A 1,153,433-nucleotide genomic window follows, 5' to 3' on the forward strand; every position below is an offset into this window, starting at 1 on the left:
AGGGACTTTGGAGGTCATGGTCCCCATGCCTTCTGTTAGCCCAAGACAGGAACCATTCCCAAAGCCAACTCTTCAGACAAGGATTGGACTGGACTATGGGCTAGAAAATGATACTGGTGAAGAGTGAGCTTCTTGGATCAAGTAGACACATAAGACTATGTGGGCAGCTCCTGGCTGGAGGAGAGAAGAGAGGGCATAGGGGGTCAGAAGCTGGCCGAGTGGACATGAAAAAGGAGTGTGTAGTCTTATTAGGGGGAGAGCAACTAGGAGTATATATATATAAAAATATATATATAGCAAGGTGTATATAAATTTTTGTATGAGAGACTGACTTGATTTGTAAACTTTCACTTAAAGCACAATAAAAATTTTTTTTAAAAACCAAAAATATTGATGCACACGTACAAGGAAGAAATACTCATAACAATTACAGTCCTCATTTCTGCAACTGATCATGTGATCATATCTGGTTTTTAGAACTATCTTCTTCCACCACCCTTTTGGTCCTCTCTTACCCCCAGCAAGTGTCTCAGCTGGTTGTTATTCTTTGCCTGGTGGGATAACCCAAACTTTAATTCCTGAAGGCTTTAGGGGCATTAGTAGTCATGTAGGAATTGAGTTGCTGTAGTTTTCCATTGACTTTAATCACAGAGCATAGTAGTACTAAGAGACACCCTAAGGAATCTCCTGCATTCCAGACATCCTCTTCATTATCTCCATTGTGTAATATCAATCCAATTTCCTCTTGGTAATCAGGATCAATCACATCAACCAATAGAGTAACTCCCTTGTTTTCATCAAGAGGCATGAGGAGCCCAAAGAGGCTGGGTGGCATTCTTAACTTCAGTTTGATGGAATCAATGATGTATCTTCAGGTGGGAGCACTCCTGCCTCTGGAACTAAGTCCTCTAGATGTGCAGAGCATAGGGTTGTAGGGACAGGAAGCAAAAATTTTGGGAGTGAGTTACTAGGGGTAATATTATGTAAAGCCACTCCCATTTCCACCCCTTGATCCCTGGACCCATGAACCCTGTATATGGGAGAAGCAGCAGCATATATTGGACACTGATTTAGAGCATATACAGCTTCCTGGAGAACATTGCTTCAACCCTGTAAGGTATTGCCACCTACCTGGCACAGTAATTGTGTCTTTAGAAGGCCATTCCATCATTCTATCAAGCCGGCTGCTTCAGGATGATGGGGAACATGGTACAAGCAGTGAATTCCATGAGTATGGGACTATGCCACGCTTCACTTGCTGCGAAGCAAGCCCCTTGATCTGAGGTAATGCTGTGTGGGATACCACGTTGGTGGAAAAGGCATTTTTTTAAGTCCGTGAACAGCAGTTTTGGAAGAAGCATTGTGTTCAGTGAAGACAAATCCATATCCAGAGTAAGTGTCTATTCCAGTAAGAACAAAAACACTGCTGTTTCCGTGATGGAAGTGGTCCAATGTAATCAACCTGCCACCAGGTTGCTAATTGATAACCTCGTAAAATGGTGCCATATCAGGGACTCACTGTTGGTCTTTACTGCTGGCAGATGGGGGACTCAGCGGTGCCTGTAGCCAAGTCTGCATTGGTCAGTGGAAGTCCATGTTGCTGAGCCCATGCATGGTGTCCATCCCTGATACCGCAGCCTCTTTATTCATGAGACCACTGGGCAATGATGAGTGGCTAGGGAACAAGGATGACTAGTTTCCACAGAACACATCATCCTATCCACTTGATTGTTAAAATCCTCCTCTACCAAGGTCACTCTTTGGTGAGCATTTACATGAGGCAAAAATATCTTCACTTCTTTGGCCCATTCAGAGAGGTCTATCCACATACCTCATTGCCATAAATTTTTCTCATCAATTTTCCAGTCATGTTCCATCCAAGTCCCTGACCATCCTGCCAAACCATTGGCCACAGCCCATGAATCAGTATACAATCACACATCTGGCCATTTCTCCTTCCAAGCAGAGTGAACAACCAGGTGCACTGCTCAAAGTTCTGCCCATTGGGAGGATTTCCCTTCCCCACTGTCCTTCAGAGAAGTCCCAGAAAGGGGCTGCCATGCTGCTGTTGTCCACTTTCGAGTGGTGCCTGCATATCACACAGAACCGTCTGTAAACCAGGCACAAGTTTTCTCTTCCTCAGTCAACTGATCATAAGGAACTCCCCATGAGGCCATAGTGCAGACTGGGAGATGGAAGGTAAGGTGACAGGAGTGGAGACCAGGGGCATTTGGGCCACTTCCTCATGCAACTTACTTGTGCCTTCAGGTCCTGCTCAGGCCAGATCTTATATATACCACTTTCATTTAGAGATGGAGTGCTACTGTGCACATCCAACTTTATGACTCTGTTGGTCAGACAATACCCAGTTCATGATGCATGGTGATGTGGTGGCCCGTAGTTAAGCATACAACCTCTACTAAGGCTCAGTTACAAGGCAAAAGCTGTTCTACAAAATGAGAGTAGTTATCTGCAGAGGATGGCGGGGCTTTGCTCCAAAATTCTAAGGGTCCGTGCTGTGATTCACCAATAGGGACCTGCCAAAAACCCTAAATAGCATCTATATCTGCCACTGACACTTCAAGTACCATTGGGTGTCAGCCAGGTCATATGATCCAAGTAGCAGAGCGGCTTGCACAGCAGCCTGAACCTGTTGCAGAGCCTTCTCTTGTTCTGGGCCCCACTCAAAACTAGCAGCTTTTTGAGTCACTTGATAAATAGGCCAGAGTAGCATACCCAAATGTGAGATATGTTGCCTCCAAAATCCAAAAAGGCCCACCAGGTGTTGTGCCTCCTTTTTAGTTGTGGGAAAGGCCAGATGCAATACCTTATCTTTCACTTTAGAAGGAATATCTCGACTTGATCCACACCACTGGACCCCTAGATATTTCACTGAGGTAGAAGATGCCTGAATTTTTGTGGGATTTTCTACCCTCCAGCAGGTAAATGTTTTACCAATAAGTCCAGAGTCATTGACACCTCTTCCTTAATAAGTCCAATCAGCATAATGTCATCAATGTAGTGGACCAGTGTGATGTCTTGTGGAAGGGAAAGGCAATCAAGGTCCCTGCAGATTAGACTATGATATAGGGATGGAGAGTTGATATACTTCTGAGGAAGGATAGTAAAAGTGTATTGTTGGCCTTGCTGGCTCTAGGTAAACTGCTTCTGGTGGTGCTTCAAAACAGGTATGGAGAAAAATGCATTAGCAAGATCAATAGCTGCATACAGGTACAAGGAGTTGTACTAATTTGCTCTAGCAATGAAACCACATCTGGAACAGCAGCTGCAATTGGAGTTACCACCTGGTTAAGTTTTCGATAATTCACTGGTCATTCTCCAAGACCCATCTTTTTCTGCACAGGCCAAATAAGCTAGTTGAATAGGGATATGGTGGGAACCACCACCCCTGTATCCTTCAAATTCTTAATGATGGCAGTAATCTCTGCAATCACTTCATGAATGCAATATTGCTTTTGGTTTACTATTTTTCTAGGTAGGGGCAGTTTCTAATGGCTTCCACTTGGCTTTTCCTACCATAATAGCCCATACTCCACTTGTCAGTGATCCAGTATGTGGGTTCTGACAGTTGCTGAGTATATCTATTCCAATTATGCTTTCCAGAACTGGGGAAATCACTACAGGACGGGTTCAGGGACCACTGGACACACAGTGAGACAAACCTGAGATAAGATTCTATTAATAACCTGACCTCCAAATTCTCCTACTCTGACTGATGGGCCACAGTGACATTTTGGGTCTCCTGAAACTAGTGTCTGTTCAGAGCCAGTATCCAGTTATCCCCCAAAAGTCTGATTATTTCCATTTCCCCAATGAACAGTCACTCTCATAAAAGGCCATAAATCCCTTTGGGCAAGGCTGGGAGAAAGATTAGCAATATAAAGTTTTGGCAGTGTAGTGGGGTCCTTCCTCAACGGGGCCCAGCCTCCTCTTCAAGGGATTGGGAATCTGTAAATTGGCTCAAGCTGGTAATTGATTGAGGGGCTATGACTCTCTATTCTAGTGATTTGAGTTAGACTACTGTTAACTTGACCTAGAATTCTTCCCCTTGTGCAGATCAAGTAACTATTCAGTATATTTCTAATCTGTTTCACTCCTAGGGACACGATGACTAAGTAGCCAACACCATAATTCCATATGGGTCAGACTGTTCTGATTACTGCTTTGACTCTGCTGTTCATTATAATAATCACACACACCTTGTCTTTGTTCACTGAGTGCTGCTACTTGGCCCTTACTACCATGGGACTCAGTCAGCCCTATTATAGTTAGGTGTCTTAATTGCATTAGGGCAGTTCCCACTGTCAAATCTGACTTACATAAAATAGCAATCACAGCAGTCTTCAAGGATGCTGGGGCTCCCTTCACAAATTTGTTCCTCACTATTGTGGTAAATGGTGTGTTCTCTAGGTACTCCACGTGTGGGGTCGGTGGGTCTAACCTGATAAATCCATTTTAACGTGCAAATTTCCCTAAGGCTTTGAATTCCTTGATTTAGTGTGGGCCACTGCATAATCCATTCTTCAGTGAACCAACCAAATAAACTGTTATATCATTTTCTAACCTCTTGAGCTGAAGCATTGAATGAAGAATCTGTGCTGCATAGGCCCATATCAATAAACTCAGACTGATTCAACCTTGTGTTTCTTGCACCGCATTATCCCACACCCTTAATAGGCATTCCCACATATATTCCCCAGGTTTCTGCTTGTACATATTAGAAAACTCGAGCAGTTCTTTTGGAGTGCAGCATACCTCCTCCTGGATCACAATTTGTACTTCACTTTTTGGGTCTCAATGAGACTTAAGTCTAGTTATAGATCTAGAGCCAAAAATGGGTAGTGGGGACGTGTTTTGAGAACATTCAGCATTGTCTTGTAAGGTATCTGCCACAGTTGATGCCCCAGGGTAGTTTAGCAGATAAACATGGAGTCATCTCTTCAGATGGGAGTGAGAGGGCTGGGTCTGTTGGTAGGAGTGATTCAGTGGAATTTAGGGGCTTCCTGATTGTCTTGCCCATATGTACCCACCCCAAGTTCCAGGATTTCCTTTCATTCTGAATCAATGCCCTCCCTTTAACTTCAGACACCATTCAAGGTTGGGAATTTAATTGGTGGTGTAATTCAGCCAATTTTATGATAAGACTCTGGGTTTGGTTTTTGAAATATCAGCTCTGTTACTAGAAGAAATAAGGCTTTTCTTCAGGGCACAAAATGAGAACTTTGAGGTCATTTATGCAGTGTTTGAGCTGTGACTCTGAAGCCCTGATGTCATCTCTTTCTTTCGCCACTTTGTCTAGCAAATGTAGGACCAACCAACCAGCTTCCTTTACAGCTCATTCTGATAAAATTGTAGAAAGGTATCAAACATGCAATCACCCAGAGCCTCACCTCTCACCAATATCTGATCTATTGGTGATGATATTTTGCCTATTTCTATTGCCACTGCATGACATAGATTAGCAGTGCCCTCTTTAGTACTGGAAGCAGAGTCATCAACATCTTTAAGGCTAACCAGACTTGAGAACCAATTCAGAAAACTTGTACTTACAATTTTGTTTCTCTGGAACCACTCTCAGTATCAAATGTCTTAGGTTGAATTCTCTAGAGAAGCAAAACCAGTGGGGTGTGTGTTTGTGTGTGTGTGTGTGTAGTATGCATGTATATATATTTATAAATATATGTGTATGTATGGGTATATGTATATTTGTGTATGTATATATACTTATAAATACATATATATATATATTATATATATATATAGCATTAGGGTGGGATTATAACACCACCCTTACCCAGGTGACATCCCTGATCCAATGTATATAAAGAGAGAGGTTTGTATCAAGGAAATGGCTCACATGGTTGTAGAGGCTGGAAAGTCCCAAGTCTGTGGGTCAGGCTGGAGTCTTCTCCTGACACATGTAGCTGCAAGGACTGGTGAACCCAAGATTGGCAGGTCAGAAAACAGGCCTCTGGCTCACAGGTTGCAGAGGCTGATGAATCCCACAATTGGCAGGTGAGCTGCTAGCTCAAATTCCAAGAACTGGAGGTCAGATGCAGGACACAGAGCAAGCAAAAGCCAGTGATCTTTGCCAGAAAGTCCACATATATTGAATACAGGCTACATTTCCAAGGAAACTCTGTTCTAACTGATTGGCTGCTCATAGCAGATCTCATTATAGAGGTAATTACATCATTTCAGATCCAATTATGGAGGTTTTCTTGTTTATCTAGTGCTGCTATAACCAAAATAGCACAAGTGGATGGCTTTAACAAAGAGAAATTTATTCTCTCACAGTCTACAAGTCCAAATTCAGGGCATCAGCTCCAGGGGAAACCTTTCTCTGTAGGCTCTGGAGGAAAGTCCTTGTCCTCAGTCTTCCCTTGACCTGGGAGCATCTCAGCATAGGAACCTCAGGTCTAAAGGGCATGCTCTGCTCCCAGCACTGTTTTCTTGGTGGTACAAGGTTTCCCTGTCTCTCTGCTCACTTCTCTCTTTTATAAGTCAAAACATTGGTTTAAGACACTATTTAATCTTGTAGATCTCATCGATATAACTTGCACTGATCCATCTCATTACATCATAGTGATAGGATTTACAATACATAGGGAAATCACATCAGATGACAAAATGTTAGACAATCATACAATACTGGGAATCATGACCTAGCCAAGTAGACAGATACTTTGGGGGACAAATTTCAATCCAAGACAGAGGTGGTTACAATATTACATAGCTGCCAAACTACATCATAACTGCCAAACTACTGAGAATCATGGCTTAGCCAAGTTGACACACAACCTTAACCATCACGTATGAGATAGTATAATACTGTATTGTATTCGGTGGATGGGGATAATGTGTGAATAGTATGCTATAGAGGAAAGAATATGGTTTTGAGGGTCAAGTTCTAGTTCCTTAGCTGTTGCAGCTTATTAGTTATGTGACTTTGGTCCAATCCCTGAACCTCAAATGTAAGATAGGGCAATAGATCTACGCTATAGAATTGCTGTCTAGATCAACTTAGAAAGATATAACTGAAAATATCGGACACAGTATGTAGAATATTCTAAGCATTCAACATATTGCCAATCATTCTGTTCTTCCTTTATTCACCTACTCCTTCATATACCTGAATCAGTTGCAGTTAGGGCTCTGCCACTGCACCCCACCTCCTCAAGTTGGGAATCAAATTCTTGAGTCCCTGCTTGCATTACTTAGGATACATGGGTTCAGCCACCGTAACTAAGAGACTCAAAAATGATAGTGATTTTCACAAGATTGAAGCTTACCCTTCTATCTCATAGAATAGGTAAGGTAGTCTAGGGCTGGTGTGGTAGCTTGTTGGTAACAATTTTTAGGTTCCTCCCTGGGGTTTGGTTGTTATACCACCACCCAAAAAAGACAGCTTCCATCTCATGATTCAAAATACTTGCTGCAGCTGCCATCATCATGTCCCATTCCAGCCAGCAGAGAGGAGATAAGTAGATAGTATGTGCTTTCCCTCTAAGTGTGAGAACCAGCAACTGTACATATCACTTCCGCTTACATCCCCATTGAGTAATGTGGACACACACACACACACACACACACACACACACACACACAGAGCAAAGGATGCTGGGAAATGTAGTCTTTATTCTGGTAAGGATTATTACTAAAAGTGGGGGGGGAAGAATGAATATTAAGAAATAACGAGCCATTTCTGCCACACCACCTTTCTTTGCTTAAGAGGGAGTAGCCATCAGAGCAGATCAAAGGCCTAGGAAAGTTGGAGTTAAACCCTGCAGAGCTAGGATTGGGTTCAGCAGTGTACCATAAAACCTTCCCCAACAAATACTGGGAATCATGACCTAGCCAAGTTGACAGATATTTTGCGGGATACAATTCAGTGCATGACAGAGGTGGTTACACAAAGTAATTCCCTCAGGATGCACTTTTTGGGGAACCTAAATAAATAACAGTGACCCTATAGGACAGAGTAGAACAGCCCCATAGGGTTTCCTAGGCTGTAATCTCTGTGGGCACAGATCATCAGGTCTTTTCTCCTACAGAGCAACTGGTGGGTTTTATTCATTCTTCCCCCTGCCCCTTTTAGTAAATAAAACAAAAAGAGGTAGAAGGAGGCCAAAATATCACCTTTATTACTGATATAAGCCAAGTTGGAAAAGAGGCTTTTGGAGGTGTTTACCAGAAGGGGAAGAAGCCCTGGTGGGTCAGTGGTTAAGTGCTGGGCTTGTAACCAAAAGGTTGACTGTTTGAACCCACCAGTTGCTCTGTAGGAGAAAAGACCTGGTGATCTGTGCCCACAGAGATTACAGCCTAGGAAACCCTATGGTGCTGTTCTACTCTGTCCTATAGGGTCACTGTGAGTGAGAATTGACTCGATGACACACAGCAACAATAGCAGAAGGGAATTGCCAATACTGAACTCCAGAAATGGGCTGCAAAGACTAGGGCAGGCCTCCTGCTGAAGGAAGTCAAAGCCCCTGGAGCAGCTCCCTCTCAGTTAAGAAGGACGATGCTGAGTTGAATATTATCACGTATTCTTCTCAAATTTACCAAATGGATCAGTTCCTCAACTACCCAGAAATGGATAAAGGGAAGAGAGCCAGCAACGTGCTCAGGGAAAATCCTTCTTCATGGAAATCAGGACTGGGCAAAAGGGATTCCCCTTCACCATTCATAATGAGCAAAGAATGGGGTTTAGAAATAGCAAAGAAAGCAATATGATCAAGACTACAAATACAAACCAAACTAAATCCATTGCCGTCAAGTCAATTCCAACTCGTAGTGACCCTATAGAACAGGGTAGAACTGCCCCATATGGTTTCCAAGGAGCGGTTTATGGATTTGAACTGCCGACCTTTTGGTTAGCAGCCACATGCTTAACCACTTGCGTTTACAAGAAGCATCCAAACTGACAGGTCAGAAATTACCCAACACTATAATTGAGCTTCAGTCCCAGCCTTGCCTCTTAGTAGCTGTGTGGCTTTGGATAAGTTCCTCAAGGTCTCTAATTCTTCTTTTTCCAATAGTACCTTGGTGGTGCAAACTATAAATGCACTTGGCAGCTAACTGAAACTTTGGAGGTTTGAGTCGACCCAGAGATGTCTTCAAAGAAAAGCCTGGTGATCTACTTCTGAAAGGTCACAACCATTGAAAACCATATTCACAGTGACTCCGTGATAACTGGTGTTTGTTTTGTTTGGGATTTTTGTTTGTTTGTTTTTGGCTCCCTGCCAGGGTCCTGGATCCCTCCTGAAGCAGTCGCTGCAACCTTTAAGGATGATTCTGGGCATTGCTCCTGGCTTCATTGGTGGGAAGCCCTTCCTCATGGTGCTTCAGTACTGGATGAAAAACCAAAACAAACAAATCCATTGCCATCAAGCGGATTCTGACTCATAGCAAACATATAGGACAGAACAGAACTGCCCATAGCGTTTTTCCAAGGCTGTGATTTTTACAGGAGCAGATTGTCACATCTTTCTCCCACAGATCAGCTGGTGTGTTCCAACCGCTGACCTTTTGGTTAGCAGCCCAGTGCTTAACCACTGCACCTCCAGGGCTAGTACTAGATAAGGGTTTAGTTATTTTAGAATCCTCAGAGCACAGCATCTGTGAGACAAATGAAACTTCTTAGTGCAGATAGACATAATCTTAGTGCATTATCACATGCATTGCCTGTCCTTGGTCTTGCCAAAGATCCTCCTCCCCTACAGAGATGGGTGAGAAAGATACAAGAGGGAGAGAGAAAGAAAGAGAATTCCTCCCTCCCTACATATTTATTTGGATTTTATGGGTTTAATGTTTGCTGCCCCACCCTGAGCTAAGGAGGAAAGATGCCATTTCTTTTCCGTTCAGATTTATACCTGGTACTTAGTACAAGGTGTAAAAAACAGAAAGAAAAAACAACTGGTTTCGTGAATAAATGAACACAGGACAGCTGAGCTTCACTGGGAAGTGACTGATGCCACCAAGCAGTCTCCTTTTTAGGAGGGCTTTGAACCTTTTTTTTTTTGAACCTGTTTGGTTTGTTCAGGCTTGAACCCTTGCTGAGAATTTGCATTTCTAACAAGTTCCCAGGTGATGCTAATGCTGCTAGTTAGGGACCAGTTCTGAGAACCACTAGTAGAGCAGCGGTTCTCAAGATTTATTATACATAAGAATCACCTGGGAATCTTGTTGAACTGTAGATTCTGACTTGGTATGTCTGGGGTGGAGACGCAAATTCTCAGCTGGAGTTCAAACCGGGACGAACTGGTTTGAAGTCCTAGTTTTAGGATACTAGTTAGGGCCACTGGTTTCCAAAAACTGGGCAAAACCACTTTCTGCTCTCCTGCCTCCTATGTCTACTCTGGCATCAAAATGAAACACCCAGCAGAGCAGAGCAGAGCATTTCAAACACGCTCCACAAGAGGGTGCAACAGGCACACGTCGTACAGCTCCGCAGCCAAGCTCCTGGCTTTTGGTTATTGGGTTCATTTGTGCTACTCGCGCCCATTTGGTATGGCAGCAGTGTTTCCTCCGTCTCTTTGTTAGCTCCTCTCTTTTTCCAACCCAGAAGGAAGTGAGAAAGCTTTGGCGTCAGGCGGACCTGGATTAAAATCCTGGCTCTGCCATTTGCTGAGATACTGGCAAGTTAGCGTTCTGAGCTGTTGTATCAATAATTGATGGCTTCTTCCAAAAGTTGGGAAATCATAAAATTATGGACTCAAAGCAAGAAGAGACCTTAGAGATCAGCCAGTAGAGCCCCCATATTTCACAGTGAGGGCACTGACGCCCAGGGCTAGACCAGAACACAAGTCTCTTAGCATTTAGCCTGTGCTATCTCTGCTCCACCCAGCTGCCTTGTTTCAAAAATGCACAAAACATAAAGAACACACATCAGTGAATGAAAGAATGAAAAATATTTAAAAAGTCGCTTTAACCAACATACTCTTGCCTTGTTTTAGAACAAGGACTTTGGATCCAGATTAAAAACACAAGTGCTAGTTTGGCATTCATCATCCAGCTTCAGCAATTACTAACTTGGGCAAGTTACTTGACCTTTTGTGCCTCAGTTTCCTTACCTAAATTCAGGGAAAAATACAAGGATAATAATTGTACCAACCTCATAGGGTATTGTGAGGATTGAAGGAGCTCAGTGCCTGGCACCTGGTAGGCATTGAATGTTAGTTCTTATAAACTTACGTCACTTAACCTTTCCGAGACTCAATGTTTTCATTTATAAAGTGGGGTTGTTTATAGTTTTGTTGGGAGTATTTAATGGCATAACACATAAAAGCCCTCAGCACTGGATCTGGTTTATAGTAATGATGTACAATACAATAACCAAAACCAAACCCTTTGCTGTTGTGTTAATTCTGACTCATAGCAACCCTATAAGGCAGAGTAGAACTGCCCCATAGGGTTTCCAAGGAGAGGCTGGTGAATTCGAACTACCAACCTTTTGGTTAGCAGGTGTACCTCTTAACCACTGGGCCACCAGGACTCCATAAAACACAATATGCAATAATAAATATTGGTTTTCCCTCTTGCATGAACAATGGCTGTTTCTAAGAGCAAAGAGAAACCAGCCAACATTCCTACCAATTCCAAAGAGCTGTCAGACGGAGAACCCCAACAGCTACCATATAAAAGAGCCCTGGTGGCGCAACAGTTAAATGCTTAGCTGGTAGCCAAAATGTTGGCGGTTTGAGCCCACCCATCAGCTACGTGGGCCGGGGCGGGGGGAGACCTGGCAATCTGCTTCTATAAAGATTACAGCCCAGAAGACCCTATGGGGCTGTTCTACCCTACGGCGCATTCGCTATGAGACATAATTGACTTGATGCACCCAACAACAACAGCTACTCTATTAGTTGTGGCCCCACCATTTCTCCTGGGACCGTTTCTAAAGTGTCTTCACCAAAGACGAAATGAGTGATGCTACCTGGCTAGAGGCTCACCTCCAAAGGCTGCAACCTTACTCAGCTCCAGCCAATTGTTGATAGGAGGGGATATAGGTTCTTTCTTAAAAATTTTTTCAAGAAATTTGAATTTTTACGAGCTCTTCCAATTTATAAAAAAAAATTTTTTTAAGTTGCCTTTAGAGTAGTCCCTGACTCATGGCAGCCCCATGTGTGTCCAAGAAGAACTGTGCTCCATAGGGCTTTCAGTGGCTGATTTTTTTGGAAGTAGATCACCAGGCCTTTTTTCTGGGGTGTCTCTGGGTGGACTTGAACCTCCAGCCTTTTGATTAACAGCTGAAAGCATTAACCATTTGTACTACCCATGTTAGTGGTTAATTAAAATAATAATAATAAGTGAGTGAGCCAAATAAAACATTCCTGAGGACCTGAAATGACTCTTGGGCTACCACTTTCATCCCCTGCCTTGTTGAACCATCAGAGTGATTGCCATACAAAGCAAATGTGACCATGCCACTCCTCTGTTTAAAAACCCTCCGCAACAGTCTATTGCTGACAAATGAATCTCAAACTCCTTATGAAACTACTGAATTGAATAGTGTTCCCCCCAAATTCATGTCCACTTGTACCTCAGAATGTGACCTGACTTGGAAATAGGATCTTTGCACATGTAATTAGTTGAAATGAGGTCATACTGGATTAGGGTGGACCCTAAATCCAATATGGCTGGTGTCCTAATAATAAGAAGAGGAGAGAACACACAGAGACACATGGGAAAGAAGGTCATGTGAAGATGGAGGCAGAAATCGGAGTGATGCAGCTATAAGTCAAGGAAAACCAAGGATTGCTGGCAACCACCACAAGCTAGGAAGAAGCAAGGAAGCATTCTTCCCTAGAGCCTTCAGAGGGAGTGTGGCCCTGCTGACACCTTGATTTTGGATTCTAGCCTCCAGAACTCCGAGAAGAAAATTGTTGTTGTAAGCCATCCAGTTTGTGGTCATTTGTTACAGTATTCCTAGGAAATGAATGCAGAAACTAAATACTATCTACTTCCAGCAAGCACCTCCACCTACATCTCCACCACATCCCCTCATGAAGCCTGTGCTCCGCGTAGCACTCCTGTCTTAATCTGACACAGAACAGACGTTCACCGCCTGGTCTTTGCTTATGTAGTTCCTCCAGAAATAGTTCCCTTTTCTCCAGCCCACACTCCCAACAACTCCCAAATTTCTCTGCTACTCATCCTTCAAGATCCAACTCAAAAGCCACTTCCTTTGTGAAACCTGCCAGGCGTAATAATTTCCTCCAGCCTCCAGGTTTCATAGGACATTGCTTCTGCATTTGACAGCATTTCTCCTGATTTTCCAGGTATTATAGTGAGGATGTACTTTTAACTCTTTCTCCCACTAGGCTAGGAACTCCTGGAAGACAGAAACAAACAAAAAAAATAAAATAAAATAAATTTTTTTACTTAGAAAATTTCTTTTAAAAGTTTTAACATCCCAAATAATATAAAAATGTATTATTATTATAACCTTGAACAATACAGGTGAAGACAAAATCCTACTTTCTGAGCCCCACTTTACCCAACTGTTAACACTGCCATCAGATCTATTTCTAAGCCTTTGCATGGATGGATGTACATACATAAAGATACAGCTGTGGTATTTTTTTCCACCTTTTACATAAATGAGATCATATTGTCCATGTCATTTTGCAAATCCTCATTTATTTATGTGTCCACCCCACCCCCTGCCCCAACTCAGAGTTTAGCCCTAACTAGGCATAGTCCATGCAGACGTTTGTTGAAATATTGAAGAGAATGAAAGCATGGATTAATAGGCCTGCTATGACTTTTCTGGCAGTTACCTAATATTATAGAGTCTCCTTTTCCTTGTATGTAAAATGGAGGACAGTAATGATAATACTCATCCTGGGGTCCTCAAATTATCTGGCTTTTAGGGGTTACCTTTCTGTTTATACTCCACCAGTATAGGCTAAGCATTCATTCTGCATGGCCACTGGAAGTCCAGTGTCTTTATTCAGTTTTGTTTCCTTGATATTTCTGAGAATCCTGGGAATGCTTCCATTTTCCACAAATCTACCCTGGTGGGAGCTAACTCTTGACCAGGCAATTCTTCTGCAGGTCTCCTCTGTCTGCTGCTGCTCTCTCTGCCCCTCTTCACTCAAGCAAAGACTCAGACTCCTTACTCATTTCTCAAAGCATATCTAATACATACCAGAAGGTTCCGAATAAATTTTACCAAAGCCTTCCTCATAATCATTGCCATTGTCATCATTATCACCACTCAGACAGTGCAGTATGGATTAAGTGTTTTCATATGTCATAAGCCTAGGAGGTATGTTCTATTAACCTATCCATTTTGTAGGTGAGGAATGGGAGGTTCAGAAAGACTGAGGAGCTTCCCTAAAGTCACTCAGCCAATAGGTGGGAGAGCAGGGCCCTCTCCAAAGCATTTTCCAAAAGATGGCCAGTGTCAGTGGTGGAACCATGGCTAATTTTAGCTGTTTTACAGAAAGGTATTAAGTGACTGGATCACTTAGTGAGATAGTAATTCCATTTCTCCTGATTAAATCGAGGAACAGCCCCAGGTTGTTTCTAAAGTACCTTTAGAAGCTCTCTAACATCGTGCCCGTCTCTCTTTTTAACAGAGAAAGGAGGCAACAGTATCTACTTAGAATTTAATGGCATTGTATTGCTTTTCTTCTATATATTTTTATGACAATGAAGTTGATTTTCTGTTGAAGTAGCTATACACATTTTCTTTAAAAAATATATTTAAGTTATTAAGAGTAAGTTTACAGAAAAACATTAAGGAAATAATAATGTGGTTAGTTCATTGAAATGGCAGAAATTATGAGATTGGAAACCTCAAGGCTGGGAAACACTGCACTTAATAAAGAGAAACTTTAGACTGGATGCCAGAATCCATTGCCTGGTCTCTTCAGAGTTCCAAGGGGCTGCCTCTCTCCTCAGTTGCTGGCAGGAACCCTGAAGAGAGGCCCTTTGGCCCAGCCCAGCTCCAATCCCAAGAAAAGCCAGTTAACATCATAATACTGCAAGTCCAAGAAGAGCTCTGTCTTTCCGTTATGCTGCCATGTCTTCCTAAACTTCTCCATTTCATGGGAGGATTTCCATCTTCTTTTGCATAATGAAAGTTTCACAGAAGTATTTTTTCTGAAACAAAAAAGAGGAGCCAATCCACCCTACCCCCATGCAACTAAATCACAAGCAGATTTGCCATGGCATTTTATTAAAGGTCTGGTAAAGCGTTGTTGTTTTTAGGTGCCTTCTCTAGTCGATTCCGACTCATAGTGACCCTCTGTGCAACAGAATGAAACACTGCCCAGTCCTATGTCATCCTCACAATCATTGTTAAGCTTGAGCTTATTGTTCAGTCACTGTGTCAGTCCATCTCATTGAGGATCTTCCCCTTTTTAGCTGACCCTCTACTTTGTTGTTGTTGTTAGGTGCTGTCTTGAGTCGGTTCTGACTCATAGTGGCCCTATGTACAACAGAAGGAAACATTGCCCAGTCCTACGCCATCCTCACAATTGTCGTTATTCTCGAGCCCTTTGTTGCAGCCACTGTGTCAATCCATCTCCTTGAGGGTCTTCCTCTTTTTTGTCGACCCTCTACTTTACCAAGCATGATATCTTTCTCCAGGGAGTGGTAACATGTCCAAAGTTTGTGAGATGAAGCCTCGCCTTCCTTACTTCTAAGGAGCATTCTGGTAGTACTTCTTCCAAGACAGACTTGTTCATTCTTCTGGCAGTCCATCGTATATTCAGTATTCTTTGCCAGCACCATAATTCAAAGGCATCCATTCTTCTTTGGTCTTCCTTATTCATTGTTCAGCTTTCACATGCATGTGAGGTGTTTGAAAACACCACAGCTTAGGTCAAGGGCACCTTAGTCCTTAAAGTGACGTCTTTGCTTTTTAACACTACAAAGAGATCTTTTGCAGCAGATTTGCCCAGTGCGATGCATTATCTGATTTCCTGATCCCATATGTGTTGATTGTGGATCCAAGCAAAATGAAATCCTTGATGACTTCAATATTCTCTCCGTTTATCATGATGTTGCTTATCGGTCCAGTTGTGAGGATTTTTGCTTTATGTTGAGGTGTAATCCATACTGAAGGCTGTGGTCTTTGATCTTCATCAGTAAGTGCTTCAAGTCTTCACTTTTAGCAAGCAAGGTTGTGTCGTCTGCATGACACAGGTTCTTAAAGAGTCTTCCTCCAATGCTAATGTCCCACTCTTCTTCATATAGTACAGCTTCTCAGATTATTTGCTCAGCATGCAGATTGAGTATGGTGAAGTATACAACCCTGACACACACCTTTCTTGCCTTTGAACCACACAATATCTCCTTGTTCTGTTTGAACAACTGCCTCTTGGTCTATGTACAAGTTCCTCATGAGTACAATTAATTGTTTTGGAATTCCCATTTTTCACAATGTTATGCATAATTTGTTATGATCTACAGAGTTGAATGCCTTTGCAGAGTCAATAAAACTGAGGTAAACATCTTTCTGGTATTCTCTGCTTTCAGCCAGGATCCATCTGACATCAGCAATGATATCCCTTATTCCAAGCCCTCTTCTGAATCCAATGATATCGTTCAATAATTTCTACATTTTGTTGTAACATCTTTCTTTAGAATGAGTACAAATATGGATCTCTTCCAGTCTGTTGACAAGGTAGCTGTCCTCCAAATTTCTTGGAATAGACAAGTGAGTGCTTCCAGACCTGCATCCATTTGTTGAAATGTCTCAATTGATACTCCATCAATCCCTGGAGCCTTGTTTTTTATTAAAGCCTTCAGTGCAGCTTGGACCTCTTCCTTCAGTACCGTCAGCTTTGATCATATGCTACCTCCTGAAATGGTTCAGTGTCAACCAATTCTTTTTGGTACAGTGACTCTGTGTATTCCTTTCATCTTCTTTTGATACCTCCTGCATCATAAGTATTTTCCGTGTAGAATCCTTCAATATTGCAACTTGAGGCTTGAATTTTTTCTTCAGTTCTTTCAGTTTGAAAAATGCTGAGTGTGCTCTTCTCTTCTGGTTGTATATCTCCAGGTCTTTGCGCATTTCATTATAATAATTTACTTTGTCTTCTTGAGATGGCCTTTGAAATATTCCATTCAGCTCTTTTACTTCATCCTTTCTTCCTTTCCCTTTAACTACTCGACTTTCAAGAGCAAGTTTCAGAGTCTCTTCTAATATCCATTTTGGTCTTTTCTTTCTTTCCTGTCTTTTTAATGACCTCTTGCTTTCTTCATGGATGATGTCCTTGATGTCATTGCACAACTTGCCTGGTCTTTGGTCATTAGTGTTCATTTTGTCAAATCTATTCTTGAGATGGACTCTAAACTCAGGTAGGATATACTCAAGGTCATACTTTGGCTCTTGTGGGCTTGTTCTAATTTTTTTCTGCTTCAACTTGAACTTGCACATGAGCAATTGATTGTCTGTTCTGCAGTCGGCCTCTGGGCCTTGTTTTGACTGATGATATTGAGCTTTTCCATCATCTCTCTCCATGGATGTAGTCAATTTGATTCCTATGTATTCCATCTGGCAAGGTCCATATGTATAGTTGTTGTTTATGCTGTTGAAAAAAAGTATTTGCAATGAAGACATAGTTGGTCTTTCAAAATTCTATGATGTGATCTCCAGCATTGTTTCTATCGCCAAGACCATATTATCCAACTACCAATCCTTTTTCTTTGTTTCCAGCTTTCACATTCCAATTGCCAGTAATGATCAATGCATCTTGATTGCATGTTTGGTCAACTTCAGACTGCAGAAGTTGGTAAAAATCTTCAATTTCTTCATCTTTGGCCTTAGTGGCTTGTGCATAAATTTGAATAATAGTCATATTGTACTAACTGGTCTTCCTTGTAAAAAGTGTGGATATTATCCTATCAGACAGTGTTGTACTTCAGAATAGATCTTGAAATGTTCTTTTTTACTACAAATGTGATGCCATTCCTCTTCATTTTGTCATTCCTGGCATAGTAGACCATATGATTGTCCGATTCAAAATGGCTAAAAGCAGTCCATTTCAGATCACTAATGCCTACGATATCAATGTTTATGCATTCCATTTCATTTTGATGGCTTCCAATTTTCCTAGGTTCATACTTTGTGTGTTCCACATTCCTGTTACTAATGGATGTTAGCAGCTGTTTCTTCTCATTTTGAGTTGTGCCACATCAGCAAATGAAGGTCTCAAAAGCTCAACTCCATCCACATCACTAAAGTAGACTCTACTTTGAAGAGGCAGCTCTTTCCCAGTCATTTTTTGAGTAACTTCCAACCTGAGGCGCCCATCTTCCAGCACTATATCAGACAATGTTCCATTGCTATTCATAAAGTTTTCACTGGCCAATTTTTTCAGAAGTAGACTGTCAAGTCCTTCTTCCTAGTCTGTCTTAGCCTGGAAGTGACCCTGATGGTATTTGAAATACCAGTGGCAAAACTTCCAGTATCACAGCAACACACAAGCCACCACAGTACAACAAACTGACAGATGTGCTGGGGTAGAGTGTTATGAGAAGGTATTGTTGGTTCAGTGGTAGAATTCTTTGATTCCCAGCCAATGTACCTCAAGCACAGCCAGCACCCCTCTGTCAGTGTTGCTATGCTGCTGAACAGGTTTCTACACAGCTTCCACACTAAGACAGGGAAGAGTTGGAACACTTAGTGGCTCTACATTTTGTTGCCCAGCCCAGCCGTTATAGTCCTCAAATAAATCTCTTTCTTTTCACTTTTAACAGAGTGTAAGTTTTGTTTAATGCTTTGACATTCTCGTGTCAGAAGTGGATGCCAAAAGTGCATTGCTTGCATTGACCCCTGAGGTGTCTAGAATTCAGGCTCAGGTATAAGAAGACCTTTTTGGGCCTCACAGCTCCATGGACTCTCAGGCCCAAAACCCAACCCAGTGCCGTCGAGTCGATTCTGACTCATAGCGACCCTATAGGACAGAGTAGAACTGCCCCACAGAGTTTCCAAGGAGCGCCTGGTGGATTTGAACTGCCAACCCTTTGGTTAGCAGCCATATCACTTAAGCACTCTCAGGAGTCACAGCAAGATAAATAACCTCTTGGGCTCAAGCTCCACTTCCTTGTGTTGTATCGCCCCAATTTTTTATTTAGGGATTTGTTGTCTATATTTTTTTTGGTTTTTTAATGATGTTCATTTGTCTCTCCCTGTTTGATGTAAATTTGGATACCCTGACAGAAGCGTCAGTTCAAGTTTGTGACTTGATTGCTGCCTAGGGATCTCAGAGTCTATAAACCATAAAAATTGGTTGGCATGCGATAAGTCTTTAAAAGCCATTAGGGCCCTTGCCATCAACTGAAAGACTTCTATGACAGGATAAGCTGGTCATGAGATGGCCGAAAAGCATTAGGCTGCCTACTAGCTGCAAGACAATTCTCATGTAACCAGGGCACACTGTAAAATCACACACCATCCTAACCCCATGGCAGTCCCTTTTAGGACTTTGTTTGACTCTAAGAAACCAAAAGTAACATCAACTTTGGATTTTGTTGTGAGCACATTTGTTCTTTCTGTCAGAAAATAACATGGGGAATGTCAAGTCTAGGAGCAATTCAGGACTGCCATCTGAGATCCTGTTCATTACATTAATAAGCTCTTTGGTCCACAGACCTGTGCATATTTATCTGGGTGGCATGACCTTACTAGGAACAGTTTGGAAAATCAGTGGCTACTTTGGGGATCTTTTGAACTTTCCAAGTTAGTTTTTCTTAGTAAATAAGAAAATAGAGTTAGAGGCTCCCCCACTAAACAACCTCAATGGAATGCTCGTTTTGATGGGTGTTTAGAGGTCTCCAAAAGGCATCAGAACAGCAAAATAGCTTCCCTGCAGGATGCAGTTTCAAAATCAACCAAGCAGAGTAAGGAACTGCAATGTCAGAACTCTGCTCCTGCCCCTTCTGCTCCTTTGCTGGCTACTGTTTCTCTATATCCTTCTCTGCCTTCCTATTCATCTGAAAACACTGGCTGAACTTCCTTTGTATGCACCACAAATGGCTGACAAACTGTTATCTGAAATGAGTTTTAAATTGTGTTCCACAGATGCAGAGGATGCTCCCCACATCCCTTTGATTCCTCAGACACATACAGAACTCCACAACATTGTGAAAGATTTTCCCAAGTTGTGTGATGATCCTTACGAATTTGCCAAGAAGTTTAAAATTCTTATTGAAACTTGCCAACCTGAACTTCCAGACCTATACCAGCTAGTCCATATGATAACAGGACCTGTTATTGTTGTTGTTGTTAGGTGCTGTCGAGTCAGTTCCAACTCATAGTGACCCTATGCACAACAGAACGAAACATTGCCTGGTCCTGAGCCATCCTTACAATCATGGTTATGCTTGAGCTCATTGCTGCAGCCACTGTGTCAATCCACCTCATTGAGGGTCTTCCTCTTTTCCGCTGACCCTGTACTCTGCCAAGCATGATGTCCTTCTCCAGGGACTGATCCCTCCTGACAACATGTCCAAAGTATGTAAGATGCAGTTTCACCATCCTTGCCTCTAAGGAGCGTTCTGGCCACACTTCTTCCAACACAGATTTGTTCCTTCTTTTGGCAGTCCATGGTATATTCAATATTCTTTGCCAACATCACAATTCAAAAGCGTCAACTCTTCTTTCATCTTCCTTATTCATTGTCTAGCTTTCACATGCATATGATGTGATTGAAAATACCATGGCTTGGGTCAGGCACACCTTAGTCTTCAAGATGACATCTTTGCTCTTCAACACTTTGAAGAGGTCCTTTGCAGCAGATTTGCCCAATGCAATGCATCTTTTGATTTCTTGACTGCTGCTTCCATGGGTGTTGATTGTGGATCCCAGTAAAATGAAATCCTTGACAACTTCAATCTTTTCTCCATTTATCATGATGTTGCTCATTGGTCCAGTTGTGAGGATTTTTGTTTTCTTTATGTTGAGGTGCAATCCATACTGAAAGAGTGGTCTTTGATCTTCATTAGTAAGTGCTTCAAGTCCTCTTCACTTTCAGCAAGCAAGGTTGTGTCATCTGCATAATGCAGGTTGTTAATGAGTCTTCCTCTAATCCTGATGCCCCCGTTCTTCTTCATATAGTCCGACTTCTCATATTATTTGCTCAGCATACAGATTAAATAGGTATGGTGAAAGATTACAACCCTGACACACACCTTTCCTGACTTGAAACCAATCAGTATCCCCTTGTTCTGTCTGAACAACTCTTGATCTATGTAAAGGTTCCTCATGAGCACAATTAAGTGTTCTGGAATTTTCATTCTTCGCAGTGTTAGCAATAGTTTGTTATGATCCACACAGTCGAATGCCTTTGCATAGTCAATAAAACACAGGTAAACATCCTTCTGGTATTCTCTGCTTTCAGTCAGGATCCATCTGCATCAGCTATGATATCCCTGGTTCCACCTCCTCTTCTGAAAGCGGCTTGAATTTCTGGCAGTTCCCTGTCAATATACTGCTGCAGCCGTTTTTGAACGATCTTCGGCAAAATTTTGCTTGTGTGTGATATTAATGATATGGTTCTATAATTTCCACATTTGGTTGGATCACCTTTCTTGGGAATAGGCATAAATATGGACCTCTTCCAATCAGTTGGCCAGGAAGCTGTCTTCCATATTCCTTGCCCAATTTATGGCTAGAACACACTGAGTGGAAAGATCCTAAAAATAGTTTAGCTTTAAATGTGGATAAAACGGCTGCTACACTGCTCATAGATGCTCAAATAATAGGAAAAAGATTACTTGAAGTCATACCTAAGGCTTTTCCCCCAATAATAAAAAATAGATTGGGCAAAATTCACTCTTGCGTACAAAACAAAGATGAGAGTATTTATGATTACCAGATCTGGTTATTCCAAAAGTTTTCTGAACATTTGGGCTTCATCCATGAGCCCAGGTACTTCCAGAGCATTTAACACTGTATTTATCTTCAGTCTCCAAGCCGAGATTTCAGCATTAGTGAAGAGGCACTGATTAAGTTAGAAAGCAACCCCTGTTGTTGAGCTGACTAATCTGGCTTTAGCGACCAAGCAAATCTCAAAGGCTAATAAGGTGATGTCCCTTTACAGCAATTACAGTCTCCCAGTCAGAAGAAATTTACTAAAACCTCTAATGGCACAAACCAGGGACTTGTCACTATTGTAAGAAACCTAGCCATTAGAAAAATGAGTGTTATAAATTGAAAAGCAAACAAACAAACAAATTATAAACAAGATGCTCGTTGCCAAGGCCCTGACTTAGAACAGGGCTCCAGGGATAAAACAGGGACTTTCCCTATGGTGGCACTTAACTCACAAAGGGAAACTGCAATACATATTAATGGAAAAACTTGCAAATTTTTAATTGACACTGGAGCCTCCTTATTTCCATTAACCCCACTCGATTATAAAAGCCCCGGTCCCAGAGTATGAAAACTTCAAAAATTGTGAAGGTTACTAACCAAGAACAAGCCTTGATACACTCCCAGCCAATCCCTATATCCTTAGGTCCTATTGAGGACCTACATCTTTTTTTGCTTAGGCCTGATACCCCAGTTAACTTGTTAGGAAGAGACGTCTTACCTAAATGGGATTGCCACTTGCAATTCAATGAAAAAGCAGAAATTTTATCAAGCCTGCCCAACACTCGTAAACAAAGAGATACTGAATTAGACAGCATTCAAGAAAAAGAGGAAGTTATTTGCTGTATGCAGGCACTTGTTCTGTCTCTTCAAGACTTAGACCTGCCTAGTCCTCTCCCCTTAGATGCCCTTTCCTCAGCTCCTGTAATTTTGTAGGCACCACATTTTACTGATGTAGGGTGAGTCTTGTCTACAAAACTAATTAAAATCCAAATAGAATTATCCAAGCTTTGCCAAATATTCCTCAGTATCCTCTCATACAAGAAGCCAAAAACGGACTTATTCCAATAATACAAGATTTTCTTTCTAAAGGTCTCATTGTTCCTTACACCAGCCCTTGCAAACCTCTGTTCTCTCAGTTAAGAAACCAGATAACAGAGGCTGGAGATTTGTTCAAGATTTTTGGGCAGTCAACCACATTATTATTTCTAGATTCCCAGTATTCCCTAATCCCTACTTATTACTTTCCAATATCTTCTCAGATGTAACTCATTTTATGGTTGTGGCTTTTTATAATGCATTCTTTAGCATGACTGTGCATCTCGACAGTCAATATTTGTTTGCTTTTACCTGAGAAAACCAACAATTTACTTGGATTGTAATGCACCAGGGGTTCACTAAATTGCTCACGTATTTTTTCTCAGATTTTGCATGAAGATTTGCAGCCCTTACAGTTTGCCAATAAGTCCACACTGTTGTAACGCGTTGATAATTTACTAATCTGATCTGCTTCCCAGCAGGCTTTCCTTGAAAATAGTGTAATTTTGTTAAAACGTTTAGCGGCTGGAGAACAAAGTTTCTAAAGAAAGGCTACAATTGGCACAGCCTTCTGTCAAGTATTTAGGTCATCTAATTTCTGCAGAAGGCATTTCTATTGATCCCAAGCAAAAAGAAGCTATTTTTGCCTTCCTTATACCTTAAACTAAAAAACAGCTGTGAGGGTTCCTAGGACTCTGTGATTACTGCTGAACATGGTTTCCAAATTTTTCTCTTTTAGTTCAATCTTTATACAAATATTTAAAGTCCTCTGAACCAGATTCATTCCAAATTACCTCAGAAGACCAGGAAGCTACAGTTAAACTAAAGGAAAGTTTAATGAATACACCTGCCTTAGGTTTCCCTGACTATCATCTAGATTTTTCTTTATTTGTACATGTATGATGGTTAAGGTTATGTGTCAACTTGGCTGGGCCCTGATTCTCAGTGGTTTGGCAGTTGTATGATGTTGTGATCACTTCCATGATGAGATCTGATATAATGTGATCACCTCCATGATGGAATCTGCTGTGAGTAGCCAATCAGTTGAAAGGGAGCTTCCTTGGGTGTGTGGCCTGCATCGAATATAAGTGGGCATTCTGGCAAGGCTCGTGGGCTTTTGCTCACTCTGGATCCTGCAACTGGCTTCTGTTCATCTGATCTCTGGTTCTTGAGACTCGAGCTAGCAGCTTACCTGCAGTCTTGCCTGCCAGTCTTGGGATTTGTTGATCTTTGCAGCCTATGAGCAAGAGCCCTGCTCTCTGACCTGTTGACCTTGTGTTTGCCAGCCCCTGTAGCTTTGTGAATCAGGAGAAGCCCCTATCCTGACCCATGGACTTGGGATGTTCCAGCCTCTACAACTGAGTGAGCCATTTCCTTGATATAAATCTCTCACTATATGCATTTATATGCTTTACTGGTTTTGCTTCTCTAGAGAACCCAGCCTAAGACAACATGAAATATCTAGAAACACTTTAGGTGCATTGACTCAAAAGCATGGGGGACAACAGAAACCCATAGGCACTGCAGTCTACAACTCGACCCTGCAGCTTGAGGTTATCCTCCCTCCCTTAGAAGTATAGCCGCCACTGCCAAGTTAGTAAAACTACTGCTGATATAGTGTTGGATAATGTTCTGGATGTATATGTAACCCATACTTTATTTGCCTTACTTAATTCTGCTTTAACTCAACATCTTCTGCTAGCAAACTCATTTCTTACAAAGTCCTTCTTCTAGCTGCCCCTTTTTTAATGAGTTGTAACAAATAGTGACTCCACATTTTGTTGCCCAGCCCAGCTATTATATTCCTCAAATAAATCTCTTTGGTTTCACTTTTAACAGAGTCTAAGTTTTGTTTAACATTTTGACAGAGGTAAAAGAGCATTGTACCAGGACTCTGGACACTGGGGTTCTTGTGCTAGGGTGGTTCCCTAATTTTCTGTGTGAATTCTGTGGGTTCCCTTTCCTCTCCAGTCCTCAATTTTTCCATCTGTAGAAAAAAGAGGTTGCATTAGATAATTAAGGAGGCCTAATGGCACAATGGAACCATGGTGGTGCAGTGGTTAAGTGCTCAGCTGCTAACCAAAAGGTAAGAGGTTCAAATCCACCAGCTTCTCTGTAGGAAAAAAGACCTCACAATCTGCTCACATAAAGATTACAGCCTAGGAAACCCTATAGGGCAGTTCTACTCTGTCTTATGGGGTCTCTGTGAGTCAGAATCGACTTGATGGCACACAACAAGGTCATTAGACAATTGCTAGTTCTCTTCTAGGACTAACATTTGGTGGCCCAAGTGTGAATCAATTACCAGCTTAAGATCAAAGAGCCAGAGTGGAGGCCTAACTCTCAGACCACCTCCAGCCTAGCCCTGCGAGGACTTTGATGCTTTGCCACCTCAGACCTTTCATGCCTGAGTACACTCCATCAGGTAAAACAGGTCTACTGGGTATTAAGCTGGCCTCCCTCACTTCCCAGGGGGTCTCCTTACATAACCAACTGCAAAGCCCTAAGGAGTGTGGAAGCCACACACACTTGACACCTCATAACACTCCCTCCTCTCATCCCAAGTTACCACTTCCAGCAGGAAAGCCTTTTGCTTTGCCTTTTAAAAATAGTTTTCTCAGACAAAAAGGGCCACATGAACCAGAGACTTACATCATCCTGAGACCAGAAGAACTAGATGATGCCCGGCCACAACCAATGACTGCCCTGACAGGGAGCACAACAGAGAACCCCTGAGGGAGCAGGAGAACAGTGGGATGCAGACCCCAAATTCTCATAAAAAAACCAGACTTAATGGTCTGACTGAGACTAGAAGAATCCCGGCGGTCATGGTCCCCAAACCTTCTGTTGGCACAGGACAGGAACCATTTCCAAAGACAACTCATCAGACATGGAAGGGACTGGACAATGGGTAGGAGAGAGATGCTGATGAGAGTGAGCTACTTGTATCAGGTGGACACTTGAGACTGTGTTGGCGTCTCCTGTCTGGAGGGGAGATAGGAGGGTAGAGAGGGTTAGAAACTGGCAAAATCATCACGAAAGGAGAGACTGTAAGGGCTGACTCATTAGGGGGAGAATAAGTGGGAGTATGGAGTAAGGTGTATATAAGCTTGTATGTGACAGACTGACTTGATTTGTAAACTTTCACTTAAAGCACAATAAAAATTGTTTAAAAAAAAAAGACTATAATCCCCCAAAAATAGTTTTCTCTTCCTTTTAATCTTGCAATAAAATACATGCTCAGCATAAGTACATTCGGATAATATGAAGATATATAAAGAAGTGAGTCATCTGAAATATAACCACTACCACCTGGATAATCTTCACAAACATTTCTGTGTTCATTTTTCCTAGCTTTCTCTAAGACATATACAGACAAGTATCTATACAATGAAGACATGATCATGTTAGACATACTGTTAAGAGATAATTTTCAAAGGGCAAAATCATGACTCTTGTACAAATGTAAAATGAGCACTTGTCAAAGATTTTATTTAACTTATTAATTAATGAAGGAACCAGTAATAGATTAAGACAGTTCAAACCAGGTGCCATCGAGTTGATTCAGACTCATGGTGACTCCATGTGTGTCAGAATAGAACTATGCTACACAGGATTTTTTGGAAGTAAATCTCCAGGCCTTTCTTCTTAGGCATCTCTGGGTGGACTTGAACCTTCAACCTTTCAGTTAGCAGCTGAGCATGTTAAGTATTTGTACCAGTTTGGGGCTCCAGACAGCTCAAAGGACAACCTAATTAGCTGACATAAATAGGCAATCATAGGTTCACTACGAGTCAGAATCGACTCCACGGCAACAGATTTGTCTGTTTGTTTGTTTTTAATAGGCAATCAGGAATGATGAAATACATTTGATAGCAGAGGCAGAACTGGTTATTATCTATAGGACAATACAATTTACTGTTTAGAATCATCTCAAAGCATATATTTACAGGACAAAATCAATTTGCATTTTATAAACAAGAATAATTTGCATTACTATCACTTTTCAATTGGTGTTTTCAGTTGCCTCATATGCATGTGAAAGCTGGATGAATAATGAAGACAGGAAGATAGAAGAAGAACTGATGCCTTTGAATTATGGTGTCGGCAAAGAAAATCGAATATACCATGGTCTCCCAGAAGAATGAACAAATCTGTCTTAGAAGTATAGCCAGAATGCTCCTTAGAAGCAAGGATGGCAAGACTTCATCTTACATACTTTGGACGTGTTATCAGGAGGGACCAGTCCCTGGAGAAGGACATCATACTTGGTAAAGTAGAGTACTGGCGAAAAAGAAGAAGACCCTCAACAAGGTGGATTGGCACAGTGGCTGCAACAATGGGTTCAAACATAGTAACTGTTGTGAGGGTGGTGCAGGACCAAGCAGTGTTTCATTCTGTTGTACATTCAGTCCCTATGAGACGGAATTGACTCGATGACACTTGACAACAACAACAACATCACTTTCCTACAATTTACAGGATGGTGAAACAGCCTAGTCAAAGAAAATGAAAGATGCAAACCCCTATAGAATAAGGTAATCCTCCCAAGATTTTAGACAACTCCCTGCACTCCATTGAAAGGAAACCCAGAAATCTTTCAAAATCTTAACCTATACATATATCATGGCTTATAATTAATATTTTCAGGATGCATACTATGATCATTAAGGTTGTGTGTCAGCTTGGCTGGGCCATGATTCTCAGTGATTTGGCAGTTATGATGCAGCTTGGCGGTCATATGATGATGTGATTACTTCCATGATGAGATTTGCTATAATATGATCATCACAGCCATGATGTGCTCTGCTGTGAGCAGCCAGTCAATTGAAAGGGAGTTTCCTTGGGAATGTGGTCTGCACTGAGTATAAGTGGGCTCTCTGGAAGGCTCGTGGGCTTTTGCTTACTCTGGACCTGCAGCTGTCTCCTGTTCATCTGACCTCAGATTCTTGGGACTTGAGCTAGCAGCTTACCTGTGGTCTTGCCTACCAATCTTGGAATTCGTTGATCTTTACAGCCTGTGAGCAAGAGCTCTGCTGTCTGACCTACCAATCTTGGGTTTGCCAGCTCCTGTGGCTACATGAATCAGAAGCCTCCAGCCTGACCTATGGATTTGGGACATTTCAGCCTCTACAACAGTGTAAGCCAATTCCTTGATATAAATCTCTTTATATAGATATTTATACACTTTACTGGTTTTGCTTCTCTACAGAACCCAGCCTAAGACACTTGCTATGTGCCAAGTACTATTTTAAGTACTTTATGTGTATTATCTCATTTAATCTTCACAACAATTTTGTGCTACTGTCAGAACACAAAAAAAATGCTCCATTTTTACAGATTAGAAATCTCAAATACAAGGAAGTTAAATAACTTGCCCAATGTCACATAGCTAGGAAGTGGGGGGGGGCGGGGAGGGGGAAGCCCTGGTGGCATAGTGGTTAAGAGCTCGGCTGCTAACCAAAAATTCAGCAGTATGCATCCATCAACTGCTCCTTGGAAACCCTGTGGGGGTAGTTCTACTCTACCCTGTAGGGTCACTGTGAGTCAGAATAGACTTGAAGGCAATGGGTAGGAAGTGAGGGAGCCAGAATTCAAACCCCTACTGCATTATGTCATTGTTTATTTATCCAGCTTGCTTTTGATGGGCACTTGTGTTGTTTCCAATTTTTTTTTCTATGATGAACAATGTTGCAGTAAACATCCTCATATCGTTCTTCACTTCTTACAATTTCTAGAAGTTGAATTGCTGGACTCAAGAATATGTGCTTTTTACATTTGGTACACATTACCAAATTGTTATTTTAGTTTATATTTAACACAAAAATTTCCTAGGCTGTTTTGAACGGGTAATTATCAGTGTCAGAAATCACTTTGTTCCCCACCCCTGACCCCCACCACAATGGTAGAGCCGCAGGCTTGGAGTGAGGCACAGAGAGGGGAAAAGACATGTCCAGGGCCACCCCAGGAGTTAGGGGCAGAGCTGGGGCCCTCACCAGGGTTTTCTGACTTCTTCCTAGATGAGAGTCTTTCCTGTGAGCCTTCCTGCTACCAGTGTTATTTTTAGTCTGAATACAAGTTGGGGTGACAGGGCACCCACCAGAAGTAAACTCTTCCTTAGATTAGTAAATCTATGGAGATGACCATTAGCTAGACCGTTAAAAAACAAAGAAGCAAACTGAGTTCTTACCCATTACCAATGGGTCAAACACTTAAATGTAAAATAAATAAATAAGCTACAGAAAAATATAAGTAAATTAATTTTGTAGTTTCTATGATTTACAAAAAGAAAATCATAAAGGAAAAGATTAACAAATAGGACTACTAAATAGTAAATGCTTTAAGATGTCTACATGCAAAATAAGTTTAGAAGGCAAGAGAGTTTGCCCAGATCCCACTCTTTTAAACTAAAATGCACATGTCAGAAGTCACTTATGCACTCCCCAACTGTTAGACTAGCTATACCCAAAAATCAGACCTATTGCCGTTGAGTCGATTCTGACTCATAGTGACCCTATAGGAAAGAGTAGAACTGCCCCACAGGGTTTCCAAGGAGTGGCTGGTGGGCTTGAACTGCTGACCTTCTGGTTAACAGCTCAACCCTTAACCGCTGCACCACCAGGGCTCCAGATCAGCTACAGGATTAAAAAAGATCATGCATGTGAATGTGATTCTTTCAAATGCATTTTTCATCAGTGTGGGCACAATTATTATGGCTCTTGTTATGATCGTTATGATTTACCTCTAAGCACTCAAAACTCTCCTCTTGACCCTGAAGACACAGGTGTGACTTGGGCTGTGGGGCTGGTGGTCAAGCATTTTCCTCCAAAGTAGAAAAGAACCCAGGCTTTATTTTATTTGTTTATTTTTGTCGTACAGAGCAAATTAGTTTCTCGTTAAACAATTAGTACACATATTGTTTTGTGACATCGGTTGCCAACCCCATGAGATGTCAACATTCTACCCTTCTCGAACTTGGGTTCCCTATTACGTTTTCCTGTCCCCTTCTGCCTTCTTGTCCTTGCTCCTGGGATGGTGTGCCCCTTTAGTCTCGTTTTGTTTTATGTGCCTGTCTAATCTTTGGCTGAAGGGTGAACCTCAGGAGTGACATCATTACTGAGCTAAAAGGGTGTCCGGGGGCCAAACTCTTGGGGATTCTCCATTCTCTGTCAGGCTAGTAAGTCTGGTCTTTTTCTGTGAGTTGGAATTTTGTTCTACATTTTTCTCCAGCTCTGTCCGGGATCCTCTATCGTGATCCCTGTCAGAGCAGTCAGTGGTGGTAGCCGGGTGCCATCTAGTTGTGTTGGACTCTGTCTGGTGGAGGCTGTGATAGTTGTGGTCCATTAGTCCTTTGGACTAATCTTTCTCTTGTGTCTTTGTTTTTTTTTTATTCTCCTTTGCTCTAGACAGGCTGGAACCAGTGAAGTATCTTAGGCGGCAGCTCACAGGCTTTTAAGACCCCAGATGCTACTCACCAAAGTAAGAACAGAGACTTTAAAATCAGCCACAGCTAAATTTGCAACATGGTTCTGCTGGCGTTTGCCAGCCTTTGACAAGACATGTAAAGTCTTACATTCTTAGTTCCATATTTGTAAAAATGGAGCTAATGATACCTACCAGTCAGAATAATTTGAGGAATCAATAAGGTAATGAGCGTGGTCTGTACAGCACAGGTTATCTGGCACTTTTAGATAATAAATTTGTGTTCCTTTCTCCTCCTCATTCCCATTCCCTTCTCTGAGTGCTTGCACAGACTCCTAGACTCTCCAATTTATTCATTCAACAATGCAAGCTGGGTGGAGTCCCTGGGTGGTGCAGACAGTGAACATGCTTGGTTGCTAACTGACAGGTTGGAGGTTCAAGTTCACCCAGAGGTACCTTGGAAGAAAGGGCTGGTAACCTACTTCCAAAAAATCAGCCACTGAAAACTCTGTGGAGCACAGTTGTACTCTGGCACACATGGGGTCACCATGAGTCAGAACAGGCTTGAAGGCAACCAGTACTGGTACCACTTGACCACCTAACCACAGGGACGCTAGGAAAGGTCATGTGGTGGGACAGCCCTGTGCCTGGGTACAATTCTATTTGTAGACAAAAAAGGGGAAAATGAGCTTGGTAAAAAGCTAGCAGTCTCTGACACAAACCATCACAAATAGTCCATATATCCTTGAGGGTCTGTTGCCTGCAACCAATGCTTTAACTCCAATCATTTGTAACAGAAGCTAACCTAAGCAAAGAGAATGTATTGGAAGGATATTGGGTAGCTTCTGGGATCAAAGGAGAATTGAACAAATGGTGCTTCAGTAAGATGGAACTCAAGACAGCCACAGGGATATAGAAGCAAAAATTCATGGACAACCTCCTTAGACCTTGTTTTCTGGATGAATCTGCTCTGACATCCTTTCAGCCAAGTGTCCCTTCTCTCAAGATACACATACTTGGAAGAGTCTCAGTCACATCATCCTGTGATTGGAACCAGGACCTACTTGGGGACCTGTTAATGGGATCACATGATGGACAGTATCACTGGGACCTTATGGTGTGGGGGGAGGGGCAGTTCCCCAGGAGAAAGGGAGGGACTGCTCCCAAAAGATGGGGATGAGGGAGGAGATGTGTTGTGTAGGCCAAGCCACAGGTGTCTACTACAGATTGTAATTCATTTGAGAAAGATTTCTGGCTTAGGCAGTTATGTTTCTAAATATTTTGGCACTTCAAGGAGCCATTTAGTCATCTGGAAAATGCAGAGTTGTGGAAAAATGCAGTGTCATGTGGTAAAAAGAGTACTCATGTTGGAAGTAGAGCAGCTCTTTTTTTTTTTAAATTTTAAACATTTGCAGATGGTATAATTCTATTCTAAAACCTGAAGAGAATCAATGGAAAAAATCTTGCAAACAACAGGAGAGTTAAGCCAAGTATCAAGTTACTAACTGAAAATAAAAATAATACAATGTAAATCTATTAGAAAAAAAGCACAACAGAACCCAAGATGTTATTTAGTTTAGCTACCAAAGCAATTTGTAAAGGAAAAAATGCAGTGAAAATGCAGAGGATCTCTATTAAGAAAAAAATTTCAAGAAAATGAAGGATGGGGAGACTCCCGTAATAAAGATGCCATTTCTCCTTAAATAAACTGATTCATTCAGTGCAATCTCAGCCAATCAAAATCATAATTAGGCTTTTTAACTTGAAAATAGGAGTCAAAAGTGGGTAAGAAGAGTCCCTGCCCTTGCATATCACAGCCAAGTGAGCTTTCTCCTGAGGAACAGGACCCAGGTTTTGATTCTGGTTCTGCCACTTAATGATCCCTATGACCTTGGACAGGTACTGTAACTTCTTTGGACCTTAAAAACAAACAAACAAACAAAAAACAAACCCGTTGCCCTGGGGCCAATCCTGACTCCTAGTGACCTTATAGGATAGAGTAGAACTGCCCCATAGAGTTTCCAAGGAGCAGCTGGTGGGTTTGAACCGCCAACCTTTTGGTTAACAGTTGTAGCGCTTAACCACTACACCACCAGGGTTTCCCTTTGTACCTCAGTTTCTGTGAAATGGGTCAATCATGTTTTCCTGCCTCACGAAACTGTAGCAAGGATCAGATGAGAGAAGGTATTTGAAGGTGTTCTGTAAACTGTAAAGCACTCTTTATGCTGTAGTTAATATTTTTGGTTTTATTTCCCAATAATGTCAGGTAAATGGGAAAATCATAACAAGAAAAGTGTGAATTGTGTCTATCGTGCAAAGAGACAAGAACTTCTTCTCTCGTTAAACTCTGTCACAGGATGATCTGTAAATGTTTGGTTCCTGTGAGGAGAGAGAAGAGCTAATGTGAGCTGCTTGCTGCACTCACGGGAGCAAACACTCACTCCACTGCTCACTGATCATGTGAACTGAACAAGATGCTCAGGCTCCCTTCCCACCGCCTCGTCTGTTCCCATCTGCAGAATGAAAGGGGGTGTATTTCACGGTGTTTGAGAGTGTAAACTTTGAAGTTATACAGACCTCATTTTGAATCCTGGTGCCAACATTTACCTGGGACAATTCTGCCTTTCTTTTCCTGAGTTTCAAAATCTATCAGATGGGGATGATAATAATACTGACTTCATCAAGAGGGCTTGAGGATTAAATGTGATAATAACTACGAAGTTTCTGGAACATAGTAAATGCTCGATAAATGGTAGCCATTGTCGTTACCATTATTATTGTATTACCTCTAAGGGTCTGTGGGTGGTGCAAATGGTTAAGTGCTTGATTACTAGCCGAAAGCTTGGCGGTTTGAGCTACCCAAAGGCCTCGGAAGGCAAGCCTAGCCATCTGCTTCTGAAAGGTCACAGCCTCGAAAACCCTATGGAGCAGCTCTACTCTGCACACACAGGGTCCCCATGGGTATGAATCTACTCTTTGGCAACTAACAACAATAACAAGGGCCTTCACAGCTCTGAAATTCTAGGGTAATATATCACAGAAAAGCTGAAGCAGGAAGAAAACAGGAAAAACTCGCTTAATAGTATTTGAGTCAGTATTTGCAAACGGGATATTTTTCTAGAGAAGAGGCCTCTTGTTTCACAGGCCTCATTTAACCGAGATGACTCACAACCAGAGCTCAGCTGGGCCCTGCCTTCTTTGGAAAAGGAAGAAGAGGACAGAGCCAGATGGTCCTGGACAGGGGAAAACCTGAGCTGGGAGGCTACAGCTGATGACCCCTCAGAGAGTCTAGTCCAAGGGTTCTGAATTTTATATATATATAATTTACTTGTTTTGTTGTTGTTGAGAATATACACAGCAAAACATACACCAATTCAACAATTCCTATATGTACAATTCAGTGACAGTGAATATGTTCTTCAAGTTGTACAAGCATTCTCACCCTTCCTTTCCAAATTGTTCCTCCATTAACATAAATGTACTGCCCCCCTAAGGTTCTTATCTAATCTTTCCAGTTGCTGTTGTCAGTTTGATCCCATATAGATAGATCTTAAAAGAGCTCAATGCTCAAGGCAGACATTCTTTACTAGTTAAACTAAACTATTGTTTGGTTCTAAGAAGTCTTTAGGGGATATTTTTGGTTTAAGGTTTAAAGATTATCTCAGGGCTATATAGTTTTAGGAGTTCATCCAGCTTCCATGACTCCAGAAAGTGTAGATTCCATGAGAATTTGAAATTCTGTTCTGCTTTTTCATCCTTTTGGTCAGAATTCTTGTATAGAATATTCGATCAAAATGTTCAGTAATAGTAGTCAGGCACCATCTGGTTCTTTTGGTCTTGTGGTAAAGGAGGAAATTGTTAATGGAGGCAATTGGCCACACATTCTGTTTCTTCCTGTTAATCCTGACTCTCCTTCTTCCTTTGTTGCTCCTGCCAAATAGAGACCAATTATGCCTTGGGTGTCCGCTTACAAGATTTTAAGACCCCAGGCACTACACAAAGAACTAGGAGTTAGAACAGGAGCACTGAACATATTATTAAGCTGATTATCTGGATTGTTCTGTGAAACCATGACAGGGTTTTGAATTTTAAGAAGCTGATAAATCCTTTTCTGCAAATAATTTCTACACATTTTTGAGGTAGGTGCTGTTGGTTGCCAGCCCAACAGTCATTTCCTCTGTCCTTCCCTGAAGGAAAAACTCTGGTATCATTAAAGACATTAAAGATCAGACAGTTGTGTGCCTGGGGGAGAGAGGGAGCCTGAGTAGTCTTTCCAGTGAATTGGTCGGGAATGGGCAAGGGACATAATTCTGGCCAATGAGGTATCAGGGGACATCTGCTTGGTGGCTTCTGGGAAAGTTTTCCTCGCTCTTAGGAAAAGGACATGCCTTACACTTCTGTTGGGAACACAAAATGGCACAAGCCCCTATGGAGGGGAATTAGGCAGTAACCAACAAAATTACCAGTACTGTTAGCTTTTTTTCTTTTTTTAGTAAGGCTTATTGAGATGTCATTTACATACAGTAAATTTCAACCTTTTTAGTGTACAGTTCTATGAATCTTGACAAACATAGAGTTGTGTAACTATCACTATAATCAAGATATTGAACAGTTCCATCACCCAAGATATTCCCTCCTGCTGCCCCTTTGTAGTCAACCATCTCGCCTCAGCCCCTGGAGAACGCTGACCCGTATTCTGTCCCTATAGCTTTGATTTTTAAAAAATGTCAAGTAAGTGGAATCATAGAGCATGTAGCCTTTTAAGCTTGATTTCCTTCCTTTAGCATTACGCGTATGAGATTCATCTATGTTGTGTGTGTATCAGTCGTTGTTACTCTTTCCTGTTGAGTAGTATTCCATTGTATGTATGTACCACGGTTTGTTTATCCATCAGTGGAAGGACACTTAGATTGGCACGTCCTTCTTTCCTTGCTCAGACACATTTTGTGTGAATAAAAGTTTCATTTCTCCTAGGTAAATATCTAGGAATAGGATTGCTGGATCATATTGTAAATGGGTGTTAAGCTTTATAAGGAACTGCCGGACTGTTTTCCGAAGTGGCTGTACTGTTTTGCATTCTCACTAGTAAGGTATGAGAGTTCCAGTTTTTCTTCATCCTTAATAGCATTTGGTACTGTCAGGATTTTTCTCCTTATTTTAGCCATTCTGGTAGGCATGCAGCGATGAAGTAATCCCACTTTTAGACATCTGTTAGAGAGGCAACAGCAACGTTATGAAAAGATGCACATACAAGGCTATTCACTGCAGCTCTGCTTATAACTGCACGAGGCTGAAATAACTCAAACGTCCATCAGTAGAGGGTTAACTGAATAAACTGTGCTACATCCCTCAGATGGAGTATTATACAGTTGTAACAAGAAATTACTATTATGGTATGATTTCCATGATATATTTTTTTAAGGAAAAAAGACAAATATAAAAGGTTGTAGGGTGTACAACCATTTATCTACAACCAAAAGAAGAAACAATTATTTAGTAAACTATTGCCATAGCAGAGGGAAAGAGTGGAGAAGAGATAAAGAAGGTAGACTTTGAAAATTTAACTTTGTAACCATTTAAATATTTATATAATTATAAATGAAAAGAAATAAAAAGCGAGCCCTACATACTGAAAGTAAAATGAAATCAAAATGTCCCAAATGGTGCATCTAGTTGATAACATAACCACACAGAAAAAATTGCTCTGAGTGATTTTAAATCATCATTTGACTCTGTCCCTAGAGAGATAAAGCCAAAGGATAAAAATGAGTAATTTGTTGGTGTCCTTGAGAATTGAGATTATTTGTCATGGTTGAAAGGAGATATAGGTGAAAGATTGGTGCAGTTGAGTAAAAACTCTGTAATCCTCCATTTCAAATGGCAGTATCACTATGAACACATTAGGTATTTTATCTTTAGAAAGCAATGTGTTTCCACGGTAGGCCCATTGAAAAGAATTCAAATTCAAGTCAAGTGTAAAAAGAAAAACACACTTTTAAAGACAATCAGGGAAATGTGAATCCTTAATGCATTTTTTAATTTTTATTGTGCTTTAAGTGAAAGTTTACAGCTCTAGATAGTTTCTAGTACAAACATTTATACACACATTGTTATGTGACCCTAGTTGCTCTCACTAGAACGTGACAGCACACTCCTCCTTTCCAACCCGAATTTCCCATGTCCATTCAACCAGCTTCTATCCCTTTTTGCCTTGTCATCTCACCTCTAGACGGGAGATGCCCATTTAGTCTCGTGTATCTACTTGAGCTAAGAAGCACTGTCTTCATGAGTATCATTTTATGTCTTATATTCCAGTCTAATATTTGCCTGAGGAGCTGGCTTCAGGAATGGCTTCATTTCTGGGCTAACAGAGAGTCCAGGGGCCACCTTAATGCATTTTCGATGACACTAAGAAATAATTGTCAATATTTTTAGCTGTGATAACAGCGTTGTGGAAAATTTTGAAAAGAATCTGTGTCATTTAAAGATATATTCTGAAATATTTACAGAAGAAATAATACGATGTCTAGGGTTTGCCTCAAAATTATCTGAGGTGATGAGGAGGGTGTGTAAACCTGTAGCTGATACAGGATGACTATGTAGTGATAGTTGTGGAAGCTGGCACTGGTCACATTGGGATCATTATACTATTCTCTCTACTTTTGAATGATTTAAAATTTGTCCGTAACAAGAAAGTTTTTTTTTTTTAAAGGAACGTGAGGAAGATTGTGGATATTGTTGTGTGAGGATGGCTGCTGCATCCATCTTGTGACCATGAGGGGGCATACCTGAAGCTAAAAGTATCCTAATTAATTTTATTTATATAAATTCAAATTTATTAAGCTGACTATTTATGAAGCTAGTTAATGAGAAAATGAGGCAGTTTTGATGGGCAAAAATATTGAATTGGGGTTTCTCAATGTATATTCATAAGCATTTTGTTATTGCAACTAATAGAAATCTTAGCTTAGGCAAAATCTGGAGATATATTATAGGGATTCAAAGCAGTGTCATGGAGGATATGAACACACACTTCACTAAAGAAGATATTCAGGCAGCTAACAGATACATGAGAAAATGCTCTCGATCATTAGCCATTAGAGAAATGCAAATTAAAACTACGATGAGATTCCATCTCACACCAACAAGGCTGGCATTAATCCAAAAAACACAAAATAATGAATGTTGGAGAGGCTGCGAAGAGATTGGAACTCTTATACACTGCTGGTGGGAATGTAAAATGGTACAACCACTTTGGAAATCTATCTGGCATTTTCTTAAACAGTTAGAAATAGAACTACCATACAACCCAGAAATCCCACTCCGCGGAATATACCCTAGAGAAATAAGAGCCTTCACACGAACAGATATATGCACACCCATGTTTATTGCAGCTCTGTTTACAATAGCAAAAAGCTGGAAGCAAACAAGGTGTCCATCAACAGATGAATGGTTAAATAAATTGAGGTATATTCACACAATGGAATACTATGCATCGATAAAGAACGGTGACGAATCTGTGAAACATTTTATAACATGGAGGAACCTGGAAGGCATTATGCTGAGTGAAATTAGTCAGAGGCAAAAGGACAAATATTGTATAAGACCACTATTATAAGATCTTGAGAAATAGTATAAACTGAGAAGAACACATACTTTTGTGGTTACGAGGCGGGGAGGGAGGGAGCATGGGACAGGGTTATTTACTGATTAGTTAGTAGATAAGAACTACTTTAGGTGAAGGGAAGGACAATACTCAATACATGGAAGGTCAGCTCAACTGGACTGGACCAAAAGCAAAGAAGTTTCTGGGATAAAATGAATGCTTCAAAGGTCAGCAGAGCAAGGGCGGGGGTTTGGGGACTATGGCTTAAGGGGACTTCTAAGTCAATTGGCAAAATAATTCTATTATGAAAACATTCTGCATCCCACTTTGAAGTGTGGCGTCTGGGGTCTTAAATGCTAACAAGCAGCCATCTAAGATGCATCAATTGGTCTCAACCCATCTGGAGCAAAGGAGAATGAAGAACACCAAGGTCACACGATAACTATGAGCCCAAGAGACAGAAAGGGCCGCATGAACCAGAGACTTACATCATCCTGAGACCAGAAAAACTAGATGGTGCCCAGCCACAATCGATGACTGCCCTGACAGGGAGCACAATAGAGAACCCCTGAGGGAGCAGGAGATCAGTGGGATGCAGACCCGAAATTCTCATAAAAAGACCAGACTTAATGGTCTGACTGAGACTAGAGGAATGTCTGCGGTCATGGTCCCCAAACCTTCTGTTGGCCCAGGACAGGAACCATTCCCGAAAACAACTCATCAGACATGGAAGGGACTGGACAATGGGTAGGAGAGAGATGCTGATGAGGAGTGAGCTACTTGTATCATGTGGACACTTGAGATAGTGTTGGCATCTCCTGTCTGGAGGGGAGATAGGAGGGTAGAGAGGGTTAGAAACTGGCAAAATTGTCACGAAAGGAGAGACTGGAAGGGCTGACTCATTAGGGGGAGAATAAGTGGGAGTATGGAGTAAGGTGTATATAAGCTTGTATGTGACAGACTGACTTATTTGTAAACGTTCACTTAAAGCTCAATAAAAAATCATTAAAAAAAACAAACAAAGCAGTGTCATGGAATCCTAGGACAGGAGTGCCACTGAACCTCATAGGAACAGAGTTCAAATGTAAAGCTCCCAGTGTTCTTTCTCCATCTCTCATCTCCATTCCTCAGTATAATTACGGCTATCACTGCTCTCACTTGCTGCCGACCAGTGTTCTGCATTTTCCAACCCACATCATGGAAAACATGTCCAAGTTCAGCCACCCAGACAGAGACTGATTTTCTTTTTTCTCAGACCCAGTTCTAAAAATTCTAAGGAAGGGATTGATCAGTCTAGCTTGGGTCGCCCATCCCCTGCTGTGACCTAGGGTGGGGCAAAGATGGGGGAAGCAGCTGGGATTGCCCTATCCAAGTCAAAGGGCCCACTTCTAGGTCATTCATGACCAGGGTTTGAGACATATGCCATATGGCTAATCCTGTGGTTCGTATCGAGGAGAACAATTCTCAGAGAAGTGGGGGTGGGAAACAACCGGGCGGACAGAACAATACATGTCTGGTCAAACCAGGCCAGTCCATAAAGTTTAGAATGGTTGCAAAAATTGGTGAGAATGATGACTTAAGCAAGTTTAACTCTGGTCTGCTGTTGTTGTGTATGAGTTGGTTGACTAGAGAACACAAACTAGCAGTGCAGAGAATATTCACGAAACAAAGATACAGGTGAAAAGACTCGGCTCCCTCCTGCCTCCTGGGTCCTCACAGAGACATGCTGAAGGCAGTAGTCCACACAGCCCATGGGGAGTGAGGAACCTGCCTGGCCAGAGGTGCCCATCCTTGAGGCTGGAGGAAAGGCCATGTCAGAACTGCGGGGCCCATCTACTCCCATACAGGGAAACCTTGGTACACCACCATCCCACACGTGTCCCACATTGTACTTTCCTACTACATCATCAGCCCTAAACAGGCCCCACCTGGCCTACCAGACTGGTGCAACATGACAACTGCAGCTTTCTGGCTGTTCAGCTTCTAATCTCCTTCTGTCTTCTATTTTGGTTATGCGGTTTTGAGAAAATCCTGATACATACAGAGAAGTAGTTGCAAACTGAAACAGTTTTTGAACAGCTCTAGTTGCAATGCCAGACTCAAGCTACTTTTCAATTAAACTGATCCAGAAGCTTGAGAGAAAAGTGAGTAGAAAAAATTTGATTCGAGTTTAAATCATTAACAATAGTCAGTGGCTGCTTATATTTCTTAGTATTTTTTTAAATCAAGAGGAAAAGATCCACCAAGATTTGAAATAGGTACAGAAGTCACCTGAAACAGAATAATGTCACGATACAAATTTACTCAGTGGTTACACTGTGATCCTAAAAACAAAACAAAACAAATCTGTTGCTGTGGAGTTGTTTCCAACTCACAGTGGCCCAATAGGACCCAGCAGATCTGCTCCGTGGTTTCCAACGTTGTAAATCTTTAGGGAAGCAGACTGCCACACCTTTCTCCCTCAGAGCAGCTGGTGGGTTCAATCCGTTGACCTTTCAGTTAGCAGCCAAATGCTTAACCACTGGTCCACCAGGACTCCTTCACTGTGATCTTAGTGAACCCCAAATGTCAACTGCTCATGACTCACAAGATTCTGGTAATGAGTAAATGAAAAAACACGTCTAAAGCAATTTCATCCTCGCCCCCTCATGCCTGCTGCAGCCAGGTCCTGATCAGCAAAGGCATTCTACTAAGACCTGATGTATTTAGTTGGGAGAATAAATGCTACAGAAAGACCAATAGATAATAATAATATTTGCATAGAAATGAATAAAGTGTTTTCACATTCTTTTCTTTATTGGATCCCCAATAAGCCTGTGAGTTAGGTGGGACAGATGTTATTTTATAATGCAGGGAACTGAGTCTCAGGGAAGTGATGTAATTTATCCAAATTACTCATTCACAGAGGAGAAAGATAAGTGTTGCAACTCCAAGCCCATGGTTTTTTCCTTAACTCTTCCTTCCGCCTCCCTCCCTTTGTCTTTCTTTCCTTCCTTTGTCTTTTCTTTCTCCCTTTTCCTTCCTCCCTTCCTCCCTCCCTCCCTCCCTCCTTTCCCTCCTTCCTTTCTTCCTTCCTTCCCATTCTTCTTGCACAGAGGAGGGAACCACATGACTAGTTTCACCAATGGTCTGTAAGTGGAAGTCACTATGCCAGTTCTGGGCTAACGCATAGAAGAGCAAGTATGAGTTTTCTATTGGTTTCCTTGCCTTGCCATGCCACAGTGACCAAAAGGTTATATGTTCAAAGTGATGCCGCTCCAAGATAATGGAACCTCCATCGGTCTGGGTCCATGAGTGAATGTGTGGAGCAGATCCTCTGCCAACATGCCTTATATATATGGCATGTCGAGAGAGAGCGAGCAAGAAATAAACTTTTGTTGTAATTAAGCCATTAGGATTTTGAGGTTAATTTTTTACTGCAGCATAGCCTAGCTAAGAAATATGAATTTACCCCGGAATTTGAGAATAGCTCTGAAAGAGTTTTAAGCAGTGGAGTAACATTGTCCCTGGATGGTATAAATTGTTAACCTGCTCAGCTGCTAACTGAAAGGTTAGTGGTTCGAGTTCACGCAGAGGTACCTCTGAAGAAAGGCGATCTAATTTGGAAAAACCAGCCATTGAAAACCCTATGGAGCACAGTTCTACTCTGACATACATGGGATCACTATGAGTCGGGAATCACTCAACAGCATCAGGATTGGAGGAAGACTGTTAATGACCTTCGATATGTAGATGACATAACCTTACTTGCTGAAAGTGAAGAGGACTTGAAGTACTTACTGATGAAGATCAAAGACCACAGCCTTCAGTATGGATTACACCTCAACATAAAGAAAACAAAAACCCTCACAACTGGACCAATAAACAACATCATGATAAACTGGAGAAAAGATTGACGTTGTTAAGTATTTCATTTTATTTGGATCCACAATCAACACCCACAGAAGCAGCAGTTAAGAAATCCGACAAAGCTTTGCATTGGTCAAATCTGCTAAAAAAGACCTTTTTAAAGTGTTAAAAAGCAAAGTTGTCACTTTGAGGACTAAGGTGTGCCTGACCCAAGCAATGGTATTTTCAGTCGCTTCATATGTGTGTGAAACTTGGACAATAAATAAGGAAGACCAAAGAAGAATTGATGCCTTTGAATTATGGTGTTGGCAAAGAATATTAACTATATCATGGACTGCCAAAAGAATGAACAAATATGTCTTGGAAGAAATACAATCAGAATGCACCCTAGAAGCAAAGATGGTGAGGCTTCGTCTCACATACTTTGAACATAAGGAGGGATCAGTCTCTGGAGAAGGACATCAGGCTTGGTAAAGTAGAGGGTCATCGAAAAAGAGGAAGACCCTCAATGAGATGGACTGACACAGTGGCTGTGACAAGGGGCTGAAGTATAACAACAATCATGAGGATGGTGTAATATTGGGCACTGTTTTGTTTTGTGGTACATAGTATCGCTATGAGTGTGAACCAACTCAACGGCACCTAACAACAACCAGCCACCTAGACTCTCCTCAGAAGTGACCAATATTACCAGTTTCTTATGTGTTTTCCCAAAATATTATATGCATGTACAAGCAAATACATATATTTATCTTTCCCTTCTTTTTTATTTTTAGCACACATGGTAGTATTACATACACATTGCTGTACACCTTGCTTTTTTCATTTAAAAAATATAGATATTATAGAAATGCTCCATTTTGCTGCATAAAGAGCTTTCCCAATTTTTTCTACAATGGAATGGCATGTATTATAATTTAAGTAATCCTCTATTGATGGACATTTAGGTGATTTCCAACCTTTTGCTACTACAAGCAATGCTGCCCTGAATAACCTTGTAGATAGGCCATTTTGCACATGGTTGAGCATATCTGTAGAATAAATTCCTGAAGGTGAAATTGCTGGATGAAATAGAATGGTTGTCGTTGTTGGGTGCCTCAAGTTGGTTCCAACTCTTAGTGACCCTATGTACAACAGAATGAAATCCTGCCTTGTCTTGAGCCATCCTCAAAAGCGTTGCTACGTTTGAGCCTATTTTTGCAGCCACTGCGTCAACGCATCTCACTGAGGGTCTTGCTCTTTTTTGCTGACTTGCTGCTTTACCAAGCATGATGTCCTTCTCTAGGGACTGGTCCCTTCTGATAAAATGCCCAAAGTACATGAGACATGAAGTCTCAGCCTCCTCACTTCTAACAAGCATTCTGTTTTATTTCTTCCAAGACAAATTTGTTCATTCTTCTGGCAGTTCACAGTATATTCAATATTCTTCACCAACACCATAAATTGCCCTTCTCTAATTTACACTCTCACCAGCCATTAAGATGCTCTATTTTCCCACACAATGTTCTACATATATTATTAGAAAAATCCTTCTGGTGCCATGTGGAAATTGGATTGGAGGGAGGGGACCTGGAGGCATCTATGAGAGAAGTGGTGTGTTCTAGGTAAAGTTGGGAGTGGGAGCCTATAGGAGGGAAGACTGACTTGCTTTGGGGGCCTGAGAGGCTTTCTGAAGGGAAAGCTGTTGAAGAATCAGGGGCTCACCAGGCAGAAAGGGAGAAGCTAGTTTAGCTGTGCTGGCTCTTCCTGGGAATTTAACCTCAGGAAATAATTTTTTTTTTTTTAGAAGAAAAAAGTTGTATGCCTAAGGTTGTGCCTTGCAGAATTAACTCTTTAAGACTAAAGAATAGGAAATTATTTGGTAAGGGCTAAGTAATCATAATATATGAACTCTATTAAACAGGAAAGTACAATAATAATTTACCATTTTTTAAGAGCTTACTATGTGTAAGGCACTGCATTAAATATTACACGTTTTTTATTTTTTTAACCCATTTTATCCTTATACCAACTCATGGAATTAGGCAGTATTATTTCTAGTTTGTAGATGAGAAAACTGAGGGTCAACGATAACAAGTAACTTGCCAAAGAGAACATAGCAAGAAAGTGGCAGAGCCAGGATTCTGACACGGTGTGTGTGACCCAAAGCCTGTGCTCTCAACCACTAGAGCAAATGCCTACAACCTTTGTTGTGTGCCGTTGAGCCGATTCCGACAACTCATAGTGACTCTACAGAACAGAAGAGACTTCCCTATTAGCTCACTGAAATCTCCAGGGATCTGGGGGAAGGTGTTATTGAAGTGATTACAGGTGAGAAAATTGAAGATCAGGAAGTTTAATGACCTGTTCGGAGGAAATATAAAGAACATATTGCAACATGGAAAAATATTTGCTAAATATGTAACCAAACCAAAAACCAAACCTGTTGCTGTTGAGTCGATTCCTACTCATAGCGACTGTATAGGAGAGGGTAGAACTGCCCTGTAATGTTTCCAAGGAGCAGCTGGTGGATTCGAACCGCCGATGTTTTGGTTAGTAGCCAAGCTCTTAACCACTGCACCACCAGGGCTCCAAATACATAACAAGGGACAAAAAAAAAGCGGTGTGTATAAGTGTTTACATGTGATGGTCACAACTATGTAACAATAGAAATACCTGTGGGCGTGCTGACTATTCATCCAGAATGTTCCAGGGCAGGCCATGGTTTAAAGTTTCTGATTTGTTGTCAGTTTTATATCAGGTGCTGTGCTCTGATTTTAGGAAGCTTGGGGAAATAAGGCTACTTATAGTTAGAGACTGCATTGAAGACATGTAAGTAGTTACTGTATTTGTAACACTGTGTGTGTGTGTGTGTGTATTATTCAGTGTTGTCACAATGGATCAAACATCTTTAAAATTCGAAACTTGGCAGACCTAAGGGGTGATATCTGATACAAATCTAGAAGATTAAGGAACCAGACATTTTGAGAGAGTATCAACCTTACTAATTAATGTAAATTGATATCAATGTCTTGCCTATTCATTAAAAGACTACACCAGTCATTGGATTTCTGTGGTGATTGTTTTTTAAAGGTTAGCCTTGACCAACTCCATTATAATTTTTTTTTTTTTGTAGCAGCACAAGCCGGCAGAACCAAGAGAGGAGACTTATATTTATTTCAAATAGTGAAAGTAACAGATATCAATTGGTTATATCAGAAAAGTTATTTGGAATTTCTTTATTTGGTCATTTATTCATCCTGCCCTCATGTTAGCTCTTTCCTTTATTCATTTTCTTTGAACATTCATTCAACACTTACTTGTAGTGCAGTGGTTAAGAGCTCAGCTGCTAACCAGTGTCAGCAGTTCGAATCCACCAGCCACTTCTTGGAAACCATATGGGGCAATTCCACTCTGTCCTACAGGGAGGGTCTCTATGAGTCAGAATCAACTTGACATCAACAGGTTTTTTTTTTTTTTTTTTATATCAAGCTCTGTGCTGGGCACTGGGAGGGTAATAGTGAACAAGACTCAGTCCCTGCCCATGATAGGTTCACTAGTGGAGCTAGACACAGTACAGATAATTGTAACACAATGTGATAAGTGTACTGAGGGCCTATTATGTCCAGATACTGTGCTAGGCACTTTCATACTCAGTAGATAATAAGATGAATGGTACAAATTGTTAACACACTTGGTTGCTAACCCAAGGGTTGGAGGTTCAAGTTCACCCAGGAGTATCTCAGAGGAAAGGCCTGATGATCTACTTCTGAAAAAATCAGCCATTGAAAACTCTATGGAGCTCAATTCTACTCTGACACATACGGGGTTGCCATGAGTCGAAGCCAATTGGATGGCAACCCATTTAGAGAATGAGATGCCTGGCCCTGCCTTCCAGGAGCTCACAGTCCAGTTGAGGAGACAGTAAACAAACCAGTGACCAAATTGTTACAAATAGCGATCTGTTATAAGGGAATTAAGCAGGGTTCTGGGATGAAGAATAACAGGATGGTGGAAACTATTTAGGAGAGAATGGCCTAAGAAGTGCTATGAAAGATGGAAAGAGAGTCCTTTCAGATTCCCTTTAGTACTCAGGGGACTGTGGGAGCATGGAAGGGCAGCTAATATACTCTGCAGGAATCAAGGAAGGCTTTCCAAGGAGGTGACCCTGAACTGAGTCTTTAAGAGATAGGGAGGAGTTAAACAGTAGAAAAATGTCAAGATGAGCAACCCCAAGAAAAGGAGCTGGGGTACAAAAGCATGAGGTGTTGGGGTTACAGAAAGCATAAACTGCTGGGCACCAGACGGCGACTCAGTGGTATAGGGGTATAGGGCTCAAGAGGGAAAAGGGTGAGAGGTAAAGCAAGGCCAGATCACATTGGCCATAAACCTAGGCTACAAAGCTTAGAATTCATCTGGGTGGTGATAAATTGTAGAGCTTACCAACCCATAGGCCTGGCACCTAAGATTCCCAGAGCTTTTCAAGTGTCCTATAAAACCAGAAGGGGGAAAACAACTGTATCAATTGTATTTTATGCCATGATCAAGCTGTATACTTTAAAAGAGGTGTCACAGGTTGCTCTACTGAAGATGTATTTTATTTTATTTTTCAGCTCTAGGGAAAGATGTGCTTAAAAGCACTCTTGGAGTGATTCGCCTTTAACTGCCTAAAGGTTGCTCCCTCACTCCTAAAGGGCGACATACAGGGCATCTGGGAACAAAAAGGAGGGTGGTTCAGGGTCCCTATTGTGTGCTGTCGAGTCGATTCCAACTCATGGACATATAAACAAATTTTGGTACAGGGCTTCTGGCCAGCTGGGACTTCAGAGAATGGCTGTGTGGGAAACAGCATGGGGCCTGGGCTAAGTAGTGAGGGAATTGGACAGCTCCCCGAGACCCCTGGCACCTGCCCAGGGAAAAACCCCCTGCTGTTGAGTTGATGCCAAGGGACCTGGATCTGCAGCATCATCTGCTCCACGGTAAAGGTCAAAACAGCAAGACTGTGTAGTAGGGAGAAAGCAAAACTGCAGACTGCCTGCTTGGTGTGGGCGGTAGGCTGACCCCCCTCCCCCTCGCCAGGGCTGCTTCAACCTCAGAAGTTGGGGACCACTGATGGTGCAGTGGTTAAGACCTTGGCTGCTAACCAAAAGGTTGGCAGTTCGAATCCACCAGCTGCTCCTTGGAAACTCTGTGGGGCAGTTCTACTCTGTCCTGTAGGGTCACTATGAGTTGGAATTGACTCGATGGCAATGGGTTTGGTTTTCGGTTTTGGTTTTCAGGAGGAGAAGAAAGCTCCACTTGGGAATCACTGGGCTTCTTGTTCATTAGACATTGGATTTCTCAAGTTGGTTGTTTTGGTTTGAGAGAAATGTAAATGAAGTGATTGTATTTGCACTGTGAGTTGTTGAAGAAATTTTTACAAGCAACAGAAAAAAAATAATCCAGAGTGGCTTGATCGGAGGTCCACCATCTTGAAGGACAGTTTGCTGGGTCTTGAGACAAATGTCTTCTGGCTCCTCTTTGGGGCAAGAAGCCCATGCTGAGGCCAGTGCAGCAGAACCTGGGGCTGGAAAAACTTCTGGTTTTCTGAGCCAGACACAACCTCTTTTAGAGGTAGTTACTTCTGTTGGCCAGTTTATGGATGAGATAGTAGAGTGAGTGACTTGCACAGGGTCATTCTGCAAGGTAGAGGTAAGACAAGGACGGAAACTCAGGTGTCCTGATTCCCTAGGCAAGGCTGTCTGGACTCCAGCAGGGCATGATTACTGCTGAAGCAATGGTAAGAAAGGAGAAGTGGTGGGGAGAGGGTTGGGGTGGAGAAGCGGAAGAAGAGGGAAAAGAAAAAGAGAAGCATGAAAGAATAGGAGAAGGAAAAGAAGGAAGAGGGAGATCAATTTTAACTAACACCTTAATCCGATCAGCTGTTTTTTTGTTTTTCAGTTTCCCCAAATTCCAAAGAAGGCAACGCATTTGCTGGTCTGATTCTGTTTCCACTATAAGACACAGCCTTTGAAAAAAGCCTATTGTTCCATGTTGTGATAATATAACTCTCTGTACATGGTGCAGCCCAGAGTACAAAGCACTGCTTCCCTACCCCACTGGTGACCTGTGGGGACAGCTGAACGCCTTCTGGTCCATTGAGCCCAGAAGAGTGAAGCTGGGCTTTCAGAAACAGCTGGGCTGATTCATCTAGAACAAAAGCCAGCTCTTCTGCTAAATCTCTGGCAGGCACAGGCTGTGAGGCCAGAGGGCCTCTGTGCCCCTCCAAGGGAAATGTCTTCTTGACCCAGCTCCAGCAGTGTCAGTCTCCTTCGTGAAAGCCCACGACAGCCTCCACATCCAATCCCCTCAGCCTGGCTTAGTCCCAGCCCCACACAGGAGGCCGTGGCTTTGGAGTCAAATCTGGGTTCCAGCCTCAACTCTGCCGTTTCGTAGCTGTGCAAGCTGAGCCTTAGTTTCTCCATCTGTGAACCCAGAGTGAGAGTAGTTCCAATCTGATAAGTTTGTAGTCAGGTTGGAAGAAGATAATGCCTGCAACAGTTATCCATGAATTGCTGTCGTTCTGTTTTATGTAATCCTAACACATCTTGCTGACCTGTCTGGCTTCGTCTTCTACAACTCAATCCATGGGCCCTACACTCGGTCATGCTGGCCAAGTTCATTCATCTTTCACACCTCCATGCTTTTACCTATGGGGTTCCCGTAATGACATCAGCTACAGTTTACAGAGCACATTCTATGTCCCCGGTCTTGCAGCAAGCACTTGACTTGGATATTTTCATTTAATTTTCTCACAGTCCTTTGAGGTGGATACCATTTTTCAGGTGAAGCTGAGGCACAGGAATGTTAAGTGTCTTGGGGTGTCCTCCAAGGCCTGGCTCACCATCTCTTTTGTAGTCTGCTTGGACCCTGTCTGTGTTCCCTCAACCCACCCCTACTCCTGCCCTTCCTCCATGGAAGCTCCTACATCCTATTGTAATTGTCTGTTTCCCTGGCCACCAGCCCTGAGAAGACTGAGTCTATGTTTGACTCATCTCTATGTCCTTAGCACAGGGCTTGACACATAGCTGGTGCTCAAAAAGCAGAAAATAAATAATAATTAAGAAAAAAAAAACCCATAAATTTATTATGTGGGTTTAGAACTGAAAGAATACAAAAATAGCACTGCCTCAAAGATATTTGGTGTGTGTATGTAGAAGAGATTTTATGAATTAGTTTTTCTTTCTAAAGCACAGCAGTTTACAATCTTTCTTAAAGTAGTTCTACATTTCTTAAGCAGCTCCAAATATCTTCCGTATAAAGAAAGAGTGAGTTACCTGTTATCAAGGGCTATGGGAAGAGTCCAGGAAAGGCCCTAATGTCTAATTATTGTTAAATAATTCCTGATCCTCAATAGGAGGTGTGGAAAACACTTTATCTTTCCCTTGACTTTCTTTCATGTTGGCTGTAGAAAGAACCTGAGCTTTGGAGCCAGCCCTGGACTCAGTCTCAGTTCTATCACTCATCCAGCTGTGAAAACTTTAACAAGTTACTTACCTTTTTTCAGTCTGCTTACTGATTTGTAAAATTGAAGAGAATAATTCCAGCATATGTGGTAGTTGCAAGACTTAATTGAAATAATAATGTGGCCAGCGTATAGTAAGTGCTCAAAAAGTGGTAGCTATAATTATGCTTTTAGTTTTTATTATTATGAGTGCCATTGGCATAGCCCAGCCACGTGTAGCTGCAGGCACAGTGACAGTCTGGCAGAAGGCGGAAGGGTATCTGGACACTTTTGCTATTTCTAACTTGGAGGCTGGATGGAGGGGAAACTGCAATGTAACCGAATCAGTGAACTTTTGCTGATGTTGATCTCACCCAACATCACCCAAATGCACTGGCTTTTATGGGCCGTAATTATAGAATCATGCCCACTAGGACTGAGCTCACAGTGGTTGTACGGAACTCGGAAGAAAAGTTCTCATTAAAATAATGAGACAAGCACATTCCTGCCCAGGGATTCAGAAAATGTTAGGATTGGCAGCTCTTGGAATTCAAAGCGGAACTCTGTCCTGAGTCCTTCGGATGTGTCCTGACTCATTCTATCTGACCAAACTCATCTCTTGTCACTTCCCTCATTCCCTAGTTCAATAAAAAGTTCCATAAAAGTTTGCTAAATATGTTCTCTGTGGCAGGCACTATTGGACACTGGAGCTATATCGGAAAACCAAGCGAACACAGTTCCTTCTTCCACTGAGCTCCCAGTCTAGTGAGGGAGATACACACATAAACAGGTAATTTCAACACGACAGTTGAATGGGGGGAAAACTGAGTCATTGGGAAGTGAAGTGCTGGCAAATGTTAAGCAACAGGCTCTCCATGGTAGAGAGAAAAGCCCTGATTTCTATCGTTTGCCGATTGCCATGGTGTGAACACTCCCACCATGGCTGACTTTAGACTACCAATGTGATGTCACTGAATATGGAGTTGGAAAATTGCTTGGCCCTCTAAAATAAGTGTTGGTTATCATCATCATTTTAAATTATTTTTGGTGATAGCTGGGCCTATGTGCTTCTCCAGCTGCCAAATGTAGCAATAGCAGGGCCAAGTAGACAAGCTTCAGCTTCCCCATCTCTAAAATGAGGGATTATGCCAGATGTTGTCCAACATCATCTCTATCCCAATGTGATATTCTCCAGTTCTATGAAGACGCTGATTGAGAGGTCTACTTCTTTTTGCCTAAAAGAAGTTGCTGGGGTTGGAAATGATATGTTAGATAATTCCAGGGTGTGTGTCTGCCAGGGATTGTAATCAAAGAACACAGAGCCAAATAACCTGTGTCTCTGCCTTTTTCCCCACTGCCCCATAGCGGGCCAAGGCAGCCGCTAGAAAAAGCATGAAGTGGCAGAGAGAGAAAGAGGGTGTGAGCCTCCCGGTGGGTAGACACCCTGCTTCAGTTCTCAGAGAATGTGGAACTGGGCAGTTTCTCAAGCCAGGAAGGATGCAGGGCATGATGCAGGACATGGAGCAAACGAGCAAGGGCCAAGGCTGCAGCAGAGCTCAGCATCTCTGCATTGCACAGGGGTTCCAATGCCACCATGTCACTCATGTGACCTCAGAAAGGCTGCTTAACCCTCTCTGTGCCTTGGTCTCCTCATCTGAAAAATGCACACGGTAATGCTTACTTCTGGGGTGCTTCTGAAGATGAAAGGAGAAAATACAGAGGAAACCCAGAGCATGGCATGAGATGTTTAAGAAATGGTTCCTGTGATTACTAGTGTTGCTATAAAAAGAGGAAGGCAGCTCAACAACAACAAAAAATAATATAAATCATAAAAAAAAAAAAGAGCTTGCGAGTGGCCACCCAAGATACAACAATTGGTCTCTATTTGCCTGGAACAGCGGAGAAAGAAGGAGACCCAGGAATCAAAGTAAATGGACTGCAGGTTTAATTGCCTCCATAAACCACTACCTCCATTACCATGAGACCAGAAGAAATGGATGGAGCTTGTCTACCATTATTAAACATTTTGATCAAGGACCCAATAGTTGGATCTTGATCAAAAGGAGGAAAACATGTAGAACAGAACTTCAAATTCTTATTGGAAAACAAACTTACTGGATACATTAAGATTGGAGGAACCCCTGAATCCATTGCCCGGAAACAACTTTTAAGCCTTGAATCAATACTATCCAATGAAGTCATCTTTAAACTAAACAATTTAGTTCATTTAATAAAGAATGTTCACCTTGAGCATTGCACCCTTTTAAAGAATATCTGTATGAGATTAAATGGACAATAAAAAACAAACAAAACAAAACAGAAAAAACCATTGCCATTGAGTTGATTCCGACTCATAGCGATCCTATAGGACAGAGTAGAACTGCCCCCACAGAGTTTCCAAGGAGCGCCTGGTGGATTCAAACTGCTGACCTTTTGGTTAGCAGCCATAGCACTGGACCACTATGCCACCAGAGTTTCCAAATAGACAATAGTAACTCTGAAACACAGACAAGAACTTTAAATGGTAATGAGTCTAAGTTAATGGTGATGAAACAATATGAGCAGAGATAGAATAGTGACACAGTGTGAAGTAGGTAAGCATTGTCAATGAACTGTACATATACAAACTGTTATTAAAAAAAAAAAAAAGACTTGGTTGTGAATGGGGGTGATCCCTGAGCAAAGAGGAAAAAAGAGAGAGAGAAGAGGAAAGGAGGAAGAGATGGGCTGGGATTCTCCAGGCCCTGTGGGTTCCCAGGCTGCCACTCAATGGAAAAATCAGGAAAAACCAGGAAGTGAGTACCATGTTCCTAGTTTCTCTGGTAAACAACAACAACTTTTCCTGCTCTGACTGCTCAGCACCCTGCGAGGTCTGAGACTCTTTATATTTTATCTGGTATCAGAGGGAGCCTTGCCCTGGCTGAGCATGGGACCCCTGCAAGTCACCAGCAACTGCAAGAGGCCTGTGAACCCTCGTTTGTACCAGGGCTGTTGGGAGGCTCTCCTCTGCTCTGTTCCACCTCAAATGCGCATGTGATACTGTTGAAATAAACAAAATATTAAATAGTTTCAAAGTGACCTTGCACTTACCTTTTTGACCATTGTGAATTTTCTCAACCACCTAAAATAATATCTGCCAAAGTGCTAAAAAGAATTCTATGGAGAGCCCACACTACCTGCCACTGTGCTAAAATCTTCCTCTCACTGAGTCTTCCCAACCGCCCCATGAGGAGGTCATTATTATACCCATTTTAGAGATAAGGAAACAGGTTTTGATGTGTTAAGTCACGTTTCCAAAGTTACGACTGGTAAGTGTTATGTAACCCAGTCTGTCTGACTCCATAACCAAAAAAACAAAAACAAAAACCAAATCCACTGCCGTGGAGTGAATTTCAAATCACAGCAACCCTATAGGACAGAGTAGAACTGCCCCATAGGGTTTCCAAGGCTGTAATCTTTAGGAAGCAGATTGCCACATCTTTCTCCCGCTGAGCATCTGTGGGTGTGACCCGCCACTGTGCAGCCAGGGCTCCTTCCAGGGCTTCATAAAAACTCATTGCCGTCGAGTCGATTCATAGCCCCTGCTTAATGTCTATGTTCCGCTACTTCCCTAGTGCAAGGACAGGGAGGCACCTTGGCATTTCTCCCTTCTGAATGAAGTTGGGAACCCCTTTTCTCCTTTATTCCTTCAGGGAGACTAGCTGCAGCTTGCACACCTCCGCTGCCGGGAAGTTCACTTTCGCGGGTGGCCCATCTCAGTCTCTGAGGGCTTTGGCTCACTTGGATCTGAAATCTGCCTCCGCTGGTCCTAGTTGATGGAGCATTGCACGGCTGTCCACCCAATCTGAGCTCTTTGGCGGGAGCTGCCCTGGGTCTCCCTCGCCTACCCCAGTCTCCTGAAGATCTCCTGTCCCCGCTCCGAGCCTCAGGGTCCTCCCTTGTAAAACAGGGAGCTTGATGCCTCCTTTGCCCAGACGTAGTGAATTTTGAGAAGTGACACACAGCGGACTCGATGAATGGAATTCTAGCTTTGGGCTAGAGCTGCCATCCACCCGCTGCCTCTGGGAGGGGTTGGCCGTCCCGCCCGGTCCGCGGCCTCGGTCGCCCCGCCCCGAAGGCGGCTCCCGCTCCGGCCCTGCCCACCCCAGCCGCTCTGGCCGCAGCGCCCCCGCCCCGCCGTCGGGAACCAGCTGAGCACAGCTGGACCCAGCAGTCGCCGTCGCCAGTGCTGCAGCAGCAGGTAGGAGGGGGGGCGCCCACGACTCTGTGCATCTGGGGATCCCCGGGCTGACCTGAATCCCCTGTCCCTTCCCTCTGGACCGGAGCTCCCCCGCGCGTGGAGATCGGCCCGTTGGAGAAGGGCTTCTTTCCACACAATGCCTGGCCTCCAGGGGACCAAGAAGTGTGGAATTGGGGGACTGGGACAGGAGAGGAGGGGGCCAGGCCTCCAACCACAGGCCCCGCCGGGCCCGTAGAACCTGAGCTAACCTTGACCCCGCCCCCTGCAAGTGGGGGAACTGGGCCAGGGTCACCCCCGCACTCGGTGTATCTGTCCCGGGCTTGCAGGCAGCCGCCAGCCGACGTCAGGGCAGTGGCATCGCTGGAAGTCCGCTCAGCGGGTCCTCGACTCTAGGTAATACCTTTGCCGGCTCTCCCCGGGCGATGAGGAGCCTTCTACCTCCTTCCTCTTTCTGGGCCAAGGACTGTTAGAAAGTTCTTCCTTGTACTCGTCTGAAACCTGCTTGCGCCTGCTACCTGTTGGTGCTAACTGTTCCCTCGGGTCCTGAAATGCACGTTCCTCTCCTGACTCACCCGGAAACATCACCTTTCAAAGTTGAAGACGGTGATTGAAACCCTCCTTCTCTCTGGGCCCGGTCTCCTCTTGGGTCCAAACACCTTAGAACCTGATTACAGCAACTTCCCCCTTGTCTGGTGCTGGCTCTGAGCCACACCAAGGGGGGAGCCAGATTCCTTGGAAGCCTGAGGGAGGAGGGAGGCAACATTGGTTTCCTTTGTAGTCCCTCATCTGCCCAGATATCACCCCTTTACCATGACCTCACACCCTCCTCAGAGGAGAAAGAGGATCTCTCTAAAACACCCTGAACACTAAAAAGCCACAGGGTCCTGGGCTGACCTGGGGGTAGAGCCCGCTGCATGGAAGGTGTGGACTCCCTGGCTTTTGTTTGGCCTCCTTTTCAAAGACTTAAACCTGAGTGTCTTGTTCTCCCAGGACCACGTTTTTGACCAGAGCACCAAAGCCTCTCATCTGCACTGAACTTTACAGTGACCAAAGCTTGCTGGAGACTCACCCCAGCCCCATTCCACAGCTAAGAAAACTCCAGGGCCACTAGCCTTTGTGACTTGTTCCTAGTCACAGTGAGGAAGAGACAGGGCTGGGCCCACCTCCAATCTGCCCTAAGCAGACTCCTTGTAGCTGGTGGGACTCTAGACTCTTTCTCGAGTGTTCTGTTCACTAAGGGATCAAACACTGAGCGTGCGTACGCACACACGCGCACACACACACTCACAAGACATGTGCAATAAGACTTGGAGGTGCTGGTTGGTGTTTTTCTGGAGATGTTAAGGGGAAGAAGCTTGAAACAGAGGAGAAAGGATGGGAGGGGGGACAGCAGGCATTTAGCTCCCTTGAAACTCCATTTTCCTTTCTGGGGTTCTCGTTACTTATAAAGGCCAGGGAAATTGTATAAACAGCCGGGGGAGCTTGGGTTGGCAACCGGGTGAGTTACACAGCAGCAAAGAAGGTTTCCGTATGAATCAGGGAAGGAAACTTTATTCCAGAGTTTTCCATGATCCTTTTTATTATGGACTAAAGTGAGCCTGGAAAGCGAGATGCCCTGGGGAGAGCGGGCTGCAGGGTTTGCCTCTCATGGCATTTCCTTCCTTCCCTCCTTCCTTGGTTTGGCACTCTTCTGGGCTTGTGTTCTGTGCCTGTCCTGTGAGGGGCCTTGGAGGCCCTGAGAAGGACAAGGCTCCTTGCCCTCAAGATGCTTCCCATCTTTAGTGGTTGACACAGTCATGTGATACTGAGTTACTTAAGCCTGTAAGAGGAGTGACTAATTCTGTCTGGGCAAGCCAGGCCTCAGAAATGTGTAATAATTTACAAGGAGGAAAAAGAGGATGGGTAAAAAGACATTCTAAGAACCAGAAACAGCTTATACAAAGGCACTGAGGTTTTCTGAGCTATTCTCATCGCTAGAGTGGAAGGTGGGGGAAAGTGAGTGGTGGAATCAGTACAGTAAAAATAGATGGAACTAGATTGTAAACTAAGGGGTTTGAACTTTATCCTGAAGGCAATGAGGACCTGAGAAGGATTTTTGGCCAAAGTAATGATAAAAGCTGTCTCTCAATCTGGTGACTGATACCAGGGATGCATTGGAAGGGACAAAAGTAGAGGTAGGGACACCCTGAGAAGGCTGTGCTTTGGTCCAGGTAAAAGAGGATGCAGGTCTGAGCCAGGGCAGTGGCCTCTGGGATGGAGCAGAGTGCTAAATTCTGGAAGCCCAGCTGAAGGTCTCAGAACTTGCTATAAATTTCATCTAAATCCAGACAACAGGCTTATAGTTACTGGATTGGCTGCTAAGTTATTTATGTTGTTATTTTGTTTGTTTTCTTAGATTATTTTTACAGTAAAAAAATATTGTTAATAATTATAATATAGAGAAGAGTATAAATCAAAAAAACCAAACCCACTGCCATCGAGTCGATTCCGACTCATAGTGACCCTATAGGACAGAGTAGAACCACCCCATAGAGTTAACCTCTTGGTTAACAGCCGTAGCCACCACACCACCAGGGTTTCCAGAGAATTAAGGCACCTCTATACTCTTCCCTCTCTCCCTCCCTCCCTGCCTTTCTCCCTCCCTCTCTCTCTCTTTCTCTCGAAGAGTATAGAGGTGACTTAATTTCTCCAAACACTCTTCTTTCCCCAGCAGTACCCACAGTTAACAGTGGCTTGTGTGTGTGTGTGTGTGTACTTTCACCAAACTGTACAAGCAAGAGCTCTTAATTGGATGCCCGCACACTTCTTAGCCATCCAGTGTCAGTAGGTCACTTCTCTCTACTCCATGTGGGTGGTTTGAGCCTTTCATGAGAAGTTGCCAGGTCATAGCCATGATTTCCAGGTGGTTTATAGCACTTTGCTGAGGCATTGGTGTCTTGCCTTTTTTTCGAGAAAACTTTTACCGTCTGTGTATATAGCATCTGAGTGTGTACCTTTGCTTATTAGAGACCACAGGACTAAAAGAAGTTAGATGCACTGATTTGGGAGTGGAGTCCAGCTCTGGCTCTTTTGGGTGACCTTGCGCAAGTCTCATCTCTCTGGGCCTCATTTTCCTCATCTGCAAAATGGGGGATGTTGGTCTACATTTGTTATCCAGGCACCGGAACATTAATTACTTCTTTGACTCCTCCCAACCATTCCTCTCAGGTAGGTACTATTACCTCTTCCACCCCTCCCTTTTACACATCAGGAAACTAAGGCTTAGAGAGGTTAAATATCTTATCTTGGGTTGTGTAGCTATGAGGCGATGGTGCCAGGATTCTGGAGGTCTGACTGCAGAGCCACAGCTCTTAATCACTGCACTAAACATTCTCCTGAAGGTTCCAGGTAGTCCTGACATTATGAGAACTGGCTGGGCAGCTTTGCTATGGCTGTGACGCAGGGTGAGAGTCAGTATGCACGGCTTGGGGAGCTCAGCCCCACAGACAGGCCAGTTTCTGAATGCATGCTTTTCTACACCATCAATAGGACTCCAGAGTGGAGGTCAATCTTCCCTCCATTTCCGGGAGTTGAAGCTCTGAGAGGTCACTCAGTGAGTTGGGGGCCCAGCCACGACCAACCCCTACCTCCGGCTCCTTCCCCCCTTCACCACTTGAGTCCATCCATGCTCTGGAAGTCTTTCCAGGGAGAGGCCAGGAAAAAGTGGGCACACCCCTGCCCCTACCCGCATGGTTATTCCTGGGGGAAAATGCCGGCTGAAGCAGGAAAAAGCAGGTCCCAAGAGTTATGCATTTTTGGGAGGAGAGAAAGAAAGAGACCAGTGTTTAGGCAGCTGGGGGATGTTAGGTAAAAATATCTCCTCCCTTTCAACTGAGTGAGCCTGTGTCATATTTCAGCCTGATGTGGTTTGTGAGGTTGGAGACCACAGGCAGGCTCTCTTCGTGCTGCCTGCCAGTTTTCCCTCCCTGTCCCTCCTACCATGTGTCTGCTTTCCCCAGCCCTTCCAGGGACCACATCAGCAATTTAAGGGTGGGGCAGGGGAAAACAGTGTGTATGGTGGGCAAGACTGGGCAGCAGAAGACCTGAGCTTGAGTTCTGTTTTACCACTAACAAAGTGCTGAGTGACTGGGGCTAATGGGTGCCTTTCTCTGGGCCTCTGTGTCCACTCTGTGCCCTGGGGGTAGACAGGATAATGTCTGACTTTCCCAGCCCTGGGTCACTGGGCTTTGTGCTCAGCATACCAGCAGTAGAACCTGCGTGTCCATGAGCACAGAGTGAGCCCTCAGCAGTCACACATGCTTAAGTTACTCATGCTGGCGCCAGTCAACGGGAATTTGAGATACCATTCAATGGACTTGTCCTTTGTGGGCTGAATTGATTGCCCCATTTTCCAGGTAAGGAAATTGTGGCCTAGCTTTCATCTATGCATCCCATCTCTTATTTCAGAAGCAACAATAATAATGGCAACTGTGTATAGAGTGCTTACTGTGAGTGTTCACCTTTGACCTTCGTTGTCTTGTTTCGTCTTTTAACAGTTTTATGAGGGAGGAGATATTGACTCAGTTTCACAGATGAGGAAACTGAGGCTCAGCCTAGAAAGATGAAATGGCTTACTTTCACTTCTTTGAGCCTCACGTTAGCCCTGAGAGGTTGTCATTATGAGCCCCATTTTACAGATGAGGAAACTGAGGCCTGGAGACATATACTCCCTTGCCCAGAGGTCATCAGGGGTCACATAACCAGTAAGGTTTCTTCCCAGGCTCTCCAATTCCTTCCTGGCCCCATCCTTGTCCTGCCTCACAGGCGATCTATGTGACTCTTGCATTCAATGCTTAGATTAGGGGCTAAGAACAATTTTCTTCCAGGGCTGTAAATTATCCCTGAAACCCACTCTGCCCAGGGGGAATCCAGAAAGGGTTTGAGCCTTGGAGTCTTGGCAGGCCACACCAGTGGGGGTGGATTCATTCATTCTGCTGAGCTAATGAAGCAAACATGCTTGTTACTTTCCAACCTCAACAAGGATATCATTTGGGCCAAGCTTGTTTGTCAAACAAAGAACATATATACGTATATATTGTATATGTGAGCCTTCAGGGTGGGGCTTGGCTTTTAATTTCCCTTTTACCGAGTCTGTGCCTGGGCTGGGCTCTTAGTGGGTACGCAGTAAATACTGGTTAAATTTTGGGGGAGTGCCTTGGTGGTATGGGTAGGAAATGCCTTTCTCTCCCCCTCCTCCAAGGACTTTTTTTTTCCTTTCTTTTTTGAATCGTAATGAATGTGATAGGAAATTTAGAAAACACAAAAACGTATACAAAATAAGACTGCCCAGAATTCTACCAACCAGAAATAATCACTGCTGCCATCTGGGTGCGTTTCCTTCTTGGTATTTTCAATACGTATTTTACCCCACATAGTTGTGATCATACTATATTTATAACTTTCTAGTCTGACTTTTTGTTTGTGTACAATGTTGTAACAAAAATATTTTCTCATGCTGTTAAAGATTCTTTTTAAATTTAACTTTAAAAAGAGCTTTAGAAGTAAATTATACCTAAGTAGACATCTTTTCACTCCATTAGGCTAGGGAGTTAAAGAAGTAAAATAATGTATTTTATTTTTTAAAAAGAAGTTTTCCTTTCTTATTATGAAAGTGATATATGCCACCTTGATTTTTCATAACTCCCTGTTATTCTATCTATGGTGTGCACAGACCATGGTTCACTTAACTGAGTCTCCATTATTAGAGATTTTTAGGTTGTTTATGGAGCCCTGGTGGTGTAGTGGTTAAGAGCTACCGCTGCTAACTTAAAAGTTGCAGTCCAAATCCACCAACCACTCCTTGGAAACCCTATAGGGCGGTTCTACTCTGTCCTGTAGGGTCCCTATGAGTTGGAATCCACTTGATGGCAATGGCTTTAAGCTGTTTATAAATAATGCTGTAATGGACATCGTCGTGCACAGGTATTTTGTATTCTTTCATTATTTCCTAGAAGTGAGTTCTAGAAATGGGGTTGCTAGATCGAAAATGACCCATTTTGCAGCTTTTGCTACATTTTGCCAAATTGCTGCCCATAAAGTTAGCAGCAGTTCTTATTCCCGCCCAGCCATAAATGAGGGTGGCAGCATTCTTGAGGGAGTGTCTGAAGCTGGTTATCAAAGTTCAGTTGTCCTATTAGGGGTCTCAAGGACCATTCTTCTGAAACATCCTACTTCATTCATTCATTCAACAAATATACATTTGTTCAGCAGCAGTCAAGGGTAGCTGTTAAGGTCACAGGCTGTTGAACATTACACTCTTTTAAAGAACTATCTATATAGGGTCAAACTGACAGCAACAACTCGAAAGATTAGATAGGAAGTCTAGGGGGCGGTGAGTTTATGTTAATGGTGGAGGAATAATTTGGAAAATGAGGTGAGAATGGTTGCACAACTTGAAGAATGTACTCAATGTCACTGAATTGTACATGTAGAAATTGTTGAATTGGTGTATTTATGTTTTGCTGTATATATTTTTAACAACAGCAACAATATAAACTATTGAAGAAAAAAAGATCGCAGGCTGAAGAGACAGAGAGAGCCTGGTTCTCATTCTGACTTCCGTTGCGCGCTTACCATGAAACCTCGAGCAAATTTCCTCTCTGAGCTTTGGTTTTCTCATCTGTAAAGTGAGGCCTTCAGAGTACTTCGGTGTTACCTTCATAAGATTCTGTGAAGTGCCTAACACAGCGCATGGTGCGTGATGATCTCTCAGGTTCTGGGAGTTTTTATTATTATCTCATCTGACTCGAAATTGCCCTGGGCAGTAAACAGGTTGGGTCAGATCATTCAGGCTTTATGGACTTGGAGAGGGACTGGCCATGTGTTCTTGGCTCACTGAGCTTGAATTCAGAGAAAGCAGGAAATGAGAGTGCAGTTGGGCTATCATTGAGGAGGTAAAACAGACTTCTTTGTGGGCTAGGCTTGGACCCTACTGCCACCTCACCCCCAGTCGTATCTCTGTTTTCCTTGGAAAACACATACCTAGTTGCCTTCTCTTTAAACTCTTTCAGAGGGTGGGGACTGCCTTCTAGATTTCTTAGTGGTCTTAAAAAGTTTCATAAAATCCAGTTTTCATAGCTCTAAATGCTATTTTTTTTATTAACTTTTATTGAGCTTCAAGTGAACGTTTACAAATCAAGTCAGACTGTCACGTATAAGTTTATATACACCTTACTCCGTACTCCCCCTTGCTCTCCCCCTAATGAGTCAGCCCTTCCAGTCTCTCCTTTCGTGACAATTTTGCCAGCTTCCAACTCTCTCTATCCTCCCATCCCCCCTCCAGACAGGAGATGCCCACACAGTCTCAAGTGTCCACCTGATATAATTAGCTCACTCTTCATCAGCATCTCTCACCTACCCACTGTCCAGTCCCTTTCATGTCTGATGAGTTGTCCTCGGGGATGGTTCCTGTCCTGTGCCAACAGAAGGTTTGGGGACCATGACGGCTGGGATTCCTCTAGTCTCAGTCAGACCATTAAGTCTGGTCTTTTTATGAGAATTTCGGGTCTGCATCCCACTGATCTCCTGCTCCCTCAGGGGTTCTCTGTTGCGCTCCCTGTCAGGGCAGTCGTCGATTGTGGCCGGGCACCAACTAGTTCTTCTGGTCTCAGGATGATGTAGGTCTCTGGTTCATGTGGCCCTTTCTGTCTCTTGGGCTCTTAGTTGTCATGTGACCTTGGTGTTCTTCATTCTCCTTTGCTCCAGGTGGGTTGAGACCAACTGATGCATCTTAGATGGCTGCTTGTTAGCATTTAAGACCCCAGAAGCCACATTTCAAAGTGGGATGCAGAATGTTTTCATAATAGAATTATTTTGCCAATTGACTTAGAAGTCCCCTTAAACCATGGTCCCCAAACCCCCGCCCTTGCTCTGCTGACCTTTGAAGCATTCATTTTATCCCGGAAACTTCTTTGCTTTTGGTCCAGTCCAGTTGAGCTGACCTTCCCAGTATTGAGTATTGTCCTTCCCTTCACCTAAAGTAGTTCTTATCTACTAATTAACCAGTAAAAAACCCTCCCCCACGCTCCCTCCCTCCCCTCCTCGTAACCACAAAAGTATGTGTTCTTCTCAGTTTATACTATTTCTCAAGATCTTATAATAGTGGTCTTATACAATATTTGTCCTTTTGCCTCTGACTAATTTCACTCAGCATAATGCCTTCCAGGTTCCTCCATGTTATGAAATGTTTGACAGATTCGTCACTGTTCTTTATCGATGCGTAGTATTCCATTGTGTGAATATACCACAGTTTATTTAACCATTCATCCGTTGATGGACACCTTGGTTGCTTCCAGCTTTTTGCTATTGTAAACAGAGCTGCAATAAACACGGGTGTGCATATATCTGTTTGTGTGAAGGCTCTTGTGTCTCTAGGATATATTCCGAGGACTGGGATTTCTGGGTTGTATGGTAGTTCTATTTCTAACTTTTTAAGAAAATGCCAGATAGATTTCCAAAATGGTTGTACCATTTTACATTCCCACCAGCAGTGTATAAGAGTTCCAATCTCTCCTCAGCCTCTCCAACATTTATTATTTTGTGTTTTTTGGATTAATGCCAGCCTTGCTGGTGTGAGATGGAATCTCATCGTAGATTTAATTTGCATTTCTCTAATGGCTAATGATCGAGAGCATTTTCTCATGTATTTGTTGGCTGCCTGAATATCTTCTTTAGTGAAGTGTGTGTTCATATCCTTTGCCCACTTCTTGATTGGATTGTTTGTCTTTTTGTGGTTGAGTTTTGACAGAATCATATAGATTTTAGAGATCAGGCACTGGTCGGAGATGTCATAGCTGAAAATTCTTTCCCAATCTGTAGGTGGTCTTTTTACTCTTTTGGTGAAGTCTTTAGATGAGCATAGGTGTTTGATTTTTAGGAGCTCCCAGTTATCTGGTTTCTCTTCCTCATTTTTGGTAATGTTTTGTATTCTGTTTATGCCTTGTATTAGGGCTCCTAAGGTTGTCCCTATTTTTTCTTCCATGATCTTTATCGTTTTAGACTTTATGTTTACATTTTAGTCTTTGATCCACTTGGAGTTAGTTTTTGTGCTTGGTGTGAGGTATGGGTCCGGTTTCATTTTTTTGCAAGTGGATATCCAGTTATGCCAGCACCATTTGTTAAAAAGACTATCTTTTCCCCAATTAACTGACTCTGAGCCTTTGTCAAATATCAGCTGCTCGTATGTGGATGGATTTATATCTGGGTTCTCAATTCTGTTCCACTGGTCTATGTGCCTGTTGTACCAATACCAGGCTGTTTTGACTACTGTGGCTGTATAATAGGTTCTGAAATCAGGTAGAGTGAGGCCTCCCACTTTCTTCTTCTTTTTCAGTAATGCTTTGCTTATCCGAGGCTTCTTTCCCTTCCATATGAAGTTGGTGATTTGTTTCTCTATCACCTTAAAAAATGACATTGGAGTTTGGATCGGAAGTGCATCTAAATGCTATTTTAAATGTACTAGAGGAAACCTGGTGGCGTAGCGGTTAAGTGCTATGGCTGCTAACCAAGAGGTCGGCAGTTTGAATCTGCCAGGTGCTCCTCGGAAACTCTATGGGGCAGGTCTACTCTGTCCTGTAGGGTCGCTATGAGTCAGAATCGACTCGACCGCACTGGGTGGGGCTACCTCAGGGAGCCCTGCCGCCGCAATGGTTAAGCACTCATGGAAAGCTGCTAACTGAAAGGCCAGTGGTTTGAACCCACCAGCCGCTCTACAGGAGAAAGAACTGGCTATCTTTTCCTGTAAAGATTACAGCCTAGAAAAGCCTATGGGGCAGTTCCACTCTGTCTTATAGGGTCGCTATGTGTCAGAATTGACTCGAAGGCACAAAACAGCTTCATCTGAGAGCCTTTTAAAAATGCAAAATCTCAGGCTCCATTCTTTTAGTTGCCAGATTTAGCAAATAAAAATACAAGAAGCCCTGTTAAATTTGGTTTTCAGATAAACAAAGAATAATTTTTCTAGCATAAGTATATCCCAGGCAATATTTGGCATGAATACATTTTTTAATATAAGTATGTCCCAGGTAATAAATAAAAAAATATTATATATAATAAATAAATAATTTTTTATTGTTTATGAAATTTAGATTTACCTGGGCATTCTATATATATTTTTGGACAACCCTACCCACCCTGGACCTACTGAATCAGAATCTTCATTTTCAAAAGACCCCCATGGAATTCATGTGCAAATTAAAGTGTAAAATTAAGCACTACACTAGGAGCCTTGTCATCAAAGCCCAATAATGAATCCTTTTTATAATGAATCCTTTTGCCAAAGAGGCTGCAATATTAGCAAGGAAGCTAATTATTCCCAAATCAGACATTTGCGTACATCTATGCATTCAAATGTTGAGTTTTCTTAATGCAGGGTATGCCTGCATTATTGTTGGCTGAAGGAAAAATTCCCTGTGCAGAGGCCTTTGCTTTGGTAAGAAGCCCTGACCTCTTTCAGGGCCTCTGCAAAATGGGCTACATTCTTAACATCCTCACCAGCCAGTATAACTAGCTGAGGGGGTATAAGGGGACTAGTGAATGGCCACTGCTCATGCCAGCTCACTGTGCTGCCTCCATGTTTTGAACCAAAAGACTTGACTCTGTGTTCCTAGCCCCAAGGAATTTGTGTGTCTGTGGTGATGTTTAACATGGGCTCATCTGAGTTATTGCCTGGGGCATTGCCTGAGGCAGATGCCTTGCAAGACATTGCTGAATATTCTTAGAACACATCCCCATCATACATTTTTCCTTCTAGACCTATAACTAGACTTAAGTCTGAGCAAGCCACAAATGTGAAGTATGAAGTATGACCCAGGAGGAGGTATTCTAAGCTCTGAAAAAACTGTTTGAGTTTTCTAACATGTACAAACAGAAATCTGGGGAATATGTGTGGGAATGGCTATTAAGGGTGTGGGATAATGGTGCAAGGAACATAAAGTTGGATTGGTCTGAGTTTATTAATATGGACTCACTAAGCACAGATTCTTCATTCAATGTTTCAGCTTCAGAAGTTAGGAAAGGATCTAATTGTTTATTTGGTTGGGTTGCTGAGGCATGGATGACACAGTGACCTACATTAAATCAAGTTGAAGTATCAGAGCTGCCTTGGTATACTGTAGAAGAAGATAGGGAAATTGGCATGTCAGAGTGGATTTATCAGGTTAGATCCACAGGCTCACACATGGAGTACCCAGAGGACACACCTTTTACCACAGTACCATAAGTGAGGAACAAATTGGTGAAGGGAGCCCTAGCACCTTGAAGTTTGCTGTGATTGCTATTTTAGGTAAGTCAGATTTGACAGTGGGAACTGCCTTAACTGTATTAAGACACTTAACTACAATGGGGCTGATTGGACCCTGTGGTAGTAGGGGCCAAGTGGTGGCACTCAACTGACAAAGACGAGGTGGGTGTGGTTACCATAATGGACAACAGAATCAAAGCAGTAATCAGAACCGTCTGACTCCTATGGACTTACGGCGTTGGCTACTTAGTCATGGTGTCCCCAAGAGTGAATTAGATAGGAAATCTACTAAATATTTACTGATCTGTGTAAGCGGAAGAATTCTAGGTCAAGTAAACAGCAGCCTAACTTGAATCACCAGAATGGACAGTCACAGCCCCTCAACCAATTCCCACACTTGAGCCAGTTTACACACTCACAACCCCTTGAATGATGGGGAGGCTGGGTCCCCTTGAGGAAGGACTCCACTACACTGCCAAAAGTTTATAATGTTAATCTTTTAGCTTTCTCCAAAGGGCTATATGGCCTTTTATAAGAGTGACTGTTCATTGTGCAAAAGGAAGTAATCAGACTTTTTGGGGATTACGGGATTTTGGCTCTGAACTGACACTAATTCTAGGAGACCCTAAATGTCACTGTGGCCCACCAGCCACAGTGGGAGTGTATAGAAGTCATGTTATCAATGGAGTCTTAGCTCAGGTTCGTCTCACTGTGGGTCCAGTGGGTCTCCGAACCAATCCTGTAGTGATTTCTTCAGTTCCAGAATGCATAATTGGAATAGATGTACTCAGCAAGTGGCAAAACCTGCACACTGGACCTGTGACGAGTGAAGTAAGGGCAATTATGGTAGAAAAAGCCAAGTGGAAGCTATTAGAAACTGCCCTTACCTAGGAATATAGTAAACCAAAAGCAATACCACATTCCAGGAGGGATTGCAGAGATTACTGTCACCATCAAGGACTTGAAGGATGCAGGACTGGTGATTCCCATCACATCTGCATTCAACTAGCCTATTTGGCCTGTGCACAAAACAGATGGACCTTGGAGAATGACAGCGGATCATCGAAAACTTAACCAGGTGGTAACTCCAATTGCATCTGGTGTTCCTGATGTAGTTTCATTGCTTGAGCATCTCCTGGTACCTGTATTATTGATCTCCTGTTTCAAAGGACCACCAGAAGCAGTTTGCCTAGAGTTGGCAATGCCAACAATGTACCTTCAGTTGCCTACCTCAGAGCTACATCAACTCTCCAGCCCTATGTCATAATTTAGTCCACAGAGAACTCGATCACCCCTCCCTTCTGCAAGATGTCACACTGGTCCATTACACTGATGACATCATGCTGATTGAACCTAGTAAGGAAGAAGTGTCAGTGACTCAACTCATTGGTAAAACATTTGTATGATAGAGTGTGGAAAATTAATCTAAAAAAATTCAGGTGTTTTCCACCTCAGTGAAATTTCTAGGGTTCCAGAGGTGTGTGGAGCATGTTAAGATATTTCTTCTAAAGTGAAGGATAAGTTATTGCGTCTGGCTTCTCCCACAGCTAAAAAGAAGGCACAACCCCTAAGTGGGTCCCTTTGGATTTTGGAGGCAATGTATCCCTCATTTGAGTGTGCTATTCTGGCCTATTTATCAAGTGACTTGAAAAGCTGCTAGTTTTGAGTGGGACCCAGAGCAAGAGAAGGCTCTGCAACAGGTTCAGGCTGCTGTGCAAGTCCCTCTGCCGCTTTGGCCATATGATCTGGCTGATCCAATGATGCTTGAAGAGTCAGCAGCAGGTAGAGATGCTGTTCAGAGTCTTTGAAACAGGTCCCTATTGGTGAATCACAGCACAAACCCTTAGGATTTTGGAGCAAAGCCCTGCCATCCTCTGCAGATAACTACTCTCCTTTTGAGAAACAGCTTTTGTTTTGTTACTGGGCCTTAGTAGGCTTAGCCTTGGGAAACCAAGTCACCATGCGGCCTGAGCTGCTCATGATGAACTGGGTGTTGTCTGACCCACAGAGTCATAAAGTGAAACGTGCACAGCAGCACTGTATTATTAAATGGAAGTGGTATATACAAGATTGGGCCTGAGCAGGACCTGAAGGCACAAGTAAGTTGCATGAGGAAGTGGCCCAAATGCCCCTGGTCTCCACTTCTGTCACATTTTCTGCCCTCGCCCATCTGCACCTATGGCCTCATGGGGAGTTCCTTATGATCAGTTGACTGAGGAAGAGAAAACTCATGCCTAGTTTACAGACGGCTCTGTGTGATATGCAGGCACCACTCGAAAGTGGACAACAGCAGCATGGCAGCCCCTTTCTGGAACTTCTCTGAAGGACAGTGGGGAAGGGAAATCCTCCCAATGGGCAGAACTTTGAGCAGTGCACCTGGTTGTTCACTCTGCTTGGAAGGAGAAATGGCCAGATGTGTGATTGTATACTGATTCATGGGCTGTGGCCAATTGTTTGGCTGGATGGTTAAGGACTTGGATGGAACATAATTAGACAATTGGTGACGGGGAGCTATGGTGAAGAGGTATGTGGATAGACCTCTCTGAATGGGCCAAAGAAGTGAAGATATTTGTGTTTCATTGTGAATGCTCACCAAAGGGTGATCTTGGCAGAGGAGGATTTTAACAACCTAGTGGATAGGATGACGTGTTCCTTGGAAACCAGTCATCCTCTTTCCCCAGCCACTCCCATCATTGCCCAATGGGCTCATGAACAAAGTAGCCATGGTGGCAGGGGTAGAGGTTATGTGTGAGCTCAGCAACATGAACTTCCACTCAGCAAGGCTGACTTGGCTACAGCTACTGCTGAGTGCTCAATCTGCCTGCAGCTGTGACCAATACCGTATGGCACCATTCCTTGAGGCTATCAGCCAGCAACCTGATGGCAGGTTGATTAGGCTGGACCACTTCCATCATGGAAAGGGCAGTGTTTCATTCTTACTGGGATAGATACTTACTCTCAATATGGATTTGCCTTCCCTACATGTAGTGCCTCTGCCAAGACCTACCACTGGATCTTGAAATCAAACCTTAGACTGGTAGAAAAGTAGAGCTGGGAGGAGCACAGAAAGTGCCATTCCCCCATTTCACGGGTGGGTTAACAGGTCAGAAAGGAAATGACTTCCCCAACTCTACACTGCTAAGACAAACTAGGGCCTTTGGTTTGATGATAACTGGAATAATTTTGGTTTAGATGAAGTGGAGTGTTTTTTGACATTATTGGTGTGGCCGTTTGGTGACAAACTTATGTCATAAATACTATGACATAAAGATGTCCTTAGACCCCTTCTCTCCTCAGGTGGAGGGTCTTGTCAACAATGTTGCAGCTGGATGTAAATGATGTATTAGAGTACCTCAAACTTATTAGTGCACATAAATCACTTAGGATTTTGTTAAAATGCAGATTATGGTCCAACAGGCCTGGGTTAGGGCCTGATCTGTGTTTCTAACAAACTCCTAGGTGATGCTGATGCTGCTCGTCTGAAGGACCACACTTTGCATAGTAAAATTCTAAATCAATTTCTTATTTTTCCTCAGAGAGGAAAATCTCTTGTTAAGGGCCAAAGAGCCAGTATGTAGCAAGGCCCTGACTAGAGCCCAGATCTCTCTCTCTTTTTTAAAGAAGTTCAGCTTTTTTTGAACATGTTACAAAGGAGATTTAGTCAAAAAGATGAAAGCCCATATCATCATCAGACCCCTTAGATTCTTCTTTCTTTGCTTCTACTTTCTTCCCCTCAGCTGGGGCAGCATCGGCTGCTAGGGCAGGTCCACCAGCCCCTACCTTGCAGATGGGAGAGCCCAGATCTCCCCGTTGTAATTGCCTCTCTCTTCTCCCGTGGCACTGGGTTGGACTCTCTGTTTGGTCCACAGCTATAAGTTTCTAGAATCTGAACAGCCCTTAAAATGTTTTACTGTCTAATTTTGGAGGATGATAGGGCCCTTCCTTAAGAGTGGGTGACTCAGTTGGAAGTCATGTGAAGGGGGAGAAATACAGCTGAAGCACCCAGGATTTGGCTTTGATAAATATTTCCACCAAAAGTTTTTATACTTAGAAATACAAATATTATTCTCTGTATAAGTAGCAAACTAAAGCCCAGGGGAGGCCCTAGACTGTTTTGGTATGCCTCTGAGCTGAGAATGGTTTTTATGTTTTTAAAGGGTTGTTAAAACAAAACAGAACAAATAATATAAACAAACAAACAAAAATACCAAAAATAAACAAGCCTACTCAGACATCTTTAGTCCTGAGTACATTACTTCACCTCTCTGAATGTGTGTCTTTCCTTCAGAAAACATCTGCCTGGCAGAGTTGTTGCGAGGATAAACCATGATGTACATAAAGAGTTTAACACATAGTAGATACTCAGAAAATGATAGCTGTTGTTACTGGGGTGGACATTTGAGCCCTTATGGGATTATCTGACAGATACCAGGTTCAATTTCTCCCACCAAGTCTGAAGGTCTTTCCAGTGAGCTGAGACAAGTCTTTTAGGAGAAAAACACCTCCGCTCCAGCTCTCTCCTACCCCATCCCCAGAACAGAGAGCTCCTCTGTAGGTACCTAGACATGCAGGGTTCAGTGGTGGCTTACAAACGTTCAGTAATTGGGAGCTCTTTACCTGAAGGCCACCCTTCTACTGGTGGACAGCTCTGGCTGTTAGAAAGTGCCTCCTCTCTCTATGCTTTTCATCAAGCTCACACCAAGCGAAGAGTCTGGACTGGGATCATGACTGCTGGAATGAAACACCTCTCTTTGTGGCTCCATCTAGAGCATGTGGGCGATGAACCAGAGTCAGTGGTTTGCAGACCTTGTTTTTAAGCTGCTGTAGCCATAACAACCAAAATGGAAACAGACCAACTAACTTGGAGTTGTTGTTGTGAGCCGTTGAGCCGATTCTGACTCATAACAACCCTGTAGAACAGAGTAGATCTGCCCCATAAGGCTTCCAAGGCTGTAATCTTTACAGAAGCGGATTACCATATGTTTCTCCTGCGGAGTGGCTGGTGGGTTTGGATCTCCAACCTTTTGGTTAACAATCACGCCACCAGAGCTCCTCAACTTGGAGTTATCTGGGGCTAATGCTAAACCCAGCCAAGTTTGAAAACTTCTCAATTCTGCGGCCTCCAGGGCTTGTGGGTTCAAGTCCTTGGAAAGAGTGTAATACTTTTTGCTAATAGATAGCAGCATCTGTACTGTTAGCCATCCCTGTGTGAACATGTGCACACGTGTGTTATGTATGCACATACACACACAATGTGTGCATGCATGTGATTCACAAGTCCCTTCCTTCAATGACTCTTGAGCTGTGGTTGCCCTGGCCCTATGCTCGGCTCTGGATACAGTGCAGCAGATCTTAGTCTAATGGGGGAGGCAGACTTGGAAAGAAACTATTATAATACGGTGTAACTGGGAAGATGAGGGGGATGTGGGAGCTCAGAGGAGGGACATTCGCCCTCACAGGAGGGGTGTAGAAAAGAAATCTGAGACTTGATACACGAGTGGAAAGAGAAAAGAACAGGGATGGAAGAGAAGTTCAGGACAGAGGAAACAGTCTATGCAAAGATTCCATGGAAGACTCAAGGAACAGAGTGATTTGGTCTGGCTGGAGCTTGGAAAGGTGTGGATGGGATGCAGGAGGTGACGAGAGCTAAGGCTCAAGGCGCTGACAAGGACCAGATCATGAAGGACATTGAAAGTTTGTTAAGGAACTTGGTCTTTACCTGGGGGTAATAGGAGAGTCGTGGTATAGTCTGAATAGAGGGGTGACATGGTCTGGTCTTGATCTTGGAGATTGCACTGTAGGGGAGCAAGAGAGGCAGCAGGAGGACCAGTTAGGAAGCCACTGTAGGCAGCTGGGTGAGAGGTGATGGTAAACTGAGATGGATGCAATGGCAGTGGAAGAAGAGGATGCACTGGGGGTAGAGAACTGGCAGGATAGATGTGGTGATGCACTGGAGTCCATCATCAAAGAGCAAAGAGCAAGGGAGCTTGAGGAGGGTAATATCCTGTTTCTGGCCTGGCCCAGCAACTACTATGTGTTCAACTCTTTACATATATCATGTGTGGATGGTGGATGGTGGTGCTGTTTGATGAGAAGGTTAGCACAGTTGAGGAGCAGCTTGCACTTGAAAACAAATGCAGCACCGCAAGGGAAGACGGAAGTGTAATTTGGAGGTGTGTGGAAGATAAGGGAGCTGGGCTTGTAAGGCTTGTTCTCACACAGACTTAACAGAAAGTGGGAAGTAGTTAGTCGTTTGCAGAAACAATAAAACCCAGCTCTGCTTTGAATTATCCCACAAAACCAGGAAGTTTGTGTGGAACTCTTTGAGGAAGGCCCACAGAGTTAGCATTTAGCACCAGGGTCCTGGGGCCCAGACAAACACCAACCTCTCCAGTTTTGGGTATGCTGACCCCAGACCCCCTGCCAGGCACCAGTGTCACTCACACTGCAGACATCCACCAGGAATGTCTGGACCATTTACTGTTGGACTGAGAACAGGGCTCATTGTGTCTGGATTCCCAGGAGGCTATGGGGATCCACTGCTTTTCGGATCTTGGATTCTTTCCTTGGCTTGGAGAAATTTTTCAGTTTCTCCCAAGGCAGAAGCTGGCTTGCTCAGCTACTCTTCTGAATGTAGATGCTTGGCACTTTGGATGGTGGAGAAGGGTGGAGATCAAGGTTGTCTCTGAAAGTCTGGGAGCTGGAGGGCTGAGCTGCCCAATCCACTGTGGGACCAATGTTGAATGGTCCATTTACTCATCTAACATACACCCACTGACCCTGCTGTTCGCCAGGCCCTGTGCTGGAGCTGAAGTCTCAGAGGTAAAGCAGATAGCCTCTTTGCCTCCATGGAGCTTGCAGTCTGGTGGAAGAGAAAGACACGTCACAAGACAGTTATAATACAGTGTTGATCAGTGCTATAATAGAGCAATGCTTAGGCATCTCCACCCACCAACCCAGTGCCGCATAGAGGTAGGGATACGGCATGTAGACAGTTGGGTCCCCAGACTGCACCAGTACAGGGTGTGAAAAATACAATTTATAGGCAAAAGACTTAGAGTTGTAATTATTGATAATCAGAGTTATAATCATAGTAAGCATGTGTACTGTGCAATACTCTTGATATACTTTATATCACTTAATTCTCACAATGACCTGTGGGATAGGTTCTAACACTCTCCCTCTTTTATAGAGCAGGAAACTGAGGCTCACAGAGGTGAAATAATTTGCTCAATTTATAGAGTTAGTGAAGTGAGGAGTCGGTTTGTCTAACTCCAAAGTCCTGAACTACAGCTCTGTAGTTGACTGAAAGCTAAATTCAGCTATGCAGCGGGGCTGCCTTAAATGCTAAAAGGATTTTAGGCTGCATTAATAGAGGCATGATATCTATAATGATGGAGGTGAGAGTCCTGCTGACCCTGCCCTGGTTAGAGCTCTTCTGAATGTCTAATGCTGGGTCTTTCAACTGCCAATAGAGACAGGGTTAATCTGGAGCCCATCAGGGGACGGGGTGAGGGAATTGGATGCCCTGATCTGAGGAAGAGATAGAGAAATGGAAGTGCACAACTTGTAGAAGAGAAGACTTGAGGGGGCTGTGATCACCGTCTTCAAGTCTCTAAGGAGCCATTGGGAAGCAGAGAGAATAGGCCTGTTCTGTGTAACCTCAGAAGGCAGAACTAGGACCAGCAGGTACAAGGCGTAGGGAGAGAGATTTTAGCACATCCCAGGGACAATTCTTCTAACCAGCCAAATTGTCAAATGGACAGCCTTGCAGCCTTGGCAGGAAGTGAATGCCTCATTGCTGAAGGTGTGCAAGTAGGGGCATGTGACCCTTGGTAGGGGAGCAAAGGAGTTGAAACATCAAATGGGGATTTGACCAGATCATCTTTAACTGTCTGATGCTGAGATTCTTGGGCCCTTGTTTGCAGGTGGTGCTGAAAACTCCCCTCCGTTCAGAGCTCCAGCCTTGGTCCAGGCACCTTCCCAGGGAGCATTCTTTCACCTGCACAACGCTGTGAGGTAGGTAGAACAATGCAGACATCTGTCCTCTGAAACCCAGTCCTGACTGCCCTGGGGACCTGGAGGAGACAGTGGAAGTAGTCGCGAATGGCAGAGGTGGTTTCAAAGGAAGTCCCTGAGGTTTTCCTAATAAGGCTTTGAGTACATTTCTGTCGTTACCTTATTTGCTCATCACCCATCCTTGAGAGGGAGGCCAGGCAAGGGGGATCTGTGGTGAGGAGTCAAGACTGGGCTGGGCGCCCAGATGCCTGTCTCTGCTGCTTGCTTGCTGTGTGACTTTAGGAAAGTTGCTCTACCTTGAGATCTGTTAGCTCTTCTGAGGATGGGTAGATTCTCCAGGGGGAGCAGGTACAAGAACTCTTCCTGGAGACTTTGGAGAGGTGAGGAAAGCTGGGGTATACCTGGCTGCCCAGTCTCTGGCTTGTTGACCATAGGAGGAGTACCTGAGGAGTGTGAGTCATGGGGAAGGTGAATGAGTCACACTCACCTGGGGACACCTGGCAGGGTGAGACCCATCTGGCTATCAGATTTAAAGGTAATCTAGCGAAGTAGGCTGAGAAGCAGGGGGTGGAGTATAGAGTCTTGTTCTGGAAACCAGGGGACCTGGGTTCCCATCCCAGCTCAGGCCTCGGTTTCCCCACCTGTAAAATAGGTGCATTAGTTTCTCCCCCCACCCACCCACCCCACAAAGTTGTCTTGAGGATTGAACAAGCTCATGCATACCAAAGGGCTTTGCGAGCTGTGAGATAGGAAGGATCACTACTAGGGGACTCACCAGCTTCCAACCCTAGAACAGAAGTGAATTTCTAATTAGCAATTGTGAATACAGATTGGAAAACACCCCTCGAGCTCCTGATATCACCCTTGGTTGCCAAAAGGAGAAGGGCCAAACCCATGCAGGACTTCCTCATCTGTTGCCTGCCCAGCTGACACAAGCTGACCACAGTCAGAGCTGTTCCTCTTTCCCAAAGCTAAGATAATCGTTGCCACAGTGCTTTGTCCATAAAGCCAGGGATCCCTAGAATGCCTACCTGCTGGGTCTGGGGGTGGGGAGCTTGTCCCACTTCAGCTGTTGCCCAGGGGTTCAGCTGACAGAGGGGCAGTCCTGATGCTGCCAGGTAGGAGAGATTGAGGGTAGTGTCTTGGTTCAAATTCTCCTGCTTTTGAGACAGCACCCTGACAACTCCAGAAGCTGAATTGCTTCAAAGTTATGTCACCAAAAAGCAGCCCTGTTGACTTTTGTAACAGCAACATGGGGACCTTGTCTTCTGCTTTTTCCCCTTCTGCAGGGCCAGGCTGGCATGGGCCCAGCAGAGTACCTTTTGAATAAGAGCTTAGCTTCATTACCCTCTTCACTCCTCTACCCCTTGTAGTGTGGCCTTCCTCACCCCTACCTTCACTGAACTTGGGTTCAACCAAGTGGACCCCAGTGACCTCCTAGTTGCCAAATTCAGTGGTGTTTTCTCAGGTCTCCACGTACCACCTCTCTGGAGCGTTGGATACCTTCTCCTTCTAGAAGCTCTCTCTTCTTTTTGCTTCTAAGAGGCTGCCGTGTCTGGTTTATCTCCTGCCTCTCTGTCTATTCCTCCTTAGGCCATTCTCTGGATTCTGTTTTTCTCCCTCAAAGGTTCACCAGGATTCTGATCACTTTCTTGTCTTGAATTACACATACAGGTTCGTTCATTCATTCGTGCATTTGTTTGGCCTGAGCTGGGTGTTGGAGAATCAGCAATGAATAAGACAGACCCCCAACCCTCATTGGTCTTTCAGTCTTGTAAAGGAGATACACAGTAAATCATTGCACGTATAACTGATTAATCCTTTCTTCAGCTATGAAGGAAATGGTCAGGGGTTATGAGGGCATATGGGATGGGGCCTTGTCTGGACAGATCAGGTCAAGCTGGGAGACCTGAAGAGGGACTGGAAGGTGTCTCTGTGAGCAGGGAAAGGAGGAGCCCCCCAGGCAAAGGAACAGTATGGGCAAAGGCTCCGAGGCAGGATGGAGGATGGAACGTGTGTAGTGTGGAGTGTGTGACGCTACTGAGGAACTGAAGAGAAGGGGAGTATGGTATGAGAATAAGCTGGAGACTAGGTGGCAACTCAGTTGTGCGGGTCCTTGGGAGCCTCATTTAGAGTTTGGCGTTTCTTCCAGATCAGTGGGGTCCACAGGAAGTTTTAAAACAGGAGGGAGACTTGCCCAGATTCCATGATCAGAACTCGTGAAAGAGATAGACACCACGTTCCATTCTGATAAGCTCTGAGGGTGTAGTTTTTGGTTTTTCCACACTGTGGTGTCTTGCCCCTGTGTCTCAGCTGGAGGCTTGGTGTTGGGAAGTCCTGGGAATGTGCCCTTTCCTGACATTCTCTCTGCTGAAGGCCTCTCTGGGCTCTTTGCATGTTTTCACTTATCCTGCCAACCCTTGCTAAGCTTCTGCACTGGAGAGGGAAGATGACTCAGACACTGACCCACCCTTGGAGATTCCACTCTAATCTGGAAAGAGACATGGTGGTGGAGGCTTAAAGCATATTGTGACAAGTGCCAGGGGGCTCAGGGAGTCAGGGAGGGCTTTCGGGGCTTGACTCGTGAGGAGGCACACACTTGGCTGAGAAGGGGTAGTCAGGCACTCCAGGCAAGGGGGTGGGGCTGGTGTGTGCAAAGGCTTGTCAGGTGAAAGGGTCTGCTCTGGTTGGGGAATAATCAATAGTGCAGCTAGGGGCTCAAGTGGGGAGTAGGCAGAGATGAGGGAGAGAGTTGGGTTGCGAGAGGCCTTGAATGGCAGGTCTTGATCCAGTGGGTGCCAGGGAGTCATGGACAGGTCTTGAGCTGAGGAGAGACTTGATAAATGGGATTTCAGAACAGTGAGGACACTGGATGCTGGTTGGAGAGAATGAAGCCTGGTCACTTCCCTCCCCTTGTGTTCTCCCTCTGCTACATGCCCTTGTTGGGTTGTTTCTCTGACTGGCCTGGCCCACTGAGCCACCTAGCACTGTTTCACTGCAGCACCAGGGAGTGGTTAACCATGGCTCCAGAGGGTCTGAGCCTGAAGTGGTACTCTGCCCCTGACTTAGTAGGTGCCCCTTGATAAGTCCTTTAACCCCCCTCAGCCTCAGTTTCCTTATGTGAACTAGAGGTAATAATAGGTCATTGAGGATTCAGTGATAAGGAGCAAGCAAGTTGTTAACATGTGCCTGATAACCAAACCAAACCCACTGCCGTTGAGTTGATTCCAACTCATAGCGACCCTAAGGGACAGAGTAGAACTGCCCCCATAGTTTCCAAGGAGTGCCTGGTGGATTCGAACTGCCGACCTCTTGGTTAGTGGCGGTAGCACTTAACTACTACACCACCAGGATTTCCCTGTGCCTGTTACATGGTGATAACTCCATTGCCAGAGGTACCTGTTATTCATTTATTTCCCTATGGATTAGTAGTGGCCCCAGTCTATTTCATAACCTGCCCCTTGGTGAGTCCTTCTCAGAGCAGTAAGTCTGTAGTCTGAACTAGAAATGGGCAATCTCTAGCAGCCCCAGCACTTGGCTGCTAACCCACCAGCTGCTCCATGGGAGAAAGATGTGGCAGTCCGCTTCCATAAAGATTACAACCTCGGAAACCGTATGGGGCAATTCTACTCTGTCCTACAGGGTCACTATTTGTCATGAGTCGGAACTGACTTGATGGCAATGGGTTTTGTTTTTTTGTATTCCTATCTTACATTTGGAAACCCTGGTGGTGTAGTGGTCAAGTGCTACCACTGCTAACCAAAGGGTTGGCAGTTCAAATATGCCAGGCGCTCCTTGGAAACTCTATGGGGGTAGTTCTACTCTGCCCTGTAGGGTCGTTATGAGTCAGAATAGGCTTGATGGCAATGGGTTATCTTACATTTGTTACAATTAATGAGCCAATATTGTTACTACAGACAATATTAACATAAAGTCCATAGTTTATGTTAATATTCAGTCTGTGTATTGTACAGTCCTATAGGTTTTGACAAATGAATAATGTCACCTATCCACTGTTACAGTATCATATAGAATATCATATGGGATAGTTTTGCTGCCCTAAAAATGCTTAATGCTGTTCCTACCCCTCCTCTGAACCCCTGGCAACCACTGATCTTTTTACTGTCTCTATAGGGTTTTTTTTATAGGGTTGCTTTTTCCAGAATGTCATACAGTTGGAATCACACAGTATGTAGCTTTTGCAGACTAGCTTCTAATACCTTTGTTTTATGGCCAAGGATTCGAGGTCCAGAGAGGGACAGTAACTCATCCAAGGTCACCCAGCCCTTCAGTGACAGTGCTTGGACCTGTTCTCTTCTCCCTGTCTCAAATATCTATTGCATCTCTAATTTTTAAAGTGCTGATAATTTAAAAAATTATCGACTTGGGGAGGAGTAACAATGGAATGGGCATTTTGGAGGCAGAGGCTCCCCACAGACAACTCCAGGGAGCGTTCTGGTTAGAAGAGCCTCAGGAGCATCGCATCCAGCCTCCCTAGTTTACAGGTGGGGAAACCGAGGCCCAGAGAGAGATAGCGGCTTGCCCAGGGTCAGGCCATCAGACCCCTAACAATCAGCAGGCAACAGGGCTGTTCCTATCCCCAGCCTGCTGCTTCTTACTTAAGAAAGTGAAGCAGAGCGTGAACAAAGGCTTCCTGAGGAAGTTTTGGTTTTTAATTGTGCTGAGAAGGACCAGTTCCACCACTGTGCGTGCCTGTGATCCCTGTGGGCCCTGCACAGCTATTTCAGACTCAGCCACAACGTCCTATTTATAGGGTAATGTGATTAGATTGGCATGGATAAGGAGAGGCCATCCTTGCTCTACACAGGCAGCCATGGCTGAGGAAGAGGCCCTGGGGGAGGATTCTGAGCCATGGGTGAGTAACAAGGGGCCTGGGGTGAGCCTCACAGCCTGCTCAGACGAGGGGTGCCAGGGAGACCTTACGGGAGTACCCACTCCTGACTCCCTGTTCAGCTGCCAGCTGGGCCTTCTGCAGAGATCAATCCAGTTTTCATCCTATTCTCTCCCTGCCTAAAAATCCTCCACGGCCTCAGGTCAGGCAGAACCACTCTGATGCCCACTGTCTCAAATCCCAGCCCCACCTACCTCTCCAAACTGCTTGCATTTCCCTGTGCGGCCACACCTCTGAGCCCTTGCTCCTCCTGCTCCCTCCCCTGGCCTGCCAGTTTCCCACTTCTCCCACAGACAGAGCTCCATTCATCCCTCTTGATTCTGCACAAATGATCCTCCTTTGTGGCTCCGCCAGGCCTTTCCTGCTCCCTGCTTTGTGCTCCCACTGACCACAGCCACTAGGCCTGACACAGAGGAGGAAAGAAAGCAGAAAAGCACTCGTGACTGAGCACCTCCTGGGGCCGTTCACTTTACATGTTGGATGAGATGTAATCTTCATGCTGTTAAACATTAGGTATTTTTAGAAGAAGGTGTGTAGGAGGGAGAGCAAGTCTCTGAAGTATGGTAGTAGGGACTGGAATCAGTCCCTGCTCTGTATTTCCTAGCTGTGTAACCTTGGCTGAACCTCTCTGAGCCTCAGTTTCCCCATCTATAAAGTGGGAATGGTGCCAGCCATGTGTTTTGGGGAGGGTTCAACAAGGCAATGCTTATAATGTACTTACCATGTTGCCTGCTCCGTAATGAGCTTCTATGGCAATAGCAGGTGTTGTTTACAGGCAGGGAAACCCGCTTAAGTGCTCCTCCTCCCTGACCATCCCCCCAAGAGGAGAGAAACCAGGCCTTGGGGGTTCTGGTCTTGGACTCCGACCCCTGCTCCCCTCCCCTCCCTCTCTTAGCCCCTGGGCAGGCTGGGTGGGGCCCTCCTGGGCCTATTCTGTTTCCCTGGTTGGGGGAAGCTTTGTCTGGGTATTGTTTTTCCCAAGAAGTTTTCCTCTGTGGTGCCACTGATGACTCAGAGCCCTTGAGTCACCAGGAGGCTGAGGGCTGGGGGAGGAATGTGGAAGCAGGAAGAGAGAAAGGAGAGGAGGGAGGGGGAGAGGGGCCCCAGTTCTAGCCCTGGCTCCCCTTCCTGTGGCCTGCCTGCCTATGGGTCTGACAGGCCCCTTGCCCTGCCTGGCCTCGGTTTCCACACGTGTGAAGAAGGATGTTGGTGAGTGGTTCCCAGTCCTGGCTCAGCCTTAGAACCACAGGTTCCTGGGCCCCACCCCAGCCATGTAGACTTGGAAGGTAGGGGTTGGGCCTGGGAATCTATAATTTTCTGAAACTCACCATGTGATTCCGACACTCACCTGGCCTGCAGAGGTGTTTGGGAGCCACGTGGTTCAGGGCTACTCCCAACTGGGCCAGTAAGTGTTTACTCAGCCTCTGCTTGGACATCTGCCCTGAAGGAGAGCACACTTCTCTTGCTCCATTCTTGCAGGATGGTGCATGGGACATGCATTGGCTTTAAAAAAAAAAAAAAAAAAAAAAGCTTTATTGAAGCCTAATTTACATGCCATAAAATTATTTCAGTGGTTTTCAGTAAATTTACAGAGTTGTACAACCATTGCCACAATCCAGTTTTAGAACATTTTTATCACCCCTCAAAACTCCCTTGTGCCTGTTTGCAGTCGATCCCTGCCCCACCCCTACCCCCACCCCCACAACCACTAATATGCTGTCTGTCTCCTTGGGTGCCCAGACCTGTGTTCAGCTCCCGATTTCACCCTATCTAGCCTTGTGACCATCTACAAATTTTTGCCCCTCTCTAAACCTTTTTTTTTTTTTTTTTCTAACCTTGGATTTTTCCTCTGTAGGGGTGGGGGCAATAATCATACTTTCCTTGTGGGTTGTTGTTTGTATTTCACTAAGGTGTACACGGGGCCCTGGTGGTGCAATGGTTAAGTACTTGGCTGCTAACCAAATGGTAAGTGGTTCAAACTTATGAGCCACTCTGAGGGAGAAAAGACCTGGCAATCTGATCCTGTAAAGATTTCAGCCTTGGTGAGAGACAGTTCTACTCTGTCCTAGAGGGTTGCTCTGAGTCAGAATTGACTCAAGAGCACACAACAACAACAACATCTGAAGAACAGTACGAGCCAGGGATGAGGGAGCCTAGTACAAAGAAAACAGGACATGACACAGATACCCAGGCACAGTAGCAGTAAAACCAAAACTCACCACCATTGAGTTGATTTCGACTCATAACGACCCGATAGGGCAGAGTAGTAGGAGCGAATGTCTGGGCACTGGGCTAAGCACCTTAAATGCATTGTCTCTCTTAGGTGGGTGTTAATACAATTCCCATTTTATAGCTGAAGAAACTGAGGCACTAAGAAGGAAAGTAACTTTTTCAAGGTCACATAGGTAATAATTGGTAGGGCTGGGAGTCTGTCCCAGAGCCTGCCCTCCTTAACCAACAGACTACACTGTCCCCTCCCCCAGAATAGGAATCATGGAGCAAGGGACACAGCTCATGGACCCAGGACTAGGTTTATGGCACACAACACCAAGGGACAAGACCTAGTACAATGGGCGTTGGATTTAAAAGATGGTACATAGTACAGAGTATGTCATGCAACAGACTTGGCCCAAGGAGACATGGGACACAGTACATGGAACTTGATCCTTATGTGCTGTGGTACATGCTACAAGTTACACACACAGGACAATGTATGAAGAACAAGGGCCTGGGACATGACATTGAAAGCATGGTACATGTGACACTGGGCATGGTACAAAGTATATGATGCCAGGACATGGTATCCAGGGTATGGGACTTGAGATGTGGCAACTGGGGCTCTGGGCCACAGTGGAACCCTTTTTCATCTGGGATCCCCTACCCATGTCAGTACCTGAGCCCCAGCAAGCAGCGGCAGGAGTCAGTTTTCTCCTCTCCACAAAGGCCTGTCTGTTTTTTTTCCTCCTCCCTGTCCCTTTGGATGCCAAAGAGTGGGAGTGTCCCAGGGGAGTGGTGAGGCCCGAGCGCCCCCCACCCATCCCACCGGCTCAGACAGGGGTCAAGGCTTGGGGCCAAGTCCATGGCTCAGGAAGGGCCTGCCAGACCCCCAGATCCCCTCCCTCAGCAGCAGCTGTGAGCACTGGTGTTGGCTGGGACCAGTGCCGGGTAATTTTCCTCTAAGCTGTCCCCACCCCCCACCCCCGCTCTCCTCTCTGGTTGCTGCTGCTGGCTGGGAGTGTGTCTGCATTCCGAGGCTGAGGGGAGAGAGCAAGAGAGCCTGTAGTGTTGTTGAGGCTGAGGAAGCAGATTGTTCACAGCTGCTGTTGCAGGGGGGTAGAGGTGCAGGGGAGGGAGCAGTGGAGTGGGGGCTAATATTTCTTGAGCCCTATGACACCAGCACTCACTGCTTCATCTTGTCTCATCTATACAAGAGCCCTGCTACCCTGACAGGAGACCGAGGCTCAGAAAGGCATAGAGTTTTTGCAAGGTCACATGGAGGGTCAGAGGCAAAGCCCCTGTTAGACCTCAGGTCTCCTTATTCTTGGCCAGTGGTGCACTAGGATTGGTGTCACCCAGTGCAGTAACTCATGGTGTCACTCCCCCTGCCCTTCATGAATCTCCTCCCATGCTAGACCATACAGAATCCTTAGTAATGTTATTATCAATTTTAATTATAGAATAATATGTAATTAAATATAGCCATAAATTGCTTAAATGTAATATTTCTTGGATTATATGAATACTAACAACAAAATTGTTTTGTAAAATCTTTCTACACTGAATTCCAACATTTAGTTACAGCATTATTAGTAACTGAACTGAAGCCTTTTTTTAATTTTTCTCCTTTTCCTTTAATTACTACTTCATTCGCAAAGTTATTGACATAGGTTCACAAATAATAATTACCACGATATTGTAGCTAAAACACCAGAAAATTTGACAAAATCAGTGACAATAAAAGCATTGGCAGCAATGAAAACAACAGCGGGTGCTTGCAGTGTGTGCGGGTGAAACCACGTGATTCAAAGCGTCATTGGCTATCTGGGTAATTAACCAAAACCAAACCCACTGCCATCGAGTGGATTCCGACTCATAGCGACACTATAGGACAGAGTAGAACTGCCCTGTAGAGTTTCCAAGGAGCGCCTGGTGGATTGGAACTGCCGACCTTTTGGTCAGCAGTTGTAGCACTTAACCACTACACCACCAGGGTTTCTGGCAGCTCATTAGAAGATTGAAAAAGTAAATTAGCATAGGGTTTTAGCCTTGTAGGTATATTGATGCATGTAAGCTTAGCTTATGAAAAATGTTTTCGTTGTTATAACTAACTATAGGGGTATTTTTATTAAAAAAAAATAAAATTTTACTTTGGTGAGTAGCATCTGGGGTCTTAAAATCTTGTGAGTGGCCATCGAAGATACTCCACTGATCTCACCCATTCGGGAGCAAGGGAAAATGAAGAAAACCAAAGACACAGGCAAAGATTAGTCCAAAGCTACCATAGCTTCCACCAGACTGAGTCCAGTACAACCAGATGGTGCCTGGCTATCACCACTGATACTCTTACAGGGATCATAATAGAGGGTCCCAGACAGAGCTGAAAAAAAATGTAGAACAAAATTCTAACTCACAAAAAAAGACCAGACTTACTGGCCTGACAGAGACTGGAGAAACCCTGAGAGTATGGCCCCCAGACATCTCATCAGGTCAGTAAAGAAGTCACTCCTGAGATTCACCCTTCAGCCAAAGATTAGACAGGCCCTTAAACACAAAACGAGACTAAAGGGACACAGCAGCCCAGGGGCAAGGACTAGAAGGCAGGAGGAGATGGGAAAGCTGGTAATAGGGAACCCAAGGTTGAGAAGGAAGAGTGTTGACACTTCCTGGAGTTGGTAACCAATGTCATGAATCAATATGTGTACTGTTTAATGAGAAGCAGTTTGTTCTGGAAATCTCTATCTAAAGTACAATAACAAAAATTTTTTAAAAAATAATAAATTTCTGCTTAAACACTGCACAAAAGTGTTATAGACAGTCATTTTGGTGTCACCCCCTCTGACACTGTTTACCCCATGTGGTCTGTACGCTGTTTCCCCTAGTGACACCACTATTCCTGGCCCAGGGATCTTTCCATTTTGTCGTGAGTGGAGACAGAAACTGAGGTTGTAAAGAGGACAGGTTAGATGGAGCAGAGGATGTTCCTGGGGGGTCAGCGGGAGGTGAGGCTGCAAGGGCATGTCGTGGGCGCCAGATCATAAACCCCGAACCAAACCCCTGGCTGTCGAGTCAATTCTGACTTACAGCGACCTTACAGAACACAGTTGAACTGCCCCATAGGATTTCCAAGGCTGTAGTCTTTATGGAAGCTGACTGCCACATCTTTCCCCACAGACCGGCTGGTGGATTTCAACCATCAACCCTTTGATTAGCCACTGAGCACTTAACCACTGTGCATCAGGGCTCCTCACCAGATCATAACCAAAAAAACCGATTCCGACACATAGCGACCCTATAGGACAGAGTAGAACTGCCCCATACAGTTTCCAAGGAGGGCCTGGCAGATTTGAACTGCCGACCCTTTGGTTAGCAGCCGTAGCACTTAACCACTGTGCCACCAGGGTTTCCACCAGATCATACCCACCCACTGCTGTCGAGTCGATTCCAACTCATAGCGACCCTATAGGACAGAGAGGGCCTTAAATGCCAAACCTAGGAGTCCTGACTTCCTTCTGTCCGCACTGGGGGAGCCATGAAAGGTCTTGAGCAGGGAATGCCGCACTCTCTAAGAGAGTGATCTGGGTGAGGAGAGAGCCTGAGGCAGTGAGGAAGGGAAAAGATGGGGGCACTGAAGGATAGAAGTGACCGGGATGTGGGGGTAGGAGGTGGGTGGAAAGTAGGGAGAGGGAGAAGCTGAGGGTCCTGTCTTCTCTGAGCATCTCAGCTCTGATCCCAGCCCTTATGCACTGTCCCCATGGGATGACTCTCTGGTTGGACCTTGCCTCCAAGGATGTTCCAGAGTGTTCTGGAAGCACCCAGAGAGATGGGTACTTGGAGGAAAATGCTGGTGATTGGGCAGGTGCCTGGATGGAAGTGAGGCTGGTAGTGCACCTGGGGAGAAAAGGTAGCACCCATAACCTCACTGTGCTCTGGATCCCTACTGTGTGCCAGGCACTGTACTTTATACTCGATCTTGTTAATTCTCCCGGCTGGTTATTATTACCCTATGAGCTGGGAAAGGCCAAAAAAAAAAAAAAAAAAAAAAGCATTCTAGTACTAAGTACTATACCTCTGTTTATTTTAAAAGGAGAAAAGTATTTTTAAAAGTGCCACTAGACTTAAGAGGACTAGTAAATTGAGGAATGGTGCCGACTACATTTCATTACAATATTCATCATCTCTAGTCCCAACATGAGGAATTGAGGCCCAGAGAGGTTGAATAACTTGCCTAGGGTCACTCAGAGGTAGTAAGTGCTGGGGCTGGGATCAAATGGTGACTCCAGATCCTTTGTTCTTTTGGGTGGGGGAAGAATAGGCTAAGTGCCGAGGAGAGGGGAAGGGGCATCATAAAGAGAGACTGACTCATGGAGGGGAGTGGGTAGCAAGGCTGGCCCTGACGTGTTTTCTCGAGGCTCTCCCCTGAGATGCTTTCCTGTTTCCGGCACCAGCCGCCACTTATTTCTCTAGGCCTTGGTTGGAACCATCCATCCTCCCCTACTTTGGATGCAGAGACACAGAGGTAGCCCTCAAGGGTGACAGAAAGGGAAGTTGAAGTTCCCAGGAAGGAGCCTCTTGCCCAGAGTCCCTCAGTGGTAGAGGTCTGAGCTCTGTCCAAACTCTCCTTGGACATTGCTGCATATACCCTTGGACAGAATGTCACTCGCCCTTCACCCAGTTGGTCATTTTTGTACTTGGTCCCAAGCTCAGGGAGACTGGAACGCATTCAGGGATTCCGTGATATCTCGCCCCTTCTCTGCGCCAGCCCCTTTTGACTTTCTCAGGGAGTTATGCCTGCAGAATCCAAACTGACATCCAGACTGATGGGCTCCTGCTTCCTGCCAGAATCTAGCGCGGAGGAAGTCTTGGCTCTAGGCAGCAGCTCTGGCTTGGGGACAGAGCTGGGATTAATTTGCAGCCGGCATCTGGAGGCGCATATCGCTGTCTTATTTTTTATCATCATTGTCCCCATCATAACAATAACTGGCCTGGGAGCCCCTCAGACCCAAATCCCTGTGAAGGACCGCGCTTGGTCCTCAGACCGGGAGGAGGGAACCTTGGCCGGCTCCACAAATATGGCTTGCCTTTTGCTGCTTTTTTTAAAATCCTGGAGTCGCAGGCCTGGAAGGGTCCTCAGAGATGGGCTGATATGCTTATCACCTGGGTCCTTTTGCCCACCACTGGGCAATTCGTTATCTCTCAGGAAGAGGGGGAAGGAAGCCAGCATTTTTTTTTTTTTTTTGACATCTCTTTTATTTATTTTTTTTTATGCAAGACATGGTCCTAAATCTTTTAATCCTCTCAACTACCTTCCAGAAAAAGCGTTTGTACCCCTATTTTCCAGATGAGAAAATTGAGCCTCAGAGAGATAGTAACCTACCCAAGCCACCCAGCTCACAATAATAGCAGCTTTCTTTATAAGTCTCTGTGCCAGGTACTGTGCTAAGCCCCAGACATATTTTGCCTTATTAAATTCTCACAATAACTCTAGGAAGCAAGTGTTATAATCCGTTTTATAGATATGGAAACTGAGGCTCAGAAAGCTGAAGCAACTTGCTCTAGGCCACACAGCTAATAAGTAGTAGATCAGGAATTTAAACCCAGGTTTTTCTGATGGGATCTCTTTCCATGGTCACACACAGAAGGCTGTTTATTTTGTTTTTCCCCCTCATGAAAAGCCCTTCCTCTGTGGAGCAGGAAGCTGCCTCCTGTGGCTGCTCATGCTTCTTCTAACTCTGGCTCGGAGATCGTAGACCCTGCCTGCTCCCCATTTCTCCAGGAGATTTGCAGGTGGGGGTTGTGTCTCTCCAGGTCTTCCACTGATTCTACAGTCCCAGGACCTGCAACCAGGCCTTTTTGTCCTGCTGCTGATCTGTGTGTGTACCAGGGCTTCTCCAGGGTGGGTTGCAGAGTGCGGGAGGAGATAGCTGTTCACAGATATTTGCAGCTCCAGCTGCTGGCCCACCCAGCCTCCCAGAACAAACCCCACCCAGGGAATGGAAGACAATCTGCTAAAGTGGGTGCTGGCAGGAAGGTTGAGGTCTTGCGCCCATGGCCAAATCTGACTGCTTCCATGCCATGAGGTCAGAAAGTGGCAGGTCCAGGCACGCTCCCAGTGTCTTGCCCTGGCTTTCAGCTGGGGTTGGCTCTGGAAGCTGGGAAAGGGCCAGTGGCTGCAGTCCCTGGGATAGTTGGCCTCCTGGAGGTGGCTTCAGCCAAGCCTTACTGGCCACTGCCCCTGATAGCTGTCCACACCCAGGATGGACTTGGCCCAGGCAGAGGCCGACCCCTGTCATGTCACAGAGACCCAGGTCTCTGCTCTGAGCTGGGAGCAAGATACCTGGGTTCTTGGTCTGGCTGTGTGACTCAGAGAAGTCACACTCTTGTTCTTGGTGTTATTGTCTATAAAATAGGGGATTCACAAACGAATGTTGTCGCTAATAAATCCTACGCTGTACTGTATTCCCATATAGTATCTCCAAGTCTTCCAATAATCCTGCAGCTGGGTATCACTACCCCTATTTACAGATATGTAATCTGAGGCTCAGAGAGGGGGAGTAACTTGCTCCAGGTCACACAGCCCAGACCTGAACACAGAAATCTCACTGTGACATTCATAACCTTTCCGTATACCACCGCGCTGTTCTCACTTGGTGTGGACGTGCTGAACTAAGATCTTTGGGCCAAAGAAGCCAGATTCTGTTCACGAAGAAGGGTTCTAACTTTTGGGAGCTTCTACTGTTGTGTGGGGCCTTGGATATCCTTACTGGCTCATGAGCCAGGTACCATTCGTTCTTCCCATTTTATAGATGGGGAAACTGAGGCCCTGATCACAGGAGCTGAATCTGCTGGATTCTCAAACACAGGTCTCCTCAGACCTCACAGAGGCCCTGTCTAGTTTCCCTGGATTTTATAACTGGCCTCTCTGTTTAGTGACCATTGTCCTAATTAGCAAAATCCTAGACCAGAGGGATGGGTGTTCCCAGGAGGGCCCCAGGAACGCAGTGAGCCAGAAAACAAACAAGCTCTGAGACAGCACTTCCCATGAGCAGCTGGCTGCCTGGGAAATCAAGAAACAGTGTTTGGGGTGAAAAGAAAAGAACAGGGTGGTGTCTTCCAGGCCTAGCCAAGCCCTTTTGTACATTGTGGCCAGGGACAGGAAGATGAGGCCGCCTCCTCTGGTTTCTGGTAGCTGCCCTGGGAGGCTCAGAGAGACGTAGGGACTAACTGCCTCATAAATGAGGGTTTCCAGAGGGCAGGGCCCAGGCCAGCCTCCAGAGCTATGTGGCATGCAAAGCTGCAGGGCCTTTGTGATCATTAATGGGGGTCAGTGACCCTGGGCTGGTAGTCAGTGACCCCTGGGGGCCAATGCCAAGCCCTCTGTTAATCACCAACTGGACAGGTCGGGGCCACACTCCTCAAGAAAGGGCTGCTTGGCTGGACTGGCTGCTGGTTCATGTTTACTCTGGAGGCTGGGATGACAAGGAATGAGGAATTTTTTTCTTGTAGTTGTTTGAATTTTCCAAATTGTCTAATGATAGGCATCACCTTAAGTATATTTTTACAAAGTATTGTGTCCAGCTTAGTGTTTTATTTAAAAAACTGAACAATAAAACAACCCCACATTGGATACATACCTGTAAACAGTTTCAAATCCTACAGCAATGAAAGAAAAAAGGTATAATTTTCCTATCATAAAAGTTCACACACTGTAAGTATATAGTTCTATGATTTTTAGTAGATGTAATCAATTGCGCATTCACCACCATAATCCAATATTAGAGCTTTCTCATCACCCCCAAGAAGTTCCCTCCTGCTGGTTGCAGTGATCTGGGAGCTTATCCCAGCCCCTAGGCAGCCACAGAAACACTTGAAGGGTGAAATTCTCCCCCTTTATTCCTTTCAAGCAAACTGCTTAAACAGTTTAGAGCTTACCACCCTCTCTGACTTTTTAGGGGTGTGTGCAAGAACATACACCCTTACAAGAAAGAGGAGAGGGTCATACTATACACATTGTTGACAATTTCCTTTTTTGCACTTGGGGATCTCTCATGTGTACTGAGTGCCTACTATGTGCCAGGCACAATCAGATCTAGTCCAGTCTCTTTTCACAGCTGCATAGTGGTCCATTGTGTGGTGGCTTCATAATTTATTTAACCAGAACGTTGGGTCCTTTCCAGTTTTCTTCAAACAATGCTTCAGTGAACCTCCTTGCACGTATATCTTGGTATTTGTCTGTAAGTAATTCTGTAGGAAATAGAACTGTTGCATTGTGTGTTTTTAAATTTGGATAGAGAGTCAAATTTGCATCCAGAGAGGGGAAACCAGTTCATGCTTCAATCAAGGGCGTATGAGAGCTGTGAGATTTTTTAATCCTCCGAATGGCTGGAGACAGGAGGAAGTTCTCTGAATTTAGGCCCGAGTTGATCCACTGCAGGCTCATGGACCCAGGATGGAACATACCAGGACAGAGAACTCAGGCTGCCATCTATGGCCCCCCAATGGACACTAGTATAAATTCACAGTCTTCAGTGTGGCCCTGAAGGACCTTGAGGCCCCTGCTGCCCTCTCCAGCCTCATCTGCCCTTGTCCTCTGTGTTTTAGACCCGAATGCTCTTTATTACCTGAATGTGGCCTGCACTTGCTTGCCCTTTGCCCATGGTGTTTCCTTCCCTTTTCTCCTCCATGTCTGTATGTCAGAACCCTCTCTATCCTTCAAGGCTCAGGAAGTCTCCAGGAAGACTTCCTGTAATCCCACAATCTGGATTGTCTTCTCCTTCTTTCTGTGTTCCCTTAGCCCTTTATCTGACCCACATTCCCCTTTTAGTGGGAGGAAGTTGTGGGTGGTAGAGGGCAAATTTCAGCCTGATTAGATAGAAGCTGTGCTCCAGGAGGAGCTGGGATGGGTTACTATTGATTTCCAGGATGGGGAGGAAAGCCTCCATTAACCTCGGTGCAGGCCAGGCCATTTTCACACATAACACACACTCATTTAATCCTCACCAACTATATACCTGCTTAGCAGATGAGGATACTGAAGCATAGAAAGAAGTAAATTGCGCACACAGTCATAGAGCTAAGATGAGGAGGTGGGAGTAAAATCCAGGTCTCACAGCTTCTCATTCCCTTTCCTGTCACTGCACCAGGCTGCAGAGGGAGGAGGAGGATCTAGGATGCAACAAGATCCTAGAAATAGAGTAGCTGGGGCAGGCAGAGTGGTGGCAGGGAGGAAAGAGGACTTGGTGGAGGTGGGAAGCTGGCCTAGGTGAGTCTGAATAGGACTTCTACCCAAATGGCTTGTGACTCTGGTGGGAGGGTGGCGGGCTCAGCGCAGAGTGTGGAGTGAGAGGAGAGAGTTAAAGCCTCACCTTCCCAGGGAGTCAGTAGATGTGCCTAAAGCAGAAAACCAAACCAAAACACCTATGAGAAGCAATACAAACTTGTTATTTAGAGACATGGAGGTAAATCCCGCAAACATCAGCCAGAGGAGGCAGCTAGAAGGGGTTGCCTCTGGGGAGAGGAAAACGGGGTTGAGAGAATAACTTCGTACAATAACTGACTTTAACTTTTGATAAAAATAAACGTTTTAAAAAAGAAAAAGGCCATCTTCAGGAAAGTAGCAAGAGCCACCCATTCCAGGGGCTGAGGGTTGTGCTCTACTCTTCCTTCCCTGCTTCACCAGTCAGGTGAGGACAGTTGGAGCTACCTTAGATGTGGGTCCTCCCCAGACACTGACCGCCTGGGTTCACATCCTGACTGTATCATTTACTAGTTGTGTGCAAGTTCCTTGACAGCCCCCAAGCTCAGTTTTCTCCTCTGCAAAATGGGGCTGCCTATAATTCCCACTCTGTAAAGGTGTTAAGAGGCATCAGTTACTGGAAAGCCTTCAGTAAGTGTTGATCATGTCATTTTCTTGCTTTAGAGGTTAGGCATGGACAGGGAGGGGGCTTTGCGTGGGTCACACAGCAGGAGGAGGTTGAGCTGGGCTCCGGACATTCGTGCACGCGCCTTGTCCGTGTGCAGTGAGTTAGTGCCTGCTGTAACGCTGGGCCCTATGCTGGTCTCCACCCCTAGCTGGGGTGCAGGGGCAGCCGCGCCCAGTCGTGTCGGCCTCGGTGGGAACCCCGATGTCTCTAAGATCGGAGCCAGATCCCCGCCCCTTCGTGGGCCCGCGGGGCCCATCCCTGCCCCGCGCCCTCTCTGCGGGGCGGTCTCCTGGCTTGGGCGGGATGGGCGGGAGTCTACTTATGGCTGGCGACCGGGAGGCCGCGGCTGCCGCCTGGGTTCTCTGCCGCAGTCGCTGCCATGGCTCCACACGGCTCCGCGTCCGCGCTGCTCTGCGCGCTGGTCCTGGCGCTGTGCGCGCTATCCCCGCCCGCTCGCGGGGCCACAGCGCCGCGGCGAGCGGTCCAGGCGCGGGCGCGCCAGCCGCGGGTGAGTGCCCGGGGGTCCGGGGGCTCCCGGAGTAACTCTCTATTCTAAGTTCTTGCAGATACAGCGCTAGGAAAAGGGGAGTACTGTAATTCAGGTCTAGAATGGAAAAACTGTTTTGTTGCTTTGTAAGTATTTCTTGCTGTTTTCTGGGCTCCTCCGAATACGGGTGGGAGCTAGGGGCCCTGGCTGTTTCCCTCCCTAGAGGCTAACCTCACCTGGGCCGGATTTCTTTTCCCTCGCCCCTATCGGATTTCTTCCTGTCTGCCTCCTGATTCGTCTCTTGTCTAATTTCTCCTTTCTGCCTGATTTCTCTTCCTCTCTACATTATTTCTACTGTCTCCTGATTTTTCTCCCCTCTTCCGACTTCTTCTTCCATTGCAGACTCCTCATCTGATCTCTCTCTCCCTCTCCAATATTTCCTCCCTCTTGCTTGAAACCCTGGTGGTGTACTGGTTAAGTGCTACGGCTGCTAACCAAGAGGTCAACAGTTCAGATCCGCCAGGCGCTCCTTGGAAACTCTGCGGGGCAGTTCTACTCTGTCCTATCGGGTCACTATGAGTCGGAATCGACTCGACGGCAGTGGGTTTTTTTCTTCCTTGTATGGTATCACCTCTGCCTGATTATCATCATTACTATGATTTATTCTCCCCTCTCTGATTTCTCCCTTGCTCCATCTGGTTTCCCCTCCTCTCTCCTATTTCGCTTTTGGGTTTCTCCACCCCTCTGCCTGAGTTCTTCTACCCATCTGGTTTCTGACTTCTTCCATCTGATTTTTACTCCCGCCAGATCTCTCCTCCGGCCGAGGTGACTTGCGCCTGCTGGTTTCCGCTCTCTGCTCCAGGCTAACCTTCCTGCGTTCGTCCGCTCGTCTCCAGCCCCAGTGCATGTCTGACAGCCTTCCCTCCATCCTTGACCACTTCTTCTCCAACAGGCTCCTGCAGACCCCGCTGCGTCCTCTCCACCTTTTCCAAGAAATGGGACTTGGGGGTAGGGTGTTGGGGGGCAGGAGGGAGGAGGCAGACAGCGCAGGAGGCCACTTGGGCTCAACCATCTAGGCCCTTCTTGGGAGTATGACAGGAGGATGAATGGGGCATGGGAAGTCTTCCCACTTCCAAAGAGCAAAAGCAAATAGGCTGTGTGACCTCGGACTAGTCTCAGCCCCACTTTGGGCCTCAGTTTCCCCATCTGCAGTGGTGGGGTGGGATTGTGAGTTCTCTGAGGGCACTTCCAGTTCTAAGAACCACTGATGATGGTGGAATAGGCTGAGCCCCTGGGAGCCCCCAGATTTACCATTACCTCTAAGGGACCACCTTGTGGTCCCTGAGCTGGTGCTCTTGGAGCCTGGGGCAACTGGGGTTTCCTGACAGAGTCATTTCACCTCTCTGTGCCTCATTTGTAATACCCAGTTGACACTAAGAAGTAAAGGGAGAAAAAGGTAGAGTTCCCTGTCTCCCCATCACTGGGAAAAAAGCAGATGGCGCATTGAGTAGGGAAGCCAGATGCTGGCTAAAGTACAGGGTTTGGAGCATAAACTCTGGCCTGTTTGCTAACTCGTTGAGATAGGAGGACTTAGAAAAGGGTGGCTCACCTCAGGGATGAGGCGAGCCAGAGGCTCAAGTGAGATGCTCTTGGTGCTGGAAACCACCCTCCCTCGTGCCCCGGGGTCTGCCAATGCACTGCGTCTCCTGGCCAAGCTCTCTGCTCAGGCCTTGCCTTGTCTCATCCTCAGCCCAGCAGTATGGTGGTGGAACACCCTGAGTTCCTCAAGGCAGGCAAGGAGCCTGGCCTGCAGATCTGGCGTGTGGAAAAGTTCGACCTGGTGCCCGTGCCCCCCAACCTTTATGGAGACTTCTTCACTGGTGATGCCTATGTCATCCTGAAGACAGTGCAGCTGAGAAATGGGAATCTGCAGTATGACCTCCACTACTGGCTGGGTGAGGCCTGCCCCTGCCCAGCTTCTGCCCGAGCCCCCACCCCATCCCTGCCCCAGCCTCCTGATCCTGACACTGTAAAGCTCAGACCTTTGAGGCGTGATCCACAGGAGGGACCCAATGTGGCTAGCTAATTACTAGGCACCAAGTATGTGCCAGGCCCTTGGTTAGTGGTTATGCTTCAAGGCTCTAGAGCCAGTCTGCTGTGCCTCTTACCACTGTCTGCCCCTTGGCAAGCTCGTTAGTGTCCCTGTAAAGTGGGCACGATGCTCGTGCCACACCTACCACACAGGAGCATTGTGAGGATTAAATGAGCTACTGTGGCACTCAGAACTGTGGATGACTCAGGGACCTTGGACCCCCTCCACAGCTTCCCTGGCTCAGCGCCAACCATTTTGCCTTTACAGTTGGGAGCCTGCAAATCCTGCCCCCTCACTGAGCCTCAGTTTCCTAATCTGTGAAATGAGCTAAGGTTCCCAGTCCTGACTTCATGAGCTTAAGGGTAAGAGTCTGGTAAGAAAGGTGAGAGTAGGGGAATGTGTGTCAGAGATGGGGGGACCCTTAGAGATCATGCAATTCAGCTTCCCCACCACCCACATTATACAGATGGATTAACTAAGGCTCACAGAAGGCAGGGGCTTGCCCAGCTTCCACAGCCAGGCCAGGCAGCACTGGGGTCTCTGGACGACTTTCAGGAAACCAGGTTCCCATCATCCCATACTTCTGGGAAACCTGGCTCATGTTGCTCCAACGTCTCCTAGGCAATGAGTGCAGCCAGGATGAAAGTGGGGCAGCCGCCATCTTCACCGTGCAGCTGGATGACTACCTGAATGGCCGGGCCGTGCAGCACCGTGAGGTCCAAGGCTTCGAGTCGGCCACCTTCCTTGGCTACTTCAAGTCAGGTGTCAAGTATAAGGTGGGTCAGGTCCCACTTGCTTAGGCAGCAGGGAGATGCCCCAGTGGCAGGGCTCACCAGCATCCACTTGACTTCCCACCTTGTGTGGTGGTGTCGGAGCTCAGGCTTTGCAGTTGGCCAGTCCTGGACTTATATTCTGGCCCATTCCTTGCTGTGTGATCTTGGACAAGTCACATTCCCTTTCAGAGCCTCTAGTTTCTTATCTTAAAATGGGGAGAAGAAAATTCCCCAAAACTTCATAGGGCTGTATTCCTTACCTCAGTGGCCAGGGGTGAACCATGGATAGAAACCCAGCCCTTCTCACAGGCCTGGGAGCTTGGGCCCCAGTTCTGCCCCTGTGTCCCTTGGTTCTTGGGCTCTGCCAATAGTGGGACCTTGTTTGGTCCTTGAAAGGACACTCTTGGCCACTTCCCTCTTCTGTTCATTGCAACCCCCTTGAATTTGAACCCTCAAAAGTCTAGGAGGTCACAGAGCTCTTTTCCCTAAGTCCCCAGCCAGATGGGGCTGAGCAAAGCCAAGCTGGCTGGGAGCCCTCAGAGGCTGTGCTCCGATATGCTGCGTGATCTCTGGTAAGCTGCTTGGCTTCCCTATGCCTCCCTTTCCTCATTGGTTATACAAGGATTAGTCATACCTGCCCTATGGGGCTGGGAAGAGGATTTGGTGAAGGGGTAGGTGGGAAATGCGTTGCATGAGGCTTGGCTCCTTGGAATGGCTTGGTCAGGATAGGGAGGGGATTGCAAACTTTCACAACTAGATGGGCCTTCATGTCAGAGTCCAAATTCTTCATTTTACAGGGTGAAAACTGAGGCCCAGAGAAGTTAAGCAGGTGGCCCAGGGTCACACAGTGCATTGCTGCCAGAGCTCTGACCAAAACCCAGGTTTCTTTACTCCTAGCATTCTTTCTACTACACCAATCTGCCTTTCACGAGCAGGGTTCTAGGATAGGGTTTAAGCTATGACTGTGCTGCAGTTATGCCGTATGAGCTTAGAGAAGTCACTGTCCTTCTCTGGGTTTCAGGGTCCTCTGTGTCAATGGGTGCAGTAACCCTGTCTCCCTGGGTGAGGCACAGGATGATGAGGAAGTGCCAGTGAGGCTGAGATAGTGAAGGGCAGGGTGTGGCCTGGGAACTCTACATCAGCCCTGGGCTGGGTGGGGCTGGGCTGGATTACCCAGAAGCCTACCCAGGCCCTTTCCATCAGTCTAGAGCTCCTCCTGCTGAGCTGCCCAGCTTCACCCTCTGGGGCCTTGGTCCCTTGAAGAAGGAGAAGTGAGAAGGTTGGGAACCAGGTCCCAGGGCTGGAGAAGGACCGGGTCTTTTTGTAAGTCCTAGAACAGGAAGTAGAAAGAGCACTTGACCAGGAGTCAGATAGATTGGGGTTCAGTCCCAGCACTGCTACCTGTAACTGCTGTGAGGCTTCAGGGCAAGTCATGTACCTCTGGGTATGTGCAATCACACTCCCCATTCGTCATTCATTCAACAAACATTTGTTGAGCCCTTGTAACAACAATGCCTGCTTATTGTTGCCTCTGTGTGGCAGGCACTGGACCGGGCACATACATTTTCCATTTTAAGCCTCACAACAGTCCTGGGAGGTAGGTAATTAGAACTCCATGCTACAGACCAGTGAACTTGAGGCTGGCGGAGGTTGCATAACCAGTAAGCGGTGGAAGCAGTATTCCAGCCCAGGCCCATGCTCCCCGGACTGTGTGCCAGGCTCTGTGCTAGGTGCTGGGATCCCCTGATGAAGGAGGTGCATTCACTTGAAGGCTCCCCAAGAAGTGGGGGAGACTAATAGGGTCATAAAGGGTCATAATCCTGTGAGGCCAGGGGGTGACACATGGGACACAAAGGAGGGAGCGGTCAGCTCTGCAAAGGGTTCAGGGCTAGACAGATGAGTGGGAGTTTGCCCATCTCTCTTGCCTCAGTTACCTGCTTCTTAGGGGATAGTCTGAGGATCTAACATTGGTCACAAATAGGAAAGTTCTTGTATATGCAAGAAGGGCAATTACTTTAGACGAGAGAATGTTGCAAAACAGGTGACAGAATGTTGCAGACCAGATTTTTAGCACGAAGTAAGGACAATAAGAACTGCCACTGTGTATTGAGCCTTTACTACATGAACTCATTTAATTCTCATCACACCTTTAGGGTGGGCAGTCATATTCCCATTTCATAGATGAAGAAGCTGAGGCTCAGAAGGGTGAACTCACTTGCCTAAGATCACATAGCTAGTAAATGCTGCTTATCATTTAACACGTGGATACTACATTCTATGTGTCAGGAACTCTTCTGAGTGCTTGACTCATTTGTTTCACCCTATGTATGAGGTGCTTACTAGCATTAACCAACCCATTAGCCCTATTTTAATTGAAGGAGGAAACTGACACACAGAGAAGTTAAGCAACTTACCCAAGGTTGCATAGTAATGATGAAGCTGGCGTTCAGACCCACTCTGCCCACTCCAAAGCCCGTGTGTCTAGCACAAAGCTGAGTTCAGAGTAGACATTTCAAGATTCCCTGGATTTTGATTTTAGCTTGGGGGGTGCCTGGGAATTTGCATGTTTAGCAAGCCTCCAACCACCCCGCTCCAGGTAATTTTTGCAGGGCTTTCCTGGACCACACTCTAAGGAACACCCCAGGGTCTGGGTCCCCCACCTGACCCCAGACTCAGGGCTTCAGTCCTGAAAGGCTCTGACTTGTGGTGGAAATGCGAGGTCCAAGGCAGGTCCTGTTTCCCGCCTTGTGCAAGTCCTCCAGCTGCCCCCGCATTGGCAGGCCCAGCCCAAGGTTCTCTGCCAGCGCCCTCATCAATTATAGATCCCCAAGGAGCAGGGCTTGTTATGCAAGACTTGTTTCTGTGAAAGCCTTCTCCTCAGAGCCAGTTCTGTCCTCCTGAATGTGAGGGGGTGTCAGGGAGGGGCCGCAGAGCCTCCAGAAAGGGCTGTCATGGGGCCTGGCCTGGCTGGCTCTTGACCCCCAAATCCACAAATAAAACTTATGACATGGCGGTTCTGATTCCCTTGATACAGGTGTTCCTCCTCCTTGACTCTCAGATGGAACCCTAGAGACTCCCCCGGGGCTGGGTTATTTGAAACCCTTTGTTCAAATGAAATCTGGACTGGGCAGAGTCCTAGGAGCCCCTGGACCTGAGGAACACAATCAAAAAACTACTGAAGCGCTAGAACCTTCCCTTCCTCCCTCCCATTTCTTAGATAAGGAACCCTGAGTTTATAGGGTGGTGAGGACCAGCCTCAATACATCTTTGTTTTATAACCAGTTTAACATTCTTTTTCATGTAAATAATTTTTTTTCTTCTTCTGATTATAAGAGTAATACAAGCTTATTATAAAAATGTCAAATATTACTGAAACATAGGTTTTAGAAAGTAAAAGCCCCCCATGATCCTATCCCTGGATATAATCACCATCTATAATTCAATATATAATTTCTCTCTCTTTCTGTGTCTATCATCATCATTTTAATTTGGCAAGCGGAATTTTGTTCAAATAACTTGATGCCAGTCTCTACCCACCTTATGATCAGACCATTAAAAGCAACAATCAATCAATCCTAAAGATTATAGTAAAAATTAAAAAAAAGCAAAAACTAATCCCTACCCCCTTTTTAGATCCACAAAGACCTTTCCTTTAGTTTTTGTTAACTAATTTTTCCAAGTCCGATGTCCTAAGACAAAAATGTTAGAGTAGTTAATTAATCAGGAAACTCATGTCCATAATCATTAGAATTTAAGTATTCTTTTTAAAAAATAAATTCATACACAGAGAATTTATGTAACTGAGATTTACTACATGAAACAACCCTTTTCTTTCTTTTTTTTTAGAAAACTTTTCTACTTATTAACAGCAAAGCTAAAAGGCAGGCCTGAACAAGTAAAACATTTGAAAGTCATATAAAAAAAGGAAAGTTAACGGTCTTTTTCTCCCATCTCCTCATGTCCTCACCTCTGAGGAATCAGTGGAAACAGTCGGTGTATCCTTGCAGCACCTTTTGGAAAAGCCTTTCGAATCCATTGCCTTTTTACCCCTAGCTAAATTAAGTCCCTGGGTCATACTGCCCACAGACGCTCAGGAGTTCCAGGGCGGACAGACTTGGGCAAGGCTGGGGGCAGACTTGGGGGTAGAACCTAGCTCTGCCACCAAGTAGCTGTCACCCTGGGCATAGTGCTTAACCACTATGAACCTCAGTTTCCTCACCTGTGAGGTGGGATGATAAGAGCCCCTACCTCAACGACTGGTTGTGAGGACTGCATGTGCCCAGCCTCTGCCACTACGTGCTCAATAAGTGGCAGCCATTGCTGTCAGTACTAGCTGAGTGCAGGGTGAGCTGCCCTTCCTCACCAGCTCCCTGGCAGAGTGGCTTGTTTACATGGCTCCCAGGACACAGTGTCCTCTCTCCTCCCATCTCTCTGCACGTCCCCTCCACCAGCCCCTCTGCTCTGCTCTCAGATCCCAGGTATCAGTGCCCTCCAGCCTCTGGGCAGACCCCACAGACCTTGTGCCTCACCCAGGACCTCAACCTCTTTCCTCCCCTGAGTGTGGGAAAAGTCACTTTCTTGTCACTCAGTTGCGATGACAAAGCCAGGAGTGGAAGCCATGATTTTTTACCTCCTGCTCCACACTGAGGACATTTATACAGAGGGACCAATCCACAGCTCCTTTTAGCAGGCTCTTAAAATATGACGGAAGGAAAGTAAGTCAGCTCTTTGGCTGCCCCGGTGAACTGAAGGAACTCTTGAAAGGCCTCATGCTGGTACCAATAAGGGACACCAGGGGACACTCCAACTACTAGAAACGGGAAAAAACAAGTCTTGAAAAACTTTGCTCTGAAGAGTAGCTTGTGCCTCCTCCCGTCCTGGGGGCCCCTGGTGACAGTTACTATAAGCGAATCTCATGTCAGGGGAAGAGTGTGGGCCTTATAGATTCAGGCACACCTGGGCTCGAATCTCCAGCTCCACGATTTACCAGCCTAAGATACTGAGCAAGTCCCTTCTTTGCCGCTTACAGATGAGGATAATGATATCTCCCTCATAGATGATGCATGCAAATGTATGCCTGCATGTAACAGGTGCCCCATTTAAACTGGCTCCCTTTGCCTCTTGCCCTCACTGAGCCTCTGAGGTGAGAATCAGACTTAGCTTTCCTCTGAAAAGTGGGGCAGGGAAGAGGGGCTGGATTCAGTGGCTGCATTTCTGCCCTAGTGGAAACCGCTCTACCTCCACCCCCATGATGCATGGAGCAGGGATATAAGTACTGGACCTGGAGCAGGAAGCAAGGTTTTGAGCCTTGGCTTTGCCGCACACTTGCTGGGTATCCTTGAGTAAGTCACTTCACTTCTCTGGGCTTCAGTTTGTCTGTGAGTCAAATGAGGTACTCCTAAAAGACCTTTTCAGCCCTGATTTGACAACCCTGGGGGTTTGGGACTGGTCAGCGGTGGTGGCTGCTGCAGGAAAGCCCTCTGGAAGGCCTCTTCCTTTCTCTTGGTGGCAGTTGCAGACTGTGGTAGAGCAGAGGGTTGTATCTCCACTTCAGAGAAGCCTGAGGCTCAGAGGGGGAAATAGAGTTACCCAAGGCCACCCAGCGTTATAGTGGCAGGGTAAGTACTTATACCCGAGGTCAGTGCTCTGTCCTTACCCGACACCCCAGTTGCCGTCAAGTCAGTCCCAACTCCTGGCAACTCCGTGTGTCAGAACAGACTGTCCTGCACATGGTTTTCAGTGGCAGAGTTTTGGGAAGTAGATCAGCAGGCCTTTCTTCTGAAGCATCCCTGAGTGGACTTTAACCTCCAGCCTTTTGGTTAGCAGCTGAGTGTGTTAACCGTTCATACTACCCAAGATTCCAACTGCTGCCTCCAAAAGCACAGTCAGGTGGGACTGATGTGGTACCGCAGGAGGAGGGAGAGAGAGTGTGGACTGGAGCAATCCTAGAGGACTTGAGAGGAAGACTAGAGCCTTAAAGGATGGAAGGATTTGGATTAGCACTTCTCGAAGTGCAGGAGCTGCGGGCTGGGTGAGATGAGAGAAGTGGTTTTTGATCTAATAGGGTAGGGAAATGCTGTGTAAAGCCAAAGGCAAGCAAGTTTACTCACCATAGGACTTCCCAGAGCCTTTATTATGTTCATGTGCACCATGTATCAGTCAGGGGCGATGAGTAAGGAGCATTCTCTGTGCTTATTTGATCATGGGACCCTTTACTTACAGAATATTTTGGAGGGCAACACCTTTAGGAAATGTTGGTTTTGAGAAAGGGATGCTTGTAGCTCTTGGACCCAGGAAAGTGTCCCTGGGGGGGTCTTTGTGAGTGGAGTATAACTGAAAGGGGTGATAGCAAGGTGCTGGTGATGGGAACCTGTAGTCTTGCCACTTTCTGGCTATGTGACCCTGGCACATTTTGTTCCCTTTCTGAACATTAGTTTCCTTCTCTGAAATGGGGATAAGAATGTTCCAAGCACAAACAAGACAATGGATGTGAAGGTTCCATGTTGACTACAGTCAAGGAGTTGCTGGAAGGCCACTGGTCCACAGAGCAGAATTTCCTTCAGTGCAGTGCTGTCCCTCTCCTCCATACCTTCTTCCCTGGACCGTGTCCCCCGGACTGACGCTATCTCCTTGACCCGACAGAAAGGAGGCGTGGCATCAGGATTCAAGCACGTGGTACCCAACGAAGTGGTGGTGCAGAGACTCTTCCAGGTCAAAGGGAAGCGTGTGGTCCGTGCCACTGAGGTGCCTGTGTCCTGGGAGAGCTTCAACACTGGTGACTGCTTCATCCTGGACCTGGGCAATGTGAGTCCTCTCCTGCCGTTTCCCGGGGAGCACTGATGTGCTTCTGACCCAGGCCTGACTCTGAGGAAGGAGATAAGCCCATGTGTACACACGTGCTCTGTGTATGAGCCATACATTCCTGCAAAGACCCATGTGCAGGTGTGCCCAGTGTGCATAGACTCCCACACATGTAGATTCAAGCCTGTCATACACATGTGCACAGACCTCAAGTACACACCAGGTGCACAGTGTGCTTGAACTTTGATTAACACACAAGCTCCCTGACATCTTGAATTCATATGCATGTTGTGTACCAGTTTATATATAGTCACACATTTAGGAGTACTTGACTGGCATGTGCAAAAACTATAGCTCTTAGCCACCATGCATGGACCATGTGAACCATGATGAGTGTGTACACGTATAGATTTAGGTATGTTTAGGGACCCACATGTGTATGGTACACATATAGTCACACAAGCATGTTTGTATATGACCCACCTTACAGATGCTTGATGTTTTGTATCCATTTGCCTCACAAATCCACATGAACCCATACCAGCAAATGTACATGGCCAGACATGCCACCTCAAACGTCATGTGCATATATACATGTAGTGTAAAGGCTGTGTAAACATAAACACACTTTTTTAGTATAAGCTTTTTATTAAAGTATAGTAGACACACAGAAAAGTTCATGCATCCTGAGTGTACAGCTCAATAGATTTCACAAAGTTAATCCATTCCTGTAACCAGCCCTGGATCAAGAAACAGAACACTACCAGTCCCCCGGAAGGTCCCTCGTGCTGTCTTTCAGTTCCTCCACCCCCAAGGGTAATCACCATCCCGATTTTCCACAGCTACAACTACATGCAGAATGTGTATATTGCCTGTTTATGAACTTTAGATACATGGAGCCATGCTCTGTATGTCTGGCTTCTTTTGCTCAACATTATGTTTGTAAGATTCATCCATGTTGTTGCATTTAGTTGTAGATTGTTCATTCTTATTGCTGTGTAAGATTCAGTTGTCTGGCTACACCACAGTTTATTTATCCTTTCTATTGCTGATGGAGTCCTGGTGCCATAGTGGTTAAGAGCTTGGCTGCTAACCAAAAGGTTGGCAGTTCAAATCCACCAGCTGCTCCTTGGAAACCCTACAGTGCAGTTCTACCATGTCCTGTAGGGTTGCTATGAGTCAGAATCAACTCAATGGCAATGGGTTTTTTTTTTTTTTTTTTGATTATTGATGGGCATTAGGTGTAGTTTCTGGCTTAGGGGCTGTTATAGGTAGCACTTCTCTGAACATTCTTGTATAAGTCTTTTATGGAAATATGAGTGCATTTCTGTTGGGTATACTCCTAAGAGTGGGATTGCAGGGTCATCGGATATAGGTATACTGAACTTTAGTAGCTATAGCCAAATGGTTTTCAAAGGTGACTGTACCAAAAAGGTGACTGTACCAAAAAGGTGACTGTACCAATTTACATTCCCACCAGTGGGCAAATGTTTTTATACACATTCTGCATGTAGTTGTAGCTATGGAAAAACACACATCCCCAGACATGCACTCACATAGCCTGGAGTACGTGGATCACACCCATTGTACATACTTGAGTGTATATACATGCACACTGTGCCAGCCCTCATCTGAGCAAACACAGAACAAGGGGGCACGCCCATCCTCAGAGCCTTCCCCTGGCATGCCAGTGGGGGGCTTATATGACATCTTGGGCACTGCGTAACGTGGGATCTCTATCTTACAGCAAATTTACCAGTGGTGTGGCTCCCAGAGCAACCGATTTGAGAGACTGAAGGCCACACAGGTGTCCAAGGGCATCCGGGACAATGAGCGGAGTGGCCGGGCCCAAGTGCAGGTGTCTGAGGAGGGCGCCGAGCCTGAGGCAATGATCCAGGTATCTACAGCCACATCCAAGGCGTATGGGGCAGGGCTGGGCATGGGGATAGATGCTCATGACTGTCTTCCATTCCACAGGCAATTTTGAGGTCAACTTGAGGGAAAAATAGCTCTTTCTTCTTCCCTCTAAGACAGTTGTTTTTGTTTTTTGTCCATTGAGGCATTTTATGTACACGTTTGTTTTACAACCCTAGAAAAAGAATCCCAGGATTTTTCCTCCCATATGTTTTTGTCGTGCTTCTCGTGGTCTGTGATGCCGCCTGAGATCGTCAATACGGTGAAACCAAACAGACAGGATGGGAGCAGGTTATTCTGCCACTTTTCTAGATCTTTGAGTTGCACATCAAATCTGAGGTAGATCACTCCACACATGTTTAACTTGCTATCTTACTCTGGGGTTCTCCAGAGGAGCAAAACCAGTGAAACATATGTATAAATATATAAACAGACGTTTACTTCAAGGAAATGGCATATGCAATTGTGAAGGCTGGCAAGTCCCAAGCCATGGATCCGTGGCAGACTAGAGACCTCTGCTTGCTCATGGGGCTGTGGGGGCTGGTGAATCCAAAATCTGTAGGTCAGGCAGCAGGCTGGAGTCTTCTACAGGCCTATGTCCCAAGAACTGGAGGCTAGGCAATGAGAAGAGTGCAGGGTCAAGGGAGAAAGTGAGCTTTGCCAGAACATCCATTTATATACTGGAGGCAGGCCACGCTCACATCAGATCACAAAATGAAAGATGACTCTACATTACAGAAGAGTTCCTGCCAAACCACTGAAAATCATAGCCTTGCCAAGTTGACACATAACATTAACCATCACACCTGCCTGTGGTTCACAACAATTTTCTCAACTCTGTGATCGTTAATGATTTCGAATTCGCCAAAGTAACCACGCTTCATCATCAGAGTTAGAAACCAAATGATGACTTTTGGAGCACGGCCTGATAAGAACCTGGTGTTTGCCTCTCTTCTCAGCATTGTTCATGCTCTTTAAGAGTGTTGGCCAGGATGTTCATGGACACCATTATGGCGGCATGAAAAGATGGACAATTTGCTTTTTACCAAGTGGGAACTGCTTAGAAGTGGGGAAGAGCAGCTTCCTGGGCAACTCCCAGACTCCCCTGAGAAGTGGAGCTAGAATCCTGGGACCGTGGTGCATGCTGGGAATTGTGAGCCACACCCTCCAGCTGGGAAGGCCAGGTCTTCTGGAAGGAGCTGAGGTGGAGGGTCTCTCAGCATTCCCTGAAGGCAAGCCTGCCACTGAAGTCAGATCAGAAAGACACAACTGAGATTCAGACCCTGCTTTCCTCCTCTCACTATTCCTGGTAGTTTATGGCCCACTTAGTTAACTGCATGATGGCACTGCCAGGCATTGTGCTTTGAGGACACATCAATAGAGGCAAAGTGTACCAGAAAAGGGAGGAGTCCATGAGCTTTCCTCCATGCCGCTTGGATTCCACTTATCTGGGGCTTCCAGTCCTAGTTTTTAGGAAGAATAGAAATAAACCATGTATCTTGAGGAAGGTGATTATTATGGGGAGGAGGCTGGACACCAACCATGGCATGGGAGGGGCAGTAGTTGTGGCTATTGAGGCTGGAGGCAGCCCAGAGTAAAGAAGTAAAAATAGGCTCTGAAGTCATGGGGATCTGAGTTCAAATCCTGTTTTAGCCACCTAATAGCTGTGTGATATTGAGCAAATGACTTCCTCTCTCTGGACTTATTTCCTCTTCTGTAAAATGGGAATGATAATCTGTTCCTCCTAGAGGGGGTGTGAGGTTTAAGCGAGGTCTTTTAAGGGCATGTGGGAGAAGGTGTTCAGTATTTGTAGTTATCATTGTCATTATTATTAGAAGGCCTAGGAGGAAATAAATATAGTAAGTATCTGAAAAGTCCCTGAGTAGTGCAAATGGTTTGCCCTCTGCTACTAACCTAAAGGTTGGTAGTTCAAACCCACCCAGAGGCACCGTGGAAGAAAGGCCAGGCAACTGCTTCCATAAAGATTACAGCCAAGAAAACCCTATAGAGAAGTTCTACTCTGTAACACAGGGTCATCATAAATCAGAATTGGCTTGATGGCAACAGGTTTTTTTTTTTTTTTAAATACCTGAACGACCATCCTGGTGACAGTAGCTGCTGTGTTCTCTCAGAGCTCCTGAAGACAGAGAGACTGAAAGGGAAAGACTTTTGACAGGCAGGTCTGGTTGAGCTCACCACAACAGGGGGCCTAGGAGCAGATGCAGGGCATCTCTGGAGGGGAGTACTGCCCCATGGGGAAGGTTGCTTTGGATGCCTGAGTGGACCCTGCCTGTCTGAGGAGTTCCTGGGGTGGCGGGGTGGGGAGAGGAGGCTACCGGGAGCTCATGCCACGCCCTCTCACCATCCTCCATCTCTTGCAGGTGCTGGGTGTCAAGCCGGATCTACCCCCAAGTACCGATGACACAGCTAAGGAAGATGCAGCCAACCGCAAGCTGGCCAAGCTCTACAAGGTTAGCAGTGGATATCTGTCCCCCTGGAGCCTGGGGTTCCACTGCCGTGGGACCTTGAGCAAAGCATCCCTGGGGGGGACCTTGGCTTCCTCATTTCTCCACTGGACACTCATGTACTTCCTTTGCCTTCCTGCCCTAAGAATAAGACAATATGATAAACTGCAGACATACCCGTGTCATGTTCATATGCGGGATCTTGGGCAGCGCTTGTTCTCCCACTGGGTCTCAGTCTCTTAGTCTGCAAAGTGGGCGGAAGGACGATACAGTCAACTCTGTAGTATTTCTGGAGTGTAAAGAGATAACTGATGGGGACATATCTTAGGAAAATAATTGGGGCAGTACTACAGAAATGGGTGTGTGTATGGGGGTGGGTTATGTTTAATCACTTTATAGTTTCTTCCCTGTGGTTTTTAAAACTATCTTGAAGCTTATCTTGAGCCAGGGAAGTTTTGCCTCTTGTCTGAGCTCTGAGAGAAAGCCTGGACTAGCCCGTTACTCTAACATTGTACCCTAGGCTTATTTGTGGTAAATCAAAAACAAAATGAGAGTGTAGATTCTCATCACCTCCAAAAAAACCCATGTTATTTATGTTTTTATGATTATAAGGTTATACTTGTGTATCGTGATCGATACTCGAGAATATAAAATGAAAATTTTAAGATAAACCCCATTGCCGTTGAGTGGATTCCAACTCGTAGTGACCCTGTGGGACAGAGTAGAACTGCTCCATAGGGTTTCCAAAGCTGTAATCTTTGTGGAATCAGACTGCCACACCTTTCTTCCATAGAGCCACTGGGGGGTTCAAACCATAGACCTTTCGGTTAGCAGCCAAATGCTTCAACACTGCACCACCAGGACTCCTAGTTTAAGATAACCAGTGTTTAAAAAAAATAAAAAGTGTTTTAATTGCAGAAGTAACAATACTCAATATAGAAAAAACTAGTGAATACAGAGGGTATCCCAGAGAAGAGAATAATAGTGGCCTCTGGAACAAGTTTCCATGCTTACAGGTTTATTTTTTGGGTGAATTTACATGCAGACATCTTTCTGCGTCTAGTTACACTTTTCCATCTCTACACCTGTGAATGGATCCAAACTATTGAAGCTATTCTCTGTGGCTTTTTTTTTTTTTCCCTCACAACATAGTCAGGAATATCTATGTTTACAAATAGAGATCTACATGTTCCTTTTTTAACAGATGTATAGTATTCTATTTTATAAATGTAAGAATTTAAGCAGGTCCCTAATTGATGGACATTAAGATGTTTCCACCTTTCCCCACTGAAACAATCCCTCTTGTGCACTAAGTGTGGCATTAGGGCAAGTTCCTACACATGGGATTATTGAATCACAGACCATATAATGAGAATGCGTCAATGACTAAAAATACTGGTCTGGAGTCAGACTGCCTGGGTTCAAATCCCAGCTCTGGTACTTCCTAGCTGTGCAAGTTACTTAGCCCCTCTGTGCTTTGGTTTCCTTATGGATAAAATGCGAATGGTAATAGAACCATCATAGGGTTGTTGCAAGGATTAAACGAGGTATATGAATTGCTGATAACAGTGACTGTCACATGGTAAGTGTTCAATAAATATAGAACAATTACCATTTAAAGTTCTGATACCAATTGCTAAACTGCACTCCAGAAGGGATCCCAAGTTACCATCACCAGGCATATGAAAGTGCCTCCTTACACAGAGCCCTCTGGGTATTGTCAGTCTTTTGAATTTTGGCAAGTATGATACACTTTTCTTTTTTTAAAGTTTTTTTTTTTAATGAACTGTTTTTTTTGAATAATTTTTAGGTTCACAGAAATTTGAAACGATAGGACAGAGTTCCCATATACCCTTTAACCAGCTTCTTAACTTCTTCAAATAACTGTGGCACATTTCTCAAAGCTAAGATATTACCATTGGATCAATACTATTAACTCAACTGCAGACTATTACAATTTCCCTGGTTCTCTGTTCCAGGATCCAATTCAGGATACCACATTGCATTCAGCTACTTCTCTTTTCTATTTTTAATAATGAGGTTGATATCTTTCCAGCAAACTACACAATTCGTTTCCTGGGCCACCCATGTTCCTGCATTTTATCTTCCCTTCCGTTTCAATGTGCTGTTTCCAATATGTGCACATTACACCAACCCCTGGGTGTGGGCCAGCAGATGTGGCTCTGACAAAGCAGAAAGGGAAAAAAAGAAAACCTAAATGGGCCTCAGATCTTGAGGGCAAAAGTCCAAGTGTTACTCTGCAGTGTCTTTTGGATGTAGGGTCATCTGGATCAACCCATGCACTGACTTAAGGACACACCACTGGGTAGGATGAGATGGTGGAAGTCTCACAGGAGGGTGACTGCAGACATTCATGGGCTGGGCTCTCTCCCTCATCCCTCAGGTCTCCAATGGCGCGGGCACCATGTCAGTCTCTCTTGTGGCTGATGAGAACCCCTTTGCCCAGGGGGCCCTGAGGTCAGAGGACTGCTTCATCCTGGACCATGGCACTAATGGGAAAATCTTCGTCTGGAAAGGTACCGGGGACAGGGTTTGCCAACCAGCCTTCAGAACCTTGGGAGGTGTATTTGTTTCCCAGGGCTGCTGTAACAGAGCACAAACTGGTGACGTATAGGACCCGAAATGTATTGTGTCACAGTTCTGGAGGCTGGAAGCCCAAATTCAGGGTGTTGGCAGGGTCACGTTATCTCTGAAGGCTGTGGGGGAGCCTTTCTTATCTCTCTCAGCTTCTGGTGGCCCTGGACGTTCCTTGGCTTGCAGCATAACTCCATCTTCACAAGACTGTCTTCCTTATGTATTTCTATGCCTCTTCCCCTCTTTTATAAAGAAAACACTCGAATTGGATTAGGACCCGCCCTACTCCAGTATGACCTCATATTAACTGATAACATCTTCCAAGACCCTATGTCCAAACAAAGTCATAAGCACAGGTTCTTGGGGTTTGGACTTCAGTACAGCCATGCGCTACGTAAGGTCTGTCCAGGCAGCGTTTGACCGCATGTACATCCATGGTCCCATAAAATTATAATAGAGTTCAGAAATCCCAACGGGAGAATGGGATGTGGCAGATTTAAGCATGTCATACGCGACAATCATGATGATCCCCAAAACAAAGAAAACATTCTTCAAGCTGTTAAAGGATCAGCTGCACGGAAAGCTACAAGGCTGACGAAAATGAGAGAGACTATCAGATATGGAGAAATTCCTAATGATGTGGATTGAGGACCAAACACAAAAGCGATTCTCTCTCAGTAGGTTGACAATCACGGCTAAGGCACAAAGCTTGTTGGAGATACTTAAAGAAAAAGCAGGACCAGACCAGATCTGGTTTCTGTTTGGGAAGCACTGTAGAGGCAGTCCCTGGGTTACAAACGAGATCTGGTTCTGTCTTTAAGTCGAACTTGTTGGTTAAGTTGGAACAGGTACCTATGGTTCTTATTTACTGTTAGTCAAGTGTTTGCCATACCCTGGTGCCATAGTGGTTAAGTGCTATGGCTCCTAACCAAGAGGTCGGCAGTTCAAATCCACCAGGCGCTCCTTGGAAACTCAATGGGGCAGTTCTACTCTGTCCTATGGTGTCGCTATGAGTTGGAATCGACCCAAAGGCAGTGGGTTTTTTGGGTATAGTATACATTTTACCTTTCTATGCATATAAAACACTTAAGAAACACTTCCAAATACACTAAAACATCTTAAATATAATAATACAGTAATAATAAAAATAACTACATACAGTACTGTACTGAAGAGAGAATCTGTGTGTCCATGTAAGTATAAAGGACTATTAAAAAAATTAAAGAAACAATTCTTTAAAAAAGTTCAGATAGGAAAAAGAAAAACAAGATGATCACTGTTAACATTTAGTCTCATTCCATCCATGTCTTGCATGCCAGAAAGGTAATTTGCGAGGTAACATTATAATAACATTAATAATTGGATGATGCAGGAAGATGATGGAGAGATGGCTACTGTTGAAGAATGATGGGCCTGGTATTGGACAGGATGGACCTGGTGCTGGAGAGTCAGGGTTTGATTCTGCTGATGGAGAGGGGGCGTTTACAACTGGAGTCAATTTCTTAAAGTCGGCAACAGGGAGGTTTAAACAGAGCAGGGCTTCAAGCCAGTCCTAAGAGGTTCAGTCAAGGCCGATGGAAACATGGACAGCAAGGGCAGAATAAGTGTTGCATAGCAACCGAATATCTTGTGCATTGGATTTTGACCCGAGTGGGAAACAGGCAGCGGTGCCCCACTCAAAGATGATAGCCATCCGGGCTGTGTCACTCTCCACAGTCTTGCCAATAATTTAGTCTCCCGCATCAGGCTCCTGAAAATTTTGGGACCCATGTGGGAGACTGGATTATTGGCAGGCCTATGGAGAGCGACACACATTGAAAGCAGTGCACTCGGCTGCCATCTTTGAGGGGGGCCTCCCTGCCTGTTTTCTACTTGCGTCAAAATCTCTCTGCAAAGGATTTGGCTGCTGTGCAATGCATAAGCTTCCCTTGCTGCCCTTGTTTCCATTGGCTGTGACTGAACCACTTAGAAATGGTTTGAATCTTTACTTTGTTTCCACCAGTCATGACTGATCCACTTAGAACCGGTTCAAAGCCCTGGTACAGAGCTTTTCTTTTGCTCATCAGAATGGCCCTGTGGCAGCTGAGGCCTTCCATAATTGTATGTTAAACTTTGGTGAATCTCTCTGTGTTAGGATCTTGCTCCTCTAACTTTGCCGTCCCTGCTTCAATGAGAGGAAAGGCTTCAGCTGTTTCATCAAAAACTTTTGGTTCTGGAGTTTTCAGGTCCTGCTCTTCTTCCTCATGTGCTGCTCTAGTTCCATAAGGTCTTCATTGGTTAGTTCTTCAGTTGTGATTGTTTTCTTTGATGCATTATCAGCACTTGCATCGGATTTATGCTTTGGAGGCATGATTACAAGGGTAAAAAAGAGAAAAATTTAAGCCAAATACAAAGTTACACACTCAACACAGTGTTAAGAGCAGCATGATCTGACTTAAAATGGTGGATGGCATTCTCCTTCCTTGAGCCAATGAACTGCTGAAGCCATTCAGTGTTTCACAAATGTCACAAAGTAATGCATGTGTTCGTTATTACGAACCATTGTATTTAACTCAAATATGGCAGTCTGTTACTAAGAGTTGTCCTTAAGTCGGATGTTTGTAACCTAGGGACTGCCTGTATCAGAGGTTCATGAAACCCTGCAGAATGTCTTGTGGGACAGGTTGGGGGATGCTATTGGAAAATGTTGACCCAGATGTCCTCTGAGGACCCCCCTCCCCTGTTGGCTCTTCCACACTAGTCCAGGGAAGAGGTCAGAAAGGGAAGGAAGCAGTCGGCCACCATCTGTGAGTGGAGCTCCCTTCCTGTTTCCTACTCAGATCAAAATCTATCCTGCAAACGATTTGGTTGCTATGCAATGCATAAGCTGCCCTTGTTTCCACTGGCCATGACTGAACCAGTTAGAACTGGCTCAGAGCTTTACTTTGTTTCCATCAGTCATGATTGAACCACTTAGAACCGGTTTGAAGCCCTGGTACAGAGCTTATCTTTTTCTCATCAAAATGGCCTTGTAGCAGCTGAAGCCTTCGGTAACTGTACAGTGGTGGGCAAAGAATGAGAGAATGAGCTCATGGTTATTATCACTGTTATCTGGTTCCCCCAGGCCCGGGGCCAACTGACAGTAAGAAGGCTGGGACTGAGGGCTGGCATTTGCTGGCTGGGAGCTCACCTGGCACAGGAAGGCTCTCAGGGTTAGGACAGCTTTGGACTGTGAAGTGGGGAGGACAGACAGGCCAGGGAGGCCTGAGTGTATACTGCATAGGCTTTGGAGTCGATGGGGGCAGAGTCTGAATCCCAGTTTTTCCACTTGCTGAGTAGCCTTGGTCAAGTCAATTAACCTAAGCTCCCCAAGTTTCCTTATATATAAAATGGGGGCAATATACAAATGATCTTTGTTGCATAAGGTTGTTGTGTGGATTAAATGATATAACCTGTGTAGTTCTCAGCACAAAGTATATCGTTAATAAATGTATGCAGCTATTATTATGGCTGTTGTGGTTGCCACCATTGGCCAGGACAGCTGGCTGGACCCCTTGGAGCTCTATAAGCAGTCAGCTCCAGGGGTCTCTCACCTTGGCTGTCCAGTCTAAGAAGGGGAGGGAGGGAGGTTTTGCTGATCCTTTCCATGGTGTGAAAATCTAAGGCCCCAGGAGTAGGAGTCCCTGGACCATTGGATGTTAGGCTGCAGCCCCAATCACAGGCCCCTAACCCTCTATCACCCTCTCCCTCCCTGACTGCCCACAGGCAAGCAGGCCAACATGGAGGAGAGGAAGGCTGCCCTCAAAACGGCCTCTGACTTCATCTCTAAGATGGGCTACCCCAAGCAGACCCAGGTGAGTCTTGGAGGCCAGGCAAGGGATGGGTCCAGTTTGGGTGGTGACAGGTTGGGTTGGAGGGAGTGTCCCGCCATCAGTGTGGACTGGGAATCTGAATATCGCCTGAGAACTCCTGCTGGGTGGCCACTGTCCGCAGGGGGTCTTGAGTCCTGTCACATCCTGCTCCTGCCTCTCCCCTTCCCAGGTCTCGATCCTTCCTGAGGGTGGTGAGACCCCACTCTTCAAGCAGTTCTTCAAGAACTGGCGGGACCCAGACCAGACGGACGGCCTAGGCCTGGCCTACCTCTCCAGCCACATTGCCAATGTGGAGAGGGTGCCCTTCGACGCCGCCACCCTGCACACGTCCACCGCCATGGCCGCCCAGCACGGCATGGATGACGACGGCACAGGCCAGAAACAGGTACTTCCAGGCCTTGTGGTGGGTGTGGTCCAGGCCTCTCCCCTGTTCACTGCCAGCATCTCTAGCCTGGGCATCACCTCCTGCTTCCCTAAGGATGTTTCTCTGTGAGATTTTGGTCACAGTTTTGGTGGATGAGGCTGTTTTGTTTTGCTTAATATTTTCAACCAACATGTCCTGAACACTGACTCTACGTCAGGCCCTGGGCTGAGTGCCTCAGACCCCACCCTGCCCCTGAGGAGTGCCTGGTCTGGAAGGGAGGTGACCACCACCACAAGCAGTTGGAGACAAGCACAGGGAATCATGGGAACACAGAAAGGGCGGCGCGTTGGGGCAGCCTTCACAGTGATAGCCACCAGGATGGTCATGGTAAAGATGGAGAGGCGGGGGGAAGTTCAGAGATATTGATGAGGTAGAATCCACCTCAGGCAAACATTGATTCCACTTATCGTGGTAGAAAAAGCAGAAGTGTTCATTTTTATTCACTTTTGCTTTAGTCCTTGGTCTAATAGATTGGTCATTAATTACTTTGGTGGGAGGGGAGTGCAAAGAAAATATTCAGATGGAGCAGTGTGGAAAGAGCTCTGGTAGCCAAGCTTTGTGAAAAAAAAAAAAAAATGTGACCTTGGGCAAATTACTTAAACTCTCTGAGCCTCACTTTCCTCCTTGGGTGATGAGGGTTTGATGATGGTCACCTGATGATGGGATTCAATACTACTCCATTATCCTCAAGAATTTTCAAGGTCCAGAGATTTGAGTGGAAACTCTGGTGGGATAGTGGTTAGGAGCTACGGCTACTTACCAAAAGATCGGCAGTTCAAATCCACCTAGGTGCTCCTTGGAAACTGTATGGGGCAGTTCTACTTTGTCCTATAGTGTCACTGTGACTCAGAATTGACTCAATGGCTACGGGTTTTGTTTTTTCGGTTGGAGATTTGGGGACTCGGTGTCTCCGCAGAACCACCAGGTGGTGCTGCAGGGCCTCTAACTGCTTTGCTAAACTGTCACCGAACTCTGCAATAAGACCTGCCAGTGGCAGGGGTCATTCTGAGGTTACCTAGGGATGACCCTGCCTCTGGAAGTGACTTATAAAATCTAGACACTTAAATAATAATATGAATAATGGTAATATCAGTGATAACAATAATATATAAGAGCCACTGCCATTTCCAGAGCTATCACCCTATGCCAGGCACTGATAGATTTTCCTTAATGATCTCATTCAGTCCTAACAATGCTTTGAGGTAAGTACTCTTATTATCCCTGTCTTTCAGATGAGTAAACCGAGGCTCAGAGAAGTGAAGCAAGTTGCCCAAGATCACAAAACCTTTAAGAGGATGCAGCCTGATTTGGGTCCAGGTCTTATAGACTCAGACCCTGTGCTCTTAGCTCTCACAGTGCTGCAACCCTTAAGACCATGTTCTGAGCACCTACTCTGTAGGGCCCAGTCCCTGTGGTGTAAGGCTCTGGAGTAGGAGACCTGGGTTTGAATCTCAGCCTTGCCACGTAATGGCTCTGTGACTTGGGCAAATTCTTTAACTTTAGTCTGAACCTGAGTGATGTCCCATATCGAAAGCTTGTGCTGTTGTCTAACCACGATCCACCATGCTGCAATTTCCCAGCTGGTCGGAGGTGAGGGGTGGTAGTGCTGCATGGGTACTGACCCAGCTTTGCTCTGGCAGATCTGGAGAATTGAAGGCTCTGACAAAGTGCCAGTGGACCCTGCCACATATGGGCAGTTCTACGGTGGTGACAGCTACATCATTCTGTACAACTACCGCCATGGCGGCCGCCAGGGACAGATCATCTACAACTGGTGAGGGCCTGGGGCCATCTGGTGCTCATGGGGCTGGGCCAAGGGATTGCACTGACTGGGCCATGCGCTTGGCAATGTGGCGGGAGGCGGTGAGTGAGCAGGTCTGAGGGAAGCCAGGGAGTGTGGGTCTGAGGTAGGAGAGGCACACTCCCTCTTGTCCACAGGGCAGCACACTTGTTTTATTTCTCAAAACAACTTTTAAACTTATTCTTACAAAAATATTACATGTCCACGGTAGGAGGTATGGTGAGTAGGGAGAAACAAACAAGCAGACAAATCTCTCCACAATCCCATGCTGAGCTAAATGCTGTGTACACTTTGGTGTTTATCCTATTTTTTTTTTAATTAAAAAAATATTCTTAATTCATTTAAAATAGTAGATAATACATTCATGTGGTTCAAAAGTTTAAACTGAATAAAAAAGTATTTATTAAGAAATCTTGTTCCCACCCTGCCCCATTCCACCCCATTCTTCAGCCCCCACTCCTCCATGGGTGACTGCTTTCATTAGTTTCTTGTATATTTCCAGTAATTCTTTATGCAAAATAAGCAAATATGACTCTCTATTCCTAATTCTCTCCCTTTCTTACACAAAGGTGGTTTGTTATTGTATATTGTTTTGTGTGTTACTTTTTTCACTTAATGCTTCCTGGAGATCAATCTGTGTCAGTACATAGAGAGCTTTCTGGTTATTTTAAATAGCTGCATAATGTTTCATTGCATGGCTGTACTGTAGTTTATTTAATAAATTCTCTGTTGTTGCATACTTGGGTCGATTCCAGGCTTTTGCTCTTGCAAGTATTCTGTGATTAGTAACCTTAAACAAATGTCATTTTGAATGTGTACAGAAATGTCTGTAGGGTAAGTTCCCAGAAGTGGAATTGGTCAAAGAGTAAACGCACTTGTCATTTCTGAGAGAGAGCCCTCAATTTGCCTCGATATGGTTCGTAGCATTCCCACCAGCAATGTCTCAGAGCACCTGTCTCCCCACAGCCTCGTCAGTAGAGTGTGTTGTCAAACTTTAAGATGTTTGTCAGCCTTATAGTTTATTAAATGGTCTTTCAGTGTACTTTTTATTTTTATTTCTCTTATTATATGATCCTAAACTTTGATTTTTGCCTGTTAGATTATTACTTTTTAAACTTATTTTGCAATAATTTTAGACTTGCTCAAACATTGCAAAAACAGTTCAGAGTTCCCCAATACCTGTTACACAGCTTTCCTTATGTTAACATCTTATACAACCATAGTACAGTGATCAAAACTAGGAAATTAACATTGATACAACACTGTTTACTAATCTATAGACCTTATTTTATTTCACCAGTTTTTCCACTAATATCCTTTTTCTGGTCTTGAATCGAATCCAGGATCCCACACCGCAGTTAGTCATCACGTATGTCTGCTTAAAAAACCAAACCAAACCCAGTGCCGTCGAGTCAATTCCGACTCATAGCGACTCTACAGGACAGGGTAGAACTGCCCCATAGAGTTTCCAAGGAGCGCCTGGCAGATTCGAACTGCCAACCCTTTGGTTAGCAGCTGTAGCACTTAACCACTATGCCACCAGGGTTTCCTTAGTCTCCTCCAATCTGTGATAATTCTTCTGTCTTTCCTTTTCATTCATGACCTTGACATTTCTGAAGAACACTGGCCAGGTATTTTGTAGACTGTTTCTTCAGTTTGAGAGCTCAGAGTTTTAAAAGCAGGTAATACATGCGCATGATACAAAGTTCAAAAGAAGGCATTTTTGTTTATCAGCTGCATCAGCACGTTGACTTTTCAAATTGTTTATACAGATAACATACTGATTGTGGGAAATTTAGACAGCGTAGGAAGATGTGGGGTAAACAGCCAACATCTCCCTAAATCCCACCTCTCAGAGCAATTGCCGTTGACCTTTTGGTGAACACCCCTGCGGACCTCTCTGCGTGGTCCACATGAGCCTAAATCTACTGATGCCTTTTCCCACAAACAGGCACCTGTTGTACTTGCTGTTCCCTGACCTGCTGTTCTACCCAGGAATGGCCACCATTCCTTGTCTTGGATTTGATTTGAGTCTAGAGCACCTTCCCTTGTGGCTATCCTGGATGAGATGAACCATCCAGTCCCCTGTGGGGGACATTTAGGATAGGCGAATTCATTCTCTATGCTCAGATCTGTGTAAGAAGAAAAAAGGCTGGAAATGTGATGTGTTGGCTTGCTTCCTGGTTCCGGTTGCTCTTGAGAGGGTCCCTTTCCCTCTCTGTATCTCAGTTTCATTACCTGTAATGTGGAGATTTGACGGTTTCTCAGGCCCAGGGCAAGGGAGAGGCTGAGTATCACTTCCTCTTCTAGGCAGGGCGCCCAGTCTACTCAGGATGAGGTTGCTGCATCTGCCATTCTGACTGCCCAGCTGGATGAGGAGCTGGGAGGCACCCCTGTCCAGGTGAGCCTGACTAACTCCTTTTCTGGGCCTTGTCTGTTTGTCTGCCATCCATCCATCTATCCTTCCATCCATCCATCCACCCACCCATCCAATCATGCAACAGATATTTACTCAGGGCTTCTGTGTGCCTGACACTGGCTTCAGCAGTGAACTCACAGACACCGCCCTGCCTGATGGAGTTTATAGCCTAGTGGGGACATAGTTATTCAACAAACCTGTACACGAATGAATGTATGGTCACACACTGTTGTGGGTAGTGAATGAAAATGATATAAATCCCAGGTAAGATCTAACTGGATTAGAGAATGCTTCCCTGAGAAAGGGACTCTTCAGCTAGGGCCTAAAGGATGAGTAGGAGTTGGCCAGGCAAAGAATGAAGGAAAGCACATTGTAGGCAGAGGGAACAATCTATACAAAGGCCCTGAGTTAGGAGAGAGTATGGGATATAGGGCGAGGGGGAAAGTGCCATGATATGAGCTGTAGAGATGCTAGAGGGGCCAGAATACCAGAGGTCATGGTGAGGCCTTTGACCTTTATCTTGAGAAAAACAGGAAATTGCTGAATGGTAAGTCCGACAGGAAGGGATTTATAGGTTTTAAAGGTCACTCTGGCTATAATGTGGGGCCCTAGAGGGCAGCAGAGCTAGGTGGAGGAGACTTGTGGGAAGCAGACAAGAATTCTGCTTCTTCCATCCTACCCTTGGAGTAGACATGGCTCAAGATTTGGCTCTGGGGTTGGTGCTTTGACTTTTAACTCTTATAGTGGTGTCCTTCTGGGTGCCGCATACTAAGAGATGTTTGATGTCTTACCTCATTTTATCCCAACAATGGTCTTGGGAGTAGCATTCTTGGCCCATTTTATAGAGGAAGAACCTGAGATGTTGAGTCGCATCTCCAAGCTCTTACTATCAAGGTGGAGCTGGGATTTGAGCTCTGACCAGGCAGTGGTGGGTCAGAGTAGAAAGTCATCACAATAAACCAAACACACACGTGCGATCAGATTGTAGATTTTATTAGCCAGGGCCACAAAGCTTATCTGAAACTAGGTGAGCACACAGGGCAGGAGCGGATATGATATATGTTGGTGTAGATCTCCTTGCACCTTCCTTTGCAACATCCAGCCCCTGACTGCAGCTTGAATCTGGGGAGCCACTGGCTGTGCAGGAGGGGGTCTCTCCAAATCTGGAAAGCTCTATCTCACCACTTCACTGGCTTTCATACCCAGGGCTGACGTCAGCATCCTAGAAGAATGTCCATGAACAATCCCTGTGCTTCCATTTAAGGGAATATTTGCAAACATGGGTTCTCCTGGTTCTTGGACCAGACTCAGGGTCAGCAAGGCAGGTCCCCAAGGGAGGAGGACAGCCCAGACAGTACCCCTGGGGGAACTCAGGCAACAGCACTGTCTCTAACCTTCCTGGAACCCCTATGTCCCTGTGTGCTGTCTATTCCTGCTCCACACCACACAAAGACATAAGTGTGATGGCTTCATTTGGGGGATGGGGTGGGCCTGGGCCATGTTGGCTGGGTGTGGGAGGGGTGAGCCCCATATGTCACAGAAGGACTAATACCTTCCCCTCCTTGCCTGACTCAATCTCCTGTCTCCCTGCAGAGCCGTGTGGTCCAAGGCAAGGAGCCCGCCCACCTCATGAGCCTGTTTGGCGGGAAGCCCATGATCATCTACAAGGGTGGCACTTCCCGTGATGGTGGGCAGACTGCCCCTGCCAGTACCCGCCTCTTCCAGGTCCGGGCCAGCAGCTCTGGAGCCACCCGAGCCATTGAGGTAACGTCCAGACCTGAACCACAGGGAGGATTGGCCTCCCTGAAACCTCCCAGCCTCAATGAGCCAATGTCTGGGCACAGGGTCCTGAGGTTGGGTGAAGGGGTTAGGCAGCTTTTTGTGCTTTCCTGCCCTGCCAGCACAATTGTATGTCTTAGACTTCTCCCTGTTTCAAGGATGCCCAGTTCCCCTTACACATCTTCCATAATGGGCAGCTCACTACCTTCCAACCTGGACACTGTTCCTGATTACATTCAGTTGCCTACCATTCTTTCTGTGGTAGAAGATGCAGAGTTAGAGATAATCCTCCAGGATGGTCTGAGGAGCCTAGAGGAGAAGAAGACTATCACCTCCTTTGTTTTGGACTCAGCTTCTGTTAATGCAGCCCAGAATTTGGAAATCCTCTTGGCTGGCCACAGTGTATTAGTGACTCATGGGAGTCAACTAATGCCTTCGGTGTTCAAAATCTGTGCCCTCTACTCTGGTGGAGTGTGTTCCTCCAAGGCTTTACCTAAGAGCTAATCCTGCTGCAGGGCCTCCTGAGCTGTGAGGAGGGGGCTGAGGGCTTTTTGTCTGGTTCCTGACTAATTGAGTGCTGTCCTTCCTAGGTGATTCCTAAGGCTGGTGTACTGAACTCCAATGATGCCTTTGTCCTGAAAACCCCTTCAGCCGCCTACCTGTGGGTAGGTACAGGAGCCAGTGAGGCTGAGAAGACGGGGGCCCAGGAGGTGTTCAGGGTACTGGGGTCCAAGCCCTTGCAGGTGGCAGAAGGCAGTGAGCCAGGTAGGAGTCGGGGGTGGAATGCCTGCCGCTCTCTGGGGACTCTGGCTGTTGGGCTTCCCTTTCTTCCTTCTGCCCTGGGAACCTCTATCCTTGTCCCTCCTCAGTGCCTGCCACCTAACAGATTAAAATGAGAGATGTAGTCAGTGAGATGGTGGCCTGCAGGAGTTAGAGAAAGGGGAGCTCAATGTGGCCTGGGCGGTCAGGGAAGGCTATTCTAGGACGCCTTGAAAGATTGTTGGCAAGGGTAACAGCCTCAAAAGGACAGCAGTCTCTTCTAATCTTTAGAATCTGTGTGTTCAGAAATGCCACAAGCTTGTTCTGTTCCCAGAACATAAGGTCAGGGCTACTTTCTTACAGCAATCCTCAGTCTTTCTGCTGTTGCTCTGAGCCCATCTCCTCTAGCTTGACGTTTAGTAGAAATGGGAAAGAATAGCTTGGTCTAGAAGACCCTGAGTTAACTCACTTAGCTGCTAATGGAGAGGTTGGAGGTTTGAGTTCACCTAGAGGAGCTTACTTCCAAAAAGTCAGCCATTGAAAACTCACGGAGCACAGTTCTATCCTGGCACATGTGGGATCTCCATGAGTTGGAACTAACTCAGTGGCAACTCGTTTTTTTAGCTTGGTCTAGATAAGCCCTGTCCAATAGAACCTTCTATGAGGATGGATGTGTTTTATATCCAATTTGGTAGTCACTAGCCCTGGTGGTGGAAACCCTGGTGGCATAGTGGTTAAGTGTTACGTCTGCTAACCAAAAGGTCCACAGTTTGAATCCACCAGGTACTCCTTGGAAACTCTGTGGGGCAGTTCTACTCTGTCCTGTAGGGTCACTATGAGTCGGAATCAACTCGACGGCAGTGGGGTTTTTTTTTTTTTTTTATTGTTTTAGCCCTGGTGGTGTAGTGGTTAAGTGCTACAGCTGCTAACTAAGAGATCAGCAGTTTGAATCCACCACTCCTTGGAAACTCTGTGGGGCAGTTCTACTCTGTCCTCTAAGGTTGCTGTGAGTTGGAATGGCACTGGGTAGCCACATGTGGCTATTGAACACTTGAAATGTGGCTAGTATAACTAAGTGACTGAGTAACTGAATTTTTTAATTTCTTTAATTTTAATTAATTTAAGTAGCCACATGTGGCTAGTGGCTATTATCTTGGACAGAGCAGGTATATATAGTGGAAAGACTATGGGGATTGGAGTCAGGCAAAATTTGCATCGTGGTTTTACTGCTCAGTAGCTATGTGATCTTGAGTGAGTTGCTTAACCTCTCTGAGCCTCAATCGTCTCATTTGTTGAGTGGGGATAATTATCCCTATCCTGAAGTGCTGTCGTTGGTCTCAAGTCAATAATCCTGGCTGTGTGTCTACTGCCAGCTCTGCCCTCTCTGGGCCTGTTTCATCACCTTCAAATTCTCTCAGGCCCTTTCTGTCTTTGGCTCCTGAGAATCTGAGGTGGAGGGTGGGGATTTGGTTGGGCTTGGGCAGAGTTTGTCCCAGGCGGGGTCTGATGAGAAGTGCTAGGGAGGTGGTGGCATCAGCTGGGAACTGCCATGTCCTCCCCTCACAGACAGCTTCTGGGAGGCCCTGGGTGGAAAGACTGCCTACCGCACGTCCCCGCGGCTGAAGGACAAGAAGATGGACGCCCACCCTCCTCGTCTCTTTGCCTGCTCCAACAAGATCGGACGTTTTGTGGTGAGCCCTGCCATCATCATTACCTCTGCTTTCCCCTCGGGGCAGGTTCCAAGGAGCAGGGGTCAGTCAGTGATAGGGGCAGGAGAAACAGTTCTGATAACACAGCATAGAGGGAAGAAAGAAGGAGCCCCCCGCAGCCCAGAGTTAGCCCTGCAGCTTCCTCGTGGTGGAGAGGGAAATACACAGGGGAGGGAAAATGTCTTGCTGATGCTCTTTCATTAACCCCATTTATTCCCCGCCAGATCGAAGAGGTTCCTGGAGAGCTCATGCAGGAAGACCTGGCCACTGATGATGTTATGCTCCTGGACACCTGGGACCAGGTGGGTGGAGGACAGAGGTGATGGGTATCTGGGCTGGAGGAAATGGAAAGAGCTAGACTTCCAGCTCTAGGGTCAGTTGCCAGAAGGACTTAAAAGAAACAGTGCAAGGTGTTGCTGGAAAAAATCCCTCAGCTACTGAAAATTTCTGAGTTTTCATTTCCTCATCTGCAAAATGGGACTGATGGTACCTACTTTGCATAATCCCATAAAATGAGATATAGGTAAAACACCTTGCAAACTGTAAAGCACATATGAGTACAAATCAGGTGATCGTCGTCATTCTCTAGTCCCAAGGTTGACGAAAAATGTGTCAAACCACTGTTTGCCTCTCTTATATGTGTTAACTTCCCAGAATCTGGAACTTGCTCAGCAGATTCAGGGCCCCTCTTCAGCATTACTTGATCATGCCTCTGGGCAGAAACAGGCCTTGCTGGGAACTCACTATTGTTAGGGGAGTGTGAGCTGTTAACCTTAAATCTGCTGGTTCAGAAAGCTGAATTTAGCAGCGTCTCCTCTCGTATGCAGGTGCCAACCGTGCCTCCTGGAGGTTTTGAGGGCTCTGGGTTCTCTCTGCCGTATATCCTAGGGAGGGAGCTCATGTAGGACTTTGGCAAAGGAAATGCCCTTCATTGATTCATTTATTCCACAAATATTGTTTGAGCACCTGCTTTGTGCCAGACGCTGTTCCAAGTTCTGGAGATAGAGCAGCAAATAAAGTAGACCTTTCCCTGCCCTCACAGGGCTTACATTCTCACAGGGGCTGGCAGTCAATAAGAAGTCAACTTGTCAAGACTATATAGATGGCTGCTTACAAAGCGTAAGGCTCCCCTATACCCATAGGGCTGATTCTTGGGATCCCCCAATGAATAATCAGTGCCAAAATGTTTACAGCTTGAGCCATTCAGCTGTTGTCATTGACTGATCCATTGGCTAATTAATTTGTTGGCTCATCTGTTTATTCGTCACTCGGGAAACATTAATTAAGTACCAGTGTCTACCAGACAAACTGCTGAATGCTAGGGAATTCTATGATGAGCAAAATAAAGACAGTAACTACCTTGGAGGGGCTTCTAGTTTAGTAGGAAAACATTTGTAAATAAATAAAGTCTGGTATTATTGTCTAACACCATTTAATCGATGATAGATGCTCTTTAAAATCATATCTTTATATACATAAAAATAGATGGTACATAAAAATCAGTTTAATGGATTTGTTTTATGTAACAAAACTTATAAGGCTTAAAATGGCGATGGCGTGGTGTGTTTTTATACCAAGTCTCAGACCCATGTTGGCCAAGACACACAGGCCGGGCACATAGTAGACTCTAAATGCTTATTTGTTGAATGAATAAATGAGTGAGCATATGCTGGCCCTTCATTTGTTTGACTAAATAAATGCCTCTAAAGGGATAATTCATGAACTTCTAGAAAGGGATCTCAAACTCAGTGCTTGATGGCATCTGGCACTGGTAACGTTAATTAGTGAAGCAGGCTGGGATGGGAGACATGAAGCAGTAGTGTGGCCTGAGGCAACTGAAACTGCCCATCTAAAAGGGCAGCTACTGCACAGCTTCATCCAAGTGAGGGTGAAGGCCTGGGGCTGCCAGGGCCTTCAATTTTTCAGTAGAAGTTGGAAACAGTGATTTTTATGTGATCAGTTGGTAACTAAATTTGTTTAAAAAGACGTTGCAAGCCAACATTGGCTGGTGGGTGAGCAAATAAAACATGTTTGTAGGGTCATCAGTTTGCAACCTTATTTCCAAATAACACTAGACATAGTCTATGGACTCCTTCATTTGAGGGCTTCATCCAGCCCAGCACCTGGACCCCATTGCTCCCCCTTCGGCATCAAATTTGGCCATCACATCTCATTCACTTTTTATTTCCTGTCTCACCTTTAGGTCTTTGTCTGGGTTGGAAAAGATTCTCAAGAAGAGGAAAAGACAGAAGCCTTGACCTCTGGTGAGAACCCAAGTCTGTCTGTTGGTCTGTTTCATGCAAAGTGGTGGGAGCCGCTTCCTGTACAGGGCTGGGAGTCACATCTGTGGGTTGGGGACTTCTGCAACTGCGGGAAGCCCCTCCTAAGGCCTGTCTAGGGTAATGCAAGAACAGATCAGCTCCTTCAGAAAGCTCCAGGGTATAACAGGGGAGGGGACACCACTTCAAGTTCCCAGAATGCCCCAGGGTTCAGATGATGGAACGCAGATCCCTGGTAGCTGAATGGATCTGCTCTGGGAGCAGAGACCCCAGCAGCTGATTCTTTAATAGGGGACCGCAAGAGAAAAGTGGGAACTAAGAGCTTTGTGAAGCAAGAAGTTCAACTGTGACCCTTGTCTCTTCCTGGGCACGGTGGTAGAGGACTCGTAGGTGTCATTGCCAGTAAGGGATGGTGGTGTCCAGTGCTGGGGTGTGGCTGGCAGTAGGGACATTAGGACCTAATACCGTGTTTGGGAACCCCTGCCCTGAACTGCCCTCTCCCTGGTGAGGGAGGCACTGAAAATCCCTGGGGTTTCCTTTTCCTCCTTTTGTGTTTGCAGCCAAGCGGTATATCGAGACAGACCCAGCTAATCGGGATAGGCGGACTACCATCACCCTTGTGAAGCAAGGCTTTGAGCCCCCCTCCTTTGTGGGCTGGTTCCTCGGCTGGGATGACAACTACTGGTCTGTGGACCCCTTGGACAGGGCCATAGCTGAGCTGGGAGCCTGAGGAAGGGCAGGACCCACCCATGTCACTGGTCAGTGCCTTTTAGAACTGTCCATCCCTCAGAGAGACCCTACAGCGGGTAGGGCGACTCGGGTGTGTGTGTGTTTGTTTTTTTTACATTAGCCAAAAACAGCCCTGCAAAAATTCAGGGCACTTGCAAATTGTCTCAAATATCTGTGCTTTGGAGATTTAATTCAATAAAAGCTTTTGGTGTGTGTTAGCCAATTGTGCCTCAATTGTTTCCTCACTCAAATGCCCCTACCCACCTAATAGTAATGTCACCTCTGCTCTTTCCGAGTATGTCCCTGAAAATTCCGAGACTACCCAGAGGTGCCTTGCACAGGCCCGTGAACACATAGATCAGCTACACTCACTGTGTGTGTTAATCCTGGTCCTCCGAGAACCAGATACCAAGATGAGATGAAATGGACAAGGATTTTATTAGGGGAAAGAGTGAAAAGAAATAGGAAGGGGGCTGGAGAAGGCTGGGAGAGCCATCAGACAGAACTATAAGTCTGACCCCAAGTGAAGGAGAGAGAAAGGAGTTGGGGGGAAGTGTCCTAGACTGCCTTGCAGTCTAGAAAGTTTCAGCAAAGCTGTCAGGGAGTCTGAGCAAAAATCAAAGCGTGCTTGAACAAAAATCAAAGTCAACCAACAAAGGAGCAGGTGTGTCGTAGTCTTCCTGCTATATACTCAATCATCAAGGGGCACACATGGCCTTGGAGCACACACGGGATGGATTTCAAAGCTGGTGGCTGGGGCCCTTAGTCAATTACATTCTTTGTCTAGAAAGTCTGCAAGGTGGGTTCTCATGGCTGCCACACCCTCTAACATCTGCCTGGACCTTCCACTCTTCCTCTGCTTCCCTTGAGTTCATTTCTGCTTCCCCAAAGCTATCTGGCTAAATGTCTCTACTGCTGCAGCTACCCTCACAAGAGCTGTCCTTGGATTCTCTCAAAATTTACAGCCTTTGGGGTGTAGTACAGGGACTTCCTCTGTGCCCCACTTTGTCACCTGGACCCTGAATCTCTGTTCATTCTCCTGTGTCACAAAGTCCCTCTTGGACATTTCCATCAATTTCTGCTTCTCAACCTTTCTCCACAGAAGCTCTAGACCATTCCAAAGAACTTGCTAGGAGTCAGACCCCATTCCCTTCCCTCCATCCTTCTGGTCTCTTCTCACCTGGTTTCTCCCCCTTGCTCCATGCCACCACCCCTTAACCCCACCCAAGCCATGGAGCGAAAGCTCTCATGCAAACAACTGTAGGAGAACAGAAGCCAGCTGGGAGGGTTTATGTGGAGGGAAGGGTGTGTGTGTGTGTGTTTACATCGTTGTTTCCAAAGCTGCTGATCACCTGAATTACCCAGGGAGCTCTTTAAAAGTACAGGTTCCCCAGAGGCCCTGCCTCCAGAGATTCTGACTCATCCTAGGCATGATGGAGAAAGAATTTTCCAGGTGAACAGTGGGGCGGGGAGGGGAGTCATTCTTGGCAGAGGGAGCAGCAAGTCAGAAGGCAGGGAGCTGTGAGGAAGAAGAGTGCACAGAAACTGACATTATTAGCCCAGTGTGGCAGGAGCAGAGGGTGGCAATGCTGGCTCTGGAAGCTGAAGGGCCTAGTGCCATGCTAAGGGGTTAGGTTTGGTCCTGTAACATTTGGTCTTCTGGACCTCATCAGATTGCTTCCATAGTCAAAGCAATCAACTTGAGAAATGCTAAGTTCTGAAACAGAAGCAGAATTTACAACCCAGAGCTTCTAGGGCCTTGCTAAAGGCAGGTGGAGTCTTGTCTAGACAAATCCTTGAAGCCTGTGGGAGGTCAGATTGCAAGTAGACCTGCCCATGAGTTCTTCACTTCAATTTACACTGGTATGAAAGGGTGTGGCTGTGGCCCCGGAGAGTGCTCTGCAGTGTCCTGAAAAATGAAATTGCAGGGAGCAACTCAGTTGCTGACTCCATATTTTTCTCTAAAAGGCAAAAAAAGCAACTCAGGAAGAGCATCACTTTAACCACATATTTTCTTTTCCTAACAATTTTAGGGAAACCTTGAACTTCATCATCTCCTAGAATGGACAAGTCCTTATAAAATGCCAGGACAGGTGCCAAAGGGACATCTCTTGGAAAGAGATTGGCCTCAGCTTGGACCCTGTGTCCAATCCTGGAAAATTCTGTTCAGTTCAACAGGTATTCATTGCGCACTCACTTTGTGCCAAGCAGTGGGCAAGGCACTAGAGATTATAAAACTTTTAAAAAGATCTAAGCCTCAGTTTCTACTGTATTAATATAGTGCCCAGCAGAAGGTGGCAAAATATAATGGTTAAAAGCAGGGCTTTGCAGCTGTTTTTCTAATTCCGCCGAATTGGAAGGAACCAAGATGTCCATCCATAGGTGAATGGGTAAACAAACTGTGGTACATTCATACCACGGAGTATGACTCGGTGATCAAAGGAAAAGAGCTATTGAGTTACAAACAGACATGGAAGAATCTTAAATGCGTGTTGCTTAGTGAAAGAAGCCAGTCTCAAAATGCTACATACTGTGTGATGTCAACTAGGTGACATTCTGGAAAAGGCAAAACTACAGAGACAGTAAAAAGTTCAGTGGTTGCCAGGAGTTCAGGGGGTGGGGCAGGGCACGAGTAGGTGGAGGACAGGGCATTTTGGGGGCAGCAAAACTATTCTGTATGATATTTGTACGGTATTGTAATGGTGGACACATGACGCTATGCATTTGTGAAAACCCGTAGGACCGTACAGCACAGAGGATGAACCCTAATGTAAACTATAAAAAATGCAGAATCTAACCTGTTGCCGTCGAGTCCAACTCATAGCGACCATATAGGACAGAGTAGAACTGCCCCATAGGGTTTCCAAGAAGCAGCTGGTGGATTTAAAGTGCCTACCTTTTGGTTAGCAGCCTAAGCTCTTAACCACTACGCTACCAGGGCTCGCATGTAAACTATGGACTTCAGTTAATAATGAAGTATCCGTATTGGTTCATCAATTGTAACAAATGTACCATATGAATGCGAAGATGTTAGTAATATCAGAAAGTGTGCAGATGGAAGATGGGAACGCCATATTTTTTGCACAATTTTTCTGTAAACCTATAACTGCTCTAAAAAAAAAAAAAAAAGGCAGGGCTTTGGCATCAGACCTGGGTTCAAATTCTAACTCTGCCACTTTTTAGAAGTGTGATCTCTCTTCAGCTCTTTGCGTTTCTTAGCTGCAAATGGAAGTAAGAACAGTTGTGACCCATTTAGAATTTTTATGAGAATGAAGGAGATAATGTGGGTAAAATGCTTATTAGCACAATATCTGGCTCATAAAAAGTAGTGCACAAAAATGGTTAAAAAAAAATTTTTTTTTTTTTTCGAATCAATTTAAAGAGCCTAGTACATAACAGAGGAGCCCTGGTGGGTTAAGCACTCAACTGCTAACCAAAAGATCGGTGGTTCAAACCCACCAGCCACTCTGTGGGAGAAAGATGTGGCAGCCTGCTTCCATAAAGATTTACAACCTTGGAAACCCTATGGGGCGGTTCTACAGGGTCACTATGAGTTGGAATCGACTCAACAGCAATGTGTTTGAGTTTTTTTTTTTTTTTTTTTGAGCACATAAACCCCAAAACCCATTGCCATAGAGTAGATTCCAACTCATAGCCACAGTAGAAGCTATTCTCCATCCCTGGAGGTAAAGACCCACTGTACTGTAGATCAGATAGGATGCTTTTGGCTGTAAGCAATGAAAAACCAACTCAAACCAAATTAACCCATAAGCACTTTTTATATGCTTTTATAAATAATAGTCCAGGGTTTAGAAAGACTCCATGATTGACTACACCCAATGGCTCTGAGTTTCTTTGGTTGATTCTCTTGGCTATGCCTTCACCAATCTGGTAGAGAAATAGCTGTAGGCTTTCTGGCTCTCAACCAATGCATGGCATTGCCCAAAGGAAAACAGAAAGTATTGCTTCTAGAAGTTTTCCAGAAAAGGGAGAAGGACATGCCCCCAAAGTCCATGGAAAACCTCTCCTCAGGCCTCAAGAGCCCATATTGGGTGACATGACTATTCCTGAATGAATCATGAATGGGCTGTTGTGTGTATCTAGTTGATTCCAATGATAGTGACTCTATAGGACAGAGAAGAACTGCCCCATAGGGTTTCCTAGGTTGCAGTCTTTATGGGAACAGAACACCAAGTCTTTCTCCCTCAGAGCCAGCGGTGGGTTCAAATTGCCGACTGAGTGCTTAACCATCATGCCACCCAGGGTCCTTGAATCATGGGCTAGGGGATGGAATTATCCATAGGCTAATTAGGCTCATCCCAGAAGTTGAGGGTTAAATTCTTTTTCTCTGAGGTACGCATTGTAAGGGGGTGGGGGGGGGGTACTCAAAAAAGCCTTGGCTCCAGGAAGGAGAAAGGGGTAAATGGATGCTGGGTAGTCAGCCATTTTGTTGGAGACTTTTTTGGCCACTATGCTGAAAACAATTATTAAGAGTAATGGTTACTTACAGACTTGTGGCATCTAATGATTTTCAGAAGGCAGAATTTCTAGCCAATTCTTACCAGAATCTTTTAGGGGAGATTCCCAACTGCCACAAGGCTACTAAGTTTTTAGAGATTTCTAAAGCCTCAGCTTTGTCAGTGTTTTCAATCTCCTTTCTCATCAGACTCTTCTGGCTACAGGGTGGATTGAAAATGGTGGTATTCTATTAGCAAGGTGGATCCTTTAGGCAAATCCCAACCTCTTCTGAGCTCCAGCTGCTATAGATATTATCTGAATCACAGTAAGAGACCATCATTAATTGCCCTTAAAAAATCCAGGGATTTTACCATGGCCTGCTCAACACAAACAATTGGGATTATGAATGCAAATGAAAGGTGTTTCAAGTACCTTGTGCAGTTCTTGGCACTCAGTATTGTGGTTCCTTTTGCCTTCTCCTTAGTTCCTACCTTGAAGTTTCCACTTTGAAGTTAGAAAAAAATCTTAGATTACCCAGTTCAGTGGTTCTTAAGTTTTTGGATAGGCTTTGTGATGGGGTCAGTGTACCCTCTAAAATTGTTTGAAAATATGTGTGTGCACACTACTATGTGCAGTTTTCAAAGACAAAACTCCTTAGCTTCCAACACATTCTCTAAAGGTCTGAGACCCAAGCAGTGGAGTACAACCTCATTTTACAGGTCAGGAAAATGAGGGTCAGAAAGGGGATATGACTTATCTGAGGTCACATTACAAGTTCAATGGTATAGCAGGAGGGAAAAGCATTTAGTAGCAATGATTTTCAAATTGTGATCAGTAGAATTCTACGCGATGTTTCAGTGATTTTACAAATATTTGATTAAAATTCCATTTTTAAAGTCGTAATAAAAATCACACACTTAGAAACAAAATGGAGAAATTAAATGAATGCAGAGCATCAAGACTGCAATCATCTTTTAAAACTCCAATAAAAACTTTTTTTTTTCAGAACAGCCTTATTGTTCTCATTGACTAACTTTACATTAAGTAAATGTCATACATTTCAACTTAAGAATTTATACTGGTAAAAGACCAGTGTACAGTTTCATTTGAAAAAAAGGAGTCTGCTGCTAAAAAAAAAAGGTTTGAAAACCACTAGTAAGATGGGTATTGGGTTCACAATTTACTAGCTGAATGACCTTCGGCTAGCAAGGCTTGGCGTTATTATCACGGTGGGTAATATATTTTAAAGGGCAATGTAAAGTTGAAGATCCTTGGAACTCTGGTTTCCTTCTACTCAGGCTAACGTTGTGGTTACAAATACCCCATCTATTCCTTTCATTTGTATTGAACTTTGGCCTAGAGCAGATGGCTCAAAACGAAAGTTAAGGGTCTGCTTGGGCTGAATACAAAGTTCCACTAGTCAAATGAACTTTGATAGTTTGAAAAAGTTGTTATCTACGTATAAAATGATTGGTGGTGGTCTGTGTATGGAGGCATTGGTGGCTGCCAGTGTACAAGCAAAGATCTATTTAGACACCTAAAAATCTTTGGCATTAGACAGATCTGGATTCGAATCCCCGCTCCGCTCTTTACCAACCATGTGACCCTGAGCAAGTTTTAACCTTTGAGTCTTGATGTCCTCATCTGTAATGTGGGGATGATAAAAGTATCTATCTCATCAAGCTGTTCTGAGGATAAAATGATTGAATGTATGTACAGTGCTTGAGCATAAGGCTAGGTACCCCATAAATGGTAGCCATTAATTCTGGACGGTTCTTCAAAGGTGGAATGTTGCAGGTAACACCTGTTGGTTTTATATCATTGATTTCTCTACTTAAAAGTAGAGGATTGTTATGTGCCATCGAGATGATTCCAATTCATTGCGACCCTGTATGACAGAGTAGGGGGTATGCCTATGTTACGAGCTGAGTGACAGCAAGAAGTGGGTTACTCTCCTGTCTGGAGGAAGACAAAAGGAAAAGAAGCCAGCCAAGACTTCAGGAGGTATATGGATCTCAAGCTCCCCTGGGAAAATGCATGGGCAGGTGCACCAGAGGGAGCTTGGACATGGGAGATGTCAGATGGGCAACTGCAGCCTCTTCCCTTCCTCTGGCTACTGAAAGCACATGAAGGAGCCAAGGCAGCCAGCCCAGGAATGGAGGATATGATACGCCACTCTGAAAAATGAAATCCACACACACTAAACGCAGGCAGGAACAGGTTCTTACCCAAAGAAAATTAGTAAAGGTATGTACTTTATTATTTTATGTATGTCACTGGAAAGGGAGGCCACTTAGAAAAAGACTCTTACATTAACACTCTCATCCTAGAGCTCATTCTATGCTTCCTTCCTCCCAAGCAATTTAATGCCAACCTATTGGGTTATGGATTCACAAGGCAAGAAGGCAAAGGTGGTTTGGTATCTGGAGATACAGAAACTCAAGGAACCAAAAGCATTGTTACTCTATGTCTCAGAAGAGATTTTTCAACCAGGATATGGGGTTGTATCCTCAGTAGTCAAGGCAAGGTACCTCGCAAAACAAGAAAACCATCACTTAAAATTCAAAATAGAAATGCAACTTGAGTTCTAAGTCAAAATGCTCCATATACCTTCAATAAACTCAGGTAGGGATCTGGATACATGAAGAGAGAGTGGCTCATGCTTTCTAAAACAAGCTTATGAATGGGGTGCAGGGGATGGGACCCTCATAGTCTAGGATTGACAGAGAGTGATTCAGCTAAGGACAGATGGGAAGGGTGGCTCTGGGTAAGGAAGCCACTATTCTTAGATTTCTACAGGATAACACAGAGCCTCAAAGAAGGAGTGTTACAGATGTCACCACCAGCCAGCCCTCCGGACCAGTAGGAAGAATGCCAGGTTGCTTAGATTACAGTTATTTGCGAAATAGAAGGTGCTCCCTAATACAACAGACTAAGAAATTGCAATCCAGAGAAGTTGACCACTTTTCCCTCTTTCAGCATCAAAATACATGATAGAAAAAAGACTTACTATCTTTTTCTACCTGTTACCTGCAAACAGATTGGGATTAAAAAAAAACTATATATATATCCTAAGTTTCACAGCATCTACTCAAGCTAATTAGATATCATCTGTTTAATATATTGTGAATTCCTTATATTACTTAATGAATGAATTGGTAACCAACATATTTCACAATGTACAATAGTTAACAGCATGCAGACAGTAAAATATATGGTTTTATGAAGATATTAAAAAGCATATTAGTTCTTGAACTATTCAAATGGTTATACAAACAATTGCTTGTAGAAATTTGAGAAAATTTTATTAAAAAAAATCAAAACTATTTAAAACCTGATATATGAAAATAGGCAAAGTCAGAAATAAGCACTTTTGGGACAAGAATTTCGCTGGTTTGAAAGGCAGACCACAGAGGAATCATTTACTTAAAAAGGAGGATCAAAACAGTTAAAAAAAAAAAAAAAGATACATTATTTTAAAAAGGACCTCTGTAATAGTGGCTTTGAAGGTCTTTGAAGGGTTAGGGTAATGCTTTTTGTAAGTCTCAACCATTTCCTCTAATGCTGACAGGTCCAGGCAAGAAAATGCCTACTCTCAAGTGAGGCTTATTTTGAAACATAGTTTGGGCTCAAAAAGAAAAGAGACATTGAGGACATTTCCTTCAATTAAGGTTCCCTGGAAGTAAGGCACATATGGCCCAGAGAAGCTGGTTGTAGCATAAGGCAATTGCTCTCTGCAGCACATTTATCCAGCTAGGAGTATAGGTGGTGGTTACTGCCTCTGTTTTTCTCTTTGTCCTGGCTGCTGACATGGGGTGCAGAATGACTCAACGCAAGCCAAAAGAAGAGGGATTTAACCTACCACATAATGATCTAAAAATAAGAACTTTTAAATATCTTAAAGAGCAAGAGATGTCTTATATAAATCACCAATATCTCTCTCTCTCAAATTCATACCAGTTAAAAATTCTTTCGTCTGTTTTTACGATCACTATACATTCTAAGAACACTAAACTCAACACATGGAAAAGGAAAGGGAAGAAGAAAATTCAAGTTCCCTGTCCTACTCTCTCCTTATGGGTTAAAAGCTAATTTGGTCCCCTACTTCATCCTTTACAGGAGAGAGCTCGTCTCTGCCTTGTGGCTCAGTGTCTTGCTGCCACGATGCCTTGCAACATATCTATAGGCAGAGGGAAGACAATCGTTGAGTTTTTCTCAGCGGCAATGGTGGTCAGTGTCTGAAGATACCGGAGCTGGAGAGCTGCAGGAGATTCAGTGATGACCATAGAGGCTTCTTTCAGAGCTCTGGATGCATTCATTTCTCCCTCAGCAGCAATGACCTATGGAACAGTGGAAGAGGGAAGTAAAACTGGAGAAAGCAGCCTGGTGTTGGTGTAGTACAATAATCTGCAAACTGGGGTATGTATACCTCAGGTGGTACTCAGTTTCCTTCTGTTCTTTTTCCTAAATCTGATTTGCCTGACTATGTGCCTGAAGTCCAGACATTCTTTTTTTACTATGGCCCTTCTCCCACTTGCCAGGGTACCAAACAAAGGGACAATTCAAAATAGGTGATGAGAAAGTGAATGCCTCTGATACAAATCCTTTGGGAAGTCAGGTGGATTCCCAATTCTTTGATTTCTATGGGCAGAGGGAAGACAAAGAAAGGAAAGAGGACCTTATCGAACTGAAAGCTGATAGATCTTTTAAAATATTTGTTAGTGAAAGATCACTGTATGATTTTTAGCACATAAATTCAGAGAGTATTAAGAATTGCATGACATTACTTTAATCAAAATTTCTATTTCCATCTACTCATTTATGGAGATAAGGTTTCTTAGTCCTTATATCTATAAAATTAAAAAACAGGAATAGAATTGGATGTTGAATCCTGTCTCGTTCTAGCAATAAATAATAAATAATAGCCATCCACAAATACATGAATTAATCCTCATTCACCTCATTAAGGGAAACATTTTTAGTAAAATTTTATTTCTTATTTAGAAGAAATTCTGAAATATTTAGATTCCTGTTTTTTTTTTTTTTTTTTAAAAAAAGCAAATAAACCAAACACATCGCCATCAAGTTGATTCCGACTCATAGTGACCCCATAGGACAGAGTAGAACTACACTATAGGGTTTCCAAGGCTAATCTTCATGGAAGCAGACTGCCACATCTTTCTCCCGTGGAGCAGCTGGCAGGTTTGAATCACTGACCTTTCAGTTAACAGTGGAAAGCTTGACCATTGCACCACCAGGGCTACTGTTTGTAGTCACAGGAAATTTAAAAACCAATTTTAACTCATAAGCCAAATGTGTTGCAGTAGGGTAATAAATTAATTCATAACAAATATATTAGATAAAAATTTCTGACTGTTAAAAAAGATCTCATTCATATAGCTTTTCTTGGAACCAGACAAGGATGCCCTTTATCACCACTTTTATTCGACATAGTGCTGGAGGTCCTAGCCAGAGCAATTAGGCTAGGTAAGGAAATAAAGGGCATCCAGATTGGTAAGGAAGAAGTAAAAACATCCCTGTTTGCAGATGATATGATCTTACACACAGAAAACCCTAAAGAATCCTCAAGAAAACTATTGAAACTAATAGAAGAGTTCAGCACAGTATCAGGATACAAGATAAACATACAAAAATCAGTTGGATTCCTCTACACCAACAAAAAGAATACCAAGGAGGAAATCACCAAATCAATACCATTTACAGTAGCCCCCAAGAAGATAAAATACTTAGGAATAAATCTTACCAGAGATGTAGAGACCTACACAAAGAAAACTACAAGACACTACTACAAGAAACCAAAAAGACCTACACAAGTGGAAAAACACACCTTGCTTGTGGATAAGATTTAAAATTGTAAAAATATCTATTCTACCAAAAGCGATCTACAGATACAGTGCAATTCCAATCCAAATTCCAATGACATTTTTTAATGAGATGGAGAAACAAATCATCAACTTCATATGAAAGGGAAAGAGGCCCCGGATAAGTAAAGCATTACTGAAAAAGAAGAACAAAGTGGGAGGCCTCACTCTACCTGATTTTAGAACCTATTATACCACCACAGTAGTCAAAAAAGCCTGGTACTGGTACAACAACAGATATAGACCAATAGAACAGAATTGAGAATCCAAACATAAACCCAACCACATATGAGCAGCTGATTTTTGACAAAGGCCCAAAGTCAGTTAAATGGGGAAAAGACAGTCTCTTTAACAAATGGTACTGGCATAACTGGATGTCTATCTGCAAAAAAATGAAACAAGACCCATACCTCATACCATGGACAAAAACTAACTCAAAATGGATCAAAGACCTAAATATAAAATCTAAAATGATAAAGATCATGGAAGAAAAAATAGGGACAATGCTAGGAGCCCTAATACATGGCATAAACAGTATAGAAAACATTACTAACAATGCAGAAGAGAAACCAGATAACTGGGAGCTCCTAAAAATCAAACACCTATGCTCATCCAAAGACTTTACCAAAAGAGTAAAAAGACTACCTACAGACTGGGAAAAAGTTTTTAGCTATGACGTTTCCAATCAGTGTCTGATCTCTAAAATCTACATGATACTGCAAAAACTCAACTACAAAAAGATAAGTAACCCAATTAAAGAACGGGCAAAAGATATGAATAGACACTTCACTAAAGAAGACATTCAGGTAGCTAACAGATACATGAGGAAATGCTCACGATCGTTAGCCATTAGAGAAATGCAAATCAAAACTACAATGAGATTCCATTTCACTCCAACAAGGCTGGCATTAATCCAAAAAACACAAAATAATAAATGTTGGAGAGGTTGTGGAGAGACTAGAACACTTATACACTGCTGGTGGGAATGTCAAATGGTACAATCACTTTGGAAATCGATTTGGCACTTCCTTAAAAAGTTAGAAATAGAACTACCATATGATCCAGCAATCCCACTCCTTGGAATATATCCTAGAGAAATAAGAGCCTTTACACGAACAGATATATGCACACCCATGTTTATTGCAGCACTGTTTACAATAGCAAAAAGATGAAAGTAACCAAGGTGCCCATCAACAGATGAATGGATAAATAAATTATGGTATATTCACACAATGGAATACTATGCATCAGTAAAGAACAATGATGAATCTGTGAAACATTTCATAACATGGAGGAATCTGGAAGGCATTATGCTGAGTGAAATTAGTCAGTTGCAAAAGGACAAATATTGTATAAGACCACTATTATAAGAACTGGAGAAATAGTTTAAACAGAGAAGAAAATATTCTTTGATGGTTTCGAGATGGGGGAGGGAAGGAGAGGGGTTTATCACTAATTAGATAGTAGATAAGAACTATTTTAGGTGAAGGGAGAAACAACACACAATTCAGGAGAGGTCAGCACAACTGGAATAAACAAAAAAGCAAAGAAGTTTCCTGAGTAAACGGAATGCTTCCAAGGCCAGTGTAGCAGGGGTGGGGGTTTGGGGACCATGGCTTCAGGGGACATCTAAGTCAACTGGCATTATAAGATCTATTAAGAAAAAATTCTGCATCCCATTTTGGAGAGTGGCTTCTAGGGTCTTAAACATTAGCAAGCGCCCATTTAAGAAGCATCAATGGGTCTCAATCCACCTGGAGCAAAGAATGAAGAACACCAAAGACACAAGGTAATTATGAACCCAAGAGACAGAAAGGACCACATAAACCAGAGACTACATCATCCTGAGACCAAAAGAACTAGATGGTGCCTGGCTACAATCAATGACTACCTTAACAGGGAACACAACAGAGAACCCCTGAGGCAGCAGGAGAGCAGTAGGATGCAGACCTCAAATTCTCGTAAACAGACCAGACTTAATGGTCTGACTGAGACTAGAAGGACCCCAGAGGTCATGGTCCCCAGACCTTCTGTTAGCCCAAGACAGGAACCATTCCCAAAGTCAACTTTTCAGACAGGGATTGGACTGGACTATGGGATAGAAAATGATACTGCTGAAGAATGAGCTTCTTGGATGAAGTAGATACATGAGACTATGCTGGCATCTCCTGTCTGGAGGGGACATGAGAGGGCGGAGGGGGTCAGAATCAGGCCGAATGGACACAAAAATAGGCAGTGGAGGGTAGGAGTATGCTGTCTCATTAGGCAGAGAGCAATTAGGAGTATATAGCAAGGTGTATATAAATTTTTGTATGAGAGACTGACTCGATTTGCAAACTTTCACTTAAAGCACAATAAAAATTTGAAAAAAAAAGATCTCATTCATACAGCTTTTAATGGATGATTAAGTCACTGTTATTTAGACTTCACTGGATACATTTAAAAGAATGATGTCAATATTTATTTTAAAACATGAATATTTACAATATACCAGGAATTATACACTTTGCAAGTATACAAATTCATGATGAAACATTTTAAATGTTAATTTAAAATGTGTGAGGGAAATACATAGAGTTTCTAAGTTCTTTCAGGGCTTACGCGAGCAAAACAAATTTGAAGATCACTGGAGTGGTAGACAGAGCAGGGGCTTTGGAGTTACAAGATCTTAAGATCAAGCCCCAAATCTAACACTTACTAACCAAATGTCCCGAAAGACCTTATTTAACATCTCAGCCCCAGTTTCTCATACTTCAAATGAGACAACTGCTTACAGGGCCATTGTGGGGAAGGCTGAGGTATACAAATGTTAAATGTACAAACATAGGCTATTATATAGAAATCGCGAGTTACAAGTCAACGCTTGATTTTTGGAGACTGACTGGGTATGGGGAGCAGAGGGGAATAGAGGCTGAGTCCCAGGTTTCTAGGTTTAGGTTGCACGGGTAGTGCCGTTAACTGAGGTAAGGGCTCACAGGATATTACAATTACTGAGAGAAAGAACCCAGTTTAGAAGCTAAAAACCTTAATTTATCAAGGCAAACCACTATGTACTACTAGGTCTGAGAAGGGGAAAGTGCCAGATGTGTTCAAAGACAACTATGTAACTGTACTCCCAGGTAAGCACTGTAGAGCTGGCATAAACAAACCCCTGCCAGGAGAATCGTAGGCTCTGATTTTTTTCCATGTCACCTCAGATGTCCAGTTAGGCACTTTTTCATCTGGACATGGATCAACTGCAAAGATATCTCATCTCCCCCTACTAATCAATACACAATCTCTTGACCGGGAAGCCAGGCCCACCAGCGGGGCGCACATTTTGTTAACAGAGAAGCTGTTCTGGGCAAGCTGCCAAAGATGTGAAAACACCACCACTGGCTTTGTCTAAATACAGGCCAAGTATACTCTGTTGATAGGATCTTACAGAGCAAAGCAAGCTACTTGTGAGTATATGGGGCTTTTGTCAAATATGCAGTAATCCCATGTCAATCAACACTGCTTATATTTATAGGCCGTCATTTTTAATAAGGTATTTTCATGTACGTGAGATTGTACTCACATCAGCTTCTCTCCTGCAGATGATAGGGGCTGGTCAGAGGGAAGGGCAGAGAAAGGCGATTTTTTGCGTTTTTGTACTGTCTGCTCAGTTAATGGAAGACTAGGTCTAGAAATACAATCCCATGCTTGGCGTTTTTATGAGGGTTATGAAAAGAAAATAAGGGAGAATGTGAGCACAAAAGACCTTACATATCAAGCCATTAAGGGCTGGTCTAAAAAATTTTTAAAGGAGGTTCAACTAGCATGCTGTATAAAAACTCTTAGGAGTATCTGTCCTCTTTTGTGACTGGCTTCTTTCAATTAACATTATGTTTGTGCGCATTTATATGTAGACTGTTCATTCTCTCTGCTGTGTATTATTCCTGTATAAGAATAAACCACACTTTATTTATCCATTCAACTAGCAATGGACATTTGAGTAGTTTCTAATTTGGGGCAATTATAAAGTGCTGCTATGAACATTCTAGCATGTGCCTTTTGATAAACATATGAGTGCATTTCTGTTAGATACATTCTTAGGAGCAGAGCTGCTGGCGCGTAAGGTTTAGTTTTAGTAGATATTGCCAGACAGTTTTCCAAAGTGGCTGCGTCAATTTATACTCCCACCAGCAGAGTATGAAAACTCTAGTTCCTTTGCCACCCACAATTGGTATTTGTTTTTATAAACATACTTTATAAACAAAAATTTATTTGTTTTTATAAATATAGTTATTATTTATGTATGTAGGTATGCCTGACCTTCTGGTGGGTGTCTAGTATGGCATCTGCTTGTGATCTGAATTTGCACTTCCCTGATGGCTAATGAACTTGAGGAGTTTTTCTCTCAAGTCCCTTCATCTATGGACTCTTTTACTCTCTCTCTCCTTTCCTTTGTAATTTATTTGTTGAAGAAACTGTGACCCCTATTTTTTATGAAAACTTGAGTATAAGCCTGATGGTTGTTGTAGGATTACTGTATTTTGTAGAAGGCCTAGGCTCATTGTGGTTCCATGTGTTAACCTTCACCTTGAAGACACACAGCCGCTGCCCTGGTCAATGAGACTGTTTCCGGGCTAGCCCTAAAGCCCCACCCAGGAGGGAGCATGGTAATTCGGCATTCCAGCAGGGTTCTTTTATCATTTCTTAGAGTTATCAAGGGAAGATAGGAACCCTCTTTCCAAACTGGTGAGAATGCTCAGTGGAAGAGCCTCAGCTCATCCTGGGAAGTCCCAGAAAAGACAATGTGGAGGAGAGGGGAGTTCTACTGTTCACCACCACTAACTGACTGTGTGACCTTGAGGAAATCAGTTCATTTTTCCCAGCTTCGATTTCTCATCTGAATAGCAGGATGGCAAACAAGTTTCATTTTGAGGCCAGCTCCAAGCAACTGGCAGTTGTTAATAGGAGTGCTGTAGAGGGGCTCTGAGGCCAAGTCTAAGCGTAGTGGAAAACAGTGCTGTGGTTAATTACTGGCATGGGAATAGGAGGGTGGAGTGGCAGCATCTGGGCTAGGTATTTTCCACCTTAAGAAAATAATCTCTAAGGACCCTTCTGGCTCTGATATTCTACGTAGTCTGTGTATGGTAAATTCTATTATTCAATATGGTTTGGAAATGGAGCTTTAGGTTAATTATATTTTCTAGGTAAAAGCAATCCCTAATTTTTAAAATAATTAGATTATAGTAGGGCATATTTAATAGCATTATCATAAATATAATTTAATCTTCTAAATGTGATCGTTTTGGTTTTGAGAGAAGGCACTGAAGGGTTTTGCAGGATCACCTGGCCATGATCACAAACATCAATTACCACATTAGGAAAGCCTAAAAATTATTGTTAGTAGAACGTTCTGGAGGCAGTGTGCACATAAATGAGCTAATACTCTATTTGGTGATGGCTAATAAATTATAGAGACCAATCTGTGACTTGAAGGGCATCCTAATAGAAGGGTGGGATAGTCAATTAGCACCACCTACTATTATTTTCTAATACCAACAACAAAAACAAGAAATTGGTTAGCTCCTGTGTTTTGGGAGATGTGTCAAGTCCACAGCAATGCCCCCCCCACCCCCCACCATGAAAACTACCCCTCTTCCTCCACTCCATTCACAGGCATGGGGCTGTGGGGCCTTATCAGTATCTGACTTTGCCCTCTGACCAAAACTGGACCAAAGAGTAACTCTCTTCTGTGAATTTGGGATTAGGGCCAATCTGTCTCCTCTAGTGTTCAACTGGAAAGATGTGTAAACTTGAGCATCTGACATTCTCCACCAAGAGCTATCTATAGTGAGATGTGGCCCAGGAAATGGAATGATTAGCTCCGTTGAGTCTTGACTGTTTTCTGGTTCCAGTCCTGGTGAGGCCTGACTCTACTTCCTCCCCTTCAGTTTGGTGAGATATCCCCGTATCCTTATGTATTACCATCTCAACAGATTCTCTTTGTAAAGTTAGACTAAAAAATATTTCCTCAGCATAGGGGTTATGTTATTGATGCAGGGTTAGGGCATAGGTAGGGATTATGATGAAAACAAAGAGCATAAAAGGCAGATGTCAAAGAAAGAGAAGTGATAAAAGGAAAGGGGAAAGAAAATAAGAGGAAAAGGAAACAATAAGAAGGCAGAAGAGCCACAGAAAAAAAGAGGATGAAAGAGAAGACAAAAACAAGCAAGGAAGGAATGGTAGCAAATTGATGAGACTGCCTACTTGCTCTAAGTCAGAACTTTTAATTTTCCATTAATAAGGAATTGTGTGAATAAACTATGGTACATGCAGTCATAAAAGAAGGAAGTAACTCTATACATACTGATACCGCCATGAGCTACTTATTAAGTGAAAAAAAGTAAGGTGCAGAATGATGTGTGTACAGTATGAGCCTATGTTTCTAAAACAAACAAGCCAATAATCCAACCACTGTTAAGAGTGGTGGTCTCTAGGGAAATAGGATTTGAGGTGATAAGAGAGGTCTTTCACCTTCACTAAATAGTTCAGAATTATTTCAATTTTTTTTTTTTACAATAAACATGTCTTATTTCTTGTAATCACAAAACTCAATAAGAAAAACAAGCAAAAAAAAGATTACCTTGGCTCGGGCCTCCCGGGATGCTTCTGCTTCTGCAGCCATAGCTCTCTGGAGCTGCACAGGGAGTTTCACGTCCTTAATTTCCACACGTTCCACCTTTATTCCCCAGTCATCAGTGGCATCATCCAAAGTACACTGTTAGGAAGAGAGAAGGTAAGCTAAGATTGTTCAGCCCCAGCCCTGATGCCTACAGTGGCTGTATTCATTGGGATATGGAACAGATAAGGCATTGGAGGAGAGTTACAGAGATATCAGTTATCCTATAGAAGAATGCGAGTCCCTGGGAGGTACAAATGGTTAATGCCTTCAGTGGCTAATTGAAAGGTTGGAGGTTCAAATCCACCCAGAGGCTCCCTGGAAGAAAAGCCTGGTGATCTAACTTCTGAAAAATCAGCCATTGAAAACCCTATGGAGCACAGTTCTACTCTGACACACATGGAGTCTCCATGAATCAGAATCAACTCCACGGCCAATGGGGGGAAAAAAAGGAGAAAAACGACGAAGTAGGCGCTGGGGGGTTTGAGAGCCGATCCTGATTCTGTTACTAATAAGCTAATGCAAGGGCTGGTAAACTTTTTCTGAAAGGGCAAGATGGTAATTATTTACTTGTGGTAACTGTCATAACTATTCAACCCTGACACTGACATCAAAAGCAGCCATAGATAATACATAAACAAATGTGTGTGGCTGTGTTCCAATAAACCTTTATCTGCAAAAACAGATGGTCAGACCATGGTACATGGTTTGTTGATCCCTGAGCTAATGTGATTATGTGAGCCACATTATTTCTTTGTGTTTCAACTTCCTCCCATGAGAATGACAGGAATAAAACCATACCATCTATTTCATAAGGTTGTTGTGGGAGTCAAATTAAGATCAGAGATTTCATCCACAATGAAGTGTGTATAAGTAATAAGAATTCAAATTTATAGCACTTTATCTTTTTTGGAACAAGCTGGGTTCAACTCAATATTTGTTACTCAGTTAAAAATGGAAAGAGTAAGAGTCACAAGTGAATTCTATGGACCAAAGCTTTAACAATACCTGCACTATTTTGCTGAACAGCATCTGAACTTTTAGGCTAGAGAAAAGGTTAATACTAATTCTGGAAAAAACAAACAACACTGGGCGGAATAAAAAAACTGCATGTATCTGAGTGTTATTAACCCGTGAGCTGCTAGTGTAAAGAAGTCCCCTTCTATCAAATTTGGGAAAACCTTGCTATGAAGGGAAAAAAGGCCAGTGATTTCCGCACTTGAATTAATAAGGCGCTCTTAGACCACCATTGCCTCTTTGCTTTGTTTTTCAACTTCTGGTATGTAATAGCGCTCCTCACCTGCATGTTGTGTGCAATTTCTTCTCTGTCAGAGAGGATCTGAGAAAGGTTCTTGGTGCCCAGAACATTCCTAAGAGTAGTTTGTGCCAAAAGACGGGTTGCTGAGTCGGCATTAGTGATATTCGCCACAGCCAGGGTTGCATTCTGAACACGGTAATAGACCACGCCATCCACACTGACTGTCACTGAATCCTTGGTGAGGATCTACAAGATGAAGGGAGCAATTTCACACCAGTCAACCAGCTTCTTCTTTAACACAACTGTCAGAAATGTTACTCCATAGAGCATCTTACAACACTAGCTGATTTTCTTGAATAAGGTGTCAGAAAGTTAATTACGTCTTCAAAATTTTTATAAAATACATTAATTTATAAATTCATTTAAGTGTTCAACAAATATTGACAGGCTACTCTGCAGCAGGCACTGTACTAGGTACCAGGGTATTAGGTTTAAAAAGACTTGGTTCTTAATTTCACGGAGCTTGAGGGATCAGGGGAAGCTTTAGAGGACAGAGGGTGGGCAGTTGTGGGTGGCAGATGGGACATTCAAACTGAGTCTTGAGGAAAGAAATAAAAATTTTCTGAGGGTGGGAAGTGGAGCAGAAGAGTATTCTAGGCAGAGAGAATAGTATGTAAAAAGGCACAGAGGTATGGGAGAGCCTAGTAGGGCAGTATTATTGGAATAAAAAGCACACGGGAAATGGTTTTATAGGGCAAGGGCCAGGGAAAAAAATATTTACAGCATGCTACATAAAAATGTTTAACAGGACATACTTTTGTTTTGAACTTAAAAGCTGTCTGAATGAGCAGCTCCAGGAAAATGGTAATTCAAGTTACTTAACCTCTCTGGGACTCAGTTTCCTCATCTGTAAAACAGAGATTAATAATAGTATATATCTTACAAGATTGCTGCTAGAACTAATGAGTTAGTCAAGTGCATAGAATAGTGTCTGGTACATGAGAAGTGCTGTATAAGAGTTGGATTTTATTATATCTTCATCTTGGATAATGATGTTAACTTTGAGTAAAACACCAACTTGGTTAACTGTAATAAGCTAATTCAGACAATAATAAACCATTTCGCTTTGTTTCCAATCCATCCTCTATACTTATGCCACAGTGATCTTTTAATACTTCAGTCCTAATTTCAGTAATCCCTGGCTAAAATGCTTCGATGACTCCCTACTGCCTTCTGGATAAGTCCTTAGTTCGGTAATGCAAGTCCTTTAGCATCTGGCCCTACAATGCCTCTCTGGCCTCATTTCTCCCCACTTCCTTATGCACACATGGCACATCAGACCACATGCAGGTCCCCATATACACCACGTCCATGCCCCCACCTTTTATATGGGTATCTCTGCCTACATGTCCTCTCCTCTCTCTCTCCCTCACAACAACAGACTGGCACATTCGGACTCATCATTCATGACACAGCTCAAGTGTCTCTTTCTCCATGAAACTTCCCTGACACGTTCAGCAGAGGTAAGTACTCTTCCCTTTGTACATCCACCGTACCTTACACTGTAGTGACATTATGTATTTATATGTCTACTTCTCTATTAGACTTTGATTTTGGGGGCAGGGATGGTGTGTGTATATTTGTATCTCTAGCAGTGGCAGAGTGCTTGATACATAGCAGGTGGTCAATAAATGAGAGATTAATTGAAATGAAATGTGGTCCTAAGAAAGGAGCCCTGGTGGTGCAGTGGTTAAGTGCTTGGCTGCTAACAGAAAGTTCAGCAATTTGAACCTGCTGGCTTCTCTGTGGGAGAAAGGTGTGGCAGTCTGCTTCTGTGAAGATTTACAGCCTTGGAAACCCTATAAGCCATTCTACTCTGTCCTACAGGATCGCTATGAGTTGGAATTGACTCGATGGCAATAAGGTCTTTTTTTTTTCATTTGTTTTGGGAGTCCTAGGATATATTGATTGATGAAGAGCAATGGAATGATTCAGGAGACCTGAACTGTAGTCTTCCAAGACCTTCCTGTACCTTCCAAGATAACCTCTAAAAGGCTTTTAAACTGTTTGACCTAGAGATTCCCCATTGTGAGATGGGGGTAATAATACTGCCCAATTGAAACAAATTTCTGCAAAGATTGAATAAGATGTTTGTGAACAGCTTTTGAAAGAACAAAGAGCTGTGTAAAAGGAAGGGAATAAAAATATTTGCTGTGCCCTGGAGGGGAGATGAGAGGGTAGAGGGGGTTAGAAGCTGGTGAAATGGACATGAAAAGCGAGAGTGGAGGGAGGGTTCGGGCTGTCTCATTAGGGGGAGAGTAATTGGGAGTATGTAGCAAGGTATATCTAAGTTTTTGTGTGAGAGACTGACTTGATTTGTAAACTTTCACTTAAAGCACAATAAAAATTATTTTTAAAAAACTTGTGCAAATAGCAGTTTCTATTTATACAACAATGTTATTACATAGCTGATCAGCACTGCCAGGCATCAAAGCAGTAATCTTTCTTTTTTTAGTAATCTAAAAATACTTCTAACTTGGATGAGAAGTGGGGAATTTGTAAACAAATGCATAGTTCTGTCTTGGTCATCTAGTGCTACTATAACAGAAATACCACAAGTGGATGGCTTTAACAAAGAGAAATTTATTTTCTCACAGTCTAGTAGGCTAGAAGTCCAAATTCAGGGTGCCACCTCCAGGCGAAGGCTTTCTCTCTCTTTCTCAGCTCTGGAGGAAAGTCCTTGTCATCAATCTTCCACTGGACTAGGAGCTTCTCTGCACAGGAACCGTGGGTCCAAAGGACATGCTCTGTTCTTGGCACTGTTTTCTTGGTGGTATGTGGTCCCCCACTCTCTGCTTGCTTCCCTTTCATCTCTTGTAAGATAAAAGGTGGTATAGGCCACACCCCAAGGAAACTCCCTTTACATTGGATAGGGGATGTGACCTGAGCAAGGTGTTACTTTCCACCCTGATCCTCTTTAACCACAAGCAAAGATTATGATTTATAACACACAGGAAAATCACAAAATGGAGGACAACTACACAATACTGGGAATCATGGCCTAACTCAGTTGACACATGTTTTTGGGGGACACAACTTAATCCATGACAAGCACATTACCACCTTGTGTGAAAACGAATCCTTTCCCATACTGTGATGAGAAAAGGTGCATCATTTCTAGACGAATTCTTGCCACTGTAACTCTGCCACAGCCAGGGCTCCCTAAAGCGTGGCCTCTCCGCCTACTGTTTATTGTAGGAAGGGTGTTTATCTCCCTTCACAGTAAGTTCACAGGGGATGGGAAAAAGGATTGCTTGCCAAGTTCCAAACCACTCGGCATTTAGCAGCTTGCCGGGGGGAGAGCACAGCTGGAAGGCAGAAGCTTACAGCAACTCTGCCAGATGTCTGCAATGTTTATAGAGAAAGAGTACCCAGCTACCCTGAAAGGGGCTCCCTCTGAGAGTCAGTCTACCCTGAAGGATGGGAAAATATGCAGAGAACACAGCAATACTCTCATCTTGTTCTTTCAATGTGGGTAAAAATTATTTCTGGTATCAATAAATGTGTTTGGATTATAAAGTCTGATGTCACCAATAACTTGGATCAGTACCAGCAAGGAAGTTCCTGGATTTTGTGATAAGAGAAGGCAACATGGCCAGGCTCCATCACCCTGCTGAGCAACTGGCCTTTGGCCAGGAAACACTGACACTATTCTTTTATCCCTCACTTCATCAACTGTTATTATGCTTCCTAAGATACGGATACCAGATGGCCATCACTTCTTCAAGGGCCATACAGGAGCTAATGTAGAATGCACTTAGCATGGAGCTGTGGACCAAGCACTGGGCCAGGAATCCGAAGAGCTGGATTTTAGTCCCAGCCCTGCCACTGTAGTCTGGGGGAACCCCCTTGTCCCGCTGTACCTGTATACTTTCTAGAGGTTCTGCTGCGAGTTTCAACTGCCGTGAAAATATTTATGAAGTAGTCTGAATAATCACAAAATAACTACTAATATAAAGTATTTACAGTATATGGTTTATCTGAAATACTAAGTGAGCAGCTTCTAATTCTTCTAACCAATTATTTAGAATAAAATTAACTTTAAGAAGGAATATTGTGCTAAGTATGATTTTCTATCAGAATCCCGTAGAGAAGAAATGTGGTAGTAAAAATGATCAAGATGACGATGATGCTAAGATTAACATATAATAATAATAGCAGCAAGCACTCATATGTTGTTGTTGTTCTTAGGCACCATCGAGTCAGTTCTGACTCATGGCAACGCTGTGTACAACGGAATGAAACATTGCCCAGTCCTATGCCATCCTCACAGTGTTGTTATGCTCAAGCCCATTGCTGCAGCCACTGCGAAAATCCATCTCATTGAAGGTCTTCTTAGCTGACCCTCTACTTTACCAAGCAGTATGTCCTTCTCCAGGGACCGATCTTTCCTGACAACATGTCCAAAGTAGGTGAGACGTAGTCTCTCTCTCCTTGCTTCTAAGGAGCATTCTAGTTGTACTTATTCCAAGACAGATTTGTTTGTTCTTTTGGCATTCCATGGTATATTCAATATTCTTCTCCAACACCACAATTCAAAGGCATCAATTCTTCTTTATCGTTATTCATCATTCAGCTTTCATATGCATAGGAAGCAACTGACGCCATGGCTTGGGTCAGGTGCACCTTAGTCTTCAAGGTGACATCTTTGCTTTTCAACACTTATATAACATTTACTATTTACCAGGCATTGTTCTAAGCACTCTACATATAATTTCTCATTTAATCTTCACAATAACCCTATAAAGTAGGCCATATTATTATAATCTGAGAAAACTGAGGCATAGAGAAGTTAAGAACTTGATAAAGGTCACACAGCTAGAACACAGTGAAGGCAGTCAGGCCCTAGAGCCTGTGCTCTAACTACTGTACTATGCTGCCTCTCATGGTAAGGCACTTTCACACATGTTATCTCAGTCATTCACAGCGAAAGACCGCCTTACCTCTTGAGGAGGAATATCAAATGAAATAGTTCTCATGTCCACTTTGATGAAGCTATCAGTGCATGGCAGAATAAAAAACAAACCTGCAAAAAAGGTACATGAAGATTATAAAGAGACACAAGCACCTAATCAGTTCACTTCCCCATTCAATTCTAACAGAACCAACCTAATCTACTCAAAAGTCCTCAATTCATTTCAATTAATGGCCCCCTGTGAGCCAGAAGCCGGGAATGTTATCCTTGACTCTTGCTCAGTTCCCACATCAAACTGTCCCCACCAAGGTCTGTGGATTTCACTTATATCTCTCCACTGTGGCTGCCACACATAATTTTTCCCTTGGACCAAAGCAATTGCTTCTTATGTTATCTATTTTTTCTAGCTTCTCTCCTATAATCCATTTTTGGAGCTGCAAGCAGAACAATCTTCCTAAAGTACAAAGTTGTGCATGGTCTGCCTCTCCCTTGCCTCTTCAGCCCTTCCCCTCTCCTCACAACCTGGACTCTAGCTGGACTGAGCTATTTGCAGTTCCTTGAACCTGCAATGCTCTCTTCTACATTGCTTTGTGGCTATTTCTGCTAGAACACCTCTCCTCTGGCTAACATTTTTTCATGCCTCAAGACTCAGTCAAGATGTCACCTCCAGAAAACCCTTGTCTGATCCTACTAGTTTGGGTCAGTCACTCTTCTCTGGGTTTCCACAGCTCTCTGTAATTACTTGATTATAATACTTATTACATGGGATTGTGGTGACCCACCCCTAGATAGTAAAATACTTGAGGGTAGGGCTGTGTTTTAGTCTCCTCTGCATTCCCGGTAGTCTCTAGAATTCTACTGGAACATTAAAAATAAAAAACCAGTTGCTACCAAGTCAATTCTGACTCATGGTGACCCTATGTGTTACAGAGTAGAGCTGCTCTATAGGGTTTTCTTGGCTATAATCTTTATAGAAGCAGATCACCAGGCTTTCCTTCCATAGCACTGCTGGGTGAGTCTGAACTGCTAACACAGTAGAAGCTTGATCAAAACTTGTCAAATGAATGACTGAAAGCCTTTCTTTGGCAGCAACTCTCACTGCTACTTTAGTCCTCTTTCTTTCCCCTACCCCCACCTATACCTTCCATTTTGTAAACTATTCCTGGACTGAGATAATCTTAACAGCTCAAATGGAAAGAGGAGGGGGAGAGAGGAAAGGAAAAGATGACTAAAGTAAACCTGGCTTGTGCCACTGCTATTGTTATACAACTTCTACAAATACTCTTCCAAGTCAACGGAGAAGAGACCCTCATAAGGGAAGTCACATCAATAAAAAGGAAAAATTTCAGTTCTTCAGACAAACCATCCAAAATTCTAATACTGACCAGGTCCTTTGGCTCCTCCTTGTAAAATGCGACCCAATCTAAAAATGATGGCTCTTTCATATTCTTTTATGATCTAGAATTTAAAAAAACCCACAATAATTCAATATGAGGAATATGAATATTTATATGCATAACTTCTTAAATATATAACATTAAATATACAGTATTTCTGCTCTAAACAAGATGCCTATCTTGTTTTTTTCTCTATAATTCAGATAACGTCTATAAATAACATATGCAATGTTTAATTACCATCTCCACAAGCATGATACCTATTAAATTTTTTTTTTTCTTACTGGTTATCAATGCAATAGATATTCATTGTATAAAACTTGGAAAGCATAGAGAAGTACACAAAAACAAATCCATAACCTCACTCCTTAGCTGTTAACATTATTATTTAATTACATACCAAAAACCAAACCCATTGCTGTCAAGTGGATTCCAGTTCATAGTGACCCTATAGGACAGAGTAGAACTGCCCCATAGAGTTTCCAAGGAGCGGCTAGCGGATTTGAACTGCCAACCTTTCGTTAGCAGCCGAGATCTTAGCTACTGTGCCACCAGGGCCTACCACTGGCTAAGGTAAGCCCCTGCTAGGGTTATGAATATTGGAAAAGCTTCCTGCTTGCCACTGGCTCTTCTACCGTGTGCCAGGGACCGGGCAGTGCACTTGCATCCTAACATGCCTAAGTCCTGATAACCTGCTTGTGAAGTGGGTTTGATTATTCTCATCTTAACGAGCGAGGAAACGGCAGCTTTGAGGAATGGTCGCACAGCTAAGATGCAGCTTAAACATTAAAAAAAAAAAAGCTAAAGTCCTCATAGCTTTTCTCCTGATTTCTTCAATTATAATTATAACAAATTTATCTGAAAATGTTTGGGTATATTTTATCTTTTTAGTAATATGTAAATGATTTTTTTTAAATGATAGTCATTTATCAAAGTATTAAGAACCTTAAAAAAAAAAATAACCAGTATTTGTGGGGCACTTACTATGTGCCAGGCATTGTGATAATTACATTTAGACATATTAATTCACTAGTCCTCATAGCAACCCTGTGAAGTTGGTACTGTTATTTCCTTCCACTTCACAGGGTGAGGAAACATTGCAAAGGTCACACAGTGAACAACGGAACCAGCAACCAAACCTAGACATTCTGACTCTGGAGAACTTCTCACAAGGCCATCTCACAGAGATTCCTTACTCCAAAATATTTTAGACGGTGACCCTTACTTTAACCCAGTGGGGAAGGACTGATTGAACAACGGCTAAAAAGAATTTTTCAGATTCCATTATAATAGATGAAATAATAGAGTGAGTTTTCCTAAAGAGAGATGAATAAAAAAGAATTATAAGTCAGGGCCTCTGTCTGGCTCACACACTCACACACATGCATGAACTGGGTTTATATGGGTAGGAGTTGTCCCTTTCCAGGTGTGAATGAAATGTTCTTTACCTTTATGCACATCCATATGGATATTGGGAAAGTGACAACCGTGAATAAGAATGAAACAGCCACCAAAAGCCATCCACAAAGTCCAAGGCCTGTACTGGGGCTATCTGTTGAAAATAAATAATATATAGGCTTATTATTATTAGCATGAGCACCATCAGTTTATTCTTACCATTCACTGGACACCTATGTGCTAGGCATTATCCTAGCTGCTTTACATGAGTTATCGAACCCAGTTGAGAGTGCTGTGGGAGGGACAGTTGCTGTCAGAATTGCTAAAGATGGCAGAGAGAGGAGCTATTCTGGCCTCCGCCTCATGGGAGTCAGCCTTGTGCTTCTGTTCTTGGTTCTCCTTTCCCTTTGTGGGGTTGGAGGAGGTCAGGCACCACCCCAAGCTGTTTTTACACTGCCCCATTGCAAAAAGTTCAGACAAGTGTAAAAAAGGAGGGAAAAATAACTGTTAATCCAGAGATAAATGTATTTTGGTAGTGTATATCCCTCCAACTTTTTCCTTGTGAAAACATAGAACACATTAAAAAAAAAATACAAATAGGAACTATACATAAAAATTTTTAAGCTGTTTTTCTCTTCTCTAGCTCTTGGTCTTTCACTTTCTTTTTAGTTTTTCTAGCTATGTATTTGTGTGTTTTTTTTTGTTTTTTTTTTTTAATCAAAGTTACACTTGCCGAAAGTTGAGAGTCAAATAGTTCTACTAGATTCATTTCCAAAAAAGGTCAGCCCCTGCTCACCTCTTCCAATTTCTCGCTCCCCAAAGGCAACTGCTCTTTGGGCTGAGTATTTCCTTCTATGTTTCTAAATCATATACTTGTGTGGTTACTTCCTGATTTTTTAGTTTTGAGCATTATCCATTGACTTTCTACTATGGAAGAGGATTTAGTTCTGCCGTACCCCTGCCATATACATATGTCCATCCTTCCAATATATTTATATCATAATTTTGGTTAGATAAATATCAAATTTTATATCATTATGAATATGTAAATGCAATTCAAAGCTAAGCCATGTAGTGAAGTATAATTAGTTTTCCTTTCCTGTACAACTATTTTTTTCTAGAGTTAATGTCTTGTTTTTTCTCTTTGCTTAGATTTCAATGTACTTCTCATTGATTCAGCTTCTCAAAAAGGTCCAGGTATCCTAACAATTTCATCTCCTGAAAGAAGTCTCAGCTCCTCCTGTCTGGACTTGTTCTCTCATCTGGTCCGCACAGCTATCATCCTGTGATTGCCTTTCTTCTCATCCTGGGGAATTCCCTTCACCTTCTGTGTCAGGTTTCCTATTTTCTGTATCCAGTGTCTTCCTCTTTTTCAGTTTTTCCTTTCCGTGGAAGACACAGGGACTGAGTAGGCCAAAGGATACTATCACTTTTCTTATCAACCACAGAAGGCTTCTGTTATATTCACAGGAGCTGTTTTAATGACAGGAGGGAGTTAGGCAAGAAGGGAAGAGGTACACCAGTCATGAAGATGGCAGTGAGACAGAACTTTGAATAAATAGGAAGCCAAGAAATAAGCAGAGAATTCTGGCTGGAAAAACAGGAGAAAAGAAAAACAGGCATTGGTGTCCAGTTCAAGCGCCCTAAAACCCAGGATGAAAAACCAGAAATACAGAATGAGTGTCTTGGTTATAGCCCCTGGGTGATGCAAATGGTTAATGTACTCAGCTGGTAACCGAAAGGTTGGCAGTTTGAGTCCATTCAAAGGCACATTGGAAGAAAGACCTGGAGATCTACTTCTGAAAAATGAGTCATTGGAAATTAATTCTATGGAGCACAGCTGTACTCGGACACACATGGGATCTCTATGAGTTGAAATCAACTTGACAGCACCTGTTGATACCTTGGGTATATCTAACTTTGTAATTCTCTGATCCTGTTCATAATGTGAAGTAAATGTTCTCATGCATACTTAAAGTTATCTATATTAATCCTAGATATTTCTAAGCTGCAGTTTTTGGTGTATAGACATATTTGCTGAGAGACTATTCAAAGCAGGCCCACAGTGCTGCTTGTGGAGAAGTTCTATCAGGTCTTGTCACTATCATAACAGATAATAACTGTAGCTGTTCTTGGACAGTTTGCTATACCCTAGGCATTATGTTAAATACGTTAGTCATGTATCTCATTTACCCCTCACAACAGCTCTGTGAGGTAAGTATTTTTAACTCCATTTTATAAATGAGATAACTTTCTCAGGGTCACACGATGAAGGTTTTAGAATTCAAATACATGTCATCGTATTCCAAAGCCCACGTTCTAAGTCAAATCATTCTTCAACTCTTTGCCTCTGAATTAAAAAAAAAAAAATCCTCTCTAAAGATGTTTTGGTGTTTGGAGCACTTTCTCAAGACAAAATCCAAACTGGGAAAGCATGGTAGGAGTTCTAAGGATGAAATGTGATAGTTGTACAGAGGAAGCCCTCTTAATTCCAGCTGCAATTATTTACATCAAAAGACAGTCTCAAGGCTCTCTGCCAGGCTCAGATCTAGGTTTCCAGAGGCAAGTGGATTCTAAACAAGGAACAGATTAACCACAAATACTTATGTGACAGCATTTGGTACTTTCTAAAATATTGTTCCAAGTCTCCCTGATTCCAGGCGAAGTACGTTGCTCTGTGTCCTGAATGAATATACGAGACTATAAGCTAGTCAAGGGCAGGGGTGTTTCATATTCACTGTTATATTCCCAGTGTCTAGCGTAGTACTCTGCATACGGTGGGTATGAAATCAAAATACTTCTTACTAAGCTTTCCTACTAGCTGTGTTTTTTCCTTCCTCTGAATCTTGATAGCACTTTTTGTACCTCTTTATGGCACTGATACTTTGCCTAATACTTTAATCTCTCGTGCATTTATCTCCCTTATTAGACTATAATTGCCTTGAGAATAGGGAGTGTCTGGGTTTGATTTTCAGTTCTGTTACTTCTTAGTCACAGGATCTTTACCGCTTTGAACCCTGGTTCCCTAATATGTAAAAATAAGGATAGTTAGATTGGCCTTGCAAGATTGAGATCATGTTCCATAAATATTAGAAGATACATTTCCGTAATCTTCCTATTTTACTCAACAGGAAGTAATTCTCAAGTGTTACAATCTTCATGATGAAAAATGGGAGCATAGGAAGCATTTATGTTTTCGATAAAAGCCTCTTAAATGATTTAATTTGTCCCTTGCTTCATGCCTCCCTCTAGCCAGGTCTGGACATTCAAAGACCTTCAAAAAGTTCATTTATGAAGGGCGTGGGGACAAGCCAGAAAGTCCAGCCCAGGTTTTCTGTGCTCAGTTCCCACTGTCACACTGTGTTTTTGAAAATCCCAGATGAATACTGTTGCTGTTGTCGGGTGCCGATGAGTCGACAGTGACCCTGTGTGACAGGGTAGAACAGCCCCATGAGGGCTGTAATCTTCATGGAAACAGTTCGCCTGGTCTTTCTCCCATGGAGCTGCTGAATGGGTTTGAGCCAACAACCTTTTTGTTAGCAGCTGAGTGCTTAATGGTTTGTGCCACCAGGGTTCCTTCCCAGATGAGTATATGGGTTTATAAATTAAGAGAAGCAAGAAATTCAGTGGGTAGTCTGAAAACTGGGGCGTGGTCTTCCATATATCAAATGCTTGACAAGGAGTAATCAGTGGGTATACACTGGGGAAAAGGTACAATTTCATTTTTTTTTAATGCCTAAAATGAAACTATCCTATCTACAACACTCAAAAAACTTCCCCACCTGGTTATAGCTCAATAAGGCACATAAATCACATTCGTCAGAGAGGTGAGGCTTAAACTCCACCAGGCTTATAAAATAAACTCTTAGTCACCTACAGCTTACTGGAAAAAGAGGAAAAGAAATTCCCCTAAATTTCATGAAATTCATTTCCTTCAAATTTTTCATTCACTACGGTGAGGACTGAATCTTTGCTACCAGCTTTATGAGATAGTGACAAATAACAGGCAATTGATACTCCTGAGATATTTTGGTTTACATACTTGTAGATATTTTTAACAACTACTGGGTAGAAAAAATCCTAAAAGGATCTGTCTTAGTTGCCTAGTGCAGCTATAACAGAAATACCACAAGTGGATGGCTTTAACAAACAGAAGTTTATCCTCTCACAGTCTAGTAGGCCAGAAGTCCGAATTCAGGGCACCAGCTCCAAGGAAAGGCTTTCTCTCTGTCGACTCTGGGGGAAGGTCCTTGTCCTCAATCTTCCCTGGTCAAGGAGCTTCTCAGCTCAGGGATCCTGGGTCCGAAGGATGTGCTATTCTCCTGGGGCTTGTTTCTTGGTGGTATGAGGTCCCTCTGTCTCTCTGCTTGCTTCTCTCTTTTACATCTCAAAAGAGGTTGACTTAAGACACAACCTAATCTTGTAGATTGAGTCCAGCCTCATTAACATAATTGCCTTTAATCCTGCCTCATTAACATCATAAAAAACCAAGCCAAACCTAGTGCCATTGAGTTGATTCCGACTCATAAGGACAGAGTAGAACTGCCCCATAGAGTTTCGAAGGAGCGCCTGGTGGATCTGAACTGCCGACCCTTTGGTTAGCAGCTGTAGCACTTAACCACTACACCACCAGGGTTTCCATTAACATCATAGAGGTAGGATTTATAAAATGTAGCATCATAGAGGTAGGACTTATAACATGTAGCAAAATCACATCAGATTACAAAATGGTGGACAATCACACAATACTGTAAATAATGGACTAGCTAAATTGGCACACATTTTGGGGGAACACAATTCAATCCATGACATCCCACCCTTTGGCACCCCAAAATTCACATCCTTGGCACATGTAAAACAGATTCATCCCATCATATCATAGCCAAAGTCTTAAATCAACTCCAAGTTCAAAATCTAAAAATTCCTTTTCATCTGTGAAATCTAGAATACAAGTTATCTGCTTCCAAAGAACAATGGTGCAGCAGGCGGGCACAAGCTAGGCTTTTCCATCAAAAATAGGAGAAACGGGAGGGAAAGAAGGGATAATAGGCACCAAGGAGTCAGCAGAACACATTACATCAGCCCTCAAGGCTTGAAAATGATCCTCACTTCTCTGAGACCATTTAGGCAATGGCCCTGCCCTCCAGACTCTGGGTGTTGGCCACACTTTCCAGATTTTGAGTGGAGGCCCCCTGACCCTAGGCTACAGCTCTGCCTTCCAGGTCCACTGGGATAGCAACTCTCCTCCCTTGGCTTTAGGCGTCCCCATTCTCCCAGTTCATCTGAATGTCAACTCTACCCTTTGAGACGGAGGCAGCTCTGCTTCCTGTGTTCCGTGTCTATTCAGCTTCTGCTTCCTGGTTCCTTGGCCTCTTGGCCACTAGGGCCTCTCATCCCATGTCTACCCTGCTGGGGCAAGTGTTCAAAAGCTCTGTAGCTCCACCAATAAGTGCCTGGAGGAACCCCACTCCACCAGTAAACTTTGGCTGGAAGGCACTCAGCTGTCTTGCTCTGTGGATTGGCAAGCCTAACTTCACTGATAAGTCCCTGGAGGCACCCCACTCTGCCAGGAAGTCTCCTGTGCAAAGGCACTCAGCTCTCTCACTCCAGTGCTGTCTGGCGCTGGTCTCCCGGTTCTGCTGGTGCTGTGCCTTTGCTGCTGCCATTTCTTGCCATCTGTACCATCTCCAGTTTAACAGCTCTCCTCAAGTCCTTCTGAGTCCTCACCAGAATTGTCTTTGATGTCCATAATTCCACCCACAGTCTCTTCAAACAATCTAGGCTTTTACTATTAGGCACTTTAAAACTCTTCCAGCCTTTATCCATTCACAGTTTCAAAACTGCTTCCACACTTTAGATATCTGTTAGAGCAGCATCCCACTCTCGGTGCCAAATTGTATCTTAGTTACCTAGAGCTGCTATAATAGAAATACCACAGGTGGATGGTTTTAAAAAACAGAAATTTATTCTCTCACAGTTTAGGAGGCTAGAAGTCCAAATTAAGGGTACCACCTCCAGGAGAAGGCTTTCTCTCTCTGTCAGCTCTCGGGAAAGGTCCTTGTCATCAACATTCTTTGGAGGAGTTTCTGAGTGCAGGGGCCCCATGTCCAAAAGATGAGCTGTTCTTCTGGGTCTTGAGTCTTGGTGGTAGGATGTCCCCCTGTCTCTCTGCCTGCTTCTCTCTTTTATATCTCAAAAGAGATTGACTTAAAATACAACCTAATCTTGTAGATTGAGTCCTGCCTCATTAACATAACTGCCTTTAATCCTGCCTTATTAACATCAAAGAGGTAGGATTTACAACACATAGGAAAATCACATCAGATGACAAAACGGTGGACAATCACACAACACTGGAATGCATGGCCTAGCCAAGTTGACACATTTTTGGGGGGACACAATTCAATCCATGACAGCATCCCATAAGGAATCCATGATACTTGCTTATAAATACTACTTGAGCATACCAACAATGGTGAAAATGGTGCAGGACTGGACAATGTTTTGTTCCCTTGTACATGGGATTGCCATGAGTAGGAGCTGACTTGACAGCAACTAACAACAACAAATATTCCATTTTCCCCTATGATGAACATTTAGATTGTGTCCAATCTTCTCAATTACAAATGTTGCTGCAACGAATATACTTTTAGCAGTCTCCAAACATCCTTATTTATTATATAAACGAGCTTTGCTGAAAAGATGAAATTACATAATTCTTAAATTTCTCTCATTTTTGAGGTACCTTTTATTACTACTGCTAATAACTACCGTTCACTGAATGCCTACTGTATTATCAGCCAAAAGATAGCTCCTTCTATACATTATTTCTAATATTTACAAATATCTGAATAGTAGGTGTAACACATTCCTCTTGGAATCCCAAAGTAATAAAGCAAAACATCATTGAGGAAGACAAACAAAATAAAACAAAACCATGAAATCAACAAATTGTGCAGTAATTTCATTGGATCAGATTCCAGAAAAGCAGTAAAATTTTCTTTCCAAGATGATAACACAGGCACGACGTTCACAGTATGTTACTATTGATTCCGTAACAGCTTGTTTACTTTAGGGCCTATTGAACTTGGCATGGCTGGAAATCACGTGGAGTAATAAAATGTATTCATCATTGAGGCTTACTTTAAAGTTGAAAAGATACTGAATTTCCTCTTCATAGAAAGGCCAGAAACACTTCTTACATAATCTCAGGAAACCTGATTCAGTGTCACATGCCTCACTGTACGCAAAAAGAAAAGGATAGGCTAACGAATTATTGAAATGCTTAAGTTGTAACATTTAAATGACAATCTTTTCCTTCCTGTTTCGTAGAATTCAGATGAAACACTTCATGTTGTAAACTGCCAAGAACAGTGTTGTGTGGGTGAAGAAAGACAGGATGGCTGGGAGTTTAGCCTCAAAAACACGTGCTATCTGGTTTCAACAGCACTTTTCAAATGGACAACAGCAGGTCAAAATGAAATTTTTTGGCAATTTTTAAATTTTCTTCTTAAAAGTATATGTATTCAAAATACAAGTTTTTTTTTCTGGCTACTATTATTCCTCATCAGAGATTCTATTTCGAGGTCTGGCAAACTTCCTATAAAGGTTTTGCAGGCCATGCCATCTCTGTCACCAAGAACTCTTCCAGTGCAGTGTGACAGCAGCCATAGACAATGCATACCTGAACAGGCATGGCTGTACTCCAATAAAACTTTTTTTTAGAGACATTGAAATATGGACTTTACATAATTTCCATGTGTCATGAAATGTTATACTTTCTTTTTTTTTAACCGCTTAAAAACGTAAAAGCTATTCTTAGCTTGTGCGTCATATGAAAACAGGCAGCGGGCCAGATTTCACCCATGGCCGTGCGACTCCTGCTCTTATTCCATGTCATATAATTATCTGAGGAGTACTTCCATAAATTAAATAATGCATTTGCTCTTTCTTCCAGCTAATCAAATACGAGTATATTTCCCAGCTTCCCAGTTCCGCTTTCCCTTGCTTGTTTTGAAACCAGGTCTTATTGAGAAATAAAAACTCAAGGGTAAAAACAGGAAAAAAGGGCAGACAAAATGTGTGCATATAGACACATATTCAACTGACCAAAATTTTACTATAACTGAATTTTTCAAATGATAGGGATTTTAGGAAAAAGAGGCAAAGAAGGCAAGGAAGTAACAGAAGAAAAGGAAAATAAGAGAAATCGAGGGAGAAAAGGAGTAAAAAGGACAGAGACACATAAATGAAGGCAGCATCCAACAAAGACAGAAAGATGAAAACAGCTCGAGGTGAGAGGGGGAGTTGAGCACACAGTAAGGTCTCGATAAATATATGCTGAAAAAAATCACAACTTGCAATTCATTTAGGCATGGGCTTTCCAAGCAAACACGCACACACTATAATTCCTCTTTCAAATGATTATTTTAATTAGGCAAGGTTTTTATAGTTCTTCGAATGCCCTTATCCTAAGCCTCTAGGGAAGAAATCATTTTCTGGGCTCAGGTGGCTACAGGCCAGATGGTATGAAGTTAAGAGCCATGACTAAACCCAACCCAATGCCGTCAAGTCAATTCCGACAAGTCAATTCTGACTCATAGCGACCTTATAGGACAGAGTAGAACTGCCCCATGGAGTTTCCAAGGAGCGCCTGGCGGATTCAAACTGCCAACCTTTTGGTTAGCAGCCGTAGCACTTAATCACTACGCCACCAGGGTTTCTTCCCTACTATACTTTACATCTATATCTGTAAACACTAGACCAAAAGAACTGATACTGATGAGGCATCATGTGATTTGAATCAAAAAGCTTAAAATATGCTTACCATGAGATGTTAAGGGGAAATATTTGACTAATCCTTTTAAGAAAGATTTTTAATAAGAGCTGAAATCATGGGAGTCCTTTGTTTAGCTCAAAAAAAAGAATAAGGAAATATATAAGCACAAACATTTTATTTCCCAAGCATTTCAAGGATTTTCTGTAGCTTTCCTTCATTTGGAACTGCTTCTAGCTATAAAACAGGAGGGGAAAAAAATGAGAATATCATCAAACCAAAACCAAACCAAATGCATTGCCATCGAGTCAATTCTGACTCATAGCAACCCTACAGGACAGAGTAGAACTGCCCCATAGAGTTCCCGAGAGTGTTATTAGTAATTTTAAATTCACACCCCTCAGTCTTAAATAGGTCTCCTCTTTCCTAAGCTCCTATAGCACTCTGCCCTCTTTAAACAACATTTATCACACTTATTCAATGTCTGCCTTCTTCATACGATTTGAAGTATTGTGAGGCAGTGACCACACTGATCTTGTTAAAGCAGCATAGCATACAGGGTTCAACGTTGGCTCTGGAGACTTACTAGCTATGTGATCTTGGGCAAGTACCTTAAGCCCTCCGTGCCGAAGTCTACCCATCTAAAAATAGGGCTAATATCAACTTCGGGGGACTAGTGCAAGGAGTAAATGAGTTAATATGGTACATGTGCATCTCAAAAGGTACCCAATATAAACGTTTGTTAAAAAAAAAAAAAAAAAAAAAAACAGTTGTTGAAAAGTTCAGTGATTCTGCCATTTCTTTGGGAAGGCAAGAGACTGCCTGTTACATAAGACAAACTGAAACTGCATGTCAGCAAACATATTCTGGGAATACAATTCAAAATCATCCTCTGCCCCAAAGCAGCTATCATACTGTTTTCCTCCAACATTTTCTTCTTAAAAAAAACTGTGAGGTTACAGAATTCAGGGAGCTAGAATGATAGGCTGAACATAGCCCAGGCGGAGGGTCTAGAAAGATAAAAACACTATGTTCATAAAAACTGGAAGGAAAAACAATTTCATAATGGATATTAGGTTAATTAAATTTTAGACTAGACTTGAAATATAATAGACAAAACCTTCCTTTTTTTTTTCAGGTTTTTCTTTCCCAGCTCTTCCACTCAGACATCTTAAAAGTAGCTAAAATTAAGCTTTTCTCATAAAAGTCTTTGGAGGGTAACATCACTTTCATTTTAAAAATGAGAAACAGGAGCATAAGGAAACCAGATCACATGCATCTTAACTTCTCCAGTGAGGTTGAACAGCTATGCAATGGTGAAGAGCTTGGGGCTTTGGTGTCGGATTCCAATTCTACCACTAATATTCTGAGCCGTAAAATGGGGGAAAGAGTAGTACCTATCTCCTATAATGGTTATGAAGATTGAACGAGGTAAAATATACAAAGTGCTTGGCACTGAGGAAGTGTTCAATAAATAGTAGCCATTATTATTATCACAACTTTAAGATCCTTACTGACATACTTTATAGGAATAAGCTTTTTATTCAGTGAATTGCCCTCTGGGACCTACATAACATGAAGAAAATATCAAGACTAACAATCTGTCTAGGGAATCTCTCTCCAGAGAAGAAACGGTACATATTTGGGTCAGAGATCCAAACTTTCTTGGAGCATTTTTTCGTACAACTTTTTGCCGCTATGTTTGAATTTACTGTATAACTACTATATTTTCTTTCTTTTTTTTTTTTTAATTGTACTTTAGGCGAAGGTTTACAGAACTAGTTTCTCATCAGACAGTTAGTACACACATTGTTCTATGACATTGGTTAACAACCCCATGACATGTCAACACTCTCCCTTCTCAACCCTGGGTTCCCTATTACCGCTTTCCTGTTCCCTCCTGCCTTCTAGTCCCTGCCCCAGGGCTGTGCGCCCCTTTAGTCTTGTTTTGTTCCATGTACCTGTTCAATCTTTGGCTGAAGAGTGGACCTCAGGAGTGACCTCATTACTGAGCTGAAGTGGTGTCCTGTGGCCATACTCTCAGGGTTTCTTCAGTCTCTGTTAGGCCAGCAAGTCTGGTCTTTGTTTTTGAGTTAGAATTTCGTTCTACATTTTTCTCCATTCTCCGTCTGGAACCCTCTATTATGATTCCTGTCAGAGCAGTCAGTGGTTGTAGCCGGGCACCATCTCACTGTTCTGGACTCAGTCTGGTGGAGGCCGTGGGAGATGTGGTCCATTTGTCCTTTGGATTAATCTTTCCCTTGTTTCTTTTGTTTTCTTCATTCTTCCTTGCTCTGGAAGGGGTGAGACCAGTGGAGCATCCTAGATGGAAGCTCATAGGCTTCTAAGACCCCAGATGCTACTCACCAAAGTAGAATGCATGCCAATTGAAAGTATGCTATGTTATGCCAATAGAAACTATTTTATTTCCTGAATAACTTTTTTATACTTCCTTTTCCCGATTAAACAGTATCTCAATTTAAATTTTAAACTTTCAAAAGTACATTCACAAATTTTCTCGTTTGATACTCACAAAACGCTGGGAGATCAATAGGGCAGGTAAGATCATGCAAACATATAGGTAAAGAACTGACTCTCTAGAGGTTGAGAAACTTGCCCAAGATCACCCAGTGATGGTGTTGAGATCGGAACCCACATCTTTTAATTCTAAGTTCTGCTCTTATTTCACTACACTATACTTATCTGGACAACAAGGTTGGACAGACAAAGTTGTTACAACTGGATAACAAGGTTGGTATAATTTTTAGTCCGATACTTTAGGACAAACACTTTACTGGTTGTATCTTCAAGGTATGCCAGGGCAAATGCTTGAAGTTTAAGTTTCTTTACTAGTCCAGAGTACAGACAAAGACTCAAAAAGAATGAACAAATATGTGTCAATGGAGAATTGACACATACCTCCTATTTCCTGACTGTGACCTTGAACTTCTCTCTTCCCACTTTTAATGGCTAAAAGGAGAGCCCTTATCAGGTATATTTTATCTTGATGATTGTAATCCCTTTATCGATAACATAAACCCAAACAAATAGTCTATCTGTAACAAGAACATGTAATAGGGAACATGATGAGCACACCCTAAAATCAACAGTTGGAGTTATAACAAACAATAAAATAAACCACAAATTAAAAATTGCTCCACCAACATAAGCTAAACATTTAACAACGTTATTGATTTCATGGAGATCTTTATTTCCCTCCCCCTCTTCCTCTTTCAACAAGCATTTTGCCAGAACTATTATGTATTAGATACTGAGCAATTATATAGTAAGGAGCAAACAAAACCTGCTTTCAAAACCTCTCAGGGTCTGATAAAGGTGGGTGTAACAGAGGAGTCAACTGGTAATTATAATAAACACCACAAGAAAGGGATGCATAGATACTAGGCAGATGCAGAGGAGAGGTATTCATTTGTTTGTCATTACAATAATTTTCAGGAAAATGCTTTTCCATGTCTTCTTAAAAAATTGATTCTGAATCCTATCCTTATCAACATCTCTCTTCCTTCAAAAGCAAACTTTTTTACTTTTGAAGGAAGTAAAAAAGTGATATTGTAAATTTTACAGTGTAAAATTTACAATATCACAGTGGAGTCATTAATTTATTTAGTCATAAATAAAATAAATGTCAGCTTTTATAGACTTGATTTTCTGGTTTGAGTTAATTTATCACCATTCGTGGTTCAACTCAAATTAATTATTGAAGAAGTTACAAAGTTCTCCCCAATCTGATCAGCTGTAACAACTGAAATAAACAAATCAGCCACTTGATTCTGCTTATTTTCAGAATTCTCCCAGAAGGAGTTGTTCTGTTGACACGGCTGTTAATTATTAAGATACATTTCTTTGCAATCCACTTGTATCATTTTGTTACAAAGTAAATGCACTGGTTTTAAGAAAAACTAGTCTTCCTCTTGGTTTGGCCATATTTACCTTCCTAGGACTAATTCTTTCCAAAGACATTAAAGGGGCAGAGTTTGGCCTTTTATATTCCACTACTTCTCTCAGAAGCACCACTGTGGAGCTGCCTTATCCAAACGGTCTTGATTTAAACTTTCTTTGCTTACTGTCTCTTTCCTTCAGTGAAGTACTAATGTTAGAAAGGCCTTACTTTTGGTATGCATTTTGGAGGTAGAGAAAATGGTTTGGAAAATTGGATAGCCCAGGTTTGAAATCTGACCCTAAATTTATGAGCTAGGTGTGATTTTACCACTCTGAGCCTCAGTTTGCTTTCCGTAAAATGATGGATAATGGCGTTTTCCTAATGAAACTACTGAAGGATTACAATGACTGTTTGTAAAGCATTTAGGCTGTTTTAGGCACGGGGCAAGTACTCAATATATTCTAGTGATAGCTGCCCAATCAGTGTCAGATCTCTATGATTTACATTTTTTTTTTAAAGGTAACATAGACTATCTTAGTCATCTAGTGCTGCTATCACAGAAATACCACAAGTGGATGGCTTTAACAAAAGATAATTTATTCTCTCACAATCTAGGAGGCTAGAAGTCCAAATTTGGGACATCAGCTTCCAGGGAAGGCTTTCTCTCTCTGTCAGCTCTGGAGGAAGGTCTTTGTCATCAATCGTCCCCAGTCGAGGAGCTTCTCAGTCCAGGGATCCCTTGTCTAAAGGGTGTGCTATTCTCCTGGCTCTAGTTTCCTGGTGGCATGAGGTCTCCCTGTCTCTCTACTTGCTTCTCTTTTATATCTCAAAAGAGATTGATTTAAGACACAACCTAATCTTGTAGATTGAGTCCTGCCCCATTAACCTAAGTGCCTCTAATCCTGCCTCATTAACATTACAGAGGTAAGATTTACAACACACAGGAAAATCACATCAGATCACAAAATGCTGGACAATCATACAATACTAGGAATCATGGCCTAGCCAACTTGACACACATTTTTGAGGGACACAATTCAATCCATAACATTCCACCCGTTAGCCCCCCTCCCACAAATTCACATATTTGCTACATGTAAAACACGTTCATCCCATCATATCATAGCAAAAGTCTTAAATCAAATCCAAGTCCAAAATCCAAAAAATTCCTCTTCATCTGTGAAATCTAAAAAAAACCCAGTCTGTGAAATCTAGAATACAAGTTATCTGTTTCCAAAGTACAATGGTGCAGCAGGCAGGCATGAGCTAGACATTCCATTACAAATGGGAGGAACTGGAGGGAGAGAAGGGATAACAGGCACCAAGCAAGTCAGCAGAACACATTACATTAGCTCTCAACTCTTGAAAATAATCCTCTGTTCTCTGAGACCATTTAGGCAATGGCCCTGCCCCCCCAGACTCTGGATTTTGGCCACATTCTCTGGATTCTGGGTGGAGCCCCCACAGCCCTGGGCTTCAGCTCTGCTTTTCAGGCCTACTGGAACAGCAACTTTGCTGCCTTGGCTTTGGCTGGCCCCATTCTCGTAGTTCAGCTGAATGGAGACCCTACCCCTGGGCCCTGGCAGGCCGTTCTTCTGTCCCTTGGGGATGACAGCCCTGCCCACTCATCTTTGGACAGCATCTGGCCCCATCTCATTAACATATTTTAATGGGAAATGTGGACCCTGATGGAAGCACACCATAGGTGTATACAATGGAAGATGAAGTTTGCAAGGCAGACCCAAACAGAACTACTCCAAGGTTGACCTACACTGACAGGAGGTCTTAATCCTAGGTTTTTTTTTTTAGTGAGGTAAGTACCAAGGGCAGGACGTAGAACTAGATGGGGAGCCCAGGGTGGAGGAAAATTCAAATCTGGATCACTGGTTGATAGTTTTGTTTGTTCACGATTGGCACTCGTGAATGGCAGCTTCAGGGGAATGGCAGCCCCATACTCCAGAACCAAGCTGGTGAAGATCTGACTCTTTGAAACCTAGGAGGCCATGTCCCCACTCTTTGAAACCCCAGAGGTCATGGCTCCACCTTTTGACACCCCAGAGGTCGTGGCCTTACCCATTGAGACTAAGGAAGCTCTGCTTCCTGTGTTCCTTGTCTCTTCAGCTTCTACTTTCTGGTTCCTTGGCTTCTTGGCCCCTTGGGCCTCATTGTCCATGTATGCCCCGCTAGGGCAAGTGCTCCAAAGCTCATTAGCTCCACTGGTAAGTGCCTGGAGGCATCCCATTCCACCAGTAAACTTTGGCCAGAAGGTACTCAGCTCTCTTGCTCGGTTGGTCAGAAAGCCAGCTTCACTGATCAGTGCCTGGAGGCACCCCACTCTGCCAGGACGCCTCCTGTACAAAGGCTCTCAGCTCTCTCACTCTGTGGGTTGGCTTCGGCACTCTCACGCTGGTCTCCTGGCTCTTCTGCTGCTTCTTGCTGTCTGTGCCATCTTCAGTGTAACAGCTCTCCTCACTTCCTTCTGAGTCCTCAACAGAGTTGTCTTTGACGTCCATAATTCCTCCAACAGTCTCTTCAAGACCATTTAGGCTTTTACTACTAGGCACTTTAAAACTCTTCCAGTCTCTATTCACTCAGTTTTAAAACCACTTTCACATTTTAGGTGTCTGTTAGAATGGCAACCCACTCTTGACACAAAATTCTGTCTTAGTTATCCAGTGCTGCTATAACAGAAATACCACAAGTGGATGGCTTTAACAAACAGAATTTTATTGTCTCACAGTTTAGGAGGCTAGAAGTCCGAATTCAGGGTGTCAGCTTCAGGGGAAGACTTTCTCTCTCGGCTCTGGAGGAAGGTCCTTGTCATCAATCTTCCTGGCCGAGGAGGTTCTCAGCCCAGGGATCCCAGGTCCAAAGGATGCACTGTTCTCCTGGCTCTTGTTTCTTGGTGCTAAGAGGTTCCCAAGTCTCTCCGCTTGCTTCTCTCTTTTATATCTCAAGAGATTGACTTAAGAGACAACCTAATCATCTAATCTTGTAGATTGAGTCCTGCCTTATTAACATAACTGCCACTAATCCTACTTCGTTAACATCAGAGAGGTAGGATTTATAATATATAGGAAAATCACATCAAATGACAAAATGGTGGACAATCACACAATACTGGGAATCATGGACTAGCTGAGTTGACACATTTTTTTGGAGACACAATTCAATCCATAACACAGACCAAGCAAAATTTTGTCTGTATGTGTATTTTCTGGGAAGAGGGCACACAGCTTTCACTAGATTCTTAAGAGATTTCTGTCTAAAAAAAAATTTAAGTATAGAACCAAGGAAAAGAATGTAGAAGTGAAAACTGGTCTGTGACCATGAAAAATAATTAAATGAACATTAAGTACAAAGATCAGGTTTACTACCAAAGAACTTCTCCAAACAAAATTTCCAACGCAATTTCACCAAACTTCTAACATTCTCCTCATGGTCCTTTAGCCTTCTGGGGATGTTAGAGTACAGGAAAAGAATCTCACCCACCTTCTCACTTAGGAAAAGGCAACTATCAAAGAGGCAGTACTGCACAATTTTTACCTGTTCAAGTTTTAGAGTCAGTCAAATCCAGGTTTAAAATACAGCTCCATTACTTATACGTAAATTAACCTCTTTGAGTATTAGTTTCTTCAATTACAAACTGGGGATAAGAACAGTACCTACCACATCTTATTGCATTGTGAGGATTCAATAAGAGTGATATGAAATGTTTAGCATAGAGCCTGGCTTATTTACTGCTCACATTTTTTTTTTTTTAAACCATGATTCTCATCAGTTCCTAATTGTAATGCTCCTAATTTGGAAAGATAACTCCCTTAGATGCCTAGTAGGGAAAACTGAGTGATGAACATTTATATAAATCTTCTGATGCTACTGGAAAGAAACTAATGCAAGGATCCCTGGGCAAGGGAAACGGGGCTCACACTGGATGAGTGGACAAGTAATCACAGTAGGTGATTCCTATGTTCTTTGCGCGGAGCCCTGGTGGTGCAGTGGTTAAGAGCTCTGCTGTTAACCAAAAGGTTGGCAGTTCAAATCCACCAGCCACTTCTTGGAAACCCGATGGGGCAGTTCTACTTCATCCTACAGTGTTGCTATAAGTCAGAATTGACTCGACAGCAACAGGTTTGATTTGGTTTATGTTCTTCGTGGGGTACCGGAAAAGCCCATGTAGGCCTCTAGATCTCTTTCACTCTATCGTCCTTAGAAATAATTCTTTTGGGGACTGAAGGCTTTTGGATCAACAAGAGCCCCTGAGAGGGAACCAGTACTCCTCAGAGGTCTATCACCTCTCTTTAGTGCACCCTCACTTCCCCAGGGAGTTAGCCAATAAACACTCAAGGTGATAGCCTTCTCAGGGGTACTAGTTCCTTCACAAGGGAACAAGATGGAGCAACTTACAGTTCCTGCTTTCAAGATGGGGAAAGCCCTGGCAGACTGGGGAAATCAAGAGTCCCTTGAAAGGGACAAAAGCCTGGAAGGAAAGAGGTCCATAGGAAAAGGGCATAAAGTGCAGAGGGTTCAATTAGGATAGAAAGTGGAGCTGCAAAGAGAGGTGGGAAGGATGCCAAAGAGAGACATCCTTCTTTCTTTCCACAAATATGACCCACTCTTCTATTTTTCTCCTATAGGGTTGCTATAAGTGGGTATCGACTAGACCGCCCACAACAACGACGATGGGAGTTGAGGGTGAAACCTCACAGGTCGGTCCTTGCTTCTCCATATGAAATTAGAGTACCAAAGCGGGGTGGGAGGTGGGGGTGGTTCTTTTCAGTTCCCAGGGAGCGGGGTTCACACACGGGGGTGTGAGAGAAGGCTGGATGGAGGCGATGGCCTCCGAGAGATGGGACTAGAAAGTAAGGCAAGTGGGGCAAGGGGTGAAGGAGCGGAGGTCCCAGCTCCACCACTAGCTACAAGCTCCTTACGCATTTTCTCAACGTGTGGACGACAGGAGATAAAGAACATAAAGCGCTGGCACAGTGCCTGGCACATGGCAACCGCTGGATAAGGCCAGGTTATGAGTATTGCTAAGGCTATGAGTACTGGAAAAGCCTCCTGCTTGTCACTGGCTCGTCCGCCGCGCCAGGCACGGGCGGTACGCTTACATCCTAACATCCCTAAGTCCTAATAACCTGCTTGCGAAATGGGTTTGATCAGTCTCATCTCAACGAGTGAGGAAACCGCCGCTTTGAGGAATGGCCGCACAGCTAAGAAGGGGCTTAAACCCGGGTTTCTCCGACCGCGGAGCTCACGCCCCAGGCTGAGGTTCGTTCCCAAGGGGAGGGTTAACCGGCGGCGGGCGACCCCCAGGGCCCGCCGCGACCACACTCGGGCCTCGCCGGGGGCGCGGGGCTCACCTCTGAAGGAGTCCGGGAGCCGGCGAGCTTGGGCATCCGGTGCGTCCCGCTTCTCAGCCATGCTGCTGCAGCTGGGGTCGCCGCTCTCCCGCCGCCGCGGCTGAAGCTGGAGTCTCGGGGAATGCCTTCAGGAGCAGCGCGGCGGCAGACCCAGGCTGCATGCAGCCCCGGCCCCTCCCGTAGCCCCACCCCTCCGCGGCCCCGCCAATAGGCGCCCAGGATCCGGGAGGACACGCCCCTCCCCTCTGCCCGCTCGCCCAGGCCACGCCGTGGCTTTGCAGTCGCTTCCCGCCAGGTAGAAGGGCTGAGGGGCGTGGCCTGAGGGGGGAGGCCGGTCTCCGCAGGCAGGGTCGGGGTGTAGGGGCAGCAGTCACCCGGAAGGAGGCTCGAGGGAAAGGTGCGAATGAGGAAACGGCGCCCTCCTGGGTGGAGGTTTTAGAGCCACTCACTTCCTGTGGGCGAGGAATTAGAAGAAAGAAAATGGCACCACCCTGTTTGGGAGCCCGAGTTGACAGAGCGCTGACGGGGAGGAGGGGCACGATAAGACCAGAGTGAGGCCCTGAGGCCAGCCCTGAGGTGAAAGGACCGCCCCCGAGCAGAAGGTGGAATTCATGAGGTTCATCTATTCATACAACGTACTTTTGAGCACCTGCCAAGTGCCACATAGGTCGGGAGATGGCGGGCAAGGGGTAGACACGATGCCTGCCCTTCTGAAGTTTATTTTCTAGTGGGGAGAGAGGCAAAAAAAACAAGTTAAAAAAATTACACATGGTGAAAAGCGATGTGAAGGGAACCGCGTGCTCAGAGAATAGGTAGGGAGATGAGGGAAGGCCTCTGTAAGGAGGCGGCCTTTGAGGTGTAACCTGAAAAATGAAAAGGAGCCAGTCTTGGGAAGGGGGACAGGCAGTGCAGGAGGCCGGAAAGGGTATCCCAGGCAGAGGCAAAGACATATGCAAAGGTATCCCCACCCTCAAACTTTCTGTCAGATTGTGGCTGAAAACCTCCCGTTTGAAAATCATGTTGTTTTATTCTATAAAACTTATCCTAATGGAGAATATTCAGAGCATATCAGTGTGCACAAGGAGGGGCACTTTTTAAAACTCTTATTTTCAAATAGGAACAAGTTCAGAGGAGTTTGCAAAGACAAGATAGAGAAGTTTCGTGTATCCTTCCCCCTTAACTTAAATATTGTTAGCTGTCCATTGCCTCAGCCCCAACTCATGACTGCTCTGACTTTTGGCTACCCGATGTGTAACTGGAGCTGCTGGTCCTGTGCCGTCCCCCTGATTAGTTGCAGATCAGACCATTGTGATACATAGGGTTTTCATAGGCTGATTTTTGCCAAGCCTTTCTCATCTTTTTTTTTTTTCCCCCCATCCTAGTCTATCTTAGTCTAGGACATTGGTGGTTCAGTAGTAGACTTCTCACTTTCCATGCAGGAGACCCTGAGTTCAGTTTCTGGCAAATGCAACTCATGTGCACTGATCAGTGGTGGTTTGTGTGTTGCTATGATGCTGAACAGGTTTCAGCAGAGCTTCCAGACTACTTAACTATAGTACACTATCAAAGCTAGGAAATTGGCAATAGTGCAATATGTGGAACACACACAATCATAGCAGCTCCATAGCAGCTGATCACCTTTGCTGCAGGGACTAAGGCTCTAAAAAAAAAACCTAGTGTGTGATAAAAGGCTGATGCAGAGCTCCCAAGTTGACTTCCAGTCACATACAGAGCCAAGAATTGTTTTTACTCCTGGGAGGTGGAGTACAGCCTGTGCAGTCACTTTCTGGAGAAGATAAGAGGGAGAGTACAGTACTTCAGTGACCTCTCTGAATCATCCTTGAGAAAGTCCACAGCTTCATTGTTTCCATACCGAAAGGAATAAGCCCCAGAGGCATGAACTTCCTGTTTATGATGCAGTTCCCTGGAAAGGGGAGCGAATGCACAGGAAGCTAATTAAACCCTTCTGTAGAGGAGGGCTTGATACAAGTTGCATATAGTGAAAAAGCTTTTAGGGTTCATTTTTACTGTAAAGAGAAATGATGTTTCAAAATGAATTCAAATGTCTCTACTCCTCCCTGCCACCTTCCCTTAAGCCTCCAGGCAATCCAAACAGCATCACTGCTGGAGAATTAGAGAAGAACCCTCTCTCTCCCTTTGGGACAAAGACTTTGGTAAACACTTGTTGGCTCTGGTTTCAGATTGCATCAGTCCTGGAGCTAATGCCGGTCCCAAAACTAAGAACAAGTTTTAACTTGATTTTTAAATTACTTTCAGAAGGGATGAGCGTTTCCAGATTTTTATTTTAAAATGCTGAATTTCACTTGCCAATAAAACTAGTGTATTCTGGCTTCCTCATTTATTCTGTATAAATGTATTGATCAAGTGTACTTTTTAAGTAAATACTAGCCTATCACTGTCTCCTTTGCGGGGATTTCTGGTCCTAAATTATCTCCCAGTAATGATTAGAAGTTAGAATGGTTTTGGGGGAACTTTATTTTATTATTTTTCTTCTGCTTTAAAAATGAAAATTTATTATGTAAAATTACAAATAATTTAAAGAGAGAGTGAGAGAATTATTAATAACCTTATAACCTCTAACAGAACTGCTATTATAACTTTGGTGAATTTCTCCTCTAATTGTTTTTTAGTGGATATTTGTATGTAGTTAAAATCAGAGCATGTAGTCCATATTTCTTCTATGTTTTATTTTGCTGTTATTTGTTTAGCATAGTCAGGGTACCACATTAAGTATTGATTAATGGTAACAGTGATGATATTAAGACATGGAGATCAGTTTAAAGACAGCAATGAACCATGACTCCATAAATGAGTAAGTCAGAGGGAAATTTAATTAGTCTTTTTCCTGTAGTCATACAAGAAATGCTTTAATAAGAACAAGAAAGCCCTTATTTATTATAATTTTTCCTTTAACTTCCTAATCCAGGCTCTTTGCAATGCTTGTAGTGAAATCAGAAACCCTGGTGGTGTAGTGGTTAAGTGCTGCAGCTGCTAACCAGGAGGTGGGTAGTTCAAATCCACCAGGCACTCCTTGGAAACTCTATGGGGCAGTTCTACTCTGTCCTGTAGGGTCACTGAGTTGGAATCGACCCGACGGCAGTGGGTTTGATTTGGTGGTTTGGCGAAATCAGCTAACCAGATACCTTAAAAAAAAAAACCAGTTACCTTAAGGGAACTGCAATCCCAGCAAGTTACGTCTGTGATATTTCCCCCAGGGTGAGACTAACAAGTTTGATCTGTTTCTCTGTGTAGATTAACTCACATTTATTGCATTACAGCAAGTTCTTCTTCAGAAAATTACTCCAGGGTTTGAATCATCATAAGAGTTTCACCGGAGGATTTTTTACGTTTGAGCTGTGGCAGTGGACCAATTATACTACAGCCCCTGGTAAGAACACTGGGAGCCCAAGTTCTCAGGTCTTAGAAAAATAAAAAGCATTGCTGAGACACTGGTGGTATTAAATAGGGTCATCTCTCTTTTTTTTTTTTTTTATGAGAAGAAGTATATTAATCTGCTTTGTTTATTAGTTCACTCAGTAAATATTTACGGAACACCTACCATGTGCTAGGAATTGTTCTGGGTACTTGAGATATATCAATGAACAAAAAAGGACAAAAATTCCTGCCCTCATGGAGTTTCCATTCTAGTATTTGTTTTCATATATGACTACAAAGTATTCAAATCCTTGTCTTGCCTGCTTTTTCATACTCAGATCCCTGAGAGAGTCAAAGCTATTTATATTTACCTGAAAAATATGTCCAGGTAACCTGTAATTATGAGTTCTTTTGTGGTAACGTTTCTAGTTATGATTCATTTTAATTAATGCTACAAAGAAAGCCCTTGTTTAGGAAGGATGTTACTTGGAATGTTGCTCCATCTAGTGTCCATTATATTCTACTACTCTTTTCAAAGTTATAAAACTATTTTAAAAAACTGTATGAAAAACTCTGATATATACTTATCCTTTATCTTATATCAAAACGATATTTTTTTGTTCAGTATTTGTATCATTGTTGATGTATGTGTCCAAATGCTTCTATCTTAAATGCTGAATTTATAAAGGACATAATCCGTAACCACATCCACATTTAGTAGTTTATTTTGTTGTACATCTTGAATTAAATTTAAAATAATCATAAAAAGTGTAAGTTTTCCTCTTTGTAGTTTTAAAGAATGAAACCAAAAAAACCCAAACCCAATGCTGTCGAATCAATTCTGACTCATAGTGACCCTATTGGACAGAGTAGAACTGGCCCATAGAGTTTCTAAGGAGCGCCTGGCGGATTCGAAGTGCAGACCTTTTGGTTAGCAGCCGTAGCACTCAACCAGTACGCCACCAGGGTTTCTGTTTTGTTTTTTCCATCACACAAGTTGAGTGGGGCAGCTTAACTGCCTGAAGACATTAGGAAAGGCTTCTGGGGAAAGCTGAATTTAGCAGGATAAATATAAGATAGAAAAGAAGAATACAGATGCTAGAAAGATGGAAAAGCCTGCGTAAAGGCATAGGGGCTTGACAGAGTGTGGTATTTCAGAGAAATGTTAGTATTAACATATACAGAGGGCGGAAGTGGTGAGAAGTGAGAGTGGACTGAAAGGCATGTGACAAGCACACAAGGTAATATGAAGCCACTGAAAGATTTTAACAAGAGGAATGGAAAAAACAGATTGGATTTATCAAAAGATCATGCTGTTAGTAAAACAGCCCAGACTTAAACCTGTTTCATTCTTGAGTTAATTCACATCAGGTAATCTTTTCACACTGTATATTATTTATAAGAAGTTGGAAGGAACACACAGAGTCACTATACCAAAAAGAATTGGGTGCAATCAACCATTTCAGGATGTAGCATATGATCAGGAACGGATGGAATTGAAGGAAGGACTCCAAGCTGCACTGAAGGGAGTGGTGAAAAACAAGGCTTCAGGAATTAATGAAATACCAATTGAAATGTTTCAACAAATTGATGCAGCACAGGAAGTGCTCACTTGTTTATGGCAAGAAATTTGGAAGACAGCTATCTGGACAACTGACTGGAAGAGATTCATATTTGTGCCCATTTCAAAGAAAGGAGATCCAACAGAATGTGGACATTATCAAATAATATCATTAATATCACATGCAAGTAAAATTTTGCTGAAGATAATTCAAAAACGGTTACAGCAGTACATTGACAGAGAACTGCCATAAATTCAAGCCAGATTTAGAAGAGGACGTGGAATGAGGGATATCATTGCTGATGTCAGATAGATCTTGGCTGAAAGCAGAAATACCAGAAAGATATTTACCTGTGTTTTATTGACTACACAAAGGCATTTAACTGTGTGGATCATAACAAATTATGGGTAACATTCTGAAGAATGGCATTCCAGAACACTTAATTGTGCCCTTGAGGAACCTGTACATAGACTTAGAGGCAGTCATTCAAACAGAACAAGGGGATACTGTGTGGTTTAAAGTCAGGAAAGGTGTGCTTCAGGGTTGTATCCTTTCACCATACTTATTCAATCTGCATGCTGAGCAAATAATCTGAGAAGCTGGACTACATGAAGAAGAGCGAAGCATCAGGCCTGGAGGAAGGCTCATTAACAACCTTCGATATGCAGATGACACAACCTTGCTTGCTGAAAGTGAAGAAGACTTGAAGCACTTACTGAAGAAGATCAAAGACCACAGCTTTCAGTATGGATTACACCTCAACATAAAGAAAACAAAAATCCTTACGATGGAACCAATAAGCAACATCATGATAAACAGAGAAAATATTGAAGTTGTCAAGGGTTTCATTTTACTTGGATCCACAATCAATGCCCGTGGAAGCCACAGTCAAGAAATCAGAAGACCCATTGTTTTGGGCAAATCTACTGCCAAAGACCTCTTTAAAGTGTTGAAAAGCAAAGACGTCACTTTGAGGACTAAGTTGCGCCTAACCCAAGCCATGGTATTTTCAATTGCCTCATATGCATGTGGAAGCTGGGCAATGAATAAGGAAGACTGAAGAAGAATTGACACCTGGGAATTACGGTTTTGGTGAAAAATACTGAATATACCACGGAGTGCCAGAAGAATGAACAAATCTGTCTGGGAAGAAATAAAGCCAGGATGTTACTTAGAAGCAAGGATGGCGAGACTTCATCTCACATACTTTGGACATGTTATCAGGAGGGACCAGCCCCTGGAGAAGGACAGCATGCTTGGTAAAGTAGAGGGTCAGGGAAAAAGAGGAAGACTCTCGAGATGGATTGACGCAGTGGCTGCAACAACAGGCTCAAACATAGCAAGAGTTGTGAGGATGATGTAGGACCGAGCAGTGTTTTGTTCTGTTGTACGTACAGTCATTATGAGCTGGAAGCAACTTAGTGGCACCTAACAACATAACAAAAACCTTTTTTTGTAATTTTAAATTAATTAAAAAAAAAAAAAACCCAGATTTATAATTTAACAGTGACAAATCTGCCAAACAAAAAAGCTTCTTGTAAACATACCTATTATAAGGAAGCAAAAAAAGGGGGGATGTTAAACAAATAAAAGACCCAGAACAAATAATTGAAATTTAATATGATGTTGTCTTAGGTAGTTTATCCATTATTAATGTATAAACATAAGGTCATTGAAACAAATCAATCCCAGAATATCCTTTGTTACTAGCTGAGCATAAAATACTTTCTCATGATCCTTGAAATCTTTTTTCTTGGTCCTTCAGACATAATGGCCTTAGAGCTACTACTGAACGCAGTTACTATATCATTGATTGTTTTATTGTTTCAAATAGAGTTTGTTTGTTCCCTCATATACTGTATCTTTATTTTTAGTCACTGATGAAGATAGAAGTAATTCTCCTTAAATTGTTTGACTCTGAGAAAACAGACTTGTCGGTTTATCAGTCAGGATAAACTATACTGCATTAATGAACAACTTCCACGTTTTAATGGTTTATCACAAAAAAGTTTATTTCTCACTCACTTTTCACGTCTTATATGGATTGGCAGGGAGGCATTGTTCATCATATTACTCAGGGATCTAGGCTGATTACTCAGGAGATCCATCTTGATGTATGCTTCCATGATCACCAAGCCAGGAAAAAAGGGATATGGTGATTTGGGCCCTGGCTCTTAAAAACTTCTGCCTGTGACACATGCCATTACTGTTTATATTTTATTGGCCAAAGCAAGTCACACCACTAGGTCTGACTTCAAGTGGGCAGGGAGAAGTAGAATTTTCTGGATTTGGAAAAGAGGACAATTCGCCATTCCTTACAACTGGACCAATAAGCAGCATCGTGATAAATGGAGAAAAGATTGAAGTTGTCAAGGATTTCATTTTACTTGGATCCACAATCAGTGCCCATGGAAACAGCAGTCAAGAAATCAAAGGACGCATTGGGCAAATCTGCTGCAAAAAACCTCTTTAAAATGTTGAAAAGCAAAGATGTCACCTTGAAGACTAAGGTTCACCTGACCCAAGCCATGGTATTTTTCGTCACCTCATGTGCATGCCAAAACTGAACAATGAATAAGGAAGACTGAAGAAGAATTGATGCCTTTAATTGTGGTGTTGGTGAAGAATGTTAAATACACCATGGACTGCCAAAAGAACGAACAAATCTGTCTCAGAAGTGCAACCAGGATGCTCCTTAGAAGATGACGAGACTACGTCTTACATACTTTACACATGTTATTTGGAGGGACCAGTCCCTGGAGAAGGACATCATGTTTGGTAAAGTAGAGGGTCAGTGAAAGAAAGGAAGACCGTCAATGAGATGGATTGACGCAGTGGCTGCAGCAGCGGGCTCAAGCATAACAATGATTGTGAGGATGGCGCAGGACTGGGCAGTGTTTCATTATGTAGTACATAGAGTTGCTATGAGTTGGAACCAACTCAATGGCACCTAAGAATAATAATCATTCCTTCTACATTTATTAGCTTGTACTCTCCTATAAGGAGCCCTGGTGGTGCAGTGTTTAAAGAGCTTGGCTGTTAACCAAAAGGTTGGCAGTTTGAACCCACCAGCTGCTCAATGGGAGAAAGATGCAGTCTGCTTCTGTAAAGATTTCAGCCTTGGAAATCCTGTGGGGCAGTCCTACTCTATCCCATAGGGTCAATATGAATCAGATTCGACTTAGTGGCAATGGGTTTGGTTTGGTTTTAATCTATAAAGAAAAGCTTTCCCTTATCAGTTGGAGATGACGTAAGTTTTACCAGAAAAAAGAAGAATAAATTCTTAATTCTTTCAGTTAGGGAAGTGTTTTCAGGAGCTCATGTTTGGCTTACAGTTGGCCAGCATTGTAGTGGGCAGATATCTGAGTATAGCAAAGGCGCAGGCATATTATTCTACTGCCCAGCCCTCAGACTCAGAATGATAGAACAAGTTAGCTGATGTGAAATATGGTGTAAAAATTATAATGGCTATGTCATCGAGGATGGGAAGTGTCAGCAGCATTTGGAAGTATTACAGGACAGGACCCACGGTATAGACATTGGCAGGTTTCATCAGTACTGGTGCCTTTTGGTGGTTCCCAGCAGCTGTAGTGCTATCAGTGGGCATGACAACATAGCTATTGTTTTGTTCATTAGCAGCACTAGAGGAAATCACCAGCAGAGGAGAAAAAAGTTGCCAACCAAATGGGTAACCAAGAGGATTATATTCTGCAGAGCACACGTGAGGTAGCCCTTGGGACACCCAAAGCTATTTAAAAGGGAAACTGGAGTTCTTGAAGTGCAGTTACAGGCAGAATTGGTGTCAGAGACATACTGATTTGTGAGATTTATTGTGATCCTATTTTACCCTTGGGCTAGTGTGATCCAAGGTAAACACTGAGATTCAACTGAAGGTAAAAGTTTATTCCTGATAGAATCAGGATCCCCTGAAAAGTTAAAACAGTCTAAATATAAGGAATATAAGGATTCTTTGGAAACCCTGGTGGCATAGTGGTTAAGAGCTACAGCTGCTAACCAAAAGTTTGGCAGTTCAGATCCACCAGGCGTTCCTTGGAAACTTTATGGGGCAGTTCTACTCTGTCCTGTGGGGTCACTATGAGTCAGAATCGATAAGAATGGATTTTGTTTTTTTGGTTTTTTTTCACTTATACTAATTGTGCAGGGGTTGCAATTACTAATAGTCAAATCATGTATGGGGATTAAAGAAATATTTTTTTTCTTTCACTTTTAATTTTTTTTTTAAGTATAAAAACAAAGTGCCTTTCTTGTTACCCCACATTCCCTCTAAACACTGGTTTCTTGGCGGAAAAATGGAAACTGTTTCTCTATTGAGATAAAAGGAGCTGAGAACTATTGCTGTGTTTGGTTCTATTTTTATTGTCTGTTGGCCAAATATACATAGACTAAATGGAAGACAAAGAGACAAGCTATGTACTAAATCATGGAAAATAGCCTATGTTACAATGTTGTTTTAGTCATCTGCTGCTGTAACAGAAATATCACAAATGGGTGACATCAACACAGAGAAATTTATTCTCTCACAGTCTAGTAGGCTAGAAGTCCAAATTCAGGGCATCAGCTCTGGGGGAAAACTTTCTCTCTGTGTTGGCTCTGGAGGAAGGTCCTTCTCAGTCTTCCCTTGGTCTGGGAGCATCTCAGCACAGGAATCTCAGATCCAAAGGACGCGCTGTGCTCCCGGCACTGCTTTCTTGGTGATGTGAGGTTCTCAACTCTCTGCTTGCTTCCCTTTCCTTTTTAACTCTTGAGAGAGAAAAGGTGGTGCAGGCCACACCCCAGGGAAACTCCCTTTACATTGGATCAAGGATATGACCTTGTAAGGGTGTTACAATCCCACCCTAATCCTCTTTAACATCAAATTACAATTCCACTCTAATCCTTCATAACATAAAACTACAATCAAAAGAGAGCACAACCTCACAATATGGGGAACCATGGCCCAGCCAAATTGATACATTTTTTGTGGGACATAATTCAGTCCATAACAGCAAATAATAATATTAAATTATACTTAATATTCAACAAAGTGATTGCAGTTGAGTTTAGTGGAACTATCATCCTTTCTGTTTTTTAACAATGAAAAAGATACCATGTTTTTATGGAGTAGCAGTGCAATAGTTAATAAAAGTGTTTTGGTTGTGGTGGTTATTACTTTTCCCTTGAGTGGAGCTAGTAAGTTTGTTTTATGTTTCTTATGCAATGATTGGGTCATTCTTAGCTCTATGTCAGGCAGTTTATTTAGGGGATGAAATCATCACAGGAATTTTCTGAGGATTCCAGAAATTCCAAAGGGGCCAAAAGTTAACTGTTGCCTCACAGTACCAGTAGGAACATTGGCTGTCCAAACTCTTGTGGCTGTAAGGAAAATGAGCAGAGCAGTGGTGGTATTAAGTAGAGTTCATGTTGAAAAGAAGCCTTCTTTCAAAATTATTCCTATAATCCTGAATTTTAAACAGGCCTGACTTCAGAACTTTGTGAGCCAGTTGTTTGAAAAAAAAATAATAATTTTTTTTTTTTTTAATTTGAAATAAATGTTCCACAAATGGAATTTTACAAATAGAGTTTCTTTTGCCAAGGCTGGTTTACAACCCATTGTGAACCACATGACTAGTCTGGAGAGCAAGGGGTGAAGTGCAGAAACAAGAGCAAAAGACAATGTTTTCAAAAGCTTAAAGTGGTCCTGAACAGTTTTTAAAGTTTATCCTTGGCTTCCTTTCACTTACCTTCTACTTTATAATGGTTGGTGCTAATTACCCTAATTACCACATTGCAACAATCCATCCTGGTCTCTGCTCTCTCACCAAAGTTCTTTCACCAGTATTACTTAGATTTCTCTCCTGGAGAGCTTCTGAAAGTAGAAGAAAAGTAACCTCATTCAATTGATTTGCCCTAATAGTGCATAAGAAGCCCTGGTGGTGCAGTGGTTAAGCGCTTGGTTGCTAGCCGAAAGGCCTGCAGCTCAAACCCACCAGTCACTCTGTGGGAGAAAAATGTGGCAGCCTGCTTCCGTAAAGATCTACAGCTTTGGAAACATGGTGCTATGAGTTGGAATCGACTCAGTGGCAATGGGTTTGGTTTGGGTTTTTTTAATGAGTGCATAATTAGCAGCCACCATTTCCAGAGTTAATTGTTATTTTTTAAGGAAAAATGCCCACTCACATCTAATTAATTTCAGTTTGGAAGATTATTTCATTATAAGGAATTAAAAAGAAATTCAGTCTGTTTTAAAGGAAGGGACTTGATTATCTCTTGAAAGACCAGTTCTGTTTGTACTCAACGGCCTCAACTGTTCCAGATTTTTCACAGCTTTATCATCTCACACAGATGCGCCTGTAAGGTCTTCATAAGCTGTCAGTTTTGTTTGGTTTTTTCTCACTATGTCTCCTATGAGAATGATAGTGGGGATGTTGGTTTGTTTGTATGAGTTGTTTGAAAGACCTGTCTTTCCTGTACCTTGTTACTAGGTTACTAGGTATCCTGGTTATTAGGTTATTGTCCTTGAGAGACTCAGTCAAGGAAGAAAAACAGATTAAAAAAAAAAATGTGATAAGCACTATAATAGAAATTAATATAATAGAAAAAATTTCTTAGAGGAGTTGACATTTTCACTTTATTAATTAATTCAGCAAATATTAATTAAGTGCCTACTATGTACCAGGTTAGGAAACCCCGGTGGTGTAGTGGTTAAGTACTACAGCTGCTAACCCAAGGCTCGGCAGTTCAGATCTGCCAGGCGCTCCTTGGAAACTCTACGGGGCAGTTCTACCCTGTCCTATAGGGTTGCTATGAGTCAGGACGGATTCGACGGCACTGGGTTTGGTTTATGTACCAGGCACTGCCTAGATGCTGGGGATACAGTGATTAACAAGACAGACATGGTCTCTGCCTTCATGGAGCTTATGGTTTAGTGGTTCTGGGGAGCAGACCGCAGGTAACAGAGTCTCATGGAAATGGTTACTATGCAGAAAGATGGCAAAAGGCAGAGAGATTTCTTTTCATATTCTATCATGGAAAAGTAGCAGTCCGTATTATGAAACGGTAAAATAGCTAATAAAATTATCTTGAGTGGTCATATGGGACTATGTACTCACTGAGGAGGAAGCCCTGGGGGACCAGATAATTACCACAGACCAATTTAAAAGGGAAAAGGAATGATTGAAGCATGATGGCTGCCCTTTGTGGTATGAGATAATTTAAGGCAAGTAGATGACATACTCAAATTGCAAAATTATTGCCTCAAGTAATAGAATGAAACTCAAAGACTTCATGGGATAGTGCTGAAAGCAATAGTCTTGACAATGTAATAAGAATATATGGGAGAAATTAGAGGCTTTGAGAAACCCAAGCTCCTAGATTCATCTAAAATAGGCACTCAACTCAACTGTGGTCCTGTTAACATTTTGGACTGGATAATGTTTTTGTTGAGGGAGGCTGCCCTTCGCATTGTAAGATGTTTAGAAGCATCCCTGGCCTCTACCTACTAGATGCCAAGTAGCACCCTCTCTCCCTTTCTTGACAATCAAAAATGTCTCCAGATATTGCCAAATGTCCCCCTGAGTAAGGATGGCAGTTGGGAAATTACCTCTGGTTTTAGAGCCGCTGGTCTGCAGTGTTTCCTGTTGTATAATCCTTGCTTAGGGAAACTATTACTCATTGAGAGTGAAAACTAAAGAGTATCTCATGCCCTTTCTCTCATTATTGCTTCTCTAGTAACCAGGATTCAACATCAACATATTTGGGAAGGCAAAATATAGGCTCGAAGTAGGAAGGTTAAGTATTGCATGCACAGAATTATAGAAATTTGCTAATTTATGCCATAAAAAAATGGGGGATATTTTTAGGACTGAATTTGAGAGCGCTTGGCCAAGAAGATGGAAATGTAGTTTCAGGTTAAACTGAATTTACTGGTGAGATTGCATTTGCCAGAGATTTGGCAGGCAGTAGGTTTGCTTGGGCAGCTAGATATGGTTCTAACGGTGTACTGATCTGGATAATGTCAAATGACATTGAAAGACCAGAAAGAATTTGGCCTCATGTAGAGCAAGGAATACAAAATTTTAGGGTGTGGGAATGCTAGATTAGATCTGTCATGCAATCTGGCCGTGAACCTCTTATATGTCCCCTGACATGACCCAGATGACTCTCGGTTTACTTTTGCCATAAGGGATGGATTAGTGATGGAAGTATCAGAATCTTTGAAAAGTGCTTTCCTGGCTGTCCTTTCTAGGCTGAGGATGCTGATGTGAAGAACTACATATGAAATAATGCTAACTGAAAGGTCTGCGGTTTGAACCCACCAGCAGTGGGTATGGACAATTGATTTTTGACAAGAGTGCCAAGTCTACTCAATGGGGGAAAGAGTAGCCTCTTCAACAAATAGTTCTGGGACAACTGGATCTCTACATGCAAAACAATGAAGTTTGACTAGTACCTCACACTGTATATGAAAGTTAACTAAAAATGGACCAACAACGTAAATGTAAGAACTAAAACCATAAAACCCTTAGAACAAAACTTAGGAGTAATGCTTTGGGATGTATTTTTGGACAATGGATTCTTAAATATGACTTCTGCAGTATGAAATTGATCAAACATTCTATTTCAGGATGCATTGATAGTTACTGGAGATAGGGATGTGAAAGTTGGAAACAAAGAAGAAGGATTGGTAGTTGGAAACTATGGCCTTGGTGATAGAAACAACGCTGGAGATCACATGATAGAGTTTTGCAAGACCAACGACTTCTTTATTGTAAATACCTTTTTTTACCAACATAAACGGCAACTACACACATGGACCTCACCAGATAAAATACACAGGAATCAGATTGACTACATCTGTGGAAAGAGATGATGGAAAATCTCAATATCATTAGTCAGAACAAGCCCAGGGGCCAACTGTGGAACAGAATATCAATTGTTCATATGCAAGTTCAAGTTGAAACTGAAGGAAACTAGAACGAGTTGACAAGAGCCAAAATACGACCTTGAGTATATCCCACCTAAATTTAAAGACCATCTCAAGAATAGGTTTGACACATTGAACTCTAATGACTGAAGACCAGACGAGTTGTGCAAGGACAGCATATATGAAGAAAGCAAGAGATCATTAAAAAGAAAGATGGGTGTCAGAAGAGACTCTGAAACTTGCTCTTGAATGTCAAGTAGCTAAAACAAAAGGAAGATATGATGAAATAAAAGTTGAACAGAAGATTTCAAAGGGCGACAAAGTAAAGTATTATAATGACATGTGCAAAGACCTGGACATGGAAAACCAAAAGGGAAGAACACGCTCTGCATTTCTCAAGCTGAAAGAACTGAAGAAAAAATTCAAACCCCGAGTCGCAATATTGAAGGATTCTATGGGGAAAATATTAAATGACACAGGAAGCACCAAAAGAAGATGGACTAAGATGCATCAATTGGTCTCAACCCACCTGGATCAAAGGAGAATGAAGAACACCAAGGCCACACGACAACTAAGAGCCCAAGAGACAGAAAGGGCCACATGACCCAGAGACCTACATCATCCTGAGACCAGAAGAACTAGTTGGTGCCCGGCCACAATCGGTGACTGTCCTGACAGGGAGCACAACAGAGAACCCCTGAGGGAGCAGGAGATCAGTGGGATGCAGAACCCAAATTCTCATAAAAAGACTATACTTAATGGTCTGACTGAGACTAGAGGAAACCCGGCGGTCATGGTCCCCAAACCTTCTGTTGGCACAGGACAGGAACCATCCCCGAAGACAACTCATCAGACATGAAAGGGACTGGACAGTGGGTAGGAGAGAGATGCTGATGAAGAGTGAGCTAATGATATCAGGTGGACACTTGAGACTGTGTTGGCATCTCCTGTCTGGAGGGGGGATGGGAGGATAGAGAGAGTTGGAAGCTGGCAAAATTGTCACGAAAGGAGAGACTGGAAGCGCTGACTCATTAGGGGGAGAGCAAGTGGGAATACGGAGTAAGATGTATATAAACTTATATGTGACAGTCTGACTTGATTTGTAAACGTTCACTTGAAGCTCAATAAAAGTTAATAAAAAAAAGAAGATGGAAGGAATACACAGAGTCACTATACCGAAAAGAATTGGTCGACATTCAGCCATTTCAGGAGGTGCCATATGAGCAGAAACCAATGGTACTGAAGAAGAAGGTCAGGCTGCACTGAATGCATTGGTGAAAAGCAAGGCTCCAGGAATCGACAGAATACCAACTGAGATGTTTCAACAAAAGGATGCAGCACTGGAAGTACTCGCTCATCTATGCCAAGAAATCTGAAGACACTACATGGCCAACAAACTGGAAGAGATCTATATTTATGCCTATTCCCAAGAAAGGTGATCCTACCAAATGAGGAAGTTATCAAATAACATCGTTAACATCACACACTAGTAAAATTTTGCTGAAGATCATTCAAATGCAGCTGCAGCAGTATATCAACAGGGAACTGCCAGAAGTTCAAGCTGGATTCAGAAGAGGACGTGGAACCTGGGATATCATTGCTGATGTCAGATGGATCCTGGCTGAAAGCGGAGACTACCAGAAAGATCTCTACCTATGTTTTATTGACTATGCAAAGGCATTTGACTGTGTGGATTATAACAAATTATGGATAACATTGTGAAGAATGGGAATTCTAGAACACTTAATTGTGCTCATGTGGAACCTGTACATAGATCAAGAGGTAGTTGTTCGAAAAGAACAAGGGATACTGCGTGGTTTAAAGTCAGGAAAGGTGTGCATCAGCGTTGTATCCTTTCACCATACCTATTCAATCTGTACACTGAGCAAACAATCTGAGGAGCTGGACTATGTGAAGAAGAGTGGGGCATCAAGATTAGAGGAAGACTCATTAACAACCTGTGTCATGCAGATGATACAACCTTGCTTGCTGAAAGTGAAGAAGACTTGAAGCACTCACTGATGAAGATCAAAGACCACAGCCTTCAGGATGGATTACACCTCAACATAAAGAAAACAAAAATCCTCACAACTGGACCAATAAGCAACATCATGATAAACAGGGAAGAAGTTGAAGTTATCAAGGATTTCATTTTACTTGGATCCACAACCAACACCCGTGGAAGCAGCAGTCAAGAAGTCAAATGACATTGCATTGAGTGAATGTGCTGCAAAAGACCTATTTAAAGTGTTGAAAAGCAAAGATGTCACCTTGAAGACTAAGGTGCACCTGATCCACGCCATGGTGTTTTCAGTCGCCTCCTATGCATGTGAAAGCTGGACGATGAATAAAGTAGACCAAAGAAGAGTTGACGCCTCTGAATTGTGGTGTTGGTAAAGAATATTGAATATACCATGGACTGCCAAAAGAATGGACAAATCTGCCTTGAAAGAAGTACAACCAGAATGCTCCTAGAAGCAAGGATGGCAAGACTACATCTCACATACTTTGGACATGTCAGGAGGGATCAGTCCCTGCAGAAGGACACCATGCTTGGTAAATTAGGGGGTCATCAAAAAAGAGGAAGACCCTCAATGGAATGGATTGTTACAGTGGCTGCAACGATGGGCTTAAGCATAACAACGATAGTGAGGATGGTGCAGGACTAGACAGTGTTTTGTTCTGTTGTACATAGGGTTGCTATAAGTCGGAAACGACTCAATAGCACCTAACAACAACAAAACAACATCAACAATGGAAATTCCAGGTGGTATCCCATAGCATTCCCAGGCCTCTCTGGCCTCACTGTGCAGCAATAACCCAATTTTCCCTTAGTAATCAGGATCAGTTACCCCAGCCAGTACACTAACTCCTTTCTTTGCCCATTAGTACAGTGCCTTAAGGAATCCAAAATGGCCAGTAAGCTGCTTCAACTTCCAATTCAATGAAAGTATTCTTCCATTGGGAATGAAGACCTCCAAATTTGCAAAGTTGAATTTATAGGGACTGGGGACAGAAATTCTGTAAGTAGGTATAATAGTAAGAAACACCACTTTGTCTTCCACCCACTGACTCCCTCTAGACTTGTGTATTCTGGGAGAAGCAGCACCATATACTGGTTTGTGGTTCAAAGCACATATCGTAAGATTCTGTGAGAGAGAATCTCAACCTTGAAGAATATTGTTTCTTGGCTAATGCTGTAACTGAGTCTTCAGTATGCCATTCCATTGTTCTGTTAGGCTAGCTGCTTCAGGGTGATGGGTTATGTGGTAGCACTAGTGGTTTCCATGGTTGTAAACTCTTGTGAAATGTGTTGGCCAGAAAGCTGTTGAGTGGGATACCATAACAGTGAGTAACGCATCATGTGGTGGTGCTAGAAGAAGCACAATAGGTAGGAAAGGCAAACCCACACCCTGAATAGGTATCTATTCCAGTGCAAGCAAACAGCTTTCCCTTCCATAATGTAAGAGGTGTACATAATCAACCTACCAAGAGTTGGCTGGCTGATTCCTTTGGGAAATAGTATCATATTGAGGACTCAGTTTCTGTTCTCAGTAGTTTAGGCACTCAACAGTGGCAATAGCCAGATTAGCTTGGTGAAGTCCATGTTGTTGAGCTTATGCTTCCATCCCTGCCACTATGGGCCGGCCCAGAAGTTCTTCCCTCGGAAAGAATTTCCCTTCACCATTCCCCTGGATCTCTATCCCCAAGTGAGTACTATATACTGATATTAGCATAATGTGGAGACCCTTCTTTGAACGATGCCCAGTTTTTGTCTTCCTCTTTCAAGAGGTCATAAGGAACTCCCCATGAAACCATAGGTGTAAGTTGAGGGAGGGGCCCGCAGGCAACAGGAGTAGGTTTTGTGACAGTCTGAGCTACTTGCTTATGTAACTTGCCTTGAGTCTGCTTTTGTGTATTCCACTTTCCTTTGTTAATGGATTGCTGCTGCGCACGCCTGACCTTAATGCTAGATGCTTCAGACAACACTCATTCATAATGGGCAGTTCAGACCACATAGTCCTTTAGAATTCCGTGGTTAAGCATTCAGTTTCCATCAGTGCTCAGGAATAAGCTATGAGCTGCTTCTCAAAAGGAGAATAATTATCACAGAGGAGGACGTGGATCTGTTCCAAAACCCTAGATATCTGATCTGTAATTCTCCTGTTGAAGCTTGCCAAAGGTGCCGTACAGCATTCTTACCACTGACAGTTTGAGCACCTTTGGATAGTCTAGAATGGCAAGGGGGCTGGCGCCACTGCCTGGACCCACTACACAGCCTTCTCTTGCTCCGGGCCCCACTAAGAAGTAGCAGCCGTACAAGTTACTTGGCAAATGGGTCAGAGCAGCACGTCCAAATGTAACTTGTGTCACCTACAAAATTTGAAGAGGCTCAGGACTGGCACATAATTGATCCTGAACTTGTAGAGCAATGACTCCCTGACGATGCCTATTGATATAGTGGCCAGATGTCAGGTGTGACTTTGGTTGTTTTCTTATCATTTGGTTGTACAGAAAATGGTACATTTTTGTTAGGTAGGAACTTTTTTGGCTTGTATTATCATAAGAATGGTGTATGTGTGTGCTGTCAGGCAAAGAAGTGGGGTAGAGTAGATAGTTCTTTTTTTTTTTTTAACATTGCAGCCTTTGTGCTAGGAAACTTCCTTTCCTAGTTTAGGTGGTTCTGATGAGTAGAAATAAGTCACCAGAAAGAGAGGAGAGAGAGAGCATTTCAAGAAAATGAGAACAGCAGAAGCAAAGGTCTATAAGCATGGCGAGTTCTGGGAGCAGCAATTAGTTCAGTATGAGTAGAAAGTAGTGCAGAGGGCGAGGAATATGGAGAGGGAAGTGGAGGAAGATAAAATTGGAAAGATTGGATAGGGCTATACTGTTTGGAGCTTTATGTACTGTACTAAGGAATGTGAACATAATCCTATGGGCTGAGGGAAACCAGTGATTATTTTTCGCAAGGTTGTGAGGTGATCTGGTGGATGTGAAAGATATTCTGTGATAGCGAGAAGGAAGAATTGGAGGTGGGCAATACTGGGGGTAGGAAGATTATTTAAGAGGACATTTTGATAATCCTGAGGTAAAATGATGCATGAACTAAATAAGGCAGTGACAGTGAGACTGTAGAGGAGAAAAGGAATTTAAATGATACGTACAAGGTAGAATTGACAGACTTGAGGGTTGATTACACGTAGAATGGGAGGAGAGAACAAAAATTTATGTGCATGTTCAAACATTTTACACTTGTGTGGCAAAGCCCTGCTTGAGTCTGAGCGAGGTTCAGACTGATCTGGGCCTAATGTAGGGGGTCTAAGTGTCTTGGTTGCTTGGACTGAGGAGTTTCCAGAGGTGAGATGAGTTTGTTACCCTAGCCTGATAGGAACTGGCACGGAAGATAACTGACAGGAGCATACTGCATGGTGGCTTCCATTCAAATCCATTTTTATCCCTTGTCTGTGGATCCAATCTGGGCTCTAGGGAGACAGGAGATTGGAAGTAAAATATGAAAGAACAATTTCACTAATCTGTGACCTCCCCTAACAGAGTGTGACCCAGAGGGGACAGGTTCTTTCTCACCATGGACCACTCCTCATCTCTGGAAAGTTGAGACCTTTGGTACGTTGGTACTTCAGTTGGATATAGACTGGGGGGTTGCAAGGGGTGGGGAGGGCAGGGAGGAGACACTTGGTAACAGGTACTGGCAGTCAGAGCTGAAATACTTGGCAGTGAAGAAATGCATCTATGCAAGTGGGGCATAAAATTTGAAATTTGAGTTATTACAGTAAATGTGACACCAACAGCCTGTTGAAGCCAGAGGAAATTTAGCAACATATGGGCTTTTCTTGAAGCAATTGAAGCAATTCCACTCAGGAGGAAAGGATGCGTTGATTAGGGCTACTTCTTTGTAGTGTTGCGCCATCTAGTGTTAACTTTTATCTACTTATTTTGTCCTAGTCCAGATGATTAAAGGAAGGCAGGTGAGTTAAGAATCTGAGGAGTGTTTGACAAGGTTGTCATTTGTTTGTTCGTTCATTCATTCATTTGACAAATACTGATTGAGGACCTTCTATATACCAGTTACTTTTCTACGCATTGGCGTTACAGCTGTGAACAAAAAGGTCAAAAACCCTATGCTCATGGATGCTTATGTTCTTGTGGAGGAGACAGACGACAAATGAGGTAAATAAATTTGCGCCACCCAGAGACTCCAAGTAAAATACATAGTACGTTATATAGTTATAGGAGCACTGGTGGCGCGGTGGTTAAGAGCTAAGGCGAGCTACAGCTGCTAACCAAAAAGTTAGCAGTTGAATCCACCAGGCGCTCCTTGGAAATCCTATGGTGCAGCTCTACCCTGTCCTATAGGGTCGCTATGAGTTGGAATTGACTAGACAGCAATGCTTTTTATTTTAGTTTTTTATATATACAGTTCCAAGTGCAAAGGAGAAAAAAATAAAGCATGGAAGAATTAAGTTTAAAATTTGGAGGGGGTGAGGGCGCTTTTAGTTTTAGATAAGGTGGGTCAGGGAAGGCCTCACTGAGAAGATAACTTTTGACTAAGAAAAAACCAGAGATAGTGAGGGAGCATTCCTGGCAGAGGAAGTAAGCAGTGCAAAGGCCGTGAGGTGAAAAGCGTGCCTGGCCTGTTCACGGAACACCTTGGAGCTGTAGAATGAACCAGGGGAGAGTTGTAGGAGATGAGAGCCACTGGTGCTGTGTTGAGAACAGATGGAAAGGAGCTCAAGCACAGAAGGAGGTTGAGCCCTTAGAGGCTATTTTAATAATCCAGGTAGGAGATTATAGCTTGAACTAGAGTGGTGGCAATGAAGACATAGAGCTGGTGAGGAATTGTTGATGCCTACTTTGCGCTGAAAAAGAAGGGAAGGGACCACTTTTTGATTTTTAATTCACCTGGGATGAGTTTTTGTATATGGTGAGAGAAACAGTACAATTTCACTTTTTCCCATATGGGTATTGTTTTCCTACCATTCACTGAAAAGATTATCTTTTTCTCTAGGACACTGCAGTGGTGTTACTCTCAGTATATGAAGTGTCTTTTTATGTATGGATCATTGTAGGGATCTTGGTTATGTCCTATTGGTTTATTTGTCACAATGTCACATTGTTTTAATTATTTATTTTACTTTATAATAAATCTTGATATTTGGTAGAGCAAGAACTCCCACCTTTTTTTTTTTTTTAAGAGTGTTTTGGATATTCTTTGACCCTGAGAAGTTCCATATAAGTTTCAAACCAACTTGTCAAATTCTATGAAATCTGTTGAGGCTTTTAGTTGGAATGGAGTTAAATCTGTAAATCAGTTTAGAGGGAATTGTCATCTTTCCCCATTGAGTCTCTCAGTTCATCGTTTGTTAGTCTTCTGTAACGCCTTCAATAGTTTTTATAATTTTTCTATATCTTGCATATTTTATATATCTTTTGATAGATTTATTTCTAGATACTTGACTTTTAAAAAAATTGACTTTTAGCTTTTATAAAATGCATCTTTTTAAAAAAATTGTTTTCTAACAAGTTGTGACTAGTATTTGGAAATGCAATTGATTTTTGCATGTTGATTCTTTAGCTATTAATTCTAGTGATTTATCTTTTTTCCTTTGATTTTTATACATACAAAATTTATCATCTCTAGATAATTATATCTTTTATTTATTTTTCTTATCTTTAACATACTAGAGGATCACTAGCACAACATAGAATAAAAGTGGTGATATTAGGCAGCCTTTGTTATTGATTTCAGAGGTAAAGCTGTCGACATTTAACATTAAGCAAACCATAAATTTGCTTTGATTTTCTGTAGATACTCTTTATAAGATTAAGAAAGTTTCATTCTATTCCTTTATTTCTTGAAAGTTTTTTGAAAAATAATGAATGAATGTTGAATTTTAGCAAGTTACAAAAAAGTTTGCATCTATATAGAAATACTGATATTTTTTTCCCTTTTAATCTTTCAATATGCTGAATTTCACGGTTTGACTTCCTAATGTTAAAGCAACCTTACATTCTTAGGATAAAATCATACTTGGCCATGATGGATTTTTAAAAAAATATATTTCTAGATTGTGTTTCTAATATTTTCTTTAGTTTTTTTTTTTTTTTTTTTGTATTTATGTTTACAAGTGAGAGTGGCCTGTAATTTTCCTTGTATTTGTCAGGTTTTGGTATTAGGATTTGCTAGCTTTCTAAAGGGGCTCTGGTGGTATAGTGGTTAAAGAGCTTGGCTGTTAACTAAAAGGTTGGCAGTTCAAATCCACCAGCTGTTCCTTGGAAGCCCTATGGGGCAGTTCTACTCTCTCCTATAAGGTCGCTATGAGTCAGAAGCAACTCAATGACTATGGGTTTTTTGGTTAGCCTCCTAAAAGGAGCCCTGGTGGCACAATAGTTAAGTGCTTGGCTGCTAACTGAGAGGTCGGCGGTTTGAACCATCAGCCACTCCACAGGAGAAAGATGTGATGGTCTGATTCTGTAAAGATTTACAGCCTTGGAAACCCTATGTGGCAGTTTTACTCTGTCCTATAATGTTGCTATGAGTTGGAATCAACTCTGCGGCAAAGGGTTTGGTTTGGTTTTTAGCCACCTAAGGAGGAATCCATGGTGGTGCAATATTTAAGCACTTTGCTGCTAACTGAAAGATCAGCAGTTTGAAACCCACCAGCGGGACTGTCTTAGTTATCTAGTGCTTCTGTAACGGAAATACCGCAAGTGGATGGCTTTCACAAACAGAAATTTATTCTCTCATAATAGGAAGCTAGAAGTTCAAATCCAGGAAGCCAGCTCCTGGAAAAGTCTTTCTTCCTGTGTCGGTTCTGGGGGAATGTCCTTGTCATCAATCTTTCTGTGGTCTAGGAGCTTCTCAGTGCAGGGACTCCGGGTCCAAAGACGTGCTGCACTCCTGGCACTTCTTTCTTGGCGTCATGAGGTCCTTCACCTCTCTGCTCAATTCTCTCTTTTGCATCTCAAAAGAGGTTGACTCAAAATACAACCTAATCCTGTAGATTGAGCCCTGCCTCATTAAAATAACTGCCTCATTAACATCATAGAGGTTAGGATTTACAACACATAGCATAATCACATCAGATCACAAAATGGTGGACAACCACACAATACTGGGAATCATGGCCTTGCCAAGTGGACACACATTTTGGGAGGGGACACAATTCAATCCATAACAGGGACTAAAGGAGAGAAACCTGGGAATCTGCTCCTGTAAAGATTAAGACCTAGGAAATCCTAGGGAGCAGTCCTACTCTGTCTTATATGGTTGCTATAAATTGGACTTGATGCACATAACAGCTTCCTGAAACGAATTTATGTATTTTCTATTATGTCAAAGTCTGTATAATTTTTGCATCATTTAGCCCTAGGGTATTTGGTAGAACCCACTGGGGCCTAGAATTATTTTTGTGGAAAGATTTTTTTTTCACTTCTAATTCAATTTCTTTAGGTTTTTTTTTTTGGCAGGTATTATTTGAAATTTTATAATTTTCTATAAAAATTTCCATTTCATCCATATTTGCAAACTTATTGGAATAAACTTGTTCATAATATTCTTTTATTGTCTTTTATTGTCTTTTAAATATCTGTTGTATTTGTAATATATCAGCTTTTATTCATGATAGTGGCTATTGTTGTCTTCTCTCTTTTTTGTGTGTGTGTCTAATTTCACCGGTAGTTTGTCAGTTTTATTAGTCTTTTTTTAATAATAGTCAGTATTCAAAAAGTTAGATACCATTAATACTAGATTTATTTTAAACTCCACAGGTCAATATTATATTTTTATATAATCACTATTCGTTTAGATTTATCTATACTTACTACTTTTATTGTTTTTCGTTCTTATTCCTTCACTCTTTCATCTGGTATCATTTTTCTTCCGTTGGAAGAATATACTCTAAATATTTTTTTAGGGTAGATCTTCCTTTATTGTAGGTGTGTTTTTGTTTGTCTGAAAATATCTTTTTATCATCTTCAGTTTTGCTGGGTACAGAATATTGGGTTGGCAATTCTTTTCTTTTAGCACACCGAAGAAATAATTGTATCGTGTTATGGCTTCCTTGTTTCTCTTTGGGAAGTTAGTGCCTTTGAAGGTAATATGTACTTTTTTTTTTCCTAGTGTGTTGATCTTATTTTTTTTTGTGGCAAAAACATATATTAAAAAGTCTGCCATTTCATCATTTTTATGTGTACAATTCCGTGACATTATGTTCATCATGTTCTGCAACCATGACCACTATTTGTTTCAAAAATTTTCCATCACCCTGGGGGGCCTCACTCTACCTGATTTTAGAACATATTATACAGCCACAGTAGTCAAAACAGCCTGGTACTGGTACAACAACAGGCACATGGACTAATGGAACAGAATTGAGAACCCAGATATAAAACCATCCACATATGAGCAGCTGATATTTGACAAAGGCCCAGTGTCAGTTAATTGGGGGAAAAGATAGTCTTTTTAACAAATGGTGCTGGCATAACTGGGTATCCATTTGCAAAAAAATGAAACAGGACCCATACCTCACACCATGCACAAAAACTAACTCCAAGTGGATCAAAGACCTAAACATAAAGACTAAAACGATAAAGATCATGGAAGAAAAAATAGGGACAACGTTAGGAGCCCTAATACAAGGCATAAACAGAATACAAAACATTACCAAAAATGACGAAGAGAAACCAGATAACCGGGAGCTCCTAAAAATCAAACACCTGTGCTCATCTGAAGACTTCACCAAAAGAGTAAAAAGACCCCCTACAGATTGGGAAAGAATTTTCAGCTATGACATCTCCGACCAGCACCTGATCTCTAAAATCTATATGATTCTGTCAAAACTCAACCACAAAAAGACAAACAACCCAATCAAAAAGTGGGCAAAGGATATGAACATGGACTTCACTAAAGAAGATACTCAGGCAGCTAACAGATACATGAGAAAATGCTCTCGATCATTAGCCATTAGAGAAATGCAAATTAAAACTACGATGAGATTCCATATCACTCCAACAAGGCTGGCATTAATCCAAAAAACACAAAATAATAAATGTTGGAGAGGCTGCGGAGAGATTGGAACTCTTATACACTGCTGGTGGGAATGTAAAATGGTACAACCACTTTGGAAATCTATTTGGCGTTATCTTAAACAGTTAGAAATAGAACTACTATACAACCCAGAAATCCCACTCCTCGGAATATACCCTAGAGAAATAAGAGCCTTCACACCAACAGATATATGCACACCCATGTTTATTGCATCTCTGTTTACAATAGCAAAAAGCTGGAAGCAACCAAGGTGTCCATCAATGGATGAATGGTTAAATAAATTGTGGTATATTCACACAATGGAATACTATGCATCAATAAAGAACAGTGACAAATCTGTGAAACATTTCATAACATGGAGGAACCTGGAAGGCATTATGCTGAGTGAAATTAGTCAGAGGCAAAAGGACAAATATTGTATAAGACCACTATTATAAGATCTTGAGAAATAGTATAAACTGAGAAGAACACATACTTTTGTGGTTAAGAGGGGGGGAGGGAGGGAGGGTGGGAGAGGGTTATCGATTAGTTAGTAGATAAGAACTACTTTAGGTGAAGGGAAGGACAATACTCAATACACACAGAAGGTCAGCTCAACTGGACTGGACCAAAAGCAAAGAAGTTTCCAGGATAAACTGAATGCTTCAAAGGTCAGCGGAGCAACGGCAGGGGTTTGGGGACTATGGCTTAAGGGGACTTCTAAGTCAATTGGCAAAATAATTCTATTATGAAAACATTCTGCATCCCACTTTGAAATGTGGCGTCTGGGGTCTTAAATGCTAACAAGCAGCCATCTAAGATGCATCAATTGGTCTCAACCCACCTGGATCAAAGGAGAATGAAGAACACCAAGGTCACATGATAACTAAGAGCCCAAGAGACAGAAAGGGCCACATGAACCAGAGACTTACATAATCCTGAGACCGGAAGAACTAGATGGTGCCCAGCCACAACCGATGACTGCCCTGACAGGAACACAAAAGAGAACCCCTGAGGGAGCAGGAGATCAGTGGGATACAGACCCCAAATTCTCATAAAAAGACCAGACTTAATGGTCTGACTGAGACTAGAGGAATCCCGGCGGTCATGGTCCCCAAACCTTCTGTTGGCCCAGGACAGGAACCATTCCCGAAAACAACTCATCAGACATGGAAGGGACTGGACAATGGGTTGGAGAGAGATGCTGATGAAGAGTGAGCTACTTGTATCAGGTGGACACTTGAGACTGTGTTGGCATCTCCTCTCTGGAGGGAAGATAGGAGGGTAGAGAGGGTTAGAAACTGGCAAAATTGTCACGAAAGGAGAGACTGGAAGGAGGGAGCAGGCTGGCTCATTAGGGGGAGAGTAAGTGGTAGTATGGAGTAAGGTATATATAAGCTTGTATGTGAAAGACTGACTTGATTTGTAAACTTTCACTTAAAGCACAATAAAAATTATTAAAAAAAAATTTTTTTCCATCGCCCTTAACAGAAACTCAGTGCCCCCTAAGCGATGACTCCCCGTCTTCCCCTCCCTCCATCCCTGTACCCACTAATGAACTTTGGTCTGTATACATTTGTATATCTTATTCTAGATATTCATGTAAGTGGGATTATTGCAGCTCTATTCAAAATAACCAAAAAGTGGAGCAACCGAAATACCTATCAACAGATGAATGAATAAATATAATATGGTATATATACATACAGTGGAGTATTACTCAGCCATAAAGAGAAATAAAGTTGAGTAGCAATGACAGAAACCAATATGGCATTCACACTGCTTCACACTTCTACCCATCACAGTACAAATTGTGGTGATATGTTTATTACTTGATAGCATTTCATATGCTTACTGCAACATTTTATTTTTTAACTAGTACATTCCTATTTGGTCAAAAAAAGAAGAGTAAAGTGCACTTTGAATGTTAAACTTTTAAGGCACAGTGGAGTCTAGATTGTTTTGTTATTGAATTTGACGGCAAAGCATTGTGCTCATTATGCAATGACACTATAGCTGTGATAAAAGAGTATATTATGCCAATATTACTAGACTAAACACTCATCACAGTATTCCTAACTCAAAGGACAACAAATTAGAAGGTTTAAAATGAAATATCACAGAATTTCTTCATAACAATAAAAAATGAAAATGGGGCTTCAATCAAAGTAAGCTTTTGAGAGGTTAATGGGTTAGTCAAGCAAAAAAAAAGAAAGAAAGAAAAATTTTCCAGTGGGGAGTTAATTAAATCATGTTTTGATTGCAGCAGCTGAAGAAAAATGTAGAGAGAAAAGAAACTTGTTTAAGAGCATTAGCCTTTTGGTGAGAACAATTGCTTGAAGAGTTGATTGCATTAAGAGCAACATCAGTATTCAAAGAAAAAAAAAAAGCACAAGACAAATGATGGTGAGTGGCTTTTCTTGGCTCTTGATGAGTCCTCAGATGTTACTGATGCTACTCAGTTATTGTTTATTCAAGGAATCAATGCTTAGTTTAAAGTGACTGAAAAATTAGCCTCTGTGTGTAATCTGCATAAAATAACTGTGGTTGAGAATAACTTCAAAAAAATTGAGAAAACACAAAAAGAAAGACCAGACTTGCTGGCCTGACAGAGACTGGAGAAACCCTGAGAGAATGGTCCCCAGACATCCTTTCAGCTCAGTAATGAATTCACTCCTGAGGTTCACCCTTCAGCCAAAGATTGGACAGTCCCATAAAACGAGACTAAAGGGGCACACCAACCCAGGGGCAAGGACTAGCAGGCAGGAGGGAACAGGAAAGCTGGTAATAGGGAATCCAAGGTCTAGAAGGGAGAGTGTTGACATGTTGTTAACCAACGTCATAAATCGATATGGGTACTAACCGTTTAATGAGAAACTAGTTTGTTCTGTAAACCTTCATCTAAAGTACAATAAAAAAGAAAACCACCCTCGCCATGGAGCTTGGGAGCTTGGATCTCAAAAAAAGAAAAAATCAAGCATAATCTGGGTGACAATGACACATAAATGCAGGAACTAGGAAACCCTGGTGGTGTAGTGGTTAAGTGGTGTAGTGGTTACGTGCTACAGCTGCTAACCAAGAGATTGGCAGTTCGAATCCACCAGGGGCTCCTTGGAAACTCTATGGGGCAGTTCTGCTCTGTCCTATAGGGTCGCTATGAGTTGGAATCAACTCGATGGCAGTGGGTTTTTGTTTTAGCAATAATTGCTACCATTTGTTTCATTTTAGTTATTTCGTTTCCTTTTGCCACCACTGTGAAGGAGCTTCAAATGCCTGTCACCATCCATATGGTGTCCTTTCTCCATACACTGAACTAATTAAACCACAACTATCACGTTATTACCCCGACTCAGAGAGGAGCCCATTTTTGAAAGGGGTAAATTTTTTAACATGTCAGTGATTTAATTGTTTCCAAGATATCAAGAAAACACATAGTTAATTGTATGATGCTATTTTCCATTCTTTCTGGTTTACTGCTACATCTAGACAAAGTCCCATTTGAATACAACTTTCTCGGTCATAAGAAAACTAAGTAAAATTTTTGTTATTAACTTTTCAAAAAAAAATTGAGAGAACACTAATCAGTACAATCTGAAGTCGCATCTGCTAAGATAGGTTACAGTCGATAGTGATGAAAATGTGTGGAGTAGACAAAGGCTTAGTTGGACAAATTTGGAAAGATTGTGAAAATGTATAGTTAGTCATTGCATTATTTATCAGCAGGCACTATGCAAAAAATATTTAAATCTATCAGTGTTATCGAACCATTGGTGTCAGTGGTAAACTTCATTCACTTTTGTGGACTGAACCATTGTCAGTTCTGTGAATTTATGTCAGAAATTGCAGCTGAAGAGCCAGACTTGCCCTACCATACAGTAGTTAAATGGTTTAGCAGTACCAAAATTTTAGTGTGATATTTTTGAACACAGGGACAAGATTGAAAATTTTTCTGAATGAGAAAAACCGCCCTCATCCACTGAACACTGAATGGCTTAGAAAATTAGCTTTTGGTGATAATTTTCCTTAATAAGTTCAACCTAAAATTACAAGGCAAAACAGTGTTATATGTGAAACATCTACAGTAAAGTCCTTTCAATGACAACTAATGTTTTTTGAATGACAGGTAATGTTAAGCTGCTATAGACGCTTCCCATGCTGTCAAAAGTTAAAGCAAGGAGAGAGATCTCTGTTCCTGCAGAGAAAGCTGAAGAACAATGCTTCATATAGATGTTATTGTTTGATTGAGCAGTTCTATGAGGCACACCCTTGAACTCTACAAAGGGCCCTTTGTGTGATAGAACACTCTGACAGAAGATTGAACAGTCACTTCCAGGGGTTTAGCTCTGTTGTTGTTATGTGCCATCAAGCCAGTTCCAACTCATAGTGACCGTATAGGACAGAGTAGAACTGCACCACAGGGTTTCCAAGCTCTGTGCCACCAGGGCTTTAGCTCTAGACCATGCATTATCTCTAGGCCAATTTTTCCTGACAATGCTCAGAACCCAAGTCTTTTTTTTTTTGTCACCTGGAGAGGATGAGAATTTTCAAAATCATCAAGTGCTAGCTCCTTCTTATTTAGAAGAATGTTCGTTCTGCTGTTGGCGGTGGATTATTCTATAAATGTCAGTTAGATCCTACTGATGATGTTGCTCAGCTCTTCTCTATCTTTGGTGATTTTCTTTCTAGTTGTGATTGTTAGTTGATTCCGAGTCATGGCTGCCCCATGTGTTACAGAGTAGAATTGCTTCATAGGGTTTTCTGGGCTGAACGGTTAAGTGCTCAACTCTTAGCCAAAAGGTTGGCAGCTCAAACCCACCCAGAGGCACCTCAGGAGACAGGCCTGGCAATCTGCTTCCCAAGGGTCACAGCCTCGAAAATCCTATGGAGCAGTTTTACTCTGTACACATGGGGCTGCCATGAGTCAGAAGACTCAGTAGCAACTAACAATAACAACAACGGTCTTAACAGAAGCAGACTGCCAGGCCTTTTCTTCTGCAGTACCACAGGATGGGTTCACACCGCCAGCCTTTAGGTTTGCAGTTGGGCACAAACCGTTTGTGCCACCTAAGAACACATAGTGGTAGTAGGGTTTAAACAGGATGAATGGAAGCATGCCTGTAAAACTAAAAACAACAAAAACCTCAACATCTCTTTTTGTAATAACAAAATATACATATTTTGTAGAATGTTTCTAGTTCACCTAAACCTACTCATTTAGTAGGCAAATTGAACACTAATTGAGGGGATTAATCACGAGCAATATATATCCCAACACTAAAAAACATGGTAAATATTTGATGAGTGAGTTGATGAATATTTATTTTTTCCTTTACATATATCCCTTTTGCCATTGTGTGTGTGTGTCCAGGCAGGGTCCACAATCACCAATAAAAAACCACCTGCACACTCAGTGCATGTGAAATGCTTTACTCACATAGAGAAGAGATGGAGCGAGACCAGCTTCACTACTAGGCACCAGTCTCCCATGGCCAGCAAGCTTATCCTTCGTATGGCTGTTGTGGGGCAGATATTCTACGTTCACCCCTCTTGTGGCATAGTATGAGAGACTCTGTTCCTTCATCACGGGGAACAGATATAGAAGTGGGGTTGGACAGGTGCCATGTGATGCCCATGCATGTACAAGAGACAGAGAAAGCTACTGTGTGCGAAGAACAGAGGGAAGCCTTCTCTGATGAGAAGAAACTGGGAGAGGGAAGGCAACCCAATTCCTAGCCTCCTTATTAGAGAATGTTGTGGGCCCAATGCCTTTACTTAGGCAGCCTGGATGGGAGGAGTAGAGGCAGACCATTTCCCCAACAGTGTGTGTATTCTGAACTAAAAGTCTGAGTGTTTCTCCATATAAATCCACTTTATGCCTCCAAAAGTGTTTCCAAATCATTTATAATATATAGATAACATCACCGTGTATTAACATTAAATTATCATCCATTTATTCTTTAGCCAACATTACTAGAATTAGATGGCTCAAAACTGTAAGGAGAAAAATAATTTATTTTGGAAGATTGTCCATTTTTGTAAATCTCTAAAAAACTGAAAAATTTAATACATTTTAAATTTATGAAGAATTGTGATTCACTTATTAGTCCATAAACTTAACGGATTAGTCATTGAACCTTTTCTGACTGCCATGCTATCTTAATATGTTTAATTTGTGGAGGGGTATGAAAATTTGGATCCCAATTGTATTCTGGTGATAACAGTGTAGTGGGTTTATGGAGAAAAAAATATTTGTTTAGGTGGCTTTCATATATGCTGGTAAGTTCTTTTTTGGTGTCATGAATAATTCCTTTTTGATTTTCTTCAGTGAGTTTTAAAACTTCCTCGGGAGTCCCACCAAAAATTGCACTATGGTAATAGAAATCTCCCTGTCCAAAGGGAATGAAAGCTGCCGATTTGAAATTTCTCTCATAGGGAAAATTGTTAGCATTTTTAAAATACCACCATGCATGGAGTTGAGCTACCGACTTTCCCAGGGTTTCTACTCCAAAGTCATTCTTAAAGATCTGGTTTATAGCCATAACGAAAAGAAAGTTGACTTCATGCTGCATGTGGCTTAAGATGAACACACCTAAATTCTTCATGAATATGAGATTAATGTCTTGCCATGTGTTTTCATAGAATATTGCACGTAGTTTAAATGTCCGAAGAGGACCTAACTCTATGCGAGGTAGCCTGGAAGGCTCATCCATCATGATGTAAAAGATAACATTGTAGCCAGGCATAAAGTGCTTATCGGCAGATCGTATGAACTGTTTCAGGTATTGCTCTTCAAACCTGTGAAACATGACAAAAGCAAAAAAAAAAAGTATTTTGCTAAAAATCACCAGGCGAATCCATGCCATTTAAATATGCTGTCTAACGTATGTGTCACCGAAGCTAAAGAACTACCAGTAAAAAAAAAAAAAAGAACTACCAGTAGGTAGAGAGAATTCGGATTCATAGCTTCAATTGTATTGGTTAGTGAAAGACAATGTAGTGAACTAGGGGGCCTGCGAAGAGCCACAGGGTTTTGGAACAACTGTTGTGGAGCAAGGCAAAGAGAGCTGAATGGATATGAATAAACAGGTTCCCAAGTGGCGTTAAGGACTGAGTCAAGGTTGGAGAAAATACCCACTATAAATTATTATACAGGACAGCTAGAAATAGAAGTTAGGATTAATTATGAGTAGCTTTTTGGATGTAGAAAGTTCATGGTGCTTATCTACATTTTATTTAAAAAAAAAAAGGAGAAATATTAGTAGCACTTACTTTCCAGCAGCAAATACAGCCAAGCCTATGGTAATGTTCAGCCTTTTGTAGTATTTTTCCAGGACCTGTCTATTGTAAGTTCCTTCCCATATGATTGGAGCAAGCCAGTCAGTTGTTGTTATAACATCAGGACGTTTTCTGTTGAACAAACAACAAATCAAGCAGATACCACTTCACGGTGACTGCAGAAGTTTTTGTCCAAGTGACAATAGCTAATGATTATAGAATACTTACTGTATGGCAGGCACTGTATTTCAGTGCTTTAAATAACTCACTTAATCCTTGCAATGTCCTATAAGGTAAGCACTATTATTAGCCCTATTTTTTATGTGAGGAAAGTTGCACACAGATTGATTGAATAAATTGCTTAATATCACGCAGCTAATAAATGGCAGAGTCAGGACTCAGGACTCAGCCTGTTTGGCTTTAGAGTTTATTCTTTAATCAATACACCATACTGCCTTTTGAGCCCAAGGGTTCCTTTCTTTGAGTTCTGACAGCCACTTAAACTTAGCTTACCCATTATCTGAACACTTCTCTGATTATCGCCTAAAACAAAGATGGGTGGCACAGTATTACTGCCTCCCTCATGTGTTCCTTTCCCTCCCCTCCTGCATTTTCTTTCTCTCCCTCCCCTTTTCCTAGAGTATACCCTTTTCACCTTCTCCCTAATGCTTTAAGCCCATCTGTGCAACCTGGAATAAAAAAAGATTAGTCCAAAAAGGCAGAAAGGCATTAGATTTGCTTTTAGTAATAAAAAATATGGCAACAGAGGTGGTAGGTAGCATTAGTAAAAAATGGTTTGGGCAGAGGCATGGCATTAAACTACTAAAGCAAATTAAGTCCTTCATTTTGGAAGGAATCAAATACAAAGTGAGAAGCCATTTTGCTATTGGTGATTGCAGGTTTTAATCACAAATTCAAACCCAGACAGGGGTAGGATTTGACAACACTTAATACTGTACTAATAATAGTCATAATAATAATAGCAAATCTTATCTTAATGGCTGGATCCCTGTATTAGCAACCTGGCTTGCACCGTTTCATTTTTTCTCTAGATTCATATAATTCTATAGATAATATATGCAAAATACATACATATTCATATACATATATGGCCCAGAAGGCTACTTCAGTCCAACGGAGAGAAAACAAAGATTAGCCTCTATGTTGGTCCCTCAGAGAACTGCCAGACAGGTTAAAACACACGACCACAATTTTTTGGAAAACAAGGTCTTTATTTTTTCCTGTGATCTAATTCTGGACCCATTATTCCTATGATCTATTCCATGTTGATTTAATGACAGTGCTGTTGATAGTATGTTCTGATATTTGGTAAGGCAAAATCCTCTTACCTTTCTTATTTTTCACACTTTTTTGGATTATTTTGAGATGTTTATTTTTTATAATGATTTTTAAATCACTGACAATTAAAAACCATTAGGATGTGAATTAGAGTTATATGATAGATTGGATTATTGTTCCCAAATTTCCACTCCCGTGTATAAAAGGCCATACAATTTGCCATGGAACTTTCAGGGTCTTCAGGAGAGTAGGCAGAGTGTGCATCCACTCCTCACTCACTTTGGTCTTGGCCAGGTGACTTACTTTGCCCAATGGAATTTTAGAGAACATGACAAGGGCAGAGCTTTAAAAGTGCTTACATAGCTTGGCTTCTTCCCTTGTACTTCGGCCATTTGCCAACGGAAGATCATGTCCTGGGTGGCTGCTAGCTGAAGAATGGGAAGATACGTTGAGCAAATCTAAACCTAACCTACCGTCTGGAGTCTAAGCTCAGCCAGTCTCAGTCAAGCTCAGCAGAACCACAGATGATCAGTGAGTGAGGAAAAAAGGCTCACTGTTGCAAGCCCCTGAGTTTTCGCGGGTGGTTGTCATGAAGCATTATCACAGCAATTCCTGACTAAAACAAATTAAGTTTACATATGACCTTGGGAGAATTGATGTTATGACATTGTTTTCCCATACAAGGGCATGGTGTGACTTTTCATTTGTCCAGATATGATTTTATGTCTTTTGGTGGGATTTTTTAGTTTTATTCACACACGTGCTTTGCCTTTCTTACTAAATTTTTCTACAGTATTTTAGTTTTGGTTCCCATATTTCAGTCCTAGGCACATGCCTAGAATAAACTATTAATTTTTTTTCCTTTTTTTTTTTTAATTAACTTTTATTGAGCTTCAAGTGAACGTTTACAAATCAAGTCAGACTGTCACGTATAAGTTTATATACACCTTACTCCGTTCTCCCACTTGCTCTCCCCCTAATGAGTCAGCCCTTCCAGTCTCTCCTTTCGTGACAATTTTGCCAGCTTCCAACTCTCTCTATCCTCCCATCCCCCCTCCAGACAGGAGATGCCCACACAGTCTCAAGTGTCCACCTGATATCATTAGCTCACTCTTCATCAGCATCTCTCTCCTACCCACTGTCCAGTCCCTTTCATGTCTGATGAGTTGTCTTCGGGGATGGTTCCTGTCCTGTGCCAACAGAAGGTTTGGGGACCATGACTGCCGGGTTTCCTCTAGTCTCAGTCAGACCATTAAGTCTGGTCTTTTTATGAGAATTTCGAGTCTGCATCCCACTGATCTCCTGCTCCCTCAGGGGTTCTCTGATGTGCTCCCTGCCAGGGCAGTCATCGGTTGTAGCCAGGCACCATCTAGTTCTTCTGGTCTCAGGATGATGTAAGTCTCTAGTTCATGTGGCCCTTTCTGTCTCTTGGGCTCTTAGTTATCGTGTGACCTTGGTGTTCTTCATTCTCCTTTGATCCAGGTGGGTTGAGACCAATTGATGCATCTTAGATGGCTGCTTGTTAGCATTTAAGACCCCAGACGCCACATTTCAAAGTGGGATGCAGAATGTTTTCATAATAGAATTATTTTGCCAATTGACTTAGAAGTCCCCTTAAGCAATAGTCCCCAAACCCCTGCCGTTGCTCCGCTGACCTTTGAAGCATTCAGTTTATCCTGGAAACTTCTTTGCTTTTGGTCCAGTCCAGTCCAGTTGAGCTGACCTTCCATGTATTGAGTATTGTCCTTCCCTTCACCTAAAGCAATTCTTATCTACTAATTAATCAGTAAAAAACCCTCTCCCACCCTCCCTCCCTCCCCCCCCTTAACCACAAAAGTATGTGTTCTTCTCAGTTTATACTATTTCTCAAGATCTTATAATAGTGGTCTTATACAATATTTGTCCTTTTGCCTCTAATTTCGCTCAGCATAATGCTTTACAGGTTCCTCCATGTTATAAAAGGTTTCACAGATTCATCACTGTTCTTTATTGATGCGTAGTATTCCATTGTGTGAATATACCACAATTTATTTAACCATTCATCCGTTGATGGACACCTTGGTTGCTTCCAGCTTTTTGCTATTGTAAACAGAGATGCAATAAACATGGGTGTGCATATATCTGTTGGTGTGAAGGCTCTTATTTCTCTAGGGTATATTCCGAGGAGTGGGATTTCTGGGTTGTATGGTAGTTCTATTTCTGTTTAAGATAACGCCAAATAGATTTCCAAAGTGGTTGTACCATTTTACATTCCCACCAGCAGTGTATAAGAGTTCCAATCTCTCCGCAGCCTCTCCAACATTTATTATTTTGTGTTTTTTGGATTAATGCCAGCCTTGTTGGAGTGATATGGAATCTCATCGTAGTTTTAATTTGCATTTCTCTAATGGCTAATGATCGAGAGCATTTTTTCATGTATCTGTTAGCTGCCTGAATATCTTCTTTAGTGAAGTGTGTGTTCAGATCCTTTGCCCACTTCTTGATTGGGTTGTTTGTCTTTTTGGGGTTGAGTTTTGACAGAATCATATAGATTTTAGAGATCAGGTGCTGGTCGGAGATGTCATAGCTGAAAATTCTTTCCCAGTCTGTAGGTGGTCTTTTTACTCTTTTGGTGAAGTCTTTAGATGAGCATAGGTGTTTGATTTTAGGAGCTCCTAGTTATCTAGTTTCTCTTTGTAAACTATTAATTTGAAAAATAATTTATTTTATATTACTATTTACCCAATTCTCTTATTAATTCTAGTAGTCTTTCTTTCTTCTTTTTTGGTTTTAGGTTTTTAAAGTACACACTGGCACAATGAGATAGTTTTCTCTTTCATTTGCTAAAGTTTATACCATCTGTTCAATCTTGTATTATTTTGTATGATCTCCATGGAAGAGTAAAATAATACTAGCGGTAGTGAGCATCCTTGTCTAGTTCCTAATTTTAATTAAAATAGTTTTAATCTTTTGCTAGTTAGGATATTTGCTTTTGGCATCTGAGATTCCTATTGTTGAAAAGTAAATAGTACTGCTAATCCCACTCTGGTTTGTCGCCTACATTCATAACTGAAGGGAGTACATACTAAATTTTGGCTAGTAAAAATATTTTTTTTCCATCCAAGTTCATAGATACCCCCTGAATTGCAACCACATATAGAGGTGGCATGTCAGATCAGTGGGGAAAGAGGGACTATTCAATAATCAGAGCTGCAAAACAGTGTTATCCACATAAGCAAAGATGAAATTGGATTCCTGCCTGACACCATACATAAATATCAATTCCAGATGGATTAAGGATTTATATGTCAAAAATAAAACTTTAAAACTCTTTGAAGCAAGTGTGAGTGAACGTAATTTAGACTTCATGATATGAAAATATTTCTTAAGCAAGACACGAAATTTTTGACTACGAAAAGAAAGATTCCTGAAGTTTATGTATTAATATGTTTCGTTTATCAAAAAATGCCTTAAGGATCTGACTGAGACTAGAGGAATCCCGGCAGTCATGGTCCCCAAACCTTCTGTTGGCACAGGACAGGAACCATCCCCGAAGACAACTCATCAGACATGAAAGGGACTGGTCAGTGGGTAGGAGAGAGATGCTGATGAAGAGTGAGCTAATTATATCAGGTGGACACTTGAGATTGTGTTGGCATCTCTTGTCTGGAGGGGCGATGGGAGGATAGAGAGAGAGGGAAGCTGGCAAAATTGTCACGAAAGGAGAGACTGAAAGGGCTGACTCAATAGGGGGAGAGCAAGTGGGAGTACGGAGTAAGATGTATATAAACTTATATGTGACAGACTGATTGGATTTGTAAACGCTCACTTGAAGCTTAATAAAAGTTAATAAAAAAAAATGCCTTAAGGAAAGAAAGAGAAGTTGCAAATTATGAGAAGACGTTTGTAATACACACAACTGGCAAAGGATTAGTATCAAGAATATATTTTATAAATCACAGATAAAGCACAAATTCAACAGAAATAAGCAAAAAAAAAAAAATAGGAACAGACATTTTATTGAAGAGGAATCACATATGGCTAACAAACACATGAAGGAATGTTCCACTTATTTAGTGATTAAAGAAATGCAAAAGACCACAAAGAGATACTTTCCAAAAATTGCCATTCTACTGGTAATACCCGCAACCCTGGTGGTCTAGTGGTTAAGTGCTACAGCTGCTAAACAAAAGGCCAGCAGTTTGAATCCACCAGCCGCTCCTTGGAAACTCTGTGAGGCAGGTCTGCTCTGTCTTCTAGGTTGCTATGAGTTGGAATGGACTCGATGGTAGCAGGTTTTTTTTTTTTTTTTCGGTTTATTGGTGTCTTAGTTATCTAGTGCTGCCATAACAGAAATATCACAAGTGAATGGCTTTAACAAAGAGAAATTTATTTTCTCACAGTCTAGTAGGTTACAAGCCCAAATTCAGGGCATCGGCTCTAGGGAAAAGCTTTCTGTCTCTGTTGGCTCTGGAGGAAGGTCCTTTTCCCCAATCTTCCCCAGTCAAGGAGCTTCTCAGGCGCAGGGACCACAGGTCCAAGGATGCACTCTGCTCCTGGCACTGCTTTCTTGGTGGTATGAGGTCCCCAACTCTCTGCTTGCCTCCCTTTCCTTTTATCTCTTGAGAGATAAAAGGTGGTGCAGGCCACACCCCAGGGAAATCCCCTTTACTTTGGATCAGGGAGCTGACCTGAGTAAGGGTGGTATTACAATCCCACCCTAATCCTCTCAAGGTAAAATTAGAATCACAAAATGGAGGACAAACACACATGGCCTAACCAAGTTGATACATACATTTTTGGGGGGACATAATTCAATCCATGGCAATTGGTAATACTAAGTGTCAAAGAACATGTACATCAGCCATATTTATCTACTTTGCAGGTGGTAATTTAAACTGTAATTTACCCACTTTGGGAAAAAATGGTGGTAATTTACCAGTATTCACAGGTTGACCATTCACAAACCCAACCGCCCAGCCATTCCACTTCTACCCAGAGACATGTGTAAGAATATTCATAGCAGACTGCTTGTAATAGCAAAACCCTAGAAACGATTCTAGTGCCCATTAGCAGGGCAGTGGATAAATGAATAAGTTGGTGTTTCCATAGTTGATTATTATGCATATGTCAAAATGTATCACAGTGATACACAGAATTGGATGAATTTGGGCCATCTATTTTTTACCCTTAGGGTCGCCATGAGTCAGAATCAACTCGATGGCACTGGGTTTTTGTTTTTGTTTTGTTTTTTTTTACTATTAAGGGGAAAATAAGAACCCCAGAAAATTTCATACAGCATGATATCCTCTTTATAAAGTTATAAACAATGAAAATTTAACAATAGACTTTTTCAGAATACTTATAAAATGTGGTAAAATTATACAAAAAAGAAAGCAAGGGGGTGACGAACCAGGATTCAGCATTGCAGTTAATTTCGGGGAGGAAGGGGATTGGAAAGGACAAAAAGCTAGATGTTAAGGTTACTGAAGACTGTAATTTTAGTTTCATCAAAAGGGAAAAAAAAAAAAAGAACCCGAGGCCAAGTGCATGAACCTTCCACTGGGCTTGGGCTGGGTGTGTGTCACCTAGCAGCCCCACAGCTCCTTCCTCTCTTGGCTGGGTGCTGGGTTAGCAGCAGGAGACTGGAGTGGTTCCTGGCACCTAGACCGGCATGGATGGGTGCAGGGAGCGAGAAGGGAGGCGATCATGCACTACAAGGTGTTCACTATGTAGCTGGATCAGAGGATGGAGCCGCAGACCCAGAGTAAACAGCTTAAGGAGAACCAAGTGGGATCCCTGTGCGGAAAAAGCTAAGGAAATTTAAATGAAAGAATCAAATAGCCAAGAGGTTTGCTGTTACCTTCTGTGGAGATGTTCATAGTCAATTCCATGATTTTATGGAACTCTTTAGAATTTGTGGAAGATCATCAGATACAAACTATGTATGCATTGGGTGACTGTGTAGACAGAGATGATTATTCGGTGGAGATAGTGACTCTCCTTGTGAGGTTAACTGTGCATTATCCAGAACATATTACAATATTGAGAGGAAACCACAAAAACGGACAAATTACCCAAGTACATGATTTTTTTTTGATGAATGTCTGTGAAAGTACGGAAATACCAATATTTCTGTTTGATCATCTTCCCCTTACAGCCTTCGTAGATGGACAGATGTTCTGCCTCTGTAGTGTGGTGGCCTCTCTCCACCCATAGGTACTCTGGATCGTACAGGAGTCCTGGATTGTATATGAGAAGTTTCACTTGAGGGCCCAATGTGTGATCTGTTAAAATCAGATCCAGATGGTTGTGGTGGATGGGATTATTTCTTCACGTGGTACTTGCCACACATTTGGACAAGACGTTTCTGAAACATTTAACCATGTCAGTGGTCTCGCACTAGTATCTCGCACTCACTAACTTGTAATGGGTTTGGTTGGCATTTTCAGTGCACTCAATTACTTTTATCACTGTGAGAAGCAGGCTGCTATCATGGAATTAGATAACACTTTAAAATATTCCTTCCTTCAGTTAACCTAGTGCCTCACAGTGGAGAGCTTCATGTTGCCAGGTGCACCCCAGACTTCTTGTTAGTTGCAGTTGAGTGGGCTCAGACTCATGCGACCCCATGTGAAACAGAAAAAAAGTTTCCTGGTCCTGGGCCGTCTTTGTGGTCACTGCTATGTTTGAGTTCATCGTTGCAGCTATTGTGTAGTGCCTTCCACCTAGGTGGTTTCTTTTCCACCACTATATCAGACAGTGTTCTGTTGTGAGCCATAAGGTTTTAATTGGCTAATTTCTGAAGTAGATTGGCAGGTTTTCTTCCTAGTCTGTCTTAGTCTGGAAGCTCTGGTGAAACCTGTCCACCATGGTGACCCTTCTGGTATAGTAAAACCTGTGAAAGCCAGAATCTGTTTAAGGCAGAAAACCGGTCAGAGAAAGAAAACTCAAATATTTTCCACTAATAGAGAGCAACGGAAAAGTGTTAAGATTGCACCCTGGCAAAGGCTGAAAGTTTGCAAGGCACAGATAAACAAGGTAGTCTCGTGGAGTTCTGGCTCTCACGGGCTTCACCATTTTTAAAATACTGGTGGCACCCCAGACTACTTTCTATACATTGCTCCTAGGAGCAACTTGCCTTTGTATGTGGAAGTATACCTGGCATATATATATATATATATAATAACAAAAAACAACAGTAATCTTTGTTTTCTGTAACAAATTGGAATCTGCCTTGGCAATAAACTACATCATGGACCGAAATTATGTGTCATGCTAATGATGAGCATTTAGTGGTTTGAGACTGAAATTCAGTATAACGCTGTGCCCTAGATTAGTCAGTCTAACATTTTGCCAACTGTATTTGTAATAACCAATTTTTTTCTGGTCTATTCAAGCAAAAAAGGTAACTAAATCTTTCATCTCCTTTTGCACTTTTTTGACATTTTATCAATAGTGTTTAACTGGCATGATTGAATAGAGTAGGAGTTTTATTTGTAAGGTTAATTCATAAAATAACTTCTGCTTAATCTATTACCTTTTATTTTGTTGCGATGTATAATTAACTGAAGAAAAGATTCTTTTTGGGAGTATGTTGTCGTAACACTTAAAGAGATTTTCCTTTATGTAAACTAAATTACTGTTTTATGTTTGTTTGCATGTTTCTTTATATTTGTTATGATGGTGCTTGTTGCATCCTCTTTGGTGTACTGAGCAAACAAACTTTTCATTAAAAAAAATCAACAAACAAGCGAACAAACAAATAATATAGGTGGATTTTGCATGTATGTATGATGCACGTGTGTCATTAACCCAGGATTATTATTCTAATTTTGTATACCTGAGGTCCATTAAAAATATAAATATGAAAGAACTTATGGAAGATGAAATGCAAATGAACAGTAAACATATAAAGATGCTGAAACTCAATAATAATCACAGAAATGCTAATTGAATTGAGATATTTTAACTAATACTTTACCAACAATAAAATGTTTGATATTACTGAAGATCAAATAAACAAAAAATATATATTATTAAAGTTTATCCACTTAGATGAGAAAATAAAATGATGCAATTATTAAAGAGCAGTTTAGCAACCTGAATCAAAATTTAAAATGTCTGTATCCTTTTAACTAATGACTCCACTCTAAAAATTTATCCTAGAGATAAATTTAATGACAGTGTAAAAAATACGTGTACAGGGACATCATTGACTTATTACTTACAGTGACCTCCAACTGTAAACAGTACAAAGCCCATAGTGAGTTGGTTAAATAAATTATGGTATACAACCATAAAATAGAATACTACATAACCATTAAAAAGAATGAGGTTCCCCCCTAAGTGTTAATGCCAAAATAAAGAGGGATTATTAATGGTATGTTCAGCCTGCTTTCAAAGAGATTCTTTCTTTTCCCTAATAAAACCAGGAATGTTAGGATAGAGTATGACAGCTTTCTTATTACCACCTTTAATGGCCTGAATCTTGATAAATAGACTCTAGATTTACATATAAAGGCCTTAAAAATAAGAACTCTAAGTCCTGGAAACCTCTCAGGATAGCTACAGTCTGGTGATGGAAAAAAAAAAAAAAACTACCCCTTTAAGTTGAGTTGTACTATTAATATTATTTTGTGAGCGGAATTTGTTGTCTTACTTAGGATTAAACCAGTCTGAGAGTCGAAGTTCTACTTGATCATTCCTGAATACAAAGAGAAAATCAAGTTATTAAGAGTAATGCATACATTCAACAAATATTTGTTGAGCACCACTAATATGATAGGCATGTTTGGTGCAGGTTCTATAACTAACATTTAGACCTAGCCCCTGCCTTCAGGAAGCGTATAGTCTAGCAGAAAAGGTGATATTAAATAGACAATTGAAGTACACAGTGATAAGTGCTAATAGGGAAAAACAAAGCTCTATGGGAGTATATAATGGGGCATCCAACCTAAATTTGGGGTCAAAGGAAGCAATTTGGAAAAGAAATATGTAAACTGAATCTGGAAGGATAAGGGCTAGTTCAGGAAAGGGATGTGGACTGATGAGGTCATGACCAAACGCATGAAGGCAAGAAAGAGTATGGTTGTTGGGAGGAAGATATTTTAAAAATTAACAGAGCAGATAAGAGAGTGTGTATTCAGACAAAAAAAAAAAAATGCAGATTTAATTAATTCATTTATCAAACATTATTGGCTTACTATGTGACAGGTGGAGCCCTGGTGGCAGAGTGGTTGAAAGTTATGGCTGCTAACCAAAAAGTTGGCTGTTTGAATCCACCAGCCACTCTTTAGAAACTATGTGGGGCAGTTCTACTCTGTCCTATAAGGTTGCTATTAGTTGAGATCAACTTGATGGCAACAGGTTTTGTTTTTTGGTTTTACGTGATAGATACTTTGTTATGTGTTGAAGAAAGGAGTTGAAGTAGGGGTCCAGAGTTCATTTTTTATTTTCATTTAAATATACAATCCATCTAAGGTTTACACTTTTAAGTATTTAATTAACAATGTTATTAGGTAACTCCCCTTTTATAATCTTGGGGTATATGCTAAATAAGAAAAATAATAATAACTAAGAAGAATAAGTAATTTGCACTTCTGCAAAAGTGGGGTAGTCCTAATTTTCCCTAGTTCTCCACTAAGTATAGGTAAAATCCCTGGACATTATACACAAGGCAAACATAATAAGACTCTGAAAGCTGGAGAGAAGAAGCCAGACCAGCTAGGAACCTTGGGAACCAAGGAAGAAAATGATAATGAGTTCCTTGAGTTTTCTTTCTGCCTCATATACCCCATACTGGATACTGGAGAAGTCAGCAAGCCCGAAACACCAGTGAGCACAGACAAAAATGAACCCCAAGAAAAGCCTGCTCTTTGTAGCTGAAGGACCAGGAAAGGGGCAACTCAGCAAGACAGAAAACTTGTAGACACTAACCACTCCACTTGAACAAAATAGCACAGAAAAACTGTGGCCCCACCTCTACTTCTTCCAACAAAGGCCAAATGGAGAGCCTAGACTTCTACTCTTGTCAGGCTGTAATGAGGTACTCTTCTCCTCACTAGCATGGAGCCAGAGAAGGCCTAATGGAGAGTCACGACTTTTACCACTGCTCAACAATTGAGGCCATCTCCCTGAGGAGCCAGTGGAGACCATGTGGGGAGCCTGAACTCTCAGCCCCTCTCAACAGCAACAAGGAGCCCCTCATCCTCTGGGTGTCAATGGAGGTAGAATGAAAACCTGGAATTTCACCACCAAATGGTAGTAATGAGGCAGTGCCACCTCATTTCCCTGCTGAAGCATTGTCAGAGGTGGCCTGAGAAAGTACAAGGATTAAATGAAATCCAGGTTTTATAACAAAATACCCAAAATGCCCAGGTTTCAATTCAAAATCACTCATCATACCAAGAACCAGAAGATCGCAACTTGAATGAGACAAGGCAATCAAAAGGTAACAAGATATAACACAGATATTAGAATTATCTGACAAGGATTTTAAAGCAACCATTGTAAAAATACTTCAAAGCAATTACAAACACACTTAAAAGATATTGAAAAAAATACAAAATCAGAGCAAAGAAATAGAAAGTCTTATGAAAGATGTAGAAGACATAAAGAAGAACCAAAAGGAAATGTTAGGACTGAAAAATTCAATAACCAAAATAAAGAACTCAATGAATAGGCTGAACAACAGAATAGACAAGGCAAAGGAAAGAATCAGTGAACTTTAGGACAACAGAAATTACTCAATCCCAAAAACAAGGAGAAAAAAACAAAAAACCAACACAGAGAAAAAAAAAAAAAGGTTCCAGAAGGAGAGGAGGAAAAAGAGGATGGGGTTCAACAGTATTAAAAAAAAATAATGACTCAAAATTTCCCAAATTTGACAAAAGGCATAAACATACATCAAGAATCTGAGTGAACCCAAACAGGATAAGCCCAAAGAAATCCATTAAAAGACACATTATAATCAACCTTCTGAAAACTAAAGATGAAAAAATCTTGAAAACAGCCAGAGAGAGATTATGCATCATCTATAGGGGAAAATCAATTTGAATAACAGTGGATTTCTTGTAAGAAACCACGGAGGCCAGAAGGAAGTGGCACAATATTTTTCAAGTGCTGAAAGAAAAGAATTGTCAACTCAGAATTCTATATCTAACAATATTCTTCAGGAATGAAGGGGAAATCAGATATTCTCAGGTAAGTGAAAACTAAAAGAAGTTGTCTCCAGCAGACCTACCCTAAAAGAACAGAGAAAGGAAGTTCTTTAAACAGAAAAAAATCGATAAAAGAAGGAATCTTGGACCTTAGGATAGAAGAAAGAACAATGGAAAAAGCAAACATATGGACAAATACAATAGACTTTCCTTTTCCTCTTGAGTTTTCAAATTTGTTTGATGGCTGTTGAAGAAAAAAATTATAATACTGTCTAATGTGGTTCTCAATGTATGTAAAGGAAATATTTAAGACAATTATAGAAGGGCAAGGGTAAAGTAATGTAGGGCAAAGTAAAGTTTCTATACTTAAACTGGTAAAATGTTGACCCCAGTATAATGTGATACCAAAACTGCCAAACCCGTTGAGTCGATACTGACTCATAGTAATTGTGTAAGACAGAGTAGAGATGCCCCATAGGTTTTCTAAGGAGTGGCTGGTGGATTCAAACTGCTGACCTTTTGGTTAGCAGCCAAATGCTTAACCACTGCACTACCAGGGCCCCATACTGTGGTGTGTGTGTGTGTATATATATATAATGTAATACAGCAACCTCTAAAAGAATGATACAGATGCAGTCAAAAACCTATAAGTAAATCAAGATGGAATTCTAAAAAATATTCAAGTTCCCACAGGAAGGAGGGAAAAAGAAAACAGATAAATAACAAATACAGAGGTGGAAAAGAAAACAAAAAATAAAATGGCAGAATTAAGCTTTAACATATCAATAATTACATAAAATGTAAATAGTCTAAATAAACCACTTAAAAGACAGAGATTGACGGAGTGGATAGAAAACATGACCCAACTATATACTGTCTATAAGAAACTCACTTCAAATATAATGATATAGATAAGTTGAAAGTAAAAGGATAGAAAAAGATACACAATGCACACGTTAATCAAAGGAAAGCAGGAGTGACTATATTAGTATAAGATAACAAACTTCAGAGCAAAGAAGATTACAAAGGGGAATATTGTATAACGGTGAAAGTCTCAATCCACTAAGAAGACAAAGCAATCCCAAACATGTATGCAGCGAACAACAGAACTGCAAATACGTCAAGCAAAAGCTGATAAAAACTGAAAAGAGAATTAGGTATATCTGCAATTATAGTTGGACACTTCAGTGCCCCTCTCTCTACAATTGATAGAGCAACTAGACAGAAAATCAGCAAGGATAAAGAAAAATTCAACAATGCCAACAATAGGATCTAATAGATATTTATAGAACATTCCACAGAACTGCAATAGAATACACATTCCTTTTAAATGTGCATGGAACATATTTCAAGAGAGACCATATCCTGGGGCATAAAGCAGACCTCAAGACTCATCCTCTTTCAAAATCGAAATTGTTAATGTCCAACTTTATTAAATACCATGTAGAACACACTATCAAAAGTGTGGAGTTAATTTTTGAAATTAATTTTTAAAAACAGCTTTCACAATAGAGCTGTTTTTCAAATAGCATTCCATAGCATTGTGGTTTTTTGTTACCTCCTACGTACTTTTTTTTTTTCCATAGTGACAAATAGAGAATTTAAAAAATGGTCACCATTCTTTTTGAGGATTTGTTTTACCTATTTCTGGGGTCCTGAACAATGGTTGGAAACCCTGGCGGTGTAGCAGTTAAGAGCTATGGGTGTTAACCAAGAGGTTGGCAGTTCAAATCCACCAGGTGCTCCTTGGAAACTTTATGGGGCAGTTCTACTCTATCCTATAGGGTTGCTATGAGTTGGAATCGACTCAATGGCAATGGGTTAAACAATGGTTAATGGTAGAAAACATGGTTGAGTGAAGAGGGTTAGCATAATCTAAAGAAAAAAGCATCATTCTGGGCAGAGATACTGAAACTATAGTAAATGACAAAACTTGCTGTGCATAAGTAGGCAAATATGTTAAGCAAGCAAAATTTTTAGATGTATACATACAAGTGTACCATACATATTCATATGCACGTATAGATACATTTGCATAGAATATTTCTGAACCAATCGATACCCGAGAAATTTGTCAATAGTTGCCTCTAGGAAATTCAGTTTATTTTTTTGTTCTTCCTTCCTGCCCTCACCATTAGCACCAACTCCAGCCAGGTCTGCCCTCAATACAATTCGTGGAATGTATACAGAACAAAGAATCTTACCAGCAAAAATATGTCTTCTGTAAGTGATTCTTTATCCTTTAGATAAAATTTTAAAAATCATTTTAGTTTTAAATTTGAATGAAGACCTATTACAATTAGAATAACAAAAATTCTAGAATTCAGTTTCATTAATTGACTCTTTTGTTAGTCAAATAGTTATTAAGCACCTGCTATATCCTTTTTTTTTTAAATCCTAGGCATAGTGTCACAGTTCAGAAACACTTGACAAAATCCTGATCTACAATTGGCTTGTGGTCTATTGTTTCATTTTTTGACCAAGATAGCCCATTATTATCTTCAAAGTTGATATTAATAACATTATGACTGGCTATGAATCCTTTCCATTAAGGCAAATACCATGCAGAACATGCTATCAAAGGTGTAGAGTTAATTTTTAAAGACGTTAGCTTTCACAATAGAGCTACTTTTCAAATAGCATTCTGTAACATTGTGGTTTTTAGCTGCTTCCTGCATCATTAAGTATTTTTTCCATAGGATCCTTCAATATTGCAACTCGAGGCTTGATTTTTTTTTCATTCCTTTCTGCTTGAGAAATGGTGAGCATTACAAGAAGATGGAAGTGACCAAGTGGGATTCATACCAGGTATGCAGGGATGGTTCAACATTAGAAAAACAATTGATGTAATCCACCACATAAATAAAAGACAAGAATCAAATGATTTTATCAATTGATGCAGAAAAGGCATTTGACAAAGTTCAACACTCATTCATGATAAAAACTCTAAGCAAAATAGGAATAGAAGGAAAATTTCTCAACATAATAAAGGGCATTTATACAAAGCCAACAGCCAACATCACCCTAAATGGAGAGAGCCTGAAAACATTCCCACTGAGATCGGGAACCAGACAAGGATGCCCTTTATCACCACTCTTATTCAACATCATGCTGGAAGTCCTAGCCAGAGCAATTAGGCTAGATAAAGAAATAAAGCGCGTCCAGATTGGCAAGGAAGAAGTAAAAGTATCTCTATTTGCAGATGACATGATCTTATACAAAGAAAACCCTAAGGAATCTTCCAGAAAACTACTGAAACTAATGGAAGAGTTCAGCAGAGTATAGGGGTACAAGATAAACATACAAAAATCTGTTGGATTCCTCTACACCAACAAAAAGAACATTGAAGAGGAAATCACCAAATCAATGTCATTTACAGTAGCCCCCAAGTAGATAAAATACTTAGGAATAAATCTTACCAGAGATGTAAAAGACTTATACAAAGAAAACTACAGTACACTTCTGCAAGAAACCAAAAGAGACTTACATAAGTGGAAGAACATACCTTGCTCGTGGATAGGAAGACTTAACATTGTAAAAATGTCTATTTTACCAAAAGCGATCTATACATTTAATGCAATTCCGATCCAAATCCCAATGACATTCTTTAATGAGATGGAGAAACAAATCACCAACTTCAAATGGAAGGGAAAGAGGCCCTGGATAAATAAGGCATTACTGAAAAAGAAGAACAGAGTGGGAGTCCTTACTTTACCTGATTTTAGAACCTATTATACTGCCACAGTAGTCAAAACAGCCTGGTACTGGTACAACACCAGATACATGGACCAATGGAACAAAATTGAGAATCCAGACATAAATCCATCCACATATGAGCAGTTAATATTTGACAAAGGCCCCAAAACGGTTAAATGGGGAAAAGACAGTCTTTTTAACAAATGGTGCTGGCATAACTGGATATCCATCTGTAAAAAAAATGAAACAAGACCTGTACCTCACTCCATGCACAAAAACTAACTCAAAATGGATCAAAGACCTAAATATAAAATCTAAAACAATAAAGGTCATGGAAGAAAAAATAGGGACAACATTAGGAGCCCTAATACATGGCATAAACAGTATACAAAACATGATAAAGAATGTAGAAGAAAAACTAGATAACTGGGAGCTCCTAAAAATCACTTATGGTCATCCAAAGACTTCACCAAAAGAGTAAAAAGACTACCTATAGACTGGAAAAAAGTTTTTAGCTATGACATTTCTGATCAGTGCCTGATCTCTAAAATCTGCATGATACTGCAAAAGCTCAACTACAAAAAGACAAATAACCCTATTAAAAAATGGGCAAAAGATATGAATAGACACTTCAGTAAAGAAGACATTCAGGTAGCTAACAGATATATGAGGAAATGTTCACTATCATTAGCCATTAGAGAAATACAGATCAAAACTACAATGAGATTTCATCTCACACCAGCAAAGCTGGCATTAATCCAAAAAACACAAAACAATAAATGTTGGAGAGTCTGTGGAGAGATTGGAACACTTCTACACTGCTGGTGGAAATGTTAAATGGTACAACCACTTTGGAAATCGATTTGGTGCTTCCTTAAAAAGCTAGAAATAGAACTACCATACGATCCAGCAATCCCACTCCTTGGAATATATCCTAGAGAAATAAGAGCCTTTACACGAACAGATATATGCACACCCAGGTTTATTGCAGCACCGTTTACAATAGCAAAAACATGGAAGCAACCAAGGTGCCCATCAATGGATGAATGGATAAATAAATTATGGTTTATTCACACAATGGAATACTACGCATCGATAAAGAACAGTGAGGAATCTGTGAAACATTTTATAACATGGAGGAACCTGGAAGGCATTATGCTGAGTGAAATTAGTCACTTGCAAAAGGACAAATATTGTATAAGACCACTGTTATAAGAACTTGAGAAATAGTTTAAACTGAGAAGAAAACATTCTTTTGTGGTTATGAGAGGGGGGAGAGAGGGAGGGTGGGAGAGGGGTATTCACTAATTAGATAGTAGATAAGAACTACTTTAGGTGAAGGGAAAGACAGCACACAATACAGGGGACGTCAGCACAATTGGACTAAACCAAAAGCAAAGAAGTTTCCTGAATAAACTGAATGCTTCAAAGGCCAGCGTAGCAGGGTCAGGGGTCTGGGGACCGTGGTTTCAGGGGACATCTAAGCCAATTGGCATAATAAAATCTATTAAGAAAACTTTCTGCATCCCACTTTGAAAAGTGGCGTCTCGGGTCTTGAACGCTAGCAAGCAGCCATCTAAGATGCATCAATTGGTCTCAGCCCACCTGGATCAAAGGAGAATGAAGAACACCAAGGACACAAGGCGATTACGAGCCCAAGAAACAGAAAGGGCCACATGAACCAGCGACTACATCATCCTGAGACCAGGAGAACTAGATGGTGCCTAGCTACAACCGATGATTGCCCTGACAGGGAACACAACAGAGAACCCCTGAGGGAGCAGAAGAGCAGTGGGGTGCAGACCTCAAATTCTCATAAGACTAGACTTAATGGTCTGACTGAGACTAGAGGGACCCCGGCGGTCATGGCCCCCAGACCTTCTGTTGGCCCAGGACAGGAACCATTCCCAAAGCCAACTCTTCAGATATGGATTGGACTGAACAACGGGTTGGAGAGGGATGCTGGTGAGGAGTGAGCTTCTTGGATCAGGTGGACACTTGAGACTATGTCGGCATCTACTGCCTGGAGGGGAGATAGATGAGAGGGTGGAGGGGGTTAGAAGGTGGCGAAATAGACACGAAAAGAGAGAGTGGAGGGAGAGAGCAGGCTGTCTTATTAGGGGGAGAGTAATTGGGAGTGTGTAGCAAGGTGTATATGGGTTTTTGTGTGAGAGACTGACTTGATTTGTAAACTTTCACTTAAAGCGCAATAAAAATTATAAAAAAAAAAAGAAGATGGAAGGAATACGGAGTCATTGTATCAAAAAGAATTGGTCGACATTCAGCCATTTCAGGAGGAAGCAGATAATAACCAATGGTATTGAAGGAAGAACTCCAAACTGCACTGAAGGCATTGGCAAAAACAAGGATCCAGAAAGTGACAGAATACCAGTTGAGATGTTTCAACAAACAGATGCAACACTGGAAGTGCTCATGAGTCTATGCAGAGAAATTTGAAAGACAGCTGCCTGGACAACCGACTGGAAGAGATCCATAAATTTGTGCCCATTCAAAAGAAGGGTGATCCAACAGAATGTGGAAATTATTGAGCAATATCATTAATAACATACACAAGTAAAATTTTGCTGAAGATCATTCAAAAATGGTTGCAGCAGTATATTAACAGAACTGCCATAAATTCAAGTAGGATTCAGAAGAGGACGTGGAAAGAAGGACGTCATTGCTGATGTCAGATGGACCTTGGCTGAAGCAGAGGATACCAGAAAGATGTTTACGTGTGTTTTATTGACTATGCAAAGGCATTCAACTATGTGGATCGTAACAAATTATGGATAACACTGCGAAGAATGGAAATTCCAGAACACTTAATTGTGCCTATGAGGAACATGTACATAGTCCAAAAGGCAGTCCTTTGAACAGAACAAGGGGATACTGTGTGGTTTAAAATCAGGAAAGGTGTGGGGTCGGGGTTGTATCCTTTCACCATACTTATTCAATCTGTATGATAAGCAAATAATTCGAGAAGCTGGACTGTATGAAGAAGAACTCAGCATCAGAATTGGAGGAATACTATTAACAACTTTTGATATGCAGACAACACAACATTGCTTGCTGAAAGTTTAGAGGACTTGAAGCACTTACTGATAAAGATCAAAGGCTACAACCTTTCAGTATGTGTTTCACCTCAACATAAAGAAAACAAAAGTCTTCACACCTGAACCAATAAGCAACATCATGATAAATGGAGAAAATATTGAACTTGTAAAGGATTTCATTTTACTTGGATACACAATCAACGCCCATGGAAGCAGCAGTCAAGAAATCAAATGCTGCATTGCATTGTGCAAATTTGCTGCAAAAGACCTTTTTAAAGTGTCAAAAAGCAAAGATGTCACTTTGAGGATTAAGGTGCACCCAACCCAAGCCATGGTGTTTTCAATCATCTCATATGCATGCGAAAGCTGAACAATGAATGAGGAAGACTGAAGAAGAATTGATGCCTTTGAATTATGGTGTTGGCAAAGAACATTGAATATATCATGGACTGCTAGGAATGAACAAATCTGTCTAGGAAGAAGTACATTCAGGATACTCCTTAGAAGCGAGGATGGTGAGACTTTGTCTCATTTACTCTGGACATGTTATCAAAAGGGACCAGTTTCTGGAGAAGGACATCATGCTTGGTAAAGTAGAGAGGCAGTGAAAAAGAGGAAGGCCCTCAATGAGATGGATTGACGTAGTGGTTGCAACAGTGTGCTCAAACATAGGAACAATTTTGAGGATGGCGTGGAACCGGCAGTGCTTTGCTCTGTCATACGAAGGGTTGCTATAAGTTGAGGCTGACTCAGTGCCACCTAGCAACAACAACAGCAACATTATGTTGCTTAGGAAGAAGATCATAAAGAGGAGGGCATGGAGAAGGTGAGAATTTGAATTTTTCTAGTTGAGAGAATTTTACCAGGTTAATAAATTTGTTCCCCAGTACAGTTATGTTTCTATAGCAGGTTACTTTGAGTCTTGTTCACATTAGACACAAAGGTGGAACTTTGATGTAGTTTTAAATTTAAATTTATTTAAAATAGCAGCCCATGGCTCTCTATTCTTTTATCTTGCTTTATTTCTTTCTTCATAGCATTATTATATAAAATATAATATTCCTGACATTATAGTATATATTTCTTTATTGTCTACCTTCTTCACTTAGAATGTAAAGCTCCATCCATAAAGGCAGTGACTGTTCAGGTTAGTGCTGTTACCCCAGCACCTAGAATAGGGCCAGGTACCGAGAAAGTGTTCAATAAATATTTATTGAATGTTGAAAAATGAAAGAATTAATGTATTTACTTTGATTTGTTCTCCAAAGAGAAGGCAATTTCTGATTAACTTAGGGAGTGTTAGTAACATCTTTTGGACCAAACTCAGTAGTTTAGATCAACCCTGCCAACATTAAAGACAATGATTCATCAATATTTTATATTTACCTGAAATAATGCTCAACTAACATCAGTGATAAAGCAAATGAAATCAGCAACAGAATTTTTCTTTTAGAATTCATTCTTTCCTAGGGGAAGAGGAGAAAAAGATTTTGGAAAGTAAAACACTACATTCTTGCCATCTTCTAGCAATGAATTAATTTATGAATATTTGGACACCAATCTAAGAGTCTGCTTCAAGAACGCTCAGCCTTTCAAAGAAGGCAGACTTGCCAGGAGAACCTTCCATTCTGTTCAAAGTGCCTACACAATATCCCTTAGAATGCTTACTGATCCTTTTTAGATTAGGTGCAAAGTGTCTCTGACATTCTTTTTGAAAAAAAATTTTTTTTTTATCAAAGTCCACCTGATTGCGTAAAAGACATTCAATAAACGCTCATACTCTATATTTCAGCTGTATTTCTGTGAAAATACAATGAGGTAATTAAGATGTTTTCATGCACTGGGATATATTCTGCCACAGAAGATGATTTTTATGTATATATAATTTCCTTGCAAAGATGCAAGACTGGTAATTTAATCAAACCCATAGGACTAAAACCAAACCAAACCAAACCTGTTGCCATTGAGTTGATTCCAACTCACAGTGACCCTACAGGACAGAGCAGAACTGCCTCATTGGGTGTCCAAGGCTGTAAGTCTTTATGGGAGCAGACTGCCACATCCTTCCCCCCACAGACTGGCTGGTGGGTTTGAACTGCCAATCTTTGGGTTAGCAGTTGAATGCTTTAACCACTGCACCACTGGAACTCCTCCCATTGTACTAGTAGCCTAAAAAACATATGAGCTCTCTCAAAGGTATATCTCAAAGTAAATGGTGATTAAAAATGTAAATTAAGAGCATTGAACTCTAAAATGGAATATTTGGCTCCAGCCAATGCATTCAGCATGTGCTGAAAGTATTCAATAGAATTTTTGTTTATAAGCCTAAACTCATTTTCTGTAGGAATCATCTAAGAACGGGTCCTTCCTTTGGGTTATGTGTTGTAGTAAAATGGAGGTTTGTGATATTTAATTTTTGAACACAAGATGCTTTAAATCTGAACTGACCAACATGGTAGTCATTAGCCACTTGTGGCTATTGAGCAATTTAAATATTGCAGGTTCAAACAGTGGATTTTTTAAGACTTGTTATGAAGAAAAGAATGTAAGATATCTCATTAATAACTTTTATGTGGATTATATGTTAAAATGCAATGTTAGATATATTAAGTAAAATATATTATTAAAATTAACTTCGTCTGTTTCTTTTTACATTTTTGTAATGCAGATCCTAGAATATTTAAAGTTACAAATGAGGCTTGCATTATGTTTCTACTGGACAATTCTTCCATAGAGAATACCATACTGGGCAGCCTTCAATTGGGCACAATTTTAGTGCCCAGCAATGTAATATGATTACCTTTTAAATTTAAGAACATTAGAAATACCGTATACATGAGATAAGACAGTAGTCCATCTAGCCACATTATTTCTGGTAGTGTGCCCTCAATGGCATTATTCTTAAAGGCTAGTAATATGTTGATTAAAAAAAAAAAAATACATCACATATATTCAGATGATATATTCTGTACAATATATTTTTAAGGCCAAGGTTTGGGGAGAACTTCCATCTACCTATGATTTTACCACAATCGCCCAAAATTTCATATAGTTTCTTCTTAAGGGTCACTTTACCTTTGATTATGGTGATGTAAACAGATAACCAAAGAAGTCCTATGATGGCAGACATTTTCCAACCATTATAACTTTGGGTCTTTGTTAAAAAAAAAAAATCAGATATTGTATACTACTCTCCAGGTGTTTGAGTCTTCTGTGAATGGTGATGTCACCAAAGTCTTTTGATGATGAAAGCATTAGAAAGCCACTGTCATAATGATACATTTGGTAGCAGATTCTTCTCATTGCTATCTGATGATAAGGATCTTGTCCATATGAAAATTAAAGGTTTAAAAAAAGTCCCTTTGCTTTTCATTTCCTTTGTTGTACTTACCTTTTTTAATGACAGATTTTTACTTATAGATAGATATTTTAAATGCTGTGTGTACATGCGTATGTATGTATATGACCAAAAAAAAAGTGCAACAGTCTTCTTTATACATTCTCTTTTAGTCATTGTCCAGTGATCTCAGGGAGAGATGGTCCTTTCTTAGAATGTTTTTTAAGTACTTCTTTTTCTGATTACATAAATACATGTTTTCATGTTATAAAATTTGTCAGGTGCATAAAAGCACAAAGAAGAAAATGATAATCACATGTAATCACCCTATCAGGAGATAACCACTGTTAATTTGGGATTATAACATGTACCTTTGTTTTGACCCTCCCCCTTAACAATGAATTTGTTTTACTTATTAAAAAAGTGTTTTATATGTGTATATATATATAATTTAAAATTTTAACAGAAAGAGGCTTATATAATGCACACTAAGTCGGCAGATGGAATGCAAAAGTTGGAAACAAAGAAGAAGGATTGGTAGTTGGAAAATATGGCCTTGGTGTTAAAAACAACGACAGAAATCGCATGACCGAATTTTGCAAGACCAATAACTTAATTCATTGCAAATACTTTTCTTCTACAACATAAACAGCAACTATACACGTGGACCTCGCTGGATGGTATATACAGGAATCAAATCGACTACATCCATGGAAAAAACAATGGAGAAGCTCAGTATCATCAGTCAACAAGGCAAGGGGCCAACTGCAAAACAGACTGTCAATTGCTCATATGCAATTTCAAGTTGAAGCTGAAGAAAATTAAAATGAGTTCACAAGAGCCAAAGTACGACCTTGAGTATATCCCACCTGAATTTAGAGACCATCTCAAGAATAGATTTGACACATCAAACACTAATGACCAAAGACCAGACTAGTTGTGGGATGACACCAAAGACATCACACACAAAGAAAGCAAAAGGTCATTAAAAAGAAAGAAAAGACCAAAATGGATGTCAGAAGACACTCTGAAATGTGCTCTTGAATGTAGAGCAACTAAAGTGAAAGGAAGAAATGATGAAGTAAAATAATTGAATGGAAGATTTCAAAGATGGCTCAAGAGGACAAAGTAAAGGATTATAATGAAACGTGCAAGCACCTGGAGTTAGAAAACCAAAAGGGAAGAACACACTAGGCATTTCTCAACCTGAAAGAACTAAAGAAAAAATTCAAACCTCGAATTGCAATATTGAAGGAGTATATGTGCAAAATACTGAATGATGCAAGAAGCATCAAAAGAAGATGGAATAAATACACGAAGTCACTGTACCAAAAAGAATTGGTCGATATTCAACCACTTCAGGAGGTAGCATATAAGCAGGAACCAGTGGTACTGAAGGAAGAAGTCCAAGCTGCATTGAAGGCATTGGGGAAAACAAGGCTCCAGGAATTGACGGAATACCAATTGAGATGTTTCAACAAGCAGATGCAACACTGGAAGCACTCATTCCTCTATGCCAAGAAATTTGGAAGACAGCTACCTGGCCAACCAACTGGAAGAGAACCATATTTGTGCCCATTCCAAAGAAAGGTGATTCAGCAGAATGTGGAAATTATTGAACATTATCATTAACACCACAACCGAGTAAAATTTTGCTGAAAATCATTCAAAAGTAGCTGTAGCAGTATATCGACTGGGAACTGCCAGAAATTCAAGTCAGATTGAGAAGAGGGCATGGAATAAAGGATATTATTACAAATGTCAAATGAATCTTGGCTGAAAGCAGAGAATACCAGAAAGATGTTTATTTGTGTTTTATTGACTATGCAAACATTGCAAAGAATGGGAATTCCGGGACACTTACTTGTGCTCACCAGGAGCGTGTACATACACCAAGAGGTGGTCATTTGAATAAAACAAAGGGATACTGTGTGGTTTAAAATCAGGAAAGGTGTGCATCAGGGTTGTATTCTTACACCATACTTATTCAATCTGTATGCTGAGAAAATAATCCGAGAAGCTGGACTCTATGAAGAAGAACACGGCATCAGGATTGGAAAAAGACTCATTAACAACCTTCCATATGCAGATGACACAACATTGCTTGCAGAAAGTAAAGAAGACTTGAAGCACTTACTGATGAAAATCAAAGACTACCACCTTCAGTATGTATTTCACCTCAACATAAAGAAAACAAAAATCCTCACAACTGGCCTAATAAGCAACATCATAATAATTGGAGAAAATATTGAAGTTGTCAAGGATTTCATTTTACTTGGATCCACAATCAACACCCATGGAAAGACCAATTAAGAAATCAAACACATTGAGTTGGGTAAATCTGTTGCAAAAGACTTCTTTTAAAGTGTTAAAAAGCAAAGATGTCAGCACCTGACCCAAGCCATGGTGTTTTCAATTGCCTCTTATGCATGTGAAAGCTGGACAATGAATAAGGAAGGCTGAAGAAGAACTAATGCCTTTGAATTATGGCGTTGGTGAAGAATTTTGAATACACCAGGGACTGCCAGAAGAATGAACTAATCTGTCGTGGAAGAAGTACAGCCAGAGGGCTCCTTAGAAGCAAGGGTGGCGAGACCTTGTCTCGTGTATTGTGGACATGTTATCGGGAGGGACTAGTCCCTGGAGAAGGACATCATGCTTAGTAAAATAGAGGGTCAGAGAAAAAGAGGCAGATCTTCAATGAGATGGATTGACAGAGTGACTACAATAATGGTCTCAAGCATAGCAACAATTATGAGGATGGCACAGGACTGGGCAGTGTTTTGTTCTGTTGTACCTAGGGTCACTATGAGTTGGAACTGACTTGATGGCACCTAGTAACAACAACAGCATCAAAATTTCATTTCTCTTACTGGCTAAATAGATTCCATTGTACTTATGTACCAAATTTTTTTATACAACTAATTTTTGACAAAGAAGAAAAGGCAAATTATTAGAAAAAGAACAGTTTAAAAAGAATGGCTCTGGAACAATTAGCTATCCATATGCAAAAAAATGAACTTCGATAGTCTGCACCATAAACAAAAAATAACTGAAAATGGATCATTGACCTAAATGTAAAACCTAAAACTATAAAACTTATAGAAAAGAACATAGGTAAAACACTATTAAGATAAAGTAAAGAAAGCAGTAGATTGAGAGAAATCTAGTAAAAAAAAGGCAAAAGACTTGAAGAGACACTTCACATACACACAAACATACACACAGACGTACACACTATGTATTTATATCTACGCAGAAGGTAAATAAGCATATTAAAAAATGCTTAACATCATTAATCTTTAAGCAAATGAAAATTCAAACCATAATAAGATACAGTTATGTAATGAATTGTGTCCTCCAGAAATGTGTGTCAGCTTGGCTAGGCTTGATTCCCAGTATTGTGTGGTTGTCCACCATTTTGTGATCTGATGCGATTATCCTGTGTTAATGAGGCAGAATTAGTGGCAGTTATTTTAATGAGGCAGGACTAAATCTACAGGATTAGGTTGTATTTTGAGTCAATCTTTTTTGAGATATAAAACAGAGAATCGAGTAGAGAGGAGGGGGCCTCATTACCAACAAGCAAGAAGAGCTAGGATTGGAGTGTATCCTTTGATGTGAGGTCCCTGCACTGAGAAGCTCCTAGACTAGGGGAAGATTGGTGACAAGGACCTTCCCCCAAAGCCAACAGAGGGAGAAAGCTTTCCCCTGGAGCTGGTGCCCTGAATTTGGACTTCTAGGATCCTGAACTGTGAGAGGATAAATTTGTTTGTTAAAGCCATCTACTTGTGGTATTTCTGTTATAGCAGCACTAGATAACAAATATAGATACTCTTACACAAAATTTTAAAAGCTCACCATACTAAGTGTTGGTGAGGATGTGGAGAGCTGGAACTGTCTTACACTGTTGGTGGGAATGTAAAACGGCACAACTTACTTTGAGAGTTTCACCATTTCTTTACATAAGCACGCACCTACCATACGATCCAGCAAGTCAACTCCTTGGAATTTATTCGAGAGAAATGGAAGCATATGTCCACAAAAAGGCCTGTACATGATTGTTCAAAGTAGCTTTATTGGTAATAGTCAAAAAGTAGAAACAACACACATGCCCATCAGTAGGTGAATGGATAAACAAACTGTGGTATGTCCATACAATGGAGTAGTATTCAGCAGTGAAAAAAAAAAGTATTAATATATGCCATAACATAAATGAGCCTTAAAATAATTATGCTATGAAAGAAGCCAGTGGGGGGGGGGGGGGAAAAGTACATACTGTATGATTCTATTCATATAAAATTCCTAAAAATACAAAATACTGAACTACATAGTTCACATTTTTATGTTTTGGCTGCCCAGAATCTGAGCACCCTTCATTTACTGGGAGTCCTAAGTTTGAAAAGCAGCAGTATGGAAGCTGAAATAGAAATTTCCTCTCTCCACCCCTTGCAGCTAAAAGATGGGCACATGACTTAAACTACTTGAGATGCTAATCAGATGTTCCTACCTGGAATTTTGAGCCTTAAGGACGTTCAGTGGTAGATTATTTGTGGTTGCTATAGTGGAATTGACTCGACAGCACTGGGTTTTGGGTATAGTGGAGTCCCGCGTTAACATTATGGAAGATCCTTCCAAAGGTATGAAGGTCAGCAGTGAGATACTGAGTGTGGCAGGTGATGGGGCCAGGGTCGGTATCCAAACTGATTATTCAAGTGGCAGGTTCTTGTCTGTACCTTCCCTCCCTTATCTCCCTCCTATTTCTTGTTCTGTAGGAATTCTGTAAGCATCGTGAACAGCTTCCTACTCTTCTGTGGTAGACATTACTATTACTCACCACTATCCATTTCTCCCTTCCTTTCTAGGCAGATGGTAGTCTCCATTTCCTATCCCTCTTGCACGTAGGCAAGGACATGTGATAAGTCCAAACTGGGGCAGTGAAAAGACCCTGCTCGTTTCTCTTCCCTTGATGCAATGACAACTTTCCAGATAGTGGATCTTCCATTGTTCCAGGTCTCCAAGTGATAATGTGGGGACCTACCTTCAGACCTCACTGAATACGTTAAAAAGGATGAGTGAAATTTGTGTGTTAGATCACTGAGATTTGAGGGTTAAATTATCCTATCCAATAAGCCATTTCATAAATTCTTTCTGTCCTTAAATTAACCGCAATCAGTTTCAGTTCACTGACAAATTCAGGTAGTGGTACCAGAGAGGGCGTTGTAGGTAACATCAACCTCAGGAAAATAGGAGGAATCTAGAATTGGTTATCAGGCCTCGTGTGGGGTTAAAGGCAATGAAAAAAAAATCACATCAGTATTCAGGCAGCCTGTAGAATATAGTAGTAAACAGCTAATTAAATTACCCTCAGGCTCACATAGAATGAGGTACTCATTGAAGGCAAAGGCTTTAGGGCAATTATGGCCTACAATAAAAAAAATATGAGAAGATGATGAAAATAATGATGATGATGGTAGTGAGTACTTACATAGCACTTACTATGTGCCCGGCCCTGTCCTAAGCACTCTACATATATTAACTCATTTCATGAAATGGGTGACATAAAGAAATCAAGGACCAACTGGCAGTTTAAATGGCTGCATCTAATGGCACTAGACAGTTTAAAGAAAAAGCACAAAGTTGGAGTCAAAGTCTCCTTTGTGATTCTGACTTCCATCAGACAGCAGCACCCTCCCTGGTTGCAGTGGGTTCCAGCTCCCACTGTTGACCTGACTTTTGGCTTTGGTAACACCACCTCCTTCCTGTGTTTCTTATGCCCTAGGGATGGTCACAGCTTCTCAGTTTCCTCACTGCCCCATTTAGCTGCTTAGCAATTCCATCACCTGCATAGCCAATTCCCTCCATTAAAATCCTGCATTCGAAATACTCAGATTTTCCTGACTGGACCCTGATTGATAGAGCTCCTGGTACTAGAAGTAGGTAGTCTGATATCAATTAGCTTTTGCTGTATAACAAACCACCTAAAATCTTATCGGCTTAAAGCAACAGTTATTTACATTTGCTCACAAGCTCTATGGGTCATTGAGTGGTTTTTCGGATCTCGGCCCACCTCAGCTAGTCTCAGCTCGGGGAGCACTCATATATCTACAGCCATTTGGTAGGTTGATTGAGGAAGGGCTTGTTGGTTTAGTATGGCTGGCCATCAGCTAAGACAATGCAAAAGGATGTGAATACGAAAAGAGGATAATAATGACTATTTTTGCAAACCATCTACCGAACACTCTAAGAAACAGACACTCAAAATGGGATTCTGGGATTGGGTTGATCACCTGTTTGAGTCTGACATCCCATGAAACCTCTTTACAGGTAGAGGAGGGTTACTAGAAATCTTTGGCATGAGGGGACATCACGATCATTTAAATTATCACCTGTGTGTGTTTGGGAGAAAGTGTCAGTTGGCAGGAAGACTGTGGGACATTAAGTTGCTGCTATACTCACCACTGAGGTTATAATGAGTACAAGATCTCTAGGATGGGATTGCTGCTTCTGATTATTCTGGAGAGCTTACAGAAATAGAGTGATAAGCCTAGAATTTAAACTCTCAGTTCAAGGCGTGGATACAGAGCCAGGCATCTTTTATGGTGTCATTTTTTTTGTGGTCATAAGGCAGACACGGCTGAGGGTAAGGCCACAAATCTAATTACATGATATACATGATTTGAAAACCCACTGCCATAGGGTCGATTCTGACTCATAGCGACCCTATAGGATAGAGTAGGGCTGTCCCAAAGGGTTTCCAAGGCTGTAAATCTTTGCGGAATCAGACTTCTGCATCTTTCTGCCATGGCACAGTGGTTAAAAGTGCTCAGCTGCTAACCAAAAAGTCGGCGGTTTGAACCCATCAGCGGCTCCACGGGTTTGGTTTTGGTTTCCACTACTGTCATTACAGTGACTTTCCCTTATCCATGCCTCTGTTGTTATTAGCTGCCATCAGGTCAGTCCCTTGACTCATGATGACCGCATGCACAGTGGAATAAAATACTGCCCAGCCCTGCGCCATCTGCATGATTGGTTGTGACTGGACCTTTGTGATCCATAGGGTTTTCGCTGGCTGATTTTCAGAAGTAGATCACCAGACCTTTCTTCCTAGCCCCTCTTAATCTGGAAGCTCCACCGAAGCCTGTTCAGCATTATAGCAACACACAAGTCAGTACTGACAGATGGGTGGTAGCTGTCCATGAGGTGCATTGACCAGGAATCAAACTTTCGGTCTCCCACATGTTCAGGCAAGAATACTACCACTGAACCACCCTTTTCCTTAGGCATTATAAGTAATATATATCTATTGGGCTGAAATTATTTCAGGTTTCATTTTCTTGTGACAGAATCTATTTTGTTCAATGTGGTCCAAAAAATAATATTTCCTCAAAATTCACACAAGATATGAAATCAGTGTGCATATGATTTCAATAAATTAATTCTGCAATTACCATGTCCTGTGTTATAAGACTCAAAATGAATGTGAGGGTAAGTATGCATTTGCTGTGTTAGTGGGATTGTCATTTTGCTAGCGATTTTTTTTTGAAGTGCTAAAATTTGTTAAGTGCTAATTTTCTAAGTAATAAGACAAAATAATACTCTTAGATTCAGAAACCTGAAAAAAGGACTATAAAATTACATTGCCTTTCTAAGAAACTGATAATCTTTAACATCCCACGATAGTTTGACAACCTTAATATCAGAAGTCATTGTTTGACGATAATCCCAGCAGTATTCCGGGGATAAGATTTTAGTGGGTTTATGGAGAAAGAAATACTTGTTTAAGTGGCTTTCATCATGCCACACTGCTTCAATGTTATTTTTCTTGTCCTTCATGATTCCTTTTAAGCACTCGCTGGCAATATTTAGAACACGAATGGGAGTGCCACCAAAAACAGCAGCATGGTAATAAAAATCTCCCTTACCCACAGGTATATATGCTTCTGATAATTGACTTCTTTCATAAGGCATCATAGTAGTATTTGCCTGATACCAATAAGCATGTAACTGAGCTACCGACTCCCCCAGAGTCTCCAAGCCATATTTGCTTTGGAAGATTTGATCCACATCCATGCAAAAGAGGAAGTCAACTTCATATTGGATGTGATCTGCAATGTGCTCACTGATGGTCTTCATGCGCATCATACTGATATCTTGCCATCTCTTCTCTCGTTTAATTTCAAAAACTTTGAGTGTGCGGAGGGGACCCAGATGTATCCAAGGCATCCTGGAGAAGTCATCTACCATGACATACATTATGACTTTTTGGTCAACCATAAAAAACTTATCAGCAGATAACATAAATCTAGACAGATAGAAGTCAATGTATCTGTGAAGGAAATAAGAAATGATTACGTTCATCTCCTTATATTTTAGTGGAACACATACTATTTAAATTATACTTAATGTAATTTATCTAACAGTGCTACTAAGCAACCAAATATGAGCTACGTTTCTTGAGTTGTACATTAAGTAGTATAGAAGAAAGGTAAATTATCTGCCTTTCTTCTCCCTGTTGGGGTTCTATGAAGGAGTACCTCATGGGAGGGAATAAAACTTGGTGAAATCAGGAAACTGAGCAGAGCCGAGATCCAAATGAGAGCCAGAATTTTCAGGGGAACTTGCTTTGGAGGTTGTAGGCAAGAAATGTCTTGGGTCGTTGCAGGAAGAGTTACTGTTGTCTATAGTTTGCTTTGAGAAATCAGTTATGCATAAAAAGCCAGAGGTGGCATGGTCAGTACTCTACTTTCTCATTTCTATTTAAAGTTATGTTGTTGTTTTGAGTATATACACAGCAGAACATACACTAATTCAACAATTTCTATAAGTACAATTCAGTGACATTTATTATATCCTTCAAGTTGTGCAACCATTCTCACCCTCATTTTCCTAGTTGTTCCTCCCTCATTAATGTAAACTTACTGCCTCTTATCGTTCTTATTTTGCCTTGTGGTCTTAGCATGGTTCACAAAATAGTCCACAAGTCTATAACATAGTTCCCTATTAAATCACAATATTTACCTGTTTATAATATGTTGGTCAGTTATGATCACAGCATATTTTTCCATTACTTTTTAATCATCCTTTTTCTTTGTTTTCTTTGGAAATATTATATGTTTCTAATTTAGCACTCATCACACAACTTAATCCTGGGTAATAAACTTCTTGTAATACTTGTGGCAATTTTTCATTCAGCCTTTATCCCCTATACTTATCACAGATTTTGCCAGTGAGAAAGCTTTAAAAATAGCTCCTGGGTCTTTTTGACATGTTGCTCTCATTTTTTAAAGTCTCTTTTTCTTTTGGGCACAAGAAGCTATCCCAGACTCATATTGTTTTTTTCCATGTTCCAGTCCAAGAAACAGCATTTTTTTCAGGAAATCCTGATTACTTTTAGTGTAGAAGAGAATTTAGAAACCGAGGGAAGTCATTGTTTCTGAGCCCTTTTAGTGGCTCAGTCTGTCTTTTCCCTTTCCATATTTATAACTTATTTCTCCAACAGTGAATAACATAGCTCCCTCTATCTTCCATTCATTTACTCATTTGCTGAATTTCTTATTACACAAAGAGTAGTTACCAGAACTGCTAACACGTACCTCTAAAAACAAACAAATGAACAAAAAAACAGCTAACTAGAGTTCAATATCTGTTTACAATTCTTTTTGTCTTTAGGTTGAGGGTATATAGTCAAGTACTGTGTTAAAAAGTTTTTTTTTTGGTATTGTGCTGGAAGTCCTAGCCAGAGCAATAAGGCAAGAAAAGAAAATAAAGTGTATCCAGATTGGAAAGGAAGAAGTAAAACTACCTCTATTCACAGATGACATGATCCTATACATAGAAAATCCCAGAGATTCCATGAGAAAGCCACTGGATCTTATAGAAGAGTTCTGCAAAGTGGCAGGGTACAAGATAAACACACAAAAATCAGGAGAACTAACAAGAAGAACACTGCAAAGGAAATCAAGGAAACAATACTATTTATAATAGTCCCCCAAATGATAAAATACCTAGGAATAAAAGTGGCAATCTGCTCCTGTAAAGATTACGGCCTAGAAAAACTGATGGGGCAGCTCTACTCTGTTACATGGGGTCGCTACGAGTAGGGATTGGCTTGAAGGCACCAAACAACAACAACGGGGATATAAAGACCTATGCAATGAAAACTATAAAACACTACAAAAAATAAACAAAATTCAAACTCACAAAACAAGACCAAACTTACTGTTCTGACAAAGACTGGAGAAACCCCAAGAGTATGGCCTCTGGGGGCCCTTTTAACTCAGTACTGAAGTCACTCCTGAGATTCACCCTTCTGACAAAGATTAGATAGTCCCATAAAACAAACAATAATACATGTAGCTAAGCCATGTATACGAGACTAAATGGACACACTTGCCGAGGGGCAAGAACAAGAAGGCAGGAGGGAACAGGAAAGCTGGACTAATGGAAATGGGGAACCCAAGGTCAAGAAGGGGAGAGTGTTGACACATTTCAAGGTTGGTAACCAATGTGACAAAACGATATGTGTATTAATTGTTTAATGAGAAATTAATTTGTTCTGTAAACCTTCAACTGAAGGAAAAAAAAAAATCCCTACAAGAAACTAAAAGCGAACCATGTAAATGGAAGAACATTACATTCCATGCTTGTGGATTGGAAGACTTAACATTGTGGAAATGTCAATACTACCCAAAGAGATCTATAGATATAATGCAATCCCAACCCGAATTCCAACAACATTCTTTAGTAAAATGGAAAAACTAATCACCAAGTATATATGGAAAGGAAAGAGACCCTGAATAGTCAAAGCAGTTTTAAAGAAAAACAAAGTAGGAGGCCTCACATTTCCTGATCTCAAAACATACTGCACAGCCACAGTAATCAAACCAGCCTGGTACTGGTTCAATGACAGACACAAAGACCAATGGAATAGAATTGAGACCCCAGAAATAAATCCATTCATCTATGGGCAGCTGATTTTCAACAAGACGTCAAAGTCTATTCAATGGGGGAAGAAACAGTCTCTTTAACAAGTGGTACTGGCAAAATTAGATACCTACTTGCAGAAAAATGAAACAGGATCCATACCTCACACCATACACAAAAACTAACTCAAAATGGATTAAAGACCTAAATGTTAAAGCTAGAACTATAAAGTTCCTGGAAGATAACATAGGGACAAAACTGTGGAACCCAATTAGGAAAAAAAAAAAAAAAATCATCAACACAACTACAAATACATGAACAATAGAAGACAAATGAGATAATGAGGACCTCCTAAAAATTAAATACTTATGCTCAGTCAAAAGACCTCAACAAAAGAGTAAAAAGACAACTTAAAGACTGGGAAAAAATCTTTGGGAATAACATATCCAATAAGGATCTAATCTTTAAAATGTATAGAGAGCTTCAACAAATTAACAACAAAAAGACAAGCAACCTAGTTAAAAAATGGGCAAGGGACATAAACAGACGCTTCACCAAAGAGGACATTCAAGTGGCCAACAAACTCATGAAAAAATACTTGCAATCACAAGCCATTAGAGAGATGCAAATCAAAACTACAAAGTGATACCATCTCACCCCTGCAGAAATGGCATTGATTAAAAAAAAAAGAAAAATGAATGCTGATGAGGATGTGGGGAGACTGGAATGCCAAGCCACTGCTGGAGGGATTGTAAAATGGTACAGCCTCTATGGAAAATGGTTTGGTGGCTTCCTCAAAAAGCTAGAAATAGAAATACCTTATGATCCAGCAATCCCACGCCTAAGTATAGACCCTAGAGATCTAATAAAAGTGACATGGACAGACATATGCACATCTATGTTCATTCCAGCATTATTCACAATAGCGAAAAGACGGAAACAATCTAAGTGCCCATCGATGGATGAATGGACAAACAAAATGTGGTACATACATACAATGGAATACTACAGAACCATAAAGAATAATGACTCCTTGAAACATCTTATAACATGGGTGAATCTGGAGGACACTATGCTAAGTTAAATAAGTCAGTCACAAAAGGACTTTCATTGTATGATTGCACTTTTATAAGAAGACAAGAGTATATATATATACACAGAATATATATATACAGAGTATATATATATGTATATATATATACAGTATATATATATATAGAAACCAAAGCTCATTGGTGGTTACCAGGGATGGCTGGGGTAGGGGGAGGTGGTGAGAGGGGAAAGCACTCTTGAGATAGTAGACACTTGTCATTTTTGGTGATGGGAAAGGTAGCATCAAATGTAGTTGAAGTACACGTGGCTTGACGAAGGTAAATGATGTCACTAAGAAGTGCACAACAGAAAAGGAAGTTTTTGGTAAAGAATATGACAAATATAGTTTGTGCAGTTACATAAGTATGTACAGCTAGTCCCTGACTTACGGCAGGGTTCTGTTCTGACGACTCCATTGTAAGTTGGTTCTGACATAAGTTAAATACCTCTTTATTCTTTTTTTAGTTTTCATTATTGCCTGCTATATGGCAATATATATATATTTTTAATATTTGAAAAAAACATACAGCTAGCCCTCTGTATCTGTGGGGGATTAGTTCTAGAACACCCCACGGATACCAAAATCTTCAGATGCTCAGTCCCACATATAAAATGGTGTAGTATTTGCATATACCCTAAGCAATCCACCCATAAACTTTAAATCATCTTTAGATTACTTATAATACCCCATATGATATAAACACTATGTAAATAGTTGTTATACTGTATTGTTTAGAGAATAATGACAAGAAGCCATGGAAGGCAAAACCTTGAAAGGGCAACTATTGTATTTCAATCCACAGTTTTGGTTGAATCCATGGATGCGGAACCCAGGGATATGAAGGGCCGACTGTGTATTGACCTAAATCTCATACCTTATACAAAAATTAACTCAAAATGAATTAAAGTTATAAATTTAAAGCTATAAAACTTTTAGAATAGAACATAGGAGAAAGTCTTTGGTACCTAGAATTAGGAAAGAGTTTTTAGACTTGACCTGACAAAAGAAAAATTGATAAATTGTACTTCATTAAAATTATAAACTTTTGCTCTATGAAAGACACTGTACAGAAACCATTTTCAAATCACATATCTGAAAATCAACTTGTATCCAGAATATATAAAGAATTCTCAAAACACAGCAATGAGAAAGCAAACACTCCAATTAGAACATGGACAAAAGAAATGAAGAGACATTTCATTGAAGAAGATACACAGATGGCAACTAAGCACACGAAAAGATGTTTGATATCCTTAGTCATTAGAGAAATCTAAACCAAAACCACAGTGAGATATCACTACACACCTATCAGAATTGCTAAAATGAAAAAATAATGACAACACTAAATGCTGCCAAGGACATGGAGAAACTAGATCACTAATATGTTGTTAGTGGGAATGTATAATGGTACGGCCACTCTGGAAAAAGTTTGGCAGTTTCTTACAAAACTGAAAATGCAGCTGCCATATAATTCAGTAATTGAACTTCTGGACATTTATCCCAGAGAAATGAAGGCGTATGTTTATACAAAAACCTATACATAAATATTTATAGCATCTTTATTTGTAATAGCCCCAAAATTGAAATAACTCAAGTGTCTTTCCATGGTGAATGATTAAGCAAACTCTGGTACATCCATACCATGAAATACTACTCAGCAATAAAAAGGAACGAACTGTCGATACACTCAACAACCTTGATGAATCTCCAGAGAATTGTGCTAAGTGAAGTAAGTCAATCCCTGAAAGTTACAACCTGTATAATACAATTTGCATAACATTCTTGAAATGACCAAATTATGGAAATGTAGAACAGATTTTAGTGGTTGCCAAGAGTTAAGAAGGGGATGGAGTTGAGAGGAAAGTAGGTGTGGCTACAAAATGACAACATACAGGATCCTTATGATGATGGAAATGTTCTGTATCATTGACTATAGACTGTCAGTATCCTGGTTGTAATATTGTACTGTAGTTTTGCAAGATGTTACCATTGGGGGAAACTGGGTAAACTGTACACAAGATCTCTCTGTATTAGTTCTTATAATTGCATGTAAATTTATAATTATCTTCAAACAAAAAGTTTAATTGAAAAAAGATTAATTAGAAGAAGCTCTGTCACATCAAAAGTAAAATGAATAAAATTTTGAAACAACACAAAGAATCAAAAGCAAGCTATAGAACTAAGTAATACAATAACTGAAATTAAAAACTCACTGGTCAGGCTCAATGGTAGAGTGGAGATGATAGGAAAGAATTAGTGACTCTGAAGACAGATCAATAGAAATCAACCAATCTGAACAGATTAAAAATAGAATGAAAAAAATGAACACAATCTCAGGGATCTGTGGAGTAGTAACAAAAGATTTAACATTCATGTCATCTCTGTCACAGGAGGAGAGGATAAAGAGGGCAGGGCTGAAAAAGCATTCAAAGACATAATGACTGTAAACTTCCCAAATCTGACAAAAAAACATAAACCTACAGATTCAAGAAGCTGAGCAAAATCCAAACAGGAAAAATGTATAGAAATATATGCCAAGACATATCATAATCAAACTTCTGAAAATGTTAGGCGCTAAATACAAAGAAAAAAAAATCCTGAAAGCAGATTGGGAAAAAAATACACTACCAATAGGGGAACAATTATTCAAATGACAGTGGATTTCTCATCTGAAATCATGGAGGCTAGAAAGGAATGGATTAATATTTTCAAGTACTGAAAGAAAAGAACAATCAACCATGAATTTTACAGCCAGTAAAAGTACCCTTCAAGAATTAAGGAGAATTGAAAATATTCTCAGATTAAAGAAAATTAGAAGGAGGCTTGGACATCAAGAAGCAAGAAAAGACAATGGAATAGGTAAACACGGGAGTAAATATAACAGACTATCCTACACATTGATATCCTAGGCATTAGTGGGCTGAAATGGACTGGTATTGGCCATGTTGAATTGGACAGTCATATGGTCTACTATGCCAGGAATGACAAATTGAAGAGGAATGGCATTGCATTCATCATCAAAAAGAACACGTCAAGATCTATCCTGAAATACCTTGTTGTCAGTGATGGGATAATATCCATATGCCTACAAGGAACAGCAGTTAATACGACTATTATTCAAATTTACGCACCAAACACTAAGGCCAAAAATGAAGAAATTGAAGATTTTTACCAACTTCTGCAGTCTGAAATTGATTGAACATGCAATCAGGATGTATTGATAATTACTGGTGATTGGAATGTGAAAGTTGGAGACAAAGAAGAAGGATTGGTAGTTGGAAAATATGGCCTTGGTGATAGAAACAATGCCAGAGATAGCATGATAGAATTTTGCAAGACCAATGACTTCTTCATCCCAGATACCTTTTTTTCACCAACATAAACTGACTATGCACGTGGACCTCACCAGATGGAATACACAGGAATCAAATTGACTACATCTGTGGAAAGAGATGATGGAAAAGCTCAATATCATCAGTTGGAACAAGGCCAGGGGCTCACTGTGGAACAGACCATCAACTGCTCATATGCAAGTTCACTTTGAAACCAAAGAAAATTTAGAACAAGTCCATGAGAACTGAAGTATGACCTTGAGCATATCCCATACGAATTTAGAGACCATCTCAAGAATAGATTTGATGTGTTGAACACTAATGACCGAAGACCAGTTGAGTTGTGGGGTGACATCAAGGACATCATACATGAAGAAAGCAAGAGGTCACTAAAAAGACAGGAAAGAAAGAAAAGACCAAAATGGATGTCAGAAGAGACTCTGAAACTTGCTCTTGAAAGTCGAGTAGCTAAAGTGAAAGGAAGAAATGAAGTAAAAGACCTGAACAGAAGATTTCAAAGGGTGGCTCCAGAAGACAAAGTAAAGTATTATAATGACATACGCAAAGACCTGGAGGTAGAAAGCCAAAAGGGAAGAACACACTGGGTAATTCTCAAGCCGAAAGAACTGAAGGAAAAATTCAAATCTTGAGTTGCAATATTGATGGATTCTATGGGCGAAAATATTAACAATGCAGGAAGCATTAAAAGAAGGTGGAAGGAATACACAGAGTCACTATACCAAAAAGAATTGGTCATGGTTCAACCATTTCAGGAGGTAGCATATGATCAGGAACCAATGGTACTGAAGGAAGAAGTTCAAGCTGCACTGAAAAAAAGACACTGGCAAAAAACAAGCCTCCAGAAATTGACAGAATACCAATTGCGATGTCTCAACAAACTGGAAGTGCTCACTCATCTATGCCAAGAAATTTGGAAGACAGCTACCTGGACAACCAACTGGAGGAGATCCATACTTATGCCTATTCCCAAGAAAGCTGATCCAACAGAATGTGGAAATTATTGAACAATATTAATATCACACACAAGTAAAATTTTGCTGAAGATCATTCGAAAGTGGCTGCAGCAATATATCGATAGGGAACTGCCAGAAGTTCAAGCCGGATTCGGAAGAGGATGTGGAACTAGGGCTATCGTTGCTGATGTCAGATGGACCCTGGCTGAAAGCAGAGAATACCAAAAAGATGTTTACCTGTGTTTTATTGGCTATGCAAAGGCATTCGACTGTGTGGATCATAACAAACTATGGATAAGTTTGGGAAGAATAGGGATTACAGAGCACTTAATTGTGCTCATGAGGAACCTGTACATAGATCATGAGGCAGTCATTTCAACAGAACAAGGGGATATTGCGTGGTTTAAAGTCAGGAAAGGTGTGCTTCAGGATTGTATCCTTCCACCATACTTATTCAATCTGTATGCTGAATAAATAATCTGAGAAGCTGGGCTATATGAAGAAGAATAGGGCATCAGGACTGGAGGAAGACTCATTAACAACCTGGATTATGCAGATGACACAACCTTGCTTGCTCAAAGTGAAGAGGACTCAGAGCACTTACTGATGAAGATCAAAGACCATAGCCTTCAATATGGATTACATCTCAACATAAATAAAACAAAAAGTCCTCACAACTGGACCAATAAGCAACATCATGATAAACAGAGAAAAGATTGAAGTTGTCAAGGATTTCATTTTACTTGGATCCACAATCAACACCCATGGAAGCAGCAGTCAAGAAATCAAAAAACACATTGCACTGGGCAAATCTGACAGAGCAGATGAAAAATGATGTATGTCAAATGTACCATGCAAACATAAATAAAGCAAGAGTGGCTATATTAATAGCAGATAAAATGAACTTGAAAGCAAATTACTGAGAAAAAGTAATGATAAAAGGTTCAATCCACCAAGAAGGCACAGCAATCCTAAATGTGTATGCACCAAACAAAAGAACTTCAAAATACATGAAACAAAAACTGATATACCTGGGAGGAAATACACAAATCCAAAATATAGTTAGGGACAACCCTCTTAGCAATTGACTTGTATACTAAGCCGAATATCAGCAAGGACATAGAACTCAACAACACCATCAACCAAAGGATTTAATACACATTTACAGAATACTCCACCCAACATATTCTTGTCAAGTGTCCATGGAGCATTCACCAAGCGATATCAATTTCTTTGTCATAAAACAAACCCAAAAAATTTTAAAAAAGAATTTAAATCACACAAAGTATATTCTCTGACTGTAATGAAATCAAACGGAACAATAATAGGAGGGGAACTAATACCTCTATTTGATTCTCACCTAGAATCATTGCTTCTTCAAGGCTATCATTTCAGGTCCTGCTAACTTTAAAGTCCTTTTTTATAACTAGATCCCAACTAGTGTTAATATTTTAGCAATAAATGTTGGGCTTTTTCTTTCTGAGGATGAATTTTCTTTGTGCTTTGACTAAGATCCACTTGTCACCTCTTTTGCATGGAGTCTTTTAAGCCTTGACTTTCTTGTTCTCCTCACCCACAGACTTGTAGCTCTGTCAGAGTTTGGTGTTTCTCTATTTGCAGATAATATGAGGGTTGTGGTATTTGCTACGTCCCAGTAATGCTGAGGAAACCCTGGTAGTGTAGTGGTTAAGAGCTACGGCTGCTAACCAAAAGGTTGGCAGTCCAAATCCATCAGGTGCTCTTTGGAAACTTTATAGGGCAGTTCTACCCTGTCCTATAGGGTCATTATGAGTCGGAATCAACTCAACGACAATTGACAATGACAAAGTAATGCTGAAGCCATGTGTAATGTGTGGTTTTGTGTTATTGATTTTACAGTTTGGGGGAGCATGTATACGGAGATTTGGATTCAGGCAGCCTCCATTATTCTCCATATTCATGATCTGCTCATGTTTCTGAATGTTTTTCGTCACTCATTACCCATCTTAGGAGATCACAGTGCAGTTCACAACATAGCCCAAAATGTAGCCTTGAATGTCACAATTTTTCTTTTTGATGTTTATCATTTCTATATTTTGCTTCTGCTGGCCCTGGTCAAAGCCAAATGCTATAGACTTTTCTTCACCTAGCAACAACACCAATGTAGAATGGGATTCCTACAGCGGTACTGTTAGGGTCTATTTATGTCCCTAGATCTCACCACTCTAGATAAGGAATCATTGTTGGATTGTCTCAGGATTATGCAACCTACTTTGAAAATTCAATACACGTCATGAGTTTTGTAGATGTATGCATCCAGTTTGGTGCCTTCTCCATATTTACACTTTTTGGTAAATCTTCAAAGTTAAAAGTTTGACTTGGAATTTTTCTTAGTTTTATTGAACCTGAACTGTTTATCTCCTTTTTGTTTATACTTATGTTGTTCTCATAGGGTTTCAGAAGCTGGAGGATTGACTCAAGTAGCTGTATTCATCCACCTTTAAATGAAAGTATTGCATTATAATTATTTTTTTCAGGTGTCTATTTATGGTTCTTATTTTATATTTGATTAGGAATTAAGGGTGCATTGATTCTTTATTCTAAAGTTACTGGATGATTTCACTTACTCTTTTATTTTAAATTTTTTGCATAATGAATTGTAGTCAGAAAATGTGGCATGTAAAGATTCTACTGTAGATAATTGCAGTTACCTTATTTTGTTATGTATTGAACCAAAGATGAACGAGGACATAAAATAAAAAATAGAATTAACAATGAATTTCTCTAAGAGCAGTTTATGACTTGAGAAAAACACAGAATGAAGCAAATTATTGGATTGATCCAGTGTAAAGACACTGAAGAATGGCTATTTCAGAGGCATAAATTTGTGAAGAAAGAGTGCATTTTAAATGATTTGCAACAGACCCAGGAAATGAAGTTAATCTTGGGAAGGAATTGTAAAATCAGATAATAGAAAAGAAATTGAGGGATTAATGTTTTCTGGCTGAACCAAGTGGGCAGTGATATTTAGAATTGTTGCAGAGATTGTCCTAAAAAGAACAACTATTAAGTTAAATTATGAGGTACTTCAGTAAGTATTCTCATATTTTCTAGAACAAAAAAGCCTGAATGTGAAGGACACTTGACTTCATTACTTACCTTCCAACAGCAAATACAGTCAACCCCACAGTAATTTTATGATTTGCATAATAATTTTTCAAGACTCTTTCATTGTAAGTGCCATGCCACACAACTGGAGCTGACCAGTTGGTAGTCAAGTTCACGTGTGCACTGTAAGAAAGACATAGCATTTTGAATAGAATACCTTTTAATAAAACAGCAAAAGATATTAATAATGCATAAAGCCTTGTGTTTGCTGAATTTCCTTAACCATAACCCAAAGCCTAGATGATTTTGATAAATTAGATTAACTGTTTATCAGAAAGGGCCAGATCACTATAAAAGTACACTTACAAATTAGTTATATTGTGATTGCAAAATCCTTGAGGACACATAGTTTAAATGTCTACCCAGTCTAAAATAATAATCTTTCTTATATATGGGACAAAATCCCCAGGCTCTAGGATTTTGACATTGATTATTTTTAAAGACCACTCATTTTGAAAAATGAGTTTCTTAGTTTTCATAATCTGAAATGCTGCCAGTGCTGATACTACTATATGCCAATGCCTAAAAACCATATCTATAAAGTTGTTTCATATGAGGACTTTGATTCTTACTTGAGGTAGATCCATTTAAGCAATAAATAATTTTTCTTTTTTTGTATCCAGATCCTGGATACAAAGAGAAAATAAACAGTGAAAACAGTGGGCATCTGTTGAAGCTTTTTAGACATGCCTTTTAGATAACAAAATGGAATTGGTAAAATGAAATGTAGTTCAACCAAAGCAGATTAAAGGGCACAGATATCAAAGCCGAGAGTCGATATATGGTGAGGTCTTTAATGAATCAGACACAAAAGGACAAATATTGTATGATCCCATTTATATGAATATCTAAAATAGGCAAATACATAGAGACAAAAGGTTATTAGTGATTACCGGGGCATGGAGGGGAGGGGAAATGAGGAGTCATCGCCTAACGGGTTCTGAATTTCTGTTTGGGGTGATGAAAAACTTTCGGAAATAGTGGTGGTGATGAATATATTTAATGTCACTGAATTATATACTTAAAATGGTTAAAATGGCAAATTTTATGGTATATGTATTACCTCAATAAATTTTTTTTTTTAAAGCAGTAGACATACGTTGAGGGAAAAAAGTTCAGCAAGCCACAAACAAGATAAGCTCAAAACCACACTGTGACACATCATAATCAAACTGCTAAAAATCAGATATAAAGAAGAAATGCTGAAAAGCAATCAGAGAAAAATGGTACATTACAAAATTTAAATGACTGCAGATTTCTCATCAGAAACTATAGAGAGCAGAAGATAGTAGAAAAATAATTTTTATTGTGGTAAGTATATATATAAAACAAAATATTTGCCAACTCAACATTTTTTACATGTACAATTCAGTGACATTAAGTATGTTCATCATTGTCATGGATTGAATTGTGTCCCCCCAAAATATCTGTCAACTTAGCTGGGCCCTGAATCCCAGCATTCTGTGGTTGTCCACCATTTTATGTGATTTCCCTATGGGTTGTAAACTCTATCACTATGATGAAATGAGATGGATTAGTGGCAGTTATATTGATGAGATATACAAGATTAGATAGTGTCTTAAATATCTTTGAGATATAAAAGAGAGAAGCGAGCAGAGACACAGGGGGACCTCATACCACCAAGAAAGCAGTGCTGGGAGCAGAGCGTGTCCTTTTGACCTGAGGTTCCTGTGCTGAGATGCTCGCAGACCAAGAAAGACTGATGACAATGACCTTCCTCCGAGCCAACAGAGAGAGAAAGCTTCCCCCTGGAGCTGATGCCCTGAATTTGGACTTGTAGCCTACTTGACTGTGAGAGAGTAAACTTCTCTTTGTTAAAGCCATCCACTTGTGGTATTCTGGGATAGCAGCACTGGATGACTAAGACAATCATGTTGTGCAGTCATCACCACAGTCCAGTTCCAAAATTTCTCGCACCCTTAGCAGGAACTCAGTGCCCCCTAAGCAATGCTTCCCTCTTTCTCCCTGCCTTCTGCTGCTGATAACCACTAATAAACATTCATCTCTATAGATTTGCCTATTCTAGATATTTCACATAAGTGGAATCATACAATATTTGTTTTTTGTGGCTGACTTATTTTACTCAAGGTTCAGCCATGACATAACATGTATCAGGACTTCGTTTCTCTTTATGAATAAGTAATTTTCCATTGTACGTATGTGCCACACCTTGTTTATCCATTCATCTGTTGATGGACACTTGGGTTGTTTCCACCTTTTGGCTATTATATTCAGTGCTGCAATGAACACTTGTGTAAAGCCATCTGTTTGAATCCCTGCTTTTGTTTTTTGGGGGCATATACCTAGGAGTAGAATTGCTGGGTCATAGTGATTAGGAGCTTGCCTGCTAACCAAAATGTCAGCTGTTCAAATCCACTAGCTGCTCCTTGGAAACCCTATGGGGCAGTTCTACTCTGTTCTATAGGGTTTGCTATAAGTCGGAACTGACTTGACAGAACCTGACAGCAACAACAACATGGTAGAACTACCAAACTGTTTTCCAGAGCAGCTGTACCGTTTTACAATCCCATGAGCAATAGATAAGGGTTCCAGTTTCTCCACATCCTTGTCAACAACTGTTGTTTTCCTTTTTTTTTTTTTTTTTAATCATAGTCATCTTAGTGGATGTGAAGTGATATCTAATTGTGATTTGGGGTTTTGTTGAATGCCTTTTCAGCATTGATTGAGATGATCATGTAATCCCCCCTGGACCTTTGTTCTATTAATGTGGTGTATTACATTGATGGATTTTCAAATGTTGAACCAACCTTGCATCCCTAGGATAAATCCCACTTGATAGTGTTATATAATCCTTTAAATATGCTTTTGGATTTGGTTTGCTAGTCTTTTCTTGAGGATTTTTGCCTCTATATTCATAAGGGATGCTGGTCTGTAGTTTTCTCGTGGTATCTTTGTCTGGCTTTTATACCAAAGTAATGCTGGCCAAAAAAAATTAGTTAGGAAGTGTTCCCTCTCCTATTTTTTTGAAAAATTTACAAAGGATTGGGGTCACTTTCATAAGCGTTTGTTGAATTTCCTAGTGAAGCCATCTGATCCAGGACTTTTCTTTGTTGGGAGGTTTTTGATTACTGATTCGATTTCTTCACTTGTTATGGGTTTGTTGAGATTTTCTATTTCTAATTTAAATCAATGTAGGAAGTTAATGTGTTTCTAGGAATTTGTCCATTTAATCTGGGTTATCTAATTTGTTGGCCTACAATTATTCATAGTATTCTCTTACGATTCTTTCTATTTCTGTAAGGTCAGTTGTGATATCTCCACTTTCAGTCCTGATTTTTTATACTGGCATCTTTTCTCTTTTTTTGTCAGTCTAATTAGAGGTTTGTCAACCAAGCAACCAGGCAAATGCTTCATCAGAAAAAAAAAAAAAAAAAACCGACAGGGAGCTCAACAGAGAGTCCCTGATGGAGCAGGAGAAAATTATGATTCAGAGCTCAAATTCACATAAAAAGACCAGACTTAATGGTCTGACTGAGACTGGAGGAGTCCCTGAAGCCATGGCCCCTGGACACTCTGTTAACCCAGAACTAAAACTATTCCTGAAGCTAACTCTTCAGACAAAGATTAGAGTGGGCTATAAAACATAAAATAATACTCATGATGAGTGTGCTTCTTAGTTTAAGCAGATTCTTGAGACCAAATGGTCAGCTCATGTGCAGAGGTGGGATGAGAAGGCAGGAAGGGACAGAAGCTGGTTGCTTGAACATGAGAAACGCAGGGTGAAAGGGGGAGTGTGCTGTCACATTATAGGGATTGCAAGTAATGTCACATAACAATATGTGTATAAATTTTTGTATGAGAAATTAAGCTGTAAACTTTCACCTAAAGCACACACACACCAAAAAAAGGTGAATCTTGGGAAAAGAACTTTATGGTGTTTTAACATACTCTGCCTCATCCTCCACTCCCATGTCAGCAGCAGCCTTGAAAATAACAGCCAGCCTTCTTAATTTAGGTTCCTAGTACCAGAGGGAGCAGAACAGACCTTATTTTCAAAGAATTGTTGTTGTTTGTTTTGACGTGTCTGGTGGCTCCTTTATTTCACCTAACTCCAATCTCTCCCAGTACCAAGGCAGCTATGCAGTAGATATTTGTCAAAAGCACCTAAAGGCAAATGTATTAGCCACTGCTGTCTGGAGCAGGGGATAAGATTTGGCTCAAACGATAGACAAACCCAAAGCTTAAAAGAAAAGCCTGGAAAAAGAGATGCTTTGGGGAACAATATCTTTGAAAAAGCTCCCACATATTCCTAGGAATCTAGAAATCCGCGCACATGCCCAGGACTAGGTGTATGCTTACAAAAGACCTGAGGAGGCCATAAGCTCTCACGTCTGACTGACCTTCAAGCTCCATACCAGCAGGAAATGAAGGCTACAGCAGAGTTGTACACTGCCTGGCTGAACACTGAAGGCATGCCCCAATATGCACACAGAGAGACCAGAGGAAGACTGTTGCACTAAAGCATGAAGTGCCCAGAAAATCCATCTTTATCATTTGGGTTTTGGTTCTCTCATTAGTGAAATGAGGAAAAGCAACCAAATGATCTCAAATATACCCTTACCCTTTTAACTTGCCATCAACCTAGGACTTCTAAGGTTACATAATCTAAACTCTCACTCATGGTAGATGTCCATCCCCAGTGGGTCTTGGAATAAAAAATTCATCTACTCTGCAACATTTGGAATACCAGTAGTAGTACTGATGACATTCTTAAACTTCTTTGAGCAAATCTATAGATTAATCTCATATGGTGCAAGACTTGGATTCTTACATGGGATAAAACCAGTTTGATAGCCGTAGTTCTTCTGGTTGATTATTCAGAGACCTATAAGGAAAAATAATGCAAAGGGTCACACTATATCTACTAGAGTTTTAGATAATTGAATGTCTACCCAATCTTTGGCTGTATTATAATAAGGTATAAAATGAAAAGATAAGAATGAAACAATAAAAAAACCAATGATGAACTTTGATGGTGGCAGCATGGAAAAATCATGGTTTCTAACCTCAGATGTACTCTCTATAAAAAAAAGAAATACTCAGAAATCCTCATGTGTTTCTATAGTTAGCTCTCATTCTCATTCTTTTAGTTCTTAGAGAAAATAGTAGGGAACAGATAAAAGGTCCCTGAACTTTCTGACACTCACCTCCAAATTTACCTATAGTACTAAATCTTTGTTTTGTTTAAATCTTTTCTATCATAATGGAAATATATCCCTACTTTCTATCTAAGGTTAGCCTTAAATATCCTATCTCCTCAGAAGCATTGACTTAGCAATTATTCTCAGGTTTTCTCCTAAGCTCTCTTATTTTATCACTTGACACTCTCTTCTGGACACTTCTGTGGCTTCAAATTTTTATGTACAACTTTGACCTCTCTCATGAACTTAAGACTCATATATCCGTTTTCTGAAGTTCATTACTTGAATTTTTTGCAGACATTACAAAGTGAAGGAAGATGTTCACTTTTAAAGTCATCTTTTCTCCCCAAAAGTCACTCCTGTGCATATGTTGTCTCATCTCAGTGAATCCACCTAGATTGGCAAGACAGAAGCATAAGAGTCATTCTATACTCAGAGCACTTCCTAAGCCCCAACATCAAATCCATCATTCAGTTCTCCTAGTTTTAGCTCCAAAACATCTCTCAAATCCATCCTCTATCTCCATTCTCTGCCACCAAACCATCATCTCTGGTCTGGCCTACCTCAATAGCTTCCTAATTGGTCTCGTTATTTGTACACTTAAAGAAAAACTTTGTAGTGCGAAAAGTTTCAAACATATGCAAATGTAAAGGGAATACTATAATGAACCTCCATATACCAACTCCCCAGAGTTAACAACGCAGCACACTCTCTGCCTGTCCTTGCATTGCCCCTCTTCGATACATTCTCCACACTTCCACTTTGCTTCCAGTGCCATGTTTCTGAAGTGCCAACGTTACTATGTTACTATTTTAACAGTGTTCGGTGGCTGCTAACCAAAAGGATGGTGGTTCAAATCCACCAGGCACTCCTTGGAAACTCTATGGGGCAGTTCTACTCTCTCCTATAGGGTCACTATGAGTCGGAATCGACTTGAAGGCAATGGGTTTGGTTTTTGGTCAGTGGCTCCCATTGTCCTGAGGATCATGCCCACATTCCTTATATGGCCACAATGTTCTTCACGAGCTAGCCTTTCACACCGTTCCAACCACATCTCCTACCAAGCCCTACACGTAAAATTTTCAGGATCGATGGCCTTTTTTCATTTCCTTAAACGTGTCACAACTTTAACCAGCTAATTCTCACATATCCTGCACATCTCATTTTTCTTCCTTCCTGAGGGAAGTGTTCCCTAACCTATTAGGTTCCCTACTCTAGTAACTAATACTTATTGAGCACTTTCCTAAGTATTATCTAATTTAATCTACACAGTACTCCTATGAGATAAGTATTATTATTATTACCCCATTTTACCAAATAAGGAAACTGAGGCACAAAGAGTTTTTATTATCTTGTCAAGGGCCATACAGTAAGTAGGAAGACAGGCAGTTTTGCCTGAGTCTTTATTCTTCCTTCCTGCTATATACTCTAATGGCACCCCAGCTATCGAGCTAGGACACCTTAGGGAAGCTGATCTTGGGCTGAGTTAATGAAGGAATTGGGCATTTGTGGAGCTGAGTATGTCTCACATATCAAGAGACTGCCTTTGTCCCTATGTACACAGATAGAAGTAACAGCAATGTCAGGGATGTGACATCGATACAGTTTTCTACTCAGGTACCCGCTACCATTGACAGCTGTGCCTTTGGTTGTTGAGTATTAGTATGATTAGGCTGTAGAGCCTTGATGCTAAGTAGAACTAATACAAGTAATAGAGAGAACTATTGTTAGAGTATATTGCAGTGAACATATTTTGCCAAAAAACATTTTAATCTACTCCCACTCCCAGTCTCAGTTGCAGCAGACTTTCCTTGAAATGTTCTGGCCTTTGCTTAGGGGCTTTCCCGTTGTTTTCAGGTGGTTGAAGTTACTGCCCTCTATTAGCCATAGCTGTACACAGGGGAAACGTACGTACTGTGTCCGGACCATGAAAACCTTTTTAATACATTATTTTCATGCATGCCACAGCTCAGCCAGATAACATGGTCTTAGTGGGGGTATTGTAAATCATAGAACCATGAGAAAGATAAGGTCCATGGACACAATAAACATGAGAAAAGAAAGCTGCTTCTCACTTCACTATGTGGTTCCATGCTATAGGAAGAAATTGAAGAACATATTATAATACTGGATCTTGCATAATCTTTGGAAAAGTTTTTCTCTCTGGACACATTCTGTTAGCATCGTTTTGTGGGTGTCATGCAGTCAAGAAAATCCCTTGAGAGGCTTTGAGTCAAGTCTTTACTCCTGTGTGTTTGTCCAGAACTTTAAAAGACCCAAGGCTACAGGGGGCTGGATTCTGGCCGTGTAACATGTTTCCCCTCACTAGTCCCCATCTTTCCACCAGGGATGGCACTCTGCCAGTCTGCTCTTTCTATGGCTCCTAGCATTCTAGAACTTAAGTACATGTCTCCAACATGCATTTTTAAAATTGTTTTGGTTTATCCTGACTGCAGGAACCAAGGACCCACAAGTACCCCCATTACCCTCCAACCAGTTTTGTCCTCCAAGAGCAGGTCATAGCATATTTTTAAGTAAAGACTTACCAGCACTGATACATCCTCTGTAGTTTCTTTGTGCTTAGGACAAAAGAAAAGCATTATATTACTTTTGAATTATGTAAAGCATCCCACATTTAAGATGACTAGAGTTAGAATCCATCAATCCATTCACTTTATTCACTAGATATTTACTGAACACACACTTTGTGCCAGGTAAATTGTTGGTGATAGAGATACAGTAATGAATATAATAAATTCATTGCAGTCAAGGACCTCATATACTATATCTTAAAAAACAAAACAAAACAAGCCCCTCCCATACCTAATTCTTTGAGACACAAATAAAAGAGAGTATTCAATACTACCAAAACAATGAAACTTGCTAATTGCCAGTTAAGTCCTCTACTCTTCATTGATTTGTGAAGGGCAAATACCATAGGTGGTGCATGAAGGAAGTTTCTTAAAGATGCCACTTTGAAGATTTCAAAGTGTCAGTTTCTCCATAACGTTCAATAAGTCGTGTTACACTACCCCACTAGCTTGGTAACTTAACATTGCTTATCCTCACGATGGCCCTATAAAGGATTATTTTTTAGCTTTGATCACATTAGAAAAAAAGGGTTTGGGGGCTGCATGCTATATTTGAAAGAAGGGATCTCTGATTTATTCATGGGGTGAGCCTATTGCCTTTTTGACATACTAGATCCTTACCAAATATCAAAATAAAATATTCATTAAGTTTTTATAGTTACCTGAAATGATACTTCCTATGTGTGGCCCATACAGACAATAAAATCAACAACAATAGAATTATTTTTCTTTTGTTTATCATCCTTTCCTGGGAGGAAAAGAAACAGATGAAAGTGGATGAAATGAAGCACAATGTATACAGAGTAACCTGTGGTAAAGCCCGCTTCTCCATGACAAAAACTAGATAATTTAATCAACATTGGCTAGCTCCTTGGATATCTCTATATGTGAAAACGGAACTGAGTCAGAGCTAGCGGCAGAAAGTCTTAGGATGGTCTTGGCTGGCCTTATGCAAGAAATTTTATAGACTTCATTTGTGTTTTCTAAAATAGCTTTGTCTGCATAAGAGAAACATAAAAATGCCACCTTCCCAGCCTAACCTACAAGGTTGGGTGTCAGCGAAAAGAGATAACTATGAATATACATGCATAGGCTCTAAAGAACTACATACTTATGAAGGAAATTATTATTTTTCATTATACATTATAATGAAGTGGATCATTCTAAGAAAGGTGATCGGACTGATAATAGCATAAAATATATGCCCCTTCTCAAAACTGTTTGAATACAAAGTTGATTCAGACAGAGCACTGGCAGGAGGTTCAGTTGTAATTTTTAGGTTCTCATCATACTGACTTTGGATTTTCAGACATTAAGTTTACAAAAGTCCTTTGTGTCATTTAGTCAATGAAATATTCAATTGTCTGTGTGCAGAAAAGGAATTGGGGTGGCTCAGTTTGGTTGAAATTAAGGATAATCACTTACCTTTTCCCCCTAAGATCATGTAAGAATTTTATACAGCTTTTTCCTTGGAGGCACTTATTTATGCCATGATGGTTTGGGAAGACACATGGCGGATCTTAAGAGGTCAAACAGTGTTCAAACCGGACATTTTGAGACCTTTGAGAAATTATGAATTAGATAACCTAGTACTGATTCCATGGTGCTCTCTAGTTTGTATGTTACTACTTCAGTCTTATGTCAGATTCTTTTTTGATGATGAAATAATTAGATAGTTGCAGTCATAATGATTCTTATTCCGGGAGCTTCTCTTCATCATGGCCAAAGGAAAGGATCTCGTTCTATGATTGAAAGAAAAGGGGGAGGGGGCCGGATTTTTAAAGTTCCTTTAATTTTTTGGTTTTTTTTTTAAAGCTTTATAACACATTTTTTATTGAGGCATAATGTACATAAAATAAAATAGAACACATGTAATTAAGTGTGTAGTTCATTAGGTTTGTACCTACATACACATATACATGTACATATATCCATGAACTCAGTAACTGTCCTTGTGCCTCTTTGAGTCAGTACTCTCCCCCACCCAAGAAACCAATGCTTTGATTTCTATTACCACAGCTGAGTTATTTCTGTTACACAGGCACATGTCAGAGATATTGCAAGTTTGCTTCCAGACCACCGCAATAAAGCGAATATCGCAATAAAGTGAGTCACACGAATTTTTTTGTTTCCTTGGAAACTCTATGGGGCAGTTCTACCCTGTCGTATAGGGTCGCTATGAGTCGGAATTGACTTGACGGCACTAGGTTTTTTTTTTTTTTTTTTTTTTTTAGTGCATATAAGGAGACTCTGCTGGCGTAGTGGTTAAGTGCTACGGCTGCTAACCAAGAGGTTGGCAGTTCAAATCCACCAGGTGCTCCTTGGAAACTCTATGGGGCAGTTCTACTCTGTCCTATAGGGTCGCTATGAGTCGGAATTGACTTGACGGCAGTGGGTTTTTGGCTAGTGCATATAAAGTATGGTGGAAGAATACAGCCCTGATGCACACCTTTCCTGACTTTAAACCAATCAGTGTCCCCTCGTTCTGTCCGATTAACTGCCTCTTGATCTATGTAAAGGTTCCTTATGAGCACAATTAAGTGTTCTGGAATTTTCATTCTTCGCAGTGTTATCCATAGTTTGTTATGAGCCACACAGTCAAATGCCTTTGCATAGTCAATAAAACACAGGTAAACATCCTTCTGGTATTCTCTGCTTTCAGCCAGGATCCATCTGACATCAGCAATGATATCCCTGGTTCCATGTCCTCTTCTGAACCTGGCCTGAATTTCTGGCAGTTAGTTCCCTGTCAATATACTGCTGCAGCCATTTTTGAATGATCTTCAGCAGAATTTTGCTTGCGTGTATTAATGATATTGTTCTATAATTTCCACATTCGGTTGGATCACCTTTCTTGGGAATAGGCATAAATATGGATCGCTTCCAGTCAGTTGGCCAGGAAGCTGTCTTCCATATTTCTTGGCATAGATGAGTGAGCACCTCCAGCGCTGCATCTGTTTGTTAAAACATCTCAATTGATATTCCATCGATTCCTGGAGCCTTGTTTTTCGCCAATGCCTTCAGGGCAGCTTGGACTTCTTCTTTCAGTACCATCGGTTCCTGATCATATGCCACCTCTTGAAATGGTTGAATATCAACTAATTCTTTTTGGTATAATGACTCTGTATTCCTTCCATCTTCTTTTGATGCTTCCTGCGTCGTTTAATATTTTCTCCATAGAATCCTTCACTATTGCAACTTGAGGCGTGAATTTTTTCTTCAGTTCTTTCAGCTTGAGAAACGCCAAACGTGTTCTTCCCTTTTGAGCTTCCATTTCCAGCTCTTTGCACATGTCGTTATAATACTTTACTTTGTCTTCTCGAGAGGCCCTTTGAAATCTTCTGTTCAGTTCTTTTACTTCATCAATTCTTCCTTTTGCTTTAGCTGCTCGATGCTCAAGAGCAAGTTTCAGAGTCTCTTCTGACATCCACCTTGGTCTTTTCTTTCTTTCCTGTCTTTTCAGTGACCTCTTGCTTTCTCCATGGATGATGTCCTTGATGTCATTCCACAGCTCGTCTGGTCTTCGGTCACTAGTGTTCAATGCGTCAAATCTATTCTCGAGATGGTCTCTACATTCAAGTGGGATATATTCAAGGTCATATTTTGGGCCTCATGGACTTGCTCTGATTTTCTTCAGTTTCAGCTTGATCTTGCATATGAGCAGTTGATGGTCTGTTCCACAGTCGGCCCTTTTCCTTGTTCTGACTGATGATATTGAGCTTTTCCATCGTCTCTTTCCACAGATGTAGTCAATTTGATTTCTGTGTGTTCCATCAGGCGAGGTCCACGTGTATAGTCGCCGTTTATGTTGGTGAAAGAAGATATTTGTAATGAAGAAGTCATTGGTCTTGCAAAATTCTATCATTCAATCTCCAGCATTGTTTCTATCACCAAGGCCATATTTTCCAACTACTGATCCTTCTTCTTTATTTCCAACTTTTGCATTCCAATCGCCAGTAATTATCAATGCATGTTGATTGCATGTTCAATCAATTTCAGATTGTAGCAGGTGATAAAAATCTTCTATTTCTTCATCTTTGGCCCTAGTGGTTGGTGCGTAAATTTGAATAATATTCGTATTAACTGGTCTTCCTTATAGCCATATGGGTATCATCCTATCACTGACAGCATTGTACTTCAGGACAGATCTTGAAACGTTCTTTTTGATGATGAATGCAACACCATTCCTCTTTGAGTTGTCAAGGCCAGCATAGTAGACTATATGATTGCCTGATTCAAAATGACCAATACCAGTCCATTTCAGCTCTCTAATGCCTAGGATATCGATGTTTATGTGTTCCATTTTATTTTTGACAATTTCCAATTTTCCTAGATTCATACTTCGTACATTCCGGGTTCTGATTTTTAAGGGATGTTTGCAGCTGTTTCTTCTCATTTTGAGTTGTGCCGCATCAGCACATGAAGGTCCCGAAAGCTTTACTCCATCCACATCATTAAGGTCTACTCTACTTTGAGGAGGCAGCTCTTCCCCAGTCATCTTTTGAGTGCCTTCCAACCTGGGGGGCTCATCTTCCAGCACCATATCAGACAATGCTCCACTGCTATTCATAAGGTTTTCACTGGCTAATGCTTTTCAGAAGAAGAACAGGGCATCAGGATTGGAGGAAGACTCATTAACAACCTGTGTTATACAGATAACACAACATTGCTTGCAGGAAGTGAAGAGGACTTGAAGCACTTACCAGTGAAGATCAAAGTCCACAGCCTTCAGTATGGACTGCACCTCAACATAAAGAAAACAAAAATCCTCACAACTGGGCCAGTAAGCAACATCATGATAAATGGAGAAAAGACTGAAGTTGTCAAGGATTTCATTTTACTTGGATCCACAATCAACAGCCATGGAAGCAGCAGTCAAGAAATCAAAAGACGCATTGCATTAGGTAAATCTGCTGCAAAGGACCTCTTCAAAGCATTGAAGAGCAAAGATGTCACCCTGAAGAGTAAGGTGCGCCTGACCCAAGCCACGGTATTTTCAATCAGATCATATGCATGTGAAAGCTGGACAATGAGTAAGGAAGACTAAAGAAGAATTGACGCCTTTGAATTGTGGTGTTGGGGAAGAATATTGAATATACCATGGACTTTCAAAAGAATGAACAAATCTGTCTTGGAAGAAGTGTGGCCAGAATGCTCCTTAGAGGCAAGGATGGTGAGACTGTGTGTTACATACTTTGGACAAGTTTTCAGGAGGGATCAGTCACTGGAGAAGGACATCATGCTTGGCAGAGTGCAGGGTCAGCGGAAAAGAGGAAGACCCTCAATGAGGTGGATTGACACAGTGGATGCAACAATGAGCTCAAGCATAACAACGATTGTAAGGGTGGTGCAGGACTGGGCAGTGCTTCGTTCTGTTGTGCATAGGATTGCTATGAGTCAGAACCGACTCAACAGCACCTAACAACAGCAACAGTGCATATAACAGTTATGCTTACACTATACTGTAGTTTATTAGTTGTGCAATAGTATTATGTCTAAAAAACAATATAAAACCAAAAAAGCAAACCCGTTGCCGTAGAGTCGATTCTGACTCATAGTGATCCTATAGGACAGAGTAGAACTGCCCCATAGAGTTTCCAAGGAGTGCCTGGTGGATTCAAACTGCCGATCTTTTGGTTAGTAGCCATAGCACTTAATCACTATGCCACCAGCGTTTTCAAAAAAAACAATATACATACCTTAATTAAAAAATACTTCAGTGCTAAAAAATGTTTACCATCATCTGAGCCTTCAGTGAGTCGTAATTTTTCTGTTTTGGGAGGGTGTGCCTCTATACTGATGGCTGCTGACTGATCAGGATGGTGGTTGCTGAAGGTTGGAGCGGCTGTGGCAAATTTCTTAAAATAAGACAACAATGAAGTTTGCTGCATCAACTGACTCTTTTCATGAAAAATTTCTCCGTAGCATGTGATGCTGTTTGATAGCATTTTACACACAGAAGAACTTCTTTCAAAATTGGAGTTGTCTTAGTCATCTAGTGCTGCTATAATGGAAATCCCACAAGTGGATGGCTTTAACAAATAAAAATTTATCCTCTCATAGTTGAGTAGGCTAGAAGTCCGAATTCAGGGCACCGACTCCAGGGGAAGCCTTTCTCTCTCTGTCGGCTCTGGAGGAAGGTCCTTGTCATCAGTCTTCCCTTGGTCTGGGAGCATCTCAGTGCAGGAACCTCAGGCCCAAAGGACACGCTCTGCTCTTGGCACTGCTTTCTTGGTGGTATGAGGTCCCCCCTCTGCTCGCTTCCCCGTTCTTTTTTATCTCTTGAGAGAGAAAAGGTGGTGCAGGCCACACCCCAGGGAGACTTCCTTTACACTGGATCAGGGCGGTGACCTGAGCAAGAGTGTTACATCCCACCCTAATCCTTTTAACTACAGGCAGAGATTATGATTTATAACAAATAGGAAAATCACAAAAAGGAGGACAACCACACATAGACTAACCAAGTTGACACATATTTGGGGGACACAATTCAATCCATTACAGGAGTCAGTCTTTTCAAACCTGCTGCTGCTTTATCAACTAAGTTTATATAATAGTCTAAATCATTTGTTGTTATTTCAACAATATTCACAGTGTCTTCACCAAGAGTAAATTCCACCTCAAGAAACCGCTTTCTTTGCTTATCCATAAAAAGCAACTCCTCGTCCATTAAAATTTTATCATGAGATCGCAGCAATTCAGTTACATCTTCAGGCTCCACTTTTAATTCTAGTTCTCTTCCTAGTTCCACCACATCTGCAGTTACTTCCTCCACTGAAGTCTTGAACTCCTCAAAGTCATCTGTGAGGGTTGGAATCAACTTCTTGAAAACTCCTTTTAATGTTGATATTTTGACATAAATCACGAATGTTCTTAATAGCATCTAGAATGGTGAACTCTTTTCAGAAGGTTTTCTATTTACTTTGCCCAGATCCATCAGAGAAATCACTGTCTATGGCAGCTCTAGCCTTACAAAATGCATTTCTTAAATAATGAGACTTGAAAGGCGAAATTACTTCTTGATCCATGGGCTGTAGAATGGATGTTGTGTTAGCAGGCATAAAAACAGCATTAATCTCCTTGTACATCTCCATCAGAGCCCTTAAATGAGCAGTAATATTTTGAAAGGAATCTTTTTTCTGAACAGGAGGTCCATATCAGCAATAGGCTATTTCACTTTTTTATCATTTGGGTGCTCACTGGAACAGCACTTTTAATTTCCTTCAAGAACTTTTCCTTTACATTCATAACTTGGCTAACTGGTACAAGAGGCCTAGCTTTCAGCCTATCTCAGCTTTTGATACGCCTTCCTCACTAAGCTTAATCATTTCTAGCTTTTGATTTAAAGTGAGAAACTTGTGACTCTTCGTTTCACTTGAACACTTAGAGGCCATTGTAGGGTTATTAATTGGTCTGATTTCAATATTTTCACGTCTCAGGGAATAGGGAGGCCCAAAGAGAGGGAGAGATACTGGGGGAACGGCTGATTGCTGGAGCAGTCAGAACACACACAACATTTATTGGTTAAGCTTGCCATCTTATATGGGTGCAGTTTGTGGTGCCCCAAAACAATCACAGTAGTAACATCAAAGATCACTGATCACAGATCATCATAATACGTATAACAATAATGAAAAAGTCTGAAATATTACAAAAATTACCAAAATGTGACACAAAGACACAAAGTGAGTACATGCTGTTAGAAAAATGGCACTGATAGACTTGTTCAACACAGGGTTGCCTCAAACCTTGAATTTGTCAAAAAAAAAAAAAAAATGCAATATCTGTGAAGCTTTCTGTCCCCTGTTTAAGAGACATTTATTTACCCCCAAGTCACATAGATATTCTCCTGTTTTCCTCTAAAAGCTCTTTAGCTTTAGCTTTTATGTTTAGCGCTATGGTTCATTTCAAATTAAATTTTTGTATGGTGTGAGGTACACACAACATGGATGAATCACAACACATTGGAACTTACCTGTGTCTTTATATATATTTAAAGTGCATATCTTATAAACAGCCTATAGTTGGGTCTTGCTTTTTTATATAGCCTGTCAATCTCCACCTTTTAATTGGAGTTTTTAGTCAATTTACATTTAATGTAATTACTGATTTTGTTGAGTTTTGTTTTCTATTCATTTTTGTTTCTTTGTTTTCCTTTGCTATCTTATTTTGGATTACTTTTTAGTAGTCCACTGTATCTCCTTTTTTTTTTTTTTTTTAGCTATACCTCTTTTTTGTTTGTTTTGTTTTTTGCTAATTGCTCTTGGCATTACAATATGCATCCTTATCACGTACCAACTTGAATTAATATATTTTCTTCTACATATTTTGTAACACCCACAACATATTTTTAATTTTTGCTTTAATATCCATTAATGTTTTAAATTTTTAAGAAAAGAAAGAAAAATAAACTTTAATATTTACCCATACAATAACTATTTGCAGTGCTTTTCCATCTTTTCTGTAAATCTAAATTTCCATCTTTAATTATATCACTTTATCCTATAGCACTTCCTTTAGCAGTTCTTGTAAAGCAGGTCTGATCAAATAGCTTTCTGTGGCATAATCTTAGATATTTCTGAGGTCTTACAAGAGAGATTATAGTCCCATTAAGGTTTCATTTTTGCTCTGAAATCCTTTCTTAATCTGAGATTCTTTGAGAGGCTGAAAATGAGAAAGAATTTCACCTTCAATCCTGGCTATTTTATATTTAACAGTTTTTCCTTTATCTATCTCCTTTCACATTTTACTATAAATAGTAAGAAGAAGCCGTATAGGACCTTCAACACTATGTTTGAAAGTCTCCTTAGCTAAATCATCCAGTTCATTAGTTGTATGTCTATTTTCCACATTACTTCAGGCAACATTCTGCCACAAAATAACAAGGGCTTCTTTTTCTCCAGCTTCCAATGAAATTTTCTCACTTTCCTTTAACCTCTCATCAACAACCTCTTGAAGAATCATCAGGCTTCTGTTAACAGTCTCTTAAAGGCCCTTTGACCTGCTATCTGACACCTGGTCCCAAAACCACTTCCACCATGTTTTATGTGTTTGTTATGTTAGCACCCCTCTTCTGATATCAAATACTGCTCCAGTTACTATGGCTGCATAACATAATACCCCAAAAGTTAATGGCACAAAACAACCATATATTATGCTAATGGATTCTGTGAGTTAGGTACTTGGCCAAGGCACAGGGGGGACTGCTGTTTTCACCTCCATGATAGCTGGAGTCTCAACTGGAAGACTTAAAGGCTGGAAGCTAGAATCATCTGAATTATCGTTCATATGTCTAGCAGTTGATGGTGGGTGTCAGTTGGCGATTCAGATCCTCTAGAGGTCTAATTAGGACTTCCTCACCGCATGGTGTTTGGGCTCCAAGGGCAAACATCCAGGAAGAGAGAAAGAGACAGATTTTTAGAGGCATCCACTGAGCTCACAACAATATGGTCTCTGAGAACTGCCCTGTAGTGTGATCCACCTGCCAGTAAGCCTACTTCAGGGCACAGCTGCTGGGAGCAGGAGTGGATGATGTCTATTTCAGTTTTCTTTTCCAGGAGTTTAGAGTTTAGAGTTTTGAAGGAAGAAACCCAAGCTGGAGATGGTTGGAGCTGGGAGGAGTTCACAATTTTGAGCTGCCAAGGCCCCTGAGCTTCTTTCGCTCTTGCTTGTGGCCTGGCTGCAGTGATGTGTTGGTAAATGTTTAACAAATGACTCTCAAAAAAAAGAAGGGAAGAAAAGGAAAAGCCCTGGTTTCTAGTGTTTGCCAATTTCCATGGTGTAAATACTCTTATCATAGATGATTTAAAGCTACCAAAGTGATGTCATGGAGTAGGGGACTGGGAAGAGTTGTGAATAATCGGCCCTGTCAAGTCAGTATGCGCTGGCTTCAGCACACCATTGCCTGGTCGTCAACTCTCCCTTGATTAAGTAGAACTGTCTAATACCCTTCCAATAAACTCCCTTTGGGGTTTAGGCAGCTCAAAGGAGTTTCCATTATTACAGCCAAAGCATATTTAACTAGAACAACTATCTAGCATAAAAAAAAAAACATAACCACCTCTTATTCTGAACAGTTACAGCCAGTCCACTAAAAGTGCGTTCTAACTTTGGCTGATAATTCACAGCCACATCCTTTAGGTATTTATAGCCATATATATATATATATAATTCATACCTATTTCTGCAAATGTGCAGTCTTCACCAACTCCAGAAAAGAATGTTTTTGTCACTGAAGTTGCTTGGGATAACAGGATTATCACTGGAAATCCCTGCCCTCTAGTGTCCAGTATAGAAAGCTACTTTTGTCTTAGCTATGAATGTTAATGGAGGACTATCACGTGAGTTGGATGGTGAAAATAGTTAATGTTCTCAGCCACTAGCTGAAAGATTGGAGGTTTGAGTCAACCCAGAGGTACCTTGGAAGAAAGGTCTAGTGACCTACTTAAGAAAACTCAGCCTTTGGAAATTCTATGGAGCACAGTTCTACTCTAACACACATGGGGTCACCATGAGTAGATTCCAACTCAGTGGCAGCGGGTTACCAGGTGAGTTAGAAGAGGCTCTTGACTACTATCGGGGAATTGTTTCTAGGTTATAGATGGGACAGTATTATGCATACTGGCTCCTCGATATTTCTTTTTTAATGAAGTCCAAGGAAGCTTCACACCTGGGTTTCTCAACTTGGACATTACTGACAGTTTGAGCCAGATTATTCTTTGTTGTGGGGGACTGTCCTGTGTATTGTAGGATGTTTAGCAGCATCCCTGGCCTCTACCCACCAAATTCCAGTAGTACTGTCCCCCAAGTTTTGACAACCAAAAATGTCTCCAGGTTGCCAAATGTCCCTTGGGAGGCAAATCTGCCCCAGTTGAGAACACTGCCCTACACTGATGAAGTAAATATATCACATGTTATTCCTGACTGACCTTAAAGCAGTGCTAAACTGTTGTTTATGTCACCAGGTTAGAGCCTGAGCCTGCAGCTTCTATTTCCCGCATTGGGTACAAGAGGAGGAAAAGTTCCAGATGCCAGATATGACATCATCTGCTCTTTAATAGCAAACAGAGCTTACAAAAATTTTTTAAATTTAAATTAGAAAAAGCACTTCTCATGAGGCATGATGGGCATGAATATGATGATTCATTCACTGAATATAGTATTTATTAAGCAGCACTCTGAGATAGGTAAACTAATAATGTGCTGGAGCTGATGCAAAGGCAGACTATGGTCCTGCCTTTGAGGAACTAACAATTCTGGATGGATATCTTCAGTTATAAAAGGAAGCCCAATTTCAATTGGCTTAATAACAGGACTTTATTGGCTGACACAATTGAAAAGCCTACAGGCAGTTCAGGCTTTAGGTAAGGCCGGATCCAGTGGCTCAAGGTTCCCATCAAGGACTGGGTTTCTTTCAGTGTCCCTTTTCTTCCTTTTCTATTATCAGTTTTATCCTAAGGCTGACCACTTGTGGTCACCAGGTGTGCTAGCAGGTGCCAGTGTTCCATGCTTCCTCCTGCTAGGAAAAGAACTGTGATTCACTTTGATTGGACTAGTTTAGGTCACATGTCCACCCTGAACCAATCATGGTTACCAGGGAGATAGGACATGCTGGTTGGCTTAGACCACTTACACCAATTTCCATGGAAATCACAGATTCCCTAAAGGAGGCCATGGATTGCTGGGATGGGAGAAAGAGAGCTACAAATGCTGGGTGAATGGGTGGGGGTGGGAGAGTTGTCTACAAGCCAAAGACCTGACATGGGGCTTTGTTTTTCACACAGGATCTGCCAGGTGATTTCACCAGTCCCAAAGCCTTAGCACCATTTTGGGGAGTTTCCATAAGTCTTGCCACAGTTTTCTGTGCCTCTCTCTAAAACCTAATTCCATCTCAGCTCTTCTCTCAATGATCCCCTTCTCTCTTTTCAAAGCTCAGTTCAGAGTCAGCACTTCTACAGCTATATCCACCTCCCCAGACAACCTTCCTTCTTCCACTCTTTGTACTTACCTGCACCTTGTACCTGCTCAGATTTCATTTTCCTGCTTCTCTAGCTTGGCTGTATGATGGGTTTAGACCTATATCCTGCCTTAAAAAACTGCCTTAAACACTTTCTGCCCTTCTAGTTGCATGTGGCTCCCAGATTAGACATGGAATAGAAGGAGGAGATATGGTTGTCCTTCCACGCATCCCCTCTGCCCAACTCAAGCCATTCAAGGTTGTGTGGTTATGGCCACTGCCTCGGTGCTACAGCTGTGTACCCACGGTGCTAAAAACAGCCCTGCATGTACAATTTAAAGATAAGAATAATAACGCAGTCTTATATTTTTTATATAATGCATTTTAGCTTATTTAATGTATTTGGGCCAGGTTTAATGGATAAAAAGTGTGAGAAGCCTGGGAACACACTGAGGTTCAAAAATGTTCTTATGACAAAAAGTCCTCTTTATAAGATTCTCCTGTAAATTGCATTTTCCTGGAAAATAACCTTGATATGAAACGTGATTCCCAGGATGGACCATGTCAACACATTTATCCTTATCAGCTTCTCTGGTTTGAGCCTCAGCTTAGCCTTTCTGAATCTCACTTTCCTCATCTGTAAAATTGGAATAATTCTTTCCTGTGAGGGAGTCATGCCCTGTTGTACGTCAAGTATGTGTCACTCATCAGCCTGGGCACCGTTTCATTTTTATAATACAAATACTCTGAGGCCCCACCTGCCCAGACTGGCCAGAAATCCATTATTTTCCAGGGTTCTGTTGGGCAGATATTCTCAGAGGTCAGGACTAATTACCTCCAGATATGGTTTATCCTGAGGAGCCCTGGTGGCACCATAGTTAAGTGCTTGGCTGCTAACCTAAAGGTTGTTGGTCCAAACCCACCCAGCGACTCTGTGGAAAAAAGACTGAGCAATTGGCTCCCATAAAGATTGCAGCCTAGAAAATCCTATGGGGCAGTTCTACCTGTGTCACATCGGGTCAGTATAAGTCAAAATCGACTTGACAGCACCTAACAAACAAGAACAAAAACATGGTTATCCTTAGGTAGCTAGTTTGGCTTGAAGGACCATTGATTCCCATCTGTCAGTACTGTGGTGGCTTGTGTGTTGGTATGACGCTGGAAGCTACGCCAGTGGTATTTCAAAAACAAGTAGGGTTACCCATGGTGGACAGGTTTAAGTGGAGCTTCCAGATTAAAACAGACTAGGAAGATGTACTTCCAAAAATTAGCCAATGAAAACCTTATGGATCACAAACAAAAACTGTCCGATATAGTGCTGGAGCATGAGCCCCCTATGTTGGAAGGCACTACATAATAGCCTCAACAATGGACTCAAGCATATCAACGATGGTGGAGGTGGTGCAAGATCAGGCAACATTTGGTTATGTTATACATATGGTCACCATGAGTTGGAGCCAACTCGATGACAACTAACAACGAATGGTTATGGAATTGTTTTCTTCCTCCGCCCTGGTGTTCCACCCACACTTCAAGCCTTTTCCTACTAGTTCCTCCATGAGCAGCTAATATTTCAATATTTCACTTGGTAAAGCGCTATATAAGCATTGTTTTCAAGGTTTTAGAATGTCTAACATGTTCTATCTTTCTAATAGTGGACACATTTTCAGAGGGTCAAAGGCACACTGAGGATCTAAAACTCTATAACTGACAATTCCCAACATCTTTGGGAGAAAATGCACAATCCATCACCAGAATATACTGAGAAAATAATTTATTCAAATGTAAATAAGAAAATTTATTTTTAAAAACATTTAAGATTAGCCATTAATGAGCTCTTGAATTTGTCCATTTGTCAAATTAAAAAAAAAAAAAAAAATTCCCTCAACAGGATAGATAATTTCTTTGGTGCAGGATTTAAACCATTAACTCTTCCTACTCCAGGCTGGACCCAAGGCAACTTGAGTTATAGAGAAGCAAGATTCCTAACTGAGGTGTGGTCTCCTTTTTCTTTCTTTAAAGCTTTTGCCTTCAGGATTTTGGTGTGTTTTGTTTTGTTGGGTTGTGAGATTTTTGGTAAGAATTGAGGAGTAGGAGGTAGCAGTGAAACAATAGAGGAAAATATGGTTTTCACTTTATCAAAGAAGCCCATTGTCTATACCTCAAGCCAGTGCAATGACCCTTTAAAATTAAAACAAATATTAAACTCAAGCAAAACTTAAAAAAATATATATGTGCTTATGTAAATATTGTGCCCTAACTTCCTTTACCTTCAATTGCTTAATTTTAAGTAATATCTGAGATTTACAGTGTAGAGAGGGGAGGTGAGTGTTAGGCCGTTCAGGCATGAATGGGCTGGGTCTTCTATTGCCATCCCCTCATGCTTTTTTGTTATAAAATCAATTAACTTTGACTTTAAACTCACCTGGTTGTTAAATTTTGTTAGTGCAAATGGGGTAGGGGAAAAAGAGCGATTATTTGATGGGAAGGCGCCCTGGTGGCGCAGTGGTTAAAGCAATCAGCTGCAAACCAAAAGGTCAGTGGTTCGAATCCACCAGCAGTTCTGTGGGAGAAAGATATGGCAGTCTGCTTCGATAAGGATTTACAGCCTTGGAAACCCCAGGAGGACAGTTCTACTCTGTTGCTATGAGTCGGAATGACTCGTCGGCAGTGGGTTTTTTGTTGTTGCTGTGGATGGGAGGGCTTCTCCTCCAGGCCTGCTACTTGATGTCAGCCCCCAAGGTGAGGGTTAGAGCAGCTGGTGGGCCTTGCTGATGACCGACTGGTCTCTGATGAAGCCCAGGTTCAGGAGCCATAACTTGCTGTTATCCACTGTAGGCCTTTGCCTTCTCTGACACTATCTACTTCTTGTCAAGGATTTGAAGACACAAGCTGCAGAGTTTGGCAGACTGAATGTGACTTGGGCAAGACAAGGAGCAACTTCCATTCAAGTCCCTGCTACTTGAGTAGTCGTTGGGTCAAGGAGACTGGAGATCACCCTCACTGCCTCCCATTCATCGTCTGGATCCACAATGTGTTTAAGTGCCAACCCTATGCACTGTGCCCCTCTAAGGTGGCACTACCTGCAGTGATCAGCCCCCCTCTCTTTCCACGCATTCTTTGCTATTTAATGGAATGCTCACTGACTTTGAGACTTTGTTTTCACTTCGTGCTGAGCACCCGCAGGATCATCCAGATTCTATGTGACTGTTAACATTTACCATGATATCCATTGAGAATCTCTACCAATCTTTTGCACCAAAGCCAAACAATATCCTGATGAGAGAAGGACATAAGACTACAAAAGGCCTAACATAATCTGCTATTGAAACCTTTCGAGGATTGTCAAGTCAGGTTGTCCTCTTAGTCCTTATTAAGAGTTCTCCTACTGCAAAGCAATTCTGTGTTGCTTAAGACTCATCAAGGAAAGGAAGACATTGAAGTAAAGGGGACACACCCTGTCCCCAATTGGATCTTGTTTCCAACCACATTCCTTAGCACCTTTTCCTCCTATACTTTGTCTGGCACATGTAGAGTGATTCTGGCTATTTTTTTTACTTGTAACAAATTCTTTTTGATTCAGCTGATAGTATTTCCCCCAAACCCAGGATAAGAAATCATTGAGAATTTACACCTGATTACCATAGATTCATTCTGCCATATTACAAGGTTCAAAGTTACAAGGAGAAATAGTATACCTTTGCTGTGTTGGTATTCTGTTAGTATTTTTAACATTAAGTGTTATGTTTCTGAGAAAGTAGCCAGAAAAATACTCCGTCAAATTTAGAACCTAATGGCACAATTAGAAGTCAAACATTATTCCGAACCACATTATACTCTTTTGTCTGCCAAGAAATTTTGACAGTTTTAATATCTGAAGGCAAGCCTATATGATAATCCCAGCAGTATTCTGGTGATAAGACTTTAGTTGGTTTGTTGAGAAGGAAATACTTGTTTAGGTGGCTTTCATCATGCCATTCTGCTTCTATGTTATTTTTCTTGTCCTGGAGGATTCCCTTGAAGCACTCCTGAGTGATGTTTAGAACCTGAATGGGTGTTCCTCCAAAAATGGCCGCATGGTAATAAAAATCCCCCTGGCCAAATGGAATGTATGCTGCTGATGCCTTACGCCTCTCATAGGTAAACTCATCAGGATTTGCCTTGTACCACCAGGCCTGTAGCTGAGCCACTGACTGGCCCAGGGTCTCCACCCCAAAGTTGTCCTGGAAGACTTGGTCCACGTCCATGCAGAAGAGGAAGTCGACTTCATGCTGGATGTGGCCTACGATGTGTTCCCCGATGCTCTTCATGCGCATCATGCTGATGTCCTGCCATCTCTTCTCGGGCTTGATGGCAAACACTTTAAATGAACGAAGAGGACCCAGCTCTACCAAAGGCATCCTGGAGACATCATCCACCATGATGTAAAAAATGACTTTGTGGCCAACCATGAAGTACTTATCAGCAGATGTTATGAACTCCTCTAAGTAATGCTCAATATATCTGAAACAAAGAAGAAAGGGATCAGTATAGCCTCTTAGATTTCTGCAGGTGACCACATGCTATTAGAATCATGATGTCTGTATCTTACAGTTGGTGGGGGATGATTTTTCCACCACCCCGGATGTGTATTTTCACATGGATGGACATTCGTTAGTATAATACTCATGGCTGCTCTCCACTAATCTTGGAGAAGTGGGATAACATATCTGAACGCAAACTCTGGAAGAGAAATTGGGCATATACAACCCTATCCCCTACTCTCTCTGTGCTCTTGGAAGATGGCCCATCTGAGACAGCATGTGTTTTTGACAGCTCTGGGTAAGTTTAGTGGTACAGGCTCTACCCCCACATCTGGTGGCGTGCAGTTCTCAGTGCTGCAGGTACCGGGGTATCTAACTCATTCTAATTATGTGGTTCAAAATTAAGGACCTGCAGATGTAAACCACATTTTCTAATACCAGCTTTAACAGTAATGAGGGTGATATTTACTATCATCTGCCTTACCCTGTGTCTTATGTATCAGTTGATTCAGATTTTGGGCAGGCAAAAGGGGTGCTAGTTCTTGAGCCCCCCTCAAAGGCTGCAACCTATACCCCAATTTGCTACTGATCTACCAGATGTGAGGATGATGTGATCGTTGGTTCCTTTGGGGATGCATTAAGCCCAACCACCAGCACTATCTTATCCTCCTCTGTGACCCAGAAAAGGGACTCTGGGACATGGATCTCCCTCTATATTACACATTTCACCCTGTCAGCCTGTCACTGGCCATCTAAAACACCAACCCATTATCCAGACAGTACCATTATAAGATCCATCCAAAAAGCAGAGCAAACAACCTCAACTTTAACCTTATTTTAGCCATTCATTCATCAATTAAAAACAAAAACAAGCAAACAAACAAAAAACCATTCTGTTGATGTCCCCTGTAACTCCAAGCTACACACTATTGTGAAGCCATTCTGTGGAGGTCATAGGGAAGAGAAAGAAGGAGAAGTCAGGCACCTTAGTACAATTCATTCAAACTCAAAACTCAAGCTCAGTGAATGACTGAATTTAATTTGCTGATCAGACTCCTGGCCAATCATGATGTTTTGTGAGTAATAATGACTTTCGCTTTTTATTGCGGCTTAAATTGCCTTTCTGTGCTGCCAAAATAAAGTGTGTTTATAAAGTTGGCCTCTGGAATCCCAAGGGTTTACTGTATTGATTCTTTAAGTGGAGAAAATATATCTGAGCAATATAAAGAGGGAGTCTGACATAGCTCTGTGGCTTGTGGCCAAGAAATTCTTCAGTACTCTGGAACTTTAAGAAAAATCTATTGTACCCTGAAGCTTGTGAAACAATACTAGGAGAAAAAAGTTATTGTGAGATTTAACATTGTTTAGCGATTAAAGCACTACAGTTGGCTCCATACTTCCTTATTTGAAAACAAACCAAAAATCACACCTCCTAAAAGTCCACATCCATTAGTTGTGGAGATTTATTGCCCATGAGCACAAATAGCCCTCTCTTGCTTCAGAGCTGAAAGCACAGAGCTTTCGCCAGGATATGCGATTTATAGTTCAGTTCTGCAGACTTGCAATCAGATGGTTGACGCCATTGTGAAGCAAAGGACAGTGTTCTGTTCTTTTTGGAAAACTCTCATTCAAATCAATTGGCAACGTGGCCAACCTGTCCTCTTTTGTGCCAAGGATTACACGAGCTGTGCATTGGCTCCTGACTCATAAATTTATAGATTCTTCTAGTAAAAATGTCAAAACTCCATACCACTCTTCTCTATTAGAGATGCTGCTTAGGCCCCTGGGGTCAGCACATTCAGTGGAATTAGAACTTGATTAGTATGAGTCGGAATTAACTCAACAGCACACAAGAACAACAGTATTGTTTAACAACAGCCATGGATGCCAGCCTCTGATTGGGGAATGTTGTCTTTGGAGAACTGTCAGATCATCAGAGTGCTCCTCTAGGCCCTGCTTCAGGTTAAGCTCAAGGGCCAAGCAGGGCCTTGAGCTCTCTTTGTACAAGACAAAGAAATCGACTTTCCATGTGGCTTTCTCAGAATAGGTATAGACAGGAAGACCGTGGGGGTGGGGGCAGGGGGACATAAGACAATTGAACATTTGCTTTTGTTTTTTTAAAGCAATATTGGTGGGGATGAATTTTTGAGGCCACCAAGCGTGTTGCCTCTCTCATTGCCCTGTTTGTTCTTGCTATAACCCAGGCAAACCTTTTAAAGTTTCACCTGAGAAATATCCATTACCTTCAGGACCTATGCTTGGATAAAAATTAGATTTTATCCAGCTCCTACCTACAAATGGTTACAAATATGAATTAGTGATGATTTGCAGATTTTCTCATTGGGTAGAAGCTTTTCCTAGCCACTGTGCCGCTGCAACCTTTGTAGTTAAGAAACTTCTTGAAAACATATTGCCCACTAGGGGAGTACCAACAATTCTTTGCAGTGACAGGGAGACCCATTTTACTGGACATATTTATCAAAAACTTCATTGCTGTTATCATCCCCAATCTTCTAGGCTAGTAGAAAGAACTAATGGTATAGTATAAACCCAATTAGCCAAGCTTTTTGGGTCCCTAAGTTTATCCTGGACTAAGGGCCTTCCCTTAGGCTTCTAAATTTGAGGTCCACTCTGTTTGGGCCACGTACATTAACCCCACATGAAATTATTATTGGATGGCCTATGACTCTCCCTTATTTTTCAACGTATTCTGATTCCAATTTAATATAACTTGAATTATTAAAGTATTGTCATTCTTTGATTCAGTAGTACTCCAAAGAGCACCTTTCACAAGTCAAAGAAGCTTTTGACAGCTGAAATTAGAAATACAAATATTACGTACTTTTATTGAATCAGGTTGGGTAACTATGTATATTGGAAGAGGCATCAATTAAAAGATTTCCTGGAGGCTCATTGGAAAGATTGCATTTGGTTCTTCTCACTAACCCTTGTGCCACTAAATTACAGGGAGTTAAAACTTGGATCTACCTATCTCAACTTAAGAAGGCTAAAGCCCCTGTCTGGACTGTTAAACCTACTGAAGGACTTAAACTGAAGTTCAGATGCCCTTGTGGTCAGAAGCAGACAACATCAAAGTAGATGGCTCCTCCCAAGATCACAGAAAAAGATTTCATGCAACCTGCTGAAATTTTTGGACTTTGTTTCCTGATTACTAGTATTCTTATAGTAGTTGCTTTATTACACACTTATGGTATTATCCCTTATTTTAATAGCCTCTTTTTCCATGTAAATAACTAAGGAGGAGTTTGCATTATCATAGTAATTATTTTTATTTGACTTACTATATTACTTTTTGGTTAGTATTCTTACACTATGAAATCTTCCTTAAGTATTTTCTTACTGCATATTGTGACTCTTGCTGATGCCTGGCATGATAATGCCTCTGTTAGATTATCTCAGTCAGTAGCTAGTGCTGGTAATCTGACTGACTGTTGGATTTGTTATCAAATCCCAAAATCTGGACATACTAATTTAGACTCTTTAGCTATGCCTGTGTTTATCGCTCTGTACGTGATTCTATTGCAAATCCTAGTATTTCTTTTAAATAGGCTATACATGTCAGGTTGTGGTACCCTCTGGAATTATTAACAAGTCCCCAGGTGCCATGTTTCAATTTAATTCAACACTCTCGAGTCAATGATACAGAGGAAAACCTGAAAAACTGTACCAAAAATACAGGGAAGTTCTACCCATGTAGTGATTGGTCACTCATACACCCAAGGAATCCCAGGTATTTTCAAATTCTTAACAAGGGACCTTGCAGCAGCAACACCAAAGGAAAGCCACCTTTTTGTCATAGCATTTACCACCCTACATATTGGGGGGCTATTGTCAATTTGTAATAACTCTTTGACTGAAGAATGGCTCAAAAAAGTCGACCAAACTATCCCTTCTCCACAAAATGATACTGGAAATAATATGATCTGTGCTCCTCGTGGATATATATTTTTATGTGGGGGATCAAAATACCACACTAAGAAAAGCCCAAATCCAAATAACGAACCCTATGATTGGGCATTACCATGCCCTGATGGTTTAAAAATGACAGGCTTTTTAGGGGTTCCCCTAAGTCTCCACTCTTATAATTAAAGTGTACACTGGACCAATGATCTGAAACTCTTTTTCTGACATAAAAGAAATTATGAAAATCCTATAATAGACAGATCGGGGATGGATTGGCATTTCTCCGGGGGGCTTTTTCCACTTGTGGTTATCTCCAAACTTGAAAAATCTATTCACAATTTGTCTGCTACTACGATCCAGATAGCAATTAGCATAGAAGCCCAAGAAAAATCTTTAAACGCTGTTGCCAAACTTGTGTTGCATAATAAAATTGCCCTTAATTTTCTTCTAGAACAACAAGGAGTTTGTGCGGTTGCTAATACCATTTGTTGCACCTGGATAAATACATCTGGAGAAGTAGAACAAGATCTTAAACAAGTCTGTCAGAAAGCTACATGGCTTCAACTATGCCCTATGTTCAACCCCCCTTCTCTTGATATTTTTAGTTGGTTACTGTGATGGTTAGGGTTGTGTGTCAACTTGGCTGGGCCATATGGTTTGGCAGTTATGATGTAATTTGGCAGTTATGTAATAATATAATCACCTCCATGCTAAGATCTGATATAATGTATTCACCTTCATGATGAGATCTGCTATGAGCAGCCCATCAGTTGAAAGGAGATTTTCCTTGGGGGTGTGGCCTGCCTGCAGTATATAATGGACATTCTGGAAAAAGCTCATTGGATTTTGCTTGCTCTGGATCCTGCATCTGGCTCCTCAACATCTGACCTCCAGTTCTTGGGACTTGAACCAACAGTCTTCCATACTGCCTGCTGATCTTGGGATTCATTGGCCTCTGCAGCCTGTGAGCCAGCAGTCTGCCATCTTACCTGCCAATCTTGGGTTCATCAGCCCCTCCAGCTACATGAGTCAGTAGAAGCCTCCAGCCTGACACTTGACCCATGGACATGGGACTTGCCAGCCTCTACAACCATGTAAGCCATTTTTGGGGATAAATCTCTCTTTCTCTCTATATACACATACACACACACTTTACTGGTTTTGCTTCTCTAGAGAACTCAGCCTAAGACAGATACCTACTGAAATTGGTTCTTGGCTACATTCAATTTTACAAGCTGGATTAATTCTCTTAATCATTATAAAAATTCTTATAGGATTAATCAAATATTTTATGAAATGTTTTTCAAATACAACACTACTTGCTATCTAAAAGATCACATATTTTGAAGAAACAGCAATTCCTCAGAGAATAGTTTGGCTCTTCACCTTGGCCGATGCCCCTCTCTGCCAAGTATTCCTAGTAATTTGACTCTGCTCTTACACATCTCATCTTAAGAGATCACAGAAGCAGAGGTCCAAGCTATGGCATGGTGAAGACAAAACAGATAGTGCCTGGGTACCTTTTACAGAGAGCGTCTGGGGTCTTGAAAGCCTATTTTAAACGGGTAGCCATCTAATAAATGCAAGGAAAATAAATTCATGCAGAAGAAGACACTCTTATAATAGTGATCAGTGAATTTCTATAAAGTCTTTATCATAAGGAGGGGTTATGAAGGAGCCCTAAAAATCTAGGTGCTTGGCATAAGGAGAAGATTCTGCCAAAGATATAGGCCAGACTCCATTTTTTTTATTGTTCATTCTGAGCTGACTCAAAGATCAGGTGGCCAGAATACCTCAGGAAGCCTGCTGGCTCCCCTTCCCTCCTTTCCTCTCACAGCATGCTTCCAGAAAGGATATTCACTCAGGCTGGCCCCCCAAATATCCATAGATTAACAAGAAGTTAACTGACTCAAGCTTTGTGATTAACAAAACAATGCTTAAGGGATCTTGCAATTGTCTGGTTTCTGTTAAATCATGATTTTGTAAATGTCAACCAATCAGATTTTTTTTTCTTTTAAGTTCCTGGATTTTCTGTGCTTAAACTCTGTGAAAAATTCCTTTCATGGGAATCCTCACAAAGTGCTGCCCAATTCAGATCATTCTATTCCTTCAATAAATCTCTTTGCTTTAATTTTAACAGAAGTTCCAGTTTGCTCTTTGACAGTTTTAAGGGGAAAGAAAAATCAAATTGGAAATTCTCCAAAAAAGCAGAATTGAGTTATATTTAAAAACAAATATAGCTGCTACTTTCAAGAAAGAAAGAGTACAGTTTTTGGAGAAATGCTCTGAACAAGGAAATGGAAGCTGAAAACAGGAACCTATCCAACCATTGCAAGAGGGAGTTCTGAGCAGCCAAATCTTTCCTGAGCAAATCCTTTAGGAATGATAGGGTGGAATGACCTGAGGAACCCATGGAAGAGTGGTCTGCCATGCTTGAACATAGAAACCACTGTGATTAGGTTACTCTGTACCTAGAACCAAACCTATTGACATTGAGTCAATTCTAACCGATAGTGACTTGCTATAAATCCTTCTGCCCTTAAAGCAGGGCCTTAAGAGCCTAGGAGAAAAAATGATGTGCATTTGCACTATCTAGCAGCTGGCACTCTGGAAGTTTCCCCAGGACACCATGGACGTCAGTGAGGAGGTGACTGTGGATGGCTATAGGCTCTAGGCTTGGTGGGTGTAGCAGACATTTTTGCCTGCATCCCAAGACCCTCATTTTGCAGTGGGAATGGGAAGACTCACCTACTATTATTTTGTTGTCATCCTTCTGGGATCTCAGCAGGAATATAACAGAAATGGTACCATTTAAACATTCTCTAATCTAATAATTCAGATAATTAATGAACAGCCTTCATGAGTCCACAGGGGCCCTCATAGACATTTTGACAATGGATCAAGAAAAAGTAAAGGATAATTTTATTAGCAACACTTACTTTCCAACAGCAAAAACTGTCAAACCCACGGTAATTTTCTGTTTGGCATAGTAATTTTCTAAGATGGCTTTATTGTAAGTGCCTTCCCATACTACTGGAGCCTTCCATCCGGTCACTGTCACAACTTCTGGGCGTTTCCTGGTAAAAAACAAAAAACATAGAACCCATGAGTCAAGACAGATTTGCTAAGCCAGGGCAGAGACTGAGGAAAAACAGGATGCTTTGGCTCAGATGCCTCTGAGGGTTGTCTTGGGGTACCCTTAGGGCCAGCCTTAACTCCACTTCTCCTACCCTCTTTTCCTCCTCCTGCTTTCCTTGTTCTCTTCCTTCTAAACCCTTTTTCCTATCTCTCCAGCCCGTTCCTAAGCTGCTAGTGGCATCTTGGGGCATGATTTATCCCTGTGGGTGGCACCTGAACTGAAAAAGCCCTAATCCTTGTTTTAGAGGGAGGAGAGATAATAGAGCTGAGAGAGAAAAGGCTGTTTGGATTTGCCTTTTGCCAGAAAGGACTTTTGGGTAAGCATCTGGTTATAGGCCAGAAAGGGCCCCCACCCAGGTGTCCTGGTGTTATCATTCATTTTGCAAACAAGGAGACAGAGGGCCCCATAAACAAAGGCCCAACAAGGCCAAGACTAGAACACGGGGCTCGGGCACAGACCCCCTCCCTCAGCCCACATCGCCTCGTTACTAGGAACCAAATGGGGGAAGGGGAAGGCATGTTCTCTGCACTCAGAGAGCTTGAAAGGGACTTGGCAAAGCCAGCATAAACACAGGATGCCACGTAACAACAAATGACAAAAGAATGAAACCATAAAGGGTAAATGCAAAAGGATGGGGCCCAGCATGAGGGTGAAGTTCCCTGACGGAGGAGGAGGTGGCTTAACTCAGCTCCAACCCCCATCACTCAGGAAGTGGCTGCGTTTCCCCTGCTGGGAAGCTGAGACTGAAACATAGTCATTTAGATTCAAACCCCAGTACAGGCATGGCACCCTGCTTAGCATTTGCTTACACTTCACTAGATAGAATATCTCTGCTCAACCCCCCACCCTACCCCCCGCCCAGGGCACGTGACTGAGGCAGAATCCTGCCAGTCCCTGCCAGTCACACCCATGTGGCCCCAGTGAGGCTGCCAGGTGTGAGGTGAGCCAATAGACTGGGCCTTGGAGAGCCTTATCACCCCTCACGCAACCGGTGCTGCCTTAGAGCAGAGCACAGGCTGGGAGGGTTGTGTGTTCACAAAACTGTTGCCGCCCCATTGGCAAAACAGGGCTTTTCCACAGTGAGGCTGGTCAATGCTGGGTCGTCCCCACCTCACCCCAGCCCCAGCCGTGGAAAAAGGAGCCTTGGAAGGCCCTCTCTCAAGCCTCCTATCCCTCTGCCACCAAGCTTTGCAAACTCTAACTTCTGAGCTGCCTCTGCCCTCCACCCCATCCCTTGTCCTGCTTCATTCTTCCTGGCACAGAGATGGGGTACACTCATGTGGCTCACAGCTCTGCTCTCAGCACCCCAGATGTGCCTGCAGTACAGAGGACAGAGGAGCACTCAGTTTCCTTTCATCGTGAAAGAAGCTACCGTAGTCTCTGCCCCAGCCTGTACCAGGCACCTTCACATTCACTTTCTCATTTAATCCTTGCAAGGGCCCTGCTGTGTCTATCTCTATTGTACAGATAAGAAAACCAAGGTTCAGAGAGGCTCTTAACTTGTCCAAGGTCACACAACTGGTTACTGATTACACTAACAAACACTGAGCACTTCCTGTGGGGCCAGGCAATGTCCTAGGGCTTTACCTGAACTCAGGGCTTCACTATTCTAAGCTATTTTGATTCCCATTAAACAGATGAGAAAACTGCAGCACAGGGAGGTTAAGTAACTTTCCCAAGGTCACATAACTAGTAAGGGGCAGGGCTGGGATTTGAGCCCATATAGTCTGACTCTATACTATATTGCTTCTTATATGGGCATTTACTGTTATGCTGATGGAGGCTGGGGTTAAAAGCTAAAGGTAACACTATTTCCACTAAGCTGCCTCAGCATTTTCATCAGTGCTACTGAGAAATGATGAGCTTTTCTCTTTCCTTTTTTTTAGAAGCTTATGTGGTGCTTGGAAACCCTAGTGGTGTAGTGGTTGAGTGCTAGAGCTGCTAACCAAGAAGTTGGCAGTTTGAATCCACCAGGCACTCCTTGGAAACTCTACGGGGCAGCTCTACTCTGCCCTATAGGGTCACTATGAGTCGGAATCGACTTGATGGCAATGGGTTTTTGGTATGGGTATGTGGCACTTTGAGTCACATAAAACTTTTGGCTTTCTTGAATGACAGGATTTCAAACAACCCCCTGTCCAAAAAAAAAAAAAACCCATAAACACACATACACACAGCATATGCTTCTATAACTGCTGTATCTGAACTTAAATGGAGACTCTTCCTTTTGTTGCCATTTCATTCGCTGTAGTCCTGAGTTTCAGCCTGTCAAGGATCTTCTAGCATTTCTGACCCAGCTTCCTGGCTGAGCCTTGCAGCTGTGTTTAAGCCAGCTGTTTGGTAAGAAGGTAATACTATTTACATTAAAAGGGAGAGAAAGAGAAGGAAGAAGAGGAGCAAACAAAAAGAGCAAGTACACTTATTTAACACTATGCACCAGGGGAGGAAGCCCTAGTGGCACAGTGGTTAAATGCTCGGCTGCTAACTGAAAGGTTGGTGGTTAAACCCACAGCCACTCTGCAGGAGAAAGATATGGCAGTCTGCTTCCGTAAAGATTACAGCCTTGGAAACCCTATGGGGCAGGTGTCTGTCCTATAGGGTGTCTATGAGTTGGAACCAACTCAATGGCAACAGGATTGGCTTTTGTGCACCAGGGGCTAGGTCCTTGACCTTTATCATCTCGTTTAATACTTATAGCCACCCTATGAAGTAAGTGCTATAATCATCCCCATTTTACAAATAAAGTGGGGGGTAGGGGAGAAGGAGAAGGAACAATATTTTTACCCATTTGACTTATACAAAGGGCCAAGTCAGGCCAGTCATTCCCTCAATGCACATTTCTTACGTCTCTGCTCTGCACCAGCCCAGTGCCAAGCTGAGATGAGAGAAATAAGACCCAGTCCTGTCCCTTGAGAATCTCCCAGTCCTGACAGGTAGCTGGTCTGCTATATACTCCTCCACTGCAAGACCACTCTGTTCACATCTTCTAGAAAGACGGAATCAGAAAACCAGTGTCCAATTTGGTAACTTGGATGGGAAGCATTCCTTCTAGTGAGAAGGAAAAGTAACAATATTAAAAATTAATTTTTAATTAAAAATTAAAATGTTCTGTTTCCCAGCTGTTAATTATTGAATTCCACTGGTACTTCCAACATGTCGGCGATCCTGACTAAGAAGCCAGACAGCAGCCTGAAAATGCAAGGCAGGGAGGAGGGAGGGAGGGAAGATGACAGGAGATCAGCTTCCTAGATGAACCTCTCCATCAAGGAGTCTTAGTCATTCAGACTCATGCAGATGGGAAATAAGGAGAAGAACAAGGGTGGAGTGGAATCAAGAAATTCATTTCAATCATGTGAGACCTACAGGTGTCAAGCAGGCAGTTAGTTAAGTGTGTAGGCCTCAAAGGAAACGACTGTGGTAAAGATATAAACGTGGTAGTCATCATCACACAGATGGTATCTCAGCCATGGAAATGGATAAGAACACCTTGCAAGACGGTGTAAATGAGTAGAGACAAGGATGTGGGACTTAGTCCCTGGAAACTCTAACATCCGATGGCTGGGAAGAGGGAGCTAACCCTATAAAGGTGACTTGAGAGGGGAGAAATAGGAGGAAAATTAAGAGGATGTGATGTCATGGAAGCCAAGAGGTCTTGATATACAGATGTGGAAGTATGTCCACAATATATTGTAATACGTTTTTGTATTTTACAGAAAACGCATATATGGTGTGACACCATTTATATAAAATGTATTTACTTGTCCATTTATTTGTTTATTCAGTCACTTGTTTATGCAACAAATATACTCTGGTGTTCTGAGAAGGCTTAAACTTGGTGACTCTTTAAGCCAACATTCTTTAAGTATCTGCTCGCCATTCATTTGGAGGAGAAGCTGAGCCCTGCGTGGGGGAGGGTGAAGAGAGCAACAGATGGTGACCAGGATCTGTCTCTCCTTTCTAGCCCTAGTGATTCCGCTCTGGCCTCTGTCTCCCAGATCCTGCTCAGCAAAGCATAGCCCCAGTCAAAATGACCCACCCTCCTTAGAAGGGAGCTTGGTGACCATCTCTGGCCCATCTAGCCTGCTTATTTGGGAGTCTCATACCTCCATCTAAGGAGCTTATCAAAGCAACAGTGTTGCCATCTCCTTAAATTGCCAGTAATGGTTTAGCATTTTACAGATGGCCATCCTGCTGTCCAGCTCATTGCACGACTCTGTACTCATGGCACGCCAAAACTGCCATCCTTCCATACTGACAGGGACCCCCTACCCCCAAACAATAAGAGAACTTACCAAAACATATTCAGTCTTTCCAGAACTTAACACCTCCCAAAATGGAATAGACTCTATCACCTCTATGGCTATTCCTGCTAGGTCTTCCTTTCAAACTTCTCTGCCCTGATCAGCCCTTTAAATGCTGGTGTCAGAGAGGATTCAGTCCTTTTCCTCTCCCTGGGTGACCTTATCCAGGCCCACAGATCCCACTGACACCTGTACCCTAGCGACTGCTCTCCAACACATACCTTTCACCAAGCTCATGGGCTCCCTATGAATCTCCATCCAGAGGTCCTACAAAGTACCTCAATCTAAGCATATCACTAATGGAGCTCATCACCTACCAACTCCTAGACCTGTGTCTCCTCCTCAAGCCCCTTTCCTGGTCAATGGCATCACCAGCCACCAGTCTCCTAGACCTCACTGTCATCCTGGACAGTTCCTGCCTACTCACTCCCTAAACCATTTCCTTCTCTCAGCTGGGGTGATTGTCCCTCCTTACCAATGTCAGCAAGTACTGGTTTCGTTTCTACTGACCCTATAAGACAATGAGCTTCTTGAGTGTAACAATACTGATTGACTTCTCCTGTCTCTTGTGCCTAACCCAGTGCCTAATACAATATTTATTTTATATCACAACCTAATAAATGCACACACACACACATATATACAGAAACAAAAATTTCACTAAATAACATTTACACTCTCTTCATGTGATACCCTCTGGATTTCTATTTGATTTCAATATTTTTTAAAGTTGGGTTTAACCCATTAAGGTAATTTCTGAACAAACTAATGGGACGTGATCAGCAGCTTGAAAAACACTCAACTAGCACATAGTAGGTGTTTGATAAATATTTGTTGCGTGCTTGCTTAATTAACAAATGCATGGCCATATGAGACTTTTATCACCATTTCCATTTTACAGAAATAGATTTTCTTGCTCTGACTCCAGATCTTATGGCTTTCCCCAATACCTTGTGGCCTGTAAGAACCCTTCCTGCCCCAATATTTTGTGATTCTTCTGCTACCATTGGCCAGTTGGTATCAGAATCACTGTGTTGGTCAAGCATTTGGGTCAAAATATCCAGACTCTCAGGTTCTCATCCAAAGTCTATTGTAAAGGTCTAATATGTACTAAATCAGGAATGTTCTCAATGGCACTGCCATCTTCACAGCCCCCACCACCTCTTGCTGAGCTATGGATTTACTGTTCATGGGGTAGGGGTGACATTTTGTTTCTTACTTTGGATTAAACCAGTCTGATAGCTGAAGTTCTTTTTTGTCTTCCTTTCCTTTTTCTTTGTCTATGTCTTCTTCTTGGTAACTGTGTGTCCTAAGTACAAAGAGAAAGCAAGAAGAGTAAGGCAGGGAGGACAATCTGTGATGTCAAGGCAGGCAAAGATATCCTGTTAAAACGTGCTCATGGACAGAGAACGTGTACATAAGTGAACTGTCTGGAGAAAGATTCATGACACTAAACTTATATTCATAAAAGCATACATTTGATGAAAAGACACAATACTCACCTTTCTACCCTTCCAAATCAGCACAGTTAGTAATTTAATGACCCAAAGACCCTCAGGTCTCATAAGAACATTTTAGTTCATCTTTCCTACAATCTAAACTTCAGCCTAAACCTCAAGTTAATTTGGGGAAAAAAACAAAAAACTTAAATGTCCTAGTCCCAGCCATAAAATAGATTTCTCATGTGATTTCAATAAGCAAGAAAGATGAATGACTGAAGTCATGACCATGAAACCATTCTATTTGGACTCTTTATGAATGTCTGATGGGTGGACAAACCAGATGGCTGTCCAATCGCCTTACCCATTGTTAAACCAGCTCTGAAACCACCAGCCCCTCTGAGCACTGCTGTCACCAACTTCTGCGTTTCTAAGAAATGAAAAAGATAACATTTTTAGAAAATGGAAGTTTCTTTTTATGGCAGAAAAAATAAAAAAAATAAATAAGAAATGAAAAAGATAACATTTTCTTTTTATGGCAGAAAAAAATATGGCAGAAGACCACTTTAAAAAAAAAAAAGCCAGTTTGTAAAACAGAAGTAAAGGTGCTCCCGCTAAAGTGAGAAAGGAGGGGCCTGAAGCTTCCAGACTATCCCCATCTTGGGGAAAGCTAGTACTCAGCTCATCCAGGAAGCCCTACCTGGCAGAGAAGGAGAGGAAAGAAAGATGAGGGGGACGGGAAGCGTTCAGACATAAACCTGAGTCCTGGATCTACCATTTACTAGTTGTGTGACTGTGATATGTTATTGTCCCTCTCTGAATCTCAATTTTCTCATGGGGAAAGTATAGTTCATAACAATAGGCCTACCATGTGGATAACTTTAAAGTCTGAATGAGATTGCATACATGAAAGAGCTTTATAAGCTGAAAATTATTGTAAAAAGTTGTAATCTTAATAATAAACCAACGCACATTTTCAAAAATTGTCTCTTTTGCTAAACTACGAAAATTCAGGTTTCCCAAAGGTCATCAGTGACTAGCTCAGAAAATATAAGAGTCGCTGAACCAAACGCTCAGGAAACTATAATCAGAAGCCACCTGAGCCATCCACATGCAAAACTTTGAACACTCTCATTTTGAGAACCTCTCACAAGTTGGGGGCCTTCTGGAGAAGAGGAGAAATGGAGGAGGGTAGGGAATGTACCTCCCTTCAGTTGGACAACTAAGGTGGTGAGATGATTCATGAACAGATATAATAATATGAAGAAACTTATTATAAAGCCCATTTGCTTCCAGGAAGTGTTTAAAATGGCTTACGATAAAAAATGTGTGGTTTACAGAGAGGCATTTATTTAGCTAGTTACTCAGGTGGTTATTTTCACATGACCTTGGTCACCCCTTACTAAATCTACCTGAGTGACTAAATAAATGTCTCTTTCTCTTCCTCTTTGTTTTTTATTCTTGTGTTGTTTCTCTGTTAACTGTAACCACACTTTTTTTTTTTTTTTTTAATCATAAGCCACCTCAAACACTTCCTGGAACGAGATGGGCTTTATAATAAGTTTCTTCATATTATTATGTCTGTTCATGAATCATCTCACCACCTTATCTGTCCAGCCGAAGGGAGGTGCATTTCCCACCTTCCCCATTTTTCCTCTCCTCCAGAAGGCCCCCAACTTGGAGAGGTCCTCACAAGGAGAGTGTGGGAAGTTCCTCACGTGGACGGCTAAAGTGGCTCAGGGGCAATGTGCTGTTTTTTTTTGGGGGGGGGTGGGGGGTGGGGGTTGGGTATCTCAGCTACTTTGTGAAGGTAGAGCTTTTACTTTTATTTTCAATTTACAGCTAAGATATTGACCTAGAGGGTATGAGCAAGTTGCCAAGGTCCCACGGCATGGGAACATAAAAGCCAGGATTTAATAGCAGGGGATGCATTATATCAGAAATGAAGGCACTTAAGTACAACACTTTGTTCTGAGCTTTCTGGAAACCAAGCCAAAAATTAGAAAATGATAGCTTACTAGCAATATTGTCTTTAAAACAATCAAAAAATTTTTATTAAAAAAAAAAAAAAAGGACATGAACTAGTTCATCAAGAGACTGAAACTTTTTTCCTGATCCTGAGTCCCAGAGAAATCTCTTCCATGGTCTTTAAAAACACGGCATATATTGGGCAGAATAATGGACAATATCTTTCTAAGTTATTTCTATCAGCAGGACAGGAATGTTTCCCAAATTATATCACTTAAAGAGACCCTTGACGTGAAGCAAGGGCAAAAAAACAAGTCATGGTTCTATAAAGGCAAGTCTATGGGGGCCAGAAGAATACAGTCCAGGTCCCTAGGAATCCCACCCACTTCTCTCCAAGTTTGACCGGAGCTTGGTCACTGGCTGCTGTATGAGGAATGGACTGTAGGGGGTGCAAGAAAGGATGTGGGGACAGCAGTTAAAAAAATCAAACCAAACCCACTGCGGTGGAGTCGATTCTGACTCATAGCCACCCTATAGGACAGAGTAGAACTGCTTCCCATAAGGTTTCCAAGGCTGTAAATCTTTACAAAAGCGGACTGCCACATCTTGCTCCCGTGGAGTGGCTGGTAGGTTCAAACTGCCAACCTTTCGGCCAGCAGTAGAGTGCTTAACCACTGCGCCACCAGGGCTCCTTGGGAGACAGCAGTAGATAACTAGAATTCAAAGGTACTTACTTTGAGTGATATAGCCACAAGAAAGAGCCTTCTGGGCTAAAAGCAAACAAGAATAAAAAGATCATGTTACTTCTAATCCTGAAAAAAGCTATTTTGCAACCATTGTAATTGAAGCCCTGGGCTGAGTCGAGAAGGCTGGGTTTTGGCTACTCCCAGGTTCCTACCTTCCTCTGAGACATAACCAATGATGTCAGGAGACTAGGAATTTGCAATTGCAGTCACGTCAACATTAACTACCACAGCAGTGGGAAGGAGGTCTCTGGATAATATCAGATCATGATTTTAAAAAATGAGCTCTCTATTGCCCAGATGGATTGACACAGTGGCTGCAGCAATGGGCTCAAGCATAACAGCTATGAGGATGGCGCAGGACTGGGCAGCGTTTTGTTCTGTGGTACACAGGGAACCGACTCGACGGCACCTAACAACATTGCCCACAGGTGGCTTCGCTTAGGAAGAATGGCTATACAGGTGGGTCCTCTCCTGCTACCTAATGAGAATGGGAACACCATTTGCCCAGGATTTATTTCTTCCTCCCAAATCCACCAGGCGCTCCTTGGAAACTCTATGGGGCAGTTCTACTCTGTCCTATAGGGTCACTATGGGTCAGAATCGACTTGACGGCACTGGGTTACTGGGTTTACAGAGCCTAATGCTTTGTCCAACCCAGCTGTCTACAGAGCAGCTCCAATAGGCATTTTTTAAACTAAGGAAGGCTGTAACACTGTCTTAAGACACCTGCAAGGCTGCTGGCCTGCTGAATATATGAATCCTCTAGTGGGCCACTTCCATTCAATCATTCAACAAATACTTGCTGAGCATGTGTTACATGCCAAGTGCAGGGGATACAGTGTTGGCCAAGACACAGTCCCCCTCCTAGTGGAGCATACAAGGTAGAAGGGAAGGCAGACCCTATTCAGATAATCACCCAGCTACATGACTTCCAACTCCAAGACATGCTACAAAGAAAAAGCATAAGTAACCATAAGCTCTTAATGGGCAAGCCTGGAAGTTTTCCTAGAGGAGGGAGAAATGCTTTCGCTGAGACCTGAAGGATGAGTAGGAGGTCATCAGATGAAGAGTAAGTGGGAAGGAAGGGTGTCCAAGGAAGAGCAAAAATATGCACTTCAAAAGAGAAGTAGCCAGTGGGGAGATAGTGATGGGACTTGCTGGGGATTTTGCCCTGGAAGGGATTTAAACAGGGAAGAGACAGGGTCTCATTTGCATCTGAAAAAGGTCCCTGGAGAGCAGTCCACAAGAGGTGCCAGAGCTGCCGTGGGGGAGCAGTTAGCTGGCAGGTGAGGCCCAGGCAAAGTCAAAGAATGTGGATGACTGCATCCAACTCAGCCCCACAACTGAAAAAAGCCACTTGAAGTCTAAGTCAAGAATATTAGCATTGAGTGCTTAGAAAAGTCCTAGGTTTGGGAGCAAACAGATCTGGAGCTCAGATGTGGCCACCTCTTTTGTATGCACATGTCATATTGCCCCATCTAGATCATAAACCCTTGAAGGTAGGAGTTCTGCTTGGTTTTCCTTATATCCTGCACAACACTCAGCATAGACAAGTAGCCGAAGAAGGAGTCCCGGACAATGAATCAGAAGATCTGAATTTTCAGTGAGAACCTGGACTTAAATTCACTGTTAGGCGACTTAACCTATTTGGTCTCCATTTTGTCATTTGAAAAATGGAGGCCCGTGACTTGTAGGTTTAGGTGACTAAGGGAAGGGTTGTGTAGTAAAGAGAATGGGCTGCAATCAGCCAGCCCGGGCCCTAAGTCTTTCTGAAAATGTGACTTTGAACAAGTCATTTAACATTTTTTCTTTAATAATATTTTCTTTTATTTTTGGTAAAAATATACACAGCAAAATCCATTCCCATTCAACAGTTTCTAGACATAACGATCGGTGACACTGGTTACATTTTCACATTATGTCAACAATCTCATTATTTCTACTCTAGCTGTTTCACTCTTACTAACTTAAACTCACTCCCTCCCCCCGACCTTTTCATCTATGCTTTAGAATAGCTGTTGTCCATTTGGTCTTACATAGATAATTTTTTCATTTCACATTTTTGAGATTCAGGTTTTTCATCTAGAAACTTGGAATAATACCTACTCTGCAGGGCTGTTACAAGACCTGGAGGTAATGCCCAACACAGACCAAACAGTCCATAACTAGTAGCTGCTATCATCATAACCGCCATCACCATCATTATTGTTTTATTATAACTCCTGAGGTTTCTTCCAGCTCTAACAGTCTGTGATTTTTTTTCATTGATCCTCATATCAAATTCTGCCCAGGATGCTCTATTGACTAATCGGTTGACTTTTTCTATTTAGTAATTCTAAAATCCTTTTTGGAGTACTAAACCCTGGTAGCGTAGTGGTTAAGTGCTACAGCTGCTAACCAAAGGGTTGGCAGTTCGAATCCGCCAGGCGCTCTTTGGAAACTCTATGGGGCAGTTCTACTCTGTCCTGTAGGGTCGCTATAAGTCAGAATCGACTCGACGGCACTGGGTTTGGTTTTTGGTTTGGGTGGTGCAAATGATTAATGTGCTCGGCTGCTAACCCAAATGTTGGCAGTTTGAGTCCACCAGAAGTGCCTCAGAAGAAAGGCCTGGTGATCTACGTTTGAAAAACCACCACTGAAAACCCAGTGAGGCACAGTTCTACTCTGACACACACGGGGTCACCATGAATTGGAATTGACTTGATAGCAACTGCTTGTTTTAAATTCCTTTTCGGTCAGTGCTGCCCACCTGTCTGAGGTTAGTATCCTCAGCTCACTTTAAGCCATCACATGTCACGTGTTGATTCATAAAATAGCAAAGGATCGGCTGCCTTTTAAGCCTCTTGCAGACATTCAAGTAGACTCCACATGTTTGAGAGTGATGTGGTTGGAGCCCTGGTGCTAGAGGAAGGCCCTGAAGAGTAGCCAGTATCTGCTGTGGTCACCGTGCTGAAAGAATGTGCTCAGCACTGAAAAATAACCCTCTCCATGCGAGGCCAGTGCCAGCATGTACATTTGGGACTTTGGCTCCCATATTTTAATTTAGGGAACCACCCAAAATATGGCAGTACAACCCTGGCTATGACTAAAAGACCAAGGTCATCCAATCAAGCATTCAGAGTCAGAGCTTGAAGGTTATCCAATTAAGCATTCCAACTCAAGGCAGGAACCCCAAAGGACATTTGTTCTTCTTTTGGACTCTTCCAACTGCTAGAGCTCTTCCTTCTGTTTGTCAAAATCCAATGTCCTGCTTTGCCCTCTGGAGCAGATGATGATGATGATACCAGCTAGCATTTACTGAGTACTCATTTAGCCCCAGGCTTTTGTTTTAAGTGCTTTATACACAACCCTCTGAGGTAAGTACTATTGTCCCCATTTTAAAGATAAGGAAACTGAGGAACAAGGTGGCTGAATAACTTGCCCAAAGTCACAGAGGAGGCAAGTGGTGGCACAGGACACAGTTGAGTCAGTCTGGCTCTGGAGTTCTTGCTCTTAACTACTCAACAAGTACTTAAGATAGCCCCAGGGCACCGCTCCCAACTCTGGGTTACCTCTTCTTTGTACTGAGTATCCCCAGTTTCCTCAATGTGAAAGACCTGTTTTCCAGACCTTTCATCAACTTGGTCACATTTTAGCTTGTCAAGTTTTTCTTAAATGAGTCGTTCAGAATGAAACAAAATAACATAGGATAATAACAGAAGTGGTTAGATCTGTGCAGAAGTCCAGGGACTAACAGCTCCAGTATTCCGGGATTCCTTCTCCCATTGATGCAACCTAAAGGACAGTTCCTTTTTTAATAGTCAAGGTGGTCCTGCTGGCTCTTCGAACTTTGGAATTTAAGAAATGAAAGACATGTTCCAGTGTAAATCCAGGCCACCATCTTGAATTTGGGGGCCATTAAAATACTTCACCATGTAAATACTAATAGTGCCAAATCAGCTCTCCCTGCCCATAGTTGTACAGTGGACTTCCTGAAATTAATGGCTGAGCTTCCCCATGCCTCTTAGTCAAAGGTATGCATTTTTATGGCTGCTTGCACAGACTTCTTTCTGGCAGAAGCCTCTGTTAGCTGGAATTGCTGAGGCATTGTAGTTTCAAAAAGCAGAGAAGCAGCTCATGTATTTGAGGTGAATCTACTGGTAAGTTTGAAAACTCAGAAATGATTCATTCATTTTGCTTTCCAGAGTTAAAAAAAAAAAAAAACCCAAAAACTTTAGCCAGGCACAATGACTCACCAGGGACTCAAACAGTCTATTTTGCAACAAAAGTCAGCAACTTGAGTTGCTCCTTTAAACTCTGCAAATATTTTAGGATTGCAAAAGTTAAAGTGGATCTCTTATGGAATTCCTGTCTGAATTTTCTTAAGGCAATTTCCGTATCTAATCATACAAATAATTGAAAATTACATTTTGGGCTTCACTTGACTTCACCATCCCTGGACCCCTCCCCAAAAGTGCAGAGGTATAATAATCAAGATATTGGGAACATAGCAAGAAGGAAGATAATGATTAATTCGCCAGAAGTTACTAGGAGATCTAATGATTTTAAAGATAGTTCCCAGGGATATAGGAAGGGTGGGATCCCTTATTTATAATTTCAGTTAATCCTAATTTTAATTCAACGTGGTGACTCAGCTGATACTAGCAGATTAGAGTCAGTACTTTCACCAATATTATCTCATCATATTTCATAATTACCTGTTGATATATTCCCAAAACACAACAATTACAGTTGAGACAACCAGCATTGACAGCATTACTTTTCCTTTGACATTCATTATTTTCTCCTGGGAAGAAAGAAGAGGGGAAAAAATAGATTAAATAAATTCAATCCAGAATGAGGTATGGTTTTAAAAAATGCCTTTTATCTATATCCTCTCTAAAAAGATAAGTTTCAGGGTATTTAACTAGAGCCAAAGGGTGTGCTCTGCCTTAAGTTGTGCAGGCCTACAATGGCAAATTAGGCCAATTCAGCTACAGTAAAACCTTTGAAAACTGGAATCTGTGTAAGGCAGAAACCTGTCAGAGAAGGAAATCTCAAATATTTTCCTCTAACAGGTAGCGATAGAAAAGTGGTAAGACTGTACCCTGTCAAAGGCGGAAAATTTGAGAGACCCGGAAAAACAAAGCAGTCCTGTCAAGTTCTGGCTCTCACAGGTCTCACTGTAATTGGCAGGGTTTCCTGTGTTGGGAGTAATGCTAAAGCCATTTGGGGCTCAGAGAGTACATACCTGGATTGATTATAATGTCTACCAAAGTATCCCAACTGATGATGACATCTGCCATGGATAGAGAATAGGAGAGTGAGGGAGTGTTTGCCTGGTGTTTACCTATGCACCATCCAGGCTATAAATAGTCCCCATGGACTCCAGCTGCCTCCTGACTCACATCACCCTAGCTCTCTGCATGACTGCAAAGAACCACTCCATTCCATTGCTCTGCTGCCCTTGATATATTTTCTACATGCCCCAAGCTCTGACGAGAAGACAACTCTGGCCCTTTACAATTTAGGCCTCACCAGATTGTGAGGCACCATTTCCCCCTCCCCCCATCCCCACAAGCAAACTAACAACTGGTGCACAGCAGGTACCCAAATATTTCTTGACTGCTGTATAAAATTGTGATTCAAGGGGGAGAGGGCTATTATGTCGAGAATATCAGGGAGGGATATACTTTCACTTGAGTGGTCAGGAAAGGGCTTGCTGAGAAGGGGACTTTAAAGCTGAGTCCTAATGGATGGAAAGAGGACAAAAAAGGATGAGAAGGGCCATGAGAAGGAATGAGATTATTTCAGTAACAGCATCTATAACAAGCAACAGGAGAAAAAACTATCTGTGTTTAAAAATAAAACAAATAAGAACAAGATACTGAACTTCTCTAAGCTCAGATTTGCTGAGCCTAAAAAGCAAGGTAGATGGTGGTGGTTGGTAGTAAGATGGAGTGGTGGGCAGAGGCTGGGTCAGACGAAGCCTTGAAGGCCATGGAAAGGAAGATAGGGAGCCACAAAACCGTCTGAAGCTGAGAGTGACTGGCTCCAACGTCATTCAGGGAGAGACCTCTCTGGCTGCTGGGACACAAAGGATGCGTAAGAGAAGGACAAGTGCAGACATGAGGTGAGTCAACAGAGTGGGTGATCAGTGCTAGAAAGGTAGCAGAGGAGATGGAGATAATTAGACTGATTCAAAATACACTTGGCGAGAGAACTGATAGGATTTGACTGTAATTCACAAAGGATGCGTAAGAGAAGGACAAGTGCAGACATGAGGTGAGTCAACAGAGTGGGTGATCAGTGCTAGAAAGGTAGCAGAGGAGATGGAGATAATTAGACTGATTCAAAATACACTTGGCGAGAGAACTGATAGGATTTGGCTGTAATTCAGACACCAGGGATGAAAGAGAGGGAGTAAGCAAGGTTTCTGCTTGAGCAGCCGGGTGGACACTTACAGTATTTCCTGAGATGGGTCAGACAGGTCAGGGGAGGAATAGGTTTGGGGGATAAGAATCATGAGTTCCATCTGGGACATGTTAATTTTGAGGTGTCTGTGAACATCTAAATGGAGAATGTCCAAGTAGGCAAGTGGACATTCAAGTTGGGAGTTCAGCAGAAAGATGTAGACCAGACATGCAATTTGAGGAGTTGCCCATACATGGAAAGTATTAACACTAAGGAAATGGATGAGATTACCTGGGGAGAGAATGTAGAAAGAGAAAAGGAAATAAGAAGGCCCTGGACTGAAAATGCCACCATTTAGAAGTAGGACAGAGGAGATGAGAAGAAGGCTGGTTTATTCTGGTTCGAACCCCTGCTCAGAATTTGAATTTCTAACATGTTTCCAGACAGTTATACATAAGAATCACCTGGGAATCTTGTTAAACTATAGATTCTGATTCAGTATATATGGGGGTAGAAATGCAAATTCTCAGCAGGGGTTGAACTGGAATGAACCTTGTTCGAAGCACTTTGAGAAACAAGAGACAGTGGAGACCCAATCAGCCATGCTGTGCATCAAATGTCATTGCCTTTGTGAAGCTACATCCGACCCCCCAGAGCATCCTGACCACCAGCCAAATCCCCCTCTCTCCTCAAGCTCCCCCATCACTCCTCAAGCTCCCCCATCACTCTATTCACATTGCTTTTGGAGGTGGCTCACACGGTAATATTTGCATATAGCTTCATCTCTTCCTAAATGCAGGAGGTATCTTATTCAAACTTGAATCCCAAGTGCCCCACACAGAGGAAGCCCTCGATAAATATTTTAATGAACTGATGAAATAAAATGAGAGTAACACTGAAATTTGTCCCTTCAGGTGACTGGTTATTTTCCAATTCTTTTAAAAGGGAATTCTAAGATTCCTGTCTCAAATCTCATGTGCTGCATGACCTTTATTATTAAATCCAGTTGTGCGGTAAAGGGTTAATTCAGTAGGTCTAGGTTATCCAAACATTCCAAAGAAAGGACAAGCCCTTGACCACCTCCTGAGAGATAACCTCTAAACCCCTGGAATATCCTGCCTGATCAGAGTGTCTATATACCTGGGGCCTTGGGCCACAGATAGTTTTCCCTTGAGGCAGAAGGGACTGGATTCCGAGGATCTAACATCAGTCACATGGGTGCTCTGGCAACTGGAATCTTACATCTGGTCTCTCCTGGACTCTGCTCTACGTGCTTTTTACCTTTGCTGATTTTAATCTGTATCCTTTCACTAGTAAGCTATACCCATGAGTATCATGGCTTTTCTGAGCTCTGTGAGTCCTTCTAGAAAATCATTGAACCTGTGAGTGGTCTTGAGGACCCTCAATATACCAGCTAAAGAAGAGTAAGAACTAAATTTTCAGCCACAACTTTCTATTAATCCTTGCTTAGAAAGTGAATTCTGTTTGGAAAAAAGCTAAAGCTGAACTCAAAGTTATAACCCAACCTCCATCTTTCAGGTGAAACTATGATTGGTGGTATTCCAGAGTCCCTTAAAAGATGGGCCTCTTGGGCCACATGCAAACCTAAGTCTCGAGCATCTTCCCTGTAAATACCACATGAGTTGGCACATATGGCCCAGGCAAAGTCAGAGAATGTGGGTGGCTGCATTCAGCTCAGCCCCACTAGCACTGAGTGCTAGAAAAGTCCTGGGTTTAGGAGCAAACAGATCTGGAGCTGAGGCCGTGGCTCTCTCTCCATGCTGATGTCTTTGCTCCCAGAGAAGTGTAAGATCCAAATAAGACAGGCTTTGGATCAAAGTGGGGGTCTGAGTCCCAACTCTGACACACACAAAACTGGGAAACCCTGAGCACACTGCAGTTCCTCAGGCCCTCATCCACAATTGCAAAATCCCAAAAACTCAGAAAACTTTTTTGTAATTCATTTGGCACCAAGGTCCCAACTGATGTGAGACTATCAATAATCTTTCCGTCACTTAATGAGACTCTTTACATATTTCTTTACATAAATATTGATGTTTTGCCTTATGTGGTACTGCCGCACTGGGATGTTAGATAATATATATCTGCCATATCCCCAAAATTCTGAATTCCAACCTATCTGGCCGCAAGTTTTCAAAAAAGGATAGTGGGCCACTACTGGGTTACATTAAATCAGTTTCCATGCCTTTAAAATGAGGACAAAGATAGTAATGATCACAAGAGATAATGTCCATAAAATGCTTAGCACTGTGCCTGGCACAGTATAAATGCTCAAAAAGTGCTAGTTCTTATCACTGACATCCATAAAGTGGGCTGCTGGGAATATCCAGTGAGACAGCACAACGATTGGTACTTTGCAAGTACCTATTTGGGGGAAAAGAATGGGGTTTTAAAATAAGAACATGCTAAGCAAGGAAGTGCAAATAGATGCAAATTAGGGACACTAAAGGTTTACTCATCTGTCCTGCGCCCCAGCCTGATCAAGAACGCCTCGGAGGTGGGCTACAACTTTGATTCTCTTTAATCAAGTCCAGGCCCTGCTGCAACACCCTGCACGTGCTGATGAGGCTGCGGATCAAATGCAAATTGTCTCCGAGTTGTAAGAAACATTAAACAGAGAAACACACAAACTCCCGTGGTAGAGAACATTGATGCTTACATCCAAAAAAAACAAACCAAACCAAACGCGTTGCCGTAGAGTCAATTCTGACTCATAGCGACCCTATGGGACACAGTAGAACTGACCCATAGGGTTTCCAAGGAGCGCCTGGTGAATTTGAACTGCCAGCCTTTTGGTTAGCAGCTGTAGCTACACCACCAGGGTTTCTGACACATCAGGGAGAGCCAAAATCAGAACACTTTCTAATCCCCACCCCAAATATGCAGGCGTTCATGATATTTTTACTTCAGAAATTAGCATTAGAGACAACTCTAGAAGCCTATTTCTTTCTGAACTTCACATATGGCTTACGTTTGCCTACTTTTGCTGCAGCCAATTGTCACTCTTGTTAGGGAGACTTATAATTGGAAGCTGCCTGAATAAGCCAATTTTACATTCTTTAGCAAAGCACTGGAAATGGGTATACACATGCTTCCGAGATCTTGAATCTAAGTCTCCGGAGAAGGAAGGGTTGGCTGGATGGCCAAAGGGTCTTTTAAAACATTTTTTTCTCTCTAGACGAAAAGGAGCATTTGGCAGTCAACATAGTCTAAAAATTCTTCTCTTTTACATATGTCTTTAGAATTAAAAAAAAAAAAAGGTATAATCCTGAAGATTGATGGTTGATTATCTTATCTAACCAGGTAAGAAACATGGGTTTACTTCTATAATTCCCCATTAAAGGCACAGAGCACAGAATTAAGATCTATGGAGCACTTAGACCCTATCTCAAATGGGCCTGTGTACCTCTTGGGCCCCACCCCTTAGAGTACTGGGTGAACTCAGCCAGCTCCAGCAGCACAGCCTGTGATGGTTCCAACCCTTCCATGACCTCTAAAGTCCTCTGACTTACATTCTTGTGATTTCTCTCTGAATTCATCCTACCACCCTACATGGGCTGCTCTCAGGCCACACAGAGTCACCCAGAACTCGGCCCCTGCACAAGCTCCCAAATAAAGCCACTCTCACCAGGCCTCCAGGATTGTGTGTAGATTTGCTAACTATGTGGTGGCATTTTGCAAGGCAGGGTCACATTGCAAAGCCTCTCTCATTTCTCCACCTTCTTAGCTCCGCCCTTACCCTCCTCCTTTTCCTCTTTTACTTCCCTGGAGTCTCAGACAGACTTTTTGCATGTGGCCCATAAATTAATTCCTCCCTACCCACCCGCAACCTGTCTCAGACGGAACAATATGCACACACAGCCTCAGAGAACCTCCTAGCTCCACCCAAACTGGGCTAAATCAAGGTATTCCTTCCAAACAGAATTCCTCTCTTAAGGAAATTCTGGTGGACCCTGTTTTCTCCATTGCATTTCAGGGGAAAAGGTGAACATCTCTGAATAACAGTCCACTCAGAGGCCCTGGAAAAGCCATTATCTCCACAAGAACAGGAATCAGGCTTGGTGAAAGCGGTAGCAGAGGAAACCAAGCCTTCCCCACCCGCTTCCACCTTCCCAGAGGCCAGAGAATTTCTCTCTCAGCTTTGATTGCTCTATTGCTTCCCGGGAATGCATCCCCCCTCCCCTCAGAACTGCCCCTGCTCTGCTCAAGCCTAATCACTTTTGGACTATTGTGATGGGTCCAGACTGGTGCAGGCCCTGGCACGCAGTAGGTGAGCCACAAGTGCCTGTGGAGTGATAAATGTGTAAGGCAAGTTCTGAGGAGTGTCAGAATGGAGCACCAGTCCTGCCCTGCAACAGATTCATTCAACAAACACAGAGTCAGACTACTATGCGCCAGACACTGTTTTTGGCACTGAAGATACTTCAGTAAACAAGACCAATGCCGAGCTTACATTCTAATGGGGAGTCAAGATACTAAAAAAAAATGTGTATTATGTCAGATAGTGACAACTGTGGCAAAGGAAAAGTAGTGGGGGCAGTTGGGACAGGGAAGGATGCAGGCAAACTAATTGGGTGTTAACAACTATCTTAATTATCCAGTGCTGCTCTAATAGAAATACCACGAGTGGATGGCTTTAACAAACAAATTTATTCTCTCACAGTCTAGGAGGCTAGAAGTCCAAATTCAGGGTGCCAGCTCCCAAGGAAGGCTTTCTCTCTCTGTGGGTTCTGGGGGAAGGTCCTTGTCATCAGTCTTCCCCTGGTAAAGGAGCTTTTCAGTGCAGGGACCCTGGGTCCAATGGATGTACTCCACTCCTGGCTCTTCTTGCTTGGTGGTAGGAGGTCCCTCTCCTCGCTTCTCTCTTTTATATCTCAAAAGAAACCTACTCAAGATACAACATAATCCTGTAGATTAGTCCTGCCTTATTAACATAATTGCCTCTAATCCTGCCTCACTGACATCATACCAAAACAAAAAACCAAACCCATTGCCATCGAGTTGATTCCAACTCATAGCAACTCTATAGGACAGAGTAGAACTGCCCCACAGAGCTTCCAAGGAGAGCCTGGTGGATTCGAACTGCTGACCTTTTTGGTTAGCAGCCATAGCTCTTAACCACTACACCACCAGAGTTTTCTATTGACATCACAGAGGTTAGGATTTATAACACATAGGGATAGATCACATCAGATCACAAAATGATGGACAACCACACAATACCGGGAATCATGGCCTGGCCAAGTTGATACACATTTCTGGGGGGATGCAATTTAATCCATAACAATGATGTTGAACAGGACTCCAACGTTTAGTCTCCCAAATGCTCAACTGTAAATGAGGGTGTTTAGATCCAGCATTCCAGGTAAAAATTAGGCCAAGTAAACATTTAAAAGACTCAAAGTAGCAAAACTGGTTGTGAATCCTAGATGTGTACCTTGGACCAGTTACCTTAACTCTGAGACTCTATTTACATTTATCAAACGGAGATTCAAACACCCTCCTCACAGAGCTCTTGCAAGGACAAGAGGAGATCGAGTGCGTGAAACACTTAGCCTCGCCCGGAGGTCCGTAAATGCTCCACAAATGGCAGCTCTAACGATGATGGTGATTTTTAATGTGAGAGGTTCAGAAACACCTGGCTCAGAGCTTAGTCTCTTAAAATGCAGCTGTGGGTCTCTGAGAGAGGAATCTAGATCCCCCAAGGCAGCACCTGCACAGAACAGTTAGGGGCCAAGACCACAAACCCCCATGGGGTGTTAAGAAACAGTCAGCTCTAGTGTGTACAGCAATGAGGAGAGAGCCTGGCTGCGCAGCCCTGACCAACCTAGTGTTACATTTGGGCAGGGAAGGGCAGTCTGCACGTTAGCCCCAGCTCCAACACACAGCCAGCTTTGTAAACTGGAGTAATGGGATTTCTCTGGGCTTCGGTCTTCCTGTCTGTGAAAGGAGGCATTTCGACTTAACTTTCCCTCACAGTCTTTCCTGATTGACTCGGGACACAGATGAGAAATAAACCACAGGGCTGGGTATCTCATTTCACAAGAGGGCAGTTCACGTAGCCACATGGAGCTCATCTTTCTGCAGTCGCTCATGTGAATCCCTTGAGGTAATGATTGGAAAAGATTACCAACCAATATGCCTTGAGCGCAGAGGCTAACTTACCAGGAAGCTAATGAAGCTCAGGTGTCAGGGCCCCTCATTTGCAGAGGTCCTTTGCAAGTCTGGGCCTGACCTCCCATTGGGGCTGGGGCGAAAAGCCCCAAATACCTCCCAGAGGCAAGGAGCCAACCCAGGGGATCATCCTTAGTCCTGGTGATTTCCTGGGACTGCAGGCAGAGCCTGAGGGGCTGACCCCACTACCTGCACACCCACCTGGGCCCAGAGAATAACCTGCCCCAGGTGGACCTTGTTGAGATACCCTCGCCTTTGACCTAAAGGAAAAGCAGCTGAACTAGATTCTGCTCCACTCCCTGCTCAGGGATCACTATGATCCAGGCCTCACAGCCACCTCATGTCCCCTACCCAGGATTCAAGGGGCAGGACCCAGGTCCAGTTGTCATCCCCACCACCTCCATGCCCAGCGAGGATCCAAGGGCTGAGTCCTTCGGAGGGCCAGTCCATGGGCAAGAACTGCCACCTGAGCAAGAAACTACTAAAAGATTTATAACACATGGTATGACCACTAACAAGTTGTCAGGCTGAAAGAAACTCTTTTAAATTCTCAGTAATAAGAACAACCATGGATTAGACATGCTAGACAGAAAAATGATTTCTTTCTGTTTCTGTCAAAAAGCAGACTACAAAATTATTGTCAGATCAAGAGGCAAGCAAAGAGTATGGCAGCCAAGCCATATGACGGGTGCACCAGGTGGCTAAGTAATCATTTTTGTTATCTTTACATTATTTTATTATGTTGTTTTATGAATTTTTCAAATTTTGGAATATTTGTCAGTTTTTGTTATTTGTGCGATACCTTTTCTCATACGGTAAATTTTCACTTTCATGTCTAATATGTATTTGCAACTTTGTGTTCTCTATCTTAAAGGTGTCCCCGACACAAAAGAACAAATACTCTATGGTTCTACTTATAGAAAATATCTAGACTAGACAAATGCATAGAAATATAAGTTTATTTGGCCGTTGCCAGGGGCTAGGGGGAGGGAGGAATGGGGCATTATTGCTGAAAGGGTACTGAGTTTCTGTTTGGGGTGATGAAAAACGTGGAAATAGATGGTGGTGCTGGTTGTACAACATGGTGAATGTAATTAATGTCACTGAATTGTACACTTAAAAAATGGTTAAAATAGCAATTTTTTTGCTACGTATGTTTTACCACAGTAAACTAAAAAATGCTCTGAAATTTGTCTAGGCTTCAGGCCCGCCACACCTAGATCTTTCCAGACTAAGCCCAGACCAGGCCCAGGGCTGAATGATCTACCAACAGCCTCTCAGTTAAGCCTCACAAAGACCCTATCAAGTCCACTTTATTATTATCCCCATTTTATAAATGTGAAATGGAGGCTCAGAAGTGATGGAGCTGGGACTCAGATTCAGGGAGTCGTCCTCCTCCCCCGCCCCATGCCACTTTTAGCCACTAAGTTGTTCTGATAATCATGAAGGTTTATCCATGGGCTAATCCCTTGGATCTCCTTGGTGCATCTCATTTTGCCTCTCGTGATTACGCACAACTGACCCAATGCTACCAACCACTGGCCAAACTCCTCTGAAGGCTAGCTTTTCCTCAGAGCTGAAGCCCGTTGTGAGTGGTGAGCATTGGCAGACCCTTCTGCCTCACTCACCCCGTCTCATTCCTTCCTCCCCATGGTCGGTGTGGCATCACTGTCTTACCTGTCTAGCTGGGGAAACTGAGCTTTAGCAAAGTAAAGACACTTGCCTGAGGTGGAGGTACCTGATTCCCCTGCCAGCTCTGGACATGGGGATGGGGATGGGGCTGGGGGTGAGGAGGGAGAGTTCCTTATTTCCTGGAGCCTCAGTAAATATGAAGGCATTCTGGAAAAATGTTCCCCATCAAAGAAACACGGTACAATTCAGGAAAAGAAATACATGGACGGCTGTTTCCAGTTATGTTTTTTATTACAAGGGTCAGAGTAAACACAGACAGAGGAAAATAAGAGACAAGTCTTAGACTAAATACCCAGCTGTCAATCCAGCCATCACAAACAGAGCAACCTGTTCTTGGAGGTACATCTTATAGCGCTATTTCTTGAATCCCCTTCAGAAAGTCTAAAGCCTGTATCCAGCTGGTTTTTCATTCCTGCCTGGCCCAGAAATCACTATGCAAGGGCTTTTCCGAGAGAAATAAGGTAAGTTAAATGAAGGACACTGTACTACCCTGAGAGGGTCAGTCTTTGCGTCCACCCACAACACTCCTGGGGTCCCCACGACTCTCCCCCAGCCCAGCATTGTCACCTTGAATCCTGTAGAGAAAACCCCAGGCTGCAAGCACTACTGCAGCCCTGTGAGTTCCTGCCAAGGGAAGCAAAATAAAGCAGAGCTTACAGCGGAAGTCACTGAGCCAGCATCCCGCCAGCTCCCAGACCCAAGGCCTGATTTTGTGTGTGGGGGGGCAGGGCGGGGGGGAGGCTGTCTTCTTCCCAAACTGCTGGAGGAACCAGAGAGGGGTTACAGGGAAAGCAAGGTTCCTCCTCCAGGTAGATCCACACAGCAGTTTGAGCGCAATTTCCCCAGTGACCTTGGCAGGGTAGAAGTAAATCATTTCAATATTTCACATACCTCATCATCTGCATCTTTCCCCCCAGTGTAAAAGGCAAAATAACAAAGTCCTATTGAGCTCCGTTGTGTAGCAGGAGGCAGGGCTAGGAGGAAGGAAAGATGCTTCACTCCAACTCCTATCAAGAGAATAAACAGCTGTTTCAGGAAGAGGAGGGTAGACAGATCCCTCAGCAGCTAGGGGCTTTGTGGCCTGCAGGCCCCGGGAAATGGGCTGTTTATCAGGCCTGTTGACTCAGAGCTACATGCCAAGGCAGAAACATTCCTCCCTGGGCCCATGAACACCCAGCCTGCCTCTCCAAGTGAAACCACAATCCCAAACTTGGCCTGGTGTTGGAGGAAAGAAGGCCACCACCCTTGAGAGGGGCACACAGGCTGCCCATGTCACCCACTCCTTGGCAAAAATGGGAACCATTCTGAACCCAAACAAACCCAAGTGACTGCTACCAGGAACAGTCAAAGGAGAAAGAAAAATGTAACGGAGGGGGATGGGTGAAGGAAAGAGTCCTCAGGACCCTGGCTGAAATTCTACTTAAATGTTCTTCAAAGTTCAGCCTTCTCTGCCTCATTTAGGCTTCAGTAGCTGCTTTGTTTTGTTTGGACATTATGTTTTATAGAATGTTATGAGATCGCCCTGCATTGAAAACCAAGCAATAAGAACTTTAAAAGGTCACTGAGGCCCAACCCTGCTCCTTGGCTGAATAACGTTTAACCCTTCCCACACCCACCTCCTGCTCCCAAGATAGAATTTTCCAGCTGGAAGGAACCTTAGGCCAGTTGATTTTCAAATATCAGAACAGCTAAAACATTAAAAAAAAACAAACAAAACAAACGAAGTCATCCACAGAACCCCAGTATATAAAGAAGACACAGAAGTACTTGGGCTAAAGCAGACAAATGAAGCATAAAGCCCTTCTGCCCCATCGCTCCCAAACGGCCCGAGACACCTCCATGAAGGACAGTCTGGAAACCCCTAGACCAAGGATAGGGGACCAAAGCCTCATAGGAAGGAGTCACAGGCTGGCTCCAGGGTCCCTCAGCCATGCCTAATCTAGCCCCTTCCCCCTGTTCTCCAGAAAGAAATTTCACAGCTTCCTCATATGGGGTCATGAACTAGTGGATCACAACTTTCAGAATCTGAATGTTCCTCCTAAAATGTACTTAAATTCTTCCTTCTGGTATCAAGCTGAACAAATGCTTGACTTAGAACCCTGCCATTCCACTTTGAAGTCTACATCCAAAAGTTAGTGTACATATGTTCACCAAGAGACATGAATTAGATTATTCTCTGAAGCCAGCATAACCCTGATACCAAAGCCAGGCAAACCTAAAACACATTGTTGTCAAGTTGATTCTGACTCATAGCAACAATATAGGACAGAGTAGAACTGCCCCATAGGGTTTCCAAGACTGTAAATCTTTATAAAAACAGACTGCCATATCTTTCTTCCACAGAGTGGCTGGTGGGCTTGAACCATCAACCTTTCAGATAGCAGCTGAGCACTAACCACTGTGTGGCCACGGGTCCTTAAAACCAGGGGAGACACAGAAAAAAAGGAAAATTACAGAGCAATATCCTTCATGAATATAGATGTAAAAATTCTCAACAAAATGATAGCCAATACAATTCAACAGCATATCAAAAAAATAATACATCATGACAAAGGGGGATTCGTACCAGTATGCAAGGATGGTTCAACATTAGAAAATCAATGTAATCAACCACATAAATAAAACAAAAGAATAACATAATCATCTAAGTCAATGCAGAATAGGCATTCGATAAAGTCCAACATCCATTCCTGATAAAAAAAAAACTCTCAGTAAAATAGGAATAGAAGGGAATTTTCTCAACATAATAATAATAATAAAACATAATAAAGGGTATTTAAATAAAACAAAAGATAACATTATTCTCAATGGAGAAAGACTGAAAGCATTCCCCTTGAGAATGGGAACCAGATAAGGATGCTCTTTATCACCATTCTTATTCAACATTCTACTGGAAATCCTAGCTAGAGCAATAAGGCAAGAAAAAGAAATAAAGGGTATTCAAACTGGGTAAGGAAGAAATAAAACTATCCCTAGTCACAGTTGATATACAATTCTTGTCTCAGGCTGGGTTCTCTAGAGAAGCAAAATCAGTAAAGTGTATAAATATATGTATATAGAGAGAAATTTATATAAAGGGAATGGCTCACGGCAGTTGTAGAGGCTGCAATATCCCAAATCTGTGGGTCACGACAGAGGCTTCTCCTGATCCACGTAGCCACAGGGGCTGGCAAACCCAAGATCAGCAAGTCAGACAGCAGGGCTCTGGCTCATAGGCTTTGAAGACCAATGAATCCCAAGATTGGCAGGCAAGACAGCAGGTAAGCTGCTAGCCCAAGTCCCAAGAACCAGAGGTCAGACGAACAGGAGCCAACTGCAGGATCCAGCTTGAGAAAAAGCCCACGAGCCTTGCCAGAAAGTCTACTTATATTCCATGCAGTCCACACCCCCAAGGAAACTCCCTTTCAACTGATTGGCTACTCACAGCAGATTCCATCATGGAGGTGACCACATTATATCAAATCTCATCATGGATGTGATTACATCATCATAAGACTGCCAAATTACATCATAACTGCCAAACCACTGCGAGTCATGGTCCAGCCAAGTTGACACACAGCCTTAATGATCACAGTCATATATAGAAAATTCCAAAGATTCCACAAGAAAGCTAATGGAAATAACAGGAGGATTCAGCACAGTAGCAGGATACAAGATCAACATACAAAAATCAGTTGAATTCCTCTACATCAACAAAGAGAACTTTGAAAAGGAAATCAGGAAAACAATACCATTTGCAACAGCCCCCTAAAAGATGAAATACTTAGGAATAAATCTAACCAGGGATGTACAATGCCTATACAAAGAAAACTACAAAACCCTACTGCAAGAAGCCTAAAGAGACCTACATAAATGGAAAAACATACCAGACTCATGGATGGTGTTGTTGTTAGGTGCCATTGAGTTGGTTCTGACTCATAGCGACACTGTGTACAACAGAATGAAACACTGCCCAGTCCTGTGCCATCCTCATGATCGTTATTATGTTTGAGCCCATTGTTGCAGCCACTGTGTCAATCCATCTTATTGAGGGTCTTCCTCTTTTTTCGCTGACCCTCCACTTTTCCAACCATGATGTCCTTCTCCAGAGACTGGTCCCTCCTGATAACATGTCCAAAATATGTGAAATGAAGTCTCATTATCCTTGCTTCTAAGGAGCATTCTGGCTGTACTTCTTCTAAGACAAAAACTTATTATTGTGAAAATGTCAATACTATCTATCTTAATCATCTAGGGCTGCTATAAGAGAAATACCAAAAGTGGATGGCTTTAACAAACAGAAATTTATTCTCTTACAGTCTAGCTAGCCTACAAGTTCAAATTCAGGGCATCAGCTCCAGGGGAAGTCTTTGTCTTCTCTGTCAGCTCTGGAGGAAGGTCCTTGTCATCAATCTTCCCCGGTTGTGGAGCTTTTCAGCACAGGGACCCTGGGTTGAAAGAACATGCTATGCTCCTAGTGCTTCCTTCTTGATGGTATGAGGTCCCCCTGCCTCTCTGCTCCCTTGTTTCTTTTATATCCCAAGAGATTGGCTGAAGACACAATCTTATCTTGTAGATCTCATCAACATAATTGCCAATAATTCATCTCATTAACATCATAGTGATAGGATTTACAATGCATAGGAAAATCACATCAGATGACAAAATGGTGGGCAATCATACAATACTGGGAATCATGACCTAGCCAAGTTGCCAGATATTCAATCCATAACACTACCCAAAGTGATCTACAGATATAATGCAATCCCAATCCAAATTCCAACACCATTCTTTAACAAGATGGAAAAACTAATCACCAGTTTTATATGGAAAGGAAAGAGGCCCTGTTAAGTAAAGCATTACTGAAGAAGAACAAAGTAGGAGGCCTCACAATACCTGATTTCAATCCTACTATACAGCCATGGTAGTCAAAACAGCCTGGTACTGGTGAAATGACACACACACAGACCAATGGAAAAGAATTGAGAAGCCATACATAAATCCATCTACCTAAGGACAGCTGATCTTCAACAAAGGCCCAAAGTCCATTAAATGGGGAAGACACAGCCTCTTTAACAACTGATGCTGGCAAAACTGAGTGTCTATCTGTAGAAAAGGAAACAGGACCCATACCTCACACTATATACAAAAACTAACTCAAAATGGATCAATGACCTAAAACTCTAAAGATCGTAGAAGAAAAAATAGGGACAATGCTAGGGGATATGGCATAAATAAAATACCAAACATAACTGAAAATGCACTAACAGCAGAAGATGAACTAGTTAAATGAGACCTCCTAAAAATTAAACACACTCATCAAAAGACTTCTCCAAAAGAGTAAAGCGAGAACTATGACATATCTGGCAAGGATCTAATTTCTAAAATTTACAGAAAACTTCAACACCTCAACAACAAAAAGACAAGTGATCCAATTTAAAAATGGGCAAATGATATGAACAGATACTTCACCAAAGAAGACATTCAGGAGGCTAACAAACTCATGAAGAAATGTCACGTTCACTAGCCATAAAGAGATGCAAATCAGAACTTTAGTGAGATACTATCTCACCCTGACCTTACTAGCACTACTCAAAAAAAAAAAAAAAACAGAAAATAACAAATGTTGGCAAGGTTGTGGGGAGATTGCAACTCTTATACACTGTTGTTGGGAATGTAAAATGGTACACCCACTATAGAAAATGGAATGGCACTTCCTTAAAAAGCTAGAAATAGAAACACCATACAATCCAGGAATCCCAGTCCTAGGTATATGCCCTAAAGAAATAAGAGCTGTGACACAAATTGACATATACACATACATGTTCATTGGAGCATTATTCATAACAGCAAAAAGATGGAAACAACCTAAGTGCCCATCAACGGATGAATGAATAAACAAAATAAATACACAATAGAACACTATGCAATGATAAGGAACAATGATGAATCCGCAGAACATCTTACAGCATTGATGAATTTGGAGGACATTATGCTAAGTGAAACAAGTCAGTCACAAAAAGACAAATATTGTATGAGACCACTTTTATAAAAAATCAAGACTAGTTTTACACACAGAAAAAAAATTCTTTGATAGTTAGCAAGGATGGGAGGGGGAGGGAGAGAAAATTACTACCTAGATAGAAGATACATGTCAATATTGGTGAAGGAAAAGGCAATACACAATACGGGGGAAGTCAGCACAACATGACCAAGGCAAAGGAAGACACTGAGAGGAACGTAAGAATAAAGGGAAACTATATTAAAAAAAAATTTTTTTTCATTTCTTATGGTAATTACTATAACAGACAATCCTGCAACAATAGTATTAACAAACAATAATTTACCAATGGATACATAGGTTAGATAAGTATGGTAAAGAGGTGTGGAAGGGTGTAACGGAGCACACCCACCTGCAGATATAGGTTTGATTGTGGATATTTCTACATACATAATCGTTGGTGTTGCATGTATATTAATATAGACAATGGAGCACACAAGGGATACAGTCCTGGACACTTCTTAAGACATAACCGAACATCTCGCTGGATGAAGTTCTTCGGCTCGAAGGTGAAGGGACCATAGACTCAGGGGGCATCTATATCAATTGGCGCAACATAGTTTATAAAGACAGTGTTCTGCATCCTATTTGGGTGAGTAGCGTCTGTGGTCTTAAAGGCTTGTGAGTGGCCATCTAAGACACAACTATTGGTCTGTTTTCATCCAGAGCAAAGGAGAATGAAGAAAACCAAAGACGTAAGGGAGCAATAAGTACAAAGGACGAATGGACCAAATGAACCACAACCTACACAACCCAGAGGCCATAAGAAATAGATGGTGCCCAGCTACCACTACCGACTGCTCTGACTGGAATCACAACAGAGGGTCCAGGACAGAGCGGGAGAAAAATGTAGAACAATAAATCAAATTCACACAAAAGGCTAGACTTACTGGTCTGACAGAGACTAGAGGAACCCCTGGGACAATGGCCCTAAGACACCCTTCTGACCTGGAACTGAAGCCATTCCTGGAGACCACCTTTCAGCCAGACTGTAGGTAGGGCCATAAATTAAACAATAACACCTGAGAGAAATATAGTCCTTAGCACAATCAATTATACGAGATCAAAATGACAACATTTGCCCAAAAGCAATAATAAGAAGGCAGGACGGGTAGAAAATCTGGACAAAAGGAAATGGGCAACCCAGGGCAGAAATGGGGAGAGTGCTGACACATTGTGGGGAATACTACCAATGTCGTGGAATACTTTATGTACAAACTATCAAATGGGGCACTAATTTGCTCTGTAAACTTTTCACCTAAAGCACAATAAAAAATTTAAAAGAAACAAACAAGAGACATGAATTAGAATGTTCATAGCATACCAAAAACTGGGAACTACAGGTAGTCCCCAACTTAGGACGTGGTTCCATCCCAACGACTCTACTATAAGTTGGTTCTGACATAGTCAAATTAACTAAAAAAAACCAAACCCAGTGCCGTCGAGTGGATTCCGACTCATAGTGACCCTATAGGACAGAGTAGAACTGCCCCATAGAGTTTCCAAGGAGCGCCTGGTGGATTCGAACTGCCAACCCTTTGGTTAGCAGCCGTAGCACTTAACCACTACGCCACCAGGGTTTCCAGCACAGTCAAATATTTCTCTTTTTTTTTTTTTTCTGGTTTTCATTATTATTGACTTTTATTATCAGTATCTACAGAAATCTGATCTTTATTTGTCTTTGGGGACTGGAAATATTACATATAAACTTATTTTAACATTGTATGTAATATATAACTAACAAGATGTACAAAAAAAAAGACAGACCGTCATAAGTGCAGTTTATTATAAATCGAATACGTCGTAAGTCAGGGACTACCTTTAGTAAGGCCCAGAGCCCTGGTGTCACAACACGTTATGCTCTCAACTGCTGACAGACAGGTTGGTAGTTTGAACCCACCTAGTGGCTCTGCTAACTAAGAGTTCAGCAGTTCGAATCCACCAGGCGCTCCTTGGAAACTCTATGGGGCAGTTCTACTCTGTCCTATAGAGTCGCTATGAGTTGGAATCCTCTCAACAGCAGTGGGTTTTTGGTTTAGTGGCTCTGCAGGAGAAAGATCTGGCAATCTTCTCCCATAAAGATCACAGCCTAGAAAACCCTATGCAGCAGTTCCACTCCATCACATGGGGTCACTATGAGTTGAAATTAACATGATGGCACCCAACAACAGCAGTTAAGGCCCTTCATCAGAACAGATAAGTTGCCATCTAGTACCACAGTAGAATTCTACATACGGTAATGAGAATGAACAAACTACAGCTACTCACCTCAACATGGATAAGTGGCACAGAGAGAAAGACACATAGTATTGCGTGAAAGAAGCTGGGCACAAAAGAATACATGGTGGATGATGCCATTTAAGTTCAAAACTAGGCAAAACTGATTTCTGGTGTTAGAAAGTGGGATGGTGGTTTCCCCCAGGGGTGGTAGTAACTGGAAAGGGCCACAGGGGAGCTCCTGGGGGGTGGGGCTGATCTTGGATGGTGGCTCACAGGTGTGTTCATCACAAATATACCTTTTCAGAGAGTCCCTAATACTCTGTCTTCCCCCGACACTTACTTAGGGACTCCGGACCATGGACAGGCCCTGCTTTTTCCTTCTCTTGGGTTTCCCTCCCAATAGCAAGCCCCACTGAGCACCTCAGTAGGGGCTCAGGGAAAATCTGTTGCATTAAAAGAACCTGGACCTATGGTCAATGGTGAAGAGAAAGAAGACAGAATTTGGAGTATAAAGAGCTTGACTAGGGTAAACTGGTCCTCTCAGTGAGAAGCACTGATTGTGGGTCACACCAGCCTCCCCCTTCATGGTTTATATAGCAGCCTCCCCTCTTTACCTCAGTGGATCCTCATGATTACCTGTGAGGTGGTCAGGGAAGGGCCCTTCTCTGCCATTTTCACAGAAAAACATAAGGAGATTCTCAGGGACTTGCTTATGGGATGCTTCCTTGGTGGGCTCAGTGCTTTCCTGCCTACATAGCTGCCTCCGGGTAACACCATACAGGTCAGGCAGAAGAATATGAGCCCCAGACTGGTTAATCACAAACCTGTACTTATGTTCCCCAAGAGACATCTGGAAGGCAGAAAAGTCAACTTCCAGAGGATTCAAACATGTCCTTCCCACTTCCCTGACACTTTCATCCTCAGACTCATTAAGACAAAGGGACACATAGTTGTGGTCATTCCTTTATAGAAAACAAAGGCAGAGAACCATAACTAATCAATTAGGCCTCACCGCTCTGCAGAGCAAAGTTGTCCAGAGAAGGCCCAGGTAAGAGCTGGGCATGGTGTCTGCCCGGATTGACTAATCTAGTCCCTCGATAACTAAAGCCTCTTCCAGCCTTAACAGCCCACTGATCTATGTCAGATATCAGCCAGTGCTTGGTACTTGTTCATCTTCCACACCCCCATGTCAGGGGAAGCTCAGAGACATAGAGGAAGGGGCCCAGCCCAGGTGTGGGGGCTCTGGTTTTGTATCCCAGCCCACTTCCTTTAGGCGAACATAAAGGTCAAGATCCCCACCCTGCTTACCTCTGTGGGGATGTGAAGATTAAGTTTTCTCTGTAAAGAACTGTACAGACACGAAAGTTGCAGCTTGTCATTATTCGTTTAATCCTAAATATGTTTAAGGCAGTCACAAAAGATATTCTTGCTAATGGTTGCAAGTGATAGAGCAATATGGTTGGTTTCCCCTTCTGTGGGACAGGGATAATCGTAATGCCCCCTGTCAGGGTGATTCAGGGGCTGTATAGCACAGACAAGCACAGACTCTGGCGCAGGGCTTGGAAAAGGTTATTTTTGGTTTGGCTCCCTGCTGAGATTTTGTCTTTCTACCCCAGATATACTGAATCAGAATCTAGAGTTTAACAAGATCCCCAGGTGATTGGGATCTTGTTAAACTCTAGATTCTGATTCAGTACATTTGGGGGTGGAAATGCAAATTCTCAGCAGGAGCTTGAACTAAAAATAACCAGTTCAAAGCCCTGCTCTGGGGCCAAGCTGCACAGATTTGAGTACTGACTCTGCCCCTGATGGTGGACAACTTACTTAACTTCTCTGTGCCTCCATTTCCACATCCGTAAAAAGGGAATAATAACAGAACCTACTATACAGGGAATGAAGCATTGGTGGTTTAGTGGTAGAACTCTCGCCTTCCATGCAGGAGACTAGGTTTGATTCCTGGCCAATGCACCTCATGCGCAGCCACCACCCATCTGTCAGTGGAGGCTTGGATGTTGCTATAATGCTGAACAGGTTTCAGCAGAGCTTCCAGACTAGGATGGACTAGGAAGAAAAGCCTGGCAATCTACTTCTAAAAATCAACCAATAAAAAACATGTGGATCACAATGGTCTGGTATGTAACTGCTCCTGGGAATGATGCAGGACTAGGCAGCATTTCATTCTACTGTGCGTGGAGTTGCAAGGAGTCAGGGCCAATTTGATGGCAGCTAACAACAACAATAACAACCATATAGGGTGATGTGAAGACTGAGTGAGTGATGGCTGTTCGTAAGACTCTTAGAATTATAGCTGGTAAGTGCTATTTCCGTGTTACCCATTACTGTGAGAATTAAAGCAGATGCTACTGGAAAAGGACTCAGCACAGTGTCTCAAAAATTATTGGTCTCTGTTATTCAATTAATCCAATATTGTTGTTCACTGGATTTTACATTTGTGTATCAAATATACAATTTGACCACAGCAGTCTCGAAGGAGCGGGAAAGCAGGAAGAAGGGGCAGTTCCTAGCGTGATGTTTCCATAACCGTTAAGAATTGCCACAGACACACAAGTGTTAGTGCTGAAATGTTCTTTGTGAAAGCCTATCCGGTAAATGGCTGCAATCAGAGAGTTGGCACCTGTAAGTCTATTTCTTTGAGGGGAGAGTCAATCTGGGCTAGAAAAGTAATCATGATGACTTTATCCAAGCACTAAGTAGCAAACCATCTTGAGATCTGCCTCTGTCCTGCCCAGCTCTAGGACAGACCACGCCAAAGCCATGCTAGAAAACCCCAGAGGCCCTCTGCAGCCACAAGCTTCCATCCTGAGTCTCGGCCACCCTCCCTTGTACAAGGAAGTCCTTCTCTGGGCCTAAATCCTTTCTTCGTGCTGTAGGTTCTGGACAAAGAAGCTGGCTTTATCGACACCTTGGAAGAGCTGGGGAGTTCCTGCTCAACTGGGAAATTTCTTTTTATTGTACTTTAGATGAACATTTACAGGGCAAACCAGTTTCATTAAACAATTAATACACATGTTGTTTGGTGACATTGGTTGCCAACCCTACAACATGTCAACACTCTCCTTTTCGACCTTGGGTTCCCCATTACCAGCTTTCCTGTTCCCCCCTGCCTTCTAGTCCTTGCCCCTGGGCTGGTGTGCCCATTTAGTCTCGTTTTGTTTTATGGGCCTATCAATCTTTGACTGAAGGGTGAGCCTCAGGATTAAGTTCATTATTGAGCTAAAAGTGTTTCCAAGGGCCATACTCTCGGGGTTTTCCAATCTCTGTCAAACAATAAGTCTGTTTTTTTTTTTTTTTTCTGAGTTAGAATTTTGTTCTACATTTTTCTCCAGGTTTGTCCGGACTCTGTTGTGATCCCTGTCAGAGCACTTAGTGGTAGCTGGGCATCATCTAGTTGTGCTGCACTCAGTCTGGACTAATCTTACCCTTTTATCCTTGGTTTTCTTCATTCTCACTTGTTCCAGGTGGGGTGAAATCTCAACTGGCAAATTTCTGGGTACAAGTGGCAGCCAGGCTTAAGCCCCAGACAAAGTTGCATAGGTAATTTCCCCAATGAAGGAAATCTCCGCTTTCCCCCTGCTCATCAACACCTCCCACTTTCCTAGGTTCCTCCCACCACTTCCTCAGGCCAATGAGCCTAGATGGAAGTGAGAAAGAGACCCCTGGTTGCCCTTATCACAATTGACAGTGGGCATCCCTCTAGAAGGCCTCACCCTTCCCTGGGTTGGGAGAACCTTGAGAAACCACCTAGGCCAGCCCCATGCCTCAGAGCAGAACTACATCATACAGGTGAGAAACTCAGCTTCCCTCAAGGTATCATGCCCAATTTATAGCCTGCCGCTATCTACAAAGCTCCACTTGACTTTCATACAACCCTGGAAAGTAAATAGGGTAAAGCTTACAGTTCCATGCTTTAAGAAGGGAAAATGAAGATAAGGTAAGAGCCTTGCAGAGTTGTATGATTTGAGTCAATGGCCCTGGAATGGAAGTCAACTTTGGGGTCTTTCCATGACTCTTTCCCACATTCACCTCTCTACCACTGATGGAAAAGAACCACTCTAAGCGGTGATGCTAGTGGACGTGGTACAAGGCAGGGACTATGAGCCAAATGTCACTAGAACATAAGCACTATCAGAGCAGGGACTTGCTGTGCAGGGACTTGTCTCATTCACAGCTGGATTTTCATAGTACCTAGCACCTATTACGTGCTCAGTAGATATTGACTGAATGAGTATTGAGTGAAAGACTACAGGACCCAGGCAGGCAGCATACCTATGTGAAACCAACCAGGTATAAGACAATAAGGAGTGGTGAGGCCAGTGGTAAACTGGAGAATTTGTGCCAAAAATCAGATTTGAAAAAAAAAAGTACCCAAACAGTACTCCTCTGATTATAGAATTTGGTACATGGGTCATGTTATTGTTGTGGTTGTTTGCCATCAAGTCGATTCAGACTCATAAGGAACCTATACAACATAATAGAACTGCCCCATAGGGTTTTCTAGGTAATAATCTTTACAGGAGCAGAGCACCAGGTCTTTTCTCCTGTAGAGCAGCTGGTGGATTCGAATTGCCAACCTTTCAGTTGGCAGCTGAGTGCTTAACAGTTGTGCCACCAGAGCTGTTTACATGAGCCACAGGTGACCCCCTTTTTAGGGGAAATGGTTTTGTACTAAAAGCTAGAAGCACTACTCTCAAGCCCCTGCTCTGCTACTACCTGCCTACATGGTGCAGGCACATCCCCTCCCCTTCTCTGGGCCTGTTTTCTCAGCTGTGTAGTATGGGGTCCATACCAGATCCCCCGGCCTCGACCTGAGCCTGGGGAGATAGCTGTAATCCAAAAACCAGACCCACTGCCGTTGAGTCAATTCCGGCTCATAGGACCCTATAGCTGTGATATGGACTCCTAAAGAAATTCTGACTCAGAAGACTTCATGAAGTAAATGACATGCCTGAGCTTTTACAACTGGGCTTTCCAAACCCTTCTCTTTCCTCCCTGAGCCTGGGGAGGGGGCCCCAGAGTCTCAGGCTGCACAGGTTTCTCTTTTCGTTCTTTCATACATTTCCTGAAGATAGGCTGGGAAACTAACCCTGCAGCCTCACAGCCCAGGATTTATAAACCCTTTTAAGCTCAGGCCTGGCCCCCAGGAGTGCCTGTAGGATCATCTTATGAACCTACCAGCCCTGGCTTTTAATGGGGAACTGAATGTCACAGAACAGTTAGCCCTCTTGGGAGCCCCACTGAGCCCTCCCAAGGGAGTCTCCGAACGCACTGGTGAAAGAGAAGAGGAAATACAGTGTCAATTCCGTTATCGAAACAGAAATGCAGCCCGCCAGAGGGAGGGGAAACCCAGCTTCCTGAGACAGGGGACTCAGAGTACTTTCCTTCTACCTTGAGTCATGGCAAAGGCCAGGGGAAGAACCCAAGCAATGTGAAGATAGCCCGGAATAGGCAGCCCTGCCTGGGCTTCCCTCCCACAGAGCTCAGCCTGGGAAATATTTCTTCCCCCATCCAAAGAATCTGAGAACTGGGTTGGTGTGCAATGAAGGGGGAAAAAAAGAAAATTAAAATCAATCCAACCAAAGTGCTTTATAAATCCAGTCACAGCGTTCTACAGATCACGTGGCCTCGGGCAAGTACCTTTCCCTCCCTAGGCCTCTCAGTTCCTAACCAGGCATTAACTAAACTGAAGCAGAACATCCCCCTGATCTCCTATGGCTGCTCAATTCTTTGTTTTTAGGTTGGCAAAAGTTGGCAGGGACTCACGCAGGCTTGGTGGCTGTACAAAGCCTGTTCTCACTTATTCTGCAAGTCTGGCAAATGAAGGTGCTGCCTCAGAGCTCAAATGCCACCACGTCAGATCCACTTCCCAGCTGAGACTAATTTTCCCCCTGAATTCCCACAGCCCCTTCATGGCCACTGGTTTCACTTGTCTGGTGTGCAGGAAGCTGTGCAGGGAGTTATGTGCACAGGTCCATCTTGCCCTCTGCACTCAAGTTCTCAAGGGCAGCAGCAATGTTCAATTTACCTTGAGGTTCCTAGTGCCCAGAAGACGTGCTGAGGAATGGTGGATGGATAAAAAAAAAAAGATAGATACAAATACCTGCAGGTTAGGAGCCTGTCAAATAGTGGTACCACCTGTGAGGGCTGAACCCCTGGATATAATCAGAGTGGAAAGCCAAGGGGAGGACAGAGGTTGTCTCTAAAAGAAAAGTGGAGGAAGCCCTTTGAGCACTGTTATTTGATCAGAATTTTCTGGAGAGGGAGTAAAGAGGAGATGGGTTAAATAGGAAGAGAAATATCTCATGGCTCCAGGCTCTGTGCTGGGCACACATTAAGTGTGTGGAGCCTATGGGACGTCCAGTGCAGATACCCAGCAGGTATTTAGATGTTCAGATCTGGGCATCATTGAGGTGGGAGTGGACAAGATCACTCTGGAAGGAGTAGGGTATAGAGAGAAGAGGGGGCTCCCAGGATAGTTGGTATCAGGGACCTCAGTGGAAGCATGGCGCCAGGCACCAGGCTGCAGCGGGCTGAGGAATGAAGGTGCGTGAGGAAGTGAGGTCAGTAAGTGGAAGCACCTCTTTCAAGAAGTTTGCCTGGGAAGGACTGGAGAGAGAGCATTAGCTAGAGAGGCCCTAGAGGCAAAACAAAATACTTGAGAGCATATTGGAGACCCTGGGAAACAGTCCATGAGACAGAGCCATGGAGAGTAAGGACTTGAAGATTCTGAAGAGGAAGTGGACGGTTGTTGAAGCAAAGCACTTCTTTGTGGAGGAAGGTGGGGACTGCTCCAGGGCTTAGAGAGAGGAGTGCACCTAAGACAGGTAGAAGTGCTTCCTCATTTGTGCAAAAGGGAAGGAGACAATGATGGGTGGGTTGCTGATAATTTCAGGGAGACAGGAAGTTGAGAAGTTTCAACCCAGAGCAACTGAAGTGTAGAGGGTCCAGTGGGTGAGTGTGTGGAACGTGAGAACAGTTAGGGGGCCATGCAGGATCATACAATGAGGAACTCTGAGTACCCACTGTCATGGATTGAAGTATGTCCCCCCAAAAATGTGTGTATCAGTTGGGCTGGGGCATGACTCCCAGTATTGTGTGATTTTCCTATGTGTTGTAAATCCTACCTCTATGATGTTAATGAGGGAGGATGGGCAGCAGTAGAACTCAACAGTCAAGGCCGGATTGTGTCTTGAGGCAATCTCTTGAGATATAAAAGAGAGAAGCCAGCAGAGAGACACGGGGACCTCATACCACCATGAAAGCAGTGCTGGGAGCAGAGCATGTCCTTCGGACCCAGGGTCTCTGCACAGAGAAGCTCCTAGTCCAGAGGAAGACTGATGCGAAGGCGGACAGAGGAAGAAAGCCTTTCCCTGGAGCTGACACCTTGAATTTGGACTTTTAGCCTACTTTACTATGAAAAAATTAATTTCTCTTTGTTAAAGCCATCCACTTGTGGAATTTCTGTTATAGCAGCACTAGATGACTAAGAGGCCCACCATGCTGGGGAATCTGCGTTTTATAAAGGTGCTGGGGAATCTTAGAATGATGTTAGATAAAGTTACACAATTTGCTTTTTAAAAGGATCCCTGGTGATGGCAGCATGAGGGTGGGTGGGAGGAGGGAAATTTCCAGACAGAGAGACAGGTCAGGAGGCTACTGGCAAATGTACAAGTGAAAGGGTAAAGACCTAAAGCAATGGAGTAATCTTGAAGATAAGAAAACAGACCCAGTTTGAGAGAAATGAACGAAGTGGCATCTCAAGACCTTAGGTTAAATGAGATAATAACTCTTACAAAACTTCGCTTAAATGTCACCTTCTTAGTGAGAACTTCCCCAATTTGAAATTACTTTTCTAACTTCTTGTAGTTTACCTATCTTATAAATTTCTGTTTTCCTCTGTTTGAATGTCAGCTCCACGGGCAGACACTTCCGTATGTTTTGTTACCAATGTGAACGGGCTTAGTCCAGTACCTGCCACTCAAAACCTATTTGATGAATTTGTTGGCTTAACTAAGAAGTTTCCTGAATACAATCAAACACTTCGAGGGGCAGAGTAGCAGGCATGGGGGTCTGGGGACCAGGGTTTCTGGGGACATCTAGGTTAACTGGCATAACAAAATGTATTAAGAAGACATTCTGCATCCCACTTTGGTGAGTGGCATCTGGGGTCTTAAAGCTAGCAAGTGGCTGTCTAAGATGCATCAATTGGTCTCAACCAACCTGGAGCAAAGGAAAATGAAGAACACCAAAGACACAATGAAAATATGAGCCCAAGAGACAGAAAGGGCCACATAAACCAGAGACTCCATCAGCCTGAGACTTGAAAGAACTAGCTGGTGGCCGGCTACCACCAAAGACTGCCCTGACAGGGAACACAACAGAGAATTCCTGATGGAGCAGGAGAAAAGTGGAATGCAGACCTCAAATTCTAGTAAAAAGACCAGGCTTAATGGTCTGACTGAGGCTGGAGGGACCCCAGAGGTCATGGCCCCTGGACTCTCTGTTAGCCCAAAACTAAAACCATTCCCAAAGCCAACTCTTCAGATAAAGATTAGACTATAAGATAAAAGGATACTGGTGAGAAGTGTGCTTCTTAGCCTAAGTAGACACATGAGACCATGTGGGCAGCTCCTGTCTGGAGGTGAGATGAGAAGACAGAGGGGGACAGGAGCTGGTTGAATAAAAAAAAAAAAAAAAAAAAATACAGGGTGGCAAGAAGGAGTGTGCTGTCATATTGTAGCGAGAGCAACTAGGGTCACATAACAATGTGTGTATAAGTTTTTGTATGAGAAACTGACTTGAACTGTAAACTTTCATTTAAAGCACAATAAAAGAAAAAATGTGCTTATTACAGTGCCTGGCACCTAAGTGTTCAATATATGTTAACTATTAAAAAAAAAATACAATAGTAATAATACCAGTGGGATGAAGGGAGTGAGGGAGAGATGGGTCTAGCCTCCCAAAAACCAAAACCAAACCCATTGCCATCGAGTCAATTCCGACTCATAGCACCCTATAGGATACAATTTCCAAGGAACACCTGGTAGATTTGAACTGCCAACCTTTTGGTTAGCAGCCGTAGCACTTAACCACTATACCACCAGGGTTTCTGGGTCTAGCCCGGAAGTACTCAAAGTGTAGACCACGAACGACCAGCAGCATCAGCATCCCCTGGGAACTTGTCAGAAATGCAGATTCTCCGGCACTACCCACAGCCTTGCTGAATCAGAATCTCTGGGGCAGAGCCCAGGAATCTGTGTGTGAATACGGTCTCCAGACGATCTGAATGCTCCAGAAAGTTTGAGAAACTGCTCTGGGCCAACTCCTGAGTCTGGCTGAAGGAGGTAGGTGGATAGTGTTGCACTGACTGAAAAATAGGAGTTTAAGGGGTTGGGGGCAGGGTAGGTGGTGAGCTCAGTTCTAGATGTAGTAAGTTTGAGGAGTCTGCTGGCAACGCCCCAGGAGGCAATTGGAAACAAGGTCCTAAAGTCTGGCTGGAGCCCGATTTGGGAGTTGACAGTGCGCAGCTGAGGAGGTGGACAAGTGCAGGCAGGTCTGATGTGCACAAAAGGGGAAGAATAGAGTACAAAGTGGGGCGTCCTTAATAGACAATGTACTGAACCCTGAGGGGCAGAGCCAGAGAAGAAGGAGAACCAGGAACAAAGGGAGTTGTGAATGCCAGCAGAAGATGGCAAATGCTGCCAAAACGGCAGCATGAGGGCTGAATTAGAGTATGGTAAGCCACATTTGAGGTCCAGACTAGTTTGCAGCTTGCCTATATAAGACCTGGCCTCTACCCTCAGCGCTCTGATCTGACTACTTCTGGCCCTGTTTGCCTCTGGAAGAGAGAAGAAAGCCATAGACATGTGCCTGGGCAGGTTTGCTGCTGTCTGAGCTGGGTGACAGGCTGCCATGCAGCTGTTTGAGAATCACACCCACCCAGTGCCATCGAGGGCCAGGAAAAGGGAAGGGCCTAGGTCTGGGAACTGGGGATCCCTGTTCTGTCCCCAGCTCTGCTCCAACTCCAGGCAACTCCCTGCACGTGCCCTGTTAGCCCTCTTCCCTCTTCGTCAGATGAAAAGGTTGGACTCTGAATTTTCATCCCATTTTTGGAGCTTCACGGCACCCCTGATGCCCAGTCATGGATTCCAGGTGAAGGCACCCTGCATCCAAGGAGCAGGTCCTTTCAGAGCTATAGGCATGTGATGAAGCTCCGGAGACCAGAGATGGGAGGAAAGATTGGCAGCCCTAGGCAGAGGAAAGGCATTCTGGGTAGGGAGCCAGAAGCCAACAAGTGTGCCTAATCCAAGGCTTTATCTAGGTACCATCAGAACTGCTTGAGAGTCAAGTTCTCAAGAAGCCTTCTCCCTTTCTCAGCCAAACTGGGAGGCCCCAGAGCTAGTGAAAGTTTTCAGGCCGGGCTCTGCCTGTTTAATGTTCTTTACAAATGTCAGTGGCAGACACTATCTCAATGGACCACCTCCCGGTCCCACCCTTGTTGCCCCCCTGCTGGTTCTGTGCCACCCCACTGCCTGGCCGACAGCACGGTCTTGCAGATGACATGTGAGGGGCAAATGAGTCACTCTCATCCATAGGCACTTGACTCTCTTGGGTTTTTATGCCAATGGTCATCTATCAACTCTCCCAGTGTTCCACTAGCCTAGCCGCCTTCTTAAAGGCAGTCACCCCATTTACGCATTCATGCCAGATGGCCTCTGCTTGAAGCCTTAGTGGTGGGGTGCTCAGCCCTCCCCTGGCAGCCTGTTTTGTCTCTGGACTATTCTGATGATAAAACACATCTTTCCAGTGTGGATCTGAGCTCTGCCTCCCAGCACTTTATTAATAGCAATAAAGGCTACTATTTGTTTACATACATGATCTGATTTAATCCTCACTACAGTCAGTGTCCATCCTTCCCATTTTCCAGGCAGGCAAACCAAGGCTCAGCGGTTAAGTAAAATGACCAAGGTCACAGAGCCAATACGCTCCACCTGTTCACATTAGAGTTGCCCTTTTTATTGAAACTAACAGCTCCTCTCTGAGCAAAACGCCATCTTCCCTGGCACTTGGCATGCTGCAGAAAAGCCTTGCCCACCAGCAATTATCCAGTCAATAAATACTTGGAGGGCATTTACTTGGTGCCTAGGACTATTTCTGGCTTTGGAGGCACAGAAATGAATCAGACCCATTCCCTACAATTTCCAAGTCCAAGACTGGTGATAGGAATTTTTATCAGGGATTTAGCTACTGCTGTGTTACATTGTTACACAGGCCGGGCTTGGCTCAGAGCAGGCACACGCAAGATGTCCACAGATGGAAGCCGCCGCCCGTCTCCCTCAGGGTCCCCATCTGGAGTGATAACACCACCACCCTATTTTTGCTCTTACAGCCACCCTTCTTAGGGTGGATAGTTTTCTCCACTTTACAGACATGGAAAGTGGGCTCAAGGAAGCCCCTGTAAAACCAGGGTGAACATACACTCTGATTTCCCCAGCACAGTTCTGGTTTATACCAACTGTGGATCAATATACCAGGCTAATTAGTGCTACCTTTCACCCTCCAAAGTGTGCGAGTTTAGATGATAAATCATAGGGTCACCCCATGCAAAAATGCCTCAATCTAATAAAGAGGTTCAATGAAGTCCTCTTCAAGACAGACCCCTTCCAACTTGGAGCCTCCAGGATTCAGGGCTTGTGTTTATTACCTAGTGGTCCCTGAGGCTACCCTTCTCTGGCATCTAGGGTCCTTCCTGTGGCTGTTGGAGGTAGTGTAAACCAGTCCCTCCGGATATAGGTGTTCCTGCATGCTCCCCCCGCCCTCCACCCCACCCCTTTCGGTATCAGAGGCTGGGAGCCTCTCAGCTCTGCATTCCCCTGTGTGGGCAACACCCCTCTGGCAGCTCCGCAGTTTCTTGCTCCTCTCTGTTGCAACCTCTCTAAACTGGTTCCCAGCCTGATTCATTACTCAAAAAGGTAGTTAACTCAAAGGAAATTAGTTGCCACATGGCTAGGGGGCATTCAGTCAGGACTTACTGAAAAATTCTGAGGGTTATTTTGCCCTTTTCCCCCCTCCTCCATTAGATTTTCCTGGTCTCTTAATAAATGACTTGAGCATAAAAAGCCTTCCAAGAGTTAATCTCTAATTATGAGGTTCCAGCACTGAAGGCACTGGGTTTTTTGTTTTTTGTAGCAACCCTAGCAGGAAGCTTATTGTGCTTTAGGTGAAAGTTTACACAGCAAATTAGTTTCCCCTTCAACAATTCATACACAAATGGTTCCGTGACATTGATTTCTATCCCTGCAATGTGTCAGTACTCTCACCGTTTCCACCCTGCCTTCCCTGTTTCTACCCATCCAGTTTCCTTGCCCCTCCTTGCCTTCTCATCTTTGCCTTTGGGCAAATGTTGCCCATTTTGTCTGGTATAGTTGATTGTTCTAAGGAGCACATTCCTCACAGATGTTATTGTTTATTTTATAGGCTAATCTATTATTCGGCTGAAAGGTCACCTCCAGGAGTGCCTTCAGTTCCAGGTTGAAAGGATGTTTTAGGGTGATACCCTTGGAGGTTCCTCCAGACTCTATCAGTCCAGTAAGTCTGCTTTTTTTTTTTTTTTTTTTGACGAATTTGAGTTTTGTTCTACATTTTTCTCCCATTCTAACCAGAACCTTCTACTGCGTCCCTGGTCAGAGCAGTTGGTAGTGGTAGCCAGGCACCATGTAGTTCTGGTCTCAGGCTATAGGAAGTTGTGGTTTGTGTGGGCCATTAGTCTAATTGCCATTAGGACTAATTGCTTCCTTGAGTCTTTGGTTTCCCTCACTCTCCTTTGCTCCAGAGAGGAAGAGACCAATAGTTGTATCTTAGATGGCTGCTCACAAGCTTTTAAGACCCCAGACACTACTCAACAAACTAGCATGTATAACATTAACTTTATGAACCATATTACGCCAGTTGACCTAGACGTCTTCTGATACTATGGTCCTTAGCCTTCAAGCCTAATATCTCAGTCCCATGAGGTGTTTGAATATGTCTAAGAAGTTTCCATAACTGTGCCCCCATGTGCTCTATTATATATATGAATATATGTGCAGCACATACAAATATGTATACATAAATGCCCACAACTATACCTATCTAAATATGCACACACATGTACTCCCAAACACCCTCCCACAGCTATATAGCATACATACCTACCTATGTAACCACTCACAAACTTTTGGTTGTTGTTATTGTTGTAGAACTGTGTACTTATAGCATTTACTGTGGTTGTCCTTTATTCCTGCATACCTCTCAGTGTCTTCATTTACCTTGGTCACGTTTTGCTGACTTCCCCCATATTGTGTATTGCCTTTCCCTTCACCAGAATTAACACACGTCTACTATCTAGTTAGTGATTCTCCCTCCCTCCTGCTTCCATCCCAGGTAACCATCAAAGAACGTTGCTTTCTGTGAGTAAACCTATTCTTGACTTTTTATAAAAGTAGCATTATGCAATATTTATCCTTTTGTGATTGACTTATTTCACTCAGCATAATGTCTTCCAGATTCATCCATGTTATGTTTTGTGGATTCGTTATTCTTTATTATTGCGTAGTATTACATTGCATGTATCACATTTTGTTTATTCATTCATCCATTGATGGACACTTAGTTTGTTTCCATCTTTTTGCTACTGTGAATAATGCTGTAGTAAATGTGGGCGTGCATCTGTCTATTCATGTCAGTGATCTTATTTCTCTAGGATATATACCTAGGAGTAGCATTGCTGGATCATATGGTATTTCTACTTCTAGCTTTTTGGGGAAGCACCATATCATTTTCCCTAGTGATTGTGCCATTTTACAAGCCCCTAGCAGTGTATAAGAATTCCAATCTCCCCACAACCTTGCCAGCATTTGCTATTTTCTATTTTTTTGGTCAGTGCCATTTTTGCAAGGGTGAGATGGTACCCCATTGTACTTTTGGTTTGCATTTCTTTAACGGCCTATAGGGTCACTATGAGTTGGAATCAACTCAAAGGCAACAGGTTTGTTTTTTGTTTTTTTTTTTAATGATTATGAGCATTTCTTCATGTGTTTGTTAGATGTATGAATGTCTTCTTTGGTTAAGTGTTTGTTCATGTCCTTTGCCCATTTTTTGACTGGACTATCTTTTTTTATTGTTGAGGTGTTGAAGTTTTATATGTATTTTAGAGATTAGACCCTTGTCAGATATGCCATTGTCAAAACTTTTTTTCCCAGTCCGTAGGTTCTCTTTTTACACTTTTGGTAAAACTTTTGATGAGCATAAGTATTTAATTCTTAGGAGACCCCAGTTATCTAGTTTCTCTTCTGTTGTTTGTGCACTTTTAGTTACGTTTGATAGTATATTTATGCAATAAATAAAAACATAAACTCTTAATTCAGTCCACCATGGAAGTAGTTTCTTCTCCGCCTGTCCTTGGAATGCGACAGGCCTGGGTTCAAATCCTAGGTCCCCCACTTTCTTGCTGTGTGGCCTTGGGACAGTCACTTCACCCTCTCTGAGTCTCAGTTTACTCATCTATAAAACAGTGATAATAATTCCTTGCTCCTTGAGTTGTTGAAAGGATAAGCACTAGCATCTGTAAAGACCCTGGCACATAATAGGTGCTTAGGAAAGACCAACTTGTATTATTATCACTGGTGCCTAAGAGACAAGCACTGTGTCTATCTCATCACAGGGACAAGAGGCAGTGTAGTATAGGGGTTAGAGCTTGCATCTGAGTCAGACAGGTGGGTGTTGACTAAATGTGTGATCTTGGGCAAGGCACTTGAGCCCTCTGAGACTTAGTTTCCTCCTCTTAAAATGAGAATAACAAGCTTGCTTTCTCTCTTAGACCATGATAAAAATAAGTGAGATGGTGTACATAAAGTGCTTGGCATAGGGCCTGGCATTGTAGCAAGTTCCCAATAAATGGTTACTACTCAATTCCTAATTATGATTATTCCAGAATTCTTTATCTCACAGACTCTGGCACCACCTGCTCTGTGTCCCCAAAGAGTCCACCACATTCCCGTGTCCTAAAAGCAATCAGCCCTTCTTTTTGCATGGGGTTTGGCAGTTCCCAAAGCATTTTCAAATGCTCCCACCTACAGGAGCCTACACCACAGCCTGTGTGGCAGGATTGGGACTAGCTATCTCTCTTAAGAGGAGGCTGAGCCAAAGAAGTTCTGTGACTTATCCAAGGTCACTCAGCTGGGACAAGAAGCTGGGTCTGGGTGGAGCCAAGAACTCTATCTGACCCCCTCATGCACCACAGGAAGTCTGCAAGTCACTAATAAAGCGAAAGTTGGAGGGAGTTCATTCGTTTACTCATTAAGTAAATATTTATTTGGCACTTGGTATGTGCTGGGGTGCAAATAGTTAATGTGCTTGGCTGCTAAGCAAAAGGTTGGAGGTTCAAGTCCACCTAGAAGTACCTTGGAAGAAAGGCCTGGCAATTTACTTCTAAAAAATCAGCCACTGAAAACTCTATGGAGCACAGTTCTACTCTGACACACATGGGGTCACCATGAGTTGGGGTCACTTCAGCAGCATCTGGTACTGGTATGTGCCAGCCACTGTTTTGGAAGCCAGATCTACAACGATAAGCAAATGTGGCCTCTCTCTCATGAAGCTCACTGCCTAGTGGGAAGCTGAGCCCACATTCAAATCGTCACGCTACCAAATACAGCTGAGGTAAGTGCCCTGTGATATAGTGAAGACAAAAGAACCCTAGCCCAGATTCAGTCACCCCTTTACTCTGAGCTCTCCAGAATTCTGTGACAGCAATTGCAGGTGCCACTTTACCCATGTGGCTACCAGGAGCATCCTCATGACTCATTCTCTCTCCTCTCAGGCATGTTCCCAGTCTTCTGACCTGCATCATTTTACCAAGGAGAAAACTGAGACCCTGAGGAAGGGAATTGACTTATTGAAGGCCACTCAGCAATGAAGTGACGAAGCTGGGGTTGGTACCCAGACGTCCAGCATCTCTCTGGGATGGGGTGCCTCTTAACCACAGCACAGGAAATAAGTGAGGTCTGGGAATGAGGCTGGGGGTTGTAGTAAATGGTCTTCTTTCTGAGTTTCCTTATTAATGCCAGAGAAAACCCCAGAAGCCTCTACCAGAAATGGCCACATCATTGTCCTTCCCTCCCACCACTGCTCTTGAATGATTCTGGAAAGGCATGGTCGACTTTTTCACTTGGGCATAGAAACACCATTGGAAAAGTTGGGCATCATGTGTAGCCTGAAGATAAACGAGGCATTGGATTCAGAGAGAACACTCCTGACTCCAGGACATGCATAACTCAAAAATGTAGCAAAAACAAATATGAATTCTACTTACAAAGCATCACATGGACCTGTTCTGCAGAATGCTGTCTAGAAGCCCCGATTCTGCCTCACTGATTCTGCCTTCCCCATATATTTGCACCCCTAGCTAGCCTAGAGCTCTCAGCAGGTATCATCTGCCCTCTTCATGGTTACTTCCCTCTTCACTGAGCTACTGCCTTTTATTCTCCACAGATGTTTGCAGGTGTGCCTGCAGTGCCTTTTTATTCCTCTGGGGCTGAAAGGCGGTTTTGGGGTTTTCCCCTCTCTGGGTGGGATCTCCTATTACAGTGGAGAGCCCACAGGCCTGCTGTCTGTGTGACCCTGGCTGATGACCTCGGCTGGCTGAGTTGACATTACCAGGCTGGGCACAAAGGGGAAGATCTCCCCAGGATCCTCACTCATGCCGCTCTACCAAATCTTGCCAGCTCTCCTCCACCTTCATGGTAGGGTTTCATTTCCTGGCTTCCTTATGGTTGGTGTCTTAGTTAGCTAGTGCTGATGTAACAAACACCACAAGTAGATGGCTTGAACAACAGAAATTTATTTTTCATGGTTTGGGGGGCTACAAGTCCAAATTCAGGGTGCTGGCTCTAGGGGAAGACTTTCTCTGTCTGCTCTGGAGGAAGGTCCTTTCCTCTTTAGGTTTTGCCTCCTGGTTCCTTGGAGATATCCGTGTGTCTTGGCATCTGTCTTACCCCATCTCAGCTTCTGTTCACTTGCTTAATCTCTTTTATATCTCAAAAGAGATTGACTCAAGATATACCCTACACTAATCCTGCCTCACTCACATAACAAAGACAACCCATTCCCAAATGGGATTATAACCACAGACATAGAGGTTAGGATTTACAACACATATTTAAGAGGGACATAATTCAATGCATAACAATTAAGTAGGGCCATGTGAGTGGGCTCAAGCATTCAATTACCAGAGCAAGGCCTTCTAGGGCTCTCTCTCTATGCCATGAAGTACACACTCAAGAAGGTAAGTGCTTCATCAGCCTGGCTCCTAGAATAGGAAGCACAGCCCCCAGCTGACCCAATATGGTCATGTTAATTTGAACAAGAAGTAAACCTTTGTGGTATTAGCCCCTAACATTTAGGGGTTGTTACTGCAGCATAACCTACCGCATCCTGACGGATATACCACCCAACTCAGAGATGAGGCAGCCAGGGACAATGCTCCCTGACCAGACCAGGCAGCTACCCTCCATGCCACATGGCCAGTGGTGAGGGCCGGGCCTCAGGACACCTGGGTGCCTGTTCTGGCACTGCCCTCATGGGCTATCTGACCTTCCCCAAGTTGCTGACCACATACGATCCTTGCTTTTCTCATCTTCCAAATATGGGGCTTGTCATGGATTAAACTGTGTCCTCCAAAAATTTCTATCACCTTGGCTAGGTCATGATTTCCAGTATTGTGTGATTGTCTACCATTTTGTCATCTGATGTGATTTCCCTAGAATAACCAAGACAGGGGTTGTACTAAATCCTATTCCAGCCCTGAATCTCTCCCACCTAAGAAGCTTACACTTTAGTAAGGGAGCCAGGCCTGGAAACTATGAACTATTAGGCAAGACAGAAAGAAATAAATGTGAGAGGGAGATAGATGTTCTGTGTCTGGAATCACAGAGGAAGAAGCAAAACATCTTGCATGGGATATGCAGGCAGGCTTCAAAGAGGAATGGCTACATTTCAACTGGGTCTCAAAGAGTAAGCAGGAGTCCCTCAGATGGGGAATGGAGTTGGGGGCGGGGGCGGTGAGGCAAGGACAATGATATGCAAAGGCAGGTGGCTAGAATGGTGAGCACCCCACAGAGCACAGGGTGGAGATGGGCTTTTCAGCCCTGGTGGTCTCTTCCCACACCTACAACTTTGGATTCCAAAAGAAAGTCCTGAGAACCTGTATTTTTAACAAGCTCCCTAAGTAATTCTGACATACAGGCAATAGGTACAATGTGTTGAAAAAGAATGAATTAATAAAAAAATGAATTTGACCTCTGGCAAATCCCTTCCTCTTCCTCTCTCAAGATGTCCACCCCCTTCTTTAAAATGAAGGTTGTAGATCACCCTCATGGTTTTTAAACTGTGTCTCAGAGAACCCCAGGAGCCCCTCAGAGACCACGGAGAGGAGATGGGGGTGCCTAGGAGGCAGGGCTTAAAGCCCCACCCAACCCTTCTTTAGATCATCTCCCCTTTAATCTGCATACAGTTGTATATTGTGCTTCCATATGCTATTTTGTTTGAAGTAAGGGTTTCTTGGCTGAAAAGAACTTTAAAAGCCATTGAATTGGATGCTCCCCAAGAATCCTCAAGGAGAAATTTAAAATCTCCTTGATGGCAACAACCTATCTTTTTTGAGTATTTCTCAGACAAATATGTAAAAAGCCTGATGCTGTTAACCACAAACAAGTTATTTTAACACTGTGTAACTTAAAATTATTTGCTGTGATCCAACAATCAATGAATGCCCCCCCCCCCGCAAGAAAAACTGGTATGGCAATGCAGTGGAATATTATGCAACCTTTTAAAAAATGAATATTTGTGAAGACTAGTTAATAAAAAATCAGACACAAAACTGTACATAAATCATGACCTCAACTATATAACTATACATCAAAAATTCTGGATGGAAATAAATCCGCATGGTGGTAGTGGTAACTGCACAATAAGATTGTGGGAGAGTAATCACTCTATGGAGCCCTGGTGGTGCTGTGGTTAAGAGCTCAGCTGCTAACCAAAAGGGTGGCAATTTGAATCCACCATCCGCTCCTTGGAAATCCTGTGGGGCAATTCTACTCTGTCCTGTAGGGTTGCTATAAGTCGGAATTGACTCCTTGGCAATGGATTTAGTTTTTTTTTTTTTTTTTTTTTAATCACTCTATCCATTCTACTTTTATAACCAATAATCTGCCTGGCTTGGAAAACTGAAGAGAGAAAAAGAACTACCAAAAAGTGGGGAACAGCCAATGTTTTTTCAGGACACTAGATCACTGCAGCTTGGAAAGTGACTTTGTCAGTGAATTTCTGTCCTTCCGCTTCTGGAAACGCTTCTGGAAACTGTTCTTATGTAGAATCTAAAAGAGGTCCACCATTTGTATTCATTGCAAATCAGTTTTCTCCAACACCTCCCAAACCAGATAAAGGTTGAACAAATATTTTCAAAATATTGGTTTGAAGGGCAGCCAATGTGCCTGCCTGCCAGGGTATCCCAGGCCACATGGGTCCACCTTTCTTGGCTCCTGGTTCCTCAGCTCAGGGCCAGCTCAAGGACAAAGGGGCTGGAAAGTAGCCTCTAGGAAGGGTTTGAGGAGGCTGAGACCACCCTCAAAGCGACCCACATTGACTATGTGACCTCAAGCAGTGTCCTTCGGAGCCTCCGTGTTCCTGCTTAACCCATGGGGAGCACAGCCACCTCGCAAGTTGTCATGAGGTGTTACATGTGTACTGTGTCCAGAGCGGTGTCTGATGCATAGCAGGAGCTCAGTTTCCCTCGTTTATTTCCTGAACAAGTCATTGTTCAAGAGTCATTCCTTTGAAATATGTCTCCACAGGGTGAGGAGAAGGGGTGTAGTGGACCCCCCAAAAGATATATCTAAGTCCTAGCTCCCGGAACCTGTGAATATGACCTTATTTAGAAAAAAGGTCTTTGTGGGTGTAATTAAGCCTCTCGAGATGAGATCATCTTGGATTTAGAGTGGACCCTAAATCCAAAGACAGGTGTTCTTATAAGAACAAGGCAGAGGGAGATCTGAGACACAGAGAAACATAGAGGAGAAGGTAATGCGAAGATTGAGGCAGAGATTGGAGTGATAAGTCTACAAGCCAAGGAAGGCCAAGGATTTCCGGTAGCCACCAGAACTAGAAGAGAGGCATGGAACAGATCCTCCCTGAGAGCCTTCAGTGGCAACCTACCCTGATGACACCTTGATTTCAGACGTCTGGCCTCCAGAAGGAAACCCTGGTGGTGTAGTGGTTAAGAGCCACAGCTGCTAACCAAAAGGCCAGCAGTTCGAATCTAGCAGGCACTCCTTGGAAACCCTGTGGGGCAGTTCTACCCTGCCCTATAGGGTTGCTAAGTCGGAATCAACTCAATGGCAACTGGTTTGGTTTTTTGTTTTGTTTTTTTTGGCCTCCAGAACTGTGAGAGAATAAAATTCTCTTGTTTTAAGCCACCTAGTTTGTGGCAATTTGTTACGGCAGTCCTAGAAAACTAACACAGGGAGTAGAATAGGGTGGGGACAAGCCCTGTCAGGCCCAGGACCTGGAAAGAGGAAGGGGTAGAGTACAGCCCAGCAGCCGGTTGTCTCCCCTGCCAGCTCCAGCTCCCACACACAATGCCTTTTCGTGGGAAGTCTCTGTGAGATCAGCAGAGTAGGATATGCACTCCATTTTACAGATGAAGCAACAGAGGCTCAAAGAGGTTCACTGGCTTGTTCAAGGTCACAGGAAACAGCCAACTTTAGGGTTTTCTAAAATTCCTTGGTGGGGGGAGGGAAGAGGTTGAGGGATGGTAGTTCCTGGAATTCAAGCTCTTCTGAAGACTCCTTTATTTAGTTAGTTGTTTACCTTCTGCATCTTTCAAAAAAAAGGAAAACAAGAAAGATTCTTTGGAGCAGTACACTAGATGGGTTTCTAAACTCTGGGCCTCAGCCTTGTCATCTATGAGTGGGCAGTGATGGGTTTGCACTTTCTGCCTCAAGGCTTTTGCACATGCTGTTCCCTCTGCCTGAAGCACTCTTCCCAATCCCCTCCCTTTACTCTGCTCCTTATCCTTCGCCTAAGGGAAGCCTTCCCCTTGCTATTCTCCTTCATAGCACCCTGTTCTTTTCCTTTTGAGCACTGACCGCTATTTGGAAACACAGGGGTGATTATTTGATTGGTATATGCCTCTCCACTAGACTGTAAACTCCTCATTAATCAGCATCTGGCAGAGAGATGCCATTCATGGTGTTTGTTAATATATTAATAAAAAAAATGGACTCTGCCTGCAGCCAGCTCTATGATCTTAAGAAAGTACCTTCCCTTTCCACCCTACTTCACTCTGTTCCTCAGCTTCTCATCCAACGTGGGGAGTTAGACTAGGCAACCTTTTAGATTTCTGCCACCTCACACATTCTGATTTTATAGTCTCAAAAACAATAAACAAAAAAGCATTTGTGATTCCAGTTCCAGCACACTATGTGAACTAGCTTCTCTGGGCCTCAGTTTCACCATCCACACACACAAAAAAAAGGGCAGTGGGACCTAGGCAAGATCTTCTAGGTCCTTTCCACCTCCATCAATTATAATTCCAGTAAGGAAGGCTCCTCCCTCCCGTTGCCCTTCATCTAAAGTTCTATTTCTGTCCAGGCATACAAACAGGAAATACGACATTCAGGAGCGGAGGAGCAGCTTATTTCTCTGAAGCATGGGCGGGCTTGTGGGGGAACAAAGAGTTTCTGAACTTTCCAGCTAAAGCCAGGACTCCACGCCCCAAGACCTTTCTCAAACAATGTGGGAGGAATACATTGTTCATCTGTGGTTGGGCTGCCCGTGCTACCTCCACCCTGGTCTCTTCCCCAGAGGCCCCACAGCGTGGAATTAGTAGTCTCAGTGATGTTAGGTGGGTGGCCGTTACTCTGATGGTTGTTCAAAGATGCTAGAGTCTCACAACAGAGCAGCTAGCAGAGTGGAGAGAGCACTAGATGGGTGTTAGGACTCCTGGGTCCCAGTCCACGGACAGTGTGACCTCGGGGAGGCTCTCACCCGCTCTGGGCCTGGGTTTACCCTTCTGAGTGAGGGTCTACACTTGGGGCCCTCAGTTTCACCCTAATGTTCTTTCCCAAGGCGGCCTGGTACAGTGGTGAAAGGCCTGTGTAATAAAGTCACAGTGCCCACGTCTGAGCCCCAGCTCTCTCCCTTATAAAGTGTCCCTGGGAAATTTCTTAACCTTTCTATACACCTCAGTTTCCTGGAACTGGGACTGTACCAGTACCTACCACCTGGGGTTTCTGAATGATTAGACGGCAGGGCTTCTGTAAAGCACCTAGAATACTGTATGGAGTAAGCAAATGCCCAGTAAGGGTGAGCTATTCTTGTTTTATTACTACTCCAGATTCTGGATCACTTCCCTTTCCTAGTTTGCCCATCTGTAAAAGGGGCCAGTAGAGCCAAGAAGGCCTGGGTTGTATAGGTCACTGCACTGCCTGGAGACCATGTTCAAGGCCCATCACTCACAAAAAGCAAATGTGAATACCAGCTGGAGCCAAGCACAGCAGGAAAAGGAAACTATAGGGGGAAAGGCAGAAATTCTATGATGCTGTCCCAAGGTAGATGGATTTGGAGCTTGACTGCTGCCCAGGGTTTTGGGAACCAGAGAAGGGCTCCAGCTGTACCCAGATTCAGTAGTAGAGGAAGGGGCATTGGCCCACCCTCAGTTTGCCCTGGAGAGCATGACCTTTTGGAGAGGGAGCAACGAGGATGTCGTATGAGAAGATTCTGGTCTTGGGTTTGTCTCTGAATCTCAAGGGTAAAAGAGGAGCTGAATTCGGTCATCTCAGCTCCAAGTAGAATGGAGAATGAGTGACTCAAGAATGGAGAATGGTGACTTGGTCTGAGAGAACTATTTGTCTCTTACTTCTGGGGGTGTGGGCAGCCCCAACTCCCTCTGCTGCTCACATGAAGTGCGGGGAACCCTCGCTCCCTCTCAGGATTGAGGGGCAAGTTCACACCCTCCCCCTTCTAAATGGACAGATTTGAGCAAGTCACCTCACCTCTCTGGGCCAGGTTTTCTCACCTTCAAGTCTGAGGATGCTCATATAACGGCTTCAAGGAGCTGCTGTGAGAATCAGAGGAGTCAGTCAGCTGAAGGCAGTGAAAATGTCTCCCTGGACAGATTCTCAAAGCGTGGCCCACAGGTGGGTACCATTTGTTCCTCCATGAGGAGGCACAGAAATTGAGAGTAATTCATTTTTATTAAGTATATAATCCATGGAGAATTAGAAATTTAAAAAAGAAGGAAAGAAGGACTGGTCTTTTGCCACACTGTCTAACATGTAAAGCGTGATGCAAACAAGAGGCGGGATCATTGTTCTGTGCCTTGGGGCTGCCTCATTTGGCTCCATGTTCAAGATGGACTTGTGGATTCCTATCTTACGGGAAAAACTCACCCAGGCAGACTTCTCTGCTTGACTCAACAGCATTTCAGCAAGCAGCAATGGGCCTTACAACATCTGCTGCCACTGAAAAGACAGGCTTTCTTATGTTTTCAGAGACTGGCCTTCTCTCAGCACAGCCCAGAGATCAGGGCTGGAACCAGTCATGGATGCTTAAGAGAAGCCATTTTGAACTCAGTATTAAAAAAGCTGTCCACAGAGGAAAAGAATAAAATAGATAGTCCAAAGAACCAGTGCTAGTGATCTCCCCGGAAGATGCCCAGTCGAGAATCTCTGCTTGAGCTGGGTGATGTGGAAGAAATGCCTTTAACAGGTATTAAAAAAAAAAAAAAAAAAATCATTGCCATCAGTTCAGACTCATAGTGACCCTATAGGACAGAGTAGAACTGCCCTCATAGGGCTTCCAAGGCTGTAAATCTTTAAGGAAGCAGACTGCCACAGCTGGTGAGTTTGAACCACCAACTTTTCAGTTAGCTTAACTACTGTGCCACCAGGGCTCCTTAAACAGGTATAAAGACTTTAATTATAGCTGAAGGAAGCCTCAGGGGCCTCTGGTCAAACCCTTTTCATTCACAGATGAAGAAACAGAAACTCAAGGAAAGATGCATCTTGATGGGAGAGATAAGACTTAAACCCTCAAAGGCTTCTTGCCCTACTTCCATTCATTCAATCAATGTTTATTAAGGGTCCACTAGGTGTAGGCCAGCCCTATTTGAAGCATTGGGTATTCTCTGGTGAACCAAAGAAGGACTCTGTTCTCATGGAGGTCACACTCAAGTTGGTAAACATATAAGTAAAGGAAATAATTTCAGGTGGTGAAAAGGATTATAAAGCAAATAAAAGACATTGACATGTTAGAGAATGACTAGGGGGCAGGGGAAGAGGTGCTGCTCAGGGGTGGCCTCTGCACTGGCCTGCCTCTGGGGTCCTCAAGGCTATCCCCAGCCAAGTAGCATGCTGGAGTTGGCTCATACTGGCCTGCAAGAGCCAATTGGCAAATTTTCAGGAATTTGTTAAGCCAGATGTTAAACATAGCCATTATTAAAAACTAAGTCATATAAACTTACAACTAAATGAATCATATGGAGAATGAAGATAAAAATCAAAACTTATCACTCCCTGATTATTTTATTCCACTGTATGCTCTTGAGGTTATTTACTATTTATCTAGACCTGGTGGAAATTTCTATATAATGGAGTGCCGTTGCACTCTCTTCCTAACTTCTCAAGTTGGTAACTTGAAATTGGTAAATGTGGGAAAATTTACACCATGGAAATCAGTACATGCTACATATTAAGACTTTTGTTTTTCAAGAAGTCAATTATTAAACATTTAGCACTGCACGGCTGCCTTCAGCTCTAACCTAGGCCTTCTGTGGCTTTCAAAGTCTGAGTGCTTCCGTGGGAGGGTGTGGTGGTGCAGCACAACTCTGGGGATGCGGGTGGTGGGGCAGCTCCTGCAGTCAAGTGGGTGTGAACTTTGCTCTTTTTTAAGGCTTTCACAGTGAGGAAGTAAGTCCAGGATCTCTTAAGTGGATCTGTCTGTTCCTGCAAAAGAACTGCTAGCTTCAACAATATTTACCAAGAGCTTGTAAGATGATGATTTATTCATTCATTCATTTCCTGTAAATCAAATCCCACTGTAAATGTCCTGGGGGGGTAAAAATTTACAGGAACTCTGCAGAGGATCTCTTCGTGTAAATGCATATGGTCACTTCTGTATCCTTTCAGATTTTCATATGTTCAGTCTCCTTCATTGGAGAACATAACCATTCTGATAATGGCTCAGTGAAGTTACTTGTTCTTGTTAGGTGCCATGGAGTTAGTTCTGACTCATAGTGACTCTGTGTACAACAAAACGAAACACTGCCCGGTCCTGTGCCATCCTCACGATCATCGCTACGTTTGAGCCCATTGTTGCAGCCGCTATGGCAATCCATCTCATTGAGGGTCTTCCTCTATTTTGCCGATTCTCTACTTTACCAAGCATGATGTTCTTCTCCAGGAACTGGTCCCTCCTGATAACATGACCAAAGTACTTAAGACAAAGTCTCACCATCCTTGATTCTAAGAAGCATTCTGGCTGTACTTCTTCCAAGACAGATTTGTTCGTTTTTTTGGTAGTCCATGGTATATTCAATATTCTTCGCCAACACAATAATTCAAAGGCATCAATTCTTCTTCCTTATTCCTTGTGCAGCTTTTACATGCATATAAGGCAATTGAAAACACCATGGCTTGGGTCAGGTGTACCTTAGTCCTCAAAGTGACATCTTTGTTTTTTAACACTTTAAAGAGGTCTCTTGCAGCAGATTTGCCCAATGCTATATGTTGTTTGATTTCTTGACTGCTGCTTCCATGGGCGTTGATTGTGGATCCAAGTAAAATGAAATCCTTGCCAACTTCAATATTCTCTCCATGAAGATCAAAGACTATAGCCTTCAGTATGTATTGCACCTCAACATAAAGAAAACAAAAAATCCTCACAACTGGACCAATAAGCAACATCATGATAAATGGAGAAAATATTGAAATGAAGTAACGATTACAACTAATTGCACAATGAGATCCTGGGTCAGAGGCTTGCTCCCTCCTCTCTACTCCTCTGTACCCCTCCAGTCCCCACATCAGTTTGTATTCTGGCACAGCAGGGGCAGGGCTATCAGGATGATTGGGTCTTATTGCCTATTCCCTCTGCCTAGAACGCTCTTCCCTTTTCAGTCTCTAACTCCTGCAGGACTTAGTTTAAAGGTCACTTTCCTAAGGGAAGCCTTTCCTGGCCACCTTTGCAGACATGGTGAGGCCCCTATTACAAACATCCAGCACTTCTCACTTGTGGGTCTTATTGTGCAATTAGTTGTATAACAATTGTCTTCCAAGCTAAACTGTAGCAGCCACATGGGTAGGGACTGTGTCTGTCTTGCTCACTACTACATCTCAGGTATCTAGAACAGCAAACAGTAGGTGCTCAATAAATTTTGGATAAGTTAATGAATGAATACATTTACAGTGGCTCACTGAATGTTGAAAAAAATGTCTGATTCAAAGCAGGAGTTTCTGGAACAGATGCATTTTCTAGAAATGCGGATCTACTACCCAAATTGGGCAAAAAAAAAAAAAGTGTGAGCCCTCTGGTGGCAACAGCAAAATTAATTCACCCTTGGATCAGCTGCTTCTCGCTTGTAGGTTTTTGGTTTTGAGTGTCTGTAACCTGTGCATTTGGACTTTTTTCTGCTTTTTTTTGCTTAGTGGCAGTTGTTGCTTAGAGTTCAGAGAGAAATTTGCCAGATCACAGCCTTGTGCCATTTTGCTGTCAGGGAAACTGAGGCAGGCAGTACCAGAGCCAGGTGAGCCCATTACTTCACTTTCAGCCCAGGGCTCTGTTCAGTGTCCCAACCCTAAGGAGAGCAAAGTCCAGGGTATTTACAGCTAGGACCCTGAAGTTCTAACACACAGATTGAGATGGGATTTAAAATTCCTATTCAGTACTGATCATAAGATCTGCTCTCTCTGTCCCCAGCCTCTTCCAGCTGTTGCTTTCCACTGTCTCTGGCTGATTTTGGTCTGAGCAGCATCAGGCAGTAGACCTCAACTGCACTGGGCCTGAATCTGCACCCCAGTGAAGGTCAGCACAACTGCCTCCAGCATCTCTCACCTTTTGAACCACCTTCACGTCCCCTTCCCAGAGTATCTAAGCTGCTCTGTGTTTGGAGTCAGGACCAGGTTGTAAAATGGTACAACCACTATGGAAAATAGTATGACACTTCCACAAAAAGTTAGAAATAGAAATACCTTATGATTCAGCAATTCCACTCCTAAGTAAATACCCTAGAGATAAAAGGGCAGTGACATGAATAGACGTATGCACCTATGTTCGTTGCCGTATTATTCACAAAAGCAACAGAACGGGAACAATCGAAGTGCCCACCAACAGATGAATGGATAAACAAATTGTGGTACATACATACAATGGAATATTACGCAACTATAAAGAATAATGAGGGGTTCCAAAAAACATAACATGGATGAATCTGGAGGACACTGTCCCGAGTGAAATAAGTCAATCACAAAAAGACAAAAATTAAATGGTCCCACTATTATAAAAAGTCAAAAATAGATATATACACAGAAAGCAACATTCTTTGATGGTTATTGGAGATGGGAAGGAGAGGGAGGGGTGAAAGGAAAGGCAAGACCAAATATGGGTGAAGTCAGCACAACCTGGACAAGGTAAATACACTAAGAAGTACACGAGAAAAAGGGACAATTTTGGTAAATGCTATACAATATACAATTTTGCAGCAACAATAAAAACAACCAAAAACATGTGTGGTTACATATGTAGATATGGATGCATATGTATGTATAGAAAGGCATATGCGAGCAAATGCACATGTATGTATAGGTGTATCCATAGGCATATGTATACACACGTTTGTATGTGCTGCATATATATCCACACATATAACAAACCACATAAGGGGCACAGTTACAGAGGCTCTCTAGACATATCAAAACAACTCATAGGTTTGGTTTACTGGGTTAAAAGGCTTGGGACGTTGGTCTCAGGCACAAATCAGTCAATTGGCATAATACAGTTCAAAAAGATAATGTTCTACGTCCTAGTTTATTGAGTAGTGTCTGGGGTCTTAAAAGCTTGTGAGTGGCTATCTAAGATGCAACTATTGTTCTCTACTTGTATGGAGAAAAAGAGAATGAAGGATATCACAGGGTCAAAGAAGAAACTAGTCCACAGGATTAATAGCCCACACAAACCACAACCTCTTCTGATCTGAGACCAGAAGACAGATGGTGTCTGGCTACCACTACTGACTGTTCTGACAAAGGACACAATAGAACGTCCTGGAAGAGTGGAAGAAAATGTAGAACAAAACTCAAATTCCTAAAAAAGGCCAGGCCTACTGGACCAATAAAGACTAGAGGAAGCCCCAAGACTATCGCCCTAAGATAACTTTTGAACATGGAGTAGAAGCTATTTTTGCAGGTCACCTTTCTGGCAAGTAATAGATTGGCTTATAAAATAAACAGTATCACCCACGAGTGATGTGCTCCCTTAAACAATCAACTGTGTGAGACCAAAAGGTCAACATTTATGTAACAGCAAAGATGAGAAGGCAAGGTGGGAAAGGGAAGGTAGATCAATGAAAACAGAACAGAAATAATGAAAATTCTGAAACACGGAACACTTTGTAAAAAAAATTGTTAAAGGGGTACCTAATTTGCTGTGCAAATTTTTACCAAAAACACAATAAATCATTAACAACAAAAAAAAGACAATATGGGTTCTTCTCCCTTGATAATAAAACAGAAGATTTGAGTTAAAAAAGAATATTCACAGAGGTTTTAAACATAATAGCCCAAAACTAGAAATAACTCAAATATCCTTCAATAAATAAATTGTGGTATAGCCATACAACGGAATACTACTCAGCAATAAAAAGGAACAAACTCTTGATACACACAACACAGATGAATCTCAAAAACACTACCTTGGATAAAATAAGCCAGACATGAATGAGTATATATGGATGATTTCATTTATGTGAAGTCCAAGAACAGTCAAAATTAATCAATGGTGACAAAATCAGAAAATGGTGGAACTTTCAGCAAACATGGCAGCACAGACAGATGCACCATGCCGTCCCTCCACAGCAAAGACCCAAAAAACTACGTAAAACAGAGACAAACGTCATTCCTGGAATCTGAAGTGTCAAATGAAGAGATAAAGAACTCAGCCAAGCACCGAATGGAGTAAGAAACTGACAGAGGACAGAGATGGAGAAGAGATATGTTCAGAGGGCCCCATCAGCTAATGCAGCATGGATCCGCCATCTTGGATTTCTGTCAGGTCGGCAAACAGGGAGCAAGGGAAAGCAGCTTCATGGAATTCCCAGCAGGAGACAAGAGCACCCGGTAACCAGTGATACACACTTTCCCACCCCCCATTCTCTCCCCCCTGCTCTACCTCCAAGCTTCCTGGCTGGCTGCAGTGGCTCAGCTGGCTGGGAAGTGCAGGGTCAGTGCCGCTTATATTTGCCCCACCCACATTGCAGATCTGCAGACAGAGAGTACAGGAAAGCAGCTTCAGGAAGTTTCCAGCAGGAGCCAGAACACCCAGTAATGAGCGATATATATACGCTTTCCTAAGCTACACCCTCTGCTTCCCTCCAGCCGCAGTGTCTTGGCCTGGAGGCAACTGCTTTGGCCTCAGGCTGCTTGGATTTGCCCTGCCCACATTGGCTGGGCCCTGAGCTGGTGTGGGTTCTTTCCTTCTCTTTTGGTTTCTTCTGTGCCTCCTACTACCTCCCCCTCCTTTCTTTGGTACACCTGGCTCTGTTTGCCATCTTTGGTTCTTCTTGAAAGGCTGTGAAGCTATGCTGGGCTGGGGAACCACGCTCCTGCCCCATGACACCACGCTGCTGGGATCCCTGGGACTTTTTTTTCCCCCTTGTTTTTCTTTGTTTTGTTTCTTTTTATTTTCCCAGCTTGGGAGCCCCTTCTAGCCAGGCTGCACTGCACAGCTTAGGAGTCACTCCCCCAGTCTGTGCAGCCACGTAGGTGGGATTCCTGGGGTCTTTTCTTTTTTTCTTCTTTTCTCTCTTTTTCCCTTTCTGTCTTTCTTCATTTCTCAGTTCTTGTCTCTCTACACTTATCTTCTTTTCCTGTCTCCCGAATACCTGGTGCTGTGCAACGTCCATAGCCCCTCTAGCCACTTCCCCAGTCTTGGCAGCCCCACTGGTGGAATTCTGGGAATCCTGGGGACTTTTCTTTGCCAAATTTTTATCTAGTTATTTTTTTCTCTTTTTCCCTTTTTCTTTTTTTTCCCTTTCTCCATTTCTGTTTCTCATCTCCCCACTCTGACTGCAGGCTCCCTTAACACTCTTTTTTTTTTTTTTCCTTCTTTTTTTGCTTGTTTGTTTTTGGCTCCTGTTTCTTTCTCCTCTTTCCCATACCCTATTAGCTCCATATATCACAACCTCCCCTCTTTCCTGCCTACCTTCACCACGCACTGAACATCACACCCCTGAACAGCACAGGCACGGCCTACTGGAATCTGCCCAGCACTGATTCCTGGCCAATCCTGTCGGCCCTAGTACATTCCACATACAACCCATCCCAGCCCCTCCTCTTCAGCTGGACCTGCCCTGCTGCACCATAGCTGAATGATTGGCCCTGCTCATTGGACAAAGAGGTGCAAAGTATTGTGACTACAGATGAGCAAACAAAGAATGCACAGCCCACCTGCTTAGACGTAACCAAATAAAACAAAAAAGCAGGACAAAACAAACAAATCTACAATCAAGAAATGAAGAAAATAACTACTGAATGTCCCGAAGACAGCAGAAAATGTCAAAACATTAAAAAAAAAAAAAAAAGGACAGGATCATTCCAGCAGGTGTTCAAAACAAAACACCAGATGACTTTCCAGTAGAAGAAAAGGCACTAGAACTACCTGACAAGGAATTCAAATCTCTAATATTCAGAGCAATCCAAGAGCTGAAGCAAAAAGCAGAGAAAAATGAGGAAAAAATAGACAAATTTATAGAAAAGGCAGACAAATTCATTGAAAATACAGACAAAAAAATGGAAAATTCAGGAAAGTAATACAGGAACAAAATGCCAAAATAAATTCACAACTAGAAATCTTACAAAAATGACAATTAGAAATTCAAAAGATAAACAACAAGATTTCAGAAATGGACAGTGTCATAGAAGGGCTGAGGGTAGGTTTGAAACAATGGGAGTCAGAATCAGTGAAATTAAAGACAAACACTTGGATACAACTCTGAGGAAAAATCAGAACAAAGAACAGAGAAAAATGAAGAAACCCTGAGAATTACGTGGGATACAATAAAAAGCAAAATTTGCGAGTGATCAGAGTTTCAGAACAGGGAGAGAAAATGGAAAACACAGAGGGGATCATTGAAGAATTGCTAACAGAAAACTTCCCTAATATCATGAATGATGAAAAGCTGACCATCTAAGAAGCCCAACGAACCCCGTATAGGATAGACTCCAAAAGAAAAACATCAAGGCATATCATAACCACACTCGATAAAACCAAAGACAAAAATCCTATGAGCACCTCAAGAAAAACAAAAAGTCACATACAGAGGAGAAACAATAAGACTAAACTCTGATTATTCGGCAGAAACCACACAGGCAAGAAGGCAGTGGGATGACATATATAAAACCTTGAAAGAAAAAAATTGCCAACCAAGAATAATATTTCCTGCAAAACTTTCGTTCAAATATGATGATGAAATTAGAACATTTCCAGATAAACAGAAATTAAGGGAATATGTAAAAACCAAACCAAACTTACAAGAATTATTAAAGAGAGTCCTTCGGTCTGGGAACAAACAACATCACACCACAGCCTGAATCTAGGACACAAGATTGTACCAGCCAGATACCAACCCAGGAAATGAACTCTCAAGGACTATCCAAAACCAAAACAATTGCAATAGGGAACCAGAGAGGTTAATATGTAAACAACAACATCAGAACAATAAAAGAGGGAATAAACAGTATAGGTATGGAACTTTCTAATAGAGAGGAAGGCAAGGCAATACCAAGTAATAAAAGACTAGTTCAAACCTAGGAGGAAAAGGGTACATTTCAAGGTAACCTCAAAGAAAGTAACAAACCTACTCATCGAAATAAAGAAGAAAGATATAAAGTCTCAAAAAAAAGAAAATCTACAAAAACAAAAGAAATCCACAAACAAAAGGAACTCAGCACAGGAAAGAGGAACAAAGAAAATGGTATAGCACCACAAAAAAAAAAAGCACTACAACATGACAGCAATAAATTCACGCCTATCAAAAACTACACTGAATGTAAATGGCCTAAATGCACCCATAAAGAGACACAGAGCTACAGAACGGATAAAAAACAGGATCCGTCAATATGCTGTCTACAGGAGACATACCTTAAAAACAAAGACGTAAATTTATTAAAAATCAAAGGATGGAAAAATATATATCAAGCAAATAACTACCAAAAAGAGCAAGAGTAGCAATACCAATCTCAGATAAAATAGACTTTAAAACAAAATCCACCATAAAAGACAAAGAAGGGCACTATATAATGATTAAAGGGACAATCCATCATGAAGACTTAACCATAATAAACATCGACGCACCCAATGACAGGGCTCCAGCAGCACTGAAAACAGAAATTGACACCTCCATAATAATAGTAGGAGACTTAAAAAAAAATTCTTAGGAAGATGTCCCATATCTTAGCTAGTTAACACAATGACTTATGCGGAAAGTATTTAAGCCTGTTTTTGAAGATCTATAATGAATTTTAGAAATGTATGGACTCCTACCAATTAAGAAATAGAAAAGAAACGCGATTCAATGAAAAAGTCACATGTGATTTTCTTGCTTACTAAATTACCTCCCAGCTCCTAGTTAATCTGTTTAAATACCAACACACAAATACAAACGATTAGATTCATTTTTCCTGGAACTGAGCCTGAGTCACTTATTTCATGTCTTTATTGAACTTGAAAAAGTAATTTCAAGAAATGTTCTTTAAATGAGCAGAATGAAACTTGTTTAAAATGTTGTTGACAAGTATAGGCCCAAACTAAAAAACATTGGTGGCCAACGTGGAACTTAAAAAACGAGCTGTCGGTCTCTAAGCTCATTCAGTAAAAGCAGAGGCATTCTCCAAGGGGCCATGGGGTCAGCAAGGCAATTGGACATGTCTTCTGGGCATATTTGTTTCTTTGCATGGCGTTATCCTAAAGAATCACATACACACGTTTCTTCTCACACCTCTACAAGCCTACACACACATTCTGTCCTTCACACACACACACACACACACACACACATAATCTCCTCACACACATTTCCCCCTTTCATGTGTACACATGAACCACACATATTTATATCTCACACTCTTATCTACTTCTCTAAATGCATACAGCATACATGCTTCAAGCACATACGGCACTCTTTTTCACATACATGCATGTGTCTCATACATGCATTTCTTTCCACAGACACCAAACGTTTCTCTCTCTCACAGAGACACACACAGACACAGACACACACACACACACACGCTTTCTCACACAAACATTTCTCCCCTTAGTATACACATTCTTCTGGCGCCCATGTTTCTATTTCTTGCTGACCCAGCTCTTCTCATATCTTTTTCTACCATATACATTTTCTCACCACCACACCCAGATACAAGCTCATTCTCTCACCATTTCTATATCTGCCTATCTCTTCACAAATATATACGCAGTCTTATTCCTTTCCTGTCTTTTACACAAGTTGCTCCCCTTGTCCTCACACTTGTCAAAATCACCAAATTAAGATGCCATAGAGTGGAATCGGATAAAATCTTTAGAAGGCCCATTTGTGTACTTCAAATAGTTCGGAATCATCTGTTTACAGCGAGCCACTTTTGTTTTCCATATAAAAGGGCACTTCCAAATGGCTTGAGGGCACTTAAAGTTTACTATCTTAAGATAAATGTCTCCATGTGTAAAACAAAAAAAAGATAAGAAAATGGTGGCCAGGAAGGGCAGAAGAAAAATTAATTGGAAACGGGAACTTTCTAGGGTGAAGGAAATATTTTATAGCTCATTTTGGATGATGGTTACATGGAGGTAAACAACTGTCAAAACTTGTAGAACTGAACATTGAAGATTTGTGCATGTTATTGTGTATAAATTATACTTTGATTTAAAATTAGAAAGATAAAATGTAAAAGTATTAAACTGTATATAAGATAAACACTAAAATAAAGAAGGTACAGTGCAGAAAACATCATTTCAAAATAAATGTACACAATGAACATACCCATATTGTCTGGAATATATATCCTGGAGGGCGCTGTCCTCCAACTGGTTTTTTTTTTTTCCATTACTCTATGCAAAAGTTTTATTTTTAAAAGTTAAGTGAGCTCATAAATACAGGCACTAAGTGTGAGTTTTATGTATAAAATTCCTTAGTAGGTGCCTTCAGTTAAGCAGCACCGGATGGTCTGCATTCCCTGAGGTCATAGCTTCCTTCACCTTCTTCCTGATGCCATACACCGAGAACAGGGTAAGGAACATTGCAAAGAGAAAGCCAGTAACTCTGCCAGCAATGACAGCTGCCAGGACTTCCTTTCATGTAAACAGATTGCCTGAGTGCTTCTCAGTGTACACATTTCTATCCTCTTCCACTGGATTCATTTTCCTTTCTGAGTCCAACACATGAATGTTCTCCTTATCGATTTCTTTAGGTGACTTCGTCTGAGCAGGTATCTTGTCTTGAATTTTCAATGTCATGGTTTCCACATAATGCTGTCCTCTTTTCCACCTTGCCCCCTCCCGACTTGATGACATCTGTCCAGTGGCCATTTTCTAGCCATCACAAGAGCGATGTAATGGAAAAAGAACAGTCTTTAGAGTCAGGCAAATGCTAGCTGCCATTTAATAGCTGAGCGTACATGAGAAAGCTACTTGACCTCTCTGAACCTTCATTTCCTCAGCGATAAAATGGGCAAGTGATACTTCCCTACCCAGTGGTCGTAAGAATTAGAAAAAAGCCCAACACAAAGCCCATCATTATGGTGGGTGTCATCTTCCACCATAAGGTCTACGAATTCAATGAAATTGGAACAAAACCCCATTAGGGAAGGGTTACCACCATCACTAGCTTCCTATTTGAGGTCACTTGGATGCTAAAAGTCAGAAATAGGATCCACTATCATTTTCAACATTTACAGGAAACCAGCAGAAAGACTGCATGGATGCAGGGTAAAGGCACCGTTCTCTGTGTTGGGCCGGCTGAGGAAGGGGCAGTGTGAGAATACGAGCTAGATCCTGGGCAACCTAGTTCTTTTTGACTTCACGCTATGCAACCAGCTTTCATGCAAAGGTCCCACTAAAGGCCTGGAAATGCTCAAAGGATGAGACTCATAGGCTTCCTCTCTCAGAAGGGTAAGGAGCTGGCCCTAGGACTCTGGGATTATGGTGCAGGTGAACTAGGCCAACAGCTGGAGAAATGGCTGCTCTGAGCCACCATGACCACGCAAAGGCCACTCCTGCCCTATGACTTAAGAGACCAAGGTTCATGGGGGATCTTGTCCACGTCACTTTGCACACCTCTCTACCTCAATTTCCCCATCAAAAATGACCAGATCAGACTGGATCCAAGGAATTTGGTTTCAAAAACGTCAGATAAAGGCAGAGCAAAACTGAAGTAGGGTAAGGAGAGCTCTGTCCCTTAGGCTCCTCTCCCCCATCATGGTGTCCGTTGGGCCAGGATCCTGTGCTTCCCAGGACACAGTTTGCAATCTCTTAGGGTCTCTTTCAACTCTGCTTTTTTCAGTCATTCAGCACCAAAACTCGTAACAGAGATAACTTCCATCCGCACCTTGCCCCCATCTGGTAGGAAAAGCAAGGTACACTCAGAAATAACTGATCAAGGTAGAAAATCCTCACTATAGCCAAAGAAGCACAGATGTGCAACACAGTAACCCTATCTCCTACTCCCCTTTTGGAAAGCACTTTGCATTTCCCTACTCAAAGCATGGAGGGAAGTCTCCGCAGTATCCACATTCCACAGCTGAGGAAACTTAAACTCCCCCTGGGCAAGTGCCTCCTAGCTGGGAAGCTACAAAGCCAGGGCTCCATCCTGCAACTCCTGCCTACTGAGACACACCTATTCAGGTAAAATGAAGGAGGCCCCAGGCCTGTCCAGGAGGCAGAAGGAGAGTACAAGACAAGCAAAGCCACAAAAACAGCTGCCTGGGTCTAGATTCCTTCCTAGGGCAAGGAGGGACACTGACACCCTCCCCACTGTCCTCCTCCCACAAGCCACCAGCAGGAACAGTGGGGAATCTGAAGTCCCTCTGCTTTATCTGCTTGCACACTGACATTTTTTCCCACTTGACTGTTTCTTGGATGTCTTTCAAGAGTTTGTGCAATCATTCTGTTCAGCTGCTTTTCTGCCATTTTCAAACGCAGGTTGGTGTTCCTTTTGAGCGGAATCGAGGCAGTTTGAAGAGTTGAAGGGACCCTTTCACCTCACATTACTCCAAAGCAGCAGAGACTTTTTCTGCCAAAGTTACAATGCTTGAAAGTTTCCCCAGGCTAGGTTTTTGGCTTGGTCCTTAGCTCTCCAGCCTCTCGGACCTCTCCCTCTAAATACCCCCCAGTATCAGGAGTTCATGCATTCCTCCCAGGCTCCCCTTTCCCAGAGGCACACCTTTCCCATCTTGTCCTGGGCAAGAGCCATTACTCCGTCCTGCCCAACAGATGGGGCTGACTCCTTACTCCTTGTGAGAGATCTCCTTGGTCAATTCCACCCTGTGGCTTCAGACTTCCCTCTTTTCTCCCCCAAGCCTCCACAGATTATGTGGGAGACCTCTGCCTGCAGCCCCTTAGGCCGAGGTCTGGAAGGCTGGACAGAGGCAGCAACAGGGACAGAGATGGGGACAGAGACTGAGTCAGACTTGGACACAGAGGTAGCAACAAGAACAAAAGCAAGGACAGAGGCAGGGTCAGAAACAGGGCAGGGCCAGAACCCTGGCATCCTCTTCTCCCTCCATCCACACCATCCCAAGCCTGGAGCCCTGAGCCTGGCCACCCAGAGCCCGGCTCCCAGTCACCCCACTCCTCAGGTGGCACCCTACAGGACCTATCTAATCTGCAGAAGTTGGGACCAAACCGCCTTACTTTCAGCCCAGAGCTCTGTTCAGTGTCTCCTCCCTAAGTGTCTCCTCCCTAAGGAGTGTAAAGTCCAAGGTGTTTATAGCGAGGCCCCTGAAGCTATAACATCTTTAAAGCTCTTATCTCTTATTCAGGATGGATCACAAGACCTGGCCTTTCTGTCCCCGCCTTCCAAACTACTGCTTTTCACTGTCTCTGGCTGATTTTGGTCTGAACAGCACCAGGCAGGAGCCATCTCCTGCACTGGGTCCCAATGAAGGTCAGCACAACTGCTTCCAGCAGCTCTCACCTTCTGAACCACCTGTATGACCCTTTCCGAGAGTCTCTAAGCCACACTATATTTGGAGTCAGGACCAGGGTTTTTATGCCCCAGTTCTGCCACTTAATTCTTGAGAGACTCTGACCAAGTCATTAAGCCTCAGCCTGTTTCCCCCACGTGTAAAACAGGGAGAAAAAACTCACAGGGCTTTTGTGACAACCACGTAACGTGGGTAGGTGATCTCTGTCCTCAACGTTGAGAAGTCTAACAATAATAATTGTGTAAGTATTATTCCATTTCCCCCAGGGTCTTGCTCTCAACCCATGGCCAGCTTCCAGGCCCCATTCTCTCTACCCAGACTCTCTATGCCATTCAACATACTTCTGGAAACCCACCCTTCCTTTGGCTTCCTACACCTTGCTCCCTCTGGGCTCTCTGCCTCTGTCTGGGACTACTCATTTGCCGAGTCAGTCCCTATACAAGTGGCAGCTTCATGCTTTTTCCTGTCATTTGGGTTTGCCAACCACATGGAACCACAGGAAACACGCGCCCAGCCCCCAGTACACACAAAAGTAAGCACATGTTGGATTGCTGCCTTTCCTTTATGAGAGAGACTGTATTTGACAATAAAAATTAGCATGATGGCTGCCGGAGTCCAGCTGCCAGTCCCGGTTGCGCACAACTGATTTTGTGGTCTCTAAGCTGGGCTTGCTGTTGTTTTGTGTCTTTTTCTCCTCAGCAGGCCAGTGCTTTGGCTGGAGATTTAGACATTATGTTTTCACTTCCTCTTTTCAGAACTGAAAGGCCTTTTAGAAAGAATCTGGGCTAAGTATACAAGATGGTGACCCCTTGGCCTTCAGTCTATGGACCAGATCTATGTCACTTACTCTTCAACTTCTCAAACTAACTCAAGTGGCCTCCCTCTCTCAGAAGCCAAGGTGAAGCTCCTGTCAGTGGACCTTTTAACCCAGACAGGGAGGTGACTTGACTTGCCCCAGGCCTGACAGCCACTAAGGATTTGAACTCTGGCAGTGAGACTCCAGAGGCCACATTTAACCACTAGAGTGTGTCAAATGAAGAGCAGTGAGGTCCTGTGCATAATGTGCTCTCTGCCTTCCAGGCACCACCAAAGAAAAAAACAAAGACACGCAATAGACTATAACAGGGGGCCACATACTACAGGATGCCCAGGGTGCTGGGGGGCAGGAAGCAGGAGGAGAAGGGTGCCTAATTCAAAGGAAACAGGATGAAGAGAGAGATTTCATAGAGAGGGAGATGATTAAACTGGGCCTTGAAGGATTTTTTTTTTTTTTAAGGATAAGGACTAGACAGCAACAGATTTGGTTTTTGGTTCCGAAGGATGAGTACGAGTCTGAGTAGGAGTCTACAGGTGGATTTCAGGAGGAAGTGGAGAAGGTATCTCAAGTAGAGGGAGCATCATGGAGGCATAAAACCAGGAGAGAGATTCAGGAATTCCACTAGTTCCCTAAGGCTGGAGCAGAGGTCCTGAGGGGTGGGGTGATGAAGCTGACAAGGAGTACAGAGAGCAGCTTATGTAGGACCCTGGATGCCATGTAAAGGAATAAATATGCACTTTATCCTGAGGGCAATAGAGATTCTTGGAAAGACAGAAAAACCCAATTGAGATGGAATTGTGCAATGCTACGAAGACTTAAAAAGGCATTTCCATGTTTGAGGAAAGGGAAATAACTGGACCAAAGTGTAGGCTGTGTGATAAGAATTAGGTTGAAGAGATAAGGATAGGTGAGGATCTGTATCAGGGTTTTTTTTTTTTAATATACATGGTAATTGGATTATTGCTCCAAGTATTTATTCCCTTTTATGTTGACTTTGACCTTGGGCATACACATAGCTTTGACCAATGCGATGTTAGGTAGAAGTAACCATGTGCCAGTTCAGAGTGGAGGTGATAAGAGGCATCATGTCATCTCCTTCTTGTGCTAGTCCTCATCACGAAAATAGCATGTACTGGACAGAGGCAGCTCCGCCAGTCTGAGTTCCAGAATGAGAAGACATGGGACCAATTTGTCTGGCAGGCACCTGGAGCAAAGCCACAATGTCATGCAGCCATAACTACCCTGCAGCTGACAAATAATGTGATCAATAAATAGACTTTGTGGTTATAAGTCAAGATTTGAGGAGTGGCAGTGTTTGTTATGCAGCATGGTTGCAGTCAAAGCTAACGATTACATACTGTTAAAAAAAAAAAAGTTGTTGAGTGGATTACAACTCACAGCAACCCTACAGGACAGAGTAGAACTGCCCAATAAGGTTACCAAACAGTGGCTGGTAGATTCAAACTGCTGACATTTTGGTTAGCAGCCAAGCTCTTAACCACTGCACCACCAGGGCCATATATATATACCAAAAACCAAACCAAACCTGTTACCATTGAGTTGATTCCAGCTCATCATGACCCTATAGGGCAGAACAGAACTGCCCCATAGGGTTTCCAAGGAGAGGCTGATGGACTTGAACTGCTGACCTTTTGGTTAGCAGCCAACCACTTAACCACTGCGCCAACAGGGCTCCATATATGTGTGTGTGTGATGAAAAGAGAGCAGATTGTGAAGAACCTTACATACTCTGATGAGTTGTGAACAGCAGGGAGTCAAGAGAAAACTCTGTAGACAAACCTTTTCATCTTCATTCACTCACATCCAGTCTCAGAGGTAGAGACATTCATCCTTCTTTCAAAACAACCCTCCTGCTCCTCCTGGAACCTTGCTCCATCGACTACCCCTTCCCTCTCCTGAACTGGGTCCTTCCCCTGAACCTATACCTCACTACTCTTTTCCATCCTAATACCCCGTCCTTTACCACATCTCCCTAAAACTAGTTCAGTCTCTCTCCTGACCTTCTGAAACTCCAAAGAGTTGACTATACTCACTGCCTCCATTTCTTCCCCTCTCACCTCTTACCTATCAGCAATCTAGCTTGTCTGCTCTGCACTCCACCAAGATGCTCTAAGTATGCTTCAGTAGCTTCCTAACTGTGCAGTGCAATTTCTAGTCCTTATCTTCCTCTGCTCTGTACTATGTGACACAGAACTAAATTCATTATCCTCCCTCCCACCGTCAAACATTTCCTCCTTTAATGTTCTCTGTCAGCTACTGGCACCATCATCTACCCAGCGATCCATGACAGAAAGCCAACATGAGATAATGAATTCTCTTCTGGACTGGTTGAGTTTGCAGTGCCTTTGACATTTAAGAAGAGATGCCCAATGGGCAGTTAAGCATGTGGCTTGAGAGCCCAAAACACAGATCTGAACTGGAAGTAAAGGTGATTGCTATAGAGGTAGTATTTAAAGTCATGAGCATGGATGGACTTGTCTAACTTACAGAGTACAAATTTTAGGTCTTTAAATCCTACTTGAAACATAGAGAGCTTTCCTGAGTCTAGAAAGCTTTATTCCTGAGTCACTATTCCAACTACCATTTGGTTTCTTGCCTCCCAAGTCATGACCCATAAGTGTCCACTATACCACCATCTTATTTCATATCCTGCCCCCTGTTCATGTTGCCTTCTCCAACAACTCTTAAAATTCAATCATAAAAATAGGAGGTAGAACTCACTATAAGGTACCAGTACCCAGTCACTAAATATGGCTAAATTCAAAAAGAATGACAACACCAAATATTGTCATGGATGTGGAACGATCAGCACTCTCTTCCATTGCTGTGGGAGAGTCAAATGGTACACCCTATGACCCAGAAATTTCACTATGAGCTGAAAACAAACGTTCACAAAGGACTGTACGGAATATTCACAGCTGTTATAAACATAAGAGCCCAAAACTAGAAATAACTCAAATGCCCTTCAATAGGAGAATATATAAATTGTGATATATCCATACCATGGAATACTACTCAGCAATAAAAAGGAACAAACTACTGGTGCATACAACATAGATGAATCTCAAAAACATTACCATGGGTGAAAGAAGCCAGACATGAACGAGTACATACAGATCATTCCATTTACGTGAAGTCCAAGAACAGGCAAAATTAATCAATTGTGATAAAATTAGAAAATGGTGGCCAGGAAGGGCAGAAGAAAAATTAACTGGAAATGGGAACTTTCTAGGCCGGTAGAAATATTTTATATCTCATTTTGGATGATGGTTACATGGAGGTAAACAACTGTCAAAACTCACTGAGCTGAACGTTTAAGATTTGTAGATGTTATTGTATATAAATTACACTTTAACTTAAAATTAGAAAAAACAAAATTTAAGTTTTAAATTGTCTATAAGATAAACACTAAAATAAAGAGAAGTTACACTGCAGAAAACACGTCATTGCAAATAAAATATACAACGAGCATACCTATGTTGCTTGGACTATGTAACCTGGAGGGCCCAGTCCTCCCACTTAATGCTGCCCACTTTCCTACCATTCTCTCCCCCTCTCCCACCCCAGACTTGATGATATCTGTCCACTGGCCATTTTCTAGCCATCACAAGAGTGATGTAATGCAAAAAGAACAGGCTTTAGAGTCAGACAAATGCTAACCTAACCCAAAAACCTAGTGCCATCGAGTCTAGCTGCCATTTAATAGCTGAGCGTACATGAGAAAGCTACTTGACCTCTCTGAACCTTCATTTCCTCAGCGATAAAATGGGCAAGTGATACTTCCCTACCCAGTGGTCGTAAGAATTAGAAAAAAGCCCAACACAAAGCCCATCATTATGGTGGGTGTCATCTTCCACCATAAGGTCTAGGAATTCAATGAAATTGGAACAAAACCCCATTAGGGAAGGGTTACCACCATCACTAGCTTCCTATTTGAGGTCACTTGGATGCTAAAAGTCAGAAATAGGATCCACTATCATTTTCAACATTTACAGGAAACCAGCAGAAAGACTGCATGGATGCAGGGTAAAGGCACCGTTCTCTGTGTTGGGCCGGCTGAGGAAGGGGCAGTGTGAGAATACGAGCTAGATCCTGGGCAACCTAGTTCTTTTTGACTTCACGCTATGCAACCAGCTTTCATGCAAAGGTCCCACTAAAGGCCTGGAAATGCTCAAAGGATGAGACTCATAGGCTTCCTCTCTCAGAAGGGTAAGGAGCTGGCCCTAGGACTCTGGGATTATGGTGCAGGTGAACTAGGCCAACAGCTGGAGAAATGGCTGCTCTGAGCCACCATGACCACGCAAAGGCCACTCCTGCCCTATGACTTAAGAGACCAAGGTTCATGGGGGATCTTGTCCACATCACTTTGCACACCTCTCTACCTCAATTTCCCCATCAAAAATGACCAGATCAGACTGGATCCAAGGAATTTGGTTTCAAAAACGTCAGATAAAGGCAGAACAAAACTGAAGTAGGGAAAGGAGAGCTCTATCCCTTTTTTTTTTTTTTTTTATCCCTTAGGCTCCTCTCCCCCACCATGGTGTCCGTTGGGCCAGGATCCTGTGCTTCCCAGGGCACAGTTTGCAATCTCCTAGGGTCTCTTTCAACTTTGCCAGTCATTCCGTACTGATACTTGTAACAGCGATAACTCCCATCTGGTAGGGAAAGCAAGGTACACTCAGAAATAACTCTGATCAAGGTGGAAAAAAAAAAATTTTTTTTTTTTTCTTTTTTCTGATCAAGGTAGAAAGTACTTATTGTAGCCAAAGAAGCATAGATGTGCAACATAGTAACCATATCCCTTACTCCCCTTTTGGAAGACACTTTGCATATTCTAGGAACGCTGGGGTCGCAGTGGTTAATGCCCTTAGCTAAAAAAAAGTTCAGCAGTTTGAACCCACCAGCTGCTGTGCAGGAGAAAGATGCAGCAGTCTGCTTCAGTAAAACCTTGGAAACCCTATGGGGCAGTTCTGTTCTGATCTATAGAGTGGCTATGAGTCAGAACCCACTCCACCAGCAGTGGGCTCTTTGTTTTGGTTTGGTTTTTGTTGTTGTTGTTGACATATTTCCCTACTCAAAGCAAGAAGGGAAGTGGTCAGCAGTATCCACATTCCACAGTTGAGGAAACTGAGGTTCCCCCTGGTAAAGCGCCTCCTAGCTGGGAAGCTGCAAAGTCAGGGCTCCATCCTGCAACTCCTGCCTACTGAGACACACCTAAAAAAAACCTATAAAAATAGGACACACCTATTCAGGTAAAATGAAGGAGGCCCCGAGGCCTGTTTAGGAGGCAGAAGGAGAGTAGAAGACAAGCAAAGCCACAAAAGCAGCTGCCTGGGTCTAGGTTCCTTCCTGGGGTGAGGAGAGGCACTGACATCCTCCCCACCTTCCTCCTCCCTCAAGCCACCAGCAGGAACATTGGAGAATCTGAAGTCCCTCTGCTTTATCTGCTTGCACGCTGACATTTTTTCCCACTTGACTATTTCTTGGACATCTTTCAAGAGTTTGTGCAATCATTCTGTTCAGCTGTTTTTCTGCCATTTTCAAATGCGGGTTGGTGTCCCTTTGCAGTGGAAACTAGGCAGTTTGAAGAGTTGAGGGGACCCTTTCGCCTTGCATTACCCCAAGGCAGCAGAGACTTTTACTGCCAAAGTTACAATGCTTGAAAGATTCTCCAGGCTAGGTTTTTGGCTTGGTCCCCAGCTCTCCAATCTCTTGGACCTCTCCCTCTAAATACCCCTGGTATCAGGAGTTCATGCGCTCCTCCCAGGCTCCCCTTTCCCAGAGGCACCCCTTTCCCATCTCCTTCGGTCCCACCCTGTGCCCCAAGACGCCACTCTTCTTCCCCCAACCCCTCACGGACCCTTAGGCTGGGGTCTAGAAAGCTGGACAGAGGCAGCGACAGGGACAGGGTTGGGGACAGAGACTGGGTCAGACTTGGACACAGAGGTAGGGACATGAACAAAAGCAGGAACAGAGGCCGGGTCAGAAACTGGGCAGGGCCGGAACACTGGCACACGCTTCGCCTTCCATCCACTCCATCTCAAGCCCAGAGCCCCAAGCTCGGCGGCCCAGAGCCCGCCTCCCAGTCGCTCCGCTCTCCGCTCTGGGGCCTCGGGCGGCGCCCCGCAGGACCCACCTGATCCGCAGAAGCTGGGCGCGGAGGACCGGCTCACAGCGGCGCTCGGAGCTGGACCGCGCCTGTCTTTCCCGCCCCGGCGGCGCCCTCCGCAGCCGGAGCAGTCGCCCGCGCTGCCTCCGCCGGAGCCCGGGTCGGGCGTGCCGGGGCGGTGTGTGCCGCCCGCCCTCCCGCTAGCCGACTGTCTGGGGCCTCTCCCGGGGCAGCGGGCAGTGGCAGGGGCGCGAGGGAGCCAGCGAGCTCTAGACCCCCGCGGCGTGCTCCCCGCTCTGCCCAGAGCGCGGCTGTTTGTGCCAAGCCGGTCCCCGCCCCGGAGACAGACAGCTGGGAGGCCGGCCGTGCGAGTGCGTGAGTGTGAGTGCGTGTGTGTGTGTGTGTGTGTGTGTGTAAGTGGTGGTGGGTGGGCGGGGCGGTGTTTGCTTCATTTTCACTCAAGCAGAAAAAATCCTGAAACCAGCAAAAAAGAAAAGAAAACCCCGGGTGAGGGTTACTGGGCCTCCCCTGCTTTCTGGGGCCTGCACGTGGCGGAGTGGGGTGGGGGGCGCCAGAGGCTTGGGGGGGGGGTCTGTCACTCTGTACTGCAGGGAGGGGCCTGGGTGCCCTGGCGCACCGCCAAACACTGGGGAAGCAAGAACCTGGGAGGTCGGAGCCACCATTTGTTTCCTGGGGAAGGAAGAGCGTAGATACAACAGCTACAGGCCCGCGGGCCAGAGCCACTGTTGCCCAGCCCGGCTGAAGCAGGGGCTGGTCATTGAGCAACTAGCGCCGTTCTTGCTCGTGTTTGTTCACAAACTTAGTGATCTTTTAACCCAGAGTTTTTCAAACGGGGCTCTATACACACTCCCTGGGGGTTCTCTACTAGAGTTAATTTCGAAGGGAGCATAAAAAGAAAATTCTCTTTCAGAGTTTACTCTTCTGTGCCCCGTCTGACTGCGATTCGCTCTACGGGGTTATGTAGCCGCCTCTAGCTGCTTGCCCTCAGTTAGCTTGTCCCGCTCTGGAAGCGACAAGTCACCTCACGCCCACTCTTGGGTTTGTCGTGATCTATTTTTTTTTTTTTTTTTTATTTTACCAGTGGAAAAGTCAAAACTTCCTTTTGTCGGGGATCATTTGCCATTGAAATGAAATTTGCTCCATAATTTAATAAATTGGAACTGTCATTTGACATCATGAAAATGGCACACAGCATGAGCATAATGTACAGTTTTAATCCTTCCATACTAATGAGAACAGAACAGAGGTCTGATCTAATGCTTAAGGGGGGAAAAGGCTACAAGCAGGTGACCTCACAGGGCTTGGGAGAATAAGGTTCCCTTGTGGGTCCAGTTAACTAAAGTGGTGAGAGAGTGGAGTGTCAGCCCCACACAGGGCGCAGGAATGACAGCTCCACCGTGGCCAGTACAATGCGCCCTTTGCTGGAGGATAAATTACATCATTATTGTCTTTGGTGGACACACTTGCGAAAGTTTATTATTAGTGAGAATGAAGAGACTTCGTCTTACATACTTTGGACATGCTAACAGGAGGGACCAGCCCCGAGAGCAGAAAGCATGCTTGGTAAAGTAGAGGATCAGTGGAAAAAGAGGAAGACCCAATGGCGGCAACAATGGTCTCAAACATAGCAAGTATTGTGAGGATGGCGCAGGATGGGGCAGTGTTTTGTTCTGTTGTACCTAGGGTGGCTATGAGTTGGAACTGACTTGAAGGCACCTAGCAGCAACAATAGCAACACAGTAAGTAAACAATGAGCACTGCTAAGTAGATTGGCCCCTTTTCATTATTGCATTTAAGAATGCATTGTTTAAATTGCCTTGCCCATCCAACTGGATTATATACAAGCTTTTTTTTTTTTTTTGTAAGAAAAATAATGACAGTGAGTATGACTGAAATGATGGCCCAACATGATCAAAATCAAAAGATGACAGGAAACATAAAACATGCAAAACCATTACTCTGCTACCGTTAACCCTAATGCCAAAGGTTTGGTTTCGGTAACACATCATCAGTCACATTAATTTAATGTTGTTCACTTGAATTTTGTGGGTTTTGTGGTTGTGTTTGTATTTACTTTGAAAATTTGTTTTGGTTTTATAGTTGGCTTATAGCCTTATGCGTATAAGGAGTTCCTGTCTAATTTAGGTTATACCTGGGATTAAAATAAAAATAATTTAAGTCAACACTGTGGGTCTGGAAGATTTTTTTTTCCCCAATGTAGTTCACAAGGTCTAACTGGTAATTCTACTAGCTGAATGCAGGGCTTCAAACCGGTTTGTCCCAGCTCCATCCTGATACACTGAATCTGAATCCACAGTTTAACAAGATTTCCTGGTGATTCTTATGTACAGTCAACTTTGAGAACCACTGCTTAACTAGCAGTTCTCAGAGCTGATCCCTAATCAGCAGCATTAGCACCACCTGGTGGCGCAGTGTTTAAGCACTCTTGCTGCTAATCAAAAGGTCAGTAGTTTGAAATCACCATTTGCTCCATATTGGACAGTTCTACCTGTCCTATTGGGTTGTTATGAGTCAGAATTGACTAGAGAGCAAAGGGTTTATGGGAAATTGTGGAAATGCAAATTATCAGCAGGGGCTCCCACCAGAATGAACTGGTTAGAAACCCTGGCTCACTATTGAGCTGGAAAACAACTTGAAGTTTACATAGAGCCTGGGGTTGGGAGTTTTAGGCTAAGGCACTGCTTGAGTCACTGTTCTCCTCTGAGTCTCATTTGCTTTGTATGCAAAATAAGGATAAAACAACCAGCTCTTGGAAGGAGGAAGATAAAATGAGATAACCTTGTCCCAAAACCCAGAGGGCTTTGGGGCCTGTGGAACATTGCAGGAATGTGAGGCTGAATAGTCAAGCAGGGGAAGGGCTGGTCAGGCAAACACTTTGGTAGTTCTTACCACTTGCCAGGCAATGTGCTCCAAGTGCTTTACACAAACGTTAACTCATTTATTCCTCAAGCCACCCTGTCAGACAAGTGCTAATCAAGTCCCTATTTTCTAGGAGAGAGGAAGCAGAGGTATGGGGTAGCTTGGTCCGCAATCTCTCTAGATATGGCCAAAGTGACACAAACCCAGAGGACCTTCCTCCCTGTCCTTGCTTCATTCTTTCAACAAATACTGGTACCCTACTGTGTTAGCCCCTATTCTATATGCTGAGGACACCAAGGCAAACAAACAAAACATCATTGCCCTGAAGGAATTTGCAGTCTAGTAGGAGGTAGGCACTAAACCAATACTCACCCAATTGGGATCAGGGCTCTGAAGGAGAAATACAGGGTGCTAGTAAGACAGAGAACAGAGAGGCCCCCAAATCTGCAAATAAAAGTAACAGGAAATGGGCCAGGGTGCAGAAACACAGCCATTCCCCAGAAGAATGGGGCAGGGTATCAAAAAACAGCCCACAAACTTCTTTAAAGTTGTCTTTCAGAAGCAGCTGGATAAAACTAGCACCAGGGACATCTGCAGAACATCCACCTGTGACCGCTGTGTGACCTTCCACCAGGGGCAGTGAGGGGCTGCAGCAGCAGCCAGGGAATCAAACTCAGGGAACGAGAGACTGCACAGGCATGACACCCCAAAATAAGAGTCCTGCTACGAGCCCCAGAGGCCTCCGGGACAGGAGCCATCTTAGAAAGCTGCTGCGTATGCACTGTAGTTAACATATCCCTGCCTATGCCTATGAATATTTTCCTGCCCAAGAACTTCTAAAAACCCAGGCAAACCTTTTGTTCTGTGAGACGGAGGTAAGCATTGCTTAGGCCCTCCTCTTCTCTGCTTGCAAGCCTCTTCAATAAAGCTTTGCTCTTGTGGAAAACTCTCCTTGCCTTACCTGCTCATTCTTGACCAATGAGAGGAAAGAACCTTGTTTTATTAAAAGCATAGAAGAGCCAGTAACACTAGGAGCTCTTGGGTGGTGCAAACAGTTAAACATTGCAGTTTGAATGCACCTAGAGGTGCCTAAAACCCATTTCCTTTGAGTTGATTCCATAGCAACACTACAGGACAGAGCAGAACTGCCCCACAGAGTTTCCAAGGAGTGCCTGGTAGATTCAAACTGCAACCTTTTGGTTAGCAGCCATAGCTCTTAACCACTACATCGACTGCCTCATATGTGTGAAAGCTGGACAATGAATAAGGAAGGCTGAAGAAGGACTGATACCTTTAAATTGTAATGATGGAGAAGAGTATTGAATATACCATGTCACCATGAGTCGGAATCGACTCGACAGCACTGGGTTTGATTTTGCCAAAAGAATGAACATATCTGTCTCAGAAGAAGTATGATCAGAATGCTCCTTAGAAGCAAGGATGGTGAGACTACGTCTCACATACTTTGGACACGTTGTGGGGAGGGATCAGTCCCTGGAGAAGGACATCATGCTTGGCAAATTAGAGGATCAGCAAAAGAGAGGAAGACCCTCAACAAGATGGATTGACACAATGGCTACAACAACGGGCTTAAGCACAGTGACAATCAGGAGGATGGCACAGGACCAGGAAGTGTTTTGTTCTGTTGTACATAGGCTCGCTATGCATCGGAACTGACTCTACGGCACCTAACAACAACAACAACAACAACAACAAAGGTGCCTGGGAAGAAGTCCTGGCAATTTGCTTCCAAAAAGCCACAGCCTTAAAAACTCTATAGAACACAGTTCTACTCTGATACACACGGGGTCCCCATGAATCAGAGTCAACTCCATGGCAACTTAGGTATATAGTATGTAAGGGTCTCAGTGATGGGAAGACTGAGATTTGAAGAAGGAAGAGTTCAGTCAGTGAAAAGTTGGGGGAGAGTGACCTGGGCAGAGTCATGTACAAAACCCCTGAGGGATATATGTGTGTGCATATGTATGGGAAGCTTCAACAACACAAAGATGACTGTTGTTGGGTGCCAATGAGTCAGTTCTGACTCATAGCGACCTCATGAACAACAGACCAAAACACTGTCCCATCCTGTACCATCCTCATATTTGTTGCTATGTTTGACCTCATTGTTGTAGCCACTGTCAGTCCATCTCACTGAGGGTCTTCCTCCCTTTCGCTGACCCTCTCTCTACTTTACCAAGCATGATGTCCTTCTTCGGGGGCTGTTCTCTCCTGATAACATGTCCAAAGTATGTAAAACAAAGTCTCATCATCCTCGCTTCTAAGGAACATTCTGACATACTTCTTCCAAGGCAGATTTTTTCATTCTTCTGGCAGTCAATGATATATTCAATATTCTTCTCCAATACCATAATTCAAAGGCATCAATTCTTCTTTGGTGTTCCTTATTCATTATTCAGCTCTCACATGCTTGTGAGGTGATTGAAAATACCATTGCTTGGGTTAGGCTCACCTTAATCCACAAAGTGACATCTTTGCTTTTTAACACCTTAAAGAGGTCTCTTGCAACAGATTTGCCCGATGGAATACTTTGTTTTGAAATCATGACTGCTGCTTCTGTGGGCGTTGTGATTGTGGATCCAAGTAAAATGAAACTCTTGACAAATTAAATATTATCTGTTTATCATGATGTTGCTTATTGGTCCAGTTGTGAGGATTTTTGTTTTCTTTATGTTGAGGTGTAATCCATACTGAAGGCTGTAGTTTTTGATCTTCATTAATAAGTGCTTCAGGTCCCCTTTGCTTTCAGCAAGGAAGGCTGTGTCATCTGCATATCGCAGGTTGTTAATGAGTCTTTCTCCAATCCTGCTGCTGTGTTCTTCTTCATGTAATCCAACTTCCCAGATTATTTATCAACAAACAGATTCAATAAATATGGTGAAAGGATACAACCCTGGTGCACACCTTTCCTGATTTTAAACCATGCAGTATCTCTTCATTCTGTTCAAAAAACTACCTCTTGGTCTATGTGCAGGCTGTGCATAAGCACAACTAAGCGTTCTGGAATACCAATTCTTGCAATGTTATCCATAATTTGTTATGATACACACAGTCAAATGCCTTTGCATAGTCAATAAACTCACTGCCAATAAGACATAGGTAAACATCTTTGTGGAATTCTCTGCTTTCTGCCAAGGTCCATCTGACATCAGCAATGATATCCCTTGTTCCACCTCCTCTTCTGAATCTGACTTCAATTTCTAGCAGTTCCCTGTTAATGTACTGCTGCAACTGTTTTTGAATAATCTTCGGCAAAATTTTGCTTGTGTGTGATATTAATAATATTGTTTGATAATTTCTGCTATTCTGTTGGATCACCTTTCTTTGGAATGCGCATAAATAAGGATCTCTTCCAGTCAGTTTACCAGGTAGCTGTCTTCCAGATTTCTTGGCATAGACAAGTGAGTGCTTCCAATATTGCCTCCACTTGTTGGAACATCTCAAGTAGAATTCTGTTGATTCCTGGAGCCTTGTTTTTCACCAATGCCTTCAGTGCAACTTGGACTTCTTCCTTCAGTACCACTCGTTCTTGATCATATTCTACCTCCTGAAATGGTTGAACGTCAACCAATTCTTTTTGGTACAGTGATCTCTGTATTCCTTCCATCTTCTTTTGATGCTTCTTGTGTCATTCAGTAATATCGCAACTTGAGGCTTGAATTTTTTCTTCAGTTCTTTCAGCTTGAGAAATGCCAAGCCTATTCTTTCCTTCTGCTTTTCTATCCCCAAGTCTTTGCATATTTCATTATAATATATAATACTTTGTCTTCTCGAGCTGTTCTTTGCAATCTTTTGTTCAGCTGTTTTACTTCATTATTTCCTCTATTTTCTTTAGCTGCTGTATGTTCAAGAGCAAGTTTCAGAGTGTCTTCTGACATCCATTTAGGTCTTCTCTTTCTTTCCTGTGTTTTTAATGACCTTTTGCTTTCTTCATGTATGATGTCCTTGATGTCATGCCACAACTCATCTGGTCTTCAGTCATTAGTGCTCAATGCATCAAATCTGTTCTTGAAATGGCCTCTAAATTCATGTGGGATATACTCAAGGTCGTAATTTGGCTCTTGTGGACTTGTTTTAATTTTCTTCAGGTTTGACTTGCATATGAGCAATTGATGGCCTATTCTGCAGTTGGCCCCTGCTTTGTTCTGACAGATGCTTCTCCATCATCTCTCTCCACAGATGTAATCCATTTGATTACAGTGTATTCCTTCTGGTGAGGTCCATATCCATAGTCACCGTTAAGTTGTTGAAAAAAGGTATTTGCAATGAATAAGTTATTGGTCCCCAAAATTCTATCATTTGATCTCCTGCATTGTTTCTATCACCAAGGCCATATTTTCCAACTACTGATCCTTCTTCTTTCCAGCTTTTGCATTCCAATTACCAGTAATTATCAATGCATCTTTATTTCATGTTTGATTAATTTCAGACTGAAGAAATTGGTAAAAATCTTCAATTTCTTCATCTTTGACATCAGTGGTTAATGTCTAAATTTGAATAATAGTTGTATTAGCTGGTTCCTTGTAGGTGGATAGATATTATCCTTTCACTGATGGCATTGTACTTCAGGATAGATCTTGAGATGCTCTTTTTTATGATGAATTTGACGTCATTCTTCTTCAGTTCGTTATTCCGTGCATAGTAGACCATATGATTATCCAATTCAAAATGGCCAATTCCAGTCCATTTTGGCTTACTAATGCCTAAGATATCAATCTTTTTGCGTTCCTTTTCATTTTTGACGACTTGCAGTTTTCCTAGATTCACACTTTATACATGCCATATTCCAATTATTAACAGATGTCTGCAGCTGTTTCTTCTTGTTTTGAGTCATGTCACATCAGCTGATGTAGGTCCCAAAAGCTTTACTTCATCCACACCATTAAAGCTGACTCTACTTTGAGGAGGCAGCTCTTCCCCAGTCATAATTTGAGTGCCCTCCAACCTAAGGGGCTCATCTTCTGGAGCTAGATCAGACCGTGTTCCACTGCTATTCATAAGATTTCCCAGGTCAATTTTTTTAGAAGTAGATCGCCAGGTCCATCTTCCTAGTCTGTCTTAGTCTGGAAACTCCACTGAAACCTGTCCACCATGAGTGACCCTACTGGTATTTGAAATACTGGTGACATAGGTTCCAGAATCACAGCAACATGCAAGCCACCACAGTAGGACAAACTGACAGATGAGTGGTAGACAAAGATGGCAACTCTCCTCAAATAAATCTATATATTCAAAAGAAATTCCAGAAGAGTTTTTTTGGAACTTCACCAGTTGCTCCTAAAATTCAAATGGAAGAGCAAAGTGCCAAATTTAACCAAGACAGTTTTGACAAAGAAGTGAGGGGGTGGAGGATAGAGGACTTTGCTCAAGCAGATATCAAGATATACTGTGAAGCGATAACAAGGCAATATAGTATTGGTGCTGGGATGGGTTATTAGATTAATGAAACCAAATAAGGAGCCTAGAAAGAGACCCACACACACTGGGAAATTGAGTGTGTGATAGAGGTAGAATTGCAGATTGGTGGGGAAAAAAACAGACTGTTTGAAAAGTGTTGCTGGACTCAGAAGAAATGAAAACAATTGTGGCAACAAAAACTTGTACACAAATATTGTCAAAGAAGAAAATCTCATACTCTGTTAGGACTGAAAGAAAAGAGTTTTACTGAGGAACGCAACAGCTATAGCTGGGCAGCACTAGGTAAAATTACAAAATGTTCCAACATTCACAAAGAATGCAGGGTTTTTGTACAAGAAGGCTAGCATAACTGCAACCACAAACAAGCTTATCTTCATATCAGTTAATCTATTTTCATATGCATTCTTCCTGAGAGCAAGCACTTTTTCTGAGAACCATCTGTACATACTTACTGCAATCATAGTCAAGAAAGCATAATCACACTTGTTTGCAAAGCAAGACTTGTTTGAAAGCCACATTCAAGTTTACAAGAAGCAGCAAGGGTTTAAAACAAAATGAAACTCAATCCAGACCTGTGTCAGCCATTCTAGCTATGCCAAGCACCTAAGTTTTAGAGTGCTCTTTCACAATGTTCATTGCAGCACTGTTCACAATAGCCAAAAAGCAGAAACAACTCAAATGTCCAACAACAGATGAATGGGTAAGTGCAATGTGTTATATTCATACAACGGAATATTATTCAGCCATAGAAAGGAATGAAGCATCGATACATGGTACAACATGGATGAACCCTGAAAATATTATACTAAGAGACAGGAGCCAGACACATGAAAGGCCACATATTGTATGATTCCATTTATATGAAATATAATAGGCAAATCCATAGAGATAGAAAGCAGACTAGAGGTTGCCAGGGGCTGAGGGGGGGGGGGGAAGTGGAGGGAAGGGATTGGAAAGTGACTGCTTCATGGGCCCAGGGATTCCTTTTGGGGTGATTAATAATGCTCTGAAACTGGATAGTGGTGATGGTTGCACAATATTGTGAATATACTAAATGCCATTGAATTATACACATTAAAATTATTAGAATGTGAATTTCAGCACAATTAAAAAAAAAGTGCTGTTGGCAATTGGCTACCCACACAAAAAACAAAATGAACTTACATCCCTACCACACATGTAATAGATGGATAAAACGCCTATAGGAAAAGAGATAGTTTACAACATTTGAATGGGTAAGGATTTATTTATTTAAACACACACACAAAGGCCTGACCATAAATATGTATACTGGCAAGTTTGACAGAAACACTGAGGTGAGAGGGTCTCTGCCTTGGCAGGGTGTTGGGATTTGTATCCAGAAGGTTCTTGGCAGGGAAAATTGCCTCCTTGAGGCCTTCTTGGGGAAGAGAAATATCAACAAGGGCAGGCTGTAAGGAGGTTAAGCCCCTAGAATTTGATCAGCTCTTCCAACAGAAAAACCAGATCAAGGAAATGGCAAACTTCCACAGAACCAGAAAAACACAACCTGGGAGCACCACAAGATGGCCAGTTCTACTCTTCAATGTAAAGATAAGGAAATGAGATACAGTTGAGGGGAGCGACTGCCTCAAAATAACAAACTTGGAATTTTCAGAGCTGGGATCCATTCCCAACTCCCTCACTTGCTCTCAGCACCAGGCAGGTGTGGAAATTCAGAGGCCCTGAGGGGAGGGTGTTTTAAAGGTTCTTTTTGGAAGGATCCCTGGTGGCACAACGGATAACCACTCTACTGCTGTTTCTGTAAAGATTACAGCCAGCAAACTTATGGGACAGTTCCACTCTGCCACATGGGGTTACTATGAGTCAAAAATTGACTCAAGGGCATCTAACAACAACATCAGAAGTAATGGAGTTAATCAGGAAAAGCAGAAGGTGCATGTAAGAGCTGAGTCTTGGAGGAAATGAGAACAAGCAGAGAGGACTTGGGAGAGGGCATAAGGCAGGCAGAACAATGTGTGCAAAGGCACAGAAGGAGCAAGCATGCGGCATGCCAGAGGCTGTTGGAGATCAGCCTGGTGGGTCTAGAGGAGACAAGTTGAGGTATTATAGCAAAGAGGGTTGTGTTAAATGAAATAAAAATGGAGTTGTGTGATTGACAAAATGGCATCCTGGTGGTCAAGTGGACAAGGCCCCTGAGACTTGGCTTTACCAAAATTTAACCCCAGCTTTCCTGTAAATCAGAAACCTTGATGGTGTTCTGGTTAAATGCTACAGCTGCTAACCAAAAGGTCAGCAGTTCTAATCCACCAGGCACTCCTTGGAAACTCTCTTGGGTAGTTCTACTCTGTCCTATAGGGACACTGTGAGTAGGAATTGACTGGAGGGCAACGGGTTATTTTGTCGTTGTTGTTTTTCCTATAAATCAGGCCACCCTCCTTGATCAATGAGATTCTGACAATGCTTCCACCCTTGCTGACTAATGACATCTTGACATTGTTTCAATAGTTAATTGTATAAAGCAATCAGAAATATGCTTCTTTACTTTCACAGTTTTTTGCAATAAAAAGCCAGTCAATGAGAAAAAAAAAAGTCAGTCACTGCTGATAATTGGTGGAATATCTTTCCACATGTTGTTTGGTGCTACCCAATTCAAGAATCTCCTGCCCAAATAAACCTCATCTAATAGATTAATTTTATTATAGATTCACTTTCTTTTGACAGATTCAAAGTCCGGAATGAGATTCTGAAGGAGACCCTGGCTACCCTCAAGGACTTCACAGAAGGAGGCATTGGTACCCACAAAGCCGTTTGGGTTTTCTGTCTCTGCGCTGTTCATGGAGGATGCCCAGTAAGTTTCTTCTCACATTCTGTTTTGTGTTCTCTGAGCTTTATTTGGGACTAGGGCAGACTGGGTCTGGCCCTCTTGATGAACTAGGTTCATCTGGGTCTTTCTGCTACTTACAGGTAATATGTTGGATTTTGGGAATCCAAGGAATGTTGGCAAATATTATGGCTAAAAATGGATGAAACTGACTAAGAAGAACATAATGACTTACAGACTGAGCCCTGGTGGCACAGTGGCTTAAGAGCTTGGTTGCTCACCAAAAGGTGGGCAGTTCAAATGCACCAGCCACTCCTTGGAAACCCTATGGGGTAGTTCTACTCTGTCCCATAGGGTCATTATGAGTCAGAATCGACTTGACGGCAATGGGCTTAGTTTTTTGTTGTTGGTGGTCATTATGGGGAAGTTTTCAGATAGGTGAGTTAAAGCATCTCAGAGGAACTCTTGAGAAACAGAACATTCTTTGATCCATATTTGGAAGCCTCCAAATGCTCAGGGGACTGATCAGGTGCCTCTCAAAGAATGCCTAGTAGACCTGACGGACATAACACCAACTGCTCCACTGCCTCTTTAGCTTACCTTACCCACTTACTATTTTGCCTTGCTTTCCTGATTTCAAGTCTCTGCTGCCTTAACTTCATTTTCCCTCCATCTCTGAAGCCCTCTCTTCCTCTGACCCTGCAGTTCAGTGAGTTACTTAATATGGCCCTTCTGGCCATGCATGGTGTTGTGACTCCCACACAATGATTGGGTGGGACTATGTAAATAAGATGTTAACAGCCCACCAAGGGGATTTGACTGCCTGCTAATAATTCAAATAAGGTTCATGGAACACTTGTGAGGGTGAGACCATGCAAATAAGGTATATAGAACCTAATGAGAACAAAGCCAGGGGCTGACTGTGGATCAGACCATCAATTACTCCTGTGCAAGTTCAAGCTGAAACTGAAGAAAATTGGAATAAGTCCACGAGAGCCAAAGTACAAACGTGAGTATACCCCATCTGAATTTAGAGACTTTCTCAAGAATAGATTTGACGCATTGAATGCTAATGACTGAAGAGCAGACGAGTTATGGAATGACATCAAGGACATCATTAAAAAGACAGGAAAGAAAGAAAAGACCTAAATGGATGTCAGAAGAGACTCTGAAACTTGTTCCTGAATGTTGAGTAGCTAAAGCAAAGAGAAAAAATGATGAAGTAAAAGAGCTGAAGAAAAGATTTCAAAGGGTAGCTCGAAAAGACAAAGTAAAGTATTTGATGACATGTACAAAGATCTGGTGATAGGAAACCAAAAGGTAAGAGCACAGTCAGCATTTCTCAAGCTGAGAGAATCGAAGAAAAAATTCAAGCCTCAAATTGCAATACTGAAGGATTCTATGGGGAAAATATTAAACGATGCAGGAAGCATCAAAAGAAGATGGAAGGAATACACAGTCACTGTACCAAAAAGAACTGGTCAACATTCAACCATTTCAGGAGGTAACATATGATCAGGAACTGATGGTACTGAAGGAAGAAGTCCAAGCTGCGCTGAAGGCATTGGTGAGAAACAAGGCTCTGGGAATTGACAGAATACCAATTGAGATAATCCAACAATCAGATGCAGCACTGGAAGTGTTTATTTGTCTATGCCAAGAAATTTGGAAGACAGGTACCTGGCCAACCGACAGGAAGAGATCCATATTTATGCCTATTCCCAAGAAAGGTGATCCAACTGAACACAGGAATTATTGAACAGTATTATTAATAGCGCATGTAAGCAGAATTTTACTGAAGATCATTCAAAAGCAGTGGCAGCAGTACATCAGCAGGGAACTGCCAGAAATTCAAGCCAGATTTAGAACAGGACATGGAACCAGGAATATCATTGCTGATGCCAGATGGATTGTGGCTGAAAGCAGAAAATACCAGAAAGGTGTTTAACTGTGCTTTATTGACTATGCTAAAGCATTTGACTGTGTGGACCATAACAAATTATGGATTACATTGCAGAGAATGGAAACTCTGGAACACTTAATTGTGCTCATGAGGAATCTGTACATGGATCAAAAGGCACTCATTCGAACAGAACAAAGGGATATTGCATGGTTTAAAGTCAGGAAAGGTGTATCAGGAAAGGGTTGTAACATTTCACCATGCCTATTCAATCTGTATGCTGAGCAAATAATCCAAGAAGCTGAACTACATGAAGAAGTACGGGGCATCAAGATTGGAGGAAAACTCATTAAAAACCTGTACTATGCAGATGACACAAAATTGCTTGCTGAAAGTGAAGACGGCTTGAAGCACTTACCGATGAAGATCAAAGACCACAGCCTTCAATATGGATTATGCCTCAACATAGAAAAAACAAAAATCCTTGCAACTGGAACAAAAAGCAACATCATGATGAACGGAGAAAAGATTGAGGTTGTCAAGGATTTCATTTTACTTGGACCCACAATCAACACCCATAGAAGGGGCAGTCAAGAAATCAAAAGATGCATTGTATCGGGCAAATCTGCTGCAAAATACCTCTTTAAAGTGCTGAAAAGCAAAGATGTCACCTTGAGGACTAAGGCGTACAAGACCCAACCCATGGTGTTTTCAGTCACCTCATATGCTTGCGAAAATGACAATGAATAAGTAAGACCGAAGAAGAATTGACACCTTTGAATTGTGGTGTTGGTGAAGAGTATTGAATATACCATGGACTGCCAAAGAACGAACTAATCTGTCTTGGAAAAAGTGCAGCTGGAATGTTCTTTAGAAGCAAAGATGGTGAGGCTATGTCTCACATGATTTGGACATGTTATCAGGAGGGGTCAGTCACTGGAGAAGGTCATCATGCTTGTTAAAGTAGAGGGTCAGCAAAAAAGAGGATGATCCTCAAAGAGATGGACTGACACAGCGGCTGCAACAATGGGAACAAGCATAGCAACAATTGTGCGGGTGGCGTAGGACCAGGCAATGTTTCATTCTGTTGTGTATAGGGTCTCTACGAGTTAGAATCAACTTGATGGCACCTAACAACAACAACAACAACAACAATGAGGGGATTAGTCAATTTTGCTATCCTGCTAGGCTTAAAGGGAGCCAATCCCAGAAATGGAGGGATTTCACTATCATCAAGAAAGAAGAACCTGGAGCAGAATGTGTCCTTTAGACCCAGGATCCCTGAACTGGGAACCCCATAGACCCAGGAGACAAAGAGATAGCTGTAATACTGGAGGCAGTGTGAGATGGCAAGGAGCAGTGGCAGAAAAACAGTGGCAACAGAACTAGGAGACCAGGGCAAGATGGCAGTGGTGACCCATGGAGCAAGAGAACTAAGTGCCTTTGGCCCTAGGCTTATTGGTGGAGTAGGGTGCCTCCCGGCGCTTACTGATGGAGCTAAAGAGCTTTGTAACACTGGCCTGAGCATGGCAGAGGCCAGGCCAAGGGGCTGAGGGGCCGAGCAAGAGGTCTGCCTTCAGGCACAGCCAAGAAGCTGTCCTGACTGAAGAACTGTACCTCAAGTCGTTCTTGATCCTGAATCATAATCTGTTACTTCCCTAATAAACCCCATAATCATGAGTATTGTCTGTAAGTTCTGTGTGGCCATTGCCATGAATTATGGAACCCAGCAGAGAAATAGAGAGTGCCATGGGAGGGACGGCGGATGTCAGAACTGTAAAAAGATTGGAGAGTAGAGGTATGTTTGACCTTCACCTCATAGGAACGAGCCTTGGGCTGATGGTGATTCTCCCACCTCATGAAATTAGAGGAGTCAGATGCCAGCGCACCACTTTTACACACCCCAACTCCTCTCCATAGATGCCTTTCAGGGTTAAACCAGCTACCATTATCACTCTTGACAGGAGCCGGAAACCTGACCAGATTTTTATATCCCCTGGTCAAGAGCAAATCTACTAACTATAATAAAGGAATTTCCCAAACCCACAGAGGATCCTAAAAAAAATTCACCAAGGAATTTAGGATCCTAGTCAGAAGCATTCACGGTATTGGGAAAACATTGTAAAAAATTTAGAGAAGACTAGATTCAGAAAGAGAAACTCCAATTATGAAGGAGGCTGCTCCCCCAGTGCTTCCATGTCCTTAACAGTTCAAAACTGATGGGGCTCCAGAGAACGTCTTTGGAGGCTGCAGGCATTGCTCCAGCTAGACCAAAATGAGGAAACAGATCTCAAAGTCAATGGGGAGAACTGCCGGTTTTGGATCGACACTGGAACCACCATGTCAACATCCAACCCCACTTTATTAAAGCAGTCTCTTCCGGAGTCAAAGCAAAGTACAAATTGTGGGAGTATCCAACCAGATTCAGGAAGTCCAAAAGCCTGAGTCCAGTCAGGTCCAACTAGGACCCATGACAGAACACCATTCTTCAAAGGCAAGAACGGGCTCCCCACTTAGAGTGAGATTCTTGGAAATAGTAGGATTGTCATTGAAGCCTAAAAACCAGACTCTGAGGGAGGAGGGTCAGGATAGTTGCCTGGTTCTACCAGAGGCCCTAAATTTTCCAGTGTTGAAAACTTTACATCATCCACCCACCATGGAGTAGATAAAATGATTCAGACTATGGCCAAATACTGGTGGGGTGATTGCTGTCAAGCAGCACAAGTTTACTTACTGAACATACTAGGGGTAATTTGGAATTTTAGTGGCTACTTTGAGAAATTCTTTAATAGAAATTGGTTCTGTGGAAGAGCACTTTAAAACGAAGGCGTTTGGAATCACAGGAATGGCAGACTTAAGCGGGGACCAAGCTCCGTTTTAAATCAAACTCCATCTTGTTCTTTCAGGCCTCATTCTTTGATCAGTGTACTTTTACATCGTGCTTGCAAAATTTATTAAGAAAGAATGCAATTTATCCTAGGTAGCAACTGTTTTTGTGAACATTGCATGATGTGCCCCAGGAAGAGGGGCTCCAAGATGTCTAAATATTAACTAAAGATGTGGAAAAACAAGTTATTTCTGAAATGCTTGTGGTCTTCCTGGAGTCTTAAGATAATCTTTTGACTGATTAGACGAGACCCTGTAAATGTCAACCGATCAGCAAAATTGCCTGTTAGTTCCTGATTTTAAAATATAAAGCCCCTGCTTGTCTCCCGCGCATTGGGGCATAAAATGGCTTCAGCCCGGCTGTTCTATTCCCCAATAAAACTTTGTTAATTTCTCTATACAGAACTCGTGTTGGTCTTTTGCTTTTTGATAGTTCATTTGAAAAGTACATGGGAGAAAGAATATATTGTTTATTTTGGTTGATAAATGAAGCCTCGAAAAGACAAAAATTATTCTCAATTGCTTCTCTAAAAGATTCTTTGAAATGCACATAAGGCAAAGTTATGAAAATGTAATATTTTCTTACCTCCAGATGGTATTATTATATGAGATTAGAATATTCCTTCAAAGAACTTTATTCTCATTGGTTTAGTGATAAATAAGCACTTACTTAAATTTCATGTTGCTGTTATTATGTGCCCTGGAGTCCATTCCGACTCATAGTGACCTTATGGACAACAGAAGGAAACACTGCCTGGTCCTGTGTCATCCATAAATTTAATAGTATATAGTGAATAGTCTGTAAATTGAATAGTTTTAATATGCCCAGGAATTAATGAAAATGAATTTGTTTTGACAAAGATTTTCATTTGTTATTATTTTGTTGTTGTTGTTACATAAATTAACCCATTTATTACTGGCTACAAATGTTTCAGAGCCTTGGTGGTGTAGTGGTTAAGAGCTCCACTGCTAACCAAAAAGTTAGCAGTTGGAATCCAGCAGCCGCTCCTTGGAAACCCTATAAGGCAGTTCTACTCCATCTTATAGTGTCGCTATGAATCGGAAATGACCCGACGGCACCTAACAACGACAACAGATGTTTCAAATGGTGGACCTTCGACTGATCTTTCAGTTCCTTCAGTCTTCTGAAGGCAGACTTTATCTTGACTGCAGAGGTGGTGTTGTAGATCAAGGCACCACCGGCTACTGTTTTCATGCAGGAACCACAGCATCAGACCCCCACAGCTCTTCTCTTCCTTTTTTTTGGTTTTGCCGCAGAAGGAGCGAGTATACTTGGCCTGTTGGCTGATTTCAATTCTTTTCACCGTTTTCCTGAGCGATGCGCTGTAACAGGTCCCATATTTACCCCATCCTGACCTTCTCAGTGCTTTTAGCCCTGTTGTCGCAAACTAGCTCTGAGCCCAGAGAAGTTTTTATGTTTTGTGCTAAGTCAGCCTAAAGGTGGTTTCCAAAATCTTTTTAAAGTAACTTAGGCTAGATTGAGTATACAGGATGTGTTTTATTAAGCGAAAAAGAAGTAATTTTGTTTTAAAGTAAAGAACTGGTAGTTCCAGAATGAGAAAAAGAGGAGCATAAGACAAACCTAGGTGGAAAAAGTTTAAGTTAGCTAAGATTTTATGGGTTTATCTATAAAGAACGATTATGTTAAAGAAGAAGAGGCTAAACTTCTTACTAAGAAAATAGTAAAGAGAGAGTTAAAGGATCACAAAGGATTCCCTCCCAACAGAGTGGAGAATTTTGAGGATATTAAAATATAGGATAATTAAGGTAGACATTGATGGGGTTAAACCAGGAGAAAATGCTGTCTGAACACAGTTATCAGAAATGGGGTGGATCCCCAACATTAAAGAATCATAAACAAGTCCTCCCTATTGCAGAGAAATTCTAAAAAGCCAAAAGATAAAAATGACAATATGACTCACCTGAAATTGCTTGGGGAAATATTTACAACCCTTGCCAAGATTTAAGATTATATCCATATCAAAGAAATGGTTGGATGGAATAGACATTTGTGACTCCAAAACCAGTTGACAGAATCTTAACAGGGCTAAGGTTAGATTGGAAAGATACAGGAAATGGTAAAAGTTTGAATGAAAGTTTTGAATATTTAAACAAACTTTATTTCAACAGCAGCTATGTTTTATGGCTTATAGACTTAAAAATAATTTCCAAGATTTTTAGGTTACTTACTGATATTAAATTGAGTTAATAAATATTCATTATAATTTGTTTATATACTTTTGCTTTTTTATGCCACAGAAAGGATATATATATATACACACATATATAAAACCTGGAGCCCTGATGGCACAGTGGTTAAGAGCTCTCCTGCTAACCAGAAAGTTGGCAGTTCAAATCCACCAGCCGCTTGAGTCAATTTTGACTCATAGTGACCCTACAGGACAGACTACAACTGCCCCATAGGGTTTCCAAGGCTGTAAATCTTTATGGAAGCAGACTGCCACAACTTGCTCCTGCAGTTCGTTTTTGCCACTTTAAAAAGTTGAACTATAAGAGATGTGATAAAGACAGAAAGCTTTATAAAAAGGGAATTTTATTTGATATGATCAAAGATTTTATCTATCATGGCTAAAGTTTAATTTTAGCCATGATTTTCAAGAGTTTTAGTATCACAGAGTATATGAAAAATTGAGTTTCTCTCTATTAAAGGGAAGGATTTTATTTTATTATTGGACTAAAGATAGTAAAGAGTCGACTTCTGTGTAATCTGCCTAAAAGGAAAAAGTTCTGTATTTCACGAATGTAAATTGGGTTCATCATTTTCTTGAAAAGCAAGCCCCAAGGCTTAAAAAAAAAAAAAAAGCTACGGTTTTTACTTTTACATTTTTTTATTGTCATATTGGTTAAATGGCTATCTAAGTATTATTTCTCGATGACATGTGATAAACCCCTGACAACTCTGAAACCTCGTGAAAATCCACAAAAAGTTTGCTTCTGCCTTTGCAGGAGACAAGTGCTCGAAGTCATCAGGTTCGTTTAACGGGTCGTGAGTTGCCTGGAATGAAGTTTCAAATCAAGTGTCTGATTTTCTTTTGGTTAAAATTTTGTGTCAACTAATTTGCTCTGTAAACTTTCACCTAAAGCGCACGCACGCACACACACACACACACAATTGTGAGTGTCAATGTCGCTTATGTTTTGCCTGATATTAGACAACAAGATTTTTAAATTGCCAATTTGGTCAAAGCTTTAATGGAGAATTCACATAGTTTACCTATGGAGTTTTATTAATACTCAGACTTGATAATCTTGGTATGCTATTATATCTCAGGATTATTATATATTATATCTGAAATTTTTTGAAAATAGGATTAATCATTATGTTTAGAGATATTTTGTCTAAGGTTTTTTTAATTGACTTTATTTTGCTTTGCATTATTTTGTAACAAATTCTCATCAGGTTTTTTATTATTGGTAATAAGTTAATCACGGCCATTTTAAAATTTTGTTGTCTGCAGATAATTTTTAATTTGCTGACTCCCTGAAAGCACTTGACCAGAGTATTTCAACCAAAAACAGACTATATCAGAAATTTATAGAAAGGACCCTACCAAGTATTGTTGACCTCACCCTTGAAGTTAAACTCCAGGGAGTCGAACCTTGGGTTCACATCTCTCAACTCTAGCAATCCCCCTCCCTCCACCTGGACCACAACGCTGACAGGCGAACTCAAGATAAAACTTTCTCAAAGTTACCCAGAAGCAGACGGTCTTCAGATGCAGATAGTTTTCCCAAGATCAATGGAACAAGTAGACTTTTTAAACATTCTTTTGATAATGTTAAAATAAAAATCATTTATGCCAATAATAGATAATTGATTGAACAACACTTTGTTAATTTGGGAAAATAATACCATTCCCTATAATGAATCAGGAGCCCTGGTGGCGTAGCAGTTAAGAACTCAGCTGCTGTACTAAACCAAGAGCAAAGAAGTTTCCTGAATACAACTAAATGCTTCGAAGGCCAGAGTAGCAGGGGCGGAGGTTTGGGGACCATGGTTTCAGGCGACATCTAGGTCAGTTGGCACAACAAAGTATATTAAGAAAACATCCTGCATCCCACTTTGGTGAGTGGCAACTGGGGTCTTAAATGCTAGCAAGTGGCCATCTAAGATGCATCAATTGGTCTCAACCTACCTAGAGCAAAGGAGAATGAAGAACACCAAAGACACAAGGTAACTATGAGCCCAAGAAACAGAAAGGGCAACATAAACCAGAGAATACATCGGTCTGAGACCAGAAGAACTAGATGGTGCCTGGCTACAACTGATGACTGCCCTGACAGGGAACGCAGCAAAGAACCCCCGATGGAGCAGGAGAACAGGGAGATAGAGGCCTCAAATTCTTGTAAAATGACCAACCTTAATGGTCTGACTGAGATTAGATGGACCTCGGAGGTCATGGTCCCCAGACCTTCTGTTAGCCCAAGACAGGAACCATTCCCAAAGCCAACTCTTCAGACACGGATTGGACCGGACTATAAAACAGAAAATGATACTGGTGAGGAGTGAGCTTCCTGGCTCAAGTAGACACGTGAGACTAAGTGGGCAGCTCCTGTCTGGAGGCAAGATGAGAAGGCAGAGGGGGACAAGAGCTGACTGAATGGACATGGGGAATACAGGGTAGAGAGGAGGAGTGTGCTGTTTAAGTAGGGGGAGAGAAACTAGGAGTACATAGCAAGATGTATATGAGTTTTTGTATGAGAGACTGACTTGATGCAAATCACTTAAAGTACAATAAAAAAATTTTTTTTTAATAAAAAAAGAACTCAGCTGCTACTCAGAAGGTTGGAACTTCAAATCCACCAGCCACTCCTTGAAAACCCTAAAGGACAGTTCTACTCTGTCCTGTAGGGTCACTATGAGTCAGAACCGACTCAACAGCACCTAACAACAACAATAACGAATCTGTTAATGAAGTCACTGGAGCAGTTGTTCTCTGCGCACCCAAAGGCTATGTTTTTCTTTGAAGGAAGACGTAGATGGTATAAAGATGGCGAAACTCTTCAGAACTCAGATGAGCCCTGGGCCATCCAGAGTATCAATGGCTGGAGAATATTAGAAAGTTGCACTCTTGGAACTGTTGGAGCCCTACTAGAACGCCACTTATACAACGAAAGTATGCATTGAACTAGCATCCTAAAATTTTTTGAAATAATTAAAAACAAGTGAAACATCTTGCCAGCAGATATTAACCCCACAGCCTTCTCTTCCTTTGTTAGGTCTTTACTTCCCCATCTGGGAGTCAGTGCAAATAGTCATAATTCATAATCTGTTTCAGACTATGGCAGTAATAGCTGACTCCACAGCTGAGCCTATACAAGCTCGATAGAAGTCTCTCAATAGGCTCAACTCCTTAGCTAGGGTGGTGCTAGATAATATAATTTCTTTAGATTTCCTTCTGGCCAAACAAGGAGTCATCTGTGGGGTAGATAACACTTTTTGTTGCACATGGATAAATTCCACTGGACAAGTTGAACGAGCTGTAACCAAAATCTAACAACAAGCACACTGGGTACACCAAGTAGAATGTCATCCCAGCTGGGGATTTGACCTGTTTAGCTGGCTCCATAACAATATAGGGTCTTGGATGAGATCTTTAATCCAAACAGGAATTATAATTTTAATTATGATTGTTGTTTATTATTTTCTGTGGAATGATGAAATGTGTTACAAATTGTTTTCAGGGTGCTTATAACCCACCTCCAACATTCATTCCTTCCACAGAATAATGCTTCTAGAAGAAACTGCTTTTGTCTATAACAGCAAAAATAATCAAGCCATGGAAACTTAACCCACTCAATCCAGCTGACAACAACTTTCAAACACACTGGTCACATTGCCTGGAGCCTTAACTATGGCATAGGTCTTGATCAGGAGGGGGAATTGTTAAATGAAGTAAAAATGGAGTTGTGTGGTTGTGTAGTAGTTAAAAGCTACGGCTGCCAACCAAAAGTCAGCACTTAGAACCCACCAGGTGCTCCTTGGAAACTCTATGGGGCGGTTCTACTCTGTCCTATAGGGTCACTATGAGTCAACTCGATGGCAACCGATTTGGTTTTTTGGTTTTGGTGGTTGACGAAACGGTGTTTGCGGTCAAGGGGACAATGCCCCTAAGACTTGTCTTTATCAAAACTTAAGCCCAGCTTCCCTGTAAATCAGGCCACTCTTGTTGACCTGAGCTTCTGACAGCACTTCCACCCTCATTGACCAATGACATCCTGACAGCGTTTCAATAGTAAATTGTATAAGCCAATCAGAAATAAGCTTTTTTGCTTCCTCGTGGTTCCCCCCCCCCAATTAAAAGTCAGTCCTTGCTGATACTCCGCAGAGTGCCTTTCCACAGGTGGCTTGGTGCTACCCCTTTCTTGAATGTTCTGCCCAAATAAACTTCATCTAATAGATTAATTTTATAATTGACTCAGTTTCTTTTGACAGTTTGAAGGGGAAGACCATACAAAGGATCACACAGGGCCTGGGGGGAAGAATAAGTGGGGAGTGACCACTTCATGGGCAAGGGGTTTCATTTTGGGGTCCCTTTTTATCCCTTGCATAGAAAGGAACTTGGGAAAGGGAAAGTGACATGATGAAAGTTGGATTTGAAGGGACACTCCCAACCCTACCCTCAGAGTCCTCACTGAAAAATAAGACACAAAGGAAGGAATAAAGGGAGGAAGGGAGAGAAAGAGACAGAGAGTGAAAAGAAGGAGGCAGAGAGAAAGAAAGAAGGAAAGAAGGGGGAAAGGAAGGAAAGAAAATTTCCTGATCTGGGACTAGCATGAGAGAATGGCTTTTCTTTCAACTTGACAGTACACAAAGATGCAAGGAATTAAAGAATCTGGTGACCAAGGCAGACTTGGCTCCTTAGAGACTCATCAACTTCTCTGTCCTTTATTGAACTGAAAGAAATGTTAAAATCATTATTTCCAGGGAAGGAAATAGTCTATCCTTTTGCTTGGTTATGTACTTGGAAAGCCTTTGTTTTCTAATGATATTAAATTCCACCTCTGGTATTTATATATATCTAATTTTGAAAGGCAGAAACAGGGAGAAAGCCAAATTTTTATGTTTTGGGGTGCATTTTTTAAAAATTAACAGTGCTCCCAGGGCTAAAGAATTCCACCAGCTGAAATAAAATTTTACCTATGCAACCAAAACGTGTAAAGTTATATTCTACCAATTCTAAGTCAGCTCCTCCTAGCCTTTAAAAAAAGATCATAGAGATAATCCTTTTGAGTGGAGGTGAAGGGTGGGAGGGGAGTTTTCACTAAATAAATCCTTTTACTGTTGGGTTGTTGTTCCATGAGCATGTCTTACCTGTTTTTAAAACTAAATATATATTTAAAAAAAAGAAAAAAAACTGTTAGAAAAGCTAATGTACTTGCAAAAAGACCCTATCCTGTCTTCCCGGCATTAGAAATAAAACTCTGGTTTTTATCTAGTAGAACAAGCCTGGGATCAGCCTGGGTTCAAGTTATGTCTCTGCAATTCCACAAACTGTGTGACCCTGGGGGAAAGCCACTTAACCTCTCAGTTTTCTCATCTGTAAAATGCCGATCATTGTGCCTCTCAGGGATCTTGTAAAGATTAAAAATGAGGGAATCTGTGTTCTTGCAAAAAAAGATCCGTATACAATAAGGTATTAAATAAACATGATAAAATTATATAAATAGGTTCTTTGAATTCTTTAGTAGCTAAACCCTTCAGGAATGCCCACCCCCATCCTGCTGTTCTCTCTTCACCTAGTTAACCCCAGCTCTCCCTTCAGCCACGTTCTCCCTCACGCTGTTTCTCAAACAGGTCAAGAGCCTGCTTGAGCCTTTGCACCTGCTGTTCCCTCTGCGGGGAGGCTTCCTTCACCCCGTAATCACGGAATTTTCTCTCTTCCTTCATTCAGGGCCGTGCACAAATGTTACCTCCTCACTTTGCCTCCCCTGACCACCCCATCTAGATGACATCCCCACTCATCACTCTATCTCCTTACCTAAATCTGTTGCCGTCAAGACTCACAGTGACCGTATAAGACAGAGTAGAACTGCCCCATAGGGTTTCCAAGGCTGTAATCTATAAGGCAGCAGGCTGCCACATCCTTCTCCTGAGGAGTGGTTGGTGTGTTCAAACTGCTGACCTTTGGGTTAGCAGCTGATCACTTAACCACTGTGCCACCAGGGCTTCTTTCTCCTTACTTACTGTGCTTTATTTTTCTCCACAATACTTATAATGACCTGACATACTGTTATAGATATATTTGTCTATTATCTGTCTCGCCAGAGGGGTAGGAACTTCCTGTTTTTCGCTGTTCACCCTCAGCTCTCTGGTACTCAATAAATATTATTTATTCTAATGATTGGGTAAATGAGCCATTACCTCAGAACATAGGCAGGGCTTCCAGGATTTCCTGATATGATAAACCACCCCCTCCCAAATTAGGTGCTTTTACATATTCATGAATAAATGAATGCATAAATGAATTAATGAGCAAGTAAAGTGAGGATGTGAGGCTTGAAGTCATGACAGCCATTCTGTGACAATGAACATGTACCAACATGCTGAGGGATGACAGAGTAGAAAGATAAAACCACCTGGGTCCTGGATGATGCTGGTGATCCAGGGAATTAACCAGCCCCAGAACCAGCCCACCTCTGACCTTTCTGCATGGCTAAGCCATTTTGAGGTCCTGCAGGTTTTTGTTCCTTGCAGCGGGCATTCTCCTAAAAGATCACTTTGATCTGGTCAGAAATATGGATCCTGCCCCAGGGTCTGGCAGTCTCTGTTCTCTGTTCTAACAGCAGACCCTGCTGATGGCCTGGCCTGGCCTCCTGGCTTCTGGATTCCTGCTGGCCACCAGAACAACAGCTCCCCTTTTCTGAGCACTTACTTTGTGATGGCTCATTGTAATTGGTGTTTCACCCTTACTGTCCCATTCACAGTCCCTTAGGTCAGGGTCACAACAGAAGTTGCTTCAAGATCATACCTGCCACACCTCACCCTGTCCCACCATGTGTTCTGTTTTCAAACGCCTAACTTTGCCAGAATTATATCCTTTCACCATACTTACTCAATCTGTGCTGAGCAAATAATCTGAGAAGGTGGACTATATGAAGAAGAATGTGACTTCAGGATTGGAGAAAGACTCATTAATGACCTGCAATATGCAGTTGATAACTACCTTGTTTGCAGAAAATGAAGAGGACATGAAGCACTTACTGATAAAGATCAAAGATTACAGCCTTCGGTATGGATTGCACCTCAACATAAAGAAAACGAAGATCCTCACAACTTGACCAATAAGCAGCATCATGTTAAACAGAGAAAAGATTGAAGTTGTCAAGGATTTCTTTCACTTGGATCCACAATCAAGGCCCAATGGAAGCAGCAGTCAAGAAATCAAACAATGTATTGCATTGGGCAAATCTGCTGCAAAAGACCTCTTTACAATGTTAAAAAGCAAAGATGTCACTTTGCAGACTAAGGTGTGCCTTACCCAAGCTATGGTAATTTCAATCATCTCATATGCATGTGAAAGCTAGACAATGAATAAAGAAGACCAAAGAACAAATGCCTTTGAATTATGCTATTGGTGAAGAACATTGACTATATCATGAATCGTCAGAAGAAAAAAACGAATCTTTTTTGAAAGAATGCTCCTTAGAATCAAGGATGGTAAGACTTTGTCTTACGTACTTTGGACAGGTCATCAGGAGGGACAAGTCCCTGGAGAAGGACATCATGCTTGGTAAAATAGATGGTCAGCGAAAGAGAGGAAGACCCTCAATGAGATGGACTGACATGGTGGCTACAAGGGGCTCAAGCATAGCGAGGATTATGAGAACGACGCAGGACTGAGCAGTGTTTCATTCTGTTGTACATAGGGTTGCTATGAGTCAGAACAAACTTTACGTCACCTAACAACAACTTCGCCAATAGTGATTATGCCAGGAGGAGGGAGACTGGTCTCTTTGAATAAAAGTGGAAAGGGCAGGAGGAGGTTTATGGGAAGGCAGAGAGGAGGAGTGAGAGAGAGTTCAAGCTGGTTAGCTGTATTTACTGATCTCTGTGGAGTCGGAATTGACTTGACAGCCATGAGTTTGGTTTTTTTTTTGTTTTGTTTTTGGAGTGGCGGAAATAGGAGTCACTGGGTGGCATTAATTGAAAGGGTGGCGGTTTGAACCCACCCAGAGGGGCCTTGGAAGAAAGGTCTGACAATCTGCTTTTAAAAGGTCACAGCCATGAAAACCCTATGGAACAAAGTTCTACTCTGGCACCCATGGGGTCTCCATGAGTTGGAATCGACTCAGTGGCAATTGGTTTGGTTTCTGTGTGTGTGTGTGTGTGTGTTGTAAATATTCCCACCATGCTAATTTCAAACTATCAATGTGATGTCACTGAATGTGGACTTGGAAGAGGTGGACATGACCAGCTCCTGAAAGCCGGTACAAGCGTCCTCCAGCCAACCATTGTCTAGTCCTCACAACAACAATGTGAAAGTGTCACTGTGGTGGGCAGGAGGCACTCCCACTTGTCCCCATTTTATAGATGAGGAAACGGAGACTCAGAGTAAACTTGCCTGGGCCACTGCACTAGTAACTGGTAGAGCTGGGATTTGAACTGAGTCTTATCTGCCTCAAAAACCAGGTCTCCTAACCACTATGTTAGGTTCATATGTCAGGCTCCTCCTCCTCCTTGTTGTCACCATCATATTGTGCGACAATGTGCTGGACTCTACTCCAGTCGGCCTTCATTTTAGTTTTCAATGGAGCAATGTGATGCTTCTTGCATCTGAGAGCAAATTCATACCCACCACCTATCCAGTCTACTCCTCACAACACCTGTGTGAAGTGGGTGTACCACAAGCCCCGTTGCCAGCTCATAGGTGACCCTATAAAACCCATTGCCATTGAGTCAATTCCGACTCGTAGTGACCTCATAGGACAGAGTAGAACTGCCCTGTAGGGTTTCCAAGGAGCGGCTGGTGGATTTGAACTGCTGACCTTTTGATTAGCAGCCAAGTGCTTAACTACTGTACCTCTAGGGCTGGGTGAAACTGCCCCATAGTGTTTCCAAGGCTGTAATCTTTACAGAAGCAGACTACTACACCTTTCTCTCACAGAGCGGCTGATGGGTTTGAACCACGGACCTTTCTGTTAGCAGCCAAGCACTTTAACCGCTGCACCGCCAGGGCTCCTCTGAAGTGGGTGTAGCTGTTTCTCATTTTACGAAGGGGGAAACTGAGGTTCAGAAAGAAGTGATTTTCCAGCTATAGCCCTTAAGCTGGCTTTGCCCTGGCCTAAGGGACCCCAAAGCCACAGAGCAAGGGATGGCTCCAGGCTGCCACAGAGAAGCGGGGCTGTCCTAGTTCCAAGCAGCCACAGGCCTTGTTTCCCCAGACAGTGGTCCTGTGCAAGGGAAGACGGACTGTTTTTAATCAGAGCATCCTCCTTGATGGCTGGGGGGGCGGGGGTGGGGGTGCCTTGGTGGTGGCTTTGCAGACTGACAGTCAGCAGATGTGGGGAGCTTCCCACTGTTGCTGGCTGGCTTGGGGCCTGGGGCCACATGTCTTCACAGTGTAAGGGTCAACACAGTGACCTTCCAAGTTTGTTTCTTCTGCACCAACCAATATATTCTCCAGGGAATATCACCCACAACGCATATATCCTGGGCCCCACCTAATGCCACTGAACCAGAATTCCCTGGGGTGGAGCCTGAGCATTTGTAATTTTTTAACTCCCTGGGCAATTCTAGTTCATACTTTCTTATCATACATTCTAAGGGTTGAACAAGAGCTTGATTTACTACTTATTTCTGCCCTAATGTGGGTTGAAGTATTTCCCCCAAATACGTAAGTTGAAGTCCTAAACCCCAGTACCTGTGAATGTGACCTTATTTGGAAATAGAGTCTTTGCAGTTGTAATTAGTTAAATTAAGGTGAGGTCATACTGGATTAGGGTGGGCCCTAAATCCAAAGACTGGGGTCTTTCTAAGTGGGGGAAGGGGGATTTGCAGACAGAGAAGCACACAGAGTGAAATACGCCATGTGATGTTGAAGGCACGGATTGGAGTGAGGTAATTGCCAGCCAAGCAACACCAAGGATTGCTGGCAACAACCAGAAGCTGGAAGAGACAAGGAAGGATTCTACTCTAAGAGCCTTCAGAGGGAGGATGGACCTCTCTCGATTTTCAGAATGATCTTGATTTAGAAATTCTAGCCTCCCAAGCCATGAGACAATAAATTTCTGATGTGTTAAGCCACCAGTTTGTGGTAATTTGTTAGGACAGGCATAGAAAACTAGTACACTCCCCAATCTGATGCTGGAATTCTTTCTACAGCACTCCCATAAAGTGGTCCCCTCATCAGTTGTCAAACAAGCTACAAATTTACTACTCTTTCTTGAGAGCATCTATTCCATCCCTGGACAGCTTGGACTATTTGAAAACCCTTCCCTGGTGTCCTACATTCTTGGTGGGTATGTAACTCATTAAAATCTTTTTTGAAGTGCTATTTGAAGTACTATCTGAATTGTAAATGCTCATGGTCTTTGTTCCAACCATCCCACCTCTGGGACTCTGTCCTATAGTTCCACACAGGCACACGGACATACTGACAAGGATGCTCACTGAGTACATTTGAAGAACAAATATCTGGAAATGATCTAATTGTCCATCAGGAAGGGACCAGTCAAGTAAATGCTGCCACATCTGTTCAGTAGAATATTATGCAACCAGTAAAAGAATGAGGCCGATTTATATGGTTGTTATGGAGAGTTGTTCAAGATACCCTGTTAAATGGAAAAAAGAAAGTTACAGAGCCAGAGGCAAAATATAAATCCATTTGATTTGTTTAAGTATAGTTAACGAAGAACACTGGAAAAGAATTGGTGGGGAGATGAGGCTTTTTTTTTTTTTAGCTTTATGCATTTCTCTACTTTTATTGTCAGCATGTGCTTCTTAGGTACCATCAAACATGACAAGGAAGCAAGTCAAGCTCGCAAAATATTCAAGTTAAATTTCTTATAAATACAACACAGTGTTGTCACTAACCATTCTTTGAGACAGGAGAAGAGAGGAGAGAGGAGGAAAGGGAGGAAGAAGAGACAGAGGAAAGAAAGGAAGAGGAAGGGGAGGGGAGAGCAGGAAGTGGGGAAAGGATGTGGGTGGGAGTTTCAAGGAGAGGTCATCAAGACAAGAACTCTAGAAACAATGCCCCTCCTTCACCTTGTTTACTGAGAAATCAAACTGTGTGCCTTCCTGGGGGGCCAATTGTGTGTTTGTTGTGTACTTGTGCACATATGTGCCTGTGTGCTTATGATTGTGTATATGCTTGTGTGTGCATTTGTGTGTGTCTGAGTGTGCTTGAGGGTGTGTCTGTGTCTCCATGAACCTGTGTGCCTAAATGCTGCCTGTCACATATTAGATGCTTAATGATCTGATAACTGAATAAATATGTAGGAGAGTGTGTTTGAGGGAACTGACGTATTTACACATACATGGTATGTTCATCTGTACAGTAGTCTGAAAGGGTCTTTGAATACGCCTTGTAGCGGGGGTAGGGCGTGGGTTCACAGAGGTATCTGGATGGGTGTTGGGCCCATAGGTGTGGGGATATGTCATGGATTGAATTGTGTCCCCCAAAAATATGTGTCAACTTGGCTAGACCATGATTCCCAGTATTATGTGATTGTCCACCATTTTGTCATCTGATGTGATTTTCCTATGTGTTGTAAATCCCATTTCTACAATGTTAATGAGGCAGGATTAGAGGCAGTTATGTTAGTGAGGCAGGACTCAGTCTATAAGATTAGGTTGTGTCTTGAGTCAATCTCTTTTGAGATATAAACGAGAGAAGCAAGCAGAGAGACGGAGGGACCTCATAACACCAAGAAAGCAGCACCAGGAGCAGAGCGCATTCTTTGGACCCGGGGTTCCTGCGCTGAGAAGCTCCTAGACCAGGGGATGATTGATGACAGGGACCTTCCCCTAGAACTGACACAGAGAGAAAGCCTTCCCCTGAAGCTGGTGTTCTAGCCTCCTAAACCGTTAGGAAATAAACTACTGTTTGTTAAAGCCAACCACTTGTGGTATTTCTGTTATAGCAGCACTAGATGACTAAGACAGGGTGCATTTGGAGTGAGTGAATGTTTCAGTGTGTCTGGCTATGTGGCTGAACATGAGACAGTGGGCACTTGTGTGCGCCTGTGAACTTTGCTACGAGATTCAGACATGAGCATGCCTCTGGGTGTGTGGCTGTGCGTGTGTATGTGTCGGTGCGTGAAGTGAGGTGTGAGGAGGATGTACCTAGGTATCTGCATGAGCAGGGAGTCAGGTGTCCCTGGGTTTAATTTCCCTGTTCCCCCAGTCAGGAAATGCCTGTGGTTTATATGGTTGGTCACTTCCTCTTTCACTTCAGTGGGTGCTGTAAGGGCCCCTGGCAGACTTAGCTGTTTTCACACACCCAGTTATTTCTGCTTCCTTTGTGGAAACCAAAGGTGGCATTTTTGCAAGAGTTTAACCAAAGCTTGCCTACATGTCTTGACACTAAGAAAGCCAGTTATCATCGAGTAGACTTCAACTCATGATGACTCCATGTGTGTGAGAGTAGAACTGGGTTCATAGGGCTTTTAGTGGTTGATTTTTCAGAAGTAGATTGCCAGGACTTTCTTTCAAGGTGCCTTTGGGTGATCTTGAACCTCCAACCTTTTGGTTAGCAGCCGAGGAATAGAAAATACGACAGCTCTGGCTCCAAGGAAGAGGCTCCTGTTCTGCTCCCCTTCCACTATGCTCCCCTCTTATATTCCCTCATCCACTTACATCAGAAGTGGACAGAGCAATTGATGTGGAAGAAGATGACCTACCTGGGTTCAAGACTCACTTACACTCTTGAGCATTCTATGGGGCTTTGAACAAGTCAGTGAAATTCACTGAATCTCCACTTCCTCACTGCCCACATGGAACTCCTAATTCCAAGGTTGATCCTTTCCAATTCTCAGGAGCCTGAATGGAGAAGAAGAGTCTGTGTGCTAGGTGCTGCCAGGGCTCCACTAGATCACCTTCACCCCCCTGGTACACCTGTTCCCAGCATTTGCGAGTCCTGGCTTTCAAGATCACAGCTACCCCTTTGTTCAGGGAATTGTCCTCAGCCAAATGGAAATCACCTTCCCTGGGGGGTCATGTCTCCCTCCCTCCTCCCCTGGACACCCAAGGACTACTGACTGCTATGGAGGACAGAAAGTTGACTGTCTTGCCTCACGATGAGATCAACTCTGTGATACAGTGCATGCTTTCAATCTTTGCATGAGACCGGGCTAAGCTAATCACCAGGCAAGACCATACCATTCTTTAGTTTTCCCTCCCTATCCCAACCTACTTCCTTCACCCCCTTCTCCTGAGGGTACTCTCCCAATAAATCACTATACAAAAAGTCCCCTCCCCAGCTCTGCTGTTAAGGAACGAGGCCTGAGGCAATGCTGTGGATTGAATTGTGTCCCCTCAAAGTTATGTGTTGTAAACTGTCACCATTATACTTGTGGATGTAATCCCATGTGGGAATAGGGATTTCTTTGTTATGTTAATGTGCCCATGTCTGTGTAGGGTGTATCTTAAGCCAATGGCTTTTGAGATATAAAAGAGTAGATGTTTTAGGCTAGGTTCTCTAGAGAAGCAAAACCAATAAAGTACATATATATATACATATAGAGAGAGAGAGAGATTTATATCAAGGAAACAGCTCACACGATTGTAGAGGCTGGAACGTCCCAATCTGTGGGTCAGGATAGAGGCTTCTCCTGATTCACACAGTCACAGGGGCTGGCAAACCCAAGATTGGCCAGTTGGAGAGCAGGGCTCTTGCTCACAGGATGTGAAGGCTAATGAATCCCAAGATCGTCAGGCAAGGCTGCAAGGCTTTTCCTGATTCACATAGCTGCAGGGGCTGGCAAACCCAAGATTAGCAGGTTGGAGAGCAGGACTCTTGCTCACGGACTGTGAAGATTGACGAATTCCAAGTTCAGCAGGTAAGCTTCTACCTCAAGTCCCAAGAACTGGAGGTCAGATGAACAAGAGGCAGCTGCAGGATCCAGAGGGGGCAAAATTCAGAAAGTCCACTTATATTCAGATGCAGGCTACACGCCCAAGGAAACTCCCTTTCAACTGGTTGACCACTCATAGCAGATCCCATCATGGGGATGATTACACATAAACACTGAAAATCATGTCCCAGCCAATTTGAGACACAATCTGAACCATTACAGTAGATCAGGCACAGAAGAAAAGAAGCACAAATGGAGGAGAAGATACATGCCACATGAAGATTCCCAAGGAAGTGAGGGACAAAAGCTGAAAAGAGACAAGAACATTTCCCCAGAGCTGATACAGAGAGAGTCTTCCCCTGCAGAAGCCAGTGCCCTGAATTCAGACTTCTAGCCTCCTAAATTGTGAGAAAATAAATATTTCTGCTCGTTAAAGACATCCACTTGTGCTATTTCTGTTATAGGAACACTAGACAACTAAGACAATATGAAAGCACTTTTATTAAACAAGAGCTGGGAGTATGAGTTCTATGTTATCACACCATTTTACAATGAGAAAATGGAGGTTCATGGAGTACAATGAAATAATGAAGAACAAAGGGCTTAGAGTGAGTTAAGAGCCTCTTGGACAATAGACAGCTGGCCTGTTCATCAAGTTTTCCCCTGGCCCTCTAGCTTCTTCTTTTTTTTTTGCATGTGGTATTTTATTCTTTTATTGTACTTTAGATGAAGGTTTACAGAACAAACTAGTTTCTCATTAAACAGCTATTGCACATATTGCTTTATGACATTGATTAACAAACCCACAACATGTTAACACTCTCCCTTCTCAACCTTGGGTTTCCTATTACCAGCTTTCCTGTTCCCTCCTGCCTTCTAGTCCTTGCCCCATGGCTGGTGTGCCCCTTTAGTCTGGTTTTGTTTCATGGGCCTGTCCAATCTTTGGCTGAAGGGTGAACCTCAGGAGTGACTTCATCACTGAGCTGAAAAGGTGTCCAGGGGCCATACTCTCAGGGTTTCTCCAGTCTCTGTCAGGCCAGCAAGTCTGGCCTTTCTTTTTGAGTTAGAATTTTGTTCTACATTTTTCTCCAGCTCTGTCTGGGACGCTCTATTGCAATCCCTGTCACAGCAGTCAGTGGTGGTAGACGGGTACCATCTAGTTGTACTGAACTCAGTCTGGTGGAGGCCGTGGTAGATGTGGTCCATTAGTCCTTTGGACTAATCTTTCCCTTGTATCTTTAGTTTTCTTTTCATTCTTCCTTGCGCCTGAAAGGGTGAGACCAGTGGAGTATCCTAAATGGCCACTCACAGGCTTTTAAGAACTCAGATGCTACTCATCAAAGTAGGATGTAGAACATTTTCTTTATAAACTACCTTTAGCTTCTTGAGATTAAAAAGAACTTGAAAATTTATCTAGGACAGTCATCTAATGCATCCCTCCCCTCTAGAAAAAAAATTTCCTCCAGACAAATGTCCAGTTTATATTTTTATGTTTGAGTGCTCCCCAGTTAGAAGGCTCAATTCCTCCAAAGAAACCCCTTCTACCTGTAAACAGCTTAACTATTTATCTCCTTTCATTCACTCATCAAACATTCTTTAAGCACCTACTGTGTGCCAGGCACAGCTCTAAATACTGAGGATGCTATGATAACCAAAAGCCAACACAGTCCCTGCCCTAATGAAGCTTACAGACTGACGAGAGAGAGAACTAATGGGAAATGATACAAAAACAAAAATTGCAAGCTTGAAAACGGTTGTGAGAGAGGTATGTGGTCCCTGGAGGACTTAGGGTGGGAAAAATCTAGGATTGGTTAGGGAGGACAGGGAAAGCTTCCCTGAGGATGGGATGAGAGAGGATGAGTAGTAATTAATAAGGGGATGAGAAGAGAGAAACGTGTTAAAGAGGGAACAGCATGTGCAAAGACCTGTGGAGGGCAGGAAGGGAGTATGGAATCTGTGAGGCACTGGAAGAAAGCCAATAAGATGGGTCAGAAGACAGGCAGGGCAGTGAGGTGAGGCTGGGTAAGGCTAGGGCCTCACTTGCCTTAAACTAAGAAAAACGGAGCCCCAAGAGGGGTTTAAACTGGGCCCTCCTCATTCCGTATCATCAGAGACACCACCTTACAGTTCTTCTGGCAAAATGACTTCACTCTTCCTGGGAGGTCCCTGCTTACGACACCCCGTCTCCCTCCCGGATTCTTCTGCATGCTGCCACAGGTCCCTACAGGCTCTCCTCACAACCCCAAGTGAATCGCAGTGCAGGCACTTAAGGATCTCAAAGAGACACACCTAGAAGTGACTGTGTCACCACAAGCTGCAGCAACAACCAGGGTCAAAAGGGAACTCAGGGGACAGAAGGGCATGTTTGGAGGAACCAGAAGAACCCACCTGAGAAGACTGGGCTTCTCCTCTTGGGCACCTTGGCCACCTCACCACCCCAACACATGCACATATACATATACTTCATAGCTGAGGTGTGGCCCTGCCTGGCCCTGCTCTAGGGTTTCTGGTTTCTCTGAGTAAAAGGAGGAGGATGCAGCTTCTGAGGCTGAGGAGGAAGGAGGCCCTTTGGAAGTCTGAGGAGTATGGGAAAGCTGACCAGGAGAAACCCTTCATCGGCTCCACCTGGACAGCTTTTCCTCCAGGCCCCACTTCCTGCCATCCTACTGCCCAGTACCCTGAGATCCCAGCACGCCTTGCAGCCAAACCTGCTGAATAACGAGGTTTTGGCCAGCAAACAAAGTGTGATAACGTAATAGACTGGAAGGTCTATTTCTAACACTTTATACATACACGTCACAGATAGACACACCTACACACAGACACCAAGACATATTCTTACTCAGAGGGACTATGACACAAACACAAACACACTTTTAGGATTATAGTTCCCAATCATCAGAGAAGCCTGTAAAATGCAGATTATTACACCAACCATCCAATATTGATTCAACCTATGTCTGCAATGGGGCCCAGGAACCTACATTGTAACAAGGTGTGGTAGGCCATATGGCTCTCCAAAAATGTCCACATCCTAATCCTCATTAGCTGTGGATATGTTATAATATATGACAAAGGGGAATTGATATTGCAGGTGGAATTAAGATTGCTCATCAGCTAACCTTAACATAGGAATATTATCATGGGTTATCTGGGTAATCACAAAAGTCTTTAAATAGTGAAGAAGGAAGCAGAAGAGGAATCACTTAGAGATGTGATGACAGAAGCAAATGTTGGAGTGATGCAATGTGACGGATAAACCCACCATTTCTGACTTTGAAGATGGAAGGGGGCTACAAACCAAGGACGCTGGCAGTCTCTAGAAGCTAGAACAGGAAAGGAAATTAGTTTGCTCCTAAAGTCTCCAGAAAGGAACACAATCTTGTCAACATCTTAATTTTAGCTCAGTGAGACTCGGATCAGACTTCTGACCTCCAGAACTATAAGATAATAAATCTGTGTTATTTAAAGTCACTGTGTTTGTGGTAATTTGTTACAGCAGCAGTAGGAAACTAATACTGTCGACACCAGTGCCAAGGTAGGTATTGCACTGAAGATTCGAAGGGAATCAAAAACCATTAAGACCAACAGCCTTCTTTACAGAAAGAGAAACACCAGTCCTCAACTTTATGTGGAATGGCAGGAGGCCCAGGATAGCTAAAACAATGCTGAAAGAGAAGAACAAAGTAGGAGGACTCACACGTCCTGATTTTAAAACATACTGTCTTAGTGATCTAGTGCTGCTATAACAGAAATTCCATAAGTGGATGGCTTTAACAAACAGAAATTTATTCTCTCACAGTCTAGGAGGCTAGCAATTTGAATTTAGGGTGCTAGCCTCAGGGGAAGAGTTTCTCTCTCTGTTGGCCCTGGAAGGCCAACATCAATTTTCCCCTGGTCTCAGGGCTTCTCAGCACAGGGACTCCAGGTCCAAAGGATGCACTCCACTCCTGGCACTTCTTTCTCGTTGGTATGAGTTTCCTCTCCTTTCTGCTGGAGTCTGTCTTTTATATCTCAAAAGAGATTAACTCAAGATACAACCTAATCCTATAGTTTGAGTCCCACTCATTAACATGATACCCATTAAAAACCTGTTGCTGTCGAGTTGATTCTGACTCATAGTGACTCTATAGGACAGAGCAGAACTGCCCCATAGTGTTTCCAAGGAGCACCTGGTGGATTTGAACGGCTGTCATTTTGGCTAGCAGCCATAGCTCTTACCCACTGCATCACCATTAACATCATAAAGGTTAGAATTTATAACACATAGGATAATCACATCAGATCACAAAATGGTGGACCACCACACAATACTGGGAATCATGGCCTAGCCAAGTTGACACATGTTTTGGGGGTGCACAATTCAATTCATAACATATACTAAACAACTATAGTAATCAAAACAGTCTGGTACTGGTATAACAATACACACACAAATGGAATTGAACTGTGAGTCTAGAAACAAACCGAAACACCTATAGTCAACTGATTTTTGACAAGGGTGCTAAGTTCAGTTGATGGGGAAACAAGAGTCTCTTCAATAAATGGTGCTGGGAAATTTGGATTTCCACATGCAGAAAAATGAAACAGGACCCATGCCTCACACCACACACATAAAAAAATTCAAAATGGATTAAAGACCTAAATGTACAAACTAAAACCATAAAATTCTTAGAACAAGCAGGGGCAATGCGTCAAGCCTACCTTTCAACAATGGATTATCTAATATAGTAACAAAAGCACAAAGAGCAAAAGACAAAATAAATAAATGTGACCGAACAAAAATTAAAGACTTTTGTTCATCCAAAGATTTTACTAAAAAACTGAAAACACGAGCTACCGATTGGGAAACTATCTTCAGAAACCATATATTCAACAAGAATCTAATAACCAAAATATATGTAAAACTTAGATAACTAAACAACAAAAGACAAATAACCCAATCATAAAATGGGCAAAGGACTTGAATAGACATTTCACCAAAGAGGACAGTCAAATGGACACCTAGCACATGAAAAGATGCTCAGTGTCATTAGCCATCAGTGAGATATAAATCAAAACCACAGAGAGATACAATTTCACTCCTACTAGGAGCCTTGGTGGTGCAGTGGTTAAGTGATCTGGCTGCTAATCAAAATGTTGGCAATTCAGATCCACCATCCACTCCTTGGAAACCCTATGGGGCAGCTCTTCTCTGTCCTCTAGGGTTGCTGTGGGTCAGAATTGACTCAATGGCAATTGGTTTTGTCGGTGAGGATGTAAGGAAACTGGGACCCTTATACATTGCTGGTGGGAATGCAAAATAATATAGTCTTTGTAGAAAACTGCAGCAGTTCCTCAAAAAACTAAAAATAGAACTACCATGTGACCCAGCAATTCCACTCCTCGGTGTATACCCAAAAGATTTGAAAGCAAAGACTCAAAAAGAGACTTGTACACCAATGTTCACTGCAATAGTATTCACAATAGCCAAAAGATGGAACCAACCTAAATGCCCATTGCCATAGATTGAATTGTGTCCCCCAAAAATATGTGTATCAATTTGGCTAGGCCACGATTCCCAGTATTGTGTGATTGTCCACCATTTTGTCATCTGTTGTGATTTTCCTATGTGTCATAAATCCTACCTCTATGATGTTAATGAGGTGGGATAGGCGGCAGTTATATTAATGAGGCAGGACTCAATCTACAAGATTGGATTGTGTCTTGAGCCAATTTCTTTTGAGATACAAAAGAGAGAGGCAAGTGGAGAGAAAGGGGGACCTCATACCACCAAGAAAGCAGTGCCGAGAGCAGAGCATGTCCTTTGAACCCAGGGTTCCTGCACAGAGAAACTCCTAGACCAGGTGATGGCACGGACCTTCTTTCAGAGCCAGCAGAGAAAGCCTTCTTTTGGAGCTGATGCCCTGAATTTGGACTTCTAGCCTACTAGACTGTGAGAAAATAAACTGTTTTTTAAAGGCTTCCACTTGTGGTATTTCTGTTATAGCAGCGCTAGATAACTAAGACATTAACAATAGCAAAAAGATGGAAACAATCTAAGTGCCCATCAATGGATGAATGGATAAACAAACTGTGGTACATACACACAATGAAATACTAGCAATGATAAAGAATAAAGAGTTGATGACACATCGCAAGACATAGATGAATTTGGAGGATATTATGCTGAGTGAAATAAGCCAATCGCAACAGGACAAATATTGTATGAAACCACTACTATAAAAAAACAAGAATAGATTTACAAAAAGAAAAAAAATTCTTTGATGGTTAGCAGGGATGAGAGGGGAAGGAAGGAAAATTACTAACTAGGTAGAAGGTAAGAGTTAATACTGGTAAAGGGAAAGGCAATACACAATGTGGGGTGGTGGTGGGGAAGTGAGCACAACATGACCAAGGCAAAAGAAGACACTGAGAGGAATTCAAGAATAAAGGACAACTATGGTAATTACTATAACACAGACAATCCTGCAACAATATTATCAACAAACAAAAATTTATGAATGGATACATAGATAGATAGGTATGGTAAAGAGGTGTGGAAGGGTGTAAGGGAGCACACCATCCTGCAGATATAGGTTTGGTTGTGGATATTTGTGCATATGTAATTGTAGGTGCTGCATGTATGTTAATATATACAATAGCGCACTCAAGGGGCACGGTCATGGAAATTTCTTAAACATAGCCTAACACCTTGCAGGATGAAGTTCCTAGGTTCAAAGGCAAAGGACCATGGACTTGGGGAACATCTACATCAACTGGTACATCTTTCATAAAGACAATGTTCTACATGCTACTTTGGTGGGTGGTGTCTGAAGTCTTGAAACCTTGCGAATGGCCATCTTAGATACAGCTGTTGGTCTCTTCCCATCCAGAACGGGGGAGAGTGGAGAAAACCAGGGACTCAGGGGGGTAATTAGTCCAAAGGACTAATGGATCACATGAATCACAGCCTACCTGACCCCGAGACCAGAAGGACTAGATGGTGCCCAGCTACCACTACCAACCACCGCACTGACTGAGATCACAACAGAGGGTCTAAGACAGAACGGGAGAAAAATACAGAACAAAAAATCAAACTCACAAAAAAAGACCAGATTTACTAGTCTGACAGAGACTAGAGGAACTCCTGAAACTATGACCCTAAGACATCCTTCTGAAATGGAGCTGAAGCCATTCCTGGAGACCACCTTTCAGCCAAAGAATAGACAGGCCCATAAAATAAACAATAACATCTGAGAGGAAAGTGTTCCTTAGAACAATCAATTATACGAGATCAAAAGGACATTTGCCCAAAAGAAAAGAAGAGAGGGCAGGAAAGGGTAGAAAATCCAGACCAAAGGAAACAGAGAGTCCAGGGTGGAAATAGGGAGAGTGCCGACACGTTGTGGGGAACGCAACCAATGTCATGGAACACTTAATGTACAAACTGTCAAATGGGAAACCAATTTGCTCTGTAAACTTTCACCTAAAGCACAATAAAAAAATTTTTAAAAGGAGGGTGAGAACACTTGCACAACTGGAAGAATGTAATCAATGTCACTAAATTTTACACGTGGAAACTATTGAATTGGTGGTGTATGTTTTGCTGTATATATTCTCAAAAACAACAACAAAATAAAGTTTAGAAAAAAAATTAAGACCAAGTATAATGAAGTGCTAATGGCACTATAAGGAGCCCTGGTGGCTCAAAGGTTAAAGTGCTCAGGCATTAACAGTAAAGGTCAGCAATTCAAACCCGCCAGAGGTTCCATGGAAGAAAAGACCTGGTGATATGCTTCCATAATGATTTCAGACTAGGAAACCCTATGGGGCAATCCTACTCTGTTCTATAAGGTTGCAATGAGTTGGAATCGACTTGATGGCACTCAGCAACAACAAATAGCAACATATCAGGCAGTGGCGCCGAATGCCTAAAAGGCCTCCCAGGTTTCATCACAAAATACACAGCCTGCTGTGGGACAGAAAGAGCTTACATCCCACCCAGCCTTATCATGGGGCAGCTATGTGACCTGGGCAAGGTGCTTCCCTTTCTGGTGTTCCACTTTCTGTCCTTTTCCTTCTTCCTTTAAGCCTGGAGATGCAGGAGACACTCAGTTATTCATCTGCTAACATATTTAAGCACCTACTCCATGCTGGACACACGTTTTTAATTATTTCTCAAAGCTCCCTGAAACAGAGTGAGTCGCCTCATTTTATAGATGAGGAAGCTGAAACCCAACATTGCCTAGCTAGAGAGTAGCAGAACTGGGATTTGAACTTAGGTCTCATTCTAAGTCCAGGGTCCTTTTCTCCCGATATCATTCCTCCATTCTTTCCAAAAATTTTTTATGAGTGTCTACTCTGGGGGAGACCCTGCACTAGGCACAATGGAGGGAGTGCTAGAGAAATGAGGCAGAGGCAGGTCTCAGAGAAGAATTTCTGAAGAAATAGGGAACAGACGTTTAGCTCTGAGATCATGAGCAGGCCAAACTGATGTGGCCGGCCATCTTATGCGACCCTGCATGACTTGGAGTCTTTTCTGGGCCTCCCTTGACAACCACTATTTTCCATGGCAATGGTGGAAGCAGCTGGCCCAGTAGACAAGTGTTCCATAAGCTCCTTTCCAAGGAGAAGAAGTTGTAGACACCCATCTGTTCTCTGTTTATAGCAATGGTCACTTTAGAGTTCTCAGCATTCCTGACAATCCTGCCATACAGAGTGGGAGAGCAGGACGGGAGAAATGGCCACCCGGAGTTACACAGCAAACTTGCAGAGATTTTCAGAATTTGTACTCTCCAGGACTCAACTCTGGGCTGGACTGTCACCCTCCATCCAGGTGGGATGCCCCAGAATCAGAGGATGGTACAGAGAAAAGCCCAGTCATATCTGGTATGATAAATAGCTTCTTCTTCCCCCAGCCCAGAATATCACAGAATACAGAGGGGTAGGTCCAGTGACAGTAAGCAGAGCCAGAGGAGCTCAGGTGCCATTGGGGTTGGTGAGGGGAGAGGAAAAGCCACTGTATTAGTTATCTATTGTTATATAACAAACTATCCCAATACTTAGTGACTTAAAACAACAATTAATCATTTCTTGGGTCATAAATCCAGGTGCAGCTTAGCTGGGGCCTCTGGCTCAAGTTCTCTCATGAAGCAGCAATCAAGGTGTCAGCTAGGGCTAAGGTCTCAAATGAAGGCTCACCTGAGGGAGCATCCATTTCCAAGCTCACTCATGTGATTGTTGGCAGGATTTAGCTCCTCACGAGCTGTTGGGTTGAGGGTCATAGTTCCTCACTGGTGGTTGGCTGAATGCCTCCCTCAGTTTCTTACCATGTGGGCCTCTCCATAGGGCAGCTCACAACATGGCATCTGGCTTTCCTCAGAGCGAGAAAGACAGACAGAGAGTACCCAAGACAGAAACCACAGCCTTCTTGTAACCTAATCTCGCAAGTAGCATCCATCACTTTTTCTGAATCCTGTTCATTAGAAGTGAGTCACTAGGTTCAGCTCACGCTCAAGAGGAGGGAAGTACATGAGGGCATCTTAGAGGCTGCCTGCCACAACCATTGAATAGCTGCTCCTAAAATATTCCTTCAGGATGGAGCTGAGTTAGAGGTTGTCAAGAGGGCAGCAGGTTTAGCTCACTGGAGGCAGCCATCTTGGAATGGGATAGGGCAGAGCCAGCATAAGAAAGAGGTAGATCCCGGAGAGGGTGATGCTTGGGTGGATGGCAATGTCTCCTCTGAGATGTTTCCCTCCCCTGATACCAGCCAAGGCTACCACTATCTTGTCCTTGGTCAGAGCCCTCACTTACGTCTTCATTATACAGATAGAGAAACTGAGGCCTATAGACTGCAACTGAGTTGTTCCAGTTTATTCCAGTTGCTGGTGATAGAGCCAGGACAAGACCCCAGAATTCAAGACTCTTGGCTCAGGGCTCCACCTATGTTTAGTCACGCTTTACAGGGAAGTTATGCCCAATGTGTTCTGTGCTATGGACAGGAGATGACACGAGTTCACTGTCCACCAGGAAAATACTGGTGAAATGCCTACCCCACTCCTAAGTCCTCTGGTGTGGGCATCCTGGCCTGAGTGGCTTTTTGGTCTAAACTCTTGCCTTTGTATCACATATCCAGACAGACAATCACAGACGGACCTACCCGTAATATTTGTGGGGCTGGGGTAAGAGTACAAATGGAGGCTCCCAGCCCACGTCTTTTCTTGCCCTACTCAAGGCTCGATCCACAACACAACAGGGAACCTGCACACATGTTTATGGATACTCAGTTCACCTAAGCAGCGTCCATACCCTCTTCCAGCACATCCACCCCAGGGCCTAGGCATAGGTCCACCAGCAGGATGGTCTGCCCTCAGAAGACACTCAGAGAGGAGGTCTGGGAGGAACTCAAGACCACCGGGCAGAGAATTTCAGAGTTCCAGGTGCCCAGAGTATGGTACCCAGAAGTGGACAATGCAAGGTCTGAGTGGGGATGTCCCTTTGGCCCAGTGGACTCCTAGCCCCATGAAAAGGGCATGACCAGAGGAGGACCAAGCACAACTAGAAGTCTGGACCCTAAGAGCAGAGTCAATGGAAACTTGAACCCTTTGAGGGCCATTTATAACAATCCCGCCACCCTTCATGTCACACACTCTCTTCCCCTCCACAGCCATGGTTCCTCAGTTCTAAACTTTGTCCATGTTTTCACTTTCCAGCGTCCTCAAGGTAGCCCTGCTACACCTTTCCTGCAGCACCCCCCCGCCCCCACCAGTGCTACTATGCCTTGACTTCCTGGATGTACCGGGGATATTTCCAGCTGAGTAAAACAGCATCGCCGTGCCCATGTGAAACCAGATTTTTGAAAAGTACTGACAAAAGTGGGAGTTCTGCAACAATGTGGGCACTCAAGCTTCATTTCTGCATCACTGGCTGTGTAGATACCCAAATGGAAAGAAGTCTGTGTAGAAAACAATTACATAACTAAGAAATTACAAAAATTATTTACATTTTTGTGATTCTGCCTTCTGCATATTATTTGATTTTTGAAATTTGTATTGTATGCTATACAGAAAAAAGTATGTCACATATATGAAGTCATGAGGCATTATAATGACACAAACACCTGCATTAACACATTTAAGCCTAGAATGTGACCTGATACTGTTAAAGCCACCTGTTTGCTTTCCCTGACACCAGCACTCAGCCCCTAAGCTGTGACCACTACCTAAAGTTGTGTTTCCAATTCCCTTGCTTTTCTAAAATTGTTTTACCATAGATGTCTCCACCTACACCCCTAAACAATATATTATTTGGTTTTACTTAATTTTGGAATTTTTATACACGGTATCATATTATATGCCTCTGTGATTTGTGTTTTCCACTCAATGTTACTTTTCTCAGATTCATCCATGCTGTTGTGTCTGGTTGTAGTTCCTTCATTTTTTTGTAGTTCCTTCATTTTGTACAAATAGTCCCTTGTGTGAACAGAAACTGGACACGTAAGTTGCGATATATTCTTCTGTGTTTTTTTTTTTTTTCTTGGTATATGATTGGTAAGTTCTTTCTTGGTAAGGTTTATGAATATGTTCTTCCTTCTTTGTTTCATGTTAAACTTACCTTGGTACCAGAATAACTGTTTTTTTTTTTTTTTCCATTATGTGCCATTTAGTCATCCCACCACCACTAACAATCCTGTGGGGACTGGAGCTCACTGTTTCCTGAAGGGCTCTGGCCGTTAAAAAGTTCTTCCTTCTATTGAGGGAGAATTTGCCTCCCATGGCTTCCTCCTGGAAACCCCGGTGGTGTAGTGGTTAACTGCTGTGGCTGCTAACCAAAAGGTCAGTATTTCAAATCCTCCAGGTGCCCCTTGGAAACTCTATGGGGCAGTTCTACTCTGTGCTATAGGGTCGCTATGAGTCAGAATCGACTCAACAGCAATGGGTTTGGTTTTTCGGTTTTGGGCTTCCTTCCATGGGCTCTGATTCCTCCTCCAGATGCTCTAGAATATTCTGCACCTGCTGCACCATGATAATCCTATAGGGCATGATCCATGTCTGATCCTAGTTATCTAGCATTGCTATAACAGAAATACCACAAGCAGGTGGCTTTAACGAACAGAAGTTTATTCTCTCACAGTTTAGGAGGCGGTGACACTAGGAGAAGGCTTTCTCTCTATGTTGGCTCTAGGGGAAGGTCCTTGTCTCTTTTCAGCTTCTATTCCTTGGCTCCTTGGTGATCTTCATGTGGCATGGCATCTATCTTCCTCCATCTCTGCTTGCTTACTCATTGGCTTAATTTGCTTTTTCATATCTCAAAAGAGATTGACTTAAAACACACCCTACGCTAATAGTGTCTTATTAACATAACAAAGAAAACCCAATCTCAAATGGGATTATAACCATAGGTATAGAATGATTTTCTCCACGTGTCTGTCAGTTTGTCATATTGTGGGGGCTTGTGTGTTGCTGTGATGCTAGAAGCTATGCCACTGGCATTCAGAGACCAGCAGGGTCATCCATGGAGGACAGGTTTCAGCTGAGCTTCCAGACTAAGACAGACTAGGAAGAAGGACCTGGCAGTCTACTTCTGAAAAGCATTAGACACTGAAAACCTTATGAATAGCAGCAGAACATTGTCTGATATAGTGCTAGAAGATGAGCCCCCCAGGTTGGAAGGCACTCAAAAGATGACTGGGGAAGAGCTGCCTCCTCAAAGTAGAGTAGACCTTAATGACAAAGATGGAGTAAAGCTTTCAAGACCTTCATTTGCTGATGTGGCATGACTCAAAATGAGAATAAACAGCTGCAAACGTCCGTTAATAATTGGAACCTGGAATGTACGAAGTATGAATCTAGGAAAATTGGAAATAGTAAAAAATGAAGTGGAACGCATAAACATCAATATTCTAGGCATTAGTGAGCTGAAGTGGACTGGTATTGGCCATTTTGAATCAGACAATCATATAGTCTACTATGCTGGGAATGACAACTCGAAGAGGAATGCTGTTGCATTCATCATCAAAAAGAACGTTTCAAGATCTATCCTGAAGTACAATGCTGTGAGTAATAGGATAATACCCTCATGGCTACAAGGAAGACCAATTAATACGACTATTATTCAAATTTACGCACCAACCACTAGGGCCAAAGGTGGAGAAATAGATTTTTAGCAGCTGCTGCAGTCTGAAATTGATCAAACATGCAATCAAGATGCATTGATAATTACTGGCTATTGAAACGCAAAAGTTGGAAACAAAGAAGGATCAGTAGTTGGAAAACATGGCCTTGGTGATAGAAACAATGCTGGAGATCGAATGATAGAATTTTGCAAGACCAATGACTTCTTCATTGCAAATACCTTCTTTCACCAACATAAACGGCGACTACACACATGGACCTTGCCAGATGGAACACACAGAAATCAAATTGACTACATCTGTGGAAAGAGACGATGGAAAAGCTCAATATCATCAGTCAGAACAAGACCAGGGGCTGACTGTGGAATAGACCATCAATTGCTCGTACGCAAGTTCAAGCTGAAACTGAAGAAAATCAGAGCAAGTCCATGAGACCCAAAATATGACCTTGAATATATCCCACCTGAATTTAGAGACCATCTCAAGAATAGATTTGACGCATTGAACACTAGTGACCGAAGACCAGACGAGTTGTGGAATGACATCAAGGACATCATCCATGAAGAAAGCAAGAGGTCATTGAAAAGACAGGAAAGAAAGAAAAGACCAAGGTGGATGTCAGAGGAGACTCTGAGCATTGAGCAGCTAAAGCAAAAGGAAGAATTGATGAAGTAAAGAACTGAACAGAAGATTTCAAAGGGCCTCTCGAGAAGACAAAATAAAGTATTATAATGACATGTGCAAAGAGCTGGAGGTGGAAAACCAAAAGGGCAGAACACGCTCAGCATTTCTCAAGCTGAAAGAACTGAAGAAAAAATTCAAGCCTCGAGTTGCAATAGTGAAGGATTCCATGGGGAAAATATTAAAAGATGCAGGAAGCATCAAAAGAAGATGGAAGGAATACACAGAGCCATTATACCAAAAAGAATTAGTCGATATTCAACCATTTCAAGAGGTGGCGTATGATCAGGAACTGACAGTACTGAAAGAAGAAGTCCAAGCTGCTCTGAAGGCATTGGCAAAAAACAAGGCTCCAGGAATTGATGGAATATCAATTGAGATGTTTCAACAAACAGATGCAGCGCTGAAGGTGCTCACTCATCTATGCCAAGAAATATGGAAGACAGCTTCCTGGTCAACTGATTGGAAGAGGTCCATATTTATGCCTATTCCCAAGAAAGGTGATCCAACTGAATGTGGAAATTATAGAACAATGTCATTAATATCACACACAAGCAAAATTCTGCTGAAGATCATTCAAAAATGGCTGCAGCAGTATATCGACAGGGAACTAACTGCCAGAAATTCAGGCCAGTTTCAGAAGAGGACGTGGAACCAGGGATATCAACGCTGATGTCAGATGGATCCGGCTGAAAGCAGAGAATACCAGAAGGATGTTTACCTGTGTTTTATTGATTATGCAAAGGCATTTGACTGTGTGGATCATAACAAACTATGGATAACACTGTGAAGAATGGGAATTCCAGAACACTTAATTGTGCTCATGAAGAACCTTTATATAGATCAAGCGGCAGTTGTTCAGACAGAACAAGGGGATACTGATTGGTTTAGAGTCAGGAAAGGTGTGCGGCAGGGTAGTATTCTTTCACCATACCTATTTAATCTGTATCCTGAACAAATAATACGAGAAGCTGGACTATATGAAGAAGAATGGGGCATCAGGATTGGAGGAAGACTCATTAACAACCTGCGTTATGCAGATGACACAACCTTGCTTGCTGAAAGTGAAGATGACTTGAAGCACTTACTAATGAAGATCAAAGACCACAGCCTTCAGTATGGATTACACCTCAACATAAAGAAAACAAAAATCCACAACTGGACCAATGAGCAACATCATGATAAACGGAGAAAAGATTGAAGTTGTCAAGGATTTCATTTGAGTTGGATCCACAATCAACAGCCATGGAAGCAGCAGTCAAGAAATCAAAAGACACATTGTATTGGGCAAATCTGCTGCAAAGGACCTCTTCAAGGTGTTGAAGAGCAAGGATGTCACCCTGAAGACTAAGGTGTGCCTGAGCCAAGCCATGGTATTTTCAATCGCCTCCTATGCATGTGAAAGCTGGACAATGAATAAGGAAGACGGAAGAAGAGTTGACGCCTTTGAATTGCGGTGTTGGGGAAGAATATTGAATATACCATGGACTGCCAAAAGAACGAACAAATCTGTCTTAGAAGAAGTACAACCAGAATGCTCCTTAGAAGCAAGGATGGCGAGACTGCGTCTTACATACTTTGGACATGTTGTCAGGAGGGTTCAGTCCCTGGAGAAGGACATCATGCTTGGCGGAGTACAGGGTCAGCGGAAAAGAGGAAGACCCTCAATGAGGTGGATTGACACAGTGGCTGCAACAATGGGCTCAAGCATAACAACGATGGTGAGGATGGTACAGGACCGGGCAGTGTTTCGTTCTGTTGTGCATAGGGTCGCTATGAGTCGGAATCGACTCGACGGCACCTAACAACAACAAGTATGATTTACAACACATATTTTTGGGAGACATGATTCAATCTATAACAGGCCCTCTCCGGATCTCTCCAGGGACCCAGCCCAGTGCTTGGATTATAATAAACACATAAGCATAGAATCGAGAATGTTAAAGAAGGAAAGAAACATTTGGGATCTGACTGTGTCGATCCCCTGCTCAAAAACCTCCCATGGCTCCTCGTTAACTGCAGGATATATTGCAAGCCCCATGGCTGGACGTACAAAGCTTCCTATCCCTGGGCCCCAGCCTACCTCTCCAGCCTCTTCTCCCCTCATGTCCTTGATTCCCCAGCCTCCACTCACACTGGACTCTCCATGTACCAGTCAGGGTTCATTTGGAGAAGCAGAACCACTAGGAGTGGTAAATACTGGGGATTTATTATAGGGTTTAGATCTTATGCAATCATAGGAACTAAACCGTTTATGCACAGCTCCAACTTCTACATCTAGGCCAGGGTCTGAGGTCAGCAGAGCAGGCAACTGGGAAGGAAAATGGATATAAGTTGAGGAGAACAAGAACAAACAGAAGCCACAAGGACCAGCTGGGACCCCCAATGGCCTCCAAGCCCCCAATTTCCATCCTGAGGATCTCCTGCACGAGAAGCTGAAGAGTTTATTGAATGAACTGGAGATGAAGAAACTGAAGGAGAAGATCCGGGAGAAACTGGAGCAGGTGCAGGCCCAGCTGCTACATCCCACTCAATAAATGAGCCAGTAGTCCCATGACAGTGTGCATGAGCTGCAATTGCCTGACCCTACAATGACCTCTGAGCATAAACACAGCTGGCCAGTGCTTCACTTCCTCCTTCCAAATCTCTTATGAATACCTCTTATGTTAGCCAATCTTAACTCAAAGGAAATTCTGGGAAACGCAGTTCCAGTTCAGTTGAATATGACCAGACACATACTTCCTCAGTCTGTTTTCTTTGCCTAGAATGTTTTTCCCCCATTCTCCTCCCTATTCTCCCTCCTGAACAATTTCTACTCATCCATCCATCAAGGCCCCGCCCAGCTGGCTCATCATCCCTCAGGGGTCTCCTGTCATCCCTGAGCAGATGTAATCAGCCCCTCCTTGTGCCTCCAGGACACTTGGTACCTACCTCCATTATATCCTGAACACAGTTTATTCCAAAGTTATCTAGCATCTTCCACCTTCATCCTTTGAGGCTGAACCTGCTATCTTTGTGACCAGAGGGACTAGATACTACTAAACAGTATCTCATTCAATCTTCACACCTACCTTCTGAAACAAGATGTTTTTATTATCCCTATTTTACAGCTATCTAAGGAGAAAACACTTACCCAAAGCTACACAGCTGGTAAGGGGCAAGGCCAGGACCCAAATACTGGTCTATCTGACTGCAGAACCTGAATTCTTAACCACCAAGCAATTCTTAAGGTTTTTGTTGTTGTTGTTAACTGCTGTCAACTTAGCCCCTGACTCATGGCAATCCCATGCACAATTCCCAGGTCCTGTGCTATCCCTCTGATTGGTTGTGGATCAGATAGTTGTGATCTATAGGGTTTTCACTGGCTAATTTTCACAAGTATCTTGCCAGGTCTGTCTTGCTAGTCCATCTTAGCCTGGAAGCTTCACTGAAACCTGTTCGGCATCCCAGCAACATGAAAGCCTCCCCTGACTGATTGGTGAAGGCTGCTCACGAGATTCATTGGCTGGAAATCAAACTCAGGTCTTCCTCATGAAAGGAGTCTTCTCTCTACGAGCCACCAGTGTCCTCTAATTCTTAAGGTAGGAAATACTAAGGTACAGAAAGTAGGGTGACCAACCATCCTGGCTTGACTAGGACTGAAGGAGTCCTTAGAGCATGGGGCTTTCCATTTTAAAACCAGTCAGTCCCAGGCAAACTGGGACAAGTTGCCCACCCCATGAGAAAATGCTCTGGGCCTCCAGACAGGGTGCTCAGAAACCAAGGTGGGGCCCAGAGGCCCAAGGACCCTGAACCATTAAATTTGTGCCACTCTCCCAAAACCAGAACAAGAAGAGTTTTTTAACTGGCTTTATTTGTTATCCAATTTTTTCCTTCCTCAGGAACTCAGCCTTCTTGGATATTTAGAGAGCAATTTTAGGCAATCATAATTCTACAGTTACTGTGCACATGAAACTGTGGTGGAAGGAGACATGGTATAAGGGGTGGGCAGGGAATATAGGTTTCTTTTCTAAAAAGTCCATCATGAGCCCAGGAACAGAGGTCAAAACTGAGATTCATGGAGCCTGGAGGAGACAGAAAGGACTAGAAACCTTCTCTGGATCCTGCCCAGAGAGATGGCTAATGAAGCATTGCAGGGTCGCAAACATCAGCATTGGGAGGCACCACCCAATGCAACCCCATGGGTTCGGCCCTGGAAAGAGACTTATCAAAGGTCATAGAATAATCAGGTGCAGAGCTGGAGCCAAAACCCAGGTCTCCAGGCTTCTGCCATCGAGTGGGGAAACTGCCTGAGCAGGGGAGTGTGACCGGGAAGACTTGATTTGCAGGCTGCTAACTTCAGGCAAGCTGCTTCTTGTCTCTGATTTTTACTTTCTTTATCTGTAAAATAAGGAGAACCTCAGGGTCTGATCAGAAGAATTGTAAAGCCCTAGAACCACGCAGACCTCCTAAGAAATAACAATGCCCTCCTCGTTCATCTGTGTCCCTCTCCCCACCAGCCTGATGCTCCAAAGTCAAGTCCTGTTTTTTTGCTTACCAGACATTTAAACTTAAGTACTTTCCTTCTCTTAGTATCAATTTTCTCATATGTAAACTGAGGTTAAAAGCTAGAGCCCATGGGTAGTGCAATCAGTTAAGGTGCTGAGCTGCTAAATGAAAGGTTGAAGGTTCCAATCCACCCAGACAGAGGCTCCTTGGAAGAAAGGCGTGACTATCTACTCGTGAAAAATCAGCCATTGAAAACCCTATGGAGTGCAGTTCTACTCTGACACATGTGGGATCACCATGAGTCAGAGTCAACTGGATAACTGGTTTCTGGTTTTGGTAAAATAAGGTAACAATGTCTTCCCCTGGGGCTACTGAGAGTGTGAACTAAGTGACAGAGTTATTTTAACAGCAGGCACCTCTGATCTTAACAGCTGGGAATGCCTTTGTTTGGGAAAACAGCTGCATAAGTTTCTTGGTGAGACCCAGCAGGCTGGCTGTGATCAAGGTGGGCACCACTTCAGCATGATACAGGCCAGGGATCTGTTTTAGAACCAGGAGATTTTGAATGGGAGAGTAAAAGACAGGGAAGAAGGGAGAGAAAGGGAAGGGCCAGCAAAGAGGGGATAAGATGGAGAGAGCCTGGCACTAGGAGAGGAGGAAGGACAAGAGGTGGGTGGCTGAAGGAGAGCTTTAGAAAGACGATGTGTTGCCACTCTTCCCGGAAGTTGTTTGTGACACTGTCTCTGTGCCCTCTTCACGCTGATATCATTAATAACATCTGCCAGTCCCACAAATACTTTATAGGAGTAGGGTGTGGTTGTGAGTGTGTGTTGAGACTCGAAGAAGGCTAGGTTTCCTGTTTTAGGCAAAGCAATACAAAGCAGAGACCACACATAAGGGAGAAGCCAGGGATTTGAGAAAGCCTGGTTTGGCAGAGACTACAGGCTAAATATGGAAATCCACTCCCTCCATCTTCTTGGGCTCACAGCTCAGCTACATTCCCCAGCCTCCTTTGCAGTTAGGTGGGACCAAGAGACTGAATCCCAGCCAGAGGAGTGTGCATGGAAGTGATGAGTGCCACTTCCAAGCCTGGCCAGAAAACCTCCCGCCCCAGCCCCTCCTGCTCTTTTTCCTTCCTGCAGGGTGGGAAGGACTTGAGAGCCTTGTGCTGAAGGTACCAGATCTACCTTTAGCCTAGACCCCCTGCCATCCATGAGTCAAAAATAAACTTCTATGTGTGTTAAGCCTTTATATTTTAAGTATTGTTAAAGAAGTTCAGCCTACACAAAACAATAAATTTGGGAAGAATGTTGGACTTTTAGGGACTGTGAAATTGAGGTAGAGAGTAGGAATTGTTGAACAAATTTTCGTAGCTCTCCAGGATGGGGAGTACCATCTGATACCTAGGTTACAGGTGTGAAATATTTCATAAGCACTCAGAAAGCTGTAGCAACTTCTGATTTGAATGATGGGCATTTGTTACAGATTGAATTGTGTCCCCCCAAAATGTGCCTCAACTTGGCTAGGCCATGATTCCCAGCATTGTGTGGTTATCCACCATTTTATGATCTAATATGATTATCCTATGTGTTGTAACTCCTAACTCCTGTGATGTTAATGAGGCAGGATTAGAGGCAGTTATATTAATGAGGCAGGACTCAATCTACAGGATTAGGTTGTATTTTGAGTCCATCTCTTTTGAGATATAAAAAAGAATTGAGCACAGAGGAGAGGGACCTCATGCCACCAAGAAAGAAGCACCAGGAGCAGAGCACATCCTTTGGACGGGGGGGGGGGTCACTGCGCTGAGAAGATCCTAGACCAGGGGAAGACTGATGACAATGACATTCCCCCAGAACCAACAGAGACAGAAAGCCTTTCCCTGGAGCTGGTGCCCTGAATTCAGACTTCTAGCCTCCTAAACTGTGAGAGAATAAACTTATGTTTGTTAAAACCATCCACTTGTGGTATTTCTGTTATAGCAGCACTAGATGACTAAGACAGAATTTGGTACTGAGAGTGGGGTGTTGCTCTAACAGATACCTGAAATGTGGAAGTAGTTTTCAAACTGTAAATGGGTAAAGACTGGAAGGGTTGTAAGACGCCTAATAGTAAAAGCCTAGATTGCCTTGAAAAAACTGTTGGTGGAAATATGGGTGTCAAAGGCAATCCTGGTGAGGGCTCAGAAGGAAGTGAGGACAGCTGTAACACCAGAGAAGGCACAGATGGCAAGAAGCAGCAGCAGAGAAACAACAGCAGCAGAACCAGGAGACTGGCGCGAGGTGGCACTGGAGCTGACCCGCAGAGCAAAAGAGCTGAGTGCCTTCCTGCAGGAGGCTTCCTGGTGGAGTGGGGTACCTTGGGGCACTTGCTGGTGGAGCTAGACCTGCCGGTCCACAGAGCAAGAGAGCTGAGTGCCTTCCAGTAGAGGTTTACTGACAGAATGGGGTGCCTCCAGGCACTTATTGGTAGAGCTAAAGAGCTTTGGAACACTTGCCTGAGCTGAGCAGATGCTGGGCAGGCCCAAGGGAAGCAAAAGCTGAAGAGACAAGGAACACAAGAAGCAGAGCTGTCTCAGTCTCAAAGGGTAGGGCCACAATCTCTGGGGTCTCAAAGGGTGGAGCCATGGCCTCTGGGGTTTCAAAGGGTGGGGCCACAGCCCCCTAGGTTTCTAAGAGCCAGATCTTCAAAAATGTGGGGCTACCTTTTATGAGTGCCAGCGGGGTGGGGCCAGATCTGCTGCCTAAAGCAGAAGGGGCAGGGCTGCCATGCCCAAGGGACAGAAGAATGGGGCCTGCAGGGCCAAGGGGGTAGAGTCTCCACTCAGATGGACTAGAAGAATGGGGCTGTCCAAATCCAAGTGAGCAAAGTTGCCATTCCAGTGGGCCTCAAAGACAGAGCTGAAGCCCAGGGTCAAGGGTGTTCCACTCAGAATGCAGAGAATGTGGCCAACACCTAGAGTCTGGAGGGCAGGATCATTACCTAAATGATCTCAGAGAACACAGCGTTATTTTCTAGACTTGAGAGCTAATGTAATGTGTTTTGCTGACTTGCTTGCTGCCTGTTATCTCTTCTTTCCCTCCAATTTCTCCCATTTGTAATGGAAATATCTAGCTCGTGCCGGTTCCACCACTGTACTTTGGAAGCAGATACCTTGTGTTCTAGATTTCACAGATGAAGAGAGATTTTTGGATATTGGACTTGGAGTTGTTTTAAGACTTTTGGGATGATATGATGGGGCGAATGTGTTTTACACGTGGCAAGGACATGAATTTTGGGGGGCCAAAGGGTGAAATGTTATGGATTGAATTGTGTCCCCCAAAAAAGACAGCATTAAAGAAGAACTTCTCTATCTTTAAAATGGATTCATAAGCCCCATCTCTCAGGGTGGTTGTGGGGGTGCTGTGGATGCCATCATTAGTTTGACCACATGGCCTAAAGAGACCTTAATTTAAGATGTTCCCACCCTCTGGGAGGCCCTTCCTGATCAGTCATGAAACCCCATATCAGATAAAGGACAGGCCAAGCCCTTCATGATTCTAGGGGGTGATAAGGAAAGTACTCTATCTCTGGGGGGCTCCTATGGCTGCAAGGAGGGGATGCCAAAGGGAGCAGAAGCCAAGTTCGAGGCCTCAAGACACCAGCAGCACAGCGGGGATGAAGCAGTGGCTGAGCCCCCCTCTTTCAAAGGGTCATGGTGGACTGAAGCAGAAACTGGGTAACACAAGGCAGCCACAGAGGATAGACATCGGGACTGGCACCTGAGCAGTGCCATCCAGCAGTGAGCAGCACTGCATTGTTAGCTGCAGTCCAGATGCTGGGGCTCCTCTGCTTGGCAGTGTGCACCGGAAGCCCACATCCCCAGAGTTCCCCACAGCCCAAGAGTGTGATACAGGATTTCCTGTTGGGGGGTGGGGGTAAGTGGGTGGGTGGGAGGGGGTGGGTAGGTTCTGCTCGTTTTAATTTAACTTGAAGACTAGGGATGGGATATGATCTGCTGTCAGACGGAGTGGTAGAGTCCATATTTGTCACCAGGACAGGAGATACAAGGACTACAGGTTCCTGATGACATCTAGGGGGATCAGAGGCAGGCTGTGTCCCCTGACCTGAGCCAAGTGCCCCTTCCCCTGTGCATTTCTGCTCCAAGCTGTGGCTGTCAGTGTCTCCTGGCATCTCAGACTTCTCAGGAGACTCAGAGCCCCAGGTCCCCTTGAGCAAACCTGACTTTGTCAAGCAGAGGCCTCCAGGCAGAGCTCAGCCCCCAAACATGTGTCCTGGGGCTCTGGAGTGTGGCTGGAGGGAGCAGGACTGGCAGGCAGAGCAACAGCGGAAGGAAATGAACTGCAGCCACTCAGTGAAAGCTCAAATTGACTTATCAGGGGTGAGGGTGGGGGCTGTAGTAGGCAGCATTGCCATGACAACCAGAGGTTCAAGTTTCCACAAATTCTACATATCTTGAAGACAGCCCATTTCTCCCCACGTTGGAGAGGACGAACAGCAAGCAATGACTTTGGGCAGGCTGGCTGGGAGGGGTCGTGGCAACCAGAGTTAGGCTGGAAAATCATCACTTCCTGGGTTCGTGTTCCTTCACTCACAGAAGGCGACTTCAGTTTCCAGGCCCAATGTGTCTTTTGTAGTCAGGCAAGCCAATATATGAATTCTAGGTCCATCACTTACTAGCACTACTTGGGCAAATCGCTTTATGCTTCTGAGACTCAGTTTCCTTATCTGTAAAATGGGAATTATACTACTTGCCTGGTAGAACTTGAAAACAATTTGTTATAATCATCATTATGACCTAATGAGCATTTGCTCTGGGCTTGGCCCTTTTCCTGCATTATCTCATCCAGTCCTCACTGATTCCACTTGACAGATGAAAGGACCAGGACCTAGATGTTGCAGAGTCTGGGCTGAAAACCAGGCTGCCAGTGCCAGGCTCCGGGCTGCTCCCTCCACTTCTGATAATGCTCAGTGAGGTTGAAAGCTATAGTGGGAGTGTGAAGAAAGGAGCTTCATTCTGAGAAGGGTTCTTGGAGGAGGTGGGCTTACCATTGCCATGGAGTTGACTCCGACTCATAGCAACCCTACAGGGCAAAGTAGAACTGCCCCATGGGGTTTCCAAGCCTGTAATCTTTATGGAAGCAGGTTGCCACATCTTTCTCCTGAGGAGTTTCTGGTGGGCCCCAACTGCTGACCTTTCAGTTAACAGCTGAGCACTTAAGCACTCCACCACCAGGGCTTCTTGGGGTGGGATTAGAGCTGAGAATTTCCAAGGGTGAGCAGATATCAGCAGGAGGAAAGCGATGTGGGGAGTGCATTTCGAGGCAGCGGCTGCAGTTGGAGCAAAGTAGAGACATAGGAGGCAGATTAGATAGTGACAGGTAGACCCTTGTGACGAGTGGGGGTCTCCTGGGAAGAGTACTGAGCAGAGGACTTCATAATCAGAGCTGTTTCTCTACAAAAAAAACAAAAGGAGTAGTCCTTTTACTCCCAGTTTCCTTCACAAATCCGTTAGACTGTCATCGAATGGTTGGAGGTTCAAGTCCACCAGGGATGCCTTGGGAGAAATGCCTGGAGATCTACTTCTGAAAAATAAGCCATTGAAAACCCCGTGGAGCTCAGTTCTACTGTGATACACATTTGGTTGTCCTGAGTCAGAGCCGACTTGATGGTAGCTGCTGGTGGTGGTGATGTTAAGCTCTTTGAGGACAAGGACCAAGCCAGTCTCCGCTACTGCAGCTCCAACGCCCAGCTTTGTGCCTGGACCATGGTAGGCACCAGACAAACATCTGCTGAATGAACTGGAAGGGCAAGAGTATGGATTCTCACCTAGCATTTATTTTTGCTAGAAAGGCTCCTGCATTACCGTACAACTTCTGTCCCCTGCAAAGGGGATGGACCGTAACCGGGGGGAGTTAGGGAAGGCATATGAATTAAACCCAGCCCCCACTGACAAATATTTATCTGCTATCTCTTAGAATACCAACCTCTTGGGCAAAAGTCACAGCTGTCTTCTCTTCCCCACACCTATTCTCTGGGTATCGTTGGGAGACAATTCTTCATAGGTCTCTCATGGTTCTGCAAGCAAAACCATGGACTGCCCTTTGTTCTGGGCTATCTTTTCGAGGATTTTTGTGTAGGAAATAGCCTTGGAAGATACAGTGTCTCCCTCTCAATCAAAGCGCAGACATACTTATTGACAATTTTAAAAGATTCATGTTCTCTAAGTTCAAGGTTCCTCTCTTGTAATGCAACCCACTGCAAGTGTAGGAATCCATCTGGAACATTCTATGTCACCCCTGTGTAGGGCTGTCAGCCAAAATAGAGGACACCCAGTTAAATTTGAATTTCAGATAAACAATGAGTAATTTTTTGGTATAAATATGTCCTGTGCAATAATTGGGACAACCACCACTAGTTGCCATCCAGCCAATTCTGACTTTTGGCAATCCCATATGTGTCAGAGCAGAGCCATGCTCCTCTGGGTTTTCAGTACTGGTTTTTCAGAAGTAGATTGCCAAGCCTTTCTTCCTAGGAGCCTCTGGGTAGACTCAAACCTCCAACCTTTTGGTTAGCAGCCAAGAGGGTTAACCATTTGCACAACTCAGGGACTCCAGCTGAGACATATTTATACTAAAAAAGTATTCATTGTTTACCTGAAATTCAAATTTAACTAGCCATCTGTTATGTATTGGATTGTGTCCCCCAAAAATGTATGTCAACTTGGCTAGGCCATGATTCCCAGTATTGTGTGGTTGTCCACCATTTTGTGAGCTGATGTGATTATCCTGTGTTGTAAATCCTAACCTTTACTATGTTTATGAGGCAGGATTAGAAGCAGTTATGTTAATGAGACAAGACTTAATCTACAGGATTAGGTTGTATTTTGAGTCAATCTCTTGAGATACAAAAGAGTGCAAAGACGAGAGGGACCTCATTGCCACCAAGAAAGGGGTACCAGGAGCAGAGCATGTTCTTTGGACCTGGGGTCCTGGCGCTGAGAAGCTCCTAAACAGGGGAAGATTGATCATGAGAACCTTCCCCCAGAACCAATAGAGAGAGAAAGCCTTTCCCTGGAGCTGGCTCCCTAAATTTGGACTTCTAGCCTCCTAGACTGTGAGAAAATAAATTTCTCTTTGTTAAAGCCATCCACTTGTGGTATTTCTGTTATAGCAGAACTAGATAACTAAAACAGCATCCTGTATTTTTATTTTCTAAATCTGGCAACTTTACCTCCAAGGACTTGGGGGCAAGAAGAGCTGATGCAAATATGCTGACATCCATGCTACTTGCCATGCTATGAGTCACAAAGTCCCCTGTCTTTGGCAACTTTACCTCCAAGGACTTGGGGGCAAGAAGAGCTGATGCAAATATGCTGACATCCATGCTACTTGCCATGCTATGAGTCACAAAGTCCCCTGTCTTTGACCCAGGAGGCTTGTGTTTTCTGCCAGCATCCAGGTTAACAAGCAGGGTAAAATCTTGTATGTTTCCCAGGACTTGATAGATATCCCCAGTCTAAGCTTAGAGGCTGGCATGGACTTGGCAGCCAAAAATATTTTGGGGATGAATGGTTGTCAATCCATAGGAATTGCTGCCAGGTACACAGAATTCCTCAGGGATTTGGAATGGGTTCTTAGTGGTTGGTGCAGCAACTTTACATTTCACCAACTCACTGTTACCATGGTTACTATAACTACGTAGTGCTTCATACTTCCAAACAGCATTTTCATGTGTTATCTCATTCAATTTCCCAATGACCCCCTGAAATATGTATGATTATTCTCACTTTAGGGATTAAAAACTGAGGTACAGTCAAGAAGTACTCTGCACAAAGACACACAGCCAGTAAGTGAAAGAGCTGGGAGTCACTCAACCAAAGAGGACCTACTAAGATCTATTGTATGCCTAGCATTGGGCTAAGTGCATTATATACTTTATCTAGTGCAAGTCTTACAACTTCCTTATGATGTGAGCATAATTAACTCCAAAGGGATAAAAAACCTGCCCAAGTTCACCTAGCTGGGGAGTGGAGAATGGGAATCCACTTCTGTTTGATGCCAACAGTAGGAGGTAGCAGGGAAGAAGGGGCAGGGCCCAGCAGACAGCAGTATTCCAGGCAGCCATGCCCTTTGTAGTGGTTCCTCAGCCAGTAGACAGAGTGCTAGGCAGGGTCCAGATCCCAAGAGTTGTAACTAGCAGTAACTGGACTAGCCAAATGTGCTGAACTTCAACATCATGTCCCATCCTGGCTGGGAACTGCAACACTGGAAGGGGAAACTGAGGCAGCTTAGGCATACAGACTAGACCAACTCTGCTATCACACTTATTTTAGGATTTTAATAAATACCACAGTTCATTCCAGGGCCCAGGTGTTGATGGGCTGGGTTACCCCAGGGTCTGGACATTCTCAGATATGGAGCAGTGACTCCAGCTTGAAGGGACCAAAAAGAAACCCCAAAACCGATTGCCTTTGAGTCGATTCTATAGGTCCTTGGGGAAAGCTAACTATTTTGGGAAAACGTACTCTTCCATACCAGTGTTTTCCAAACTATGTTTTTTGGAGCACCAGTTTCAAAAAAAGGAGAAAGTGAATTCTATAGTCAAATAAGTTTGAGGAACGCCACAGCCTATCTCCCTTCGATTTACAGAGTCTTTATGGTATCACAGTTAAGAGCTCACCTGCTAACCAAAAGGTCAGCAGTTTGAATCCACCAGCCGCTCCTTGGAAACCCTATGGGTCAGTTCTACTCTGTCCTATAGGGTTGATATGAGTCAGAATTGACTTGACAGCAACAAGTTTGTTTTGTTTTTAATTTTTTATTGTGCTTTAAGTGAAAGTTTACAAACCAAGTCAGTCTCTCATACTAAAACTTATATACACCTTGCTATATAAAAAAAAAAAAAAAGAAAAATTTTTTTTATATACTCCTAGTTGCTCTCCCTCTAATGAGACGGCACACTCCTTCCCTCCACTCTTTATTTTCATGTCCACTCGCCCAGCTTCTGACCCCCTCTGCCCTCTCATTTCCACTCTAGACAGGAGCTGCACACATAGTCTCATGTGTCTACTTGATCCAAGAAGCTCACTCTTCACCAGTATCATTTTCTATCCCATAAAAAAAAAAAAAAACAGTCTAATCCCTGTCTGAAGAGTTGGCTTTAGGAATGGCTCCTGTCTTGGGCTAACAGAAGGTCTGGGGACCATGACCTCTGGGTCCTTCTAGTCTCAGTCAGACCATTAAGTCTGGTCTTTTTACAAGAATTTGAGGTCTGTATCCCACTGCTCTCCTGCTCCCTCAGGGTTCTCTGTTGTGTTCCCTGTCAGGGCAGTCATCAGTTGTAGCCGGGCACCATCTAGTTCTTCTGGTCTCAGACTGATGTGTTCTCTGGTTTATGTGGCCCTTTCTGTCTCTTGGGCTCATAATTACCTTGTGTCTTTGGTGTTCTTCATTCTCCTTTGCTTCAGGTGGATTCAGACCAATTGATGCATCTTAGATGGTCACTTGCTAGCGTTTGAGACTCCAGATGCCACTTTCCAAAGTGGAATGCAGAATGTTTTCTTAATAGATTTTATTATGCCAATTGACTTAGATGTCCCCTGAAACTATGGTCCCCAAACCTCTGCCCCTGCTACACTGGCCTTCAAAGCAGTTGGTTTATTCAAGAAACTTCTTTGCTTTTGGTTTAGTCAAGTTGTGGTGACCTCTCTCATATTCTGTGTTGTCTTTCCCTTCACCTAAAATAGTTGTTATCTACTATGTAATTAGTGAAAACCCCTCTCCCTCCCTCCCCACTCTCGTAACCATCAAGGAATATTTTCTTCTCTGTTTAAATTATTTTTCTAGTTTTTATAATAGCGATCTCATACAATGTTTGCCCTTTTGCAACTGACTAATTTCACTCGACATAATGCCTTCCAGATTCCTCCATGGTATGAAATGTTTCACGGATTCATCATTGTTCTTTATCAATGTGTAGTATTCCATTTTGTGAATATACCATAATTTATTTATCCATTCATCCATTGATGGGCACCTTGGTTACTTCCATCTTTTTGCTATCATAAACAGTACTGCAGTAAACATGGGTGTGCACTTATCTGTTCATGTAAAGGCTCTGATTTCTCTAGGATATATTCCAAGGAGGGGGATTGCTGAATCATATGGTGGTTCTATCGGAACATTTTCTTAATAAAATTTGCTATGCCAGTTGACCTAGATGTCTCCCTGAAAATGACAGCAACTTTTTGTTTGTTTGTTTTAGTATATTAAAGGCTCTGACAAGTCCTGTTGCAGAGGAACCTGTTCAACTTTATTTAACCTGGAATTTCCTAAAATACCTGATCATAACATTTCTCTCTCAGAGGTGATTTTTTTTTTTTTTTATAACAACCCTAATTAAAACACTTTGAAAAATGCTGGAATTGCAAGAATTTGGAGGCACAAAGTTTTTAAAAATTTTCTCTTTTCCTTATTTTCAGCAGGCTGAATCCTTAATTTCTGACTCAGGAAATGGAGGAAGGCGGCATCAGGGCCACTGCACCACACAACTTCAGGGGCCGCCACTAACAGGAACTTCAGGGACCCCATGCGCATAGTGCTGCATGTGCTCCATGTGAGAACAGTGCCCCTGGGGGCGTGCAAGGTGGCAGCCTGGATTGGATTTCTAGGATGGCCATAACATAGCACCACAAATCAAGTGGTTTGTAAGAACAGAAATGTATTGTGTCACAGTTCTGGAGGCTGGTAGTCTGAATTCAGGGTAAGAGCTGTATGGGGTCCTTCTGAAGGAGAATCTGTTCCATACATCTCTGCTAACTTCTGGTGATGCCGGCGATCTTAGGTGTTCTTGGCTTGTAGGTCACTGCAGTCTCTGCCTCCATCTTCACGTGGTCATCTTTCCTCTTCGTCTCCTCATTGAAAAGGACACCACTCATACTGGATTAGAACCCACACTACTTCAGTATGACCTCATGTTTACTTAACTGATAACATCTTCAAAGACCTGCATTCACAGGGGGGAGGTGTGGAGATGGGGAGTGTGGGGGCAGGAGGTGGAAGTGGGTTAGGACTTCAACATATTTTGGGGGACGTAATTCAATCCATAACACAGCCCTGAAAAAAAAAAAAACCTGTTGCCATGGAGTCAATTCTGACTGATAGTGACCCCACAGGACAGAGTAGAACTGCCCCACAGAGCTTCCAAGGAGCAGCTGGTGGATTTGAATTGCTGACCTTGTGGTTAGCAACTGAACTTTTAACCACTGCTCCACCAGGGCTCCAGTGCAGCCCTAAGCAGCATTTATCACCAAAAAATAGTATCCTGATAAAGCCTCCTTATCTCTTAGGCCTTTAGCATATTTCTCACAATGCTTTGCAAGGGGAATTTCCTAATGGTCAACATAAATAAAGCTATATTTAGCTGTCTGCCTCCTGGGCTGGAGGAAATACAGCTGAGGCCTAACTCCCCCACCCTGTGTAAAAGGGGAAGGAGCATCCTGTTGCCCCTAGAGAACCAGCCTAAGGAAGCAAAGGAAGCAGTGCCTGACAAAGTTGATACGCAGTGGGCCAGGCAGGCCCTGACACTTTTACCTACTCCTCTTGTTGTTGTTAGGTGCCATTGATCCATTCTGACCCATAACGGCCCCATGTTACAGAGTAGAATTGCCCCATAAGATTTTCTTAGCTGTAATCTTTATCAAAGCAGGTAGCCAGTTCTTTCTCCCACAGGGCCACTGGGTCGGTTCAAACTACCAACCTTTCAGTTAGCAGCTGAGCACTTAACTGTTTCTACCACAGGTCTGCTTATCTATTCCTCTATGGTCTGAAAAACCTACCATTAATTAGAGGCACTATTTTGGCCTATGGATGGTTTCTAGTCTGCAAGCACTCTACCAAACAAAACCCATTGCTGTGGACTCATTTCCGACTTATAGCATCCCTATAGGACAGAATAGAACAATCCCCATAGGGTTTCCAAGGCTATAAATCTTTATGGAAGCAAATTGCCAGATCTTTCTCCCACAGAGCAGCTGGAGGGTTTGAGTCATCAACCTTTCTGTTAGCAGCCAAGTGCTTTACTCACTGTGCCACCAGGGCTCCTCATGTATGTGGTAAGTGCTCAGTAAATAGTTGTAACCATTATCATATTGTTGCTTTTGTTTTTGTTATTGTTAGGAGGTTATTTTTGGAAGAAGGAATGGAGAGAGGTAGACAGCAAGAAGTGGGAGGGATCGTGAAAGGCAAGAAAGGAAAGGCCAAGCATACATTTCACTGGCTTAGTCATAGTATCTATAATGTATAGAATGTATAGCAAGAGCCTTCTCTTGCTATAAAGTTGAGGCAACTGAAGCCCAGGGAGATGAAGAGACTTTCCCCAAATCACATAGAGGTAGTCTCAAGTCAAGAATTCATTCATTTATTTATTCTGCAACTATATACTAAGCACCTACTCTACTATGTGGAGGCGATTTGGCATAATCTAAGGAACTTGTGTAGCACACACTAGAAATCTCACCACTTGGAATTTACTTTATAGAAACATTTGCAAAATATTTTCAAGATAGATGCAGTTATCTAGCCATTTGAGCAAAAGAAACGCAGTAAGGATAAACCGAATCCCTGGGCGGTACGCACAGTAAATGCTAACTGAAAAGTTGGAAGTTAAGGCCACCCAGAGGTGCCTCAGAAGAGGCCTACTTGTGAAAAATCAGCCATTAAAAACTCCACGGAGCACAGTTCTAATCTGACACATATAGGGTACCTATAAGTCAGAGTTGACCTGAGGGCAGCTTGTTGAAGGGCAAACCAGAAAGTGAGATTAGTTATGTACAGGGGGTAGATGGGAACAGCGTGGGAAGAGATATGGTGGGAATGATACTTCTGAGAGTGTACCTTTTGAATAGCTTTGATTCCTAGAACTCGCATACTCAGTAAGTAACTAAATAAATTAAACCTACCGGGATGTGGGGGCGGGGGGCAAAAATGGAGTACAAATAGGTACAGTATCACAAACGAATAGCATCAGTACACTGAAGGCAGTGGGGAAAGAAAGAACTAACTTAAGCAACTTTGGAAAACAGTTACTTTGACTGGATACTGTGAGGCTAATGATAACAAGTATAAAGAATACACTATCCTAGTTAGTAAATTGTTTTTTCACAAGTGTACAGATTAGGAATTCTGGAACTCCTTTATGTATATACTGTTATTATTGTTGTTGGGTGCCATTGAGTTGATTCTGACCCCAGCTGGTTCCATGCGACAGAGTAGAACTGCCCCATGGGGTTTCCTAGGAAGCAGATTGCCAGATCTGTCTCCAGCGAAGCTGCTGGGAGGGTTCCAACCATTTGCTCCACCAGGGATCCTACTAGGATTGAGCAATTAAGTAAATTTATTATGGATAAGTAGAAATGAATTATGTGTAGAGAAGTTTTTGATTTTGCTTTGTTCAGCTTTTCTCTTGATGTGAGGATGGGAATGGTGACTTCCAAGCTCTTTACATGCTGGAGCAGAAACTGGAAGCCTGTGTATGTATACGTATAATTTTAAAGTTAGTAAATGTCATTCTAAGCATTTTTTTTTGGTTGTTGCTATTTATAAATTGGGCCACTCCTGCCCTTGAGGCTGAAGGAGAAGTCTGAGAGTAAACAGATAATCCCATCAGTAAATAAGTGGTACAGATCATTGCGGGGTGTGCTAAGAAGGGCCACAAGAATGCCTATGAAGGAACCTGAGCCATCGAGACAGACGAAGGTGGGTGTCCTGCAGAAATGATAGTTCAGCTGGGATCTGCAGTATGCAGAGAGAGAGGAGCAGGGGAGGGGGAAGGGAACAATCTCGAGGAGGGAACAGCCTCCTCCCTGGAGGCTCCAGCCTTTCCAACTCCCAACCCAGCGTCCTGTCCCCTGTCCTTTCTGCCTCCTTATTAAGTCAGCCAAGGAGCCCTCATGGTACAAAATGGTTAAGCACCCGGTTGCTAACCAAAAGACTGGCGATTTGAACTTACCTAGCAGTGCCTCGAGAGAAAGACCTGGCAACCTGCTTCCGTAAAGATTACAGCCAAGAAAACCCTATGGGGCTGTTCTACTCTGTCACATGGGGTTCTTATGAGTCAGAATTGACTTGATGGCACACAGCAACAATATTAGTCATCCACTCCCTTAGCCTTGATTTGACAACTCTACCATGTTCACCTGGGCGGTTGAGTTGGAGGTGGTTTTCACAATGCAGATGCTTTCTGGAGTCTAGGCTGGTCCTGGGGAGTGGGGTCTGATGAAGGGAAGTTCTGCCTCTCTTCTTTGAATAAAGTGCTCGGGCCTGGTTAGTGGTTCTGAGAGAAGGGACCTGCAAGGAACACTCTGGTCTTGGGAATTGCTACCACCAACTTGGAGAAAGGCAAGAGACTCTGTGTTCTTTTATGTGACAGGCACTCTTCCTTAATAGCACACCCTGTGAGATAAACACTATTCTTCCTGTTTTACAGACAAGAAAACTGAGGCTCAAGTGGGGAGCTCACTTGACCAGTCTCAGGCAGCTAGAAAGGTCCTGGGCTGGGATTCAAACCCGGGTATCCTGACTCTAGATCCGAGCTCTTTCCTTCCACCCCCACGAAGGCCCAGACTGATGTAGTGTGAGACAGCCATGCTCTCTGCAGCCTCAGCTGCCAGTATATGTCCCCAGATGTGCACACAGATGCCGTGGGTGATTTAATGGCAAGCCTCCTGGAAATTTGGCTTGGAGCCCCCATTGTCTCAGCATTTTGTAATCTGGCCCTGAGCTGGGGGCTGGAGGTGGAGGCCACTTTTCATGGGAATTCAGGCAAGGAGAGAGTGTGAACCATCTCACTGGGACCCAGGCCAGGAAAGCAAGAGGAAAGCTGGGGCCTCAGCCAAGGCCCTGGGCCCTTGGGAGCATCCAGCTGGATGGAGTCATGTGGGATGGGCCAGATGTGGGCTGGGGTAGGTCTCAGAGAGGCAACCAGTAAACAGACATGACAATCCAGAGAGCAGAGCATGCAGAGATAAACGGGGCCTCTGGTCCTCCAGGAAAGGAGCATGATCCATTTGGAGGAAGCAGGGAGGCTTCTTGGAGGAGGGCACACCCAGTGTGCCAAGACCCAAACCAAAAAAAACCCAAAACTTTTGCCCTTGAGTTGATTCCACTCCTAGTGACCCTGTAGGACAGAGTAGAACAGCCCCATGGGGTTTCCAAAGGGCAGCTGGTAGATTCCGACTGCTAACCTCTGACCTTTTGGTTAACAGTCCAGCTCTTAACCACTGCACTACCAGTGCCAAGACCCAAGACAGCAGAAATTAGCCTGAGCAAGAAGGGTCAAAGATCTTCCTGGTGGAGGGAACAAGATGGAAGAAAAGCCTTGTCTTAGTTATCTCCTATAACAGAAATGCCACAAGCAGATGGCTTTAACCAACAGAAATTTATTTTCTCACAGTTTAGGAGGCTAGAAGTCTGAATTCAGAGTGCCAACTCTAGGTGAAAGCTTTCTCTGTCAGCTCTGGAGGAAGGTCCTTTTCTCTTCAGCTTCTGCTTCCTGGTTCCTTGGAGAGCTCTACGTGTTTTGGCATCTATCTTACCCCATCTCTCCTCTGATCAATTGTTTAATCTCTTTTATATCTCAACAGAGATTGATTGAAGATTCACCCTACACTAATCCTGTCTCATTAACATAACAAAGACAACCCATTCCCAAATGGAATTATAACCACAGGCATAGAGGTTAGCATTTACAACATATATTTTGGGGAACATAATTCAATCCACAACAATCCGGTTGATGAGGAAACATCTGACTCATTTGGGGAAGTTTCAAGCAGTTCAGCCTGTCCAGAATGTCAGATGCAAAGTACAGTGTAGCAAGAAACGAGGCTGGGGACACGGGCATGGAAGGCTCTGATGCCAAATATTGCATGGGACATGTATATATGTGTGTGTGTGTGTATATATATATATTTTTAATTGTGGTAAGTGTACAGAAAACAGAACATTTTCTATATAATCTTTACCTGTATAGCTCAGTGACATGAATTATATTCATCATTGCACCGGACAAACTCATACTAAAAAATGTATTCTTTGTTAATCTGAAATCGGAATGTATCTAGACAGCCTGGATTTTTATTTGCTGCATCTGGCAACACCAGCCTTGGGGGGAATTTGGACTTGATTCCTAGGTCTGGGGAGCCATCAGAGGCTTTTAAGGAGGAGAATGGAATGATCAGATTTGCATTTGAACAGAAGATGGGCAGCAGTGTGGACTGAAGCCAGCAGGGCTGAAGGCAGGGAGACCAGTTAGAAATCTCAGACCAGAACTAAGACAGTAGCTGTAGAGAAGAGTGAGTTAATAGACGAGAGATTTGTTAAAAAAAAAAAAAAAAAAAGACCCACTGCCTATAGTGACCCTATAGGATAGAGCAGAACTGCCCCAGAGTTTCCAAGGAGCACCTGATGGATTCGAACTGCCGACCTTTTGGTTAGCAGCCATAGCTCTTAGACACTGCACCACCAGGGTTTCTGAGAGATTTATTAAAGAGGTAAAATCAGTGGGCCTTGGTGATCAATTGGGTGTAGAAATTGAGAACACGGGGCAATCAAGGATGGCATCCAAGTTTCTGGGCAACTGTGTTACCCAAAGCAAGTCCTGCTCATCAACACACACTGAGGCAAGGGGGGAGGAAAAGCGTTTATTGCAAGTGTGCAGGCAAAGAGCAAGGAGGTGTATACCTCAAATCAAACTCTCTGAACAAAGTGAAGTAGAGCCTTTTTTTTTTTACTCACTTTTTAAAAAAAATTTATTTATTTATTGTGCTTTAAGTGAAAGTTTACAAATCAAACCTGTCTCCACACAAAAGTTATACACGCCTTGCTATGTACTTCTAGCTGCTCTCCCCCTAATGAGACAGCACATTCCTCCTCTCCACCCTGTATTCCCCGTGTCCATTCAACAGTTTCTGTCCCCTTCTTCCTTCTCATCTCAGAGAGGCAGAACTTTTTATACTATCTCTCACAAGAAAGGAAACCCTGGTGGCGTAGTGGTTAAGTGCAATTGCTGCTAACCAAAGGGTCGGCAGTTCAAATCCACCAGGGGCTCCTTGGAAACTATAGGGCAGTTCTACTTTGTCCTATAGGGTCGCTATGAGTCGGAATCAACTCGACGACACTGGGTTTGGTTTGGTTTTTTAATCAACAAGAAAGCACATACAAACATTATGGACTGCATTAGTTATCATGGCACACAGATGCAGTAAGACAAACCACATTTTTTTTGGCACGTAGGCTAATAAACTGGTTTGACTGGCTTGAGCCACACCCAGAGCTTTGAGGAAAATGGACAGGAGGGAGCAGGTTCCCTTTGGTCTGAGCAGCTGCCAGTTGAGCCATACCCAGGGCTATCACTTCAGCTTTTGTTTGATAATGGGTAAGCAGCTCCTAGCTACGCTGGCTATCAGCTAGACAGATGATGGTGACATTTACTGAGCTGGGAGCAAAGGAAGAGAGGCAAGTCTGGGAGAAGGGAGAAACAGACTCCAGACTTCAGCATGTTGAGTCTGAACGGCCTGAGGGACTCGAGGAAGAGACATCCAAGGGACAGTGGACAGGAAGGAGATGGGGGTCTGGAATTCAGGCAAGGGCTAGAAGTCAACATTTGGAAAAGGTCAGCCTTTGAGTGAAATTGAAACCATGGGTATGGATGAGGGCATCTTGGGAGAGTGTGTAGGGTAAGAAGGACGGGAGACAAAGAATAGAATCCTGAGAAATATCAATAGTTAAAGGGAAGCAAAAGGAAGAGGCTCCAGCAAGTTGGACCGAGAAGGAGAGGCCAGAGATGGAGGAGAAAAGCAGGAACAGTCTATGACACTGTTTTCCTCCTGGAAGCTAAGGTAGGATATAACCAAAAGAAGAGTTGGAAAAAGAGAACAAGTTAACATCCCAGCCAATAGCCAGCAGCAGCCAACGGATATATGAGTGAAGGAGCATTGAGATGACCCCAACCCCAGTTGTTGAATTACCCTGGCCTCTGAGGCCCACAACATTATGAAGCTCAGGCAAACCATTCTGTCTGTGCTCTTTCCAAATTTCTGACTTAGATGATTTGTTAACTATGTTGCAGGGCAAGGCTTCCCAACTTGAGACCAAGTCCTGCCTAGGTTCTTGCCTTCTGCTGACCAAGAATGACCAGGAAAGGCTCAGAGGTTCCACATGAACAAAGGTTTATTAGTGGCAGAAAGAAAGCAGAGGCTCACGAGGGAGAGATAGAGAGGGGCTTCCACCTATACTAGCCTCCAGTCTCTCCCAGAACGGAGGTTTTCCTGGAGTTTATAAAGGGTTTTTAGGCAGGAAGGATCTCATGTTTTATTCATTGCTTTTGGGGGGAAAAAGGCAGGGCCTTCTGGGAAATAACAGGGTTAAGAAATTAGGGGCCTGGGCATGTGCAATCCAAGGTGGAGTCAGTTTGGTCAATGTCACGTCACCACTGTGCAGTCTAGGTGGCCACTTGACAAGACTGTAAAGTCGCATCCCTTTTCACTGCGCATGCCCCAGGGATTGGCTGATTCTGTTCGTCTTTGGGAAACAGCTTGTAGGGAAGATATGCAGAACTCCATGTGTCAGAGTCCAGGATGTGGGTTATCCTGTAACATCACCCACTATGGTAGAGTCCTGAAAAACAACTTACAAGAGAGATATGCAAGATGCCACTCCTATAGTAGGGTCCTGAAAAACAGCTTGAGAGAGATATGTAAGATGCGTGTCATGGGCTGCATGTGTGGGTTGTCTTGTAACATCACCCCCGGGATAGAGTCCCAGATCAATGTGCCAGTTATTCTGGTATTGAGGCTATCCAGCCTTCTGTCCCTGTCTCAAGCATAGTAAAATGTTCTAATTTGTGGGTGATTTGTTACATAGCAATGCATAACCAGAATAGCCCCCTTCTCAAATTTTAGCTGGGCATGTGAAATCCTAGCTATAGACCTCATTCCCCAGCCTCCCTTGCACTAACCATAGTCATGTGACTGAGTTGGAGACAGTCATAATCCAGGACAGTGATGGAGGGACATATAAAGTGGCTTAAGAGCCCAAAGGAGGAAGCAGCAGGCTCCCCAAGAAAAAAAGCGAAATATTTAAGGGCAGAAAGGAATTCACCAGTGCCGATGGTGGTAAAGCAGAGGGAACTGTCATAGCAAAGGCACAAGTATTGGAAGGAACAAGACTGTCTAAGGACTAGAGAGAAGTTCCTGGGGTCAGAGGCTTAGGGTTGGTGGAGAACAATAGCAGCAGAGGAGGGGAGGTGGGGAAGAGTCCACCAAGGACCTTCAATGCTCATTTAAAGAGTTTGCCCAGTCTAATTTCCAATATATATATAAAACTTCTACAACTCAACAATGAAAAGACAACCCAATTAAAAAATGGGCTAAAGACATGAACGGACATCTTACCAAAGAGAACATTTAAACAGCCAACAAACACATGAAAACATGCTCTCTGTCATTAGCCATTAGAGAGATGCAAATCAAAACTACAATGAGATACCATCTCACCCTTGCTAAAATGTCAATGATAGGAAAAAAAGAACAAAAACAAAAACCAGAGAACAACAAATGTTGGCAAGGACGTGGAGAGATTGGAACCCTTATACACTGCTGGTCGGAATGTAAAATGGTGCAACTGCTCTGGAAAATGGTATGGTGATTCCTCAAAAAATTAGAAATAGAGCTACTTTATGATCCAGTAATTCCACACCTTGGTATATATCCTAGAGATCTAATAGAGGAGACTTGAACAGACATATATGTACATCTATGTTTATTGCAGCACTATTCACAACAGCCGAAAGTGGTAACAACCTAAGTGCGGCACCATCAACAGATGAATGAATAAACAAAATATGAGATTACATACAGACAATGGAATACTATGCAGCCATAAAGAGAGATGAGTTTCCAAAATATCTTGGAACATGGGTCAACCTGGAGAACATTATGCTGAGTGAAATAAGTCAATCACAAAAGGACAGATATTGTATGATCTCAATTTTATAAAATGACAATGGGTACACATACAGAGACCAACCTGCACTGGTGGTTATCAGGGGGAAGCGGGGAGGAGGATTCATTCTCTAGATAGTAGTCACTTTTTGGAGCAAAGGAGAGTGAAAAAAACCAAAGACTCAATGGAACAATGAGTACCAAGGACTAACAGACTACAGGAACCATAGCCTACATGACCCAGAGACCAGAAGAACTACGGGGTACCTGGTTACCACTACCAACTGCTCTGACTGGAATCAGAACAGAGGGTCCTAGGCAGAGCAGAAGAAAAATGTAGAACAAAAAATCAAGTTCACAAAAAAGACCAGACTTATTGGTCTGACAGAGACTGGAGGAACCCCGGAGACTCTGACCTGGAAATGAAGCCATTCCCAGAGACCCCCTTCCAACAAACAATAGAGAAACCCATAAAATAAACAATAACGCCCAAGAGGAATGTGCTTCTTAGAACAATCAATTACACAAGATCAAAAGGGTAATATTTACCCAAAAGTAAAGACGAAAAGGCAGGAAGGAGTAGAAAACCAGGATGAAGGGAAACAGGGAGCCCAGGATGGAAATGGGGAGAGTGCTAACACACTCTGGGGAATGAAGCCAGGGCCATGAAATGCTTTATTTACAAACTATCAAATGAAAATCTGATTTGCTCTGTAAACTTCCGCCTAATGCACAATTAAAAAAAGAGAGATAAGTTTAAAATTAGCATGAAGAACTGAAGGAACAAATTTAAGTCATTTAACAAAAATATATTGTTGAACAATCATCTCCATTAAAGTAGGCTAAAAACAATAACTATAGCCACTGAGGAGCCCTAGTGGTGCAAAGGTTAAGAGCTCAGCTGTTAATCAAAATGTTGGCAGTTCATATCCACCAACCACTCCTTGGAAACCCTATGGAACAGGTACTCTGTCCTATAGGTTCACTATGAGCTGGAATCAACTCAATGGCAACGAGTCTGGTTTGGTATAGCTACTAAAATATGAACTATTGTGATAACTATGAAAACTGTTTAAAACATTTCCACCAATGCCCAAAGATTCTGAAATAAAACATAAGCTCCACGAGGACAGGCAGTTGTGTTTTTTTCACTGCCATGTGCCCAGTACCTAGAACAGTGACTGACACATCACCCTAACTCAAAACTCAGTGCCGTCGAGTCGACTGACGCATAGGGAATGATTATTGTATGTTTGTTGAATTGATTTTTTTGGTTGAATTATTATCAAATACAATATTCCAGTGGAGGTCTGATGGTACAGTAGTTAAGAGCGACTGCTGCCAACCAAGAGGTTGGCAGTTCAAATCTACCAGCTGTTCCTTGGAAACCCTATGGGGGCGGTTCTACTCGGTCCTACAGGGTCTCTATAAGTCAGAATTGACTCAGTGGCAATGGGGGGGGGACAATACTCTAGGATAATAAATTTAATTTGATGTCAAACTTCTACAACACAGAAAGGCAGTTATAAGTTATAAGGCATCTGGGTGGCATTAAACATACAAAGACAATAAGCCAAAAACCAAAACTGTTGCCGTCAAGTTGATTCTGACCCTATAGGGCAGAGCAGAACTGCTCTATAGAGCTTCCGAGGAGTGCTGGTGGATTTGAACTGCCGACCTTTGGGATAGCAGCTGTAGCACTTAACCACTAATTCTCCAGGGTTTCCACAAAGCTGATAGCCAAGGGCATATCATATATACACACAAATAATAATGGGATTAACAGTAACAATAGCAAAGAAGAGTTTTGTCTAACTTCAATAATTTCTTCTTGAACTGTCTAAGAAAGAGGATATAAAGTTTGATAAAAAGATATAAAATCTCCTCTAACTTCTTTATCACATCTTTGTTCATGCCATTGGAGCCCTGGTGGCACAGTGGTTAAGAGCTCAGACTGCTAACTAGAAGGTCGGCATTTCGAATCCACCAGATGCTCCTTGGAAACTCTATGGGGCAGTTCTACTCTGTCCTTAGGGTCGGTATGAGCTGGAATCGACTTGATGGCAACGGGCTTGGTTTTGATTTTGTTCATGCCATTAACACACTTGAGTAAGGTATTTATTCTAGGTACTGGAGGAAATATGTATATTTGTAGTTCTTACACTTCAGATGTTTATTACCTGATAAAATGGGAAATGTAGATTCTATCTCCAGGTCGCTTCTATAGTAGAATGAATAAACTGTGGCATATTCATAAAATGTAACACAGTGGTGAGAATGAATAGACTACAACTATATATAGCAACATGGTTTAAGCTCATAAAAACACATTGAGCAAAAGCAGCCAGACACAAAAGAGTACCTACTATATTTTTCTATTTTTAAATAAAATTCAAAAACAGGCAAAGCTAATCTATGGTCAGGATAATGGTTAGTTTAGATGGGAGGTGAAGTGCCTGAGAAACAATATGAGAGTATTAGTTTTGATATTGTTTCTTGATCTGGGCACCAGGTACACAAGTATGCGCAGTTTGTGGAAATTCATTCAGCTGTACGTTTATGGTTTGTGCACTTTTCTGTATGTATGTTATAATTCAATAAAATATACATTAGAAAAAACGTTTCGGGAAACTCTGCTGGGTGACAGGGAGTCCTTGTGGGTTTCAAGTGGGAGAGTGGCATGATCACATGTGCACCTAAGAAATCCTTCTGGGGGCTGGTGTACAGGCTGGATCAGAGGAAGGACTGGAGACTGGGGCACCAATGAGGAGGAGGCTAATACAAGATGCTGAGTGACAGGGGATGGGGCTGAATGAGCTTCCATGGGAGGAGGGGTGGATTCTGGAGATATTTAGGTGGCAAATTTTGTGAGGGATGAGATCGGGGCTGAATTCCAGTGAGAAGGACCTGGGTGATGGAGGGACTACCTTTCAACACACGAAGGAGCTTCAGCAGGCAGGATGCTTGGGGACAGCCCAAGGAAGGGCCCCTCAGTGACGGGGGCTTGTTCCAAGATCTTGGGCAGAGATGAAAGCAGAGCATTAAGCACAGCTGCCACAAGGAACCCCCAAAAAGCTGAACTTCCCTGATGCTGGCTAAGGGAGGGTGTTCTTTCTCATGGGGAGTAGGGAGTCAGAGCCAGGAGCTGTAGTGGAGGCAGGAAGTGTGACATGGCAGTGGGAAGTGAGGACTGTGACACCCATCCAGGGCCAGCTCCTGGAAGGACTGTGCCTGAGTAAGGTAGCCTCTTTCTATTGCAAATGACACAAAACCCAGACTGGTCTAAACATAAAAAGGTGTTCTTTGCTCACATAATGTATAGATCTGGCTCCAGGCATCATGGATTCAGGACTCAGACAATGTCACCCAGGTTGCTGGTTCCTGCCTGCTTCCTCTGAGTTGGCTCCATTCTCTAGTTCCCTAAACACCATGCTTACATCAAGCAAGAGTTTGGAGGGATTTTCTTTAGAGCTATTAAATCCCAAAGGATGGGCCTCCACTGATGATGATGATGATGATGGTAACGATGATGGTAGGTCTCCTCATCCTTTAATCATCTTTCTCTGAAGCCCAACCATGAACATCAAGCTTCCAATCATCTTTTTAAAGCTCCACTGGTAGCAGCTCCTCGCTCCAATCATTTCAACACCAAGTCTGGTGCTCTTCCTCCATACCTCGAACCAAAGTTCTGGAATTGAGTCTTTTTGGTCCTGATTAGTCTAACTTAGGTCATGTGTCCATCCCTGACCTGATCATCATGGCCAGAATCCTGAAAACCATGATCATGGTTTAGCCTAATCATGTGTTCTACCCCTAGGATGGGAGATGAAATTTGCTGCTTATTAAGTACAGGGACTGGGAGATAGGATTCCCCAAAGCAAAATCAGGGTGCTATTGCCCCAAGAAGAGAGAGGATGTTGCTCAGTCAGAAAAAGTAACAAGTGTCTGGAATTGTCACTGGGTCTTGATTCTGGGGACCCCTGAAACACAGTAGGCATTCAACGCATGTTTGTCAGATGGATGGATGGATGAACGGACAGATGGACTGATGGATAGATGGATGGATGGATTGATGGATGGACAAAGCCACCTTTCCAGCTCCCAGGGAGAATAAATCACCTCTCTCTCTGTGCCATATGCATTTTACCCTTACCACTAACCTAGCAAAACACTGTATCTGTCTTGTCACTGCAGTATCTCTAGCACCCAGTACAAGGCCTGGCACAGAGGAAGGGCTCAGAGAACATGTCAATGAATAAACAAATAAACTCATTTACTCTACAAGCTGAGCTCCCGGTTTCCTCTGAGCCTCAGCTTCCCCATCTGTGGCCTGTCAGTGCTGCATTGAGCAGCAGGTAGCCATGGCAACAGTACATTGACTCCGTAAACATAAGCCCTGGGTGACTGTGGACAACATCATCAGGCCCTGCAGAAGCCTCTGGCGCTGATCCCCAACTTTGCAGTACGGCTCTGGCCTGGCAATGAAGTGGTTAATTATCCTCCTAAACTGCAGGAAACCTCAGCTGTGGCCCTCCCCCTTTCCTGCTTGCCAGGTCCATAATCTAATTTTGCAAAGGTTGGAGGACTAATCCTGTAGCAGAAGCTCCTAGTCATGGGGAAGGGAAGTGAGGAGTTAATGATGGCCCCTGGGAGGCCAAGATTTGGAATATGTTCAGTACCCTGCTGTAAACTACTAGGAGGCAAATCTTGGCCCGACATAAAGAAGGGTGTTGTCATGGCCAGAAATGAACAGGGATAGAAGGGGCAAGACTTCCTCAGGCATAGTGAGTCCCCCATTACTGGGAGCATTCAAGCAGAGGCAGATCACCCACTTAGACTGGATGTTTTATAAGGGATTAAAATGACTGCTTCCTTCCATCCCCAGATTCTAGGATTTGGATCCAGGCCACAGTGGGAGGGCATTTTCTGGGTGTTGGGCATGGTCCAAGGGGATATACATACTCTGGCTCCTTTAACCCTCCTAACAACCCAGGGAGGGAGTTATCGTAGCCCCATTTTGCAAATAAGTAAGTCAAGGCTCAGCAGGATCAAGTTGCTTGACCCAAGTCACTCCACTAAAGATGCTGATAGTGGCAGACAGCATTGATTGGAACCATAGCCCAGGTACCAGGCCAAGCATCTTACGTACACTAATCACTAAATCCTCACAACTCTTCTGTGAGGAAGGTACTACTTTCCCCATTTTACAGAAGAGGAAACTGAGGCTTGGAGAGATTAAATAACTCTCCCAGAAAGTCAGTAGGTGGCAATGTCCAGCTGTCAACCCTGGGCTGAGGTTGGCCTGCCATCAAAGTCCAGGCTTCTAACCAGAGCAGTGGATGTAAACTCAGGTTTTCAGATTCCATGCCTGTTGTTGTTTCTGAGGCTTACTGCTGGGAACAGCACAGACTCCTGGTGCAGTGCCCCTCTCACTGGCTTCCTCTTCTGGGGGGAAGAACAAGAAGGACAGAAGAAGTGGGACAAGATACATCTATTTCTTCCCCAGAGTTTCACCATCGAGAGGCAGCCTCAGGGGTGGAGGGGGGATTGGCCTTGTCCAGAAAGTATTGGTCCTGAGGTCTGTCCTACAAAGAAACAGGCTCACAATGTCAGGGGAGAAATGAAGTGACCGCACTGTGGACCTGGGATGGGCCCCAGACACCAGTAAAGCCACCCACCCCTCCAGGACAACATGGGGAAGGAGGCTCCCAACATTTCCTGAGCACCTACTGGACACATTAGATCCACTCACTCTTTTACTCCTGACATAGACATGAATTAGCCCAGGAGGCCTGGGAATCACCCCAGCCTGTAGGACACTGATCCTGCCATTTCTCAACTCCCTTCTGGCTCAGTCCTTCCTTCTAGGGTTCCCAAGGCCTCCCTCTGCATCCACTGCCTTACCCAATACCTGAGATTTCCCTGGCCCTGACTCAGGCATGGCGCCCTGGTGGTGCAGTGGTTGAGAGCTCAACTGCTAACCAAAAGACTGGCGGTTCAAATCCACCAGTCGCTCCTTGGAAACGCGATGGGAGCATTCTATTCTGTCCTACCGTGTAGCTATGAGTTAGAATTGACGACTACAACGGGTTTGTTGGTTTGGACTCTGGTACAACATCCAGGAACTACCTTAGTGCCACCTTCTGGCTGGTGCTAGAAGGACAAGGGCCCAGTCATGGGCTCAGCCTGTCTGGCCCAGGCCCGGAAGTTCAGCAGCCCAGTTTTAGGTTGGTTGGGTAGTTGGTTTGTGCCTGGTCTTGCTGCACAAAGGATCTCAGGCAGCTTCCAAGGATGCACGATATCAGAGCAGAAAAACAAAAGAGTGGAAAAAAGGTGAAAGAAACAAGATGGGAGCACAAAAGAGCCAGGAAAGAAGTTAAAATACTGTGGATGATAAAGACCTACTGTTGTGGAAATAACACCACAACTCGAAAAATTTTGAAGATGGCTTTTATCATCTACTCAAGGTACAAAGAAATGAAGGGTGCACCCTCAGAGAGAGTTAGGAGGGAACTCAGCTTCGTTCTCAACCCATCAGTTTTACAGGCTCTCTTTACACATGGGTATAAGGCAAGATTTCACAAAGACAAAACACACATGCATGCGGACACACACAAACACACACACATACACACGCACACACATATATTCACCACTTCTTTCCAGAAATCTTGTTGGGATCCACAAGGGAGGGAGACCCTTATAATACGGATTTGAAAAGTGATTGAGTACGCATTGTGAAAACAAGGAGTCACAGTAAGCGAATTAAGGTAGTCATCTGAAAAGAGATTCACATATACATTTGAAAAGAAAGCATTCTTGAAGAAGAACAAAGGGGATATAATTATGGAGGAGTAAAACATTAAGGATATTTCTGTTAGTTGAGTTTTTAACTCTTGGAATGTGTGGCACAGGGCTTTTTTCATATGGAGGGGCTGATTTTCCTCATCACTGGGCTCTTGTTATGAAGGGCCACATGTGTAGCTCTAAGCTTCCCAGCTTTTTGTTAGCTGCTATCCAGTTGGTTCTGACTCATGGTAACCCCATGTACAACACGGAGCAGAACAAAATACTACTGGCCCTGTGCCATCCTCATGATCGGAGTGGAGCTTCTTACTAAGGCGGACTGGAAGGAAAGATCTGGCGATCCACTTTAGAAAATCAGCCAATGAAAACCCTATGGATCAAGCTTCCTAGCAGGAAGCACCAAAAAAGGGAAACATAGCCGCTTACACATTCCCCAAAGTCTATCAATGAACACAAGCCAATCACTTAGGAGAAGCATGACTTTGATACTAAGATAGTAAGAAGCTCCCCGGGCTGGGTAAGGAGTCCCAGGGAACATAAAAGATAGTAAGAAGCTCCCCGGGCTGGGTAAGGAGTCCCAGGGAACATAGGAGTTGGTAAAAGAAAGTTGACCGATGTTCTCAGTGACTGCACCCCATGAGGCATTTCACAGGGCATCACATCCCACCCAAAGATGGGACACCTCTTCTGATGGGGCCAAGACCACACGAGCTATATGGCCACTCTCTGCTGACCTGGCCTGATCCTGGAGATGTGTAGCCTTTCAGGAAAGATGGCTCCCCTCAGTAGAGTCTGATTTACAGGGAGGGTTGTGAGTACTTTGAGCTTGTGCTCCTGTGGAAGTCTTGCTTCTGGCTCTTCCTAAGTGTTGAGCTTGCTGGAAAGGCAGGGCCCTACTCACCTGCCTCCAGCATCACTGGCTCCAGGGCTCCTTCCTGGGATGGGTGTCTCTGTGATCCTGTCTGGGTGGCCTTGCCCTCTGGACTCTGTGTAGCCTCCCCTTGAGGGTCCCAGCCCTACACCCACTGAGTCAGTTCTTTGGGTCCTGGGTTCCTTCCAGGCCATACTGAGGCCCTTCTGTTTTAGTCTGGCTGGATTGATTGAAACGAACAGAGACTTGCTCAGACCCATTTGAAGGGGAAGTTTATGGCACGAACACACGTGGGATAACCAGGGAGCAGAGAACCTCTTGACATCCAAGATCCCCAAGTCAGGGCCCTTTGGGATGCAAATGACAAAAACCCCAAGTAGATCACAAGCAAAAGAAAGAAGAGGAGGAAGAGGAGGAGAAGGGAGGAGAAAGTAGTGGCTGAGTTGGCTTCAGATACACTTGAATTCAGAGACTCCAACAATACCACCAAGATTCAGTCTCATACCTACCCCGACCCTCCATCTGCTTCTCTCCTGCTCGGTCTGATCTCAGGCAGCTCCCCCTGTGGGGGAATTAAGACTGACAATACTTCTGGCTCAATCCCTTGCACTCAGCATCACAATGACCAAAAAGTTTCTTTCATCAGTTTTAACCACAGTTCTGCCAGGTTCAAGTCTCATTGGATGGTTTACGTCACATGACCATCTCTGAACCAATCACTATGGCCAGAAGGAAAGAATTACACCTGTTGGCCAGGTCTGGATCACACGCCCACCTCTGGTTAGGGGTGGGGTCAGTGGTCCCCAACTACAATACATGGACTTAGGTTTTAGGAGTTAAGTAAGGAGAACAGGAGTCTGTGGGTAGAAAAGAGGATGCTAGACAAAGACAGCTGTGTCTGTCCTAACCAAGAAGCCCTATACCACTGGCCTCCTGCAGGGCTGGGTTTCTTTCCTGCATCTTCTTTTCCTTTCCTCTCTAACTCCTCTACTTCCCCTCCTAGTCCTGTCCCCTCTCACTTTGATCAGCAGCTATGGAGACCCAAGCCACCCCTGAGCCAGGTGGGTTCATGGAGCCAGTAGCCAGGCCACCTGGGTTTGAATCCTGGTTTTGCACTAATTAGTGAGGGACGTGGGACAATTCACTTCATCCATCTGGATCTCAGTGCCCTCTGTGACACAGGGACAATAATGGCCAGCCTTCTGGGTGGTGGCTGGAGAGCTTCATGAGATAAGGAATTGGGAGTACAGAGCAGAGAGCCTGAAGCATAGCACACACCCAATAAACAGTTTTTATTATGATTTAAAAATATATATATATATATATATTTTTTTTTATGATGAGTATGGAGCGCCTGAGTGGCACAAATGGGTAAGCACTGGACTACTAACCAAAGGTTGGTGGTTCAAACCCGCTCAGAGGTGCCTCGGAAGACAAGCCTCGCAATTCAACTCATAACCCGAACCTGGTCCGTGTGAATTACAGCAGTGACCATAGGGCTTGCTCTGTGCTGAGTGCTTTACACTATCTCCTGTAAACCTCACAACAGTCCTGGAAGGACGTTCACAGGTGAGGAGACCAGCCCAGAGGCATGAGGCCACTTTCCCAAGTTCACCTGGCCAGTCTGTGGCTGAGCCAGATATGAACCCAGGTGATTCTAACTCCAGAACTTGTGTCTTTCCTGGCTTCCTGCCCCCAAAATTCACCCCCCCGCCCCCCGGAAATCCAGCCTTTGGAATCCCCAGGCAAGAGGGACAGGGCACTCCCATCAGCACCACCACTGGGGTGTGGGTATTTCCAGTTTTCCCTCCGTGGGCCTCCATCTCCCCACTTGTGCAAGAAGTGGGTGGGCTGGGTGATCTCTAAGAACCTTTTTGTAGGGGTGGGGGATAGGAGGGCTGAAGTGCAGGGCTTAGCTGTGCCCTGGGCCAGCTTAGTTCATACCTGGGCAGGAGGCAAGGGAGGGATGGGAAGCTCACAGGTGTTACACTAGGGTGGCTCTTCCACCGCCTTTGCCTCCTAACTGCTGTACTAAGAGATTTCCAAGCATCACCCCGTAGAATCCTCATATTGGCCTTGCTAAGTGGGCGCCATTATTATTCTCCCCATTTTTCAGGTGAGAACATGGAGGCTCAGAGAAGGTAATCAGGGGGCCCAGGGGACAGGCATAGTATGTGGTGAATCCAGGACTTGAACTCAGACAGCAGTCTCCAAAGCAAATACTTTTAACTGCAACCTTGCCCCCGCCCTTTTACCCCCTGCCCCTCCCACTCCCTTGGCCCCGCCCTTTTACCCCCTACCCACATTCCTTTATGTTAAGCAAGAAGCCAAGTCTCCTTCTTGGAACTCAGGCCAGCCAATGCCTTCCTACTCCCACCAGGGGGAGTGCGAGCTCCTTGCAAAGACCTGCCGGGGCTAAGAGGAAAGGGTCTGGAATCTGAGGCCAAGCCTGCCGGCAAGGTGGTGCGTGCAAACGGGCAGGCTGAAGGTGGGGCGGGCGCGGGAGCCCCAGGCTGGGAGGAGGCAGCCTGGGTTCAAGTCCTGGCCCTGACACTGCCTTTTAAGGCCCTTTCTCTCTGCAGCCCTAATTTTTTTTTTTTTTAGAAAATAGGAAGCAGTGGTTCTCAACTTTCAAACCGACAAACCCAACCCGTTGCTGTCGAGTCGATTCTGACTCAGAGTGACCCTATAGGACAGAGTAGAACTGCCCCATGGAGTTTCCAAGGAGCGCCTGGTGGGTTCGAACTGCCGGCCTTTTTGGTTAGCAGCTGTAACTCTTAACCACTATGCCACCAGGTGTATGCAAATCACTTGGGAATCTTTTTAAAGATTCTCATTCAGTGGGTTGGAGCCCAGACCTGGGAAGCTGTATCTCCAACAAGCTCCCAGGCGATGCTGATGCTGCTGGCTTCCGTATTTGTCTCTAAGGGACCTGCTACCTCTAATGACAATTTGGTTCTTCTAGCTGAACAGGAAGGACTCACCAGTTGCTCGAGTGAGCCCTTCCAAAGAAGTAACTTTTATAGTGACCATTCATCATTCCTTACTCACTCAACAAGCATTTTCTGGAGACTTCTCTGTGCCACGTCGCTGTCTGGTATTGGGACATGGAGATGGACAAGGTCCCAACTCTGCGCAGTCCCAAAAAAGCCAGAGATTACAACCCCATATGACCACTGCCAGGGGGAAAGTAAGCCAGGAGGGGGGCCTATGGGAGCACCAAAGAGGCCCCTGACCAGACTTTGGGAGGGGAGGGCAGGGCAGGCTTCCCAGTGGGGAAGACTCCTTCACCTAATGAATGGGTGAGAGTTCCAGGCAAAGGGGAGAGTAGGGGAAAGGAAGGGTGTTCAAGGCAGATGAAATGGCCAGGAGGAGAGAGAGCCAGGCTACTGTGGTAAAACGGTTATGCAGTGAGAGGGGTCACACACACACACTCCCCTCCGAGGGGCAGTTATGGCTAAGATGCGGCATCCTGAAAGAGATGAGAATTCCTGTCTAGGGAACCTCACTGAGCTCCAGTTGGAGTGGGTTGTTGTAAGACAGTTTCCATGGCAACCCCTGCTTTCCTTCCCAAAGGCTTTCCAGAGGTCCTTCAACTCCATGGCCGAGGCTCCCACAGCCGCAAAACTCCAGAGTCCACCTCCACCCTGTCAACCTTCTCCACTCCTATCCCCTACTCTGGGTCCCCAGGCCCCAAAGAGCCCGACTGAAGGGGGCGTCCTATCTCACACAGGCCCACACCCACCCCATACCTGTCTGCCTCCATTCCATCTGTCCTCCGAACAACTTTGGAAGGCAGTTCTGGGGACCTGAACTCAGACAGAGGCAGAAACTTGTCCAGGTCTAACTCTGAATTTGAGTTCTTTCCACTTGGCATTGAAGAGGTGTGGGGCAGCGGCCAACAGGCCAGGATCTTAGATTCCCCTAGCCTGGCCTCCCCACCCACAAGGCCAGAGCATCCCCTCATCCCTCCTATTCAGTCCTATCTGCTGAGCATCCACAGACACCTGGCACCGAGCTTGGTCCCGGGAACACAGACCCAGTCCTAGGAGCTGACTATCAAGTGGGGAGACCGACTTCGAACAAATAAGTGGATGAATGCCCTTGAGAGTTCAGACTGTCACCACTCTGGCTTGCAGCAGGGAGGAAGAAGAGAGCTGGGTATCCTGAGGGAGGGGACCTGGGACCTCAGACCCAGACCTGGGAGGAGGTATCTAAAACCCACAATTTGGGTAGGCAGAGACCTTAGAGATCACCTAGGCGTGTTTGACAGATGAGGAAAGGGAAGCCCAGTGAGATAAAGGGACCTGCCCCTGGCCATTTAGTTGTGGAGCTGAGATTAGAAACTACCTACCCTCCAGGCAGGACTCTCACCACTGATGCCCCCAGGGCCCACCTTTGCACACTCATGCAAGCACACACACGTGCACACACCCACACATTGCCCAGGTGCTGGCCTCTGCCTAGACATGCTCACACCTGAAGTCCTTCTATCTCTTACCCCTCAGGTAGCACCTGGAGTAACCTGGAGCCACCCTGAAGGCATCTTCCTCTGTCCCACTCTCCAAGGTACTGGACAGAGGCTGAGTAACAGGCGCTTCCACCTAATTTTCTTCCCTCTTACCCCTCCCCAAGGCCAGGGGCTGGGGTGGAGCAGGGCCCCTCCCAGAGGTATGTCACTGTCCATTGCATCTGGGGCACGGCAGTGGGGCCACCTTCATACCAGCAGACAAAGCACAGTGCACCCTTTAGAGAAGGATGGGCAGGAGACTCACAGTGCCAAGTACCTGGTCATTGCCGAGAGCTGCACTGAGCATTTTCTGTGCATAATCTCACCTTTTTACTCCTCATCCAGCAATGGGAGGGAAGGATTCTCATCCCCATTTGGCACCGTGTTTTGGATTGAATTGTGTCCCCCCAAAATGTGTGTCAAATTGGCTAGGTCATGATTCCCAATATTGTGTGGCTGTCCTCCCATTTCGTGATCTGATATAATTGTCTCATGTGTTGTAAATCCTAACCTCTATGATGTTAATGCCACAACTTGTCTGTCAGTTTGTTTTACGGTGGTGGCTGCGTGTTGCTGTGATGGTAGAAGCTATGCCACCGGTATTTCAAATACCAGCAGGGTCACCCATGGTGGATGGGTTTCTATTGGAGCTTCCAGACTAAGACAGACTAGGAAGAAGGACCTGGCAGTCTACTTCTGAAAAAAGTGACCAGTGAAAACCTTACGAATAACAGCAGAGCACTGTCTGATATAGTGCTAGAAGATGAGCCCCCCAGGTTGGGTGGCACTCAAAATATGACTGGGGAAGAGCTGCCTCCTCAAAGCAGAGTTGACGTTAGTGATGTGAATGGACTAAAGCTTTTGGGATCTTCATTTGCTGATGTGGTATGACTCAAAGTGAGAAGAAACAGCTGCAAACATCCACTAATAATCAGAACAGGGGATGTATGAAATACGAATCTAGGAAAATATGAAGTCATCAAAAATGAAATGGAACACAAAAAGATTGATATCTTAGGCATTGGTGAGCTGAAATGGACTGGTGTTGGCCATTTTGAATCAGACAATCTTATGGTCTGCTATGCCGGGAATGACAAATTGAAGAGGAATGGCATCACATTCATTGGCAAAAAGAGCATTTCAAGATCAATCCTGAAGTACAGCCCTGTCAGTGACAGACAATATCCAAACACCTACAAGGAAGACCAGTTAATACAACTATTATTCAAATTTAGACACCAACCACTAATGCCAAAGCTGAAGAAATTAAAGATTTTTTACCAATTTCTGCAGTCTGAAATTGATCAAACATGCAATCAGGATGCACTGATAACGCTGGGCCCACAGATACTGAAAGGAGAAAAGAACCTTCCCCCAGAGATGATGGAGAGAGAAAGCCTTCCCTAGAGCTAATGCCCTGAATTTGGACTTCTAGCTTCCTAAACTGTGAGAGAATAAATTTGTTTGTTAAAGCCACCCATTTGTGGTATTTCTGTTATGGCAGCACTAAATAGCTAAGACACATGGTGAGACTTTCTCCCTCCCAGCTTTATTTCAACTTCCTCCTTGGCTCTTGTGGGAAGGGGCTGTTTGATAAGCTAGATGACGTAGTCTTGGTCGGCATAATTATTAAATAATAATAACAACCTCCACCACTAACCACTGGCTGCCCATCACATTAATGCTAAAACCCAAACAGGATGAGGAAGGTGCCCAGTAGGGATTATTAGAGCCCACGTGAGGAGAAGAGGGCATCCACACAGGAGTATGACCCAGTGTCGGGGGTTAGAGACCTAGCAGAGTGAGGAGGGCATCCCTGGAGGGGACAGCCCTGTTCAGCATGTCAGAGCTCAAGTGGGATGTAGAAGCATTCCTGCCTGCTGGGGGCTGAGGACAGGTGGGTCGATGGAAGATTGGTTACTGTGGTAGCCAGCCTCCAAGATGGCCTCCAATGATCCTTGCTTCCTGGTATTCATACCTGTGTAGTCACCACCTATATTATATCAGGGTTTGTTGTGTTAACAAATGAAAATGGTGGAATGATGTGTGTGACTTCTGAGGCTAGATCATAAAAGATATTTCTGCTTCCACTTTGCTTTTTCTTGGATCACTCAGCTCTAGGGAAACTGGCTGCCATGTTATGAGGGCACTCAAGCAACCCTATGGGGAGTCTACATAGCATTCATTAAACTAAGCCCTCCTGCCAAGAGCCGGCATCAACTTGCAGGCTGTGGGTGAGCTGTCTTAGAAGCAAATCCTCCAGCCCCAGTCAAGCTTTTACTTGAATGACTACAGCCTGGCTGATACTTGATGGCAAACTCTTGAGAGATTCCCAGCCAGAATCACCCAGTCAAGCTGCTCCCAAAATCCTGACCCACAGAAACTGTGGGATAATGTTTTTTGTTGTTTTAAGCCATGAAGTTCTTGGGGTTTTGTTTTGCAGCAATAGATAGCTGATATAGTTAAACAGGGATTGATAAATAAGAAAAAAGAAATAAAGGTATTAAAAAATAACAGAAGCCAGGTTTCTCGCTGTTTTAGAAGTGGATTTGAAATATGAAAATGAAGAAAACTAGAGTGAACCCTATGGTGTTGGAGAGAAATTAGAGGAATCAATCTGAGCTCATGGTTTCCAATATCTATAGATAGATATAGAAATAAACACAGATGTAAAGGTGTGTATGTGCATATGTACAAACACACATATAATTCTGTCTTAGATATCTAGTGCTGCTGTAACAGAAATACCACAAGTGGATGGCTTTAACAAACAGAAGTTTATTCTGTCACAGTCTAGTAGGCTAGAAGTCCAAATTCAGGGCATCGGCCCCAGCGGAGGGCTTTCTCTGTAGGCTCTGGAGGAAGGTTCTTGTCATCAATCTTCCCCTGGACTAGGAGCTTCTTAGCCACAGGGACCCAGGTCCAAAGGACACGCTGTGCTCCTGGCACTGCCTTCTTGGTGGTATGAGGTCCCCAGCTCTCTGCTCACTTCCCTTTCCTTTTATCTCTTGTAAGATAAAAGGTGGTGCAGGCCACACCCCAGGGGAAATTCCCTTTACATTGGATCAGAGATGTGACCTTAGTAAGGGTGTTATAATCCTGACCTAATCCTCTTTAACATAAAATTACAATAAAAAAAATGGAGGACAAGCACACAATACTGGGGATCATGGCCAAACCAAGTGGACACGTATTTATGGGGGACACAATCCAATCCAGGACAATTCCCTAGCTCTGTCTGGTGGCGCAGTGCTTAAGTGCTATGGCTGCTAACCAAAGGGTCCGCAGTTTGAATCTGCCAGGCGCTCCTTGGAAACTCTATGGGGCAGTTCTACTCTGTCCTATAGGGTCGCTATAAGTCGGGGTCGACTCGACGGCACTGGGTTTTGGGTCCACTGACAGAATGTCAGGGCAGTGGCACCCCAAGAACAGTGAGCATACCTGCACCCAGATCTTGGTTTCTAAATATTATTTTCCATTAAAAAGAACCAAAGCTCCTTAGGGAAATGGCTGATTCCAAGGCAGGGAAAATACAAGCTAAGCCTGAAACACCATCTTGTGCCAGAATGTGAGAAGCTGGCAAAGAATGAGGAGACATGTCAAAAGAGGTCCCCACGGGCCAAATCTGGAAAAATTTGCGATTCAAAATAAATATTGATAGTAACAAATTAGAACCTACTGAAAAAAACAGGAATCTATGAGTCCACAATGATATAAATAAATGAAAAAGTAGAAAGTTTGATAAAGAACATATTCTCAAAGTACCTCCCCCATAAAATACTTATTATTTACAAGTGGAAAAAGTAATTTTATAATACAAGAGCCTAGCCTTAATCAAGCTGTCAGTAATAAGACAAATAAATACCCCGAGCCACCTGATAGGATGCAATGAGAACAATGCAGTGTCACTTCTGAAGTTTTTATGCTTTTTTTTTTTAATCTGCTTGTTCTATCAGCTACTAAAAGAGGGATTGTGGAATCATCTCTCTCCTTTTAGTTCTCTAATTTTTTTTTTTTTTTTTTTAGTCCTCGGATTTTTGCTTTACCTCTTTTAAGGCAATACTATTAGTTGCATGCAAATTTAGAATTATGTTTGCTTGGTAAACTGAAACTTTTTTTTTTTGTACTGTGAATGTATCATTTTATCTTTTCCTTCCCATTGCCATCGAGTTGATTCCAACTCATAGCGACCCCATAGGACAGAGTAGAACCGTCCCATAGGGTTTCCAAGTAGCACCTGGTAGATTTGAACTGCTGACCTTTTGGTTAGCAGCTGTAGCTCTTAATCACAATGCCAGAGTTGCCATTTTATCTTTAGCATTGCTTTTTCTCTTGAAGTTTGACTTTGCTGATATTAACATAGCTAAACCAATTTCCTTTTGGTTAGTATTTGCATACTATAACTTTTTCCATCCTTTTACTTTCTACATTTCTGTATCTTTATATTTGACATGTCTCCCTTGTAAGCAGCATACAGTTGGATTTTTTTTTTTTAATCCAATTTGTCAATGCCTTTCTTTCAGCTGGAGTATTTAATCTGCTTACACTTAATGTAATGGGTGATATATTTGGGTTTAGGTCTCCTATCTTACTATTTGTTTTCTGTTTGTCTCAGCTATTATCTCTCAGGAGCCCTGGTGGTGTAGTGGTTAAGAGCTACAGCTGCTAACCAAAAGATCAGCAGTTCGAATCCACCAGGTGCTCCTTGAAAACCTTATAAGGCAGTTCTACTCTGTCCAATAGGGTTGCTATGAGTTGGAATTGTCTCGATGGCAATATGTTTGGTTTTTTTTTTTTTTTTTTGGAATTTTCTCTTAAGGAGCCCTGGTGGCCCAATGGTTAAGTGCTCGGCTGCTCACTGAAAGGTCAGCGGTTCAAACCTACCCGCTGTTCTGTTGGAGAAAGATGTAGCAGCCTGCTTCCGTAAAGATTTACAGCCTTGGAAGCCCTATGGGGCAGTTCTACTCTGTCCTACCAGATCACTATAAGTCAGAATGAACTTGACAACAGTGGGATTTGGGGGGATTATCTCTTAGCGCTTCTCTCCTTTCTTACCTTCTCTTGCTAATCTCAAATTATATACCCAGCAAAAATACGCTTAAAAAAATGAAGGTGAAACAGAAACATTGTGGACAAATGAAACTGAAATCATTCATCACCAGCACACACCAAAGGAAATACTAATGGGTGATTTTGAGGCAGGAGAAAATGGATCCCAGATGGGAACTCAGAGACGCGGAAAGAAATGAAGGCCAATGGAAAAAGAAAATATGTGGTTAACCTAAACAAATATTGTCTGTATAAAACAATAATAATACTGTCTTGTGGAGTTTGAAGTATATCAAGAATTAAAATACCAGATGGTACCAGCTGACAACAGGATATAAGCCAGGAGGGGGTAAATGGGATTTTAAGTGACCTAAGGTTCCTGCAGATTCCTGAAGGTGGTAAGAGTACTAGTTTCTATTAGGCTTTAATAAATTAGTGATACGGATTGTAATCTCTTGAGTAAGCACTAAAAGGATGGAAAGCTAACAAGCTAATAAAGAGATGACATGGATTAATGAAAAATACCAAATCGATCCAGAAGAAAATGAGAAAGAAGAGAGAAATAAACGTATTTTTGGCTGGAAAAAAACAAGTAAAGCACAAAACAAACTTTGAAGATAATAAAAATGTTCTTAAACTGGGTAGGGGGTACGCAGTGTTCACTTCAATCTGATTCATTCATATACACTGCTTTACATATACTTATCTGTTCTTTCGTCTCTACTCCATAGCTAGTAAAAACAAATTTACAAAGCACAGCAAATGGCGGAACACTCAATATATTATATGATCTTATTTGCGTATATATAATTATGGGGGGAAACTGCCAATTTCTGCTTTATATACATCTATAGAGTTTGCATTTTTTCCAGTAAGCATTCATTATTTAAATAATTACAAACGGGCCCCAAATATATTTACAATTTTGAAAGTATAAATTAAAAAATGCAATGACATGTGCCTCCCGGACTGGAAAGGCTATTTGCGATGTGGTTTCGCTCCCTCTCCCCAGCGCTGCAGTGACCGACCTTGCCCACACGGTGGCGCTGCGGGGCAAGTTCAGCAGCTCACGGCTCCCGGTGCTCTCAGGTGGCGGACTAGGAAAAGGGGCGGATTATCCAATATCCAATTACCAGATCTTCTGTAATGAACATTTTCACATTTTTTCACCACATCAAAGATTCAGCTTCTATATATGGCTGGCATCTGTCTTTCTCCCGACCTCTCTGAATCTTGCGACAGAATCAAAGCCTCTTTTCAAATTTACAATCCCTGACAGGAATGGAGTACCCAGTAAACAAGGTAAACAACAGTTTACTTGTGCTAATTTACTAATCTGTAGCGACCAATTGATTACTAAGTAAGCACAAGTAAGCCCGTGCTTACCTTGCTTACTGGGTAATCGCCCCTGGCTAGGAGGAGGCGGCTGTCGCAGCTGGGAGGGGCGGCTGGACTTCATGAACAGACTTATTTCTGCAGCATCCCGCAGACAGCCCTACCAGGTGGCATCCGGAGCGCTGACACGCAACAGGTTAGTCGCCTCCGTGTGTGGCTCCGGAACATTTCAGCGTCAGCTGCCGGGTCATTATCCACTCTGTAGCGCCAACCAAACCCGGTCGTCATCCCCCACCCCGGGCTAAACGCCCTCGCCCCTCGTGCCTCCCAGTGGTAAGAATGGATTCCCAGACAGGCCTGTGGGACTGTCACAGAGCTTGTTCAAACATACTTAGGGTGTGTCTGCAGAGGTAGTGAGTTCTAGGTCCCTGGAGGAGAGCGAGCCATGTTGGTCCACCTTATAAAGGGACAACACAGGTGGGATGAGGGTGTGTGTGTCTTGCCTCCAATGAAATGACCCTGGGTCCTTCCTGACTAAAACCGGATGTTTCAGTGGGTTCTCCGCATGCAGGGTCACCCCCTGGCTAAGACCCTCCATGACTCCCTGTTGCCCTCAGGGAAGGTCCAAGTTCCTAAGCCAGAATCCTGAAGTTCTTCACCCCTACTCCATCACACTGAATCCTTTCATTTCCTCCCACTCTCTCTCACCTCTGAGCCTTCCACATGCTGTTCCCATTCATTCAAACACTTTTCCACCCCCTTAGTTCCTTGAATGATTCATCCTTCATACCTATAGTTATGTGTTTATTGCCTGCTTTCCCCATTGGACTGTGGGAAAGCAGGCCTGTCTGCCTGGGTCATTGCTGCTCCCCAGGGTCAGAACTGTGGGGCACATAGTAAAAACAAACAAAAACAGTAACTGTTGAGTTGATTTCAATTCATGGTGACCCCACGTGTTGCAGGGTAGAGCTATGCTCCGCAAGGTTTTCATGGCTGTGACCTTTTGGAAGTAGATTGCCAGGCCTTTCGTCTGAGGCATCTCTGGGTTGGTTAGAACCTCCAACCTTTTGGTTAGTAGTCAGGTGCTTAGCCATTTACACCACCCTCTTCCTTTCGGCATGCCCAATGGGCATGGCAATGGTACCTTGTGGGCTATGGATGGGCTGGAGAGGGACAGGGTACAGTTACTACAGCCTGTACTGAGGAACCACTGGGCTCCCCTCGGGCTCCTGCTGCTACCTGGAGAGATAAACTGTAATGACAGGTGGTTCCAGGCAACCCTCCCCGGCACCCCAGCTCAAACCTCAAGCAGAAAACAGCTGGGTTCCTCCCTTAGCTCCACCCAGCTCTTTCCAGGCTCCTCCCTACCCATGAGGTCACTTATAAGACCCACATGCCCAGCTGTTGGTGGACATCTCACTCTGAGTGTCCCCCAGCACCCTAAAGTCATCTGAATTTGTCCTCCTTCTTGCTTCTGCTCCTGGTTCCCCATCTCTGCACTGGCTCCACCATCCCCCAAGCCACGCTCCCCCTCCTCCCTCTCTCCCTACCCCACCCCCATCCATCACTAAAGTCTGATTTCTAGGCTAAGTCTGCTTTGCTAATTTCTCTGGGGTTCTGTGAGGACAGCACCCAGCCCTCACCACACCCCGTATTACAGTCAGACTTACCTACTTTCAGTTCTTGGAAGGAGCTGCAAGCACTGTCTCCTCCTGCCCTTTGCCTGTGCTTTTCCCTGGGCCTGGACCTCCCCTTTCTGCATGGCTGATGTTTATGCATCCCTCAGGTTTCTGCTTAGGTTTCCTTTCTTCCAGGAAGCCTTCCCAGTTTCAGCACCCCACCCCGCAAGGGTGCCCACAGTCCTCTAGGCTTCCCAGTCTCAGCCCTGATGGCACTGCGTTTATCATCTGTTTTCTTGTTGCCAAATTCAGGGGTCAGTGTTCAGTCCTCAGCTTCCTCTGCTACCCAACAGCAGTTGACACAGCTGGTCACCACGCCCTCCCTGTTGCAATCCGATCCTCGCTGGCTTCCAGGTCACCTTGCTGGACGTTCTTCCCCTCCTGCTTGCTGCCTGCTCCTTCTCCATTTTCTTGCCTGGTCCTCCCCTGTCTCCCCGACCTCCAATGTTGGTGTGCCCCAGACCAGGGCCCTCTGACCTTTTCTCCATCTGTGCTTTCTCCGTTGGTGCGCACATCCAGGCTCCTGGATTAAATCCACCTGCACGCTGACAGCCCCGGATTTCTTTCTCCAGCCTGGACCTGTCCTCCAACTCCAGGCTTGACTCTACATTGCTTCTCACTCATCCACTTGGATGGCTCATGTTGTCGTTGTTAGGTGCGGTCGAGTCAGTTCCAACTCATAGGAATCCTATAGGTCAGAGTAGAACTGCCCCACAGGGTTTCCAAGGAACGGCTGGTGGATTTGAACTGCTGACCTTTTGGTTAGCAGCCAAGCTCTTAACCGCTATGCCACCAGAGCTCATAGACACTTCCAACTGAGCAAGTCCTAATCACACTCCCCATTCAGATCCTTCCTCTAACCTACTCCTCATGCTGTACTTTCCATCCTTCCAGTTCATGAAGCCAAACCCTTGGTGTCACCCTTCATTCCTCTGCATCACTCTACATCGAATCTATCAGGAAAACCTGTGACTACCTTCAAGGTACACCAGAGTCCCACCCCTTTTTTTACACCAGAGTCCTACGCTTTTGCTTTTAACACCAGAATTCCACCCCTTTTCACTGCCTCCACCCTGACCACCTGGTCCGAGATCTGTCATCAGGTCAAGTGCAGTGGCCTTTTGATAGGTCTTCCTGCTTCAGTCCTGGCCTCCTGCGGTCTGTTCCCAGCCCAGCAGCCAGCATGTAAGTCAGGCTATGTCCCTCCTCCACCACAGATCTTCCACAGGCCCCTTGCTCAATCTGGAATAATAGCTAAGCCCTTTCCTTGCCTGCAAGTCACTTGGAGCTGACCTCCTCTCTCGCCGCTCCAGGCACACTGGCCTTCTTTGCTGTTCCCTGAACATCCCTACCTCAAGGCCTTTGCACTGGCTGTTCCCTCTGGCTTTGACATCCCCTACCCTCCGATGCCTGCATGGTTACCTCTCTCACTGCTCTCTGAGGGTGCTCAGAGAGGCCTCCCCTGACCAACCTACATACAAACCTATTCCGCAGTAGTTTCAAAACAATCACCCAGTCCTTCCTCGCCCCTTTACTCTGCCTTATCTTCCTGATTAGTGTGTATCGCTACTTAACATATATTTGCTCACGTGTTTATTTTGTTTCCTCCACTGGAATGTAAGTCCAAAAGGGCAGGAATTTTGTCCCTCTGTTCGCTGCTGTATTCTCAGTGCCCAGGACAAAATCTGGTACATAGTAGACCCCTAATATATTTGCTAAATAAAAGAATGACCCATAATGAGATACCACTTCACCCCCACTAGGCTGGCTATTACCAGAAAAACAGTAAACAGCAAGTGTTAGTGAGGCTGTGGCGAAACTGGAACTCATCCATTGCTGGGGGATGGTAAAATGGCATGGCCACTGTGGAAAACAGCTTGTCAGTTCCTCAAAAAGTTAAACACAGAATTACCATAGGACCCAGCAATTCCACTCCTAGATATATATCCAAAAGATCTGGAAACAGAGACTCAACAGATACTTGTACACTAGTGTTGATTGCAGCATTATTCACAACAGCCAAAAGGTAGAAACAACCCAAGTGCCCATGAACAGCTAAGCGGATAAGTAAAGGATAGTATAGACATATACTGGAACATTATCCAGCCGTTAAAAGAAATGGAGTTCTGATCCATGCTACAACATGCATGAACCCTGAAAACATTGTGCTGAGTGAAATAAGCCAGACACAAAAGGACAAATATTGTACGATTCCACTTATAGGAAATATCTAGAATGGCAAATGTAGAGAGACCAAAGTTTATTAGTGGTTACCAGGGGTGGGTGGGAGGGAGAGAGAGGGGTTATTGCTTAAGGGGCATTGAGTTTCTATTAAGAGTGATGAAAAATTTGGAAACAGATAGTGGCGATGGTTGCCTAACATGGTGAACGTGATTCATGTTACCAAATTGTACAGGCAAAAAGGGTTGAAATGGCAAATGTTTTGTTATGTATATTTCACCACAATACATGTTTGGAAAAGAGTCACACCTACTAACATAAAAAATAAAATAAATGAATGAGTGAATGAACGTGTTTTTCACCAGACTAAAATGGCAGGAACACAATTGTATTCACCACTGTAGTCCAGTTACTCAAGTCTTCATCAGTGCTCAATACACATTTGTTGAATGTACCCACGGACAGATGGATGGATGGGCCAAGGCGTCGACTATCCCCAGGGGTCACCCAGTTAGGGCAGATGTCCCAGGCCCAACTTTGCAGGAGGAGGCAGTTTTGTCCACCCTGGAAATGTGTGAGCCTCAGAGTCATCCAGGAGCACCCAAGATGCCAAGGTCCCAGAGCCTGACGGGCCCCTGTGGGACCTCGCATGGTCCTAGAGGACTTGCACTGTATATTGTTGGCAGTGACAGGAAGCTGCCGAATGTTAGTTCTCATGCCCTTTGACAGAGCTATCATGCTTCTGAGAATCTTTCCTACAAAAATAGTAGCACCAGCGGAGAAATTGGAACTCTTATACACTGCTGGTGGGAATGTAAAATGGTACAACAACTTTGGAAATCTATCTGGCGTTTTCTTAAGAGGTTAGAAATAGAACTAGCATACAACCCGGAAATCCCACTCCTTGGAATATACCCCAGAGATACAAGAGCCTTCATACAAACAGATACATGCACACCCATGTTTATTGCAGCTCTGTTTACAATAGCAAAAAGCTGGATGCAACCAAGGTGTCCATCAATAGATGAATGGTTAAATAAATTATGGTATATTCACACAATGGAATACTACGCATCGATAAAGAACAGTGACGAATCTGTGAAACATTTCATAACATGGAGAAACCTGGAAGGCATTATGCTGAGTGAAATTAGTCAGATGCAAAAGGACAAATACTGTATAAGACCACTATTATAAGTTCTTGAGAAACAGTATAAACTGAGAAGAACACATTCTTTTGTGGTTATGAGATGGGGGAGAGAGGGAGGGTGGGAGAGGGTTATTTACTGATTAGTTAGTAGATAAGAACTACTTTAGGTGAAGGGAAGGACAATACTCAATACAGGGAAGGTCAGCTCAACTGGACTGGACCAAAAGCAAAGAAGTTTCCAGGATAAACTGAATTCTTCGAAGGTCAGCAGAGCAAGGGCGGGGGTTTAGGAACTATGGCTTAAGGGGACTTCTAAGTCAATTGGCAAAATAATTCTATTATGAAAACATTCTGCATCCCACTTTGAAATGTGGCGTCTGGGGTCTTAAATGCTAACAAGCAGCCATCTAAGATGCATCAATTGGTCTCAACCCACCTGGATCAAAGGAGAATGAAGAACACCAAGGTCACACGATAACTGTGAGCCTGAGACAGAAAGGGCCACATGAACCAGAGACTTACATCATCCTGAGACCAGAAGAACTAGATGGTGCCCGGCCACAATCGATGTCTGCCCTGACAGAGAACACAACAGAGAATTCCTGAGGGAGCAGGAGAACAGTGGGATGCAGACCCCAAATTCTCATAAAAAGACCAGACTTAATGGTCTGACTGAGACTAGAAGAATCCCGGCGGTCATGGTCCCCAAACCTTCTGTTGGCCCAGGACAGGAACCATTCCCGAAGACAACTCATCAGACATGTAAGGGACTGGACAATGGGCTGGAGAGAGAGGCTGATGTAGAGTGAGCTACTTGTATCAGGTGGACACTTGAGACTGTATCGGCATCTCCTGTCTGGAGGGGTGATGGGAGGGTAGAAAGGGTTAGAAACTGGCAAAACGGTCATGAAAGGAGAGACTGGAAGAAGGGAGCGGGCTGACTCATTAGGGGGAGAGTAAATGGGAGTATGTAGTAAGGTGTACATCAGCTTATATGTGACAGACTGACTTGATTTGTAAACTTTCACTTGAAGCACAATAAAAATTATTAAAAAAAAAAAATAGTAGCACCAAGGCACAGAGACAGATACGTGTGCTGGAGGATTCACAGCAGCATTGCATGCAATCACGTAAAACTGGGACCAGCCTAGATGTTCATCAGCAGAGAACCACCTGGGTGAACCCTGGCAAAGCCCACCACTCAGTGCCTGGCAGTTAATACAAAGATCAAGCCGATACAGGTTGGATCCCTGTGCTGAGATGGGAAGATGCAGGGATGAATTGCTAAGTGACAAAAGCACATCACAGGAAATTGTATAGAATGAGCCAGGTGTGAATGAAGGAGCCTGTGTGTGAGAGTGTGTGTGTGTGTGTGCGCGCGGGCGCCCACACATGCTCATCAGGAAGGAGCTAGACTCATACTCACCCATCTAACTACAGTCACCCCTGGCAGGCAGTGGGGTTGGAAGGCAAACATTCACTTATTAGCCTACAGACTTTTTACATTGACTTTTCCTTTAACAATAAGCTTGTATTCCTTATGTCATTGGACACATAACTGTAAAGAAATGATCCGTATATATGTTTCAGCGCTTGAACTGAACTGACATTTTTCTAGCTTCTTGACCGCTGGCAACGGTTTGATTGCCAATTTGGGTCAGGTAGAGGGTGAGTTGATGGGTTACTGATGAGTTTGTCACCCAGGATGGTAGTTGTGGGATCTGTTTCCAAGCTCTGACCAAGCTAATCCCAAAAGTTTGGCTCTGGCATTCAAGGTCCCCTTCTACCCAGCTTTCCAGCACAATCTCCCTGTATTCCCAAACACATATAGCAGGGGGCGGCAAACTACTGCCTACGGGTCAGATCCAACCTGTTGCCTGTTTTTGTACAGCTTGTGAGCTAAGAATGGTTTTTACCCTTACAAATTGTTGGGAAAAATTCTTTTAAAAGAAGAGTACTTCATGACACATGAAGTGCAAATTTCAATGTCAACAAATAAAGTTTTTTTTTTTGGAACACAGCCACACCCATTTATTTACATATTGTTTATAGCTGCTTTTGCACCACAATGTCAAAGTTGAATAATTACAACAGAGACTCTATGGCCCGTCAAGCCTAAAATATTTACTATCTGGCTCTTTACAGCAAAAGTTTGCCAACCCCTGAAAAATACAGTATTTTCTTTCCCAAGCAAATCACCCAGATATGTCCCCAGACATACCCCTTAAGTCCCGCACTTGGCTTTTGCTCTCTCAGGCCCACCCAAACCAAATCTAAACTATTGCCATCAAATTAATTCTAACGCATAACAATCCTACAGGACAGAGTAGAACTGCCCCATAGGGTTTTCAAGGCTGTAATCTTTACAGAAGCAGACTGCCACCTCTTTCCCCCATGGAACAGCTGATGAGTTCAAACCACTGAGCTTTTGGTTAGCAGCTGTGTCACCAGGCGTCCTCTCTCAGGTTCACCCACCCTAAATGCCCTCACTGACCCTCCCCTTGTTTACCTATCGGAAAACTAAAAGCACCCGTAGCTGTCAGTTGATTTCGACTCATGGTGATCCGGTGTGTGTCAGAGCAGAAATCTGTTCTATAGGGTTTTCAATGGCTGATTTTTCAGAAGTAGATCACCAGGCCTTTCTTCTTGGGTGTTTCTGGGTGAATGCAAACCTCCAACCTTTCAGTTAGCAGTTGAGCACATTAACTATTTGCACCACCCAATGACTCCATTGGAAAACCAGCCATCCTTAAAGGATCATTTCAAACTGCCCCTTCAACAAGGTGGACGCAGTCCCACCACTGATTCTCTCTCTTCTGGCCAATGCCTTGGTCGTATCTTCACCTTCCTGCCCCCCGTCAAAGTGGAAATCCTCATGGGCAGGGACTCTGACGGATTCATTTCTGTGTGTCCAGAACTTGGCATAAAACCAATACCAAACCTGTTGCCATTGAGTCGATTCCGACTCACAGCGACCCTATAGGACAGAGTAGAACTGATCCGTACGGTTTCCAAGGAGCGCCTGGTGGATTTGGACTGCCAACCTTTTGGTTAGCAGCCATAGCTCTTAACCACTGCACCACCAGGGTTTCCGAACTTGGCATAGGCCCTGGTTAACGTTTGCTGAACTGCATGAGCTGCCATCATTACTGCATGTGTACAATGTTTCCAGGCTTCTTGGGGCTTTTCCTTACTGGCCATGAGACCTGAAAAGTAGCCAGGAAGCATGGTGGGTCAGGTGGAGGGCAGAGAGCTGAGCTCACCTGGGGTTTTCTGGTGATTGCAAGGGCTTCTCCCTAGGGTGGAATCGCTCTGTGACCACAGAGAACAAAGCTAGGGCCAGGATGGAACGGCGACAGGGGACATAGCATAGCTCCAGCAACAGATGGAGCAACAACAGTGAACCTTTGAGGAAGAAACTTCTGTGGGGTCAGAGGGAACAGACTGCCTGGGAGGGAGGGAGTGACCCATCCTGGGAGGTAAGCAAGGAGGGTTTGGATCAAGGATGTCATGGAGTAGGTCCCGCCCTGTCTGGAGGTTGCAGTGGGTGATATTTCCAGTTGCTTCCAAACTGGGGCTCTGGGAAACCTCTTGGGGTGATGACCAAACACTTGGGTACGTGGGTGCCACCAAGGCCAAGCTCTGGGGCTTGGGAAGGAACAGAGAGAGTTATCCCCACCAGCTGCTGAGGTTCCCCTCACTCCACACCAACATATGTCCTCATTGTCGCCCTGATCTCCCAACAACGCCAGGATGTCTGTGTCTGTCTCCAGGACTTCCCGGAACAAGAGGTGGGGCCCTAGGACTCTGTAGCCAGGACATCTCAAATCAGGATGCCCTAGTTCGTGAAATTGATGATTTGGGGAAATTTTGATGGGCCCTGGAATCAGCTGTGCAATGTGGGCAAGTTCCTTAACCTCCCCACATTCCTATCCCCTGGAGTAAACCTGGCTGTCCCAGGCCAGAATTTGGCCCTGCTCCTGTCACTTACTCATTGTGTGAGGTTGAGAAGCCAATTCCTTTCTCTGAGCTCTGGTAGGAATCCCCTGAGAGGACACAGGAATTCACAAGTGCCCCTACACATGTGAGTTGCTATCTTCAGAAAAAACCCGGCTATCCTGTGACCCTCCCCTCATCCCAGATGCTGTGCAGCCAGTGACAGGGCCGGCTTGTAATATGCCCCAGAACATTATGGTGTCAATCTTTAGTTTTGAGGACTTTGACAGAGCCAAGAAAGCAGAGCCCACCCTCTCCTTAAACACAGGAGCCAGCAGGAGACATCCAGCTTGGAGGGGCCCAGAACGTAAAATAGGGCCACCAAGGAGCAGACCAAAGACTGGCCCGAACATTCCTTCTCGCTGGCACTTTCCCACTTCCATGCCTTCCTGCCACCCCCCACTGGGTAGGGGGACACACTCAAATCCCTCCATAGCTAAGAGGCACCCCTGGTTGCTACTGTGGGCGAATAGGGACTTCTGGTCAGGTAGACGAGGTTTCTGACCCTAGCTCTGCCACTTCTCAGATACTCAGTGCAGCCTCTCAGTTTCCTTGTCTGTGAACTGGGCTGAGAAACCCTTTTTAGAAAGTCAATGAGTGAAGTGCATGGAGAATGCCAGGTGCACAGAAGGGGCTCCTGAGTCAAAGTGTCTCCTGGCCCCTCTCCTCCCATCCTGAACCTGAGATATGGCTCTTAGTATGAAGGGAGGACCCGGTCCAGCCAGATAAGCATCAAGATGCAGGGAGAGACATAGATGGGAGCATCTTGATGTGAGCATCTTGGTACTTCAACCAGGGCTTCTTGATAGTGTGCTTATTTATCTAGGCAGGAAGGCAGCAGGAAAAAATAACAATTACAGCTAACGTTTAATCATTCCACAAATATTTTATTCAACACGTATTTATTGTTGGGGTCCCCTGTGCTGGGCACTGTTCTCAGTGCTGGGGATACAGCATGGGGCTTGCAAGAAAGGGGGGGCGGGCAGATGATACACAAATAAATGTATAAGATAATGGCAAGTTGTTTCCCAAGTGCCAGGGATAAGCCTAAAGTAGGGGGAGTGGATAGAGTGATGGTGGGCAAAGGGCATGATATCTTAGAAAAGGTGGTCTGGGAAGCCTTTCAAGGAGGCGGCATTTAGAAGAGACCTGAATGCAGAGAGGGGTGAGGATCTGGGGGTTACTCACTCTTAGCAAAGGAAACAGTCAAGCCTGGGGGAGAGAGTGCTGGGCACTTCGAGGTAAAGCCAGGGGGCCAGTGAGGCCAGGTAGGGCCAGAGAGAGGGAGGAGGAAAGGGAGAGAGGGAAGGAGACGGGATTAGAGAGGTAGTTGGGAAGGGGGCTGATCACTCAGGGCCTTGAAGTCCGAACCTAAGGGCTCTGTTGGTGTTGTTAGCTGCCATCGAGTTGACCCCAATTCATGGTAATTGTATGTACAACAGGATTGGACTGTTGTGATCCATAGGGTTTTCATTGGCTGATTTTCAAAAATAGATTGCCAGGCCTTTATTCCTAGTCTTTAAAAAATAATTTTCTTTTTTGTTGTTGAGAATATACACAGCAAAACATATGCCAATTCAATAGTTTCTACATGCACAATTCAGTGACATTGATTACATTCTTTGAGTTGCCTAGTCTTTCTTAACCTAGAAGCACCACAAAACATGTTCAGTGTCACAGCGGCACACAAGCGCTACTGTCAGACAGGTGGTAGCTGTGCATGAGGTACACCAGCCGAGAATTGAACCCAGGTCTCCCACGTGGAGGATAAGAATTCTACCACTGAATCACCATTGCCTCAGCTAAAGGCTCCAGACTGTAGATTTACTCGAGTGCTTCCTCTGGGCCGGGCCCCGTTCTAAGTTCTGTGTGTATTATTAACTCATTAATTCTCCTAACAGCTCTCCCTCTGATTACAGGCGAGGAAACTGAGGCACTGAGAAGTGCCCAGGGTCACCCAGCTGGCAAGTGGGGTGCTGGGACTCAGACGCAGGCAGGCTGATGCCAGATCCTGTGCTCCAAACCACTAAGCTTGCCTGCCTATCCTCCAACAGAGAAACCCAGCCAGGACGCATGGAGAGTGCCTTAGCCCTGGGTCAGCCTCCACCTGGCTCAGAGTCTAGGAGGAGCAGGCTGGCACGCTGCTCAGGGGGACCTTTGGGCTCCATTCTGCCTTGGGTACCAGGATTTAGTGAGAAAGCCAGAAGCCCAGCTAGGAAATGTGCAGGAAAACCACTTGCAAGTGCACACAGCCCAGCTGTTGGAAGTCTTCATGCCTTGGTGCATGGGATAGTGCTGGCCTGCCCTTCCTCCTCATGTCTGCCTGACGAACTCCTCTTTATCCCTCACAGCCCAGCTCAGCAGCTCAGCTGGCCCCTCCTTTGCAAAGGTTTCCTGATTCTGCTAAGCAGATCATTCCTCCAGGCCCCCACTTCACTCTGCACACATTTTCTTCTAGCCTTAGATCCCTGTGTTTCAGTTCTTCCTTGCCTGTCTGACTGTGCACCTAGGCCCAGCCCAGGACAGGACTGGGCAGAGACAGTGAGTAGGGCAGATGCTGCTGCATCATGTCCGTGAGCAGGGGCAGATTATCCAATAGGCAAGGCAAGTACTGTGCTTACCTTGCTCACCATGATATTGTTCACTACAGATAGTAAGTAAGCACAGGTAAGCCCATGCTTAGCTTGCTTTTTGGTTAATCCACCCCTGTCCATGAGTCTTCTCTGGGCCAGCCTGATGGCCAGGTCCTCAGCCTCAGTCTCCAGCAGGGAAGGCAATGAACAAGGTGACCACCTGCTGTCTCTGCCCCATACCCCCTGCCCGGTCCCCCTCCCTGCACTCCTCCAAGCAGCCAGACTTGGGGCCAGCTGTGACCAGTGACCACTTAGCTCCTTTTCTGTACATGGAGGGACAGATCACGCCTGGAACCAGGGAAAACCTGCTGCTGCTGTGCCAGGCCGTGCTGTGCAGCTGGTGCCCTGGGTTGTCAGGAGCTGCGGCTCCCAGATCTTGTCCTGCCAACCCCACCGTTCCACTGAGCTGGACTCCTACAGCCAGTAGCAACCTCCTCGACATCTCCATGTGTCTGTCCGAATTTCTCAAACCTAACATAACCAAAAAAAAATTTTTTTTTTTTAACATAACCCTAACAGAGCTCCTGAGCCCCACCTTCAAACTCTCTCCTCTGTGGTCTTCCCCAGCTATGCAAACGACTCTCACTCCAAACAGTTGCTCAAGCCAAAAGCCTCAGAGTCAAGCTGAACACGTATCTTTCCCTTCCTCCACATCAAATCATTCAGCTTCACTCAGGGGCCCCACATGTGTCCTGAATTCATCTCTGACACTAATACTCTGGTCCTGATCCAGGCAGCTTTGGCCTCAAAGACTGCACCAGGCCCACACTGACCTCCCAGGATCCATGCTGGTCCCTCGTCAGGCCCTTCTCCAGGCAGCAGCCAGGGGAGTCTCTCAGGCCACTCCCCTGCTTCAACCTTCAATGGTTCTCACATGCCCCTGGTCTACAAGACCCTCTGTGGAGTGGACTCCGTGACCATTCTCTCCTCTTTTGGACCCTTCTCCTGCCCATCCACCTGCCCCAGCCACACCAGCCATCTTTTGATCCTTCTGCTTACCAAGCTCACTGCAGGGCCTTTGCAGCTGATGCGCTCCCCCAAACTTTGCATAGCTGGTTCCTGCTGCCAGTCAGGGAACTGCTCAATCCCCTCCCCCCCTCCCCCCACCAGGCCTTCCCTGACCACCTGAGGGATAGCAGCACCCCCCCATGCTCCACCACATCACCCTGCTTTAATTTCTGGACAGCGCCCTCTACCTGAGCCTGTGTGTGTCTCCCAGTAAGCACACTACTTCACCACATCTTAAAAACCCACGTGAAATTGTTCACTACAGATTAGTAAGCAAGCACATGCAAGCCCATGTTTTCGTTGCTTACTGGGTCAGAGACTGTAAATTTGAAGAGGCTTTAATTCTGTAGGAAGGTGCTATGGGGCTGGGGGAGAGAGGGATGCCAGCCATACCTAGAAGCAGAATCTTTGTTGTGAAAAAATGTGTAATTGTCCACTACAGATGATCTGGTAGGCAAAGTAAGCACTGTGCTTATCTTGCCTATTGGATAGTCCACCCCTGGATCTCCCCCTGACTGGAACGTGAATGTCACAAGAGCAGAGATTTCATCCCAGTCTCTGTACAGCATTGGGCATGAAATCAGTGCTTCATAACTGTTTGTGGACCCAGTGGGGTGTGAGTCCCCTTTGCTGCCAAGCTGGGAAAGTACAAACTCAGGTACTTTTTGGCTCTGCAATTTCATATCTAAGGTTTTATCCTAAGGAGGTCATTAGACAGATGTGCACAGAGGGACATTCGAGATGTTCATGGCAGTGTTGTTTGTCCTTGGAAACAGCCTATGTGTCCAGCAGCAGAGAAATAGTTCAAATCAGGTATGGCACAACCAAGGGCTGGAGCGTTGTGCACCCACCAAACAGGAGCAGATGGGCCTGTTCACACTGATATGTCACTGAAGGAGGGACGCATAGCCCAGGGCTTGGTGCTCAATACCAAATTATTCAAATAAATCCTGGGAGGGTTAGAGCTCTGGCTGCACTTAAACACGTCTAATTCATAAAAAGAGGGAAATAGATCGGGAAGGTGGGAACTGCCTTGCTAATCCAACTTTGTACCTTGGCCAATGAAGGAAGTGAGGCCCAGAGGGGGAAGAGCTTTGTCCTGGATCACACAGCAATTGGGGGCCATAACTGGAGTCCAGGTCTTCCTCCAACTGAGACCTACCTCCAGGGCTAACTGGGGGCATAGCTGAGTGAGAGATCATAGCCAAGCAAGGGGTGCACCCTGAGCCTCAACATAACATCCCCAAGTCAAGTCCCTTCCTCCTGAGCCTCAGCTTCCTCATTACTAGGCTTGAGACACGCCTGGTTCTGCCCTAAGGGTTTGATCCACATTGTCCCATTTAACCCACACAACAACCATATAAGGTAAGGGTTGTGAGTAGCCCTGTTCTACTAGTGGGATTCACAAATATCGAGTAACTTGCCCAGTGTAGCCTAGTTAGTAAGCAGCAGGGCCTGGATATAAACCCAGGTGGTCAACTTCAACCCCTTCCTTTTAACCACCACACTATGTCTAGAAAGAGGCCACATGTGCAAATGGGCCCACAGAGCCCCCAGAGCCTCCAGGGCCTGGACAGTGGAGAGGAGAACTAGACTGGAACTCTTCTTGTTCGTTGGTGGCTGAGGACCTGGTTCCCCATTCCTAGGCTCTCTTTCCCCATCGCATCCCGCCCAGCTCACCCACCAGTTAGGAGAGCCAGGGACCCTGATGCTACAGCTGGCCTGGCCTCCCTGTAATTAAGGCAGCGGGAGGTTGGGAGCTGGGATCCGCGTCATCCAGAGGTGGAGAGGAGGGGTGAGGGCTGGCAAGAGGAGCCTCTCGTGGCTTGGTGGTGACAGGGGCTGGGGTGTCCTTGGCAGCTGGGCAGCAGTGGGTGACTGGGAGGGGCCCAAGTGGTACTTCCATCCCTGCTGACCCTGGCTTGGATCCTCCTGCCAACCTCCCTGCCTCACATCTCCCTCCTCTCGATCTCCCCTCCACTCTGGCACCAGAGCCATGTCTCCAAAAAGCAGGTCAGCGAGGCTCGGCTTTTAATGTTCCCAGCAATGCTGTGGGGGCAGAAAGGTTTCCGCTGCTCTAAGTGTAGTCCATTAAGGAGCAGCTGGGAAGGGGCCCACTTTCAGGAATACCCAGGCATCCATTAGAAAGGAGGTCATCCTCTGGAACAAATGCCTCTGGGGCTGTCTGCCACCCCCGGGCCAAGCCCACACTCCCCACCTGGCATTCCAGGCCTTTCTCCTCTAGCCCCAACATGCCCATCTCCCCTGACACTCTCCCAGTCATTCTCCAGTACACGTTACTTTCCTGCCTGTGTGCTTTTGCTTGTGCCATTCCTGCTGCCTGGGGTGTCCCCACCTTTCCTGTCTCAGCCCATCCAAATCCTACTTCTTTCCCTGCCCAGTTCAGATGCCTCCTTCCCCACGCAGCCTTCCCTGATTGAGGCTCAAACAAAGCTCTCCCTCTTCTGCAACCCCACCACACCGTCCTGTATTCTGGGTCTCACACAGGTTTAATTAGAGAAACTTTGTGCCACCCTTACACACAAGACTTTAGGCTGTGATTTTTCTGGGCCTCAGACCTGCTCCAGGGGCCACTAACAAGCAGTGACCTTGGACAAATCACTTCATCTGTCGAAACTGCATCGTCTTTATCTGTAAAATAGGATAACAAGAGAATCAGGAGGATTACATGAGATGGAACAATGCGGATAAAGGCTCAAAAGAGTGCTGGTCTCTGGCAGGAGCTTAATAGCGGTACCAGTGTTACTGTATCTGTTCCCATTGAGCCCCCCACCCCCACCCAATTCAGTCCTGCCTCACACCCACTCTCTTTTACACTGTAGTCAGAGTGGCCTTTCTAAAGAACAACTCTGATCGTATCACCCCCACAGACCATCCTCAGGGTAAGGCCTGGGACCAGCCCCACAGGGCCCTGCCCTGCCTGGCTCCTACCTCCCTCCCACCTCTCCCCCATCCCATCCACTATCTAGAACTTATTTTGGGCTCACTAAATGCTCCATGCACCCTCTCAAATTTGGGCTTTCACACAGGCTATTCCTTCTACCTGACACACATTTGCTCCCTCCTCCACCTGACTAAATCCTACTCATCCTTTAGGCTCCAGCTTAGGTGCTTATTCCTCCAGGAAGCCTTCCCTGACCACCTCCCCCATCCAGGTGAGGCACCCCTTCTGTATGCTCCCATGGTACCTATCCCACACGCTGCTTTCAATGACCTGTTTACCTGTGAACCCTGAGGGGCAAGATAGCACAGCTCACTCCCTGCTGCAAACCCAGCACCTGGCAAGGCATCTGGCATGGACGAAATGCTTAAAAAAATATTTAGTGACTAACTGAATGGATGGATGAGTCAATTTCTGCATCCCCCACACTGCAGGAAATGTCTGTAGAACAGATTTGAGTGGGAGGTTCCGGCAGGGCCTCAGAGAAGCCCCTGGGGTTTGGGTGCTGGGTGAACAGAGCAGACCCCCATCCCCTTCTAAGTGTGTGCTGACGCCCCCTTCCCACAGACGCCTGGCCCCAGAGCCAGCTTCCAGTTGTTTAGCCCTGTCTCAGCCTTACCTCTTCGCTTTTCCATCTGCACAGCCCGGCCAGACCCCAGCAGCCAGCATCGTGGGCAGCCAGGCCAACTGTCCCCTGCGTCTTCCTATTTTAGACATCTCCCTGCCTCGGTCCCTTCTAATGTTTCCAGCCAGGCTGCAGGGGGAGGAAAAAGAGGTTACTGCTACTTTAAATGTACTGTATGAAGGCGAGGGCTGGAAAGGGGCCTGTTTGCAGGAATACCCAGTCATCTAGTTGGAAAAGCCGCCAGATGGAATACAAAAGGAGAAACCCAGACGCTCATGGAGACAGCCTCAGTTAATAAATCAGGTGGGGCCAGGGGCTGGGAGCCCGGACACCATGGAGCCCGACTCCCTCCTGGACCAGGACGACTCCTACGGTAAGACAGCGCCTGCGAAGTGGCAGAGTTGGAGATTTCAGCCGCGCGGTGGCTCAGGCAGACTTTTTGCTGCAGGAATGCAAGTTGGAGGGGGAAGTGGTCAGGCAGCAGGGCACTGTCTGGTCTCGGGACCTGGGGGTGGGTATGAGTGTCTTGGGCTGACGGGCGCAGAGCCGAAGGGTCCCCAGAGCTGGGCTTTGGGCAGCCTCTCAGACTCTGGCACTTGGCAGGGGCGATGGGGGAGGGAAAGGAGAGTTTCGGCTGCTTCTGTTTTGCTCTTGGTCAAGAAGGAGATGAAGGAAGTTTGCAGACCCCCTGCTTGCCTGCCTCCCTTGCTGTCCCCCAGGCCTGCGTGGTGCTGTGGGGAATTTAATTAGTGAGATCCTGCAGATAAATATAGATGGAACAGGCAACAGGAATGTGCCCTGTAATTAAAGGCCAGGGCTCGAGCTGAAAGCACTCCCGGCTTTCCAGGGCCCCAGAGGCTGCCGCCTGGGAAGGTGCCCCTGCCACAGCCTCTGCCTGGACTGGAAGCACCAGCAGATTGTTGGGGAAAAGTTATTTGGGACAGATCCTATGCAGATTCCTGGGAAGGGATTTTTAAGACTCTGAATGGTTCTGCCATGGTTGTTTCTGCAGACTTGGGGCTCCAGGGATGCAGGTAACAAAGCTCCCCTCCTTGCCTGCTTAGCCCAGCCAGGCTGGCCACACCTTCATATTGGATACCTGGTACACTTTCACTGTCTCTGGGCAACAGGCAAAGGAGGAACCAGAAGGACAGGAGTGTGGCCAAGGGACTGAGGTCGGGATTAGGGGACAGCAGGCTTTAGAGTTCAGTGGGGAGAGGGCCCCGCAACCTCAAAGCAAAGAGTCAGTTGAAGAGTGGCTTCTTCTTAGACTTGGATCAGCCTCCTGGGACCATGGTTCCCTCTAAGAAAACAGAATTCTTGCCTCTCTGGACTCCCCCACCCCAGCCAGGCCTGGCCACTGGGCACAGATTCAAGGCCATGTTTCCTTCCTCCTGTAAGAGCTCAGCTCTTTGCAGGGAGAAGGGCCCTTTGCCACGTTTGGAGCTGCAACACTCGGGGGAGCTTAGCATGGCCCAGCCTGTGGACCTGGTGTCTTTGGGCAGTCAGGCAGGGGCCAGTGACCACCTTGTGCCAAGCTCTGTGTCAGTGTCGGTGTGCAGGAATGAGAAAGACAATCCTAAGAAATAGTTGGTGCTTAGTGAATGGAAAGAGAAGAAGGAGAAAAGGAGGGAGGGAGGAGAAGAAGAGACAGGCTCTGGCCCCGGAAGATCTCCCAGCATAGAAGGGGAGACAGACAAAAATGGGAAACAGACAAACAATACTCAACTGGATTCAGCGTGATGAGTTCCTGGGGGAGGCTGGGGCAGATAGTCTGGGCTGTGTTCACCTCGAAGCTTGGCACAGGGCTGGGCCTGCCATGGTGCCTGGATGCTGCTTCATGGTCTGAGGGGACCAACCCACTGCCATACCCAAGCAAGGCTCCAATCCTTCGGGACCTCTGTCTCCTCACTTGGTCTCTCTTAGGAACCCACGGCCCTAACTTGCTGTCCCCCAGGTTTGGTAGCAGCAAGCCCTGGGCAGGACAAGGTGGGGTCCCTCAAAATTGCTCCACCCCAATTGGAGGGCCCTGTGTACAATCAGCCCCCTTGTCTTGGCCTGTTGTGGGTATCTTGGTTCCCAGCTGATCTCCTGAGAGCTGGTCAGGCCTTTTCCATGAGGAAAAGGCAAGGGGATGGAGGAGGGGCATCAGGGAGGGGGCAGGAAGGAATTGGAGTGGAGGCCAGGCTGTCTGGGAGTGGTCCCAAGCCCAGGTGGAAAGGAGTCTGGGTTTTCCAGCTGGGGTCTCTCACCCTGCTGGAGGGCAAAACTGAAGGGCCAGGGTAGCAAAAGAGAAATTGTGGTCTCAGTGGGTCACTTACTCTCTGAGCCCTGGTTCTTCATTCTTTGATTCAACAAATACTTTCAGGCCCTGGATGGGGTTCTGGGGTTGGAGAGACAGTGTCCCCAGATGTTCCAGCTATGACCGTCTAAGATTCTAAATTCGACTCAGCATTTGGCACCCCTGTCCTTCCCTGTGGTCTGAGCCTCATCCCAGCTCCCTTTGCCATTGTGTGGCCTGGACCAAGTCCCTGTTGCTCTCTCAGCCTCAGCTTCCTCGCCTGCCAGATGGGCAGACTCAGCTCTGCCCTGTCTGCTTCCGGGGCGGTATCGGGGCTCCAGTGGGTGATGAGGGAAAAGTGTGTAAGGCTGCACACCTGTAGGGGGTAGTTTATGATTCAGATAAGCGTGAGTTGGGCTCAGACAGACTGAGGGAGAAGTGCTCTGGAATGAGCTGGTTGCTTTGGATATCCATGGGGTGAGGAGGAGACAGGCAGCACAGAAGTTGAGAAACTTCAGCTTCCTCCCAACAAGGACACCTGCCCCAGGGTCATTGGAGGCCCCAATAAGGGGGTGGATGGGTGTGATTTTGTGAAAATTCTGCAGATAAAACAACTGGAGCTGTTTATTGAGCACCTACTCCCTGCCAGGCCCAGGGTCAGGAGTTTCATGTATGTCATCTACTTGAATCCTTACAACAAAGCTGGTAGGTTGCTCTTAGTGCCATTTTCCAGGTGAGAAAACTGAGACTCAGGGAAGTTAACTAACCAAGATCACACAGCAAGTGCAGTGATTCGAACCCAGGTTGATCCAGCTAGTTACAAAGCCCAGGGTCTTTATTTTGCTACCTTCTTTAAGAGCCATCGTTGGGCCAAAGCAAGAGCCATCGTTGGGCCAAAGCTGCCATCTGGTGGCCCCTCTATTTGCCCATGGACAATCCTGCTCTGAGCAGTGTTTGCTAAAGCAGCTCAGGGAACGGATGCAACATGGCAGGAGCCACAATGGAAGGTGATGTCAGCTCAACTGGGGACAGCAAACAGCAGAGCAGCTGTAATGGGATAGGGTCAGTCCAGAGAGAGGGCTATTTGGGGCTGAAAGCTGTCAGGGGGCCTGATGTCATGACTCCCTGGCCCTTCCAGTGGTAGGGGGTTGGACTGCAGATGCCATATAGTGGGCTTGCTTCAGCTGGTAACAGAAAGAAGATAATCATAAACATCACAGCTCTGTGCCTGCCGCGTGTCTCCCATTCATCTTCAATATTGTCCTTCTCATGTTAGAGATGAGAAGACTGAGCTCAGAGAGGCTGGGTGACTCACTCAAGGCCACATAGCTAGTGAATGTCTGAATCAAAAGTCGCTTAGGTTTGTCCACTAAGTCTTTCCCAGAGGCTGCATCTGTGTGGAAGGAGAACAGGAGACTGGTGCTGCTCAGGCCTGTCCATCTTTCAGGGATGTGAGCCTGGCCAGGAACCTCCCCCTGGTTCTGCCACTCTGCTAACTCATCAGGCCCTGGGCAAAGACTTGGGCCCTCATTAAGCCTCATTTTCCCCATCCGTGAAATTGGGGTAGTGTTACCATCCTGGCTTGCCCGGGGTGGGGAAAGTCTCCAGACTCTAGACTCTTACTATTTTGCTTGAGGGCTATGCCCTGGACCCGGCTGGCTGAGCCTCATGGGGCCCTAAAGGAAAAAGGAGAAGCCACACTCCCACCTGAGGCCTTTTTATAGGTGAAGAATTGAGGCCAGAGAGGCAGAGTGAGACTCTCTTTACTGCACATTGTACCAGGCTCTATATGCATGAGTCATTGACTCCTTGCATAGGAAGGAATGCCCCCATTGCTCAGATGAGAAAATCAAGGCTTAGATGGGCCCAAGGCCACATAGCTAGTGAATCATGCATGCAATTCAAACCCAGGACTCCCAGACTCTGTGATCTTGCTTACCATTTTGGAATGCCCCAGGGTTTCCTGACCCCCAATCCGTGGACCCCCTCCACCCCCAGGAAAGCACCAGAGAAAACATCAGTCCAGCCTGCCAGTCCTGTCTGGGCCACGAACTTCCCCAGCTAGGCAGATGTATGAGTGGTGGAGCCCCCCTCACCCCATGGGATTCTGGGAAGAGGCAAATCAGGAAGAATAGTCAATAATGGAGAACAATGAGGCCGGATGGGAGGAGCTTAAATCATTAGCACACCCAAGCTTGGGCAGCTGGTTGTGGAGGCCCTGGGGAGCTAGCCCCCTACAGGGATCTGGGCAGGACAGAGCCCAGGACAAAGTTCACAGGGGGAGGAGCTGGTGTGCCCCAGAGGAAAGAGGGGCTCTTGGTAGGAGAGTGAGGGAGTGGCTCTTTCAGGAGCTTCTCTGTCCCCAGGATGGTAGACATTTGTCCTCTCAACAGGCTTCTGATGGGTGCCCTCCTGAGCTCCAACTAATACTCCCAAGCCTGGGCTTCAATCCTGCGCCACCCCACGTGGGCTGGGGCCAGCTGATTCTCTGAGCCTGACTTCCTCACCATAGGACTGGGCACAATAGGAGCCACCTCAGAGGGCTCCTGCTACCGTGAAGACTGAGCATCCTGGACGGTGACCACCTTGGCTCGCTTCTCTCTCCCAGAGCCTGTGTAGAGTTGTGGATCTTTGTTAAATCAATCAGTAGTATGCCCAGTTCCCCTAAGCTTTCCCACCATGGAATGTATTCTTAGCATGTGTTCAATTTCTATTTTATAAATGAAGAAACTGAGACACAAGGAGGTGAGGTCCTAGCCCAGGTCCCAGGTCCCAGCCCTGGCAAGCAAAGGGCTTGCTCACACCCAGGTTGTTCACCATTCCTCTGGCCCTCTTTATTCCAATAAGGCAGAGTTGGCTCTTCTTATCAGGCCCAGTGTGGCCCCAGCATTCTTTCACTGCCTGGCCTCCCTGGGCTGACTGCTGGATGCTCCAAGTCTGGCTCATGTTTCCACTGCCTAGCCTGTTCCTTCTGCTGGGTGGACATGCCCTGGACTGTGGATCCCACCCCAAGCCTTCTGAAGTTAGAGCTTCACCCTTCCGTCCAGCTGGGGTTACTCCCAAGAGTTCAGTTCCAGAAGCCAGGGAGGCTGGGAGCAAACAGGAAATGGCTGGAATATGAGGATGGTTGAGAGGGAGGGTCCGTCGTGGTCTGCCCATTCAGGCCCCATTACATGATGGAAAGATGGAGGCCCAAAAGGAGGAGTCAGATGCACCCAAGGCCTATCCCACCTCCTAAATGATCCTGCGATCCCTCCTGACTCTCCACCTCCCAGCCCCCACCTCAGGCCAGGCCCCACCTTTACCACCTGGACAGCTACTTGGCCTTCTCCTGGGAGTCCCAACTCATCCTTCACGTGCAGCCAGAGGAGGTTGTTCATAGGCATCCATGGCAGCAGGATGAAGTTCAAACTCATTAACAAGGCCACAAGGCGGTCCACATTAGTCCAATCAATGATGCACCTTCCCTGTCTCCAGTTATACCCCTGTGTCATCTCAGCTCCTAACACCATGAATCAATTTCTGCCTTGAATGTGCCATTCTCTCCTTCCTCACCTTTGCACTGCTGCTCCTCCCGTCTCGAACGCTCCGCCATCTCAACTCTGCCCACTACACGCCTCCCCCTCCCGCCAAACCTGGCCACTCCTAATCATCCTGAGGTTGAGGCCCAGGCTGTGCCTCCTCTAGGCAGTCTTCCCTGACTACCTGGCCTGGGTCCCCAAGCACACTAGGCTTCCTGCTATCTTATGCTGTCTTAACTCACACTGATGAGTAAATTCTATTTGCCTTCCTACCTGTCTCCACCTCTGGGCTGTAAGCTGCTTGGTGAGCCAGAGAGAAAACTTGGAGGCTGAGGGGAGTGAGGTGAAGAAAGAGGTCACAGTGACCTTGGGTCTCTGGTCTGGGTGGCAGAGACTGTCTGAGAATCACACACTGAGAGGGAGATAGAGGTGGAAGAGCAGATTCTGGGTGGGAGGGGAAAGATGTCCTGGGATTGCTGCGTCTGAAGGGCCTGCAGGGGCCATCCAGTGGTCTTCTGCAGATGAGTCTGTGATGGTCCTTCCAGGTGTGACCATGAGACGGTTCACAATTCCAGTGTGTAGGATGGAGGAACCTCTGAGGCCTTCCCAGCATGTGTCAGTATCCCATCCCTTTCCTAGCCTTTCTAATGCCTTTGCTCAACAACCCAGCCAGGGGTTGGTCATCTCCCCCAGGAAGCCAGTCCTGACCAGCCAGCTGAGGTTGCCTTCTTCTCTCCCTGACTCGACCTCTTGGCCATTACTTGCCTCTGGTCCTGGGACAACTCATGGCTAAGTCTTGCAAGTCTTCTAGGTGGGGACCACATCCTCTCTATCTCTTGTAGATGGCACATTGCCTAGTCTAGGGATGGACACACAGAAAAAGCTCTAAGAGTGGATGTGAAGACTCCATGACAGGCAACAAAACAGGAATGTGGGCAAGGGCCCTGCCCCCTCCCCTGGACAGAGCCAGGTTCCAACAGCCTTAGCGAGAGGAGTTCAGGGGAAACAAGACAAAAACCAACAAGCCTAATTGACTTCGGGTCAGATTGCCATGAAGAGCAGGAGGGGGAGGCAGGTGAAGGGAGGGGCAGATTTCTGTCCAATCTGGAAGCAAAGCAAGCACCCAAATGGCTGGATCACCACAACCCCAGGCCAGAGGCATTCCAGCTGGTGACCTACTTTCCCAGCATGCCTCTGTGTGTGCACACAGGCACACATGGGCGTCCCAGTGCAGGCCCACTGCCTGAGAGGCTGATGGGTGCCTGCGAGTCTCAGCAGGTGTGTATGTGAAAGCCTGCGAGGGAGCAGGTGAGGGTGTTGGGGGCCCCACACTCCTACCCCAGGACTCCACAGACGGCACCAGGATGAGCTGTCTGTGCTCAGAGACAGCCAGGTCAAGGGATGGCAGCTCCTGTAATGGCTGAGGGTGCCTGACCCCAGCCTGCCTCTGCCTAGGACTCCCTCTCTCCCTACACCCAAACTGTGGGATAAATGGTCTCACACTGCATTGTTTTGGTGGAGGTAGAAAGTAAGGCACCGAGACTGAAGGGTAGTAGCTATTGGTGGTGGTGGAGGGAGTGACCTCCAACCACAGCTTGAGGCTGTCTAGAGGGTAGCCAGAGATCTCAGGAGGGAGGGGCAGATGGATGGGTATGCAGGAGGGAACAGAAATTGAGCTATGGCTCCCTGAAGCCTGCAGCTCCCAGGGTTAGGACCCCACTCCCTGGGGGGATGGGTCCTTTCCTGCTAATGAAGTCCTTCCTTGTCCAGGGCTGTGCGGCCCCTGTGGTGGGGAGATAGAGTGGCTAAGCCTCTGACAGTGTGGAGGAGATGGGCAGTCCTTTCAGAGTCTCTCTCAGCCTCCCTCCTACCCCTGCTCCCAGCCCTGCTCCCTCCTCTTCCCCTCAGCTACTCTGCAAAGCTTCACTCTCCTCAACAGCCTTTAGTCCACGCAGACCTTACTGTGCTCTGGGCAGTAAGAAAGGAACAAGTCTCAAGCTCCCTCAGCTTCTCAAGGCTCCCTTAGGAGCTGAGCCATGCAACAAGCCCCAGTCTCTCCCATGATGCCTCTGCCTTCCTCAGAGCTTCACCCCTTCCAGCCCATGCCCCAACCTCCCTTCTTCACAGCCAAGCTCCTCTGGGCTCATCTCCACTTCCGCACTGCCCACGTGGTCCTCAGCAATTCCCTCTCACCCCGCCTCAAAAAACTGCTCCAGCCAAAGCCACCAATGGAGTCCCCAATGCTAAATCTAGGACATTCTCCTGGGAGAGGTCCTGGGTGGGAGGTGAGATGTGGGAGTGGGTCAGGGCAAGACCCCTGGAGCCGGCAACTAGAGTGTGTGCCCTATTTCTGCTGCTTACCAGATAATGTGGCTCTGGGAAAATTACCTAATGAGTCTTAATTTTCCCATCTGTGAAGTGGGGCAATTATATTAGTACCTATTTCACAGGGCTGTTGGGAGGAGTAAACGGGCAGGCTAATAACTAAAAAAAATATACTAGTTTTAGTAAATAGGTACCTATAAATTCTGAGAACCCTTTATGCAGAGAGTTAGCACTCAGTTGGTATTGGCTGATATTATTGTTATTATCACCATGTCTGTATTGAATCTCTCATCTACCCCTTTGTACTAGAACCCCACACTCGCGGGCTTCCCTCCTATCTCTCTCGATGTCCCTTTTCAGTTTTCCCTACAGGCTTCTCTTCCTCCTCATCTAACCAAGCCACCCAGTTGCCCAACTCAGAAACCTGCCCCAGATGCCACCCTCTCTCCCGCATCCTCTGCACCTTCCCCACGTCTGCAGCTCTCAAACCCATAGGCCTGGGTCATACCCACGCCCCCATGCACTGTGGGACCAGTACCCTCTGTGGCCTCCTGTCTCAGCAGCTCTATCCAGTCCTCACCCCAGACCAGGGAACCTCTCTAACACTTGCTTCCAACACCCTCGCCCCCCTCTGCTCCCCCAACCGGTTCCACTCAGGGCTGTGGGGACAGCCTGTCATACCTGGCGGATTCATCCATTGGTCTGTCTGTTCCTGCTGCAGCTGGGGAGCTTCATCTCTGTGGCCCCAGCACTTTGTGCTGAATGTTGTTAAATGAATGATTGAATGAATTAATGAATCTATGAAAGTGAAACACTTTGCAAACCATAAAGGGCTCCTCTGATCAATGCAATATACAGGGGGCATCAGTGAGCATTGAAAGCCTCCCCCAGGACTTTGCCTCACTTGCCAGGAGTGTCTTCTGTGCCCTGGAGAGAAGAGAGGGGCACGGGCTGATCCAGGGTGTCCAGAGAGTTCTAACCATATCTGTGTCTCACAGTCACTCGTGGGCAGGGATGGATTCAGTTAGTCTAGAGTGGGGCCTGGGCACTGGGATTTATACACCCAAACCAGGTGACTCTAATGGGCAGCCCCTGGAATTGGAGGGGGAGGGGCTAGAGCCCCGGGTCTTCATTCTCTGCCCACATTCACTTGTATTAGCTCATGCTGGGCACCTCCTCAGTGACAGCTCCACACTGGGTGCTGAAGGCCCAGAGAAGCATGAGGCTGGGTTCTTGCCCTCAGGGAAGGGCACAGGACAGGAACTCAAACCTACAATGACAGCCCAGGGCAAGGAGGTCTCTGGGGAGTGAGGGGAGCTTGCAGGTAACCAGGACTCAGAGTGGTGGAGAGGTGTGGTGAGGGAACAGCAGCGGAAAGACCTGGAGCTGAGGAATACAGTGGCTGATCTGGGGACCTCTAGCAATTCAGTGAGGCTGGACCTCACGGTGGGGGAGGAGCCTGGAGACGTCAGCAGGGGCCAGGGTAGAGGCCTTGAATGTCAGATTCAAGGACTTGGATTTTATGCTGTGCCTTGGGGATCTGTGAGCTGTTTCAAGCAAGGGAGGGTACGGTTGTACCAAGTCTCCCCAGAATTTCCTAAGACCCCAGACTACACCTTTACCCAACACAGCACTGCCTCCCATGAGTCTGGTTGATTGCCCACCTCTGGAAGCTCACAATCCCAGCAGGAGAAGCAGAAGCGTAGCCTGGAAGGAGGCTGGGAAGCTGGGAAGAGCTGCATAAAGGCAGAGAATGCCAAGCAGACCAGAAGCCAAGGGACAGCATTCCTGGGCTGGCCACTCACCCAGGTCTGCTCAGCTTCCTGGCTCCTGTGTTGTGGCTGCAGAGATCTGTCCCCGTGTCCTCGGCAGCCCATACAAGCTCAGCCTCCAGGGGAGAAGTAGGATGACAACCCTAACCATCTTCCTCTTGGCCCTAAAAGCAGATGGTTCCTGAGCTGAGATTAGGCAGAGAAGGAGGTGCACCTTGAGGAGGTAAACCAGCAGACTGCTAGTGAACAAGGGAGGGGAAGGACGCTGGAACCAGGCAGTTGATGTGCACGGGTTCGCACAACTGTCCCCAGAGCCTTTATCTGAGGCACAGAGAGGTTCGGTGAATTGCCCACGGGCACACTTCTAGGAAGTAGCAGAGACAGGATTTGAACCCTGGCCCTGCTGGCTCCACTGTGTTCTATCTGTTCCACTTTGAGTTTACACTGAGCTTGCTACTGTGCCTAGCCCTGCCCCCAGGGAGTGGCAGGAGGGGCTGTGTCAGAGGTGCACAGGGCCTGGGGTCTCTACTTACCTCACTCATTCATTTTATAGATCGGTCAACTGACACTTGGGATGGGCAAAACAGTCAGGTGTTGATCAGGGGAAAAGAGAGATTAGGGTATCAGGGAGTCAGAGAGAACTTCTGGAGAGTTAGTCTCAGGGCTGGTGTAGGGAGCAGGGGAGGATCCCAGCAAATAGAAGGAGATGGAGAGAAAGAAGTCTTGGCTAACTGAAGCAGAGCAGGGAGGACACCCCAGCAGGGGAACCAGCACAAGCAAAGGTGCAGAGGTGGAAATGAGTTTTGTGGGTTAGGGAACTCACGTGGATGCATCTGGTAGGGAGTGACTCTGATGCATATGGCTAGGGAGCAAGTGTCAATCAGGCTGGACTGACTGGATGTGGACATGGGGGCTGAGGGAGGGCTTTATCCCAGAGCAGGTTTGCTCAGCCTTCACACTATTGACACTTGGGGCCAGGTAATTCTTTCCGGGGGGTGCTGCCTTGTACGCTGTAAGATATTTAGCAGCATCCCTGGTCTCTACCCACTAGATGTCAATAGCATGTCCTTCCTTCAGCTGTGACAACTAAAAATGTCTCCAGATATTGCCAAGCGTCCCCTGGGGGCAACTTTGCCCCCCCCCACCACATAAGAACCATTGTCCTATAGTAAGCAGGAGCCATGGAAGGAATTTGAGCAGGGGAGTGACTGGGTCCAAAGCTGCAGTGACAAATCGCCTGTCTCCAGCCTCTGCTCACAGCCCCTCAATACCCCATTCTCATCTGTCAGCTGACCTGGGGTTCGTTAAGAGCCAAAAAACTCTCCACCAACAGCGGGTGCAGGGCTGAGTGAGCCACGTGGTGGAACAAAAGAGCCTGTGTTTGGGGATAAACTTCCCCCTCCACCACCCCAGCCTGTGGGGGGTAAGCAGTGGTGGGCAGCAAGTGAACCAGGGACAAGATAGGCTGCAGGGACTAGAGAAGGGCCTGGATGGGGGCGGGAGCTAAACTTCTGCCTGGCACCAACCAGGCCCTTGAAAAAATCTTGAGGTTCTATTCACAAACACTCCATTTTCAGACAGCCCTGAAATCAAAGCATTCTAACCTGTTGGGATGGAGTTTTGAACTCTTCCTGACTCATAGGCCTGGGGGTGAAGGGGCCAGGGGCTGCCTTCCAGGTTGGAAGCCAGGACCTAGATGGGATGACAGCAGGCAGACCAAAGGCCCTTCCCTTTGTCCATTTGCTGTATTTTCAGAGGGAACCAGGGCTGTTTGCAATGTGTAGGGGGCATTGGGGCTGGGGGAGTGTCTAGAAGGAGAAAGGAAGTCCCTTTTTCACAGCTCAACCTTGTATACAAGCAGATGAGCTTCCAAAATGCAGGTCTGGCCTCTCACCCTCCCTGCTTTTAAAACCTCCACTGGCTATGGCCCTCAGGATCACTTCCAAAGTCCTCGAATAGCCTTTTAAAACCCTTGGGGAACTGCTCCCTGTATCCTAAGTAGTTTATTTCTCACCTGCCCTGCCTGCAATTGCCCTCCACTGCCCACTCTATGCTTCATTCAGACTAAGAAATACCTGGGCTCTGTAGGTCTCTGTGTTTCCCGCATCTCTCTTCTGAGCCTGAAACCTGGGTCCTCCCCACCTACACCTCCTACCCTGCCTGGCCAACTCCTACTCACATGCTGATGCCCTTTTAGGCATCGCTGCCTCCAGGAAGCCTCCCCAGCCTCGGTGGCTGAGGGCTGTACCTTTGTCTCATTTTCCCTGTATCCTTAGGTCTAGAACAGAAAGCTGGTACATGGTGAGCATCTGCAGAAAGGAGAGAAGGAAGGGAAGGCAGAGGGAGGAATAAAAAACATGTTTTTAGGAAAGGGAAGGGACAAGAGAGAAAAAATACAGACAACAGGGGTGGGGAGAGCGGCCTGTCCTTCCAGCCATCAGGAAATGCTCAGGATTGCTGAGCCCACCCCACCCGCCACCCTGCCCAGGCTTGGGCAGAAGCAGACACCACTTCTCTAGGGTGAGACTCCTGCTTAGCTCAGCCCCCCAGAGGTAGGGTCTTGGGCACAGCCTGGCCTGACCTTGCTGTCTGATTCTTCTCAGGTTTGTCTCCTGCCAACCAGATAAAACAGGTATGCAGGGGTGGGAGTGGGTAGTCCCAGGTGGGCATTTAGCTGCCTACACGGCACTCTGGGCAGGTTCCTTGGCTCTAAGAACCCCAAGAGCTAATAGACTCTGTCCAGGCTGGTGGTTTTCCAACTGTGTCTGGGGAGCCCTGGGGTTCCAAGGAGATTCCCAGAGCCCATCTGACCAGAGCAGTTTATGTTCCTCTGATGTAAACTTCAGGGTTGCTTGAAATTTTTCATTTGACACGGAGGTTCTGTGGCTCAATTTGCTTAAAAAGTACTGATCTAACGCACTCCCCTTCTTGTACAGATGGGAAGACCAGGGCCTAGAGAGGAGCAAGTTTTTCCCGCAGCACCCAGGGAGGACAGAGTGGCAGAGCCACGTACACTTCCTGACCTTTTTTGCTGAACCTTACAGTCGTCTGTTGAAAGTATAAATATGTGAGCAAATGACTAGGAATCTGAAAGTAGGTTTTGTTTGGTAACATGGGATGACAACAAAGGACACTTGGTTTCTGGGGTGAGGGTAGGGTGAGGAAGGGGAACTTCCCCCAAAGTGGGAGAGAGGAACAGAGCTGGGCGGCAGGTCACCATGTACTTATTCGTAATTAAGTTATACCCAGCCTGCTTCCACTGCTGTTCAAAGATACTTCATAGACTTCAGAACTTCTGCTAAGGCAGCAGTAGGTTTAGAATGAGAATCTTAGGGTTCAAGTCTCAACTCTTACTACACTTACTCACTGGGTTGACCTTGGCCAAGTCTACCACCTCTTGAGATTCACTTTCTTCCTCAGTGGAATGGGGCTAACAACACCTCCTTCCCAGGGCTGTTGAGATGGATAAATGGGAGCACAGAGCAGTGGCTGAACAAGCCCTGATGGTTTCAGGATTCCTCCTTGTACATGAGTTTGAGAAACTTCACAATCTAAAGTTCAACTCTCAGTTATTCCCCTTACTAGCTATGTGGCCTGAGGCAAGTGTCTTAACTTTTCTATCTCAGTTTTGTCATCTGTAAAACGGGGATAATAATAATAGCACCAGCCTCCTTCATTTGATATAATGAGTTAATATGCACACCAAAACAAAAAAACCATTGCCATGGAGTCGATTCCGACTCATAGTGACCCTATAGGACAGAGTAGAACTGCCCCCATAGAGTTTCCGAGAAGCTCCTGGTGGATTCAAACTGCCGACCTTTTGGTTAGAAGCCGTAGCACTTAACCACTATGGCACCAGGGTTTCCAATTATGCATAAAGCACCAAGGGAAAAGAAAGTTGCCCTAAAGTCGATTCTGACTCATGGCGACCCCATGTGTGTCAGGGCAGAACTGTGCTCGATAGGCTTTTCAATGGCTGATTTTTCGTAGATTCCCCAGGCCTTTCTTTGGAGATGCTTCTGGGTAGACTTGAACTACCAGCACTTCGGTTAGCAGCTGAGTGCATTAACCACGTACCATTTAGGGACTCCAAAGCACCTAGTATAAGTGCTCAATAGCAGCACCTGTACTCAAATAATAGCAGAGACAGGGTGCTGCTGCTGTGAGACCCCAAAAATGATGAATGAGTGGAAGAAAGAATGACTAAGCTAATGAATGAGTGCAAGAAAAATTCTAGTTCTCCCAGGGAACGCGTCCTCAAGTTGTCTCTCTCGGCTGAGAGCCCACCTGGATCCCTGGCTCTAGGCCGCTCCCTGCATTTTTCTGCAAACACATAGAGGTAGGATCCCGTTTCGCCCCTAGATGACTTTGGGTGATAAAGAAGTAACTTCAGTCTCCTTGAATTGAATCTTCTCTCCAGAACGTGTAACAAACCTGGAAATTGGAATTGCCCTGTAGCTGATTATTCCGGGAGGGCATCTCCTGGCATTAAAACTAAATTAGATCAAGGTACCTCTGTTATTAGCAAAATAATTCCCTACGATTACAGAATGCAGCCATGAATCCTGATGGCAGATGAACTTCAGGTGACTTACTTGAGACAAATAACCGTGCAAAAACCATGGGCTCCTCTAATTGCTTCTCTATAGTGTAGCAGTCAGGTAATTATGCTAATGGCTATGAGAAATCACCTTTTGTGATCTGGGATTGGGAGGGCTTGAGACAGAAAGGTGCATAACGGATATTACCTCCTTCGTGCTGGAAAGGCTGGGAGCCACGTTTGCTTCCAAAATGGGGCCTTTCTGGGGAGCTGGTTTGGCCTCTTGCCAACTGGGGAGAAACCCGTTACACAATCAGAATTGCAGTAGCCTCATTATTCATCTCATTTCAGGATCATCTTAATACAATAAATTGAGTTTGTCTAAGTTCCACCGTTGGGCATGGTAATTCCGAGAACCAAGTTAAACTGTAAAAGCTCAGGGCCTTGAAGTTGATTCAGCAAACGCGTAATTGTACCCACTGGGCATCAGGCACTGATCTAGGTGTGGGGCAGAAGGTGGTACCAACATGCAAGAGTGTGCCTGATGCATTCTGAACTCCATCTCTTATCCCACCAGCAACCTGGTGGGAGAAGTGATATCATCCCCATTTTAGCAGCAAAGAAACAGAGGCTGAAAGAAGTGAAATGACCCACCCAAGGTTCTAGAGATACTAATCAGTGGAGAAGACTCATTTCATCCATACAGAGGGTTCCAGGAGGCTTCCTGGAAGAGTGGAAATGGGAAGAAGAGCATTTTAGGCAGAGGGAAGAGCTTCAGCAAAAACTCAGAGGCAAGAAAATAAAGCGAGGTTTTCAAGAATAGGTGATGGAGTTGGAAGGGTGGCTGAAGATCAGACAACACCTGTTGCTGTCGATTCTGACTAATAGCGACCCTATAGGACTGAGTAGAACTGTCCCATACAGTTTCCAAGGAACTCCTGGTGGATTCAAGCTGCCGACCTTTTGGTTAGCAGCCGTAGCTCTTAATCACTATGCCACCAGGGTTTCTGATCAGACAATAAAAAAATTCTGATCAGACAATGGGCAGCCACCGAAAGCATTCGAGCAAGAGAGAGATGAGATGGAATCTGAGAAGTAACTCAGGTGCAGTGTAGGGTGACGGCTAGTGGATGAACCTACCAACAGGGAGGGGGCCAGGAGACAACGAGGTCTGCCCTGGCGCAGGGCTGAGTGGCTAAAGAGAAACCCTCTACAGAGAAGAGGCCAGATAAGGGATGAGAACCATAGACTGGTAGAGGAGACTTACAAGGTACGTGAGGTGGGCATGGTGGTAAAGTAGAGGGCATGTGCCTGGCCCATCAAAGTAGGCAGCCACGTCCTAGCACCAGCAGACTCTTGCCCTGCACACGAGTGGTTCTAGTGCTCCGGGCCCCTCCCACTTTTCTTGAAAAGTCAGAAATCCAGATTTTTATGGAAGATTATCTTGATTTTTAAATGATCACTCAAAACTGTTTAAAACACAAGCCTGCTGAAATAAAACCTCCTCTGAACAGCAGGCAGTCAGATTGTGACCTCTGAGCCTGAGGATGAAGTCCACACTCCTCAGTCTGACACTCGAGACCATTGCCAACTGTACAGCCTTATTTTCCACAGATCCCTCCAGGTAAGGGTGCCAGATTTAGCAAATAAAAATACTGGATGCTTAGTTAAATTTGAATTTCAGATATACAGTGGATAAATTTTCAGTATATGATGGTTAAAGTTATGTGTCAACTTGGCTAGGTCACGATTCTCAGTGGTTCGGCAGATATTATGTAATCATCCTCCATTTTGTGATCTGATATGAGCAGCCAATCAGTTGAAAGGGGAATTTCCTTGGAGGCATAGCCTGCTTCCAGTAAATATGGATGTTCTGGGAAAGCTCGCCTCCTCTAGATCCTGCACCTGACTCATCATCCTCTGACCTCCAGTTCTTGGGATGTGAGCCAGCAGCCTGCCATCTGACCTGCCAATTTTGGGTTCATCAACCCCTGCAACCACATGAGTCAGGAGAAGCCTCCAGCCTGATGTCTGACCCTTGGATTTGGGACTTGCCAGCCTCCACAGCTGCATGAGCCATTTCCTTGAAATAAATCTCTCTTTCTCTCTTCACTGGTTTTCTCCTCTAGAAAACCCAGCCTAAGATATTTGGTACCAAGAATTGGTCGAGAGGAACAAAATGTAAGGATGAATTTTCGGAATTGGTTCTGAAGTCTGGCTTGTCTTAAAGGCACTGACAACTCTGCCTCTAGTTGTAAAGAGGGCACTGCTAATCTGTGGTGTGATGTGGCGATAGAAATACACAAAATATCACCACCAATGGATTAAATATTTCAGAGAGACAAGGCTCTGGGTGATTGCATATTTGATACTTTTCTACAATTTTGTTGGAATGAGAAGTATAAGTAAGCTGGTTGGCTGATCCTACTTTCACTAGACAAAGTGTTGAAAGAAAGGGATGAACTCAAGTCTTCAGAGTCCTAATGGACCACAACTAAACAGCCTCCACCAGACTGAGGCCAGTACAACTAGATGGTGCCCAGCTACCACCACCAACCGCTCTGACAGGAATCACAACAGAGGGTCCTAAACAGAGCTGGAGAAAAGTATAGAACAAAACTCTAACTCACAAAAAAAAGACCAGATTTCCTGGCCTGACAGAGACTGGAGAAATCTCCTGGACACACTTTTAGCTCGGTAATGAAGTCACTCCTGTCGTTCACCCTTCATCCAAAGAATAGGCAGGCCCATAAAACAAAACAAGACTAAAGGGGCACACCAGCCCTGGGGCAAGGACTAGACGGCAGAAGGGGACAGGAAAGCTGGTAATAGGGAATCCAAGGTGGAGAAGGGAGAGTGTTGACATGCCATAGGGTTGTTAACCAATGTCGTAAAACAATATAACAATATGTGTACTAACAGTTCAATAAAAAGCTAGTTGTTCTGCAAACCTTCATCAAAGGTACCAAAAACAAAAACAAAAAGTTCAGAGTCTTGGCTTGGGCACCAAATAAAAGAGCTCAAAGTTGCCAACTGTGCCCTGAGAGAAAACCTTATTTCTTATAGTAACAGAGCTGGTATTGCCGAAAATCAAACCCAGAGTCTTATCACAAGAGTGGCTGAATAACAACACCAAATGAATCCCCAAACTCGAATGGTATTGAAGTTAAAGTGAGGGTACTGATTGGAAAGAAATGGGATCCTGAAACTTGGGGTGGGGACATATGGGCAGAAAATCTGGAAGCTGGGGACTCTGAGCCCTTAAATTCCATTGAATCCCTCCTGCCAACAGAACCAGGTCTCTCACTCCCATCCGAAGAGATTATTTTCATCTTTGTCAGCTAAACCAGCCTTCCCATTATAACCATTATCCCTTCCACCCCCATCTGATGAGATTAACCCAGCTGTGCCTGAAGAGTCTGAGTTTTCACCTGGGGCAGCACCAGAGGTGTTGCCTGGGGCATTGCCTGAGGCAGATATTTTACAAGACATTGAAAGTTCCCAGGACCCACCCCCATCACCCATTTTTGCTTCTAGACCTAAGTCTTAGTGAGCCGGAATAGATGAAGTACAAGGTATAACCCAGGAGGAGGTACACTACACTCCAAAAGAACTGCTTCAGTTTTCTAACATATACAAATAGAAACCTGGGGAATATATGTGGGAATGGCTGTTAAGGGTGTGGGATAATTGTGCAAGGAATAAATAAAGTTGGGTCAGTCTCAGATTATTGATATGGTCCTACTAAGCATAGATTCTTCACTCAGCGTTTCAGCTTGAGAGGTTAGAAAAGGATCTAATAGTTTATTTGGTTGGTTCACTGAAGTATGTATTAAGTGCTGGCCTAGACAAAATCAAATTGAAATGCCAGACTTTCCTTAGTATACTGTAGAAGAAGGTATCCAAAGGCTTAGGGAAATTGCCATGTCAGAGCAAATTTATCACTTTGGACCGACAGATCCACCCATGGAGTGCCCAGAGGACACCCCTTTTATTACAACGGTGAGGAGCAGATTTGTGAAGGGAGTCCTAGAATCCTTGAAAACTGCTGTAATTGCTACTTATTGTATGTCAGATTTGACAGTGGAAACTACCCTAACTGAATTAAGACATCTAACGACAATGGGTCTGATGGGATCCCATGGTGGTAGGGGCCAGGTAAACCAAAAACCAAACCCACTGCTATCGAGTTGATTCCAACTCATAGCGACCCTATAGGACAGAGTAGAACTGTTCCATAGAGTTTCCAAGGAGGACCTGGAAACTCTACGGAACCTTTTGGTTAATAGCTGTAGCAATTAACTGCTATGCCATCAGGGTTTCTGAGTGGAGGCACTGAAATTGAAAAAGACAAGGTGGGTGTGGTTACCATAATAGACAGCAAAGTCAAAGCAGTAATCAGAATAGTCTGACTCACATGGACTTATGGCATTGGCTACTTAGTCACGGTGTCCCTAGGGGTGAAATGGATGGAAAATCTAGTAAATATTTCCTTGATCTGTACAAGTGGAAGAATTCTGGGCCAAGTGAACAGCAGTCTAACTGGAATCACCAGAAGAGAGAGGCACGGCCCTTCAATCAATTCCCAGACTTGAGCCAGTTTACAGACCCACAATCCCTTGAGTGAAGAGGAGGCTGGGTCCCGTTGAGGAAGGACCCCACTACACTGCTCAAAATTTATACTGTTAATCTTTTTTCCAGCCTTCCCAAAGGGATCTACAGCTTTTTACGAGAGCGACTTTTCACTGGGAAAAAAAGAAATAATCAGACTTTTTTGGGGGGATTATTGGATACTGGCTCTGAACTGACACTAATTCCAGGAGACCCTAAACATCACTGTGGCCCACCAGTCAGAGAACGGGTATATGGAAGTCAGGTTATTAATGGAATCTTAGCACAGGTTCATCTCACAGTGGGCCCAGTGGGTGCCCGAGCCCATCCTATAGTGATCTCCCCAGTTCTAGAACACATAATTGGAATAGACATACTCAGCAACTGGCAGAACTCCCACACTGCATCCCAGAATGTGGAGTAAGGGCTATTATGGTAGGAAAAGCCAAGTGGAAGCCATTAACACTGCCCCTACCTAGGAAAATAGTAAACCAAAAGCAATATCTCATTCCTGGAGGGATTGCAGAGATTACTGCCACTATCAAGGACTTGAAGGGTGCAGGCGTGATGATTCCCACCACATCCCCATTCGACTAATCTATTTGGCCTGTGCAAAAAACAGACAGATCTTGAATGACAGTGGGTTATTATAAACCTAACCAGGTGGCTACTGCAATTGCAACTGCTGTCCCAGATGTGGTTTCACTACTTCAGCAAATGAATAATCTCCTGGTACATGGTATGCAGCTATTGATCTGGCTAATACCTTTTTCTTCATACCTATTTTGAAAGACCACCAGAAGCAGTATTCATTCAGCTGACAAAGCCAGCAGTACACTTTCACTGTTCTACCTCAAAGGTATATGAACTCTCCAGTTCTATGTCTTAATTTAGTCCTCAGGAGTCTTGATAACCTTTCCCTTCCACAAGATGTCACACTGGTACATTACATTGATGACATTAGGCTGATTGGACCTAGTAAGGAAGAAGTATCAATAACTCTAGACTAACTGGTAAGACATTTGCATGTTAGAGGGTAGGAAATTAATTCAACAAAAGTTCAGGCGCCTTCCACTTCAGTGAAATTTCTAGGGGACAAGTGGTGTGGGGCATGTTGAGATATTCCTTCTCAAGTGAAGGATGAGTTGTTACATCTGACCCCTCCTGCAACAAAATAGGAGGCTCAAAAGGTGGGCCTCTTTGGATTTTGGAGGCAACGTATCTCTCATTTGGGTGTGCTACTTCAGCCTATTTATCAAGTGATTCAAAAAGCTGCTAGTTTTGAGGTCTTGAACAAGAGAAGGCTCTGAAACAGGTTCAGGCTGCTGTGCAAGCCACATTGCCATTTGGGCCATATGATCTGGTTTATCCAATGACGCTTGAAGTGTCATTGGCAGATAGAGATGAAGCTGTTTGGAGTCTTTGGGAGGACCGTATTGGTGATTCACAGTGCAGACCCTTAGAATTTTGGAGCAAAGCTCTGCCATCCTCTGCAGATAACTACTCTCCTTTTGAGAAACAGCTTTTGGCTTGTTACTGGGCCATAGTAGAGACTGAATGCTTAACCATGGGCCACCAGGTCACTACAAGCTGCCCATCATGAAATGGGTGTTGTATGACCCACAGAGTCATAAAGTTGCACATAAAAAACCCACCAAAATGGAAACCCTGGTGGCATAGTGGTTAAGTGCTACAGCTGCTAATCAAAGGGATGGCAGTTCGAATCTGCCAGGCACTCCTTGGAAACTCTATGGGGCAGTTCTACCCTGACCTCCCTGAAGGACAATTGTGAAGGGAAATCCTCCCAGTGGGCAAAACTTTGAGCAGTGCACCTGGTTGTCATTTTGCTTCGAAGGAGAAATGGCCAAATGTGCAGTTGTACACTGATTCATGGGCTATAGCCAATGGTTTGGCTAGACAGTCAGGGACGTGGAAGGAACTTGATAGGAAAATTGGTGACAAGAAGGTGTGGGGAAGAAGCATGTGGATAGACCTTTCTAAATGAGCCAAGGAAGTGAAGATATTTGTGCCTCATGTGAATGCTCACCAATGGGTGACCTCGGCAGAGGAGGATTTTAACAACCAAGTGGATAAGATGACACGTTCTGTGGATACCAGTCAGCCTCTCTCCCCAACCACTCCTGTCATTGCACAATGGGCTCATGAACAAAGTGGCCATGGTGGCAGGGATGGAGATTATACATGGGGTCAGCAACATGGACTTCCACTCACGAAGGCCAGCTTGGCTACACCCACTGCTGAGTGTCCAATCTGCCAGCAGCAGAAACCAACACTGAATCCCTAATATGGCACCATTCCTAGGGGCAATCAGCCAGCAACCTGGTGGCAGGTTGATTACATTGGCCACTTCCATCATGGAAAGGGCAGAGTTTTGTTCTAACTAGGATTTTTTTTTAGGATAGACACTTAATTTGGATACAGATTTGCCTTCCCTGCACACAATGCTTCTGCCAAAGCTACCATCCATGGACTTACAGAATGCCTGTCCAACATCATGATATCCCACACAGCATTGCCTTGGGTCAAGGAACTCACTTCACAGCAAATGAAATGTGGAAATGGGCCCATGCTTATGGAATTCACTCATCTTACCATGTTACCCATCATCCTAGCCTGATAAAACAATGGAATGGCCTTCTAAAGACACAGTTACAATGCCAGCTAGGTGGCAATACCTTGCAGGGTTGAAGCAATGTTCTCCAGGAGGCTGTATATGCTCTAAATCAGCATCCAATATATGGTGCTATTTCTCCCATAGCCAGGATTCATGTGGGTCCAGGAATCAAGTGGTGAAAATGGGAGTGGCACCACTCACTATTACCCCTAAAGACGCACTTGCACAATTTTTGCTTCCTGTCCCCATAACCCTATGCTCTGCAGGTCTAGATGTCTTAGTTCCAAAGGGAGGAATACTCCCACCAGGAGACGCAACATTGATTCCATTGAACAGGAAGTTAAGAATGCCACGCAGCCGCTTTGCTTCTCATGCCTCTGAATCAACAGGCAAAGAAAGTAGTTAGTGTATTGGTTGGTGTGATTAATCCTGATTACCAAGGGGAAATCAGACTGGTGTTACATAATGGAGGTAAAAAAGAGTATGTCTGGAATACAGGAGATCCCTTAGGATGTCTCTTAGTACTACTACCATGCACTATAATTAATATCAGTGGAAAACTACAGCAACCTAATTCCAACACGACTACTAATGGCCCAGACCCTTCAGGAATGAAGATTTGGGTCACCCCATGGGGGATAGAGCCACGATCAGCTGAGGTGCTTGCTGAGGGCAAAGGGAATACAGAACGGGTGGTAGAAGAAGGCAGTTCTAAATACCAACTACAATCACATGAGCTGTCGCAGAAATGAGATCTGTAATTGTTTTTAGTATGTCTTCTTTGTTTTATTACACATGTATGTGTGTGTATGTGTCTGCATAGCAAATACATTTGTTTTCTTCCCTCACTTCTTCCACAACTTATAAAATATAAGTGCAGGTAGTGCATTTTTGGTTGTACACATGTTAGTTGTATCATGTTAAGCATAAGTATGACTTTATAATTGCCTTTATTTAGTGATTATGTATGGTTTAACGAGATGTGTACAGATGCCAAGTTGACAAGAGGTGGACTATGATGGTTAAGGTTATATGTCAGCTTGGCTAGGCCATGATTCTCAGTAGTATGGCAGATATTATGTAATCATCCTCCACTCTGTGATCTGATGTGACCAGCCAATCAGTTGAAAGAGGAGTTTCCTTGGGGGTATGACCAGTATCCATATATATATATATATATATATATATATATATATATATATATGCATGTTCTAGCAAAACTCACCTTCTTTTGATCCTACATCTGACTCGTCAACTTCTGACCTCTGGTTCTGGAGACGTGAGCCAGCAGACTGCCGTCTGACCTGCTGATTTTGGGTTCATCATTCCCTACAACTGCATGAGTCCAGAGAAGCCTCCAGTCTGATGCCCAACCCATGGATTTGGGACTTGCCTGCCTCCACAACTGCTTGAGCCTTGAGAAATCTCTCTCTCTCTATATATATATATATATTTAGGAGACTTGGTGGTGCAGTGGTTAAAACACTTGGCTGCCAACCAAAAGTTCATCTGTTTGAACCCACCAGCTGCTTCATGGGAGAAAGATGAGGCAGCCCGCTTTCATAAAGATTCACAGCTTTGGAAACCCTATGGGGCAGTTCTACTCTGTCTTAGAGGGTCACTATCAACTCGACAGCAGTTGGTATATATATGTATATTTATTTATATTTATACACTTCCCTGGTTTTGCACCTCTAGAGAACCCAGCCTAAAAGACAATGTTTATCCCAAATATTGCATGGGGCATACTTATGCTAAAAAAATTACTGGTTGTTTATATGAAATTCACACTTAACTGGGCATTTTGTATTTTCTCTGGCAATCCTACCCCAGCTCCCCACATTATTGTCCAGCTGTCTTCTGGGCACCAACTCTTTCCTCTGCCTGATACAGCCATCCCGTGTGGGCACAAAGCCTGGCAAGCTTCTATTCACCCTTTGAGACCCTGCACTCTTAACTACAGCCAGAGCAGCATTTACGTGCACTGTAGTGATTTTTTTTTTTATAGTGATTGCTTTCCTATGTCAATTTTTTACTATTTACCCTCCCCTCAGGAGCCAACCTGATTTCCATCTGCATAGGAAAAAAAAAGTTAAGGCTGTGACACCCTCCATTTCCTGAGCTCACCCACACCCAAAGTTGCCTCCAACACCTGCTTGTTTCAGGATGGGCCGCTGCCCCGCCCCTCCTGGATCCTTGCTTTCTCCCTTGAGTAAATCTCACATCTCTCACTAGCAACTTCAAACTCTGATTCTGTCCTGGGCCATTCACACCAGCCAAGATATATCCTGTCACAGGTTGGGTTCCCCAGGAAGCAGAGTGTAAGATATATTAGCATGTTTGTTTATTAATGAATGCTTTTGGGATCAACATCTATGGAAGGAAAGGAAGCAGGATTGCACAGAGGGAAAAGCTGAGCTGTAATACAGTCACAATGGAGGTCTCAGTCCACCCAATGAGGGGAGGTTCGGGAGCTGGAAGGTCCCTTCAGAGTTGTCCTGAGTGCTGTCTGTATGTCTTTGTGTTGACCAGTCACTGGACGTTGACACTCTGGGAAGGGGGCGTGACCTCGGGTAAGGCAGCTCTTTTCAGCAGAAGCAACCTCTAAAAAAGGCCAACAACTGAGGGCATCGTCCAGCAGCCTCCCAATGCCTGATGGAATAAGTTCTTGAAGGGATCTGAGTGGCATATCACAGTGTCCACCACACCCGCCCCCCAAACCCAGAATATTCCCCTGCAGGAAACACCCAGTCTCTCGTCTTCCTCTGACTAAACCTCTCCAAAGAGAATTCTGTTCGCCATCCTCAGCTCCAACCACCTGCTGCATTGTAGTCTCTGCCCTATCTCAAAGGCTTCTCATGGCTCCATTTTGCCCCATCTTATAGGCCCCTCAGTGACCTGGGACCCTAAGGACTACTTCCTCTTTCTTGAACCTCTGCTTCCTCAGCTTTGGAAACACCACCCTCCCCTTGTTCCCTTCCTACCTCTCTGACTATTGCTTTCCAGGCTCCTCTCCAGCCTCCTCCTCTGCTTCTTCCCTCAACTCTAACATTCCCTAGGGCCTGTCCTCAATTACTTTCTCTCTCCCCAACTCTTCTTCATGTGAGGCTGTACACTGAGACCCTCAGTCCAGATACACTTGAAGACTCAATTCTCACCTTTATATACCCTCTGGACCCACCTGTTAAGTGCTCCACTACTAACTGAAAGGTTGGCAGTTTAAATCCACCCAAAGGCACCTTGGAAGAAAGGCCTGGCAATACTTCCAGAAGATCACAGCCATTGAAAATCTTACCAAGCACAGTTCTACTCTGACACACATGGGGTTGCCATGAGTCAAAACTGACTCAACCACTATTGTTATTTATTTATTTATTTAGGTCTGTCCCCATCCTACACATGGGGACCCATGGGTACCTCAAACTCAATAGGCCCCAAACTTAATGTTTCATCTTTTCTCCCCACAGTGGCTTCTCTTTGCTCCTAGGACAGGTGCAGAAGTCTGAGCAGAGCTTAAGAGGCCTGGGTCATGCACGCCTGTAGCCCCCCAGGTGTCCCAATCACCCTAATGGCCACCAGCACACTGTGAGCTCCTCACATGTGGACCCGCAGGGTTAGCGCACAGTGGTGCAAGGTGGACCTGGGTGTAATTGTTAACGGTCTCTTCCCCACTTCCGCACACACACACAGGCAGCTCATTGCTCTGTTTATCTGTCTCTAGCACCAAATCTACAGCCCGGGACAAAGGGGCCCCTTTGACATTGCCTGAGGGACTCAGGGAATTGTATGGACAGAGAGCAGGTGTGAGTGAAACAGCCGGGGTGGAATCAAAGCATCTGGGGACTGATTAGATGTCTGCTGGCTTCGCCCCCTCAAAATAAGCCTGTTTCGGCAACCAGAGCCGCTCTCCCATCCAGTATCATCTGATCCTTCCTCCATTCGCAGTGTCTGATACCAGCTGCGTTCTCTCTGGGTATTTAATTCTCAAATATCTCACAGCTGGAAGGGAGGTTCGTACATTTCCACTATTTATTCTGTGACTGTCACTGCCCCACACACTGGATCTGAGTTTCTCTCTTCTTTCAGCCCTTCCTTTCTTCCCCCTTCTCTACAATTTATGTCTTCCCTGTCCCAGGGATCCTGTGAATCTAGGTCTTCATCGTGTGACATCAAAATTAATGTGGTTTTGAATCTCATTCCCATCCTCAAATAAGAGCCCACCACCCAAATAAGAGATTAAGCAATTGGTTTAGTTTGTACAACTATACAACATTGTATACTTGAATATGGTGAGGTGGCACAGTGGATACAAACCGCAGGATTTGGCATCAAACAGACATGGGTTTCTTGAGTACAGGCTTTGCTTTTTACACACTGTGTGATCTGTGTAAGTTTCTTAAAGTCTCTAACCCTCAGTTTCCTCATCTGTCAAATGGAAATAGAAAATCATGGAACCTCCCCAGAGATGGTTGTGAGAATTAAATGAGATGGCATAAGTAAAGCATCAAGCAAAGCACTCAAATTTGTATATGCATATATATATATATGTGCATAGAGATGGAAAGTTCTGGCAATTAACAGTGTCCAACATTGATGAGCAAAGCCCATCATTGGAGGTGTGCAAGTAGAGGTGGATTCACTTATTCATTCCACTCACATTCATTGGGCACCTACTATGTGCCGGGATCCTTTCTGGGGGTGGGAGGAGAGGCAACAATGAGCAAAACCAGGCGTGATCCCTGAGCTCAGGGATGCGCAGTCCCATGAGGGTGGCAGACGCTAATCTAGCTGTGATAAACACCACGAAGGGAAGTGACTTGGGGCCATGGGTGTGTAGTTGGGGAAGTCAGGAAAGGCTTCCCTGAGGGAGTGGCATTTAAATTGCCATTGAAAGAAGTTAACTGGGCCAAGGAGGAGAGGGAACAGAGGAAAGTGTTCCAGACAGGGAACCGGTTTGCAGAGGCTGTATAATGGGATAGAGCATTGCATACATGAGTCCCTGGAAGTTGGTTGGAGTGGCTGACAGCAGAGAGGGCGGGGCAAGAAATTAGGCTGAAGCGGTGGGCAGGGGCCAGAGCCCTGAGGGTCTGGTAGGCCATGTGAAGGCAACAAGAGGCCATTTAAAGCTTTTAAAGCAGGGGTTGGGGTAACATGATTGGATCTGTGCTTCAAGAACTTCATGAGGAGAACCAATAGACGGGAACCAAGAGAGAGAAGGGCCAGGTGGGCACAAGAGAACCAGCTGAGGCCTCACTGAAGTCAGGCAAGAGATAATAATGGCCTGGACTGGACTGGAAATAAACATTTGGGAGTCATCAGCGTAAGAGCAGTTAAAGCCATGGACTGGGATACAGTGGAAGTTGCCTGGGGAGAGAGTCTAGAAGGATGAAAGGGACGCAGACAGTCTTACCTCCAGTTTTTGTAGTCCAGCAGAGTAAAATGAGGCAACCAAGAAGAGGAAGTAGTGAGCAGAGAACCAGGAGAAAAACTGGGAAGAGTATGGTAGGATGGAAGCCAAGGCAGCAGAGCATTTCCACTGGGGAAGGTAAAATGAAGATGGAAAAATACCCTCTGGAATTACCAGTAAAGAGGTCATTGGTAACTTTCCTGAGAGCCATTAAGATGGCAGATTAAGCTAGGTGGGATTCCTACTTCGTATGGTCATTCGTATAGGACAAAGTGCCAACAGTTGGCCCATCCCATGTCACAGGATACTATAACAATGTCAGGCAAGATCCGGATCAAAGAGGATCAGCTCATTATCTCAGAAAGTCTCATCTGAACCCTTGAAGCACCCTGTGTTGTTATTTTTCAGACCATAAAGCCCTGTGAACTTTGCTTGTACACTGTGTAATGCCAGCCAATTCATCTTCTAGAGTCTGGACCATAAACAAATTTCGATTTTGTACATGGCATTGATGGAAGCTTCTGATAAAATTGTGTCTTGTTGTTCTGATAAGTGGACATAGGCGAATTTTGCATATATAGTGCAGAAGACGAATTTGGTAAACAGCCTCAGACACATCCCTGGGGAGGGTGCCGCAGACTCTGTCACCCCTACAGATGGAAGCTGGCAAGGAAAAGATGGGTTCAGATTGGGATCCCAAGGCTATGTGTGAAAACATATTGGAGGGGGCCTGCATGGACCCAGCGAGACAGAGAGGAGGGTCTGTAGTTCTGAGCCCCTCACCCAGGGGTGAGACAAGTGACAAGAAGAACCAGGAGCACTAGCTCAAGAATACTTCTGATGCTCCCATCTCCTGGGCCTGCCCCCAGGTGCATGCTTTTGTTCAGAACTGGAGAATATCCCCTGACATTTTTAAATCATCCTCCCACTTTCATAGTAACCCAGCTGGGCTCCTTCCCCCTCCCCGACAAACATCTCCTTGGCCATTGTTCACATAATTGCTACCTGTATCCAGGAGCAGGGCAATGCCTTTTGACTCATCTCACTGAATCCTCACCGTTACCCCTGCAGTAAGCACTAACCACATCCTGATCTCGTGCAGACTTGGAAGCTGAGGCTCAATGAGATGTAGTAGCATGTCCTAGGTCATGCAGCTGGCAAGTGGCTCGGCTGGGATTTGAGCCAGGTCTCTCTGATTCCAAGGTCACATTGCTTCCATAGAATGGCAATAAGCGAAGGCAAAGCAGTCAGCTCGGCAGGGGGCGGGGTTGCTTTCCTTTGGAGAGTTTGGCATGACTTTTGAACATTTTGTTGCACTCAGCCCCTTTATTCTTTCGACAAACCTTCCTCAGCCCTGTGCCAGGTGCTTGGGGCTGTAATGGTAGCTAGCATAAGTTCTGTGTGATATAGAGGAACTTGCAATCTACTCAGTGAGGAGACAGACCTGTAGCCAGGTGCAACCACCTGCAAGATGATAAGTACAGACAGTGGGGTGGGAGAATGCTGTGGGAACCCTTTGCTTTGGAAAGCTGATGAAGATCTCCCCGGGGCTTTCCATGAGCTGGAATGCCTGAGCCGGATCATCAAGGAGAAACAGGCACTGGCTCAGTGAGAGTGGACATGCATTCTAGGAAGAGTAAACAGTGCGTCCAAAGACATCAATAGAGGTTGGTGGGCTTGGTGAACCAGGCTACACAGTGGTGCTCAGGGAAGAGTCTCAGTTGGCTAAGGATCCCTGGTGGCACAACGGTTAAGCGCTCAGCTACTAACCATAAGGTTGGTGATTCCAACCCACCCAGCAGCTCCACAGGAGCAAGACCTGGCAATCTGCTCCTATGAACATTACAACCAAGAAAACCCTGTGGGGCACTTCTACTCTGTCACACGGGGTTGCTATGAATTGGAATCGACTTGACAGCACCAAACAACTCACCTGGCTGGGACTAGGGTGTGACTGAAGGAACCCAGTGGAGACTGAGGACCAGGATATTCACGTTCTTAAGATCTACTGAGTGCTCACTATGAGCCAGGCTCTGTGCTGAGCATGTCACAGACAGGATGTCAACGCTATTCAAATAAGGAAACTGAGGTCTGAAGCAGGACTAGACTTTCTGTGAACTCCTGCCATGCTTGCTCTATACCTTAAAAAAGTTGTGAAGAATAAAACAAATGCCTGTGTACCTACTCATTCAAGAAATAAAAACCTTACAAATACAGGTGAAGCCCCCCACCATCACCCCACATCTCCCTCTTCCACCCAAGGTAAACACTTCACCGAATGGTGTATTTACCATTCCACTGAATTCCTTCATACTTTCACTACACATGTGCATTCCTATGCAATAAAAAAAAAAAAAAAAATTGGTTCTGCTCGTTTTTCAAAGCTATGTGAATGATATCATACAATTCGATCTTCTGCAACTTGCTCCCCTACCCTCATTTGAGATCATAATGTATCTCTAGTCATTCACTTTCACTGCAGTATAGAATTTCATTGATGATCCAGAAGTTGTTTATCCATTCCCCTCATGGACACTGAGATTATTTTTCTTTACTCTTATAAACATTGTTGCAATGAGCACTCTTATACCCTCTCCTTACGTACCTGCAAGAGTTTCTCTAGATATATTCCAGAAACAAAATTTCTGGGTCCCTGGGGTATGTACACCTTTAACACTTCTAGATGTTGCCAAATTGTTTTCCAGAGTGGCTATACCCATCTCCCCTCCCACCAGCAGTGTATGAGAGTTCACCGCGCTCCACGTCTTCACCAGCATATCTTCACCGACACCTGCCACTTGTTCATTTTGTTTCGTCAATCTGACAGGTGTGAAATGGTACCTAACTCGGTTTTTATTTTGCACTTCCCTGGTTACTAGCAAGGCTGAATATCTTTTACGTTCGTTGGCCATTCATGTTCCCTCTTCTTTGAATTACCTGTTCATATATTTTGCCAAATGTTCTATTGTTTCTTTTACAAATTGGATTTACAATATATTTTGGATATTATGTTGCAAGTATCTGCTTTTGATAAACAAGTTTCACTTTTCAAGCAGATATACTGATCTTTATAGTTTGTGCTTTTGGGGCCTTGTTTAAGAAATCTTTCCCTTTTTGGCGATGTCTTTAAGCCAACTAGAATTGATTTTTCATGCATGGTGCGAGGTACAGATTTCATCTCATTTTTCTCCAGAATGGATATCCAATTGCTCTAGCATTGTTTATAGAAAAGTCCATCCTTTCTTGCACTGATCTACAGTGCCACCTCTGCCTTATACCAAGTTTCTATAGACACATGGGTCTATTTTTTGCAGCCTCTATTCTAGTCCATTCATCTATCCTTGAGCCGATATCTTATTGTCTAGTTGTAACTTTTAAAGTTCTTAGCACCTCCTCCCTTGAATTAGAAGAGCTGGTGGCGTAGTGGTTAAGTGCTACAGCTGCTAACCAAAGGGTTGGCAGTTCAAATCCTCCAGGGGCTCCTTAGAAACTCTAATGGGCGGTTCTACTCTATCCTATAGGGTTGCTATGAGTCAGAATCAACTCGACGGCACTGGGTTTTTGAGTGGCTCTCTGAGAGCAAGATCGTCTTATTCCTCCTTGTATCTGTCTAGTTCCTTATTAAAGGAACCTGGTGGTGCAGTGGTTAAGCACTCAGCTGATAACTGAGAGGTTGGTGGTTCAACCTACCAACTGCTCCATAGGAGAAAGATGTGGCAGTCTGGCCCCCTGCTTCGGTAAAGATTTCAGCCCAATGGAAACCCTGTTGGCCTAGTGGCAAAGCACTATGGCTGCTAACCAAAACGTCAGCAGTTCGAATTCCAAGGTGCTCCTTGGAAACTCTATGGGGCAGTTCTACTGTGTGCTATAGGGTCACTATGAGTTGGAATCTACTAGATGGCAGTGGGTTTTGGTTTGGTATAGGGTCTCTGCGAGTCAGAATTAACTCTGCCGCAACGGATTTGGGTTTTTATTGGTTTCTCTGGGAGTCGGAATCACTAGAAGGCAACAGGCAATGGAAGTCCTTTACTACAAGAACATCCAAGTAATGCACTTATTTACAAAGGACTGTCTCACATATTACTCGACGGCACTGGGCTTGGCTTGGCTGCTTGTCTCACATATTATCTCTCAAGATCCTAGGACTCCCTTTAGCAGAAAAGCAAACAGGAGCACAGAGGTGAAATGACTAGTCAACGTCACTAAGTCAGAAAATGTTGGATAGGGGCTTTGTTGGAGTTCAGAGCCCGCATGTTCCTCCATCTCACACGGCCAAGGCTCTGGAAGTCTTCTACTGATCTTTTCATTCATCTGGTGTCGGATATTCACTCCTTACATTCAACAAGTAGCTTCTGAGTGATGGCCGTGTGCCAGCTTCTGTCTGGTGCTGGGGTGCAGACCCCATTTCTGAGGGCCTTTCCCACTCGCTGGAGACCAGTAGGGGGTGTGGGACTTGGGGTGGACATTTTATGGGGCTTCGTTGGAGGCCTGGATCCGCGCCGCACCAGGAAGGCTAGCCAGGTTTCAGAGTCAATTTAAAGAGTCTCATTCTGGGCGTGTACTTGGGGCCCAAGCTCTGCCTTCAGAGAGAACGCTGGCTTCCCACTGGAATTAGAGGCGTTTGCCCGCCCTTCGGCCTCGCAAGGCAGGAATGCAAAGGATCAGCTTTCAGCAGAGCTCCGGCTGCGGTTCCGGTGAGCTCCCGGCGCAGGCCCTTCCAGAGCGGCAGAATTAACTGGTTCTGTCTGTAGGACTGGGAAACCAGCTCTTGCCAAAAATAGCGCCCTGTCCAGCGCGACCTGCGCGCGTCGGGAGCCTGGGCGAGCGCTGTGGGAGTCCGAGCCGGGACAACCAAGGAGCCCCCGCGGGCCTGGCCGGAGACCAGCCGGTGAGGCAGAGTCTGCGGGCACAGGGCTGGCCCCACAGGTGTCGCGGAGGGTGGAAGGCCCGCAGGCCGAGGCGGGGGCGAAGCCGTCCGGAATGGGAGCCGGAGGTCCGGCCTCCCGCGCCCTCGCCTGGGCTTCCCTGCCCCTACTTGGGCCTCCCTCCGGCGCCCTCTGCGAGGACACGCTTTGCTGTCGAGGTAAGGCCGAGGGCTGGATGAGGACGTGCCTCTCAATCTTCTCTGGCACTTCCTGGGGGCCTCTTTCTCCTCCCCCACCCCAGGTCCTCGGTGGGGAACCGGGGCTTGGGGTGGGGGCGGGGGGGATGTGACGAACCAGGCATCCGCACAGGGCTGGGGAGAGAAGCCAGGCGCTCTCTTCAAACTCGCCTTTAGTATGAAAAGGTCGCGTGGCCCCGCCTCCACGGACAGTGAAGCGTTCACCTTTCTTTGGCCTCCGTGTTCCTATCTGGAAAATGGGAGCATAAAATCGTTATGCTTTATATATTTGTTGTGCCCTTAAGAGAATTTGGGGAAACTGCTGAAGCGGATTGCGAGAATTCTTGAGAAGTTCGCTCGAGACCCGTTGGAGTCCTCGGGCGTCTGTGTCTTTTGGGAAGGCTAAGCGGACCTGCCCCTCAGGCTCAAGTCCGGGTTTTATCTGTGAACTTCTAGGAGCCGGGGCAGGAGCACAGTCTGGCCGCACACAGAGCCCCGGCCAGCCGCGGGGAGGAGAGGGGGCGTCTGCCTTGGCCTGGATTCCCGGCCAAAGCGAGGACAGGGGGCGTGTTCTTGGAGAGGAGGGGCGTCGACCCTGCCCTGTCCAACCCGGGTGGGTGGGGGCGGTGGGGTCGATTGGCCAAACAGGTGCGCCCCCGCCCTTCCCCGCCCCCGCTCAGTCCAGGCCCGGCAGGCGGGCGGAGCTGTAGGCGACAGCTCCTGCGATTGGCGGGGCTGGGCTGGCCGGGCCGCCCGGGCAGCCCGGCTGCCGGAGCGCGGCCGCGCAGGGGAAGCACTGAGCCCGCCCGAGCGCACTCCTGCTGGGCCCGCCGTCCGCCCGGCCACCTCGGCTCGGCCCGGCTGGCGCGACGGAAACCTTATTGCGAACGCTCTGCCACCCTCCGACTCCGTGACCCCGCCACCTCTCGACCCTGGCTCTGGGCCGCTGGGGCTCCAGCGCCTTTGGGATGGCAGCACCCGGCGGCTTGGTTGGCGCGTAGAGGTGAGAGCTAGGACCCCCGGGTCAGGATGTGAGGCCCCGGGGGCATGCAGGGGTCGGAACCGGACTGAGGGCTTGAGAGGATGTGGGAGCCCTTGTGGGAGGTATGGGGGTACGTGACTGAGGGCTGAAAGGCGACTTTGATTTACTTACTCTCTTCCACCCTACAGCCCTCCTCCCCACTCCCGCAAGGATCTTTGCGCGGTTCGCTGATCCCTTAAACTTTGCTGTGCGCTCTGCACGTTTTTGATGGTGGGCTCTGGGGCTGACGCTGAGTCCAGAGCTTTAGGAGAGGACAGCACGGGATGTCACAGGGAAGGCACCCCGAACTGGAGCTTGCGGCCGGAGGCGGCGGGATTGGAGGTTTCCCCAGCCATTCAACCTCCAAGGCTGCCAGCTGTCTCCCAAAATTTCGGACCCTCTTCAGTTCACCCTGGAGGTTGGCAAACAGGGCTGCCTGTGCCCTGGGGGCACCCAAATCTTGTGCGTCTTTTGTTCAAACTGTAGCCACTCTTCAGTTATCCTCGGGGTCGTTGAAGTTAGGTCTGTTTCCCATTTCCTGAGCTAACCCCCACCCTTCATGAAAACCCCTTGAACTAAGCTGAAGGGGAACAGGGACCAAAGCAACATAGGTTTGGATTCGCAGCCTGGTGGGAACGATTGCAGGGATTTCTGGTGTTCTGAGGGGCCACTCTTTTGAGCTATGGGGGTGAGTCATGTGGAAGCTTCACCCCACCCCTGCTGCTCCTTCTGCTATGTAGGGGGAAATCTGCCTTAATTTTGATGGATGGATGGGTGGGTAAATTGTCACAATGAGGATTATCATCTTTAACACTATCCCCCCCTCAGTGTCAAAGCCAAACTCCTTTCTGTGTTTTCTTGATCTAACAGTACACCTCAGAGTAAAAAACCAAACCAAACATCCAGCTCTGGAGTTCAGAGAACCTGGGTTCAAGCCTGCTACTCTCTAGCTGTGTTACCTTGGGCAGGTTTCTTAACCTCTCTGAGCTCAATGGTCCCACCTCAGGGGATGTGATGAGGATTTTGTGAGGCAAAGTGTGGAAGGCACCTGAGACAACACTTGGCTCACAGGAAAGCCAACAGCTTTGGACTGCTAGTCCACACCTTGGATTGGCTCCCGTCACTGCTTGAAGGACCCGGCCGCCTTCTATCTCAGCTTCCTCTCCTCTCAAAAGTCGGTATGGACCAGCCCCTCTTAACCAGTCCTTCTGAGAAGTGTGCACAGGTGTATACATCCAAGGGGACATACCGTTTCAGTTGGTTTATAGGCCCCAGGTTTAAGACAGTCCCACCTACTCCCCTCCCTGCCATTAAATATTCAGAAGGTATAAGACTTTCTGTCAACCACTGACCTGCAAGGGAGAGGTCACCCCTTTTGGGTGCTTGGAGATAAAGATCATAAATATTAGGGAAGTAAAAATGAACTAATTAATCAGCATGATGGGGAGAGGGGCTGACCTATGGAACCTGACCAGGAGTTATGTTCAAGATCATCTATGCATGCCCCCATCCCACCCCACCCACCGATCCTTCCTTCTACCTGGTGAACATCTTGTCTTTTTTGCTGGGATCCTCCAGTGACAGTCAACTCACACTACCTGTTGAGGCAGCTGGTTTCATGATTAGGCAACTCCAGTCTGTTAAAGAATTCTTAATGTTTGGAGCAGAAATTTATGTCCCTGTTATGTCTACCTACTGGTTCTAGTACAACCCTTCGAGCGTCTCATATTGGTTTAATTATTCACTGCCGTTCTCTGGAACCTGGCATTCTGTTCCTTCCCTTAGGAATTGAACACACTCAAACTGAGTTTGGTAATGATCGTAGCACCATTTATTGAGTGTTTATTATGTGCCAGGCCCTATGCTGAGGGCATTACCCAAATTATTTCCTTGCATCTTTAAGACGACCCCATGAGGTTGATTCTTTTCTTTTCCTTATTATGCATATGGAGAAACAGGTTTGTAGAAGTTAAGAGACTCGCTTGAGGTCATACAACTGGTAAGAGGCTAGGCTGCACCCCCAAACCCAGCGTTTGTTTCCAGAGCCTGTGCTTCTAACCATTACTCTTGTGTGCATGCATGTGCACCCTCACGTGTGTACGTGTGTGTGCCTGGGCCTGTGCTGTGTGCAGATCATACTTTTATCACAGCCACTTGGGGCGCCTGTTAAAATGCATGTTCCTCCCAAAACTATCCCATGAAGTCATCCTGAAACTGACAGCAGCTTTGCTCAACTAGCAAAGACTGTTCACCTTGAGCAGTGTGCACTTTCAAAAAATTACCTGTATGAGGTCAAAATGACAACGGTAACTCTAAAACACAGAGCGGCTTAGGGGACAGAGCCTAAATTAATGGTGGTGAAACAGTATCGGTAGAGATAATGAGAATGGTGACACAACATGAAGAATGTCACCAATGCCATTGAATTGTACATGTACAAAATGCTGAATGGGTGGGTGTTTTGTTATGTATACTTTCACTCCAACCCCCCCCCGAAAATGCAGGCTTCTCACCCCTTCTCCAGACCTAGGAGTCTACACTTTTAAAAACTCCCAGTACTGAGTTTCTGTTTGGGGTGATGAAAAACTTTTGAAAATAGATAGTGGTGATGGTTGTACAACGTGGTGAATGTAATTAATGTCACTGAATTGTACACTTAAAATGGTTAAAATGATTTTTTTTGTTATATGTATTTTACGACAATAAAATTAAAAGCAAAAACCAAAGTATCTTCCCCAGGCTATTCTCATGAGCACCACAGCTTAGAGTCACAGCCCTACTGTACCCTTAGGGAGAGAATATGGGATATGGCTTCTAAGGGATCTGAATTCACGTCTTGACTTCATTCTCTTGGGCTGGGCGCTTTTCCTTTCTGAGGCTTTCTCTCAGCTATAAAATGGTCACGATGTTATACCCACTCATGGGGCGATTGGAAAAACCAACCAGCTGCTGTCTGTGGAGCCCCCTGGGTAGATGTCAGGGGTTGTCAGCAGACACTTGGTGGACAGAGGATTCCTGGTCAGGCTTCTCCTGTCACTGGTGAATGTGCCTGGGGCCAGGCCTCTGGCTGCCTCCTTCCCCTAGCAGGCCCTTGGCCTCTGCTTCTTGCACCTTCCTTGGATGAGGCCCTGTGTCCAGGTTTCTCAGCCAGTGTGGTGGGGACCCCCATAGACATACACACCTCCCCCTTCAACTCTTAGTGGCAGCCTGTGGCATTCCCAGGCAGGAGGTGGTGGGGTGGACCTGCTGTGTGCATATCTGTGTCATAAAAATCCGGTAGAAGTCCATCCTTTCCCTGAAAAGCTGCAGTGACTGCTCGTGGGAGGTTCTGGGGATTTGCCTGTCCTGAGCCTGGCAGGGCTGGGCTGGCTCTCTGGGAGGGGTATGGGGTGAAGGAATCGCGTGCTGAGGCCTCAGTGGCATCCCAATCCTGGCCTCCCGGCAATACTGTACATAGAGCACTATTCCACTTTTATCCTGTTTAATCTTGCTGAAACCAGGGAATTATTAAACACCCATTTTATGGAGGAGGTCACTGGAGTCCAGGGAGCTGCAATGACATGCCCAAAGCCCTGTGGGGAGAGGTGGTAGAGGTGGGACTTGAACCCAGGCCCCCTGACAACAGGCACAGGCCTTTTTGCACTATCTCCTGCCTCGTTGTTTTTCCTGCCTCATCTGGTTGTGGCTTTGGTACCAGAGCCCCCACTTGGAAGCTTGAAGACCTGGGTTCAGGCTGGGCTACGACTGGGCTGTGTGATCCTGGGCAGGGCTGCTCATCTCTTAAAACTTTAGTTGCCTCATCTGTAGAGTTGGGGTGTTCAGCTATATCTTGGAGCTTCCTGCCAACCTTGACATTCACAGGTTCCACTTTTGTCTGTTTTTCTAGAGAGGAAGGTCTGTGATGGGTTCAGGGCATGGGTGAAATGTTGGGTTGAGAGGCAGGGTGCTGCACTGGGATGTATGAAGCCAGCCAGAAAAGCTCCATGGGCTCTTTTTCCAGAGGGGCTGGTGGGGCAGGGGGTAGCAGGAGGAAGATCAGGGCAGGCTGAGGTTGCTTACCTTGGAATTAAACAGTAATTTGCACTCTGAACGCTGCATAAGGGTGATGGTGGGAATGACTGGGTTTGTGGATAGGAGCCAAGAGGGAGTGTGGGCCTCTGGAGCCAGCCCAGCTTGAGCTCCCCTCTCAGCTCGGCACAGCCTTGGCCAAGGGACCAGTAGGATATGTAACAGCCTCTTGTCTCCCTCCAGAGCCTCCATACGTTGGTGTCTCTCCCCTGGGCTTCCTCAGCTTTCTGAGTCCAGCCTCCGCCCACACCGCAACTGGTATCTATGCCTGGGATGGCTGTAACCTCTCCCTGGAGCAGAGCAGCTGGCTGAGGGGATCTGGTTGCCTGTTCCCTGGGTCTAGGGTGGGCCCCAGGCAGCCTGGCTTCCTAAATCAGGCCCTTGTTAACTGTGGCTTCTGTGGGCCACCTGCCCTCAGTTTCGCCCTCCATCATGCATCTTCTCTCCTTCCTGGGGTTGGCTCCCTGGCACCCAACCATAAGATCAAATCCATGCTCTGTGGCTCTCGCTCCTGGCTCCAACTCTCCTTCCTGTCTCTCTGTGTTCCTTGGAATGTCCTCTCGCTGCCACAGCTTCATCACCTAAATTCACCCTGCCCCTTAGGATCCATCCAGGATCCATCCAGCACAAATGTCACCTCCATTTGATCTCATCAGCCCACAAAGTGGGTGCTGTCTCTCTGAGTGTCCTGCAGCCCTGCTCCTCTCTGGCTTGTAGCTCTTGTCAACTGTCTTGCTTTACACTCAGTTGTTGGCTTGTTGGTCACCGGCGATGGTTTCTGTAGTTCTTGAGGGCAAGGACCTTGCCTTTCCTCTCATCTTGGTGTCCATGTAGTGGGTGGGGCCTGACAAACAACCTCCCTTAGGTATAGTAAGTGCTCGTAAAGGCTTGTGGAGTTGGGTTAGATTTTAATGGAGCTTGGTTTTTTGGCTCCTGGCTCAGCATTTTGCCTGCACCCCATTCCCCAGGGCAAACAGGTGGCAATCCTGCAGTCTGTGCTGTGGGCTGGGCTGGCTCCAGCTGAGGGACAGAGAGATGCCTTTGATTCCAAGAAAGACTTTCTTGTCGACTTTGCATTATTCTTGATCTTCTTTTTTATAAGACATCTATTCTGGCTTTGTGGCATCAAAGACGGACAGTCCTAGAAGCAGGTCTGAAAAGGCTGCCTTGTCAGCTCCCTCACCTACAGGTGAACTTCAGGTCTCAAACAAGAATAGCCCAAACTCAGCTGATTCTTGAGAATTTGTGAAAGCTTGTAAAGTACCTATGAAGGGTCAGTGGGGTCATCGTGATTATGCTGGGGGCCCACGGACATGTCTCCAGAGTTCCTGAGGGGTCGCATTCACTTTTCTAGGGTTGCACCGTATCTGTGGTCAGAGCCTTCATTGAAAGTGTCCCCACGTTCAGAGATGGTTGTTGAGCCCCAGTGGCTGAAGGAGAAAGAGCAGAAATGAAGACGAATAATTAGTTCTACAACACAAAACATTTATATAAGACCTTCTGGTTTGCAGAGTACTTTCACTCAGAGAATCTTATTTAATTTAGTTTTTTTCTCAGTCACCCTGTAGCTTTTCTGATGAGAAGCCAGGGCTTGGAGAGAGAAGTACTTGGGTAAGCTCATGAGGTCAGAAAGAGGCAGCCCAGAAAGAGGCAGCCCAGAAAGAGGCAGCCCAGGACCTCCACAGACCCCTTGTGTCTGGGTCCAGTGCTCACTGTACTCACCAGGCATGTGAATGGGCGAAGCTCAGAATGAAGAATTGGGAGAAGGCTCTCCATACTGACGGCCCCCCATTCAGAGTGAGGCTTTTTTTTTTTTTCCCTTTACAGTTCTTGGTTTGGGGTCATTTTCCCTGCTAGCATCATTTGATTAGAGTGAGCTCAAGCAGTGGCAGGTGATGGGGGGGGGGGGGGGGAACAAGAGGCAATGGGCAGTTCTCTTATAAATTCAGCCAATGCCCATACAAGTGGGCTTTGTGACCCAGTGGGAAATCTCTGTCCTGAAGTAGGAAAGCCCATCTCGCTGCAGGTCACAGTGGCTGATACCTATTGAAGACCTGTCTTGGAGTGAGGTCTGGGTGGTGCTGGGGGAGCTGGAGAGAGAGGAGCAAGGTTGATGATGATGGTCTATGTTCAGATGCTGCCCGCGTCCCTTGCCCAGGTGGAGGCTGGCAGGGGCCTCTCTGCTCCCATTGTGCCTTTGTTACCAAATGTCCTATTCAGTTGCTTTATCAGTTTACCTGTCTCCATCCCTGCACCTGCCACCACACTGAGCATTCTAGCATACGTACTTCATGATTGACCCTTTTGTATGACCTCAGAGCAGGGCCCACTTCTTTTGTGGGGTGGGTAGGGAATGGGAAGAAAATGAATGAATAAATGAATGACCCTTCTCAGCATCTTTGCTGGCCCTTCTCAGCATCTTTGGTGACCTTGTCTGGCTGTCACCAGCTGGAGAATATGTGACAACTGAGTCAACCAAAAAATGGCTGTTTGATAAGAGCAGTGGGGATCCAGCCAGACATAATGGAAGCTGGCCCTGTCTGGAGCAGGGACCTGAGAGCCTTTCCCGGCAGAGGGAACGCCATCAAAGCCAGCGCTGCTTCCGGGAGGAGAGAATTCCCAAAAGGCTCTGTCAGTCCCCCTGATAGGGATCTGCAGGGTGTGTGCGAGATTTGTGTTTTGGCCAGGATGTGGGAGTTAAAAATAGACATCCTAATCCCTTGCGTTCATGTCACACTTGACTCTATGCAGAGCCCTTTGGCTTCATTATCTCACTTAAGTTCGCAGCAGCCGTTGATATGGGGAGAGGCCGTACTGCCAGCTTTATAAATGAGCATGTGGAGGCCTGACAAGTTACTTGCTTGAGGCTATACCCAAAACTGAGTAGCTGAACCTAGTGTGTTGCCCAGGCCCCTATGTCTGCATTCTTTGCTCTTATGAGGAGCAAAATTATTAAGCAAGGCATCAATCACAGGCAGAGCACTAAGGATGAACCTAAGGCCCTGGTAGGCAAAAGCTCATGATGGGTTTGGGAACAACCTAAAAAAAACCCAAACCAATCAGTTCCAACTCATAGCAACCCCATGTGTTTCCGAGTAGAGCTGCGTTCCATATAGGGTTTTCAACGGCTGTGATCTTTTGGAGGTAGATTGTCACGTCTTTCTTCCAAGAAGCCTCTGAGTGGATTTGAACCACTAACCCTTTGGTTAGTAGCTGTCTTAGTCATCTATGCTGCTATAACAGAAATACCACACGTGGATGGCTTTAACAAAAAGAAGTTTATTTTCTCACAGTCCAGTAGGCTAGAAGTCCGAATTCAGGGCACTGGCTCCAGGGGAAGGCTTTTTTTTCTCTCTCTTGGCACTGGAGGAAGTTTTTTGTCATCAGTCTTTCTTGGTCTGTGAGCATCTCAGCACAGAAACCTCAGGTCCAAAAGACGCACTCTGCTCCTGGCGCTGCTTTCTTGGTGGTATGAGATTCCCAACTCTCTGTAGTTTCCCTTTCCCTTTATCTCTTGAGAATTAAAAGATGGTGCAGGCCACACCCCAGGGAAATGCCCTTTACGTTGGATCAGGGATGTGACCTGGTAAGGGTGTTAGAATCCCACCCTAATCCTCTTTAACATAAAATTACAATCACAAAATGAAGGACAACCACAGAATACTGGGAATCATGGCCTAACCAGGTTAATACACACATTTTTGGGGGAACATAATTCAATCCACAGCATTAGCCAAGTGCTCAACCATTTGCACTGCCGAGGGACTCCTCTTTGTTCTTATGAGGAGCATAGTTAGAGCCGACAGGCTACGGGAGGGTCGGGTGAATTATTAAGCAAGGCAGCAATGGTGGTAAGAAAACTAAGGATGAGTCAAGGCCCCAGAGGGCAAAGGCTCATGATGGGCTCGGGGAGCAATTAAAAAAACAAACCTGTTGTCATCCAGCCTACTCAGACTCATAGGACCCTATAGGACAGAATAGAACTGCCCCATAGGGTTTCCAAGTCTGTAATGTTTATGGAAGCTGACTGCCACATCTTTTCTCCTGCAGAGCAGCTGGTGGGTATGAACTGCTGACCTTTCTGTTAGCAGCCGAGCACTAAACCACTGCACCACTAGGGCTCCTTTTGGGGAACAACAGGGAATTGTAACTGGCTGGAGCAGGGACTGGAGGGGAGAGTAGTGATGGGAATAAAGCAGAAAAGTTCCACGGGGGCCACCACATTAAGAATCTAAGGCCACCCTAAGGAGTGTGAACACGATGCTGAAGGCAGTGTGGTGCCATTGAGGATTACAGAACATAGCAGCTGCCTGCTTTCTCAACAGAACAGTGCAATGGTGTGCTCCCTGGCCTTGCTACAGGTGTCATGTTAGAGTTTTTGGTGGGCAGATTTTTTTTTTTTAACTCTCAGAAGACACCCTGTCCATTCCCGTCTCTCCTTCCTGGACCTTGCACCATGGCCAAGGGAGGACTCCCATCTTCTCCTGCTTCTGGATTCTGGGAGAAGCCAGCTCGGGCAAAGTCTGTACGTGGGTTTCTCGGCTTTTTCTAGGTACCGTCTCTGTCTTCCCTATGGTAGGAGGAATCAGGCAGGAGGTAAGAGATGGTGGCTGCAGTTCTGGGCAAGGCCCTCCTCTTCTCCTGGCCCGTTTCAGTAAAGCCTTCATGGGCTGCTCTGGTGGGTCTGACACCATGCACCCTGCCCCAGACAAGCTCCCAGAATCTGTGTTCTCTCCCAGCCAGCTCTACCAGTCCCTCCTTTAGAACCCCGCTCAGGCCTCAGCTTCTCCAGGCAGCCTGCACGGATTACTTTAGCAACTCTAGCCTCTCCTTCCACACACTGTGGTGCCAGTTGCCCTCTAACCTCTCTTTTATTAACTCTTTGCTTCTCCTTATTAACTCTTTGGCTGTCTCATGGAGCCAACCCAGGTCTGAGCTGGACAGGCCATTGGAAATCTTCTGGTTCAATTCACTCATTTTAGAGTTGGGTGGACAGAGGCCTGGGTTTGTCTAAAATTTCATGACAAGTTCATGGCAGAGCTGGGACTTTAACCTGAATCTCCAGCCTCGTGCTAGTTCTTGGCTGCCACAGCACCCAGCTTCTTGGCTCCAAGAGCCAGGGAGTCCTAGCTCTTTGAGAATCTTGGTTTTGCAGCCTTGGCTCCTCCTGGGGCTGGGAGCCAGCACTGTCAAGCCTGCTGGTTCCCAGAGAAGACTCTTGGCGTCGGCAGCTTAGTCACAGGGATGAGATCACCACTCACCTCTGGATGGGGGAGGATGCCAAGGTTTGGAAACTTTCACTCTGAGCCACTTGTTGATTTTTTTTTTGTAAGAAAAACAAACCTGTTGGTTGAGACTTTGTACTTGGCTTGTGAACTACAGGCCTGGGAAAGCCGCTGAGACATGATAAGCACCTGGGCCGTGCCATCTCACAGCTTCCCAGGAGAGTGGCTCTGTGTCAAGAAAGAGCTTGGACCAGAGCCCGGGTGTTAGTAGCTTGCTCTGCTCAGTGGCTGTGTGACCCTGTGCAAGGTGCACACCCTTTCTGGGATATAACAATACCTAGCAGCTCACACTTTCTGAGTACTTCCCATGGGCCAGGTACTGAGCTTAAGGCTTTCCAAACAGTAGCCTGTTTGATTCTTACAACAAACCCATGAGGTCCTGTAATCTCCATTTTGTAGATGAATAAAGTGAGGCCCAGAAAGGAAAAGTGACTTGCCTAAGGTCACCCAACTGGAAGAGGCACAGCCAGGGCTTGAATGCTGGCCTTCCCAACTCCACAGACTATGGTGTCGGTCACTCTGCTACTCTGCCCTCCAGCTACTGGGCTAAATCCTGCAGATTGTGAGAATATAAGGAATAACCAGGTGTGATTAAGCAGGTGAAGGGTGGGAAGGGGATGAATGAGGGGGCCTTTTCTAGATTGACGTCACTCCCCATATCCCCTCTCCAACACTGTCCTCAAGCAGAGAGGGAGAGCAGAGGAGAGCAGGTATGGCTGTATCCTGGTTCCAGGGAGTGGAAAACATATTAGAAAGCCTGGTCTCATAGACAGCCAGTCCTGGATCTGTCTCTACCCCTCCCCTCTATCTTGTTGACTTTTTATTGTTGCTGTTAATTCATTTCCCATCCTCCCCCAGAGGCACCTTCAAAGCAGAGGGGTTGTTGGAGGCATTTCCCTTTGGGTGGGGTGAACAATGAAGAGCTGATTCAGATTTGGGGCAAGGGTCTGTTGATGGCTGCCAAAATCTTCGAATCTTGGGCTCTGGGGCTTACGTGGGGGAAGAGCCAAGCATCTTGTTCCCATTCCAGAGGACCCTGGTAGAGCAGAGATGTTAAGGGGTAGAAAGCTAGGGCCTGTCTTACAACAGACTCATGAGATTTGAGTCATGCTGCTCTACCTATCAGCTGTGTGACCTGATCCTCAGTATTCTCATTTATAAATTGGGGGCAATAATACCTACCTCCTAGAGTTGTTGTTAGGTTAAAATTTGATATGATGATAGAGACCATATTACAGTGTTTGCATGATATAAACATTCAATAAATGTTAGGGTTATTGTTATTAATTATCATTAATAGTATTACTATTACTGAGAGCCTTCTTAGTCTACGTTCTACTGGCTGTGGAATACTCTGGCCAGTGCCACTTTTTAAAACTTACCTCCATGGCGAAGGCAGTTCTGGGTAGAGAAAGATCTGAATTAAAGGAACTGTCTTAGTTAGCTAATGCTGATATAACAGAAATGGCATAAGTAGATGGCTTTAACAAACAGAAATTTATTCTCTCACAGTCTAGGAGGCTAGAAGTCTGAATTCAGGGTGCCAGCTCCTCTCTCTGTTTGTTCTGGAGGAAGTCTTCCCCTGGTCTAGGAATTTCTCAGCACAGGGACCCCAGGTCCAAAGGACACGCTGTGTCCCAGCACTTCTTTCTTGGTAGCCTGAAGTCCCTCTCCTCTCTGCTCCGTTCTTTCTTTTGTATCTCAAAAGAGATTGACTTAACATACAACCTAATCCTGTAAACTGAGTTCTGCCTCATTAACATAACTGCCTCTAATCCTATCTCATGAATATTATAGAGGTTAGGATTTACAACACCTAAGATAATCACACCAGATCACAAAATGGTGGAGAACCACGAAATACTGGGAATCAAGGCCTAGCCAAATCGACACACATTTTTTTTTTATAAATAATTTTTATTGTGCTTTAAGTGAAAGCTTACAAATCAAGTCAGTCTGTCACATATAAGCTTCTATACACCTTACTACATACTCCCATTTACTCTCCCCCTAATGAGTCAGCCCGCTCCCTCCTTCCAGTCTCTCCTTTTGTGACCATTTTGCCAGTTTCTAACCGTCTCTACCCTCCCATCTCCTGTCGATGCCAACACAGCCTCAAGTTGACACACATTTTTGAGGGGACTCAATTCAATCCGTAACAGGGACTATAAGAATTATCTATTTGTCTTGTAAACATACACACACACACACAAAACAAACATACACAAGTGACTTAAATTGGCCAAACAAAAGGTTTCTGAATAAGGACTGGGAATAGAGAAAGGTCTTGAATAGGGAAAGGTGATTTGTGACTGGTTATTAAAAACAGAGAAAAAAACTTCTTTAAGGTGCTTAGAGTTTATCTTTTGCATGGGCATGCACGGTCCCCTGCCAGCTGGTTTCCGTGGTTTAAGTCACTGAGGTGAGTGTTTGTTGAAGCAGGCCTGCTGGGTGGAGGTGGGGCAGGGAGAGGGGGCAGGGAGGGGCTGGGGCTGGAACTCCAACAAGCCTCAGGTTCTGCTCTGGACTGGAAAACCTCCAGGGTCAGCTGGAGAAAAGTGTACCCACCCACTCAAAGACACTACAGGTTGCTGAAGACAGCAGAGAATGGAGGGGGAACGGGAGGTCAGGGGGCATTCCCAGAGGAAGTGGGGTTGGAACTGGCCCCAGGAGGACAGCTGCCTAGGTTTCTGCAAATGGGATTGCAAAATCACTTCTGCCAGACTTGCCTTGTTCTCTGTGGCAGCCAGGTTAGCTGGGAGCACCCAGGCCTGGTAGTCAAAACACTTGGGAAGGGGAGGAGTCTACTCCTGCCTTAGTTTTTCATCTGGACAGGCATATCCCTGTTGTTGTGTGCCCTTGGTTGATTCCAACTCATCGCTACCCCATGTGACAGTAGAGCTGCTCTGAAGGATTTCTTGGCGGTAATCTTTATGGAAGCAGAGCGCCAGATCTTTCTCCTGCAGAGCTGCTGGGTGGGTTCCAGTGGCCAAAGTTTGTTAGTAGCTGAGTGCTTAACCATCGCAGCACCAGGGCACCCTGGAACATCCCTACAGCCCCCTTTATCTCATACATGCTTTGGGAGAGGGAGCAGAGGGCATGGATGAAGATGCAGATTTGGAATCTGACAGAGCTGGGTCTGTACTTCCCATGGTGTGCCCTCAGGCAAGTCATTTCACTGCCTGCACCTCAGTTTCCTCATCAGTCAAAGGAGGTTAGTAGTGACGTCAATGTCACAGACTTGTTCTGAGGCTTCAGTGAGGTAATGCATGTAAAGTGCTTATCACAGAGCTGGCACAGGGTAAGTGCCTGTAATTATAAGCTTCTGCTGCAGTTGTTTTTAGCTCAGGACACACCTCAGCCTCCCTCACCTCTCCCCTCCTGCCTGAATTCCTGTTTGTTGTTGACATCCTCTTTACCAACTAGCCCAGGGATTTTAAGTATTTATATCCTTGCTGGAATTTCTCTTTGCATTGTCTAGTTAATTACCTAATTGAATTAGGGCAAACATTTACAATTTCTTCCCTGCGCAAGGGCAGGAAGTGGCCTAGTGCTTTCTTTACTGTGATAGAGGTGATTATTGAAATATTTAATGATACTGAAGTCGCTCTCCCTTGAGAGGTTTGCTCTCTCTTAGAACAGCTCCACAGGCCCATAAATTAAAGTGGCAGCCTCATGCTTGGCAGCTTAAATCTTATTGAGGATGTCGATATGTTGGGTCACATGTTTCTTTTGATGACAATTTGTTTCAACACCCTCTTGCCATTCATGGAGGGATGGCTGGAAAACTCCTTTTAAATATTCAGAACTAATGACCTATGTAGGAGTCCCTGGATGGTACAAATGGTTAAGCATTTGACTACTAATGGAAAGATTGGCAGTTCAAACCCACTTGGAAATGCTTCGGAAGAAAGACCTGGCAATCTACTTCCAAAAGGTCACAGCCTTGAAAACACTATGGTGCCCAGTTCTACTTTGCAACATGTGGGGCCGCCATGAGTCAGAACCAGCTCAATGGCAACCGATTTTTTTTAATGGCCTAACGATGCTGTGAGTCACAATCAACTTGACAGCAATGAGTTTATGTGCATATTTGAGAAGGACTGGCCAATAAAATGTAAATAAAAAGCCAAGGCACAGGGAGAAGGCTTCAGATGGGGTGGAATAAGTGGCTCTCTCCACACCTTGAAGGTGTTGGTGGCCTTGGGTTCTGTCCTGCCCTTCGTGGCTTGGGAAGCATAATGGTTAAGAGCATGGGTTCTGACATCGCTGTGCTGGAGGCTTCAAATCCCTGCCCTGCCACTTGGCCGCTGAATGAATTGGGGCAGCCGCTTAACTTTTCTTTGGCTTTAAAAGGGGGGATACAATAGAATCTGCCTCATGGGACAGTAGTAAGAATTTTGGCGCATGATAAGCACTCATACATGTGAGCCTTTGTTTTCACCCACCATTTTCTTTTTCTTTCTTTTCTTTTTTTTTTAATTGTGCTAGTTGAAAGTTCACAGCTCAAGTTAATTTCTCATACAAAAATTTATACACGTTTTGTTATGTGACACTAGTTGCAATCCTTATAATGTAACAGTGCACTCCTCATTTCCACCCTGGGTTTTCCATGTCCATCCAACCAGCTCCTGGCCCTTCCTGCCTTCTCATCTTGCCGCCAGACAGGAGCCACCACCCATTTGGTTTCGCATATCTTTTTGAACTAAAAAGCACACTCTTTACAAGTATTATTTTATGTTTTATAGTCCAGTCTAATCTTTGTCTTTTTCTTTTTTTAATTGTGATTTAGGTGAAAGTTTACCTAGCAAATTAGTTTCTCATTAAACAGTTGATACATAAATTGTTTTGTGACATTGGTTGCGAACCCTGCAATGTGTCAACAGTCTCCCCTTCTCCACCTCGGTTCCCTGTTTCCATTCGTCCAGTTATCCTCTCCCTTCTTGCCTTCTTGTCTTTGCCCTTGGGCTGGTGTGCCCATTAGTCTCCTGTACATGATTGAACTGTGAAGCATGTTCCTCACATACGTTATTGTTGGCCTTATAGACTTGTCTAATCTTTAGCTGAAGGGTAAACCTCAGGAGTGACTTTAGTACTGAGTTAAAAAGGTGTCCGGGGTTAGTACTCTTGGGGTTTCTTCAGTCTCTGTCAGATCAGCAAGCCTGGCTTTTGTGTGTGTGTGTGTGAATTTGAATTTTGTTGTACGTTTTTCTCTCGCTCTGTCCGGGACCCTTTATTGTGATCGCTGCCAGAGCATTTGGTAGTGGTAGCCGGGCACCATCTAGTTGTTCTGGGCTCAGTCTGGTGGAGGTTGTGGTAGTTGTGGTCCATTAGTCCTTTGGTCTAATCTTTCCCTTGTATCTTTGGTCTTCTTCATTCTCCACTTTGCTTCAGTCAGTATGGGACCAGTAGCTGTATCTGAGATGGCCACCCGCAGGCTTTTAAGACTCCAGTAGCTACTCACTGCAGTCTGATGCAGAACATTTTCTTTATAGACTGTGTTATGCCAGTTGAGCTAGATGTCCCCTGAGACCACGGTCCCCAGCCCTCAGTCCAGTAGCTCAGTCTCTCAGGGTATTTGGATGTGTCTGTGAAGGTTCTATGATTTTGCCTTGGCTCTCCACTTTCTTTACCACAAGACCCTCCTCACCCTTCCTTCCTGGTATTACCTCCTTCTCTCCAGGTAACAACCAGGACCCAGTATGTCTAGGGCTTTTCCCCCTTGGGGTTCCTACTTGGGCACTTCCCTCAACTTGGAATGTTCCCAACCCTGTCTCTGCCCGTGGAAATCCTTCTTTTTCCTTCAGAACTTATCTTGAGCACCATGTCTTCTATGAATTTTTCCTATAGCCCCCCAGTCTGCCCCCTTTAAACTCCTTGTTACATCTTTGTTGTACCTTATGTCTGCAGCCATTACTGACCCAAGTGTGTTCCATGGAATAGTAGCCTGGTAAGATGCTTTGACAACTCCAAGTGTCAGAGAAGAACTGTGCTCCATAGGGTTTTCAAAGCCTGATTTTTCGGAAGTAGATCACTAGGTCTTTCTCCCGAGGCACCTATGGATGTATTTGAACCTCCAACTTTTTAACAGCTGAGCACATTAACTGGAATTGACTCAATGGCAACGGTCTTAAGATGCATTGGAATAGGCTGCATACTTTATACCCATCGTGTATAGTACGAGTCCACAGTTAGCATTTTTAGAGGCTCTGAGAAGTCCTGCATAAAGAAACCTGCTGAACGTTGTTTACCCTGGAACTCTCCCAGCATCTTTGAGTGTAGAGCACTTTCTTCTTGGAATGCCTGTAGACAGGTTTTGTGGCACGTGTAGGGAAGTGGCATTGTAGGCATCTGTATAACAGTTTGATGCTATCTCCCCATTTTACAAACAAGGAAGCCAAGGCACAGAGCACCCAGGGAGCCTGCAGTCCTGTCCCTCCATCACCTCCTGGATCAATTGACAAGTCCTTTATGTGAGTGGGAAACCCTGGTGGCGTAGTAGTTAAGTGCTACTGCTGCTAACCAAAAGGTCAGCAGTTCAAATCCACCAGGCGCTCCTTGGAAGCTCTATGGGGCCGTTCTACTCTGTCCTATAGGGTTGCTATGAGTCAGAATCGACTCGACAGCAGTGGGTTTTGGTTTTTGGTTTTATGTGAGTGTCGTGTGCCAGGCGGGGTGAGGGAGGATTGGGCATTGACAGCCAAGGATCTTGCTCTCAAGGAGATTTTGGTCTTGTTTAGGGGATGAGATGGACACGTGGAATAGAGCCAGATTAGCCGCTGAATCATGTATCCCTGTGCCTGTGTGTAATGAGAGCTCTGGGGCCCCATCCATATCCTTGTTCCAGGAAGGACAAGGGAGTCAAAGGTCCCCTGAGAACGCAGCACTGTCCCCAGGGCCCAGGTCTTAAGGTCCGGACTCCAGAACTCTGCCTCACCAGACTCCCATCCTGACTCCTGTGGATTCCCGTGGCCCCGCTGTGGGTTCCTGCTGAGCGGATGAGCGGAGGAGGACGCAGCCAAAGAAAGTCGAGGGAAGGCAGCAGGGAAAAGAAGAGGCTTCTGTTTATCAAGTCACAGTCTTCCCCATCCTTTCTGGGGGAAAATGTTCCCTTTTTGATCCCTCTTTTATTATCTGAAATTCTCAGGAGAGCAATTACCTCACGGTGGGAATTATCTGGTATCTTTATTCTAGTGCCTGTCTGCCTGAGTTCCTCCTTGGAGTAGTTGATTTCAGTAATTCAGAGCTGCTGACTTGTTTTAGGAAAGGGTGCTGGTGCAGAGGCAGGGGAATACCCACAAAGATGTATTTAAAGGCGTAGGTGGCAAGTGGTGCTGCTGGTGATGGTTGGTGGGGGAGGGGGAACGGAACAGTGACTGTAGATAATGTATTTTTTTAGCTTTGAATTTTGTACTGAAGGTGCGTGGGTTGTGTGGGAGCTCGCCTGTCTGTGGAACTGGGACAGGTTTATTGTAGGAAAATGAGCTGAAAGGCAGATTGTCAGGTCTGATGGCCTTGGTCATGCATCGCCATGGGCAGATGAGTCCCGTGCACTGGCCCGCAGCCTGACCCTGGCCCTGGCCCTGGCTGTCTAGCCTCCCAGAGGGCAAGGGAGGCTATAGTTACTCCTTGGAGAGCCTTTAAATTGAGCAGCTTCTGTGAAATGGCCTGACCTTTCCCCTGGCAGACCGAGGTACTGGCTGCATCCAGCTGCCTAGGGCACCACTGTCCCCTGGGAGGGGGAGGGAAGATCAGGGCACCTGGCTTCATGGGGGTGTTGAGAAGGGCATGAAAGAGGACCTCAGTGTGGTGAGGAGTGATGTGGCTGGGGAGGTGTATCTGCTCAGTGGGTGAAAAGGAAGTGTGGGGAGACTTCCTCCCAGAACCAGCTCCTAGCAAATGCCTAGAGGAGGCCCAGTTTCAAATGAGTGAATGCTCTGGATGTGGGAGGAAAAGTTTGGGCTAGAAGGTTCCTCTGGTCTCTGTCATCTTGGGCATTCTGTGGAGCTGTGCAGGGCAGCAGCTTCCATGGAGCCGCTCTTGCCTTCTCACTCTGCCCTCCCTCGCTGAACGGAAGGTTTGGCTCCAGGCCCAGAGCCAGGCTGTCCTCTGTCATAATGACCACCCTTCCTCTGTGATGGATGGACCCTGCATCTCCCTCCAAGGTCTTCAGCCTGGGATCCTCATGGCATTTTCGTCCCTATTTTACAGATGAGGAAACTGAGGCCCAGGGTGGTTTTTCCAAGTTCATATCATATCCAGCCTCTTGACTCCTGGCCCAGGACTCTCTGTGGGCTGTAAAGGGACTGAGTGGGAGGTTGGGAGCTCATTGGCTGCCCAGGGAAGGAGGGTGGGTGGGCACACAGGTGGGAGGTGAGGTGGTTTCTCTGGTTTCATCATAGCTCTTACCCTGAGCTGGCTCTGTGACTATGATAGTTACTTAAGCTTGTGTCTAGTCACCTGCTAGACTGGGAACCACCTGAAGGACAGGGACCCTTTGTCACCTCTGGACCACCCCTCAGTGCCTAGGTCAGGGATTATACGGGGATCAGCCAGGGCTCTTTCAGGTACAAGAGAAGAAACTCCCCTCAAGCTGACCAAAGTTAAAGAGATTTTATTGGCTCATGTACCTAAAGAGACCAAGGAGGCTCAAATGAATTAGTCAGGACTTTATATCTCTTTGTCTGTCTCTGCCCTTCCATTTTCCCACAGTTTCTTCACTGAACGTGGAATGGGGAGGAGAGTTCCCCAAGGAAAACTGAGGTACTGGCACCAAAACAAGGGGGGAACAAACAAACAGGCAAAAACACAAAAGACTCAAACATATAGTGAACATGTCGTGAATGGCTATTAATTTCAATGTATTTTTGTAGAAAGGTGCCCCCCACCCCCACCCCAGCCACGAGTATCAGGTGATATGCATGTGCCTCCTATAAGCAAAACAAAGCAAACCCTGTGCCTTGAAAAGGATTCTGAAGCCACGTCTTAGATCAGCAGAAAAGAGTGCCATGATTAGTTAGTGATGTCTGCCCTGGCCTTGGTGGCAGGGATGTTGGGGCAGGGGATGTACGTGCTATGTTTGCCTGATTGCCATCCGTAGTCTGGTCTGAATTTTGGTGTTATGGAAATGCTTGTAAGAATTGAAAGCAATAGAGTTGAACCAAAATAGTTTTGAAAGATTCTCCCATACTTTAAAGGGCCAAATATATGTGGTTTAAAGCTCTTTCTGACTAGGTATAATACCACCCCACAGAACAGAAGGATAAATTATCATGTGAAGGCACGTGAAGAAGGGGTGATTGTTGGAAGCTGGTGGCTCCTGATACTCTAAGGATTCCAGGGAGGCCTTCCCATCCTTCTCTGTGACAACAGTGAGTTGCACAGCCCCTGCCAGGACTGATTGAGTCAACACATAGTTACCGAGTACCTCTAATGTGCCAAGCACGGTTTTAATGGAGGTTGAGAGCTTATTTCACTATACCACATAATTTCAAGCTTCTAAAAGGGAAGGTGATGGAAAGGGAGGCAGATCTGGGACTTTTTCCTAGCAAAACTTTGGTGAGCGTTATTAAACTCTTAAATATCTTTACAAATGTGCAGAGTATGGTATGATCCTGGTAAAACCACTTCTAGTGCCTGAAATTTCACCATTAGTGATTAATTCCTTTGGGTTAAGGATTACCCTTTCTAGTGTAGGTGTTAGGTACTAATGGGATGCTGGAAGGGGATCTCATTCATCTCTAACACCTCTTTGGGTTGAAAGTTATTATTTTAAGGTCCTGAGAAGATACCAAAAAACCAAACCAAACTCGCTGCTGTCGAGTCGATTCCAACTCATAGCAACCCTATATGGACTGCCCCCACAGGGTTTCCAAGACTGTAAATCTTTACAGAAGCAGACAGCCACATCTTTCTGCTGCTGAGTGGGCTGATGGGTTCGAACCACCAACCTTTTGGTTAACAGCTTAGCGCTTCACCACTGTGCCACCAGGGCACCTTCCTGAGAAGATAGGACCCCTGTTTGGGATGGAGGTGGAAAAAAAAAAACACTTACTAAGTCAACTCCAACTCATGGTGACCCTGTGTGTGTCAGAGTAGAACTGTGCCCCAGAAGGTTTTCTGATTTTTTGGCTGATTTTTTGGAAGTAGACATCCAGGACTTTCTTCTGAGGCGCCTCTAGATGGACTTGAACCCCCAACCTTTTGGTTAGTAGCCGAGCACGTTAATCGCTTGCACCACATAGGGACTCTGGAGGTGGAAATAAAAGGAGTTAAACAGGGGGCCAGGATATAACTTGGACTGGTAACGGAAGTCAAAGTTTGCACATTGTACGTCATTGTGCCTACCCCACCCTGAACAACAGCCAAAAATTTTAGTCATCAAAATGCTTCTAGCGGTCATTGTTTTCCAAGTTTAGGTCCTTAAGGCAGAACAAGAACTAAAGGCCCTTCCCGGCTCTGGCCACCCGCTACAGCCTGTCAAGATCCTTCCTCTCAGTTGGGCGGCTCCTACTCTGGCCGCCTGAACCAGCTGCTGGAGGAAGTTGCTGGACATCCAGACTTCCCTGCCTTCTCACCCTTCCCAGCTGGAGGAGCAGTTGTCTACCTTCACCTGGCCACCTTCTGGCCCCTGAGAGCCCCTTCCCCACTGAAAATGCTGGCTACTCACCAATTAGTAACCACTGTCGCTCTTACTCTCTCTCTCTCTTTCACACACACACATACACACACACACACACACACACAGTGATTAAATGCTCTGGAGTTGGCACTGGGTCTAGACTTGACCACCTAAGTAATTTAGATGCTCTCTGCTCACTTTCCCATCTGTAAAATGGGATAATAGTACTAACCTCAATGGGGTTTGGGAGGCATCAGTGAGGTAGATGATACCGTCAGGTCCCTAGCTCAGGGCCTGGCATGTAGAATGAGCTCAATAATACCCATGAGCTTTGTTTTTTAAGCGTGGTGAATATGTACACAACAAAACATACACCAATTTAGCAATTTCTATAGGTATTGTTTCCACGTTTTGTTTACAGGGAATAGTGCTGCAATGAATGTTAGTGTGTGTATGTCTGTTAATGTAGCAGCTTTCAAGTCTTTTGGGTAATATACCTGAGTGGAATAGCTGGATCATGCAATATTTCTATGTTTAACTTTCAGAGGGACTGCTGAACTGTTTTCCACAGTGGCTATACCCCTTTATGTTCCCACCAGCAATGGACGAGGGTCCCTGTTTCTCCGCAACCTTACCAACACCTATTGTTTTCTGTTCTTTGATCATTGCCATTCTAACAGGGGTGAGATGGCATCTCATTGTGGATTTGATTTGCATCTCCTTAATGGCTAATGATTGAACACTAGCGACCGCACTGGAATGACATCAAGGACATCCTCCATGAAGAAAGCAAGAGGTCATTGAAAAGACAGGAAAGAAGGAAAGGTCCAAGATGGATGTCAGAGGAGACTCTGAAACTTGCTCTTGAGCATCGAGCAGCTAAAGCAAAAGGAAGAATTGATGAAGTGAAAGAATTGAACAGAAGGTTTCAAAGGGCCTCTCGAGAAGACAAAGTATTATAATGACATGTGCAAAGAGCTGGAGATGGAAAACCAAAAGGGAAGAACACGTTTGGCGTTTCTCAAGGTGAAAGAACTGAAGAAAAAATTCAAGCCTCGAGTTGCAATAGTGAAGGATTCCATGGGGAAAATATTAAAAGATGCAGGAAGCATCAAAAGAAGATGGAAGGAATACACAGAGTCATTACACCAAAAAGAATTAGTCGATATTCAACCATTTCAAGAGGTGGCATATGATCAGGAACCGATGGTACTGAAGGAAGAAGTCCAAGCTGCTCTGAAGGCATTGGCGAAAAACAAGGCTCCAGGAATTGATGGAATATCAATTGAGATGTTTCAACAAACAGATGCAGCACTGAAGGTGCTCACTCATCTATGCTAAGAAATATGGAAGACAGCTTCCTGGCCAGCTGACTGGAAGAGATCCATATTTATGCCTATTCCCAAGAAAGGTGATCCAACCGAATGCGGAAATTATAGAACAATATCATTAATATCACACACAAGCAAAATTCTGCTGAAGACCATTCAAAAACAGCTGCAGCAGTATATCGACAGGGAACTGCCAGAAATTCAGGCCGGTTTCAGAAGAGAACGTGGAACCAGGGATATCATTGCTGATGTCAGATGGATCCGGCTGAAAGCAGAGAATACCAGAAGGATGTTTACCTGTGTTTTATTGACTATGCAAAGGCATTCGACTGTGTGGATCATAACAAACTATGGATAACACTGTGAAGAATGGGAATTCCAGAACTCTTAATTGTGCTCATGAGGAACATTTACATAGATCAAGAGGAGTTGTTCAGACAGAACAAGGGGATACTAATTGGTTTCAAATCAGGAAAGGTGTGTGTCAGGGTTGTATTCTTTCACCATACCTATTTAATCTGTATGCTGAACAAATAATCCAAGAAGCTGGACTATATGAAGAACGGGGCATCAGGATTGGAGGAAGGCTCATTAACAACCTGCGTTATGCAGATGACACAACCTTGCTTGCTGAAAGTGAAGAGGACTTGAAGCACTTACTAATGAAGATCGAAGACCACAGCCTTCAGTATGGATTACACATCAACATAAAGAAAACAAAAATCCACAACTGGACCAATGAGCAACATCATGATAAACAGGGAAAAGATTTGAAGTTGTCAAGGGTTTCATTTTACTTGGGTCCACAATTAACACCCATGGAAGCAGCAGTCAAGAAATCAAACGACACATTGCATTGGGCAAATCTGCTGCAAAGGACCTCTTTAAAGTGTTGAAGAGCAAAGATGTCACCCTGAAGACTAAGGTGCGCCTGACCCAAGCCATGGTATTTTCAATCACATTATATGCATGTGAAAGCTGGACAATGCATAAGGAAGACCGAAGAAGAGTTGACGCCTCTGAATTGTGGTGTTGGCAAAGAATATTGAATATACCATGGACTGCCAGAAGAATGAACATATCTGTCTTGGAAGAAGTGTGGCCAAGAATGCTCCTTAGAGGCAAAGATGGCGAGACTGAGTCTTACATACTTTGGACATGTTGTCAGGAGGGATGAGTCCCTGGAGAAGGACATCATGCTTGGCAGAGTACAGGGTCGGCGGAAAAGAGGAAGACCCTCAATGAGGTGGGTTGACACAGTGGCTGCAACAATGAGCTCAAACATAACAACGATTGTGAGGATCGTGTGGGACCGGGCAGTGTTTCGTTCTGTTGTGCATAGGGTCGCTATGAGTCGGAACCGACTGGACGGCACCTAACAACAACAACAACAAGAATGGCTAATGATGTTGAGTGTCTTTTTATGTGGTTATTGGCCAACTGAATATACTTTTCGGTAAAATGTCTGTTCAATTCCTTTCGCTATTTTTTGATGGAATGTTTATCTTTTTGTTGCTAAGTTGTAGAAGTATTTTATAATTTTGGATATCAGACCCTTATCGGACATATGGTTCCCCCAATTTTTTTCCCAATCTGTAGGTTGTCTTTTAACTTTTTTGATAAAGTCCTTTGATGAACAAAATTATTTAATTTTTGTGAGGTTCCATTGATCTATTTTGTCTTTTGCTGCTCTGCTTTTGTTGTTGTATCTAACAGCCCATGACAAAAACTAGGTCCCACAGCTTCGCCCCTACATTTTTGCCCTATGAACTTTGATGATTATAATAGCATCATTGCTCTTACCTCTGCCAGCCTCCCCAGCTGCCCTTCCCAGGCCTTCCCAGCCATCACACTCTCCTGGCCTCTTCAGTGCTTCTCTGTTGACACCTCCTGCCCTACCCTGGGTGCCCTCTCCTTCTCACCTAACAGCTTTCACCTGGGAGCCCCATTCATACCCATGGTGTCGCTGACCCCTGAACCAGGACTAGTGCCAATCCCGGTGGTAAATCTCTTTCCCTAATCCCTTCTGCTGAGTTCCAGATGGAGAGAAGTGAGAAGTGATCTTCACCAGATGCTTTAAAGGCACTTTAACCAGTACAGCAGGGAAATCCTTCTTCCTGTAAAAACCACTTCCTCCCACCTTAATGGCCAACCTCTGTCACCACCATTCCAGGCTTCTCTCTTTCCATGAAGGCTGCACCATTTAGCCCCTAGGCCAGAGAACCTCAGTGGGTGGTTTCCACTTTCCCCTCCCTCCCTCCTATATCCAAGACAGGTAGTCCCCCTTAGGCACTGTCTCCAGTTTCCCATCCTCCCCATCCCTGCCCTCACTGCCCATTGGGGATATCCTTGCCACTGCAGCCTCCTCTCGTCTTGCCTGCTTTCCATTCATTCTCCACACTGTCCCCAGGTGAGCATTCTAAACCTGGGTCTAATCAGATCACCCCCTGCTCAAGGATCATGAGGGGCTCCCTATTTTCCCTAGAGTGTAGTCCAGACTTCTCAGCTCGATTTTCAGTGTCCTCCAAACTCCAGTAGGGGCCTCCTTGCCCACAGCTCTCTTTTATGCACCCAGAGACTCAGTCAGCTGAACTGCTCCAGGGCTTCCCACCTATCCTGCTGCCACGCCTTTGTCCCTAAGGCTTCCCTTGCCTCTACCCTACTGCATGTAAAAATCCTAAAGATTGTCTCATCAGATTCACAAAGCCAGAGGGGGATGAAAGTCCCCATCCAGTCCAGCCCCCTGCCTTCACTCTGAACAGCATGGTTGTTTTTGTTTTGTACCCTCTTCTTGGCTCCTTGGGAGATGTTCCTTTCACAGAATCTATAATATTTATAGCTCGAATGATTGGGGCTCAGCCCGGAAATCTCGGGGGCTGGCCGGACTAGGAGGCCCACCTGTCCAGAAGGAAAGTGGGTGACTCTAGAAGTGGAGGCCAGGACAGATATCCCCAGTACCTGGCCCAGGCCAGAGCTCTATGCTTCAAGATTCAATATCCAGCAGGCAATGCGATGAGGATTTTGGTGGATATGTTGGCCTCTGTGGCTGCTCAAACCCCCCACTGCCTGCCTTAGGGGCCACTGCCCCCATCTGTCCATTGGGAGGTAGTATTTCCGTTTCTCAGTGTTAGGGCTACTGGGTGGATTGAGCAATGTTATAGGTGAAAGCAAAGCAGCAATGGACAAACTAATAATTAACAGATGTCAGCTGTTAATAGCTTGGAAATACCGCTACTCCCCTCTGCTCCAGGAGGGAGGAGATGGCGTGGTCACTTGACCCCTTGGAAGAGACCATTTGACAGCCAGCTTGGGACAAGTTTAGAGGAGGGGACAATGTCAGGTACTGTGGGGGTATGAGGGGCAGATAGATGTCTTTGCCACAGCGATTGAGTGTTGGCTTTGATTGCTGGGGGTTTCTTGGGGTGAGGACAGCGGCTGCTGAGCTAAAGGGGAAGGTGGCAGGGGTTGATGTATGTCTGTCCATTGTCCCTGATTCATCCTGTTCCAGGCTGCTGCCCTCATTCTTGCAGATTGCAGGATGCTTCTAACTGGACTCACTTCTTCTATTTTTGCTTCTCCGCAGTCCATTCTATACTCGGTAGCCAATGTGTGTGGGATTCTTTAATTGAACATGGATTGGTTCCCTTGGCTCTTTGGCTACCCGCTGCTCTTAGAACCACATGTAGCTTCCTTGTGTGGCTGCACTACCAGAGCTGGGCCCTCCCCGCCTGCTCACATCCCCTCTCCCCTTCCTCGCCGCCCTTTAGCCACACCAACTTTTCCTTGAGTTCCTTTAGTACATGTGGGTTAGGTCTGACTCCAGCAGCTTGCCTGGGCTGTTCTTCTGCCTGAATGCCCCTCTTTGGATTGCTTGTCCTTCTCATCATTCATCTCTCACCTTCAGTGTACCTCCTGGGTAGGCCTTCCCTGACCACTGTGTCTTAAGTAGGGTGACCCTTCCCTCAGGTAGTCTCAGCCTCAATACCTCTTTTTTTTTCCTTTACAGCGTGTATTATAGTTTTAACTTATATGTGCATACATGCGAGCTTGTGTGTGTGTGCACTTGTCTGTGTATAAAATTTTTAATGCTTGTTTCTGTGTTTTCCACTGGACTGAAAGCCCATGAGGGCAGCTCCCCTGTCTGCTTTTCACCATTAGCACCTGTACAGTTTTTGGTACGGTAAGCATTTGTCAGATAAATGCATGAATCAGTAAATAAAGGCCTCTAGGTGGAGGTGGACAAACTTTTGGCTAGGGTGGCCAACCAACTCAGCTTACCCAGGAATGAGGGGTTCCCAGGACGTGGGACTTGCAGTTTTTGAAAATGAAAGACAAGCAAGAGCAAACCAGAATGAGCTGATCACCCTGCCCTCAGCCCAAGTGTCCATCTCTTGGAGGATTGGATTGTTCTAGCCTCAGGTTCTGTTTAATGAGTGTCAAGGGTAAATGCATTCCTGGGAGCCTGGGGGTGTGTACATGGGGGTGCCTGGGTGTGTGGTTTGCTGCCCCCACCTGGTTGGCATCTGCCTAGCTTGAACCTTGCTAAGCCCCCTTGCTAAGCAAGCAGTGAGTTCTTCTCACTCCCATTTTCTAGATTGCATTGTGATTTGACATGCTTGAGGTCAGCTCCTGAGAGCTAAGCCAGGGTCCTTGCTATGACACAACATAGCCAGTCCCCACAGTCCCTTTCTAGGCCGGAGTGACATCCCTCCTCTACCACATTTAATCACCCAACATGTCAGTGCTGGGCCAGTGAGGGTTTTTCCCAGGGTAAGAGGCCTTTTCTTGGGGCCTAAAAACCACAGGGTAGGGTTTAAGCTTTTAAATTTTATTTGTCTCCAAGATCTGTTTGTCTCTTTCCTCCTCTTCTACATTCATATATTCTCTCAAAAGGAAAGCTATTTTCCTTTCTCTTACCTGCCTTGGGCCAAACCCAGTTAGTTGGTTCTGTCTGGATTGCAATTTCCCAGTCCCCAAGGCTTGGTGGTGCCTTGAGTTTACTCCTGGTGCATCCAGCTCATCGCCCACCTGAGCACCTCTGGCCAGGCTCCTCTCACCGCCTGGTCTTGGCTCAGGTGTCGCTTCCTCCTGGAAACAGCCATTTCAGCCAGAATCCATGGTCCCCTGCCTCTGTGCCACACCCCCTCTTAGGTTGTGAGTGCCCAGAAGGCAGGAGCTGGCATTATTCTTGGTGTCCTGGCACACTGTTGTAGTTGTTAGGTGCCGTTGAGTTGGTTCCGACTCATGGCAACTCTGTGTACAACAGAACAAAACACTGCCCGGTCCTGCGGCATCCTTACAATCGTTATGCGTGAGTCCTTTGTTGCAGCACCGTATCAATCCATCTTGTTGAGGGTCTTCCTCTTTTTCGCTGACTGTCTGCTTTACCAAGCATGATGCGCTTCTCCAGGGACTGGTCCTTCCTGACAACATGCCCAAAGTACGTGAGATGAGGTCTTGTCATCCTTGCTTCTAATGAGCATTCTGGCTGTACTTCTTCCAAAACAGATTTGTTCATTCTTCTGGCAGTCCATGATATGTTCAATATTCTTCACCAACACCATCATTCAAAGGCATTAATTTTTTGTTTCCCTTCCTTATTCATTGTCCAGCTTTCACATGCCTATAAGGCGATTGAAAACACCATGGCTTGGATCAGGTGCACCTTAGTCCTTAAAGTGACATTTTTGCTTTTTCACACTTGAAAGAGGTCCCTTGCAGCAGATTTGCCCAATGCAATGAGTCTTTTGATTTCTTGACTGCTGCTTCCATGGGCGTTGATTGTGGATCCAAGTAAAATGAAATCCTTAACAACTTCAATATTTTCTCTGTTTATCATGATGTTGCTTGTTGGTCCAGTTGTGAGGATTTTTGTTTTCTTTATGTTGAGGCGTAACCCATACCAAAGGCTGTGATCTTTGATCTTCATCAATAAGTGCTTCAAGTCCTCTGTGCTTTCAGCAAGCAAGGTTGTGTCATCTGCAATGAGTCTTCCTCCAATCCTGATGCCCTGTCTTCTTTACATACTCCAGCTTCTCGGATTATTTGCTCAACATACAGATTGAATAAGTTTGAAGCACAAAGGTTTGTAAAAAGGAGGAAAAAGGGCACCTTAGGAGCAGGGTGGTGGCAGTGGTGAGAGCTCTGGACTAGACTATCTGAAGGCAAATCTGGGCTGCAGCACTAACTAGCTGACCTTAGAAAAGTCAGGTCACTTCTCTGAGACTCAGTTTACTTCTGCAAAATGGGGAGGTAAAAATACCTACTTCCTGGGGTTGTTCAAAAAGTTAAAGGACAGAAACTTTTAAAAGCATTTAGCATGGTATTAGGAATGTAGTAAGTGCTTGATAAGTGTTCATTTCTGTGGTTTGAGGATTTAGAGGTTTTAGAGAAGAGAATGCCACTGTAAACAAAGCTTTCTGGGCAGGAGCTCTGAGGTTAATCATTCCCTATTCCCAGGGCATCAAGGATGTGGGTAGGGGGCTCTACTTCACCACCCAAACCCTCTGTGACTTGACCTAAACCTAGGTTTATCTGTCCCTGTTTGTTGACTGCTAAAGGAAAGGCATTGCAAGACCGGGCAGTGTTTCATTCTGTTGTACATAGGGTCACTATGAGTTGGAACCTACTAGATGGCACCTAACAACAACTGAAAGCTCGGCATTTGAAATCACCAGTGGCTCCGTGGGAGAAAAATGTGCCAGTCTGCTTCCGTAGAGATTTACAGCCTTGGAAGCCCTGTGGGGTCGCTATGAATCCATTGTTTTTGTTTTTTTGGTTTATCACCATAAGGATGAGCCCTTAAAGTTCTGTGGCTCTGTGCTAGGGCTGCTAACCAAGAGGTCGGCAGTTTGAATCCAGCAGGCGCTCCTTGGAAGCTCTATGGGGCAGTTCTACTCTGTCCTATAGGGTCGCTCTGAGTTGGAATCAACTCGATGGCAGTGGGTTTGGTTTTTTTGGTTTTGGCCCTTTCTCAGGTCCCAGGTACTTTCCCACATGACTACCCAGCATCCACACCAAACCCCTGGGAGGCAGGCACATGTATAATTTACATAGGAGGAAGCACAGGCTCAGAGAGGTGAGGTCAACTGTCCCAGGTAGCTACTGAGCCAACACTGTTGCTACGAAGATGGCGAGGTCTTTGAGTCTCATTTTGTGCTGAGGTCTGGGTTCTGTGGTGAGTGGGTTCTCAAGGTATGGGCTGCTCTGGGGCTATTTGGGCTGATAGGATGGCAGGGCCCGAGGGGGATTACTGCTGCTCCTACCCCTTCTTTTTTTTTTTTAATTACTGCTGCTCTGAATTCCCGGTTCTGAGCCTGGAATTCTGAGCTGTTGCTCCCTCAAAGACCAGGTAACCTGGGCCAAATCTGGCCTGCAGCCCTATTTGATTTGACCTGCATGGTGGTTTTTGTTTTAATTTTATTTTTTTTAATGTGCATTAGTTGCCTACATTTAAAAATCAGGAGGTTTTTATGTTAAATCTGGTAACTTCTCTTAAAATGGGATCATCTGGCCGTCCTGCCTTAGTTCCAACCAGACAGCTGAGGGAGGGTTGAGGCAGACTCTCCATTTAATCTGGCCCAGAGGCCTCCTCCTCTCCTTCCTTCCCTTCCTGAGTGGAGCTAGGGTTCGGAATTGTGATTCCTGAGTCAGGTAAGTGACAGGGCGGGGCCCCACATGGGGTGTGGGCCCTGGACCCGCCTCTGGGGAGCTCACCGCACATAAGGGCAGGCGGAATTAAAATTCAAGGCAAAATGAGTGGCTCTGGGAGTGCTGTGGGGCTTTTAGAAATGTTCATATATTCAGAAGGGCATCCGTTACTCAGTGCACGTTTAACGAGCTCTTGCTCTGTGCCAGCTCTGGCCAACCCTGGGGCTCCATGGAGATATTTAGGACACAGACTGGCTTCCCAGAGTCTGCATTTCAAGGGGTGAGGACATTGATTTTTGTTGTTTATTTGTGACTTAGGAGACCCCATGTGTTACAGAGTAGAACTGCTTCATAGGGTTTTCTTGGCTGTAATCTTTACGAGAGCAGATTGCCAGGCCTTTGTCTTCCACGGTGCTGCTGCGTAGGTTTGAACTGCCAATCTTTTGGTTACCAGCTGAGCTCAAGCGATTTTTGCTACCCAGGGCCCTTTGGGGTGGATGATATTTGAACAGGTAAAAATGAAGGTTTGAAGGTGTCCCAGGCAAAGGTTCAGAGGTAGGGCCTCAGTAGTCCTTCCTCAGTTTGAGCTTTAGGAGGACAGCTCTACCTTCTTGCCTCCCTGCCCACTGGGAGCCAGGTTGGAGCTAAGAACTTGCCTCAGAATGAGGAAGGTATAGGGAGACTCGGCCTGGAGAAGACAGAAGGCAGGACCTGGACGAGGTTCTGTTGTCTTTTTTTTTTTTTTTTACTAATAGACTGTTTTTTAGAGCAGTTTTAGGTTTACAGAATTGAGCAGAAAGTACAGAGAGTTGGCATGTACCTCCTCCCCCCTGCACACTGTTTCTCCTACGTCTGTGTTGATGTGGCCCGTTTGTTACAGTTGATGACCAATACTGATACAGTACATTATCGTTAACTAAAGTCCATAGTTTACACTAGGGGGTCACTCTGTGTTGTATAGTTCTGTGGGTTTTCTGTGGTCTTTTTTAATTTCTAAAGATTTTTCACCTTTTTTTATTATTATAAAAATAACATTCTATGACTTAAAATAAAATCAAACATTACAGAAGGGTATAAGATGAAAACTAGCCTGCTCCCTTACTTGTGTCCGCCCCCCGCCACCCCACCACCATATACATTCCCCAGAATAACCATTGTTGATTTTTTGGAAGAATACACACAAAAGCCTGTTTCCATGCTTCCACAGAGACCTTCATCCAGGGGGTCGTCCCCCATGTCCTGAACCGTCACATGCATTGTCACCTTACCATACACCAGGCCAGTACATGCACCTCCACCTCACGCTGCATAAGGGCCACACACGGTTCCCTTTTCAGGAGAGACCGTGGTTTATTCAACCAGACCCCTAGTGATGGACATGGATGTTGCCTACGCTTTTTCTTCTTGCTACAAACAAAGGGTGTGTAAACATCTTTGGACACCTGTCCTTGGACACTTGTGTGAGTTTGTCTGAGGGACAGAATGTAGGAAGACACTATATGAATTTAACATGGACATCCTAGTATATGGATTTTAGCTTTTGATAAACATTGCTGACTTGCCCTCTGCAAAGGTTGAGTGGTTTACACTCCTGCCTGCAGTGGATGAGAGATGGTGTGGTCACGATCTTTTTGTATATCAAGAGCTGGACTGGGCTAGGGCTGAGGTAGAGTTTGGGTGGCCCCAGGGGCAGAACCCAGCTAGTGGGGGACATTCAGGTGTTTTTCTCAGCACTGTCTTTCTCTGAGGGAGCCCCTGGAGAGGGGCCTGTAAATCTCCTTTAGGGAGACCTCTCTGGTCACCTGTGGTTGCAGCGGGAGTACTCAGGAACCAGAAAGCTATTTATGGGAAGATTTGGGATCAGACACATTGGGTTCAAAACCTGACTCTGTCAGTTACCAGCTGTGCTTCCTTGGACTGGTCACTTAACCTCTCTGTGCCTCAATTGCCACATCTGTGATATGGGATAATAATAGTGCCCGGAGGGAGGGTGCACTGAGCGCCTGCCTGTACAGTGGTTGGTGCAGACCTACACAACATAACTGGTGTCGGGTACCATGAAGGTGACCTGGTCACCCTGGCATGAGATTACTAGCATCGGCTCTGGGTGTCTGGGTGAGGCCAGAGATGCTTCCTGAGTGGAGTCCGTAAGACTCAGTGGTGGACGTGAAAGGGGAGGAAGTGAAAGGTAGACTCTCCTTCCCTTTTGGATCCTGTCCTCACCTGAGGAGCACTGTTTGGGGGCCCTGCCTGCAAAAGCAATCCCTTCAGGGACATGGGATAGGTCAAGAGGCATTGGGGGCAGGACCCAGGTTGGGAGGCAGCCCTGGGGAACCCCAGGAGGAGGAGAGCTTAGTCTAGCTGACTGGCTGGTGACAGAGAGGCAGTGCTGACAGCCAGCCCCCATGCTTGGCACTACATCCGGAGACATCTCCAAGCAGCATTTGGGCGCGTCATCATGGCGCCCTTTCTTCCTGGGTAATTAATGGTGCTTTCATCCCTCTGAGAGGCAGTGGTGGGTACAGCGGGGTGGCTGGGCGGGCGCCGGGCAGACAGTTGGAGCCCACTCCAGCCTTCCTCGGCGATTTATTACCTGTCAGCCCTGCTCTTTCGGGACATAAAACAAGTTCCCTGGGAGACAGCCAGTGGCCCTGAGGCCCTGAGCTGGGCTGTCTAGGGGGCAGCGGCTCCAGGGGGTCATTCTTGAGGAGCCTCTGCCAAGCCTTCCCCACTGAGGGGCTTCAGGTTAAGCCAGAACAACGAGGCTGTTGGCACAGGGCTTAGTGCTCCTCTGTGATTTGACTGAGTGAGGCAGGTGAAGGCAGAGGCTCCGAGAAGTCAGGGCTGTGCCCAGTATTGTACAGCCAGAGTCTGGGTCCCAGGACAAATCCTGCTCCTTCTCCTTTAAGTCCTCAGCCCCTAAGCCAGGGGTTCTTAACCAGAACCCAAGGAGTCTCTGGTTGGAATTCAGTGTCCAAGAACTTAGACCAAGAACTCAAAAAAAAAAAAAAAAATCCCACATTTATTTTCACTGACCTCTGATTACAATTACAAATTCTGATTCCTTTGATTGCAAATATTGTAGGTAATAAACTACCATGGCATTAGCAATTCTTATGACTTTGTCATCAATAGAAATCACAGAAAAACTTTCATGTTATATTACAGTTGTTATGGGTATCTTGAAATATTGTTTTTGTTCATCACTACTTTGAAATTACATGATCTTATTTAATGCATTAATAAAGAAGCACATATATTACTCTAGCATGCTTTCGTATACTATTTTGATAACCATATTTCAGTGTAACGGGTTTCCTTTGTAATTTGTTTGTATTTTATTTATGCATTTAAAGACTTTTTTCTGAGCAGGGGCCCTTTGGCTTTCACCAGATGCTAAAGGAGCCATAGCACAAAAAAAGGTTAAGAACCCCTGCCAAGGCCCTGGGAAGGGCCCTCAAAGGCAGGTCCCTCCAACGGCTCTTGCTGTCCCTCACTAACAGGGTTGAGGTGTCCTGTTGTCAATTGGACTTAAAAAAAAAAAAACCAAACCCTTTGCCTTTGAGTCCATTCTGACTTATAGTGACCCTATAGGATAGAAATGCCCCACAGAGTTTCCAAGGAGCGCCTGGTGGATTCGAACGGCCAACCTTTTGGTTAGCAGCTGTAGCAGTTAACCACTATGCCACCGGGGACTTAAGTCTGCACCAAACAAGCCTGCCCCATGTGTCTGGCTCTGTGCTGGGCCTTGGGAGGAGACAGCTCCTCAGGAGGGGGACGGTGGCCCCCTAGGAGCTCCTGGCCTTGTCAGGAGTAGAGTGGGGAGCAAGACCTGTACACAAACAGCTGTACAAGGAGACAGTTATCTCCTGTGTGGCTGGGGATTCAGAGGAGGTAGAAGTTACACTGTAGGGACCTGATTAAAGATCCCAGGGAGGCTTCCTGGAAAGCCTTGAGCCTTGAGAATCCTGAAGTAAGAGACATAAGGAGGAGCACTTCAGGCAGAGGTCTCAGCATGAGAAGAGGCTTGGAGATTGGCTGGGGAGGGGAGGTGGGACAGGTGTGGTGAGCAGGGAGGAGGGGGCTCACCTGGAAGGTCTGGGAAAGAGAGTATAGAGGGAGGATAGGAACGGCAGTCCTGTGGGCCCACGGAAGCATGGCGAAGTTTGCTGCAGAGGAGTGACATGGTCAGGCTGGGTTTCAGGACAGTGCCTCTGGCTGCTGGGTGGAGGGATGATTGAAGGAAATGAGGCTGGAAGCTGGGAGCCAGCGAGGAGGAGGGGCATCATCTGAACAGGGGACATTGACACCTGAACTGGAGCCCAGACTGATGGTCTGGTGGAGAGACAGGAGATAGTTCTAGCAGTGGAATGAGGGGAAGGTCAGCGAGGGTCAGACCTCAGGCTCTGGGTTTGAAGCTGGGCTTTGCAGGTTAAGAGTGGTGTGGCCTGGGGCATGTCGATGACGCTCACCAAGGTTCATTTCTTGTTGGAGACTTGGGGTGAGAGCAGCACCTGTCTCAGAGGGTTGTCATGAGGATGAAATGAGATGATGCTTTTTGGAGCACAGCACACTGCCTGGCATGGAGTAAATGCTGGACACGCTGTAGATATGGTTGTTTCTATTATCAGGAATGAAACAGATGGGACCTGGTGACACATAGGATGGAAGCAGATGTAGGGAGAAGAGAGGCCAAGTGTGAGGGTTCAGATCACTGCTGAGTCCTGGGTCTCTGGCGCCCACATTTGAGGACAGGCCAAGTCCACCCCCACACCATCCCCTGCCCAGGACTCCAGTTCTGTCTTCCCTGTTGTCCCAAAGGGCTGGGCCTCCCACCCTGTCCTCGGCCCCTCTACGCAGCTTGCCTTAGGTAGGGCCTCCTCTGGCCCCTCAAGTGTAGCCCCAGATGCAGACTCCCAAGGAAGGGCCAAACAAAAATTCAGCCTCTTTCCTGATACCTCTGGCGGTATCCAGCCTGGTTCTTCCCTCCAAGGGTTCCCAGTTGGCTAGTGATTTAGGAGTTGAGGGGTTTTCTGATTCTAGTGCCACGTGGGGACCCTGTGGCGAGACCCCAGAGCAGGAAAGGTGTAGACCAACATCACACTGTGAGTCCCAGAGTCCCAGCTGAGCAGATGCAAAAGGGTCCATGGTAAGGTGGGCGAGGAGGAAGGCAGGGTCTTCCAACATGGGACTTTGCAGGAGCGTGTTTGCCTCTGGGCTGCTGTTCATGCTGGGCCTGTGTCGTGGGTCCCTGGAATTCTATCCTCCCCTTCCCACGCTCACCCAGACCCTCTCCAGGGACTCTCACACCCCACATGGCTTCCCTCCCTCCTGGGTCAGGAGTTCCAGCCTTTAACTCCGCTAAATGATTGTGCTGCTCTGGGCAGTGGGAGCCCGCTGACGCCGGAGAATAAATTTGCCGTGCTTTGTAGAGCATGCAGAAGCATATTTTGGGGGTTTAATCTTCTTAATAAATCGTTCTCAGATTGTACACTATTAAACCCCCGGAAAATTCATGCGCACGCTGGGAATAGAGACCTCATCGGGAAGGTTTGACATGAACAACACAATAAACGCAGCTTCTAAATTGGGTCAGGGAAGCCTTTGAGGCCAGAGAGAGGACATTCCCACTTGGCCCTCCCCAGGCCTATAAATTAATCATGTGAACAATGGGTGCCTTGTCCTCTCTTCTCAGAGCTGGGGGTTGTGTCTTTGCCCACTGCCCCCACCCCCCACCTCAGCTGCAAACAGAGTGCCTGGTGAGGCATTTCAGCTTCTGTGGTTTGTTATTCCTGTGTCTCCAAAGCAAGGTGGGTGTACATTTCAGCAAGAGAGATGTAGGTTAGATAGGGCGAAGAACTTCCTGACTGTCTGTGGGGTGCCGTGAAATCCTGAAACTGGTACTCAGGGAACTCGAAATCCTGAAACTGGTACTCAGGGAACTCGAGGAGATTCTTTATTTAGGACTTTTAAGACCTGGCAGGCTCTATTTCCCTTTGGAACTCTCTGGCCACTGACCTGTGACAGCACTGATCAGGAGAGGGGTTGCTACAGGGTCCAGTTTCAGGAGCCAGCCTGGAAAGTGCCTCCTTCTGGACCATCTTTGGGGATTTATCACCTTTCTGACCTAAGAGGCCCAGCTAATGGGGTGCCAGGCCAGGACTAACCCCAAACCCTCATCGTGGTCTAACCACAAGGCATTTGGAAAAGGGAGGTGGTTAGTCTCTGTTGTGGGTCCCAGGCTGCTAAGGCCTCAATAGTTCACTTCCTTCCCTGACACCCTCTGCCTACTGGAATCCTACCCAAAGGGCTGGCCTGAATGCCTCCTCCTCTGTGAAGCCTTCTTTGATTTTCCCCCAGCCTGTAGTCAGCACTGGAAACCCTGGTGGTGTAGTGGTTAAGTGCTATAGCTGTGAACCAAAAAGTTGGCAGTTTGAATCCACCAGGCACTCCTCGGAAACCCTATGGGGCAGTTCTACCCTGCGCTATATGGTCACTATGAGACGGAACTGACTCGATGCCAATGGATTTTTTTTTTTTTGGTAGTCAGAATTAATTACTCGCTCCCTGTGCTTCACTCTGCCATGAGCCCCATGTCTGTGGGTCCCTGGAGGAGTCCCTGTGTCCTGCCAGAATGTCGACTCCTGAGGACAGGACTGTGCCAGGGCCCTCTCAGGCCAACACAGTGTCCCTCCCAGGACCATGTCAGGACTTGCACAGGTTTTTAAATGCCAGCCCTGGGAAGTGTTCTCCATGAACCCCAGTCCGGGGCTGAATGGTCTGGGTTCCCAATGACAGTGTGACAGCCCTGGGCTCTTGTGGGGGGGGGACAGAAGAGGTGGCCCAGAAGGAAGAGTCCCAGCCCAGGCTGGCCATGCTGGCCTTGCTTTTACTCACTCAGTTCTGACCTTCACCAGTTTTAGTCTCTTCTCTAAGATGCTTAAAGCCCTCTGATTCTGCAGGTTTTTGTTGTTGTCAGCTGCTGTCAAATCGACTGCAGAATCATGGCGACTCCATACATAATGGAACTAGACTGTTGTGATCCATAGGGTTTTCACTGGCTGAATTTCAGAAGTAGATTACCAGGTTTTTCTTCCCAGTCCGTCTTAGTCTGGATGCTCCGCTAAAACCTGTTCAGCATCAGAGCAACACAAAAGTCTCCACTGTTAGACAGGTGGTGGCTCTGCGTGAGGTGCATTGGCCGGGAATGGAACCAGGGGATCCCACATGGAAGGCGAGAATTCTACCATTGAGCCACCACTGCCACAGCAGGTCTTCGGAGGCGGTGAAAATGGCCCACAGGTGTGCACAGGAGCCCCTCCCTGAGCTGCCATGGCCCCAGGCAGCCCTGTGCAATGGAAACCAGAAACCAGCCCCATCCTAGCACAGACTGAGCCGTTTGGAAGGGGTCTGAGGGTGAGCAGGCAGTGGAAGGGGAGTTAGCCAACAGCACCTGAGAAAAAGGATGGAGATCTTGGTGAGGAGGAGGGAGAAGGGAGAACCCATCTCTGGGATGGGTGAGTAGGAGTGGTTAGTCTGTCCAGATCACAGGGAAGTGGGTAGGGCCTTGCGATTCAGCCTCAGGGGTGGGCATCAAAAGGAAGCAGGATGGTGGCAACCGGAGAAGGCAGTGGACTGCAGGATCAATGGGCCCTTTCTGGGGCTGCCCCCTCGCCAGGCCCAGCCCCTACCCGTGGACTGGCCTGCTTCCCAATGACTTTGGCTTCAGAGGTACTGTCAACCCCTTGGCCAGAGTAGCGCAACATCAGGTCCTGGCTGAACCGTGGGGCCGCAGGTGTGTCAGCCCAGTATGTGTAATCCTAAGTGTGTGTCTCAGGGGAAGCTGGTGGAGGGTGACTTTGGTGTGGGGGACGCTCCAGAGGCAGGACCTTGGTGCAGAGCTGGACAGGGCCAGGTAGTAAATGCTGCAGGAGGTCAGTAGGTGGGGAAAGAGAGTCATGAGACCTGTGGGGTCAAGGAGGCCCTTGGGCTGTTCACTGGACATCACTAACCCAGTGCCTAAAAATAACCCTGGACTCAGTACAGCTCTTCAGAATTTTCCAAGCTCTTTCAGGTTCACAATCTGATTTCAGTCTCTGACAGCCTATGAGAAAGTGGGTTTTCTCCTTTTTTTTTCCACCCACGGGAACGTTGAGTTCTAGAGTGAACTTGTGAAGGGCTCGCTGCTGGTTGGTGGAAGAACCAGGATTGGAGTCGGGGTGTCTCAGGCCATAGGTTCAGTGCCTCTTCCACCAGACCTGCTGCCTGCTTCAGACCTACTGTGTGACTGGCCCCCACACAGGACACTGGGCATGCAGACACAGGGTCAGGAGGCATTAGCTCTGCCTTCAGGATGTCCTGCCTGCAGGGGAGAAGGCAGCCTAAGAGAAAGGTAATGATGCAGAGGCAGAGGCATCATACCAAGGATAAGCTCTGATTGGGGTGATGGTGATGGGGGTTATCAGTGAGGACTCCCTAGGGTGTACTTTGGAGCTATGGTGGTTGTTGTGTGCTGGCAAGTCAATTCTGACTCCTAGCAACCCTATGGGACAGAACAGAGCTGCCCCATAGGGTTTCCTAGGCTGTAATCTCTGTGGGGAAGGAGCCCTGGTGCCGCAGTGGTTAAGCACTCTACTGCTATCTTGGCTGCTAACTGAAAGGACAGCAGTTTGAACCCACCAGTCACTGCTCAGGAGAAAAGACCTGGCAATCTGCTACTGTGAAGATTATAGCTTAGGAAACCCTATGGGGCAGTTCTACTCTATAGATTGCTGAGTTGGAGTTGACTCCATGGCACACAACAACAACAACAACAGTCTGGGGGGACAGATAGCCAGGCCTTTTCTCCCACAGAGCTGTTGATGGGTTTGAACCTAGACCTTTCAGTTAGAGCCTGACACATAAACTTTGTGCTGCCAGGGCTCCTTACTTTGGATCTAGGCCCTGGAAAAGGAGAGATATCCAAAAGCAGAGAGAATGGAGCTTGGAAGTGGAGTCCACCCAAGCACAGGACACTTTGTAGGTGAAGACAAGATAGTAGAAAGGGGATTTAGGGCAAAACTGGCTGGGCCAGTTTGCAAAGCCTTGACTGCTCAGCCTGAATATCCCCTGCAGGGCTTGGTGGGCTCTGTGAGCAAGGAGTCACATTTGAGAAACCCTGCTGTGGACGAACATCCAGAAGGCAGGTCCCGGGCCCAGAGGCAAAAGGCAGCTGCAGCAGCCTGTTGGCTGCGCCGTAGAAGTTACCTCTCCCCTCCCAGCCCTGTCTGTCTTTGTCCTTTTTCTTTTGGCCAAACCTTTTGCCTCCACCTGCTTTTATTCCCCCTTTAGCATAAAGGAGAGAGAAAATTGCCTCTTAAGTTGGCAAAGTGACTGAGGAGAGGAAAAAAAAAAATACAGAGGCAGAGAGGTGGTTGCCATGGAGACTATAAAGTAGAAGCAGAAACTTTCAGGAGCAGAAGGGAGGAAGAAAGCAGACCTAGTGGCTGAGGGGGAAGGCCTGGCTCAGGCCAGCCTGGAATGCTTCTGCTCCCAACATCCTGGTCTGATAATGCTGGGATCGGGCTCCCCCAGAGCAGGAGAGCCTTCTGGTTTCTCCCAAGCCTAGGTGTCATATGCCTGGCTCTAGAGTGAGGTAAGCAGCTTGTGGCCTGAGGAAGAGGAGCCCATGTCTTCTGCCCCGATCCTGGCATGGTTCAGAGCCGCCGGTCACGTGTTCGCCTGGAGAGGCACAGGACTCACTGCAGGTCCTTGCATGATGTCTCGATTCCACTGTTGTAACATGCACAAATGACGTGGCCCAGGACTTGACAGTTTACAAGGCAACTTCCCACATGTTGCCTCATTCAGGTCCCATAAAAGTCCTGGGAGAACGGTTTTCATATTCTACAGAGAGGGGAGTTAAGGTCCAGAGAGGTTAGGGGGGACTTGTTCCAGGTCACAGAGCTGACAACCCCTAGGAGTGGGATTACAACCCAGGGCTGTCAGGCCCAAAAGTCCCAGCTCTCTCTGCCTCCGGGACATAATTTGTTTTTGAGTAGGTAGCTCTGCCTCGAACTGTGAGCTCTCTGCAGCCTCCAGACCCTTCTCATCCTTCAAGCCAGTAGGACTTCCCCAGGGATGCTGCCATTTGCTTTTTGTGTGACCCTAGGCAAGTTATTTCTCTTTCAGCCTTAGTTTCCTCACCTGTAAAGTGGGCATGATAGTACCTCCTGCTTCTAAATGTTATTGTAAACATGCATCTAGTGAGGTAAGAAGGACTGGGATGCAACCTCCCTGTGTTTCAGAGAAGTTTCTTCTGCAAAACAGGTCTGATGAGTTCTTGACTTGTCTGGGGCATTGGGAAGGTAGATTAAGATCATGGCTGTGGAGTCTACATAAACCCTTGAGGCTGGTTGAGGGGAAGAGAGAGTGATGCTGTCTCCTGCCCAGCACCAGAGTCTCCGCCTCGTCCTAAAACTGGCTACCTAGGGCCTCAATGGACACCAGGACTTCTCAGCCTAAATTCTCTCTGCCAGGCTTCTCTGGCCAGAGGGAGGGAAGGGAGAGGAATTGAGTCCCCTGCCCAGTAAGCCCCTGAGAGCTCACGTATGGGTCGGAAACAAGCCCTTGGAAGCTCACATGGCCTCGTGGGCCTACTCCTGAATTGGAGCCAAGCCTTAGGTTTCTCCGGAGAGAGGCCCAGTGAAGCAAATGTATTATTAAACAGCAGAAACACAGTGCGCCACATGTGAAAGATAACGGGGGGAATTTATTTGATGGGTTATAAATCACAGAATGAGAAGCACTGAAACCTGTGGGGAAGAAAATTAATAAGTCCTGAGCTATGACTTGTTTGGGGTGGGGGCGGAAGGCATTTGGCCCTGTTCTGCTGTGCACCCAGAAGCTTCATGCTGTAGGGAGGCCCAGAGGTCTGAGGGACTTGAGTGTACATTCACTTGTACGGTGTGATGTCCCCCCCCTTCCTCGTGATTGGCATGTGCCACGTGACAGTGCCGGCCTCGGGGATAGCACAGTGTGCCCGGGGGACAGATGTGAGATGAATCATTATTTTATGTATGATACATATAAACCATGTGGAAAACCTGGTGGCGTAGTGGTTAAGTGCTACGGCTGCCAACCAAAGGGTCAGCAGTTCGAATCCGCCAGGCACTCCTTCAAACTCTACGGGGCAATTCTCTGTCCTGTGGGGTCGCTATGAGTCAGTATCGACTAGACGTCACTGGGTTTTTTTTTTTTGGTACATATAAACCACACATACATATAAACCAGTTGCCATGGAGTTAGTTCCAACTCATAGCGACCCTATGTGTGTCAGAGTAGAACTGTACTCCATAAGGTTTTCAGTGCCTGATATTTCAGAAGGAGATTGCCAGGCCTTTCTTCTGAGGCATCTGTAGGTGGATTTGAACCACCAACCTTTTGGGGTTAGTTAAAATATATCTGTAAGTTTATATGTGTCAGGAAGTGGGGATGGTGGGAACAAAGACATGAAAGATAGAAGTATGTGAGGGGGGTTGTAGGCCAGGGTAGCTGAGGAAGGTGTAGGAGTAGGAGTGGTGAGAGGCCAGGTGCGGGGGGGCTGGGACAACATCCACTGATCACCCACCTGTAGCTGGGACTAGAAGCCAATGCCTGTGGACTTGTTGCCACAAAACAACTTTTTTACAGTTAGCTCTGTCCTCTTAGCATTTGGAAAGAGTCATCAGGTTAGTTACCTGGGGACAGGTGAAAGGAGACCACTAGGAGTCAAGCTGCATAGGATTGAATGCCATCTCTGCCACCTATCAACATTCTGTGTCAATAAAATAGGGATGGTAATAGTGTCCACCTCTTAAGGTTGTTATAAGGATTAACTGAATCAGTATTGCCTGGCAGGTTGTAAGGAGTCCCTGGGTGGTACAAAGAGTTAACACACACAGCTGCTATCCAAAAGCTTTGAGTCCACCCAGAGGCACCTGTCAAACAACTTATGAAAAATCAGCCACTGAAAATCCTATGGAAGATTGAGGTACTGGGCCGAGGGCTGGGAACCATGATCTCAGGGAACATCTAGCTCAATTGGCATAACAGTCTATAACGAAAACATTCTATATCTGACTGTGGTGAGTAGCGTCTGGGATCTTAAAAGCCTGCAAGCGGCCATCTAAGGTACAGCTACTGGTCCCATACTGACTGAAGCAAAGGGGAGAATGAAACAAAATCAAAGACACCAGGGAAAGATTAGTCCAAAGGACTAATGGACCACAACTACCACAACTTTCACCAGACTGACCCCAGAACAATTAGATGGTGCCCAGTTACCACCACTGACTGCTCTGGCAGGGATCACAGTAGAGGGTCCCAGACAGAACTGGAGAAAAATGTGAACAAAATTCAATTTCACAAACAAAACCAGCCTTGCTGGTCTGACAGAGACTGGAGAAACCCTGAGAGCACGGCCCCCGGATGCCCTTTTAACTCATTATTGAAGTCACTCCTGAGATTCACTCAAGATTAGACAGGTCTATAGGGCCAACAATAACACACGTGAGGAACATTCTTCATAGTTCAACACGTACACGAGACTAATGGGTGCACCAGCCCAAAAGCAAAGACGAGAAGTAGGAAGGGACAGGAAAACTGGACTAATGGCAACAGGCAACCTGGGGTGGAGAAGGGGAGAGTGTTGACACATTGTGGGGTTGGCAACCAATGTCACATAACAATGTGTGTATTAACTGTTTAATGAGAAACTAATTTGCTCTGTAAACTTTGACCTAAAGCACAATTAAAAAAAAAAAAAAAAGGGATTTTAAGCAAAAAAAGGAAAAGAAAACCCTGTGGAACACAGTTGTATTCTGACACATGTGGCAAAAGATGTGACTGCAACTTTTTTTCCCCCAGATTGTAAGGCTCTATTGGGATTAGTCAACATGCACAGTGTAACTTAGGCAAGGCTGTCCTCTCTCTGGGCCTCGGTTTCTTCTGGAGGGTTTCTCTGAACCCTTCAGGGTAAGGTTCTCTAATCTCCCTGTGTCCATCTCCTGAGGTCGCTGTAGCCCAGTGCCAAGCTGGCAGGTGTCTCCTTAGATGGGACCATGTTTCTCCCAGCCCTGTAAAAGGACACCAGTTCTATTGGAGCCGTAAGGGGATATTTTAATTAGCCCAGGACCTGGTGAGGTCAGAGGGTATAGAGACAGGACAAATGGTGCAGTCAGGGCTGCTGACTGGCCTGAGCTGACCCACTGAGCCCCAGACTCTAGACCACATGCGGGGAGCCTGAGGAGGGAGGCTGAAGCCAAGAAGCTTCACTGTGGAACAGGGACCATGGGCAAATTGATTGTTCTTCATTTTGAGCCTCAGTTCGTGAGACTTATAATCTGCCTACCTGCCGCACACAGTGAGAGAAAGGCTACAGTTTGGAAAAGCCATATTTTGTGATCACTATTGGAAACCCTGGTGGCATAGTGGTTAAGTGCTACGGCTGCTAACCAAAGGGTCGGCAGTTCGAATCCACCAGGTGCTCCTTGGAAACTCTATGGGGCAGTTCTATCCTGTCCTATAGGGTCAGAATCAACTTGATGGCACTGGGTTTGGTTTTTTAGGTTTTTATAGGGTCGCTATGAGTGAGAATCGACTCGATGGTAGTGGGTTTGGTTTTTTTGGGTTTAGGGGGTCTTTGGTCTCAGAAGCCTGGTACAGAGCCAAAGGGACCTGAGAGAGAGAGACAAGGGAAACCAGTGTGGCCCACAGACCACCTGCTTCACTCCTGGACCCACCCCCTGTTGGTTAAAAATGCAGATTCCTGGACTCCTCCCCAGACACCCTGCAGCGGGCCTGGGAATCTGCATATTAACATGCACCTCAAGGGGCTGAAGCTCTTAATTAAAGTTTGAGAACTGAGGTTCTAGGCCATCCCCTTTTTTAAACCGATAAGGAAAAGACCCAGAGGAGAGGAGGAGGCTCACCCAAGTCACTCAGCAGACTGGGTCCCTGCACCATGCCACCTTGCGGTCCTCAGGGGCACAGTCCCAGGAGCCCTGGGATCCCTGGGCTAGGCCTCAGCCAGGCCAGTGCTTCCATAGGGCAGGAAGACCTTTGTCCTAGGGCTGTATGCCCAGCAGGGGGCAGCACCGGCCAGGCACAGAGACGGTCTTTATAGTCTAGTGTTGGTTCTATGGGCCTGGGCTGGCAGGGCCTGGGAAAAGCCCGCCACTGGGGGGTGTGAGTAGGGGTCATTGAGGGCTGAGTGGGTAGGTGGGTCTGTGCCTACCTGGGAACCTATGGGTGGGTACGAGAGAGGGAGCACCAGGAGAACGCAAGAAACAAAGTCAGAGAAAGCAGGTCCAGAAAATTCTGCAACCACTTTACGGCTTCCTGGGGCAGAGGCTGCAGGAGGAAGGCAGGGGGCTGTGTAGACTACTCTGTAACTGAGCCTGCTTCCCTAGGTTTGTTGGTGGGACCAGTTCAGGCCCCTCCCCATGGCCTCCTGGCTTTCTAGTAAGGGCCAGTCAGAAGGGAGCTCACACTTGGGCCTCTGCTCCCCATTCCCCCTGCAAACTCCAGTCCCGGCTCTCCAACTGGCTTCTCCTTAAGATGCCTGCTATAGCTTCATCTGCTGCCCCAAACTGAGTATGGGCCTGGGGGTATCTGAATGATCCTGTGCAAGTTGAGGCCTCTGAGCCCTAGTTCAAGAGTGGGCTGACCACTAGATCTTTCAAAACCTTATATGATTCCAGGTTAAATGACGGCAGCTTAACTTCCTGCCTTTTCAAGGCCACTGTTGGGTAGTGAACTCCCCGTCACCAAAGGTGTGCCCACCGAGGCTGGTCAAATCTTGCTTCCTTTTAGGCCTTTGCCTGTGGTCTTGGACCACCCCCCTCCATCCCATCCCCTATCTCTGTTAATCATTAATCACAAAGAGAGCCCCACCTGGGGAGAGGGGCATGCCCTCAGCTGTGAAGGGGAGTGGGCAGCTGATTTCCAGGATGACCTTGAACTTGTTTTCTTTGGCCCCAAACTTTCTTGGCTGCTTCCTGTTTGAGCAGGCGCAGAAATTCTAGGGCCCCAGCCCTTCCTCCACCCCCTGGTGGAATTTCCAGATAAAACACTGTTCTCAGGATGGGGGCAGGGCAGGCATTGTTCTCATTCCCAAGGGGAGTTGAGGGGTAAGGGTGGCAGAGAATCTCCAGGAGAGGGCAGTAAGGGTGAGAATCAAGGCTCTGGTGAAGCCTGCCACTCCTTTAACACCTGCTGTGGCTCCCGTTTTATGTCCCAGATTGGGTACAGAGGCTTCAAGTGTCATTGCCCAAGGGCCCTGAGAGACCATCAGGCCAACCTCATTTTACAGGAGGGGAAGCTGGGGCTACGGACAGTAGAGGACTTGTCCAAAGGTACACAGCCAAGTAAAGGTGTTTATTCATTCATTTACTCACCGAGTGCCAGCTCTGCAAAGCTCCTGTGTAGAGTCAGGGCTTGCATCCTGGCCTTCTGGCCAGCCCCTGACCATGCTGCTCAAATGCTGTCCACTTGTCACAGTGGAGGAAAGCCCAAAGAGGTGAAGTCCCTTGTCCCAGGTCCCACAGGTGCTGTCCTTGAAAAAAAATGGGGGGTTTTGAGCCTAGCACACTTCTTTCACCTCATTCATCAAATATTTATTGAGCGTTGTTCTAGGCACTGTGGGTACAGCCGTGAACAGGACTAGCAAGCCCCCTGCCTTCATTAAAGTTTGAGGGCAGATAATTAGTAAACAACCAAATACACAGATAAGATAGTTTCGGGAAGTGATAAGTGGAAGAAAATGAAACATGACAATGGGTACCATGTGTGGATTGGGGCAGGGGTGCTTGAGATAAGGTGGCCAGGGAAGACCTCTGATGTGCGATATTTGATCTGTGGCCTGGATGACAGGGAAGAGCTGGCCATCCAAAGATCTAGGGTCAGTGTGTCTGAGTAGAACATCAAATGCAAAGGCCTTGAGGTGGGACCACCTTTGGCAGGTGGTTCAGGGTTGTTACCGTTGTTAAACGCTGTTGAGTTGATTTTGATCCCATGTGACAGAGTAAAACTTCCCCATAGGGTTTTCTAGGCTGTAATCTTTACGGGGGAGGAGCCCTGGTGGCCTAATGATTAAGTGCTCGGCTATTAACCCATCAGTGGTTTGGACCCACCAGTGGCTCCACAGGAGAAAGATGTGGCAGCCTGCTTCTGTAAAGATTACCCAAAAAACCAAACCTATTGTTGTCGAGTCAATTCTGACTCATAGCGGCCCTATAGGACGGAATAGAACTGCCCCATGGGGTTTCCAAGGAGCACCTGGTGGATTCGAACTGCCGACCTTCTGGTTAGCAGCCGTGGCACTTAACCACTACCCTTCCTGGGAAATCCTGTGGACAGTTCTACCCTGCCCTGGAGGGTCACTATGAATTGAAATAGACTTGATGGGACACAACAACAACAATCTTTACAGGAGCAGCCGGATAGATCTTTGTCCCTTGGAACCTCTGGGTGGGTTTGAACTACCAACTCTTTTGTTAGCAGCCAAGTGCTTAACCGTTGAGCCACTAGGGCTCCTTTGGTTCAGGGCTAGCATAGGTATATTCTCAGCCGAGTTTAGAACCATCTTAGCCAGTGGCTCCCCAAGGAAAGTTCTGGAAAGCTATTTTAAAAATATGGTTTCCTGGGCCTCCCCACCAAGAGTGGGATTCAGTAGTGCTGGGAGTGGGACCCTGGAGTCTATTTTGAATTTCCCGATGTAGTTCTTGGGCATCCGGCTCTGCCCTGTACCTGCAGGCCTGCCTCATGCAGCCAACCCCTCCTTTTGTAGTTACAGAGTAAGGATCAGAGAGGGACTGTGACTTCTCCAGGGTCACATAGCCACAGAGTAGCAGAGATAGGCCTGGAGCCCAGATCTGCTTCCCTGGCCAGGGCTTCCTTCCCTACCACTTCACTTTTCCCCCTCTGGAGGGTTTCCTGGGCCTCATCCCCACTTGGATCTATCTCCCCACTTCTTCTCCCTGATCTCACCCTTCACACACTCCCTACACTTGCTTCCCAGTCCTCACCTCACCACCTGCTCCAGCCTCATAGTTCAACATGCTGTATACACTTTGCTGGTTCTCACCTCTGTGGTCCATGCTGTCTCTGACAGAGTGCTTTTCTCTACCCTCTATCCAGTCTACTCCTACTTGGCCTTCTAGCTGCGATGCCAATGATGCCTTCTCCAGGCAGTATTCCAGAACTTCTTCCTCCTCCAAATTCCCTCAGTGCTGACTGCAGATCATATGGGCTCAACCACTGTTCTCAAAGGCCCCACCATCTCCCATAACCAGTCTTACTGAGAGCCTGCTCTGGTCAGGGAACTGTGTTGAGCAGCTCTGGGCTGTCCTGCTCTCAAGGAGCCCACAGATTTGTGAGAAGATAAACGGGGGAGGGGGGTGGTAGGTTTGGGCCAGTTTATACCCAGGGCTTCTGATCCATTATGCCCTTTGCTCCTCCCACCACCTCACAAAGTACAAGTGTCATTATACCCATTTTACAGTTGAGGAAATGAAGACTCAGAAGTGAAAGGACTGGTCTGGGGCCACTCAACCAGGAAGTGCTGGCTCCTCACCACAAAGCCCGTGCTCTCTCAGCTTCCCTGCCTAGATGACCACCAAGGAGCTGACCACTGAGCTGGTTCATTTGTCCTTCTCAGTGGGCTCTGCAGGGATTGAGCAGGGTCCCTCCCCTGGAACCCAGGCTGGTGCCAGCCACGGAATGGTTCACAGATGACCAGGTGGGGGAAGGAGGACTCTCTGGGCTCATGCTGGGACCATATGCCAGCCCCTCTGGTCGCCCGGGGGATGTGGAGTCCTCTCAGCCCATCACTGGATGGGGAAGAAGGAGCCCAAGACGTTGAGCTTCAGCTCCAGGCCCAGGCTGGGGGAGAAGGGAGGGCTCCGAGCCGGGCTGGGGCCCAGGGCCCACCTGGAGCTTGGCAGCATTTCTGGGTCAGGGCAGGGAGAGGAAGTATGTGGAGGGAGTTGCTCCAAGCCTGGCCATCTGGGCTGAAATGCCGGCTTCGTGAGTGGGGGTAGGGAAGGATGGGATGGAGCTGGGGCCCGGAGAATGGATCCCAGCCTCTCCCTTCCCCAGTAGTCAGGTCTTGGGATTGGAGCCCTGAGTTTTGGGAACAGAAGGCTGATGTCCCAGCTAGCCTGGCGTGGTAGGCCAGGGTGCCTGTGGGTGGCCAAGCAGGCATCAGGCATTGTGGGAGGCATGGTCCAGACAACTGAAGGGAAAAAGGGGTTTTGACAGCTGTATTTAAGTTCCAAAGTGGAGCACCAACCTGAGGCCAGACCCCATATGTGATCTCTTACAAGTCTTACTCCCTCCCAGGGCCTCAGTTTCCCCATATGACTGCTATGCTGGAGTGGGAGGGGCAATGAGACCCTCAGTGATTGAGGAATTGGTGCTGGATCCTGCTAGTGATAGATTAAGCAGGGTCCTTGGGCAAGTTCTCAGGCCTCAGCTTCCCCGGTTCTCTCACTGACTCTAAAGCTTCCTTTCAGCTCTAACATTCCAGGATTTTAGGACAGGCTGTTATCACATATGAGGGAGATATGTCCTCTTCTCTGGACCTCTGGAGGACAGGAGTGACACGCAGGTGGTGGTCTTGGGGCTGGAAGATATTTCTAGGTGCTGACAGTATCCCAGGAAGATGGGCCAGGCAGAACTGTCTCATAGCTGCTTAGCATGTTTCAGAAACCTGAGGCCCAGAGATGTCAAGGGGCTTTCTTTGGGTCACATAGTATGACATCCTCCCTCCCCTCCCCAGCTGGCCTTCAACCTTAGAGCCCTGACCTCTTCATCGGGCTTGTCCCTCGGGCCCAGCTTTGGATGACTTGATTTAAAAAGCACTTGTACCCCGGAGGCCTTGGGCTCGTGGCCTCTGTGTATTCAAATGTCTACCCTTGATGGGTCCCCAGTTCTGTCTATGTTGGGAGGGACAGAGCCATCTAACCCCACATGTTCTCAGCCCTGACCAGACCACTTTCTGCAAAGGGTGGGAGTTCGGGGTCGGGGGGAGGGAGGGGAGGGTCAAGGCAAAGGATGCCTGGCAGGGCCTCCAGTGGTGAGTGAGACCCCGCAGGACTTGTCTGTGTCTCCTGCTTCACAGAGTGCGCCCTGGCTCCAACCTCCCCCAGCTCCCCGATGAAAATCCAGCTCCTGGTCCAGCCTTGTTCCCGGACGAACGGTGGACACAGGAAGCTGTCACTGCCGGCCAGACGAGCCACCTCCCAAGGCAGAGGCCATGACCTTAACCACGAGTGCCCCCTCACCTCTCCATCCTACCCACACCCCTGTGCAGGGGTCCAGCAACTGACTCAAGAATTGAGACTGGCCTGGGAGGTGATTGTGTTCAGGGCTGTCTAGCTGGGGGCTGCCCCTGGTCACCACCTCCTGCACTGTCCCGACAGGAAACCTGACAGGTCTGAGCCTTCCAGACACCCATTGTGTGGGGCCTGGTGAGGGCTCTGATGCTTCCCCTGTTGGGGGGGACTTCCGCCCCTCAATCTAGGCCTCCTCCTGTCCCTTGTCAAAGCTTGCTTTTAAAGAAAGTTCCAGGCTATTACACAGCCCCTCCCCCCACCCTCCAGTTTGTGTTTCATGAAGTCCTGGTCAACCTTATGACCTTTGCTTTTGCCATCCCTTCTGGGTTCAAATCCTGGCTCCTTCTTGAGGTAAGCCCTCTGGCCTTACTTACCCTTTCTCTTATATTTTCTGTAAAATAGGGTGGGTAACTGTCTGCCTCATAGGGTCATTGAGAAATTGAGTGCAATAAAGTGTGAAGAATGCTGAGGATAGCATTTGGCTCACAGTAAATGCTCAGTACATCTCAGCTACCATTATTATTACCAAACTTCACCCTCGAATGAACCTTTTGAGGTCAAACTTGTAGCCCTCCTCTGTTGGGGAGGTCTTGGTTTCTATGGTTCCCTCCAGCATGAGCATTGTTCTTCCCTGGATTGTCATTGTTAGCAGCCGTCGAGTTGGTTCTCCAACACGAGGCATAATGGAATGAAACGCTGCCTGGTCCTGCAGCATCTCCATGATGAGTTGCAGATTGGACCGTTGTGATCCATAGGGTTTTCATTGGTTGATTTTTGATAGTAGATGGCCAGGCCTTTCTTCCTAGTCTGAGTCTGGAAGCTTCCCTGAAACTTGTTCAGCATCATAGTAGCACAAAAGCCTCTACATGCGGTGGCTGCACATGAGGTGCCATGGTCAGGAATCAAACCTGGGTCTCCCACATTGAAGGTGAGAATTCTACCACTGAACCACCACTGCCCCATCCTCCCTGGGTAGGGTCTAGCATTTAAAGATAACCAACCCGTTGTTGTTTTCCTCCCATACAAAATGTTTTCTTCAGTGCAAACCAGGCCTTTTTGCTTTGTGCTCAGGTGAATAAATGGATAATCTGTCTTAACACTGGAAACACTGGTGGTGTAGTGGTTAAGTGCTATGGCTGCTACCCAAGAGGTCGGCAGTTCGAATCTGCCAGGCGCTCCTTGGAAACTCTATGGGGCAGTTCTACTGTGTCCTGTAGGGTCGCTATGAGTCGGAATCGACTTGATGGCAGTGGGTTTGGTTTGGTGTTTTTGGTCTTAACACTGGAGGAAAAACTGTCCTCTGTGGGCCATCTAAGGTTTTTCATGGGTAATTCTGATGATATGCTTCTTTTTCTCTTTCTGCACTGACTTTAAACCTAACACCTCCTAGTAAGATGGCTGCACTGGGCTGGCCTGGCAGCCCTCCTTCCCTGCATTTGGATGCCTCTCCTAACCTGGAGCCCTGGCCTGGCCCATGGTTTACCTGGACTGTCAGCCCAGCTCCCATGCTGCCCACTACTCTCAACCTTTAGGATACCTGGATGCTGATTGTTCTCTGCCTGGAGGGCAATTCTTTGGATCCATTCTTCCTGGGCTTCCCTGTGGCCTCTTAGTATCCCTATTATTCAAGGTATGGCAGGAGTACGGAGGAGGGTCTGTCATTGGGACTCGGGGTAGACTTAATCTTTAAGGAGGTGATATTTGAGCTGGGTCCTGAGGGATAAGGAGGAGTTTGCTAGGTGGGTGCTGAAGGAAGAGCTTCATGGCTAAGGCCAGAACTGGGAAGGAGAAGGAACGCATGCAGTGCCTCTGGAAGGTCTGAGGCAGATACATCAGGGTTGCTGGAGTGGGAAGGGGTGCGAAGGGAGGCAGCTCTTTTGTGATGGAGCTTCGTTCTTTTTGGTGCTCTGGGCATCCTCCTTTTCCGGAAAAGGATGAAAGTAGGAGTTAGTGGCAGTAGGGTTGGGTCAGGTCTGATTTAGCCAGTTCCCTGCCCGGCACTTAGGAAGCATGCAGATTTCCTGGCCCCATCCAGACCCACTGAATCAAGCATCAGGGGAGAAACCCAGAAATATGTATGCTTAAAGAGCCAGGGGTGATTGGGAGGCTCAGCGGTGTAGAAACCATGGAGGCCTTGACCTCACCCAAAGCAGCACATGAAGGTGGAAGCCAGGCCTCTTCTGGAGCCCTTCTGGAGGCAAGACAGAGGTGGGCGGGTGGGGGTGGGGCAGGACTACTGGCCAGACTGTTAACCCTGGAGGGTCTGAGGCTCACAGATCAGCAGGGCAGGGATGCTAATTCTGTCTAGGGCAGTCACAGAGGGCTTCTCCTTAAGCGGAGTGTGTCACAGGAAGCAATGAGATGGGGAGGGAGGGATATTTTCTGAGACACCTTCCTCAGTCCAGGCGGTCTCTGGAAGTGGGGGTTGCTACTCTGTTTGGAGGGAGAAAGCCACAGGGGCAGTGAGTGGGGGACTGTTGGAGGGGGTGGGTGAGTTGTGCCTCTGCAGCAGGATTGATCCCAGATGCTCTGCTGGGGCTTGCAGGGAGCAGCCTTTGTCTGCCTGTCTGCCCCCAGAGGTCCTGGGCCAGGGGGAGGGGCAGGGAGCCCAGGACTTCTCCTCACTCCTATCTTGCCTTTCTACTTTGTACCCCAACCCCAGCCCCAGTGCCTGACAGGAGGCCTGTGGAGGTGATTGGCTCTTGCTTGGGATGATTGACATTGCCTGTTCCCACTCCAAGGCCAGGCGGCTTCCTATTCATTATCTGACCTTCCTCCCTCCACAGGTAGATCGATTGGGGACACGTAATTTCTCCTCGCGGGAAAGGAAACTGAGGCACAGAGAGGGACCTGAGGAGCCCAAGCATAAGCTGGGAGACCGTGTTTATAGACTGAGGTCCAGAGTTCCTGGCTACTTCCCTCTTCCCTCCACATACCTAAGACTATGTGCTGGGAGCCCCAGGCCGAGATCACTTGCTCCTGCTACTGACCAGAGTGTGTTGGCAGTGAGCCTCCCATCTCCTCAACAGGAGGCTAAAACCTGGCTGATCAGGGGATTCCTGCTTTGGGAGGAAAACTGGGCCAGATGAACCCTGGAAGCAGGGTTGTTGTCCGCACATTGGGAGCCCTCCACTCCCCCAAACTGGTGGGTCCAGCTAGGGAGGTTATTTATTACTGGATGTGCCAAGGCATGAGTGGGTGGGTTCTGGTGGCCCTGCCAGAAGAGAATGCATGCTACCATGGGCCCACGACTGAGGGACTGAGGTGCTGAGGGACTGGGTGCGAGCTCTTCCCAGGGGCATTGCCCTTTGAAAGAGGCTCCTGGGCAATGTCTAATGTTGAAAATAACGTAGAGCAGTGCTTAATCCAAAGCGGGCTAATGGTGTCCTAGATGGCTATGTGGTCTTCCATCTTCTCCTGGGACTGGCCAGTAGTCTGGCTGTCTTTGCCCTTTTTGTTGGGATAGCTTTGGACTCCCCAGACTAGGTCTGGAGGAGCAATACCCCTGCTACCCCTCCCCCTTGGTCCTGGGAAGGCGCCTGGCTTCCAGCTGTGATCCAGGCTTCTGCTGACCTGGGGGCCCTCCCCCCTGGTTGAGGGAGGGAGGGAGGGGGCTCCCCCTGTGAGGTGCAAAACCCGGCCTGGATTCTTGCCCAGACTGCCTGCTATCTCCAGGGCCCCAACTTTTCAGCAGTTCAGAAGGTGGACCCCCAGACTGCCTCAGGCACCCACACATGACCCTCCCCGCACACACACCTAAGACGGCATATAGGGGATCCCATGCTAAGAGCACTTGCCTCTGCCACACCACTGTTTTTCTGTTGACTGGGGCAAGTCGGACTTCCCTGTCAGGGCCTCGGTTTCCCTTCTGTGCTTGAGGAAATAGAACTCAGGCAGATGATTGCCTGATGGTTTAAAGAATAAATTCCGAAGCAGGGGTAGGGGAGAGTAGGGAATAAGAGGAGAAAGAGAGAGATCCTTGAGGGCCTGGATGGTCAGGGAAGGCTAGAGGAAGTGTGCTGTAAAGGATGGACTTTGGCTAATCAAAGAAACGTACATGGGAGGCAGTTGGGGCTGGGAGTAAAGCAAAGAGAAGTGAGAAGGAGCAGGGGAACCGTGGAAGTGAGGCTGGAGGGCAGTTTGGCTGGGGCCTGAGTGTTGAAGCCCCAAAGACAAGGGAAGAATGCATGGGCTTGTTGGCACTGGGCTTTGGGCAGCCATGGAAGGTTCTTGAGCTGGGAAGTGAGTGACTTGGTGAAAGTTTTTCAGCCCGTTGCAATTGAGAGAGTTGGAACGCTCCCTTTTCCCAGCCTCAGTTTCCCCTCTCTACAGCAGGGTAAGAATTGTTCTCCCTGTCCCCCTCCCTCACTGCCCCAGGCCTGCCAGAGTAGGTGTAAATGTCCAGAGGGATGCAGACTTTGCAGTATCTGTGGTTTTTATTTATGGATGTGGGGGGGGGGGTCGGGGGGGTAGGGTGTCTAAATCAAAGGGGGCAAAATGTTCAGATTTGGCAAAGTCTGCTGGTTGCACGGGTGTTGGTTATGTACTCTCCACTTTTTGTGTGCTTGAAATATACACCACAATTTTGATTATATAAAAAATAATGTGTATCAAATGGGACAATCCTTAAAACGTAAAGAATAGGCATGTATTCTGCCTGAAAGCAGAGTGTTTCAACCCAGCTGGGGCTAGACCCGATGGGTTCGATTCTCAGCCTGGTGAACTTGGGGCAAAACTGGGTAGTCCCCTTCATTCGGACTCTAATTGACCTTGACTGTTTCCCTGGACCTCGGTTTCCGCGTAGCGTAGCTGCCTGGAGGCCTTGCATGTGTCCTGCCCTGTGTCCCGGATCGCGCACACGCGGGAGCGCACCATCTACACCCGCCGCTGGGATGGGGCGCCCCGTGCGCCCTGGGATCGGGCTTTGAGTCCTCAGGCGCTGGGAGACGGGGGAGGCCCTCCTGCTTCCCTACGTGGAGGCCTGGGGTTCCGGGGGTTCTCCGGCCCGCCTCGCCCCTTAGAGTCCAGGCCGGGATTTCCCCAGCACTGACTTTCCGGGCCGGTGCCAGTCCGGCCTCCTGGTCCCCAGCCCCCGCCGCGGGGCCGGCTGCTTTGGGGAGGAGGAGGAGTTTGAGCGACTTTGTGGGGCAGCCTTGGCCTCGGCGACGGCGGCCGCACCAACGAGCGCGGGAGAAGGCAGGGACGCCCGCCGGGCGGTCCGGAGCGGGCGATGGGGCCCGTGTGAGCGCGCCCAGCCCCGGCCCGGTGCCCGGCGGGCGGCAGCATGTCCGCGGGCGGCAGCGCCAGGAAGAGCACCGGGAGGCCCTCCTACTACTATCGGCTGCTGAGGCGGCCCCGGCTGCAGCGACAGAGGAGCCGCTCCCGCAGCCGGACCCGTCCTGCCAGGGGTAGGCGCGACCCCCACTCCTGACCCCCAGACCCTTTCCACCACCGCTTCATCACCTGATGCCCCGGGATGCCAGGGACCCAAGATCCTCCTGCTAGCCACTTACGGGGGAGCCCTTCATCCGCCTCTCCTGGTGCCCACTAGTCCGTCTGCGGGACCCCCATTACCTCCAGCTTCTCCCTCATGTGCACCCTCTTGTGTCTTTAGTGTTTTCCCTGTGCCATAGGCAAGGAGATGGGAGATTGGAAGCCAGGGTTCTCCTCCTTTGACCTCTCAGATCAGACCTCCTGCCCCACTGTGCCTCAGTTTACCCGGCAGGAGGGCATTAAGTGATCCAGGATGGACCCTGGCTTACCCTTGCCTCACCTCCACTGCCCTGGCCTCCCAGCTTCGCCAATCCTGCACTTCTTCCCTTTCCAAGGACTTAACTGACTCCCCTCTTGGGAGGGACAGGTGAGGGATCCTATCCCAGGGATCCTTGGCTTTGAAGGAGCCAGAAGCTGAGTGGGTGGGTGGGCCTTACCTCCTTTGAAGTTTCCCTTCTTCAAGCCCTGGAAGCAGGGGAGAGGGGGAGGTGCAGGCAGCATTTTCTTTTTCCAGTAACTGGATCCTCAGCTGGAAATGAGTGTGATCCAGGGGGCTGCCTTCAGGGCTGGGTGGGGGCCAGGACTTCCTTTCCTGGCTGGGTGGGAGGAAGGGAGAGAGGTCCGCTGGAGAGGCCAGAGTCCTGGGCAAAGGCTCAGGCCCTCCTGAAGGTGCCAACAGAGCCAGGGGTGGAGCTGAGGCAGCAGCACTCATAGGGACCTGGGTTGCTTTTTTACCACCTGCTTGTCAGAGGAAGCTGGGAAGGCTGGCCCTGTGCCTGCCCAGACGGGGTTTGAGCAAATGCTGTCATGGAGTCTGCAGATCAGGGTCTAACCTCTCCAAGTGCTGGTTGTATGACCTGGACCTGTAACATTGCCCTTCAGCATCACTAAATGTTAGTTTTGCTTCCCCGCAGAATGGGGAAGACTTTTCCCATAGTTGGGGCTGAGCAATGACGTACAGGGCTTCCTCAGGAAGTAGTGAATTCTCTGTATGGAGAGATTCAAGCTGAGTCTAAGGGTGTGCACAGGTGTGGACCAGAGTTCAAGCCTCGAGGTTCTCTCGAGGCCCATGGTTCCCCAGTCCTTGTCTTCCCTGAAGTGGCCTCTGGCTACCTCCCACCCCCTCAGTCTTGGCCCTGGAGACCAGAGATCTGCATTCAAGCACAAGCCAGTGTGACTTTGGACAAGTCACTTCCCCTTTCAGAGCCTCAGTTTCCTCCACTGTAATATGAGTGTGGCAGTACTGGGACGATTTGGTGAAGAAACAGGTGCATACTGTGCCAAGCAGGATTTGTACAAATGTCCAATAATGCTCAGGCCACCCTGGGGCCTCTCCTACACCCACCCCAACCTGCCCCTCTCCTCACCTTGGAAATGCCTTGTGTAACCTTTCCCTTAACTTTTCACCTCAGTCCAGTTTCCTCCCTGGCTGCCAAGGCACGGAGAGGAACAAGAGCTCTCCTCTCAACCAGTTCTGCTGGCTGGGAAGGGGACAATCCATGTGTTGGCCTTCCCCTGAGCCCCAGCTCCCAGGCCCCACAGGTATAGGAGCCCTGCTTTGTGCCCCACGCCTTGAAGGAGCTCACAGCCTGCTGGGGGTAAGGAGGAGACTGTCAATGAGCAGAAGTTACAACTGAGAAATCAGGGAGAGCTTCACAGAGGAGGTGACATTTGGATGGGATCTTACAAAATAGATAGGATTTCCTTTGGCCCAGGGAGTGGTTGAGTCAGAATTGGGTTCAATTCCAGCTCTGCACATAACTATCTTTAGGCCGGTTACCTCACCAAGCCTCAGTGATCTCTGCTGGTAAATGGTAAATGGGATAAAGACGGCAGAGTTCTAAGAATGGGAGTAGGAATGCATGGAAAGCTGGAAGCCTGTGTTCGGGGCTTGGGCCACAGGCGTGTGACCTATTGTCATTTCTCTGGGCAGAAGGAACAGCTCCTGCAAAGACAGGAAGATGGAAAATGCCTTGGGCATTGTGGACAGAGCTCTTCCTGGGGGAGGGGTAGAGGGTGGGCTGGGGAGGGGGAAGAGCAGGGAACAGAGCTTGGGGCCTGACTGAGTGAGGGGAGTCCTGGGGGGTGGTGAGAGCTGCTTGGGAGGGGCACTTAGGCAGGGCATGAGTTGGAGGCTAGAGGCCCCCTGTCCTCCTGGGTGAGAGGCTGCTGGAGCAGGCACTGACCTCCCTCCACTACACCTCCAGAGTCCTGACTCCACCTCAGGGCTGCCTTCTCACTACTCCTCCTGAGGGCAGTGCTCTCACCCAGGTGGTAACTCCTGCTGGGGAGGCCAGCGCCTGGCTTTAAGCCAGTCCCTTCCCACCTCAGGCCTCAGTCTCCCCATCTGTGTGGCGGGTTGGCTCTGTGGGTATGACCTTAGACCACGGAGGAGGGAGTGGTACCTAGCACCCTGCCCAGGTCAGGCCCTTGCTCCACACCTGTTCTGGTCTCTGTACTAGCCAGGAGGGAAAAATGACTGAGACTCTGGGGAGGGGAATTTTCAGAAACAGGAAAATGCAGGGAAGAGTAGGCAGGTGGCGGGACCTGCGGCTGGCCAGGCTGGGTACAGGGTTGTGGCCTGGATGCTGCCTCTGAGCAGGCTACCTACCATACCTGCCCACCACTGGACTGTCACTGTCGAGTGGTGGGGAGGGTGCTCACTGGAGATTTGAGAGCAGGACCTTGCCCCAGGCAGGGCTGCCAGTGAGGGACAGCATCTGCAGCTGCACAGGTTTGACCAGCTTGGGGCACTAAACAAGGCACTTCCTCTCTCTGGGCCTGGGTTTTCCCATCTGGAGAATGGGCAGAGTGAGACCTGCTGCTGGGGGCACGAAGCTTGATGATGGCCAGAGACAGGGTGTTAACAGTGACCTTTGGATGGCAAAGGTCATCTGGCTGTGCCATATGGTGCCTTGTGACCTTGGAGTGTGCCCGAAGGTTGCACATGGTCCTGGATTTGAGAGGTGTCCTATCCCCAGAGGGTGTTACCAACCAGGGTGCCTTCTTACCTTTCCCCATCGTAATCAAGGAAGGACTCGTCTGTCTGACTTGTCTCACCCCCTAGGGCTTCTGGGGGAAACATAAGTATTCCTCTAGCCCTGAATAAAACTATGGCCCATTTACTCGCCAGCAAAGATATCATGAGCATCTACTATGGCTGGGCTCCAGCCTGGCCGCCAGGGCCCAGATAGGGATGCACGTGGTCCTAGCCCTCTCTGGTAACCCAGTCAGATGGGGAGACCAGCTGATTGGGGTGCACTGGGGCACGGGGGGATGGAGCCGTGATTAGTGGTAGACAGGGGCTTGAGTCCAGCTGGCCATAGCCTCAGTTTCCCCACCTGTCAAATGGGACTGTACCTGCCCTGCTGCCTCACTGATGTCTGGAAACCTCTTGGAATGGTAGCAAGCCCACACCCAGGGGCAGCTTTCATTCTTTTAAGTTTTCATCCATCTGAGTGTTTCCAGGAGTCTAGCCACGTGCCAGGCTCTAACTGGGCACTGGGGACTTGGCTACCTCCCAAGATCATTAGGTTTTCTTCTATGTCCGGTGTCCCCCGGTTGCATGGCCCTATATCTTAGCTGCTGTGTGGTCCCCCTTCCCTCCCATCTGGGCCTGTTTCCTTTTTTGGGGTCCGTGTGCATTCCTATGTGGCCCTGGTAGCCAGGCTAGAGCCCAGCACATAGTAGGTACTCAAGATATGTTTGCTGGCTGAACAAATGGGCCACAACTTTATCCAGAGCTAGAAGAATACTTCTATTTCCCCCTGCTGCAATCTGTCTATGGGGCCTCAGGGGAGCTTCCCGGGAACCCCCCAATACACTCTGAGGAATGCAGGCAAGAGGGACCTCACAGGGGAGCCCAGGAAGGCTGGGGCCGGTCTCCTGAGGTGGTGATCCCCTCCCAAGGCTCAGAACGTGGCAGCTGGGTGATCTAAACGCTGGGGTTCAGATGGGGACACTGAGGCACAGAGGGGCTGCGACCTTCCCAAGGTCACCTTCACAGAACTGATTATGGAACCCAGGGCTGCTGGCCCCTAGGAAGTTGGTGACATGACTAGGGAGGGTGCTTGTTTGACACAGCTGGTTCTTAATGGTGAACAGTGTTTAGGGACAGGGCTGTGTACTATCATAGGGAAGGGTGGGGACCCTGAAGGTGGGTGCTGGCTGTGTCTTGTGGCCCCTGGTCCTCAAACATCCCCCAAGGGCCCAAGGCCTCTCTGTCCCCAATTTAGACAATACCTCTGAAGTTGTAGTTTTAGCCTTTTCTGCTTTGTCCTTCTTTCTGTTTCTGCTGAGACACAATCCCTCCTTTGAGGCTTGGCCCCAGCTTTCTTTCAGGCCCTCCTAGCCCTTATACACCTCAGCGACTGGGGTGTTCACTCCTCATGGTGTGTAGCAAGGGTAGGAGTGGCCAGCATAGAACTAAAGTCCGTGCTTCCATTGTCTCACTTAATGCTCACAACAACCTGTGAGATAAATACTGGATATCCTCATTTTACAGGTGAGGAAGAGCAGCCCAGAGCATGAGAACCTTGTACAAGGTCACGGCTCAGGAACTGTGGAGTCCAGCTCTGCTTGACTCCAGACCTCGAACTTGTTTCCTCACCTGGTTCCTGGTTTCCTCTGCCTGCCCAGAGAATAGCTCCACCTTGTTTGATAAGACCTCCTCCTTGTCTTTATAGTAAGGTCCCATCTGATTTGCACAGGCAGCTACTCCGCTGAGGGTTTGTGGGCATCATCTCCCACAATCTTGGCCGTCATTTAGGAGGGAGGGAGGGGAATGACCTCATTGACATTTGTGAGGTCGGTCCTCCTGGTTGGCTCCTCTGCCTGCCTGGGATGGGTCGGGTGGCACCACCAGGCCTAGCTTCTCTCTTTCCTTCCCCTGCCCCCTGTATCCTGCTCAGATTCTTGTTCTGCCGGCCACACAGTTTCCCTGGGCAAGTCACAGGTTGCATGGCCTCAGCCCTGTTTCTCCATCAAGTTCCTTTGTGCTGAAGATTCACTGTCCCCTGGTGTAAGGTCCCTAGAGAGAGGCAGACAGCCTGGGCCTGGGTCCCAGAGTTACCAGCCCTTGAAGGAGGCCGGAGGCCCCAGTTAATCTCCCAGAACGTCAGCCTCTTGGCCTTTGTTGTTCCTGGACGCATCCTCCTCACCTTTGATAACAGCGAAGATAATAGCTCCCTTTTGCCCAGCTGAACATGTGCCAGGCCCTGTGCCAAGAGCTTTACCTGATTTTCTCATTTGAATCCCCCAACCCTCCTACATGTAGGGTCATTTTCATCACTCCCCTTTGCAAGATGAGGACACTGAGCTCGGACCGGTGAAGTGACTTGTTATAAAAGGAAGGTTTGAACCCAGGCCACTGGACTCCAAAGCTCATGTTCAGAACCATGGCAGTTTGGTTGGTGCAATTCAGAGGACGTTGGAACAGCCCAGGTGTGCTCTTGATTTCAGTGGCTCAGGTTTGGAGTTCTGATCGCTCAGTGCACTATCTCTGCCCCACTTAACTCTGTACCTAACTGAGGCCTGGTGTTACAGGAAGGGGCTGGGAGCCTGCTTTGCTCAGCCGCTGAAGGGGGAGATTGAGGAGATTGATATTTCTGGTCTCTTGCAGTTCCAGTACTGGGGAGTCTACTGTTCCCCTTGACAGCTGGGGAAACTGAGGCCCACAGAGCCAAGAAAATCATTTGCCCAAGGTCTCGTAAAGACGTTAATGAGATATCCGGGTCTGGAACCCAGGTCCCTTTGCATCCCATTTTGGTGTTGGTTTTGTTTGGTGCTTTTTCCAAGATTAGCCCAGTTAGGGAAACTGAGGCAGCCAGGCACCTTGTTCAGTCTTCTGGAACTGGGGAGTTTTGAACTCTTATGTGGCTTGACACGAACATGCTCACATCCTGGCCTGCAGACATGGTTTGTTTGGAAGACACATGAAGCCTTTTGACTATTTTTAAAAGAAAAGCAATGGTTGCGATATTTCCCCTGCATCTTCCTCTAAGGGCTATTTGGTTAAATGTCAGGAAAGGGAGAGTATTTCCTGGTCAGGAACATTCAGAGCTTGCTGGGAGCTGAAGCTTTTTTTTTTTTTCTCAGTTCATTTTTTCTCCCTTTATTTTATTTATTTTGTTGCCATTGAGAATATACACAGCAAAACATACACCAATTCAACAGTTTGTACGTGTATAATTTAGTGACATTGATTACATTCTTCAAGTTGTACGATCATTTTCACCCTGCTCTTCTGGGTTGTTGTTGCTCCCTCATTAACATAAACTCAGCGCCCCGTTAGGTTCCTATCTAATTTTTCGAGTTGCTCTTGTCAATTTGGTCCCATATACATAGTTCTTAAAAGAGCATAATGCTCAAGGCAGACATTTTTTTTACCAGTTAAACTAAACTATTGTTCAGTTTTAAGATGACGTCAGGGGATATTTTTGGCTTAAGGTTCCAAGGTTATATTAGGCAGTAGTTTCAGGGGTTCATCTACCCTCTATGGCTCCAGAAAGTCTAGAGTCCGTGAGAATTTGAAATTCTGTTCTGCCTTTACCTCCTTTTAATCAGGATTCTTCCATAGAATCTTTGATCAAAATGTTCAGTAATGGTAGCTGGGTACCATCCAGTTCTTCTGGTCTCATAGCAAAGGAGGCAGCTGTTCCTGGAGGCAATTAGCCACACAATCCACATCCTCTTCCTATTCCCGACTCTCCTTCCTCTGTTGCCCCAAGTGAGTAGAGACCAGTTGTGCCTTGGATGGCCGCTTGCAAGCTTTTAAGACTCCAGGCGATATACAACAAACTAGGAGGTAGAACAGAAGCACTAAACATGTCATTAGGCCAGTTAACTGGGATGTCCTCTGAAACCATGACCCTAAACCTGAACCTCCAAACCAAGAAACCAAATCCTATGATGTGTTTGGTTGTACATAAGCAGCTTCAGCAGCTACTTTATAATTTTTTTGTTTTGTCATTGCTGTAAATATATCTACCATGCAGCTTCTGCCAATTCAACTTTTTACAGGCGTACAACTTATTGACGGCAATTACAATAATCAGCTGTACAACCCTACCCTTAATCAATGCAATTCTTCCATCACTGTTAATCCTTTTCCCTCTCCCTCCCACCCCTGATAACCACTAATAAACTTTGGTCTCTATACATTTGCATTTTCTTGGCTTTTTATGTGAGTGAGATCATACGATATTCGATCTTTTGTGATTGGCTTATTTTGTTCAGCATAATGTCTTCACTCTCCATTCATGCTGCAGCATATATCAAGACTTCATTTCTCCTGCAGTTGAGTAGTATTCCATTGTATGTATGTACCACACTTTGTTTATCCATTCGTCTGTTGATGGGCATTTAGGTTATTTCCACATTTTGGCTATTGTGAATAGTGTTGCAATGAACATTGGTGGACAAATCTCTTTTTGAGTCTCTGCTTTCAAGTCTTTTGGGTATGTACCTAGGAGTGGAATTGCTGGGTCAATTTCTATTTTTAGTTTTTTGAGGAACCATCATACTGTTTTCTACAACATCTATATCATTTTGCATTCCCACCAGCAATGGATAAGGGTTCCAATGTCCCCACATCATCACCAACATTTGTTATTTTCTGTTTTGGCACTGAAGTTTTGTTTTCTCTTCAGGAGGTATTTGGGGAATCAATTCCCACCCCCACCCTGCCCCACCTTCCTCTGCTGTTCCCTGGAAAGGCTGTGCTTGACAGTTGCTGGGAGGAGGGATTTACGAGTGAGCGGCTGAGATGCCTGTGCGCCATGCCGGCTCATGGAGTGGCAGGGTGGTTATTTTTAGCCACCCCGATCTAGTAGAGGCATTTCAGCGTTTGTTCAATATTTAATTATCCATCTGAAATTGGCCCACGTGGCCTTGAGTTTGGAAGCAGCTCTCTGTGCTGTGATTTTCTTTAATTGCATAAATAAGGAAGCAAGGAGAATCTCAATAGCCCTCCAAACAAATAATAATAATGAAAAAAAAAAAAAAAGCATAGACTCAGTACTCAGAAAACACTGGCTCGGTTCCTCGGTCTAGACAGACCACCTGTGTACCAGCAGAGAAGAAAAGCTCGCTAATGACACTGCTCATGCCCTTGCAAAGGCACCAGGGCTGGGTCTGTGAGTCTCAGAGTTCACAGCCGCTTGGATTTTATGTGCGATGGGTTATTCCCCCCCTTCACCTGGCTCTTGTGTTGACTTTGACAGCTGCTGGGCACCCAAGAAATGGTTTTAGGGTTTTTGCTTTTGGAAGTCTTTTTAGCTTTTGTTTCCCTCTTTTCTCTCTGACAGAAGAGCACTGTTGGTGTCTGGGCTGTGTTATTTCTTTTTCCTTGGCCTTTGGAGCTGATCTGTTGACATGGCTGTGAAATCAAAAAGGCTGAGTGCAGGGAGGAAGATGTGGAGGCTGTGAGGCTCTGTCCTCTTCCTTTACCCCCTGGCTGATGCTGGAGCAGAGGGGAGAGGAGGAGAGAGGAGAGCCAGAGGGAGCTGGGCAGCCAGAGATGGGGCCCTTCTCAATGTCGTGCTTGGTGTGGGAGATTGTAGAACATGGATTTGGAAATTGGAAACCAATAAATTGCCAATCTGTAGTAATCTTAGAAAAAAGCAGTTTTCTATCCATTTATACCTCTTTTCTATCAGGGAGACACTGAGTTTGGCTCAGGAGTGTGGCTAGAGTGGGAATCCTGACTGCACAAGTCACTGGACCTCTCTGAGCCCAGAAGCATGTGTAACAAATATATGTAACATGGCAAAGTGTCATTATTATCTGTTTACCCAGAGCCTGAGGGGCTAGTCACAGATCTATTAGGGAGGATTCAGAAACTCAAATGTGATATGTGTGGGGATCTGAAGGCTCATCCAGATGGTTCTTTGGTAGCCCCTCCTCCTTGGGGTGTGCGGCTAGTACAAGTGTGATGTGTACTTTGTTCAGAGCAGCTGAACTTTAGTGAGCCACCTACTATGTCCAAGCCCAGTGCTGGGGGCCTGTGGAGTCTAAAGGGGAAGGTAGTCCTATAATTGGGTTATTGGATGTTGTAGCTGGAAGGGTAGGCTGGGCTTTGAATGATGAGCCATGTGGTGTGAACTCCACCTGGCAGACCACAGGAAGTCAAAGGAAGGTTTTTTAAAAATAATGGTAATAACAACTACCTCCACACCTTGAGCAGCATGTACACAGTGCAAGGCACTATTTTAAGTCTTTTGCATGTGTTTTGTTAAATCCTCATTTTCACAGATACAGTTATCAGCTCCATTTTGCAGATGAGAAAACCGAGGCTCAGACTGGCTAAGTGACTTGCTCAGCATTGCCATCAACTAAGTGGCAGGGTCCAGGATATTTAACCCCCACTGTACTTGGAGTCCTGGTGGTACAGTGGTCAAGAGCTCAGGCTGCTAACCAAAAGGTCAGCAGTTCAAATCCACCAGCCACTCCTTGGAAACCCTATAGGCAGTTCTCCTCCATCCTATAGGGTCGCTATGAGTTGTAATAGACTCAGCGGAAACCGGAGGGAGGGGGTGACTTGACAGGGCTCTGATTTAGGAAAATAGCTATCATAGCAGCATCCAGTGCAAACAGGACTGATGTGTTGTAGGGAGAACAGAGTTGGGAAGAACAAGGTGATAATAGGTGACTAAGGAGCCCTAGTGGTGCAGTGGGTAAGCACTTAGCTGCTAACTGAAAGTTTGGTGGTTGGAACCTACCAGCTGGTTTGTGGGAGAAAGATGGGGCAGTCTGCTCCTGTAAAGATTTACAGCCTAGGAAACCCTGTGGGGCAGTTCTACTCTGTCGTATAGGTTTGCTACAACTCAGGAAACATCCAAAGAAGATGGAAAGAATACAAAGAGTCACTGTACCAAAAAGAACTGGTCGACATTCAACCATTTCAGGAGATAGCAGGTACTAAAGGAAGAAGTCTAAGCTACACTGAAGGCACTGGCAAAAAACAAAGCTCCAGAACTGATGGACTACCAATTGAGATGTTTCAACAAATGGATTCAACACTGGAGGCACTTACTCATCTGTGCCAAGAAATTTGGAAGATAGCTACCTGGCCAACTGACTGGAAGAGATCCATATTTGTGCCCGTTCCAAAGAAAGATGACCCAATGGAATGTTGAAATTATTGAACAACTTAATTAATATCACATGCAAGTAAAATTATGCTGAAGATAATTTAAAAATGGTTGTAGCAGTACATTGACAGGGAACAGTCAGAAATTCAAGCCGGATTCGGAAGAGGGCATGGAGCAAGGGATATCATTGCTGATGTCAGATATAGCTTCGCTGAAAGAAGAGAATACCAGAAAGATGTTTACCTGTGTTTTATTGACTAGGCACAGGCATTTGACTGTGTGGATCGTAACAAATTATGGCTAACATTGCGAAGGATCAGAATTCCAGAACACTTAATTTTGCTCATGTGGAATCTGTACTTAGACGAAAGAAGCAGCCGTTCAAACAGAGCAAGGGGATACCACGTGATTAAAATCAAGAAGAGTGTGTGTCAGAATTGCATCCTTTCACCATACCTATTCATTCTGTATGGTGAGCTGAAAATCCAAGAAGCTGGACTATATGAAGAAGAACAGTACATCAGGATTGGAGGAAGACTCATTAACAATGTGCGATATGCAGATAGCCCAGCCTTGCTTGCTGAAAATGAAGAGGACTTGAAACACTTACTGATGAAGACCAAAGACTGCACCCTTCAGTATGGATTACACCTCGCCATAAAGAAAACAAAAATCTTTACGAGACCAATAAGCAACATCATGATAAATGGAGAGATTTGAAGTTGTCAAGGATTTCATTTTACTTGAATCCACAATCCATGGAAGCAGCAGTCAATAAATCAAATGATGTACTGTGTTGGACAAATCCACTGCTAAAAAAACCTCTTTAAAGTGTTAAAAAGCAAAGATGTCACTTTGAGGACTAAGGTATGCCTGACCTAAGCCATGGTATTTTTAGTCGCCACATATGCATGCGAAAGCTGGGCAATGAAGAAGGAAGACCGAACGAAGAATTGATGCCTTTGAATTATGGTGTTGGAGAAGAATGTTGAATATACCATGGACTGCCAGAAGAACAAACAAATTTGTCTTGGAAGAAGTATGGCCAGAATGCTCCTTAGAAGCAAGGACGGAGGAGAGACTTTGTCTCACGTACTTTGGACATGCTATCAGGAGGGACCAGTCCCTGGAGAAGGACATCATGCTTGGTAGAAAGTCAGCAAAAGAAGAAACCCTTGAACTAGATGGATTGACACAGTGGTTGCAGAAGAGATAGCCTAGAGGAGTCAAAGATGATTGCAGGGTCTGGAAGATGGGAAAACATATCATCACACTTCCTGGGGAATCCTGAAGGAGGGGAGCAGGTTTTGGGGTAGGGGAGGCAGAAGTCAGATTGAGAGAAGCTGACAAGTTTGGGCATTTTCTACATTGCCTCAATTCCACCACGTGTCCCAGAACCAGTTCACAGGTAGATGTTTAGCAGCAAGTAGCTTCAGAGAGCCCAAACTGCAGCCCTCCCTTCCCCATTGACTCTGTCCAAAGTAGGAGTGGACAGTTCAACACGTGGGGAGCACTCCATGACCGGAGGAGCCAGGGTAACCCTTCATGAGGACATTATAGAGGAGGTTCATACATCACAAGGGGGTTCCCTTCCAACCTGGACGGCCCCCCAGCGGACAGATCACCAGTTATGGGCCAGCATCCGCCATCTCTTTTTTTCTTTAAATTATGTTTATGTTGGTACCCTTTCTCCAGTCCACCTCTCAGGATTACAAAAGCAATATATATCCATATGTTGTTGTTAGGTGCCATGGAGTTGATTTCAACTCATGTGACAGAGTAGAACTGCCCCATAGGGTTTTCTAGGCTGTAATCTTTGGGGAGCAACTTGCCAGACCTTTCTCCCATGGAGCTGCTGAGTGGGTTTGAACCGCCAACCTTTCAGTTACCAGCTGAGTCCTTAACCGTTGTGCCACCAGGGCTCCTCTCAGCTGTAGCGGAGGTCAGCAAACTATAGCCCATAGGCCAAATCTAGCCTATTACCTGTTTTTATTGACCTGTGAGGTAAGAAGATTTTTACACTTTGAAATGGTAGAGAAAAAAAAAGAAATTGAAAGAAGAAAATGTTTTGTAATGTGAAAATTATATGGAATTCACATTTCCGTATCCGTAGATAAAGATTTATTGGAACACGGCTGCACTCATTCATTTAGGTATTGTCTGTAGCTACTCTCACACTACAAAGGCAGAGCTGAGTAGCTGCGACAGAGCCCATATGGCCCGCAAGCCTAAAATAGTTACTGTCTGGTCCTTCATGGAAGAAGTTTGCTGACCCCTGAGATACTCTAAAGCCTCCCACTCTCTCCCCAGGGATAACCAGCTTCCTAAAGTTGCTGTGCGCCCTGCCCACGTGTGCTTTTTTTTGCTTCTACTACAGAAGCAAATGCTTCAAAGTAGATAGCACTGCATTGTGTTTTAAAAGTGTATATAGAGAAACTACACACAGCAGAGAAGGGCAAACACATATCTACACTCTGGGACCTCCTTACTCTCCTGCGTTCCAGCAGCACAGAATAAATGCCAGCTCGCTGCCTGCCCTGGAATAGGCCCTGCGGCTGCAAAGAGTCCAGGAGAAAATGCAGGAATAAAAATGGAGAAGGTGACACTTCAGACTAAAACCGCTAGAAATCCTCAGAAAGTAAAGGAGGAAAAAAGAAGCTCAGGGATGAGACAAGCCTTCAAGCCAGTTAATTAATCCTTGGAGTGACCAGAAATCCAGAATGTTCTGGAAGACTGAGAATTCTTTGAAAGTGAGGTCCATCTCAAGATGAGGAATAGGACTCATACACTGTCAGAAGCAGTTGTCAAGGGGCTCAAGTAAAGGAACACAAAGAAGAGCTGGTGACAATGTCTACAGATGCTGTAAGTTTGCAGGACTTATACTGGACTATGCATGAGGCCAACTGGAGACCAAGGAGTGGACTCTTGTCCTGACCTTGTGGAGAGGTCCCACATAGGACCCTGAGATAGAACTGGGAAGAACGTATCTCCTTGGATCTTCCCTCCTGTCCACCTAGGACCGGCTCCAAGCCTGACCCCTTCATGTTCCCTCTGAGGGAGCTGGTGTGCCCCCCTCCTCCATGTGTTCCTCATTGACCCTCATCAGATGCTGGGAAGGGTGCCCTGAACCCTAAGTCCCCCACAGTCATCTCCATGCCTCTCTTCCACCAGACCCCACCTCACCACACCCCGCGCCCCAGCAGCAGCGGGCAGCCTCCACTGATTCTGACTCACATCCTGAACTTAAAGACAATTTGAACTTTGGTCCCAATTCCATTTGAGAGACAATGGAATATCTCAGTTCCGTGTCCTCATGACTCCTTCTTTCCCCCCAAAACAATGTCATGAAAACAAAATGTGAGATCAAATGAGGCATCCCTTATCTCTTTTAGCCTTGTTGATGGGGCTTGGACGTGGCTTAGCAATATATAGGAAGGCCAAGGGACAGGGAAGGAACTCAGCTTCTTGGGCATCCTGCGACTTGCTGTCCTCTCTCATTGACTTCTGCAACATCCTTCCTGCGTGGAGGCTCCTTCCCATCATGGGACAGCTTTTAGAGTCAGAGATCACTGAGCTTGAGTCCTGCCTTCTGCATTTCCTAGCTGTGTGGTCATAGACGTTTTACTTCATGTTTTTGAACCTCAGTTTCTTCCTGTTACAATTAAAGCTGATGGTTCTTACTCCAGGAGTCAGTTTTAGGATAAAAACATGCATTTGTGGCACAGTCACTCTCCGCATTTCCTGATGGTCCATTTTTATTACATACAGATATCCACTTGTTCTAGCACTATTTGTTGAGAAACTATCTTTTCCACCATCAATTTCCCTTGCCACTTTTTTTCAGAAATCAATTGACCATATATGTGTGTATCTGTTTTTGGACTCTCTTCTGTTCCATTGATCTACATGTCTAGCCTTATGCTAATACCACACTGTCTTTACTTTAGCTATATTTCAAGACTGTAAAGTCTTGAAACCAGGTAATATAAGTCTCCCAGCTTGTTTCTTCTTTCTCAAAATTGTTTGGCTATTCTTGGTTCTTGGCTTTTCCATTTAAATTTAAAATGCAGCTTGTCATTGTCTTCAGAAAGCATGCTAGTTTTTTTGTTTGTTTTTCCCTTTTTCTGAGTTTATTATTTATTTAGTTAACAAAAGGAAGTGGATCGAATTCACTGGTAACACATCTCAAGAACCTGCTAGGGCTCTGAGTGGAATTGCATTGAATCTACAGGTCAATTTGAGTAGAATTGTCATGTAATGATACTAAGACTTCCAGTCCTTGAACACGGTGTATTTCTGCATTTATTTGGATCTTTAATATCTCTCAGCAGTGTTTTGTACTTACTAGTGTATGGTCTTGCACATGTTTTGTCAAACTTATTCCTAAGTAGTTTTTATGCTTTTTGTTAAGAATAGTGAAGGGCCCGAGATGTTCCCCTACTTGCAAGCTAACAAGTTAGCCTGGTAGAGCTTCATGGATGCCGGCAGAAGACGTAAGTCTCCTGGGTGAGAGACAAAGGACTCTGTGACTAACGGCAGAGCAGGTAATGAGCTTCATGTCTCTATTGGTTCCTCTTCCCCCAAATAATGATCTATTCTGGAACATAATATCTGGGTTAAAATCAAGGTGTCCACAGGGCTGCATTTCTTCTGGAGGCTCTAGGGTAGTATTTGTTCCTAGCCTTTTCCAGCTTCTAGAGGCTGCCCATATTCCTTGGCTTCTGGCCCCTTCCTCCATCTTCAAAGTACATCACTCCAACCTCTGCTTCCATTGTCACATCTTCACTCCCTCTGCTTCCGTTGTCACTTTCACCCTCTCTAACTCTGACCTTCCTGATGCCCTAACAACCCTGTGATTACACTGGGCCCACTTGGGTAATGCCCTCCAGCCAAAGACCATCAGGAACACATCTGTAGTTGAACAGTTTGGGTTTATTACTCATTGCAGTGAGGAGAATACACACCATGGGGAACCATGGGCTTGTCAGCAAAAGTGCGTTAGTAAGAATCTATTATAGGATTTGGTGTTTGGTTGAGTGATTTTGGGAGGATCTAAGGAATCCCAGGGTGGCACAAATGGTTACACACTCAGATACTACCTGAAAGGCTGGTGGCTTGAACCCACCCAGAGGCACCTCCAAGAAAGACCTGGCGATTGACTACTGAAAAATCAGACGTTGAAAACTCTGTGGAGCACAGTTCTACTGTGACACACATGGGGCCGCCATGAGTTGGAATTGAGTAGATGGCAACTTTGTTTTTTTCTCTAAGAAAAGGATGTTCATTGTAGATTGGATGCTGTCAGAAATCGGGGACAATTCTATGACTGTGAATCTCAGATCTTATCTATAGGGAGAGGAGACTAGCACAAGAGTAAAGCTGTAATTGGTTAAGAAGCAGTGGTCTCTTGTTTTAACTGAGAGAGGGGAAAGTTTGGTGTTTTGTGGGTGGCACAGTGGCTTTGTTTTTGTCGGTTGCTTAGACAGAATTAGGAAGTGGCCTTGTTTGGTAACCTTGTCTGAGGTTGGCATTCCATAAGATTCTCTATGTTCAGAAGGAGAAAAACGTGGCTTAGCTGTGAATGCCAGACCAGCTTCTGGAAGTCAGGGATTGTTTCTTTTTTTTCACCAGGAAATTTACATTGGTACTATGTGTGTGTATAGTTCTATGCCATTTTATCACATGTATAGATTTGTGTAGCCACCACCACATTCAAAATACAGAACTAGCCCATCCCCTCGAAGACCTCCCTTGTGCTGCCTACCCATCTCTAACCCTGGGCAACCACTAATCTGTTTTCCAGCTCTATAATTTTACCATTTTGAGAATGTTATATAAATGGAATCATACAGTATGTGACCTTTTGATACTGGCTTTTTTTCACTCAGCATAATACCCTGGAGGTACATCCAAGTTGTTGTATCGATACTTTGTTCCTTTTTATTGCTGAGTACTATTCCAGGGTGTGTGTATTAGTTTTCTATTGCTGCTATTAACAAGTTACCACAAATTTAGTAGCTTGAACAACACAAATTTGTTATCTTGCAGTTCAGTAGGTCAGAAGTCTGCCATAGGTCTTATGAAAAAAATTCATTTCCATGCTCATTTGAATTGTTGGCAGAATTCAGTTCCTTGTGGTTGTAGAACCGAGGTTCCAGTTTTCTTGCTGGCTGTCAGCTGAGGGCCTGTTCCAGCTTCTAGATGCCACCTGCATTCTTTACGTTTTGACTGACTCTTCTCCATCTTTAAAACCAGCAATGGCAGGTCAAGTCCCTTTCATGCTTACAATCTCTTCTGTTGTCGCATCTCTTTGACTCACTCTTCTGCCTTCCTCTACCACTTTTAAGGACTCGTGTGATTAGATTGCCCCGTTCAGGTAGTCGAGGACAGTCTCCCCTTCTGAAAGTGCTTAGCCTTAATTGCATCTGCAAAGTCCCTTTTGCCATGTAAGGCAACATATACCCAAGTTCTGGGAGTTAGTATGTGGATATTTTGGGGAGCCATTTTTCTGCCTTACACGTTATGAATGCACCACAATTTGTTTAACCATTCACCTACTGAGGGGTGTTTTGGTTGTTTCTCGATTTTGGCTTTCACAAATAAAGCTGCTATGAACATTCTTGGAAAAGAAAAAATGTATATAAGTGGATTGCACTCTGTTTCCTTTTGCAACTTGCTGTTTCCACTCACCCTCGTTTTTCCGAGTTTTATTAATGTTTGTCTATATAGATCCAAGTCTTCTGCAGTGCCGTTGTATTCCAAGTAAATAGTGCCCCCTGGAGTTGTACCCTCTGCCTCAAAGTTTTGTAGTCCACTGAATGACTGTCCCGAGGGACATTCACTCATTTCCCTATTGATGGAAATTTAGGTTGCTTCCAACTTTTGCTACTACAAACAGAGCTGCAGTAAACATCTTTAAGCAGATTCCCACATGCCCAGGATGAAGCGTTTTTCTAGACCGGACACGTAGGAGGGGAATTTCTGGTCCTAGAGTATGCATGTTATGAGTTTCAACTAGCTATTGTCTAATTGTTCTCTAAACCCTTTTCTCTCCCCATTTGCCAGCAATGACAAAAGAATTACCTGCATCCCCACCAACATTTGAAGTCACTTCTTTTTAGTTTTTGCCTGTCAAAGAGTATGAAATGATATCTGGTAGTTTCAATTTTCATTTTCCTGATCCAGCACACACACACCCCCACACCCCACCTCCTCTTTCCAGACCCTTGCTGCTTTTCTCCTGACGTCAATATTAGAGGTCACTGCCTCTACCTGTTTTTAAGCATTTAGATCTGGGCGGTACAACCCCGACAACTGAAATTTGGTGTCTTGTCTGAAATTACAGGATGTTCCTCAGGCCTCCATGTTTCCGTGGGAACAAGTAACAGTCATCCTTCATGATTAGGTGGTATCCATGGCAACCAAGCCAGCAGCATTTGAATGAAACCGATTTTTTAAATTTATTTTTTGCAAACACATGAAGGCTAAAATACATTTTTCTGGCTATGGCTTCCAAGAATAGGAAGACAGCCTGGTCTTTCCGGTAAAATGCAGACTCTTTTGACCTTGCTGTTTGAAAGGGGATCCAGAGTCAGCTGGTCCTGTGGCCTGATTTGGCAGACTAGTTGTCTGGGAGGTCATGTGGAGGTCACAAAGTGAGTCTGAGCTGAGGGAATACTCCTGAACCAGTGCTCCAAAGTCTGGGGAAACTGTCAGAGGTTGGCCAGTTCTCCCTCTCTGTGACCCATCCCTCGGGACACCTCCTTCATGCTGTGTGACCTTAGCAGAGTCACTTATCCTTTCTGGGATTCTGCTCGCACCAGCTATGCTGGTTAGACCTCCAGGCTCAGGAAGTCCAAAGCCCCAGTGTCCACTCCTCCAGATTAAAAAGAAGTGCTGTTAAATGAAAGGCCAAAGGCAGCAGTGCTTGGGTCAAGGACTCTGGGGCCAAATTCTCAGAGGCTGAGTTGGGATCCAGAGAGTCAACTTTCTGCCTTCTTTTCCTGTGTAAAATGAAGAGGTTTTTTTGGGGGAATGGGGGAGTGGAGATGGTCACTGCTCTTCCTGCCTGACTCACTGGAGAGATGAATCAGGAGCTCAGAGAAGGAAAGGGGCTGGCCTGGAGTCACACAGCATGCAGTGGGCAGAGCCAGGGCTAAACTCAGCCTCAGGTTGTTCCCACCTGTGTGTACTTAGCCTTCTCTGAGGCCCTGAGTGTGGTTTTTGAAGGGGCCTTAGTTTCAGGTGCTCTCCTACTTGGGAGAACTTTGGGGGAAGCCACTTTTGCCTCTCAGAGTCTCAATTTCCTTACCCAGAAAATACCACAGTTGTCAAAGCTGTCATGTGAGAATTGGAAATGATATTTGGAAAGGGTCCAAAACATGCATTCTCAACGGGAGTGATATCGCCCCCAAGCGGGGGAGAATTGATTCTTGGAGGGTAAAAAGATCTTTTTTTTTTTTCTGTATAAAGCCTAATATGCATACAGTACATAAAAGATATACTACGTATCTGTCACTATAAGTTGGAATTGACTCCACGGCAATGGATTTTCTTTTTGGTTATATGTCTGTGGCAAGGAACCCTGGTGTCACAGTGGTTAAAGTGCTTGACTGCTAACTGAAAGATCGGTGGTTTGAACCCATCAGCCACTCTGTGGGAGAAAGATGTGACAGTCTGCTTTGAAAAGATTACAGCCTTGGAGACCCTATGGGACGGTTCTGCTTTGTCCTATAAGGTCACTATGAGTCAGAATTGACTTGACAGTAACAGGTTTTATATATCTGATATTAAAATTTAATGGGTGGGGGCGATTAGGAAAAAAAAAGTCTAAAAAGACTCCTTCCCCACAAAAGCAAACCCATGGCTGTTTAGGGTATTGGGTCAGTAGAGAGCCTGGCCTGGCCCACACCCTGCCCTGGATGTTTGGTGTGGTCACAGGCATGTCGCAGCTTCTCTCAGAGCCTGGTTTCCCCATCTGTAGGCAAAGGAGGTCCCCATCAGCTTGGTGAGTGGGGATGGGTCTCATTCTCTGGTTCTCTGGTCCTGCATGCTTAATCAGTTGGGGGTCAGCAGGAACCAGATGGCATACTCTGAGTAGGATGATTTGAGGAGGGTTTGAGTAAAGGACAATTTATGAAGGTGTGGGTAGGTATGGGGAACCATAGGGGTGGTACAGGACCCCAGAGCTAGTGAGAGCTGAGGCTGATCCACCGAGGCCCTAAGGGGGAGGAGAGGGCCCAGGAGAGAGGGTCATCTTGATAGTAGCTGGAATCTTCAGTGGAGGGATGCAGCCAGCCCAGGTAGCTCTTCTCCCTCCCTGATCTTCTGCCAAGGCTCCCCATTGATCAAACCCCATGGAAGCTGGAGGGTTGGGGAGCTCAGCTGATATGGTCTATACAGGTTAGCCCCCTGGAGCAGAAGGCAGGGCAGAGAAGGATGGAGAATGGAATTGGAGGCCAATGGAAAGATACCTGGGGAAGGTACCAGGGTTCCCCTTCAGGTTCCTTTGATGCCCAGGACCCTGTATGAATGCCCAGGTCGTGTGTCCTGTGGTATATGCCCTTGTATGTGCGTACATTGGCGGGTAGCTGGGAGCGGGCCATGGGTTCACATGCTGGAGTGTCTGCATGAACACGAATGTGTGCATTGGTTTGCCGGGGCGTGCGCCTCTGGCTGTGCCCCCCTGTGTGTTCACAGATACTAGAGGAAATCTCCACCCAGGCATTTTTCTTCTTTGCAAGTCGACAGGGCTTTACCCAGCGCCCCTGTGTACCAGGCTCCGTGCAGGGCACTGGGCGCATGGAGATACAGCTGGCTTGGGCTCTGGTGTTAAGGAATTCTGCAGGCGAGCAGAGAATTCTCTCTCTCGCTCACACACACACACACACACACATACATACACGCATGAACACACACACACAGTTGCAAAGTGAGAATGTTGATAGGAGAGACTTGGGACTGGCTGTTGCTATAGGAGCCATAAGGCGGCTGAGAGCTGGGGCTGGAGGGAGTCACAAAGGACCTCCTCCATAGGCTGTAGGATGGGTCCTACAGGTGGAAGGATGCAGGAAGGGAGTCCTTGGGGCACAAAGGAGAAGGGGCAACCCATGCCAAGTGTGGTACGAGGGGACCAGTGAGGAGAGTGGCTGGCGGCCTGATTGGAGGCACTCGGGAGGTTTTAAGCAGGTGTGCTCTAGTGTGGTTAAAGGTTTTGGAATGAGCCGTCATTACTTAAAAGTCAGAATGTTTCATGTTTAAAAAAAAACCCCCAGATTTCCAGCTTCTGGAACCATAGGAAGCTATGGCTGCACTGGGCCCCTCATTGCTACACAGCAATAACCAGCTGGAGCTCAGCAGCTGGCTACTTTCCTTGATTTTGTTACCTGCCTGGCCCCTGCAGGCATCCCATGTTTGCAACCCCAGGAAAAGAAGGTCTGAATGGGAAGCCACAGGCCACAGATTTTCATGTTTAAAGGGACTTGGAAGGTCATCCAAGCTCCCATCCAGTGCGGCATCCCAGGAGGGGACCTCAGACAGTCACCTGGTGCTTGGATACCTCCAGTGACAGGAAGCTCACTACATCACAAGATACATGGTTTGAAGTGTGGACTTTTGGGGACCATTTTGTCTGTTGTCCTGGCCAGGACGAGAGTGGCAGGAGGGCCTGACTGGGTGGCCTTGATTGTCTTTGTTCAACCTTTCTCTCTTGTGTCGACAGAGTCGCCCCAAGAAAGGCCGGGCTCCCGGCGCAGCCTGCCTGGCAGCCTCTCAGAGAAGAGCCCCAGCATGGAGCCCTCGGCTGCTACACCGTTCCGGGTCACGGTAACTATCTCTGCGTCACCACCGCCACCACTGCCAGCACCATCACCACCTCGCCCGGGTTGCTGCTGTGCGGCCCCGTGGCCCCCCTTCCTGGAGCCTCACGGATGGGAGAGCACCCAGCCACCCTTGCTCTAGGTATCCGATCACTCGGCTGCTCCCCTCCCTGTGGCTCTGCCCCACCCTGGGGGCCACGCGGGGGCCCCACCCCTTGAGGGAGGAGACAGGCGGAGGACAGACAGCTCTGAAGGCCGAGGGGTCCGGAGTTAAACTGGCCCCTGGAGGGAAGAGGCTAGTGTTACGGCAGTTAAACGCACCCTCACTTGTGCGCGTTTACACCGTGCTTTCCTCGCCTCATGGCCAAAAAACACCATGCACGGTTTTTGCTTCTGTATTTTAACATCTCTGAAAGTGAGACAGACCTTGGAGTTGATGGTGTGTCATAATTTAATTGTGGTGTTTTTTTCTTCCATAGTGGCACAGGAAATAATGCTGTGTCTTACAACTCATGGTATCTTAGAATGGACAAAACATGGTGTATATCTCTTAGCTATTGAAGTTAGTGAGCCCTGTCGGCACATGCTTTTCAAAAATTTTATTGTGGTGAAAAATATATATAACATAAAAGTTGCCCTTTTAACCATTTTTAAGTGTAAAATTCAATGGCATTAATTACATTCACAGTGTTATGCAACCTTCGCCATTATCTGTTTTCCAAACTTTTTCATCACTCCAAATGGAAACTCTGTACGCATTTAAGCAGAACTCTCCCTTCTTCCTTCCCCTACCCTGTTAACCCCGGTCTACTTTCCACCTCTGTGACTTTACCTATTGTACATATTTCGCGTAAGAGGAATCATACAGTATTTATTCTTTTGTGTCTGGCTTGTTTTACTTAGCATAACATAATAAAAAAAATTTTTTTTTAACATAATATTTTCAAGGTTTATCTGTGTTGTAGTATATATCAGTACTTCACTCCTTGTAATGGCTAAATTATATTCATGTATGTATATACTACCTTTTGTTTTTCCGTTAATCAGTGAGTATTTGGATTGTTTCCACCTTTTGCCTATTGTGAATAACGCTGCTGTGAACATTGGTGTACATGTATCTGAGTAGCTGCTTTCAAGTCTCTTGGGTATATACCCAGGAGTGGAATTGCTGGGTCGTTTGGTGTTTCTATATTTAACATTTTGAGGAACCATCAAATTGTTTTCCACACTGGCTATACCATTTTACATTCCCAAGAGCAACACACTCGATTTTTTAAATTACAAACCTTAACAACTATGTGGAAATAGAACCTAGTGACCCTAAATGTCTGACTCTTCCTGCCCCTCTGAATCTTGGACCGTTTTTGCTACACACATGCAGACAGTATGTGTCCCTCACTTCTACATTCGGCAAGGTGTGCCTGTCTATCCAGTGCTCTGCCAGGCATCGGAGAAGAACTAGACACATTCTCTCCCCCATGGAAGCCACGGTCTGTGTGGAAGCTAGGTGTTTGATCCTGTGTTCATCAATTCATCCATTCAGCAGTTTCTGTGGAGTACGTGCATGTGCCCCAGGCACCGTTCTAGGGGCTGAGGCTGGGCGGGAGGAGCTGTCCCAGAGAGCACAAGAGGGACAAAGCCCCTGACTTTATGAGCTCACCTGCTCACGATGGAGACAAGTGCTGTGAAGGAGAAAAGTAGGCTGCTGTGACAGAGAAAGCCAGGAGGGCTTCCTTGAAGTGGTGTGGTCAGAGCTGCTATTTGAGCAGAGGTCCAAGGGTTGAGGAGTCAGCCCTATGAGGAGTAGGGGAGAGAGGGTTTTGGGTGTGCAGTATATAGGCCTACCATCACCGTACAGTGTGATACGGGGTTCCAGGTGGGGAAAGGTGTCCCAGGGAAGTTGACTTTTGAGCTGGGTCTTGGAGGCTCAGTAGAAATTAGGTAGGCAGGGACAGTGAGAGGGAATTCTTGGTTCAGGGAGGTTGGGGGCGGGCAGCAACTGTAATGGCATAGAGGCACACTGGAAATGGACGTGTTAATGGAATGGAGAAATGTGTGGTGGGACCGGAGTTGAGGAGATCTCGAGAACAGGATAGGAGGCGAAACTGAGAAGCTGGGCCCCATCTGGGTCACAGGGAGCCTCCAGTGCCAAGCTAAGGGGATGCAGCTTTCTGCAGGGCCACTGATTCTCCCACCTGTCTGTGTGTCATAAAAGTGCTTTTAAAAAAATGTAGGTTCTTGGGCCCCTCAAGATTTTAGCTCAGAGGGCCAGGAGTAGAAGTGATTCTGAGCCCCAGGCTGGTAGACCGATCTCTGGTCAGCAAGGAGGAAATGGAAGCCAGTAGAGGGCGAGATTTCATGGTCACTCCCCTGAGAGCTGGACTCAGCCTGCAGGGAGGGCCAGGAGGCTGGCACTAGGGTGACCCCACTCCCATCAACTGGAGTTGAGGCCAAGTTCTGCCCTCTGTGAACTCTTGGGACCATAGCAGGCAGGGCTGAGCCTTCAGGGGGCGTTAGGAAACAATGACTAATAATAAAAATGGCCACCTCCATTGGAGTACCTACTATGTGCCAGGCAGTATACTCACTGTCTTACGTACATGATCTCTTAATCCTGCAGCAATCCCAAAGCTGATGCTTTGATAGTTCCATTTTACAGATGAGAAAACTAAGGCTCAGAGAGATGAAGTTACTCATTCAGACTCCAACTGCTAATAAATGGTGGAGCCAAGATTTAGACCCAGGTCTGTCCTATAGGGTCGCTATGAGTCGGAATCGACTTGACAGCAGTGGGTTTAGTGGTTTTCTCTCTTAGCACACGCCTCCTCTGGCTGTGGGGAGGAGGATCCGCTGCCCCTACGCCCTCGCAGAATCCCATCAACACGGCGTTTTATCTTTTTTCTTTCCTTTTGCTGGTCTAATGGTCGTATCATCACACCTTGAAGTTGTTATAATTTGCAGCTCTTTAATTGCCAGCTAGGCTTGGTGTTTTTCCTGTAGTGGTATCTTCTCTCTGTTTTCTGGTGTGAAAACCACCTGAGGATCAGAGCCAGAGCTAGCTTTCTGAACCACAGGTGGCCTAGGAACCACAGTCCTGCCTCCCACCTGTGCAATCAGGGTCTTCAGAATAGGAAGTGTGCTCATGGTCACCATTTTATCCACTCCTTGTGGCAACCCTGTGGGGAGGTGCTAGTAGTATCCCTGGTTCACAGACAAGGAAACTAAGGCTTTAGAGAGGTAAGGTTATTTGCTTGGCGTCACATGGCTCCTGAGTGACAGAGGTGGATGTGGAAGCCAGGTTTGCTGGACATTAAAGTTTTGTGTCCTTCTCAGAGCACCTTCAGCCCTCTTCTATGTGCGGCAATTCGTGGAAGTGGTGTGAGTTGAGTTTCTATCCTTGGTTGGGTCTCAGAGCTGCGGCATTGGAGAGCTCAGAGCCGGGAATGTGAATTCAAGTCCTGGCCCTTCCATGACCTGTGTAACCTCAAGCTAGTCACTCAGCCTCTCTGAGCCTTGCATCTTCATCAGTAAAATGTGGAATGACACCCTTCCTTGAAGGACAGTGGTGGGGGCTCAGCGTGACCATGTCTAGCCCAGGGCTAATCCATGGTAGGTGCTTAGTAGAAGAAATCCAGCATTACAATCTGGGTTGCCTTTCCCTTTTTGGCTCCAGAGCAAGAAAGATCTGGGGAGGATTGGGGTGGTGGGCGCAAGACAGAGTGTTTGTAGGGAAGGTTAGAGGTGAGCCCAGCTTTGGATTTGGGGGCAGACTTGTACACAGACCCTGTGCAGGGCCAGAAGTACACCCTCTCCCCACCTCTAGCCCCGTGCACACGCTCGCTCACACAGCTACCTGCTCGTACTCAGCTGATCACTACTCTGTGTAGACCCCCGAGGGAACCTGGTGAACATGGTTTTGCCTGGGGGAGGCAAGGAAGACACCACAGGGTATACTTGAATAATTGGCCACCTTTGCTGCCGTTTCAAACCTGGGTGATGGCACATCACCGCCTCTCACCAGGGGTGCCCCTTTGCAATGATGTAGTTTAACAGGGAGTCAGCATTTTGGGGTAATAGGCCTCATTCCGTCCACCTCCTGCATGAAAACTGAGGCCTGGGCTGTGTGCACCTTCACACATGGTGCTTACCACTTTTGTAAGTCAGCCTGGGACCTGCAGCCATCCTGGGATGGGCACAGGGGGCTCAGCTCTAGTCCTACCTCCACTTTTTGGAGACCCTTGGAGACCTCAGTTTCCCCTTGTGGAAAATGAGAAGGGTGGCCTTTGTAAGACAACACACTGCTTGGGCAGACCAATAAAACCCAAACCAAACCAGTTGCCATCAAGTCCGTTCTGACGCATGGCGACCCCATGTGTTGAGAGTAGAACTGTACTATATAGGGTTTTCACGACTGTGACCTTTCAGAAGCAGTGCACCAGAAATGTTTTGGCGCGTGGCTAAGAGAAGGGCTTTAGAGTCAGCAGACTTGGGTCTAAGGCTTGGCACAGCTTCATACCAGCTTTGTGATTTGGGCAAGATATGGAACGTTTCTGAGCTTCAGTCTTCTCATCTGTGAGCTCTAATAAGTCCTGCCTTGTGAGACTTAAATAAAATATGTAAAGGATTTAGCACAGTGTCTGCCACACGGAAGAGCCTTAGTAAACCAAAATCAGTTGCTGTTGGATTGACTCCGATTCATGGTGACTCCATGAATGTCAAAATAGAACTGTGTTCCATAGGGTTCTCGGTGGCTGCTATTTCAGAAGCAGATCACCAGGCCTTTCTTCCGAGATGCCTCTGGGTGGACTTGAACCTCCCACTTTTTGGTTGGCAGTCAACTGCATTGACTGTTTGTACCACCCACTGACAAAGCCTCAGTAGATCGTGATTATTCTGTGGAGGGTCCAGGGTTCTCTGCAAATTAATCTTTCAACTGCCTTGATTATTTGCAGGCCTGGACCACCATGTACGGTTAGACAGTTTGTGCACTGTACAAAGACCCCACCGGGGAGTAAGCAGGGCTGAAACGAGTCCAGCTTTGCAGTCTGCATCTGTCCAGAGGGATGTCATATGTATTTTATGGACTAGCTTCAGAGAAGTTGAGAAACTTGCCTGAGGTCAGTGTTGATGGGGACTAGGAGCCAGTTGTTTTGGCTCCTAAATTAGCTCCCCACACCCAGCACTGGTGGCCCTCTGACTCTTCTGCTGCAGCTGATCCTGATTCCTCACTTTGTTGAGCACAGAAGGGTTGTACTGCCCCTCTGCATTACCCTGCACTCAAGGGCCCAAGAAAACCTCCTGAGATGGCCCTCGGGGGATAAAGGAAGGGCTTCCCTGGGGCCTAGGCACCTTCTGGAATTCCAGTGATAGGGGCTTAGACCCATAGCTGTGCTCACCAGGCCAGTAGGGCTGGGGTCAGAGGGCAAGGTGGGTTTCATTGTAGACCTGTGGCAACATGGAGGAGCCTGTGGCAGGACCAGGAGATATGGGGGCTGTTCTCTAGATGCTCCAGAGCAGAAGTCAGGGGGTTCAAGGCTAGAACACTGGGCTGAGCACACAAGGGCTGCCCACCTGATACAACTTCCTTATACCTACCAGTGGGGTTGGGGGACAGGGGAGGGGTTCCCCAGGCCCACATGGGAGTAAGATGGAGGAAGGGGGCTAGAAGCAAGTGATCAAAGGGACCTCTGCCCATCTCCGACCACTGGCTGTCAGGCTCTAAAAAAATGAACAAATGAGTAACTACAGGTCATGTTTTTTGAACACCGACTATGCACTGGACACTGGATGAGGCCCCCTGAGATATGTTCTCTTGAATTCTTGCAACAACCAATACAGAGACAGTGGTGTTCTCATGTCCATTTTGTAGATGAGGAATCTGAGGTACAGCAGGGTGAAGTCACTTGCCCAAGGTCAGATGGATGGTAAGACTGAGATATGAGCCCAGATCTGGCTGCTCTGTACCAGTAGCATCTCCTAGAAGGGAGTGCAGGAGGGAAGGGAGGCAGCCAGCAAGCTGGGCACCCTGGACCTCCACAGACTGTCAGTCAGGCTGAGTCCAGGAGCTCAGTATGTGCCCACCCCACTTCCTGAGGCCCAGGGGCCTTAGCAGCAACAGTGTGCTGCCCCGTCACCCTCCATCCCATATTAGAGAATCCCATGGTTTGGTTTGGAGAGTAAAGAGATGGTGACTGTGACTGGTCTCCCCACTGAGTCCCTCAGCCTAGCGCCTTCCCCAGACCCGGCCTCCCTGTTTTGGGCTGGGTCCTCCCTCCCTTTTTCCTCTGCCCACTCCCTCCCACCGACCTTGAGGAAATCTGGCAGGGCCGGAGTGTGGGAGGTGGCAGAGGCTCTGGGAGACTTGACAGCAAATTGATTCCTCCTCAGGAAGTTGAAAGTGGAGAGTCGTGTTTGAAGGTTTAGCTGAAATTAGGTCTCATGGCTATTTTTTGCAAGATGGAGAAGGAGAAGTGTCAGGGTGGGGAACGTCCAGGGGGCTGAGAGAAGCCACAGATAAACTCAGTACTGGTTGATTGCACATTGCTCCTAGAAGCAAATCTTTGGTTCCTTCCACATATTTTCAGTAGGCTCACCCTAGGTTGTTCTGATGCTGTGACAGAGGTGTGCCTAAGATGGTATTGGCGCCCAAAACAAGGGGAAGTTACCTCTGGTTAGGAAGGTGCAGGGAAGAATTCCGAGAGGAGGGACCTTTGGGACTGGGCTTTGAAGGATGTGTAGGAGTTTGTGAGGAACAAGGAGAGAAAAATAGTCTAGGTACAGGGGGAGCTATATAAATAGTAACAAGCTAATGGTCTTGTGTGATTGGAGTATTGGGTAGATTTGGTGGCATGAGGGAGAGGGAGCTGGAAAGAAAAGTGAGGGGTCTTGGTTGGTGATCTAAAAACTTTTGTTTAGGCTTTCTCCTATAGGACACAGGAGCCACAGGGGACGATGGGTAGGAGTGGAGCCTGCAGGAAGTCTCACCCTCACCGCACTTCCCGCTCCTGCAGCTTCCCTGCACCCTCCCCTTGTTCAAGCCCCCTGTCTCTCTTACACACACAGACACAGGCACATAAACACAAGCATGCAGGTCTGTGGGCGACCCCCGCTTACCTCCACCAGTGTGTAAAGGCTGTTGGAAATTACCTGGTCCAACTCCTCCCTGTACAGCAGGGGGAACAGAGGCCCAGAGAGGAGGGTCCTTTCCTGAGCTCACATAGCATGACTGGAGTTGAGCCCAGGTCTTGCTTTCCCTGTCCAGTGCCCCTCACCCCTTGCTCCTTCCTATACCTGGACATCAGCTGCCCACATTGGAGCTGAACTCTCGTCATGTTTCCTGGGAGGAGGGGGCTTGAGAGAATGGGGATGCAAGAGTCCAGCTTCCTGTGGAGGCACCTGATGGCTCCTTCCCACTAATCAACACACTGCTACCTCCTGGCCACTGGGCCCCACCACTGGCTGCAGCTGGACCCACAGTTTGGGCTGGAGGCTACCTGGGAGGGTGACTTGAAAGGCAGGAAAGGGGCATTCTCTGCTCCCTATAAGGTCTGCCTCAGCTATCCCCCATTAGTGCCCCTTCTCTACTAAGGTGATTTCAACTGGGCATCGGGAGTGATGGACAGGAAAGCTGGTCAGGCTCAGATCAGATGAGCCAGCTCTATCACTACATGTATGGGAAACTAAGGCCCAGAGAGGAGAGACTTGCCCAGGGTACCTGAAGGGCTCCCTCCACCAGTCCACGTTGCTTCTGGCCCACCCTAAATTCACATTTACATGGAAGGATGTTGGCATGGCTGACTATGACAGGCGGTAGTGCTGGACCAAGAATTGGGGGCCCCACAAACGAGGGATCCAATTTCCTCCTTGCAGTACAAGGATTTTGCCATGACCTTATGTCCCTTGCTCAGTTCAGCCATGTGAGGTGGAGTCTCCTGATCCAGTATCTGGCAAGTGTTCTATAGAGAAGAGGGTTGGTGGAGACAGCAGGCCCGGCCACCCTTCTCTCCCCTCCACTCCTGCCTTTCATGGAGCCTAATTGATTATTAAGGAGGCTTAGTGGTGCAATGGTTAATTGCTTGGCTACTAACCGAAAGGTTGGCAGTTTAAAACCACCCAGCAGCTCTGTGGTAGAAAGACCTGGAGCTCTGCTCCCACAAGTATTATAGCCTAGAAAACCCTCTGGAGCAGTTCTATTCTGTCATATGTGGGTGCTATGGGTTGGAATCAACTCTATGGCACCTAACAATTGTTTATTGCTATCATTTTGGTCTGTGTCTGTCTTCTCTGGGAAGAGGCCCCCTTTCTTCAGAGGGCCTGTAGGGAGATGGGAGCTTTGTAACAAACAGTCCAAGCACAGGGGCTGTCCAGGGTGGCCAGGGTAGGAGGGACAGTCTTCATGGGCCGGAGCACTGGGACAAGGGCAACTTGGAGTCTCTGAATCCTAGGCCTGGTCAGAATTAGAGGCCTGGGACAGAGGTGGAACTGTGTGGTACTTCATATGGTTGGGAGGCTGCCTGACTCATTAATAAACAGGAAGGCAGCTTTAATAGTTCCATTTTACAGATTAGGAAACCAAGACTCAGGAAGGCGAGGACTTGCCCAAGGTCTCACAGCTGGTGAGCAGCAGGATGGGAGTCAAGTGTGGTGTGTAAGTCCTGTTGTGGCTGTGACTAATTTTCCTCCCTTCTCTGCCTTTCTTCCTTTCTTTCAATACATTTTTATTTAGCACCAACCACGTGTCATGGCCTGTACTGGGCACTGAGGATAAAAGTAGGATTAAAGCATAGTTGCTGCCCTTAGAAATACAGGGAGATCAGCTGGAGCTTGAGGAAGTAATTTCCAGGCAGGAGAGGGGAAAAGGGCATTCCAGGCAGCTGGGACAGCCCTGTCAAGGCCAGGAGCTGGGAGACGGCATGGGCAAATGATAGCTGGAACTGGGAACAGTTTGGCGGCTGAAATGGAAGGAAGTGAATGGGTGCATGGGACAGGAGGAGACCCGTGGCAAAGAACAGAGAATCTGAGGCTGTATTAACAGGAATATGGGGCCCCCAGAGAGGGCAATGCGGTGGGCCAGAGCAGGCCTGGAGTGCCGTATGTATTTCAGAGCAGCTCTCTTTACCAGGCAGAGAGTCTGGAGCTCCCTCAGTGGGCAGGGCCAGGATGGGGGTGGGGCAGGTAAACCACTTTTCTCAAGCAGATTGCCAGGAGCCCATCCCTGCCCCCGACATCTGAACTTAGACTGCCCTTGTGGGGTATAGTTATTGAGGGCCAGGGGTGGAGGGAAGAATTCTGGAATCTCCTGCCTTGTCCTGGGAGGTGGCAGCTTGGCTTGGGCAGCTCGAGTGGGGAGGATGGCGTGGGAAGGGGACAGGACACCCTGTGACCCCCCTTTTTGCCCTAAGGTTCTCCAGAGGTACCCCCAGGCCATCGGTGCAAACTCTATTTCCCCCAGCCCTGCTCCTGGGCCTGCTGGGCAGCAAGGAATCTGACAAACTGGTTCCCACTAGGTGTAAATGGCTGACTGACTCCTGTATTAGCGGTTCCTTGCACAAAAGGAGCCTCATCAGTTGGAAGTGTGACTGAATCACTCAAGGTAGAATGTCAGGCTCTGGGACTGGTGGGTGGGAAGTTATTTGGGGCCTTTTCCCCTCTCTTCACATCCCCTCTAGGTCCTTGGGATACAGTGTTGCCTCCTCCCACCAGTCCTCCTGAAATGCAGCAAGTTTTGACTCTTGGCCCTCTATCTTCCATTGTGTGATTCGCTTAGGCAAGTTGCCCAACTCCGAGCCTCTTTTTCCATCTGTAGACGAGTACAAGGTGGCTGTGAGGGCTCAGAGCCCATGCTCTGTCCCCCTTTCCAGTGGCTGGGGCTGACCCCTACCCCACATGTTCCCCAGAGCCCCAGATAGCCAAGCAGATGCCTCCCTCCTGCACTCCTCGCCTGCTGCCCCAACAGAGCTTCTGGGGTTTAGCCCTGCACCGGGAGGTGGAGAGGGGGTGAAGAGGCGTCTTGGGACCAGAGACCAAGTTCCCAGGTGGTGAGTACAGATGAAGGGAGCTGGAGGTGTCTATGCAGGGTGGTTTCCTGCCAGTTGGGGGCAGCAGAGGGCAGCGAGTGGACGCCTGGGCGGCTACTCCCTGAGGAGAGGCTACTCCCGGGGGTTTTGATGCCCAGGGTCACAGGGGACTGGCTGAGCTAAACAAGCAGCAAAGCCCACCTCTGGATGGCCAGAACAGCTCAATTCTGTGAAGCATTTGTTGGCAGCTGGGCTTGGCACAGGTAGCTGGGCCTGTGATGACCAGAGAGCTGGGGGACCTCTGAAAGGGGACCCTCATTAGGGACATTGGTGGGGAGGTAAGATCTGAGGCCAAGGAAGCCTTCTCAAAGGTGGTGGGCACAGGGCTAGGTCAGCCAGTGTGCAGCTGCCGGGCAGCACTGACAGCACTTGTGGTCACAGGCTGTGGCCCATAGGTAGCCTCCTGGCCATCCGTTATAGTCTATAGGTGACTTGTTGCATCCTCACCACTTCTTTGGGAGGGGGCAAGGCTAGAATTCTGGGGGAGGTGGGTTGGTGGTCAGGGCTTGGGCTCAAAGTCACAATGACCTGGCTGGAATCCCAGCCCTGCTACCTCCTTGCTTTGTCTAAAATGGGGGATCGTAATGCCTATTTTGCTGTGTCAGGCCTGGAGAGGAGAGGTGCCTTGTCCATGGTCACACAGCCAGTCAAGGGCAGAGCTGACATTTGAACTGGGGTCTACCCATCTCCCTGCCTCATCTTGTCCTGCCCCTGCTGTCTGCTCCTGCCAGCTGGCCTGGCCCCTTCAGGTCAGAAGGCAGCATGGGTCTGTGTAGGGCAGACACTTCTGGTGTAGGCAGGAGCTTCTCTGCTCTTGCCTTCCACCCTGGTGGCCGTTGAAGGCCCTGCCCTGTCTGGGGGGTCTGGGAAGCTGGGCGTGGTATGGGGGCCAAGGCTCAAATGCCTTCACTTCCCCACCTCATTGTGATACAAAATGAAGTGATTGCTTCTGCCATGTCAGGTGGCATTAGGTTTTGATTGCACATGTAATTATATCTGAATCCTTGGGTGGGAATTGTAGTTGCCAAAGCTAGGAGGCCCTCTTTGGAGGTGGCAACAAATGACATCTGTTTCCGACATGAGGCCCTGCACTGGGATGAGTAACTTTTCCTGTAGAATTGCTTAAAGAATGTCTAAAATGGTGATGATTGTTATGCGCCTGCTCCAGCGCCTTAGATGGTTCTCAGGGGGTGGGCTCCAGTTCCCCAGCCTGGAATCTGAGCCCTCCCAGGCCTGTCCCAGCCTCCATGCCTTTGTCCAGGCTATTCTTCTGCCCAGAATTCCTCCCCATTTCTCTGCCTTGTGAGCTCCTTCTTGCCATTCTGGGCTCCATTCCCCTCTGCACCGAGAACACCCTGCCTCCATCTCAGCCCTTATCACACTGTGACTTAACGACCCACCACGTGACTGTCTCTCCCACCAGATGGTGGGTGCCCTTCTCAAGGGCAGAGATGGTTTCTGATTTATCAGAATCCTCAGCAGCAGGCAGGGCCTGCCCTGTGGTGGGCACCTGGTGGGGTTTGTAGGATGAAGGGATGTGCCAGAGAGAGATTGAAGGAATAAATGAATTAACTGGAGTTAGTGCAGGGTGAGGAGCTGAGAGCTCCACCAAAGTTTATCTGAGGCTGGAGTGGCTACCGACTGGGGAGAAAAACCCCAGGTCTACCTGATTGTCATCAAGTGCCCTGCTTAAGACGAGAAGTTGGGACAAGTTGCCTAGAGCATCACTGAGCCTGGGCAAGCACACTGGTCCTAGCACTGAAATTGACCTTGGCTCTACCCCATGGGTTCTCGTGATCCCTCAGGGCAGGACTCCTGGGCGAGCCGGCCTGCAGACAGTAAATCACCCAGGAGGAGAAATAGCCTATAAAATCCTCTCCCAAAACGGCACATTTTGTACCCTGTAGTGAAAAGGGCTTTTAAAAGCACTGTTCACTCAGGCGGATTTATGGGGCTGCCACCCACCTCTCTCCCTCTAGTGTTGGTGCTCTCTGGGGCTGGAGCACCCTCGGGTCCTGTTATCTTGGCTCAAAAAAGAAACATGCTATAGCACCTTCCCTGCCTCGCTGCTGTGAGGCTACACCACGCTCGCTGGGTATCTGGAAGGGTGGGTTGGGCAATCTGACCCAACAGCAGCTCCCTACAGCTTAGCAGAGCCTAAAGTGCCACCATTAGCACCTCTCCTTTGGGCCAGCTGTTGTCTCTAGAAGGCCCCTTCCATTTGTTGTCACTTGCAAAGGATCACCAGGGTGGGGAAAGCGGGACAAGCATGAACTGGAAAGGATTTAGAGATCAGCTAGACCAATCCCCACATTGTACGTATGACGAAACTGAGTCAAGAAAGAAGGGGTTTGCTCAGAGCCTCAGTGCATTAACCTAGACTGCCTGGGTTTGAGCCCAGCTTTGCCACCTCCTGGCTATGAGATGCTGGGCAAGTTGCTTGACCTCTCCGAGCCTCTATTCTCTCTTCTGCACATTGAGGTGTGAGAATTAAAAGGGATAAGCCATGTAAAACTCTTAATACAGTGCCTGAAGCTTAGACAGGACTTAGTAAATATATCTGGCCTACTCTCATTCATGTTGGAATGGCCCTCATTATTATTTTTGACAAAGCTGGGTTTTGACCCCAGATTTCTTGACACTTGAGTGTAGTTTCCTCGCCACTCTGCCAGGCAGCTTCTGCTGAGAGCATTCATTCATGCAGGATGCAAGGAGCATAGGATGGGGAAGTTTGGTGGGTATAATCACTGAAGTTAGTGAGTCGCCCCAGGAAAGGCTGGCCTGGGGCCAGACCTCAGCAACAGGGCCTGGAAGGGTGGCTGAGGGACAAAGCTGAGACCCTCCTGCAGGATGAGGCTGCCTGGCAGAGTTGGGTTCCCTGTAGCCACGTGGCTGTTGGTGCCCAAATGCCCATCCCCAAGTCAGAGCTGGCTCAGGGCTTAATGAGTTGGTGAGGTGTTGGTGGCTGTTCAGCTTTCTGGGGCAGGCGTATTATACTAAGGCAGGCATCAGCCGGAGGATTTATAGGGCAGTGAGTTGCTCCCTGGCTGCTTGGGTTGTCACATTCTTATCCCAGACCTCAGAAACACTTGTCTGATGACTATTCACTGATGCCACTCAATCCTGGGCACTGGCAAGGTACCAGCGGCTTCTGTGATGTCTGAATTCCTCCTTCTACCCTCACTCCACTCCCAGAGGCTGGGCTGGCTCCTCCCACCCTTCTCTCAGCCTGGCTCTCACCCTCTAGACTCTCAAGGTTCCTTAGGTGCCCCTTTGACCTGGGTGCCCTCTGCTTTGGGGACGGCATGTGGCAAAGCCCCATGTCGTAAGCCCAGGCTCAGGCAGTGGTATATAACTTGAAGGTCAGAGGAACCTGTGATAATTCCAGAGGCTTCCCAAGGCAGCCTGACTCACTGCTTGTCCTACCTCTGCACCTTTGCTGGTGCTGTGATCCTGTCTGGAATTTCCTTTTGTGGCTACCCTGCCACAGATCATCTCAGCAGGTGATTGCACCTACTGTCTCACTTTCCATGTTTCTATTGTGTCCTCAAAGCTGCCTCCTCTCCAAGCCCCCCAGATTGCTCCAAGTAGAATTCCTTAAAAGCCCTCCCAGAGTACTTTCTCTGCCTTCCTTTTTTTCCTTTCGTATCATAAATTAGTAATTAGTTCAGGAAATATTTATGAAATATCTGCCAGGTGTCTGGTACTTGGGACCCAATCTGCTGTGGCCCCTGCTCTGAGGGCTTAACAGTCCAGTGGGGAAGGGGGCATTAAACAAATATATGTTTAATGATAACTGTGATAAGTCTTCAAAGAGACCCGGCCTAGTCCAGGGGCACCAGCAGAGGCTCCTGAGAAGACTGTAATGAGACAGGGTCCACTGGCCAAATGGGCCTCTGTTCCAGGCAATGGGAACAGCCTGTGCTAAGGCCCTGTGGCAGAGGAAGCCTGGCAAGTCCAAAAGTCCCACGAAGCCACTGGGGCTGGAGCCCAGAGGACAGATCATGCAGGGTCTTGAAGTTACCACCAAGGGGTCTGGCCTTCATCCTAGGCGCCCTGGGGAGCTGGTCAGTGGCAGGATCTGATCTGTTTTTTCAAGGATCCCGCTGGATACCCTTGGGAATGAATAGAGGAAGGGGGCAGGACTGGAGACAGCAGGATCATGTGGGTGTCTAGGCAGGGCCACTGCTGCCTCTCCAGCTGGACTGTGAGATCCTTGAGGGCAGAAACCTGGCCTCCCTGGCACCTAGCACAGAGCCTGGCACATGGTAAAGCCCAGGGAACATACCTCGAGTGAGCCATTGACCGACTCCTTACCCGCCGTATAAATTGTGGGAGGGGATTTGGTTTCTAATGTCACATCTGTAAACTCCTGCTCTCTGTCCACTTCTGGCTAATGGCTAATGGCTGGGGCCCACCATGGTGGTCAGAGGAGAAGCAGTAAAAATGATAGTGATGATGATGATAATAATGATGATAGCAGCCAACATTTATTGTGTGCTGGGGAATGTGCTAAGTTCTTTACGTGTGTGATCTCATTGAATTGCCACAACAACCTGAGAGGTGGCTACTGTTGTCCCCATTTTACAGAAGAGGAAACAGACAGACATGAATGATTGAGTTACTGACATTAAGACCCCACAGCCAGCCTTTTCATGGGGAAGCATAAAAGATATTTGCATTTTACTTGGTGATTCCTAGAAATTGAGGTAACCTTAGCACGTAAAGAAGTATGTCCAGTGGTGGAGTTTCAGGTGTGAGGATGATGGGTAAAAGGAGACTGCTTGACAGAGGCCTCCAGCTCTGGATAGAGGTGGGGCCCTACAGAAGAACTTGCCAGTCTACCAGACTCTGAGAAGCCACACTGTCAAGAAGCTGTGAAGATGGGCTTTCAGGGTGCAAGAGAGGCAAAGGGGCTATCCTCAAAGACTGCCACAAGTGAGTTCCTGCATGCAGAGCATAGAGCATGGCAGCAGCAGCACAGGGTTCTTTTCTCTCTTGGCCTTGAGATCTGGGATCCTAGCTCTTTCAGTTTACTGGGCCACTTTCCCTTCCTGCTAGGGTGGTCATGAAAGTCAGCACAGGTGGGCCGATGTGTTTGGGTGTGTTGGCCTATGTCTGAGTGTAGTTCTGTGTATTTGCTAAATGACAGCTAAGTATGTGGGTGCATTTGTATACTTCTTTCTGTGTATTCTTTTGTTTATTTGTGTATTTCATGATTGTGTATATGTCTCTTTGTGTGTGTGCCAGTCAGTGTGCATGTGTGTATCTGTGTGTGTGGTGGTGGTAGAGAGGCTAGTATCCTTGTACATGCATTCCCTTGTGGGTGTGAACTCCATGTGCAATTATATGCGTGCATGCTCTTGAACTTACTTATATATGTTACTAATCCTGCATATTTCTCCATATGAATGTGTTTAGTTGTGGTTATCTAGGCAATATTTTAATGCAAGAGTGGCCCTTGAGTATCACAGAAGCCCCTCCTGGGGCTTCTCTGAGGGCTCTCATGGCCTATGAATTGGTTCTCTTTGTATGAGACCCAAGTAATCTGGCTCTCCCGTTTCTCGGTAAAGTGGGGTGTGGAGGGTCTTATGGTCCAAATGAGTGCTGGCTGGGATTTTTGAGCAGGTTCTGTGGGCGTAGGGTAGCCTGCGAGTAGACTAGAAGGCCTGGTTAATCCTGGCTTAAAACGCCTCCCCCCTTTCACCTGTCATAGTGTCTGACAGTCTACCATCAATGAGGCATTCCCCAATCAGGACCCCTTTGATGGTGCATACCTCCCAGGGGAGGAGGCCAGGCAAGCGTGATGGCTTGCTGAGGGTAGAGCCCTGGAAGAAAGGCAGGAGGAATAGCTGATTTGAAGGACTCTGGCAAAGCCAGAGAATTCCTTGGTGCTGTTAGTGCCAGGCCTGGGAAAGCCCAGGCAGCCTGACCCTAGCAGCTGCTCTAGCTTTATAGAATCATCAAATATCAGCGCTGGAACGGGGCTTGGTGATCACTCAGTTCAACTCCTCATATTACAGATGGGGAAAGCTGAGGCCTGGAGAGAGGTAATGTGGGGAGCTCGGGGTTCTTTAAGTGTGGGAGGCTGGAGCTGCAAAGAGCACTGGATGAGGAATCAGAAGACCTAAGTTCTACCATGGCTCGGCCACTTCACTGCTCAGTGACTCTGGGCAAGCCCCTCTGCCTTCTGGGCCTCAGGTCCCTCATGTGTATGATGTGGGGGTTGGGCTGGGTGCTGTCTGTGAACCCTCCCAGCTTTCACCCTGTGATCCCAGAAGCAGCCTTCTCTCCCTCAGCTCTTTCCAGGAGCCTGTGCCAGGGTGGGGCGCATGCCCCTACCAGCCTACCAGGGCTCCGGGTCTGTCTGCCAGCCTGTGCACCCAGCATATCTTCTCTCATAGAGGTGGTGATGTTTGGGTAGGATCTTCCCATCCCTTTCCTGTTTATTTAGATGTGCTTTTGGCATTTGGGCAAGGCCCCAGAAAGAAAGGCATTGAGAGACATGCCTGTCAAAACAGCCTCCCTCCTTGAAGGCTCTCTATTTGGGTATGGGCCTTAGAAATGGCCACGGGAGGGGGAGCTGGGCCTATGCCAAGGGAGAGCCCATGGAGTTCTGCTCCATTCTGAGCACTGTCTTGGAGTCCCAGGGTGGGCAGCCAAGTGTTCAGTGAAAGTCAGAGGCACAACAGGCCTGTCCACCGTCCGTGTGGCACAGCATAGTTTGTTGAAAGGGGAGAAAGTGATGAAGGAAGGCTTGGATGAAGGATGCAGGACTGAATAGATGATGGGGCTTGGGAGGGAAGTGGCCCTTAACTGAGCATCTACTATGTGCCCGGCATGGTCCTTGGTGCTTTACACTCAGATGAGAAACTGTGGCTCAGAGGCCATGGTGATTTGTTCATGGTCACATGGCTTCTAGGTGGTGATGCTGGAGCACAAACCTGTGGTCCCCTAGGTGCTGCGTCTTGGCTGGGGAGTGAGGTGCAGGTGAGGCCAGGACTGAGCAAGCCTTCCCCTTTCTGAACCTCCATGTTCTCACCTGTGAGTCCCTGCATGATAGCCCTGCACATGGGGAGAGTGTGCCTTCCCTTTCATTCCTCCCCCATCTGGCCCTTGGTCCCTGAGCCCAGCACAGTGCCCGGGCCAAGTGTGGGCAGGATGGGCTGAGCTGTCAGTTCTTGTTTTGGCCATTGTTGTGTGTGTGTACGCACGCGTGCATGTGTATGGGTCTCTGCCTTGCCCACCCCAGAAGCTAAAACTCTCCTGGTTGTAGTCCTGGCTCTATCATATAACAGGTCTTCCACTTTTGGCCAGTGGCTTAACTTCTCTGAGCTTCCACTTCTCCTTCTGAAAACCCGAAGCACTCTGAATTCTGAAGCACGTGTCCTCCCAAGGATTCCAGATAAGAGGCCATGGACCGGTAGCACGAGCATCCCGTGAGTTTGGGAGCTACAAGCTACCACCTACACAGAGTGACTTGGCAGAGCAGGAGCTCGATAACTGGCAGTTTGTCATCATCATCCTTGGAATCGATTGTAATGGATGAATGAAGAAATCATGTGTCTGGAATCCTGAGAGGCCTTTGGAAAAGTCTCTCAGGACATCCTGGAATAGGAGCAGGGTTGTGGGCCAGATGTCAGGATGGTGGTGTGGCAGCTAGAACTAGGGATGGGGAGTTGCTTGAGGACTCTGGTACTCTGCTTGGGACTGCCCTGAGTTTTGGTCAGTGACCTGGATGGGAGCCCAGGGGCCTGCAGATCAGCTGGAAAGGAGGACATCCAAACGGTGAGTTGGCCGTCACAAAGATGGGTAGAGGCCTACACAGCTGTTCACAGCCAACTACCTGGAAACAGGTGGGGGTTGTGGCAACAGGCTATGGAGCCTTAGTTGACCTAAGCCGGGTGGCACAGCTGTCTGTAAGCACACAGGAGCATGGCCTGTGTTAACAGAGGCAGAGTGCCCAATCCGGGAGAGAGCAGTCTCTATTCCCATGCACTGGGCAGGCTGCTTGCTGAGCTGTTTGCAGTGAATGAAAGCAGAGGCTTCCTTCCACCAGAGCAGCCCTGCCTGCCTGTGTGCTTTGTACCTCAGGAGTCTCTGTGAGGTTGCTTTAGAAAAAAGTGGTTGTTTAAAAGGGTTCAGAACTACCAAACTGGATGACATTTTGTGCTCCAGGGTCACTTCGTGAGCATGTTCACTCACTCACTAGTTATTTTAGTTGCCTAGTGCTGCTGTAACAGAAATACCACAAGTGGGTGGCTTTATCAAACAGAAATTCATTTTCTCACAGTTTGGGAGGTTAGAAGTCCGAATTCAGGGTACTAGCTCTAAGCGAAGGCTTTCTCTCTCTGTCGGCTCTGGAGGAAGGTCCTTGTCTCTTCAGCTTCTGCTTCCTGTTTCCTTGGAGATCTCCATATGGCTTTGCATCTATCTTCCCTCATCTCTGCTTGCTTAATCTGCTTCTTTTATATCTTGTAAGAAATTAACTCAAGACACACCCTACAGTAATCCTGCCTCATTAATATAACAGAGACAACCCATTCCCAAATGGAATTATAACCATAGGCATAGAGGCTAGGATTTACAACACGTATTTTGAGGGGGACACAATTCAGTCCATAATATTAGGCATGACACAAGCCCCATCCCCAACACCAGGCAGCCTTTGGGCCCCTTGGAGCACCCAGACTTCCACCTAAGGTGGTCATATATACCCACAGGGCAAAAAGAGCGGTTGTACTAGAGCCAACATCAATGATAGTAAGCATAATGATAGCAACTACCATGTATAGCTTAATATTTACTGTTTCACTGGTGGTAGCTTATTTAATCCTTTCCATAACCCTACAAATAAGTATCACCATAAGTCCATTTTACAGACAGGGACACTGAAGCCCAGAGAGGTCTGTAATTTTCCTTATAGCTTGTTTGAATGAAGATTTGAACCCAGGTGGTATGAGAGCTTGCGCTGTTCCAAGGGGGTGGTCAGCAGGGCTGGTTCGCCTTCCTGGAGAAGGTGGGGTAAAGTCACATGGAGAGGATGTGGTTAAGAGGGACCCAGAGTTTGTAGGAGGGGAAGGGGGTGGTTGTAGAAACCATGTCTAACCTCACTGATGAGCTGGACTGAACATCTGTTATTGCAAACTGAATTTTTGTAAATAATCCTATTTATGTGGCAATTAGATGTGAAAACAACATCTGGTTTTTGTTGAGTGCTTACTATATGCATGTGGTGTGCTGAGAGCTTTATCTGCATTGCCCTATTTCATGCTTACTGAACCCCCAACCCACTTCACAGAGGGGTGAGGAAGATTGCCTGTTGTCTCCTGGCCAGGGGCCTGTGGAACTGGGATTTGAGCCCCAGTATTCTTGCTTCCAGGAACCCTGGTGGCATAGGGGTTAAGAGCTAGTCTGCTAACCAAAAGGTTGGCAGTTCGAATCCACCAGGCGCTTGGAAACTCTGTGGGGCAGTTCTACTCAGCCCTATAGGGTTGCTATGAGTTGGAATTGACTCGATGGCAACGTTTTTTTTTATGTTTGCTTCCGGCTCCCAGACCTCAGGCACTGAGCTGTCAGCAGGCTCCACAGCAGCCTCGGACAGCGGGCAGCAAGAACCCCGTTATACTGAAAGAAGGGACATAACTTGCCCACTGCTTCTCAGATAAAGGTTGATTTCGGTCTAGGACAAGATTTTCAGACTTGAAGTCCAGTTCTTCTTCCTGAATTTGGGGTTGCAACTGCCTCCAGAAATCAAATACCAGGAGCTGCTTGTGAAGAAACAGAAAAAAAAGTCTTATCTCCCTTCATCCAAGGCTGGGGGAGTCACCTTTGGTCTTCCACCCCCATAAAAGAGACCAGTAAACAAGTTGTGAGGTGGGCAGACCACAAGGCTGGGGTCCAGAGTCTTCCATCAGTCTTGCTATAATGAGCTCAGAAAGTCACTTCCCTTCTCTGGGCCTCAGTCACCCTCTGTAATACAACCCCTTGGATATGAGCCCCCTTCCAGCTGTGGCTTTCCGCCATGATGAGCATTTGTTAAGCCTGCCATCTGCAGACCCAGGGCTGGGTCCTCTGGGGGACACAAGGCCCTCCAGGGTGGATGTGTGGTGTGGGAGGGGGCCATGGTGGCCCTCCCTGTTCCTCTGAAGAATCACCCTCCCCAAGGTCTGAGGTCCCCAGCCACCTGTTAATCTACACAGTGCTCACCCCATAGTGTTCATGACAGTCTAGCACATAGTGAACTCTCACTAAATGGTGAATAAGTGAAAGGCAAATGAATGAATGAATGTTATAGAGTATTAACAGTTCTCAAGGTCATTGTCAGGTGGAGTGGGAGGAGGTGTTGGTCAGAGTAGGCTTCAAAGAGAAGGTAAGGGTAGCTGTAGGGAGGTGGAGGAGGAATTGGCGTATGTCCTACCCAGCCTCCTAGAGGGGAGCAACATTTTTCTTTTTAACTCAGAAATAGGATAAAGCTGTCAAGATTTCTACATGATGAGCTACGTAAATTGTGAAACATGCTTCATGGTTCTTTGTACCACAACAGTGTAAAAATTGTGAAAGTTTCATCTGTGTAGAAAATAAAAACCAAGAAAAGTACAAACCCATTGAGGGAATGTGCTTGACAATGACACCTGTGAGAGAAGCCACCCAAGTTAACCAGGTACACACCTACCCCCATCCCTGGCAAGAGGCCCTGGGTGGGAGAGCCCAGAGCTTTCCCTGAGGTTCAGGTCTCTACCTAAAAGCGGTGTCTCCAGTAGAACCTACTGCTCCTGCTGGTCTCCCACCATTTGTGGTCTCTCTGTGCTAGGCACTGTCTTGTCTAAGGGCCACCCCTCTGGAGGAGGTCCCTTCTGCAGCCCCTAACAACTAAGAGATATTTGCTGGGCTGCAGCTGATTAGAGTACCTTGATGGGTGATACCGAGCAGCTGTGCCTTGGAGCATGTGCAGAATTTCGACAAGTACCCACAGGGAAAATAAGCTAATATCTCATTCTCCTGTTCTTGTCGTATCACCTGGAATTGAGGCTGAGGTGGGTGATTCCCCGGAACCCTTCTCGGACAACTCCTCCTCCCTCCCCTAGTTTTCCTCTCGCTCAAGCTGTCTGTAGGTTCCAAGCACCAGCACAGTCCAGGCTGTGGCCCCTTGAGCCCACCAAACTACCCCATCACCTGTAAAGGGAGCGTTGGCTCAATCTGCATGTGCTGAGTTCCTGTCTCCGCCATTAGGCCAGAAGCTCTTCCCAGGAAAGGGAGAGGATTAAGCTCTCTCCTCAGTCCAGTGCAGCCTGTTACGTGCATAGGTGGCCTGAATGGGGTGCCTCAGCTGAGGTTTGCCTGTGGCCTCCCATACCCCTCCAAGTAGCTGAGAGGGGCTGCCTTGGCCCTCCACCTGCTATGGGGCATGAATGGGGCCACGCAGTAGCTCCTCCAGAGAAGGCCTTGTCCTTGCTCAGACCTGGCTCCAAATCTTGAAGCATGCAGTGGGTATACTCAGCATACCCATCATACCCCTGGACCCCTTCCTGAGACAGGCGCTGGGGACGCTGTCCCCAAAGTGGTTGCCCCTGCTGGCGTACAGCGATTCTAGGCTTGCACTTGCTGAAGGGAAGGCGCCCAGGATGGGGTCCAGGTGGCCAAGGTACCAGCCAGGCGCTAGGCGGCTGGGCCCTCAGAGACCACGCGCCTCCTCTCGGAACCTTAATTTCCCTATCTGTACCACGCGGGCCAAGAGCACCCACCTCGCGGGTGGGGGAAGGCGCTTTGTCAATCGCGGACGGGTAGGGGGCGTGGACTCTTCTAGGTGGGTGGGGGGCGTGACCTCGTTCGGGGAAGACTAAGGGAGAGCCCACCCGGAGGTATGAAGGCAGCTGGCGGCCAAGGCCCCGGAGGGGGTCCCCGCCGAAGTCCCCGCCCCTCCCCGCCCCCTGGTACCTCGAGCCCCCCTCCCACCTCTATGCCCGGGGCGCTCGGGCGGCCTCGGCCGCCGTCGGTGCGGCTCGGCTCGATGTCGCCATGGCAACAGCGGCTTAAGGGGCGGGGGCGACGTGGCGGGCAGGGCCGGCCCGGCTGGCGGGCGGGCTGCGCCGGGTGGGCTGGGCCGCGCTGCGCGGGCCCGGCCGTCGGCGCTCGGTCGGCGGGCGGGCGGCGCGGGCCTCAAGCAGCTGGGGCCAAGCCCGAGCCCGCCCTCGGCCTCGCCGCCGCCCGAGCGAGGGCGCGGGTCCCGCGCGGGTCCCGGGCCCGCCGGCGCGCTAACCCCGCCTCCCCTTCCCCTTCTTGTCACCCCGCGCCCAGGGCTTCCTCAGCCGCCGCCTCAAGGGCTCCATCAAGCGCACCAAGAGCCAGCCCAAGCTGGACCGCAACCACAGCTTCCGCCACATCCTGCCGGGGTTCCGGAGCGCCACCGCTGCCGCCGCCGCCTCCGCCGCGGACAATGAGAGGTGAGCTCGCCGCCGCTGCCGCCGCCGCCTGGGCCGGCCTCCCCGCGTCGCCGCTCCGGGATGCGCCCCCGGAAGGCGCGGGGACAAAGCGAGAGCCCGGGCTGGGGCGCGTTCAAAGGGGGAAGGGACCCCACGCGGTCCTCCGGGAACTTGTGGAGCCACCTCGGACTGGGGGGCACGAAGGGAGAATCCTTCTCTTCCCCCCCAGGGTAAGGAGGGGGTGCCCGAGGCCCTGAACGAGGCCAGGCGGGAAGTGCCCTCGCCGAGAAGTCCTGCCTTGCCTTGCTGAGGTGGGCATTGTTTCCTGGGCCGTGCAGTGCCCGGAGCAGGGGACAGAAGTGTCTCCCCCACCCCCAGGACCCATCCCCCTGCCTTCAGGAACCCCTGGGCATCTGATACAGAAGGCATTTTCGGCTGGGTTTCGCTGAGATCGGGCAGCGCCGATGGTGAGGAAAAGGGTGAACATCTGGAGGGGAGGAGCAGGAGGCTGGGCTGCTTAGGGGGCACATCTGCTCTAAGTAGGGCGCATGGTTTGCTGGGGGCTGGGGTGAGCAGAGCGGGCAGTGTCCAAGCCCTGAGCTCCGGGCATTGCCTGAGGCAGGGAAATAAGGACCTCCCCTTCAACAGCCTAGACAGCTGCTTCCTCTCCTCTCTGCTCCTCTCCCAGGGGTGTCTCCTGCCCCATTTCCTTTTGGGCAAGCTGGGAGCAGGTGTGGAAATTCCAGGGGGAGGTGACTTGTGGGGCGGGAGAGGAGATGGTTCAGCCTGCTGGGAATCACCGCACTAGCAGCTGAGCAAGCTTGAGTGAGCAAGGGCAAACCATCCTGTCTTCACGGGAGCACTGAGCGGACACAGGGCGGACACAGCCTCTCGGGGCTCAGTTCCTCCTCCTTGAGCTCTGCCAGCCCCAGGCATCTTTCCACTTGGGCACAGGCACAGTGGTGGATTCCAATGCCAGCTAGAATGTGTCCCTGCCCAGCTGGTGGAGGTGAAAGAATGGGCAGGGACCAAGGAGCCTTTTCAGCATTCGGCCCCGACATCTCAGGCCCTTGGCATCTGCCTTCATAGGGCTGTGCCTGTACGTACAATTGGTGAGTGGGCACTCCCGGTAGGGGAGGCACAGATAGAATGAAAATGTCTCTTCTTTTCCCCCTTGGTTCCAGCAGGAAGAGAAATTCAAGTTATAGTCCAACTCTTGCTCGAGGTTGACTGTTAACTGACCCTAGTATCTTCCCAGAAAGTACCTTCTCCCAACCCTCAAGTAGAATTGCTAGACCTTTCATTTCCACCAGCCCAGAGCTGCTTTCTCCAGTGCATCCCCACCGCTGCCTGCAGCTGGCTTCCTGCTCCAGCTGCCAAGCCCAGCCCCAGGCAGGACCCCCAGCCTTTCTCAGATGACCATGGTGCCCCAGGGGACCAGGCGTGCCCTGGCAGGAAGATACAGCCAGGCCAGAGCTCAGCGCTGGGTGCAGCCACTGCGTCTTTGAAAATCTCACTTCCCATCTTTGTTATTGTCTGGGCGGCAGGCCACCCCGATCTGCTGCCTTCCTCCCTCCACCGGGCCCCCACCTCTGGCTTTTGTCCCCCAGGAACATGCCCTTCTCTGCGCTTTCCTTGGCGGGTGTCAGGACCCTCTGCACCCGCATGCGGGGGCTTGTGTACGTACCCCGTTTTGTCTGCATGTGGTGGTTGTCCGGGGAGCAGGAGAGAGAGCAGGCGGTCCAGCGGCGTGTCTGCCCTCCCCGGAGCAGGTGGGGAGCAGGCGGCGGCGGGCTTGTCATGTTTACCTCCCTCCAGCGGGAAGCCTGACTCAGAAGCCGGCAGGCAAGCATGCGACTGGCAGCCCTGGCCAGAGGTTGGGGCAAGGCCGAGATGACCTCGTTCAGGTCCCACCCAGCTTGGCCTCAGGTCAGCCTTGCCATGCTTAAGGGGTTCCGAGCTGGGGGTTGGGAGTGAAACTACAAACCCGTTTCTGGAAGTGGTGGTAAATGGTAGCGGTTGGAGCAGAATGTCACTGGCAGTGGTGTGGAATTATCTTATTAATTTTCTGTAAACAAAATCTGGCTTGGTGGCTTCTCTGGCACAGGAAGAGAGCCCAGATTTCCCATGGACAAACAGACGGGGTTTGAAATCCTTGTACCTAGCCTGGGAGCTGAAATAGGCTTTGCTAGGACTAGGATCCCCTGATTTTCTCCTTTGCTTTGAAATAGATTCGTGGCAGCTGCTGGGATGGGTGGGCTGATGTTTCTCTGGGGCAGTCCCTGGATTCCTCCTGTTTAGAGTTCTGTGAGTGAAACCAACTGTGGTGGAATCCCCTGCCCCCAAGCTCAGGGTAAAACCTGGGTGATTTGAGAGGCACCTCCCCCTACTCCGAGGAGGTACACTGTGCTTTAGGAGGCTGAGGGGACTGGACGGGCCGCCTTTGGCTTAGCAGTGAGGAGGGGGTTAAATCATGGCTCCATGGGACCCTCACTGTGGCTGTGGCTCTGACTGGTGAGGGTAAGTGCATAGAAACCAGCTCAGTGTGTGGATGGGGACAGGGATGGGAATGGGGGTCTTTAAGGAAGGGGGTGGGAGCTTCTAAGGTGGCCAGTAGGAGCCCTAGTCCCCACAGCCTCCCCATATAGGTAAACAGCACAGGGCGCTGTGGGGCAGGCACGTGGGTTTCGGCTTTGGATGAATTTGACTGCTTTATGGCTGCTGAAGAGGCTTTGTTGCATGCTGTCTGCGTGCTTCGAAAACCGCTGTGTTGGGAGGTTATTTTTTTTTGCTGGAATTCTCTCATCTGGAGGTTGGAACCCTATTGGCTCTGTGCTGGGATCTTTCAGTTCCCTGGGAAAGGAGTCTCTGCCTGAGGTGTGGGGACGCTGCAGCTGGCTGGTTGGGGGAGAAGGCTGATGTGAAGCCGGGGCCAGGCCAGCCAGGGCTTGGTGGGCATGACTGGCTCTGGGAGCCAGAGAGTTACAGACAGGTTTGAGCTTTTGTATTCACTCCCCTGAAAACAGAGATTCCCAAGGCTGAGGGGGAGGTTCCAGCCGGTCTCCACAATACCTGGCTTCCTCAGACATTTGTTTCTTCTTTGGAGTCTTTGGAAATGAAACACCAAGGACAGGTAATGATTTCTCATGGATGACAGACAGGAATGCTGCCTGGAGTGCTGTCCAGGTGAAAGGTGTGCTGGCAAAAGCAGTTTTGTTTTGCAGGCTGGAAATGTTGCCGCTTCATCTACAAGGCTGTTTTAATGTTGGTAAAAGCAATACAGGATGTGGTGGTTCTTCCTTCCCAGAAGATAATTTCCAAGTTATTTATTTATTAATGTTCCTGAGTAGCTAGGAGGGTCAGCTGGCAATATTATGCTTCTGTCATCCCTCTTCTCTCCTGATAATTGTTTCTGGGTGGCTCTGGCCCTCACGTGTGCTGAGAGTATGCCCCTTCTGGCTGTCTCCCCCACCTCTGCAGTTATCCTAAAGTGGCGGTACCCCTTTCCCATTATTCTCATTCACCCTGGGGCAGAGCTTAGCTTATAAACAGGGCAACTCAGGTGCAGGTATGCAAGGGTGATTATGTGTGGAATTAGATTGATTATCCCTTCTAGGGAATTTGTGCCTTGCCTGGAATTCCCACACCTGAAAGTTACTAGTGGTGGGATTCTAAGCATTGTAGGACTATGGAGGAAGATATTTGGAAGTTGGTTCCTTTTAGGAACCCTCAACTGGCCCTGAGACAGGACGCAGTTCTATCCCTCGGGTGAGGCAGTACCTGGAGGGACAGGAAAAAGCTTGATGCGAAGCTGCAGGGATGGGAAGGTGGGATCTGCTTTCCTACCGTGGTTCTTCTTAGTAGATGCAGGAGGAGCTGGGTGCCCATGTCTGGCTTTTCTTGCCATCTCTCACTCCCCATCATAGTTCTTCTCTACCTTGCCATGGGGCTGGTCTGTTGAGCGTGGTGACCTGGAGGTGTTTGTGCAGTTTAGACAGTCTCTGGGAGTGGTGTTAGGCCTGTGATCTTTGAATTTGGAGCCAGTCATTCCTGGGCAAGTCATTTAACCTTTCCGAGCCTCAGTATGCACATCTGCAAAATGGGCATGATTATAATAATGTTGTTGGAAACATTAATACACTCAACTTGTATTTAATAGAAAGAGTCTTATTCATTGCTGCATCTTTAGCAACTAACATAGGGTCTTGCACATTTCTCAAATGTTTCTTAAGTTTTATTAAATAATAACGTGTGACAGGGCTAGACTAGCATATTGTAGGTGTCCAGTAAGTGGTAGTTAGTATTGGCAGTGATAAGTCACTTCATCTTGTTAAGCCTCAGTTTTCTTGTCTACAATATGGGAATAATAACAAGCAATCATGTGATGTTTTGAGATGCAAGAGATAGTAGATGTTGCTGTGATTCTTAAAGGTGAATAGAGTTGTAAAGAGGGTCTAATTGAGTATAAGAAATAGCCAGCCAAAGTAATCTTTGTTCCTGTCTGCACCTGGGAAGGCAGATACCTCCAATATGTGTTTTAAAAATCTAAAAGTTCATTGTTCCATCTTGTGTTTGGATCATAATTTTTTTTAATCGTTTAGGTTATTTCTAGTTTTTCTCTACTAAAAATGATGCTTGGATTTAAGTCTTTGAATAGTCATCTTCGCCTACATCTTTGATTGTTTCCATAGGATAAAGTCTTAGAAATGGAATTACTAGATCAAAGAATACGAACAGTTTGAGGTTTTTTGATAAGGATCTCCGCCATTAGGTACCTGTATTTAACGATGCATGGGAAACCCTGGTGGCGTAGTGGTTAAGTGCTATGGCTGCTAACCAAGAGGTTGGCAGTTCAAATCCGCCAGGTGCTTCTTGGAAACTCTATGGGGCAGTTCTACTCTGTCCTGTAGGGTTGCTATGAGTCGGAATCGACTCGACGGCAGTGGGTTTGGGTTTTTTTTTTTTTTTTAAATGATGCACGTGGAGCCCTGGTGGTGAAGTGGTTAAGACCTCAGGTTGCTAACCAAAAGGTTTACACTTCAAATCCACCAGCAACCCCTTGGAATCCCTATAGGGCAGTTTTACTCTGTCCCATAGGGTCGCTATGAGTTGGGGTCAACTTAACAGCGCACTACAACAACAACAACAATGATGCACGAGCGTGCTTACCTGTTTCTTCATACCATTAAAAACATTGGGTATTACCACTTAAAACCAATCTTTGTTACTTGGACAGGCAGGAAAATGGCATTTCTTTGTTAGTTAGTGATTGAACATTGTTTTCATGAGTTTAATGGCTAGTGGTGTTTCTTTTTCTGTGACTTGTCTTTTCCTGCCCTTTGCTTGCTGAACATTCTGAGAAGCCGCTTATAGGATTCTTAGTTGCCCTGTTTGGTCTTCCTCAGCTCTAAGAGGCTCCATGTAGGTGGATTTTTGTTAAATGGGCCTCTGCCTTACAAGAGGTTTGGCAGGGAATTTATTAATTATCTGTAAGGAAGATATACCCAGCCCTCCCTCTTCCCTCCCCTCCTCTTACCATATGGGAATTAGATTTGAGTCTTAATCGGATAATTATCATAAGGAGGCATTTCATTACATAGCACTTTGAGAGGTCTTCTACCCTACAGGGCAGGTAGGCAGTGAAGACGGACTATTAGATATAGGGCAAGTGAGGCTGAGGTGGGGCCAGCACAAAAGCCAGGCAACCCAGGAGCCCAGAAATTCTCAGGTCTCAGCCATCCTCCAGTATTGTACTTGGAGGCCCACAGCACCTCTGGGGGCAGGGCTAACCAGAGCCAGGAACGTGAGCATATGATGCTGAGCCTCACTTCTAGAGAGGGAGGGGAAAGCCACAGAATGTGACCTGAACGTATAGAAGAACCAATTTATTTTTTGCTTTCTCATTTTTATCACCCTCCTTTTAGATCTGCAGCTCCCTTGTGTACCTTCCAGAGATCCGAGCTGGGCAATATTTTTAGGAACAGTAGAAATTAGCTAGTGGACGCCTTCCCACTTGCCCACAGTTGATCATCCAGGGGAGTGGGGCCAGCAGCTAGATCAGCCCTAGGCTGGGGTTTCAAAGGCTGGAGAAGCCTTTCTTTGTGGGAGATCTGTAGTCGTGTATGTCTGTGTGTACATGTCTTTGTATGTCTTGCAAGTACACACCTGTCTTCATGGAGATCAGTGTATGGTGTACGTAAGTGTCCTTGTATATGTGTGTGGATTTTTTAATGAGCTAATACACATAAAGCATTTGGTTCAATGACTGGCACTTAGTTTGGACCTTTTGAAATTGCCGTTCTTGTAGGTTCAAAAACTGTCAGATAGCTGCAGTTGCATATGGTTCAGTCTAATAAGTGCTCAGTGTTTGCTATCATTGCTATTATTGTGTCTGTTTTCTTCTTGTGTGTGTGTCCGCCAATTTATGTGTGTGTTTATGTGTACTCTTGTGGCTCTGTATAGCGTGTTCTGTGTTTGAATACGCATGTATGCATACGTTTGTGCATGTGTAGGTTCTGCCTTGGGTTGTGGGCACTGAGCTGGCCAGTTCTGTGAGCACCTTATTGAGGAGAACTTGCCCCAGGGCTCAGCATATACCTGGGCCAGGAGATGCCAGGCAGGACCCAGGCCCAGGGTGCCAGGCCTGAGGGGCACAGTGGGACCTTTCACACCCTCCCCAAGTAGTCCTGCCTATTTCCAGGGTTGAGGATATGCAAATAGACTCTTTAATGGAATTCCTTTGCAAAGTATTACTTGAACCAGAAAGTTAATTACCAGGCTCTAATTAATGGCTATTTCAGAAGGCCACAGGAAAGAGCTGGAGATCCTAGGAAGACTGAAAAGGCAAAAAGAAAAACCATCCAGCTCCCCCTACTGGCCTGGTGACTTCTTTTCAGGGTAGCAGGGCTCACTTCTACTCTGCTCTGAGCTGCTGGCCCCACTCCCCTGGATGATCAACTGTGGGCAAGTGGGAAGGCGTCCTGCATGAAGAGCCTGTGGTGGTTCTCATCTTCTGGCCATCTGTCCATCCATCCATCTGTGAGGAGTGGCCTGGGCATTCTGCCCTGAAATTAACCCTTTCCCCACCTTCCAGGAGCTTGGGGGCTGGCTGCTGCCTGCAGGGGGCCCCCCAGAGCCTGAGGCAGCCTCCCACAGGACCCTCTCTCTACCTCATCTCCGTGCTCCCCCTCAGTGCTAGGTGCAGAGTCACGTGTGGCCCATGCCTTGCACAGCTCTTTTTTCCCCTCAGGGGAAAGGCAGTGAAGTGGAAAGCAGTGAGCACCAAGCTTTCCTGGGCTCTTGGTCAGGCCCTGCCATTTATTCCTCTGCGCCTCCTTTTCCCCATCCGTTAAGAGTGAGTGATCATGCTTACCCACCTACCTCAGAGGACAGGCTGTAAAACTCAGAGGAGGTTATTGTGGGGGAAATGACAAAGAAGTTCCCCTCCCAGTTGGCGCATGCCAGGAAGGTGGCTTGTATTACCATGACTTCCAGAGACAGAGGCAGCCTTTGTCCTCAGTGGGCATGTGTGGATGTGAACATGTGGGCGCCCAGCATGCGTACACATACCTGGGAGTGCACGGCCTTGGCTGCCCACCCTTGTGTACACATGCCACACCATGCCATACAGACATGTACATGTATAAACCTTCCTTGGTATTTAGAGTCAAGTCCTCAAGGAAGCCACCAGTAGAGCACCAGACATCCCCTCTGTGCCAGGCAGAAGTGGGAGGAGGAACAAGGGGAGGGAGACAGGATCCCTGTTTGTAAGGGTCCCTGGCAGCCTGCCTAGGAATACCCTGGGCGTTGTGAGGAGGGGTAAGAAGTGACCCAAGGCTGGAAGTCAAGGCTGATTCTAGGGGCATGCCAAGAATAGGGCCTCCTCCCTGCCCCCACTATGCCCTCTCAGGAGGCCTGCGTGTTCCTGACTCCTGGGGTTGTCGTTCTTGGACCTCAGATGGTGACAGTGCTTTGGTGGTGGGCTGGCCAGAGGCGCTACCAAGCATGAAGAGCTTTTGGTGCCCTGCAGAGGAGGAGCTCAGTGTTGCAGAGTGAATAACTGAATGTGCTGAGGTGTTCTAAGAGGGTCAGGGCGGAGGGCAGCATTAAGGCCCTCCTCCCCAGGGATGCCCCCAAAGGCAGCCTGAGCAGGCTTTGCTGCCTCTCTCTCCCAACACCCCTTCATAACGACTGCTCCCCGGGCTACAGCGGAGAATGTGCAGGCCTGGGAGTTACAGGAGCTTGACTCCTGGGCCTGGCTCTACAGCTGTGATTACCTCGGTGGAGCCACTGAAGCTTTCTGAGTCTCAGTTTTCCCATCTCTCAAGTGGGGCTAGCGATTCAGGAATTGGTCTGGGTGGGTTGCATTTCCCTGCATCAGATGGTCAGCACTGTGAGTTACTCCTTGGCACAAGGATCAGCCCCCTCCCCATCTCCGTTTTCCAGTGGGTGGCCCTAGGGGGAAGCTGAGGGACTCTCCTCCAGTCCCTGTCTCCAGTGGCTCTGGACACCCCTCAGCTAGCCTGGGGATCATCACCTCCTGCCTGTTACCCTGACCTTTCTCCCACAGGCAGGCCCTCGTTTGCAGGCTTGGCCTGATTGAAAGAGCACATTGGGCAGAGATACAGATGCCACCCGGGTAGCGCCGGCTCTAATTTGATGCAATGTTGTCATGGGTAGTTTTCATTCCGAGGGTAGTGAATTAGTTAGTGTAGCTTCTCCCTATGCCCACTGACTAAGGGGAAGTTAATTTCATGCTCTGTCTTTTTGACATTCGTAATCAAAGCGTTGTACGTGTTGCAGCTGCAGTTTGTTAGCACATGAAGGATGTGTGAGCCTCAGAACAATTACTGTTTCCAGCTGGGGAGGAGATTAATAGATTGTTCACAGCCCCACCCACCCTAGTCCTCCTTCCCCTTTCTTCTTTCCCTCTTTCCAACTTCTCCGGATTCCTTAGGAAACTCAGTCCCAGAATTGTCTATGACTGGAACCCCTCACTGTCTTAGCTCAGGGGCTGGCCCGTGAAGGGACTGACCTGCCTGCCTCCTGGGACGACCTGTACGAAGAAGAGGAATCACCTGAGGCACCTGCTAAAATGCATATTCTTTGGGTCCACCTCAGACCTTCCAAATTAGACTCTCCAAAGCTTGAGAACCACTTTATTCCTGCTTTGTTTCTTTTGCAGAGGGGCAGAAATTGTGCCCCAGTGTGTGCCAGAGACTTTGCTAGGCACTCTTTAGGCTGCTGTTGATTCTTCATAGCAAGAAGATTGTTTCCCATTTCACAGATACAGAAAATGAGATCCCAAGAGGGGAAGGAAAGTGACTGGTCCAAAGTCACACTGGGGGAGACCCCAGGCCCTGGGTAATCTTCTGTTCTCTGGTTGATGCCTAGAATCCCACCGTTACCATATGGTGCCTTTTCTATTTAAGGCTGTGATGCCTTTTGAAATATAATCCTGCCTGGAGCCCTGTGCTTGCACAGGAGGGCTCCCCACTGTAAAAACCTCTTTACATTGGTGGCCCAGGTCTCCTGAGGGTACTTGGAGCAGTCGGGACATTTACAGCTATGATCTGCATCTTACAGACTAGGTTTGTGAGGGTCAGAGAGGTCCACATAGCAGTTGAGAGGCAGAGCTGGGGCTGGAAATTGTCTAAGTCCAGGTCTTATGCTTGATCTGGACCCAAGGCCCACTCCTCTTGCTGACTCCCTATCAAGCCAATCCAAACCAAATCCGTTGCTGTCGAGCCAATTCTGACTCACAGCAATGCTGTAGGAGAATTGAACTGCCCTATAGGGTTTCCAAGGAGCAGCTGGTGGATTCAAACTGCCGACCTTTTGGTTAGCAGCTGAGCTCTTAACTGCTGTGCTTCCAGAGTTCCAGCTCCCTATTATAGGCAGGGAGATGAGCTGTAGTCACTTACCCAGGATCAAGGCAGTGGCACTAACGTGGTTCAAACCCAGGTCCACCGGAATCAAAACCCACAGCACTTGACTAGTCAAAGTTTCAAGGCTGGACAGGGTGCCCTTGGTCTGCACGTGGGAGTAGAGGTCTTTTAGCACAGCCTAGAGGGTCCTGGCCCAGGGTTAGAGTGACTGTTTATCCAGAGCCCACCAGGAAAGGCCAGGCCAGGGCCAGGCTGCACTTCCAACTGAGGTGGCCAGAGGCCTTTTTAAGAGTTGTGGAGAGGGGCCTGTGAGGAATGAGAATTTGAACCTACGACTGCCTCACTCCAAAGCCCCCATCCCACGTACTGCCAGTTGCTGGGGGAAATTAATAGCAGGTGTACCTGAGTCTGTCACCCAGAGCTGGTCCAAGGCCCAGCTCTATCAGCTGCTTCTCTGTGGCCCTCAGTTTCTCCATCTCAATAAAACAAACAGACAAAAAGAATAATGCCCCAGGGCCCTGGTTTCTAGGAAAGAGTCTAGCAGAGGGTGATGTGCCAACTCTGCTGGGCTTTGGTTCACTGCATTCAGTCATGAAGCCCCTGGAGCTGCACGGTGCTGTGCCAGCACCACCCTGCACTGCCTTTGAGAGGCTACTCATGATGGCGCAGCTTCGTGCCTGGCACTTTTTCTCATTTAATCTTTACAACAGCATTATGAAGGACAGGTGCTATTACTGTTCCCATTTTATAGAAAAGAAAATTGAGGCTCAGAGAGACCGACCAACTTGTCCAAGTCTTATAGCTAGTAAGCGGCAGAGCTGGGATTGAAACCTAGGTGATCTGGGTTTATTATATAAAGCCCCTGCTATCAACAGTTCTTCTACGCGGTCTCTGTTCATATGCTCTGTTTTACATACATGTTCTGTCAATAATAACATCAATAATACCTACCCTTAGGAGCCATCTGCTGTGTGCCAGACTTTGTGCATTATGTATACATCTCTTATCCTCTTGACTACCCTGAAAAACAGGGGTTTACCCTTCCTTTTCATTTTACAAGTGAGGAAACCAGGACTTAGAGAGGCAAAGTCACTTAACCGCGCTTACACGCAGGATGGATTTAGAATTTAAGTCTCTTTGGATCCAAAGCCAGTGCTCTCTCTGCTGTAATAGTGAACATTTAGTGAACACATCCTATGGGCCAGACCCTGTTCTAAGCACTTCCCTTGAGATAAACTCATTTTTCCCTCACAACAACCACATGTGGGTTGTTATCTGTTATTCTTCCTGGTTTACAAATGAGGAAACTTGAGTCGCTAGGACTTGACCCTAAGTAATTTGGCTCTCAAGTCTGTGCTCTTAACCATTGGCCAGTACTGCCGTTCTCCCTGTTTTATAGATGAGAAAATTGAGGCTCTGAAAAGCAGTCACTTGCCCTGAGTCTGACAGCAAGTGAGTGGCAGATGGGATTTGCACCCAGGTCTTCCCAGAGTCTTTTCGGAGAACACGGCCCACGAGAGAACATGGCAGCAGCCAATGGGAGTTGGGTGAGCGAGGTACATTTGCTGTCCTGAGGCCAGTGGCGGCTCTGCAGGAGGTTATTGTGGGTGCTGAAGTCCTAAGGCAGTGAGTATCACAGCAGAGGGAGGCCTCCTCCTGACCTCAGTGGATGGAGTGCCTAGGATGTGAGGATAGGGCCAGCTGAGTGACTGACCTTCCCCCCTTCCACCATTGTTTGCAGTTTATCAGTTATTATCAAATGTCTTTCTTGGTGGTCACCCCAGGGCTCTTTTCCTCTTGGCAGAGCTGATGAGCCCTGGCTGCATTTAGATCTATTGATTTATGGTGCTGGGTGAGGTGGGTTAGGTGGAAGAGGTCATTGGTAAGCTAATTGGCCCTCCACACCACTCTCCCTTCCCCACGGCCAGTATGCAGAGGGTGACTTTCATCACTGCCCAGGAGGGTCAAGGGATAAACGAGTGGTTACTGTACTTACTCAGCAGGGACTCCCCAGACTAGCCTTTGTTCTGGATCTGTGAGAAGATGGGTGAGTGTGATGCTGAGACTTCCAGTTACCTAGTGCATTGTTGGAAACCCTGGTGGTGTAGTGGTTAAGTGCTACTACTGCTAACCAAAGGATCGGCAGTTCAAAGCTGCCAGGCGCTCCTTGGAAACTCTATCGGGGAGTTCTACTCTGTCCTATAGGGTCGCTATGAGTCAGAATCGACTCGACGGCACTGGGTTTACTGCATTATTGCAGCAGGCCACGCTACCTGGGTGACGCAGCCGTCTGGACGGAATGGTGCTGGGCAGGTGTGCAATTGCCAAGCCTCCTCCCTCCATCCTCCTGGGGGAGAAAGCTAGAAGTTGGGTGTGAGGAACCCCCTTCTAGCCTGCTTGGGGCGGCCTTGTTCAGTTGCCCTTGGTCATAAAGTCCACGTTTTCAATGATGGTTTTCTGTGAGGATGATGAAAACTGATTTGAAGGAATTTCAGAGTCAAGGGATAATGGAATTGACAGGGAACTTTCCCAAACCCAGTTCCGGAAGTTCCTAGAGATAAGACTAGATGTTTTACTCCAAAGAAGGTGTGTGCTCAAATAAATTTTGCATCTTTGCTGTAGAGGAATCACTGTGATCCAAGATATTAAAGGTCCTAAGAGGTCCTACAATAAAGAAACCAGTTTCACTTTGTTTAATGCAGTTTCCTGGGTATTTGTGTGTTTGGTGTCCCTTTGTGGCACTTGGTTAATGTGTGTGGCTGCTAACTGGAAGGTTGGAGGTTCATGTCCACCCAGAGGCACCTGGGAACAAAGTCCTAGCAATCTACTTCCAAAAAATCAGCCATTAAAAACCCTATGGAGCACAGTTCTACTCTGACACACATGGGGTTGCAGTGAGTCGGAGTCGACTCTGACAACTGGTTGGGTTTTCCTTGTTTTGTTTTGTTGCGTCTTCACCCAGCACCTGTTGGCGTCTATGGGGCAGTAGTGTTGTATAGAACATTTGGTAAGTGCTAGTTTGAGGTGTGACCTCTTCTTGGACACTTTTTTTTTTTTTTTTTTAATTTTTATTGTGCTTTAAGTGAAAGTTTACACATCAAGTCAGTCTCTCATATGAAACCTTATATACACCTTGTTATATACTCCTATGTGCTCTCCCCCTAATGAGACAGCACATTCCTTCTCTCCATCCTGTGTTTCTGTGTCCATTCAGCCAGCTTCTGTCCCCCTTGGCCTTCACATCTCCCCTCCAGACAGGAACTGCCCAGATAGTCTCATGTGTCTGCTTGATCCAAGAAGCCCAATCCTCACCAGTATCATTTTCTGTCTTGTAGTCCAGTCCAATCCTTGTCTGGAGAGTTGGCTTCGAGAATGGTTCCTGTCTTGGGCTAACAGAAGGTCTGGGGACCATGACCTCTGCAATCCCTCTGGTCTCAGACCATTAAGTCTGGTCTTTTTACTAGAATTTGGGGTCTGCAGCCCACTGCTTTCCTGCTCCTTCAGGGATTCTCTGTTGTGCTCCCTGTTGTGGCAGTCATTGGTTGTAGCTGGGCACCATCTAGTTCTTCTGGTCTCAGGCTGATGTTTTCTTTGATTTATGCAGCCCGTTGTGACTCTTGGGCTCATACTTACCTTGTGTCTTTGGTGTTCTTCATTCTCCTTTGCTCCAGGTGGGTTGAGACCAATTGTTGCATCTTAGATGGCTGCTTGCTAGCATTTAAGACCCCAGACACCACTCTCCAAAATGGGATGCAGAATGTGTTCTTAATAGTTTTTATTATGCCAGTTGACCTGGATGGACACTTGTTTTTAAAGATGGGCCTTTGGAAGTCCTGTATGCCTTTGGGACCTACAGGAGGAAACCTTGAATGATGACATTGCTGGACCAGTGATAGGTGATGGGATATGTTTTTTTGGAAAGAGAATTTCCTAGGACCAGCTCTCATGTTTGTGGGATGGGGCCTGGCCTTGGTCAGAACCCTCTGCAAGGAGGTGGTCTGACTGGGGATGGCCTAAACCCAGGGTGTGGGGAGTTTATTCTCCTCTTTTGCAGGTTGGGTGACCCCTCTCTGGTACCCAGCAGCTTGGGCTCTGGGCTTTTGCATCCCCCTCTGGACTCCTCTACAGAAGGCAACAGTTGGCCAGAGGTTGCCCACTGATTTGCATAATTGCACCATCTCTTGAAAAATTAATAAAGCTGTGTCCTTGCTGGGAGCAAAGTCTGCACCATTGTAGATGGGTTCGCCGTGGATGGGTTTGCCGGACCTCTTCTAGGGGAGTTCCTCGTTCCTGGACTCCTCGGCTTTTCCTGGCATGGAGCCTCCAGAGAGAGGAGAGGGTGCTGGGTAGGGAAGGGAGGGCTGGTATATCCATGTGGCTCTAGTAACATCATATCAGACAGGATGGGAGTGCATGCTGCTTCCATCTAGGATCCACAGATGGCGTCTTTAGTGCACAAAATCATTTGGATTCTGTATTCACGCTTTCTGTGGCTCCACAAACTCTTTTTCTGAGTAGGAGCAACTTTTGTGGAGACTTACTCCCTTTTCTGTTAGCCTGGAGGGGGCAATTCTTTCAAGGGGTAAGAGCAGTGGTGGTGAGTTTTCAGGCAAGAGCAGGAAAGGGAAGTGTTTCTGCTTGGAGCCCTTCCTTCATATTCCTTGGTCCTCCAGGCTTCCGGGCCTCTTTAGGTCAGGGGTATCATTGGAGTGGTTCCTGTTTGAGATTTCTAAGTCTTTTCTTACCTTGTTTCTTTCAAGTGAATTTTCCTTCTGGGCATATGGCCTTGTCTCCCTGTCATACTGGAAAGGGAAGTAGAGAGCTGGGCCTGCCCTGACATGTAGTTGACAGTGGAGAAGGTCCCATGGTCTCTCTAAGTCAGGAGTATACTTGAAAGGCCTTGCTCTTTTCCCCACCTCCTCCAGTCGTTTCCCAAAGCTCCTACAAAAGTGTTGCCCAAACTGGGTCCCACAGAGCACCACATGCTTTTGGGTGCTTGGGAGGAGGAGATTCCGTAGTCCAACAGGTCAGGGAAGTAAGTTTCTTCAATACATGAAGAAGCCTTTAATATGCTAATGTGCATCTGAATCTGCAAGAGGGATATAGGATGCTTGGCTTCTCATCGACACTATCAGGATTAGTTTATACATCTCCAGTGGTGGAGAGCTCTTTACCACCTGGGGCAGTCCATGCCATTGCCAGACAGTGTCAACTCTTGGAAACTTTCTTCTTCTGTTGGGTTTCTGTAGTCAGGATTTATGTGATACCTTATTTACCATTTGGTCTTCATACCAGCTAGGGAAGTAGCCGGTCAGGGATTATCCTGTTTTACAGATAAGGAAACAGAGGCTTAGAGAGGGTAATTATCTCACCCAAAGGCACATAGTGACAGAGTCAGTATTTAAACTCACATCTGCCAGCTGGACTTTTAGCTCTTTCCTTTGGCTGCTGAGAAACCATTTCCCCCCTAGACAAATGTCACTATGTTGGCTGAGGCTGAGCCTTAGAGTCGTGGGAACCTGTTAAACCTATAGAGCTCTTCCCACCTTTTTGGAGCGAGTATCTAGGGGTGGGAGTTGGGGGACAGGCTAGAGCCCTGCTTATTAGTCTCCAGGTTGTGGGGCCTGGATTTGGAGCCATACCCAGATATGGGCACAAGACTGCCAAATGTCCTATCATCAAACCATTCCTGGCTTTCTCACCCTTTTTCTTCTCCTACCCTTCCTTTTTATAAGGATGGAGATGTTTGAGGTGCCCCACAGAGCTGCGTAGACACTTGTCTTGGGCTGGTAGTGGTGGGGCGGGCAGTAGAAGAAGAGGGCAGGTGGGTCCAGCTACCTTGTCTTTCTTCGAACTTTTTGGAGAGTGAGCGGCCAGGGGCAGTAGGGTCAATCTGTTTACAGCAACTAGGCTTAGAGGCTTCACTGAGGCTGAGGGGCAACTTGGCGACTTCAGGACTTAGGCCAACTGTTTTATGTCTGAGCAGTCTTTTGGATCACACTGTAAAAGGAATGGCATTGCCCCCAAGGTGCGCATTCACCCTTCTCCCACAGGGGTGCCCTCATGAACAGAATTCTGCTCTGTTGACATATGGACCTAGGTCTGGACCTGGCTTTGTAACTCCCTGCTTGATGTGGGACAAGCCACCTAATCTCTGAGCCTCTGTCTCTTCATCTTTAATGTAGGTCTGATAATGGTGCCTACCTCCTCCTAGGGTTCTGAGGTCTCAGTGAGATCATGTATGTTATATGATAACTTTATCATATCATCCCCTCATGCACACATACACACTCATATTCATATACCCCATGCTTTTGAGCTTCTGTTTAGACCCTAGGGTCCTGCCAGGAAATCGGCCCATCCTGTCCAGGGTCCACCCCATCATGTAGCAGGAGACAGCCCAAGACAGGCATGAAATGATGTTTGTGCCAACGTTTCTCTCACTTAGAAAATCAATATTCTGTGGTTTGCCTAATTGCTCCGTTGCTACTAAATGAGTCATTATGGAGGGAAAATAGCAAATGCATTGTGAGATTAATGGGAGGAAATAGTTGGCAAATGACTTTGCTTTGCTTCTGAAACTCCAAGAAGGTGTTACCATGAGATATCTGGAGAACCACACAAGGCTGAGTCCCAGGTAGCAGGGACTTGTTGCTGGCTTTGTGAGGCACCAGAAGTGTAGGGAGGCCAGATGGCCTGTGAGGACCCCTTCAGGCAGGGCACCGATTTGGGTATTGTAGGGGCTGGAATCAGGAGTTACTGAGTGGTTGTCAAAAGTAATACCCCTGGGTCAGATCAAGAGCTAGGCACAGTGCTAGGCTCTGGCAGTGCAGTGGTAAGCAAAACCAGCCCCTCCCCTAGTGGAGGGGACAGACTGGAATGGAGTTGTCCTACAGTTACGTATGTAATTGAGTTGAGTCACATGTCTAGAAGGCAGTGAGAGCTCAGAACTGGAAGGTTTGATCTGGTCATGGTAGTGGGGCACCTTCCCAGAGGAAGAGAGGAGTTAGCCTTCTGGGTAGGTGGCAGAGCTCGTGTAGACCCAGTGGGTCCAGGAGTCAGGGGCTGAAAAAATGGCCTGTGTGGCCTTAGCCCTCATAGCAGTCCTTATTTTACAAGTGAGGAAGCTGAGGCAGAAGATGGTTAGAGACTTGCCCAAGATCATATGGCCATTAAATAGCAGAGTCAGAATTTGAACCTGGGCCCATGTAACTCCAAGCCGAGGAGTGTCCACCTGCTTCCGGGAGCTGGCCTTGGCACCTGCTGCCCTGCAGAAGTCTCCAGAACCAGTGTCAAGACCTCACTCCTACAGGGCAGAGGTTCACGGGACAGGTGGCCTGAGAATCTTCTGAGCTGGGAGCCCTCAACAGCCCCAAAGCCAGGACTCTGCCTTAATGAGCCTTTGCTTCCTCTTAATGACAAAGCTGCTTGGCTCTAGAGAAATAAGAGCCTTTACACGAACAGATATATGCACACCCAGGTTCATTGCAGCACTGTTTACAATAACAAAAAGATGGAAGCAACCAAGGTGCCTATCAACGGATGAACGGATAAATAAATTATGGTATATTCACACAGTGGAATACTACACATCGATAAAGAACAGCGAGGAATCTGTGAAACATTTTATAACATGGAGGAATCTGGAAGGCATTATGCTGAGTGAAATTAGTCAGTTGCAAAAGGACAAATACTGTATAAGACCACTATTATAAAAACTCAAGAAATAGTTTAAACAGAGAAGAAAATATTTTTGATGGTTACGAGAGGGGGGAGGGAGGGAAGATGGGAGAGGGGTATTCACTAATTAGATAGTAGATAAGAACTACTTTTAGGTGATGGGAAAGACAACACACAATACAGGCAAGGTCAGCACAACTGGACTAAGCCAAAAGCAAAGAAGTTTCTGGAATAAACTGGATGCTTCGAAGGCCAGGGTAGCAGGGGCAGGGGTTTGGGGACCATGGTTGCAGGGGATATTTAAGTCAATTGGCATAATAAAGTCTATTAAGAAAACATTCTGCATCCCACCTTGGAGAGAGGCGTCTGAGGTCTTAAATGCTAGCAAGCAGCCATCTAAGATGCATCAATTGGTCCCGACCCACCTGGATCAAAGGAGAATGAAGAACACCAAGGACACAAGGTAATTATAAGCCCAAGAGACAGAAAGGGCCACATAAACCAGAGACTACATCAGCCTGAGACCAGAAGAGGTAGATGGTGCCAGGCTACAACCCATTCACTGCCCTGACAGGGAACGCAACAGAGAACCCCTGAGGGAGCAGAAGAGCAGTGGGATGCAGATCCCAGATTCTCATAAAAAGACCAGACTTAATGGTCTCACTGAGACTGAAAGGACCCCGGTGGTCATGGCCCGCAGACCTTCTGTTGACCCAGGACAGGAACCATTCCCAAAGCCAACTCTTCAGACAGGAATTGGACTGGACAGTGGGTTGGAGAGGGATGCTGGTGAGGAGTGAACTTCTTGAAACAGGTGGACACTTGAGACTATGTTGGTATCTCCTGCTTGGAGGGGAGATGAGAGGGTAGAAGGGGGTTAGAAGCTGGCGAATGCACAGGAAAAGACAGTGGAGGGAGGGAGTGAGTTGTCTCATTAGAGAGCAATTGGGAGTATATAGCAAGGTGTATATAAGTTTTTGTGTGAGAGACTGACTTGATTTGTAAACTTTCACTTAAAGCACAATTAAAAAAAAAAAAAAACTGCTTGGCTAATTTTCCTCTTTGAAAAAGCTCCACAAAATAAAACACCCCCTCATCCCCCAAAGTGGGTTGATTTATTCCTTGCCATTAATCCCAACTGGCCTGTCATCAGGTAGGGCCTATGGACTGCCTGCAGAGGTGAGGTGGAGATGTGGTCAGCTAAAAGTGCTTGGGGACCCATGGCCTCCCTAGAGTTCTGCATAACAGCGGATGCAGAGAGACCAAGCATTCCCTGTGGACCCTGGGAAGGGGCCATCAGAGGTCATCCCACCTTAGCTGGGTTCCTGGGTATAGCCCAACATTGTAGTGCCACAGGAGGAACTTGGTCAAAAGATTCTTCCATCCTGGAAGGATCTGATTCATAGATCTAGAGTTGGCCCAGGAATATGTATTCATGACAACCCCCCACATGATTCTGTGGCCAACTCAGTATTGAGGCCTCACTTTGCCCACAGAGACATGGGCAGGACAGAGCCTGGTGGGCAGCTGAGCCCCAGATGAGGCAGGAACTTGGCCTAAGATGCTTTGCTACTGCTGTTGACTGGCAGCCGGATTTTGGCCACAACTCTGGTCTGATTGGCTTTTCTCTGCCCCTTGCCAGATGTAAACTGCAGCTCTCCCTGGCTAGAGCTGAGTATTTATTTGGTCAGGTTGAAGAGCCTCAGCAGAGGGCTCTTTGTTCTGCTTAAATTCCACTTCAGGAAGAATTCTGTTCGGTTTTTCAAATAAATGGCTGGGTGTCTCCTATGAGGCTCCAGGCAGGCCCAGGGACTGGCCCTGAGGGCATAGGGGGATCCAGCCCTGTCTCAGCACCCCAGAATGCTGCCAGAGGGAGACAGCAGTGGCATCCTGGAGTTGGTACCCAGAGGTTTGCTTTCTGGTCTTGTTCCTGCATGCTCAAAGAGGAAGCCAGGTAAGGCCCCTTTCCACTTGTACTGCACAGCTCAGAAAGACAGGACCCATGCAGTATGGTATGTCAGGGTCGTGTAGCTAGCGGCTGTGACTTTGGGTACTGAATCTTGGGCCCCCCTGTAGGTAGTTCCTGTCCCTCCATGGTGGCCAGACTTGGGCCACTCTGAGTCCAGGTAGATGGGAAGTGAAAGGCACAGTGTTAAGGGTTTTCTCTCACACCTTTCTTCCACCTGGCCCATGGATGGATTCCAGAGTCTCATATCCTGCAATTTCTACCTTCCCCGGCCACTGTGCTTGTTTTCATGGATGCTCTTTCATTTGTAGGCAGCAGGTAGTACTTTGGGATCTTGCTTTGATGGGCCATACTGTGGCTTTTGGCCAACCTGGGACACTTGTTTCCCTCTCCACATTCCTGGGCTGCTCAGCAGCAGAGATGGTGATTTGTCACCACACGTTTCTGATTGGTCACCTCTACAGCCTCTCTCTCTCTCTCCCGCCTAAGTCAGTGTGGCCACTTAGCTGTTGTCAGGTTCCTTTGGTAAATTTCTCTGACCTCTTAAGGATTAGCAGTAGATGGGAGCTCTTCTTTGCCCCTGGCAACTGCCAGGAAGTGTTTCAGTGAAGGCAAGGCTCATGGTTGAGTTCTGCCCTGTACACGTGGATGTTTTAGCAAGCAGTCACGAAGACATCCCACGACCTCTTGTAAGCTTGAGGCAGTCCCTGGTTTGTCCTCCCGCAGGCGGAGAAGCACCTGGGACATAGGTGCGCTTCCAGGCGATGCCACCATGTTTTCATTGCAGGAACTGCCAGCCTCCTCATCAGCGTGGGGACCAGAGTCTTCCATTAAGTGGTGGGAGTCAGGGTCAAACAATTCTGGACCCTGAGAGCCGCTTCCGAAGGGTTGGCCTGAATCTTAGGGCAGCCTTGGCGGGGATGGTAGTGCCCTTGTGGTCTGTATCCAGGGCCACTTTTCTTGAACCTACTTACTGCACTAGTGGAAACACATTGCTAAACATTAAGTGGCATCCTTTTTGGTGCAGTTCTAAAGAAATGGGCTTGCTAGAGCTAACCCTGGCATGTGGATTCTGATTGGGGCGTCCTGCACATCTGCGCTTGGGTAGAGCCCCCTAAGTTACACACATATATTTATTACACTCTTTGTAATTTGCCTCAATCTGTTTCAATATGGACAATGTAATACTTAGCAACTCCCTGGGCCTTCTGAACTGGACCTCACCTTGCATCTCCCGGCATGGTGGATCCTCCCTCCCCAGAGTGTAGCCCTGTGCTGGGCGCTGAGAGAAGGGCCCTGCTCTCTGGCAGTTTATGGCACCTTCCTCTTACTACTCCCTCTCAGCTCCAGCTCCACCTGCCCTTCTTTTTTCCCTCCCCTCTCCTCTCTTTAGTCCCTTGGTCCTACCGCTCCAGGGCCAGGCCCCGCAGGTACCATTTAGTGGTGGGTGTCATACAAGAATGAACCTGGGTTGTTTGAGCTCCTGGCCCAGAAGCCTCAAGCTCCCAGCCAGGGTCCCTGTTTGAGCTGTGTTGTGACAAGGGGCTTGTTTGTGGTGTTTTGTGCATGCATGCCCATTTGATCTGTCTTAGTGGCCTTTTGTGCCAGTGACCCCCCTACGGACCCCTAACATTGTATTGAGGTTTTGGAAGAGCCAGGTACTCAGTGGGGAGTTTCATAGCCCGTGAATGGGTCTTGCTGTCAGCCCAGGAGAGAGCGACCTGTTCTAAATCACCCTGCCTGTAAAGGCAGACTCTCTGGGCCCCCTGGCAACAGCTCCACGCCAGCCTGTCGGTGTGGCCGCTGACAGCCGTGGTTCCTGACTGGCTGCATTCTCCCTGCTTGCTCACACTCCTGCACTAGCTCTCAAGCATACTTTAAGCAGATGGTGCAAAGGAAGTGCGTGGGCTGGGGTCCTCAGGCTCTGTGTGTTGGCTTGCACCCTCCCATGTGTGGGTGGGGTCATTTTCAAGGGATTTCATTAACACATACTGGGTCTGGGTTTGGTGCCATTCAAGATCAGTCTGCAGGGACAACAAAGCCCAAATTGGAGGTCTTAACAAGTCTCTGGAGATGCTCATCCTCACTGTATCTCCCTCTCCCCTGAGCCTCCGTGCCTTGGTCACCTTCTTCGCTCACAGACATGACAGACCCAATGCCTGGGTTCAAATCCCAGCTCCACCACTTGTCAGCTCTGTGATTTTGGGGAACTTAACTCTGTAAAATGGGGACAGTAACAATTCCTGTTATATAGGCTTGAGGAGAGGGATAAATGAGATTTGCAGCTAAATGTGTGTCAGAGCACCTGGTAAATAGCAAGCACTTGAGATATGTTTGGAGCCCTGGTGACTCAGAGGTTAAAAGCTACAACTGCTAACCAAAAGGTCGACAGTTTGAATCCACCAGCCATTCCTTAGAAACCCTATGGGGCAGTTCTGTTCTGTCCTGTAGTGTTGCTGTGAGTTGGAATTGACAGCAACAGGTTTGGTTTTTTTTGGTTACCAGGCATCCATGGCATAATAATGGCTAACATATCTCAAAAACAAACAAAACCCATTGTCATCAAGTCAATTCCGACTGATAGCAACACTATAGGACGGAATAAAACTGCCCCATAGGGTTTGCAGGGAGGACCTGGTGAATTCGAACTGCCAGCCTTTTGGTTAGCAGCCGTAGCTCTTAACTACTACGCCACCAGGGTTTCCATGGATGTCTCGGTCTCATATTTTTCCCTCTATCTGGAATGCTTCGTTTTCTTTCCCTTTCCTGCTTTGATCCTACCTATCTTTCAAATATTAGCTCCTTCTGCTTGAAGCCTGCCCTGACTCCCATCCCCACACCCTTTCCCAGGCCTACTTTGAGATCTTCACTTTGCACCATATTGTTTGTGTCCTTTCTGTGCTTCATTATTTGGGTCTACTCCCCTGATAGCCAGGGGGGCTTCCTCAGGCACTGGTTGGGGTCTCTTGAACTGCACTTTTCCTGTCTTCCTCCTTCCCAACTTTCCAGAACCTTGGGGTAGACCTGGGTATGGTTTTCCCCCCTCCCGCAAATAGAGCATGTGTGAGCAAATTCATTCATAGGGCCTCAGAATGAGAAATCAGAAGGGATATACCCATTTCTTTCTGCACTTCTCTGCTTGTGGGGGAGAGCAGGAATTGGACCTGCTCTGAAGGAATCAGGGAGGGCTTCACATAAGAAGTAACAGGAGCCTGAGGCTTGAAGGAGGAGGGAGGAATTCGTCAGATGGTGCAGCGTGGAGGACATTCAGGCAGAGGGAACCTCATGAGCTAGTGTCTAGTGCTCAGAGGATGGGAACCTTTCTGCCTTTTTGGGAAGCAGGACTGCTGTGGGAGGCAGGAAAGGGCTCGGAGTGTTGGGAGGATGGAAAGTAGTCAGAATAGCAGATGCAGCAGGTGAGGACAGGTGAAGATAGAGGAGCTGGAGGAGGTCTGGGCCCAGGCAGTCAAGCCAGAGGACACCTGGGGGATGTGTGTATCCTCGGATTTTGTCTGAGGGGGCACAGAATGTGCAGGAGGATGAGCACTCCTCCCGTGCCAGGTGCTTTGTCCCTTTTTAATTCTCACAGTGCCCTGAGAGATGGGTAGAGGTGTGCTTGTTTTGGAGATGGGGAAACCAGGTGCAGAGAAGCTTGGAGATTTGACAGAAGCACCCCGGACTAGTAAGTGGAAGAGCCAGAATGTGAACCCTGGGCCTCATGACTCTCAAGTCTGTGCTAGTGACCACCACCCTATGGGGAGTGGGAGGCACAGTATCTCTGGGGATGGGGTCCAGGAGTCTGTATTATTTTAAATATTCCCCAAGGAGGTGTGGGGGCCACTAAGAGAGTGTATGTAAGAGACGTGGCACGGGGTTTGGCCCCTGCTTATATGTTTATTCAAGCATGTGCCCACACATGTCCAGGTGCACATGGCACAGACATGCACATGCACACAGACACTGTCAGTCAGTTGGCTTGTTCACTAAAACTGGCAACTCTCTTTAAGCTAAGCTTGTTGGGGTGCATGTAGAGTACCAGGCAGCCTATAGATGGGCAGCCCCAGCTCTGGCATCAGTTGCCTGGCAGCTAAGGGGTGGGGCTCTTGTGGGACCTGCGTCCTTTACCTCCACCTCAGGGAGCCCAGGGCCCTCCTCTGGGTCCCAGAGCCCTTTGTTTTGATCTTTACTTACTGGAAGTTCTCACGGTGTGATGTTGTCTGTGTGCCCCATCAAAGGGCAAGCCTTCTGTGGGCAGGGCCCAGGCCTCCTTTTTGGTTCTCTGGCACCTAGGTTGCAGCTTGGCACAGGCTAGGTGCCCAATAAACGCTTGCACCATGAATGATACATTGAGCACCTACTGCGTGCCAGGCGCTCTGCCAGGTGTTGGAATAATTAAGTTTGGCATGACACTTATGATTCAACAAAGCTCCTCCGGGCCCCATTAGGAGGCTGATTGTCTTGGATCACGTATTTATTTCCCTATTTTCCAAATGAGGAAACTGAAGCTCAGCGAGAGGAGGCAAGTGGCCTGAGGTTACATCCTCAGCCAGCAAGGGGCAGAAGCTGTCTGAGCCAGCCCCTGTCTTCCAAGCGGCTGCTGCTTCCTGGGCTGTGAGTTAACTCTGGGGCTGTCGGCTGTTTCTCTCTAACCAGCGTTTATTGAGCATGGGCACTGTGAACAACAGATGGAGCTCCCGGGCTGGCAGCGAGGCCAGGCCAACAGAGAATCAGTATCCCAGGAAGCCAGACTCCTGGGGACACAATAGGCGCCTGGGTGGTTCTCACTGCTCCACTCTAGCAGGAGCAGGGGCTCCCTCTGCTTCTGAGGACCTGGTTGATAGAGACTATTGTCTGTGTTTGGGGTAAGTCAGAGGCATAGGAACAAAGAGCACCTTTCCTGCCAATGCGACTCTGACCTTGAAAACCCTGTGGGGTTTCATTTACTTGAGAGAAAAAGGGAAGAAGAGTTGGTTACCTGCTTCAGAGAAGAGCAGGCCTCCTGCAGGTGGTCATCGGTCATCAAGGAAGCCTTGGCTCTTTTGTAAGTTCTTGCTGCTGAATTTTTGCTTTTCAATTTAACAAAAGTCCTGAGAATCACTGTCCACTGGCTGGCAAGGAATCCTGCCACCTTTTTAGAAGGCAGGGAGATGCTGGGATCGCTGCCTTTACTTTGACTGGGCTCCAGAAGCCACAACTTTTGAAGCAAAGATCTCACATTGACATGAGAGATCTGGACACAGGTCCAAAGGTGTGCCCAGCTATGAGACGTGGTGAAGAGCTTCGTCCTGTCTCTGCCCTCAGGGAGCTTGGGTTCTTGCAGGAAAGCAGTATAGCAATCAGGAAATCATGGGCACAGTGAAGCACTGAGCATTGTTCATTATTCCACAAACAATAAGCAAGCCCATACCATGTGCCCAGGTGCGGAGGGCGATCCCCGGAGGAGGTATGATATGATGTGCATCCTGCCTCTGTCCCACCTGCTGTGACACAGAAACCCCTGGCTGAGGCAGACCTTGGTCCATGTTGGGGCTGCCCAGCAGATGTAGTGGAGACTGTGGCAATCTGGGGAGTGTGTGTCCTACTGAGGGGGGCAGCAGCTCCTGTGCCATGGTGCTGGGCCTTTGGTAGCAGGCTTTCGATTTATAAGAGAGCCAGAAATCTAGAGCTTTTTTGTGACATTTTAAAATTTCACATCTTTAAATGTTGGCAATTGATTCAAAGCTTAAAAATGTCAAATACTGTGTGGGCTAAACAAAACATGAATGTTGACCAAATACAGTCCACACTTTACTTAGAGATCTTTATTCTAAAGATTGGCTAAAACCCAGATGGGCAGAGGGGAGTGGCAAGGCCTTCCTGGAGAGGAAGCCCCCTGGACAAAGGTGTACAGGTGGGAATCCGAATGGGCATTTTCAAGACAGTGGAGGGACTGGGGCAAAGGGAAGTGAGTGGTAGGACAAATGGAGCCCCACTCAGTTCCAGAGGCCATGTGTGCTTTGCTGAGGGGCTGGTCCTTATGGATGGGAAGTGCTACCCCGCGCAGACATGCCACAGACCTGACCCTGCGAGCCACCAGCTGCATCACCCTCCCAAGACAGGTGCATCTGCCTTGCACTGTCAGAGTGAACAGAAGGCTTTGGCCGGGCAAGGGCTCAAGGAGGAAAGGTCATAAGTATTTCACAAAAACCCCCAGAGACACACAGCATCGTGGTCATCAGCAAAGGTATGACTACACAGCTGTGGCAGACGGGGGTACCTGTCGTCTGTGTGTCTGTGTCTGCATATAACCTCCCCTTGCAGTTCACATTTGCTCTCCTGCTGGATGTGCAGCTCCTTCAGGTGCCCTGGCAGGGGGTGCCTTCATGTCCACAGGAAGTTCTACACCCTCAGAAAGGCCCATGCTGGTGACTCAAGCTGGCTCTCTCCTCCCCTTGGGATCCCTTGGCTCCTGGTCTTGCAGGGGTCCTGCACTCTTCAGAGGGTTTCATCTGCTCTGGCCAGAGCCTCTCTGGGTGTCTTGTGTTTGGTTGGGTGTGCAGATATAACTTTTTGCCCTTTCTGTTTCTCCACCCTGCCTGCGACTCTCCATAAGCCATATTTGAGTTTCTTTTTAATGATCACCTGGTCCTTCAGATTGTCCTGTAAGTTCATCTAGGAAAATTTCATTGAGCATCTGGTGTGTGCAGGGATTTAGGCCAGAGCCCCAGAGGTGCCTGAAGTTCAGGATGTCCATGGACTGGTGGAGAACACAGATACACAGACAGCCAGTGGGGGTCCAGCCCCAGCGTTTGCAGAGGGGCATGAGGTGGTCAGGGAAGAGGCAAAGTGACTCCGGGGCCCCTACATGCCTGCATCTGAGGTGGTCTTTCAACCCTGCCTCTTCCCACTCTTGCTCTGTCCTCTAGAGTGTGCTGGCAGCCAGGGCAGCTGGCCTTCAGAAGCTCACGGGACCATGGGAGGAAGGGGGGACGGTAGTTAACACTTGCCAAATTCCTCGCCACTGCCCTCTCACTCACTTTATTTTTTCTGTACTTTTGAGTTTTCTTTTTAATATAAATGTAAGTAAAACTACACATGTTGGGTGCCAAATTCCAGCCATACAGAGGAGCAGGAAAGTAAACGGTGAAATTTCTTCTTCCACCCCTGCTACCATATAAATTCTTACCCCACCAAAACTACTGCTGACAATTGGTTGGGGGCTTTTTTCTGTCGCTCATAAAAAATATGATCTATATCTATATCAACTTATGATATACAGATGACACAGCTGGACCAATAAGTAGCATCATGATAAACGGAGAAAATATTAAAGTTGCCAAGGATTTCATTTTACTTGGATCCATAATCAACGCCCATGGAAGCAGCAGTCATGAATCAAATGACATATTGCATTGGGCAAATCTGCTGCAAAAGACCTCTTTAGAGTGTTAAAAAGCAAAGATGTCACCTTGAAGACTCAGGTGTGCCTGACCTCAGGCCATGGTATTTTCAATTGCCTGACATGGCATGCACTGTGAAAGCTGACAATGAATATGGAAGACCAGAGGAGATCTGATGCCTTCGCGTTATGGTGTTGATGAAGAATATTGAATTTACTATGGACTGCCAGAGGAGCGAACAAGTGTGTCTTGGAAGAAGTGCAACCAGAATGCTCCTTAGAAGGGAGGATGATGAGACTTTGTCTCACCTACTTTGGACATGTTATTAGGAGAGACTAGTCCCTGGAGCAGGACATCACGCCTGGTAAAGTAGACAGTGAAAGAGAAAAACTCTCAACGAGATGGACTGACACGGTGGTTGCAACAGTGGGCTCAAACATAGCAAGGATTGTGAAGATGGTGCAAAACTGGGGAGTATTTCCTTCTGTTGTACATATGGTCGCTATGAGTCAAAACCAACTCGATGACACCTAACATCTACGACAACTTCTGTATGCTTGAATGCATGCCATGTAGCTTAACTGTATATCCTTGGCCTATAGAGAGGGGAGGGAGGCTGGCTGCTCTTGGCCTTTGGGGAGGGGTGTAGCAGGCGAGTCTGGGAGAGGCACATAGTTGCAGACCTCCTTCCTCCCACCCTTCAGCTCCATAGATACTGCTCACCCAGTTAGTTCCATGAATGGGGAGAGAAGAGGGAATGGCCCTTTCCCAGCTGCTTCAAACTCAGAGGTCACAGGCTACCCCAGCTGGCCAGCAGGGAGGGGAGGAGGCTGGCTATCTCTGGGTTTCTAGGGCAGACAGGATTCTCCCAGGGGACCCTTGGGATTGAGTTAGCTCTGTTTTTGCCCACCTGTGCCCTGCCCTGGGGACAGGGATGGGAATCAGTTGTCATCACTGCACGCCCTTGGTGAGACTGTCTCCACCTCAGGGCTCTCACAGGGCCTTCGCTGGTACGGGTGCTTTGGTAGTTCTCAGAAGGGAGCAGCCAGCTCCGTCTGGGACCAGCGCTGCTGCCATGCAGAGGTTGTGAAGCCTGGTCTTGCCACAGAGGAGTGTTTGCCTGGGCTCTGGGAAGTCCTGGAGGAGGTGGGCCATCTGCTAAGACTTGGAGATGCTTTCTCAGCCCTTGTTTCCTCATCTGATGGGGCTCACAGTCCCTCCCTCTCAGCAGATAAGAAACTGGGTAGGAAAGAACTCTGAAATCTGTGGGATGCAAATACTTGGTGCTACTATTTTGTTCCCTCCCGGGAGGCGCTATGAATTACTACACAGAGCTAGTAGAGGTTTGGGCTTGGGGTCAGGGAGAGAGAGCACACAGTAAAGATCTATCTGCTTAGGTGGGAGAGCCTGGGTAAAGGCACCTTTGCTCTGCCTGTTGCTGTTGGAAGACCTTGGGCAGGTGACCTTGTCATCTGTGAAACAGGGTAAAGAGATCGGCCCACCTCGAAGGGCTTTTCTTGGGTCTGCCTGACAGTCTTTTCAGCTTTGGGGCCGGGAGAGCCCTGGATCAGTATTAGGGGTGACGCGGATGTTGATGGTAGTGAGGATAGCAGTAGGGACAGTAAGAAAGGCTGTTTATTGAAGGGTCACTTTGCACCAGGCACCATGCTGAGTGCTTTATGCACTTCCACCACTTGCATGGAATCTAATCCACTGGCATTTCCAACCCGGACCCCTGCAGCCACCTCCTTGGCTGCTCTCCCCACTTCCAGCCTTGGTCTCCTTTCAGTCCCTTTCCCACCAGCAGCTGTTTAAAAAATAAAAATCAGAATGTCTCGCCCCGTTCCAAACCCCCAGTGGCTCTCACCCACTCTGAGTTTACTCTGGGTTCCTTCCTGTGGCCCCTGTGTGGGCAGTTCCCCTGCCTTTCTGATTCCACTTCCCGCTCGCCCCGTCCTCTTGCGCCTCCCAGCGCTACAGCCCAGGTTCTTTGCCTTTGGTGTTCCCTCTGCCTGGAACACTCTTTGCCCAGATGTCTATGTAACTTGTTCCCTTGCCCCATCCAAGCGTTAATCAAACGTCACAGTCCCAGGTAGACCTTCCCAACTCCCTGTCCAGCACGGCCTCCTTCCCACCTCCTAGCCTGGGCCCTTCCCCGTGAACTTGAGTTTACCTGATATTATACATTTGTTTGGGTACTTGGTGGCTCAGTGGTTAAGAACTTGGCTGCTAACCAAAAGGTTGGCAGTTTAGATCCCCCAGGCGCTCCTTGGAAACCCTATGGAGTAGTTCTACTCTGTTCTATAGGGTCACTATAAGTTGGAATCCACTCAACCACAATGGGTGTCCCTCACGCTAGGCTCTATGCCCCACAAGAGCAGGAACATTATGTCTTGTTCCCCGATGTAACTCCAGCATCTTAGAATAGGTTCTGATACAAGATTGGCAAATGAAGAAACAAACATATTTAATCTTATCCCCAGGAGGTAGGCGCATTGCCATCTACATTTTACAGATGAGGAAACTAAGCTCAGAAGAGATGGACTGAGTAGCCCAAGGTCACCCAGCTACAATGAGATTGAGCCAGGATTTGAGCCTTGTCTTTGTGACCCCAGAACCCTAGCCTAGCCAGCAGAAGCTCCCACTTCCCTGGAATGTAGGCAGGCCTGGCCTCAGGAAAGGATAGGAATATGAGGGGGCCTAAAAGGGTACATGAAGTTCACCTTGGGAAGAGATGAAGGGTGGGGCCAAGAAGGAAGTGAGAAAAGAAATTCTGGGGTCTGAGAGGGCCAAGGGCCAGGCTGGGGACTTCGGTGAGTGTCAGCTGGGGAGCCCCTGCAGAGTGGTCCCTGGGATGCCAGCCACCCCCAGAGACCACATATCGCCTGAGTCAGGCTCCATGCACTGGCTCTGGTTCCTGGCACCATTTCCGTTTCCCAGAGGTGCACAGGCCTGGCCCGGCTTCCCAGGGCAAAGAAACACATGGTGATTGAGTGCGTGTGCGTGTGTGTGTCCAGCCTTGCTGTTTGCGTTGTCGTCACGTCGTCTTAATCAGCCCATTTCTGAGAGAAATGACTTCATCTCCTGTGATTCTTGACACAGCCATTGTCGGCATCCATGGAAATTTGGGCCTGGCACTGTCCTAATGAGCCAGGTTGGGAGAGCCAGTTAGTGGGCTTATTAAAAAAAAAAAAAAACCAAACCCGTTGCCATCAACTAATAGCAACCCTACAGGACAGAGTAGAGCTGCCCCATAGGGTTTCCAGGGAGCAGCTGGTAAATTCGAACTGGTGACTTTTTGGTTACCAGCTGAGCTCTTAACCACTGCACCACCAAGGTTCCAAGTGGTCTTATAGCCTGGGGTATATGGTCAGGTCTATCTCCAAAAGACTCCACTTCCCAGGGTCACCCTTAGATCTGGGCTTATTGGCCCTGGACTGCCCAGGGCAGCAACTTCCCATCCATCTGCACAATGCCGGGTTGCATACATGCCGTGGCTGTGTGCACACCATGCTGTGTGCTGGGATAGAGGGAGTCACACCCAGTCCCTACCCTCAAGGGTGCCCATTGGCTGAAGGAGGCAGATAAGTCAACAGATCCTGTGTCAGAGGGGCTGTGGGTGCACAGAGAAGGGAATGAGGAGTCCACTGAGGCTCGTGGAAAGTTTCTCAAAGCTGGTGGTTGGGCCACTGCCTGAGGTCTGTGGAAGGTTTTCCTGAGGAGAGGCAGGAAGGGCTTGCGGAGAGGCTGGTGGTTGTGTTTGGCTGCTCATGTGTGGTTATGTGCTGGGCCTGGGGAGTGACAAAGGTAGGGTGGAAGAGATAGTGGAAAGTCAGGTAGGGCTTGGACTTAGTCCTGAAGGTGGCTGGGGGTGGGAAGGAGTAAGAGGAGATGAGACCTGGTCTGACCAGTGATTTTAGAAGCAGCCCTCTGGTAGTGTTTGTGGGTGGGAACAGAAGGGTGTCTGGAAGGAGGAAGAGGGAACCTGTAGTTCAAGGCCCAACCCTGTTTTCCCCTTCATCCTTGCAGTGCGATGGATCACTTTTATACAGTCTTTCTAGCCATACTCTTGTAACTCTCACCAAATGATGGGTTAGGACTGTACAGGTAAGGTTCTCGTGGCCCATCAAAGAGATAGGACAGCTTGCTAGTAATGCAAATAAGGTGTATGATACCTTTGTGGGGGTGGGACGGTGTAAATAAGGTATATGGAACCTCAACGAAAGGATTGGTCGGTTTTGCCATCCCAGGCTTAAAATGAGCCATCCCAGAGGTGGAAAGGGTGGCCCTTACTACCACCAAGAAGAGCCAAGAGTGGAGAGCATCCTTTGGACCCAAGGTCCCTATGCTGAGAACCTCCTAGACCCAGGAGACAGAGAGACGTAACATCGGAGGTGGCACAAGACAGCAAGAAGTGGTAGCAGAGAAATGGCGGCGGCAGCAAACCAGGAGACCCGTGCAGGACAGCACAGTGGGTTTCCTGGCTACGGCAGGCATGCCGACCTATGGCGTGAGAGAACTAAGTGCCTTTGAGCAGGAGGCTTAGTGGCAGAGTGGGGTGCCTCTAGGCACATATTGGCAGAGCTAAAGAGCTTTGTAACACTTGTCTGAGCAGGGCAGGGACCAAGAGGCTGAGGGCCAAAGAGAGGCCTGCCTCTGGGCATGGCTGAGAAGAAGCTATCCTGATCAAAGAATGTATCCTGAATTGTAACCTGTTACTTCCCTAATAAACCCCATAATAGTGAGTGTTTGTGAGTTCTCTGCGGCCATTACAACAAATTATCGAACTCGGCAGAGAAGTAGAGAGTGCTGTGGGAGGGACAGCTAGTGGCAGAATTGGTAAAAAGTTTGGAGAGAGGAGGTATGTCTGACTCTACCTCACAGGAGTCAGCCTTGGGCTGTTGATCTTGATTCTTCCCCCTTGTGAAGTTAGGGGAGGTCAGATGCTCCTTGCACACCATTTTTACAACCCCCAACATGTAGGGTGTCCTCCCCCTGTCCCACCGCTCATAAAGCACTTCAGAACTGGCACCAAAGCCAGCTGAGCTCAGCAAACTGCCAGGAGGTCTAGTCCCCACTTCTGGAATGTTGATGGACTGAGAATGAGGGGCAATAGATGGGGGAGTAGGGTTTAAGATAGTCTGTGAAAATATTTTGGCTGTGCTTGGGCAGCTCTGGAAGGCCACGGAGGCTCCGTTCCAGAAAGTACACACTCCTCTCTTCCCCACGCCAGGTTTACTTGCAGCCTTGCCCAGAGGCAGGGGAATGGGTTTAATGACCCCTGGCAGGGTAAAATGCCCTGGCTGGTACACTTATTACCCCACCAATTTCTCCTTTTGGGGTTCCCTGGGCCCCACCTCAAAGTCATTAGGAGCTCAGGCTCCTGAGCTGGACTGCCTCTGGTGAATCCCAGCCCGACTACTTCCTGGCCTGTAGCCTTGAGCAGGTTAGTTAATCTGCCCAAACTTCAGCTTCTCTATAAAATGGGGACAGTAATTGTACCCAGTTTCCAGAATATTTGTGAGGATTATGTATTTAAAAAGAGGAGGGGACTTAGCACAGTGGCTCACACAGTAGACGGCAGGGGCAAGGGTGAGGGTGGTTGTCTTCACCATGCGAGTGCCTTCCCCTTGTGCTGGTGCCACTCCCTTAGGCTGTGGAAGGATGGGTGGGGTGATCTAGGAGCCTGGTTGGAGAAACAAAGAAGCCTGGGTCCTAGTCACCAGGCTCTACCATCTCAGGGAAGTCACTCATCTCCACAAACCTTAATTTGAGGGTCCAGGGAAGGAGTAAGAAAAGGAATAATGGGGGCACAAGTTCACAGGAGATAGAATCGACCTCTTCAGGAGGATCCAACAGGGAAGTGATTTGAAAAGACCCTTCTGAAGCTGGGGAAGGCTGGGTCTCCCCACCTCCACCCTGTCCTCCCACATAGGGTGGTCTGCTCATCACCTTGGCCCCGAGCCACTACTACCCATCCTCCTTTGCATGTCTTCTCTGTTCTAGCTGTTCAGCATTGCCTTTTCGGTAAGAGAACAGTTCAGTTCAGCAAACATTTCCTGAGCATCTTTTGTCTACTTGAGCCTGTGTTGGGCTCAGGGGATAATACAGATGGTTAAGATACCGGCCCAGTTCTCTCTCAGGGCAAAAGGAAGATTGTTAAATTGTCTTCTTTTTTTAAAGCTCGGAAGGCAAAGGCAGCAGTACTGCGGAAAGAGGCAGTCTGAAACTGGGTTTTCTTAGATGTAAAATGGGCATTATTATGTGCCTGCCAGCCCTGGCTGATAGGAAGTTTAAGTCACAGGTCATATTAATGTAACTGAGAGCCTCCCCAAACACTGCACCTGCTCCATGGCCAAGGATACCACAAACTTCCCCCTCCCCAACGGAGAGCCCTGAATATTAGAGGCGAGCTAGTTACTGAGATCTGTGGACCCACTGAGAAAAGAGGCTTGGGGAGGCAGAACTGGCAGCCCTGGGCCTGCAGTTGGTCAAGGAACCTCCAACAACCCAGGCGGGGAGAGCAGGGGCTCAAACGATTTAAAACCTGCTTAATTTGAATATGTTCTCGTTTGGAATCCTATCATGCTTTATGAAGAAAATGTTTGCTGATGAAATTAATAGTGCAAACAAGATTTGGGGAGGGCAGGCAGCCAGGGTAGACGGGTTATTTAAACACACTTCAAAGAACACACTTCCCAGCGTCTAAGCAGCACCATTTGCATACGTAATGATTGTGCTAATTATAGGTGGCCTCATCTGTTAACAGGTTTGCCCGGTTGTGCTACATTATTGTAATCACCCAGTCAGAATTCTCCTGCATGCTTTTCACTAAAAAGAGAACAACAACAATAATAATAATGCCTGTCATTTTTGATCTCTTGCTATATGCCAGGCATCATACCAGGTAATTGACAGTCATCATCTCGTTTCATCTTCACAACAGCTTTGTGACCCAAAGATTCTTATCTCCTATTTACAGAGGACGAAACAGGTATAGAGAGGTTAGGTCGCTTGCCTGGGGCCACGCAGCCCAGAGCTGGCAGATGGGGAGGTGAAGCCAGCTTATTCACATACTTTCCGACTGCCCTGGGGAGACTTTGCACGTGTGCTCACTTTTTATTTCAGAGCTTTCTCTTTTCCCATTTGGGCCTCTCTGAAACCCCTGTTTTGCTGAGGAGTAAGCAGAGACCCTTGCAGGGAGTTAGGGGTGGGTGGGCTTCTAGGGCAAAGGTAGGCCGGCCTAGCCACCCTCCTTCCCACAGTAGGGCTAGGAGAGTGGCCCTTCTACATCCTCCCGAGGTCTTGAAGGGGAGGATGTTACCTTTAGGAGGAGGGTGCCCCTGGCCTCTCCTGCTGGAGCAGAGCTAGGCTTGGCCTGATGGTCAAAGAAAATTATAAGGCAATAAACAGGTGGGAGGACACTAGCACGTCATAAATTGCTTTACATGTGTTGTCATTAAATTGGAGGTTGCACATGGTGGCTTGCAGCCAGATGTAGCCCACAGACAGGTTTAATTTGGTCTGACAGGGCGGGAAGTTTTTTTTTTATTATTATTTTTTATTGTTTACCAATGCTTAGACATCCCTGAAACATTCAACATAAATATTCACCTGAAATTTTGGTTTTCTGGGTTTTCTTGAAAACGCAAATTTGGCAACATTAGGCCTATATTCCTGTGACCTTGGGAGGTGGAGGGAGAGGGGTAGGTATTAGTATTCCCATTCTATAGATAAAGAGACTGAGGCTGGGAGGGGAGCATCTGGACCACTCCTCACAAAGCTGCTGGAGAGAAGCTGGGACTTAAACCTCCATCTTCACCGGCTGGTTCTTGCTCCACCACGCTGCCTCCCAGCCATGTCCGACCCCCACTGGCCACCAAGCAAAGAAAGAAACCTTTCACAGGCCTAATGACTCAAAAATAACCAACAGCGAGCCCAGGGAACTGTTCTGTCTCCCCGCTCTCCATTTCTACCCTTCTCGAGGCCGGAGGGGACATGGGAAACCTATTCATTTAAACTCAATTATTTTCTCGAAGACAGAATGGAACTGAATTGGGTCAACAGCTATATTTGCTGTGCTCAGCTGTTTCCCCTGTAACACCACCACCCACTGGGTCTGTTACTGGGCTGTGTGAGCCAGGTTCACCAATTATAACTCCATATTGGTGGTCATTCTTTGGCAGGCTTGGCTCAGGAAGAGAGGAGCTGGTGGTGTGGAATCTGTCATGCTCTGCTCGTTCACCCACTGGACTGTAAGAGCAGGGTGCTGGGGCCACTGTAGGTTCAGGCTCCAGAATCACTGTGGCCACTGCCTCCTGGGACCAGGGCTGTAGGGACTGGGCATTTAATGTCCACTGCCAGTCTGCAGTAGAGGTGCTTATAACAGTAGAGTTTTCACAGGTTAGGAAACTAAGGTCTGGAGAAATTAGTGCTTGCTGGAGAGCAGGCCTTGGAGTGGCACACACTTGGAACCTTCCTAGGTCTGTGACTTAGAACAAAGTACTTGACTGCTCTGCACTTTTTCTGCTCATCTGTAAATGGGGGGGGGGGGTGATAACCTGACACACCTCATGGAGCTGGTAAACGTGATACTGTGTGTGAGGGATCTGCCAAGGTTAACCCCTCTGGAAATGGGGAGCGCCCCCCTACCCACACTCCTTCCACTGCACAGAGGTTGGTGGGGAAGTAGAATGTGCTAGAATGCCCTCCTCTCCATGAAACCGTTCCCGCTTCCCTGCTCCCAAATTGAAAATGCAGTCATAATAGGTCAGCTGTTGGGCCACGCCCTATACTGGATACTTCCACACCTTCCTTTGGGCCCATACCTGTTAATTGTATTTTTGTTTGGTGTTAGTGTCTGTGTGTGTTCCCCCTTTCGTAAACTGCCACCTTCTTGTGGGCAGAGACCATGTGTCTTATTCATCTGTTTATATCCTGGTATTACCCGTTTCTAGCTGTGTGGCCTTAGACCAGCTGTTTAACCTCTGTTGGCCTGTTCTCCCATCTGTAGAATGAGAACAATGATCCCTCCCTCTGACAGACGTCGTCAGGAGGAGGTGAGTGATAACAGACATGGTGGCACTGAGCAAGATCCTGTGTAGAACACACTCTTGGGAAACATTTGGAGGAAAATGTATCCTTTCCATGCTTCTGAAGGAGGGAATATCTAAGAGTGGGAGCTCTGGGGAGTCCTGTCTTTTTGCAGAATTGCTGTGAATGAGCCCTCCCATCTGGTTACATAGAGGAGTAGGGGCAGAACTGATAGCCTTTGGGCCTCCCCTCATCTCCATCTTCTGTGCTGCAGAGGGCTGGGCCTTTCCTGAGAACAGGCTGCTCACAGTTACCTCAAATTGTTAAGAGATATTGGGCATCCCCAGGCTGGGGCAGGTGAGGGCCTAGCCAGCAACCGCTGACCTCCAGGCACCCAGGTTATAATGCCTGCCATTGGATCTCATCTTTTGGCAATAATATCTGGGGGTGGAGCAGGAACACTCCCCCCAATATTGTCGATGATCTGCAGGGATGGCTAGGGTACAGTTTAGGGAGATGTGAATTCTTGACCTCGTTGGGTCATCATTTACCAATCTCTGAAACAAGGATAATAAAACTCACCCTTCAGGGATGTGGTGAAATTAGGGAGACTGCATATAAACTCAGGCATCAGGCCCGGTGTAGGGTGGACACTTGGCACATGGTATGGCGATGGCTGTGGGGCACGGCTCCTCTCTGGTGAGGTGGGGATAGGACTTGGAGGCAGGGCAGGTGAGCTAGTTAGGGGCACAGAAGCTAGGCTCTGGTGGGAGCCCAGTTATTGGAACTGGAGGCAGAGGAACGGGGCTTAGGGATGATGGAGGGTCTGACTACAAGCCTGACTTTAGGCTGAGCCCCCAGCAATCATAGGTTCATAAGCAAAGACCATCCTGTCTCCGTTGCCTCTTGGTAATGCTTCAATCCCTGTATACCATGCTGGGTGTTGCCTACCTTTTGGCCCTGTGACAACCAAGAAAAAGAAAAACTGACCATGTATCATTGCTTGTTAGAGTAAATTTACTGTCTGTTTTTCAGAGGAGGTGTCACATGGGTGGAAATTTACTCTCACTAAATGCTTTGATGGAAACATTGACTTTTTTTTTTTTTATAGTTTTTATTGTGCTTTAAGTGAAAGTTTACAAATCAAGTCAGTCTCTCACACAAAAACTTATATATACCTTGCTACATACTCCCAATTACTCTCCCCCAATGAGACAGCCCATTCTCTCCCTCCACTCTCTCTTTTCACGTCCATTTTGCCAGCTTCTAACTCCCTCCACCCTCTCATCTCCCCTCCAGGCAGGAGATACCAACATAGTCTCAAGTGTCCACCTGATCCAAGAAGCTCACTCCTCACCAGCATCCGTCTCCAACCCATTGTCGAGCCCAATCCATGTCCGAAGAGTTGGCTTTGGGAATGGTTCCTGTCCTGGGCCAACAGAGGGTCTGGGGGCCATGACCACCAGGGTCCTTCTAGTCTCAGTCAGACCATTAAGTCTGGTCTTTTTATGAGAATTTGGGGACTGCATCCCACTGCTCTCCTGCTCCCTCAGGGGTTCTCTGTTGTGTTCCTTGTCAGGGCAGTCATCAGTTGTAGTGGGGCACCATCTAGTTCTTCTGGTCTCTGGATGATGTAGTCTCTGGTTCAGGTGGCCCTTTCTGTCTCTTGGGCTTGTAATTACCTTGTGTCCTTGGTGGTGTTCATTCTCTTTGATCCAGGTGGGTTGAGACCAATTGATGCATCTTAGATGGCTGCTTGCTAGCGTTTAAGACCCCAGATGCCACTCTTCAAAGTGGGATGCAGAATGTTTTCTTAATAGATTTTATTATGCGAATTGACTTAGATGTCCCCTGAAACCATGGTCCCCAAACCCCAGCCCCTGCTACCCTGGCCTTCGAAGCATTCAGTTTATTCAGGAAACTTCTTTGCTTTTGGTTTAGTCCAGTTGTGCTGACCTCCCCTGTATTGTGTGCTGTCTTTCCCTTCACCTAAAGTAGTTCTTATCTACTATCTAACTAGTGAATACCTCTCTCCCACCCTGCCTCCCACCCTCCTCTCATAACCACAAAAGAATGTTTTCTTCTGAGTTTAAACTATTTCTCAAGTTCTTATAATAGTGGTCTTATACAGTATTTGTCCTTTTGCAACTGACTAATTTCACTCAGCATAATTCCTTCCAGGTTCCTCCATGTTATGAAATGTTTCACAGATCCCTCACTGTTCTTTACCAACGCGTAGTATTCCATTGTGTGAATATACCATAATTGATTTATCCATTCATCAGTTGATGGGCACCTTGGTTGCTTCCATCTTTTTGCTATGTAAACAGTGCTGCAGTAAACATGGGTGTGCATATATCTGTTTGTGTAAAGGCTCTTATTTCTCTAGGATATAGTCCAAGGAGTGGGATTGCTGGATCGTATGGTAGTTCTATTTCTAGCTTTTTAAGGAAGCGCCAAATCAATTTCCAAAGTGGTTGTGCCATTTTACATTTCCACCAGCAGTGTAGAAGTGTTCCAGTCTCTCCACAGCCTCTCCAACATTTATTATTTTGTGTTTTTTGGATTAATGCCAACCTTGTTGGAGTGAGATGAAATCTCATTGTAGTTTTGATCTGCATTTCTCTAATGGCTAATGAAGGTGAACATTTCCTCATGTATCTGTTAGCTACCTGAATGTCTTCTTTATTTAGTGAAGTGTCTGTTCATATCTTTTGCCCATTTTTTAATAGGGTTATTTGTGTTTTTGTAGTTGAATTTTTGCAGTATCATGTACATTTTAGAGATCAGGTGCTGATCAGAAATGACATAGCTAAAAACTTTTTCCCAGTCTGTAGGTAGTCTTTTATTCTTTTGTTGAAGTCTTTGGAGGAGCATAGGTGTTTGATTTTTATGAGTTCTCAGTTATCTAGTTTTTCTTCTGCATTCTTAATAATGTTTTATATACTGTTTATGCCATGTATTAGGGCTCCTAACGTTGTCCCTATTTTTTCTTCCATGATCTTTATCGTTTTAGATTTTATATTTAGGTCCTTGATCCATTTTGAGCTTGTTTTTGTGCATGGAGTGAGGTATGGGTCTTGTTTCATTTTTTTGCAGATGGATATCCAGTTATGCCAGCACCATTTTTTAAAAAGACTGTCTTTTCCCTGTTTAACTGTTTTGAGGCCTTTGTCAAATATCAACTGCTCATATGTGGATGGATTTATGTCTGGATTCTCAATTCTGTTCCATTGGTCTATGTATCTGTTGTACCAGTACCAGGCTGTTTTGACTACTGTGGTGGTAGGCTCTAAAATCAGGTAAAGTAAGGCCTCCCACTCTGTTCTTCTTTTTCAGTAATGCCTTATTTATCCGGGGCCTCTTTCCCTTCCATATAAAGTTGGTGATTTGTTTCTGCACCTCATTAAAGAATGTCATTGGGATTTGGATCGGAATTGCATTAAATCTATAGATCGCTTATGGTAGAATAGACATTTTTATAATGTTAAGTCTTCCTATCTACGAGCAAGGTATGTTTTTCCACTTATGTAAGTCTCTTTTGGTTTCATGCAGAAGTAACATTGACTTTTTGAGTGAACATGTGTCAGCATCACTGTGCGGGGGGCGGGGGGGAAGGTAGCAGGATTGTCTGCCAGCTGAAGTCATCACAAGACTCTGGTCTTGCAGTAGCCTGGTGAATGGGGGTGATGCACCCAGGCTGGTGGTGGGGAAGGAGACTAGAGGGGCCAGGAAAGTGGCTGGCCTACTGGCTGGGAGAAGGAGCCCTGGTGGTGCAGTGGTTAAGTGCTTAGCTGCTAACCGGAGGGTTGGAGTTTCAAACCACCACCCACTCCGTGGAACAAAGAGACGTTGCAGTCTGGTTCCATAAAGATTACATCCTTGGGAACACTGTGAGACAGTTCTACTCTGTCCTATCACGTTGCTGTGATGGCAGTGGGTTGGTTGGTTGGTTGGTTTGTATTAATGGGTGGGAAGAGGGGTCTGAGCTGGAGTGCATTAAGTAAGTGGAGAGGAGGAAGAGGGTTGGGAGGCCTGGAGCTAATGTACATTAACCCCACACACACCTCAGAACAAGGTGGGTGGGGAACTCCAGGGATGGGAACAGAAATAGAGGCTCTGGAATGGGGAGCACGGGAAGCACTGGCAGCTGGAACCAGAAATGCAGGATGCAGGCAGATTACTTAGGGGTATTAATCCTGTTTCTGACAAGAGGTCAAAAGGTCTGGAATCCCAGTCCTACCAGTAACTAGCTGTGTGACTTTAAACAGCTTTTCCAACCTCGCTGTGCTTCACCTTTGTTTTTAGTAAAATGTGACTGTAGATACCCCCAGCTTATGGCTCTTTGGAGGATTAAATGAGCTAATATATGTAAAATACCTAGCACTGGGCCTGGCACATAGCAGGTGCCAGGACACATTTGTTGTTTGTTGTGGTTGATAAAGCCACACAAGCACAGATGTGCTCACATAAATTAACAGCTGGGGTGCGTTGCAGCTGCTTCCCAGAGTTGGCCCTCAGTCTAATACTGAGTTTGTGTCTCACCTTCAGCTAAGATTTGAGTGATTTAGCACTGGTCTCTTCAGAGCCCTTGTTCGCGAGCAGCCAGGCTTTGGGGCTGGCTCACTCAGCAGCGGTGTTCCTCTCAGGTTCTGTGCTTGCTGCTGTCCCAGAGACTCATCCCAAGGCAGTGAGTTACAACAGCACCCTCCTCCACCTGAGGCATTTCTCGGCAGGCTAGAAAAGGCCTTTGTTCTCTGCACAGCCTCTAGAATGAAGAGGGCCATGGTCAGAAGAAAGGTCTCCTGAAAAGTCTCCCGCTTTCTGGGACAGGACCACATCTCTCCCTAAAGAGGATGTACAAGTGCTTGTCTAGAAGTGTTCCTTGACAACCTTGGGGATGACTCTCTTGTCACCCAGAAAATGGGAAGCTCCTTGAGGAGGGAGGGTCCCAGAGTCCCCCAGAAAGCGTAGCCCAATTGGCGAGGACACCTTCCGATCTTAAAGAAGTGAGACATCTGGGAGAAGACTGGCCTGCAGGGTGTGCGCACCCATCCCTCATTGATTATGCTTCCTGGCCCAGAGGACCCAGAGGTGAATAGACCCCAAGGAGGGCCTGACAGGGCAAGTAGCAGTACCCAGGAGAGGGTGAGTCAGGCCGGGGATTCAGGAAGAGAGGGACAGAGTGTGCCTGCTCCTGTGCCTGGGAACGCTGGGGAGAGCCTCCCTGAGGTGGAGGCAGTTGAGCTGGGCCTTGAAAGACAACTGGAAATTAGAAATAGGGCCAGGAGGGGAGACCAGTGGCAGCAAGTGTGTGGCTGTGAGAAAGGGCATAGGGAAGAGTGGAGAAGAAGTAGGTCCTTGTGGCTGGTTGGGACAGATGTAAAGTTGAGGAGTGTGAGGTGATGAGTGGGTAGGGCCCAGTGGGTTGGGGAGGTGTAGGCTCTCAGACTTTGTTGTGTAGGCAGCAGGAGTCACTAGAGGTGCTGGAACCAGGAGTAGTGACTGGATCAGGGCAACCTCTGAAATTCCCCCAGTTACAGGAGGCCAAGAATGGTTACTATATGTTGTTGTTGTTGTTAGGTGCCGTCGAGTCGGTTCCGACTCATAGCGACCCTATGCACAACAGAACGAAACGCTGCCCGGTCCTGTGCCATCCTTACAATCGTTGTTATGCTTGAGCTCATCGTTGTAGCCACTGTGTCAATCCACCTCGTTGAGGGTCTTCTTCTTTTCCGCTGACCCTGTACTCTGCCAAGCATGATGTCCTTCTCCAGGGACTGATCCCTCCTGACAACATGTCCAAAGTATGTAAGACTCAGTCTCGCCATCCTTGCTTCTAAGGAGCATTCTGGTTGTACTTCTTCTAAGACAGATTTGTTCGTTCTTTTGGCAGTCCAGGATATATTCAATATTCTTCGCCAATACCACAATTCAAAGGCATCAACTCTTCTTTGGTTTTCCTTATTCATTATCCAGCTTTCACATGCATATGATGCGACTGAAAATACCATGGCTTGGGTCAGGAGCACCTTAGTCTTCAGGGTGACATCTTTGCTCTTCAACACTTTAAAGAGGTCCTTTGCAGCATGTTACTATATACTTTTCTATATTATTAAAGATGATTCTGGAAGAAGCTTGCAGGAGGTTATGCAGACCTCTGAGCTGGGGTTTGGCGGGTACAGGGGAAGTGACTTATTTAAGGTCACACAGCTGGTGAGCGTGGAATGGACATCTTCTGACCCTTAGATACAGGCTCATTTCTTATCCTGTGACCCCCTCCTCTGGTGGGCTGTCACACAGTGAGAGACCCTGTCTTAGAGCCCTGTTTTATGTGCAGCAACTGACTGGAGTTGGCTTCCTGTCCGGGGGCAAATCTGGGAAGGCTTCCAGGAGGAAAGGATATTAATATTGGGACGGAGGCAAGAGGGGACGAGGAATAGGTGCAAACAGTTGTCTGGGGTGAGGCATATCTATTTTCAGATGTAGCTGAGTTAACTTGTGTCAGTGACTTAGCTTCCTTGGACTTGATTTCTTCATCTGTAAAGTGGTCACAGTACGTGCCTTGCCTGGTTGTTGTCATGATTGAGATCAAGTGGGAGAAGACCTGGCTTGGCACCTTAGACGGGGTACTGGAGGAGGTGCCCAGAAGATGTACTCTGCTTTCTCCTTCCCTGTTTCCTTGCCTGCTCTGGGAGCCAAAGGGGCTTCTTCAGCCTTAGGGCCTCTCTCTCTAACTACTGCTGCACCTCTGTTGTTTTGAAACTTTAAGATGTTGGATAAACTGAGATGAAAGCTGAAAAGGGGAAACCTTGCTTTAGGAGGGAAGGAAGCACACCTCTGGCTTGGAGTTGGCAGGGGTAGGGGGAGCTGGGAGGTGTGGGCAGATAGTGTGGTCAGCATCTCCTGTGCCCAGAGCAGAGCTGAGCCTAGAGCCCTGGACACAGCAGGAGTGGAAGAGTGAGTTAGGGACCTCCCAGGTTGGAGGGTTGCTGCTCAGGCTACAATGAAACCCCCACCACCTGCCCTGCAGCTACCTCAGCCCAAGTCCTTCCTGCTTGCACACAGTAGGTACCTGACACAGTGTGGCACTTAATAAGAGCTCAGTAGTTGTTTGCTGAGGGACCGAATCACCTGGGAGCAGGGTGGCCTGAGCTGGGGTCCATGATCCCTCAGGATGGTGGACCTGAGTAAGAAGACCCTAGGCAGTGTCTCTCATCCTGCCACTCGCCTCTGTTTGTCCATCTCTACATCAAGGGATTGGATTGGATTGCATGGGAAAATTATGCAGCAGCCTCCTGAGTAGGTGCTTCTGGGTCCCCAGGCGTCAGTGTGATCAGCCTCTCTGGGTGGTGGCTGTAAGGGAAGGAGGTTTCATGCTCTGCATGTGGCAGAGGCTCAGTAAGGGGAAACCTTTGCTGTTGCTTCTCTAGTGGGGTGAGAAGGGGGGCATGGTCCTGACAAAAGTGTCAGGCTGGTTGGGTGTAGACTTCCCAGAGGGATTTGCCTTTCAGTGAGGACTATGTATGACCCAGGGATAAATGTCCATACCGCCCATGGGGTAGCTTTTAGGCACACAGGTTTCCCCTGTCCTCAGCCTTTGCAAGTTCGTCTCCTTCCTCACACTAACCGGCCACTTCTGCCCTGCTGGCTCAGCCAATATGACTTCTTACAGCAGAAGAACCCTCCCAACCCCCACTCCCCACTCCCATGGAAACTGAACGCTGGACTACTGCCTGGGAACCTAGTTTTGGGGAGCACTATTTATCTAGTCCCCAGTCTCTGGCAGGGAGTCGGGAGCCACGCTTCCCTTTGGCCTTTCTGCCCTGTTTGACTGTGGTAGGCAGATCACTGGCCTTGTCTGGATGTCAGTTTTTGTTCACTTTTAAAAAATGCTTGAATGGAAATGGCGGGTGGTGGCGTTTGCCCTGTTGGGGCTCCAGGCTGCTCTGCCCTGAGCCAGACGAACCTCGGGTGGGGCTGCGGGCGGCAGGGGCGGGCCGGGCCACGTCTCCTCCCCGCAGCCTGGCCACCAGGGTGAGCCAGAGCTGGCCAGAGTGCACCGCAGGAGCCCGGCTGCCGTGGGTGAGTGGCTGTCACCGATGGGGACCCATGTGGCCTCAGAGGTCTGGGAAGAGGGGGCTGCAAGGTGGAGGCATGGGAGCCCCCAGTGCATCCCCGCCCATGCAGGGTGCTCTGGAGCACAGCGGTGAGTTGGGAGAGGAAAATGGTTGCAGCTGGGGACAGCTGGCAGAGGAATGTCACCCACTGCAGGCTGGGAAGGGAAGAGCCTGCTTGCTCCTGGGCGGGGACGCCCTGTGGGGGTGGGGCAGGAGGGCCGCAGGGCCTGGGATGGCTGGGGGCGGGGTTGACTGCTTCTGGCCTGGAGTGAGAGGTTGGGGTGCGGCGCTGCCTGATGGAAGTCTGGAATGCTCCAGGAGTGGCGCTGGGGGAAAAGGTTACATGGGTGCACCTTCTAGTCCTTTTGGTTATCCCGACCCCAGCTTGCACAGCTCTGGCTGGTATGAGACAGGCTGGCCAAATAAATCCATTCATTTGATGGGTCTGTCCAGTGCCTACTTTGTGCCAGGCAGTAGTTCTAGGTGCCCTGGAGTTCTCTGGGTAAGCTGTTCTCCTGAACCTGATAGTCTCTGGGTAGGAGAAAGACAAGCAAGATGATTTCAGATCAGTGCTATGAAGAAAATGAAACAGGGTGAAACGTTGGGGGCAGGGGGAGTTGCTACTTTAGCTAGGATGGTCAGGGAAGGCCTCTCCTAATCCAGGACATTTGATCAAGACCAGAGTGAGGAGAAACCAGCCTTCCCTAGAGCTGAGGCTGGGCAGAAGGAATGGCAAGTGTAAAGGTCCAGAGGCGGGACTTGGGGCAGGATATGACCCTGGGTGGAGGCTGCTTTTTAGGGGAGGAGTCTGGAAGGGACCTCCTGGGGCTGAGTGTCCTCCAGCTTCCCGGACCCAGAGCTCTATGCTCCCAGCTGCACCCTGCCCGGAGGCCCTGGGAGCGAGAAGTTCCCGTGACTATAAGCGTTTGTTTTTCAGACATCTTTCTAGATTTCTTGGGCCTGGAGGTTTTGCCATGTGGTTACCTGTATAGAAGACTATAATTTTCCACTTGTTCCCTGAAGGACCCGGAAATCTTTAGATGTTGTTACCGCTGTTTTTTTTTTTTTTTTTTAAGTCTTTTTTGAAGTTTCAACTTAGGCACAGTTTCAGTGTGTCCTCTGTGGGCGGGATGAGCCATCCTGGCCATACCTCTTAGATGCCTGCCCAGGCTGAGAGGCCCCCTGATCTGTCCCAGAGAAGAGATTGCGTGCATGCCACCCTCAGAAATGGGTCTCTGTGGCTTGGGACTGCTTGGTGACAACCTCAGCAAGATCCTGGGTCGCCCTGGAGGGGCTGCTCTGTGGAGACCTCGGAAGCCGGATCTGGCTCCCAAGCCGCCAATGCCCAGACCCAGGTCAGCCGAGAGGCTTGTACTCCCACCATTGCAAAGGTCTGTGGGTGGCTTTGCCGGGGAGGGAGGGCTATGGGTACAGGAATTCCATTCCCTATGGGTGGGTCTCTAGCCAGGTGTGGGCTTGGCCAAACCTCAAGTGGGAATGGGTTGTGGCTGGAGGTTGAGGGGTTGTTTCTCTAAAGAACCTACCTTTGTCCTCCTTGGTGCTCTGCAGGGTCAACAATTCGGGTTCCTCCGCCGCCTCTTCTGCTCCCTTGCAGGCCTTACGGGATCGAATGGAGGACTCATCAGGGGCTTGGGAGGACGATTGAAGGTGGGGGCTGGGGTTTCAAGACTGGTTCCTTCCAAGAACCAGACCTTACCCTTTGGGAGCTTGGAGTCCTTTTAGGGTAGGAGCGGCACACATGCTGAAGCAGGCAAGGCTGTGGGGTGGTGGGCAGTAGGAGGGTGAGGGGCTCACACCTGGCTGTTGCTGTCGGCCCAGGGAACCTGCGGTGGGGGGTCTTGACCCCAGAATGTGGAGCCAGTGAGGGCCCTTGGGCCAATGCATCCCTAGCCTGGGGCTCAGAGCACAGGCCTGAAAGGCAAAGCAGCCATGTGCGCTGATGCCCCCGACTCTCAGGAGCTTCCTCCCAGGGACTGATTTCATAATCTGAGCCTGTCTCTCTCGCAGTTAGTATTGCAGGAGAGAAGCTTTACTCCTAAAACTTTCATTGATTCAGTCACTAATAAAAAGTAAAGGCTTTTTTGGAGCAGGGTTTTTTTTTTTTTTTTAGAGCAAAGAACATCAGTGCCCTAAAACACATTTGTTTTCCTCCTTCTCCCTAGATTTGGGGGACGTGAGGGTGGGCCTTGTTTAAATCTCATCTCTTCAAGGAGCCTTCCCTGAGTGCTCAAGCCTGTGTAGTCAACCATCTGTTCTCTAGCAGTTAAACAAAGGTGCCACTAGTGCATCTTGTCTGTCCCCCGAAGGGCGGTGGCTGCCAGGAGCAGTGAGAGATACCTGTCGCTGGGAGCAGAGAAGGAAGGCCTGACTCTTAATATCTTGTGGCTTTCTTCTGCTGCTTTGGCCTTTGTTTCTGATATTATTTCATAAATACTTTTTGTGCATGTATGCTACGTTAAGCTTTCTCCTAGGAAGCAGAAATACAAGAGGTAGCCCTTGGCCACACAGAGCTTATTTTCTGGTGGGAAAGAGCCGATAGAAATAAGTGGAGAAACAAACACATGAAATAATTCCAGATGATGTGAAGTTCCCCTACCAAACTGTAAGACAGGAATTTTTGTCCACTTTGTTCAATACCTGCATTCTTAGTGCCTAGCCAGGATGCTTCTTAGAAGCGAAGATAGCGAGACTTGGTCTTACGTACTTTGAACATGTTATCAGAAGGGACCAGTCCCTGGAGACAGATATCATGCTTGGTAAGGCAGAGGGTCAGCGAAAAAGATGAAGACCCTCAACAGGATCGATTGACACAGTGGCTGCAACAGTGGGCTCAAACGTAGCAATGATTTTGAGGATGGTGCAGGACTGGGCAGTGTTTTGTTCTGTTGTACATAGGGCCACCGTGAGTTGGAACTGACAGCACCTGACAACAACAAAATAATGCTTGGCACGTAGTTTGCACTTAATAAATATTTGTTGATAGAATGAGCACGATGCTGTGAGCGTTACGCCAAGTGTTTCACTGAGGAATAATAGAGGTGGAACAGGACCTGTTGTATCTGGGAAGGAACTGAGTCCCAGCAGACACCAGAAGCCAGCCGTTTGTAGAGAAGGGGTTGGGGAGTGAGGGAGATGGAGCAAGAGGGAGCCCCAAATACAAACTCCTTGGGGCAGGAAAGCAGTGGGAGAGAAGACCCTGGATGAGCGCACACAGTAGACTGGCTACCTCCTGCAGGCAGGAGGCATTTTGGATTTATTCCAGGACTTAGAACCCATTAGAAGTTTGCATTTCCACCCCCCACCCCACATATACTGAATCAGAATATACATTTTAACAAGATCTCTGGGTAATTCTTATGTATTCTGCTAGTGGTTCTCAGAATTGTTTCCTAACCAGTATCATTAGCATTGCCTGGGAACTTGTCAGAAATGCAAATTCTCAGCAGGGATTTGAACCAGACCAAACCGTGATTTATTCAGAATGCTGTGGGAAGTAATTGAAGGGTTCTAAGCCCAGGAGTTAAATAATCTGATTTGCATTTCTAAAGGGTCCTTCCTTCTGCTTTTTGGAGAGTAGATGGGGGTCAGAGTGACGGCAGGGGTTGCCTGGACTATGGGGGTACCAATAAAGTGGCAAGTATGGAAGATTTTAGAGGAGGTGGCAGCAGGGTTTGCTGCTGATGGATTGAATTCTGAAGTCTAGGGAAAAGGAGAGTTCCTGGCCTTTGAGACTCATGGCTTTAGCCACTGAGCTAGAGCTCCACTTTGGACATTTCAGGCGCAAGGGTCTAGGAGGCATCCAAGAGGAGATGTCAGGCTGACATGTAGATGTGTGAGTCTGGAGCTCAGAGTAGGGGAGGGCTGAAAATAGAAATTTAGGAGTCCTGTGCACGTTGGAGGTATTTGAAGCTACAGGAGTCCATGAGATCACCTAAAGAGTTTTTGCTGAAGAGGCGTGCCCACAAAATCAGAGCTCTGAGAAATTCCAACATCTGGAGTAGACGTGGCAAAGTGCCAGGGAAAACAGATGAGAGAGTGATGACTTTTGAGGTGGGAAAGCCAGAGACTGGCCTGGTTTCAAGGTGGAGGCTGTGTCAGATAAGGAGAAGACTTGTCTTTGGCAACATAAAGACCTTTCGTGGCCTTGAGGTAAGCGTGTTGAATAGGGAAAGGGGATGAGGAAGTGGCGGCAACAGGTGTGCAGAGAAGTGCTCAGGGAACTGGGCCAGTCTGGGAGGCTGAGGAGGGTCAGGCGAGGGCCTTAAACATGCGCCAGTCTGCAGGCCTGGGTCTACCAGAGGCTTCTCCAGTGGTTCTCATCCTTGGGTCATAGAATCCCAAAGGAGCCTGGGGTAGCTCTCCAAAAGTGGTATTTAACAGCTCTCTGAGCCCTGCCTTACCCCTTTCTCCTCTTCTGGCTTGCTCTGGAGAGTTCACTAACTGTCCTTTATGTGTGTCAGTTTTGGTGAGTCTGCTGACCCTGTCCTCCCCCCACTCCATCCCTCCACTAGCCCTGTTCTCTCTCCAAGGCCTGTAAAAAAGGATCCTTGAGCTTGGCTTACTCAGATGGCCTTTCCCATCTTTCCCGGAGCAGAGCTAGACTTCATTTACACTAGTGGCTTCTCTCTGGAAGGCGCCTTTGTGTGTTTGAGGTCTTTTTCAGGATATTTTGGTGGCTAAGATCTTTACCTCCACCAAGGCTTTTCTGGCTTTGGGAGGAATTTAGAATGTGTTTGGCCTTGGGGGCAGGCAGAGTAGAGTTGGGGACAACATAAGGTCTGGTGTACCCCTGGTGGGTGCTGTCTGTTGAAAGAATAAGTCACATGTTTTACTCTTTAGAGTTCCCAGTTCTGTTAAATGCCTTTTCTGCCTCTGGTTACACTAGTCTTTTTACGCCTGTTATCTGCAGGGCATAATGTATTTGCAGGGCATAATGTATTACCCCATTCTACACATGAGGAAAGTGAGGCTCAGGAAAGTGAAAGGACTTGCCCAAAGTTCCATAGCTGCTAAGTGATACAACCAGAGTTGTAGCCTGAACCTTCAAACCCCCACATCAGGCCACACCTTACTGGCTGATTAACCATGTGACGAAGGTGGTAATGGCAAGGTTTGAGGCAGCCAGGGCTATAGGGCATTCTTCCTGCCTCCTTCCTACCTGTTTCTTTTGGTGCTCAGTGAGCACCCCGCCCAGCCCAGCGCACATAGCGGATGCATTAAGCTCTGGGATGGTAGGATGAAGCAGGCCTTGAACCTTGTCAGGCCCTGGGTCTTTTGTGGCAGAGGGTGTCCCCAGCTTCTGGGGAGGCTGTTTGTGCAGTAACTGTGGAATACCTTGTAGGCTAATGCAGAACTCCCCGGAGACAAAGCGAGCTCAGCTGGACCACATCCCATGGGAGACACCTGAGGAGGAAAGGCAGGAGACTGGAGGAGCCAGTGTCCTCACTGGGGAGTGGCGAGACTGAGATTCAAAGAAAGCTAGGGGCGCAGCTGGCTCTACCTGGAGAGATGAAGTGCTGTACCACCTCCTGAGAGGCCCTGGTGACTTTGGGCCCTTGCTTCCTTCGCTGAACGCAGCAAACCTCAGTTAGGATTCAGGGAGGGAGGGCGGCTTTCAGGCTTCAAAGAATTTGGGCCACAGCCCTTCCTCTGGGTCTTTATGGCTTTCTGGCCTGTTTCTTTTTTTTCGGGGGAAAGCATCTCGGAGGTGGCAGAGGGTGGCCCTAACTGGTCATTGGGTTCCTGTTGGACCCCCTCCTTTTATGGAAAGAAACTGAGGGACAGAGAAAGGAGTGACTTTCCCAGGGTTACTACCCAAGAAGGTAGCTTCCCGCTCTTTGCCTCCTAGCCTGGACTTCGAACTAGTTCTTCCCAGATCAGTCATGACTGACAAAGTGAGACCAGAACAGACCCAGATTTTTAAAATTTGGGTGATCCAGAACCATAACCAGGATGGGAAAAATTATGGGTCGAAGCCCTGAAATGGGAGACTTGAAAGAGGCACAGTGAGCCTTTTCAGGAGCCTGATGTGTGATACTGGATTATTGCCAAGACTGAGAAGAGTGACACACATTCAAAGCAGCACACATTCAAAGTGGCACAGTCGGTGGCCATCTTTGAGCCAGGCACTGCTGTTTCTGATTCTGCAGGAAACGTGATGGGCAGTAGGTTTGGTTGCTATGCAGCACCTAGGCTGCCCTTGTTTGTTTTCTAAGAGGGAGATTAAGCTTCTAGCAGGGCTTCAACCTGCAATTTTTCTCATTCTTGTTATGGTTGGGGGTCACCCAAATTTTAAAAATTTGGATGTGTTCTAGTGTCACCTCGGCCGTGACCAGACCAGAAAGAACTGGTTGGAAGCCCTGCTCCTGGCATATCCTGGGACATCCACTTTCAACCCAGCTAATTATGGCTGGCCTTCATTAAGTGCTCACTCTGAGCCAGGTTCTGTTCTGTTAACTCACTGAATCCTCCAGCAGCCCTATGAGAGGTAAGTGCTAATATTATGCACTTTTTTTTTTTTTTAATTGTGCTTCAGGTGAAAGGTTACAGCTCAAGTTAGTTTCTCATATAAAAATGTACACACACATTCGTATGTGACCCTAGTTGCTGTCTCTATAATGTGACTGTACATTCCTCCTTTCCACCCCGGATTCCGTGTGTCCATTCAGCCAGTTCCTATCCCTTTCTGCCTTCTCATCTCGCCTTCAGACAGGAGCTGCCAATTTGGTCTCGTGTACCTACTTGAACTAAGAAGCACACTCTTCACAAGTATCATTTTATGTCTTATAGTCCAGTCTATTTGTCTGAAGAGTTGGCCTTGGGAATGGTTTTAGTTCTGGGTTAACAGAGAGTCCTGGGGCCATGTCTTCTGGGGTTCCTCCACTCTCTGACCATTAAGTCTGGTCTTTTTACTAGCATTTGAGTCCTACACCCCACTTGTCTCCTGCACCATCAGGGATGCTCGTTGTGTTCCCTGTCAGGGTGGTCATTGGTGGTAGCTGGGCACCATCTAGTTCTTCTGGTCTCAGGCTGATGGAGTCTCTGGTTTATGTGGCCCATTTTGTCTCTTGGGCTAATATTTTCCTTGTGTCTTTGGTGTTCTTCATTCTCCTTTACTCCAGGTGGGTTGGGACCAATTGATGCATCTTAGATGGCTGCTTGCTAGCTTTTAAGACCCCAAACACCACTCAGCAAAGTGGGTTGCAGAACATTTTCTTAATAAACTTTTTTATGCCAGTTGACCTAGATGTTCCCTGAAACCATGGTCCCCAGACCCCTGCCCCTGCTATACCATCCCTCGAAGTGTTTGGTTGTATTCAGGAAACTTCTTAGCTTTTGCTTTAGTCCAGTTGTGCTGACTTCCCCTGTATTGTGTGTTGTCCCTCCCTTCACCTAAGATAATTCTTGTCTACTCTCAAGTTAGTGAGTTCTCCCTCCCTCCCTTCCCTCATCACCATCAAAGAATGTTTTCTTCGTGTTTAAACCTTTTCCTGAGTTCTTACGATAGTGGTCTCCTACAGTATTTGTCCTTTTACGACTGACTAATTTCACTCAGCATAATGCCTTCCAGATTCATCCATGTTATGAGGTGTCTTGTGGATTCATCGTTGTTCTTTATCATTGCGTGGTATTCCATTGGGTGAATATACCATAATTTGTTTATCCATTCGTCTGTTGATGGGCACCTAGGTTGTTTCCGTCTTTTTGCTATTGTGGACAATGCTGCAGTGAACATGGGTGTGCATATATCTATTCCTGTGTTGGCTCTTATTTCTCTAGGATATACTCTAAGGACGCATATGAGTCGGAATCGACTCAACGGCACTGGGTTTGGTTTTGTTTTTTTTTTTATATTCTAAGGAGTGGGGTTGCTGGATCGTATGGGAGTTCTATTTCTAGCTTTTTAAGGAAGCACCAAATTGATTTCCAAAGCGGTTGTACCATTTCACATTTCCACCAGCAGTGTATAAGTGTTCCAGTCTCTCTACAGCCTCTCCAACATTTATTATTTTGTGTTTTTTTGATTAATGCTAGCCTCATTGGGGTGAGATGGTATCTCATTGTAGTTTTGATTTGCATTTCTCTAATGGCTAGTGATTGTGAGCATGTCCTTATGTATCTGTTAGCTGCCTGCATGTCTTCTTTGGTGAAGTGCCTGTTCATATCTTTAGCCATTTTTTGATTGGGTTGTCTTTTTGTGGTTGAAGCTTTGCAGTATTTTATAGATTTTAGAGATTAGACCCTTATTGGATATGTCATAGCCAAAAATTTTTTAGGTTGCCTTTTTACTCTTCTGGTGAAGCCCTTTGGTGAGCATAAGTATTTGATTTTTAGGAGCTCCCAGTTATCTAGTTTCTCTTCTGGTGTTTGTACATTGTTAGTTATGTATATTGTTTATGCCCTGTATTAGGGCTCCTAGCATTATCTTTATTTTTTCTTCCATGATCTTTATCATTTTAGATTTTATATTCAGGTCTTTGATCCATTTTGAGTTAGTTTTTGTACATAGTGTGAGGTATGGTCTTGTCTCATTTCTTTGCAGTTGGATATCCAGTTATGCCAGTACCATTTGTTAAAGAGACTGTCTTTACCCCATTTAACAGGCTTTGGGCCTTTGTCAAGTATCAACTGCTCATAGGTGGGTGAATTTACGTCTGGATTCTCAATTCTGTTCCATTGGTCTGTTTATCTGTTGTTGTACCAGTACCAGGCTGTTTTGACTACCGTGGCAGTATAATAGGTTCTAAAATCAGGTAACTTGAGGCCTCCCACTTTGTTCTTCTTCAGTAATGCTTTACTTATCTGGGGCCTCTTCCCTTTCCACATGAAGTTGGTGATTTGTTTCTCCATCTCATTAAAAAATGTCACTGGAATTTGGATTGGGATTGCATTATATCTGTAGATCACTTTGGGTAGAATAGACGTTTTCACAATGTTGAATCTTCCTATCCATGAGCAAGGTGTGTTTTTCCACTTATGTAGGTCTCTTTCAGTTTCTTGCAGTAGTGTCTTGTAGTTTTCTTTGTATAGGTCTTTTACTTCTCTGGTTAGATTTATTCCTAAGTATGTTATCTTCTTGGGGGCTATCGTAAATGGTATTGATTTGGTGATTTCCTTTTCGAAGTTCTCTTTGTTGGTGTGGAGGAATCCAACTGATTTTTGTCTGTCTAGTAGCACCGGGTTTGTTTTGTAGTATCCTGATACCTTGCTGAAATCTTTTATTAGTTCCAGTAGTTTTCTTGTGGTTTCTTTGGCGGTTTTCTTTGTGTAAGATCATATTATCTGCAAATAGGGATCCTTTTACTTCTTCCTTACCAATTTGGATGCCCTGTATTTCTTTTTCTAGCCTAATTGCTCAGGCTAGGACCTCCAGCATAATGCTGAATCAGAGTGGTGATAAAGAGCATCATTGTCTGGTTCCTGGTCTCAGACTCCATTTAGGATGGTGTTGGCTGTTGGCTTTGTATAAATGGCCTTTATTATGTTGAGGAATTTCCCTTCTATTCCTATTTTGCTGAGAGTTTTTATCATGAATGAGTGTTGGACTTTGTCAAATGCCTTTTCTGCATCAATTGATAAGATCATGTGGTTCTTGTCTTTTTTTTTTTTTTTCCACTTATGTGATGGATTACATTGGTTTTCTTTCTAATGTTGAACTATCCTTGCATACCTGGTGTGAATCTCACTTGATCGTGGTGAATTATTTTTTTGATATGTTGTTGAATTCTATTGGCTAGAATTTTGTTGAGGATTCTTACGTCTAAGTTCATGAGGGATATAGGTCTGTAATTTTCTTTTTTTGTGGTGTCTTTACCTGGTTTTGGTATCAGGGTTATGCTGATTTCATAGAATGAATTTGGGAGTATTCCATCCTTTTCTGTGGTCTGAAATACCTACCTTTAGTAGTGTTGGTGTTAATTCTCCGAAAGTTTGGTAGAACTCTCCAGTGAAGTCTTCGGGGCCAGGCCTTTTTTTTTGTTGGGAGTTTTTTAGTTACCTTTTTAATATCTTCTATTGTTACAGGTTTATTTAGCTGTTCTACCTCTGCTTGTGTTAGTTTAGGTGGGTAGTGTGTTTCTAGAAATTTGTCCGTTTCCTCTAGGTTTTCAAATTTGTTAGAGTACAATTTTTCATAGTATTCTGTTATGATTCTTTTAATTTCAGTTGGGCTTGTTGCGTTCTCGCCCATCTCATTTCTTATTCGGGTTATTTGCTTCCTCTCGAGTTAATCTTTTGTCAGTTTGGCCAATGTTGATGTTTTCAAAGAACCAGCTTTTTGTCTTTTTAACTCTTTCAATTGTTTTTCTATTCGCTATTTCATTTAATTTTGCTCTGGTTTTTAATTATTTCCTTCCTTTCCGATGCCCAAGTGCTTCTTTTGCAGCCATATTTCTACTTGTTTGAGTTGTAGGGGTAATGTTTTGATTTTGGCCCATTCTTCTTTCTGAATGTATGCATTTATTGCTGTAAATCGACCTCTGAGCACTCCAGGGTTGGAGGAAGGCTCATTAACAACCTGCATTATGCAGATGACATAACCTTGCTTGCTGAAAGTGAAGAGGACTTGAAGCACTTACTGATGAAGATCAAAGACCACAGCCTTCTGTGTGGATTACACCTCAACATAAAGAAAACAAAAATCCTCACAACTGGACCAATAAGCAGCATCATGATAAATAGGGAAAAGATTGAAGTTGTCAAGGATTTTATTTTACCTGGATCCACAATCAACACCCATGGAAGCAGCAGTCAAGAAATCAAAAGACGCATTGCATTGGGCAAATCTGCTGCAAAAGACTTCTTTAAAGTATTGAAAAGCAAAGGTGTCACCTTGAAGACTAAGGTGCACCTGACCCAAGCTGCGATGTTTTCAGTCACCTCCTATGCATGTGAAAGTTGGACGATGAATAAAGAAGATGGAAGAAGAATTGACACCTTTGATTTGTGGTGTTGGTGAAGAATATTGAATATACCATGGACTGCCAAAAGAACGAAAAATTTGTCTTGAAGGAAGTACAGCCAGAATGCTCCTCAGAAGCAAAGATGATGAGATTATGTCTCACATACTTGGGACATGTTATCAGGAGGGATCAGTCCCTAGAGAAGAACATCATGCTTGGTAAAGTAGAGGGTCACTGAAAAAGAGGAAGACCCTCAATGAGATGAATTGACACAATGCCTGCAACAGTAGGCTTAAGCAGAATAATGATTGTGAGGGTAGTGCTGGACCGGGCAGTGTTTTGTTCTGTTATACATAGGGTCATTATGAGTCGGAACTGACTCAATGGCATCTAACAAGAACAACAACAACTGAGTACTGCTTTTGCTGTGTCCCAAAGGTTCTGGTAGGATGTGTTTTCATTCTCATGTAATTCTGTGAATTTCATTATTCCATCCTTAATTTCTTCTACGACCCAGTAGTTTTTTGAGCAAGGTATTCAGTTTCCACATATTTGACTTTTTTCCTTGCCTTTTCTGTTATCGATTTCTACTTTTATGGCTTTATGGTCAGAAAAGATGCTTTGGATTCTGTTAAGGCTTGCTTTGTGGCCTAATATGTGGCCTATTCTGGAGAATGTTACATGTGCATTGGAAAAGAAAGTTTACTTGGCTGCTGTTGGGTGGAGTGTTCTGTATATGTCTATGAGATCAAGTTGGTTGATTGTGGCATTTAGATCTTCCATGTCTTTTTTGAGCTTCTTTCTGAATGTTCTGTTCTTTACCAAAAGTGGTGTGTTGAAGTCTCCTGCTATTATTGTGGGGCTGTCTGTTTCTATTTTCCGTGCTGTTATAACAAGTTCATTATGTATTTCGAAGCCCTGTAGTTGGGTGCGTAAATATTTATTATGGTTATGCCCTTCTGGTATATTGACCCTTTAATCATTATATAGTGTCCTTCCTATCCTTTGTAGTGGATTTTACTTTAAAGTCTGTTTTGTCAGAGATTAATATTGCCACTCATGCTCTTTTTTGATTGTTGTTTGCTTGATATATATTTTTCCCCATCCTTTGAGTTTTAGTTTGTTTGTGTCTTTAAATCTAAGGTGTGTCTCTTGTAGGCAGCTTATAGACAGATCATGTTTTTTAATCCATTCTGCCACTCTCTGTCTCTTTATTGGTATATTTAGTCCATTTACATTCAGCATAATTATTGATAGGTTAGTACTGCAATTTTGATGTATTTGTGTGTGTGTGTGTTGTTGACAGTTTCTTTGTCCCACTTAATTTTCTGTGCTGAGTCGTTTTTCTTTATTTTCTTTTTCATTGATTTTGTATTTGCTGAGTCTTGATATTTTTCTTGTTTTTTTATTTGATGTGTGATATCGTTAGTTTCCTTTGTGGTTACCTGAATATTTACCCTTATTTTTCTAAGTTTAAACCAATCTTTTATTTCTTTATGTCACTTTGACTTCCTGTCCATGTGAAAGATCTATGACTACATTTTTTAGTCCCTCTTTTTTGTTTTAAGCTGTCATCTTTTACATATTCGCGTCTCTGTTTCCCTATTTTCAGTGTTTTAGCTTTGATTTATTTTTGTGACTTCTCTAACTGGGTTGATATCTGATTGCTCTGTCCTATGTTCTAGTCTTGGGTTGTTATCTGACAATATTTATTTTCTAGCCAGAGGACTCCCTTTAGTATTTCTTGTAATTCTGGTTTGGTTTTTACAAATTCCCTAAACTCCTATTTGTCTAGAAATGCCCTCATTTCTATTATGCCCATTTTACAGATGAAGAAACCAAGGCTAAAAGATATAAGGTGCCCAAGAACACACAGGCAAGCGGCATGACCCAGATTTAAACTCAGAGCTTGGCATCAGTGTCCGTTTTCTTAACCATCAGGCTATACTGCCTCAACCTTGTTTGACTGCCAGGCTCCGTAGAAACAGAATGGGGGTGGTAAATCCTTGAGCAGTCCAGCCCCTGAGAACTCTGCATGGCCTTGGCTGTTCTGATGTAGGATAGATGTACAGCACCTACTCATGCCCAGCCAATCCAGGTGTCAGGAAATGGCCCCTACCCTTTTTGGAGGGCTTCTGAGACCTAGGAAGTCAAGTCTTTTCTTTTCCTTTCCTTTCCCCTGTCCATTCCAGCACCTGGGTAGGCAATGAGGAAGATAGGCATGCAGGCACTGCCAACCCTTGAAGCCTAGGGACCCTAGGAGAGCCCCGATTCCCGCAGCCCTGCCCCCTCCTTCCAGCGGATGGTGGGTGGGAGGGCCTTGGCCAGCTTGCCTGAGCCCTAGGCTTGGATGAGCAGTTTCCCTCCCCTGCCTCCTCTGGGTATACAGCCTTTCTGGGAAGGGACTGAGGGCCTGGACGTAAAGTGTCCCCACCCCTGCAGCGCTGGTAAATCCACCTCTTCTCCCCTCTCATCCTCCCCTCGAGGCTCCTTCGTTTTCCTCTGCCTTCACCTTTGCCTGGAGTCTGCCTGTCTGTCTTGTTTCATGTTGTATCAGAAGTCATGCTTTCCAGTTTTGTTTTGCTTTTATCTGTAAGATGAAAAATAATAATAGAACCCACCTCACGGGGGTTTTGACCCCTTCACCCCTCTGAGGCTCAGACTTCAGGCCCACTGGTTGGGTACCTGTGAGAAATGATTCCTCATCCTTACCCCTTTTTTCCCTGAGGGAAAGGTGTTAGTGGATCTGCAACAGGTGGGGCCTCTCTTGGGAGGGAGCAGGTGGGAGAGAATCTCAGCTTTGTGTTGAACTCACGTGGGTTGTGTCCCAGCTTTGCTGCGAACTTGCTGTGAAACCCTGGGTAAGTTAGTGAGCCTTTCCAGGCTGCAGCCTCCTCATCTGTAAGATGTGGGTAGTGATAATGCCCATCTTGGGGAGTTGTAGGAATACATGAAGTGATACGATTGTCTGCTCAGAAATGGCTGCCATTCCTACTCTTATTTTTGAGATTTAGCCTCAATATTTTTGTTTTTCGGTTCTTCGGGACCTGTGGGTGAAATTTGGATTTTTACCCTTGTTCATTTTGTCTGAAACCTTCCTTAGAAGCCCAAGGTCTCCAGTCTCATCATGACCTTTTGGGGTTTTTTTGCTTTCCTATTTTTATTTCCTGTACAGAAAAGGGGATCTGTGCCTTTAAGTCCTGGCAGGCCCGATCAGGACACTGGCTCTTTAAAGGCACATTACACAGAGTTGGAACTTAGCCTTTGTTTAACTAGCCATTAGTCCCAGCAGACAGGGCTGGAGTGGTATGTCTAGGACCAGAGCGGGCTGGACTGGCTGGGGCCAATGGGGAGCAGCAGGGAGTGGGGTGGCTGGCCCGGCCCTTCCGTGTCTGTGGCCTGGTGAGCCTGGTGGTCGTGCCGAGGGATGGTGAGTGACTTGGGAGGAGGTTGGAGTGAGGGAGGCTGAGGAGGGAAGGAGTGAGGCTGCCAGCCTCAGGGCTGATGACCAGACCAGCCTCACAGGTCCCCGCCCAGTCTCTTGGGCCTAGGGAGACCTGAATGAGTTGGGTGGTAGTCAACAAGGGGCTGCCCCAGGTGCCCAATCTAGTGAGCGACTCAGGAGTTCCCAGGATGGATGTCTGCGTCTCTGCATAGACATCCACCGCCAGCCTGGAATGTGGAAGCAATTAGGATGGCCCGCCAAAGCGAGAGACCAAGAAGAGTGCTGTTGCTGTTTTTAGTTTTTTAAAAAAGAAAGGAAGTCCAGTGTCGTGTGGCTCCTTCCCGAAGGAGCCAGGGGCCTTTATTGTGGGCTCCAGAGAGAACGGGAAATGCCGGGCACCTCTGAAATGTTCTGAACCAAGGAACTTGGCCTATGGTCTGAGTCACCCAACCCTGGACCGGGCCAGGCTGCACTGGGGGCTTGGGGCCATGTCTTCTCTCCAGCCTCCCAGCAGGACTCTTTTCCATCTTTCCTCCTCTTCCTCTCCTTCCTGCGACTATCTGTGCCCTCCTGATCCACTAGGCCCAGCCAGGGTGGGAGTATGTGGAAGAGGGGAAGGCTATGTCTGGGCCTGGAGTGTGTTTTGACTCCAGCTTATGTATCTGAAACAATTGTCAGAAGCCAGGTCACTTTGATGTGGTAGAGTTGTTACTGGGGAAATACCCATCTCTGGAGAAGTCAGAGCAAGGATTTGGGTTCTTACAGCCAAGTGTCTACTGGTGCTAATCACTGTCCCCACCACGGCGTGGAAGTGGGGGGAGGGGCAGGGATAGGACACCTGCGAGCTAGGTATCATTCTTACCATTTTACAGACTGGGAAATGACATGCCCAGGGTCATATACTCACTACCGTCGAGTCAGTTCCTACTCAAGGGACAAAGTAGAACTGTCCTGTGGGATTTCCAAGGCTGTAATCAGACTGCCACACCTTTCTCCTGCAGAGCCACTGGTGGGTGCGAACCACCAACCTTTTGGTTAGCAGCTGAATGCTTAACCACTGTGCCACTAGGGCTCCCAGGGTCACATAGCAGGTGACAAAGGCAAGGCTCAGTACAGTTCCTGGTGACCTAGGGTTCCTGTAAGTTACTTAAAAGTTGGCGTATTTGATCACACTATTTTTTGTTGGTTTGGCAAAAGCCTTAGACATTGGCAGGCAGTGAAGAGTTTAGAAGTTGAAGCCCAGGTGCTAGGCATCCATCTACCCTGCCCTGGTGCCTGCAAACTGTGACCCTGGGCAAGTTTCTCGACCTCTCTGAGTCTCCGCTTCATGTGTATGCAGGGGAGGACTGGGAGGGCATGTGGGCAAACCCTAGAGGGAGCTGTCAGTTCTGTTTGGGAAGGCTTTATGGACGTAGTAGCCTTTGTCAAGTGTTGAAGGATAAGGAGGACTTTACCACTGGGAGAGACTGTTCTGAGTGGAGGGAACAGCTTAAGCAAAAGTGGGCAGCCCAGTGTGGCTGGAGCTGGATGGGAATGGGGCTGAGCAGGGCCCATATGGTTGGGTGGGGATGCACCTTGGAAGCTGTATTTAAAGTGTGTGGCTTTATCGGTTGAGATCCCATGAGCCAGGTGGCAAATGACAGAGCTAGCGTATCCTAGAGTCAGCCAATGTGGAGTGTGGGGAAAGAAGGTGGGCTCTGGGCTCTGGCACACTGTCTGCTTGGCGAAGCCCCTTGAGGTCTCAGGGTAGACCTCACATCCCTGACCCTCACACAGCTCAATCACCCAACTACAGATGCCTAACCCCTTAACTCTGGGGTTAGTCATCTGTAGTTGGGTGATTGAGCTGTGTGAGGGTCAGGGATGTGAGGTCTACTCACTGCAGAGCCAGTGCCTGCCCCTTATCACCAGGTGCATGGGTGAGGTGGGTACTGGAGAGCCCCAGCTGGCTTTTGTACGCAGTTACTAGGAATAGGAGGAACTCATAGCCACACCCTTGGTTTTCTTTGACATCTTTCTCTGAGTTTCTATCTTTTCCAGTGTCCTGGGAGCCCATGACTTGCTGGTAGCTGCCCTCTCCTGCTGTTTTGTTGCTCTTGAAACTCGAACTCTCCCTGCTGGCTCCTACTACCATATTTTTATGCAAATAATGTGCGCTTTGTACCTTTTTTTTGCCAACCTTGCAGCCTCCTCATGCTGTATTTTCCTAGGTGCACTATGCGCATTATATGTGTGTGTGTGTTTACATGGACACATTATTTGCAAAAAATATGGTAGTCTGGAAAGCAGCACTGTAAGAAGAGGCCCACTGGAACTCACAGACACCAGGCTTTGGGGAGGAATAGGGAGCTGGGGCCCCAAGGCCCGTGGCTCCCAGGCTGAACACTGGCGTGTTGGAGGAGCTCAGTAACTATATACTGGGCGGCTGGGCTAACTCAGCCCAGGAATGGAGGGTATTGGCTTAATGAATCTTTAGTAAGCTCTAGCAGGAGATAAGGGTGGCCCATTTGACAGGTGAGGGAGTTGAGGTGCAGGAGAGGCAAGCCCAAGGTCTTTGCTCCCTTGGGTCTAGCACTCCTTCCCCTTCACTGCTTTGCCTCGCCTGTCTTCCAGAGGTCAGACTGCTGACAAGAAGGGGCGCCTACATGGCCATAAAACTCTTCCCTTCCAAATGGTGGCTGAAATTGAAGAGATTAGCTAGGCTGGAGATGGACACTTGGGCTGTAGTCTAGGGGCCAGCATTTGTTCCCACAAGTGTCTGTCTCTGACAGGGGATTGAGTCAGCCACCCTCAGCTCCAGCTTCCTTATCTCCTTAAATGGGGTCTTGGGGGTGCCTGCATAAAATGGCTGTACTCTTAAGCCTACTCTTGGGTGGGGGAGGGGCGGGGGTGTAGCAGGTACAGTTCTCTAGGGTCATTTGGCGGAGAGACTTTCTGAGAGTCCAAATACAGGGAGGAACAGAGGGATCTGCGGGCTGGGTGGAGTGAAAGGGGCATCTTGGAAATGCCTTAGGCCCAGGAAGAAGCCAGGAGCATCCAGAGAATTGCTGCAGAGTGGGAAGGGGCAGAATGCCCAGGGAAGGGCAGCACCTGGGCCCAACCTGGGTGGAACGTGGAGCTGCTAGGGCTGATCACAGGGGCACAGCAGCGACAAATGAGAAAACTGAGACAGAGGTTAATTAACTTGACCAAGGTCTGAGAGCTTTATGTTTGCATGGGCTTGTTTTTAAGGAAGAAGACCTCCTCACCACTTTCCCTCAGTCATCAACCCACATAGTGCCAGGAGCTGGGGCTGGGTGGACAAGGGACTGGTCCCCAGGGAAGGGAGAGAAGAGACAGTTCCCACATCCCATCACCCTAACACCGTGGCCTGCCCAGTCCCCAGAGGCAACAGGGGATGGCCCTTGGGTCTTGGGTAGATGAGGTGAGACAGGAGAAGATGCTGCCTCTGCGTGGTGCTAACATTCTGTAGCGGGCCAGCACGAACTTGAGGAGGCTTCCTGTAGATGGAGAGCCTGGGGGAGTTAGGTCAGCCAGAGGGGAAGCAGCTTTCTCAGGCACGGAAGTACTTGGCTTTCAGCTCATTTGTTTGTCGTTTGCTGTTTTCTCATCACTCACCAGGTTGGGGGTGTTTATGGCCCCTTCTGGGGTGGGGGTGAGGGACTGGTCAGAAACCAGGCCCACACTCAGTGGTTTAATCTGTTTAAAGGGATGCCTGGGCGTGTTCACACATGTGCGGGGGAGGGGGGCACAGACTGAGCTCACAGAGGGAGGAACACCTCAGCCAGGACCTTGAAACATTCTCTGGAATTGTTCTGGAGGAAAGGCTGGGGGAAGGGCAGTCAGGCAGAGGGACAACACATGCGCAGGGCAGAGGCAAAGAGCCCAGGGTGTTTGGGATTGACAGTGGCTGGGTTGAAGCAGATAAACCTGGGGTCAGAGCCCTGGATGCTGTTAGGGGGGTGCTCTTTTCCTGAGGCTGAGGAGGTGGAAGGGCATAAGGGGGTTTTACACAGGGGAGGCTGAGGGTGCTTAGGGTTTGGGGCGTCACTATCCCTAATCTTTCTGAGCAGCCAGGCCAGACCTGGCAGTGTCTCCTGGGGAGCAGGAAGGGGGCAGAGAGCTGTCACCTGCTCAGAAGCAGGAGGGGCAGCTGGCCCTCAACTCAATTTTGATTTGCCTAAATCTCATCCTATTCAATGAGTGTTCCTTGGATTTTCTTCTTTTAAAATTCAGGACACTTTGCTGCTCTTCTGAGGTTTATGAATGTTTAAAAACTGCTTTGTGGTCCCCAAAGTAATTTGACAAGTCTGACAGCTATTGATTAAAAACCTGAAATTATTCAGGCTGCAGGATGACTTGGGGGATTAGATGGAAAGTTTTTTTGTTTCTTCCCTCTCTGCAACGCCCCCCCCCACCAAAAAAAATAAGATGTGCAAAGGTAAATGTGTTCCTGAATGTTTTTTGAAAACTCCATTAGGCCTGCAAAATTGTACTGGAAAGGGTGTGGGTTGGGTATGGTCCAGATGCAGAAAGCTGTCTCTCCCATTCAGAGACACTGGCAACATGCCAGCACCCCTCATTTCTCTGGCCTTTTCCCAACCCTGTGGCCTCAAGTCACCACCAGGCAGCAATGAGGTATTAAACCCAAAACCAAACCAAATCCATTGCCGTCGAGTTGATTCCAATTCATAGCAACCCTATAGGACAGAGTAGAACTGCCCCATGGGGTTTCTAAGGCTGTAATCTACATGGAAGCAGACTGCTACATCTTTCTTCCGCGGAGCAGCTGGTGAGTTCAAGCTGCCAACCTTTCAGTTAGCAGCCGTCAGCAGCTGAGTGCTTAACCACTGCACCACCAGGGCTTGATGAGGTATTACTAATATGCTGTTACTACTAGTAGTGGCAGTGGTAGTAACGGTGGTAGTAGTGGTGTGGTGGTAATAGTAGTGGTAGTATATGGTCTCACATGTTTCTGGAGAGTTGGCACATTGGGGTTTTTGTATGTCTCTTTGAAGAAGTTCAATGTTTGAGGAAACAGCACCCCAAAGAGGGAGGGAACTTGTTCAGGGTCATGCAGCAAGTCTGGGGTCCCAGAGAAGGAGGGGTAGGTCCAAGACCACAGGCAGATTAGTGGCAGAACCAGGACAGGAACCTAGCACTCCCTGGTCAGGCCATCCCTCCCAGCCCTGCCCCATCTTCTCCATAAATTGGACTGCATGAAAGGGGTGGGCCCTTGTTGGGGCACTAGGCATGCAGTGGTGCTTAGTGGCTGTCATAGTTAAGTGCGGGCTGCCACAGCGTTGTTCATTCAGGCAGCATTTATTGGGCATCTACTGTATGCCAGGCCTTGGGCTGCATTGTAGCTGCAGCACATGATGAGCTGCTCTGTCCTTCTGTTTTGATGGCCAGAGTGTCAGCCCTTCTCTTTGCCAGCTCAGTCCTGTAAGTGGGGCCAGCACAGGCTCCCAGACGCAAAGGTGTTTGCTGGGGCTCCAGGGGTAGAGTGAGGGCTGGAGGCCAAGCACCTCCCTGCCTCCCAGCCCAGGACTCAGCATGTGTATGGGGGGGGGTGGGGGCGGGTCACACTGGTTCCTGGTGGCTCTGCTAGGGACCTGCCCCCTTGCCTTGGGCTGAGGGCAGCCCAGGCTGGGAGGAACCACGCCTCCAGGCCCTGTCATCCCAGGAAGCCTTCCCAGGCAGGGCTTCCATCCTCCCTGCCTTTTTAGGACAGCCTGTGCATCTCCAGAGCCCTTGGGGCCACCAGGCGGCTGCATTCTTCTCCCCTCCCCTGGGGCCCCAGCTGGGCCAGGGACAGAGCTCTGGCCTGCTCAGCAGTGGGTTCCCAGGGGAGCAGGGCAAGGCTGGGTCCAAGGAGCGATGGTTCTGCAGGACGCTCTGACGTGGTGCTGCCTGTTTGTGGACAGGATGCTGTTTGATTCCCAGGAGGTCAGCGCCCCCATTCTCACTGGGTCCAGGGACCCATCCATTGTGGGCAGAGATTTCCAACATCGTTCCCTGGACTTGCCTGGCAGTGACAGGCAGGTGCATGGTTGGCGTGTTCTGACCTGAACTGGGGCTTAGGGAGTCAGAAGGTCCCACCAGCCTTCAGGTCGGCACCTCCTTCATGGAGAACAACCTTGTCCAGAATTCCTCCCCTCCCCAACACCCCCCCGCCACCACCCAGGCCTGCTTGTGGCAGTGGCATGGGACCACACAAGGATGTGTGATGGAGATTGGGGCTGGGGCAGAGTCACAGGCAAGAGAGGACAAAGTGGCCCCTCGGTGGGATTTACTGCCCTGTGCCCTTTTTCCCTTCCTTTTACTTCAGGAAATTAAGGGCTCCCCCCACCTCCTCCCCGCCCCGCCAAGGCATCCCAGAATATTTGGTAGATGTTGTTTGTCTCCATTTTGCAGATGGGGAAAACAGGCATAGAGAAACTAAGGCATTTGAGTGATGAGGGGAAAGGGACAGAATAGCATGCGAAGTCTTTATCTTGTCGCCCCAAGTATCAGGAGCTTTACCTCCCTTAGCAATGTCAGCCTTGTTAGCAGCGTGCCCATCATTCAGCAGTGTGGTTCACAGCTCTATACCCCACTCCAGAAATGGTGCCTAGTAGTAAGTGAACAGACTGGAGGACTGGACTGCTCAAGAGGAAGTGATTGTAGTAGCTAGCATTGACCTGTCCTCCTGAGCATCTCACCTGCACTGCCGCATTTAATCCTTAAAGCAGCCCTGTGAGAAAGGTATGTCATTATCCCCACTTAGAGATGGGGAAACTGAGGCCTAGAGAGTTGAATGACTTAATGTATCCAAGGCCACATGTTTTATAAAGAGTAGAGACTAGGCTTCTGCTTATCTCTTGCCTGTTGCCAACTGCAGGTGGCATTTCCGTTGTGTGCACATACAGTGTGTATATGTGTGTTTATGCCTTATCAGACTCCTCCCTCCACTGCCTGCCTAAGGCCTCCCTATGACTGCCTGGCCTCTTACCCCAGCAATCCTTGTTCCAGCCCCCAGCAGTGCAGGTGTCGCTCTGCACCATGTCTAAAAGGCCTCTCAACTGCTAGCATACTTCCAGAGATAGAGTGCCCACTCCCTCTGAAACCTAACCAGCCTGGCCCATTTTGGGAAAGCTGTGAATGAGCTGGCATTGGCCTCTCCTGGTCCCAGCCCAGCCCCCTTGAGATTTGAAGGGTGAACCTCAGCCTCCTCCTTTCCAGGCTATACAACTCTGTTCTCAACTCACCCCGCCCATTACTGGGAACATCCTCACTGTGTCAAAATAGGACTTTCTGATTATCGTGAGTTTTGTTTTTGGGACCACTCCCTTCTTGAAGTAATGGGGAGTTTGTTGAACTTCTGTGCCACTAACCTTTTAAGAGAGAAAAATACGGGGTTGAAACACAGCTCGTGGGTTGGCTAGAAGGCTGTCAGATAAGGCAGTGCCCCAGGAGCCAGGACAATGACCCTGTTGTTCCCGCTGCCCAGCCCCCACAATGAGCTGCTGTTGGGGCCTGGCTTTATCTTCAACAATGGCCTCACCCATGCCCACGGGCCCTGGGTCCTGGGCAGAGGCTGCCCCACTCTGCCCAGCCACCCTGCCCCCTGCCCTGCTGCCTGTGGTGCCCCCGTGGAACAGTTGAGAAGCCAGGTGGAGGTGGTGCCTTGTGGTAGTGACGCTAATCTTGGACTCTGCTGAACTGGGTTCAGTTCCCACTTGGCCATTTGCTACCCATGTGATTTTGAACAAGTCACCTCGCCTATCTGAGATGTGGTACCTCAGGCCCGACGAAATTGTTGTGAGAAAAACATGAGGAGACAGGTGGGAGAGTGGCGCAGAGTGGAGCTTGGGCAGTATGGGTATGAGTGTTATCTTTCTGGAGGGACCAGGGACAGCAGCATGGTGGTGGCATTTGGGCTGGGCTTTGAAGACTGAGAAAGATTTTTCTATGCAGAGAAGTGGAGGGAAAGACAGTACCCTTTCAAGAAACAGCATGGGCCAGGTCCCCCAGAGGGGAGGTGTTCAGCGACCAGGGAAGGGAAGTCTGGTTATTTGCCAGGGTGTAGTGTGAGGCGAGGGTAGAGAGAGGGTACTTCAGGAAGGGCTTGAACACCGCAATGAGGCATCTGGGACTCAATTATTCTGTAGGTTATGAGGGGAGAGAGGAGAAACGAGAGTGATACCTGTCGGATAGAGGAGCATGTGGCGGAGGTGGGGATATGCTGTGGACTAGGTGGGAGAAGGCTGGTGGGACACCACTGCCCCCAGCCAAGACCACTCTCAATTGCAGTGGAGTCTTGGGCAGTCTTACTATCCAGTGGTCTAGGCTCTGTCCTCTATAATCTGGAAATCATGGTGCCACCTCCTTCTGGAGGTGTGAGGATTCTAGGTCATGGAAGATACAGTGAAGGGCCCCCAGTGTAGCAGGCTAGACTTGGGAGGAGGAGAAGGGGAAGCAAGGGCCTCTGGTCCCTGGGAGCTGCTGTGAGGCTAGAGAATGCACCCTTTTTGGGAAGATCTAAGAGGGCTAGGGCCATGGAGCAGGGGCTGGAGGTGCAGCTGCAGAGGGTAGGATGAACTTCCTAACCTTGGGAGAAATGGAGGGAGCTCCCTAAGGGCAGAGCCATTTCTCAGAGGTTCTGGGGTGAGCCTCCCCTTAAGGCTCTTGGGTAGTGGCCTTGAGCAGACTGCTGCCCTGATGACCCACCCTTGGGTCTTCTTTGTTGCTTGTCCAAGGGAATCACTGTCACCAGGGTCTGCAGGGCTCGGCGAAGATTGTCCTCATGCCAGGAGATCCCCCCTGCCTGGGTTTAGCTGACCTTGGCTGCTGAGATATTGGGGTTTTGATCCAGGAGTCCTGAAGCTCTGAATCTTAGAGCTGAGCCAGACCCAGCCCGACCCACAAGGAACCCCTACCTTCAAGGGGACAAACTTCCCAGCCCAGCCTCATGAATATTAGGGTGCTAGGCCCAGGTGCATGGTTGCTATATGCCTGGGGAGTCTGGGAAGGCTTCCTGGAAGAAGGGGCACTGATGCTGGGTGTTTGAAGGTTGGATAGGAAAGGGGGAAGATACTTTTGGGCAGAGGGGGCTACATGTGCCTGGGGGCCTGCCTAACAGAATTGGGACCCCAGTGGTGACTGAAGGGTGGGCCTGCTAGGGTGGGACAGGCAGATGGACCTGAGGCCGGCGGCTAGAATGCCTCATTCTGGGGCTTGAACTGAGTCCCATACGGTCTTTAGAGAAATTCCCTCCTCACAACTCAAAGACATGAGAAATCTCCTCTTCCTGAAAAATCTGTCTTTTTTCACAGTGTGTGCTTATTGCCATATTTTCCATTTCAGGCAAGCATACTTCCTTTTTTTTCAAATAGGAAAATGCCCCCCAAGGTATGGGGTACCACACCTGAAATGTGACACTGGGAGAGAAGACAAGGCTCAGGGTGGGTCACTTCCTCTCTGAGCAGGCCTTGGTTTCTCCTGTTAAGTGGGATGAGGACGGTGTCTGCCTCTTAGGTCTAGTGCAGAGCCTACGGTTGGCCTGGCCAGGCATGCCGTCTCCACCGTGGTGCGCTGGGGCAAGTGTGTGGAGCCCACAGCCCTGGCTTGAGACCTGGTTCTGTTGCAGACATGCAGCCCAGCCTCCCTGAGCCCAGTGTACTTGCACGGCATCCCTGGCAGGATTGTTGTGGTCTGCGGGAGTGATGTGCATGGGCGGAGGTACCTGGTGAAGGCCTTTTGCCCTCCTAGTCACCGCCTCACTGAGGAGATCTAAGACTCCTGTATCCAGAGTCCACAGGCCGGTCAGGGAAGGAAGCCATCATGAGGCTGGGCTGGGTATGGGTGGAGAACATGCAGAGGGAGAGTTTTGGGCCACGTTCTCTCTCACCTTGGCCTGTGGGTGGGAGGGCAGGATCTGACCCAGGAGCTGGGGCCTGGCCGAGGCCCTGTGTACAATGGCATCAGGTCCCAGACTCCACACAGGGCAGCTGTGGGCACAGCTTCCAGACCTGGGTCCTCATCCCAGCAGGTGGCCCTGCGCAGACCAAGTAACATCTCCCTGAGCCCACTTACCTTTCTGTAAAATGGCTAGATGAGTATTCCTGGCAGGGTTGTATGCAGTTGGGATATAAAAGTGACAAGCCGGGTGCCCTGTGCTGACTGGAGGTAGGTGCCTGCGAGTACCTATCTCCTAGGAGTGGAATGGGAGCCAAGGCAGAGCAGGGCCAGCTCAGCTCCTTTGACCTGAGCTTCCCAGGTAGGAGCCATGCCACTCACTCCCTCCACCCCCAAGCCTGAGCAGTCTCAGAGCACTTTCCCCTCCCTCGCCCTCCTCCCTGCCAGGGATGGCTGCTTCTGAAACCCAGAGGCCGGAGGTGAGAAAGGAAAGTGGCCCAACAATGCCCGGTGAGAGATGAGGCAGAGAGGGGTAAAGGCCTTCTTTGGGTGATTGATGGGGCAGGTGATCTCACTCATGAAATGGGTGGAAGTGCTGCAGGCAGGGACTGGGCTGGCTTTTTGGAGGAGGTGGTTCTTAAGCCATGAGGCTGTTCTGCTGAGTTCAGGAAGTGACCAAATGACCATTTTCCCTTCCTGAGTCCCAGCAATTGTGTCAGCCATTCCCACCTTTGACCATCACACCACCACCACCACCTCCACCACCGCCACCAACTCCTCCACCGCCTCCCACCACCACTTCCACCTCCAACCACCATCACCACCACTACCTCCTACCGCCACCCCTTCCCACCATCACCTCCCACCACCACCACCTCCACCTCCCACTACCGTGTCCCACCACCACCACCACCTCCCACCACCACCTCTACCTCCCAACACCGTCCCACCACCTCCACCTTCTACCACCACCTCCACCTCCACCTCCCAACACCACGTCCCACCACCACCACCTCCACCTCCCAACACCACCACCACCACCACCACCTCCACCTCCCACCACCTCCACTACCTCCCACCACCACCTACTACCATCACCACCACCACTTGGCTCTGCCAGGAGGTTCCACTCTGGTATGGTCACAGCAGAATAGCTGCCTCTGGGCCCCAGTGGGTTAGGACCAAGGATGCTGTGCGTTGGGGCCTGATGGGTGGGTGCTGTCTTCTCCCCATTATGAACATGTTGGCCAGGAGGGCTTTCCCATGCCCTGCCTTGCCCCCGATCCTTCTCCCAGTGAGTTGGGGCTGCAAGGATGATGGGTGTGGCCTCTGCTTCACTGCTCCCACCCCCCGTGGAGAAGCCTTTGGGGAAGTGGGGAGGGTCGAGGCTGCCCAGGTGCAGCCAGGTGTGCCAGGCTAATCCAGGACACCTTTAGGCTGGTGAGCTTCTCCACAGCTCTCTGTTCAGCCAGGAACCTTCTAGTGAGGGCCTGGCCAGATGGGACATGTTTGTGAGGCAAGATGGGGAAAAGGAAGAGGGTTCTTCAGCCACAGGCTCCAGGCTCACTCTGGCTGCTTTGGGGCCTGGCCTGGGCCTGCTGGGCTACTGGGGCTGTAGGACCAGGGCCCCTTGGGTCTCTCTGGGCAGGCCAGGTCTCTGAACAAAGCCTCCCTTTCCATTCCCCAAATAACTCCTCAGGCGCCGCAGGTAGAAGGTGGGCCCAGCTCACCAGCTCCTCCCTTTGTACTTCCTGTGTCCCTACCCTACCCACCCTGGCTCCCAGCATCCTTACCTGGCAAGGTTTTCCAGGCCGGGCCAGAAAGTAGACTGATTCCAGCCTGCTGCCCTTGTTTTCAGCCCCTGATGGCAGGCTTAGGGGCTGCAGGTCCCAGCCTGTCCTATGCAGGGCAACCTCCCCACTTGCTGAGGCAGGGTGTCTCTTATACTGAGGTATGAATCCCCATTCTGGGAGGGAGGCCTGGAGTCTGCCCCGTGAGCTGGGCTGTCAGGCCCAGCGGGGGGCCTAATCTCAACCTAGGGGAGACAGACCCACCCGCGGCATTGGTCATTGCCACGATGGTGGTTGAAGTTAGGCCACTTTGGGCAGTTCCCCATGTGAGCCCTGGGGTAGTTTGGGTTTCAGCCTTCTGGTGTGTTCTTACTACGCCCCTCTTGTCCTGTCCATTGTTCTAGAGCTTTCACAAGTCCTGCCTGAGGGGCTTGATTCAGCTTAGGTGATCTGAGCCCTTCCATGTGCGCAGCTTGCCGTGCATGGGTAGGCAGTCAGGAGAAGGTTGCCTGGAACTCCTGGGTTAGGCTGTGGGGGTCCTGATTCCAGCTCTGACTCCATATAGCACCTACCACAGTACTCTACTTGGGGCCGGGGGTAGGGGGAGTTCATATGCACAGAGGGCTGATGCCATGGAGGTTTGGAGTTGAGGGGGGTGGCAGCCTCTGTCAGCCTATGAGGCCCTCTGACTAGAGCAGTTCCACTCATCTCAACTTCTTGGTCCCCAGCCCCCTGGCAGTCATGAAACTGGTATACAGGTATGTGTACTTGGGGGCCAGCCTCTGGTGACCCTGCCTGCTATATGTCCCTCCAGGGCAGGGCCCAGCTCTGAGATGTGTGGTGTTTGGCCTGGCCTAAGCCTGACCTGAGGTAGGGGTCTTTGGTGAGGAAGGGAGAGAATGGAAGACTGAGCCCAGTGATCCCTGCCACCACTGGAGGCCAGAAGTTAAAAGGCAGAGGATGGTGGGGAAAGAGTTCTGTGTGGGCTAAGCTTGAGGCAGATTCCTCACCAGCTCCAGGGGTTTGAGCAGTGGCCACAAGCAAGGGTAAGACTTGCCCGGTTCCCGCTCTCCAGGAGTAATCTTTGCAGGCCCCCCCATGGTCTTCAGTGTTTTCCTCTGTCTTAGCTGTTGGGGGCAGGGAGGTCCAGTAGGGCCCTGCTGTGTGCCGTTGGCTCTGGGAAAGGGGCATTCACCTCTGTAATGAGTAGACTCTACCAGGCACTGGTACAGGTACCACCTCAGGTGCATTGAAGAAACCCAGGTGCAAAGAGGGGAAATGACTTGCCCAGGGCTGCAGAGTGAACAGTAGGCCTAGGTCCAAGGCCAGGTCTCTTGGAGCCAGTCAGTTCCATTTGCGTATCAGGTGGTGTCAGCTACCTCTGCTCTTTGTGCCAAGACCTATATTGAGCCCCCTAACTCTGGCCTGGGACCGTGAGTCCCAGCACGTGGCCCCAGTTGAGTCTCAGGGAGTCTTGGCACTCTGCAGAGACTGCCGCATCCCTTCCATTTTGAACCTCCGTGTCTTCATCAGTAAAATAGGAGCAACAAACACCGCTGCAGCTCTCCTGCCTCGTGAGGAGCAGGTGGAGTGGGATAGTATATGAGAAAGGGCTCTGTTGGCAGTGAGGATCTGGACAAATATTGGAACAGGGTGACTGCGTTGGTCTTGAACAAGAACTGGAGTGGAGAGATGGGGAGGGCCCCAGGTCCCCAGAAGGCTGCCTGGGTCACAGCCAGCTCTTCCCTGTGAGTCTCTGGGACTGCTCAAGAGGCAGGCAGACCCTGCAGGCTCAAGTGCTAACTTTAAACTCCTGGGTGTTTGCCAAATCCTCAGCTGCTTGTTCCCTTAGACAGTCTGAACCACTTACCCAGGGTCCCACAGTGGGGAAGAGGGACTGGTGGGTTTCTGTGACTCCTGCACCACACCTTTCCCTCTCCCCAAAATCTGTCTTAAAATAGGAAGACAGTGAGAGTTGAGAGGAGTGATTGCTTCCAGCTGAGTGGGTCTGGGTAGGTTTCCTGGAGGGGAGGGGAAGGGAGGGGAGTTGGGACAAGGACAGAGTCAGAGTGGGCTGAGGAGGGGAATTGGAACTAACTTGGCCAGGAGGGTGACAGGCCCAGTCTGAATGCCCACGCCCCCCACCCCCCCCCACCCCAGGTCCCATCTGATGCCAAGACTGAAGGAGTCACGCTCCCACGAGTCCCTGCTTAGCCCCAGCAGCGCGGTGGAGGCGCTGGACCTCAGCATGGAGGAGGAGGTGGTCATCAAGCCTGTACACAGCAGCATCCTAGGCCAGGACTACTGCTTCGAGGTGGGTCCCACTGCAGGGGAAGGGGGTACTGATGTTCCCTTCTGATGAGGCCAAGTCTCCTTCCAGATACCCTCCTTGAGTGCTCTGTAGCCTCGGCAGGGGCCAGGCTCTTTGGGACAGTGGTGGGAATCTGCTCATGGCTTGGGCGCCTAAGAAACCAGGACTGGGTGAGCTCGGAAAGGGGGCTTTGTTCCTGCCTTCTGGGCTTTCCTTGAAAACGGACCAGCACTTGTTCTCTATGATAGCAAGTGAAGCTGGGTAGTAGGTAAAAGTGATAGAAGGCTGTGTGGAATTGCAGTAATAGGCCCCAGAGCCCTTTTCTTGACCAGCCCACCCACACCTCCTTGGAGAATTCCCAAGTGCAGTGTTGGATAATGGAGCACCCCTCCCCCACCCTTTTTTTTTTTTTTTCTTCTGGGCCTGTTTCACCTTCTGTACAATGAAAGCCTGAACCTTGTCTGCCCTAACATTCTGTGAGCCAGAGTTTGGGGGCAGAGGGCCAGTGACCCAATCTGGGCAGGGCTATTATAGGGGATTATTCCATTCTCTCCCTGGGGCCCACTCTCCACCCCCAATAGTTATATATAATAAGGGGAGCTCTCTGGTAGAGGAATGAGCCTGTCCAATCCTTCATTATAGGTGGGGAAATGGAGGCTCAGAAGGGACAGGAAGATGTCAGAGGTCACACACCTAGGTTGAGGCCAAGCCAGGACCAGGACTTTGTTGTTTCCAGATGCTCCTAGGAGTTCGTGGTCCGGGGGGTTGGGGAATGGGAAGGGGTTTCTAATAGCTTTTCTAATCATTCATATTTTCTTTCTACCAAGATTCCCCACCCCCACTCTCTGCCCCCCAATAGTCTTGTATAATTAGGGGAGCTCTCTCGTAGGGAGAAATGAGCCTGGTAATGACAATGAGCCATTTGGGGACAGTGTGGCAACCTCCTGGCACCCCCAGCCCCAGGGAGAGAACAGAATGTTGCCAGGCATGTGCCGCATGCCCTGTGACCACTGGGTGCCATTTCTGGTTCCAGATCGTGGCCATGCAGGGCTAGATCAGGGCTCTGACTTCCTTGCCTGGGAAGGGCTGAAGACAAGACTGTCCACAACAGGGGATGCTGCAGAATGGGAAGACCCTTGAACCCCGTGTATGAGCCTAAGTTTCCTCCTAAAGAACCTTTTCATGGTGTGTGGCGGGGGGACGGGGCCAGTGGAAACACAGAGTAGAAGCCACCTGCCTAGAATACTCTCAGGGAGAAGATGTCTAACTCGGGATTGGAGGATGAGCAAGAGTCAGTCTGTTGGGAAGAGGAGAACAACAGCTCCAGGGAGAGGGCCCCAGGGCCCAGCACACCCAGGCAGCCCCATTCTCACCTCTCCAGTCTGGCACAAAAAACGTTTGGCACCTGTTACCATCACTTTTGTCATGTTGCTTGGCAAAACAGAGTTCTTGGAAGGTCTCAGCTGAGGACTGATGTGATCATTGTACCCACCAACTCTGTACCCTTGGTCTGCATCCTTGATACCTGTAGTTCCTGGGTTATGCACTGCCCTCTGACCCAGGCAGGGTGGCCCATCCTTTATCCATCTCAGGGAGACTTAGGTTAGCGTCAGTAAGATGCTTCTCTAGACAGAAGGACCCTGGGGTAGGGGTGAGGACCTAGGACCAGTAGCCAGATGGCTTAGGACTGGGCCACTCTCCTCTCATTGACTTGCTCTGTGACAGCAGATTTCACTTACCACATGTAAAATATGAAATCCAAGGGTTATGATAAGCCTCACCCTACCTCCTTCCTGAGGCTGTGGTGCAGACCTGGCGGCCAAGTCTCCTAAGCCCCCGAGACCTTCCACCCACTGCCTAGCTTTGTTGCATTCCCTTCCCCTGTAGCACTGTCTGTCTGTCCCTCACAGGTGACGACGTCATCGGGAAGCAAGTGCTTTTCCTGCCGATCAGCTGCTGAGCGGGATAAGTGGATGGAGAACCTGCGGCGAGCGGTGCACCCCAACAAGGTAGGCCGGTACCAGCTCTTGCCAAAGCAGGGGGGATTGAGGTTAGGCCTCAGCAGAGCACAGCCTCAGGTGTGCAGAAGCAGGAGGGAGGGGTCTCTGGTGTGGGCTGGGATGGAGGTGGTCATGAAGGCAGGGCCTGAGTATGGTCGGGCTTTGAAAGAGGAGTTAGAGTTGGCAGACTGGTACTATGGGCCTCTGTTGCTTCTATTCTTGAAGGGACAAATTGGGGAAGGTGGGCCAGAGAAATGAGTGTTGGCCGGTTGGGGAGTTGGACCCTGGGGTGCTTCTGCCTGGAACCTTTGTCCCCATTTTCCCCCAGGCCAACTTCTCATTGGATTCCAGCTTATACGTCTGTCCCCATCTAGCCAAGCTTCCCTGGCACAGGCGGTCTCGGTGTCTCCTCAGTGTTCCCACTGCCCCGTGAGCTGTCCCCATCAAGTTGACGAGACCCTGAGTGTAATCACCTGCTGCCGTGTCTGCCTCCCTGGCTGATTTGAGGGCCTGGGCTGAGTCCTGGTCATCATGGCATCTCTAAGGAAGGGGACTTAGCTGTGGTCCCCTCTTAAGTTATTTTAAGGACAAGCAAACTAAAGAAAGCTGGTGAATGGCATGGTAGCCTGATCTTAAAACTCTATAAGGAAGGAGTAATTTTATTCCCATTTTACAGAAAAGGAAACGGAGGTTTAGATTAAGTCAGTTGTCCAAAGTCAGTCAGCTAGTATGAGGCAGCGCAGAGATCTTCCTTGTGTCTGTCAGACCCCAGAGCTGTCCCTGTCCCCCACCCTGTCTCAGGCTCTGGGCTGTCCCCTAAGGACATCACCTTCAGAGGCCCTCTCAGATCTGAAACCTTTCGGCAGGGTGCTAAGCCAGGGGTGAGTGACAGGGGCTGCATGGCCACTCCCAGCTAACCAGCCACCTATGTCCCCTTTGCTTGTGCAGGACAATAGCCGGCGTGTAGAACACATCCTGAAGCTGTGGGTAATTGAGGCCAAGGACCTGCCAGCCAAGAAGAAGTATCTGTGCGAGCTGTGCCTGGACGACGTGCTCTACGCCCGCACCACAGGCAAGCTCAAGACGGACAATGTCTTCTGGGGCGAGCACTTTGAGTTCCATAACTTGCCGCCTCTGCGCACAGTCACCGTCCACCTGTACCGGGAGACTGACAAGAAGAAGAAGAAGGAGCGGAACAGCTACCTGGGCCTGGTGAGCCTGCCTGCTGCCTCAGTGGCTGGACGGCAGTTTGTGGAGAAATGGTACCCAGTGGTGACACCCAACCCCAAGGGCGGCAAGGGCCCTGGGCCCATGATCCGCATCAAGGCGCGCTACCAGACCATCACCATCCTGCCCATGGAGATGTACAAGGAGTTTGCTGAGCACATCACCAACCACTACCTGGGGCTCTGCTCAGCCCTCGAGCCCATCCTCAGCGCCAAGACCAAGGAGGAGATGGCGTCCGCCCTGGTGCACATCCTGCAGAGCACAGGCAAGGTGAAGGTGCGTGTGGGCTCTGTGGCCCGTGGGCTGTGCACAGGGCTTCCCACCATACCGCAGGTGTGGTGGCACGCACTAGATTACTTGCTGTTCCCCCATGTTCATGTTATGTATTGCAGCTCTAGTGAAGGCATTAGAGATATTGGTCACAGCCAGGGGCTCCCTAAACTCAGGAGTTGTGTCATGGTGTAGAGGGCTTTGTACCCCTCCTCCATAGCTGGGGCTGATCACTGAGGCCGGCGGACAGGGATTGCACTTATTGTGGGGGAGTGGGCTTACCTTCTGGTGCCTTCCTCCACTGCCCCGGAGAGCTGACCCCTGAAGCTCTGGGGGAGTGGTTGTGTAGCAGGCTCTTCAGCACGCATGGATCCCACAAACCCCACTAGTCTCAGCAACCTAAACACACATACAAAATTAGGTGCTGAGACTGGCTAAGACAGCCCCCAACAGGATGGCACCCTAGCCTCACCCCACACTCAGACCCATACACACCGATTTGTACATTTAGACTCGCATGATCATCCGTTACAGCCATTCATGGTTATAGCCACTGCCAGAGCCCTGCAGAAATAGGGATTGTCCAGAAGCCATCTAGGCAGGCCCTACTTCAGAACTGGAGGGGCCTACCTCCCCCCCGCCCCCACCTCCCGTCAGCTCCTACTCCTGAAAATGGGCTGAGCAGCACCAGGCTGTGGCACACCTCAGCCGTCACTTGCTTGGTTTTGGAAACAAGTGGGCTCCTTCCAGACCTGAGTGCTTGGAGAAGGTTCCCCATGTCCTACCTACCCAGCTGAATGGAGCATGGTTCTGTGAGCCACAGAGGTGAATCTACCCTTCTTCATCCTACTCTTTTCCCTCGGGGGCAGCTGTCCAAAGGGAATTCAATGGAAGAAGGAGGACTGGACTTGGAGTCCAACCACATTGCATAGACAGCGGTGTGGATTAAGACCTGAGTGGCAGGGGTGGGCAGCATCCTGTGTCAAGGTCCTGAACGCTCTCCCTGAGGTCAGGGAGAGGCACAGGTTGGAAGCCAGGCTTCAGGTACCTAGGGAGAGCCCAGGGGTCCATGGCACCATGAAGGCCATGCTGTCCTTTTATACCTTAGGAGGGAGAGGCCATGACTTGAAGTCCCTTGGCCTCCTTCCTGCCCACCCCTTCAGCCAGGCCCGTGGCCTACGACCTGTTGGACTAGTGGTGTGCGGCAGGTGCAGGGCCAGGGAGAGGAACTTTTTCAAGGTGGGGTCTGTGGGGCAGGGTGGGGGAAGCAGCGGCGCTCTGCTTTCCTAGATGTTGTTTGACTACCTCTTCCTGCCATCCTCAGCCTTCACATTTGACTGGCAAGGCTACAGGTTGAACCATCTCTGGCTGCGCGAAGACTGTCCTTAATTTACTGTCAGCATGGGGGTGGGTAGGAAACCAAAAATGGATCAAGGATGGCTGTGGCCCTTGGGGCGGAGAGGCTTGTGCGGTGCCCTTTTCTGTTGCTGTGCCCTTTCAATATCAGTCCCTGGAGGCTGGGCTGGGCTGGCTCTGAAAGGATCTTTGCTCTTGGCTCACAGCCAAGAGGAAAGACATAGCATGGTGCTCATTGTGGAGAGAGGTGGAAGCCAGCACCTCAGCCTCCCCTTGTGGGCCCTCATTTGGTTAAGGAAGCAATAGGTGGAAAGATAGAAGGTAATTAATTTATGCTGCTGGGGAACTTGGATTTGAGCTCCCCTTTCAGAAATATTTGGGGACCAATCATTAAAAAAAAAAAAAAATTTTTTTTTTTTAATGGTGCTTTTCGTGAAAGACAGGGAGTCTCTGGTGATAGAAGCCCGGGCACTGGGGAACAGGGGCCGTGCAGTTCTACGGTGAAGGCTATGCCTCTCCCTCTGGTCTGGGGCCAGTCATGTGGGCATCTCGATACCTTCCTACCTTTTCTGCAGGCCCCTCTCCTGGTAGGTGGCTTTTCAGAATTCTGTCCTAGGACTTGAAGAGATTTCTCCTTTGCCATTCCCAAATCCCCTCTGTGCAGTGGGAGAAACAGGGGCCTGGGAAGCAAGAGACTTGGACCAGATCCAGCCCTGGTAGCTGTATGGCCTTGGACAAGTCGTCGTCTTGTTCTGTGCCTTACTTTCCCCTCATTGGGTCCTTGCTCTTAGGAGTTTCTCTTCCCAGCACTGGGAAGCTCAGGAAGTAGGCCTGAGCAGGAGCCAATGTGAAGGTTAGGGAGTGAGATGAAGTACTAGTCGCTACCTCAGTGTGTTCAGGAATGGGCTCCTAGAGGCCAGTCTGTAGGTTAGAAAGTGGTCCTTAGGCCTCGTGATCCCCAGGGGAGCCCAACATCTGCTTCCCCAGCCCCTCTTGCCCCTGCATTGGTCAGCCAGGACTCCTGGGCCTGTAGCTCAATTCTGTATTTCAAGAGCCACTTGAGATTTCAGAGTGCCCCGGTTGTGCATATCAGAGTGAGGGATTTCCTGAGCACTAGACACCCTGCCCCATGTTTACGACCTGGCAGGCTCCATGCTGGGTGGTCCTGCCCTCACTGTCACCCTCCCCTGAGTCTCTGTCTCTCTGCCCATCTTCTTTCCTTCTGCCTTTTCCCCAGATCACAAGGTTGGATGTGGGTGTGAGGAGGCCAGGACTCCAAGGGAGGGAGTTGCTGGCTGAGTGGGTGCAGCGGGTTCATTTGACAGCACTCCAGCATCAGGAGGGTGTGGGCTCAGTCTCCCTCCCTAGGGTTTTCCCATGACAGGCACAGTGGGGCCTGGTGGGTACAGCAGTTTAGGAGCTGCCCTCCAAGGACATCTGGAACCCACAGCAGTGAGGGGCTGCTGCCCTGGGTTTGCCCAGTGGCCACTGGCATCACAGCCGTTTCGAGTCCCACACCAGGGTACCTATGAGTGGACATTGGTTCCCACTTTCACCTATCTAAGCACAGGTAGCTTACCACCTCCCAGGCAGCTGGACAGCCTCTGCCTCTCCCTGGTCCTTCCATGTGGGCTGAACAGAATATGTCCTGTATCTCAGTGTTGGGGATCCCATCAAAGTAGCATGTAAATCATGACAGCTATTTGTACCGTGGAGAAACAGCAGCCCCGTCTAGCCTGTGGCCCTGATGGTGGTGGGGGTGAGGGGAGTTCTGTGTGGTCACCCAGCCAGGCCTGGTCAGGGCTGAGCAGGGAGTTGAGCCCAGCTGGTCTGATTGTGATGGTGGAGCTCGTGGGCCATGTCCTATACTCTGGTGCAGGCCTACCTCCCCTGCCCTTGGGTCCAGCTCTGATGTCAGCCAACTCTAGGCACCACCCTCATTCCCTGGCAGCCTCTGAGGGTGGGCATTGCATCTGTTTCTCGCTAGGTCACCAGTAGCCTGGCAATGGAGCAGCCTCGAGGAGTAAGGGCTTCTCCTCTGACCAGGGAGCAGGTCCAGAATTCTAGGGTCCTACCTGCCAGGCCGGCTCAGGTCCCGCTTTCCCCACTCTCCCACCTCCCCAGGACTTTCTCACGGACCTGATGATGTCGGAGGTGGACCGCTGTGGGGATAATGAGCACCTCATCTTCCGGGAGAACACGCTGGCCACCAAGGCCATCGAAGAGTACCTCAAGCTGGTGGGCCAGAAGTACTTGCAGGATGCACTAGGTAGGGAGGGTGCAGGCCAGTGGGTGGGAAGAGGGCAGGGCAGGATCCCCAGGACCTCATGTTGCCCCTCCCTGCCCACCCTGGCCACAGGTGAGTTCATCAAAGCGCTGTATGAGTCGGATGAGAACTGCGAAGTGGACCCAAGCAAGTGTTCAGCCGCTGACCTCCCTGAGCACCAGGGCAACCTCAAGATGTGCTGTGAACTGGCCTTCTGCAAGATCATCAACTCCTACTGGTCAGTGCTGTCCCCATGGCCCCATGGGGGCCTTGTGCTTCGCTTCTTGGGCTTAGTTGCCCAGGGCTTCCCACCCCAACACCTAAGCTCAGTCCTTTTATGTCAGGATACCTGTGGTGTGCCAGGTGCTGTGCTGGACCCGACCAGCACTTGGTGAGGGAGGGTAGTTACAGGTTGCAGCCGCACACAGCTTCAGGGTGGTGGCACTGCAACTAGACTCCTCTGCCTCACCCCACTGAGTGGTTCTGGTCCTTCACGGGCTCTCAGATGTAGGGGAATGCTCCAGAATGTATGCACAACGTGGCTTTTACAGTGTTATAACAGGAAGAACCTGGTTGTGCAGTCAGTCTGTGCATATTTATCAGAGCACACTCTGTGCTGGGGCTGCAGCAGTGGGTGAGGCTGACAGGCCCTGCCTCGGGTGGACAGCAAAACCTGGGCTACCTTGTCTGTCCATAGGAGTTATGGTGCTGACGCCACAGACTTGTGATCAGGCCCAGCATGGGTGCGTGTGGGTGCCTGAACACCAGGCAGGCCTCCTGGTGGGGCTGTAAAGAATGAAGAGAAGGAAGGATTGGGCTTTAAATAGAAGGAGGGTCTGCAGGCTTCTGCTGAGCCCAGGAAGGAAGAGGGCTGTGCAGAGTGGGCTGTACTTACAGAACCGTGATCAGGGCCAGAATCATCCCTAGGAAACTTGCCAGTAGTCCAACTCCCCAGGCACCTGCTTGCTGCTGGGGGTGGTGTGTCTGTGATGACTGGCTGGCTGATGCTGCCAAGTGCAGCCTGATTGTCCTCCAGAGGGCCGCATTGCCCACCTGGGCAGTGGGTTATTGTCCCAGCTTTTATCCTTAGTCTCTGCTCCAGCTTAGGGCTTTGGTTCCTCCACTCCCACCCTCTCTTCAACCCCCCTCCTGACACGACTCCTCCCTTCCCCCAGCCATACCTCATCTCTTTGCTTTGCTTTGGCTTCTTTTTCTCTTACCCTACACCTTGATCTCCACATTCCTGCCCTGCCTGCTTTAAGGTCTTACACCTGGCTCACCTCTGAGGCCCTTCTTAATGTCAGGGGTTGGCTCACCTCTCCTGGGCACTCATCCCTGATCCCAGTGGAGTGGGATGGTGCTGGCTCCGAGTCTGGTTCCTGCACACACTGGGCGCACCCCAGGCAGGGTGAGCATCAGCTCAGGCTGGCCACACTGGTGAGCGAAAGGCAGAGACAGGCCTGCCAGGTGAGGACGGGGTGGCCAGTGCCAGTAGGGTGTGGCACCTTTTGGGCTGGGCCAGAAATTGTGCAACTTTCCAGATCTCTGGGCCCAGGGTAGAGGGGCAACCAGAGAGCCTTGAACTCCCTGGGAACACAGTTTCCACCCCTGGGCTGGGCAGGGCTTTCACCCTCTGTCCCATGTCCCCAGGAGGGGCCACGGACACAGTGAAAACATATCCGTGAATGATTTTCCATTTCCTCTTTCTCGTGTTTGTCAGCAGCACAGAGGCACCTCTTTGTTCCAGACAATGCCTCGTGCAGGACACTAGGAGGGCCCAGGCCAAAGGTTGCCCCTCACTCCCTCTCGTCATTGCCTTGTTGGTTTATCCAGCATTCATCGCAGGAGAGCCTATGGACTGGCTGCTGGGCCTGCTGGGGAAAAGCATTTGGAGTTGACCAAGCCCTCTTTTGGCCTTGAGGTCTCAGCCTTAAGATGACTCCATGGGTTTGGCAGGTCTTGTTCTAGTTTAAGGGTGAGGGCACTGCAGCCCAGGGAGGGACAAGGTCTTTGTCAGATCATCATGACCTAGTGACAGAGTCAGGCACAGGCTGGATTCAGGGAGTACTGGGGTCTGGCTTACGCCAGGGTGGGAGGCACATCTTTCAGGGTAAAAGATGAGAAAGCCACTTAAATATTGGCCAGGTGAGGTTGGCCTGGGAGCCAGGAATCCTGTGTTCTAAGGCCAGCTCTGCCCCCTGGTAGGTTACCACTGCCATTTCCCTGTCTATAAAATGGAGAGCTGTCTCTTCACCCTGTGGTTAAGGGTATTCCAATCTTCTTGATTATTCTGAGCTCTGCCAAAAACTTCAGATTCCTGTAACATCGTTTGAGCAAAGGGAATGAATGAGTCTCAGAGGCCAGTGATGGAAACCCAAGAGATAGTAGGCCTCTTGGTCTGCTAGATGTCTGCTCTTTGGGGTGGAGGGCTGAGAGACAAGTCAGAGGTCTTGGGGAGGGAAGCCCTGGGTAAGGTGGACGGGCCCAGACCAGGAGCTGGAGAGGTGATTCTAGTGCAGGCTGTGCTGTTGATCCTGGTTAGGACAGAGGGCCAGCTCCTCTGACCTCCTCCTTCATCTCCTGTCCATTCATTGGCCCTTCAGTGAGAGCCTGTGGCCCAGGCTGGACATAGGTCTCCCTGCTTCTTCCACTCCTGAGCTCTGCCTCCATGCTGGCACCGTGCAGAATGCTCTACTTGCCCTGTCCTGTCAACCCTCCCAAGAGTTCTGCCCTTTGGCCGAGGAACACAGCTGTTGGGAGGCAGAGCTGGTGCTGGAATTGGGCTTTGGTTTGGTGCACAACTCGGCCCCTGCTTGACAACGAGGCGCCCCTTTGTCTGTCCCTACATAGCGTCTTCCCTCGGGAGCTGAAGGAGGTGTTTGCCTCATGGAGGCAGGAGTGCAGCAGCCGTGGCCGGCCAGACATCAGCGAACGCCTCATCAGCGCCTCTCTGTTTTTGCGCTTCCTGTGCCCGGCCATCATGTCGCCCTCACTCTTCAACCTGCTACAGGAGTACCCCGATGACCGTACTGCCCGCACCCTCACCCTCATCGCCAAGGTTACCCAGAACCTGGCCAACTTTGCCAAGTAAGTGTTGCTTCCTTAATGATCAGAGTCAGAGCTGGGAGCTGGAGTCACCGGCCAGGCCACTGGGGTGTTGCAAGCCCAGCTTTTATCTCTTGTCGTTCTCTTTCCTTCCCCTCCCTCATTTTCAAAATAAAATCTCCATGCCCATCCTTTTCCTGTTGGAAGTCCATAGATGATTTAGGAAGTACAACACAGAAAGTCCCCATCACCCGCGGTCTCTCCAGGCAAAGCTGTGCCATTTTGATGAGTCCTTCCTTTTCAAAGTAGATAGTTTTTCCTTCCTTTTTTTTTTGAATTAACATTTTTTCATAAGAATTCTCTGTCCTTCAGCATTCATAAACCTCATTTTAAAACGAATGATGAATATTCCCTCAAAGGGACTGGCCCGTATTTATTTAACCAATCCCCTGTGGTTGGGCACTCAGGTGGTTTCAGATTGTCTTTGCTTAATGCTGTCAAGCATGTCTTTGTTTGTGGTTGCTTCCTTAGAGGGAGTGAGCTGACTGGATCGTCTAGTGAGCTGTTCACTCACTAAGCGTATTGAGCCCCACTCTGGGACCCTCACTGTGCTGGGCTCTGATGGGACTGAGATGAATCAGATCAGAGCTGCTCCTAGCCCTCCCAAGCTCAGCCCTCCAGCAGGGGAGGCAGATGCAGAATAAACAGAGCAGTGGCAGACGTGCACATGTCTTAGGAGGGCTCGAAGCTTGTTGGGAGAGGAAGCCTGCTTCCTGGAAGAGGTGTTTCCCCAGCTGCATGTCATTGGCCAGGCTGTCAGACAAGGGAAGTGGAGGCAGATGTGCCAGGGAAGGGCGGCCTGTGTGTAGAGTAACGCGGTACAGTGGCATCCCTGGACATTAAATTCCAGGCCAGGAGGAGTAAGAGAGGAAACTGAAGAAGGTAACAGGGACTTGAAGGCCAGACAGGGCAGCTGGAGCCACCAAGGGGTTTTACATAAGGGGCAGATGGCCTCGTCTACACTGGATCCTGGAAAGGTGGTCCTGATGGCAGTGGGGAGAATAGGTTGGAGGGAGCACGGCTGGCAGCCAGGAGACCCGGGCGGGGAGAGTATAGTCATGGTTCAGGCAAAAATGGCAAAAGCCTGGGGATGGTTTGGTGGGGGCAGTAGAGAAGGCAGTGGACCACACAGGACAAGGTCATGGGGTGAATAGGGACAGCCAGCAGGCCTTGCTGGTTGGAGGGAAAGGGAGAGCTTGACTGTTGGGCTTCTGGCTCAAGTATCTGGGTGGTAGTGGTGTCTCCACTTGGGAGAGGGAGCCCGGAAGGGAGGGCATGGGCTTTGGGTGACAGCAATGACTTCAGATACATGTGTCTGTGTTGGGGTTGGGTAGGTGGGACTCCCAGGGAAGCGCCTATGGATGTCCACATCTGACAGCCCAGCAGAGAGACCTGGCCGGGTCTAGAGTTGAGAATTATTTGCACACAAGCCTCTTGAAACTTGGAGAAAAAGAGGAAGGGGGGCTGTGACTGGCAGTGCATGGTGGAGAGGTGGGTGTGGAACAATCCAGATCCTGTGAGAAAAGGTCTGGAAGGGGGTCCATGAACTTGGCCATGAGGAAGGAGGGCCTGGTGACTTGGGCCAGAGCAGTTTGGGAGGAGGTTGGAGAGGTATCAGAGAAGGGCAGCTCCTGGCAGGGCCTGGGGCCCAGGTGCTCACCCCTTACTCCTCTTACCAGGTTTGGCAGCAAAGAGGAGTACATGTCGTTCATGAACCAGTTCCTGGAACACGAGTGGACCAACATGCAGCGCTTCCTATTGGAGATCTCCAACCCTGAGACCATCTCCAACACAGCTGGCTTCGAGGGCTACATCGACCTGGGCCGCGAGCTGTCCAGCCTGCACTCGCTGCTTTGGGAGGCTGTCAGCCAGCTGGAGCAGGTGCCTGGTGAAGGGGTGCAGGGATGAGGCAGAGGGTGGGGTCAGAGGCCACAGAGTTCAGGTGTCCTCCATCCAGAGTCACCATAGAGGGCATATGGGTCTGCCCTGTGTGACGTGGATCAGGAGTCCTGCCTGGGTGTCTGGAGCCCATGGCTGTAATTCAGGCTTTGTCAGATACACAGGGCTCTGGACTCCATTTTCTGTGTGAGCGGGTGCCGTGTTCCCAGCAGTACCAAGGTGGTTCACTTGCCAGCACCTGCAGGGTCGCCCCTCTCTAGGTACTGGGGCTTCAGGCTGTGCCTCGTATGCAGCATCCAGTGGACAGAATTCCACATGTGAAGGCGTGCTCCCTTCCTGAGTGCATTTGAGGAATGTGATCAGACTGGGTTCTTAAGCTGCTTCACCTAAAATATTGTTCTGGATTTTGAGGCCACTGATAAGAAAAAGGTAGACTCTGAAAAAGCCACACCTCTGCATGTCAGGTAGGAATTGCCCTTAACCTTTGGTTGACAAGGTATTCTCTAGACACCCCTAGCATTGCTGCAATCACCGGGAGCGGGCCTGCCCTGGCTTGGGTTCTCACTGGCCAGTGGCAGCCCTAGTCCCCACAGCGGGCATGTTCTGGACAACCAGAACTGGGCCTGTCAGGAGCCACTGCCAACATATCTCTTGCTTTCCAGGACTCAGAGAGACCACCTTACAAAAATAAATAATGCTCTAGCAGGACTGAGAGGCCTTCCCCTCATCCTGGTCCCAGTCCCTAGAAGTGACCACTCGGAACACAGCCTTCTAGATACACCCTGCGCGTGTGTAAAACTTACACACTGGCACAATGTGGTTCTTTCCTTTCTCTTGTTTGTTTTAAAGTGAGAACCTACTGTGTCCACTGCAGTATGCATTTCTCACTCGATTGTGGACATCTTTCCACATCAGCACACACTGCGTCACCGATGTGTGGCCTTTCACAGGCTGCCCCGTTGTGTAAGCACACAGCTTGTGTCACCAACCCCTCTTGGTGGACTCTAGGTTAGTCCCAGCTTCTCACTAAAAGCAGATGCTGTTGCAATCAAACAGAATCATTTTCGTTCGTTTATATCCACTGCCCTTTGGGTGCAAGAGACACATGAGAGGAAATGGAAATGAAGGCCCAGCCCCTCCCTCCGTCCAGCCCCTGCACTGCTGCTGAAACCAGCACTTACTGAGCCTGGTGCAGGTACACCCCTGAGGCAGGACAGTGAATGTGCCCTATGAGTCTGCGCAACCAAGTAGGAAGGAAGGAAGATGATCAGCGTCTTCAGCTGGGAGTGGCACAGCGAGGATTTGAAATCAAGCTGTTTGTCTCTCAAGTGTGTGCTTTGGGCTACACGAGTTTTCACACTTTCTTTTTGCACACAGTCTTCCATGTAAGCAGTTGAGGGCAGAGGCCCCCTCCCCAGGCTTGGCCCCACACCCTGGAAGCCTCAGCACCGTCAAACAAAACTTTGACAGTGAGGTCCAGGTGGGCCAGTGCTGCCTCCTGCCTGCTCATCCATTTATGGTTTTCTCCAGCAGGCAGCTAGTGGTGCCCCTCTGTGCCTGGACCCTCTCGGAGGGAGGCCCACCCTGTGGAGTAGGAGAAGGAGGGCTGTCACAGAAGCCTCTTGGATGGGGCCGTGCTGGTGTGGGAAAATCTGGGCTTCCACATGGGCTTTTTTCTCCACGAGGACACTGGGGCAGAGGAGCCCAGGGTATGATGGCTTAGGTCAAGAGGCTTGCACTAGACGGGTGTTTCTCCCTGTGGGCCTCGCACCCCTGCCCCGGAAGTATCTGGGAAGCAGGTAAAAAATGTAGATTTGTAGATCCTGGGCATTCCGCCCCCTCCCAGACCTGCTGGATCTGCATTTCTGACAAGCTTCCCAGCTGACTGACCCTTGCAGGCTCCCCAGTAGCTGCAGCACGCTTGACCTCTCTGAGCAGCCCCAGCAGGTCACATCTGCCTCTTGTTGTGTCTTTGCAGAGCATTGTGTCCAAACTGGGGCCCCTGCCTCGGATCCTGAGGGACGTCCACACAGCACTGAGCACCCCAGCCAGCGGGCAGCTAACAGGGACCAACGACCTGGCCTCCACGCCTGGCTCCGGCAGCAGCAGCATCTCGGCTGGGTTGCAGAAGATGGTGATCGAGAACGATCTCTCTGGGTAAGAGCTGCCAGGCATGCCGTGCATCGTGGAGATGGATGTGCAGACAAGGCACAGCCTGTCTGCAGTCTCAGGTTGGGGAGGAGAATGCTTTAGCAGGTGTCTGTAAACAAGCCTGGGTGAGACTCAGATGCATTGTGCAGGCTCTTAGGAGAATCAAGGAAGGCCTCCTGGAAGAGATGGAGCTAAAATTTTGAGCCTTTTGGGAGAAGGCCATCTAGGTAGAAGTGCTAACACAAGCAAAGGCCTGGAGAAAGATGACATCCTGAAAAACAATCACTGGTCCCAAACCTGGCAGCATTTCCACATCTCCCAGGCGCTTGTTAAAAATACTCTCCACTCTACCCTGGGCTTGAATCAGAATCTCCAAAAGTAGAGCTCAGGGGCATATACATAGAAGCTCAGGTGACTCAGCCAGGCTTTGGGGCTGGGATTCCCAGAGAACATAGATGCCAGGAGGCCCAGCTCCACCCTGTCACCCGCAGCCCGTGGGCACAGCACTGTGGAGCAGCAATGTATTCAATGTAAATGAAACACACACAGTAGAGTAGGAGGCAAAATGGTCTGAAATGTTTAAGTCAAAATGGGGACGTTTCTTTAAAAAAACAAAAAAACTTGGAGTGTATGTGAAGCTATTTAAGCTCCCCTTGTTCGCTCCCCATCCCTTTCAGGGCCCTTCTTAGACCGGCTGTGAGGGGTCAGGCCGGGGCAGCAGAGGCAGGAGTTTGGACTCAGTCTAAGATGGTGGCGGTTGCAGTTTTAAATACTGGAGAGCATTGAGATAAAAAATGTCAGGTGTTTGGTGCCCCAGACAGAAGGCCAAGGAGGAGGCCAGTACCCAGGTCCTTCTTAGTCTTGGTGTGGGCATCCATTCTTATGACCTGCCAAGTGAGGCAGATTGGGAAGCCAGAGTTCAGGTGCGGACAACACATTTTGTGGACCTGAGGAGACTAGACCTGGTCGTGTGGTGTGGGCTCCCTGTCTTCCTACCCTGGCCCAGCTCTTCCCAGCCCAGAAGTGCTGTGGCCCCAACCGCCTGCAGCTTGCCCCATCTAAGTCCCATCCTTTGGAGCTTGGCTCTTTTCTCCATCTCAGGCTAAGCCAGCTTAGGCTCATGATTCTAAGCCCCTTGTTAAGCCCTCCGTCCTAGCTGCCTCCAGCCCACTCAGAGCCCTGCTGACTCTGCATTCCTCCCTTCACAGCCCAACTGGCCCCCACCACAGTTGGGCCTGCTTGCAAGGAGCTGGCTTCCACGGAAGGGCAAGGCGAGGCTGGGAGACCAGTGTAGAGTGAGGAGGAGGCCGGTGGAGTATGGAGTACCAAGGGAGGGAACTCGTGCCCTCTACTGCAGGTTGCAGGCCCTTCCCCCTGAGCCATGCCCTGAAAGGTGCCTCCTCAGATCTCTGTTTTTGGCAGGAACACCAGCCCCCGCCTGCCAATCAATCCAGGGAGTGGCAGCAGGAGGTCTGGCAGGGGGAGGCTTCACCAGGCCCCCGCTCTGGTTAACAGTCTCATTTAGGAGGAAGAAGGAGAGGGAACCCAATGACTTTGAAGTCAGCATTCTCAGCACAGGACCCTTGGATAGCAGAGAGCTTCTGAGTTGTACGTTTCTGTTTCGCTAAGGGGAGTTTTCCAGAATACTTCAGGGCCCAGCACGCATTGTTCTAACATGCAGCTGAGCCGGGAAAGGGCCTGCTAGGCAGCCTGGCCTGGAACTAGCAGCCCTGGCCCCTAGAACAGGGGTTCTGCCCTGGAGGAGCAATCTGACCACTCAGCCCCCATGCCCGTTTCTGCCAGGATCAGCTCCCTGGCTGTGATTTGGTTTTACAACTGGCCACTGGTTCTATAACTCTGCCACTTTTGCTGCCCTAGCCCCTCTCCTCTCCTGCCTTCCTCTCTCCTCCCCTGGCCCTGGCTCAGGTCGCCAGGCCCCGGCAGGTTGGCGGGTGCTCTCGGTTTTGACCCGCCTTGGCTGCATTCACAGTTCTTCTTTTCCCCCTTCTTTCCCTGTGTGTGCTTGTCTCCCTGCAGTCTGATAGATTTCACCCGGTTACCGTCTCCAACCCCCGAAAACAAGGACTTGTTTTTTGTCACAAGGTCCTCCGGGGTCCAGCCCTCGCCTGCTCGCAGCTCGAGTTACTCAGAAGCCAACGAGCCTGATCTTCAGATGGCCAACGGTGGCAAGAGCCTGTCCATGGTGGACCTCCAAGATGCCCGCACACTGGATGGGGAGGCGGGCTCCCCAGCTGGCCCCGACACCCTCACCACTGACGGGCAGGTGCCTGCAACTCAGCTGGTGGCTGGGTGGCCGGCCCGGGCAGCCCCAGTGAACCTGGCAGGACTGGCCACCGTGCGGCGGGCAGGCCAGACACCGACCACACCCGGCACCTCAGAGGGTGCTCCTGGCCGGCCCCAGCTGTTGGCACCGCTCTCCTTCCAGAACCCTGTCTACCAGATGGCAGCTGGCCTGCCGCTGTCGCCCCGCGGCCTTGGCGACTCGGGCTCTGAGGGCCACAGCTCCCTGAGCTCTCACAGCAATAGCGAGGAGTTGGCAGCTGCCGCCAAGCTGGGAAGTTGCAGCACCGCTGCCGAGGAGCTGGCGCGGCGGCCCGGTGAGCTGGCGCGGCGGCAGATGTCGATAACTGAAAAAGGCAGTCAGCCCACCGTGCCGAGGCAGAACAGTGCCGGCCCCCAGCGGAGGATTGACCAGCCGCCCCCTCCGCCCCCTCCACCACCCCCTGTGCCCCGTGGCCGGACCCCGCCCACTCTGCTGAGCACCCTGCAGTACTCACGGCCCTCAAGCGGAACCCTGGCATCAGCCTCACCTGACTGGGCTGGGCCCGGGGCCCGTCTGCGGCAGCAGTCCTCCTCCTCCAAGGGCGACAGCCCAGAGCTGAAGCCTCGTGCAGTGCACAAGCAGGTCAGTGGTGCTGGTTGGGGCGGGCTGGGCCATCACACCCGTGTCATGCTCTGTCTCACTCGGCATTTCACCTCCACCTGCACACATCCCATGCTCAGTGCTGCTGCATTCAGCCCCATCCACAGCCTGCCACACACACTGCCCCACCGCCCCGGGCCCCACTGGCCCATGCCTCTATCATTGTACCAGGGACATGCAGCTTTAGGGAACTCCAGGCCCTTCTGCCAGTCCCCCCAAGTGCAGGCTGGGGTCAGGGAGAAAGAGAGCCCACCATCGCCAGTTCCAGGCCTGTGGAAGCCCCTACCCAGAGCAGTAGTTGAGCCTGTTCCTACACCCGCCTCCAGAATGCCTTTGCTGGCTGAGCTGGCTTCCTAGGGGCAGCTGCCCAGGGAGGATGGGTGTCCTGGTCACCAAAGGGCTGTACCCAGTATGTGGGGTGGACGTGCGTCTGGTTGAACGCCCAGCCTAGTGCTGTCTAAACCTTTGGTTGGTATACGTACACCCTGTGGTGGCAGGACTTCTTGTACCTCCTTAGCAGCAGAGTGTGGTGCTCAGGCCATCAGGCCCCTGGACTCTGCCTCTGGCTACCGTCTAGCAGACGAGATTCTCTGGGGTCAGCTGTGGGTTCCCTCCCTTTCCGCCATGCCTCTGAGCCACTTGGCCCTGTGGCTCCCACGGGGCTGCTCCCTGCCCACCCGCCACCCCCCTTTGTCTCCCTCCAGTCCTTCACAGCTGTGTTTCATTGTAGGGCCCTTCACCTGTGAGCCCCAATGCCCTGGACCGCACGGCTGCTTGGCTCTTGACCATGAACGCGCAGTTGTTAGAAGACGAGGGCCTGGGCCCAGACCCCCCCCACAGGGATAGGCTAAGGAGTAAGGAGGAGCTCAGCCAAGCAGAAAAGGTAAAGCTGGACCCTGGCAGTTCGGGACAGGGTGGGGCTGCCTCCTACAGCAGCTGGTAGGATTGTCTTCCTGAGAGCCTTGAAAAGGGGGTGCTGCTGCTTGCTGCAAATACCCAGCACCCCCTCAAAAAGGGGTTGAGGACTAAGGAATCAGTGGAACCCTAGATCTGAGGTCTTCTTGACAGGCCAAACATCAGGATCTTTTACTACATCCAGATTCCTGGGACCTGGTGATCAGACCTGGGGGGCCCCACGGAGCTGCTGAGAATCCTGGGGCTAGGGGGGCTGAGGTACCACACTGGTGCACGGAGACCCTTGAGGGGAGCCTCATGCATTGAGGAGGCAGAGGATGGGTGCTCTAGACAGCTGGGGAGGCAGCCCCAACCAGTACCCTCCGCCTGACCCCACCCCCAGGCCACACATACACACAGATTTCTTCTCCTTTCCTGAGGGTTTGTGCCTGTACCAGGCCTGGCTTGTTCCAGTCTAGGTCTCAGCCAGGGCCTGGGAAAGAAACAGCAGAGTTACCAGGGCCGGGGGTGGGACTTACATTGCCACTGAGATGTTTTCTTCCCCTGGGAGGAAATGTTTGTTCTAAGAAACCCAAACTCCACCGCTCCCCTCCCCGATACCTACTACTTGATGGGGCAGCGGGTGCCTCCAACGAGACTCAGAAATTTTCACCCTTGCTGTAGCAGATGTCCTGGGCCCCCCCAGCCAGTTCCCACTTCCCCCTGGAAGCCAAGGCTCAGGTAGACAAGGACATGGTACAAGGCCCCCAGGACGGCAGCTCTTAAGCAAGGGCATGGGGGTCAGGGTGGCAGACCTCCCTCCCCCACTGGACCAGAGCGAGGCCCATCTTCATGCCACATCCCGCCCCTCTCTGCCATCCCCTTGGTCCGCTGCATCCACATGCTTTCACCATGATTACCTGAAGGGGACCAGGAGACATGGGGCACGGTGCTCCAAGAGCAGCAGGAGTGTGACTGGGTAGCTGGGAGGCCCAGCCTCACTCCAGGCTCCCTGTGTGAACCTAGGGCCAGGCTCTGTTCCTCAGATTCCCATCTGTGAAATCGCAGGGATTGCTGAATGACTTCAAGGGCCAAGCAGTGGCTGTAGTGTCCCCTTTCCTGTTCCTAGGCTGAATGAGCTGCCTGCTTCTCACACCCTCTTTGCTGGTAACCCTTCCAGCAAATCCAGGAGGCCTTTGTTCCCTTGAGCTCCCCACAGACCTAGTCTTCATCTATCAGGGAGGACCCTCCCCTCCCCTCTCTGGCACCCTGAACCAGAAGACCTGGAATGGGGCCAGGGTGCTCCTCTGGGTCCAGCTTTGTTCCAGGGGTAGATGTGCAGTGGGGCTAGGGTTTCTTTCTAATCTCTGAATATGGATTTGCTGCCTGCAGGCCTTTGAGCAGCCCCTAGCTGATGAATGCATTGAGGTCTTATTGCCCAGGACACAAGGAGAGGCTCTTCTGGTCTCCCTCGACCCATGTATTCTCCCGCTGCCAGCCCTGGGCCCTCTTGATTCCAGTGTTGGCCTTCCTTGCTCCTCTGTCTAGCCCTCACAGCTTCCCACCTGCTGCTCATCTTCCCCAAAAGCTAACGCCCGTGTTGTGTCCTGAAAGCCAGGCACCACCTTGGCTATAACCTCTCTGTCTCTTTCTCTCCCCTTTTCCCCACCCCCATCACCACTGCCCTGGCTTTGGGATCAGGTAGAGGCTGGAGTATCTTATCCCACTGGTCAGTCAGTCTCCACGTGACCTGGTCACCTCACCTTCTGGGCCTCAGTTTCCCCTTCTATAGAGCCTCCATCTCTCAGAGCACTGTCAGATGTTCTTAGTATAGCCAAGGGTTTTTAAAAATAAGTCTTTTAGAAAAAGTTCAAAGCCTTATACCTCCCAAAATTTGGGTTTGAGTATTTACCCTCCCTATTCCATAAAGGTCAGGCTGGGGGTAAGGGCTTGGAGTGGCAGGATCCCCTGATGGGGGGACAAGGCTTTGAGTTTCTCCTTAGCTGGCTCCTTGGGCATTCCCTTCACCGCCATGAAACAGGCTGGGATTGCAGCCACTGGGGCATTCTGAATTGTTCTCCCACACACTTGGTGTCCTGGCTTGGGCTAATGAGACTGTGCTCTCTCTGTCCTGGGTACTGTGCCCGCGGCACGCTGCCCTCCTGGCAGGACCTTGCAGTGCTGCAGGACAAATTGCGAATCTCCACCAAGAAGCTGGAGGAGTATGAGACCCTATTCAAGTGCCAGGAGGAGACGACGCAGAAGTTGGTGCTGGAGTACCAGGCGCGGCTGGAGGAGGGTGAGGAGCGGCTGCGGCGGCAGCAGGAGGACAAGGACATCCAGATGAAGGGCATCATCAGCAGGTAAGGGCGCGGCCTGTCCTGCTCTGTGCGTGGACCTGTGGGGAGCATAGAGGGGCCCTTAATCCAGAGGAGGGGCTGATCTACTAAAGATGAGCCCGGTGTGGAGAGAGGAGGGGAGAGTGCCCCAGGCAGTGGGGACAGCATGTGCACAGGCCTGGAGGGCAGGGGGAGCTAAGAGTGTGGGGCACGCCACATGGTGCAATGTCCTTTGATGGATGTGGCAGGAGCCAGGCTGGACCTGGCAGCCAAGGCCTGCTCAATGAAGGTGTGGCCCCGGGAAGGAGTGTCTTCCTAAGCCCTCTAGGGGACTTTAGAAGCTAGATTGGGAGTGGCAGGAAAGACAATGGACCTGATTTGGAGCAGGAAAGATGGGAATGAGTGTCAGTTATATTCAGCAGGTGAATGGAGATGGGAGGTGAGGGAGAGGAAGGAGACAGTATAAGCCCCAGCTTTCTACCGAGAACATCTATCTGGGTGTATAATGGTGCCAACTACTGTGATGGGGAACTCTGAAGGAGGAGCATTTTGGGTGAGAGGGAGAGGGATGACGATGTTGGTTCTGGATGTAGAGGGTGTGAAGGTGCCTGCAGGTTTTCTAGGGAAGATTTGCGGGGGAGGGGGAGGGGGGACCATTAGTTTTAATGCTAATTCTTATCATTATTAGGGGCTTATCTTTTGTCAGGTCCTTTGTTGTCTCCTCTCTCTACCTCTCTCCCTGTGGGTAGGTGGGCAAACTTGCCTTGGCATCTATGGGGTGCAGAGAGTGCAATCAAGGTGTGGCATCCTCTGCCAACCCACAGGGTTCCAATTTGGGTTTACTTTCTTGTGGCAGTAATACCAGGTACAAGAAGAGAGACAGTGTGGATGTACCAACTTATTTATTTGCACACTCAAAGACCCCATCATCAGGACAGATTTAGCATTTAGCAGGTGTGCATGCAGTAGCCAGAAAGTTCCCCCTCTTGGCTTCATCCTTTGTCTACTGCATAACCTCTTCCCAAATTCCTCCTCTTTACACCACCTGATTCTCCACTCCTAATGACTGTTTGCTTCATTTACCCGTAGCTTTGTTCATTGTTCAGTAGTTAACATAAGCATAGGGCCTATAATCAGGTGACCAGAAACCCACTGTTCACTTGACCTCCAGCTGTGCCTTTAGCTCACATCATGTTTGTGGTTCCAAGAATGGAAATACTTTTCAGTCTAACCACCCCCTTCGCATTTTGTCTATTCTCTGAGAGGTACAGGCTCTCCTGAAATCAGTGGCTTAACACATTTATTTCTATTAACCAATCCTGTATATTTCCTCCCTAATAGAAATGGCGATTAGGTCAATTTGGTTGATACTGTTTCGAGTCTTCTGTATACTTACTGATTTTTCTGTCTACTTGTTCTGTCAATTATTGAGAAAAGAGTATTAAAATCTCTAAGCATAATTATGTATTTGGCTATTTCTCCTTTCACTTTATTGATTTTTGCTTTATGTACACTAAAACTCTATTTTTAGGTGTACACATATTTAGGAATGTTATGTACTCTTGATGAACTGACCCCTTTATCATTATAAAATGACCTTTTTTGTCCCTGATAATATTCCTTGCTCTGAAATCTATTTTGATATTAATATAGCCAGCCCAACTTTCTTTTGATTAGTGTTAGCATGGTATATCTTTTTTCCATCCTTATATTCTTAACTCATCTATGTCTTTATACATATAAAGTGTTGATTAGTGTTAGCATGGTAATCTTTTTTTCTATCCTTATATTCTTAACTCATCTATGTCTTAGTACATATAAAGTGGGTTTCTTTTGTAGACAGCTTATTGTTGAGTCTTGCTTTTTATCTAATCTGATTGTTTTTTACCTTTTAATTGGAGTATTTAGGTCATTTATATACAGTGTAAGTATTGATGTAACTACATTTAAATCTTTTTTTTTTTGCTATTTGTTTTCTATTGGAAACCCTGGTGGCAGGGTGGTTAAGTGCTATGGCTGCTAACCAAAAGTCGGCAGTTTGAATCCACCAGGTGCTCCTTGGAAACTCTATGGGGCAGTTCTGCTTTGTCCTATAGGGTCGCTATGAGTCGGAATCGACTCGATGGCAATGGGTTTGGGGTTTATGGGTTCTTTATTCCTTTTTTCCTGGAGTATTTTGGAGTATTTTTGGTGGGGGAGAGGGACTGGATTTATTCATTTATTTTTGTGCTTTACATGAAGATTTACCGAACAAACTAGCTTCTCATTAGTTAGTACATGTATTGTTTTATGACATTGGTTAACAACCTTACAACATGTCAACACTGTCCCCTTCTGCCTTCTTGTCCTTGCTCCTGGACAGGTGTGCCTCTTTTTGTTTTATGGGCCTATCTAATCTTTGGATGAAGGGTGAACCTCAGGAGTGACTTCAGTATTGAGCTAAAAGGGTGTCCAGGGACCATACTCTCAGGGTTTCTTTAGTTTCTGTCAGGCCAGTAAGTCTGGTCTTTTTTTGTGAGTTAGAATTTTGTCCTACATTTTTCTCCGGCTCTGTCCCGGACCCTCTATTGTGATTCCCATCGGAGCAGTTGGTGGTAGCCAGGCACCATCTAGATGTACTGGACTCGATCTGATGGAGGCTGTGATAGTTGTGGTCCATTAATCCTTTGGACTAATCTTTTCCTTGTATCTTTAGTTGTCTTCATTCTCCCTTGAGACCAGTGGAGCATCTTAGATGGCTACTCACAGGCTTTTAAGACCCCAGATGCTACTTTTGGAGTATTTTTGATGATTCCATTTTGTCTCCTTTATTGGCTTAGCTGTATCTGTTTGTTGGTTGCTCCAGGGCAGGGATTGCAAACTGTAAAGGAGCAGATAGTAAATATTTTAGGCTTTGCAGACCTTATGGTCTCTGTTGTAACTATTCAACTCTGCTGTTACAGCAAAACCATTTGTGTGGTATGACTACTTACAAAAGCACAAAAGGGCTGGCTGAATGTGACCCTCTCCTCCAGGATGTAGTGACAGGGAATTTGTCATTCTTGTTCTTCCGAGTCTTTTTTCACTGGCTGTTTTTAAGATTTTCTTTATCACTGATTTTCATTTGAGTTTAATTATGCCTTGGTGTGGTTTTTTTGTCATGTTTCTTGGGGCTAGTTGAGCTCTTAGATTTGTGGGTTTAAAGTTTTTAGCAAATTTGGAAATTTTTAGCCACTATTTTGGGTATTTTTTCTGCCTGCCCCCATCTCTCCTTCTGGGATGCCCATCATACATATGTTAGTATGTTAGGTGGCTTTGTATTGTCCCACATCTCCCTGATGCTCTGTTCTTTGTTTTTCTTTTTCCTCTGTTCAAATTTTTAGATAATTTCTATTACTGTGTCTTCAGGTTGACTGATCATTTCTTCTTAAGGATCTAATCTATTAATCCTATCCAGTGTTTTTTTCTTTTCAGATACAGTATTTTTCACCTCTAGAATTTTAGTTTGGGTCTTTAAAATTCCTTTCATTTCTCTTCTCATTGTGCTTGTGCGTTCCTCTATGTTCTTGAACATATAAAAAAAAACCCACTGCCGTCGAGTCAATTCTGACTCATAGCGATCCTATAGGACAGAGTAGAACTGCCCCATATGGTTCCAAGGAGTGCCTGGTGGATTCAAACTGCCGACCTTTTGGTTAGCAGCCATAGCTCTTAACCACTATGCTACCAGGGTCTCCTCTTGAACATATGGGATATTGGAATATATTTATAGTAGTTGTTTTATGTCTTTGCCAACTAATTCTTTCACCTGTGACATATCTGAGTTTGCTTTTATTGATTGGTAGTTTTTGTTTGGATGCCAGACACTGAATTTGACATAGTTGGGTACTGGATGTTTTGCGTTCCTTTAAATATTTTGGGGCTTTATCCTGGAATATGAAGTGGTTACTCGGAATCATTTTGAAGCAATTTCCTTCTGAGGATTCTGTTTGATGTTTTGTGTGTTAGCTGGAAGGAGTGTGAACTATTCCTGAGGATTGTTTTGTATACTCCTTTCCAGTGGTTCTTTCCCAACTTTGGTAATTCCCTCACACACATGGGCAGGTCAGTACTTGGTCAAAGACTCAAAGGGACCCCTTGAGAGATAAGTGGAGTTCCTCTCTGTGTGGCTTCCTCCTCTTTGGCACTCTGCCTCACATGGACTCCATGGCCTCGTTGTTTCCCCTCAGCTCAGTAAGACTACAAGGCTCTGTGTAGGTTCCCACTCCCTTTGCTTGGCCTGGAAACTCTCCAGGCAGTGCGTGGAGCACTGTAGGGCTCACCTTGTTCCTTTTCTCTTCAGGAATCACTGCCCTGCCCACTGTTCAGTGTCTGAAAGCCTTTGTTTCATATATTTTATCTGGTCTTCTAATTTGTCTTTTTTTTAAGGTAGGAATTACCAGTACATCCAGTCCTTGTTATTCCATCATAGTCAAAAGCAGAAGTCTCTCCCTCTAATGTAATTTCCCTTCTGATTGTTACCATCTGTCACCCCTTCTCCCACTTCTTAGAGGCTTTTCTCAATGTCTTACCTTCCTGTAGCAAGGAACCCATCTTGGCATGGCCCCACACCCCTTCCTCCTGTCAACTTCTCACAACAGCTCTTTGCAGTACCTGCCTTCCCATTGTTAACCCCCTTCCACTCACCTGCTATGCAGGGGGCTAAGAACTTGCTCAGTCATTAGGGGACTGCCCTGGGCTGGAGAAGCTGTCAGCATAGAGCAGAAACTGAAGCCTTGGGAGTAGTTAAGCTCTTCTGAGAAGAATGTGTCGAGCAAGAAGGATGGTGGGCTGAGGCCAGAGCCCTGTGGAGCCCTAGTGTTCCAGAGGTGGACAGGGCATCTGCAGAGCAGTGGCCTGAGAGGTGGGAGGCAACCTGGGGAGTGTAGGGTCTGGAAGCTGAAAGAAGAGAGTTGCAAGGTAGGATGGTTGACAGTGAGCAGAGATAAGGAAGATAAAGTCCAGGGAGGGTTGGCAAGGGAACAGCCAGTGACAGATCAAAACTTGCTTTACATCTGAGCTCTTGCAGGTGGTGTTCTTCCCAGCCTCTCTGCTCGTTGCCCCACCTGCAGATACTTGCTTGTACTTCAGACGTCCAGTTCTAATGTTTGAAGCCCCTACCCCACCCTCCAGGAAAGATAGCTACTTCCTGTTCTCTGTTCCCATGGCCCTAGTCTTCCTTCTGGCACAGCTGCAGCTGTGCAGGGGCAGTTACTCATCTGCATATCTGTTTCCTCCTTCATGTGATCTCCTGAGGGGAAGGATTACACTCCACTCATCTCAGCACCTCTGGTGCCCAGCACAGAGCCCCACATACGCTCAATGAATATGGAGTGGGTGGGTGGGTAGAGAGAGAAAGCCCTAGAGGTTTCAGGGCTTTCATTTGCCCACCTGGGTCCTGTGACATAGCACCACCTGCCCTGCTCTACTAATGGGTATTTATGAGGATCTAATGCTCATTCCCACCCACCTGGCTCCTGGAGGAACATCAGGAGTGTCTGGGGATTTGGGAATAGCCTCTAGGGAAGGATGGAGTATAGAGGCCAAGGAAGGAGCAGACCAAGCCCATGTCCATTGCTGGGCTGCTGGCAGCCGGAGGGCCTCTGCCCCTGACAAGAATGGGAGGTGCATCTGTGGCTCCAGGAGGGGTCCTCCTAGTGTGTCCTTTATGCAGGCATGATGGGGTTGCTTCCACAAGGCCCCACTCCACCCTCCATGCCTTCTTCCTCAAGTGCCAGCCTGACTGTCCCTGTGTCTGGCTGCAGGTTGATGTCGGTGGAGGAGGAGCTAAAGAAAGACCACGCAGAGATGCAAGCAGCTGTAGACTCCAAACAGAAGATCATCGATGCCCAGGTGGGGGCTTTGGCCCTTCAGTTGGCTACAGGCGTTAGAAGACCTGGGATGAGGAGGGGGTAACTGGTTTCTCCACACCCTCAGTGAGAATCCACTGCAAAAGCTAAGGAGGAATGAGAGACCAGGATCTCCAGCCCTGAGAAGTCAGGCCTTTGGGTCTCAGTGGGCTACACGCTCACTAGGACGGGCTGTGAAAGGAGAGGGTGACCTCCCCTGGTGGGGCATGTGGCAAGCTTTGCCTTTCACCAGGAGCTCTGACCGAAAGGTAGATACTGTTGAGAGGGGGCTGCTGGGGGTGGGCAGTGGTGGCAGGCTGGACAGAGGGAGCAGTGGGCTCTTGCTCAGAGCTGTGGCTTCCGAACTGCCTTGAGAGTGGAAACATGTAAGGTTTTCTGGTCCCTAGTCAGGCCGGCGTCCCTGTCCTCTGACTCGCCTGGGACCAGGGCCAGGCCTCACTCAGGACCGTAAACTGCACAGATGGCTGGGAGTGGTGACCTCTGTGCCCCCCACATTAGCACACACCTGCAGATACACACATACGTGAGTGGGGTGCCTGCTCTCAGGTTTCAGGAGGCTATAGATATGACTAGAACTGCCTGTTTGGCGATGAGTGGTGGCCCTGGCCCCAAGTAGAGCCTGGTGACCCCACTAGGAAGCAAGCTGCAGTGGAGGTCTTCATCTCTGCTGGCCTCTCCCCTCATGCGTGCTGCCCCTCATCCTGGATGCCTTCCCTGCCTTCGCGCATGGTCCTCTCTTGGTCCTCTCTGGGTCTCTTCCAGGTACCCAGAAAGAGTCCTCTTTTGGCCCAGCAGCCCACCCCACGCCCCCACTCATGCCTTCTTTGCCCACAGGAGAAGCGCATCGCCTCACTGGATGCTGCCAACGCCCGCCTCATGAGCGCGCTGACACAACTGAAAGAGAGGTACAGCATGCAAGCCCGTAACGGCATCTCCCCTACCAACCCCACCAAATTGCAGATTACTGAGAACGGCGAATTCAGAAACAGCAGCAATTGTTAACCTGCCCGAGGCGGGAGGAGCCTGCCCAAGGAGAGGGAGGACTGTGGTGCCGTGGGCAGGGTCTCAGCCTGGGGAGGAGCGCCCCCCACACCATGGCAGCCCTAGCACGGGCTCGGGAGGCTGAGGCTCACCTCCCCTCCACCCACTGTCCAGGATCGGGCCGCAGAGGGCGCAGCGTGAGACTGATGCAGCGGGAGGCGGCTCATAGCCCTCCCCTCCTCTTCTGGCCTGAAAAGCGCGTTTGGGTGCAGGCGGGAGAGACTGCACGCTGGGGAGCGGGGCAGCCATGGGGGTGGAAGACCTGCCAAACACATGTCTTTGTTGGTTATTAAACTTGGTGTGTGTCACCTTCCCTCCTTGATCTGGCCAAGTGCATGTACCCCAGGCCCTCTGCAGGGGGCCACTGCCTGGAGAGGTGGGAGGATTACCGAGCTGGGGCCTGCTCCTGGGGGCGCCCAAGATGGCTTGGCAGCCAGGCCTCCGCCCTGTGGCCCAGTGCCCTCAGGTTCTGGGAGCCGACAGGCCAGTGAACAGGCAGGGAGATTGTGGGGAGAGCCCCAGAGCTGCCGGCGTTCCACGGCCGCGTGCCCACCTCCACCTAACAACCTGCCTCTGCATGCAGCCTGTTGGGCCCTCCCGGCTGTGAGGAGCCGAGAACTCACCCCCACACACCTGTCCCCACACCGCCACCCTGCACACTCCTTCCCCACCTCCTGCCACCTGCCCTTTCCTTAGTTGTGTTGCCAGATGGACCCAGTGAGGATTGTGGCTCTCGTACCTGTGGGGACAATCCAGAGCCTCCCACACTTGCCACACAGCCCTGGGCTGAAGCTCTGGGACTCTCAAAAGCCAAAGGTCTGGGCAGCGTTGGCCCAGATGGCCCGTGTGCGATGCCTGCCCCTCCCCTGGGGGCCCAGTGCATCTGCAGCACCATGGCCCTGTAGGGAGTGGCCTGCTGGTGCTCACCCTGAGAAAAGGTGATCTTTCCTCTGATTGATAGTTAAAAAAATTCTACTGCCCGCAGGCCCTGAGAAGGTGGATAACTGTGATTTTCTTTCCTTTCACAGTATGCATTAGAAACAAAAGCCCGCTTGCTCGCTTGCTGGAACACAGGGGCCTTTTAAATTGAGCGTGTGCACTGCATGGGAAATAGCGGCCCTGGAGGATGGTAGACTTGCTCCCTCTCCAAGACAGCAGCGGCCTGCACCAGGCCCCGTGTGTGCGGCCAGCCTCCTCCTCACCCTCCTGGGCCCCCAGCCAAGGACCCAGGCGTTGCAGATCCTAGGGGGAGGGGCATACCCACAGCCTCGGCTGGTTTCCTCAGCTCTAGGCTGATCTGTAGCCTATCTGTCAGCCCGCTCTCTTGTGGGACATAAGTGGGCAGGAGCTTGGGTCTTGATCCCTGCCTGTTCCCACCCCCTACATATTCAAGCCTTGGCCTTAGATGACAGCCAAGGTGGCCAGAGCCAGGCTGGGCAAGCTGGGACTGCAGGAGCTGCGATTTCTGGCCCCCAGCCTCAGGACAGTGGGGTATCCCTTGCAAAGAGGTGCTCGTCCCACTCCTGCCTCTGTGACTGGGCAGAGCCAGGGCTGCCCCAGAGTCCTCACCAGAAAGGGTGGCCCAGAGCTGCCCTGTAACACCATTCTAGGCTCATGGAGGTGATAAGTGGCTGCTCTGGGAAGGAGCTTGTAGCTGTAACTCATGATGCCAGTGAAGGCCAGAGACACATGCTGGGGGTGGGGAGGGGGCACTGAGGGGCACAGGCCTCAGGAAGGAAGGAGGTGGGGCTGAGGCCCAACCACCCTGACTGCCCTACTCACCCGTCCACACCTTCGCGCCTGCGTGTTTCAGACCAGGGCGGCCACACAGGCAGGGCCCAACTCCAGGGATGCAAGCGACCTCGGACTGAGCACCTCTTAGCAATACAGAGCGGGGAGGCTCCCAGAGCCTGACGGGCAGGATGCAGCTGCTGTGGCCAGTGCTGGTCGCTCTTGGTGTGGTTGTGAGCTCTCGGGCTGAGAGCCTTACTTACCTAGTGCAAAAACTGTAAAACTGTACAGACTCTTCACAGATTTTTATCTTACTTGCAAGTCTGACGATTTTTGTAAATGTTCTTGGTGTTTGACTGTAATGTAACTATTCACCTAATGGTTGTACATAGTACTTGAGTCCTGGTGCTGCTGAGGGCTGGCCGGGACTGCTGCTCCCTGATGGTTTTTATTTTATTTTTTAATCTAGAGAACAGTATTGGGCAGGAGGATGAGCTGTGGGATTTGGGTATTGTGTATTTTCCCGCCTATGGCATTTATGTGTTGGCTTTGCCTCGTGCTGTCTGGGTGTAGACTGACGGAGCCATTTGCTCTGTGGGCTGGCAAGGTTGGCTGACACCAGGGGGCAGAGACCCCTCTCCCCAGGGGGGCCCAGCTTGCCACCAGTGCAGAAGTTGCTAGAGGCCTGGAGGGAAGGGAGTGGAGGAAGGGCAGCCCCTGCTCTGGGAAGACCAGCTGGGTCGTGGCCTCAGGCTCTGTTGGCAGATGTTTGGTCCCTCCCTCCCCTGCCAACACAGACAAGCCTGACTTTTCGTGCTTAACTTCTATGTTCAGGGTCAAGGAAACTGCCAAACTTTATATAAGTGAAGACTATTTCTCCGACTGCCTAGAAAGGGGGGTGGGGAAGTCAGGCCAGAGAGCCCCCTCACATCCCCACTCTCCAGAGCATCCACCATGAGGTACACATCTGTTCTCACAGTCCACCCATCTGCCAGCCAGCCCGACCAGGGAACAGCCCCTCTCTTTTTACACACCCAGCCACAAAGCCAACCGTGCCCCCCACCACACCCCATCTCCCCCTTTTGTAAGTATGTGAAAAGGAAAAAATGCAAAAGCTGGAGTTTTGGCTGGAGTGCCTCCCTCCAGCTGTGACTTACCTATGTAATAATGTACAGAGAAAGTTGTTGGTGTTCTAAGACTCTGTGTGGCTGTGCAATTTCTGTACATTTGCAATTAGAAATATTAAAGATTTATTTAGCTATTTTAAGCCTGACTTGCCTCTCTGTTCAGCTGTGTCTGAGGTTATTTGGTGGGGGCGGGGAGCCTGAGTCCATGCTTTACTGAAGGGACCCTGGCGCATGCTTCATTCTGGGGACTCCTGAAGCCGCTGCTGTGATGGTGGTCCCTGCTCAGACCGGCTCACCAGGTGATCTGGGGTGCCCCTGTCCTCCTCCCTGGGTTGAGGTCTCCCCATTAAGGCAAGGAGGGGCTGGAGCAGATGATCTCCTAAAGGCCCCATGCCACTGCATGCTGGGAGATGGTAGCACCCTTTTGGTCAGAGGCCTCCCAGAGCCCAGCAGCCTCTTCACATTCCCAGCAGACCAGACACCAGCCCCTGGAGGGCTCTGCTCTAAGAGCTTTCACAGCCACTGAAGTCCAGTCTAGTAGGGAGGAAGCCGGAGGGGAGAAGAGTTGGTCCAGGTCACTAGCAAGCCATGCTGAGATGGACAATACCCAAGCTTTCACCTCATGGGGTTCCTCCCAGCTGGACCCAACAAACCTGCTCCTGGCCCTTCAGCTGCACTGCTACAAGGAGCACCTTGCAACCTTGGAGTCCTACCCAGCACATCCCAGTCACCATCCTTCAACTCACAGTGACCCCTAGGGACCAGTGCATTCTCTTGTCATACATGGAGAGCCTGATACAGAGGGGGCAGGTCCAGGCCCCCGGCCACAGCCAAAACCGTCAGGAGCTAGACTCAGGAACAAGGGGACCAAGGTTCTGTAGAGGACAGATATATACCCATCAAATCACCAGGTGGAGTCCAGGCCTGTCACCTACACAGCTGCCTCTCTGGTCCAGCCAGGGCCTGGGCCCAGACAGCCAGCATTACAGAAGAGAAGTCCAAGGCTGCTGCTTGTTCCTACAGCCAATGGGAGGGCTGGTTCATGGGGAGGGGATGGTACTTCAGAGGAGCCATTGGCCAGAGGGCCAGAGTGGGCTGCCTCTGCTCCAGCCTTCCTCTTCAGTGTCCCGCCTCAACACCAAACCCAGGCATTTCTGTGGGGGGAGCCGGGGGCTACATGCTGTCCTCCCACCCCGTTCTGTTTCCAGATCTTCCCTTTCCCCCTCTTGTCCAAACCTATATGTTCCCGAAAGCTCAGCCATTAGGAAATACCACTCCCACCTCTGCACTGCCGTGCCCTCTGCCTGCCCATCAGTCCTCACATTCGCTGTGGACCAGCACCTGACAGCCCCTCCACCCCACCTCCCATCCTCAGCACCCTGACCTCTCAGGCTTTTGTCTGACCACTTGTTTCCTGAGAGGACCTCTAACTCCACCCCAGCCAGCCACTCCTGGGGCCACGCCCTTGGCTGTTGTCACCTCTGACCCAAGAAATGCATCATTCCTTCTCTCCAATCATGGCCTCCCTGGCTTTCTCTCTCTCAAACCCTCCTTATTGTCTCTTATATCAAAGCACCGTTCTCAGATGGGCCCCTTTCCCCCCAGGCCCATTTCACCTTCACTTCCTTCCCCACCAAACCTAGACCCTGTGGTCTCCCTCTTCAGCCCTCTCTTGGCAATGCGCTGACCACGTCCACCCTGGGCCCACCTAAGGACCATCTCTGGGCTGCTGAGCCGGGCTGGAGGGAGACAAGTGCGGCCGGGTTCAGATGGAGGCCTTCCTTCACCACCGCCCACGGGGTAATCCAAACCTGCGCCTCTTCACTTTTTCTCAAGCACCAGTATTAGTCTATGACAGATCAAGGCTACAGAAAATGAGGACCCAGAGGATTTTAATAATGAACATGGTTTAATAAGCAGATATACATCAAGCTGTTACCTTGGAGAGAACACACCTTTTCAAGTGTACTTGGAACATTTACCAAAGTTGACTGTATACTAAGATAGGAAGAAAACCTGAAAATTGCCCAAAGAAACAGTTTGGGTCACATTTTGTGCCTTGAAGCAGTGAAGCTAGAGATTAATAATACATGTAAAAAAAACTGCCATCAGGAAGTTTAAAAATTAAACATTTTAATTGACATGAAATTCACATGACATACTACTAACCATTCTAAAGTAAACAATTCAGTGGTTTTGAGTGCATTCATACTGTTGTGCCACCACCATCTTTCTTGAGTTTCAAAATTTTTTTATCACCCGGGAGAACACCCTGTACCCATTAAGAAATCACTCCCCATTATATCGAATCAATAGAATTAGATTTCGACTTCTAATTAAACAAGGTGTATTGACTGTTGATTTATCTCTTTTCCTCCCCAAACGCCACCGTACTGACAGGAAAGGAATGAAAACGGTGTCACCTGTAAGGACAGAATGTCAGAGGAGTTATCAGCAGATAAGAGAATTTGAAAAACTTTGGAAGATGGAGAGCTGATGGGTGTTAGCAGAGCAGAGGGGAAGGCCAGCCAGAAATGAACCCCTGGGCCCCGAGTACTGGGAGACCCAGGTGGGATGACAGGCTGAGGAGGGCACCAGGTTGGAACAAGGGAACCAGACAGGAGTCCCTCTGCCAACTCTGCACAGCCAGGAAATTACTCATTACCCCTTGCGTCCCCCCTCCCACCCCCCCCCCACACACACTTACACACACCCCATCTCCTTGCAAGGGACTGGGCATTTATTGTCTGGAGAAACTCAACCGGGTATGCCCCAGAGCTGGGGACACCAGGCAAAGCCGAGGGTGCTGTGAAGTGGGAGGCGGTAAAGTGAGCTCTGCACTCAGTAGTGCTCCCTCCCCAGTGCCTTCCCTGTTCCCAGAATGCCTGGGGCCAAGCATATACACCGCAGGTAGCAGATTGTTTGGAAAAACTGGCTTCCGAGAAGACAGATGACTCATGGCGGGATCCCTCAAAGAAAAGGCGAAATCACTGTCTCATCATCTCCTAGTGACACCCACCAGTCCACATGCCCTACACACACACACACACACACACACACACACACACACGAGCTCGGATAGCCAAGGACCCTCAGACAGTTGAGAAAAACTTCCACCATGAAAGAGAGGTCAAGTCAACCAACTCTAGATAAGGGAAATGGAGACAATGCAGGAAAGAAGAGCATTTAAAAAAAAAAACTCAAACTATAATATCTTTTTTTTTTTATAATATCCATAGCAAGATAAAACAAGAACAGAGTGCTATGAAAAAGAAAGCTGAAGAAAGAGCTCTCATCTATTAAAGTTTTTGTTTTTACAAAAATAAAATGTTCAATAATAGTGATAGAATACAAAGTTGAGGTATTCCTCCAGAAAATAGAACAAAGGAAACAAAAAACAGGAGAGGAAAAAAAAAATCCAGGGGCTTAATCCAGGTTGTTCAACATCCAACTATTAGGAATTCTGAAAGAGGGAAAAGAGTAAAAGGAGGGGAAAGGATTATCAAAGGAATAGTAAAAGCAAATTCTCCAGAGCTGAAGGAGGGACCTGAGTCTCCAGGTTGAAATAGGCTCCATAACAGGTGGAAAAAGAGCCTCCTCAGGGCCAGCCTTGTGAAATTTCTGAACATGGCCAGAGCCATGCTGATTCGTGCTGACTGGCTGGCTTCAGCTAGGAGCCCAGAGAATTCATGCGGAGGAAATGTAGAGGAGGCTGAGTACCTGGGCCTAAAGGAGGAGAAGTTGTGGAATGGGGTCCCCAGAAAGTGGAGAGGGACTGATATTCCTGAGACTATAAGTGGGATCCCTAGGCAGCACCAGGACCTTCGTGAGAAGTCACGAAGTTACACTGAGACAAGTCAGCATAAGCGTGTGACTTCCTCTCTAGGCATGGTCAAAACCAGTCAACACCCTACAGGGCAATAAAACCTTAGCCATGGGGTTTGCGTCTTTACCTGACAAAAAAATCTACAAGTTAGTATGTAACTTCATAGAGCCTGGCCTTTAATCTATAGTAAATAGCAAGTCAAAGGTGCATCCCCTAGATGATGGACTAGCCCTTGAGTGGGCCTGTTAAGCCTCTGCTCCAGCAGGACACTGAATGGGCAGCCTACACTCCTTTTGCCTTAGTTACAAGTTTGGGGTGATTTTTCTTGATACCTCCTGACAATACTCCACGGTCACAAAACACAAAGCCTCGGTGACTTTGCAGGCAACGTGACTGAAGCTGACCCACTTCAGATGACACCCAGACCCAGTGTCGGGATCCAGCAAGGAGTGATGGGGACTGGGGTGAACTGAAGTGTATAAGCCCTTTCTAAAGGTGTAGCTCCTCTTCAGCGGCAGGGGACTGTGGCAATGATTTTCCACACCATCCATTCTCTACTGATGCCCACATTTCCGTATCAAGCCCCACCCTGCATTCACAGGACCAAGTGACTGCTTGACATCGCCACTCAAGTATTTCACAGGCACCTCAAGTTTGATGTACCTGAGAGGGAACTCTTGACTGCTGTGACTCCCAAACCTTTTCCTCTTAATTAACTGCTTTTACCATTCACCCAGTTACTCAAGCCAAGAGCCAGATATGACTTCTTGATTCTTGTGTATTAAAAAGGAGGTATAGATTTGGAGGAGTCCCTGGGTGGTGCCAATGGTTAATGCTGCTAACCAGAAGGTTGGAGGGTCGAGTTCACCCAGAGGGTCCTCAGAAGAAAGGCCTGACAATCTACTTCCAACAATTCAGCTAGTGAAAACCCTGTGGAGCAGAGTTCTGTACTGACATGTGTGCCTTTCCATCTAGCCTTTCCATGCCCACTCTTGGTATTAGAGACCAAGACTTGATGGCAACTGTTTTTTGCTATTGTTGTTGTTTTTAAATATATATAGATTTGGAGTGATGCCTATGATGTATTGTGAGTGAAAAGCAAGCAGTAGATCAGTATGCTCCTACTCCTTTAACAACAAAATAGACTAAATTATGTTACATATAATAAATTACATAGAAGAAATATGTGGAAGCATACATGTCCTACTGTTAACAGCTATTTCCTCTGGGGAGTGGGACTCAGCAGGATGGGGAAGAAGGACTTGCACTTCCTACTTTATATTCTTATGTATCATTTGAATTTTTTACAACCAGTTTTTAATCCTTGTTGTGATATGGAGCCTTTAAACAATAAATAAAACGTATCCACATAATGAAACACTCTGCAGCCATTAAATTTGTAGAAGAATATTAAATGGCATTGAAAGATATCAATAATATATTAAGTGTTAAGCTAATAACAGAATCGTATGTCTGGGAGGATTCTATTTAGTTTTTAAAATATATTTGCAAAAAGGTTTGGACTAACACATAGTAGTGTAGGTAAGAGCTTCAGCTTCCGTATGAGGGAGACTTGGGTTTGAATCTTAACTGCTATGGACTAGCTACATGATCTTAAGTAAATTGGTTAAGTCCTCAGTCTCAGTTTTCTCAACTGTAAAATGGAGATAACAGTACCTCTAATGTAAATAGGTCTCCTGTAAAGATTTGCTGAAATAATGCTTGTTACCCCTCTACTTAGCATAGAAAAAAAAAAATTTTTTTTTAGCATACTTACTGGCAAATAAATGTTGCCTGCTATGAGAATATTAATAATTATTCTAATAGAAATTCAAAATAATAATTACTATTATTAAGGATATATACCAAGGCATTAATGAAACATGCACCTAGGGATAACGAGACAATAAATGACTTTTTATTTCTCTCTCTGTCTTTGTTCATCAGTATTCTCTAAACTTTTTCTGAACATACTTTTGGTTTTGTAATAAAAACAACACATTAAAAAAAAAAAAGAATATCTCAAGTCAATATCTAACATCATCCTTAAGAGAAAAATACATGAGACCTTCTCAATGAGGTAAGACTCAAGACTTGGATGTGAGACTCTGCCACATTTCAATGCAAAAAAGGCAGGAAAGAAATGAGTTATAATCATTGGGGAAAGGAAGGCAAATATAGGATTGTCTGAAAAATGGTTCCGGTTAAGTAAAGTGGCTGAATAGCCAATAAATATACAAAATTGAAACTGCTTTCCCAGACACCAGGTGGTACCTGCTAGCAGGGTGGGCCTGTGGCTACCAGGCAAGGCGCGTGGACAGGGAGACACAAGCTCGACTTCAGCCATGCACTTCCCACCAGTGACTCCGTTGTAGTGACTATAAGAGGACCAGGCCCAACTCACCTGAGGCATAAGATGAGGTCAGGTGGTATCCCCACTTTGCTGGTGCCTGAAGCTCAGCTTCCTGCCCATTGGGGAATCCAGCACTAACAGAGGGGAGTAAAAACTGCAGTTTCTGGGGGGCCCCTCTATCTGGGATTCTGATTTAGAAGGTCTCTGGAGTCTCTGAAATACCGTTCTTTTAAAATGTTTCTAGATTTTGCCTTTAATTATAAAAGTAATAAATGCTTATGTCAAAGGATACATTTTTTTGAAATGGTAAAATAATGACTCTCACACAAATATAAAATGAGCATATGTTTAGCATTTTTAAACTCATTAATTAATGAGGGAACCAGTCAGTTATTACAACCAAAGTTCAAAGGAGGATTCAAAGGACCACACTTATATCAGCAATCAGGAATGCTGAAAACAGAAATTACAGATAGATGTAAAACTAGTCCACCCACGGGGCAATAATCAAGTGCATTCCACCAGACACAATTCATTTGCATTTCTATGGACAAGAATCATGCACATTAAGGTCAGTTTTTTTACCACTCACAGAGTTGCAAAATAGCTCAAGGACCATGAGAGAGAGTTTAGGGATGTTAGGGATGCCGGAGACCAAGTAATCCTTTTTGCCTAATTTGAAGTCTTCAAAATTTTTCCTGACACCTATTAAAAAAGGAATATATAAAATTAAAAGGGATTCCCCTACCCACAAATACCCTGTTCTGTAGATAACAGTTGTGAACAGTTTATCAAGATTTTGACAGACTCTATGCCTGTACATGGAAACTTATACTTTTAAGACAAAAATACAATCACACTATTCACACTGATCGACAGTTTGCTTTTTTCACTTGGCAGAATATCATGGACACCATTTCATGACAGAATATGATTTTTTTTTTTTAACTGTTCTCTTTCTTTCCCCCCTTTTTTAATGATGATAAGTGTAAAATTTCAAGCTCTGGAATCTGAAGATGGTTTTTTTTAAACCTTTCATTTGGAAATAATTTCAAACTTATAGGTGAATTACTAAAATCAAAACAGTATAAAGAACACATACAGGCCTTTTACCCAGATTCTCCTATTGTTAACATTTTCACCCCATTTGCTTTATCATTTGCCCTGCTTCCCTCCCTCCCTCGCTTCTTCACTCCCTTTCTCTCTACACATACACACACACAATTTTTTTTCCTGAACCCCTTGACGGTAAGTTACATATATCATGGTCCTTTATCCCTAAATACTTCAGTGTGTGTTTTACTAAGAATACAGGTATTCTCTTACATAACTGCTGTATAGTTATCAACGTCAGTAAATTCAACATTGATACGTACTTTTATATACTATCATTCACATTCCAATTTTTTTTTTTTTTTTTGAAGCAATAATGTCGTTTATAGTGTTTTCTTCCCTTCAGTACAGGATGCAGTCTAGGGTCAGGGATTGCATTTAGTTGTCCTGCCTCTTTAGCCTCTTTTAATTTAGAATATTTCCATAGCTTTTCTTTGTCTTTATGCATTGACATTTTGGCAGAATACAGTTCTCCCCTTTTTTAAAAACAGAAATATCATTTTGCATTTGTCTGATGTTTCCTCCTGACTAGTTTCTGCTTATTTCATTCTTGGCCAGAATATTGCACAGAACATTCCAGAGTAATTCATCTCTAGGCCCACGCTGCCTCTATGTCCCTCACTGGTGATGTGAAGTTTGATCACCTCATCAAGGTAATGTCCAGTTTCTCCACTGTATAATTACTGGGTTTTTTTTTCATCCTTGTAACTAATAAGCAGTCTGTGGGGAGACACTTGAGACCATGCAAATATCCTGTTCCTCATCAAAATTTCCCCCTGGATCTAGCAACAATTAATAATTCTTGATTGATCCAATGTGTATTATGATGATTGCAAAAGATGATTTTCCAACCCTAGCCCTCCCTCTACATTTGCCAGTTGGCCCTCAGGATTCCACTGTCAGCACAAGTTCTCCTCCCCATGTATTTATTTACCTCATACATTCCTATTTTAAGGATATAATTTAATACTCAATTATTTGGGTGCTTAACCAGTCCAGATCTGGGCCCTGGGAGCCCCTTCAAGCTAGTACCTGGGTCCTGGTGACAAATCCCAGTGTTGTCTGTGAATATTTCCTTACTCTCTGGCGTAACAAGATGTCCCAGGCTTAGCTTGTTCCTACCCTGCCCCAGCTCTGGAGTTAGCCATTTCTCTGAGGAAGGCTGGGGAATGGTAATAGAGACCAAGATCTGAACACTACTGGAGTGTCTGTGCTTCTTGACCCTTTCAGCAGACATGGCTAGGAAATAACATGCATATATCCATTGTTGTTTTTGTTGTGTGCCGTTGAGTCGATTCCAACTCATGGAGATCTTATAGACCAGAGTAGAACCGCTCCATTGGGATTCTTAGGCTGAAATCTTGATGGGAGCAGATCTCCAGGTCTTTTTTCTCACGGAGCAGCTGATGGGTTTGAACTGCCGACCTTGTGGTTAGCAGCCGAGGGCTCAATCATGGTGCCACAAGGGCTCTTCATGTATCTATACGTATGCATAAAATACAAATATGCATCCATATACATACATATGTGCAAGTAAGCATGCTGTACCTGTTGTTATGGATTAAATTATGTCCCCCCAAAAGGTATGTGCAAATCCTAATCCCCAGTTCCCTTAAATGTGACCTTGTTTCAAAGAAGGGTCTTTGAAAATGCTATCAGTTAAACTAACATGAGGTCCTACCAGAGCCAGGTGGGTCCTCATCCAATCTGAGTGGTGTCCTTACAAAAGAGGAGAAGGGACACAGAGAGACAGGAAGGATGCAGTGTGAAGCTGTATCTATACACCAAGGAAGGCCTGGGGCTGCCAGAAGCTGGAAGAGACCAGGCGGGCCTTCTCCTAGAGCTTTCAGAGAGAACGAGGCTCTGCCAACGCCCTAAATTTGGACTACTAGCTTCCAGAATGGTAAGGTGATACATTTCTGTTCCTATAAGCCACCCAGTTTGTGGTACAGTAAAACCTGTGAAAACCAGAAACTGTGTAAGACGGAAACCTGTCAGAGAAGGAAAACTAAAATATTTTCCACTAAAAGGAGCCATAAACCAAAAACCAAACCCGTTGCCATTGAGCCTATTCTGACTCATAGTAACCCTATCGCAGTGTAGAACTACCCCGCCAAGGAGCCCCTGGGGGATTTGAACTGCCACCCTTTTGGTTAGCAGCCATAGCTCTTAAACACTATACCACCAGCATTGCCAAAAGGAGTGATAAAAAAGTGGTGAGACCACACCCCGTCAAAAGTGGAAAACTTGCAAGCCCCAGAAAAGCAAGGCAGTCGGCTGAGTTCCAGCTCTCACAGGTGCTGCTGTGTTTTGCTCTGGCAGCCCTACGAAACTAATACACATATACACACTTTAGAAATCATGAGTTTGCACCTCTACGTCCTATTCCGCGGAACCCGAAGTTTTAACAAGCATCTGGGTGACTCCTGTGCCAGTGAAGTGTGTAGGTTGATCAAAGGAGCAAAGCAGCTAGGAGGGAGAGGTATATGTGCTCCTCACCCTACCCCAGCAAGGGTTCCTGGGGGAATGGACTGAACGGAGGAAGCGGTGAGCCTGCCAACCTGGAACACAGATTCTCAGGGACATTCTGTTCAAAGTCGTTTCCACTGAACACCAAGCCTGAGCACGCTGGGCCTGCAGCAGCCTCTCAGTGGACTCTGATGAATACTGAAATCATTCCAAGGATGTTTCATCAGTAAACAGGAGAGTGCTGCTAAAAGGAGCACTCTGAAAACAAAAGCTTAGAAGAATTCTCACTGCTAAATAGTGAAAAACAGAACCCCTGTGCTTGAAAGCTAAAGATCCATTCTAGAACATGGTTGAAGGATTATCCAAGAACGTTGCAACAGATGATTAAAAATTTGAAGAATTAGACAATCATTTCAGCAGAAAAACAGGCAAAGGATGTCACAGAAGAAGAAATGCAAATGGACAATAAACAAATGAGAACACGCTCATCCACACTAATAATTCAAGAAATGCAAGTTAATATAACAGTGAAAAAAATACATACATACAGTCGTTGTTGGCTGCCTTTGAATGGGCCCAGACATTTGGCAGCCCCATCCACAATGGAACGAAATGCTGCCTGGCCCTGTGCTGTCCCCATGATTGGCTGCAGATCAGAAGGATCCATAGGGTTTTCGTTGACTGATTTTCAGAAGTAGATGGCCAGGGCTTTCTTCCTAGTCCGTCTTAGTACGGAAGCTCTGCTGAAACCTGTTCAGCATCATAGCAACGCACATGAGATACATTGGCTGGAATTGAACACGGGTCTTCTGCACAGAAGGCAAGGGTTCTACCACTGAACCACCAATGCCATTTGTCCAGCAGAGTCTTTGGTAATAGAAACGAACAAAAATGAATCAACCTAAGTACAGGAAAATGTACAAGATGTTGGGCTTCCCTCTGCCATAGCCTGGGCCACACTGGATTGTTAATGTTGCCTGATTTATTTTCTCCCTTATTAAGCTGTGGGGTCTGAGCTTATTTGCGATTGTAGTGTTAGCACCTAACACAATGCCTGACACATAGAAGGCTCAATAAGGAAAGGGTATAATTCTTAATCACAGAGCAATCAAACTAAGAATTCATGACAAAAGTTTACCTACCACATGGAGATTCAAAATGCATGTGGAAGTGTGTGTATGAGTGTGTGTGAGTATTGGGTGTACTAGCTTTGCTGGGTGTGGTGTGCGTCAGTGTGGGTAGTAGGTATGGTGTTATGGATTGAATGGTGTCGCCCCAGAATATATCCTGCAATCCTAACCCTTGTTCCTGTGGATGTGCTTTCGTTTGGAAACAAGAGTTTCTTTGTTATGTTAATGAGGCCATTACCAATGTAGAGTGTGTCCTGAACCTAATCACTTCTGAGTTATAGAAAGAGCAGATTAGACAGGGACTCAAGCGCATACTGGGAACCCAGTGAGGACTGCCAAGGAACCAAGGAATGCCAGGCTACCAACAAGGAAGGAATTGACAGGGTCGAGATCCTGATTTGATTTTTAGCCTCCAGAAGTGTGAGAAAACAAATGCCTGTTCTTTAGGGTATTTGTGTTACAGCAGCACTAGGTAACTAAGACATGTGAACTGTATGCTGGGGTGGGGTGTTTCTGTGGGTGGTTCTGTCAAGGTGAGGTTGGAATGTCAGTATGGGCACATGCCCCATTTTAGTTTGGGAAGAGGTGTGGTAAGTGCGGTGTGTCATGGGCTAAAGGCCAGGAAGTGGGGCGGAGGTAAAGGAACCTGGTATGGCCAGGTCGTGGGGGTCAGGGGCTGAGCCCCTGGCTGGCCCATCCATAGGCCCTGCTGCAGCAGTGGGCAGTGTGGTGGGAGGTGGAGGGGACAGGGAGATACTGGGGTGGGGGACACTGGGCAGAAGGCAGTGAGGCAGGAGGCTGGAGCCAGAACAGCAGTAAGGCAATGCCTTGAGACCCTCCTCTGCTAGTTACACCCAAGTTCAACACCAGCACCCACTACCTGCCTCCAACCTCCCTCCACTCCAACCCCCTTCCCTTAAAGCTGTAGTCAGGGAATGCGTTCAAGATCCTCTCACCGTGCTTCCCTGGCAAAGGTTTGGAAAAACGGTCCTAGCAAGAGGAGGGGGCACCATGTTCATTATAAGAAATAGGCAGCACAACTGCGCCCTAATAAATCAGCACAGGTTTCTGAGCAGCACGGGGGCCCACGGGCTCCGCGGGCTGTGGAATTCAGTATGATATGCTTCAGCCTGCCAGCTAATGGGCTGTTCCTGGAGGCCACGTGATCCAACCTTCCGGGGAACGGTAAACGATGCTGAAAAGTGGCCCAGATTTATTTATTGGGACAGTGCGTGTTCCTGCCTGTGGGTGTGTGGGTAAATGACGAGTTATGAAAATAGGTATTTGCGAACAAGGTGGAGGGAGCAGAGATTTTCCACTGCCCAGGCCCTGAGTGGACAACCTCTGGTGTCCCTCCCAGCCCTGGTGCTGGGTCCCCTCCACCTCTGGTTGTCATCCTCCCACCCAGGTGAACCACTGCCTGCTACCTAGAGTGTCAGTTTCCTTATCTGTTAAACCCATTCATTCATTCATTCTTCCCTGTCTCTGTCATTCATTCATTCCCAGAACACTGTACCTACTATGTCCCAAGCCAAGTGCTAGATGCTGCGAGTGCTGCTGTGAACAGATTTGTCCTAAGGAAGCTGCCCATTCAGCAGGCAGGTGAGATGGGAATTAACTGCAATGAGAAGTGCAGTCAATTTTACCTCCTAAACACCTCTTGAGTCTATTCCCTCCCTCTCCAGAGCCAGCCCCAGTTTGCAGCTGCCCTCACCTTGCCTGGACCCTGCGCCCCCACCCAACCAGCCACTCCACGTCCAGTCTTGATTCACCCAGTCCCTCTCCAAATGAAAGCTCCATTATCTTTTAAAAACACAAACCCCATCCTATCCTCCTCTGAACACTCCCCAACAGCAAGGAGGAAACCTTCAACAGGGGCCTAGAGCCCTGCAGAGCCTGGCCCTTCTCCTGACAGCCTCCTCCTGCCCCAGCCCTCCCACTCTCTGAGCAGGAACCCAGGGCCTTCCATCGTCTCCCCCAGGGGCCTGCACAGGACCGTCCTTCTGTGCTCTCACTCCCGCATTTTCCTCTTAGTTAACCTGAGCCTTTTCCACTTAATTACCCAATTTGCCGTCTCCTTTTAGTTAACCTGTGCCTTTTCCTCTTAGTTAACCCCCTTGCTTTCACCCCTCAGTTAACACCCAAGCCTCTCCGCTTAGTTAACCCCATGCCTCCTCCACTTAGTTAACCCCTGTGCCTTCTCCTCTTAGTTAACCCCGAGCCTTAGTCTCTTAGTTAACACTGTGCCTTCTCCTCTTAGTTAACCTTGTGCCTTCTCCACTTAGTTAACCCCTGTGCCTTCTCCTCTTGGTTAACCTGTGCCATCTCCACTTAGTTACCCCCCTTGCCTTCTCCTCTTAGTTAACCTGTGCCTTCTCTTAGTTAATCCCTGTGCCTTCTCTGCTTAGTTAACCCCCATTCTTTCTCCACTTAGTTAACCCCCACTCTTTCTCCACTTAGTTAACCCCCTTGTCTTCTCCTCTTAGTTAACCTGTGCCATCTCCATTTATTTAACCCCATGCCTTCTCCACTTAGTTAACCCCTGCGCCTTCTCTTCTTAGTTAACCCCGAGCCTTATCCTCTTAGTTAACCCTGTGCCTTCTCCTCTTAGTTAAGCCCCATGCCTTCACCACTTAGTTAATCCCTGTGCCTTCTCCTCTTAGTTGTCCTGTACCATCTCCACTTAGTTAACCCTATGCCTTCTCCACTTAGTTAACCCTATGCCTTCTCCACTTAGTTAACCCCATGCCTTCTCCACTTAGTTAACCCCATGCCTTCTCCACTTAGTTAACCCCATGCCTTCTCCACTTAGTTAACCCCTGTATGTCCTTTGGGAAGAATTTCACTGGCCGTGAAACTCCAGGGGGGCAGGAGCCATGACTGACTTGCTCCCACCATATGGCCAGGGCCCAGCATGGAGCTGGCACAAAGCAGGTACTCAGCACTTACTGAAAGGGGAGGGAGGAAAAGAAGAGTGAGTGACTTGAGCCTGGCAGGCTGAGCAGGCCTGAGCAAGGTAAGAGGGTGAAGAGAGGGAAAGTGTGGAGAGGTCCTGCCAGGCAGACAGAGCCCTGGGCCAGGGCACAGACCCAGCCAGGCAGGGGCAGAGAAGGCAGGGCAGACTGAAGGCCAGGCAGGGTCCCTGGCTGTGCTCTCAGGGTAAGGGGAAGCCACAGAGGACAGTGAAGCTGGGAGAACCACCATCACCTTACATTCTTAAGGGCTCTTCAGGATGTGGAGAAGGACTGAAGAGGAGATAGAGGTGTGGAGGTGGGTGGAGGAGCAGGAAGCCTCCTGTAGGTGCCTGGAGGTGATGGGTGCAGAGATGGATAGCTGTGGACACACTTCTTTTCGAGGAGGGATGGACAGCTGGGGTGGGAACTGGGTGTTTAGGCACCGACATCCCACTGGCCCTTTACAGATAGGGAAGAGTCCTTGGGGTCTCAGGGGCCTCCAAGATTCCTATGGCAGAGACACTTGTGCCCACCTGAGAGGGCTGGGGGCGGGGAGAGCAGAGAGCCTGCCTTCTGGAAAGGTCTTAATTTATAATCTGAAAAGAGCAATAGACCTACCAAATAAGAAAGCCTTTAATGCAGACTCACCGGGCAGACGATAATTACCTGGGAAGAACCCAGTCTACTGCATTTTTAAAAATTTGCATTTTACAAAGTGTTTAATGGTTATTTATTCAAAAGGAGAGCCTGTTGGGTAAACGCATGCTTTTTTTATCTTTTAATTTTTATTATGCTTTAAGTGAAAGTTTACAAATCAAGTCAGTCTCTCACACAAAAACTTATATACACCTTGCTACATACTCCCAATTACTCTCCCCGTAATTAGACAGTCCACTCCCTCCCTCCACTCTCTGTTTTCGTGTCCATTTTGCCAGCTTCTATCCCCTTCTACCCTCTCATCTCCCTTCCAGGCAGGAGATGTCAACAGTCTCAAGTGTCCACCTGATCCGAGAAGCTCACTCCTCACCAGCATCCCTCTCCAACCCACAGTCCAGTCCAATCCCTGTCTGAAGAGTTGGCTTTGGGAATGGTTCCTGTGCTGGGCCAACAGAAGGTCTGGGGGCCATGACCACCAGGGTCCTTCTAGTCTCAGTCAGACCATTAAGCCTGGTCCTTTTATGAGAATTTGGGTTCTGCATCCCACTGCTCTCCTGCTCCCTCAGGGGTTCTCTGTTGTGTTCCCTATCAGGGCAGTCATCGGTTGTAGCCAGGCACCATCTAGCTCTTCTGGTCTCAGGCTGATGTAGTCTCTGGTTTATGTGGCCCCTTCTCTCTCTTGGGCTTGTAATTACCTTATGTCCTTGGTGTTCTTCATTTTCCTTTGATCCAGTTGGGTTGAGACCAATTGATGCATCTTAGATGGCCACTTGTCAGCATTTAAGACCCCAGAGGCCTCTCTCCAAGGTGGGATGCAGAATGTTTTCTTAATAGACTTTATTATGCCAATTGACTTAGATGTCCCCTGAAACCATGGTCCCGAAACCCCAGCCCCTGCTACCCTGGCCTTCGAAGCATCCAGTTTATTCCAGAAACTTCTTTGCTTTTGGCTTAGTCCAGTTGTGCTGACCTTGCCTGTATTGTGTGTTGTCTTTCCCATCACCTAAAAGTAGTTCTTATCTACTATCTAATTAGTGAATACCCCTCTCCCATCTTCCCTCCCTCCCCCCTCTCATAACCATCAAAGAATATTTTCTTCTCTGTTTAAACTATTTCTTGAGTTCTTATAATAGTGGTCTTATACAGTATTTGTCCTTTTGCAACTGACTAATTTCACTCAGCATAATGCCTTCCAGATTCCTCCATGTTATGAAATGTTTCACAGATTCCTCACTGTTCTTTATTGATGCGTAATATTCCACTGTGTGAATATATCATAATTTATTTATCCATTCATCCGCTGATGGGCACCTTGGTTGCTTCCATCTTTTTGCTATTGTAAACAGTGCTGCAATGAACATGGGTGTGCATGTATCTGTTCATGTAAAGGCTCTTATTTCTCTAGGATATAGTCCAAGGAGTGGGATTGCTGGATCATATGGTAGTTCTATTTCTAGCTTTTTAAGGAAGTGTGAAATCGATTTCCGAAGTGGTTGTACCATTTTACATTCCCACCAGCAGTATATAAGTGTTCCGATATCTCCACATCCTCTCCAACATTTATTGTTTTGTGTTTTTTGGATTAATGCCAGTTTTTTTGTTGGAGTGAGATGAAATCTCATTGTAGTTTTGATCTGCATTTCTCTAATGGCTAATGATCGTGAACATTTCCTCATATCTCTTAGCTACCTGAAAGTCCTCTTTAGTAAAGTGTCTGTTCATATCTTTTGCCCATTTTTTAGTTGGGTTATTTGTCTTTTTGCAGTTCAACTTTTGCAGTATCATGTAGATTTTAGAGATCAGGTGCTGATCGGAAATGTCATAGCTAAAAACTTCTTCCCATTCTGTAGGTAATCTTTTTACACTTTTGTTGAAGTCTTTGGAGGAGCATAGGTGTTTGATTTTTAGGAGCTCCCAGTTATCTAGTTTTTCTTCTGCATTGTTAGTAATATTTTGTATCCTGTTTATGCCATGTATTAGGGCTCCTAACGTTGTCCCTCTTTTTTCTTCCATGATCTTTATCGTTTTAGATTTTATATTTAGGTCTTTGATCCATTTTGAGCTCATTTTTGTGCGTGGAGTGAGGTATGGTCTTGTTTCATTTTTTTGCAGATGGATATCCAGTTATGCCAGCACCATTTGTTAAAAAGACTATCTTTTCCCCATTTAACTATTTTTGGGCCTTTGTCAAATATAAACTGCTTATATGTGGATGGATTTATGTCTGGATTCTCAATTCAGTTCCATTGGTCTATGTATCTGTTGTTGTACCAGTACCAGGCTGTTTTGACTACTGTGGCGGTATAAGAGGTTCTAAAATCAGGTAGAGTAAGGCCTCCCACTTTGTTCTTCTCTTTCACTGATGCTTTATTTATCTGGGGCCTCTTTCCCTTCCATATGAAGTTGGTGATTTGTTTCTCCATCTCATTAAAGAATGTCGTTGCAATTTGGATCGGAATTGCATTAAATGTATAGATCATTTTTGGTAGAATAGACATTTTTATAATGTTGTCTTCCTATCCATGAGCAAGGTATGTTTTTCCACTTATGTAGTTCTCTTTTGGTTTCTTGCGGAAGTGTATTATAGTTTTCTTTGTACAAGGCTTTTACATCTCTGGAAAGATTTATTTCTAAGTATTTTATCTTCTTGGGGGCTACTGTAAATGGTATTGATTTGGTGATTTCCTCTTTGATGTTCTTTTTGTTGGTGTAGAGGAATCCAACTGATTGTATGTTTATCTTGTATCCCGATACTCTGCTGAACTCTTCTATTAGTTTCAGTAGTTTTCTGGAGGATTCCTTAGGGTTTTCTGTGTATAAGATCATGTTGTCTGCAGATAGAGATAATTTTACTTCCTCCTTGCTGATGTGGATGCCCTTTATTTCTTTATCTAGCCTAATTGCTCTGGCTAGAACCTCCAGCACAATGTTGAATAAGAGTGGTGATAAAGGGCATCCTTGTCTGGTTCCCGATCTCAAGGGGAATGCTTTCAAGCTCTCTCCATTTAGGATGATGTTGGCTATTGGCTTTCTATCCCAGAAAAAATAAATGCCCTTTATTATGTTGAGGAATTTTCCTTCTATTCCTATTTTGCTGAGAGTTTTTATCATGAATCGGTGTTGAACTTTGTCAAATGCCTTTTCTGCATCAGTTGATAAAATCATGTGATTCTTGTCTTTTGTTTTATTTATGTGATGGATTACATTAATTGTTTTTCTAATGTTGAACCATCCCTGCATACCTGGTATGAATCCCACTTGGTCATGGTGAATTATTTTTTTGATATGTTGAATTCTATTGGCTAGAATTTTGTTGAGGATTTTTGCATCTAAGTTCATGAGGGATATAGGTCTGTAATTTTCTTTTTTTGTGGTGTCTTTACCTGGTTTTGGTATCAGGGATATGGTGGCTTCATAGAATGAGTTTGGTAGTCTTCCGTCCTTTTCTATGCCCTGAAATACCTTTAGTAGTAGTGGTTTTAACCCTTCTCTGAAAGTTTGGTAGAACCCTGCAGTGAAGCCGTCTGGGCCAGCGTTTTTTTGTTGTTGTTGAGAGTTTTTTTAATTACATTTTCAATCTCTTCTTTTGTTATGGGTCTATTTAGTTTTCTACCTCTATGTTAGTTTAGGTAGGTAGTGTGTTTCTAGGAACTCATCCATTTCTTCTAGGTTTTCAAATTTGTTAGAGTACAATTTTTCATAGTAATCTGATATGATTCTTTTAATTTCAGTTGGGCCTGTTGTAATATCGCCCACCTCATTTCTTACTCGGGTTATTTGCTTCCTCTCCTGTTTTTCTTTTGTCAGTTTGGCCAGTGGTTTATCAATTTTGTTGATTTTTTCAAAAAACCAGCTTTTGGTCTTGTTAATTCTTTCAATTGTTTTTCTGTTTTCTATTTCATTTAGTTCTGCTCTAATTTTTATTATTTGTTTTCTTCTGGTGCCTGTGGGTTTCTTTTGTTAGTCTCTTTACATTTGTTCAAGTTGTGGGGATAATTCCTTGATTTTCACCCTTTCTTCTTTTTGTATGTGTGTGTTTATTGATATAAATTGACCTCTGAGCACTGTTTTCACTGTGTCCCAAAGGTTCTGATAGGAAGTGTTTTCATTCTCATTGGATTCTCTGAATTTCTTTATTCCATCCTTAGTGTCTTCTATAATCCAGTCTTTTTTGAGCAGGGTATTGTTCAGTTTCCAGGTGTTTGATTTCTTTTCCCTGCTTTTCCTGTTATTGATTTCCACTTTTTTGGCCTTATGGTCAGAGAAGATGCTTTGTAATATTTCAACGTTTTGGATTCTGCTAAGGCTTGCTTTATGACCTAATATGTGGTCTATTCTAGAGAATGTTCCATGTGCACTAGAAAAGAAAGTATACTTGGTTGCTGTTGGGTGCAGTGTTCTGTATATATATGTCTATGAGGTCAAGTTGGTTGATTGTGGCATTTAGATCTTCCGTGTCTTTATTGAGCTTCTTTCTGGATGTCCTGTCCTTCACCGAAAGTGGTGCGTTGAAGTCTCCTGCTATTATTGTGGAGCTGTCTATCTCACTTTTCAATACTGATAGAATTTGTTTTATGTATCTTGCTGCCCCGTCACTGGGTGCATAAATATTTAACATGGCTATATCTTCTTGGTATATTGTCCCTTTAATCATTATATAGTGTCCTTCCTTATCCTTTCTGATGGATTTAACTTTAAAGTCTCTTTTGTTAGAAATTAATATTGCCACTCCTGCTCTTTTTTGATTGTTGTTTGCTTGATATATTTTTTCCATCCCGTGAGTTTTAGTTTGTTTGTGTCTCTAAGTCTAAGGTGTGTCTCTTGTAGGCAACATATAGACGGATTGTGTTTTTTAGTCCATTCTGCCACTCTCTGTCTCTTTATTGGTGCATTTAGTCCATTTACATTCAGCGTGATTATGGATAGGTATGAATTTAGTGCTGTCATTTTGATGTCTTTTTTTGTGTGTTGTTGACAGTTTGTTTTTCCCGCTTAATTTTTTGTGCTGAGTAGATTATCTTTATATATTGCCTTTTCCTCGTATTTGTTGTTGCTGATTATGTTTCTGCTGAGTCTCTATTTTTTTCTTGTATTTAATTTTGATGAGTAGGATAATTTGTCTCCTTTGTGGTTACCTTATTATTTGCCCATATTTTTCTAAATTTAAACCTAACTTTTATTTCTTTTTATTGGCGTATCTTCCTCTCCATATAGAAGATCTATGATTACATTTCTTAGTTCCTCTTTATTGTTTTAATGTTGTTTTCTTTTATATAATAGCATCGCTGTTACCCTGTTTTGAGCTTTTTTTTTTAATCTTGCTTTGTTTTTTTGATTTCCCTGTCTGGGTTTACTTCTGATTGCTCTGCCCAGTGTACTAGTCTTGGGTTGATACCTGATATTATTGATTTTCTAACCAAAGAATTCCCTTTAGTATTTCTTGGTTTTTACGAATTCCCTAAACTTCTGTTTATTGGAAATGTCCTAATTTCACCTTCATATTTAAGAGACAGTTTTGCTGGATATATGATCCTTGGCTGGCAATTTTTTTCCTTCAGTTTTTTAAATATGTCATCCCATTGCCTTCTTGCCTGCATGGTTTCTGCCGAGTAGTCCGAGCTTATTCTTATTGGCTCTCCTTTGTAGGTGACTTTTCGTTTATTCCTAGCTGCTCTTAAAATCCTCTCTTTATCTTTGGTTTTGGCAAGTTTGATTATAGTATGTCTTGGTGAATTTCTTTTAACATCTACCTTATGTGGAGTTCGATAAGCATCTTGGGTAGATATCGTCTCATCTTTCACGATATCAGGGAAGTTTTGTGCCAACAAATCTTCACGATATCAGGGAAGTTTTCTGCCAAGAAATCTTCAACAATTCTCTCTGTATTTTCTGTTATTCCTCCCTGTTCTGGTACTCCAGTCACTCATAGGTTATTTCTCTTGATAGAGTCCCACATGATTCTTAAGGTTTCTTCATTTTTTTTTAATTCTTTTATCTGATTTTTCTTCAAATATATTAGTGCCAAGTGATTTATCTTTGAATTCAGAAATTCTGGCTTCTACTTGCTCAATTCTGCTCCTCTGACTTTCTATTGAGTTGTCTACTTCTGTAATTTTATTGTTAATCTTCTGAATTTCTGATTGCTGTCTGTCTATGGATTTTTCCAGCTTATTAAATTTTTCATTATGTTCCTGAATAATCTTTTTAATTTCCTCAATTTTTTTTATCTGTGTGTTCCTTGGCTTGCTCTGAGTATTGCCTCATTTCCTTCCTGATGTCTTGAAGGGTCCTATATATTAATCTTTTGTATTCTGCCTCTGGTAATTCCAGGAAGGCACTTCCGTCTAGAAGATCCCTGGATTCTTTGTTTTGAGAGCTTGTTGAGGCTATCATGGTCTGTTTCTTTATGTGACTTGATATTGACTGTTGTCTCTGAGCCATCTATAAGTTATTGTATTAGTTTATGCTTGCTTACTGTGTCATAGCTTCTTGCTTTGTTTTGTTTTGATATGCCCAAATGGGTTGCTCGAGCGAGCTAGCTTGATTTTTTTCCCTTTGGAGCTCTGACGTCCTTTACCAGATAGCTAGAGCTGTTATCAGGTATATCAGTCCAGGAGTCCATTCAGTTTTCTTGTATGAATTCAGTTCAGGTGTCCAGGTAGCTGATCATCAAGTGTGTGGTACAGGCTTTGCCCTACAGTCTTAGAGGGGCAGGGGTGATTGGTGTATGTACTGGTATCTGATTGCAGCAGGCGGTCACACTCTGAACAAGACAGGGGGCTGAGAACTGACCACTGAGTGCCTCTCTGAGGAAAACGCATCTCTGTTCCCTAGAGCGTGCAGGTGGGTGGGTTCTGCAGATGGACCATGGGCACCTAATGTTTTTGATTGTAAGGACTGGGAGGTACCAGTTATCTTTGGACCCCTGTCACGGGTGGCTGGGTGACCTGAGTGGAGCCACCAGTCCTTAGGCCCCTGATATGGGTAGGTGAGGACCGTGTTTAATAGGCAAAGCAATGTCAAAAATGAAACACCCACCTCTCCACCACACAGCTGAAATGGTTGGAGTCTGCCAACGAGGGCCTGTTCTCCTGAAATAGGCCCACACAGGTCCATGCAGAGGGGAAAGGTGCTCAAAGTCCACGGACCGTTTATGCCTGGACAGGACCCACTTCTGTCCTGAGCTCCCCCAGTTAGCGGAGCTGGCAAATTATGTTTTCCCCCAATTGCAAATTTTTTCTGTTTCCATGGCTCTAGGCACTCAACAATGCCTATCTCAGGCCCAGGGAATTCAGCCACTGAAGCCAGCTTGGGGGCGGTGGTGGTGGAGGGGCACGGTAAAATACATGCGAGTACTTAGATTTTGCCAAGAGTGCCGTTCTTCTCTGGTTATGGAGGTGTGAGTAGGCTGTGTGGCTGGCTGCTTCTCCCTGAGGAAACTGGGGCTGAACACTAGTACCAGTCAGCTGCCGCCGTGGCTCTGGGAATGGTGCCTGAGAAAAAGGGCTCCCCACAATTCACGTCCGGAACTCCTCTCCGCTTCTGAACAGTCTCTTCCTCCCTCCGCCCCTCAGTTTGTTTTCTAAGCTTGCCTTTGATGCTCAGGGCTCCTAGTTTGTCTTAAATATACTCATTTCACTTGTTTTTTTTCAGGTCTTTGTTGTAAAGAGGGCTCTCCGGAAGCGTCTGTATATTCTGCTATCTTGGTTCCACCTCAGTTCATGCTTTTAAATTAGGCAGAGGAAGTGGAGGGGATTCTGGGTCTTCACCCCTCACCCCTCATGCCCACAGGTTGGGCAGTCAGAGACTGACTTCCTTTATTCACTCATCTATCCATTCATCCATTCCACCCACATTTCCTGAGCTTCTCCTCTGTGCCAGGCCCTGGTTGGGGTGGGATTCGGACATGAGCAAGCACAGCCCTGCCCTGGAGAGCTCCTGGTGGGCAGAACAATGAAGGGGGTTAGGGACCCAGGAGGGGGAGGGGCGTGGGGCAGAGTTGGCTTTGCAAAGCAAAGCTACCTGGTGGACATGTGGGATACTCACCGGACCCACAGGAAAGAAGGGCATTCAGGGCAGAAGGAAGAGCAAGGATGCAGCACTGAAGGAAGGACAGGACAGATTTTGGACAATGGCAGACATGTGGTGAGCCCTGAGGTAAGGTCTCTGGGAGAGAAATGTGGCCACTCAGTAGGGCTGCCGCACCACACCACTCTAGGGGGCACCGCTTGTAACCTCGTTGGTATGTCATTGCTGGCCCCTGCGCTGGGCATAACCTCCTACAGCTGCACTTGGCGGCCCTGCTGGTCGGGGCAGGGAGCTGGGCCCCAAATGGGAAAAACAAAAAAACCAAACCCTTTGTTGTGAAGCCATTCCAATTCATTGTGGCCCCAAGTATAACAGAGTAGAACTGCTCTATATAGTTTTTGTGGCTACTTCATGGAAGCAGATTTCCAGGCCTTTTCTTCTGCAGGCCACTGGGTGGGTTTGAACCACTGACTTTTAGTTTAGCAGTCAAACACAAATTGTTTGTGCCACCCAAAAGACCCCCTCCAAAACTAGGTGAGGCATTTCAGCTGGATCCTGGTGGTGGAAGCCATTTTATATCTTTAAGCAGGTGGGTGACATGATCAGATTGGCATTTCAGAAACGCCAATCTAGCAGCCTGTGGAGAATGAGCTGGAGGCAGAAAGACAGTTGGCTGCAGAAAATAGCCCAAATAAAAAAAAAAAAAAATAGAACACATATTTTACAAAAATGTGACAAAAGCTGGGGGGAGGGAGGAATGGGGAGTACCTGCTTCATGGGAGTGGGCTTCGTTTTAGAATGATGGAAGTGTTTTGAATCTAGAGGTGGTGGCTGCCCAGCATTGTGAATATATTAAATGTCACTGAATTGTTCACTTTAAAACAGTTTTATGTTATGTGAATTTCACCTCAATTTAAAAAAAAAGGAAAACTGACTAAAGACTGATCTTTACATTTGTAAAGAGCCGCTACAAATCAATAAGAAAAAGACCTGTAGAAAAATGAACAGAGTGTGAGCAGCCAGTTCACAGAAAAGGAAATACAAAAGGCTTTTAAACACATAAAAATGATTCTCAATCTCAGTCATAACAGAAACGAAAATTAATTCAGTGAGGTGACATCGCCATGTTTTTCATCCAGCAATTGGCAAAGGTCTGTGTTTTGACAATGCACTGTGTTGGGGAGGATGGGGAAACTGACCTTTTCACACGTTGTTTGTGGGACTGAAAACTGTTCTGACCTGTTTGGAGGGCAATGGAGCAGTATCAATTCAGATTTAAAATGCACACACCCTTTGACCTAGTAATTCCACTTCCAGGCCACACTCACCTGTGCACAAAGATGCACGCACAAGGATAGTCACTGCAGCACAGAAGAACAGAACCAATCTCAATGCGTCAATTGGGGATCAGTTATGTAAGTTACAGTGCCATAAAGAATTGGCCATGACGCCATTAGAAACTGAGGCCCACCTATATGCACGTATCATGCGACAATCTCTGAGATACAGTGTTAAGTGAAAAATGAAGAGTGTAGGTCAGTGTATAAAACAAGAAACAAAGGGATATATACACATATGTAAGAATTCTTGCACATGCATGAAGTATCTCTGAAAGAGGAGCCCCTTTGTGGCACAGACGGTTAAGCGCTTGACTACTAGCTGAAAGGTTGGCGGTTTGAACCCACCTAGAGACACCTCGGAAGACAGGCCTGGTGATCTGCTTCCAAAAGGTCCTAGCCGTGGAAACCCTATGGAGCAGAGCTACTCTGCACACACGGGGCCACCATGAGTCAGTCAACTCCACAACAACTAACAACAATATCCTTGAAAGGACACACAAAACCTAGAAACACCAGCTGCCTCTGGGGACAGAGGCTACACCCTTCTGTGCTGTTTTTGTTTGTTTTAGCCGTATGCATTGTTGTGCATGTATGTATATGGTGTGTGTGTGTGTGTGTGTGTGTGTGTTTAATTAGCCCTGGTGGCACAGTGGTTAAGAGTTATGGCTGCTAACTAAAAGGTCGGCAGTTTGAATCCACCAGCCGCTCCTTGGAAACTCCATGGGGCAGTTTTACTCTGTCCTGTAGGGTTGCTATGAGTTGGAATCAACTCAACGGCAATGGGTACATATATATACATATTACACACACACATAGATCCATTGTTATTCTTTTTAAAAGGCTCAGTTGGTGGGATGGCTTCTTTCCCATGTAGTAGGGTTTCATTTTACCAGGTGTCCTTGGGGAATCAGTTCCCATGGAAGTGAATTTTCCAGATACATCACAAGAATCAAACCCTTTAAAAGTTTATTTTTTAAAGGAAACCTTTGGAAAATGTATATTCCTCCACATTTTATCAAGCAAAGAGTAAGGAGCGTGAGTGAGCATTTCTGGCTGGCTCTGGAGGATTGTTCTTTGCCCCTGCACTAGAGCCCCTGTCTGCCTTCAGGAGGTGTCTGTGCATCTGTGCCCTCCCTCCTGCACCTGGGAGGGAGACCATGCTTGGCAAATGGTCACTGTTTTTACCTCTGGCCTCCCTTCCACCCACTGCCTGGCACATTCAGGCCAGAGGTGACAGCTGTCCCAGTCATTGGAAAGGAAAGTCTCCTGTTCCCCTCTGTCTTGGTTATCTAGGCTGCTATAACAGAAATACCACAAGTGAGTGGCTTTAAAGAACAGAAATTTATTGCTTCACAGTTTAGGAAGCTAGGCATCAGAATTCAGGACGCTGGCTCTAGGGAATGCTTTCTCTGTCTGCCCTGGGGGACCATCCTTGTCTCCTTCAGCTTCTGTTCCTTGGCTCCTTGGTGAACTCCACGTGGCATCGGTCTTTCCCCATTTGTGCTTGCTTGCCTCTGTGCCTAATCTGCTCCTTTTATATCTCAAAAGCGATTGGCTTAATACACACCCTACACGGATATGGCTTCATTAACATAACACAGAAAACCCTATTCCCAAATGGGAATACATCCACAGGTATAGGGTTTAGGATTCACAATGCTTATTCTGGAGGGACCCATTTCAATTTATAATACTCTTCCACTGCTTTGCTGCCATGCTGAGAAAGAGTTCCCACAGACTGGGTCCTCTGTGCTGACTCCAAGGCCTCCTTGTTCTTTAAGCCTTACTTGGAGTCGGGGTGACCTCCAGGAAGCAGGAGTTGGTGAGGCGTTTCCTAAAGGACTTTATTAAGCTCAAGTGGTTTTCAGAGAAGTGTTTGCTGACGTGTTGCTCTGCAAGTCCTCCCTCAGTCCCCCGCTTCCACACATTCTCTGGGCCCAAGCACACTTGGCAGAGCTCACCTGTGTGTGAAGGGCGGTGTGGGCAGGGGCAGCACAGACCAATGGTCTGGAGTTCAGGCTCTGCCCAGGCCATGATCCATTTATAAACTATGCTTTGGCATTTACATCCTGTGCTCTTGGTAAGCTACTTCATCTCAGTTTGAACCTCAGTTTCCTCAACTGTAAAATGGGGTGATGATAAGAATATCCATTTCCTAAGCATGTGTCTTGGAATAAACAAACTAATCACACGCCATCCTTTGCATTGTCTAGCTGTTGTGTGTGAGTTAAGAAGGTGCTTCACAATCCCCACCTCTGTTGCCCTATTTTAACTGTGACACAACTTCCACCAGCAAGAGGAGAAGTTATGAAGCCATGTGACTCGCTCCTGCAAGGCTGCTTTGCACAGGGACTGCCCTTCTAAGCAGTCCAGGAGAGGGGACCTGGACTTCTCTGCAGGGGCAGCTGGAGCTGACTTGGCCCAAACCACCTCTCTCCAGACTATATGGCCCCTGGGGCCTGGACTGAGTGCTCTGTTTCCACCTGGAAAAGGTAGACACTCTTTTTGGGATCTTCAGTGATTCTTGGAGCCAGGCCTCGCCCCCACTCCCTCAAGGGGAGATTTCAGTGGTGATCTGCTTTGGACTCATCTCTTCAAGCAATGGGGAAGCTACCTGAGGCAACTGGAGCTGAGCTACACCCAAGATACAAAGCCCAGGACTGGATTTCTTGGTGGGAAGATATAGGATCTCCCTAGTACTCCCACCTTTCCTGTGGCTCCAGAGCCCTAGGAAATCCAAGAGACCTCTACCATGCTGTCTTTCTCAAATGGAGATGACGTGATTGGGGGAGGGGTACTCTGTGCAGCTATAGGATAAACATGCCGTTTTGTTGAAGACTACGAGGGATGAACATGCTTTTTATATTAAAACAATATCAATTGTGGCAAAAGCAATACTATGTGTTCACCAAATCACACTGAATTTTTTTCTTCCTGGGTATATGGGAGGAACACATTTCCCAGTATCCCATGCAGTTAGGCTGGGACCATGTGACCTCGTTCTAGTCAAGGCCATGTGGGCAGAAGTGAAGTCAGCTGCTCCCATTATCCTCCTTAATCCCCCACAGTCCTCCTGCCTTCTTTTCATTCCCAAGGCCACTGGGAGGCCATCGTCCAGAGGGCAGAGCCGTGGCTGCAAGAAGCCAGGATTCTGTGTAAAGGAGAGTCGTCCTGGAGAGCCGTCTGACTGGCATCAGACTTTGTGCGAGTGAAAAATAAACCTCTGTTGTGTTAAGCCACTGAGACTTGGGGGTTTGTTACTTCAGCATAGCCTATCCTATCCTATCCTGACTAAAATATGGATACAACATGGAGCAGAAGGCAGTATTTACATGACTTTTTGATCTAAAGCATGAGGCTTCAAATAAGCAGCTGCTTGTGTCTGGCTACTTTGGGTCATGCCACCAGGTTTCTGACCTCTCAAAGTCTGGGGTATATTTTACCCTGGCAGAGCTAACAATAGACCCAGTGACCCATTGATGCTAACAGTGACTAGCTCCAGGAAATAGCTTAAAGTAGATCTATTTAGGGGATAAGTGAGGCACTATTGAGGTACAGAGTGTTTCAGCAGATGACATTGTGGCCCCCAATTGTGTGATGACGTAGAATCAAACAAGAAATAGTGCAGAGCTGGCTTCTGGGGGTTCCCCAAACCAGCCAGCTGGGGTGAGAGAAGCTGGTCCAGTCGGGGAGAGCCCCTCCCTTGCACCCTGGGTGTGCCTAAGCCCTATTGGCAGCACAGTACACACATCCTCCAGGTGCTATAGTGGCTGGTGTCAGGTGACCAGTGGAAGGTGAGCGCTGACGCTGCCTCAGCCATGGCCTTGGATGAGTTACTTCTCCTGGGCTCCCAGCATTGTCACAGGTGAAAAAATTGAAGTGATGGGGGATAGCATTTAAGCTTTTGCCTTACATGGAACCTTACATGGAACATAAAAGCCTTACATGGAATATGAAAAACCAATAACAGCTGAGCTGCTCTAGGGCTGGTGTGGAAACTAGTTTTAAAACCCCTGGACCACAGACTCTCTGGGCTCCCTTCTGTGGTAGAATTTGACAAGGCCATGGGCCTAGGGCTGGTGCTGGCTTCTGCTCTATTCCTCTGATCAAACAGGGCACAGCTGATTCCCTCATTGAGGAGGTGGCACTTCTGTCCCTAACTTGCTGGGGATTTGGGGCAAGACCCTCCCCCTCTCTGGGGTTTCCTTGCCTCATTTGTAAAGTTGAAAGGCGAGAAAACAGCAGTCACTGATAAAATCTTATAACAAAGCTCATTACATACAAGACCCCACCCCACTGCAGCGCCATGATCTGCTGCTCTGTGGACAAGGGAGTCTAAGACCGAGAAGCTGGCACATAGTAGGAGAACAAGAAACATGTGAGATCCGAATATTTCACAAAATGGCAAACCTGAGGGGCTCAAAAAGCCAGACAAGTTGAGTCTGCATGAGTGGCTTCCCATGCTGTTGAGGGGCTTTACAAAAGGAATGCTTCCCTGAAGCCATTGGGTGCTGGCAATTTTCAGGAAGCAGGGATCTCACTTCATTACTAATTCAAGGCCATCTGTTTTTCACTTCCCACAGGGTAGCCCACAGTCTGGGACATACTCAGAGCAATATGCTGCTCCTGAAAGGTCAAGGTGAGAGGTGGTGCCTGGAGGGTGCTAAAGGGGGCCAGAAGGCAACTGTTCCCAGAGATGGAGTCACCGGGTGCACCAGCAGCCCAGGAATCCTCTCTCTGATGCAGCTTCAACAGTTCTGTTCTCCAGCAAGTTGCCCTGCCTCTTGCCTCCCCGGTGAAGGCAAAACTTGCAAGCACGCCTACTCAGCTGGGCGCCCATAGTGACTATCGCTCACACAGAACTGGAAGGGGCCACCCTCGCTCCTCACTGGGGGTCCCTGCTACAGAGTCTCTGACAGGTGGTCAAAGTCTAGGGATGGGTCACCTCCTCCCTAAGGGAGACAGGCTCTAGCAGACCAGGTGTTGGTGGATTTTCCAAACTCCTACCTCTAGCTCCCCCAGGATCCTCCAGCTTCCTGGAGGTACTATTTAGCTTTCCCAGGCAAGTGTTAACCATTACAAGAGAAAAAAAATTAGGAGGTGCTTTTTTCTCACCAATTGACCCAAAACAAACAAGCGTTGTCCACTCCAGTAGATTTGCTGTCAAAAATTATCATGCAGAAGAAATCGTCAATACTTTGTAGCTGTTTATACAATAAGCTCGTGTTTAGAAGTATACAATGACTTTGTTTTATTATTGCATTTTACGAAGTTACCGAGACAACTGAGGCCAAGTAATAGAACCTTGACTTTATAATGACTTTATGCGCCATGAAAATTTAATAAAGAATTTTTAAAGGGTTTTAAGAGGCACGAGCTGCAGCCTAGCAGCAGCAGCAGAGCCCCACACAGAGAGGCAGCCTTGGCATGTGGGGTCTCCAATCAGACAGACCTCCAGGAGCCTCCTGCATCAGGGCGTTGAGGGGGCAGAACTGAGCCCTGGCACCTGTCTTGTTTCAGCACACTGAGACCATTCCTTTTCTCAACAGACCTTTATTAAGACACTTCCAGGTGCCAAGTCCCACGCCAGACCCTTTACGTACACTATGATATGATCTTCATCTTACAGCTGAAGAATAGGAGTACTTAGCTAGAGCACTTAGCTAGAGAGCCACAGACAAAGCAGAATCCAAACCCAGGTCTGACTCCAAAGCCCTCGCTCTTTCCACAACAGCTCATGGCTTTGTCTGGGATTCTCTGCCTTCCTTTCCCCACTCTGATGCAAGAGGCTTCAAAGGGAAAGCATCCCTGCTGAGTTCTTTTATCGCCCAGCTCCTTCTCTTGTGACTGGAGCTTGGGGGAGCCACAGGGAGGAGCAAATAATGACTCCATGGTTCAAGACTACGGTCCTGGTTGGGATCTTAGCAAACACTGACTTCCCGTTGGAGGAAATGTTTCCCATGAGCCACTTGGTGTGCATGTTATGTTACTCCAGGGCTGCAAAGAACACATTTTACTCTGCTCTCTAAATAAGACTCAGAAGCAAATTGCCAGAAATGAGGAAAACATCAGTAATTTTGCCATTTTATGCTAAAGCTCGGTGTGTGTGTGAGTGCGTATGTGTGTAGGCATTATGCTGCATGGTTTTTCCAGTTATATCAAAATTCAGGGCTTTGGTTACTAGAGGTGGAGGTAACTGAATATGTTGACTGTTCTGCAAAGCTCCTTTGTCTCCAGGAACATTAAAAAAAAAAGGCGAGAGAGAGAGAGAGAGACTTATTTCATGAGGAAGAAAGTCATATGCCATATGGAGAAATTTCTCTCGCGTTCAACAAACCAAACAGAAGATTGGCAAAAATATCAATCAAGGCGAGGTGGATTTTGGGTTAATACACACCATGGTTAATTTACCTCACTGAGAGGGGAGGACAGCTCTCAGCCACTGGGAACGTGAGGTCTCTGTCAGGAGGTTTCATCGCTTCTGAGCTCTAAGGGAAGGTGCTCAAATGCCCAACATTTCAAGCCCAAGTCTCAATTAGAAGGCCAAGAAGTATAGGGCATTAATCAAGAAATGAAATAAATAAATAAGAAAATTAGGCTATTTTGGATGACACTCTGCCAATCACAAGACAAATTCCTGGTGCCAGAGAAGTGGCAGGAACCATTTTTCAGCCTGTGAATGTCTTCAAATGTGTGAGAATGAAGGAAGGAGGGAGGCAGAGGAGTCATCCCTTTTGGCTTCACTTGTCTTTTTTTTTTGTCTTGACACAGCCACATTCAAGAAGGAGCTTTTACCTTCGTCCCTTTATACTTTTCAGGAAGCCAGAAGTCAGGCTGAAGACAATACAACACGTTCACATACACTATGCTTTACATGATTTCATCTTATGTTCCAAAAGATCAAGTGAAAGAGGACTTGCAACCCCATTTGTGTGGCGAGGGGCTGGAGCTGTATGTGGCCCGCAGAGCCCTTCTTGGGTATTCAGCAGAATAAGAGCATAACAGGCAGCCTAAGCCCCAGCTCCCCTAGATACTAGCTGAACAAGGACTCAGTTTCTCTGAGATGTTTCACTTCTATAAAACAGGGACAAAATCTTCTCCCTGTTGGGTCACTGGACACATTAAAGTACCACGTAAATCAGTTATGATGCTGAGGAAGGAGCATATTTGGAGCCAGGGGCCTCGGTATGAGTCCTGGCTCTGCCTTTCACCAACCACAAGACCTTGGACAAGTCACTTACTCTTCTGGGTGTCAGTCCCTGAACTGTGAAAGGAGGATGATGATAGTCCTCATCCTCCACTGGGTTTTGGGGAGGATGAGAGGATGTATGTGAAAGTACTTTGTAAACTGAGAAGCAAGGAACAGATGTTAGATTCATGTGAGAAAGAGAGTTGGTTCGAGAAAGGCACAGAACACCACTGCAAATGTCTGGGCACCTACCCAGCCTGGTCTATTCCTACCCCTCCTCTGCCCCATAACCCCCCCCCCACCTACATTTTCAGGATTACCTATTCTGAATTTAAAACAGAGGCTGATGGAGAGTTGAGAAGACAGGCTGGACAGGCCTGATTGAGGTGCAGTCCTCGTCTCCAAGACTCAATGAGAAGACCCAAGCCTGGGCACTGAGGGACATGGAGACACAACCCAGGGTCAGAGGAAGCCATCGTCCACTCAGGGTCTTGGGACAGCCGCCGTGCTCTGCAGGGAGAACAAGCCAGCTAGGGGCACAGAATCAATAAATCAGTTTGGCAAGGTTTAGAAATCCATGATCATTAAGGGCATCTGCAGGCTAAGTGGAGAACCAGCACTATAATGCTGCCTCCTCACCTACTGAACATTCGTATTACTTCAACAGGTACCTGCTGGGCCCCAAGTCTGGGCCAGAGGGGCGACAGGGATCCACCACATGCCTGACCCTGAGAGAGCTTGCAGCTTGGTGGGACTAAATGCTGTGATACCACAGGGTCTAAGCGTGATAATAAAGGAAATTTCGAGGTTCTCGGAGTGGTTCATTCTGTTTGGGGGATTGCAGTGAGGACGTTTGAGCTGGACTTTGAAAGGTAAGTATGAGTTCGCCATTGGACAAAGTGCACAGGTCATTCCAGTGAGTGCAAGGGTGGGACAACATACTCACTTACCGTTCACCGTGTGATAACAACATTTACAGAGTCATGGCGGCAGGGGTCATGGACAAGGCGCAGGGAGTACGGCAGTCCTTGGGTTACAAACATCTGACTTAATGGACAACTCCTAGTGAGGAACTACAACAGAAGCTATTGTATTAAAAATTTGAGTTAAATACAGTGGTTCTTAATAATGAACTCACCACTATTCCAAAAATTGCATGGTTTGGAAGTGCTTCTTAAGTGTTTTATATGCATAGAAAGGTAAAGTATATACTATATACTAAGACAAATATTTGACTAATGCTAAATTAGAACCATATGTACCTGTTCCAACTTACCTACAAATGCGGCTTAAAGACAGTCTTGGGAACAGATCTCATTAGTAACCCGGGGACTGCCTGTACTGCAGAGGCTGAGTCATGAGGTGTGTAGACCAGGTGTGGCTTTTAGGGTGGAAAGAAAGGAAGGAACTAGATTATAAGAGGCTTTGAGAGTCAGACTCAGGAGCGTGGGCTTTATCTGGGAGGAGATGAATTTTGGATTCAGCAAAATTCGCGGTGAACTCTGTGATTTTCCAGTTCCTTCTAGGTGGATAGAGATGGAGGAAGACTTGGAAAGAGTTGAGTGGCAGGGAGACTGATAAAGTCCAGGTAAGAGACGATGAATCTAAGCTAAGAAGAGTGGACAGAGGCCTAGAGGTCCTGCCTCTGCATATGGGGAAGGGCCAATGAGGGCAGCACTTGCTAACAACGGCACTGAATCCAACAGGTAGACTGCATTCTCGGCAGGTCCCTGGGGACACAGCCCCTGCCCACAATAACAGAGAAACTGCTAATATATCAGACAAGAAGGAAGGGAGCAGGCAAGGTCCATGTGGAGGGGCTAAGGAAGCTGTCCAGGGTCACACTGGAAGGGGCAAGACAGGCATGGCAGGGAAGGGTGGGTTGGAGCCAGTGGCCCAGTTCTGCTGATCTGCCCTGTTCTTTGAAAGGAGATTCCCTCCCCTAGCTGGCCCCATCAACTTTTGATGCATACATTCCGGACAGAACAGGCTGAGCCGGCTTTTTTTTATCTACTCATTGAACCCACTCTGGAGTGTCCGACCCTCCAGGCACTCAGCCAGGGGGATACACACGTGTGGACAGAGCAGTGTGTGGTTGGGCCTGTGGTGGAGCCATGTACCGGGGCTACTGAAGCCAGGAGGAGGGAGAGACTGACTAGGCCCTAGGCAGCTGGGAGTGGTGTCTCAGAGCAGAGGGCAACTGGCCTGGCTAGCAAAGATTAAGGTGTTAACCAGACAAAAAAGAAGGCAAAGAGTACTCCAGAGGCAGAAAGCATGTGCAAAGGCACAGAGCTGTGAAGCAGGGTGGCCTGCTCTAGAAATAGCAAGAGGGTAGGTATGGCTGGAGGGAGGTGTGCCTCAGTAGGAGAGGGAGCAAGAGCAGGAGGGACTGCGGGAGAAGAGGCTGGAGGTGGATCCTGGGGCCCTTCAAAGGAATGGACTTATCCATAGGCAGAGCTCAGGGACTCGGCTCTATGTGCAGCTGCCTGTGGGACCTCACCTCCCTTGCTGTGTTCGCTTTTAAAACGAAAACAACCACCCAAAAAACCCATTGCCATCGAGAAGCAACCCTATAAGACAGAGTAGAACTGCCCCATGGGTCTTCCAAAAAGCCAGTGGTAGGTTCAAACTGCAGACCTTTCGGTTAGCAGCTGAGCTCTTAACCACTGTGCCAACAGGGCTCCATGTTCCTTCTAAACCAAACCAAGCCCGTTGCTGTCGAGTGGATTCCGACTCATAGCGACCCTATCGGACAGAGTAGAACTGCCCCATAGTGTTCCAAGGAGCACCTGGCAGATTTGAACTGCCAACCTCTCAGTTAGCAGCCATAGCTCTTAAGCACTCTCCCACCAGGGTTGTCTGCTTTTGCTATCACTTCACTTATACCTCGTCTAATCACCACAGGGGGTAAACACAGAAGGGCTTCCTGTTAGGAATCCTTGCAGCGGGAGAAGCCTCCCCTGGCTCATGCTGATAACAGAGCACCCTCTAAATTCTTCCTGCTAGATGATGTTAAGAAAAAAGGGCCCACTTTGTCACGTACATCTTGTAAAATGGCAGCCTCATTTCCCTAACAATCGCAGCTGAGATTCTGTGTCCTCCAGGGGTTTTAGGGTGTGGGGCTCACTCGGGCCTAGCCTACAGAAAAGGAGGTCTTTCTAGAAGCAGGAGCACCTTTACTGACAATGACCACGCATGCAGAGCACGGGTGGGAGAGAACATTCTCATTGTGAGAGCTAAAGATTTTATATTGCCCCAAACTATGTGGCTGGAATACAATCTATTGGTATTATTTCTTCTTCTTTTTTTAATTCGGTGTGCTTTGTTGGTTTTAGACCTTAATATTGCATTCCATTTTGGCACATGAATGCTTACTGAAAACCAACTTCAAGAAATGGTGTAAAGTTAGAGCTTTGTTTAAAAGACCCATTGCTACTCCCAGCTGATGACAGACGTGCCAGGACACATTTATTTGGGTCTTTTGCTGTGAAATCCATTTGCTGTGGTGGAGGGGACTGGAGGCACAGGCTCTGAGTCTTCATGCTGTTCCTAACAGTGGACCATTTAGGAACATTAATTGCCCTGCCCCATGCCAGCAGACTCTGACAGACAGTAGAGGCCAAGGGCCCCAGCCAGCTGAGCCAGAGCAGGGTGGATCCACCAGTGGTTTGCATTTGGAGCTGGAGTCACAAACGGGGCAGCTGAGCAGAAGCTCACCCGGGGATGTAGAGGAGCTAGGAGTCCACAGGCAGGCCTGGGCCAAGTCCTGGCTCTACCATGGGACCTCCCAGGCCTTTCTTTCCTCATCTGAAAATGGAAATGACATTACCGAGCTGCCCAGGGTGACAGGAGAATCAAGCTGATGACATTTCCAAAATGTTCCCATGTAGGAGGCATTCAGCGCACATCAGGCTCCTCCTGTCCTCTTGATTTTAGGCCACGTGCCCTGATTTTTGCTAGGAAAATTAAGTCATTCCAAGTTTTTCCTGTCACCAAACACCCCCGACTGGGCTCTGCTGGGCCTGCTTACAGAAGGCCTCTTAACTAGGGCTGGGCTGTGTGTCTGGGTTCTGCCCTGTGCTAGAAGAGCAGGAGGGAAGAGGCTTTGCTCCTGGAGAGTGGGCTCTGGCAGAGGCGGGGCAGGCGAGGACCAGCCCTCTGCCCTACAACAACTCACCAACAATTGGAGACAACTTGAGTTAACATCCTACTATTTGCACTTAAAAATACTTCTGGGAGGGTAAAGCCACGGAATTCATTCCAACAGGCACTTTCTCAGCACCTTTTCCAGGTTGTGTTGGGGACTTGTGCTGGGAGACAGTAAAGGATATTAGAAGGAGGAAAGCCAGAAAGAAAAGAATTAGGAGAAGAAGGCCATATGTACTTGTCTGGGACAGATTTCCACCTGCCATGGCCCTCCCCCTTGTCCTGCATTTGCAAGCATTTTCTGAGTCTTAGGCGCCATGCCAGTGCCTTCAAAGACTTTTCTTCGTCTTTTCTCTGAGTTGATGGTCAGCTCTGTCCAGGGTCCCAGGATCCTTTAAAGAGGACCTTCTGGGAAAGGGTCACTTTAACCCCAAAACTGCAACAGTGTCTGGAGAGCTTGGCTTTGCAGGGGCCACCTCCTGTCTGCTTTGTCATCAATGGACCCTTGACCCTGGCTTGCCCGCAGGTACCAAAGTGCTACCTGTTGCTGCCTCTAAGGCTTCCCCTCTGACATGGTGGCTGTCTGCGGACACAGATAGAGACAAGAAAAGGGTCTCTTGGAAGGAAGAACTTGGTTCCCCTTTTCCTAACAGTAGGTCTAACACCTGGAATTTTGACCCTTGTTTTAACCCTGACCCTTATCCAGAACTTGTTTGCCTCCTCTCGGCAGCTCCCCCTCCTTCCCCGGCAGCTCCCCCTCCTTCCCCGTGCACCTAGCACTGGGCTGGGTGCATAGTGGCCCTCTGGCAGTGCTGTGAACTGGCTTGCCATGTGCTGAGCGCCTTGTCCATGGAGGTGTCCATTCAGAGGTCACATGACCTCAGGTCAGGAAGGTTGGAGAGGGGATCCCTGCTTTGGGGTTGAAGTCCAACAAAATCCAACAAAATGACCTCTGAGGATCCTGTCAGTTTGGAAACTCAAGGAGCCTGACTTAGTTACTTCTTAGTTATTTCTTAATAACAAACTGAACATTGCAGCAACAAGGCAAACTGATCGGTTAACTACACCCATGTAGCACATGATTGGGATGGGAGATCAGCACACGACCACTTGGTATTTCCACCTCATTTTCACAGGTTGAGTGGTAGGAAATAAACCTGATGTTCCCAAGCTTTCACTGGTAGTCTCTTGGAGGCCCCAGCGCACCCCGGATTCAGCTTCTTTGAGCTTTTCCCTCTCCACAGCTCTCAGTCTCTGGATTGTTGGTGCCCCATGCCTCAAATTTAGCGGTTTCATCCCGGTTGTTACTTTCTGTGAGCTCAGAATAGAAGATGCCATCTGTCACATTTTAGGATGTCATATGTCCACTGAGGAATTGCAAGCAGGGTGGATCGCCAAAAGGCACTGGGAGGAAGGCAGGCGAGAATCAGTCTTTCAAAGCATGGCTCAGCGGAACATGGAGAAAATTAGCGGGAATCTCAAGACGGGAATTCTCGGCAGCATGCCATTTCTCCACAGGCAGGGAGCCCAGGGGTTCATCTGGAACCCTGAAGGGCTCTCTCCTTCTAGAAGGACAGAGAAGCCCTCAGGACAGAAAGTGTTTGGACTGGGAGAGCTTATTGGCACTGTTTGGGCTGGGTGGAGAGGTGACCTCTGACACCTGGGCCAAGGGAGTGGTTTCCTGGGGAGTGCCACTGCAAGGGGGCCGGCACCCTGAAGTGCCACTCCGGCCACACACCAGACGCTTTTCATCCAGCAGGGACAGGTGGTATTCACACAGGTCAATCAGCGAGGCCACCTGCTCGTGGAGTGGCAGCATCTTGAACTTCCTCTGAGCCAGGTAAAAGAAAGCCTCTATGAATGCCTGCAGAGACATGCCTGTGGACAAAGAGACTGGCGTTAGGGGGTATGTGCAGGAGCCCCCCAGCATGCTGCTCTGGAAGAGCACAACTCCAACCACAAGGCTGCTAGCAGGTGTCAGCCTTTCTCCCACCACCATAACAATTGGAAACCACCAATAGTGTGATGGTTAACTTTATGAGTCAGCTTGGCTAGGCTATGGTGCCAAGTTGCTTGGTCAAGAGCTAGCCTAGATATTGCTATGAAGGCATTTGCATGTGATTAACATTTAAATCAGTCGATCTTGGGTAAAGCAGATTACTCTCTATAATAAGGGTGGGCCTTACCCAGTTAGTTGAACCCCTTAAAAACAAAAACTAAAGTTTTGGAAAGAAGAAGGAATTCTGCCTCAAGACTGTAGTAACATAGATACCTTGCTCACGTTTCCAGTTTGCAGCCCACCTGACTACGGATTTTGGACTTGCCAGCTCCTACAATCTCATGAGCCACTTCCTTAAAATCAATCTCTCTTTCTGTAGATATATTTTGTATATCTCACAGTACGTTTGTGAGGTACTATTTTTTTTATTATGATCTACCTTACGGATGAAGAAACTGACACTCAGAGAGGTTAAGCAACTTCCTTAAGGTTATACAGCTAGAGAATGGTGACCTGAAAACTCAAACTCTGACTCCTAATTCTTTTAACTAATTTGAGCTGCATGAAAGGCTCCAAGTCTTCACAATGTCAAAGTGAAAATGAACCTCATGATCCAAATTCATCGGATTCCCTGGGCTCCCTGGGGAAGGTGACACCAAGGCTGGACTGGAATGCCACACAGCATTTTAGAGGAGGCTGGCTCCGGCTGTGCTAATCTACACCTTCCCAGTGGCCTGGCTTCCCCAGATTGGAAGCGTTATTCATCTATGCCTGTCACTGGGGGCAGAAGTCTGGCCTGGAGTTTATAAATACTGGAATATATATGGACCCTGGGATTGAGAGTCCTTTTTGCCTTGGGAACTTGAGCTAAGCAAAGAAGTTGCTTTTCTTTCTTTCTTTTTTTGTCTCCTTCCAAGTCCGTCAAAGCTTTTTTTTTTTTTGCTCGGTTTCTCTTGACTCCAGATGCCCTGCAGGTCCTCTGCTCTGTTTGGCCCTGACAGGAGGTATTGGTAGAGAACAGTGCCCTGCTTTTAATGCAAACAGAGGCCTGGTGTGTTAAAGACACAGGGAGACTGGGACCTCGCTTTAACTCGAGACATTTCCTAATCAACTCCTTTGGGCCAGGGCTCTCCAAGGGTATGTATATCTGTGTGTACGTTTTCTCAGGGAGGAATCAGACATCACTTGCACCCATCACAGGTGGGTGGGAGGGTGAGATCCATGCAAAATGGAAGAGGCCAGGATCTGAGGCCAAAGAAACCCCACACCCGTCCCAGCCTGTCTACTTCTCAACTGTGTGATCTGAACGGTGCTAAGTCAAGTGTGGTCGATCCGATGCCAAGTCCGAGAACTGTGTGTCCCTGGTCCCTGACAAGGTAAGGAGCCTGGGCCAGAGTATAAATCATCCTGGTCATCCATCACATTGTTTAATTCAGCTGACGTTATTTGTAGCAAGTCTTTCTCTACGAAGGAAGCAGCTCGTTGTTTACATTCTGGTTCAGGCTTCTTGTCCAAACTACAATAGCTCATGGATTGCAACTCTGAGGAGCACTGATCTCCACCAAGCTTCTCAGCTGTAATGTGCACAGGAATCACCACCATCTTGTTAAAATGCAGATTCCTGGGCAGGGTTGCATTTCTAATAAGCTTCCTGCTGATGCTGATTCTCTGGGCCACACTCTGAGGTAGCAAGTATAGAGCAGCTCACTGCAGCTTTTCACTCAGCAAATACTAACTTCAGTCCCTGAACCGACAGCAGGCTGTGATTAGAGCTGCAGTGCACAGGAAAAATACAACGGTGACCTTTTTGGGAAAGAAAAATATGTGTGGCAAATCATCTGGAAGAAGATATTCTAAAATGAGAAGTGGGGTTTCATGTGTTACACTTGGTTCTCTTTTTGCTTGTCAACATTTTCTGATTTTTCTATAGTAAACATGTATGCAATTTAAAAATATGTAATGGGGAATGCTAGAGGGTAGAAGGAGGTGATGCAGGGGCAGCTGCTTCTAATTATGAGCCCTTTGCTACTATTTGATTTGAAGCCTTGGACGTGTATCATTTTGAGGAAAAAAAAATACAATGCTAACGTTCTGCATATATATTCTACTTTGATAAAAAGTTAAAAACAAACAAACAAAAAAATATACATATATAAAGGGAAAACAGAAGGGGAAGGGAAATGAAATGGACATTGACTGACTTTCTTGCATGAGCCAGACACACTACACCAGGTACTCTGATCCTTACTACAGCTCCCATTGTGCAGATGAGAAAACTGAAGCCCAGAGAGAAGAAATAACTCAGATTACACACTGGTAAGTGGCAGGGCTGGGATTCGAACCCAGGTCTTAGGAATGGCTGATTCTCCACCTTATTCCCAGGAACTCCTCCGCGTCCATAGGTAGAAGAACACTCTATGGGTAAGAGCATGGTTGTGGAGAACAGACAGGCTTTAGTGGAAACACACAGAACCAGCAGGAAACAGTGAAGCTCACAACTGGTGGAGCCTACAGGGATTGTGGCATCAGAGGAGGCTTGTCAGGAAGAGGCATTTGAGTTGGGCTGGGAAGAATGGATGGAGCTTGGCAGGGCAGAGATGAGCTGCAGGTATGGCTGGGCCCAGAGTGGGACTGAGTAAGGGCTGGGAGGCAGGGGCCTTGGCCCATGAATAACCCAAGGTGACTACAGCAGGACTGGCCCAGGAAGAGCCTAGCTGAAGCAGACTGCAGAGAGGGCCTAGAAGCCACTGAGGGGTTGGGGGTTAATGCCACAGCATGTGACCAGGGCGCCACTGAAGTTGTCGGAGCAAAGCTGTGGAGTCAGATACCTCTAACAGCCTGATCACATTTTCCTGTCTGGTGATTTTTAACTATTTTTTATAGTGATAGAAACTTTATAGATTTTTTTTTTTGCTTGTTTTGTTTTATTCCTCAAGTAAAATCTTATGAGGGAGTCAATACATCAGAAAGATAAAGGGGCCCATCCCTGTTCAAGCCAGGTAGGTGGCAGCTCAAGGCCCTGCCCACCCAGGCCCCCCTCACCCCTCCGGGCCCCTGATCTTTACAACTAGCAGAGCCACCATACCCCCATGTTCTAGAATCCTTGTGTAACAGCTTCATTTTACAGAAGGGGGAATGGTAAATGAGGGCCCAAGTCACATAGTTAATAAATGACAGAAGTAGGACTAGATCCCAGGCCTTTTGACTGAAGCTTAGTGTACCTTCAAACTGCACTCCCCCCACCCCCCGCCCCCCACCAAAAAAAAAAAAAGACTGAAAGCAAAAATAAGTACACCAAACACTTCTCAGGCTAGGGACTAGGAGAAAGGTCTGTCTCCACTGACCTGGGGTCTGAGGGAACCTGAAGGGTGATGAAGGTTTGGGGGAGGAGATGCCCCAAACTCTATACCATAGTCCCCATAAGCTGCTTTCCTCTGGCATGCCAAGAGCCTAGGGGTCTCTGGCTCCCACAAGGGGCTGTAAATTTGAATTTGACGGGAGATTATTTTTTATCTTTTTTCCATTAAGGTGGCCTGGGAAATGGTGGCCTGATCTATGTCAATATTCACCAAGCTTCTTCAGAGAACTTAATCTTTTCAAGACTTCAGGGTGGTCGGAGGAAGAGGAGAACAGGAGGGAATAAGGGCACTCAAACTGATCTCAGCTTTGTTCTGGGGTCAGGGCTGCCAGGATTCCACCTGGGAGGCAGCTCAGGGTCAGGCACAGGGGCAACTCCCACCTGGCTGGAGCCTCTAGCCTTTTCCAGATCCTCCACAAAGAGTTGAGGCATCCTACCAGGCAGAACAGGGTCTTTCACCTTCTTTATTATTATTTATTATAAAATATAGTGAAACTGTTAGCAGAAAGTGTGGTAAAAGTTTATGCATTGCCCTCCCTCCAGAACCCAAGTGTCCTCACTGACTGTTCTTCCATCCCCTCTCTGTCCACAAAAGATATGTTTCCCTTCGTTGTCATAATAACATACACAGAACTTAGTACTTCTTGGGCTTGGAACTACATCGTTTTGTTATATTGCTACACAGCCCTCCTAGCCGTTATTTTAATGGTTGCATTATATTCCATCAAATTGTTGCCTTTTATATCATTTAACCACCCCTCACTTCAAAAAAAAAAAAATTTTTTTTTCACTTCCTAATGCTTTTTTTTTTTTTAATGCTTAGACTGTTTACATTTTCCCACTACTATTGATAATATAACAAATACTTAGTGTATCATCCTTTTTATTTGATTGATCTATTCCCTTGTGATAAAGTGCTAGGAATTTTTTAAAACATGCTAACTTGGTTTAGTAACTAATTTCATGTTAAAAAGATTTAAAATTTACAGAGTGCTCAAGTGGACAATGCACGTGAACAAACAATTCACATATATTAGCAAGTGGGAGAACAATCCATCGAAGGCACATGGTGCCACTGCTCAGCAAATAAACTAACAAAAATGTAAAATACCGGTAATAGTGAGGTAGAGGTGAAACTGCTAGGGAAGTTTGAAAAGCAATTTGGCAATAGGGTTTAAGAGCCATCCAAGTGTTTATATCGTTTAACACAATGATCACAATCCTAAGAATTTATCCTAACACAATACTTCCCAAAGGAAAAAGCAATGCACGCAATGATATTCATTGCAAGCTCATTACCAAAACCCAAAACCCATTGTTGTTGAGTCCGTTCCGACTCATAGCGACCCTATAGAACAGAGTAGAACTGCCCCCATAGGGTTCCCAAGGAGTGGGGGGTGGATCCTCAAATGGTCTCTGCCCCTACATACCTACAGACCTTTTTGGTTAGCAGCCGAACTCTCAACCACTGCACCACCAGGGCTCCAAGCTCATTACTGTAGGTCTCATTTACTTTGAGCCTAACCAGGTGTGGGGGCGTGGGAGCGCTTGACTTATAGAATAATTTTATATCCCTCTTTCTACTTTTCTGTATTTTCCACATAAGATAATACATGCTCATTGTAGATAATAATTAGAGAAAAAAAATCCCAAATATTATTTTAAATATACCCCCAAGCCAGCCCGAGGTCACTGGTTCTGTGAAGCGCCCCTTGACCACTCCCAGGTGGAGTTAATCACCGCCCCCCCCTTGCTGCTTCCTCTAGTTTCTGCTCATATATTGCGCTAAACTCATGGGTTCATGGCTGTCTCCCTAACTAGACTCTGTGCTCACCGCGGTGTGGCACACAGCAGCCAGTAATAACAATGGATTTAATCGACTTGAATTGGTTGTAAACCTTTTAACAATCTTGAAATGCAGGTGTAATTTTACAGCTGAGGACACGGAGGCACGCCAAGAGGCAAAGGGAGAGCAGCCTGGGAAAACTCTTAGGTGATTTGCAGACTTAGGAAATCAAAATGGTTCAGACCAGAGACTCCCAAACCTTAAAAACTCATTGCCATCGAGTCAATTCCGACTCATAATGACCCTATAGGACAGAGTAGAAGAGCCTCATAGGGTTTCCAAGGAGCTTCTGGTAGATTCGAATTGCTGACCTTTTTTGGTTAGCAGCCGCAGTACCTAACCACTATACCACCAGGGATTCCTCCCAAACCTTAAAACAAAAAAAAACCAAACCCAGTGCTGTCGAGTCGATTCCGACTCATAGCGACCCTACAGGACAGAGTAGAACTGCCCCATAGAGTTTCCAAGGAGCACCTGGCGGTCCCAAACCTTCCCAAACCTTAAAAAAAAAAAAAAAACCTTAGAGGACCTCAAATCTGCTGGAGGGTTTGTTAAAATGCAGATTGCAAGCCCTGCCCGGAGAGTTTCCCTTGGTAGGGCCTGAGGCGGCCTGAGAATCTGCATTTCTAACAAGGTCCCAGGTGACACTGAGGATCCTTGTCCAGGGACCCCACTTTGAGAGCCAGTCCCTCCTCCTCCTCCTTCCTACTGCTGAGTACAGCCTGTACTTGTTCCACTCTGAAAGCCCACATGCAAAAGGGGCCTATTTGCAAAAGGACTTGCCCCTAAACTGAGAGAAGTTTGACTTTGGGCTAAAAATATCTACATTTTAAGATAACTCTGATTGAGAGCAAACAATCAGTTATTTTTAAATGACTAAGAATGGGACTGAAAAATCATGGAATTGTTTCAACTTTGCATTTAGTCTCTGAGAAACCACACAGCCCTGGTTTTCTTGCAGCATCACTGCTTGACCTCTAAGAGGGGGAGTGCTCTGACATCCTAATCTAGGCCCTGCCCTTCCCTACGAGCATCAGGAAGTAGATTGGACCAGAACGGTTCCAGGAGGCCTGGCCACAGAGGGCCCTGGAGACCATGGTCAGGTTTTGGATTTTATTCTGAGGAAGATGGGAGGCCAATGAGGAGTTTTCAAACGATATGATCGCTGCCACTGTTGTGTTCAGACCAGGTGGTAGGGGACACATGTGAAAGAAAACAAGGAGATCTGTTAGGGGGTTATTGCCTCAGGCCAAACAAGAGCTGATAGTGGCCTAGAGCAGGGTGGCAGTTAGGAGGGTGCTGAGGGTGATCAGATTCTGGAAAAGTCTGAAGGTAGCATCGTCAATGCTATCCATGATCTGCTGATGGATTGGACATGGGTCTGAAGGCAAGTCAGGGGTCTTTATGAAGGAGGGCCTCTAATACCAGGCCAAAGAGACTGGACTTCTCCACAGGCCCAGTAGTTTTCTAATGTTTGAAGCATAAATTTATCTGGGGACTTTGCCAGAAACGCCCTGGAGATTCTGTCAGCGGACAAGGAGGCCTTGGAAACTGTGTTTGTAGCAACAGAGTAGGGGATACTGCTCTGGTGGTTGAATTAGGCTGCCGTGGGAATTCAGGAGCTTTTGGAATTAACACTCCAACTTGGCCTCCTCTTGAGGAGGCAGTGCAGTAAAGAAGTTGAGAGAATGATCTTTGAGAAACCTTGTGCTGGGCTAGGGCTGCTGTGAGTGCTCTAGAGCTTGCCCCCTCCCAACACTCGCTTTCTCCTCTGAAATTCCGCCCACTCTGTTTGCTGGGGTGCTTGGCACTTGGGAACACTCTCCTACCGCAAGCCAAATTGCTGAGATGACAGGAGCCATTTAGGAAAAATGTGGGAAATTCCACTCTCTTCCCTGTTCTCCCACCAGACCATCTGGCCCAGGGAAAACCCTCACGGCTCTAACTAGGATTTGGGAGCATCTCTTTGATAACATTGCTTTAACGACCTGTTATAGTAAAAGTAATAAAAGTAAAAACAACAACAGTTAATACCTATTGAGTCCCCATCATCTGCAAGAACTGGGCTAAGGGATTCACATGCATTATTTAACTTAATCTAACAAAAACCTCCTGAAGCGGCTATTGCCATTAATCCCATTTTTCATTTAAGAAACTTGCCAAAGTCACCGAGCTGTTGGGTGCAGACCCCAGAGACCATTCTCTTAACTTCTTTACTCCACTGCCACTTCTAGAACTTTTAAAGAGATGGCCAACTTGGAGTGTTAATTCCAGTCATTTAGAACTATAAACCAATACCTGCCTTGTGGCTGAATGAGGGCTGGGGCCTCATCCACCTCTGCTTGGTGTCAGCAAGAAGGTATAATCGGGGCCCTCCGTGTTTGTGATTGGCTTTCTCCACCTGCCTCCTACACCTGAAGATAAGCTGTTGAGTATTTTTTGAAACTTCATTTGGGTTGATGGATGTTGCTGGAGAAACCAGCCTTTGAAACATTCCAGGTGTGGCCAGACACACATTTCTAGCCCGAGACTGCCACTTGGATATTGGGATACGGCCCCTGTCAGACCACGGCCTCATTCTGTCAATCTGCTGGGCAAGGGTGGGCCCACAGGCTCCTTCCAGCCCAAAGTCCTCTCCTCTCCACTCCCAGGGAGAAAGCCTTGCACACAGGACTTAATGAAAGAGCCTGGAGATGCTCTAGAATAATCCCATCATCTATTCTGGGGCTTAAAGATGGAAACAAGAATAACACGTTATGCACAGCACTTTCCAATTTATAAGGAGTATCCCTTTTCTCATCTGGCTCTAACAGTAATGTTCAGAAAAGGTCATTATTACAAGTATTCCCCATTTACAGTTGAGGAACATGGGCCCAGAGAAGCCAAGTAGCTTGTCAAAGTTACCCTGTCATAAGTGGTGGGGCAGCCTTTAAACCCATGCCTACCTGACTCTCAAACCCACGCTCTTATTCCTACACCATGCTCTTTCTTAACACCTGACATTTATATATCATTTTATAGCTTCCAGAGCACATTTGCATATATGATATAATTAAACCCAAATCACTGTTGACAGCCAGGGATATTATTCCAGACTGACTCTGAGGTTTTTTTTTTTCTTCCCTCTCAAAAATACCTGAGCTTCCTTGCTTGTTATTCTATTTTGAAGGTATTGGTGTGCTTGACTAGGGCAGCTACTTGCCAATTTCTTCTCTCTCCCCAGCCTTTAAATCTCTTTCTTATTACTCACCTAGAATAGGTGTTTCTGTCACATAGTGAAATTCTCAATGTATAAGTATACACATTTCCTGTTTAGAGTCATTGGTAGGAGATAAAGCTGAACAATCTTGACTAGAATTAGCTTAGTGATTCCCACATGTGCAGTGAAATGGTCCCCAGAAGAGCTATATGTGAAGGTTGCACGAACTCCAGGATGGTTAATCACAAGAACCCCAGTCTTCTCACCATTCACAGGGCCCCTTGCAGCCTGGCTTCCTGTCCGTCGATGCAAAGTCCCACCACATATTACCACAGTCTCTCCAGCTTGGGGCTGGGACCTCAAAGGACTCCATACATAGTAGATCAAGCCTGGGCATTTCCCACAAAGCATCATTCAACTCCGTGGAATAGTGCCTGGGTATCAGATGACCCAGTCCTGGTCCCACCTCTGCCCGTTACTAGCTATCTAGTCTTTGGCAAGTCATTACATCTCTCTGGGTCCCTATGTCTTTATCTGTAAAAGGGGGACAGTAATATCTGTCCTGAATGGCTTTTACAAGGTACCACCTAGAAAAAGCAAACACAGTGCTTAAACATAGTAGTACAAATGCCTTTGATCATCTCCCTCTGGTCTCTGCACCCACACCTCACTTTGCCTGGAGTGCTATCACAGTGCTGGTTGCATTTTCTTCTTTTATTGCAGTTGGCTGATCCATGCCTCCCTGCTAGACTGCGGGTCTCACAGGGCCAGGGAGCCCTTGCCCCTCTCTTAGCCCCAAGCTATAGTGGGCTCTCAACAATTATTTGTGGAATAAATGTGTCCATAGACTCAAATTACAAGGAAGAAAAATGATGTGGGATGTCAGGACACCTGGATTCTCAAATGGTCTACACATTGCCTCTCCTCCATGGGCCTCACTCTCCACTTCTGTAAAGTGCCCCAGACTGGGTTCCAGAAGCTTTGGGAATGATGGTGGCTTCTGAATGTTCTTAAGAACGGTAGTAACTAAAATCACAAACCACACCTATTGGTGCTTTCTGCCCACCAGGACTCACATGGTGCACTTTCTGTGCACATGCTCATTTCATCTTAGGACAACTCTGTGAGGCTGGTATTGCACACATTCACACTGGGCAAGTGAGAGGGCTGAGTTCAGAGAGGCCCAGCAACTTGCCCAGATCACGCTGCTGGAGAGTAGTGGTGCCAGATCCCACCACTGCACTACCCTGCCTCTCCATCAAACCAATTGGAAGCCTCCTAAAGGTCCATCCTTTAGGGGAAGAAAAGGATCGCCTTGCTCCTGCTCTTCCTCCCACCCCACAGCTCGGGAACAGAAGTCACACACAGTCATTGTATTTAAGCGTTACAGCAACAAGAAGTCACTATCACCTTTATCCTTGGCTGGATGGAGAAATTAATAAGTATCAGGACAGAACCATAAATAGAACTTGCAGAAAAATCATTACCCCCAGAAGCCTGTGGCACCCAAATAACACACATAGTCAGAGAGGAAAATAACTATTTCATCATTTCATTAGTCTCAGGTAATGCCACTGGCTGGTGCAGAATGGCCCAGAGATCCCACTCCAGTCCCATCCAGCGTCACCCCTTATCCCATCAAGACATGGACACAAATTCATGAGTCACCATCTGGGAGGACACAGCTATAGTGCTGGTCACTGTTTCCTGCAACTGGTTTATGCTATTCCAGATATTTCTCATAGGATTAACAGCTCCAACACACCCTTCAGAGGCTCAATACTCACTCTTCAGCAAGCAGTCCAGATCTCAGCCTTGTAAAGAAAGGAGTTCAGAGATGACAAAACCCAGGCCCTTATAGGATAATAACAACACTAAAAATAATAAGAATCAATAAGAGTCGTTGGTATTCACCATGTGCTTAATTAATATGCATCAGGCACTGTGGTGAGTGTTTTATGGGCACCTCTCATTTAATCTTCAAAACAAAGTCTGGGTGGTAGATGCTCTTATCACTCCCTATTTCATTCTTTGGCTGTTTAAAAAAAAATGTTTATTGACATAGGAAAGCATTGCTTTTGTCTTGGATTATGTTTGCTAGTTGGGCGCTGCAGGCTTCTTGGGGTGCCAGGAGGTAAAGCCATTCATCCTGAGTACAGGCTGGAAGTGGTGCTGGGCATGTGAACCCTGGGTTCTGCCCTCTCAGCACACTGCCTCCTGGAAGCATCAGGTTTACTGAGAGGCTGGGGAATAGCCACAAGCTCTTGAGTTTGTAGAGAAAGCATCATCTTTGTATTGTCTCTCTGGCATCCTGTAGTTTCCCTGTGAGATTCTGAGCCCTGGGCTACCCTCCCTGACACAGCTAACAATGGTCATCTGGCCCCCACTTGGTTATCTCTAGTGGTTGGGTGCCTATTACCTCTCCAGGAAGCCCATTCTTTGTGCGCTCTCTGCTCTTGTCTGAAATGTGTAAAGCCTCCCCATTGGTCCCACTTTCTGCAGAACAAATCTAACTCTTCTTCCCCATGATAGCCTTTCTGAGAGGATTTGTAAGGCAGCAATCTCGTCAACTCAATTCCACAAACACTCACTGACCACCTATTGGGTGGGTATAGAGATGAACAAGCCCCAGTTCCAGGGGTGATGGTGGTGAGGAGGGCAGGGTGGGAGAAGGGGGTGAGGAGAGTGGGGAAGGGAAGAAAGACTAGGATGGACCAGTGTGACAGAAGGGTGTGGACTGGGGAGAGGGTAGGTTAGAACACAAAGGAAGAAGCAAATGATAGCCTGGGAGAGGCGGGAAAGCTTACAGAGAGCCCATGGTATACATGGTAAAAAATTCGGATGGTAGAAATGTGGCTATGGTGGTAAGAGTCCTGCTTTCCTCTCCGCCCCATTTCCCGCAATTTCTGTGCACCAGAAGTTGACACTATTAGCAATCGACATTGTTAGCAATCCCTGGCATTTATGCATAAAAATGAATAAATGTATAGAAATATTCTGCATATACAAATATACATATAAATTTTCACACAAATAGAATCATACTATATGCATTATACTTCACTTCTAAAAATTTAACAGTATGTCTTGGACATTTCTCTATATCAGCATATATAGATCTACTCCATTTTTTAAAATAATTTACTTTGTTGTTGTTGAGAACATACACAGCAAAACATACACCAACTCAACAGTTTCTACATGTACAATTTAGTGACACTGATTACGTTCTTTGAGATGTGCAACTATTCTCGCCCTCCTTTTCTGAATTGTCCTCCCCATTAACATAAACTCGCTGTCACCTAAGTTTCCTTTCTAGTCTTTCAAGTTGCTGTTGTCTTAGCCAGACCTTTTTTACTAGTTAAGCTAAATTTTTGTTTGGGTTTAAGAAGACTTAGGGGATTTTTTAGTTTAAGGTTTAAAGGTTATCTCAGGGTTATAGTTTCAGGGATTCAGCCACTCTCTATGGCTCCAGGAAGTCTGGCGTCCATGAGAATTTCCAATTCTGTTCTATACTTCCCCCGTTTTGATCAGGATTCTTCTATAGAATCTTTGATCAAAATGTTCAGTAATGGTAGCCAGGCACCATCCAGTTCTTCAGGTCTCATGGCAAAGGAGGCAGTTGTTCATGGAGGCAATTAGCCATACTTCCATATCCTCCTCCTATCCCTGACTTTCCTTCCTCTATTGTTCCAGGAGAATAGAGACCAATTGTTGTGCCTTGGATGGCCACTTGCAAGCTTTTAAGATCCCAGGTGCTACACAATGAACTAGGTCTACTCCATTTTTTATAAAAAAAAAATTTCCATAGCAAGTGTGTACCATGATTAAAAAAAAAAAAATCCTTCCCCTGCTCATGAACATTTAGGATATTTCCTTTTTGCTACTACAAACAATGATGCAGTGAAGATCTAGGTACATACATCAGTACATATTTGAATGAGGGATAACATCTTGGCAGTAGAACTTCTGGGTTAAATGGTAAATGCATTTTGATAGCTCTTGCCAAATTGTCTTGGAGTTGAGATCTTGGAGGGTAAACAGGCAGGAGTTTGCTAGTCAGGGTTGGGGAGGAAGATCTTTCTCAGCAGAGGAATTAGGTTGTACAAAATCTTAGAGATATGAAAGGACACTGGGTGTTGCAGAACAGGAGCTGGTGCTGCCAGGTTAGCCTGGCACCTGAGCTTTGGGGGCTGGGGGAGCGATGGGAGGAAAGGCCAGAGAGGTGGTCTGGTGTTATCAGTTTCCCCCTTCTCTATCAGTCATGAAACATATCCCGGGGTCTTGCATTTTTTTTTTAAGGCTGCCTTGACACCACAGCTCCCTCTAGTTACTACTCTATTTTTCTGCTCCCCAGCTGAGCAGGACTTCCCAGAAGAGATGCTGGCACACTGCACTGTCAGCACATCCTCCCCGCCAGCATATGGGCGGGGGGAGGCCTCCATTCCCTACCTCTCCACTCAAACTACTCTTGGTAACTGCACTGAGCACTTTGTATTCCCATCTCCTTAGCTTTCTCTCTGCAGCATTTGACAGCGTGGAGCCCCCTCCTCCTTGAAACTCTCTTTTCCCACTTCTGTAATACCACACTCTCCTGATGCTCTCTCTTTTTTTTAACTCCTAGCTCAGGCTCTCATTCCCTTTGCTGGCTCCTCTCTGCTTCACTCTCTGTTTGAGCCCTGCAGGGCTCTCGGGCCAAGGCCCTCCTTCTCTCTCACCCTGTCACTCATTCCCAAGGCTTTGAATACCTTCAATGAATCAATGATGTTCAAATCGGTATCTCCAGGCCAGGCTGCTTTTTGGCCACTGGGGTATCTCATTAGCATCTCAAAGAGTCTGTTAAAAATGGATTTCTTGTTCTTCCTTGCCCAGTCCTGGTTTTCTCAGAGTCTTACCCATTTCATAAATGTACTTCCACCCACCCAGTTGCTCACGTTGGAAGCCTGGGAGCCATTTCTGAAACTCCTCTCCCACAACCTTCACCTGCCCCCAACACCTCACTGCTCTGCATGCTCCCTCCACCCAGGCTGAGCAGCCATTGCTCACCTGGACTCCTACACCTGGACTCCCACACCTGGACTCCCACACAGCCCCCTCATCAGTCTCCCTTATTCCACAACTGTCCCCTTCCAACTCAGCACCCAGAATGATCTTATAGACACACAAACCAGACCATGCCACTCCCCTGTGTTAAGCTCTTCAACAACATTCAGGGGCATGATCCTGCTCCTGCCTGCCTCTTCTCTTGTTCCTGTGTTCTGTTGCCTTGCTGGTTTTTACCTCCTAGGACCTGCCACCTCAGGACCCATGTCATTAGCCATTCCCTCTGCCTAGAACACCCTTCCCAACTTGGACTTCACCTGGTTGATGCCCAAGTGTCTCAGCTCAAATGTTACTTTTCCTGACAGATCTTCCCTGACCTACTTCCTGATATAAATCAGGCCTTCTCTGTTATTCTCCTTAAAACTTTATCACAACAGGTAATTACACGCTTATTTCTGTGTTTCTGTGCTGAATGTCTGTCTTTGCTACATATTGTCAGCTGCATGTGGGCCTGGGTGTTCTATTCTCAGCTGTACACACCTGTCACTTGCCCAGGACCTGGCACATGGTAGGCACTTGTTGAATATTAGTTGACTAAATGAATGCAATCTACAGGCATAGTGTATGGCACATAGTAGGTGTTTGGTAAATGTTAATTCCCTCCTCCCTTCCCTCTGCTTTGTCACTGACAGGTTTTATGAACATGCCCTCAGCATTTACTTAAGGGAGAAAAAACCCAGGCTCTATATCACACATGCGCAAGTTCAAATCCAGGCTCTCCCTCTTACATGCTGCTGGGTGACCTTGGCTAATTCACTTTGCTTCTGGGAGTCTCAGTTTCTACCTCCCTTGCCTGGCCCTGGGAAGGGTTAAATGACAGGACATGCATGTCAAGTGTCTGGCGTGGGGCCTGGCACATGGAAGACGCCACGTGAATATGAGCTTCTTCTTGATTTCTTTAAGTTGCTAGAAGGGTCAAGCCTGGCAGAATAAACAGTCTGCTGCCCTGGAGGCCAGTGGCTCAAGGAATCCCACCCAATTTTAGTTGCTCTTTTTTCCCCAAAGATGGGTGATTTGGGGGAAGTCAGGCCCCCCTGACTTACCCACAAAAGGCAACCCTCTTCCCCACCCTCCATATTTGTTTTCAGTTAAGGGCCTGGACCTCTGGAACATACAGAAGGCTAGAATCGGCAACTCCGGGGTGGCAGATGGTGCCCACTCACCAAGAGGACAGAGGACGGAGCCCTGTCCTCAGGGGAGACCCCGCTGAGGAGCTCCTCAGATCCAGCCTGTCACTTGAAGAGGTGGCGGGAGGCAGATCAGTGTCAAAAATAAGACAGAGCAGTGGGTTTCAATTTGACTCGCATTAAGAATGTCACTTTACAGCACAAATGAGAGAAAAGAGAAATGCTCTTTTATGCGGGAGTTTATTTTTGTCACTTTGTCAGAGAAAAATTGTAGCCCTGAGGGCACTGGAGCTGCACAAAATTACCCAAAACATTAACATGCAAATTGCCTTCTTTAGAGGAGGTAATTTTATTAGCGCAGGAAATATTTCCTTCACTGTACTCCTGCCCAGGAGCGGAGCTGTCTGGGGGCCAGTTAGGACCACGGCAAATGGAGAATTGGGGAGAGTCCTGTGCTTGGTTAGGTATTCTTTTATGTGTCCTTGGATGCACAGGCATGCTACAGTGTCATAGCCGTAAAGCCCCTGAAAGATCATTTGATAATCTTGCAGTCTTACAGTTTACCAATGGGTGCCCAGAAAGTAAAGGGAAAGTGACTACAGCATTAATGGAAGAGGTCGAGCCAAGGCCACGTGTCCTGTGTCTCAGATAACCAGGCGAGCGACAGGGAACCATTAGGGGTCCTGGAAGTAACGACTCTGAGAATAAGGAGCCCAGTGAAATTCCATCCATCTGGTCTCTTCCTTCCTTCCTTCCCTGCTTCCCTCCCTCCCTCCATCTTTCCTTCCTTCCGTTTTTCCATTATTTTTTCAATAAAATTTCACTGAGTGCCTTTCTCCCGTGCCAGGCCCTGGTGCCCAGACATGAATCAGGCACTGGCATGAAGGAGCTCAGCACATACTGGGGGAAGGTGGGGAGGGGATACAGACTACGCAAATACTTATGATCCAGGGAGGTAAGAGTTACTAGAAGGGTGTGCTAAGAACTGTCAAAACGCAAAGAGAGTGGGACTAAGTGGCAGGGAGAAGGGGCCTGGAAACTTCACAAAGGAGAATCTTACATGTGGGCATTGTCCAGGCAGCCAAAGCAGGGAAGGGCATTACTGAAAGGGAGAAAAACAGGAGCAAAAGCACAGAGATGATGGCACGGCTCAGGGCAGCGTGTTTCAGGTGGTGTATATGGTGTGTGGGAGAAGATGGGCCTGGGCTGAAGTAGGTGAGTTTGTAAAGGATGGAGGTGAGGCTGGCAGAGCCAATCTCAAAGGCTAAAAAGCTCAGGTTTTATCCAGCAGGAAACAAACAGGTTCTTCAGGGCCTATTCCGCATGATACTTCGGAATGGAGGGGGTTTCCCAGGCCCTGTGGTGCCAAAATGACAGAAGGTTGTATGAGGCTGCTCTTACATAAGGCTTCCTCCTCCCTCACAGACGTGATCAGTGGGGAAAGTGTGGGCAGAAACACCCACTTGCTACCAAGAAGAAAACACCTCGGTCATGTCAGTTCTCACTGAGCAGATCAGGTGTGCACCCTTTCCCCAGAGGACCACCTGTGGACTCCCAGGCCCTGGACACTACCCCTGGCCCTGAGTAGGTTGGCAGCTGCATTATATGGCCATGACGGGGCAAGGGGAATTGCTGATTTTTAGGGAAGCTGAACAGGAAAGCTTAACTGTTATAAGTATACACGAGGCTATTGTGGAGGCCCTGAATGGACACACTCTATCTCAGGGTTCCTCAATCTTGGCACTGTTGATATTTTGGGCTAGATAATTTATTATTGTAGGGGACTGTCCTGTGCACTGTAGGATGTTTAGCAGCATCCTTGGCCTTTATCCATTAGATGCCAGTAGCATCTCCCCTCCCCCAGTTGTGACAACCAAAAATGTCTCCAAACATGGCCAAGTGTCCCCTGGTGAGGCAAAATTGCTCTATCTGGACCTCAGGGAAGACTTATGGGGTCAAGTCTTCTGTTGAGAAGCCGAGTGCCCCATGGGGCAAAGGATGGGTCAGAGTATAGGTTTCAGGTTTCATTATATACTTGTAGACTGGCTATCTCAAAAATAAATGTGTCTAAATTCCTTAAGATCTAGGAGAAAGAGCAGAGTATGAGGTAGAAAGTCAATGGACAGCAGGTGGTTCTTCCTTGCTATAACTTGCTGGGGTCTCAGAGTCCCCCATCTGTAAAACAAGCACATTGGAACTGATGATCTCTAAGGCCCCTTCTGGAAACCCTTGTGGCATAGTGGATAAGAGCTACAGCTGCTAACCAAAAAGGTTGGCAGTTCGAATCCACCAGATGCCCTTTGGAAACCCTATGGGGCAGTTCTACTCTGTCCTAAGGGTCGCTATGAGTCGGAATCAACTCCGCGGCAACAGGTTTGGTTTTGGTGTTAAGGCCCCTTCTAGTTTCAACACCATGTATGATTCTGTGAGAGTAAAATGAATACACACTGAAGAGTGCAAAGAAGGGATATTGAAGGTGGTCTCTTGTGAGAGATGATGAACCATGGCCTGAATGAAACTCTGTCTTTGTTACTTGGGACATTTTCTTGACTAGTGGCAGAATACTAGTCAGACAGTTCATGAGGCTCTCACTTCACTCTGGATTAAATGATTATGCCCAGATTTGACCAAGGACTCCATAGAAATCTCTGAAATACCTGTATAGTAAACACTTCTGGTATGCTTATGACTAGTGCAGGTTCTCAAACACCATTATTATCTAACAACAAAGAATTTTGGATCTACCACTCACTAGCGGGGTAACCTTGGGCAAATTACTTAACCTCTCTGAATCTCAGCTTTCTTCTCTGTAACCTGGAGTAGAAAGTTGGTGTGAAATGTGTAAAGTGTTTATAGAGGACTTTGGTTTCAGCTCTGACATGTAAAGATTTAGAAGTCATCATGTCCATCCTCACAAGAAAAAAACTGAAAAAACTGAAAATTAATGATTTTTCTTAGATCTATCAGAGAATTGAGTTCACAGGGTAAACTGTCACCCCAAAAGTAGGAGAGACAGGTGAATACAGAGACTCACAAGGACAGATCAGTTTAACTGGTAGGGACACTTAAAACATAAATGATGAATTGCTGGATGCTGAGTGTAGACTAGCTTGAGAGTTAAAAAAAAATTCCTAGGGTTGCAGTCTTCAGGGGCACTGTTGTGGTAGTACCCGTAGTACCACCAGATTCTCATGGTAAAGATTGGAGAAAAATTCTGAAGCCTGGGGGAAGGGAAAAGTAACCATTTTAAAATATGTCCAGAGTATTCGCCTCAAAAAAGGCCTGCCCTCAAGAAAAACTACTTTATCAGAGCCTTATCTGACCTGGGGAAAGGGGAATTAGACAACAAGCCTTTCCAGCCTTCTTGACTCCTATAAGGGCAGAAAAAAAAAAAAAAAAGCTAAGAAATGCTTCTGAAAGTCACAGCGCAGGGACTCAAGACCTCTAAAAAACTGAGATTTAATTATAAGTTTATAGAACACTTCCCCTAACCAATACCTACAAGGCTCCAGTATAATAACAATGGATTATGGAGAGACATCACAAGACCTACTCTATTTAAGGAGGCGTTCTTAGGGAAACCCAAAGACAACCGTGGAGGGAAACAACAACAAGGAAACTGGAGGAAACAGAAGCCTCTAGCACCTACAGCTACAGCAAGGATCAAGTACAGCCCAGCTCCTAGCCAAGTTAACATAGAGCCTTATGCTAAAATTTGATTACCTTAGTTCCTATTACCAGACACATCTCGTCTGGCTTTCAACAACAATAACAACAACAAAATTACAAGGCATGATAATAGGAAAGAAAACAAAATGATAGAGTCTGAAGAGACAAAGCAAACATTAGAACTGACCCATATAACAGATTCTGAAATTATCAGATAACCTAAAATAATGATGGTTAATATGTTAAGGGCTCTAACAGGAAAAGTAGACAATATTCAAGAACAAATAGGTAACATAAGTAGAGAGAGGGAAACTCTAAGACAGAATCAAAAGGAAATGCTAGAAATCAAAAGCACTGTTACAGAAATGAAGAAATATCTTTGATGGGCTCGTCAGTAGGCTGGACACAGCTGAAGAAAGAATCAGGGAGCTGGAAGAGACAGCACTGGACTCAGATTCAGGACCCGATTCCTGCTCTGTCACTGACTACTTGAGTGAGCTGTCTCTACTCTCCAAGCCTTGGTTTCCTTCTCTGTAAATGAGGTTTTTGAAAGAAGACCAAGCTCACTGGCAGTGTGGCATTTAGTGAACAAGTGGGTTTGAAACTGTTTTGTAATCTATAAAGCAGATACAAACGTAAGGAACTATGATGGTAGTGAACAAAAGAGCTACCGTTTGAGCCAGGCACATACTTCACTACTACTAAATCCAAACTTCACATACGAAATCCTTATAACAATCCAAGGTGCGTGTTGAAGGCTCCCAGAGGTGAAATGCCTCCCATAAGGACTCCCAGACAGCAGGTGGCAGGGTATTGAAACCCCAGCTGTCTGACTCCACCGCCCATGCTTTTTCCACAATGCAGAACCCTGCTGCTGCCATTCCGAAAAGATATGAAGATGGTAAGTAACAAGGACAAGAAAAGGGGAAGCCAAAATAAAAAATAATCCCGCTTTTTCCCTTTTGTTTCTTTTTGGGGGTGGGGGTGGAACAAGACAATGGGCAGAGATTCTGTTCTCTTCACCCTGGAGGTGACTGGGAGAATGAGGAAGAACAGGCACTCACCTGACAAACGGACCGTAAGTGTGAATGCACGTCTCCTGACAAAGGGGAAAGTCATTACATAAAACGCAGCCTGCACTTCATCCGCCCAAAGATAAGTGTCTGTGCAAGCGAGAGGGCAAGCTGGCATTTCTATTGTCGCACTTGCTTCTATTAAAAATAATTCTGACACCAACTATTTAGTAAGCGTGTAGGGCACATATCCAGAGAGGCCCATCTGACTTCAAGATAATTTCAAGGCTGAAGAACACCGTTTGTTCCAGACATATCACGCGAGGCACTGCGTGAAACCTGCCTAGTTATACGAGGCCTCACATATTTCAGAGAAGAGGGTGCAATCCATGTATATGTATAAGTGAGGCATTGCTAAACATTCCAAGTAAAAATACTTTTAAATATTTCAATACATCGTTAACCAAATACATTTCAATTGGGGCGCATTCCAGCTTACGAAAATATAGGAAAGTCAGAGATGATTTATATAAGTCAACTGAGGAAATCTGGGGAGAGACTTGAGAATAAGCCTCAGACACCCTCAGGATCAGCTAACTGTTAGGGTCTGAGTCCATCTGCGAATTATTCCTTCATCCACTCGACGTATGTTTATGGAGCACCTACAGTGTGCCAGGCACAGTGTTAGGCACTGAGGCTGAAGAAGTTCTGCCTTCATGGAGGCTAATCTAGCTTAAGGGGCATATGTTACATACTAATTCTAAAGTATTTAATTAGCCTGTGATCAGTTTTGTCAAGGAGCAGTACTGGATGCTGTTGGAACAGAAGAGAAGGGGGACTTGGCTCAGCTTGAGGGCAGAGGAAGGATCCTGGAGGAGAGGGCCTGGACAGTGGTAAACAAGGGAACAGAAACAAACACTTTGAGGTGGAGGAACTCTGAAAGTGGCTGACCACTCTGACTGGAGCTAGTAGTGTGGGACCAGTACTGGGACTGGTGGATGCAGAGGGGGAAGGCCCAGTCTGTGAGGCCCTCAATCACTCAGATGTTCTTGCCCAGGAGTTGGAGTCATGGTATCAGCGACTGCAGGCAGTTGATAGTTGGCTATGAGTCGAAAGGTCATACAGTAGGAGAGATGGAGTCTGCCACACCCAGGCAAATGGAGTTAGCACCACCAAAGTGAGGGCAGACACAATGATGGTATGGAGACTCTGGCAGATGCAGAAAGATACTAATTCCAGAGGCCCTGAGAGTCAGGGAGCATGCCTGTGGCTCCCTGTGAGTGCTGCATTTCCTGCTGCAAAGCTCTGAGGGTGTCTTCTCCAGGCTCACCACTCTGCCCCTTTCCTTGAGGTAGATGTGTTAGTTTCTTTTCCCAACTGTACTGGGTTGAATTGTGTCCTCCCAAAAGACACATTCTTATCATAAGCCCCAGTACTCATGAATGTGGCCTTATTTGGAAATAGGGTCTTTGTAGATATAATCAAGTTAACATGAAGCCATATTGTAGTATAAAAGGAGGGAAACTTGGACACAGTCATAGAGAGAAGGCTCTGTGAAGACAAAGGCAGAGATTGGAGTGATGTGTTTACAAGCCATCCATCTTTGGAGGGAACATGGTCCTACCAACACCTTGATTTTGGATTTCTAGCCTCCAGACTGTGAGAAAATAGATTTCTATTGTTTTAAGTCACCCAGTTTGTGGTAACTTGTTACAACAGCCTTAGGAAACTGATATATCAAACAAACAATCCAACAACGTGGTGACCACTGGGAGAATGGAATGAAGGTGGGGCATCTGGGCAAGAGGCTGTTTACAGTAACAGTAACAGCAGGGAAGGGGGTCTGGGAGGGAAAAGAGAGGAGGACCTGGCCCTTTGTCACAAAGAAACAGAGTGCTTCTCAGTTGAGACCACATCCTATCCCTCTCTCTAGCTTGCCATCACCTCCCTTTGAGGCAGGCACATCTTCTGACTGTTCCCAGCACCTTCAGAGGACCTGGCTGAGTAGGTGCTCAGGACACATTTGCTCAGCTGAGAAATGGGTGCAGTGAAAGCAACGTGGTAACCACCATATCAGCTCCCATTCACTGCATACTTCCTTTGCGGCAGACCTTCCCTGAGGCTTTCCAGGCATTGCTTCATTTCATCCTATCAAGGTTTGTATGAAAAAACCAAAAAAACAAACACATTGCCATTGAATCAACTCTGACTCATAGCGACCCTATAGGACAGAGTAGAACTGCCCCACAGAGTTACCGAGGAAAAACAGCTGGTGAATTCAAACTGCCGACCTTTTGGTTAGCATCCCTAGCACGTAACAAGGTTTGTATGAGGTGGGCACTATTATTACCTCCACTTTACAGATGATGATGGTGAGGCTCAGAGGAAGTTGTGTAACTTGTTGAAGGTCATATATCTAGCAAGTTATTCAGTCCAGATTCGAATCCAGGTTGGTCTGATGCCAGAGCCCCTGCTCTTTGTTGTTAGTGTCTAGTCAGCTCTGACTCATGGCAACGTTATGTGTAAGACAAGGAAACATTGCCCAGTCCTGTGCCATCTTCATGATCGTTGGTATGTTTGAGTCCATTGTGTCATTCCATTGAGAGGTTCTCTTGTTTACTGAACATTAGACACCAGGTAAGATCGCCAGTCCAACCAAGGCAGTCCCAGGAAGGGGGACACGTAACCTGGGTGTTCAATAAGCACTGGAAAGGATGCTTCTTATTTTGGTCAAAGAGTTGGCAGCATATCTCAAACATTAAACTATGCCATTAGATTTCCCTCTGCAAACAAAGGTGTCTGTGTGTGTGTGTGCGCACGCGCGCATCCACACATAGGTATGTGAACAAAGAATGGGGAAGGAGGTTGGGGAAGATTACCCACTCCTTTTTCTTCTTGCTTGTTTCCACTGGTTACTGGGAGTGGCCTTTACCTTACATCTTAAAACACTGAAAAACACCTGACTGCAAAGCGAACAAAGCAATCAAGGTTCAGAAGCCCCCAGGTGTCGGTCTTGTGTTGAACGGACAAGGTGCCCAGGTGGTGGGCTAAAATATTCCCTTTGCAACTGAAGTGTTTTTCTCGCATAGCTGACACCAGTGATTTTTATCTTTTGTTGCCTAATCTTGGTGCTGTCCTCATCTCTAATCATGGAGAACTGAAATTCCACTCTGGAAAGAGTTGAGAGCAAAGGCTCAATGATGATAAGACGGAGCTCAGGAGTGCAGTTTACATGAAATAACTGCATCTTCTCTGACCATTCATTTTCTTCATTTCATTTCAGGCAATGGGAGGGCTACTTCACCCCAGTTTTGCTGATAACGCTCTCACTTCGATTTCTGTGTTCTACTGGAAATTCTACAGTTGGAAACTAAAATTCATCACTTAAATTTTTTTCTTAAACAAAAAGTGACAATTACATTGGCATGCTGGAGAACGTTAGATTGCATATTCCTAAATTCCATCAAGCTCCTAAATAGTCACTGGCTTTCTAACAGAGACAGAGACCAGCCTATTTTTAGGAACTCGTGAGCACGGGGTGAGAGATGAGGGTTCCCTGGGTGGAGCGAGGTGGAGGAGTGGCGGGGATTGGAGGAGAACCACGTGTTAGAACCGGATTGTTGTCAAGGCCTTAGCTTTGGATTTGGGTGGTGAGTTTGTGGACGTTTAGTCCATTATTAAAAATAACCAATTCAAAGCTAAATAAAAGCAGGCTATGCGTGGACCAATGATGAAAGTGTTTTATGAATGAAGAATTATGATTAATCCAATTGCATGTACCTGAGGGCCAATAAAAAACCAAAACAACCAAAAAAATAAGCCTATTTAAAAGTATTAGATTCCGATTTCACAATGTGCAGGCTTTTTTCTCACAAGTTTTGGGTTTTCTATTCGCTAATCTTTTTAAGGAGCCCTGGTGGTGCAGTGGTTAAGAGCTCGGCTGCTGTCATGGATTGAATTATGTCCCCCCCCAAAATGTGCGTATCACTTGGTTAGGCCATGCTTCCCAGTATTGTGTGGTTGTCCTCCATTTTGTGACTGTAATTTTATGTTAAAAGGATTAGGGTGGGATTGTAACATCACCCTCACTCAGGTCACCTCCCTGATTCAAGGTGAAGGGAGTTTCCCTGGGGTATGACCTGCACCACCTTTTATCTCCCAAGAGATAAAAGGAAAGGGAAGCAAGAAGAGAGTTGGGGACCTCATATCACCAAGAAAGCAGCACCAGGAGCAGAGTACGTCCTTTAGCATCTCAGAAGCTTCTCGACCAGGGGAAGACTGAGGACAAGGACCTTCCTCCAGAGCCGACAGAGAGAGAAAACCTTCCCCTGGAGCTGACGCCCTGAATTTGGACTTGTAACCTACTAACCTACTACTGTGAGAAAATAAATTTCTCTTTGTTAAAGCCATCCACTTGTGGTATTTCTGTTATAACAGCACCAGATGACTAAGACAGCTGCTAATCAAAAGGTTGGCAGTTCGAGTCCACCAGCCATTCCTTGGAAACCCTATGAGGCAGTCTACTCTGTCTTTTGGGTTGCACGTTTCTTTTCCATTTCAACAGCTAGGTCTCCTCATGTAGATTATCTTTGCTTGTAAAGGTCTCAAATATCAGGGATCTGATTAGCACCTTTGGTAGATACTAAGGTCTCATTAGCGCAGGAGGACAGTCTGGGCAGGCTTCAGGAAAGGCGTCAGTATATTAGCACTTTGAATCTGCTGGGGCTGGGTGTGGGGTGATGATTTTATCCAGTTGAGCTGGTATTTTATGCTAGTCATTAAGGAGAGGAAAGGGAGATCCTGTCAATGAGACAATCTCTACCGTAAGCCATGGTTCTCACACCCAGAACACTCTGTGTGATGGGTAATGTTATGTGTCAACTTGGCTAGGCTAAGATTTTCAGTGGTTTGGCAGGCAATGTAATCACCTTCCATTTTCTGATCTGATGTGAGCAGCCAATCTGTTGCAAGAAGAGTTTTCTTGGGGGTGTGGCCTGCCTCTAGTATATAAATGGATATTCTGGCAAAGCTTGCTCTCTTTCTCAAACCCTGTACTCTTCTCGTCGCCCAAACTCTGGTTCTTGGGCAGTAAGCCTGCAGGAGTCTCTGGCCTGCCACCTGACCTGCAGATTTTGGATTCACCAACCCCGGCAACCCCATGAGCCAGCAGAAGCCTACAGCCTGCCGCCTGACCCGCAGATTTTGGGTTTGTCAGCCTCTGCAACCTCGTGAATCAGCAGACATCTTCAGCCTATCATCTGACCCACGGATTTAGGACTTGCCAGCCCCCACAATTACATGAGCCATTTCCTCACAATTGTGTGAGCCATCTCCTTGAAGTAAATTCATCTCTGTATATATTTATATATGCTTCACTGGTTTTGCTCCTCTAGAGAACCCAGACTAAGACACCCTGTTTTGGAGATGCAGGGCATTTTTTATTTTGATGTTTGTACGCTCCCCACTCACTCACTGCATGTTGGGCAAATGCTTTTGCATGCTCTGGGCCATATACTAGGTGCTCAGGGATACAGATCACATAGTGGATGCTTTTCTGGGCTCCATGCCATGTAAAGTGCTTTGGATGTGTTCCACTTCTTAACCCTTACACCAACCCCCCTTTGTTGCTGCCCCGGTTCTCTGCGCTTCCCCCATCATAGCAGTCATACCCTATTGCAGATATGAACTGTGCATCACATTCATTGGCATGACTGAGAGACACTGGGCATAACAGAAAGGGCGTGGGCTCTTAACTCAGACTGATCTTGGGTCAAATCCTAAGGCCCCACTGTAATACTTGGCACCTCTTTAAACCTTAGGTTTCTGGTCTGTCAAATGGGAATAACAACCCTCATTTCATAGGGTAATGTGATAATTAAATGAGATAATTCACAATAAGCTTTTTTTTTCTGCCACATAGTAAATGTTCAGTAGATGGTCTCTTCTTTTTTATTAAGAGAGTAGGATCTGCAATAACTTACATTTATATCCCAGTTGGGCCCAGCACCTGGTAAATTGTACATTACATGATTGTTGCATGAATGAATGAATGCATGTTTTTTGAGAATGAAAACCCATGTTCGATAGCTTTTCAAAGACTTCTTTCTTGTCAGTCCCATAAACCTATTGCCCCCTGACATGGCACCCATACCTCTGGCCAGGACTTAAATGTAACTGGGGGGTCCTGAGAATCCCTTGGCTTTGTACCATGGAGGAAAGGAAAGCTCAGACTCTCTGGTCTTTCTGCTGACACTTGTTAAAAGGAAGGACCACCACCCAATTACAGATTTCTTCTTTTGTCATCCAATAGCTTCCTGAACGGGCCTAAGATTGTGGCTAGTTTCAGATGCTCCCTCTCCTTGAGACTCAGTGGTCTCTGACCATCCTCCTCAGGAGGTATGAACTGGGCCCGGCTTGGAACCCACCTGCGAGACCGCAGTGGTCCTTGAGACCTTGGTTACAGACTGGCTTCCCCTTTCTGGCTTTAATGACTAGCCCCCACTTCCTAAACACCCAGGCCTTGTTATTTCCTTTCAGGAGAGATGGAAACAGGAGTGTAAGATCCAAGGATCAAGAAAAGGAGGACAGGCCCTTGGACAAGGTACCACCTCCTATTCCAGCTCCGTCCTCCCAACAGCCCTGGGTTCCATGAGTTGAGTTTTCACCTCCCAGCCTTTCCCTCTGACTCCAGCTTCATGAGCCCTGTACTCTCCCTGTTATTCAAATGAACAAGCACTGCTTGGTGGTGCCCTGGATGGGGAATAGAGCCCTGGGCCAGCAGGCAGGAGCCTTGAGTCTGAGCTTGACCTTAGCTTCTCACCGACTGGGATTTTAGACAAGTCACTTTTTCTCTCGGAACTCAAGGTGCTCCTCATCTGTAAAATGGAATACTATTACCCCTCTCAGAAGCCTGGTGTGAGAATTAGCAGTGGTATATGCACATAAGAGTTAATCTCAAAGTTGCGGTTTGTACTAATGATTATTATTTCATATATTTGGGGGCTGAGATGTGGCAAAGAGCCCAGCCAGGATCTGCTCGTCAGTATGAGCTAAAAATAAGCATTTTTCTCCTCTCCTTAGCTTGGTCAGCAGAACTAAGCGACACTGGCAGACCCCACAAAACCTCACCCGAACCTGTATTGTGGACAGCCCCTGTGGATTCTGCTTACGGGGAGCAATTTAAGCCACAAACAAAACATGAAAAGCTACTCAGAATTAACAATGGGCCAGATGGTAATGCTAGTCTGAAGCAATAAAACATGATAAATAGCTTCCTGCTGTGACTTCTGATCAATTTCAATATTTAATAATTCCACTGCTACCCCACCCCCTCATCCGGCCTCCTCCACGGGATCCCGCAGTGACTCCTTGCATTCATCTCACAAAGCAAACACTTCTTCACTTTCTGAAGGCGTCAGCAAAAAGTGCCGAAGCTCGACTGTCACAGGAGCACTCTCAGTCCTCGAAATGATAATTAAGCTGCCTACTTCTCCTGAAAGACGCCCCATCTCAAGCCTCTCTTGGTTGCCAGGGAAGGCTGTAATGGAGCGGCCTGCCGACTGCAGAGATGTGATAGAAGCACTCACCTTGTTGATTCAACGAGTGTTGGTATTCCCCAAGTTTCCCTTTTGAATTAAAGCAAGGGGAGTGGTAGGAGCTGGGTGGTCATCTTACCCCACACCAGTTAGTAGGATAAAGCAACCCACAAGTGATAAGTGGCAGCGCCATGTTACCGCCTTACCCACTAGCCATGCCTCTGTGCCTCGGTTTTCTCCTCTATTCAGGGGAGATAATCATACTTACCTTGCAGGTAGATTCTAGTAAGGACTGCACATGTAAAGTGCCCAGCAGAGTGGTTGGCACATAGGAAATGCCCAACCACTGTCAGCCATCATTACCAAACATGAAGCCAATCCCCAACAATGCCTGAGCACCGGTGCCTGCAGGAAGGGCCTGTTGCAGTCCCTTAGTCGGGAAGCTGTAGCCCAGGCAGACCATGGGCGGGGGGGCTGGATGAGGCAGGGGAGCACCCTGCTGTCAGGTACACCCCACCCATGGGACATCCTCAGTCACCAGGAGGGCAGGATCTGGGCGGGAAGCACCCCACTGTCAGACCTGCCCCCAGGGTTCTCCCCAAAAGGTGCCCACTGGTGAGATGAATGCAAGCACTATCACAGAGAGCTCCAAAGGCGCTCACATCCACCGACACATGAGACCCCACGGCAACCCTGGAGGGCAGGTGTTGTTAGTACCACTTTATAGATGAGAAAATGGAGATTCGGAGGTGAAAGCACTTTTCAAGTTTATACTGGTCAATTCAAACCTGAATTGCCCAACCTCTGATTTCATGTCCTATCCCTCGAATCACGGGAGAAAGCTGTTCCCTGAGGTACCCCTCCTCAGCGTGTCTCTTTTGAAGCGAGGCAGTTGAGTGGAGGGGGCACAGGTGTCAGGGTGCTGGCTCACCCCTCATTTCCTGTGTGATCTCAATCACCTGAGCTGCAGTTCACTCATCCATGAAATGAGAATCATAATACCTACTGCACTGGCTCCCAGGACACTTAATGAGGGAACATGCGTGAAAGGACCTGGTAATTTTGTGATGAGCTGTACAAGTGTCAGTTATGGTTACTAGTACTTTTTAGAAAAAACACCCTCTTTGAGGAAAAAGGTCAAAAACACATCCACCGAGAGGTGGATTCTTCGAACAGAGTCCTCCACTGGCAACTTATGGCCTAGAGAATCAAGATCAAATTCTTTTGTGTAGTATTCAAGGCCTTGACAGCTCCTTCATCCAGATCCCTGCCCCTTCTCCCTTCTCTTTTGCTGCAGCCAATTTGAACTACTTGGGGGCCCTAAGCCCAGCAGACTTTCACAGTCATCCCTGCCTAGGCTGGGCAACACCCCCTCCCTTTGAGGCAGGCATATCTTCTGACTGTTCCCAGCACCTTCAGAGGACCTGGCTGAGTAGGTGCTCAGGACACATTTGCTCAGCTGAGAAATGGATGCAGTGAGAGCAACGTGGTAACCATTGTATCAGCTCCCATTCACTGCACACTTCCTTCGAGGCAGACCTTCTCTGAGGCTTTCTAGGCATTGCTTCATTTCATCCTATCAAGGTTTGTATGAAAAAAACAAAAAACCAAACACATTGCCATTGAATGACTGTTGCATGAATGAATGAATGCATGTTTTTTGAGAATGAAAACCCATGTTCGATAGCTTTTCAAAGACTTCTTTCTTGTAAGTCCCATAAACCTATTGCCCCCTGACATGACACCCATACCTCTGGTCAGGACTTAAATGTAACTGGGAGGTCCTGAGAATCCCTTGGCTCTGTACCATGGAGGAAAGGAAAGCTCAGACTCATCCATCCATCCATCCATCCATCCATCCATCCATCCATCCATCCATCCATCCATCCATCCATCCATCCATCCATCCATCCCAGAGATGTATAGCCCCACCCTGCTCATCTGCTTATCCCATTCACCCTTCAAATGCCAGCACAGCCAGCCCTTTTCTAAGAAGCCTTCCTCAGCACCCACCCCACCTCCCCCTTGATTAGCAGCATCTCCTTTTTGATTCCCCTACAGCCTCTATGTGCTTCCCTCCATCCTGGAACACATCACACTATGCTAGAGCTTTCTTATCTGCCTCTCAAGTCTACACTGAGCTCCTGCAGGGCAAGAACCAAATGCTGTTCTCTCCAGTCCATCCAGGGCCTGGCAAAGAGCATAGGCTCAATCAATGTTTGCATTGGTGGGAGGAGACAGTGCCCCAGAATTCAAGTTCAGATCAATTCCTGGAGAGGTGTCTAGAGTTGATAAGATAATCTTCCTCCTGCCCACATCATGATCCTTAATAAGAAATAACAGGAAAGGTACCACCCACCCCTGTCTGGGCTCCCACAAGGACATGGCAGAGGTAAGTCGCCAGGTACCTGAATCCCGCTGGTCCAGGGTCATGGAGTTCCATCTCCTTGTGATGTCAATGTAGAGAATGTCCACTGCAGCCATGGACAGGCTGCTGCTGCTGAGCTTGCAGTTCCTGCCAAAGACGGGAAGGGAGGCGTGTTACTGCTGGACTGGAGCCCGCCCCATTCGGGCCTTCCTCCATTACTACTTTTTAAGAAAAACACCCTCTGTGAGGAAAAAGGTCAGAAAACACATCCACCCAGAGGTGGATTCTTCGAACAGAGCACTTTACTGGTCCCTTATGACCTAGAGGATCAAGACCATTTGCTTGGGCTGTGTTCTCTGCCTGGAATGCCCTTTTCTTCCCACAGCTGGAACTAGGGAATGGTAGGAGAGAAGGCTGAAAATGTAAAGGTGAGGGTGGATCATGTGGGTTCCGGTACATTCAGCCATTTAGTTAATAAGGGGTCTGGACTGGAAAGAGCAAGGACTTTAGATCAGCAAGTCTTGAGTTGAATCCTGGCTTTGCCACTTTGAAGTTGTGTGGCCCTGGTTAAGCTTTTTCAGCTTTCCCAGCCTCAGTTTCCTTGCCCACAAACCAGATAGTCTTTATTATAGTTGCTGTGTGTCAGCCTCTCCTTACACATCTCAGTTTAGGTCCTTGCCTGCTCCAACAGGGAAATGAGAACTCCACATTTAAAAAATACGCCCTGTACATATGTCTTCATCTCCATATTGATGTCTCTGGGAGAAGGAGGAAAAGTTGGGCTGCAGCACCCTGTTCTCCTGCCAGCATCCAGGCGGCTGACGGTTTCTCTCAGATGACACCACCAGGACAGGCTGAAGCCATTACTCTGTCCAGGGCAGAGTATCCACTAGAAATGCTCACCAGATGAGTCCCTGGGGCCAAATCTACTTCCAGGACACTCGAGGCCTTTGCATTTTTCCCATCTTTCAATGTGTCACCTGAAGATTTTTACATAGGCCCCAAATTGGCCACATTAAGCCCAAGATTTACAGAACATAACAGCACAGGCGGGGCCCGTGCCCTCTAGTGTGGGCCGAAGCTGCAAGGTTGGGGAGGCCTTGGTGCTCATTTCTGACTTTAGGAGCACACCTGGGAAATGACATGAGGAGGGCAGGGATGGGCCTCTGAGCTTCCGGTAGTGCTTGCTTCCATGCAGGAGTCCAGAGTAATCAGATTGTCAGTCCAATGTCAGCAATGTGCTCCCTGTCCAAGCCACAGAGGCATGTTTAGAATCATCTTTCTTCCCCTTTTTGCTTTTGGTCTAGAAATGTAGGGAGGCAGTCTTGGTATACCGAAAAGAGCATGAGTTTGGACACAGAAAGACCAGTTTTTAAATACTGGCTCTGCTCCTTTCTAGATGTGTGACTGTGGACAATTAAACCTGTGCCTGTTCTTCCTGGTTTCTAAAATGAAGATACTAATACTCACCCACACAGTGGTTGTAAACATTAGATGACGGAGCGCATGCCAAAGACACAGCATGGAGCTGGCATGTAGTACGCACGTGATTGTTAGCTCCCTTTTCCTTTCCTTCTTCCAGAGAAGGAACCATCATGGGCCGAGAGGCTACCTGAGGCCGACATTTTGGTGAGTGACCCTGTCCATTCTGGGGAAAGAAGATCACTAGTCAGAATGTCTGGGTACAAGGGCTTGGGCTCTCTGCTAGCCAGGAGGCAGCTCTTGGTTTGTCCAAGTGTCCAGAGCAACACTCTCCTGAACAGGATCATGCTGAGAGGTGAGTCCCAAAGTGGCTGGATTTGTCCTGGAATCCTGAAAGTTAGACTTCTGGGCCAGCTTTCGGTTTGGCTGAACTACACCCAATGGCTGCTTTCAACTTTTTCAGTGTGTCCACATCCGTTGCCCCAGCTAATGATAAAGTGGTACTTTGATTTCTCATTTGACATCATCCCTTGTGTGAATAACTCCCTTAGGAAACTCACATGCAAGGAGTCGATTGGCCAGCAGGATCTGGGCATTCCAGAGGCTCCTCTCCAAACCCATACATACCCCTAACACTGGGAGTGATGCATGTGCTTCACCTGGGGCCAGGATGAGGCTGGGGCTCCTCATCTGTTAGTGCCCTGGCTTGCTCTCTCATTCCCTCCTGCCTTCCATCTTCCCTCCCACATTTCCTAGGCCATCAATTCACATCCTGCTTCTTCCTGGACTCCTGCACCGTATTTCAATCACAAGTCACCGTGGCAGACTTCAAAGCACATCAGCACACAGTTATTGAGCCCAAGTAACAACATGTCAGCGGACGTGGAGCTTTTCACATCACCTGTCACCAAGATGGCTATCTCTATTGGGTTCTACTGGGGATGACGTGCCAGTCTCTTCCAATGTATTCTGATGAACTGCACTGCTAATTTTCAAAGCTTCATTAGGAATGGCTACAGATTTTCTCTAATTATTGTATAAGTGTCCTCTGGGCTGCCTGCTCCTACACTGAACAGGAACTCTGTCTGGCTTGCTCTGGGGGGTTAATGGAGTATAAAAAGGGAATCTAACTGACCACTGGTATATAGTTTTTTTTTTCCTGACAGGTAGAAAATAGAAATGTCAAACCTTTACAGGAGCCATAATTTACCAAAGAGAATTCTCCATTTATCCCTTTTCCGAGATAACTCATCCTCCCTAACGATGCCTGCAAATACAGTTGATTGCAACATCTGCTACCGGGGCAGGGGAAGGAAGCATCCATGCTGACTGCAGTAGACAGGAAATGCTTCAAAAGAATTTCAATTCTGTAAGCATTTCTTGGGCACCATCTGTATGCCAGGCCCTTTCCTGCCCACTAGCTCTTTGAATCTTTATAACTACTCTAAGAGGGAGTATTCTTAGCCCCATTTTAATGAAGGGTAAGTCGAGGCTCAAGAGAAGGGACATGACTTGCCAAGACCACACACCTGGGATTCCCATCCAGTTCTCCTCTGAGTAGTGGGTTTAGGAGCTTTGGGGAGAAGTGGGAGGCAGCTCAGCCTAGGGCTGCAGGAAGAATCCAGGATTCAAGGCACAAAGGCTCAGACCAGGGACCAGTAAGGCTGGAACCTCTAGAGCACCTGTTAGGAAGCTTTGAATACTAGGCTGGGGATGGGGTAGGGGACCAGGGTTGCATGGAGACAGGTTCTCCCAGATTTATCCTTGTGGCCACCATACATTCTCAGTCAACTCAAACGGGGAATGACTTTGGAATGAATCATCCATCCATCCATCCCATCCATCCCATCCGTCTGTCCGTCCATCCGTCCATCCATCCATCCACTCCTTACAGAATTTATCTTGTGCCCACCATGCATAGGCAGTATTCTGGGCCCAGTGAGGGATGCCAAGCTGAACTGGTCTTGAGTACCACTCTCAATAGGTGTTAAGCGGTCTCAGCATCTGGGATAAAAATGGGAAGCCTTGTAGCTCATAAATATTGACAGTAGTTTCCCCTTATACTCTGGGATGCAGTTCTTCAAATGACTAAAGAATCAAAGACAAATTCTTCGCTGAACCAAAAGTCCAAGAAATACGGTAACATGAGAAGCCGGGAATGTTCCCAAGAATGAATAGTCTAGAAATGTACATAAAAAAAAAAAAAGTTTTGGAGTCAAATGCACGTGAGAATTAATCTTGACTTTGCTTTGTGACCTTGAGCAAGCCACTGCACCTCTCTGCATCTACATTTCCTTATTTGTACAATAAGAATAAAGCCACTTACCACACAAGGCTATTTAAGGACTAGCTCAGTGCCTGGCACATAGGGAGAAGTGGCAAACGACAGCTCCCACCCTTTCTCCATGTAAAGTAACCTAGAAGAAATGCTCTCCAAGGGAATATGGGCCCATGATAGGAGAGAATAAAATCATTCAAGTTCATTAGGAGCCCAAGTGTAGAAAGATTTAAAATTACCACCCCCATTTCCTCTTAAGAACTACTGACATCTCATGGGAAATTTAGAAAGCAACTTAGCCCACTCCATAAAATCCTATTTATAGAATTTCTTTTGTGTTCATTCCTCTCTGTGGGGAAAAGAAGCTTATTTTTTCCTGGAGAGGCGTCTATAAGTTGAAAGCTAACAAATGAGCATTATTTGTTAAAAGAAACAAAAACCAAAAAACCATACGTAAACATGTAGGGGAGAGAAAAACAACTCCAGTTTAAAAGGTATGTTTTTAAACGACATTGATATCTCAAGCATAGCATGTCACAGTATTGCTGGAAAGAGATCCATCACAGAAAGGGGAGGTTTTTTTTTTTTTTTTGCTGCATTAGGTGAAAGTTTACAGAGCAAATCAGTTTCCCATTTGATAGTTTATACATAAAGTATTTGAAGACCTTTGTTTCATTCCCCACAATGTATTAGCACTCTTCCCATTTCCACCCTGAGTTCCCCATTTCCTTTAGTCCTGATTTTCTACCCCTTCCTGGCTTCTCATCTTTGCTTTTGGGCAGATAGTGCCCTTTTGATCTTGTATAGTAAATTGTTCTAAGGAGTACATTCTTCTCGGGTGTTACTCTTTGTCTTATAGGTTTGTCCATTCTTTGGCTGGGAGGTGGTCTCTGGGAATGGTTTTAGCTCCAGGTCAGAAGGGTGTCTTAGGGTCATAGTCGTGGGGGTTCTTCAGTCTCTGTCAGATCAGCAAGTCTGATCTTTTTTGTGAATTTGATTTTTTGTTCTATATTTTTCTCCCGCTTTGTCTAGGACCCTCTGTTGTAATTCCAGTCACACTGGTTGGTAGTGGTAGCTGTTCTAGTTCCTCTTGTCTCAGGGTCCTGTTGGCTGTGGGCTTATGTGGTCCATTAGTCCTCCTCCCTTGAGTCTCCTTTGCTCTGGACGGGAAGAGACCAATAGTTGTATCTTAGATGGTCGCTCACAAGCTTTTAAGACCCCAGACACTACTCATCAAAGTAGGATGCAGAACATTGTCTTTATGAACTATGTTGTGCCAATTGACGTAGATATCCAAAAGGGGAGATTTTTAAAGTCATTGAGGAGGCAATGACAGAGGGGGAGCAAGGCGCCTTGCACTTCTGTTCCAGAACATCCCACCACCCCATGTTCCTCTCAGAAAATAGAGCCCCCCACAGCTACCCGTTATGAAGCATATTAATATCTCCTCACAAGAAAAATGATCCAAAGGGGAAAAGAGAGAAAGAGAAAAAAATTCTCCAATTTAAAAGGAAACCAGCAATCAGAAGTCACAAAGGGCACAAGCAGGGATCTCACAGTGGGATCGCCCACATGAAGCCAAAGCTCAAGGTGCATAGAAGCTGCCTCTAGTTCCTAGAAATAAACTCAGTTCAATCCCGGGCTATGGTAATGGGAAATATCACATATGCAAACCAATGTCAAATTCTGCTGTTTACATTTGAAAAAAATTGTCCTAATGAATTACACTGGATGCCCCAAATTAATAATCCAATGGAAGGAAAATAAAAATGCATTTCCCTAAAAGAAAGCTGTCAAGCTGAAGAATCAATCAGATAACTTCTATTTCTCAGGGAAGAGAAACCTCCACACCCCAGCAATTATTAAGGAAAAAAAACGGAAGGCAGGAAGAAAAAAGAGGCACTTAATTCATGGTACTACGTGCTACTCTTGTGTGCCTCCTGAGGAAATGACACAAAAAGCTGGTTAGATAGAGAGTTAAGTCTAGACAAGAGAACGACAGTTCATTATTTCTCACTTCTTGGTGGAAAAGGAAAATAGAATATGGCCAGACTGGCATTAGCATAATTCATTCCTAAAACTGCTGATCTATGCAGCACATTATGAGATATGGACACTGAAAATAAATGCAATCAGAATGTTTATTATTTTCTTCCCTCCAGTTCTCTTCAAGGAACTCGGAGAGAAAGAGTGGGTAGTACAGACGAAAGCCAAGTTCAACTTCTGCTGTGTGCGTGGGAGCTCTGAAAGGAGTGTCTATCTAGCCAGCGAATATGTCTCTTGTGCAGCGCTCCAGAGAAGGGCACTCGGTTCGATTTAACATATGGCATAAATATTATTAATTCATAACGAAGCAAAATTTAAACCAAAGTGGAAGGGAAAGGGAGGATTGTTGCTAGCAAGAGAAAGCGCTTGCTGTTAAATTTAGCCAGCAAGACTGAACATACTCAGATAAATCTAAAAGCAGAGAATATCATCTTTTACAATTAAGTTGCTGTTGGGATCTCTAGGTACATTTTAAAAGGAAAAATCTATAATAGCTGTGCAATATTTTCTCTGTTTCTTCCTGCATCCTTAATTACTAAAGACATTTGCAGGGTGAGTGGGGAGGGAGGAAGGCTTACTGTCTGAGTTCATCCTACCTGAAGACATCGTTCTCCAGTCTCAGATTCACGCTCACTCCCGCAAACGGTACTCGGTCACAGATCGGGAATGATGGCTGCAGGACCTAATAGTCTCTAACACCCCTCAAATCAGTTTTTCATGCAAATGCCCTTAATTATAGAGAACAAAGGAATGGAAAAATCATAAAGCCTATCACAGACAGACAGATTTGTCACTATATTTCTGACATCGCTCTGTTCCAGTTGGACTACATTTTAGTCATCTACTTTGCTAGAACCATTCTCAATTCTGTTTTCTCTTCAAGGTTGTATATAAAGTCAGCAGTCCTCTTAACACATACCTCCTTCCTCTCATACTGGAGCTCGCCGTCATGCTTTGATTGAACTCACACAAATGTTTAAAAACTATTTTTTGAGTTGTCAATATTTATATACATAGATGGAGATTTTACATAAAAATCAGTATTTCTAAATTCTCTTGAAAAATCCAAAGATCTGGTGATACTCAGGCCAGCAGCAGTCCTCCCTTTAGGTAGGGCACATGTGCCCCAGGTTGCTGCAGCCCCCACCTCCCATCTCTTAGCCAGCAAGACGGAACTTGCCTGGACCCTGTAGGCAACTGGATTGTGATTTGTGCATTACTCTATTTTTCCAAATCTCCCCAAATCCTATGTTTTGGTAGAAGTTTATTAGGAGTAAAAAGGAAGCATTTCAGTTTCTACCACAAATTTAGCTTGGATTACAACCGTTGCCTGATTTCTGAACACAGGCTGTACAAGATCTGTTCTCAGGCACTTCCCCCTGCCTGGACTGTGTGTCCCTCCCTTTGCTGCCAGGCAAACTCCCATTTAAACCAGTCCAAGCCCTGCCTCCTCTCAGGGCCCTGTCCTGATTCCACCAGGCAGACTAAGCAACCCCTACTCTGAGCACACCCCCACCAGGGAGACCTTAGGCCACTGTGCTGTGACTCTGCCGAATGATTGCATTGAGTGATTGGTTCACTATCTGCTGTCTGTTAGACAAAATTCCTTGAGGCAGGCATGGTTCCATTATTTATCTCTGAATGTTCTGTGACTACCACAGAGTAGGCGCTCAGGGAGAATTGATAGGTTGAACCAGACGCTTCCCTTACAACATGAAGTTGAGACAGAGATGGACAAATCTCACAGGGTCATGGTCCCTGCAGCACCCAAAGATGTTGTTCACACAAAGCCAAGCCATACCTTCATTCTCTCTGGTCTCCAGTTGATTTCTCTGTGCAGTGGTGCAGATGCTGGGGTGAACTAGAAAGCTCCTGATTTTTCTCTAGATGGTCTGGGTCCCTAGACATGTTGTAATGGAGAGAGGCACTCCAGTTTTTTCTACTGGGTTTCCACACTTTTCCAAGTGCCCTCATGCCCAGGGGCCCCTGTCACTAGGCTTTTTCCCTATGTTCCAAGGCCCAAGAATCACAAAGTGGCAGAGACCGCCTACCCAATATCCATTCTCCTCTTCTTCACTGTATTGGGACAGCAACATGCAGTTAGAAAAAGTCTTTTTCCCAGCTGCCCATACAGATACAGGTGGCCAATAAGATGGAAGTGGAAGTCATTGGATACAGCCTCCAGGAAAACTTTTTAAAAGGAGTTTAACTCATCTAGCAGGGAGCTTTTGCTCTTTCTCGCTTCTTCCTTCTTCTTGCCTGGAACTCAGTGCTGATGGTTGGATTTCTGGCAGCCATTTTGTTACCATAAGGCAACCCTGCACCTGGAAGCACTTGCTAAAGTTGGATGAGGAGAAAGACTGAAAGCGGGGTTCTTGATCACACTGTGGGGTCATTAACCAGCTCTAGAGCCCCTGTTGCCAAACTTACCATTACATAAGAGAAAATGAACCTCACTATTTAAGCTACTTAGAAATGAGTGTCTATCACTACAAGTCAAATGCAATTCCTAAATGAGTCAGAGGGTGTCATGTTAGGTAGTATTCTCAGGACAAATTATAATATGTGTCCTTTTACTTTATTGAAAATTCACACTGCCTTTTCACCTCTAACAGAAATAATAACCACAAGACTCCCATTTAACAAGTGGCTCCTATGAACTAGGTACTGGGCCAGGTGCTTTATGTATATATTACATCCTAAGCTTATAGCAACCCTGCAAGGCAGGAGAGATTATTCCCACTTTACAGATAAGGAAACTGAGACTCAGAGAAGATAATGAATTTGCCCAAAGCCACACAACTGTTAAATATTACGCTTAGTGCTGAAACCAACCTGTCTGTACCCAAGGCTGTGCTCTTTCCACTGGGCTTTTCTTTTTCCCTAAAACAAGCACAAAGCCCTTCTCAAAAGCATTGTGTAAACACTACTTCAGGCTTACTGAAATGGCTGAAATCCCTGTCGATATTTTTGTTTACCATCCTAGCAGGACCAAATAGACTCGAAGGCAAATGGTTTGGTTTTTTTGGCTTAGAGTTAGGATTTATAAAACTTATTTAGAGAAAAGTGCATGACAAAATGGTTTCCTATTTGAGATTTCTAATTATTCGCTTTAGTGAATAAAACTGTGAAGAGTGTGACTTAGAGGTGGAAGGTAGAAATATTAAAACCAATGATGAAAAAAACAGCAACACTGAGTTCCGGTAGATACCCCTTTCGAAGTACATATGCTGCAATTAACTAACTTCCCTGATCTGGGCAATTCACATTTGCTCTAGGGATTTAGAGTCATTTGCTTGGCATATATTTATAGAAACCTACTTTGTGCCAGACTCTGTGCAAGACCCTTTATAGATCTATTATTTCATGGAAGAAGAAACCAACATTTATTAGGCACTTACCACATGCCAGATGTACCCATGCAATCTCAGCCAACCTTAGTTACACACACAGTCTAGGGTGTTTGTTATTGTTAGGTGCCATTGAATCAATTTAGACTCATAGCGACCCCACATGACAGAGTGGAGCTGCCCCATAAGGTTTCCCAGGCTGTGATCTTTATGGGAACAGATTGCCAGGTCTTTTTCCCATGGAGCAGCTGGGTGGGCCAAATTGCCAATCTTTCAGTTAGCAGCTGAGTGCTTAACCACTGCACCACTAGGGCTCCTTATCTAGTGTTTAGGCAGCCTCATCCCTATTTTACAGGATGAAGTCATTGAGGTTCAGAGACAGTAATTAAATTGCCCAAGGGCTACACAGTAAGTGCTCCTGTATTGCCCCAGAAATGCCACAGAGGGTAGAGGCAAGTTAATGAGTAATCTCAAAAGACCAAGTGGCAGTGGCTTACTTTGTAGGCTGCAGCAAAAATATAATTTCTTTGTTAGCTCATGTTCTATCTTTAAAATTCATGCAAATTTTGTGTTATACTCCACAATATAACCATGTTATTTTTATATTAGAACAAATGTCTTAAATTATTTATCAGCTGAATTATTTAACTTTTCTCTGCTGAAACTGACACTTTGGAAAGATGTGTCTTGTGTTCCTACTGTGGCTTCACGAACACTCAGCCCCCAGTCATGTACCACTGGGAGAACACACTCCCCAGTTTAAGAAGCATAAGGTCTGTCTGACTCCACAGGACAATTATTTATATGTATTTTAAGGACCTAACTCAAGATTGGAAACCCTGGTGGCATAGTGGCTAAGTGCTACAGCTGCTAACCAAGAGGTCGGCAGTTCAAATCTGCCAGGCACTCCTTGGAAACTCTATGGGGCAGTTCTACTCTGTCCTATAGGGTCGCTATGAGTCGGAATGACTCCACGGCACTGTGTTTGATTTGGTTTTAACTGAAGATAGCATGCAAATATTTTTCTAACCGCAAACTTAAGGTTATAAATGCTGTCACACCCATTGTTGTTGTTGTTATCTGACTCACACTGACCCAGTGTGCACAGAGTAGAACTGCCCCATCGGGTTTTCAAGGCTGCACCCTTCTGGAAGCAGATCTCTAGTACTGTCTTCTGAGGCGACTCTTGGTGGGTTTGAATTGCCAACCTTTTGGCTAGTAGCTGAGTGCTTAACTGTTTGTGCCACTCGGGAACTCCCTGTCGCATTCATAACATTCATTAATTCACTCAACAATGTGCCCGGTCTGTTGCCAACCACTGGGCCAATCTAACCTCAAACAAGGCACTGACCCAACAGCCAGATTCTCCCAAGAGCAGTCAGAGGGATCATACCAGCTAGATGTGGAACGAGACTCCACCTGGCCCAAAGCCAAAGTCCGAGGGTGCTTGACTCACTGACCTTATAAAGGTACGAAAGCCTGTTGGCCCCAATTTCATTGTCCCCTTGATTCCCAGGAACCGGATAAACAAATTTGCCATCCTGTCCACCAGGCGCAGGTAGTTGAAATGCTTTGCATATTTGGGGAACACTTGCTTGAGGCAAATGGAAGGCAGGTGGGCTTCAGAATTTGTACTGCCATCTGGGGCAGTGGCCATGTCACTCTCTGAAGTATCTTCCTTTCCAGCTAGTGGTTTTTCAAACTGCTGAGACCTGAAGCACATAGGGAAAAACAGGACAAAACAATATAACCAAACTGTGGAGAATGCTTTCCCAAATACCAAAAAAAAAAAAAAAACTACCAACCAAACCCACTGCCATCGAGTGGATTCCAACTCACAGCAACCCTATAGGACAGAATAGAACTGCCCCATACGGCTTCCAAGGAGCGCCTGGTGGATTCAAACTGCAGACCTTTTGGTTAGCAGCTGTGGCTCTTAACCACTATGCCACCAGAGTTTCCCTTTCCCACATACACAGCACTTTTCCTGGCATGGTCTCGTTCACTTCAGATTTGCTGGGATTGGGTCCAGTCAAGGGTGGATTATCCAGTAAGTAAGGTAAGCATGGGCTTACTTGTGCTTACTTACTACTCTGTAGTGACCAGTTTCACATGGGTTTCATGTGGTGAAACCCACTGAAATTGGTCAGTACAGAGCAGTAAGCACAAATAAACCTGTGTTTACCTTGCTTACTGGGTAATCCCTCCCTGTCAGGGACTGAAAATTTGAAAAGAAGCTTTGATTCTGTAGAAAGGTGTTGTGGGGTTGGGAGAGAGATGGATATCAGCCATAGCTAGAAGCAGAATCTTTGATGTAGTGAAAAAATGTGAACTTGTTTACTACCGATAATCTGGTAAGCCAGGTAAGCACTATGCTTCTCTTGCCCATTGGATAATCTGCCCCTGGGTCCATTTACTACTTTTATTTTACACATCTGAAAACTGATCTTAGAGAAGTAAAGTGACTTGCTCAACGTCACACAGCTAGTACATGACAAAGCCAGGTCTCGAAGCCAGTGGCAGAGTCAGAACTGGAAACTTACACTTTCTTCATTCTACTTTTTGCAGTGTTTCCCAACATGGAAAACTTCCTTTACTGTGCTCCTGATTCGAGAGAATATTCTATTATGGAGCAGTCTGGATTTGATTTCAAACTCCTACTTATGAGTAGTAATTGAATAATTAAGAAATACAAAAATCTCATTGAGGGCTGGCAAGAAGCCATAGCACAGTTCAATGAACAATTTGCAAAGATACATCAGTTACCCAATTCTAGGAATAGGAACAATTACATTTTCTGGCTTAACTGTTTTGTTATTTGGAACTCGTACAAAAAAAATGATCATAGTGTTGTGAGTCCTCAGTCTGGGTATTTTATTCTGTAATTATCCTAATATTTAAGAAAATTAGCAGCAAATAATTTCCAAATATCCATCTCTAGCTCAGATCATTCTCACTTCCAAACTTGCATATCTAACTACCAACTATTTATAACCTTCAGGATGGCTCATAGGCACCTCAGACTGAAATGATCCTTACCCCAAATCTGCATTCCCCATGTCCTTGAATGTCACCACCTTCTGCCAGTTACCCAAGCAGGAAAAATCAGCATAAAGGCTAACTCTTCTCTCCTTTTGCCTCCACAGCCAGTTCTACCTCCTTAGTATCCCCTAAGGTCCCTGGGCACGCAAACGGATTGCACTTGCCTACTAGCCCAAAGGAGCCCTTGTGGCAAAGTGAGTGGTTAAGAGACTACCTTAAAGGCTGGCAGTTTAAACCCACCCATCTGGCACTGAGGAAGAAAAGCCTAACGATCTGCTTCCGTAAAGATTATAGCCAAGAAAACGCTATGGCAGAGTTCTACTCTGTAACACATGGGGTCGCCATGAGTCAGAACTGATGTGGCAATGGATAACAGGTCAGAAAAAAAACCATACCCACTGCTGTTGAGTTGATTCCGACTCATAGCGACCCTACAGGACAGAGCAGAACCGCTCCATAGAGTTTCCAAGGAGCGCCTGGCGGATTTGAACTGCTGACCTCTTGGTTAGCAGCAGTAGCACTTAACCACTAGCATTCCCTAAAACCAATTCTTCCCTCTCTCCTTGCCTGGGCCTCGTCAACTCTTGTCTGGATTGTAGTCTTCCTGCCTCCAGCCCTTGCCATTCACAAATGCATCCTCCACACTGGCACCTGAATCATCCCTTTTAAAGTAAACCCGGGTGTGTCACCTACTTGCTAAAATTCTTTAGTGACTCACAAGAGCCTATGCAATTAAGTCCATATTCCTCATTATGGCGCTCAAGGCTCTTCCCATTTTCGTCTGAGAAACCTATTCCTGTTGAGTCCATTTTGACTCATAGCAACCCTAGAGGACAGAGTAGAACGGCTCTATAGGGTTCCCAAGACTACAAATTTTTACAGATGCAGACTGCCACATCTTTCTCCCAAAGAACATCTGATAGGTTCAAACCACGAACCTTTAGGTTAGTAGCCGAGTGCTTAACCAGTGCACCACCAGGGCTCCTTAATTTCTTCTCAGCTTCCCTCATTTCCTATCACTGCCTCTCAACAGTCTAGGCTCAAGACACACTATTCCCTTCGAGGCCTTGAACACTGTCCCTCTCTCACCCTGCACCCATTGATCTGGCCTGGAAAGAGGACTCGGTGTTCACTGGATACACAGATCCCTACATCACCTAATGCCTCTCTCTGCACTTGTAGCTCATCTCACTTTCCTGACTCCTGTCCTGCTCACGGCTGATCAGGAGCCAGGTGTAGCCCTCTTCTACCTGTTGTGCCCATTTCGGAGACAGAGCCCTCAGCATGTTACACACAGCCAATAAATACTGCCCAAATAACTGATTCAGGAAAATTGGAGCTATGTCTTATAGTATTGGGCTAAATACCAAAGTTATTCTCTACTCTTTTCTTTATTAAATGGCCATGTCCTCAGAGCTACTATTCCCAAGCAAACTTGCTATCAGTCCCTTTGTTGGGCCGTATTGTACCTGTTTTCCTTAGCATAAGGCCCTGACTCCTGGCTGCCTGAGCACTTCTTTTCCACTTTTAAAACCAACTCAGATGTCTCCTAGACAAGGCTAATGAGTCTTTTCCATGCTCCACTCCTGTTCTTTGAACTTGCTTCTTCGGGCCCTGTCATGCCTGCATTGCATTTATTTATCTGCCAGTCTCTCTCTATTTTGTGAGCACCTTGAAGGCAAGAACCACATCTTATTCAACTCTGTTTTTCCAGGACCTGACACATATTAGGGGCTTGGAAATGTTTAACTGAATTTATTCAACTGGGAAAGTTCCATTATAATAGCAAGTTAAGCTTCAAATAAAATACCAAGGTTATGATGCTTTGTCCCCCATGAAAACCAGTTGTTTTATGGAGTGGATTTCAACTCATGATGACCTCATGTGTGTCACAGTAGAACTGTGCTCCACAGAATTTTCAATTTTTCAGAGGTAGATCACCAGGCTCTTCTTCTGAGGCACCGTGGATGGACTCAAGCCTGCAGCCTTTCAGGTAGCAGCTGAGTGTGGTCAGCATTTGCACCACTCCTGTACCCCATAAGCTTTTTAAAATGGAGATGAGGTTCAACAGAGAAACAGCGTGCTTGACCGCCCTGCCAGAATGGTCCTGTTTTCACACGAGTCCAAGGAGCCAGCCTCTAGGAAACAGAACTCCTGTGTGACTCAAAAATTCTATCAATCCGGTTTACACTTGTGAGCAAGTCTTGATGCTGGTCTCAAAGCAAGGACAAGCAGAGGACAGATACAGGGTGGCACAAAGGATAACCTCTTTTAAAGTTCAGCAGTGCTGATGGGAAAACAAATGCTTTCTCCTACAAAGGGGAGAGCCTAGATTCTCAGGAGAAGCAATGTTCCCAGGGGGTGTAGTTGTCCTTCAGTTAAAATGATTTTGCCATCAGCTCCTCAAACTTAAGACAGTAAACAAAAGTCAGGTGGTTACTTTTCAGATGAAATAAAATGTTTCCCATTAAGGTTATAGGAAGGAAGATGAGAAAAGCCATACTGTTATCGGAAATGAGCTCTTAAATTACTGGATACATGGCAATCACTGACTTTATAAGCACTTGTTCCGTTTCTGTTAAAGTGAAGATTTGGAAACATACAGTTTGAGTATACTCAGTGACAATGAAAATAGCTCAAAGAACCCTTCAATCAACAGAACCATCCCACATTCACTATCTCATTTGCTCTTCAAAACAACTCTGTGAAGTAGACTATTATTAGTACACCCCTGTTCCAGACGAAGGCACTGAGGCTCAGTGTGGTGAAGCATCTCTCTGCTCTGGCTGGCCTGGAATTTTAACTTAGTTCATCTAGGCCAGTGTTCTTTCCCTTTCACCACCCCGTTATTCTAAAGCACATCACGATTCACATGGGAGGCAACAAAATCCAAAGTACTATTATTTATTTTTTGTTTTAAATGGCTTGGATTATAATAGTACTTCATACTCTTTGTAGAAATTTTGAGAAATGTTTAAAGTAATCAAAATCATTTGTAATCCCACAAATCAGAGATAAGCACTCTTAACATTGGATTTCTTATCTATATTTATAAAATTAGAATCACATTGTATATAGTTTAAATCCTTTTCACACTTTACATTATATCACAAGTATTTTCCCATGGCCTTAAATATGTTTCCTGAGCTAATTTCTCATAGACATGCAATATCCTGGGTTATTTTATGCCTGAACCGTAATATAATTAACCATACCCCTCAGACATTTAGTGTCTACATAACCTGTCATCTGACTAAAGAGAGTTGAGCGATCTGTCCCCTACGAAATGTGCTCCCTCTCAGAAGCATGAAATGTTACAGCTAGAAGCAGCTTGGAGATCACTCTGTCCAATGATATCATTTTGTTTTATTATGATAAATATGCAGAACATCGTCATTTTAACCTTCAAATGTATGCTTTAAAACAGTATACAACTGAGTGGCATTTAGTACACTCACAATATTGGGCAACCATCACCACTATCTAGGTCCAGAACATTTTACAATGATGGAATTTTAGAGAAGAAAGTAAACGTAGGCAGATAGGCCCTTAGCACCAGCAGAGTGTTTAATCAGCAAATAGTTTGGCGGGGCGGGGAGGGGGGTGGTGGCCTTAGCCTGGGCTGTCCTGGTGATGGCTGTCCTGGGAGCCCCATCACCTCCAGGTCGTCTCAGGGTTAAAGGTTTTCCTGATGGGGAGTCAGAGTGTGTGTCCCTCCAGTGTCTACCCCCTGCATCCCATCCTGCCCTGGAGCCACCCGGAATGCATCTGTTTTCTTTCTACATGACAGCCTTTCACATTTCTTGCAAGGGTTGCTGCATTTACTGGATGACCACAACTTCCCATCTTTCCTGAACCCCAATTAGTAACCTCAAGGTGGAAAGGGCCTTCACAGCCTCAGATATTATTTTCATGGATTCAGAACCACGAATTTAGGGGGAAGTGGTTTTACTCAACTGGAGGAAGGCACTAAAGTTATAGCTGATATGTAAGGCGAAATAAAACAATAAGAAATGGTATCTTTGCTAGAGATATTTCTTATTATGACTTTGAGACCCAAGCCATCACAAATACTGCTAAAACCTGGTTTTACTTAATAGCGTCTTAATGGAAATGTGGGGCTTATGAAATGAAAGTGACAGGTATAGGAAACAAAAATCAAGCTTACTAGTCCTTTGGGTAATTATTATTATCATTGAATTTGTTGTTTACTTGATTCATTAAAATAAGGGGAAAAGAGAATTCTGGAATGTTTTATCTATAATTGTTCTTCAAATAAAATGGATTTCTTTTTCATTAAAACTCTAGTAAAAAACTACCTATCTCTATTTTGCCTGGAAAGCCTACTATTTAAAAGAGCAACCATTTACAGGGTACCTACTATATGCCAAGCAACTTAGCAACTTACCTATAGATCTCATTTGTTTCTCATAACAATTCTATGAAGTAGGTAGAAACTATTCTCATTTTACAAATAAGGAACCCAAGGCCCAGAGAGGCTGAAGGACATACCCAAAGTCACACAATCAATAGTGACATTGGGATTTATACTCAAGACTCTCACTACAAACCCCATGCTTAGTCCACTATATAGTTCTTCTCTTAATTTGATTTAAATCAAAGCAAAGACTTTTCTTCTTGTGTATGAACTGTATTTATTCCCCAAAATTAACAAAATAGGATGGTAGATACAGCGAAGTAAAAAATTCCAGTTTCAAAGAAGTTGCTAGAATTGTCTCAGAGAAATAATTTTCATTTCTAGTTAAGCATCCTTTCAATCATTTATTCATTCATAAAATATTTTCCAAGAATCTACATGTCCCGGGGCCTTGGACACAAGGGTGAGTTAGACACAGTCCCTGACACCCAAAAGCACACAAGTAAGTGGGGGAAAACAAGATGGAGCGAGATGAAGGAACTGGTGCACAGGAAAGGAGATCTGTTTGTTGTGTCTTGGTGGTATACATGAAGATGGGAATACGACCCAATATGGGTCTAGATCTTAAACGAGCTTGAACATCAGACAAAGGCACTTGGATTTGGTAGTGCAGGAGATGACAAGGCCATGGTGGATTCTAAAGAGAGGAGAAGCAAGATCAGAATTATACTGAAAAAGAGGAATCTGCCAACAGCATGTATTCTGAATGCAGAAAGGGAGAGTGGATGATGTTGGGAAGCTATTGGAATTGTCTAGGTCAGTGATTCTGCAAGTCTGAACCCTGGACTAGCAGCATCACCTAGGAACTTGTTAGAAATGCAAATTCTTGGGTTCCACCCTAGACCTACGAGTCGGAATCAACTCAGTGGCCACGGGTTTTTCGGTTAGCCTAGACCTACTGAATCAGAAACCCTATGGGTGGGAACCAACAGTCAGAGATTTAACAACCCTCCAGGTGATCCTGATGCAGGCAAAAGTCTAAGAATCACTGGTCTAGGGGAAAGATGAGACCTAAACTAGGGCAGCTGAAATGGACATGGAGCCAGGGGGCTGACACAGAGACACTTGTATATACAATGATTTGACAACTGCTTAAATGTGGGGGACAAAGAGTGAGAGACACCCTTGAAAATATGCCTGGATCACCATGGCTTGACAGGAGAGCCCAGTGGCAGTGGTGCTGTACTGGCAAAGGAATGTAAGCAACTTCCTTCTCCTGCCATTTGGCCAAGACACTGTCCCCTCAGTCACTTGAGAATTTTAAAAGCACACGTAACACATTGGCATTCCTGAAGAGAATGCTAACCAGGCACCAAAGAAGTTCCTTAAATCAGCCAGCAGCTAATTTAAAGAGTTAGAGGCTACAGTTGCTAAAAATAAACATAACTACCATGTAGCCCAGCTCTGTCACTTGAAAAATCTCTGCCATCACAGATGCCCCATTTGCTTGATAGGCAATGAAATGCTCCTTGAGAGAAAGCAAAGGGGACTAAAAAATGGATGAGGCGTGAGTGCCCTAACTGATGAGGCAAAGGACTTAAGGAGGGATCTTTCTGACATTCTAGTCCCAATAAACCTCGGCCCATGCTGGTTCTGTTCCTACCTGCTTCCTTTCATGCACACCACCAAGACCCAGCAAACTGACCTCCTTTCACGTGCATCAGTTCCTTTCTCTGAATGCTTGCCTGGCCACCTCTGCCTCACTTGATCACGTCGTTCCATAGCATGGAGTAGCATCAACAGCCACAAAACACAATGGTGATGATACTGGAAGCCCTATGTGCCAGGAACTGTGCAAAAATTGTTAAATTAAACTGATAAAACCCTACAAAGTAGATGTTATTATTATTACCATTTTACAGATGAAACTAAGGGAGAAGGATACAAGCCAATAAGTTGTGGATCCAGGATAGAAACCAAGGAAGATGAGCTCCAGTATCCTTGCTTCTTTCTAACTACTGCATCACACGGCTTCCATACACAGTTATCAAGCTCTAAGTACTTCTGAGAGTCAGGCAGCTTACTTGTGGTATCTCATTTGGCCCTCCTATGAACTGGGCATTATAAGCGGACCCATTTTACAGATGAGAAAAATGCACCTCGACCTACTTTTCAAAGGCCACTCAGCTATTAAATGGCTGAAGGAAGATTCAGACTCAAATCTGTATAACTTCAAAGCCCAGGTTCTTTCCATTACATTGTGCTACACCTCGGTGTGGTTAGGCAACTTCCCTGAACTCATTCATCCTTTCTTCCCTTATAATGGCGATCAGAGTCCATACTTCATGCCTAGCACAAAACTATTGAATGGTTTAGTACTAAAAACACAGCCTTTCTATAAAGCACCAAGATGAATCTTCCTGGAGGAGCTTGTATGTAACTGACCTCAGTGTGGCCACATGGAGGGACCAGCGCACATCTGGACGTGGCTGTTCTGTTTACCAAACAAATCAATCTGCTGCTTTACAGTTACTGGCTCATGTGAATCATGCGCACACAATGTTTGTAGAATGAACAAATTAACAAAGGACCTTCATGGCAACAAGGACAGACTAGGTCTCTGTCTGCTCGGGATGAATTTCCGGAGCCACCAGGGCCTGGGGCTGTTGCAGGAGCATCATCCTGCTGGGCCAGGCAACAAATTAACAAAAAGACAAACATGAGGACTTCCTCTAATGCCTGGCTCCTGTGCACTTGGGACTCACCCTATTTCAGAGCTAGAACAGCCTGTAGAGGCCATGGGGCCCAGCCCTCTGATTTTGCAGATGAAGCCACTGATAGCCCATTTTACCCTGGTCTGCCAATATGCTTCTTTTCCAACAGGGCACTCTCTCCTCTGTGCCCTTCAGCACAGAGCTACTGTCTTCCCTGTCATCTCTCTTGCTCCACTTTGTCTTGTGACACAGAGTATGAAACATACTCTGCACACAGGCCAGGGGGGGATGGCTACTCCCCACTGGGGTGTGGGCCTGGTGGCCCAGAGCGTGTGCTCTGGGGGCAGCCCGAGGCATGGCTGGAATCCTGGCTCTGCCATTTGCCAGCTGAGTGAACTTAGGCAAGTCATTTAACCCTTAAACTTCACTTTCTTCTTAAACAATGGTACCTAACTGGATTGACGTGAGGATTACAAGAGAAAATGAATGCACGGTGCTTAGCACAGCACCTCAATACTTGTTTCAAAACCAAACTGGCTGCCATCGAGCTGATTTCGACCCATGGAGGCGTCATGTGTGTCAGGGTGGAACTATGCTGCATAGGGTTTTCTTGGCTGTGACCTTTTGTAAGCAGATTGCCAGGCCTTTCTTCGGAGGTACTTCTGGGTGGGTCTGAGCTACCAACCTTTTGGTCAGTAGCCCAGTGCTTAACCACTTGTGCCGTTCAACCAAAACAAAAAGCCACTGTCATCAAGTTGATTCTGACTCATAGTGACCCTATTGGACAGAGTAGAGCTGCCCCACAGGGTTGCCAAGGCTGTAATCTTTACAGGAGCAGACTGCCACATCTTTCTCCAGTGGAGCTGCTGGTTTGTTCGAACTGCTGACCTTTCAGTTAGCAACTGAGTGCTTAACCACTGCGCCACCAGGGCTCTCACCTATTTTACAAAAACTGAAAGCCAGTGGCAAAAGTACACCCCTCATCAGGGAATGGAGAAATCCTAGTTGTTACTATACAGCTCCTTTGATGGTTATGAATCAATTAGAATTTTTTTTTTTTTTTGGTAACAGGTATTAAGGAGTCCCTGGGTGGCATGAATGGTTAAGCACCCAACTACTACCCAAAAGGTTGGTAGTTCAACCCACAGAGGCACCTCAGAAGACAGGTCTGGCAATCTGCTTCTGGAAGGTCACAGCCTTGAAAACCCTAGGGAGCAGGTCTACTCTGCGCACAAGGGGTCGCCACGTCGACTCGACGGCGACCAACAACAACAACAGGTATCGAGGAGCCCCAGGGTGGCACAAAGGAGCCCTGGTGGTGCAGTGGTTATCACAGCCACTACCATCTTTATCTCACACCTGTCATCATCTCAAGAGGCTCACTATCTAGTCTCCAGCCCTCAGTGGGAGAGATAAGCATACACTCTGGAAACTCAGGAGAACATGGGGTTTTTCTAACTACTTTGTGACATCGTGTCCTCCCATATGCCCTCTGGGGAATCTCACTTCAGGCTTTCCAGTGTCAGATGGCACCTGCCCTCTTCTCTCAACCTAAACAAATCACCCATATGTGTCTCATTTTCTCAGGCCTCGCTGGATAACTACACCTTATCTGACGGATTATTGATGTCGCAAAATAACACACAGAGAGATCTTTGCTGCCCCCACACAAAGGAGGAGTAAAACTGAGTTGGAAGGTGTACCAGTGATCGCTTTGCTCCATCCTCCGTTTTTAATATATAGGGAGGCCGAGGCCTAGTCACTTGCTTGAGGTGAGACATCAAGCCAGAGGTTGTGGCAAAGGCAGGCCCATTTCTCTTGGTTTCCTGTCCAGAGTCTTTAAAAAATAATTTTTTTTTTTTTTCTCCAAATTATACCACTATTGAGCTAAACCATCAGAGTGGCCAAAATTCTGATTCTGAATGAAAAGCTTCAGACTTTTCCAGCCACCTTGGCAGGAAGGGAGAACACTTTTTGCCTGAGGGCTTCAGGGTTCCTCTTTAAACTTACTAGGGGTTGGCAGCTGTCTTTCAGTCTGTGATAGGGCATGTGCTTAGTTTGTCACTGGAACCTGGTGGCATGGGTTGAAGTATGTCCCCCCCAAAATGTGTGTATCAACTTGGTTAGGCCATGATTCCCAGTATTGTGTGGTTGTCCTCCATTTTTTAATTGTAATTTTATGTTGAGAGGATTAGGGTGGGATTGTAACATCACTCTCACTCAGGTCACCTCCCTGATCCAAGGTAAAGGGAGTTTCCCTGGGGTGTGGCCTACGCTACCTTTTACCTCTCAAGAGATAAAAGGAAAGGGAAGCAAGCAGAGAGTTGGGAACCTCATACCACCAAGAAAGCAGCACCAGGAGCAGAGTGCATCCTTTGAACACAGGGTCCCTGCACCTGAGAAGCTCCTCGACCAGGGGAAGATTGAGGACAAGGACCTTCCTCCAGAGCTGACAGAAACAGAAAGCCTTCCCCTGGAGCCGATGCCCTGAATTTGGACTTGTAACCTACTAGACTGTGAGAGAATAAATTTCTCTTTGTTAAAGCCATCGCCTTGTGGTATGTCTGTTATGGCAGCACTAGATGACCAAGACACCTGAGGAGAGATTTTTCAAATTGTAAGCCTTGCTGCATTGGATGCCCAAGGCACACTGGACGAGGTCCCAACTCTTGAGCAGGGCACTCGGAGCCCTAGTCCCTGCCTGCCTCAGCTTCCACATCCCACTGCCCACAGGCCAACACTCCTTCCTTCCGTTGTAAATGCTCTTTTCCAAATTATCTGCTTGAAAAACTCTCATCCTCAAAAGTCTTAGATTCGGCATCACCTTTTCCAAAAAGCACTCCACAGCTTCTGGAGACAGAATCAACCTTTTTTTTTTTTTCTATATAACCTTTCTAACTTTGTATTTAATAATATTAATAATAACACTGCAGTGTATAGAGAACTTGATGCATGTCCTGCACAATGCTAAGCCCATAGTAAACGTTTTTTTTTTCCCCCATTGGAATAATCACAATTGTACCTAAATGGTTATTTGTGCAGCTCTCTGTTTAACGTCTGTCCTTTGACTAGACTGAAAGCTCTAGGAGGGCAGGCAGGACAATCGTTTTGTTTACAGCCATATCTGCAGCCACAGCATGGCTCCTGGCACACAGCAGGTACTCAGAATAACTGATAAGCACAGTCGTTGTTTCAGTTAATTCTTACAACAATCCAGTGAATTAGATACAAGTATTAACTTGAGTTTACATCCGAGATCTGAAGCTTAGAGAAGCTAAGTCACTTGGCTAAGTGATTAGGCTGGGATTGCAACCCAGGTGGTCTGTCTCCAGAGCCACATTTTTAAGCCCCATACTACCGCACCCCTCTACTTTGCGTTCCAAAAATAAATCTTTCTTCCTCTGTCTCTCTCCCGGTTTCTGGGAAGATCCTGACTACACTCTGGGAGAACAAAGATTTCCTAGTGGCAACAGGAAGAGACTGTCTATCTGACAATTATAATCAGTGGTTGTATTAGCCTGTTTTACCACCTCCAAAATTAGCAGAAAAGGCCAACTTGAGCTTTCATTGTATAGTTCTACTAATGAAGGGATCCTTTTAATTACACATTCAGATCTTATCTGCAACACAAAGTGTTTTAGTGTTTAAACACAGCTCTGCACCAAAGTATAGGGCTATGTGAATACAGACAATAAGTGGGGGGAAGGCCCCGTGTAGGGTATAAGTTATTCTTTGCCTAGACTGTAATTCCTTTTTCACATTCAACTGCATCCAAACCCAGTTCATTTTCTATGGTAATTCTAATTCTCTTTTGTATACTGTGCCCCTACAAACACTTATTTCGGGATTTGGTAGGTATATCTCTGGTCAGATATCCTCTTTCTCAGATTTCAGATGGAATGCCACTTTATTTCCTCCCCAGATTGCTCACTTTGTTCACCTCCACAGTCAGTGGCTGATCTGCCTGAAGGGCTCCCCCGACCAGCGACACTAGCAGCGAGTCCATGCTGCAGTGCAGGTGCTGACCGCAAACCCATCTTCCACTGACTGTGGCCCAGGAGCTCGTGGCCTTTGCATCTCACTTCCCAAGACCTTTTTTTGTGTGCTATTCTGTACGGGATTTGCACTAATGTGAGTGAGGCCTGTTGAGACCAATCCTGCAGACCTTTCTCAGGCAAGGGTGCCCTGACTTTCCATTTGTACTGGTTAGGGGAAGAGGGGAAGTAGCCTTTATGGAGCCCTTCCTATGTACCAGGAACTCTGCCATATGTCAATGATCTCCGCTAAGGCACACAAAGACCTTAAGACGGAGATATTAACCTACATTATAGAACCAAAAGGAGTCCTGGTGGCACAAATGGTTAAATGCTCAACTACTAACCTAAAAGTTGGCAGTTAGAACCCACCCAGTGGTACCGTGGAAGAAAGTACTGGTGATCTGCTTCCAAAAAGTCACAGCCTTGAAAACCCTATGGAGTGCAGTTTTACTCTGCAACACATGGTGTTGCCATGAGTCAGAATCAACTCAACAGCAACTGGTATAGAGCCAGAATGCCTGGGTGGGAAACCTGGCACGGTCCCTAACTAGCTGATTATCTTGGAGAAGTCTGTCGGCCTGCTCATGCCTTGGTGTCTTTATCTGTATAATGGGGATAATAACTTTACCTACTTCACAGCATTGTTCTGAGCAATGAATGGGCTAAAGCGTATGACATTTAGAACCATACCTGGCATGTGGGAAGCACCCAGCAAATGTTAGCCGTTTTTTTTGTTGTTGTTTAACAAATAAAGCTAAACTCTGAGAAGTTAAATAAAGTAGTAAAAGTCACAGGCCACCTAAATGGTATCATTTGGTAACTTATGCCTGACTCTCAAGGCTGTGTTCTTGTCAGGCTTCCAGGGAGGTTAGATGACAAAGGGGTTCACTGCTGACCCACTGCTAGGACTGAAAGCCTCCTAATCAGAGCCCTTCCTTCATGGGGCATGACCTAGAGAAAGTCATTTTGTGTGCATGGCCCCTCCTGGCCTCAGTATGAGCACAGTGGTTTCTGCTTTCAGTGCTCCAAAAACGACTGCTCTCTCAAGAATTGCCGAGTACCTCTTAATTGCCACCAGCCTTCCTTCTTAATCTTCATCCAGTTCAGCTTCTCATAGCATCGACACAGTTGACCACTCACTTCCCAAACTCTCCTTTCCTGGCTTCTGTGTCTGTATACTCTCCTGGTGTTCTTTCTATTCTCTCATTTCTCTTCCTCTGAGGAAGATAGTCCTCTAAGTCTCTGTGCTTGACCTGCTGCCTGCTCCACACGGTCAGTCTTCCTGGGTGATCTCACTCATACAGGGCTATCTGCACCTCATGTCCTAGAGCTTGCAGTGGACTCTGTGTCTGGGAGGCCTATGTCTTGCCCACCCCTTCACCAACACCCTACCCCATCTATTCCCACCAGGCCCAAATCCTGCTCATCCTTCAAAGCTCACTTTAAATGTCAGCTAGTTCCCAAAGCCTTCCCTGATTCCTTCTACCCAGAAATAACTCTCTCTTCTGAACTCCCCACAGCACTTTATTAGTACCTCTTTTATGGAATTTATCATTTTCTGACTTGTAGTATGGTTCTTTAAGTTTGTACGTTCTTCCCCCGACTGTGAGTTTGCCAAAAATAGAATCCATTTTTGTTTCCCACATGGCACTCTACATGTAGTAGTTAATGCAAAAAAGATATGCTGGATAAATGACTGTGTAGAAGTATTCTTTAAGACAAATACCAGGAAGAATTTGGTGTAATTTTGCCTGAAGGCAAGAAAATGGGTGTCATTTTCAGCTTAAGGTTCTATAAAGCCATTTGCAGGGTAATAACAAAATAATAATTACTTATGTTAATAAGAATAACAGTGGAGGCGGAGCCAAGATGGCAGACTAGACCGCCGCTTCCATCGAGCCCTCTTTACAACAAAGATCTGAAAAAACAAGCGCAAAGAGTATATCTGTGACAAGCTGGGAGCCCTGGGCATCAAAGGCAAGCTTAGACAATGAACTGAGGGGAAGGGGGAGGAAGAGGCCATTCAGAAGTGGAAAGGAGTTGCCGGACCTGAAGCGTGGGGAGCCTTCAGGCACCATTCCCGGAGCAGTTGCTGCGGCAGACTGGTACTAGCGTTTGGCCGCAGTTTCCTCAGGGAGAAGCAGCCAGCCACACAGCCCACTCACACCTCCAGAACCTGAGGAGAAGGGCGTGCTCCCGGCAAAAGCTAAGGACTTGCATATATTTTACCGCACCCCCCTCCAAGCCCAAGCCGGCTTCAGTGGCTGAATCCCTGGGCTTGAGATAGACCCTGATGAGCACATAGAGCCATCCTCCCAGCCTTGGGGAAGGAAAAAATTTGCAACTGGAGGGGGGGAAAGATAATTCACTAGCTCCATTAACTGGGGGAGCTCAGGACAGAAGCGGCTCCTGTCCAGGCATAAAACGTCTGTGGACCTTGAGCACCTTCCCCTTCTGCAAGGACCTGTGTGGGCCTATTTCGGGAGAATAGGTCCTTGTTGGCACACTCCAACCATTTCGGCTGTGCGGTGGAGAGGTGGGTGTTTGACGTTTGACATTGCTTTGCCTATTAAACAAGGTCCTCACCTACCCACATCAGGGACCTAAGGACTGGTAGCTCCACTCAGGTCACCCAGCCACCCACGACAGGGGTCCAAAGATAACTGGTACCTCCAAGTCCTTACAACCAAAAACTTTGGGTGCCCATGGTCCCTCTGCAGAACCCACCCACCGGCACACTCCAGGGAACAGAGATGCGTTTTCCTCAGAGACACATGGGGGTCGGTTCTCAGCCCCCTATTTGTTCAGAGTGTGACCCCCTGCTGCAATCAGAAACTGGCACATACGCCAATCATCCCTGCCCCTCCAAGACCGTAGGACAGAGCCTGTACCACACACTTGAAATAAGCTACCTGGAAACCTGAGCTGAATTCATACAAGAAAACTGAATGGACTCCTAGACTGATATACCTGATAACAGCTCTAGCTAGCTGGGGACAGGACACCAGAGCTCCAAAGGTGAAAATAATCAAGCTAACTTACTCAAGCAACCCATAGGGGTATACCAAAACAAAACAAAGCAAGGAGCTACAACACAGTAAGCAAGCATAAACTAATACAATAACTTATAGATGGCTTGGAGACAACAGTCAATATCAAGTCACATAAAGAAACAGACCATGATCACCTCAACAGGCTCTCATAACAAAGAATCCAGGGATCTTCTAGATGAAAGTGCATTCCTGGAATTACCAGATGCAGAACACAAAAGGTTAATATACAGAACCCTTCAAGACATCAGGAAGGAAATGAGGCAATATGCAGAACAAGCCAAGTAACACACAGGTAAAGCAACTGATGAAATTAGAAAGATTATTCAGGACCATAATGAAAAGTTTAATAAGCTAGAAAAATCCATAACAGACAGCAATCAGAAATTCAGAAGATTGACAATAAAATTACAGAATTAGATAACTCAATAGAAAGTCAGAGGGGCAGAATTGAGCAAGTAGAAGCTAGAATTTCTGAACTCGAAGGTAAATCACTTGGTATATTTGAAGAAAAATCAGGCAAAAGAATTAAAAAAATGAAGAAATCTTAAGAATCATGTGGGACTCTATCAAGAGAAATAACCCATGAGTGATTGGGGTACCAGAACAGGGAGGGATAACAGAAAATACAGAGAAAATTGTTGAAGATTTGTTGGCAGAAAACTTCCCTGATATTGTGAAAGATGAGAAGGTATCTATCCAAGATGCTCATCAAACTCCACATAAGGTAGATGTTAAAAGAAAGTCACCAAGACATATTATAATCAAGCTTGCCAAAACCAAAGATATAGAGACAATTATAAGAGCGGTGAGGGATAAAAGAAAAGTCACCTACAAAGGAGAGTCAATAAGAATAAGCTCGGACTACTCAGCAGAAACCATGCAGGCAAGAAGGCAATGGGATGACATATTTAAAAAACTGAAGGAAAAAAATTGCCTGCCAAGAATCATATATCCAGCAAAACTGTCTCTTAAATATGAAGGTGAAATTAAGACATTTCCAGATAAACACAAATTGAGGGAATTCGTAAAAACCAAACCAAAACTACAGTACTAAAGGGAGTTCTTTGATTAGAAAATCAATAATATCAGGTATCAACCCAAGACTAGTACACTGGGCAGAGCAACCAGAAGTCAACCCAGACAGGGAAATCCAAAAAAAACAAAGCAAAATTAAAAAAAAAAAAAGCCCAACACAGGGTAACGGTGATGTTATTATATAAAAGAAGACAACATTAAAATAATAAAGAGGGACTAAGAAATGTAATCATACACCTTCCATATGGAGAGGAAGACACAGCAATACAAAGAAATAAAAGTTAGTTTTAAATTTAGAAAAATAGGGGTAAATAATAATAATAATAAAAAAAATAAGGTAACCACAAAGAAAACAAACCATCCTACTCATCAAAATAAAATACAAGGGAAAAATACAGACTCAGCAGAAACAAAATCAACAACAAATATGAGAAAAGGACAATACATAAAGAAAATGCACTCAGCACATAGAATCAAGTGGGAAAAAGAAACTGTCAACACACAAAAAAAGACATCAGAATGATAGCATGAAATTCATACCTATCCATAATCACCCTGAATGTAAATGGACTAAATGCACCAATAAAGAGACAGAGAGTGGCAGAATGGATTAAAAAACAAGATCCATCTATATGCTGCCTACAAGAGACACACCTTAGACTTAGAGACACAAACAAACTAAAACTCAAAGGATGGAAAAAAATATATCAAGCAAACAACAATAAAAAAAGAACAGGAATGGCAATATTAATTTCTGACAAAACAGACTTTAAAGTTAAATCCATCAGAAAGGATAAGGAAGGACACTATATAATGATTAAAGGGACAATGCACCAAGAAGATATAATCATATTAAATATTTATGCACCCAATTACAGGGCTGCAAGATACATAAAACAAACTATCAGCATTGAAAAGTGAGATAGACAGCTCCACAATAATAGTAGGAGACTTCAACACACCATTTTCAGTGAAGGACAGGACATCCAGAAAGAAGCTCAATAAAGACACGGAAGATCTAAATGCCACAATCAACCAACTTGACCTCGTAGACATATACAGAACACTGCACCCAACAGCAACCAAGTATACTTTCTTTTCTAGTGCACATGGAACATTCTCTAGAATAGACCACATATTATATATTAGGTCATAAAGCAAGCCTTAGCAGAATCCAAAACGTTGAAATATTACAAAGCATCTTCTCTGACCATAAGGCCATAAAAGTGGAAATCAGTAACAGGAAAAGCAGGCAAAAGAAATCAAACACTTGGAAACTGAACAATACCCTGCTCAAAAAAGACTGGATTATAGAAGACATTAAGGATGGAATAAAGAAATTCAGAGAATCCAATGAGAATGAAAACACTTCTTATCAGAACATTTGGGACACAGCAAAAGCGGTGCTCAGAGGCCAATTTATATCAATAGATGCACACATCCCTCAAAAAAGAAAGGGCCAAAATCAAAGAATTATCCCTACAACTTGAAAAAATAGAAAGAGAACAACAAAAGAAACCCACAGGCACCAGAAGAAAACAAATAATAAAAATTAGAGCAGAACTAAATGAAATAGAAAACAGAAAAACAATTGAAAGAATTAACAAGACCAAAAGCTGGTTTTTTGAAAAAATCAATAAAATTGATAAACCACTGGCCAAACTGACAAAAGAAAAATAGGAGAGGAAGCAAATAACCCAAATAAGAAATGAGATGGGCCATATTACAACAGACCCAACTGAAATTAAAAGAATCATATCAGATTACTGTGAAAAACTATACTCAAACAAATTTGAAAACCTAAAAGAAATGGATGAATTCCTAGAAACACACTTCCTACCTAAACTAACACAAACAGAGGTAGAACAACTAAATAGATCCATAACAAAAGAAGAGATTGAAAAAAAGCCCTGGTCTGGACGGCTTCACTGCAGAGTTCTACCAAACTTTCAGAGAAGAGTTAACACCACTACTGCTAAAGGTATTTCAGAGCATAGAAAAGGACAGAATACTACCAAACTCATTCTATGAAGCCACCATATCCCTGATACCAAAACCAGGTAAAGACACCACAAGAAAAGAAAATTATAGACCTATATCCCTCATGAATGTAGTTGCAAAAATCCTCAACAAAATTCTAGCTAATAGAATTCAACAACATATCAAAAAAATAATTCACCATGACCAAGTGGGATTTATACCAGGTATGCAGGGATGGTTCAACATTAGAAAAACAATTAATGTAATCCACCACATAAATAAAACAAAAGACAAGAATCACATGATTTTATCAATTGGTGCAGAAAAGGCATTTGACAACGTGCAACACTCATTCATGATAAAAACTCTCAGCAAGATAGGAATAGAAGGAAAATTTCTCAACATAATAAAGGGCATTTATACAAAGCCAACAGCCAACATCACCTAAATGGAGAGAGCCTGAAAACATTCCCACTGAGATCGGGAACCAGACAAGGATGCCCTTTATCACCACTCTTGTTCAACATTGTGCTGGAAGTTCTAGCCAGAGCAATTAGGCTAGATAAAGAAATAAAGGGCATCCAGATTGGCAAGGAAGAAGTAAAATTATCTCTATTTGCAGATGACATGATCTTATACACATAAAACCCTAAGGAATCCTCCAGAAAACTACTGGAACTAATAGAAGAGTTCAGCAGAGTATCGGGATACAAGATAAACATACAAAAATCGGTTGGATTCCTCTACACCAACAAAAAGAACATTGAAGAGGAAATCACCAAATCAATGCCATTTACAGTAGCCCCCAAGAAGATAAAATACTTGGAAGAAATCTTACCAGAGATGTAAAAGACTTATACAAAGAAAACTACAGTACACTTCTGCAAGAAACCAAAAGAGACTTACATAAGTGGAAGAACATACCTTGCTCGTGGATAGGAAGACTTAACATTATAAAAATGTCTATTCTACCAAAAGCGATCTATATACATTTAATGCAATTCTGATCAAAATCCCAATGACATTCTTTAATGAGATGGAGAAACAAATCACCAATTTCATATGGAAGGGAAAGAGGCCCCAGATAAATAAGGCATTACTGAAAAAGAAGAACAAAGTGGGAGGCCTTACTGTACCTGATTTAGAACCTATTATACCGCCCCAGTAGTCAAAACAGCCTGGTGCTGGTACAACAACAGATACTTGGACCAATGGAACAGAATTGAGAATCCAGACACAAATCCATCCACATATGAGCAGTTGATATTTGACAAAGGCCCCAAAACAGTTAAACGGGGAAAAGACAGTCTTTTTAACAAATGGTGCTTGCATAACTGGATATCCAACTGCAAAAAAATGAAACAAGACCCATACCTCACTCCATCCACAAAAACTAATTCAAAATGGATCAAAGACCTAAATATAAAATCTAAAACAATAAAGATCATGGAAGAAAAAATAGGGACAACATTGGAACCCTAATACATGGCATAAACAGTATACAAAACATTATAAAGAATGTAGAGGAAAAACTAGATAACTGGGAGCTCATCCAATACTTATGGTCATCCAAAGACTTCACCAAAAGAGTAAAAAGACTACCTATAGACTGGGAAAAAGTTTTTAGCTATGACATTTCTGGTCAGTGCCTGATCTCTAACATCTACATGGTACTGCAAAAACTCAACTACAAAAAGACAAATAACCCAATTAAAAAATGGGCAAAAGATATGAATAGACACTTCACTAAAGGAGACATTCAGGTAGCTAACAGATATATGAGGAAATGTTCATGATCATTAGCCATTAGAGAAATGCGGATCGAAAGTACAGTGAGATTTTCTCTCACTCCAACAAGGCTGGCATTAATCCAAAAAACACAAAATAATAAATGTTGGAGAGGCTGTGGAGAGACTGGGACACTTATACACTGCTGGTGGGAATGTCAAATGGTACAACCACTTTGGAAATCGATTTGGCGCTTCCTGAAAAAGCTAGAAATAGAACTACCATACGATACAGCAATCCCACTCCTTGGAATATATCCTAGAGAAATAAGAGCCTTTACACAAATAGATATATGCACACCCATGTTTATTGCAGCACTGTTTACAAGAGCAAAAAGATGGAAGCAACCAAGGTGCCCATCAGCAGATGAATGGATAAATAAATTATGGTATATTCACAGAATGGAATACTATGCATCAATAAAGATCAGTGAGGAATCTGTGAAACATTTCATAACATGGAGGAACCTGGAAGGCATTATGCTGAGTGAAATTAGTCAGTTGCAAAAGGGCAAATATTGTATAAGACCACTATTATAAGAACTTGAGAAACTGTTTAAACTGAGAAGAAAACATTCTTTCGTGGTTACATGAGGCGGGGGGGAGGGAGAGTGGGTGGGGGCATTCACTAATTAGATAGTAGATAAGAACTACTTTAGGTGAAGGGAAGGACAGCACACAATACAGCGAGGTCAGCACAATTGGACTAAACCAAAAGCAAAGAAGTTTCCTGAATAAACCGAATACTTCGAAGGCCAATGTAGCAGGTTCAGGGGTCTGGGGACCATGGTTTCAGGGGACATCTAAGTCAATTGGCATAATAAAATCTATTAAGAAAACATTCTGCATCCCACTTTGAAGAGTGGCATCTGGGGTCTTAAATGCTAGCAAGCAGCCATCTAAGATGCATCAATTGGTCTCAGCCCACCTGGATCAAAAGAGAATGAAGAACACCAAGGACAAAAGGCGATTATGAGCCCAAGAGACAGAAAGAGCCACATGAACCAGAGACTACATCATCCTGAGACCAGAAGAACTAGATGGTGCCCGGCTACAACTGATGACTGCCCTGACAGGGAACACAACAGAGAACCCCTAAGGGAGCAGGAGAGCAGTGGGATAAAATGATGCAGACCCCAAATTCTCATAGGACCAGACTTAATGGTCTGACTGAGGCTAGAAGGACCCCGGTGGTCACGGCCCCCAGACCTTCTGTTGCCCCAGGACAGGAACCATTCTCGAAGCCAACTCTTCAGACATGGATTGGAATGGACAATGGGTTGGAGAGGGATGCTGGTGAGGAGTGAGCTTCTTGGATCAGGTGGACACTTGAGACTATGTTGGCTTCTCCTGCCTGGAGGGGAGATGAGAGGGTGGAGGGAGTTAGAAGCTGGTGAAATGGACATGAAAAGAGAGAGTGGAGAGAGAGAGTGGGCTGTCTCATTAGGGGGGGGAGTAATTGGGAGTGTGTAGCAAGCTGTATATGGGTTTTTGTGTGAGAGACTGACTTGATTTGTAAACTTTCACTTAAAAGACAATAAAAATTATTTTTTAAAAAAAGGAATAATTGTCATCTGGTTCCACCACTTACTAACAACATGACCTTGGGGAAGTTATGTTAATGCTCAACTTCTGTTTCTCTTCTGTAAAATGGAGATGGACAATAGAATCATCTTCGCAGAGATGTTGAGGGATTAAATGGGGTGACATGAAACAAGAGATTTGTATACTGATTGGAACACAGAAAGTGCAAAAGAAGTAGTAACTTATCATTCATTCATTTATTCCACACATATTTATTGAGTACCTACTCTGTAGTCAGAAATGTTGGGTCAGCTAAAGCCCAACCTCCTCCTCCCGGAAGATTAAACTGCCTTTTCCAACCAATAACATTCTCTACCTCAAAGAACTCTGGTCCTAACACAATTAGTTTAAAAAAAAAAAATTAGACTAATAAATTAGGCATGCATATTAGCAATCAGGTCCAGAGAGAAAGTCTTACTTTTTCTGTATGCAATTTGAATTCCCCAACATAGCGTTGTTGTCAAAATCCATTAAAGTATTTAATTTCTCTTGTCACTGCACAATTCCCCAAGGAGACATCCAGACAGTTCGCAGTGGTGTTTCTCATAGAAGTACTAAACGTTTAGCTATCATGGTACATTTTTTAGATGATGTCTCCCTGATGGCTCTAGAGACTCTAGAGAGATTGTGTAAGTCCACGTACAAGGTAAGCCAGGGCAGCAGAGTGCCAAGAGTTATAGGGGTTATGAATCAAGCAGGCCTGAGTTTCAGCTCCAACACTGCCACTTACCAGCTAGGTGACCTTGGGGAAGGTACTTAACCTCTCTGGACATCAGTTTCCTCATTTGCAAAGTGGTGACAATAATACCAAAACCACAGGTTTTTAGTTAGCACTAAATGAAATACCAAATGTGAAGTACTTAGTAGTAGAGTGCCAGACATATCATTGGTGCAATATAAGACAGCTTAAAAATCCCAGAGATTTGGAGGCATACAGACTGGGGTCTAGAGGCTGCTGCACCCACTCACCACCTGCTTCCTCAAGAGACAGCCTAAAAAGTAGTGTGTTTATTGTGACATTATGGCCAGAACCACCGTGCTCTGACATTTCTTTTTTTCAGAATAGCCTCTCCAAACACCCATTCAAATAAATTAATATCCCCACTTGACCAGCTCACCTGGTGGGAGCAAAAAGTTTCCATGTGAATGGAAATGTGATGGATAAACACTCCTCCCAAGAAAGAAAACAGTCTCTCATTTAGTTTTCCTACTAACGAGCACCAAGCTGCAGTCAAATCTTTCCTCTTCCTTGGTTGTCATGGCAACATCTACTGACCTACCCCTTCCTGTGAAACATACAGGCTGGAGAGCAAGGGGATGTATGGGAGGTACGGGTCAGGAGATAAGGGGCCGCACAGCAGAGGCACTCCACAACGTCACAAGAAGTTGTTGTGTGCTCTCAAGTTGACTCTAACGACCCTATAAGACAGAGTAGAATGGCCCCATAGGGCTTCCAATACTGTAATTTTTACAGAAGCAGACTGCCACATCTTTCTCCAGCGGAGCTGCTGGTGAGTTTGAACTGCTGACCTTTTGGTTAGTAGCTGAGTGCTTAACCACTGTGGCAACAGAGCTTCACCTATTTCACAAAAACTGAAAGCCAGTGGCAAAAGTATATCCCTCACCAGGGAATGCAGAAATCCCTTTGGTGATTATGAATCATTTTGGAGCCCACCACAAAGGCCAGTTCAGACCTGGAGAGAGAGCAATTAATACTTCCTCAGCCATGACAGAGATAGGAGAAGTGCCAATTTTGCCTCTCCTGTCAGGCTTAGCATTTGGGGAAATGTGGCTGATGACAGTACCTGTTACCTCTTGCTACAGTCCAATGTACAATCTACAGAACATTTTCCCATTCGTGATCCAATGCAAGCTGAGCAACAGCTTGGGAAGGAGAGTGTTTTGCCCATTTTACTGGCAAGAAAATTGAATGTTGCAACTATGAACCAGTAAGAATTGATGCCTACTTCCATTTCTTGTTTTCTAGTTTGTTCTCTGGCTTAACTTGGGAGAGCACTTTAATTTGCCCAAATGGGTTCAATTCTTCCCCTCACTCTTAGGATCCTTGTAGCTGTTAAAAGACACCGTCTAAGTCCAACACCTGAAAACAAATCCACCCGGATGTCCCACTTGCAGCTCAGTGAGTCCCACGTTCCAAGTTGAATAAAATTTGACCCTCCTGAACCTGCTTCTTGCTCTTTCTGTGTTGTTATTGGCAACTTCATCCTTCCAGCGAGCCAAGCTCAAAACTCTGAAATCAGCTTTGGCTTCTCCTGCTTCCTCGCCCCTCATTTCTGGGGGCCTATAAAGAAGACCTCCACTGTCCCTTTTCCATTCAGATGCTGGGAAGTCCTAGCAGATGGAAAGCAGCGAGTGTGGTGGTTAACAGCAGAGGCCTGTGCTAGGCACAGTCTCTCATTTGACCATCATCACAACCCTTTGAAGTTATTATTCTTATTATGATTCCCATTTTCTATAGGAGACATTTCCCTATGAAAGTCAAGAGAGGTGGCATAATTTGGTCAAGGTCATCCAGCTTAGAAATGGCAAAATCAGATTATGAATCCAGATCGGCTTGACTCAAGAGCTCCTATCCATGACCAACCAGTATGTGAAGCCGACCACCCAGCCATTAGTTTCTTAAGAACAGGGGCCTACTGCATCTTATTTCCATCTCAGCACTGACAATAGGGCCTGTCTCACAAAGTCTGATGAGTGATACTGGAATGAAGCTCCACAGAAAGAGTTTTGACTCAGAGCTGACCAGTCTAGGTTCTACTCTAGCTGAGACTCTATCTCACTACGTGACAACTAGATAATAGCTAGGGATCTGTTTCTCATCTCTGAAATCGGTAACCTCAGAGGGTTACTGTGAGACCATATGTAACTGAAAGTAACTAGATGGTGTCCGGTGCACAGGAAGCCCTTAATACATGTTAGTTGAACACAGCTATGATAGTATGAGTATTTTGGATACTTCTCCCACACAGTACACCCAGCTGATTGCTTCTGTCTACAATATCAGGCTTGTAAAATGTTTAACTTCAGAACCCAAGAGCCAGAAGGAGGAGCCACAGGGAGTGTCTCCATTGAGCCCAGGTGCGGAGGATGAGTGGGAAGGCAGCGGAGACAGTTATGCCCACGTAAGGCTGGTTACTAAGTGCTGGTCAGTCTCCAGCCCTGATGAACCTGTCATGGTGGGTTTCACAAAACATCTGTTTCAGGAACAAGCCTGTTGTTTCAGGCAAGTTCTAGAGTTAGTAGTATGTTTTTCCTACACACAGCCATGACATGTTCACTGAAGTTGAAAATTTCTAAATGTGACCGATTTCTTAAATGGCAGAAACCCATCAAACTCTTTAAGAACATATATTACATGTAGGCAGGTTTCCTGTGTTGTTACCAACCTGAAGCAACATTTACTCTGGCTTCTAGGGAATAATTGGGGCATGGGTGGGAGTAAGGGGGAGCAGTTTCTCTGAAATTGGTCCCTCTAAAGGTTACATTTAATTCTGCAAGGAAGTCAGGTCTCTAGGCTTCATACATATGGATGGCAACAGTGGCTAAATGAAAACCTGCTATTTCTCTTCCCCATGTTAATCGACTTTGGTTGGCCACTGAGAATTTGACAAGGAAATGCTATGCCAATGCACATACCAATGATCCCCGGAATCTGAAGACAGTTTTGTTGGATTTGACTCAATTCCCGCCTGAGATAAGCAAGCACAGGTGCAGTGTCCCATGTGAAATAAGCAGACTGTGCCTTGGTAGGAGATAGAGGGTCAGAAGGTAGACCAACAATTAGGAGAGTTCTAGCCCACTTAGCTCCTCTGCTCAAACAAAAGCTAGTGAAGCACATTCCTTAAGATCCTCCATGCACAAAGCTCCTTAGGAACTAATGCACAAAAGTTGTCCCTTTCTTCTTACTCCCTGCGGGTAGGAAGGTGATATGAATAGGGGGTCTCCTGCCCCTGGACACGTATATCAAGCCCAGAATATGCCTGCCTTCATAGGACAGTCTCCTCCCGCCTGAGATTGGGGCACTCAGGCATTCCTAGCCCCACCTGTGGGGGTTTGGAGTGAGTCATGCTTCCTGGCACCCAGTTCCCAGTTAGCCTGGAGCTGTCATGGCTGCGAAATCTTCACTCCTAATCCCTGCCATGCTCACCTAGTTTGGCTTCGGCCTCCAGTTTCCACTCCAGTTCCCTGGATCCTACAGCTCTACCTGGTCCCAGCATCCTCCCCTTCCTCACCAGTCTGCTCCTGGAGACCCAGCATGCCTTGGGATCAAGACCACCTGGGGCTAAGGCCACAAGGCTAGGTCTGTACAGCACAGAAGGAAGTGACTCTGGTCCAGCTTCCCCCACTTATCCTATGTTCTGCAGGCTGCTCCCAAGAAAGCGACGAGGCAAAGGAATCAACACATTTGGAAAGGAAATAGATTTGAGTCATGAAGACACACAAATTCAAGGTTTTTATTCTGTACCTAGACAAGGACTGAGCTCTGAAGATGGGAAGTGACTTGTCCAAGGTTTCCTGGCACTTACGATTGAGGGCTAGGTTCCCCAACACGGTGTAGTTTGCTTGTGACAACATCCTTTGCTCTTCATTAGGCCAACATCAGCCCTTAGCAGACAGGGGCCATGTCTGATTCACCTCCCCAGCAACAGCATGGGGCCAGACCCAGAGCAGGGGCTTGGTACATGTTACTTAGACTTGCTGAATAAGTCTCCTTTCAAATAAATCAGGCACAACACATTACTGAAACCAATGCAGAGCTATAATTTCAGGATTCTGCAAACACCTCAACTACCAGAAGGGAGGTGCTGTTTCTGCCTATAAAATGATGTGGAGGTAAAGGAGGATGTTAATTTTACTTGTCATGTTACTATAACCAGCTGTAGACTTGATGGCAACTGGTTTGATTTTTTTTTTTTTTTTGGTTTATGTCATGCAGGCACTACACTGGCGGCCTTGAATACAGTTCCTGCTTGGTCCCGCTCTCCAGCCCACTAGGCAGGAATTATTAGCCCTTCTGTATAGGTGGAAACTGAGGCTCGGGCAGGCTAAGTGGTTTATCCAAGGTCACATAGCTCGCAAGTGCTGGAGCATGGATTCTAGTCCAGATCTCTGTTCTTCTCCTAAGTCCAGTTGTTTTGGCATAGGAATGATGGTGATAGCTAGTGTTAGAGTTTATACTGTGCCAGGCAGGTTACTTGTATGAACTCATTTAATCCTCACCACAACTCTAGGAGGTAGGCAGTAGTATCATCCCCACTTTACATGTAAGGAAAAATAGGCCCAGAGATGCAAAGCTTTACCAGGTGATCCAAGCCAGTCCAGTTGTTGTTAAGTGCCGTCGAGTCAGTTCCAACTCGTAGTGATTCCCTGTACCACAGAATGAAACAGTACCTGGTCCTGAGCCATCCTTATAATCCTTGTTGTGCTTGAGCCCATTGTTGGAGCCACTGTGACAATCCATCTTATTCAGGATCTTCCTCTTTTTTTGCTGATCCTCTACTTTACCAAGCATGATGCCTTCTCCAGGGACTGATCCCTCCTGACAATATGTTCAAAGTACATAAGACACAGTCTGCCATCCTTGCTTCTAAGGAGCATTCTGGTTGTACTTCTTCCAAGACAGATTTATTCATTCTTTTGGCAGTCCACGGTATATTCAATATTCCTCGCCAACACCACAATTCAAAGGGGTCAATTCTTCTTTGGTCTTCCTTATTCATCGTTCAGCTTTCACATGCATATGATGCGATTGAAAATACCATGGTTTGGGTCAGGCGCACCTTAGTCTTCAAGGTGACATCTTTGCTCTTCAACACTTTAAAGAGGTCCTTTGCAGCAGATTTGTGCAATGCAACGCGTCTTTTGACTTCTTGACTGCTGCTTCCATGGGTGTTGATTGTGGATCCAAGTAAAATGAAAACCTTGACAATTTCAATATTTTCTCCATTTATCATGATGTAACTTATTGGTCCAGTTGTGAGGATTTCTGTTTTCTTTATGCTGAGGTGTAATCCATACTGAAGGCTGTGGTCTTTGATCTTCATCAGTAAGTGCTTCAAGTGCTCTTCACTTTCAGCAAGCAATGTTGTGTCATCTGCATAATGCAGGTTGTTAATGAGCCTTCCTCCAATCCTGATGCCCATTCTTCATATAGTCTGGCTTCTCTGATTATTTGCTCAGCATACAGATTGAATAGGTATGGTGAAAGGATACAACCCTGAAGCACACTTTTCCTGACTTTAAACCACTCAGTACTCCCTTGTTCTGTCTGAACAACTGCCTCTTGATCTATGTAAAGGTTCCTTATGAGCACAATTAAGTGTTCTGGAATTCCCAATCTTCACAATGTTATCATAATTTGTTATGATCCACACAGTCAAATGCCTTTGCACAGTCAATAAAACAGAGGTAAACATCCTTCTGGTATTCTCTGCTTTCAGCCAGGATCCATATGACATCAGCAATGATATCCCTGGTTCCACGTCCTTTTCTGAATCCAGCCTGAATTCCCTGTTGATATATTGCTGCAGCTGCTTTTGAATGATCTTTGGCAAAATTTTGCTTGCGTGTGATATTAATGATATTGTTTGATAATTTCCGCATTTGGTTGGATCACCTTTCTTGGGAATAGGCATAACAAGCCCGTCCAGGGGCCAGGAAATATCCCAGGATAGAGAACTTGGAATAAGAGGAGCCAGTGGGAGCAAGATGAGCTTTGGGATTGGGCTGAACTTAGTTGTGTGACTTTGGGCAAACTACTTTTAAGATCATCTTCTACCCCAAACCTCAGCCTGCAGCTTTATCCCACAACTCAAAGATTCACCACCCACCTAGGTGCCTAGGCCAAAAACCAGAGAGAAGAGACTAGTTCTTCCTTTTCTCCCACATTGTCAGTCATGTCCTATTGCTTCTATTGCTTCAGTTCATCCACTTTTCTCCATCCCCATCTCTGCCACCTTTAATCTAAGTTACCATCATCTGTCACATTGTAGGTTGGTATTTTAGGTATCTAGCACTGCTATAGCAGAAATACTACACAGAGTTTGGTAGTAGAAGAATGGGGGTGCTGCTCTAACAGATGCCTAAAATGTGGGAGCGGTTTTGAAACTGTGAATGGGTAGAATGTGGAAGAGTTTTAAAGTGCCTTATAGTAAAAGCCTAGATTGCCTTGAAGAGACCATTGGTGGAATTATGGACATCAAAGACAATTCTGGTGAGGACCCAGAAGGAAATGAGGCAAGTTATAACACCAGAGACAGTGCAGGTGATGAGAAGCAGCAGCAGAGAAACGGCAGCAACAGAACCAGGAGACAGGTACTAGACACGGGAGCCAACCCACAGAGCAAGAGAGCTGACAGCCTTCAGGCAGGAGGCTTCCTGGTAGAGTGGGGTGCCCCCAGGCACTTCTCAGCGGAGCTAAAGAGTTTTGGAACACTTGCCTGGGCAGGGCAGACACCAGGCCAGCCCAAGGGCCTGAGGGGCTGAGAAGCCAAGGAACCAGGAAGCAGAAGCTGAAGAGGCAAGCAACACGGGAAGCAGAGTTGCCTCAGTCTCAAAGGGTGCAGCCATGGCCTTTGGGGTTTCAAAGGGTGGGGCCACAGCCTTCTAGGTTTCAAAGAGTCAGATCTTCACCAACTTGGATCCGGAGTATGAGACTACCATTCCTGAATGCCAGGGGGATGGGGCCAGATACACTGTTCAAAGCTGAGGTGGCTGGGCTGCCATGCCCAAGGGGCAGAAGAAGGAGATCTGATGGGGCCGAGGGGATAGGGCTGTCACTCAGACTAGGAGAATGAGGCCACCCAAATCTGAGGGAGTAGAGTTGCTGTCCCAGGGGGCCTGGAAGGCAGAACTGAAGCCCAGGGCCAAGGGACCTCCACCCAGAATCTGGAGAGTGTGGCCAACACCTACAGTCTGGAGGACAGGGCCATTGCCTAAATGGTCTCAGAGAATGAAGGATTATTTTCAAGCCTTCAGAGCCAATGTAATGTGTTCTGCTGACTTGCTTGGTGCCTGTTATCCTTTCTTACCCTCCAGTTTCTCCCATTTGCAATGGAAATGTCTACCTTTTGCCTGTTCCACCATTGTATTTGGAGCAGATAACTTGTATTCTAAATTTCACAGATAAAGAGGAATTTTGCAGAAGATGAGATTTTGGACTTGGAGTTGATTTAAGACTGTTGGAATATGATGGGGTGAATATGTTTTACATGTGGCAAGGACATGAATTTTGGGGGGCCAAAGGGTGGAATGTTATGGATTGAATTGAGTCCCCCAAAATGTGTGTCAACTTGGCTAGGTCATGATTCTCAGTATTGTGTGGTTGTCTACCATTTTGTGATCTGATGTGATTTTCTTTTGTATTGTAAATCCTATCTCTCTGATGTTAATGAGGCAGGATTAGAGGCAGTTATATTAATGAGGCAGGACTCAAATCTGTTGGCCCCCTGAAATTTCAACAGTCTGCTCTCCTTGCTTTCAGTCTCTGCTTCTGACCCTCCTCTATGTCACAGCCAAAGAGTAGACGTGATTGTGTCATTCCATAGCCTTAGTCCTGTCTGTGGCTCACTGCTTCATTTCCTTCAAGTGCTTGTCCAAATACCCCCTTCTCGGAAAGGGTTGCCTGACTACACAGTTTACAACCTACATCTTCCCCAGCACCCCAAAGCTTCTTCTTTGCTTCATTTTTCTCCACAGTGTGTATCACCATCTTCATGGTATATATTTTACTCATTTATTTTGTTTATTGTCCATTTCCTGCCCTCTCCCACCTCCCCCCACAATTTTTATGAAGGCAGGGGTTTTTGATAGGTTGCTCACTGCTGCCTCCTCAGTCCTGGCACATAGTAAGCTCTCAAAAAAATACCTGTCGAATGCCTGAATGACTGCCTCCTCTTTGCCTTCAGAATAAAGTCTGAACTCTCTGGCCTAGTCTAGTCCTTCCTGGAGCTAGCTCTTGTGCCCCTTTCCAGCTGCATCTCACAACACCAACACCCCTTTAAGCTCTAGCCAGACTGCACTGCTTGCCAGTCTCCCTGCTGTCTTTCCCTGGGCCTTTGCACATGCTGTTGCTTCTGCCTGGAATGTCATCCCCCATGCTGCCCTGCCCTTATGCTGGTTTAGGTGGCCCCCTTCAGTATGCCCCACGATTCCCTGTTTTTAGCTCTTCTGAAGCCGTTTCACCCTGTACTATAATTGTCCATTTACTTGTTTGCTTCTAAACTGCCAGCTCCATGAGGGCAGGGTAATCCTGCTCTCTCTTGTTTTCCCAGTGCCACACGCAGGCCCTGCACACGCTGTAGATGCACAGAAAATGTTTACTGAAAAAAATGAGCGAGGCTCTGGTGTCTCAGCTGCTCCATCTGTGAACCAATGGCAAATGCCACTCCTGCAGGGTTGCCCAAGGATAGAGATGACTTACAATATGTGCAACATCTGCCACTGTGTCTGGCACAGAGTGGGCACTTGATATCTAGAAATTTAGATTTAGCACTCTGATGCAATGGAGGGGGCACAAGGGCTTGTGGAATACCTGTTCCTTTTTTTCTAGAAGCTACCAGATGAAGTCCTTGCGTTGTTTGCCTTTGCTGGGGGCCACTCTGGTAAGTACAGTCCCCCCTCAGTATCCACAGGGGATTGGTTCCAGGAGCCCCGTAGATACCAAAATCCTAGGATGCTCAAGTTCCTTATATAAAATGGCATATATTTGCATATAACTTATGCATATCCTCCCATATACTGTAAAATCATCTCTAGATTACTTAAAATACCTCATACAATGTAAATGCTATGTAAATAGTTGTTACACTATATTACTTAGGGAATAATGACAAGAAAGAAAAAGCCTCTTTTTTTTTTCCCCCTGAATATTTTCAACCTGTGGTTGGTTGAATCCTCAGATGCGGCACCCTCTCATACAGAGGGCCAACTGTAACAGTCCCTTTCTTGAGCTCTCCAGTCCATTTTGGCAGCATGCCCACTAAGCAGAGAAAACATCTAAGTCCAAGTTCTTTTCAGAACCTACAGTATTTATAACCATCATGGCAGGATGTTGAGAACTGCCACTACCTCAGGGACCAACTGCGCCAATCCCTCATTTTCTACAGAAGGACATAGGTCCAGAGAGGCTGACTGACTTGCTCACAGTCACACATCTACTTAGCAATTTCACCTTCTCTTTCCTTAATGTAGAATTTCAGTTCTCTCTAGTTGAACCTATTGGGCCCTAAGGAATTTTAAAGTTTAGTCTAAAACTCTCACTTGTATTAAATTCTGGCAATTACTATCACTGTATGAATAACTGAAGATTCAAACAAACAAAAAAACTCAGTGCTGTTGAGTGGATTCTGACTCATAGGAACCTTACAGGAGAGAGTAGAACTGTCCATAGTGTTTCCAAAGCTGTAATCTTCATGGAAGCAGACTGCCACATCTTTCTCCCTTGGAGCAGTTGGTGGATTCGGACTACCAATGTTTTTGGTTAACACTGGAGCACTTAACTGCTGATGACAGAGGGGTATATTTTTGAGTTTCATAATCTTCTGACTAGCTGCATCAGGTTAGTTTTTTATATTGGGAAACTTATTGATCAGGGCACCTTCTGTGCCATCCAAACAGAAGAAATAGATGTGATTCTCAACCCTCTTACTGTCCCTTGAACAAATGGCCACCCATCAGCAGAGGGATGGCAACGTCCTGCCCCTGCCACTGCCACATTCCTTTTGATGAGACTCTTTGTGGAGAAAGCTCTGCCTGCCCTATAATGCTGCCCCCTTTGTCGTGGGTACCAGGAGCACCATGTGGGGACGGCTTTGAGTGGATGGAGGCAGACAGTGACAGCAGCAGTGCCAGGTCTGGAGCTCAGGGTGATTGTAGAGGGAGCAGGGAGGCAAGTGAGGGGTGGCCCCAGTGGGAAATGAATCCAGAACTCCCTCTCCCTGGGAAGGGAACCGTGAGTCATCTGCCACCACCAACAGACTAATTCAAGACCTCTGGTCCCAGAGGAAATCATTACTCCTAATTATTATTATTAAGTGTAATGACTAATTAGTAAAAATAGCTACCATTTACTGAATACCAACTTATGCCTGGTATTTAATGCATATTTCTATTTCCCCATTTTATGCTTTAGTTTATTTTCTATTTTTCTAATTATAAATTCAATATATGCACATGCAAAAATATTTTAAGATGCCAAAAGGTAGAAAAAGAAAAGAAAAAAAAAATCCACCCTTTGTTCCACCACCCACATGTAGCCACCAGTGACATGCTGGTGTTTTCTTTCCTGTCTACCTGTCTGTCAATCTTTCACTACGTGATTTTGTGTATGTGTGTGTGATATGTGAAATTTAACTTGTGATCATGGTGTTACAAAAAATTATTTCTAATTCTCACAATGAGAATTAGAGTGAGAGTTGGGTATTACAACTCTTGTTTTATAGATGAGAAACCTGAGGCTCAGAGAGGATGAAAAATTTGCCCAAGTCACACAGCAGATAAATGGCTAGACAGGGATTCATCCCAAGTCTTTCTGTTGTCAAAATATGTCCTTTTCCCGTTCTGTTATGTTGCTTCCCACTTATTAGGATAATCAAGGATCGTTTTAATTACATCTCTACTTCTGCTATCCCACTCCTCTGCCCATGTCCACTGGATCACATCCTATTGAGAGATGTAGCCACAGGTAAAGGAGACGCAGATTAACTAGCTACATCTACTCAATTGGCCAGTACCTGACTATGGAAAGCTTCGAAAGCTGAAGCTTCGATGAAGACATTCTGTCAGAAATTGGAGGAAATCTGTGTTTTCTGTCCATATAGATATCTGGAAAGCTGAAATCAGAAAGCATAATAAACTCTTTTTTTGCAATCTGTTTCGCATGAGACAAACACAAGTAACTTCTACAGAGCACCTACAGGATGGCCCAGAGGCCTCCTCTGGCCTGGTCTGGCCAGCAAAACTGTTAAAGGGCCAGATATCATAAACCACACCCTTGGGGAGGGAACAATAAGAATCTGGATTCCACATTTTGTCAAATGGTTTGAACAAAGCCATAGATAGATGTTAAACGTCTCTAAATTGGTACCAAGCAGATAAACATGTGGTATCTTCTACATACAAAGAGCTGCACACAAGGGATAGAAAATAAGGAAGACAGTGTCCCTGCCTGCAAGGAGCATACAGTCTGGTTCAGGGAGACACTTCAAAGAAGAGTTTCCTAAGGGTGTTGTAAGTGCTAAGAGAGATACAGAAACCATTTTTCAAAAAACCTCCAGGCTAGATTCGTAATAGCTACAATAACATGGGAGAATTCATGGTTGAGAAAAAAAGGGGACCAAGGCTAGGAGCAAACTGATGAAAACCCTTTTACAAAAGTCCCATGTTTATCAAAATAAAACAATAAAGAGAGAGGGCTAAAGATCTTTATCTTGTATATCTTAAATTTAGTAACAGTCAGTCGCCACACTTTGCTTTCTAGACAATTGCAGGATCTTTCTCCTCCCTTGCAGTGTGGACAATGCAGTATAATGGAATGTGTTCTGCTTTGACGCAGATGTTCACAGTGAACCTCATTCGCGAGTGTGTGTGTGAGTGTGTATGTCTTCCGCCATCTAAAGGTTCAGTTATCTCTAACTGAATAACCAGGAGCTGTTAATTCTACCTTGATTATCCTAAGGGGATTATAGAGACACAGGATGCGGTAAATGCTTGCAACGTTTTCACCTTTGGTTAGGCGCTGCGGATAAGGAGGTTTTTCTTAACATGCCTACTACAAACTTCTTCCCCTTAACTAGGGTCATGCAGCTAGAGCTCCACTTCCTTACTTTGGGCCAAGGAACCCACCCTATTAGCCTCCTCCTAAAAAAAAAAAAAAAAATTTTTTTTTTTCCTGACATACTTAGAAGCTCAGTTCTAAAGCCCAGAGATACTGTCCCTCATTATTTCACTCTTAGCTTTAGAACTCAAGCCTCTTCTGTGCTGGCTTTCTCTTCAACCTCTTCCCTCTTCATTTCCCAACTCCCAGGCTCCGCTTTACCTAATTACTCCCGAAAGGAGTGCCTCACACTTCTTATATGTGGGAACAGAAGGGCTCATGCTTGCACAAAAAGGGACGCGAAAAAGGAAATCTGCAGATACCTGAACGTCAACCAGGAGCCTGGCGGACTGGCAGGATTACTACTGCACAGACCCCAGCACTGGAGGAGGGGGGCGCCCGTCTTCTGCTTGTCTGAAGAGGAAGAGAAACCCTGGCGCATCATGAGAGCTGTTTTCCTGCTAGATAGGGGCTGAGGCTGTTGTGTGTGTGTGTGTCTGTGTCTGTGTGATAGGCATTCCGAGTCAAGAGAAAGCATGTTAGTTTCAGAGGCATGAAACGGTAGCTACTTACAGACTGCTTCAAGTCAGCTATAGGTCTTTTCCTTATGAATAGCCCACTGAACTAGCTTGACAAAGTAAATGTCAACTAAGTACCTATTTCAGTGAATTTAATTCAGGCCATATTAATTAGAGTTTGACCTAAAAGTCTAGAAGTGAGTGAACTTATTAAAAAAAACAAAAACAAAAACAACCCTATGTAGCTAAGAATGTCAGACTGCCACGCACAATGTGGGAAAAAATGTAAAGTGGGTCCTTTGTGAGTAAAGACATGACTGGCTAACCATAGAGATGCTAAGTGCTTTCAGTAGTTTTTTTCCCCCTAGTAATGAAAAAACAAACAAATAAAACGAACAACAACAACAAAAACCACACTGGGGTTCCACAAAGCTAATGTCTAATGATGGAGTCTCAGGGTGGCACAAATGGTTAAGCTTTAGACTACTAACCAAAAGGTTGGTGGTTCAAATCCACCCAGGTGCATCTGAGAAGTAAGGCCTGGCAATCTGCTTCCAAAAATCACAGCCTTGAAAACCCTATGGAGCAGTTCTACTCTGCACATATCTGAACACAGAATCAACTCAACAGCAACTAACAACAGTCCTTACAACAACCCTGTGAGGCAGGACACTGAGGCACAGAGAGGGTAAGCACCTCACTCGAGATCGCACAGCTAGCATGCGGTAAAGCTGGAGTTCAAACCCAAGCAGCTGGACCCCAGTACGCCATTCTTGTTTCCTCTTTCAGCCCTTTAACTGCAGTCATTCGTCAGGCCCAGATTTGGACTTATATCTCTTTCTACTCTTTCTAGCTGCTCAGTCCTGTCAGTGTCTCAGACCTCACCTCTATGATGACCCCAAATTGACCTTCCCAGTCTTCACGTCTCACCAGGCTTCCAGCCCACTATTTACAAATTGCTACAGAACATTAACCCATGGTTACCCTACAACCTACAAGCTCACCTTCCTGAACGTATATACACAAACACGCTCACATGCACATACACACACACACACCTTCAATCACCAGCTTCCTCCCGATGGCATTCTCATTTCAAGATAGGCCTAAAGTGCCCTTATTTAGGAAAGCCCTCTTTCCATGTCTCCACCCTAACCCCATCCCTGGGGCAGTGTATCATGCGCAGCCTCTCATGCTGCATTCTTCCCTCATCATACCGCATTAATTCCCTATTCAGAGGATGTTTTTCCTCTTTTTCTCCTCTTTCCTCAACTCCCCTTTTCCTTCCTTCTTGTGATGGTATGTCAACTTGGCTGAGCCATGAGTTTTGGTGATTTATCAGTTACGATGTAATTTGGCAGTTATGTAATGATGTAATCAACTCCATGATGAGATCTTCTGTGAGCATCCAATCAGTTGAAAGGGAGCTTCCTTGGGGGTGTGGCCTGCCTCCAGTATATAAATGGATGTTCCAGCAAGGCTCTCACTTTGGATCCTGCATCTAGCTCGTCATGATCCTACCTCTAGTTCTTGGGGCCTGAGCTAGCAGTTTACCTGCCTATCTTGGGGTATGTCAGCTTCTGTAGCCTGTGAGCCAGTGGCCTGCTGTCTGACCTGCTGATATTGGGTTCTTCAGCCACTACAGCTACATGAGTCAGGAGAAGCCTCTAGCCTGACACCTGACCCACGAACTTGGGACTTGGAGTCTCTACAACCGCATGAGCCATTTCCCTGACATAAATTTCTGTCTCTCTGTTGCCAGGTGCCATTGAGTCAGTTCCGACTCACAGTGACCCTGTATACAACAGAACGAAACACTGACTGGTCCTGTGCCATCCTCACAATCGTTATACCTGAGCCCATTGTTGCAGCTGTGGTGTCGCTCCATTTCATTGAGGGTTTTCCTCTTTTTCGCCGATCCTCTACTTTACCAAAACATGATGTTTCCTTCTCCAGGGACTGGTCCCTCCTAATAACACGTCCAAAGTACGTGAAATGAAATCTTATCATCTTCTTGTCTAAGGAGCATTCTGGCTGTACTTCTTCCAAGACAGATTTGCTTATTCTTCTGGCGGTCCATGGTATATTCAATATTCTTAACCAACACCATAATTCAAAGTCATCAATTCTTCTTTGGTTTTCCTTATTCATTGACCAGTTTTCACATGCATATGAGGTGATCAAAAATACCATGGCTTGGGTCAGGCACACCTTAGTCCTTCTTTACTTCTTAACACTTTAAAGGGGTCTTTTGCAGCAGATTTGTTCAATGCAATACATCACTTGATCTCTTCACTGCTGCTTCCATGAGTGTTGATTGTGGATCCAAGTAAAATGAAATCCTTGAGGACTTCAATATTTTCTTTGTTTATCATAATGTTGCGTATTGGTTCAGTTGTGAGGGTTTTTGCTTTCTTTATATTCAAGTGCAATCAGTACTGAATGTTGTAGTCTTTGATCTTCATCAGTAAGTTCTTCAAGATCTCTTCACTTTCAGCAAGCAAAATTGTGTCATCTGTACAAAAAAGGTGGTTAATGAGTCTTTCTCCAATCTTCTTTCTATTGCACTTTAGGTGAAAGTTTACAGTTCAAGATAATTTCTCATTCAAAAATTTATATACATATTGTTTCGTGACATTGATTGCAATCCCAACAATGTGATAGCACCCTCCCCCTGTCCACCCCGGGTTCCCTGTGTCCATTCGTCCTGATCTTGTCCCTTCCTGCCTTCTCGTCGTGCTTTTGGACAGGAACTACCCATTTGGTCTTGTATATCTGATTTGAACTAAGAAACATGTTCCTCACATGCATTATTTTTTGTTTTATAGTCCTGTCTAATCTTTGTCTGAAAAGTGGGCTTCGGGAATGGTTTCAGTTCTGGGTTAAAAAAGCATCCGGGGGCCATAGTTTTGAGGGTTCCTCCAGTCTGTCAGAACATTAAGTCTGGTCTTTTTATGTGAATTTTAATTATGTCCTACATTTTTCTCACGCTCTGTCCAGGACTCTCTGTTGTGTTCCCTGTCAGGGCAGTCATTGGGGGTAGTCAGGTAACATCTAGTCCTTCAGGTCTGAGGCTGGTGAAGTTTCTGGTTCATTTGGTCCTTTAGTCCTTTGGGCTAGTATTTTCCTTGTGTCTTTTGTTTTCTTCATTCTCATTTGCTCCAAGTGGGATGGGACCAATAGATGGCTGCTCACAAGCTTTTAAGACCCCAGACAATACTCACCAAAGTGAGATGTAGAATATTTTCTTTATAAACTATGTCTTGCCAATTGACCTAGATGTACTCTGAAACTATGGTCCCCAGGTCCCAGTCCCAGCTACTCTGTCCCTCAAAGTGTTGGATGAGTCTAGGAAACTTCTTTGCTTTTGCTTTGATCCAGTTGTGCTGACTTCCCCTGTATTGTGTCTTGTCCTTTCCTTCACTTAAGTTGACCCTTGTCTACTACCTAGTTAGTGACTTCCCCTCCTTCTTCCTCCCCATCCTTGTAACCATCAAAGAATGCTTTTTTCTGTGTTTAAACCTTTTCCTAAGTTCTTATAATAATGGCCTCATACAATATTTGTCCTTTTGTGACTGACTTATTTCACTCAGCATAATGCCCTCCAGATTCATCCATATTGTAAGATGTTTCACGGATTCATCATTGTTCTTTATCGTTGCAGAATATTCCACTGTGTGTATGTACCATAATTTGTGTATCCATTCATCTGTTGATGGGCATTTAGGTTGTTTCCACCTTGTTGCTATTGTGAATAGTGCTACAATGAACAGAGCATAGGTGTGCATATGTCTATTCATGTGACAGCTCTTATTTCTCTCAGGTACATTCCTAGGAGTGGGATTGCTGGATTGTATATTATTTCCATTTCTAGCTTTTCAAGAAGGCACCATAACATTTTCCAAAGTGGCTGTACCATTTTACATTCCTGCTAGCAGTGCATAAGAGTTCCAATCTCCCCACAACCTCTCCTACATTAGTTATCTTGTGTTTTTTTGATTAGTGTCACCCTCGTTGGTGTGAGATGGTATCTCATTATAGATCTGATTTGCATTTCTCTAATAGCTAATGATTGTGAGCATTTCCTCATGTGTCTGTTAGCTGCCTGAATGTCTTCTTTGTTGAAGTGTCTGTTCATATCCTTTGTCCATTTTTTAATTGGATTATTTGTCTTTTCGTTATTGAGGTGTTGCAGTATCTTGTAGATTTTAGAGATTAGACCCTTATTGGATATGTGATAGCCAAAAATTTTTTCCTAGTCTGTAAGTGCTCTTTTCACTCTTTTGATGAAGTCTTCCAATGAGCTTAAGTGTTTGATTTTTAGGAGCTCCCAGTTATCTAGTTTCTTTTCTGGTGTTTAGGCATTATTAGTTATGGTTTGTATACGATTTATGCCACGTATTAGGGCCCCTAGCGTTGTCCCCATTTTTTCTTCCATGATCTTTATCATTTTAGATTTTATATTTAGGTCTTTGATCCATTTTGAGTTAGTTTTTGTGTATGGTGTGAGGCACGAGTCCTGTTTCATTTTTTTTTTTTACAGATAGATATCCAGTTATGCCAGCACCATTTTTAAGAGACTGTCTTTCCCCCATTTCACAGACTTTGGGCCTTTGTCAAATATCATAGGTGGATGCATCCTCCAGTCTTGATGATGTGTTCTTCTTCATACAGTCCAGGTTCTCGGATTATTTGTTCAGCATACAGATTGAATAAGTATGGTGAAAGGATACAACCTGATGCACACCTTTCCTGACTTTAAACCACATAGTATTCCTTTGTTCTATTTGAACGATCGCCTCCTGATCTGTGTACAGATTCTTCATGAGCACAGATAGGTGTTCTGGAATTCCCATTTTTCACAACGTTATTCATAATTTGTCGTGATCCACCCAGTCAAATGCCTTTGCACAGGTAAACATCTTTCTAGTATTCTCTGCTTTCAGCCAAGATCCATCTGACAGCAGCAATGATATCCCTCATCCATGTCCTCTTTTGAATCCAGCTTGAACTTCTGTCAGTTCTTTGTCGATGTACTACTGCAACCACTTCTGAATGATCTTGAGAAAATTTTACTTGTGTGTGATATTAATGATATTGTTTGATAATTTCCACATGCTGTTGGATCACATTTTTTTTGAAATGTGCACAAATATGGACCTCTTCCAGTTGGTTGGCCAGGTAGCTATCTTCCAAATTTCTTGGCATAGATAAGTGAGCACCTTCAGTACTGCATCATTTGTTGAAGCACCTCAACTGGTACTCTGTCAATTCCTGGAGCCTTGTTTTTTGCCAATGCCTTCAGTGCAGCTTAGACTTCTTCCTTCAGTACCATCGGTTCTTGATCATATGCTACCTCCTGAAATGGTTGAATGTCGACCATTTCTTTTTGGTACGGTGACTGTGTATTCCTTCCATCTTCTTTTGATGCTTCCTGAATCATTCAGTATTTTCCCTGTAGAATCCTTCAATAAACAACATAACAGTGACTACATACATGGACCTTGCCAGATGGAATACACAAGTATCAAATCAGCTACATCTGTGGAAAGAGATGATGGAGAAGCTCAATATCATCAGTCAGAACAAAGCCAGGGCTGACCGCAGAACAGACCATCAATTGTAACTTGAGGCTCGAATTTTTTTTTTTTTTTTTCAGTTCTTTCAGCTTGAGAAACACCACGCATGTTCTTCCCTTTTGGTTTTCTAACTCCAGGTCTTTGCACATTTCATTATAATGATTTACTTTGTGTTCTCGAGCCACCCTTTGAAATCTTCTGTTCAGCTCTTTCACTCTATCATTTCTTCCATTCACTTTGGCTACTCTAAGTTCAAGAGCAAGTTTTAGAGTCTTTTCTGACATCCATTTTGGTCTTTTCTTTCTTTCCTGTCTTTTTAACGACCTTTTGCTTTCTTCATGTGTGATGTCCTTGATGTCATTCCAGAACTCGTCTGGTCTCCAGTCGTTAGTATTCAATGTGTCAAATCTATTTTTGGGATAGTCTCTAAATTCAGGTGGGATATACTCAAGGTCATATTTTGGCTCTAGTGAACTTGCTCTAATTTTCTTCAGCTTCAGCTTGAACTTGCATATAAGCAATTGATGGTCTGTTCTGCAGTTGGCCTGTGCCTTGTTCTGACTGATGATGTTGAGCTTCTCCATCATCTCTTTCCACAGATGTAGTCAATTTGATCCCTGTGCATTCCATCTGGCAAGGCCCAAGTGTACAGTCACTGTTTATGTTGTTTGAAAAAAAGGAATTTGCAATGGAGAAGTCGTTGGTCTTGCAAAATTCTATCATGCGATCTCCTACGTTGTTTCTATCACCAAGGCCATATTTTCCAACTACTGATCCTTCTTTGCTTCCAATTTTTCATTCCAATCACCAGTAACTGCCAATGCATCTTTATTGCATATTTTATCAATTTAAGACTGAAGAGGTTGGTAAAAGTCTTCAATTTCCTCATCTTTGGCATTAGTGGTTGGTGTGTAAATTTGAATAATAGTCATATTAACTAGTCTTTCTTGTAAGGTTTTGGATATTATCCTATCACTGACAGCATTGTGCTTCAGGATAGATCTTGAAATGTTCTTTTTGCCTATGAATGTGATGCCATTCCTTTTCAATTTGTCATTCCCAGCTCAGTAGACCATATGATTATCTGATTCAAAATGGCCAATACCAGTCCACTTCAGCTCACTAATTCCTAGGATATTGATCTTTATGCATTCCATTTCATTTTTTTGATGACTTCCAGTTTTCCTAGATTCATACTTCATACTTTCCATGTTCCAATTATTAATGGATGTTTGCTGCTGTTTCTTCTCATTTTGGGTCATGCCACATAAACTTTACTCCATCCATGTCACTAAGGTTGACTCTACTTTGAGGAGGTAGCTCTTCCCTAATCGTATTTTGAGTCTTTCCAACCTGAGGAGCTCATCTTCTGGCACTACATCAGATAATGTTCTGCTGCTATTCATAAGATTTTCACTGGCTGTTTTTTTTTTCAAAAGTAGACTGCCAGGTCCTTCTTGCTAATCTGTATTAGTCTGGAAGCTCCTGTCCATCATGGGTGATCATGTTAGTATTTGAAATAATGGTGGCATAGCTTCTAGCATCACAGAAACATGCAAGCCACCATAGTACAACAATCTGACAGATGAGTGGTGGTACTCTCTCTCTCTTTCTATATATACATTTCACAGGTTTTGCTTCTCTAGAGATCCCAGCCTAGGACATTTGGTACCAAGAGTGTTTCTAGAGAAACAAAATTCTAAAGATGAGTTTTCTAAATTGGTTCTCAAATCTGGCTAGTCTTAAAGATGTTGATGGCTCTGCTTTCAGTAGTAAAGAAGGTAATGCTACACTATGGTGTGAGGTGGCAATAGAAATACACAAAATATCGTACCAATAGATCAAGTATTGGTGAGAGGCGAGGCTCTGGTAATGACAGGTTTGATACTTTTCTATAATTTTGTCAGAATGAGAAGTGTAAGGAAGGTGGTTGCTTGGTCCTAGGTTCACTAGAAAATGTGGTGAAAAAGCGATGAGCTCAGGACTTCAGAGTTATAGCTCAAACACCACAAAAATCACTGAAAGTTGCCACTCATGCCCTGAAAGAAAGCCTTATTGCTTGTAATAACAGAGCTGATATTACTGAAAACCAAATCCAGAGTCTTAACATGAGAGTGGCTGAATTACAACACCAATTGAATTCCCAATCTCGAATGATGTCTGAAGTTAAAGTGAGGGCACTGATTGGGAGGAAATGGGATTCTGAAACTTGAGATGGGGGCATATAGGCAGCTAATCAGGAAGCTGGCAACACTGAGCCCCTAAATTCTGTTGAATCACTCCCACCAACAGAAACAGACCTCTCCCATTTGAAGAGATTACTCCATCTTTGTCTGCTAAGCCACCCTTCCCAGTAAAATCATTAGTCCCTCTACCCTCATCTGATGAGATGAATGCAGCTGTGTCCGGAGAGCCTTTGTCTGGGTCATCACCTTGGGAGGCATCTAAGTCATGCCTGGGGCATCACCTGAGGCAGATGCCTTATAAGACATTGCTGAATATTCTGAGAACACATCCCACCACCCATTTTTGCTTCTAGCCCTATAACTAGACTTAAGTCCCAGTGAGCCCCAAAAAGTGAAGTACAAAATGTGACCCAGGAGGAGGTATGCTATACTCCAAAAGAAATGCTTGGCTTTTCTAATATGTACAAACAGAAATCTGGGAAATAAGTGTGGGAATGTCTATTAAGGGTGTGTGATAATGGTGCAAGGAACATAAAATTGCATCAGTCTGAGTTTATTGATATGTGCCTACTAAGCACAGATTCTTCATTAAATGTTTCAGCTCAAGAGGTTAGGAAAGGCTGTAATAGTTTATTTGGTTGATTCATGGATTACACAGTGCCCTACACTAAATCAAGTTGAAGTACCAGACCTGCCTTGGTATACTGTAGAAGAAGGTATCCAAAGCCTTAGGGAAATGGGCATGTTAGAGTGGATTTATCAGGCTAGAACTACAGACCCACACATACAGTACCCAGAGGACACACCTTTTGCCACAACAGTGAGGAACAAATTTGTGAAGGGCACCCCAGTATCCTTGAAGACTGCAGTGATTGCTATTCTATGTCAGATTTGACAGTGTGAACTGCCCTATCTGAGTTAAGACATGTAACTACAAATGGGGCTGATTGGATCCCGTGGTGGTAGGGGACAAGTAGTGGCATTCAATCGACAAAGATAAGATGGATGTGGTTACCATAATGGACAGTGGAATCAAAGCAGTAATCAGATTACTATGACTCATATACACTTTTGGCATTGGCTACTTAGTCATGGTGCCCCTTGGAGAGAAATAGATGAGAAATCTACTAAATATTTACTTGATCTGCCCAAGCAGAATAATTCTAGATAAAGTGAACAGCAGTCTAACTTGTTTCACCAGAATGGAGAGTCACGGCTCCTCAGTCAATTCCCACACTTGAGCCAGTTTACAGACCCACAAACCCTTGAATGAGGGGGAGGCCAGTTCACCTTGAGGAAGGACCTCACTGCACTTCTGAAAATTTATATTGTTTATCTTTCTCCCATCCTCTCCAAAGAGATCTATGGCCTCTTACAAGAGTGATCATTTGTTGAGGAAAAGGAAACAATTGGATTTTTGGGGGGTTACTAGACACCGGCTCTGAACTGACACTAATTCTAGGAGATGCAAAACATCACTGTGGCCCACCAGTCAGAGTCAGGGCATATGGGAGTAAGGTTATTAGTGGAGTCTTAGCTCACGTTCATCTCACAGTGGTCTGCTGGGTCTCGAACCCACCCTGTAGTGATTTTTCCCAGTTCCAGAATGCATAATTGGAATAAACATACTCAACAACTGGCAGAACCCCTATATTGGAACCTTGACATGTAGCATACAGGCTATTGTGGTAGGAAAGGATAAGTGGAAGCCATTAGAACTGCCCCTACCATGGAAAATAGTAAACCAAAAGCAATACCACATTTCTGGAGGAACTGCAGAGATTACTGCCACTATCAAGGACTTGATGGATGCAAGGGTGGTAATTCCCACCACATCTCCAGTCAGCTCGCCTATTTGGCCTGTGCATGAGACAGATGGATCTTGGAGAAGGACAGTGGATTAACCAAGGGGTGACTCCAATTGCAGCTGCTGTTCCAGTTGTGGTTTCATTGCTTGAGCAAATTAATACATCTCCTGGTACCTGGTATGCTGCTATTGATCTGGCTATGCCTTTTTCTTCATGCTTTTTTTGAAGGACCACCAGAAACAGTTTGCCTACAGCTGGCAAGGCCAGCAATACAACTTTACTGTCCTACCCCAAGAGTATATCAACTCTCTAGTCCTATGTCATAATTTAGTCTGCAGGGAACTTGATTGCCTTTCTCTTCCACAAGATGCCACACTGGTCCATTACATTGATGACATTATTCTGATTTGACCTAGTAAGGAAGAAGTGTCAATGACTCTAGACTTATTGATAAGACATTTGTAAGCTAAACCAAAAAATTAACCCATTGCCATTGAGTTGATTCTGGCTCATAGCAACCCTGAAGGACAGAGTAGAACTGCCCCACTGAGTTTCCAAGGAGCACCTGGTGGATTCGAACTGGTGAGTAGCCGTAGTTCTTACCCTACACCACCAGGGTTTCCATTTGTGAACTAGAGGATGGGAAATTAATCCGATAAAAATCCAGGCACTTTCTACCTTAGTGAAATGTCTAGGAGTCCAGTGATGTGGGGCATGTTGAGATATTCCTTCTAAAGTGAAAGATAAGTTATTGCATTTGGCCCACCCTAAAACAAAAAGGAATCACAATGCCTGGTGGGCCTCTTTGTATTTTGGAGGCAGCATATCACTCATTTTGGTGTGCTACTTTGGCCTATTTATCAAGTGACTGAAAAAGCTTCTAGTTTTGAGTGGGGCCCAGAAAAAAGAGAAGGCTTTGCAACAGATTATGGCTGCCATGCAAGCCATTCTGCCACTTGGGCCATAAGATCCAGCAGACCCAATGGTGCTTGAAGTCTCAGTGGCAGATAGAGATGACGTTTACAGTCTTTGGCAGGCCCCTATTGGTAAATCACAGTCAGATATTTAGGATTTTGGAGCAAAGCCCTGCCATCCTCTGCAGATAACTACTTTCGTTTTGAGACACAGCTTTTTGCTTGTTGCTGGGCCTTAGTGGAGACTGAACACTTAACCATGGGGAAAGTCACCATGCAGCCAGAGCTGCCCATCATGAACTGGGTGTTGTCTGACCCACTTAGTCATAAAGTTGGATGTGCACAGCAGCACTCCATCACTAAATGGAGGTGGTGTATACAAGATCAGGCCAGAGCAGGGCCTGAAGGCCCAAGCAGGTTGCATGAGGAACTGTCCCAAATGCCCATGGTCTCCACTCCTGTCACACTACCTGCTCTCACCCAGTCAGTGCCTCTGGCTTCATGGGGAGTTCCTTATGATCAAGTGACTGAGGAAAACTTTTGCCTGGTTTGCAGATGGTTCTGTGTGATATATTAGCACTACATGAAAGAGGGCAGCAGTTGCACTATATTCCCTTTCTGAGACCTTCCTGAAGGGCAGTGGTGAAGGGAAGTCCTCCCAATGGGCAGAACTTCTAGCAGTGAACCTGGTTGTTTACTTTGCTTGGAAGGAGAAATGGCCAGATGTAGGATTGTATACTGATGCATGGGCTGTGGCCAATGGTTTGGCTGGATGGTCAAGGTCTTGGAAAGACAAGATTGGCAAATTGGTGACAAGGGGGTATGGGGAACAAGTATGTGGATAGACCTCTCTGAATGGGCCAAAGAAGTGAAGCTATTTGTGTCTCATGTGAATGCTCACCAAAGGCTGACTTCAGCAGAGGAGGATTTTAACAATCAAGTGGACAGGATGACACATTCTATGGAAATCAGTCATCCTCTTTTCCTCAGCCTCTCCCGTCATTGCCCAATGGGCTCGTGAGCAAAGCTGCCATGGTGGCAGGGATGGCAGTTATGTATGGACTCAGCAACACAGATTTCCACTTGCCAAGGTTGACTTGGCTACAGCCACTGCTGAATGCCCAATTTGCCAGCAGCAGAGATCAACACTGAATTCCCGATATGGCACCATTCCACAAGGTGATCAGCCAGAAATCTGGTGGTCAGTTGATTTCATTGGACCACTTCCATTACGGAGAGGGTAGCGTTTCATTCTTACTGGGATAGACACTTACTCTGGATACTATGTTACTGGGATAGATACTTACCCTGGATACGATGTTGCCTTCCCTGCATGCAATGCTTCTGCCAAGACTGTCATCCGTGGACTACAAAATGTCTTATCCACTGTCATGGTATCCCACACAGCATCGCCTCAGATCACGTGACTAACTTCACAGCAAATGAAGCGTGGCAATGGGCCCATGATCATGGAATTCACTGGTCTTTCCATGTTCCCCATCATACTGAAGCAGCTGGCTTGATAGAACGATGGACTGGCCTTCTAAAGATACAATTCTGGTGCCAGCTAGGTGGCAATACCTTGCAGGGTTGGGGCAATGTTCTCCAGGAGGCAGGATATGCTCTAAATCAGCATCCAATATATGGTGTTGTTTCTCCCATAGTCAGGATTCACAGGTCCAGGAATCAAGGGGTGGAAATGGGAGTGGCACCACTCACTACTACCCTCAGTGATCCACTGGCAAAATTTTTGCATCCTGTCCCCATGACCCTATGCTCTGCGGGTCTAGAGGTCTTAGTTCCAAAGGGAGGAATGCTCCCACCAGAAGACACATCACTGATTTCATTGAACTGAAAGTTAAGAGTGCTACCCGGCCACTTTGGGCTCCTCATGCCTCTGGATCAACAGGAAAAGAAGAGATTACAGTATTGGCTGGTGTGATTGATATTGATTACCAAGAGGAAATCAGATTGATGTTACATAAGAGAGGTAGAGTATGTCTAGAACACAGGAGATCCTTTAGGGTGTTTCTTAGTACTACCACACCCTGTGATTAAAGTCAGTGGAAAACTACAGAAACCTAATTCTGACATGAATACTAATGGCCCAGATTCTTTAGGAGTGAAGGTTTGGGTCACCCCACGAGGCAAAGAGCCATGATCAGCTGAGGTGCTTGCTGAGAGTAAAGGGAATACAGAATGGTTGGTGGAAGAAGGTAGTTCTAAATACCAGCTACAACCACGTGACCAGTTGAAGAAATGAGAACTGTTATTGTTCTGAGTATTCCTTCCTTGTATGTGTGTATCAATTATTTTTGTTTTCTTGACTTATAAAATGTAAGATGTAAACAGGGCTAGTTAGTTTTTGGTAGTACATATGTTAGTTGTATCATGTTATGTACAAATATGACTTTATAATTGTCTTTATTTAGAGATTATGCATGGTTTAAGGAGACGTGTACAGGTGCCAGGTTAACAAGGGGCGGACTGTGATGGTTAAGGTTGTGTGCCAACTTGGCTGGGCCATAAGCCTCAGGGGTTTGGCACTTATGATGTAATTTGGCAGTTATGTAATGATGTAATCAACTCCATGATGACATCTGCTTTGAGCTGCCAATCTGTTGAAAGGCAGTTTCCTTGGGGATGTGGCCTGCCTGCAGTATATAAATGGATGTTCCAGAAGGTTCTCACTCTAGATCCTGCATCTGGCTCGTCATAATTGACCTCTGGTTCTTGGGACATGAACTAGCATCTTACCTGATAATCTTGGGATTTGTCAGCCTCTGCAGCCTGTGAGCCAGTGGCCTGATATCTGACCTGGCAGTCTCGGGTTCATCAGCCCCTGCAGCTATGTGAGTCAGGAGTAGCCTTCAGCCTGACACCTGACCCACAGACATGGGACTTGCCAGCCTCTACAACCACATGAGCCATTTCCTTGAGATAAATCTCTTTGTCTTTCTCTCTATAAATATATATACACATGCTTCACTGCTTTTGCTTCCCTAGAGAACTCCCGCCTAAGACACTCATTTTGTGCCTTTCATTATTTCATTCATAAAACCTGCCACCACCACCTCCACCCCAAAATAAGAGCTGTGGAAGCTAGAAGAGGGAGAAAAAGGGACTTGAGAACAAAGGACATCCAGAAGCCCTATTCTCAAGTGAGGGAGTTGAGCAGGGCATGAGGCGCTGTTGTCTGCATCTTTGGTCCATGAAAAAGGAATGTGAGGCCTTCAGGAAGATGAAGATGATCCCATTGGCTGCATTGGGGATAGAAGAGGTGGCCGAGGGGAATTAGGAGGCAGAGTAGGAAACCAGAGGCCCATAGGAGCTAAGAAGAGTCCTGAGAGGGTGGAACTGGGTTGGATTCAGAACAGAAAGTGGCTGGCAGTGTGGGATCTTGGCTGTCCTGTCACAGAGCAACTCACACTGAAATGCTCAGTTGGCATTTGTGTCCTCAAGGAGTCAGGCATGGTACATTGACTGAACTTGGATCTTAATGGGAGAGGGTTGCCCCACCTGCAGTAGCAGCTAGTGATTTAGACTTCACTCAACATCTCCATGTGTGGCCTCTGAGGAATGTGGTATGATGTACGTTTAGTGAGCTGCTGGGCAGAGAAGGAGCCACACGCACCTTCTTGTCCTATCCCTGCTTATTCTGCTGGATGCCTCATCCTTACCAGTTCCTGATATCCCTGGAAAACCTGACAATCTTGTCAGCCCACAGGTACCCTCTCTTGCTCCACAATCTCCTGTGATTTTTCAGACCCGAGCCTCTGCCAGGGGATATGTTGTGCAAGACAGCTGCCACTGTGTCATCTTGCTTTTAATGATCTTATGGGCCAGTATGTAGATAGTGTCTTAAGGGGTCTTGCCAGAGCAATGCTCCACAGAGGCCAGGACTGGAACAGTCCTTATTAGTCTCCAGGTAGCCTTCAGGTTCGGCAAATGCTCCCCCATGGTGGGGCACTGATGAAGCCACTTCTGTAGAAGGCACTGTTGAGGTTAAGATGCAGCTCAGTGATTTTTCTCTATGATATCTGGGGGTGGAGATGAAGGGCACTAGGGAGGGTCTTCATGGGGCTCCATTGGTTATGAAACGGTGAGTAAGAGGAGGGGAAGAGAGGGAAAAAACAGTGACAGCAGCCATGTCAAGAGACAAGAAGCTCATCTCTCTGCATTCTTATGCTTTGTTTCCAAGTGTGTCTCCTCCGCTACCTATAAGCCACCCTACCCTCTCAGGACAAGGACGGAGTTGATTCATTTCTGCTTTCCCAATGCCTGGAGCAAACATTTAAAAATTCTTATTTGTTAAATAAAGGGAATAAAATATAATTCCAGAACTAAACTCCTTCTCTTGCTTCCCATATCAGTAGTGAACATTCTTGCCTATGAATTGGCACTGCCATGTAAGCTTTAAACCTAAAAGTCATCTATGAGAGCTCCAGTCAGTTGTTTTGCCCTGTGCACACAGTTGCCACATAATAAACATTTTCTGAATGAATAAATGAATGGATGAATCCTGGCATATACTGCTGCAATGTTAAAATTGGAGGACCCAGGGCTTACATCTTTGATGTAGTTTCTATCTACATTCACTCTCTTGGCATTCTCACTCAGTCTCAAGACTTTAAGTACCACCTATATGCTGCCAGCCTCTTAAATTCATATCTCCAAGCACATCTCACAACTTTTATCACCACCACTGTACTCCAAGCAGGAGATCCTGGGTGGCGCAAATGGTTAAGTGCTCAAATACTAACAAAAAGGTAGGCAGTTTGAACCACACGAAGAGGCACCTCAGAAGAAAGGCCTAGTGATCTGCTTCCAAAAGGTCACAACCTTGAAAATCCTAAGGGGTTTGAGTTGGAATCAACTTGATAATAACTAGTTTTGTTTTGTTTTATTGGTCCGAGCCACCATCATCTTTCACCTGGATTTTTGCAAAACCCTTGCAACTGCACTCTTGCTTCTGTTCTTGTCTCCCTTCAGTCTCTTCTCAACAGCAGCCAGAGTGATCTAAGATACTTCACTGGTCCCACCCCATCTGGAGCAAGGGAGAATGAAGAAAACTAAACACACAAGGGAAAGATTAGTCCAAAGGACTAATGGACCACAACTACCATAGCCTCCACCAGACTGAGTCCAGCACAACCAGATGGTGCCTGGCTACCACCACTGACTGCTCTGACAGGGATCACAATAGAGGGTCCTGGACAGAGCTGGAGAAAAATGTAGAACGAAATTCAAACTCACACACACAAAAAAAGATCAGACTTAAAGGTCTGACAGAGACTGAAGAAACCCCGTGTTCAAGGCCCCGTTCACCCTTTTAACTCAGTACTGAAGAAACCCCGTGTTCAAGGCCCCGTTCACCCTTTTAACTCAGTACTGAAGTCACTCCTGAGGTTCACCCTTTAGCCAAACATTAGACGGGCCCATAAAATAAACAATAATGCACGTAGCTTAACCATGTGTGCGAGACTAAATGGGCACACCAGCCCAGGGTCAAAGACAAGAATGCAGGAGGGGACAGGAAAACTGGACGAATGAAATGGAAATAGTGAACCCTAGGTCAAAAGTGGAAAGCGTTGACACGTCGTAGGTTGGCAACCGATATCACAAAACAACATGTATATTAATTGTTTAATGAGAAACTAATTTTCTCTGCAAAGCTTCATCTAAAACACAATAAAAACACACACATATAAGTCTGATTTTGTCACTTCTCTGCTTAAATCCCACAAATGGCTTCCTCTTTCACTTACACTCAAAGCCACAGTGCTTGAAATAATCTATGAGGTCCTCCGTAACCTGATCTCCTTACCTTCTCTACAGTAACATCCACACATTTTCCCTGGCTTCCTCTGCTCCAGCTCTGTTGGCCATCGTGCTGGAGTGCTCTTCCTCTATTGGCTTTCTCCCTCTCTTCTTTTAGGTGTTAACTCAGCTTCACCTTCTCAGTAAGGCCCTCCCTGAATCCTAACCTTTTTATGCCCTTCCCGTTTTTATTTTCCCCCAGCACTTATTGCCTCCTAACTCACTCTATGTTTTAATTAATTTGGTTTGTTTTTTGTCTACTATCTTCCTTCTCTCCTCCCATCACCACTAAAATGCAAGTTCCATAAGGTTTAGTAGGATTTCGGCCTGTATGTTCACTGATACATTCTCAGCAACCGAATACTGTGCCAAGAACATATTAGGCTCAGTAAATATATGTTGAATGAATATGTGAAAAATCACCCTTCTAGATGTCTGTTAAGACTTTTACATTATATTTTTAATCTAACCAACAACCACACGAGGTAGACGCTATTTTCCCCCACTTTACGGAAGAAGAAACAGAGGCTAATGAGTGACATGAATAGCCCAAGTTCAAACACTTAGTAAGAGGGATTATTTGAACCCAGGACAGCGTAATGCTGTTATCACCCTCTCCATATCACATTAAGTGCCTCCTTTTTTAATGGTCCCAGTATTCTGTAGTCCAAAATTTAGCATTTAATTAGTACATTTTGCCTTTAGTGAGGGTCTATTGCTCCTAAACACTCTGTTTTTACCTTAAAATTTTGCCTCAGATCTTGAAAAACATAGGGGTTCATAGGGTATACAATTCTAAGTTCTCAGTTATTTTTTCTCAGCACTTAGAAAATATTTCACTAACTTCTGGCTTCTGTTATCATTGTGTAGAAGTCAGTTGTCAGTCTAATCTTCACTAATCTGTAGCAAGTAATTTGTTTTGTATCTCTGGTTGCTTTTAAAATCTTTGTCTTTGGTATTTATCAGTTCTACAATAATGGGTCTACCTGCGGATTTCTTTTTATTTTACTTGAGGTTCTGTGGGATTCCTGAATCTGATGATTGATGTATTTCATTTGTAAAAAAATTCTCAGCCTTTATCTCTTTGAATATGAACTCTCTGTATTCTTTCTATTATCTCCTTCTGGAACTCCTATTGGATGCATGTTAGATCCCTTACTTTGTCCTCCATATCTTAACTCTTCTGTTATATTTTCTTTCTGCCTGTGCTAAATTCTGGTAATTTCTTCAAATCTTTCTTCCAGTTCTCTAATTTCTTTTCAAATGGGTCTAAACTCACCCGGTGAAATTTCTGTTTTAAATTATTATAGTTTTCATTTCTAACAGTCTCATTTTTTAAAATCTGCTTTAACTTTTTTAAAAAATACACTTCGTCAACTTGGTGTTATTTTGATATTCTCTGTAATTTCTTTAAAGATATTAAAAATACTTGTTTTATATTTATGTATGTAATAATCTAAATATTTATAGTCATTGTGGGGCTGTTTCTAAGTTTTGTTATTTCTCCTTATTTTGCTCCTGCAGCCTATTTTCTTGTGTGTATGTATGTATGTGTTTTAATTGCAAGCCCATGTTCCTTGGAAGGAATACTTTGATGCCTGGGTTTAAAAGTGCATTCTACCAAAGAAGACCTGTGTTGTTTCTGCCAGGTGTCTGCAAATAGTAAATAACTTAGAACAACTTTAAATTACACATATCGTTTTCTGGCCACACAGATAATGTGAATTTCAGCCCAAAATTCTCATGAGAGTGAGCTTATGGATTCTGAAGGAAGATTCCCTTCCCCAGGAGCCAAGAGCAAGACCAGAAAGTATCCTTATATTGCCTTCTGTGGGTAGGTTTTTCCCAGTTTACCCACTGAGGGAGTGACCTTTTAGGGGCCCTGGTTTTATATCCCCCATTGCCGTTAAGTCGATTCCGACTCAGCAACCCTATAGGTGGGTTTCCAACCCAATTTCCTTCTTTGTTTGGGCTCTAGGCTTTATCTCCTGTCTCCACATATTGGGCCCACTTAAACCCAACCTCTTGGCCACTATGGATTGTCAGATGCCTGTAGGGAAAACTCCAATTTCAGCCCTTGCTTACCCCTCTGGGTTTGTGCTTTCTCATTATTTCTGGCCTCTGAGAAGTTCCCTAACTTTCCTGTAAGCTCATCTATGCATTTAATTTTTTAAAAAATTTATCCAGCATGTACCAGGAGGGCTTATTCAGATATCTAGTCTGCTATATTGTGGGGTAGTTCTACTCTATCCTATAGGGTCGCTATGAGTCGGAATCGACTCGACGGCACTGGGTTTTGGTGATATTGTTAGAAGATCTATTGTGGCATTAAACAAAAATTACTATTATTGCTTTTCTCTCTTTATAAAAATAATACATATTTATTATAGGGAGAAAGTGAAAACATGGATAAGTAAACAAGATGAAAATAAAAACCATTTTCATCCTACAGTCCAGAAATGACCAGTTAACATTTTGGTGCATATCCTTTCTTATATAAAATGAGTCCTCTGTATTTGTTATTTTTGAAGTTTTTTCCTCCATTTAAACTATAGTGAATATCTTTCCCTGGAATTAACTGTTCTTTAAAAGCTTCATTTGAAGTGACAGCCATGCACGTGTGTGCCATGGTGTTCACTGATGGAAGCTGTGTATGAATCAGTCTGCCTGACTCCTAAGACCTTACTTTGTCCGTTGTTCCACACTAGGCTTTTGCCCCTAAGCATTAGCTAATCCATTGTAGCTAGGAACCTTAGAAAAAGAATGTTTCTACTCCTGGTTTCCTACTCTAGGTTTAGCGTGTCTTTAATTGTGTGGGACTAAGTTTATGCTTTAGTTGTTTAGCCAAAAGTTTCTACTGAGCTTTTTTTATTTAAAGGTTCTTAATGGGATGTTGACTGATTTATCTCAACCCTTTTTGCTCTTGTACTCTGCGTTTGAGTAAGTAATTCATCAGGCCCTTCTTCGTGCTGTATTTCAGCAGAGGCCATATGCTTCTTCCCTGGCACAGATGGGAGTTGAACAGCAGGCCCAAGACCACAGAGCTGGTCAGTGGTGTGGTCTTGGACATGCCAAGTGCTCCTTTTGGACTTCTGTTTCTTCACTCTACCACGAGCTGGGTAACTCCAGTACCTTTTTTGCTCTGACATTCAGTAAGCATTTTCTCTCACAGGGTCAAGGGTTGCCAGACACTGGGATATCTACTGATTCCATGATTGGAGAATGGACTGTATCATCTAACTCAGGGTCTCCTTTTGCTTAGGACAAGCCCAGCTGTTTGGGGGCTTTCCTATGGCTACAGTAACCATAATTCCCAAGCCAGAACTTCAGATGCATGGTCTGATGACTTCTGTCCAAAGATAATAACGACAGGCCCATTTACAGAGGGGCTTCTATTTGAAACTATGCTAAATTCTTTACATCTATTATTTCTAATCTCCACGCTAGCCTGTGAGGTAAGTGATAGTCTCTCTATTTTGTAGACAGAGGAACTGAGGCCTAGAGAGGTTAATTAGCTCACCCAAGATCACAAAAGTACTCTGGAAGAGTATGAAGACTACTTAGCTAAATCATTTGCAGCTCCCGCTCCCCCACCCCCATCTTTAAGTACAACAATGCTGAATGGCATAGTGAAAATAGCATCCACTTTTGGTTAAACTTGGGTTCAAATCCCAACTCTGCTACTTTGATGCTGTGTGATTTTGGGAAAGTTATTTAACTCCTTTGATCTGCTGTTTTCTCATCCTTAGAGTGGGAATATCTCCCTCACAAGGTTTTTGTGAGGATTAAATGAGATTTTATATAAATATAAGAATATATAATATGTGTATATAATATCAGATGATAGATACATGTTATTTCATAAAATGTTTAAAAACACTCATTTTACACACATACACATACACCCTAGGTACAAACAGTGGTTGGGACAGGGCAGTCACCAACCTCTCAGGGTCTGCCATGTCTACACTTCATAAATCTGCTAAGAGGAACAAATGGGACAGTGTAATTTAAAGGATTATGTAAATGTAAAGTGTTTAAAGAAAATATTGAGATGTATTTTTTCTTCTGTGCTTTGAATAGAATGATATTTATCCTGTCATTTCATAGCTGAAGGTTTGCAGGTTTTTCCAGCACAGCTCAGGGATACCAAATGCAATGTAAATATACAAGCCAACTTAGCTTCACATACTGACTAAATCTGGCCATGAAATATAAATTGCTTTAATTCCCACATTTATGACAGACCTGTTTTTGGAAACAGCATTTTCTCTTTGCAGAAAATACTAACAACTAAAAAATTTCCATATTTAATAATGATTTCCACATCAATAATGATTATGCTTGGCTTTTATATAATATTATACATTTAATATACTTCCCATCTAGAGCTACACCAGCCGGCCCCCTCACAGCTGGAGTCCCACAGAGTCCTGAGGCCTCCAGCAGCAAACTCAGCCTGTCTAAGCCTTTAACCAGTCCTGGCACAGCAGGTGGGACCTCCTCAGTCCCTTTAGCCTCAGTGTTATTCTTTCTGTCATAAGCCTAGAACTCTCATGCCAAAGAGGAACCTCAGGCTTTGATTGGCTACCAACCCCATCCTCACAAAGTGGGTCCATTTCATCCTACTGGGCTTCCTCCCCAGAGTCTGTTTGGTACTCTAGTTCCCTACTACTAGGACAACCTGACCACGATCCCTGCCCATTTGAACAGGCCTCCTGCCAAGTCTTTGCTTGCTTCTTCCACTAGGACAGCAGGCATTATTCTCCATTCACTACTGGATCCAGCCGTGAATAACCCGAGCTCACGAAATCACGAGGCCACCAGTGCCTGTTGCCATTATGGACTAGTGCCTGAACGTCATGCTCCTCCTGCCATCTTGGGCCTACAGTTATGGACCTAAACAAATTCAAGTTTGGTTTGTCGTGCCCTTTGGCTTTGAAAAGCTCTGCCTCATGTTCCCCAGGCAGTCCTGGCCTGTGCTGTTGAGATCGCAATATGCTTCCTATCTAGTGGTCCATGTTGTAGGGACTCTCTTTTAGCTCTCTGGTTTTAATATTTTAATAGCATATCTTTAGGTACAAAACATGAAAAATATAGAAATATGTAGGTAAGAGAACAAAACTCTCATATACAATCTCACCATCCACAGATTATCACTTTTACTATTTTGGTAAATTCTCTCCCAGTCCTCTTCTACGCATATAGTTTTTTCACACAGTTGAAATCATACTCTACATACAATTTTGTAACCTGTTTTTACATTTAATGTTTTATTATATGCATCTTGCCATATCACTAAAAGTATTTAGAGATATCATCTTTAATGGCTGAACAACTATCCTTCAGGATATTGGATATTTAGGTTGTTTCTAATTTTTTCCCTGCTTGGATAAATATATTTATGCAATAAACAAAAGATATAATGGGTTACACTTTGGAATAGATTCCCAGAAGTGAAATTTCTGAGTCAACAGGTATTAAAATTTTAAGGCCCTCGATGCATAATCTGGCCTTAGTCTATGGCCTTCTTTTTCTTTTTTATTGTGGTAAAATATATACAACATAAAATTTTCCATTTTAACCATTTTTAAGTGTACAATTCAGTGGTGTTTCTTCCGTTCACAAGGTTGTGCAACCATGCCACTATTTCCAAAACCTTTTCGTCACCCCTGTCTATGACCTTTTAAGTTGCTAAGGAAAAATTCACCATCATCTAAATCTTCTCCATCTATAATCTTCTGTTTGCCATGAAGTTAACTACTGAAATCACAATAAAATTGGGTGACACATTTTTCTATTAATTTCAACACAAGTATGGGTTTAAAAATACTTCACATAGGAATATAACTAGAAGTAAAGAGATTAAGCAATATTTTCAACTGACCCGCAATCACTTTCCTAACAGGAAATACTCACTGAGATTTGTATCTCTAATTATTTTTTAGACTCTTTTCAAAGCTATGAATCTGAATCTGAGTCAGCAGCCTAAACAGCTGGAATTGGAAACAGTGAACTCTATTTGAGTTTCTGGTATAGAATGTAAACTTGGGATGTCAGCTACTCAGAATTCATTTATGTAATAAATTTTTTAAAAAATATCTGTCTTCTCCATGAACCCTTTCCTGGTTCCTCCAGGCAGAATTAATCACTATTCATTCCATAGCTCATTGCCAGTGCCTCATCTAACACTTATTTTGGTCTTTATTGTATTTGAATTATTTGCTCAAGTCTCCCAGCAGGCTTTGAGCCCCTAGAAGGCAAAACCTTGTGTGGTTCCCAAGACTCAGCATAGAGATCAATGCATAACAGGCACACATAAACAGGATGATTTCTTTCAATTTGCCAGTGAGCACATGGATTGTGCCTACTGGGAATCTGGAGTGTAGGATGCATCCAAAAGGGGAAAGCTGATGGAGGTCCTATACCAGCCAAGAGGCTGATCAGAAGAAGAGAATATTACTTCTAAAATTTCAGTGGTTCCAAAATGAAGGAAAAATTCATGCATTATTCCATGATATTTCTAGGGTACCTTCCAGGTACTGATGGCAACGCCATGTGTTATAGAGTAGAACTTCTCCATAGAGTTTTCTTGGCTGAAATGTTTATTTATTTATTTTTATTGTACTTTAGATGAAGATTTACAGAACAAATCAGCTTCTCATTAAACAGTTAGTACACATATTATTTTATGACATTGGTTAACAACCCCACAACATGACTCTCCCTTCTTGACCTTAGGTTCCCTATTACCAGCTTTCCTGTCCCCTCTTGACTTCTAGTCCTTGCCCCTAGGCTGGTATGCCCCTTTAGTCTCGTTTCGTTTTATGGACCTGTCTATTCTTTGGATAAAAGGTGAACCTCAGGAGTGACTTCATTACTGAGATAAAAGAATGTCCAGGGGCCATACTGTTGGGGTTTCTCCAGTCTCCATCAGGCCAGTAAGTCTGGTCGTTTTTTGTGAGTTAGGATTTTGTTCTACATTTTTCTCCAGCTCTGTCCAGGGCCCTTTATTGTGATCCCTGTCAGAGCAGTCGGTGGTGGTAGCTGGGCACCATCTAGTTGTGCTGGACTCAGTCTGGTGGAGGCTGTGGTAGTTGTGGTCATTTGGACTAATCTTTCCTTTGTGTCTTCGGTTTTCTTCATTATCCCTTGCTCCCAAAGGGGTGAGACCAGTGGAGTATCTTAGATGGCTGCTAACAGACTTTTAAGACCCCAGATACTACTCATCAAAGTAGAATGTATAAGATTTTCTTTGTAAACTATGTTATGCTAATTGAGCTAGATGTTCCCTTAGTCCACGGTCCCCTTATTAGCTGTAATCTTTTATGGATGCAGGTCACCAGGTATTCTTCTGTGGTGCTACTGGGTGGGTTTGAACCACCACCCTTGAGTCAAAATCCACTCAACAACAATCAGTTTGGTTTGGTTTTGCTTCCAGGTACTAAGTATTGGGCTAGGTGATGGGAAGTAGCTCTCTCTGCTTTCCAGAGCTCTTGGCGAAACAACAAAAATAGAGGTTTCAGCGATCCTACTTAAAGTTTATCCATGGACAAGGGATGTTTATTTTTAAACATGCAAAACAAGACAGGATAAGAAATGGTCTGACCTTAATCAGAAACTGCCACCTTTAAGATTCAAGATTCTTTCGAAAAATCACCACATTATTTCCTGCTACCTGCCATGTCCACATCATCAGCTCTCTCATTTCCATTTGATAGAACCTTCCAAGAATAAGTCTGCTCAATCTTACCACAAATTTCTCTGGGGATTCCAACACATACTTGGTTTTAAATAGATATTTATAAATATGTTACACATAAAGGGGAAGAAAACATAGCTAAGGCCAAGCGATAAAGATTCATCAAGAAAAAGCATGGAGTGGTGAGAAGTTTTGGAGTAAGACAGGCTTAGGATAAAATGCTTGCTCTGCTGGTTATTAGACTTATGGTCTTGATAGGTTACTTAATCTCTCTCTGAGGATCAGTATTCTCATCTGTAAAATAGAGATAATGATACATACCTCAAAGAGAAGAAAACCAACCAAACCAAACCCAGCGCCATCGAGTCGATTCTGACTCATAGCGACCATGTAGGACAGAGTAGAACTGCTCCATAGAATTTCCAAGGAGTGCCTGGCGGATTTGAACTGCTGACTTTTTGGTTAGCAGCCGTAGCACTTAATCACTACACCACCAGGGTTTCCAAAGAGAAGAAAGAAGAAGGAAAAGCAGGAGAATAAAGGTTAGACGTGAATATCTAGTACCAAAACATACGGCACATGGGCTGCTTAAGAGAAGGGGGAAGAAACGAGTATTCACGGTGGGCAGAACAATGAGCATTTGTTTGAACAGAACAAGGGGATACTTCGTGGTTTAAAAACAGGAAAGGTGTGTGTCAGGGTTGTACCTTTTCATCATACTTATTCAATCTGTATGCTGGGCAAATAATCTGAGAAGCTGGACTATATGAAGAAAAATATGGAATTGGGATTGGGGGAAGTCTCATAACAACCTGCAATATGCTGATAACACAACCTTGCTTGCTGAAAGTGAAGAGGACTTGAAGCACTTACTGATGAAGATCAAAGACTGCACAGATTACACCTCAACATAAAGAAAACAAAAATCCTCACAACTGGACCAATAAGCAACATCACGATAAATGGGGAAAATATGGAAGCTGTTAAGGATTTCATTTTACTTGGATTCACAATCAACACCATGGAAGTAGGAGTCAAGAAATCAAACAACATATTGCATTGGATAAATTTGCTGCAAAAGACTTCTTTAAAGTGTTAAAAAGCAAAGATGTCATTTTGAGGACTAAGATTCGCCTGACCCAAGTCATGGTATTTTCAATTGCCTCATATGCATGCGAAAGCTGGACAACAAATAAAGAAGACCAAAGAAGAATTGATGTCTTTGAATTATGGTATTGGTGAAGAATATTGAATATATTATGAACTGCCAGAGGAATGAATAAATCTGTCTCGGAAGAAGTGTATGCAGAATGTTTCTTAGAAGTGAGGAGGGAGAGACTTCAACTCACATACTTTGTTTGGACATGTTATCGGGAGGGACCAGTCCCTTGAAGTGGACGTTATGGTTGGAGAAATAGAGGATCAGTGGAAAAGAAAAAGACCCTCACGGAAATGTATTGACACAGTGGCTGCAACAATGAGTTCAAGCATAGCAACGATTGTGAGGATGGCACAGGACCGGGCAGTGTTTTGTTCTGCTGTACGTGGGGTTGCCATGAATCAGAACCAACTCAACGACAGCACCTAACAACAACAACAGAAGAATGAGCTGGAGACCAGGCATCAGACAACTCAGATTCCAGTCCAGGATCCACCACAGACTAGCTGTGAGACCCAAGGAATTCCCTTTTTCCCTCATGGCCTCAGTTTTCTCATCCGTAAAATGAAGGCGCTGGAATAGATGACCCTATGCTTCCTCTCAGTTCTGGCGTTTTATCAGATCCATTTGTTTCTCTTCTATTAAAGTGTATGAGGCAAGGGGCGGTGAGTCAGCAAAAAGCAGTGCTGACGCTGCTGCCATAAGGAGGCCGGCTCATTCAGGCTTTCAAGTCTCCAGGCCAAATAGCTGCCATGCCTTCATCAGGCACAACAGATAACCAAAAAGCCAAATCCATTGCCGTGGAGTCAATTCCTACTCATAGTGATTCTATAGGACAGAGTAGAACCGCCACCATAGGGTTCCCAAGGTGGATTTGAACTGCCAACCTTTTAGTTAGCAGCTGAGTTCTTAACCACTGTGCCACCAGGGCACATTAACTAGTACTTGTGAAAGATCCTGCCATGCGTTGGTGTTTGAGCAATGAAAAGAGATCCATTTCCCATTTTGACAGTGCTGCACTGGGAATTCATAAAATATAGAAATAACGAATAAAGGCACTTTTCATTTCAGCAGTGGTTTTTTCTACTTATCTCTTCACTTGTTTGTCCACATATCCAGTCATAAATGTATTCAACTAATGTGAGCATCTATTATGAGAAACAGGCATGCAGACATGTTTCTTGCTCACTAGGAGATCATCAGCTCATTCATTCATTTGTTCATTCATTCTTCCAACAATTATTGAGTACCTGCTATGTGCTAAGCATTGTGCTGGGTACTGGAGATACAATGCCAAACAAGGTGGCCCTAGCCATGAAGGACTTTGCTTTTGAGAGAGGCATCACCCACACAGACCTATCACCCAGGGTGATGTAAGCGTAAAGCGAGAAGTGGGTAAAGGGACAATAGGGCACTTGGTTCATGCTGAAAGTTCAGGGCAAGTCTCCAAGTCTTCCAAAAGGTAGCAGGTGCTTGGGCTGAGAGGTGAAAGTCATAGGAAGAGTTGGCTAGATTGCAGGTAGAATGAGAGAAATACCTGGATTCCAGGCAAAGGAAGCTGCATGTGTAAAAAAGTAGGAGCATGGGAGATAAGGGCACAGTTTTGGAACTCAGGTAACGTGGATGGTGTCTAAGGCGTATGGCAGAGCAGTGAGAGAGGAGAGAGGGTGGGGCCAACATGGGCAATTACCATGGGAATAACAGGTAGTAGGTCAATATTTCCCTTCAGAACTCAGGTATCCAATTATCTCCTCTATCTATTTAGAACAGTACTAAGATTTAGGAGACAAGCAAGAAGTCCTCTGAGGAGTCAATATCAAGATCTCAAAATTTGGGTCTTGAAGTTTGTCTGTAACTGAAAGGAGGGACCTTCAGGCCCTTACCCCAAACCCATACACTCTACCCACACTTCTGACAAACCTGGGGATCTGATTTTCAGACCAACATACAGCAAGAAATAACCAGCAAGTTAGAAGGGAGGTGGGGGGGGAGGCTGCCACAACCACACAATCTACAGAGTATGAAGTGAGAGCTGGTAACCTGGAAACAGAATGAAGTAGAAAAACTCTCCGAAGCCAACACAAGAACCACAGGGCTCTTTAGAGGCACCAGTGCATCACAGAAACAATCTAAAACCAACTTGTAGAGTCATCAGTAAAATGAAAAGTCAAATTCACTGAAATACATTTAAGAAGCCAAGATTTCCAACCAAACTGAACGGGTGTGGTGCTTAAAGCATTAAACACAAGACTATTTAGAAAGCAAAGGAATCCAAAGGCTTATTCCCCCAAGCGTCTCAATCAGTCAAGGTTTCACTCAGATGACAAGGACCAGCTTGAGCCCAACTGTAAGTGCTCATGGACTCCTAGAGATTCCTGCTGGAAGGGACTTCAGAAATCATTTAAGCTGAACCCTCACTTTAGGTCTAGAAAATGAGACCCAGTGAGGGAAGGGACTTTCTGGAAGCCACCCAACAAGAGAGGGGCAGAATTGAGGTTAGAACCTTGTTTTCATGACCCTGTCTCCTGTGCCATTTCTTGACAGGACTTAGGAGTTAGCAAAATCTCTGGACAAGGGTTTGAGGGCAGCCTCTGCAAAAGGAGGACCCAAGATGGCTCCCAAACGACAGAGATAATACTGAGCGGTGGAGAGGAGAGGGAAGGACATGTCAGGTCCTGGGTCAGGGAGCTGATAAAAAAACCAAAACCAAACCCATTGCTGACTAGTTGATTCTGACTCAAGTAATGCTCTAACAGTCCTTTCCTGGGAACCAAGTCCATTTCCATCCATTATCTGTACTGGAGCCTCAGAACAAAACTGTAAGGTAAGCAGGGCAGACATTGTTATCTCAAGGCATGGATAAGGAAACTGAGGCCCAGAAGGGATAACTAATTTTTCATATAATACAGGCTGCAAGTGGCAACATCAGAACCAGAGCTGTATAGCTTCCTGCCCTTTACAAATACTCAACCTAGTTTTAAAACCCCCAGAAATATGTCTCCTGGGGATAAAAAAAATCTATTTCGTTTTTGCACATGACCTCAGGTAAGTCTCTTACATTCTGACGTTCTTTCTTGAGGCACATCTGATACTATTTAGTTATTATTTGGGCCAAAGTATGTTACTTACCTTCATCATGCAGTGTGACTTTATTTCAAATGCTGTTCTTCATAAAGAAACCCTGGTAGCATAGCGATTAAGTGCTATGGCTGCTAATCAAAAGGTCAGCAGTTCGAAACCAGCAGGCACTCCTTGGAAAGTCTATGGGGCAGTTCTATTCTGCCCTATAGGGTTGCTGTGAGTTGGAATTGACTTGACAGCAGTGGGTTTAGTTTTTTTTTTTTTTTTGGTTCCTTGTAATTGTTTTTAACTTTCTGTTACTACAGAAGCAGTCCCTGTATTTTGTGCAGTGCTTTAGAGCATTCCAGTTCCTTCACCATTTCCTCTGTCAGCCCAGCAAAACAGTTTGGAAAACAGTAATGCGTCATTATAGCTTCAAATCAAACACACATTCTAGCCCTCCACGGCCATGGTTTTCTTTAGAACACATTTATCATTAAAACAAAGGGTTGTGAGTTTCAGAGGAAAGCAATGTTTTGAGCTGTCAAGACGGCTGAAAATATTTGAATAAAAACATTTTTTTTTTTTAGATAATTCTTGCTTTGTAGGTAGGTGCAATATCAACTTTTTCCCCTGTAAATTAACATCTTTTTTAGATTACAAGGGAAGGCATCTCTGAAAATCTTTGATTGTTTCAAATATAATTATTGTTTTGACTAATAAGTCAAATTTGTAATAATCAAAAGGGAAATCACCAAATATAACTATGTGGTTTGCATTTCTTCATGTTTTTAAAGGGATATGCTGGGTTTTGTTAAATGAGAGAGCCAATAGTAATCATTTAGAGATTTTTAGTGAGTGGGGAAGCTGGTTTTTCTATGTTGGTATAGTTTCTAACTGGTATACAGCTCTTTAACAATAATGATTTTAATCATACACCTGTATTCGAACAAATCCTGGGACTTTGTAAAGCGTTTCCACCCTTCATGTCCCTGGCCCTCCAAACAGCACTGTGAGGAAGGTAGGAGAAAGACAGTCACCCCACTGTACAGAGGGCATGTCTGGGCATTTACTCAGCAAACATTTACAAGCTTCTACTATGTGACAGGCTCAGATTTGGGATACAGAGGTGAATAAGACATGGTGCCCTGTTCTCAGGGAGCTTACAGGAACTTGCATAAGGTCATATGCAGGTAGAGAGAACAGGGACTGAGATCCAGGTGCATTTTTAACTGTGCCATTTGCTGTATCTCACATCTGCAACTCAGTTGCAGTCAACACTTCCTGGTCTGGGCATATTGAGCACCTTGGTAGAGTGGCTGCATTATACCACCCGGTGCCAGCTAAGTCTCCTTAGCCAAGCAAAGGAATCATCCAGAGAAGTTCAAATCCAGGTCCTTAGAGGATGTACTTACATCAAGATGCTCCATCCTGATAATTCTCCCTCCCCTGGTCCTCCTGCCCATCTAACAATACCACACTGTTCTTCATCCCCCAAATATTAAATACTGTTGCCTGCCCCTCTGCTTTTATGTAAACTGTGCCTTCTGCTCAGAATGCCCTTCTGTACCCCATATGCCTTGTGAGCTTATCTACATCATTAAAACCAAACACGGATGTCACTTCCTCCAGAAAATACCACTCATTTATCTGTGGCACTTCAATACCTGGTGCATGCTTCCGCTGTTTCACTTGTCACTCTAAATTGTGACTTTCTTGTTTCTGTGTCTCAATCCCTATTAGATCTGTGAGCATCTTGAGAGTAAGGGCTGTATTTTACGACTGCCTATATCCTCAGCACTTAGTTCAGGATCTGGCACACAGCAGATATCCAATAATTATTTACTAAATAAATAAACATTGCGTATTTAGTGACAAGTCCTGGGCACCCTCTAAGATTATCTCTAGAAAACTCTAGCCCTTACAAAATTCCTATGAGACAGACATTAGTTTCCTCCTTTTACAGATTAGGAATCTGAGGTTTGGAGAAAGTATGAGTCTTGCTCATGATCAGAGTCAGAAAAAAAAGCACCAGGATTCAAAGCCAGGTTTGTCTGACTTCGAATTTCTTTCCACAATGCCACACTGACTCTGCTGAACTGCCTTCAAGGTAGTCTTTCATGCAGAGATTAATAAAGAATGCAGTAGGAGGTGGAGCCAACATGGTGATATAGACAGAAGCACCATGCCATCCCTTTGCAGAAAAGACCCAAAAAACTAAGTAAAACGGATTAAAACATCAATCCTGGAATTCTAAGCACCAAATGAATGGATAAAGAACTAGATCAAGCACTGAATGGAAGAAGAAACTGACAGAAAACAGAATGAGTAGAGCTACAGAGTGGAGGTCCCCTGCCAGCTAATGCAGCAAAGCTTTGGCATATTGGAGCACAGCCAACAATGACCCCAGACAGAGACTACAGGAAGGCAACATCACAGAGCTCCCAACAGGAGACAGAGCACCCAGTAACCAGAGATATGTGCTATCCCACTCATCACCCTTCTGCCCTGTATGCTGCCTCCACCACTTTCCAACAGGCCATGGTCACTTGGCTGGAGAGACACTGGCTCACTGCCACCCTGGGTCTACCCCGCCCCCACTGGTTGGCTCCCTCTGGACCATGTTTTTTTTCTCTTTCACTTTCTCTCTTTTCCTTCCCCCTCCCACCTAGCCCCCTGCACTGCCTCCACCCCTTCCTGACAGCCGTCCGGCAAGAGAAACATTAGCTCACTTCCACCCTGGATCTACCCTGCCCCTAATGGTCGGTTTCATCAGTACCATATTTTTGTTTGTTTGTTTCTTCTCTCTCCTTCCCTTTCTTTCCTTTCTTCTGTCCACCTAGCCCCATGTCCACCTCCACCCCTTCTTAAAGGACCATACCACACCACTTGGCTAGAGAGCCACCACCACACAGGCTCCCTGGGTCTGCCCTGCCCCACCTGCTGGCTCTGACTGAGCAGCCATTTTTTTTGTTTTTGTTTCTCTCTCTTCCTTTTTTCTTTCTTTCTCCTTCCCACTTAGCTCTGCACATCACATCCTCTCCCTTAACTCCAGCCTTTCTGCACCACCCCCTGAATGCTGTGCCCTGAGGAGCACCGGCACAGACCTCCAGACACCCAGGCCCCATGCTGTGCTGCCCCTGGCCCCTCCCCCTGAGCACTGTGCCCGTGAGTGGCACTGCCACATACCCCCAGGCTCTACTCTGCACCACACCCTGGCCCTGTCCCATTGAGCATTGTGCCCCTGAGTGGAACTGAAGCAGACCCTCGGATTCCTGGAGCAGTTCAAAGCCCCACCCTACCAAGTGCCACGCCCCTGGCCAAGACCAGCATGGACATCTGGACCCCTGGCCCTGCTCCACTGCACCAGCCCTGGACTTGCCACACTGGCACAACTTTATGCCACAGGCAAGTGATCCATTCTTGCCCCTCCTTTCCCTGCTGAACCTGCCCTGCTACACCATAGCTGAGTGGCTGGCCCTGCCCACCTGGATGAGGTGGTGAGAACTATCATGCCCACAGCTGAGCAAGCAACAAAACATACCCAGCTCATCTGTCCAGACATAACCAAATAAAACAAAAAAGCAGGATGAAACAAACAAACCTACAATCAATAAACAAAGAAAATAATTCCTGAATGTCTCAGAGACAGCAGACAATATCAAACATATTAAAAAAGAAAAAAAAAGGACAGGATGACTCCAGAAAGTGACCAAAATAAAACAACAGATGACCTTCAGGTAAAAGAAAGGCACTGGAACTACCTGGTAGGGAATTCAAAAGTCTAGTATTCAGGGATTTCCATGAGATTAAGAAAGAGATCAAGGAAAACACAGACAAAACTAAGGAAAAAAATAGACAAAATCATGGGAAACACAGAAAAAAATCATGGAAAGCACAGAAAAACCAATGGAAGAATTCAGGAAAATAACGCAAAAACAAAACATCAAAATAAATAATTAGAAATCACACAAAAACAGCAATTAGAAATTCAAAAGACAAACAACAAAGTTTCAGAAATGGACAATGCAATAGAAGGTTTTAGGAGCAACTTCCAAACAATGGAAGACAGGATCAGTGAAATTGAAGGCAAATATAAGGACATCATTTTGTTTGAGGAAAAATCAGAGAAAAGAATGATGAAACGCAAAGAAATATGTGGGATACAGTCATGAAAGATGAAAAGCTGACCACCCAAGAAACTCAGTGAACCCCATATATGATAAACCCCAAAAGAAAGTCACCAGGACATTTCATAATCACACTTGCCAAAACCAAAGACAAAGAATGAATCCTGAGAGCAGGTTGAGAAAAATGAAAAGTCACATACAAAGGGGAAACACTAAGCTCTGATTACTCAGCAGAAACCATGCAGGCAAGAAGGCAATGGGATGACATATATAAAATCTTGAAAGAAAAAAAAATTGCCAACAAAGAATAATATATGCTGCAAAACTTTTGTTCAAATATGATGGCAAAATTAGGTTATTTCCATACAAACAGAAATTAAGCAAATATGTAAAAACCAAACTTAATAGATTAAAGGAAGTCCTTTGGTTAGAGAACCAACAATATCAGACAACAACCTGAACCTAGGACACAGGGCAGCATCAGCTAGATACCATCCTAGGTAATGAACTCTCAAGAATAAAACAAAACTAAGAGATTTACAACAGGGATCCAGAGACGTCAATATATAAATGACAACAACATCAGAACAATAAAAAGCAGGAATAAACAGTGTAGGTACAGAACTTTCAAATGAGGAGGAAGTCAAGGAGCTATCAAATAATAAAAGACTGGTTCAAACCTAGGAAGATAGGAGTAAATTTCAAGTCAACCATAAAAAAAAGTCGACAAACCTACTCATCAAAATAAAGAAGAAAAACAGAGTCTTAGTAAACACAAAATCTACAAAAACAAAAGAAACAAGGAAATTCCACAAACTAAAAGGAACCCAACACAGGAAAGCTAGAGGAAAAAATAAAATTTTAGCACCACCAAACAAAAAAAAAAAGCACTACAAAATGACAGCAATAAAATCACACCTATCGATAATCACACTGAATATAAATGGCTTAAATGCAGCCATAAAGAGACAGAGAGTGACAGAATGGATAAAAAAAACCTTAACTCATCAATCTGCTGTCTACAAGAGACACACCTTAGAAAGACGTAAGTATATTATAAATCAAAGGATGAAAAAACTATATCAAGAAACAGCAACCAAAAAAGAACAGAAGTGGCAATAATAATCCCAGATAAAATAGACTTTAGGCAAAATCCACCACAAAAGAACAAGAAAGGACATATAATGATTAAAGGCATAATCTACCATGAGGACACAACCAAATATAATATCTACACAACCAATGACAAGGCTCCAAAATACATAAAACAAACTCTAACAGCACTGAAAAGAGAAATTGACAGTTTCACAATAATAGTAGGAGACTTCAACCTGCCACTCTCAATCAAGGACAGAACTTCTAGAAAGAAACCCAGCAAAGACACAGAAGATCTAAAGGCGACAATCAACCAACTTGACCTCATAGACATATACAGAACACTTCATCCAACAGCAGCAAAATATACATTCTATTCCAATGCACATAGAACACTCTCCAGAACAGACCACATCTTAGGCCACAAAGCAACCCTCAACAAAATCCAAAACTTTATGATAATATAAAGCATCTTCTCTGATCACAATGCCATAAATGTAGAAAGTAATAACAGGAAGAGTAAGTGAAAACAAAACACAACATGGAAACTGAATAACATCTTGCTTAAAAATCACTGAGTAATGGAAGAAAGCAAAGATGGAGCAAAAAAAAAGAAAGAAAGAAAAAAAAAAACCTAGAATCAAATGAGAATAAAAACAGATCATACCAAAACTTTTAGAACACAGCAAAGGCAATGCTCAGAGGTCAATTTATAGCAATAGATGCACACTTCAAAAAAAAGGGGGGGATAAAATCAAAATATTAGCTTACAACTCAAACAAATAGAAAGAACACAGCAAAAGAAGCCCACAGTCACCAGAAGAAAGGAAATAATAAAGATCAGAGCAGAAATAAATGAAATAGAGGACAGAAAAACAATAGAATCAATAAAACCAAAACTGGGTTCTTTGAAAGGATCAAAAATTGACAAACCATTGACCAAGCTGATAAAAGAAAAACAGGAGAGGACACAAATAACCCAAATAAGAAATGAAATGGGGGACATCACAATGGACCCAAATGAAATAAAACGTTTCATAACAGAGCACTATGAAAAACTGTACTTCAACAAATTTGAAAATCTAGAGGAAATGGACAAATTTCTAGAAACACACTATCTACCGAAACTAACACAAACTGAGGTAGGAAATCTGAACAGACCCATAACAAGAGAAGAGATTGAAAAGGTTAAAAAAAAAAAATTCCAACAAAAAAAGTCCTGGCCCAGATGGCTTCACTGGAGAATTCTACCAAACATTCAGAGAAGAGTTAACATCAGTACTACTCAAGCTATTTCAGAACATAGAAAAGGAAGGGATACTTCTGAAATTATTTTATGAAGCCAGCATAGCCCTGATGCCAAAACTAGGCAAAGATACCAAAAAAGAAACAAAACTACAGAGCAATATCTCCCATGAATATATAATACAAAAACTCTTGACAAAATTCTAGCCAATAGAATTCAGCATCATATAAAAAAATAATACACTAGGATCCAGTGGGATTCATACCAGGTATGCAGGGATGGTTCAATATTAGAAAATCAATGTAATCCACCACATAAATAAAACAAAAGAATCACATGATCATCTCAATCGATGAAGAAAAGGCATTCCATAAAGTTCAACACCCATTCCTGAAAAAAAAACTCTCAATAAAGTAGGAAGAGAAGGGAAACTCCTCAACATAACAAAGGGCATCTACACAAAACCAATAGCCAATATTATTCTCAGTGGAGAGAGACTGAAAACATTCCCCCTGAGAACAGGAATGAGACAAACCAAAAAACCAAACCCTGTGCCATCAAATAGATTCCAACTCATAGCAACCCTATAGGACAGAGTAGAACTGCCCCATACGGTTTCCAACGAGCACTTGGTGGATTCGAACTACTTTTTGGTTAGCAGCTATAGCTCTTAACCACTATCCTACCAGGGTTTCTGGAACAAGACAGGGGTGCCCTTTATCACCCCTCCTATTTAATATTGTGCTGGAAGTTCTAGCTTGAGCAATAAGGCAAGAAAAAGAAATAAAGGGTATCCAAATTGGTAAGGAAGAAGTAAAACTATCTGTATTCATGGATGAAATGATACTATACATAGAGAACCCTAAAGTCTCCACAAGAAAACTACTGGAACTAATAGAAAGGTTCAGCAGAGTAGCAGGATATATGATAAACGTACAAAAATCAGTTGAATTCCTGTGCACCAGTAAAGAGAACTACGAAAAGGAAATCAGGAAAGCAATACCATTTATAATAACCCGTTGCCGTCAAGTCGATTCCGACTCATAGTGACCCTATAGGACAGAACAGAACTCCCCCACAGGGTTTCCAAGGAGCACCTGGTGGATTTGAACTGCCAACCTTTTGGTAGCAGCCATAGTACTTAACCACTATGCCACCAGGGTTTCCACCATTTATAATAGCCCCTAAAAAAATAAGATACTTAGGAATAAATCCAACCAGGGGTGGAAAAGACCTGCACAAAGAAAATTACAAAACACTACTGCAAGAAACCAAAAGAGACCTACTTAAATGAAAAAACATACCATGCTCATAAACGGGTAGACTCAACATTGTGAAAATGTCAGTTCTATAAACACAATGCAATCCTGATCTAAATGCCAACAGCATTCTTGAACAAGATGGAAAAACTAATCATTAACTTTATATGGAAAGGAAAGAGGTTGCAGACAAGTAAAGCACTATTGAAGAAGAAGAACAAAGTAGGAGGCCTCACATTACCTGATCTCAGAACCTACTACACAGCTACAGTAGTCAAAACAGCCTGGTAATGGTACAATGACAGACACAAACAGACACACTGACCAATGGAACAGAATTGAGAACTCATATGTAAATCCATCCACCTACGGGCACCTGATCTTTGACAAAGGCCCAAATTCCATTAAAGGGGGAAAGGACAGTCTTTTTAATAAATGGTGCTGGCAAAACTGGATGTCCATCTGTAAAAAAATGAAACAGGACCCATACCTCACTCTATATACAAAAACTAATTCAAAATGGATCAAAGGCCTAAATATAAAACCAAAAACTATAAAGATCATGGAAGAAAAAATATGGTCAATGCTAGGGGCCCTAATATATGGCATAAATAGGGTACAAACCATAACTAACAATACATGAACACCAGAAGATAAGCTAAATAACAGGGATCTTCTAAAAATTAAACACGGTCATCAAAGACTTAACCAAAAGAGTAAAAAGAGAACCTACAGATTGGGAAAAAAAAATTTGGCTATGACAAATCTGACGAAGTTCTAATCTCTAAAATCTACAGGAAAATCGAACACCTCTACAACAAAAAGACAAATAATCCAATTAAAAAATGGACAAAGGATATGAACAGACACTTCACCAAGGAAGATATTCAAGCGGATAACAGGCACATGAGGAAATGCTCACGATCACTAGCCATTAAGAGAAATGCAAATCAAAACTACAATGAGATAATATCTCACCCCAACATTACCGTCACGAATAAAAAAAACAGAAAATAACAAATGTTGGCGAGGCTGGGGGAAGACTGGAAACTTTTCCACTGCTGGTGAGAACGTAAAATGGTACAACCTTTTTTGAAATTGATATGGCACTTCCTTAAAAAGCTGGAAATGGAAATACCATATGATCCAGCAATCTCGTTCCTAGGTAGGTATCCTAGGGAAATAAGAGCTGTCACACAAATAGACATATGCACACCCATGTTCACTGCAGCATTGCAAAAAGATGGAAACAACCTAAGTGCCCATCAACAGACAAATGGATAAACTATGGTACACACAATGGAATAATACACAACAATAAAGGACAATGATGAATCTGCGAAACATCTCACAACATGGATGAATCTGGATGGCGTTACGCTGAGTGAAATAAAGCAATCACAAAAGGACAAATACGTAAAAAAAAAAAAACTCTGGACAAGGCTTAAACACAGAAAGAAACAATCTTTGATGGTTACAACCAAAGGGAGAGGTAGGGAGGGGAAAACACTAACTAGACAACAGATAAGTGGTAACTTCGGTGAAGGGTAAGACAGCACACAACACTGAGGAAGTCAGCACAACTTGACCAAGGCAAAGTCATAGAAGCTTCATAGACACATCCAGATTCCATCAAGGACTGAGTTACTGGGCTGAGGGCTGGGGACCACGGTCTCAGGGTACATCTAGCTCAATTGGCATAACATAGTTTATAAAGAAAATGTTCTACGTCTGAAGCCTCCGAGACTTCCCCCACTCCACCGTGGTTGCTCCCTACCCCTCACAGTCCTCCAAGCCACAGCTTCTAACTGTGGTTTGGCCCGACCACATTGCGGCCCTAAACACAGTTTGAATTTGGTTCCAGAATCCCACACACGCATGAACCAAGATTTTAGGGCATGTGCAGGACCTGAGGAGCTATGTTCTCCATCTGTCCTTTAACCTGAACATCACCTACATGATTCAACATCCAGACCTCCAAATGTGGACATGGGAGAGCTAAGGGCAGAGAGTTCCAGGCACCAAACCCAACCCCCAGACACCATTAGAAATAAAAAGCTCCCCAACCCCCTCAGGCAGCGAGCACATGGCCTTATGGTCTAGACCATGCATTGCTCCTTGTCTGTGCAGACAATAAATTTCCAGTTTCTGTTTTCCTTGCAACTGGTGGTGTGGCATCCATTTTATTTCGACTGGCTAATAGGACAGGACAAAAACCCTCATTCGATTACACATCCTACTGTGGTGAGTAGTAGCATCTGGGGTCTTAAAAGCTTGTGAGTGGTCATCTAAGATACATCTACTGGTCCCACCCCATCTGGAGCAAAGGAGAATGAGGAAAACCAAAGATACAAGGGAAAGATTAGTATAAAGGACTAATAGACCACAACTACCATAGCCTACACCAGAGTGAGTCCAGAACAACTAGGTGGTGCCTGGCTACCATCACTGACTGCTTCGACGGGGTCCTGGACAGAGCTGGAGAAAAATGTAGAACAAAATTCAAACTCACAAAAAAAGACTAGAACTTACTGGTCTGACAGACTGGAGAAACCCCGAGAGTATGGCCCTGGACACCCTTTTAACTCAGTATTGAAGTCACTCCTGAAGTACACCCTTCAGTCAAAGATTAGACAGGCCTATAAAACAAACAGAAACCCTGGCAGTGCAGTGGTTAAGTGCTACGGCTGCTAACCAAAAGGTCAGCAGTTCTAATTCACCTGGTGCTCCTCGGAAACTCTATGGGGCAGTTCTACTCTGTCTGTCATATAGGGTCACTATAAGTTGGAATCGACTTGACAGCAGCTGGTTTGGGTTTTTGGTTTTATAAAACAAACAATAACACATGGAGTTCAAGCACGTATACGAGAGTAAGTGGGCATAGCAGCCCAAAAGCAAAGACGAGAAGGCAGGAAAGGACAGGAAAACTGGATGAAAGGAAATGGGGAGCCCAAGGCTGAGAGAGTGTTGCCACATCACGGGGTTGGCAACCAATGTCACAAAACAATTTGTGTATTAATTGTTTAACGAGAAACTAACGTGCTCTGTAAACTTTCACCTAAAGCACATAAAAAAAAAAAAAAAAGCACATACATACACACAAAAGAATGTAGTAAGCCCTTAAGGCTATCCCCATTCTCTATCTTACCCTGCCCCATCCCAGACAACAGACGCAAGGCAAAAGAAGTCTCTATTTAAAAGCCTTCTGGTGATTTTTTGGGAAATGACTCCCTTTTTGTTTTATCATTAAAATACTTTCTTTAAAAAAAAAAGTAATTTAATTAATTTTGTTGTTGTTGTTAAGAATATACACAACAGGACATAAACCAATTCAACCATTTCTACATGTACAATTCAATTGCATTGACTACATTCTTGAAGTTGTGCAAACATTCTCACCTTCCTTTTCCAAATTGTTCCTCCCCCATTGATATAAACTCACTGCCCTCAAGTTTCCTATCTACTCTTTCAAGTTACTGTTGTCATTTTGGTCCCATATACATAGTTCTTTAAGACAGCACAATGTATAAGGCAGACATTCTTTACCAATTAAACTACTGTTTGCTTTAAAGAAGACTTCAGGGAAGATATTTTTGGTTTAAGGATTAAGGTTTAAAGATTATCTCAGGGCAATAGATTTGGGGGGTTCATCCAGCTTCAGTGGCTTCAGAAAATCTGGATTTCATGAGAATTTTAAGTTCCGTTCCACATTTCCACCCTTTTGATCAGCATGGATCTAAACAATGAGACTTTAAGCACCTTGCTTTTATTACCTTGACTTACAGTTTCATTTTTGGGGATAAGTTTGACTGCTTCTGAAAATGGTCAAGGACCAAATCTTACAGAAACTAATTATTCCTTTAAAATGTACAGATCTACCCATTGGCAAAAGAAGACCAGGAGGCAAAGTTAAATTACATAGTACATCACTGTCCCCAGTACATTCATCTCTGCCACTCTGTCAGTATAAAAATTTACAGCAGATATTATCTCTTTGAAGGGGTTCAAGTCCTAGAAAATACAAACTAAATTTTAAATAGAATTTTAATTTTAATGAATGCTTCAGGGAATGCTGTTTATGTTGCTTATCTTTCATACCTGGTGATTAAGTTAATTTATGCTTAATGGAAAAGGATATTTCTAATCCCCAGACAGGCTTGACATCTGTCTAGGACTGTGTTTTCAGAAGCCTTACACTGCTTGTGATGGATGTAATAAAACCAGGATGCTACTGAACTGATACCTGAAGCCTGTGTGTAAGGAGGACCAGGGACCTTATGTCTCTGCCCAGTGCTTGCATTGAAATCAAATCAAAGTCCCAAGCATTTCACTCTGTCAGCCCTTAAAAATGCTGTCTCCTGCTCTTCGTGCTATTCCCTGAACAGGGCTGGGAAAAGGAAGCAGTTGTGAGGCTCTGGATCTAGTGCTTACATTCGTTTAACACTAGCAAGTATCGCGCCCCTACTACCTGTGTATGCCAGTCCAGTGCTCGATACTCTACACTCGCTAACTCATTTAATTCTCACAACTCTGAAAGTAGTGATTATTATCCCCATTTTACCTTTGGGGAAACTAAGACTACAAAGGTAAAAGAGCTTACCCAAGTGATACAGCTTGTAAGTAATGGAGCTAGCATTTGATCCTAAGTCAGCCTGCTCTTGCTCTTTCCTCTATAGTACAGGGCAGGAGTCAATAAGGTATGGCCCTTGGGCCAAACCCAGCCTAGTACCTGTTTTTGTAAATAAAGTTTTGTTGGAACACAGCCACATCTATTCATTAGTGTATTGTCTATGGCTAACTTCACACTGTAATGACAGAATAGTTGCAACAGAGAATGTATGGCCTAGAAAGTCTAAAATATTTTCTATCAGGCCCTTTACAGGAAAAATTTTCTGGCACCCCAGTATAGGGCCTATACCAGGAAAAGGAAATTACTTGAGCACCTATTATCTATAAGGTCCAGGTTGGGGTGGGGACAAAGGATCAAAGTTGAAGAATACACAGTCCAAGGCTTCAAGGAGCGTAAAGTCTACAGGCAGGACCTTCAAATAAAATGGTTAACCCAAGTGTTTTAGGCTGAGTTATCTAGAGAAGGAAAACCAGGAAAGTATATAAATAAATATATACCTAGAGAGATTTATATTACGGAAATGGCTCACAAGGTTGGAAAGTGTCCCAAGTCAGGGCAGAGGTTTCTCCTGTTCACATGGCCACAGGGGCTGGTGAACCCAAGATCACCAAGTCAGACAGCAGGGCTCTGGCTCACAGGCTGTGAAGGCCAATGAATCCCCAAATTGGCAGGAAAGACGGCAAGTAAGCTGCCAGCTCAAGTCCCAAGAACCAGAAGTCAGACAAACAGGAGTCACCTGTAGGATCCAGAGTGAGCAAAATCCCACCAGTCTTGCCAGAAAGTCCACCTATATTGGATGCAGTCCACACTCCCAAGGAAACTCCCTTCCAACTGATTGGCTACTGGCACCAAATCCCATCATGGAGGTAATCACATTATATCAAATCTCATCACAGAGGTGATCAATGCACTACACGCCTGCCAAACTAGATCATGGCTTCCAAATCACTGAGAATCATGGCCCAGCGAAGTTGACACACAACCTTAACGATCACATCAAGTTTTTACCACCTTAAAAAGCCCATTACCCTCTTGGTAGGCTTCAATCTGCCCAGTTTCTCACCCTTCATAGCAGTTCAATCAGGCATTCCTGGGAGTTCACAAAAAAGTATGTCATGAGTGCCCACCAGCCAGTATGATAGCCCTCATCATCATGCAGCAACCTGCTGCTCTTCTTCTCCTGCACAGACTCTCAAGGTTCCATTTCCACTGCCCACAGAGCTACTTGGACATGCCTTGTTTCTGAGCTAGGCTATCACGTGATGCAGTGGGGTCTCTTTTCATGCTCCTTCAAAGGCAGCTAGATTCCGTGTAGAAGAAGGGAGAGAAGTGCAGTCATGGGGCAAAGCATGTGCCATCTTTGCTCCTGGAGTCCTGTTTGTGCCAAGTCTCACACAGGTCCTCTTGCCCAGGTTCATTAGCTTCCACCTCTAAACCTTCTCCACAGGGGCACAAAATCAGCACAAGTGACCCAAGGGAGACACAGATGTCATTTCATCTGCATTTCCTCCCCACCATGTTGCTCTTCACACCACCAAAACCTCTCTCCTAGTTAGGGAATAGATACTAGTGGTGGTGGTGGTGGTGGTGGTGGGAGCGGGTGGGTGGGGGATTCTACACCAGTGACTCCTGATGAAATGAGAAAAATAAAGGTTTGTGTGTGTGAATGGGTGTGTGTCATTTTACGAAATCATGATGCTAGTATTAAGCTGAGCCATATGAAATTGAAAATATTCAACTATTTGGACATACAACATGGCAATTTCATATGGTTCAAGCTAATAATTGGTGCTTAATTTTTTTAAATGTCCTCAAACAGAAAAATAAAATGTTGGCTACCTTCTTTATGTTGTCTCCATAATTTATCATTATTTTTGTTGTTTGTTGTTTTTTACACTTTATTAGTTTATAAAGTCTGGAAATTACTTCTCTTATATCAATAGAAGCTGGCCCCAAAAAATGCCCTCATAAAATTTGGCAGTTGCTATCAAAATTTAAAACCACCTATCCTTTTTTTTTTTTTTTTTATCCTTTGACCCAGCAATTTTATTTCTCGGAATCGATCCTACAGAAATATTGGCATGTGTAAACAAAGATACATACACACACAATGCCACATACACAAACATGCATGCACACAAACACACGTACAGGCAAGGGTGTTTCTGGCAGCACTGTTTAAAATGTGGAAAGGTAGAAATATCCTAATCTCCATCATCAGGGGATTGGTTATGAAAGTATGGCAAGGCCCTGTCATGGATTGAATTGTGTTCCCTCCAAAATATGTGTCAACTTAGTTAAGCCTCAATTCCCAGTATTCTGTGGATGTCTTCCACTATGTGATTATAATTTTATGTTAAAGAGGATTAGGGTGGGATTGTAACACCACCCTTACCCAGGTCACATCCCTGATCCAATGTAAAGGGACTTTCCCTGGGGTGTGGAAAGGGAAGCAAGCAGAGAATGGGGACCTCATACCACTAAGAAATGAGCACCAGGAGCAAAGCGTGTCCTTTGGACCTTGGGTCCCTGGGCCTGAGAAGCTCCTCCACCAGGGGAAGATTGACGACAAGGAATCTTCCTCCAGAGCCAACAGAGAAAGCCGTCCCCTGGAGCCAACACCCTGAATTTGGACTTGTAACCTATTAGACTGTGAGGGAAAAAATTTCTCTTTTTTAAAGCCATCCACTTGTGGTATTTCTGTTATAGGAGCACTAGATAACTAAGACAAGCCCCAACTGAAATAATATGCGGCCCGTAAAACCAATAATATTTAGATATGTATCCACTGACAGAGAAAGGTATCCTTAATATACTGCTAAGTGAAGAGTAAGTCATACAATGACATACACATAATATGGTATATGGTATGATCCCTTTTTTATTAAAATTACAACAAAAACAAATTCGCCTCTCCTTATAAGTTTAAATACCACATAAAAAGGTTTGGATGGATAAAAATAAATTGTTTATACTGGTTCTCTCTGGAGAGTAGGGCTGAGGTCACGAGAAAGGCTGAATGGGAAACATGCCCTTTCAATGTATATACTTTACACATTGTTTGAATTATTTACAAGGAAGAAGTATTACGGCTTTCACAACTTTTAAACGAGGCAATAAAGAAAAAAAAAAGCCCTCATCTATGGTAATTATGCAAGGCAGAATGAAAGAGAATACAGGAAATGGAAAAATTCATTTTGATTCTCGGGTTCAGGAAAAGCTTCAGAGAAAGTACTTTTTGAGCTGAGCCTTCAAAGATGGCCAGAAATAAGAAAGGAAGAAATAGATCCAGGATGAAGGAATCATGAGTTCGTGTGAGTCCTGAAGATGGCTAACCATGTTAGAATCTGGTTTGGAGGTGATGACAGTCAGGCAGTTGAAAAACTTGTTTTGAAACTTGATCTCCAGCAAGATTCTTATTACTTTATTAAGGCAAACCTAATTTCTTACCAGGTAAATGTCTCTTACATGAAACCAAGGCAGATTTACTTAAGGGTTGGGTAGCTGCTGTAAGCATGGCTGATGGCCCACCCAGCATTCACTTCTTCCCTTCCTAATAGAAGTCACATTCAGTTTAGGTACCCACATTCTTCCTCAAAGCCATATGTTTCAAGAGAAGCTGGTTCCAGCCCCAGGCCCAGCCTTGAGGGTGGGTTCTAACTGGTCTAAGCCAATTGTGGTCTGCCCATTCCCCTTGACAATATTGGCTTAGATTTGAGAATGTGACCCAATTCTGGCTAATGAGATGTAATGGAAATTCTATTAGAGGGCTTCTGAGAAAGTATCTTCACTATTAAAAGACACACAAGAACGGAGTGGCCTTCTTTTCTGTCTCAAGATGCTACCATTTCTGGATGCGATACCTGAAACTGCTGCACCACCCTGTGACTATGAGGAGGACAAGCCTGAGGACAAAGTCAATGGGCTGAGGATGGGAGAATAAACAGGCAGAAAGAATGTTAGTGACGTTGCTGAGCCACTAATCAACCAACTTGAGAGCTACTTTACCTTTTAACATCTTTTTTCTGGAAAATAATACATTTCCTTATTATTTATGCCAATTTAATTGGGTTTTCAGATACCTACAGCCAAAAGCATTCCAGCTAATTCAGAAACATTCTTTTCAGTGACAGGATTCAATCATATAGTTATATTTATTGGAACAAATACTTCCTACTGCATGCCAAAAGCCAACTTTAGTTTCAATAAGTATTCTTATTTTTAAAGTCCACTGGAATTAAGTTGTGCCCATATATTGGGAAAATATGGAGCCCTAAAAAGAAAAGCATACACTTCCGCTTTGAGCCGTGACAGAGTAACTGACAGCAGACTTATACTCCTGCCCTAAACAACTAAAAAACTGGGCAAATTTTTTTAAAGAAACTTTTTTAGCATTGGACAACAGGCAGTGCAGGTCTGTGATCCCTGGAAAAAGGGAAACATGAGGTGAGCCAGCCTGTGGAGGAGGGAGTGGGTAGAGACCGGGAGCGGTGTACTGGGGGCTCACATCAAGGATCCCCTTTTCTTGGACCCCTTTGCTTGGAAAGGTAAGGACATCTGGCAAATGTGCAATCCAAAATGCATCCTTATGCTTTTGATCTACTGTGACTTCTGCCAACAAAGTTCTAGTAATTTAAGAATGTTATACCTTTGTTAAAAGATAGATTTACACATAGAATAAATTAAAAGGGGCTAATTTGGTTTTTGGAGCCCTGGTGGTGCAGTGGTGAAGAGCTACAACTGCTAACCAAAAAAGTCCGGCAGTTTGAATCCACCAGCGGCTCCTTGGAAAACTTATTGGGCAGTTCTACTCTGTCCTACAGGGTTGCTACGAGTAGGAATTGACTCAATGGCAACGGGTTTTTTTTTATTATTATTATTTGCTTTTAGTCATTCACTCTACCAATATTTGGCACTAGTGGAAGGCCCTTGCTGATGATAAAAAAAATAAAAGAGGTAAATCAGATATGCATTTTCCTTCACGGAGTGGGGCCTAATTCACTGGTTTACTATTTCCTTCTTTCATTCACTCAACAAACATTCATTTCACTCTTTTTTGTGTGTCAAGAACTATTTATATCACAAGGCAGTTTGGATGAGGTGCTAGGCAGGGGAAGAGTAATGTCCCAAGGGCTCTTATATGAAGGAGCAATTAATTCAGTCAGGGGAGGAAGGGTGATCAGAGACAGCTTCAAGGAAGAGGCGACACTGGAGATAGACCTCGAAGGATCAGAAAGATTTGTTTTACAAAACAGCTTGCCATAGAATTCCTCTAAGTAACAATTTTCTCCTAGTGCCTTTGAATTACCCCTGGACTGATTTACACACCCTTTTAGAAGCACAGCTGTTGTATAAATTAAACCTCAGCAATCCCTCCCCAGTGCTCAGTCCCCCTTAGGAGAAATTCTGGCACCTGCTGATTTACTTCTGTGTACTTTTTCAGCACCTTGGGAATTTCAGCTTTAAAAATCACAAATTATGAGTCACTCCAATTGGGGATAGTTAGACAAAGAGGGAACAGGGAATCGAAAATAGAGTGGAAGCAAACAGATGGTGGAAAAGGGTAGACAGTCCTGCAATGAAGCCTTGGGGCAGCTAAAGCGAAGCAATTCTAGACGCTAGATGTCCACGGCTGCCTGCTCATTTAGGAGGAAGAGCTGAGAAACGTGTAGGAGGAGCTGAAGGTCTGCCCTTGGGGGCCGTTCTTTGGGCTTATGGAGGAAGCTGGGGAGCCTCACACAGTTCCAGACTAAGTCCTTTTCATCTGTGTCTTGGGGGTTATGAGATAACATCTTTCAAGAGTTTAGCATGCTGCCTGGCAAACAGCACTCACTAAACATCAGCTGTCGCTGCTGCTGTTGTTCCTCAACTTCACCTCCCCGTTCCAGAGGGAATTTCAGGAATCGAACCCACTGACTGAACCAGCTGAGTAGGGACAACTGTGTATCTGTACTGAACAATTTATTTCTAATCCTTAGGAAACATTCTTTAGACTAGGGTTTCCCATGGGTTCTGTGAGTATTCCACAAGAATTTTACCCTACTCTGTTTTCATTTTGTTGATAATCTTTTATAAACATTTATATAATAATATTGTTGTCCCACAATTTCAATGCCTTTGTGTGCATTTAGGCTTAGCATCTGTGTCTCTGGTGCCAAGTGATCGCCTCAAGGGTCACCATTGTATTTTTAATGTACCATTTCACTAGGGTCTCTGAAGGTACTCGTGGGGCCTGGGAGTTCTCAAGTTTGAGAAATGCTGCATTGTACTATTAGCCACCTTAGGAGCAAGTTGACTTGGGCCAGAGGAGACATAAAGCACACAGTGACATTCCAATTCCCCTGAAGTCAGTTGGACTCAAGCATACCAACGATCATCAACAATCAGACCAGGCAACATTTTGTTTCATTCTGTTATACGTAAACTCGTCCTAAGTTGGAGCTGACGCAATGGCAACTAAAAACAACTAGTCTAGAACAAGTTTGTTTTCTCTCTTGAAAGAACTGACACCAATTGTGGAAATCCCCAGGAAGTCCCTTCCATCCTCTGTAGCAGTGATGGAGGAAAACGTTCACTCTTAGGAAGGCCAGAAGGGGACCAACCCCTGAAGTTAGTGCTCCAAAAAGTTTCCCATCACCTTCTACTGTGGGACTGTAGTTGCCTCCCGCTGGTGTCATGTCAAAATAAGGTTTTTTGGATCAAAGGGCCAATATCTATAGTGTGTGTATGTGTGTGTGTCAAACTTCAAAATCCCAGTAGTTAAATGGACAAGTGATATAGGCAGACAAACTGCACGTACAAACCACACAAAAGAAAGTATAAACAGTAGATGTAAACGTCTATAAGGAAACTTGTTCATCTTTATTAACAAAGACGTGAACACTTAAAAATCACTTCACACCTCCTAAATTAGCAACTATTTTCATTAAGGCACCATCTAATAATTTGCAGGGAGACAAGCACACAAAGGAATTAATGGCAGTGAAGGGAACAGTAATACTCTGGAAAATCACAGTGGCACCTTGCAGCAAGATCTTTAAAGATATTCATTTCCTTTAACTCAATAATTCCAGAGCAGGGTTTATTTAAAGGAAAACAAAATTGAGCACCACATATATGCCCAATGATGGGGGTAAGTTATGGTCCGACTGCACCCTAGGACATTCCCTATTCACTAAGAACGATTTCTGCCACTTGGTCATTTCAAAACCAGCAGAGTTCAAATAGCATGTACATTAAGAGAGAAAAAATGAAAGTCACATTTGCAGGTGGATGGGGCCAAGAGGGGCATTGACCTTATTGGCAGAAGTAGGGGTTGGGAGATCCCCCCCATTTTTCAAAATTTTGTTTTTAGCATTATCATTGTAATAATTTTTCTAAAATGTTTTACTGTTGTCTGTTCAAAAATAGTGAAGAGAATCCTTTGGAAACAGGTGTAATCAACATTTATGAGACATCCTCTGGGTCAGACATTCCGCTAGTGCTTTAAGACCAGATTCACCTTTTCATGCTCCCAACAATCCAAGATGTCATGCTTCTCGTATTACAGGTGCAGAAACTGGGGTTTGGTGAGAATAAGTAGCTTGCCAGGTCACTTAACTAACAAGTTACTCAAGATTCCAAGCCCGATCTCTCTGGGTAAAGCCTGAGCTTTCCAGCATCACACGCTGCCTCTCCTTTGCTCTCAGGGGAGTGACACTATAGTTTTCCTCCTCAAATAATAGAATTCCTCCTTTAATAGTGTTTGTTTTCCTGCTGGAGTAGCAATTGGCTTCGCACAATGACCTCTCAGACACCTGTAACTGGAGTTAACCTCCACCTCCAACATGCTCCCAGTACTCAGCGCAGGGCCTGGCACATCAGTGCTCATTGGGTAGTGGCTCCGTTGAATGTGAGATTGGAACGTTTCCTTTCTAGCCCATGCTGTATCCTCCAACACTAGAATGGTGTTGAATTACAACAGGGGGTAGGGGTAGAGAAAGGGGGCAAAGACTGCAGCCCTGGTTTGCTCACATTTCCTGAGTTCTGGTTGTTGGTGTACACTGCAGAATGTTATATATTTTTTTAAATTTTTATTGTGCTTTAAGTGAAAGTTTACAAATCAAGTCATTCTCTCATACAGAAATTTATACACACCTTGCTATATACTCCTAATTGCTCTCCCCCTAATGAGCAGCACATTCTTTGCCTCAACTCTCTATTTTCATGTCCCTTCGGCTAGCTTCTGATCCCCTCTGCTCTCTCATCTCCCCTCTCCCCTCCAGACAGGAGATGCCAACAGTCTCACATGCCTACTTGACCCAAGAAGCTCATTTTTCACCAGTATCATTTTCTATCCCATAGTCCAGGCCGATCCCTGTCTGAAGAGTTGGCTTTGGGAATGGCTCCTGTCTTGGGCTAGCAGAAGGTCTGGGGACCATAACACCCGGGGTCCTTCTAGTTTCAGTCAGACCATTAAGTCTGGTCTCTTTAAGAGAATTTGGGGTCTGCATCCCACTGCTCTTCTGCTCCCTCAGGGGCTCTCCTTTGCGCTCCTCGTCAAGAGAGTCATGGGTTGCAGCCAGGCACCATCTAGCTCTTCTGGTCTCAGGCCGTTGCAGTCTCTGGTTTCTGTGGTCCTTTCTTTTTTTCTATCTCTTGGGCTCATAATTACCTTGTGTCTTTGGTGTTCTTCATTCTCCTTTATGCAAAGCATTATTTGTTGGTTTGTTGGTTTTCATTGCATTGCAAATTAAGAGTTAGAAGATGCTGAGAAGAAGCCTTTCAGAGGAAAATGAGTCAGACTTGGCAAAGCAAGACAAAGGGGAAGGGGCAGGTGAGGGTCCTGCAGATGAAGACAACATATTTGAAATTGAAACAGAGGAGGACAGGTGGAGAGAATAGCTTTGGGGGGAGCCCTGATGAAAAGGCAAGGGTCAGAGTGAAATTGGGCACTTCCAGAAAGAGGAGAGAAAAATAGGCCCAGGCAATTTCCTGCAGAAATACCTATGGGGATAACAAGTTTTTTTTTTTTTTAAACCTGAGCATAATCGTCAAACCCAGCTACCTTTATCATCTAAAATTTGTTCCAGAGATTTCCTCCAGCTTGTGAGAGACATCTTAACTGTCCCTGGAACAGTAATTTGTCACAAGAGGCTGGAATCTAACCAAAATGTCTGTAAGCAAGTTCGTGGGCTCTATATATATAAAAAAAATGCAAAATATTGATTTTGTTTCTTTTCAACCTGTTTTAATCTAACTATAACACCTTATTACAAGCATTTTCTCTTATCATGGCAAGGAGGACAAGCTCAGTTGAAGGAGAAGAAGAGCAAGACACAGGCAATTTGTTCTTCATTTCTCCTCTGAAAGGCTCTTTTTATAGATTTCTAATTTTTTTTTTTTTAATATCACTAGCAGAATTTCAGTTTCAATCTTCTACCATGACATTTCTGAAAGAAAGACCAAGGTGCTGGAGAACATGACAAACAGAGGATGTGTGTTGCCCGCTCCCCCTGCCCCCAAAGGCTAAAGCTTAAGAAAAAAAATAAAAACCCAGAGAAAGTGACTCCATGTTTCTTTGGTGCTAGAACACCTCTTGTCTCCTCACAGCCCAAGGGATGAATTCCAGGCTCCCAGGCTTGGTGAGCAAAGCCTTCCACTGCTTGGGCTCCATCTTCTGAGGAGCTACCTCATATTTCCTGGACACACCTGTTCATCAGTCTGAGCCTTTGCTCGTGCCCTCTCCTCTGCCTGAGGTACCCTCTCTCCTCTTCCTCTGGTAAATGCCTATTCATTCTTCATATTCATAGGTTCCCTCCTCAGGGAAGCCCTCCAGAAATCCCCAACAGAACAAATTGCTTCCACCCCAGGTCTGCACAGCTTCCTGTACCCACACCTTTCAGTGGCTCACGTAACTGTCTTCTTGGCTAGACGTGTGTACCTTGGTGGGAAGGACTGCTCTTTGTAGCTCTCTGTGCAGAGCCTTGCTCAGTGCCTGAATACTGTCTGTTCAATACAAGTTTGTAGAATGAATGAATGGATGCATGGCAGTTCCCCATTCTCCTCCAACCTCACCCTTTGTTTAAGAATACCCATTTGGGAGAGAAAGCCTGGCATCCAGGGCCTCTAATCTCAGGATGAAAGGCACAGGCACGCTCTTTAGAAGAGAAAGCCTTAATCTTTCCTTCCCACTTTTCTTGTGCCACGGGAGCTCTGAAAATTCTGTCATATCAATCTCTTCCAGGTACTGTGTTCCTCTCAGAAAGATATCAGTTTACCCAAATGAAGGCTCCGAGGTTTTTTCATCTCTTGAGGGTTTTTTTAATCTTTGGAGCCAGAAGAGCATCCTGACATATACTTTGAAGTTCCCTTTAACACACTCCTGCCAGGAGATAGCCAAGATTTTTCAGATATAAAGAGGGTCTGCTTCAGAAGGGTCCAGGTCTGGGGCCTACTGCCAGGACTGGGCCTGGGGAGGCCCTGTGCTGCCCAGGTACCATTTCCAACACAGTCAGGGCAAGGAGCACCTAGGGCTTCAGAACTCTCTGCTGTCCACTGTGCCTTCTCCACTAAGCATTTCCTTCCTATCTTCACTAAACCACTCTTTGTTAAAAATCTGAAAGTAACTCCTCCCTTCTGTGTTCATCCCAATACAGTTTACTAAGGATTTATTCACATTCATTAATTCTTTTCTGTCTCAAAAAAAAAAAAAAAACAGAAAATATCTAGAGAGCATTGGCTGGGTTCTAGGTACTGTCCCAAGGACTTTACAGATATGCAGCTCCTCCCACAACCCTACGTGGTAGGTGCTATCATTATTCTTGAGGTAGAGATAGGAATGTGAGGCTCAGGGAAGAGAGATCAGCTCGTACAATGACTCACAACTGGTCAGTGACACAGCACAGACTTTCTGTCCAAGCCTCTGTCAACAAAGCCCATCTATTACCACACCATGGTGCTGTCTTGCTTCCACCTTCAGTTGCTCTTTCTCCTCAAGGTAAGACCAGGAAATTTGGTCACAAACATACCTAGCTTTGGATCATGACTCTGCCCTACCAATTTATATGTAGTTAGGTACACTGCTTGGTGTCTCTAAGCCTCAGTTTCCTCACCCATAAAATGAACAAAATAATAGTACTTCACTCTATAGCACTATTATAAGAATTAATGGAAATAGTACTTACCAAGCTTTTAGCACAGTATTGGACACATAGCACATGTTCTGTATCTATATATATGTATATAGATAGATAATTTTTATTATTATCACACTATAGGCTTTTCACTCAACCTATAATTTGACCTTCATGGTTCCTATTTTTGTTCAACAAATATCAGCACCATGATCTTCTATAAACTGCCTCTGCCTGAACTTTGATCTATCTTTTTGGATCAGTAAGTTTCCAGAAGGATTTATGGAGTTCCTAGTAAATGCCAGGCACTGCCAGGTGAAAGAATGTAGAGATGTGTGAGACCCATTCCCTCCCTTCAGGAAGTTCATAGTCAATGAGTAAGAAGAATTCATAAACTGATGATTTCCCAGTAAACTAGTAAGTACTAAAAGAGCACAGAAAATGGGCATTTATTTGAAGCTAAGTGAACGCAGGGAAGATTTCTGGGGATGTCTTCCTGAGCAGAATGTTGATGAAGGGCCAGAAGTTAGCTAGGCAAAAAAAAAAAATTCTGATTCATAGCAACTCTAAAGGTAAAGAAAAGGTAAAAAACAGTGATCTGAACAGAAGGAAGAACAGATATAGTGTTGGGTTGTTACGATTTATTTGGTATTACAGTAGAGATAATTGGGAGGCAGGAGATGGTAGAAGGCAACTCTGGCAAGGTGGCAAGCCCTGGTCATAAAGGATCTTATAAATTCCATGTTACTGAGTTTGGATCTTATGTATCTTATAAGCCAATAACCCTCAAATTTTAGTGTGCTTAAGGAATCACTCAAGGAGCTTGTTAAAATAGCCTTGAGCTCAGAGACTTTGATTCAATAACCTGAATTTTGTGTAACAACTTGGTTAGACTATGATGCCCAGTTGTTCGGTTGAACACTAGTTTAGATGTTGCTATGAAGGTATTTGCATGTGATTAACATTTAAATTAGTTGATCTTAAATAAAGCAGATTACTCTCCATACGTGCATGGGCCTCATGCAGTCAGTTAAAGGGCTTAAAAGCAAAAACTCATGTTTCCTAAGGGAGAAGGGTTCTGCCCCAAGACTGTAAATGGCCATCCTGCCAGAATTTCTAGCCCCTCACCTTGCCTACAGTTCGGACACAAGACTGCCTGAGTTTCCAGCCCATGACCTGACCTACAGTTTGGACTTGCCAGTCTCTAAAATCACATGAGCCAATTGCTTAAAATCTCTCTCTCTCTATATATATATATTCCTATTTCTCTGGAAAACGCTGACTAAGACAAATAATATGCAGCCAGGTGATTTTGATGGAGATGTGCCATGGACCATAATCTAAAACATCACAGTAGACAATGAAGAATAATGAACAGGGTGGAGGAGGAGGTAGAGAGGGATATAAGACCCAGGGTCATGTCTGTGATTTGGAAAGATGAAGAATTCTGTTTTTAGAAACACTTTCCAATCAGCCTCTCCTTTATAATCACTATAGATTATTTTAAAAAACTTTGATTTTATATAGACACACAACATTTGCCACATTAGTATAAACTGACTCATTCTTTATTATTTGGACAAAATATAATCTTTAGCATATTAGACAGCCTTTGTGATTTTAAGTAGGACATGCTGTTTCGGACAATTTCAACTATCAAAACATGGACTCCAAACGTGAGGTGAGCCCCAAAGGCCCCAGAACTGTAGAGTGTTCCCATAAATTCATACATTTTATTTTAGAAAAGCCAGAGGTGTCTGTAGCTCCTTTCCCAGCCAAGGACTATATATGAAAAATGTGGTGAAGAGGGATAGACAGATTTTAAGATCAGACATTGGTGCTACAAAGCAGAATACACTGAGACCATTTACGGGGGATATAAGCTCATTCATTTTTTCCTTAAATATTAACTTGCGCTTACTCTGTGCAAGGTCCTGTGCCGAGTGCTGGAAATACTGAGAAGACTCAGGTAAGACTTTAAGGACAACAATCTATTAGAACACAATAGGCCAGAAGAAAGCACACGGGACAAGAAAGCATGAGGCAGGTTCTAAGGACCCACATCCGGCTCCTCTCGAGCTGTGTGGCCCTTGACAGGCCACTTTGCTCCTCTGGACACTTGTAGAATAAGGGGTTGGGTCACAGTTCCTTTGGGCAATAAGGTCCTGTGGTTTGATATTGAAAATGAAGAGCTTAATTTATCAAGAAAAAGTTTAATATCTACTATAGTTCATCAAACAAATATATATATATATTTTTAAATATTTTCAATTTTAAATGACTAAACTCTCCAGTTTTGTTGTTTGGTGAAATGAGTGCCAATCATCTAAAAAAAAAAAAAAAAAAAATGCATTCCCCAAAGACAGTGGATAATGACAGGTCAATAAACAGAAACCTACAGCATTTTAGAGCTTGAAGAGTTCTTTAAAGATCACCCAATCCAATTCCATCATTAGAGGAAAACGAAATCCAAGGAAACCAAGTCTGACCATACAGCAGGTTAGTGGCAAAGCAGAACTGAGCAATGCTTTCAGTTGTACCAGATGACTCTCCCAGTTGTACCATGTTGCTGTGATTTATAGATTATGGGGTAAAACATGCAATATCAGTAACTGCACTCAAGGGGAGAGAGAAAAGCATTCAATTCTTCTAGGCACTTGGCCTTTAGCAGCCTTCTCCTGTTCAAGTAGTTTGAGTTCTTAAGAGAGCAGACACAAGTGACAACTATCTGGGGAAAATACAGATACAAATTGGCTCATTTTCTCAGCTACACAATTGCTAAAACCACCTCCCACATCTTAAGATACATCACCAATTGATAGACTCTATAGGCTAATGATGATTTAAATTCAATCCTGTTTCAGCACCAGGGAATGCAAGCCCTGGAAGATCACCTGCTCCAGTGAGAGGAAATGACTCACCCAGGGTCAGTCAGCCAGTGGCAGAATTTTCCTGGGCCTAGGATTAGAAGACCCAGAGCTTCCAACTTCTCAGTTGTTGCTTTCACAAGGTCCTTAAAGGTCACAGGTGTGCTATGATGTTGGCACCTCAGCCCTCAAGGCAGTATGAAGGTCCTCACAGCCAGAGCCCCAGACCATTTACCCCAGTGTGAAGAAGACCCGTATGCAGTAAATGATAACTCAGTGGGTTTGGGGTGTTCCAACCCTGCACATTCCAAAGAAGGGACTACCCCTGACTGGCTCCTAGGGGAATACCTCCAAGCCCTTAGAATATTCTGCTTGATAAAATTGTCTTTGTATATCTGGGGCCTAGGGCTGTGCTACATCAGTTTGACTTCTGGAAGGGCTGGAGCCTGAGTAATAAGGTCAATCTTGTGGGCACTCGATGCCTATGTGACTGACCCCCAGTTAAAACCCTTGACACTACAACTTGGGTGAGCTTCCCTGCTTGGTAATATTCTGAACATGTTGTCACACATTTTTGCCAGAAGAATTAAGGGTTGTTCATATAATTCCACTGGGAGAAGACAAATGGAAGCTTAGCCTTGTCTCTCCTGGACCCTATAAGCTTTTCTTTGTTGATTTTAATTTGTATCCTTCCACTGTAATAAACCATAGCTAAAATTTTTTTTTTTTTTTTTTTTATGAGTACAGCAGTTTTTCTAAGTTCTGTGAGTTCACATAATCATCAGTCCTGAGGTGGTCTTGGGGGCCCCCAACACAGACAGAAGCACTGGGGAGTGGAAAGGGCAGAAACCTGGCTCTGCCTATGACTCCCTGAGTGGCCTCCAGCAAGAACTCAAGCTCTCTGTACATCGGATCTGCTTTGGAAGGATTCAGGATGAGTGCTATCTCCCACCTCTCAGGGTGTAGTGAGGGTTAAAGGAGATGAAGCAACTAGCATGGTGTCTAGTGTAAAGCAGACAGTACTGAGTTAGGACTTGGACTTTGATGTCAGCTGACCTGGATTCAAGTCCCTGCTGTGCCACTCACAGACATGTGGTCCTGGCAGTCACTACATCTCTCTTTGCTTCGATTTTTACACCCAGAAGATGGAGATGATACACTAACCACTCCTCAAGCTCAGTTGTGAGGATAGATGTTCAAATGCAAAAGTTCTAGCACAGAGTCTGGCACATAGTAAGTGCTCATTAAATATTTTTAATGGATAGTAGTTACCAATGTGATAAGTATGGTACCACACTGTCCTTCTCCCTGGTAACTGAATTTGTGCTCTGCTTTACACAGTGAGTAGGTAGGGAGCATGCAAGCAGAGAGGCACAGGCAGTGGGCTGGAATCTATCTAATTACTCATTTCACTTTATTCTACCATTAATTGGTAACATGGCAAGGTTCAAAGACCTAATGGTTAGTATTAGCTTTCCCTGTTCAGTAAGGCCGGCTATCTTGCCATTCCACCTGACTGAGCCATTCACTGGGAAATGGCCTGAGCGGCGGATGTCCCATTTGTCAAATGCTGAGAGTGTTCAGTAATGATCTAATATGCTTGGGGCAGACAGCACATGCTAATGGCACCAGGCCACCTGACATCCTCAGAGCCCCTTGCGGGCATGCAAACCTCTCCCAGATAGAAGACTGGAGCTAAGTGGCTGAAAGGTTAAAATTAGCTGCTCTATTAGCAGACTTCTTGTTTGGGGGTTAGGGAGTAATACATTCTCAAATTTCATCCTCCCACATCATCTTACCCCTGCCTTTCCAGGCTATAAGAAATATTCAGTTCTCTATTTCAGATTTTTTTTTTTTTCCGATAGGCCTAAAATGTCAGTGAACTATTTAAGCAACTTTGTGAATGTTGGAATTAGGCCTGTGTGAATCACTAAAGAGGATCATTCTAGAGGGTCCCTGTTCTACCAGGCTAGCCACCGCACTGGCCCCTTGGTCTAGCTTCCGTTTTCCAGAAGGTACCATTGGTCCCACCACACTCTCAGCAAAGAAATTTTGGTACCAGCCCTGGCTCCTCTCTCCCCGTACTCTTTAAAGCATTCTCAATGACGTCAGCATGCTCTGACTTCCCTCCTCTGAATTCTTACAGTATTTATTGCCTGAACCACACAATTTAGACTTGATAATATATCATCTCTTTCAGGAGGTCTTCCCCAAGGCTCTCAGTCGCATATTGTCACCACTCCCAACCTCTGCCCTGAAGCCTCAGATATTTTGCTGAATCCTTTCTTATAGCACATACCATGCATGGTGGGCAGTAGGGCCTAGAGGGTTGTATATTCTATTTAGCTGTGAGCTCTTGAAGATTGACCTTGATACACTCTAAGGGGGAGGGGGAGAGCTTGCACTCAGGAAGAGGAAGAGGCAGGGGGTGATGACATTCCTCAACAAGATGTAGTTAAACTAGGTAGTTAAACTTTAAGCCAAGGAAATGGTCCCTATAAGAGGTCCCTAAGATCACTCACTACGTTTGCACCATTAGTGAAAATGTCAACACAAAGTCCCTAACTTGATAAGGTCCCTAACTTGGTAATTAAACATTAAGCCAAGGAAACAGTCTCTATAGGGGTTCCTGTCTTGGCTGTTAAATGTTAACAGGGAGAGAAAGAGATAAAAAGGGTGTAAAACCCTAAGAAAACGACTAATATGACTAAGTAAGCACATGTGTGTGTGCATATGTATGTATATATTGTTCTGCATTACATCAAATGTTTTTATGGATTTCAATATTTTTGTTTCCAAGAAAACTGTAATCTTCTTTGGAGACACAGGCTGTGTTTTCTCCTGCATCTGTACCTCTCCTCGGTGCCAAGCACAGCCTGAGTGCATAACAGGTTCTCAATACTTTTGGATTACAGGGTCTTAGAGCAGGATGAGCTTTATCGAACATCCAGCCCATTCATTTCACAAAATGGGAGAGCTGGGTCTAGAGAGGAAAAGAGGTTTGCCCAGGATCATTAGCAGCCAGGAGAAGTTTCAATCTCGGGCCTACTCAGCCGACAGCACAGATAGCACATGCTACTACAGAGGCTTTCTTAACATTTCAAAAAGAAAATCTACTCAAACCTTCCATAGTAGTACAGTGGGCTAATAGATCTAGACAACCCACATTTTTTGCAAAGGAAACTCGAATAATAAGGCTAATTCCCATAGATCCTGAGGAGAGGTGAGGTCTGAGTTTACACTTCAAGGGGTTGGAGCTCAGAGAAGAGATGATGTACCATTAAAACAGGAAGTTTGGCAGATAAAAAAATAACCATACACTTCAGGGATTTCCAACTACAAGAGACAGGAAAATTGGCCCTGTTAACGACAAAATGAAGATGTTTTTCTTCCTGAGCTGAAAAAAAAAAACAAAACACAGAGTAAATTATCCCTGAGCCTGGAAAAGAGGTATGTGAGAACCCTCTTAAAAATGTATGAAATCTCAAGGAAAAGATTGATCAGCTGGCTCCCTTAGCATTGAAAATGTCGGTTAGTTTTTCTTCTCTCTTGTATCAGACAGGTGGTAATTAATATAACACAACAGACACAAGAGGAGGTGGTACTTGCAAAAATAGACACAAAAGGGAAATAATGAAGGAAGGCCGTAACAAGAATTTTAATCTGAAGGCAGAGTGGAGGAACACATATGAAATATATTAGTATGGAGCCTCTAGAGGGGCGAGAATGAGAGCAGATACAGTGGATATAGGGAAAGAGAATGCTCTCCTGAGCTGTGCTCTTAAGAGTGGGTGGAGGTTAATATTGGGGAATGGGGAACAAATGTGTTTTAGGCAGAAGAAACTGTATGTGCAAAGGTCCTGAAGCAGAAGGGAGTCAGGATGGAGTAACTGATGGAGTAACAGAAAGAAGGTAACTTGGGGGAGTTCAGGGAATATTCTGAGAGAGGTAAGAAGAGGCTAGAGAGTTAGGTAAAAAATTACATTCATTAATATCACCACCAATCTTACCAGAAAAGTCTTTTTTAAGTATTTGAAAGCTGTCAAGCTCATGGTAGAGGATAAAAGTTTTCTAAAATTCTAATTTTTACTTGGAAGCTTGAATTGTATCATTGGCCTCAAATGCTGTTTGTTGTTTTCCTTCAAGTGAAATGCTCACTTCTTTCATTTTCAAGAAAATGTCTGCAAGTGCCAAAGTCTGAATAACCATAGCTTGTCTGCCAATCATTCTATCCATGAAAAAGAAATTTCCACTTCTTCCATGACAAACAGGGCTAGTTCAGCTCACAACTCAAAAAATTGCAGAAGTGCTTTACCTCTGGACAAGAATTGTGTGTCAGTAGGCAGCGTGGTTTAAAATCAGAAAAGGTATGCATCAGGGTTGTGTTCTTTCACCATACTTATTAAATCTGTATGCTAAGCAAATAACCCAAGAAGCTCCACTATATGAAATAGAATGCAGCACCCGGATTGGCAGTAGACTCATTAACAACCTGCAACAGGCAGATGATACAACCTTGCACGCTGAGAGCGAAGAGGACTTGAAACACTTACTGATGAAGATCAAAGACTATATCCTCCAGTATGGATTACACCTCAACATAAAGAAAACAAAAATCCTCACAACTGGGCCAATAAGAACATCATGATAAAGAGAAAATATCTAAGTTGTCAAGGATTTCATTTTACTTGGATCCACAATCAACACCCATGGACGCAGCAGTCAAGAAATCAAACAACATATCGAATTGGGCAAATCTGCTGCAAGAGACTTCTTTGAAGTGTTAAAAAGCAAAGACGTCACTTTGAGGACTAAGCTTCACCTGACCCCAAGCGTGGTATTTTCAATTGCCTCACACCCATGTGAAAGCTGGACAATGAATAAGGAAGACCAAAGAAGAAATTATAGTGTCGGCAAAAAATATTGAATATATCATGGACTCCTGGAAGAATGGACAAATTTGTCCTGGAAGAAGTACAGTCAGAATGCTCCTTAGAAGTGAGGATGGCGAGACTTTATCTCGCGTACTTTGGACACGTGATCAGGAGGGACCAGTCCCTGGAAAAGAACATCATGCTTGGTAAAGTGCAGGGCTAGAGAAAAAGAGGAAGACCCTCGGTAAGATGAATTGACACAGTGGCTGCAACAGTGGGCTCAGACATAGCAATGATGAGGACGGTGCAGGACGGGGCAGTGTTTCGTTCAGCTGTACGTGGAGGCGCTATGAGTCGGAACTGACTCGACATCACCTAACAACAGTAGACAGCAGAAGTGCTTTAGCTTACTTGCCGTTTTGTCACTCGGGATATTAAAAAGCAGTGTACTCAAGGGCTGAGATTTAATTAAATTAATAATGTTTACTCTTTCATCAAGGACTTTAAGTGAAATAGGCTTTTTTTTTTTTTTTTTAAATATGAGAAAGTGCCTGATGGTGAAAAATACAATGACTATTAGTACAGTTTGACATCTTAAGAAGTGCTAAAGAGCCAGCAGTTTTACCCACCACTGCCTTTGCACCATTAGTGAAAATGTCAACACAATGAAAAAGGCAAATAATGTCTTAGTATTATTATGATGTAAATAGTTTTGATCTCACAGATACTCTGAAAAGATCTTAGGAACCCCGGGATTCCAGGGCCACACATTGAGAACCACTGGTCTAGACTAGATCATGCAAAGCGTTGTCAGTCATTTTTGTTTCATATTTATCCTATGGGGGAAATAACAAGCCATTGAAGTATTTTAAGCAGAAACTTAATTAGATTTGCACTTTAAAAAGATCACCGCAAAGGGGAGAATAAAATGGAGGGAGATACGAGTAGGTGCAGAGAAAAAAAGTTATGAGATTCTGAAGGCTATTCAAACTATAGATAACAGTGACCTGGACAAGAGTGTACCAGTAAAGATGGAGAGAAGTAGACAGATTCAAGTGATCTTTAAGAGGTAAACTCAAGAGGACGCATTGAGAGTTCACAGAAAAATCCACTGTTTCTGGCTTAGGTACTTTAATAAATTCAGAAGAGAAAATCTCAAAGAAACAACGCATGCAACGCACAGAGTACAGTGCCTAGGTCATAGCGAGAGCTCAGTAAAAAATAACTGCTCTGGCCTGGACAGAGCACAGAGTCTCTAAAGGCCTCCAAGTAAGTACACCATCCGTACTGCCACTTCTGAGAAGAGCAGCCTGAAAACCAAAAAAAAAAAAAAAACCCAGTTGCTTGCTGTAGAGTAGATTCCAACTCATAGTCACCCTATAGGACAGAGTAGAACTGCCCCATAGGGTTTCCAAGGAACACCTGGTGGATTCAAACTGCCAACCTTTTGGTTAGCAGCTGCTGTAGCTCTTAACCCCTACGCCACCAGGGTTTCCAGAGCAGCCTCAGGTATAATTCAGTCCACAAGTGCCTGGAGGAGACTGAGATACTTACTGCCAAAAATAAATACTATACATGGAGGGTGGTTGGTCAACCCAGTTAGACTCTCCCTGAATGGAGAAGTTGAAGGTAAGAAGATGAACAAAAGACAAACCACAGTGGTGGAGCAAGAGAAGAGAACTTCAAATGGGGACTTACAGAGTAAAACATCCATTACTTTAGACTACCTGGGCAGGTACTTCCCAGAAAGAATCAAACTAACCCAACCATTAAAGGCTGGCAAGAGGATACAGAATTAAGACAGTTTAGGTCAAGTTGGGGTTGTGGACAGAGAATCAGGAGACAAGATTGCACTTCTCTTATGCCCTCCTTGGGCCTAGATGCCGTTTCTAAGGCTCTAACACATGCCTGTGAATAGAGGTCCAGCTGACATTGAGGCTCTGGGACTGATGCCAAGCTGACCTCACACGGGTCTAACGGGGCAGCTCTGGATCTCTTCTTTCCTCGCCAGAACAAGCTCTTTGTAAAAACTTGGAATATACAGACAAGCTTAAAGAAAAAAAAATTTAATTATCTAGACTCTTACAGGTCAGAGATCATTATTCTTAACATCTTCGTGTGTTTTCTTCAAATATATTCTATATATAAACATACATTTTTAAATAAAATTGGGGCTGTATGGAAGTAGTTTTGAAATATTTCACCATAACAGCACATAGACTTTAAAAACATAATAGTAACACTATTGATTATTAAATGATATTTGCCATCCTTTCTCTGCTTTCTCCTCTGCAGACGCAGTAGGATATTTCTCTGGGTCTTCTACATGATTTTAAATTCCTGTAATGACCTCTCTAAATGTAGACAAGAATTTGGGTTTCAACCGTCCCAGAGAATGACATCTCCTTCCATTTGCACGGTGTTTCACATTTATCAAAGCCCTTTTACGCACATCAATAAAAACCAACATTTTTATAATATTATAGTTTTCTAAATGTTTCCACATGCTCATATATCTAACAACATCTTTTAAATGGGAATAATAATCTATCTCCTAAAGCAACTGTGAAAATCAAATGGAAAAAATGGATGCAAATAATGAGTTATTTTTTATTGATTCTCACTGTGTGCCAGATACTGTGCTACGCATTTTATAATACATGTGTTCATAGGTACTCTACGAAGTAGATACTATTATTATCTCGCTTTGACAGAGAGGTTAACTGGGGCTTAAAGAAATTAAGTAATTCTCTAATTTGCTTATGGTGACACAATAAAATAATTGATAGAACCAGAATTTGAATTCAGATTCTGCTGACTCCAAATCCTGGACTCCTAGCCACTCCCCTGTACTGCCTTGCTGTGTTTTGTAGACAGTAAGCACTCACTGTATGATAAGTACTCATCGAACAATGAGCTCTCGAAGTGTAGAGACTCCCCCCTTTACCTCATGCTACTATGTTGGCATGGAGCAGTTGCGCCATAAATGTTTGGTGACTGAATGGCTATGTAAACCAATGGAAGCAAAAGAAAGAAAGCGAATGTAAAAAGTGCCAAGAGATGTCCCTCCCTAGAAAAACAAAGGCAAATACAAGAACCTGAGGTAAGTATGTTTAAAATAATCAAAATTTTAAAAGAAACCAAACCCTAAAAAAAGAAAAACGACTTAAGGAAGAAAAAATAAATTTAAAAAGAGAATATCTAAAAACAAGTCCAGCAAAACATCTAAAAATAATATATCCTAGGATTGTGAGGATGGTGTAAAAGATGTCTACCGAAAACCCACAGCTGGCATCATACTTGAAGCATTTTTTTTAAATCAGGAACAAGACAAGGATGCACACAATCACTAGAGTAATAAGGCATAAAAAAGAAATAAAAGATGTAAGGATTAGAAAGGGAAGAAATAAAAATATCATTCTTAGCAAACAAATACTATAATATAATTAAATTTGATTATATTAAAATTGAAAATTATTTATCAAAAGGCAAACTTTTTAGTTTAGATAAAGAAAAATTTCAACTTGAGAAACCATATGTATAACCCACGGGGAGTAAGCAATCTGTCAATATTCATTCTTTTAATAAATATTGAGTATTTACAAGGCACTATGCAAGGAGCCCTGGTGGCACAGTGGTTAAGAACTCAGTTGCTGGTCAAAAGGTCGGCAGTTTGAATTCACCAGCTGCTCCTTGGAAACCACATGAGGGAGTTCTACTCTGTCCAGAATTGACTTGACAGCAACAGATTTGGTTTTCAGCTTTTTATTCTAGGTACAAAAAGCCCTGGTGGAAAAATGGTTAAGCACTCAGCTACTAACTGAAATGTAGGCTGTTCGAACCCAATAGCAACTCCACAAGATAAAAGACCTGGCATTCTGCTCTCGTAAAGATTACAGCCTAGGAAACCTAATGAGGCACCTCTACTCTGTCATACAGGGTTGCTATGAGTAGAATTGACTCAACAGCACACAACAACAACATTCCAGGTGCAGGGTCCCTGGGTGGCACCAATAATTTATGTCCAACTTGTAATCTAAAGGTTGAAGCTTGAACCCATCCGGATAAAATCAAAGGGTTCTATCCACAATAAATAAAGGATTTCTACAAATCGATATGAAAACAACAGAAATGGCCAAGAATATGACCAAGAGATTTTATAGAGGAAGAAATCCAAATAGTCAATAAAATATGAAAACACACTCAACCTCATTAGTGATCAAGGAATGCAAATTAAAACAATATGACACAATTTAATATGTATCCAATTGGCAAATATTAATAGTTTGATAACCAAGTTTGGCAAGAATGTTGGAAATGGAAACACCCATATAAACTGGCAGGACTGTTAATTAGTACAATCACTTTGGAAGTGAGCACTTTGTCAATATTCATTCTTTTAACAAATATTCATTGAGTATTTACCATGCAAAGTCCCTGGGTGCAAGGTCCCTGGGTAGTGCAAACAGTTTGCACTCGACTTCTAACCCAAAGGTTGAAGGTTTGAGCCCATCCAGTGGCAGTGTGGAAGAAAGGCCTGACAGTCTGCTTCTGTCAGGAAAACCCTACGGAGCAATTCTACTCTGTAACACACGGGGTTGCCATGAGTCGGAGGCCAACTCGATATCAGTTAACAATAACATCATTTTCTGAATGTTTGAAACATTTCATATCAAAACCTTTTTTAAAATTTTATAGATGAACAAGACAAAGCTTAAGCCCTATGCACCATGGAAATCATTGGTACTCCTCCGTGTCCCTCCCTTCCCGCGCCCAGCCTAGACCTGCCTGCACAGAGCTGGTCAGGCACCTCACAGATACAGTGACAGCTCCAAGAAGGAATTCATCACTCAGGGCTTTGGCCTGTATGCCAGCGCACAAGGAGCAAAAGACATAGGGATGCAGGGAAGTTAGCTGAAACGAGGCCAGGGGAGGATGAGAGGCGAGTGAATCTCTTGCACTACCTCCTTAAAAGGTAATTTGTCAAAAAAAGACAAATGGGTGCCCTCCTCCACTGTTCCAGCAGCCTGGCTCCTCTTCCTTCGTTACTGGAACCTAACAACCAAGCTCATTCTCAGGTATTTCAACAATGGCACAGGTCAAACATCCATCCAGTTTCTCAAAGCACAGCTTACAAGCAAAGTGCTTGTAATAACTATGTTCTATTTTTTGAATACGTGTTTGATTGATAGTCATAAATCCTATTTCTAAATTATGTAAAATTGCATGCTCATGGGAAACCTGCAGCCTCTTCCCTCACCCTCCCTCTCCATTTTCCCATCTCTCCCTTCCTTGGAGTTCTAACCAGCTGTGATCTACGACCTCCTCTCACATCCTGATTTATCCCTCTCCTCCCCTCACCGACACTCAATCAGTCATCATAGGAGCGATGAAATATTTCTCATAACTGTTCCCATGATCAGTGCCTCAGCCCGATCTCCTCAGTTCTCCCATGGGCCACTGCAACATTCTCCTGATTTGCCTCCCCGGCTCCGGCCTTAGCCCTGTGTCCTTCACCAGCCACCATACTCCTCTCTCTAAAATGCAGATTTAGTCATGTGATTCCTCAACTTAAAACTTGTCAGGGGTTTCCTGCATTCTTCAGGAGAGAGTCCAGACTCCTTAGCTTGGTATTCAAGGGCTTTAGAAAAGTAGCCCAAACCATTTCCCAAGATCCTTTTTAAGTGTTACGTTCCCTAGATCAATGATTTTGTTTATACTCTCCATTGTCTTCCCTCAAGATAAAGTTTGAATTCTTGAGCTACAATGAAAGCTCCTTAGAGCTCCACTCCATATTCTATACTCTCCAGTCCCATAAATTCCTCAGTGTTCTCTGAATATACCACACTCTTCCATGCTTCTCTGCCTTCTCACATGTTGTTCCACCCATTTAGACTGGCTTCCTCCCCTTTTCTGTCTGGCATCCTTCAAGGCCCACCTCAAAGGTCTTCTCCTCTGGAGAGTGTTTCCTGTCTCTGTCCAGCGGAATCAGTCACCTTCTCCTCTGAGTCCTGAAAGCACCTTGGACTATCACAGCATTTATCACCTTGTGTTGACATCATTACCTTCCTTACCAGACAACGGGCTTCCTGAGGTTAGGGATGCTATCTTATTCCTCTCTGGAACCCTGTGCCTAGCTTACTGCATGGTATATAGCAGCCTCCATAAAACAGTAGCTGATCTCTTCTTTTTCTATTTCACATAAACTGAAAATATAATTTTAATTGGGTTACTAACTTCTTAAAACATGATTCAACTCTAATTAAACAAAGAGGTGTTGATTCACCACTGAACCCAGAAATACTAAAGGTAACAGGAGAGCTGGAGGTGCCTCAGTACTCCAATTACTGCAGAAGCAGGCTATATTTGGGAGCCAATTAATTTCACAATGTTGAAAATTGATGCATTTAAGATTCTGCAGCTCACATTCATTTTTCTCCATTAAAAATTTTTAACTGTGCTGTGACCTGTCATCATCTTTCTTGGTGTGTTCAGAGGAGCTTTCATGTAAGGGGGACCTCAGGGCTGATACAACAGTGGCCTATTCTCTTTACCTTCTAAAATTGCAGTTAATTCTAAGAAAGTTTTAAGCCACATCTTTCACAAAAGTGAGCCCTGTATAACTATGAAATGCCTTTCCCACTGCTTCTAAAAGAAGTGGAGGTGGAAGCTGCTTTATTCCTTTACCATCTTCTGTCTCCTCTACAACAATGACCTCAACTACCACTGATGTGCTGATGGCTATGAAGTCAATAATGATGACGATAACCGGGATGACAATAGCCAGCACTTACTGAGCTTTGACAATGTGCCAGGCACCCTGCTAAGCTCTCATATGTGTATTTCTCATATAATTCTGTCCATCTGTAGATGCTACTAATGCTCACATTCTAAACACAGAGGAAACTGAGGCTAAGTGAGGTTAAGTAGGTCATGTAGCTGACTGGTGGTAGAGTTGAATTTGCACCTGAGTAGTCTGGCTCCACAGCCCATGTTAAGATGTCTCTAGTTTCACTTTTTTACAGCCTATACACTTCTTCAAGGAGACATGGTGTCTCAGTGGTTAAGCACTTAGCTGCTAACCAAAAGGTCCGCAGTTGAAATCGCAGCTGCTCCTCAGGAGAAACACGTGGCCACCTGCTTCCATAAAAATTTACAACCTTGGAAATCCAATGGGGCAGTTCTACTCTGTCCTGTAGGGTAATTATGCGTCAGAATCGACTTGACAATAACGGGTCTGGGGTTTTGGGGGGGTTTTCTTTAGACTTCCTCCATCTGGAAGTCTCCCAGTTACCTGAAATTCAACCTGTTTAAAACTGGACTTCATTTCTTCCCCCTGAAATCTATTCTTCCTGCTGCATTCCTGACCTAAATCAATTGTTTCACTCTCAACCATGTGGTCCTTGACTGACTCCTCCAAATTTCACTTTTCAGATCCCATTGATCCTCTGGCCTACTGAGTTGAGGCAGGAACCATCCTTCCAGAAGGGAAGTTGATTCCCTTCTCTCCAGCTCTACTGCCCAAGGCCTTTGTTTGGAGTGCTCATTTCTCATTTGCCAACTGGCCCCACAGTCTACTGTTCTCACTATGTCAGTCCATCTTTCAGACTGTCCTCCAAGGGATATTTGTGTGGCACAAATCAACAACTCCTTAGTCTTCTCCATCTCCACCGAGTCACTTAGGTCAAAATCCCAGGAGTCTCCTTGATTCCTCTTTGTCTCCCTTCCTCCATCGTACCCTGCAGGTATCCTGTCAACCCTGCCTCCAAACATATTCTGAGCTCGTCCACTTTTCTCCATCTCTACTTGCAAAAGCGTAATTCAAACACCGCTGTCACACCTTACCTAGACTCCAGCAATAATGACATAGTCTCCCTGCCTCCACCTACCCTTCTACCACCATCTCTCCCCAGAGCAGCTGAGTCATCTTTTATGCATGTAAATCAGGTCATGTCACCAGGGCTTCCATGCATCTGGAAGAAAATCTATACTTCTTCCCTAGCCTACATGACTCTGCCCTGCCTGTCTCCCAAACACATCTCCTCCGCCTTGCTCACCACCCTACCCAGCCTCACCTTCTAAGGCCCGTACCTCAAATACACCAAACTCCTCCTGCCTTAGGCTCTCTGCATCAGCTGTTCCCATTGCCTAGGACAGTCTTCCCCTAGCTCCTCACATGATGGCCTCCTCCTTGTCATTCATGTTTCAACTCAAATACCACCTCCTCAGAGGGGCCTTCTATGACCACCCATTCTAAAATAATATTCCGGGACTATCATGTCACTCCATTTTATTTTCATCTTAGCGCTTTGCACTGCTGATATTTTATTGTTGATTTATTCACTTATTCATTTATTGTCTGCCTCCCTCCACTGGAATGTAAGCTCCTTGACAGCAGGGACCATGTTCATCTTTACTGTAAATTCAGCTCCTAGAAGAGTGCCTGGCACACAGTAGTTGCACAATATATGTTTGTTGAATGAATAAATGGGGATGTCCTGCCTTTAATTAAAAATGTCTCCCCATGCTTATCACTGCAATGGAACACAGCTGACCTCTGAGTCTGTCATTCAATGCCCTGCACGGTCTGGATCCAACCAGACTTTTCAAGTTAATTTCCTACCACTCCTCCTCCAAAGTCCTGAACTATCTATTTCTTGCTGAATACAGTATGTTCTTTCATGTCTTTGCACACTCGTGGTTCCCTCAGCCTGAGGCTTTTCCTTTCTCTGTCTGGTGATCTCTCACTCTGCAATACCCAACTCTAATGTCACTTCATTCAAGAAGATGCATCCAAGTAACCCAAGCAAGTGAGCTGACCAGAGTTCCCATATCCTTACATATCTCTATTACGGAACTTAGGATGATGTACAGTATACCTTTGGCATTGGCAATCCTGAGGGTTGTGACATGTAGGGGTATGAATGGAGATAATAATCCCGACTACATGACTGTTGCTAGGATAAAATGAGAGGACATATGTAAAGCACCCTGTACAACCTTGATTCACTCCTTCTTCAAGGCAGGTATGAATTAGCAAGCCACTTAACTAATGAATGAGCCCAGCTGACCAATAAATAACTGCAAAACAATAATAGCAGTCAGTTTAAGGATTCCCAAAGGTCTGTGGATAAGTCCCGCCCCGACTGCCAAGGGCCAACTCTATTATACTTCTTTATGCATCTTTTTTTTCCTTCTCAAAGGCAGGGATTGAGCAGCCTGGCTCTCCTTTTTCTTCTCCTAAATTTTATTTATTTTGTTGATGTTGTTGAGAATATACACAGCAAAATATGCACCAATTCAACAGTTTCTACATGCACAATTTAGTGACATTGATTATATTCTCTAAGTTGTGCAATCATTTTCATTCTCCTTTTCTGAGTTTTTCCTCACTCATTAACATAAACTCACTGGCTTTTCTTCTTAAATGTACAAAAGACACACACAAAAAAACAAAAAACCCAAACCCACTGCTGTCAAGTCAAATTCCGACTCATAAAGGACAGGGTAGAACTGTCCCATAGGGTTTCCTGTCATCTTTATGGAAGCAGACTGCCACATCTTTCTCCCGCCCAGTAGCTTACTGGGTTCAAACCACCAATATTTCAGTTAGCAGCCAAGCACTTAACCACTGAGCCACAGGGCTCCTCTATACCGAAGATAATAGACACTAATGAAAGGTTTAATTAATAAATGAAACAACACCTATGTGGATTGATCCCATGGGCACTGGAGAGACTGATCACTTCCTGCCCTAAACACTTCCCTCGCCCACTGGTTAATACCTACATTATTTTACCAGGAGATAAAAACCTTTTCTTTTACAATGGGAGATAATTCACACCTCAGCAAAATGACAAATTGTGATATTTCCCAGATGCCCATGGTTGCTCAGAATGGTCAAAATAGCAAAGGTTAAACCTGCAAATGCTGAGAAGCCAGACTTCGTACCTCTTTGTTTAAGAGCCAGACTCTACCCAACACAGAGAGCACCACAAAGAAAGGATCCCATGTCACAGCCCCCATCACTATCATATCACCAGGGTTATTGGCATCATAGCACTTTTTTTCCACTTGATCTTTCTTTGTCTACTTGTTTAATGTCTGTTTCCCTCCCCCAGATGCAAGCTCCATGAGAGCAAGGCCTTCAGTCACCTTCACAGCTCCATCCCCTCTGCTCTCATACAAGAGCACTCAGCAGAAGCTCAGAAAATGTTTGCTGAATAAATGAATGGATGTTTCTATAAGCCCATCCAACTCTTTTTTCATGTCTGATCAAAAGGTAAAAACTTGTCCTCATATTATGAAAAGGTAAACAGCCAACAGTGAGAGAGCGAAAAACCAAATTAAGGTGACATTTACAAATCCCTAGTCAAAAGCGATTCTATATAGTTATCATTTTCCTGGAAGGAGGAATAAACTATGACCACATTAACCAAATGATAAAAATAGCCTAGAAAGGCTGGTTATACCGTGAATAATAACTGAAGAACTAAACTCTTGCCCTTGGAGCAGTTTCAGAATTTGGAACTTCACTGCTATAGTTGGGAAATATTGAATTTCTTCCTTTAAATGAACTCAAACGAAATGACAGTAGTCCAGGGGAAGTATTAGTGGTATTTAATATACACCTGTAATATATTCAAGTTATATTTTTTAATTATCTTCATTATTTTCCAGATGCCATTTAGCTAAAATACAAATTCTTACCTCATAAAACATGGTCAATTAAACATAGGCAAGTGGATAGTGATAAGTACCTTACAGTGACGAGATCATGGAAAAGAACATGAACACTGGGCGAGCCTGGGGCTGAGCTGAGCTTGAATCCCAGCCTGACACTCGCTGGCTATGTAACCTTGAGAAGTGACTTCATTCTCTGAGACCAGATTTCCTCTTCTGTAAAAACAGTACTGTAAGCTCACACTTTACAAAGATACTCTGAGAACTTGATGAGACAATAATATGTGCAAAGCACTCAGCACTATCCCTGGCATCAAAAATTGTCACAGTAACATGTAACAGTACCAACAAACACAGTCATCTCAGAAAAATGCAGCATCAGCAAGAATCGGATACACTTGTTTTCAGGGTTAAAAAATAAAAAAATACTTTCAGGGTTTCCTCATTGAGTAACTAGCCATTTTAGCAGCACGATCTGGAGGCCTGTGGTTTAACAAGCAACCAATTAGACACTGGTGCTCCCTAAGCTCTGAGTGACACCTGCTTTTAAAAATGAACAGACAGAGAGGAGTCGGTGTGAAGGAGAGTCACTAGCCATGCCCTCTCTGGAAATACAGCTGAAAACCAACCCCACATGATCACTTTTAATAGATTCTTCCCTGGAAAATACTCAGGTTAGTAATATGAACTAAGAAGAGGAGATTCTCTGAGGTTCGATCAGTTTAGTTTCACCCTGCATCTGATCATTCTTGCCAGTTTGGGCTGTGAAAATAATGGAAGCAATAATTAAAAGTAATGCAAATGAACAGCAGGAACACAAGACTGGAGGTGGGGGCGCTGCTCTAAGGAAGTGAATTCATCTCATCTGTTCAATGGGCCAACCACAAATGATTCTCTTGACCAACCACGGATTGTGCCTGCTGTCATCCCCGCTCCCCCACCCTTAAAGACTCCAGGTTGCCTCCCTTCTGCCCACAGGGCAAATCTAAAACTCCTTAGCGTGGCATTCAAAGCTCTTCATAATCTGAGTACTGCCTACACTTCTAGCCTTATCCTCTCTGCTTCCTATATATTCCCACTCTAGCCATACCAAACTATGTACAATTCCCCAAACTCACCCTAATTTCAATGTTTCCATTTAGGACTGTATTCGGGAGAAAATTTATTTTGAAAGTCAATGTCTCAGTCCTGTAAAACCCTCAGTTTAACTAACATGAACAAGTCCTGCCATATAAATTGCATCTCCCTGTGAAATTTCTGGAAATTCCAAGAACATTCCACTTACCTGGAAGGTCACCCTGAGACTCATCCCTGTACACACAGTAATCTAAAAAATGCCTCTTGCCCACCCACCCTTCCATCCATCTTTTAAACACACACTAAGCCCCATGTTCCAGACCTGTGCTAGCTAGACACCTGGATACAGCGGAATCAGATGCAGTTCCAGCCCAGGAGAAGCTCACTATCAGGATGCTTAATCCAGAAATCTAGCACATTATTACCTGGTTCATTTGGGCACTAGATAAATATTTTTTTGAGTTAAACTAATAATTACAATAGGATACAGTAAGTACTGTGCCAGAGGTGGGCACTTCAAGGAGGGAGTGGCCAACATTCCAAGGAAGCAGAAAGCCTTCTCAGGGAGATGACTCAGAACTGGACTTTGAAAGCTAAGGTGTTCACCAGGTGGAAAATGGGCAGTGGAACATTCTGGGCAGGGGGAGAATATGTGCAAAGTCACAGAAGCATGAAACAGCATGCCATGTTTGGGGGTCTCAAGAACTGACTATAGCTAGAGAACAGGGTAGTGGGGGCTGGAATCCTAGAATTCTTTGTGCCTGAGCCCCCAGCAGAGCCTCATCAATCTCATTTAACAGGGTACAAAATACACTCCTGGCCCTCTGGTTTCCCAGCTGGTGGCAGAGTAGAAGCAGAAAGGCAAAGCCAGGTAGGGCTTTTAGAGGCTGGCCCTTTCACAGCAGAAACGATGCCTGAAGGCAAGACTTTAAGATTCAGAAAGATAAAAAAGTTCCCATACAAAGCACAGTTACCATGCTACAGGCTATGGGTCAGGGCAGGCTATTTTGTAAGCCCTGCTGTGTGCCAAGCAGTCGACTTATTTCATGGGTGGTACACCAGTCACCCACAGTGTCAGTCAGGATTAGTGGTTCTCAGCCTTAGCCTGCACGTTTGAATCACCTGGGGGAAGTGTTTTTGTTTTTTTAACCACACTCAAGCCTCACCCCAAGAGATTCTTAATTGGTCTGAGAGGGTCCAGTCATGGGTAAATTTCCCAGGGTGGTCTCAATTTTTTTTTTTTTTTTTAATTTTCTGCTTCATTCATGATGTCACCTGCTTGGCCCCTACAGTATTTGCATTTGAGACCCCTAATCTATGCTACCTCATCTAGCACTCACAATCACCCTTCATGGAGTTATTTTTACATCAGTTTATATAAAGAAACTCAGGTTAAGAATCCTGTCCCAGACCCACCTGGAGCAAAGGAAGATGAAGAACACCAAAGACACAAGGTAAATACAAGCCCAAGAGACAGAGAAGGCCACATAAACCAGAGGCTACACCAGCTTGAGACCAGAAAAACTAGATGGTACCCGACTACAACCAATGACTCCCCTGACAGGGAACACAACAGAGAACCCCTGAGGGAGCAGGAGAGCAGTAGGATGCAGACCCCAAATTCTTGTAAAAAGACCAGACTTAATGGTCTGACTGAGACTAGAGGGATCCCAGAGGTCATAGTTCCTGGACCCTCTGTTAGCCCAAGACTGGAACCATTCCCAAAGCCAACTCTTCAAAAAGGGATTGGACTGGACTATAAGACAGAAAATGATACTGGTGAGGAGTGAGCTTCTTGGCCCAAGTAGACACATGAGGCCATGTGGGCAGCACCTGTCTGCAGGTGAGATGAGAAAGCAGAGGTGGACAGGAGCTGGTTGAATGGTCAGAGGGAATACAGGGTGAAGAGGAGGAGTGTGCTGTCTCATTAGGGGGAGAGCAGCTAGGAGTACATAGCGAGGTGCATATTAGTTTTTGTATGAGAGACTGACTTGATTTGTAAACTCTCACTTAAAGGCACAATAAATAAATAAATACCCCAAAAAAGAATTCTGTCCCAGGTAAAACCCAGCTATCAAGTGGCCCGTGTCCTTTCCACCATACCCTGTTGTGCTCTCGCAGTGGCGCGCTGAAAAAAACCCGTTGTCGCCATTGAGTCAATTCCGACTCATAGCGACCCTATAGGGCAAACTAGAACTGCCCCATAGAGTTTCCAAGGAGCGCCTGGTGGATTTGAACTGCCAACATTTTGGTTAACAGCCATAGCTCTTAACCACTACGCCACCAGGGTTTCCTGTGGCACACTGAAGCCAGCCTTAAATATTCAGGAATTTTACCAGCTGGTTGTTAAAAGCCATTGGTAGCTTGAAATCAGCTCTGGTGGGAGTATTTATACCATGGAAATCAGCAAAAGCTACAGATCAGGACTTTTCTTTTCCTTCTACCCTCCTTCCCTTCCTTTCTTTTTTTGGAAAGTGAATTTACCGGCACACCTTTAAATCCAAGTCACCAAAAAAAGAGTGAAAATGTCAAATTCTGTTCTTTCAGTTTTTGAAAGCATGGTGTAGAATGCATTTTAGAAAGACTTCTACTCCAAATAGTTAAAATTGAATAAGGCTTTGAGTTTGAAGACAAAAGCCTCTAGTACTTGGAAAATATACGTCTGTAATTTTTATTAATATGTCACGTGGGTACAGATGCATTTTGCATGCTGCCATTTGCTGGGTGCATTTGACTTAAAATCACTTAGCAATACAGAAAAAGTAAAATTTAAGCTTGAAACAAAGCTCTCTTAAGGTGTTCCCTATCTTGCCACTGGGACCATAATAGAAAATATACTCTAAAACAAGCCTCCTTCCAGCCCTGCCTCTGTCTGGTACCTTAGCTGCCTAAATGTATTGAGTGCCAATACTGGAATGCTGGATTGGAGCCTCCTCTTAAAGAATAACAAGAGAGACTAACAGAAGTTACTCACCCCTGTGATCTCCCAGTATCACTGTGGAGCTCAGCTTCAAGTGGTCCCTGTGGCACAGGGAACTGTGACATTTTTCCTCACAGCATGGTTCCTCTATCAGCTCGGCTCCATACCTATAAAGCCTAGTTATGCTAGTGGAGTGCTGTTAAGAGGATTGAAGGAGATTGTAAATAGAAATGGAATAAAGGAAACTACCATTTACTGAGTGCCTACTTTACAACCAGGCACTGTGCTAGACACTTTCAAACATGTTACAGGAACTGATATTTACTGAACCACTATTACATGTTAAGCCCTATACCAGGCCTTTAGCTACATTATCTTATTTAATCTTCATAATAATCCTATGAAATAGCTAAAATTTCCCTATTTTATGGATAAGAAATTTGAGGGTTAGAGAGTCGAAGTCATTTCCTGTGATGGTTAATGTTATGTGTCAGCATGGCTGCAGATAACTACTCTCCTTTTGAGAAACGGCTTTTGGCTTGTTACTGAGCCTTAGCAGAGACTGAACATTTAACCACGGGCCACCAAGTCACCATGCAGCCTGAGCTGCCCGTAATGAACTAAGTGTTGTCTGACCCACAGAGTCATAAAGTCGGACATGAACAAGAGCACTCCTTCATTAAACGGAAGTGGTATATACGAGATCAGGCTCAAGGAGGACCTGAAGGCACAAGTAAGTTGCATGAGAAAGTGGCCCAAATGCCCATGGTCTCATTATTCCTGTCACATTACCTTCCCTCTCCCAGTTGGCATCTATGGCCTCATGCGAGTTCCTTATTATCAGTTGACTGAGGAAGAGAAAACTCGCACTTGGCTTATAGATGGTTCTACGTGATACACAGGCACACTCATAAGTGGACAGCAGCAGCACTGCAGTCCCTTTCTGGGACCTCCCTGAAGGACAGTGATGAAGGGAAATCTTCTCAATGGGCAGAACTTCAAGCACTGAACCTGGTTGTTCACTTTGCTTGGAAAGAGAAATGGTGAGGTGTGAGACTGTACACTAATTCGTGGGCTGTGGCCATTGGTTTGACTGGATGGCCAGGGACTTGGAAGGAACATGATTGGAAAACTGGTGACAAGGAGGTATGGGGAAGAGTTATATTTTTAGACCTCTCTGAATGGGCCAAAGAAGTGAAGACATCTGTGTCTCATGCGAATGCTCACCAAAGGGTAACCTTGGCAGAGGAGGATTTTAACAATCAAGTGGCTAAGATGATGTATTCTATGGAAACAAGTCATACTCTTTCCCCAGCCACTCCTGTCATTGTCCAATGGGCTCATGAACAAAGTAGCCATGGTGGCATGCATGGAGGTTATGCATGGGCTCAGCAAAACAGACTTCCACTCACTGAGGCCGACTTGGCTACAGCCACTGCTGAGTGCCCAATCTGCCAGCAGCAGAAACGAACACTGAGTCCCTGATATGGCACCATTCCTTGAGGCAATCACCCAGCAACCCGGCAGCAAGTTGATTATATTGGACTGCTTCCATCATGAAAAGAGTGGCACTTTGTCCTTACTTGGATAGACACTTACCCTGAATACGAATTCGCCCTCCATGCATGCAATGCTTTTGCCTAAACTACCAACCATGGACTCAGAATGCCTTAATCACCATCACGCTATCCCACCCAGCATCATCTTGGATCAAGGGTCTCATTTCACAGCACATGAAGTGGGGCAATGGGCCCATGTTCATGGAATTCACTGGTCTTACCATGTTCCCCATCATTCTGAAGCAGCTGGCTTGATAGAACAATGGAATGGCCTTCTAAAGACACAATCATGGCACCAGGTAGGTGGCAGTACTTTGCAAGGTTGACATAATGTTCTCCAAGAGGTTGTATATATCCTAAACCAGCACCCAATATATGGTGATGTTTCTCCCATAGCCAGGAATCCTGGGTCCGGTAATCAGGAGGTGGAAATGGAAATGACACTACTCACTATTACCCCTCAGTGACTCACTCACAAAATTTTTGCTTCCTGTCCCCATGACCCTATGCTCTGCAGGTCTAGAGGTCTTAGTTCCAAAGGGAGGAATGCTTCCACCAGGAGACACAACACTGACTCCATTGACCTGGAAGTTAAGGATGCCACCTGGCTACTCTGGGCTCCTTGTGCCTCTGGATCAACAGGCAAAGGATGGAGTTGTCATACTGGCTGGTGTGACTGATCCTGATTACCAAGGGAAATCAGATTGATATTACATAATGGAAGTAAAGAAGAGTATGTCTGGAATACAGGAGATCCCTTAGGGCATTTCTTAGTACTACTATGCCCTGCGATTAAAGTAAATGGAAAACTACAGCAACCCAATTCTAATATGACTACTAATGGCCCAGGCCCTTCAGGAATGAAGGTTTGGGTCACCCCACCAGACAAAGAACCACAACTCTCTGAGGTGTTTGCCGAGGGTAATGGGAATACGGAATGGGAGGTGGAAGAACGTAGCTCTAAATACCAGTTATGACCACGTGACTAGTTGCAGAAATGAATACTAATTGTTACGAGTATTTCTTCCTTGCTTTTTATTATAGGTGTAGGTATATAGAGACAGCAAATATTTTTGTTTTCTTCCCTCCCTTATCCCATCACTTAAAAAATATAAGATATAAATAGGCTACTATGTTTTTGGTTGTATATATGCTAGTTGTTTCATTTAGGTACAAGTATGACTTTATAACTGTCTTTATTTAGGGATTATGTATGCTTAAGGAGATGTGGACAGGTGCCAAGTTGACAAGGGGTGAACTGTGATGGTTAATGCTTTGTGTCAACTTGGGTAGGCCATGTTTCCCAGTATTGTGTGGTTGCCCTTCATTTTATAATCTGATGTAATTACCCTCCATTTTGTGATATTCTGTAATTATCCTCCATTTTATGTGTTATAAAGCCTAACCTCTGAATGTTAATGAGGCAGGATTAGTGTAGGGTGTTCTTGAGTCACAGCCTTACAATAGGGTGTGACTCAAGCCACACTTTTACTCGTCATACCCTTATTCTGATGGAGGTGGAGTTTCCTTGAGATGTGCCCTGCATCCAACATATATATGGGGTGCTCTGGCAAGGCTCTCCCTTGCTTTGGATCCTGCATCCATCCTGTCATCATCTGACCTCTGGTTCTGGAGACTTGAGCCTGTCGTCTGACCTGTCAATTCTGGGATTCGCCAGCTTCTGCAGCCCTGTGAGCCAGCTGCCTGCCACCTGACCTGCCAATTTTGGGATTTGCTAGCTTCTGCAGCCCTGTGAGCCAACAGCCTACTGTCTGTCCTGCCAATTGTGGGTTCATCGGCCCCTGTAACCATTTGAGTCAGGAGAAGCCTCCAGCCTGATGCTTGACCCATGGATTTAGGACTTCCCAGTCTCCACATCCTTCTCCAGGGACTGGTCCCTTCTGATAAACTGTCCAAAATACATGAGACAAAGTCTTGCCATCCTCACTTCTAAGGAGCATTCTGACTGTACTTCTTCCAAGACAGATTTTTTCATTCTTCCGGCATCATGCTTGGTAAAGTAGAGGCCAGCAAAAAAAAAAAAAAAAAAAGGAAGACCTTCAACAAGATGGATTCACACAGTGTTTATAACAATGGGCTCAAACATTGCAAGGATGGTACAGAACCAGGCAGTGTTTCATTCTGTTGTACACAGTGATGTCACTAGGGTTGGTGTCACCCAGTGCAGTAACTCATGGCATCACATTCTCCATGGACTCCTCCCGTACCAGACCATACAAAACCCTTAGTAAGATTTTTTTACACTAATATTACTCGCAAATTGTAATTCTCATATATCACTCCTTTTCCTTTATTAATTCATTTTCAAAAAAGTTATTGATATAGGCTCACAAACACTAATTACCACAATATTGTAGCTAAAACACAGAAAATTTGACAAAATCGGCAACTATAAAAACACCAGCAGCAATAAAAACAATAGTGCATGCTTGTAGTGCATGCAGACAAAACCACGTGATTCAAAGAGTCATTGTAATTGGGTATAACGACAGCTCTGACCTGAAAGCCACCAGGGTTCCGGAGTGCATTAGAAGGTTCAAAAGGTAAATTAGCATAAGGGTTTAGCCTTGTAGGTATATTGATACTTGTAAGCTGGGCTTACAAAAAATGTTTTTGTTGTTACAACTAACTAGAGGGACGTTTTTATAGACAGTCATCTTGGCGTCACCCTCTCTGACAGTGTAACCTGGTGTGGTCCACATCCGCACACCCCTCCAGTGACACCACTGTTTGTACATAGGGTCACTATGAGTCAGGACCAATCTGACAGCACCTAACAACAGCATACAAATCCATCAATCAGGATGATGATTATACACCACTCTCTGTGCCATTCCATATGCAGGTACTGAACTGAACAAGCATTTAACATCGGTCTTCACAATAACTGTATGAGGTGGATACTGTCCCAGTTTACAGATACAGAAACTGAGGCTTGGCAAACAACTTGCCCAAAGACACACAGCTAGGAAGTGGCGGTGCCAGAATGGAATTCAGGATCATGGGTGTCTTAGGCTGGGTTCTCCAGAGAAGCAAAACCAATGAAGCATATAAATATATAAAATCGAGATTTTTATTAAGGAAACGGCTCATGCAGTTGTAGAGGCTGGAAAATCCTAAGTTGGTGGTCAGGCTGGAGGCTTCTCCTGATTCACGTAGCTGCAGGGTGGCAAACCCAAGACTGACAGGTCAGACAGCAGGCCTCTGGCTCACAGGCTGTGGAGCCTGACAAATCCCAAGATTAACAGGTAACATGGCAGGTAAGCTGCTAGTTCAAGCCCCAAGAATTGGATGCCAGATGGACAGGAGCCAGTTGCAAGTTCCAGAGCAAGCAAAAGCCAGCGAGCTTTGCCAGGAAATCCACCTATATTGGATGCAGGCCACACCCCCAAGGAAAATCCCTTTCAACTGACTGGCTGCTCATAACAGAGTTCATCACGGAGGTGATCACATTATATCAGATCTCATTATGGAGGTAATTACGTGATTACGTAGCTGTCAAACTACATGATTACTGCCAAACAACTGATACTTATGGCCCAGCCAAGCTGACACACACCCTTAACCATCACAATGGGACTCCCAACCCCCTGCCCTTAACTTTAACTGCCAAGCATTTGGGCTGTAGCAATCCTTTGGAATGAGTCAAGACCATTCTTGCATGTGTGATGTTGTAGGACTACTCAGGAGTGAGTGAAGCACTGCTGTCTGACTTCTCCACTGCCTGCATGAAGTTAGTGCAGACAAAACACAGTGCAGGAGCAAGAACATGACCCAGTGCAAGCTGAGGGGCCTGGCTCTCTTGAAAATAGGTGGTCCCGAGTAAGACTATGTCTCCCCCAATCACAGGGCTAAGCATTTATCATCAAGAACTTGGCTGCCCCAGAACTTTGGATTCTTGAAGATGAGAGTGACCCACAGGCCAGCTGGGCTAGCCTCCTATTTAATGCCGGCATCACCATTATAATCCCGAGCCAAACACTTTGTCTTTAGGGGCCATCTCACAGGATTGTGTTTAGGATTAGATGAGATATATGTAAAGTGCTTAGCCCAATGACATTAAGAAGTAGAATGACATTAAGTAGCAAAAATCAATGTATTTAATCTCATCCTCATTCATTTACTCACTACATTTTAAGTCGGAACTTACTGTACATCAGGCCCTAGGTAGGATGTAACATAACAACACAGATGCCGTAGAAAGAACAGTGAACTAAGAGTTATAAGGCTCACATTCAAAGGTTCAGGGTCAGTTGTGGGGGAAATCATTCAACATTCATTCATTCAACAAACTCCTACTGTCTATGGCACTATGAGACGGCATTATGCTAAAAACCAAGGGGAATCAAAGACAAATTAGTTGGATGACTAAGATATGCTTACCAATAACTACAGTGAAATGATAATGAGCATAATAATAATTAACATTTTGTATGATGTTTCATAAAGAACTTTCACACTTGTAATTGGATCCTTCCAATAAAATGGAGATTCAGGGGAGTCAAGTGACCTGCCTGAGGTCACACAGCAAGTGCATGAGCTTGATTCATATCTGGATCCCTGATGTCAAATTCTGGGCTCTTTATTCTCTACCACCTGTCTTACCTGGCTCTACTTGGGCCCGCGGTGACAGAAAGCAAGCCCACTAGGTCCCAAGGCAGCCCTGTTACACTTTTAGAAAGGCTTAACTGTTAGAAAGCTTTGCTAATACTTATCCAAAATCTGCCTTCTGGTAAATTCAACCCATTAGTCTTAGTTCTTCCCACTGGAGCCAAATAAAAGCAATCGTCCTAAGAGACAACCTTCAGTCATGTACATACAGTTACCAATCTTCTCCAAGTCTTCTCTGCTCCGGGCTGCATGCCCTGTATCTTCAGTTCTCTCTGTTCTGACATCTTTATTGACCCTTTCCCAGCCTGTTCACTGTCGTTTTCCATCTAGTCATCCTCTACTCATTCTTCAACAAATGCACTATCTTTTCTTGGAAGTCATTAGGGACTCCCCACCCAAGAATCAATTATATCCTTCTTGTGTGTTCTGGATGCTGTATCATTATGCTCACCAAATGGTATTGAAATAGCCTGTTTATATACCATTCCTAGCAGTCTGTGGGCTCCCCAAGGTCATGAACTAGTCGATAATAATAATAAAACTTTAGCTACTCTTACTGAGTACCAGCACTGTTGTAAGTGCTTTACATTTATTTCTTCAGGCATATGAGATCCAGTCCAGTCCACCTGCCATTGAGTCAACTCCAATGCATGGCGACCCCATGTGTGTCAGAGTAAAACTATGCTCCATACGGCTTTCAATGGCTTATTTTTCAAAATTAGATCACCAGGCCTTCCTTCCAAGGTACCTCGGGTGCACTCGAAAACCTCCAACCTCGCAGTCAGCGGCCGAGCTCATTAACCTTTTGCACCACCCAGGAGCTCCTCCATATGAGACAAAAAATATGAGACAGTAACTAATTTTTTCCCCTGGGCCTGGCAAGGGATAGAGGTTCATAATTTTTTTTTTCAGAATTATACACATCATTTTATCTTCTCCTCAGAACGTGATCCCAAGAGTGTGGTTTCTGTAGCCAGCGCAGAGGAAAGGTACCTGACCTAAGGACAGAGTATGCAGCATGGACACTTCAGAGGGCTCTGCTTCTCAGTGCAATGATTAAATTCTCCCTGGTCAAGGGGGAAAAATACTATTTTAAAGAAGCAAAAAAAAAAAAAAAAAAAAAAGAAGGCTGGGGCTAGATAGAAACAATAATTGCCAACAAAAGGAAAGTGCTGCCAGTTAATGTCCGATGTCAATGACCTAAAAGGCTACGAAGGTCTGACTCAAACCTCTTCCTCGGCTTTGTGAAGTGTGTCACTTAGCCTCCCAACTAACAGATCACGGGCTCTGGAATCAGCAGACCTGGTTCAAACCCCAGCTCTGCTCAACTCCTTGGACAAGAGTTGTCAACAGCAAAATGGAGATAATAATAGCTCACAGGATTATGGTAAGGATTAAGTGAGAAAGTGCCTGGCCATGGTAACACTCAAGAAATGTGATGTTGATGATGATGACAGAGGACAAGGACGAAGAGGAGGCAGAGTGAAACTACAATCACTCTCTCCCCATTTTCTTTCTGAGTGCACTTCAAGGGCTGCCACTGGCAAATGGAGCTGTCTCTTGAAGACTGATGGCAGAATATTGGCTTGTGAACACTCTCAGCCTGTGTCAAATTCCCACTAATGATTTTTTAGCATATATTAAATGGACTGAATACTTTCTAATGACTGCTATAGAATTACGTGACAGCTTCCAGGAGAATCTGCAAAAATAGCTGGAATCAGAAGAACAGTCACTCTGATGTGTGAAAGTTTTTTGTTATTTAATTTCTTCTTTCCTTCTGGCTTGTGAATTTTCTTTGGTAAGAGTGAGAAAAAAGATGCATAACAAGCCACTGGGCCCCCCAGCCTATTTAAATAAACCTAAATCGGGAGCACTGATAGTATTGCATAGTAAATAGAATTCAATATTACACTAGTACCACCCCCATAAATAATAATATTTAGTTATATTTATGTAAATGCAATGCATGTAAAACTGTATAATTGACAAAGGACATTCATATATACATTATTTCATTTGACCTCCCATTATTTATTGAGCACTTACCGTGTGCCCAGCATTTTACATTCATTATCTCACTTAATTTTCACAACAACTCTATGAGGTAGATCCGATTATCATCCCTATTTTACAGGTGAGGGTTTAGCAAGATGGAGGAATTCGTCCAGGATCACACAGCCAGGAACTTGGATTTGAATCCAGGTCTATCAAACTCAAAGTTTGTGCTTTAACCCACTGCAACTCTGCTCCTGTGATTTAAGTCTGATTGATAGGGCAGGGCACTCTTCCCCTACTCTTGAGGTTTCTTTCCATGTGGAAAAGGAATGCCATTAGTTTAACATTTATGGCCTCTCTCTGCCCCACACTCTATCCCTCTCTTAAAAACCAGTTGCCATCAGGTCGGCTCCAACTCTTGGCGATCACATGTGTGTCGGAGTAGAACCGTACTCCACAGGATTTTTGATGGCTGACTTTTCAGAAGTAGATTGCCAGGCCTTTCTTTCAAGGCAACTCTGGATGAGCTGGAATGTCCAGCCTTTTGGTTAGCAGCTGAGTGCATTAACCCTTTGTACCAACCAGGGACTCCTCCCTACTCCTGAGGAAATAGAATGCTTGTTTGGACTGGCAAGTTGGAAGCAGAAAGTCGGCAAATGCAGCCCCCGCTGCTTCCTCTCCTTCCTCTTAAGAGCAAGCTGCCCACAGGAAGCTCACTTCTGCTGCTCGCCAGGAGCTAGCTTGGCCCCATGTGTGGGGTGTGGGTGAAGGGCCAGCAGCATGAGTTTAGCTCTGCATTCAGCATCAGGAAGCTCATTTGCCCACGGGTAAAAGACACATTCTACAGCATCAGCTTTTTCATAATGAAGGTGATATTTTGGCCTTTAGCCTCCTTATTCTTTTTCTTATTCTCAATTAATTCAGACCTAGGTGGAAGAGAGAGCTATTTATCGGACCTCCTTCAAAGATTCTAACGATTGTGTTCCCAGTTTCACAGATAAAGCTCAGAAAGGGGTAGGGCTCATTCCTAAAGACAGCTTAAATATGGGCAAAGATGTGATAAATAGTCCAATACATTATTACATCTATATGAATGTAATTCCTTTAATTCAGATTGTTACACATAGCTTAGGAAGGGGAAAAACGGGGAAATGAAGTGATATGCCCAAAAATAACTGAAATATAAAGTAAGCTAAAAGAAAAAAAATACAAATTTGAATGAATAATCAGAACCCGTTATAAAATGATTATGAAACATCAAAAATCAAGAAGATACCATGCCTCTACCAATTCTGAGATCCTAATTTGGAGTACTAGGATCTGTCATCTGGGTTTGATTTATAAAATGATTTGAATGCCGATAAGAGCCAATAGAAAACTAACCAAAGCATTTCCCAACTACCAAGAATGAGCAAGGAGCCAAGAACCAGTTTATGAACCCACCCTCAACAACAACAAACCTTAGGTAGGATATAACCAAGCTCATAAACTGAGCATGCTTTTTGGAGCCATCTATAATTTGGCACCCATCCAGAGATTCACCTGCTCCTGGTGTTCTCCCAAAATGCCTACCCGAATAACAGCCCTGAGAGTTATTACTATTATTATCAACAACTGAACTACACAGAAAGTTAAAGCAGAAAGGGCCCTCAGCAATCAAGCCCAGCCGTCTCAGTGAAGAGATGAAGCAAACCCAGATGACAGAGCTGGACAGAGGACCCAGGCTTTATTATCTTTGCATTCACAGGCCCTAATACCATGCCTGGCACACAGTGTGTGTGCAGGTAAAACAAATCAGGGGCAGAGCTAGGACTAGGACCCAGGTCTCCCAACTCCAGTGCTCCTTCCCTTCCTTATATTACCCTGCCCATGGTGATATTTGTTCATTCACTTCACTGAAATCATGCGTTTGCATATTATGCCATCACAGGCAAAGTCAACAAGACCAGAGGAAAGATTTCCCATAATCATGCCAATGCACCCCCTATGTGTGCTGGGTAAAGAGAACAACTGGTAGGATAAGTGCTAAGATTCAAACCCTGGGAGACACTGGGCCACATCTACGATAGTTAAGCATAGAAATGAGCACCATACTATCCCCTAATTGCAAGCACTGCAGTGTTCACCAATTTCAAAGATCCAACAATGAACTTGGGCAGAGGATAAATGCAAAGCCTTGTAATGTCACCCTTATGAAGTAGTCAGATTGTAACGGCACCAAAAATGGCCTTCTATTTCCACAACTATTTTTAGAAAGACAATCCTGTTTCTCTTCTTCAAACTAATTAACACATAAGCTAGGACTACAGAGCTTCTTCCAAATGCAATGGAGAAGCAAATCATTCTGGTTGGAAGCAAGAAACGGGATGGTGAAAGACCGTCAAAAACACATTTAATGCAAGCACGTACACTCCAGATGATAAACACGACTTCCAACTAAGCCTCCCGCAAATACCTGGCACCTGGTGGTTTAAAAGCAACTAGCAAATTTTGCAGAGACTAAGATTTTTAAAGGATAAAATCTTCCTTTTTATTTTTTTTTATCTATTTTCAAAGGGAATAAATCACATGCAGTTAAAGAATCACAGCATTTTCACACCATAACAGACTCGAGAGATGACAAAACCACAGCCCAGAGCGGTATGGGTCATTGCCAAGGTCAAGCTCAGAGAGCAGCAGTGGCAGGACTAAGGCTGTGCTCAGGACCTTGATTCACACAGCGTGTCTCATGATCTAAGCTGCCTTTCCATGGGAAGACTGTCCTTAGTTAATGTCCCCATAACCATGGCACAACAAAGAGAAGTTCATGAAAATCTATGGAACCAATTTTCAATTTGAGGCACAAATTGGACAAATGTTTTGCATCACAGATTATCTTAATTAAACTATATGAGCACCGTTGATTTAATCTTACTAAACTTCATTAAGCTGTCCACTTACACAAATTCCTATTGGATCCAATGTCTTAAAAAATAAAACACACATAATTTGTGCAGCAGAAAAGCGCATATTTTAATAAAGGTCCCTCTGTAAGAATTATAATGATGATAATGAAAAGGATAATAACAATAATAATAATTACCATTTATCGAAATTCTCCTGTGTGCTCAGCACTCTAATAGGCACTTTATATCACAACAACAATAAGGTTAATTATAAAATAACTACCACTTATTAAATGCTTACCATGTCCAGGCATTGCTATATACTTAAGTACTTTAATTCATTTAATAATCACAATAACCCTGTTAAGTAGTTATTACCATCATTCACATTTACAGATGAAGAAACTGAGACTTTGAGAAGCAGCTGCCCCAGTTTTCACAGTAAGAAAGAGGGAAAGTCAAGATTCAAACCCAGGCCCATTTGACTCTATTCCATTACAGGATGCTATAAAACCAAAAATTACACTGGTGTTCCAACTCATAGAGACACTATAGGACAGAGTAGAACTGCCCCACAGGGTTTCTAAGGCTGCAATCCTTTTTTTTTTTTTCTTTTCTCTCTCTCTCTCTTTTTTTTTTTTCTTTTATTGTGCTTTAAGGGAAAGGTTACAAAGTCAGTCTCATACAAAAACTTCTATACACCTTGCTGTGTACTATGTCAGTTTGTCGTACTGTGGGGGCTTGTGTGTTGCTGTGATGCTGGAAGATATGCCACCGGTATTCACATACCAGCAGGGTCACCCATGGAGGACAGGTTTCAGCTGAGCTTCCAGACTAAGACAGACTAGGAAGAAGGACCCAACAGTCCACTTCTGAAAAGCATTAGCCAGTGAAAACCTTATGAATAGCAGTGGAACATTGTCTATTACGGTGTTGGAAGATGAGCCCCCCAGGTTGGAAGGCACTCAAAAGATGACTGGGGAACAGCTGCCTCCTCAAAGTAGAGTCAACCTTAATGATGTGGATGGAGAAAAGCTTTCAGGACCTTCATTTGCTGATGTGGAGTGACTCAAAATGAGAAGAAATAGCTGCAAAACATCCATTAATAATCGGAGCCTGGAATGTACAAAGTATGAATCTAGGAAAATTGGAAATCATCAAAAATGAAATGGAACGCATAAACATAGATATCCTAGGCATTAGTGAGCTGAAATGGACTGGTATTGGCCATTTTGAATCAGACAATCATATAGTCTACTATGCTGGGAATGACAGCTCGAAGAGGAATGGTGTTGCATTCATCGGCAAAAAGAACGTTTCAAGATCCATCCTGAAGTACAACGCTGTAAGTGATAGGATAATATCCAAACGCCTACAACGAAGACCAGTTAATACGACTATTGTTCAAATTTACACACCAACCACTAGGGCCAAAGATGAAGAAATAGATTTTTATCAGCTGCTGCAGCCTGAAATTGATCAAACATGCAGTCAAGATGCATTGATAATTACTGGCGATTGGAATGCAAAAGTTGGAAACAAAGAAGAAGGATCAGTAGTTGGAAACTATGGCCTTGGTGATAGAAACAATGCTGGAGATCGAATGACAGAATTTTGCAAGACCAACGACTTCTTTCACCAACATAAACGGCGACTATACACAGGGACCTCACCAGACGGAACACACAGAAATCAAATTGACTACATCTGTGGAAAGAGACAATGGAAAAGCTCAATATCATCAGTCAGAACAAGGTCAGGGGCCCACTGTGGAACAGACCACCAATTGCTCATACGCAAGTTCAAGCTGAAACTGAAGAAAATCAGAGCAAGTCCACGAGAGCCAAAATATGACTTTGAGTATATCCCACCGGAATTTAGAGATCATCTCAAGAATAGATTTGATGCACTGAACACTAGTGACCGAAGACCAGACGAGTTGTGGAATGACATCAAGGACATCATCCATGAAGAAAGCAAGAGGTCACTGAAAAGACAGGAAAGAAAGAAAAGACCAAGATGGATGTCAGAGGAGACTCTGAAATTTGCTCTCGAATGTCGAGCAGCTAAAGCAAAAGGAAGAAATGATGAGGGAAAAGAACTGAGCAGAAGATTTCAAAGGGCGTCTCGAGAAGACAAAGGAAACTATTATAATGACATGTGCAAACTGCTGGAGATGGAAAACCAAAAGGGAAGAACACGCTCAGCATTTCTCAAGCTGAAAGAACTGAAGAAAAAATTCAAGCCTCGAGTTACAATAGTGAAGGATTCTATGGGGAAAATATTAAACAACACAGGAAGCATCAAAAGAAGATGGAAGGAATACACAGAGTCATTATACCAAAAAGAATTAGTCGATGTTCAGCCATTTCAAGAGGTGGCATATGATCAGGAACTGATGGTACTGAAGAAGTCCAAGCTGCTCTTAAGGCATTGGTGAAAAACAAGGCTCCAGGAATTGATGGAACATCAATTGAGATGTTTCAACAAACAGATGCAGCGCTGGAGGTGCTCCCTCATCTATGCCAAGAAATATGGTAGACAGCTTCCTGGCCAACTGCCTGGAAGAGATCCACATTTATGCCTATTCCCAAGAAAGGTGATCCAACAGAATGTGGAAATTACAGAACAATATCATTAATATCACATGCAAGCAAAATTTTGCTGAAGATCATTCAAAAACAGCTGCAGCAGTATATCGACAGGGAACTGCCAGAAATTCAGGCTGGTTTCAGAAGAGGACGTGGAACTGGGGATATCATTGCTGATGTCAGATGGATCCTGGCTGAAAGCACAGAATACCAGAAGGATGCTTACCTGTGTTTTATTGACTATGCAAAGGCATTTGACTGTGTGGATCATAACAAATTATGGGTAACATTGTGAAGAATGGGAATTCCAGAACACTTAATTGTGCTCATGAGGAGCCTTTCCATAGGTCAAGAGGCAGTTGTGTGGACAGAACAAGGGGATACAGATTGGTTTTAAGTCAGGAAAGGTGTGTGTCAGGGTTGTATTCTTTCACCATACCTATTCAATCTGTATGCTGAGCAAATAATACAATAAGCTGGAGTATATGAAGAAGAACTGGGCATCAGGATTGGAGGAAGACTCATTAACAACCTGCGTTATGCAGATGACATGCTTGCTGAAAGTGAAGAGGACTTGAAGCACTTACTAATGAAGATCAAAGACCACAGCCTTCGGTATGGATTACACCTCAACATAAAGAAAACAAAAATCCTCACAACTGGACCAATGAGCAACATCATGATAAATGGAGAAAGACTGAAGTTGTCAAGGATTTCATTTTACTTGGATCCACAATCAACAGCCATGGAAGCAGCAGTCAAGAAATCAAAAGACACATTACATAAATCTGCTGCAAAGGATCTCTTTAAAGTGTTGAAGAGCAAAGATGTCACCTTGAAAACGAAGGTGCGCCTGACCCAAGCCATGGTATTTTCAATCACATCATATGCATGTGAAAGCTGGACAATGAATAAGAAAGATCGAAGAAGAATTGACACCTTTCAATTGTGGTACTGGCAAAGAATTTTGAGTATACCATGGACTGCCAAAAGAACAAACAAATCTGTCTTGGAAGAAGTACAACCAGAATGCTCCTTAGAAGCAAGGATGGCGAGACTGTCTTACATACTTTGGACATGTCATCAGGAGGGATCAGTCCCTGGAGAAGGACATCATGCTTGGCAGAGTACAGGGTCAGTGGATAAGAGGAAGACCCTCAACGAGGTGGATTGACACAGTGGCTGCAACAACGAGCCCAAGCCTAACAGTGATTGTAAGGATGGCTCAGGACCAGGCAGTGTTTTGTTTTGTTGTGCACAAGGTTTCTATGAGTCAGAACCAACTCCATGGCACCTAACAACAACAACAACAACATGTACTCCTAGTTGTTCTCCCCCTAATGAGACAGCATACTCCTCCTCTGCACCCTGTATTCCCCATGTCCATTCAGCCAGCTCCTGTCCCCCTCTGCCCTCTCATCTCGCCTCCAGATAGGAGCTTCCCACATAGTCTCACATGTCTACTTGAGCCAAGAAACTCACTCCTCACCAGTATCATTTTCTGTCTTATAGTCCAGTCCAATCCTTGTCTGAAGAGTTGGCTCTGGGAATGGTTCCAGTCTTGAGCTAACAGAAGGTCTGGGGACCATGACCTCTGGGGTCCCCCCAGTCTCAGTCAGACTATTAAGTCTGGTCTTTTTACAAGAATATGAGGTCTGCATCCCACTGTTCTCCTGCTCCTTCAAGGATTCTGCGTTATATTCCCTGTCAGGGCAGTCATCAGTTGTAGCCAGGAACCGTCTAATTCTTCCAGTCTCAGGCTGATGTAGTCTGTGGTTTATGTGGCCCCCTCTGTCTCCTGGGCTCATAATTACCTTGTGTTTTTGGTGTTCTTCATTCTTCCCTACTCCAGGTGAGTTGAGACCAATTGATGCATCTCAGATGGTCGCCTGCCAGCATTCAAGACCCAGATGAAAGGCTGTAATCTTTATGGAAGCAGACTGCCACATCTTTCTCCATGGATTAACAGGTGGGTTCGACCCACTGACCTTGTGTTTAGCAGCCAAGCATTTAACCACTACACCATCAGAGCTCCTTACACAATGCTACCTCCACATTTATAAAGTATTGCTTCAAGATCCATTCCCAGCAAGGACATTTACAGAACCAAGGACAAACCAAATGGTGCTATGACGACCTGTTTACTGTGTTTTGGACTTTTCCATGGATTGGAACAAAGTAACTCTGCTCCCAAATTCCCTGAGGAAAAATAGAGCTCACAACATTGGGGTAATCAGATAATGCTGAAATATGAAGTGGTTCAGAACAACAATGAAATTTGGGAGTGAAATAGGATTTGCCTATTGTTCCCTTTTCAAGTATTATGAGGCGAGGAAGCATTCCCATTTTCAATAATTAAATGGCTAAATCCTGCAACCTGATATATTTACTGGTCATGAACGATGCACTCCTAGAAGGACCTAGGTTCAAATAGCAGCCTCACAAGCTGCCATGTTATAGTGCAAAGCTAAACAAATGAGACAGAAATGTAGCTGTTGCCTAGAGAAAAAAATGTTTCCCCACCACTTGTTCTCTTGTAGAGAAAGGCTGAGTCAAAATTAAGAGTGTTTTAGGACTCTGCCTGCAAACCAGCTGGAAGGGAATGAAGAGGGGGAAAAATCTACATTTTCCCTCTAATGAGGAATTATTTTTAAAGAGTTTGGTTGTGCCTTAAAGGTTAGATTTTACAGTCATTTAGTATTTTACTTGTCTTGAGAAATCCATATAGAAAGGCAGGGAAAGGATACAGATTAAAAAGTGTGCCTTTATGAAGTAGCCCTGATTTGCTTTTTAAGTTCTGTGGTCACAAGCAATGTATGTGACACCTATAAGTAGAGTGTATGTGTTCTCTGTTATTGGCAACCTGTCTCCAGTGGCCTCCTCCACCAGACACATCGTCCATCTCTCATGCCTAAGAATGACTGCTCGACTGAAAGCACAGTGCCAAACTCCAGCAGGGGCTGAGGGACTCCTGGCCTGCCTTCAAATAGTTCGAGAAAGAAACAAGGACTGGGGCTGGCAGGCAAGTGTTTCTCAAAATGTTGTACCTGAACCAGCAGTATCACCTGGGAACATATTAGAAATGCAAATAAATCAGGAATTCTGGAGGTGGTTCTCAGCAATCTGGGGTTTAACAAATCCTCCAGATAATTCTGATGCCCGATATAGTTTGGGAACCATCGATCTACAGCATGGGCAGCCTCTGCCCCTCAGCCCCCACTCAGCTGAACCTCTAAGGTCCTGCACCCAAGGGATCTCCCATTCAGCCCTACAGCCTGTGCTGACCTCAGCAGGGAATACATCGTTGTTGTTGTCAGTTGCCTTCGAGTCGGTTCCAACTCATGGCAACCCCATGTGTTTACAGAGTAGAACTGCTCCATAGGGTTTTTTTGGCTGTAATCTTAAAGGAAGCCAATCTCCAGGCCTTTTCTTCCACGGTACCACTGGGTGGGTTAAAATCTCCAACCTTTAGATTAGCAGTAGAGTGCAAACCATTTGGGTCATGCAGGGACCTTAGTAGGGAATACATTAGCAGACTCCAAGACGCCAGTAGAGGGAGAGTCTGGGGGTGATCTTGCTGACTCAAACCCAGAATGTGATGCCCAGCTGTGCCCTTCCTGCTGCCGGTTGACCCAGTGGGCTATTCTAACAGGGCTGCAATTCTATCCTAAAGTCCAGGCTGGTGGCTGAGATCTGGTCTTGCCATTCTCATTTCCTCCCTTTACCCACCATCATCCGGGGAGGGACTTGGACTCTCAGTTTGTCCTCAAATTGGACAGATAGCCCAGAATCAGGAGACTCCTGCCACGTATTGCCCACAGATTCCACTACTGCAGAAGCAAAAGCCTGACCCAGAAGGAAACTGAGTTCAACTTTTCTCTACAGATATTATAATTTGGGCTGCTGGCCCTGTCCTGATATCCTACTCCTCCTAGCCCCCTACTTTTTCGGCCTCATTTCCTTCTTGTCAGCCTGTCACTGAGGCCCCAGTATGGCTCTTGGCCGAGCACGGCTAAGGTAACTAAGCAGAATCTTGCAGAAAGTACTGCACTTAGACCCTGACAACCAGCCCCTACTTCGGGCCCTGCACTTCAGAAGGTCCCACTCCAGCCCTCCTCTGGCAGCCCCCCTTTCCGTGGGGCAAGGAGACATGCCTACATGGAGCTTAGTCCCACCCTTTCTGGACACTTGCTCTGGGTGCCCTGGAACTCCCCTCCTAAATTGCTAGAGTCCATCTACTCAAAGGCAAATGGGGTTTCTGGTGTGCTCAGCCCTAGACCTGAGGGATGGTCAAGGGGAGCCTGTTGGGAATGGGAGTCGGATGTATGAATTGGAGTGCTACCCACCACTTGCTATGAGAATGGAGCCAGGAGCAGGAAGAGAGGAGGAGGTGGGCAGGAGACTGGGACCTCAATTTGTACTCTTTCTCAGACCCCACAAATGCTAGAGGCCCACTTACATGCAAACTGATGAAAATTAAATCAGATGACATATGTCATGCACATAGCAGGAACTCAATAGATATTTGTGAGTGAATATACCCTGAGTTCTGCCAGGTACTTTACACTTGGTATCTTACTTCACCCTCACAACCAACCTGCAATGTAGGCACCATTATCCCCATTTTACAAACAAGGAAATGGGGATGCAAAGGTTAAGTGACTTTTCCAAGATTATATGACCTTAAGAGGTAGAACTAGAACTGAAGCCAAGCCTGCTTGATTTCAAAGTTGGTGCTCCTTCCCTTTGTTGTTATTAGCTGCTATTGAGTCACCTCTGACTCGTGGCAACCTTATTTAACAGAACAAAATGTTGGCCAGTCCTGCTCCATCTTTATCATCATTGGTATGTTTGAGTCCATTGTTGTGGATATTGGGTCAATCCATCTCATTGAAGTTTTCTTCCTTTTTGTTTGCCCTTTACTTTACCAAACATGATGATCTTTTCTAGCAATTGGTCTTTCCTGATCACATGTCCAAAGTAAGCAAGTTGAAGTCTTGCCATCCTTGTTTCTAAGGAACAACCTGGTTGTATTTCTTCTAAGACTGATTTGTTTGCTCTTTTGGCAGTCCATGGATATTCAATATTCTTCGCCAGCACCATGGTTTCAATGCATCATCAGATCTTCTTTTGTCTTCCTTTCTCATTATCCAACTTTTGCATGCATATGTGGCAACTGAATAGGTCAGATGCACCTCAGTTATCAAAGTGACACCTTCACATGGTTAATTAATGTTGGCTTGAATACTTCTACCTACATGAAACTCACTACTCCTTTGAGTCAGCCTTTATCATTTCAGGCAGAGTAACTTTTTTTTTTTTTTCCTTTCTTTCATTGACCTTAAATCTCTCTGAAAATTTCAGCTATGGTTCCTTGTTCTACCCATTAAGGCCTCCAAAGAATTTATACCCTCTCCCACATAACAGCCTTTCATGCTAAAAATGGTAATCCTACCTCCTGGAGTTGTTTTTTCTCCAAGCTAAATATTCTCAGCTCCTTCGACCTTCCCTCCTAGCAGATGATTTCCAGTCCTCCTTCTGAATCAGGACTCTGAGAACTGTTTCTAATCAGAATCCCCTGCAGCATCTCAGAGAGGTTATGGTGTGCAGAAACACAACATATCTCATGACTCAGATCGGAGATTTAGCACACAGGTAAAGCTCCCATCACTGGCATTGACTCTCCTGGACATGTGGAGTCCTAATACCAACTGTGGCCAACTTCTTCCAGTGAATCACGGCCTGTGGAATGTCGTGGTGTCTCTCCAAGTCTTGGTTTCCTCACCTGTGAAATGGGGATAATGACTCCAACTCTGCCTATTTTACATGTATGAGTATTATTTAAGATAAATAGCTTTGAAATAACTATAAACTGCAAACTGCTATACAGGTGTGTGGGGCGATGGTGGCAATAATGATAATAAGCAGCAGAAGACACTAATTTGGGGAAGCCCGGTAAAGCAGGTGCTTTGGAGAAATCCTCTCTGCCTGTTCCACAATTTTAGTTCCTCCAGCACTCCTGCTGCCAGATGTGGGCACAATTTACAACTGGGACCACATGCTTGTTAAGGACACCAAGGCACCTGCAAAATTCCAAAAACCTAAAAGTAAATGAAGGCAACATGGAGGGTATGCAAAATGAAGACAAGATGTTTCTGTGCCCAGCAACTGAACCAGTGAGCGGGGCTGAGCTCTATAAGCATGCTGCTAGGGACTAAATGCTGTGAGCTGAGTTAAAGAACGTACCAGAAAGAGTGGCAGAGTCAGAATCTTAATCCACACTTCCTGTCCTGGGCTCATTCCACTTTACTACACTTACCACTGTAGTCACTTGACATAGACAGCCATCTAGTCTGCCTAGGTGGACAGCCAGGGCCTGCTCTAGCGAATGCTTATCAGTGTAATGAGCCCCACCCATTTTGTGAGCCCCCTGCCCATGTACCCAACTGCCTGTTAGACAGTACAGGAAGTCTCATGACCTGTCATCATACTGCCCTGTACTTCCCCAGGGTTTCCCACTTCAGTGACTAGCACCAACGGTCACCCAATTTTGACAAATCTGGGCCCCTTTCTTGGATCCTTCTTTGCCCTCTCCTCGCATAGCTAGTTCATCACCAAGTCCTATCCATTCATCCTCCTACATACCTCTTGAATACAAATATTTCTCTCCATCCTACCACCACCAACTAATCCACGTGGCCATTATCTCCCATAACTATTAACTGTAACCCCATCTACCTCTGCCTCATTTCGTTTATTTTTCATACTGCAGCCAAGGTGATCATTTTAAAACACAAACCTCATCATGCTGCCCTGCTGTTTAGAATCTGTCCTTTGTTTTTAGGATGAATAACAAAATTAGACCATTAGGCCCTGCAACATCTGGCCGTATCTCCTGACACCTCCTCTGCTCACTCACTATAATACTGCCACACTGGACTTCTTTATTCCACCTATGAATTTTGTCATCTATCATACATACAGAGCCCTGGTGGCGCAGTACTTAAGAGCCTGGCTGCTAACCAAAAGATTGGCAGTTCATATCTACCAGCCGCTCCTTGGAAACCCTATGGGCAGCTGTACTCAGTTCTATAGAGTCGCTATGAGTTAGAATCGACTTGACGGCAATGGGTTTGGTATCATACATACAGTAAAACAGTAGAATGTATAAAATAGGTATGTATGTTTAAATAATTCTAATACATATGTAGCCCCACCCAGGTTAAAAATCAGAACATAGCCAGGATCTGCTCTCAGATCACACCTCCCCCTACCCATCCCTGCCCAAAAGTAACTATTAAAAACTCTCTGATCACTATTTCTCGGTTTTCTTCATATTTTTTACCAATTAGAGTTGCATCTATATAAAATAGAGATTTTTCTGGTTTTGAATGTTATTTAATTGGAACCATACTGTATACATTCCCTTGTGACTTTCTGCTTTTGCTCATCATAATGTTTGAGAGAAGCATGGAGCCGTAGTTTGCCCATTTTCACTGACAGCAGTCCAGCAAGTGAATATCCGTAAGTAGTACATTCTTCTGTTGGTGGACAGGTAGGTTGTTTCCGGTTCGGAACTTCTCTGAATGCTGTGGCTAGGGACGTTCTGGAGTTCTTTCAGGGCGCTGAGAGCCTCACATTCTGTCCTGCCAGGTAGCACATGACCCAGCACAACAGACCTTCAATACTCATTCATTTATTCATTCATGTGTTAGCAGCTTCTCAGGAATGGCCTCTAGTGCTGCAGAGGCCCAGTACAGTCTGGAGAAGGAAAGTGAATCTTCTCTAAGCAAATGAAGACATCAACCAGGCAGGAAGAGCACACTCTGAAAAGCTGGCTCGCCAGGAAGACGTGGAGAGCGCTGATGATTCTTACACGTAATATCAGCGTCCAGCAGGGGATGAGCTTGGGGGTGGATGCTACTACTCTTAACTGCTCAGATTCCACCCTTTTCGCACCTCCTTCACGTTAGTCTCTGTGATGAGAGTTGCAAAGGGCTCCTAAGCTACTTAAAGTGAGGGAAGAAATGGAAATTGCATAAAAAGAAAAGAAAAGAAAGCAGCTGGAGAATATTGCAAACCATTTGGTGTGATAACCAAGGGCTTTCAATTGATTGCTAAAACTGGCTTTAATTTTGATCTTTCGTTTCTTTTAATCTAGCAGATAATTAGAGGGAAATCAAATCCATCCCCGCAGCCAAAGATTAAACCTGTCGTTGCCATAGCTCCTTTCCCACTTATCTTACCACTTCTTCCTTCCCACACACTTTATTTTTCCATATATATATATAACAAAAACTCCAAGTTACATATATTTTCAGTTTATTTTAAATACATGCAGATTGGACATTTCCCACTGCAAACACTCTCTTAGGAATAAGCAACATTTTCCCTCCAAATTAAGAACTTCTCATTGCTTTGCAGATTTAAAAACATCCAACTGCAAACTCCCTTTTATGGATGAAAAAACCAAAATACAGAGAACAGAGGTAACTTGCTCTAGTTCACACAGTTGAAAATGGCAGAGACAGGATTTACACCCAAAGAGTCTGACTCCAGGGTCTCTACTCTTAGGCACTCTGATCTCCAGCCTGGGCATTAAAAGCATGGCTGGCTCTCTAAGTCCTGATACCTTGGGGACTCTCTCGCTCCTAAAACAACATTCTAAATTGCACACTTAGCTTTAAGTCCACGATGCTGGAAATAAACTAAACATTCACCAACAAGGAAGCAAACGCTAGTCCAGCCATTTGATGAAAACGATGTTTACAAAGGTTGCTAATGAGAAGGGGAAATGATTCTCATATGAAATGGAGAAAAATAAAAGCAACATACAAAAATTAGATAGTATAGCCTCAACTGTAAAACAATATAACCAAACCAAACCCATTGCTGTCAAGTCAATTCTGACTCATAGCGACCCTATAGGACAGAGTAGAACTGCCCCATGGGGTTTCCAAGGAGCACCTGGTAGATTCCAACTGCCGACCTTTTGGTTAGCAGCCATAGCACTCAACCACTAAGCCACCAGGGTTTCCATAAAACAATATAGACAGAAGAAAATTATGCTATTAACTAAAAAAGTTGATGCTAACCTTGGATAGTAGAATTTGAGGTAGATTTTTATTTCGTGTTGTACCCTTTTTAATGTTTTTCAGTTTTTCTACAATAAGCATATACTATTTTATAAAGGGCAACCCTGATGGTGTAGTGGTTAAGAGCTATGGCTGCTAACCAAAAGATCAGCAGTTCGAATCCACCAAGTGCTCCTTGGAAACCGTATGGGGCAGTTCTACTCTGTCCTATAGGGTCGCTATGAGTCGGATTCGAAAAGATTGGTAAGAAATTGGCAGCAAAGGAGAAGGAGCTGTCTTCTCTGTCCCCAAAACACTCTTTTGGAAGCATGATGGGGGTAGGGGACTGGCCTGCTATAGTGTCTCCCTACCCCTACCTAGCCAGTTCTCCCAGCTTCCTGCATCCATCCTTCCTCTCCCAAGCATATTTGGTTTTCTCACCAAATCAAAGTGAAGCAAATGTAAGCCCCCTTCCTTCAAGAACCCTGCCTGGATCGTTCCAGACCAACTGTTACAAAGAATCATATAAATCTGCCACTCTTAGAGGTACCAGAAAAGTCTAATATTGGCGATTTCATATGGTTCAACCTAATCTTTGGCTCATCTTGCCTTCTTCTGAACCTTCAGTGTCCCCAGCCTGGGACAACACAGATTATTTTCTGTCTTGTACTTCCTCTATCTCATATATAGATTCTGCTTTGTGTCAGTGTTCTTTGCACACTGGCTTACATTTTTTTCATTCTGGTTTTGAACATTTTTAAAATGAAGTGGTCACCTCACTGGCTGCAGAGCTTCCTCACAGGAGAAAAAAAAAAAATCACTCAAACAACAGATATTTATTGAGTACTTGCTCATGGTCTGTACTTGACCCCAGTAATAAAGAGATGAGTTCTGATAGAGTCAATACAATCCCAATCAAAATCCCAGCAAGTTATTTCATGGATATCAATAAGCTGATTCTAAAGTTTATATGCAAAGACAAAAGGCGTAGAATAGGAACACAATACTGAAGAAGAACAGAGTTGGAGGGTTGACAGTTGACACCACTTGACTTCAAGACTTACTATAAAGCTACGACAATCAAGACCGTGCGGTATTGGTGAAGGAGGTGATGAGTCCCTGCCCTGATACTGACAGTGAGAAAGAGCCTTGCATAGGCACCAGTTGGCCCAGATAATAATACTTTATCGGTGTACATCTCTTTAGTGTGCTAAATGCTTTTACATCTATTCTCTCTCAGGGCAAGAGCTAGACAGACTTAGCTTTGAATCTCGGTCTGTGTCTTACAAGTAGTGTGGTGTTGGACATGTCACTTAACCTCTCCAAGCCTCAGCGTCCTCATTTGTAAAACAAAAGTAGTGATAGCATCCATAGACCATGGCTGTTGTGAGGAGGAAACGGGAATAAGTGGAAAGCATTTCCCACTGCGCCTCAAACAGTAAGCATTCATCAAACAGTTCCTTGTGAAAGAGGCAGTGCAGGAACTAAAAAAAAAACCCAGTGCCGCAGGAACTAGCATCCCTTTTATTTCTCCGATGGGGAAATGAGGCTCAGGAAAGTATAGTGACTTATTTGAGGCAGAGTAGAGCTGGCACCAAAACCTTTGTCACATTGCCTCCTTCCAAAAAGCTAACAAGTCCTGAATTTAAAAGCACCAGAACATTTAAGGCTCACTGGAGCAACTCGTAAGGAAATTTCTAAATACATTTGCTACCTCATCACTACCTGAAATACTCTGCAAGAGCCCACGCAGAAGTCAGCACTGCCATTTCCCCCATAATGGTGACTGACTGGCTGTATGCTCGTCAAGTTTCCCATCTGCTCCTGGCACAGGCGAGAGGGAGAGTGTGCCTACCTGTGGGCAGAGGGGCTCGTCTCCTGTCTAATGGCCCTCTGAAATGACGCTATCACATCAGTTCAGGAAATTCCACATTCCCCGTAAGTTTCAGAAATGGTTCCCTCTCAATAAACTTCATGCAAAAGAAGCTTTTATCCATAAGATCCCCTGGTTATTTCTGACTTAATGCTTAAACATTTTCAAGTGGAAGAAAGTTGTCTGATTTTATTTTTTGCACATAAAATAATGCACTTACCATTAGTCATTTCTGTTCCTATTTGAAAATGCACGTACATTCTTCTAGTTTCCTGACTACCATCTGAAACATGAAACTTTTCTAGGTATGGAGGGCCCAATTCATCTTGAAGCCACGATATCCAAACGTGGACAAGCTGTTTCAGCTCCTCATAGCCTCCAATGAGAAGAGAACTGTTTGGTTCCAACTTTTTAAAAATTTGATGCAAGAGTTTCTGGCCTTTTCTCGAGGAAAAATACATATATCCACACACTTTTATGTAGTTGATGGGGCTCACAGACACACTTAAGGAGTTCATGCAGTTCGGATGGAAAATAAGCTCTGATTTCTTTGGCTTGATATTCAAGGCCACCCACTTCCTGGCCTGCAGTCTCCATCTACATTCCCACCTTCCTTTCTACTAACCCACACCACGTACATGTATGTCTCTCCAGCTGACTTGAGCAACTCAAGGTCACCCAACAGAGTCCTGTGCTTTTGTTTCCTCTACCAGGGATGTCTTTCTTCTCATTTTCACGTTTCAAATACTATCCATTCTTTAAGCCTCATCTCGAGGACCACCTCCTTGTCAGATTTTCATATTCTTCCCATCATAAATACGCTCTCCTTACACCTTCCTCACTCCACCATTTGTCTGAACCTCTATTATGGCACTTAGAACTTCCCATCTTATAGATGTTAATGTGAGGGTCTTGCCACCCCTACTGGCCTGTGAACTAATTCACTCCTGTAGCCTTCCCCTGGCACACAGTAAGTGCTCAATAAACACTCTGAATAAACAAATATCTGTTTCTCTAACGTACACATGGTATAAGTGAAATGAAAACAAATATGCAGACATCCATCTCTCTGTGACCCAGACTCCTGATTTATAGGAAATCTTCAAAGGTACTTGTCACAAAGGAATCCTTAGGAATCAACTAAACCCCAAAATTTCAATTAACTGTCAGTTGTGCATACATGGAAGAACCCTTCAGTGGGATGGCTGGATGATTCTTCTGAAAGACTGTTTCCAGAGGAATATTCTCAGATCAGAACGATAATGTTCTATACTTATGGTGGCATGTTTTGTCTAGATAGCTTAGGAGCCGCTCTTCCCTATTGCTGAGGGGATTTCAGCAAGTTGTATTGCCTATTGAACGGCAGGTGTCTAAATTTGGAGTATCTCTGAGTAATGTGTTTTCCCTAATCTTCTCCAGGATTAGAAATCGCCACATTCATTGGTCATACTATAAAGCCCCAGCCCAGAAACTGAGCCACTCAGAGATTCCTTGTACTACATTCTCTTAGAATGTTTCATCCGTATCCTAGTTCTATGTAGAATCTACCTAAACTGGGGATCTGTCTAATCTATTGGTTCTGAACATGGCAGAGGATACAACCGACAAGCTTGGTATCAAGGTAAAAAGTAAAACCTGAGCTCCCAATAAGATCTTCAGAGGCAAACATCTCTAGAATTAGGGTAAAATTGGCCCTGGCAGACTGACTCCTCCCTTTATAACAAACCTGGTTGTTATGGTGGTAGAAGGTAAATGAAACTGGGAGATTGTGAAATGTTACTGTGGGAAAGGGCTTCTGTCCCTTATATAAGTCATGTTCCAAATATATACCTTTGAATGAGGTGAGTAGCCTATAACCCAGCTCCCACGTATTGTGTGGCATCATGATATCCATAAGATCCCCTAAGATTTCTCCAAGCCAGGCTCTATCTTCATTTATATTTCTCTGGGACCCCAGAGGGTTATAATTCCTGAAAAAAGAGTCTGGTTACCAGAAATATCTACATCCAGGCAAAGCAGACCAATACTAGTGAAATGGCTTCCCCAAGGATAAACTGACCTTCCAAAAATTAATACTTTGATGGAATAATCATCTTATTTTTAAAATAATCATGAATGCAGTTTATTCATGTCTGCTTTTGACAGAAGTTTTAAAAAAGAAAGACGTGGGATGCAAAAATATCTTGAGAAAAGGAGACATTTTCGGTTCATTTTCTTGATTTTTTCTTTATCTTAGAAGCCAAGCTTTGAATGTGAACCAGAAGCTGGAGGCAAATGCAGCCACATGGCAACACTGAGAGAAGGAATGTAGGGTCCAGTTTCTACTCTGCTTTGTGACTTGGGGCATGCTCTTCTACCTTCCTTCAGCTTAGTTTCATCATTTTATGATTCAGGTGAGCAAAACCATTATTTACACACCTTAAATAGGCTGCCTTCAGAGCTGGTAAATTATCTGTCACCATCATCATAATTCTAAAGTAAAGACTGACAAATTTTCTCAGATTTCATGAGGCACTCTCGCACGCATCATTTCATACGATGACCACAACGATCCACCCATTCTCATTTTATAGATAAGATCAGAGAACAAGAGTGACTTGGCCAAGCTCATAAAGCAATAATCAGAGATCAAGGACTTCAATCCAGACCTAACTGAAGCCAATCCAGTGACTTTCTGGGACACACCCTGCTCCTCTGTTGGTATGCTTAGGTCGGGGATTCTTGGACCAGGGAGCTGACTGGCCTGATGATTTCTAAGGTCTGTTCCAATTCTAATATCCTGTGCTTCCATCTATAAAATGAGGGAGTTGGATTAAATCAGGGGTTTTAAAACTTGTCGTAGAAAAGGCCCTTTCCCTTCAAGTGAAATCTAATATACAATGACAAAACATAAAATAGATCATTGCAGCAACCCTCTAGTTGAAAAAGTGATGGCTTCCACCCAAATGTCCATTAACTGATGAATAGATAAACACAATATGGTATATCCATACATTGGAATATGTTTCAGCAGTGAAAAGAAATGAAGTACTGATACATGATACAACATGAGCGAACCTTGAAAACATCATGCTACGTAAAATAAATCACACACAAAAGGACAAATATTGCATGATTTCATTTACATAAAATGTCTCGGATAAGTAAGTCCATAGAAATAGAAGGCAGATTAGTAGTTACCAGGGACTTGGGGAGGGAAGAATGAGGAATGACTACTTAATGGGTACAGTGTTTCCTTTTGGGGTGGGGAAAATGTCTCTGAACTTGATAGAGGTGATGGTTATACAATATTGTGGATGTACTAAATGCTACTAAATTTTACACATTAAAATGGTTGATTTTATGTTACGTGAATTTTACCTCAACAATAGCAAATACATACATAGGAAGGAGTTCTACCCATCAGCCTCCCCTTCCTATGTCCCTACAGTGCCTCCACAGAGCCCTAGTATGAAAATCACTGGAGTTACTAGATATTACAAAATACTATTATAGAATAGTTCTTGCAGGGCAGCTGTTTTCCTCCTCCAGGGGCCAGAAGGTAATTTCTCCTAACCCGACAAATAAAAATGCCTGAGCCAGTGGTATCTTGCTGCCCAGAAATAGAACCTTCACTGCTAAACCAGCCCTAGTAGTAATTTCGATCCATTGTTATCCAGCAGCTTATGTTTTGGGATATGTCATGGATTTCAAACTCAAAATTCTACTAAGCACCAGGAAAAGGAATGGTAACTAAGTAACTATATTAAAAGCTTTTCAATGTTGTTTCATTTAAATATCATTATCCCCATTTTACAGGAAAGGATACTGAAGCTCGAAACAGGTTGGTGTCCCCAAGGTCTTACCACTAGTTAACGAGAGTCAGAATTTGAATCTCAGTCTTTTAGCTGGAGAGAAGGCTCTTTCAACTATGCCACGATGGAGATCAACAGCGTCCTCCCCCCACAGAACACATGAGGACTATTTTCCATTCCACCAAGAAACTCTCCCCTGCCTACGAGCCCCAGAGGTGTGCAGAGGTGCATGATACATGGACACATGCATCAGGTCCTCCTTCCAAGGCTTCCTCTGTACCTTTCCAGAGCAGTCAAGGACCTAAGGAGTTCAGAGCATCCACTTTTTTCTCCAGTCTGTGTGGGGGAAGTGAACACCCGCTTCGTATCTTGCTGACAAACCACTCATGAAAGAACTAATGAGGGACACTCAGACCCTCTTTTGATAAAGGATTGAAGGGAAAGGCTATGATATTTTTTGTTTTAAAAGACTTAGGCCAGATCCTATGCAAATGCAAGGAACTCTGGCTTCTAAATGCGTGTGACATCATTTATGCAGCTGGAGTGACGTGGTCTCCAATCTGGGCATGGATGATTCAGCACTACAACACTGTGCATTTTCTGTGGGCATAAATATGGTGCTTTTTCAAGTCACTCTGAAGCATTTCTAAACAAAGGAGTTGAGACTAATTTCAGCCTTTTTCTTTGCTTGGTAAACTGATCAAAATGATAATAATCCCTCACATATAAACGCACTTTACAGATTACAAAATGCTTTTGTGAATAATCACCGTTCAGTTAAAAAAAACAAAATCATGAAGTTAAAGAAAAAAGATCAGTAAATGGCATTTAGCCATTTACTTACACATACGTATACACTGCAGGTAAGAAAAAGGTGAGATGAAAGGGTTTTTTATGTTAGAATTGAAGTCAGATTCTTGAAGTTCTAACTGTTCCTTGTTATCAATAAAAAAAAGTCAATGCTTTTAAAATGAAAAATGAGGTGCTGCTACTTACAAGCGTGATAAATTGTAAAATGCCTCTGCCATTCTTCCCAATGGTCCTGTGTACCATTGCTACTTAATTCTAGATTTCCAGCTCATATGAATTATACAGGAAACCCTGGGGGCGTAGTGGTTAAGTGCTACGGCTGCTACCCAAAGGGTCAGCAGTTTGAATCCACCAGGCGCTCCTTGGAAACTCTATGGGGCAGTTCCACTCTGTCCTATAGGGTCGTTATGAGTTGGAATCGAAGCGACAGCCCTGGGTTTGGTTTTGGTTGAATGGATTATACAGTCAGGTCCAGGTAAAGGAAAACAAGCAGAACAAGAAAAAGAAAGCTAATCATGCTTTAAGGTGGTTTAATGTTTTTGGCAGCAGAGGTTAAGAAGCCTCAGGCCACACGCTGTCACTTGGTGTTCTCACCAGAAGAATCAGAACACTAATGTGTCAACAATATCCACCCCCTAAAATAAAAAAAAAAAAAATAGACGGCTGAGCCATACCAGCATGGATAGCCACAAAAATCTTCCCATCAAGCTGTACAACCTCTCAGGACCTAATCTCAGTTCATGAGATCAATAATTATTAGAGAATAGATTTTCAAGGAATGAGTTTCATTGCAATTAATCTAACCAAACTGGCAAGTATTCATTAATTTATTGCTTTTCCTCAGGGATGGCAAAAGAAAACAGTTGCATACATGTAGCAGTGGACAAATTATGTGGCTGCCATCATGTTGCTCAGAGGACTTGGCAGGCTTGACATGCCACCACTTTGAAGCACTAATTGGCAGAAGCCACACCTGGCAGGACTGGCCTATACAAACTACAGGTGAACACTCTCAGCCTAGTCTTGCCAATGGTGGCAATCTGTGCCTCACACGGTGAAGAACACTCTTGAGGAGAACTCATCCAAGCTGGCATCATTCAGCTTGACTCAGAATATGACAAATACTCCTTCAGGGTAACGTTTCCTACAGGGCAATGGAACTCCAACCTTGGCTGCACAGGAGAATCACTTAGGGAATGTAAAAAAAATTTGTGACGGGGTCTCCAGCCCAGGGTAATTAAAATCAGCATCTCTATAAGTGGGGGCCCTAACGCTGGTATTTTTGAAAGCTCCTCAGAAGGTTCCAATGTGCAGCCAAGGATGAGAACCACTACTGTAGGGTGATTCTAACGATATTTGGGCTTGACCTCAGCTGGTGCAGGGCCACAGAGGAGTAATCTGCAAAAAGCACTTGCTTAGGTGAGTCAGTGTTCCTCCCTGTCTTGAACCACAACTGAAGAGTGCTTTGCTTGGCTGGCAGCATTTGGGCCAGCCTGATTTGTCAAGGGGTAAGAGAAATGCTATTTGAAATGCCTGTCTTTGGTTTTTCTGCCAAAAACGGAGGCAAAATTATATTTATTCAACCCTTACTTTGTGAAAGCATGGAATTTGGTAAAAGCAAAACAAAAAATGTCATTAAGTTCAGGGATGATTTTACGTAGGGAGAAGTGGGGCACATACTCCCACCAACATTACAACAATGGAATGTCCCACTGGGTGGGGTGGGGTGGGGTGGGGCAGGGATGGAGGGGGACTATAACTATTATAAATATGATAGAACGTTCAGAAGTTCATTAAACTGCTCTGCAAATTTTGAAACAAAATGTTTACACTGCAAGAGTGTAAACATTGAGAAGAAAATAAAAAGGAAGTCACCCTTATCATGTCCAAATTATCTGTAGCCCTCTTCTCCACTATTTGGTTTTACTCTCTACCTCTGCTTGAGGATTTCAAAGTGAAGCACCTAGTGAACAATGGTGGGGCGAGAGGAGATCTTATCGGTGGTGGGAAGTGGGGTTGTAGAGAGGCTTTTCGGATTTGGATAACAATCAGAAATTCATTGCTGAACCCCATATGTTACATTAATATGTGTCTTCATCTCCTGATTTCCAGTGACTGGTTGCTTGAGAGCTGATATTTATAAAATGATAATATGATTTATTAAATAGTTTCATATGTAGGTCTATCCACAATATTAACACATTCCAAGAATTCAACTTACGTTCTTAGGACATGGAAAGCAGAGTTGATAGAAATAAATGATATAAAAAATACTTACTGGGTCTCTCTTTTCTTCTTAAGTGGGTCCATGAGGCGCAGTGTGTCTCTGATCACAGCCACTTTCACTTCTTCATCAACAAGGCTGGGGACATTTTCAAACACCCCCGGAGAAAGCTTAAATGGATAAGGATTCTGTGTCACAGTGAAGACAGAGATGCAGTGCCAAGTGGCTATCAGCATCCGATCCTACCACTAGCTCAAGTGGGTGTACCATAGGTTTTGTTTATGTTAATCTACAGAAGAGATTTATAAAAGTCTCCTTTTATATAATCTTAAAAATGACAGTTTCCTTTAACAAATCAACAAAATACATAAGGAGGAAAAATAGCACAATTTTCCTGATTATCAAAATTATAATGCTTGGGTGTAGAAAATTTGGAAATATAGAAGTGGGTTAAAAATGAAAGGAACTCAAATAATTCCCCAAAGTCCAATATTAATATTTGGTATATTTTCTTCCAGTCTTTTTTTTTGGGGGGGGAGAAAACATATAACCACTGTTAAAGGTACTATTTATCGTAGTGATTCAAGCATGTCGACACAGCTAAATCATATTCATAGAATTTCAATTAGCTTATCTCCTGAGGCTAACTAATTAGTTCATGTCAAAACTGATGGAAAGGCTCAGCTGCTTCTAAGTTTCCAGACCTTAAAAACTGGAAGATGGCATGCTGGTAAATTACCATAGGTCGGATAGGTCTTATATTAATAGACTATGTTCGGAGCTCAACAAAACTAAGATTATTTAGACTTGAATGGAACTTCGCTGTGCAAAGTTGGGAAGGCTGAATCTTGTTTAGCCAAGTGAACAATACTGAGTGGGAGCATTCAGTTGTACCGCAATATATTCAACGATACATTCGAAATACTTACTTCTTGTTCATGTTCAATTCTCATGCTGGGATTTGCATTTACTTCAAGCAGTATAGGCTTCAGGTTTTTCATTAGAAGTATGTCAAAGCCTAGAATCTGAGCAGGATAAACATAATTCAGAATTACTCCTCCTAGCCACAATTTCTTTTCAGGAATTGGGTATGGTATTAGGGTCATGAAGGTGGAAATAAATTCAAACTCAGCCCCCAACCTAGACCTTGACCCTGGCTTCTCTAGTCCACAGCCCCTCTTCCTCTGGGTGTACTTGTCAGACCAAATGGACAGCAGAAAATTTTATAGGAACCTTGATAATGGGATGAGTTCCCATACTGCATTTCAGCACTATCTGTGTCATCTGAAGTGCTGTAAGATGATGACCTCTTTCTTCTTTAACGGAGTTGTCCATCAATTCCTCCCTCTGCTTTTTCTTCTGCTCTCCTCTATTAAGTTCCTACCTAGATCTCTGAAAATCTAAGGCCACCTTTCTTAACCTGGGGTATATACGCCAGTATCAAAATCACCATCCAGCCCCCATCCTACACCTACTGAGTCAGAATCTTTCAGCGCAGAACCCAGGAAAACGTATTTTGAAAAAATAAATCCCCTAGGTGATTCTGATAGACTTTCATAGCTAAGGAAAAGGAAATATTTATTAGGCAACTACCAGGCAGTAGGAGCCCTGGTGGCACAGGTCAGCAATTCAAAATCCACCAGCCCTCCTTGGAAGTCCAGTGGGGCAGTTGTAGTCTGTCCTATAGGGTCACTATGAGTCAGAATTGACTCAGTGGCAATGGGTTTCCTTTTTTTTACCAGGCAGTAATTACTACGCAGTCCACCAATTATTTCATAATCTCATTTAAGTCTCATGACAATATATTTGAAGTAGGGATTATGCTCTCTACAGGAGGAAAAACTGAGCCTCAGAAAGGCTAATGGATTACCACTTAACTTGTAGAAGACAGAGCTGGATTTCACACCCAAGCTGGACTGGCTATACAATCTGTGTGACCCAATGCAAAATGAAAATGCAGAGTCCCTTACTCAAAAACCATCAACAATTTCATGATGATGACAATAGAGCACTAAACCTAGTGTGGGGCCCTTTTGAACACAGGGCCTTGTGCACAGGACACATGTCCATAAAGCCAGCCCAGCCCTCAAGGATAACTTCAACACTATTTGTCAGATGTCTGTTCTTGAAGCCAGCTGCTGCCTAAAGTTAGGCTTTGTCTTCCAGCCACTCTGGCCTCTCTCAATTCCTTACAAACTCTGTGCTCAGGGCAAGCCACCTGTTATGAATTGAATTGTTTCCCCTCAAAATATGTGCTCTAAATCCTAATCCCTATACTTGTGGTTTTAATCCCATTTGGGAACGGGTCTTCTTTGTTATGTTAATGAGTCACTACAAGTAGGTGACTTTAATGAACAGAAAATCATTTTCTCACATTCTAGGAGGCCAGAAGTCCAAATTCAGTATTACTGTTGGGTATGTCTTAAGGCAATCTCTTCTGAGATATAAAAGAGCAGGTTAAGCAAGCAAGCACAAATGGAGAAGATCCATGCCACATGACTGCCAAGGAACCTAGGAATAGAAGTGGAAAAGAGACAAAGATTCCCCCCCAGCCCCCCACCAAGCGGACAGAGAGAGAGCTTTCCCTAGCATCAGTGCCCAGAATTCAGAATTTTAGTCTCCTATACTGTGAGAAAACAAATTTCTGTTAAAGCTGCCCACTTGTATTTCTGTTACAGCAGCACTACAGAACTAAGACAACACCCTTGTTCATCTTGTTCATTTGGCCTGAAATAACCCTTCATCTAGATAACTTCTCATCCTTGAGGTCATAGTTCCTAATTACATTCCTACTGGCACTGTAAGGACTTTAGATTCTTGGGAGGGATCCCATTACCTCTGTAGAAGGCAATACTGTAGAAAGCTTCTAATGTAATAGATACAATCCCAAAGTTTCAAAAAAAAAATAATAATGTGGAGAATAAAAGAAAAGATATGGTTATAACCTCCCCTCCTCTACCAACTCAAGAAGAAAAGATGACAGAAATTCATTTATTTGTCTATATAGAACATGCATTTGTTAAATGATAATTATTAAATGGTAGCTTCATTCTTATTAATGAAATCAGAGCCCAAATGACCACTTTTTGTGTGATTCCTGATGAAGTTATTCTTCAGTGAAGGGCAATAAGGATGAGAAGTTGGACAAAGTCATCCTCAATCTATTTTTCTTTCCATGTTCATGATAAGAAAGGAGTGGAAATTCAGTAGAAAATGTTACATGTATTATAGATCTGCTTAATAATATATAACAAGTGGATATGAATGATGAGGCCCTTTAGAGACTCTGGTGACATCATCAGTCTAACTTCAGACGTGGCCTGAGACAAGTGATGTTGATGAGGCTACAGAGAATGGCAGGCTGCAGTGCCAACGTTTATCATCTTTAGTCATCAACTCTAACTTTTTGCTACATCTTAGAAGTTTGGATTTGTGCTTTCTCAGCCTGGTGGACTCTTCTCAGTTTGATGCACAGTGGTCTCATGAATGTAAGCTATAGGAATACTGGGAGCTGGAGCAGGGGTTGGGGCAGGGCAAAACCTCATCAGTCATATTCGCCTGCCCAATGGCATAATATTTTCCGGAACCTTAATGTTGGTTCCAAACCCAGCTCAGTCTCTTACACTCGCTAGATGACTCTAGGTAAGGTGCTAACCTCTCTGAGCCTCAGTTACCTCATATGAAAAATGCGGATAAAAATAGCTGCCTTGCAGGGTTGTTGATAGAATTAAATGAAATAATGGAAGTGAAAAGTACCTAGAACTGTGCTTATCACATAGAAGTTACTCCGTATATGCTAGCTCCCTTTCAACTTTCCTACTAATCCCAACAGGAAATGGAATTAGTGTGCTTTGGAGTCAAAAGGAGCTAATTTCAAATTTTCATTCTACCTTTAACTTGTGTAACTCCAAGCAAGTTAATTAGCAACTCTAAACTCTAGTCTCCTCATCTGTAAGTGGGAAAATAAGAATAGTACTTACTTATCCTAGTTCATTCATCCATAAAATATTTATTGAATATTTTCTATGTCCCAGGACTATTCAAGCTCCTGGAAATATAGTAGTGGACTAGACAAAGTTCTTGTCCTCCCAGAGCTTACAATCCAGTAGGGGAGACAGGATCAGATAACGATAGTGCAATGTAAAATATTTTGCACAGTACCTGATACATAATAATTGTTCAGTGAAGGTCAGGTTCATTATATTTTTTCACAAGCTTGAGGGAAGTTCAAGGAAATAGGAATGATTTTCTTTTCAAAAGTTGAAGGAAATGTGTAGCACAACGGATCTCAATAAAGGAACCACAGAACTGAGCAGAGCTTAGAGCTGATCTTCTCATAAAATCCCTGAATGTCAGAGCTGGCATAAAATTAGGAATTTACTTGGTCCATTGTTTTTCTGAGGAAGCAAGGAGAAAGCTAACCAGATCAGCTCAACTTTTATCTATTTTACATACTGGGGTTCCCAGGAAAAAAAACTTTCTTTTTTTTAAACTACTAATCTTTTTTTTTTTTTTAATCTAGTCTAACACCCACACATGCAAATCAGGGACCTGCAGCTTAGAGAAGAGAAACCCTCTCTCCAAGTCCTTCCAACAGGAATTATCAAATGCAGAGGGAGTTTTCAACTATGTGATGCTCTGCCTCCCCAAGTATTTCACTTGAAGAGTGTCCTGGAGGACTCAAAGATATTTGTTCTTCATCTCTGACTTCTAGAAGCTTCAAATCAATTTGGGGAAAAACAGCCTTAAGCCATTAATTGTAAACTCAGGCAAAGGCACCAAGCTACATTCCAACTAGAGGGAATTCTCTCCTGAGCCCCAGACCTACATATCCATCTGCATCCAGAGTATGTACACTTTGGAGGTCCTGGACTCCTCAAATTCAACATATCCAAAGTCACTGTCTGTGGTAGGCAGCCTCTAAAATGGCCTCAATGACTCCCATTTCATGGTATTCATGCCCTTGTGTAATCTCCTCCCCATGAATGTGGGCTGGATCTAGTGACTTGCTTCTACCAAATAGAATATAGCAGGAATGATGAGCTATTACTTCCAATATTAGGTCATAAAACAACTGTGGCTTTTTCTGTCTTGGGTGCACTATCCCATACTCTCGTTTGCTCACTCTGAGAGAAGCCAGTTGCCTTATTGTGAGCTGCGCTATGGAAGGGCCCATGCACAAGGAATTGATATCTCCAGCCAACAGTCAACAACCATGTGAGTGAACTTGGAAGAGGATTTTTCCCTAGTCAAACTTTGAGATAACTGCAGCCCTGGCCGACACACGCTTGCAGTCTTGTGAACGACCTAGAGACAGAGGCACTCAGCTAAGTCTGGATTCCTGACTCACAGAAACTGTGAGATAATAAATCTTTGTTGTTTTAAGCTGCTAAGACCTGTTACAAGCAACAGATAATAAATACACCATCTTTCTCTAAAACTAACTTTGTCTCCTATATTTGTTATCCACTTAGTCAAAAAATTCTCCTTTATCCCTCACATCTAGCTGGTCACCAAACCTTGGAGATTCTACCTCCTACAGAGAGCCTTCTAGATCTGGCCTAATCTCATTGCTCCTAGTCTAGGTCAGGCCTGCACCACTGCTCACCTGGACTACTTCAATAGCTTCCCCATTTGTTTCCCTGCACTCAGACTCACCCCTCTAATTTATGTGGCACAAATTGAATATTAACCCTCCTCTGCCTAAAATCCCTGCCCACAGAATGAAGCCCAAGTCCCATAGAATGTCGTACAAATTTCTCTACGGCTTGGCATCTGTCTCACACTCCAGCTTTATTTCTTCCCACTCTTCACTGCACATCTTGGGCTCTGATTGTGCTGAACTATTAGTAGTTCTAGGATGCTTCACTGCTTTTTGCCTTTACAATCTTCTGCCTGGAAACACCCTTTATCAAATATTTATTGAGCACTTACTAAATATTGGGTTCTATTCTAGGCACTGGGGATAAAGCAATGACCAAGACAAAGCCCTTGCCTTCCTGGAGCTTACATTCTAGTGGGGAGAGAGACCACAAGCAACTTAGTAAAACAAGTTAAGAAGATAGAGTGGGTGGAGGGGAGAGTTTCGTGCTTTAGACAGGATGGCCAGAAAAGGCCTCTCCAAGGAGGTGACATTTGTCATTCCATTGTCTTCTGGCTTGCCCAGTTTCTGACTAGAAGTTTATGGCTATTTTGTTCCTTTGAACACAATGAGTCTTTTCTTTCTATCTGATTGTAAGATTTTCTCATTATCACTGGTTTTCCACATTTTGATTATGACAAGCCTTGGGTAGTTTCTGTGTGTGTGCTTATCACACTTGAGGTTTGCTGAGTTGCTTGGATTGTGGGTTTATAGTTTTCATCAATATGGAAAATCTTTGGCCATTCTTCAAATATTTTTCTACAACTTCTTTCTCTCTTCTGCTCTGGCACTGATTACATATATGTTGAACCACCTGAAATTTTACCATAGGTCACTGAGGATCTATTCATTTTTATCTCTGTCATTTTCCTCTATGTATTTCATTTTGGATAGATTCTATTACTATGTCTTCAAATTCACTGATCTTTTCTTCTGCAGTGTCTAATCTGACGTTTATACCATCCAGTGAAATTTTCATTTCAGATATGGTATTTTTTAGAGTTCCATTTGGTTCTTTTTAATAGCTTCCATTCTTCTCCTGATTAAGCTCATATTTTCCTTTAAATTGTATACATAGTCATGATAACCATTTTAACAACCTTTTCTGCTAGTTCCTTCATCTCTATTGCTGGGTATGTTTTTATTGACTGGTTTTTCACCTGGATATGGGTTATATTTTCCTGGTTGTGGAATTTTTTTAATTGGTGTTAAGCATTGTGAATGTTCGAGCTGAGTGTCTGGATTTTGCTTTCTTGTAAAAAGTGTTGGGCTTTGTCTTGGCAGTCAGTTATTTGCATATCACTTTGATCCCTTCAAGGCCTGTTGTTTACGCTTTACTACGATGGGTCACTATAAGTCTGAATCAACTCAATGGCAATGGGTTTGGTTGGGTTTGTTTTGGTTTAGGATGGGTATAGGGTATTCTTGACTCCAGGGATGATTCAACTTTACCTACTATGGCAGGAATTCTCTGAAGTCTATATTGAATGTCCTTGGTGATCACCAAAGACTCTCCACTCTAGCTGTTCAGAATTTGAACATTTCCCTGCCCTGTGTGAACTCTGGGAGATGTTCAGCTTATCAATTCCTGAACATTCTTTGTCCAGATTTGTGAATTAACACCACATACCACAAAGACTCATGAGAAACCCATGCAGATTTCTGGGGCTCTTTTCCTGCTTAGCTCCCTTTCTGGAACTCTGTCCCACAACTTCTAGCCACCTCAGTCTCCCCAAACTCCAAAATCTATCTCCTCAATTCACTGAGGTCACTGAGCTCTATTTAGGTTTGGGCCCATGTTCTGAAAGTTGCCTCCAGATAGAAAGCTGAAGTAATTGTAGGGCTTATCTTGCTGGGGGTTTCCCCTCCCTCTTCACAGGCATCACAGTGTTGAGCTGTCTATTGTCCAAAGTGTGAAAACAATGAATTTATTTTGTATGGTATTTTAGTTGTTTTCAACAGAATGTTGACTCCAGTCTTTTTTACTCTATCATGACCAGAAATGAATGTCTCACAAAGTGATATATGAGCAGAAACTAAATGAAGTAAGAGAATAAGCCATTTGAAGAGGATTCTAGGCAGAGGGAACAGCAAGAACAAAGACCAGCAAGGAGTGAGCAAAAGGGAGAGTGTTAGAAGATGAGGTCAGACAGAAAGACAAGGGACAGATCATGTAGCGTCTTGTGGGCCATAGTAAGAAGCCTCAATTTTAAGTGCAATGAGAAGCCATCGGGGAGTTTGTGCAAGAGAAATAATTTGAACTGACATATGTTTTAGAAGGATCACTTTGGCTATAGTGTGACGAACAGGCTATAAGCACCACAAGTGGAAAGATGGACATAAATTAGGACGAAATTGCAGTAGCCCAAGTCCAAGGCCATGGCTGCCTAGGCTGGGTTGACAGCAATGGGGTTGGTTAAACTGGTTACATATGCAGTATATTTTCAAATATGTTTTCAGAAGTTGCTGATAGATTGCATGTAAGAAAGACAGGGAAAGAAATAGGAATGACTCAGATTTTTGGTCTGAGTAATTGAATGGTGTTCACTTTCTGAAACAAAAAAGACATGAAAGAGTAGATTTGGAAGGGAAATCGAGAGTTTCATTTAGGACATGTGAGGGTGACAAGCCCACTAGATACCCAGGTAAAAAATTAAAATGGGAAGTTGGATATACCAGTCTAGAGCTCAGGGAGAGGTCAAGATTGGAGATACAAACTTAGGAGTCAGTAACATATAAAAAAAAAAAAAATTTTTTTAGCTGTTTTTTTTTTTTTTTTTAACATATAGCTGGTACTTAAAACCATGGGACTAGATGAGATCATTCAGGGAGTGACTGTAGATAAGAGGTGAAATGTTCAAGGACTACGCTCTGAGGCTTTCCAACAGGTCACAAGAAGAGGAAGTGGAGAAGCAGCAGTCAGTGAGTTAAGAGGAAAACCAGGAAAGTACGGTGGCCTTCACCTTTTTCTGCTTAGCAAATTGCTCTTTGTGCCTCAAGCTCCAGCTTAAGCATCTCCTCCCTTGGGAAGTCCTCCCTGATTGGGTTAGGCAAAGTTAATTATTCCCTTTCCTGTGCTCTCCTGGCATCCTATGTATGCCCTCTCAGCACTTATGACACACAATTGTAATTTTCATGTGTCATCTTTCCCACTAAACTATTCACCCCTTACCAGCAGAGACTGTGTCTTTTCCATAACCACATGTCCCACAATTAACCCAGGGCTTGTCTCAGTGGATGCCCAGGGAATGTGTTAGAGTCCAAAGGAAGAAAAAAGCTTAAATATCAGAAGTGGTCAGAGAAGGCTTTACAGAAAAAGCAGGATTTGAGTAGCACCTTGGGAGATATTGAATTTCAAAAAACAGTGAGAATGGGAGAAACCATGAAAGCATGCTAGGCCAAGACAGAAGAGAACAAAAGTGCAGAAGTGGGAAAGCACCAGTTAAGTCCAAGAGACAGGAATCAGACTTGTTAGGCAGCACTTGAGGACTTAGGTAGGGTACAGGGAAGCCAGGCAAGGGGCCAGTCTGGAGAGGCAACATACGCCAGGCTAAGGACTTGGTTTTCAAACTATGCTCCTTGGAACGCTGGTATTCCAATTAGGTTTAAAATGTCCATATTTGATGGTTTTCTATAAGTCCAAGGCACTTCTTCACAGACAAGTTGGAAAACTGCTGTTGTTACAGGTAACAAATGATGTCATAATAAGAACTACCATTCATTAAGTGGTTACTATGTGCCAGGTACCATACCAAGTTTTCTACACTGTTTTCTCTTATTTGATCTTACAACAACTCTGTGAGGTAAATGTTAATATTATCTCTATTTGAAGATGAGAAAACTGAGACTAAAAAAGATTAACTTGCCAAGCTCACCAGCTAGAGTTGCAGGAAGGAGGAGCTAGGATTAGCTCAAACCCAGGGAGTCTAAGAACAAAACCTAAGCCCTTCACCACTACACTGTTTCTTTGCCTCCTTCCTTTGGGGTGTCTGAAGTATAAGGAGGAGGTCAAAAAGAACCAAAAAGAAATAGGAGAAACACTTTAGTAATTGGAAAGGGGCCACCTCCAGACTTCAAAGGGAAAGGACCATGGGCTAAGGAGAAAATTAGACTTAGGGAGCTGGAGGAAAATACAGACCAAATAATGGAATTGGGAAAGAATGTTTTCAAAACCTGAGCTGGAAACCTTTCCATTGCATGAGTATTTCTGCCGCATGAATCATCTACACCCAGATGGACCTTAATATTTAAGCCAGGGTCACACTGCTGCCATCAAGAAGACTGACATGAGAATATATTGCTGAGGGCTGACTGGGCAATGACAGGGGACAAGCTGGAATGACAGGGCAGGCACGTTCCTAGGCAACAGATTACAGGAAACTTGTCCACAGTCCGAACAGCACCAGCAGCTGCTCTAGGCCATCACAATTTCCCAAGTAGTTATTGTGGCTATGATTCGAAAGGGGTCACAGTCACATGTGCAAGATAAATGTAATTTGGGGGGCTATAGGGTATGTTCTGGAATAATGCAATCTTGGGCCAGGCCCAGGCTACAAGTGAAGGTGGCTGCACGGCAAAAAAAATCATGTTTTATATACGTGCAAAGCATTACAATTTGCAAAATCCTTTCATAAGCTTTATCACATTTGAATTGGTTCAGAACCCTGTGAGATGAGTGAGGCCACTGAGGCCCAGAGAAGTTAATTGGCATATGCAAGATCACAGAGCAAGTCAATGGCAGAACCATGCCTTATCCCTAAGACTTGTGGTTCCAGGTCAGCTCAGGTATTTGAGACTCAAACTAAAGAGTGTTTTAACAAATCATAAGAATAAAGAAAGTATGATGGGACTCCCCAAGTAGAACAGGAAGATATTTTCTCTCAATCACTGTGTATCTGAAATGCATGCTAAAACAATACATTTCCAAATATCTAACACTTTATATCTTGTCAAAGTGTTTTCACTTAAGTTACTTTACAAATACACATCTATGAATGCAGTTAGGGAAGTGAGTGTAGGTGACTTGCAGATATGGATCCTGAGGCTCAAGGTGGTGAAGAAACTTTCCCAAGGTCACAAAGCTGGTGAGAGGCAGAGCTCTTATTGTGCTTGTACTTCTAGTCCTGTGCATCTCCCCTGACCCCAGGCCTGGAAGCATTTAGTTGTGGTCAAGAGATGGAAAATGGTCACAAGGCTGTGGTTCCATTTGCTAGACATGATCTGTCCAAACCAGTGGCTCCCTCCTTGTCTGCCTTGGCCTTCTCCAGTTCCCCGCAGCCTGGGTCCCTGGTAACAGCCCGATGGCTGCCCCATGCAGCCTGTCCACAGCAAAGCAAGCAGCAAAACAACCACCCTGGTTCTCCACCCAGCCACTTTCACCAAGCCAGGGTCCTGTGGCTTGGCTATGCATGCTGGGTTCACATGATGCTCCTGGAATAGCTTTCACTGTCAAACAGATGCAACCACACAGTCTCCCAGGATGACCTCTGGATGCTTCCACATTGCAACGGTCTCCTCTCTTCTAACCTTTCAGTGACTCAGGTCAGGGCCTATTTTCTCTTGTCTTGCCTCTTAAGTTCTCTCCACTTACTCTTTCTAATGCCTTAAAACACTTGATGGCTAAGCTGCACATCCTGCCTGAGAACCAAAGGCCTGGGGTCCAAGGGCTTAAGATAGATCTCTGGATGACAATCATCCTCTCCTGGTGCTGGCCTGAATTCTCCTCCAAATGACTCTATCAGCCTGCATGGAAATCCTGCTGATTGGTGCCCAGCTACTGGGGTAGGCATCCCTGCTTTTGGGCTGCACCTCAGGACCCAGCCTTCTTTTCTGCTACTGGATGAACTTTTCATCCACTAGAAGGGCCATCCAGCTCCTTCCCCTCTCCCTTCTTCTTCCATGCTACCATTACCTTCCTACCACAGCCTCCAGGGTAAAATATTCCTAGACTTTTCTTAAACTGATATTCCGGACACCAAGGAAACTTTCTGATCCTCAAGTCTAAAAAGGAACAAACTTAAGTAGTGCCTATTTTTATAACATGGATGAAGCTCTCACATCACAGTAACAACACAGTATAAAGAAGGATTTAAGCTACAGGCTTCACATCCCCCCTTCGGTCCCCTCTCAGCTCACAGACCAGGCACGAGGCAGAGGGAGCCTATGGAGCTGGTGACTAGTGAGCACTTGGAGGGAGCAATATACCAGGAGGAGGTGATAAAATCATCATTATCTCTATTGTTAAGATTAGATGGAGGAGGACTGGAAACAACCCAAATATCAGAGACAGGAAAACTGATAAATTGTGCATATTTACAACGAAATACTATACAGCAGTACAAATGAAAAAAATACTAACTACCCACGTCAACATGGATGGATCCTTGAAAATTACAGGTACTAGTGAAAAAATGTTGCAGAAAACTACGTACTTTATAAAAGCATTTTTATAAAGTCCCAAAACAGCAAAACAAAACAATATGTTGTTTGGGAATACATTTGTACTTAATAACAGTAGTTTTTAAAAAACAAAGAAAGGATAAATATAAATTCAGGATCCTGTTACCTCTGGGTGGTAGGTAGGGAAATGGGACAGGAAAGAAGCACACTAATTATAGATCTTAGGTTGCTTCGGATGTAGGTTTAGGATGATAATTTTGTTGTTCTACTTCAAAGCTTACATGAATGTCCCATGTATTCTTTTATACACATCAACTACTACAAAGTAATTTTAAAAGATTAGATGGAGAGGGTTCCAGGAATCCCTTTTCTTATCATCTCCCGATAAATGCTTGATTTATCTGGTGGCCGGAAACTGTGCCTACTGCGTGCCTGGATTCCATGTGCTCCAACAACCACTCTCTCCTTCCTCTCACAGTCAAACATCCTGAAAGAATGCTCTACCCTCACTCCCCATTTCCTTCACTCCCACACTCTGCTCAGTCCACTACAATCAGGCCCCTGGCCCTATCATGTGCTGAAGATAATTCTCGCTGAGGTCCCCAGTAAACTCCTTGGTGGAAAATACAATGGATTGTTTAAGCCCTGGTCTTACTTGGCATCTCTGCAGCATTTGACAGGGGTAGCTCCACCTGCAAGCACCTTGGCATCTGGGAAACCTCTTCTCCTGATATATCATCTATGTCTGAAGTCACTTTTTCTCCATCTCCCTTGCTGGTTCCCCCTCCTTTGCTTGTTCCTTACTTACATGGTGGTGCTCACAGGGGTCTTCTCAGGCCTCTTCTCATCCTACAGCCTCTCATGGCTTCAGTAACTACCTGAATGCTGATGAGTTCCCATCTTTCTCTCCAGCCCAGGCCTCTCTCTCCTCAACTCCAGACCCACATATTCAACTGTCCACTCAATGTCTTCACTTGAATATCACACAGGCAATTCAAACATGTTTAAGTCCAACTCCCAACCTTCCCTCACAGGCCTGGTCCTCTTCTCACAACCTCAATCCATCTACCCAGGTATGAGTCATCCCTGATTCCATCCCTTCCCTCACTGCAGCCATCCCTCCACTCTAGCCTAGCCCCATCCACTCACCAAGTCGGGCCATTCTACCTCCTAAATGGCTCTCAAATCTACCCCTGCTCTCTACCTCCACCAAGACCTTCCTAATCTGAGCCAGCATCCTCTCTTGCTTGTATGAAAGCAATGGTCCCATTAGTGACCTCCCTGTCTTCATCCTTGCTTCAATCCATACTCCACCCTAAAAAGAGTTTATTCTCTGTAACATGTAAATCTGAATACATCAGTCCCCTGCTTGAAATCCCTCAGGGTCCCCCACGGCTCTCCGGTGCTCCACGACCTGGCCCTTACCTACCTCTCCAACCTCATCTCTCCTATCCCTCTACATCTCTGCCTCAAACCCCATACTCCAACCATATTGAACCTCTTTCAGTCCCTTCAACACACCGTGTTCCCTCTTGCCTCTGCACACATAGCCGCTCCTCTTACTTCAGGTTCCACTTTAACTGTCACTCCTGGGAAACCTTCCCTGGCCACCACCCCACCCAGGAAATGTAAGATGGCCCCACAACCCCCAGTCCCCAGTGCATCTCCTATTCTAGCACTTATCACACTTTATAATAATTGGTTTTTAAATTATTTGTCTCCCACAATAGACTCAATGCAACAGTCAGCAAGGACCTGACTTACTAAATGCTATCTCCCTAGTACCTAAAGCAGTGCCTGGCCCCTACTAGGCAGGTGGTAAAAATTAATGAAAGAATTAATGAATAAATGAATGATAGGCACTGTGATTTATATATTGTCCTGGTTATCTAGTGCTGCTATAACAGAAACACTACAAGTGGAGGGCTTTAACAAACGGAAATTTATTCTCTCACAGTCTAGGAGGCTAGAAGTGCAAATTCAGGGTGCCAGCTCCAGGGGAAGGCTTTCTCTCTCTTTCAGGTCTGGGGGAAGGTTCTTGTCATCAATCTTCCCTTGGTCTAGGAGCTTCTCAGCACAGGGACCCCTGGTCCAAAGGATGCACTGTGCTCCTGGAACTTCTTTCTTGGTGGTATGAGGTCCCCATGTCTCTCTGCTTGCTTCTCTGTTTTATATCTCAAAAGAGATTGATTTAAGACACAACCTAATCTTGCAGGTTGAGTCCTGCCTCATTAACATAAATGCCTCCAACCCCACCTCATTAACATCATAGAGACAGGATTTACAACACACAGGAAAATCACATCAGATCACAAAATGGTAGACAATCACACAATACTGGGAGTCATGGACTAACCAAGTTGACACACATTTTTTGGGGGGACACAATTCAATCCATAACATATACATTATCTTATTTAATTCTTATAAGGATTGTTTAAGATAGCCACTATTAGTCTCATTTTACAGGTGAGAAAAGGGAACTAACTTGCCCCAAATCACACAGCTAGCAAGTACAAAGCTGAGAATTAGACCCAGGTTTAATGCCAGCACTGGCAACCATCCCTTTTTCCCTCTGGCCATCCCATCTCTGCCCCTCAGCCCACATGAGACCAGGGAGTCCTCTATAGGCCCATTCAAGGTTGGGAACTCAGACACAGAAGTGGCTATGGTTACCTGGAAGCACGTAGGCCCCGGCTTCCCTGCTGGGATGTCCGACTGGTAGAAAACTTTGAGCTCTGGAGTCAGGGCAATGACAGTCTTAATCACCAAGGAGATGATATCAGACCAGACCTTCTTGATGTCAACACCTTTAGAAGACAACCTACAAAGAATGCTAGAAAAAGTCCTTTTGCTGCCTGTGTTAGCACTGTCCGAATGGACGAAGTTACCACTGTGGATATTCAGGGAATAATTGGTTAAGTGCATAAAGACGTGGTGCAGATTTTTGGGGTTGGGCTCTTGATATGGCTCAGTACAAAATCTAGAGAGTCCATCTTTGGCTATATAAATCTCTAACGGATCTAAAGACTTTAGTAAGACATACAAACGAATATCAAACTTCAGCTTATCAATAAGGAGAGGTTTGCAGATGTACTCCTGGACCACAGCTGGCCTGCTCTGAAGGGTCCCTGCCAGGCGGATGTCACTGGGGTCTTTAATGAGGTAGATTCCATCACCCTGACAACCACCATCAGGTTTTACGATAAAAGTGGGCTTCCACGAGGGATCACTATCTTTCACCATGCGAACCTGGGGGAAAGAAAAGAATGGTTAATATTATTTTATTTTCTTCTCTGGAGCCCCCAACACAGAGCAGGACCTTAGGAAATGTTTGGTGAATAAGTGGCAAAATGACTCTGGTCTATCTGAGCACTCACTGAGCATCTTCGATGGAGATAACACTGGACTAAGTACTGAGACTGTAACATAGAATTGTCCTGAATCCTGTCCTCCAGAAAGGCGATGGAGAGTGTAGTGCCGTCACAGGATCTGGGTTCAAATTCCACTTTGCCACTTACTAGCTATAACCTCGAGCAAGCCATTTAACTAATGATAATTATCAGTACCATTTAAGAGCGTCAGGTACTATTTGAGGCACTTTACAGAAGTTATCTCATCTAATAGTCACAGAAGATATGGTTGTTCTCTTTTTTATAATATAGGAAATGGAGAGGGGACAGCAGTTGCTAACAGCGTGGGTATTAGAGTCAGGCTTCCTGGGTTCAAATTCTGGCTCTGCTCCACGCTATACGACCTTGGACAAGTTACATAAGTTATATGAGCCTTCCTCATCTGTAGAATAGGAGTGGTAATAGCACCTACCCTACAGGATTGCTCTCAGGATTTGAGGATTAAACGAGGTAATAAATGCAAAGGCCTCGGCATCCCATAAAAGGCAGGCTTAAGCCAAGCTCTGCTAATTGTGAGAGATAAAGCGACTTGCTAACTAACTGAGGGGCAGAATTGGGGTCAGAATCTAAATCAGTCTGAAGTCCTTGCACTTGCCTCTATGTTACCATGTCTCAGTGTCCTACCCTGACTGGGTGGCTGTAAACATTAAATAAACTAAAATTTGTCCAGGGTCAAGCATTATTCCAAATATATAGGTAGAGCGCTGGAAATGGTAGTTTTATAATTTACACTCCTGATGAAGTTCATCGAGTAGATGTGGCCAGTCCTTCCAGCCTGTTGAGACCTTTTTGCAACAAGATTCTGTCATTTGCAGTATTTGCTCTCCTCCCAGCTTCAGGTCACCGGGACATTTACATAATTATCTCGGGCACTTGACCAGTCCAGACAGTCGGTCTGGAGCTATGGGTCTGCATAATTCATGCACCCTGATTCCCCAAGCACTCATGGGATCCTTGGTGCAGCTCTGGAGAAGGGATGAACTGCAGTGGCAGAAAAGGAGGTTTTCTCTGAGGGAGAGGAGCTGAACAAAATTTAAAGGTGGATTTGAAAGGGGGAGCTACTCTCTTTACAGTTTCTGGCATGACAGAGCCCTCGAACAGGCCTTCCATTCTTAACTCAGTAACTCACAGCAGTGCCCTGGCAGCCCGAGGACATGGGGTGTCCCTGCATTCGACTCATCTCAGCCCTGCACATTTGCTGTGTAAGCCCAGCCCAGGACGCCAACGCTCTGTGCTTTGCTTATCTCTTTGACCAGCCTATATTTCTAAGTGAAGCTTTTGTCAATTCCTTGGGCACTATCAGTTACTCTGGGCTTGTAAAAGATCTTTAACAATGGAGAAACACTTAAAGCCTTAATAATGGTCCACATCAATTGTTCCCCCTTGTCAGCAGGACTCGAGAATGGAACTTCACGAGAGATCAATGCAAGCCTTCCAGGGCCCTCAACTGAGCCTTTCTTGTAACTGTGACCTTGACGTTTATGTAGTTATTTAATATTCATCCAAAGCAGGCATACACTTGGCATCTTACAGTAAATATAAGCATGCTGGACAAATGGCAGTTATAGATCAGGAAGTAGAAAATGTCAAGTTTGCACTGTTGGGTAATTCTTCCCTCTGGAAAGATTTTGCTGTGCTGAAAATACTAACAGTTCAATATATTATTGGGAGCAATATTTCCTTCTTTGAATTCAGTGTATATGCCTTAAATAAATTAAACTAAATGGTCAATAGTCTCTGTCATTCACTGCATTACTGAATATTTCTTCTGCTGTTTGCCAGAGAAATACCATACAAGTCAAGATTATTAATACTAATAAAAAAAAAATAGAATCATTGAATTTTTAGAACTGGAGGGATCCTCAGAGATCAACATAGTCCAATTCTCTCATAATTCAAATGGAGAAACCGGGGCTTAGAGAGCTGATGTGGCTTGCCTTGGCCCTGGCTGGTAGGATGGTTAGAATGAGAATTGAGATCTCCTGACCCTCCCTCAAGTTCACTGTGCTATTTTTACATCCGATAAAACAAATGTAAAAGTCTCTTTATCCTGATTACTATAGAAAATATTGCCTTAAAATATTGGGCAGTATTGGTATCTGAGCTCTAGTCTCACATTGACTCCTGAGCATGGCTGTCTTAGAACTATAATCATAGAACCTTAAGCTTCCCAGGACTGTACAGCTCCAGATCTTCTGTCTGAGTTCCTGGCTTGGTAAAATACAAGTACAATCTACAGGAAAGCTTCATAGCTGTTCAGAATGTGGTTCCCATAGCACCAGACTCTTGTGTCACTTCTACTATTAAAAGGGAAAAAGGTTTTCCAGAATTCATATTCATTCTCCTCTGAGGTTTCACTCCAGGGTGATCCATTTCCCCAGTTTCTCTAATGTACCAGTTCTTAACCAGGAGTAATGCACCAGAATGAAAATATAGTCTGTTAGCCTGGGCCCAACACCCAGAAATTCTGATTTGATAGATCTTGAGTGAGACCTAGGCATGTGTATTTCGGAAAAAGCACCACAGGTGATTCTGATGTGCACTCTGTTTGAGAATTACTGGTCTAATGTGAATTAAATGAAAGTGCAATATGGGACCAACATATTGAATGACGTTTTGTGCGTTGGTGTCAGCCTGTGTTTGAGGAAGACTTGCATTTAGCTGATGATATCTCCAGTTTTATCCAAGCCTGCTGTTGGCCACCAAATCCATTATCCTGTAACTATACACCCGGACGGCTGAAAGAGATACAAAAAGGGTGTAGGCAGCCTGATTGCTCAGCACTCATCAGGCCTATTGAAAATTTTATGTGTCTTTTACTGCCCCCTCGTGGATATTTAGGAAATGTGACGAGGAAATTCACCCCGTTCAAAATTCCAAAGTTCCTTTACAGTAACACACTCTATTAAAAATGTTAAAATGGTCTTAAAGAAGCAAGCCTACAAAAATAGCTCTCTATATAGGGTCGCTAAGGGTTTTTTTTGTTTTTTGTTTTTTTTTTAAGGGTAGGAATTGACTCGACGCAGTGGGTTTTTGGGGGGTATAGTTTTGTTTTTTTTTTTTTTAGTACTATTAAGGTAAGATTATACTTTGAGTGAATTCACATCTAAAATGCCAGGGTTAGCCAAGGTCATGCTCAGTTTTCACGATCTCTGACCCTTAAATACATTTCAAGTGTTCTCCCTATTATACAGATTGGCCTGTTAGTGACTGTCTCTCTCAGTATGTATAAATCTACGGAAAATATGAATATGAAAGCCTGAAAAGATAACAGAAGATTAGTGGAGTATATTCTGCATTTTGCCTTTGTTATTCTCCAAATTTTCTACTAGAAAAAAAAAATATGAGGGGCAATGGTAGGGAGCAGAAATTGTCTCTAAATACAAAAATTTTCATGAGAAATGGCTTTTGGTGAGACAGAAAGAATACTGAAGTGAAAAACAGAAAATCTGGATGCTAGCCCCAATTTAGTCAGGTCATTTCTGACTGTGTGACCTTGAGAAAGAAACCTAACTTCCTGTGTTTTGTGGTACTGTCCTATAAGATAGAGGGGTTACACTAAGGTCCCTGGCTTCAGCTGAATAACAAGTTCTGAACAGTGATTTATCTTGACATCATCACAGTTGAAGGATGGGTTACAAACACACAAGTGACATTAATCGCCGGAGCGTTCATACTGTGCTGTTGTGATCAGCGCATCGGGATGATCTATAAGAGCAAGAGATTTGGATTGGAGATTTATGACGCACTTGAGAAAGTTGGCTGGGCCATTTTGGGAAGCAAGCTAAAATATTTTGAGAGAAATTCAGCAACTGGAATACCCAGCCACAAAACTATTAGTAGTGAGGGGCAGGTAAGAGGACAATTTCTAAAGACATATTGTTTCTGCAATACCAAGGAAGTCAAAGCCAGTCACAGCAGTCCACTGTCACACAGGTGAATTTGCATCCAGTCTTAGCAACCAAAAAACCTTGACATCACAGGTCCAGGCTGGAGGCTTTCAGCAAAAATAAGCCTCTGATAGACAAAATAGATGTCACGAAGTGGACTGCTGGACAGGGTGCAGGTTTCAGTCCCATCCAGCCTCAGGGGCTGAGCCTGCTACCTGCAACAAATTCCTATACCCAGTGTTCAAGTCAATTTCTGAGTCATTTAAGAAGGAAGCACTCTGCAGTCAGGTTACCAAGTACCAGATGAGAGGGGCAACAAGGACCAGTCAAAGGGCAGAATGAAAGGTAGAAAGATGAGGCCCAGAGGAAGAAGTTGAGCATGTAACATGCCACAGTGGGGTCACATATGAAGGTAGGAAAGAGTGGGGGAATTGCAAATAGTTCCCACGGCTGGAGAAAAGAGAGGGGGTAGAAAGGGGTGTGCATACGGTAATCTCACTAGCAAGGTTAGCAAGGGCCAGATAACAACAACAATAACAACAACAACAAAATTAGTTTACACTTACTGAGTACTTGTTATGGGCCAGGCACTGTTCCAAGTGCTTTACGTGTATTATCTCATTTAATCCTCAGTACAAACCTATTTTACAGATAAGGAAATGGAGTCCCAGAGATGTTACATAACTCACCAAAGGTTACACAGCCAATAGGTTGTGCAGCCAGGATTTGAGCCCAGGCATTCAGGTTCCAGAGCCCATGTCTAGAGCGAGGGATGTACTTGAAGAAGTGGAAAGGAAGATCACATTGGGGTATGAAGCACAGCGTGAAAGGAAAGGGCCTTGAATATTATTTAGGGGAATTTGGACAATGTCCTGAAGTGATGGGGAGTCAATGAAGGGTTTTAAGAAGTAGGAAACTTAATTATATTTGTGCTGTAGAAAAATCCCTCTGGTTGCAGCATAGAAAACCAACTAAGTGGAAAAACATTTGGGAGCCTGAACTGAAGCTGGCAATGGGGTTAGAAGGTTTGAGAAATATTTTGGAGGTCAAACTGACAGATATGGGTGACTAGGTGAAGGAGATAGGAGCACACAAGACAACTTCCAAATGTCTAGGTGGATGGAGGCATTATTCACAGGGAACGTAAGAGGAGGAAGAACAGGTTTAGGGGAGGCAGGGGAAGATGATGAGCCAGATAGAGGAGCTACAGGGCGTGCAGCTGGAGAGGTTCTATGCTCATTTGGAAACACACCTTTCCCTCACTTATCAACTGTCTTGTTATCTGACACTTCACGTTTATGACAATAGTAAAAAAAATCTACAATCTGACTATTTTGTGCATTAACAACATATGTCTGGCAGTAACGAATGCCAAAGTGTGAGGCAAGAGTAACGCCGGCTGTGATGGTTAAGGTTATCTGTCAGCTTGGCTGGGCCATGATTCTCAGTGGTTTGGGAGTTACATAATGATGCAATTTGGTGGTTATGTAATGATATAGTCATCCTCCGTTTTTGCATAACGCCAATTTCACATAACAACCTGGTCTTTGGAACCTAACCGTGTTGATTAGTGAGGACAGGGTATGTATATCTAGAGTTTGGAAGAGAGATCTGGGGCCATCAGGCCCCAAGATGATGGCCGAACCCTTTGTAATGGATCACATTACTCAGGGAGCATACACAGAGGGAGAAGAGCACACCTGGAAGGCTGGAACGGGCAGGAAAGATCACAAAATGCCTTGTATTTGTACTTGATCTGTAGGCGACTGATTGAATTTCTAACTGGAGAATGACTTGGCATCCATATCACTCCAGCACCCACGAGGAGGATGGCTTGGAAGGAATGAGACTAAATGCAAGAAAAAGGACCAAAAAAAAACAAACTCACTGCTGTTGAGTCAATTCCAACTCATAGCAGCCCTGTAGGGTTTCCAAGGCTGTAAATCTCTACAGAAGCAGACTGCCATGTATTTCTTCCACAGAGCAACTAGTGGTTTTGAACCACCAACCTTTCAGTTAGTAGTCAATCGCTTTAACCACTACACCACTAGGGATCCCTGAAGGACAGAGGCTATCTAAGTAACCCAAAGACCTGAGCTTGGGCAGTGGCAGTGGGGTGGGAATAGGGAAAAGAGAGAGAGAAGAGGTAAAATCAGGGGCATATGGAGGCTGAATAGATGTGAAGGGTGAGAGACAAAGAAAGGAGTCACAGACGGTATCAGGGTTTGGGGCTTCAGCAATTAGGTGGGCAATGGCAACATTTTAGATTTAAGGAATACAGGAAAAGGAACAGGTGTCGGGGGGGAGGATGAGGAGTTCACTTCATTCAATAAGTATTTACTGAGCAACTATAACCTCAGAACTAGTTTCAGACATCATAAACTAATTTCTCAAGTCCCTTACAGTTCATTGGAACCAGACCATATTGTCCAATATCTCATAAAGATTATTAGTTTTGATATAAAAACTTCCCCAATCTGACAGAGTAGAAGGGGCTTGATATAAAAACTTTCCCAATCTGACAGAGTAGAAGGGGCAGGGGTATGGGAACCATGGTTTCAGGGGATATCGAGGTCAACTGGCATAACAAAGTACATTAAGAAAATGTTCTGCATCCCACTTTGGCGAGTGGCGTCTGGGGTCTTAAAAGCTAGCAAGTGGCTATCTAATATGCATCAATTGGTCTCAACCCACCTGGAGCAAAGGAGAATGAAGAACACCAAATACACAAGGAAAAAAAGAGCCCAAGAGAAAGAAAGGGCCACATAAACCAGAGACTCCATCAGCCTGAGGCCGGAAGAACTAGATGGTGCCCAGATACCACCAAGGACTGCCCTGACAGAGAACACAACAGAGAATACCTGATGGTGCAGGAGAAAAGCAGGATGCTGACCTCAAATTCTAGTAAAAAGACCAGACTTAATGGTCTGACTGAGACTGGAGAGACCTCAGAGGTCACGGGCCCCAGGCTGTCTGTTAGCCCAAAACTATAGCCATTCCTGAAGTCAGCTCTTCAGACAAAGATTAGACTGGATTGTAAGACATAAAATGATACCAGTGAGAAGTGTGCCTCTTGGCTCAAGTAGACACATAAGACTATGTGGGCAGCTCCTGTCTGGAAGTGAGATGAAAAGGCAGAGGGTGACAGGAGCAGGCTGAATAGACATGCGAAATACAGGGTGGAGAGAAGGATTGTCACAGGTTGTCACATCATGGGGAGAGCAACTAGGGTCATATAACAATGTGTGTATGGGTTTTTGTATGAGAGACTGACTTGAGTTGTATACTTTCACTTAAAGCACAAAAAAAAAAGTTCTCAATCTTAGAAAGAAAAATTACTATTGTGCGATAGGGACAAGACTGAGATGTTGAAGTCAGACATGGAATATCCTGTACTTGAGGAAGGGTATCCAAATATACCTCTCATCTCACTGTTCATGTACAAAAGAGTACTACCTGCCACTGTATGGCCAAATGTTTTCACCATTCCCTTGCTTTTGAAGCTTCATTTAAGAAAACCTAATTGGCATTGAACTCTAATGACTGAAGACCAGACGAGTTGTAGAATGACATCAAGGACATCATACATGAAGAAAGCAAGAGGTCATTAAAAAGACAGGAAAGAAAGAAAAGACCAAAATGGATGTCAGAAGGGACTCTGAAACTTGCTCTTGAAGTAGAGTAGCGAAAGCAAAAGGAAGAAATGACACGTGCAAACACCTGGAGTTAGAAAACCAAAAGGGAAGAACGTGCTCCGCACTTCTCAAGCTGAAAGAACTGAAGAAAAAATTCAAGCTGTGGGCTGCAATATTGAAGGATTCTACGGGGAAAATATTAAACAATGCAGGAATCATCAAAAGAAGATGGAAGGAACACACAGAGTCACTCTACCAAAAAGAATTGATTGATATTCCACCATTTCAGGAGATTGCATATGATCAGGAACTGATGGTACTGAAGGAAGAGGTCCAAGCTGCACTGAAGGCATTGGCAAAAACAAGTCTCCAGGAATTGAAGGAATACCAATTGAGATGTTTCAACAAATGGATGCAGCACTGGAAGTGCTCACTCGTCTATGCCAAGAAATTTGGAAGACAGCTACCTGGCCAACCAAATGGAAGAGATCCATATTTATGCCTATTCCAAAGAAAGATGATCCAGTTGAATAAGGCATTTTACCGTGTGAATCATAACAAATTATGGATAACATTGTGAAGAATGGGAATTCCAGAACACTTAATTATGCTCATGAGGAACCTGTGCATAGATCAAGAGGCAGTCATTCAAACAGAACAAGGAGACATTGCATGGTTTAAAGTCAGGAAAGGCGTGTGTCAGATTTGTATCCTTTTACCATACTTATTCAGTCTGTATGCTGACCAGATAATCCGAGAAGCTGGACCAAATGAAGAAGAACGTAGCATCAGGATAGGAGGAAGACTCATTAACAACCTGCGATACGCAGATGACACAACCTTGCTTGCTGAAAGTGAAGAGGACTTGAAGCACTTACTGATGAAGATCAAAGACCACAGCCTTCAGTATGGATTACACCTCAACACAGAGGAAACAAAAATCCTCACAACTGGACCAATAAGCAACATCCTGATACAGGAAGAAAATATTGAAGTTGTCAAGGATTTCATTTTACTTGGCTCCACAATCAACACCCATGGAAGCAGCAGTCAAGAAATCAAAGGACGCATTGCAGTGGGCAAATCTGCTGCAAAAGACCTCTTTCAAGTGTTGAAAAGCAAAGATGTCACCTTAAAGACTAAGGTGCATCTGACCTGAGCCATGGTGTTTTCAGTCAACTTACATGCATGTGAAAGCTGGACAATTCGTAAGGAAGACTGAAGGATGCCTTCGAATTATGGTGTTGGCAAAGAATATTGAATATACCATGGACTGCCAAAATAATGAACAAATTTATCTCAGAAGTACAGCCAGAATGCCCCTTAGAAGCAAGGATGGCACAGGACCAGGCAGTGTCTCATTCTGTTGTACATAGGGTCACTATGAGTTGGAACCGATTCAGTGGCATCTAACAACAATAAATTGGCAAACACACACACACAAAAAAAAATCGTCTTCATTTTATCACTGATAGGTATCCTGGGTTTACTTGAAAGGTTTTTAAAAAATAGCATCAATTGCCCCAAAGGATTGAAACTGACCATTCACGTGCAGACTCCTTGGCATGGCTTGAAAAATCCATTTTCCTTCACAGGGTGGCTGCCCCTCCCCTCCATTCCCGTCCCTCTTTCATGACCCTGTACTTTTACATATGCTGTCCCCCCTCCTCTAATGTCCTCTCTCCCTCTGCTTTCCTTGCAGAACTCTTAATACATCATCTAAGGCCCAGTCCAAATGTTCCCTCTGAGAATCATTTCCTGGCCAGCAGCCCCCTGGGCAGAATGATCACTCTCAACATCTGTGCTTGCAAGGCTATGGCATATATCCTCTCTACAGTATGCCTCTATCACAACATACTGTAACTATGTATGGTTTTTTTAACTTATATTGCGTTATAGCTACATATTTAAGTCTATTAAGAAGGTTAAGAACATGAACTCTGGAGTTGGGCTGCCACCAGCACCAGAAAGCCCAGTATGCCACTTACTAGCTGTGTAGCCCTCATCAACTTCTTACCTTTCTGTGCCTCAGTTTGCTCATCTGGAAAATGAGGGTAATACTAGTGCCTCTGCCATAAGGTTATTGTGAGAATTATATAAGTTAAAGCACGTAAAGTGCTGTGGCTAACATATGATGGGCCATTATTAGTTATTGTTATCATGTCTCTCCCACTTGACTATGTGCTCCTTAAGGATGAACACCATACTTAATTTTATTCAATATTCCTAGTATGTAGCAGAGTGGGTGCTCAATAAATATTTTATGAAATGAAATGATTAGGAAGATTGATTACTACGGTGTTTGTGAACCTCAGAAACGTTAGTTAATAGAGATATCTAGTCAATAGATTGCCAGATAAACCTACTTCTCTAGTAATAAATAAATATATATGCTTTTTTTTTTTTAATGAGTAAGAAAGAGGAAAGGGAAAACTTCCATTTTTGAAACACATATTACATGCTATATACTTTACAGCCATGATCTGTTGAGTTCTCACAACAAACCTGCAAGGAAATGGAGGTTCAGAGAGGTGAAGTCTCAGGGCCAAGATCACACAGATAACAATCAGTCAAGTTATAATTTGAAACCAAGCTGACCAGATTCTAAAGTCTTTGCTTTTTCCATGACAATCCTGTTCTTTGGGAAAATTCAAAGCAGTTGACATGTAGGAACTTTAGTAGGCAGAGGAAGGAGTGAATTGCAGGAACACAAAATTATAGCCAAGCAGACCAGGATTCATTTTGCCTTAGCTGGGATCTACAAATATAATAACAATCATTCTATACAGCCACAAAGAGAATTTTCCTTCCAAAGTACTTCTCCATTTTGAGCTACCGTGGATCTTCGCAACTGGCCCTGTGAGGTCCAGGAAGTAATTATCACTGCACACGTACACACACACACACATACACACACATACTTTACAAACAAAGAAACTGAGGCCGAGGGGCATGAAGATTTGCCGAAGGCCACACAGCTAGTGACAGAGCCAGAACAACATGTCAAGTCTCTAGATTTCCAACCCAAAGTTTTTTCTACCATAATTAATCCAGGCATCTGAAGAGATCCTTCAGAAGAGACCTTGGGAATATGTAGTTTCCTCATACTGCATAATAACATAATCTTCAGAGGTCAGTTTTGATGCTTTTTGGAGATAGCGTCTCACTTAATCTTCCAATCTCCATTCTATAGAGAATGAGGAAATTGAGGCCCAGGGAGTAAACTAAGTAGCCTACAGCCACACAGCTAGCAGGAGGAACTGAAGCATCAGTCCTGGGCCCAAACTGCCCTTTCTTTTGAACACGCTCTCAATTTAACCTGAGAAGTAGACATAGCATCACACTGGTTGCTCAGGGAAGCAGGCACTTCCGTTTATGAAAACTGAGAAGCAGACAGGAGCCTCTCCATGGGCTTTACCCCAAATCCAACCTGTTAATGCAGTTTAATGGATCCCACTTTTAGTTAACAGCAACTTTATGTGAGCCATAATCTATCCATCATTAGTGAGCAATCAAAAAGCCATTCTAGAACACAACTGGGACTGTGTTGTTGATAGGTGCCGTCAAATCAGCTCCAACTCATAGTGATCCCACGTACAAAAGAACAAAACACTGCCCAGACCCGCGCCATCCTCACAATTGTTGCTATGTTTGAGCCCATTGTTGCAGCCGGTGTCAATCCATCTCATTGAGGGTCTTCTTCTTTTTGCTGACCCTCTACTCCACCAAGCTTGGTGTCCTTCTACAGGGACTGGTCCCTCCTGATAACATGCCCAGAGTACATGAGACGAATCTTGCCATCTTCACTTCTAAGGGTATTCTGGCTGTACTTCTTCCAAGACAAACTTGTTCATTTTTCTGGCAGTCTATGGTATATTCAGTATTCTTCGCCAATGCCATAATGCAAATGCATCAGGTCTCCTTTGGTCTTCCTTATTCATTGTCCAGCTTTCAAATGCAGATGAGGCAATTGAAAATACCATGGCTTGGGTCAGGCGCACCTTAGTCCTCAAAGTGGCATCACAGCTTTTTAACACTTTAAAAAGGTCTTTTGGAACTATAAAATATGCTTAATAGGAACGAACCAGTGTGAGGTTATCCATTTTCCTCTCAGGTCTCCCATCAACATCGACCCCTTATTCCCAGAGCTGAGAGGAGTGAGACGATGAGGACGGTGGACTCACCAGCCAGCAGCCAGTCCTGGCCTGGCCTCCTACACTTTCCCCACAGAGTCAGTCCCAACCAGCCTTCCTACCATCTTTACCTAATCACTACTAACAAGTGGGCTCTAAGCCAGGCTTGCTCTACCTGAAACATAGTATCCTAAGGGCCTTGAGTGGTCCCTGAGCACCTGGGGTTTCCAAGCTGCCGCGTCCCCGGTTACCTATGCTGAGTCCATATATCTCAGTGTCTGTGGAGTCAAACAGAGCTCAGTTCAGATCTCAGTTCTGCCACTTCCCAAGCTACTTAACCTCTCTGTATTTCAGTATGCTCACCCGCCAAACAGGAATAACAATGCCTAGTTCTTACAGTTGCTGTGAGGATTAAATGATTGCTTGCATTTGCTATTGATTATTATTTTTGTATTATTCTGCCTTGGTTTCCTGATAATCCTCTAGATTCTCTATTGAGACTCATCCCCAACCTACTTGGCTAGAGTCTAGCACCTGCCTATGCTATCCTACCAGTGCTCTCCCCTTAATGACTCTGAGCTGTCTCTTGACCCTCAGCTGTTTCCTGGGTCCCCTGGATGTCAAGCAAGAACTAGGTCAGCTTCACATTTCCCATACTTCTTTGGGCCACCCCCATCTGAGTCCAACCCACAGACTAGTTTGTCATCCTGGCCTCTCAGGCCTCACTCTTCTTCCTCTTTTTCCCCACAGTCTGCTACTGAAACCCCAGAAGGCATCACAACTGATCCCACCCAGGATATAACACTCGATTGCTGAGTAAGCTCCCCTTCCAGCTAAAATCATTTTCCCAATAGTGAGGATTTTCTGCTAATGAACTGGCTAAATTATCTTTAGCTTACTTCCAAATGTATACAACCAAATTGTAATCAAGAGTGCTTCTGATCACTGGCCCTAGCTTTTCCTCCTTCGCAACATCACAGTCTTTGTTTCTTGCATTCCTGCCATACTTTACACATTGAATTTCTTTAAAAAAAAAAAAAGAATATAAATGTCATATTTTGCAACACTCTAGCCACGTGCCCTCCATTCCAATGCTCTTCCGGCGATATTGATCAGTGCCAGACACTGGGCTGGGCACATCAATATGTTCATGTGAGATCTAATCCCACAAGAGAAGTAACAGCATTTTCATCTTTGCACTTGTTACTACAGGCTTTTTCCCATATGCCAAGACCCTACATAAAAGCGGCCAAGTTAACTAAGATGTTAGCTCCTTATTGTTGTTGTTGTTAGGTGCCATCAAGGCTATTTTCCACACAGGGCAACCCTAGGTGACAGAGTAGGGTTTTCTTAGCTGTAATCTTTACAGAAGCAGATCGTTAGGTCTTTCTCCCTTGGAGCCACTGAGTGGGTTTGAACTGCCAACCTTTCAGTTAGCAGTCAAGTGCTTAAACATTGTGTCACCAGGGCTCCTTGTTAGCTCCTTAAAGGCAGGGGATATACCTCCCTCATTTATGGATCCACCGCCCCTCTGTCCCCACCTAGCACAGAGAGAACCTCACATGGAATGAATCTTAGCAAATGCCCATTGGGATCCAGCCTGCTGTCTCTTTGTTCGATGTCGTCACATTTTTTCTGGGATCACACGTCACATTACTTAGAATGCTAATCCTGGGTGATTTCAACCACTCCCAAGACTTCAGTTAAAGTATGCCCTAAATGCAGATGACTGACTGCCCACTTTCTATCTCTGGCACACACCTCTCTATTGGGCTCCAAACCCAGAGCCTCCAAACCCATATAATTAGACATCTCCGTAAGTGTCACAAATTCGATGTATCCAAAACAAAATTCATTGTCTTTTCCCTCAAATCTACTTCTCCTGTGTTCTCTGTATCAGTAAATATTATACCTATATAGCTATGTTCCCAATCCAGAAATCTGGGAGTCATTCTAGCTTCTACCCTCTCCTTCATCACCCACCCCCATCCAGTCACCAAGTTCTGACATTTCTTCTTAACACACCTAACCACCTTCTTCTCCTCTCAGCATTTCTCACTTTTGTTACTGCAATAGCCTCCTAAGTGGTCTGCCCAGATAACACAGGTCTGAAGGACTGCAACATACAGGCTCTGTGCTGGGTATTCGCCATATTGCCTTCAATCCTCAAAGCAACCCTACAAGATAGGGAATAATTGGCAATTTCATATGGTTTGACCTAATACGATTATCACCCCCATTCCACAGGCAAGAAAACTGGGATTTAAAGAATAAGTTACTTCTCCAAGGCCATATAGCTTGCATACTAGGAAGCCAGGATCTGAGCACAAGCGCGTGTTCAAGTTTCCAAAAGTCATACTTTTTATGCTAAATCATATCATCTTTTAGTGCCCATACACAAGTTCGTAGGGGAATTCTCATAGCAAAATATTTCAAAAGGAAATTGACAACAATAATAATATTAATAACAACTGCCATTTATGAGTACCTGCGTTGCGTCTTGTTGTCATTGTTAGGTGCCGTCGAGTCGGCTCCAACTCATAACGACCTTATGTACAACAGAACAAAACATTGCTCAGTCCTGCGCCATCCTCACAATCATTGTTATGCTTGAGGCCATTGTTGCAGCCACTGTGTCAGTCCAACTCACTGAGGGTCTTTCTCTTTTTGCTGACCCTCTACTCCATCGAGCAGGATATCATTCCCCAGGGACTGGTCCCTCCTGATAACATGTCCAAAGCATGTGAGGAGAAGTCTCACCCTCCTTGCTTCTAAGGAGCATTCTGGCTGTCCTTTTTTCAAGACTTGCAGTCCATGGTATATTCAATATTCTTCACCAACACCATAATTCAAAGGCATCAATTCTTCTTCAGTCTTCCTTATTGTCCAGCTTTCACATGCATATGAGGCTAATGAAAATACCATGGCTTGGGTCAGGCACACCTTAGTCTTCAAGATGACATCTTTGCTTTTTAACACTTGAAAGAGGTCTTTGGCAGCAGATTTGATTTGATTTCTTGGTTGCTGCTTCCATGGGCATTGATTGTGGATCCAAGTAAAATGAAATCCTTGACAACTTCAATATTTTCTCCATTTATCATGATGTTGCTTATTGGTTCAGTTGTGAGAATTATTGTTTTCTTTATGTAGAGGTGTAATTCATACTAAAGGTCTTGGATCTCCATCAGTAATTGCTTCAAGTGCTCTTCATTTTCAGCAAGCAAAGTTGTGTAATCTGCATATTATAGGTTGTTAATGAGTCTTTCTCCAATCCTGGTGCCACATTCTTCTTCATACAGTCCAGCTTCTCAGATTATTTGCTCAGCATACAGATTGAATAGTATGGTGAAAGGATACAAACCTGACACACACCTTTCTTGACTTTAAACTACTCAGTTATCCCCTTGTTCAGTTCAAATGACTGCCTCTTGGTCTGAGTACAGGTTCCTCATGAGCACAGTTAAGTGTTCTAGAATTCTTATTTTTCACAATGTTGTCCATAATTTGTTATGATCCACACACTCAAATGCCTTTGCATAGTCAATAAAACACAGGTAAACATCTTTCTGGTATTCTCTGCTTTCAGCCAGGATCCATCTGACATCAGCAATGATACCCCTTTTCCACATCCTCTTCTGAATCTGGCTTGAACTTCTGGCAGTTCCCTGTTGATGTACTGCTGCAACCACTTTTGAATGATCTTCAACAAAATTTTACTTGTGTGTGATATTAATGACATTGTTGGACAATTTCTGCATTCTGTTGGATCAACTTTCTTTGAAATGGGTACAAATATGGATCTCTTCCAGTTGGTTGGCCAGGTAGCTGTCTTCCAAATTTCTTGGCATAGACGAATGAATGCTTCCAGCGCTGCTTCCATTTGTTGAAACACCTCAGTTGTTATTCTGTCTGCACTTGTGTTTTACATTCATTATTTTACTTAATCCTTCTGCCCATCCTATGAAAAATCTACTGATACTATTTTTAATAATTTTACAAATAAGGAATCTGGGGGTCAGAGAAGGCAGGTGAACTTCAAGTCACAAGTTAGCAAGTGGCTAGTCAAAATATCAGGAGGGCAGGAAAAAAAAAGAGTAAGAGTGGGGAGAGGCAGTAAGTTCTGAGCTGACTTCAGTGCCCAGGGCCGTGACTCTAGACTGTCGTTTGTCCTGAGTTCCAGGTGGGCTCTGCCAGGAAGATGTGGAACAGCACCGTGGTTCTGCTGCTGTGAGTCAAGCTTTGATGTCTAATAGAGAAAAAATGGGATGGAAACCTACAAGCCCCAAAGACAATTTCAAACACACACCAATCTACTCTGTGAACGTGGTCTGGGCAGCAAAGTGCCTGCCCAGAACTAGACAGTCATTAGCCTGATCATTTACACCAGAAGAGTGAGAACAGGATTTCCTGCAAGCCTCCAGATTTTAACTGTTGGTTAAAATTTCAAGGAAAATCGGGAAGGTGCTGACATGTAAGGAATTACTTTAACATGCCTTTAATCACCGTGAAACTCTGTGGTGTTATAATTGAGCCTGCTGGTTGGAAGCCAAGCCAGGCTGAGTTTTACAAAGGAACTCCTACTGTGCCACCAAAGGCCAGCTACATACGCCACTTTTCCTTAAATAAACACTGTCTCTTTTTCCTCCTTTTTATTTCAGGGATAGTAGGTGCCACTGGACAACAGGACCTTTGGCTAAGCTCCCAATGGACTCACAGGAAATGTTAGCCCAGCACCCACCCTCTTCCTGACCTCTGGCCAGTCACTTAGCCTCAGTGGTCATCTGTTAGATCTTCCTGCTTCCTTAATAAATCAAAGAGGGGCAATGCAGGCAGTCTCTCTCTGTGGAAATAGACTTCCCTGACATTTTCCCCAAAATTCACCTTCACTTGGGGACATCTCACTACTCACTGCTGCTACCACAATGGACTTGAGACAGGGAGGGAAGTTCTGATCCTCTTTTTAATGCTCTGGGCCAAGCATGGGTTTCAACCCTTTCCTTACCTGCCTATAGCCCCGGAGAGGCCAAGCTTTAAAGAAGACTTTAGAGGACTCAAGGATGGTAGAAAGGAAATAAACACAGAGGAACAGGCAGCTGGCTAAGTCTGTTTACAAGATACTCTCATCTCAGCATGACCAGAGCTCTTAGGTTTGCCCTTAAATGCCTGAGGGCCGTTTTCCCATGACCTATTATATATGATTATAAATACCTAGGAGCACTTCTAGATTCCCTGGAGACTCCTCTCTAAGAGATTCCCTGCTGACTGGCACTAAAAAGTCCTCCCTCTTTAGGAGAGACCTCACCTCCAAGCCATAAAGATGAGAGCTGTATACTACAGCCTCAATCAGACAGCCATTTCAGGATATCAGGATACCATAGCATAACCTAAACAAGCCACTGAAGAGATACGTACAAGAAGGAGTAGAGTTTCTGTCATACCAAAGCATCAGTATCTTCACCCATCAAATGGGGACTGTAACAAACCTCCTTGGTTTGGCATTTCTAAGACTTACGTGACAAGGGGACACTTTAAAATTACCATGTACTTGGGGAACATCTACAGGAGCTCACGTATATTCAGAATAATAATATGGACCGATTATGTATCTTGTAACTTCAATATACAAAATACAGTGATATTAGTTAATAGTGACATTAGTATATAACATTAAATATTACTACAATTAGCCTGTGAGTCTATTTCCTTTTTTGTCTTCAACTTTAATCCAAATATGCACAAGCTCCTTGTTGGTGTTTTGCTGACATAATTTTTAAAGTGTTTAATGATTACCTAAGCAAAGGATGGAGTCCAAGAGCAGCAGAGATAAATCTGACTGATTTTACTCTGATAAATCAGTTTATCCCGAGTTTTAAGCTCAGTTTAAATATCTGGAAGTTGCTTCAAACATGTCATATTGGGGGAAGGGAAAGAGAAACTAACAGCCATTGAGCATCATGGTGCTAGGTGCTTTGCAAGTATTCCTATTTCATACTCTATCTCTTGTTCATTCTTTCAACAACCATATGAGGCAGAGTCATTACTTGAGTTTTATAGAGGAGGAAACAAAGGCTTGGGAAGTGAAGGAAATAACGCAAGGTCACACATGTGGCTGTGGATGGTATCAAAACACAAGTCCGGCCAGCTCCAAAGCCCCAGTTCTTTCTTTCCACTACACCACACTGATGAAGGGAGCAGAGGTATTGAACCTCAGCACATGTGTTCATACTTCCTTAGTATTTGCCTCTAAGTACACTAAAAGCTCCATAAGGACAAGAACTGAGTCACATTTGTTTACCACAACAACCTCAGTGGCAAGTACAGTGTCAGACACTGCAGTTAAGAAAGTTCAGGGGACATGGTGGCAATTTTTAAATTCCTGAAGGGTTGTCATAGGGTCTAAAGGTCAAACTACAACCACTAGGAGTGGGGAAGGGAACGTGAGATACGGGGAGAAAAGTCTCAAGAACCTTAAAAAATGTAGACCAGTCCCACAGTAAAATGAACTGCCTTGAAAATATTAAACTGCCCATCTCTGAAGATGATCAGGTATAGGCTGGAACCGGACCACTTGCCCAGGTATGGGATTCACCCAGAGGGGAGTAGCCTGGGTGGTCCTTTGGGTTCGTTTCAATCCCCAAGATTCGTTTATTCTTTGATACCGACTTCTTCAACTCTAGGTCTAATTAGTATTTCTGACTTGCCAGGTCTAATTAGTATTTCTGACTTGCCATGTGACTAGGCTGAGTTTCTTTCCCTCTTTGGATCTCCATTTCCTCATCTGCACACTGGAGGCATTTAACTGATGACCCTGATTAAGAACTCTTGTGCTCAGGGCTTCCAAGATTCTGTGTGCTCTCTGGAGAACAGGGATTATGGGCAAGACTGCCTGCAGGGTGGAGCTGTGCTATGAGGGGGCACAAACGTCCTTCATCATGCCAACACCCTCCATACCTGCAAGTGCCAGCCACCTAAGGCGGTGAGCTCACACTGCTTCCCCACTCCGTCAGGGAGATATATCAGGTTCATCCTGATTCAGAAAATAACGTGGGACTCAGGAAAACCCGTGCTTTAACATAATTCTGGAATGTGTTAAAAATCAAACGTCTTCAAGCAATATAACAGTACTCGTGTTTCTTAAAGAAGAGAGATGAAAATGCTTCCGCTCCATATAGATGGACCAGAAGCTCTCGAGGAGAGTGGCACTGCCACCTAGGGAGGGTTTTGGAAATTTCCAGGGGTGCTTTTGGTCATTACAGTAACTGCAGGGCGTTACCGGCATTCAGTGGGCAGGGGCCTGGAACGCCAGACATGCTGCAACTCACTGGACAGTTCTGCCATGCTCTCGTGAAGGTGAGAGACCTATTCACAACTATCTGAGTCTAGAACCTAACTCCATGTTACATATAAACAAAAAGCATTTTCTACATGGTTTAAATTAAGTATCACATTATTCCAGGAATGCAAGAACCATGTAAATAGAGGGAAAATTATACTTTACCTTTTTTTCTGCTAGAATTTTATTAAGAGTTGTTCAGTATTTCAGAAACAGGACATTGCTGATGGCATTGTGGCTTAAGGTATTTGAGTTGCCTATACAACACACAATGATTATATATGAAAATAGTTTTGAGTGTTAAATATAAAGAAATATAATGTATTACAGTCAAGCATTGTCAATATATGTATATATTAGCCAGTATATGCATATTGACTAATGTTTATATATATATATATCAAGTTAATATATAGTATTTTGTTATAAAGAACCTGCAGTTATTTTCTCCTTTAGAAAGCACTTAGAGTGGGTTTTTTAAAAGGGGGGCAATGGAAAGACACCCCTGTAGCAATGTGCACAACTAGCACCCACCAATAGAGGCCCTCTTTGAGACCTGGGACAGGGAAAATGCAAGAAAAGCCTGGAACATCTTGTGTGCAAAAGTAAGGAAGTGCTCAAAGGATAATGGGGACTTTTAAAAGGACTCAGGGATCCAATGGCCAAATACTGGATAATTTGAGCATCAAAATAAATAATGATAGCAAAGGATTAGAACCCACTGACTAAATAAGATTCCATGAGTCCACACTAATATGCTTGCATACATACACACATAGATAAATAAATGAGAAGGGAAAGTTCTTCCTTGCAATAGAAACTCAACTAACAAGTGTAGAAGGAATGAAGGCTTTATATAATCACGCCAGTGGGCAGCTGTCTTAATAAGAACTGATTCAGGCAAGAATCATTAACAGGGGTTAAAACCAGAGGATGAAAGTTTGAGAAGTAACAGGTTGTTACCAGGTCTCAAAGTATCTTCCCACAAGATGCTTATTAATAGAAAGGGGAAAATAGTAACTTTTCAGTGGCCATCTGGAAGACACTACCTTAACCAAATGATTAAAGTTAACATCACTAGTAATAAGACATATTGGCATCATGTGCCTTCAGGTATGATATCCCAAGAAGAACACAACATTCCTTCTGTGGTAATCCTGCCAAAAATGCATATCCTGAATCTAATAATGAGGAAACGCTAGGTAAACTCAAATTGAGGGATAGTTGATTAATAGCCTGTACTCATCACAAATGCCAATGTCATGAAATCCAAAGACAGACTAAAGAACTCTTTCAGATTAAAGGAGACTGAAGAGACATAACAACTAAATGCAATGCATGATTCAGAATTTCCTTTTGCTATAAGTTTTTGAGAAAGTGCCTGGGCGCTGCAAGCGTTTTGTGATCAGCTGCTGCCCCCAAAGGTTGGCTGTTAGAATCTACCCAGCAGCTCCACGGAAGAAAAGACCTGGTGAACTGCTTTCATAAAGATTACAGGCGAGAAAACCCTATAGGGCAGTTCTAGTCTGTAACATATGGGGTTGCTGTGAGTCAGGGGCTGACTGGAGAGCAGCAAACAACTCGTTACTGGGAAAACTGTCAAAATCTGAATAAGGTCTGTATAAGATTATTGTACCAATGTCAATTTCATGATTTGGATAATTATACTGTGGTTATGAAAGAGAATGCCCTTATATTTAAGAAATTCACACGGAAATGTTTAGGGGTAAAGGGGCATCATATCTGCAACTTAAGTGTGTGTGTGTGTGTGTGTGTGTTCAGGAGAAAGAAAGAAAGAAAATGTGGTAAAATTTTACCACTTGGGATATCTGAGTGAAGGGTATGTAGAAATTTCTTCTATCATCCTTGTAATTTTTCAGTATGTCTAAAATTATGTCAAAATAAAAAGGTAAAAGAAAATGAGAGGGGGACATTGGGTCTAAAAGGATGGGGAATTGCTGTTATAGATCTATTCTTGCTAGAGAAATCCTTTTATCCTACTCTTCTAACTCTTCTAGAAAATGTATAGGGTTCATTTCGGAAGAAGGGTGGGAGACAGCGGTGCATGCTTGGGTGAGAGAAAAGGACAAAAGAATCATCTCATTAACTGGCGCAGAGAATTCGATTACAACACCTTTTTAAATCTGAATCTCTACTTTGCATCGCCTTACATTAGAACTCTTCCAAGAAGCAATTACACGGAAAGAAGTTGAACAAGAAACAGAGTAGGAGAGATTTTTTCATTTCTTTGGAGACAAGGAAAGAAGGTACAGGCAAGCAATTTTCATAATTTCCCTTTGAAACAGGCACTGAAGTCAAGATTGGCTCAACTATTTTCTTGTATAAAATTAGATATCTCTACTCAAGTGACTCAGGCAACATCACTAAGAACTTTTGCAAAAGGACATGAAAGGACAAAAATTGAATGGTAAAAGATGACCTTTTACTCACTTTGGGGAAGCAGGGTTTTCTTGACCTTTAAAATAGTCCCCCAGAAAAATGTTTACCTCTTTCATTTTTTTGTTTTTAAAAGCTTGCCATTGGAGAAAAAAGCACATTAAAACAGTGGTCCTCTAATGATCACATTCATCTCAAAATTTCTCATAATAAATTAGCACTGCTAAGTACCAAGATTATAATTGTTACAATTTAAAAGACCAAATGTATTTGGGGGCAAATTGAAATTTAGAAAATTAAACAGTAAGCTTCTACCCTTAGAAATTTTATTGCACAGGGCTGTCTCTGGGGGAAAATCTAAACCAAGTAAAGCCAAGCTGGGATGCCATTCAGTCAAAGAGAAGTCTTAGCTCTTTTCCTCTACTAAATGATCTATCATCAAATAATGAGATACTTAGTCTCAAGATTAAATTGTTATTAAACATTAAAATAAGTACATTTCCACATTTTCAATAAGCCAGAAACAAAGGGTGCTTAGACAAAGCTCCAGCTTAAATTTCTATCCAAGACTGCAAAATCTTTTTTCAACATTCACTGATTTCACACACATGCCATAAGGTCCCCTTTGTGCTGGGTACTAGAGATGAATCTGACCGGGTTCCAGCTCCCCAGGGACTCCCAGTCTAGCAGAGAAGGCACATAAATAAATGTCCATTCACTGAGGGGATACAGTGTGATGCTCATAGCATCCTACGGTGTTATAGCTGAAGAAACCGCGGCTCAGAGTAATTAAGTAACTTACTTAAGTTACACATTTAGAAAGTGATGAAGAAAGGATTTTAAACTAGATCTATACTGACCCCGAGCCCTTGCTTCACTGTCTTTCAACCTGGAACACTGCAAATGCAGTGCTTTGGGGTCTTGTAATGGAGGAAGAGGATAGAGTTGGAATCCAGAGGACAGAGTGGTCAACTGTCCCTGGGTCAGGGTGGCAGGGCAGTGAAAGGTAGGGTGGAGAAGGACGGTACCAGGAAAGACCTTCACAGATTTGGTGACACCAGCACTGACACTTGGAAGCTTAGTAAGTGTTTGTCAGGTAGACAAGCAGAGGAAATGGCGTGACAAACAGTCAAGAGGTATGAAGATCTTGGCAGATGTGAACCTTTCTGAACAAGTTTTAGAGGAAAGGTGTCTTGGCTTAGCCAGTATTTACTACTCGCAGCCAATGACACCACAGGGGTTCTCTGGGGAGGAAGGTGCAGACACAGCTTCAGTTCCTCTCCTGGAGGGGGCGCTGCATGTGCAGGTAAGGAGATTGCAGTTGCTCCAGGATCACCACAGCCAGGCCCGCGGTGCAGTTCCAGATGCAGCTGTATTTCAGCCTTCATTAGCAGCTGCTTCACTGAGCCTGGGCTACACTGACCCCGGCATTAGCAAGAAGATGACTGATTACAAAAGCACCTTTGTGCTCTGACCGAAACCTTGGCCGCAAAAATTTGTGCAGAATTTTAACTCCAGCAGGGAGTTTTATGGGAATCCAGGAAAGCCAAAAATTACAGAGTCACAAAAGAGTAGAACTGGAAGGAACTTTAGCAAGGATCTACAACATCCTCCTTTTGCAGAGGAGGCACTGATGCCTTGGGCAGGGGAGAGGGGAGTGACTTGTCCAGGGTCCCAAAACCAGTTAAATGGACTTGAACCCAGGTCTCCCGATGCCTGGTCCAGTGTTTAATTTCATATTAAATGACTGTACAGGAGCCTTTCCTGACATTCTCCATCTCCCCATCTTTCCCATCCCATGTTACTCTGGCTTCCATAGTGCCTTTGCTTAATTCCATCATAGCTTTTATCATCCTGTACCACCTATCTCCTCTGATAAGCAGTGCCCTCCTTGTAAGCGGAGACCACCATGTCTTTTGTCTTTGGCTCCCTAGGCTAGCAGTGGACACATAAAAGGGACTCAGGAAATGTTTGTTGACACTAAAGAAAATTGTGCAATCAGAAGATGTCTGTCCTAGTCTTGGCTACACATCTATTAGCCATGTGACCCTGGGTAAGTTACTTAACCCTCTGAATCTGAGTTTCCTCATCCATAAGATGATGACTAAGAACATGATATAACGGAAAGACAAAGGGATCTGGACCCAACAAATGTCCAACTGAATGAATGAACGATCACTCATCTATACCTGAACCTCCACAAGGACAAGGATATTGTTTAGTGTCCCTAGCACTTAGCACTTAGTAGGTCTCAGGGAATGTCTGAACTAAAGGGAGTCAGAATATGTGAGTATAAGACCCAGCTCTGTCACTAGCAGTTGTATGATCTCAAGTGAGTACCTTCAATTCTGAACCTTTATTTCCTCATCTGTAATTTGGATATAATGATACCTCCCCAAACTGAATTGGGGCTAAAAGAGGTCAAGGAATTTATTTTACTTGGATCCACAATCAATGCCCATGGAAGCAGCAGTCAAGAAATCAAAAGACGCATTGCACTGCACAAATCTGCTGCTAAAGACCTCTTTAAAGTGTTGAAAGCAAGGACGTCACCTGGAAGACTAAGGTGCACTTGACCCCAAGCTATGGTGTTTTCAGTCACCTCCTATGCATGTGAAAACTGGATAATGAATAAAGAAGAGCAAAGAAGAATTGATACCTTTGAATTGCGGTGTTGGAGAAGAAAAGTGAATATACCATGGGCTGCCAAAAGAACAAACAAATCTGTCTTAGAAGAAATACTACCAGAATGCTCCTTAGAAGCAAGCATGGCAAGACTATGTCTAACATACTTTGGACATATTGTCAGGAGGGGTCAGTCCCTGGAGAAGGACATCATGCTTGGTAAATTAGAGGGTCAGTGAAAAAGAGAAAGACCCTCAATGAGATGGATTGACAACAATCGTGAGGATGGCAGAGGGCCGAGCAGTGTTTCATTCTGTTGTACACAGGGTCGCTACGAGTCAGAGCCGACTCAATGGCACCTAGCCTAACAGCAACAACAAAAGAGGTCATGTATATAAAAAGCACTTGGTAAACTGCAAAGCACTCCACAGATGCCGGTTTTCATGTGAACTATTTAAAAGGACTTTCTAATGAATAGGATCAAAGTATGCTTTTCCACAGAGAAGCAGCATTTCGAGTTTCAGATGATATCATTTTTCCAGTAAACAAATTGAACTGTTAAGCAAGGGGCACAAGAACAGCATGATATATCTAAGCAGGAGGTGAAGTTCTATTTTTGGCAACAAAGGAAATAAAACGTGAAGCAGAAGGGAAGGTGAAACCAGGGCTCCTACAGAGTCTCTGTCAGCGGCTCTGAATCAACTACCTTTGTCTGACAGCTGGAGTCCCCTCACTTCTGTCTTCAGTCCTTTACTAGTTATGCACCCAAACCCTGGGCCACTGCATCAGCCCCCAGGGATGCCACACTACCTAAGCAGAAGACATTCTATTCTCCGTGTTGCTTCCGAAGCTTGCTGCAGAAATGTGACAGCAATATGTATGTGTGGAGGTTGGGGCATCTCCAGGGAAAGATCAGCCAGCCGACCACGTGGAGCTTCACTGGCAGCATCACTTTGGTAAGTTTCTCATGGCCCAAATCCAACTATCACCCTCACAGAATGACAGCCTGGGTTATGTCAATGCCTGGAGATTGTTGGCCTTGGAGTGGGTCGCCTCAATGGCACTGGGTTTGGTTTTTTTTTTTTTTTTTGGTTTTTAAGCTCATAAAGGAGCCCTGGTGGTACAGTGGTTAAGAGCTCGCTGTTAACCAAAATGTCAGTAGTTCAAATCTACCAGCTGTTCCTCTGTCCTATAAGGTTGACTATGAATTGGAATTGACTCGACAGCAATGAATTTTGCTAAGCTCATAAGAGACAAAATTTTTTAAGCCAGAATATTTGTGTATTAATTTGCGATTTAATTTGGCAAATATACTTGAACTCTGACTATGTGCCAGGCACTCTGGTAGGCAATTTGGATACAATGATGAATAAGACAGATCCAGCCACTGCCCGGGTAGAACTTAGGCTAGGTAGGAAAAGAAAGATAATCCAACATGGATTCACTAAACAACGTACTAAGCATAAGTACCCTGACAGGAGAAAACACGGGGGAACTATTGAGGCACACAGGAAAAGCTACCCAGACTGAAGGGGGCAGAGTAGGCTTCACAGAGAAAGTAAAAGCAGGAGTCTAAAGAAGTAGCAAAATTGGCTAGGTGAAAGAAGGCAGCCCTGGAGGTGGGAGGGGGACACAAAGGACGAAGATGAATGCCCCAGGAAAAAGGGACAGCATGTGCAAAACCCAGAGGTAAGAGAGGTTGGTGCTGGTGACTACCTAAGAACGTTGAATATGGAAGGATCCCAGAAGACAAGATTTGGAGTGGTGATAGATGAGGCTGGTAAGGCAGGCACAGGCTCTATAATGCACAAGAGTGAGTCCAAATTTCATCCCTGGAATAAACCATCGAGGTGACCAGAAGCCAGCCAAATTAGCATAGTAACTATATGAAGGAAAATGGCACCAATAATATCAATCCATCAGAAGTTGATTTGATAAGCATGGAATCAGGGCAAGGAGTGTCTACTGCACATTGCAGGTTTGCTTTGCCTTGGCTCTGACCCACTTATAACTCCACATTTTCCTACTCCTAAACCCAGTAGAGAACATTGTTCTCTCTGGGGGGTTTGCAAATAATTCACTTCATTCAGCCTTGAGGTGTTGAATCAATAAAAGCTAAGTTAGGATGGTAACTGGAGAGGAAAATAGAAGAACCTCTTGCTCCCTGGGTCCCTCCAAGAAACTGCAAAACATTATTGAACAGGTTTTTGGCTTTATTCACTGAAATATTCTTTTACTAAGAAATACAACTTCCTTTGCCATAATAAATACTGTTTTGATAACAAAACTGTACTTTTCTCAAATACCCAGATGGAAGACCATATGCAAAATAAACTCCAAGGAATTTTTTTATTGGCCATCTGCTAAGATTGGAAAGCAAGCCTGCATCCTCCTCTAGTCTTCACTGAGAATCCTACTTGCTTCCCCTTGGTGCCACCTGCTGATCATATCTGAGTACCAGCTTTGCAAATATATAACAGGGAGAATGGGGTTCTTCCCCTTTCTTTAATGAAATAAATTTGATCCTAATTAATGTGAAGAAAAAAAAAAAACCTACAAAGTGTCATGTTGTAGAATGTGTTACAGCTACTCACACCTCCTACTGTTGTTGCAGAAAATCACAAACCAAAGCCCACACAACTTCTTCTGAGAGCTTGCTTCCAAGGCATTGTCAAGATATTGTTTATCCTCATAATTACATGCACCGTTCCTAATAAAGCCTCATGTTTGGCTTTACCTGTCAAAATCGTAAATGCACATATCCTTTAATCCAGCAATTCCAATTTGAGCTATCTATCCTGGAGAAACGCTGGCTCAGGTGTGTGAAGATACCGATATGAGGATGCTCCCTACAACATTATTTGTTGAACTAAAAAAGTAAAAACTACCCAAATATTCATCAACGAAGGAATGATTTAAAAAGTTATGATACATTCATACAATGGAATGCTATACAGCTATCCTATACATGCCCTGAAAAGACATTTAAAATATATTCAGTGGGAGGAAAAGTGAGGGCTAAAGAAGAAACTGCATAGTATAGTTCTTTTTATTTTTTAAAGAAAAGCAGTTGTGCATGTTATACTGTGTATTTGCTTATACATAGGAAATAGCTGGACGGATACACACTAAAATGTTAGTTTTAAAATTTTTATTTCACATATTCCTATATTATTTGAATTCTTTTTGTAAATCATTGTTTTATATTAAAACAAAAGAAGATCTTAAAATAATGATGACACATGTTTTTATCAAGTTTGCAGATTATAAATAAAGCAGGTTCGTCATCAAATACTCACTGGATACTGGATCCCCACAGTAACTCTGATGTAAGAATCATTTTTCCGTTTAACACTTCCTTCATGTGAAGAAATGAGTCTGAGAAGACAAGGCGCTTGCCTGAGATCCCATAAGGAATAAGTGATGGTGCCAGGACTCGCTAGCAAATGACTACTGTAGGATCTTTCTATTCTTATTCTGCATGTGCTAGAACTAAATCAGCAGATTCTAAATTAATTCCACCATATGGAATAGGAGCCCTGGTGGCACAGTGGTTAGGAATCTGGTTGCTAACCAAAAGGTCAACAGTTCAAATCCACCAGCTGCTCTTTGGAAACCCTATGGAGCAGTTCTACTCTGTCCAGTAGGGTCACTATGAGTCAGAACTGACTCAATGGCAATGGGTTTTTTTTATAGTATATGAAAAAAAAAATCCTCTTCTATATTACAGAACTACTCAGTTCTAAGTATTTTCAGCATCAATCAAATGGGCTTTGAAATTTCAGAATGCTATCAGGGGAAGAGACTTGAGCAATTGCCTAACCCAACCTCCCCATTTTATCAGTGAGAAAAGAGTGTCCCTAAATGTCCAAAATCAGAAAGCCAACAGTTAAACAAGTACTTGCTCAGCTCCAAGGTGTTAACTCTTCATCTTATTGACCAACTGCTCTTTTTCTTGGGTTTCCCATCTTGGCAATGGCACCTGTGCCAGATTCCTAGAAGCCTCAATTCTGCCTAGCCCACCCCACCCCACCACACCCCCGCTTTTGTCTGTCTCCAAGTCCTATTGGTACCGCCTTCTAAATATTACTCATATCTGGCCCTTCTCTGTATTATCACCACTCCTGTCTCAATGTCTTCACACAACCCTCAACATCTCTTTAGCTTAGACAGGTAGACCATCCTTTTCTAATAGGTCTTACTCCTCTGCCCTCCCCAAACTACTCTATACTCTGCCAACAGAGTTGGTTACCTTTCTAATACTAAAACCTGACCATATCCCCTTCTCCCTTTTTAAAGCCCCTTCCATAGATTCCCCTTGTTAATTTCTTTATCCTGGAAATGGAACTGAGAGGCAGGGGATGTGAAGATGATATAGCTCTAAGAACAGAGTACTGGAGAAAAGATTGCTACACAAAGAAAGAACTATGGAGACCCAAACAGGGTCTCCATTAAGTATTTAGCTCAGTACAGATTACTGCATACATGTGAGGAAATTACCAGGGACCAAGTTTTCCACCTGAAAGGATTAGAAGCAACAGTGCTTGGTGTTCACATAAACCCTGGAATAGTGCCTGTTCTCACCAGCCAGACAGGAAAATGTCATGATTCAGGTAATCTTAGGCAAGGTACACATAAGATTCTTGCCTCATTGGTGAGGAATAATTAGTCTTAGACTGAACACCCCTCCAGTCCTGCCTAAAAAAAAAAATCTTAAAAACAAGACTTAAAAGGATAAAACCCTTTCCGAGCAACATAACTGAATCCTATAACAAAGTTCAAGAATAGTTATGAGAATACAAAAATATCCAACACCCAAATAAGGCAAGATTCACAATGTGTGGCACCCAGTCAAAAATGATCAGGGATGAAAAGGAGCAGGAAAATATAAGCCATAATAATAAGAAAAATCAATCAATCAAAACTAACTCAGAGCTGACAGAGTTAAAATTGATAGACAATTACATTAAGACAATCATTATAATATATTCTGTGCATTCAATAAGTTAAGTACAAATATGTATGACATAAAAAAGATCCAAATCAAACTTCTAGAAATGAAAACTACAATGAGTGAGATGTAAAATACACTGAATTGGAGAATAACAGCAGATTTAAGCATTAGAGAAGAAAAAATTAGAGAATGTGAAGACAAAACAATAGAAACTCCCTAAAATGAAACAATTTTTTAAAAAAATGAGCAGAGCCTCAGTGAACTGTGGGACAACTTCGAGTGGTCGAATATCTGTGTAACTGGAATTTACATATATAAGTACATGTGCTTACTGGCCATTTAAAAATATGTAGCTAATAACCTTAAAGAGGAGACAAAATAAAGCACTAAGTATATTCAACTAAGCCAAATAGATGGGAAAAATAGAAATAAAATAACAAGCTGGTAGGCTTGAACCCAACAACATTGATGATTACATTAACTGAAAATGGAAGAGTAAAAGGCAGAGAATGTGAAACTGGATAAAACAGCATAACATAACTCAACTACATTCTGTCAAAAAGAAGTATTCTTTTAAGAAAAGTAGATAAGTTAAAAATAGAAGAGTGGTAAAATATTAAAAAAAAAAAAAAAATACCATAGAAATACTAAGCCAAAGCAAGCTAAAGGTACTATATCAATATCAGACAAAGTAGATTTCAGGACAAGAAAATTACCAGATAAAGGAGTCAAATCATCAAACTAATAACCACCAGTTGCCATTGAGTCGATTTTGACTCATAGCAACCCCATGTGCTTTCGAGTGGAATCACACGCTATAGAGTTTTCAATGGCTGTGATCTTTTGGAAGTAGATGGCCAGGGCTTTCTTTCAAGGTGGCTTCTAGGTGGACTCAAACAGCCAATCTTTTGGTTAGTAGCCAAGCACTTAGCTGTTTGTGCCACAGTTTAGCAAAAACTGATAGAACTAAAAGGAGAAACAGACAATCCACAATCAGGGTTGCAAATTTCAACACGTTCTCTCAGTAATAGAACAAGTAGACAGTAAATCAGCAAGGGAGAAGTGAACAGTAGTATGTACCAACTTGATCTAATTGACATTTATAGAATGCTACACCAGTGACACCAGAATACATATTATTTCCAAGTGCATATGAAATATTCACCTAGATAGACATTATATGAGTCATAAGGCAGTTTTCAACAAATTTAAAGACATTGAGAAATACAGCGTATACTCTCTGATATCAACAAAATTACATTAGAAATAAATAACAAAAGATACTTGGAAAATCCTAAAATTATTTTAAAATTAAACAACACATTTCTCAATAACATATAGATCAAAGAAGAAATCTCAAGGAAAATTAGAGAACATCTTGAACTGAGTTATGATGAAAATGTAATATACCAAAATTTCTGAGATGTAGGTAAAGCAGTGCTTAAAGAGAAATTTATAGCTTTAAAGCTTAAAAATAAGTTATCTTAGTTTCCTCCTTAAAAGACTGAGAAAGAAGAGCAAATTAAGCCCAAAAGAAGTAGAAGGAATGAAATAATAATGACACAGAAAATGGACAAACAAAAGAGAAAAAGAATGAAAACATCAGTTGGTTCTTTGAAAAGATCAATAAAATTGATAAACATTTTGCTACAGTGATCAAGGGGAAAAAAGAAAACAATGAAATAGTAGATATCACTATACCCAAAGACATTTTAAAAAATAGGAAAATGTTATTAAAAAAAAGAACTTTATGTCAGTAAATCTGACAACTTGGTGAAATGGACTAATTCATTGAAGGGCACAAATAACCTTGAATTCATAACTTAAAATGTTCCCAAAAAGAAAACCTGAGGTCCAAATGGCTTCAACAGTGAATTCTACCAAATATTTAAGAAAGATATAATATCAATCTTACACAAAATCTTCGGAAAAGAAAAAACATTTTATAACTCATTTAATAAGGCTTTATTACCCTGATGCCTAAACCAAAGACATGACAAGGAAAAAAATTACATACCAATATGCCTCATGAACAAAGACATAAAAATTTTTAACGAAATGTAAGCAAATAGAGCACAGCATTATATAAAAAGGATACTACATCATAACCTGGTAGGGCTTATATCAAGAACTCGAGGTTAGTTTAACATTTAAAAAAATAAATCAATGTGATTCATCATATTACCAAAACAGAGAGAAAAATCATATAATCATCTCAATAGATGCAGAAAAGTCATTTGACAAAATTAAGCACCACTTCATGATGAAAACTCTCTGCAAACTAGAGGAAATCTTCCTGATAAAGGGTATCTATTAACAACCTATAGTTAACATCACATGTAATAGTGAAAGACAGTACGCTTTCCCCTAAGATTGGGAACAGGGTAAGAATGTCCACTCTAATTACTTCTACTCAGCATTGTATTGGAGGTTCTATCCCAATGAAATATGACATGAAAAAGAAATAAAAGGCATATAGATTAAAAAGGAAGAAATAAAATGTATTTATTCATAGATTAATTAATTGTATACATACAAAATCCTAACAAAGCTAAAAAAAAATTAGAAAAAGAACTACTAGAACTAAGAAGGGAATTGAAGAGTCACATGATACAAGTTCTAAATGAAAAAGTCCATTAGATGTCAATTTACCAACAGCAAACAATTAGAAAATGAATTTAGAAAAATATCATTTACAATATTATTTAAAAAAAAACTAAAACACTCAGAAATAAATTTGACAAAACATATGTAAGATTTGCACTCTGAAAATCACAAAACAAGCTGAGATAAATTAAGGAAGATCTAAATAAATGGAGGTAAAAGTCATGGATTAGACAACTCAACATTGCTGAGATTCAGTGCAATAACAATCAAAGTTCCATCAGGCTTCTTTGCAGAAATTGACAAATGGATTATAAAATTTATATGGAAATGTAAAGAACCTATAATAGTCAAAATAATTTTGAAGATAAGCAAAGTGGGAGGACTTATACTATTTGATTTCAAGACTAACTATAAAACTATAGTAATCAAGATAATGTGAGGTATTAGAATAAGAATTAATATACACATGAATAGAACAAAATCAAGTCTGGAAACATCTAAACATATACATTCAATATGCCAAGGTAATTCAGTGGTGGTAATGACAGTTGTTTCGACATAAAACAACAAAACAACTGGATATCCATATGGGAAAAAAGTGAACTTCAACCACATCACACGCTGTACACAGAAACTAACTTGAAATCAACCATAGACCTAAACGTAAAAGCTAAAACTATAAAACATCTAGAATAACATAAAGGATAAGATCTTCACAAATTTTGGTTAGGCAAAGATTTCTTAGACATCACACAAAAAGCACAAATGATGAAAGAAAAAAATGATAAATTGAATTTCATCAAAATTAAAACTTTCCATTCTTCAAAAGACAGTCAAAAAATGAAAAGTAAAGGTTAAGACTTAAAAAATAAAATGAGAGAAAATATTTGCAATACATATACATGACAAAAACTTGTATCTACAATATGTAAAGAACATACAACTTAAAATAAGAAAAATGATCAAAAACTTTGGACGCTTAACAAAAGAAGATACTCAAATGGCCAATAAGCATATGAAAAGATGCTCAACTTCTTTATTAAAACTATAATGAGATATAACCACATATTTACCAGAACGTCTAAAATGAAAAAGCTATGGGTTTTTTTATGGCTGCTAACCAAAAGGTCAGCAGTTCAAATCCACCAGCCGCTCCTTGGAAACCCCATGGGGCAGTTCTACTCTGTCAGAATCAATTCAACAGCAATTTTTTTTTTTTTTTTTAAACATTACCAAGTATCGGCAAGCACAGTGAAACCTGAATGAGCCGGAACTCGAAGAGACTGCCTTGTTTTTCTGGGTCTCACAAGTTTTCCACCTTTGACAGAGTACAGCCTTAACACTTTTCTCTCACTCATTTTAGTGGAAAACACTTGCATTTTCCCTCTCTGACAGGTTTCCACCTTACACAGGTTCTGGCTTTTTCAAGTTTTACTGTATATGGAGCAATAATCATATATTGTCAGTGGGGATGTAAAATGGTACAAGCACTTTAGAAAGCAACTGGGCAGTTTCTCAAAAAGTTAAAAATGCACATGTCATATGATTCTGAAATTCTAATCCTAGGTATTATCCAAAAGAAATGAAAACATGTCCACAAAATGATTTGTATATGAATAGTCATGGCAGAAAGAACCCTGGTGATGAAACGGTTAAGGGCCCGATTCCTAACCTACAGGTTGGCATTTTGAACCCACCCAGTGGTTCCACGAGAGAAAGGCCTGGTGATCTGCTTCAGTAAAGATTACAGCCAAGAAAACCCTATAGGTTAGTCCCACTCTGTCACCTGGGGTCGCTATGAGTCAGAATAGACTCATGACAACAGTCATGGCAGCTGTATTTATAATTCCCAAAAATTGGGAATATCCCAAATACCCATCAATTGATAAATAGATAAATTGTGGTATATTCGTACAATGGAACACTGCTCAACAATGAAAATACAAATCATTGATACACACAACAAACATGGATGAATCTCAAAAATATTATTCTAAGCGAAAAAAACAAACACAAAAAAAACCCAGACACAGAAGAGTACCCAAAACCAACCAAACCTATTGCCATTGAGTAGATTCCAACTCACAGGGACCCTACAGGGCTGAGTAGAACTGCCTCAGATGGTTTTCAAGGCTGTAAATCTTCATAGAAGTAGATTGCCATATCTTTCTCCTGTGGCTGGTGTGTTCGAACTGCCAATCCTTCAGTTAGTAGCCAAGTGCTGTAACCACTGCACCACCAGGGCTCCTTTACAGAAGAGTACTTACTATATTATTTCATTTATATGGATTGCTTGAACAAGCAAAACTAATCTCTAATGACAGAATGCCTGAGGTGGAAGGTTGAGAGGACTGACTACAAAGAGGCACAAAGGAACTTCTGGGGATGATGGGAATGCTCTTCTCACTTACAGATTTTAAAGACACAGTTGGTATCTTATTTAAAGTAGGCCTTGCAGAATAGTTAAGATGCAGAGTTGTAGAGATGGGAAGAAAAGGGATTTCACATAGTGGAAAGATGTGGGGTAAGCATAGGGAACAGCTGATAGCTTATTTTATAAGTTACTTTGTGGAAGTGTAATTTACAATAATAAAATGCACCCATTTTAAGTTAATAGTTCAATGAGTGTTAAGAAATGTATACAGACCCATATAACCACCTCCCCATAGAAAGCGTCCTTTTAAAAATTGCAACTTCAAGCTTTTTGTGTTTAATAATTATAAGTTTCAAAATTCAACATTAAAACCAAAACACTATGGAGCCAACAAGATAGACTATACAGAGCACAGGCCTTGGAATCAGCTCTAGATTTCAATCCTACTTCCAGAGCAAGTCACTTAATTTCTCAAAGCTTCGGCTTCCTCATCCATAAAATGGAGATAATAAAACCAACCTCTCAAGACTGCTGTGAGGATTTAAAGACATAATGGTAAACATCTAGCACAATGCCTGGGACATAGTTAGACCAATAAATGGTATCAGGCTTATCACGATTAGACAGACATTTGTTGTACTGTTACCCTCAGAGGTATGCTATAGACCCTGGAACCTGTTGGCAAGGGCTTTGAAATAGTTCTAAATGACACCTTTAAAAAACGAACCAAAATGGTAAAGTAATTCTGAGTTCAGCTTCCCTACTGGTTCTATTTCATAATCACTGGCAAAGGCTCTGAAGTATTTCATGCTGAAACATATTGCTTTGATGTGGAATGGCTTTTGACAATTGTTTCTGGGATGAACTTAAGCAGGACACTTAAAACTTTTTTCCCCTCAGTTTGTCAGACCATGAGAAATGGGGGAGGCCGCATCTATACGATTCAGTCACACAGCCAGGTCCACTTGCCTGCCCAACCACCTGCTCCGGCTCTGTCTCTCTGGGTCTCCAACACCCTGACTCCAAACTCTAGCTCTGAGATCAGCCTCAGGCCTGTCTCCTGGAGCCAAGACCCACTTCTTCAGTTTACCTGCCTGTCACCCCACGCATTCAACTCTGCAAGCGGCCTGGATCGCAGCCAGTACCTACTGCACTGCTGGGTAAGACATCTCTTAGCTAGTCTCAATTTCCCGGAGGCCCCTAGCCCCAGCTGCCACCTTTCCTGCCAGGGACACATAGGACACAGTTGCAACTGTAATAGAATTCAAGGGTCATGAGGATGGAGTGCCATCTACCTGAGCAACAAAGAGCTGGAACTCGTCAGGCAGAATCCATGAGCGAGGGTAGAAGTTGTATTCGTCAGGAAAGAGATTCTGCATGATTCTCACTGCTCTGCTCAGGGTGATTTTACGCACCATCTCCGTCATGCCTGAGGAGAAGAGAAGCTGTGAGGTTTTAACAACAGTGGGCCACTACCTATAAAACAGCCGTTATTTGGAACTTTTAAAATCACCCACCTGACATATTCACTCTTTTTCAGAAAGGATAAAAAAAAGGTATTCATTTATCCCCATAGCAGTGACTCATGGTTTGGAAAAACCTACCAAATTAATGAAAAACTTAAAGTAATAGACAGATTTTTTTTTCTTATAAAATTTGAAGCATCAATAAGTTTTCACCTAGTTTATTAGTTCATTCCTTGTCAGCCCCCTAGACAATGAATAAAGAGAAACATTTATATCTTGCACTTAAAACTTAATAACCTCTTTAAATTTTGGCCACCATGCATACTTCTGGGCTTCCTTCCATCTTGTACCCTGGGGAATATTATCTAGTGGATTCTGGTTACATTATGAGAAGCTTAATTACATTGCTTTGTTTTAATCTTTCATGAGTACTAGAGGTATAAAACAGAAAAATATACACCTTTCAGCATAAAATCTGTCTCCTTGAATCAAGGACAGGAAGTGGAAAGGATACCATAGCATAATTTATAGTTTAAGGGGAAAAATGTAAACAGTGGAAGCACTTCTGTTACAAGTACTGACATTGACATTGATCGGGTCTTATTAATTTTCCCTAGAAGGGACTGAAATTTCTCACTTATAACACACTTCAAAAGAGTGGTGGGTTTTTTTTTTTCCTTTTAACATCTTTAGTAATTCTGACAAGAGAAGAAACTGAGTATATATCTTAGCATATTTAAAGCAAATAGATAAAAATTATTGTAAATTTTAGCATGCTTAATTTTTAAAAGTGAATTCCAATGATAAAAATAAAGAGCACAAATAAACTTCACCTTAAGAGAGGCTAAGCCATTCCATCACTAACACTAGAAACTTGCTTAGCAAACTTATTTTTTAATAAAAAGTACAAATTCCACGTCAGCTTGGCATGTCTGAAATATCACACCTTCCAAATGCGTACAGTCAGAGTGAATGAGGTTTCTCTAAATTTCCATGTTCAAGAAGCAAAAGGTGAACATATGAGGATGAAGGTTTTAATAGCCAACTTCTTGCTTCCCTCAACATATTAAAAAGAGCAATAAATCTGAAGATCACAGCCTCAAGATGTGAGTGCCCAATTCTTAGTTCTTGTTTAGGATATGGGAAAGATAAAGAAATAAAGTAGCTTAAGAAGCACCAATATACAGCTCAAACGTGACTTTTCAATATTAAAGAAAACTCACTGAGATTTTTCTGTGAGTTTCACTGTTCTGAGATGTTCAAGAAGTTGAGTGTAAGTCCAGAAAATTACAGCTATCTCCTTTTATCTCCCCACAAAATTAGAATCTTTGAGTTATAAACACTGAAGTTGAACACAAAGTAAATAAAACCAAATTTCAACATTTTTTAACCTTTTTACCTTTGACTATTTTGACTAGTATTTGACTAACATTCTAGTTATAGTATTAAGCTAAAAACCTTTCATAATTAACTGTAATACAGTACCTTACACCAAGTAGCAAGCCATGGTATTTTCAATTGCGTCATATGCGTGTGAAAGCTGGACAATGAATAAGGAAGACTGAAGAATTGACGCCTTTGAATTGCGGTGTTGGCGAAGAATATTGAATATACCATGGACTGCCAAAAGAATGAAAAAAATCTGTCTTGGAAGAAGTGCAACCAGAATGCTCCTTAGGAGCAAGGATGGCGAGACTGTGTCTTACATACTTTGGACACGTTTTCAGGGGGGATCAGTCCCTGGAGAAGGATATCATGCTTGGCAGAGTACAGGGTCAGCAGAAAAGAGGAAGAACCTCAATGAGGTGGATTGACACAGTGGTTGCAACAGTGAGTTCAAGCATAACAATGATTATAAGGATGGCTCAGGACCGGGCAGTATTTCATTCTGTTGTGCATAGGGTCGCTGTGAGTCAGAACTGACTCGACGGCACCTAACAACAACAACAGCACCACCAAGTACATGATGACTGCTGTCCAAATAATATCATAGTATTTTCTGTGTTTTGATGGGTTTGTGGCAGGGAAAGATTCTCTCAGAAAGCCCTTGACACAACACAAACAGAACTGTGAGTGCAGGCACTCAGTTTTAATACTCCAGAAAAGGAGGCAGGGCCAAGATGGCAGGGTAGTCTTACAACAAAGACCAAAAAAAAACCAGATGAATCGATTATATATGACAACCTAGGAGCCCTGAACATCAAAGACAAAGTTGAGGAGTCTGACTGAACAGCAGGGGGAGGGAGAGACGGTTCAGAAGCAGCGAGGATTTGCCAGACCTGACCTGGCCGGCACCCTGCAGCCTGGATCTACCAAGCAGTGGAGAGTCTGCACAAGCCTGTGGAACCAGGGGAAAGGAGCACTTGATCTGCCAAAGTTAAATGCAAATGTCTAACATAGTGTGCTGGATCAAAAAAACCCTGCCCCTCTGAGAATTACCTCTTTCCCATTTTTTTTTTTTCCCCTGCTCTGCTCCAGTGCTGGTCTGGCTTCAGCGATTTCAGCGCCCCCTGGGCCGGAAGTGGGACCTGTCACTTGCCCTGAGCCATTCTCCTGGCTTTGGAGAGGGAACAAATTAACATACAAATAACAAACAGGAAAAAATAATCTGCCAGCTCTCCTAAACCAGAACCTCAGAGCAGGCACAGCCCCTTTGCCTAGGCACAGACATAAGGGTTCCATGGATTTTGAATGTCTTTCACCCCTGCCTAGACCTGTGTGGGCCCATTCCATAGGCCCTCATTAGCATAGTACGAAAGGGTACATACGTGAAGCCTATTTCGAACTGTAACCAGCTAAGGAGAAGTGGCAGATTCGTGACATTTGACACCTCCATACCCATTAAGCAGGATCCTCACTAACCCACATCAGGGACCTGAGGACTGGTGGCTCCACCCACTCCACCAAGCCACCCAAGACAGGGGTCTGAGAATAAATGGTGACCCCCAGTCCTTACAGCCAACAGCATTGGGTGCCAAAATTCCAGCTGCAAAACCCACCCACCTGCACACTCTAGGGAACAGGGACAGCCATCAGCCCCCTCCTTTGCTCACTACATAACCCCCTACTGCATCCAGATACCTGTGCCTGCTCCAGTCACCCCTATGTAGCCCTGCCTGTCTAGGACAGTAGGTGAGAGCCTGCACCACACACTCAGTGACCAACAACCTGGACACCTGAACTGAATCCACAAGAAAAGTAAACAGACTCCTGGGCTCATATACCTAGTAGCAGCTCTAGCCACCTGGTGATAGAGCGTGAGACCTTCAAAGATGCCAATAATCAAAGTAGCTCACATGACCAGCCTATTTGGGCATATCAAAACAAAACAAAACATGAAGCTAGGACACAGTAAGCAAACATAAAATAAATAAATATAATAACTTATTATCAGAGACAACACTCAATATAAAATCGCATAAAGAGGCAGACCATGATGGTTTCAGTAAGGAACCAAAACAAGAAACCAAGAAACCTCCCAGAGGAAGGGTACCTCTTGGAATTACCAAAGGTAGAATTCAAAAGATTAATATACAGAGTTCTTCAAGAGATCAGGAAGGAGATCAGGCAAAACACAGACCAAGCCAAGGAACACACAGACAAAGCAACAAAGGAGCTTCAGAAGTTTATACAAGAGCATAATAACAAATTTAACAGGCTGCAAGAATCCATAGAGAGACAGCAACTAGAAATCCAAAAGATTAACAATAAAATTTCAGAATTAAACAACTCAATAGAAAGTCATTGGAGCAGAATTGAGGCACTGGAAGTCAGAATTAGTGAGATTGAAGATAAAACACTTGACACCAATTTATTTGAGGAAAAATCAGACAAAAGAATTAAAAAAAATGGAGAAACCCTAAGAATTATGTGGGATTCTATCAAGAGGAATAACCTATGAGTGATTGGAGTACCAGGACAGGGGGTATAACAGAAAATACAGAGAGAATTGTTGAAGATTTTTTGGCAGAAAACTTTCCTGATATCGTGAAAGACGAGACAATATCTATCCAAGAAGCTCATTGAACCCCACAGAGGGTAGATCCCAAAAGAAAGTCACCAAGGCATATTACAATCAAACTTGCCAAAATCTAAGATAAAGAGAGAATTTTAAGAGCAGCTAGGGATAAATGAAAAGTCATCTACAAAGAAGAGTCAATAAGACCAAGTTCTGACTACTCAGCAGAAACCATGCAGGCAAGAAGGCAATGTCATGACATATATAAAGTCTTTAGGGAAAAAAATTGCCAGCCAAGAATTATATATCCAACAAAATTGTCTCTCAAATATGGTGGCACAATTAGGGCATTTCCAGATAAACAGAAGTTAAGGAAATATGTAAAAACCAAAACAAAATTACAAGAAATACTAAAGGGGTCCTCTGGTTAGAAAAACAGGTAACAACCCAAGACTAGAACATAGGGCAGAACAACCAGGTATCAACCCAGAAAAGGAAGTCACAAAAATAAATCAAAGCTAAAACAACGAAAACATGGAAACAGAGATATCAGTGTGTAAAAGATGACAAAATTAAAACAAAAAAAGGACTAAACAATGTACTCATAGAACTTTCACATGGAGAGGAAGTCAAGGCGATATCAAGAAATATAAGATTGGTTTAAACTTAGAAAAACAGAGGTAAATATTAAGGTAACCACAGAGAAAACTAACAATCCTACAAATCAAAATAAAAAAGAAGAAAAACATAAAGACACAGCAAATACAAAATCAACAGCAATGCAAAAGAGGAAAAGAAAATATATAAAGAAAAATGACTCAGCACAGAAAATTAAGTGGAAGAAACTGTCAACAACACACACACACACAAAAAAAGACATCAAAATGACAGCACTAAACTCATACTTATCAATAATTATGCTGAATGTAAATGGACTACATTATCAATAAAGAGACAGAGAGTAGCAGAATGGATTAAAAAACACGATCCATCCAAATGCTGCTTACAAGAGACACACCTCAGACTTAATGACACAAACAAACCCTAAAACTCAAAGGATGGAAAAATATATATCAAGCAAACAACAACCAAAAAAGAGCAGGAGTGGCAATATTAATTTCTGAAAAAATAGGCTTTAAAGTAAAATCCACCACAAAGGATGAGGGAGGACACCGTTTAATGATTAAAGGGTCAATACACCAGGAGGACAGGGCTCCAAAATACATAAAACAAACTCTTAACAGCATTGAAAAGAGAGAAAGACAGCTCCAAAATAATAGGAGACTTCAATACACCACTTTCAGTTAAGGACAGAACATCCAGAAAGAAGCTCCATAAAGACATGGAAGATCTAAATGCCACAATCAACCAACTTGACCTCACAGACATATACAGTACACTCCACCCAACAGCAGTCAAGTATACTTTCTTTTTGAACAAACATGGAACATCCTCCAGAATAGACCACATTTTAGGCCATAAAGCAAGCCTTAACAGAATCCAAAACATGGAAATATTACAAAGCATCTTTTCTAACCATAAAGCCATAAAAGTAGAAATCAATAACAGAAAAAGCAAGGAAAAAAATCAAACACTTGGAAACTGAACAATACCTTGCTCAAAAACTACAGGGTTATAGAAGAAATTAAGGATGGAATAAAGAAATTCATAGAATCAAATGAGAATGAAAACACTCCCTACCAGAACCTTTGGGACACAGCAAAAGCAGTACTCAGAGGTCAATTTTAAGCAATAAATGCACACATTCAAAAAGAAGGAAGGGCCAAAATCAAACAATTATCCCTACAACTCGAACAAATAGAGAACAGCAAAAGAAGCCCTCGGGCATCAGAAGAAACAAACAAACAAAAAAACCAAACCCAGTGCCCTTGAGTCATTTCTGACTCATAGCGACCCTATAGGACAGAGTAGAACTGCCCCATAGAGTTTCCAAGGAGCACCTGGCGGATTCAAACTGCCGACCCTTTGGTTAGCAGCCATAGCACTTAACCACTACGCCACCAGGGTTTCCCCATCAGAAGAAAAAAAATAATAAAAGTTAGAGCAGAATTAAATGAAATAGAGAATAGAAAAACAATTGAAAGAATTAACAAGACCAAAAGCTGGCTCTTTGAAAAGATTAACAAAATCAATAAACTACTGGTCAAACTGACAAAAGAAAAACAGGAGAGGAAGAAAAGAACCCAAATAAGAAACGAGATGGGCGATATTACAATAGACCCAAATGAAATTAAAAGAATCATAACAGAATTCAACAAACTTGAAAACCTAGAGGAAATGGATAAATTTCTAGAAACACACTACCTACCCAAACTAATACAAACCGAGGTAGAAAAACTAAATAAACCTCTAACAAAAGAAGAGATCGAAGAGGTAATTTTAAAAACTCCCAACAACAAAAAGCCCTGGCCCTGAAAGCTTCACTGGAGAATTCCACCAAACTTTCAGAGAAGAGTTAACACCACTACTACTAAAGGTATTTCAGAGCATAGAAAAGGACGGAATATTACCTAAGTCATTCTATGAAGCTGCATATCCCTGATACTCAAACCAGGTAAAGACACCACAAAAAAAGAAAATGACAGACCAATATTCCTCATGAACATAGAGGCAAAAACCTCAGCAAAATTCTAGCCAATAGAATTCAACAACATATCAAAAATATAATTCACCATGACCAAGTGGGATTCATACCAGGTATGCAGGGATGATTCAACATTAGAAAAACAATCAATGTAATCCACCACATAAAAGAAACAAAAGAACCACTTGGTCTTATCAATTGATGCAGAAAAAGGCATTTGGCAGAGCCAACACCCATTCATGATAAAAACTCTCAGCAAAATAGGAATAGAAGAGAAATTCCTCAACATAATAAAGGGTATTTATACAAAGCCAACAGCCAACATCATCCTAAATGGAGAGTCTGAAAGCATTCCCCTTGAGATCAGGAACCAGACAAGGATGCCCTTTATCACCATTCTTATTCAGCATCGTGCTGAGGTCCTAGCCAGAGCAAATAGGCTAGAAAAAGAAATAAAGGGCATCCAAATTGACAAGAAAGAAGCAAAAGTATCCCTACTTGCAGATGATATGCTCTGATACGCAGAAAACCCCAAAGAATCCACAAGAAATCTACTGGAACTAATGGAAGATTTCGGGAAAGTACCAGGATATAAGATAAACATACAAAAATCAGTTGGATTCCTCTACACCAACAGAAGGGGCTTCGAAGAGAAAATCACCAAATCAATACCATTTACAATAGCCCCCATGAAGATAAAATACTTAGGAATAAATCTAACCCGAGATGTAAAAGAGCTATACAAAGAAAACTACAAGACACTACTGTAAGAAATCAATGCTCCAGAAAAGCCTTGTGGACCTCAAAGTCCAGCAATTTGAGTATATGCATTTCAAATCTGCAATGGCTCCTTCTGTAATGTGCATAATCAGTCCCCACAGCAGCTAAAAGGTCTGTTAACAAGTGTACCTTTGTGTTTCCAGGCAGTTCTCTATAGCCTGCTTAAGAAGCAGCCTACACAGATGAGAGTGTACCCATAAGCATGTATAGGTTTCGCAGAGGATATTTCTACATACGTATTCGTATGTACTGCAAGATATCCATGTATATAGTAGAGCACCCAGGGGCAAAGTTGTAAAAACTCCTTAGCTATAACCAGATACCCTGAGGGGCTGATTCACTGGGCTTGAGGGCTTAGGGCCTTAGTCTCAGGGGACATCTAGGTCAATCAGCATAACATAGCCCATAAAGACAATGTTTTACATCCTACTTTGGTGAGTTGTGACTGGTGCCTTCAAAGCTTGCAAGCAGCCATCTAAGATAACAAATATTGTTCTCTTCCTCCAGAGCAAAAAAGACTGAAGAAAATCAAAGACTCAAGGAAAACAGTCCAAATGACATGAACCACAGCCTCCACTAACCTGAGTCCAGAAAAACTAGATGGTGCCCGGCTACCAATACTGACTGCTCCGATTGGGATCACAATAGAAGGTTCTGGACAGAGTGGGAGAAAAATGTAGAACAAAATCCAAATTTATTAAAAAAAAAAAAAAGACCAGACCTTACTGGTGGAACCCATGAGACTACAGCCCTTAGATACCCTTCAAACCTGAAACTGAACCCATTCCCACAGACCACCTTTCAGCCACAAAATGGGCCTATAAAGTGAACAGAAACATCCTTGAGAAATGTGTTCCTCAAAACAATCAACCAGACCAGACCAAAAGGGGAGCATTTGCCCAAAATAAAGTTCAGAAGGCAGGAAGGGGCAGGAAAGATGGGCAAGTGTGTAGAGTCCTGTCACATTAAGAGGATCGTAACTAGTGTCACAAAACAAAATGTGTATAAATTGTTGAATGGGAAACAAATTTACTCTGTAAACTTTCACCCAAACCACAATAAAATGTTCAAAAAAAAAAAGAAAAGGCTGTGGGCAGCTCACTTTAACTGTGCCTAAAGGCCTATCTCCTGGAGGCACCAGTGTAGGCCTCCCTCAATCCACTTACCACCAAATCCTCTGTTCCGCCACCATATCTAAGCTATGCTTCTACCCAACGCTGCCATGGAAAGTCTCCAACCCCTCCCTGGACTACACGTGGAAGCTGCTGGCATTCCTGCCTCTGGTGGTGGCTCAGAGATAGGTGTGCGAGTGTCATCTTCTCTCATTAAGTCCGTGACAAGAGCAGGTGGGTTTTTAGCTGAGCCAGAGAACATGTTCCCACATTAAATAAGTAAAAAAAGAGATTATGCCAGATCCTGTTGTCTGTCTCTCAATGCTGCCTCCCTTCTCTAAGCAGCTGCAGCATCTGACCTCCACCTGTGACCCCCTGGCCCATTCTGAGCTGAGGTGAAGCTGCTACTCTAGGTCTAACCATTAAGTCTTCCCTGCTAAAAAGTCTGACCCTGACTTTGTACTCCAATTAGACAGTTGTTGTTGGGTGCCGTCGAATCAATTCCTACTCATAGCGACCCCATGTGACAGAGTGGACTGCTCCATAGGGTTTTCTAGGCTGTAATCTCTATGGAAGCAGATCACCAGGTCTTTCTTTCAAGGAGCAGCTGGGTGGGTTTGAACCACCAGCCTTTCAGTTAGCAGTTGAGCACTTAAATATTGTACCACCAGGGCCCCTCCCAATTAGGTAAGGAGGATTTTAATCTGTTTTTCTGAGAAAACCAGTTGCCATTGAATCCATTGAGACTCATGGCAACCTCATGTGTGTCAGGTAGAACTGCGTTTCACAGGGTTTTCAGTAGCTGATTTTTTAGGAAGTAGATCACCAGGCCTTTCTTCCGAGGCACCTCTGGGTAAACTCAAACTGCCAACCTTTCAGTTAGCAGACAAGGGAGTTAACTGCTTGCACCACCCAGGGACTCATTTTCTCTGAGACTCAGTTGCTTGTCCCCAAATTCTGGAAACCTATCTTTTGCTCCTGGTGCCTAAGTTGCTGCCTTAACCATGAACAAAGCTGAGGCCTTTGCTTTGTATTCTTCAATGTTTCTCCTCTCCAGTCTCTCCTCTGTTCCCCACAAGCCCACCATACAAGGGCTGAAGTCCTCCTGCCTGTGACTTTAGCCCAGTGTCTGGGGTCCTGCTATCTGCTGACAGTTTCTTTTCAGGCTGACTGCTTACCTAGGTTTCTCAATAAGAACTATCCTTAGATGTCCCTATTGTGGCAGCTCCCCTGTTGATTGGGAAAATCCCAATCAGTGACTCTGGCTGGAGTCACTGACACCAAAAGCTTGCCTTCTGCCACGCCATCTCAGGCCTGGGTTCTTCTGCCTGCCACACTGGAATCACAAGGGCTGGTGGGTCGCATCCCACTGGAGTTAACCAAGAATGTCATAGTATGATTCTCAGGCTTTCCCTTACAGACCTATTTAATCCACTTTTAAAACACTGAGCTATATTGGAAGCACTGCTCAACCGAAATATCATTTATAACAATAATTCTGTGCAAAAACACATTACAACCACCAAAAAACACATACATGCTTACAAACCCATCCTTTTCTATCCCATTGCCACTGCTTAGTTCACCTCTTGCAGCAGCCTCTTAGCTTTTATCTGTTTCCTCTCTAATGTTTCCACCCAATGCACCCCTCTGGCTCATCTTTCTCAAATGCAAGTTGGCTCATATCATTCTCCAGCTTAAAAATTTCTCACTGGCTCCCTATGACCTTCAAGCTATCACCATACTGTACTTTGGTCCCTCTCCCCTGCCCCTATCACACTTGACCCCCTCTAACTATAATGGGGCCACTTGCCCTTTGCTGAATGAGCAACATGATCTCAGCATTTTTCACCTTTGCACCAACTCTACTTCCTTGTTTATCACCAGGGTAAGGTCTGTCTATCTCTGCAGCCTGAGTTCACATGTAAGTCCTCTTCTCCAGAATCTTTCATCTTGCCTGCCCCCCTAAGCAAATCTGGGTTACATGCCCTCGCCCCTAACTCCCACAACATCCTAAGCTTCCCTGTAGCATAACACTCATTTTGTGCTGTACTTTTCTCTCTACATGCCTTTCTCCCTGTCTTTGTATCCCCAGAGCTCAGGCCAGGGCTTGACAGATGGTTGCTCCCTGTAGATTCCTCACTGAAGTCCTGTCCCTCTTGGACAGAGAGCCCTGTCCTCATAGCCGGCTCTCAGGCACCACTTGTCCTGTGCTGCCATATTTCTAAGAGCCTAAAACTCAGACAAAAACCGTTGTTTGTAAACTGAAAACTGACAGTACAGGTAGTCCCCAACTCATGACGGGGCTCTGTTCTGATGACTGCGTCATTAAGTCTGTTCTGATGTAAGTCGAATACCTCATTTTTTTTTTTTTAGTTTTTGTTATCATTGCCTTTTATTATCAATATCTTTATAAATACAGCAGTGATTTGAACATCTGCAAGTGAACACCTGAGAATGATAACATCAGCAAATTACACACTGTAACATTGTATGCAGTATATATTACTAACAAAGTGGTTCATCATAACTCCAATACATTGCAAATCAGGGACTACCTGTACCGGACTTTCTTAAACAGACCTGTTGCCGTCAAGTCATCCTGATTCATAGGGATCCTAAACAACAGAGTAGAACTGCTCCATAGGGTTTCCAAGACTAATCTTTCCCCTACTGAGTAGCTGGTGGGTTTGAACTGCCAACCTTTCGATTAGCAGCCAAGCACTGAACTACTGTGCCACCAGGGCTCCTTTTTCTTAAAGCAAAGCCATGTCTAGATCAGATTACTTTCACAGAAACTCTTAATTCATCAGTTAAGATATAATAACGTATCTTGAAGAAGGAAATTGCCTGTAGAAAAGTGACTAAAATCTAACATGCTGACACAACAAAATAAATCACTTCCGTATATGCATTTTTTTTTATGCATATCCAAAAGTTCTCAGTTTATTCAGCATGTAGTGTTTATATTTTTTGGCACATCCACTAGCACTCACTCTGAGTAATATAAAATGCATATGAAATGCAGTTTTAGAACATGGAATATATTGGAGACAGAAGATAAGCTCCGGCACAAACTGGACCCCAAGGACAGACTGGTCTTTAATTGCTGAGGACTGCTGTCTTTCACAGGGGAGTGGGTGTGGCAGCACTGTTCCTCCACCTCAAGCTTCAAGAGCCTGCGTTATCATTAGAGCTAATTAACTGCTTCTTATATTTTTTACCAAAAACCAAAAAACAAAACCCAGTGCTGTCAAGTCAATTCTGACTCATAGCCACCCTATAAGACAGAGTAGAACTGCCCCATAGAGTTTCCAAGGAGCGCCTGGCAGATTTGAACTGCCGACCCTTTGGTTAGCAGCTGTAGCACTCAACCACTGCACCACCAGGGTTTCCAACTGCTGATAGTAAAGTGGAAAATTATATGTTCCAGTCATGTGCACGTGGAATATGGGATGGGCCAAACTTGCTTCTTTGGAATGAATATTCTTTGAACACCTTTAATGAAGCTAGTCCTTTGGGGTAATTTTTTCCATATTTGTAATTTGTGTTCCAAATGTAGACCCATAGCTACTTCTTTTTTCCTACTCTCAGCTATTAGATGAGGCATGAGCAAAAGGGGAAAAGGTAAATGAAACCTCATCTGATGATTCATGTCTAAGGAACTCTGTCCTCATTCATAGGGTTGTTCCCTTCCAAATCATGTTTTCCCAGTATCCCAATAAGTCCTTTTAGTGGCCATCAAAAAGTCCCATTTTTTTTTTTTAGCAGTGAGACAGAGAAAATAGCAGCTATTCCATTAGACTAGTGTGCAAGAACCCTTGTTGCAAGAATCGTTCTTGTTCTCTAACAAAACCTTTGCTCCTTCTCCAAGGACAGATCAGACCTTGTGTTAACTCTCTAGCTCTGTTCCCCTGAAAATCAGTAAAGCTGGAATGTCAGCTGTGTTACTAGAAAACAAAGCATATGATTAAAATGATCCCTGATTGGTAAATTAGATAAGTACCTGGGAAGACATAGCTCTAGGCTTTTCTGAGTGTGGTAATTTTTGTAAGTTAGCATGACCTTTGCAGAGACCCTGGAAGCTATGCCATGAGGTAATTACAAGAGATATCGGCTCCTTGGGGCTTCTGAAGCAAGGCATATCCACATCTACCAATGTGGATTTTGTCTTCTTACGCCTGAACTTTCACTTGTGGGGCCAGAGACTAGCCCCTGGAACTGTTGCAAAAACTCTCATTGAAGAAAAATGTTTGACATTGACAGGCTGGAAAGCTACGTTTCCTGCCCTACAGCCTTCTACGTGAATCTGAGCCAAGTATGGTAGAGGCAGGGACTGTGAGTCTGAATACTTAGTTGAAAATTCCCTAGTGGGTGTGGCATCACTGTTGGGTGCCATTGAGTGAATTCCAACTCATAGTGACCCTATATGACAGAATAAAACCATCCCATACAGTTTCCTAGGCTGTAATCTTTGCAGGAACAGATTGTCAGGTCTTTTCTCCCACAGAACCGCTGGTGGGTTCAAACCGCTGACCTTTTCAGTTAGCAGCTGAGCACTTAACCATTGCACTACCAGGGCTCTTTATGGCCTCACTAGCCAGTAAATAATGTACGGATATTGGGTTTTTTGAGAGATGTTTTCTTAAAGACATGGGGTAGAATACCAAAGGAAAAGAATAAACTGATTCTCCCTTTAAAATAAGCATAAATGATATAATGCTAAGGGAAAACAACTTATATTCAGGTAACTACACTCTGATTACAAAACTGCAGCCACGTAAAAATGATAAATAAACATGGTTAAGGTTTGGGAGGAAATAGAAGATACTCACTTTTTTTTTTGTTAAATGAAGAGTGGGATTTGGGTGATGGTCTTTTAAAAAATTATTCATTATTGTATTATTATACGGTTTGTGCAATACATTAAAAATGTGTAATACATTAACAATTTTGAAAATAAGTGGAAGATCCTTTGGCTGTGATCACACCCAGCGTGGCCTAATGTTCCCTTCTCCCTAAGCACTCTCACTACTCTTACCCTCTTTAGTTAGCCATCAAAAATAATGAAAACAGTGATCATAGCAGAAGGAGGTGGTAGAGATTAAGAAAATAAAAAGGTGTGTGAGGAGAGTGGGAGTGGAGTGAGGGGATATCTTAAAGAGTTGGCTATGACACTTTTCTGGCACTAAGAGTCCTCCATGTAGGGTAAGTCTTACTGAGGTAATGGATGCAGATAAATGGCTGAGGCTGCCTGCAGCCGATAGTACTTAGGGACTGGTGTCTCTAAATACGGTACTTAAAAGGCAGCTGATCCTCCATTTCTTGATATATTCCCAGAATTTTAGTGCTTCTGTTTCTTGAAAATTATTCCAGTAAATGTTTTAATTTTTTCACTTTGAGAATACAGCCCCCACATTATACTCCCATATCACTCCTATGGAGCCCTGGTGGTACAGTGGTTAAGAACTTGGCTGCTAACAAAAAGACTGGCAGTTCAAATGCACCAGTCACTCTTTGGAAACCTTATGGGGTAGTTCTACTCTTTCCTCTAGGATAGCTATGAGTTGGAATTGACTCAGTGGCAATGGGTTTGACTTTTTTTTTTAATCACGCCTACAACCTGAAAGGTAAAAATCATGTTTTTACACCAGTGGAATTAGACCAGGCAAGTCTGTCATTTTATGTTTTTGAACCTCCAATCTTTAAACCCTTAGTGGTGTAAGTCCTGATTATCTCTGAGTTAACTTCCCTTCCAAGGTAGCTGCCCAGCCGCAGAGTGTAGGCAGCAATTCCCAATTAAGAGCCCTCAAGTTTGATCTCTAAATGCTGTCATGTTTTTATAGAAGAGTGTGCTCTGAGACTCAGCCATAGAAATATTTTTAAGTGTCAGCAATAACAGCAGATACCTGGGAACTTGTTCACTTGACCGGAGAATATGTCACTGTCGTGAAATGAAACTCCGTGCCAGTAAATATCACAAGGTAAGCGTCGGCCAAATGGGAACTAGAAGGAAGAGAAGAAAATGCAATTAATAATAATAAGAAGAAGAGCAGCTACTATAATATCTATTATGTACAAATTCCTGGCATCCTGGTATACATCTTGGTATTTTAATTATCAAAATAAGCACATGAGGTAGGTGATATTTTTTCCCATTTTACAGATGAAGAAACTGATTCAGACAGGTTAAGTAAATTGCTGAGTCACAACCACTATGAATGGCAGTTATGATTCTATGTGACAGGCACCGTATTCGTGGTTTTTACAGGCACCATTTCACTTGAATCCTCATAACTACCCTATAAAACACTTTTCCCATTTTACAGATGAGAAAAGGGCTGAGAGAGGCAATTTAACTTGTCCAAGGTAAGGAGGGGAATCAGGATTTGAATCCATGTCTTTCTGAATCCCAAGCCCATATTTCCCCTTCTCTGAAAATCACAGCCCTCAATCCAGGCCTGGCACAGAATAAAGACTGTTTGAATGAATAAGTGAACAGACCAGGAGTGGTCATCTGTCTCAAGATGACATAACCAGGCCCTGTCTTCCAGGAATTTGGAACTCAGAGATGCCAGGGGGGCTCACTGGCCCTGGAACTGGAAGTGCTTGGCTGCATGCAGAGAGAAGCAAAGGCAGCCAGTCTGCTGAGAGAGAAGAAAGGAGCAGGTGCAGAGAGCAATGTTGCGCTAGGAGACCATGTAGCCCTGAAGACATGGACTGAGTCACCTCAGTCACTGAACGCCTCTAGGCCCTAGTCCCAGACCCTCCCGAGCAGGCTGGGAGGGTCTTGGATTTTGCAAGATAGCCTTGTATCCTTAGAATGTTGTTGTGGTTGTGTGCCGTTGAGTCTACTCTGACTCAGTGACCCTATAGGACAGAGTAGAACCGCCCCATAGCATTTCCTAGGCTGTAATCTTTACCAGAGAAGATCACCAAGTCTTTTCTCATGCAGAGCGGCTGGCGGATTTGAACCACTGACCTTTCAGTTAGCAGCCCGGCACTTAACCATTGCACTGCCAGGGCTCCCAATCTTCAGAATACATCCCCACTTTTGCCCAAGCTATTGAGTTTCAATTATGTGCAACCAGAAAATCCCTCACTGAGACAAAAGGTCCTGCTCTTTGTACTATATCCTGCTGCCTCTCAAAGTTATCAACAAGTTCCACATTTACAGCACAGATTTTTTTAAATCTGTAACTCAAGTGACCTTGTTAAGGGGAAAAAATGCAGATATGTTAATTCATATTTAGACCTTGCTTATTAAAAGTCCAAATGAAGAGAAATGTCAACGCACTAAATAAAATAACTCAATTTTCCTGTTCTAAGACAGAAAATCAGTTAATCAGAAATTTTATCCACTCCAAGTTGAGGGGGCTAAGTTCCAATGGAAGAACACCACATTACTGATGAACTGGTGGTGACTCAGTGCTTTCCAACCATTCCAAATTAAAATGAAGTCAAACAGAATCAAGCCCTCTAAATCATTTACGTTATTTCAAAGCTGTGCCAATATGAGGCATATGTTACACACTGTATCAGCATTAACAACTTCTATTTATAATTTATAGCATTTTACTTATTTTCATTGCATCCAGTGGGTTGTAAGTTATTAATTTGATAGCTGTAATTACAAAGAGATACAACGTATGTTATTTTCTTCCAGCTATTAATACTAATATAGAGAAGGGGAAAATAACTAGAAGTACGTTCCCTAAAAAGCAGGGTACTAAGATCCAGGCGACTTTGCTGCCCACAATGTAGGAACAATACTTGTTCTATGTCAGTGTTCCTCTCAAACAACCTGATGACTTATCACACTTATTGATACCCTTAAGAATACCAAATCAACCCTCCATTCAGGGGTTCCTTTGGCCCATTCAGTTTTGAGAACTACCAGTTTTTTCACTTATCCACTCACTAAAAAATTATTAGGCACCAGGCAATGTGCTAGGTGCTGGGACACAGGCAAACACAATTTTAAATAGGTCCCAGGACTTCATAATCCTACCTATTTTTAAGCTCTTTTTACAAGCCATCTGCTTAAGCCCCCTGAGGCTAAGGGGCCATCTGTGGCTCAACTCTGAGCTCTCTGCAGCCTGGGATGCTGCTCAGATTTTCATGGGGCAATTGAAATTTGACAAATGGTTCTCAGATACGCCATCCTCCATTTTTCTCAAGGTCAGCATCATCTTCCCAGTTCCCTAGATTCTAAATCTGGAATTCCTCTTCCTTTTTCTTTTCTTCAATCCCTTTTGGAATAAGCACTGGATTTTGGGGTCAGAGGACCTGAAAGTTCTAGACTTGTCTCTGAATATGAGATCTTAGGCAACCAACTGAAGCCTCAATGTCCTTGTTAGACTGAGATGAGAAAACATGGCCAGATAGCAATGGTGTTATAGACCGACTTGCATCCCCCAAAAATGTGTGTCAACTTGGCTAGGCCATGATTCCCAGATTTGTGTTTTTGTCCACCACTTTGTGATCTGATGTGATTATCCTACGTATTGTAAATCCTAACCTCTATGATGTTAATGAGGCAGGATTAGAGCCAGTTATGTTAATGAGGCAAGACTCAATCTACAGGATTAGGTTGTATCTTGAGCCAATCCCTTTTGAGATATAAAAGAAAGAATCAAGCAGAGAGGAGAAAGGGACCTCCTACCACCAAGAAGGATGAGCCAGGAACAAAGCATATCCTTTGGGCCCAAGGTCTCTGCAATGAGAAGCTCCTAGACCAGGGGAAGATTGGTGACAAGGACCTTCCCCAGAGATGAAAGAGAAAGAAAGCCTTCCCCTGGAGCTGGTACCCTGAATTTGGACTCCCAGCCTGTTAAACTGTGAGAGAATAAATTTCACTTTGTTAAAGCAATCCATTTCTGGTACTTCTGTTATAGCAGCACAAGATAACTAAGACAAATGGGAACCAAACAAGATCATAGAAATGAAAATGCTTTGCACTCTCCACAGCACAATACAAATCTGAGTTAAAGCCTTAGTTTATTTGCTCATAAAGTGTTGATTAAGAACCTATTACATGGCACAATGCCTCTCAGTTGCTAAAGATACAATGGGGACATGTCTGCCTTCACGAAGTATATAGCCCGTTGGGGAAAAAGAGTTTAATCAAATAGTCATTCAAATGTATCACTGGAAACCATGGTAATGGCTATGAAAGGAAGCACAGAGAACAATGAGAGCATAGGGTAACCCAATCACATTTGAGGAATCAGAGAAAGCCACCCTGAGTCAGATGACAGTTTCAGTTTATGCATGTTGTCCTGGTGTTAGTGTGAGTAGTACCCTTTTCCCTCTCAAATGAAGAGGAACTTAGTGAACAGGCTGAGAAAGAGGCACCAGAGAAACAGAAGATGCCCAGGAGAGTGTGTGCTGTAAAAGACAAGAAGAAAAGTGTCTCAAGACAAAGGGGGTGGTGAACAGTGTGAAAAGTGGCTGAGAGGTCAAGTAAGATGAGAACTGAAGACTGCCCGTTAGATATAATGGCATGGAGTGCTTCATAACCACTTCGGCACACAACAATCACCTTCTTGATCCCTCTAGCACTTACTATGCTTATAATTTGTCTATACAATTATTTCATTATTTCATATGAGCATTTATCCCTCATAATACTATAGATTTCTAGGGTTGTGAACAATTTGACATGCTTGTCTCTCAGGGTTTCCAGTGGTGTCTAACCTGGTCCTAGGTCCACAAGAAAATTAGCCTTACTCCTGTAAGTCACCCATGATACCTCCTCCCTCCTCAATATGCAACTGGTCATCAAGTCCTCTGTTTTAGCTCCTAAATTTAAAAACAACAACAACAACAAAAAAAAAACCTTCCTCTCCTTTAATCCCTACTGTCAATGCTTTATTTCAGGACCTTATCTCTCACCTGGAAGGGGACTACGCCAACCCTTCCTCTCACTCCCTGCTTCCAGGGTCTCCCCTTCTAGTCTACCCAACACCCAGAAGCCAGAGGGATTAAAAAAAAAAAAAAAACAGAAAAAAACACAGCTCTGACCATGTGCTTACGTAACGGATTGAATTATGTCCCCCCAAAAAATGTGTGTATCAACTTGGTTAGGCCATGATTCCAGTACTCTGTGGTTGTCTTCCATTTTGTGATTGTAATTTTATGTTAAGAGGATTAGGGTGGGATTGTAACACCACCCTTACTCAGGTCACCTCCCTGATCCAATATGAAGGGAGTTTCCCTGGGGTGTGGCCTGTACCACCTTTTATCTCTCAAAGAATAAAAGGAAAGGGAAGCAAGCAGAGAGTTGGGGGACCTCTTACCACCAAGAAAGCAGCACCAGGAGCAGAGGGTGTCCTTCGGACCTGGGGTCCCTGTGCCTGAGAAACTCCTCGGCCATGAGAAAATCGAGGACAAAGACTTTCTTCCAGAGCGGACAGAGAAGAAAGCCTTCCCCTGGAGCTGACGCCTTGAATTGGGACTTTTAGCCTACTTTATTGTGAGGAAATAAATTTCTCTTTGTTAAAGCCATCTACTTGTGGTATTTCTGTTATGGCAGCACTAGATGACTAAGACAGAATTTGGTACCAAGACAGTGGGGTGCTGCCCTAGCAGATACCTAAAATGTGGAAGCAGTTTTTGAAACTGTGAATGGATAGAGGAGCAACAGCGGCAGAGGGCCAGCAGCAGCAGAGAACCTGCAGCAGCAGAGAAGCAGCAGCAGCAGAGAATCACCAGCAGGAGAACCAGGAGACCAGCGAGAAACAGCGCAGGAGCCAACCCACGGAGTAAGAGAGCTGAGCGCCTGTGTACAGGAGGCTTCCTGGCAGAGTGGGGTGCCTCCGGGCACTTACAGGTGGAGCTAGGCTTTCCGACCCATGGAACCAGAGAGCTGACTGCCTATGTGCAGGAGGCTTCCTGGTGGAGCGGTATGCTTCTGGGTACTATCGGTGGAGCTACAGGGCTTTGGAACACTTGCCCCAGCAGGGCAGATGCAGGCATGAAGCCCAAAGAACCAAGAGTCCAAGAAACCAGGAAACAGAAGTTGAATAGACAAGGAACACAAGAAGCTGAGCTGCCTCAGTCTCAAAAGGTACGGCCAGGACCTCAGGGGCTTCAAAGGGTGGAACCATGGCCTCTGGTGTTTCTAAGAGTTGCCACTCAGATGGTTGCGGAAAATGGTGCGCCTAAAACCGAGGGAGCAGAGTTGCCGTCCCAGTAGGCCTGGATGGCGGGGTTGAAGCCCAGGACCTAGGGGCCTCCACTCAGGATCCAGAGAGTGTGACCAATACCTAGAGTCTGGAGGGCAGGGATATTGTGTAAATTGTCTCAGAGAACAGGGGATTATTTTCAAAGCTTTGAGGGCCAATGTGATTTGTTCTGCGGGCTTGCTTGGTGCCTGTTATGCCTTCTTTTCCTCCCAGTTTCTCCCATTTGTAATGGAAATGTCTAGCTTGTGCCTGTTCTGCTATTGTACCCTCGGAAGCAGATAACTTGTATTCTAGATTTCACAGATGAAGAGGAATTTTTGGATTTTAAACTTGGAGTTAAGACTTTTGCTATGATATGATGGGGTGAATATATTTTGCGTGTTACAAGGATGCGATTTTGGGGGGGCCCAAGGTTTTTTTTTTTAAGGGTGGAATGTCATGGATTGAATTATGTCCCCCCGAAAAAATGCGTGTATCAACTTGGTTAGGCCGTGATTCCCAGTATTCTGTGGTTGTCTTCCATTTTGTGATTGTAATTTTATGTTAAGAGGATTAGGGTGGGATTGTAACACCACCCTTACTCAGGTCACCTCCCCATCCAAAGTAAAGGAAGTGTCCCTGGGGTGTGGCCTGTACCATCTTTTATCTCTCAAGAGATAAAAGGAAAGGGAAACAAGCAGAAAGTTGGGGGATCTCATACCACCAAGAAAGCAGCACCAGGAGCAAAGGGTATCCTTCAGACCTGGGGTCCCTGCACCTGAGAAGCTCCTTGACCATGAGAAGATTGAGGACAAGGACCTTCCTCCAGAGCTGAAAGAGAAAGAAAGCCTTCCTCTGGAGCTGACGCCTTGAATTTGGACTTTTAGCCTACTTTACTGTGAGGAAATAAATTTCTCTTTGTTAAAGCCGTCCACTTGTGGTATTTCTGTTATGGCAGCACTGGATGACTAAGACAGCTTATAACTCTTCAATATCTTCCCATGAACCACAAGATCAAATCTAAGCTCCAAGTCTGACCTGAGAGACCCTTCACACCTTTGTGAACCCAAAATCCTTTTGGCCCTTGCCTAGAAAGACTAAAACAAACCTGCAAAATAGCCAGGCTCAAACAAGAACTGAAGCCATTAAATGTCCTTTGAGCCTATCTGTGCTTAAGGAACTGACGGTGGGGTCCTTCTTCTAATGGCCCAAAGAGCAAGTTCAAACCCCCCTGGGGATTCTGCAAAATGAAATTTCACAGTGAATGCTGATGAAAGCACAACTCACATTTCTGTCCTCTGTGAATGATTTTTTTCATAAAGCTTTTTCATGAACAGAAAACCTTTCAAGTGACTGGGCATAAAAGTGGCAAATAAGCTTTGATGAGGGCAAGCATATGTATAAAGCATCTACAGGGAGAAATGGCCAAAACTGCTGCCTTCACTTGAGGGGCCCAAAGCACTCATGGGGAACACAAGGAAGGTACAGAGGCCAGAGCACCAAGCCTGGACTAAGAAAAGCCTGACACAAGCTCCGCCCCACCACACCCTACCCAGAGACTTGACACTGTGACTTCATCCCTTTAAGCCTCAGTAGTTCATCTACAAATGAGGACAACAGCAGCTAAAAAAAAACTGTCTACCTCCCAGGGCTGTTATATGGACTAAGGTAATACATGGGAAAGCACTTTGTAAACAGTAAATTGCTGTTCATATAAGACAGGTTACTATTTTTAATGTCCAAGAAAATCACCATAATAAGTAACTGCAATTTAAAAAGAAGCCAACCAAATATGGAGCAGCATTAGGATAGTTCTTGAATAAGGATACCACAGTGTACCTGCACTTGAGAAACCTTCCGCGATGCCCCAGGCAGGGTTAATAGATTTCTCTCCAAGGTTCCCTCCACACTCTGTCGGTGCCTGCAGTACAGCCATTACCTTGTAGGATATTTATGTTTACATGATTGCCTCTTCCACCAGACGGAATGAAAATTGCTTCAAGGGTTGAGACATTTTATTCTTCTTTCCAACCTCCCTCACACCTATCCATCTGTGGTAGGCAGCCTCTAAGATGGTCTCCAACGATTCCAGCCTCCTGGAATTCATTGTGTGATCCCCTTCCATACTGTGACAGTTGTCATAGGGTTAGTTTGTGTGACCAATAACATACAGCTAAAGTGATGGTATGTCAATTCCAGCATTAGGTTATAAAAACACTGTAGTTTTTGTCTTGGGTTCTCTCTCTCTCTCTCTCTCACACACACACACACACGCACATGCACACACACATACATGGCTTTGGGGAAAGCTATGAAGAGGCCTGGAGTCCCTGGGTAGCATAAGCAGTTAAGCACTCGACTACTAAACAGAAGGTTAGTGGTTTGAACCCACCCGCGTGTGCTTTGGAAAAAAGGCCTGGCAATCTACTTCTGAAGTTCACAGCCTTGAAAACCCTTTGGAGAACAGTTCTACTCTGCAACATATGGGGTCATCCTGAGTTGGAACTGCCTCAACAGCAACAGGTATGGGTTTGTGTGGTTTTTTTTTTTTTAAGAGCCCCACGTGGTAAGGGATCAAAGCCTCCTGCCAATAACCATGTAAGTGAGCTTGGAAGTAGATCTTTCAGCCCCATTCAAATATTCAGAGACTACAGCCGTGGCCAACAGCTTGACTGTAGCCACATGAGAGACCTTGAGCCAGAACTACCCAGCTAAGGTGCTCCCAGGTCCCTAACCCTCAAAAGCTGTGTGAGATAATAAATATCTACTGTTTTATGCTGCTAAATTTTGGGGAGCTCTGTTTTTTTTTTTTTGTTACATAGCAGTAGATAACTAATATACCATTTCAGCCTTAGAACAGGGTCAGAGAAAAGAAAGCATTCTGAGAATGAAGGAATTTAAGACTAATAATATATCATAATATAATAAATATAACAATTACTATTTATTGAGCACTTAACTATGTGCCAGATATTTTATATATATGATGGCACAACAGTTAAGTGCTCAGCTGCTAACCAAAAGGTCAGAGGTTTGAACTCACCAGCAACTCTGCTGAGAAAAAGACTTGATCTGTTCCCAGAAATATCACAGTCTAGGAAACCCTATGGAGCAGTTCTACTCTGTCCTATAGTGTTGCTATGAGCTGGAGTTGACTGGACAGCGAACAACAACAAGCAGCTATTTTACAGATGAAAAAATACAATCCCATTGTTAATAAGTAGCAAAACCAGAATTTGAAGCCAAGTTGGTCTATCTCCAAATACTGTGCTCTTTCAACTCAACTAAGCAGGATGGATGGATAGATGGATTAATCTATGAAAAAACAGATGAGGACATACAGAACACAGTTGTGGTTACCACTTCAAGGAAAAATGTAGCACGGAGAAGTCCAGAGGCCAGTTAAGACAAGGAAAGGCCTGGGCAATTATCCTTTAAGGATGAGCTAAAAATGTAGCCCTCCTCTCTTCAGTCGTGAAAGCAAGCTAAGACTGTGGAAATCTATCAAAATCTGAAGGGTGTAGCCAGAGGGAACAGTTTTATCTGCCAAATGTGAGCATACCAAAAGAAGGTGAACCCCTTTCAAGCATTCAGCAGGGAAACCAGCTCACTCTTCTTATTGTTCACATCTCAGCTGATGGTAAACTCTCCTCCCAGACAGATGAGAAAAGTCAAGCACCCAACTGAGGGGCCCCAGAGATTCTAGGCTCCCTCCTGCCTGTGGGAAATGAGGCTGATAAAAAAAAAGGCCTCCCAAGGCTGGGAGGGACCAGCTGGCTTCCTAATCTCAGTGTCTTTGGATGATGTTGGGGAGGAAGCTCACTTATGGAGCTCTAAGCCTGTTTTCACAGTGGGAACAATAATGCCAACTTGATAAGGTTATTACAGGAGTACTAATGCATGTGAACCATCTAGCACTGTGATTTGCACAAAAAGCTTGGCACACAGTGGGTGTTCAAAAAATGCTGGCTTCCTTCTTCTCTTCCATTCTTTCCCATCACCCTTCACCCAATACCTACTGACAGATCAGACCTTTAAAAAAAAAAAACCTCCATCTCTCTATTGCTTAAAGGCCTTGGGGAGTGTTTTCAAGGATTAGCCTAAGGTTAAATGCGCACGAGGTAAAATCAGGGTATCTAAAGCCATATAGGATAATACTAGGTATGCACCTAACCTCTGGGGAAAGCCTACTCTTGTAGAAAAGCTCCTTGCCTTCAGTGCAAGAGCCTAGATTGAAATCTCAGCCCTGCCAACCACTACACACCTTGATTTCGTCATCCAAGAAAGATGACTAACAAGTCCTTCTTCATAGGTGCTGTTGTAAAGATTAAAAATAACTCCAGAGCTGAAAGAATATTGTGAAGTGCCTGCCACATAGTAGGAGCTAAATTAGTCAAATTAGAGAATATTGACAGCAAGCCTCCTGGATCATTCCTCCTCTAATTGAGGATGGTCCTCAATAAATTCTTCTCTGGAAAAACAGTAGTGAATCAAAAATAGCTCTAGTGCTCCAGGAATTCAGAAGCCAGGCTGGGAGTACAGGCAGATGCATAAACAGATATGCAAATTAAGTGCAGTGTGTTGTTGTTTGGTGCTGTGGAGTTGGCTCAAACTCATAGTGACCCTATGTACAACACTGTCCAGTCCTGAGCCATCTTCACAATCGCTGTTATGCTTGAGTCCATTGTTCCAGCCACTGTGTCAATCCATCTCATTGAGGGTCTTCCTCTTTTTTGCTGACCCTCTACTCCACCAAGCGTGACGTCCTTCTTCAGGGACTGGTTCCTCCTGATAACATGTCCAAAGTACGTGAGACGAAGTCTCGCCAGTCTCACCTCTAAGGAACATTCTGGCTGCCCTTTTTCCAGGACAGATTTGTTCATTCTTCCGGCAGTCCAAGGCATATTCAATATTCTTCTTCAACATCATAATTTGAATTATCAAAAAGCATCAATTTTTCTTTGGTCTTCCTTATTCATTACCCAGCTTTCAAATGCATACAAGGCAATTGAAAACACCATGGCTTGGGTCAGGAGCCCCTATAATACTCAAAGTGACATCTTTGCTTTTTCATACTTTAAAGAGGCCTTTTTGCAGCAGATTTGTCCAATGCAATACCTTATTTGATTTGTCTTACTGCTGCTTTCATGGCCGTTGACTGTGGATCCAAGTAAAATGAAGTCCTTGACAACTTCAATATTTTCTCTGTTTATCATGATGTTGCTTACTGGTCCAGTTGTAAGGATTCTTGTTTTCTTTATGTTGAGGTGAAATCCATACTGAAGTCTTTGATATTCATCAGCAAGCGCTTCAAGTCCTCTTCACTTTAAGCAGGCTAGGTTGTATCATCTGATATCGAAGGTTGTTAATGAGTCTTCCTCCAACCCTGTTGCCGCTTTCTTTTCATATAGTCCAGCTTCTTGGATTACTTACTCAGCATACAGACTGAATAAGTATGGTGAAAGGATACAACCCTGACGCACACATTTCCTGACTTTAAACCACACACTATCCTCTTGTTCTGTCCAAATGACTGCCATTTGGTCTATGTGCAGGTTCCTCATGAGCACAATTAAGTGTTCTGGAATTCCCATTCTTCACAATGTTATCCATAATTTATTATGATCCACACAGTTGAATGCCTTTACATAGTCAATAAAACACAGGTAATCATCTTTCTGGTATTCTCTGCTTTCAGCCAGGATCCATCTGACATCAGCGATGATATCCCTCATTTCCAGTCTTCTGAATCCAGCTTGAACTTCTGGCAGTTTCCTGTTGATGCTTTGTTGTAACTGCTTTTGAATGATCTTTAGCAAAATTTTACTTGTGTGTGATATTAATGATACTGTTCGATTATTTCCACATTCTATTGTATCGCCTTTCTTTGGAATGGGCACAAATATGGATCTCTTCCAGGAAGCTGACTTTCAAATTTCTTGACATAGATGAATGAGCACCTCCAGTGTTGCATCCATTTGTTGAAATATCTCAATTGGTAGTCCATCAATTCCTGGAGCCTTGTTTTTTGCCATTCCCTTCAGTGCAGCTTGGACTTCTTCCCTCAGTACCATCAGTTCTCAATCATATGCTACCTCCTGAAATGGTTGAACATTGACCAATTCTTTTTGGTACAGTAACTCTGTATTCCTTCCATCTTCTTTTGATGCTTCCTGTGTCATTCAACATTTTCCCCCATAGAATCTTTCAATATTGCAACTCAAGGCTTGAATTTTTTCTTCAGTTTTTTCAGCTTGAGAAATGCTTAGCGTGTCCTTTCCTTTTGGTTTACTAACTCCAGGTCTTTGTACATAAATTAGTAACATTAGAGAATATTGAGAGCAAGCCTCCTGGATTGTTCTTCACCTAATTAAGTCCCTTGGTGAGAGAGGAAGAGTTTCCAGACATCCCTGATGGTAGAGAAACCAGAGGCTGGCCCTGGACAAATTCTCCTCTGAAAAAACAATAGTGAATCAAACATAGCTCCAGTGCTCCAGGAATTCAGGAGCCAGGCTGGGAATACAGGCAGATGCATAAACAGATACACAAATCAAGTGCTGTGTGAGAGACCAGGAGAGGGCAAAATTGTTTCTGCTTACTCTGGTAAACAGAGTCCTAACCTTCAAGGTGTGGAAAGCCTAACCAAGGAGGGGCCATTTGCGCTGGATGTGTGAAGCAGGCATTTGCCAGGCAGAGATAAAGAGGAAGAGAAATCAGGCAGAGGGCACAGTGCAAACAAGGAGCCCTAGGTGAGTGAGGACAACAGAGCTGGAGAGGTCTATACGGCCCAGGCAGATCACCAACGGTTCGCACAGCAAGCCGAGATGCTTGGACTTGATTTTGTAGGTGGAGGAGCACCAGGGAAGTGCCTAAACAGGGCTATGTCAGACTTGGCTAGGATGGGGAATGGATGGAAGGAAGAGAGAGATTGAGGGAGAAAGAGAACTGGGCAGGTTGGTAACTGGTCAAAGAGAAAAAGTATGTGTTAGGAGTAGGGGTAGGGAAAGGTATAAAGGAGTGGGAACATATCATCAGTGCCATGTGTAAGGATCACTCTGACGGTCGCTGAAGCCCCTTGTCTTATGCCTCTGGGGTGACAATCCTGTCTTCTCCTCCAGGGTTCCTCATTCTTCAGGATCCTGAATGGAGAGGATCCCACAGGGATAACTAACGCTCTGAGGAGCCTTCCAATTTAATAAAGGCACTGTCTGGTTCCATTGAGTTTCCTAGGAACACAATAATTACTCATCCTCTAAACAGAGCCAATAAATATAACAAGAAGATAAGTAATTAACAACCTTTTGTTGGAAAGTAGCAATTCTTGTGATCTACGAAGTTTCCTTTTCCTGTTTATTTCTTTGTTATTGCAAATACAATACTCTGGGTAAACGTGCCATTCATTGTTCACTGAGTTAATCACCAGAGCATGTTGTATTTTTTATTAAATCCATTCATTACAATTGACTTATATGAGGCCTGCTGTCCACCTTGTTTCTGCTTCTGATCACAATACATTTAATGAGATCAAAATTGTTACCAAACAATTAGCCATGGAGGAAAAAAGCCCACGTTACCAGAAGGGAAGATAACCTTGCACCTTTCATAATTTCAGCACACCATAGCAATCTCCTCTCGTTATTTCCCACCCGTAAAGAATCTTTATTAGTGGTAATTATATTAGGCAAAAGAAAAAGAAAAACTTCACAAACTTCTAAAGTGATTTACCTCTTGGCTTGCAGTTTTAATTAAAATTCCAGTTTATTTAGTAAATAGCTCTGAAAAGATTAGATACCAATTTAACACTATGTTCTTTTTCCACTTTCCAATTCATAAGGGTGGCACAAACAACAAAATAATCGCATTAAATGACTCTTACTCCATTCCATCATAATTCAGCCTATGGAAAAGAGTTCCAATATCAATTATAAATTATAAATTAGCTCCATTATGCTCTGCAAAATTATCAACAGTAATCTCCCTGCTCTCTACTCCCCTCTCAGTGGGTAAATTACATCAATTCGCCACCAGTCCTCAAATTACTCAGTCTCTTCCACATCAAAACTTTAAATGTGTTTATTAACTGAAATGGAAACAAAGCAAATCAGGTTTCCATTTCAGCAGCACCTTCCTCCCACCCAGGATATCAAACAGCTTTATCTGATGTCACACCTAACACCTCTTAAGGCAGCTCATCTAGAAGTTAAGACTAGATACCCAGACCAACTCTGTACTTCCCATAATGGCAACTCCCAACAGAAAGTCAAAAGACACCATGGTTTAGCTCCCTCATCAATCCATTCACTCAACACCCATGCAATGCCTTTGAGCCAGGAACAATGGTCAGGGAATGTCAAGAAGTTTCACACATGGAGCAGAGTGTTAGTGCTCAGAGACAAAGCCAGGCATGTGAACATAGGAGGTGGAAGGAAACAGAGTCCTTGCCTTCTAGGTCTTCCTACTGTAGTGGATAGGGCAGACATGGAAACAGAGTGTAATAATGACTGTGGCCCCCATTTTACTAAGCTCCTAGTACATGCCTGCCTCTGGGCTAGGATCTTTACTTGCACTGCACGTTTAATCTCCACACAATCTTGTGAACAGGCTAACATACTCCCATTTCACAAAGGAGGCAATCAAGGCTCAGAGAGGAATTGAGCAGGCTCTTGAAGAGAAACAGGGAAGTTGCCAAGACTAAGTAGGGAATTGTGTTCCCACATAGGAAGCTAACAGCATGTGCAAAGACCAAGCAAAGAGCAACCAAGAGCCCGCAGATCCAGTCTTCGTCTGTTTGTGGCCACTGGTCACTAACATGCTGAGCTGCCTTCGGCATTCATTTCACCTCTTCAGTCCTATCTCCCATTTGACACATGCAGGTTATTTCCCATCCTGCAAATCTGCAGGCCTGTTCTTCTTTTCCAGAAATTGACTATGATTTGTTCTGATCCTAAAGCACCTAGTGCTGTCAAAATAATTTGCCCAATTACTCTGAGATTTCCCAGAAGGCTAGCTAGATAAAGGAAGATGTAATCTGACCTCCAACAAACTCGTTTTCTTCTCCTGACTCCTAAAACCAGAGACATGACACTGCCACGAGAACTTCAAATCATACCATCACATCTTATTAAGAAGAATTAATCTCATTGTACCAATAATTTCTATAATAATAAAAATAGAGGCTATACTGAGTTCATATTATGTACTGTGTACTTTGCATGTGCTATCTCAGTTCACCTTCACAACAACCCTATGAATTAGGTAGACTTACTACTTTCATTTTACAAATGAAGAAACCGAAGCTCAGAGCAACTGAATAACTTATCTACAGTCATGCTGCCAGTTAAGTGGTACAGTAAGAAACAGAACCCAGGCCCATTAGACATCAAAGCCAATGCTGCCACCTATCTACAACTAGGAGAGGTAAGGATGAGTCCTTAGACCCCCAAAGAACCAAGCCTAGGAGAAATGGATATGGTTCCTTTAACAACCACAGAATTCCAGTAAGGGAGACGCATAAGGGAGGGGACCCGCCTGGTGGGAGCTCTCCAGAGTGCTGAACTGCCTCTGACAAAGTCTGACTCAGAAAAACAGAAAAAAAAAACAGAGCACCTACAATTTCTGCCTGGGTGCCTCTGCTTGTCCTAACTCCTGCCTCCTGATTTAAGCACTTAATATAGCCACTAATTGAATAAAGTGGGGATGAGTACATCTAGAAGACAAACAGTTAACTTTTAGAAGTACGGAGCCTGAGGAGACAACAGGACATCTAATTGGAGCTATCCTACAAGGGTTTGGAAATACAGGACTGGGAATGGAGAGAAATCATATCAACAGGTATAAACATGCAAGTCATAGAAGAGACAAATGAAGAATGGGTGAATGTATTCTTGGAGTGATTACTGAGGAAAACGAGCAAAGGATCAGGGTAGAGAGAGAAGAAAAGAGAGGCTTGGGACTTCTCCCTAGCAGTCTTAGACAGTGGGTACCAGGAACAAATAACTAAGCTCTCCAACCCCAATGCGGCACTAAAAGGTGTTCAGAGAGGACAGAATTTTGTTGCCTATGATTTTAAGTATGTGAATTAATAATCACCACCACTTCCCAACCCTCGGCCCAAAAGAAGATAGAATAAGAAACGACAAAGTATTCAAGGGAAGATAGAAATTGGTCTGCCATAAGGTGACATGGTTCCAGTTAATCAACATCATATCCACTCTTAAATGAAACAAAAATAGCTCCTTATAAATTCAAAAGTTCACTCAGAAAGTTCCTGGGCTTCTCCCTGTCTTTTTGGACCATAAAACCTAAAGGTTTACATGATGGGATATTTATAAACACATCTCTCCCCCTGGTGGTAAAAGAGATATTAGAAAAGCACATTTATTCTCTGGCTCCATTCTCACCTCCACCTTCTACCATCCTGCACACCTTACATGAGAATAGTTATGCCTTTTTATTTACTTAGACATTCTTTCAAGCAGACATTATTGTACATAAACTGAGTGCCAGGCAGCGAGGATTCAGAGAAGAACAAGACACAGTCTCTCCCTGTCTTTAAGGATGTTGAACTTGTAAATAAATCATAATGCAAAGTAGTAAATGCTCTAACAGCAGAGGGTCAAAGGACCATGTGAGCACTGAGCAGACTATGAACCATTCTGCTGGAGGAAAAGGTGTGGATTGGCAGAAACTTGAAAGACGAGTTGGAATTTGCCAAGGTCAGAAGCCAGGAAGGTGGTCTAGGCTGCAGGAGTCCTGTGTACAAAGATATAGGAACGTGAAGGCTCATGACTGTAAGTTTCTCAAGGGTAAGAACAACATCTTAATCATCTGTACAATTCCTATGCCTAGTCCATTGCTTAGTAGGGAGTGGTGCATAATAAATGCTGGAGGAATGAATAGCATGAAGTTCAGCATGAAAGAAGTAAAGCATGGCTGTGGGGCCTTGCAACAGAAGGGGAACCGAGTGGAACCAGAATCTATAAACCTCAAAGCAAATCTTAATGTGAAACTGCTCAGGTGTACAGCAGACACATGCAGGATTGATCATTTGTCCAGCCAAGGGTTTAACAGTAACTGACATGTCCATCTCTCAGCAGATGAACACCACAGCTATGGGAAAGGAAATCCGCCACAACCTACCCAAGCCACTTCAAGAGGGATGGGCTAGTTCACAGCTGGAAGGGAGTCCACTTTACTGTTTAGAATTTTAAAAGGAATTATCTGCAATTAGGGTCCAAATTGACAGGAGCAGCAGAGGGGGCTAGAAGGTATGGGCACTTTATCAAATTTTGAAGTCTCCTTTTCTTTCTGATGTTGAAAAGTGTATTATCAAGCTCCAAATTCTCTCAATCTCACGGCCAATAGCTGTCATAAAATCCACTGCTTTTGCTAGCTCTTTGAGATGAGAGTTATTTCTCTACTAAGTAGTTAAACAATACCTTTTGATTTACTTGATGAACTCAGAGCAAACTGATTGATGGCCCAGATCAGGTGGAAATGACAGTTGGAGCTTCCCGGACTACCAGATGATGAGGCAATTGCATTAAGTGTGTGTCACCCCGGTCAGCTGATGTGGTTTTATTAAGGCAAAGTCAGCACACTCGCAGTCTCCAGTCAGCTTCCACAGCAGGCAGGTTTTAACCATTCTGATACCACTTTATTTTTTCTCTCTTTTCTTTTTTTTTATTGTGCTTTAGCTGAAAGTTTATAGCTCAAGTTAATCTGGTACCACTTTAAACACCTCTGTGTTTCCACACTGTGACAAATCTGGTACTTTTCTGGTGCATTTTGAAGACATTAAACAAGTAAAGTTAGTTTTGGAAAAATCTGTATCCTATGGCAAATAACAATTAGTAGAAATATGATAGGATTAAGAATCAGGAGACCAAGGTTCTAGTCCTAATTAATTAGCATTCAACAAACATTAATACAGCGCTTATGATACGCTAGCTGCTGGGCTGTGTGCTGGGATACAAAACATCACCACAGCAACATTCACTGACTGCTAACTATGTGCCACGCGTGGTTCTAAGCACTTTACATGTATAAAGTCATTTACCACTCTTAACCACTGCTTGCTGAAGAATTCGTTTCCTTGCAGCTATAAGATTCAGGTCTCCATTTTCCTTCTGGCTGTTGGCTGGGGACCACTCTCAGCACTTACTGAAGAGTATTGCAGCATATGAAGATATCACAATTGATTTATGCATTCCGCTATTGATAGGATTTAAGTGCTTTCCAGTTTTCCTTATTATAAAGAACACTACAATAAAATCTTCACATCTCTTTGTACATATGGACAACAACCTTTCTAGAAGTGAAATTGTTTGAGTCATAGAGCATACACATTTTCTGCTCCACTGTATATTGCTAAATATTTTGCCAATCTAATAGGTGTGAAATGGTATCTCACTGTTGTTTTAATTTACATTTCATCATTATAATAGTGAGATTGAATTATTTTTTCAAATGTTTATTGCACATTTGGTTTCCCCTTTGAATATTTTATGCTCTTATTTATTTATTTACTCTAAGTAAGTGGCTCTCTATCAGCATAATCTAGGAGCTTTTAAAAAGCACAGAGATGCTGATTTAGTAGAGGTTGAGTGTGACCTAGGAATCTGAATGTTAAAAAGCATGTCAGGACACTGATGCACAGCCCCAGAGCAGAATGACTGTATTAAATCTACTAGCCATTCTTATTGGCACTTTGTTGTTACAGCCTTAGAGTGCGCTGAGGGGTGCCATCTCATACAAAACCTTGATACTGTATTGATTAGAGGATGCTTTTGGATGGATGGAAACCCTGGTGGCGTAGTGATTAAGTGCTACGGCTGCTAACCAAAAGGTCGGCAGTTTGAATCCCCCAGGCGCGCCTTGGAAACTCTATGGGGCAGTTCTACTCTGTCTTATAGGGTCACTATGAGTCGGAATCGACTCAATGGCAGTGGGTTTGGTTTTTAGTTTTTGGATGGATGCCGTCTACCACATAAGTCAGGGCCTCCTTTATGAAAGCTGTCTGGGGAAATTTCAAACTTCAGTGCTAAGAATAGCTAGGCTTCTCTCAAGCAAGATTTTTTATTTTCTCTTATGAATCACAAGTTACAACTTGGTACATTCCAGTTTTTCTTGATAACCAGAAAACTCAGAATCAAATCTGTGTCACATCAAAAAAGGTATGTAAGATTTTTACATCATACATTTCTAGATGCATCTCTATTAACTTTTCCCTGATTTCACCCTATTATACCATTCTTATTGTTCCTTTGCCTTAATTTTTTTCAACCTAAAATAGAGGGGAAAAAAAGTATTTACTTTTGAAAGCCATTTTACGTACTTTTTGGGAATAAAATATGCTTCAGTAGTAGATATTAAAATTATTTTTTAATTTTACCTTGTGAGACTTAAAAAAAAAATACAATTCTTGTGGTTTAAGTCCCTTCTATCAAAACCGGCTTATTTTCAAGATCCTATATGATAATGTCAGTCTATTGTTGATGCTGAACTGCAAAAAAAAAAAACTTCGAAGATGAACTATTCACAAAAAAATCAGTGAAAACGATTAACACTAGAAAAACTGGCTAACTGTAGCGTTGCTATGAGTCAGAATCTACTGGACGGCAGTGGGTTTTTTATATTCAGATGCAGAAAATATAGGCTTGAGCTTTCAAATCCATTATTATTCATTTCTAAATCAGGGTCACTGAGTTCAAAACCAGTGCAAAGGCAATTAAAATTAAAACCCTGTCTTAGTTATCTAGTGCTGCTATAACAGAAATACCACAAGTGGATAGCTTTAACAAACAGAAATTTATTTTCTCACGGTTTAGGTGGCTAGACATCTGAACCCAGAGTGCCTGCTTGAGGGAAAGGCTTTCTCTTTGTTGGCTCTGAGGTAAGGTCCTTGTCTCTTCAGCTTCCGCTTCCTGGTTCCTTGGAAATCTCCATGTGTTTTGGCTTCTAATCTTACCCCATCCCTCCTCTGATCACTTGTTTAATGTCTTTTTATATCTCAAAGAGAGTGACTCAAGATACACCCTACACCAATCCTGTCTCATTAACATAACAGAGAAAACCCATTCCCAAATCTCACAGGCCTAGAGGTTAGGATTTACAACACATATTTTTGGGAGACAAAATTCAATCCATAACATTCATGCCCTTTCCACATGCAAAACACATTCACCTCATCACATCATCCAAAAAGTCTCAAATCTACTCCAAGTCCAAAATCTCATCTTCTGTATCATTTAAATCAAATATGGATGAGACACAGGAGTATTTCATCCTGGGGCAAAACTCCTCTTCATCTGAGAACCTGTGAAGTCTAGAATACAGGTCATCTGCTTCCAAAATACAATGGTGGAACAGGCACAAGGTATACATTTCCATTACAAATGGGAGAAATTGGAGGGAAAGAATGGATAACGCGCACCAAGCAAGTCCAAAACCCAACAAAACAATTTACATTAGCTCTCAAGGCTTGAAAATAATCCTCTCTTCTCTGACACCATCTAGGCAATGGCCTGCCCTCCAGACTCTGGGTGTTGGCCATGCTATCTGGATTCTAGGTGAAGGCACATCAGCCCTGGGCTTCAGCTCCACCTTTCAGGCCCACTGGGATGGCAACTCTGCTCCCTCAGCTTTAGATGGCCCCATTCTCCTAGTCCATCTGAGTGGTGACTCCATCCACTTGGCCCTATCAGGCTCCATTCTTCTACCCCTAGGGTATGGCAGCCCCATCCCCTCAGCTCTGGATGGTGGCACAAGCCCCCTGGCACACCTTAATGGCAGCCTCACACCTCAGAACTGAGTTGGGAAGATCGGATTCTTTGAAACCAAGAAGGCCTCACCTTATTAGATCCAGGAGGCCATGGTTCCACCCTTTGAAACCAAGAAAACCCTATTTTTGTGCTTTTTCCAACAGTTCTGCTTATCTCCAAACTGCTCTGGGGATGGTCCTTTTGTTTTCTTTGAGGACAACAGATGTATTTCCTTTGACCTCTTTCCTGCCTGTAGCATTCCAAGAGGCAGACAGCATTCTTTCTTTCTTTCTCTATTCCCTTTGGTCTAAACTGATGGATTTTCTGCTGGGGTAGTTGGTTAGAGTCATCAGTCACAGGCTTAATCTCTTTAACAAAAGATTGTGTGGCCACATCCTTGATGAACATTCTAGGACACATGTCAGTTTAGAAGGCTGGAAGTCTGAATTCAGAGCACTGGCTCAAGCGGAAGACTTTATCTCTCTGGTGGCTCTGGAAGAAGGTCCTTATCTCTTCAGCTTCTGCTTCCTAGTTCCTTGGAGATCTCCATGTGTCTTGGCATCTATCTTACCCCATCTCTCTCTGCTCTCTTGTTTAATGTCTTTTTATATCTCAAAAGAGATTTATTCAAGATACATATGTATTAATCCTGTCTCCCTAACATAACAAAGATAACCCATTCCCAAATGGGATTATACACCGGCATAAAAACCAAAAAACCAAATCCAATGCTGTTGAGTCGATTCCAACTCATAGTGACCCTATGGGACAAAGTAGAACTGCCCCATAGAGTTCCCAAAGAGTGCCTGGTGGATTAGAACTACCGACCTTTTGGTTAGCAGCTGTAGCTCTTAACCACTACACTACCAGGGTTTCCTATATGCAGGTTAGGATTTACAACACATATTTGTGGGAGACATAATTCAATTCATAACAGGCCCCTATATTTAGTGTGGTGACTTAAAATGTGAAATTTTCAAAAACTTTCACAAAATTAATGATAAAGTGAGGCAGTTTTAACTTCTTATGGTTTCTACTGTTTCTTAAAACAACAGAAAATCATGCTTAATGCTTACTTCACGATTGGTATAATTCCTTCAACAATCTACTCCGTGCACTGTGTAGAATGATCAGCCAATTCATCCCAGGTTGTCAAGGACTTTCCTGGTTTAAAAACTACAAGTCCAGCAACCCAGGAACCCTGCAGGTCCTGGGAAAACTGGAACAGTTGGTCACCCTAACACTGGGGCAGCTTCCATTTTCCAAAGTGTGGGCAGAAGGCCTATTAATAGCAAGTCCTTCTCATATACTTTAAATCTGAATAGTAGTCATAAATCTGAAAGTTATTCCTACTGGATACGGAAACAAAGTAAAATTCTGAATTTAGTTCACCTAATAATAATATCTTTTTTTTAATAATATCAGCCCGAATTTCACAGTCAAAGGACTAGAGGGAATCCTTACAAGTAAATTTTCTTATTCTCTTCTGAAGAATTCCAGGAAAAGAGATTCCATAAAGGTACCTTTGAAACTCATTCTGCCACCCATGATCTTTTTAAAATATTAAATTCAATCTACAATCATATCATTTTAATTCTCAGCACCAAACTGAATAAAGAAACTTTAAAGATATGTTATCCACAGGAAATCAGGTAAAATTATTACAGACCTAGAAATGGGTCACCAGAACAAAGTTAAAAGACCAGTGAAAGACAGTCTTTGGGCTTGGAGAAAAAAAAGAAGGCTAAATGAGGACTTAAAACTTTACGAATTCTAGAAGCATTTTAGAATGGTGTGTCAAGCAAACAGCATTAAAGCCTTATTTATTCTATGCAATATAATAATCATAAGCAAGTTCACCAAAGGAAGGCACAACTAACATTTATTATATGCCTGTTGTTGTTAATTCTTGTCAGGTGCCAAGGAGTCAGTTCTGACTCACAGCAACCCCAGGCAGAACAAAACGAAATACTGCCTGGTCCTGTGCCATCCTCAAACTCATTGCTATGTTTCAGTCCATTGTTGCAGCCACTGGGTCAATCCATCTCCTTGAGGGTCTTCCTCTTTTTCACTGATGCTCTGCTTTACCAAGCATGATATCCTTCTCCAGGGACTGGCCCCTCCTGATAACATGTCCATAGTACGTGAGACAAAGTCTCATCGCATTCTGGCTGTACTTCTTCCAAGACAGATTTGTTCATTCTTCTGTCAGTCCGTGGTATATTCAATATTCTTCACCAAGATCATAGTTCAAAGGCATCAGTTCTTCTCTGGTCTTCCTTATTCATTGTCCAGATTTCACATGTACATGAGTCAGTTGAAAATACCATGGCTTGGGTCAGGCACACCTTAGTCCTCAAAGTGACATCTTGAACACTTGAAAGAGGTCTTTTGCAGCAGATTTGCCCAATGCAATACGTCATTTGATTTCTTGACTGCTGCTTCCATGGGCATTGACTGTGGATCCAAGTAAAATGAAATCTTTGACAACTTCAATCTTTTCTCCATTTATCATGATGTTGCTTATTGGTCCAGTTGTGAGGATTTTTGTTTTCTTTATGTTGAGGTGTAATCCATACTGAAGGCTGTAGTCTTTGATATTCGTCAGTAAGTGCTTCAAGTCCTCTTCACTTTTAGCAGGAAAGGTTCTGACATCTGCATATCGAAGGTTGTTAACGAGTCTTCCTCCAATCTTGATGCCACATTATTCTTCATATAGTCCAGCTTCTCAGATTATTTGCTTAGCATACAGATTGAGTAAGTGTAGTGAAAAGATACAACTCTGATGCACATCTTTTCTGATTTTAAACCACACATCACACCCTTGTTCTGTTCAAACAACTGCCTCTTGATCTATGTACAGGTTTCAGATGAGCACAATTAAGTGTTCTGGAATTTCCATTCTTCACAATGTCATCTATAATTTGTTATGATCTGCAATGGTTAAGGTTGTGTGTCAATTTGGCTGGTCCATGATTTTCAGTGGTTTGGCAGTTACGATGTAGTTTGGCAGCTATGTAATGATGTAATCACCTCCACGATGAGATCTGATATGAGCAGCCAATCAGTTGAAAGGGAGTTTCCTTAGGGGTGTGCCCTGCATCCAATATATGTGGACTTTCTGGCAAAGCTCACTGGCTTTTGCTCACTCTGGATCCTTCAGCTGGCTCCATCTGACCTATGGTTCTTGAGACTTGAGCTAGCAGCTTACCTGCCAATCCTGGAATTCATCAGCCTCCACAGGCTGTGGGCCAGCTGCCTGCCACCTTACCTACCATTCTTGAGATTCGTTGACTTCCTCAGCCTGTGAGCCGGAAGCCTACTGTCTGACCTGCCAATCTTGGGTTCACCAGCCCCTGCAGCTATATGAGTCAGGAGAAGCCTCCAATCTGACCTATGGACTTGGGACTTTCCAGCCTTTACAACTGCATGAGCCATTTCCTTGATATAAATATCTATCTGTGTGTGTGTGTGTGTGTGTGTGTGTATGCTTCACTGGTTTTGCTTCTCTAGAGAACCCAACCTAAGACATGACCCACACAGTCGAATGCCTTTGCTTAGTTAATAAAACACGGGTAAACATTTTTATGGTATTCTCTGCTTTCAGCCAAGATCCATCTGACATCAGCAGTGATATCCCTCATTCCACATCCTCTTCTGAATCTGGCTTGAATTTCTGGCAGTTCCTTGTCAGTGTACTGCTGCACCCATTTTTAAATTATCTTCAGCAAAATTTTACTTGCATGTGATATTAATGATATTATTCGAAAATTTCCACATTCTGTTGGATCACCTTTCTTTGGGATGGACACAAATAGGTCCTTCTTTCTAGTCTGTCTTAGTCTGGAAGCTCCACTGACACCTATCTGACAAGGGTAACCCTGCTGGTATTTGAAATACCGGTGGCAAAGCTTCCAGCATCAGAACAACATGTAAGCCACCACAGTACGAAAAACTGACAGATGAATGGTGGTATTATATGCCTACTGTATGCCAACTGCTCTCATGCTCACTATTTCATTTTACTCTCTGATGCATAAGGCCTAAAATTAATGCCCAATATTATGTATGCCTTGACAAACAGGAAAAACCAGGAGGTCCTCAAGTGGCCAAACTGTCAAGTTCCCCTCCCCATTGTGCTCCTGCAGGTAAGGTCCTCTAGCCAAACAATACTTCTTATCACAGGGGCCAGGCACAGTATCTGCTTATCCCTGAGTAGTAGGCTTCAGTACTCTGCCAGCCTACGGAATTATTTAAACAAGCCAATCATATCTTCCTGTGGGAACCAGGGGTCACCCCACCAACTAGTTACTACAAAGGCTACCTCCCACAGACCCTGCTTGTTCAGTCTATTCACAAGTGCAATCCTTGTGGGGCCACCCAAAGCATGTAGTATCTTCCTCCCCCGGTCTATGAGTATATGTGACTAATAAGGTGCTGTCAATCTCATCTGTCTAGTGTCAGGTGTCATGTGTTCGGCCATCCCCACAACCCTAGGACAGGAATAGCGTCACACCAACAGTGTGAATAACCGAAAAATGAACCCATTGCCATCAAGTGGATTCTGACTCATAGCTGCCCTATAGACAGAGTAGAACTGCCCCGCAGAGTTTCCAAGGAGCGTCTGGTGGATTCGAACCACTGACCTTTTTGGTTAGTAGCCATAGCTCTTAACTACTACACCACCAGGGCTTCCAACAGTGTGAATAGGAGATGACAAAATAATCTCCCAATACCCCTGTGGATAGATAGTACTTACTCATTTTTACAGATGAAGAAACACGACTTCATTCACACAGCACTGTGCTAGGTATTGAACACAATAATAAACATTAAGGGTCATGGTTCCTCCTTTCATGGAGCTTAGAGTCCAGTGGGAAATGACAGACATTTAAAAATAACTACGAGTGACTTGACTTGAAGGGAATCAGGGAATGCTTCCCTAAGAGCTGAAGAATAAGAAGAAAACAGAGAGAAGATGGATCAAGAAAGGAAAACAATTTTTTCTGTTTTCAGGCAAAAGAAACCGCGTGCAGAGGTCTTGAGATGATAAAGTTCAGACATGTGCCCAAGACAACACAATTTATAAGTGATCAGATTTAATTTTGAATCTTGAGCTTTCTGACTCCAAAATTCATGTTCTTCCCACCACAATACAATGTAACCAGCTGTTCTTCAAATCTAAAGAGGACAGTCTACACAAGGGGCCAAATTCCCAGCAATGATACTCAGTGTTTCCCAAACTAGTTTGATCATAAGAATCGCCTAAGGGCTTTGGTTAAAAATAAGTAAAGATTTCCTAGGTCCCACCCTACTGGGAAATCAAATTTTAACAAATGCCCCAGGTGATTCTTACAATCAGACAAGTTTGGGATATGCTGAGTTACAGCTTCAGAAAACATAAAACCCAATCCCCTAGGAGAATACTTAACTGCAATCTCCTGGCTGTTTAAAAGAACTGCGTAGAGCTCCTTGAAGTAACTTAGCCTTCCAAGAAGAAAAAAAAAAAAAATGGAAAAAAAAGAAAGAACAAAAACTATAGAAACCTCTCGAGATCAATCAGCCAGCCAGCCAAATAAAAATTCTCCCCTCCTTTCTTCTGGATTTCCTATGGATTTTTACCCTCTTTCATTCTGGATTTAGTAACATCTATTTTTTTTTACTCAGTATAGGGAAACCCTGGTGGTGTAGTGGTTGAGTGCTACGGCTGCTAACCAAAGGTCAGCAGTTTGAATCCGCCAGGCGCTCCTTGGAAACTCTATGGGGCAGTTCTACTCTGTCCTATAGGGTTGCTATGAGTTGGAATCGACTCAACAGCACTGGGTTTGGATTTTTTGGCCCTCAATATAGATTATGTGACTGCTGTCAAAACAAAACCCCTTCCCACACCAGAAGGCTCAGTGGCATGCTACTAATTTGGAGTCATCTCTAATTAATGAATTGGGAGAGTACCTAAAGCAGCAAGATGATAAGAAACTACAAGCCTTGGCTATGGATTTAGAATCCAAACACTTGGGTCCAAATCCCAGACCTACTACTGACTGAATGAAACACGGACAAGTTAATGAACTCTCTGAGCCTCACTTTCTCCAAATGCACAATGGGGCTAATAATACCTCTTCTGAAGAGTTGTTCAAAGAAATATGTGAGATAAGGGAGGTGACAGCCCTATATTTTCAGGTCCTTAACAATGTTTGTTAATAAATAATAAAACAAGAGTGAATTTATAGCCCAGCAAGAGAGGGACTGTGCTAATATGGAACCAAGAGTTAATAAAAATACATTAGAGAGATTCACAGGCACAAGCACAGATTCTAAGCTATGTTGTGGGAAAAAAATGTCCCTTCCCAGTATAAAATGGGATTGAATTATAATGTGTTTCTTTAGATATGATGCATTAAAAAAATTGTGTTGGGGAGGGGGACTTTAACGTGCTAATTTTTATTCATAGGCAACAGATTTTCTGGGATCTGAAAGAACTGAACTCAGGTTCCAGAAATGAGGGCAGACTTCAAGTTGAGTTGACACCAGCTCAAAGACTAGAAAACTAGGGAAGCAGAGTCGTGGCAGGAGTTGTAGGTCACATTAGTAATAATCATGCCATGAGATTTAGAAAGTGCTTAAAATAATTTTCCTTTGGTAAGAGATAGGAAAGAGAGCCCTGGCGTGCACGGATTAAAGCACTCAGCTGCTACCTGAAAGGTCAGTGGTTCAAACCCACCAGCTGCTCCACGGAAGAAAGATGTGGCAGTCTGCTTCTGTAAAGATTACAGCCTTGGAAACCTCTTGGGGCAGTTCTATTCTATCCTATAGGGTCACTAAGAGACAGGAAACACAGTAAGAGAAATTTGGTGAAGGGTATGGGGAGGATTCCAGGGAAGGACACAAATCACTGAACCAGAGCTCAGGGTCATAAAGAAAGCAATTCTGGACTTAGAACTGAGGACTAGAGACCATCTAAAGATGGAAACCAGCGGATCTGACAGTGAAGACTGTACTAATCACCTGAGAGTTGTTGGGCTAATAATTTAAGGTCTAAGCATGACAAATACTGAACTTGGGACCACAGACATGACCTTTCTCCACTAAGCTAAGAGAGGTGAGAGGCAGAATCTTTAAGAGGTATTGCTAATCAGTAGACTTTACACTATAGGTAAGACTTATTTGACATCTAGGAAAGTTCTACTTAATTCCCTAATTAGGAACAACAGAGGCCCAAAAAGTGGTAGAGTCATCAAGACTTGAGTTCAAATCCTGGTTCTGCATGACCTTGGACAAGTCACTTTACCTTGGCGAACTCATTCCTTTCTTTGCCTGGAAAACAGGAATAATACTTTGTACCTCAGTGGTTAAGAGATAGCTGCTAACCGAAAGGTCAGCGGTTCAAATCTACCAGCTGTTCCTTGGAAACCCTATGGGGCAGTTCTACTCTGTCCTATAGGGTTGCTATGAGTCAGAATTGACTCAACGGCAATGGGTTTTGGCTAAGGGTTTTCAAGGATCAAATGAAATTATCTGTGAAAAATGCGTAACAGAGAAAGCACTCAACAGTGTTAGCTTCTCTGCCACTCAAAAAAAAAAAAACTTTGTTTCTACTATGGTGAATTCAACTTTTTTAAGAGTGACTTGATGAGTGTGGGGTTCAGGTAGTTGGTAGACAACTTGTTTATGTGGGAAAATAAGCTCTGAACCTAGAACTAATTTGCACTGGTTTACAAATCTCCCAAATATTACTGTCTCAGCATCTGGAATCCAAGACATCATGAGGAGAGGAAACCAGGGATTCCAACTTGTTTTTAAATTTTTTTTTTTTATTGTAGCCCTGCTGAGAATTTGCATTTCTAACTAGTTCCCAGGTGATGCTAATGCTGCTGGGGACAAGAATCACCTGGGGATCTTGTTCAAATGTAGATTCTGATTCAGTATATCTGGGATGGAAATGTAAATTCTCAGCAGGGATTTGAACCAGCATGAACCAGTTCAAAGCCCTGGAGGAAACAAGGGTTTGTATCAGCAAAGACTTTAAAAGTAAAGAAACAATGTACTTTATTTCTCACCTTCTCATGACAAACCAAGGCTCTAATTCTCAATCCTTTCTCTCCACTGGAGCCCTGGTGGTGCAGTGGTTAAGAGCTTGGGTGCTAACCAAAAGCTCTGCAGTTGGAATCCACCACTGCTCCTTGGAAACACTATGGGGCAGTTCTACTCTGTCCTATAGGGTCACCATGAGTTGGAATCAATTTGATGGCAATGGGTTTGGTTTGGTTTTTGGTTTTTCTCTCCACTAGTTACCAGAGTGAAAGCATTAAAAATTCTAAATCCTAGACTTAAAGGGAGTTAAATGCATGGCATGATTCCTAGCCTGTTATCCCACAGATCTTCTCACACAAGTGCACAAAGACACATGTACACGGACATGGTCATTGCAGCTTTGTAGAGTGGCAACACCCTGTAAATAGCTAAATGTGTGCCCATGGGTCACCATTTAAGTAAATCATAGTACATTAATACCAAGGAATTCTATGCAGTGATAAAAATGAATGTAGTAAACCAATATATACTTACATAAAACAATAGACAAGTTATATTATTATAAGAAATGAAAGGTACAGACTATCATATGAACACATTAGGCAAATAAAAAGGGTTATTTATATATACATACTTGTATATACATATCTCAGAAAACATACTGAGAAACTGTGAACACTGGTTGCCTTTGAGGAAGGGAATTGAGGATTGCGGTGGGTGAGAAACCCTTTTATACTATGTAGATTAGTGTATGTACAGGTAGATGTACATGTCATTACATTTTTATAAATCAATAAAATTGTTATGTTGTTGTCGTTAGGTGCCGTCGAGTCTGTTCGAACTCATAGCGACCCTATGTACCACAGAACAAAACACTGCCCAGTCCTGTGCCATCCTTACAATCGTTATGCTTGAGCCCATTGTTGCAGCCACTGGGGAAATCAATCTCATTGAGGGTCTTCCTGTTTTCCACTGACCCTGTACTTTACCAAGCATGATGTCCTTCTGCAGGGACTGATCCCTCCTAGCAACACATCCGAAGTATGTAAGACGCAGTCTTGCCATCCTTGCTTCTAAGGAGCATTCTGGTTGTGCTTCTTCCGAGACAGACTTGTTTGTTCTTTTGGCAGTCCATGGTATATTCAATATTTTTCGCCAACACCACAATTCGAAGGTGTCAATTCTCCTTCAGTCTTCCTTATTCATTATCCAGCTTTCAGATGCATATGATGCTATCGAAAATACCATGGCTCAGCCCCAGACCTTCTGTTAGCCCAAGACAGGAACCATTCCCAAAGCCAACTCTTCAGAGAGAGACTGGACTGGACTATAAGATAGAAAATGATACTGGTGAGGTGTGAGCTTCTTGAATTAAGTAGACACATGAGACTATGTGGGCAGCTCCTGTCTGAAGCGGAGATGAGAAGGCAGACGGAGACAGAAGCTGGCTGAATGGGAACAGAAATACAGGGTGGAGAGAAGGAGTGTGCTGTCTCATTAGGGGGAGTGAACTAGGAGTATATAACAAGGTGTATATAAATGTTTGTATGAGAGACTGACTTAATTTGTAAACTTTCACTTAAAGCACAATAAAAATTAAAAAAATACCATGGCTTGGGTAAGGTACACCTTAGTCTTCAAGGTACATCTTTGCTTTTCAACACTTTAAAGAAGACTTTGCAGCAGATTTGCCCCAAGTAACATGTCTTTTGATTTCTTAACTGCTGCTTCCGTGGCTGTTGATTGCGGATCCGAGTAAAATGAAATCCTTGACAATTTGAATCTTTTCTCCATTTATCATGATGTGGTTCATTGGTCCAGTTGTGAGGATTTTTGTTTTCTTTATGTTGAGGTATAATCCAAACTAAAGGCTGTGATCTTTGATCTTCATCAGTAAGTGATTCAAGTCCTCTTCACTTTCAGCAAGCAAGGTTGTGTCATCTGCATAATGCAGGTTGTAAATGAGCCTTCCTCCAATCCTGATGCCCTGTTCTTCTTCATATAGTCCAGCTTCTCAATAAAATTGAGACACGTGGTAATAATGAAGGTATTAATGATTAGAGTAGTAATAGTTATAATTTAGTGGATACCTACTATTATTACAGGTCTTTCTCTACATTAAAGGTCCCTGGGTGGTATAACTGGTTTGTGTTCATCTACTGACTTAAAGGTTGGAGGTTTGAACTCTTCCAGCAGCACCACAGTAGAAAGGCCTGGCCATGTGCTTCCATGAAGATTATAGCTAAGAAAACCCTATGGAGCAGTTCTACTCTGTAACACATTGGGTCACCATGAGTCAGAATCAACTCCACAGCAACACGTTTGGTTCTCCCCTCCCCCACATATGGCTACTGCTTTCAGTTATCCTCTCAAAAAAAAAAACCCACTGCCATCGAGTCAATTCTGACTTATAGCGACCCTACAGGACAGAGTAGAACTGCCCCATAGGGTTTCCAAAGAATGCCTGGTGGATTCGAACTGCAGACCAATCATCCTCTAGTGGGGGTTATTATCCCCCATTGTTCAACTGAGGAAATTGAAGCTCAGAGAGGTTAAATAACTTATCCAAATACATACAGCTAGTAAAGAACAAAGCCTGGATTTGAATTTAGGTTCGACAGACTCCAAAGCCTTTTCTTTTTCTACACTGCATTATGGCAGAGACTGCTGAATGTTTACCAAAATCCATTTTCTCTTCTTCCTGGGCACAATATAGACTACGTTTCCCAGTCTCCCTTGCAGTCAAGTGTAACCATGTGACTGAGTTCCAGCCAATGTAATGTGGGCAGAAATGGTATGTGCCACTTCTAGGACTCACTTATAAAAGCCTATATGTGCTCCTCCATGCTCTTTCCTCTTCTGCTACCTGGCTGTTGATGATGAAGAGACTCTAAGAGGTGGTATAGGCACAAATGGAATGATCCTGGGTCCCTGAATGATACCTCACCAAAATGAATAACTACACAAGACTGTTTAGGGGCAAGAAATAGACTGCCATTGTGTTGAGCCATTACATATTTGAGTCTACCTGTTATGACAGTTTGGCATATTCTAGCAAATATACAGAGTGGACAAAGAAAACTGACAAAGACCAAGTAGTACAAAACTATGTTCAAAAATCACTGAGCACCTACTATGAGTCGGGCACCTACTAAGAGTTGGGCATTGTTCTAGGGGCTGGGGATACAATGATGAATAAGGTAGTCCCTACCCTGGCAGAGTAGTGGTTAAGAGCCACAGCTGCTAACCAAAAGGCTGGCAGTTCGAATCCACCAGGCGCTCCCTGGAAACTCTATGGGGCAGTTCTACTCTGTCCTATAGGGTTGCCATGAGTTGGAATTGACTTGATGGCAACGGGTTTGCTTTTGGTTTACCAATTCAGCAGCGCGCCTTCCCAAATATCTGAGTTCCATCTCCTTAGGCTAGGTCAGAGACATTTCCAAGCAGGGGGTGTAACGAGTTTACATTTGTTTACTGCTGCTAAAGCTGAAGCTTACACAAATAAATGTAAACTTCAGCTTGGTTAAAAACAATGAGAAAAACTGAAACCTTCCATCTGTGTTTTCTGATAGAATTATTAGCCACTCCTTATGTCCGCTACTACGTGTGGTATAGTGGACATGTTGTCAGGAGGGACCAGTCCCTGGAGAAGAAGGACATTATGCTTGCTAAAGTAGATGGTCAGCAAAAAAAGAGGAAGACTCTCAATGAGATGGATTGACACAGTGGCTGCAACAATGGGCTCAAGCATAACAGTGATTGTGAGGATGGAACAGGACTGGACGGTGTTTTTGTTCTGTTATACATAGGGTTGCTATGAGTCAGAACCAACCTGACGGCACATAACAACAACAACTACTAGTCAGCCAGGGCATCAGGACAGAAGACAAGAAAACCTGGGTGGGGGCCTGGTCACTCTCCTAAGTGAGGGAGACGAGGACCCCCAGCTGGACAGCCCCAGAAAAGGCCCAGTAGTGCATTCACTCCCAAGACAATAGTAGCCTTCCCTGGCAGGAGAGAGAGGACAGAGAAGAGTGATAGGCCTTGATTCATTTCCTTACATAATGGATCACTCTCCCCATCTGCAGCTAAGGCCGGCACTGGCACAGTTTCACATTCTTCCAGGTCACAACCCCTTCCTGAGTACCTATCCTGGGCCAGGCACTAAGGAAACACACACACACACACACACAAATGGGACTCTATCTTCTAACTGCTCTGAGTTTAGTGGGAGAGCATAGCCCTTAAGCAAGTCATTACCACTGTAAAAAGCGATATATAGAGAGAGACATACCAAATGTTATGAGGACACAAAAGACAGAGTGGGAGAGTAAAGTCTTCGTGATGGAGCTCATGATTGAGCAGGATCTGGAAGTGGCTGCAAGCTTAGCCTGCCGGGAGTCTGGGCAACAAAAGGTGTTTCAGGTGGAGAACTCAGTGTGAGTAAAGGTGGGCAGCATAGAACTAAACTGGGCTGTTAGGATAGAGTATAGGAGAAGGTGTAACTGGGGATGGCAGGGGGAGGGCAAAGCCTGGCAGGGGATGAGGCTGAATCGGTAGGTGAGGGAGACTTTATGGGCCTTAAATGCTTTGCCCAGATGTGAGTAGGGATACTTATTGCAGGAACATCCCCTCCACAGCCTGGCATCTCATCAGAGACACCTCATTCTTCTGACTCTTGAAGATGACACAGTCATCCAAAGTCTCATTTTAAATGTGACACCCGAGGAGGAATCACAACTTCATTCTCCATCAGCTTGCTCGTTACTAACCTGCAAAGGTCTCGGGATGGGCTCAAAACTATCTTCAAGTAGGGACACACAAGTTTCTCTCAGGGGCAGGGAAGCACTTGTAGAGAAGAGGGGAGGCTAGTGCTCAGATGGAATGACAGAAGAAAAGTAGTGAGAGGGTGGTAGAAGGCCTGAGAAGCCCTCCTCAGAGCAATGAGAACAATCCAGCTACATATTCAGCCCCGTGTCAGGAATATAGTGGCAAACAGATGAGTTTCTGCTTCATAGGGTGTATGGTATAAACAAGTACAGACTGCTGACCCCTCTACGGTTCATACTTTGCACAAGAATAAAGCATCGCTTGTCTCACGGAGAAAACAGCCTCCACAGGGAAGACAGCATAGTACACTGAAAGGAGCAGACACCTGGAGATCAGAGACTAGGGATGAGGTTCTAGATCCACCTCTAACTGGCTGGGTTCTCAGGTCTCCCTTTCCTCACTTACAGGGAAACCACAGTCTCTGCATGTCAGCAATGCTGAAAGTATTAAGAAAACCAGTGCAAAAGCCTCTAGCTGGTGCCTGGCTCAGAGCAGACCATGGGTGTTTGTCCCCTTCCCATTCCCTTAGGAAGAAGGCCACGCATGTGAAGAATCTCTTTATTATTTTATTTCCACATGGCCTGAGCTTGGTTTACTCTGCATCGTCCCCCTCAATGAGGTTGAAATCTATCATTGATTACTTAATGGCCCTTCAAGCAATGAGGCCTTTATTAAATAGCAGCGTGATGCCCAGGCGATGAGAGTGTGAGCGGCACACAAATCTCTTCCCACTGCTTTGGTGAAGACAGCTTTCAGCTGCCCCTGGGCCTCCATCTCTCTCTGCCTGGAAGGAAGCTTGGGGAAGGGGGCACCGTCACCTTGCAGGGACACATTACATGGTCTCAGAGGCTGGAAGCCCCTCCCTCATCAGAAAGGAAGACAGTGGTCCCTCGAGAGAACAGACACAAGTGATCCCAGTTCTCTTCTCAGTGCTGCCACCCACACCTCGCCCCATTTCCTGGAGGCAGCATGGGACAGAGGAGAGTGTAACTGGCTTGGCATCGACAAAGACCTGGGCTTGAGTTCTGGCTTTGCCACTTTTAAATTGTGTGACTTGGCATAAGTCCTTTCTTCAGTCTGGGCCTCCATTGCCTCATCGGTAAAATGGAGCTAATAATATATCTCCTACTTGCCTCACAGGGTTGTTGGGAGGTTCGATAAAATGACAGCAGTAATCTGCTGTTATTCTGCAACAAGGGCCTAAGAATCCTACCTTGTTAGCACTGAAGAGTGCTGGTCTCTGCCTAGTGACTTAGCCACAAAGCATTATTTCAGTGCTTACTATACACCAGGCACTTGCCAGATGCTGGAGGCTGGAAGCAACTCTCCCTGCCCTCAAGGAGGGTTTCACAGTTCCACCGTCACTATCCCAATCCCTAAATATAAAATATATATACACCACCTCTTAAATACACCCAACCCTTAAATATACCTCCACCACATTCAGAGGGGCCTTTCTAAAATATGGATATAATTTTTTATTGATACACACACTGTGTGTACCTGTGTGTGTGTGAGAATATACATGTGTACACACACACACACCCCAAAAAAAATCTGTTGCTGTCAAATCAATTCTGACTCATGGTGACCCCACTGCTCCATAGGGTTTTCTTAGCTGTAGTCTTTACAGAAGTAGATCGCCAGGCCATTCTACCACCACACACACACACCTGTTTAAAACCCTCCAATGCACCCTGCTCCCCCAGGCTGCCTACCTCTCAGTTTGCAGTTTAGCCTCATGGCTTGGCTCCTGCATTCCTCTCAGGTCCCATTTCCCCTCACTTTCCTATCCTCATATCCTGTACTCCAGCCAAAGTAAAATGTTTGCAGTCCCGCGAGGCCCAGGTCTTATCTTGCCACCATACATATGGGCCCCAGTCTGAATAAAAACAAACTCATTGCCATCCAGTCGATTTCAACTCATAGCAACCCTTACAGGACAGAGTAGAACTGCCCCATCTTTCTCCTGTGGGGCGGCTGTTGTTGTTGTTAGGTGCTGTCAACACAGCAGAACTATCCCATAGTGTTTCCAAGGAATGACTGGTGGATTTGTCCCACAGGGTTTCCAAGGAGCAGCTGGCTGATCTTTCAGTTAGCAGCCAGGCGCTTTAACCATTGTGCCACGAGGGCTCCTTCCTATCTGAATACCACCCCCTAAACCTGCTCACCCATCTCATCCTGCCAGACTCTGCCCTGAGGTCCCTCCTGTAGGAGGCCTCCACTGGACTCTGAATCAGATTCAGCTGCCCCCAAGAGGCTGCCGCCTCCTCCTTTACCTGCCTTTAACACTGCTCTTCCTACACTGGATCCTAATAACTAGAGAGTGAGCTTCCTGAGGGGAGGGACTGAAAGGGTGAGATTTCTTCTCTCCGCAGACTGCCTGGCAGAAAATAAGGTCTTAGGAAATGTTTGAGGAACAAATGAAAAAAAAAAAAAAACAGCCAATATTTATCAAAAGCTTGTTATATATTATGCCAGGCATTGTGCGCTGGAAGGTGAGGATCCAATAATATACAACAATAAACAAGACAGATGTGGCCCCTGCACTAGTGGAATTTAAGACCTGGTGGGAAAGAAAGAAAATTAAACAAGCAATAACAATAAAGCCAATGAGTGTTATGATAGTAGACATACCAGGGACTATGGAGCGTAAACCAAGAATATCTAGCCGAGTTGGGGGAGGGAGGAGCAGGGAAGACTTCATGGAGAAAGTGAGGTTTAAGCTGAGACCTGAAGGCAGAGGGAGACATAGGCAGGAGGACAACAGAGATCAACAGAGTCTATCTAAAAATAGAAATACCTCATCAAATGCAAAATGATACAACCGTTTTGGAAAACGATATGGCGCTTCCTTAGAAAGCTAGAAATAGAAATACCATATGATCCAGCAATCCCACTCCCAGGAATATATACTAGAGAAATAAGAGTCATCACACAAATAGACACATGCACACTCATGTTCATTGCAGCATTGTTCACAATAGCAAAAACATGGAAACAACCTAGATGCCCATCAACAGATGAATGAATAAACAAACTATGTTACATACACACACTGCAGTATTATGCAACAATAAAGAACAATGATGAATCTGCGAAGTCTCACTTGTCCAGAGCTAGCAGGAACCCCAAAATAAGGTAAAAAGACTACCAAACAGCCAAGATATGTCTAAAACCCAATGCAGCTTATTCATCTGAGAGCCTGTCACTCACACAAACCTTTCCCAATACATCCAGGCAGACCTCGTCTTGCCTTCCTCTGCCTCCCACCACATTTGGTACACATTGCTAACAGAACTCTCAGCATTCTAAATTGGACTCATCAGCTATGCCCCTAGACTGGGATTTCCAAGGCTGCTATGTCTGGTTATTTAGGTCATGCACAAGGGTGCCATTATACTACTCATATGCAGACATCTTTAATATTTTAAACACTTTTCATATTTTTATGATTATATTTTTTACTTCAACAAATAGATCATTAATAATAACAAATATTAATTATTACATAATATTTACATGAAGTCCCTGGGTAGTACAAATGGCTAACGTACTTGGCTGCTAACCAAAAGGTTGGAGATTCAAGTCACCCACAGGTACCTCAGAAGAAAGGCCTGGCAATCTACTTCCAAAAACTCAGCCATCAAAAACCATATGGAGCACAGGTCTACTCTGACACACTTGGGGTCACCATGAGTTGGAATTGATTTGATGGCAACTAGTAAAAAAAAAAAAAATTGCATGCTGTTATAATGAAAGTACTAGTTGACTTAAACTGGGAATTCAGGAATATTCTGGTTTTGTAATCAAACATTAGATGATTTTATATTTGGGCAATTTTATATTTATGATGACAATTTTCCTACAAATGTCAGTAAAGTGTCTTATTTTAACAAGACAATACATACTGTTCAATATATTGATCTAATAACATCAAAATAACCTGTGTTTCTAAATCAGTACCTGCTTTTATATCTGCTGTATGACTGGTAAGTACTTTAAAATTAAAAAAATTTTAGTCCCTTATTGGTATTAGCGCACCAGCTAAATTTGAAGTTTCATATTGCAATTCAATTTCTAATGTTTGTTTACTGTACCAGAATATTTCTGGATTCCCAGTTTAAATCAATCAGTAATTTTATTATGATACTATGTAAATATTATTTAATAATTAATATTATTTTGTCATTAATATCCATTTGTTACAGCAAATATTAAAAAATATCCATTTGTTACAGCAAATGTTATTGAGATATAAATCATATACTAATTTTTTCTCCTTGAGGAGAGGACAGCTTTTTCTAATTCACCCAAAAAGACACTATGGCTCAAGGAGAGGGATGGTGTCTGATCATATCTTTATCCCCAGTACCTTGCACAGGGTTTGGGACATAGTAGGCATTCAACACGTTTGTGGAATGAATAATGAAGAGCTTCAAGGCTTCAGAACTTAAAATTTCCCAAGTATGCTTTATTTCATCATACTTTCTAGAAACACTTCTCTACATCCTAGTGCAATAGTATTGCGTAAACTCCTACAACAGCAGTCCTTGGTGACCAGCTGAAGCTTTTTAAACCATCACACACCAGGGACCATTTGCTTCTCTCTCTATTTATTTATTTATTTTTATATCCTAGAGACAGAGTAATTTTTCCGAGAAGGACGCATTAAGAGTAGAAAGTTTTCACAGCTATGACATACCACTAAAGGAACATCTTTGCAACCTGCCTAGAGAGTCAAAAAGTCTAGTAATTTCTGAGAAAATGTCATAAAAATCCAGCAAGATGCAATACTTTCTGTAAGTAGTCTCACACAGAGCCTGAGACTCCTTAAGAAAGGAACAAGTGCACAGGCTAAAGAAAGCTATGTTATCATGGAAAGTAAACCCTGCCAAAACCTAAGGCTTTCAGCAACTTACAAACAGCTGGCTCTCTATTTCCAGCTCAAGCTCTGCAATGCCAGAGACAGGCATGAGTTCACTCCCTGGAATCCCTTTATGACATTTCCTTTAAAGAAAATAGCCGCTTTGAAGGTAGTCCAAAAAACAGCACTAGAACCATTACTGATTACACAGTTCCATTCAATTAACATTTGCTGCATGCCTTCTCTGTGCCAGGCATTGCGGACTCAAAGATGAATAAGACAAGCTTCCTGCCACTGGATATCTTACAGCCTAGGGGAGGAAGCAGACCATCTCGATCAATAACCTTCCCCTCCCACCACCATCCTGTCCTAGGGAGCATCATCTCTCCCCTGAGGTCTACAATAGCATCCTAACTTGTCTCTCTGCCTCCACTCTTGAACCTCTCTCTAATCCATTCTCCATACAGCAGTCAGAGTGATCTTCTTAAAATGCAAGTGTAATTATCTTGTTCCCCATGTATTTAGGCAATGATCTGGCCTCTGCATGTGTTCTGACCCCTGAATGCCTGCTGGCAAGGCTATAATCGAAACAGAGACTCCTTTATCAAGCCAGGACCTCTGAAAGGCCTCATTCTCAGTGAGTGAAGTAGAAGAAAACATGCCTTACCTTGCCTTGCCTTGGCCTTGGCTCAGAAAAGGGGTAATAAAAGGAATAAGGCCTCCGCCCTGACTGTCTAACCATAATACCTTGCTGATGTAAGTTTGGAGTCAGAATCCATACTACATCTATAATCTAAAAAGCCTAAAAACAAAGATTTAGTTTTAAGTGACCTGGGTTAGCAAAGCCCTCTAAGGCATATGCACAAAATGAAAATTCTCACTTTAACCCCAGGTCTCAAAGAATTACCAGAGACTAAAGTTCCAAGGAACGTGAGCTCACCATAAAATATAAAAATTTTTAAAAATAAAACAAATACACAAGGAAATAAATCACTGGGAGCAAAAGTCAGTAGAAACAATAAACTATAGAACTAGACCCACCGAGACTCCCGATAAAGAGATTATCAGACACTGGATATAAAATAGGTATGTTTAATAAGTTTAAAGAAATAAAAAGCACCATGAAGGAACAAAAGACTATTGAAAATAAGTAGACATAGAAATTAAAAGCCATAGAGGATATGGCGAGAAGGTCTGACAAACATCTAATCAGAATCCAAGAAGGAGAGATGAGAGATTGGTGAGAGACAATGTTGAAAGAGAAAACTGTTGAAAATTTTCCAGAATTAATGAAAGATGCCAAATCTCAGATTCAGGCATCCCAAGAAATCAGAACAGAATAAGTAAAAAGAAATTCTTACCTAGAAATGTCATAATGACACTAAAGACATCTAAGACAAAGTAAAGATTTTAAAAGCAGCCAGAAATGAAAAGACAGATTACCAACAACAAAAAAAAAAAAAAAAAAGAGAGAGACTGGTATGTGCAACAAAACACTCTTTCAAGAATGAGGGCAAAATAAAGGTGATTTTGGAAAATAAAAACTGATAACATATATTATAAATAGTCCTTCACTAAAGGAACTTCTAAAAACATTACTTCCCAAATAAATAAAAGGATCCTAAAGGGAAGATCTGAGTTGTAAAAGGGAATAATGAACAAAGAAAATTGTAAATACATGTGTAAGTCTAAAAAACACTGAGACTATGTAAAATAATAAGAATGTCTAATTTGTGGAGTAAAAAAAGGAAAAAACAAGACCGAACTAAAATATTAGAGAACAAAATCATATAAGTTTGGAGGGATGTGATCATAATCGTCTTAGTTATCTACTGCCGCTATAACAGAAATACCACAAGTGGATGGCTCTAACAAACAAAAATTTATTTTCTCACAGTTTACAAAAAAAAAAAAACTCATTGCCATTGAGTCAATTCCAACTCATAGCACCCTATGGGACAGAACAGAACTGCCCCATACGGTTTCCAAGGAGCAGCTGGTGTATTCAAACTGCTGACTTTTTGGTTAGCAGCTCATTGCTTAGCCACTGCGCTGCCAGGGCTCCTCACAGTTTTTGAGGCTAGGGTGCTGGCTCCAGGGTAGGTTTTCTCTCTCTGTTGGCTCTAGGGGAGAGTCCTTGTCTCTTCAGCTTCTGTTTCCTGGTTCCTGGGAGATCTCCATGTGTGTTGGCATCTATCTTTCTCCATCTCTGCTTGCTTAATCTGCTCCTTTTCTATCTTGTAAGAGATTGACTCAAGAACACCCTACATTAATCCCACTCATTAACATAACAAAGGCAACCAATTCCCAAATGGGATTATAACCACAGACATAGGGGCTAGGATTTACAACACATATTTGGGGGGACACTATTCAGTCCATAACAATAATGAAAGCATTCTAAGATCCTTGCACTGTTAAGATGAGAGTAAAGATACTAGCTTTAGACTTTGTGAAATATGCATACATATTAAAATTTCTAGGGTAGTCAAGAAGAAGAAAAACAGAATATATAACTTCCAGACTATAAAAGGAGGAAATAAAAAAAAATCAATTAAAAAAGATATATAATCCACAAAAATAAAGAAAAACTTTAACATAACTGTTTAAGTAATTAATAGACCAGACAAGAAATTAAGGATATCAAATATGCACAATACAATTCACAATTAACATATGTAGACTACTGTATTCAATAACTATAGAATACATATTCTTTTCAAGCACATGTGAAATACTTATAAAAACTGATCACGTATTAGTCCTAAAAAAAAAAAAAGGAATGAATTAAGAAACATCTTCTAACCACAATGCAATTCAGTTAGAAATTAATACCAAAAAGGCAAGTAAGAATAACCTCATATGTTTAGATTTTTTAAAATACATCTAAATAGCTCATTGGCCAAGAAAGAAATCTTCAAGAAAATGTAAAATACATAGATCTAAAAGGTGATCAAAAAATACTACATGTCAATGCTTGTAGGCATAGCTAAAGAGTACTTAGAGACAAGTTTGTAGTCTTGAATGCTTTTATCAGAAAAAGATACAAGGCTGAAAATTCAATGTCTAAAGATCCAACTTACTGTCAGAAAAAGAACAAAATAAACCTCAAAAGGTAGAATAAAAAAATGATTTTAAAAAACCAGAAAATTGTGAAATAGAAAACAAAGATACAATGGAGAGGATCAAAAAAGGCAAAAGTTGTTTCTTTGAAACAACTAATCAATTGAGAGCCGTTGTAAACACCATGCATGACCACGGAAGGGTACTTAGCCTAACCTCAGGTGGGAGTAAGGGAAAGCTTATAGAAAAGATAAGTATAATCTGATTCTTGAAGGATGTATAAGAGTTAGCCAAAGAAAGGGAGGCAGCATTCTAAGGTGAAGGAAAAGCATGGACAAAGGTCAGGGGAATGGTACCGCATAAAGCTTCAAGAGAACTACTAGCAGCATGGTGTCAGTACTCCACAGAGTCAAGGTAGGGAATATGGAAGGTAAAGCTAGAGAAGTTTAGGGCCAGATGGTAATAAAAACATTAACAGCTAATGCCCAACTGAGCCTTTAATATGCAGCAGGCATTATAAGTACATGATTGTATCTTTTTATATTGATGACAAATGACTTTGGGAGGTACAGTTGATATTTTGCTCATTTTATAAAAACTAAGGCTCAGAGTAAAATTTGCCCAAGTTTACATAGTGAGTTGCCTCAAACCCTCCTGTGTGTGGCTCCAAAGCTCATACTTTGCAACAACCATGCTATCCTCCCTCCCAGGTCATGGAGGGCTTCCTATGGAGACTTTATAAGTATCCTGAATTTTATGCTTCAAGTAACTATTGAAATTTTTTAAAGAAAAAAAAAAACTCACTCATGAAAAACTTTGGAGTCTATTATAGCTGCCACTACTTTATGCCACCAGGACAGGATTCCATTAGATACAGGTGTCTAAGGCAATACTGCAATACAGAATTAACAACAGAGGGCACTGAACTTTTACGACTCCCTAAGGTATATTTCCAATTAGTACTTAGGAGGCAGGTATTGTTCAATTATGATAACTGGATTGATGGGCATATGAAATTTTTTAACAGCTCCACTGAGGTGTATATAATTCACCTGTTTAAAGTATATAATCCAAAGGTTTTTAGTATATTCAAAGAGCTGTGCAAGTATCACCACAATCAATTTTAGGGCATTTTTTAATCAGCCCAAGAAGAAACACTATACCCATTAGCAGTAACTTCCCATTTCCCTCCCAAGCCAACCTCCCCACCCCACACCCTGCCAGCTCTAGGCAACCACTAATCTACTTTCCGTCTCTACAGATTTGTGTATTCTGAACTTTTCATATAAATGGAATCACACAATATGTGGTTTTTTTGGTAACTGGCTTCTTTCACTTGACATACTTTCTAAGGTTCATCCATGTTGCAACATGTATCAGTACTTCCTTTTTATGGCTGAATAATATTCCATTTTATGGATACACCACATTTTGTTTACTCATCAGCTGATGGACATCTAGGTTATTCCCACTTCGGGGTTTTAGGAATAATGCTGCTATGAACATTTAGTAAAGGTTTTTGTCTGAACACCTGTTTTCAATTATCTTGGGTAAATACTTAGGAATGGAATGGCTCAGTCATATAATTCTATGTTTAATTTTTTAAGGAAGTGCAAACTCTTTTCCATAATGGCTGCACCACTGTACATTTTCACCAGCAATGTATGAAGGTTCCAATTTCTCTACATATTCACTTGTTATTTTCCATTGTTTTTGTTATTATTATACACATCAAGGAGCCCCGGGCGGCACAGCAGTTAAGAGCTCAGCCGCTAACCAAAAGGTTGGTAGTTCGAATCCAACAGCCGCTCCTTAGAAACCCTAGGGGGCAGTTCTGTTCTGTCCTATAGGGTCACTACGAGTCGGAATCAAATAGATGGCAATAGGTTTTCAAATGATCCCTGGTGGTGCGACGGTTAATCTGTTAACCGAAAGGTTGGCAATTCAATCCCACAAAGTGGCTCCGTGGGAGAAAGACCTGGTGATCTGCTCCTATAAAGATAACAGCCTAAAAAACCCTAGAGGCAGCTCTACTATGTCACACGGGGTCGCTATAAGTCAAAATTGTCTTGATGGCAACAACAGTAGGTATGAAGTCGTATGTCACTGTGATTTTGATAAGCATTTCCCTAATAGTTTATACTGGCATATGACATTTGAATATAGCTTTTAATATATCCTTTTTTTTTTTTTTTTTACACCAGAGACATTTTGACAAGACCTGAGAAGTAACCTAAGAAATGGAAACTTTCAGCAGTCTCATTACCCAACTGTGCGCAAAATGCTTAAGCCTTACCCCAAGGTAGGAGATCAAGAATGGGGTAAGGAGTTAAATGGGGGAAGAGAGAGTCAAGGATGGACAGAAAGTTTGCAGAGCATGGAAAAATGTTTAAATCATAATTTGGGCATTGGTATTAACCTAATAATATAATCACATTTTATGAGCTTTGTAAAACCTGAAAATATATGCCTAAACAAAATACTGGAAGGAAATGTTTCAACATGAAAACAGTGATTGCATTGCAATGGTGGAATTATATTTTTTTTCCTATTCTTGCAACTTTAAACAGTATACAAGGATTATTTACATAAGTGAGGTATGTGCTTTTTAAACAAAAGTAACACCTAGACTCAAAGCCCAATCCTGTACTATATGACTTAAGAAAGCACTAACTTTGGATGGCCTTATTTCTAAAATGCAAAGAAATCAAAATCTATTCCGATGGGCAGTATGGTTCACTGGGACAAGAGCTGGCCTGAAAGCCAGAATACCTGGCCACTGGTTCTAAGGTACATGTCACTTAACACCTCTGAAAGGTGGGAGGGTTAAAACAGAATAAATACTGGGTACTCACTTTTTTTTTTTTACTCACTTTGGTATACTCCTGACTCCCCATGGGACAGAACTTACAAGGGGTGGGAATTCAAACCCAACTCTAACTCTATACCACACTGACATCCGAAAAACAGAAATAATGAAATTGACCATACTGCACAAAGTAAAAGTCAGGTTAGATAAATGTATGTGAAAGTTCCACATATTATATATGGTTCCATAGAAATTTAAGACACCACGCAGCCTGTTAATTCACTAGAACTTCAGTAGCATCTGAAGTCAGAATTGTGTGTTTCTTCTGTTCTCTTAAACCAACTTGGAAAAAAAAAAAAAAGACCTATTGCTGTAGATTAAAGGCTGCTTTTAGTGCGTGAGAAGGAAAAACTATCTTAATTATAATAATGTAGAATATGCAAGGCAAATGATTAGTAATTAGAGGTTTAAATAACCAAAAGTGGAAAAATTTTTATAACATAGATGAGACAAAAAGTAACTATCTGTAATGTATCGAGAAATCTTACAAAGCAATAAGAAAAATATAAACAACTCAAAATATAAATGTACAAAGAATACATTCAGGCAACTCACAGATGAAGTAGATCAAATGACTAATAAACGTATGCAAAAAGCTGCACCTTATTAACAAAGAAAAGTAAATTAAAAAAAACATGTTTTTACCTACCAATTTGGCAAAAATTTAGAGCATTAATAGTATCCAGTGTAGAAGAGAATATGAGAAGACAGACACTCGCATACACAGCTGGCAGCAATTCAGTAACAAAGACCAAAATATAAATAGTATACATCCTTTAACACTGATTTCTACGAGTTTATCCTACAGAAATATTTGCACAAGTACGTGCTTAACGGAAACCCTGGTGGCGTAGTGGTTAAGTGCTACGGCTGCTAACCAAAGGGCCAGCAATTCGAATCCACCAGGTGCTCCTTGGAAACTCTACGGGGAGGCTCTACTCTGTCCTATAGAGTCGCTATGAGTCGGAATCGACTAGAAGGCGCTGAGATTGATTTTGGTTTTGAGGTGCTTAACCAGTGATGTTTACTGCATCGCTATTTGTAGGAGAAAAAATAGAAAAAGAGCATCCATCAATAAATTGTGATATATCCATAAAATGAACTATCAGATTGTTATTAAAATGAAATAAACCTGTATGCACTAACAGAGAAAGATGTCCATGAGGTATTGCTAGAAGAGCAGTTCTCATGCACTATATATATAGTGTAATGGCCGCATGGCTGTAAAAAACAATAAAATTCTCTATATTTATATATATATGTGTATCTCTACATATGACTTATATGTAGTCATTAGCATGGTTCACCTAATACTCTGATTCTCCTCTTTACACCCACATGGTAGACCTGCACATCCCCACCGTCTACTGAAGTTAGGCACGATCATGTTAACTTGCTTGGGCAAATGAAATGTGAACAGAAGTGACATGTTACTTCCAGGTAGAAGTCTTAAGAACCAATTCACACTTTGCCACATTCCCTCGTCCTCAGTGATCTCATGGAAGCATGTGTTGCGTGGAAGCCTGGGTTTCTGAAAAACCGAAATGAACAACCCATTCCCCTACCCCCATCACCACCAACCCACATTGAATACATAATATGAGCAAGAATAAACTTTTGTTGTATTAACCCACTGATTTGTGCAGGTGTTTGTTACTGCAGTACAACCTGGCCAGTCCTGATACATACAGGAATAAGAAAAAAAAATCTGGAACGATGCATACAGAGCTGTAATCCCGGTATTAGCTCCAAGGAGTAGGATTAAAGGGGAAGAGGGAAAGGAAGGGGGATGAAAACTAGGGACTTCCAGTCTTTATTTTCTATATTTGGGAACTGTATAAATTTTTTATAAGCACATATTGGTTTTGGAATTTTTACAAAGGTTTTTGTTAATAATCTAAGATGTCCAGAAAATGTTCTATTGTTGCTTTTTAAAAAAATTCCCATAAACCACCGTTCTGACACAATAATAAATAAAATCTCCCTGTGGGCATAAAGAACAAAATAGGAAAAGTTCTAGGCAGATGTACAGAAGAACTTATTTAAAAAGTAAAGCTATACGTAGGGATGACTGCACAGGAGATAAACTGCCCTATTCTCCCAGCTTTATGAAGGATGAAAGTTTTTATTCAGATGACACAGAAGCAGATGGGCGAAGTGAAGGTGCCACCAGAAATGTCTGCTATGACTTACAAAACATTTATAAAAATTACTAAATAATGGTTCAAAACCCCCAGGGAAACAAACATGTACACAAATGGCAGCAGAGGCATCTGTTAAGGCAAGGTACAACTTGATGTGAGGAGAGAGAGATGTTAGTTCATCTGGAACAGAGAACAAGATAATTGTTCTCTCCAGCAAAATGGTAACCTTTGTTGAGGAGACTCAGGGACCTGACTCAGCTTCTGACGAGGAACCACAGGGAAGAGGAGGGGTTCAAAATCCATTAAAGGAATGGCTAGGTGATTTTCCCATTCATACCATCTTTTTTTTTTTTTTTTCTAAAATGTTAATTAAGATGTCACAGAAATTCATCAGAGGGAAAAGCAAACTAACACATATTCTTACTTTCAAGCACCAGGTGCTTTAAATGTTTTCTAATTTAATCCACACAACAACCCTACTGAGTATTTCAGGCTCATTCTTAGAAATGCAGAAACTGCAGCTCAGAGAGATAAAACTACTTGTCCAGGGCCACAAAGCTATTATGTGGCAGAGCCAAGGTTCAAAACCACGTCTGGCTATGGTCTTTCCAGGATCGGTGGGGAGCGCTAACTACGGATGAAATTACGAAATAAAGAAATCAGCTCAGAAAATTCACATTCCTTCCTGAAGCTAATGGGTATATTTGCATATAACAGCAGTTCTCTTCTGTTAACTAGTCACCTTATTTGTTTTGTGAACAGTAATCAAAACAGTTTGATACCAGTAAAAGGACAGACAGCTAGACTAATGGAATAAAACTGAGAGTCCAGAAATAAACCCATGCATTTATGGCCAAGTGATTTTCAACAAGGGTGCCAAGTCCATTAAAGGTGGAAAGAGTCATCTCCTCAGCAAACGGTGCCGGGACAACTAGATCTCCATGTGCAAAAGAATGAATTTGGACCCATACCTCACATCATATATGAAAATTAACTCAAAATGGATGAATGACCTAAATATAAGAACTAAAGTCATAAAACCCTTAGAAGAAAACATAAGCATAAAGCTCTGGGACCTAGTTTTTGACAGTGGATTCTTAGACAGTGCACCAAAAACACAAAAGAAAAATAGTTAAATCAGACTTCATCAAAATTTAAAGCTTTTGTGCATCAAAGGACTTTATCAAGAAAGTGAAGTGACAATCTACAGAATAGGAGAAAGTATTCAGTAACCATATATCTGATAAGGATTTAATATCCAAAATTTATTAAGAACTCCTACAACTCAACATCAAAAAGATAAACAATTCAATTTATAAATGGGCAAAGGACTTGAACGGACATTTCTCCAAAGAAGATATACAAATGGCCAATAAGCACATGAAAAGATACTCAACATTAGACATTAGGGAAATGCACATCAAAACCACAGTGGGGTACCAATTCATACTGCCTAGGATGGCTGCTATCTTAGTTATCTAGTGCTGCTATACAGAAATACCACAAGGGGTGACTTTAACAAACAGAAATTTACTTTCTCACAGTTTAGGAGGCTAGAAGTCTGAATTCAGGGTGCCAGCTATAGTGGAAGGCTTTCTCTCTCTGTGGGCTCCAGAGGAAGGTCCTTGTCAGCTTTTGTTTCTTGGTTCCTTGGAGATCTCATGTGGCGTGGCATCTATCTTCCCCCAACTCTACTTTTTGCTACTTGCTTAATCCGCTCTTTTTTTTTTTTAAATAATTTTTATTGTGCTTTAAGTGCAAGTTTACAAATCAAGTCAGTCTGTCACATATAAGCTTATATACACCTTACTCCATACTCCCATTTACTCTCCCCCTATTGAGTCAGCCCGCTCCCTCCTTCCAGTCTCTCCTTTCTTAATCTGTTCTATATCTCAAAAGAGATTGATTAAAACACACTCCACACTAATACTGGCTCACGAACATAACAAAGAAAACCTATTCCCAAATGAGATTATAACCACAGGTATCAAAAAACTAACCAAACCTGTAGCCATTGAGTTGGTTCTTACTCATAGCAACCCTATAAGACAGAGTAGAACTGTCCCATAGGGCATAATCTTTACAGAGGAGCTCTGATGGTACAATGGTTAAAGCACTTGGCTGCCATCCGAAAGACTGGCAGTTAAAACCCACCAGAGGCTCTCAGAGAAAGATGTGGCAATCTGCTTCTGTAAAGATTACAGCCTTGGAAACCCTCTGGGGCAGTTCTGCTCTGTTCTACAGGGTCACTATGAGTCAAGATCGACTCAACAGCAGTGGGTTTGGTTTTTTGGTTTAATCTTTATGGAAGCCAACTGCCACATCTTTCTCCTTCAGAGTGGCTGATGGGTTCTAACTGCTGACCTTTCGGGTAGCAGTCAAGAGGTTACCCACTGTACTACCAGGGTTCCTTACCCAATAGAAGGAAAAGTAACATTAACTGAGTACTCACAGTGTACCAAGCATTAAACTAAGGCAACTTACATATATTCCCTTATTTAACTTCACAAAAATTGTGCAAGATAAGTAACGCTAGGCTCATTTTCACAATAAAGAAATTGACACTCAGAGAAGTCCTGTATTTTGTTCACAGTTTAGTCACACAAGCAGTTAGTGGCAAGAATTTTAACACATATCTGTCTGATTCTAAAACTCTGCTAATTCCAGGACACACCACTTCCCCTTTAAAGAAGGCACTTAAAGAGTGGTCAATTACCTTTACAACACGTCCTTCTCAAGGGATAGATTTAAAAGTAAAAGAAAATATATGACTACATTTTTGCAGCCAACTTCTACTGATCCAATACCAGAACCCAGAGCACTACCAAAACTGAGACACAATACAAAGTGTATGTTTCATAACACAGAAAACAGCTCTAGCAACTGCAACACCTGCTATAAATGAAAATTTTAATTTTGTAGTAGTTATAGAATTTGAATATGAGCCCCTGGAATTTATTGTCTTTTAATGGGCTATTTAAGTCCTCTAAGTTAGTGTGAATTCATGAAGCCATTACATATATCGTACTGTTCAAAGTGTAAGTGGTAGTGAATTATGATTTTTATAGAATGACAAGCTTAACATGCAGAGGCAAAACTGGTGGATTAGACATTAAAATAACATGTTTTGAAGTAAAACATTTGATAGAATGGGACATAAACCATTCTTAAACATAATGCTGTTTTCAAAAAATGGGAAGTAAATCGCAATGACTATCATTAAAACTGGAAGGGAGGGAGGTTAAAACTACTCATTTTTCACTTTCTACCCTGGCTCCTTCCAAAAGGAATCTGATTCAGAGCCATTCAAAGAGCAGGCTCACATTCCACAGAGGAGCAGGGCGACTCGGCTAGTCAAATGGCACAGGAATCACCTCTCCTCTGGGGGCAGCACCAAGGCAGGATTTGGAAGTCGCAGGTACTCAGTACTCCCTCTGCCAGGCAGGATATATTTCAACGTGTTTTATTTTAAGTCCCAGTTGCAATATCGCTGTGCTGGTTCTGAGCGCCTCCACTGCTATTTAAGGGTTATGGGTCAGATGAGGAATGGGGGGTTAAGAAATATAGAATTATATAGTACATTAAATGGGGGCTTTGGAATGAGACAGGTGACTTTTTAAACCCTGACTCTCTCACCTACTCAGCTTTTTCAATTGTTATTTGGGAATAATAGAATAACTCCATTCAGGGTGGTTTTTAACAAAGGATTAGCAAAGGTGGTATAGGACTGTACACTAGTTATAAGCACAAGCCTGGATAGCTCTGTAGCTTGTTAGCTGCATGGCCTTGGGCTAGCCTGTACCAATTTCTCTCTCTAAACCTGTTTCCTCATCTGTAAATTGGAGATGATAATAGGATCTACTTCAGAGGGTTGCTGTGAGAATTAAATAAAATAATCCATGGTAAATGCTCAATACAATTTAATTAGCATAAAGCACTTAGTACAATGCCTTGTTATTGTTGTCAGTTGCTGGCGAGTGACTCTGACTTATGGTAATGCCAAGTGTGCAGAGTAGAACTGCTCCATAGGGTTTTCAAGGCTGTGACCTTTCAGGACCAAATTGCCAGGCCTGTCTTCCAAGGAGCCTCTGGGTGGGTTTAAGTCGCCAATGTTTTAGCTAGTAGAAGAGCATTTAACCATCTGTGCCATCCAGAGACTCCAGTACAGTGCCTAGCACATAACAGATATTTAGTAAATATTATATATTATAGCTAATATTATCCAAGTCATAAGTAGGACAACATAATAACTGTACACATGTTCTGAATAAAACATGGATAAATTTCAGAAAACAACTCAAGATTTGGAATCTCTGAAACAAAGAGATCACACTGTAATAGATCTCAGGGCAGGGACTTATGCAAACTATTTCCAACAAATGTCCCTCTATCAAATCTCTCAGCACTCTCAGTCATATTAGCTGGTGTCCATGGCACCACTGTGCCCATATACAAAACCCACATCTCCAAGGAGGGCAGCTCACAACAATACTGTCATCTATTCCCTGTGGTGTTCTTTTCTCTAAGGTTTTCATTAATGAGAGTAGCAAAATTGCAAAAGAATATGGCAGGGGATAGGGAGAGAAGTTCACACAATTGGAAGAGGACTGTACAATTCCATAAACATTTACTGAGCATTTTCTACGAACCAGGAACCATGCCTCTCTTTCATGTAGCAACTTCAGTGGTGACCCTCTAAACACAATTCTGCTATTCTAGAATAAAATTTTAGTATGACCTATAAGTTCACTGAGCTAATGTCTATAAATCTTCTCTTGAGAAACAAATTTGAAATTATGAACTCAGTTGAATAAGACCTGACTCAGAATGGATATGCCTGAAAACTGAATCATCAGGGAGTTGGCATGGTTCTCTTGAGAGTGCAGGAAAATGGGCAAGGGAAGCTCGATCTATATATGGCAAGCAATCTGTGAACAAATTCAGTCTGAAACTCAAGCTTCTTGGCATGTCCTTCAAAGTCCTCTGTGATCTGGATCCTCCTTCATCTCTCTTCACTCTCCAGTGCACTCCCTAAACTCCCATTATCCCATTCTGAGTATAGATCTGGGTTGACACTCCCTGCCTTTCCTCATACTCTATGGGGTGCCCTTTACCCATTCAACTGCCTGGCTATCTCCTAGCTACTGTTTAAAAACTCAGTCCAGGCATCACCTTCCCTCTAAGCCCTCCTATAGCCCACACCTCCTACACAAGAGACACCTCTTCTCAGTATACTCACAGCCCCCTGTGCTCACCTCTAACACTGCCCCACCAGACTGGACCGTAATTATATATTTGCACTATCTGTCCCTCTGGATTGGCAGCTCCTTGAGGAGAAGGAGTATATACCCTATTTACATCTCCAGTTCCTAACCCAGGGTCTGCCAACAGAGTAGCGGAGAAGAGCATGGAATTGAAGTGTGGTTTCAAATGGAATGCCCATTTCAAATGCTAACTCTGCCACTTACTAGCTGTGTGACCTTAGATAAGTTACTTAACCTCTGTGTACTTCAACTTCCTCATCTTTAAAATGGAGACAAAAAGAACTTATTTTATTGGGTTATGGTGATAATCAAGTAAGTTTATATATGTACAGCACTTAGAACAGTGCCTAGCAAAGAGTAAGATCTATGTAAGAGTTCATTATTATTGTGGTTGTTGTTAAATGCACATGGAATAAAAAGCCAAGGATGGTGGCGAGGTGGGGGGGAGGGGTAGATTGTGCCCTGTAGCTGAAGCAAACTTCTGAATTCACATGCTGACTCAGTGCTGCCAGTTAAATGGAGTGTGTTATATAGCCCCTCACTACACCCCCACAAAAGAAGACACAGAACTTCCACTCTGGTTGGTATTCATGACCTGATTTCTTACCTCCCCAAAACCAGCCAACCAGTACTCCCAAGCCCTGCAGCAGCGACACAGTTCTGCATTCAAAGGACACTGTTGCTCAACCCCTTGCTGCCCTGCTCCCGGTAGATATGCCCATTCTTAGAACATCAATGCTGGGAGGTACTTTAGAGATGATGTGGTCCAAAACCACCCCTGTAACAGATGGGGAAACTAAGGCCTGGAAAGGTCATGCATTTGCACTTTGTAAGTACCTGGTTTATATATACGTTACTTGTCACATGGTTAGCTTTGTAGTGAATGCTAAGCATAACATAATCATAGAAGATTATCTAACCTGGTATTTTTCAAACACCACAGTCTAGGATGTCACGATGAGATGTGAGCTCTGTTGCGAGTATTTCCTTCACTCATTTGGTGAACAGTTATTGAACACCTACATGTTTTGGACCCAGGAGACACACAGTGAACAAGTCAGACACTACCCTGCCCTCAGGAACTCACAGACTAATGAGGAAAAGTGACACTGAGTAAATAATCGAATGTCTGATAGTTAAGTCTTACTGCTGAGAGCAAATTAGGTCTTAAAATATATTAGAATGAGCATCTCCACTTACATGCCAATACACTTTCCGAGAGGGAGAAAAAGGCATGGGAGGGGCTGGGCAGTTCAACTACTCATTGCTATTGGGTGGATTCCAACTCACAGTGACCCTATAGGACAGAGTAGAACTGCCCCACAGGGTTTCCAAGGAGTGATTGGAGGATTTGAACTGCTGACCTTTTGGTTGGCAGCCGAGCTCTTAACCACTGCACCGCCAGTGCCCTAGAAATTGCCTACAAATTGCCCACCAGTGCAAGGTCTCATGTAAATTAACATTACCAGTGTGTGGGCTGAATCATCAGAGGGTTGGCATGTAGCAGTAAAGAACTAGCTTTAACTGAGAACCACTGCACTAGCTCTACTCACCCCCATTTTACAGATAGAAAACTGAAGACTAAGGATTAAACTGACTTGCCCTAAGAAGCACAGCTGAAAAATGGAAGAACCTTAAAATTCTGTAACGGCTCACACAGCCTTCAAAAAAAGTTCAAATCTCATAGGAGGCCTCACTTCTCCAGCCTTGTCTCTCACCATCCACCTCCCGCTTTATGATCTGGCCATACTGAACAACTTGCAAAGCCGATATGTACCTCTGCTTTGCCCATACTACTCGCTCCACCAGGGATCCACAGCCCCTTGCTAACTCCTATTCATTTCCAGCACTCAAGACTCAGCGCAGGTTTATTGCCTCCAGGGAGCACTTCCTGAAGTGCCCCTCCTCTAGCTCCCACAGCACTTATACCTTTACATATATAGAGAAACACTCATCACATAATATATTCAACCATTCAACAAATATTTATTGAGCAACTTCTATGTGCCAAACACCTGAAGATACAACAGGAAATGAAATAAGGCTCCTGCCCTCATGGAGCTTACATTCTAGTGAAAGAAGCAGACAGACAATAAACAAACAATACATAATATAATGTCAGGTAGCGTTAAGTGCTATGGAAAAAATATAAAGAGCAAGGTTGGAGACTGATGGCCTTATCAAGCCTCTCTGAGGAAGTGGCATTTGATCAGAGATCTGAAGAAGTGACAGTAAGCCATGCAAATTGCTGGGAAAAGAGCATTTCAGGAAGCAACAGAAAAGGTCCTGTAATTACTGCAATTACTACTTTACTTGTGAGGGCAAAGGTTACATCATAACCATCTTTGATTCCAGGGCCCAGCACAGAATGTGGCACCTCCATAGGGACATTTACTGAATGAATGAATGAACCTCAACTGGCATGTATGCCTGATGATTTCTGAGTCCATCTGGGACCATGTCTCTTAGAGAACAAGATCTAGCCCACTTTGCGTCCCTCTCTCCCACAGGGCGAAGCATAGATTCTGTTCGGGTGAGTCAGCCTTGCCTGACTCCATGGCCTGGTTTCAGTCCCAGGGTTCTCTGTTCATTAGGATGTGGCACTTATGAGTTCTCCAGTTAACCTTGTTCTGACCCTCATATCTCTGGCCTGGACCTGAGACCCTCTCCATAAACCCAGATACTCCAGAACTGGGAGTGCTCCCTTGCTTTCCTCAGATTTCCCAGGCATTAAAGTTCTTCCCTGCATCCCAAGCCCCAAGGCTGAGGGACTTGGCGCCTGGGGTCAGACTTCCCCAGTGCTGACCTCTACCCACCTGGAAGTCTGCCCTGCCTGATTCTTGACTTCTGCACAAACCACATGACTCCATCTTGCTGGGACATGAACCCTCTGACCACATAAATCCTTTCTGCAACTACCTCTCTTCATGTTCCAACTTTGTAAAACCATTACTGAACCTACCAGAGCCAAGGCACAGGGGTAGGTACCAGAGTTCTAGTGTTGCTTGCTGCAACTGGGCGTAAGTCTCCAGACTGCCCTACCCTAAACTGCAATCCTGGCAGCACCAAGAGCACATTCAGCAGCCCTATAGGTTGCAAATAAAGACAAATGGCTTTATACACTTAGCCAACTGCAACATACACCTCTGGATGTAATCGGTGCTTCATCCTGGTACCCACCAAGTCTAAAATTGGTTCAGAGATGAATAACCCATTTCTTCACTCACTCTTTCACCCACCACTTACTGACACCTACTATATGCCAAGCCCTGGAACATGAAATACAGTGTCTGCACTGATGATGATGATGGTGGTGATTTTGAAGGAGGAAAGAGAGTAAAGGGTGGCAAGATGAGTTACCATTTACTGCATACTTGTGCTATGCTACATTAAGCAGTGAGTCTTTTAATTCCAACAAAACTATGAGATATGTATTATTAGCCTCACTTTACAGAGGAGGAAATAGGCTTAAGAGGTGAAGCAACTTGCTCAAGATCACACAGCTAAGTAGCAGTGTGTAGCGAGACCCCAGGTCAGCCTGTCTCCAAAGCACAAACTGTTAAAGTGCCCAAGAGTCTGGCAATAAGTGCTAAACAAATATGACTTAAAATGAGTACGTGAAAGAGACAGGGTCCCCATCCCCAGGGACTCACAAGCTTGTGGATGAGACAGGATATAAGCAAGTAACTACAGTGTGAAGACGCCAGTTTGGAAGGCTGCAGACCATGTAAAGAGCTTTAGGGGAGCCAGAGCACAGAATAGCTGACTTGGTCTGGAGGGGTCTGGGAAGCTTTCTTGGTGGAAGCGACTCTGGGGCTAGGCCTTGAAAGATGAGGAGATTGTGGCTGACAAGCAGGCTCCAGCGTGGCGCACCGCAGGAGCTCGACCCTTGCCCGCCGACCTGGCTTGGGCCGTGCAGGATCCTTTGAGGTCGTTCTGTCCACCCCCCTGTGCCCACACGGCAGGCCGGGCCTCACCTCCTTCCACTTGAGCTGGCGGATGCTGATCTTCAGAGCGTCCAGGGAGGTCCTGGCCTTGGAGCTGTCCACGGTGACCGGCCGCCGAGGTCGGGACTCGTCGGGACGGCGGCCTGAGCCCCGCTTGCAGCTTCGGCCCTTGCTCCTGGGTTTGCCATGAGGGCACAGGTCCTGCGCTGGAGCAGGTTCGGACACGGGCAGCGGGGGCGAGGGCCGCGGCGGGTCGCGGACGTCCCCCTCCTCGGCCGCGCGGGGCCGGGCCGGGGCCGGGTCCCTGAGCTGCTCCCCCCCGGTCTTGCGCTCCGGCTCCCCGGCCGCGCCCGTGTCCACGAGGACCTGCTCCTCAGTCGCCTCCGCTGCGGCCGCGGCCACCTCCTCCGCCTCCCATGGGGCCGCCTGCTGCCTCTCGGCGATGCCCGGCAGCATGGCGCTCAGGGCCGGTGCCAGTGCCAGTGCCACCGCCGCCGTCGCCGCCGCTCCGCCGCCCCGGACCGCGACCAAGCTGTCGCCGCTGCCACTGCCGCCACGCGCTCCCCGCCCGAGCCCGTTGCCATGATCGCTCAGGCTCGGGTTGACAAGGGCAGTCACCGCCTGGGACGGGGGCCGGAAAGGGACAATCGCCGACCCAGCCCCAGCGACCTCATAGGCGGATATGTCCACGTGACCAGGCCTGTCACAGAGGCGGCGGCGGCCATCTTGGAAGAGGGCAAAAAGCCGCCTGGGCCAGCCCATCCAGAGAACCCACAAGGTTTCCGAGGGCGTAGAACTTGAAGCGGGAAGGCGGAGGCGAGTTGAGTGTAGAAAGGTGTTGCGCACATAACAAGAGGCCTACTTTTCCCTGCTCCCCACACACACTCCCTGTGAACGCCACCATCGGGAAGCACCTCAATCTGGTGATGGACGTGACAAGTCCACACCCTCAAGGAGCAGCCGTCCGTTGGAAGAAACCCTTTCCTGCCCTAGGAGAGCCCCCTCACTGAGAGGGGAGACGCTTTTCCTGTTCTCAGGGAGGTCTCATTGAGATTGGGAAACTGTGGAGAAGCCATTCAGATACCCAGTCTAGATGAAAACCCGTTGCCTTCGAGTCGATTCCGACTCCTAGCGACCCTATAGTCTAGTTGAAGACTAGTTACAACAACTGCTTTTGCTTATTATGTCACGATTTTTAAAGCCAATCCAAGGAGAGGGCTCTCCCCTTTCAGCTGAAGAAGCCACATTTGGTTGGAGGAAGTGAATGAGGTTGGGATGATGTAACAGCAACCCAGAGCGAAGACAGTGCCACTTACTGCACTCTGTCTCCTCACTAGTGTGAAAAAAACACAGAAGTTATCGAGTTAAAAACAACTCCGTTGCCGTCAAGTTGTTTCTGACTCATACCGACTCTATAGAGTAGAACTGCCCCATAGGGTTTCCAAGGAGCTGCTGGTGGATTCGAACTGGACCGTTTGATTAACAGCCAAACTCTTAACCACTGTGCCACAAGGGCTCCACATGGAGCAAAGTGACCCCTTTTCCTCACTCTTCTCTCTAGGCCTCTGGTTTCTTTCTTTTAGTCCAGGGTTTCACTGGTGAATAAGCAGCCTCAAAATGTGCAAGTCATAAACTCAAGAGGTCCAATCTGCCTTTTTAGCAGCAGAGGGTGCTCTTGTCTCTTCCCCAGAGCCCACCATGGCTTTGTTCCAGTGTTTCTTTAGATACGGTCATCTGACTGCCTGCACCCGAGTTACCTGGAGTGCAATCCAGGCCCCTGAACCTTACCCCCCAGAGACTTTGGTGCGATACAGTTGAGTGGGCCTGGGAATCTGCAAGCTAAATCAGCTTTTCTGCTGACCCTAAGGTAGCCAAGATCAAAAGCCATTGTTTGATTCTATTTCAAGGGCCTCTGCAGATCCTTAGAGCTGTCCATGGTACCAGCGAGAAGCCTTTACCGTCCCTAATCTTTCTCCACCAACCTACCCCCTCAAACTCTGTCACCCTTCCTGGCATCCCTATCTCAGCAAGTAGCACTAGCTTCATTAAGTTACCCGTGCTTGAAAATTACAAAGTCTCCCTTGTCCCCTAAAACCATTTTGTCACCACCTAATGTCTCTCTTTTTTTTTAATGTCTTAGATGTTTTACTTTGAAATGCCTCTCCTTTCTTTCCTCTCTTAATCCATTCCTATTATCACTGCCATAATCCAGGCTTCTGCCTTTAGCCTAAGCCATTGCACCAGTCTCCGCATGGGTCTCCCTGTCTCTGGTCTCCACCAGGCTCCCATCCATTCTCCACTCTGCAACCAGACCTGCTTAGAAACCTCCCCTTGCTTCTCACAAGACAAAATCCAAGCACCTTAATCAGCCTATCTCTCTGCCTCTGCTGACCTCTCCACCACTCACCCCAATCTCCAGCCATACAGAACTTCTCACCATTCTCTGGAATCATCCTGCTCTCCCTGCCTCCATGCCCTTGTACACACTGCTTTGACTTCCTCTTCCTTTGTGTCTCTGCCTGGAAAACCCAGCTCAGATATCTGTCTTCTTCTTGAATAAATTTTCCTCAGTGTTCCTGAGGACAAGAGAAGAATTACAAGTCAGTATATGATTGAGGCAGAGTGAAAAATAAAAATTATTTAGGAGTTCAAGGAATGGAGAATTTACTGTGAATTAGAAAGCCAAGCCAAGATTCATATTAGACATAGAATATAAGCTGAGTATTTGAGGAGTAGGAATTAGACAGAAAGTAAGTGGTCATCTCTGAGGCTGTGGTTAGGGCTGCACACATAGTCATGCAGGTGACCCCAGGCTGAAAGTCACCTAGCTGTACTCTGCCCATCAAACCTCACCAATCAAAGCTGTGTCCACTAGAAGGGGGCACATTTGCTTACTGCTTCAAAGGCACCCAGGGCAAATTGAGCTCCTGTATTGACAAAAAGACGGGCAGTTTGAATCCACCAGGCACTCCTTGGAAACCCTATGAGGCAGTTCTACTCTGTCCTAATAGGGTTGCTATGAGTTGGAATTGACTTTACGGCAACAGGTTTGTTTTTTTGTTTTGTTTTTAACTGAGCAGGGAGGTGAGGAAAAGGCACAGTACAAACACATTTAAGAAGGAGATAATCATAAGCCTCTTCAGGATGGCAAGGAACAGGCTGGAGTGATTGAACACAAGCCTTGGAGGAAGGAAGGACAGGAAACAAGACCCATTTGAGCCTGATTTTTGGGGTCTTTGAACACCACAGTGAGTTCTAATTTCTCAGAAGGTCTAAAACGTATGAGTGGAAACCTTAATCCCATATGGGGAGCTCTTGAAAGAGAAGCTTCAGCTGTGGCTACTGAGAAACAAAGAGCACACTAGATTTAAGGACTAGGACTACTTCCAAAAAATACATGAATATATAAATAAAGTAGGTCTCTCCAGTAGTGCTCTCCTTTGCTTCACAGTGCGTACCACAGTTTATCACTTTAGTTTTACTTGTTTGCTTACTTGTTATAGTCTGTCTCCCTGGCCAGAGTCAAAGTGCCACAAGTAAGGAGTGTGCTGTTCTTGTTGACCACGGTATCCCAATGGCTAGCAGAGTGCCTGGCAAAGAGTAGGCATTCATGACTATTTATTAAATGAATGAATGAATCAATTAATTGAAAAAAATTAAACTACCCAGATATACAACACTAAGGAAACAGTTAAATGAATTATGGCAAATGCCATCAAGGACAGCTTTAGGTACTTAGGAAAATGTCACAAAGTAGTATTAAGGCAACTGGTGCAAGCCTTGTAATTACAAGGCTTAAAAAATTCTACGTAAACAGGGCCTGAAAGAATATACAAACAAATGAGAACAGCTGTGGTACTGGAAACACAAGATGTTGGTTGAAATTTTCCTTTCAATTTTGGCAAACGGTATCAGCCTTGACATTCTTCATGTCCTTGGACTCAGAAATCACTCCTGTGTCTGAAGATTTCTGCTAAAAATCAGAAGGCAGAGTAAGTTTTACATGGTAATTTATTATCAGTGAGAAAACTCTCTGTGCCAGGCCCTGTGCTAAGCATTTTTGCATACATACATTGTGTCCTTTAAACTCCACAACAACCCTGGGATAGGTCCCTTTACCACATTTTACAGATGAGGAAGGAGATTGCTACTCAGAAAAGAGAAGCCATTTGCCCAAGTCACACAGCTAGTAAAGGAAAAGAAAGGATTCAAACTCAGGTTGGTCCTAACACCAGAACCTGACTCCCAACACCCACACAAAGGCTTTGTTCACAAAACTACTCAACATGTATTTAAACATAGTTGAGTCCATATATATTTATATGTATATATGAATAGATATATATATATACACACACTAATCCTCAGCTATCTGAAAATTATATGCAGAGAAAAACACTTACTTCTGGGCAATGGAATTAAAGGTGACTGGTTTTCTTCTTTATTCTTTTCTGTATTTTCCCAAATTTTCTGTAATAAGCAGGCACTGATGGGTTTTCTGGTAGGCTTTGATAAATGGAAAATAAATGTAATTTTTAAATAATAAATTTCCCTTGATTGTTGTTATATCACTTTTTCAGGAAGTCCAATTCTGGGGAAAGGGACAGGAAGGGACAATCCAAGGGAGTGGGGTGCGTGGCTTTTACGCAATGGTTTTCCTGCCCTGTTGGTATCAGTGACCGCCACCAGGTGGCGCCTGAGGTCCGGTTTTTGACGAGGATGAAGTAGGCTGAGGTGTAGGGAAGGTCCCACAGCCGTTAACATATGAGTAAAATCCAACAGCCCCTACCTGTTTTTATTTGCAAACACACACTGGGTTTTTTTGTTTGTTTGTTTTTGTTTTTTTTGCCAATGTTGCCGCCTCTGCCTGGTACACCCTTCCCCACACCCTGCTCGACCCTTGAGCAGTTTATCCTTAAGGCCCAGATTCACAACCTCCTCCTCGTCTTAGACAAGGTATCATGGGTTCCTGGAAGGGGGAGTGATGAATCTTAGTGAACAAAAGGCTTCATGTGCAGTCTTCGGGTGAACTGTTTCTCAAATAGGTTGTTTTTTCATCAGTGACAATAAAGTCAATGCTCATTGCGCACCTCTATATGTCAGGATATGGGGTCGCAATGAGTCGGAATCGACTCGACGGCACTGGGTTTAGTTTGTTTTCTTTTTTTATATGTCAGGCACTGTTGAGTGTTAAAACATTTAGGGTTATACCCTGCAACAACCCTGGAGGGAGTAAGTGTTATCTCCCCACATGACAGTTTAGCATAAAGGTTGAGCATGGGCTCAGAAGCTGACCACCTACTTTCAGGTTTCAACTCTCCCACTTCCTGGATGATTGTCCCTAGCCAGCTAACTTGACCCTTCTGCGACTCTGTTTTCTCAACTGCGAAAAGGTAATAACGATAGTACCTACCTCCTAGAACTTCTGTTGCTTTGAGAATTGAATTAGCCACCACATGTAAAAGCATTTAGAGCAGAAACAGCCAGCATATACCAAGCCTTCAATAAGTATTAGCCATTCTCCTTACATGACAGTCTGTTTCCATAGAGATTTACAGCCTTGGTAACCCTATAGGGTAGCTATGAGCTGGCACCAACTTGATGGCAGTAGGTGGATTTATTTTTATATGAAGAGGAGGAGTCCAAGGCTTGGAGAGTGAGGTCATTTGCCTAAAAATCACAGGGCTAATAGAGGTGGAGTTCAAAGTTCAGTCTGTCCAATGCTAAGTCCATGTTCTTTCTATCCCACCATTCCATCAGGCTATGCCCTATTAGCTCTCCCCTAACTCTCTGAGAGGTCTTGGCCTGGCCTTGTGCACTCTGAGCTTCTGTTTACCGTCTGCCAAGTGAGGAGATGATATTTCAGCTATGTTTTATAGACTGGTGAGGAAGGTGGTGCGGAAATGCTGAGTCTTTTGGGGTCCAGGCTCCATGCATCCTTGTACCATTAGCATTAAGCCTGAAAGATGGATTTCCTGCTTCCTTCACTGGGCACTGTTGCAAATGGTCAACACATGCAGCTACTAAACAAAAGATTAGAAATTCAAGTCCACCCAGCGGAACCTCAGAAGAAAAGCCTAGTGATCTACTTCCCCAGAGTGAGCCATTGAAAACCCTATGGAGCACAGTTCTATCGTGACACACGTGGGAGTCGCCATGAGTCAGAATCGACTTGATGGCAACTGGGTTTCGTGGGTTTTCTTTTTTTTTTTTTCCTCTTTTCCACTGGACACTCATGCCAGCCCCCAGAGAAGAGGAGAGGCACAATACTGAACTTACAGGTAATAGCATAACGGCCAGGCTTGAGAAGCAGTAAACTGGAAATAAAATAATTGACAACATGATACCACCTTGCATTCTCCACGTATGCTGTGAAGGCATAGCACAAACACTAAATTTCAAATTACTTTTCCTAAAAGGTCAAGAGGAATTGAAAGCTACTGCACTTTCCTAACAACATGCTTCTCTTGTGGAGAGCTGTCAGGGTTTAAAAATATTTTACAAGGCAATCATCTGTATGCAATCAAGAGTGATGCCTCACCCAGGTCAAGAAGTGGAGGCTGTTAAGTGTCTTATTGGAGTTCTGCTAGGGGAAGAAAAAAAAAAAAACTAAAAAAAAATTGGCTATGACATAGGCCTAATCTCTAAAATCTATAGGAAACTCCAACACCTCTACAATAAAAAAGACAAATAATCAAACTGAAAAATGGACAAAAGATATGAACAGACACTTCACCAAAGAAAACATTCAGACAGCTAACAGACATATGAGGAAATGCTTGCGATCACTAGCCATTAGAGAAATGCAGATCAAAACTACAAAGAGATACCATCTCACCCCAACATTACTGGCAAAAATCAAACAGAAAATAACAAATGTTGGAGAGGTTGAGGGAAGACTGGAACTCTTATGAACTGCTGGTGGGAATGCAAAATGGTACAACCATTTTGGAAAATGATATATGGCACTTCCTTGAAAAGCTAGAAGTACAAATACCATATGATCCAGCAATGTCACTCCTAGGAATATATCCTAGAGAAATAAAAGCTGTCTCATCAATAGACATATGCACACCCATGTTCATTGCAGCATCATTCACAATAGCAAAAAGATGGAAACAACCTAAGTGCCCATCAACAGATGAATGAACAAACAATGATACATACACAAAATGTAATAGTACACAATGATAAGGAATAATGGTGAATCTGCGAAACATCTTACAACATGGATGAATCTGGAGGGCATTATGCTGAGTGAAATAAGTCAATCACAAAAGGACAAATACTGTATGAGACCACTATTATAAAAACTCCTGAGAAGGTTTACACAAAGAAACAATCTTTGATGGTTACGAGGGAGGGGATTGGTGGGGAGGGAAAAACACTAACTAGATTGTAAATAGGTAGTAACTTTGGTGAAGGGTAGGGTAAAGCAGTAGACAATACCGGGGAAGTCAGCACAACTTGGCCAGGGCGAAGTCAGAGAAGCTTCACAGACATATCCAAAAGCCCTGAGGGACTGAGCTACTGGGCTGAGGGCTGTGGACCATGGTTTCGGGGGACACCTAGCTCAATTGGCATAACATAGTCTATAAAAAAATGTTCTACATCCAACTGTGGGGAGTAGCATCTGGGGTCTTAAAAGCGAGCAGCCATCTAAGATATGTCTACTGGTCCCATTCCGACTGGAGCAAAGGAGAATGAAGAAGAGCAAAGACACAAAGGAAAGATTAGTTCAAAGGACTAATGGACCACAACTACCACAGCCTCCGCCAGACTGAGCCCAGGACAGCTAGATGGTGCCCAGTTACCACCACTGACTGTTCTGGCAGGTATCATAGTAAAGGGCCCTGGACAGACCGGGAGAAAAATGTAAAACAAAATTAAAACTCACTAAAAAAAAAAAGACCAGGCTTGCTGGTTTGACAGAAACTGGAGAAACCCCGAGAGTATGGTCCCCAGAAGCCCTTTTAACTCAGTGCTGAAGTCACTCCTGAGGTTCGCCCTTCAGCCAAAAATTAGACAGGTCTATAGGGCCAACAATAACATATGCGAGGAATGTTCTTTGTAGTTCAATCCTGTATACGAGACTAATGGGCACACCAGCCCAAAAGCAAAGACAAGAAAGCAAAAAAGGACAGGAAAACTGGACTAATGGAAACAGGGAACTCAGGGTGCAGAAGGGAAGATGTGTATCAACTGTTTAACAAGAAACTAATTTGCTCTGTAACTTTTCACATACAGCACAAAGAAAAAAAAAAAAACTACTGAGAGCTCAATTTTAGCCCAATTTGAAAAGCAAGGTTTAAAATAAAATAATAATACGAAAATTAAATCCTGATGCTCCCAAGTAGCCCAATTTGAGGAGAAATCCTTTTTCCTGGTTGGTTTCAGGGGTGAGTTGAGGGAGATTTCCTTCTGTTTTTGAATACCTGACTCCTTCGTTCCTCCCACCCCTCCAAAACCAATTAGCGACCAAGACCCATATTGGCTTCTACTGGAATTTACCAAGTGGATTTTGAGATGGTTTGAAGAATGTTTTGCCATTTTCCAGAAAGGTTGGTTATAAGGGCAAGACAGATGATTCCAGAAGCTATGCAGTCTCTTTTATTGAATTTGAATGTGTATTATCAGTCAGGATAAACTATGTTATGCTGCAGTGACAAACATTCCCCAAATCTCAGCAACTTAGCAGAAAAGTCCATTTCTCACTCACACTACACATACTGGGCAGGGGGCTCTGCATGCTATATAATCAATCATTCAAGGTCACAGGCCGATAGAGGTTCCATTTCAACACATGCTTCCGTGACCACCATAGGTGGGAAGAAAGGGGACATGGAAAGGGCTTTTAAAGCTTCCACCCAAAAGTGATGCATGATACTTCTGCTGCCATAGCATTGGCCCCAGCAAGCTTAACTTCAAAGTTAAGAGAGGCTAGGAAATCTCACCATGTGTCCAAAGGAGAAGAATCAGAAATATTTAGTGAACATCACCCATGACAACCACAACACACATCAGATAGAGACTAGAACAATGGGTCTCAAGCCCAGAAACCAACCTTTAAAGTGTGGCGCTCCAGGAGCCTATGGGCAACCAGGTACTTATACGGTAAGGACAGGTAAATGACTCAGTGCGTGCCTGGCACATGGTAGATAGCTGTCATCAAGTCAATTCTGACTTCTAGAGGCCTTATGTACACCATAACAAAATACGGCCTAGTTCTGTCATCCTCACAATCATTGGCAATTGTTAGTCCATTGTTGAGACTATTATGCCAATCTATCTCATCAACAGTCTCCCTTGCCCTCCTGGCCCTCTACTTCACCAAACATGATGTCTTCCTCCAGAATTTGATCCCTCCTCATGCCATGTCAAAGCAAGAAAGCTGGACAATGTTCTGTTGTGATCCATAAGGCTTTCATTGGCTAATTTTCAGAAGTAGATTGCCAGGCCTTTCTTCCTACTCTGTCTTAGTCTGAAAGCTCCACTGAAATCTGTCCTCCATGGGTGGCCCTGCTAGTGTTTTAAATACCAGTTGTACTGCTCCCAGCATGATAGCAACATGCAAGCCACCACGGTATGACAAACTGAGAGATGGGTGGTGGTGGTACATGGTAGAAAAAAAAAAATGGTAGACATTCAATAAATACATCACCTAGCCCCAAAAGGATGATGATAGAAGAAGAGACATGGGATGTTCGAAGGAATCTCAGAAGTCATTTAGCCCAACTCTCTGAATCAGAAATGGGAAAAGAGAATGTGAAACAAGGAAAGGACAGATGGGGGATGTGGAAGTGGGAGAAAGGGTTTTTTTCACCTGCCCTCTCCAAGCAACAAAGCCTTGCCCTTCAGGGCAATCCGCTGCAGATCCTGCTGTTCTCTCTCTTGGTAGAAAGCAAAGAATATCATTCCCTCTTCTACTGCCTGCAGTGACAGGTATCCCATGAGAGGGGACTGTCCTTAAAGACCCAGCCTCCCAGGAGTAAGGTTGATACTGGACACAGGGAGGTTGGGGCTGGGTGTGTCGCCGATTGCACCACCTGCAGATCCAGGCTTGCTTAATGGGACAGGGTCCAATTTTGACTGGACCTTAGGTTTGAGGCAAGGGGATCAGAGACCACTTCAAACTACCCTTGACACTCAGTTTTCCCTCGATCCGATAGGTGGGGAGAATTCTCAGTTGTACTCAAGGCCATTTCTAAAGAAGGAAACATCACTATAGTAGATAGCTACACTGATGGCCACAATGAACCACAACCTAACCCCAGTATTGGCCATGTTATTTGCTCTGGCTTATGGAACATTAGCAAGTATGATGCAAACAAAGGCCTAAGAAGCTCTTGAACGCTGGGATGTGTCCTCTTGGAATGTTGTCTCATGGAAGTCAGCCACCATGCTATAAAGACTCTCAGGCAAGACGGCAGAATGATGAGAGACTATATACAGAGAGACCTTCAAGGATGAGAAATTCCAGCCCCAGCTGAGCTCCCACTGAAGTCAGCCACATAAGTGACCTCAACTACACCATGTAGGGTAGAAGAACTACCCAGCAGAGCCCAGCCAACCCTCAGAATCGGGAGAACTAATAAATTTCCATTAATTTAAGTGATTCAGTTTTAGGGTTGTTTGTTATATATTAACAAAGACCTGAAGTAGGGGCCTTTAGTTCCATCAACATAAATGTATAGGACACATACTCATGCACCTAACATGACCTCCCACATGCCTCAGATTTAACTGATACTAAGAAACTTTCTCCATTTCTTCTTTCTGTGCCAAGACCTGTGCTGGGAGCATCACACAGAGATGAATAAGATGAGGTCCCTACCCTGGAGATACTCCCCTGTCCATATACCCATAAATGACAGCAGAGCTCAATGTGCTATGACAGGAAGACATATGAGGTGGTCAAGTCGGGCCTCTTAACTAGGGTGATGTTTGAAAAGACTCCGGAAACATGAATAGTTCATGAGGCAGATGGGGTAGGGTCGGGGAGGCCTACTAGGCAGAGGGACCAGCATGTGCAACGACATAGAAGTGTGAAACAGCCTGGTGCAGTTGGCTGCCTAGGAACACCTCATTATGGCTGGAAAGTCTATACATAGCAGAGCATAGAGAGAGGAGTCTGGTTAGGTGGGCAGGGCCATCTTGTTCAGGGTCTTGCAAGCCAGGAGAGGGAGCATGAACAACATCTTGTGATTAAGTGGGGGAGAGTGAGGGCTTGGAAGCAGAGAAGGAAAGGGACAGACTGGCATTTCTTGGCTGACATGTCGCTCTGGCTACTGAGTAGAGAATGGACTAGAGGGAGTGAGTCTAGAGGCAGGTGGTGAGGGCCTGAACTATTCATTCATTCATTCAAGAAACAATCATCAAACACCTACTAAGTGCCAGGTGATGTTCTGGTTTTGGGGCAGAGTGGGGATGGATAAAAAGAGGCAAGTTCAGAGATGTTTGGGAGGTAATGTGTGAGATGAGTGTAAGTCCAGGGTGGCTCCCAGGTCAGTGACTTGCAGGATAGAGGGATGGTGATGTTACAAGAAGAATCAGATTTGGGGGATGACAGTGAGTTCAGTTTTGGACACGCTGAGTTTGAGATGTCCATGGAGCCAGTGGAGACGTCTCCCAGTCTAAGCTCCGTTTACATGAGGACAATGAGCCTGGTTGCTGGGGTTGCCAGGAAAAGAACCTCAACACAAATGTTATCTGTGCCTTCTAATTTCTCCTGGTCTGGATTTTTTATCCCTTGATGGAGCTCTTTGTTGGTGGGAGTCTGCTCAGTGAGAAAGGGGACACTAGAGGAGTCCCAAGGCTATGCACTGGTGGGTTGGGAAAAACTTGTGGAAATTTCCTTGTGCAGAGGAGACAGGATGGGAGGAGAGGGGAAACCAGGTGTGCTTGAGGAGTCACAGGCATGTGGAGGGACTCTGACACTGCCCGCAAGCTTCCAAAGTGATGACCAAGGACAAGGGAACAGATTTACCTTCAACCCTCAATTTCCTTGGCTGTCAAATGGGACTCATAAAATTATTGAGGATTAAACCAGATAATACAGCTGAAGTTCTTAGAAAGAGACCAGCCCCGTAATAACCGCTCAATAAATGACAGACGTATTTGTTTTTATTAGTTTATGAGACCCCTGGGAGCAGTCAAAGGAGGACATACTGCGGTAGGGGGAATTCTAATCCTAATCCCTTCTGAGTAGTGTCATATACAAGGGGAGAACGGACACAGAAATACTGTGTTGCAGGACCTGCCAAGTTTGCCAGTTAGCAGCAGATCCTGAGTTCAAAGCCAGGCAGCGTGATGCCACAGACCACCTCTCCCTGCCATCCCCAGTACCCTGTTGGAATCCGTGGAAAGAGCTTTGGGGACAGGAAGCCCGTGTCCCCTTGCAAAACCCAGTATTCCAGACTGAGCCCCAGACCATAGCTGCCAACGCAGCATATCAGAATTAAGGGAGAAGGGAAGTGTTGGCAAGGGGGTAGGGGTGAAGGCCTGGCAAGGCGAGGGGCTGGATGGGGTCTCTTTTGTGCTGCCACAGGCCTGAGTATCCCCGTTATAGCCCTTATCCCCTTGAGCCTGAGGTCCTTCATCTGTTCAATGAGAATAACCGTACTTATCTCAAATAGTTCTTATCAAACAAGAAAATGAAAATAAGATGCAATGTGTCCTGTAAATGCAAGTTGCTGGCATACTAGTATTTTTATTTTAATGACTTGTAGGAATAATATCTGTTTCTGATTTCCACTTCATATTATATTTTTATTGTTAGAACCATCTCAGATTTGATGGGGAGGGTGAATTCCCTCCTGGCAGCAGCAGTCCCTGGTCAGGGGCCACCTTGGGGCCCACATAGGAGGGGGGCTCAGGCTCTGTCAGCCCCACCCAGTCTCTTCCACCCAAGGATACTGGCCCATCACCAATGCTCAGGCCTCTATGTTATTCTTTGTTGTTCATTCATTGATACATTCAGTTAATCTTTGCCCTTTGTGTGCTGGAAGCAGAGGTGAACCAGATGCCCAGGCACTGCCCTCATAGAGCTCACAGGCTAGTGGAGGTGAAGGCAGTATAGAAAACAATAGAGGGGCAAGTGTGTGATGGGGGCAGCATCAGGTGCTAACAGCACAGATGGACCAAAACCCAACCTTTCTCCTGGCCTGGTGTGGACCATGGCTACCACTACCAGAGCTTCTCTTCTCCCTAGTCTGATCTGGCTCTGTCAGCAGCTGTAACTTGGGGCTAAGTCTGGAGTTTCAGGTTGTTGGAGGAGGGCTGCCCCAGACCAGCTGACCTGTGGTCTGGCTTTTAGGGCCTGTGCCTCCCACTTGACTACAAACCTTTCAGTCCCTCCACATCCTTCCCCCCTCCCCCGCCATTAGCATGCAGGCTGCTCCTTTGGGGACTGCCCCCCCAGATGCCCTGCCTACAGGATTCCCATTAGAGTGAACTTGGGGGAATTGGGTTCCTTTCAATAAATATTTACAACCACAGACTGTGTGGGCTGGGAGTTGGCAAAAAAGCAAACTATGATCCCAGCCAATCTTCACAGCTGCCCTGGGGGGGGCACAATTATCATTATCCCCATTTCACAGATGAGAAACCTGAAGTTGCGTTTATTCATTCATCCATTCATCCCTTCCCAAGTGCTGGGGATGCAGCGGTGAACATGCACTCAGAGCAGGGAATTAGTAACTTTTAGTGGAACCAGCGGTATTCGGGGAATGCTGGGAGTGTAGACCGAGGAGGGGTTAGGGAGGCTTCCCAAGGAAGTAACAGAGAAGCTGAGACCTGGAGGAGGAGGAGAGAGAGGCAGATGAGGACAAGTCACAGATGGAGAAGCTCAGGTTAGTAGTTTGCCCAAATAAGAGTCAGTGTCATGACCGAAACTTACTGGACTCCACATCTAGTGCTCTTTAGACCCCATCATGCTGCCGTCCTGACTGCCCGCATGATCAGGCTCTGTCCTGGTAACTGGGGAGATGGACACATCCATGACTGTATGAGAATGTTAAGGTATGGACATTGCTGTGGGAGTCTGGAGGAGGAAGTTTGCCTCAGAGAAGCAGGAGAAGTCTGGGAGGGCTTCACAGAGGAACTGACTGTAATCTAGGCCTTAAAAGATGGATAGGAGTTTGCCAGATAGAGAAGGGCTATCCACAGAGAAGGAGTAGAGCGTGCAAAGGTTCAGAGATGAGAACATGGTTAGCATTTTGGAGCTACTCCACAGGGAGATGAGTGAAGGAAGGGTGCATTTCCAGGGCCTCTCAGCCCCTGTGGCTCCATCAGGACATGGAAGAAACCTGAAGGAACCAGAGAAAAAATTGGTAGAGGAAGGAAAAAGTGGAATTGAGACGGGGAGCTAGGACCCGGGCTCTGTGGCTGCCGCTTAGGGAGAGGACCAGCTGCTGGTAATTGTGGCTCGTTCTTGGCTCCTCCATTCATCCCTGAGTCTCTCTCGGAAGCTGATTAGCAATTGTTCCTCCAGCTTCTTAAGAAGCTGGGGGATTGCAGGGAGGGAGACAGGCCTGCCTGAAAGAGCTGCCAGGCTTCACCATGGAAGGATCCAGACGCAGGGAGGCAAAGGAGGCCCCTAAGCCTTGGACACCTACCCCTGCCCCTCCCCCAGATGCCTTGCCAAAGCTGGGGGATGGGGGAGGAAAAAGCTCCTAAAAATACTCAGGCAAACTGAAACACAGTCTGAGGCAGAGGCATTTAAAAATAAGGCAGGTGGGGAGTGGGGGAGGCAGGGTATGGAGTGATGCAATGGAAAGAATCCCTGGATCATTAGACAAACTTGAGTTTGAATTTCATCTCTGGGCATACTTTCTGTGTGACCTCAGTCTAGCAGCCTAACCTTTCTGAGCCTCAATTTCCTCTAAGTTTGTTGAGAGGATAAAAGGCAATGTTAGCCCCCCCCGCAAAAAAATTGGTTGGCAAATAGTAGGTGCTCAATAAATGTGAAATAGAGAAGACTTGGGGAACTTAATGATGATCTCCATCTTCAAATCTCAGAGGGGCTGTCAGCAGAGAGTCCTGATAGGGAACAGGTGTAGAGATGCAAGGGCTACCTCAGCATAACACAGGGAGGAGCGGTCACCACCCCCAACGCGCACAAACTCAGATGCAAAGGGTTTTGAATTGTCTCAGTACTTCCCCTCCCCTTCCAGCCTGCTGGCCAGTTAGCACCCTGGGCTTGATTCAAGTCTCAGCTGGAGGACTGACTAAACAGTACCCAGTTCTCTCTGCCTCTCTTGGTGCTGTCTCTGTCTCCAACCTTTTCTTCACTTTCTCTCTCCCTTCCTCCTTCCCTCCTCTATCTCTCCGTGTGTCAGTCTCTCTTACTCTCTCTCTTGCATGACCTCTCTCTGTCTCCACCCCCCCACTCTCTTGTTCTGTCTCAGTCTTGCTCTCTCGATCTTTCTCTCCCCCTCCCTCCTCTGTCTCTCTGTGTGTCACTCTCTGTCTCTCTCCCTCTGCCTCTGCATCTCTCTCTGTGTCTTTCTGTATGTCTCTTTCTGTCTCTGTGTGTTTTGCAATGTTTCTGTCTATTCGTCTCTCTCACTTTGTATTTCTTTTGCTGTGTCACTCTGTGTGTCTGTACGTCTGTCTCTGTCTTCATTTCTGACTGTTTCTCTCTCAAATACCTAGTTTTCTAGGCTCCTTCACAGGCATAGAGCAGAGAAACTGAGCCACCTGAACTATTTCCTGACAGCCACCTCCCCTTCAAGGTCCCTTCTTGGATTTCAGAGTTGAAGCCACACCTGGTGCCTGGGAGACATTTTCACTTTGGATTCTGTCGTTCAGCTGCTGTCAGCAGCACAGAACCAGGCTGAGGCCCTTAAAGGGGCAGCACGGTGCAGGGACCTGCGTGCTGGCTGCTGGGTGACTTTGGGCAATCATGCCATCTGCCTGGCCCACAGTTCCCTCATTTATAAAATGGAAGCACAGAGCCTTGAAGACATTGTGCTAAGTGAAAGAAGCCAGACACAAAAGGCCACATAGGGTATGATTCCATTTATAGGAAATGTCCAGAATAGGTACATCCGTGGAGACAGAAGGTAGATTAGTGGTTGCCAGTGATGGGGGGAAGGAGAATAGCAAGTGATTGTTAATGAATTGCGGGTTTCTTCTTGGGGTGATGAAAATGTTCTGGGATCAAATAGTGACGATGGCTGCACAACCTTGTGAATATACTAAAAAACACTATGTACACTTAAGAATGGTGAATTTTATGATATGCGAATTACATCTCCATTAACAAAATTCCGTAACAGGCGTGCAAATGCCCACCTGACATGGGGCTTGATGAGGATCATATGAAGTTCAAGTGGGCACCCAGAGAGAGTATATTCTGAGGCATCCCCAGCCTCAGCTAGCTTGGTTCCCTTCTTGGAACTGGGGCAGCTTCCTGACCTTTTGCCTGGCGTTCTTCTATTTCCTTCTGTGGCCAGGAACTGGCTGGAGCACTTAGAGCCATGGTCACAACCTGTCCTGGCTCTGGTCAAGGACTCCTTGCAGGGCAAGGCTGGAAGGCTTCCCCTGCAGGTGACAGCTGGCCTTGATGCCCTGGGAAGACACTAGCCCACAGCTAGCCCCTCACTTTCTCCAGTCCCTCCTGCCCCTGGCCTGGATCTACTCATTTCCTGCACAGAAGCCTGAGCCCTCCAGTCCCTACCTCAGGACAGGACCTGGCCCTTCTCATCTCCCCCATCTCTGTCCAGTGACCAGAGCAGCTGAGGGATGAGGGCTTGGCTCTAGTGCTGCACAACGCTGTGCACAGGTGTGGAGGCCCCTCGCTCAGCCTCGGCCCCTGGCTCAGGCCAGCTACCCACTCCCACCCTGCCTGCCTTGCATTTCCCCTTCCTCCACGGCCTGCTGTCTGCACCACAGCTCCCAGGACCTGAAGGCATTTGGTTAGATCACCCATGATGGGGCCCAACACACTTTCAGGTGCTGCACCTTTGGGTCTAATAAAAATAATGAAGCTCCCTCCCTGAGTAGTCCCTAGGCCTGCTGAGGTGTGGGGCTTATATCTTGCTCTGGAGCCCTGGTAGTGCAGTGGCTAAAAGCTCGGCTGCTAACCAAAAGATGGGCCACTCCTTAGAAACCCTATGGGGCAGTTCTAGCCTGTCCTATAGGGTGGCTATGAGTCTGAATTGACTCAACGGAAATGAGTTTCGCTTCATTTTTTTGGCTCAAAGCCTGGGAACTTTGCAAGGCTCTTGCTGGCTTCTGGGCCTGCCCTAGACACCTGGGAGGCCTGGAGGAGTAATCTGTGCTCTGGGTAAGGCATAGTCCCCTGTGTATCTGCATGTTGCTGTAAGTGTGCCGATGCCTATGTGCTCCTGTGCACATTAGCTTGTATATCTAAGTGTGCACATATGTATGCACACACCTTTGTATACATACACATGCTCGTTGACACAGGGGCCTATGCACATTTGTCTATGTTTCTACCTGGGTCTGTGTTCATGGCTGTGGATATACACGCCTTTATAGACTTACCAAAGCTCACACATTTGTGTGTACCTATCTACACTGTACACATGTCTGTACACATGTTTACAAACAAGTATAGCTGTGTACATGAACCTCTTGGTATTTGTGTCTACACTTATGTGTTTCTTTACACCTGCCTACTCCTGAGGGGCTGTGCTCATGTGTCCCCTTTACCCACATCTGTGCACACATGTCTGTTCTGTGTGTGCAGAGCCAGGCAGGGAGGTAGTGAGGGCTGCGGCCCAGGCCTTTAAGGCCTGTCATGAACTCAGTCTCCAACACACACTGCACATGGCAGACAGGGCCAATGACCAGTCAGGGAAAGTGTGGGTGCTGGAAGGCATGGCTCTAGCACCATCACTAATGAGGTCAGCACCAGGACTGCCCTGGGCTCAGGGAAACCTAGAGCCTGGAGGGCCCAGACTAGCTGTTGGCTCCAGCCCCCCAGAGGGCCTGTGGACAAGCCAACACCCAGAGGAAAGGAGTAGCTACCTGAGGTAACCCAGCAAGCCAGGGACCAGGGGCAGTTTGAGGATGCTTCAGGGGACCCACCTCCAAGCCTGCTCTACGTATTCTCCAAGGGCTCCCAGAGCATGGAGAGCCACAGATGGGAAAGCTGTCCCTGCAGGTGTGCAGGTACAGGCGAGAGGCTGTGTACAGGTGTGTGAGGGATCAGAAGTAGGGATGAGGAGGATGCACGTACTATCTGAAGGTCTCAAGCTTCCGCCTCAGGGGCCTAGCCCCAGTACCTCCCTCTCTCCTCTCTGTGAGGCTCCCACCTATGACCCCACACCTTAGGCTCCAGCTGCTGCAGCAGCAGCAGCAGATGCAGGAGGCTTAGGCTCAGGTGAGCTGCGTGCCAGACCACCCCTTCCCATCCCAGCTGGCATAGGTGTGACTGACTGTGGCCCCTTGGGTGCGGCTCCATGAGGCCCAGCTAAGCTTGAAGAAGGTGGCCCCAGAGAGGCCCACTGTGCCTGCCAGCTCCTGCATAACTGATGCTGTAGGTCATGGGAAGCCAAGTTCGAGGCCCACCTGGGGAGGAGAGGGACCATGAGCCTACTCAGCCCCGACACCTGAGAGGCAGTGGAGCAGGTGGGAGTTGGGAACTCTGAGAGTTCTGCCCTGGGTGGGACTCAGAAAGACAAGGAAATGGCAGCTCAGAGACAGGAGGGGACTTGCCCAGGGTTGCCTGTAATGGAGTGGTCCATATGACCACAGAGCCCCTTGATTGCCCGCCTCCACTCCCAGGCCAAAATTTTGGTATCAGGACCCAAATGAGTGAGACTCCTAATTCCTCTGGAATACCAGTGGGATTCATGAAGGCTGAACCCCCAGGAACTGGGTTACCAAGGACAGGCAGGTGACCCAGGGCTGCCTGCCTTTCTTCACCCTGATTCCAGGGCTGCTTTGGGCTTGTAAGATGAGCCAGTCATGCTATGGTATCCAAACAGAATCCTGGATAACATCCCCTCAAAGCCTAGAGACAGTTGTTGACTTACCCAAGGCTGCACAGCATGAGAGCTGGCATAGGCCAACTGGCCCCTGGATGCTTTCCTGTGCCACCCCAGCCGGCTGACCTGGGCTGGCTCAGGTTCTGTGGGGATGGGGCCCTCCAGGCAGGTGCTGTCCCCAGGCAGACAGTCCTGCTTATCCCCTGTACCTTTGTCCCTCCAGAAGTAGTCAGTTAATGCCACACTCAGCCAGATATGGGAAAGACTCCAAGCCTGACTCCCCAGGACTAGCTGAGGTTAACAGAAGCCACCAGCACACCTGCTTTTCCCAAGGTGACACTGTGGCACCAGGGCTAGGAACCAGCTGTCCTGCCCCCCAATACTGCTGCTCCCCCAACAACTATCAGAGGGCCAGGAACCCATGGCAGGTGTCCAAGGATAGGTCAGGGGTGCTACTGAGGACTGAGGATGGAGAGCTGCCTAGGAGACTCTCATCTCTCCTGCCCTCCCTGCCATTTTTCAGATGAGCCCAAGGCCTGAGAGGGCAGGGGTACGGACAGTCACACAGAGTTAGTGGCAGGCCAGACAAGGAACCCAGGCTCTGGCCTCCCAGCCTGGATTCTGCCCACAGGGGCAGACTCTGTAGGATCCCTGGTGAGAGGAAGCCAGAGGCCACCTTTCGAGACTGGTATTACGGACAGGGATTGTCTGGTCTTTGCTCTGGCTGCCTTGCACACACCTGTGGGCTTCTTAAGGCCACCATCCTGTGTTTCTGCTCACATTCTGTGTCTGTGCCTGTGTCTGTGCCCTTGTCTTTACACACTCTTGTGCTGTCAGCCTAGGGGCTGTCACATTTGTCCTCTGTCATGGAATCAGTGTCTCAGCAAAGCCTGAGGCTGGGTGGGTGAGGGGGTATATGAAATCAAGGGGACCCCCAGTGGGTCCCAAGAGATTATAGTGTCCTATTGCCCATTTTGCAGGGAAAGAAACTGAGTCCCAGGAAGCCCAAGGCCGTTGGTAAAAATAGGATCTGGAAATATATTACTTAGATGTGTAATCCTGGACCAGGGCAAGACTTGTTCTTATGCTGCCCCCTTGTGCTCAGAGGAGGGCTTGCTGCCTACCAGCTCAATCTCCCCAGGCAGAGCCACAGAATCTCTCCGATTGATCTCTTTTTTCCTTCCCAGGCCAGCTCCTCTGAACCCTGCCCTGGGGCCTCATCTTCTCCCGATTTCTCATCCTGGATAAACTGCAAGGACGGAAGGCACCCAACACACCACACCTCTGCCTGGAGGAGGAGAGCTAACTGGGCCAGCCCATGCAGCTGAGCACCTGGCAGCCCCACTGCCGCTGTCTGGGGCTCCCTTTTCAGTCAGTATCTTTTTGCCATCTCTCTTGACCCTCTTTCTCGAAACTCTCTCTTCCCTTAGCCCCGAATGACTCTGCACTCCCCTGGTTTTTCTCCAATCTCCTCAGACTTCTCTGGGCTTCTTGTTCCCCACTGTCCCTGACTGGTGTTTCCTGAGGCTCTGGCCTCCCTGTTCTTGCCTGGATTTGGAGTTGAATCACCTGGCAGGCAGGCAGACAGACAGAGAGACAGCCTTAGGGCACCAACAGATCAGCAGCATCAAAAAGGCATACAGATGGGGATGTAAAATCCAGCTTCTATCAACCTGTCCACTTGGCAATAAAGAAATTTTTGTAATACATGCAAGTTTTTTGTTTTACAATTCAGTACTGTTTTTTGACTCATAGAAGGTAGGATGAGCACCACAATCTTTTCAGTGTTTAGAGCCTCTAAGAGCCCTGCCTGGGTGACCTCATCTACTCGGTGCTTTCAGTTACCTTCAATAACCTTTCAACCCCCACATAGATGTCTCCAGACCTGATTTCAACTCCCTCCAGGATGTCTCCCCCAATGTCCCCCTGGCACTCAGACCCAACAGATCCAAATCGAGCTTATCCTGTCTCCCAGTCCCCCTCGCCCAGCACTGATTTCCCCAGAGGTAACTTCAGCATCATGTTCACCTTGTCTGGCTCCTGGCCCACCACACCCAATCCCTCACCAAGGCCTGTTGAGTCAATCACCTTAATAGCTCTTGAGTCTGTGCCCTTCTCGCCACCTGGCTTGGGCCCCTGCCCTAGTCCACACCATCATTGTTTCTACCAGATGGACCTGCTGCCCCCATCTCTTCTGCTTAGCCAGCCCACCGGGTCATGCTGCTTCCCTGTCTGACCCCATCCATCCCCAGATCCCTGTTACCCTCAGAATAAAGGTCATGCTCCTAACGCCTCCATAGCCTCATCTCTCATCACCCGTGATCTCACAATTCAAGCACTGAGCAGATTTCACAGTCTAATGGCTAATGAACAAACTGAACAGGAGGGTGTTTGGGCTGGGGTGGGGGTAAGAGAAGACTGGACGTACTTCCTGGGGCTCTTCAAGTGGGTGATGACCTCCAGGTTGTCCACCCTAGCCACTAAAGGAAACCAGTGTGTAGGTGGTCCCAGCCCCGCTTGTACACCTCCCACAATGGGGAGCTCCCTCCCTCTCACTGTCACTGAGCAGGTTCTGTTAGCAAGTTTCGCTCCTGGAGAAATGGGGTTGAGAGCAGAGAATTGTAACTCAGGAGAGCTTTATCCCCAGGGACACTCAAATTCTTTTTCCTCACTGAAACACCATCCTTAGGAGCCCTCATTCCCTGGGTCTGAGGTCCCCCATTACGGCTCAGCTGTAGCTTCAGGAAGCCAGTCTGGGTCTGACAGAGAGATTGCCAGAGTACCCACCAGAGGGCAGTGCTGTCCCACACACGGCCCTTGGGACTGTGTCTCAGACTGCGTGGGTCTTTCAAGGAGAACCAGTGTGCATCTGTGTTGGTGTGTATGACTGTGTGAATGTATTACTTTCTGTGTTTCTGGGTGGGGGTGTCAGAGACCGTCTAGGCCAGTTGGTGTATGTGACTGTCTATTTTTGTTCATGTCTGTGTCTGGGTCCCCAGTTCCCACCCCAGGAAGGGGTGACCTGGTCACTCCCCAGGGGGCCCCCAGGGAAGGAGGAGGGTGAGCACAGCCTCATCTCGTGCACACTCGTCACCCTCTGCAAAGCCCCTGCCACCATCACCAACCACCTCTACTGCCAAGGCCTCCTTGGCCCCACCTGGGCCTTAAGCACCTATCGATGAGGGCAACAACCCCAATGAGAAGAGGCAGATGTCCGTGTTGCCAATTTGAGGCCCAGGGCTTAGAGACACAGCTGATCCTGGCCTGTGAGGCCCATGTGGAAGGGGGAACGCGGATTGCTCAAGGACAGAGCCAGGAGATGTAGGAGGCAGGATTCACACCCTGGGCTGTGTGTCTCCCCAAACCCGTATTCTTTACCACCGCCCACTCCCCATCTGCGGGACTGGGAACCCCGAAGGTTGTTCTCATCCCCCTTCACCCAGCACCCAAGGGCCTCCAGGGCATAAAGCCACTTGGTGGCGCTCACAGCCTCACCTCTGTTCCTGCCCACCAACACCCCACAACAAGGATGGGGAGAATCTATCCCCACATAACAGAGGAGGAAAAAAAGAAGTGTGTTAGTCTGATCAGCTTTGAACTGGTCACCAGGCTCCGTGGTGACTGAGACCCAGCCCCCACGCCTCAAACATCAGCCCCAGGAGAAGAACGAGAGTGTAGGTAATGCCACCACAGCCCTGACCGCTGCTGTAACAGACGGGCATTCCTGGAAGTAGGGGTGCTGTGGAAGGGAGTGGTCCTGTTGCCCGTTGCTGTGGTGGAGAGAAGGGAAGGCTTATTAGAACTGATACTTGGGTTACATCTGGGAGGACAGGAAGAGTGTTCCAGGGAAAGAACAGCATGTGCAAAGGTGGTAGGTCAGCAAGGGCGGCTGGACTACAGGATGTGTGTGGGTGATGGGGTGCTGGGAGACAGGAGGTGCATAGGCAAGGAGGGTTCTTTCTCCTAGTCCCAGCAGACTGGTTTGGGGGACTGGGCAAGCCACCCCCAACCCGAAAGCCCAGGCAGAAGTCTTGGGATCTGTCTCATATCTCCGTGGCCTCCACAGAACAGACAGGGCCCCCCATGACAGCCCCACTGTCCCAAGGACTCAGGAACCCACGGGAATTTCTGCAGCTGGAGCACTGAAATGGAGGAGAGAGGAGAGGAAAGGAGGGGCTGAAATTAGTCCTTGTGTTTCACAATCTAGACCTGAGAGACGCACACACTCAGAGACAGAGTCAGAGACAGTCAGACACAGAGAAAGAAACTGGACGGAGAGCGAAGAGACAGGGAGAGGTAAATGAAGGGGGAGAGAGAAAAGGACAGAGTCAGAGACAGGGAGATAGAAAGGCACGGAAGCAGAGAGAAAAGGGGGTGCAAGGGGAAAAGGTGGGGGCGGGAGAACTTTCTTGGGCTCCTGCTCACGCCCTCCCAGGCGCCTGTGGCCAGCAATCAGGCCGGCAGGAGGCAGGTGGTACCCGGCAGACAATGGCGCGGAGGAGTGCGGAACCTGGGACTAAATTTGGCGTTGCCTTTGCAGGGCGCGCGGCCGCCCGTTCATCTCGATGCAAAGGAGAGACGAAATGAATATGCAGCGCTGGCTGTAATTGGGCCGCCGCGGCCGCCGCCGCCGCCGCCGCACTATAATTTTCCAAACAGGATCTTGCAATCAGGGCCTTATTCATTAGCGCATAAACAATTTTGTTTCTCGGCACTCGAGCCTGTCAATCACGCCGAGAGGGAACATCTTGGCCCGAGGCGCGGGCCGCCGCGCGCGCTCCCACGCGCGCCCACTCGAGCGCCACCAAGTGGCTTTATGCCCTGGAGGCCCTTGGGTGCTGGGTGGAGGGGGGTGAGAACAACCTTCGAAGTTCCCAGTCCCGCAGATGGGGAGTGGGCGGTGGTAAAGAGTACGGGTTTGGGGAGACACACAGCCCCGGGTTTAATCCTGCCTCTTACATCTCCTGGCTCTGTCCTTGAGCAATTCGCGTTCCCCCTTGCCAGCTTCTCTTTGCCCCTCTGTAGAATGTGATAGATACATTTACCCCACAGAACTATAAAAAAAAAAAAATTGGGGGCATCAAATGGGATAAAGGACGTCTAGTGGTTTGGACACTGTGGCCGAGGGTTGCTGGGGGACGCTGGAGATGCTGGCAGAAGGGGGCTCATGTAGCACCTTTTATAAAAGAAAGGGCTTTCCTCCCACACCCCACCACCACCCAGGGCCAGACTCCATAACACTGTGTATACCTATGAGGATTCGAAGTGTTCCTCTAGACACTACAGCCCTAGGCTCACCCACATAGGGGCATGTGTTTATGTGTGTGTGTATGTGTGTGTGTGTGTGTGTTTGCTTTCTTGTTGGCAGGAGAGTTTGTGTGCCCAAGGGCACCTATGATTCTGCAAGTCAACGTGTGACTGTGGGAAGGGCTTTGTGCCTGTATGTGATTGTATCCGTGTGTCACAAGACTCTGTATGTGTGTGCATGGGTGTGGGTGTGGGTGTGTGTGGGCACGTACAAGTAGTCTATAGATATGCCTATGTTAGTTGGGCTCTGAGCCTGTGTGTGGTTGGTTGGCTCTGTGTGAGACCATGGGCTGGGTGTGGCTGTGTGGCTGTGTCTAGGTGGCTGTGCGTTTGAGAGAAGTCTATTTAAGCAGGGCTGTGTGATGGTGAGGAGCTCTGGTGGTGCAGTGGTTAAAGCATTCAGCTGCTAACCAAAAGGCTGGCGATTTGAACCCACCACCCGTACTGTGGGAGATAGATGTGGCAGTCTGCTTCTGTAAAAATTCACAGCCTTGGAAACACCGTGGAGCAGTTCTACTCTGTCCTATGGGTTTGCTATGAATGTTTGTTTGGTTTTTTGTTTGTTTTTTATGTGATTGTGTGTGTGTGTGTGTACATAACTGGGGATGTGGGGCCTTTGGGGCCCAGGTGACCTGGCAGGACCACGTATGTGGTGTCTCAAGCACTAAGAGGCTGTTTCTTTCAGGACAGACAACAATGTCTGTCCCCGCAACCTCCTCCCTAGCCACCTCCCTGCTTATGCCTCACTTCCCCAGCATCTGCCAGGGTGCCCAGGCTAGGGAGAGGAGCAGTTTCTGCCCTACTGGTGGGCCCTGAGGGAGGGACAGGACAGACCTCCCCAGCTTCTCTGACCTCTCCCCAGACCCTCTTAATGCCTCCCTCAGTTGTGCAGAGACTCACCCCCACTGCCCCTTCCATCAAGACTGCCCAACGCCTCTGGAAATTCACAGTCAAATGTTCTAATCCACTCAGCTTTATAAAAGACCACAGCATGGCAGAACCAGACAGGTCCATTGTACTGATGGGGAAGCAGAAGCCTAGCATGGGGAAGAGACCAGCCTGAGGTCTCCCAACAAGTGGAGGACAGAGCTGGGATTTGAACTCCTGTCTGTCTGGCCCCAGGGGGCAGGGGGCAGAGGCCTGGCTTCCCCAGACACATACACACACTCACATAATCACTCACAAACAACTCAAACCAAGCCTAGGGGCCAACCAAGAGCAGAGAGGGCAAGCAGCAAAGGTATCTCCACCCACTTCCACCCCCACCTCCCTCTTCAGAAGTATCCCAACCCCCAGTCTCCAATCAGCACAGAGACAAAGAATTTGAGGATGTGCCGGCAGCCAGCTGACAGCCCATCAGTCTCTGCCCAGACACCCTCTTCACAGCTCTAGCCCAGCCCGGATGCCACCCCACCCACTGGTCACCCCCAGCACCGGGCCAGGAAGGGAGGCGGCCAGGCAAGGGGCTTCAGCACGGAGTCCGGAAGCCCAGAGGAACAGTCTTCAACCTGTGAATCCGGCCACTTCTGGCCCTGAGGCCTCCCTGCTACTGTGTGTCTCGATGCAGGCCAGATCCCAGCCTTTGAGAGACCCAGGCTATCTGTGAGGCAGCTGCTGTAAATGACTCCTGGGGGACAGCCCATTGACAATGACTTTGGACAAGGAGGCCAAGGTTTAAAACCCACCTCTGCTGCTTCCTGGCTGTGTGACCTCAGGCAGATTGCCAACCCTCTTTCTGCCTCAGTTTCCCCATCTGTAAAGAAAGTAAAGAAGAGCTCTTTAATTCACTTGGCACCCTGCTTGGCACTCTGTGCTTAGTAAATGATAGGATGATGGAGAGCTTATTCGGAACCATATTTGACCTCAAAACCCAGACTCCAGACATATGTTCCAGAGCTCTCATTCGTGAGGAACGCTGCCAGACCCCCAGCTGCTGCAGCAACTGAGTCAGGGTTTCTCAGAAAATGCATATTGAGTTTGTCTTTCTTGAAAAACGGTGACTTTCCAAGCCCTGTGTGACACTTTCTTATGAACAGTGTGCTTTCAAGGAGCCCTGGTTGCACAGCGGTTAAACATTCAACTGCTCACTGAATGGTCAGTGGTTTGAACCCAACACTCGCTCCACAGGAGAAAGATGTGGCAGTCTGCTTCTGTAAAGATTACAGCCTTGGAAACCCTATAGGGCAGTTCTACTCTGTCCTATAGGGCCGATATGAGTGGAAATCAAGTAATGTGCTTTCAGATTCATTATGTGATCCCATGCTGGGAGGTAGGCTATTCTGCCCATTTTACTCAGAAAACAAAACCTAGTGGGTGGAAGCCTCCTTCCAAAGGCTGGTAAGAAAACGAGTCAGGACTTGAACCCAAGCCTTCCAACACCATGAAGAGTGCTTCTCCTCTGTCCCTCCTCCTGTCCCTATCCCTCTGCTCCCTTGGTTTAGGGACACCTGGGCTGGGCCCCAGACCAGCCCCTGGCACTGCCAGGTCAGCAATGGTAACAAGTCACTGGTACCTTCTGCTAAACTGAATGTGATCTAGGAAGACGGCCTACATACAGGTTCATCAGGAAATATTTGTTTCAAGGCTCTGAGCAACAAAGGCCAGAAGGTTGGGGGAGAAGGGTAAAGAGAAAAGGGGCCAGCTGCCAAGTCTCCAACGAAGTGTAGAGGCCTAGAGGCATGGGTTTTCTTGAGGAAGTTCCTCTGTAGATCCCACCTCTTCCCTCCCTCCTCCCTCCTGAGGGCTTTCTTTACATTAAGATTAACCCTGGATGGGTAACTGGGGCAGGGGGAGGAGCTCAGATAGTTACTAGCTGTGTGACTTCCTGAAAGGCGCTCAACTTCTCTGAACCTTACTTTCCTCATCTATGAGATGAAAATAGTATCATAATAAAAAATACTATTCCATGCCTAATTCACTATTCTAAGCCTAGCACCTACCACGGTGTCCCACACATAGTAAGTGTTCGGTAAGTCTGTTGAGTTAAGTGGATGAGTAAGCTGAACCAGAAGAAAGCAGACTCAAAAGCAGCAGGGAAAGGCTGGACATTGACCAGTGTGGTTCCTCCTCTCCTCACCCTAGTCTCAATAGCTGGTGTTACTTGGGCTCGATCTCACCCAGTACCTCATTACTCATGAGTAGGTGCCAGAGTCCAATACTGTTCAATATGGTAGCCACTGGCCACTTGTGGCTATTGGGCACTTGACATGTGGCTAGTCCAAATTGAAGTGTCCTGTAAGTGTGTAATAAAAAACATTTTTCACACCACAGTTTTCAAAATATATATAAAATATCTCAATAATTTTTTATATTGATAACACGTTGAAATAATAATACTGTGGGCATACTGGATTGAATTGGATATGTTCTTAAAACTAACTTCACCTGTTTCTTTTTACTTTTTTAATGTGTTACTAGAAAATTTTAAATTATATATGAGGCTTGCATTTGTGGCCTGTGTTTATATTTCCATTGGACAGCAGTGGTCTGAAAGATGCTGTAGACCCCAACCCCAGAAGGATCAGGGGAAGACTCTGGATATTCAGTTACAATGACTCCAACACTTCTTCCCAATGTATTCAGTGGCCCAGTGCATGGCATGTGGTGTCTGCCTCAGTTTCCCATCCAGGTCTTCAGCTCTGTCTAGCCCCAGCTCCCTGTATCCCACCTGGAATCACCCCATGACCTCACACTTGAGCTAGAATAGCATCTGTAGGGCCACACCTGAAGCCCTCAGGGGCCTCAGGCAGACTCATACCTTTTGACTTCTTCAGCCTCACAATCAACCAATCATTTTACCTTTCACATCTCTCTCCAGTCCTTAAATCACTCTCCCTCCTTTCTGCCACTGCCCTTGTCCAGACCTCATTCATCCAGTCATTAAGCAAATATTTATTGAGCACTTGTGTACTAGGCCCTCTTCTTGCTGCTTGAGATACGTTAGTGAACAAAGTAGGCAAACACCTCTGCTCTTGGGAGCTGATATTCTAGTGAAGACAAATCATAAACATTATAAATAAGTAAATGATATATGTTAGAAGGTGTAAATGTTAACGGAAAAAAGGAAATAGAGCGAGGTAAGGAGGATCAGCCTCCACACTGGTCTCCTTGCCTTCAGTCTCGCCTCTTTAAACCATCCTCCATGGGCTGCTGGAGGGATCTTGGATCCAACGGTGCTACCTCCCTGCTTCAAAGCCTTCTATAGCTCCCAAGTGCCCCCAGGTGAAAGTCCACGCTCCTTAGCCTGGCATGCAAGGCCCCGCATAATCTGGCCCCTGACAACTCCATCTTCCTAGCTAGCCACTCCCTAGTGTGCTTTCTAGCGTCTCCTGCTGTTCCCTCTGCCAAGAACATCCTTCACTGTTCTCAGTTCCCTGCCGGGAAGGTTTGCACTGAGCTGTGTGTGGATCTCTGCATCCCAGGCTCATGTGTACGTTCAGGTTACATGCCTGCTGCCATAGCTCACTCATGTCTGTGCCGATTCTCTGTGAGTAGGCATGCCGCGTGTCGCCTTCCCATGTGCCCCCCCACCCCACCCCCACCCCGCGCAGAGAGGCCCAGCAGGCAGTGTCATGCCCCCCCCGCCGCCCCGCCACGCTACTACCACCACCCCTACACCAGAGCAGAGAGGCCCAGCTGGGCGCTGGGGCTGCCCAGGTATGTCTCCACTTCCCAAAGCCTCAGCGGGAACAGGCACTGAGATTCAGGAAGTCGCCATGGCAACCGCCTGCCCTTGTGCCAGCTCCTGCAATCAGCGCTGGGACCTGGCCACCCGCTGGGCTTCCTGGAGATTTGTTCCCTATGATGGAGGGAGGTGTTGGGGAAGGCTTCTAGCCCTTTTTCCTCCCTTTCCCTCCCCTCAGCACCGCAGGGCTGCCAGGATGGGCCAGCATTGCATTTTGGAGAGGACAGGGGACTGGAGTTCTGGTCCCAAATATTCTCCTGCCCCTTCCTGTAGCTTTGGGTAGATTCCTTCCTCTCTCTTACCTCCGTTTCCTCTTCTCCTATATGCCTCACTTGCAGGATGGCTGTGGGGTCTGGGGCAACGATGTGGCACATATTAGGTGCTCAACTAATGCCATCAGCGAAAGTAAAGGTCTAAAACAACCCCTCGCTTTACAGATTTCAAGATGCTCTCACATCTGTCCATTCACGACAGCCCCTAAGGTGGATTTTTAGGGTCAGTTTGTCAAAGACGAACCTGAGGTCAGAGGTGGGCAGAGAGGCCATGGTCACACGGTCCCACCAAGCTCTTCCTGGTTCTGGTAATCTCCCCCTGGGCTGGACAGGGGAGGATGGGAACGCTGGGGACACCCACGAGAGAGCTTTCTAGGAGGGATGGAACTTGGCACCATCTTTTTTCTGCCAGCACAAATAGGTGACCCTCCTCAGCGGAAAGAGTCCCGGATTGGACGGCAGGGAGCCTGGGCTTGAGTCCTGGCTGGCTCTGTGACCTCAGGGGAGGGGGCATCAGTTGAGATCCTCTAGATTAGAAGATGAGCCAGATGACACCCAAGAGCGCATCTCACTCACACAGCCTGTGGTTTCTATTTCAAGACAAGCTCACAGGTCGTTGCAACCCCAGGCGATGGTGACCTGTGAGTCTGCCAAATACCATAGCATGGACCTCTCCCACCGACTGATGGGCCTTGTTTCATACAAACACTTGGAGAGACAGGAAATAGAACAGCATCTTTGTTCTCCCAGCTCTGCCAGAGCCTTGAGTTTCTTAATTATGATGCCGCAATTTCTCTTTCTCCATCTCACTCCAGTTCCTGCCAGAAAAGTCACCCAAGTGAGGGAAAAGGCACCACGTGCTTGCCTCGTGCCTTGGGCCCTTTTTATGCCCATGCCCTCATTTAATCTCCACAACCATTCTGCCAAGTAGGTCTTACTGCCTGTGTTTCATGAGTGAGGAAACAAAGGCTCAGAGAGGTTAAGGGATTTGTTCAAGGTCACACACCCAATAAGTGGCAGAACTGGAATTTGCACCCAGGCCTATCAGATTCCAGAGCCCTGTAGAAAGAGCATCCTCACTTCCTGCTTTACCTAGTTGCCTTGTCCCACCCTGAGTGACGACTCTGCTCCCTGGGATTCCTCCTCCTTCTTTCTCTGGGACCCCAAATGCTGCCCATGGCTCTTCCCTCTCCCTCATCCAGGCAGGAAAAATGCTTGGACTCAGAATCCCAGAGCATTGGAGGAAAAAGAACCTTCTGAGATGACCCAGACCGACCCCAGCTGACCGCTTATGCCTCCACACAGATGAGGAAACTGAGGCTCTGTGAGGGAAATGACCTGCAGTGGTTTGAGGGGCAGAGCCAGGACTGGAACCCAGAAGTAAAGGTACAGCCCCCCATCCCCCACAGGGCAGGGTGGAAGATGAGTTCTATCTAACAAGACTCTATGGGTTTCAGGCTCTCAGAAAGGGGGAGTTGGCAGAGCTCTGCAGAGGCTTCTTAGGGCAGTTTTTGACTAGCAGAGAGGAGGGGGAGCCGGCCAGACAAGAGAGTGGGGGTTGGGCAGCCCAGCTGAGCAGTGGGGTCAGGCAACCTTGGCAATGCTCCCATCTCAAGCCCCAGGGCAAGAGCATGAGGTGGAGCTGAAACATTCAAGCAGCTTCCTCTCCTTTGTTGGGAGTGATGTCGCCCTTTTCCTGGATGTCCAAGAACTGGCTTCAAACAATAGCGCTGTCAGGAAGCCAGGAAGGGGCTGCTGCCCTGTGCCTTGTCCTGCCCCATCCCTTCCCACCTCCTGAGACCTGGCCAGGCCATCCTTTATGCTTATCTCTCCAAGTCTGATGCCTGTCTCTGTAACCAGCCAGCAGTGTTTCTGTGGGCAAGCCACCTAACCTCTCTGAGCCTCAGCTCCCTATCTGAAACTTGGGGAACATAAAATCTTGGCACACTGATCAAAGGAGGTAGTAGTAGCAGTAGTAGTAGTAGACAGCCCATACATAAACAATGAATGTGGAAATGCTTAGCACTTGATAGGCATTTGAAAATGTGAGTTGACTCTGAATGGAATGGAATGGAAATTGTCAACTCATTTTTCAAATACTAGCATTTCCACACGCATTATCTTTGCATGGTGTGTTAAGACTGGTTAAGACTCACAGTTTTAGAGTCAGACAAAATTGGATTTAAGTCCCAGTTTTGTCACCACTAGCTGTGTGACCTGGGACAGTGACATACCCTTTCCGAGCTTCAGTTTCTTCAAGTGTAAAAGAGGGATAACAAGAATGCCTATTTCATGGCATTATTGTGAAGAACAATGGGTTAGTAAATGTAAACAACATGGCACAGTGCTGGCAAAGAGTTGGCACTCAATAAATGTTCACTGTTAATATTATTACTATTTCTGGGCCTCCACAGTCCCACTTTCATCTTTATTCCCGTTGTTCCCCCTGCCTGGAAGTGCTTCCTCTCTTTTGTCCATAAACCCAGCTCTGCCCAATTTTGTAATATCTAGTTCCAGCCCCACAGGGAGTCCCAGGTGGGGAAGTCAGAAGGCTAGGCTGAGTCCTAATTTCACTACTATTTGAGCCCTTCCCATCTTTGGACCTCAATTTCCCCATTTGTGAGGTAAAGAAAGTTTATTGGTCCCTAAAAAAAAAAAAAAAAACCTGTTGCCATCAAGTTGATTCCAATTTATAGCGACCCTATAGAACAGAGTAGAACTGCCCCATATGGTTTCCAAGGAGTGCCTGGTGGATTCAAAATGCCAGCCTTTTGATTAACAGCCATGGCTCTTAACCCCTACACCACCAGGGCTTCCTTGGTCTCTAAAGATCTCTCAATTCAGTTGCTCTATGAGTTGGTCCATTCCTCTGTTTGATGCCTGGCACTGGACTTGCCGAAGAGTCAGAGCCCAGACCCAGCGCGAGAGGGCGTCTACATCCCCGGTCCACAGCCAGGCTGGAATCCTCCCCAAAAGATGAGAGCTACGCAACTGGTTCAAGCTGTCTCCAGGAACAGGAGCTGGGGGGGTGCTTTCGTCAAGGAACATGGTCTTTTCATTAGCACCACTGTCCACCAACTAGCCCAAAGCTGACTCGCAGGGAACACTATGCTGGGGGTTGCTGTTCAGGCAGTCTGTGGCTGGGGCATAGTGTTCCATCAGTCCTCCTCCCACTTCCCTCAGCTCTGGCTGCTTGTTCAGCTTGTCTCATAACCCCACTGCTAGGTGCACCTGTCAGCTTGAGGGGGTCATGTTTGTTGTAGATTTTCTTGGTGCCAAGCAACGTACAATTATCTTATGACTGGCCAACAAACCACCTCGAAGGGAAGCATTATTGTTATCCTCATTTCTCAGAGTAGAAAACTAAGCCTCAGAGAAGTGAAGTGACTCAGTCAAGGCCACACATCTCTAACCTTAATAGGGAGATGTGATCCAAATGGCCACTCTGCCTGACTAATGAGATGGTTCAATCTTCAGAACGAGTTGAGAAACACTGCCCATTTTATTTCCTATCCCTGCTGAAGCCTCCATTTCCAGTTGTCTAATTCACCAACTCCAAACTGACAATTCAGCATGGAGCAGGGCAATGACCCCAGGTTTGGGAGCCAATCAGGACTGCCAGAGATAATATACACATGTTGTTGCTATTGTTGTTGTCAGGTGCCATTGAGTCGATTTTGACTCACAGTGACCCCATATGACAGAGTAGAATTGCCCCATAGGGTTTTCTAAGTTGTAATTTTTATTGGAACAAATTGATAAGTCTTCCTCCCACAGAGCCGCTGGTTGGGTCTGAACTACCAACTTTTCGGTTAGCCACCAAGCACTTAACCATTGCACCACCAGAATTCCTAAAATGCTGGTGCGCCCCTTTTTTGAGAAGCTCAAGTCAAGAAGGTGAGATAGTCCAGTAAACAGATAATCACCATGTACTTTGACATACGAGGGAACCCAACAGTCTGTAAGAGCACATTAGAGGGTATCTCCAGATCTGCCCAGGGAAGTGCTTCTCAGAGAAGGTGACATCTGAGGTGGGTATTGAGGGATAAGTAGGGATCCACCAAATCGAAGGGGGCACAGGGAACACCCTGAGCAAAGGCATGGAGGTATGTTCTGAGAACGGCAAGTGGTTTGTTGCAGCTAGAGGGGCAGGTTGGGCTCAGACGGAAAGACCTTGAATGCCATGGAATTGATACAGGGTATGGTCATGGGCTCTGGAATTAACTCCCACTTTTTTTTAAGGAGTTTAGGTTGGTCAGGAAAGCCGTGGAGAGACAAAGACATTTTGAAGCAGTGAATGACATAAATCAGTTCTATGTTTTAGCAAGAAAGATTTTGTTTTTCTGCTTGCACCTTTCTGAGTTTGTTCTCCAGGCTTCTGTTTCATTAAATATACCAAACACTTTATCAGCATTCTGAGGTATAGACATAATATCTGTTTAGGTTCCTAATCTAGCAGAGTGATTTTAGGAATAAAGGCCATTGCACACATTTCAAAAATTCCCTCTTTATTCCTCCATGGCTTTTAAAGTTTCAAGTAATTTTGCATGTCTAGACAAACTAAGATAAAAGCAGTGAATACACACTGGTACAGGTATAAACTATGGGATTCAGAAGGTCAAAAGACAGAAGAAGTCAGTTAGAGCTCAGGCAGGCAGGAAGGGGTTCCCAGAGGAGATGACAGTGGAGATGAGTGTGGATAACATAGGCGGAAAGTGTGTGGGCTTGAAGTTGATAGAACTCTCATTTTCTCCCTGTAGGCTTTTCTGGGAGCTGCAAGCCCAGATTCCCAGGTCAGGAGTTGGGTCTCATTTAACCTTGTAACCCCAGTGTCCAACATAGAGCCTGACATGCTGTGAGTGTTCAACAAATACCTGAAAATGAATGTCGTTGTTAGGTGCCATCGAGTCCATTTCAACTCAGAGTGACCCCATGTTACAGAGTAGAACTGCCCCCATGGAACCACTGGGTGGGTTTAAATTGCCAACCCTTCTGTTAGCAGCTGAGTTCTTAGCCATTGCACAACCATAAATGCATAAACAAATGGTTGCATTAATTTCTAGATTGCAAGATATGAAATGTGTTGAAAAGTGTGCTCCTGTACAAGTGGCTCCATCTCTCTGAGCCTCGATTTCATTGTTGAACGGCAACAGTAACACCTGTGAGGTATTCGAGACTCAAATGAGACCTCCAAAATGAACACCTTTGAAAAATTTAAATCCTTTTTTTATTCCCATTTGTGGAGAGTCTTCAGAATGAGTTCCTCTCCACATAGTCACCTGATACTTCTTTCCTCCCACAACTGAAAAGTTGGGAAGGGCAGCCCGCCCCAAACTACCAAACTCTCCTGTCCCACAGCAGAACTCATTCAAGCTTGCCTCCCTCGGTGGCAAAGGAAAGGCGACGGGGTCCGCCAGCATCGGCCTCTCAGTTGTTCATTTCACACACGTCATCAGCAGCCCCAGCACCCACAGAGCACATACTCAGCTCAAGACTACTTCCCCTGAGTGATGTGACATGAGAAACACTCAACCTATCATTGCTGGCTTTGAAGAGGGAAGAAGCGGTCCATGAGCCAAGGAATGAGGACAGCCTCTAGGAGCTGGAAAAGATATGGAAATGGATTCTACCACAGAGCCTCCAGAGAGATATGCAGTCCCGCTGACACCTTCATTTTAGTCCGGTGAGACCGTGTCAAACTTCTGACTTACAGAAAGGTAAGATGATAAATTCGTGCTGTTTAAGCAAAAAGGAAAGAGTACTTCCCTTACTGTGGGCAAAGGGTCCAAGTCGGCATTCCACATGTCTGCTTCCTAACTGCTAAGAAGCCATCAGGATAAATTTCTTAAGAGACTGTTTGGTGCTAGATTAAACCAGTTGTTGGATCTCTGAAAATATCCAAGAAGGCCCTGCAGTTGTGAGGTAGGATGCAGTGCAGGAACCTCCTGGTGGGCACCCATTCTCAAAGGGAAAGAAGGTTGGTCCTTGTTGAGCATCTCCCGTGTGAGGGCTTATATGAGGACTTGCACACATGCTCAGTCCTCACACTCCCTGGGAATCCAGTGGCTAGTATGATCCTCACGTGATGGGTGAGGACACTGTGACTCAGGGAAGGGGAGAGAGTAATCCTAAGCCCCTCTGAGGACAGTGCCACTCTAGTGTCTACCTACACAGCCTATCATTTTTGTCCTGTGTCCAGATATCCTTGGAGAGACTCTACTGGGGTTGAAAATTGGCACTCTGGAACTGTCCTGGGCACACATGTGACACACAACAGCCAGCATGGCCCAGCGAGCTTGTCCCAAGCTGCTCTAAGGCTTCCTTACCGATTTTCTCTAGCCATCCACTTCCTATCCACCTATTTTATTAAATAATATTTTTATAAGCAATGCATGTTATCATAAAGAATTCAAAACGTATCTCTTTATCTCTTTCTCTCTCTTTTTTAACACATCAAAAGGATCACCCTATTCACACTATTCTGTGGCCTGTTTTTTTCACTTAACCTTATGTACTGGATTCCTTATGTCCTGGATTACATGTCACCCCGACCCATCTACTTGCCTGTCTGTCTGGCCAGAGTGGCCCTAGCAATGGCTTGTTCTGCTCTCGTGTTATAGAACTGGGTTACTATTCTTGCCATCACCACAGCTGCACACCAAGGAGCTTATTATGGCAGCTGCTCCTGGTCCCTCAAGTTGCTCCCAGGCACAACCCATCAGCACCTTCCTCACAACAGTACCACATCCCTCTCATCCCCCAGGCTTCCCTGCTGCCACCAAGGCAAGAGATGTCCCAGGATCCACTTGCATGCATAATGAATAAGTGAAGAGGGGAAGGGTTGATGTCCCATGGAGGTGATCTTCCATCAGTGAGAGACAGGAGCCAGCAGATAAATTCTTCTTCTTTGCTCTTCCCCATATGAACTTCATATGGCCTCTCTGAAGACTTCCCATGAGACTGACCATTCATCTTGTCACAAAGGAGTGCCCAGCTCAGTTAAACAAAACAACAAAAAAAAGTTGCCATCTAATTGACTCTAACTCATGGCAACTCTATGTGTATCAGAAGTAAATCACCAGGCCTTTCTTTCGAGGTGCCTGTGGGTGTACTCAAACCTCCAACCTTTCAGTTAGCAGCCAAGTGCATAACCATTTGTGCCACCAGGGACTCCAGCTCGGTAATAAACCAAAAACCAAACCCATTGCCAGTGAGTCGATTCCAACTCATGGCAACCCTATAGGACAGAGCAGGATTGCTCCATAGGGTTTCCCAGGAGTGCCTGGTGGATTCCAACTGCTGACCTTTCAGTTAGCAGCTGTAGCTCTTAACCACTACGCCACCAGCATTTCCAGCTCAGTAATACACTCCCTTATATTTGTTTTGCATCCTTCCCTGACTCAGCTTCCCTTTTCCCTCACTCCTGGTTTCTTGAGATTTTTTTCTTCCCTTAAAATGTTAGCATATAAGCTTTGCCTTGGGCTCTATACTCTTTGAAATCTAGGGCAAATCACCGTATCTCATAGAAAACTTTCCATACCAATATTGAATCACTTCATTCTTTTAAGTGGCTTCTTAGGGTTGAATTGTGTGCCTTTATTGCAACTCATTCAACTGTTCTGCTACTGGTGGGCATTTAGGTTGTTTCTCTCTCTTCTTTCATTTTTACAAACAATGCTGCAGTGAACATCCCTGTCACATCTTACCATACAGGAGTCAGAGCTTCTGTAGGATAAATTTTTACAAGTGTGTAATGTTACACACCAATGTTTTAACAGATGCTGCAAATTGTCTCCCAAATATAATGTATCAATGTATCAACTTCTACAAGCAGGGTAGGAGAGTACCCATTCCCCCGCATTTGAGTCAATATTCGATACGACTAACCTTTTAATTTTTTGCATCTTATTGTGGCATTAATTTACCGTATTCTGATTACTAGTGAGGTTAAACCATCTTTTCGTGTGTTTATTGCCCATTCTGATGCTCCCTTCTGCAAACTGTCTGTTTTTAGTCCTTGCAGATATCATAGCAGGTGTTTGTCCCAACTGTTTTATTCCACTCCTTCCCTTTTAGCTTCTGATGCTCTGGTCCCCTCTAGTATTCCATGTGATGCTCCCTGCTCCCACTATTTAATCTTTCCTATCTAGCCCTCCATACAGCACTAGCCCCAGCTTCAGCCAGGCTAAGCCCAAGGAGGCAGAAGGTTCAGACTGGACTCAGCCCAATCAGAAGTCAGGGATGACCTTCAAAAGGTTTTTTCTTTAACTTTTAAGTTCAAAACCTGCATAATAATCCCCTGTATAAACTCAGCCTCAAATAACAATAAAATTACATGAAATAATTTTTAACGAGGGAAATAGATGACAAAATTCTCAGTCTCTTCCATATCTTGTCCTTCAAATGTCAGTGTGAGTGATTTATGTAAAACAAAGCTCCTAATTTCATTTAATGAAATTTCCAGATTGAACTGTTCAGATAATCAAACCCACTTCAAGAAAATCCTCAAAACTCTACCATTGCTTCATATTCCTAAAAAAGTCAGACCTACGGGACCTATACAGACTAGAGGAACTCCCAAGACTGTTGCCCTAAGATACCCTTTGAATCTGGAACTGAAGCTATTTCTGGGGGTCACCTTTCAGTCAAATAATAGATTGGCTTGTAAAATAAACAGTATCACCTGTGAGTAATGTGCTTCCTTAAGCAATCAACTACATGAGACCAAACAGTTAACATTTACCCAAAAGCAAAGATGAGAAGGCAAGGAGAGGAAGGGAAGCTAGATCAATGGAAACTGAATAAACAGAATGGAAATAATGAGAATGCTGACACATTGTAAAAGTTGTAACCAGTGTCATGGAACAATTTGTATAAAAATTATTAAATGGGAACCTAATTTGATGTCTAAACTTTCACCTAAAAGACAATAAAATATTATTTAAAAAAATAATAGATGACCCAGAAAAAAATTAATAAATATGTTGAGTTTGAAACTAGAAAACAACAACAACAAAAAAAAAACAACCCTACAATCTGCCCCAACAATTTGGCTAATACTGAAAATCTGTTTCATATAATTCTTGAGATGGAAAAGAGCCTAGACATCATCCTGGTCCAATATTTCATTTTACATCTGAAGAAACTGGCTCAGAGGGGAAGTGGTTTGCCCAAGGCAACAGTGCGCAGCCTGGAACAGGACTCCAGCCTCCTACTCCTACTATGCCCTGCTGCCAATCACACAGACATAGAAGAAAAGATGCTAAAGAGCTTTCTTGAAAGTTCTTTGGTTTTAGTTCACCACTGGGGGAACTTCATATCCCTGGAAACAAGCAGCAACACAAAGATGCTATATGTTCAACAGACATTTTTTTTAAGAAGCCTTTAAATCAAACTACTGTCACATAACAGCTTCGTTTCTAATGGCGAGTGAAAGAAACATTATTATCATTTCCTTTTAGCTTCAACCATTCCACCAGAGCAGCAGAATTGATTAAAACAAGCCTTCCAGAAAGGGCATGCCTGCTTAATTTGCATTCAACCCTCAAATTAAATACCGGCATGCAATTATATTTCTTATTACCATAGCCTAATCTGACCTTTTAAGCATCCTCCCTTCAGTTCACAGACAGCATTTTTACTGAGATGTGACAGGGATTTCTTGGCTCTTTTTGAAAAAAAAAAAAAAGACCTGAGGGCTCCCTTCTTTCTCTAACGGTGCTAATCATCAAGGTAGAAACCCAGGACTCCTTTTGAATAGAAAATACACTCTTGTTTATTCTACATAGAGAGATATGCATTTAATGATTACCTCAGGCTACTCCCTTTTGGAGAAGCTGATGGCTGGTAACATTCATTCAACAAATAGTTATCAAGGACTGACTATGTATCAGCCACTGTCACATGAAGGAGCAGGTACAATGAAAAACAAGATGAGGTTCTTGCTCGTAAGGAGTTCCAGTCCAGACACAGCAGAGGTGATATACAATGGAGGTAATATACAAGGTGCTCTTGAACACAGAGGAAGGTGTGATTGACAGGTGAATTGAGGGAAGCTTCACAAAGGAGACAAAATTTGAGCCAAATCTTAAGGGAAGGCTTTACCAAGAAGAGGAGGGGGTAAGAGCTTCTGGGTGGAGGATACAGCAAGAGGAAAGCCACAGATGTCTGAAATAGCACAGAGGAGAAATCAATGTGGATTGAATGTGGACAAATGATGGTGGGAGATGAAGTGAGAGAGATTGGAGTCAGATTCTAGAAACACTGTCACACTAAGGAGTTTGGACTTTATCTAGCAGACAGTAGAGATGTCTACAGCAGGCAATGTCCCCATCAGGATAAGGCAGAGATAAATAAGCAGCATCCTGCATTTGGCTTATACACACAAAACCACACTCTGGCTGGCTGAGATTCCTGTCTGTTCCTGAAGCACACTGAGCCCTGGCCTGCCTCTGGGCTTTCTTCTTGTTATTCCCTTTGAATGGGCACTCTGAGGGGCCTTCCACAGCCCCCTGGACTAAACGTACCCACCCTTAGCTATTCACTAACGTATTAGCCCTGTTTAGTTCCTTCACAGGACTTATGACAACCTGAAATCATCTTGCTTCTGTGTTTATCTGTTTATTGCCTACTCTCCTGGAAAGTAAATTCCACGAGAGCAAGGACTTTGTCCTGTTTATCACAGTATTATCCATGCCATGCACAGTAACTAGCATATAGCAGGCTGCAAAATATTTGTTGAATGAATTACTAATTAATTCATGTATTTCCAGTAACAGAGCTGAACAGAAGGTTTCAAAGGGTGGCTCAAGAAGGCAAAATAAAATATTATAATGAAATGTACAAAGGCCTGGAGTTAGAAAACCAAAAGATGCTCAGCATTTCTCAAGTTGAAAGAACTAAAGAAAAGATTCAAACCTCAAGTTGCAATATTGAAGGATTCTATGGGGAAAATATTGAACAACGTATGAAGCATCAAAAGAAGATGGAAGGAATACAGACTCACTGTACCAAAAAGAATTGGTCGACACTCAGCCATTTCAGGAGGTAGTGTATGATTAAGAATTGATGGTAATGAAGGAAGATGTTCAAGCTGCACTGAAGGCACTGAGGAAAAACAAGGCTCCAAGAATTGATGTAATACCTATTGAGATGTTTCAACAAATGGATGCAAAGCTGGAAGTGCCCCACTCGTCTATGCCAAGAAATTTGGAAGATAGGTACTTGGCCAACCAACTGAAAGAGATCCATATTTGTGCCCATTTCAAAGAAAAGTGACACAACAGAATGTGGAAATTATTGAACAATATTATTAATAACACATGCAAGTAAAATTTTGCTGAAGATAATTCAAAAACAGTTACAGTAATACATCGACAGAGAACTTCCAGAAACTCAAGCCCAATTCAGAAGAGGATGTAGAACAAGGGATATCATTGCTGATATCAGATGGATCTTGGCTGAAAGCAGAGAGTTCCAATAAAGACGTTTACTTGTCTTTATTGGCTATGCAAAGGCATTCGACTGTGTGGATCGTAACAAATTATGGATAACATTCTGAAGAATGGGAATTCCAGAACACTTAATTGTGCTCATGAAGAAACTGTACAAAGACCAAAGAGGCAGTCATTTGAACAGAACAAGGGGATATTGAGTGGTTTAAAATCAGGAAATGTGTGTGTCAGGGTTGTATCCTTTCACCATACTTATTCAATCTGTATGCTGAGCAAATAATCTGAGAAATTGGGTATATGAAGAAGAATGCTGCAACAGGATTGAAGGAAGACTCATTAACAACTTGCGATATGCAGATGACACAACCTTGCTTGCTGAAATGGAAGAGAACTTGAAGCACTTACTGATGAAGATCAAAGGCTACAGCCTTTGGTATGGATTACACCTCAACATAAAACAAATATCCTCACAATAGACCAATAAGCAACATCATGATAAATAGAGAAAAGATTGAACTTCTCAAGGATTTGATTTTACTTGGATCCACAATCAACACCCATGGAACCAGAGTAAAAAATCTAACAATGTATTGCATTGGGCAAATCTGCTCCAAAAAACTTCTTTAAAGTGTAGAAAAGCAAATACGTCACTTTGAGGTCTAAGATGCATCTGACTCAAGCCATGGTATTTTCAATAGCCTCATATGCATGCAAAACTAGACAGTAAATAAGGAAGACTGAAGAAGAATTGATGTCTTTGAATTATGGGGTTGACAAAGAATATTGAATATACCATGGACTGCCAGAGGAACAAATAAATCCATTTTGGAAGAAGTGCAAACAGAATGCTACTCAGAAGCAAGGATGGCGAGACTTCGTCTCACATACTTTGGACATATTATCAGGAACGACCAGTCCCTGGAGAAGGACATCATGCTAGGGGAAGGAGAGGATCAGCAAAAAAGAGGAAGACCCTCAGTGAGATGGATTGACACAGTGGCTGCAACAATGGGCTCAAACATAGCAACAATTATGAGGATGGCTCAGGACCAGGCAGTGTTTCTTTCTGTTGCGCATGGGGCTACTATGAGTCAGCACCTCATAACAACAATAGGGTTCTAGCTACAACTACCTTTTTTTCTTTCACTGAAGGAAAACCCAAAAAACCAAACCCATTGCCGTCGAGTCAATTCTGACTCATAGCGACCCTATAGGACAGAGTAGAACTGCCCCATAGGGTTTCCAAGGACCACCTGGCAGATTCGAACTGCCAACCTTTTGGTTAGCAGCTGTAGCTCTTAACCACTATGCCACCAGGGTGCCCTCACTGAAGGAAGGATTTAAAAAAAAAAAAAAGTTGCCATCAAGTGGATTCCAACTCATGGTGACCCCACGATGTACGTCAGAGTAGAACTGTTCTCCCCAAGATTTTCAGTGGGTGATTTTTCAGAAGTAGACCACCAGGCCTTTCTTCTGAAGTACCTCTCGGTGGACTCCAACGACCAACCTTTTGGTTAGCAGCTGAGCACATTGACCATTTGTACCACCCAGGGACTCCAAAGAATGTATATGTGATTATAAATGAGCAAGAGTGACATTATTTATTACAGGAAAAATATTGAATCTGTTCTTGTGGTAAAATGAGTTCCTTTATGTGGCCTTTTGCCTTGGTTCTTTGGAAACACAGATTGAGAGATTTTTTTCCCCCTAATTTCTGAGGAGTTACCTTTGCCCTGGTTTTCTACCCTAGAGGGTTTGTTACTTTTGTCCAGGGTGACTGACATTTCCTGAGTAAACTGCAAACCAGGATGGTTTTAAACTTTTTGCCTGGCCCTGGGCTTCAGCCTGCCCTGTGATTGGTATGCACCTTGCAGGAATTGGTCAGTGGACTATGCAAATGAGGTGACTATAGACGATGCAAATGAAGTAACTGTAGCCTACCAAAAGGGAAGTGGTCAGTTTGTGGTCCCCACTGGGAGGGACCATTCCTCGAAATTGACAAGGAGCTGTGGATGTAGGCAGCAATCCTACAGATTTCAGAAGCAGAAGGATGCCAGAAGAGATAGAAAGAAGCAGGAAGAGAAATAGCAAGAAGCAGCAGAAGGAAGAAAGAAGTGGGGGCAGAGGTGGCCAAGGAACCTCCTAAAAGAGCTATAACACAGGTCCAGAGCTGTAACACTGGAAGCGGTGACACGCCCAGAAGCAGCCCAAAGGCAGAGCCAGCAGCAACAGACAGCAGGGTCAAGAGAAGACTGTCCTCAGAGGGCCATGACAAGGCTGTCCTGCACCGAAGGGAGACTTTGCCTATACATGTCCTGATCCGGATCCTGAGCTGTAGCCTCTTAATCCTGGTCGCAAGTTGTACCCTGTTATTTTCTTAATAAACCACTTAATTCTAAGTACAGTCTGTGAGTTCTGTGTGGCTATTGCAATGGATCGTCAAACCCAGAGAATGTAGCATATGATCAAGATCCAATGGTATTGAAGGAAAAGGAAAGGAAGTAGAGAGTGCCATGGGTAAGGTGGCTGGTGTCAGAATTGGTGAAAAGGTTGGAGAATGGAGGTATGTCTGACCCCTATCTCACAGGAATAGGCTTTGGGTTGATCCTGGTCATTATCCCCCCTGAAGTTAGACAGGCACTGCTTTTACTACAGTCCCGTGTTACTTAACGTCCGTGACAATGTTCTGTGAAATAGGATGTTGCGTGGTTTGGACGTTGTGCCAATACCATATTATGGATAAAGGTCCTTTCAGGCATTCGCTTCCAGAGTAAGGAGGATTCATCCATATTAAAAATTTGCTGGGGCAAATAACCTTCTACAATTAGTTTTGGAAACCCTGGTGGTTAAGAGCTATGGCTACTAACCAAAGGTCAGTGGTTCAAATCCACCAGGCGCTCCTTGGAAACCCCATGGGGCAGTTCTACTCTGCCCTATAGGGTTGCTAGGAGCTGGAATCGACTCCAGGGCAACAGGTTTGGTTTGGTTTTGGGGTTTTTTTTTTTTTTGACAATTAGTTTATCTGAGGTTTCAGCAGATTTTTCTGCTGCCTTCACATCATCTAGCACTCACATGGTCACCACTCATTTTCACATTGTGTAGTGAAAAATGTTGTCTGAAGCTCTTGAACCACCCAGAGCTAGCACTACACTCAATGTCATAGTCTGGTCCTGCTTTTTCTTTAAGCATCTCAAACAAGCTTCGAGTCTTAGCGGTGATGACGACATGCTGAAAGGGATCTCCTTTTGTGTTTGGTCCTCAATCCACGTCATTAGCAATTTCTCCATATCTGAAATGAGTCCCTCGCACATTTTTGTTAGCCTTGTAGCTTTGAGTGGAACTGATTCTTTAACAGCTTGGACAATTTTTTTTTTTTTTTTTTGAGGATCGTCGTGAACGTCGAGTGCGACGTGCCTAACTCTGCTGCATCCTGTTCTCCAGTGGAGATTTCTGGACCCTGTTATAACATTATACACCTGGACGTTGCCCGAACAGACGTTATGCAGCACATGACTGTACTATCATTACGAACGCTACTACCACCCTCACCATTTTACAGTACTAATTTGGCTTTTTAAGTAAATAATTTGAAAATCTCAATACCTTATCAAAACAAATTATTTGTGCCACATATTACAAATGATCAAGACACACAAAGGTGTCATAACCCAAAACTGAGACGTCCTATGTGGTGGAAGCAACTGGTGGTTTTGAAAGCTTGGGTATTTTATGATCCTCTTTCAAGGCATAAGGATACAACCTTTATTATCCATCCAGCACTTTGGCTAGGATTTGATACCTATAAAGAATGCAATGTAACCTTCAAAGAGTTACCCCTTTTTCTGCATAGAATTAATTTGTTTGCTGTTTTGTAGAAGGGAGGGAGTTCTTTGGAAAAATAAACATTAATCATTTCTTGAATGCCTATCATGTGCTATGCACAAGAGATACAGAGATATAAATAAGACAGAAGTCCAGCTCTTGCAACACTGAGACTATTGGAGGTTGTCATGGCAGGTGCTACTCAAAGCATTATTAACAATACCTACCGAACAATAATAGCTATCAAACACTGTCCTCAGTATTTTAAGTGTGTAATTCCTTGAATCCTCACAGCCATCCTTATCCTCTCATTTTACAGATGAGGAAATCAAGGCGCAGAAAAGTTAAGTAACTTGCCTAGGGTCACACAGCTATTGTATGAGAGAGACTGGATTCAAATCCAGACAGTCAACTCTAGAGCTATTATGCTCAACTATCACGCTATATTGTATCATGGAAACAAAGAAGGCAGGAAAGACCGCGTCTGGTTGTAGGAAGAGGACACTTCCCCGGGAAGACAGCATTAGTGTTTGCTTTGAGAGATAGGTAGACTTTCACGACGCAGAAAAGGGGGAAGGATTGTTTCAAGGCAAAGGAGCAGCATTAGTGAAGATTTGGAAATTAGAAAACGCTCTTAAGGAGTGTAAGGCACATGAAGAGCAGTAAGATAATAGTGGAAAAAATGGGATTTGGGCTTTAGTTAGTAGCTACTTGGGAGTCACTGAAGGTTTCTAAGCAATGGAGGCACATGCAGCAAATTGGGAGGATAGGCTGGAGAGGGAAATGATGGTAGGACACCAATTAGGAAGCAGTTTTAATAATCCAGGCGAGAGGAACAAAAACATTCTAGGACAGTGACAGCGAGATAAAGGCGGAAGCAACAAATGTAAGAGATTATAGAAGGTACTCAACAGGACATGGTGTTGGATTAGAACACGCAGAGGAGTGAGCGGAAGAAGTCAAAGATGCATCTCATGTTTTGACACTGGGAGGATGGCGACACCGTTAACTCAGATAGGGAAGACAGGAACAGGCTTGGCAGAGGAAAAGGGGCAGATAAGTTTCCTTTGGGACTTGTAAGGAATTAGTCTCATTATTCTCAAGCCAACCAGCAGGAAGATTTTCTATTATTTGAAGCTCCGCTCAGGGATACTTAACACTTTTAACTGCTTTCAAATTGGTCTGTGACTTTTTACCTACTGAAATTGAAAGACGTAACTGTTGTGAGAGATTTTAGAAATGCTGTCTTTAATTACTTAGACTCCTCTGTCCTTGAAGGCTATAATGTGGTGTAATTCCATCAAGAAGACAGGAAAACCAAATGTTAGTTTCTTTGTTCAAGGAATTCAAAGCAAGGTGGAGGGATGGGGAAGGCAAGAACTGCTGTTCAACTTCAGCAAAAGTTAAAACACCCTAGAATTGAATTTGAAACCATTAACTGTTTAGGATTTGATGCTGTGATTATAAAGAGCTGAATTAATGTTTGGGGAGTGCCCTGTGGTAGACACTGCAGGAGGGATAGATTAGTCAGACAGATTCTGCACCCGGACAGGCAGTATGGTTTATACCACTGCTATTCAAAAAGTGGTCTATGGACCAGCAGCATCAGCATCACCAAGAAGCTTATTAGAAATCTCAGGTCCCATTCCAGGCCTGAATTAGAATTTTCATTTTAGGAAGATCCCTGGGTGATTCATATGTACTGGTATTTGTTCAGAGTATGGGCTTTGGAATCAGATGTATCTGGGTTTAAATATCAGCTTAGGCACTTCCCACCTGCTTACTCCACCACTCGTCTTTCAGTTTGCTGTACTCTGGTGGCTTGAGTGTGGCTGTGATGCTGGAAGCTATGCCACTGGTATTTTAAATACCAGCAGGGTCACCCCTGGTGTACAGTTTCAGCAGAGCTTCCAGACTAAGACAGACTAGGAAGAAGGACCTGGCAGTCTACTTCTGAAAAAATTGGCCAAGGAAAACCTTGTGAATAGCAACAGAACAATATCTGATAAAGTGCTGCAAAGTGAGCCCCTCAAGTTGGAAGGCATTCAAACTACGACTGGGGAAGATCTGTCTCTTCAAAATACAGTCAACCTTAATGACATGATGGAGTCCAGTTTTCGGGACCTTCATTTGCTGATGTGGCACAACTCAAAATGAGAAGAAATAGCTGCAAACATCCATTAATAACCAGAACATAAAGTATGAATCTAGGAAAATTCGAAGTCATCAAAAATTTAATAAAACACATAAAGATCAGTATCCTAGGCATTAGTGAGCTGAAATGGACTGGTACCGATCATTTTGAATTGGACAATCATATGATATACTATACTGGGAATGACAAATTGACAAACTGAATTGCATTCATCATCAAAAACAACCTGCAATATGCAGATGACACAACCATGCTTACAGAAAGCAAAGAGGACTTGAAGCACTTACTGATAAAGATCAAAGGCTACAACCTTTAGTGTGGATTATACCTCAACATAAAGAAAACAAACATCCTCACAACTGGATCAATAAGCAACATCATGATAAATGGAGAAAATATTAAAGATGTCAAGAATTTCATTTTACTTGGATCCACAATGTCCACAGAAGCAGCAGTCAAGAAATCAAACGACGTACTGCATCAGGCAAATCTGCTTCAAAAGACCTCTTTAAAGTGTTAAAAGAGCAGAGATGTCAGTTTGAGGACTAAGGTGCACCTGACCGAAGCTGTGGTGTTTTCAATCACCTCATATGCATGTGAAAGCTGGACAATGAATAAAGAAAACCAAGGAATTGATTCCTTTGAATTATGGTGTTGGTGAAGAATATTGAATATACCACGGACTGCCAAAAGAACGAACAAATCTATCTTGAAAGAAGTACAAACAGAATGCTCCTTAGAAGCAAGGATGGCGAGACTTTGTCTCACGTACTCCGGGCATGTTATAGGAGGGACCAGTCCCTGGAGAAAGACATCATGCTTGGTAGGGTAGAGGGCCAGTGAAAGAGAGCAAGACCCTCAATGAGATGGATTGACACGACTGGCTGCAACGACTGGCTCAACCATAGCAACGATTGTGAGGATGGCGCAGGACTAGATGGCGTTTCTCCCTGTTGTACACAGGGTTGCTGTGAGTAGGAACCAACTCAATGGCACCTAACACCATCACCACCTACTTACTTGAAAAACATGGCGATCTACTTCCAAAAATCAGACAATAAAAATTTTACGGATCACAACAGTCCAATCTCCACTCGATTATGGGGATGGCACAGGACTAGGCAGCTGTGTATAGGATCGCCATGAGTCAGGGGCCGACTTGATGGCAGCTAACAACTTACTAGCACTTAGCTTCCCTGGACCTAATTCCTCCTGTATAAAATCAATCAGTATCCTATATTTCATCGCCTATTGGAATAGCTTAGAGAGCTTTCAAAAACTCCATGATGAAACCACACCCCAGACAAATTAAACCAGAATATCGGGGGGCAGGATCCAGACATTAGTTTTTAAAAGTCCCCAGGTAATTCCAGGATGTATCCATGGCCAAGAACCATCGATGACTTTGAAGGACAAGAGTCTGGCCATCGACAATCGCCATTTGCATCCCAGATCTATCACTTCTTACATACAATGATTGGGCCATCTTAATCTACCTCTAAGCTTTCATTCCTTCTTCTGTAAAATCGGCATGACATGTAACAGTACCTTCTTCAAAGGGTTCTGAGCATTCGAAGAGTTGACACATGTAAAGTCCTTGGCACAATGCAGTGCTCAATGAATATTTATTATTTATGCAAGTCCCCAGCTTCCTTTGCAAAAGGAACCTAGGAAGCAACACGTAGCTTGAGGTATCATATAAATGCCAGTCTGCAGCCTTCCAATTACTTGGCCATCAAGAAGCTAAGGGATGTTGCTTCAGCTATTTGAAAAATATTATTTTTATTTTAATATTTAATATTATTAAATTGGAAAATATGAGGCAAAGGTGGCTGCCAAGGAACTTCTGCAGAACTGGTGGCAGTTAGTCTCATCCAAAATGGTTCCAACTGTGGAGTCAGAACAGGGTGTGGTTGAGGGGTAGGGCAGATCATACCATGCTTTTGCTCTTAACAGCCATGCTAACAGTTTGGGCTACAGATCCAGTGCCTCATCTAACACCTCACAGCAATCTCCTCACTTACGAGAATTCTAGAATGGCAGAATTGGAAGGGCCTTTAGAAAGATCCAACTACTTTGCTTTTTAGATCTCTGCAAATGAGAAACCAAAGCCCAGGGAGTTGAGATGACTTACGCAAGGTCATATGCAATATAAGGCCACAAACAGAAGGTGTAAAGTTACCGTCAGATGTGGAGGAAATAGCTTAGTAGTGAAAAGGAATTGAATGGAAAAAAAAAGACATAATAGTGCTTTGAACCAAAGAGCTTTATAAACACTTGTGGCTTTAACCTGCCCAGGAGGTAGATAAGCATGCTCCCTTTAGTTTGTCCTCAATTTCAACCTCTTGCAAGAGGTTAAGGAACACACCCAAGGTTGGAATTGACACTTGGACCTCCCGACTTCCTGGCTTTGGAGCTGGGAGCTCAGCCTCCACCTCCCTTGTCTATCAGGAAAAACATCTGGGTTATAATGCTTGAGGATGGGATATCAAGGGGAAGTGGTGGAAGTTCGGTTCTTTAAGAAACTTTGAGCAAGGCTGCGTAAGACCCAGCCAGGAGGCCCCTCCTGTGCCCTGAGTCACAAAGCTCAAACATTTCTTCACGTCTATTCTGAATGCTTCCCTTGTATGATCTTTAGGGAAATCTATTTGTCTGAGATGTTGGATGGGAAAAAAATTGAGACTTCAAAATGTATGAACACAGACAGGCCCTGAAGAGTTGTCTCAGGTAACAAAGCTTTTCCTTTACACAGTCATTTCTCCATGATCTAATGTGGCTCCCCTGCCGCACTGATGAAGGCCTCCTTAAAGCAAAGTCAGAGGAACAGGCAGGATCACAAGAAAAAGCAAGGGGAAGTCATCTTTTAAGGCCAAAAGGTTACATAAAACATAATAAAATACAACTGTTTCCTTTAAAATTTTTAATGACCAGGAAATGGTATAGAATAACTGCCAAGTCACATAAATTAACTTTTCTGTGTGTGATCCCGGAAAGAACACACTATCAGACAATGCTAACTGCACGAGAGTTTGCATCAGTGGTTGTCTGGGCGTGTGACTGAGCATGGGCCATGGACCCATCTTTATGTGGCCCAGAAAAAAAGGCGGCTGCCATGTTTGGCAGGCTTCAGATCTCCTTCTATCTCAGGGTTGGGCTCTGGTCTTGGTCTTGAGTGAGAGGGATTCTCGGGTAAAGGTCGATCTGTTTTCACTTTGGTGACCTGGGAGGGTAAAGAGGAAAGAAGCAAAGTTGAAAGTTAGGTGGAGCAGTCTGTGACCAAAATGTGCTTCCTAATGTCTCCTCCTCTCTGCTCCTGCTGCCCCAACTACTACTCTAGTTTAAAGCCCCAGCAAATCACATTTACCCATTAAAAAATCCCATTGTCAGCGAGTCAATTCCAACTCACAGCAACCCTCTAGGACAGAAGAGAACTGCCTCAAAGGGTTTCCAAGGAGTGGCTGGTGAATTCGAACTGCCGATCTTTTGATTAGCAGCCGAGCTCTTAACCACTGCCCTACCAGGGTGCTTAAATCACATTTAGACTCATTTAATCCTTGCGTAAACATTTACAGAAGCCTACTTTATGTCATTCCACACGGTAGAAGTAAGGGATATAGGAGGCAACAAGATACACACTTGTCCTCAAGGTATTGCTCCAGTCTAGTGAGGGAGACAGACAAGAATATCTATCAACCAAGACTTCCTAACCTAGTAATGACCAAAACTGAGACATGGATTGAGTGCTATGGGAGCAAGGACTCCACATACATAGCCCATCCTGAAGGACAGGGGTTTGGACTACTTCTAAGGAGGTAACATTTACCTTAATCTTGAAGGATGAACAGGAGCTACTCAGGAAGATTAGGGAAGGAATGGTAATCCAAGCTGACAAAACAATATAAATGGAAATAAACGTGTCTTTAGAACACCTGAAGCAAAAGCTGCGAGAGGAGTGGCAGGAGATGAAGCACCTAACTAAGCACTGACTGTTGTAAAAACAATGCTGAGCACGTGATCTCATCTCATCCTCACACTCCCATGAGGTCATTTTGCAGAGGTTCACTGAGGCCACCCAGCTAACAAAATAACTAGTACTCAAAGCCAGATTTGCCTGTACCTTTATGTAATATGCTACCATGGTAGGCAGGGGCCAGATGATGAAGGATACTGAATGATATGCAAAAATATTTGAATTTTAACCTGATGGAAACAAGTGTCATGGAAGCAAGGAAATAATGTAATCAAATCTGCAGACTGCAAAGTGTAGAAGCTAGACTGGAGAGGGGCAAGACCAGAATGAAAAAGCTGAGCCAACAGGCCAGACAAGATGGTGAAGTACTGAACTAAGGCAACAGGAAGGAAGATGAAAGATGTTTACACCCATATCATTCCCTGATGGTCACAAAAAATCCTAATCACGAACCCAGAAGAAACTGTTCTCCTTTTAAAGACTAAGAAACAGACCCAGAGAAGTGAAAAGACATAAGGTCTTTTGACTATTACTCTAGTGGTCTGAACTCTAAGCCATTCTGCAAAGTATTACCAGATTAATCTCCCTAGATGTACAAATTCAGAAACTATTTATTGTGAACAGAATTTTCACATGTTAAGTATCAGGACTGGGGCTGGAACATAAGTCTTCTGACTACAAGTCCAGGTAGTTCTGTTTGTTTTTGAAGCAGTTTTCTCATCTCTCTGCCGTAACTAGAGATCACTAATGGTTTCTTATTGCTTGACAGAGTAATTCCAAATGCCTTCAGATGGTATCTGAAGTGCCTTTAAGGGACTCAAGATATCTTGAAATAAATCTAGAAAAATGTTTCTCAAATGTACTTAAAGTAATAAAAGGACCCCTTTAAAGGAAAAATTATTCTGTACATAAAAGGCATGGATAGCTATGCACACAAATATTATTGGTGGTTACCTCTAGGTGGTTGGCTGAAGCTGATCTTTACTTTCTTCTATATACTTTTTGTATTTCCTGACTTTTTCACAATGGACAGATATTACTTTTACAATCAGAAACAACAATGAAGCAACTTCCTCTTCTCCACCATCTCCCCAAAAGAAAAGGAACAGAGGTGTGTATTCAAGCTGTTTACTAGGTAAATGGCCTTGGATAGCTTACTTAACCCTCAACTTCTCATACGTAAAATGGGGCTATTAGTAGGTCCATTAGGATGAGACAGAAAAATGCATACAAAGTAGCTGATACATAGTAGCTGTTCTGTAAGTTACTTTTAACATTATCATCAAGATAACAGGACTGTGAGCGAGAGAAAGCAATTCTGCCCAGGGAAGTCAGAAACTTCAAAAAGAACATGAAATCTGAGCTGAGGCTAGGAGAATGAGTAGGAATTCACCAGGGGGTATTAGCAGGGAAGGGCAAGCTAGAGGAAGCATAGATCCAAAACTGATATCTAAAATCTAGGCTTTATCCAGTTGATTAGCACCTTTCTAAAAAGAGTTTAGATATTGGATTTAAGGATAAAAAAAACTGATAATCCTCTTTAAGAAATAAACTCTGTTAAAAGTTAAGAGAGCAATACTTCATTATACAGTTCTTAAAGTGTCAAAACAAAGTTTCAGGAATATGCTTTTTTTTTTTTTTTTTAATAATATGACATCTTATTCTCCTTTCGTGAGAGACAGAAATGAGAAAAAGTAGTTTTGTTAAATGTGTAAGTTCCACTACTTTCCAACTTAGAATTACGAACTATTTAAAATTTGTTAAGTGCAGCAAGTGAAGATATCTGAAGAAAAGATAATCATGCCAGATACAAAAAACAAAAATTGCTAAGCCATTCCTCTACCTATGACCCAACTAGCCACAGATGCTATACACAAAGGGACAGGAACTAACAGTACTTATGGACTTATGTGCCAGGCACTGTGTTCACATGGGCTCACTTACTTGATCCTCATAGAAAAATAAGGATTATCAGCTTCATTCTGTAGATGCAGTAGGATTGGAAACATTAAGCAATTTGCACAAGATCCCACAGCAATTAAGTAGTGGATCTGGATTCAAATCGACTGCCTCCTTTCAAAACCAAGTATTTTCCCCCACGCCGTGCTACACCTGTGCTGCCCCAGAGACAACAGAAGGCAATGAGGTGCAAGAAGTAGGGACAGGTCAGATCACAAAGGGCCCGTATGCCGTGATAAGGACAGGATACTTTATCTCTTTATCCCAAGCCACAGGGAACCCATGAAAGGTTTTAAAAAGAAAGTTGATGTAAGACTTCTTTTCCACACAGATTACTCCTATGGTGAAAATATCATCATATCCTAAATTCTTCAATTCCAAAGGATGCACTGTCTTCTTAAGCCCAAGCTGATTCACCCTCCCCTCCCAGGAGTTCATGTAGCCCAGGTTAAGAACACCTGTGTGAAAATAAGATAACAGCAGTGAAGACAGTAAGAGGATTCAAAAATATCCAGGAGATGCTAGTCAATAGGAATCGATGATTCTACGGAGTGACAAAGAGGGGGGATCAATAGGAATTGATGATTCTGTGGAGTGAGAAAGAGGAGGGAGTGAAGAATAAAGGCACTCAGGTTTCTAGCTCTGATGTTTCAACATATGGTGGTATTACAACCATCAAGTCGATTCCAACTCATAGTGACCCTAGAGGACAGAGTAAAACTACCCCATAGGGTTTCCAAGGAGCACCTGGTGGATTCAAACTAGTGACCTTTTGGTTAGCAACTGTAGCTCTTAAACACTATACCACCAGGGTTTCCACTATAAGCATGTACTTTTTTTATAGTATATATCTTAGGTATGTTCTTGAAAAAGCTAACATAACCCTGGATCCTATTTTGTACTGAATTCCACAATAATCTCAGTGATGTTTTCAACTGACAGTATTCCCTAACATTTTGTTTATCCTCCTCTACTCTTTTCTATTCTTTAATTAGCTAATTAACCAAAAACAAATCTGCACAGGCTACAATATCTATTTAAAGGGATATTTCTATTAAATAACGCCCCCTCTGGATTGTGTATAACCACCTACTAATTAACCTGTTTGGTAAATTTGGATTTCTCATAGCATATCTGTTCTGTGGTCCCAGAGACTCTTCTCTGACCAACTCCTGCCTTTACCCACCCCTTAGGCAGAATGAGACCACTGCAACAAGCCTTTTTTTATTTTATTTTTTTTACCTTTGACAGCTCTCCCAGGTCAGGGCGCACCCAGCCCAGTTTGTCCAGCACACACTCATCAAACTTTGCCTGCTGTTTGCGACACCGACCAAGTAACTGCAGGCCAGAATAATCAATGCAGGTCCAGTACTCTGTAAAAGGCTCCGCACAGTGACGCTTTATCTGCCTAGAAAAGAGGGCTAAGTTAGGGTAGCTCACTGCACAACACTGACAAACAGAAAAGTGGACAAAAAGCAAGTACAGGCCTCAAACAGACTGCCTAGGTTTTTTAATGGAATGGGAGTAAATACACTTATCTCACTTATAAGGCAACTTAAAGATAAGTAAACAAAAAAAAGTTTTCTGAGGAACAGAAACAAATTGCCTCATGCTGCAAAAACAAAAAGAAATGCCAAGATTGTATCCTAAGGTGCATGTACTTCATTCAGCGGGGGGCTCCTCCTGTGGGGCCTATTTAGTCTTTCCTTCAGATCCAACTCTAGAGGTTATCAGTACAGAAAATTTAGAAGAGAAGGAGGCACAATCTCAGATGGGCATGCTGACAGAAGTCAGGAGTGACAGATGATGGCAAAAGAAGAGACAGAATTATGAAAAGCAAATAAATGAAAAAACAGAAGATCCTGGTCATTCAATATACAGCCAAACTGCCCTACACTCCTCAAATACTGTCTTGTTCTACTAATGCATTGAACAGAACAAACAAAAAACCAGAGATTTAATCATTGTCATCAAGAAGAAAGTTAAATTACATTTGGCGTTCTCTGTTAAGAAGCAGGGTAGCATATAATTTATTCTGTTGCCATCACAAATCATTGGAGAAAAAGTAACTTCTATGTAAAATGAGTAAGTCTCAGTTATTTTGCAAACTGTCCCTTCTCTTACCATTCAACCCTGCTAGTAATCAAACAAATGCAAATTCAAGTAAGAATAAAACACCATTATTTCATGAGAAAGCCATACTGGAGTCCATGGAAGAAATTCAGAACACTTCCTTCCCCCAAATGGAATAATAATTATGGAGTGCTTGCTTGCAATACTCCAGGAATCTAGCTGCACGATCAACACATGCATCTTATATAACATGTCTGAGGAATAACCTCAGAGATGGTCTAAGGAAGCCTACTGATTCACTTTACGGGTGAAAATACTGAGGACTTGAGATAGTAGGTGAAGTCCCATTCTAAATTTTCAATATCTCTGTTACTCTGTCTCACCACATCAGTGCAGCTTTTTCTTTGTTTTAAAAAGTAAAAGGTTCAAAAGACTATTACATAGAGGAAAAAAAGAAAACACAGACAAGCTGACACTGAGTGAGAATGTTCTAAACACTTTAGAAGCATTTAAGCTGCATTTTAGCTTATGGTATTTTAAACAATAATTCTTGGAAATGGGAAGTCAATATGGATAAAACTCAGTTAAAATGTTATAGAGCTTTTTACTCTTATATCAATCTAAAATAAAATGAAACATCTGCTTTTTCAAAAAACACACACGCTGCAGAGAAAAAACAAAAAAAAAAGGGTATTCCACAGTAAAAAATCTGCTTCCCACTCCTGTCCTCCAGCCACTCAGGTCCCCTCCAAGGAGACAACCAATGTTGCCACTCCTTGTGTACCCTTCCAGGTATTCCACGCATAACCCTCAGAGTAGGGGGAGGTGTGCAACAGGAAGGAAGAAGGAATATCAAAGCCCTAGGGAGCTTTTCTGAATTGCCTCTAACCTCAATGACCAGGATTTCCATAGCACACAAATCGGCACCCACCTAACCCCTACTCGAGAGCCATTCCGGTAGTGCGCTACCATCTCCAATATGCTGCAGCGCAAGAAGGGCTTCAAACCACTACTCTAGTATTTAAGTGTCTGTTCTGGACCCTGTTACTCCAGGACCCACACCCAATAGACAACTATCTGCTAATGCCTATACCAACAACTTCAGCAGTGAGAAATTACTCTCATGGAGGCAGTTAGGTGCCTTCAGAGTTTGTGATAGCTACACATTTCCCACTTAAATGTATTACGTCTGGGGCAATAGGAAACTGCTTTGTCAAAATTCTCGTAGGAAATTTTTTTTTTTTTTTTAAATAAACACATTCACCCTTGTTAGTAATCAAATCAATGCATTTTGAAGCAAGGACAAGATACTATTTTGTACCTACCAGACAATTAAATAATATGCAATGCTGGCGAGGCTATGATACCAGGGTACAGTGCTGAGGCAAGCATAAACTGATCCAACTCTTTAAAAAAAAATGAGTCTAGTTCAAGAATTATAAATAATTTTCAAAGCCTTTGATAGAATATCTCACTACTAGAAATGTATGCTAAGGAATTAATTAAAAGGTGAAAAACATCTATACACAAAGGTAATCACTGCAGATTTACCCATAACACTAAAAAACTGGTCAGGTACATTATGGCTTATGTACTATTAGAGTATTATATAGCCATGAAAAATGATGATCATAAAGACTATATAGCAACTTGGAAGAATGTCCCCAGTAGTGTCAATTTGCAAAATGAATTTTAAAATGCACACACTCTATGACTATAGCCACAAAACTATCTTTGTATATGGACAACAAAAGCAGAAGCAAGAAAGAAAAAAAGCATCCATGAGTGAAGGTATTTGATTTTTCCCGCTAGTGTCACTGTAGTAGACATCTGTGGGTTTTGCCTAGCCAGCAGTTACTCCCCATTCTTCTGTTACATCCTTCTAATTTTCCTTTGGGGAAGAACTCCTCCCTGTGTCTTACCAGTGTGCTTTGAAGCTAACTATACCCCCAACTCTACCTCAGTTCTGATCAACCAGAGCTTTTTAACTTGAAACACATCTGATTAAAAGATATGCATATTAAGTCAACTAGCCAGGGCAATGAGATTCAATCCAGCAGGTACTGTTTGTCTAGGTTTGCTAGGTTAGAATAGCAGCTTGGTGGGCTACTGGTCATTTTGCTACAGCAAAGCGAGAGTGTCTTTGAAAATGAGGTCAACAAAGAAAAAGAGCTATGAGACTCGGGGGAAAAGAGGGAGAGGCAGAAAGACACCAAGTGGTTGTGATATTATATAAGCTCTTAGAGCCAGCCCTGCCTGATGCCAGTTATATTTCTGGACTTTATAGCCATGTAAGCCAATTTCCTTTTAATAGTTTTGATTAATATGTAGAAACACTGTTTCTATAATTATATAATTTCATCTGGAATTTTTACTTAAAGTATTAAGCACAATGGCCTAGCTAAAAACTTGACTCTGAACACAATTTTCCTTCCATCATAATTGTGTATTCTGTAGTAACGATAATAACAATCTAGCAATGCCTGCTAACAAAGAATGTGACTTTTTAAATTTTTCACAGCAATCCTGTACATGATTAGGTATTATTTTACAGATCTTGAAACTGAGATGCGTGGAGATTAAAGAACTCGCCAAATAATATACACAATAAAAATAAAAACAAAAATAACTATATTGCTTATTGAATGCTCAACTTGGTCTATCTGATTTCAAACTCTATGCACTTCCTGCTAAAATTGGTCACTAAAATCATCCTTCCATTCAATCAGTTGGATGTTCACTCAGGTAAGTACACCTTGATGTTTCAACCAAACAGGCACTGATGTCGAAAGATTTTTACCTAAAGAAGTCCAAAGCACACTGGTTGACAAGCTTGCCTTCCTCTAAACACCGCCTCGGATCTTTTTCTTCCCAGCGGCAGAGCATGAACTCCTTGTTGGGCTTATCACACTGAGCACCATAGTGGTGGGCTGCAGCTTTAAGCACAGAAGAACTGACTTGCACCTGGGAAAAGGAACAATGGGAGAAAGACCACAGATTTGTGAACCAGGGTATCACTTCCCTAGCTTCACCTCACACTGGTCAAAGCAGAGAGAACACAAAGGTAGCACTGCTCTGGCTTTACCAAGAACACTGAAGACAGCGGTGTGAGCTCCCATAATAATCCTTCATGACCTACAGGACTTCAGAGATCGCAAAGCTCTTTCGCATATAGTGTTTGCTTTATCGTCACAATAATCTCATTAAATTGACATTAAAACCAAAAACAACAAAACCGGCTGCCATCGAGTCTACCCTGACTCACAGCGGCCCTATGTGTGTCAGAGTAGAATGGTACTTACTCCACAGGGTTTTCAACGGCTAATTTTTGGGAAGTAGATCACCAGGGCTTTCTTCCAAGGCACCTCTGGGTGGACTCAAACCACCAACTTTGTGGTCAGCAGCTAAGCATATTAAGTGTTTGCACCACCTGGGGACTCCAAATTGAGGTGGCATAGTGGTTAAGAGCTATGGCTGCTAACCAAAAGGTTGGCAGCTGGAATCCACCAGGTGTTCCTGGGAAACCCAATGGGCAGTTCTACTCTGTCCTATAGAATGGCTGAGTCGGAATCAACCAGACAGCACCAAGTGTTTTTTTATCTCCATTTTAGAGATGCGGAAATGGCAGCCCTTTGGAATCCTTAGACCTTATGATAGAAAGTGGAGCCCTGAAGGGAATCAAAGCTTCTGGGACACGGGGAGGAACCAACTCTGGGAGCACTGATGAGTCTCCTCTCCATGAACAAAAGCAACAATATATGGATATATAAATTTCCAAAAGACTACACAATCTTAGGAGATGAGAGACTAGAAGAGAACAGAAACAGCATCAAGTCTAGCAAGTGATTACTAATAAAAAGTGCTAAAATTTGTGAATTTAAAAAAAAATTATGTTGTTGTTAGTTGCTGTTGAGTTGGCTCTGACTCATGGCAACTCCATGTGTAACAGAACAAAACATTTGCCTGGTCCTGTGCCATCCTCGGAAACCCTGGTGGCCTAGTGGTTAAGTGCTACAGCTCCTAACCCAAGGGTCGGCAGTTCGAATCCGCCAGGCACTCCTTGGAAACTCTACCGGGCAGTTCCATTCTGTCCTATACGGTCACTATGAGTTGGAATCAACTCGACGGCACTGGGTTTGGCTTTTTGTTTTTTTTGTGCCATCCTCATCATCTTTGGTATGTTTGAGACCACTGTCTTTTCCTCTCCTCAATGCATTTGTCAGACCTGTTAGAGTGATCTTTCTAAAATACTATTCTTATTTAACACTGCTATTAAAATAAATCACAACAAAACCCTTGAAGAATTCTGTCTTAATGGCAGGAAAAAAAAAAAAAAAAGCGTAAACTTTTTACTTGCTATTCAAAGCCTTCTGGATTCCAGACTATCTTTCCAGCCTTCTTACCCACAACATTTCAAACAGGACCATTTGCTGTTCTCTGAAAACACTGAACTCACTGTCCCCAGAACCCATTTTTGGCCCAATGCATTTTCATATTATCTTTGCTCAGATCCTACTCTCTAGAGAACTCTTCTCTCCATCTCTGCCCAAAAATGTTATTCTTCAAATGTCATTTAGCCAAGTCTCACATTATGCACAAAATGTGCTTTCTCCGTTCCCTTTATAGCCTCAAGCTGAAATCACCTCATCTTACAAATAAAACAACTGTGTCTGTAAAGGATAAAATTAACTAATCAAAGTGACCAAGCAATTAGGTCTAGGATTAGATCCAACTTCACATCCTTCTCTTAAACCACGTCTGCCCCTCTTCCACAACACTTAGTAATCATATTGTGCCTTGTATTTTAGTTATATATGTAATTATTTGTTTCTCAATTCAACTGTGTGAGCTCTACAGGCAGATCCATTCCCAATATAGAATATTTGCAAGAATTGAACCTCAGCTGTTCGAACCAAATAAAGTTTGTTTCAACAAGGTTGAACTCAAGGTTAATCCAGCTTCACAGTGGGACAAGAAATAATGACTGGGTCCATGGCAGCACCCACCTCCTCCTACCTCTTAATAAATGTCACTTTATTAAAGTTCCCGGACACAGCTAATAATTCCTTCATCTGAGGAAAATACTACTTGCCATTCCCATAAGGCAATAAGATTAAATGAGGTAATGCATGTAAAACACTTAACACTGGCTGGTATAGAATTTCTGGCACATACTTTAGTCTTTCTCTCCTTTCCCCCAATGCAGACCTGCCATGACACTCCTCTGCCTTAAAACCTTCTACCTCTCACTTACAGGATAAAGTCAAACTGCCTAGTCTGGCCTTATGGAAGTTACTTCCCAATCCTCAGCTCAAGGTACTTCTCCAGGCTCAGGGCCTGCTGCTTCCCACCAACACTAGTGTCACATCAAACAGCACTTGGCTCCCTGAACACACAAGGTTCTGTTACGCTTTCTCACTCTTTTGGGCTTTTACCTACGCTAGTTTAAAAGCATGGATTTTAAAATCAAGCTGACCTGGGCTCATGTTCCAGCTCTACCACTTACCAGCTATGTGACCTTGGCAAATCACTTCTACTGTCAGGGCCTGTTTCCTTGTCTATGACATGGAGAGACCATTCATATTTCACCAGATGGAGTTGCCAGAAGGATTCAGTGAAATTAATGCACGTCAAGTAATTAGCATCCTGCTTAGCATCTAGTAAAGGCTTGATGTTAGTTATAATTATTAATATACTGTCTTTCCTTCACTTATACTATTCTTCATTGCACTAACTATAATGTACTATAATTGCCTCTTTATGCGTGCCCCACCCCCATTACATTATAAACCCTATGCACATTGTTGTTAGGTGCCGTCGAGTCGTTTCCGACTTACAGCGACCCTAGGTAAAACGGAACGAAATGTGCACGTAGTAATTACCAAACACCTTCCAATGGCTGTTGCCAGATTCACTCTCCAGTACCACCTCATTTTTCTGCAGCTTCCTAGCTCCACTCTAATGCACTCTGCGCCTCTACCACGGCACCAAGGACTGAGGTGACTGACTGCCTCTCTCCCTCGACCGTGAGCATCTAAAGCTGTATATACTCACTTGGCCGGGAGGTCTCAGTATTAAGCGATATAAAGTAGCCCTGGTTGGCGCTTTAAAAAAAAAAAAAAAAAAAGCATCACGATTATTCACGGAAAAAGATGCGGGTCGCAGGGTGGGTAGTTGGCATAGGGTTCCAGATCCACTGCGGGATTGGGCTGAAGGGTTGAGGAATTCCTGGAGCTGTGGAGGGGACGGACGGCTGGGGGTCGAGCTCTATGTGTGTTGGGGGCTAGAGGTTGCGGGATCCAGGGCACAGGGTCTGCTAAGGCAAAGCAAACCTAGTCCTAGGCCCGGGAAGTTGCAGCCCTATGTCCCCCTTGCCTGTCCTCCGGACAAGCCTCACCTCCTGCACTTTCAGCTCCTTCAGAGTGGGCAGCTCCACTATCTCCGGCATGATTGCTGTCGCCCCGACCCTGACGAGGTGCCCTCAGCCACCTCGCCCCGGTCTCCTTGAACTCTTCTTACGAGCGCCGAAGAGGGCCATACATCCACTGCGCATGCGCAGCCGGCGGCGAGCAGGCGCAATCCGCGGCCCAACCGCAAGAGACGGAGCGTGCGCGAAACCAGGAAGTTCGGCGTACTCTAGGAGGAGGAGCTTCGAGTAGGCTCTGCCCATCCCTTCTGGTTGTCATAGTGAAGGCTAGTACACTGAGCCTCCGGTTCCCGAGAACTGAAAGCTTGAAGCAGGCGCCATGCAGTACACCGGAAGCAAATACATCGGGGAATATATAGATGGGAGGTAGGGGCCTCATTTGATTCAGTAAATATGCTTCAAATATCTGTGACAGGGAAAAGACCGCTTTCTTTTTGCCTCTGCGAAGGACCTCATATCAGGGACTTTTACGAACTTTGACCCTTCCAACCTTAAGGACAACGCTTTCAGGTAGGATTATTTATTCCCATTTTACAGTTGAGGAAAATGAGGCCCAGAGAATGAAGTAACTTGCTCAAAGACACCTGTCTAATAAGTGCACAGCTGAGATTCATTCATCTCATATGCATGTGTGTTTGCTATCTACCAGTTTTAGGGTGTAGGAATAAGAATATAAAAAATAGTTAAGATCCTTGTTCTCATGGAGCATATAGTCTAGTTGAGGTGTATTGCCAATAAACAATAAACAAATAATTAAGAATATAATTTCAGATAGGGGTAAATGCTATGAAAACAAATGAAACATGCAGATGGAGGTGGGGCTGTGGCTAATTTAAACCCAGTATACATGGTATCTTCCCTCAAGGAGTTCCCAATGTAGGTATTATCAAAGAGATTATGTACACAAATCATTGTAGTAGACTAATTAAAAAAAAAAAAGCTGTTTAATTCAACAAATATTGAGAGTCTACCAAGTACCAAGCCCTGGGCTTGACTCTGGGGACACAGGAATATGGAAAGCACAATCCTGGCCCTCAAGAAGTTCATAGAAATATAATGGGGAAAAAAACCAAACCCGTTGCCATGGAGTCAAATCCAATTCACAGCGACCCTATAGGACAGAGTACAACTGCCCCACAGGGTTTCTAAGGAGCAGCTGGTGGATTCGAACTGCCAATGTTTTGATTAGCAGGCATAGCTCTTAACCGTTATGCCACCAGGGTTTCCCATAAGAGGGAAAGTACACATAAATTGCTGTGTTGTTGGTGGTGCAATCAAGTTGATTCCGACTCATAGTGATCCTATGTACAATAGAATGAAACACTGCCCAGTCCTGCACTATCTTCACAATTGTTGCTATGTTTGAGCCCAGTGTTGCAGCCACCATGTCAATCCATCTCACTGAGGGTCCTTCTCTTTTTCACTGACCCTCTGCTTTACCAAGCATGATGTCCTTCTTCAGGGACTGGTCCCTCCTGATAACATATCCGAAGTATGTGAGACAAAGTATTGCCATCCTCCCTTCTAAGGAGCATTCTGACTATACTTCTTCCAATACAGATTTGTTCATCCTTCTAGCAAAACCAAAAAAACCAAACCCAGTGCCGTCAAGTCGATTCCAACTCACAGTGATCCTATAGGACAGAGTAGAACTGCCCCGTAGAGTTCCCAAGGAACACCTGGTGGATTCAAACTGCCGACCCTTTGGTTAGCAGCCGTAGCACTTAACCACACACCCCCAGGGTTCCCATCCTTTTAGCGGTCCGTAGTATATTAGTATATTCAGTGTTCTTCACCCACACCACAATTAAAATGCGTCAGTTCTTCTTTGGTCTTCCTAATTGTCTAGCTTTTGCATGCATATGAGGTGATTGAAAATATTAAGGCTTGGATCAGGCTCACCTTAGTCCTCAAAGTGACATCTTTGCTTTTTAAGACTTTAAAAAAGCATAAAATAGATCACTGCAATTCGGTGTAAGCGCTGTGGTAGGGAGAAGTGGAGGAAACACAGAGGAAGCCACTTTTCCTGGTTCACTTTGTTCCTTTTAATTTGCTTTGAATTTATAATAAATGCTTCAGATGAATAAAACAAAAATGAAAGGGCAGAAAGGTCTTTCCTTCTCTCTTTGGGAGAGAAGAATTGGAAGACAGGCAAGAGGGGATCCAGTCAGAGCTCACTGCAGCTGTCCTAGTAAGGGGCAGCAGGGCCCTGGACCAAGGCAGAGGCAGTGGGGCTGCAGAAAAGCAAATACTGTAGGCTTAGTTTGGGGCTTTAGTTGCCAGAACTTGGCAACTGATTGGCTCCTGGTCCCATCCAGAGACTGCTTCCAGCCCCATCCCCAGCCCAACCCCAAGTAGTAAGTTTTGAACCTGGAAGCTTCTGATCCCATTCATGGAAATAGAGAACTCCACGGAGGAGCTACTTTGGGTAAGGGAAAATGAGTTCTGTTTTGGGTGAGCTTGAGATGTCTGTAGGAGGTCTGAACAGTGATGTCCATTTGCAGTAAGAAAAGGAGTACAGTCTGATCTCAGGGAAGGGTTTGGAACTTTAAAATGGAGACTGTGCTTAGAAATAATAGGTGTGATCTCAAGCAAAGAGGTAGAGGAGAGAAGAGGAGTTCCTTCTTCCCCCATCTCTTGCAATAGGGTAAAAGCTAAATAGTTTTGAGGTCTTACTATGCACAGGACGCTCTGCTATAGTTACACATTTATCATCTCATTTAATTCTCTCAGCAACTTTGGGGGATTACTATTATTCCATTTTACAGATGAGGAACTCAGGCTTAGAGCGGCAAGGAGCTTGCCCAGGGTCATACAGGCACAAAGAGGTGGAGCCCGGCCCAGACTCCAGGGTTACCTGGCTCACAAGGGGTAGCTTAGCCACCATGCTCTCCTTCTTGGGGCCTGTGGCACGGCAGCCCCTTTTGTCATCCACTCAGTCCACTGGCCTTTCTGCTTCCTTTGGTCTTCCTCAGTAGATGTTTATGGAGAACCCGTTAAGAAGAAAGTGTGGTTCTAGATACTGAGGATACCAAGGCCTGCCTCACGAGAAGCTTATGCTCCATTAGAGAGATGAGGTAGACAATTATAATGCAATGCAGAAAGTGCTCAGTGCCCCCAATAGAGGTACAAACATAAGGCTAAAGATGTTCAGAGTTAGGTGACTTCTATCTAATGAGGAAGAATGAAGAGTGAATAAAGAAATGAATGAAAGCATATTCTTAAGTACTTACTATATGTCAGGCCCTTTATTAGGAAAACCACTTTACATTATCTGGGTTAATCTCAGGCATTCATCTCAGCTATTTTACACATGAAGAAACTGGTCCACTGGTTAAGCTGGGTGTCCCTGCCCTGTGCCTCTATACTGACCTGTGTTCCCACATATGGCATGTACCACTGCTCTATTACACTTTTCCAAAGTGTTTGTACAATGACTTGCTAAATTATGTCCCCCACTAGACTGTGTGTGCCCTGAGGACAGGGACTACATTTCCTTTGACCACTGTAGTGTAATTCGTGTTGTGTCCAGCAGACCTCTCATACAGCACTTGGCACATAGTAGGTGCTCAGTAACATATGTTGGAATGAAGGAAAACAGACAGAGATTTGGGAAAGTCTCTAAGATGATACCTCTAGGAAATGGTAAAGCAACATTCAAACCCAAGTCCGCTTTCTTTAAATTCCATGCTTTTCCAGATATCCCACTTGTGATGTAAAGGGCAGGGATGGGCTGGTCACGGGGGCCAGGGGTGACACAGGCCAGCTGCCAGGAAACCTAGACCGTTGTCTCTGCTTCACAATGTTAACTGTGTGGCTTTGGGCACATCCTTTCCCTCTCTAGGCCTATGAGGGGGTTGTTGAACTATTTCACTCTTTCTCACACTGTCATGGAGCCCCAGGGCTGCTGGGGGGTGGTGTGAGCCCCTGGACAGCTTCTAGGTAAGGAAGAGAACAAAGAGACCAAACCTGCCTCCCCTCTTCAACAAGTCAGTCCCTCTCATTTGTTGGGCTTTCAAGGGAAACAAAACAAACATTTGGTTTCGAACAGAATATTGCTGGAACAATAACATCTGAGGACCCTGAGGATCAGGCTCCCGCATATTCACCTATTATTTCTGATCTTCCAGCTGCCACGCAGTGATTTCCATTTTTCTTCACAGGATGGAGGGCAAAGCCGAGTACATCCTCCCTACTGAGACAAGATATGTTGGGGACATGAAGGATGGCATGTTTCATGGCGAAGGAACCCTGTACTTCCCCAGTGGGAGCCGATACGACGCCATTTGGGATAAGGGATTGGTCATAAAGGTGATCGGTGGGGGGCTTTAGAGGAAATCTTTGGCAGGAAAAGCCCCAATGCTGTGGCATGCTGCCCTCCCTGTCTACTGCCCACCTCTCCCCAGCCTCTCTTCTCCCAGGGTTCTTGGCCCTTTCCCCCTGAACCCAGAAGGACCCTTGGGGAGGCCAGGATGAGTTTGAATTATAGTTATGCCACTTCCTGTGTAACTTTCGGCCAGTGACATCACCTTTCTGAGACTCGGTCTCCATGTCTATAAATTGGGCACAGTAGTTCTCTGCATCCCCTAGGATGGTTGCGAGAGTGAATACATGACACATTGCTCAGTACCTGACACATGGTAAACACTCAATAAGTGTTATCCCTTACTACTACCACCACCACTACTACTATTATTATCTAACCCGAGGTTCTTAACCTGGGATTTATGACCCATGAATAGAATTCAAGGGGGCCAGCGAAGCCCCCTCATTTGTATACAGAAGTTTCTATGAATATGTGACATTTTCTCTGGGGAAAGGATCTATCGATTTCATCAGTTTTACTAAGAGTATTTATGGGGGCTGGCTCATGACTTTAAAAAGGCTTTAAAACCTTCCTTATTTTACAGGTTGAAGAATTTAAGCCCTAGGAAGGGGATGTGACTTACCCGAAGTCACACAGTGAATTAATAGTATTATTGGAATTTCTACTCATGTTTCCTGAGGCCCAGGCCAGTTCCATTTCTACATCCTGAGGCTTCTTTTAGCACTGTGGCAGCAAAATCAGAACATCTTGCATTTGGAGAAAGGGCCATGGCTGATAGCTGTGACCTTTTATCTATGATAATAACAAAAGAATAGTAAGAACTCAACATTTATTGAGTACTTACTATGCACCAGGCACTGTGCTAAATGCTAAATGCTTTACATACACTATGTCACTGACTTCTCAATCAACCCTGTTTCATGTATACCATTATTATCCTTATCTTACCAGTGATGAAGCCAAGGCCCAGAGAGGGTAAGTCATCTACACAAGGTCACACAGTGAGTTGCACTATTTTGAATGCCAGGCACAGAGCTTGGCACTTTATGATGATAGTTATCAATTCTTTTCTGCAGCAATGAGAAAGCCACCTCTTTCTTTGACATCCTGTGACATCCTTCCTTTTTGACAAAAAGGCTTTGGCTTCCTCTGATGCATGTGTGTGCCCCATGTTTTCCAGGGCACCTACACCTTCTCAGACGGGCTGCAGTACGAGCCTAAGAATTGGCATTACTGTGACAGCTATGATCGGAGGTTTTACACTGAGATTTGCAATGGCTTGAAGCCTGCAGGTACCCAGGCACCTTCCTTTTCCTTCACACCCAGACTGAGAGGGAAGCTAAAGACAGTTTTAAGTTAATGGGTCAGGGCCTATTGAAGTAACCCAAGGAAGGAAAGGAGGAAAGGAGCAGGTGCAGCAGGACACAGCTAGGTTCTAGAGCCAGAAAGCCAGGACTCAAATCTCAGCTCCTCTCTGCTAGCTGGATCCATGGGCAAGAGACTTCGCCTTTCTGTGCCTCAGTTTCCTTACCTACAAAATGGGAAAAAAGCATAATCTACCTCACGAGATTGTCATAAATAGGATAACTCATGTAAAGTGTTCAGAACAGTGTCTTGCACACTGGTAAGCACACAGTACATGTCAGCTAGTATTATTTTTAGTTCCATCTGTAACACTAAAATTGTATAAATATTACAAAGAAAGAGGAGAGGGGGAGGAGCAGCACTGAAGGAGCATATGCTCTACGTATTAGGTGCTAGGTGAGAGTCTCTGTAAATCCCATCCTGTCAAATCTCCAGATATCCCTGCTAGGTTGGCCTTCTTGGTCCCAAGTCATAGGGGAGAAATCTGAGGTCACAGAGCCCAAAAGTGTTGCCCAGTGGAAGACTCACATTGGAGTCCAAGTCTTCCTCTCTGAGGCCTCCCGTATCACTCTACCTCCAGAAAACCATGTTCCTTCTCAAAGGGTTACATTTGGGCCTGGTGTCTGGATGCAGAGTGGCCTCTGAAGGGACCCACCTGTATACTGAGACTTGTGCGATGTCAGTTCAACCTTAAGAAAAGTTCAGTTCTTGGCACAGCAGAGACAACATATCCAAAATGACAGATGAGAAAATGACTTTATAAAACTGTAACAAAAAAAAAATCCCCATTTGAGTTATGAAAGATAATTTGTTGTAGTTGACAGAGCATGGAGTTGGTAAGTCTGGGTTTGAGCCTAGCATTTCCTTTCAGTAGCTGGGTGAGCCTGGGCAAGTCAACCTCCATTCAGGCAGAAAGCTTCCAAACACACCAAGGCAGTGGAGTCAGGCAGACCTGAGTTCAAACCCCGGCTCCTCCCCTTCCTGGCTTTGTGACTAGGTGAGCCTTCTCTCTCTTTGCTTTCCTGACATTCCACTCTCCGGTTTTCCTCCTTTGCTAACTCCTCCACCTCCTGCTCCCAATTATTAATGTTGGGGTTCCCTGGGCTCTCTGTCTTAGGCCCTCTTCTGTTACCATTCTATGTTCTCTCCCCAAACAAGTTGCTTCACTTCCAAGCCTTCAATTATCATCAGCTTCCAAACTGAAATCCAAATCCCTGAGCCTCGGATTCCTGCATCCAGCTCCCCAACATCTGTATTTGGTTATCCCTCAACCTGTCTTCCAACTACCTAGTGATCACTACCTCGGTAAATGTCATTCTTATCCACTTGAACCTAATCCTCCTTTCCCCTTTCCACCATGTGCAATCAATCACCTGGTCCTATGGATTCTACCTCTTAAATATATTCATATGTTTGCTTGTTCAGCAAATATTTATTGAGCTGTGGTGGGTAGTATCCTCTTCATACTCTCTGCCACTGTCCTCTCTATTATCTCCCCACTGAGTTACCTGATCTGAGATCCACACTTGACCTCTGCTGGTCCTTTCTCCATTCTGCAGCCACTTTCTTCTTTTAAAACTGAGAATCTGATTGCTCCCCCTTTCTTGCAACCCTCCAGGGTGCCTCTTTGCTGCCCTCAAGATAAGATTCCAGCTTCTCAAATGCCTTACATTCTCTGGCTTTTGCTGGTGTCCCCGCCTCATCCCCTGCTACGTGCCGTCTCTGGTTGTCTCTCTCCTCTCTGGCCATGCTTGCTTTCTTTTTGTTCGTTTAGGAAACCAGGCTCTTTTCTTCCATTCCACCTGCCCAGAATGCTCTAACCCTCTCATTTCACCCAAATAACTCTTCCCTATCCTTCAGGTCTCAGCTTAATGTCCCTTTTTTCTGGGACCCCTTCCCTGAACTCCCAGAGCAGGTGAAGTCTCCCTGTGGCATACCCCAGAGCACCCATGATTCTCCTCCAGCGCCCTGATCATAAGCATTTAGTATCTGCCTTCCCCAGCTAACCGTGAGGTCCATGAGGGCAAGGACTGTGCCTGTCTTATTCACCACTGCATCCCTAGTGCCTAGCACATTGCCTGGCACATGGTAGATGCTCAGTAAAAAGCTATTGTCAAATAGGGATAAAAGAATATTGGCATCATGGGGGAAGGGTGGTGGAGAGTGAGTTTAGGGGAGTTAAGACAATGACATTACAAATATTTCCTGAGTACCTACTTTGTGTCAGACCCTGGCTAGGCCCCGGGGACCCAGAAATGAGAGGGAAGGCTTCTCTGCCTTTAAATTCTCCTTGTCCAGGTTTAACTTGAAAACTTGGTAATTCACCCCTCCTGGGTTAGTTTGATGATGGCAGTGGGTTTAGTGGTTGGGTTAGTTTGATGAGGCCTGGACTTTGTCATGGGTTTTTTACCCCTGCTGAGGCCTACAGGCAAAGGAGCCCTCAGCTTCAGGCCCTCAGTTCTCACATGGCGGCTGGCTTCGCCAGAGCTGGGCCTCTGCCTGTCTCAAATGCAGTGCAGTGACCCTCCTGCACCAACCTGGCCCTTCCCCTTCTACAGCAGCTCCCACAGGGCAGCTTTAGCCTAAGTAGCCATTTCCTTCCCAAGTCAATCAGCACTTTGCAGACCTCTCCAGCAGCCTCCTCCTCAGCCTCCCCTCAGCCCCATGAGGCAAGCACAGTAAGCCCAGCTCCTTTCTCCTGCCTGCAAGGCAGAGCGGTGGTTAAGAGTGCCTCTTCAGCCCTCCGAGCCTCTGTGAGATGGGCGTTGGCATGAGGCTTCAGTGAGAGAATGTCTATAAAGCACTTGGCACAGAGCAGATGGTCAGCAATCATTATTAACCAACATAAGAGCACTTACTGTGTACAGGATGCTGAGCTGTGAACATGGTGCCATGCTCAGTGGGCATCCAGCCCTCAGTTCAGATAGCAACAGGAAATTACAGGAACTACAATTAGAAGGAATCTTAGAAGTTGTTTATTTCAACCTTCACCCCTTACTCAAGTCACAGCATTCGAAGATACACAACACACAGGGTAGCATGACCTGTTTCAGCTACCCTGACTCCTCTTTCTCTCCTGGGGGTTTAAATGTCTGTGGTCCTGGAGCCCATGCCTGGGCTTCCTCCTCCTCTGATATCAATAGCATAAAGTAGAGATTACAGAGTTTGCTGGTAGGTTTGAATTCTGGAGCTGCTTCCTAACTAGATGACCTTGGATAAGTGACTTCATCTCTCTGTACCTCAGTTTTCTTACCTATAAAATGGGGCAACGGGGTTGCAGTGATGATTAGGTAAAATAGGAGTCAAACACTTAGCACAATGCTTGGGACATAATAAACACCCAATAAATGGCAGCTGCTATTAAAATTTTGGTGACATTCAAGGCTCTCTATTACCAAGTCTTTGCCCACCCATCCCATTTCTTTCCTATTATTCTGATATGCACCCTGCTCTACAAGGTTTCCTAACAGGCCTAATGGTTCATGCCTCTGGCCATTGCCCATATCTTGAATGCCATCTCTCTCTTGATCTGCCTTCCTGCCCCGCTGAACAACTGATTCAGCCACAGGGTATCTCTGACTCCAGAACCTGTGCCATTTGTCATGGTGTCACTAGAAATGGGGGATGGGGTTAAGGGAAGAAGGAGGGGGATCTAGCTCCCAAGACCCTGCTCACAGGGCAATTTTCAAAAAGTTCCTTTGGGACCCTGTTCCTGCTGCTCTCACTGTGTATCCTGAACCCAGAGCCAAACCCATTGCTGTCGAGTTAGTTCCGATTCATAGCGACCCTATAGGACAGAGTAGAATTGCCCCATAGGGTTTCCAAGACTATAAATCTTTATGGAAGCAAACTGTCACATCTTTCTCCCTCAGAGTGGCTGATGGGTTCGAACCGCCAACCTTTTGGTTAGCAGCTGAGTGCTTTAAACACTGCACCACCAGGGCTCCTTGTATCTTGAATAGAAAAAAAAAAATAGGGAGTGTTTATTCCAACAGTGGAAGCAAAGGTTCACATAAGCAACCAGCAAAAAGTGGACTTTATGGGGGGATCAGGTTTGGATTTGGCCCAGGTGGTAAATGTCAATTATGTCCTTTCCAGGTATTTCTCAACTCACCAATATGGACCCACCTAGAAAAATCCCCAAAGGTTGTTATGATTGTGGAGACGGGTTCTATGACCCGGTCACGAGGATAATCAAGGACTACAGGAATCGCTACCTGAGAAATGCAGGTATGTTTATCCCAACACCTCACAGCACATATTTTATCTTCATCCACACATATATTTGTGTATGTGTGTGCACACACACATGCAGACCTTTGGTGAGAAAGAAGCTTTTGCTGATACCAGACAAAAAGTGATTATCTGAATGCTATACTACTCGGACTGCTCCTGGCCCGCAAGTCTGCACTAAGTCTGCACAGTCACAGTGAGATAAAGGACATTAGTGGTCTAATTGTGACAGCACATAAGTGTAGCACAGAGAGAAAGAATAAAAATATTTCATTTTGCATGCATCCTTTCAACAACTATTTAATGAGCACCCACTGAGTGCTACGCACTCTGCCTGGTGCTGGGGATAAAGCAGGGAAAAGGTAAACACAAACCACCTTCCTTGAAGAGTTTATATTCTGACAGGTAGCAGACAAATACTATAAATGGTTGGTTACGTCAGGAATAAGTACCATGGAAGGGAAAAAAACATGGCTCCGGCTAGGGGATAAAAGTGGGGTTCCCAGAGAAGTGGGAGTGGTGCTCTGGGAGCACAAAGAAGGGGTACCTAATCCAGAATTGGAAAGTCATAGAAGGCTTCAAGGAAGAAATGACATCCAAGCTGAGACCAGAAGAATAACTGGAAGATGGCCACAAGGCTAGAGAAGAGGATTTCTGAGACAGAGGAAACAGCATATGCAAAAGCCTAGAGGAGAGAAACCATGCAGTCCAAGAAGGCTGATTGTCCCCTCATCCAGGCAAGTACCTTGGAGGGCCTAGAATCTCAGTTTGGTGAGTGAACCCAAGGCTGAGAAGGACTGGATTTAAGTGACCAAACTCACAGGAGGCCAATGTACAAATAATAACATGAACATTTTTCTTTAACACATTGATTCCTAATCTTTCTCCTTTATGAAGTCACAGTCCCACTAGGAATAATAAAAGCTATTAACCCTCTCCCCAGAAAAATGCCCACACATGCACAGAAACATGCATGTGGATATACACACACAACACTCGTACACACACACACACAACACCCGTACACACACACACACACAACACCATTTTGCATATAATCTTTAGAGGTTGATGGTTTCTCTAAAGACCCAAGTTAAGGAGCCTTGCTCTACAATAAGAAACTGCCAGGTAGACCAGAATGCCTGTGCTGGCTGATGAGCACATCCTCTTTCTGTAGGGAAATTTACTTGGTAAGTCAATGGCGGTCAGAAAGTTGCCTTGTGGGGCTGGAATAAGAGCAAAGGGAATTGATCAGCTGATCTTACGTCTGGAATCCCGGAGCTGAGATGCCACCAACCTACTAGGCAGTGCTGGAGGAACATGGAACATGCTCACATTCCAGTTCTCCTGGTTCAGATTTCTTTGATGGTTTCCCCTTTTCCATTAACTTATTATGCCTGATGTTAATAGGTTCACCATGAAGTTTCTTGATCAAATAAGCTAAGGGATTGTTAAATTAAAAAATGCAAAACAGGTGTATTTACTGAAGGGCTTCTCAGAGCCTTTGATATACTAATATACCTTGTACTTTTCTTTCATGGCATTTATTTTGACTGAAATCAAATACTTATTTTTGTAATTATTTGCTTAATACCTGTCTCTCTCACTGAAGTATAAGATACATGTGAGCAGGAACTGTGTGACTTATCCCTGGTTGTATCAGTCAGGGCCTAGTGAGAAAAACAGAAACCATACTAGGTATTTAAACAGAAAGAATTTACTGTCAGGAGGCTGGTTAAATGAGTGTTGGAGAACTGAAAAAGCAAAAGGAAGGGCACTGAGGCAACAGAAAGTAACTGCAGGAAGCAGTTACCACCTCAAGGACTGAGGGGGAAAAAAGCAAGAGATTAGACTGTTAGAACCTAAAAGATTGATGGAGGGACACCAAGTTGCTACAGTCCAGACCTCTGAGAAGAGGACACTGCCCAGCTGGTGTGGTTCCTTAGGAACTCAGAGGAGGGGCCCTGCAGAACTGGGACCCTCTGAGGAGGGAACATATTCTGAAGAGAGAGTAGTGAAGCTGATTCTAGGAGTGTGGAAACAAAATGGAAATTGGAAGTGAAATGCCATTGTTGAGATGACAGTGACATGAACAGCAAGCAAAATAGAAACGATTGTGTCCCCTCTCTGCTCTACTGCCTTGCAGCACCTAACTGGAAGCCAGCTTACAAAGTAGAAATGTAGTTCACACTTCTAGTTCCAGCATCAAAGCGTAGAATATAGACGCATGGAACACAGAGCATAAAACATAGAGCATAGAGTATAGAAGGGTGGGTTTGGAGCTGTGAGTCAATAGCTGCATAATTGGCGCAGTCCACCCCATTTGTTACTCGGCATCCATACACACTCTTCTCCATATGTATAAACTTCTATACAACAAAAATAACAAATTTATACCTTTATCTAACAAGGTACAATTCATATTAGTACAAAAATATTCTCACCTTCTCCTCCCCAAAAGAGCCGTGAAGCCCCAATAAGCATTGTATCCATCTTTAAGTGCTGTTATTCCTTGAAAGTCCCACCCGAATATTCCCACCTGAATATTCTATAACCTATAAACTACTGCTGTTTTGCCTTCTATAAAATAATAAGGGGAGAAGAGAAAAGAAACTAGTTAATGAAAACCAGTGTGTGTAGATAGTAGATCAACAAATAGATCAATAGAGGATATAGATATACATACACATATAAGCAAGAAAGAAGGTTCTCTCTGCTATCGTCCTCTTTCTGTAACTGGTCACAAGGCCATAGTTAACATTTATAAATTCCTCCTTCCATTATTCATTCCATGTTCCTTTTGCCCTCAGGCTGCACTTCAAGTGGTCTGGTTCTTTACATGGTAGGGTGACCCAAACCTTTATTCTTGAAGGAGCTGAATCCTTTTTGGTTGTTATGGGTTAAATTGTATCCCCCTAAAAGATATGTTGAAGTCCTAACCTCCAGTACTTGCAAATGTGGCCTTATTTGGAAATAGGGTCTTTGCAGATTAATTAGCTGACATGAGGTCATACTGGAGTAGAGTATAACAGATGTCCTTATAAGAAGAGGAGAGGAGACAGAGAGAGACACGGAGGAAAGACAACCATGTGAAGATAGAGACAGAGACTGGAATTATGCTGCCAGAAGCCAAGGAATGCTTAGAACCACCAAAAGCTAGAAGAGGCAAGGAAAGATTCTTCCCTAGAGCCTTCAGAGAAGGCTTGGCCTTGCTGACACCTTGGTTTCAGGCTTCTAGCCTCCAGAACTATAAGAGAAAAACTTTCTGTTGTTTTAAACCACCTAGTTTGTGGTACTTTGTAATGGGAGCCCCAGGAAACTAATACACTGGTTCTGTCATTTCAGTTGCTGTCGTTTTTTGTTTTTTTTAACTTCTACTTTTGGCAATGGTTGTACTAAAAGGTACCCCCAGAGAATCTCCTGGGTTCCATAAAGAGTTCCCTCGCTCCCACTCTCTGGCAGCAACTCAGTTTCCCCGTGGCAATCAGGATCAGTCACTCCAGCCAGGATAGTATCCCTTTCTTTGCCTGCTGTTGCAGTGGCATCAGGAGGCTGAAATGGCCAGGTGGCTGTGTCATTTCCAATTCAATGGAACCATCATTGTATCACCTGGTGGGACCATTCCTCCTTGAGTACTAAGACCTTTGAACTAGAAAAGTTCAAAGTTGCAGGGAAGGAAGCAGAAATTCTACTTAATAACAGGCACACTGCTGTAGCCCTAGCACCTATCACAGTCTCAGCCACACAGTAGGTACTCAGTATATTTGAAACAAATATATGAAAGAATGAATGTGTACTTCGAAATCTCTGCCAGGAAGATGTAGTTGTATCGTTTCTTAAACTTACTGGACCATAAAATGAGTTGAGAGGTGGGGTAGTAGGGAGCATTTTATGGAACTGGAGTTCCAGGGAACATATTTTGGGGAATTCTGTGTTAGTACAGCCTGTGCAGGCAGTCCCCAGATTACAAGTGGGATACGTTCCTTACTGTGTCTTTGAGTCGAACTCGTAGGCCAGTCAGAACAGGTGCGTGTGCTTCTTATTTAGCATACGAGAAAAGGCTCGAAGCCTTCTCAGTGACTTAATAGCTGCACATGCAGCAAGTAAAGGTGATTGTGATGAAGAATTTGTTTCGAATAGGGGTTAGTTCAATCGTTTCAAAGTGAGGGCAAACTTATGTAACATTAAAGGGCAAGTACGAGTTGTCCGTAAGTGGAACTTTTGTAACCCGGGGACTCCCTGTACATTCTTTCTTCAGTTGTGGTACAATACAACTGATTCATTTTTGGCTTTTTAGATTTGAATTGTATTCCAGCCCTGCCTCTCTGAGATGACATTCCAGTCCCTTGGAGACTCCCTTGGTCTAGTAGGGAAGATAGACACATAAACATAAGATTATAATATCACCTAATATGGGCTCTGGTGGAGGGAAGGCCTGGAGGATGAGGGGGCATCGAGGAGGAGAACTGATCACCTGGCTGGGGTAGAGGGTGTCAGTCAGGAAAAAGATCATAGAAGTGGTGGGTCTTAAAGAATGAGTAGGGATTTCATGAACTGGAATGTTGGGGAAGGGCATGCAAGGCAGAGGGAATAGCATGGGCAAAGGCACGAAGGTATGAAAAGGCTTGGCATGTCCAGAGAATCAGAAATTGTGGTTTCCCAGGATTCTGTGGGTAGAAGCCATTCTTGTTGATCATTATGAATTGAATTGTGTCCCCCAAAAATATATGTCAACTTGGCTAGGCCATGGTTCCCAGTATTGTGTGACTGTCCATCATTTTGTCATCTGATGTGATTTTCCTATGTGTTATAAATCCTGCCTCTGTGATGTTAATGAGGGAGGATTAGAGGCAGTTATGTTAATAAGACTGGACTCAATCTACAAGGTTAGGTTGTGTCTTGAGTCCATCTCTTTCGAGATATAAAAGAGAGAAGCAAGCAGAGAGACAGAGGGACCTCATGCCACCAAGAAAGTAGTGCCAGGAGCAGAGGGCATCCTTTGGACCTGGGGTCCCTGCTTTGAGAAGCTCCTAGACCAGGGGAAGATCGATGACAAGGACCTTCCTTCAGAGCTGACAGAGAAAGCCTTCCTCTGGAGCTGGCACCCTGAATTCAGACTTCTAGCCTACTAGACTGTGAGAGAGTAAATTTCTGTTTGTTAAAGCCATCCGCTTGTGGTATTTCTGTTATAGCAGCACTAGATAACTAAGACAATGATCAATTAAAAAATACATCACAGGAAGGGAAAACCATCCATAGGAAGTTTGGAGAAGGAAAGACACTGATGAGTGTTTGTGAACACATATTTATTACTCAATACTTGCTGTGAATCTGGCTCCATATTAGGCATGGAGGTGATAACAGTGTCACAGAATCTTCTCTCAAGGAGCAAGAGAAACAGAGTAAAATGGAAACAGGTCAGAGAAGGTTCCCTGGAAGAAGCACGATCTAACCTGAAACCTAAAGAAGAGCAGACAAATGAAGCAAGTTTGGGAAGAGTGTTAAAGACAGATGAAACAACATGTGCTGAAGATTGGAGGTAGAAGAGAACATTGCATATCTCAGATGCTATAAGTAGTTCAGGAGCGTGAGATAATAGTATATGAGGGGAAGAAGAGCAATAGAGGAAGCTCAAGAGGTGGGCACGCTCAGGGCAGTAGGGGAAGAGCATGGTGTCTTTTTACCTGAAGGCACTGGGGAGCAAGGGAAGGTTTCAGGCAGGTAGAGTAGTAACTGATATGTCCTTTAGAACAATTTCTCTGGTTGCATATGGAGAAGGAGTCAAAGGCAGTAAGATTAGACAAGAGAGCCTTCTGGCAAGATGGTGGGAGAGGAATATCTGAAGGACCATAGCCCCCAGGTGGCAGGACTACAAGACCTGTGTTCCAACTCCTAGCCCCAGCTCACAGGCTGCCTGCTGGCAGACCTGAGCCAGTGCCTTCCCTCTCTGGGCCCCTTTCTCTTTGTCTATAAAATGAGGGAGTTGGGCTGGATAATTTCTAGGGTCCTTCTAACCCTAAGAGTCTATGATGGAAGAGAAAGGTAGCCAAGAGGTATTTTGGTCCTGATATTATAGGACAGATCAAGTTCTGAGTGTCCTGAAAACCACTAAGAGGGAGTCTCTGTCTGTGGCCACCTAGTCATTACCCCTGACTCACCTCCCCCTATGAGAGACTGATTCGGGCTTCTTTCCATCTTCTGTTTTCCCCAGTGCCCTTTCTCCCCTGCGTTCCAATCTGCCCCCATAAACAGTGTTTCCTGTTAGCATCCTGAAGGCATGGGGCCTCTGGCCTTGCAGGCCTGAGGTGGGTGACTGGGGCCATCCCAGAGTAAACAGAGTGGCCTCAGCCACTGCTATTACAAAGCACATGCCACCTGGATAGGTCAGAGCTGGGGACACTCATTTTATGGGAGGTCATAGGCTGGGGCACCAGAAGAAGAGGCCCCTTGGTTCACCTTCCCACCTTTCTGAACTGCCTTGGTGCCTTCTCTGTCTCCTGTTTGCTCACTGTCCCCAGCCAGAGAAACTTGCTGTGGGCCTGAATAGAAACCCCAGGATGGCTGAATTGCAAACATGCTTGACAAATCTGGGTTTGCTTGACTTGAGTGTCCTTTAATTGGGAATTGTGGTACCTGCCTTACAGGATTGCTATGAGAAGTTAAATCCATCCTTCCTCTCATCAGAAAAACTCTGGGCACCTACAACGTGCCAGGCTCTGAGGACCAGGGTGGGCAAGTTATTTTGTTGGACCGTGGCTCTCAAACCTTTGGACCATGGCCCACAGTACGAAACGTTTTATATCATTAACGAGTGCATCATGAACCATGAACCATGCTGTGCATGATGTTTATTTCTCAACTCTCTTAGGATTCAGGACCAGCTGTTGGAAGATCACTGTTCCAGACAGCCTTCCCTGACCACCTCTCTCTCTCTGTATCCCTCCCCACTGCTCTGTGTGTGCTAGGTGTCCCTCTTCTGTGCTCCACATGCCTCCCTAATAGCACTTAGCCTGTGACTGTAGAAGTATTATTATCTTCTCCACTAGACTGGGAGCTTCTTGAGGGCAGGGACTGTGTGATTGTGTCTGATTTATCACTGTGTCCCCAGAACCTCACACTGGTCTCACAGGTTGGATCTTATTAAATGCTTGTGAAAGAAGAGCAGGCAGGCAGAACACCTGACTTCAAGTCTCCCGCAGTTTTCAAATAAGTCATATGGAAATTCAATACCTGACACATAATAGACAAGTTAATATTTCAGATAATAAAAACAATCCATTATATTTCTATGTGCCTCAGAGTTTTCAGAGCAGCTTACCATCCATCAGAGTTCTCAAACCAGTGGCTCTTAGGCCAGATCTGGTCTGCAAAGATGTTTGGCTGCCCCAGTGCTTGAAATTGCTTGGGTTTGGGAGTCTAGGTGGGCCATGTACTGCCCAGGTCTCCCTACTCCCTGCTATCTGACCCCTAACAGGATCAGTCATTTCTGGTACTTGCCTTAAGGCCTTTGAGCTTGTGAGCCCACCATCTCACATGAACATCCCATACATTCAGTGAGCTAGGAATGGGATCATCCTGAAATTAGGAAACTGGGTCTCAGAGTGATGAATGACTTGCCTAAGGTCCCACAGGCTGGGGATGGGGAAGCTGGAACGCAAACCTAATCCCGTCTCACTATAAGTCAAGTGGTATTTCCGCTACACCCTGCTGCTATCTGTGTTGGGATCATAAAATTCTAAAGATAGCAACTCAATACAGGCAGCACTCAAGTCAACACCGCAGACACAAAACAAAACGGAGCTTCAGTAAGGACCCCCTCACCCTGCAGGAGGCTTGAGAGCTGGGAAAGGTCATGGAGACAATGGGGTGTGGTGGTTAAACACCCAGGGTCTAGAATCGACATCCCTGGCTGGCCTCTAGTTCTGAATCCACCACTGACCAGCTAGCTGTGTGACCGTAGGTTGGGTACTTGCCCTCTTAGAGCCTCAGCTTCCTCATCTGTAAAACGGGCATTATAGTAGTACCTATGTGGAGGAGTTGTGGCTAGGGAAATAGCACCAGGCACAAGGCCCGTGCTCAGTAACTGGTAGTTGGGCTGTCATCGTTGTGACAATTACTGACTCAGGCTGAAGGTGAATCGAGTGAGTTAGGCCCTGGGATTTGCTAAGACTTCTCAAGGTGCTCAAGAGAAAAGAAGTCTCTGGGAAGACAGATGTGATTGGATATGCTAAGTCTTTCTGCCTCCTTGGGAGTTTTGCTTGGGGAATGAAATGCCGAAACTTAAGAGTCTGCCTGCCCTTGGTGATGGCATTCAGAGCTCTAGCCTAACTTCGAAGCCCCACCTACCTTCCTGTTCCTTTACCCCATGTTCCAACCCAACTAGATTAGTTGTCATTCATTGATAAACTCATCCAGTACTTTCTAATCTATTCTCATCTCATATATTCCCCAGCCCAGAAGGCCCTTCCTTCTTTCCGCCATTTATCACAGTCCCCTCATCTTTCAAAGCTTAGCACATAAGAGAAAGCCATGAAGCCTTCTCCTGTAACCCCCAAAGAATGAGATGCAGCTCTAGCTGGATGTCCACAGCCCAGGGAAATGAAGCTGGGAAAGGAACGCTCATTGTGGAGGCTCTTCGCCAGGCCCTGTGCTGGGCACTTTATCTGCTTATTTCATCTGCTCTCTCCTGCCACCCCAAGTGGGTACTTTTCCTGAGCCACAAAAATAAGTATGTCTAATCTCAGGTAGGTTAATAGTTTGCTCAAGATCACACAGCTGGTGACAGCCAAATTTTGACCCCAATATGTCCAAAGCCTGTTCTTTTCATTCTTTTGGCGGGCATTGTGTCCTAGCTTGTTCATAACTCACCTGATTCCCTGGTCGACAGGGCCACGTCTGATTCCTTTCTGTTCCTCCACCAAACATAGTCCGTGGCACCAGTGGAAGCTCAGTAATGTTACTAAATGAATGAAAAGGTCTATTTTATAGCCTTAAGACAGAAACACCACAGCCCAAAAACGAGATGCTACCTTATTTGAAAAAGGTTACTTTATACATCAGGGGCCAATAAGGAAGCATTTGAAGATATTTAGGATAATTATCTTTAATATGGTGGGAAATTGGGAGATTATTCCTTTCCCTTCCTATGCCTCTTTCGTTCCTCTCAGGAAGGATAAGCCAAATCCATGTTAGCAGTTTGTACATCTCTCTCTTTCATGTAGCTGTTGCTTGCCTAAATGTTACTAGTAGGAACCATTTGCAAAATAACCGTACCACTGATCCTTACTCCCCCACCCCCACCGCACCAATTAATGATACCCCATGCGAGTGTCTCAGATGAAAGGCACATTATTAATATTCAAAGAAAAAAAACCCTCGTAACCATTTTAACATATACAACTAACAATGAACTAAATTTGCTTTGTGGAAGACAGTGAGTGAGCATCCCAAATTAGTTTATGTAAAAGCTGAAATTCTTCCCCAAAAGGTCTCAGTACCACCCTCAAAGAATATCCTGATCATCAGAAATGCCGTCGAGATTCCCGCCAACATTATCCCCTTTGTTGTCTGAAATGTCGAATCAAGCACATCTGGCAAATGTCCTAGAGCTCACAAATCTTTCAAACAGGGTATAATTCCCAATGGTTAAAGAGATAACGCCACCACTTAATCGTGCTGCGCTTCAAAATAGCACCAACTTTCCTTCAATCAGAAACAATGGCTTTGGCTTCTTAAAAATACCACATACCAGTGATTATTTGCAGAGAGGGCCCCTTCGTGTTTGAACCTGTGGGTTCCAGACAGAATTTAAAGTCAAGACCACAAGGCTGATTTAAATGTACACTCAATTAGATGGGAAATGGGCTGTGAATTGGGGTCCAAAAAGTGACCTGGCTTGTGTGATTTGAAGTCTTTGGGAGGTGAAGGCTAACTTCACCAAAACAGGGATGAGGAGGAGGATGGTGGTGGTGATGGTGGAGAGAGCTAACATTTATTGTGCATTCACTATGCACTAGACACTGTGCTAGGAGCCCTGGTGGTGCAATGGTTAAGTGCTCGGCTGCTAACCAATCAGCGTTTGGAACCCACCGGCGGCTCAATGGGAGAAAAGACTAGTGACCTGCTCCCATAAAGATTATAGCCTTGCAAACCCTATGGGGCAGTTCTGTATAGGGTCGTTGCGAGTCAGGATTGACTCGACAGCAAACAACGCTGTACTGAGTAGCCAGGGCATGCTCGTATGATTCCCATTTGACAAATGAGGAAACTGAGGCTCAGTGAGGTTAAAGACTTTCCCCCCAAATTTCCCAGACAATAAGTGGCAGGAATTGGGACTCAAACTCAGGCTTGTCTGGCTCCTGAGGTTTTTCCTCTTTGCACTTTGCTGTGCCAGCTCCAAGATCATATGCTCAAAGAGGCATGGATGAGGTGTTTATCCAGACAGTGGTGTTTCTCTGCTGCCCACCCACCTTTAGGAAAGGGTTCATCTAAGCTAGTTAGTGAACACCTAGAAATGAAAGACCACTTTGGTCTGCTAAAGTTTCTCTGGCATTGTTTAAACAGTACAAAACGGGAAACATTCCAAATGTCCGGTAGGAGGGGACTGGTTAAATAACATATGGTATAATGCAGCCGTTAAAAATGGCCGTGAAGAGAAGGATCTATATGGATATGCAAAGGTATCCATACCCTATTTTAGGTGAAAAAGCAGGATAATAATAATAACTAGAATTTACTGAGTGCTTACTACATTCCAGGCAGTAGTCTATTCACTTTACGTATATTATTTTATCTAATCCTCAGAGTAACCCCACGAAACAATTATCATTATTATGGTCACTTTCCAGATGATGGAACTAGGACTCAGTGAGGTGAAATGCTTTGCCCAAAGTCACACAGATATTAAGTGGCAGAGCTGGGATTTGAACCCAGGTCTGGCTGACTTAGGAGCTAGAGATGACATTGGAGCTGGCTCTGAATGAGAAGCTGGAGCTTACCAGTGGAAGGAGGAACCGAGGGTTTCCCTAGCAGCCCAGATATATAAAAAGCGCACACCCAAGGGTTGTAAGATTGCAGCAGTAGTTCTTTTTCCCAAGATAGTTCTCTGCCCATTTTATTGCTCAAAAATTGGCCAATGAGCAAGAGTCTTTCAGTGCCACTGACACACATAGACTTCTGTAGTCTTGAAGCCACTGCCTTTCACCTGACAGGTGAGGAACCTGAGAAACTCAGTGAGGGCAAATCATGTGCCCAACACCATACCTATCAGAGGTAGGGCTGGACCAGACCCAGGTTTCCCGACTGCAGGCCCAGGCTCTTTCTGCAAACCCAGACTGCCTCTCCACAGTGCCTCCCTTGGGGTTTCCGCAAAATGGCCGGGTGACTTTCCTGCACAGACCCCCTCCCGCTGTCATCTCTCCAGCGAGACAAAAGGCAATTTACCCAAATGTTGTAATCACCTGGAGGCTGGCATGCGGGGGTGTCCATGCCTTATCTGTGGTATTGTTAGCCATAATGAATGCTTTGTGGAGGGATAATATCACACTTGTAACTGCCAAATAAAATGCCCGCACAGATCTCACATCCCAGCCAGCCAGACTTGGGCATTCACTTTGAGCAAAACGTGTAGGAAAGGATGTTATGAATATTCAATGCCTCCTTTGCCAGGAGCTTGCCACATCCCAGTCCTTTGAGGAGTATATCATTACCTCTATTTGGTACATGCGGAAACTGAGGCTAAAGAGTAAGTAAAGTAATTTACTGACAGTCATACAGCTAGTAAAGGGAGGAACCAGGATTTAAACCCAGGTCGTCCTGACACCAGAGGCCATTTCTGAACCAGTAAAATACCCTGAGTCGTGAACCTCTCTGAGAATCTGGGCAAAGCTATGGTCCTTATCCCCAGAAAAATACACATGAGCCCACCTACAGAATTTTGCCCATGGAGGACAGAATTAGCCTGCTGGAAGCCATCCATAGGCCCCTGTCAAGATCTTGCTCTGCAATAAGAGCCTGAGCTGGTGTTCTACCTCTTCCTGTCTGTAAGAACCAGGGCTTCAAACCAGTTCATTCCTGTTTGAACCCTTGCTGATAACTTGCATTTCTACCCCCAGATATACTGAATCAGATTCTATGTTTTAATAAGATCCCTGATTCTGATTCAGTATATCTAGGGGTAGAAATGCAAATTCTCGGCAGGGGTTCAAATCCAGTTGAAAGCCCTGCCAGGAACTGCCCATTGCCATCCTCTCTCCACCCCAGTTCCCTGGAAATTCCCTTTCCAGCTGTTGTGCCCATCAGATTCTGGTAACAATATGTGCCCTACCTACCCCCTATCGCAGCCTCCTGGAGGCGTCCAGAGGACACAACTTCCCCTTCCGTGGCTGGCCACTGTAATGGTTTGTTTTGTCTCCTTTAATGGAAGTGAATGCAAGGCCAGAGCCCACAGGGCACAAGCCTTGTCTTTCTTCCTTAGCCAGCTCTGGCCAGTCCAAGCTCTGGAACTCAGAACAGTTGGCTGAAACCCCTGCTCAACCTCAGGTCCAGGAATGGCAGACATGGTTACAAGCCCTGGCTTTAGAGTCAGACAAACCTGGGATCAGATACCAGCTCTTCCATTTACCAGTTGTGTGACCTTGAGCTAGGCTCTTAACTCTCTGAGCTTTAGTTTCCTCATGAAAAAAATGGAAGTAGTAATAGTACCTCCCTCAAAGCGTTGTGATCTTTAACTAAGATGGTGCAAGGAACCCAGCGAGCACAGGGCCTGGCCCATGAGGAGTACTGCATGCATGTTAGCAATCACAATTGGGATGATTTTACACCTGGAAAATGGAAGGGTGCCCACGGGGTGAAAAGTTGAGAAGCAGGGGCCCCCTTAATTCCACATCCCAAAGGGAGGAATCAATGTCACCTTGGCAAACTGCCCTGTGGCCTCCTCCTACCTGCTTTGATGCTGATTTCAAACATCAAAGGCCTGCAGTTCCCTGATCTCTCCGTCCTGCCCTGGGAGTTCTCTTGTTCCCCAACATCCTCGTCATTTCTTTTCCACCTAGAGCCTTGAGCCTCCTAAGACTACTCCAGAACACAGGCCTTCACGGAGCCTCTGTGGACACCAGGGTCTCATGTGGAGGCCAGACTCAGAGCCTGTCCTCCCAAACCATTGTGGTGGCCAGGGGAGCAGATACATAAACAGACAGTCCCAGGACCCGGAGGGAGCCTAAGTGATCAAAAGACTGTAGTGTACCTCCCACCTTCAAAATGTAGTTCAGATTAACAATAAAGTAAACCATAAAATAAGTATATGAAAGGAAATCCAATAAAATTCTGTATCCCCTATGGTGTTTATGTTGATGTTTCAATGAAAATATCTAATACGAGGTTCTTTCTCAAAAAAACTGGGGTGACCCTGTTTCCCTGGTGCCAAAAGCACAGTGCAATGGGAGTACAGAGAAGAGAGGAAGCATGCCTTAAGTACAGATGAGATCACGTTATGGAAAAGGTGGTACTTGGCTGGGCCTTAAAGGACTAGAGGTGGGTTGCTGCATAAAAGGAAGGAACAGCATGGGCAAAGGCACAGAGGATGCCAGAGCACAGAGTACTCAAGATGGAATACCTGAGACTCTCTTGTGTATTAGAGTGTGGGGAAGAAATCAAGGGAGGCCACCTTCAGGCAGTGATGGACAGGCTGAGCTTTGAAAACTGTGTAGGAGTCGGTCTGAGCTGAGCATTCAAAGCAGAGGAGCCAGTGTGGGCTGGAGAGAGCCTTGAATGCTGGGTTAGGGAGCTTAGCCTCAGTCCTTCAATCAGTGAGGAGTAAATACATTTCAGTTGCAGAAAGGTTCTTGATGGACTGCAGCCCTGGAGAAAGAGCTGGGTGGGACTCTGTGCCCACTGACCAGCTGAGTGAGCTTGGGCAGATGACTTCGCCTCTCTTAAGGCCCTCTATCCCTATGAAATGAGGATAATAATGCCCCCCACCCCCCTTACTAGATGGCTGTGAGGATTAAACGAGTTCTAGACTGTCACTGAGTTCTACAGATTCCTCCATAACATCCCTCCTGCTGTCCCCACTGCACTGCCTTTATTCAGCCCTCAGCATATGCCAAATGGACAACAGAGCTCCCAGCTGCCAGTCCCTCACCCCCCATAGCAGCCCCTGGAAGCATCCAGAGGACACAGCTTGGGCTTCCGTGGCTGGAGTCCATCTTCCACACCAGCAGGGAGCAGGGGCAGAAGGGTGCAGAGGTTCAGAGCAAAGGTGTTGAGAGGCCAGCCTTGGGCTAGGCACTTCACTTCTTTGAACCACCTCAGTACAGTAGCTATGTATCATGGACTTGTTAACAGAATGCAAATTCAATTACAAGAGCTTGAGAAATAAAAGTGGGGAATGGGGAAGCAAGAAGAAAGTGGGGAGTGGGGAAGCAAGAACAACAATCTGAACGGTGCCAGTGATTTTGTGTCTCCCTCCACTCAGCACATACTTGTCCTGCAGTGAGTGTGCGGAGACGTGAATCCATTGGTCTTTGCCCCTGTGTGCCTCCTGTCTTGTGAGCATCTTGCCACATAAAGGAGGATTCTAGTATTTCAGGTTATGTCTTTTTTGATCAGTGTGGCCCGTAAGCACAAGCCAGCTATGGATCTGACCTCAACAGCAAGAATAGCTCTCTGTTCCAGCAATGTCAGAAAACCAGCTGTATGGCTTAATGAAATGTCCTTTTCTAGCACAGGGCCTTCCTAAGAGATTTCTAAAAGTCATTGTGGCTATGGGTGCTTTTCCTCTTACCCACCAACTGCAGCACCTAAAACTCCCCCTTAAAACAACCAGCTGTGCATGCTGTAGAGGTGTTGACAAGGACTGCATGAGATCAGACATAAAAAGTGCAGGCATGGTGCTTGGCACAGAAGTGCTTCCTAACATAAGGCACCCATACTCCTTGCCCCAACTCACCCCTCCCCGGTGATAGCCCTAATCCAACTCTAAGCCTAACTCTTGACGCCCCCTCTAGCCGTGTCAAACATATTCAGACAAACATAGCCACACCACCACATTACACATAAATCTTTTTTTTTTTTTTTGTACTTTAGATGAAGGTTTATAGAACAAACTAGCTTCTCATTACGCAGTTGGTACACGTATTGTTTTATGACATTGATTAACAACCACATGACATGTCAACACTCTCCCTTCTCAACCTTGGGTTCTCTATTACCAGCTTTCCTGTCCCCTCCTGCCTTCTAGTCCTTGCCCGTGGGCTGGTATGTGCCCCTTTAGTCTCATTTTATTCCATGGGCCTGTTCAATCTTTGGATGAAGGGTGAACCTCGGTAGTGACTTCATTACTGAGCTAAAAGGGTGTCCAGGGACCATCCTCTTGGGTTTTCTTTCTGAGTTTTCTTTGTGTGTGTGGATTAGAATTTCGTTCTGCATTTTTCTCCAGCTCTGTCTGGGACTTTCTATTTACACATAAATTTTTTGCTATTAAAACTTCGAAAGGATGTTTATACTTTTGCTTGGTGAATTATTTGGCTACACCTCTTTAACAACTGTGATTTCTTGAGAGTCCTGTGCATACTGGAAAATTCTTGCAAAATAAGGAAATCTAGCTTACAAATTGATTTCAAGTGTAACAAGATTGTTTTGATTTCTAAATTTAATAATTAAGTCTGAAGGCATTAGTTACAACATTTATTAATTTCGGTTTTGCCATTTTCCTTTTTTACGTTTTCAAGTCAATTGTTTTTCTAATCCTTTTACGTTTTAGTAGGCTTTGAAAAGCTTGTAGATGCTGGGCCCTGAACTTCTAGTCCCTATTGGGCAAAGCAGCCAGGCCTAAATCACCCTGACCTCGCCCCACCTGGCCCAGAAGATGCTCCTTTACAAGGAAAAGCAAGAGCAGCCCCAAGCCCTCCCTTCCTGCCCATGTCAGGCTCTGTCTGGGCAATGACCCCTCAGTCAATATTGGCAACGCCATGTTCTTGGCCTTGGGCCACCACCGCTGCCAGCAAAGTTCAAAGCCTCTTTCTTGTCAGGAGTTATGACAGGGATGCTGGGGCGTTGCCGCGCTCACTGTGGGCGCTGGCTCTGCTCAGAGTCCTGGCCCTGCCCCACCAGCTCACGCAGCCTTGCGTTTGCACAGAGGGTGGGATGGGCCGTGCAGTGGGCACCTGCCCACAGTATAGGGAGCCTGGCTTACCGTACATCTCCCATCCCAGCCTGGAGCCACAGTTCACACAGGAGGCACCTGAGGCCGCAGGAAGAAAGGGCAGCCTGTCACAACAGAAACCTCCTTCTCCTAAGAGCCTGGTTCAGCTCCTGCCCGCTCTGCCAGCCTGACACTTTGGATGAGAATTGGGCTGTCTGTACAAGTTGGAAATGCCTCCTCCCTCTGCACAGCATGCACACACTCAGATCCAGGTACTCCCATGCTTGAACACAGCTGCATTCACACAGTAAGACACCATGCATTGCACACTCTGAGCATTCACGTTTGACTCACACCAGATGTACACTCACAGTTAATACCACTCTCAGACACTCTCAGACATTGCACACTCACAGGCACATATGTATTCACATTTGCACACCTTAACACTCACACTTATTTAGATTCTCACACACATTCACCCAACTGGAAGCCAACACACACATCTGTGCCTGTGCACATACCTGTAGCCTCACTGAGAGTGACTTTGGCATCAGAGAAGACTGGACTTCTGCCCAGGTGGAATGAAGTGAGGCTAATCATTTCATCCCTGTAGGCTTTGGTCTTCTCATCTCAAAATGGGGACAATCACATTTCTTTGGGTGCTCTGTCCATGTGAGCCTCTCTCCCCTCTCCCAAGGCCAGATGCCTGTTTCACCTGGGTCTCCTCCCTTTCCCAGTCCACACCCTCAACCTCCACACTCACACAGGGTGGGAGCTGCATAGCAGTGGTGACCACAGGTGTACTCGGCCCAAAGGCATGCCAAGAGGTGGCAAGGCTCAATTTGTGGGTGCCCAGTGACCCAAATCTGCTTACTCGCCCTCCCTGGGCTCACCTGCCCCAGCCTGCCCACCTCACTTTGAACAAAAATCATTAGCTAAGCTGTGGATCTTGATCCTTATGATGCTGATCCTTGTGTAAAGACCTCCTCCTCCCTCTTGCTCCCACCTCCACCCGAGCAGGGAGCCATAAGTCCCAGAGGAGCCCTGAGTGAGTCCCTTAAAATGCTCCATTGCAGGCATCCAGTTTGGGAACTAAAGACCAGTCAAGATGATGAAGTAGCTCCATATCCTGGGTGCCTACCAGGCGCCATTCATCCTGGCTAATCCTCACTCTGCCCTTGGCATGTCGTTGTTAGGTGCCATCCAGTCGATTTCTAGCTCATATCGACTGCATGTGAGAGTAGAACTGCCCCATAGGGAATGTCACTTTAAGAACTTAGGTGCACCTGACCCAGGCTATGTCCCTTAGAGGCAAGGATGGCGAGCCTTTGTCTCACATACTTTGGACATGTTATCAGGAGGGATCAGTCCCTGGAGAAGGACGACATGCTTGGTAAAGTAGAGGGTCAGCAAAAGAGAGGAAGACTCACAACAAGGTGGATTGACACAGTGGCTCCAACAATGAGCTCAAGCATAACAACGATTGTAAGGATGGCGCAGGACTGGGCAGTGTTTCATTCTGTTGTGCAAAGGGTCGCTATCAGTTGGAACCAATTCAATGGCACCTAACAACAACATAGGGTTTTTTAGGCTGTGATCTTTATGGGAGAAGATTGCCAGGTCTTTCTCCTGCAGAACCACTGGGTGAGTTTAAACTGCAACCTTTCAGTTAGCAGCTGAGTGCTTAATTGTTGCACCACCAGGGTTCCTTGGCAGGAGGCCAGCTCAGAGACAGGAGTAACTTGTCCAAAACCACCCAGCAAGTTGGTGACAGGGCATAGCATCGGACCCAGGCCTGACTGGTTCCAAAACTCCTTCCAGTCTACACTGTGCTGCTGAGAGTGCCCTGAAGTCCCACCCGGGAAAGACAACTTCTGGTTTTTCTTTTGGTCTTCTGGCCAGCATTTATTTGGGCATTTCCTGTGCACCATGCACTACGCTAAGCACTTTTCAGGAACAATCTCATTTGATCCTCACAGCAAACCTTCAAGGCAGGCACCTTCGTAGATAAGAAAATGAGGCCCAGAGAGCTGTGAGGCTACTTGCCCAAGGTCTTATAGCAGAGGCAGCAGGGTGCAAAAGCCATGCACTTAACCATCATACCACACTGCCTCCCTGCTAACCATCTGGGGAACTAATATTTCCTTGCAGCTTTTCTGAGATGTTCAGGATCTCTTCTTCCCCAGCACTGATGAAACCCGCAGCGACTTGGGCACAGCTGTGGTCTGTTCAGGCCTGCCCCTCTCCACCCCTGCTGTGAGCAGGCCCCAGGCCAGCCAGAGCTTTAAGCTTCCTGACTGTGGTTAGTACCCAGGTATGACCCCAGACAGCCCAGCCTATCCATGCTGTGGGGCTGCCCAATCTATGGCCTTGAGGCAAGAAGGAAACAGCAGCCGGTGGTCTTGAACCTGCACTTGGCATGCCTACTTCGCCCTCTCAGGAGCTCCGTTTACCAAGGGTGGGGAAGAAACTGTTCCCCTTTTGCCCAGATCCCAGAGAGTAAACCTATTACTTTTATGTCCCCAGATTTACATTTCTTTATTCATTTATTCACCAAATATTTATTAGATACTTTGTAAGTGCCGGATCTGTGCTGAGCCCTAAAAGCCAGAAGTGACTTGGACCTGTCTGCCCCAGGCTGGTAGGGGCCACCGTGTTGGATTCCATAACAGAAAACGCAGGGGCTGTGGAGCGTGGCAGGAGGGCGCCGACTTCGGCCTGGGGCAGGGAAGCCTGACAACAAGGCAGGACCCGTGGGGGTGCGAGAACAGCCAGGAGGGCACTGGGCTCAGGCCGCACACATTCATCAGGGGCCTCAAGTTTGCTCTGTGCATGTGCTCTTGAGACAGGACTGAAAGACCATGTTCTTCAGACAACTCTAAATTCGCATGCCCTTTCCTGATCACGTTGCCTTTAGTGCACAGGGAATTTATGAATTTTTGAAAGAAATCCTGGAGTTCACTTATATATGGTCATTTGTATTAAAAGCATTGATTTGTCAAAAATAAATGCTTCGGAATTAATGGCAACTAACAACAAATGTTTAAAATATACAGCAATTTTTATAATCTTATTGAGGCCTCTTCTCACTTGTTAATATACACTAAGTCCCAGAAATGCAAAGCGCCCTGAGCCTCTGTTGAGCTTTGAGGAGTTCTGCACCTGAATCAGGACCTGAAAGGAAGGGTGTTCCCCTTGGCGGAACAGCATGTACAAAGCATGGAGGCCCTCGTGAGCATGCTCATGTGGCAACTGCCATATATCAGGGTGGCTGCGCTTTAGTGTAGGTGAGCAGAGGAGGGAAGCCAGCCTGGAAAGCTGGCACATCCTAGGGGGACTTGAATTCCAAGCTAAGAGTTGGGAGCCTTTTTAGGGAAGGTTTTTCAGCAGGGGAGTCCATGGTCAGATGTGGGGTTTCTCCTACAGCAAGTTCCTTTCCTTCTAAGGAATCTAGTTCTCCTGGTAGTTGGTGAAGTTCATTGGAGTGTGGGGGGTGGAGTCGGGGGAGGGCGGCAGGGAATGCAGGAGGTAGCAAGGACATTTCTGAAGCTTCAGAGCCAGATAAGGAAAGCTTTCTGCACTGATGGCAGACAGGCCTAAAACTGAAGAGTGCCTTTGGGCAGCATTCGCTGCTGGATCTCAGTTCCTTCTGCCGCCCAGCACCGGACACAGGCCTGGTACAGGATTGGGCTTATTGATTCATTCATTCACTCAACAGATATCAACGGAGCACCTGCTTATGTGCTGGACACTCTTTTAAGCACTGAGAATACCGCCGTGAACAAGCAGACAAGGCTCCTGGTCTCATTGGTGCTTACAGTCTGGATGGGGGAGACAAATATTATCTAAGGCAACACACAAATAAACAAGAAAATTTTAGAGCGGTACATGCTATGAAGAAAATGAAGATGAGGTAGAGTGACTGAGAGCGGAGGCAGTTAGATTATGGTCACTGAGGGAGTGACATTTAAGACCTGGATGCCAAGAAGTGGGTGCTCAGAGAATGTTTGTTGATGGCAACTCAGGCAAGTCAGGAGGCAACAGGCTTATTCCAGACTTTCCTGGCAAAGCAGTTATTGGGCATCTACTGTATGCCAGGTCCAGCGGCCGATAAAGCAGATGTGGTCCCTGCATTGAGCAAGCTTACAGTCTAGTGGGGGAATAAAGACCCTTAAACAAGAAAGTATGCAAATAAGTATAGTTTCATAAATTGTAATAAATGCTAGGGTGTCATGAGAAAGAAAAAGGAGTGAACACCTTTAGTTTGGATAGTTGGGAATGTGAAGGAATCTTCCAATCCCGTTGGAGAACATAATAACCTTACCTTTTAGGCAGCACACTGGATGGTCAGTTTTTAAGATAAACTTTTTTTATTTTAGAACTGCTTTAGATTTACATAATTATTGTGAAGATAGTACAAAGTTCCTAATATACTGCACACCCAGTTTCCCCATGATTAACAACTTGCATCAGTGTGGCAATTCGTCACAATGAACCAATGCTGAAACATTAACAGAAGTCCATACATGATTCGGATTTGCTCAGCCTTCCTGTAGTGCCCATTTTCTGTTCCAGGAGCATACCCAGCATGCCACGTTACATTGAGTTACCAAGTCTCCTTAGACTACCATTGGCTGTGACAGTTTCTTAGACTTTTCTTATTTTTGATGACAGTTTTGAAGAGTACTACTGGTCAGGTATCTTTGGAGCCCTGGTGCAGTTGTTAAGAGCTCGGCTGCTAACCAAAAGGTCAGCAGTTTGGATCCACCAGCCACTCCTTGGAAACCCTATGGGGCAGTTCTACTCTGTCTTATGGGATCACTATGTGTCGGAATTGACGGCAATAAGTTTTTTGGTCAGGTATTTTGTAGCATGTCCCTCAATTGGGATCTGCCTGATGTTTTTTCGTGATTTACTGGGGCTATGTTTTGGGAGGAAGACCTCGAAGGTAAGGTGACATTCTCATCACAACATATCAAGGGTACATACTATCAACATGGCTTATCACTGTTGATATTGACCTTGATCACCTGGCTGAAGTAGTGCTTGTCATATATCTCTACTGTAAACTTACTCTTTCTTTTTCCTCCTTTCCACAATGTACTTTTTGGAAAGAAGTCACTATTTCAGCCCATACTTAAGGAGTGGGAAGTTATGTTCCAACTTCCTGAAGGCAAAGTATCTACATAAATTATTTGGACTTCTTATACAGGGGGAGTTGTCTGTCTACTCTCTGATTTTCATCCATTTTTAGCAATGTTTTTCAGGTGGGTCTTTTGATTTTTTTTTTTAAGTTCAAGAACCCTGTTGGTGTTTCTAGAAACCTAGAAAGTATTTTACTTCAATTAATAAAATGCATAAAATTGCCAAAGCATTAAATCAGAGGGTAGAAAAAATCCAATAATTATTTCAATTTTTTCTATTGTCAGTGTGCATCAATGAAATAAGATTTGGGAAATACCAAAAAGCTGCTCAGAGTTGATTATTGTTCATATCTCAATTTATTATCTTCTACTTTTCTTCTGTGCACCATTTTTACACAGATTATACTGCCCATGTAATTTTGTACCCTGCCTCTACTCCTTCCCTTTTTTTTTTTCCTTGGCGTACTATCATATCAAAAACATTTCCCCTGTGTTGCTATACAGACTTAATAACCATTATTTTCAGTAGCTACTAAATACCCCTTCACGTGGCTCACCGTTTCCTCCTGAACTTAGCATGATGCCTGACACATAGTCAGTGTTTACAAATTATTTGTTAAGTGAATGAATATATAACAAATTAATCATTCCCTTGCTTTTAGAAATCTACGTTTTCTTTTTTCTTGATTGGAAATAGTTCTGAAACAAATAGATTATTCCCTTAGGATAGTGTCTCAGAGTAGAATTACTGGCCCAAAGGGGCCAAAAACTCCTAAAGATAAAAGCTCCAAACCAGAAATCTTCCTCCCTTCCCCTCTGCACCACCAGCAATTGTGCCAAGGGTAATAATTTACAATTGATTAAAGAGTTTGTGGTGTTTTTTCCCATCTTCCCCCCCACCTCCCCTCCTCCCCTCCTGCCAAAAAGGGGGAAGATTATCTGAGAAGGTGAAGATGTTCTCAGACAATCATATTAACATATTCCAACAATCGCAATTTGCAAAATAGTAATCACAACTCCCGGGATCTGGGAGGCATTAATCAAAGCTGCAGGTTTAATTCCATTTTAAGTATTGATGAAATGTGCTTCGGCAGCCTCACCCTGGCGTGGCAAGGCCAGGGGAGCCAAGCAACGCACAGGGGAGGTGGAGGGAGGGATAGTGAGCAGCTGCCGTGAGGCAAGGCATCTGTGATTCAAATTGGTGGCTGTGCAGCCAGGTAGAGAGTGAAAGGGGTAGTGAAGAGGGCTCTTAAGTCCATTGCTGTCAATTTGTAACAATCAGGGAGGGGCCTGAAGACTGGTTCAGCACAATAAACCCAGTTTGTCTGGTTTCAGGGGTTACCACTGAAGAGGTTGCAGCTGCACTGATTCGAATAGCCTGGAGACTTCAGAACTGTAATTATCAACCAGGCTGCTCACAGTGTGGCAAAAGTGGGCTTCACCAGCGCTTAACTCCTTGTGTGCTGACACACCACCGCCACTCTCCCCATGGTCGCCTCTCTACCCCAGGGTTCAGCAGCCACATGGAGATTCCCAGGCAGCCTCCACAGGGGAAACCGAAGCCCACTGGCTGGTTAGGGCAGCCCTCAAAGGCCAGGCAGCAGGCTTTTTTTCCCTTAGGTGACATACAAAGAAAGAGTGGGGCAGGGGAGGTTTTTTTATGGGGGAGCCACTGTACCTGGCACCACCACGTCTTCCCTCGGGTGGGAAGGGTCAGGCTGTGGAGCCTGATGAACCTTGATTTGAATACCATTGGCATGGTATTCAAAATTGGGGTAATCGCCTCTACCCCACTGGCTTGTTACAAAGATTGACAAGATTCAGTGCTTGCAAAGCACCGAGCACACAGTAGGCTGTCAACAAGCATCCATCTCCTGATCCTGGGTCCGGTGCCACGCACACCGAGTCTTTCACAGAAGAGGAAGGAGCCCCTGAGCAGGACATCAGATTTGGAGGGTTGGCTTTCTTCTGGCGCTCTGAATTTCCTGCTCTTGGGGAATGTCCTTGTTCTCTAGCTTCTGCCATTTGTGTGGGTAGTCCAAGACATCTCTTGGGCTGGAGGTCTTGGGCTAGGAGTGGGGTAAGGAGACAAGGCAAGAGCTCCTCAGTGCTGCAGCCCTAGGGGATGCTACTTGCTGGCAGGGGTTTGGGCTAGCCCTCTTTGCACCCCCAGGCCAGGCGGGCAGGTATGGTACAGAGAAAAGCGCCTGCATGAGCTTAGCTGGTAGTACTGGTGAATGAAGTATGTCTATGACTCCATGACATTTTCCCTGGTATCTATGAAGGGATGTGCGCAAGAAGGTGTGTCCGAGTTATTCACGATAGAGATTTGAGGCAACCTAGGTGCCCACCACTGGAAAGATGCATAGTACAATATGACAGAAGCCCCCCCATAGAATATTAAGGAGCAGTAAGAAGCAAAGAACTAGATGTACATGCAGGGCAGGAATAGATCTTGCAAATGTAGTGATGAGTGAAAAAAGTAAGACACAGGAAATTCACAGCAGAATGCCATTTATGTAAATTAAAAACACATTTCCACACAAAACAACAGTACATATTTTACAGAGCTACATGCATTTTAAGGGTATATATCCCGCCATTAGAGTTGGTCCCTATGGTGGTTGGGGTGGGGCTGGCTGTGGCTTTGAGGGAATAAAGGGGGAAAATAAAAATAAATCCACAGAGGGGCCTTGTGCAGAGAGATGATGGTAGTGTGCTATGGACTGGAGTGTGAGGCACTCAACTCTGGATCTGAAGTTTAAAAAACAACTTGGGTTTTGTAGCACGACAGTCCTGGGCTCGCCCACATGCCAGCCCTGTGGCTATGGGCTGTGGTTAAGTGACCTCTCTGAGCTCTGTTTTTTAATCTGTAAAATGGTGGGAGTGACTGCTGCTTGTCAGGTGGTCACGAGGACTAAATCAAGTGCAATGTGTTTAGGGCTTTCCGGGAACACCAGTGCCTGCCGCTCTTCCACTCCTTTCCACACTGAAAGGACCTGAGTAAATAGAGGGTATCAGCCCCCCGCCCTGGGGAGACCACGAGTTCTTTGAAGGAGGCTCTCCAAAATGGAAAGCCCCAAAAGCAAGCTAAAATCTGAAGGCTCTGTCTCCTAGTAGCACCCCACAAGACTGTTCAGGGTGCTGTTTGTGGTATGTCAGAATGGACAACTGCCCAAGTTGGGGCTGCTTACTGACCATCTGTCAGGGGCAGTCCCACTCGGGGTGGCCAGTCGATCTCATGCTTACCCCCCATCTGCAGCATCTACCAACTACTAACTCTTTTGAGTTCAGTTTCTCCCAGACAGGGCACTTATGGGCAACTAAGGGTTTTGGTTTTAGTGAAAGGTCCATTCCTTCCCAAAACAGAGCTAAACAAACTGGTCACCAAGGCCATCACCCTGTGCTGGCATGCACTTCAGTCCCGAGACCTCACCCAGGAGCTCCCAGGGCAGGGAAGGTCCCAGTGAGCCCGAGGCATGACCGGCTCTTCCTCTTCCCTTGCAGATGACGATGAGCATGAGTGGATTGTCCGGACCTGTCGGAAGGGCTGGGACGAGATTGTGGGTCACAGGCCCAAGCTGTGAGCTCTGTAGCCACTCCACCAGGGGTTTCCATCTGCACCACTGCCATTGGCTGGTCCAAGGGAGCAGGCTGTCCTTCTTTTTAGTGCCGTTTGACTCAGGAATAAAGGTTTTCTGCAGTCAGTAGCCCCAGGTGGACTCTCCTTGGAGTAATGGTTTCTCAGAGTGGGGATCTTCATTTAGCCTGCATCAGAATCACCTGGGATCTGCTCTCAGGGATTTCTTATGCCTATGAAAGGCTGGGAACCATCACGTTATTTATACCCCCCTGAAAAACCCAAACCCGTTGGCATTGAGTCAATTCCGACTCATAACAACCCTATAGGCCCAAGTAGAACTTCCCCCATAGGGTTTCCAAGGAGTGCCTAGTGGATTCAAACTGCCGACCTTTCTGGTTAGCAGCCGTAGCTCTTAACCACTATGCCACCAGGGTTTTCCCATCACTTTATAGAGATATGTAATTTCATGAGCAACTAACATGTGCAGGCAGTGTGTGTGTATCATCTCTGCTTCTCACAATAGCCTGGCAAGGGAGGACTTAGCATCACTTTTTACAGATGAGGAATCTGAGGTTCAGAGAGATTAGCTGATTGATCCTGCCAAGGTCACACCGCGCTTCAATCCAAGTCCCTCTGAGGACACAGCCTAGCTGTTTTTTTACTACACCAAGTTGCCTACCTTACCAGTCTTGGTCTTACAGGGCAGGAGGACCTGATGACTGTGCCAGGACTCCCAGCTGGTTCCTTGCTGTAGGCCTAAGAATTACCAAGACTGCCTCTCCCTCTTGGCATCTCTCCTATTTGAGCCTCATACCTAACACAGAATCAGTGCATTGCCATAGAAAGAACATGGCTTGGCATCATACATGCCTGGTTTCAAATCCAAGCTCAACCACAGGTATCATGTAACCTTGGGCAAGTCACTTCATTTCTCTAAGTCTCAATTTCCTCATCTGTAAAATGGGTATAATGATGCTTGAAACAATAGCATTGGTATTGTTTAATAGGTTGCTGTATGGATTGAATGAGATAATCCAAGTCAAAGAGGTGGTACTTAACAGGTACTCAATATGTGTTTGCTTTAAAGAATAATTTGCTAGCTGTGCACACAGTAATAATTCCTCCAGATCACCCACAGCTATCACACTTGTCAGCTCTGAGAACCAGGGGAGGAAGCAGTGACATGTTCCAGGGCCACACTTAGGCCACAAGCATCCTCAGAGGTTGCTGGATCCCACCACCCTTGGTGCTTTGTCCCCCAGCTCACCAGAGCTGCCCAGTGGAGGCAGGAGAGTGAGCCAGTATGTGGGCAGGCTGCAGGGGGAGGAAACTAGGCCTCAAACAAGGGACCCAGGAGGTGTCATGCCAGGGCAGGGCCAGGAGCCAGAGGGAGGCCTGAGCCCACTCTCAGCTGCTCCATAGAGGGGACCTGGGGGAATCATCTCTCCCTCTATGCCTCCAAGTCACCTCAGCAGAATGAGAGGGCTGGGCTCCATCAGTGGTTTCCAAACTGTTTTGGAAACAGAAGATACATTCACGTAAAGAAACACACACACACACACACAAATAAAACTAAACTATTTATTTTCAATAATGTGGATACGGCTACAACATTTGAAAAATGGATCAGAAGAGTGGATGTGGGGGAGAAATGGGATTGGGAATGAAAGACAAAATAAAAAAGAAGAGAGGCCCTGCAGAGTCGATGACACGGCGCACCATGAACTGACGTTTACAGTCCGCTCATTTTTGTGCAGACCAATGGGAGCTGAAGAAGCCTCCACGCCCGGCGGGGCTGCTCCACTCATCGCCTTCAGGTGCTGTGCTGGCCAGGAGCTTTGGCTTAAACAATCTGCTGCTAAAAAAAGGGGGGCAGGGGGGGAACCACAGAGTAGATGCTCTCTCTCACCAGATTGCATGGTGGCTCTGGAACCTGACATGGCCAGTATGAGGCCCAGTCTGTGCCAAAGCAGCTGGGGTGGGCCCTGTCTCCCATCCGCCATTCCCTTCACTTCACACCGTACCAAACTCTTCCCCATCTTCCAAACAGGCTATGCTGTGCCTCCTCCCTGCCCCCAATACCCTCCTCCATCAACTTCCATCTTTCTATGCAAAGCTCATCAGATAGGGTCCAGTTCAAAATGCACCCCAGCCTGGGCCCCCACAGCATGCTGTAGGGCTTTACCATCAGGAGCAAAAACCAAAGGAAAGATTAGAGCTTCCCAAGGCCAGGGATCAGCCCCAGGCAGCCCTGTTAACATCAGTGCCCAGCACAGGGCCAGGCACGAGTTACCAGATCGGGCGCTCCTCTGGAGCGGGGTCTGCCTGGCACACATCTCTGAGTCTGTGGAGCCAGCACAGAGCCCAGCAGACAGCACATGTTCAGGAAGGGTCTCAGGGCACCAACCAGCCTAATTTCTACAAAGCTCGGCTAACAAGCAGCAGTGACTAAGTACTTGGAGAAGCAGCCCACCACCATTCCTTTATAACGCAGTTTACTAACCAGGAAACAGGACCAAGTTTCCAGGAAGGGGGATTGCACTGTCCAGCAGCCCAGATAACTGTGGGAGCCAGTGGCCTGAGCCCTTAACCAGAGAGCAGGAAAGAAATGAAATCCCATCATGTTCTGGATTTAAGTGCCAGCACTTCTACTTGCATTAACTTTATTTATTACACAAATAAGACATTTACAAAGTACGACATGAAAGGTATGTAACGAAACAGACATTGGTTTTACAAAAAAGTGCTTACATTTTTTTCCATGTGTATTTTCCCCCTTTGTATTTAAATAAATAGTCTTGACGGTCTGTATGCTCCCAGGCTGCTCTAAAAGGGTAGCGGAGCCATGTTTGAAGCTGCAACATGCTACGGCCATGTGATCCACACAAGGAACAGACCCCTGGGGGAGGCTCAAGGCAGAGTGGGTACTGGGAGACCCTGGGCAGGCTCAGCTAGCCATTTACCTCATGGTTCCAAATGGGGCTTTACCATCAGCAGCAAAAACCAAAGGAAAGATTAGTGCTTCCCAAGGCCAGGGATCAGCCCCAGTCAGCCCTGTTAACATCAGTGCCCAGCACAGGGCCAGGCACAAGTTACTCACTGGATAAGTTCTGAACTGAGCTGCAATGACCACATTCTGAGTGCTGCCTTCTCTTTGCCCTGGGTCTGTTGTAATACTCTTCGGAACAGAGAGGAAGCAGGTTCCTTTCTCAAGTTGCATCCCTGCCTAGCCCTGCTCCAGGTCCCAGAGCAACAACGGCATATAGATTTTCATTTTAAGTGCCAACTTCAACCATTTGGATTCTGAAAATTTATTGGGATTCAGTGAGCTAGAGAGTGCTGCAATTGATGACTGATATCTGCCATGGGTGAAAACAAGGACAGCTGCTGCATATGTACCATGAACTTGCTTTCCCTGTCCTAGAGTCTCCTTCCAGAAGCAACGTATCAGGTTAACCACAGCATAAAGGAGGACTTGGGCTAAAACATGTTTAATAGCAGCCTCTAGTGGGAAATGCATCAAGACACCAAGGAGTTCCAGAATTAAAGGATAAGCTTGAGGCAAGTGAATGTCCCCTGACACATAAGTCATGGTCGTGTTTAGCCCAAGTCTTTTTGTTTGGGGTGAAGAGATGCAGCAAGATGGGGTGGATGTGAGCACAGCTGTGTCTGGCCTCTGTTCTCAGAAGTGGGTGGGGATGGCTCTGGGCAGGGTTGGCGGGGAAGCCCAGAGGAGCCAGCTGGAACCCTGGGCTGGCCACTCCTACCTAGGCTGTTGGCACCCTCTCCATACTCAGTATGGGCCCGGAATTAACATGCTGACTGCCATCTCACTGGGCTCTGTTCCCCAGGGCTGCAGCAGGATGATCCAATTTCCCTCTCACTGTCCCCTCAGAGGAGACTCAGCCCAGGCTCCCCCCATCAAAGGTCAAAAAGTGGTCAACAAGGGTCCCCAAGTCCTGACCAAACATTCTGAAATATCATCACACAGATCAAACACAGTCTCTGCTCTGTTCCCTGCATCCATGCCGGATAACTAGATAGGGATAGGGCCTGCCCCCTCCATGCCGAGTTTTCTCTTTCCTTAAAATGGCTATACTTTCTGGCCCAGTGTACCACATCCCTCTCCCTGATCTCCACATCAGTGGGGGTCATGGCCCTCCAGCCCCGCCCAGCCCCGCCCAGCCCCTGCCTCTTGGTTTCGGCAGGCCTCCATCTCTGCCCTGCTGGGCCTCTCAGCGTTGGTCAGTGTCTCTTCTCTCTCTGAATTAACTTGACATAACCAGACAGATGGAAATGATAAAACTAGAGCATAGCTTTCCTTTGGGGACATCCCACAAACACTGTAGAGTTTTCCAGACAAAAGCAACAGAGTGGATAACATTGGGGGTTGTCGGCTATTCGGAATTCAGAGCCAGTTCCGAGGAAGTAGTAAATAAAGGGTAATACAGGGGGAAAAGAAAACCTGTAAATTAAAAGGCTGTTAGCGTCACACAATTCAATTCTGCCTTTCACTATTATAATCACAGTAAGTTGAAGATGACCCCTGTTTTAAATGAAGAAAACAGGCTGTTGTTTTCACCCTGATTCCAAAGGTCAGGGAGCTCTGCCTTCCAAGGGGAGGACTCTGTGGTGCTCCTGGTGGGTTCTGGTACTCAGCTGGAGAGAAAAAAGTCCAGGCCCGGGGGCCGAGCTGGTGGCGGGCAGGCTGGCGGACAGGAGTGGATGTGGGGGCAGATGAATCCCTGGCCACAGCTTGGACTCTGGATTTCAGCGGCTGAGGGGCAGTTGTGGGGTGCCCATGGCCAGATGCGGAAATGCTGGCAGCGTTAGTACTGAAAAAGGATGACCTGCAAGAGGAGGGCACAAGAGGTGGCTGAACCGGGGCCCACCCTCGCAGCCCCCCAGAGGTCCTTAAAGGCATAGAGAAGAAGGGTGGGCACAGGGCCCAGATCTGGATTCAAATCCTGGCTCTGTCACTTACTTGCTGTGGGACCTTGGGCAACTCACTTCACCTCTCTGAGCCTGTTTCCTCATCTGTAAAACGGGGATGACAAAATCTCTCTCTCAGAATCATGGGGAGGATTCAATGAGATACAATCATAACAGCAGCAAACGTTTACAGGGCACTGTACCATGCGCCGGGCACTGTTCCATGCGCCAGGCACTGGGTGAAGCGCCTCCCATGCACGATTTCACTGAAGCCTCACCTCAACCCCAGGAAGGAGTTCCACCTCATCACCATCTTACAGGGAAGCCCCTGAGGTTCAGAGAGGTGTTAGTTAAGTGAGCCCTTGATCACACAGCTAGGAAGAGGTGGAGTCAGGATTGGAACACAGGCCTGGCTCCAGGGCAAGCTCTCTTTATTATACCACACTGCCTCTACCTCTCAAAGGCCTCCATGACAATAGTCATTGAATGCTGACAACATACCAGGCAATGGGCCAAGCACTTCACATGCACTTCATCTTCACAAAGCCGAGAGGCAGGTGGCCCAGATGTGCCACATGCCTGACACACGGGTGGAGACCAAGGACCTTCTGCCCCTTTCCCTCTTCCTCTTCCACCCAAAGTGCATGGCTGACGTCTCACAGCCGCCATCAACACAGCCAATTCCCTGAAGTTCAGGTCAAGGATTACTGACCAGCTGGTCAGTAGGAAGTGCCAAGAGGAAATTTCAAAGAGGAGGATGGGCATGGCAGCGCAGTGATTCCGTTTTCTGATCAGGAATTTTACCTGCCCAGAACTGGTCACCATAAAAAGGAGATGGGGGAAAGCAATGATGATTATTTTAACAGTAGTAATCATAATAATGACCAATACCTATGGAGTACTTTCTGTGTGCCAGATACTATGCTAGGCTCTTTGCATATGTTATTGCATTTACTTTTCATAACAACCCTAAGTGGTGAAAACTATCATCATCCCCATTTTTCAGGTAAAGAAACTGAGGCTCAGAGAAGCTAAGTATGTGCTGCAGGTCTCACAGGCAGGTGACAGAGGTGGGATTCAGAGTCTGCCTGACTCCAGAACTCACACTGCATTGCCTCACCCAACCTTGGGCAATGTTCCCCTTTGGTCCCGGGGACACTTGGCTTCGGTTTCTTATTAACAGAACCTCAAGAGAGATGACCCTGCTAGGTCATTTTCCTCTGTGGACCTCAGTCTCTCCATGTGATCAATGATGGCTTGGTCCTACTAAGAACCTTCCAAGTTTTGAAGTTGTGGGATCAGACGATGTGACCAGGAAGAAATGCGGTTTTGGAAACTCACAGGGATGTGTGACCGATGATGATGTGGTGGAGGCAGAAAGTGCTACCCCGAATGCTCAGAGCACTGCTCTTCTGGCCAGGCCCGTGAGAACACTTTTTATGAGTGGATTCTGGAGCCTGCTCAGAGGGGCAGTGAGTCTTCTCATAACTAGGCTGGTCCAGGCCTGGAGAGGCGAGGGAGAGCTCATCCAGTCCTATGCTGACCACACACAGTCCCACATCCTACAGTCCACCAGTCCCCATGGGTCTTGGTAAGATGTAGACAGAAAACATCCCTGGGAGCTGGCAGGAAGGCCTGACAGTGAGAGGGCAAAAGGTCATAAAAGAGGGAGAGACACTTTAGTGCAAGGCTTCTGTATGCAAAGCTGGGGACACAGTCCAGCAAGAGAAAACTCGGGCTCATCAACCAAACCCAGGGGCCAGAAACCCTGTACAGCCAAAGCTATCAGAGTCCAGAATGGGCTCATCCTTCAGGCTGAGCCATATATAACCACAAGCTGAGCCAACCAACCAGGAGACAAGGGCTCTCCAAGCATTGAGCTCAGCCCCTTACAATCCCAAGGCTCCCCACTGCCTCATAATGCCCAAGCCCCTTGGCTCAATGGTCCAGGCCCTCCATTATGTGGCCCTGCCTACTCCCCTACCTTCCCCATGCCTTGGCCATGCTAACTAGTCTGTAGTTCCCCCAAACCCAGGCTCCTCTATGCCTTTGCATGTGGTGTTCTCTCCAAGTAGAATGCTGTTCTTGTCCTCTGCTTATCACTCCCTCTTTTGCATCCTCGAAGGCCATGTTCATTCCCCTACCCAACTTGCCCTGTCACCCTCAGGTAGAGCTGCCTGCCTCCTGCTGTAAACCATGAGCTCCTTGAATACAGGGAACAAGGCATCTCGCCTCTGCACTCCCATGCTAGGGCCTGACGGGCAAATGCTCTCCTGCAGGAAGGGAGCAGCTCTGAGATCAAGGCTAGCTTGGGGTTAGGAAGTTCTAGGGCCAGTGACAGTTCTGCCTGTGCTCACTGTGTGATCCTGGGCAAGCACCTGTTCTGTCTCAGCCTCAGCTTCTGCAGGTATGAAGTAGAGTTCATTAAAAGCATTCCCACCCTCCTCCTAGGAAGGCTGTAAAGGATGAAGTTAGAGAGAGCACTGTGTAAACTATAAAGCACTGCACAAAGGGAACTGTAGTGAGCTTCAGAGTCCAACAGACTCACTACGTGTCACCTCTGTGAGCCTTGGTTGCCTTATCTGTACCATGAGGAAGGCCACCCCCACGCTTACAAAGTGGTTAGGAGGCGACAACCAAGAGACATGTTTAAAGGGCCAGCCGCAAACAGAAGAGGCCCTCAGCTGTGAGTACGACATCAGAGGGGACATTCCTGGAGCATGCTCACCTACCACCTTTCAGGCCAGCCCCAGATTTTGCAGGACTTTGTGCTGAAACTACCATTTACTTATAAATATATCTGTCCAACTAGGCTATACATCTTTCCCCACTATGCCCAGCACAGAGCACCTACAGTGGGTACTTAATCAGGAGGAGGAGTGGTAGGGGCTGTCCTGCAGGGATGGTTCCCAACCTGGCTGCCCATCAGAATCACACGGGCTCGTTATTACACATGCAGATCACTGGGCCCAACCCCAAACCTCCTCAGTCAAACTCTAGGGGCGAGGCTTGGGAATCTATCTTTACAAGCTGCCCAGATGATTCTGAGGCATGCCAAGACCAGGATCTGCTGGACAGCGTGTTCTCATCCAGGGCTGTTCCATCCCTAAGGTCCTAGCCTTCTCTCCCTGGACCACCACACCTGCTGACTCACTGGATTCCCTGCCTTCTACTGTACACCTGCCAACCCAGACTCTCTGAGGCCACTACAGTAATGCCTCCCATTGCTCCAAGAGAAAGCTCAGGCTCCTCCACCTGGAAGCCCCAAGGCTCCTGCCTTACCACTCGTCCTCCCGTGGGCCAGCATGATATAATCGCTCAGGGTTCTCTAAGAGACGTGGTAGCCCCTGCCTTAGGAACCCCAGACATGCTACTCCTTGACTCATGCTAGCTTTTTCTTCCTCCTTTCCTCCCTCCTTCCCCAACAAACTCTGATTCTGCTTTCAGGCTGAGATGTGACCTTCTTCTGGGAAGTCTTCCCAGTATCTCTCCTGTGCCCCACCCTCAGGACCCTGAGGTTTGATCACATTGTGTTATCACTGCTAGGGTCTGTCTCCCCCTCTAGACTGTGGCCTCTTCAAAGACAGGGACCATGCTTTACTCTGTGTCTCCAGTAACTGACTCAGGGCTGCTGGGCACAAATCAGTACGTAGGCAATGTACATGAAGAATGAATAAATGCACAGGTTCTCATCCAGGCTCGGTTACCTGGAGCTACCTGTGCCTCAATTTCCCCATTTCTAAAGCAAGAGGTTGTTTTAGAGCAGTGGCTTTCAAAGCTAACTGTGAGGTGTCTCAGAGCTGCTGAGAAGGAGGTGAAGCTCCTACACTCTCTGAGATTTTACTCAGAGCTGCCCCACCCACTTTCATCTGTGTTACAGAAAAGGTTAAACAAAGGATTGCAGTGCTTTAATACACACACACACACACACACACACACACACACACACACATCCCTTCACGCCACTGGACTGGGTGACGTCTTTAGCTGGTTAGTTCTAATGCCTGAGACAACCAGAGATACTGATTCCACACAGAAACCCAGTTCAGCTAACCAAGGTCACCTGCTGGCCTGCTGGGACCCTGGGCCCCCATCAGCATGGATTTCCACTCTCAACAGACAGGAATGAAAAGGAGGAAGTGGAGGAACCAGTGAGCTGATGAAGGCAGGGTAGTGTGTGAAGTAAGCCCTTCCTGGAACCTCAAAGCTTCAGTAAAGAAACAAAATTCACAAATCTGAAGAAGACCAACTGTCAGTGGAGGACTAAAGAGAGGCCTTTAGGAATGGCTGTGCACACACAGAACCCACCGCAGCTCCCTTGGGTGACTGCCTAGGGGGCCGTGGTCTAAGTATGTTAGATGGAGAGGGTCCACCACAAAGCGGCATCGACCCAATGACAAGGAATGCTGCCAGAAACCCATCCACGGCAGGAGGGTTCTAACCCCATCAGACCCACCCTGGCTCCATTTACCTTCTCACCCCGGTTGGAGAGTGGCCCATCCATATCGGCTTTGAGGTGGACAGGGGGTGCAGTGTAAGGCAGCCGGCAGTGCACCTGCCCGCATTGTACCTGACCTGTGGATGAGAGGATGCCTTGGAACCCATCCCTCAGCCTCCATGCGGGATCCCACCTGCCCCGTGCTGTACAGCCTGGAGTCCTGAGACCAGTTTTACCTCTGCCACTTACCAGCTGGGTGACCCTGGGCAAGATTTCCATAGGGTTGGTTGAGATACTGTATGTGAAAGTCCTTATAATCTATGAAGTGATATATGATGGCTAAGGTACAACTGTACAGCCCATTGATCAACAAACATTCAAATGAGTATGTACTGAACACCTCCTCCATGTAAGGCTGTACCCCACCTATTAAGATCCTCCCTCAGGGCCTTGTACCTTCTTTCCCACAAGGATTACCCTGGTACCTCCTAGAGGACTCTGCTCATAAGTCACCTTCTTCACAATACCCTCCCTGACCACCCTATTTACAGTTACACCCAACACCACAACCTACCCCCATCCTCCCTGTCCTCCTTCCCTGTTTTTTTTTTCCTCCTTAGAACTTACCATCATCTGACTTACTGTATGTTTTTATTATTTATGTGATATTATCTGTCTTTTTTTTTTTTATCAAACAGAATGCAAGCTCCATGAGGGCAGGAATTTTTGACTGTTTTCTAGATTCTAGGTCTTGGTGGGTTTCCAGCACCTAGAATGAGGTCTAGCATCTAGTAGGTACTCTTTAAATATTTGTTGAATGAATTTCTAGCCCCAATTTTAACATCTAAAACTGTTGGGGGAATTCCATTCTTGTGTCTGATCCAAATGCCTCATGCTTCAGCCTGTTTACCACTACAATGGAAAAGGTCATTGCCTGTCTCTTTTCCCCAGACTTCATCCTCTTTGGTCACAGGGGACAAAGCCCTGGACAGAGACTTATATGTGACTTGGGACAAGACACTGCGCCTTTCTGAGCCACAGTTTCCCCATCTGTAGAATAAAGCGGTTAGATTCAATTGGGAATTCTTAACCTGGAGTGTTCTAAAAATCCAAGAATAGTGAGAAATTACATGGAAACTTGAGTGTATATGCATTTTTCTGGGATCTGGTTCCAAAGATGTCACCAAATTCTAAGCTGTAAGGCTCCAGGAAACTCAGGATCCTGTGATTATTGTTAATTGCAAAGCAAAAGTTCATTTTTCTGGTGTCTGGTTATAATACTTTCATCAGCTTCCCAGCTGGCAGGCTTCAGAAAATCCTCGACCCCATGACTTTAGTTAACAGTAAAACAAAATGCTGAGATGACTTTCAGTCATGCCGCAAAATGCAGCAGGTCCAGACATACTGGGCAGCTCCTGCCCAAGCTTGGTTCTGCCTCAAGGAGACGAGAAAGGGGTACCTTCAGCCCCTCCTCTGGGCAGTAAACACAGGTTTAGGCCTGGTCAACCAGTGTGTGGGCAGAGTCCTGGCCAGGGGCTCTGGAGGCCATGGTCTCACTCCCAAGGGGGTCACCTAGATCCATTAGCAACTGTCCACATGAAGTGCTAGCCGGTTGCCCACAGCCCTGGTACCTAGAGAACCCCTGATCCTTGGTGCCTTTAACAGATGATCTAGGTATTTAACATGGGCTCTGTGCAGCCTGAACACAAGTCATTGCTTAAAGAAGAAAGGGGAAAAAAGTCCCTCTTACTAAGTAGATGACTAAGAAATGGAACAGTATAAAGAGACATGGTTTCAACTGGCAGCCTAGTGCAGTAGTCAGGATCCTAAACAGGGACTCGACTCCTAATTCTGCCAACAAAAAACACCATCAAAACCACAATAGCAGTGAATCCTTATCCAATACTTGCTAAGTGTTGAAGACTTTAAATCAATGATCTCATGTGATGATCACATCACTTTGAGATAGGTACTCTTATTATCTTCATGTTTACAGATGAGGACGCTGATACTCAGGGAAGCTAAGAAACTTGACAGTTTCTTAAACGGCCAGTAAGTGGCGGGGGGTAAGATTTGAAGCCTGGCAGTCTGACTTCAAAGCCCATGCTCAACCATTAAGGAATACTGGCTCCCACTACCTTATTGTGGGTACTTGGTTTCCTCAGCTATACAATGCAGATAGTGATCTCTGATGTTTAGAGACATGGACAGTCTGGTCAGTACAGAGACTGGCACATGACAGGGGCTCAATAACCGCAGTTCTCTCTCTGACCTCTTTTCTTTTTCCCTTTTTCCTGGAGCCATGTTTTCCATGGCCTGTTTTTGGCCATGTGTATGAGCATATTGTGGCCACTCCTTTTTTTTTTTTTTTTTGTCATGCCCAACTTTAAGGAAATGATCAATGGAAACAACCCCAAAGAGAAAGAAACCCTGCCACAAACACCTGTTCAGTAGCACATTCATGGAATGCTCATCCCCCAGAAATGCATGTGGCTACTCCTTCACTCCTCCAGGTTTCCACTGGAAGGTCACTCCACCATGATCCCCCATGTCCGCCACAGCACTCATTTGTGGCTGACATGCCTGCCCTCTCTGCTTTATTTGTTCATTGTCTCTCCACCCATCTCCCACTCTGGAATGTGAGCTCCACAAGGATAGAGGCTTTGGTCTATTGTGTTCACCATTGTATCCCAGTGCGTAGAACCCAGATGACACTCAAAAAATACTACTGAATGCATGAATGGATTCTCACAACCCCGCGAGCTAGGCAAGTATTATTATCCCAGCTTACAATGAGGAAACTGAGGCTCAAGGAGGTTAGGTGACTTGCCCAAGGTCCCACAGCCTGGGTGCTCCTGCGACTCTGGCCTTCTGCTCCACCAAACGCTCCCATGTCACCATTCCTTCTGGGACAAAGCCTGTCCACATTGGTTCCACTACCCACACTCTTCCTCCCCAACTGCTTATGCCTCACTTACTCCTACCCATTCTTCAGGTCTCAGTTTGCTGAGAGGCAGCCCCAGATCCACATCTCTAGACATTCCCAGCCAGCACCTTTCCTATAAGAATCGTCACAGTTAAAACAACACCCTTCTCTGCACCCTTCTCTGTCTGGTTATCGCTCCAGGCTGTGTCCCTCACCAGAACGCAGGCTCCACGAGGGCAGGGACCCATCCTGTTCTCTCCCTAGTCCCCGGGCACAGAGCGGAGGCTTGGAAAGTATTTTTTTCAATGGCTGAATGGCTTGACTGTACGAAGGTTCCGACCCACTGAGGCAGACCTGGAAACTCCCAGCACCCAGGTCTTCACCCCCGAGTCTCTGAAGGCTTCAGCCTCGACCACCCACGCACGTTCCTCTGCGCCACCCTCTCCCGTACACCCGGGCGCAGCGGTCACTTACTCTCAATGTAGCCGTGCAGGGTGACCATGCGCGCCCGCTCGGGACTGCTGAACGGGGAGTAGTGGATGTCGTCTGATAGGGCGGAGGGGAGGCGGGACGACGGCGCCCCCGAGGGCGGCACGGGATGTTGCGGCGTGTGTTTTTTATGACGCGCCCGGCAATTTTGAAACCACACCTGGAACGACAGCCTCAGCAGCCTCAGCCTCGCGGAAACGGGTTGCACGCGCCTCGTCACCCGCTGAGGAAGCTCGGCCACGTGCGTCCTGACCCGCGACTCCAGAGCCCAGCTACATGCTCCAGGGCCATCCCCAGGTCTCTACGCCCTCCCCAGACCTGAAGGCCCCATTCTCCCCAAGCCCCACCTGGATGACCCTCCGGCTGAGGCCCGTCATGTCCGCCAGCTTCTGCAGCGTCTGCGCGTCGGGGTTGTTGTCCTGTGCGAACTGCGCCTGCATAACCTGCCGGGCGCCAGGGGGATGGAGAGGGGGCGTTGAGGCACAACGCGCGGGGGTCTCTGAAGCCCCGGCCCAATCAGAGGTTCCAGCCCGGCGGCCACGCCCCAGGCAGCTACAGCCCCTCTCAGCCACCCGCGGGTCTGGGCCCAGGGGGAGGAGCCAAGAGGCTCCCTCAGCCCCCGCCCACTCCGAGACCCCGCCCATGCCCCGGCCGCGCTCGGCCTGCCCGGGTACCTGCAACTGTTCAGCGGTGAAGGACGTCCGCGCTCGCTTGGCCGGCTTGGGCTGACTGTCCTGTTCCGAGGGCACTGCCCCCTCCAGCGTGAGGCCGTTCCCTGGGGGCGACAGAAGCAGCTGACCACGCGACCCCATCTCTTCTAGTGGCAGCCTGGAAAGGACGGGGGTCGGGGGGAGCTGGTCCCTGGAAGGGTCAGGAGCGGAGTTGGCTGGGAGCGGGGAGCCCCGGGTCCTAGTCTCTGAGCTCAGACTTTGAGTATGGAGCTTCCGTTACTGAGCGTCCGCTCCGTACCGGACGCTTCTCTTTCGGTAAGTCCTTTGCGTCTCAAAGGCCCGGGAAGGGGCGCCAGTTATCCCCGTTTTACAGCGAAGGAAACAGCGGCTCCGAGAAAAAAAGGCGGGGGGGGGGGAACCTCTCCCAGACCATCCTACTAGGATTCTGAAATCTGGCTGACCCCAGCACCCAAACTGGGCTTCTCTCCTAGCTAAAGTGGGGGAAACCAACTGCTGATGGAGATTGGAAATAAGCAAGTTACAGAACTGTGATCCCATTTTCCTAAAAACGGGTAGAAGAAAAAAGTTGGAAGGATATGCACCAAAATGTTAGCAGTCGTTACCTCCGAGGGATATGATTAAGGACATTCTCTACTTTCTACGTTTCTGTAATGGTTATAAAGTTTTTACAAAAAATCATCTGTCACCTTATTTCTTTAAGGTTTAATTTTGTTAACTGGAGTATATGTTAGATTTTTTTCCCCACTTATAATACTTTCACAATCATACTAAACCACTGAATACATTCCCATTTATTTTTTACTACTTCATTTTTCTGAACACAAAAGTAATGCATGCTCCTTATCAAAAACTCAGAAAATACAGGTAAGCACAAAAAAGAAAATAAAAACCACCAGTAATTCCATCACCCAGAGACAACCACTGTTCACAATTTATTGTAATATATTTTAATTAGGAAAAATTATGTTGGAATAAAACAAAAGAAACACATGCATACAGAAGAAAAAATCTGGAAAGATGCATATCAAAATATGAAGGGTGGTGGCATTTGGAGTAATCTTTATTTTCTTTTCTGCTTACTCATCTTTTCTAGTTTTTCTACAATGAACTTTTTTTTTTTTTAAGTCTAAAAAGTAAAACAGTAGCCAACAGTGAGGGCTGGTCAATAAGGGAGATCTGAGGCACCAGCCTCCAAGGCCTTCTGCATAGCAGGAGTCTAGGGTTAGGCCTGGCTGTGAGAGCTAGTGTGTAACTGGCAGGGCTGTGACTAGGGGTGGTCCTAAGTTGGTCCAGCAGGGATGGAAGGAGCCTGGGGTCACTGATAGGCCATGGTGAGGGGTAAGCTCTGGCTCTGACTCCTGGGTCCCCAGTCCAGCTCCATTGCTGACTTGCCAGTTGCAGATAACCTCATAGCACCCCAGCTTCACTTGCCCCAATTCTGGCAGGAGAAAGTGATGGTCCTGGTATGGCCACAGGTGGGGGCACTCTGTGAGACTCCAACTAGGGTCCCCAAGTTGGGCCTGGAAACTGAAGCAGGTGGTCCATATCCCCTCCCTGGGGATGGGGCAGATGTTTTGTGGAAATAATGCCCTCTGGGGAAACTGGCAGGGCAAGAATTGGTGTGCCTATGCTTTAGATGGGAAAATGAAACTCACAGAGGCAGCCACATCCCAGCAGCCTCCCTAGCCTTGTGAGTTCTGATTTAGGGGCCCTGGAGGTTGGGGGTGGGCCATATATAGTATGGTGGATAAGAGTTTGGGCTTTGGAGTCAGGCAGATATACTAGTATGTGACCTTTGACAAGTTACAAACTGCCCTGTGTGTCTTGGGGAATCAGAATGTCAGAGCCAGCAAAGATTCAGGAATCATTCTAGTCCAACATCTGTCTTGCACAGACTGCGGCCTAGAGTGGCACGGAGTTTTCATATATCAGCCCAGCCAGCCAGAAGCAAAACTGGAGCATAGGTGTCCTGGCTCAGAGACCTGAGTTCTTTCCCCTTACAGTTAAGGACCCTTGTCCAGGATGAAACCCCCACCTGGCAAACCTAGGGCTTGGAGCTTCTAGGGTAGGGTGAAGTTGTAGGAACAGGGTCATGCCCTCTCTTCAGGACTGGCCTAAGCCTGATTCCAGGCAGCTTGAGGGGATGAGACAGGCTGCCGCAGCCCCACCACCGCCCCCCACGCAGCCTCCAGGCCATTTAGGGAGAGGCACGTGGGCAATTCCTGGGGTGCTGAGATGGAGTAGGAAAGGGCTGGGGTCGGAGATGCAGCCGGATGCTGCGCTGTGCAAAAGTTAGTTACCGTTCTCCGCGGCCCTCTTGAGGTTCTCAATCATGGTGTCGTAGTGAATGCGGCACAGCACCTTCTCCTCGACCAGGCCGAACTCCTCGCCGGTAGACAGCTGACGCTTGCACGAGAAGCAAGCGAAGCAGGCCAAGTGATAGGCGTTTCCGCGCGCCCTCCGAACCCAGTCGCTGGCGTAGATCTGTCGGCCGCACCTCGCGCACTTGGTCCCGAAGCGGCTACGGGACACCGGACCAGTGAGGGGTATGGTGAGGCTCAGACAGCCCCACCACCACCACCACGTGCCTCTACCTTCCAGGCTCCTAGCCTCAGAGCCTAGGCTCTAGCATTTTCTTTTGCCTGGATCCACCATCCCTCTATAGCCAAGTCCCACCCATATGGTGAGCTGGTGGGTGATTTTTATCTGCTTCTTGGTACTCTTCTGAGTTCTCCAAATTTTCTACAATAAACACGTATCTGTATGTATTGTATTTATTTGTTCATTAAGACACATCATAACTATTAGGAAAATCTTTATAATGAAAATAGACACATTTTTTTTTTTTTTTTTTTAGCATTTACCATGTGCCCAGCAAGATTCTAAGTGTGTTACATGGATTATCTCAAATTGATCCTCATTTGCAGATAAGAAAAATGGGGACCAGAAAGGTAAAGTAAATTAGTCTAAGGTCATCCAGCTGGAAAGGATAGGAGCCTAAGCCAGTCTTACTCCGGAGATGAATGAGCTGTAACCCCAGCTCTAGAGAAGCTCAGGGTTTCTTAGAAGAATAGACAGATATGAACTTTCTGGCTATGCCACCCTAGGCAAGCTGTTCAGCACCTCTGAGTTCTCATTTTCCTTGCCCTGAGCTGAACTAGATGACAATGGCAATGACTACTGCTATTTGTCTAGTGCTTTGCAGTTAACTAAGTACCCAGTTACTCTGAGCATGTGCCAAGATTCCAGCCCACGGAACCAGACTCTGGAGCATCCTAACACTGAGTGTTGAAAAGACAAAATATATCCTACCCAGACCCAAAACCCCAGCTCAAATGTCCGCTCCGTTCCTTGATGTGATTCCGCCTCTCCTCCTTCTCTTTCTCCACTTTGTAGAGTGGCTCTTTGGGTATGGCTACCTTCATCGCCAGACTGGGAGCCCCTCCGGGAGGCAGCATAGCTCAGTTCTCCCTTGTCTTAGAGATCAGCCCAGGTCTGACCACCAAGGAGGGTTTGTTCCTTTTGTGGATGACTCACCCTGTGGCCCTGTCGCAACCCTTTAAGCCTCAGTTTCCTCTGGTGTACAGTCACTTTCAGGGAACGGTACCTCTACTCATCCAGGGCCTCAAGCTTGGAAGCCGAATACCACACCGACCAATCACCAGGTGCCATGAGCTCTGTTTGCTAAGCATCCATGGATCCCTCTCCACTGCCACCATCCTAGACCAGGTTCCCATCATCCACTCACCTCACTGCCAGTCTCTGCCCTGGTCTCCCTGCTTCCAGTCTTGCCTGTGCCAACCCATCCTTCACAGAGTGGGCACAGCGAAGTTTCCAGGGTGTGCATTGACTCCTGTCCCTCCCTTGCTTAAAATCCTTTGGTGGCTCCACAGTGCCCTCAGGATCCATCCAAGATCCTTGGGGTTTACCAAGCTCAGTAGACCCCATCCTCTTCAGGCCCATCTCATTCCTAATCTTTCTCAAATCTTCCTTCCCCTTTCCTCAGGTGTGAGCCCCTGGCAGGCACATTGGAAGTTCAGTGCCAGGTCTTTATGGCCCCACTGGAGCACTTTCCCACTCCTCAAGACTTTGCACACGTGGCTCCCTCTCCCAACAAGCCCTCCAGCAAGTCCCACAGCTCCCAGGCCACCCTCTCAGCACTGATCACATAGGTTTATAAATGTCTGCTTTTTGGCTCTCCCCCTCCACCGAGTCTTAACCTCTTTTGGGGAAGGGGACTAAGAAGATTTGCCTCTGTCTCCAGGGTGGCACCCTTCCACCCAGAAGGGCATTCAGAAAACGCTTGTGTGTGCATAGATAGACCAGCCCAGCAAAAACAGTCTGGTTACAGCCTCGCCCGCCTTGGCAAATTCAAATAACTGCTAGCTGAATAAAGGGTCTTAAGTTGAACTGAGGGCAGAACCAGGAGGCCCGGCTCGGCCAGCCTTAGCTGCCGGAAGCGCCCGCAAAGCGCTGTCTCTCCAGCGAGGAAAACAGGGGGACACTGACCAGAAAGGCAAGGTTCGCTCAGGCTGCAGTGGGCGCCTTTGACCAGTTAACCACTCAACTAAGCAGAGGCAGTGCCGGACCTCGGGAAATTCCGCTTCCCCTGGGGAGAGCCCAGCACCACCCATGGTCTCTGTTCCCAATCCTGCAGTCAAGGCGGAAGGAAATTGCTTTGCCCACCCCAGCCCACCGATCCCGAGTTCCGCCGCCCGGCTGGCGTTATTGGGAGTAGTTTCTAGCGGCGGAGAAAAGTTGGCTTTAGATTATTTTTGGTTCAGGAGGAGGAGGCGACCCGCCGTCTACTGAGCGCTTGCTGCGGGGAGGGCTCTGGGGCTCAGCGCCTTCATTGCATCCCCTCGATTTCGTCGCAACCCCGAGAGGTGGGGACTCTGGTGCTCCTTTGGCACACGAGGAATCGGAGGTTCAGAACGGGCGAGTGACTTGTCCAAGGCCACAGAAAGTGTGGGGCTGAGGTTCCTCGGAGGTGCAAAAAGAATCTGGAACCTACGGAAGTTGAACGGCAAGATGGAAGATGGGGAAGCCACGAATTTGGGTGGATGAACAAAAAGTCCTAGTCTGATGGCACTGCGTCCCCACTCCGGGCCATCGCCCTGGAAACTCCTGAGAACCCGGTCTGGGGCCCAGCCTGCTCTGGAAGGCAGGGATCGAGGAGAGGGATCATCAGGGAGAGGGGCAAAAGAGGGAAGGCAAAGTCCCAGCTCTCAGAAGCTAGGAGAGACCGCCGGCTCCTGCCTGCGGTCTCCGTGCGCCGCGGCCGGTGCGCTGCGCCGGAGTGTGCGGTCCGAGGTCGTGGCGCTTGACTTTGCCGGGCACGTCCAGGGACTTGTCCGAGACTTCCCACGTAGCACTAGATCTTCTTGCCCCGAGTCCCCAGCTCCAGGGCCGGGCCTGGCCTACACAGGTCGCTTGCACTGGCTCCATCTCCGCACTCCAAGGCGGACGCCGCGAGTGACCTCCAAGCAAGTCCTCAGGTCCCCAAGGCCAAGTAGGGGAAATACCCTGAGCATGTCACCTCAAATGCCAGGTGAGCCCCCAGTCCTAGGATCTACCGCACTCGCCGTGGCTGAGCCCAGTCAACGAAATCGTCCTCGCACTGGATCGATCCTTCGGGGAATCATTATTCCGGTTTGGATGCGTTGCCGGCCGCTCCAGTAGCGCGTCCCCACCCAGGGCAGAGTTCTGGGGTACAAACAAGCTGCAGGAGGAGGCCCGCGAATCGAGGCTCTGATAAACAGGCTTCTTTCCAGGCGGGCTGCGAGTGCCAAGCTGCCGAATTCCGGAAACAGCGAAGTCAGCGACAAAGACAACGAAATTTCCAGAAAGGGACGCTCAAAAGCCGAAAAGGGGGCGCCGAAGAGATCAGGAGGCGCGCCTACTGCCACCCCCGCCTTGCTGTGAGATCCGTGCGGCGTGCTTCCCTCTCTGGGTCCTGGTGCGCCGTGGGCGAAGGCTCAAACTACCGAAGCCTTTGGGGATGGAGAGGTGTCAGACAGATGATGCACTTCGTGGGACCCGCTGAAAAGAACCAGGTGAGCAACGCGCTCCGCCTTGCCTCCAATTCCCCGAGTGGGGAGCAGAGATAGCTGGGTATCCGTGTTTGTGCGGAGGGATCTGTGCGCTATTGGCCAAGTCATCCCCACTCTCCCTGCCTACCTCTCTTAGTAAGCCCTCAGTATGAACTAGTTCAACGATCTGGGACCCGCTGGACCCTCACTACGACTTCTTCCCCGCAATTATGCTACTTGTTCTCCTTATGAGAAAACTGAAGCTCAGAGTGGAAACGCCAGTGTTAGTTTTGAAGCCCGGGTACAGAGGCCCAAACCAGAGTTCACTTATTTTGTGTTGAGGATGCTCACTTGATGGCCTTAGATTCCATGTGTGAAACAGGGGAGGCTCTAGGCGGAGCCCTTCCTATCCCCTCTGCTGCTTCCCTTGTATGCAAACCCTTATTAGAAGAAGCTGGAGAAAATGGAACCAGCAATTAAACGGTTAAAACGCCCCGCCGTCTCGGAGGTCCTGTCCCAGGCCCCTCCCCCACGCTCCCCTCTCCGCTCCCCCAACATCTGTCCCCCAACAGCTGGCGGCCGCTGGGCCGCTCTCGGCCGCGGTGGGGGGCCGCTTCCCGGCTTTGAGCCTCCCCGGGGACCCTCGCTCAGGGGGAGGGGATGGTTCACCCGCTGGAGCCCGAAGACTGGGCTTGGGCTCCAGTTGTAAGACCAGGGAGGGGTTGGGGGTCGGGGGGAGGGTGCTTAAATCAATTTACCCGAGCAGGGGGACAGGAACTCGGGCAGCCTGGGCCCAGCCCAGGGCACTCTCTGAACCCCCACTGCCATAAACGCAAGGGGAGGTGGTTAACCCTTCACTCCCCAGTCCCGTGTCTAAAAAGCAAGAGGGCCAGGTACCATGGTGATCTGATCCTGGCAAAATTGCTCCTGCCCTAGTGCTCTCAGGGCCCACCCAAGGAAAGTCACACATCAGAGTACACAGTGAGTGTTCTCATGCTCATTGAGGAGCCAACCCAATTGAGTAGGGACTCTTAGGACCAGTGGAGAAGAGTCTTTGCCTTTTGATGGGCCCCACCTTGCACAGGGCCACAGCTAAGACAGTTCAGATACAGGAGAGTATTGCATTGTTAGGAGCAGGGATGGTGAAGCCAGTCAGTCATGGGACCTATCCAGACTCTGCTACTTATTAGCTGTGTGACCTCATCACTCAGGGCCTCAGTTTCCATTCCTATAAAATGGGGGTTATGGGAGTATCATACTCACATAGTAGACCTGAGGATTAAATGAGATAATGCATGTAAAGAGCTTGACACAGTTCCTGGCTTAGAGAAGGGTGTAATACATTTTGATGATGGATGCCCTTGCCCCTGTCCGGCCCCTCTTCCACTCTGTCTTTCATTTTGTGACCCTGGCCACTTGATTTTTCACTTTCCCAGGGCCTGAGTCTCCCCAGCTATACGATGGGCACATGCTCCAGGAGGCTGAAGGAGACAGGAGGGCACTCCAGATCAGGCAATGCCCCATTGTGGGGGCAGCAGCTGCAAGCAGGCAGGAGGGAAGGGACTGGAAGCGGCTGTCTAGGGGTGTGGTTGCTGAGGGCAGTGGAGATGTGAAAACCTCAACAAGGAACACCATTTTTTCCCAAGGAATTTTCTGTGCTTTTTGGAAGAAAACAGAAGAAAATAGTCTTCACAAAAAAAAGTGTAGAAATTAAAAGCAATATCACATTTCCCACATAGTAATTTTCTTCTATTAGGATTCTCAGGGCATGAGGGGAGAAGGTAGAGACCTAGTTGAACCCACAGGGCTGATGAGGTCCCTGTTTGGAGGATGAGTTGAAGAAACAGAGGCAGAGAGGTCCAGTGGCCTGGCTAAGAGCACAAAGCCAGTGGAACCAACCCCTTCAAGCAATGCAGATGAGCCTAGGGCAGCACTGTGACCCCCTCCTACCTCCCCCATGCTCTGTAGCCCCCCTCCCTGGTGAACTTGGGGTTCCTTCCTAACCTCTTAACTTCTGAGACACCAACACTGGTTCTGCCAATGGGGATTGAAGGAGGGGCTACCAGATGGACAGAAGGAAGGTGGCAACCAGTGTAGAGGTGGGGATGGAAATGAGGTCAGAGGACCAGGGGCCCTTGAGGCCTTGACCACTCCCTCCCTCCCATCCTAATGGGAGATCTTGGTCTCTCCTTGGGCTGAGTGCTCCAGTCCACATATCACCAGACTTTTTACCCGGGGTTCAGGAAACGGAGGCCTAGGGAATCTGAGTGCATGACCCCTTTCTGAGCCCAGCCCTCAAGAAGTGAACTCTGTCTCTCATGCCACGGTTCACACTATCTCCAGGAAGACCTTCTTCATAGCAGCCACCTCACAGCAGCCACCTCACAACCTGGGCTGCCTCTCCAAGCACACAATAGTCTTTGCTTGGTTTTCTGCTGGTTTTTTTCTCTCCCTTTTTATGGGTTTTATTATTTTTGATACAGGTAGGACTGCCAGGGATAGGTGATGCCTGCAGGGAGACCTGCTGGGGGAGAAATGATGAGAAAAGCCTTGGCCTTTCCTCAGAAGAGCTACAATGCTACCGTCTACCCAGGTAATAGGAGCTTTTATTCTCTCTCTTTATTTTTTCCAACCAAAAATCTGGTTTAGTTTTGTTTTGGGAGCTCATCACTAGAGAAGGATTAGCGCCCAGAACCTGAAGCCCAGAAGCGGCTTGGCCCCATCCCTCCAAGCAGGCCCTGTTCCTCAAGCAGCACAGGGCAAATGACATCAAGGGGCTGTGTCCAGTGCCCACCCTACCAATGGTAACAATGTGCTACTTGTGACACCCACAGCACCTGATGGGGGGGCCATTACCAAACCTTCCCCCTTCACTGACCTCCTTGGCAGCTCAGGGAGACAACACTGGAAGGGGGAAACTGAGGCCAGGGAGATGCAGTGGGTTGCCTAAGGTCATACAGTGATTCAGTGTTGGGCTGACAAGCCCAGGCCCCTGCCTCTCCCCACAGCTGCACACTCTACCCTCTACCCCACCACTGGAGGTAGTAGAGGCTCTGAACTGTGGAGTAAGGTCTAGTAAAGCACAGCCTCCAAGGAGGCTCAGTCCAGCCTGGGCATGAGCTGGGGCTGGAGAAGCATCGAGAAAACATTGGCAAGTAGCTCCCAGGACTGCCAGGCCCATTGTCACCAGAAGAGCTGGGAGAGGAGTCCTGTCCTGCCTCTACAGGGTGAGGCCCAGACACCATCCTACTGGGTTCCCCAAGCTGGAACCCTGTCTTTGACTAGCTGATAAGTCCAAGGAACAGCAGCCAGCCTTTTCCTTCCTTTCTTTCTTTCTTTTTTTAAAAACCCACTGGAGTCAGGCCTATGTAGGGAGGTGGCTGAACATAACTCTAACCCCTGTTTTCTGCAGTGACCAAACCAACAGTCAGATGGAACGGGGGTGGGGTGGGGGTGACATCGCATTCTGGTTACACACCTGGTTACATGTGGATGCATGCCCTCCTCAATGATTATCTCCCTCTGGCATACACACACAGGGTCCCACATTCACAAATATACATTCACATAGATACATACAGAGATAGGATCACACCCTGGATCCCTCAATGCCTAGCTGGAAGGCTTTAAGCAGGAATGTCCCCTTGGGGGAAGGGGTGGGAACAGGAAATGATGGGATTTCAGAATCCCCTCACCCTTCCTCAACCTCTCACCTCTAATCCTGTCCTTAATCTTGACTACCTTGCACAAACACACACAAACGCATAAAGTCCCAACATGTACGTATAGACATATTCTCACCATTCACAAATGAACTCAAAGACAAATTGCTTATCAATAAAGGAACACACACACTATCCAAATGCCCCTGACACAGCTCAGTGACACATTTGCCCAGCCCAACTGCACAGATCCCAGATAATATGACACACATACATTCATTGCAAGAGGAGTCCTAGGCCACCTGGCAGAGCCCCTCAGTCTCCTTCAGCTGCACACTTTCACAGCCATCACACAAAGGAAAAATCAGCTCCTTTCACCAGCCTTCCTGTGGGTTCCACAGAGCACCCCAGCCCCAAATGCTGCAAACTTCCCCCCTAGACTCAAGGTTCTCCCTTTTCAGGACTCTGGAGGCTCAAGACCAGGGGGCAGGAAGGTGGGCGTTGCCTCCCACCGTATTCCCTGACTCTCAGAGGATCTTCCTGGGGGTGGAGGTCTTCCCAGGAAGACCGAAGCCCTGATCTTTCCTGAGGCAAGGATGGGAAGGATGTCTGTGGAGTAGGGGGCAGTGGGAGAGCGCCTTTCTCCACTTCCTGAGAAAGCACTTGTGAACAGCGTCCCTCCCGGGAACCAATCTCACTCCAGTCTCCTGGGACTCTGTTGCCCTATAGCCTGACATCAGGCCAGTTCCATCCTTCCACCTGGATGGGGCAGGCAGTCGTGGCGCCCTTGACCTCGCAGTAACCTCGACCCCATGACCGGGTCAGACTCCCGCAGCGTGGCTAAAAGCGAGACGCGCGCGCGCAAGTGGCAACGACGCCGCAGCACGGCAAGAGGACGCACCCGATCTCTTTCTTGAGCTGCGGGATGCGCCTTGGCGGCGCAGAGAGCGCGGCCCAGAGTAATTCCACTCAGGTAATGGGTTACTGCATCCGACGCTCTCCCTTCCGATTCCGGCGGCCCAAAGCCTGAGCCAGAGCCTGGATTCTCGAGGGGGCGAAGCCGGGGCCAGAAACGACGGCGGAGCTGTAACGGGAATGGGTGCCTGGGACCCGAGTGGGACCCCGGACCCGAAATGCAACACGCAAGGGTCTGAGTTGAGACAGAACGGGAGACCGAGGCCAGGGCTTAGGACCAGGCGCTTGGATGTGGTTGGGATCGGACCTGAGACGGGCTGGGGCCTAGCGCTTGGGGCCAGACGAAACCTGAACCCAGAGCGGAGAATGAGTCAGAGCATGGAGCCGGCTCGGGAAAGACACGGACACGGTTGGAGTAGGGTTCGAGCGTGAACCCAGGGCCGCAGCGTACGGAAATGCAGCCACATCGCGACCGGCATCCGGAGCCGGTCCGAGCCAGAGCCAGGGACAACAGAGCTCGATCTAGGCGCTTGAGACCGGAACTGAAGTCTGAAACTTAGGCAGGACCCAAGGCGGAGCCAAAGACGCGACAGAAACCTATCCGGCCACGGGAACCAGAGGGGGATCGCGGGCCCGAACCTGTGACAGTACCGGCGCGTGGCGTGGAGCTCCGGGTTCGCGGCGTCATGCCTGCAGTCTGGGCCCGCGCTGCGCGCGGGGAGTGTGCTCAGGACACCAGGGCTTGGGAGCTGGAGACCCCTCGCAGCAAAGGCGGCCTCTGCGCGCGCCCCGGTCCTGCCTGCGGCGGTACTGCTGGCCCAGCGGCCGCAGCCTACCTGAAGTAGTCCATCTTGCAGAAGATTTCCTTGTTCTTGATATAGCAGCTGTTCTGCTGCCGCAGCGATGTGCGACACACGGAGCACTCGAGGCAACGCACGTGCCAGATGAGGTTGTTGACCTGGGGAGGGGGCGGGGAAAAGGGGCGGCTCAGCGCGGGCCTCTTTCACACGGGTCCCAGGCTCCTCCGCCCCATTTGCAGACCCAGACGCTGGAGCTCGGAAGGTGCGTGTGACTCTATTTTTCTTTTGTGGCACTCTGGCTTAATAAACTCTTCCCATTTTACAGATGGTAACTCGAGGGCTCGAGGAGAACTAAGACTTGCCCAAGGCGGCGCAATCAAGTAGCGGCTGAGCCGGGATTCTGGGTTAAGCCGGCCTTGCTTCCCTGCAGTCCTCTGGGCTGCACCCTCCCCCTTTCCCCAACACATACACGCACACTCGGAAACACACACACACACACACACCACCCACCCTTGTCTCACCTTGAGCAGATACCGGTCCAGGATCTCGAGGCCGCAGCTGGAGCAGATATTCTTGCCAGTGGATGGCACGGAAGAGGCCGCAGAGGGCGGCGAGCATACGGATGGTGTGCTAGGTGTACAAGGGGAAGCTCGACCCTCGTCCTTGTCCAGAGCGCCTGCCAGGGCCTCGGCGTCCGACTGAGCCTGCAGTATCGGAGAGAGGGAGAGCGCGGCGCTGAGCCTGGCAACCAGAGTTGCCGCTGCCTCGGATACAACTCTGGGGCCCTGGAGTGCAAATTGACAACGAAATTTCCCCGGGACGCCCTGCCAGGGGCTGGAGGACAGGAATGGAAAGGCCTATTGGAGACGAAGGGACGACCTCAACTTTTAACAAGCGCGTCTTGGGTGCCGGGAGAGGTCAAAGCCCACGTTCCTGGCCGGAAAACCGAGGCTCAGAGAGGGGCAGCAGCCGCGGGGAGTTGCCCAGCCCGTGGGCCAGAAAGCTGGGTCAGGTCCCCAGGGCTGGGCCGCGGGGGACTGGGAACCAAGCGGACTCACCATGGTGGGCGGCGCGGTCCCCTCAAGGCAGCGGGTGTTCGCTTTGCAGCCGGACCCAGGCTGGGCCATCACCTGGGGGAGGGGGGTAGAGGAAGCGAACGCAGGCGGCGGCGCCTGCAGAACTGGCTCGGTGCAGCCTGAGCCCAGCGCCTCCCCGCGCCTGTTATATAAACCGGCGCCGAACAATGAGTCCTAACTTTGTAGTGGGCATTTAAAGCCCTTCCCCACAAAAGCGGTGTCTCTCTAATGAAGCAATTTGAATTTGGATTGGATTTTTTCCCTCTCTCTCCCCCTCTCCCTGCACTTAACCCGTGGCTCTTGAAGTAATCGCTTAGTTCCCTTGCAATCCAAGCCTCTGAGGGGGAAAAAAAACACGCGCACACACACAAACTACCTGCAATTAGAAATTGTCGTGAATGCCCAAGATAAGAGGTAGCCAGAGTGTCAATTCCAACTGTCAATCAGTGAGATCCATCAGGCCGCCCAAAGAATTGCAAATTTGATTTTTTAATGGTAGTAATTAAAAATCGAATTTTTCTCTCTCCACCCACCCCCCTTCCTCTCTCCCTTCTCCTCCTCTCGGCACAAAATGCAAAAGGGAGAAAAGAGAGAAAGAAAGAAAATAAAAAGGAGATGGGGGGTAAGGAAAATAAATCCCGGAGCGCCTGGAGCGTCAGCCAGCCCTCGCCGCGCGCGCGCGCGGCGAAACTGACGCGGCGATACTGACACAGATTTGGGCGCTTTTCGAGGGCCAGTCCGAGGGGCAAGAACGGGGGCGAAATGGGACCAAAAGGAGAAAGGAGAAGCTTCCAGGAGGAGGAAAAAGCACCCTCCAGCCCTTCCGCGCGCCCAGGACCGGCCCCGCGTTGGGATTCGCCGCGTTGCGCCCGCACAACCCCTGGCGCATCGGCGCTATCAACGCCTATTCAGACGGACAATACCCGCCTCGCCTCCTCTTGATTCGCCTGTGTCTTTGCTAAATCGCTTTTTGAGAAATTCCTCCAACATTTGCATAATGTGTTCCCGCTTTCCGCGCTACCCACCCCCCCGTGCTCGTGCGCGCTCACACACTCACATACACACACTCACAGGCGCAACCCCGCACCCCTCCTCCCTGCCGCCGCCTGCCACCCGCCCGGCCCGGTTGGGTCCTGGCCCTTGCCAACGCGGGCCGTGGCCACTCGCTCGCTCGCTCTCTCGCTCACCTGGTCGGTGGCGCGGACGCCCTCGGCCGGCAGCCGGCAGCCCTCGGGCAGCGCCGGGGCGGCGTTCTCATGCTTCCAGTACATGGGCCGGGGAGCGGCGGGCTCAGCGGGCGCGCAGCGCGCAGAGCCGCGCCAAGGAGGGCCACGACCGCAGCAGGAGCAGAAGCTGAAGCAGGAGCAGGAGAGCAGAGGCGCCGGCCCCACCACCCCGGGCCCGGCCCCAGTCCCCGTCCCTGGCCAGCGCCCAGCCCCGGCCTCCTTGGCTGCCGCTGCCTCCAGAGAAGGTCCCGACAAACTTGGAGAGGCCCCGGTCCCCTCCTCCTTCTCCTCCTCCTCTTCTCCCTCCTCCTTGTCCTCCTCCCCCTCCAGCTGCGGTGGCGGCCGCCCTGCCGCTGGAGCCCCGCTCGGTTCAAGATGAGTCATGCGTGACCAATCCCCTCCCAGCCAAGGGAGAGCGAGACACACACAGCGAGGCAGAGACCTAGAGAGACACAGAGACATACTCAGAGCTGCTGACAGAAGACTCAGGCACACGCGGACATACAAAAGCACCAGCCGGCACACATCCACCCAGTTCTCACTACCGCCCCTACCTCAAGGGGCACCCACCTCTCTCAGGCACAGCCCCAGTCAGAGGTACAAGAGCCACCCATGGTAACACCACCTGCAGTGATGGATCTCATATAAAGTCACACATTATATTCTGCTGACTCCAATCCACACCAGGTACACTTGTGTACATCCTGTTACAAATGATTACCTGTTCACATCATTTACACAGACATCCACACATGCCCTCACACACCTGCGTGGATACCTCTGCTCCATACACCCAGGGAATGCACAGGCTCCTAAGGGCTATATGGGGTTAGGAAGTTCCATAGAGGGAGGAGGGTACTTTCCCTCCCCTGGGAGTGGTTGCCTGGGACATCCCACTTCCCTTCAGGATTTGCTGAGCCTGGCAGTCCAATGCCCATCTCACATGGGAGAAATCTCTAGGGTGCTACTGATAGTGAGCATGGAGGAGAAGGCAGGGAGGCCCAAGCATTTCCATAGGAGACAGTTTCCAAACATCAGCTCCACAAAACCCCCAAACTCAAAAGACAGAGCCTGACTCGACACTACCACCCTACAACACACAAACACAAGTGAACACTCACAGCCCCAGCTCCCTTCTCTACACACAAACGGAGTCTAGAGATGCATGTGGAGACACACCCTCTTCTAAAATCAAATATGCACAACACTCAGATTTAGATACAGCCCTGTAGACACCGAAAACCCACCCAATCGCACATCCCATCACCTCTATAACTGCCCTCATTTATCGATGTAAACACCCCCACGCAATTGTTCTTAAGCTTGTACACACACCCATACTCAAGGGTGCACAAATTCCCACAGAGCTTCAAACCATACGCCATATAACCTTATGCTCTCTACTCAGACACCCACAAATATGCACATGCATCTCTACAGATGGCAAAAGAACCATTTATAGGCAGAAACACCAGACACATCTCTACAAACATGTGATTCCCAATTGTCATAGTCTCAGTAGTGCACACACGCAGGCACATCCTAATGGACACAGGCAAACGAGGATCTCTACACGCCAACATAAATAAAGACCCATACCTGTACTGTGAAAGATACAAACATCTGATCATGTACAGACCTCAAGGTACACAAAAACAGCCCCAGCCGGCGGCACCCCCCACTCCCTATATTCGAGTCATTTGCTTGTAGACACAGAGATTCAGAATGAAAAGAGTTTCTCTGTGAATCCTAATCTTTTATACCAAGCGCACAGAATGCAATGTGAGAGCTGGTGTGCGTGTATACACACACGCACACACATACCCATGCAGCTTCAAAAGTCCACATGGCCACAGATGAACAACTCCTACCTCCTCTAATACATCTTTTGTATATAACGATCCAAGCTACTACTCCTGGGTCCTTTAATCCATGCCAGGCATGATGCTAAGCATTTTACTGTCATGAACTCATTTTCTTTTCATAATAACCCCAAGAGGTAGCGTCTCTTATTGTGCCCATTTTACTGATGAAGAAAGTGAGGTTCAGTGAGATCATGTGATATGTCCACACTGGTGCCACCAGAGTCAAGAACTCAAAATCAGACTAGTCTGAAATCAGAGCTCACTCTCTTGATTTCTAGGTTGCACACACACATATACACACGCACACATGTGCACGCACACACACACACATTTTCCACAATATATGTCAAAAGATCTGGATATGTGATGTGTGAGTGCAGAAGGACGCCAAGAAAGAAGATTAATAGGATTGTACTGGTTTTTCAAAACTTCTTAGGCAAGAAGAGTGGAGGAGGCTTGAGCTAAAAATTAAAGGACAGGTGAAATTTGGACGTGTTCAGGGGGGAGAACAAAGTATTCCAGGTAGACAGATGACTGCAAAGGTTCAGAGACTGGACAGACAAGCTGTTGCGCTCCTATGGGGATGAATAGGAGCTTTTATTGAGCACTCGTATGTCAAGCACTGTGCTTGACATGCATTACCTTCTTTAACCCTTGAAGCAACCCTACAAGTTTATTCTTGTTTTAATGTTGAGGAAACAAGCGTATGGGAGCCTCATTTCAAGCTCTGGCACTCAGACTCAGAACCTAAAGCCTTACCTACTATGCACTTCTGCTTCTGAACTCTGAGTAGGTGCTCAGAAAATAAAAACTGGGACGCGTTAGACTTAGTAATGAAGCTCTCTAGAGCCAGGTTGCCTGGGTGCCAATCTTGGCACAGCCCCTGAAAAAAACAAGCCACACCTGCTGCCACTGAGTCGATTTTGATTCATGGCTACCCCATATGTGTCAGAGTAGAACTGCTCCATAGGGGTTTTTTTTTGGCTGTAGTCTTTATGGAACTAGATCACCAGGCCTTTCTTCCATGCTGCCGCTGGGTGGGTTCCAACCACTAACCTTTATGTTAGTAGTCCAGTGCAAACCATTTGAGCTACCCATGAATCTCTGACATAGCCTCTTAGTACTTGCATAATCATGGACAAATTATTCTGACAGTATTCAGTCTTAGTTTCCTCATCTGTAAAATGGGAATGACAACAGAGTCTAACTCTATAATTTGTGAAAATTATAGGAACGATCCATGTAGAGGACTCAGAACTGCCTGGCACACCGTAAGCAACCAATAAATATTAGTCATTAATACAACATGAACTGGCTGCATTTTCCAGTTATTATTCTACTAGGTACGACATCAAATCCTTTCTGGAACAAGGCAGGGTATTCAACCAGGCACTTGAATACTCTTCACTTACCTAAAGAAGCTGCAGAATGATTGTTTCAACCCAGGGCTTGCCTGACTTCAAAGACGACAGAAGTGAAACTACTTTGAGAAAGAAACCTTTCTTCCAACAACCCCTAACTCCAGCGGGAAAAAGAGTCCCGTTAGGAGTGACCTTGGCAAAATTTAGGATTAGCAAATTTAGTACATTTCATCAGGATACTTGATTTCTTCCTGCAGGAGACTGTGGGCAAGTCGCTTTGCTTCACTGAGTCCCAGTTTCCTTACTTGCAAAATGGGATAACAATACTTAGCTCTCAGAATTGTGGTGATGATTAACCATATTATTAAAAACCAGCATTTTTAAAGTGCTGACTCCATTCCTGGTGTCCTGTTAAGTCCCCTACATGTATTATGTCTTCTGGTTCTCCCCACAATCCTCCTGGGCACTGAGTGGATGAGGACATCTTGTCCTCTGAGGTGAATTTTGCCATCTCCCCCCAACTTCAGTCTATGACCTGAGGTTTGGGTTTGAAAAGAGACTTCATTAGTAATCGGATAATTCTGTGGGACGCCCCCAGCAGCGGTTCTGCCCCGCCAGGGAGTAATTCTAGGAAGGTAACGTGAGCTGGAGGAGGCTGGAGACCCAGCTTCACATTTATTTACTCTGACAGCTAAATTGGTGAGCAAGGAGGGAAATCAGATGAAAGCCATTTCAGGGTAAATACTAAATACAAAATTTAATCATTCATGTTGTGACAAATGGGGAGGAGGCAATGGGGAGAGACACAGGCAGTCCCCCTCCCCCAAGCCCAGGACCTTATCCTCACCTTGTCACCTCGGCATTTCCTGTCTGAGTAGACGAACAACACAGAATGGAGTACAAGCTGCATGACCCTAGGCAAGCCAGTTGCCCTCTCCTGGTCTCAGTGTTCTCGTTGGTAAAATGTGTGTTGTTTGAATCAGATGATCTGGGAAGTGACGGAGAGAGCACCTTGGAGTCAGAGAAGCCTGAGGTCAAATCTCGGCCCAGTGACTTCCTGGCTTGGTGAACCTGTCTCCTCAACGATGGGGATATCAATCTCAGAGAAGCAGATGAAATAATCAGTGTGATAGGGTTTTTCAGACCTCGAAGTATTTTACCAATATGAACAATTATACTCACCCAAGGCCCCCCCTTCTTGTTCTGACATCCAGGGAGTAAATTCAGTTCGGTAGACATTTATGCAGCGTTTACTCTGTGCCAGGCTCTGGGTTAAGCACAGGGAACACAGAGGAAATTAACCTGGTGAGTGTATCATCACTCACACCTGCCCATGAGGAACCCACAGTAAACTGGGAGAGAAGGAAGCCAACATTCGCAGTGCAGTATGACAGGTGCTATAAAGGTTGCTATAAAGTCAAGGAGAAGGGACACTTAACCTAGATTATGGGTGGATATCAGACAAGGCTCCCCAGAGGAGGTACCCTTTCAGTGAAGTCCTAAAGGATGAGTAACTTTGAGGCAGGCAAGGGCTGAAAGGAGTTGGATCAGGATGGAGAGTACAGTGCTGGCATCTGTGAAGCCTTTAGGGTGTCCAGTTAGTGGTGTGCTGGAGCCACACTGGGAGATGAACCTGGAGATACAGAAAGGAGCCAGATCATGGCGGGCTGAGTGCTGAGTTTGGATTCATCTAGAAAGCTTCTACAGGAAGCAATGTCTTGTCTTTGCAGACCTAGCATGGGAAAGTGGTTCAACATCCTGGTTTTGGAGTCAGATAACCTAAACTGGGGAGTCTTTGGGTGGTACAAATAGCAAAGCACTCTACTACTAACGGAAGGTTTGAAAGTTTGGTGGTTCAAACCCACTTGGACGTGCCTTGAAAGGCCTGGTGATCCACTTCCAAAAAGGTCACAGCCAAGAACACTGTATGGAGTGTAGTTGTATTCTGCAATGCATACGGTCACCATGAGTCAGAATCGACTCCACGGCAGCTGGCTTGGTTTTGGGTTAGCCTGAGTTGATAATCTGACTCTATTACACACTGGTTGTGTAACCTAAGGCAAGGGACAAGCTCTATTAGCCTTAGTGTCCTCAACCATAATGTGGGCATTGACAGAGAACCCATTTACAAGTGCTGATTCCAAGAGGCCAAAATCCATAGGCCTGGCACTCTAGTCACTCAGAGCCATTGTCTTCATTAAGAACAGGTTGTAATGGGGGCACAGGAGGCATTAGCTGAGTGAGGAGAGTTCTCAAGGGGCTAAATATCTCCTCCTCAGAGAATTCTTCTCTGACCACACTATTTAAAATAAGTGCTTCTGTTTTTCTTTTTCCAGCAAAGCATAGTTAAGGCTGAAAAATAGGCTAGACTGTCATAAGCCTTGTGTATCATGCTAAGGAATTTCAACTTCGAACTATAAACTGTTAAGGGCCATCAAAGGCTTTTAAGTGTAAAAAGGATATGGTCAGATTTGGAGTTTGGAAAGATGATTTATGCAGTTGGTTCACTCACCTGAAGAGAATGAGTCTTTCGCTGAAATATTGCAATAATCTAATGAAGAGGTGGTGAGTCAGCTGTGGGGACAAGGAGGATGGAAAGAAGGAATAGATTTGAAAGTTAATTATTAATTATCATATATAACTTTATGAAGTTACATATAATCATATATATCCTTAAAGCTATGTATGTGATTATATATGATAGCATATATAACTTTAATATGTAAAGTTGATTATTTAGGAGACTGGATGTGGGGAATAAAAGGAGGGTAAATGTCACAGATAACTCCCAGGTTTCTAATCTTTTATTAATTGTTTTCACTATGTTGTTCCCAATGACATGAAACACTGGAGCAACTGGAAATGGGGGCAGGGGGGAACGATGAACTGTTTGGGTTCAATGTAGC

The 1,153,433-nt window shown here is 44.9% G+C and overlaps 9 protein-coding genes and 2 pseudogenes across 39 annotated transcripts; 4 read left to right on the top strand and 7 right to left on the bottom strand.

Moving 5' to 3' along the window:
* The first annotated feature begins 53,376 nt into the window (after nucleotides 1–53,376).
* Nucleotides 53,377–122,922, top strand: GSN (gelsolin). 3 transcript variants are annotated; one of them, XM_049897233.1, is made up of 18 exons: nucleotides 53,377–53,473; nucleotides 72,680–72,770; nucleotides 92,060–92,264; nucleotides 93,023–93,177; nucleotides 99,817–99,978; nucleotides 101,723–101,872; nucleotides 104,271–104,360; nucleotides 106,759–106,891; nucleotides 110,694–110,782; nucleotides 110,970–111,185; nucleotides 112,865–112,998; nucleotides 115,336–115,426; nucleotides 117,038–117,208; nucleotides 117,814–117,988; nucleotides 119,549–119,673; nucleotides 119,916–119,993; nucleotides 121,895–121,955; nucleotides 122,531–122,922. In XM_049897233.1, the coding sequence occupies exons 3-18, from the start codon at nucleotides 92,069–92,071 to the stop codon at nucleotides 122,698–122,700; spliced, it is 2,196 nt and encodes a 731-aa protein (XP_049753190.1). In that variant the 5' UTR covers nucleotides 53,377–53,473; nucleotides 72,680–72,770; nucleotides 92,060–92,068; the 3' UTR covers nucleotides 122,701–122,922. The 3 variants fall into 3 exon arrangements, with proteins under 3 accessions (XP_049753190.1, XP_049753188.1, XP_049753189.1); XM_049897231.1 differs by lacking the exons at nucleotides 53,377–53,473; nucleotides 72,680–72,770 and adding an exon at nucleotides 90,170–90,330; XM_049897232.1 differs by lacking the exons at nucleotides 53,377–53,473; nucleotides 72,680–72,770 and adding an exon at nucleotides 90,374–90,455.
* On the bottom strand, nucleotides 102,065–102,898 carry LOC126083445 (40S ribosomal protein S15a-like; annotated as a pseudogene).
* A 7,284-nt stretch (nucleotides 122,923–130,206) lies between the features above and the next one.
* STOM (stomatin) lies at nucleotides 130,207–166,935 on the bottom strand. The gene is made up of 7 exons (XM_049897255.1): nucleotides 166,760–166,935; nucleotides 148,770–148,873; nucleotides 147,310–147,382; nucleotides 145,953–146,035; nucleotides 140,992–141,195; nucleotides 139,656–139,790; nucleotides 130,207–131,497 (listed from the first exon to the last, which is right to left on the bottom strand). Exons 1-7 carry the CDS (start codon nucleotides 166,818–166,820, stop codon nucleotides 131,303–131,305), a joined length of 855 nt encoding a protein of 284 aa, XP_049753212.1. The 5' UTR covers nucleotides 166,821–166,935; the 3' UTR covers nucleotides 130,207–131,302.
* A 30,877-nt stretch (nucleotides 166,936–197,812) lies between these two features.
* Nucleotides 197,813–262,359, bottom strand: LOC126082442 (N-acetyllactosaminide alpha-1,3-galactosyltransferase-like 1). Its single transcript, XM_049894963.1, has 6 exons — nucleotides 253,441–262,359; nucleotides 248,693–248,725; nucleotides 245,777–245,830; nucleotides 240,955–241,086; nucleotides 198,957–199,094; nucleotides 197,813–198,482 (listed from the first exon to the last, which is right to left on the bottom strand). The coding sequence occupies exons 2-6, from the start codon at nucleotides 248,704–248,706 to the stop codon at nucleotides 197,813–197,815; spliced, it is 1,008 nt and encodes a 335-aa protein (XP_049750920.1). The 5' UTR covers nucleotides 248,707–248,725; nucleotides 253,441–262,359.
* LOC126083440 (serine/threonine-protein phosphatase 2A catalytic subunit beta isoform-like) lies at nucleotides 205,916–206,847 on the top strand (annotated as a pseudogene).
* A 93-nt stretch (nucleotides 262,360–262,452) lies between the features above and the next one.
* Nucleotides 262,453–496,926, bottom strand: GGTA1 (glycoprotein alpha-galactosyltransferase 1 (inactive)). 5 transcript variants are annotated; one of them, XM_049897250.1, is made up of 7 exons: nucleotides 496,909–496,926; nucleotides 285,431–285,519; nucleotides 280,722–280,757; nucleotides 278,384–278,449; nucleotides 277,800–277,889; nucleotides 272,080–272,217; nucleotides 262,453–265,196 (listed from the first exon to the last, which is right to left on the bottom strand). In XM_049897250.1, the coding sequence occupies exons 2-7, from the start codon at nucleotides 285,508–285,510 to the stop codon at nucleotides 264,503–264,505; spliced, it is 1,104 nt and encodes a 367-aa protein (XP_049753207.1). In that variant the 5' UTR covers nucleotides 285,511–285,519; nucleotides 496,909–496,926; the 3' UTR covers nucleotides 262,453–264,502. The 5 variants fall into 5 exon arrangements, with proteins under 5 accessions (XP_049753207.1, XP_049753204.1, XP_049753206.1 ...); XM_049897247.1 differs by lacking the exon at nucleotides 496,909–496,926 and adding an exon at nucleotides 347,774–347,862; XM_049897249.1 differs by lacking the exon at nucleotides 496,909–496,926 and adding an exon at nucleotides 332,773–334,273.
* Nucleotides 453,041–686,052, top strand: DAB2IP (DAB2 interacting protein). 17 transcript variants are annotated; one of them, XR_007518794.1, is made up of 17 exons: nucleotides 538,962–539,763; nucleotides 560,660–560,763; nucleotides 583,130–583,275; nucleotides 655,537–655,690; nucleotides 657,598–657,696; nucleotides 658,636–659,190; nucleotides 662,665–662,809; nucleotides 662,900–663,044; nucleotides 665,657–665,893; nucleotides 667,591–667,792; nucleotides 669,789–669,967; nucleotides 671,999–672,887; nucleotides 673,636–673,788; nucleotides 675,969–676,162; nucleotides 681,922–682,009; nucleotides 682,861–684,005; nucleotides 684,096–686,052. XR_007518794.1 is itself a non-coding variant. In XM_049897218.1 (17 exons), the coding sequence occupies exons 1-17, from the start codon at nucleotides 539,640–539,642 to the stop codon at nucleotides 684,103–684,105; spliced, it is 3,495 nt and encodes a 1,164-aa protein (XP_049753175.1). In that variant the 5' UTR covers nucleotides 538,962–539,639; the 3' UTR covers nucleotides 684,106–686,052. The 17 variants fall into 17 exon arrangements, 16 of the variants coding, with proteins under 16 accessions (XP_049753174.1, XP_049753172.1, XP_049753176.1 ...); XM_049897218.1 differs by having other exon boundaries at nucleotides 682,861–682,931; XM_049897217.1 differs by lacking the exon at nucleotides 538,962–539,763 and adding an exon at nucleotides 453,041–453,201 and having other exon boundaries at nucleotides 682,861–686,052.
* A 32,105-nt stretch (nucleotides 686,053–718,157) lies between these two features.
* TTLL11 (tubulin tyrosine ligase like 11) lies at nucleotides 718,158–1,024,858 on the bottom strand. Its single transcript, XM_049897234.1, has 9 exons — nucleotides 1,024,267–1,024,858; nucleotides 969,201–969,297; nucleotides 954,666–954,799; nucleotides 918,686–919,261; nucleotides 904,899–904,994; nucleotides 904,024–904,139; nucleotides 762,904–763,155; nucleotides 752,388–752,494; nucleotides 718,158–723,008 (listed from the first exon to the last, which is right to left on the bottom strand). The coding sequence occupies exons 1-9, from the start codon at nucleotides 1,024,690–1,024,692 to the stop codon at nucleotides 722,716–722,718; spliced, it is 2,097 nt and encodes a 698-aa protein (XP_049753191.1). The 5' UTR covers nucleotides 1,024,693–1,024,858; the 3' UTR covers nucleotides 718,158–722,715.
* Nucleotides 1,024,859–1,073,776: 48,918 nt separating this feature from the next.
* Nucleotides 1,073,777–1,085,463, bottom strand: NDUFA8 (NADH:ubiquinone oxidoreductase subunit A8). The gene is made up of 4 exons (XM_049897259.1): nucleotides 1,085,288–1,085,463; nucleotides 1,081,691–1,081,854; nucleotides 1,078,060–1,078,225; nucleotides 1,073,777–1,074,108 (listed from the first exon to the last, which is right to left on the bottom strand). The coding sequence occupies exons 1-4, from the start codon at nucleotides 1,085,336–1,085,338 to the stop codon at nucleotides 1,073,971–1,073,973; spliced, it is 519 nt and encodes a 172-aa protein (XP_049753216.1). The 5' UTR covers nucleotides 1,085,339–1,085,463; the 3' UTR covers nucleotides 1,073,777–1,073,970.
* A 120-nt stretch (nucleotides 1,085,464–1,085,583) lies between these two features.
* MORN5 (MORN repeat containing 5) lies at nucleotides 1,085,584–1,120,237 on the top strand. Of its 5 annotated transcripts, none has more exons than XM_049897260.1 (5): nucleotides 1,085,584–1,085,683; nucleotides 1,089,481–1,089,628; nucleotides 1,090,825–1,090,936; nucleotides 1,095,108–1,095,239; nucleotides 1,120,038–1,120,237. In XM_049897260.1, exons 1-5 carry the CDS (start codon nucleotides 1,085,637–1,085,639, stop codon nucleotides 1,120,115–1,120,117), a joined length of 519 nt encoding a protein of 172 aa, XP_049753217.1. In that variant the 5' UTR covers nucleotides 1,085,584–1,085,636; the 3' UTR covers nucleotides 1,120,118–1,120,237. The 5 variants fall into 5 exon arrangements, with proteins under 5 accessions (XP_049753217.1, XP_049753218.1, XP_049753221.1 ...); XM_049897261.1 differs by lacking the exon at nucleotides 1,120,038–1,120,237 and adding an exon at nucleotides 1,102,111–1,103,101; XM_049897263.1 differs by having other exon boundaries at nucleotides 1,085,607–1,085,827.
* A 2,160-nt stretch (nucleotides 1,120,238–1,122,397) lies between these two features.
* On the bottom strand, nucleotides 1,122,398–1,147,529 carry LHX6 (LIM homeobox 6). Of its 5 annotated transcripts, XM_049897240.1 has the most exons (11): nucleotides 1,147,263–1,147,529; nucleotides 1,146,058–1,146,129; nucleotides 1,145,521–1,145,703; nucleotides 1,145,036–1,145,157; nucleotides 1,135,891–1,136,111; nucleotides 1,133,573–1,133,673; nucleotides 1,133,246–1,133,341; nucleotides 1,132,884–1,133,058; nucleotides 1,129,517–1,129,620; nucleotides 1,125,098–1,125,150; nucleotides 1,122,398–1,124,963 (listed from the first exon to the last, which is right to left on the bottom strand). In XM_049897240.1, exons 1-11 carry the CDS (start codon nucleotides 1,147,344–1,147,346, stop codon nucleotides 1,124,612–1,124,614), a joined length of 1,563 nt encoding a protein of 520 aa, XP_049753197.1. In that variant the 5' UTR covers nucleotides 1,147,347–1,147,529; the 3' UTR covers nucleotides 1,122,398–1,124,611. The 5 variants fall into 5 exon arrangements, with proteins under 5 accessions (XP_049753197.1, XP_049753198.1, XP_049753199.1 ...); XM_049897241.1 differs by lacking the exon at nucleotides 1,146,058–1,146,129; XM_049897242.1 differs by lacking the exon at nucleotides 1,125,098–1,125,150 and having other exon boundaries at nucleotides 1,124,801–1,124,963; nucleotides 1,129,525–1,129,620.
* Between the last annotated feature and the right edge of the window lie 5,904 nt (nucleotides 1,147,530–1,153,433).

This window comes from Elephas maximus, chromosome 9, assembly GCF_024166365.1.
Source record: "Elephas maximus indicus isolate mEleMax1 chromosome 9, mEleMax1 primary haplotype, whole genome shotgun sequence".
Lineage (NCBI taxonomy): Eukaryota > Metazoa > Chordata > Mammalia > Proboscidea > Elephantidae > Elephas > Elephas maximus.

Coding starts and splice junctions, on each gene's coding strand:
- GSN (XM_049897231.1), top strand. CDS start 90,202: ATGGCTCCACACGGCTCCGCGTCCGCGCTGCTCTGCGCGCTGGTCCTG. Junction 119,674..119,915: donor ACAAGATCGGACGTTTTGTG/GTGAGCCCTGCC, acceptor ATTCCCCGCCAG/ATCGAAGAGGTTCCTGGAGA. Junction 119,994..121,894: donor TCCTGGACACCTGGGACCAG/GTGGGTGGAGGA, acceptor TCTCACCTTTAG/GTCTTTGTCTGGGTTGGAAA.
- STOM (XM_049897255.1), bottom strand. CDS start 166,820: ATGGCTGAGAAGCGGGACGCACCGGATGCCCAAGCTCGCCGGCTCCCG. Junction 147,383..148,769: donor CCATATGGATGTGCATAAAG/GTAAAGAACATT, acceptor TTTAAATTCTAG/ATCATAAAAGAATATGAAAG. Junction 141,196..145,952: donor TTGATATTCCTCCTCAAGAG/GTAAGGCGGTCT, acceptor TTCATCTTGTAG/ATCCTCACCAAGGATTCAGT.
- LOC126082442 (XM_049894963.1), bottom strand. Junction 241,087..245,776: donor TCAAACTGGTTTTATCCCAT/GTAAGAATCCAA, acceptor TCTTTCTTACAG/TGCACACGTGAACTTGACTA. Junction 198,483..198,956: donor GCTGTATTTGCTGCTGGAAA/GTAAGTGCTACT, acceptor CATGTTTCACAG/GTTTGAAGAGCAATACCTGA.
- GGTA1 (XM_049897250.1), bottom strand. CDS start 285,510: ATGAATGTCAAAGGAAAAGTAATGCTGTCAATGCTGGTTGTCTCAACT. Junction 280,758..285,430: donor TTTTGGGAATATATCAACAG/GTAATTATGAAA, acceptor GTTTGCTTTTAG/CCCAGAAGGCTCTTTCTTGT. Junction 265,197..272,079: donor ACAGTTTTTGCTGTTGGAAA/GTAAGTGTTGCT, acceptor TCTTTGTTTCAG/ATATATTGAGCATTACTTAG.
- DAB2IP (XM_049897214.1), top strand. CDS start 539,640: ATGTCCGCGGGCGGCAGCGCCAGGAAGAGCACCGGGAGGCCCTCCTAC. Junction 560,764..583,129: donor CTACACCGTTCCGGGTCACG/GTAACTATCTCT, acceptor CCCCGCGCCCAG/GGCTTCCTCAGCCGCCGCCT. Junction 669,968..671,998: donor ATCGAGAACGATCTCTCTGG/GTAAGAGCTGCC, acceptor GTCTCCCTGCAG/TCTGATAGATTTCACCCGGT.
- TTLL11 (XM_049897234.1), bottom strand. CDS start 1,024,692: ATGCTGCCGGGCATCGCCGAGAGGCAGCAGGCGGCCCCATGGGAGGCG. Junction 969,298..1,024,266: donor GCCAGCTCAAGTGGAAGGAG/GTGAGGCCCGGC, acceptor TCTTCCTTCTAG/TTCCCATTTGGCCGACGCTT. Junction 723,009..752,387: donor CCTGGACCAGCGGGATTCAG/GTACCTGGCGAC, acceptor CTTTGTCCACAG/GCATGTCTCTGCAGGCATTC.
- NDUFA8 (XM_049897259.1), bottom strand. CDS start 1,085,338: ATGCCGGAGATAGTGGAGCTGCCCACTCTGAAGGAGCTGAAAGTGCAG. Junction 1,081,855..1,085,287: donor AGGAGCTGAAAGTGCAGGAG/GTGAGGCTTGTC, acceptor TCCTTTTCCCAG/GTGCAAGTCAGTTCTTCTGT. Junction 1,078,226..1,081,690: donor TGTGCTTTGGACTTCTTTAG/GTAAAAATCTTT, acceptor CCTCTTTTCTAG/GCAGATAAAGCGTCACTGTG.
- MORN5 (XM_049897260.1), top strand. CDS start 1,085,637: ATGCAGTACACCGGAAGCAAATACATCGGGGAATATATAGATGGGAG. Junction 1,090,937..1,095,107: donor CAATGGCTTGAAGCCTGCAG/GTACCCAGGCAC, acceptor TGTCCTTTCCAG/GTATTTCTCAACTCACCAAT. Junction 1,095,240..1,120,037: donor TCGCTACCTGAGAAATGCAG/GTATGTTTATCC, acceptor CTTCCCTTGCAG/ATGACGATGAGCATGAGTGG.
- LHX6 (XM_049897240.1), bottom strand. CDS start 1,147,346: ATGTACTGGAAGCATGAGAACGCCGCCCCGGCGCTGCCCGAGGGCTGC. Junction 1,146,130..1,147,262: donor GCGTCCGCGCCACCGACCAG/GTGAGCGAGAGA, acceptor CCCCTCCCCCAG/GTGATGGCCCAGCCTGGGTC. Junction 1,133,674..1,135,890: donor CAAGAGGGCCGCGGAGAACG/GTAACTAACTTT, acceptor TGTCGCCCCCAG/GGAACGGCCTCACGCTGGAG.